General features: G+C 42.6%; 7 protein-coding genes and 3 pseudogenes across 19 annotated transcripts in view; 6 read left to right on the forward strand and 4 right to left on the reverse strand.

The window, feature by feature from the left end:
* Positions 1–76,874, reverse strand: part of DNAH3 (dynein axonemal heavy chain 3) — a 212,312-nt gene extending 135,438 nt beyond the window's left edge. Inside the window, exons 1-18 of the mRNA XM_054714387.1 lie at positions 76,836–76,874; positions 73,691–73,795; positions 72,893–73,115; positions 67,639–67,711; positions 67,088–67,262; positions 63,958–64,147; positions 62,271–62,466; positions 58,850–58,975; positions 57,580–57,775; positions 55,459–55,638; positions 48,768–48,904; positions 47,079–47,184; positions 44,236–44,414; positions 38,678–38,862; positions 37,447–37,570; positions 10,510–10,663; positions 8,921–9,065; positions 4,344–4,555 (exon numbers count right to left, since the gene is read on the reverse strand). Coding sequence (XP_054570362.1) covers positions 4,344–4,555; positions 8,921–9,065; positions 10,510–10,663; positions 37,447–37,570; positions 38,678–38,862; positions 44,236–44,414; positions 47,079–47,184; positions 48,768–48,904; positions 55,459–55,638; positions 57,580–57,775; positions 58,850–58,975; positions 62,271–62,466; positions 63,958–64,147; positions 67,088–67,262; positions 67,639–67,711; positions 72,893–73,115; positions 73,691–73,795; positions 76,836–76,874 — 2,745 coding nt within the window. The remainder of the gene's footprint in view (positions 1–4,343; positions 4,556–8,920; positions 9,066–10,509; positions 10,664–37,446; positions 37,571–38,677; positions 38,863–44,235; positions 44,415–47,078; positions 47,185–48,767; positions 48,905–55,458; positions 55,639–57,579; positions 57,776–58,849; positions 58,976–62,270; positions 62,467–63,957; positions 64,148–67,087; positions 67,263–67,638; positions 67,712–72,892; positions 73,116–73,690; positions 73,796–76,835) is intronic.
* On the forward strand, positions 21,177–22,368 carry LOC103302866 (E3 ubiquitin-protein transferase MAEA-like; annotated as a pseudogene).
* Positions 49,354–49,427, forward strand: LOC129148907 (U5 spliceosomal RNA; annotated as a pseudogene).
* Positions 76,875–83,880: 7,006 nt separating the features above from the next.
* LDAF1 (lipid droplet assembly factor 1) lies at positions 83,881–101,475 on the forward strand. Of its 7 annotated transcripts, none has more exons than XM_054714388.1 (6): positions 83,881–84,077; positions 86,080–86,252; positions 92,712–92,880; positions 94,678–94,816; positions 99,059–99,230; positions 100,640–101,475. In XM_054714388.1, the coding sequence occupies exons 2-6, from the start codon at positions 86,157–86,159 to the stop codon at positions 100,727–100,729; spliced, it is 666 nt and encodes a 221-aa protein (XP_054570363.1). In that variant the 5' UTR covers positions 83,881–84,077; positions 86,080–86,156; the 3' UTR covers positions 100,730–101,475. The 7 variants fall into 7 exon arrangements, 6 of the variants coding, with proteins under 6 accessions (XP_054570363.1, XP_054570365.1, XP_054570366.1 ...); XR_008555737.1 differs by lacking the exon at positions 99,059–99,230 and adding an exon at positions 95,372–95,516 and having other exon boundaries at positions 83,883–84,077; positions 100,640–100,723; XM_054714389.1 differs by lacking the exon at positions 83,881–84,077 and adding an exon at positions 91,877–92,264 and having other exon boundaries at positions 86,196–86,252.
* Positions 101,476–145,376: 43,901 nt separating this feature from the next.
* Positions 145,377–167,301, reverse strand: ZP2 (zona pellucida glycoprotein 2). Its single transcript, XM_054714135.1, has 18 exons — positions 167,075–167,301; positions 156,511–156,605; positions 155,618–155,701; positions 155,154–155,248; positions 153,456–153,611; positions 152,692–152,733; positions 152,383–152,547; positions 151,559–151,655; positions 151,284–151,465; positions 150,443–150,569; positions 148,940–149,121; positions 148,774–148,865; positions 148,567–148,691; positions 148,272–148,461; positions 146,933–147,068; positions 146,768–146,864; positions 146,285–146,365; positions 145,377–145,522 (listed from the first exon to the last, which is right to left on the reverse strand). The coding sequence occupies exons 1-18, from the start codon at positions 167,299–167,301 to the stop codon at positions 145,377–145,379; spliced, it is 2,319 nt and encodes a 772-aa protein (XP_054570110.1).
* A 6,067-nt stretch (positions 167,302–173,368) lies between these two features.
* ANKS4B (ankyrin repeat and sterile alpha motif domain containing 4B) lies at positions 173,369–185,166 on the forward strand. Its single transcript, XM_008159915.3, has 2 exons — positions 173,369–173,532; positions 183,953–185,166. Exons 1-2 carry the CDS (start codon positions 173,369–173,371, stop codon positions 185,010–185,012), a joined length of 1,224 nt encoding a protein of 407 aa, XP_008158137.2. The 3' UTR covers positions 185,013–185,166.
* Positions 185,167–188,738: 3,572 nt separating this feature from the next.
* On the reverse strand, positions 188,739–204,315 carry CRYM (crystallin mu). The gene is made up of 8 exons (XM_054714394.1): positions 204,096–204,315; positions 203,511–203,664; positions 201,828–201,890; positions 196,942–197,043; positions 194,480–194,663; positions 190,819–190,940; positions 190,230–190,314; positions 188,739–189,077 (listed from the first exon to the last, which is right to left on the reverse strand). Exons 1-8 carry the CDS (start codon positions 204,263–204,265, stop codon positions 189,013–189,015), a joined length of 945 nt encoding a protein of 314 aa, XP_054570369.1. The 5' UTR covers positions 204,266–204,315; the 3' UTR covers positions 188,739–189,012.
* A 27,646-nt stretch (positions 204,316–231,961) lies between these two features.
* Positions 231,962–521,307, forward strand: LOC103302875 (phospholipid-transporting ATPase ABCA3-like). Its single transcript, XM_054714402.1, has 31 exons — positions 231,962–232,009; positions 250,267–250,335; positions 250,688–250,946; positions 258,504–258,631; positions 261,199–261,346; positions 276,307–276,566; positions 283,021–283,137; positions 283,426–283,543; positions 336,737–336,910; positions 339,565–339,743; positions 340,498–340,632; positions 354,914–355,043; positions 391,980–392,134; positions 392,372–392,527; positions 392,825–393,035; positions 402,596–402,746; positions 418,801–418,899; positions 419,739–419,907; positions 420,802–421,105; positions 424,745–424,991; positions 425,147–425,351; positions 432,941–433,157; positions 451,595–451,765; positions 470,069–470,247; positions 480,635–480,760; positions 480,960–481,154; positions 504,407–504,594; positions 505,202–505,372; positions 505,754–505,944; positions 520,595–520,668; positions 521,030–521,307. Exons 2-31 carry the CDS (start codon positions 250,276–250,278, stop codon positions 521,168–521,170), a joined length of 5,058 nt encoding a protein of 1,685 aa, XP_054570377.1. The 5' UTR covers positions 231,962–232,009; positions 250,267–250,275; the 3' UTR covers positions 521,171–521,307.
* On the reverse strand, positions 341,622–342,236 carry LOC103302870 (dynein light chain Tctex-type 1-like; annotated as a pseudogene).
* A 1,772-nt stretch (positions 521,308–523,079) lies between the features above and the next one.
* LOC103296290 (phospholipid-transporting ATPase ABCA3-like) lies at positions 523,080–974,828 on the forward strand. Of its 7 annotated transcripts, none has more exons than XM_054714397.1 (31): positions 523,080–523,106; positions 541,575–541,698; positions 542,006–542,258; positions 545,190–545,317; positions 556,807–556,948; positions 598,054–598,313; positions 600,413–600,529; positions 601,282–601,399; positions 637,864–638,037; positions 653,222–653,403; positions 658,538–658,675; positions 686,695–686,812; positions 744,879–745,033; positions 776,121–776,276; positions 776,623–776,833; positions 792,313–792,463; positions 796,252–796,350; positions 808,249–808,420; positions 811,295–811,589; positions 901,934–902,180; positions 902,328–902,532; positions 909,733–909,952; positions 912,605–912,778; positions 950,227–950,414; positions 956,536–956,661; positions 956,879–957,073; positions 970,420–970,607; positions 971,055–971,225; positions 971,807–971,997; positions 974,236–974,309; positions 974,682–974,828. In XM_054714397.1, the coding sequence occupies exons 2-31, from the start codon at positions 541,639–541,641 to the stop codon at positions 974,820–974,822; spliced, it is 5,049 nt and encodes a 1,682-aa protein (XP_054570372.1). In that variant the 5' UTR covers positions 523,080–523,106; positions 541,575–541,638; the 3' UTR covers positions 974,823–974,828. The 7 variants fall into 7 exon arrangements, with proteins under 7 accessions (XP_054570372.1, XP_054570370.1, XP_054570374.1 ...); XM_054714395.1 differs by lacking the exon at positions 523,080–523,106 and adding an exon at positions 523,308–523,348; XM_054714399.1 differs by lacking the exon at positions 523,080–523,106 and adding an exon at positions 523,308–523,348 and having other exon boundaries at positions 542,168–542,258.
* The last annotated feature ends 43,185 nt before the right edge of the window (positions 974,829–1,018,013 follow it).

Genomic DNA, 1,018,013 nt, shown 5'->3' on the forward strand with positions numbered 1-1,018,013 from the left:
TGTCTTCATCCATAGGTGTATGATTTTTGTCCAGTCTCTTCCCGCACCCCACACACTCCTTTCCCCCTGAGAATTATCAGTCCATTCCCTTTCTATGCCCCTGATTCTATTATATTCACCAGTTTATTCTGTTCCTCAGATTTTTAATGCACTTGATTTTTAGGTTCACTTGTTGATAGATATGTATTTGTTCTTCATAATTTTTATCTTTACTTTTTTCTTCTTCCTCTCCTTAAAGAATACCTTTCAGCATTTCATATAGTACTGGTTTGGTGGTGATGAACTCCTTTAGCTTTTTCTTATCTGTGAAGCTCTTTATCTGACCTTCAATTCTGAATGATAGCTTTGCTGGGTAGAGTAATCTTGGTTGTAGGTTCTTGCTATTCATCACTTTGAATATTTCTTGCCACTCCCATCTGGCCTACATAGTTTCTGTTGAGAAATCAGCTGACAATCGTATGGGTGCTCCCTTGTAGGTAACTAACTGTTTTTCTCTTGCTGCTTTTAATATTCTCTCTTTGTCTTTTGCTCTTGGCATTTTAATTATGATGTGTCTTGGTGTGGTCCTCTTTGGATTCCTTTTGTTTGGGGTTCTGTGCACTTCTGGACCTGTAAGTCTATTTCTTTCACCAGGTGGGGGAAGTTTTCTGTCATTATTTCTTCAAATAGGTTTTCAGTATCTTGCTCTCTCTCTTCTTCTGGCACCCCCATAATTCAGATGTTGGTATGCTTGAAGTTGTCCTAGAGGCTTCTTACACTATCTCCAAATTTTTGGATTCTTTTTTCTTTTTGCTTTCCCGGTTGAGTGTTTTTTGTTTCTTTGTATTTCAAATGTTTGACTTGATTCTTGCGTTCCTCTAGTCTGCTGTTGAGTCTCTGTATAATATTTTTTATTTCAGTCAGTGTATGTTTAATTTCTAGTTGGTCCTTTTTCATATACTCGAGGGTCTCACTAAACTTATTGGCCTTTTCTAGGAAATTCTTGAAAAACCTTATAACTGTGGTTTTGAACTCTGTATCCAGTCATTTGTTTTCCTCCATTTCTTTCATTTGTGATGTTTGTTTGTCTCTGCATTTTCATTGCTTCCCTGAGTTGGTAGGGTAGCTTTGTGTGCTAGGTGTCCTATATGGCCCAGTGGTTCGGCCTCCCCAGTTACCTGAGGTGGACACTCTTGGTGCACCCCTTTGTGGACTGTGTGTAAAGCCTTGTTGTAGTTAAGTCTTGATTGTTGTTGGTATTACTGGGAGGAATTGACCTCCAGGCCAATTGGCTGTGAGGATCAGCTGTGTCTATGCCGGGAGAACTTCTGTGCTGGAGACAGCCTTATGAGACAAGACTTGCAAAACTGCAAAAGCCTCTGTGCTCAGCTTGGATGGGGTGGAGTCTCAGGGCTGAGCAGACAGTCTTGGCTTTCCGTCATCCCTGCCCTATGAGGACCTGGGGTCTCAGTGTCCCTCGGTAATCGCTGCAAGCACCTCTGAGCGAAAGCTGCCCTCGAGTTTTGCCTGCTGCCAGACAGTCCAGTTTCTCCCCCAATGAATCTGGATTCCTAGATTCTCGCCCGGAACTGGAGTTCAGCCAGTTGGGAGCTTTCCGTTCCCTCCAGCTAGAGAAAGCCAGCGGCACACTCAGCAGTCAGTCCTCTCTGTGTGCACTTGAGCGCTCACCTCTAGACCTCTGCCTTTCGCGGCTCCCCTGAGTTTCCACCTGACAGTCCAGATTCCCCCCATAAGAGCCTGGGTCCCCAGGGGCTTGCCCAGAACTGGGGTTCAGTGCAGTAGGTACTGGGGTTCAGTGCAGTCGACTCCCTTCCGCTAGGAAAAGCCAGCGGCAACCTCAGCAGTCAGTCCTCTCTGTGCGCACTTGCGCGTGCGCCTCCAGACCCCTGCCCTCCGCGGCTCCCCCGAGTCTCCCTTTGTGCCTTTCTCTCTGACAGTCCAGGCTCCCCCTGTATGAGCCTGGGTCCACAGGGTCTCGACTGGAACTGGGGTTCAGTGCAGTCAGAACTGGGGTTCAGTGCAGTCAGGAGCTTCCTTCTCCCTCCCGCCAGAGAAAGCCAGTCAGGCACTCAGCCGCCCTTCCTCTCTGTGCACGTGTCTCCATACCTCAGCCCTTTTCAGCTCCTCTGATTCTCCATGAGCTTTTCTCTTTCCTTCTAGTTGTAGAATTTCCACTCAGTCAGCTTTCCTGTGGTTCTGGATAATGTCCGTTCTATCTTTTAATTGTAGTTTTGAAATTGTTGTGCGAGGCAGCAGTTTAGGTGCTTACCTATGCTGCCATCTTGGTTTCTCCCCCCATCTTGTTTTAAACTGTCGCAGAAACCACTGTGATGATAGCAGCAAAGTCTGGGCCCCAAACATAGGATCAGCCTTTCCTGCCCAAGTCTTGTGAAATGGTCAGAAACCTCCCATGGCCACCCCAGAACCCAGTCTGAGAGCTACAGGCGGTTTAGCTGCCAGAACCAGACCTGGCGGATGGGTCTTCTGAGTTAGGCACTAGGGTGAAAAGGGTCTCCCCAACCTGGGCTGTCAGGGGCAGCTCAGGGTGTGACCAACAATTCAGGCAGGAAGGGGCTGGGCCTGGCGCAGCCTGAGTCTACCTGGTGGCCTGTGTTCTTTCTGAGCTGGCCCACTGGGTCCTTCCTCTGAAGCCACTCCCCTGGTTGCACACCACTGCCACCCACAGCTCATAGCCCCCACCTCCCACTCCTTCTCATCTGCTACTTCTTGTTCCCTTTTCACCTGTCTAGGCTGAGCTAGAGACCACATTCCAATTCTCCCCTCCTTACTTACTAGCCATGTGACAACTTAATCTCTCTAAGAGCTAGTTGTCTTATCTGGGAAGTGGAGATAATCATAGTCCCTATGTCAGAGGGTTGCTGGGAGGGTGACATGAGAGGGTCCACATGAAGTATGCAACACAGAACCCAGTGCATACCTGGCATTCAATATGGCTTAGCCATTGTTGTGATATTTTAATTCTAAGGAGCATTTTTTCCAATCTGTCCATCTAGGTGGTCTACAAAGGAGGATGAAGATTGTCTGGGAATGGTCTGGATTTCAATGCGTGAGAGCAGCATCCTCATAGGTGGAGCACCAGTGGAGGGATGGATCTCCAAGGGCCCCGAGTGTTATCCAACCACCATTTACTTTGACAAGGGCACTTTCTATGGTGCCATCTCACGAAGAGACCTAGCCCTGCTCACCCTCCCAGCCCTCCAGTGGTCAGTTCTGGTCAGACTAGGTCCACAGGGAGAGGCACCCTCTGAGCACCCAAGGAGGGCAGTTGCCCTCTGTAGACCCCACTGCTAGGCAGCTCAAGTCCATAACCTACTCAGATGGCCTCTCCTCTGCACCTCCTTACATCCCTGCCTTAAGTCATCTTGAGCTCGAAGGCTCCCTGGGAAATGGAAAACAGCTCCCCTACACAGAAAACTCCTGGATCTCTCATGCATTCAGATCTCTGTTTTCCCAGGGAGGCCAAAATGCTCCTAGCAACCGCGCTAGGGCTTCATTCTCTGGAAGTCATGGGGATGACCTCAGAGTGGGACCTTCTGAGGACGATGTCCTCCGTCTTGTGCGTGGTCCTGAGAGAGGGAATTCCAGGCCAACTCAGAGAGCAGTCTGCTTATGGGCGCCCATATCCACCTCCACACAGAGCAACTCTTGGACTGAGTCTGCTCAGGGCCATTGCTAGCCTTGGATATGATCATTATTACAGGAACAGTGCACTTTTCCTTTCTCTGGTTAGTGTTCACACCACACTTATCACCTCACACTTGGTTGCTTATAAAAATCCCAACTATTTTTTTAGGGAGGACGTTTGTTATTCTCATTTATAGGCACAAAGGGCTGAAAGAGGAGTGGAAACTTATTTCTGAGCATAGCCTGTTGGATGCTGGAACTCCAGCATGGCCAGTCCAAGCAGGAGTCAGGCACTGTTTGGAGACCCAGGAAGGGATGTGGATTTCTCTTCTGTGTAGCCTGGGTCGAGAAGAAAAGCAAGGCTCCTGCCACTGCACTTAATGCCCTGTCACCTGTAGAACCTTGAGCAGCTCTTTGCCAAGAAAGGAGATAAGGAGAGGCTGCATGGCCATGGGCTGAAACAGTACTCAATTACAGCCATGGGGTCCCCCAACAAAGGGAGACCTGCTCATGCGAAAGGCAGTGCATCCCTTATCCTGCCCGTTCCCTTATGGCAAAAGGCTCTCACCCCCATTCCTACCCCCTTGGCTTCCAGTAGATTCTCCTTTCAGAAAAAGCTTGACCTGGGAACGGTTCCTGCCTTCTTGGGGCTACCAGGACCAGGGATGGGCTGGGCAGGGGGTGGGCAGTGACTGGACCTGTTGCCAGTGCCGCTCCTTCATCCCGGGGTTGCAGGAAATGTTGAGAATAGGAATGTGCTGCTTGAACTTGTCAATCTTCATTTTCACGTTTTCTGCCAAGCGCCTGGGTGCAGGCATGTCAGCTAAGGTCTTGGTTAATTTATACATTGTCCTCCACATATTCCCTATTTCCTCCGCAATTTCCTCAGCGTTCAGCAAAAAGAGGGGTCCTGGAATAAAAAAGACAAATGGAGGGAAGGTCAGACCCCCAAGCAGATGTCAGCCACATGCACCTTTAATTCCCTGAACTCAGAACTGGGCCTGAGGTGTGGGTACTGGAGCAAGCACAGGCCTGGAGTTGGGTCTGTGTCTGAAACGTCGCCTTTGCCAGTGAACTGAGCAGGTTTCCTGAACTTTCTGAAGCCTCAAGAGCATCACCTGTGACACAGGGTGACCGTGAAAGGGAAGTGAGGTAAGCACAGTGGCTAACCTGCCCCCGCCATGCGGTGCAATGCGGACAGGCAACCAGTGTTAGCACTGGTTATAGATGCTCCACAAATGCTGAGAAACAGTAGCCACTGGAGAATGTGGGTGAATGAGAGCGGGAGTTCTCTGTTCAGTTTTAGTAACTTCTATGTAAGCTTGAAATTCTTTAAAAATAGATTATTTTAAAAGAATGAAACTTCATTTTTTTAAAAAAAAGTACCCCCCAAACATTAATTTCCTTTGCTGCCTTTCCTTTTATGGGGACCCTTTAGCACAGTGGTTCTCAGCCTTCCTAATGCTGCGACCCTTTAATACAGTTCCTCATGTTGTGGTGACCCCCAACCATAAAATCATTTTTGTTGCTACTTCATAACTGTAATTTTGCTACTGTTATGAATCCTAATGTAAATACCTGATATGCAGGATGTCTTAGGAGACCCCTGTGAAAGGGTCGTTCGACCCCCAAAGGGGTCGCCACCCACAGGTTGAGAACCGCTGCTTTAGCAGTTACACAAGCAGTCACAATCTTGCATGCTGTGGCTTCCTTCCCCTTCAATATTTCACATTAGTATGAATACTTGCATCATGATGTTGCAAATTTACTCAAAAACTTTTCTTTGAAGGCTGCTGAGACTAAACACAACTTCGTGGATATAACTCCATTAATTGCTAACATGCTTCATCAACCCAACATTTTTGTTAACTAATCAAAAATTAAAATTAAAAAAAAAAACAAACAGAAAAAATCTACATGACTTCCATGTAATATGTAAAAAGAATAATACACTATGTCTAAGTGGGATTTGTTGTGGGAATGCAAGGCAGGTTTCATATTTGAAAAGCAACCAATGTAATATGCCATATTAACAGTCTAAACAAGGAAAATCACATGATAACATCAATCGAAGCAGAAAAAGCATTTGACAAAATTCAATATCATTCATGATAAAAACCTCTAAATAGACTAGGAATAGAAGGGAACTTCCTCAGGCTGATAAAGGGCAACTGTAAAAAACTACACTAATGTTATACTTTTGTATTCATTAAATATATACAGTTTTTTACATGTCAATCATACTATAATCAAGTGGTTTTAAAAAATAAAACAAAACAACCCATTTTACTTAATGGTAGAAGATGGAATACTTTTTCCCTCAGATCAGGAAGAAGGCAAGGATTTTCACTCTCATAACACAATAACAGAAAGATAGTTGGTAAAATCCCCAAAAACTTGGAAATTAAACAACATAATTATAAGTAACATGGGTCAAAGACAAAATCTTAAGAGAAGTTAAAAAATATTTTTAGCTAAAGAAAAAGAAAATATAACATCAAAAGTTGTGGTATACAGAAGTGAAAATTAAATCCAAAGTAAGCAGAAAAAGAGAAATAATAAAACCAAAAGCTGGTTCTTTAAAAATATTAATAAAATTAATAACCTACAGCCAGGCTAACCAAGAAAAAGAGACAAATTACTGATATCAGAAATGAAAGAGGGGACATCAATACACATCTCAGAAACATTACAAAGATAATTAAGGAATATCGTGAACACTTTCATGACCACAAATTTCATAACCTAGATGAAATGGACTAATTCCTTGAAAGATACACTTTACCCAAACTCACACAAGAAGAAATAAAAAATCTGAATAGGCCTGTGACTGCTTAAGAAATTGAACAATAGTCAATAACTTTCCAAAACAGAAAACACCAGGCCCATATGGGTTCACTGGTGAATTCTACCAACCATTTTAGAAAGAAATGTTGCCAATTTTCTACAATCTCTTCCAGAAGACAGAAACAGAGGAAATACTTCCTAATTCCTTCCATGAAACCAGCATTACCCTAACACCAAAACAAAGACATTAAAATGAAAGGAAATTAAAGACCAATATCTTTCATTAATATAGATGCAAAATCCTCAACAAAATATTAGCAAATTGAATCTAACAATATATGAAATAGAATTTATACCACAATCAGTTGGGATTTATTATTCCAGATATGTAAAGCTGTTTCAACATTTAAAAAATCAATTAATGTAATCCATCACATCAACAGGCTAAAGAAGGAAAATCACATGATTATATCAATAGATTCAGAAAAAGCATTTGACAAAACCCAACACCCATTCATGATAATCATTCTTAGCAAATGAGAAACAGAGGGGGATTTCCTTGACTTGATATAAAGAACATATACAAAAACCTACAGCTAAAATCATACTTAATGGTAAGACACTACACTCTTTCCCACTACAATCAGGAACAATGCAATAATGTCCCCTTTAACCATCCTTTTCAACATCATTTAATGGAAATCCTAGCCAGTGCAAAGACAAGAATAGGAGATATAAGGTATGCAGATTGAGAAGGAAGACCTACAACTGTTTGCCACTGACACGATCTTTTATATAGAAAATCTGAAAGAATTAAAAAAAAAACAACTCTGGGAACTAATTCACAGTTATAGCAGGTTGCAGGATATAAGGTTAATATATATAACTCAATTGCTTCCCTTTTTATTTTTAATTTATTAATTTTAAGGGGGTGAGAGAGAAAGAGGGAGAGAAGGAGGGAGAGACATTGGTTTGTTGCCCCTGTTAGGTACACTAATTCATTGGTTGATTCCTGTATGTGCCCTGACTGTGGATCAAAACCCTCAACCTTGGCATATAAGGATGACCCTCCAGGCAACTTAGCTACTCAGCCAGGGCTGCTTTCCTATATACCATTAGTGAACAAATGGAACTTGAAATTAAAAGCACACATCCATTTACATTAGCACTCCTAAAATTGAAATACTTAGACATAAGTCTAACAAAATATGTACAAAACCTATATAATTAAAACTACAAAACTATGATGACAGAAGTCAAAGAGAATAAATGGAGAGATAGTTCATGTTCATGGATAGAAACATTCAACAATGTTAAAGTGTTAGTTCTTCCCAACTTGAGTATAGATTCAACACAATCCCAATAAAAATCCCAGCAAGTTATGTTTTGTTTGTTTTTTTTTTTGATATTGAAAAATTGGTTCTAAAGTTTATTTGGAGACATGAAAGATCCCAAATAGTCAATATAATATTAAAGTTGGGGGATTGACATTTTCCAGTAACTTTAAGACTTACTATAAAGCTACAATAATCAAGTGTGGTATTGATAAAAGAGAAGACAAATAGGTCAATGGAACAGAATAGAGAGCCCAGAAATAGACCCACATACAGTAAGTTGATATTTCAGAAAGGATAAAGGTAATATAATGGAGAACTAATAATTTTTCAACAAATGATGTTAGAACAACTGGATATTCACAAGCAAAATAATGAAACTAGCTGCAGACCTTATACCCTTCACAAAAATTAACTCAAAATGGACCATTGACTTAAATGTAAAATGTAAAACTATAACAATCCTAGGAGATAACATAGAAGAAAAATCTAGATGACTGTGGCTTTGGTGATAACCTGTTAGGTACAACACTAAAGGCATGATATATGAAAGAAATGACAATCTAGACTTCATTAAAATTAAAAACTTCTGTTCTGTGAAAGACACTGTCAAAAGAACAAAAATATAAGCCAAAGACAAGGATACCTGATGCTTAGTGACAGCAATAATATCCACCAACTTGCCTAAGCTAATAGTATAGAAGTCATCCTGGCCCTTCACTCTTCCTCCCTGCCCCCTTGCCCCATATCAGATCAGTCATCTAGTTCTATTGACTCTACCTTCTCAGGATCTCTCCTAGGATCTAGAGTAAAAGGAGTGGTTTATAGATGCCTATGGCACTTTGGCCTTTTTTTTGCAACAGCACACTAATGGAGCCGCTATTTTATTCTCCCACCACCTGCCTCTCTGAGTCACTACCCAATCCATGTCTCTGGATGGCTGCCTATTTGGATTTACCCTGGCAATAGGTCTGGCTCTTAGATCCTCATCTTCCATCATTATCATATCAGAAAAATTGGACTGTGGCTGCCTCAATCCAGAGTATCAGGATATGTTGCAAAGTTCAGCCAGAATTCGAAGATCAAACTTTTTTTCAGAACTGGCTAGGGTGGACCATCCCCATCCTGCCCCGCACAGGGGGACTGCGGCATACCGTTCATCCACTCCTCTGACTTGATGCTGAACTCATAGGTCGTCGCCCACAGCTGTTCGTAGGGTACTTTGTTGGTCATCACGGTTTGCAGAAGAGGGAAGGTACTCTTATCCTTTCCCAACAGCTCCTCCTCCTTATTGATCAACTGCAGGCAAAGGGGGATACTGTCTATTAGGTTGATGGTTTTCCTGGACCCTAGAAGCCACCCCGGCAAATTCCTCAACATTTTGAACACCAAGTTGAGGAAGATGCTTGTTAGAAAGAGAGGAAAATAAGGCGTGGACTCAATCAAGAAGATCCCTCTCTACCTGTGAGGGCCATGGCAGCTGAGATCTAGTTGGGTCAGTGGTCAGAAAACCGTGGCTCGCAAGCCACATGCGGCTCTTTGGCCCCTTGAGTGTGGCTCTTCCACAAAATATCACGGCCTGGGTGAGTCTATTTTGAAGAAGTGGCATTAGAAGAAGTTTAAAAAATTTGGCTCTCAAAAGAAATTTCAATCATTGTACTGTTGATATTTGGCTCTACTGACTAATGAGTTTGCCGACCACTGAGTTGGGTGAACCTCTAGGACAGTGGTTCTCAACCCATGGGTCGCGACCCCTTTGGGGGCGAATGACCCTTTCACAGGGGTCGCCTAAGACATCCTGCATATCAGATATTTACATTACGATTCATAACAGTAGCAAAATTACAGTTATGAAGTAGCAACAAAAATAATTTTATGGTTGGGGGTCACCACAACATGAGGAACTGTATTAAAGGGCCGTGGCATTAGGAAGGTTGAGAACCACTGCTCTAGGATAATTTGCTACTTGCTTCACCAGCTTTGTTTCCACTGTGACGTATCTATAGCTCCATTTCCACAGTTTCCATGTGTACATTTGCTGTTTACATGATGCTGCCTTCTTGTGTCAACTTGCCTCAAAGGTAAGAACTTTAATAGTTAAAGAACTTACTAGTGAAGCCCAACCAACATGGCTCAGTGGTTGAGCATTGACCTACAAACGAGGAGGTCAGGGTTCGATTCCCAGTCAGGGCACATGCCCGGGTTGTGGGCTTGATCCCCAATAAGGGGTGTGCAGGAGGTAGCCGATCAATGATTCTCTCTCATCATTGATTTTTCTATCTCTCTCTCAATAAATATATATATGTATTTTAAAAAGAACTTACTAGTTGACCTTCAGGAGAAATTACTTAACTTCTCCAAGTCTTAGTTCTCACATTTTAAATTTGGATAAATGGAGGTAATAACAGTACCTACCCCAGAGGTTTGTTATGGGCATTAAGTGATATAGTTCATATGAAGCCCTTTGTACATTGTTGAGCACATAATGAATGCTCAATACATATGAGCAATTATTCTATTATAATTTCTTCTCTGTGTACTCAATGACTACAAAAAAACTAGTATAATGTAGGAGTGTAGAAAAAGGTAGCTGAAAGTACCAATGAAAGAAAAGGTCAATCAATCAATCAATTAATCAATCAGTACTATCGAGCTGACAGGTGATGTTAGGAAAATACAAAACCAAGGACCAGAACTAACAGAATAGTACAGAGTCATAAGTCCCCATCCCAAGGCCTCGAACCTCAAATTCCACCAGCGCCTGATCTAGGTTCTTGGAAAGCTCGTTAAGCTTTTCAACATTGTTCTTCATTTCTTCCGTAGACATCACTTCACGTTTTCTAAACCCTTCTAGTTCCTTGTTGTAGCCCTCAAGTTTCGACTCAAATTCTGAGCACCTGAAAGTAAAGATAGGCCACTCATATTTGGACTTTCCATTTTGTGATTTTCAAAGTCGCAGCATTGTTCACCCAAAATCCAATCTCCTGATACAAGATACATATCCTATACTACTTATAATCCCACTTCCCAGAGACAGCTGATGGAAACTGTGTTTGGTGGTTAAATACTTTTAGAAGTTTTCCTATACAGGTAAATGTGTGTGTGTGTGTGTGTGTGTGTGTGTGTGTGTGTGTATGTATATATGTAACTTACTATATATACGTATATGTATATGTATGTATATATGTATATATGTATATGTATGTATATGTATATATGTATATATGTAACTTACTATATATATATATACATACTATTAATAATTTATATATATATATACACACACACACACACACAGTATGTGAGCATATACACATTATTCATTCATTCATTACATACTTATTGAGTGCTTACTACATTCCAAGAATTGCTCCAGGCATCAGGGCTATATTTGTGAAGTACACTGTTACACTCCCTACCTCCATGGAGTTTGTATTTTAGTTGGAGAAAACCTGGAGAACAACATACATGGATGGATGGATGGATGGATGGATGGATGGATGGATGGATGACTGGTTAATACCATACATAGAAAAAGATGAAGTATTTCTGATAGGGATACATACTCTGAAGAAAGTAAAAGCGGACAGAGTGACTAGGGAATGGGAGTGAAAGGCTACGTTAGCTGGAGTGACCAGGGAAAACCTGTCCAGAGGTTTGTCTCCTTCATCTATATCATTGACAAGCAGATCTTACTTTACTTCTCCCTTTTCCTAATGAGATAGAATAATACAGAGTTCAGTGACAGGTTCCAGAGTGAGACAGGTAGGTTCAAATCCCAATTGTGCCACTTAGTAGCCATGTGATCTTGGCTAGGTGAGTTAACCTCTGCATACCTCAGATATATAAAATGGGAACAGAAAAGTACCATTTTAGTATTTAATAAGATAATATATACAAAGTGTTCATAATTGAGCCTGGTCTATAATCATCACTATACAAGTATTTGCTGTCACTCACTAAATTGTAAACTCTATCAATGCAGATTCATCCCCTTAATTCCTGTTTGTATCTCCAGTATTTAGAAGAGTATCTGGCACTCAGAAAACAATCAATATGAATGGAAAAAATAAGAGATGGACCACTGAGAACAGCTGTAGTGACATCCCATAAATTTGGCTATTATCTTAACACTTAATTCTGTTATGACAGTTTTAATGTTCTTTATTTCTTACAAGTAATTTATGAAAGTTAATTTGAGTTTCATTTCTAATTGAACTGTGTGGTAAACAGCCTCTGATAAGGGCCCCATAGATCCCCACGACCTCTTGGTATTTATCCCTGGGCAATTGTCTCCTCTTGAGTTTGGGCTCAAGTAACTCACATCTAACAAATAATACGGCAAAAGAGATGAGATGTCACTTCCAAGTAGGTGACAAAAAGACTATGATCTCTCTCTCTCTCTCTCTCTCTTCTCTCTCTCTCTCCCCTTTCCCTCCCTCCCCCCACTCCCCCCTGCCCCGAGGGAAGCCAGCTGCCATGTGAGCTGCTCTATGTAGAGGCCATGTAGCAAGGAACAGAGGGCCATTTCTGGCCAACAGCCATGAGGAACTGAATCCACGCACAGGCATGTGAGTGCGCCTGGAAGTGGACCCTCACACAGTCGAGCCCCCAGCTGGGAAGGCAGCTTGGCTGACGACAGACCTGGAGCCAGAGGCACCCAGCTCAGCTACATCTGGGTGTCTGACCCACAGAACCTGTGAGATGATAAAGGTTTGTGTTCTAAACTGACAGTTTGGGGATGATTCTTCATGTGGCAATAGATCACTGACACACATTACCATAACAGGACGTGGCCTATATAATTCCTGTTTCTTTAAAGTTTTTCTCAAGTTCTAAAATATGGTCAATTTTTAAAAAATGTCCTCTGGACAGTTAACAAGGATGTTCTGTTTTCATTGTAAGGTAGAAAGTTTGGTATGTATCCAACAAACCAGAGTTATTGTTTACTTCTATTTATGACCTTATTCAAGTTTCACTCTATTCATTTATTTTTAACTAGGGGCCCAGTGCACGAATTCGTGAACCTTAAAAGGAACTGTGGGCTGTGAGGCTGCGGTGGGCACAGGGGCAGGTCTCCTCCAGCTCCTCCTGCCACAGCCCCCAGTCCCCTGTCTGCCGGCAGCCCTGCCACCGCCACTGCTCCCACACACTGATGGTGCTGGCCCCGCTCGCACCTGCTGATGGTGCGGAGTGATTGTGGCTGGCGTCGGCAGCGGGTGTGAGCGGCGGCTGCTGCCCCGATCGCCCCTCAGGAGCAGGGGTAGGTGGAGAAGCCGTCAGGGGCGATTGGGGCTGGCAGCCACTGCTCGCACCTGCTGACTGCGCCAAGCGATTGGGGCCGGCACCGGGTGCCAGCAGTGGGTGTGAGCAGCAGCTCTGGTGCCAGCAGCAGGTGCGAGTGCTGGGGAGGACTGTGGCGTGCAGGAGCAAAGAATTTTCAGTAACCTCCAGAGGCTCGCTCGAATGACAGCGACTAGCACCCCGCCTTGGTCTGGCGCTCCCGCTCACCTGCTCCATCATCCTGCTGCGGCCGACACCCACCATGTTCCGCGTATGCCCCGGTGATCAGCATACGTCATAGTGACCAGTTGTTTGGTTGTTCAGTTGTTCCACTGTTCAGTCTATTTGCATATTAGGGTTTTATGTATATAGATTATTTATTTAGGATATTTGATATATAAGGGTTGATGATGCTTTAACTTTCTTTTATCCACCTAAGTAACCATCTTGGAACATGAATGTTTTTGCCTTGATATTAACATCACTGGCTCTCCTTGCTTTTTTGTTGTATTTGCATACTATACTGCTGCCCATAGAAAAACACAAGTTTCCTCTGCTATCCATCAGAGCAGAGCAGGAACAAAGATTAGATCAGCAGCAAGATTAAATCAGTTATTAAAAATTTACAGGGAATAAAGAGGACAGAGGAACATCCTACCTAATAAAAGAGAAACATGTAAATTGACCGTACCTTCGCTACGCCCACAGCCAATCAGAGTGAACAAGATGGCGGTTAATTTGCATATGCAGGCGCTGAGCGGCCTGGGTCCCAGAAACATCCTCCAGACCCAGGCCTCTCCTAGCCTGTAGGCCCGAGCTTAGGTCCTGAGTGGCAGGGGTCCCAGAACGCCCCCTGGCCACTTGAAGCCTATGGGTGCAGGCCCCAAGCTGCCTGGTAGGCGGGAACATCCCCGAGTCGCTATAGCGATGTGGGGATGTTCTCGCCCCGCCCCCAGCGGCTTGCAAAGGCTCCCGCTCAAAGCAGCGGTTTGGGGCCACGCCCCCAGCCAGGCGCCCATGACCGGGGCTGGCTGCTGGCCTCTGGGGTGTGCCGAGACCCTGGCAGCCACCACTGTGCATGTCCCGAGCCTGGGGCCCATAGTGGGGCTGGCTGCTGGCCTCCCCCAGCGGCTTGCAAAGGCTCCCGCTCAAAGCAGCGGTTTGGGGCCATGCCCCCAGCCAGGCACCCAGGACCGGGGGCTGGCTGCTGGCCTCTGGGGTGTGCCAAGACCCTGGCGGCCATGCTGCATGCTGCCCAGGGTCCCTGCATGCCCCGAGCCTGGGGCCCATGGTGGGGCTGGCTGCTGGCTTTGGGGCATTTGGAGACGGGGATGTTCCCGCCCCGCCCCAGAGGCTTTCCAAGCTCCAGCACCAAGTGGCGGTTCGTTTCCACGCCCCTAGCCCAGTGCCCTCCACAGGGGGAGGGCTGCTGGCCTCTGGGGTGTGCGGAGACCCCAGCAGCCACCACTGGGTGGCAGGGACACACCCCTAGCCCAGTGTTCACAACCCAGGGGCTGCATGAGTTGCAGAGGATACACCTTTTTAAAAAATATATTTTATTGATTTTTTTTTACAGAGAAGAGGGGAGAGGGATAGGCAGTCGGAAATATCAATGAGAGAGAAACATCGATTAGCTGCCTCCTGCACACTCCCCACTGGAGATGTGCCTCCAACCAAGGTACTTGCCCTTAACAGGAATCAAACCTGGAACCCTTCAGTCTGTAGGCCCACGGTCTATCCACTGATCCAAACCAGTTTGAAAGTAAATACCTTTTCTGACAACTCATTGGCTAAGCTCCCTGTAGGCCGAGGGGCAGTGGAGTGTTCTTGGTAATTTGGATTATAAGAATCCAAGAAGGTGATCTAGGGTTTTTCCACCACACTCCTGGAGAAAAAAATGAAGGTCCCTTGAGGGGTCTCAGATTGGAGAGACTGCAGGCTGGGCTGAGGGACAACACCCCCCCGTCCCCCCCCGCCCCCCCCACCCCATGCACGAATTTCGTGCACTGGGCCTCTAGTGTTAAATAACACCTCAGAGATGCAATGAGCAAAATCTAGATTTGGAGACAAATGACCCAGTTTCTTCAATAGATAAATTGCAAGGAAAAAACAGAGAAGGTGGAAGGGAGACCCACAGAGGAAAAGAAATTTAAGAGACAATTGCAATTATGTAGACATTTTTGGATTCTGATTCAAGTAAGCAAATCATAAAAAGAAAAAAACACATGAATTAGCTCATTTTGACCCCCAGATTTTAAAACTTTAATTACTTTCTATTGGACTTAAAAAGGAATTCAGATTTAAGATGGTGGTGGAGAAGGCAGGGATCTTTCTCTCAATACCTCACAGAACCAAACAGGAAGTTATACCTAAATTGGGGAACAATACTAACTGGAGACTATCTGAAGAGGGACTTAAAAAATGTTTTTATTGATGTTAGAGAGAGAGGAAGGGAGAGAGGGATAAAAACATTGATGGGAAACATTGATTGACTACCTCCTGCACTACTGGGGATTGAGCCCGCAATCCTGACTGAATATGCCATGACTGGGAATTGAAACAGTGTCCTCTTGGTGCATGGGTTGACGTTCAACCACTGAGCCACACTGGCCAGGCTGAAGAGGAGACTTTTCACTGGGGTCTGCAGAAATCACATGGAGACCGGTAGGAAGGGTGTAGTGACCAAAGCACTGACCCTGATCCCAGTGGCGGCAGGCTGAGGCTATGGAGGAATACCTTGGCTGCGGGGGGTCCCTCTGAGAAGTGTGAAGCCTAGTCCCTGACTGGGCCTCCCAGGCCACAGCACCCAGAGCCAGGAACAGGCATCAGGTAGTATCCAGAAAAGCGGTGGGTTACAGTCTGGCAAGGAGAGGCAAGCCTGCTGGAGTTAAAGCTATCTGTTTAAAGGGCCAGTGCACAAAAATTTCATCCATAGACCCTACCCAGGGCTCTGGCAGAGGGAGGGCTGTGAGAACAAGCACGCCTGAGGACAGTCTGGGGTGCTGGCACTGGGGAGAGGTGTGGGGGAACAGCCACCAGGAGTCTTGGTACTAGATCATCCTCTGATACTGCAGCAGCCATTTTTCTTTTTCTTTTCTTTTCTTTTTTTGCTTGTTTAAAAAAATAATTTTTTGATTTTTAAAATTTTTCTTTAAAAAAAAATCTTTACAGTTGTTCCTCTTCTCCTCCTCCCCCAATAGCTCCCCTCCACCCGGTTCCCACCCCACCCCATGCCCTTACTCCCCCGCACTGTCCTCATCCATAGGTGTATGATTTTTGTCCAGTCTCTTCCCGCACCCCCATCCCCCTTCCTCCCGAGAATTGTCAGTCCACTCCCTTTCTATATCCCTGATTCTATTATATTCACCAGTTTATTCTGTTCATCAGACTTTTTATTCACTTGATTTTTAGATTCACTTGTTGATAGATATGTATTTATTGTTCATAATTTTTATCTTTACCTTTTTCTTCTTCTCCCTCTTCTTAAAGAATACCTTTCAGCATTTCATATAATACTGGTTTGGTGGTGAAGAACTCCTTTAGCTTTTGCTTATCTGTGAAGCTCTTTATCTGACCTTCAATTCTGAATGATAGCTTTGCTGGGTAGAGTAATCTTGGTTGTAGGTTCTTGCTATTCATCACTTTGAATATTTCTTGCCATTCCCGTCTGGCCTGCATAGTTTCTGTTGAGAAATCAGCTGACAATCGTATGGGTCCTCCCTTGTAGGTAACTAACTGTTTTTCTCTTGCTGCTTGTAAGATTCTCTCTTTGTCTTTTGCTCTTGGCATTTTAATTTTGATGTGTCTTGGTGTGGTCCTCTTTGGATTCCTTTTGTTTGGGGTTCTGTGCACTTCTGGACTTGTAAGTCTATTTCTTTCACCAGGTGGGGGAAGTTTTCTGTCATTATTTCTTCAAATAGGTTTTCAGTATCTTGCTCTCTCTCTTCTTCTGGCACCCCCATAATTCAGACGTTGGTATGCTTGAAGTTGTCCCAAAGGCTCCTTACACTATCTTCATATTTTTGGATTCTTTTTTCTTTTTTCTTTCCAGTTGGGTGTTTTTTGTTTCTTTGTATTTCAAATCTTTGACTTGATTCTTGTGATCCTCTAGTCTGCTGTTGGATCTCTGTATAATATTTTTTATTTCAGTCAGTGTATGCTTAATTTCTAGTTGGTCCTTTTTCATATCCTTGAGGGTCTCACTAAATTTATCGGCCTTTTCTAGAAAATTCTTGAAAAATCTTATAACCATGGTTTTGAACTCTATATCCCGTCGTTTGCTTTCCTCCATTTCTTTCATTTGTGACCTGTTTCTTTATCTCCACATTTTGGCTGCTTCCCTGTGTTGGTAGGGTAGCTCTGTGTGCTAGGTGTCCTATAGGGCCCAGTGGCTCAGCCTCCCCAGTTACCTGAGGTGGACACTCTTGGTGCAGCCCTTTGTGGGCTGTGTGAACAGTCTTGTAGTTAAGCCTTGATTGTTGTTGGTTTCACTGGGAGGAATTGACCTCCAGGCCAATTGGCTGTGAGGATCAGCTGTGTCTACAATGGGAGAACTTCTGTGCTGGAGACACCCCTATGAGGTAAGACTTGCTTCAGTGGGGCTTTGGTGCCCACTGAGTCTGCCCCCTGAGTGTGTCCCTTATGGATCTGAGGAGTTGTAATCTGGATGGTCCTACTCTGACCCCTGGGTACAGTGGCTCTTGTATCTCCAAGGAGGTGCTAATGTAACCTCTGCTTGAGGCCACCCAGCAGGAGCTATCTGCAGATTCCTCTTCTTTGTTTGGGTTTGGAGGTGCCCAGATGAGGCCCAGCTGTGAAGAAATGCAAGCTGATGTGGGGGCCTTGGGCCTTCTTTTGGATGTTCTGGGTCTCTGACTCAGCTGCAGTTTGATAGGTAAGTTTAGATTTCAAAGGACCAGGCCATTCATATGCAAAAGCCTCTGTGCAGCTTGGATGGGGCAGAGTCTCAGGGTGGAGCAAACAGCAATGGCTTCCTGTCAGCCCTGACCTAAGAGGCCCCCGGGTCTCAGTGTCCCTTGGTAATTGCTGCAAGCACCTCTGAGAGAAAGCCGCCCTCAAGTTCCGCCCACTGCCAGACAGTCCAGTTTCTCCCCATATGAGTCTGGGTCCCCAGAGTCTCAACTGGAACTGGAGTTCAGAGCAGTCAGGAGCTTGTGTCTCCCTGCAGCTTGAAAAAGCCAGCTGCGTACTCAGTTGCCAGCCCTCTCTGTGCACACGTGCCTCTGTGCCTCTGCACTTTACTTCTGCAGCTCCTCTGAGTCTCAGTGTGCTTTTCTCTTTCCTTCTAGTTGTAGAATTTCCACTTAGCCAGCCTTCCTGTGGTTCTGGATGATGTCTGTTTTGTCTTTTAGTTGTAGTTTTGAAGTGGTTGTGCAAAGCGGCAAGTTCAGGTGTTTACCTATGCCGCCATCCTGGTTTCTCTCTATTCTGCAGCAGCCATTGTCTTGGGAGAAACAATCCATTGCACGGGGCTTCAGCCTGGGGAAAAGCAACTACCCCACCCTCCAGCATCCACTCCCCCAGCCCTTTGGAATCCTCCTCACCTCACCCTGAATTTTAAGCCCCACTGAGGAGTCAGTGGCATAAACTGGGGCTTAATAGGCTGGCAGTCTTCAGGCATTGTCAGTGAATTGCTTTGGGGTGAGGCCATTCCTCCCCCACATTCCAGGGAACCTCATGGGAGATCCAATGGAGACACCACCCACCCTCAGCCTCCAGTAGACCCAATCTCTAGGCTTCTGCACTGCTAAGGTCAAGTAAAAAATCCAGGGCAAAGTCAGATGTGTGACTGGGGGTGGGGAGACACACCTACTATTTTGCCTGAGGAGAGTCTGGGGTGCTGGCACTGGGGACAAGTGTGGGGGAGCAGCCACCAGGAGTCCTGGTACTAGATCATCATCTGAACAGCACCTCCTCTTCATGGGAAATCCAGCAACCCCATCCTCTTGATTCCATAATAGGCTCTTTTGGAATAAAGAGCTTCCAGATTAAAAAGTCTCAAGGCATGCATTACGACCAAACCAACATTGCAATAAATATTAAAGGGACTGCTTTAAGAAGAAGAAATTGAGAGAGAAGGAACATAGGTATAAAGTGGCAATATATAAGTACATATAAATAAGAATCTTAAAGGTAAATGAATTAAATGCTCCAATCAAAAGACAGGGTAAGCTGAAAGGATAAAAAGCATGACTCATATATATGCTGTCTATAAGAGACCCACCTCAGAACAAATGATTCACAGAGACTGAAAGTAAAGTGATGGGGGGAAAATTCCTTGCAAATGTAAATGAAAAATAAAAAGCTGGAGTAGCAATACTCATATCTAACAAAATAAACTTAAAAACAAAGGTGATGAAAGAGGCAAGAAGGTCACTGTATAATACTAAAGGGGTCAATGCAATAAGAAAATATAACCTTTGTAAACATATATGCACCCAATATAGGAGCACCGAATTATATATATATAAATTTAACACTTAGTGAACATTAAGGGAGAGATTGACAGCAATACAGGCATAGTAAAGGACTTTAACACTCCCCCCTACCCAATATCATTGGATATATCTTTCAGACAAAAAATCAACAAGGAAACTGAGACCCTAAATGACACACAAGCTCAGAAGAATTTAATTGATATTTACAGAACATTTCATCCCAAAGCAGCAGAATATACATTCCTCTCAAGTGAACATGGAACATTCTCAAAGACAGACCACATGTTAGGACACAAAATTAGTCTCTACAAGTTCAAGAAGACTGAAATTATAACAAGCATCTTCTTGAATCACAAAGACATGAAACTAGAAATCAACTACAATAAAAAAAACCCTCAAAGACATTCAGACACATGGTGGCTAAATAGCATGGTGTTAAACAATGAATGGGTAACCAATGAAATCAAGCAAGAAATAAAAAACTTCCTGGAAACAAATGAAAATGAACACACAACCCAAAATCTATGGGACACAGTAAAAGCAGTCCTGAGAAGGAAGTTCATAGCACTACAGACCTAACTCAAAAAAACAAGAAAAATTATCAGTAAACTATCTAACCCTACAACTTAAAAAAATTAGAAAGAGAACAACAAGAAAAGTCCAGAGGAAGTAGAAAGAAGAAAACAATAAAGATAAGAGTGGAAATAAATGACATAAAGACTAAAATAGCAATACAAACTGAAACCAAGAGCTGGTTCTTTGAAAAGCTAAACAAGATTGATGAAACTTTAGCCAGAGTCATCAAGAAATGAAGAGAGAGGACCCAAAGAAATAAAATCAGAAATGAAAGTGGTGAAGCAACCACTGACATCACAGAAATACAAAGGATTGCAAGAAAATACTATAAACAACTATATGCCAACCAATTGGGCAACCTGGGTGGAATGGACAAATTCCTAGAAACATACAATCTTCCAAAATTCTATGAGAAAAAAATCAGAAAACCTGAATAGGCTGATAACAATGAATGAAATTGAAGCAGTAATTTTTAAAAAATCACAAAAAAACTCACAGCAAACAAAAGTCCTGGAACAGATGGCTTCAGAGGTGAGTTTTAATAAACATTCAAAGAACTAAAACCTATCCTCCTTGAACTATTTTAAAAATTCAAGAGGAGGGAAAACTTTCAAACTCTTTTTGCGAAGCCAGCATTATCCTAATTCTAAAACCAGATAAAGACACTACAAAGAAAGAAAATTACAGATCAATATCCCTGGTGAACATATATGGTAAAATTCTCAACAAAATATTAGCAAATTGGATCCAGCAATACATTAAAAAATCATACACCTTAACAAAGTGGGATTTATTCTGGGGCTGCAAGGCTGGTACAATATTCACAAATCAATAAATGTGATACATCACATAAACAAACTGAAAGATAAAAATCACATGATCATATCAATTGATGTAGAAAAAGCATTTGATAAAATCCAGCACCCTTTTTTTTTTTTTTATAAAACCTCTCAGTAAAATGGGACTAGAGGGTTCATACCTCAATATAATAAAGGTCATATATGACAAACTGACAGCCAACATTATTCTCAATGGGAAAAACTAAGAGTGTTTCCCTTGCCCCTCCACCCACTAATGTTCTGGCCAATGCAAGATGGTGGTGCAGGAGTCGGCCGCCCAGCTCTCCATGACCCTGAAGGTGCAAGAGTACCCGGCCCTCAAGGTTCCTTATGAAACAATGAACAAACGCTTTCAAGCTGCTCAGACAAACATCGACTGTGAGACAAGCCACGTCACCATGGTGGTGGCCGAGCTGGAGAAGACCCTGAGCAGCTGCCCTGCCATGGACTCCATGGTCAGCCTTCTGGATGGCATGGTGGAGAAGCTCAGTGTCCTCAAGAGGAAGGCGGTGGAATCTCATCATCAGGCTGAGGATGAGAGCGCCAAACTATGCAAGCGCAGGATCGAGCACCTCAAGGAGCACAGCAGTGACCAGCTGGCAGCCACCAGCCTGTGTAAGCAGAAGCACATGGACCACATGGTGATGGAGCACCTGCTGTGCTGCGGCTATTACAACACGGTGGTGAAGCTGGCGTGGCAGAGCGGCATCCAGGACCTGGTGAACATCGAGATGTTCCTGACAACCAAAGAGATGGAGGAGTCCCGGGAGAGGTGCGAGATGGCCACCTGCCTGGCCTGGTGCCATGACAACAAGTCCCAGCTGCACAAGATGAAGAGCTGCCAGGAGTTCAGCCTCAGGATTCAGGAGTTCATTGAACTCATCCGAGAATAAGAGACTGGATGCCGTGAGACATTTGTAGAAACACTTCAGTCAGGCCGAGGGGAGCCAGCTGGATGAGGTCTGGCAGGTCATGGGCATGCTGGCCTTCCTGACAGACACGCACATCCCCCCACTACAAGGACCTGCTGGATCCAGCCTGGTGGAGGATGCTGATCCAGCAGTTCTGGTACGACAACTACCGGCTGCACCAGCTGGGGAACACTCCATGTTCACCCTCACCCTGCAGGCCGGCCTCTTGGCCATAAAGACTTCACAGTGCTACAAGGAGGGCGGCAGCTCCAGGAGCCCTGACTGCCCCGTGTGCAGCCGCTCCCTGAACAAGCTGGCGCAGCCCCTGCCCATGGCCCACTATGCCAACTCCCACCTAGTCTGCAAGATCTCGGGCGACATGATGAATGAGAACAACCTGCCCATGATGCTGCCCAGTGGCTACATTTATGGCTACAACTCTCTGCTCTTCATCCGTCAAGACGATAAGGTCGTCTGCCTGAGAACCAAAGAGGTCTTCCACTTTTCCAAGGCCAAGAAGGTGTACATCATGTAGGCGGCACCTGCCTCGCAGTGCCTGTTTCTTGCAACCAAAGATCCGTGAGCAACAGCAGATGCTTAGGAGCAGAGGAAGGAAGAGGAAGGAGAGGGAGCAGTCTGTACTTGAAGCCACACTTGATTGTAGGACTTGGTAATGGGAGTCAACTAGCTGATGCATCTGGGGAAGACTGGAACTTTCCAGCACCTTCCAGAGACTCGAGACCCACTGGACACCAGGGAGACCCAAGGAAGTTTCAGAAACAGTTTCCTCCCTGTTGCTCGTGACCAACCCTGGGAGCAGGTGAGTCCTGCATGGTGGCACCTCGCATGGATGGCTCTCGCCTCCTGCCTGCATGGCTGTGCCCCCTGTGGGGCCCCATGGCCATCTACGAAGCCTATGTGGTAGTGACACTCAGCTCCAAACACTGTTGTCACAGATGAACGTCCAGCTGAGTAACTGCAATGACTGGGATCCAGGGAACCGAATAGCCGATGCTGCTGTCTGTAGGTTTGTGCTTAGTGCTCAGTTGCATGTGGATGTTGCTTAGCTAATAAACTGTACATGTAACCATGTAAAAAAAAGTGTTTCCCTTAAGAACAGGAACAAGACTTTCACCACTCTTATTCAACATAGTACTGGAAGTCCTAGCCACAGGGATCAGATAAGAAGAAGAAATAAAGGAGATCCAAGATGGTGGCCAACAGGACAGCTGGATGCAACATAGTGTGTGAGTGAGAGAGTGAAAGTAGAGTATGTGGACATGCAGGGAGTGTCTGTATTTGTGAGTGAGGGACAGTTATATTCCACAGGACTGTTGGGGACTGGTGGACCAGGCTCCCCTGGCTGGGAAGCCTGTACTACTGCTGAAATCTCTCCTGGAGTGGCCAGCTCTGCCGCAGAGACCATGACATCTTGAAGGGGAGAGTGGCTGTGATCAGAAGCCCAGCCTTACCTTCAACTGGGGAGACATCAGATACCTCCTGGGACCCTACAACCAGAATGCCCAGGGACCAGCTGCCTCAGTGGCAAACCCATGAACACCAAGACTCCAGCCTCCCCGACTGCAGGCACCTAAAAAGTTTGTCCAGGGGGAGACAAAGCAGCGCCAAATATGTGACGGGCCCTGTGCCTTCTCACAGAGCAGATAGAAGGAACAGCTGAATGGAATAACATCCACCTGGAATTGGCAAATTAAACACAGCAGGTGAGGCAATCCATAGACGGAAAGTCAGAGATCAATTGCCTAGTCAGAGCTCTACCTCCTCAGATTCATCTGGGTATTTGTTGTTTGCATTTTTTTGATTAGTTACTGTTTTTTTTTGTGTGTTTTTTTTTTTTTAGTTTTCTCCCAATTTACATATATTTACCCCTCTTCTTTTTTCTTCTCTTTCTTTTCTCTCTTACATTTTTTTCCTTTTCTCAATATCATTTCTACACTCTTTTATCTCTTGCCAATATCAGGGAAGTTTTCTGTCATTATTTCTTCTAATAGGTTTTCTATTCCTTGCTTCTCTTCCTCTCCTTCTTTTATCCCTATTATTCGAAGGTTGTTTCGTTTTGTGTTGTCCTGAAGCTCCCTTAGGCTCTCCTCTTGCTTTTTAAGTCTTCTTTCCAATTGCTGCTGTGTTTGTGTGTTTTTTCCTACCTTGTCTTCTAATTCGCTGATGCGGTCCTCAGCCTCTTCTACTCTACTCTTTAAGCCTTCCATTGTGTTCTTTATTGCAGCTATGTCGTTCTTCATCTCCTCTTGGTTTCTTTTCATGTTGGTGACATTTTCATTCAGCTCCTTATAGCTCTCATTGAGTTGTGTGTATTTGTCATCCATTCGTTTAAACATCCTTATAACAAATACTCTGAATTCTTTCTCTGTTAAGCTGCTAGCCTCAAGTTCATTTAACTCCCTTTCTGGTGATTCTTCCTGTTCCTTCCTTTGAGAATTTCCTTTCTGTCTCCCCATGTTTTCCTGTAATGTTTTAATTGTAGTTCCAATTGCTTTGCTACCCAGGATCTTTTGGTGATGGTGCTACTGGTATAATCTCTCAGTTCTCCTGGGCTTGGTAATCTAGTGTAGCTCCCTACTTAAGCTACTTGGGTTCTCTTGATGTAGGCCTGGAAGCTTGAGAGGCACAACTGTGGTGTCTAAAAGTCAGCAGCTTTGGAGTGGAGTGTCCCAGTTTTTGCTGTCTTGCACCCTTAGTTGAAATCGCGCGTGTCCAGTGGGAACTCACAGTGGCACCCAGGAACCGTCTGTTGGGAGATCTCCCAGTGGCTCCCACTAGCACCCTGTGTGTAGATGGGCTCAGGGTGCCTGCCTGTTGTATATTCCCTTCTGTGGAGGTGTGTTTGCAGGCGCACTGCTCTGACGCACTTTGAGGGACTCTGGCACTGAAGTTAGACAGCTAGGGTATATGTGGGAAGTTATTCAGGAGACAGGAGTTCAGATTTTCTGCTGTTGGGCAGCGCGCCCTTGCCTGTACAGAATCACACCCAGCAGGGGCCCAAAGCAGCTATCCAGAGGACCCTGTGGATATATGGGCTCAGGGTGCCTTCCCCTGCTGTGGGCCTGAGTTTGCCAGCCCTGGAGTGTGCGCGAACTGGTGGCGCGCCCACCGGCGCAAAGCTCTGAAGGCCCCTGGCACTGAAGTTGCACCGCAGGGGTGTCCCTGAGCAGTTATTTAGGAAGAGGCAGTTCAGAGATTCCACTGTAGGGCCGCGCACCCTTGACTGTGCAGAATCACCCCCTCAGGGGCTCTCAGTGGTTCCCCAGCACTGCCTGGGCAGTGGAGTGCCCGGGTGCCTATGGGCTGGGGACTCGGCGAGTCCTGAGCTCCGGCACTGGGGAGGGGGAGGTTGCACTTACCGCTTTCAGTGGCGCACTTTTGCAGATGGAGGTCTCAGGGTTCGCGCTTCTGCTGCTGGGATGGCAGGTCTTCTACCAGAGTGGCTGTAGTGACCAGGTTTGCTTCCGAGACCAGACTAGGTGGTGGTAAGGTTAGGATTCTAGTCTCTAGCAGTTCCGTTCTTAAAATGGCGGGGTCTCTGTGCCACTGGTGTCCTTCCTGGAGTGTTTGCACTACACTCTTTTCTCTCCCCTAATTCTCTTTTCTCTGGTGGTCATCTTTATTTGGGGTTATTACTATTGTGAATACATTTCTGTTTGGTGACCTGTGCGTTGTGTCTTGTCGTGTTGTATTTTATGCCTTTAAGTCAACGCAGGAGAGAGCGAGCTACATAACCAGACACCCTGAGAGGAGCGATCATGGGGAGACAAAGAAACAGCCTGCATACTAAAGAAAAGGAGGAATCACTGGAAAAGGAAGTAAATGAAATGGAGGCAAGCAATATGTCAGAGAAAGAATTCAGAGCAATGGTCATAAGGACACTGAAAAGGATGGAAGACAAATTCAACAATATGTGTAAAACCAAGAGGAAATGAAAAATGACATCACTGCAATAAAGAACACAATAGAAAGCATCAACAGTAGACTAGAAGAAGCAGGGGACTGTATCAGTGAGCTAGAAGACAAGGTAGGAAAAAATACCCAAGCAGAGCAGCAACTAGAAAAAAAAAAAAAAAACTTAGAAAACAAGAGGAGAGCCTAAGAGAACTTTGGGACAACATGAAATGAAACAACATCCACATAATAGGGGTGCGAGAAGGAGAGGAAACTGAGCAAAGAATAGAAAACCTGTTTGAAGAAATAATAACAGAAAACTTCCCTGATATTGGGAAGAAAAAACTCACAGAAGTCCAAGAAGCTCACAGAGTCCCAAATAAGATGAACCCCAAAAGACTGACACCAAGACACATTATAATTAAGCTAGAGGCCCGGTGCACAAATTTGTGCATGGTGGGGGTCCCTCTGGGTGGCCTGAAGGGATTGGGCTGAAATCCACAGTACAATGCCGCCTGCAGCTCCTACCTGCCACTCCTGCTCATCCCGGCCCCACTGTGCCTGCTGCAGGCTCGTGCCCAGTCAGTCCTGATTGGGAGAGGCTCGTGCTGCTGCAGCAGTACTCGCCAACCATGAGCCCTGCATCTGGTGCCCTCCCAAGGGAGGTGACCTGCAGGATCGGGCTGAAACTGGCTCTCTGACATCCCCCAAGGGGTCCCAGATTGTGAGAGGGCACAGGCCAAGCTGAGGGACCCCACCAGTGCATGATCGGGCCAGGAAGGGACCACGGAAGGGCTCCAGGGTGTGTCTGGCCCATCTCACTAAGTCCCTATCGATCGGCCGGATCCCAGCAGAAAGCTAACCTACAGGTTGGAGCATCTACCCCCTGGTGGTCAGTGCACATCATAGCAAGCAGTTGAAAAGCCTTAGCATATCATTAGCATGTTATGCTTTGATTGGTTGTTCAGTTGTTCTGCCATTCGGTATATTTGCATATTACCCTTTCGTTATATAACACCAACAACAAAATAAGAATCTTAAAGGCTACCAGAGAGAAATAGAAAGTTACCTACAAGGGATTTCCCATCAGACTGATTTCTCAACAGAAACACATCAGGCCACAATGGAATGGAGTGAAATATACAAAGTCATGCAAAGCAAGGGTCTGAATCCAAGAATATTGTACCCAGCAAGGCTATCAATCAAAGTTGAGGATGAAATCAGGAGCTTCACAGACAAAAAAGGACTAAGGGAGTTTATTACCACCAAACCAGCAATATAAGAAATGCTAAAGGGTCTGCTGTAAAAAGAAGAAATAGGAAGGGAAGAAGAAACACCAGCATAAAGAATAAAAATGGCGACAAACAAGTACCTATCAACAATAACTTTAAATGTAAATGGATTAAATTCCCAAATCAAAAGACATAGGGTAGCCAAGTGGATAAGAAAACATGACCTATATATCTACTGTCTATAGGAAACCCACCTCAGAATAAAGGACTCACACAGACTGATGGTGAAGGGATGGAAAAGGTTTTTCAGGTGAATGGAAATGAAAAAAAAAAAAAGCTGGGGTAGCAATACTTATATGTGACAAATTAGACCTCAAAGTGGAGGCCATAACAAGAGATAAGGAAGGCCACTTCATAATACTAAAGGGAACAATCCAGCAAGAAGAAATAACTCTGGTAAACATATACACACCCAATATAGGAGCACCCAAATACATTAAAAAAAAACTTCTGGAAGATATCAAAGGAGAGATTGACAGCAATACAATCATAGTAGGGGCTTTAATACCCCACTAACACCACTGGACAAATCCTCTAAACAAAGAATCAGCAAAGAAACATCAATCCTAAAAGACTCACTAGATCAGATGGAATTAATTGACATCTCCAGAACATGTCACCCCAGAGCCACAGAATATACATTCTTCTCAGGTGCACATGGGTCATTTTCAAAGATAGACCACATATTGGGACACAGGCAATGTCTTTTCAAATTCAAGAAGATAGAAATCATATCAAGCATCTTCTCAGATTACAATGGCATAAAATTATAACTCAACTACAATAAAAACAATAAAAAATATCAAACACCTGGAGGCTAAATAGCATGCTATTAAACAATGATTGGATTACCAAAGATATCAAAGAAGAAATAAAAAGCATCATGGCAACAAATGAAAATGAAAACATATCAATCCAAATCTATGGGACACAGTGAAAGCAGTCTTGAGAGGGAAGTTTATAGCTCTACAGAAAAACAAAAACAAAAAATAAAAAATGATAATAAATTATCTAACCCTACAACTCAAAGAGTTAGAAAGAAAGCAACAAGAAAAGCCCAGCATAAGCAGAAGGAAAGAAATAATAAAGATCAGAGTGGAAATAAACAACATAAAGACCAAAAAAAAAAAATCAACAAAACCAAGAGCTGGTTCTTTGAAAGGATAAACAGCTTCTAGCCAGGCTCACCAAGAAGCAAAGAGAGATGACCCAAATAAACAAAATCAGAAATGAAAGAGGTGAAGTAACAACTGATCCCACAGAAATACAATCGGTTATGAAAAAATACTATGAACAACTCTATACAAACAAAATGGACAACCTAGATGAAATGGACATATTCTTAGAAAAATACAAGCTACCCAAACTCAATCAGGAAGAATAAAAAAACCTGAATAGGCCAATAACTACCAAAGAAATTGAAACAGAGGTAAAAAAATCTTTCAGCAAACAAAAGCCCTGTTCTGGATGGCTTTACAAGAGCGTTCAAAAAAGAACCAAAACCTATCCTCCTCAAACTATTCCAAAAAATTCAAGAGGAAGGCACACTTCCAAGCTCTTTCTATGAAGCCAGCATTACCCTAATCCCAAAACCAGATAAAGTCACCACAAAAAAAGAGAACGACAGGCTGATATCCTTGATAACATGAATGCTAAAATCCTCAACAAAATTCTAGCAAGTCAGATTAAGCATTACATTAGAAAGATCATACACCATGACCAAGTGGGATTTATTCCGGGGATGCAAGGATGGTACAATATGTGCAAATCAATAAATGTAATCCATCACATAAACAGATTGAGAGACAAAAATCACATAATCATATAAATTGATGCAGAAAAAGTATTTGACAAAATCCAACACCCTTTCTTGATAAAAACTCTCAGCAAAGTAGGAATAGAGGGACCATACCTCAACATAATAAAAGCCTTATATGACAAACCTACGGCCAACATCATACTCAATGGGCAAAAACTAAACTCATTTCCCCTAAGAACAGGAACAAGACAGGTATGTCCACTGTTACCACTCCTGTTCAGTATAGTACTGGAAGTACTAGCCATAGTGATCAGACAAGAAGAAGTAAAAAAAGGCATCCAAATTGCAAAAGAGGAAGTAAAACTGTCCTTATTTGCAGATGACATGATACTATACATAGAAAATCCCAAAGACTCCATCAAAAAACTACTAGACCTAATAAATGAATTTGGCAATGTAGCAGGATACAAAATTAACACCCAAAAATCTATGGCCTTTTTATATACCAATAATTAACTCACAGAAAGAGAAACAAACAAACAAACAAAAAAAAAAAACCCCAACAATCCCATTTACATTGTAACAAAAAAATTAAGATACCTAGGAATAAACTTAACTAAGGACGTAAAAGACCTGTACTCAGAAAACTATAGGACACTGAAAAAAGAGATAGAGGAAGACATAAACAAATGGAAGAATATACCGTGTTCATGGATTGGTAGAATCAACATCATTAAAATGTCCATACTACCCAAAGCAATCTACAGATTCAATGCAATCCCCATTAAAACACCAACAGCATATTTCAACGATCTAGAACAAATTCTCCAAAAATTCATCTGGAATAAAAAAAGACCCCCAAATAGCCACAGCACTCCTGATAAAGAACAGCAAAGTTGGAGGAATCATATTACCAGATATCAAGCTACATAACAAGCCACGGTTCTCAAAACAGTCTGGTACTGGCACAAGAACAGGCATATAGACCAAAGGAACAGAACCCAGAACCCAGAAATTGACCCAAGCCATTATGCTCAATTAATATTTGACAAAGGAGGCAAGAGCATACGATGGAGTCAAAACAGTCTCTTTAATAAATGGTGCTGGGAAATTTGGACAGATACATGCAAAAAAATGAAACTAGATCACCCACTTACATCATACACAAAAACAAACTCAAAATGGTTAAAGAACTTGAATGTAAGATGGGAAACCATAAAAATCCTACAAGACTCCATAGGCAGCAAAATAGCAGGCATATGTCGTAGCAATATCTTTACAGACACAGCTCCTAGGGCAATGGAGACGAAGGAGAAAATAAACAAATGGGACTACATCAAAATAAAAAGCTTCTGCACAGGAAAAGAAACCATCAACAAGAAAACAAGAAAGCCCACTGCATGGGAGAACGTATTTGTCTATGGCAGTGGTTGGCAAACTGTGGCTCGCGAGCCACATGCGGCTCTTTGGTCCCTTGAGTGTGGCTCTTCCACAAAAAACCACGTGCGGGCACGCATGTACAGTGCGATTGAAACTTCGTGGCCCGTGAGCAGAAGTCGGTTTTCGGCTCTCAAAAGAAATTTCACTTGTTGTACTGTTGATATTTGGCTCTGTTGCCCACTGGCCTATGGTATTTCCGATAAGGGTTGAATCTCCTAAATTTACAGAGAACTCATACAACTTAACAAAAGGAAGATAAACGATCCGATCAAAAAATGGGCAAAGGATCTAAATAGACACTTTTCAAAAGAGGACATACAGAAGGCCCAGAAACATCTGAAAACATGCTCAAAGTTATTAATCATCTGAGAGACACAAATGAAAACAATAATGAGATACCATCTCACACCTGTCAGAATGGCTATCATCAACAAATCAACAAATGACAAGTGCTGGTGAGGATGCGGAGAAAAAGGAACACTCCTGCACTGCTGGTGGGAATGCAGACTAGTGCAGCCACTGTGGAAGACAGTATGGAGTTTCCTCAAAATGTTAAAAATGGAACTCCCATTTGACCCAGTAATCCCACTTCTACGAATATATCCCAAGAAACCAGAAACACCAATCAGAAAGGATATAAGCACCCCTATGTTCATAGTGACACAATTCACCATAGCTAAGATTTGGAAACAGCCTAAATGCCCATCAGCAGATGAGTGGATTAAAAAACTTTGGTACATCTACACAATAGAATACTACGCTGCTATAAAAAAGAATGAACTTTTACCATTTGCAACAGCATGGATGGAACTGGAGAGCATTATGCTAAGTGAAATAAGCCAGTTGGAGAAAGATAAATATCACATGATCTCACTCATATGTGGAATATAATGATCAACATAATTTGATGAACAAGAATAGATCCAGAGACAAACGGCAGGAAAGGGGGGTTAAAGAGCAACTAAAAGACTTGTACACATGCATATTAGCATAACCAATGGACACAGACACTGGGGCAGTGGGGGCTTGCCCAGGGTGAGAATGGCTGGAGGAGGGAGGTCAACTAGGGAAAAATGAGATTTATGTAAAACTTTAGACAATTTAAAAAAATGGTGGTACATATACACAATGGAATACTACGCTGCTATAAAAAAGAAGTGATTCTTCCCATTTGCAACAGCATGGATGGAACTGGAGAGCATTATGCTAAATGAAATAAGCCAGTCAGAGAAAGATAAATATGACATGATCTCACTCATATGTGGGATATAATGAACAACATAAACTGATGAACAAATATAGAGTCAGTGACATAGATGCACTGAACAGAATGTCCAACCTAAGAGGGAAGGCGGGGGGAGGAGGTTAGAGATCAACTAAAGGACTTGTATGCATGCATATGAGTATAACCAATGGACACAGACAGTAGCGGGGGTGAGGGCATGTGCTGTGGGATGGGAGTGGCCAGGGAGAGGTCAATGGGGGAAAAAGGAGACTTATGTAATATTTTAAACAATAAAGAATTTAAATTAAAAAAAGAAGTAAAAGGCATCCAAATTGGAAAGGAGGAGGTAAAACTGTCATTATTTGTAGATGACATGATATTGTACATAGAAAACCCTAAAGACTCCACCAGGGAACTACTAGACTTAATAAATCAATTTTGCAATGTAGCAGGATACAAAATGAACATCCAAAAATCAATGGCTTTTTTATACACCAATAATGAACTCTCAAAAGAGAAACTAAAACAAAACAAAACAAAACAACAATCTAATTTACCATTCCAACAAAAAATTAAGACATCTAGGAATAAACTTAACCATGGAGTAAAAGACCCGTACTTGAAAAACTATAGGGCATTGAAAAAGGATATAGAGGAAGATGCAAAAAATATGGAAACATATACCATGTTCATGGATTAGAAGCAATATATAGATTCAATGCAATTCCTATCAAAATACCAATGGCACACTTCACAGAACTATAACAAATACTCCAAAAATTTATATGGAGCCATAAAAGACTCTGAATAGCTGCAGCAATCTTGACAAAGAAGTACAAAGTTGGAGGGATCAGAATATTGGATATCAAACTATATTACAAAGCCATTATAACCCAAACAGCCTGGTACTGGCACAAGAACAGGCATATAGACCAAATGGATCAGAATAGAGATCCCAGAAATTGGCCCTGATAATTATGGTCAATTAATATTTGACAAAGGAGGCAAGAATATACAATGGAGTAAAGATAGTTTCTTCAACAAATGGTGTTGGGAAAACTAAACAAACACATGCAAAATGATGAAACTAGACCACCAACTAACACCATACACAAGAATAATCTCAAAATGGATAAAAGACTTAAATGTAAAACATGAAACCATAAAAATCTTAAAAGAAAACATATGCAGCAAAATCTTAGATGTCTCACATAGCAGAATTTTCACTGATACATCTCCTAGGGAAAGGAAACTAAGGAGAAAATAAGCAAATGGGACTACCTCAAAATAAAAAGCTTCTTCACAGCTAAAGAAACCACCACCAAATGAAAAGGGAACCCACTGTATGGGAGAACATATTTGCCAATGATACATCTGATAAGGAGTTAGTATCTAAAATATATAAAGTACTCACACAACTCAACAAAAGGAAGACAAACAATCCAATTAAGAAATGGGCAGAAGACCTGAATAGACATTTCTCCAAAGAGGACATACAGATGGCCAAGAGACATATGAAAACATGCTCAAAGTCACTAATCATCCAAGAGATGCAAATTAAAACCACGATGAGATATCACCTCAGCCCTGTCAGAATGGCTATCATTAAAAAAATCAAATGCTGGTGAGGATGTAGAGGAAAGGGAAAACTAGTACACTGCTGGTGGGAATGCAGACTGGTGCACCCACTGTGGAAAATAGTATGGAGTTTTCTCAAAAATTGAAAAATGGAACTGCCTTATGAGCCAGTGATCTCATTTCTGGGAATATATCCTAAGAATCCAAAAACACCAATCAGAAAGAACATATGCACCCCTATGTTCATAGCAGTGTTATTTACAATAGCCAAGACCTGGAAACAGCCCAAGTGCCCATCAGCAGATGAGAAGATAAAAAAGCTGTAGTACATTTACACAATGGAATACTAAAAAAGACAGATCTCGTATACTTTGTGACAACATGGAAGGACCTGGAGGGTATCATGCTAAGTGAAATAAGCCAGTCAGAGAAAGACAGTATCACATGGTCTCACTCATATGTGAAATCTAATGAAAAACGTAAACTGACAAACAAAATAGGTCCAGAGGCATGGATGCCTGGAATAGACTGAAGATCTCAGAGGGGAAGGCGATAGAGGGAATGGGAAGAGATTAACCAAAGAGTTTATATGCATGTGTGCACAGCCCATGGTCACAGACAATGTGTGGGGAAGGCCTGGGATGGGGCGGGGGCTGGGTGGAGGGAGTAAATAGGGGGATATGGGGGGGGGGCGTCTGTAATACTGTCAACAATAAATAAATAAATAAATGGAATTGAAACTCATTACTGTAACCTCAAGAACCTGCTTCTCTAACTCTCCAAACTCATCCTGTAGCCTCTCTCCTCCTTAGGCCCAGGTCTTTGTGAGCCTCCAAATGCAGGTCCATATACTAAGATAAATCTCTGAGAAAAGCAGTTTTGAATTCTTCCCAGAGGGCAATGGTATATAAACCCAGTGATCATCTTAACATATTACTATTACTATTATTACTATTATTCTTTTAAATTTATTATAATTGCTTGTCACATTATACTTTCTAAAATACTTTCAGGTCTATAACACTTTATTAGAGTTTCTATAATTCTTTCAGGTTTATCTATAATAATAAAAGCATAATATGCAGAACGACTGAACAGCAGAATGACCGTCTGGATGACCTTCCGGACGACCATGCTATGACACGCACTGGTGCCAGGCCAGCCAAGATGGGTGTGATGCGATTGGTCGGGGGGCCCACCATTGCCCCACAATCTCCCGCACAGGGAGGCCCAGGCCACTGGCTAGCAGGGCAATCAATTGGGAACTCCGCAATCGCCCCACAGAGGGAGGCCCAGGTCACCAGTGGGGGGGGGTGTGTGTGGTGCAATCGATGGGAGGGGCGGCTCCGTGATCACCCCAAAGAGGGAGGCCCAGGCCACCCTCTGCGGGGTGATCAACCGGGGGGCTCCACAGAACCGGGGAACCCAGGGTGTGTGGCAGTGGACACGGGCAGCGCCAGGCCAATGTGGGTGTGGGTGGGGGGCAGGGCCATGAGGTAGCTAGAGCCACGAGGACCCCGGCAGCCGGGGCTGTGAAGGCCTACCCTTACACAAACTTTGTGCACTGGGCCTCCAGAATCTGTACTAATGAAAGGGTAATATGCTAATTAGAGTGGACATCGTCTGGACGACCATCCAGACGTCCTTCTGGACAAAGCTGTGGCAGCTGCTGCAAGGGCTGGGCTGAGGCTCAGACAAGCTGCAGGCAGCTGCAAAGGGCCCAGGCTCAGGTCGACAGTGGCAGCAGCAGCCGGGTAATGGGGGCGGCGTCTTCCTCTGATCCGCCAGGTCGCCTCCTGCAGTGGGAGGCCAGACTGTGGCTTAGGCGGGGGGAGAGGCAGAGGCAGTTAGGGTTGATCAGGCCAGCAGGGGAGCAAGTTAGGGATGATCAGGCCAGCAGGGGGGCAAGGTAGGGTCAATCAGGCCAGCATGGGGGCAAGGTAGGGGCAATCAGGCTGGCAGGGGGACAAGGTAGGGGCGATCAGGCAGGCAGGCAGAGGGGTTAGGAGCCAGTGGTCCTGGATTGTGAGAGGACTGTGGCCTAAACTGGCAGTTGGACATCCCCCAAGGGGTCCCAGATTGGAGAGGGTACAGGCCGAGCAGAGGGACCCCCCCACCCTATTGTGCACAAATTTTGTGCACCAGGCCTCTAGTATATATATATATAAAATCACTAGTGGGCACTTGGGAAATTAGGTTGAGTAAATGAGCTACTTAGAGGATCACCTGGGGTCTAAGGGAAGACAGTGGAGGGATTTAAAGACAGTGGACAGGTCAGGATTCTGGCAAGAAATATTCACTATGATGTTCAAAGAAACAAAGGTATGAGGGGACTTCTCAGGTGAGATGTGGACAGGTTAAAGGAGCAAATAGGAGTTAGAGAGGTACCAGGAGATCACCCTGAGGGAAGCCACCAATGAGAACAAGCTGCGGGACAATGAGAACCGAAACCGTGGAAGAGAAGAAGATTTGTTATTGGGGGGAGATGCAGCTACTGCCAGAGACCCAGGGCCAAAAGGGAGGGAGAGGAGGAAACCTGCAGCACTCTCCAGCCTGAGCCCTCTGCACTGAGCCTGCCTGCACCCAGCTCACCGGGGAGCCAGCAGCCCCTGCAGACTGGCAGCAGAGACAGTGGAGGGGTGGGGTGGAGAAGTAAGCAGGGGGTGGGGTGGGCACAGCAATGGAGAATAATTAGGCCCGAAGCCAAAGATTAGTGTGGGCTGGGAAAACACAGTCACATTTCTTGGATAGGAAGTAGGATTGTTGTCACAGAGGATGAATGAATGAATGAATGAATATTGCTCAGGTCTCTTCACGGCTGTTCTCAGGATTAAGGCAGAGGTGATGACCGGAGGTCTGAGGGCTCACTAACGAGGGCTGAGCCCAGGCCTGCGGGCCTCTCCTTCCTGACTCTCCTGTCGCAGCTCTTCGCCCTGATGCTGAGAGCGCAGGAGCTGCCCGTGGTGTCCCGCTGAGAGCTGCCCGGGAAGGAGAAGCCCAGCCCTCTCCCCGCCCCTAAGTCACAGCTGCTCCCCCTCCCCCAGAGCCTCCCTCCGTCCTGTCCTCTGGGCTCAGCAGCACCCGCTGCGTCAGTCTCACAGATGTCCTGCAAGGGCGCCCGGTAGGGGAGCGCGACGTGAAGACTTTTTCTCCCGAGAAGTCCTTGTTGAGAGTCACGGACAGATTCGGAATGCCCACCCCGGGCTGGACGCCGGGCACCATCTCCGGCCACCCGCTTCTCGCCAGCACAGAGGCCCTCATGAAACAAGGCGCTCTGCGCCTGCTCTGTTTCCCCATTTTCCAGACGAGGACACCAAGGCTCACCTAACCCACCCCTCGGGGTTCTGCTTCCTGGTTAGGCATCCAGGACCCATTCCCAGGGGAAGATGTGTGTCCGGATGGGGAGTTTCTGGAAATTCTGTACTTTTGCTCAGTTTTGTTGTGAACTTAATATTGTTCCAAAAAGTAAAGTCCGTTAATTAAAAAGTCAGTCCCACCCACTGGGCTAAGCGGTGGGTTCTGGGGACAGTGTCCATTTAGGTTGAGAGAGGATTAAGCTGCTGGAAGAAAAACTCATGTGCACACACATCCTCTGTTGTTGTTGTAGTTGTTGTTGGGGTGGGGTAGCAGATCTAGAATGTATTTTGAAGGAAGTGACGACATGGTTTTACCCGTTAGCCCAAACTCCCATGCTCCCGACATGCCTGCTTTTGTCTTTTCCCGCCTTTCTCCTATTTGCAGGAAGGATGGCCCTGACGCGGGGCAGTGGGCGATTTGCATGCAGAGGGGATAGTAATTGGCATAAACGTTTGTTCATAACCAAGCAGGGGGTGGGGGGGTGTGTGCGTGTGCTGGTGCGTGTGTGAGTGTGTGTACCTCGCGCACGGCCCTTGGCCACATCCGTGACACTGTCGGGCTGTGCCGTGTGCCTGTGCTTCCTGTCCCTGGTGAAAGCCCTCACGTGGCAGGCGCACACGGGCATGGTTAGCATAGAGCACGGTGCGCGGTGAGACTGCACCGTGAGGAAGGAGAGCACGCAGGGCCCCGCCGCCTCAGCCCCGAGCAGGAGAGCTGCGCCCGGCCTCCCCGCCTCCTGCCGCGCCTGTCACCCCGCCCTGACGCCTCCCAGCGGGCCGCTGCTTCTGCTGTTATTGCGAGGCTGTTCTTAAGGCCGCTATTTTTATCCTCTCTCTGCACCGCCAAGTTTTCATTGTTGGAGGCAGGGAGGGAAGGCGTTGGCAGGGGTCACAGTGAAGGAGCTTGGCATCCCTCAGGGGGATGCGAGGAACTTCCTTCTCTACCTGCAGCCCTTGCCCCCTCTCTGCTGGGCGGGCCGGGGGCCCAGCAGAACCGGGGAACTCAGAGTCATGAAGCTGCTGTCATCTGTCCGACACGCTCCCGTACCTCTTAACGAGGTCCAGCTCCGCCTGGTCCCTCTTGCTCAGGAGCAGGCTCCGGCTGTTTTCAAAGACGTCTTCGATCTGGTCCGGCCAGAGGAAGAGGGTGCTGTTCAGCTTGATGTCCTCGTCTGCAAAACACACCCCCTGCTCAGGGCTGCTTGGCACGTCAGCGAGAGGACAGGAGGGTGATGGACGGGGCGGGCAGCGCAGGGGGCCGCGGTGCGGGGGCCAGCCCACATCACTCAGCGCTTATGGCCCAGCCGGCGGAAGGCAGACCGCGTGATCCCCTTGGTTTCACTGATGGGCAGCAGTTGAGGAAGGGGCCGAGGTCACCACGCGAGAACGTGGGGCGCAGACAGGAAGCCCAGGTCTAATGGCCTCGCAAGCCACGCCCTGACGTCTGGCCTGACCGCCTTTCCAGGCGGCGGAGTGGACTCAAAGCCCGGGGTGATGTTCAGGTTCTAATCTTTAACAGTTTCACCTCACTGAGTCCCAGCCTCCCTTTCGGTTAAATGCCGGCAATGATAGCAATGCCAGATGTCCGCCTTCACATGCTCCAGGCAGTTAAAGTGCCTGGCTCTCCCCTGCACCGTGGGCTTAGGAGCAGAGCGTAGTGAGGGGATCCAGGGCCTGCGCACCCCCTGAGGCTCAGCCCAGGGAATGTGTGAGCTGCTAGAGAGCTACCTCTCACCCCCAGGCTCCTCGCTCCCGCCCCAGCCCACCCTGTTCCCAGATGAAGGCCGCTCTGAGGCGTGGCTGATGAAGGGCCAGCCCATCAGCTTCTCCTGCAGAACCTGGTCCTTACAAGCTCCCCCTTGGCCGGGTATGCCGTGAAGGGCCCGGCCACATCTTTCCTTCTCTGACATGCAGGAGCGTGGGGGGTGGGCCCTGGCCTCCTCCAAGGGAGGCTGGTATCAAGGCTCTCGCTGCATAAAATCTACCCATTTACAAAACGACTACGTTGGGAGTGACTTTCCCAGGAATGCCAGGAACAAGATGCCAAGACAGGCGTCTACAAGCAGTCAAATCCCCGGGTCTTTCTCCTGTTTGTCTAACAGTCAGACTCCCCTTGTTTGACTCGAGCTCCTGTGTGGTGAGCGCCTCTGACACATGCGGACACCCGAGGCAGCTCTCCCATCTCGACGTTCAGTGCCGGGATTGCAAACTCGTTCCCCCAACTCCTTCCCTGGAAACGCACACACAGGCTTGCATGTGGCTGCACGGCCTCGGCTTACGGGTCAGGTCTGCGTAGTCCATCAGGAACTCCAGCCGCTCGGCCGCATCCCGCAGCTGCCTCCTGAGTTTGAACACAGTGACGTCGCTGGATTTCTTGAGGAATGCGATGAGGGACACCAGCTCCTCGGTGTTGGCAGGGATCTCGCTGACTTTCTCTGCGATGCTGCTGTACTGGTGGCAGATGCTGCGGAACAGAAGCCAGCCATCAGCACCACCGCCCTCCACCAGCCTTCCTACAAGACTCATGGTGCTAAACAGACGGGATTCCTATCTGGAGACTAGGATGATGATGTCCAGCTGTTCTCTGCCTGCAGCCCTGATGGATGGCGCCCACATGCACACCACACTTCAGGAATACTCCCCGGAGAGGTGGCAGTGCTATCTGGCAGGTACCAAGCCTGTGACGGGGTGCCACGCCCCCACTGCAATCATGTATCATCTCGTTTAAGCCTCACAACAATTCTAAGAGGTAGGAACTGTTCTTACCAACATTTCGGAAGAAAGTGAGGCTGACTAACTTGATCCAAAGCAACATGGTGTGCAGGCGTCAAATCCAGGATCTGAACCTTCAACTGATTCCAGAGCTGCACTCTTCACAAACATACCCTGAGTAGAATTCAGATTCAGACCTGAGCAATAACAAGAATACCGCCAGCACCAGCAACTCCTCAGACTTTATGCTGGAAGAGAGCCCTACAGTACAGGCACTGCTCCCACTGCACACCAGCAAGCTCATCCTCACGCCTGCCGGCGATTCAGAGACACTTACATTCAACTCATGGAATTATTGGATCTAACTGCCCACTTCTCCACTGTGAGAAAGCGTGTTACTGTACGGATAATTTGAATATGCTCTAATTTATACAAAAGCCAACGAATCACAGTCTTCAGCATTTTAAGTATAATTAGGAACAAATGATCTCCAATACCTCCCTGTCTAGAGTGGCCCTCAAGAAATGTTAGTAATAACAGCTGTCATAATGTTTATTACTGATCACTACACGCCAATGGTCATCATGAGACAAAAACCACTCCTCTCAATGTTTTCAGTCTTCAACATTCTTTCTTAATAGAATGGTGCACCTTCGTAATAAAGCGAATGGTACCAAACGGGAGAGAGGGTGCCCACACCCTTGCAGATGATGCTGGAACTTAGGAATGAATTTGATACAGTTCTACAGAGAGAAGTGTCTGCTGCGCGGCCTGCGCCCAGAGCCTTCTCCACTCCTTGGCCCCAGCGGTGGGTTATATTCCCCAGCCTCCTTCTTAGTTTTAATTGGGTATTTTACTAGTCAGCTTTGTTACCATCTATACTAATAAAAGCGTAATATGCTAATTACACCAGACAGCCGAATGACCTTCCGGATGTCCTTCTGGACGAAGCTGGGGCTGTGAGGGCCGAGGCAAGCCGCCACAGCTGCGAGGGCTGAGCCCCTTGCACGGATTTCGTGCATCAGGCCTCTAGTAACAAAATATCACTGGGAGGCTTAAACAACAGGACCTGATTTTCTCACAGGCTGGAGGCTGGAAGTCAGGGTCAGTGTGCCAGCTGGTTTGGTTCCTGGTGAGGACTCTCTTCCGGGCTTGCAGACAGATGCTCTTCGCCGTGTCCTCATGTGGCAGAGAGGAAGAGAGCTATGATGTCTCTGTCTCTTCTTGTAAGGGACACAACCTATGACCTCACTTAACCTCATCGCCCTCATAGGCCTGGTCTCCAAGGCAGTCACATTGGGCATCAGTGCTTTGCTGCAGATGGGCTTGTGTGCCCCCAAAATTCATATGTTGAAACCCAATTCCTAATGTGATATTTGGAGGGGCGCTGGGTGGTGAGTAGGTCGGGAGGGTTATGACCGCACGAGGGCTTAGTGCCTGATAGAGGGGCTCCCTCACCTGTCCTGCTTTGTGAGAGCACAGCGAGAGGGTGTCTGAACCAGGAAGTGGGCTCGCAACAGACACTCTAGCCTCCAGAACTGTGAGAAACCAACTTCTCTTGCTTATAAGCCACCCAGTCCGTGGTCGTCTGTCACAGCAGCTCAAATGGACTAAGACAGACTTCAACATGCAAACTCTGGGAGAGCACAGCTCAGATCACAGCAGGCATGATCATGTGATTGGGGTCCAGTCCTCAGGAGTGGGAAGCAGTGCGACTGTCACTCACAGGTGCAGCACATGACAGTGTCCCTGCACACTCCATGCTCTCTCCTTCTATCCCCTGCCCAGGATCTCAACACTTAAAACGACCTTGAAAACTACATTTTGAAGATGTCAAGTTACCATCTTGCTTGAGTTTTTGAATGGCCATAGTAGGTCTCCTCCATGAATCTAGAGCTACACTGAGCAAGAAATAAACTTCTATTGTGTTTGATCATAACATCTTGGGCCTATGTGTTACAGCATTTGGCCTACCCTACCCTAACTAATACAGATAGATGCTCTCAGCCCGACAGACTGCTCCCTGATAGAATCCATCCTTCTTCCCTTTTGTATGAGAATTCAGAGTGAATGTCATCTGGCTGCTGGCTGTCAGTTCCATGGAGGCTCAGAGGGTAGCAGAGACCCTCCAAAGGCCCTGAATATGACCCAATGATATCAACACAACCCCTCAGCGATATCCAGGACACACTGAGGGCAGGAGACATTGCCTCTACATGTACTGATAATATGATTGAAAATATAAAAGGCTGGCCCCGGCCTGGTAGCTCAGCTGGTTAGGGCATCATCCCCATACACCAAGGTTGTGGATTTGATCCCTGGTCAGGGAACATAAAGAGACAACCAATAAGTGCATGAATAAGTGAAACAATAAATCAGAGCCTCTCTCTTTTCCCACCCCCTTTTCTCCTCTCTCCCCCCTTCCCCCAAAAATAGCCCTAAAAGGCCAGGGGTCCCATAGACAATTCTATTCTCTGCCCCATGTGGGGAACAGCATAAGGGACACCAACAATGTATACCGATCTGTGGCCTCTTTCTATGGTTGTCCTTATTTTATATATATTTTAAATTTTATTGTTTAAAGTATTACAAATAGTAGTACATATATCTCCCCCCCACATTGACCTTCCCCCAGCCTCTCCTACCCGCTGTCGCATGCCATCATCCCACCCCCGCAGGTTTTGTGTCCATTGGTTGTGCTTATATGCATGCACACAAGTCCTTTGGTTGATCTCTTTTCCCCCCTCCCCAACACTCCCCTGCCTTCCCGCTGTAATTTGACAGTCTGTTCGATGCTTTACTGCCTCTGTATCTCTCTTTTTGTTCATCAGGTTATAATGTTCTTTATTATCCATAAATGAGTGAGATCATGTGGTATTTTTCTTTCATTGACTGGCTTATTTCACTTAACATAATGCTCTCCAAGTCCATCCATGCTGCTGCAAATGGTGAGAATTCCTTCTTTTTTACCACAGCGTAGTATTCCATTGTGTAGATGTACCATCGTTTTCTGATCCACTCATCTGCTGATGGGCATTTAGGCTGTTTCCAAATCTTAGCTATTGTGAATTGTGCTGCTATGAACATAGGGTGCATATATCTTTTCTGATTGGTGTTTTTGATTTCTTGGGATATATCCCTAGAAGTGGGATCACTGGGTCAAATGGGAGTTCCATTTTCAGTTTTTTGAGGAAACTCCATACTGTTCTCCACAGTGGCTGCACCAGTCTGCATTCCCACCAGCAGTGCACGAGGGTTCCTTTTTCTCAGCATCCTCGCCAGCACTTGTCGTTTGCTGACCTTATTTTAGACAAGACCTCGCACCCTGAAGAAAACAAGCAGCTGGACCACCGGGATAGCCTCTCTCGTCTCTGCTCAGGGCTCTGCAATTTGGTCAACCCTCCGGGTCACTGTTCTAGCAACTTTAGATGCAAATGGCCGTGCCCGCCTTCCTGCCCAGGGCGCCCTGCCCAGGCACACCCAGACCTGGAAACAGGACGGCCCACAGCACTGACAGGACAGCGATGGGGAAGGACAGGGCCTGGATCCGGAGACTCACACTCACTTTCTTGGGCAAGTTAGGTTTCCTTTCTGAGCCTCATTCCCCTCGCTCAGTGAGGGGGCTTCTGTCTGCCTCCCCCACCTCAGGGCCTTGTGGAAGCTCAAATCAGTCAGAGTCTCCGGGGTTAAGGCAGAAAGTTACCGGAACTCTTGATGCTGAAACTTTCCAAAGAAAGTGTCCCCGCAGCATGAAGGCTCAGACCTTGTGCCATCCGTCCCACCTTCCAGGGACGCATCGCCAGTAACACAAGGTTCACACCCAGCCTCTGGCTGCAGTGCCGGACCCCGGCGTCACCAGCCCTGAGGGGCTGTGCGGTGGGGGAGCATGGACTTCCGGGTCACAGGACGGGAGGCTGAGCGCTGGTGTCCCTTGCTGCCTCTCAGAGGCCCCTCTTCCTCAGCAGGTGAGGGAACGCGCCCGCCTCTCGGGCTCTGTGGAGGCCTCACTGGACCGCAGCGCTCAGATGCTCAGCAGCCCCTGGACGGGCCGCTGGGCTGGGAGAACGGCATCTCCGATATCAATTTGTCAGTGAGCTTCTGACAGGTGGCTTGTAACCCCTAAAGCACTATAAAATGCTAAACTGACATGCGTTTACATTAAGTGGGTAACATGTAGCATGTATACCAGGGACCACGCCTCCTAAACTGCCGGAGCCCGGAGTTCGGCGCTCCCCGAGGAACAGCTGGCATCAGGGATGAGCTGCTCCGTACCATTCGCTCCAGACACGGTGGCAGAGGTGCCGCCCACCTCTCCGCGTCATTCCCTCTCCTGCCAACCACACCGAGTCTTCTTGGGGAGCCCGCTCCCTCTCAGTCCACGGGGCCTAGTAGGGTGACAGCCACCCAGAGACGGGGGCTGGTCTGCTGCCGCCCAGGGGAGCTGCGGGCAGCGTCACGCAGGCCAGGGCGACGGGGAGGCCGTTGGGACAGCAGAAACCTTTCCCTCCGGATGGAACCTGAGAGCGTGAGCCCCGAGCTGCTGGGGTGCACACACCAGAGCCTGTCTGGGGACGGGGCCAACACAGCGGGGAGAGGCGGGCGCTGACCGTCGGGCTGAGGGCTGAAGCCAGCAACCCCTGAACTTTCCAACGCGTGGGCCCAGGTTCCCTTTGTTACACTCACCAGCCTGTCTGGCTTCTCTTCCTTACAGCCGACACCGTGTGACTGCTGCAGAGACACTCACCCCGAAGTGAGGCACGACCTCGGGCTGTCCGAGTGACAGACCCCAGCCCCACCCAGCAGCGGCCTGCACGGAGCGCTCTGGGTGTGTGCTGGGTGGTGGGCAGAGGGCTGTGCCCTCGGACAGCGGCCCACCGAGCAGCACCCCAGCGGCCCGGCAAGCAAGCGAAGGCTGAAGGATCCCCTCCCCTCCCCCGCTGCCCCCCTCCCCCCACTCCAGCTCCAAGCCCCACGTCTTACTGCCGCTCACCTTCCAGCCGAACCTGAATTCCCTGCCACCCTCATTTTGGGTTCAGCCTGGTCATGGTTGGGAGGTGCAAATTCGGTCTACATCCCCCCGTTTGTGCCAACTGTCAGTGCTCTTTCTCCGCACGCCTGGCAGTACCTGGAGTTGGTGTCCCGGTTCACGTCCACTTGGAACTGAATCAGGCGGTCTTTCAGGTTCTGGGTTCGCTCACAGAGGTCATAATTGAGGGTCATGGTGTCAAGGCAGAACATGGCCAACGGCACGGAGATGTGCATGGACGCAATTTCATTTTTCCGCTTTTTTATGCTGTTGATCTTCTGTGAAAGGAGCACGTTAACTAGTTAACTCACCGGTGGCCTCTGGCGTTGCCGCAGCCCCGGCCCTGGCCACCCGCCGGGCCGCGGCACACACACAGCACACACACAGCACACACACCGCACAGACACTGCACACACACAGCACACACACACACAGCACACACACAGCACTCACACAGCACTCACACACACACAGCACACACAGAGCACACACACACACAGCACACACAGCACACACACAGCACACACAGCACACACACAGCACACACACAGCACACACACCGCACAGACACCGCACACACACAGCACACACACACACAGCACACACACACAGCACACACACCGCGCACACATAGCACACACACAGCACACACACACAGCGCACACACAGCACACACAGCACACACACAGCGCACACACACAGCACACACACACACAGCACACACACAGCACACACACAGCACACACACACACAGCACACACACCGCACAGACACCGCACACACACAGCACACACACACAGCACACACACACACAGCACACACACACAGCACACACACAGCACACACACAGCACAGACACAGCACACACACAGCACACACACACACAGCACACACACAGCACACACACAGCACACACACAGCACACACACAGCACACACACCGCACACACACAGCACACACACAGCACACACACACACAGCACACACACAGCACTCACACAGCACACACACAGCACACACACCGCGCACACACCGCACACACACCGCACACACACACAGCACACACACACAGCACACACACACCGCACACACACACCGCACACACACAGCACACACACAGCACACACACCGCACACACACCCACACACACCGCACACACACACCGCACACACTCAGCACACACACAGCACACACACCGCGCACACACCGCACACACACCGCACACACACACAGCACACACACACAGCGCACACACACCGCACACACACACCGCACACACACAGCACACACACCGCACACACACCGCACACACACCGCACACACACAGCACACACAGCACACACACAGCACACACACCGCACAGACACTGCACACACACAGCACACACACAGCACACACACAGCACACACACGGCACACACACAGCACACACACAGCACACACACCGCACAGACACTGCACACACACACCACACACACACACAGCACACACACACAGCACACACACAGCACACACACCGCACAGACACCGCACACACACAGCACACACACAGCACACACACAGCACACACACCGCACAGACACCGCACACACACAGCACACACACACACAGCACACACACAGCACACACACCGCACACACACCGCACACACACAGCACACACACACACTGCACGCACACACACCGCACACACACAGCACACACACAGCACACACACAGCACACACACCGCACACACACATTGCACACACACACACCGCACACACACAGCACACACACACAGCACACACACAGTACTCACACAGCACACACACAGCACACACACAGCACACACACCGCACACACACAGCACACACACACAGCACACACACACAGCACACACACAGCACACACACACAGCACACACAGCACACACACCGCACACACACCGCACACACACCGCACACACACACAGCACACACACACAGCACACACACACCACACACACACAGCACACACAGCACACACACAGCACACACACCGCACACACACCGCACACACACAGCACACACACCGCACACACACCACACACACACAGCACACACACACAGCACACACACCGCACCCAAACACAGCACACAGACACAGCACACACACACACCGCACACACACACAGCACACACACACAGCACACACAGCACACACACACCGCACACACACACCGCACACACACCGCACACACACCGCACACACACCACACACACACAGCACACACACACAGCACACACACAGCACTCAAACAGCGCACACACACAGCACACACACAGCACACACACACAGCACACACACCACACACACACCGCACACACACACGCACACACACACCGCACACACACACCGCACACACACTGCACATACACACAGCACACACATACAGCACACACAGCACACAAGCACAGCACAAACACACAGCACACACACAGCACACACAGCACACATACACAGCACAACACACCGCACACACACCGCACACACACCGCACACACACACAGCACACACACACCGCACACACACTGCACATACACACAGCACACACAGCACACACATACAGCACACAAGCACAGCACAAACACACAGCACACACACAGCACACACAGCACACATACACAGCACAACACACCGCACACACACACAGCACACAAACACAGCACACACACAGCACACACATACAGCGCACACACAGAGCACACACACAGTACACACACCGCACACACACAGCACATACACAACACACACACCGCACACACACACCACACATACACAGCACACACACAGCACACACACCGCACACACACAGCACACACAGCACACACACAGCATTCACACCACACCAGGGGGCCCGGACCACCCGCAGCGTGTGTGCAGCCCACGGCACCAAGACACGGAATGTGCAGCGGCATCTCCTACCGTCACAAAGTCATCAATTTCATGGTTTTCTTTCAGGAATGCAGTGATGCTCTGCTCTGCCGTGTTATCCAATAAGTCGTCATACTTTCTGTAGACATTTAAGTATCTTCACATCGAAGAGCATAAAATCAAACATACGAACATGGGCCGCCAAATTAGCTTAGTCAGAGTGGCAAATGCAGACACACTTAAATCAGCTCACACCAAGACAGAGAAAGAAGGTGACCGAGGGTATATGGAACTGGAAATTCAGAACTTTGACTGAAAATTCCAATTTTGTTACCTCCTGGCGACATGAACTTAGACAAGATATTTCTCTTTTTCAGAGAGCTGTGTCTTTAACTAAAGCGGAAACGGTAACGCCTTAGAGCACACCTGCCACAAGGTCTGTAAAGCAGTTAACACGGAGCCGGACCCACAGTGGACGCGCAATAGCCATGACCCCCTCCCGCCTTCCAGCTCTCAGATGAAAATTTGGAACGAATGAACCTAAAATCAATGTAATAAAATGAAGTTTCCCTCTGTCTGTTAACAGATCACGCAGAAATGCTGGGCAGTTTCTCTCAGGCTGGAGGATGTATTTGGGATGCTCCACCATGAGTTCATGTGAAAGTGAGGATGCTGTGAGGAAGCAGAGCTAACTGGGTGGGCCAGTGCACTCTCCCACGGGCTGGCCGACTTCAGGGACTCGGAGGCCGAGACAGCAGGGAAACCCGGAGCTGCAAGTCCAGAGAGCAAACCGGGAGGGGCCTCCCCGGACAGGGCCAGCCGGGCTTCCCGCCGAGGCTCCGAGCCACATGCACCGGCGGGAGTGCCCATCCGAGTCCACGGTTTCCAGACCAGGTTAGCAGTTCTCATCAGCGGTGGACTTTGCTCCCAGGGGACACTCGGCTATGCCCTGGGACGTCTATTGTGGCCATAATTGTAGAGAACCCCGCCGGCGTGTAACGGATGGGCAGAGGCCAAGGAAGCTACTGCAAACCCCGCCTCGCGCAGGCAGCCCCACAGAGCAGTGTCTGCTCAAGTATCAGCAGAGCGGCCGTCACGAAGCCCAGGGGAGGGAGCACACGTCCTGGCTGGTGTGGGACAGCCCCGTGGTGACTGCTGACAACATCGTCTCCACTCTCAGGGGCTCCGTGTAGATGCCAGCAGTTGCATCCGCCATCACCCCAAACGCATGCCCCTCACGTGAGCAGATGCACGTGCTCACAGCGTCACCACTCGGCACGCAGGGAACGTGTCCTCAGTCCGTCCTCCCACCCCTAAGCCGGCGAGCTCAGGAAACAGGGAGCTGCTCTAAAGTTCACCGGAGAGCAAAAGCTCCCGCACGGATGAGGGCTGCTGGGGTGTCCTCGCTCTCACCGCACACACACCAGCCTGTTCAGTCACACGGAGGCGCTGTCACCTTCCTAAAGTCCAGACGCTTCTAACCTGTGGGCCACACGGTTTCTGATCGGGAGGTGGACTGTACCGGAGTGTGAACCCTGGTTCTCCTGTCTGTTGTCTGGGCCGCGGTGGGAACCTCACAGTGCCCTGGTGTGTGAACCGGGGCGCGTGTGATACCCAGGTAAGTCCTGTTGGCTGTGAGTCTGCATCGTCTCAGCTGAGTGGGAGCAGCGGTCATTCACCTGAAGGCAGGCAAGAACCCCCAACCAACGCCCTGGGCTAAGTTACCGCGCACCAGCTTACTTGTGGGGGCCGACTTGGTTTTTCTGATAGACCTTGAAAGCCTGATCCACGTAATCAGAAACCAGCTTTTCTTCAGGGTTAACGGTTCCAAGAACCAGGTTATATCCTTTCAGCTCTGGGAACAGGACAGATTCCACCTAAAGAACAGAAACCGTAAGACAGGAGGAGGGGGACGGCCCCCAAGGGCAAGGTGTGCAGAGGGTTCATTTCTGGGATACCAGCTACTTCCTGCTCCCGTTGCTCCTGAGCGAGGCTGGCTCACTCCTCCCTCTTGTGGGTTACTCATCGCTCCAGTCCTTGTTCCTCTCAAGTCCCATGTCCTGGGAGAGTCCCTGGGGCCCGGGGGATGTGAGGTGTCCCTGCTGAACTTTCTCGTCACAACTGTCACTAAATGAGCGTGTAACGAGCCGTCCTAGGTTTGTCAGGGGTATCAGTATCATGAGAGCCTGGGTCACATCTGAGTTCTGCACTCCTGTGAAGAGCTTGGCACATTGAGTAAGTGCTCAATAAATACCGGGGACTGAAGGGATATCGTAGGGTGCCCGTCACCCCATTAACTTCTCTCTAAGGAAAAGCTCCTAGGTACTCTGGTATCTCTTCAGACCACATAAGTCTTTTGCCTTTTACTAAAGATTTCTGTGGAGAGGAACAGTTATAGGAAGAAGGAGAAGGAGAAGGAAAAGGAGAAGGAGGAGGAGGAGGAAGAGGAAGAGGAGGAGGAGGAGGAAGAAGAGGAGAAGGAGAAGGAGAGGAGGGAGGAGGAGGAGGAGGAGGAGGAGGAGGAGGAGGAGGAGGAGAAGGAGGAGGAGGAGGAGGTGGAAGAGGAGGAGGAAGAGGAGGAGGAGGAAGAGGAAGAAGAAGAAGAAAGAAGAGGAGGAGGAGGAGGAGGAGGAGGGGCTCCTAGGGACATGGGTTCTAACCCTGACTCTGCCACTAGGTCCTGTGTGGCTGAGGCGAGCCGCTTCTCCCTGCACTTCTGCCTTTTCACCTGAAGAAAAGGAGATACTAGGTTCTTCTCTCAGCTCCGGGGGAAGCTTTGGTTTGATAGTCATTCTGAAAATTCAGATGCTCCCACTTGTGTACGTCTGAGAAATGCTCTGTGTGTGGTTATGGAGGCCGTGAAGACCCGAGCGCTAAGGAAGCTGTCAGAGACCCTTCACAGGGCCCCCCTGGGTACAGCAGTGTGGGCGCGGGCTATCGATTTAGAAAGGGGGAAGCGAGTGCGAGTGATCTGCGCCGGCTCTGTTCACGGCAGAGGCTTCAGGCCGGTGGAAGGGCAGCACCTCGCTGTGGCCGTGGCTGAAAGCAAGGAGCTGGAGGAGTGGCACTGGTCAGTGTGGGGTGAGTGGGTTGGGGCAGACACGAGTGGGCAGGCTCATGGGTGGTCTCTTTGGGAGAAGTCTTCAACGAAAAGACGAAGCAACGCCCTTGTTGCCCTTTAAACGTGGCTGGTTCCCCCAGGCCCCGTAGAACCATCCGTAAAACTGAGCCGAGAACAACAGCACGCTTTCCCGCCTTCTCTCCCTGGCTCTCTGAGCCCCGACTTCCTGGTTCGGACATCACCCTCAGGCGTATGTTGGCACACTTTTCTGGCCCTATGAGTGAGGAAACTCTCCCACAGGAGAGAGGCTGGCCTCAGCAGCCCTGCCATATATATATCTGTCTAGGAGAGTAATGGCTGCTCATGCTGACTTAAATTCTGCTTACTTCTTGGTTTTGAGTTTTAGAAAACCCATATTTTACCTCATCCAGCTTCTTTTATTTATGCCTCTTATTCAACTCTTTTTATTTCAATCTGTATTAAATCAGAATACCTCCATGTCTTCCTCAATTTTATTTTTTAATTTTTTTGACTAAACAATTTTTGGTTTTTCAATTACAGTTGACATATAATATTATATTAGTTTCAGGTGTACAACCCCGGGATTAGACATTATATAACTTGATAAGTGATCACCCCAATAAATCTAGTACCCATCTGACATCCTACATCGTTATTATAATATTATCTGTAATAATAATAATTATTATATTATCTATAATATTATCTATAATAATAATATTAACAATGCTAATTAGACCTAATGTCCTTCCTGACAAAGCCGGGCCGGAGGGAAGCCAGCCCAGGTCCCGGGTGCTGGAGGGAAGCTGGTGCTGGCAGCCAGGGGAAGGAAGGCCTACTCTTACACGAATTTTCGCGCATCAGACCTCTAGTTAACTATATTCCCTATGCTGTACTTCACATCCCATGACTGTTTTGTAACTACCAATTTGTACCTCTTAATCCCCTCACCTTTTCAACCATCCTCCCAACTCCCTTCCCATCTGGCAACCGTTAAAATGTTCTTTGTATCTATGGGTTTGTTTCTATTCTCCTTGTTTGTTTAGTTTGTTTTTTAGATTCCACATCCAAGTGGTATCATATGCCATTTGTCTTCCTCTGACCTATTTCACTTAGCATAATAGCCTCCAGGTCCATTCATGTTGTTGCAGGTGTCAAGATTTCATTCTTTTTTATGGTTGAGTCATATTCCATTGTATATATTCACCACTTCTTTATCCATTCATCTCTTGATGGACTTAGGTTGCTTCCATATCTTGACTATTGTAAATAATGCTGCAGTGAACACACGGATACATATGTCTTTTTGAAATAGAGTTCTGGGTTTCTTTGGATAAGTGCCCAGGAGTGGAATGGCCAGGTCCTTCTTTGTCTCTTATAGACTTTGATTTAAACTCTATTTTGTCTGGTAAACTCTTTTGCTACCCTAGCTTTTTTTGTTGCTTTGTTTCCATTTTCATGAGGTATCTTTTCCATCCCTTTACTTTCAGTCTGTGTGTGCCTTCCACCTGAAGTGGGTCTCTGTGGACCACAAGGTCTTGTTTTGTTATCCCTCTAGCCACCCTATGTCTTCTGATTGGAATGTATAATCCATTTGCATTTAAAGTAATTATTGATAGATATGTATTTATTGCCATTTTATTAATCACATTTTTATCTTTTTTTTCTCTTCTTCTTAAAGAAAACCATTTGACATTTCTTGTTATTCTGGGAAGTTCTTAATCTATTTTGAAATTCTTTCTTTCTTTTTTTTAAAAAAAAGTATTTATTTGTTTTCCCATCGCCATTTATCCCCTCTATGTCTTTTAATTCTAAATGACAACCTTGTTGGATAGAGTAATCTTAGGTGTAGGTCCTTGGTTTCCATCACTTTGAATATTTCTTGCCACTCCCTTTTGGCCTGCAAAGTTTCTGTTGAGAGATCAGCTGACAGTCTTATAAGGGGTCCCTTGTGGATAACTAATTGCTTTTCTATTTTGTTGCTTCTAAGATTCTCTCTTTGTTTTTAAACCCCTGGCATTTTAATTATGATGTGTCTTGGTGTGGGCCTCCTTGTGTTCATCTTATTTGGGACTCTGTGCTTCCTGGACTTGTATGTCTGTTTCCTTTAGCAGGTTTGGGAAGTTTTCTGTCATTATTTTTTCAAATGGGTTTTCAGTATCTTGCTCTCTCTCTTCTCCTTTTGGCACCCCCATGATGCCGATGTTGGTACGCTTGAGGTGGTCCCAGAGGCTCCTTATACTATTTTCATATTTCTGGATTCTTTTCTCTTTTTGCTGTTCTGATTGGTTGTTTTCTGTTTCCTTATCTTCCAAGTCTCTGCTTCATCTACTTCCCTGTTCATTCCTATAATGTATTCTTTATTTCAGTTTGTATATTTTTCATTTCTGACTGGACTGTTTTTGCATTTCCTATTCCTTTGTTGAAGTTCTTACTGAGTTCATCTACTCTTCCCCTAAGTTAATTGAGCATTGTTATAACCAGTGTTTTGAACTCTTCATTAAGTAGATTGCTTGTCTTGATTTTGTCTAGTTCTTTTTCTGGAGTTTTGTTCTGTTCTTTCATTTGGGACACGTTTCTCTGTCTCCTCATTTTAGTTGCCTCCCTTTGTTTGTTTCTGTGTATTGGGTAGAGCTGCTATATCTCCAGGGCTTGGTAGAGTGGCCTTGTGTAGTAGGTGTTTTGTATGATCCCAGGAGAGGCCAAGCTGTGACCTAAGGCCTGCTGCTGTTAGTGCCGGGCCTGGGGCCACTTAGTTACAGATACAGGGCTCTCTCAGGCCAGATGCTGCTTGTTTGAAAGATTTTAGAAAAGTCTAAAGAATGAGTCAAGATAGGCCATTTGTGTGGAAAAGCCACTGGAATTGGCTTGGGATGGGGCCCACAGGTTGGGTGGGACGGGATCTCAGAGACTCGTCAGAGCAGATCTAACAGTGTCAACTAACAGTGTCAGCTGGAGTCTCAGATATGGTGCCTGCCTGCCCACTCTGTGGAGTAGGGTGGGGTCTCAGAAAAGGAACAATGGCCTCTGTCAGCACTTCTGTCTGGGAGAAAGCTTCCCCTCCAGCTTTCACCCCAATGCCACACTATTCAGTGCCTCTCCTTATGTCCCTGTTGCATTTTGAGTTGCTGACCCAGCACTGGAGTTCAGAGGGAGTGAGTCTGAATAAGTCTGTTGGCGGGCCCTTTAGGAGGAACTGTCTGAGACTCTAGCAGCCCTCTGTCTCCCCCAGCTTCAATCCCCACTGGTTTTTATAGCAAGAAGGTATGGGGACTTCTCTTCCTGGCACTGGAACCCTAGGCTGAAGGACCTGGTCTGAGGTTGGGATCCCTTGCTCTTCAAAGGGACCTCTGCAGCCAAGATATCCCTCCTGATTTTTATCCGCCCTACAGGGTGTGGGAACAGCCTGTTCTGAATCTTTGCCTTTCGTACCAGTGTCGATGTGGCTTCCTCTTTATATCCTTAGTTATAGGATTTATGTTTAGCTAGATTTCAGGCAGTTCTGAATGATGGTTGTTCTGTAGTTTAGTTGTAACTCTGATATGGTTGTGGGAGGATTCAAGTACCTCATTTACCTACGCTACCATCTTGATCAGAACCCTCTCAATTTTATTTTTTATGAAGATAAATATTTTCTAAAATATGCTTTTGTTTCCTTTACTAAGTTTATCACAAATATGCTTTCCTTCTGCACCTTGAGAGCTATTATCAAACATCTCATGCTGACTTTTTTCCAACTTCTAAAATTCATGTAAAACTATATGACTAGCCCTAGCCAGTTTGGCTCAGTGGATAGAGCATCAGCCTGAGGATGGAAGGGTCCCAGGTTTGATTCTGGTCAAGGGCACATGCCTGGGTTTCGGGCTTGGTCCCCAGTGGGGGATGTGCAGGAGGCAGACAATCAATGATTCTCTTTCATCGTTGATGTTTCTATCTCTCCTCCCTCTTCCTTCCTCTCTGAAATCAATAAAAATATGTGAAAAAACAACAACAAAAAACTATATGACTGGTAGGGACTGGGTATACTGTCTACCTATTGCTGTTCTTGGATATTTTTTTTACATATTCAACATGAAGAACTATTCTTTTACATTTACCCAGTTCAGAGACAGAATAGTCTGAGTGTGTTGGCAGGAGCCAGATGGAGAACTCTGGGCCTGTGCTGCCTTTTCTCACAGTTGGATAAAGTCATTGGCATTCACTTGGACCTAGCTTTCAAACCTGGTGCAAACTGGGACCTGTGGCTGGGTCTTCTTGGCATTACAATGCACTGAGTCTGCTACTGACTCCCCTGGGCTGTTTGTAGTAGCAGCCACATGAGCCCTGAGTGCTCCCAGCCCAGATGCTTTCAAACACTGCTACTCAACAGCAGTGAGGGAGAGCTCAGGCCGTGTGCATTTTATCTGTCCCCAAGCCCCACACTCATCCTTCCAATTACAGGTCTGCTCTTTCATTTCCTTCCTCAGGATATTGATTATAGGAGCACCGTGCATTTTTCTTCCCCCTTCACACACTCAGTCTTCTTGTTAACCAGGCTTGGTTGGGTTCAAAACCCCAAATTTATATTGAAACCAGCTGGAGCACTGGTTTCACATGCTTCCCTACAAACCCAACTTGAATCTTGAGCTTGTAGAACCAGCCCTCTCAGTAAGGAACTACAGAGAGAGGAGTGCTTAAGAGCATCCAAGTATCATATATATACGTGGTCGGAAGAGGGGGAAGAGGAGCATCCCACAGGTCCCTACCCTACGTGGGCCTACAGCTGACACTGGCCCCCTCGCCACACTAACCACCCAGAAGGAAACAGAAGATGGTGCACAAAGGAGTCCAGCCCTAAGACTCTGTTCACTGGTGTCTGGGATCTGATTAGTGATGCCATCCCAGGAAGAAAGCTGGAAAGGGCTCAGGCCAGGAAGGGAGCGTTCACTCCCTCTCCTAGCCACCTACAATGGCTGAACAAACAAAACAAACAGGGAATCTCAAGAGCTAAATTAGATAACGTTTTGTATGGATTCTTGGCAAGTTCATGGCAACTGCTCCATCATGAATTATCAACCCAAGTTGCATACAGCTTGCGACACATTTGCCCTTTGGAGATGGGCATCTTGGGGGACTCTACTCTCCCACAAAGTAACTCTTAATGCTCTTGTTAGAAGCACAGTTCTGGGATGCATGGACATGTCTTTATGATCTAAATTCTCTTCCTGAGATCAAGAGGGTATACTCAGGATAGAACTCCCAAACTGAAACTTCCCTGACTGAATATCTTGTATAAACAGCTATTTTAAATATACTTTATGCAATAAGCAAAAAAATAAGTACAAACATATGATTAAGTGAATACTCTACCTTGGGGATTCTCTTAGAGCTTTCAATAATTTCCAAGAAAGAGTTGCGTATTAACTCCCAGCAATCATCAAAAGATGGATTAAAGGTAATGTTGGGCTCACTGACTTCAAGTTTGATCATGATTAGCTGAGGAATAAAGAACTCCATCTCTTGGTAGGGCTCTTCAAAGTCATTCCCATCCTTCAGGAGACATAAGACATGGTAACTGTCACAAAATGGGGCCTTCTAGAATTAAGGGAGTGGGCTGTACCATTGCTAGTACCACAAGCATCAGACAAGGGCGTGAAGGGCATCATGCACCGCCCATGCTTAAAATGAGGGTAAGGGTGACTTAGTCCACCCTGAGATCATCCTCTTCCCTTCCCCATAGCTTTTACTCAGCATGTTTACTTTGCTTGAAAATATTCCTGCATTAATATTTCCAAACCCTCCTCATCCTTCAAAATTCATCTCAAAATTTCCTACACTTCTGAACTTCCATATTTCCACTTCCTCAGGGTATTTCATCTTTCTTTCTTATAGAGATTTATAAGTACATGTTATCTTTTTTATTCTACTCTAATCTGAGGGCAGGAACTGTGTCTGAACCATCTACCTCTTCCAAAATATCCAAGACTATGTTTAGTACATAGTAGGTGCTCAATAGTAATTTGCTGACTGAATCCAAACATATAATTATTATCTGCAAATAAATGATGTTGCCAATGAGCCTATAGTCTATTTCAGACACTCAAAATGCTAAGCTTCCCCACAATAAAAATATTGGTGTGGAGATATTCATAATTCTCTACACAGGCTAGTAATACAAGATGCCTTTCATAAAAGACAGGGCCTAATGAAACTGCCATAGGGCAGCTGTGAAGTACTTGTCTGACTAATTGCTTTTAGACATTTTTTAGATCAGTTTAAGGATGATTGATAAACCTTTGTTGACACCTACTATGTATCAAATACCCATAAATTGTCCTCTTCCTTCAGCCCTATGAAGATTTTCTTTTTCCCTCTGTGTGCAACCTTAGAGTGAGATCTGTTTACACAGCTGAGTCTCTTCTGCTTATTAGAGTAGAATCTTACAATGACACCTATAAATTGGTCTCGTTAGAGTGCTAACACTGCAGTCTAAATTCAACAGCACTTGTGTCTATATTGTTTTAGCAGAAGGCAATAGTTCATCTTTATTTAATTCAGACAAATGCTTAGAATGTAACCTTTTATAACCAGGTAATTTATCTTTATATTATTCTTTTTAAGGTACGATGACCACATGATATAAAATCCAAAAGAATCATCCTTGATCCCTAGCTCCTGAAGTTTAGGGGATACTGTGATGCTCTGAAAACCAGAACTTAGTGTTTTGGGTTTTTATTTCAACTTCACCGAAGTCATTTCATGGAGGAAATTATTAATTATGTCAACAAAGCCTTTTGGTTTAGGAAGCCCCTTTCAAAGACCGAAGAACGAAAGTCAGTATCTGCAATGACACATACAACACTCCCTAAACATCAAGCTGAAGGCTGATAACAATCCTTTTCAACGCTGTCCTTTGATAGGATGGAAAAGTGGCCATATCCTTTACTATAAAGGGTATGTATTCCATTTTATTAAATCTTTTTCTTAACAACTTCTACATTTCTGTAGATTTTTACCAATTTAGGAGTAGTTAATTATCTCATGAAAGCTTGCTTTATATTCACATTAGTTTATAAACTAACTAGAGGCCAGATACATGAAATTTGTGCACTCAGGGGGTCCCTCAGTCCAACCTGTGCACTCTCGCAGTTCGGAGCCCCCGGGGGATGTCTGACATCCATAGCGCTGCCGCTTGTCAGCCATGAGCCCAGGTTCTGGCTGAGTGGCGCTCCCCCTGTGGGAGTGCACTGACCACGAGGGGGCAGCTCCTGCATTGAGCGTCTATCCCATGGTGGGCAGTGCACATCATAGCAACCGGTCATTCTGCCATTCAGTCAATTTGCATATTAGCCTTTTATTATATAGGATAAAGACTGGAAGTGTTTGTGAATCAAGATTTTAATTTTTTGTCCTGGCTCATAGCTGATGGAATACTGATTCTATCTTAGTCATTTATACCTGAAAAAGGCTTGTTTATGGCCCCCTACACACCTTGTGTATCATGAAAAAGGAGACGAGATCCTCAAGAGACTTAATGACCAACTCTCTGAGCTGAAGTGACATGAATGATGCAATAGAAGCAAAATATTCTTCGATGTTCCTGGAGGAGTCGTAGTCGCTCCTGGGAGCAAAATGGACCCACTGCTCCTTCTGGGAGACAAAAAGCTGAGCACAGGTGGGGATCCACCTGCAAAGACAGGAGGGTAGCCACGTGAGAACCTCTTCGAATTGGTATTTCACATCTGGCTGACTCTCCTGCCAACACTGCTCTCCTGAGAAGAAAGTAGAAAGATTTGAATTGAGAGACTATTCTCCTATTAACAATACCCAGATGGACAAGGGTACTAGGGCCACGTTCTGCTGAGAGAGTCTACAACTTTTCCATTACAATCAGAGATTGGGCGAAGGGGCCTCAGGAACTGGAATGTTTTGTGCATCTTCTCTCCATGGCATATGCCTGGTCTCCGACTCAGATTTTAGGGGAAAGAGAGAGGGAGAGGAGAAAAGAAACTCCAGAGAAGAAACTACATTGTGGCAGTGGCTGTTCAGAAGTTGAGAGGAGAAATTAGAAAAGAAGAAATGGATGCCTCATTGGTCCTTTCTTCCTCCCCCAAATTCTAATTCCCAATTCCCATTGGGAATCACTGGCCTCTCCATCCATTGCGTCTCTTTCCTGCTTGCCAGAAAACTACTGTTCTCGCATCTGGAAGTACTAGTACTAGTCCTGGTCAGAGGCAATAATTACCACATTTACTAAGCAGCTGCTGAGTGCCAGCTACTGCATATACTTACTAGTACATATTCTCTGACATGTAAAAACCAATGGAAGGTATCATTATAATCATTTCACATAAGGGAATTAATTTATCTGGACATAGTCCTGCATGTATTTACAAAGCGAAAGGAGTTATCTGAGTGACTGAAAACCCTCTAACCTGGGAACCTGGGGGCTGTTTATATGGGGCACTGCACGCAAGTTGTTCAAGTGCAGTCTTGTGACCAGCGAGGCCTGAGGGTTTCAGAGGAGGGGCTGGAAGGGGTACCCTCACACCAATGGTAATGAGAGAGTTTAAAGCGAAGGGAGACTGGGCTGGGGCTGATGCACAGTGGGTGTTAGGAGACACGAAGGCTGGGGACACTGGAATGAAGAGGACAGAGAGATGTCAGCAACGGTGCAGCCCCGGGTTGCGACTGAGTTTTCATGCAGAAAGGTTCCTGTCTGGGATCCTGTGAGGCAGCCCCACTCAGGCCAGGTACTGACTTGTTGAGCAGGACCTGGCGTGCTTCCATGCAGTGCTTCCGGATCACATCCTGATATTCCTGGGGCTGCAGAGGCAATTTCCCTGCCAGTAATTCTGCTGTTCGAACAAACCTGAGGTCTCTGAACCTGCCAAAAAAGGGGAGAATAGCTCAGCTTCATGACAAATTGTGTAGGGCAGGCTCAAGAGGAATATATGCTCTTTCTTCAATAAGAGGAGAGCTAAACAGATAAAAACTAAGTATCTCTGAAAAACTGGGGCGTCTGAGGAGGAAGTGGATAGTCCACTAAAAGTCTTGCAAAGAACAGGTAAATGAGCCACTCGGCAGGAGTTTACTGAGTCTTCTTGTGTGTCATGCTGGGTGTCCCAACTGGGGATGGGGTTTGGGCGCCAACTTTGTATGTGGCTGACTGAGAACTGGGATGTCGAATGGACCAAAGTTCTTTACAAACAGTGAAGACCAAGAGGACAGGGCACACAGAGCGACTTCGCGATCAGGTGGGTTACTGAGCTACTGCTGAAGACACTGTGCAGCCCTCCGGCACGGCTCATGAACCAGGAGGTCACGGTTTGATTCCTGGTCAGGGCACATGCCTGGGGATCCTCCATGAGGGATGTGCAGGAGGCAGCCAATCAATGATTCTCTCTCATCATTGATATTTCTCTCTCTCTCTCCCTCTCCCTTCCTCTCTGAAATCAAGAAAAATATTGTTAAAAAAAGAAAAACAACAACACTGTCCCACCCCCGACAGTTCACCAAGACATCCAGCCTCCCTCGGCACACGGCACTCAAAGTACATGTGCTGAGTGAACACCCTCCTTTGAGATGCTCTTATCTTTTCCTGTTTCTTTCAGATCAATGGCTAAGTTGCTCTTCACCACACACCTCAGGCCTTTATTGCCTCTGAGGGCCACCAGTCCTCTTCCTGGCTCAGAGCTGATGGAATCCCTCCACTCGGTTATAAGTCACTCTGAAATCACCAGCCCCGGTCACTTCCCCAAGGGGATCTCTGCTGCTTCTTAGCTTGTCTCCGTTCTTGCTCTCCTTTTCCTCTCTCACTGTAGGCGGCCTTCCTCCTAAAACCCGGCAGCCTTAGTCCTTCTTGGTGGAGATGGTGAGCCTAGTCTTCACCTTGCCTGGCCAGGCCAGGGCACTGCCAGGGAAGACAGAACCTGAGGACTCAGCACCAAGTACGCTGCCACCCAGCCACAAGTGGCCCTTGTTGCCACCTGATAAAGATATTGCACATCTTCAATTGAATCCCTGAAAATTTCCCAATTGCCAAAAAATCTATTCTTTCTGAGACCACAACCCTCATCATGTCCCCAAACATCTCACCCTTCACAGATAACGAGGTGACCTCTTAGAATTTTTAAAGTTAAATAGTGCAGGCCATGTAAGAAAATTACTCTGTATCATTTCCTTAATAAATCTTCCTCATTGTGAATTTTTTGATTCAGCCAACAGAAGCCTTCTGAATGATTCTGGTTCATTTTTGTACCTCTGTTACCTACAGAATCTTCTTACAGAGCCATGAAAAGCACATGGTATGCATCCTTTTTTCTCAGTACCGGCTATCGGTTCAATAGTTTGCCATCTTCGTTACACAATCAAATTAAATTCACGCGCACATTCCCGTGGCACTGAGCCTCTGGCCATGTTACCAGGCCCGAGAGTGAGTTCCTCGTTAATTTCCAGGTTGATTTATGTTTTGAGGCTGTAAACACGCTTGTAGTTAAAGCTGTGCTGCCCGCTGGCCACGCACCTTGCTCCCCACTGTGCTCTTACCCAGCATGCTCCAGGGCTTGGAGACCCCAGTGCTGTGGGCACAACCACTGTGTGCCCAGCACTGTTCCAAGCACCTCCCCCAACAGCCACATGAGGGGAGCTTTGCTATTATTCCCACTTTGCATATAAGGAAACGGGCCCAGAGAGATGAACTTACTCAAACTAGAGGTTCTGTAGTGACAGAGCAAGAACGTTATTACTCAACATACTGCAACCCAGTTAGAAACTTACTTCCTTTTTTTCCTCAGTGTCTTGATGGACACCTGCAAAGCCTAAGAAAACGGAATTCAGTTCAAAGAAGGGAGTCCTAGGCTGACTTTCCCATCAATTCCTTTTAAAAATATAAGGAAAGCTAAGAATGTGAAAACAACTAAGCTCTCCAAGATAGAACACATTCTAAGCTAGAGATCTCCCAAGACAAAACATTTGAGCTGCCAAGTTCAGCCAATCAAAATGAAATAAACATATTTGCCTCTGACTTTTCTAATAAAGAACCCAGATGGTGGCAGCCTGACTTTCAGCAGCTCTGGTGGCCTCATTCCCCCACCAGGAGTTGCACCCCCTCTTGAGGGGCCCATAGAATGTGAGTCTTTCTTCCCAGTGTGATTGAAGATGCACAGACATAACGCAGGCTGGCCACACAGTGAGGCCTTCAGCCAGAAGGAGGAAGCACGTCCTAACGCGTGCTTCTCTGTGGCTGAACCTGGGAAACATCCCGCTGGTGGAGCAGCCAGACACAAAGGACCGCCTGGTTCCATTTACAGGGAATGTCCCGACGAGGCCAAGCCACAGAGCCGGACGGCAGAGTGTGGCCAGGGGCTGAGGGGAGGCAGGGGCTGGAAAGACTGCTGAGAGGTACATGCTTCTTTGGGGGAGGATAAAAATATTCTTCAGTTGAAGAGTGGTGAGGGTTGTAAAAATTTGCAAATATACTAAAAACTACTGCATTGTACACTTCAAAGGGGTGAGTTTTATGGTGTGTGAATTATATTTCAATTTAGAAAAACTTAAGAGAAAAAAAAAGAGACCCCTGCCTGCTCTGGACTTTCACAATTCCTGTGGCCAATTTAGTCACTGATGACTTCCATCGAGGCTGTGCCAGCCACCTTGTGTGGAACTGAGTTACATAAATGAGTAAGACCCAAGTACCCACCCTCTCGTGGGCTGGAAGTCGAGCTAGTAAACATGCAATTAGAATTCAGCGAGACACAGGTCATAATGGAGGCAATGGCTAGTTAACACTTACTGGGTACTTATGTCAGGCACTGTTCTGAGTACCTTGCAGCATTAACTTAGTTATTCTTCCTACAACCCTATGAGCTCTCATTATCCCACATTCAGGGATGAGGCACAGAGAGGTGGTAACACACCCATACCTATCACCTATGAAGCCCCGGAGTCCAGGCCTGGCCCTGCAGCCTGGCTCCATGCCTGTGTTCTTACCCAGGATGCTCCAGTGCTGAGAGACCTGGGGGCTGTGGGCACAAAGCATGGGTGTCAGTTCCTATGCCTGGTTGGTCTAGGATGTTGTCATCTCACGCCCAGGACAGGGCTGCCTCGCAGGGCCCAGCATAACATGTTCTCCTATGTGTGGAAGCAGCAAAGAGAGGGAGGGAGAGGGAGGCCCTTCTTACTCTTCAAACCACAGCTGCTCCAGGGTGAGCACCATGGGGTTCACCGTGTGCAGGTGCTCCTCGTTCCACTTCTTGGCGCTCTTGTAGGCCCCGTGCCAGGGCACAGGCGCCCGGATGGCTCTCTGCGGGAACAGGCGGGGGGTGCTCTCGATGAAGAGCCTCTTCCTCTCCTCTGGGTCCATGAGGATGTAATCAACTAGAACCAACGGGAAACACTGTTAGTGCGCAGGGCCCCGAGCACTCGTGCTCTCAGCTTCAGCTCTCCAAAGGTAGACACTTGAAAAGGCTCCCTCACTGGCAGGGTCGCCGCAATCCCCTGAGGATGCTCTGCGGTTCTGTGTTTCTGTCTGAAGACACCAGGGAAGGAGGTGGGTAACCTCAGTCTGGAGCTCGAGGAACCTGGGATCGCATCCTGTTAGGATATCTAGCGTCTGCATGACAATGAGTATTTGCCTCATTAATCATTAACTGACTCCTCACACCAAAATCAACACAATGGACGACACCAGATACTTGTAATGGAAATTCAGAGATCAAAATGTCACACGTCAAGGAAAGAAAGATTGGCAAAAGCTTCACAGGCGAAGTAACATCTGAGCTGGGTCCTGAGGGGTGAGTAGGCGTTTCTGAGACAGGACCGGGCGGGAAGAGGACGGGCCGAGGAGCAGCACACAATGAAGTGCAGGCCGTGCTTTTGTATAATACGCTCCAGGAGCTGCTATTCACGCTGTGGCAGGAATAGCAGGTGCAAGTGGTTTGAGTTCAAGGTGATAAAATTGTAGAAGCAGGTTGGGCTGGAATTTGAGGGACTTTACAAGTTTATTCTTCTGAGTTTGGTTCTACCCTGTAGTAAGCAAGGAGCCATTACACTCACGCCCTCGGAGAGCTAATTAGGAAATTACAAATGACTAGACAAGTTGGTGAAGATGGCTGTTGTCCAGATAAAACAGGAAGGTCGGGAACTAACGTGATCACCCTCCAGGCGTGTTTCTCACGTTACTCACGGTCATCGAACAGTTCCCCTACCTACTGTGAGCAGGACCTGGGGCCCAGGCCGCAGGGAGTGAGGATCAACCTGACATCTTCATCACCAAAGAGCTAGTCTCCTAAGGCAGCTCAGACCCAGGGAAAATGCAGACAGTGGGCACTTAGGGGCACAGGTGAGTTCAAAGTGGAGACAAGAAGTGCTGTGAGTGCAGACGATGCATTATAAGAACTGCCTGGGGTGGGGAGAGAGGCTCTGGTTAAAATGCAGCTCCACAGACCCCTCCTCAGGCATTTTTTTTTAAAAAAAAAACAAGCACTTTAAGTGATTATAATCTGCTGGAGAGAGGCAGAGAGTGGAGAGAAGAGGCAGGCACTGAGTGTGATTCAGATGTGGAGTCGCTCCTTGCCACTCACAGTGCTGCCCCTGGGAAGTGGCACCTGCTGCCTCACCTGGAGCTTGTTAGCTATGCAGGGCCTGGGGCCGCCCAGCTCCACTGCGTCAGGACCAGACCCCAGGTGAAGCAGGTGCACATTAACATGTGAGAGGGTGGGGGGAGACATGAGTGGTGGTGGGTGGGGGCATTTAATTAAAAGTTAAAATGCTTTGGCATTTTCAGAGGAACAGGGTAGAGGTCTGAGAGTGAGAGGAAGGAAGGGGCCCTCTGCATGGGAACCCCGCCCCAGGTCCGCCCAGCCTTACCGATGCTTTTCATGAGGCTGTTGTAATAGTAACTTTCCTTCTCCTCCATGAGGGTGTTCACCAGGGGCTCCAGGAAGGGACTTGTCAGCAGTGTGTTAGGAATCAGCTTCGAAATCCGAACCATCACTTCCTCCTCCTCGGGGGCAATCATGTCTTTTCGGATTCCATGGGTCAAATAATAATCATATCTCTTCCATCAACAAACCACAGGAAGAAAATGATCATGATTGGTGAACTGTGCCCACCTCCCCACACCCATCAGCTGACAGGAGGCCAAGTCCACACAGCGCCCCTCCCCACCCTTCACTCGCTACAGCCATGTGGCCTGCGCTGTGACTTCACAAGCATGGCTCTGAGATTGCCAGCGAGTCCTCCCCGTGACTCGAGGATTCGACCAAAGCCAGAGAGAGGTCAGTGAAGTACAAAGATTTGTCAAATGCCATGCAGACAGGAACAGAGGGACAAGGCAGCGTATCTGATGAGCTTTAAGAAGAGAAGTGAGCTCCTTAAAAGGACTCAATTCACTCTCCTCAACATTGGTCCTCTGCAAAGCAGTTGATCCTATGGCTTGTAGCCTTCAGTTGGGGAAAAAAGATCCTCAAAGACCTAGTGAGACTTATGATAACTCTTCTAATCCAACCATGGGCTTTTTAATCCAACCATGGGCTTTTTAATCCAGCCATGGGCTTTTTAATCCAGCCATGGGCTTTTTAATCCAGCCATGGACTTTTTAATCCAGCCATGGGCTTTTTAATCCAACCATGGGCTTTTTAATCCAGCCATGGGCTTTTTAATCCAACCATGGGCTTTTTAATCCAACCATGGGCTTTTTAATCCAGCCATGGGCTTTTTAATCCAACCATGGGCTTTTTAATCCAGCCATGGACTTTTTAATCCAGCCATGGGCTTTTTAATCCAACCATGGGCTTTTTAATCCAACCATGGGCTTTTTAATCCAACCATGGGCTTTTTAATCCAGCCATGGGCTTTTTAATCCAGCCATGGGCTTTTTAATCCAGCCATGGGCTTTTTAATCCAGCCATGGGCTTTTGAGTTTAGAAAAGCTACAGATGCACACATAGAATAAAAATGGCCCATGTCACCTGGTGACACTGAGAGTTTTGTTTCCTTAGGGCCTGCCTCTGAGCTGCTGATGGCTGAGTGGCTCTAGCAATGGATCATTTCAAATAGATGAGAAGCACCAAGTGTAGGCAAGGTTTTAAATCAGCTTTGAGTGTCAGCGCCAACTGCCTGAGGTCAGAAGAGGCTGAGCTCACTTTTTCCAACTGGAGTGAAAGCTGTTTACAGAAACACATCCAAACTCCCTCATTATAAAAACTGCCTGGGGTGGGGAGAGAGGCTCTGGTTAAAATGCAGCTCCACAGACCCCTCCTCAGGCAATTTTTTTTAAAACAAGCACTTCAAGTGATTATAATCTGCTGGCAACTTTGAGAAATGCTGGGTAGCTCTTACCCACAGAGACTTTACTATCAGCCAGACCTGGCCTATTCCTGACTGCATAACCCCAGAAAGCTGTTGAATCAGTCTACACCCCAATTTCCACAGCTGGGCAATAAGAATGATCATAGTACCCTGGTTTTGAGTGGGGTCAAATAAGGGTTAGCATGGAATTTTGCCAACAGCACATAATGACTGAGTTTTTATTGTTAATCATTTTTATGTACTATAAACTCATAAGCTATTAACTCTAAAGTTTTATTGTTCTCCTTTTAAGGTAGAGGTTAGAAACTCAAAAGGCTACCTAGAATCAAGCAGATAACATTAACAAGTGACAATTGGCTGGACATCTATACTAATAATAGAGGAATATGCAAATTGTCTGGGAAGCTGTCACATAATGGCCAATCAGGATGGGGGTGGGGCTGCGGCAGAGAGCTCTCAGCACACCTGTGCTGGGGGTCCGAAGGGTGCAGAGAGGAAGGAAAAGCAGATAGGCAGTTAGGGAAATCAGGCAAGGAGGGGAGAGTAGTTAGGGCAGTGGTTGGCAAACTCATTAGTTAACAGAGCCAAATATCAACAGTACAATGATTGAAATTTCTTTTGAGAGCCAAATTTTTTAAACTTCTTCTAATGCCACTTCTTCAAAATAGACTCACCCAGGCCATGGTATTTTGTGGAAGAGCCACACTCAAGGGACCAAAGAACCACATGTGGCTCATGAGCCACAGTTTGCTGCCCACAGAGTTAGGGGGATCAGGACAGGAGGGGAGCTCAGATAGGCAGTTAGGGTGATCTGGCCAGGAGGAGAAAGCAGTTAGGGCGATCAGGCCAGCAGGGGAGGGTAGTTAGGGGGATAAGGTTGTCAGGGGGGAGCAGTTAGGCAGTTAGGGCAATCAGGCCAGGAGGGGAGAGCAGATAAGCAATTAGGGAGATCAGGCCAGCAAGGGAGAACAGTTAGGGCCACCAGGCCAGCAGGAGAGAAGTTAGGGGCATCAGGCAGGCAGGCAGGTGAGCGGTTAGGAGCCAGTGGTTCCGGATTGTGAGAGGGATCCCAGATTGGAGAGGGTGCAGGCCAGGCTGAGAGACCGACCCTCCCCCATCCTGTGCATGAATTTCGTGCACCAGGCTTCTAGTAAAAAAATAGTAAGGAATGGTGGAAATTGACAAACTGGAGAATGTATCTCTCATCTAAAGGAGGCAGCTCCTACTCAGCTTGGAATATCTTAATTTTTCAAGAGAAATTAAAAATCTAGCTCATATGAGATTTCCCTCATACAGCAATAGACCAAATTCAGCCTATGGTGGGGTTGCCAGATGGGTTGGGATATACTTGTACTAAAAAATTATTCATGTTTATCTGAAATTCAACTTTAGCTGGGTGTCCTGTTTTGTGTTTTGTTTTTGTTTTCCAAAATCTGGCAACCCCAGCCTGTGGGTCACCATTTTGCAACTTATGTTCTCAGAGGACCCAAAGGTATTGGTTCCTAAGGCTTAGTAGATCAAAGAATGCACACACACACACACACACACACACACACACACACACACAGCAGACTGTCCTGGGTTCTGGACTGTGTGTTTTTAAAACATGCCCTGGGTGATGCTGCTGTTCCCCCAGGTCAGAATCACTGAGATGCCAATTGGGAGAAAGGAAGTGACGAGAATGTACCTCCAAGTCTGACTCGGATGGCTTGGCTTCTTTACTTTCTATTTCCATCTCCTTCTGTAACATCGTGTTAATCTGCTCTTCTGGACTCGCTGGTCTGCTTCCTGGGGGGGTCTCAGAGGTCACCACCTCCTTCTTTCTGGGTGATGAGGTCAAGGTCTTGCGGGCGGATTTGATCCTGAAAAGAAGACATGGCTCAGCCCTGGCTCAGCAGAGGCTCTGAGCTGTCAGCCTGCTTTCTCCAGCCACACGAGAGTCCTTCTGCAGGAGAAGCCCTCCTCCGTGTCCTCTGAGAGCTGTGGCGTGAGCAGCAACCTCTAACATGGAGCATTGCATAGGTGTGTTAGCACTGGTTTGCTCAGGTGGTTAGTTTATTTTTATTTAGTGTCTTAAGTTTTTTTTAGATTAAGGAGATAGCGGGGGGGGGGGACCATTGGTTACTGGGTGTCTAGGAATGCTTTGAAGCTGAGAAGAGCATGGCTTTAGTGAGACCACAGCCTTTTCTGGTTCAGCCTGGTGTCCTGAAATCCCTTGTATCCACAGAGACACCTTACCTGGTAGGATCCATTTTGTCTATCGGGGGGGACTTCATTTTCTTCCTCTCAGGCTCTGCTGAGCTTTTTGTTGCTAGAATAGTGGAGAAGGAAGACATCAGTGATGGGCAGTGGCCTTGGGCCATCCTCTGTCCACAGGGATGTGACTCTCAGGACTGTCCAGGAGCAGGCTACGGGGATGAACTTGGTGCAGTGGGATGAAGCAGATGTGGGTTCTGGTCTCACCTGCACCACTAATTACCTGTGTGACCCTGAAGAAGTGACTTCATCACTCCAGGCCTTAGCTTCTTCAATTGTGAAATAGGGATGAGCAGGCGATCCATTCATTCATACATTTGACAGGTATTAATAACTGCCTACTTGATCCACTCTCCAACCCTGTTGCTCTGTTTGCTAAATGTCACATGTATTATTGTTTCATATTTTTAAGTAGACTCAGATGTTTAAACTTAATATATTTATTTTAAAGAGATAATATGTGAGTATCACAAATAAAAAACCAGTATTATTTGCAATAAAGGGTAACTACAAATAATTTTAATAAATGACATAAAATTCTACTATTCAACTTGCTTAAGTTTTAGCCTAAGGAAATTAACAAGTAATAGAGAAGTATTAATGACATACTACTATTAAATTGAAATTCTGAGAGAATTAAAGAGAACTGAAAACTCAAGATTTATTTTGAGTTCATACTTGAGCTCCTAATCAATCTACTCCAAATATAATAGTAATAGGCAAAAAACTCTTTAAATATAAAAAAAAATATTGCTCCAACATACATCTAACAAGAATTACTAAAGCATACCCTTAAATAGATATATGTGTACCTGGTGGGATTAAATAAATTAATATATAAAATCTACTATGGGAAGAGGAACCAAGATGGTAGTATAGGTAAATGTGGTACTCAAATCCTCTCACAACCACATCAAAATTACAACTAAACCACAGAACAACCATCATTCAGAACTGCCTGAAATCTGGCTAAATGGAAGTCCTACAACTAGAGAAGTAAAGAAGAAACCACATTGAGACTAGTAGGAGGGGCAAAGACACGGAATGAACTGGTCCAAAACTCACATGTGACATTTTTTTAATAGGGAGGGATATCTAGGCTGAGGAGGTTTCTGTGAGGAGCAAGAGTCCCAGCCCCACACCAGACCCCTCAGCCCAGGATTCCAGTGTTGGCAAGAGAACAGCGGAGATTGTCACTGAGTGACACAGAGCTGACAGAGACCCAGGCAGTTCCTCTTAAAGGGCCAGTGCACGGACTTACTCGGACTCACTTCCTCTGAGCTCCAGTACTGGGGCAGCAGCTTGAAAGTATTCAAGGACATATGGGGAGGAACTAGATTGTCTGGCATCAGGGCAAGAACTCGGAGGCAGCTTTCTCCCAGACAAAAGTGCTGGCAGAAGTAATTGTTCTTATGCCGGGACCTATCCCACCCAGAGCTGACTCAGTTGCCATATCTGAATCTCCATCAGTCTGGCCCACACTATTTGCTCCACCCTGGAAATTTCCTGAGACTCTTCCCCTTCCAATTTGCATCCCCACTCAAGCTGTTTGTAGTGGCCTTTCCATGTGAATGGCCTGTCTTAGCTCAGGCTTCAGACTTTTCTAAAATTTCTCAAACAAGCATCAGCTGGCATCAGCATGCTCCATACCTATCAATGAGTGGCCCCAGGCCTGGCACTAGCAGCACCCTGTCTTAGTTCACAGTTTGGCCTCTCCTGGGAACCTCCAAGGCCAACACGAGTAGCAGCCATCTGCAGATTGCTCTGTAGCTTGTGCCAGATGGCCCCAGGTAGAAGTAGTCCCAGTAACTTTGGGCAGTGGCAGACTGTAGATCCTGGGAGGTCTCAGAGCCAGTGAACTGGTGGACCACTTCAGACCATGCCAAATTACAATTCTACCACATTCATAAGTGACACACTCAAGAGGCAGACTTGGTGAGCACCAAAACCCCACTGAAGCAACTCCTGCTCCAAAGGGGTGTTTCCTGAACAGAAGTTCTTCCATTGTAGACAATAACTGGTCATCACAGCCAATTGTCCTAGGGGTCAATTCCTCCCATTGATGCCAACAGCAATCAAGGCTCAACTACAACAGGGCAGTTCACATAGCTCACATAGGGGGTGCACCTAGATTGCCCAGCTCAGGGGACTGGGGAGGCTGAGCCACTGGGCCCTACAGGACACCTAGTGCAAAAGGCCACTCTACCAATTCCAGAAGACTTAGCATCTCTACCTAATACATAGAAACAAACACACAGAAACAGCCAAAATGTAGAGACAAGCATATCACAAAAGGAAGAAATCTCCAGAAAAAAAACAAAACAAAAAACTAAGTGAAATGGAAGCAAGCAAACTACTGGATACAGAGTACAAAATAATGGTTACAAGGATGCTCAAGGAACTTAATGAAAGCTTCAAGGAATTTATTGAGAAGGATAAAGGACTTAGTGAGAAATTCAAGGATCTTAGGGAGAACATCAAAGACATGAAAAAGGGCCAGTCAAAAATGAAGGATACACTAGTTGAAATTAAGAATAATTTATAGGGATCCAACAGTAGAGGATGTCAAGAATCAAATCAACAATTTGGAACATGAGGAAGCAAAATCACCCAATCAGAAGAGCAAAATGAAAAAAAAAATCCAAAAATATGAAGATAATGTAAAGAACCTCTGGAACAACCTCAAGTGTACCAACATCTGCATTAGGGGGGTGCCAGAAGGAGAAAAGAGAGAGCAAGATATTAAAAAGCTATTTGAAGAAATAATAACAGAAAACTTCCCCTACCTGGTGAAAGAAATAGACTTACAAGTCCAGGAAGCACAGAGAACCCCAAACAAGAGGAACCCAAAGAGGACCACACCAAGACACATCATAATTAAAATGCCAAGAGCAGAAGACAAAGAGAGAATATTAAAAGCTGCAAGAGAAAAGCAGTTAGTTTCCTACAAGGGAGCACCCATACAACTGTCAGCTGATTTATCAACATGAACTATGCAGGCCAGATGGGAGTGGCAAGAAATATTCAAAGTGATGAATAGCAAGAACCTACAACCAAGATTACCCAGCAAAACTATCATTCAGAATTGAGGATCAGATAAAGAGCTTCACAGAAAAGAAAAAGCTAAAGGAGTTTTAATACCACCAAACCATGAAATGTTGAAGGTTCTACTTTAAGAAGAAAAAGATAAAAAATATAAATACATATATATCAACAATTGAATCTAAAAATCAAAACAAATGAACAAGGAATCTAATGAACAAAATAAACTGATGAATGAAATAGAACCAGAGGCATGGAAACATGGAACAGACTGATGAGTCTTTGAGGGTAGGGGAGGGGTGGGAAGAGATTAACCAAAGATCTTATATGCATACTAGGGGCCCAGTACACAAATTCATGCACCTTGAAAAGAACTATGGGCTGCAAGGCTGTGGTGGGCACAGGGGCGGGTCTCAGCCCATCCGCTGCACCCCTTCCCAGCCCCTCCTGCCGGGGCTCCCAGTCCCCAGTCTGCCAGTAGCCCCGCTCCCACTGCCGCTGCCACTCCCACGTGCTGATGGCGCCAGCCCCACCTGCACCTGCTGACAGCATTGATCAACTAGGGCCTGTGCCAGGAGTGGGTGCGAGTGGGGCCAGTGTAGGCAGCAGGTGCAAGTGCTGGGCAGGACCATGGTGCGCGGGAGCAAAGAATTTTCAGTAACCACCAGAGCCTCATCCTGATGACAGTGACTGGCACCCCGCCTTGGTCTGGTGCCCCCGCTCACCTCCTCCACCATCCCACTGTGGCTGACACCCACCATTTTCCATGCTCTGCTGCCTGCTGCCAATGCCTGCTAAGTTCCGCATGCGCCCCCTGGTGGTCAGCGCACATCATAGCGACTGGTTGTTTGGGTGTTCTACCATTCTGTCTATTTGCATATTAGCCTTTTATTATATAGGATCTGCATTACCCAGAGACACAGACAATAGTGTGGTGGAGGCCTGCAGTAGGGTGGGATCAGGGTGGAGGAGGGCAATGGGGGGCCCTCTGTGATACTCTCAACAATAAAGATTTTTTAAAAATAAAAATGAAAAAAGTACTATGGTCAGCAGCTTCCAAATGGCTCCCAATGACTTCCACCTCCTGGTACCACGCCCTTGTGAACTCCCCGTGAATGTGGGCTTGGCAATTCACTTCTAACACAGAATATAGCAAAGGTGACAAAAACGCTGTGGGTTGTGTCTTGCTGGCCCTCTTCTCTCTCTTGTTTTCTCCTGTTCCTTCTGAGGGAAGCCAGAAGTCATGGCTGCCCTATCGAGAAGGCCGTGGGGCCTTTTGCCAACAGGCGGTCAGGACCTGAGACGTGAGTGAGCTGGGAGAAGGACCTTTAGGTGACTGTGCCCTGGCTGACACCCTGATTGCATGCTTGAGAGAGACTGAGCCAGAACCACCCAGTGACCCACATCCTACCTAATAAAGAGGGAATTGAAAATTGACCGTCACTCTGTCACAAAGGTGGTGGTGCCCAAAGCCACAAGATGGTGGCGCCCAGTCCCCTCAGCCCCACCAGAGTCGTCCTTTTAGCCCTCGCCACAGTGAGGGGCAAGTAGCCCCCTGCAGAGAGCAGACACCAGGGCCCTGCTTGCCCCTGGCCACAGCGGCGAGCGGCAAGCAGGCCCCCGCAGAGAGCAGACACCGCCTGCGGTGGCGATGAACAGGCAGGTCCGCAGAGAGCAGAGAACCACGGGGAGCAGGCCTAAGTTGTCAGTAGGAGGTCCCCTGAGGGCTCCCAGATTGGAGATGGTGCAGGTTGGGCTGAGGGACACCCCCCCCGCCCCCCCCCCTCCCCCCCCTCCCCCCCCCCCGCCGCACATGAATTTCGTGCACTGGGCCTTTAGTAAGCCATAAGATAATAAGCAGTTTTAAACCAGCGGTCATCAAACTGTGGTCCGCAGACCACTGGTAGTCTGTGAGGTCCGAAAGGTTGGCAACCACTGTTTTAAACTGTTAAGTTTGGGGGTAATTTGTTATACAGCAATCAATTAGCACAGTGTATAGAGAATCGTGCTTGGTGCATTGTATGAAAGGTTTTGGTGTATGTAAATGTAAGGTTAGCCTTTACAGTTATTCCCATTTCATAGGTGAGGAGACTGACTCTCTGAAGTTACCCAAAATTAGCTGCTGTAAGAGTGAAGCCAGGCTAGAACCCAGGATTACAAATCTCCCTCCAAGACCCCATTCTTCCACAGATACCTGATGGCAACTCCTGAATGGCCCTCTTCCTAGGGACATTGATGGTGACCGGCTGGTAGACCTTCAGCAGGTCCCGCAGCTTCAGGTCCTGAGCTGTCAGGGAGTAGTTGTTGGCAATGCAATCGCTGGGTCCACGATGGCGGTGCTGCTCTTTGAAGGGTGCAGCCAGGGTCCATGAAGTGCGTTGCATCAAGGGGGGGTAAAAGCTATGTGACATGACCGTCTACGAGGGAAGGCAAGCAGAGTGAGGTGCAATGAGGGCCGTCTCTGCGAACGGCCCCGCCGGGCTTGCTCAGTGGGCTGGGTGTTGTCCCATGCACCGGGAGGTCACGGTTCACTTCCCGGTCAGGGCCCATGCCCCGGTTGGTGGCGGGTTTGATCCCCAGCAGGGTGCCTGGGCTCTGAGGGGTCCTAGCTGCATTCTCCCTGACAATCGCAGAGTCCCACGGGCCTTATGCTGTTTATATCTTCTGCAAACTCGCTGCAAATGCTTTCTGAGTGGATGCCGATTGCCCTGCCTGACCACTGTGAGAGTGATTTCTGAAGTCAGGGATAATCGCTGGCTTTCCATAAACAGTAAATTTGTGAGTCAGCTAACTGATTTCTATTGTCTTTATTCCTCACAGACATGGCTACGAAGTAGAAATCATCGCTCTTACTTTACAGCTGAAGATGAAGCGTTTCAGGGAGTTTCAGTAACGCAGCAGGTAGCCTTCCCCGGTCACTTGAATGACCAAAGCCACCAATCCCACTGCCACCCCTGCCTGCCTGACCCCACGGGCCGCCCGGTGAACAGACCTGATAGACTTCAGACGGCTCCTCATTCGCAGAAGCAGGCAGAGGGGGCAGCTCGGGCCGCATCTGGGAGCGGCTCATGTGATGTATCGAGTCACTTTTGGGGATCTGTTGGAAATGGGAACAAAGTCACTCTTTAGGAATTGGGAAAGATTCCCGAGCCTCTAAGCTGGTGAGGAGTGAAGAGATTCCCAGGAGGATTTCAGGCACAGAGTTCTCATCCCCGTCCACTGTGTAGGTCTCATTGTTAAATCATCCATCTGTCTTTCCATCAGCATCTCCTCCTTAGCTACACTCTTAGGAGCAAATTCAGATTTTTTTTTTCTCCAGGGAAGGGTCCAAATTCTAAGGGCACCCCACACTGTCCTACCTTGTGTTGTGATGAAAGGGGGTGCCTTTTAAAAATACTGTTGCATTTCACATAAGCACAATTGCAAATAGAAATTCACCCGTGCGGTGGCATTGCATGCTGCGTGTGCTCAGCACAGCCATTCCGTGCTTCCTGCAGAAAAATGCCACTTCACCACGTGGGAGCTGACACCTTCCATCCAGTGAGTGTGTGGGGAGGGAGCCCCAGGGACTCCGAGCAGGTGTCCCCGGAGCAGAGCGGAACGTGACGGCAGTGCTGCCTGATGCTGTGTGGTTCTGTCCCACACCAGCCCCCACGGGAAGGACCACGGCCTCATCTGAAGGAGCTGCTGCAATTTGACCCAGCACTGGAGGACACTGCTGGGCTGGGCTTCCTGAGAAGCGCTGCTGTACAGCACATTCAAAACAGCTTCAGGCCCCTGGCCCGTGTGGCTCAGTTGGTTGGGCATTGTTCCATGCACCAAAGCATTGCCAATTTGATTCCTGGTCAGGGCATAAGTCCAGGTTGCTGGCTCCACCCCCAGTAGGGGGCATGCAGGTGATCGATGTCTCTCTCTCACATCAATGTTTTTTTCTCTCTCTCCCTCTCTCTCTCTCTCTCTCCCTCTTTCTCTCTCTCCCTCTCTCTCTCTCACTTCCTCTCTTCCTAAAATCAATAAAAACATATAAAAATAGTTTAAGGGATTTTCAAGGGCAATTTTGATTCTCTGTGATTGTTCACCTTATGCAATGACTTTGGACTGAACTCCTGTTAATATAAGACATTATTAGATTGATTTGATCAATTTGGGTCAGCAAATTATGTCATGCAGGGTAACTGGCAATGGGTAGTGGGGACCAGGAATATGTAATCAGATGTTAGCCACCCCATTCTCCAGCCAACCCCTCACTGATGACTCAATCTTGCAAAAGAATAACAACAACATCTGCCATTCTTTAAAATTATTATGTGCCAAACACTTATGAGAATTTTTAGACTCATGTTCTAGCTAAAGAAACGAAAACCCAGAGAGGATAGGTAACACAGCCTAGCCACACAGAGGCGCTTTTAAAGGCACATCCTCCATATCCCAACACAGTGGAAACAGTATCACTTACACAAAAAATTATTCTGGGAACGTGTTGATCTTAAAAATAAACAAATGAGCAAACCCATAGGAAAGGTGCGTCCTGAGCCCGGGATCTTTACAACCAGAGTCGCTTCACTGACCTCGGGCCTCGTTCGGTAAGAGCGGTGGCACCAGCCGGCAGAACGGAAACACGGGATGCTCCGGCTCTGCCTCGAGCGTGATGCGTTTGAGACCCATGGGCCCTGTTGTTTATCCGCTCAGAGAACGCGCTTTGTTGGTTTAAATCACTGTCTGTCTCTCTGTTCTTGACCTCGATTTGAAGGACCTAAGAACTGAGCGATCATCTCCAACAACCGCCTCTCTCATTACTGAAATCAAGACCAGATCTGCAGCCATGGGTGAGTAAGACGAAAACACTGCAGCATCAGCTTGAAGGAAGCCTGGCCGTCCCCAGCAGGTGCTCTGCTATCCAGGCTGGGTCTGGGCAGCAGTAGTCTAGGAACATGAAGTCATTCACAGCTTCCTTCAGGGCCCAGATGTACAGCAGAGACTGACCTTGGCACGCAAGGTTTTGCGGTCAGTGGAAATCTTTCCCTTGGCCTCGCTTTTAAATCTGCTTCAAATAAAAATCTTTTTTGTTTGTTTGTTTGTTTTTTATTCTCACCCAAGGATATTTTTCCATTGGTTTTCAGAGAGTGGAAGAGAGAGGGAAAGACAGAGAGAAATATCAATCTGAGAGAAACACATCGATTGGGTGCCTCCTGCACGTCCCCTGACCAGGGCCTGGGGAGGGGAGGAGCCTGCAACCGAGGTACGTGCCCTTGACAGGAATCGAACCCAGGACCCTCCGGTCTGCAGGCTGATGCTCTATCCACTGGCTAGGGCAGTGGTCGGCAAACTCATTAGTCAACAGAAACAAATACCAACAGTACAACGATTGAAATTTCTTTTGAGAGCCAAATTTTTTAAACTTAAACTATATAGGTAGGTACATTGTTATTAACTTAATTAGAGTACTCCTAAGCTGGCCTTTGCTAAAAACTCAAGGGGCCAAAGAGCCGCATGTGGCTCATGAGCCGCAGTTTGCCAACCACTGGGCTAGGGCTCAAATAATCTTCATTAAAAGAGCAACTGAATCTTAGCTCTTACAACCAAGAATCTGGCACCTAGATTGGGTAGAACTGTTACTTTCATGTGGCTTATTTCAGACCACATGTGATGTTTGCACATCCTCACACAGGCCATTCCCAAAAGCTCTCCTGAGGACCTGCTACAGCAGAATCACTCGAGTCTTAGCTAAAAAGACAGACTCCAGGGCCACACTCCAAACCTTGTGCATTAGCATCTTTGGGGATGAGGTCAAGTCTCTATGTTTTAAGAGATTCCCAGGATATTCTGATGTGCGGCCAGTGTTGGGAACTGTGGGATGGAATACAGGTTCTAATGGCCTTAGAAGGGAAGGGGAGGGAAGGGAGCACCAGGTGAAACTTTCCCAGTAAAATTTGAGGATTGGATAAAAAAGCCTAATTCAGCAAAAAGCATATTTCAAAGGACACAACATAAACATGTGGTTAGCACACTCGCTCAGTCAGGGAATCACACGGCAATTGGCCTGTGATTAAAACATCCCCTTCCCACCCACTCCCCAGTCTCTACATGTTGAAAATATGGGTTAAGAAAAAGAAAAATCCTTTAGAATTCGTACATACCTCTGGAGATGAGCAATCCATGTCATTCATACTGTACATTGTAGTTGGACCTATTTTTAAAAAAGGAATAAGGAGTTCTGTTCCTTCCTCTCCTACCCGTGGGTCTGAAATCCACACTTCCTTAGAGCATCATAGGATGACACAGACAATGGAACTTTCCAGATGTTCTGAACTCTGTCCACAGGGCTGCCTCTATGAGGTCACAGCCTTCAGCCCCTGAGGAGCTCCCTGGTAGACGAGGAGAGAAAGGGAAGCTAGAGAACCAAGAGGCAGCCTTGGGCTTCTGCTGGGCTTTGGGCTGCGGTTCCAGCTCCCCTTGCCACGGCCCCTCTGCCGTCCCACCGAGCTCTCCTCTTGGGTCTTTCCCAGGAACACACCCAGCTCACTGGGAAAACGGAAGCAGAGTTACTTAGTAAAACAGAAAACGGCGAGGAAGCACCCCCAAAACAATATCCCGGGCAAACGAACTCATCTCTGCCCCCTCCCTGGGCTGTTAACATTGGAGGCGCTATGACCCGGCTTCCGCGTCTGTTGCTAAGGAAGGAGAGGCCACTGCGGTGCCCACATACAAGCCTGGGCTTGACCGCCGTGTCCTGGTGTCCCCTTTGCTGGAGGGGCAGCCAGGCAGCAGGGAACGTGCGACAGGGCAGAGAGGGTGTTTAGCAATGATCCAGGAAGGGAGTGTGAGTGGCACTAAGGACTGTGCCTTTGGACTTAGACTTTGAAGTAAACAACAAAGAATTTTTAGTGTAAGTATGTCCCACTTAACAGCGGAACATACTAATATTAAAAAGTTATGCTGACCCGGAATTAAACCAGGGGTGCTGCCTTTTTATTTGTTGAAACTGGAATATGGAGAGAAGAGGTCCACTAGCGCTAGGTTGTCTGCTTCTCTGTGGTGTGGACAGTGTAGGGTCTCTCTCTGTTGTGGGAATTTTCACACAATCCTATGCAGAGCCAGTTCTGTCCTGTTCTGGCAGGTCAGAGATGGCTGCTTAGCCAGAGTGAAACACTGGAGGGACTGCCCATGGGATTGCTTCACTGACCCATCAAATGGTCATCAACAGCCGTGTCGGGAGAGAGGCTACGACCCCTGCCATCATGTGATAAACATGTGGTGGAGGAGGCAGCTGACACACAAGGAAAAGCGAAACGGGGCTGGCCCTCCAAAGATGACAGAGGTGGGAGGAGGAGGGGGGTTCACAGAGGCACCCCTAGATGGCACCCTTGAATAAAAACCCTGTGAAAGTCCCAGTTCAGCTTTCCAAAACAGCACCCACAGGGAATAATGGTTGTGAAGTATTGTTCTAACCCAAACAACAAAACCTTCTCCTGGTGGGACCCCATCAGACTGCAGCCGAGCCAAGTGCAGGAAGTCACACGGGACTGACCCAAGCATCACAATTTAGGGACGCTGTCCACGTCCTCCAATCCCAGCCACCATCAGCTCCCCTTTCATCGCTGGTGTGGAGTGAGAGCCGGATCCCTTAGCTTCTTTTTATTACTAGTCCAAGCTTATTTTTCTATACACCAGCCTGATTACTTCAAGAAACATGAGTTGGTAGAAGTAACACCATCACATATTTTGGAGCCTGTGATTCAGCAAGGTGCTGAGTTCCTCACAGCCAGCCCCACTGCAACCCTGGCTGCTTTCTGCTGGCCTAAGGAGCTATTTTCCAGACGAGAAGAGAGAAACCAGAGGACTTCCATGCATGGGTAGGGTCCCTAGCAGCTGCTGGCAGGGGCCTCTCTTCGTTCCACACTGCCCCCCCCCCACCCCGGTGGTAAGCACATGTCATAGCAAGTGATCGAACTCCAGGTCAGTCAAACTGCTGAGGAGACACTTTGCATATTAGGCTATTATATATATATATATACTAGAGGCCTGGTGCACAAAATTCGGGGGGTGTCCCTCAGCCCAGCCTGCACCCTCTCCAATCTGGGACCCCTCGATGGATGACTGACTGCCCGTTTAGGCCCGATCCCACGGGCAGTCGGATATCCCTCTCACAATCCAGGACTGCTGGCTCCCAACTGCTCGCCTGCCTGTCTTCCTGATTGCCCCTAACCTCTTCTGCCTGCCAGCCTGATCACCCCCTAACCACTCTGCTGCCAGCCTGATTGATGCCTAACTGCTCCCCTGCCAGCCTGTTTGCCCCTAACTGCCCTCCCCTGCAGGCCTGGTCCCCCCAACTGCTCTCCCCTGCAGGCTTGGGTTCCCCCCAACTGCCCTTCCCTGCAGGTCCGGTCGCCCCCAACTTCCCTCCCCTGCTGGCCTGATCACCCACAACTGCCCTCCCTTGCTGGCCTGATCACCCACAACTGCCCTCCCTTGCAGGCCTGGCCCCTCCCAACTGCCCTCCCCTGCTGGCCATCTTGTGGTGGCCATCTTGTGTCCACATGGGGGCAGCAATCTTTGACCACATAGGGGCAGCCATCTTGTGTGTTGGAGCAATGGTCAATTTGCATATTACTATTTTATTAGATAGAATAGAGGCCTGGCGCACAGATGGGGGCCAGCTGACTTGCCCTGAAGGGTGTCCCGGATCAGGGTGGGAGTTCCCTTGGGGCGTGGGGCAGCCTGGGCCAGGGGCCTGTGGTGGTTTGCAGGCCAGCCATGCCCACCAGCAACCCAAGCAGAGGCCCTGGCATCTGGGATTTATTTATCTTCTATAATTGAAACTTTGTAGCCTTGAGAGGAGGCCTGGGCTGGCCAGGGTGTGCAGAAAGCTTGGCTTCCTCCATTGCTGGGGAAACCCAAGCCTCCTGCTCGCTCCCTGGCAGCAGCCATCTTGGTTGGGTTAATTTGCATACTCGCTCCTGATTGGCTGGTGGGCATGGCTTGTGGTGTAGCAGAGCTATGGTCAATTTGCATATTACTCTTTTATTAGATAGGATAGATATGAACTGCTTGTGGACATGGGCAAGAGGGTGGTGAAGACCTGGGGGGAGGGGTGAATAGGGCTGGGAATAGGGGGGAGGGAATGGGAGACATCAATAATACTAACAAACAAGAACAAAAGAGAGTTCTTTCCCAGGTGCTATAGCCATAGGCCACAGAAGAGATGTAATCAGCACAGGTCCCAGAGGGAAAGTGCCAAGAACTAATGGTGCAGTGGCAGGCCAGCTCTCAGGTCTGTCATTTCACAGAGAATGCTGAGGCTCAGCGAGATCACTGGTCCCGGGTCACACAGTGAGAGGCAGCCCTGGGACAGAGCCCAGGAGTGGTGCCCCCCCAACCCCAGCCCATGGTCTTAACCCGTATTCTCCATGGCAGCGGCTCTCAACCACCCCCAGGGGACATGTGGTAATGCCTGGGGACATTTTTAGTTGACACAACTGGGAGGAAGGGGAGTACCAGTGGCCTCCAGGGGGTCGAGGCCAGGGACCCTGCTAAACTTCCTGCAATGCAGGGCAGGTCCCTCAACACAGAACTTTCCAGCGCAGTCAACCCTGCTGGGAGGCCTGCCAGGCCAGGGAGCACATGTGCTGGCTCTTCCTGGAACCGAGGGACTTGGGCTTAGACCAGTGATGGCGAACCTATGACAGGCGTGTCAGCACTGACACGCGTAGCCATTTCTGATGACACGTGGCCGCTGAGGCGGCCGCATGCCGAGGATGAAACATTTGCTGCTCCTGAGGATGAAACATTTGCGACTAGAGTCTTGGAGTCCAAGACTATTAGACACTATCATCCTCCCCTATTAGACACTCTGTCCCGGAGGTCTGTAGGCCAAAACAACAGAAGTCCAGCACAGAGCGTCTAGTTCTGGGACTTCCAGTTAAGCCGGGATCTTTGCCCTCACTTCCGCCGGCAGAGCAGGGAGCAGCGCATCTCTGGGGGCCCTGCCATTACCAGTAACCAAATAACAGTTAACCACAGCAACCATTATCTACTGTTCTGGGGTGTCATGGATTTCTAATCCATCATTACTGAGGTAAGTGAGTGTGAGGCTGGGAGAGGCGAGGGTTTGTGGCGTGCTATGGGTGCCATTTCCCGCCATTAGAAATAGCGGCAGCCATTTTAATTCACATAAGGAACACCATCTTGCCCATAGTGCAGACTCCATTTCACCACTATTACTGTTGTGCATCCTTATTAACCCCTATTTCTGCTTATTAACCCTGCCCTTTCCTAAAAGACAGTTATATGCACCATTTTGTGGTTAGTTAGGCTAGTTAACCCCTAATTGCCTGCAGGCCTAACAAGCTATCTATAATTCTATCTTCTGTCACTGCCCCCCTGATGGAGAACCCAAAAATTAAAAAACTAAGGTTAAGTAAAGGAAGTGGTAGTAGCAGTGGCCGACCCTTTCAGGAGACATGGACCGAGATGTATGGCTTTATAGAAAAAAATGGCAAATCATTTTGCGTTCTATGTACTGAAACGGTAGTAAGCAGAACGTGGAATATAAATAGACATTTTGAAAATAATCATTCCCAGCTCTTGGAAAAAAGTGAGGATGAAAGGAAGGAATACATTTCCAGGCAGCTACACCTTTATAAGAGCCAATCTAATTCCATCCTCAAATTTATGAAAGGCTCTACAAATTTAACATCTGCAAGTTTGAGCATTGCTCACTCTATAGCTCAGCATGGAAAAGCGATCAGTGAGGGAGAATTTATTAAAGAAACTCTCCTAAGATGTGCACCAGTTCTATTTCATGATATGCAGAATAAAGATGCAATTATTAAGAGAATATCTGAGTTACCACTCAGTAGAAATATCATAAAAGATCAAATAATGAGACTGAACACAAACGTACAACATCAATTAAAGAGAGACATAAGGAAGTGTAAATATTTTTCGATCTCTCTTGATGAAACTACTGATGTCACATCACATGCTCAGTTGGCCATTATTGGTCGATATTCTGATGGTTTCACAATGAGAGAAGAGTTGATAAAGTTAGTATCAGTGTCAACAAGTAAATCAGGAAGCAAAATATGTAAGGTTGTTATACAAACATTTCGTGACCTAAGCATTGATATCTCTAAAGTTGTGTCAGTGACGACAGATGGGGCACCAAATATGGTTGGGAAAAAAGTCGGATTTGTCAAATTGTTTACAGAAGCTATTGGACATCCGATTGTGCCTTTTCATTGTATTACCCATCAGGAGGCTTTATGTGCCAAGGCAGGATTCACCGACTTAAACGACTTAATGTCAGTTGTTACAAAATAGTTAATTTAATAGCTGCTCGCCCCCTTCACAAGCGAGAATTTTCGGCACTTTTACTGGAGGTTGATTCCACCTACAGTGGACTGCTGATGTACAATAATGTAAGATGGCTGAGCCGAGGCAAAGTTCTTGAACGCTTTGTGAAGTGCTTTGAAGAAATTAAGGTATTTCTTGACGATAAGGATCTGGGAAACTTTCCTCAGCTTAATGATGATAAGTGCGTCAACACCCTGATGTTTTTTACAGATCTCTCTGTTCATATTAATGAACTGAACTTAAAGTTACAAGGTTTTGGCAAAAGTATTGACGTTATGTTTGGATACATAAAAGCTTTTGAAAGTAAAGTTAAAATTTTCAAGCGAGATGTAGAAACTAAAACTTATAAGTATTTTCCTCGAGTAACAAAGTATTTTGAGAAGGCCAGTGCAGCTGTACAAAATGAAATGGAACTCTTGCAGATGAAGTACCAGCATGTTTTAGACTCATTACTTGACCAGTTTAGTGATAGATTTAGTCAATTTAGAAGTCTAGAACAGACCATGAAAATAATTAAGTATCCTGATGTAGTAGTCTACAGTAGTTTGGAATTAAATGGTTTCCAATGGATGCAAATTGATGATTTGGAGATGCAACTTGCAGAATTTCAAGACAGTATCTGGGCTCAGGTGTTTGTCGACTTGAGGTGAAAGCTTGAGAATCTGGAGAGGTGCTGCTTGGAGAATCAAGAGGAGTGCCACTACGAACAGGAAATTTGGAGTGCCTGGAACCGACTACCAGACACTTTTAGCACCCTGAAAAATACAGCAATGGCTTTACTCACAATTTTTCCCTCTACATACTTTTGTGAGGCCTTATTCTCAGCGTTAAATAATATCAAAACCAACAAAAGAAACAGATTGACAGATGAAGTTAGTAGCGCTTGCTTGGGCCTGAAGTGTACAAAATACCAACCTTCAATTGAAGATTTAGCCAATGAAATTCAGCAACAAAAAGTCACTAATAGGCAGGTTAGTTAAAGACTTCCCCCTCCCCCTCACTTATCTTAGTTCACGGCACCCCACACAAGCTAAATAGTATCAAGACCAACAAAAGAAACCGACTGACGGATGAACAAAGAAGTCACTAAGCAGATAAGTTAAATATTTAGTTTTTGGTTTATTAAATACAATTATATATATCAATTATACTTTTATGTTATTTAAACTATAAATATAGCAAAATAATGTTTTTTCCTCAAAGTGACACACTACCCGAGTTATGCTCAGTTTTTTGGCGAAGTTTGACACACCAAGCTCAAAAGGCTGCCCATCACTGGCTTAGACTCTCGTCTGTAAAAAACGGAGTTACTAGCTCAGGACGCTTGCATTTGAGAAGTGATGTTTAAAATCTTCCAACCGAAATCCTACTCCAAACACCCTGAGCTCCAGAGATGCTTCCAGAAGAGCTTCCTGTGCGCTTGTTCCCCCGATGGCCTGAGCACTCTTGGGTCTCCACGGAGAATAAGAAGGGCGGCTCTCTGTGAGCCAGTTTCCTCCTCTGTAAACCTCTGGGGGCTGGACCTCTGGTTCCTAAAGGCTGGGAGTAGGTGGGCGGGAAAGCTCTCTGCCCAGGGCACCGCAGGCGCCGGCGAGCCCTGAGCGGGGCGGGGGCGGGGCTTGGGGCGGAGCCTGGGGCGGGGCCCTGTGCGGGCGGGGGCGGGGCGGGGGGGGGCTGAGCGGGAGGGGGCGGGGCCCTGAGTGGGCGGGGCCCTGAGCGGACGGGGGCGGGGCCCCGTGGGGCGGGGGCGGGCGGGAGGGGGTGGCCCTGTGCGGGCGGGGCGGGAGCGGGGGCGGGGCGGGCAGCACGCTCCGCCCCCCCTGCGCGTCCCTTCCTTCTCCGGCTCCGCCCTGGGCTCCAGCTGCCGTGGCGGGTGGACCCGGTGGGAAGTCGCAGGCCTGCGGGGGCACCGGGTGTGCGCTGGCAGAGCCCCCTGCGGGCAGGCGGGTGGAGGAGCCTGGGGCGCGGCTTGAGAAGGCCCTGGGTGCCCGGCCCGCGGCCGCCGGCAGCAGTTTGGGGAGAAGGTGAGTGTACCCCTCCGCGGCCCGGACCCCGGGAGCTCAGCTCCCCCCGCGGCCCCACACCTGCCAGGTTTGAGTGAAAGGGTTGCCAGCCCCGCCCCACCCCGAGACCCGCCCGACTTGGGGAACCTGGTGGAGGAGTCTCACGGGTCCCGCTTCTCTCCCGAGATCCCCCTCCGGTCACTGCAGAGCCCCCCAAAGTCTTGGAGGGCTCCCCGCTCCCCCTGAGCTCTCCTTCCCAGTCCGTCCTCCGGGCCGAGCGCCTCGCCGCCGGCACCACGCCCCTCCCCTGGGATCCGGTCCCCCGGGCGCCACCCCCGGCCTCTCGGAGGCGGAGCGGAGCGAGGAGGGGCCTGAGTGAGCCCGGCGCAGCCCCCACTCCCGGGGCGGTTGGGTGGCAGTTCCCCCGATGGCGGGCGGGTGGCTCTGTGCGCTGGCTCCGCGGGGGAGGCCGGGCGGCCGGCGGCCCTGGCCCGCGGCGTTCCCACCCACGCCCGCCGCCCGTGGAGCTCCCGGACCGGTCCCGTGGCCTGGAGTTCCCAGCCGGAGACCAGTTGGGGGCTGGGCTTGTTCTGTGGCTGCGGAAATGGGATCGGGGAGACCGGCGCTGGGGACTTCCCAACTCCAGACCCGCCGGCCGCGCTCAGAGGCCGCCCCGGCGGAGGGGCCCGCGGCCCGGGATGGCAGAGGCTCTCCCGCCGCGGCGATTACACGCGCTTTAAGTGCCACCTGACCCTGTGGATGTTAACAGCTGCCCGACACGTGTGGGATATTCAACAAAAAATAAATATGTGCGATGGGGCAGTCCCGGGAATGCCAGGCTGTCAGTCGGCGTGTGATCGCGGCCAGGCTCCCCCACAGGAGATCCGAGGATGGTTCTGGGCAGGCGGCTGGGAGTTTGGTGTGAGCAGTAAATGCAGAAATTGGCCACCGTTGTTGTTTGAGGAAGGTTTTCTTGGCGGGGGGGGGAGGGCAATGGGACTTGAAATAGTACATTCAGCTTTCTTGCTTCTTCTATCTTCTTTTCAGTATTTTGTACATAAGCTCTCAGAGATAACACCCATACAATTTTGTTAGATGTCCTTCTAGACCTTTTACTGTGGGATATGTACATAAAATATGTATGTAACCATGAAGTCTTTTATAATTTTTTCTCACTTATAGGCATATTTCATGTCACTAAATAGCTACATTATCATTTTAATGATTGTCCAACACTCCGTTGTATGAATTTGTCATTATTTAACCAGTTTCCTACTAATGGACAGTTAGCTTCTTTCCATTGTTTTGCTATTAATTATCTATACTAATAAAAGGGTAATATGATAATTAGACTGGATAGACCAGGCGTCTTCTGGACGTCCTTCTGGACAAAGCCACGGTGGCGGGGGCAAAGGCATAGTTGTTAGGGGCAATCAGGCCAGCAGGGGAGTGTGGTTAGGGGTGGTCAGGCTGGCAGGCAGAGGCAGTTACGGATGATCAAGTTGGTAGGGGAGAGTGTTAGAGATGATTAGGCCAGCAGGGGAGAGCAAGTTAGGGGCATCAGGCCGGCAGGCAGAGGGGTTAGGGGAGATCAGGCAGGCAGGCAGGCAGGCAGGCAAAGTGGTTAAGGGTTATCAGACAGGCAGGCAGGTGAGCGGTTAGGATCCAGCGGTCCTGGATTGCAAGAGGGATGTCCCAGATTGGAGAGTGTGCAGGCCGGGCTGAGGGACCACCCTCTCCCACCCCCACCCCCACCCCGCACGAATTTCTAGTATATTATAATCAGGGATATACTCACTGCACATCTTTTTGGTACATTGTGATATGCCTGTTTTATTATTTCCTTCAAGTGTCTGAAAAATAAAGTGTTGGATCAAGGTGTGTGCAATTGGAAATTTTGATAGATCTTGCCAAGTTACCCTCCATCTGCTTACCCACCATCAATGTGTGAAGATAGTAGAAGCTATTGTTGGACCAGTTGCTGAGATCATTGATGGTTTAAGAAACTTTTTGTTTCCTCCAGTGACAACAAGAGACAGAGCGACGAGAGATTCAGCTGGTGGAAGAGTTAATCCCTAAAAGACCAAAGTGTGTTGCAGAATGGCCAAAGAGGACACCCCAAGTACCTCAAAGGACTTGCAGGAGTTGCAGAGGAAGCTGTGTTTGCTCATAGAATCTGTCCAGAATAACTCGAAGGTCAGTTTCCAATCAGTATGCGTAATGGAAAATCCCAGGGTAACATTAGCTTAGACCCCGTAGAAAGCTCTCTCTCAAGTAGAAAAACTTTGGAGGTAGGTCAGGAATCTTTGTAGCTTACCACTCTGCCGTGTCTGACTTGTGACCTTCAAGCTCCTTGTCCAAGATGGCTAGCCTCAGCCATCATAGCCACATTCCAGGCAGTAGGAGGGAGGAGAGGGGGAAGAAGGACTTGCAAGCCACCGTGAATTTCAGGAGACTTCTGAGAGTCACAGTACAACACGTCCAGGTTCACCTCACAGACCAGCCGCAGGACCACGCCCCGCACAATGCGGTTCTTCACGGGATGTGGACAGGCTGCTCTCAGTCCAGTCACAGACGCCAGGGTTTTCGTTAGCTTTGTTGTTAATGTGGGCTTATCTATTCCCCTGAAAACGAGGGCCACAGTCGGAGGTCTGAGTTCAGTATTCCATCAGAAACCCAGTGTCCAGTAGAAATGTGATGTGAGCCACCGATGTAATTTAAAGTTTTCTAGTGGCGGCCCTGGCCGGGTAGCTCCGTGGTTGGAGCGTCTTCCCATGCACCAAAAGGCTGTGGGCTTGATTCCCGTCAGGGTACATACCTAGGGTGGGTGCGGGTTTGATCACGGGTCGGGGTGCGTATGGGAGGCAACCAGTCAATGTCTCTCTCTCTCTCTCTCTCAAAAAAAAAAAAAAAAAAATCAATAGAAAAATATATCCATGGGTGAGTATTAAAAAAATGGTAAAGTTTTCTAGTGGGCACATTTAAAAATTAAAAGGAAATAGAAGAAATTCATTTTAGTAATGTATGTTATTAATCTAGCATACCCAAAATATCATTTCAACGTGTAATCATTATAAAAATTATTAATGAAAAAAGTTGTTTAGATGCTTTACTATTTTTTTATACTAAGTCTTGGAAATCCAGTGTGCATTTTACATAACATATCTTACTTTGAACTAGCCACTTTCCAGGGGTTCAGTAGCTATTCAATGGTGATGGGACTTCAGATAGTATATTTCACTTCCCTGCATTTATCTTTATAGCTTTCTTTTATGTGCCTTTCAGCATTTTGTCAGGAAAATAATAGCAGCTCCCAGATACAGCATTATTAACATTTTGTTATATGTCCTTCTAGACTTTTTTCTGGGCAATCCTATATAATAAAGAGGTAATATGCAAATTGACCATCATGCCCTTGCACAAGATGGCCACCCCTATGTAGTCACAAGATAGCCACCCCCATGTGGTCACAAGATGGCCAACACAAGATGTCCAGCAGGGGAGGGCAGTTAGGGGCAACCAGGCCAGCAAGGGAAGGCAGTTGAGGGTGACCAGGCCTGCAGGGGAGAGAAGGCAGTTGGGGGGGGACCAGGTCTGCAGGGGAGGGCAGTTAGGGGCAACAAGGTCAGTGGGGAAGGCAGTTGGGGGTGACCAGACCTGCAGGGGAGAGAGGGCAGTTGAGGGGGGACCAGGCCTGCAGGGGAGGGCAGTTAGGGGCAACCAGGCCAGCAGGGGAAGGCAGTTGGGGGTGACCGGGCCTACAGGGGAGGGCATTTAGGGGCAACCTGGCTGGCAGGTGAGGGCAGTTACGTGCAATTGGGCTGGCAGGGGAGCAGTTAGGTGTCAATCAGGCTGGCAGGGGAGTGGTTAGGGCACTATCAGGCAGGCAGGCAGAAGCAGTTAGGGGTAATCAGGCAGGCAGGCAGGCAGGCAGGCGAGCGGTTAGGAGCCAGCAGTCCCGGATTGTGAGAGGGTTGTCATGTCCGACTGCCGGTTTAGGCCCTGTGGGATCAGGCCTAAACCAGCAGTTGGACATCCCCCAAGGGATTCCAGATTGGAGAGGGTGCAGGCTCGGCTGAGGGACAACCCCCATCGAGTGCACGAATTTCATGCACCAGGCCTTTAGTCTATATATATAAAAGCCTAAGCGACCTTTACAACCGAATGACGGGAACAACCGGAATGACCGGAACAACCGGAATGACCGGTCAACCAGTCACTATGATGTGCACTGACCACCAGGGGACAGATGCTCAACGCAGGAGCTGCCCCCTGGTGGTCAGTGCGCTACCACAGCTAACCTCCCGTGGCCCCTCCCCCACCCACCTGGCTGGACCCCCCAATCGGCCCTGATGGGGGGGCCAGCTGACCAACCTCCTGCGGCCCCTCCACCAGCTAGCTGGTCCCCTGATAGGCCTTGATTGTCAGCCAGGCTGAAGGATCCCACCCGTGCACGTATTCGTGCACTGGGCCTCTAGTATGCCCATAAAAATATGCATGTTGGGTAATGAACTGTTTTGTGACCTCTCTTTGTGCTGGATAGCACAGCCCCACTGCCGTCTGTTGGAGAAGATACCACTTTGTGATCTGGAGTAATACACTCTATAGAGACCCTTTCTCAACTTGTCCAATGCTGCAGGCACTCTGGATTTAGACAGCTTTTCTTTTTCTCTTTTTGTTTTTTTTTTTAAATATATTTTTATTGATTTCAGAGAGGAAGGGAGAGGGAGAGAGAGATTGAAACATCAATGATGAGAATCACCGATCCCCCCCCCCCCCCCCCCCCCACTGGGGATTGAGTCTGCAACCCAGGCATGTGCCCTTGACCGGAATCAAACCCGGGACCTTTCAGTCCGCAGGCCGACACTATCCAGTGAGCCACACCAGCTACAGTTAGACAGCTTTTCTTTCCATTGGACAAGCAGCAGGCTGGAACTCTTGTTACTAAAAGTTAACTCATCTACCTTCTACACTTGATTCTCATTATATGTGTTAGCTGTATCCTATAAAGTTACCTGCAGCATGGAATTAGCAAATTCTGGACCTCTGCTCCTAGGGAAATACAGGATTAGGTTCTGGCAAACTCCTGGTCACAGCACTTCCATCCACGATTAATACATACCTGTTGTATTGCTATTTCTGTTTAAAGACACCTTGCTTAAGCTGTATGGTTGGTTCATTAACAGTGAGCTCACAGCAGACTGCCCCATACCTCTTGCCTGAATGAAGCTTATCTAACACATTTGTTTTCTCTGTAAGTCACAATGCTGCCTTCTTATACTTGGGTGCCATTTTAAATGGTGAAATCACCACAACAACAAAAAACACACTCATGAAAGTGTGGGGAGAAAGATGGCACTAAACGGGTCATGAAAAGGACAGTTATTCAGCAAGCAGAAACCAGAAGGCATGTGCCACCGAGTGTGACCTCGGCTGGGAATGTGTGTGTTAGGCGACAAGGCTTGCTGCTTTGTGCATAGTCACAAAAGCAGGGCAAGTACTGCACCCATTTCAGTGGTGGCAGTTCTGCCAGTCCAGCTGCTGGAGAGACGTATACTAGCCAGCCTTGACTGAGCACTTGCTACAGGCCAAACACTGACCAGGCATATGGTGTGTCTTCTTTCATGTTTCCACCCACCTTTGAGTTAGACATTACAGCATATGAACTCTGGCCTCCTGGCATTTCTTCCCTTCTTCATCTTCCGTCCTCAGCCATGGTCGATGGACTGGATTTGGGCTAGAGCAGCGGTCGCCAACCGGTGGTCCGCGAGGTCCAAAAGGTTGGCGACCGCTGGGCCAGAGGACTAGATTACCCGTGGGGGAAGCCCTGACGTGTGTCAGATAGCCCTGAGGCAGAGTAGTTTCTTTTAACATGTTTATTGAATTAATATTAATTGTAGGCCCCAGATGCAGAAGAGGCTGAGAAAAAGTAGATTCCTTAAGGACTGAAGTACACAGTCCTGCTCTTCTCCTGGATCCCCAGCAAGTCCCCTCGAAGTTTCCGTCATCCGCTTCCATACGCCTCTCCTCTGCCGCCCGCTCAGGGCCGGCAGCCACAGCTAGCAGCGCGGGCTGTGCCATTTCCCACGAGTCTCCCTGATGGCCTCCTGCACACGACTGCCAGGCCCACCCTTCTCAGATTATGGTTTTACTGTCCTGCTCACGATCCTGCTCAAAAGCCAGCGCTTTGCTTCCTATTTTTTTCTTCCTTTTTTTTTTTTACTTTCCAATGGAAGTGAGCCAAGTATATAATTTTAAAGTTTCTAATAGCCACATTAAAAGCATAAAAAGAAACAGGTGAAACTAATTTTAATAATATATTTTATATAGCCTAGTGCAGTGGTCGGCAAACTCATTAGTCAACAGAGCCAAATACCAACAGTACAACGATTGAAATTTCTTTTGAGAGCCAAATTTTTTAAACTTACACTATATAGGTAGGTACATTGTTATTAACTTAATTAGGGTACTCCTAAGCTGGCCTTTGCTAAAAACTCAAGGGGCCAAAGAGCCGCATGTGGCTTGCGAGCCGCAGTTTGCCAACCACTGGCCTAGTGTATCAAAAAACAACATAATTTCAACCAGTAATCAGTATAAATCATTAGTGCGATATTTTACATCTTTTTTTTCCATATACTCAGAGCATTCAATTCAGATGTTAAAATTTTATTGAAAATACTTTATTTCTATTCAGATTTCATAAAATTTTCAGTTGAAAATTTATTTGAGACACAACTGACTTACTTGAAATGCAATTTAAAACTTTCCAATGACTGAATCAAATTTCAGTTTTTAAATTTAAAGTCAATTAAAAACCCAGTTCATCAGTCACACAAGCACATTTCAGGTGCTCGACAGCAACCCTGCTGGCACCTGGAGCTCACCCTCACCCGCCCTCCCATGGTCACTGGACTGTCCGAGGAAGAACCGGGGGAACCGATCAGGCGGTCAGTAGGCCTGGGGGCTTCCTAAGGATATGTGCGACGGGGCCTGGACAGCTCCAGGGGCCAGCCCACTCCGGGACCCTCTCATGGCCTCGTCCCTCGCCCTCAGCTCCCCCACCCCCAGGAGACTCCTGTTGCGTCCTGGAGGGCAGAGCTGGGCAGTCTAAGCCAGAGGCTTCCTGCACCGTTCCGTTCCCTCTGCTGGAGAAGCTGCAGAGCCACCACTTGGCAGCTTTTGTGGGCAGGAGCAGCTGGCCAGGGTGGCCAGTGGCAGTGTGCCCTCTGTGCCCGGCAGGGTGAGAGCTCTCCTGAGGCCTCTTCTGGGGAAGGAGAGGGAGTCCCCGTCAGACTGAGCCGCCTCCTGCCTTGCAGCCTGCTCAGCTCCCACCGTTGAATCACTGTCATCACGTGGACCACGGCCGCTTGTCAGAGCAGCTGAAACACGGACTCGGAGTCTGCATTAAAGTTCGCACTCCCCGTGCAATTTTGGACAAGTTACAGACCCTCCCTGAGCCTCGGAGTCCTCATTTGTCAGATGGGAGATTACATGCTGTCTCAGAGGGCTGTGGTGAGGATTGAAGCGGACATTTCAGGAAGTGCTTAGCACCGTCCACAGGCAGGTAGCCTCTCCGTGAATGCGGACTGTTGTCCAACAGAGGCCCTCGCGCAGCCTGCCGCCGCCTTGCTCCTCCTGCAGTTCCCGGGCCGCTCTCCGCTTCCCCCTGTGATGCCGAGTGAGAATTACTGGGAAAGCAGATCTGTTTGGCTCCGTTGCCTCTTTAGTCAGATCACAAGCCACAGCGGCTTGTAGAGGCACATGAGGCTTGGGCCGTGCTGCCTGTGACCACTGGAGCTTGAATTGTGTCTTCATTTCAGCTGCTGGGTTCGGAATGAGGCAGAGGAAGGACCCGTTTTTACTGGGAAGAGTTCTGGAATGAGGGGACCTTTCAAGGGAGCAGGACCTAGCATGTCAGTTCCAGGAGAGAGCTGGCGTGCGGCCTACGGAGAGAGAGGCCCATCCTGGGCGGGCTGTGAGTGACAGCAGTCCTCCTCTGCTGAGCTGGACCACACGGTCCCTGCTCCTGGCGAGGAAGAACCGCTTGTTGATGCGGCCCACGCTGCAGTAGCCGTCCGGCTGTGGCCAGTGGTGATGTCCAGGTGATGACGTAAAGGCTCTTTTCCTAACGAGGTGGCAGTCGTTGAAAGCAGCTGACCAGGAGAGAAGGGATTTAGCTCTGATTGCCTCCACTGAGCCACGTGGAAGGTGTGTGGCTCTAGATGACGCCTTAGTCCCGCCTTGCTCCAGCGTTAGTGGGTGCACAGAGCAGCCGGGCAGCCGGGCCTCTTGTTAACCAGCAGCATCTGCCGCCGGGGTCTGGGGCAGGGCCAAGATGCTGCGTTTCCAGCGAGCAGGTGGTCTGGGTGAGCTGGGACCTGACCTCTGTGCCTCTGGCCTCAGTGTGCAGCGGGGGCAGATGACAGAAGTACGCCAGTGCACACATGTGCTGGGGTCTGCTCACCGGGCTCGCGGTTGGGTGGGGCCCTCAGACTTGCCGTGTTTCCAGTCGCCTTCGGTTGTGGGTGTGAGGGTCCCCTCTGGGGAGGATTGTTATTGCTTCCTTAGGAGCCTTCCAGCGTGCGGCTGCTGTGCCTCCCGCAGCGCGGGCGTCAGACGTGCATCCGATCCTGGCTCTTCCTTCTCTGCCCGCAGGTGGTTGCCTTCATGAAGTCTCCAGTGGGCCAGTACTTGGACCGCCATCCTTTTGCGGCCCTCACCTTGCTGGTGTTCGTTGTGATGTCGGCCGTCCCTGTTGGCTTCTTCCTGCTCCTCGTGGTGCTTACCTCCCTGGCTGCCTTTGTGGGAGTCATGTTACTGGAAGGTACTTGCTCAGTTATTTGGCCCTGGGGAAATGACTCAGTTGGGAGAACACTGTTTATTGGGCATCTGCAACGCTGGTCAAAGGGCCCTACTCTTGTCAGCATCACGTGGACCACGGCCGCTTGTCAGAGCAGCTGAAACACGGACTCGGAGTCTGCATTAAAGTTCGCACTCCCCGTGCAATTTTGGACAAGTTACAGACCCTCCCTGAGCCTCGGAGTCCTCATTTGTCAGGCAGGGAGATTGCATGCTGTCTCAGAGGGCTGTGGTGAGGATTGAAGCGGACATTTCAGGAAGTGCTTAGCACCGTCCACAGGCAGGTAGCCTCTCCGTGAATGCGGACTGTTGTCCAACAGAGGCCCTCGCGCAGCCTGCCGCCGCCTTGCTCCTCCTGCAGTTCCCGGGCCGCTCTCCGCTTCCCCCTGTGATGCCGAGTGAGAATTACTGGGAAAGCAGATCTGTTTGGCTCCGTTGTGTCTTCAGTCAGATCACAAGCCACAACATACTAGCCAAAGGGCTGGTTGGCAGTAGGCCAGGCAGTCACCTGCAGTCCCTGCTGTGGCTTCTCAGAGCCAAGAGCACCCGGCGTTGTTTCCCTGCCCCGGGGACTGGACGAGGCAGGTTATACTTGAAGAGGGTAGCATGGTGGGCGACGAGCTAATTGCCTTCTGGCAGAGTGGTCATTCAGTAAGTCCTGATGGGCAGGTGGGCGAGTGAATGAATGGTGGAGGGATGAATGAGTACGGGAACAAAGTGAATTTGGAGAGAAAGATGGGGTCCCCTTCAGTGTGGTGGTATCATACAAAGCTTTACGGAAGGCAGGGCTGGGAGATGTGTGATGACTTCGTTTCCTCTGGGTAGGGAAGCGCTTTCTAGGCAGGAGGAACAGCATGTGCAAAGCCTCTAGAGCAGTGGTTCTCGGACTTGAGTGTGCATGAGTCCTGCTTTGTGAAAATGATGACTTCAGGTCTCATCCAGAGATGAAGTCTGGGGTAGGGTCCAGAAATCTGAATTTTTAAAAAAAAATATATTTTTTATTGATTTCAGAGAGGAAGGGAGAGGGAGAGGGAGATCGAGCCTGCAACCTAAGCATGTGCCCTTGACAGGAATCAAACCTGGGACTTTTCAGTCCACAGGCCAGCGCTCTATCCACTGAGCCACACCAGCTAGGGCCAGAAATCTGAATTTTTAGCCAGCCTCCCAGTGCTTCTGATTCTGATACAGTGGTTATTGGCTGCACTTCAGAGACGCCGGCCTAGGATTTTGTAAGTCGTAGGAAAAGGCAGCACGTTGTTTGGATCCTGTTTATAGACCATCACCAAGGCCCGGGGGATGAGGCTGGGGCTGCTCGCTACTCCCGAGGCCAGGGCCAGCGTGTCTGCCAGTACCCTCTGCCATGTTGTTAGTCCTACATTGGAAAGGGGGTTTTGCTATGAGGGGCAAGGAGAAGCTGGGCAGACAGACACTGCCACCGTCCATCACACCTGTGGCAAGTCATGTGTTGTCAGGTCACCCCGGAGGCATTTACCATTTTACCTTTTCACAGACGGTGGAACTAAAGCTCCAGAGGCCCCAGGTCGCGGTGAATGCTTAACTAGCATCAGCCTCGGGCATGCCTGCTCTGAGAGCCCGGCCCTCCCTGGGAGCTGGTACTGCGTTTCCCTCACGGATCCCACTTTATGAAAAACGTATTTTCTCGCTTAAAAAAGTCCGAGTTAACTGTTTTTTAGACACAGCGGTCCAGGGGCTGGCAGCTGGCAGCTGTGTGTGGTGATGCCCTAACCAAGCTCTCCCCCAGGGCTGGTCCTCTCTGTGGGCGGCGTCGCGCTGCTCTGCGTCCTCTGCGTCCTGGGCTTCGTGTCACTGTCCGTGTCAGGGACGATCATCGTGTCCTACGTGGCGATGTCCAGCCTCATCAGCTCCTGGCTCTCTCCCAGGTAAATAGCTACCGTGCAATAGCCTAGCCTTCTCCATGGGGGTTTTCACAGAATACCCACCCCACCGCGTGGGAAGCACACTTCCCTGTGCTCATCGGGCCGCCCGTGGGGATTTACAGCGCAGTTTCAAACAAAACTGTCGCTCTCGTCCACCCACACGACAATTATTTTGTTGTCATGGCAACTCTAGGAGGTATCTACTGATTAGTTCCTTTAAACAGATGTTCATTAATTTACAGAAACTCAAATGAAGGTGCTTTCCTGGGAGGAAGGAGGAATAGCCACGTCTGTCTTGGTCCCTGTTGTTCACCTCGTGTCAGTCTTGAGCTTGAGGCTTGGAGCCGTTCCTCAGGCTGAGCCTCCCCGGGGCCTGTGCGCGGACAGCGCCCCCTCCGACATTCCGCTGCTGGGGGGACCGGCGGGCCGTGACCTCACCCCTGTAATGGGCCGCTATCCTAGGGGTCCCCAGGGGATTTCTCTTTAGGCTTGGATTTTGTCCTTGAGGATTTTTGAATCTGAGTTCCCAGTGGGATTGACCCTTGTGCTTCGTTTCAGCTGCTGAGCTGGTCGTGTAGCTAATACCCCCGAGCACTTGCTCTGGGCCAGGGACCCACAGCCCCCACTAGCCCATTTTGCAACAGGGAGAATGAGGCCAGGTCCCAGCACCAAGTGGCAGGGAAGGGACTCAGATCCAGATCAGGTAACTTAAAGCCTCTTACCCGAGATGTAAAATGACTTTACAGCAGGGGTCGGCAAACGTTCTATAAGGGGCCAGAGAGCGCATTTCAGACGAGGCAGGTCGTGTGGTCTGGGTTGTAACCACTCAGCTCTGTGCTGTGCTGTGAAGGCAACAGACAATAAGCAAACAAAAATGAGTGTCGCCGAGCTCCAAAGCACCTTACTTACAAGAGGAGGCAGTGGGCTAGTATGGCCCGTGCTCTCAGGACCGAGACGCTGAGTTTGGTTTCCACAGAGTAGCCCCCGAGCCTCGTGGGTATCCCTGCAGTTGCAGGAGGCTTCTCGGACCTTGTGCTGATCGCGGTCAGCCTTGAAGGAGAAAGAAGAAATGTTGGTCTGTTTGGCTTAGTGAGGTTGACGCCTCTGCGTCCACGCCTTTCCCGCTGCACATGCTCTGCCACAGGCGCAGCCCCCAGCACCGCCCGCGGCCACCACCGCCAGCAGCCACAGAGAGACCCCTGGCCACCTCCTCCCCCGCCCTGTCGGTCACAGTCACGGGGAGACCGCGACGGAGTCAGGGCTGGCCCTGGAGAGGGGGAGACAGAGTCAGGGCTGGCCCTGGAGAGGGGGACACGGAGTCAGGGCTGGCCCTGGAGAGGGGGACACGGAGTCAGGGCTGGCCCTGGAGAGGGGGAGACGGAGTCAGGGCCGGCTCTGGAGAGGGGGAGACGGAGTCAGGGCCGGCTCTGGAGAGGGGGAGACGGAGTCAGGGCTGGCCCTGGAGAGGGGGAGACGGAGTCAGGGCCGGCCCTGGAGAGGGGGACACGGAGTCAGGGGCCCTGGAGAGGGGGAGACTGAGTCAGGGCCGGCCCTGGAGAGGGGGACACGGAGTCAGGGCTGGCCCTGGAGAGGGGGAGACATAGTCAGGGCTGGCCCTGGAGAGGGGGACACGGAGTCAGGGCCGGCCCTGGAGAGGGGGACACGGAGTCAGGGCCGGCCCTGGAGAGGGGGAGACGGAGTCAGGGCCGGCCCTGGAGAGGGGGACACGGAGTCAGGGCCGGCCCTGGAGAGGGGGAGACGGAGTCAGGGCCGGCCCTGGAGAGGGGGAGACGGAGTCAGGGCCGGCCCTGGAGAGGGGGACACGGAGTCAGGGGCCCTGGAGAGGGGGAGACGGAGTCAGGGCCGGCCCTGGAGAGGGGGACACGGAGTCAGGGCTGGCCCTGGAGAGGGGGAGACATAGTCAGGGCTGGCCCTGGAGAGGGGGACACGGAGTCAGGGCCGGCCCTGGAGAGGGGGACACGGAGTCAGGGCCGGCCCTGGAGAGGGGGACACGGAGTCAGGGCCGGCCCTGGAGAGGGGAACACGGAGTCAGGGCTGGCCCTGGAGAGGGGGAGACATAGTCAGGGCTGGCCCTGGAGAGGGGGAGACGGAGTCAGGGCCGGCCCTGGAGAGGGGGACACGGAGTCAGGGCCGGCCCTGGAGAGGGGGAGACGGAGTCAGGGCCGGCCCTGGAGAGGGGGAGACGGAGTCAGGGCCGGCCCAGGAGAGGGGGACACGGAGTCAGGGGCCCTGGAGAGGGGGAGACGGAGTCAGGGCTGGCCCTGGAGAGGGGGACACGGAGTCAGGGCCGGCCCTGGAGAGGGGGAGACGGAGTCAGGGCTGGCCCTGGAGAGGCGGAGACGGAGTCAGGGCTGCTCCCAGGCGAGGCGCTCGGACCCTCGCACTCTCCGCGCAGCAGTGCTCACACTTTTGTTCCCAGGCCCATCTTACTTTCTTTAAAATGATGAGTCTTTCGGAGAATTTGTGTTTATGTGGTTTCAGTGTATTGATAATTATTCAAATGGAAATTATAGCAGAAATTTGAAAAATATTTATTCATTTAAAAAGAACAAAATTCCTTTGAGGAGAAGTAATTACGTTTCCCATACAAAACGGAAGGAGTGAGTGGCCTTGGCCCCCACTTTGCAGAGATCTTTAGCGTCTCCCTGAGGGGTGGGCAGTCCTCGTCCGTGTGCCTGCGCTCGTCCTGCTGTGTGCTGCCCTGGGCCCGTGCTTGAGGCCCTGCTGTGTGCTGCCCTGGGCCGGTGCTTGGGGCCCTGCTGTGTGCTGCCCTGGGCCGTGCTTGAGGCCCTGCTGTGTGCTGCCCTGGGCCGGTGCTTGAGGCCCTGCTGTGTGCTGCCCTGGGCCGGTGCTTGAGGCCCTGCTGTGTGCTGCCCTGGGCCGGTGCTTGAGGCCCTGCTGTGTGCTGCCCTGGGCCGTGCTTGAGGCCCTGCTGTGTGCTGCCCTGGGCCGGTGCTTGAGGTCCTGCTGTGTGCTGCCCTGGGCCGGTGCTTGAGGCCCTGCTGTGTGCTGCCCTGGGCCGGTGCTTGAGGCCCTGCTGTGTGCTGCCCTGGGCCCGTGCTTGAGGTCCTGCTGTGTGCTGCCCTGGGCCGGTGCTTGAGGCCCTGCTGTGTGCTGCCCTGGGCCGGTGCTTGAGGCCCTGCTGTGTGCTGCCCTGGGCCGGTGCTTGAGTGCTCTTGTCCTGCTGTGTGCTGCCCTGGGCCGGTGCTTGAGGCCCTGCTGTGTGCTGCCCTGGGCCGGTGCTTGAGGCCCTGCTGTGTGCTGCCCTGGGCCGGTGCTTGGGGCCCTGCTGTGTGCTGCCCTGGGCCGGGGCTTGAGGCGAGGAGGCGCCTTCGCAGATGGCCAGGCCTGCTCTGTGCTGGAGCACCGAGCTGGGGAAGTGTAGCTCTTCACGGCCAGTTGAAATGGGAACTTTCGTCAGCAAGTTCTCACTTCAAGTCATCGCTAAGTTCGGAGACTTTAAGCCAAATGGTGCAGGAAGCCAGTTTCACCGCAGGCAGCTCACCAAGCGCACGGGCCTGTGGGGGCTCATCCGTGCCGGGACAGAAAGGCGCGGTCAGGACCTGCAGTGCTTCGTTACACTAAAGCCCACTGGTCTCTCGTACTTTCAGTAGTTTTTTCCAACCATGCACGAGTTGGTCACTTGGTTGGTCATTGGAGAATATGGGTTCATTGAGTCACGTGGCTCTTCCAGTTACACTGGGGGAAATGGAGCATGAGGGTGAAAAGGACGTGTGTTACGCTACTAAGAAAATAGTTGTCCGCGGGAAGCCCTTGCACTAGTGAATGCTTCAAAACTCAAGAGACAGCTGCCTCTCTTGTTAAATGATCCAAAGCGCAGGGGGAGAGGAACTGCCCACTTTATTTCATGATGCAAATGGAATTTTGGCCCTAAAACAAAAGATAACATAATTAAATTTTTAAAAGTGAAAAAGGAAACAAGACTCTCAGCTGGGTTTATGGAACTAGGCAGCCTTTGAGGAGCCCCACTGGCCGCCTGTGCATCAGCCTGAGGAGGACCAGCTCCTCGCAGAGCATCTCGGGGCCTAGGTGCCTGGCCTCCTTACAGCTCCCCTAAGGGGGGCCAGGGTTCCTTCCCAGCCCTCCGTTATCAGGTGGGGTGCTCTGGCTGTCAAGTCATGAAACCCAAAGCAGATAGCAGCTTGGACAGATGGGTTGACTTTATGGCCTAACCAGAAGCTGGAGGCGCCCGGGCTCCCGCAGGCCCTCCGGCGTCATCACAGACCTGCTGTGGGTGCCGCCATCCAGAGCCGGTCAGTGGTCACCTGATAACCACAGGAAGGTGCTGAGGCTCTGGCTGCACCAGCTACGTCCAAAGCAGGTGAAGGGAGCCAAACTGAGTTCCTTCAACGGCGGAGTCTGCCCTTTCTCTCAAGTAAGTGAGGTTTTCCCAGGACCTCTCTCCGTCCTCCCCAACCAGCCTCCTTGGCTGGCGTTTGTCAGATGGGCGCTCCAAGCTGGAAGGGCAGGCGATGGAGTGTTCGTTCTCTCAGCTCCTGAAGTAAAATCCTGCGAGGAGATGCACCTTGGGAATGTGTTTGTCAGCCAGGCTGGTGTGTGATGGGATTGTCAAGTTGGCAAGACTACTTCAAGTTCTGCGATAACCCATAGATCCAGGTTACTACAGGGTCAGCAGCACTGCCCTTGGAAACTTGAGTTTCCAAGGGCAGTGCTGCTGACCCTGTAGTAACTTCAGGGCTCGGGGGTCTCAACTTATCTATGGGATCCAGGATCACAGGGACTAAAACAGACCCACCTGTTTCTTCTCCCCCACCTCCCTGGTGCTGAATCATCAAGAAATAGTCAATTAATTGGAATCTGAAGATAAGGGTCTGAATCCCAGCTCTACCACTTTAGCTGTGTGATCTTGAATAAGCTGTTAAACTTATCTATTCTCAGTTTTATTTTTTAATGTATTGACTTGAGAGAGAAAGAGAGAGAGAGAGAGAGAGAGAGAGAGAGAGAGAGAGAGAGAGAAACATCAATCTATTGTTCCACTTATTTATGCATTCATTGGTTGATTCTTGTATGTGCCCTGATCAGAGATCGAACCTGCACCCTTGGCATATCAGGACAATGCTCTAACGGTTAAAGCATAACCAACTGAGCCACCAGGCCAGGGCTCAGCCTGCTTTATTGGTAAAACTAGAGGCCCGGTGCATGAAAATTTGTGCACTCGAGGGGGCGGGGTAGTCTCCCAGCCCAGCCTGCACACTCTCACAATCCAGGGCCCCTCCGATAGGGTCCAGTCCCATGGCAACATGGCTCTGGTTCCCCGGGCCTGTGGGCCAGGGGGAGGGACCAAGAGGTTAGTCCGATGGCAGCATGGCTCTGTTCCCACAGCTCCCTCCCACCACCACGCTGCGGGTGGCTGGGACCCGGGACTGACTTTCGCCGCACCAGCTGGGACCCTGGCCTGGTGTTCGGTCATCCGCCCGGACGTTCAGGTTGTGCCGGGCCCTGGCTCTGTATCTAGTAGGATAGGTTACTCCTTGCTCTACCTTTCTCCCTGGATTGTTGTGAGGACACGGGCAACAATAGGGAAAGCACGATGTCCAAATAAGGAAAGGGAAAGGGCCATCAGCCCGTCTCCACGTAGCCATCCTAACTTCCTGTGCCCTCGGTTTCCTCACCTGTAAAGCTGCCGTAGCCCAAATCTGGTATGGTGACAGCAAGCAGCTAAAAATAAACTATTAAAGAATGTCACCTATTCAGCTGTGTACTTCTCAGCCCTGCTCTTTACAGAAGCCCTAGCGCTGACCATTTCCTCTCATCACCGAACAGACCACTGACACAGAACCCCAGCGGCGACGCCGGCCGGCCGTGAAGTCTGCAGGCTTGCAGGGGCCCTACCAGGAATGGCTGACGGGCTGACGGAGCCTCTTCCCAGTCATCTTTGGAGGGTTGCTGGAGCATACATGCCACTGGGATTACGACGCAGAGGGTGCTAGGTAGTCAGCACTCCTCGGATGTGTCCTCTGCCTTGTCGCTTGTTTGTAGGGCCCTGCAGTGGCCCTGTGAGAACTGCCCTGCTCAGCTACTCGGCTGCTCACCCCTTATCCCCAGTGAGGCAGACTTGACTTTGGCAGATTGAGCCCCTAGAGCCTGGTGATGGGACCCCAAGGTTGACTTGACCCAAGAGTCTTGTGTCCAAGGGCCCAAATTGGGGCAAATGTGGATTGTTTTTTATCTCTCCCTTTTCTTTTTTTTAGAAATGGGAGAAGCTGTTTATTTCTCCACTCATTTGAAACAAGAGTGGGGGTGAGAAATATCCAAAACAGAGCAAGCTCTTCTGTTTTATTAGCTTTTTATCAGAAAGAACAGCAACATTGGACAATAATGGACTCTCAAAGTTAGAACAACCTTAATTTTATAGTCAAGAGCATTTTTTCAAAAGTCTAAGGGAATAGCATCCACGGCTGACTCCTGTGAAGTGCTTTTACTCTTTGCACTTGATACTTTTGTATTGTTTTAAAGAACTTGTCCTGTTAAGCCATTTTTTTAAAAAGTTCTATGAAAATGCTAAAGGACTACAGAATTTTTAAAAATTCTATGGTATTTCTACTTCAGTGGTTTATTTGCTGTGGCATTTTATTCAATAAATATTTGTTTAGGTTTTCTTTTCTTTTTCTTTTTTTACTTTCTATTCCCTTTCTCTTTAGACATCAGGCCCCCTTGTTCTCTGTCGATTTCATGGCAGATCCTGGTAAGATGGCTTTTTAGTTGCTAGTGGTAGACACTCAATTCAAAGTGGCGTAAAAAATGGGAGGCTGAGGGGGAGGGGTTCATTCCCCTGGGAAGCCCGGGGCTCGGTCTTCAGACGCTGCTGGGCCCAGGCTCCCTCAGCCTCAGCACGGCGTCCCTCGGAGCAGCTGCCTTTCCGCAGGCCCTCCCTCATGGCCGCCCAGCAGCTCTGGCTTTCAGCAGCCTTACGGGTAGCACTGTGCTGGACTAGGAGGCTGCTCTTTTCCAATAGTACACAGGTGTTCGGGTCTGTCTCTGATTAGACAGACTTGGGTCATGTGAGCAACCCTGGACCAATCCCAGTGACAGGGATGGACTGTGCTGATTGGGCAGGGCTGGGTGGGGCATGCTCTTCAGGAACCCGGGGAGGGGGAAGGTCAGCTCCACTGGTCCCACAGAGGGTGGGGGTACTGGGGTGCAGACAGATGGGGGGAGGCTCACAAAGGAATGGCAGAAGAAAAGGAAATGTTTGCTAGACAGGCAAAAACAGATGTGGGCAGTGTGCCACAGTAGGCCATAAAGGCCTTACTTTGGAAACCTGTCAGCATTTCATGATAGCCACATCTGTCACTAAAATGCCTTCCCCTGTACTAGCGAAGAGCTGCCCATTCCTGCCAAACGGGGCATTGACATTGCCAGGGAGTGTTTATGGAATGTGTCTTTCCTTCATGTGAGTGTCTACCCCGTGGGCTCGGGGGTCTCAACTTACCACAAACCATGGACTTAACAGAACACAGTCTCACGTTTTCTGTGTGTAGGAGTTCTGGCATGGCTGTCAGGGTCGAAGGAAGGGTCTGAGGGACCTGACGGTTGGGGAAGGACAGATCAAAAGCCTCAGGGTGGAAAGGTCCAGGGTTGGCAGGAGGGGCTTTGAGTGGAGAAGTAGGATTTGATAGGTAGAGCAGGTTTGACACAGAGAAGAACCATTACAGAGTGTAAAGAAGGCCTGGACGTCGGGGATCTCTGACCACTTCCCATTGGAAACTGTCTAAGACCCGGAGAATGTTAAATTTCCATTCTCAGTCCAGTGTGAATCATGGTCTAATTTATATTGTGGCCGGGCGGTATTACAATAGAAGGTAAGGCTCTTTGGCTGAACCTCTGTGGAAAGGCCGAGTGTGTTAAGATTATGGAGGAGACATCCTAAAGGAGTGGGTTTTTTTGGGGGGTGGAGGGTGGGAGCAGGCGATGGAAAAAGAATTCCCCATGGTGTATATTAGGAAGAGGAGGTAAGCAACAAAGGGAGACCCGGGAAGCTAGACTGAGGGAGGCGTCCCAGCTGTCCAGTCAGGCTCCGGAGGGAGGAAGACAGTCTGATCTGTGTGGTGGCGTCCCCTGAGAGGAAGACTGGGGACCTGGTCCCTGGGCCAAGGCCGGACTGGAGAGGATTTCTGGCCTAGTGCTACGTCTCTTGTCTGAGATGGCAAATCAGAGATCTGGAGGGTTGATCCAGTTGTCACTTACCAGAGATGAAATGAGCTGGTGTTGAGTGGCAGGTCAGCAATGGGAAGGAGAGGTCCCCGATCTGGCGTCCTCCTCGGCTGGTTCGAGAGGACCCATACGGGAGGGAGACCTAATGGAGGCCGGTGATCATGTCGCCCAAGTAGGATTCGGAGGTAAGCCCAGGTCGAGCTGCTGCTACCTACTGCTCCCCGAGAAGCAAACTCAGGGTGACCAATGCCCGGGCGATGGCTCCCTTCCCTGTGGAACCCTCCCAGGTTTCAGTACCAAATGTTAGGGTTGCTGAAGGGGTAACACATGAAGCCAAAAGGGGTAAAGAATAATAAATTTTATTAGGTCGTCTGGATACCAGATGTGCTGAGCCCCAAAATGGTGCCAGCACCCAGGGATGGGGAGTCAGAGGTTTCAAAGGAGTCTCAGCGGGCTTTTTCTGGGTGGAGAATTCCCTGGGTGGGTCTGGATTCTGGGAAGGTCTGGAGGGGAAGGATAATGGTCTAAGCCAGTGGTTCTCAACCTTCCTAATGCCGCGACCCTTTAATGCAGCTCCTCATGTTGTGGTGACCCCCAACCATAAAGTTATTTTCGTGGCTACTTCATAACTGTAATTTTGCTACTGTTATGAATCGTAATGTAAATATCTGTGTTTTCCGATGGTCTTAGGTGACCCCTGTGAAAGGGTCGTTCGACTCCCAAAGGGGTCGCGACCCACAGGTTGAGAACCGCTGGTAAGCGAAAGGGAATGTTGGTTGTGGAGTGGCCTGGAGGTCAGTTCCCAGGGGAGGGGTATTGATTCTGTTTGACTAGACTAACATTGAAAAACCTGGTGCCTTGCTGTATCACGCAACATGGTTCATGGCAGTCTTTCCAGGTAAGGAATGAAGGTTGCTTTCCTGAGAGATAGCTACGAAGGGACCTCAAGACGTCATTGGGGAACTCAGGAACTTGAGGAATTCACCAAGTCTACAGGTATTGCAGGCAAACCCAATGGCAACCAGATGGCTCAGCTTCTTTGCCTGAGGGGCTAATTAAAGCACAATTATGAGATTCCAGCAAAGCAGGTTTTTAAAAAGCCTATATGATCAGTTGCTATCCTTATTGTGTTTGTGCAAACAATCAGGCCAAATTGTAACTAGACTTAATGCAGTGAATAAATTTGGTCTTGTTTAGCTCTTTAATAAAAATAAGGGTGATTTTAGAGGGGAAATGTGTTTCAATAGATTCCATACACACAGTTATGAATGTTAGATTCTAGTTCAGTTCATTGTCTTCAAAATTTTAATGTTTTTATGTCAATGAATCTGGCCTAGTCAGGGATAGTGCCCAAAATTAACAGAAAGGGCCACAAAGAATAGTGAATGTTAATCAAATTCATGGGACTACTCGCTAAAGAATATAAACTGGTATACCTGGCTACTTCCCTTCATAGGACCTTTAATGTTCATATTCCTCATCCTTGTTTTTGGTCCATGAATTCTGCACCATTTTTCATCTTCAGGACCACTTTGAACCTTCACCAACCAGTCTCTCAGGGAAATCATGCTGCTGCAACCCCTCCCTCCAACCAGGAGGAATCTATACAGTGTTCCAGCTGACTACAAGCAAAATCCATCTCCCTGTGATATCAACGTCCCCCCCTCAGCAGGAAGTAACTACAGAAGATGTGACCTTTGTCCCTATTCCAGAAAACAAAAAGGCTGGAATGTTAGGTCTGATTAAATAATTGAATCCATACCCCTCCCCTGGGAACTGACCTTTAGGCCACTTCACAACCAACATTCCCTTTCCCTTAGACCACATTCCACTTTCGAGGAACATTATCCTTCCCCTCCAGACTTGCCCAGAGACTTCTCTGCCCAGAAAAAGCCCACCTAGAGTCCTTTAAAATCTCTTGACTCCCCATCCCTGGGTGCTGCCATTTTGAGGCTCAGCCCATTTGGATTTCCAGATGACCTAATCTATAATAATAAAAGGGTAATATGCTAATTAGATCGGATGTCTTTCGGACATCCTTTCTGATGAAGCTGGGGCCAGAGGGAAGCCAGCCCAGGTCCTGAGTGCCTGCTGGCAGCCAGAGGAGGGAAGCCCAGGTCCTGGGTGCCAGAGGGAAGGCGGTGCCAGCAGCTGGGAGAAGGAAGGCCTACTCTTGCATGAGTTTTCGTGCATCAGGCCTCTAGTAAATTTATAAATCTTTACCCCTTTGGCATCATGGGTTCCTTCTTTAGCGACCCTAACAATGGCTTTGCTGGGCGCTTAGTAAGACTGCAGTCACAGTGTGCCAGGGCTGGGTTTTCATTTGAGGTCGACTGGGGAAGGATCTACATCCAAGCCCACATGGTCACTGGCAGCATCCAGTTCCTGTGGCTGTGGGGTTGAGGCCCACAGTCCCTCTCTTGTGGCAGTGCACACAGGTTGTCTTGCTTCTTCAAAGCCACCAAGGCAGAGAGTCTCTTAGCAAGGCGATGTCGCATTCTTGTGTAATCATGCCACTTTTGCCATGTTCTGTGGGTTAGAAGCAATCACAGGCCCACCCACACCCCGGAAGAGGGTCCCACAGGGCATGCATGCCACAGGTGGTGCCATGGGCTCCACCTTAGCGCCTACTTGCTGCAAGAAGTGAAGAAAATACTGGGTTGTGATAAGTTCACTGAAGAAAGTGAAAGGGTGATAAGTGGCTGGGGAGGCCATGTCTGCCACAGTGACCTGGGAGTTCTTGTTGCTGAACCCCAGAATGTGAAGTTGCCACCTTGCCAAGAGCTGGGGTGGGGACACAGCAACACAAAGGCCAGAGGCTGGGCGGGGCTTCCCACGTTTAAGAAAGTGTGTGTGTGTGTGTGTGTGTGTGTGTGTGTGTGTGTGTGTGTGTGTGAGGGGGCGGGGGCCTGGTGAGCAAACTGCAAATGGGGAGAGAGGAGCCCATTACGCAGGGCCTCCCCGAGAAGAACTTTACAGCCAAGAGCAAAGGGAAGAGGATGAAGAGTCTTACACGTCACGGTGAGAGAGACACAATCACAGTAAGGTTTTTAGAGATCACTCCCTGCCCACAGATTGGGACCGGAGGCTGGTTGGGAGGCCTGTGAGGCCCAGAGCAGGGGTGGCTGTGTCTCAGTAGGCGGAGGGCCCGGAGACCCTCCTTGTCGGAGAGCCCCGGTGCCGGTGCTGGTGCAGTGGATGGGGAAGGAAAGGGGCGCACAAAGATGCTACCTAATTTGTGACAAGAACTGGGGGGTAGGCAGTGACACTGTTTTCGAGATGGTGGCTGTGAAAATTCAAAGTCTGCTCTGCTCATATTAAGCAGGCTTCCTCTCTGACTCCCAGAGGCTGTCGGGAGAGTGGCTTAGAGCAGGTGTGGCTGGGGATGCAAGGTTTGGGAGTATTTTCAGTGCTGAGAATTTTCTTATGGAATGTTCTAAGGGTAGCCAAGAGTTCATTTTATTTTTATTTTAAAAAATTTAAAACTTCTTTATTGAATAGAAAAACCTATCCATAATTAATGTATGCAACTTAATGAGTTTGGAGGTAAGTATATGACATGAAATCATTGCCTCAATCTATGGTGTCAGCGTATCCAGCACCTCCGAGTTGCCTCCCACCCTCTATTCCTTCTTCTTACTGTAATTTGGGATAAGAACACTTAACAGACGAGTCAAACGGTATTCACCGGGGGACGTGAGGCCCCTGGATCAGGCGAGGGAGCGGTTGGAAAGAGGTCGTTGTAAACACCCTGCTTCAGACGCTGCCCAGTACACGGTGCTTTCTCACTGCACTGAAAAGCGGGTGAGGCCCCTCCGTGGACGAGACCCCGGCCAGCTGCCCTGCCGGCCTCTCGGGTTTTACAGGGGAAACAGGTTCAGCGCTTAAATGACGCACCCAATTCAGCCAAGAACCATGGCGTCCCAATCACAGCTTTGCGATTCAGACTTTGTCTGTCCCACGCCCAGGGGCCCAAGGCCTTTGCCAATGAAACGAAGTGAAATATACAGAACTCAGCACAGCACCTGCCACAGACTAGACCCTGGGGACAGCTGTTGGCACCACGGGGCGCCCTCCTCTAAGACTTGGAGGAACAGGAAGGTGCCAAAGGCCTGCTGCTAGCCACGCGTGGAGCGACATTAGGACCTGCTGGTTGTTCAGCTGGCATCACTGGCCTTTTAGATCCAGCTCAGTGTGTGGCTCATGAAAGGCAATCCATCCCCAGAGCATGAAAGCTGACTTTGTACGTCAGGATGTTAAGGCACCTGTGTGCTTGAGCCTTTGCCATGTGTGAGTGCTGTGCAAGCCCCACGCACACCCATGTGTGTGTCCAGCCGGTTTGCACTACCACCCCCTTTAGAGATGAGGGAGCTCAGGGCACAGAGGGATCCAGGCCCAGTTCGCTGGACTGCAAAACGCACCCTGTACCTAGTGCTGCCTGAGGCCTGGTGGTGCCTGCTGCGGTGCGTGGCCCTTGGCGGCTGCGCTAACTCCGCCGCTGTCAGGGCATGGAACGTGCTGGCTCCCCTAGCCTGGTGCCCACGCCCCTGGCTTCTGCTGTCCGCTCCCCTGTAACAGACGCTCGGCCCAGAGGCCGCCACTGGGGGGCGCCCCGTGTGAGTGGTCAGGAGGAGGCGGAAGGTGGCTCAGTACTTTTGCTTACATTCCGCGGCCCTTCCCCGGGCAGGAGAGAAAAGTTGGAGCTAGAGCCAGAGGGGCAGAAAATGAGGATAACCTCCATTCTCTTAGCTACGTCACTTCACCCCAAAACGCGCGTGTGTGCAGGAGCAGGCGTACCCCCGGGGGTTGGAATTGCCCAAGTGCTTTGCTGGCCCCCCCGAGGGGTGGTGGGCCACCCAGTCTGCTGTGCCAGCACCCAGCGTGCGGGAGCAGCCCTCCTCCCTCCCGTTTCCAGACCCCCCCCCCCCCAGGAGCCAGCTGTCTCCCCCCACTGGGCCCTGTGAGGGGCCTGGGAGCAGGTGCACCGATCTAGACGGTGTGAGTGCTACCAGGCACTGCTGGCCCACCTTCTGGTGAGCCGGTGTCTGTCTACTCATACCCCCCCCCCCCCTCCCTGCCCCTCCCTGCCCTTGCCTGGCCATAAAACATGGCTATCTTCCCTTCAGGTAGGCCAGGCATTGTGCAAAGACACCCCTGAACAGCCCAGAACAGTTCTCAGCGGGGCTGATTTTGCACCCCGCTACCTGGGACACTGGCAGCATCTGGCGGTGTTTGATTGTCAAGAGTGTGTGTGTGTGGGGGGGGGGGGGGGGGCGCTGCTGGCATCTGGTGGACAGAGACCAGGGAGGCTGCTCAGCATTCTGCAGGGCACAGGGCGCCCTCAACACAGATATCGGGGCGGGGCCAGGTCTGGCAGGGCAGCCAGTTAGACCAGCGGCCTCTGCACAGGCCTTCACGTTTGTGAAATATTTCAGGGTTCCTAACAGCGCCCAGAGGTCCGGCTGCTCTGTCTTCATGCCCCTCCTCCAACAGGCAGGAGAGGACCCTGGGCTCCCGGGCAGGTCACCCCGCAGGACTCGGAGCTGGGGCGGCCGAGCCGGACAGGCCCTAACCGGCGTCACTGCTCTCCACTGCCTCTGGTTAAAGCCGAGGTGACGAGGGCGAGGCTGGGGGCGCCCGGCTTCCCAGACCTCAGGGCCGGGCACGCTCTCGCAGCCCGTGTCCCCGGGGAACCTTGAAAACCCGCAGGAGGCAATGGAAGGAGTTTCCCAAAGAAAGTGCTTCCCTCCGGAGCCAGGAGGGGGCGCTCGCATCCAGGTGATGCCATGGCCCAGCTCTGGGAAAAGCGTGGGATTTGTGCTTCCTTCTGTGTAAGGTGCAGACCTAGCGGGCCGGGCTCCTGTTAAAGGGCAGATTTGAGTCCGTAGGTCTGCGGAGAATCTCAGTGTCCGTACCGTTTCCCGGCTCCTCGGGAAGCCTCCCACGGCCCACACTTGGGCGGCAGGGCAGGGGCCGCGCTGGCAGTCCTCCCTGTAGACCTGCCGCTTCCCGGCGCTGGGACCTGCAGTGCCAGGCCGGTGCCCCGCACCCTGGGAAGGAGGGAGGGGCGACCCCGTGGGGGTGGGGTGAGTCTCTAACTTCTACTTCGAGTCAAGCTTCTTTGACCTACGTTTTTGGTCAAAACACGTTCCTTACAGAAGTACCAGTGGGAATTCAGAGACGGACAGAGCCAGAATCTGGGCTCTTCGGCCATGAGGGAAGGGAGCCAAAGCAAAATAAATTTGTTAACAAAGCATTCTTATTTCTGGTTTATACAACTTTGGCTATTAATCCAAAGAAAAGCTTACATAGAATTTGGTGTATTCTTATAGATGCAAGTTATAATCATAGACTTTTCCCTAAAAATAAAGGTTCTTTAAGCCTGAATCAGTTTGGATGCTTTTACCTGCAGACAAAAAGGCCTCTCTCTCTTTTTTTCCTTTTTTTTTAATCCTCACCCGAGGGTATTTTTCCATTGATTTCCAGAAAGAGTGGAAGAGAGAGGGAAAGACAGAGAAACATCGATGTGAGAGAAACACATCCATTGGTTGCCTCCTGCATGTGCCTGGACCAGGGCCTGGGCCGGGGAGGAACCTGCAACCCAGGTACGTGTCCTGGCCCAGAATTGAGCCCAGGAGCCTTTGGTCCGCAGGCTGACACAATCCACTGAGCCACACCAGCTGGGGCAGGCCTCTCTTTATAAGAACTCTGAGCAGCTCATTAAACATGAAGTCCAAAGGCAAGTGATCCCAAGGTGATTCAGGAAACACAGTGTTACTGTGGTTAGTTATTAACAACGAAAGGGGGCAAATGAACAAACAGTAAGCCTGATTAAGTAGGGACAGCTTTAGTCACTCCAGGCATCCAAGTGGGCTTTCCGATCTCCCCAGGGAACAACCGGCCCGTCCCCCCAGATTAATGGGGGGAGGCGGGGGGTACACAGCCACGGGGATTCCCCGCGTGGAAGCCAGATGATGAAGCAAAACTGTGAGGCCTGTGCATAGGAGCTGAAACGATGACCGTAAAGGGGAGGAGTCTGGCCTGGGGAATCGGAAGAAGACGGTGGGAGAAGGGCAGGAAGCGCTGGGAGAGCCAGGAAAGGGACTGGTAGGGAGTGACCCAGCACAGCCTAGGGAGAGCCAGGAAAGGGACTGGATAGTCTGAAAGAAACCCTGCTCTCTCCCCAGCCGGAGGACGTATAACCAAAGCCCGGCTAAGGCCCCCGGCGCTCTCCTTCGCAGCCGTAAGGGCCTAACCCAGGGGTCCCCAAACTTTTTAAACAGGGGCCAGTTCACTGTCCCTCAGACCGTTGGAGGGCGGGACTATAGTTTAAAAAAACTATGAACAAATTCCTATGCACACTGCACATATCTTATTTTGAAGTAAAAAAACACAAAACGGCAAAAACACCCGCATGTGGCCCGCGGGCCGTAGTTTGAGGACGCCTGGCCTAACCGCTGCACCGATTGCGTCTGGACAGGAGCGGAGACTGTGCTGGACGGCTGGAGCCTCGACGCCCGGCCGACGCAGGCGTCTCCCGGGCCTGCTCCTCCTGGGCTTGGGGGGGTGGGGTGCCAAGTGTGGCCCGTGGCCTGTGGCCGAAGCTGGGCGTCTTCCTCTGTGAGATGGAGCTGAGCCACCTGTTCCTGGAACAGACGTAGGACGTGATGCAGCTGGGGCAGGCCTTTGTTTTCACTCCAATAACTTGCCACCGCCCCTCAAGTCCCCTGTGTGCGTGCACCCGAAGTGTATGTCATGTGATACCCCGGAAGAATCCTATCTCCCCAGCAACAACAGGACGTCATCAAGGTTGTAGGTGTTCTTATATGCAGAAAACTACAGGACACTGAAAAAAGAGATAGAGGAAGACGTAAACAGATGGAAGAACATACCATGTTCATGGGTTGGTAGAATCAACATCATTAAAATGTCCATACTACCCAAAGCAATCTATAGATTCAATGCACTCCCCATCAAAATACCAACAGCAGATTTCATAGACCTAGAAAGAACTCTCCAAAAATTCATCTGGAATAAAAAAAGACCCCGAATAGCCACAGCAATCCTGAGAAAGAAGAATAAAGTAGGTGGGATCTCAATACCAGATTTCAAGCTCTATTACAAAGCCACTGTTCTCAAAACAGCCTGGTACTGGCACAAGAACAGACATATTGATCAATGGAACAGAATAGAGAACCCAGATATCGACCCAAAACACTATGCTCAATTAATATTTGACAAAGGAGGCATGAACATACAATGGAGTCAAGACAGTCTCTTCAATAAATGGTGTTGGGAAAATTGGTCAGATACATGCAAAAAAAATGAAACTAGATCACCAACTTACACCATACACAAAAATAAACTCAAAATGGATACAGGACTTAAACATAAGACGGGAAACCATAAAAATACTAGAGGAATCCACAGGCAACAAAATCTCAGACATATGCCAAAAGAACTTCTTCACTGACACTGCCCCTAGGGCAATGGAAGCTAAAGAGAAAATTAACAAATGGGACTACATCAAAATAAAAAGCTTTTTTACAGCAAAAGAAACCATCAACAAAACAACAAGAAAGCCCACTGCATGGGAGAACATATTTGCAAAAGCTATCACTGATAAAGGTTTAATCTCCAACATCTACAGGCAGCTTATGCAACTTAATAAAAGGAAGATAAATGATCCAATAAAAAAATGGGCAACAGACCTAAACAGAATATTTTCAAAAGAAGACAGAAGGAAGGCCAAGAGACACATGAAAACATGTTCAAAGTCACTTATTATCCGAGAGATGCAAATCAAAACTACGATGAGGTACCATCTCACACCTGTCAGAATGGCTATCATCAATAAATCAACGAACGACAAGTGTTGGCGAGGATGTGGAGAAGAAGGAACCCTCGTGCACTGCTGGTGGGAATGCAGACTGGTGCAACCACTGTGGAGAACAGTATGGAGTTTCCTCAAAAAACTGAAAATGGAACTCCCATTTGACCCAGTAATCCCACTCCTGGGAATATATCCGAAGAAACTAGAAACACCAATCAGAAAGGATATATGCACCACTATGTTCATAGCAGCACAATTTACAATAGCTAAGAATTGGAAACAGCCTAGGTGCCCATCAGCAGATGACTGGATCGGAAAACTGTGGTACATCTACACAATGGAATACTATGCTGCCATAAAAAAGAAGGAATTCTCATCATTTGCAGCAACCTGGATGGAATTGGAGAACATTATGCTAAGTGAAATAAGCCAGTCAGTGAAAGAAAAATACCACATGATCTCACTCATTTATGGATAGTAAAGAACATTATAAAGTGATGAACAAAAAGATAGATACAGAGACAGTAAAGCATCAAACAGACTTTCAAATTACAGGGGGAAAGTTAGGGAGAAGTGGGGGAGATATGAAATCAAACGAAGGACTTGTATGCATGCATATAAGCACAAACAATGGATGCAAAACTCTGGGGGGTGAGGGCATGTATGGGTGTGGGGTGTGGGGGTAATGGTAAGATATGTACACATATAATACCTCAATAAAAAAAACAACAAAAAAAAGACAGTGTAGAAAGAAAAAAAAAAAAAGGTTGTAGGTGTTCTGTGTTTTTCTCTGCAGTTTTCAGTGTCCTTACACTTGTTTCCTCAGGATAACAAGAGGCTCGAGGAATCACAATGTCACAGCCACATCTGTGCCACTCTCTCCAAATCCCCCATGCCCACCTACCCAGGAGCCCACCTACCCAGGAGCTCTCTGTACCCCCTTGTTTTGAGGTTTTCTTTTTAGTAGAGGACATGCTAATTGATTTTTGAGAGAGAGAGAGAGAGAGAGAGAGAGAGAGAGAGAGAGAGAGAGAGAGAGAGAGACATCAATGTGAGAGAGCAACAGCAATAGGCTGCCTTCCCATACCCACCCGGATCGATCGGGAATCAAACCTGCAACCTAGGTGTCCTGACAGGTGTTAACATAAGAAACATTCAAACCTGTAAAGAATTTTTGTAAGTTTATTTGAGCCAAACTGTCAACAATTGCAGAATCTCAACAAATTAAGATAACGCTCTGGAGAATGGCAGGTTTTCACCTTGTTTTATACACGACAATCAAAAGAGGAGACGAAGGCGGGTTACATGAGCTCCATTGGCTATAGATTAGGGAGGTGGGAGAAAGCAAAGCGGGGAAACCTCTGGGATTGGATAAAAAGTAAAACGATAGGCTGGCTGGTGTTGCTCAGTAGTTGAGCATCGACCTGTGGACCAGGGGGTCACGGTTCGATTCCTAGTCAGGGCATCTGCCTGGGTTGCTGGCTCAATTCCCAGCATGGGGCATGTGGGAGGCAACCAATCAGTTATTTTCTCTCATCATCGATGTTTCTATCTCTCCCTCTCCCTTCCTCTCTGAAATCAATAAAAATATATTTTTTAAAATGTAAAATGATAGACACATGCTCCTTTTACTTAGGTGGGTGCAGGTTAAAGGTCAGCAGTAACAATGAGGAGATTTGTGGTCTCCACAGAGCGGTGCCTGTGCTTTGAGGGGTCTGGAAAAAGGAAAATTACTTTGACATTCCAACGATGTGTTATCATGGATACAAAAAGACTGCATCTATGATAGATCAAGATTGACCTTTGTCAGGGAAGATACAGGCCAAGACATGACTACCCACCATAAACTGCTTTTTAATTTTAAAAGTTTTCATTTCAGACCATCCTTTGTGGTTACTGTAGGTCTCTGTGTCTGTAAGGCTGCCATGCAGGCCTTCCCTGAGCTTGTCAGGTTAGCAGGTGGCCCCTTTTCATCCACACATCCCCCTTTGGGTCATAAATCAATCTAAAGGATGCATTGATGACCAACCGTTTGGGTGGATAATTGAGTCCGGAGATCCACAGTGCTAGGAAGCCTCATTCCTAGGATGTCTCGGTGTCAGCATTTGTCTTGCTGAACAAGGTGGACCACTGAGGATGGGGCAAGACCATAACATTAGGTGGCATTCAAAGTCTAATTATTCTTTTCTTTTCCTTTTTTTAAATTTAATAAATCTTTATTGTTCAGATTATTACAATTGTTTCTCTTTTTACCCCCCATAGCTCCCCTCCACCCGGTTCCCACCCCAACCTCTGCCCTTACCGCCCGCCCCCCACACTGTTCTCATCCATAGGTGTACAATTTTTGTCCAGTCTCTTCCCACAACCCCCACACCCCTTTCCCCCTGAGAATTATCAATCCACTTCCTTTCTGTGCCCCTGATTCTATTATATTCACCAGTTTATTCTGTTCATCAGATTTTTTATTCACTTGATTTTAAGATTCACTTGTTGATAGATATGTATTTGTTGTTCATAATTTTTACCTTTACCTTTTTCTTCTTCTTCTCTTCTTAAAGAATACACTTCAGCATTTCATATAATACTGGTTTGGTGGTGATGAACTCCTTTAGCTTTTTCTTATCTGTAAAGCTCTTTATCTGACCTTCAATTCTGAATGATAGTTTTGCTGGGTAGAGTAATCTTGGTTGTAGGGTCTTGCTATTAATCACTTTGAATATTTCTTGCCACTCCCTTCTGGCATGCATAGTTTCTGTTGAGAAATCCGCTGACAATCGTATGGGTGCTCCCTAGTAGGTAACTAACTGTTTTTCTCTTGCTGCCTTTAATATTCTCTCTTTGTCTTTTGCTCTTGGCATTTTAATTATGAGGTATCTTGGTGTGGTCCTCTTTGGATTCCTTTTGTTTGGGGTTCTCTGCGCTTCCTGGACTTGTAAGTCTATTTCTTTCACCAGGTGGGGGAAGTTTTCGGTCATTATTTCTTCAAATAGGTTTTCAGTATCTTGCTCTCTCTCTTCTTCTGGCAACCCCATAATTCGGATGTTGGTACACTTGAAGTTGTCCCACAGGCTCCTTACACTATCTTCATATTTTTGGATTCTTTTTGCTTTTCCGGTTGAGTGATTTTTGCTTCTTTGTATTTCAAATCTTTGACTTGATTCTTGCAATCCTCTAGTCTGCTGTTGGATCTCTGTATATTATTCTTTATTTCAGCCAGTGTATGCTTAATTTCTAGTTGGTCCTTTTTCATATCCTCGAGGGTCTCGCTAAATTTATTGGCCTTTTCTAGAAAATTCTTGAAAAACCTTATAACCGTGGTTTTGAACTCTATATCCAGTTGAGTTCAATGAACTCTCCATTTCTTTCATTTGTGATCTGTTTCTTTGTCTCCACATTTTGGCTGCTTTCCTGAGTTGATAGAGTGGCTTTGTGTGCTAGGTGTCCTATAGGGCCCAGTGGCTCAGCCTCCCCAGTTACCTGAGGTGGACACTCTTGGTGCACCCCTTTGTGGGCTGTGTGCACAGTCTTGTTGTAGTTAAGCGTTGATTGTTGTTGGTATCACTGGGAGGAATTGACCTCCAGGCCAATTGGCTGTGAGGATCAGCTATGTCTACGCTAGGAGAACTTCTGTGCTGAAGACACCCTTATGAGACAGGACTTGCAAAAGCCTCTGTGCTCAGCTTGGATGGGGCGGAGTCTCAGGGCGGAGCAGACAGCATTGGCTTCCCATCAGCCCTGCCCTAATAAACCTTTGGGTCTCAGTGTCCCATGGTAATCGCTGCACGCACCTCTGAGAGAAAGCCGCCCTCGAGTTCCGCCCGCTGCCAGACAGTCCAGTTTCTCCCTGAATGAGTCTGGGTCCCCAGAGTCTCGCCCAGAACTGGAGTTCAGTGCAGTCGGGAGCTTTTGTTTCCCTCCCACTTGAGAAAGCCAGCTGCGCACTCAGCCACCCGTGTACTCAGTTGCCCACCCTCTCCGCATGCGCGCCCCGGTACCTCTGCCTTCCGCAGTTCCTCTGATTCTCAGTGTGCTTTTCTCTTTCCTTCTAGTTGTAGAATTTCCACTCAGCCGGCCTTCCTGTGGTTCTGGATGGTGTCCGTTTTGTCTTTTAGTTATAGTTTTGAAATTGTTGTGTGAGGCAGCAGTTTAGTTGTTTACCTATGCCGCCATCTTGGTTTCTTCTCCGAATTATTATTCTTAAAAAAAAAAAAAAGCAGGTGAATGGGAGCCATTAAAAAATATTCTGGATCCTTTCTATTTTGAGCTACCGTGATCCCAGTCTCTTTTCTGCTTGTCTTAAGTTTTACTTTTCTGCATCTAGTATAACATTTACATACCAGGAACAAAAGCAACAATACTAACCGAGTAACACCAATTATGAACAAAAAATGTCTAACACTAGACAAGGAAGGGTCTGAGGGGAACAAGCATCCCAGCCAACCAAATCCCTTTACATGTATCATTGTAATTTTTATTAAGCTAATTATATGTTTTCCTCCTTCATCCACTGTCACTTGTACCTTATGTTGTGTTTGGCCAGATGAATGAAGACTCGACCTTTCATTATCCAGAAGCTCTGCCTTTTCTTCTGGGCAGTTAGTTTCCATAGAAATGACTTCATGAGAAGGATTAAGTTCAATTTCCCAATACATTGCATTTTCACTATCAATATTATCATAGGTTTTATGAACCTCAGGCAAAGTTATTCGGCCTATAATTTCAGTATTATGCCATATTCCAGTAGTATTTAATGTTAATTTGGTGCTATTACAACATAAACCACTTAGTATAACAGGAGAATTTTCTAACCCTTCACAACAAAAATGCCCCTTTCCCATATACCATATATTGTACTTTGTTGGGGTGGATACAACAGGCCAGAATTGAGTGAGTTCAGTATTCCATATAGATTGGGGGGCATAACAATTCACCTTTCAGATTTTTGCAAACAGTGAGATGGATTCCCACTGTTTATCACTTTTAAATATGGCCCATCTACTTTCCATTATTGAGGATGATCTCATACCAGCCAGTTGAACTACTGGGAATGTAAGCTTAGGATCTAACTGAGGCACCTGCGCTTTTAAGACACAATCTCATTTCCCATCCAAAATTTTCCAAATTCCAGGGGAACGGTATGAGTCCCAAAAGCATCTGGCCTGGGCTGCTGCACCCAGTGGAGTTGGCCATTGTTTCATAGCCACTTCCGATTCCTCGCATTAGCATAGACAATAGGCCCTGTTGAGTTAGGGCACAGGCACATTCCCATTGCTGGGTTTGTGCATGCGTTTTTATAGTCTGTCCAGTCTGTTCTATCCCTTGAGCTAAGGCTTTATTGCCTTTCCATGCTGCTTCCCACCCTTTTCCTTCTTCCTGAGCCAGCATTCCCTCTATATGACCTATTTGAGATAGAGTCTTTTTCTAATGAATGACACTCTTCATTAGCTGCAAGTTCAGTTTGTCCCAGAATACCAAGGCCAACTCCTACTCTTCCAAGTTTCCCCTTTTGCTTCTTTTAGAGGGCCAATGTTATTGAATCCGCCAGGAATGTTGTTGCCATTGGGTAGCTATGGCTTGGGAGCAGTTAGGGTAGACTGAATGGACCCAAAAATGTTGTTTCCCATGCCATAGTTAAATGGGTAGAGGTGGCCCCCAAATAAGCTGTAGTTTGAGCATTCCATAGGGCTTCCCACAAGTGTCCAGGACACAAGGGTTGTGGGTAGTTACAGACATATCTACCCACCAAGTGATCCCAATAATTTCTGAAATGGGGATCCATTCATTTATTTCTTGTTTCACGGACATCCAGCCACAAGAGCATGGCTGGTGAGTCCGAGGACAAGATATACTATGACAGATAGAACAGGCTGCTGCAAGCCTTTTTCCATAATTTCCAGGTGTTTTTCTTAGCTTTTCATCATCCATCTCTATAGCTATACAATACTCATCCAGATTAGATCCATATACAATCCTACTAGGGGAATTATCAGGGAGGTGTTTTTAGAGGTATTTACCCAAGATGGTTCCTTTATAGTAGATATAGCCAGAAAAAAATGGACCAAAGCTTATATTGATAGTAAGAGAAGACCAATGTGTGGCCAACGAAGCATTGACTTCATTATCACTGATAATCTATGTATATAAGAGGCTAAGTGATCAACTGTCTGTCCATCCAACCCTATGACTGACTGAGCCCTGGTACATATGCCGTGCATTGGCAATTTAAAAATAAACATTGACTCACGCATGTGCGATACATATAAATGTCTCACTGGCACCAATCTAAACCGAGTAGGAATATTCCTACCTGAACCCATTTTCAGGCATGGTCAGTTATATATTGCTTTCTCTCAAGTTCAAAGAGCATGTGACGTTAAAGTTAAAGTTGTAAATACTTCATCACAAGGGAAATTAGTCAAGCACTCTGAAAGTGTTTTTACTCTTAATGAGGTATACAGGGAGATATTAGAATAAGTTTAATCAATTTATCAGTCGTTGTTTTTATCAATGTTGTTTTTAGATCATGTTTTTGTTGTTTTTATATCATGTCTTTGTTGTCCTTATGTCATATTGTTATTGTTTATTTACTAATCAATTTATATATTATTTTCATATACATTTTACTACTTTTCTTTCATCTCTGACACTTCTATTACAGAGAAAGGGTGAATAGCAATATTAAAATATTTCTTCTAATTTCATTTCAATGTGCAGGAATCCGCACACCAGGCCACTAGTCAGAATATCACTGTCTAGTAGGTGGGAAAGATTAGCAGGTATCCAAGTTAAGTTTTTCATATCTAATAAGGGAGTGGGTATGGGGAGGCAGATATTGTTTCTACTAGGAAAACATAAGGAGGATAAAAATCATTTTATGTACATTCAATCAATAACAAGTAGGTGATATAAGAACAAGGTTTGAACAGCATCAGTTTGTGAGTATACAGGCCTTGTTGATGCCTTGGGATGGCTGTCTGCCTCTGTGGTCAGTTCTCCTTCTTGAAAAGTCTTTGATCTCCACTGTAGAAGGAGGTGCGTGTCAGAGACGGGAGTAGATGTCCATTCATGAGCTAACTCCTTTGAGTTTACTGTACGTGGGTTAGTTAGTAATACCTGGTAAAGTCCCCTCCAACGAGGTTGGAGAAGAGTCTTTTATTTGATGTCTTTTCCTATATGCCAAATCTCCTGGTTGTAAGCCGTGATCTTTGAAATCTTCGTCTCCCAGGAGGACACTGTGAAATGAATCAGTTACTAATTTATCAATTTCTTTAAGTTGGTTAATAAACCTCTTGGCAATAATGTAAAATGTCTCCTTTTAGCAAAGTTGGTTCATACACCTCTTCATCCAGATGCATAGTGCGGCCAGTGACTATTTCATAAGGAGAAAGCTTATGTTTACCAAAAGGAGTAGATCTCAGGTTGAGGAGTACTATGGGGAGAGCTTTTGTCCAGGGGAGATTAAAGACTTCTGAAATTTTGATTACACCATTGGTACCTTCCACCAGTCCAGAAGACTGGGGGTGACAGGCACAATGGAAATGCTGTAGTATAGGCCAAATGTTACAGATGGGTTTTATAATTTGCCCAGTGAAATGAGTCCCTCGGTCACTCTGTAACTCAGAGGGAATTCCCCAATTGGGAATTATTTTCTCTAATGATAATTTACCACCCGTTATGGCTGTTGCTCTCTTGTAAGGGAAGGCCTCAACCCAGTGAAAAAACTACAAATCATAACTAATATATATTTGTATCTTTGTATCCCTGAAATGGTGGCATTTGGATAAAATCCAATTGCCATATTTCAAATGGGCCCAAAGGAAGTGGGAAATGTCCTTGGGATCCATGGAGTGGTTTTCCTGGGTTATATTTTGGACAGATAGAACATCTACTGTATACTTTATGAGCTACAGGGGAAGGTTTCCAGTAATGCTGTTTATTCCATGAAATCATTTTTTCCGGACTCCAATGTGTTAGCTCATGTATGTATTGAAGTACAGGGAGTTGGGTTCCTATAGGAAAATAGGTTTCTGATTGGGTCCAAGCCATATCTTTCTGTCTGGGTCAAAGGTTCTCCCTTTTTGTTGCCATATTCTCTTTTTATCTTCCATTGCTGTGTGTTGAAACTACCTATATCTATATCTATATCTATATCTATATCTATATCTATATCTATATCTATATCTATATCTATATCTATATCTATATCTATATCTATATCTAAAGCCAGTGACTGGAACACTATAATAACCAGAACACCCGTCGCTATGACGTCCACTGTGGCCAGCGAACTGGCCTGATGGAGGGGGTGTGGCCAGCTGGCCAACCTCCTGTGGCCCCTTCCCCGGCTGGACCCACCCCGAATTGCTCCCCTTAACCCAATAGGGGGCAGGGCCTGCCAAACAACCTCCTGCAGCCCCACCCCTTGACCGGCCCTGCCCCTGATGGGCCCCCACCACCCCGATTGACCCGCAGCCCCTCCTGCCCTGCCCCTGATCCCTTCCATACCCCAATGGGGGGCAGGACCAGCTGGCCCACTGCCCACAGCACCTCCCCATGGCCGGCCCAACCCTGATCAGCCCCCACCACCCGATCAGCCTGTGGCCCCTCCCCCAGCCAGCTCTGCTCCCTATTGGCCCCCGCAACACCAATTAGGGGGGGAGGCTGACTAGCCAACCTCCCATGGACCCTCCCCTGGCCCCATTTGGGGGCAGGGCTGGCTGGCCCACTGCCCACAGCCCCTCCCCATGTCAGGCGCTGCCCCCAATCAGCCCCCCACCCCAATCAGGATCAGGGCCCCCTGGCCAATTCACCGCAGTCCCTCCCCGCATCTGGCCTGGCCCTGATCAGGCCCCGATCAGGGTGGGCCCACTGGCCAACTTTCACTGTCTCCTCTTTCTGACAGGCCCGGCCCTGATCTGCCAATTGGAGCCAGGCCAGCCGGCCCCGACCTGTGCACGAATTTGTGCACTGGGCCTCTAGTAAAAGATAACCTTTTATTGAGTTAATAGAAAGCAAAGAACATTCTGGGATCTGGATAACTTGACTGTTCAGTGCAGTCTGCTTAGCTGCAGCATCAGTGAAGTGATTTCCTTTTGCTTTCATGTTGGTACCTTTAGAATGCCCTGGAATTTTTATAATTGCCAATTGTTTTGGTTGCTGTATGGTATTAAAAATTCTGCAACCAGTTTTTCATTTTTAAGAAAAAAATATTTTTATTGATTTCAGAGAGGAAGAGAGAGGGAGAGATAGAAACATCAATGATGAGAAAGAATCACTGATCAGCTGCCTCCTGCTCACCTCCTACTGGGGATTGAGTCCACAGCTCTGACCATGGAATCAAACCCAAACTGTGACCTCCTGGTTTGTAGGTTGAAGCTCAACCACTGAGCCACATTGGCCAGGCCAGTTTTCCACTTTTTATGGGCTTCCCAGAGGAAGTTAAGAGGCCTCACTGCTTCCATAACATTCCAAAGTTGCCAGAGGCTAATTCCAGCATGTCATAAATGCAAGAAGTTTCATGAAAAGGTTGATGGAACCTTGGGGCTTATTCAGCAGGGCTGAATACATGGTATTACCTACTGGAATGGCTAAGGGCATTTCCCCAAACCTGTAAAGGATGCACAAATGATTGCTTGCTGCCAGACAGCTGAGGGCATTTTAATCTACATGTTATTGCCTCCTGCTGGCCAAACACCTGAACAGCCGAAGGCAGTTCCCCCAATCTAACAATGGATTCTGTATACTAAACCTTGCCTTTGATATGTGTATATGCTTTGCCTTAGGACAATTTGTGTTAATAAAGAGCAAGGAGTCCTGAGACAGACAGAACTTGGTTCCTACAGCCAAGCTCCTCTGGCTCCCCCCCATGGATTACAAATTTATATTACATTTCTAGTCTCTTTATTAATTTAGAGCAGCCCCTTCTCCAGATTTTTTGAACCCTAACAGCATCAGAGAAAGACCAAGATTGCGATACAAAGTCATGAGCTACACCAAATGCACAGTGACTATCAGTGTAGATATTGGCTACTTGACTTTGGCCAATTGACAAGCCTGAGTCTTGTTCTTTGGAAGAGGGAAAGATAGGATTCCTCCAAGTCTTTCGGGGTTCATCAGTAGCCCATCTTTGGATACAAGATGGCCAAGGCATTTTATGAGGTAAGCAAAACTGAAGCTTGTCCTTCGAGACCATGTGTCCCTTTATGGCTAGCTGCTGCAGTAGGTAAATTGTGTCCTTTTAAGAGTCTAGAAATGTCCTAGAGCATACAAGTAAATCATCCACATTCTGGATTAGAGTGGGATCTCTAGGAAATTCAACACCATTTAGATCAGCTTTTAATATCTGGGAGAAATAGGTGAGACTTTCTGTATATCCCTGGGGCATCACAGTCCAAATAAATTGTCAATTTTCCCAGGTGAAGGCAAAGAGATATTGACTTCTCTACTGGAATGCTGAAAAAGGCACTACATAAATCTATTACTGAACAATATTGGCAGTCCACAGGAATGGTTGATAATAAAATATGTGAATTTGGAACCACAGGATGCCTGGGAATAACTATCCTATTTATAGCTCTGAGGTCCTGTACAAATCTCCATCCTTTCCCATTTGGTTACTTTACTGAAAGGATAGGAGAATTACAGGGGCCTGTATGTGGAATTATAAGTCCCCTTTTTAAATAACCTTGGATAATGGCCTTAAATCCTGCTATCTCTGGATAGCTAGTGCATCAGGTCTTCATTATTATTATTATTATTATCTGAAGGTTTTTTTTGTTTGTTTTAATTTCTTTATTGATTAAGGTGTCACATATTTGTCCTCATCCCCCCATTCCCATCCCCCACCCCACCCCCCTGTTGTCCTTAAACATTGGTTAGGCTTGTATGCATGCACACAAGTCCTTTGGTTGATCTCTCCCCACTACCCCCACCCTCCCCTATCCTCCCTCCAAGGCCCGACAGTCTGATCGATGTCTCCTTGTTTCTGGTTCTGTTCTTGTTCATCCGTCTATGTTGTTCATCATTTCCCCTAGATGAGTGAGATCATGTGTTACTAGAAATATACTTATAAGAACTGAATGTGAGACGAGCAATAATAGTTATGCTGACAGGCAAATGAATCAGTCTGTAGTAAGTTTCTTTCTGGACCAACAGTTCTTTTGAGACCCATTTCAATGTCCACCAGTTCCTTATGTGTACATGTCGGCACTGACTTCTCAGCTCTGGGTGGTGGACCAATGGTGGCAATGCAGGTCCGACTCCCTCTGGTTTGGTCTCGCCCAGACCCAGGGGCGCAGCTTCACCTGGACTCAGGGGCGCGCGGCCTCACCCGGACCCAGGGGCGCGTGGCCTCACCTGGACCCAGGGGCACGGCCTCACCCAGACCCGGGACCCAGCTTCACCCGGACCCAGGGCCTCACCTGGATCCGGGATTCAGCTATACCCGGACCCAGGGGTGCGTGGCCTCTCCTGGACCCAGGGGCGTGGCCTCACCCAGACCCAGGACCCAGCCTCACTGGGATCCAGGGGCGCACCGCCTCACCCGGACCTGGGACCCAGCCTCACCCGGATCCAGGGGCACGCGGCTTCGCCTGGACCCGGGACCCAGCCTCACCAGGATCCAGGGGCGCACGGCCTCACCTGGATCCGGGATTCAGCTATACCCGGACCCAGGGGCGTGTGGCCTCTCCTGGACCCAGGGGCATGGCCTCACCCGGACCCAGGACCCAGCCTCACCCGGATCCAGGGGCGCACAGCCTCACCCGGACCCAGGATCCAGCTTCACCTGGACTCAAGGTGCGTGGCCTCACCCGACCCAGGGGCGTGTGGCCTCTCCCGGACCCAGGGGCGCAGCCTCACCCGGCCCCGGGACCCAGCCTCTCCCGGATCCAGGGGTGCGTGGCCTCACCCGGACCCAGGGGCGCATGGCCTCTCCCGGACCCAGAGTGCAGCCTCACCCGGACCCGGGACCCAGACTCACCCGGATCCAGGGGTGCACGGCCTCACCCGGACCCGGGACCCAGCTACACCCTATTATCTGAAGTTTTACATATGTCTCTTTTTTTCCACGATTGAACCCGCCCCTTTCCTCCCCCCCAGTGCATCAGGTCTTAAAGGATGTTGATGAATATTAGGTAAAGGCAAAGTATTAATAATAGTTATTGTAATAGGAGTGGCTGACTCAATCTTGCCAATATCTGTACCAGAAAGGGCCCAAAGTTGCATTGGAACATTCTGCAACAAATGTTCAACTTCAAGATTATTTTCCTCTGGTGAAAGTTCCTTTAAAGCCTTATTTCCCCAATTGGTTCAGCATCTGATTCATTTAGTTCTAAATACATTTCAACCTTCCAGGAAAAGGATATGTGAACATCATGGGTGTTCCCTATCAGGTGAATTGGGGCCGATTTGACCAGTAAAAATATATGTTATCCCGTAACATCCCCTAGTTGAAAGAGGACGGGTTCTGATTTAAAAACAGCCGTTGGTTGGTTAGATACTCCTACCATTTGTATAGATGCTTTACTCTGAGGGAGAGGGAAACTTAGATGGATAGGGTTAAGAATAGATAGACTGGCCCCAATATCCACAAGGCCTTAGTAACTTCCCCTTTTATGATAATTTTATTTTCTCCTAAAGTATTAGTAAGGAGGAGGGAAAAATACCCTCTCATAGTCCTTGGAGCAGTCCTATGCTTGCTTCTGTCTATTTTCTCTTTGTAAATCCATTTCAGTTTTCTACAATCTTTCTTATGGTAGCCTAGATTTTTACTGTAAAAGCAGACTCCTTTCTCTCCTTTTCTAAGAGACTTGCGAGTAGAACTGGCTTGGTTGCTTAATTGGTAGAGCTGTAAGTTCATAATTTGAGCAACTTTATCTTTTTCTCTCTTTTGGATAGTTTTAGATAGGTGATCAGCCAGAATAACCAGTTCATCAGCATGGGTGGCCTGCCAGCTTAATTTATGTTGTCTGATCAAATTTACAAGCTCTTCATTTAGTCCTTCCAAAAATGCCGAATTTAGTAAGGGATCATTTTGATGATCCTTGAAACTGTCCGGTGACAGACCTGAATATCATTTGAAAGTTTTTTTCAAAATGTTCAAAGAAATCAAGCAGTAGTTCATCGGGCTTTCTTTTACATTGCTGGAACTTGGTCCAGCCCATTCTCCGAGAAAAAATCTCTAATTCCCTGCATCCCCCTCCTCCCCGGCCCCCATTTAAAAAAATCATCTACAGGAGTATGCCAGCGAACTTTATTAGCCATTCTGTTGCCTTGCTCTCAGAAACCAGTAGGTGTATTAATTGGAATAGGTCAGAATAGCCAGTATCATATATCCTAACAGCTAAATCAAATTCCTTTGCAAACCCACAGGGTCCTGGAGAGGGTCAGGGAAATCTTCAGTTAGGTTGCTTAATTCTGTTCTAGTCCAAAGAACATATATAGTTGCTGTTTCCCCTCTACCTGAGACAGGCTTTTTCTGGAAAGGAGCTGCTAGAATTCCTGAATTATCTTTCTCTGTGTTTGTATTCTCATTTTCCCCCAGGTCAGCAGGGAATGGTAGTAGAGGGGATATAGGAGAAGGAAGAAGAGAGGTGGAGGGCAAGTTTGCACAAGGAAGCTCAGAGAGCAAAGGCTATAGTGGAGGAGCTGTAGAAGGGGAGGTGTGGAGTCTTGGGACTTATTGGCTTCAGAAGCCTTCTTCAGTTCAGAGACAGTCTCAAATATTCTTATTAACATCCTGTCGGGAAGATATTTTACCTGATCCTCTCCTAGAAGCTCTAATTTCCAATCAAGATAAGCTTCCCATCATTTCATTTAATTTTAGAGCCGGCCTTCTCTAATTGAGTGTGCAGAAAAATCAATTTGGAGGTGTCAAGTTACCCACTTTGGCCATATTAAGCTTTTATCGTTTTTATTTTTTTAAATCTTTATTGTTAAAAGTATTATATATGTCCCCTTTCCCCTCCATTCACCTCCTGCCCCAGGTCTTCACCACCCTATTGTCTGTGTCTATGTGTTATGCATATTTGCATATGAGTTCATTGATTAATCCCCTCCCCCCTGCCTTCCTTCTGAGGTTTGACAGTCTATTTGATGTTTCTATGTCTCTGGGTCTATTTGTGTTCATCAGTTTATGTTGTTCACTAGATTCCACAAATGAGTGAGATAATGTGATATTTATCTTTCTCTGACTGGCTTATTTCACTTAGCATAATGCTCTCTAGGTCCATCTATGCCATTACAAATGGTAAGAGTTCTTTCTTTTTTATAGAAGGGTAGTATTCCAGTGTATGGATGTACTAGAGTTTTTAAATCCACTCATCACGTAGGCTGTTTCCAAATGTTACCTATTGTCAATTGTGCTGCTATGAACATAGGGATGCATATATGCTTTCTGTTGAGTGTTTCTGACTTCTTGGGATATATTCCTAGAAGTGGGATAACTGGGTCAAATGGCAGTTCCATTTTTAATTTTTTGAGGAAACTCCATACTTTTTTCCACAGAGGCTGCACCAGTCTGCATTCCCATCAGCAGTGCAAGAGGGTTCCCTTTTCTCCGCATCCTGGCCAACACTTGTCACTTGTTGATTTGTTGATGATAGCCATTCTGACAAGAGAGCCCACTGCATGGGAGAACATATTTGCCAATGATACATCCAATAAGGGGTTACCTTCCAAAGCTTATAGAGAACGCATACAACTTAACAAAAGGAAGATAAACAACCCAATCAAAAAATGGACAAAGGACCTAAATAGACACTACTCCAAAGTGGACATCCAGAAGGCCAAGAGATGTATGAAAAAATGCTCAAAGTCACTGATCATCTGAGAGATGCAAATCAAGATGACAATGAGGTACCACCTCACACCTGTCAGAAAAGCTTTTATCATTTTTAGTTAAATTTTTCCATTTTTGTGGATATTGCAATTTGAAATTCCATATAATTATACATGTACCTTGCTGGAGTATTAATTGGGGGCTGGGATTCTTGCAGTTTACCAACCTTAGAGGTGCAATTTCCCATTTTTAAAATTTTAATTTAATTTTTTATATCTGCAGAGTCTGAGCAAGTGTGCTGCTTATGAGTTGACTCCATGAGACTCTCACCCCTCGAGTTGCCATCAATCCTCTTATGTGTCTTGGTTTCTCTACTGGCTGTCTAAAACAAGTATGTCAAACTCATGGCCCGAAGGCCGCATGTGGCTCTAAGAACACCTAAGATTCAGGCTGGAGGGATTATGTGCCCCTTGATCTTCAGCTCTCATTTATACAGTGGAGGCTTTTTTTTTTCTTCTTTTTTCTCAGACTCTCAGAAAGCAATTCCAATTGAAAAGCCAAAACAAGTGACTTATTTTTCTGTCAGTCACGCCTTAGCCTGGGTTCTGGCAGCCCTTACTCTTAGTTCTGCCTCAAGGACTTAAAAAACACAGCTCAAATAAAGTCAGAACTTATACCAAAATAAGTGAAGGTCCTGGTTCCAAGAGACAATTCACCCAAGTTCACCTGATATGGTGGGGAGCTGGCAGGGCTCACTGGGCCCCTTTCTGGATCCTAGCACTGGGTCCCTGCTGGGGCTGATCAGCACAATCTGAGCAACAGATGAATGACTGCTCGGACACACGTTTCTGTGAAAGAGAGGCTAAGGGACTGCCTGGCTTGAGAATCCAAACAGCCCCATTCCCTTGCCTCCTTGGGCTTTTATTGTAGCAACAGCTTGAACTAAAATTAACCTCTAGATACTATTAGCAGGGTGAGCATGCTTGAGAAGATACATGCATCTGCAGTGTCCTTTAAGCAAGGACGTCTAAAGACTAAACATAAAGATTCCAGTAAAACACCCAAGGCTCAGACTTGTTTGGAAAAGTCAAGGCAGGGTCTGCCGCCTTCAGCAAGGTCCCCCTCGAGGCCTCTGACCTTTCAGAGATTCCTTCTTACAGACTTTCCAACCAAGTCCCATGCCTCCCCACACCTCCCCCCTTTTTGTTTTGCTGGCTGCAGAAGACAGAGGGAGGTGGTGAACTTTCTGCTTTGGAATGTCAGGGTCCTTGATGCATGTTCACTGCTCGAGTTCAGATTTTGTAGATTATAAGAAAAACAAAGATAATTACAGTGACAGCAATGGTTAGTCTGATTAGGTACCAATTGATTCTAGGAAACCATGTGGTGGGGTCTACCCATTCCAATGCTCCTTTATCATATTCCAAGTAGTAATCTGTTTTTCATGTTCATTGATAGCAAGTAAGGACTCTAATTTGCCTTTGCAACGTGTTTACTTCTTCAGTAAGGTTATCATGAAAGACTCCCCATAGATACTTTTTAACATCAATCCAATGATGGTGACTACTGTTCCATTTTAAAGGGGTGACACATATGTGCTTATGCTCCCAATCGCAATTAAGCACTTGCCTGTATGCTATAGCATCCTGTCTTTCCCCAGATATTCAGTGGCTGCCTCTATTGCCTGTAGTCTAGCTAATATTTTTTTTTTATCTATGTGCTGTTGTATAGTGAATTCCCTAGTTACATTATAGGCCATATTGGCTACAAATGTGGCTGTCGGCACAGACTCAGAAAGGGCTGCCACAGCGATGCTAGAGGTAGTAAGAATAACAACAGCCTCGATTTTTGGGCCGTAATTGGCTAATTGGTTTCTAAGACCTCAATAGCTGATGAGCCTTGCCATTTCCTGGTGAGATTAACAGGTATCAGGATTTCTGCTTGTCTCCTAAGTATTATAATAGTGCTGATGGTCAATGAGGTAATATTCTGGGTGGTAATACAGGATACAAAATAAGCTCCTTCTCCAGTCTGTACTAGAAAAGATGAATTATGGCTTATTAGTAGATAACAAAGACATAGGGATGAGTGGTGCAAATCAGGCTATTGTCAGTAAGATTATCAGTGAAAGTTATACTATAGTGGCCAGAGGAGTTCCAGTTGTCACCATGCCACAATTTCAAAGGGCTGAAAACATGGCCTAATCTCCATAAAGTTTCCTGAACTGGCAAGCCTAGGTCATGGGGAACTCATCCCTCCCTTAGTCCAAACCTCAGGCATGCCTGCATAACCGGTGTAACTAGTATTAGATGCATGGTGTACCAGAGTGTCAGTGTGGTTGGCTTGCAAATGAGCATGTGGGCTCCAATTTATAACCTGTTGGTCCCTTAGGACCATCAAATGGGCATGATTTCCTCGACAAACTTCCCAATGGAATGCCTCAGCAGAGGGGTCCCACCGCTTATTTTGCTTACACGGAGCGATGGGAGGCACAGTAGCATTAGTCAATTACTGCAGGCCAGACTGCCTGCTGAGAGAAAGGTTAGTTGGGCCTTAATCTGATCATGTTTAGGAATGATATGTAACCAAATCTGATTAGGAGCTCTCATAGAGTACAGAGAGGAATTGGAGGAGGTAACGTGTAAGGGTAGTACATTGGAATGAAAAGAGGTATTGGGAGGGACAGGTGTCCAATGCGTCCCATTTTCAAGACTGCTTATTGGTGGCAAGTCTCCTCCCCGCTAAAAGTGATGTTAGGTTGTTAGACACAGGAAAAGGGGGGTCCCTCCAAGTTAGGGGTCTAAAGAAAGGTGGGCCTATAACATAGGCCTAATATAAGGTGGCAGATGCTGGTGCCCAAAGCCAGGCAAAAATGCGAAGCCATACGGCACAGGAGTTGAGGTGAATCAAGGAAGTCAAAGCAAGAAGAAGGTTGTCTGGGTGCGTGGAGCGTGAGTATCCTCCAGCAGTTGCTCAGCCTCTGCCGTCAGCTTCTTCATCATTCCCCAGGTTATTCCGGGGCCGTCTGTGTCCGGTGGAGGCACGTCGTTCTGGGCTGTGGAGTCCCCAGGCCCAGATTCTTCATTTCCGGGAGAGTATTGGCTCCGCATCATGCGATGATAGGGTTTAGTCTAACGACCTGGAATCCACAGCAGCCCTGTGGGGGTAGAAACACATGCATGTCCTCTCCCCCGTGTTAGTAATTCATAGGGTCCTTTCCAGTTATTAGTGTCCACATCTCGCCACAAGACCTGTGGTTTCTGAGCTGGTGCTTTAGAAGTAAAGTGATGCTCTAGGGGGGATAGAAAGCAGTCGTTCAAATTTTAAAAATTAACAGTAAAGAGTGCTTTGGATAGCATCATAGCTGGATCCTTGAGTCCCATGCCCCCTTTTTGTTTTACTACTGCTCTTCAAGGTTGAATGGGCACGCTCTATAATGGCCCGCCCTGTGGATTGTAAGGGAATCCGTGGAATGCTGGGTGGACCAAGTCCTGCAAAGGGTGGCAAAGGCATGGCTGCTATAAGCAGGCCCATTGTCAGTTTTTATTTTCATTGGGATTCCTAAAAAGGCAAATGTGAGTACCAGATGTTTAATAACATAGCATGTGGCTTCTCCAGGAAGAGCATGGGCACTGATCATACCAGGAAAAGCGTCTATAGTTACATGAACATACCGGAGTTTCCCAAAAGAGGCAATGTGAGTGACATCTGTTTGCCAAAGGTCACTGGCCAGGATTAATTCCCATGAGGGTGGTGAGGTGCCTGTCACTTGACAATCAGGGCATTGTAAAATAATTTGTTTAGCTATCCTCTGGGGTAACTGAAATTCCTTGTGTAATTGTCTCCAATTTTGATGGAATAATTCATGGGGGTGATGGGCTTCCATTAAGGTAGCCGTCATAACTAAGTGGTCTACTTGTTCATTGGCCTGTACTAATGGTCCAGGGAGGGAACTGTGAGACCTGATATGAGCTATAAAGAGAAGATGTGATCGAACATCTAGTAGGGCCCGGAGGTGAAGGAACTGTGCTAAGAGAGATGGCTCTAATGTAGGTTTAATGAGTGAAGTTTCTAAATTTTGTAAAATATAAACAGAGTAGGCAGAATCACTAACAATGTTTGGCGTTGCGAGGGAAATGTTTCTAGCACTAAAACCAGCGCCCCAATTTCAGCTCGCTGAGTTGATGTGAAGCACCCTCATTGAATGGCACCATCAGGTGGCCAGTGAATGGCCGCTTTTTCATTTTTCGGAGCCATCAGTGAACACGGTGAGTGCTCCTGGGATAGGGATATGTACAATCTTAGTGTGATAGATTAACTTAGTGTGTGACAAAGAATGCAATGTCTTAGCAGCAGAGAGAGAATGCTCTACCTGCCCTAAGAAATCAGCTAGGGCGATTTGTAAATCTATGGAAGTGGAAAGTGCTTTTTCAAATTGAGTCTTTGTTAGCGGAAGTCGAATGACTTCAGGATCATGCCCTGTGAGTTTAGCACATCGAAGCTTCCCATCTAGGATTAAAGAGCAAATTAAAGCTAGATAAGGTGATAAAGTTTTGGAGGGAGAATGGGAGTGAAATGACCATTCAATGAACCCCAATTCAGGTATTAGTTGTCTTACAAGCCCTGTAGGTGAGTGTCTGGTGGGAAATAAAAATAATTGAAGAGAATGCTGGGGATAAAGTCTATTTAAATATCGTGTATTGAGAGCATTTTCGACCAAGCAGAGTTCTTTTATCCCTTCAGCAGACAGCTGTCTTGGGGAATTCAAAGCAAGATACCTTTTAATATGTTAAACAGGTTTGTAAATTTGCCATGGGAATGCCTAATGCCGGTCATTTCCAATTTATATCCCCTAGTAATTTTTGAAAATCATTTAGGGTTTTTAGTTCCCTATTATCAATGATAACCTTTTGGGGTCTGATAGTTCTTTCAGTGAAGATACACCCCAGATTTTTCCATGGTTTCTCATCTGTACCTTTACCGGGCTATTGAAAGGCCTCTTAAGGCCATTTCCTTTGTACTGAAGAATACATACGATGTAACAGGCTCCTACCAGGGGCTGCAAGGAGGATGTCCTCCATGTAATGGATAATTTTTCCGGAAGGGGAACTGCTGCCTAGTTGGCATAAGTACCTGATGTACATGGTACTGACACATCGTTGGGCTGGTCAGCATTCCCTGTGGGGGGACTTTCCAGTGAGATCTCCGAGCAGGTGCCTCATTGTTAACTGAGGGGAGAGTGAATGCAAATTTCTCCCAATCCTGAGTAGCCAAAGGAATGGTATAGAAACAATCCTTCCAATCTATTATAATAATAATTAGAGGCCCGGTGCACGGAATTTGTGCACGGGAGGGGGGTGTCCCTCAGCCCAGCCTGCACCCTCTCCAATCTGGGACCCATCGAGAAATGTCCGACTGCCCATTTAGGCCCGATCCCACCAGGCAGTTGGATATCCCTCTCACAATCCAGGACTGCTGGCTCCCAACTGCTCACCTGCCTGCCTTCCTGATTGCCCCTAACCACTTCTGCCTGACAGCCTGATCACCCCCTAACTGCTCCCCTGCCAGCCTGTTTGCCCCTAACTGCCCTCCCCTGCAGGCCTGGTCACCCCTAACTGCCCTTCCCTACAGGCTTGATCACCCCCAACTGACCTCCCTTGCAGGCCTGGTCCCTCCCAACTGCCCTCCCCTGCTGACCTGATCACCCACTATTGCCTTCCCTTGCAGGCCTGGTCACCCCTAACTGCCCTCCCCTGCTGGCCTGATCACCCCCAACTGACCTCCCTTGCAGGCCTGGTCCCTCCCAACTGCCCTCCCCTGCTAGCCATCTTGTGGCAGCCATCTTGTGTCCACATGGGGCAGGATCTTTAACCATATGGGGGCAGCCATCTTGTGTATTGGAGTGATGGTCAATCTGCATATTACTCTTTTATTATATAGGATAGAGGCCTGGTGCATGGGTGGGGGCTGGTTGGTTTGCCCTGAAGGATGTCCTGGATCAGGGGGTTCCCTTGGGGGATGGGGCGGCCTGGGCGAGGGGCCTGTGGTGGTTTGCAGGCCAGCCACGCCCCCTGGCGACCCAAGCAGAGGCCCTGGTATATGGGGTTTATTTATCTTCTACAATTGAAACTTTGTAGCCTGGAGTGGAGCCAAGCATCCTGCTTGCTCCGTGGAGGCAGCCATTTCTGTTGGGACTTATGTATCTTCTATAATTGAAACTTTGTAGCCTTAAGCAGAGGCCTGGGCTGGCCAGGGTGTGTGGAAAGCTTGGCTTCCTCCATCGCTGGGGGCAACCCTAGCCTCCTGCTCTTTCCAGCTCCATGGCTGCTGCCATTTCTGTTTGGATTCATGTATCTTCTATCATTGAATCTTTGTAGCCTTGAGTGGAGGTCTAGGCTGGCACGGGCAGGCAGAAAGCTTGGCTTCCTCCATTGCCGGGGAAACCCAAGCCTCCCTCCTTCTCTCTGTGGCTGTAGCCATCTTAGTTGGGTTTATTTGCATATTTGCTCCTGATTGGCTGGTGGGCATGGCTTGTGGGCATGGCTTGTGGGTGTAGCAGAGTGATGGTTAATTTGCATATTGCTCTTTTATTAGATAGGATAGGCCATTCTTGTGGGAGCATGGCCAGGGAGGAAAGTCCAGGCTGGAGAGCACCCATGGGTTGAATATTAGCATTAATGGCTCTTAAATCATGTAAAAGCCTCCACTTTTTAAATTTTTGGGGGATTGCAAAAATAGGAGAATTCCAGGGGCTATTAGAAGGTTCTGTGTGACCTAATTCTAACTGTTCTTCCACCAGTAGATGGGTCTGTTTTAATTTTTCTCCGTTTAAGGGCCACTGTTCTACTCAAATAGGGGGTTTGACTTAACCAAGTAAACGGCAGGGGAGGTATAATAACAGTGTCTATTTCTAAAAAGGTGTCTGTAATTTTAGCCCCCACTGCAAAAGGAGATCTCGTCCCCACAAATGGACTGGAATTTGTACTGCCAAACCCTCCTTTCCTAAAGCATTTGGGACCCAAAATGGTAGTAACAACAGTTGTGAGATCTTAGCTTGTGCAGGGAAAATATGTAACCCCTTGCATGTCATGAGCATCTGGATTTCTCCCTAGTAATCACTATCAATGACTCAGGTACTACTGTGACCCCTTTTAAGTTAAGGTGAGAGAATCCTCAAATAATTCCTACCATGCTCAGTGGCAGTAGCCCCCAAATTCCCATAGGGACTCTTTTAGGGTCCTCCCCTTCATTGCGAATTAGTTCTGTTGGAGTAAGTTTAACCCTGTGCTCCCAGCTGTAGCTGCTCGGAGGGAGTAGATGGTGGATTTTCTGTCTGCCCTAGGAAGGCCAGTCATGTCCCAGTTTGTTGTGGGGCCTGGGACTGGCCCCGCTGGGAGTTTCCCTGCAGTGGTGATAATGAATTGTCGTATTTGTCAAATTTAGACTTACATTGATTGCCCCAATGTTGCCCCTTATGGCAGCGGGGGACAGGCAGATGGGGGCCGAGATTTCTCAGCCCAGGAGGCTGGTATTTCAATCTTGTAATCCTTTTTAAAATGCCTCTTTTTTCCACCCTCATAGCTTTTGGAATCTGTCTTGCCCGTAGTCCCGGCTTGAAGGGCTATGGCCAGCATCTGACTCCGGTGGGTTTCTGTTCCTACTAGCTGACAAGTTCTGGTCGATTCCCGCACCATGGTGGCCTTTCCCCTGACGGGCTGCAGAGCCTTCTGACAATCAACATTGGCATTCTCATGTGCCAGTTGCAACAAGAGAATATCTGCAGCCTGGCTATGACTGATCTGCTGGTGAATGGATTGAGTAAGGCGATTTACAAAATCAACATAAGATTCCTGGGGTCCCTGGTGTACATTAACAAAAGGGCATTGCTGGACTCCTCCTTCTGGGATGCTCTCCCAAGCCCGTTGTGCACAGAGGGAGGCGTGGGCGAACACTTGAGGGTGCGGGTCTAGTTGCTGTTGTACATTCACATGTGGTCCCCATCCCGGCAGCATCAGGGCTGTAATACGACCAGCACCTGCTAAGTTATTCTGGTTAGCCTGCTGCTCCCAGATTTCATCATATTCTGCTCTCCATAATAGATATTGACTGGCGTCCAGAGTTGTTTTGGCTAAAATCTGCCAGTCCCAAGGAGTCATGTGATAATTTTCAGACAAGGCATTAATGCAGTGGTTCTCAACCTTCCTAATGCTGCGACCCTTTAATACAGTTCTTCGTGTTGTGGTGACCCCCAACCATAAAACTATTTTCGTTGCTACTTCATAACTATAATTTTGCTACTGTTATGAATCATAATGTAAATATCTGTGTTTTCCGATGGTCTTAGGTGACCCCTGTGAAAGGGGTCATGACCCACAGGTTGAGAATCGCTGTCAGGGGTCGCCTAAGACCATCGGAAAACACAGATATTGACATTACGATTCATAACAGTAGCAAAATTACAGTTATGAAGTAGCCACGAAAATAGTTTTATGGTTGGGGGTCACCACAACATGAGGAACTGTATTAAAGGGTCGCAGCATTAGGAAGGTTGAGAACCACTGCATTAACGAGTCCCTTTGTAAATGGACTATTAGCCCCAATTTCTCTAATACTCTTCCTTATTTCCTTTAAAGTATTAAAGGAGAGCGGCTCGTGAATTCTACTACCTTGTTGATCTTGCATAACTGGGCAAGTCAAAAGCTCTCCTAACATAGCTTGCCTGACACAGGACCCCATAACTGAGGATCTAGTTCAGGGGTCCTCACACTTTTTAAACAGGGGCCAGTTCACTGTCCCTCAGACCGTTGGAGGGCCGGACTATAGTTTAAAAAAAACTATGAACAAATCCCTATGCACACTGCACATATCTTATTTTGAAGTGAAAAAACAAAACGGCAAAAACACCCGCATGTGGCCCGTGGGCCGTCGTTGGAGGACGCCTGATTCTAGTTGATGAGCCTTCCCACACCGGAGGCGGAGGATCGGGAAGTATTGCCTCCAGTGGCAGGGCTTTGGGTATTACAGGCTACAGGCTCTGCTTCAGGAGGAGGGGCGGTGGTAAATCCTCCTGTCGCTCTGTAGGCTTCTGATCTTCAATATGAAGTGGGCATAGTGCACCTCGAACAAGATCCCACATAGTTGATGATAAGGGCATTCGCTTTCCCCAGGCCTGATTTCTTTTTAAATTCCTGCCCACTTGCCGAGACCAGTTTGGCTCAGTGGATAGAGCGTCGGTCTGCGGACTGGAAGGTCCCGGGTTCGATTCTGGTCAAAGGGCATGTACATTGGTTGCGGGCACGTCCCCTGGTGGGGGGTGTGCAGGAGGCAGCTGGTCGATGTCTCTCTCTCATCGATGTTTCTAGCTCTCTATCCCTCTCCCTTCCTCTCTGTGAAAAATCAATAAAATATATTAAAAAAAAAATTCCTGCCCACTTGTTCCCGGAGATTAAGGTCTAGTGTTACAACATCAGGGAACCAAGTATTATCCTATATAATAAGGAGGTACTATGCAAATTGACCATCACACCCTTGCACAAGATGGCCACCCTCATGTGGTCAAAAGATGGCCGCCCCCATTTGGTCACAGATGGCCGGCAGGGGAGGGCAGTTAGGGGCTACCAGGTCAGCAGGGAAGGGCAGTTAGGGACAACAAGGTCAGCAGGGGAGCAGTTGGGCGTTGGTCAGGCTGGCAGGGGAGTGGTTAGGGGGTGATCAGGCCCGCAGGCTGAAGCTGTTAGGGGCAATCAGGTAAGCAGGCAGGTGAGCAGTTGTGAGCCAGGCAGTCGGACATCCCCTGAGGGGTCCTAGATTGGAGAGGGTGCAGGCTGGGCTGAGGGACATTTCCCCCCCACCTCCATAATTTACTAGAGTAAATTATAACAGTTTGTAACAGGCTTTTTAATTGTTCTTCTGTAGCAGAGGCACCACCTGCTTTTAATAACTGTTTCAGCACTGTGATATATTGCTGTTGTTCTGAGGACAACTGTTGTCCCATTATGAAACCCTAGCTGAGAAACAATCCCCTCGAATTTGGAAATCCCCAGTGAGCTCCAATGACTTACTGCACAGTTACTTTCGTTTTCGAGGTTTCTATTGCATCTTGTTGCGTTCCTCAGTCCTCACACAGGGCACTACCTGCCGGGGCTGACCAGCAGAACCTGAGTGATGGATGAATGATTGCTCGGACACACATTTCTGTGAAAGAGAGGCTAAGGGACTGCTTGGCTTGAGAATCCAAACAGCCCCATTCGCCTGCCTCCTTGGGCTTTTATTGTAGCAACAGCTTGAACTAAAATTAACCTCTAGATACTATCAGCAGGGTGAGCATCCTTGAGAAGACACATGTATCTGCAGTGTCCTTAAAGCAAGGACGTCTAAAGACTAAACATAAAGATTCCAGTAAAACACCCAAGGCTCAGACTTGTTTGGAAAAGTCAAGGCAGGGGCTGCTGCCTTTGGCAAGGTCCCCTAGAGGCCCCGACCTTTCTGAGTTTGTAAGGCTGCCATGCAGGCCTTCCCTGAGCTTGTCAGGTTAGCATGTGGCCCCTTTTCATTCACAGGGACGACACTCCAGCCATCTGAGCCTCACTGACCAGGGCTCCTTTTGAATTTTTATGGAATCTTCATTACATAGGCATGATTGATCGAAATCATTGGCCATTGGCAATTGATTCAACCTCAAGTTCCTTTCCTCTCAGTGGGGTGGGACCAGAAGTTCCAATCCTCTATTTAGGGTTGGTTCCCCTGGCAACCAGCCCTCATCCTTAATTTACCTAGGGCTTTTCAAAATACATTAACATAAAAAAGATTTGATTGCTCTCAACTCTTAGGAAATTGTAAGTGTTTAGGAGCTGTGCTGGAAACTAGGACTAAGACCAAAGGAAAATCTATAATAATAAAAGGGTAATATGCTAATTAGACTGGATGTCCTTCCGGACGTCATTCCAAACGTCCTTCTCGATGAAGCCAGGGCTGGAGGGAAGCCCAGGTCCCAGATGCCTGCAGGTGGCCAGAGTGAAGCCAGACCAGGGTCCTGAACTGCAAGAGGGTACATGCTGGGCTGAGGGACCCTCCCCCATGCCCCATGCAAGAATTTCATGCACCAGGCCTCTAGTCTTATTATAAATCACATTATCACTGGAAAAAAAGGGGGGGGGGGACCCTTTCTCTGTCTCCCTTTTTAAAAAATTGTTTTAGAGAGAGAGGAAGAGAGAGAAACATCCATCAGTTGCCTCCCATACACACCCTGACTGGTGATGGAATTTGCAACCTGAGTATGTGCCCTGCTTGGCAATCAAACTGGATGACCTTTGGTGCATGGGACAATGCTCAACCAGCTGGGACACATTTGCCAGGGCTCTGTCTCCTTCTTGTAGGGATACCTGTGATTACATTTAAGGCCCACCTGGATAACTTGGATAATTTCCCTATCCAAGAGCCTTAACTTAACCATGTCTGCAAGTGCCTTTGCCATAGACAGTAACATTCCCAAGTTCTAGGGATTAGGATATGGACATGTTGGAGGTCATTAATGAGTCTTCTACAGAGTCTAACATGCTTAGACCCCACTCCTTAAAGATTCTAGTTTAGTAGACAGGATCCAGACATGTATATTTTGCCAAATATGTATCTGATTAAGAACCTCTTATCTAGTCCACAGCTTTATCCAACCTACACTTGTTTATAATATCTCAAAGTTGTTATTTCATGTGCCTAAAACAGTGTTATTATGTGGATGTAAGAAATGTCCAAACTGTAACCAGACAACCACGGGGTCCATGCTGCCTGTCATTACTTGAGCCAATTAAGCATAGACAGGGTTGAATCATATGAGCATTTATTCCAATCCTGCCAGTAGTATGGGAGAGCAGCAGGTCATCCACAAAAATTTGCCCTGCCCCCACCAGAAGCCGGCTGCTTATATGGGTAGAAGGACAAAGATGACGTGTGGATGTAGGAATTACAAGTATGGGAAAGTAGGCACTGGATAATTAAGTCATGCAGGCTGGAGGGTGGTGTCACAGGAGGGTGGGTGCCTTTAGGCACCCCAGGACCAAATTACAGGTATAAGGGACTGGGGGTTGTAAAGAACAGGTGCCTCCTGGACTAGATTGTTTCAGTCACGAGGTGGTAAATCTTTCCACAATGACAGGCAGTTCTGGGAAGGAGGACGGACTGCATTCCAATGTGAGCCCCCATGTCGCAGGGCGTACAACTCCCAGTGAGGTGAGAGTGTGCTTTCTCTAATCAGAACAGAACCATCATGGTGAACAGAGCAGGACTGATATTTCTTATAGTTAGTTTCCAATATTCTATTTCTGTCCCTAACAAAACCTGTAGAGAATTTTTATGAACTTACTAGAGGCCTAGGGCACGAAATTCATGCACAAGGATGGGGGTGTGTGTACCTCAGTCCAGCCTGCACCCTCTCCAATCTGGGACCCCTCAAGGGATGTCCGACTACCAATGGGATTGAGCCTAAACGGGCAGTTGTACATCCCTCTCATAATCCAGGACTGCTGGCTTCCAACCACTTGCCTGCCTGCCAGCCTGATCACCCCCTAACCACACCCCTGCCAGCCTAATCAATGCCTAACTGCTCCCCTGCTGGCCCAATTGTCCCTAACTGCCCTCCCCTGCTGGCCTGGTCACCCCTAACTGCCCTCCCCTGCAGGCCTGGTTGCTCCCAACTGCTCTCCCCTGCAGGCCTGGTCCACCCCAACTGCCCTCCTCTGCTTTCCTGGTCACCCCCAACTGCCCTCCCCTACCAGCCTGGTCACCCCCAACTGCCCTCCCCTGCTGGCCCAGTAACCCCTAACTTCCCTCCCTTGCCAGCCTGGTCACCCCTAACTGCCCTCTCCTGCTGGCCCGATTGCCCCTAACTGACCTCCCCTGACGGCCTGGTCACCCCTAACTGCTCTCCTCTGCTGGCCTGGTCCCCCCTAACTGCCCTCCCCTGCAGGCCTGGTCCTGGTCCCTCCCAACTGCCCTCCCCTGCTGGCCTGATCTCCCACAACTTCCCTCCCCTGCTGGCCACCTTGTGGTGGCCATCTTGTGTCCACATTGGGGTGGCCATCTTTGACCACATGGGGGCAGCCATCTTGTGTGTTTGAGTGATGGTTAATTTGCATATTACCCTTTTATTATATAGGATTGGGGTCAAATTTACGACAATTGTAGGGAAGCAAAATCTCAACAGGTTGAGAAAATGGCAGTTTTACCATTTATTTTATAATTAAAGGGGAAGATATAAATGTTAGGACTATAGGGCAATAAGATCCTTAATGGCCATTTGTAAGCTTCCTGCCACAGGAGAACAAAGACCAGGAAAAACTTTCTGGACACCAGGAGTCAGACCATATAAGGAATGGAAACTGTCCTAAAGATACCAGACCGCACACCTGCAGTCCATCTGCATTCCAAGCCCACCAGCTCCGCCCCCAGACCCACTGAGGACAAGAGCTTTCCGCCAGTGACTGCAAGTAAAGATGGAACTCCAGCTCCTAGGGGCTGCCAGCATCACCTCCATGTGCCCTTGGCTGTGCAGCCCTTCCCTTTGGGTATCCCATTCCCCAACCCCTTTCCTTAAATAAATTCCATTTTCCTTCACCCACAGTCTGAGATGGGTACTTAGCCTACCCAAGTAATACCACATTAACATTTCAATAAGGGGTGTTAGGGTTTGGCTGGTGATGTGGGATGTGAAAGAATTCACAACTAAGGGAAGAGGAAATCTATTTTACTTTCCAAGGGAGGAAAGGGTTGGGGTATTGCTAGTCAATACAGGGTGGGGAAGAAAGGGTGGCTTTCACTTTTAAAGAGCAAGCAGGTGGTGTTGCTAGGTAACAAGGAAACGAGGAAGGGAGGGGGGACTGTGTTGAAGTCTAGCAGATATGGGGGTGAGGGTTGTCTTGAAAAGTTAGTTTGTTTGCTTTTTAGGAGATAGTCCCAGCAGATGTCCTAAGGAGGTGTCTTATCAGTGTTTTTCCCAAGCCTGTAAAGCAAGCTTAGAAAGAAAGTTATGAAGAGTCCATAAGAGGCTTGCCTGAAGGGGAGGGGAAGGAAGGAGATGAGGAGGAGGTGGGGGAGCTGTTAAAACAGCAGGGAGGTGGAGGTGGGAGAGAGTGTGCCTTGAGAGTAGCTTTTTTGTCTTGCAGTTTGAATAGAGGAGCTGTTTGAATCAGGGGAGCCAACAATCTTGGGGTCTAATTATCAGGCGCCTCTCATAAATTGTGGAAAGGCCACAGCAAAGAAGAGGAAAGGCTTGTTTTCTGTCCTTACAAGGGTGTTGATGAAATTCATGGTAATAGATTAGGGAGGTGGGAGAAAGTAAGGAAGGGAGATTGGATAAAAAGTAAAATGAATAGACACATACTTTTACATAGGTGGGCAGAGGATAGTTAATAATTAACATTTACAGAACATAGAGATGGTATGCAGGAAACAAGAAAACAATGAGAGGTTCTGTGGTCTCATGTTCTCATGGGAGATTATATCCTGAGGGATCTGGCAAAGGGGATTATTAAGACAAACTAGAGGCCCGGTGCATGAAATTCGTGCATAGGGGGAGGTCCCTCAGTCCAGCCTGCACCCTCTAAAAATCCAAGACCCCTTGGGGGATATCCGACTGCCAATTTAAGCCCAATCCCTGCGGATCCCTACAGATAGGGCCTAAACCAGCAGTTGGACATCCCTCTCTCAATCCAGGACCGCTGGCCCCTAACTGTTCACCTGCCTGCCTGATCGCCTCTAACCCATCTGCCTGCCTGCCTGATTGCCCTTAACTTCCTCTGCCTGCCTGATTGCCCCTAACCGCTCACTGGGGCACTGCTGGCCGGGGTGTGGGGCTGTGGTCATTCTGGTCTCTGGTTATCCTGGTCGTTCCGCTGTTTCAGTCCCTGGGCTTTTATTGTATAGGATGTTAGACCTTTGTTCTTGAGTTCACAGCTAAAAACGAACTCAGAGTCAATAACTCCATTGCATGAGAAAGTATAGTTAGAGAAAGAAAGTCACAGAAGCTGAAGAAGTGAGCCAGTTGGGCTGCATGGGCTCAGGAAACAAGTTACAGAGGCAAAAGAAGGGTCCTTGGAGCTTAGAAGAAAGAAGGTAAAGGTAAGTGCCTGAGAGAGAAAGGCTAGGCATGAGAGAGAGAGAGAGCGAGCACGAGCTCACTGGGTCCTTCATTTAAGAGTTTTTATCTCTTTTCCAGACGCAGGCGTTTAGGGATGTCTCAGGGGAGGTCTAATAGGATAATCATCAGCCTTCCCGGTGTCCTTTTGGGTCCTGGTTCACACCAGGACAGGGGGTCGATAGTCATTGCCGCTGGTCCTGCGGTCACCATGGCTCTGCTCCCTCTGGTTTTGCTCCTTTTCTGGGCCGGGAGCTGAGACACAGCTGAGGCCTCAACGTCATCTCCAGGTTGACCACAGCTGCCCCTGTGGTCAGCAGCCCTAGGCTTTGTTCCTGAGCTCATGATGCAGGTCAGACCCTCAGTGTCCTGAGGGCTTCGTGCTTCAGGGGGGTTGTGCACGGGCTCGTGGGGAGTCTGTGAGGCTGTTTTCCTGCCCCTGCTCCTCCTAGGGGTGCAAAGGTCCCCCTGGGATAATGTCTTGGCCTATGATAGTGGTTTCTCTAGTTTTGCCCATTGCTAAGCACCCTGGGGACATTCCGTAGCTGGCCTCTCATTCCTGCTGTGCTCACGTCTGTCTGCCTGCCTGCTCTGTCAGGGTCATCCTGACATTCCAAAGGTATGTTATTGTAGATGCAACAAGATAATAGATAGGCTCAGTTAAGATAAAAATTGACCTTTGTCAGGGAAGACACCAGTGTAGGACATGACTACCGCCATGTTCAGTTAAGATGTTTTCATTTCAGACCATCCTATGTGGTTACTTTAGATCTGAGTTTGTATGGCTGCCACGCAGGCCTCCCTGAGTGTGTCAGGTTCAGTGTGTGGTCCTGTTCTGTCCACACTGCTATGGTGGTATTTATATGGCTCCACTGCTGACTGGGAAGCTCTTACACCAATACCCTGACCCTCATTGAACACTCACGTTTTCAAAGGAGGTCTTATCCGATTTACAGGATGCTCCATCTGCCCAAGACCATGCAATGAGAAAGACATAGGTCCAGAACCCCAACTCAGCTTTTGTTCTAGAGTCCTCCCTCTGCATCCCATAAAACTTGCTGAAGCAGCAGAATGGGCAGGGGGAAAGGTGCATTTGAGGGGCTTCCCAAGGCACACAAGTCCATTCCCACCTCTGCAACTGCCATGGCACTGCCCAGTAGAGGATCCCAAATGCCCTTCATCTACATCCTGGCACCTGAATGACAATTGCAGCCCATTGCTACTGATAAGGGAGATAGCTTGACTGAGGGAGCAGCCTTTTAGGATTTGAGCTTCACTAATCATCTCTGCTGATTAGACTGCCTCCCCCATGTACCTTCAGAAATTGAGAACAGTATTTGAATCGACTGCTCATTACTTGTTCCAGGAAACCACGGCAACAAGAGTCCACCCACTGCTGCTCCCAGCCAGCTTGGCTTTCCTCTCACAGTTCTGCCTCAGCATTTGTGGCAAACACAGCAGAACTGAGTCCCGCTGTGGGGCAGCCTCGAGGTCCATGTCACCTTGATCCTGTGATTCCACACAAACAGACCACCTTGTGGGTGACACCCAGGGCAAGGTGCTCACTTGTAAAATGTGCATTTCTAGCAAGTGTATTTCAGGTTGTGGGTAGCGACCCATTAGAGGGTATATTAGTTTTCTATTTCTGCCATAACAAATATCACAGTCAGAGGCTTAAAACAGATTATTTTACAATTCTGGAAGTCAGAATCCCTTTTGGAGGCTCTGGCGGAGAATCCACTTCCTTGCCTTCCCAGCTGTTAGAGGCTAGATGCTGCCCATATTTCTCGGCTTGTGGACCATATGGCTGAGATGCCTCCATTGGGACATCTCTGATTCCGACCTGCTGCCTGTGGCTGGGCCCCCTTGGGTAATCTCCCCATGTCAAGATCTCAAGCCACATCTGCAAAGTCCATTTGGGGTGATGTAAAGGGAAGAATATTCTGCTTATGGGAATTAAGATGTGTGTATGTTGGGGTGGTCATTATTCAGCCATTTAAGAACCAACATTTTTTAAATTCCACTTTAAAAAGTAAAACACATGTAGTGTTTCTGGTTCCCATGTATGTCACTATCATGATGTAGTCACCCAGAAAAGTTTGACTCCAAGGCCTCTTCTTACTATATCATTAGCAGAATGACTTACTGCCTTATGAAGCAATGCCCAAAGAATGACCTTGCGATGACCTGAACCCTACTCTGGAAAGACCAGACTTCTCACATGGTATAAGCATAGCAGTTTTCTTCCCCCATTTATGTGTTTTATGAGTTTTACCACATAAATCTAACCAAGGACTTAGAATGAGAGTGTGCTGGGAGATGAGGCTGAAGGCTCAGTGTAAAGACTTAGAGTGTCACATGATGACCAAGTACAAGATATACAATATTCTTCCTCAGGGGGGTTAGGTTTTAAAAAACCCAAGAATAGGACAACTCAGAGTTGAAAAGAGTCTACAAAACACTTCCATATTTCTAGTCTAACCCCAACCCCCAATGTACAGAGATTTAAAAGCTTTAAAACTTTTTAAGCAAAAGTTCTGATTTAGATCCGGTGTTTCTGGTTGAAGGATACAAGCGAATGTATTTCTATGTTTGAGATCTGGAATGTGGTCTGTTAGAGCTATGCATGGTGTGAAGACCACCATCCAGGGGTCATGGGGATACACAGCTGAAGCCTCAGGAAGCAGCCACATGAGTGGTGATGACCCCGTGTCAGAGTGGTAATGACCCCGTGTCAGAGTGGTGATGACCTGGGGTCAAAGTGGGAAAGTAGCTCTCCTGGCTCAGCAAAGTGGCTGGTGTTCAGCTGGAGAGTCTTAAAGAGACTAGGGCTGTTAATCGCACCTCAGGAAGTTGGAACCTTATAGTATTTCTTACCCTCCTCCAAAGGGCACTTCTGCTCTTTAATTGGATGTGGAGTACAGGGGAGATGGAAATCTAGATGGAAATCTATTTAGCTATTAAATCTCTAAGTTCTTGGAGAAAGTTGTCTGTCTACTTATTTGAAAGAGTAATCTGAGCTAGAAAATATTTCCTAAGTAGAACACCTGGTTTCCTTCCCTTACAGAGAAGGGAAATTATGCCAAGGGTTGGGGGTGGCTTCCTTTGCCCCCACCCCATCTTGTATATTAAAGGAGTAGAAGGCATTGGAGTCACCTAAATGCACCCCCAGAGGGAGCTGTTCCTAGCCCCACTGTTGATTGAATTCTCTGGCACTGCCAGTGTTGGGGATGGGAGTCAGAAAAAAATAAGTTACAAGAAGCAATGGAGTCATCAATTTCCTTATTCGCGTTCACATAGACCAAAACTGCTCCAAGGATTATGGGAAGGTACAGCAACCACTCTAAAGAAGAACAGTCCTTGGACTTCATCTATAATAATAAAAGTCTAATATGCTAATTAGACTGGATGTCCTTCTGGACGACCTTCCAGATGAAGCGGGGGCTGCGAGGGAAGCCCAGGTCCTGGGTGCCAAAGAGAAGCTGGTGCCAGCAGCCGGGGGAAGGAAAACCTACTCTCGCACGAATTTCGTGCATCGGGCCTCTAGTCTAATATAGCGAGAAGACAGAAGCAAGAGGTCACTGCCACCACTTTATTAAAAATCCAATCACTGATTTAACATCCTGGTTCTTTTCTTGCGCAGGTAAAAGACGAGGCCTGGGGCTGCTAGCACACCTGCGGAGACAACTGCAACGGCCATGATTTTGAAAGCAACATATCCAGCAGTTCCGTGCCCTTCAGTGTCTACTGAGTCTGGAAGAGAAGCAGACATGGAGTCTTAAGCTCATGTTTAAATCATAAGCGTAAGTTGAAGCTGAAGCTTTACATATGAGGGCTCCCCAGAGAGGGAGTGAAATTAACCCTCAAAGGATTCCTCTGGGAAGCTTGCAACACGGTACAGCTTTAACCCTTGAGCCAACGCCTCCTTTCCACACTCAGTGTTGTTCCCTAAGGTCAGAGGGCTGAAAAGGACCTACAGTCCCCGCCTGTTGTCTAACACAACATCCTGGACCAACAGCTCTCCCAGAGTATTAGTTAGGGATTGAAGACAGCTTAATTTCAAATTCTAGGCCTAAAATTAAGACATCTGGAGTGAGGATATAAGATATTAATAAGTTGAGTTTGGCAGTATCAAGGCACATGCCTTCTGACCCATTAGTCCTATTTCTAGAAACATCCTGGAGTTCTTGTATAGCAGGCAAAGAATTAAGAGGCTTCTGATGTGGCACGAGTGACAAAGCTGGAGGTAACCTCGATGGAAATCCACTTAGCTATTAACAGTGAGGTAGGTCGCTGCACAGATAAGATACAGTTTACAAAGCAGTTCAGAGCTGTAGGGAGACTATATGACCCCACTGTGTTCAAGGGGATTTGGGGGAGCAGAAGCCATCCCTGGGAAGAGACTGTCTTCTCTCCTCTAGTTCAGAGGTGAGCATGCGTTATGTTTGCTTAATGAAGTGTCACGCACAGCCTCGCACTTGCAGCCAGGAAGGGCCCTAGGCTCCAGGTCCATACCTCTGCCCGAGGAGCCGGCTGACAACAGGAGGATGGGTCCCGGCAGACTTATTGTTTCCTCCTCTTCAGTGGCCCCCAAGGCTGCAGACGGGTAATAGAGTTTGAGCTCGGCGCACGAGTGCTGAGCGGTGTCCATGGACCTCCCAGAGCGGGCCTCCGTGGCGCCCCTGCTCTGCTGGGCAGTGTGCTGGCCTCGGCAGGACAGGGCATGCCCCTTCCTTAAGGACAGGGTGGGCCCCTCAAGAATTTTACGTCTGAATCTAGTGAGCCTCGAGAAGAATAATCTTTTAGAGTCACGTCGGTAAAAGATCAGACTTGTCCACAGGGCTGCTCAAGAGCCTGCCCATGTCAGACGCCAACAGAAAGGCCGACTGGGCCCAGGTTGCCTGGACTCTGAGTAGGTCAAGAAGGAGGCCTCATCCTTACATTTTGAAATAAGGCTTGTTTTGAGTAAATTCACAGTAATGAGGATTGACATTTTACCTCGCCTGCTTCTCGGTGACGCAGGGCAAGCCCCAGGACACAGAGCGGAGTGGGGAGAGCGCTGGTCGCAGAGGGAGGCGCGGCAGTGGAAGTGGACCTGGGGCGGCAGGAGGGCGAGGTGAGGCCATGCACCCACAGCCCCGCCCACGGCTGTTAATGACTCACCAGGCTGGCCAGCACTCCGGCGGCTGACACGAAGGCAAAGGTCTTCACCTCGAACCTCCGGTAGTGGGCAGGGTAAGTCACAGAGGAGCCAACGGGATGGAAGGTGGTTCTGTGCTTGTCCAGGTTGTATTCACAGCTAGGAGGCATGTGCCAGGGACGACGTCAGCCATTCACCCGGGCAACTCAATTTTGCCCAGATTTCGTCACACGTGGCACCGTCAGGACCATTGCTGTACGTTTTACGGCACCTCGTTCTGATTTGGCCTCTCCAACAATACCCATGCAATCATAAGCAGCATGTGCTGGTTTTTTCCTATTACAATTGTATTAATACAATTTAAATACCTGTATGTTTGCCAGCTAAACGCAACAGGAGGTACAAGATTTATGTGTGTGTCTTCAGATGACACTGGCTGGATTCGTCTGACTGTTGTATGTCCCAGGCAGTTAGTATTTGTCAGTGACACAGAAAGTTAGAGAAGTCCTTAGATGCTAGCAGAGTGAAAACTACGAAGAAAAGTAGTGTGTGTGCTGGCGGGAGGTTGAGTTCGGGAACATTGTCCCCTACACCAAAAGGCTGCGGGCTGGATTCCCAGTCAGGGCACATACCCGGGTTGTGGGTTCAATCCCCAGTCGGATTGTGTACCAGAGGCAACCTATGATGTTTCTCTCTCACATCAATGTTTCTCGCTGTCCCCCTTCCTCTCTCTAAAAATCGATAAAAACATATTCTCAGTGAAGTTTGAAAACAACAGCACGTAGTGTGTTAGGTGGTTAGCGCTAAGAAAGAAGAGTCCGAAGGGCCAGGGAGCCGGGGTCATCTGACCTCCTGGAGAAGGGACATGGGACAGGCTTCTGGGTGGGGAGCGCTGTGCACGGCAAGGGGCTCCCCGCGGCCAGCAGGGCGGTACCTAGAGGCGAGGAGCCTGCCCACAGAGGAGAAAACGGAGGGGCAGTCCTGCCCGGGAGACCCACAGGCAGAGCCCGCGCTGGGGCGGCCGTCGCTCCAGAGCGCCCGGTGTGAGGTCCAGAGGCAGATGGGCATCCGCCGCACCCTGCGCTCGGCAGTACTTGGGGCTCCTGGGTGAGCGGAGCCGCTGCCTAGTGACCGACCTCTGGAGTGAGGAAGGCCTCAGTGCGCAGGAACCGGAGGGCGGCCTTCTCCCCGGTGAGCGAGGGCCCAGGGCCCCCCGTCTTCTAGGCTCAGGGGGACGGAGTGTGGTCACCGACCGAGCCCGGGACTGAACACCGAAGCCAGGACCAAGGTCAGGGCTTGGCGACCTGGGCCCCTCCTCGCAGACTGGATGGCTCGCTGGGCGGCTCGTGGGGAGGGACCTACCCGTCCTTGACCACCGTCCAGCGGGGCAGCGCGGCCGGGTCGGCGGCGGGCGTGGCCCAGCAGTCGCCCAGGACCAGCTTGATGTTGGGGTCGGTCCTGTTGACGACGCTCACTTCCAGGTGGATGGGCTGGCGGAGGCGTCGCGGCACCGGGTAGTCCCCGTCCGCGAACGGGCGCAGGTAGGACTGGTCTGGAAGCCGAGCGGCCTCTCAGGCCCAGGCCGGGCTGCGGCGGGGGGAGGGGGGCTGGGGGTGGGGGGTGGGGTGTCCGGGGAGCCCGGAGGCGGCAGGCTCACCTGGGTAGGCCTGCAGGAGGAAGGCCAGCGGGCCCGGCCGCGCCAAGCGCCCCGCAGCGGGCGGGCCCTGGACGCTGGTGTTGGTGAGCGCGGCTCCCGCGCGGTAGTGGCACCTCACGGTCACCCTGGGGTGCGGTGCGGGGGAGAGTCGGTTACCAGGCTGCTGGGAGTTCGGCGGAGCCTGAGCACCAGCGGCAGCTGCCCCACCTGAACTCCCCGGCTCTGGAAACGGCGCGCGGAGGAAGCCCGGCCGGGAGCGCGCGTATCTCGTTCTCGTAGATGACCTTGCCGTCCTCGAACTGAAAGGGAGAGGTCAGGGGTGCTCCCCGTGCCCCCCAGGCCAGCCTCAGCCCGCGGCCGTCCGCTCACTGACCCGATGAGTGGTCCCACATCCGTTCAGGGGGATGTGAAACCGCGCCAGCCCCCGGGGCGCGGCGGTGGGGCGGGGCCGGCAGGAGGAGTCCCCCACTCTGAGGGTGGCCAGGTTGATTGCGGGGCTCATCTGGTGGCTGTGGACTTGGACATCCATGAACCCGTCCTGGGTGCACAGCTCACCTGCCATCAGAGTGGCCATGAGGTGCTGGGGGAGTGGGAGCGGCCGTCTGCCGGCAATGCCTCCTCCCCAGCCTGGACTGTGAGGGAGGACTCCCCTGGGTTTCACCAGGCCGCACCCCCATGTGTCTTAAGTCTTTGGGGAAAATACGTAAGGAGACAGACAGCAGAAATCCAATGAGTGCCATTCGCCAACCACACCCAAGGACAGATGAAGTTAAGAGAAAAAAATCTCATTTTGGTACATGACTATGCTATTGAGAGCCTCCTCTAAATGCCCTGCCTTTAAAACCCCTCAGCAGGGAGGACCAGGGCCTGCCCTCTCCCTCCCAGGAGCACAAGGCCCACGCCTTCCCCCTCCTCCTCCCCTCTCCCTCTTCTTCCCGCACAGGCACCATCTCCTAAACTCTAGGATCCCAGGAGACTTGCAACCAGGGCAACTGCACTTCATCTGGGCAATTTCCCCCCCCCCACCCCTCCCCCCCCACCCCCCCCCTCCCCAAGGCCCCCTTTTCTCTGACTCTCAGTGAGCCAGAGCAGCCCAGCCCAGGCTCCTGTCCCTCTCCTGCTACCTTAGGCCCTCTCTTGCTTTACTGGCCCCAGCTTTAATAAACATCTTCTAAGATTCAAAATAAAAACACCTTGCTAAGTGGCTTGAGTTACAAGGGGAGACCCTAAGGCCCCTGCCACGGTGGAGCTGCTTTGTCTGAACAGAGAGTTTATCCAAAGGAAGAGGGAGCAGGAAACAGGGAAGGAAGCGCCCTGTGGGGCGAGACATCTACAGAAAACCCCGAGGAGGAGGGGCTGACGTGACTTCAGAGTCAAATTATTTGTGACTTAAAGTGCAGTGCCTGGTGTCCTATGTCCCTTCTGTCAGACACACACCCAGGATGGCTGGGGAAGCGCACATTGTCCCTCTCTGGCTTGGCCTGACAAGGTCGGGTGGGGGGGGGGGGGCGGGGAAGGGGGTCACAGCAGCCCAGGGCCCAGGCGATGCTGCAGGGAGGAAAGCCAGCCCGGACTCTGAGGAATCGGCAGGAGTTCAGGGAAGGTCTTTTCAACTTTTCTAATCTCTTTAGTTACAGGCTGGCCACAGGCTCAGGCTCCTGGGCGAAGCGCCCTCCCGGGCCACCCGCGTGCACGTGGGAAATGCTCCCTCTTGCAGCCCCACCCTAGCAGCTGGTCTGGCGCCTCTGGTCTGACAGCCTTTCCCTTCCTGGGCGAGGGAGCAGTGCAGAGTGTAAACCATGCCCGTCCTTCCGCAGGCACAGGAAGGGCTGAGGGAGAGCAGAGAATGCGGAGACCATGGCTCAGAGGTCTTTACCTGTAAGAACTGGTGACTGGCAGAGACACTCAGGGTAAACCACCATGGATACCATCTCCCGGCGGAAGGAAAACGTCAGCCTGAGTGAAGGTAAGTAGAACTGATAGGGCAGGCACTGTTCCGAGAACTGAAACGCAAAAAGAGTGTCAGCATCAGAGACCACCCCGTGGGCCCGGAGCAGTGTGTGTGTGTGTGTGTGAGTGGGGGGGGGGGGGGGGGGGCAGGAATCCCAGACTTAATTTGGTTTCCCTTTAAACCAGAAGGAGAGACCCTGTCACTTCTGTGTCAGGATGCTTCCCTCCACAGGGCGTTTGTTGCTTTAAACTCATGCCCCCAAGTGCCCAGCGCTGCGTGCTCTTTGTACTAGACACTAATGACGAGGTAACAGGTCAAATGCCACAGGAGAACCCAGTGCCCTGCCCGCAGCCCGAGGAGAGGGCTCTGCAGAGCACAGAGCCCGCCCGCGCACCTGTGTCCCTGGCTGTGGATCGGTGGGGACTGGCCTCAGTGTGGGACCCTCTGTTTGGCTCAAGCTGTCATGGGTTTAAGAGAGCCTAAGACACTCGTCATTAGAAACTGGGCAGCAGTTTGTGCTTTCAATGTGCTGAGAAACACTGAGGAAAGCTTCCATTGTGGAGGTTCAAAAGCCTTGATATTTGCAAGTGAACTTCAGTTACTGGGGAATTCACTTATGACAAGTAATCAAATGAGGCCTCCCAGACTTTGGACTGCCACACTGGCCGTTGTAACGCACGGGCAAGTCATCAGCCATGTCAGGGTTACCTGTGAGACCATGTTTCAGGTCAGGTTCCCACACTCAGTGGTTGACAAGGCAACGTACTTTCATGTGGAGAAGAGCTTTGCTGAAGTGCAGCCTCAGGCCACCTGCTGCCTCGGTCCCAATGCCGTGCCGGTGCAGCTGGCTCACGGCAACGTCTCTGTTCCCAACGCTCACGGCTTTTAACTTCCCAGGAAACTCTGGGATGGCGAGAGTCATGTGCGTGGCATTGCAGGTCACAGGACCTGGAGAGCGTGACCGGCAGGTGTCTATGTCAGCTTTGAGGAAGCCCCAGAACAATGTCTTCCAGCCTGGAGTTGGCCAGGCCTGGACCTTACCTGATAAGCAAGTCACTTGTGCTTCTAAAATGGTCTTTTGTCCAAGAACTCTATGGATGAGCTTCAGAGGCACCATGTAGAGATGACTGTTACCTTGCTGGGGGTAGGGGACAACATTATCAGAGACCTTGCTTCAATTCAATTTCTAAACAATGCTAGAAGAGTGGTCGAGGCAAGCATATACTCAAGCACTGGGCACTATTTTGGCCTAAGTAGAATTCAGGCATTTTGTCCAATGATTGTTCTGCCAGGGACTCTAGTTTTAAAATTTCATGCTTTTCATATCTGGCAAGCTAGGGTTGTCTACTGAGGTGCCCTGTAGCTGATCATTTCTGGGTATGAGCAAAAACTGCTCTTATTTTATGACTCTTTTATGGTATCATCATCCAGAGAGAATGCTTGCCAGACTGAGCAATGTGATAGTACAGGACTGTTCCTGCTAAAATGCTGGTGTTTGAGCACTTGGACACATTAGCTCATTTAACACTGAGTCTTTTCTGTCGGCTCGAAGAGCACCGGGCCCTACTACAAGACACAGGATAGAACGATGACACTAACAGAACCTAACTCGTGGGAGACCTCAGTGGCCTCTCGCTCCGTATCACAGAGCAGACTTAGATCTGTGGGGGAGAGGGAGAGCTGGTGGAAGTGAGGCCAGCTCTGTTCACCACCGTGTCTTTCGCAGTGCGTGGCCCACAGTAAGCACTGTGATACCTGTTGGGTGAGTTGTGTTCTCAATTACTTTGAAGACGTGGTGGAGGTCATGCTTGGATTTGAAAATAGTGGTCTGTGCCTGGGTGGGGCACAAAAAGACTCACACCCACCGCGTAGTGAGTCACTCCAGTGGCATTGAATGGCACTTGCATGGTCATCTTGTAGTCGTCAATCAGGATGTTATAGCCCTGCGCTATGGCCTCCAGAAGGGTCAGAGTTTGGGCTTCTGCGCCATGACCAACTTCAATGCTCCATCCCATCTGCTGCTGGAGATCCTAAAGTCAACAGTTTCACTTAGAGGGCTGTACTCCCCTTACCTCCAAGGTTCTTGTCTAACATTTTAATCAGAATTGAAGTTATGTTACCTTTAATATAGAAAAAAAGGCTACTTAGGTCTTATATTAAAATTATTTTCATACCGTATTTTCATCAGCCAGGCCAGGAACACCATGAAAGGTGAACTAGAAGGGAAAACGCGTGACGTGAGGCTGTGACTCGGAGGAGAGCTCCTGAATCATGCTGCCGACAGTAGGCAGAAGGCCCCGACCAGCTCTGGGTGGTCCCCACACCGCGGCCTGGGTGTGGGGTGTGGAGGACAAGCGCAGGACAGGACATAAACCCCGCTGTGCCCTTAGACATCATCTCGCCTCTAGAGCTCCTGGTACCGGACGGCAATCGGAAGATCTACGCTCCCTTCCAGCTGTAAGTTCAGACACTAAGTTCTCCAGTGCACCCTGTACTAAGCCTGTAGGGATCCGGTGTTATGTCCAGCCATGCAGTTCCATTATTGTTATAATAAAGTACTGGTATTTCTTTTATCTTTCTGTTGTCGAAATTAGCTATGTTAGACCATGAAATCCCTGAGTGTGTGATTGGGCTGTTTTGCTCATTTACTGGATCCCATCATCTGGCACAGCGCCTGGCACATGATAGGTATGCAGCTTGTCAAGAAAGTATAAATGTGACTGTAGCTTCCTATTGCCAGGCGTGGCGTGCCAAGCCTGTGTGTACCCTCTCAGTGCATTTTTAGAGACACCCTGTAAGGGAAGTGTTATTTCCTCCCACTTCGGGGCTTGGAAACAAAGAGTTGGTTTGTTTAAAATATCAACTCAAAGCCACAGAGCCAATAAGTAGTGAATACAGGATCGCAATTCTGACCTTGTTCCTCAGCCTCTCTACTCACAGACATGAGATCCTTCGTGCACAGGGTGGATCCTGGGTGCTCCTGGGCTTCCCCTGCCCGCACAGCTGGACAGCTGACCTGATACATGAAAGCCTCGCGTCTTCCAGCAGCAGCGCTGCTGTCCATGAACCTGATGGTCATCTGGTGCTGACCAAGCTGTGTGCAAATGGTCTCGTGAGAACAGGAAGTGCTGGGACCTCCGTGGGAAAGGAGATTCCAGAATGCCGTCTGACCCGCGGAGTGGTCACCAGGAATGCTGGTTCTGGAAGGCCCCTCATCCCACACCAGGAGACTACAGCCAGCCCGTGAGAAAGCCCAGGAGAATGCATACATTGGCAGAGAATAGTTCCTGGGACTTCAGGGATTGGAGTTCAGTTTTCATTTCCTGCTTATACTTATCCTATGTCAGTCTACCGTAAGTCATAGTCCTGGCTGGTTTGGGGCCTCTACCAAGTCATTCAAATACTTACTGAGCATCAGTGTAGCAGCCATGGTGCTGGGAGAGCCATCTTTGAGTATTTCCCCTGCCTTAAGGAACTCAGTTGAAAATAGGAGTCAGACAACCTTTCTCTGTTAAATGTTAGTATATATTTTATACTTTGTAGGCCATATATAACTTCTAATTATGTCTTTTTAAAAACTCTTTAAAAACATAAAAGCCATTCTTGAGGACCATCACACACACACACACACACACACACACACACACACAAATGCCATGGGCTGGACATGGCACCCACAGGTGTGGTTTGCAGACCCCTGGTCTACAGGAATGCAGCTGTAAGCTTTCTAAGGTGGGGAAGTGACCATTTTAATTGCTGGCTCTTCACTGTAGGGTCAGATCAAGTGGCCTGTTAGACATGCAAGTTTCTAGGATGCACCCCAGGTCTACATCAACTAAAGGAGGGAAGCCTGTACTTTCCATTCCCCGCGTGATTCTCTTCACACTCAAGCTTGAGAGCTGCTTAGAGAGGTTGCTTTTACTGTCCCCGTAACCTTCACTGGGCAGCACTGGTGCCTGACAACACAGGAAACCCTATTGCTCAGCTGCGGCTTGCTTTCCAGCACTTGTTTTGATAGCATAGAGGGTCTCTGCCAGCACCACAATGGCCTCCCATTTCCCATGAGGTAACTGATCAAAATAGCTCATGTTTGAGTATGTGCTGTAGCCAGGCACTGCTCCAACTCCTAATCTGCTTTAGATCATTGCCTTTTAGATACTGTGTGGAGAGAGTACCATACCCCCATTTCCCAATGGGCAAGCAGAGGCTTAGAAAGGTTAGCTAACTTGCCCAAGGTCACAGCCAGGCAGTGGCAGAGTCAGGACTCAAGCCCAAGACCTCAACTCCGGGGTTTCTCAGCCTCAGCGTTATTGGCATTCCAGGCCTGAGAATTCTGTGTTATAGGGGTGAGGTCACCTATTCAATAGAGGCTGTTTAGCAGCAACTTGGCTTGTATCTACTAGATGCCAGTGCCAGCTTCCTCCTCTCCAGTTTTAATCACCAAGAATGTCTCTGAACATTGTCAAATGTCCTACATACAGACAAAAGCAAAAAACAAACAAAATAAAAAGAAAAACAAAGTCACTCCTGGTTGAGAAACACTGCTAGTCCACAGCCTATACCCTTAGCGAGTAGGTGAGTATTAGTAACGACTAGGCTACCACTTCCCAAATCACTCCTCAAAGCAATTACTTACCACTCTGCTGGTACAAGTCTCATAGGGGGCCCGTAGGGTGCGCTTTTCTGGGTTGAGGACATAAGTGCAATTCAGCATTTCAAGACCAAAGGGATCTACAGAAGCCAGAGAAATTTAGAGAGGGGTGGCCAAGAAGTACATTCAGTGACAGAAGCAACCAAAGCCAGAGCCAAGACTGCCGATCCATTCCTAAGGCACTTTAGTTACTTCACTGTTTATTGTCCCCACTGAGTGATGTGGCCTAAGCTTTGAGAGATGCTGTGATCCACAGCTAAAGTTTCCCCGGAGGTTCTGAGGTAAGAGAAAGACAAGTCTCCCATGCTTGGCAACATCATGCAAAGCAAGTGCCCCCACGGCATCATGGGAACTGGATGCGTTGCTCCAGAGTTTGTGAAAAATGGGTGGCCTCGAGCCCAGGGTGTTCTGCTAAGGAAGACTAAGCTAAGAATACACACGTTACCAACCCATCACAGACGCGTGCCACTTCTCAGTGCCAAGATCGCTTGAAAACTCCACTGTCATTCTGTCTGCATGGCAAGTGACAGTGCCTGCAGAGCAAAGAGAGAGTTGGGGCTTCTGAACTACAAGCACGTGACTCCCACAGAAGCATGCGGAGGCCTCCCTCGCCCACAAGCATCAAGGAAGGTGCCAGCTGGGGGAGGCAGAGCTTGTCCGCCCGTGGGGGAGCACCCCTCAGCGACGGCCATACCGCAGTCTGCGATACCAGCACTGCAAGTGCCAGGGCTTGCGGAGCTCCCAGGGCCCACCGGGGTTAGGGTCGCACACCTGTGCGGGAACCAAGCTGGGGCCCTGACAGTGACGCTGACAAGGTGGGGAGGAGGGACTGCACGTCTGTGAGGAACTGGGGAACAAAAGTTTTGTCTAAAAGATTCAATTTGAAGTTTTCAAAAAGGCCCTGTGTAAACTCAAGGTCACTGTCTAAGGTTAAATTCTGCCTACAATCTGCTACTCTGCATCCTCTAGCTCAGGTGAAAGTTTCGAAAAACCCCTCGTTTCAGGTGGAACAGCTCTGATTGGGCCGCTGTGTTGCTGTTTTCCTTAAGCATGAGTCGGAGTTTGAGGACCGCTGCTCTCTCAGAAAGGGTCTCCGGTTGCGGTCTGTGTTCTTCGGATGCCGTAAAGCGTGAGGCAACGGGCAGCTGTGCAGTGCAGATGTCTTTGCAAGCCATTTCTATAGGAAGCCATAGGGAGGCCTCGGAAAATTCTAGTGACTGGCTCAGGGGAAGAAAGGGGTGATGGAGGCTGTCCCACCTGTGTTTGTGTTTCCCAGCCATTTGGCCCTTGGGCTGCACCCTGCTCAGAGGTGGGAAGGCGTTGCCCCCCCTTCTCGGCGTACCTGAGAAGGCTCGAGTCCCCAGCTGCGCAACCTCTGTTGAGTGCACCAGAGTCACAAGGGATAACAACAGGGAAAGGGACCTGTAGGTGCCAGAAGGGGGTGGGAGAGAGAGTTAAGGAACGGACTTAACCAGACAAGGCCACGGTGTCCCCTCCCTCCACCCCAGGAATTACTACTCACCTCCAGCCTGGCCTGGGCCAGCCTGAGGGACTCCCACCACCTCCTCTCAGCCAGCACGCCATGGTCCAGGCTCCGCCAAACCCGCCAGGCAGAGGGCGGTGCTTGTGCTTTTAGAGCAGGAAGCTGGCTGGGACCCTGCCTACTCCCCATTGCAAACACCTGGTCTCCTCCAGCCCCCACCTGAGAGGATTGGAGGGAGAGGCTTTCCGAAAGGCCTGGAAGCAGAGGCCAGCCCTTCCCTGCCGTGGCCTTAGGCCAGTCCACCAGCTGTTCACGGACCAGCCAGGAAGCCAGAGTTCCCTGGAATGGGCTCCAGGTGGGTGAATTGGTGTTTTTCTCCATAACACGGGAAAATTAACATGTTTTAAACAAAATATTTACAACTGCAACATTGAGTGAAAGAGGGAGATGGGTTTTATTGAGGAAAGAACATCTCGTGTTCACATTGCCTTTAAGTCACACCCCACCTCCTGGCTGTGTGGGGGCACCTGGCCCCTGCATGAACTAGCTCTACAAGTGGATGGAGCATTGTTCCCCTGTCTATAATTTTAAACTTACTGCAAAAACACGCTGGCAATTACAGGTAGATATAGAGAAAAAGAAAAAGTTACCCATAATCCCACCACTGCTAATATTTAGGTATGTAACTTTATGGATTTTCTCTACAAACACCATACACACTTAAAAAACAACCACAACCTGCGATCAAAGTTTAAACTTTGTGTGGTAACCTGCTTTTACCACCTTACATATCATGGGCATTTCCATACTAAACATGATCTCCACTACCACTTTAAGGCTGCATCATATTCCATGTCTAGATACATCTGTGTTTAACTGTCCCCTAATGATGGACATTAAGATGGCTCCCAATTGTTCATCATTATAAATAACTAGAGACCCAGTGCATGAATTTGTGCACAGGTTGGTTCTGGCCAGCCCACCCCAATCAGGGCCAATTGGGCTGGGCTGGCTGGGGACGTTGGCCGGCTGCCCCCATCCCATGGTCGAACTCCCGGTTGAACTCCCAGTAGAGGGGACAATTTGCATGTTAGCCTTTTATTATATAGGATTGTATGATAGACATTCTTGTACCTCCCCCTGGTTCCTCAGAAAAAACAACCCTAGAAGTATAAATCCTGGGTCAAAGGGAATAGTGGTCTAAATAGGAAGGTCATAATGAGTAGCAATTGGGGGAGTGCAGATGAGGAAACTGAGGCACAGCAGCTTGCTCAGGCTTTGACTATTGACTGTCAGGGCCAGGTTGAGAACTCAGATTTTTCTGAGAACGAATCACCATCTCTTTTCAGCATCTCTCATTGTGTTGAAGACACCTCGATGCTGCAACCTGGGCCCGGTAACAGGTTCTGTGGGAGTGGGGGGTGGCGTTTGCAATTACTGGCTCATGTGTTATCTTTGTGGTATGAATTGAGGAGTAATCTCTACTCAGGTGTCTGAAGCACATTGCAGGCTGGATAGTGTTTCCAACTTCCTGGATTAAAAGATCCCATGGGGCTCCCATTGACATACAGCCACCCGGGTCCCACTCAGAAGCTGTTGGAGCAGGCTCTCCAGGGGCAGGGCTGGGGTAACCTATGCTCAGCAAATCCGCAGGTGAGGCTTATGGTCAGGAAGATGGGGAGATACCTGGAGAGGGGGAGGCAAGAAAATAAGTGGTTGCCAGTGGTTAACCTCTTCATGGGAATTAACTGGTTATGTCGCAGTGGAATTGGGCAGAGGGAGGAAAATCCAGGCTAAGCAGGTTTAGGGATAGAGATAATAAACAGATATGGATTCCAGCAGTGGCACGGTATTAATAGGCACTCCTCCTAAGCACATTTTCCCAAAGATGGTACCTTTTCTGCAAAGGTGAAGGTAATTTGTTACCACCACAGTTAAGGCTCTGATCTGATAAGAACATAGAGGTAGGAAAGTGGAGCAAGGTTCAAGGCCTGTTAAGAAGGTGGTTGGAGAGGTAGCAGGTCAACGCTGGCTCTTCCTCCCGACCCACCCTCAGGCTCGCTGCAAGACTGTGTTCTCTGGGAGTGGGGGTTTGCCTTGGAAAGGGCAAAGGGGCCTTGGGAGGCAAAGGGGGAGCACGAAGGCCCCGACAGGAGGCGTGGAGAGCAGAGGACCACCAGGGGAGCTGCTGAAGGGGGTGAGTGTGTGAGGTTAATTCCCTTTGCCTCGCCTGGCCCGCCCAGGCTGTGACTGGGACAGTCCTGACTGTAAGAAGCAGTCCCGCGGAAGGGCCCAGACCACAGGCGGCTGGCAGCTAGCTTTGGGGATGAGGAAGATGCAGCTGATCCATGATGAGTCGCTGTCTCAGATCACTAGCTGGGAAACTGAAATTCTTACAGAAATGATTATATCCTCACTGCTCTACTAGGTAAACAGTGGGGTCTCTTTCAAATGTGTGCTCTTCACATATTTTCAAAGAGCCCTTTGAAGTTTGCAAATTTATGACTAAAAGTGCCCCCTCTCCTCCCTGGGGCTGCCCTGGCCTCGCCCAGGCCCCAGGAGGCCACTGTCACCCACTCACCACCAGGCATTTCCTGAGGGAGATTTAGGTTGTTACACATGAAACACAGTGGGGTTGTGGCCTCACTGGGGCAGGCCCCCTCCTTATTTCTGAAATTCAGTTCTTATGAACAGCTTATCATTCTTAAACTCTAAGCCTATTGTTTTATTTTTCACAACAATTATAAACATACTAGAGGCCTGGTGTACGAATTCATGCACAGTGGGGTCCCTCAGCCTGGCCTGCAGGATCGGGCCAAAACCAGCTTTCCGACATCCCCCAAGGGTCCTGGATTGAGAGAGGGCACAGGCCAGGCTGAGGGACCCCACTGGTGCACAATTGGGCCTGAGGAGGGACCAAGGAGGGCTCCAGGGTGTGTCTGGTCCGACACATGCCTAGTTGGGTTCTTGGGTTACTTTCCTTCCCATGGCCCCGCCCCTATCTACCTAGGTTCCTCTGTCTCCTCATAGGTATACCATCCCTAGGAATAGGAATAGGGAGTAGGAAGATTCCTGCTCTTTTTACTTTATTTACTTCTGTATTGATTGAGTTGTCTTAGTGATAATGAAAATGATTTTAAAGTGATAACAGCAATAGCAGTCTATCCGATTTGACTATACGTGAGCTATAGAAGTGTTCAAACTTCACGGTATAAAGTATAACATGCAAGTGAATGGCTTTTGGCCATGAGGCTTCCAGAGCCCAGCTCCCTATTGTGAGATGAAGTTAAGCCCCAGAGGTTTAGTAACTGCCCAAAGTCACAGAGCAAGCTGATGGCAGAGCTCCATGAGCAATCAGGCCAGATGCCCATTCCCAAGCCCTTCCAGTTGTTCTTTCTCGTGTGTGAGCACATGTGTGTGCACATGAGGGGGTACTTACACACTCGTGCTGCTCTTGCAGTTCAGTTAGCTTTAAAAGTACAAGATATCAGTTATTAGAATCAGCAGTATATGGTAAATAAATACAGAAACTTCTACCACTGTGATAATAGAGCTTAAAATAGCTTTCAAATGTCAAACATGAATTTAACTTGGAAAAATAAGAGTATGTCAATGAGAATGTTCTTGAATATCATGTTAGTCTTTTAAAAATGTAACTATACTATGTTCATGTCATTTTCCCCTTTGGATCTTCGAACAGATCCAAACTGATAAATCTCCTAATGGTGAAGGATTCAGAAAGAATTAGGATAGAGGAATAAAAGGCTTCATTGATCTGGGGATACAAAGACAGGGCCGCTTAGATAAACAGATGACAGGGCTCAGAAGTTCTCAGTGAAGACTCATTTACATAAAATATCAACACATTACTCCACAGCTAACAGCTAGGGCAATGGTCAAGACAGAAATGGAGAAAAGGTTTCTTGGCAATGCAGCAGATGCCTTGTAGTTGATAAAATATAAAATATGTTAAATGTTAAAGTTCTGAAGGATGTGGGGGATTGATTGTAAAGATCCCAATGCCCCCCCCCCCGCCCCCCGTCCCACTCCTATCCTTTCCACTGTGCTTCGAGTCAGCCTGATCCTGGCCCTCCTTCCTCGGGCCTCCCTGCCTTGCATCTGGACTGCCTTGTGCCTTGCTTTGGCCAATAGACGGTGATGGAGGTGCCGGTGTGCCCATTCCCTAAGGTTGCCTCTTACTCAGGTGACAGCGGAGCTCTGTTCAGTCTCCCTTGAGGCATCTCTGTGACCCACCCCTTCCTCCCTGGGCTGATCCGAATTTCACACGGAGTACTGGGAAGGAGCAGGTGCTCCCAAACCATGTGATTTGATGAGTCTGTGGGAAGGAGGCAAGGACGTTTTTATCAAGGCCCACTGTGTACAGGTCCTGTGCAGACTCTGGATCATACACTTTTGCGGTAGGAATAAGAAAAGAAAATGAAGGGTCCTTCAAATGACCCCCTTCTCTCCCCTTCCCTGCCCTCCCCCCCCCCCGCCCCCGCAGTTGATAGCTACTAAATACAAAGCTGTGTAGGCTGAATGTGTCCCCACCATACCCCCAACTCATGTTGAAGTCTTAATCCTCAGGTCCTCAGAATGTGACCGTGTTTGCAGATCGGGTCTTTGCGTAGGGGAATAAATTGAAATGAGGTCTGTAGGGGGCCCTCATGTAACGTGGCTGGTGTCCTGTAAGAGGAGGGAGTTTGGACACAGACATGCACAGAGGGACGGCCATGTGGAGACATAGGGAGGAGACGGCCTTTCACACCCGCAGGAGAGCGGCCTGGAGAGAGTCTCCCTCTCGGCCTGGGAGGAAGCAGCTCTCCTGCACCGTGACCAGGACTGTAGCCTCCAGAGCTGAGAGAAGCAGATGCCTGTGGTCCCCCCCCCGCCCCCCCGCTGTGGTGCTTTGCTAGGGCGGCCCTAGAAAACGAATATAAGTTCCCAGCTTGAAATACAACTCTGTGAATACAGAACATATTCTCTTTTTACTGTTCATGATAAGGGACAAAACAAACAACAAACAAACAAAAAACAGGTCCCAGTTGTTATTGAGAAGAAAAATACAGAGGAAAGAGAACGTTTAGGAAAATATACCCTTGTGCATCTGTGAATGCCCTAAAGAGGGGAGGCCCTCTCCCTTTCCACACCAGTACAGCCATTCCCACTCCACTTCTGCTTCTACGGCCACCACCCGCTGCTCCTAAGGTACATCTGTTGAGAACTGACTGCACACCATACATCACGTAAGTAGTTTACAAATATTAACTCAGTAATTACTTGTAACAACCATGTGAGTAACAACTGGAAAGTTATTTTGGAAGTATTTTCTTCATTTTACTGACAAGGAAACTGAGGCTCAGAGAGAAGTAATTAGCACAAGTAAATGGTGGAATCCAACTTCTGGTTGAATGTCTGTCAGTCTGTGCCTTAAGAACCTGTGTTCTTTTAATATATATATATATATTCTTGATTTTCTAAAGATAGAAGAAGGGAGAGAGACATAGAAACATTGATGAGAAAGGAACATTAATTGGCTGCCTCCTACATACCTCCCCTCCCCCAGGGGGTTCGAACCCATAACCCGGGCATGTGCCCTGACTGGCAATTGAACTGGTAACTTCATGGGATGACACTCAACCACTGAGCCACACTGACTAGGTGAGAGCCTGTGTTCGTCACCATTGCTGTGCTCTGGCTTTATTTCAACACAATGCTTGGCGTTCACATGTGCTTGTCTTCCTCGTCCTGCTAGCAGCTTGGAGAGAGTTGAATGATTTTGTCGGCATCGGATGATCTGGTAAAGGGTCCTGTAACATGCCACCCTGTGATCAGCACTCCCATGTTGAAAAAAATAGCTAATACAGATTTCCAGGTGATCTTTGCTCCTGCAGTTTTTATAGAACTTAAACTTTGGGAGACAATTCAGGTTATATGATTAGTGTATATATCTATACAAGAGGCCTGGTGCATGGCTTCATGCACAGGTGGGGTCCTTCAGCCTGGCCTGTGCCTTCTTGCAATCCAGGACCCCTCGAGGGATGTCAGAGAGCTGGTTTCGGCCTGATCCCCACAAGCCAGGCCAAGGGACCCCACCAGTGCATGCACTGGGCCTCTAGTACGCATATAAGATCTTTGGTTAATCTCTTCCCGCATTCTCCCTCCCCCTTCCCTCTGAGATTCATCAGTCTGTTCCATGTTTCCATGATTGTGGTTTCCGATCCTGTGTTGAGCATCTTCCCCCTGGTGGTCAATGCATGTCATATCTACCAGCTGGTCAGCTGGTCAGCCAGTCAGCCAGTCAGCTGGTTGCTTAGGCTTTTATATATCTACTAGAGACCTGGTGCATGAAATTCATGCATGGGGGGGTTCATTCATCACTGCCTGCACTCTCTCCAATTGGGAACCATTGCAGAATGTCCGAATGCCCTGTGGGATTGGGCCTAAACCAGCAGTCTGATATCCCTCTTGCAATCTGGGACCGCTGGCTCCTAACCACTCACCTGCCTGCCTGCCTGATTGCCCCTAACTCCTCTGCCTGCCTGCCTGCCTGCCCAACTGCCCTCCCCTGCTGGCCTGATCTTGCCCCCAAATGCCCTCCCTTGCCAGCCTGATCTCACCCCCAACTGCCCTCCCCTGCTGGCCTGATCACCCCTAACTGCCTCTGCCTTGGCCCCCACCACCATGGCTTTGTCCAGAAGGAAGTCAGACTTCTGGAAGTTGGCCAGTCGACCTGGTCTAATTAGCATATTACCCTTTTATTAGTATAGATGGATTATATAGGATAGGATTGCTAAAATGGGGGGGGGGGGAGCCTTTCTCATCAGGAGGAGATGCTCCTGGCAGACACAAATACATAATCCCTATATCTGGACTGATAGCCAGCCATATACACTATACTGCCAAACCGGTCATTAAAAAATTGAACTGATTCCTTACACCTTACACCAAACAGCTGTTGCCCTTAAAACCCCTCCTCAGCCCCCACCTTAGGTTCTGCCTTCACAGTTCACCCAGATTTGGTTCTGATTGGTCGGTTTCTATGCCAGTCAGCGTCTCCGGGCCTATCTCCAGGCCTCTCTTTGGGCCTGATCCACAGCCTCTGTGGCAGCTGCTGGTCAGGCCTTGCCCCTCTCTCTCTCCAGGCCTCTCCAGCAGCTTCAGATCAGGCCCTGCCTCTCTCTCTGGGCCTGATCCACAGCCACCTCAACATCAGTGAGGTCGTTAGGCTTCTGGCCCGCCCCGGACTGGAGGCTAATGACCTTGCTGCACCTGTCTCGCCCCACCCAGCCCCCATTGCCCCGCCCACCTGCCAGCTGCCAGCCTTGCTGTGATAGAAGCCTGTGGGCCGTGGGGGAGGGACCAAGAGGTGCTCCATGCACTTCTTTGTGACAGGTCATCCGTCTGGTTGTTTAGGTCATGACAGCCCCTGACCTTTTATGATGTAGATAATAATAAAAGTGTAATATGCTAATTATACTGGTCATCCTTCCAGACGACTTTCCAGATGAAGCCAGGGCTGCGAGGGAAGCCCGGGTCCTGGGTGCCTGCCAGTGGCCAGAGGGAAGCCGCTGCTGGCAGCCAGGGGAAGGAAGGCCTACTCTTGCATGAATTTCATGCATCAGATCTCTAGTATGTATATTTTTATTGATTTCAGAAGAAAGAAAGAGAAAGAGATAGAAACACCAACGATGAGAGAGAATCAGCAATCAGCTGCCATCTGCATGTCCCACACTAGGGATTAGAGCCCACAACCCCGACATGTGACCTCCTATTTCATAGGTATGTGCTCAACCACTGAGCCATGCAGGCCCAGCTGATTACTGTAAATTGATTGAAGTCTTCAATTCACAGAAGCAATACTTAATTAGGAAGGGAAAAGGCATAAGAAAAAAGGAAATTTGTCCAGTTGACAAAGCAGTTGACTCAAGTGTACACTTTAAATTCATAGCCGCTGCTCAGACCAGCCAGTGTTCACATTGTAAAGAATTTGGTTTTGAAAACCTTTATAAAGCCTTCCACTGTTATGATGAAAGCCATCTGGTACTTAGCATTTATAAAATGTGCAGTTAAGAGATGCCAAGAGATTCCTCATGCAAGCAGATGGCATAATAACAGCTCTGTCTGTTTTTTCTGGAATAAAAAATAGGGCTTTGAATAGCTTGAAACTTACGTGAATAAATTAAGCCAACCAATACTTCAGGGACATTACAATTTCAATAGTCAACTTGCTCACCGAAATATATTTATAAATGTTTCCATTTGGAGAAGAAAAACCAAAAGGGCAGACACTGGTTCCTTTGATTGCTTCTTATTTGTATTTAATACTTCTAAGGAAAACAGGGACAGTAACCTTCTATGTGGGAAAAAAGTGTTATAAGGGTTCAACGGAGAAGTGGGTTGTGAAATCTCTTTTAAATAGGAAATCCCCACATCAAATAGGTCGTAGAGTTTTATTACTCTGCTAAAGAGAAGACAGCATGTCTGAGTGACATTTTCTGAGTAATGCACTTGGAAATGTTTTTACCGCAGCAGACATGTTTCTCATAAACCAACGTTCAACACCTACAGTGTGGTGTTAGTGCTGCCTTGTTCTACCCTCGTCTTGATTCTTGTAGGTTTTCTGTGTAACAACGGGACTTCTATAACTCCCTTTACTTTATGTATTGTTTTTATTTTCATTAAAATTCATAATAAGGTACTCATTAGATAAAGTAATTTTGTTAAAAGCAAATGTTCTGCTTAGACCTTTTCTTTTTTCCTTAGTACATAAAAATGTGTTTCTACCATACAAGTGAATTTCCTCTCTAATTAGACATGAATAGCTTTGGAGAACAAATGCAGTCTGCTTTTGAAGGCCAGATCTCTTGAGGTGCAGGGGACAATCTCGTTAATAAAAAAATGTGTTTCTCGGCTACACAAGCTGTTGAATTTCTTTCCCAATTAGAACTGAATGGTTTTTTCCAGAACAACAAGGCAGAAGCTTGGCTTCCACTTTGCTGGCATTGGTTTTTCTTGGGATGGACGGGGTGTGTCAACCGCCACTAGTCTTTTCCCCTCTTTTCCTCTCTCTGAGCAACAGAACACACAGGACTCTGTTTTATAGGTAGGTTGAAGTCCACCCCAGTGAATTCATCTTCTTGGCCAGGACTGGCTCCACAGTGGATGGGACACCAGGTTAGACCACCCAGCTAACCGGTTATTAAAGCAGGAGAGGCCAAAATTTATAAACACAACAAGAAAGAGTTGAAAATGCCATTGCTTTGAGGGGAGGAAGAGAACCATTGGTGGGAGAGTCTCTTGAAGTGTTGCCCCTGGGGTATTGTTAACCCTGTTTTCCTCTGGGCCATTGGCAAAAAGAAGTGGTATCTGGGCAGAAGGGCCTCTCAAAGTGAAAGAGTTAAATGCTTGAGGTGCCAGGTAACAAGTGGAGTTTCTAATTGTAGGAAAGCAAAGAAGGAAATAAAGCCTACTGCTCTGAACCTGAGTGGCAGCCAGAGAGACAGAGTCACTGGCAGGATGGTTCTGCAAAGTTATGCTAATATTACTGGGTTGTAGGGCAGGAGGTGGAGCGGGGGTGAGAGAGGGTTGTGGGGAGGGGGTGCAGGGTTGGTTCCAACAGGAAGTTTGATGAAGAACTTGACTTGCTAGATAAGCAAACAATTCTGGAGATGGTCATTGACAACTAAGTCTTATCCTCAAGTCTCCCCACTAGTGTGTGTGGGAGGTATTCTCTAACCTTCTGAGAGTGCAGCAGCAGACTGTTGAAACAGATTTAAATATTTATTTCCACAAGACCAATACTGTCAGAACATAACATACAGTCAAAGCCATTGCCCCACAATTATCCAGATTCCGCACAAGAAGTTACTGTCTACAATATATGCTAACACAAGTTAGTTATTTTCATTCATTTCTTCTTTCATTATCTTCCACCAATTTGCTTCCTTTGGACTTTGGGGAATAAAAAAAAATAGAGCAAATATTGAGTTGTTGCTCTCTCTATCTGCAAAATAAGCCATGGTCACACTCTTTTCCCAATTTGTTAAACCATACTTTATAGTTTGTAAAGATTTTTATCTCATTTCATCTTTACTACTGTAAGCTTAGGTGATGGTGATATGACTATGAGCAATATCCCCCAGTGTTATCCACAAGGAAATGGACTCAGATAGCTGGACTAACTTTCCCCAGATCATATGGACTCCAGATCTTCTAGCTCTAAGTTCAACCCTCTTTCTCACCCTCCCTCATCTTGAACGGAGGATTTGCAAGTTTAAGATTTGTTTCTGTTTCCTCTTCTCCTTCCCCTCCCCATCCATCCATTTTTCTTTCAAGGAAGAAGTTTTCCCAAGAAAATGCCAAAAGGATGTCGGGATCTTTACCTTAAAAAAAAAAAAAAAAAAAAGCTTGATGTTCTTACCATTTCACAGGAAAGTTGAAGTCTAAGTTGTAGTACATACTATTGGAATCAAGAAACTTCCTTCTCCTCCTTGTCCTGAATCTCCAATCCTTCTTCCTCGCCTCTATAATTGCTCTGTCCTCCTCTTTGTTTCCATCCTCATCCTTATTCTCCTTCTCATCATTATCATCATCACCATCATCATCGTCATGTGGTACCAGATTCCTTGTTTGATTGGCACTTAGCATTCTACTACAAATAATCTATCTTTGAGAAGCTCTCTCTGGTTATGATAATGCTCAATTTCAGCGTGCTTTAATGAACGCAATTCTACCTAAATTAAAGTGGCTCATGCAAAATTGAATTGAGGAACAACATAGTAATTTTTTTGGCTTAAACTATACCTTTCTCTCAAAGTACCCACAATTATGATTGGATGTTTCACTCTCTCTGGGATAAAAAAAAATTCTTTTGCAGCTAAATAATGTTGTCCTCTAGGCCACTTCTACAGCTTCTATGGGTATTCTCATAGCAACCAGAAAAGGGAACAAACATGGACCCGCAGGGCCAGTTACTATTTTGAGGAAACTGCAGATGAAAGCTTTGTACATGCTCAGAGTCCGCAAATAATTCATTTTGGAATAAAGACTTAGACAAAGAGAGATGAGGACTAAACAGTTACAGATTTTGAAAATAGAACTTTCTCACATCAATTCAGTGGACTATTATCCAAGTGTACTAAAGTTATTGTAATAATATAGAAAAAACTTATGATGGATTCAAGAGAAAAGATTCAATGCAAAATGGTATATATTTGATGATGAGGACTATAGCACAAGAGAATGCATGGGTTATTTGATCAGTTGTGTAGGATGATGGGTTCTAATTTTATTGTAGTGTCTTTAGAGAACATGGTCTGCATGAAGCCTAGTATCTGGTACTTGTTGAGACTTCACTGGTTTTATTAGGTGGGCAATTTTTATAAATATTCTCTATGTGCTTGGAAGGAACATTTTTTTACGGAATGCAGAGTTTTATATTGGCTGTTTGATTGAGCTTGTTGTGTTCAAATCTTTTAAATCTTTACTAATCTTTGGTGTGCATGATACATTACATTAAAATGTGTATTGAAATCTCCCACTATGATTGTAGATTTTTAAGTTCTATTAATTTTTGTTTTCTCTATTTTGGGGTTCTGTTACTAAACACATATATGTTTAGGCCCACCATATTTTCTTGATGAGCTGTTCTTTTCATCATTAGGTATTTTGTATCTTTAGACCTAGTAATTTTTTTGGCTTAACCTATATTTGTCTGATACAGAGATAGCTATACCAATTTTGTTAGTATTTGCTTGACATAACTTTCCTATTTTTTGCTTTCAGTCTTTTTACAATTTTATATTTTAGATGTGTCTACTGTAAATAAGATACAGCTGAGTCTTCTAATTAGTGAATTTGGTCAATTTACATTTCTAAATTACAGATAGATCAGGACCATGTTTTTTGTTTTATATTATTGTGCTCTTTATTTAAATTAATTTTTCTGTTTTTATTCCTTTCGGAAAGGTGTGAGTGTAAGCTATTGATTTGATCTTTCTTCTTTCCTAACATAGGCATTAAAAACTGCAGGATTTCCCCTAAACTCTGTTTTAACTGTATCCTATACATTTTGATATTTTGTGTTTTCATTTTCATTCAGTTCAAAATATTTATGATAAAGGATTTGTACCCAGAATATATAAAGAACTCATAACTCAGTAATGATAAGCCACACAACCCAATAACCCAATGAAAAATGAGCAAAGAATCCTATATAATAAACAGGTAATATGCAAATTGACCATCACTCCAATACACAAAATGGCCACCCCCATGTGGTCAAAGATGGTTCCCCCATGTGGACACAAGATGGCCACCACAAGATGGCTGGCAGGGGAGGGCAGTTGGGGGCTATCAGGCCTGCAGGGGAGGGCAGTTAGGGGTGACTGGGCTGACAGAGGATGGCAGTTGGGGATGACCAGGCCTGCAGGGGAGGACAGTTCAGGGGAGCCAGGCCTACAGGGGAGGGCAGTTGGGGGGACCAGGCCTTCAGGGGAGGACAGTGGGGGGGCACCAGGCCTGCAGGGGAGGGCAGTTAGGGGTGACCTGGCTGGCAGGGGAGGGCAGTTAGGGGTGACTGGCTGGCAGGGGAGGGCAGTTAGGGGCAGCCAGGCCTGCAGGGGAGGGCAGTTGGGAGTGACCAGGCATGCAGGGGAGGGAAGTTTGGGGTGACCTGGCTGGCAGGGGAGGGCATTTAGGGGTAACAGGCCGGCAGAGGAGGGCAGTTAGGGCCAATTGGGCTGGAAATACTGGACAGATACATGCAAAAAAACCCCCAAAAACTAGATCACCTTTTCACACCATATTTAAGAATAAACTAAAAATGAATTAAAAACCTAAATGTAAGACTCAAAATCATAAAAATCCTAAAATAAAACATAGACAGTATCACGGACATTGCTTATAGCAATATTTTTTCTGATATATCTCCTTGGGCAAGGGAAACAAATGATAAAATAAATGAATGGGACTACAGCAAACTGAAATGTTTTTGCACAGCAAAGAAAACCAACAACAAAGTAGAGAGATAGCCTAAATGGGAGAGCATATTCACCAACGATACATCTGATAAATAGTTAATATGCAAAATTTATAAAGAATGCTTACAACTCAATACCAAAAACAAACAAACAAACAAACAAACAAACAAAAAAAAATCCAATTAAGAAATGGACAAGGAATCTGAGCAAATACTTCTCCAAAGAGAACATACAAATGACCACTAGGTGTATGAAAATATGCTCAATGTCAAATTAAAACTGCAATGAGATTAAAATCATAATTAAAATTAAAATCACCTCACACCTGTCAGAATGGCTATCATGAATAAATCCACAAATGACAAGTGTTGGTGAGGATGTGGAGAAAAGGGAACCCTCATGCACTGCTGGTGGGAATGCAGACTGGTGCAGCCACTGTGGAGAACAGTATGGAGTTTCCTAAAAAAATTAAAAATGGAACTGCCTTATGATCCAGCAATTCCATTTCTGGAGATTTGTCCAAAGAAACTCACAACACTTATTGGAAAGAATATATGCACCTTTATGTTCATTGCAGTATTTTTTATAATAGCCAAAGTATGGGAGCAACATAAGTGGCCATCAGTAGATGAGTGGATAAAAAGCTGTGAGATAGATTAGATTACTAGCTGCACCCAGCCACTCGTCGCTGTGACTCAGTCTGATTAAATGGAAAAGAAAGAAAAGAGAAAGCGCACATTTCTAATATGTTTAATTTCACAATGCTTGTGGGTATACAATATTTTTTGTTGTTCCATTGTCTGTGCAGATATAGAGATTGTCTGGTTTGCCGACTCTAGAACACGTAACATATAATTGTCCATGTGAGAAGCAATCCGTGTCTAGATCTAAACCGCACAATTCTAAAGATTGGCCCTGAGCTTTGTTGATGGTCATTGCAAACACCAATCGAATTGGGAATTGCAATCTCTTAAATTGAAATGGCATATCCATTGGAATCATAGGAATGCGAGGAATGAGGACATCTTCACCTGTGAAAGGTCCTGTCAAGATTGTTGCTTCTACAATGTTGCTCACTAATTTTTTTACTGCAAGCCGCATGCCGTTGCAAAGCTTTGGCTGGTTGATATTTCGCAACATGATAATTGGCATGCCGATTTTCAATTGCAGTATGTGCAGTGGCATCCCTGGCAGATCAAGTGAATTCAAAAATTCTGTTGGATAATTAACCGCTTCATCTGCTTCTACAACAGTGTCGACAACAGTGTCGACGGACTTGTATGTGACTGCCTTGCTTTGAATGTTAGACTGAATAATATTGTGAAGTTCGTAGATGTCTTTTAAAGTTCACTCAGCCAATCATGATTCTTATAATTGGTTTGAATATTTGGAAATACTTTTTCAACCAATTCTTTTGATGTCACTAAATTGCAGAAGTTATGAGGCAATGAAATTCGTCCTGAGGTCAGATCAACCAGCACCTTTCCGTTCCCAATTTCCAGCTATTGATGTGAGAATATCTCAGCTGATCAATCGTTCTGCAGCTGGACACGCATATTTGTAGTTAATTTTAACGTCTTTACATGTGGCCACAAAGTAGAGTATTTCAGGAAAGCATTTATTTCGTCTGCTGGTGTTGATCGAGAAATTACAGGTAATGTTTGCCTGAAATCTCCTGCAAGCAATATTAATGCATTCCCAAATGGTCTGATGTTTCCATGCAAATCTTGTAATGATCGAACAAGAGCCTTGAGCGATTTTTTGTGCGCCATTGTGCATTCATCCCAAACAATAAGTTTGCATTTCTGCAATACTTTTGCCATGCCGGATGCTTTGGAAATGTTGCACGTGGGAGTTTCAATGAATTGCATGTTCAATGGCAATTTCAAAGCGGAATGAGCAGTTCTTCCACCTGGTAGCAATGTCGCAGCTATTCCGGACGACACAAGAGCTAAGGCTATGTCATTTTGGGATCAAATTGCTGCCAGAATCAATCTAATTAGGAACGTTTTACCAGTTCCTCCTGGTGCATCTAAGAAGAAGATTTCTCCAACCCCGTTATTGACAGTTTGCATTATTTGATCGTAAATGCCTTTTTGCTCAAGCATTAGCTTAGGAATATTTGATTGCACATACGACAAAAGATCACGCGTATTGTAATTTTGTTCACAACGCAATTCTACATTGAACGAAGCAGCAGCAGATCGATTCGGTGATGGCATTCCCAATTGATTGAGAACTTTGTTTGAGATTTCTAAGCACAAATCTTCAATCATTATCAACATTGAAGTGGAATCGTAAAATTGGAAATTTGGAAATCGTAAATGGATCGTAAATCAGAAACATTGAAATGGAATCATAAAATATTTAGTATAGTGTGTGTTGCTTTTACATCCAACAGATGGCGCTGTTTTTAAAAAAAAGCATGTTTTTACCTGTCACAGGTGTGACATCTATATAATAGTAGGTATAAGGTATATAAAAACACATGCGTATTCGAATGCAATGTTGTGTCAAGATTTCAAAGCAATTGGTGAAGAACTTTCGGAGATTTAAGAGTTTGAACAAACGAACATTTACATTTTTATTTATATCGATTACTTGGCCATAAAAAAGAATGAAATCTTACCATTTACGACAGTACGGATGGATATAGAGGGTATTATGCTCAGTAAAACAAGTTAGTCAGAGGAAGACAAATACCATATGGTTTAAATTATATGTGGAATCTAAAGAACAAAATAAATGAATAAAATTGCAACAGATTCATGGACACAGAGAGTGGACTGGTTGTTGCCAGAAGGGAGGGGCATTGGGAGACTGGGTGAAAGAGGTGAAGGGATTAAGAAGTTCAAATTGGTAGTGACAAAATAGTCATGGAGATATAAGTAAAACATAGGGAATATAATCAATAATATTGTGATAACTATGGCACCAATTGGGGTACTAGAAATATTGATGGGAATACTATGTAAAGTATATGATTGTCTAAATACTAAAAACTGACGCCAATACAAAATAAAGTTGGAAGAAAAAAATAATGTATTTTAAAAATCTAAAAATGTAAGTCAATACATGTTTTAAAAAACACTGTATATTGTATGATTCCATTTATAGGAAATTCCCATGAAAAGCAAGATTATAGAGACACAAGCAGATGGGTGGTCTCCTGAGCTGCGAGTAGGAATGAGGACTGAGTATAAGTGAGCATGAGGGATATTTTGGGGTGATGGACATGTTCTAAAATTGGATTATGGTGATGATTACACAACTCTGTAAATTTACTAACGATCATTGAATTGTCTACTTAAAATCGATGAGTTTCACAGTATGTAAATTGAACCTCAATAAGACAACTTTAAAAATAGACCTCCCCAGGTAACTAAAGTAGTTCTGAATTTTTTGGCAATTATTTTCAACATTCTAAGCCTAGATAACCAATATTCTATTCAAGACTTGTTCACAGAAAGTCAAAAATTAAATGTGTCCCCACAACACTCAAGATGAACACAGCAGTCCTCTGCATTCAATGTCATGGCCGTTCCGGAAAGAAAGGGCCCAAGTTCAGTGCCATCCATGCTTCTGGCTGCCATCCAGGAGGGAGGCTGGAGTGAGCTTTGCCCTGGGTGACGCTCTCCTCGTCACTGATTAACCAGCTCTGGAGGAAGGCTGCTCCACCAGCATCCTGCTCTGCCTGGAGCGGACACCTGGCCAAGCACTGGTGAGCAGGAAACATGTCCTCTCGCTACCACCAAGCGGCTAGTGACAGCTACCTGGAGCTCCTGAAGGAGGCCACCAGGAGAGATCTGAACCTCTCTGACGAGGATGGCATGACACCCACACTCCTGGCCGCCTACCACGGGAACCTGGAAGCCTTGGAGATAATCTGCAGCAGAGGGTGAGCGCAAACTCAACTTCCCCCGGAAACTGTTTGCTTAGGATCTGGCAGACCAGCAGCAAGAGCAGGGAATTCAGTGAAAATACTTTACCCTCTTTCTAGACTAAATAATTGTCTTTTTGGAGAAAGGGGAAACATTTGCTCAGAGAACTGGCAACGTGGGGCTGGCTCGTCCTCTGTGAGTGCATAAGGGGAGAAACCCTGAACTCTATGGCATGTTATCACCCTCATGGGGAGGATATTTTAATTCTGTGCCTTAAAGAATGTTGTCCATAACATAAATGGTTGCCCCTTTAAAAAAGAGATCACTGTTTTACTTGGTTTTAAGATGTCAACCCTGACTGGAACCAATGATGTCATTTTATTTTATTATCTATACCATTAAAATCCCATAGCCTTCTGTTAATTCTTAATCCCAGGGCGGGTCCATGATTCTTAGATGAAGTTGCTGACTTTACAAGCTGTATAAGGGACCTTAAGTCTGTCTTACCTTCATTACCTCTCTGGCAGTCAGACACATACATGCACACGCCCTCCCGCCTTCTACAAATTCTAGCTCAGGAGCCAGCTAGCTTTTTTCTTCTGCATGTTAACAGAGGGGCCAGGCTATGTTGGCAACTATAACCCAAGAGGGGTAAAAAAAGAAAAAAGTGTAAACAAAGGAGCCCAGTGAGTTTATTTCAATTCAACACATGTTTATTTATACACATCAGGTATGTGTCAGCCATTCTGCTAGCTGCTGGGGCTGCAGTCAACAAGAGACACATACTGTCCTCATGGTGATCGGATTTAAGAGAGGAAGACAGAAATTAAGTCATGTATGTGCTACAAAGCGGGTGAGCAAAGGCTTTTCGGAGCATTTCAGTGGGGATTTGAAGGATGAGAAGGAGCTGGCCAAATGAAGGTGGAAGGAAGAGTGTTTCCACGTGAGAGCACCGTGCATTCTCGGAACTGAAGAAGTTGAGTATGGCTGGTCATGGTTTGAGGGAGAGGCGCCAATTGTAAGAGACAAGACCAGATCACAAGAACCTTGCAAACTGTGACGGGGCTCGGGCAGCATTGCCATGGGTCTGCACAGGGCCGCCGCCAGGTAGATTTGTGTTTGCCAGATGTGCTCAAGCAGCTGTGCAGCCATGAGAGAGAGCCTGGCCGCTCTTAATGGTCTAGAGGAGAGATGAGCAAGGGTAGGGCAGTGCTAATGGGAGATATGGATGGGTTTGATGGCAGTTTGGATGCACAACTCAGTATGATTGACTGGATGTTGGGGCAGGTGGATAAAGGAGCAGGAGGATCAAGGCCCCGGCTTCTGGCTTCAACATCTTGGGAGTGTCGGCACCCTTTATTGAAGCAGGGGCACTTTAGGAAAAGTTAGAAGAACCGAAGGCAGTGGACAGAGTTTCTGAGTTGAGAACTGATTGAGGAAGTCAGTGGAATGGCGCTTTCCCGTGCCTTCTGCTGATGACACCCTGCCCCACCCCGGCAATCAGCCTTCCCGGATCATAACACCCTGCCAGCTCTCCCCTCTCCCAAACGTTCTCCTCTACTCAGGGTTCCCCCTCTGCTCCAAACGCACGATGGCAGCTCCTTCTCAACCGTGGAGGCCCTTGCCCCCTCTGAGGTCCAATTTAAATGGCAACGGCAATGCCTAGGTTCTCTCTCTCTCCCTTCCTCCCTCCCTCCCTTGCCCTCTCCCTCTCCATCTCTGTCTCTCTCCTTTGGTATGCCTAAAACATTATCTTACTCTTATTATTCTGCTGGTCTTTATTTATGACAAATGTAACTTAAGCTGAACCTAAAATATAAACCATATATATGCACACAAATTATAAAAGAAAAATGTTGTATAATGTCATGCTATTAACAGTTGTATGTTATATATATATGGTATATATATATATATATATATATATATATATAGTGTGTGTATATATATGTATATATATATATGTATATATATATACATGTATAGATATTATATAAATGTGTGTATATTTATACTCACACACACAAAATGATATCTAAGTAGACATTTTTGGTAGCATCATTTTTTTAACCCTCAGTATATAATGACAATTTTTCTGTGACTATATATTCTTTTATAATTTAACTAGAGGCCTGATGCACAAAGATTCGTGCAAGAATGGGCCTTCCTTTCCCTGGCTGTAGGCACCACCTTTGCTCGGGCCGGAGCTGCCTTTCCACCTTTCCACACTGCCCAGAGGCCCGGAGCCACTGGGGCGGTGCGAAACGCCTGTGTCATCGCCATGGCGATGATGCAAGCATCCTGCCCCACCCCTGGCTGCTCGGCACCTGCATATGCAAATTAACCTGCCATCTTTGTTGGGTTAATTTGCATACTCACTCCTGGTTGGCTTGTGGGCGTCGCGAAGGTATGGTCAATTTGCATCTTACTCTTTTATTAGTGTAGATTTTCAGGAACTTGTTATTCGAGGTAGTAAATATATTTCTTACTAAGTCTCTTCTGAATAAATAACCTGTTTCCCATTATTTAAACACTGCTGTGATGAGTACATTTGTACATAAATCTTTGCTCTCATTTTCTTGAGGATAAATTCTTCAAAGTGAGATTTAAATGCTTTTTTGTATATATTGACAAATCATTCTTTAGAAAGTAAGTACACATTTTTGTCAATATCGTAGGTCCAAAATGATATATCACAGTGGCTTTAATGCTCCTTTCTTTGGTTACAGTGAAGTTGAAAATTCTTTTTTATGTTTAGTGGCCATATTTCTACTTTTTGAACTGTGTGTTTATAACCTTCTCCCACTTTTTAAACAATTTTTTCCATTACTTTTCAGAGAGAGTGAAAGGGAGGGAAGGAGAGAGAAAGAGAGAGAGAGAGAGAGAGAGAGAGAGAGAGAGAGAGAGAGAAGAGAAAGAGAGAGAGAGAGAGAGAGAGAGAGAGAGAGAAAACATTGATGTGAGAGAGACACATCGAGAGAGTGATGAGGGACACATGGATTGGTTGCCTCCTGCATGAGCCCCAACCAGGGTGGGTAGGGAGCCTGAAGCCCAGCTGGGGCCTGTCCCATGTTTTTATTGAGGTCTTTAACATTTCTCATTGATTCATAAAAAATTATTTTTAAAGTTATAATACCAGTCTTTTGTCATTATGCTACAAATATTTTCACAATTCATAATTCACATTTTTACAACAAATATTTTAAATATAAATGAAAATATATTTTAGCAGTTTTTACATTTTATTTATTTTGTGAAGTATTTATTTTTAATACTTAATTCATATATTCCTTATTTTGATTTAAGGCTTGAGGTTTTGATCTCACTATACCTTTCCCAAGTAGTTAATCATTTATCCCAACACAATTTGCTATATAGTTCACCCTTTCCCCATTTATTTGACAAGGTAATTTCTCTCGATGCAATCTCAAAATCCAGTCCATTAAGTTGTATGTATTAAACACTGTGGGCAAACAAATTCTTCTGACCCTACTTCTCCTGGTCCTTCCTTCTCAACTCTTGTCGTCTGATCGGTTCTAGCATATCTCAGATTTTGTTTCCTTTTCCCAGAAGCATTTAAGACTGGTTGTGTTGAGTTGGCCTGGAATAGGCTGAAAAAAATGTTTTTTCAGGGTTTTCCTACGTCACCTCCCATTTTGACCATAGCCAATCTTCAGGAATCTGTGTGAGATCCAATTGCCAATTAGATTTAAGGGGGCTAAAAAGGGAAACCAATTAAAAGTTGAATTTAGAAGTTAATCAGTCACTGAGGTCTATTCCAGTCTGATGATTTCAGTGTTTATCTGTCAGTACCCAATTGAGACCTTAGACCATGTGGTGACTATAAACTCTGCCTTTGTTAAAAAACTGTTTTTCTTTCTTTGTTAAATTTAATGCTGGCAAGTAATAATTACACTTGTCATTCTATACAGGAAAGATGGTCCCAATTACACAAAATGTTATTTTGTTTTTAAAATGTTCATGAACTTTTTTTCGTTTTATTTCATTTTCTAAAATGGAAACGTTTCCTTCCTCTCTGGTTTTCAAAGGAAAACTACTTATTGTAACATTTCCTATTCTATTGGAAAGATACATTTAATAAAATAAAAACCACATCAATCCTCACAGTCATCAACATTTAAGTGTATGTCCTCCCGGACTTTCCCCTGTGAGAACAAGCTCACACTCGTATACTTGCCCCATGAAGAGGGCAATCATATTATACAAACTCTTCTAAAACCTGCTTCTAATTATTTGGCGATACATCATGGACCACTTGCACTTAAAGAGTCGAGATCCTGCCTATTTTTAATGGCTACCTGGTGCTTGTTTTATGATTTTGTCATAATTTGGTTAATCAGTTCCTGATGTTTAGTTTAAATCCAGTCTTTGTTATAGATAATTTAGAACAAACATCCTTGACGTTCATCTTTGCACGAGGATGTGGTATTTCCTTAGGATGGATTCCCAGAGGCAGCTTGTTGATTCAAGAGCATGCCCTGTGCTGGAGGCTGTGCACACGCTGGGCCGGAACGCGGCCTTTCTGTGTCCTCCAGCTTCGTCCGTCCCCACCTCCTGCCCAGCGGGACTGCTATTCTTAATCGCTGCCTATCTGACAGGCACATACAGGGTGGGTATTGTTTTCATTGGAATTTCTTTGATTATTAGTGTGTCTTAATATTCCTTCTTATGTGGAAAAACATCTTTGAAAGAATTATTTTTTTTCTGAGAAAGAAATTCACACAAAGTCAAACCAACTTCCAAAAGGGAAATTGAAATGGAACAGATGTTCATAGTAATTTAATATAAGCAAATTGCCTATTTAGTGACAATAGGAGCAATCCAGCTGTAAAAAGTATCGCCCCAATGTACTGATCGACCAAAATGCAAGGGCAAAATATGGTTATTTAAAAATCTTTTTGGTGAGTTTCTCTTTTAGGAAAAAAGGGGAGGTAGGAAAAAAGTCAACATGACTAAATGTATCCCCAGGAAACCATATAATGTCAGTATTGGACTCACTGAGGTGGGACCAGTTTGTGAATACCTGGATGGACGTGTATTATGATTCCATTGAGAAATATAAAAGACACCCAGGGTTGAACAACAAAGACTGAGTTTTGAAGACCTCAGGAAACCTGTCACTAGAAAATATTTTGCTCTAAGTTGCACATCCATTTGGAAAGTTGTTCATCAGTAGAATTTCTTCAAGTGGACATACCTGAATGCACTGGGACAAGAGTCATTTTACTGACAGCTTCATCTGTAAACTTGGAATTTTGCATTCAAAATATTCTTAACAGAAGACCCATTTAAAAAAAAAAATTATTGATTCCAGAGAGGAAGGGAGAGAGATAGAAAGACAGAAACGTCAATGATGAAAGAGAATCATGGATGGCTGCCTCCTGCATGCCCCCTACCCGGGCATGTGCCCTTGGCCAGAATCAAACCTGGGACCCTTTAGTCTGCAGGCCAACATCTGTCCACTGTGCCAAACCGGCTGGGGCAGAAGACCCATCTTTGCTATCACCTCAGGTTTTCTCCATGTTACTCCTCCTACCTTGAGAAGATCCCTTGAGATAAAGAATTCCACTACTCTAGGGCTTGAAGTGTGTAGATTTAACTCAAGCTTCTTTTTTTGTTTTGTTTTGTTAATCCTCACCAGAGGATATTTTTTCCCATTGGTTTTTAGGGAGAGTGGAAAGGGGGAGGGGAGACAGAGAGAGAACACTGGTGTGACACATCAATTGGTTGTCTCCCACACACGCCCCAGCTGGAATTGAGGCTGTAAACAAGGAAGTACGTGCCCTTGACCAGAATTGAACCCGCGACCCACCAATCCGCAGACAGAAACTCCCACCCCTGAGCCAAACCGGCTAGGGCTAACCCAAGCTTCTTCATACCCTTTAACATCCCACCACAGCTCCTCCTCTCAATAATTTCTTTTATAATTTACCCAATCCCAAGACTAATTTCAGACAAATTCCTCAGTATGCTTTTGTTATATTTATAGTAATGTCTTCAGCGTTTTACCATCTCTCTTTTTGGTCTTTTAAATGTGGTGTTTGGTTAAAGTAAATAACTGTGCTGCCCTTGAGAGGTTTCCTTTGGTCCAAGACAGTGGCCGGCAAACTCATTAGTCAACAGAGCCAAATATCAACAGGACAACGATTGAAATTTCTTTTGAGAGCCAAGTTTTTTAAACTTAAACTTCTTCTAACACCACTTCTTCCAAATAGACTCGCCCAGGCCATGGTATTTTGTGGAAGAGCCACACTCAAGGGGCCAAAGAGCCGCATGTGGCTCGCGAGCCGCAGTTTGCCAACCACGGGTCCAAGACAAGTAACTCAGGCTGTGCCCAGAGCCCCTGCCCCTGGAAAGCAGCCACCCAGCTCAACTGTGTCACCTCATACTTCCGTCCCTCCTCTTTGAACAGCTCCGTGCAGTCTGCTCACGTGTAAGAAAACTCGGGGTTCCCCCCCTGCGGCGGTAATGTCACCCGAGCGCGCCTGCTCCCGCGGCTCTCTGCTCAGGAGGCTGCCAGCCGCCAGCTTACGGGCTGGCTCTAGCCCAGAGATCGTTTTATTTGGACTTCACTGTCTTTCCTTTTTTATTTGAGCCAACATTTAAAAATCAAAAAGTTTCTCATGAAATCCTGGATTTCTGGCTTGAACACTGGAAGTTCTGGCAATGCTGTGCCTGCTGTTTCCAAGTAGCACTCAGCCACAGCGGAGCGCCGGCCTGCGTCTTCCTAGAGGGAGCTTGGGAGGACGAAGCTGGCCCTGTTCTCTCTCTCTCTCTCTCTCTCTCTCTCTCTCTCTCTCTCTCTCTCTCCACTACTCTGCTGTAAAAAAGGAAGAAAATTTTACCTTTTGCAACAGCATACATGAAAAACATTAATGTAGGTGAAATAAGTCAGTCAGAGAAAGACAAATACCATATGATCTCACTTGTATGTGGAATTTAATGAACAAGCTGAACTACCAAGCAAAATAGAGACAGACTCATAGACAGAGAGCAGGCAGACAGCCTGGGGTGGGGGTGTCGGGGGTGAGGGTTAGGGTTAGGGTTAGGGTTAGGAGTGCTGGGGAGTAGAAATATTGAGCAAAAGTGAAAAAAAAAAGAGAGAAGGTGATTGTGGAATGAGAGGAGGGTAGGTGGAAGTGGAAGAGGGCATAGAAGGAATAAATGGTGATAAATTTTTTTTTAATTAAAAAGAATTTAAAAAGCCAATAAAATCCTATCTAATAAAACAGTAATATGCAAATCATCACTCCGCTACACTCACAAGCCACGCCCACCAGCCACACCCACCAGCCAATCAGAAAGCGAATATGCAAATACACCCAACCAAGATGGCTGCAGCCTCGGAGAGAGGCCATGGTTGGAACTGGGCGATTGGAGGCGAAGATCAGAGGGGAAGATCAGAGCCAGCTGGGGTCCCCCACAGGTGATCGGAGCCAGCTGGGGGTCCCTGCCCAGAGCCCAAGCCTCTGCCAGAGGCTTGCAGCCTTGGCTGGGGGTGGAGCCTGGCGATCGGAGCCAGCTGGGGTCCCCTGCAGGCGATCGGAGCCAGCTGGGGGTCCCTGCCCAGGGCCCAAGCCTCAGCCAGAGGCTTGCAGCCTTGGCTGGGGGTGGAGCCTGGCGATCAGAGCCAGCTGGGGTCCCTGCCCAGAGCCCAAGTCTTGGCCAGAGGCTTGCAGCCTTGGCTGTGGGTGGAGCCGGGCGATAGAGCCAGCTGGGGTCCCCTGAAGGCAATCGGAGCCAGCCGGGGGTCCCCTGCCAAGGGCTGAAGGCTTTAGGCCTTAGCAGGGGTGAGCTGGAGATCACAGGAGATAGGTGTGAACTACAGAGGAAATACCTTTTCTGACCGCTCATTGGCTAAGCTCCCTGTATGCCACTGGTAATATTCTTAGTAACTTGGGTATAAGAATCCAAAAAGGTGATCTAGGGCTTTTCCACCACACTTCTGGGGGAAAAAACGAAGGTCCGCTGCTGGAGGGCTAAGAAATGTCATAACCTGCCCTACACGGTTTGGCTCAGTGGATAATGCCTAGGTTTGCCAACCGCAGAGTCCAGGTTAGATTCTGATCAAGGGCATGTACCTAAGTTGCAGGCTCCTCCCTGGCTGGGGCCCAGGTCAGGGCTCATGCAGGAGGCAACCAATCTAAGTGTTCCTCTCACTTTAATGTTTCTCTCTGTCTTTCCCTTTCTCTTCCACATTCTCTAAAAGTCAATGGAAACATATACTCAGGTGAGGATAAAAAAAAAAGAAAGAAAGAAAGAAATGTCATATCCTATGAAAGACACATCTTGAAAATGCCTAAAGAAAGTTGTCATTTTTTCTTGGTGAAGGGACTGGAGTCCGTGTTGATGAAAACACCTTGGTGGCTGCAGTGACTTGCAGTGGCTCCAGCAGCAGGGTGATGGGGCTGGTGCGTTCCCCTGACCAGCCCGGTTGTCTCTCATAAAAGGAGGCCAGACTGCGGCTTAGGCCCGCTCCTTAGGGGTAGCGGGCCTAAGCCATCAGTAGGACATCCCCTGAGGGCTCCCAGTATGTAAGAGGGGGCAGGCTGGGCTAAGGAGACCCCCCCCCCCCAGTGCACGAATTTCGTGCAATGGGCCCCTAGTAAATCAATAAAACCATATCCTTGGGTGAGGATTGAAAAAAAGGAAGAAACAAAGAGGGCCGTAGGCTTTGCCCTCTGAGGTATGTTATCTGCCTAGGGAGGCAGGGCATAAACCTCTGACGAAGCGGTACGTCTGTGCGTGGGCTGCAGGAGGTTGCTGGATGGTGAGGGAAGGCTATGCCGCATCGGGGTCAGGAGCTCTGAGACAAGGGAAATGGTAATGGGTGATGTTTATTGAAGGCTCACTGTGCGCCAAGCGCTTCTCTAACGATTGGACATTAACTTACTCACACAGGATGCTGTGAGCAGGTCATACTGTCCTCAGGTTGCAGATGGGGAAACTGAGTCCTCAAGCAGCAGAGCCATCACTGGGAATGCAGAAAGCTGAGGTGTGAGCATGGCTGTGTGGTGCTGGCGGCTCCTTCGCCCGCTCTTGGTCTTGTTTCACTCCTCTGTAATATCCTCAGCTTCCTGCTCCAAGAGGAAGATCGGGTTGGTTGTTGGGGGGTGGTGGGCGGGGCAGTGAATGTATAAGAGCTTGTAATTGAAAGGCATGAAGAGGCCAGGGTTTCCACAGGGAAGCTAGGAATCTGAATCATCCAATTGGTGGAGTCTGGTTAGGCCACATTAACTGGTACATCTCTTCTCAGCCCGGCAGTGAGCTGGCAATCGGGGAATCCCGATTCTCATTTAGGAAGTCTGGGCTGGGCCCTGAGGCCCTGTATTATCAGAATTCTCCACGTGATGTGGGGAAAGGGCCATGGGCAAGAATAGGGATCACTTTACTTTCCATTTGTGCCTGTTTGTACCTCAAGCCCGGGGGTGGGGTGGGGGAACCGGGTGCAGAACTTCAGTAGGCATGCATCGACGTCACAGATCTTCAATGAGCACCTACCATGGCCGTCTCTGTACCAGGAATGGGTCTCTGGCCTGAATATCATCTACTAGTGCCCCCAATTCCACCGTAAACCACCGCAGAACTCCTCACATGTGTGACACTGTAATCGCATGGAAGCAGCGGAGGGCTCGGTGGACATGTTCCTGTGGATAATGGCTGCTTTGCTTTGCTCTGTGGACTCAGGGTGGGGTGGGAGGGGAGTGCTGGAAACCGCCCTAGTAGCTCATGAAAGATGACTGCTAAACTTCTGGGAAGTTTGAGAGTAAAACACAAATATTATTAATAAAATTATATAAACCCATAATTTAAGGAATTATATTTAGAATACTAAAAATGATTTATTTCCTAATTATTTTACTATTATTTCTTCTCTTAAGATTATACATGCCTATTCTATCTATATGATGGGAATAACATATAATGGTGTGTTATTGCACATCCTCCCAATTCCATGTCCCGGAATGTTGCATAAGTAGCTTGAAACTCACTATGGGGTTGTGTTTGCACCACGTAAATTGGCACACATCATAAATCAGGGCTTTGTTTCCTGGGTGAGCCAGTTGTGAAACATTTGCTGGGGAAATCTTAATTAATCTAAGTTACATGTCGCAGCTCGCTTTCCCTCTGATTAGGCATGTGAACCAATTCTGGCCAATGAGACACGAAAGCTGCTTTTTGAGGGAATGTTTTGGAAATATTTTCTTGCTTAAAATGAATGAGACCCAGGGTAGAAATGGGCTCTTTCTGTTTCTGGCCACGCGATGTCCGGATGTGACATACCTAGACTTTCAGTAGTTATCGTCTAACAATGCCAAGGCAGGATTAACAGGTACTGTTATTAATTTGTTTATTTATTTGGACCTTATATTCAGAGAAAACAATGAGCTGTATTTTTGATATTTTCTCTTCTAGAGGGGACCCTGATAGATGCGACATCTGGGGAAATACTCCTCTACATTACGCAGCCTCCAATGGTCATGCCCACTGCGTCTCGTTCCTGATCAACTTTGGTGCCAACATCTTTGCCTTGGACAACGACTTTCAGTCTCCACTGGATGCCGCTGCCGGCAGAGAGCAGAATGAGTGTGTTGCTCTCCTGGATACGGCAGCCACTGCCCAGAACATCATGAACCCCAAGAAGGTCGCCCGGCTGAAGGAGCAGGCTCAGAAGAATGCCAGGCGGCAGGTCAGAGAGTGCGAGAGGCTGCAGCAGAAGCACCAGAACAAGATGGCCCGCACCTACACAAAGCAGGAAGCGGGCACGCTCTCTAGGTCTTCCCTTCCCGATGCTTCTGCTCCCGGCATGTTTGGGTCACTGTCTAAAGGCATTAAAGGCACCTTCAAGATCCAGTTCAGGAAGAACAAAGGTGCGGCGGAGCAGGGAGGGCAGGGGTGCCCAAACGGGCAGAGGAATGTGATGCAAGTGTTCAGCGAGGAGGAGGAAGACACATTCTCAGGGGAGTCCAGAGAGAAGCTCTCAGCAGAGGACAGCTGTGCCCAACACGAATCCATTCTCAGCCGTCCAGGTCTAGGCAATATTGTTTTTAAAAGGAACAGAATGGTGAGTCCTGAAGACATGTCAGACGACAAGAGAGAGTTGGGGTTTAAAGTGTCCAGTGAACTGTTTCAGCGACAAGGAGCAGCACAGCCTGAGGAAGCAGAGGCTGGCGAAGAGGGAGATGAAAACAGCTGGGAGGATGCCTTGCCTTGGGATGAGGATGTGGTGGAGTGGGAGGAAGACGTGGTGGATGCTACGCCCCTGGAAGTGTTCTTGCAGTCCCACCACCTGGAACAGTTCCTTCCGTTTTTCATGAGAGAGCAGATTGACCTAGAAGCTCTGTTGCTTTGCTCTGACGAGGACCTTCAGAGCATACAAATGCAGCTGGGTCCCAGGAAGAAAGTTCTGAATGCTATAAACAGAAGGAAGCAAGTGCTCCAGCAGCCTGGCCCACTGGTGGACACCAGCCTGTGATGGCGAGCTGGGCCAGCAGGGGGAGCCGCAGCGGGGCAGGGCAGTGCCCACTGGGTGCACCCCAGGCAGGACCTGCTCTCCACTGAACGCCACAGCTGGGATGGTGCTGGGGTTTTGGGGATGCCCACCTAAAAGTTTGAGGGCCAAACTGTACTCTGAGAAAGTCTCTATACCTATACAAATAAACCAGCAGGGAGAAACTCAAGGAGACCTGGGAATAAAAAATGACGTTTCTCTTCAGTTTTATTTTTAATATTTATGAATATGGAAAGGGTTAAATGGATGGCAGAGAAAAAGACTTTACTTTTCCAACTCTAGATTTAAGATTTCAACTCTCATCACACTGCTTTTTACTTTCTGATTCTCGTGGCCTGGGGATTCTAACTCCAGTTCTGTCCTTAGCTCTAGACTTTGTTTACTGGTGGAGATCAAAGTTCCTTCATTGGTGTGAGATCTGACACCCAACTGAAATGTGTCTAAACCTTTAACACAGTGGTTCCCAAAGTGGAGCACATGCCCCACAGGGGGCTCAATTTGATTTGTAAGGGGGGCAATTTGAGAATGAGTTATTAACCATGAATTGTTTGCACTTCTTATGGTTCTAGAGGCCTCATATACAGTATATAAATATATCTTGTGACATATTTATGCATTTTAGTTCTCTATTACTTGTTTTGAAACTGTATTTGCTATTTTTTTCATATCACATCATATTATTTTTTAAAACAATTTCTTAGTGATTTCTTCCTCAGCACTTCAACTGACCTTTTGCTCTTTTATTTTTCTCTTTCATGGGTGCCTTGTTCTTTGGAAGCTTGTTTAGACCAAGTTAATGGCCTTTTAGGCTTCCTCCACGTGAATAGGAGTTCACTTTTTGAATAATAAGAATTCTATGTCACGCGGGGGTGGGGGGGGGGAAGCATCAGGATGTTAGAGATGCTTAGGTGGGGCCTGGCCAAAGAAAGGTTGGGAACCACTGCTCTAACAGAAGTCTACATGCTTGCACGTAAAGAAAGTGGATCTACATACTTCTGCCTGAGTACCCAGACAGGGTGCCAGGTAGGGAGAGTGAAGAGAGAACTAGATAGAATATAGGGTGCCTGCTATGCACTGAACTGTTTCCCCCAAATTCATATACTGATGCCCTACCCGCCAATGTGACTGGATTTGGAGATAGGACCTTCATCAAAGAGGTGTTTAAAGTTAAATGGAGTCATAGGATGGGGCCCTAGTCCCATATGACTGGTGCCCTTAATAGGAGAAGAGAGAGACACCAGGGGTGCACACACACAGGGGAGAGGCCCCGTGAGGGCACAGCAACAGGACGGCCATCTGCGACCCAGCGCGAGGGGCCTCAGGAGGAACCAGGCCTGCCGGCACCTGGGTCCTGGACTCCCAGCCTTCAGAGCTGTAGGAAACTCAAGTTCTGTGTCTAAGCCGCCCCGTCTGTGGTATTTTGTTATGAGAGCCTGAGCAAGAGGGTGGCAAGAGGGGAAAGAAACGTACAGTGGACAAAGGCGGGCTTATTTGATGGATTTTCTAAGAGTGCTTACCCTCTGGAACTTAAAAGGAAAGATATCTAGGTTCTTTGTAAGGAAAATTTGATTGTAAAAGTAAACTTTACATTTTCTTGCTCACTGCGTGCCCCTTTCATTTCCTGTTGCCCATCCCCGTTGGTGCATGTCTGAGTCCACGCAGCTTCTGTAATGTAAGTGGGCAACATTGCTCGGACATTTTTTGAGTGGCAAGCTCAAATTCAAACCAAAGCCTTACTGAATAGTGAAGCTTCTCCGAGTTTTTAGAGCCAGACTTACATCCGGTGACAGTCACCATCCGTTACGTGTATAAGGCAGAAACCGCGGTTTCTTCAGCATGCCTCCTGGCTCGTGCACCAGTTTGGTCTGGGTGTTTCGGGAGGCACCACTGAGGACGAAAGCACAGGGAGGGGTCTGATGGACAGTTGGCTGGATTCAGAGAGGGTCAGTCTTCAAATAGATAACAATGTACGAAGGGAAGTTTACAAATACTGCAAACGAAGGGAAGTTTACAAATACTGCATTTTGTTGGTCTGGAATGAGCTGAAGTTGTATTTGCTTTCCATAATGCGCACAAAAGCAGTGGTCGCCTGGAAGGCTTGTATTGCAGGTGCCGGACCCTGTCTCCGTGTCCCCGGGTCTGCCTGAGACTTGTTGCTGGGCGGTAGCAGAGGCCACCCGGGAGAGCTGCTGCTAACAGACAGGGTGCTTCCCGGTGGTGCGTTGCACACGCTCCTCAGAGGAAAACATAATGAAGCCTGCTGATGTCTAGCAAGCGGGAGGCGGCATGAGCTAGAACCCCCTCGCCCCTCGCAGGATGAAGGCAGAGGGTGGAACGCCCCGGTGCTTGAGAGAACTGGGAAAGGCAGGCGGTGGAAATGCTGCTGGAACTCAGCCTGTACGATTTCGTTCTGCTTCATCGAGGTGACCCTTTCTAGTTGGGATTGTCTGTGCTGCCCTGCTGGAGGATGGGGTAGCAATTGGCTCAGCAAATACGGGGGAGGGGGCGTGTGTTTGCCCAGAACTGAACGCTCTCACCGTGATTACCCCTCGGCCTTCGTGTGGATTCTGGGATGAGATAGGAGGGTATGGCTCTGAAGGACACATGGATTTCAATAAAAATCCCATCCAAGTGCTAGGTTAGAAAGGGGGCAGTGTGCCACCACAGTGAATAACAGCCTCTGTGAGGCCAGGAGGGCCATTGGAAGTGTGTGTTTGAACAGCTGCATTTTACTTTAATTACAGTGGCCCAGCTGGTCGAGTCCATGGGCTTATCGACCATTCCCTGAACTAAAGGCTAAATGCTATGTCTGTGATGATCACAACACGATAGCCCGCTGGGCACTGGCTCAACATGTATGAACAGAAGAGTCAGAAGTAGCGTGGGGCCTACATGTCAGGGAGCAAATGAAGCAAAGTAAAGGGTTCCCTCTTCCCTGTCAGAGAGGCCAGGCCCACCTCACGCCAGGCACACATCTCTCAGCCACGGTGCCAGGCTCCGGACTGGGCACGTGATGGTGATGGGCCGGCGCGCCTCAGTTCTGGGACTCAGCTGCTGAGGAAGAGCCCGTCTCTGCTGGGGCTGCTGGAGGGACCCAATGAGGCAGGTGCTGCCGGCCCCCGCCCGGCCCCCGGGGACCTGCTGATGGCGGAGCCAGCCCTGCTGGCACCTGGAGCCCAGGGGCAGCTGTGGCCGAGCATGGCCTGTGTCCTTACTACGCCATCAACAAACGCCATTCCTTGTCGTGGACGCACTCAGCTTACGGCGGGGAGTTGTGGTCCCCACCACCGGTCACCAACACAGGAGCCACGCTGTTCCCCAGCCTTCAGCTGTAAGAAGCAAAGGCTCCGCGATGTCTGCTTCCACTTACATGAAAGCCCAGAGGGCGAGTCCGTAAGGCGGGAAAGCAGGTTGGTGGTTGCGGGGCGGGGAAGGAGTGATCTGGGTCTCCTTGGGGTGATGAAAATGTCCCGGATTACACGGTGGTGATGGCTGACCACTCTGTGACCAGTTTTTATACTAAAAACCACTGACCTGTACAGTTTAGTTCTGTGGTGTACACATTGTACCTCAATTTAAGAAATAGAAAATATTAATTACCGTCACTGGCACGCCCCCAGTGAGTAAGTGGGAGCACTTGCTCCCCTCTCTTTCCTTGCCATGAGGGACAGAAGATACCGAAGCGAAACCTGCAGAAAAGGAAATCGCTTTATTTCCAGGAGATACAAGAGCGGGTGGGACGCCTGGGAAAGGGGTGCTGCTGCACCCCGCCTCACAGGCCCGGCCCCCCAGCTCCCTCAGCTACAAACGCCAGGAGGACCTCGCCAGGTAAGAAGAGGAGACAGGATGAGCACAGCACGATGGCCCGCGGGGCACTGGCTCCCTCGTTTGATCTGGAAATCACCAGACGTCTGGAGGCAAGGCCCGGAGTTGCCGCGTCGGCTGCGGCGGGCCGCGCTGTGCGCTATTTACCAGAAGACCAGGAATCATACACTAACTTGGCCACAACCGCGTCCTCCACTGCCATTCCTGGAAGGGACGGAAATTGGGGTCACTTTGTCAGAACAGCTTTTCCTGAAGCAGCCCTGTCCGTGGTGCTGAGGGCCGTCAGGGCACAAAGACCGTGTCCAGGAAGCGCGGGCTCAGAGGGTCTGCGGAGGGCTGCCCCCGGCAGGGAATATGACGCTCAGCAAGAAATGCCCACCAAAACCTTGCAGCGCCACCCAGGTTTAGTTCGGGGTCGGGGGCGCTCAGTGCAGGCCCGATGGTAACTGCCAAGGCTGTGGGCTCGGCCGTCCTGAGTGGGCAGCAGCGCCGACACAGGGACACAGGTGAGCGGGCTGTGTGCCAGCCAGACTTCCTCTACGGACACGGAAGTCGAACTTCATATAATGCTCACGTCCCGAAATCTCATTCACACCGCCGCCCAAACATCTGAAAATGTAAAAACCATTCCCAGCTTTCAGGTCGTACAGAGATAGGCGGTTGGCCAGGCTCGGCCCGCAGGCTGCTGTGCGCTGGCTCCTGTTCTAGCCAAACGCCGACTCCTTCAGAACCCCACGCTGGCGAGTTGCTTTGCACACATGTCTTCACCTGGAATGGGTCTATGTTCTTCAAGGGCAGGGATGGTTTTTAGTAACTTTTGTAGCCCAGGACAGAGCCTGACACATCGCAGGTGTTTAATACATTTCCTTCCTTAAGTCTGGGGGTGGAGAGCTGGCCTGCGCGCAGACTGAGCCAGCCCCTGCTGGGCCCGCCTGCAGCCCGGCTGGGCCTCCTGGAGGCTGTGCCCAACCAGCAGGAAAAGCAGTCTCGGGCTGGGTCTCCAGCCATTTCCCTTGAGCTCTCCATCTTTTAACCGTTCTCTCTCTCACCCCCACTTCTGCAGCAGTTTCAATGACGAGACTGCTGATGCGTGCTGTGTGCGAACCACCCACACCGCACTTCACTCACCAAACGCCAGGCGCCAGGTGGTTGGGAGCCCCGCGTGGAGAGGTGAGGCCCAAGGAGCGGAGAGGCACCCACGCCAGGGCTGCCTGACTCAAGTCCGTGGGCCCAAGCACGTCACTGAGACACGTAAATAACTGACCCAAATGGCGGAGTCACAACTAGGCCGCCCCCGGGCCTGGTCACTCCTTCCTCCCCCAACGGTTAGACGTGCACCCGGCGCAACGGCGTTACCCAGAGACTTGAACACCGTGGTCTTCTCACAGAGGGCTGGCTTCGCTCCCGCCACCACCTCTCCCAGCTCAGCGAAGATCTCCGCCTGCGGAGAGAGCACAGGGCCGCCTGTAAACTGGGTGCGGTCAGGAGGACGCTTCCCCCTAGAGCCGGCTCGGCCCCTCTGCCCGTGTGGCGCCGTGAATGCCCGCGGCGGGTGTCCTGCGGGACACTGGACAGGGGAAACCGCATGTTCCTCCGGCAGCGCTCACTCGGCGGCCGCGCTGGCTTACACGCCCTGATCACCAAACAGAGGGCAGGCCAGAGGGCAGCCCACCATCGCCATATTTTGTCGGCAACGTTGGAGGTTTCTAGGCTCCACAGGCCCATTCCCTAGGCCCTGGTCAAGCCAGCAGCCTTTCTCTCCAGGCACGGGGGCAAAACCAGGCCACCAGCAAAACGGCCATGTCATTCTAAGGGGGAGGAGAAATGAGTGTGAGGTGTTTAGGCTGTCACTCCGCAAAGTGGTGGGGGTGAGTGAGGCCTGGAGCAGGCCAGACGGGGGAGGCCGCGAGGCCACCGGGAAGCAGCACCCGGAGCAGAGGCTCACCCCCGACAGCAGCACGTCTCCAGACTCCTTGAGGGCCGCCTCCCGGGAGTCCACGTACAGCACGGCGCGCGCCAGGAGCTGGTCGTCCAGCTCTCTCCAGTCCGGTCTGCTGGCTCCCACGGCTAAGAAACAGCACAAGAGACCCTGAGCCCGGACAGGGGCCGGGGCCTCGGGGAGGCCTCGTCTCCCCAGGCCAGCCCTCCCGTCAGCAAGGCTGAACGAATGCCCGTGAACAAGAACAGAGCCTGCCACGTGTGGCCTTGCCATTTCCTACCCCCTTCACTCCCTAAAGATTGTGAGGCGACCGAGCGTTCGTCTATTGGGCACTACTGCCTGGGAGAGGTGCCACACACATTTAGTTCACTCTGTGTCCGATTCCCACTTAAAGATGCACCAACTGAGGCTCAAAGGAGCTCGGGTGCTTGCCACGGGGATGTGCCTCGTGCGTGTCCACTGCGGCGCTGAGACAGTGCCGCTCCTTTCATGCCTTCCTTTGGGGGGGCAGTGACTTCCTTACCTGACCCTGGCGCTTCCTCAGACCCCCGACTGCCTGTTTGGTCTTCGCCATTCCTGCCCTCACCTCCAGCCACTTCTCTCCGAACTGTGACAGGGCCTGGTGCCAGTGTCTGGGAGGAGCCAATACAGAGCAAGCTGGCTCCACCCTGGAGCAAGCTTCATGCCCTCTGCAGCCAGAGCCACACCGCCGCCTGCCCGGGCGCATCGGCCAGCGCAGAGCTGTAACCGAGGGCAGGCAGGGCCAGGCACACAGCGCCCGTGAGCGAGGTGGTCAGACGGGCTGGGAGCGGGGGGTGGTGGGGACCCCACATGCAGCAGAAGCAGGCCCTCTGCGGGCCCAGTCACCAGCGAGCTCCGGCCGACGGGGCCCGGGAGAATGCAGGCCACCGCTAGCTATTCCACTTCCTTTTCAACAGGAGCGGGACATCTATTTGCAGGTGTTATTTCTTGATTTTTAGAATATTCAATGGCCCAAGCAAAACACATCTGTGGGCGGGCCCAGCACTGGCCCGTGGCCAACCCACTTCGGAGAGGTGAGGCTACACCGGCATAAGGCAGCGTCATGTGCGGCCAGCTCTCCCTGCCGTCCCTCTCCTCTCCTGCTCCCCCTCCCTAACATTCAGAGAGGGGTGTAAAACGCGCATCTTGAAGACAGTCTGAGTGAGGTCTCCAGCACAAAGGCACTAACGAAGCTCGAAGCTCGTAAATAAGCCATCAGAGGGTGGGAACCCCTGGCCTCTCGGCACCTCTTCTCATTGCTCTGCTCCCCGGTTCTTCGGAGCAGGACAAGCTCCCAAAGGGTTGTGTGAGGCCTCTCGGGCAGACGGCGGTGGGGCAGGCAGCAGAGGCAGGGCCGCTCAGGCTGGCTCGGGCCCTGCTTCAGAGGGGCTAGACTGGGGGAGGGCCAGACCCTGGTTGGTGGGGTGAGGGTGAAAAGGAAAATGGGGGGCGGGGGCTTGCAACCTAGTTCAGTATCTGGTTAAAACTGTAGTCTTACTTCCCCACTCTGACTTGGGCGGAGCTGGGGGACCCACAGGGGCCGACACAGGAGGAGATATAGAGGCCAGAGCCTCCCCACGCGTTCAGTTCAGGCTTTGGAGCCGGAATTCCCCTGGACTGGCAGATCTGCGAACTAAAGGTTAACTTTCCTCCCTCAGAGCACTGGCTGATCCTTCTCCGGGCATTCTGCCACCACGCGGGCAGGATGAGGGAAGTGGAGGGGAGGCGGAGGTTGAGCCTGCCTCTCAGCCAAGCTGGAAAGCACGTGCGAGCTGCTGTGGTGCTCCCTGCTGACCGCACCTGCAGCGCACCCTCCTGAGTGGGCCTCTCTGAACTCCTGCAGCACGTCTGCCTGCGGCCAGGAAAGTATCAGACATCCTGACTCAGAATCCAGTGGCCTTTCCTGGGGAGAGATTCCAAGTGTGAGAAGGGTCTGATTGAGGAGGCTCTGCAATGATTGGCTTTGAAGATGGAGCGTCCATGTAGTAGGGAAGGTGAGTTTGCTTCCAGGAGCGGAGAGGGTCCCGAGAAACGGACACCTGCACCCCACAATGGAAGGAACCTGCCTCCGCCTGCGCCTGGCAGAGGCCGCCACGCTGTCCGCGAGACTGCAGCCTGGACAACACCGTGGTTCCGCCCCTGGTCAGAAGAGGACCCAGCGGAGCCCCACTCAGAAACCGTGGGACAAGGATGTGCTGTTTTAAGCTGGAAAAAAACCAAGTCCGTCCTGCTGAAGCTCATGTTCATTTCACCAAGAAGTGGTTTCTTTTGATTTCCCAAATCCTTTCAGGAATGTTCTACTGTCCATAAAGCCAGGCTCGAGCCACTTGCCTAGCACCGCCTGCCTCCCCATGGACCCACATCCTAACACCAGTCCGACAGGCTCAGGCCTCCAATGTGCTTTGTCCCTTCCTCACACGTGCCACGCTTGGTTTCCCTCACAGAACCGGTCTTCAGCTGGAACCGTCTAATTCACTTACCTGTTGACTGCCTTGTTGTCTACCTCCCCTCAAGAGACAGCAGGGACCTTGAGTGTGGTGTACGTGACCGGCAGCCTCCTCAGCAGGGCCTGGCACAGGGCAGGCACCCAATAAGCTCTGGTAGACGAGTGTGTAATGACACTCGGCTCTTGCAGGCTCACCTGCCAGTGTGTACAGAGATCTCACGCCATGTGCGTGTCACTAAAACACGGGCACGGAGAGCACGTTAAATGCCCCAGTCTTTGCCTGCGCATGCACCAGAATCCAGTCTTCTTACTGAAAACTAGTACTGAGTAGCATTTAAGAGCCTCAGTTCGAACCCCAGCTCTGCCGCTAAGGACCTCTGACTTCGAGCAAGTTAGCAACAGGCTTAATTTCTCTGTGCCTTAGTGTACCCATCTGTAAAAAGGGGCTGTAATAATAATAGCTCCTACTTCGTGAGGCTGTTGAAAGGATTAAATGACAGGTAGCACACATAAGGAGTTTAGAACAGCTCCTGCTATTATCCCAGGGCCATTTTATGTTCAGAGGCCCCAGGAACTCCTATGTTTAATATTTATTTTATTTATTTATTTATTTTTTTTAGAGAGGTAGAGTGAGAGGGATAGAGAGATAGAAACATTGATGAGAGAGAAACATCATAGATCAACTGCCTTCTGCATACCCCCTACTTGGGATCAAGCCCACAACCTGGGTATGTGCCCTGACAGGGAATCGAACCAGTGACCTCCTGGTTCATAGGCTGACACTCACACTGAGCCACACCAGCCAGGCAGGAACTCCTATATATAGAGTTGCACCCATCCAATCACATACCAGAAAGTATTCACATTTCACAGTAAATGTCTTTTGTGTTGTAATTAATTCTTCTGTAGTTCTAAATGTTAAAGATAAATGAGTCATTTGGCTTTGTCATTTAAACTTCCTTACATGAAAAAACTGAGCTGTGACTGGCCAATTGCCATAATGTTACGTTATGTAGAAATTCCACTCGTTTCAGGTTTGCAGTTTTTGTTTCATGTTTTGGGGTGAATACTGTTTTAGGGCCACGTCTCCGAGGGCCGTAGGAAGCTTGGCATGTGGCAGAACACAGTTCTGCAGCTGCGGCCCTTGGCCCAGCCTCGGGGCCAGTCCACCACCAACTACCAGGACCCTGCACTGCTTACCATTGATGTGAGCCCCCGGCTTCACCCATTCGCCAAACAAAATGGGCTCTGTTGCCATGGTGACTGTGACGATCACATCGGCACCTGTCACAGCCTCCTGGACGGACGAGCAGACCTGCACCTCTCCCTCCACTGTGTCCGCAAACTTCTCGGCGTTTTCTTTAGTGCGGTTCCATATCCTCACCTTCGTGGGGGCAGCAAGAGGGACATGGGTGCCATGATTGTTTGGCTATTGAGGTTTCAACGAGCCCAGACATCCCAAGGAAAGGGGAACCCCTTGGGGTCAGGCTGTGCTTACGTAAATCACCCCCAGGAAGAAGGGGCATTTCATCAAGGAGGCAACATTAATCTGGGCAGACACCTGGCCAGATATTTGAAAATGACCTTCCTCCAGCCCTTCCTCCTTAAAGAAGGGGAGTTTTTCTTTGTTTCTTTTTATTTATTTACTAGAGGCCCATCCGTGCACCAGTGGGGTCCCTCAGCCTGGCCTCACCCTCTTGCAATCTGGGACCCCTCGGGGGATGTCAGACTGCCTGCGGGGGTCGGGCCGAAACTGGCAGTCCGACATCCCCCAAGGGATGTAGTAGTGCACAAAGCAGCAGGAGGCTGGGGAGGAGCCTGCGCCCAGGCCGGCACCGCGCAGCTCCCGCTCATCCCGGCCCCACTGCACCTGCCACCACTGTGCCTTAGTGTACCCATCTGTAAAAAGGGGTTGTAATAATAATAGCTCCTACTTCGTGAGGCTGTTGAAAGGATTAAATGACAGGTAGCACACATAAGGAGTTTAGAACAGCTCCTGCTATTATCCCAGGGCCTGCCTTGGAGGTGGGAGAGGCTCATGTCAGCTATAAGCCGGTGTCTGGTGTCCGTCAGTCAGCTGAGCAGCACTCCTTCTGTGGGAGCGCACTGACCACCAGGGGGTAGCCCCTGCATTGAGTGTCTGCACCCTGGTGGTCAGTATGCATCACAGTGACCGGTCAACTGGTCATTTGGTCATCTGGTCGTTTAGGCTTTTATATATATAGATCTTTTTGTTGAGAGTATTACAGATGTCCCCCATTTTAGGAGAGACGTTCTTCAATTCTACATAGGACATACAACATCGTTAATGTAATAGCTACTACATAGGACATACAACATCGTTAATGTAATAGCTACTACACAGCCCAATAATTAGCAGAGCAAGTAATGGACCTAGATAGGCTTAGACTCAACCCTGCTCTCTCACTTCCCTGGAGTTACTCAACCTCATTTAGCCTAAGTTTTCATGTCTGTAAAATGGGAACGATAAAGGAGTCGTAGCAGGTATGGGGTTATCTGTGGCACGGCTTTGCGTGGAATAACTTGATCTCTGAAGGGCCTGTAGGGGTTAAAGATCAGAGGGTCTGAGGAGTGAATGGTGCAGCCGATGAAAAGGGCAAGGGTAGTAGCTACAATTAGATCCCTGGCGGTGGGACTGGACAGCTTGCCTAGCAGATAGCCATGTCTGGAGAGGGGGCTGGCAGCCTTCAACTGAAAATGAGACCTAAACAATCTCTCATAGGGAAATATAACGTAGAAATAAACCTATGTCTACATAAGTTTATCAGCCAAGGTTCTGTGCACGCACATGCAAACCCAATACAATACACCCAGTCATAAGAGAATGGCTAACCATACCACCCTTCTTGATAGAAAGTTATGCAAATATTATACAAAAATGAAGGAATCTATGAATGTAGTGGTGTTAGAACATTCGATGAAAAGGCGGGATATGTAACTGTGTATATCTAATATGAGTAAAACTTATAAAATGCTGGTGAGGGAAGACTGGAAACTGTGAACTGTTGCTGTTTTTTAAGATAGACATAAGGGCAGTTTTCTGTTGTTCTCTTCCTGATAGTCCACATTTCCCAATTATCCTAAAAACATCATGCTTTAAATCTGCCCTGGCCCTCTCACACGTGTGCAAATATAAAAGCAGAACCAAATGTTCCCAGGAGGAAGTGTGAGCCACGACTGGGGAAAGGTGGGCCCACATCTGGGCTGTAGAAGGGGGTGCTGTAGGCTCCTGCTCTCTAGGCCTCCCTCCCAGTTCCTGAATCCATAACCCCGAAGACTTAGAGACTCCCAGGTTCTCCTACGAGACATGTGCGCGCACGTGTGCGTGCGTGTGTGTGTGTGTGTGTGTGTGTGTGTGTCGGGTGGGGGCCGGGGGGCATGCAAAAGGACAGATGAGGGGACTAGACAATAGATATAATATAGCCCTTTAAACTAACTGCTAGGCTGGCTGCACCCTCAGACAAACCCTGTGAGCTGAGACACCCAAGAGGTGATCTTTGTCTGTCCCGGGAATTCTGGGAAGGTCATTAAAGGATCGTCGAGATGGGATTCTCCCTCACTGTCCAGCACGGCCCTGCTGCAGTGACGGAGCAGAGCCCGGCCAGGGCAGCTCCCCTGTGCCCAGCCCTCCCAGGACTTACCTCCTTGTAGGAGAACTGCTCAGTGAAGACCTCATAGTGGCTGTAGGCCTGGACCCCAGCCCCCAGGATGCACAGCACTTCACTGCTGGGAGGCTTCAAAAACTATTTGAGAGAAATGAGAAGGAAAGGCTCACGGAGACAATGCAGCGAGTGGGGAACACAGGCAGCTTGAGCCAGCTGGCTCCGCCCACCTTCAGCTCCCTCAAGCACGTGCTGGCAGCACCCCGCCGACCCCCACCCCCGGGAACCACCATTGAACGCTCTGTTTTCATCGGCTTCTTTAGACTAAGCCCTAGAGATCTAACACATGGTACAGTGAATATAGACAACAACATTGTATTATAACCAGCAAACTTGCTAAAAGACTAGAACTTAATCATTGTAACCACTGAAAAGAAAGGATCTATAGATATAAAAGCCAAGTGACCAGAACAACGGAATGACCAGAACGACTGGAACAACTGGTCGCCATGACGAGCACTGTGGCAGCCAACCAGCCTGATTGGGGCCCTAATTGGCCCACCCCAACCGTCCATGGCCCCTCCCCCAGATCAGGGGCAGGGCCAGCCAGCCAACCTCTGACCTCTCCTCCCAGCTGTCCTGGTCCCCGTCGCCCCCACCCCCCACCTCCCACCCGAATTGGGGATGGGGACAGCCAGCCAACCTCCATGTCCCCTCCTCTCCCCCCAGCCTGGCCCCATGGACCCCATTGGGGCGGGCCAGCCAGACCCCACCGTGCACAAATTCATGCACCAGGCCTCTAGTAATGATATAACATGACAGAGGTGCTAACTATCGCTCAATGGCAATCATATTACAACATATAAATGTGCTAAATTAACATGTTGTGCCCCTTACATTTACAGTGTTAGGTGACAATTACATTTTTAAAAATCTCTTGGGAAAGGAAGGAGGTGTCATTTTGTGTTTCTGTTCCTCTCAGGAGAGGAGGAGAGAGGGAAGGCGCCTTTGTTGAGCACCTAATATTTTCCCTGCACGACCTCGTTTAGTCCAGACACTGTCCGTGTGAGCGAGACACTCCTATGCCATCTTCCTCTCACAGGTGAAGAAACTGAGACTCAGAACGGACAGTCACTTGCCCAGGGCCCCACAACTACCACGTGGGCGGTGGAGTGCTAACCCCACAGCTTTCCTTCTCCAAAGCCCACATTCCCGCTAATGCCCTACCCCCTCTTAGGGACGTGAAAAGCCACGCCCAGGCCTCAGAGCTCCCAGGTGCTAAGCGCGGCCTGGAAATGTGCCCTCTAGACCCGGTCTCGGCTGTATTTGCTGAGCCCGTCCCTGTCTATCTTTTCTCAGCCCGTCTTCCTTTAAAGCGGAATGTGGAGCCGGCATGTGGGCCCCGACGGAGGGTGTGTGCGCGCTTGGGCACGGGGTTCTCATCAATTCGTATCGTGTCAGCTCTTCAGTGAGACCTTTCTTACCCACGACAGCACTTGCTTACAAATTGTTTGCTTGCGCTGACCTTCAGGCCCACGAAGACAGGAGCTGCCTGTTGGCACAGAACTGGCCCTAGGGCAGGGTTTCCTGACCTCAGGACCAGTGACATTGGGCTGGGCCACTCTGCTGGCGGGAGGTGGGTGGGCGGGCCGTCCTGTGCATCAGAGGGTATTTGGTAGCATCCTGGCCTCTATCCATTAGATGCTGGTAGCACTTCCATCCATGCGCCCTCACCTCTGACAATCAAAACTGTCTCCAGAGGCTCAGTGCCCGGGGCAGGTGGCACGGCTGTCCTGGGTGAAGAACCACTGGCTTAAAGGAAGGACACCATTTTTTAAAGTAAGACCCTGTTCTTTTTTAACAGGCCCTGTGGGGCCAGAGGCACATGTGTCTGGGAAATGGCAAGGAGGCTGGTGTGGCTGGAGGTCAGATGCTGGTGTGGCTGCTCTGTCTTTTCTCTATTTCACTTCGCAAAATGTCGGCTCCTGGCGTCTGGTCTTTGCTACAATGCTGATTGCTGAGGTTCTGGAGTGTCACCTGAAGTACAGGTCTTCTTAATCATTAGCCACCGGCAAAAGGCGTCTCCGGACCCTTGGCAGATGCTCACTCTCCACAGCTGCAGGAGAGATGCCACCCATGATACAAGCTATCGTCCACAGGAGCTGCTTTGAAAAGGTTCACCCACAGGCCAGCTCTCCCACGCACCTGCCCAATCAGGAGCTGGGTAATGTTCCTCCACGAAATCCACTCTTTTCAGTTCTCAGTTAATAGCAATCTATTTCTGAGAGTGCACCTGGGCTTCAGAATTGCTAGTGTCCTGTAAAAGTGACCCTCGTCCTCTGAGACTAAATGTCTAACTCTGATCATCTGTTGCCTTAAAGGTAATGTCATAATTGGTAACTTTTTCTAAACAGTATAACGTTTATAAGATTTATTAAATCATAGCAGGATTCGCCACACCTCGGTCTTTTCCTGTAAGCATGCAGATAATTAAAAACACGTATGTGCATCTCTGGGTTTCTCACTCACAGAGTTGGCAAGCCTGTTTCGTTTGCGTTGGCTAAGGTCTCTCAGTCTGGCCCTCCTGCCTCGCCAGCCCCTCACGCCATGGGCGTCTGCCCTCCAGCCTCACCAGCCTCCTTGCCGTTTCCCAGACACATGTGCCCCTGTCCCCACAGGGCCTGTGCCCAGGTCCCGTCCTCGTCCTGCCCCTCACGAGGAACTCCGTTTGTCCTTCCAATCTCAGCTCAGACACCCCTCACCCAGGAAAAGCCTCCCCTCGCCCCCCGTTTTACACTCTCACAGCTCTTCGTCCCTTTCGCTCAGCGTAGGTGGCAGGGCTGTGGCTTCCCGTCCATTGGTGTGGTCTTTGCATTGACGTCTCCCTAACTGGACTTGGAGCTCCTTGACGGCAGGCACTGTGTCTGCTTTTCCTCAACCCTCAGGCCCCACGCTGCGCACAGGCGGGGGCCGGTGGGCACTCTAATATGTGTTGAGGAAACACATGCCAGGCACAAACCTTGCCAGGGTCGCCTTGGGAAAGCGTGCCAGAGTCCCCAACTCGGGCGGTGTGCAACGCAAACGCCAAGCAGGGACGGCGTCCACCGGGCCTGAGGACTCCGGTACTTCTCCTCCCGGAGCCCTCAGGGGAGAAGCGGGAGGAAACACGGCCCCCTCACAGAGCATCGGCGAAACACACCCTGTGCTCCTTACAGAGTGATCTACCTGCGAGAGCCGGGAGGCCGCCGGTTCCTGTCAACGGGACGCATCTGGAACCGAGAGGCGGTCCAGAGCCCTTTGGCTCCCAAGCCGGGTTGATCATCAGCATAAACCGGAGACTTTTAAGGAGTGAGGTTCTCGGGTGCCCTCAGCCACTTCGATCAGGTTGGGGGAACACAGGCCCCAGGTAAGGCTGCTGCGCAGCTTGGGTTGGACATCACTGATCTGGGGCAACACCCGGCAGCCTGGCCGACCCACGGCTACGTGTGTGAGCGGGGAGCCCGTCTCCATCCGGACCTCAGCGAGCCAGTGATACTTGCTCTGCCTTCCTCGCTGAGCCCCGAGTGAAGGCGAGACAGCCAGGGTGGCTTTAGAGAGGACCCGCCCCCCTCACCCACGCCGGCAGTGCCGTCTGCCACCCTGTTCCTCAGTCAGCGACGAGCATTGCCAAGGGAGCCCCTGTGTTTTTCGATTTGAATTGGGTGCGGATAGAATTTCTAAAACCCAGTTCGGCAAGGTGTGCACTTAGGCCCCCTCCTGTACAACGGCCAGGGAACCTTGCCCTCTTCCCTCCCGTCACCCCGCGCAACCTGCACGCCTGGTCTGCCGGCCCGGCCGCTGCCAGATCCCATTTCCGTCGCCCTCAGGCCTCTGACCCCGCGCCCCCAGACCTTTCCACTTCATGTGCAGGACTGCCGACAAGCAGTCGCCACAGCCGGCTTCCGGGGTGGCACCTCACCTCTGAAAAGACTGCTTTTGCTGCAGGAAGCCCTGCAGCTGCTGGGAACAGCGCCCACAGGGCCTTTGCCCAGGTTCCTTCCTCTTCCTGCCGCTCACAGGTAACTCCCGTTCTCCTTTAAATCTCAGCTCAGGTACCCCTCCACAGGAAAGGCCTTCCTCAACCCACCCCGTTTTACACTCTCTTACTCTTCATCCTCCCCCCATTCACTCGCTTCCTTCAGTCTTTACCCAGATGTCACCTCCTCAGTGAAGTCTTTTCTGGGTAATTTAAAATGTAACCTCTTCCCTATAATTTTGATTCTGCTTTAGTTTCAAATACTAATGTACTTTTTGTTGGCGGTGGCTGACTTGTCTTTAAAGCAAATCCTGGCATGTTATTAATCAAACTCAGAAGAGGTTTCTTGTTTGCGAATTGTCTCAGCACATCATACTGTGTTTGTGTCTGCTTTGTTCTCTGCCATCCCCGACTGCGCAGGCGCCAGCCTCAGTGAGTCCAGCTGACCCGCAGGAGCCGGTCTGGCTCACTCTCTGCTTCCCGTGCGACGGCTCTGGCCTCTGAGCAACCACAGATTCACCAGAAACGGTGGTGCAGGGGCAAACGCAGTCTTGGGGGTCAAACGGGTCAAGTTTTAAATTCTTTCTCTGCCACCTAGTAGCTCTGTGATCCTGAACAACTCGCACATCCTCTGTGAACCACATTCCCTCTACCTGGCAAATACAGGCAATCACATGTACTTTGCAAGATTGCGGTGAACGTCGGGAATAATGCAGGTCGGCAGCTGGAATCCGGCCAGGCTCCTTAAGTGGCAGCTAATCAAGTTGAGAATTAGTGCGCTCACCTGACACCCCACGTCTGGCGTGCAGAGCCCCAGCTCTGTCTGTAAGACCAAGGTAAGTCCCCACTTCTCCCTGAGACACGCAAGCTCGAAGCACCCGCCCCGCCGCCCGCCCGGCACCGGGCTCACCTTGGTGGCGATGGCGGACACCGCCGCCGTTCTCTTGGCAGTGATGACGTTTCCATCCATGACCTGGGGAGAAAGGACAGGCAGCGAGCAAGGAGCACCCCCCCCCCCCACTACGCCGAGAGGGCACGCTAAACGCGCAGCCCGAGAAGGTGCTGTGGTGCCCACTACGTGAAGGCTCGGTGTCACGCCTGGACCGCTCCGGAGAAATACAACTTTGAACAGACATCTTAGCCTCCCTGTGCCGCCAGGACTAGGCGGCCGTCCTCAGCACGGCTCTCCTCGGTCTGCCACCCTCGCTGTGCTCACCAGGCAGCACCCGTGTTCTTGTTTTACAGACAAGAAAGGAACCGCTACTGAGCCGACCAGGACGGGCCGACGGCCTTGCCCTGAAGCTGGAAAGTCTAGGCTGGTCCCGCGTCCCCCAGAAGCCACGTGGGCAGGCAGCGTGGCTGTCAACCCCATGGGATGCGCTAGATTCTCTTCTCAGAGGAGTGATGGACAGTTAGGTCTCCTGTGCAGGTGGAGATTCAGGGAGAAGCTAAGGACCCAGGGCGGGTTTGGATGGACTGTGGAGAGTGTCTGCTGAGGCCTCAGCTGCCTGGCATCACAGGCGCCTGTGGGCAGGGCACGGGCCTGCGGGGCACAGAGCACGGGCCTGCGGGGCATGGGACACAGAGCACGGGCCTGCGGGGCACAGAGCACGGGCCTGAGGGGCACAGAGCACGGGCCTGCGGGGCACGGGGCACGGGCCTGCGGGGCACGGGGCACGGGCCTGAGGGGCACAGAGCACGGGCCTGAGGGGCACAGAGCATGGGCCTGCGGGGCACAGAGCACGGGCCTGCGGGGCACAGAGCACGGGCCTGCGGGGCACAGAGCACGGGCCTGCGGGGCACAGAGCACGGGCCTGCGGGGCACAGAGCACGGGCCTGCGGGGCAAGGGGCACAGGTGAGGGAGGACCAGCTCCGCAGCAGGCATTGCTGGGTCTCACTAACCAGCTGTGTGGCCTCAGACACAGTGACTCCCCACCTCAGTGGGAACTGGGGGGGGGGGGGGGGGGGGGGCGGTCTCGGGTGTAACAAGAAACTCCCAGGGAGGAATGTGGCAGAATTAGTGCTCAGTAGGTGGCGGTTAGAAAGGCGATGAGGGTACAGGCCCTGGACTTGCACTGAGCGTGTGTGAAGTCCCTTACTGCCACCTCAGCCTGGGTAAGTGGGTCTGTTGTTTTATGACTCAGTTTCCTCATCTGCAAAATGGGGGCACCTCGTAGAAGGATTTTGAGTTACCAGTCAATGCCTGTGGAGTGTGGAGAACAGCGCCTACACTTACGGGCGCTCAGGAGAGTGGCTCCCTCTGCCTGCACTCCCATGGAACCCTAACGCAGCGCCGGGTGCCCCTGCAAAGGCTCCCAGGGGCCACAGGACGCCCCTCCTCTCCCACAACAGAGCGTCACCGACGCCCACTCCCGCGCAGGGGCTGCTCGCTGTGCACCCGGATACCGGGTCGGGGCCGGAGGGGGCGAGCTGCCTCCCCCCCCCCCGCAGCCGGGAGCGGCGCGCGGGCTGGGGGTCTCCAGGCGGTCCTGGCGCAGGCCCCGGCCACAGCCCCCTCCCCGGCCACAGCCGTCACTCAGGGCCCGTGCGGTCGTCCCGAGACCCGGCCCCCGCCCGCCCGCGGGCGCTCACCGCCAGGAGGGCGCCGGTGCTGGGCTCCAGGAGCAGCACGGTGGCCTGGTGGGAGGGCCCGGCGAGGGCAGCGCGGGGGCCCTCGTAGAAGGTGACCAGCTTCGTGGCCAGGGCGTCCTCCGCAGCACTGTAGGCCGGCATGACCCCCAGGAACCTGCGGGGCGGGCCAGGCTTCAGCCCCGCCCACACCCCAACGCCCCCCCCCCCCTCTTCCCCGCCCCCCTCCCCGCCGCCTGGCCCTGGCAGCGCCCACAGCACGTTCTAGAGCCCGGTTCTGCCGCCTCCCGCCGGGAACCTCGGGCACGTCCACCACCCGTCAGGAGTGCTGGCTGGACGGGGCCTCCCTCGAGTGCGACCGGCGCCGCGGGGAGCGCTCTGACCCGCGGGGAGCGCCCGGACCGCCGCCCGGACCCGCGGGGAGCGCCCGGACCGCCGCCCGGACCCGCGGCAGCGGTAGTCAGCAGCCCTTAGACAAGCCCCTCTCCCCCCTCCCCCGTCCTCCGCCCTTCCCCCTCCTCCTCCTCTCTGCTGCTCCCCCCCCCCCCCCCCCCCCCCCCGGCTCTCCAGCGCCGGCCTCGCACTCACCCCCGGTGCCGGGCCACCGGCACCACCGTGCGCACGGGCTGCGCGACGCCCCCCGCGGGGCCGCCGGAGAAGTTGGCCAGGGCCGCCTCCAGGGGCGCGAGGAGGCGACTGCAGCCGCGGAGGTGGCGCTGGACCTCGGCCGCGCTCAGGAACACGGGCGCCGCGCTCATCCCGCCGCCCGCCGGCCGCCCGCTGACCCGCGTCCGCTCCCCGCGGCCTCGGAGCTCCCGCGGCCGTCACCGCCCCGGGGCGGGGCGCGGCCGGTCCCACCCACCCGCCGCCGCCGGGAGCAGGTCCCCTCCCGCGGAGGCGCTTCGGGGCGGCTGCGGGCGCCGCTCCGGGTTCACGCTCAGCCCCTGCAAAGAGCCGCAGTCGCCGTCCTCCTCCCCCCGCCCCAACCCCCGCCCCCGCCCCCGCCCTCGACCCCCGTGGGCTCTCTCTGCCACCGGCCTGGGGAAGGAGAGACAGGGAGATGGGGCAACGATGGCGGGGCTCCCCCTGTTAATCTTTGCAGTCTGCTGGGAGATGTTGTTGCTATTGGGGGGGGGGGGGGGGGGGAGGCCGAGAGAGAGAGAGAGAGAGAGAGAGAGAGAGAGAGAGAGAGAGACCTGTTGCTCCACTTGTGCGCCCGCTGGTTGGCTTGTAGCCCTGAGGGATGGGCTCACCCGGGGTACCAGGAAGACGCTCTAGCCACCCAGCCACCCAGCCACCCAGCCAGGGCTGCTGGGAGGTCTTAGATGGGAGGTGGTAGTTATTAAAAACATTTTTGTTGTAATTCTCTCCCATCTGGAGTCCTTCCCCAGCCTGCCTTCTACTCCCATTCCCATCCACAGTGCTGCAGGCTATCCATCGCTTTAAGGCACAATTTTCCCTTAGGGCAGTGGTCGGCAAACTGCGGCTCTTTGGCCCCTTGAGTTTTTAGCAAAGGCTAGCTTAGGAGTACCCTAATTAAGTTAATAACAAAAAAAAATTGGCTCTCAGAAGAAATTTCAGTGGTTGTCCTGTTGGTATTTGGCTCTGTTGACCAAGGGTAACTAACTCAGCCACCGGCTCCTCTGGAAGAGGGGGAGTCCCAGGGCCTCCGTCACATAAAGAGCCAAAATGCACGCCGTGACTTAGACTTCGGTCTTTTCTTTAAACACCTCACACTTGAGAGGAGGCAATAGAGCAGCAGCGACACAGACAGCTACCCAGGACCCAGGGCGGTGAGTACTGCCCGCGAAGTCAGCGATGGGAAAGTAAATGTTGACAGTCAAAGAGGAGAGAAATTGTTCCGTCCAGGAGTGTTAGATCCGGGTTATGAAGGAGGGGATGAGCCAAGGCTAAATATGAGTTAATGATGAAAGCCACGATGGCAACAGGGACGGGTTATTGGCTCTGCACAGGGACTGCCCGCGCAGTTGCTGCGCTCTCCCCTTGAAGGTCCTGCGCTCTCCCCTTGAAGGTCCTCCAGAACTCTGCTCCAAACCACCCCCTGCGTTGGCAGAGGGGGAAGCAGGAGGCGTTTCCAGGCGGGGGGTGGGGGGGGGGGTGGGAGGCACGTCGTCGTCTAATCCTTGGCAACGTGTCCTGCCAGACAGAGCTGGGCTGGAACTCCAAGCTTCAGCGCCACCCGCGCCTTAGCCTGGCCGCCCCCTGCTGGCCAGACCCCGGAGGAGACTTTTCCCATTAGAGCTTAGCATAGTAATCATAGTTTAAATTTCCAGTCTGGTAACACCAGCGCTGCTGTCATCACTTTGTCTCTACAGAGGTGTGCCATGTGATTTTTCTGCAGAGGCAGGCGTAATGCTCCCAGCTCTGGTCCTTAGAGCACTTTGCATTGTGCACACTTATTGCAATGAGGGAGTTTCCAGGCTGCAGGCGGGAAGGAGGAGCTTAGGTGGAACCAGGAAGACTCTATTTTCTTCCTTTGAAAGTTATTAAATTTTTATCTTTATTGTTGAAAGTATTACAGTATTTTTAATATCCTCATTGATTTAAAAATCCCCTCTACTCCACACCATCCCCAACCAGGCCTTCACCACACAGTCTGTGTCCATGATTTATGCATATATGCATACAATTCTTTGGTTAATCTCCCCCTACCTCCCACCTTCCCTCTGAGATTCTTCAGTCTCTTCCATGTTTCCATGTCTCTGGATCTATTTTGTTCATCAGTTTATTTTATTAATTAGATTCCACGTACGAGTGAGATCCTGTGATACTTGTCTTTCTCTGTCTGGCTTATTTCACTTAGCATGATACTCTCCAGGTCCCTCCATGCTGTCTCAAAGGGTAAGAGATCCTTCTTTTTTACTGCTGCATAGTATTCCATAGTGTAAGTGTACCACAGCTTTTTTTTTTTTTTAATTTCTTTATTGATTAAGGTGTCACATATTTGTCCTCATCCCCCCATTCCCATCCCACCCCTCTCCCCACGCATGCCCCAATCCCCTGTTGAACTTAACCGTTGGATAGGCTTATATGCATGCATACAGGTCCTTTGGTTGAACTCTCCCCCTCCCCCCCACCCTCCCCCTACCTTCCCCTATCCTCCCTCTGAGGCCCGATAGTCCGATCGATGCCTCCTTGCTTCTGGTTCTGTTCTTGTTCCTCAGTCTATGTTGTTCATCATTTCCCCTAGATGAGCGAGATCATATGTCACTAGATATATACTAATAAGAACTGAATGTGAGACGAGCAATAATAGTTATGCTGACAGGCAAATGAATCAATCTGTAGCGAGCTTCCCCCTGGACCAACAGTTCTTTTGAGACCCAATTTCAATGTCCAGTAGTTCCTTATGTGTACATGTCGGCACTGACCCCTCAGTTCTGGATGGTGGACAAATGGTGGTAATGGAGGTCCGACTCCCTCTGGTTTGGTCTCGGCCGAACCCAGGGGCACGGCGTCACCCGGACTAAGGGGCACGTGGCCTCACCCATACCCAAGGGGCACGTGGTCTCACCCGGGCCTGGGACCCAGCCTCACCCGGATGGATCCAGGGGCGCACGGCCTCACCCGGACCCAGGATCTGGCTTCACCCGTACCCAGGGACGCTTGGCCTCTCCCAGACCCAGGGCCACTTGGGCTCACCCGGGCCTAGGTGTACGAGGCCTCACCCGGATCCAGGGACACATGGTCTCACCTGGACCCAGGGACGCTTGGCCTCTCCCAGACCCAGGGCCACTTGGGCTCATCCGGGCCTAGGTGCACGAGGCCTCATCCGGATCCAGGGACACATGGTCGCACCCGGACCCAGGGATGCTTGGCCTCTCCCAGACCCAGGGCCACTTGGGCTCACCCGGGCCTAGGTGCACGAGGCCTCATCCGGATCCAGGGACACATGGTCGCACCCGGACCCAGGGACGCTTGGCCTCTCCCAGACTCAGGGCCACTTGGGCTCACCCGGGCCTAGGTGCACGCGGCCTCACCCGGATCCAGGGACACATGGTCGCACCCGGACCCAGGGACGCTTGGCCTCTCCCAGACTCAGGGCCACTTGGGCTCACCCGGGCCTAGGTGCACGCGGCCTCACCCGGATCCAGGGACACATGGTCTCACCCGGACCCAGGGATGCTTGGCCTCTCCCAGACCCAGGGCCACTTGGGCTCACCCGGGCCTAGGTGCACGAGGCCTCATCCGGATCCAGGGACACATGGTCGCACCCGGACCCAGGGACTCTTGGCCTCTCCCAGACCCAGGGCCACTTGGGCTCACCCGGGCCTAGGTACACGCGGCCTCACCCGGATCCAGGGACACATGGTCTCATCCGGACCCAGGGATGCTTGGCCTCTCCCAGACCCAGGGCCACTTGGGCTCACCCGGGCCTAGGTGCACGAGGCCTCACCCGGATCCAGGGACACATGGTCTCACCCAGACCGAGGGACGCTTGGCCTCTCCCAGACCCAGGGCCACTTGGGCTCACCCGGGCCTAGGTGCATGAGGCCTCATCCGGATCCAGGGACACATGGTCGCACCCGGACCCAGGGACGCTTGGCCTCTCCCAGACCCAGGGCCACTTGGGCTCACCCGGGCCTAGGTGCACGCGGCCTCACCCGGATCCAGGGACACATGGTCTCACCCGGACCCAGGGATGCTTGGCCTCTCCCAGACCCAGGGCCACTTGGGCTCACCCGGGCCTAGGTGCACGCGGCCTCACCCGGATCCAGGGACACATGGTCTCACCCGGACCCAGGGACGCTTGGCCTCTTCCAGACCCAGGGCCACTTGGGCTCACCCGGGCCTAGGTGCATGAGGCCTCACCCGGATCCAGGGACACATGGTCTCACCCGGATCCAGGGACACTTGGCCTCTCAGACCCCGGGGCACGTGACCTCACCCATGCCTAGGTGCACGAGGTCTCACCCGGATCCAGGGACACACGGTCTCACCCAGACCCAGGGACGCCTGGCCTCCCCCAGACCCAGGGGCACGTGGCCTCACCCGGGCCTAGGCGCACGAGGCCTCACCCGGATCCAGGGACACACGGTCTCACCCGGACCCAGGGACGCCTGGCCTCCCCCAGACCCAGGGGCACGTGGCCTCACCCGGGCCTAGGCGCACGAGGCCTCACCCGGATCCAGGGACACACGGTCTCACCCGGACCCAGGGACGCCTGGCCTCCCCCAGACCCAGGGGCATGCGGCCCCACCCGGGCCTAGGTGCACGAGGCCCCACCCGGATCCAGGGACATATGGTCTCGCCCGGACCTAGGGGTGCGTGGCCTCTCTCAGACCCAGGGGCACGTGGCCTCACCTGGACCTAGGTGCACGAAGCCACCCGGACCCAGGGGCGCGTTACCTCTCTCAGACCCCTGGTCGCGTGGTCTCACCCGGATCCAGGGGCTCACGGCCTCACCCGTACTCGGGACCCAGCCTTACCCGGATCCAGGGGCCCACGGCCTCACCCGGTCCCAGGGTTCAGATTCGCCCGGACCCAGGGGCACATGGCCTCACCCGAACCCGGAATCCAGCCTCACCTGGACCCAGGGGCGTGTGGCCTCACCCAAACCCAGGGGCGTGAGGCCTCACCTAGACCCAGAGGCGTGTGACCACATCTGAGCCCAGAGGCTCGCAGGCTCGCCTGGACTCGGGTCTCAGCGGGGTTTCGTCTTCTTGATCCCAATTCCTGTTGGTCAATTCCCTCTCAGCAATTCCTTCGGTCATTTTCTCAGAGCTCCAGGGCGGCTGCCGCAGAACTCGTTGGGCGGCGGGCTCGGCAAGGCTCCGGTGTGCCCGGTGCCCGGCGGTGGGCTGGTCCGGTGTCGCTGCGTCGGCCCTTGGGTCTGCAACGGTGGCCAGTCGCTGAGCGTGCGCACCTGGCCACTTCGGGGCATTGAGATTCTTGAAGGACTCGGAGGTCAGCAAGCACGGAGTCTCCCACCCCATGTCTCCCAGGGGCTCGTCTGTCCGTGCTCGGCAGCGAGTGGAGCCGTCCCCTCAGCCGGAGACCGCCGGGGGAACTGCGCCGAGCACGTTCCAGGCCACCATTGTGTCGCCTGAGCCATAGTTCTTAAAGTGTGGACTTTGGGTCACCAGCATCAGCATCATCCTGCGTACCTCTCTCTTTTATTCTAGTTGTAGAGCATCTGCTCAGCCAGCCCCCCGGTCTTTCTGGCTGGTGTCTGCTCTGCTCTCCCGTCGTAGTCTCAATATTGTTGTGGTAGGCAACGATCCGGCTGCCGCCCTATGTCTCCATCTTGGTCCTCCCTTGTACAGTTAAGTCTTGATTGTTGTTGGTGTCACTGGGAGGAATCGTCCTCCAGGCCAATTGGCCGTGAGGACCCTCCTTGTCCACACAGGAAGAGTTGCTGTGCAGGAGACATGCTCGTGGGCCGGGTCTTGATGCAGCAATGCCTTGGCGCTCACTGAGTCTGCCTCTAGAATGCCTCCCTCATGCAAGTGATTGAAATCTGGTGTCATCTCCCACCAACCACTAGATGCCCTCGTTTCTGGGTCTCCAATGCAGTGTGGGTCAGCCACTACCTGAGGCACTCAGCAGGAAAAAGCTTCTGCTCAGCTTGGCTGGGGCGGAGCTACAGGGTGGAGCCTACAACCTTGGCTTCCTGTCAGCCCCGCCCTATGAGGCTCCTGTGTCTGTGTCCCTCTGTATTCCTTTGCAAACACCTCTGAGAGAAACGCGCCCTGGAATTTCGCCCACTGCCAAACAGTCCAGTCCCTCCCCTAATGAATCTGGACTCCCAGATTCTCGCCTGGAACTGGGTTTCAGTGCAGTTGGAACTGGGTCTCAGCGCAGTCTGGCGTCCCTGTCTCCTTCCCAGCAGGGCCACCCAGTGGCGCAGGCAAAAGTCCGTCCTCTGCGCACCTTCCAGTGCGCGCGTCTGGAGCCGCCGCTTCTCTGTGCCTCCGCCACCACAGCCCAAATTCATTCCCCCAGCGTGCGCCTGGCTTCCCAGGGTTTCGCCCGGAACTGGGGTTCAGTGCAGTCGGAACTGGGGTTCAGCACGGTCCTGAGCTTATGTCTCCTTCCCACTAGGGCAGTTCAGTGGCGCAGGCAACAGTCCGTCCTTTGCGCCCCTTCCCGTGCGCGCCTCTGGAGCTCCGCCCTCCCCCGCTCCTCTGTGCCTGCGCCCCACAGCCCAGATCCATTCCCCCAGCCTGCGCCTGGCTTCCCAGGGCTTCGCCCGGAACTGGCGCTCAGTGCAGTCGGAGCCGGCGCTTAGCGCACTCCGGAGCCTTTATCTCCTTCCTGCCAGTGAACGCCGGCCAGGCCGTCAGCCGCCCCCTCCTCTCCGGCTCCATCCTCCCCGCAGGCGCGCGCGCCTGTGTCTCCGCCAGTCTCTCCATACCTCAGGCTTTTACGGCTCCCCCGACTGTCCCCGTGGCCCTCTCCTTCCCCCCAGCTGTGGGCATTTCAGTCCGCCAGCTCTCCTGTGGTTCTGGACGATGTCCGTTCTGACCTCTAGTTGTGCCTTTGAAATTGTTGTGCCCAGCTGCAGGTTAGGTGTTTCACCTATGCCGCCATCTTGGTTTCTCTAAGCCAATGTCCACAGCTTTTTTTTTATCCACTCATCTACTGATGGGCACTTGGGCTGTTTCCAGATCTTAGCTATTGTAGATTGTGCTGCTATGAACATAGGGGTGCATACATTCTTTTTAGTTGGTATTCCTAGAAGTGGGATCGCTGGGTCAAATGGCAGTTCCATATTTAATTTTTTTAGGAACCTCCACACTGTTTTCCACAATGGCTGCACCAGTCTGCAATCCCACCAGCAGTGTGCTAGGGTTCCCTTTTCTCCACATCCTTGTCAGCACTGGTCATTTGTTGATTTGTTAGTGGTAGCCATTCTGACAGGTGTGAGGTGACACCTCATTGTCGTTTTAATTTGCTTCTCCCTGATAATCACTGACTTTGAGGATTTTTCCATGTCTCTTGGCCATCTGTAGTCCACTTTGAAAAAGTGTCTATTTAAGTTCTTTGCCCATTTTTTGATTGGATTGTTTGTCTTCCTTCTGTTAAGTTGTATGAGCTCCTTATATATTTTGTGAAAGTTTTTTTAACCTTCAATCCACACTTGTGCGACTTGTTTTGTATCAACTGTGAGACCCTTCTGCCAGTGGGCGAGAGATAGTAAGTAAATCCTTCCTACTCAGAAGCCTTATAGTGTGATGGGCTGTGGGATGGTCCCATTCAGGTGCAACCAAGGCTCTGGGATAGATGATACTCTGCAAAGAGGAGGCGCAATCTGTGCTTACTGACCCCATGTCCTGGAAAGACAGTGCTGCACAGACACCAGCGGGGGCAGGTGGCAGGGCAGAGACAGAGCGAGAGCGCAAAGGAGATAGACAGAAAGACAGCACACTGGGTGGGCCAGCACACTGCCATTTGTTTTCATTTTGTCTGTTTCGTGTAATGCAGTCTGGATCTTCTTATATGTGCCATTTAGTGCACAGGAACATACACTGAGTGGCCAGATTATTATGATCTCTGAACACATAATAATCTGGCCACTCAGTGTATATCCTATATAATAAAAGGCTAATATGCAAATTGTCCCCTTGACCAGGAGTTCGACCAGCAGGCAGACCAGCCAACCGCCCATGTCCCCTCCCCCTGGACCCCACCCATGCACTAGTTCATGCACTGGGCCTCTAATAGATATCTACACTAATAAAAGAGAAAGATGCAAATTAACCATCACTCCACTACGCCCACAAGCCAATCAGGAGCGAGTATGCAAATTAACCCAACCAAGATGGCAGCAGCCACAGAGCTGGAGACCCAGGAGGCTTGGGTTGCCCCCGGCGATGGAGGAAGCCAAGCTTCCTGCCCGATTGGCTGGCCCTGGCCTCCGCTCAAGGCTACAAAGTTTCAATTATAGGAGATAAATAAATCCTAGATACTTGCTTCCAGCCGGCCCTGGTCTCTGCTCAAGGAGGCGCTGAAAAAAAAAAAGAAAAAGAAAAAGAAAAAAAGGAGGGGCTGGGACCTTGGGTTGCCAGTGGTGGGGTGGGTGATCAGGCCAAGATGGGATGGCAGGGGCCGTTGGGGGTAAGCAGACCAGCAGGGAGGCCAGTTGGGGGTGAGCAGGTCATCAGTGGGCATCAGTTGTAGGTGATCAGGACAGAGAGGGGGCAGTTTGGAGTGAGCAGGCCAGCAAGGGGGGGCAGTTGGGGGTGATCAGGCTGGCAGGGGGGGCATTTGGGGGCAAGCAGGCTGGCAGGCACAGTGGTTAGGGGCAATCAGGCAGGCAGGCAGGTGAGCAGCTGAAGCCAGCAGTCCCGGATTGTGAGAGGGATGTCTAACTGCCGGTTTAGGCCCGATCCCTGTAAACTGGCAGTAGGACATCCTTTGAGGGGTCCCAGATTAGAGAGAGTGCAGGCTGGGCTGAGGAACACCCCCCCCCCATGCACAAATTTCGTGCCCCAGGCTACTAATGTGTGTGTGTGTGTGTGTGTGTGTGTGTGTGTGTGTATACACACACTGAGTGGCCAGATTATTATGCATTCAGAGATCATAATTATCTGGCCATGCAGTGTACATTTCCATTGAGAGGGGACTTGATGGAGTATCGTATATAATAAAAGACTAATATGCAAATTGTCCCCTCAGGAGTTCAACTGGGAGACCAGAAGTTCGATCACTCGCTATGACGTGTGCTGACCACCAGGGGGAGGCACGGGATATGGCGGGTGATCAGCAGTGGCAGTGGGGTGCTGAGGGAGCAAGGGAAGGAGGAGGCGGGGAGGCAGGGAGTTAGGGAACCTGATTGGTCCTGATCACCAGCCAGGCCCAGGGACCCTACCTGTGCACAAATTTCATGTACTGGACCTCTAGTCCTGAAGTAAAACTGATGAGTTAGAACATACATGTGTTCAACATTAGTGAATAATACCAGCTCTCAAAAGTGGTTGCATCACTTTATATTCCTCTTAACAGGTGACTAGAGTTTCAGTTGTTCCACATTTGTGCCAGTTGTTGACAGTGTCAATCCTTTACATTTCAACCATTTTATTCAATAAGCGAGGAATAGAGGGAACTGCCTCAACCTCACAAAGGTCGCCTATACAAAAACCACTGCTGACATCATAATTGATGTTGAAAAACTGCATGGTTTTGCTCTAAGATCAGAAACAAGACCAGAACGTTTGCTCTCACCACTTCTATTCAACATTGTACTGGAGACTCTAGCCAGAGCATTTAGGCAAGAAAAAGAAATAAATGGTATGCAACTGGAAAGAAGTAATAAAACTATCTTATTTGCAGATGACATAATATTGTAGGTAGAAAATCCTAAGGAATTCAGTACAAAACTATTATAACTAATAAGTTCACCAAGGATGAAGGAGGATGCAAGAGCAATATACCATAAGTAAGTGTATTTCTATACACTTGCTATGAGCAATTCATAAATGAAATTTTTAAAAAACCAATTCCATTTACTATAGCATCAAAAAGACTAAAATACTTAGGAGTAAATTAACAGTTAGTGTAAACTTATTTTCTGAAAACTGCAAAACATTGTTGAAAAAAGTTAAAGATGTGAGAGAGACACATCAATTGGTGGTCTCCTGCACGTGCCCCTACCAGGGCTGGGGAACCTGCAACCGAGGTATGTGCCCTGGACTGGGGCTCAAACCTGTGACCCTTAGTCTGCGGGCTGACGCTCTAACTACTGAGCAAAAGCAGCCAGGGCTTGTCTTTCCTTATGCCTGAGTAATATTCCATTGTGTGTGTATACCACCTCTTTTCCAGTCCTCTACAGAAGGACACCTTGGTTGTCTCCATTTTCTTGGCCATGAATGATGCTGCAATGAACGTAGGGGTGCATATATCTTTGCAAGTACATGTTTTCGGGTATATATCCAGAAGAAGGATTGCTGTACAGTAGCTCAATTCTTAATTTTTTGATGAATCAGCGGAGTGTTTTCTATAGTGGCTATACCAGTCTACATCCCACCAGCTGTAAATGAGGGTTCCCTATTCTCCACAACCTCTCCAACACTTGTTATTACTTGTCTTGTTGATAACAGCTGTTCCAGCAGGTCTCGGTGGTATCTCATTGTATTTTGATTTGCATTTCCCCAATTGCCAGTGAGGTTGAACGTCTTTTGGCTGTTTGTATGTATTCTTGGGAGAGGTGTCTGCTCAGGTCCTCTGCCCACTTTTTGATTGGGGTATTTGTTTATTTGTTTGGTGTTGAGTTATAGGAGTTCTTTATATATTTTGGATATTTAAACCTTTGTCGAGCTATTGTTTGCAAATATCATCTCCCATCTGGTTGACTGCCTCTTTGTTTCGTTGTTGGTTTCTTTTGCTGTGTAGAAGCTTTTCAGTTTATTTATTTATTTCTGCCTTTACTTCTCTTGACTTTGGAGTCAAGTTCATAAAATGTTTTCTACCATAAGTTTGGTATCTATGTTTTCTTCTATGTAATTTATTGTTTCAGATATTATATTTAGGTTTTTTATTCATTTTGAGTTAATTTTTATACACAGGGACAAACTAGTCAGTCCAGTTTCATTCTTTTGCATGTGGCTTTCCAATTTTCCATTTATTGAAGAGACTATCTTTACTCCATTGTGTGTTTTGGCTCCTTTGTTGAAAATAATCTGTCCATATACATGAGTTTTTATAGCTGGGCTCTCAATTATGTTCAATTGGTCTGTGTGTCTGTTTTTCTGCCAATACAACGCTGTTTTGATTATTATAGTTCTGTAGTATAATTTGTAGTCAGGCAGTGTGATACCTCTGGCTTCATTCATTTTACTCAGGATTGCTTTGGTTATTCTTGCTCTTTTGTGATTCTATACAAATCTGATGATATTTTTTGTTCTATTTCTTTAAAGAATGACATTGGGATTTTGATGGGATTGAATTAAATCTGTACATTACTTTGGGTAAATTACCATTTTAACTATTAATTCTTCCGATCTATGAACATGGGATATCTTTCCATTTCACTGTCTTTTTCAATCTCTTTTAATAATGCTTTGTAATTTTCAGTATATAGGTCTTTCACATTCTTTGTTAATTCCAAGGTATTTTATTCTTTTGGTTGCAATTACAAAAGAAATTTTTTTTCACTTCTTTTTCTGAAGTTTCGCTATTAGTATACAGGAAGACAGTGAATTTTTGTACAATGATTTTGTATCCTGCAACTTTACTGTATTTGTTTGTTGTTTGGTGGAGTCTTTAGAATTTTCTAGGTTCAGAATTATATTGTCTGCAAAAAGTGACTTTTACTTCTCCCTTCCCAATTTGAATAGTTTTTATTTCTTTCTCTTGCCTCATTGCTCTGGCTAGGCCTTCCAGCACTATGTTGAATAAGAGAGGTGAGGGTGGGCATCCTTGTCTTGTTCCTGATCTTAGAGGAAAAGTGTTCAGTTTTTCACCGTTGAGTATGATATTAGCTGAGGGTTTATCATATACTAGAGGCCAGGTGCACAACATTCATGCACTGAGGGGGGGGGGTCCTTCAGCCAGCCTGTGGCCTCTCGCAGTCTGGGAGCCTTCAGGGGATGTCCAATTGACGGCTTAGGCGCGCTCTCTGGGGAATGGGCTTAAGCCGTCAGTTGGACATACTTAGCGCTGCTGTGGAGGCCAGAGAGGCTCCCACCACCACTGCTGCACTTGCCAACCATGAGCCCGGGTTCTGGCTGAGCAGCGTTCCCCCTGTGGGAGTGCACTGACTACCAGGGGCAGCTCCTGCATTGAGCGTCTGCTCCCTGGTGGTCAGTGCATGTCATAGTGACTGGTTGTTCCACCGTCAGGCTGAAACCAGCTCTCTGACATCCCCCAAGGGGTCCCAGATTGTGAGAGGGTACGGGCCAGGCTGAGGGACCCCACCGGTGCACGATCGGGGCCGGGGAGGGATGTGGGAGGTTGGCCAGCCAGGGAGGGACTGCGGGAGGGCTCCAGGGTGTGTCTGGCCCATCTTGTTTAATCCTGATCAGCTGGACCCCAGCAGCAAGCTAACCTACCGGCTGAAGCATCTACCCACTGGTGGTCAGTGCACATCATAGCAAGCTGTTCAGCAACCTTAGCATATCATTAGCATAATACGCCTTGATTGGTTGAACAGCCAACTGGACGACTGGACACTCAGCATATTAGGCTTTTATTATATAGAAGCCCAGCGCGCAAAATCGCTCGGCTCTGCCCACCTGCACTGGTCTTTGGTCGTTACGGCATTAGGGCCACTGGGTTTTTATAATATAGACTAGAAGCCTAGTGCATGAAATTTGTGCACTGGGGGGGGAGGGTGTCCCTCAGCCCAGCCTGAACCCACTCCAATCTGGGACCCATTGGGAGCAGTCAGACATCCCTCTCACAATCCAGGACTGTTGGCTCCCAACCGCTTGCCTGCCTGCCAGCCTGATCACCCCCTAATCACTCCCTTGCCAGCCCGATTGCCCCCAACTGCCCTCCCCTGCTGGCCCGGTAACCCCCAACTGCCCTCCCCTGCTGGCCTCCCCTGCTGGCCCGGTAACCCCCAACTGCCCTCCCCTACAGGCCTGATCCCCCCCAACTGTCCTCCCCTGCAGTCCTGGTCTCCCCTAACTGCCCTCCTCTGCTGGCCTGGTTGCCCACAACTATCCTCCCCTGCCGGCCATCTTTAACCACATGGGGGCAGACATCTTGTGTGAGGGCGTGAGGGTCAATTTGCATATTATCCCTTTATTATATAAGATTGTTTTTATTATGTTTTAGGTACTTTCTATTTCTATCTTGTTGAGTGTTTTAATAATAAATGGATGTTGTATCTTATCAACTGCTTTTTCTGCATCTATTGATAAGGTCATGTGATTGCTATCCTTCCTTTTGTTGATGTGGTGCATTACGTTGATTGATTTGCAATGTTGAACCATCCTTGTGTCCCTGGAATGAACCTCACTTGATCGTGATGTATTATTTTTTGGATGCACTGTGGTAGTTGATTTGCTAGTATTTTGTTTAGGATTTTTGCATCTGTATTCACCAGAGATATTGGTCTATAGTTTTATATTTTTTTGTTATCTTTGCCAGGTTTTGTTATCAGGGTTATGTTGGCCTCATAAAATCTATTGGGAAGTATTGCCTCTTCTTCAGTTTTTTGGACGAGTTCAAGAAGGATAGATATGAAATCTTTGAATGTTCGGTAGAATTCACTGCTGAAGCCACCTGCTCCTAGACTTTTGCTTTTGGGGAGGTTTTTGATGTTTGTTTCAATTTCCTCACTGCTGATCAGTCTATTTAGATTTTCCAATTCTTCATGATTTAGTCTAGGAAGGTTATATATTTCTAGGAACTTATCCATTTCTTCTAGGTTATTGAATTTGGTGGCATATAGTCTTTCATTATATTCTAGTATCATCCTTTATGTATCTGTGATGTTTGTGGTGACTTCTTCTCTTTCATTTCTGATTTTGTTTATAGGGGTCTTTTCTCTTTTTTTCTTAGTGAGTCTAAAGAGGGATTTGTCAATTTTATTAATCTTTTCAAACAACCAGCTCTTTGTTGTATCAATTTTTTGTATCATCTTTTTGTTCTCTATTTCATTCAATTATGCTCTAATTTTTATTATTTCCTTTCTTCTGCTGACTTTCAGTTGCTTTTATTCTTCTTTTTCTAGTATTTTCAAATGTGATGTTAGGTTGTTTACTTGTGATTTCTTTTGTTTCTTGAGATAGGCCTGTAATGTTATAAACTTCCCTCATATTACTGCTTTTGCTGCATCCCAGAAGATTTGATATGTCATTTTCGTTCCTTTCTAAATATCTTTTTTAAAAACTAAATCTTTATTGTTGAAAGTAATACACATGTCCCTTTTCATCCCCCATTGACTCATTCTATCCCACCCCTACCCCCCACCCCAGGCCTTCACCACCCTGTTGTCTGTATCAATGGGTTATGCATAAATGCATACAAGTTCTTTGATCTCTTCCCACACACCCACCTTCCCCACCTTTCCTCTGAGGTTCCCCAGTCTGTTCCATGCTTCTATGTCTCTGGATCTATTTTGTTCATCAGTTTCTTTTGTTCATTAGATTCCAAGAGTGAGATCATATGATACTCGTCTTTCTCTGACTGGTGTTAACATAAAAAGATTCAAACCTGTAAAGAATTTTTGTGAGTTTATTTGAGTCAAACTGTCAACAATTGTCAGGAAGCAGAATCTCAACAGATTGGGATAATGCTCCAGAGAATGGCAGTTTTTCATCTATTTTTATACATTGCAACCAAAGGAGGAGCTGTAGGTGGATTACATGAAACCAATTGGTGATAGATTAGGGAGGTGGGAGAAAGGAAAGCAGGGAAACCTCTGGGACTGGATAAAAAGTAAAATGATAGACACATACTTAGGTGTGTGCAGGATAGTTTATAGTCAACAATTAACATGATAACAATAGCAATGAAGGAATTTATGGTCTCCTGTCCTGGCACCCAGGGCATTTGGTTGTGCCCCAGGAGTTCGGGGTTAAGGGGGTTACATTTCACAGGTATGTTATCTTAGATGCAAAAGGACAATAGGCTCAGTTAAGGTAAAAATTGACCTCATCAGGGAAAATACAGGCCTAGGACATGACTATCCACCATAACTGCTTTTAGTTAAAGTTTTAATTTCAGACCATCCTTTGTGGTTACTTTAAGTCTTTAAGTTTGCAAGACTGCCATGCAGGCCTTCCCTGATCTTGTCAGGTTAGCATGTGGCCTTTTTTTTTTTTAATCCACACTGACTTATTTCACTTAGTATAATACTCTCCAGGTCCCTCCAAGCTAATCATTTATTTTTTTACAGATGCAGAGTATTCCATGGTGTAAGTATACCACAGCTTTTTATCTACTCATCTATTGATGGGCACTTGGGCTGTTTCCAGGTCTTAGCTATTATAAAAAGCACTGTTATGAACACAGGGGAACATACATTCTTTCTGATTGGTGCTTCAAGTTTCTTAGGATATATTCCTAGAAGTGCGACCACTGGGTCAAATGGCAGTTCCATATTTAATTTTTTGAGGAAATTCCATACTGTTTTCCATAAAGGCTGCACCAGTCTGCATTCCCACCAGCTGTGTACTAGGATTTTCTTTTCTTCATATCCTTGCCAGAACTTGTCATTTGTTGATTTGTTGATGATAATCATTCTAACAGGTGTGAGGTGATACCTCATTGTTTTAATTTGCATCTCTGTGATGATCAGTGACTTTGAGCATCTATATACATAAAAGGCTAAGCGGCTGTCCCACTGGCCAGTAGCTATGATGCGGACTGACCACCATGGGAGCTGGTGGGAGCTGCCAAGCTGTGGTCACTTGGCAGTGGCGGTTCTTGGGTGACACACCCTGGAACCAGAGAGGAGGGAACCTGATTCCTCACGATTCCTCTCGCACTGCACTCTGGGACCCCTCGGGGGAATGTCAGAAAGCCGGTTTCAGCCTGATCCCCATAGGCCAGACAAAGAGACCCTACCTGCCGGAGGGCCCTGCTCACTCAGCAGATACCCTTTGAGCCACAGTGCCAGCCCAGGTGCGGCCAGATGGGGAGGGACTGCATGAGGTTGGTTCTAGGGCCTGTCCGGACCATCTCACCCAGTCCAGCCCTGCCAGCCACCACCCGGGACCACCTGCATTAGTCCCTGCAATAGAGGGACTAATTAATTTTCTTTCAATGTGCACGAATCTGTGCACCAGGACACTAGTTTTTTCATATGTCTCTTGGCCATTTGTATGTCCACTTTGGAGGAGTGTCTATTTAGGTTCTTTGCCCATTTTTTAACTGGATTGTTTGTCTTCCTTTTGTTAAGTTGTATGAATTCCTTACATATTTTGGATATTAACCCTTTATCAGATGTATTATTGCCAAATATGTTCTCTCATACAGTGGGCTCCATTTTCGTTCCATTGATTGGTTCTTTAGCTGTGCAGAAGCTTTTTATTCTGATGTAGTTCCATTTGTTTATTTTCTCCTTAGTTTCCTTTGCCCTAGGAAATGAATCTGTAAACATATTGCTAGGAGAGATGTCTCAGATTTTGCTGCATATGGTTTCTTTGAGGATATTTATGGTTTCATGAGTTACATTTAAGTCTTTTATCCACTTTGAATTTATTTTTGTGTATGGTGTAAGCTGGGATCTATTTTAATTTCTTTGCATGTATCTGTCCAATTTTCACAACACATTTATTGAAGAGTCTGTCTTTACTCCATTGTATATTCTTGCCTCCTTTGTCAATTATTACTTAAGCATAATGGCTTGGGTTGATTTCTGGGGTCTCTATTATATTCCATTGATCTATATGCCTGTTCTTGTGCCAGTCCGAGGCTGTTTTGATTATGGTGGCTTTGTAGTATAACTTGATATCGGGTATTATGATCCCTCTAACTTTGTTCTTCTTTCTCAAGATTGCTGTGGCTACTTGGGTTTTTTGTTTTGTGGGGTTTTTTTTTTGTTTGTTTTGTTTTGGTTCCATATAAATTTTTGGAGTATTTGTTCTAGATATGTGAAATATGCTGTTGGTATTTTATTAGGGATTGTATTTAATCTGTAGGTTGCATTTGGGTAGTATGAACATTATAATGATGTTGATACTACCAATCCATGAACATGATATATTTTCCCACTGTTTATATCTTCCTCTATCTCTTTTTTCAACATCTTGTAGTTTTTGGAGTACAGGTCTTTTACCTCCTTGGTTAAGTTTATTCCTAAGTATCTTAACTTTTTTGTTGCAATGGTAAATGGGGTTATTTGTTTAGTTTCTCTTTCTGAGAATTCATTATTGGTGTATAAAAGTGCCATTGATATTTGGGTGTTAATTTTGTATCCTGCTACATTGCCAAATTCATTTATTAAATCTTGTAGTTTTCTGGTGGAGTCTTTAAGGTTTTCAATGTATAATATCATGTCATTTGGGAATAATGAGTTTTACTTCCTCCTTTCCAATTTGAATGCTTTTCATTTCTTCTTCTTATCTGATCCCTGTGGGTAGGACTTCCAGTACTAGTTGAATAAGAGTGGAGAAAGTGGACATCCCTGTCCTGTTCCTGTTCTTAGGGGAAACAGTTTTAGTTTTTGCCCATTAACAATGATGTTGGCTGCAGGTTTGTTATATATAGCCTTTATTATGTTGAGATATGATCCCTCAATTCACACTTATCTAAAAAGGGTGTTGGATTTTGTTGAATGCTTTTTCTGTGTCTATTGATATGATCATGTAATTTTTGTATTCAATTTGTTTACATGATGTATCATGTATATTGATTTGTGACTGTTGCACCAGCCTTGCATCCCTGGAATAAATTCCACTTGGACATGGTGTATGATTTTTATAATATATTTCTGGATCTAATTTGCTAATATTTTATTGAGGGTATTAGCATCTATGTTCATTAGGTATATTGGCCTGTAATTCTCTTTCTTTGTGGTGTCTCTATCTGGTTTTGTATTAGGATAATGCTGGCATCATAAAAAGAGTTTGGAAGTGTTCCTTCCTCTTGGATATTTTTGGAAAAATTCAAGGAGAATAGATGTTACTTCTTCTTTGAATATTTGGTAAAACTCTCCTGTGAAGCCATCTGGACCCAGGCTTTTGTTTACTGGGAGTATTTTTATTACTGCTTCTATTTCATCAGTTGTTATTGGCCTATTTAGGTTTTCTGATTCTTCCTGATTCAGTTTTTATATATCTGTTGATCTCACTTTTTATTTCTTCTTTGACCCAGTCACTTTTTAGTAGTGTGTTGTTTAATATCTCTCTCTCTCTCTCCCCATATATATATGTATATATGTATATATATATATATATGTATATGTATGTGTGTATATATATATAATACATGAATCTTCGTGCAATGGGCCACTAGTACATATATATATATATATATGTATATGTATGTGTGTATATATATATATATATATACACACATACATATACATATATATATATATATATATGTACTAGTGGCCCATTGCACGAAGATTCGTGCAATAGACCTTCCTTCACCTGGCTGCCGGCACCAGTTTTCCTCTCAGCGATCGCAATGGGAGCTGCGGCGGCCCGTGGCACGGGGCAGGCGCTGCCGCTGCCCCGCCCCGCACCGCAGGCCGCCCGGGTTGCCCTCAGTGATCGCCCCCGCACCATACTGCCAACCGCCGGGTCCTGCTCAGCGATCCCTATCTGAGCAGCGGCGGCCCTCACGCCAGCCGCCGCCTGGGTCCCTCAGTGATGGGGGGTGGGGCCACCATCTTTGCTGGGTTAATTTGCATAACGCCCTGATTGGCTGTGGGCATAGCGAAGGTACAGTCAATTAGCATATTACTCCTTTATTAGGTAGAAATATATATATATATATATATATATATATATATATATATATATGCTTCTTTATTGCCTTTTTACAGTTGATTTCTAATTTTAAGGCATCATGGTCAGAGAATATGCATGGTATAATTTCAATCTTCTTGCATTTGTTGAGGCTGGTTTTGCGACCCAACATTTGGTATATCCTTGAGAATGTTCCATGAGCACTGGAGAAGAATGTATAATCTGATGTTCTGGGATGAAAGGCTCTGTAAATGTCCATTATGTCCATTTGTTCTAGTGTTTCTGGTCAGGCCAATATTTCTTTATTGATTTTATGTTTTGATGATCTATCTGGAGCTGTCAATGACTATTAAGGTCCCCATCTATGATTGTGTTCTGAGCTGCTTCTCCCTTTAGTTCTGTGAGTAGTTGCTTTATATTTTTGGTGCTCCCTGGTTGAGTTCATACAGATTAAGAAGTGTTGCATTTTCTTGATGTAGTGTCCTCTTTATCATTATAAAGTACCCACCTTTGACTCTTGTTATCTTTTTCTTTAAATATATTTTATTGATTTTTTACAGAGAGGAAGAGAGAGGGATAGAGAGCTAGAAACATCAATGAGAGAGAAACATTGACCAGCTGCCTCCTGCACACCCCCCACTGGGGATGCATCCGCAACCAATGTACATGCCCTTGACCGGAATCAAACCTGGGACCCTTCAGTCCGAAGACCGACGCTCCATCCACTGAGCCAAACCGGTTTCGGCGACTCTTGTTATCTTTAAATCTATTTTGTCAAATTTAATTATGGCCACACCTGTTTTTCTGTGGATTATATGTGCCTGGAGAATAATTTTTTACTCTTTAACTTTGAATCTACCTTTGTCTTTGCAGCTTAAATGTGTTTCTTTCTCTTTACATGCAGATCTCTATCATCTTCCCTATCTTCAATGTCACTAATCCTTTCCTCCATCTGGTTGCCTTTGTTTTCTATGCTCAGTAGTTCACTCCAAATCTCCTTAATTGCATGCTTCGTTTCCAAGATTTATAATTGGTTATTTTTTTAATGTTTCAATCTCTTTGGTAGAATACTTGTTTTGTTCACTAATTTGTTTTCTGAGGGCATTGAGTTGCCTGTCTGTATTTTCTTTCATCTTGTTGCGTATTTTCAGAACTTCAACCTTGAATTTTCTGTCATTTATATCACATATTTCCATGTGTTCCAGCTTGCTTTCTGGGGATTTTTTGTTTTCTTTTTGAGCTTCCTCATTACTGTGGTTATTCATGGTAATTGCTAATCTCCTTTGTCTAGACATCTGTTTTATTATTGACCTTTCTCTAGCATCTTTCTTTGAAGAGGTCTGTCTACTATTTTCAGTAGGTGGTGCTGAATGAGAAGATTTTTACCTCGGAGACTTCCCGGAGCTCCCCTCCTTGGCTTCCATCAGACAGTACAGCCACACTGCTTGGGGGTGAGGTTTGTTTTGCCCTCGCCTTAATGATGACCCTGGGCCTCCTGGGGGTCCCCCCTACCAGCTCCACCTGGGGATCAATCAAAGCGGGAAACAGTGATTCTATAGCAATAGCTCTGTTTGCAGATAATGTGCGTCTCAACCCAACACCAAGGGCAGCTGGAAGGAAGTTTTGGGAGTCCACAGGGTGTAGGGTTCTGTGGCTCTGTTTCTTTGTCTGAAACACCACCTCTTGACAGTGAACAGCCGCAGAAGAACCCCTCTGCTGTGTTCTTGCCAGGCATCTCTGCAGGCTCAGCCACAGCTCTCACTGCTCGCCCTGCTGAGAGCCCACGGAGACCATTTATCCCAGCAGACAGAAGTGCCTGCCACCGTCGGCGTCCTCCCCTCTCCAGGCCAGGCTGGCGGCCAGCTCCTGGCTGCAGGGCTGCATCCCTGGCTATCTGAGCTTTCCTCCCCTCTTGCCTTCCTGCTGACTCCCAGTTGCCCACCTTTAGATGCTTCAGCGCTCTGGTCTCTCAGCGTGCTTTTATATTGAGCAGGGACTCCTTTGTTGAGTTATAGTTGAGTAACTTGTAGAAGTTTCAGAGAGAGAGGCCGAGGGGATCTCTCATGCTGCTTTTCTTCTGACATTTCCAAGATATTTCTGTAGAAATTTTTCATACTGTAAAAAAGTTTTTTTAAACAGAAAGTAAAATAGTATTTGCTTAGGGCCAGGAAAATGGCAGTGGAGTGATAGCTGAAGGGACAGGTTTTTATTTTTCTATTTTTTTGAGTTAATGAAAATGTTCTAAAATGACTCTGACAATGGTTGCATATATCTGTAAATATACTAAGTACCACTAAACTATACCCTTTAAAGAGTGAGTTATATGACATGTGCATTTTAATTAGAGGTGCTGTTTAAAAATTTTCACATTGGTAAAAACTAATATTTGCTTATTCTTAAAGTGTAGGATTTTAGAAAATGGAGAGTAGAAACAAAACCTTAAATCCTCCTTGTCTCCCTCGTTTTCTTCCTCCCCCTTTTCATTTTTTATTAGCTATGAATTATGCTGTGTTGTATCCAGCATTTCTATTAGTTTGAAGCAAAGGGAGTTTATCTTAGCTCAATCCAATATATGTTTGAAACTAGGAAAGAACTCCTGCCTTTGTATCATGTAAATATGAAGGAACTAGTTCATTGGATCTTATTAGAAGACAGCATTAATCACTTAAAATTTTTGGTAAAGGTCATTTTTCTATCCATATAGAAAAACATTTTAATGTTTTGAATTTAGTAAATAAAAATATTGATATAACCTTACAAACTTTAAGCCATTTTGATGAGTGTGCAGTGTAATAATTATAGTTTAATTTGCATTTCTCTAATTATTAATTTCATTGAACACATTTTCATAACTTTGTTGGCCATTTTTTGGTGACAAATTTGTTCAAAGATTTTGTCCATTTTTATAGTTGATTGGCTATTTTTTCTTATTGATTTATAGAAGTTATTTCTGTATTTATTTGTTGGTTATAAATAGGAATTGCATATCAGTTCTCCAAGTCTGTGCCTTGCCTTCTCAGTCTTAGTGGTATTTTCTGAAGAACAGCAGTTCTTAATTTAATAAAGCCAAATATATCAATCTTTTTCTTTATATTTGTCTTTGTGTTCTGTTTAGAAATCTTTCCCTACCCAAGAATTATGAAGATATATTTCTCCATGATCTTTTGTGGGGCTTTTTGTTTTATTTTGTGTTTTATGTGCATATTTATGGTCCACCTGGAATTGATGGTGTAAGGTTTTATTTATTCCCATTTGACTTCTCACTGTTTATGGAAAAGATCACTCTTCCTTCTACTCTGTTATCATTTTTATCATAAATCAGTTGTTCATATATTCATTCATGAGTGTATTTACCAGATATGAGCCCGCCACTATGTTCTATATGGTCTGTTTGTATATCCTTGTGCCACTCTGATGATAGCTTCATTACTATAGCTTTATCGTGATCTGAGGGCCTGGAAGGAGGTCTTCCCACCTTGTTCCTCACCCATTAGAAATTGTAGAATTGGCTTGTGGCCCTGCCTGCAAATTGAACCTGCCGCCTTTTGGTGTACAGGATGGCGCTCCAACCCACTGGGCAACACTAGCCAGGGATCAAAAAACAATTTTAAAAATCACTGTATTTCAAAAGAGAATTGAAAAAAAAACCCACACAGCATTGAAATTTGCTCCCCCTTTCCAGTTTACCTTAATATACAATTACTTATTATAATGATTAAATATTCATAATGTGTACAGCTTCTATAATATACAACAATTTCTGTGTACCCAAAATATCCATCAGGTTATGATATCAATGTTTGAATAGTAATGTTCTAAAATGTATAATGTTATGACAGGATTATGGTATTCATGGTATAGTGGGAATAATCATTAGACATTTTGCATTATATGATGACTTACTTAGAATTTTCTGTCTACAGTTTGAGGCCTTTCTTCAGAAACATACTTTGAGAAGTACATTCAGTATGAAAAGTCTATTCATGTGCCAGCTGCTATTGTATTTGATCATGACTTCAAAAATAGCAATGACGGGTTGCCATTTAAGGTGAGAAAGTTTTATCTGAAGTCCTCATGATTATACTTTTAGGTTTTAGAAGTTTAATGAGGTAAAGGTGACATCCTCATTCTTTAAATGGGAAAAAAATGTAAGTTGCCCAAGATTATAACTGCTTGTATATAGTGAAGCAAGTGTTTAAATCCAGCTTCAACTTTAATTGTTCTTTTTTTGTTTGTTTTGTGAATCCTCACCCGAGGATATTTTCCATTGATTTTTAGGGAGATTGAAAGAGAGAGGGAAAGACAGAGAGAAACATCGATGTGAGAGAAACACATCAATTGGTTGCCTCCTGCACACGCCCTGACCAGGACCTTTACCAGGGAGGAGCCTGTAACCGAGGTACGTGCCCTTGACCGGAATTGAACCCTTGGAGTCCACAGGCTGACGCTCTATCCATTGAGCCAAACTGGCTAGGGCTAATTTTCCTTTTTAAACATCACAGATTTATTCTGCAGCTGAAATCAAGGTGTTAACAGGTCTGAGTCCCTTCTGGAGGCTCCAGGGGAGAATCTGTGTCCTTGCCTTTTCCAGCTTCTCAAGGTCGCCCACACTCCTCGGCTTGTGGCCCCTTCCTCCATCTCTCTCTGGTCCTGACTCTCCTGCCTCCTCCTTCGAAGGACTTGTGGTTACATTGAAGTCACCCAAATAATCCAAGACAATCTTCCCACCTCAAGATCCTTCGCTTAATCTACCTGTAATTTTGCTATCTAAGGTCACATATGCACAGGTTCCAGGGATTAGGGCATGGACACCGTTGGGGGTCATTATTCAGCTAACCACAGACTGATGTTCAGGTTGCTCTTTTGTGCTGGGAATCCAGGACCCCAAGGTCAGGGTGGTGACAAGGAAAGCTGCTGCCTATGAGGATTGGAAGGGGCCGAGGAGCCACAGATGTGGTGCGATGAGGACATGGAAGCCCCAGATCTTGCAATGAGAAACCCTGGCTTGGTGTCTCAACAGCAGTGTGGCCTGGGACAGGTCACCAACCTTCTGAGCTTCCCTCTCTGTAGGTGATGGGTTGGGCACGAGAGGCCCACCCTGCAGGGTTTGGTTTGGGAGGGCCAGTTGGATCACATCATAAATTGCGTGCCCAGTGCCCACACAAAGTAGATGCGCAGCCTGTGCTGGCACCCGACCATAGCGGCCCCCTAAACCGAGCCCCGGGGAGATAATACCACTTGGGTGAAATGACTCACCCCGGGACCAGCTCAAAAGGTGAGAAAGAAAAGGGTATCTCCAGATGCGTAACTCTGGTGACAGCCAAGAGACCGGAGAACTCACTGTGGCACAGAGCAGGTGCACGATGGGTGCGTGAATGAATGCAGCTTCAACTTGTTTTAACAACCATTGCATTACATGGAGGAGGAAAAGCCACACTATCTTAAGGTCTTACATTCAGAAAATGGAGTGATAGAAACTAGTAAAAATACTCACTCTGCCAATCTACCTGGCCTGGCAGATGCTTCCAGTCCTGCAAATGGTGGGTAAGGAAATAAGAATATAGCTAGGGAAAAAAATAGGTAGCAATAAACAACTCCTGGAATTTCACATAGGGCATATTGATAATTGTAGAGGGCCGCCTGGGAAGACACATGGGCATTTTCCTTAATTATCGTCAGCTGAACTCAGGGCGTAGGCTGAGTCACGCCCTGGGAACATGCTTCCCCGATGAGGCTGGACATGTTAGTCAGTTCTGACTTCATAGCAGCCCAGGTATCGGCAGGGGCGGGACTAGATATGTAAATCTAGGCCTTTTAAATAAACGTGCTGCGTGGCTCTGGTCCCTTGCAGCCTGTCCATCAGAGAGGAAAGATGGCGCCCCACCCAGCCCCAGCTTCATGAATCTATTTCTGCCTCTTGGTCTCTTTCTTTCTTTAATTTCTTAATCCCCAGCTCCTCCACTCAGCAACCAGACCAGTACCTTTTCCATGATGACGCGGAAAAGAGAGAAATACCACTACAGATAATGTCATATTTAAACTTTCTAATGAGTTAATTTTAAGTGTAATTGCTATTCTAACTTTGTAAGGTCAAGGTCACAGTAAAGCTGTCACTATATGAAAAGTAAAAACAAACACAGAAACCACCAGGCCGTGTCGGGACCTTTCTTGGCTGAAGCAGCTCCCTTGCCTGGGCTGTGAACTCTTGAAGGAATTTCTCTCTCTCCCCTCCTGTCAGGACAGTCAAGTCTGCAGCGTGTTTTGGCGCTAATTACTATGTGACATGCCTCCTTTGCCTGCATTTTATGACATGCTTTTAATAGATTGTTTCTATGTATCCGAAGAGGTCATTGCTTCAACTTTCATAATTCTCGATTCTCGCTCTGTTGGCATGAAAAGAAGCTTCGGTAACCCATCAGTAATTCTTTTGGATGTCTTTGAAATGTTAAGGTTTGATGTTTTTTAAAAAAGCAGAGACATATACACTAGCAGAAATTCCAACATTAAGGCTTCTATCTTTTGAGTGCATTACTTCATTTCTGTTCTAAACCTGTAGTAATAGCTCCCTTAACGTAATAAAAACGTTCAAACCTGTAGAGATATAGGAGAAGAGACTGCAGGTTACCTTTCAGACACCCCAGATTTTAATTGCTTCAATTTCTGCTCCCTAAACCCCATTGTCAGTCCATGTCCATAACCGAGTGGGGACAGAGAACTGCTTCCATCAGGTTCTCAGTTTACGTCCTTCCCAAGTCCTCACCCCCCGCTGTGCCTTCCCCAGCATGAACTTCCCAGGCTGGAAGCGGAGGAGAGGCTCATTTGGGTTGGGGCCGGAGGGACAGCAGATGGTGATGGCACTTTTCTGTCGTTCAAGGTGTTTGGTATTTTGGAGGAAGCGAAAGAGCAATTCAATTTAGAAGATTATTCTGTCAGTCAGGTAACACTGGAACAAGTCTTCCTGACCTTTGCTAACCTAGAGAACAATGGACTTGATGACCACAAGGAGGTGCCCTGAGATTCAGTTCCAACTCGAGGCCTGTGTCTTCTTAGGCCACCCTCTGCACACCTGGCTACGCAGAGGGGCGTTCCTGTGCGTGTGTATGTGTTGGTGTAAATATGCTTATGTAATAAAGAGTCCCCCAAAGGACCATATGTCCCTTCTTCATAGATTTACCTGGTGCCTGTGAGTCCAGCATGTGCAAATCTAAAGACATGTGGTGAAATTCATGTCCTCTCTCCTAGAAATATGTAAGACCAGCATTCATCAAGGTGGGGACAACCTATTTCTGAGAATTCTGAGTGTTTGAACAGAAACATCCAGAAATGATGGAGCTGTTAGATGGGACAGCTGGAAGACCACGAGATTTATTTTTAAGTTGAGTTATGGGTAAGAGAAGTATGCCTGGAACAAAGCATATTTCCCATGCATACACACACACACACACACACACACACACACACACACACTCACCAATTTTATACCCCCAAAATAATCTAATTAAAATAAGTATCAAAGTTTAAGGGGTAATTGGGTTATTTCCAAAACTCAAACCAAGATTTTATATTTGTAAGATGATATTTGCACCAAGACCACATAGAGTCCAAGAACATAAAGCAAAAACATTCTTTGAAATTAGGATGTTTTCCTTCCTTCTTGCCTACCTCTGATTAAGAAGGGAAGAGGAAAAATGAGGTGGAGAGAGAGGCAGACAGAGCTCTTCTGATTCTTGTTTGGGCAGCTGGAGTCTCCCATGCACACGGAAGTCCAATCATTTCTCCAGATTCTGGTGTGAGCAGACAAGAGGGATGAGCCTTGCTGATTGCACGGTGGAAAGAGTCCATGAAACTGCTCTGTTTTGGGCTGGTTTGTTCAAGCTTCTCATTGTCTCAGTCTCACAGTTTGAGATGATATCCAACAGGTATTCTCTGTTCTATTGTTTTTAGCTTAATATAACCTCCTATGAGTCCCATTCCCTTTCTACCATTGGTCTCCCAAAAGCGAGTTCAGTAATTGCAAAATTTGCTTCCCGGGCTAGCTGCCTTTCAAAGGGGGAGAGAAGCTACTTAGTAGCTCTTGCATCTAGTCTCCCAGTTGGCTTCATCACTGACCCTTTAAGACATTCCTTTACTCTGGTAGTCCCTTCCACTGTCCCTCCCTACCCCCCAGCCCACCTCTTCATCTTCCAGCAAGAAACAAAAGATATTATGCATCAGGTCCTCCACTGAGCACCTGAACCGGGGGTGGCTGTAAGGAGTACAGGTAAAGAGAATGCCCCAAGGCTACGGGAAATCACCCAAGGAAGAAACAAATTCGGAGAGAAGGTGTAGTTTTGTTCCATTTGATGGTGGGGATGCGGAGGGGCCTGATGGTGGGCGGGGCCTGGTTCCCACCTGCCAGCATCGGAAATGCCCTCAGGGTCGCTGGACCCCGGGGCGCTGTGGCCCGGCCTGGCCAACAGGAAGCACCTTTCTGGGTGGTCGGCAGACTGGTGGCAGGAGGGGCACCTGCGTGACCCACTGGGGAGCCCCGCTTCATGGGGGCGGGGACGGGATGGGGTGCGGGAGGTGAGTGAGGCCAGTTGTCCCCAGGCGTGCCGCAAGAGCCAAGGGCAAACGCCTTGAGCAGCAGCGGAGGCCCTGGTGCAGCCGAGTCCCCCAAGGCCCTCTCTGACGAAGCCTGACCTGTGGCTCCAGAGCCCAGCTCCTGGCACCGAGAGGCCCTCACGTGGCACCCGACAGCAGGGTCAGGATTCGGAACCTGTGAGCCCAGCCGTTAGGGGGCCCCGGAGGTGCCGTTGGGGTGGGGTCGGCCCAGAGAAGCATCTGCGGACTTGGGGAGCAGGAGGAAGGTTTGCAGGGGTCAACCGAGGGGCTGGCGGCCCGGGCAGCGTGCGCAGGGGCACGGGTGGGGCTTCCTGGTCGGATGGGGGGTGGGGGTGGGGGTGGGGGAGGGGCACGTGCTGGGAGGGCGTGTCTGGGGCGGGCGGGGCGGGGCGGAGGGTGTGTCCGGGGATGGGGGCGTGGAGGCGGGGCGCGCGGGGCTGGGGGGCGCCCGCAGCGGCTCCCGAGCAGCAGGTGCGGGGCACGCGGTGCGGTTGGGCAGGGCGTTGGGCGGAGGCTCGCGCTCGGCGGCGGCGGCGGAGGTGGTGGTGGTTGCGAGGCCGGCGGGTGAGTGCCCAGACCTCCCGCCCTGAGTCCCCGCACCCCGGTCCTCCGCCTGCCGGGGCTCCTGAGACTCCCTGGAGCCTTCCCTCCCGCGGGCACCCAGATGCCTGCCGCGGGCGCAGAGCGGTCTCCCGGGCGATTATCTTGGCTGGCGAGGGCCTTGGAGGCAAAAGGTTGGGTTGGGGTCTGAGTGGCTGCCCCGTCCGCTGGGGTGGACAGCCGGTGGGCGGGGCGACCGGAAACGGGGAGCTCCCTCTCTCAGGCCTGGCGGCCGAGATGCTGGCGTCCTCGCGGGGAGGAAGGGGCTCTGGGTCTGTCCTCTGAGGGCGCTAATCCCCTTCGTGGGGCTGCACCCTTACGCCCTAATCACCCCCAAGGGCCCCACATCCTGATACCATCACGTTGTTTAGCATTTTTCATGTAAGTTTTTTTGGGGGCGGGTCACAAACATTCAGTTTATGTCAATGGCCGGAGGCAAATTGCTTATTTTCACTAAGCCTCCGTTTCCGTCTGTAAGAAAAAGGACCTGACTCAGGGGATAACCAATATTAAATGGCCAGAAGTTAGCAAACGTTCACCGAGCGGCTGAAAGGGATGTGGGAGTTCCGTTCTCTGTCGGAGCAAAAAATGCGCCAAAGCTAAGCGGGCGAGGCTGTGGGCAAGGCTGTGTGTGGGCGAGGCTGTGGGCACAGGGAAATAGGGGAGGGCAGAGCCGAGCTCAGCCGGAGCCCCGTCTGCGAGCCGAGCAGGGCTGGGGGGTGTGGGGGTGGGGATTGGGGGGGACAGCGGAGGCCTTGGGAGGAGGTTTGCCTCAGGGCACGTTATTCGCCTGTTTTCTCTGTGATCTGCCGGCTGTGCTTGCTACACCCACAGAAGCTGGGTGTAGGAGAGCTGTTTTCCTGGATGGTTGCATTTCAAAGGATTACTCCCAGGTCCGAGTGAAAGACATTTTTGGGTTGTAAAATGGGAAACAGGGTTTAAAAAAAAGTTGTGTGTTGTTTTTTTTAATTGATTTTAGAGAGAGAGGAAGGGAGAGGGAGAGAGGAACCTCAATCATTTGCCTCTGAAATGCACCCGACCAGGGACCAAACCTGAAACCTGGGTAAGTCCCCTGCCCGGGAATCGAACAGGTGGCCTTCGGGTGCAGGGGTGATGGTCACCTGAGCACACTGGCCAGGGCAGGGAAGAGGGCGTTAAAGAGTTACATATTACCAGGGTTTGGGCTGGAGACGTGGGCTCTGAAGGAATTCACACCTGCGAGAAGAGAGAGTTTATTTTACTTTCCTGAAGGGAAAGGGCCGCCTCCCCTTTTACGCCCTAGCTCAGTGATGGCGAACCATGACACGCGTGTCAGCACTGACACGCGTAGCCATTTCTGATGACACGCGGCCGCTGAGGCGGCCACATGCCGAGGATGAAACATTTGCTGCTCCTGAGGATGAAACATTTGCGAAATAATGTGTTTTCCTCAAAGTGACACACTACCCGAGTTATGCTCAGTTTTTTGGCGAAGTTTGACACACCAAGCTCAAAAGGCTGCCCATCACTGGTCTAGCTCTTGCTGGCAACAAGGAAGGGAGTTGGATGTTTGGGCTGAAATGGAGCAGACATCAGGGGGCTGCAGCGTGTTCCTTCTCCAGGAGACAGCCGGGCAGATGTCCTTGTGCTAGAAAGAAGGCGAGCCCCAAACCAGGGGCCCTGGCAGGACACAAAGGCCACTGGGGAGCCCGACAGCAGGCAGCGCCTTTCCTTCTGTGGGAGGGGGAGGGAGGGGATGGGAGCAACAGGGGGGTCCAGCCTGACTCATGTCATCTGTCCCTCACTCTTGATTGGTCAGAGCCTAGGCTCCCAGTCTGCGTGATTGGCTACTTTAAAGGAAAAAGGGAGGGGTTGACCTTTGCTATTTCAAAATGGCGACCCCCAGGGGAGCTGCAAGTCATGGAACCAAAATGGTGGCTGCCTACACCCCCTTCTTTGACAGAAAAGATTACTTGTTTATTCTCACAATAACCCCCTTTTTTTACTTAATTATTTTCTTCAAACCTGATTTGCATTTGTTGCCTTTCATGCTCTGCAGTCTCTAGGACAGTGATGGCGAACCTATGACACACGTGTCAGCACTGACACACGTAGCCATTTCTGATGACATGCGGCTGCATGCCGAGGATGAAACATTTGCGACTAGAGTCTTGGAGTTAGTTTTTTCCTCAAAGTGACACACTACCCGAGTTATGCTCAGTTTTTTGGCGAAGTTTGACACACCAAGCTCAAAAGGTTGCCCATCGCTGGTCTAGGAGAAGGAGACTATTTTGCTGTTTGGTCGGTGTGGTTTCCATTACCCTTTGGATAACACCCCTCATACATGATGGTCACATAGAAACATTCCGGCCTATAAAGGGTTTTTGTATGTATTTGAGCCAAACTGTCCACACAATTGCCAGGAAGCAGGATCTCAAGGGGTTGGGATAGTGCTCTGGAGGATGGCGGCTTTTCACTTTGTTCTGTACAATCCAATCCAAGGAGGAGATGAGGGTGGGTTATACGAAATCCATTGGTGACAGATGAGGGAGGCGGGAGAAAGAAAAGTGGAGAGACCCCTGGGATTGGATAAAAAGTAAAATTATAGGCACATTCTTAGTGGGTGCAGGATAGTCAACAGTCAGTAATTAACACAATAACAATAACAATAACAAGGAATTTGTGGTCTCTGTCCTGGATCCCAGGGCATTTGGTTGTGCCCTGAGGGTTCTGGGGGAAGGGAGGTTACAAGTTACCCTTATCCTTCAAGGGTATCTATACTAATAATAGAGGAATATGCAAATTGTCCAGGATGCCATCACAGTAACAGTAACAACCAAACAGCAGGCTGCCTGGGGCAACAAGGCTGGCAGGGGGTTAGTGAGGGGTGACCAAACAACTGAACAGCAGGCTGCATGGGGTAACCAAGCCAGCAAGGGGGGGGGCAGTTAGGGGCAACCAGGCTGGTGGGAGGGTGGCAGTGAGGGGTGACCAGGCCAGCAGGCAGAGGTGGTTAGGGGTGATCAGGCTGGCAGGGGGGCCAGTTAGGGGCAATCAGGCAGGCAGGCAGGTGAGCAGTTAGGTGCCAGCGGTCCTGGATTGTGAGAGGGATGTCGACTGCCAGTTTAGTAGTAAACTGGTAGTTGGACATCCCCCGAGGGGTCCCAGATTGGAGAAGGTACAGGCTGGCCTGAGGGGACCCCTCACCCCGTGCATGAATTTCATGCACCAGGCCTATAGTGTTATTATAGATACAAAAGGACAGATAGGCTCAGTTAAGGTAAAAAGTGACCTTGTCACGGAAGATTCCCGTCTAAGAGGTGACTACCCACCATCACTGCTTTTAGTTAAAGTTTAATTTCAGGCCATCCTTGTGGTCACTTTAGGTCTGAGTTTGCAAGACCACCACTGAGCTGTCAGGTTCCCATGCGGCCCCTTTTGCCCACTTCAATATAGGAACAAGAAAAAAGTTCTCCATCTTATGCATCAGGTGATTATTTATTCACCCCAATCTGAAGAAACAATTAGAAAATGACACAGATGCATTTTATAGAATTCAAACATTATGCAAATACTAGTACATATTGTAGGATATTGTAAGTCTCCCATATCCCTCCTGAGAGACAAATGCTGTCAAGAAACTGGTGTATATCCTTCCATTTTTCTTCTCCATACATGCTAACATATATATATATATACACACACACACACACACACACACACACACACACACACACACTAGAGGCCCATTGCAGGAAGATTCCTGCAAGAATAGGGCTTCCTGTGGCCTTCTCCGCCACCCCACCTGCTTCCCTCCCTTCTCCACAGCCCCGCCTGCTTCCCCGCTGCCCCGCTTGCTTCTCCACAGCTTCGCTCCCTTCTGCAGTGCTTGGCTTCCTTCTATGCTGTCTTCAGTCTTCGCTCTGTGCCAGGATATGCAAATTAACCACCATATTGGTTGTGTTAATTTGCATACCCGCTCCTGATTGGCTGGTGGGCATGGCTTGTTGGCATAGCAGAGGTATGGTCAATTTGCATGTTTCTCTTTTATAAGATAGGATATATATATATATATATATATATATATATATATATATATATTTACAAAAACATATTTAGATCACATAAACTGTTTTACAATATACCATCCTCCCATGAAAACACAGTATTTGTCCTCCTCTTTGAAAAATGAAGAGGATTTTGTTGGATTCCTACGTTTTCTTTATCCATTCATCTCTGGATGGACACGTGATTTCGGGAAGCATTCTGTCTGTCTCAACTTTCACATTGTGAAGTGTCTCTGGGGAAGACTCTCCCAGCTGAGAACCACCTGGGTAGAAACTTCCCAAGCGCTCCCAGGTGTTTGTGTCAGGGTGTACTCTGATGAGGTATCTCATTTTGTTTTAATTTGCATTTCTCTGATGCCATATAATGTTGAGTTTCTTCAGTGTTTTTTGAAGATTTTACATTTCAGAGCAGTTTAAGTTCACAGAAAAGTTGAGGGGAAGGTATAGAAATTTTTCACATACCTCTTCCTCTTGCATATGCCCAGCCTCCCTCACACCAGGTGCAACTGTTAATACTGATCACTACTGACAACAAATAATCAATTTGAACCATGCTTTGATTGTGAAACGACCAGAATGGGCCAGAAGACATAGCAAAGTAATTTTGCTTCATGATGACACACTGTCACACACTTCAAAACCAGTTAAAGACACGGTAAAAGATCTTGCCTGGGAAGCATTAACCCACCCGCTGTATTCACCAGAGCTTGCTCCTTCAGATTACCACTTGTTCCGATTGATGGCACACGCACTTTCTGAGCAGCACTTCAAAACGTACAAAGAAGTGGAAAATTGGGTCTCTGAATGGTTTGCCTCAAAACAAGAAAAGTTCTACTGGAATGGTATCCACAAATTACCTGAAAGATGGGGTAAATGTGTAGCTAGCGATGGACATTACTTTGAATAAATCATTTTTGATGTTTCTCTTGAAATTATCATGTTTTCTTTGATTACAAAATCCACATTATTAACCAGTATACCTAATAGTTGGATCATATTTTTGTATCCATTCAGCTACTTTATGTCTTTTGATTGGAGCATTTAATCCATTTACATTTAAGGCTATAATTCATAGGTACTTATTTATTGCGATTTTAATTCTGTATGCTTAGATTTCTCTTTATTTCGTTTTCTCGTTACATCAGTCTCTTTAGTATTTCTTATATTGCTGGCTTGGTGGTGATGAACTCATTTAGCCTCCCCCCCGCCCCTTGGAAGCTCTTTATTTCACCATTTATTTTGAATGATAGCCTTGCTGGATATAGTAATACTAATTTCATACCCTTGCTTTCCATTACCTTGAGTACTTCATGCCATTCCCTTCTGGCCTGTAGAGTTTCTGATGAGAAATCAGGTGTCAGCCTTATGGGAGCTCCTTTGTAGGTAGTAGTTTGGTTTTCACTTGCTGCCTTTAAGATGTTTTTTTCTTTACTTTTTGGCATTTTAATTATGATGTGTCTGTGTATGGGTGTGTTTGGGCTCTTCTTGGTTGGGACTCTTTGTGCCTCCTGAACTTGTGTGACTTTTTAAGTTCACCTTCTCCAGGTTTGGGAAGTTTTCTGCCATTATTTCTTTAAACACATTCTCTGTCCCTTTCTCCCTTTCTGTCTCTTCTGGCACACCTACTATGCAAATATTGTTATGTTTCATGTTGTCTCACAGCTCTTTTAAGCTGTCCTCCTGTTTTTTAATTGTTTTTTATTTTCCTTTTAGTTTTCTGATTGAGTGACCTTTTCTACCCTCTGTTCTAAATCACTGATCTGATCCTCAGCTTCCCATTTCTGCTGTCTGTTCCTTCCCATGTGTTGTTTATTTGTGCTACAATGTTCTTTATTTCTGTTTTCATAGTTACTTTGTCTTTTCTCATATGGTTGAGCATCTTTACCATCATTATTCTGAACTTTATATCAGATAAATTTCTTATCTCCATTTCATTTATCTCTTCTTCTGGAGAATCCTCTTGTTCTTTCATTAGTGGTTGTTTCTTTGTCTCCTCATTTTGGCTCCTTGTTTGAGTTTGTGACTATGTGCTATGTCTCTCAGTCTCACTGAAGGACAGTGTCAAAAGCTGGTTCTGACTAATTAGATCAGGCAAAGACTGAAGGCCTTCAGAGCCCTCCTCTGCCTGCAGACTGATTTAGTCTTGAGTAGCTTTCAGGCAATGATCCACAGATATTGTGTGAATTTGCCAACAGGGTAGGGCAATTGCTTCTGCCTGGAAGCTAATTGTCATTCTCAGTTTCTTAGTGGGCTTCAGAAACTCCACACTATGTGGCAAGTTGTTTTCCAATAGGACAGGTTGACTGTCTCTCTCCCAGGTAAGACTCCCTGGATAAGTCATGTCAGGGTGAGAAAAATGACCTCCGCAGCGTGAGGGAATGACTCAGCACAGGAAACTGGAGTGTCTGTCTTCTGAGCTCTAACTCCAGAGCCCCCAACCCTGGCTTCTGCTCACACAGCTCCAGTCTTCTCTGCCGGAGCACAAGGTGAGTGGCTGCACACCGAATTTTGTGTGTAGGTCCTTTAAGTGGGTGCCTGAATTTCCAGGCATCTCTCCCTGGCAGACAGCAACCCTGCTGCTTTTCACAGCCGGATGTTTTCTGGGCACCTTTCTCCACTCTGGTGCTCTCTGCTGGGGGGCTCAGCTTGGAGATTAGACCCCAGAGTTCTCAGTGGCAACCCCCCACAGGTGAGATATCTCTCCAGAACTTCAGCTGCTGTTTGTGGGAACTGGTCAGCCCTTTCACACATCTGCCCTCCCTACCAGTCTCTATGCAGTCTCCACTTTCAGTCCCTGATTATCAGGATTCTCTCCAGCCAGTCTTCAGTTGACTATTCTAGATTTTTTTTTTAATTTTAGTTGCAATTCCAGTTTTGTCCTGGGAGCATGTCTGTGTAACATCTGCTTACTCTGCCGCCATTTTTTAAATATCCAGCTCATTTCTTTTTAGTGCTGAGTAATATTCCACTATATTCTATTTAGTGCTGAGTAATATTCTCACCCTGACCACAGTTATTCATCTGTCACCTGCTGAGGAACATCTTGGTTGCCTATAAGTTTTGGCAACTATGACTGAAGATGTTATAAGCATCCCTTTGCAGGTTTTATGTGGACATAAGTTTTCAACTCCTTTGGGTAAATACCAAGGTGCATGTTTGCCAGACTGTGTGTTAAGAGTTGGTTTGGTTTTGTAGGAAACCACCAACCTTTCTTTTCAAGTGACTATACACGTTACAGTCCCACCAGCAATGAATGAGAGCTTCTGTTGCTCCAAATACTTGCCAGCATTAGTGTCAGGGTTTTAGATCTTGGCCATTCTCATAGTTGTCACATGGTATCTTGTTGTTGTTTTAATTTGTATTTCCTTGATGACATATGATATAGAGCAGCAGTCTCCAACCTTTCAGACCTCATGGGCCACCAGTGGTCCACGGACCACCAGTTGGCGACTGCTGATATAGAGCATTTTTTATATGCTTATTTGTTATCTGTATATCTTCTGCCATTGAGGACTGTAGTCCATTTTTTAAAATATTTGCTGTACTCTTTGACTATATATATTTCCCCCAGATTTAATAGATATAATCAACATATGTAAAAGCCTAAGCGACTGTTATGACTGGAACAACTGGTCACTATGATGTGCACTGACCACCAGGGTACAGACACTCAATGCAGGAGCTGCCCCCTGGTGGTCAGTGTGCTCCCACAGCCAACCTCTCATGGCTGGCCAACCTCCTGGCTGACCAACCTCCCCTCTCCACCCCAACCCTGTAAGGAATTTGTGCACCAGTCCTCTAGTTGACATATAATATTGTATAAGTTTAAGGTATACAATGTAATGATTTGAGGTATGTATATATTAAAAAATTATTTCCAAAATAAATTTAACACATATATTCCTCACAGAGTTACAATTTTTTTTTAAATATATTTCTTTATTGATTTCAGAGAGGAAGGGAGAAGGAGAGAGAGATAGAAACATCAATGATGAGAGAGAATCATTGAACGGCTGCCTCCTGCACGCCCCCCACTGCGGATCGAGCCCACAACACAGGCATGTGCCCTTGGCTGGAATCGAACCCGGGACCCTTCAGTCCGCAGGCTGACGCTCTATCCACTGAGCCAAGCCGGCCAGGGCCAGAGTTACAATTTTTTGTGTGTGATGAGAACTTTGAGATTTACCCCATTAGCAATTTTTAAACATACAATACAGTATAATCTACAATAATAAAAGAGTAAGATGCAAATTGATCATACCTTCATGACACCCACCAGCCAATCAGGAGTGAGTATGCAAATTAACCCAACAAAGATGGCGGGTTAATTTGCACATGCAGGCACTGAGTGGCGGGGGCGGGGTGGGACACTTGCATTGTCGCCATGGCGATGACACAGGAGTTCTGCACTGCCCCGGCCACTCCGGGCCTCTGGACAGCGTGAGAAAGCGGAAAGGCAGCTCCGGGCCAGAGCAGAAAGGCAGCTCTGGCCGGAGCGAAGGCGGTGCCGGCAGCCCGGGAAGGAAGGCCCATTCTTGCACGAATCTTCATGCATCGGGCCTCTATTTAACTATAAGTCACCATTATTTATTAATCTTGTAACAGGAAATTAGCACTTTTTTACCACTTTCACCCATGTTCCCCATCCCTGGCAACCACCAATCTATATTCTGTTTCTATGAATTCAGTCTTTTAGATTCCACATGTAAATGATATCACACAGTATTTGTCTTTCTTTGTCTGACTTATTTCACTTAGCATAATGCCCTCCAGGGTTATACATATTGTTGAAAATGGCAGCATTTCCCTTTTAATGGCTGAGGGATATTCCACATAGGCTTTCCCTGCCTTGGCTAGGGTAAGTAATGCTGCAGTGAACATGGCCGTGAGTGCATATGTCTTTCTGAGATAACCTTTCCTTTCAGTTATGTATGCTGCAAGTGGAATTGCTGCATCATTGGTAGATCTATTTTTAATTTTTTGAGGAATCTCCATACTGTCTTCCATAATGGTCAAATGAATTTGCCAGCCTGCATAGGTTGGGTCATGAAACAGGCTCTATGGCCTTGGGCTCTCTGGCTGTGGACCCAAATCAAGCAGGACTGCCCACTGAGCTTGGGCAGATGGGGCCACCCACTCAGCTCAATCATGCTTTGGGGTTTTCATAATGGTGTCTTGTCTATGGAGTGTTGCTAGTAGATCACCTGAGGATATTTTTTCCATTAATTTTTAGAAAAAGTAGAAGGGAGGAAGGGAGAGAAAAAGAGCAAGAGAGAAGCATCCAAGTGAGGGAGACACATCAACTGATTGCTGACCACACACATCCCAACTAGGACCTGGAATTGAACCTGCAACCTAGGTACATGCTCTTAACCAGGAATCAAATCCTCGACCCTTTGGTGCACAGGCAAATACTCTAACCACTGAGCAATACCATCCAGTGCTGTACCATAGCTTTTCTTTCATTCATCCGTGATGAGCACTTGGGCTACTTCCAAATCTTTGCTATGGCAAGTAATGCTGCATGAACTTAAGAATGCATATATTCTTTCTAATTAGTGTTTTGGGTTTTTTCGGATAAATTCCTAGAAGTAGAATTGCTGGGTCATAAGGCAGTTCCATTTTAAACTTTTTGAGGTTATCCCACATACTGCTTTCCACAGTAGCTGAGAACTATTGGGGAGTTGGTGGGAGGTGTGAGAATAAACAAATCATCTTTTCTGTCAAAGAACAGTTTAGACAGCCACTATTTTGGACTGCATGACTTGGCAGCTGCCATGTTGGCCACATGGCTTGCAGCTCCCCTGGGGACCGCCATCTTGAAACAGCAAAGGCCAGCCCCTCCCTTTGAATAAGCCAATTATGAAAGACTGCGCCTGAGCTCCAAAAAGAGCAAGGGACAGGTCACATGCATCAGGGATTATAAATCCCGAGCAGACCACCTGCTCGGTGTCCACGTGCTTCCAGACCATGTGCGCACCCTTCTATGTAGAAGTAAAGATGTTTGCCATGATGCCTGGCTCCCGAGTATGTTTTGTATTCTGCCAGGATCCTTGACTTGGGGGGCTCGCCTTGTTTCTAACAATTTGGGAGCTCATCTGGGATACCATTTGTCACATCAGGGAATTTAGACCCCTCTCCTGAGAAGGTGCACCCTGCTTCCAAGGTGTGGTGGCCTTGGTGAGAGGGACAGCCATTACCCCTGGGCTGACTACAAGCTCAGGATCCATAGTAAGCCAGCAATGCAGGAAGGGCCAGAGCAAGACTCGCAGCAATCAGGTGACCTCATGCATGAGCCAAGGTGGGAAATGGACTGAGTACTACTTTGGTGATTGGGTGTCCTTGGAGGTTGGGCATATGTGACTGGGATGTATCTTGGACATAAAGTGAATGCGGAGTTCTGATCTGTGGTTCTGTTCTCCTGCAAGGGCAGTGGCCAGAGAGGGATGAAGCAGATCTCAGGGAGCACGAGAAACCTCCAACATGGGCGGGGCGGGGGGGGGGGCGGTGAGTACATAGTCACAGGGACCTGCTGAGGATGGGAAACAGAAATTCTAGGCCTAGGAAATACATTCCCCCAAAATAGTCCATTGGGAGAATGCTGAGGTTCTGGGGAGGCAAGCTCCTGAACCAGGGACAGAGACATTGCTCTTGGTGTAAACTTTTAGTGTTGTGCACACCTGTATTAGAGTGTGTGTTGATGTTTTATGTCTCTTTGTTTTTTGTCTAATTTGTTTAAAGATGGGGCAAGTCCCGCTTTGGGAGAAGCCCAGTTGTGTGTGGTGAGGCTGAAGCCATGACAGAGACTGCAGGAAAGTCCCAGCAGCTGCCAAGAATCCTTAATCTTGGGGATTCATCTTGCTCTTCCTGGCAGGGTGTTGGCCTGCCAGAAACTCTTAGCTAGTGAGATTTCTGTCTTTATATCTGTAAAGTAGGGACTTTCATTTGTGCTTCCCTGATTTATGACTTTCTGTGCTGGGTTAAAATTTTAAAATTCTAAATTAATTTAAAAGTGTATAATTTGTAAAGGTTGCAACCCAGGGAAGTTTTAAACAAAGGCCAGCTAATTCCAAGCTTAACAAACTATTATCTTCCCCACTTGAGGCAAAGCAGGAGGGGAAAGGAAAAAAAGCCTAAGTTTTCCAAGCTGCAGAATGGGAGGCAGTACTTTGGTACTTGCCAAACTCAGCAGGGCAGAGAAATTTGAAAAAACCCACCCAACATCATGTCCATTAAACATCCAGTTGTCAGCTTTGGTATTAACTGGGAGAGGACCAGAATGGGACTGGAACGGGATGGAAGTGGGTGGCCCGCGCTTGCTTGTGATGTCACAAATCCGCGCAGGCCAGCCGAGGCAGAACTAAGGCTGACCTTGGGGGCATGGCAGCAAGAGAATGGGCAGTTCTTGAATGAGGGTGGACCACATTCCAAGGCTGGTCCTGGAGGCATACAACTCCCAGCCAGATTAGCATGTCTTTTCTTTGAACAGAAAGGGCAATCATAGTTAACAGCATAATTCAAATAAAATGGTACTTTCACATTGAATTATCCTTGTTACAAAATTAGTCAAGAAAATGCTTTTGGTAATAATTGGCTTTAAAAATCTCAAAGTTGTTAAGATATAATAAATAGGTGTAACTAAAATGATGAATTTAGGTAAAGCTTTTCAGTAATAATTATAAATATGTTAATAATGAAAGTCCAGTCACTCAACAGGCGACTGACTGTGCTCTTTATTGGAGGAAGGGAACAGTGCTGTTTCTCCCTGTAAAGGCAGAGAAGCCTAAAAGAGAACAAGGGCAATGAGACCCTTGCCCTGCCTTCCCCTCCCTATGTGACCCAGGGACGATCTGAGGGAACAGCCAAGATGGCGATTTACAATCCCAGCCTCCCCCTCGGGAGGAGAGCTATCTTGATAAGGCTCCAAGTGCCATGAGGCCACTGCACCACCAGAAACCAGCTTTTTTAGGCTGCGAAAGAAGTTGGAGCAATAAAAAGAGTTAGAAAACCTCTGCTGGAAGACTCAGCTGACTAGCTAGACTAAAAGAAGGGAGAGTGATTTGAAAGTCAGCTATGGCTATCTGGGAAAGGGAGCACCTGGCTGGCCCTCGAGTGCTTCCAGCAGATGTAAGATTTCCTAAATCAGAGCCTAAATAGGCCTTCAATATTCAGCAAAGCAAAGAAGGGCCTTCCGAATTTTACCCAGACTAAAAGATCAAATGAGAAAGTACTATGGTCCAGACCCTGAGGACCTGTTGGGCCAAGAAATATTAAAAATTACATTTGTCACCACTAGTTGGCCTGACATTTCAAGAAAACTGCAAGGGTAGAAAACTGGAAGAATAGAAGTGCAGAAAAGCTGTTAAAAGAGTCTCAGAAAATCTATGTACATAAAAACAAGGAAGGCAAAAACAGAAAACTAACATAATGTTTACAATTGTAAAACAAACGGCATAGGGAAGGGCTGGCCTGGAGGGCCAGAAACAGAAGCCGAAGCAATAACCTTAGATCAGGGGTCCTTAAACTATGGCCCACGGGCCACATTCGGCCCGCCGAGGACATTTATCCGGCCCGCTGGGTGTTTTTGCCGCCGCTGCCTGTCCTGCTTAGCAGCCGACTCGTCCCGGGCCCACGGTGCACATGTGTGGAATGTGCACCACACTCTCCGACTCCCCTCCTTCCCTCTGAGGGACAGTGAACTGGCCCCCTGTTTAAAAAGTTTGAGGACCCCTGCCTTAGATGTTATCTCTAAGGAAGAATGTAGTAGTTTAAATCCAAGCCTGCTCCTATAATAATATTCTTAATTAACTTAAAGGCTTTGAGCATTGCTGGGTTAAATGGTAAACATCTAAATATTTAAAAAAAAACAAAAACCTGAAACATTAACTGCTAGACAAGTTTTAATTTGCCTGCTCTTAGTTTTTATTACAGAAGGTCTCTTGTACTTTGTTGAAGGCATATTTTCTTGAAAGTAAAAGTTCATTTAAAGTACGTTCATAAATGTTAATCTAAAAAATGCTGACTGTTTTGAAAAATTAAGGTTTCTAAAAGTGAAGAATTATACTTAATGGAAGGACTGAGGCATGGTTATGCATTTTGAAGGACATAGAAAGAAGGTTTGAAGGCTAATTTTGAAGTGTGAGATTTGTAAAGGTTGTGTATGTGATAAGAAGGAAAAGAGAAATGTTAAAAGGAAACTAATTAAATGATACAGGCCAGTAAGCCAGGACAAGCAGAACAGGGAAACAGATATTTCAACAGCAGTTTGTAACCATCTAGAAAACTCTATCTTCCCTAAACCAAGGACTCTTAAGAATAAATGATTTGTATTTTGCCTCCCTAAACAGAGGGTAAATAGCTATGTCAAAATACTCAAGAAGACTGATAGCAGAAATATATAATCTTTTGATAAAATCAAGTTTGACAACCTTCCTAGGGTTTGAATTTTAGGAAAAGTTTTTGTGTTTTTTTTTTACCTAGAGTTGGCTGTAGGTGATTCCAATAGGCCCTGGAATGCCTCAAGATCTTCCTACAAAGGAAACTAGGAACAAATTTATTAAGAACTGTGTACTGGGTATCTCTTCTACTTTAATCTCTCTCAGGTTAGAAGGCCTCCTGACCCAAGGCCTTCTTGAGTTTCTGGTTCATTACCATCGACCGGAAGACTACGTTTGTTCTAATCAAGACTTGGAAGGGAAGCAAGATGGAACCCTCCTGGGAAGGACCTTACCTGTCTTGCTTACCACAGAGACTGCTGTTCGGACTGCAGAGTAAGGTTGGACCCATCACACATGGGTTAAGGGCAGACACACCTCAGTTGGAACAGCCATACCAGGACATATCCCCTTGAAATTGATGCTAAAAACTGTGGGCTCTCATAATAACCATCATGTACTGAGCTTTATTTGCTTTAGGAATCTGGCACATTGCTGGGGCTTACAATGTGGGCTGGAGAAATGTGTACAATCTGGATCATGCTTACCCAGTTAAGTTATCAGTTATAGATAACTTGAATGACTTGGATATTTCAGCCTTTAGTCAAAAGATTGGCGAGGACTAGATTTAGGAGTAGATGTCACAGGACAAGATCCTCTAGACCACTGCCACCACCATGCAAATAGAAGTAGGAAGTAAGGGAATGAATGCCTGGGTGGAATGGATTAAATACTCTGTGTACACCCTAAATAAAAGCCACTGTTACGCTTGTGCAGCTGGAAGGCTAGAGGCCTAAGTGGTCCCATTTCCATTCGGATGGACCTCAGACAGTAACGGGATGGAATATGTGCTTGCCTCATACCAGGATGAAACCACCTGGGAAAATGCTTCCTGTAAGACTCTCGCCCTGTTGTTCCCATTCAACAGAGGTAAAGAGCCAGGACCCCCCCACTCAAAAACAAAAACAAAAAAACAACTATCCGGCCCATCCTCTGATGTACACTATGCCTCCTGCCTCTCAAGGGGGGGAACAGTGCTTGGAGTTTATGAGAAATTTATCTGGATGTGTAAATGGCCGAGTATCCTCAGAAGCCCATCGTGCTGCACTGTCAGTACCCCATACTGATGTCTGGTGGTGTTATGGGGGACCCTGACTTGTGGCCTTGCCCAGCAGTTGGAGTGGACCTTATGCTCTGATACATTTGGCCATCCCTTTGACGTTGGCATATAGTAAACCTTTTTCAATGGACAGACAGACTAGGAAGAGGAGAGAGCATCTGGAGGGCTCCTTGGATCCCCATATACACACAGATCCCATTGGGGTTCCAGGAGGGGTGCCAAGGAGTTTAAGGCTGGAAATCAGATTGCCGCAGGGTTTGAGTCTGTCCTGTGCTGGTGGCCCACTGTGAACAAGAATGTGGTGGATTAATTACATTTTCTAGAACCAGCAAAGGCTCATTAACTATGCTTGAAATGCAGCTAAAGGGATCGTGAACAGCTAGATGCCAGCAGCAGGGTGACCTGGGAGAACGGGTTGGCCTTGGATATGATTCTGGCATAAAAAGGAGGAACATGTGTAATGTTGGGGCCAGTGCTGTACATCCATCCCTGACAACACAGCACAGGAACCATCACTGAGCCTAAGGCATCGGCAGCTTTAGTGATGAGTGAGTTGGAACCTGGGATCGAGGGTCCTTTCTCTGATGCACTAGAGTGATGGTGTCCACTTCACCCCTTTGGTTAGGAGCTACAGTGATGGGATGTCACATCGTCCCATGTCTTATCCAAGGGCTAATTGGAACCACATTGACCAAACAGCAAATTAGTCTTCTCCTAGACACTGCAGAGCAGGAAAGTCAATGAGTATCAGCCGAGTTTGAATGAAGAAAAGAGTTTAAATAAAGAAAAGGGGGAATTGTGAGAAGAAACAAATAATTATGAGAAGAAGCAAATCATCTTTTCTGTCAAAGAACAGTTTAGACAGCCGCCATTTTGGACTGCGTGACTTGGCAGCCGCCATGTTGGCCACATGGCTTGCAGCTCCCCTGGGGACCGCCATCTTGAAACAGCAAAGGCCAGCCCCTCCCTTTGAATTAGCCAATTATGAAAGACTGTGCGCCTGAGCTCCAAAAAGAGCAAGGGACAGGTCACATGCATCAGGGATTATAAATCCCGAGCAGACCACCTACTCAGTGTGTGCACTTCCAGCCCATGTGTGTGCACCCTTCTATGTAGAAGTAAAGATGTTTGCCTTGCTGCCTGGCTCCTAAGTATGTTTTGTGTTCTGCCAGGACCCCTGACTTGGGGGACTCGCATTGTTTCTAACAGGGGTGATGGTGGAAGAATTGAGCAAGAAAAAAATAATTCATAGACATGAACAACAGTGTGGGCATTTCTGGTGGTGGGGGTGGAGAACTGGGGGCATGGGAGGAGGAGGGTATATTGGGAGATAAATGGTGATGGCTGAAGACTTGACTTGGGGTGGTGAACACACAATACAGTGTACAGAAGATGGGTTGTAGTATTGTGCACCTAAAACCTGTATAATTTTATTAACCAGTGTCACCCCAATAAATTCAATATAAAGAAAAAAAATAGTTATTTTAAATTTTGCTTCTGATAATTTTGGCCCAGATTCAGAAAAATTGCTTGTAGGAATATTTGATTCTAGGATGGTATTATTTTTCTCCAGAGTGGAGTTGTTTTTTATGCCAGGCACTTGTAGGCATTTGTGATCTGGGAATCATCTTCATCTGGTATCAGAGATAGAAATTACTTGAAATTGGGCTGCAATCCCTGTGAAGGCCAGTGCCCTTCACATTCATTTTTTCTTTTTTTAGATATATTTTATTAATTTTTTACAGAGAGGAAGGGAGAGGGAGAGAGAGTTAGAAACATTGATGAGAGAGAAACATCAATCAGCTGCCTCCTGCACACCCCTACTGGGGATGTGCCCACAACCAAGGTACATGCCCTTGACCGGAATCGAACCTGGGACCCTTGAGTCTACAGGCCGATGCTCTATCCACTGAGCCAAACTGGTTTGGGCCACATTCATTCTTATTCATAAGACTAGAGGCCCAGTGCACAAAATTCATGCATGGGAGGTGGTGGTGCGTGTGTCCCTCAGCCCAGTCTGCACCCTCTCCAATCTGGGACCCCTCGAAGGATGTCCAACTGCCTGTTTAGGCCCGATCCCGGTGCTATATGGGCATTTGGACATCCCTCTCACAATCCAGAATGCTCGCTCCCAACTCCTTGCCTGCCTGCTTTCCTGATTGCCCCTAACCGCTTCTTCCTGCCTGCCTGATCACCCCCTAACCACTGCCCTGCCAGTCTGATTGATGCCTAACTGCTCCCCTGCCAGGCCAATTGCCCCTAACTGCCCTCCCCTGCCATCCTGGTCACGCCTAACTGCCCTCTCCTGCCAGCCTGGTCATGCCTAACTGCCCTCCCCTGCCGGCCTGGTCGCACCCAACTGCCCTCCCCTGCCGGCCTGGTCACCCCTAACTGCCCTCCCCTGCTGGCCATCTTGTGGCAGCCATCTTGTGTCCACATGGGGGCAGCCATCTTGTGTGTGGGAGTGACAGTCAATTTGCATATTTTCTTTTATTAGATAGGATAGAGGCCTGGTGCATGGGTGGGGGCTGGCTGGTTTGCCCTGAAAGGTGTCCAGGATCAGGGTGGGGGTTCCCTTGGGGCGTGGGGCAGCCTGAGCAAGAGGCTTGTGGTGGTTTGCAGGCTGGCCACGCCCCCCAGCGACCCAAGCGGAGGCCCTGGTGTCTGTGATTTATTTATCTTCTATAATTGAAACTTTGTAGCCTTGAGTGGAGGCCAGGGCAGGGGAAGCTTGGCTTCCTCCATTGCCGGGGGCAACCCAAGCCTGCTTGCTCCAGCTCCATGGCTGCCGCCATCTTGGTTGGGTTAATTTGCATACTCGCTCCTGATTGGTTGGTGGGAGTGGCTTGTGGGTATAGTGGAGGTATGGTCAATTTGCATGTTTCTCTTTTATTAGATAGGATATGCCTTCCCTTCTTGGCCCCAAATTTCAGCTCTCTTCCTGGTAGCCCCCCCAAATTGGAGTTAAGTATTCAAGGTCACACAGAAAGTGGTAGAGCTAGCAAATCAATCTTGGCTGTCTGTCCTTATATCTGGGTTATAATAACCTACCATGCCGCCCACTCACACCATGAGGGAAGGGTTTCTTTGTTTTGTTTCTCATTGTGCACCCACACTTAACATGGCACATGGTAGATATTCAGAAAATATTCATTAAATTTAAGAATGAATCTGCTCCCATTAGTAATGTTGTTAATGTAGGTATTTCCAATTTCACAAATTGTTGAGTGGCATGTTGGCTTACAAGTTTGATGTTATTTTATGTTTGTTCTTTTAATTTGCTTTTTGCCGATGGTGGTGATTTGTTTTGTATTGTTTTGAATTTGTATTTTGATAAGAATTGGAAAAGCTACTGGCCAAATTTACCTGGAAACTTGCATCAGTAACTCACTGACCATTTCTTGTGCTTAAAGTTTAGTATATTATTAGAAGCTCAGTAGATGCTGTCTAAATTAAAAATATAATGAGAAACAACTTCTGAAATATTTCAAATGTTTTTTGTTTCTGTTGTCATCCTTTAAGACTGATGAGAAAATTAAGTATTTAAAATTTAAATAATTGTCTAAAATTTACCTTTTTTAGAGAATCTTATTTTTAAAAAAAAGTTTACTTCCTCCTTAGAGTTGAAGAATGGATTTGTTGGAGTTGAAGAGATTTATGGTTCTTCTGTGGAAGAATTTTATTTTAAAGGTAAGTTGAGCTATATATAGGATTATTGCAACATCTAAGAGATGGTCATGGGAATAATCTGACAGTCCAGTCACTGCATTTCATTCATACCGTGGCAGTTTCTGGAGCGGGGTTATCTCTTGCACATAAGTGGGGTCTTCAGAGAGTGAAAGAACAGCAGAATGACTCATAGGAGGAGAGAAAAGACAGTCCAGGAAACTGCTGCTAGTGTACTAGTATATTGAGCTTTTTTTTTTTTTTTTTTTTTTTTGCCATCTATATCTTCTTTTATGAAGAGGCTGTTAATACCAAATAGTCAGTCATCTGCGAAGTTAATATGCTCTTCGGCTAACAGTCTCCTTTCCTCTCGCAGCGCCGGCAGTGCACGGCTCTGGTTGCGGAGCTCATCCTGACTGTCCTGTTCGTTGGCGTGCTTCTGTTAACACGCAGGTTTGCGGCTATCACGAAGAGTGGGCCCTTCAAATACTCTCGGCAGCCTGTTAATCAGTTGCCTGTATTCCTCAAAGAAGTCCCTTCTAGGGTGTGGGAAATGGCTTTTGTGCCTTCCAAAAGTGTTGTGGTGAAGGATATCGTTGAAACTGTGAAAAGAGATCTACACTACAATTTTAAAGGTTAGAAATTAAGGTTTTCTGGGGGGAAAAAAAGCATTATTAAATTGTTTCAGCGAAGACACACTTGCAACCTTTTCACTGGGCATAATCTTCCAAGTAAAACATTGTAAGATGTCATCATAACCAGGTAATAATCTCCTAAGTATAACAACATGGCTTGGTTAAACTTGAGAGTTAAATTCAGATAAAAATATATTTTCCTAGATCTCAAAGCTAATAGTAGTATTTAAAAACTAGATGATCAATTTATTTTATTCTAGATTATTATCCAATCCTGTGATACTCAATATTCCTTGTTTCTAGTTGTGTTGTTTAAACCCTGGGAAGTATAACTCCAGGGGTACATGATGGCGTGTCAGAGGTATTCGAAGGGACAGCATAAGGAGGAGTCCTCCTCCTGGAAGCATACACAGTTGTCCGTTATTTCAAACATCACTTAGATAAAAATGTTGCCCGCGTCACAGAGGAATGCTGTATAGAAGACTCAGGCTATTTAGAATTATTATAAAAGTTCCCCATTCTTCACTTACCCTCACATTCTTAACTCAATTTCTCTCCTCTTCCTCCCAGAAATAAAAATCATCAGAAGTTTGGTGGGCATCTCTCCAATGCCCCCACTCTTTATACACATATGTTTATTCAGCAGCGTATTTTTTTCAATCTTTTTGTTGTTGTTGTTTCTCAATGGATTTGAGAGTCCTTGAGAGTAGGTGACATCTCAAAACATTTTTTATTATAAAAACACCATTGAAGCTGAAGAATGCAAAATCTCAATAATTTTTAACTATACACCACAAATATTCTAATAAATTTAGTCTCTTACAGGCTACTCTGGGTTACCCAAAATATTCTGAAATTTCCATTCTGATTCCTTCTTTGATACATGGGATTTTTAGAAGTATATTATTTAACTTCCAAACATTTGGGGATTAGTTATTATCTTTCTGTTGTTGCTTTTATTTTAATTTCCTTGAATAAGAGCATACACTTTGTAATGTCAGTTTGAAATTTTGAGAGTTGTTTATGGCTAGTTTATAGAGTATTTTGATGAATGGTCCATGTGCATATGTAAGACTGTGTTCTGTAGCATTTGCTTGTGGTGTCCTATGAACATCACCTAGGTCAAGTTGGTTAATCATCACGCTTTCCAAACCTCCTGTGTTCTCACTATTTTTTACCTACTTATTCCATTAGTTGTTGAGGAGGGTATTACATTTTCAACTAGGTGTCATCAATACTTAAAAGGTTATACATATTAAAATAATATTAAAATTTCCTTTTTGCTTATATATTTTGAAATTATTAGGTCATGGAATCTTTCTGTTGAATTGCTTTAAAAATATTTCTCAATTCTGAAATTTTCCATTTCTCTCTAAAAAAATATTTTATTTTTAAATTTATTAACTATAGTAACTTTAGAATCCCTACCAAAAAGTTCTGATATCTGGATTACTTGTGTACGTTTTTTCTCTTAAGTCATTGAGTCCTGTTTTATAACATTCTAGAGGCCTGGTGCATGAAAATGCATGCACTGGAGTGGGGTCCCTCAGCCCAGCCTGCCCCCTCTCACAGACCAGGAGCCCTCTGGGGCAGGAGGTGACCCAGTGATCAGGGGAAGGCGATGCCCCCATCACACCTCTGCTGCTGCCACTGCCGGCAGCACAAGCCTTGGCTGGTCCTGGTTACCTGAGCCTCAGGTGGCCCTGGGAGGCTGGGCAGCCGCCTTCCGAGGCTTGCCAGCACCTTGGGCCGGCCCTGGGCAGCTGGGGGGCTGAGGGCAGGGCTGGCCGCACCATGCACCTGCAACCCCCCAGCTGGGCTGAAAGGACTGGGGGACTCCAGTGAGCCTGAGGGGACTGGGTGCCACCATCTTGTGGCTATGGGCACTGCCATATTTGTGATGGTGTGACAGTCAATTTGCATATCCCCTCTTTATTAGATAGGATCTTATATGCATTCATTTTACTTTATTTATGAACCTTTTTTATTTTATTGTTGACAGTATTACAGATGTCTCCCATTCCCTCTCCCCCTCTTACCTTCCTATATATCTTATATTTTAATGACAGAAATTGTGGGTGAAAAGTATTAGAGGCTTTTTAGGGTTTAAGTTTTCTTCTAGAGGGCTGTCAACTTGATTCCAGTGAAGACTGGTTTAAGTGCCAGTAAGGAGTGCTCTATTCAGTTTTCTTTTTACTTCTGAGGGACACCTTTTCTCCTAGGGTGTGGTCATTGCTCTTAGGGTGTGGCCTGCCTAGGGGTCAGCTGGAAGTCTGCATGAAGCCTGCCTACCTTAGTGAGGCGTGGACTCCATTCTTTCTCTGAGCACTGCCCAGCTGCTGCAATCACTGCCCAGCATTGTGTCCTGCCACCTGCTGGTTTCTTGCAGTCTTACCCTGTGCATGCCCAGGGTCAGAGCTGGCCACTGATTTCAGGGGAATATACATGCTGAATTTTCACCTCACTTCTCTGCTATTGTCTTCTCTTTGGAATTTTGCCTCTTAAGTCCCATCCATTTTGGCAGCCTGAACTCTCATCTCTTTTTCTTCAACTCAGTAAATCAGCAACATTTGGCAATTGCTTTCAGGGCAATTCACCTTGTGCATTTCAAGCAGTTTTATAGATTTTGTTCAACTTTTATGCAGTGGGAAAGTTTAATCTTGTGTAAGCTACTCTATCATAGCTAGAACTGGAAGTGATTATATGAGAATTTTTAAATTTTTTGCTGGTTATTTCCAAGCATTTTACATTACTAGAGGTCTGGTGCATGGATTTGTGCACTGGTGGATCTCTCAGCCTGGCCTGCGGGGATCTGGCTGAAACCGGCTCTCCAACATCCTCTGAGGGGTCCTGGATTGCGAGAGGGCAGTTCTTGGGGGACGCACCTGGAATCAGGCTGTTGAAGCCTTTGTTATCCTCTTCACGTCAGAAACATGCTTACAGGCTCCTACTGGCCAAATCTGAGATAATTTAAGAAAAAAACATGTTTGCTCCTAAGAAAATGTTTAGTGTACACAAATTATATACTGATATTTAAAGGCCTAAGTGTTATATCTTAGAACTACAATGGTTGTCACATTAAAAGAATTTCAATTATGTTAAATTTGATTTAGGCTAAATTCCTTGATGGATGAGCTCAAATATTGAAACATAATTGTGGCAAATAAGGATCCAAGATGGCGATGGAGTAGGTGGAAGCTATACTCACTTCCTCTCAGGACCAAACTGGAATTACGATTAAATTATAGAGCAATCAGCCTGAATAGCCAACTTGCTGAAGACTAGCTGAAAACAAGTCACTGATACATCTGATGAGGGATTAATATCCAAAATTTATAAAGAACTTATAAAACTGAGCAGCAAGAAAAACTAATTAAGAAATGGGCAAAGGACCTGAATAAACACTTCTCCAAAGAGGACATACAAATGGCCAATAGACATATGAAAAGATACTCAGTATCACTAATCATCAGAGAGATGCAAATTTAAAAACACGATGAGATATCACCTCACCTGTCAGAATGGCTACCATCAACAAATCAACAAACAAGTGCTGGTGAGGAGGTGGAGAAAAGGCAACCTTCATGCACTGCTGGTGGGCATGCAGGCTGATGCAGCCACTGTGGAGAACAGTAAGGAGTTTTCTCAAAAAATTAAATATGGAACTGCCTTATGATCCAGTGAGTCTACTTTTGGGACTATATCCTAAAAAACTTCAAACACCAGTCAGAAAGAATGTATGTACCTCTGTGTTCAAAGCAGCATTATTTACAGTAGCCAAGATCTGAAAACAGCTCAAGTGTCCATCAGAAGATGAGTAGATAAAAAAACTGTGGGACATTTACACAATGGAATACTACTTGGCTGTATAAAAGAAGGAAATCTTACCCTTTGCAATAGCATGGATGCACCTGGAGAGCATTATGCAAGTGAAATAAGCAACAGAGAAAGACAAGTACCACATGATGGCACTCATATGTGGAATCTAATGAACAAACTGAGCTAACAAGCAAAATAGAGACAGGCTCATAGAGAGCAAGCTGATGGCTGTCAGTGTTGGGGGCTGGATGGTGGGGGTGGAGGGACTGGGCAAAAAAGAGAAAGAACTCATGAACAACAGTGTGAATTGCCAGGGGGAGGAGGGGCTAGTGAGATGGAGGAGGGTAAAGGTAGGATAAATGGTGATGGATGGAGACTTGACTTGGGGTGGTGAACACACAATACAGTGCACAGATAATGTGTTGTGGAATTGTACACCTGAAAGCTGTATAATTTTGTTAAGTAGTGTTACCTCAATCCTCATATATAAAAATCCTGGATTGTAACAACTAGTAATGACTGCAGGCTGACCATCTGGAAGTCAGTGCTGGCCCTGCCCCCAAGCAAGCGGTAAGGGGCAATCAGGCAGGCAGGCAGAGGTGTTAGGGGTGATCAGGTAGGCAGACCAGTGGTTAGGGGTGATAAGGTAGGCAGGTTAGTGGTTAGGGGTGATCAGGTAGGCAGGCCAGCGGTTAGAGGAGATCAAATAGGCAGATGGCCCCTCATTGGGCTGGCCCTACCCCCAAGCAAGCAGTTAGGGGCAATCAGGCAGGCAGGCAAGTGGTTAGGGGAGATCAGGTAGGCAGACCAGCGGTTAGGGGTGATCAGGTAGGCAGGCAAGGGAGATCAGGTAGGCAGATGGCTCCACACTGGGCTGGCCCCGCCCCCAAGCAAGCATTAGGGGCAGTCAGGCAGACAAGCAAGTGGTTAGGGGAGATCAGGTAGGCAGATGGCCCCTCGCAGGGCTGGCCCCACCCCCAGCCAAGCAAGCCATTGCACTCCAGCCTGTCACCTGCAGAGGGAGGCCACTGGTGGCAGAGGAGGGGGCGACAGCGCTGCACAGATGGCAAGCAGTGGCAGCAGTGGGGGTGGGGCCAGCTGCCTGCAGCCCGGGGAAGGAAAGCCCTGATAGGCTCTGATCTCAGGCCAGGCCTAGGGACCCTACCCAAGGGGTCCCGGATTGTGAGAGGGTGCAAGCCGGGCTGAGGGCCCCCCTGAGTGCACGAATTTTTGTGCACTGGGCCTCTAGTCTTACCTAATAATAGACAAATATGTAAATTGACCGTACCTTCGCTATGCCCACAGCCAATCAGAGTGAGTGAGTATGCAAATTAACTCACCAAAGATGGCGGTTAATTTGCATATGAAGGCAGGGCGGGCAGCACCATGGCCTGCTTCCAGGGTATGGGTCCATGGGGCAGAGGAGGCCCTGCGGGCAGCGCCAGACACCACCCACAAGGTACCGATCCGTGGCCGGGGAGGCGGTGGGGTGGGCAGTGCCAGACGGCACAGGAGGGGTCCGGGTCCATTACAGGCCCCAGGAGGGGCAGCAGCCTGCCTAGCCACTCCCGGGGGTCCCTGGGAAGATCGCCGCCTGGAGAGGCAAGGCCGGACCTGCCAAGCCGCTCCCCGGCGGTCCCTGGGAAGATCGCTGCCCAGGGGAGGCGAGGCCGGACATTAGCCGCTCCTGGGGGTCCCTGGGCACATTGCAGGCATGGGGTTGCTGAGATTCATAGCTTCATGGAGACCGAGGGCAGGGACCTGCCTCATCTGCAGAGAGACAGAGGTTCTGCAGTGGCCCCAAGACGTGGGTGGGCCCAGCCAGGGATCAAGGGCCATGGAAGGACTCCCGAGCAGAGGGGCAAGGACCCTCACCCCTGAGGCGGGGGTTGAGGGGTGGTGCCACCTCAGTGGAGGGATGCTGCACTGCAGGGTACTGGACTGACTGATGTGATTCAGAGAAGCTCCCAGTGCTAACGGGCCTCACTCAGGTGGCCTTCACACTTCAGAGGCAGTGACTCCTGCTCCTGCCTTGACCCAAAAGCAAGCCCACAGTGCCCTGCCTCATGGCAGAGCATGCCTAGGCAGTGAGTGCGAAGCCTTCCACCTGCTTCGGAGAAGGGGGGGGCAGGAAAGAATGGGGGGAGAGGAAAGAATGTGGAGCATCCGCAATGAAGAGGTGCTTGAGAAAGAGGCTCAGAAGCCTGACTGGAAGGTTTATTCTGTTTGCCGGGTGGCTGCCCCTTAGGAAGGGCAAAGAGCATGGCTCTGAGGGCTTCCTGTGTGCTGAGTCAAGTGCCACAGCCAACTGGAATTGGCCTCAGTTTCCTGGTCTGTAAAATGGATGAAGCGTGTCCCAGTGCCTTCACTGAGCTTTGATGGCCAATTGAGATACTATATAAAGAAAATGAGGGAAGAAGTGAGAAAGAAAAGGAAGGACGAGCAACACAAAAGAAAGACTGAAAGGAACCTGTAAACCCATTGTCACTTAAATAGGGAATATAGTCAATAGTGTTGTAATGATGGTGTGATGCCAGGTGGGTACTAGAAATATCAGGGGAACACTTTGTAAAGTATATGATTATCTAACCACTATTCTGTAACTAATATAAAACCTGAAACCAATACAAAATAATGTTGAATGTAAAGAAATGAAAATTGGAGTGAAATTTTTATAAGTTTCAAAGTTTAAATAAAAGCTGTAAAGGAAGGAAGGGGAGAATAAAAAGTGTTTTTCATTTTGCCATTTCATTAAAAAGACAGTTGTCTTTATATGGTGCTTTTATACTTTTCTAAGTCATAATCTCATTTTAATTTCCGGGCAACTTAAAGACAAGATAAGTATTCCCTCCACTGTTCAAAGAAAGGAAATCGTGGTGTCTGGTCCTAATGATTCAATCGTCAAGCCCTTATTGTAAAGCAGGGTTAGTAAAATTTTCTGTGCAGGGTCATATCTATACTAATAAAAGCCTTGGGGGTGATCAGGCCAGCAGGGGAGGGTATTTGGGGGCAACCAGGCCCACAGAGGAGCAGTTAGGTGTCAATCAGGCCAGCAAGGAAGCAGTTAGGGGACAATCAGGCAGGCAGGTGAGCAGTTAGGAGCCAGGGGTCCCAGATTGTGAGAGGGATGTCCAACTGCAGGTTTAGGCCCGATTCCACAGGGCCTAAACCTGCAGTTGGACATCCCCCGAGGGGCCCCATATTGGAGAAGGTGCAGGCTGGGCTGAGGGACACCCTCCCCAGTGCACGAATTTCATGCACTGGGCCTCTAGTAAATTTAATAAAAAAGAAAATAAATAATTGCCTCAAATATTAAAACTATAAAGTGGTTTTATTCCTCTATTTCTGACTATTTTTTATTTATATGTTAGAAATCACAATAGTATCGGACTTTGAATAGATTGCATAGATAAATTTTGTTTATATTTTCCTTTAAGTTGGAAATTTCAAAACACAATATGAAACACCCTTTTTCTTAGAGTATCTTCAATGTGCAGTTATTATAATGAGGAATTGTATTCTAAGCTTGTGATAAAACTTGGGCAACTCCTAAAAATTTTATGTACTCCAAATATTGGTTCATTATACCAATGTTTTAGCAACAGTGGTTTGAAATTTATAATATTTTGATAGCCTTTCATCCATGTAAAGTGTTGTCCATTTTAAAGATAGGAAGGACTGTCAGACATTGTGTCTTTAAGTGATCAACTCACATATTAGGGTTTTCTCTTTTTACAGTTCAAGGCTTTCCTTCAGAAAGAGATTTTGAAGATTATGTTAAGCAAGAGAATAACTCTGAAAGAGTGATGGTTGCTTTTGTTTTTGACCATGAGTTCAAAAATAGCCATGATCCTCTGCCACTTAAGGTAAGAAAGTTTTATGTAGAAACTCTATGGTTATACTTCTAGTTTCCAGGGACTTAATGAAGTGGAAGTATTTTATAATCCGGGAGACTGTAATTTACCCAAGATCATACTGCTTATACATAGCAGAGCAGGGATGTAAACCCAAATCTAACCACATCAGTGTCTCTGCCTTTATGCACCAGGGCTTTGTGTTCGTGGGGAAAGATTTGAATTCACTGCCTACCCGGCCTACTTATAAGTCAGCCATAGGCAACAGTGACCACTGAGGGGCCCCTCTTGCCACTGTATCTGGCTGGGCAGCAGCCTCCAGCTCTGCACGTGGCAGTGAGCCATGCACGTTTCCTGGGCAGGGGACTGGGTGACCAAGCAGGTGCAGCTTGAGGTCAGGAGCATAGAACACAAGAAGGAAACTTTCCTCTTTCTTTTGAATGAATCTCATCATTTCTAAATCTAAACCTGGAAAATAGTGCTAAGACTTAGCCAGACTAACTTAGAATTAGGACATGTGTAGACACTAAAGAGGAGTCTGGTACCAGTCCTCCAGGAGGAGAGGCAAGGACAATGCTTTGAACTTAGTGTCTCTGGTGTTGAGAGAAATAAAGTGTTCATGGAACCATAGTTGCGCATTTAAGACACAGATGGTTGACAATGGAACGAAAAGTAAGAAAAGCCCCGGGTGTAAGTAGGTTGTGGGAAGCTTTCCATTCTGTCCTCCCACCCCCTCATCTCTTCCCTAGATGCCAACTTTCCTTGTGCCTGAGTGCTGCATAGTTTAATTGTTGAATGAAAGATAGTACTAATTCTGGAGAACTGCATGAACTTCTATGTAGGACTTGATGCAATACTTGAGCAGCAGGGTCAAGACAGAAATCAGTAGGATCAGGAGGGGCAAGCAGAAGACATAAGTCAAGACATAAGTCTTATGTTACTGATACTGGTGTGGGCTTAGCAGCTTGCATAGAGCCTGCTCCAAGTGTCTCGGGGTGGGTTCAAGCTTCCCCTTATGCCTTGGATACCTCCCTGACACTGCTCCTCTCCCTTGGCTGATTACTCTGACTTAGCCTTAAGGTTGCTACTGTGACTCACTGTACACTGTCTCTTCCAACCACACCCACTCCTTTACTCCTTGGTACTTCCACACATTTCCTATACATATCTCAGTCACTGATTTTACTATAGCATAAATATACTATAGCATAAATTTCCTCTACTAGAATTTGAGCTCCTTGAGTAACAGGGGCTCTGTCTTAATCCTCCAATCCTATATAATAAAGAGGTAATATGCAAATTGACCATCACACCCTCACAAAGATGGCTGCCTATGACCAGGTCAGCAGTGGGGTTAGTGAGGGGCGACCAAATGACTACACAAGCAAGCTGTGTGGGGCAACCAGGCCAGCAGGGGGGTTAGTGAGGGACAATCAGGCCGGCGGCGGGGGGGGAGGGTGGCAGTTAGGGGCAACCAGGCTGGTGTGGGGGCAGTAAGAGGTGGCCAGGCTGGCAGGGGGCCAGTTAGGAGTGGTCAGGCTGGCATGCAGAGGCAATGAGGGGTGAATAGGCCAGTATGGTGGGGCAGTTAGTGGCGACCAGGGAGGCGGGCAGGTGAATGATTAGGAGCCAGTGGTCCAGGATTGTCAGAGGCCCCTGGATCGGGCCAAAACTGGCAGTTGGACATCCCCTGAGGGGTCACGGATTGGAGAGGGTGCAGGCTGGGCTGAGAGGACACCCTCCCCGCCTCCGCACAAATTTCATGAACTGGGCCTCTAGTATGTAATAAGTGCCTAAAACTTCTGTTGTGATAACTGAACATATGAATATTTACCTTGACTTAAGTCTTCTGCTTGCCCCTCCTGATCCTACTGATTTCTGTGTCTTGACCCTGCTGCTCAAGTATTGCATCGAGTCCTACATAGAAGTTCATGCAGTTCTCCAGAATTAGTACTATCTTTCATTCAACAATTAAACTATGCAGCACTCTGCATTTACATTTGAATATACTCTTTTATCCTCAGGCAGGATTCTTTTTTTTAAAATATATTTTATTGATTTTTTACAGAGAGGAAGGGAGAGGGATAGAGAGTTGGAAACATCGGTGAGAGAGAAACATTGATCAGCTGCCTCCTGCACACCCACCACTGGGGATGTGCCCGCAACCAAGGTACATGCCCTTGACCAGAATCGAACCTAGGACCTTTCAGTCCACAGGCCAATGCTCTATCCACTGAGCCAAACTGGCCAGGGCTCAGGCAGGATTCTTATGTTAACAATCACTTCTAGGAGGGGAAGGTTTTCCTCATAGGACACTTATTGGGCATAATGGGAAGAGAAATTAACAAAACCTTTTGGTATATTTCCTTTTAGTTCGCAAGCAGCTGTCTGGGGCAAGTCCATCCACAGCCTTGCAACCAGATTGCGCTCACGTCCTGACTTCACACCCACTGCTGCAGCCTCAGCCTGCCTTTCGGCCACAGGCTCCCATTTGCACTTTAACGTTCTTTTGTTTCTCATTCCTGCTTAATTATGCTTTTTGTTCATGGATATTGTTTGTTTCCATTTGCTCCTTGTAGGTAAAATATTATTTGCGTTTTAGTAGTTCTCAGAGGAACATGTATATGGAGATTTTCGGACCTGAAAGCTGGGAAACAGATACTCTTTTTCCAAAGTCTCCTTCCATAGGACCCAGAAATGAACGAGACCCAACTGGAGGGAGTCCTGGTGAGCAGATCTTCAACCACACTTACTTAAATAATCCTAGTTTTACAATAAGAACAATCACTATTTGTACATATATTTCCTTAACTTTTTTTCTTTTCTTTGTTTTTTGTTGTTAATCTTCACTCTAGGATATTTTTCCATTGATTTTTAGAAAGGGAGGGAAGGAAGGAGAAGTGGGAGAAAGAGAGAAAGAGAAACATCCATGTGAGAGACACATCGACTGGTTGCCTCCCGCACATGCCCTGACTGGGGCTAGGGATCAAGTCTGCAACCGGGGTATGTGCCCTTGATTTGAATCTAACCCAGGACCCTTCAGTCCACGGGCTCATGCTCATGCTCAGTCCACTGAGCCAAACTGGCTAGGGCTATTTTTTTCAACTTTAAAAATGTATATATTTTTATTGATTTCAGAGAGGAAGGGAGACTGCCTTGACTCCATTGTATACTTTTGCCTCCTTTGTCAAATATTAATTGAGCATAATCACTTGGTCTATTTCTGGGTTCTCTGTTCTGTTCTATTGGTCTATGTGTCTGTTCTTATGCCAGTTCCAGGCACATTAGAGAACAGTGGCGTTGTGATATAGCTTAATATTGGGTATTGTGATCCCTCCACTTCATTTAATGTTGTCCCAAAGTTCCCTTAGACCAGTGGTCGGCAAACTCATTAGTCAACAGAGCCAAATACCAACAGTACAACGATTGAAATTTCTTTTGAGAGCCAAATTTTTTAAACTTAAACTATATAGGTAGGTACATTGTTATTAACTTAATTAGGGTCCTCCGAAGCTGGCCTTTGCTAAAAACTCAAGGGGCCAAAGAGCCGCATGTGGTTTGCAAGCCGCTGTTTGCCCACCGCTGCCCTAGGAGATGTATCAGTAAACATATTATGGTAATATATATATGCTATTTTGCTGCCTATGGATTCTTCTAAGATTTTTATGGTTTTCCATCATACATTTAAGTATTTTGTCCATTTTGAGTTTATTTTTGTGTATGGTGTAAATTGTGGTCTAGTTTTATTTTTTGCATTTATCTGACTAATTTTCCCTTCACCATTTATTGAAGAGATGGTCTTGACTCCATTGTATGCTCTGGCCTCCTTTGTCAAATATTAATTGAGCATAATGGCTTGGGTCAATTTCTGGGTTCTCTGTTCTGTTCCATTGGTCTATATGTCTGTTCTTGTGCCAGTACCAGGCTGTTTTGAGAACAGTGGCTTTGTAATATAGTTTGATATCTGATAATATGATCCCTCCAACTTTGTTCTTCTTTCTCAGGGTTGCTGTGGATATTTGGGGTGAAGGTCAAGGTTTGGTTTGGTTTTTAATACTCAAACCTTTGTAGAGCAACACTTTTGTAAACTACACTGAGAATGAATTAATAAAGACATTTATTTGTTTTTTTTCTTTTTCTTTTTGATTACATTTGTTAGGTGACATTGGTTAATAAGATTACATAGGTTTCAAGTGTACGATTCTGTTACATCATTTGTATATTGCATTGTGTATCCACCACCCAAAGTCAGATCTTTTTCTCACTATTTACGTGACCCCTTTTACCCTTTACTTCCATCCCCCTTCCCTCTGATAACTACCATACTGTTCCCTGAGTCTATGACTTTCTGTTTGTTTTTCTTATTTATTCATTTGTTGCTGTTAGTTTTATATTCCACATATGAGTGAAATCATATGGTTCTTAACTTTTTCTGACTTACTTTGCTTAGCATGATATTCTCAAGGTTCATCCTTGTTGTCACAAATGGCAGTACTTCATCTTTTATTTCGCCTGAGTAGTATTCCACATACATATATCACATCTTTATCCAGTCATCTAATGAAGCATACTTCGGTTGTTTCCATGTCTTGGCCACCTTGCATACTGCTGCAATGAACATAGAGGTGCATATATCTTTGCAGGTAAATGTTTTCAAAATTTTCAGGTAGATACCCAGAGGAGGGGCTGCTATATCATATGGTCAGTCTATTCTTAATGTTTCGAGGAACTGCCAGACTGCTTTCCACAGTGGCTGAACCAGCAGTGAATGAGGATTGCCTTTCTTCACATCCTCTCCAGCACTTACCTGTCTTGTTGATAACAGCTATTCTAACAGGTGTAAGGTGGTTTTGATTTTCATTTCTCTAATAGCTATTGAAGTTGAGCATCTTTTTGTTCAGTTACTAACAATGTAGATGGACCAGAAAGCAGAGGTTTGTGAGTTTTATAATGTTTATATTGTGGGAACCTGCTGAATTTTATCCCAAGCCAAGTCAAAGCTCTCTGCAGCTGTACTCAACCCTGTCCTACTTGTGAGCCTAACAAAGTAATAGATAGATGACCATTATCAATGGCACAGTAGATGGGAAGTTGGGCAAAGGGATAAAGGATGCCATTTGGAGTCACAGGTGAACTGGATTTAATATAAGCTGAGGCCCAGGTTTGGCTCAACTAAACTCATGGAATTTAAAAGCTCAGCTCGCCCTAGCTGGTTTGGCTCAGTAGATAGAGCATCAGACTGCTGACTGAAAGGTCCCTGGTTCTATTCTAGTCAAGGGCACATGCCTGGGTTTGGGCTTTGATTCCCAGTAGGGGGCGTGCAGAAGGCAGCTGATCAAGTATTCTCTCTCATCATTGGTGTCTCTATCTTTCTCTCCCTCTTCCTTCCTCTCTGAAATCAATAAAAAATATATTAAATAAAAGCTCAACTTTTTTCTCTAATTCTATTACAAAGAAAGGAGCTGGCATCTTCAACAAAACAAAACAAAAATTATACTTTCTTGTCCATTGTTCCTTTAATCATGTCTGGCATAAAATCCAAAATTACAATTTATGCAAAGAAGCAAGAAAACGTTCCCAAAATCAAAAGAAAAAGTGAACATAAATAGGTGCATATCTATCCCCTGCATAGATAAACCATATATTGGAATTAGCAGACAAGGACTTTTAAGACACTTTATGAGTGTGATGAGCTGTTTACAAGAAAGAATGGCCACAGTGGGTGAAGAGATCAGGGATTTCAGGGCAGAAATGCAGACGCTTAAACTAAAACAAGTTGTAGTTGTAATATAAAAATACACTTAATTAGCCCTAGCTGGTTTGGCTCAGTGGACAGAGCGTCGGCCTGCGGGCTGAAGAGTCCTGAGTTTGATCCCAGTCATTGGGTTGTGGGCTCAGTCCCCAGTGGGGAACGTGCAGGAGGCAGCCAATCCATGATTCTCTCTCATCGTTGTTGTTTTTATCTCTCTCTCCCTCTCACTTCCTCTCTGAAATCAATAAAAATATATTTTTTAAAAATACACTTAATTAGATGAGATTAATAACATATAGAACACAACAAATAGTAAAAAATGTGACTACACTCAATATGCATTATCCAGACTAAAGCAGAGGAAGAAAAATATTGACATTATCCAGTCATATAAAGAAATGTAGTACTGATACAAGCCACAGCATGGGTGAACCTTGAAAATAGTATGCTAACTGAAAGAAGCCAGGCACAAAGGTCATGATTCCATATATGAAATACCCATAATAGATAAATCTAGAAACAGAAAGCAGATTGATTGGTGGTTGCCAGGATTGACAGGAGGAGGAGTGGTGAACTGCTCAGTGGGTGTGGTGGTTCTTTGAGGTGGTCTCAATGTTTTAGGTCAAGGTAGAGGTGGGTGTTACTTGACCTTGCGAATATGTGAAATGCCACAGAATTAATACACTTTATTAATTTAAAAGCTTAAAAAATGGACAAGCATTAGTGTCCTGTGAGACAATACTTAATGTTACATATTTGCATCTGACATCCTAGCTAATGAAAGAGTAATATGCAAATTGACTGTCATTAAAACACATAAGATGGCCGCCCCCATGTGGACACAAGACGGCCGCCACAAGATGGCTGGCTGAGGAGGGCAGTTGTGGGCAATCAGGCCAGCAGGGGAGGGCAGTTGGTAGGGGCCAGGCCTGCATGGGAGGGCAGTTGGGGGGACCCAGGCCTGCATGGGAGGGCAGTTGGGGGGACCAAGCCAGAAGGGGAGGACAGTTGGGGGTGACCAGGCCTTCAGGGGAGGGCAGTTGGGGGAACCAGGCCTGCAGAGAGGGCAGTTAGAGGTGACCAGGCTGGAAAAGGAGGGCAGTTAGGGGCAATCGGGCCAGCAGGTGTTGGTCAGGCTGGCAGGGGAGGGCAGTTAGGGGTGACCAGGCTGGCAAAGGAGGGCAGTTAGGGGCAATCGGGCCAGCAGGTGTTGGTCAGGCTGGCAGGGGAGGGCAGTTAGGGGCAATCGGGCCAGCAGGGGAGCAGTTAGGCATTGGTCAGGCTGTCAGGGGAATGGTTAGGGGGTGATCAGGCTGGCAGGCAGAAAAGTTAGGGGCAATCAGGCAGGCAGGCAAGCGAGTGGTTGGGAGCCAGCAGTCCTAGATTGTGAGAGGGATGTCCCAGATTGGAGAGGGTATGGGCTGAGTTGAGGGACACCTCCCCCCATGCATGAATTTCATGCACCAGGCCACTAGTAAAAATAATAATTTAAAAAAATGAGCATATTCAAGAGCTCTGAGGCAACATCAAGTAGTTACAGACTTCCATTTCTGGGAAGATACTATAGGCTTACATGTCCTTATTCCTGTCACTAAATACAATATAAACCTTGTACGTTATATATAAAACGTTCACAGTAGACTCTAAAAGACAGGAGAAGCAGCCAAACCAGCTGTGATGTCTAGACCCAAGGGACATGATGGTGATAAATGCCCTGGTTTTTTTTTTTTTTTTTTGCCTCGTATATCCCAGATTTGAAGCTGAAGAATCTAGCAATCCAGAAGTCTCAACAGGTTCAGACAAAAACCCCAATAAAAGTCTGCATAGAGCCAGGAAAGGGGCAGTCAGCAAGGCAAAACTTAAAACCACTCTTCTTCAGCTAACAAGGCAGGAAACACTGAACTTGTCCCCTGCCAGGGCAGCAAAAGGCAAGTGAGGAGTCTAGACTTCTACTTGTGTGAAGCTATAATGAAGTGCCTCAATATCTTCATATCAGAAATACCACTCAGCCATAAGAAAGATGAAATACTGACATTTGCGACAACATGGATGGATGTTGAGAAATCATGCTATGTGAAATAAGTCAGACTGAACCATATTTCACTTATATGTGGGATATAAAACTGAAACCAATAAATGAATAAATAAGAAAAATGCACAAAAACTGTTAAACACAGACCACAGTATGGTGGCTACCAGTGGGAAAGGGTAGGGGTAGTAAAGGATAAAGGGGGTTCAGTATATGGTGATGGAATAAGATTTGACTTTGGGAAGTGGGCACACAATGCAATATACAAATGATGTATCATAGAAATGCATACTTAAAACCTATATAATCTTATTAACCATAGTCACCCAATAAATTTAATTAAAAAAGTAAAAATTTTATGAAAAATAAATATTATAAAATATGATACCTGACATAAAAAGGTCAGTGTGTGGGCTCAAAATCAGAATGGAGTGACAGATGAAAGAAGCACTTCTTGGAAGACAGAATAATAGGATTTATTGCAATCTGAACCACATAGTTAAAGTACACTGAAAAAAAATGGAACCAAATCTCAGGGACCTGTGGATCTATCATTTGTGTCATCAGAGTTTAAGACAACAAGTAGGATGAACCTTGAGGGCATTATGCTAGGTAAACTAAGTGAGGCAGAGAAAGACAGATACTGCATGATATGACTTATATGTGGAATCTATAAAAGCCAAACTCAGAAACAAAGTGAAATGGTGGTTACCAAGTTGTGGAGAAAATCGGGAGCTATTGGTCAAAGGGTACAAGTTTTCAATATCAGATTAACCAACGGCAGATTTGGAACCCCCAGACAGGGAGCCTCGCTCACTCCCCATGTCTCCCCACTCCGCTTTCCACCTTCTAGGGCAGCGGGAGAGTCAATGTTTTCTCTCATTAACTCGGAAAAGCACGTCCTGTCACCCGCTGCCCGGCAGGAGCGCGCTAGGCCCCTAGCGAGCGAGGCTCAGTCAGGGCGGCCTTCGCTCGTGGGCGCCGGCACCCAAAGTGCACGTTCCTCCTCTGCAGTTACCCCGACATTTCACTGAGAGCACGGAGCTCCTCGCCTCCTCTGGGCTCCCGATCCCGAACACTGACCAAAGGCATCTCAGCGAGGGCCGCCAGCGCCCACCAGGTGTGTCTGTCCGCACCTGCTCCCGCCTCAGCACCTGCATTAGCCGCACGGAGGCGATCTCCTCGCCGCACTGGCCTCCGCGGGAACAGGGCGTCACCACTCCGCCCTCTCTCTGTCATCTCACAGGCACCACCCTCAGCACCCAGAACACCCGGCACTCTCCAAGGGACATTGGTGTGCCGGAGGGGATGTGCGCACGTCCTGTGGGGGATGTAGGCATGCGGGGGCTGATGGAAGTGCAACAGAGGGGCTGGGGGGAACTTGTGTGCAACCATGATCTGGGACTGCTGCAGGCGCACGTGGGTGACAGCGCGCTGGGGGAGGAGAGGATGTGCGCACCGGAGGTCTGTGGCTGCGCAGATCCGCAAACCCCCATGGTGCAGCCAGGAGGACGTGAATCTGGCCCACCACGGTGGCTGTCCCTGCGATCACGCACCTTCTGGGCCAGGAGGCGGGCCTTTCGCAGCCACTCCTCGGCACTGATGGCCTGCAGGCACTACTTCAGCTCGGCCTGCAGGCTCCGCTTGGCACGCTCATGGCTGCCACTGCCGCCATGTGGGGAGTACAGGCCGCCCTCTGCCAGCCCTCCACCCCTGCCCAGAGGCTCTCTGTGCACGCTGCCCACAGGCCCAGAGTGGCTTGGGCGGGATGGAATGCCTGCACACGCTGCCCAGCTGCCCGGAGCATGCTGCCCACTGCCCCCGCCGCTCTGCGCCTGCGCGCACTGCCCACCAGCTCCGGACGCTCTGCCCCTCCGTGTCTGCACGCTGCCCACAGGCCCTCCACGGGCAGGGTGGGGTGGAATGCCTGCATCGTTGCCGTGGCGATAATGCAAGTGTCCTGGCCTGGCCGCTGCCATCTTTGTCGCAGAGTGACCCTCAATTTGCACATTCCCCCTTATTGGCTGTGGGCCACCATCTTTAAAATGAAGTTATGGTCAGTCTGCATATTCCCCCTTTATTAGGTAGGATTATGTAAGTGTCAAATCAATACATGAGCACCTTGCCTGGCCAGTGTGGCTCCCTGGTTGAGTGTTGACCCATGAATCAAGAGGTCACCAGTTTGATTCCTGATCAAGATACATGCCCAGGTTGCAGGCACAATCCCCACTACGCTGTGTGCAGGAGGCAGCTGATGGGTGTTTCTCTCTCATCGATTTTTCTATTTCTCTATCCCTCTCCCTTCCTCTCTCTCTCAAATCAAGAAAAACATATTTTTAAAAAATACATGAAAACTTTAAACTTTGTGTTTATTATATCTCAAAAAACCAACTGATTATAACCCATAGAGCAAAATGAATCTCAATGATTCCATCCTATATAATAAAAGCCTAATATGCAAATTGACCGAATGGCGAAACAACCGGTAGAATGACCGGTTGCTATGACATGCACTGACAACCAGGGGGCAGATGCTCAGTGCAGGAGCTGCCCCCAACCCTTAGGCCCCATGCCAGCCAAGGCGGGTGCCAACAGGGGCCCCCGATCACCCCGCTGGTCGCCTCCAAGGTGGGTGCCAGCAGATGCCCCTGATCGCCCCCCAGTTGCCTCACAGATCGGCCCTGATTGCCGGCCAGGCCTAGGGACCCTACCTGTGCATGAAATTTCATGCACCAGGCCTCTAGTATTTATATAATGGAATGATTAAATAAATAAGTAGGAATGCACAAATATTCCTTACAGAAGAATTCCAAATAATATATGTAGATACTCCCCCCTTCAGGAGTTGTACCTTATTCACCCTTATTTTGAGTGTGGGCCACACTTAATGACTTGTTTCCAAAGAATAGATTGTGGAAATTAGAAAACCATAACTTAGTAATAGAGAAAAATAGCAAACACCGCTTTAACCAAATGAAGTTTAATATCACTAGTGATGTCATCTTGATATCAAATATTTCCTGATATAATTTGATGAAGAAGGCACTTCACTTCCATGGTATTTTACCCTGAAGCTTATAACTCTACTCTATTAATGAAAAAACATCAGACAAACCCAATTTGTGGAGCATTCTCCAAAGTACCTGACAAGTATTCTTTAAAACCATCAAGGCCATGAAATCACAGAAGGAATGATAAACTGTCCCTGCTCAGAAGAGACTATGGGGTCATAACTGAAATCAATATGGTATCCTGGATGGTGTTTGGAACAGAAAAAAATCACAGGGAAAAAATGGTGAAATCCTAATAAATTTGTATAAGTTAGAAATTGTATTGTGCCCATGTTAATTTCTTAGTTTTGACAATGTACCATGGTAATGTCAGATGTAATATTAGGAAAGCTCAGTGCAGGGTATATAGCAATATTCCTCAATCATTTTTTCTTTTTTCTTTTTTTTTTTTTTTACTCTTTTTTTTTTTAATATTTTTATTGAGGTATTATATGTGTACATATCTTACTATTACCCCCCCCCACCCCACACCCACACATGCCCTCCCCCCCCAGAGTTTTGCGTCCATTGTTTATGCTTATATGCATGCATACAAGTCCTTCGTTTGATTTCATAACTCCCCCACCTTTCCCAAACTTTCCCCCTGTACTTTGAAAGTCTGTTTGATGCTTTACTGTCTCTGTAGCTATCTTTTTGTTCACCACTTTATAATGTTCTTTACTATCCCTAAATGAGTGAGATCATGTGGTATTTTTCTTTCATTGACTGGCTTATTTCACTTAGCATAATGTTCTCCAATTCCATCCAGGTTGCTGCAAATGATGAGAATTCCTTCTTTTTTATGGCCTCAATCATTTTTTCATTGTTGCTCCTCTAGGGAAAGTTTTTAGACATTTTTTTCACCTAACCACTCCCCTTATAAATTTTTAATACCACTGATATGGTAGATCTGCTTTATGTACTATGGCCTGCTCGAGGTGATAATAAACCCCTAGAAAGAACGCATGGTGCAGCCTTGGCCTGTGTACTCAGTGGTTAGAGTGTCAGTCTGCAAACTAAGGGTCACTGGCTGGATTCCCATCAAGTGCACGTACTTGGTTGTAAGTTCCACCCGACCAGCTAATCAATGGTTGCCTGGTGGTGTTTCTCACATTACTTTTCTCTCTCTCTCTCTCTCTCTCTCTCCCTCTCCCTCTCTTTCTCTAAAAAAAAAAAAATCAGTGGAAAAAATATTCTTCCATGAGGATTAACAAGCAAACAAACAAACAAAAATTCATGGTGCATATAACTCTCCCTACAACCTTTGCAGCTTTGCTGTACTAGTAAGACTATTTTTTTCCCCCAAAGTAAAAAGTAAACAGGCTGGGGCAAACAGGCTGGCAGGGAAGCAGTTAGGCATCAATCAGGCTGGCAGGGGAAGCGGTTAGGGGCAATCAGGAAGGCAGGCAGGCGAGCAGTTGGTTTCCTGCAAACCAAAGTAACAATAAAAGTGAATTTTCTCAATCTGGTAAAAGCACATGTGAGACCTATGTAGCTTACTAGTAATGGTAAAATACTCAACATTTCCCCTTAATGTCAGAATTGAAGCACAGATGTTTGCTCTCATCAATTCTATTCAGCATATCATTAAAGTCCTAGCCTATACCAGGAAAAGAACATTAAAGTGCATTAAAGTGTATATTTTGGGAAACAAGAGTGAAATTATTTTTCTTTGCAGTTGATAGAATCACATGTGTAGATAATTCTAAAGAAATCCACAAAAAATTGATGGGATAATTTAGTAAAATCTCAAGATACAAAGCCAGTATACAAAAATAAATTATAAATCAACATCAAATTGCAGAAAGCAGCTTTATAATTACTCGCAAAGTAACAAAACATTCCTAAGAGAAAATTTTAAAACACCTAAACAAAAGATGTGATATCTTAGCCCCTTTGATTCAGTGATTCAAAAATGTTGATATGAAAATTCTTCCTAAATTGAATACACTGACAGTCAAAAATCCCAGCAGGACTTTTTTGAAGAAATTTGCAAGGTTATTCTAAAATTTGTATGGAAATGCAAAGGGTCTGGGGTCTGGATTAGTCATATAATATTGAAAAGGAATAACAATGTTAGAGAACATTCAAGCCTTACTCTAACAACAACAAATTGCCATATAGGTATGTGGATGAACAAACAGATCAATAGAAGGAATGAAGTGTTTGGAAATAGATTAATACACAATTATTTGATTTTCCATGAAGTTGCCAATGTAACTCATTGAGAAAAGAAAATCTTATGAATAACCTGTGATGGAATAACTTGATATCTCTGTGGAAGTAATGAATCTTGATTACTAACTCATACCTACATAAAATTCAAGATGATTATAAACATAACTGTAAAACCTAAAATCATAAAGCTTCTACAACAAAATTTATGAGAATGTCTGATTTTGCAGGTAGGCAGTCATTTATCTATATACTAGAGGCCTGACACATGAAATTCGTGCACTGGGGGGTGGGTCCCTCAGCTGGGCCTGCACCCTCTCACAGTCTGGGACCCCTTGTTCCTTACCACCTGCCTGCTCGTTGCTCCTTACTGCTTGGCTCACTGCTCCTTAGCGCTGCTGTGGAGGCGGGAGAGGCTCCCACCACTGCCACTGCACTAGCTAGCCATGCGTCTGGCTGCTGGCTGAGTGGGGCTCCCCCTATGGGAGTGCACTGACGTGTTGAGCATCTGTCCCCTGGTGGTCAGTGCACATCATACCAACCAGTCGTTCTGGTCGTTCAGCCATAAAGGTCACTTAGGCTTTTATTATCTACTAGAGGCCCGGGGCACAAAATTCGTGCACAGGGGGGGTGTACCTCAGCCCAGCCTGCACCCTCTCCAATCTGGGACCCCTTGAGGGATGTCTGACTGCCCATTTAGGCCTGATCCCGCAGTCAGAAATCCCTCTTACAATCCAGGACTGCTAGCTCACAACTGCTCGCCTGCCTGCCTTCCTGATTGCCCCTAACCGCTTCTGCCTGCCAGCCTGATCACCCCCTAACCACTCCCCTGCCAGCCTGATTGATGCCTAACTGCTTCCCTGCCAGCCTGTTTGCCCCTAACTGCCCTCCCCTGCAGACCTGGTCACTCCTAACTGCCCTCTCCTGCAGGCCTGGTCCCCCCCAACTGCTCTCCCCTGCAGGCCTGGGTCCCTCCCAACTGCCCTTCCATGCAGGCCTGGTCGCCCCCAACTTCCTTCCTCTGTCAGCTTGGTCACCCCTAACTGCCCTCCCCTGCTGGCCATCTTGTGGCAGCCACCTTTGACCACATGGGGGCAGCCACCTTGTGTTTTGGAGTGATGGTCAATCTGCATATTACACTTTTATTAGATAGGCTAGAGGCCTGGTGCACGGGTGGGGGCCAGCTGGTTTGCCCTGAAGGATGTCCCAGATCAGGGTGGGGGTTCCCTTGGGGCGTGGGGTGGCCTGGGCAAGGGGCCTGTGGTGGTTTGAAGGCCGGCCATGCCCCCGGCGATCCAAGCAGAGTTCCTGGTATCTGGGGTTTATTTATCGTCTACAATTGAAACCATGTAGCCTGGAGTGGAGCCAAGCCTTCTGCTTGCTCCGTGGCGGCAGCCATTTCTGTTGGGATTTATGTATCTTCTATAATTGAAACTTTGTAGCCTTAAGCGGAGGCCTGGGCCGGCCAGGGTGTGTGGAAAGCTTGGCTTCCTCCATCGCCGGGGGCAACCCTAGCCTCCTGCTCTTTCCAGCTCCGTGGCTGCCGCCATTTCTTTTTGGATTTGTTTACCTTCTATCATTGAAACTTTGTAGCCTTGAGTGGAGGCCTAGGCCGGCAAGGGTAGGCGGAAAGCTTGGCTTCCTCCATTGCCAGGGAAACCCAAGCCTCCCTCCTGCTCTCTTTGGCTGTAGCCATCTTGGTTGGGTTTATTTGCATATTTGCTCCTGATTGGCTGGTGGGCGTGGCTGGTGGGCATGGCTTGTGGGTGTAGCGGAGTGATGGTTAATTTGAATGTTACTCTTTTATTAGATAGAACTAGAGGCCTGGTGCATGAAATTCGTGCACTTGGGTGGGGAGTCGCCTCAGCCCAGCCTTCCCCCTCTCACAGTCTGGGAGCCCTCAGGGGATGTCCTTCTCATGGCTTAGGATGTCCTAAGTTGCAGTCTGGCCTCCCTCTGTGGGAGGCAACCGGGCTAATCAGAGGAAAGCGCCACCCCCATCACCCTGCTGTTGCTGCCACTGCTGGCCACCACAGCTGCTAAGGTGTTTTCAACAACATGGACTCCAGTCCCTTCACCACAAAAAAGTGACAACTTTCTTTAGGCATTTTCAAGATGTCTCTTTAATAGGATATGACATTTCTTTCTTTTTTTCTTTTTTATCACCTGTGGATTTGTGTGTCTGCTGCTCTGGCCCCAGCAGCCCAGCACCACAGCTGCGGTGCTGGGGCTGGGGGCCACCCCCCATGCGTGTTGCTCTCTCTAATTCTGGGGCCAGGCATGGCTGCCCTGTCTGTTGTTCTCTCAGGCTCTGGGCCCATGCCAGGCCCCTCCTCCTGAGCTGGTTGTGACCGTTACGACATCCCGGCCTAATTTGCACATTACCTCTTTCTATATAGACTAGAGGCCCGTTGCACGATATTCATGCAAGAATAGGCCTCCCTTCCCCTGGCTTCCCTCCTAGGCAAACGGGAGCCACCAAGTCCCTGCTCCCAGCTGGAGCACCGCTCCTGTAGCTCTCTCCACCCCCTCATTCCCCCTCATAGGAGGTGTCCTACCCTGCCTGGCCACTCCACACCTGAATATGCAAATTAACCCTCCATTTTTGTTGGGTTAATTTGCATACTCCTGATTGGCTGTGGGTGTAGTGGAGGTACAGTCAATTTACATGTTTGTCTATTATTAGGTAAGATACTAATAATAGAGAAATATGCAAATTGTCCGGGATGCCGTCACAGTAACAGTAACAACCGAACAGCAGGCTGTGTGGGGTGACTAGGCTGGCAGAGGGGTTAGTGAGGGACAACCAAATGACTGAACATCAGGCTGCATGGAGCGACCAGGCCGCAGCGGGGTTAGTGAGGGACGGACAAATGACTGAACAACAGGCTGCATGGGGTGACCAGGCTGGCAGGGGGGCAGTTGGGGGCGACCAGGCCAGCAGGGGGGCAGTTGGAGGTGACCAAGCCAGGAGGGGGGCAGTTGGGGTCGACCAGGCTGGCAGGGTGGTCAGTAAGGGGCGACTAGGCTGGCGGGGGGGCGTTAGGGGCAATCAGGCAGGCAGGTAGGTGAGCAGTTAGGAGCCAGCAGTCCAGATTGTGAGAGGGATGTCCGGGATCAGGCCTAAACTGGCAGTCGGACATCCTCCGAGGGGTCCTGGATTGGAGAGGGTGCAGGCCTAAACTGGCAGTCGGACATCCTCCGAGGGGTCCTGGATTGGAGAGGGTGCAGACTGGGCTGAGGGGACCCCCCTTTCCCCCCGTGCATGAATTTTGTGCACTGGGCCTCTAGTATAGATATAAAAGCCTCAGCAACCAAACGACTGGTCAACCATTTGCTATGATGTGCACTGACCACCAAGGGGCAGACACTCAACACAGGAGCTGCCCCCTGGTGGCCGGTGTGCTCCCACAGCCAACCTCCCATGGCCAGACAACCTCCTGTGGTCCCTTCTCCTAGCTGGCCGGCCCCAATGGGCCCCAATAGAGACTGGGCAAGATGGCCCTGATCGGCCCTGATCACTGGTCAGGCCAAGGGACCCCCACCCATGCTTGAATTGGTGCACTGGGCCTCTAGTTTACTATAGAAGAAAAAATGATAAGTTGAACTTTATTAAAATTAAGTACTTATGATCATGTGAAAGACTATTAAAAAATTAAAAGGCATCATTCACAGTGGAGAAAATATGACACATGATTTATATTTAAAGCCTATAAATGATTTATATAGATTAATAGAAAGACCAGTTTTTAGATGTCATGGCAAAGCCAAATTTCTATAAAAGTTTTTAAGTGTTTGCTTTTAATTTCTATAGTAAATTTGTCTACCAGTTAGAGAGTATTTGCATACTGTGACAGATCTAAGGCTCACTGAATAGCATTGCCTTAGTGGACATCAGTTCATATAACTCACTCAGCTTGAGTTTCATTTACTTTTTCAAATGTCAATGTACAGAATCAAAGTCTTACCCTGTCCAGTAATTAATACAGTGCTCTTCAGTTGATTGAAATTGCAGAAAGCAGCTCTATAATTATTCGCAATATTTAACTTCTGGGAAGCTGGAAATTAGGATCTTTTTAAAAAATATATTTTATTGACTTTTTTTTTTTACAGAGAGGAAGAGAGAGGGAGAGAGAGTTAGAAACATCGATGAGAGAGAAACATTAATCAGCTGCCTCCTGCGCACCCCCTACTGGGGATGTGCCCGCAACCAAGGTACATGCCCTTGACGGAAATCGAACCTGGGACCCTTGAGTCTGCAGGCCAACGCTCTATCCACTGAGCCAAACAGGTTAGGGCGAATTAGGATCTTTAAAAAAAAAAAAGTGTTATGTATGGGGGAACCATGATAGCTGTGTGTAAATTTTTTTAAAACTCTTTTTTATTGTGGTAAAGTGTACATAATAAAATTTACCATTTAAACCACCTTTAAGTATTTAGATCTGTGGCATTAAGTACATTGTGCAGCCATCACCTCCATACATCTCCAGAACTTTTTTCATCTTTCCAAACTGAAATTTAGTGTGTACTAAATAGGGCTTTGTAAATTTAGACTGGCAAGGGCCTCATCACATCATTAACTTTGTTGTTTATCTTTGACATACTTTTATTGCCTTTTTCTTTGTTCAGCTTAACTATTTATTGTTCTCTTGTACTTAGTAACCCTTGTTTTCTTATTTAGGGTACATCTCTGAAGGGTTCCTGCTTATGCAGCATGCCTTGGATAAGGCCATCATGAAATATCATAACCGCAAGGCCGCACAACAGTTGTTCAAAAATGTTCATGTATTTGTTCAGAGATTTCCATACCCAGCATATTATTATGATTTCTTCTATAGCCTATTTACTGTTTTCGCCCCTTTAGTAATCTTATTTATCTTCATTGTGAATTATCTTACCATCATTCAGTCTGTTGTGTGGGAAAAGGAAAACCGATTAAAGGTAACTCCACTTTCTTGTGACATAGAGCTCTGTGGAAAGTGTTGGATCTTTCAGGCAAATGTTTAAAAAAATTTTTATTGAATTTATTGGGGTGACATTGGTTAATAAAATTATACAGGTTTGGGGTGTACAGTTCTATAATACATCATCTTTATGTTGTATTATGTGCTCATCACCCCAAGTCAAGTCTCCTCCCTTCATCATTTATCCCCCCATTTCCCTCTTTTACCTGTCCCACCCCCTTTCCCTTTGATAATCACCACACTGTTGTCTGTGTCTATGAGGTATTTTTTTTCCTAATCCCTTCACCTTTTTCACCTAGTACCCCTCCCCCGCAACAGCTGTCAGTCTGTTCTCAGTATCTGAGTCAGTTTCTATTTTGTTTGTTATGCTAAGTGAAATAAACCAGTCAGAGAAAGACAAGTACTATATGTGGAATCTAATGAAGAAAATAAACTTTTAGGAAAACTTTTCTGGAAGGTTGGAATATTTCTACCCACTTAGCATTGGTGGGTGGTTATGATTCAGTAGCAGACAAGAAGTGAGCACTTACATCTTCAGGCAATTTCTTAAAACTTTGTCTTTATTTGAATTCTTGGTTTGGTGTTTAGTTTTATTTCTAGAAGACAATTTCACAAGAATATTGCAGATAGAATTTAAATGCCAAATGTTTTAAAATATACCTGGAATAAGGTAAAATACAAATAAATAATTTGGTTTGTGAAATTGTGTCTAGGTGAATTTAGATAAAATTCAACTTCAATAACTGTTTACTAATTTCTGACTTTTGCATTTTTTGATAAGTCTGTGAAATTATCAATGTTAAATTAACACTTTTTCTTTTGGGTCCCCAGAACATGATATACAAACATCAACCATATGGCTTAAAATACTGATTCTCTTTTATTTTAAAATTTCTCATTGAACTATAACATGCATACACCCAGAAAGAGTGTCTAAACTACATGTACTACATGTACATGTCAATCTATTCAGGCTGCTGTAACAAAAATATCAAAAACTAGGTAGCTTATGAATAACAGAAATTTATTTCTTACAGTTCTGGAGGCTAAAAAGTCCAAGGTCAAGGTGCCAACATATTGGTGTCTGGTGAGAACCTACTTCATGTTTCATAAGTAGCACCTTCTCATTGTGTACCCACAAAGTGGAAGAAGCAAGAACAACTCCCAGGCTTCCTTTGTAAAACCAACATCATCTCATTACCTCTCAGAGGCCCCATTAGAGTGCCATCACATTGGAGATTTCATTTTCAACATAGGATGTTGAGGGAACACAAACATTCAAGCTATAGTAGAGTAGTTGAATGGATTTATCATAAAGAAACTATGCCCACTTTATCACGACCCTGCTAAGAAATAAAATACTGCCAACAATAGAAGGCTGCTTGTGTATCCTCAAAACATTTATTATTGGTTAATTTTATCTGTGTTTGAACTTGATATAAATGTAATCGTGCACTATTTTGTGTCTGTGATTCATTCTGCTACATATGTAGCTGTAGTTCATTTATATTTGTTGAGTTTTATAAGTTTTAACATTCCATAGTATGATTATCACTATTTTCCTTTATTGTGTGGAGTTTGGGTATTATTAGTAATGCATCTATGAACATTTTACATATGTAGTTCTTTATTTTTTGCGAAATGTTAGGTTATGCATATTTAGCTTTAGTAGATAACATCAAAGTTTACCAATAAAGCTCTACCAATTTGCACTTCCATTAGCAATATTTGAAAGTTTAGATTTTTCTGTATCTTTACCAACATTTGGCATTGTCAGTGTTTTCTAATTTTCAAAAGTATGGTGAATGTGTTGGCCTGAAAACTTGACCGAGTTTTCACTTTTCATTTGTGTTTCACTCAATGGTTAATTTCTAAGTATTTTATTATTTTTTATGCTATTGTAGATGAAATCATTTCCCTAATTTCCATTTCAGATTGCTCACTGGTACTGCACAGTGTTCATCTGATTTTTGCTTATTGACTTTGTATCCTTTTACTTTGATGAATCATTTATTAATTCTAACTTTTTTGTGTGTGGACTCTTTATGGTTTGCTCCACACAAGATCATACCATCTACCAATACTTTTACTAATTCTTTTACAATTTGGATACCTCTTCTTTCCTAATTGCTCTGACTACAACTTATAAAACTAGGTTGAATAGAAGCATTGAAATCTGGCATCCTTGCCTTTTTCCCAATCTTAGGTGAAAGAGTATGTTAGCTATAGTTTTTTACATATGACCTTTGTTATGTTGAGGAGGATTCCATCTATTCCCAGTTTTTTGAGTGTTTTATCAGTTTTTCAATTTCTGCATCAATTGAGATGACAATGTGTTTTTCCCTAATTTACTGAATGTGGTGCATTATGTTAATTAATTTTGTATGTTGAACCCTCTTACATTCCATGAATAAATTCTACTTGGTCATGCTGCACAATCCTTTTAATATGTGGCCAAATTTGGTTTGCTATTATTTTGTTGAGGGATTTTGCATCAATATTCATAAGACATATTGTTCTGTAGTTTCTTTGCCTGTGTATCTGTCTGACTTGGGTATCACAGTAATACTGGTCTCTTGGAATGAATTAGAATGTGTTCCCTCTTCCTCAGATTTTTGGAAGAGTTTGAGAAGAACTCTTGTTTATTATTCTTGAAATATCGGGTAGCATTCACCAGGTAAGCCTTCTGGTCCAGGGATGTTCGTTGTTGGAAGGTTTTGATTAGTGATTTGATCTCCTTACTAATTATTAATCTGTTCAGATTTTCTGTTTCTTCATAATTTAGTCTGGCAGGTTGTGTGTCTCTGGGAATTTATCCATTTCATCTAAGTTACCCAATTACTTGGCATACAGCCATTTATAGTGTGCTCTAAGATCCTTTTTATTTTTGCAATATTAGAAGTAACATCTCCAATTTCATTTTTTTATTTTAATAATTTGAGTTTTTTTCTTCATTTTAGTTATTTGGCTAAAATCTTGTCAATTCTGTTGGTATTTGTGTTTACTGATTTTCTCTATTTTTTATTATCTATTTTACTTATCTACTTTGAGCTTTATTATTTTCTTCCTTCTTCTAGCTTTGGCTTTAGTTTTCTTTTTTATTTCTCTAAGGTGTAAACTGAGGTAACTGATTTGAGACCTTCCTTTGTTAGTGTAAGCATTTATGTCTGCAAATTTCCCTCTGAGCCCTACTTTAACTGCCTCCTGTAAGTTTGTTGTGTTGTGTTTTTGTTTTGATTTGTTTCAAGGTATTTTCTACTTTCCATTCTGATTTTTTTGACTCATTGGTTATTTAAGATTGTATTGCTTCCAAATATTTGAATGTTTTAGTTTTCTTTTTGTTATTAGTTTCTAGTTTTAATACATTGTCTTTAGAAAAGATACTGTTTATGATTTATCTTCTTAAATGTAGTAAAACTTATTTTGTGGCCTAGCATATTGTCTATCCTGGGGGCATGTAGGAAAAATTCTGTGCACACTTGAGAAAAATCTGTAGTCTGCTGTAATTGGGTAGTGTGTTCTGTATCTGTCAGTAGGTTCAATTGATTTATAGTGTTGTTCAAGTCCTATATTTAAAAAATATATATTTTTATTGATTTCAGAGAGGAAGGAAGAGATAGAAACATCAATGATGAGAGAGAATCATTGACTGACTACCTTCTGCATGCCCCCCACTGAAGTCGAGCCCTCAATCGGGCATGTGCCCTGACCAGGAATTGAACCGAGACCTCCTGATTCATAGATTGACGCTCAACCATTGAGCCATGCCAGCTGGGCGAAGTCCTCTATTTTTAAATTAATCTTCTGTCCAGTTGTTCTCTCCATTATTGAAAGTGATATAGTGAAGTGTCCAGCTATTATTGTAGACCTATTTCTCCCTTAATTCTATAATTTTTTTAAAAATGTGTTTTATTGATTATTAGAGAGAGGGGAAGGGAGAGGGATAGAGCGACAGAAACATTGATGAGAGAAACCGCATGCCCCCTATTGGAGATTGAGCCTGCAACCCAGGCATATACTCTGACCAGGAATAGAACCACTTGGTTCATTGATCAACATTCAACCACTGAAGGCTAATCCTGTAATTTTTTTAAAAATGTATTTTATTGATTTTTTACAGAGAGGAAGAGAGAGGGATAGAGAGTTAGAAACATCGATGAGAGAGAATCATCAATCAGCTGCCTCTTGCACACCCCCTACTGGGGATGTGCCCGCAACCAAGGTACATGCCCTGACCGGAATCGAACCTGGGACCTTTCAGTCCGCAGGCCGACGCTCTATCCACTGAGCCAAACCGGTTTTGGCCTAATCCTGCAATTTTTAATTCTTGTATTTTGGAGCTGTGCTGTTGATGCACACATGTTATAATTATTATACCTTCATGATAAACTCTTTTCAACATACAATGCCTTTCTTTATCTCCTGTAACAGTTTTGATTTAAGTATATTTTATTTATTATTAGTATAGCTACCCTAGCTCTCTTGGTTACCACTTGCATGGAATACCTTTTCCATCTTTTCACTTTGACCCATTTGTGTTTTTGGATCTAAAATGAGACTCAACAATACTCTCAGCTACCTTAACCTAAGTAATGTTTATAAAATACTATACTTGATAATGGCACAATACATATTGTTTTAAAGTGCACTGATAAATTAGATACTTAAAGTTATAGAGATTAGTCCCTTATCAAAGTGGAATTGAATTACAGATTCAATAAATGCAGTACATCTAGGAAAAAGCAAATATTTGAAAGTGGACCATATGTTGTCAAAAAACAAGTCTCAAACTTAAAAGCAATGAAATAATACAAGTACATTTTAAAAATAATAATAGATGGAAAATTAAGACTCAGTAACTATGTTATCTAGCAAAACTCCAGTATTTGTGTAATTAAACAACAAACTTATAATTAATCAATAGCTCAAAGACTATGTTACAAAGAATTAGAAAATATTTCAAACTGAATAATAGTGAAAATACAACTCAAAATTGCTAATATGCAGCTAAATCTGAGCTGTAAGGGAAATTTATAGCTTTCAATGACTATTATTAAAAATGAAGACAGGTAATCAATCATCTAAGCATCTTGTTTAAGAACCTATAGAAAGCCTTTTAAAAGAAGAGGAAAGGAAGGAAGGAAGGAAGGAAGGAAGGAAGGAAGGAAGGAAGGAAGGAAGGAAGGAAAGAAGGAAAGGAGGAAGGAAGGAAAGAAGGGAGAGAAAAAGGAATAAAGTTTGGTTTTATTGAGGTATAATTGACATATAATATTATATTAGTTTTAGGAGTAGAAAAATGATTCCGTATTGTATACATTGTGAAATGATCACCACCGTAAGTCTAATTAACATTCATCACCAGACATGGTTACAAAATTTTTTTGTCATGTCATGAGGATATTTAGGATCTACTCTCTAGCAGCTTTTAAATATATAATACAGCCTGATCAGTGTGGCTCAGTAGTTGAGCATCAGCCCATGAACCAAAAGGTCACTGGTTGGATTCCTGGTCAGGGTACATACCATAGTTGTGGACTTAATCCCCAGTAGGGGGCGTGTAGGAGGCAGTTGATCCATGAAGTTTCTTATCCAAGTTTCTATCTCTATTCCTCTCCCTTCCTCTCTTTAAAATATCAATAAAGACATATTAAAAAAATAACAAATACATATACAAAAACAAATACATATAGTACAGTATTAATCATAGCACTATGCTGTACATTACATTCCCATGACTTACTTATCTTATAATTGGAAATTGTGCCTTTTGATCCTCTTCTCTCATTTTGCCCACCCTTCTTCTCCCACTTTTGGCAGCCACCAGTATGTTTTCTATCTATGAGCTTGTTTTTGTTGTTTCTCTCTCACTCTTTTTTTTAGATTCCATATGTAGTTATCTTTCTTTGACTGACTTATTTCACTTAGCACAATGTCTTCAAAGTCCATCAAAATTGAGTTTTACAGATTCCCTATATTGCCCCAACACATGCATATTATCCTCATCCCCCACCAGGGTGGTCTATTTGTTACAACTGATGAACCTGAATTAACACATCAAAATAATATATAGTCTGAGTTTAAATTAGCGTTCACTCGTGGTGGTGTATATTTCTTTAATGCCTCCTGGAAGAGGATGTAATTAATAGGAAGGAAATATTAATCTAAGTGGCTTATAGTTTTATTTAAGTGTTTTTTATGTCTTAACAATATCTGATTCTGAATAAATCATGTCAGAGCTTATAAGCATCATAGCATTGCCATTCTGTAATCAAGTCACTTGACATTCTGAGCTTTGATTTCTATCTCCATGAACTGGGTATGATGTTACATAACCCATTTTGGTTGTAGTGAAAAGTAAATCAGATTATGTTATGAATGCATTTTATACAAGTACAAATTTTATACATTGGTTTGTGTTAACTTTTCCACAGGAGTACCAGCTCATGATAGGACTCAGCAATTGGATGCTCTGGGCTGCCTATTTCTTCACGTTTCTCACTTTGTATATGGTTATCATCTCTTTGACATGCCTACTTTTCTATGTCAAGGCAAGTGTCTGCAGCTCAACTTTAAGAGGGAAACAGAGACCTGGTGTGGGCCTCTCGCATTTGGGTTGCCAGGGAACGAGTGTGTGCCTGCTTCATCCCGGACAGAGTGCCTTTAAACCTACATGTGTGGAGCTTCTGTAGACAGTGACTGTTTATTCCCCATCTCCCTGAGCTCTGCCATCAGTTTCACCAGGACTGTTAAAATACTTACAGATGTTCCATCTCCATTTTTGTTTTGCTGTGACCACTGAGGGTGTGACTAATCTTGCTTCCTGGTTCTTTTGCTAGATGGAACCTGTGCCGATCATCCAGTACAGTGACCCGTCTCTTGTTTTTGTCTTTTTGCTGTGTTTTGCCATCTCCACAATACTCTTCAGCTTTATGGTCAGCACATTTTTCAATAAAGGTGAGTCTAAATCTCCTCCTGGGAAAGCTTCTCGGTGATTAAATGAGGATCATATTTGGAAGCTCCTTCTGAACTTTAGTTGCAATCTCATTGATAGCCTCTGCTTGCTGAAAAAAACAAGTACAGTATATGAACTTGAAATGATTTGAAAAGGAATGAAGACAGCATTAAAGTTAATGTAGTGTAGCATTCATGTGATAAAGGATAAACATCAAAGTAAGACCATATTTGTGTGTCTTCCTTTAGCTGCTAATTCACGCAGGGCATCTGTTTAAACATTTCTCAGGAAGGGTTGAGATTGAGATGGCTTCCTTGTACTCTGCCACAGAGACTCAGGTCTGCCCAGATCTGGTGATGATACTGTAGTGTGTGGAGGAAGAAAACAAAATTGCTTCACTGAAAGGAAGGGTCCTTGCACTTAATAATATTTTCTTATTGAATGCTATGTATTTGAAATACAGTGTCTGCCCCATGGATCTGATATTGAATATTAATCACATGCTCAAAAATGATTTGACAGACATGCAGAGAGCAATGCAAATTAGTGGAGCATAATGTACACACGAAAAAGGATTAAAATACTCCAACTTTAGATTGAAGCTGAGGTAAACCTAAAAATGCTTGCTGTAGAGGTAGTTTTTAAACATTATTGAAGGATTGGGAGACTGGAATGCAAGTCAAGTCAAATGAGCAAGTATTCATTCATTCATTCATTCATTCATCCCTTCCTTCATGCTGGCATGTTATCTAATATACAAAGGCAAATAAAAATTGTTTCCTTTCATTCTAAAACATATTTTTATTGAAATCAAAGAGGAAGGGAGAGGGAGAGAGAAATAGAAATATCAATGATGAGAATCATTGATCAGCTGCCTCCTACATGGTTCCTACTAGGGATCGAGCCCACAACCGAGGCATGTGCCCTGACCAGGAATCCAACTGTGACCTTCTGGTTCATAGGTCAATGCTCAACCAGTGAGCCATGCCGGCCAGGCTGTTTCCTTGCCCTTTTGAGGGCTCACATGTCAATAGTAGACATGACCAAATAGCTCAGTACATTATCATGAGTATTATTAATTGATTGGTCCTCACAAGGCACAGGATTATACATAAAACCTACAAGCAGCCCCCCACCAAAAAAAGGAACACCCAACCCAGTTGGTAAAGAAGTAATATGTCAAAGTGAGGCTGAATCTTTTACCAAAGAGTAAAATAAGTAGAGAACAAATACTAATGTTTTCTATTTGGAACAACCTAGATATTCTGAGCATTTTGTGTGTCTGCTGGCACATGTGAGTAAGCACTTCACTCTGTACACAATGGGGTTGCTGTGTCACAGTGTTTGTGAATGTCCTAACTGACCCGAGGAAGGAGAGGAACGTTCCTATTGCTCCGCATACTTTCCAAAGTTTAGTGCTGTCCAACTTTCATTTGTGCTGCCCTAGAAATACAAATGTAACCTTATGGCAATTTTAAAACTTATTTTAAAAATTTTATTATTACAGTTGATATTCAACATTATTTTATTTTATTTTCAGGAGTCTAGCATAATGGCTAGACAATCATATACTTTACACAGTGATCCCTTGATATTTCTAGTAACCACCTGTCACCATATGTAGGTCTGACCATATTATTGACTATTGACCATATTATTGACTAAATCCCCTCTACACCCCATGACTGTTTTGTAACTACCAATTTGTACTTCTTAACCCCTTCATCCTTGTTACCCAGACCCCCACCTCCTCTCCTCTCTGGCAACCATCAATTTGTTTTCTTTATGAGTCTGTTTCCATTTTAGTTTTTATGTTGTTGTTTTGTTTTGTTTTTAGATTCAAATGTAATTGAAATTATATGGCATTTGTCTTTCTTAATCTGGCATATTTCACTTAGCATAATCTCTCCAGATCAATCATGCTGTTGAAACTGGTAACATTTCATTATTTTTAATGGTTGAGTAATATCCCATTGTGTATATGTGCCAGCACTTTATCCACTCATCTATTGATGAGCACTTGGGGTTGTTTGATATCTTGGCTATTGTACGTAACACTGCAATGAAAATAGAGCTGCATATGTCTTTTCAAATTAGTTTTTTGGGTTTCTTTGGGTATTTACCCAGAAGTATAATTGCTATATAATAAGGCAGTTCCATTTTTAATTTTCTGAGGAAACTCCATACTGTTCTCCACAGAGGCTGCACTGTCTACATTCCCACCAGCAGTGCAACAGGGTTCCCTTTCTCCACCTCCTCACCAGCACTTGTTTGTTGATTTAGTGATGATAGCCATTCTGACAGATGTGAGGGGTCATCTCATTGTGGTTTTAATTTACATCTCTCTGACTATTAGTGGTGTCGAGCATCTTGTCATATGTCTAGTGGCCACCTGCATGTCCTTTTTGGAGAAGTGTCTGTTCAGGTCCTTTGCCATTTTTTAATTGGAATGTGTGTTTTTTGGCGTTGAGTTGTGTAAGTTCTTTTAAAATTTTGGGGATTAACTCCTTATTAAATGTATCATTCATTACTATGTTCTCCTATTCAGTAAGTTGTCTTTTTGTTTTGTTGATGGTTTCCTTTGCTGTGCAAAATCTTTTAAATTTTATTTTATTTTTTCCATCACCATTTATCCCCTCTATGCCCTCTTCCACACCCCCCTCACCCCCACAATTATCACACTGTTCTCCATGTCCTTGTGTTCTCTCTTTTTTTCTCAATCCTTCTCCCTTTCTCCCCTAGTGCCCTGTCCCCAACCAGGGCTGTCTGCCTGCATTCCATCTGTGAGTCTGTCTCTATTTTGCTTGTTTGTTTGATTCCACATGTGAGTGAGATCATATGGTATTGTCTTTCTCTGACTGGCTTATTTCACTCAACATGATGCTCTGCTGGCCCTTGAAGCATTATCCCATACACCAAACAACAACACACACTTTTTAGCTTGATGTAGTCCAATTTGCTTGTTTTTATTTGTTTCCATTGCCCGAAAAAAACATTGCTACAAGAAATGCCTGAGATTTTATTGCTTATGTTTTCTTCAAAAATTGTTATGGTTTTGTTACAGAAAACTGGAGTCAAACCAAGCAATGCTTAGAGAGATGGAGTTACATTTATTCTTATTCTTATTCTTATTCTTATTCTTATTCTTATTCTTATTCTTATTCTTATTCTTATTCTTATTCTTATTCTTATTCTTATTACACACGGGCCCAGAGGAAAATGTCTCTCAAATTCTGGGCCCCCACATGGAGGAACTTTCCCTATTTATATGTTTTTACCTTCTTTGTCTTCCAAATAAGGTGTGTTTCCGGCCCCCTTTGCAAGTTCTTAAAAAGCCCCTATGTGGTGGGGCCTTGAGACCTCAACCAGAGGCCTGGCCTGGTGCCAGCACTGATAATTTCGTCCGGGGAAGGTTTAATGGCCTCTCTGAAGTGGGAGTAGTCTTATTTTCCTTATTATTTAAGCAAGCAAGCATTTACAGAAGCCAAAATAGCAGGGTTAAAATTTTAAACAGCAGTTTTTATAATAAGATGGATGCTTCAGTTTCAAATCTTGCATTAAGTCTTTAATCCATTTTGAGTTTTTTATGTATGGTGCAGAAGGTAGTCTAGTTTTATTTTTTGGTCAATTATCTATACAATTTTCTTAGTGCCATTTATTGAATAGACCGTCTTTACCCCATTGTATATTTTTGCCTCCTTTGTCTAGTATTAATTGACCATAAAGGTGTGGGCTTATTTCTGGTCTCTCTAGTGTGTTCCATTAGTCTATATGTATGTTTTTATGCCAGCACATGCTGCTTTGATTACTATATCCTGGTAGTATAGTTTGATATCAGATCGCATGATCCCTCCAACTTTGTTCTTCTTTTTCAAGATTGCTGTGGCTATTCAGTGTCTTTAACAGTTCCATATAAATTTTTGAAATACTTTTTTCTAGTTCTGAGAAATAAAACATTGGTATTTTGATAGGAATTGTGTTGAATCTGTAGATTGCTTTAGGTAGTATGGACATTTAAACAATGTTAATATTTCCTATCAATAAGCATGTTACACAGCTCCATTTTTTTTTTTTTTGTATCTTCTTCAATTTCTTTTTTCAATGTTTTATAACTTTCTAAATATAGGACTTTTACCTTCTTGGCTATAATTATTCCTAGGTATTTTATTTTTCTGATGCAATTATAAATGGTATTGTTTATTCTTAGGTTCTCTTTCTGGTAGTTCAATATTGGTGTGTAAAAATGCAACCAACCCTAGCCAGTTTGGCTCGGTGGATAGAGTGTCGACCTGCAGACTGAAGGGTCCCAGGTTCAATTCTGGTCAGGGGCACATGCCCAGGTTGTGGGCATGCAGGAGGCAGCCAATCAACGATTCTCTCTCATCATTGATGTTTCTGTCTCTCCCTCTCCCTTCCTCTCTAAAATCAATAATAAATCCTCTCTAATAAAATAGTAATATGCAAATTAACCATCACTCTGCTACATAAGCCACTCCCACTAGCCAAGCCACGCCACCAGCCAATCAGGGCGAGTATGCAAACTAACCCCAACCAAGATGGCTACCAGAAGGGAGGCTTGGGTTTCCCTGGCAACAGAGGAAGCCAAGCTTTCCACACACACTGGCAGGCCCAGGCCTCCACTCAAGGATACAAAGTTTCAATTATAGAAAATACATCAATCCCAAGAGAAATGGCTGCCAGCTACGGAGCGAGCTGGAGGCTTGGCTCCACTCCAGGCTACAAAGTTTCAATTGTAGAAGGTAAATAAATTCCAGATACCAGGGCCTCTGCTTGGGTTGCCAGGGGAGTGGCTGGCCTGCAAACCACCACAGGCCCCTCTCCCAGGCCTCTCCACGCCCCAAGGGAACTCCACCCTGATCCAGGACACCCTTCAGGGCAAACCAGCTGGTTCCCACCCGTGCACCAGGCCTTTATCCTATCTAATAAAAGAGTAATATGCAGATTGACCATCACTCCAACACACAATATGGCTGCCCTCATGTGGTCAAAGATCCTGCCCCCATGTGGACAAAAGATGGCCACCACAAGATGGCCAGCAGGGGAGGGCAGTTGGGAGGGACCAGGCCTGCAAGAGAAGGCAGTTGAGAGGGACCAGGCCTGCAAGGGAGGGCAGTTGGAGGCTATCAGTCCTGCAGAGGAGGGCAGTTAGGGGTGACCAGGCCAGCAGAGGAGGGAAGTTGGGGGCAAACAGGCTGGCAGGGGGGCAGTTAGACATCAATCAGGCTGGCATGGGAGTGGTTAGGGGGTGATCAGGCTGGCAGGCAGAAGCGGTTAGGGGCAATCAGGAAGGCAGGCAGGCGAGCAGTTGGGAGCCAGCAGTCCTGATTTGTGAAAGGGATGTCTGAACGGCCTGTTTAGGCCCGATCCCAGTCTAAACGGGCAGTCAGACATCCCTCGAGGGGTCCCAGATTGGAGAGGGTGCAAGCTGGGCTGAGGGACACCCCTCCCCCCTGTGCAGGAATTTCATGCACCGGGCCTCTAGTAAATAAACAAAAGTGCAACCAGCCCTGGCTGCTGTTGCCCAGGGGCTAGAGCATTGGCCTGTGCACCAAAGGGTTGCACATAGCTGGGTTGTAGGTTTGATCCCTGGTCCTGGTTGGGGTGTGTGTGAGAGACAACCAACAGATTTGTCTCTCTCACATAAATGTTCCTCCCTCCCTCCCTTTCTCCCTCCCTCTTTCCTTTCCACTTTCTAAAAATCAATGGAAAAAATATCCTTGGGTGAGGATTAATAAAAACAACAACTGAGTGTTCTAGTTTTTGTCTTTAAAAATCTAATAACTACAATATGAATGGTTCTCATAATTTCACCCTTCCTTACAGTAATGCACATACTAAGCTGCCAGCCGGCTGGTTTCTGATATGTGGGGTGACTGTTTACTCATATATCCTTGCCTACAGCACGGGGGGCGGGGGGCGGGGAGGATCACAGGGTCCGAACCAAGAGACCTTGTCATGGCTGTGGCAGCAGACGACACCGACCATCTTCCCTGGGAGCCCTGCTGACTGTGGCTTTGGCCTTTTTTGTGAAGCTCTAGTGGCAGGCTCCCTTAATGCACAGTGAGCTGGCTGGCTTGTGGCATGGTAAAGGCTCTGAATGCACTTCCAGGGCCATACATGGGCTGAATCAAGAGCTGAGCCAGGCCAGGGGGGCAGTTCTAGAGAATCGGGCAGCAATAGATTTGTTGTTGCAGCAAAACCGCGATTGTGAGGAATTTAAAGGAATGTGCTGCTTTAATCTTTGTAAAACAATGAGAAGGGTTTTTTGGAATTGACTTATCCAACCTAATTTCCTGGCTACTCAGCCTGTCTGTCTGGGTTGCAGGAATTCTTTTTAGTGTTTCTCCTGTTTATTTTTTGTATCTGATAGCTTGCTGCTGTATTCAATGTCTTCATCTTTGTAGATCCTGAATTCACTGTATTCCATCCTCAAGAACTACTTTCAAGGCAGATGCAAATGCAGTCCAGCAGAATGAGATTTTTTCACCTAAAACTAATCTCATAGACATGAGATGATAGAAACAGCAGTGGGGAAATGACAGGGGCAGACATAGAATGTTGGGGGCCAGCTAGAATTGTAAGAAATATTAATCCTGCTCTTTTAACTGTGATTGTTTTGTTGATTAAACAAAGCACATTTTAACCTGGCTGGGAACTCATCAGGAAATACAGCCCATTCTCCCCACCTGGGAGCTGCCTATTATCATGGAAAACTTAACAACCTTGTTTCAAAGCCCCCAGCCCTTTGCATATAGCCAGCCCTTCTCAGTAGTTCTCTGATGTGAAAAGGGCAGCACAGACATTTAAACTGATCTAACCTCTTTGCATTTTATAAAATTAAATAAAAATAAGAAGGCAATGCTTGTAGAACGCACAGTGCATATTGGCATGTGCCTCATTAAATTTTGCCTGCTTGCTTCTGTTCAATCGCTTCTTTTGAATGTAGTGATTTTCTCTTGCATTTCTGTCTTCAGTTCTGACTTACCGAATTTCCCAGTCTCAGCACGTCAGGCTTGTCTGACATGGCTGCGGAGGGAGCAGAACGAGGTGCACCCGAGGAGTCCCAGCTGCTCAGTGACCACTGCCCCGTGCAAACTTCCTAATGGCAGAGGAGTATTCCATCGTAAACATTCACACATCACCTTTAGCCAGCCATCTGGGGAAGGCCACCTTAAATAAAGCTTCGGTGTGTTTCCTTTCTCCACATCCTCGCCCGCTCATGTTGTTTGTTGATTTATTGATGATAGCCATTCTGGTGAGTTGATATTTCATTATGGTTTTAACTTGCATCTCTTTGATGATTAGTGATGAAGAGCGTTTTTTTTTTGTTGTTGTTGTTGTTGTTTTATGTCTCCTGGCCTTCTGTATGTCATCTTTGGAGAAGTGTCTATTTAGGTCCTTTGCCCATTTTTTAAATTGGATTGTTTGTCTTCCGGCTGTTGAGTTGTATAAGTTCTTTAAGTATTTTGGAGATTAACCCTTATCAGATGTATCATTGGCAAATATGTTCTAAGCTGAAGTGGGTGTGAGGTCGCTGAAGGAGGAATCCGTGAGGGCAGAGTGGTGAGGGATTATGAATTTATTTGATCATCCACATACCAGGTGACTGAGCCTGGATGGCTCTAGCCCCCAGTGACAGGAGTCAGCAGCTTTAAAGGACTTTTGGTGGGCTTTTTCTGGGCGGAGACTTCTTTATGCAGACCCGGAGGGGAGAGAATGGAATGTGGTCACCACAAGTGAAATGTGGTCTCTGCAAAGGTAATGTTATTAGTGAAATGACCTGAAAAGTCAGTTCCTAGGGTAGGGGTATCAATTCAATTGCTCGATCAAACCTAACAGTGGGTTTTCTTTTCATTTTGTTGAGTGTTTCTTTTGCTGTGCAAAAGCTTTTTAGTTGGGAGTAGTCCTATTGTTTATTATTCCCTTTACTTCTCTTGCCCTAGGAGATATATTGGCAAAAATATTGCTTCGAGAGTTGTCTGAGGTTTTGCTACCTATGTTTTCTTCTAGGATTTTTATGGTTTCATGACTTACATTTAAGTCTTTTATAGGTTTTCAATTTATTCTTGTGTATGGTGAAGTTGGTGGTCTAGTTGCATTTTTTTTTTTGGTATGTATCTGTCCAATTTTCCAAACACCATTTAGTATTGAAGAGACTGTCTTTAGACCATTGTATGCTCTTGTCTTCTTTGTCAAATATTAATTGACCATATAGGCATGGGTTAATTTCTGGTCTTTCTGGTCTGTTCCATTGAACGTAATACTAGAAATTCTAGCCACAGTAATCAAACAAGAAGAATAAAAGAAGGCATTAAAATTGGAAAGGAGGAATTGAAACTGTCATTATTCATACGTGACATGATATTGTACATGGAAAACCCTGAGGACTCCACTGAAAAGTTACTAGAACTAATAATTTGAGTTCATCAGAGTAGGAGGATATAAAATTAATATCCTCCAACAGTGAGTTACAGAAATAGACACTAAGAAAATAATCCCATTTACTATTACAACAAAAATAATAAGGTATTTAGGAATAAATTTAACCAAAGTGGTAATAGACCTGTACTCAGAAAACTATAGGACATTGAAGAAAGAAATTGAGGAAGATACAAATAAGTGGAAGACATACTGGGTTCATGGGTTGGAAGAATTAACATCATTAAAATGTCCATTCTACCCAAAGTAATTTATAGACTCAACAGAGTTCATATTAAAATACCAATAGCATTTTTCACAGAACTAGAACAAATATTCCAAAAGTTTTATATGGAACCAAAAAAAGACCCCAAGTAGCCTCAGCAAGAACAAAGTTGAAGGCATCACAATATCTGATATCAAACTATACTACAAGGCCACTGTAATAAAATAGCCCAGGACTGCGATAAGAACAGACATGTCCCACCTAATAATAGACAAATATGCAAATTGACCATACCTCTAATGTGTGTGTGTGTGTGTGTGCGCACGCGCGTGCCTATATATATGTGTGTGTGTGTGTGTGTGTGTGTGTGTGTATATACATATATATGTACATATGTGTATATATATATATATATATATATATATATATATACACACACACACATATATAGTAAGTCACCATTAGTCCTAAGAAGGTTAGCAATAGTGAAAAGAAAAGTGTGAGAACAATGATAGAGCTTAGGCATGTACTGTATATAAGACAGTTAAAACAAGGAATCATTTGGGGGTTTAATGGAATAAATCAATATTATTTCTAATGGGAAGATGATTACATTTTTTAACAAATCGCTTCTTGAACCACCTTTTGGAATGAATTAAGTTCTAGAACTTAATTGTATATATCTTTTTATTTCACCTTTTATTTATTCTTTGACTCAGTCACTTTTTAGTAGAATTTTATTCAATCTCAACATATTTGTGTATTCTTTCCATTTACCTTTTGTATTTGATTTCTAATTTCAAAGCATTGTCGTCAGAATATGCTTGGTATGATTTCACTGTTCTTAAATGGTTGGGGCTTGTTTCGTGTAACAACATATAGTCCATCCTTGAGAATGTTCCATGTGTACTAGAGAAGAATGTATAATTTGATGTTGTGGGATGAAAGGCTCTGTAAATGTCAAGTATGTGTATTTGGTCTAATGTTTTATTTAGGGCCGATATTTCTTTACTGATTTTATGTTTCGATGATCTACCTATAATTGTCAATGGCATACTTAGGTCCCCAACTGTGATTGTGTTTTGGTCTGTTTCTCCCTTTAATTCTGTTAGTAGTTGTTTTATATCTTTCGTGGCTTCATGACAAGGTGCATAGATATTAAGAAGTGTTATGGCTTCTTGATGTAATATTCCTTTTACCAGTATAAGATCTCCACCTTTCCTCTTGTTACCTTTGAATTTATTTGTCAGATATAAGTATGGCTACGCTTTCTTTTATGTGAATGTTATTTGCTTGAATAATCATTTTTTACACTTTCATTTTGAGTCTGTATTTGTCTTTGTAGCTGAAATGTGTCTCCTGAAGGTAGCAAACCATTGGGTTTGGTTTTGTTTTTATGTAAGTGTCTATTCTGTGCCTTTTTATTGGTGAATTCAGTCCATTTTCGTTTAGGTAAATTGTTGATGTATGAGGATTTCCTAAGAAGCCATTCTATCTTTTGTTTTGGTGTACCTCTGTGCCGCCATCGGTTCTTTTTCTTTGTGTTTCTGACTGCTGTTTTGGTTTGCTGGTATTCCATATATATTTTTTAATAATGTGTCTTGGTTTTTAGGGGTGTGTGTGCGGGGGCGGTTATCATTAGGTTTATGTAAAAGAAAGTTTCAGGTATTCAGTAGTCCTTTTACTTTTGAATGCATCTTATCTCCATCCCCCTTTGTAAAAATCAGGCCTTTGCCCCCTCCTCTTTTTTATATTTTTATTGTTACAGATTTTCCCTTTTTATGCTAAGGTTTTTGGTGAAATTACTCAGACAGTGTGGGGCAAAGTAGTGAGTATGTGAAACACAGGGTTTATTTTGTATTATTATTATTATTTATTATTGTGTTGTTTTCCATACAAACACCTATAACCCTACTTTTACCCTATCCTGTGGTTTGGTGATCTTTCGTTCTTTGTTTCAGGTAAAATGACCTCCATGAGTATTTCCTACAATGAACATCTTCTGGTGGTAAATTCCCTCAGCTTCTGTATGTCTGGAAAAGTACTTATTTCTCCTTTATATGTAAAAGCTAATTTTGCTGGATGTATTATTTTTGGCTGGTAATTTCTATCTTTCAGTAGGTGGAATATTTTTTAAAATCTTTATTGTTGAAAGTATTACAGAGGCCCTCCTCTTCCCCCCATTAACCTCTCCCAGCCAGCTCCCATCCCCCTGCCCCAGGCCCTCACCACCCCATTGTCTGTGTCCATGGGTGATGCATATATGCATATAAGTTCATTGTTTGATCTTTTCCCACACAACCTCCTCTGCCTTGCTCTAAGGTTCAAAAGTCTGTTCATGTTTCTATGTCTCTGGATCTATTTTCAGTCATCAGTTTATTTCATTCATTAGATTACACATATGAGTGAGATCATGTGGTACTTATCGTTCTCTGCCTGGCTTATTTCACTCATTAATGCTCTCCAGGTCCATCCATGCTGTTGCAAATGGTAAAAGTTCCTTCTTTTTTACCGCACGGTAGTAGTATTCCATTGTGTAGATGTACCACAGCTTTCTAATCAGCTGAGGGGCACTTAGACTGTTTCCAAATCTTAGCTGTTGTAAATTGTGCTGCTATGAACATAGGGGTGTTCTGATTGGTGTTTCTAGTTTCTTGGGATATATTCCTAGAAGTGGGATAACTGGGTCAAATGGGAGTTCCATTTTTAGTTTTTTGAGGAAACTCCATATTGTTCTCCACAGTGGCTGCACCAGTCTGCATTCCCACCAGGACTGTACTAGGGTTCCCTTTTCTCTACCACATCTCAACACTTGTCATTTGTTGATGGCAGCCATTGTAACAGGTGTGAGGTGATATTTCATTGTCATTTTGATTTGCATCTCTTGGAATACTAGTGATTTTGAGCATTTTTTCATGTCTTTTGGCCAAACTCTATGTCCTCTTTGGAGAAGTGTCTATTTAGGTCCTTTGCTCCCTATTTAATTGGATTGTTTATCTCCCTTTTGTTAAGTTGTATGAGTTCCCTGTAAATTTGGAGATTAAACCCTTACCTGAGATAACATTGGCAGATATGTTCTCCCATGCAGTGGCTCTTTTATTATTTTGTTGATTGTTTCTTTTGCTGTGTAGAAACTTTTTATTTTAATGTAGTCCCATTTGCTTATTTTCTCCTTAGTTTCCACTGTCCTAGGAAATGCATCAGCAAACATATTGGTACGAGAGATGTCTGAGATTTTGGTGCTTATGGTTTCTTCCAGAACTTTTATGGTTTCATGATTTACATTTAAGTCCTTTATCCATTTTGAGCTTATTCTTGTGTATGGTGTAAGTACTATGTTGAACAGGAATGGTGAAAGTGGGCATCCATGTCTTGTCCCTGTTTTTACTGGAAATGCTTTTAGTTTTTGCCCATTGACTATGATGTTGGCTGTAGCTTTTTCATATATGGCCTTTATTATGTTGAGATATGATCCCTCTATTCCCACTTTGCTGAGAGTTTTTATCAAAAAACGGTGTTGGATTTTGCTGAATGCTTTTTCTGTATCAGTTGATATGATCATGTGGTTTTTGTCTTGCAATCTATTTATGTGCTGTATCACATTTATTGATTTGTGAATATTGTACCTGCCTCGATCCCTGGCTAAATCCCACTTGGTTATGTTGTATGATCTTTTTAATGTATTGGTGGATCTGATTTGTTAAAATTTTGCTAAGGATTTTTGCGTCTATGTTCATCAGGGATATTGGCCTGTAGTTTTCTTTCTTTATCGTGTCTTTATCTGGTTTTTGAATTAGGTAATTCTGGCTTCATTGAAAGGGTTTGGAAGTATTCCTTCCTCTTGAATTTTTTCAAATAGTTTGAGAATAGGTGTTAGTTATTCTTTGAATATTTGGTAAAACTCTTCTGTGAATCTGTCTGGACCAGGGCTTTTGTTCCTCGGAGTTTTTTATTTTATTTTTATTACTGCTTCAATTTCACCAGTAGTTATTGGCATATTCAGGTTTTCTGATTCTTTCTGATTGAGTTCTGGAAGATTGTATTTTTTTTAGGAATATGTCCATTTCATCCAGGTTGTCCCATTTGTTAGAATAAAGTCATTAATAGTATTTTTTTTAAAAACTATCCTTTTGTATTTTTGTGGGGTCAGTTGTTACTTCACTGCCTTCATTTCTGATTTTGTTTATTTGGGGCCTCTCTCTTTGTTTACTGGTGAGTCAGGCTTGTTTACAAGGATCATCAACCTTCTTTATCCTTTCAAAGAACCAGAACCAGCTCTTGGTTTTATTGATCTTTTGTATTGTGGGTTGTTTTTTTTCTCTATGTCATTTGTTTCCACTCTATTTATTATTTCCTTCCTTCTACTTATTCTGGGATTTTCTTTCTAATTCTTTAAATTGTAGTGTTAGATAACTTATTACCAATTTTTCTTTTCTTTCTTTCTTTCTTTCTTTTTTTTTTTTTTTTTTTTTGAGGTAGGCCTGTAGTGCTATGAATTTCCCTCTAGGACTGCTTTTACTGTGTCCCATAGATTTTGAATTGTTGTGTGTTCATTTGTTTCCAGGATGTTCTTTATTTCTTTGGTAACTCATTAATTGTTTAACAGCATAATATTTAGCCTCTTCATATTTGATTGTTTTTTGAGATTTTTTTTTAACATAGCTGATTTCTAATTTCATGTCAGTGTTGGTCTGAGAAGATGCTTGATATGACTTCAGTCTTCTTGAATTTGTAAAGACTTAGTTTGTGTCCTAACATGTGGTCTATCTTTGAAAATGTCCGATGTGCACTTGAGAAGAGTGTATATTCTATAGCTTTGGGGTGGAATGTTCTGAAGATGTCAATTAGTTCCATCTGTTCTAGAGTATTATTTAGGGTTCCTGTTTCCTTTTTGATATGTTGTCTAGAAGATTTATCCAGTGATGTCATTTTTGTATTAAAGTCCCTACTGTGATTGTATTGCTGTCAATCTCTCCCTTGATATCCTCTGGAAGTTTTTTTAAAAATATATTTAGATGCTCCTGTATTAAGTGCATATATGTTTACCAGAGTTATATCCTCTTGTATCAATCTCTTTAGTATTATGAAGTGGCCTTTCTTATCTCTTGTTATGACCTTCACTTTGAGGTCTATTTTGTCATATGTAAGTACTAGAGGCTCAGTGCACACCTTCGTGCACTTGGGGGGTCCCCCTCAGTCGAGCCTGTGTCCTCTCACAGTCCAGGACCCCTTGGGGGATGTTTGCCTGCTGGTTTAGGCCCTGGCAGGAGGACATCTGCTGAGGGGTCCTTAGCACTGCCATGGAGGCGAGAGAGGCTCCCACCACCACCGCTGCGCTTGCCAGCCCTGAGCTAGGCTTCTGGCTGAGTGGCGCTCCCCTTGTGGGAGCGTGCTTACCACAAGGGGGCAGCTCCTGTGTTGAGTGTCTGCTCCCTGGTGGTCAGTGTGTGTCATGGTGACCATTCTGCCATTCAGTCAATTTGCATATTAGCCTTTTATTATATAGGGTGTGTGTGTGTGTGTGTGTGTGTGTGTGTGTGTGTGTGTGTGTATCTACATATATATATGTCATTTTTTCTTATCTATTCAGCTACCCTATGTCTTTTGATTGGAACATTTAATCCATTTTCATTTAAGGTTATTATTGATAGGTACTTCGTTGTTGCCATTTTTATTTTTTATTCCTGTGTTCCTGCTTTCCTTTCTATTTATTGTTTTTACAACAGTCCATTTAGCATTTCTTGCATCACTGGCTTGTTTGTAATAAACTCTCTTAGCCTTTTTTTTTTTGTCTGTGAAGCTCCTGATTTCACCTTCAGTTTTGAATGATAGCCTTGCTGGGTAGAGTAATCTTGGATTCAGTCACTTGCTTTTCATCACTTTGTATACTTCATTCCATTCCCTTCTGGCCTGATGTGTTTCTGTTGAGAAATCACTTGATAGTCTAATGCAGTGATGGCGAACCTATGACACGCGTGTCAGCACTGACACACGTAGCCATTTCTGATGACACGCGGCCGCATGCCGAGGATGAAACATTTGCTGCTCCTGAGGATGAAACATTTGTGACTAGAGTCTTGGAGTTAGTTTTTTCCTCAAAGTGACACACTACCTGAGTTATGCTCAGATTTTTTGGCGAAGTTTGACACACCAAGCTCAAAAGGTTGCCCATCACTGGTCTAATGGAATATCCCTTGTAGGTAACTATCTATCTCTCTCTTGCAGCCTTTATGATTTTTTTTCTATTATGTTTGCCAATTTAAGTATTTTGGTGTTCATCTTGATTGGGACACTGTGCTTCTTGGACTTGTGTGACTTTTCTTCCCAAGGTCAAGGATATTTTCTGTCATTATTTCTTCAAACAGGTTTTCTATTCTTTGCACAGCTTCCTCTCCTTCTGGCACCCCTGTTATGTGGATGTTGTCTTGTTTCATGTTTTCCCAAAGCTCCCTTAGACTCATCTGCTTTTTTTTTTTTTTTAAATATATTTTTATTGACTTTTTCACAGAGAGAAAGGGAAAGGGATAGAGAGCTAGAAACATCGATGAGAGAGATACATCGACCAGCTGCCTCCTGCACACCCCCTCACCGGGGATGTGCCCGCAACCAATGTACATGCCCTTGACCGGAATCGAACCTGGGACCTTTCAGTCCACAGACCGACACTCTATCCACTGAGCCAAACCGGTTTCGGCTCATCTGCTTTTTAACTTGTTTTCCCAGTTGCTTCTCTGCCTGGGTGTTATTTCTACCTTGTCTTCTAATTTGCTAATTTGGTCCTCAGGTTCTCCTAATGTACTGTGTAAACCTTCCATTGTGTTCTTTATTGCAGCTACATCATTCTTCATTTCCTCTTCATTCTTACCCATGGTATATTTCTCATTCAGCTCCTTATAATTCTCATTCAGTTGCATGCATTTCTCCTCCAGAGGTTTGAGCATGCCTATAACCATTACTCTGAATTCTTTTTCTGGCCAATTACTTGCATCCATTTCATTTAGTTCCTTTTTTGGTGATTCCTCCTTTACTTTTATTTTGGGGTTGCTTCTTTGTCTCCCCATTTTTCTTTCATTTCTCCTTTGTTTTTGTTTCTATGTATTAGATCAAACTGCTATGCCACCCAGGTTTTTTGGGTTGGTCTTATGTAGAAGATGTTTTGTGGGACCCAGTGGAGCAGTCTCTCTGGTCTCCTGGGATGAATGATCTAGGGAGGCCCCCTCTTTGAGATATTTGTGTTCTCCTGATGTAGTTGGCTCTTGAATGTTATTGTCCCATTTGTGTATGGAGTTTCTTCTCATGGTGTCTGACTATGTAGCTCACTCCCTACCATGTTGTGCCAGCCTTTGTGGCAGTGCTGACTGAACAGCACACAAAACAACAAGACAAGACACAACACAGAAAGAACAGGACATGAATACATACAAGACCCCTGTAGCTGCAACAAAAGTGGCCACCAGGGAAAAGATAATTAGGAAAGAGAAAGGAGGGCAAGAATTATAGAAACAAAAGAAAGAAAAAATATGGGGAGCAAACAAAACAGAACAAACAAATAAACCAAAAATCACAAATAAACAAACAAAAAAACCCAGAGAAAAAGAGGGGACAGAATCTCTATATTCAGAGCTGAAATAAAGAAAATAACATTAAAGAATTAGAGAAATAGGGAAAGGACAATGGTTTAGAATAAATGAGGGAGAAAAGAAATGGGGAGACAGGAAAGAAAAAAAAATCGAAAAGGAGAGGAGAGGAGAGAGCAGATAGTCCTAAATTTAGGAAGTGAAACAAGTTAAGAATTTATGAGAAGAATAAAATAGAAAGAGAAGAGAGAAAAATAAAAAATAAAATAAATTTAGTAGTGAAAAGAAAAATGGAAATTCAGTAGCATGCATTTCTCCTCCAGAGGTTTGAGCAGGAGCAGGGAGAGGAAATTAGATATATGAACAAAACAACAGACTAGAATAATAACAAAATAATAAAGCAAATAGATAAGGAAGATCAATTTTTTAAAAGGGGGAAAGGAAGGAAAGAGAAAAACTAAAAAGGAGAAAGGAGAAGAAAAACGGGAGGAAAAAAGGGAGGAAGAAATGAGTGCAAAAAATGAAGGAAATTTAAAAAATGAAGTGAAATGTAGTTCATTTCAGCCGATTTTTATTGCCCTTTGGGAGCTGGCCTAGGACCCACTCTTCTGTTCTGTCTGCCAGTTCTGGGCTTCTTGTTAGGACTTCACTTAAGTGCTAACCACTGTCAGGCACTGCCTTTTGGCTTTTAGCACCTGCTTGAAGCTCCACGCGATCCACTGCTCCTCTGCGTATGTCTGTCTCCACAGGCCTTGGCTGCCAGCAGGAGCGGCCAGTCTGCCCTCTTTGCCTGTCCACCAGCTGTCAATCAGGATCAGGAGTCTGTTTCTGACAGGGCTTTCGGTGGGCTTGGTGCTGTTTCTCTGTCAGGGAATATGATGAGTGTTTTTTCCTGTCCCAGAGCTACTCCTCTACAAATGACCCAAAATATTACTCTGCCCTTGGCTGAACAGAGATCTTTGTATGGTTACCAATGGGGTCAGCTGTGACTCTGGAGTTTTTATCAGTCTGCTTCCTAGATTAGTGGGTGGATGGCCCCTCCTTCACTCTGGTCAGGGCTCCTTGAGACTGTTCAGACCCATGAGCTTGGCCTCTGCCTTTGTTTCCTCAGTAAAGCTCAAAATTCAGGGTGTGGCAGGCTGTATCACCTAAAGCTTTTGTTATTTTTTCATCACCTGCTCTCTGGGTGTTTGGAGGAGGTAGCTCCTCCCAGAGAAAATGGCCCTTGGGGTTTGGAAGCCTATGAATGACCTAATGCAGGACTCCTGGCTACTGCTCTTTCAGGTCTTCCTGCCCTGCCTTCCACCCCCGCCTGTCCTGTCACATCTCCCTCCCTGCGCCAACGCCTCAGGTGTGTATTTGTACATGAAAACTACTGTGCTCTGGGTTTAGAGATTTAAAAAAACAGCAGCAGTGCCGTTTTCTCCCCCACTGGCTCTGATCTGCCAGATCTAGACTCTGCCGCCAGCAGTCTTGCTACCTTTTGTAGCTGCTTGGATGAAACAGGCGCTGTGGGTCATGCCCTAGCGGATGGCACCGCAGGCAGGTCCAGAGGCGCTGCTGATTGGTCACCGCCACAGCCACGGGCAGGTGAGTCTGCTCTGGGCAGCCCCTCTCTTTGGATCTCGGCCTTCCTACTGGTCTCCAGGTCCCTTCTGTTCCTCCTTGTTATAAGTCACCTCAGCTGGACCGCTATTGGAAATTCCAGCTGAAAGGTCTCCGATTTGGTTGTATTTCCATCCTGGCACTGGGAACAAGTGCACGACGGGTCTGTCTACTCAGCCGCCGTTTTCTCCTCCTGCCCAGTAGTTGGAACATTGGGTTCCACTCTCGTCCCTTGTATGGTTTCTGCTGAGAAATCTGATTATATTCTCATGGGGTTTTCTTTGCAGGTCACTGGCTTCTTTTCCCTGCTGCTTTGAGGATTCTTTCTTTGTCGTTAATTTGTGACAGTTTTAATACAATGTGCCTTGCAGAGGCCTTTTTGGATTGAGGTAATCGGAGAGGCCTTTTTGGATTGAGGTAATTAGGTGTCCTCTTTATTTCTTGGATTTGAACATCTAGCTCTTTTCATAGGTTTGGTAATTTCTCATCAACTGTTAATAGTCTCTCTGTTCTGCCTCTTTTTTTTTTCTCCTGGTTTGTCTCTTATTATTATATTGTGGGGGTTTTTCTGATGGAGTCAGATAGTTTTTGTAATATATACATATATATATATTAATTACAAAATATACATATATATATATATTACAAAAACTATATTTACTAGTATAGTTTTTGTAGAGTTTTTAAAAAATATTTTTTATGCTCATTTCTAGATTACTATGGTTGTTATCACTAATTCTTTCCTCTGTCTGGTCAGCTGTTTTTCTTATGCTCACTACTCATTCTTTATCTTTTTTTTTTTTTAAGTGAATTTTTTTGACATTTTTTTTTATTGAGGTATTATATGTGTACATATCTTACCATTGCCTCCCCACTCCCCACCCATACATGCCCTCACCCCCCAGAGTTTTGCATCCATTGTTTATGCTTATATGCATGCATACAAGTCCTTCGTTTGATTTCTTATCTCCCCCACCTCTCCCTAACTTTCCCCCTGTAATTTGAAAGCCTGTTTGATGCTTTACTGTCTCTGTATCTATCTTTTTGTTCATCAGTTTATAATGTTCTTTACTATCCATAAATGAGTGAGATCATGTGGTATTTTTCTTTCATTGACTGGCTTATTTCACTCAGCATAATGTTCTCCAATTCCATTCAGGTTGCTGCAAATGATGAGAATTCCTTCTTTTTTATGGCAGCATAGTATTCCATTGTGTAGATGTACCACAGTTTTCTGATCCAGTCATCTGCTGACGGGCACCTAGGCTGTTTCCACAACTTAGCTATTGTAAATTGTGCTGCTATGAACATAGGAGTGCATATATCCTTTCTGATTGGTGTTTCTAGTTTCTTTGGATATATTCCTAGGAGTGGGATTACTGGGTCAAATGGGAGTTCCATTTTCAGTTTTTTGAGGAAACTCCATACTGTTCTCCACAGTGGCTGCACCAGTCTGCATTCCCACCAGCAGTGCACGAGGGTTCCTTTTTCTCCGCATCCTCGCCAACACTTGTCCTTTGTTGATTTGTTGATGATAGCCATTCTGACAGGTGTGAGATGGTACCTCATTGTCGTTTTGATTTGCATATCTCGGATAATAAGTGACTTTGAACATGTTTTCATGTGTCTCTTGGCCTTCCTTCTGTCTTCTTTTGAAAATATTCTGTTTAGGTCTGTTGCCCATTTTTTTATTGGATCATTTATCTTCCTTTTATTAAGTTGCATAAGCTGCCTGTAGATGTTGGAGATTAAACCTTTATCAGTGATAGCATTTGCAAATATGTTCTCCCATGCAGTGGGCTTTCTTGTTTTGTTGATGGTTTCTTTTGCTGTAAAAAAGCTTTTTATTTTGATGTAGTCCCATTTGTTAATTTTCTCTTTATCTTCCATTGCCCTAGGGGCAGTGTCAGTGAAGAAGTTCTTTTGGCATATGTCTGAGATTTTGTTGCCTGTGGATTCCTCTAGTATTTTTATGGTTTCCCAAAGCATTCGACAAAATCCAACACCCTTTCTTGATAAAAACTCTCAACAAGGTGGGAATAGAAGGAGCATACCTCAACATAATAAAAGCTATCCTATATAATAATAGACAAATATGCAAATTGACCATACCTCCGACACACCCACAAGCCACGCCCACAAGCCACGTCCACCATCCAATCAGAGAGAGCATGCAAATTAACCCAAACCAAGATGGCTACAGCCACAGAAAGCAAGGTTTCCTAGGTAACAGAGGAAGCCAAGCTTTCTGCCAGCCGTTGCAGGCCTAAGCCTCCACTAAAGCTACAAAGTTTCAATTATAGAAGGTAAACAAATTCAAACAAATGACGGCAGAATGGAGCTTGAGAGAGCAGGCCAGGGTTGCCGCTGGCAACAGGGGAAGCAAAGCTTTCCACACACCCTGGCCAGGCCCACCTGCTTAAGGCAACAAAGTTTCAATTATAACCTCAACACAAATGGCTTCGGGCCTCGGAGGGAGCCCCAGGCTTGGCTCTGCTCCAGGCTACAAAGTTTCAATTGTAGAAGGAAAATAAATTCCAGATACCAGGGCCTCTGCTTGGGTTGCCAGGGGGCGTGGCTGGCCTGCAAACCACCACAGGCCCCTCGCTCAGGCCGCCCCACGCCCCAAGGGTACCCCACCCTGATCAGGGACACCCTTCAGGGCAAACCAGCTGGCCCCCACCCCTGCACCAGGCCTCTATCCTATCTAATAAAAGAGTACTATGCAGATTGATCATCACTGCAACACACAATATAGCTGCCCCCATGTGGTCAAAGACGCTGCCCCCATGTGGACACAAGATGGCCACCACAAGATGGCCAGCAGGAGAGGGCAGTTGGGAGGCACCTGGCCTGCAATGGAGGGCAGTTGAGAGGGACCAAGCCTGCAAGGGAGGGCAGTTGGAGGTGATCAACCCTGCAGGAGAGGGCAGTTAGGGGTGACCAGGCTGGCAGAGGAGGGAAGTTGGGGGCAAACAGGCTGGCAGCAGAGTGGTTAGGGGGTGATCAGGCTGGCAGGCAGAAGCGGTTAGGGGCAATCAGGAAGGCAGGCAGGCAAGCAGTTGGGAGCCAGCAGTCCTGGATTGTGAGAGGGATGTCCGACTGCCCGTTTAGGCCCGATCCCAGGGATCGGGCCTAAACGGGCAGTCGGACATCCCTTGAGGGGTCCCAGATTGGAGAGGGTACAGGCTGGGCTGAGGGACAACCCCCCTCCGTGCACGAATTTCGTGCACCGGGCCTCTAGTATATGATAAACCCATAGCAAACATCATACTCAATGGGCAAAAACTAAAACCATTTCCCCTAAGAACAGGAACAAGATGCCCACTCTCACCACTCCTGTTTGATATAGTACTGGAAGTATTAGCTATTGCAATTAGGCAAGAAGAAGAAATAAGAGGCATCCAAATTGGAAAAGAAGAAGTGAAGCTGTCCTTATTTGCAGATGACATGATATTGTACATAAAAAACCCAAAAGATTCCATAAAAAAAAACTAATAGACTTAATAAATGAATTCGGGATACAAAATTAACACCAAGAAATCTATGGCATTTCTATACACCAATAATGAACTTACAGAAAGAGAGACTAAAAAAGCAGTCCCATTTACCATCGCACCAAAAAAATTAAGATACCTAGGAATAAACTTAACTAAGGAGGTAAAAGACCTATACGCAGAAAACTACAGGACACTGAAAAAAGAGATAGAGGAAGACGTAAACAGATGGAAGAACATACCATGTTCATGGATTGGTAGAATCAACATCATTAAAATGTCCATACTACCCAAAGCAATCTACAGATTCAATGCACTCCCCATCAAAATACCAACAGCATATTTCACAGACCTAGAAAGAACTCTCCAAAAATTCATCTGGAATAAAAAAAGACCCCGAATAGCCACAGCAATCCTGAGAAAGAAGAATAAAGTAGGTGGGAATCTCAATACCAGATTTCAAGCTGTATTACAAAGCCACTGTTCTCAAAACAGTCTGGTACTGGCACAAGAACAGACATATTGATCAATGGAACAGAATAGAGAATCCAGATATCGACCCAAACCACTATGCTCAATTAATATTTTACAAAGGAGGCATGAACATACAATGGAGTCAAGACAGTCTCTTCAATAAATGGTGTTGGGAAAATTGGACAGATACATGCAAAAAAATGAAACTAGATCACCAACTTACACCATACACAAAAATAAACTAAAAATGGATACAGGACTTAAACATAAGACGGGAAATCATTCTTTATCTTTTTAAATTGAGTTCTTCATCTCCAGAATTCCTATTTGGTTCTTTCTTTAAAATTTTTAAAATATATATTTTTATTGATTTCAGTGAGGAAGTGAGAGGGAGAGAGAGATAGCAACTTCAGTGATGAGAAGGAATTATTGATCGGCTGTTTCCTGCATTCCCTCCACTGGAGATCAAGCCCACAACCTGGGCATGTGCCCTGACTGGGAATCTAACTGTGACCTCCTGGTTCATAGGTCGATGCTCAACCACTGAGCCACACCGACGGGGCTATTAGATTCCTTTTTTAAAGTTTTGATCTCTTTGGTAAAGTACTCAATTTGTTTTTGAGTTCATTAAGCTGCCAATCTGTCTTTCATGCATCTCACTGAGTTTTTTCTTGCATCTCATTGAGTTTTTGCAGTCTTGAAGTCTCTATCATTTAAATCACATATTTTCATGTCTTTGAGTTTATTTGCTGGAGATTTTTTATTTTCATTCTGCGCTGCTTGTTGGTTATGCATGGTATTTACGGATTCCTTCTCTAAGTATCTATGTATGAGTGGCACTTCTGTAGTTGGTTCATAAGAAGTCTTTCTATTGTTTTTCAGTAGCTGAATCACAACTTTTTTGTTCACCTGCATTGCTCTGGCTTTTAAGCTCTCTGCAGGGTGGTGGACAATGGCCTGTGATTCTTGGGATGGTGAGTGTCTCATCTATATTCAGGTGGCCTAAATCTCAGGGGACTAAGCCCATGGGGGAATGTGGTGGGTGATGGTGTTCTAAAATTGTGAAATCCCTGTGCTGCCCCCTGCAGCCAGACTCTGCTGGTCATGCAGCTGCAATGTGTATGGGTGGGGTGAGTTGGGGAAGTTGGCCACCTCCTTCATTGCTTTGCTCTCCCAGCAATGGTGACTGACAAACCTCTGCAGTCCCTCCTCTGTCTCTCCCGAACCCTAAATTAGTCACAGAGTGTGCCTGTTGCTCAGTGAGAAAGTGTTTCTGTAGCACCAGATCTTAGGTTTGCAGATAATGTGCTCTACAACCTGATACTCACTGCTACAGCCTCTTCTGCGGCCTGCAGCTGGCTCTGGAAGGCTGACAGGAGGTGGCCAGGCTCCATAGCTTTGTTTGTCTGGAATGCTGATTGCCTGATAACCGTGTTCACACCTCTCATTCCCTGACCAGGTCACTGAGTTCAGTCAGAGCTCATACTGACCCCCCTGCAGGAATGCTCACTGTATCTGCTCTTCCTGGCTGAAAAGAGTGCCAGCAGAAATCTGATGCCTCTTGGCTGAGCCCCTTAGTGAGCCCTGGGGTGTGAACTCCAGGCTGCGTCTCTGGGCCATCTCAACTCCTCTCCCTCCCTACCTCCTTGGTTTGCTCCTCCTTGCCCACCTTCATTTTGCAATTCATGGATCTCTTAGATGTATTTGTGCATTGAGCAGGGATTTCTTTGTTGAATTATAGCTGTTTAAATTGTGGGAACTTCAAGGAGAGACCAAGGTGACCTCTCATGATGCCATTTATTTGACCAGTAACACAGCCTTTTGATAATTATACCTTTGCAGTCATTGTTGAAAATGGGAAGTGTAAGTCCTCCAATTCTATTCTCTGTTGTGGCTGCTCAGGTTCCCAGGCAATTCTACACAAGTTTTAGGGTTGGCTTTTTTATTTCTCCAGAAAAGATCATTGGGATTTCGAGAGAAAATTGCTATGGGAGTATTGCTATCTTAACAATATTAAGTCTTATAATTCATGAACATGAGATGTTGTTTCATTTATTTAGGTATTCTTTAATTTCATTGAAGAATGTTTTGTAGTTTTCAATGTATACTTTTTGCAACTCCTTGGTTTAATAATATTTCTAACTTTGAATTGATCTTGTACCTTGCAACAATGCTAAATTTATTATATATTTTTGTAGATTCTTTAGATTTTTCTACATATAAGATCATGTCATCTGCAAATAGAAATAATAGAAATAAGTTTACTTCTTCTGCTCCAATTTAGATGACCTTTATTTCTTTTTCTTGCCTACTTTCTCTGGCTAGAACTGCCAATGCAATGTTAAATAGAAATGGTGAAAACAAGCATCCTTGTCTTGTTCCTGGTCTTAGGGGGAAAGTTTCACTCTTTCCCCATTAATATTGTTAGGTAAAGTTAGTTAGCAGTGTTGTTCAATTCCTCTGTTTACTTATTGATTTTCTGTCCAGTTGTTTTTTTCCATTATTGAAGACAGGTTATTGAAGTCTCCAACTATTATTATAGAGTTTCCCCCCCCCTTTAATCTGTCAGTTTTTCTCCATATATTTTGGGGTTTTGTTATTATATGAATACTAGAGGCCTGGTGCATGAAAATTCATGCACCGGGTGGGGGAATCCCCATAGCCCAGCCTGCATCCTCTCCAATCCGGGACCCCTTGGAGGTCTAGACCGGAAGTTGGACATCCCTCTCACAATCCTGGACCACTGGCTCCTAATTGCTCACCTGCCTGCCTGCCTGGTCACCCCTAACTACCCCCCCTCTGCCAGCCTGGTTGTCCCAAACTGCCCCCTCCCTGCCAGCCTTGTTGCTCCTAACTGCCCCCCCTGCTGGCCTGGTCGCCTCTTACTGCCCCCCTTGCCAGCCTGGTCACCCCTTACTAACTCCCCTGCCAGCCTGGTTGCCCCACGCAGCCTGTTAGTTCAGTCATTTGGCTGTCCCTTGGGCCAGCCCTAAGCGGGGAGGCAGCTGACATCTGAGGCTTGCCTGTGCTTCGAGCATCAGCTGGGTATCCAACATTCGAGGCTTGCCTGCATCTTGGGCCAGCCCTGGGCAGCTGTGGGGCTGAGGGGACTGGGCACCACCATCTTGTAGCTGTGGGTGCCACCATCTTTTTCAGTTTTGTTTGTTTGTTCATTTTGTTCTTTAGATTTTACTATACTAGTAAGTTAAATCATATGGTACTTGTATTTCTCTGACTGGCTTATTTCACTTAGCATAATACCTTCTGGGACCATCATGCTGTTGCAAAAGCAAGATTTCCTTTGGCTTTATGGCTGAATAGTATTCCATGGTGTAAATGTACCACAGATTTTTTATTCACTCATCCACTGATGGGCACTTGGGCTGCTTCCAAATCTTGGCTATTGTAAATAATGCTGCAATGAACATAGCAGTGCATATATTCTTTCTTTTGAGTTAGTGTTTTGGTTTCCTTGGATATATTCCCAGAAGTGAATTGCTGGGCCATAAGGCTCTTCAATTTTTAGTTTTTTGAGGAACCTCCATACTGTTCTCCACAGTGGCTGCACAAATCTGCATTCCCAACAACAGTGCATGAGGGTTCCCTTTTCTCCACATCCTCACCAACACTTGTTTGTTGTTTTATTAATGATAGTCACTCTGACAAGTATGAGGTGTTATCTCATTGTGGTTTTAATTTGCATTTCTCTGATGATTAGTGATGTTGAGAATCTTGTCATATGTCTATTGGTCATCTGTATGTCCTCTTTGAAGAAGTGTCTATTCAGGTCCTTTGCCCATTTTTAATTGGATTATTTGTAGTTTTTGGTATTTAGTTATATAAGTTTTTGATATATTTTTAGATATTCACTCCTTATTAGGTGTAATATTGCTGAATATGTTCTCCCATTCAGTGGGTTGTTTTCTTTGTTTTGTTGATGGTTTTCTTTGTAGAAAAACTTTTTAGTTTCATTTAGTTCTATTTGTTTATTTTTTTTCTTTTGTTTCCATTTACTGAGGACATATATTAGAAAAAAAATATTATTATGAGAAGTGTCCAAAATTTTACTGCTCATGTTTTCTTCTGCAATTTTTATGGTTTCAATTCTTACATTTAAGTATTTAATCCATGTTTAGTGTATTTTTGTACATATCTGCCCAGTTTCTCAACACTGTTTATTGAATAGACTGTCTGTACCCCATTGTATGTTCTTTCCTTTTTTGTCAGATATTAATTCACCATAATAAAGGCATGGGTTTACTTCTGGATTCTCTAGTCTGTTCCATTGATCTATATGTCTGTTTTTATGTCCATAACATGCTGTTTTTATTACTATGGCATTGTATATAGTCTGATATCAGGTAGAGTGATTCTTCTAAATGTCTTTCTTCTTTCTTTTGCTGCTCTTAAGATTCTCTCTTTGTTTTTAATCTTTGACATTTTAAAAGACTTGTGTGTCTTTTTCCTTCACTAAGTTAGTGAAATTTTCAGTCATTATTTTTTTAAATAAGTTCTCATTCTCTTGCTCTGTCTCTTCTTCTTGTGGTGCCCTTATAATTTTTGTGTTGTTACCTTTATGTTGTTTGAAAGGTTCCTTAGACTATCCTCATTTTCTTAAAATCCTTTTTTTCTTTTTGTGTTTCTCATTGGGTGTTTTTTGCTACCTTTTCTTCCAACTTGCTGATTCGATCCTCTGTTTCATTCAACCTACTATTGATTCCTTCTAGTACACTCTTCATTTCAGATATTCTAGTCTTCATTTCTGGCTGGTTCTTTTCCATGGTTTCTATGTCCTTTCTCGTGCTGTAGAAGATCTCACTAAGTACTTTGAAGTTCACTCTAAGTTTCTTGAGCTTCCTTATAATCATTTTTGAACTCTCTATCTGGTAAATTGCATGCCACCATTTCATTTAGCTTTTTTTCTGGATATTTCTTTTGTTCTTTCCTTTGGCATGCTTCTTTGTCTCCCCATTTTCACTGCCTCTTGTGTTTGTGTCTATGTATTGGGTAAAAATTCTATGTCTCCCAGTCTTGATAGGGTGGCCTTGTGTAGTAGGTGTCCTGAGAGACCCAGTGTGCAATCTTGTTGACCACCTGAACTGGGTGTTCAAAGGAATGTCCTTTGTGTGGGTTATGTGAGCCTTCCTGCTGTAATTGACTCTTGATTGCTATTGGCCCCTTTGTGTGTAGTGTTAACTCTCAGGTTGGTTGCATATAACAGATTGCCCCCCCCCCAACACACACACACACACACACACACACACACACACACACACACACACATTGTGTGAATTTCAGTGCTGCTCTTGACCACATGAAGTGAGAATTTGCCTGCACAGTGTCTGGTGCCTGCTGAGATCTTCCTTTGGATATATTGTTTATGATGCTAGTGGATCCTGCTCTGATGTTGTCTAAAGCAGGCTACTGGGTGTGTGTATTTTGAAGCCTCTGGGTAGGGACTCTGGTGCAGGTCAATTTAGATGCTTTTGAGACTTGCCCTGGGTATACTTTGCGGAGCTACAAAGTGATGCAGTTTGAGGCTGACTCTACTGGGCCTTAGCAAGCATGGGAAGGACCAAGCTGCACATAAGGCTTGCTTCCCTCAGTACTGAGTTTGGCGGCAGATTTGTAGCAATGGGCCCAAGGCACCCTGATATCCATCTCTGCCTTTCTCCACCTGCTTGCTGCCTGTTAATCTCAGTCACTGAAGGAGCCTCTGGCAGTACTTGAGTTGCATGAGGTAGGTTCCCATGGACTCACCAGGTAGGGATGAGTGGTGTTCACCAGACTGACACAAGTTCAAGCTTGGTGGCAGTTCTGGGTCTGAGGCCACTCAGCAAATGTCCCAGGGTATACCGTATACCAAGTCTAGCTGCTCCACACTCGATGCCCGTGGACCTTTGTGGTTAGCTGGGTTCTTCAGGAGTTGTCAGGGTGAGACTAGCAGCGTTTATCAGGTCCAAACAGCCCAAGATTTGGCCTTGTGAAGGGAAGTCTCTGCACCAGTCAGGTGTGTGAAGGAAAATTGTCTCTTGTCCCTAGAGCCATACTATTCAGTCAATCCCAGATTCTTCTGGAAGCCTATGCTTAGCAGGGTGGGGACCCTGGAATTCGTGAGGGTGGGGCTAGTGGATCTCCCCTTAGGGGGAAGTTCTAGTCAGGCTTGGGGAAAAGGACAAGGAGTAGCTCCTGCCCAAAACCAACACACTCAGTCTGTCTTGGATTTGGCTCAGACTTCACAGGCAGCCAGTGCTTAGCAGGTCATGGCCACCAGCATTTGAGAGCTCAGAGTCTGGAGGGTAGGTCTTGTGTATATCCTTAGAAGGGAAGGCTCCAGTCAGTTTAACAAGAAAGTTGGGGTGGTGGAGGGGTATCCATTGTCCTAACACCATACAACTCAGTCACTGAGTCTGCCTGTATCTCTACACTCTGGCCCAGACAGCTGTCTCCTCAGCAGGGTAGTGAACCCACAGGGTAGGGGGACAGAAAGTCCAGAGGGTGGGGTTATTGCATCCCCCAGGCTGACGATGTAAGCAGGGGAGTGCTCCACCCAAGAAAGATGGCTTCTGAGCATGAGAGAGGGACTCAGCACAGGGATCCGGACAGCTGTCCCTTCAGCTCACTTCCCAGAGCCCCAAACTCCAGTCTCTCCTCACATGACTCTAGTCCACTTCATCCTCTCTTCACCAGAGCACAAGTTAAGGGAATGCAAATGAGGTTGTGTGCATTGGCCCTTTATGAGGATGCCAGGGTTTGTCCAGATATTATATGTGTGCCTCTTCCTGATGCTCTGCGGTGGGGAGCCCAGTGTGGGGTTGAGACCCTTTGCTCTTCAGGGGGAATATTTGCAGGTGGAATATCCCCTGGGAATCTCAGCTGTCCTCCCACCCACCATGGGAGCCTGGCCAGTTCTTTTCTCAATTCTACCTTTTCTACCAGTTTCAATGTGACCTCTTTTGTAAATCCTTGCTTATAAGACTTCTCTTCAGCTAGTGTTCAGTTGTTTATTCAGGTTGATTATTTTATATTTTGGTTGTAATTCCAGTTTGGTCCTGGGAGGAGGTGAGTGTATCTTCCACCTACTTTTCCATTATCTTGAATTGCTGGGGATCATTTTTTTTTTAGGTCCCTTGCTTCCTCTCCTCCTCCTTTTCCTTTCTTCTCCTCCTCCTCCTCTCCCTCCTCTTCTCCCTCCTCCCCCTTGTCCCCCAACTTTAACATATCATGTAATACTGGTTCGTTAATGAACTTCTTTCGCTTTTCCTTGTCTGGGAAGTTTTTTATATGTCCTTCAATTCTAAATGAAAGCTTTGCTGGAAAGGGTAATCTTGGTTGCAGGTTCTTGCTTTCTATCACTTTGAATACCATATTTTCCAGCATATAAGATGACTTTTTAACCCAGGAAAATCTTCTCAAAAGTCGGGGGTCATCTTATACGCTGGGTGTCTTTTTTTCCCCTCTCTTTTATTGTTTAAAGTATTACAAATAGTAGTACACATGTCTTCTTTTTTTTCCTCTTGACCTTCCCCCAGCCTCACCTACCCCCCAGCACATGCCTTCATTTTTATTTGGTGTGCGTTGGAAGAGGGGTAGTCTTTTACGGCGAGTATATCCCAAACTCTGTATTTTAACTGGAAAAGTTGGGGGTCATCTTATACGCCCAGTCGTCTTATACTCCGGAAAATACAGTATTTCTTGCTAATCCCTTCTAGCCTGCAAAGTTTCTGTTGAAAAATCAGCTGGATGTCTAATTGGAGTTCCCTTGTAGTTAACTAACTGCTTTTCTCTTGCTGTTTTTAAGATTCTCTCTTTGTATTTAATCTTTTCACAAGTACAACTTTGTAGTTACAAAACAGTCATGGGCATGCAAAGTACAGTTTAGGAAATATAGTCAATACTATCCTAACAACTATATATGGTGTCAGATGGGTATGAGATCACTCAGTAAGTAATACAATGTCTAATTACTGGATTGTACACCTGAACTAATATAATTGTGTGTGTCAACTATAATTTAAAAATAAAAAATAATTTTAAAAACAAATAATTTAATGAATTTTTTAAAACAAACCAAAAATGTCCCTTCTGATAGCCTCAATTTTTAATCGGAAAATTTAACCCATTTACATTTAAAGTAATTGATGATAATGAACAACTTACAAATGTTATTTTTGTATATCATACCTTTTTGTTACTTTTATCCTCCATTTTAATTTTTATTAATCATTTTCTTTTCTATATATTTTCCAGGGGTCCCCCCCCCTCCTTTTAGGGGATAATTTAGAGATTATAATTAACATTTTAAACTATTTAATTTTACTTACTACCAATTTAGCTTGAGTAGTACACAAAAACTTTGTTTCTGACTATCTCCATTCCCTTTTTATGTTGGTATTTTCATAAATTATATCTTTATGTTTGTATACCTATTAACATATGTTTATAATCATTTTTATGCTTTTACCTTTTAAATAGTATAGAAAGAAATAGAGGGGATACAAACAAACAAACATACTATAGTACTGGCTTTTATATTTACCTACACAGTTTTCCCAATGGGAGTTCTTTGTCTTTTTCACATGACTTTGAGTTACTGTCCGGTATTTCATTCAGTTGGTGTATCCACTAGCAGCACACTTTCTCAGCTTTTCTGGCACATAGCTCCAAAAATCATTTCAATTTTCAGAGTGAGGAGAGCAAAAAAGACGTTATTTATTATCTTTTGTTTTTGTATATGACTCAAGCTAAATTGGTAGTAAGTAAAATTAAATAGTTTAAAATGTTAATTATAATATCTAAGTTATCTCCTAAGGGAAAAAAAAAACTGTCCCTCCTGATAGCCTTAAATTTTAATCGGAAAATTTAACCCATTTACATTTAAAGTAATTGGTGGTAAAGAACAACTTACAAATGTTATTTTGGTATTTGTGTTTTTGGTAGAATCATTAAGGTCTTTTAAATATATATTTTTTTATTGATTTCAGAGAGGAAGGGAGAGGGAGAGAGAGATAGAAACATCAATGATGAGAGAGAATCATTGATTGGCCTCCTGCATGCCCCCAGCTGGGGATTGAGCTCCCAACCCGGGCATGTGCCCTTGACTGGAATCGAACCTGGGACCCTTCAGTCCCCAGGCTGATACTTTAGCCACTGAGCCAAACCAGCTAGGGCTCATTAGACTTTTTTATGTACAATATCATGACATTTGGGAATAATGACAGTTTTACTTCTTCCTTTCCAATTTGGAGGCATTTTTATTTTTATCTTCTTGTCTGTTTGCTATGGCTAGGACTTCCAGTACTATGTTGAACAAGAATGGTGAAAGTGGGCATCTGTGTCTTGTTCCTGTTCTTACTGTAAATACTTTTAGGTTTTGCCCATTGAGTATGATGTTGGCTGTATGGCCTCTATTATGTTGAGATATGATCCCTCGATTTCAACTTTGCTGAGAGTTTTTATCAAAAAGGGTGTTGGATTTTGTTGAATGCTTTTTCTGTACCAATTGATATGATCATGTGATTGTTTTTTCTTGCAATCTCTTAATGTGATGTATCACATTTATTGATTTGCAAATATTGTATCAGCCTTGCATCCCCAGAATAAATCCCAACTGGTCATGGTGTATGATCTTTTTAATGTATTGCTGGATTCAATTTGCTAATATTTTGTTAAGGATATTAGCAGATATGTGCATCAGATATGTAATTCTCGTTCTTGACAGCGCCTTACCTGGTTTTGGAATTAGGGTAATGCTGTCCTCATAGAAAAAGCTTGGAAGTGTTCTTTCATCTTGAAATTTTTTTGAATAGTTTGAGGAGTATACATTTTAGTTCTCTTTTGAATGTTGGGTAAAACTCCCCTTAGAAGTCAGTTGAACCAGGGCTTTTGTTTGTTGGAAGTTTTTATTACTATTTCAATTTCATCTGCAGTTATTGGCCTATTTAGGTTTTCTGATTCTTCTTAACTGAGTTTTGGAATATTGGATATTTCTAGGAATATATCCATCTCATCCAGGTCTTCCAGTTTGTTGAAATATGGTCTTTCATAGCATTTTTAAATGATCCTTTGTATTTCTGTGGTGTCAGTTATTATTTCTTCACTTTCATTTCTGATTTTATTAATGTTATCTTTGTTTCTTTCTATAAAATGTTTTCTCTCTTGATTAAGGTATTATATATGTGTCCTTATCCCCCCATTGTCCCTCCCACCCTCCACTCATTCCCTCACACCCCTGGTGTCTGTGTCCATTGGTTAGGCTTATATGCATGCATACAAGGTTGATCTCTCCCCCATACCCCCATCCTTCCCTACCTTCCCTCTGAGGTTTGATGGTCTGATAGATGCTTCTCTGTCTCTGGATCTGTTTTTGTTCATCAATTTATGTTTTTCATTATATTCCACAAATGAGTGAGATCATGTGATATTTATCTTTCTCTGCCTAGCTTATTTAATGTAGCATAATGTTCTCCATCTCCATCCATGTTGTTGCAAATGGTAAGAACTCCTTCTTTTTTACTGCAGCGTAGTATTCCATTGTGTAGATGTACAATAGTTTTCTAATCCACTCATCTGCTGATGGGCACCTAGGCTGTTTCCAAATCTTAGCTATGGAAAATTGTGCTGCTATGAACATAGGGGTGCATATATCCTTTCTGATTGGTGTTTCTAGTTTCTTGGGATATATTCCTAGAAGTGGGATCACTGGGTCAAATGGGAGTTCCACTTTTAATTTTTTTTTCAATTTTTTTAATTAAGGTATTATATGTGTACATATCTTACCATTGCCCCCCCCCCACTCCCATACATGCCCTCACACCCCAGAGTTTTGCGTCCATTGGTTATGTTTATATGCATGCATATAAGTCCTTTGGTTGATCTCTTATCTTCCTCACCTCTCCCTAACCTTCCTGCTGTAATTTGACAGACTGTTTGATGCTTTACTGCCTCTGTATCTATCTTTTTGTTCAAGTTTATAATGTTCTTTATTATCCATAAATGAGTGAGATCATGTGGTATTTTTCTTTCATTGACTGGCTTATTTCACTCAGCATAATGTTCTCCAATTCCATCCAGGTTGCTGCAAATGATAAGAATGCCTTCTTTTTTATGGCAGCATAGTATTCCATTGTATAGATGTACCACAGTTTTCTGATCCAGTCATCTGCTGACGGGCACCTAGGCTGTTTCCAAATCTTAGCTATTGTAAATTGTGCTGTTATGAACATAGGGGTACGTATATCCTTTCTGATTGGTGTTTCTAGTTTCTTAGGCTATATTCCTAGGAGTGGGATGACTGGGTCAAATGGGAGTTCCATTTTCAGTTTTTTGAGGAAACTCCATACTGTTCTCCACAGTGGCTGCACCAGTCTGCATTCCCACCTGCAGTGCACGAGGGTTCCTTTTTCTCTGCATCCTCGCCAACACTTGTTGTTTGTTAATTTGTTGATGATAGCCATTCTGACAGGTGTGAGAGGGTACTGCATTGTTGTTTTGATTTGCATCTCTCGGATAATTAGTGATGTTGAGCATGTTTTCATGTGTCTCTTGGCCTTCCTTCTGTCTCCTTTTGAAAAGATTCTATTTAGGTCCGTTGCCCATTTTTTTATTGGATCATTTATCTTCCTTTTATTAAGTTGTATAAGCTGCCTGTAGATGTTGGAGATTAAACCTTTATCAGTGATACCATTTGTAAATATGTTCTCCCATGCAGTGGGCTTTCTTGTTGTATTGTTGATAGTTTCTTTTGCTGTAAAAAAGCTTTTTATTTTGATGTAGTCCCATTTGTTAATTTTCTCTTTAGCTTCCATTGCCCTAGGGGCAATATCGGTGAAGAAGTTCTTTTGGCATATGTTTGAGATTTTGCTGCCTGTGGATTCCTCTAGTATTTTTATGGTTTCCCGTCTTATGTTTAAGTCCTATATCCATTTTGAGTTTATTTTTTGTGTATGGCGTAAGTTGGTGATCTAGCTTCATTTTTTTGCATGTATCTGTCCAATTTTCCCAACACCGTTTATTGAAGAGACTGTCTTTATTCCATTGTATGTTCTTGCCTCCTTTGTCAAATATTAATTGAGCATAGTGGTTTGGGTCAATATCTGGATTCTCTATTCTGTTCCATTGATCTATATGTCTGTTCTTGTGCCAGTAGCAGGCTGTTTTGAGAATAGTGGCTTTGTAATACAGCTTGAAATCTGGTATTGAGATCCCTCCTACTTGATTCTTCTTTCTCAGGATTTCTGTGGCTATTCAAGGTCTTTTTTTATTCCAGATGAATTTCTGGAGAGTTCTTTCAAGGTCTGTGAAATATGACATTGGTATTTTAATGGGGAGTGCATTGAATCTATAGATTGCTTTGGGTAGTATGTACATTTTAATGGTGTTGATTCTATCAATCCATGAACATGGTATGTTCTTCTATCTGTTTATGTCTTCCTCTATCTCTTTTTTCAGTGTCCTGTAGTTTTCCGTGTATAGGTCTTTTACCTCCTTAGTTAAGTTTATTCCTAGGTATCTTAATTTTTTTGGTGCGATGGTAAATGGGATTGCCTTTTTAGTTTCTCTGTCTGTAAGTTCACTATTGGTGTAAAGAAAGGCCATAGATTTCTTGGCGTTAATTTTGTATCCTGCTACATTGCCGAATTCATTTATTAAGTCTATTAGTTTTTTGACGGAGTCTTTCGGATTTTTTATGTACAAAATCATGTCGTCTGCAAATAAAGATAGCTTTACTTGTTCTTTTCCAATTTGGATGCCTTTTATTTCTTTTTCTTGTCTAATTGCAATGGCTAATACTTCCAGTACTATGTCAAACAGGAGGGGTGAGAGTGGGCATCCCTGTCTTGTTCCTGTTCTTAGGGGAAATGTTTTCAGTTTTTGTCCATTGAGTATGAAGTTTGCTGTGGGTTTATCATATATAGCTTTTATTATGTTGAGGTATGAGCCTTCTATTCCTACCTTGTTGAGAGTTTTTATCAAGAAAGGGTGTTGGATTTTGTCAAATGCTTTTTCTGCATCAATTGATATGACTGTGATTTTTATCTCTCAATTTGTTTGTGTGATGTATCACGTTTATTGATTTGCGGATATTGTAGCATCCTTGCATTCCAGGGATAAATCCTACTTGGTCATGGTGTATGATCTTTCTGATGTATTGCTGTAGCCGATTTGCTAGAATTTTGTTGAGGATTTTGGCATCTATGTTCATGAGGGATATTGGTCTGTAATTCTCTTTCATTGTGTTGTCTTTATCTGGTTTTGGTATTAGGGTGTTGCTGGCTTCATAGAAGGAGCTTGGAAGTGTTCCTTCCTCTTGAATTTTTTGGAATAGCCTGAGGAGGATAGGTTTCAGTTCTTCCTTGAATGTTTGGTAAAACTCTCCTGTGAAGCCGTCAGGCCCCGGGCTTTTGTTTGCCATAAGCTTTTTGATGACTGCTTCAATTTCGTCCATAGTTATTGGCCTATTGAGCTGTTTAGATTCTTCCTGATTGATTTTTGGAAGGTTATATTTTTCTAGGAATATGTCCATTTCCTCCAGGTTGTCCAGTTTGTTGGAATAGAGTTGTTCGTAGTATTTGGTAACAATCCTTTGTATCTCAGCGGGGTCTGTTGTTATTTCACCTCTTTCATTTCTGATTTTGTTTATTTGGGTCCTCTCTCTTTGCTTCTTGGTGAGCCTGGCTAGCGGTCCATCAATCTTGTTTATCCTTTCAAAGAACCAGCTCTTATTGATCTTTTGTATTGTTTCTTTGGTCTCTATGTCATTTATCTCCGCTCTGATATTTGTTATTTCCTTCCTTCTGCTTACACTGGGCTTTTCTTGTTGCTCTCTCTCTAACTCTTTGAGTTGTAGGGTTAGGTAATTTATTACCATTGTTTCTTGTTTTTTGCAATAGGCTTGTAGAGCTATGAACTTCCCTCTCAAGACTGCTTTCGCTGTGTCCCATAGATTTTGGATTGTTGTGTTTTCATTGTCATTTGTTGCCATGATGTTTTTTATTTCTTCCTTGATCTCTCTGGTGACCCAGTCCTTGTTTAATAGCATGCTGTTTAGTCTCCATGTGTTTGATTTCTTTGGATTGTATTTATTGTAGTTGATTTCCAGTTTTATGCCACTGTGATCTGAGAAGATGCTTGATATAATTTCTATCTTCTTGAATTTGAAGAGACTTTGCCTGTGACCCAGAATATGGTCTATCTTTGAAAATGATCCATGTGCACTTGAGAAGAATGTATATTCTGTGGCTTTGGGGTGAAATGTTCTGATGATGTCAATTAATTCCATCTGGTCTAGTGATTCATTTAGGATTGCTGTTTCTTTGCTGATTTTTTGTTTAGAGGATTTGTCCAGTGGTGATAGTGGGGTATTAAAGTCTCCTACTATGATTGTATTGCTATTAATCTCTCCCTTGATATCCTCCAGGATTTTTTTTTATGTATTTGGGTGCTCCTATATTGGGTGCATATATGTTTACCAGAATTATTTCTTCTTGTTGGATTTCTCCCTTTAGTATTATGAAGTGGCCTTCCTTATCTCTTGTTATGGCATTTACTTTGAGGTCTATTTTGTCAGATATAAGTATTGCTACCCCAGCTTTTTTTTTCATTTCCATTTGCCTGAAAGATATTTTTCCATCCCTTCACTTTCAATCTGTGTGAGTCTGTTGTTCTGAGGTGGGTCTCTTGTAGACAGCATATATATGGGTCATGTTTTTTTATCCATTCAGCCACTCGATGTCTTTTGATTGGAGCATTTAGTCCGTTTACATTTAAAGTTATTACTGAAAGATATTTGTTTGTAGTCATATCTATTTTTGTGTCTGTATTCCTTCTTACCTGTTTATTTCTTCTTTTTACAGTATTCCCTTTAGCATTTCTTGCATTGCTAATTTGGTGGTGATAAACTCCCTGAGCCTTTTTTTTGTCTGGGAAGCTCCTGATTTCCCCTTCAATTTTGATTGATAATCTTGCTGGATATAGTATTCTTGGATTCAGTCCTTTGCTTTGCAACACTTTGTATACCTCCTTCCATTCACTTCTAGCTTGTTGTGTTTCTGTTGAGTAATCATTTGACAATCTGATGGGTGTTCCTTTGTAGGTAACTCTCTGTCTCTCTCTTGACGCCTTTAAGATTCTCTCTTTATCATTCATATTTGCCATTGAAATTATGACATGTCTTGGTGTGGGTCTTTTGGGGATGATCCTGCTTGTGACTCTCTGTACTTGCGTAACTTTTATCTTTCCCTTATCCGGGAAGTTTTCTGTCATTATTTCTTCAAATAGATTTTCTAATCCCTGCTGCTCTTCTTGTCCTTCTGGCAGCCCTATTACACGTATGTTACTTCGTTTCATGTTGTCCCGAAGCTCCCTTAGGCTTTCCTCCTGCTTTTTAATTCTTTTCTCCAATTGCTGTTCAGATTGAGCTTGTTTCTGTACCTGATCTTCTAACTTACTAATTCGGTCCTCTGCTTCTTGTAGTCTACTGTTGAAACTTTCCATGGTGTTTTTGATTGTAGCTATATCACTTTTCATTTCTTCCTGATTCTTGCATAAGTTGTTGATTTTCTCATCCATCCGATGTATAAATTCCACAACCATTACTCTAAACTCCTTTTCGGTCATGTTGCAAGCTTCAGTTTCACTGATTTCCTTTCTTGGCGACTCCACATTTTCTTTCCTCTGTGAGTTATTTCGTTTCCCCATTCTGGCTATCACCAGAAAGCTCAAGCTTCCGTTTGCGTGGACCTGGGCCATGTGCTATGGTGACTTCGCTCCACCCGAGTTTCACTGAAGTGCTCTGGCACTAGGACGTGTGGCTGCCTTTGGTTGGTGGGAACCAGACTTGCCCAGGGTCATTGTCCCCAGTGTTCCATGTGGTCTCGTGTGCACACTTAGAATCAGGGGCCCTGTCTGCACCACACTGTTGGTATGTGCCAAAAATGAGATCCTTAGCATGTGCCAGGAGTCAGAGTTTCCCTGTGTTTGCACCAAGAATCTAGTATCAGAGTCTCTGTTGCCTTGTGTGGTTTCTCATTGAGAATCACGTTCCCTGTGTGTGCATGCACCAACAATTGGGGTCACTGGCTCTTAGTGTGAATGCGCTGTGAGTCAGGGATCCCAGGCAGCTGTGTCCGGCGTGCCAAATTCCCTGAAGTGGAGCTGCGTCCTGTGTGTGCTCTCTCTACTGAGCCAAACCGGCTAGGGCTTCGCACACTCTCAAATTCCTGAAGGTGAGCTGGTTTTGTGCACTCTCCCAGATTCCCCAAAGCGGGGCAGAGTCCGTCCTACATGCCAAATTCCCCAAAGAGGAGCCCCTCTGTGTGCGCTCTAAGATTCCCCGAAGGGGAGCAGTGACCCGCAAGCCAAATTCCCCCAAATTCCCCGAAGGGGAGCCCTCTGTGCGCACTGTCAGACTTCCCCGAAGGGGAGCTGCTTATGTCCTGAGCACCAAATTCCCTAAGGGGGAGCGTGTCCCTGAGCAAAGCTCTGCAGCTTGAGCGAGGGGTGGGTCTATCAGTTACTTTGGCCCTATAGCAAGGCTGAGGGCACTCTGCAGCTTGGGCGAAGGGCGGGTCTATCAGTTACTATGGCGCTATCCGCATGCCTGCGGGGAGGGGGATAGGCTCTTTGACTCACAGAAATCTGCAGGGAAGTCTGGATTCTTGTTGTTTGTTGGTCTGAAGCTGTGATAGCAGTTCTCTGTCCCCAGTGGCTGCAGGGTCCTGGTTTGTGTCAGAAGCCAGGATCCGAGTCTCAGGCAGCTCTGTTTCTCAAGATGACGTGGTCTCCGAGTTCCACACCAGCCGCTGAGAAGTGTCTGCTTTGTGCACGGGGCTCCGCCGTCTAGGACTGCCCGGTTAGGCAGCCCCTTGGAAGACCTGCAGAATCTAACTGACCCTAGCTCATACACACACACACACACACACACACACACACACACACACACCACACACGTCTACACTCTCCTCTACGGGTTCCTCACTCACACTCTCTCTCTCCCTACCTTCCTGCCGGTCGCCATCTTTTCCCCGCCCATTTTTAATTTTTTGAGGAAACTGTTCTCCAGTGGCTGCACCAGTCTGCATTCCTACCAGCAGTGCACAAGGGTTCCTTTTTCTCCACATCCTCACCAACACTTGTCATTTGTTGATTTGTTGACGATAGCCATTCTGACATGTGTGAGATGGTACCTCATTGTTGTTTTGATTTGCATTTCTCAGATGATGAGTGACTTTGAGCATTTTTTCATAAGTCTCTTGGCCTTCTGTATGTCCTCCTTTGAAAAGTATCTATTTAGGTCCGATGCCCACTTTTTGATAGGGCTGTTTATCTTCCTTTTGTTAAGTTGTATGAGTTCCCTATAAATGTTGGAGATTAAACCCTTATCAGTGATAACATTGGCAAATATGTTCTCCCATGCAGTGGGCTTTCTTGTTATTTTGTTGATGGTTTCTTTTGCTGTGCAAAAGCTTTTTATTTTGATGTAGTCCCATTTGTTTATTTTTTCTTTAGTTTTCATTGCCCTTGGAGCTGTATCAGTGAAGATATTGCTTCGGCATATGTATGAGATTTTGCTGCCTGTGGATTTCTCTAATATTTTTATGGTTTTCCATCTTATGTTTAAGTCCTTTATCCATTTTGAGTTTATTTTTGTGTATGGTGTAAGTTGGTGGTCTAGTTTCATTTTTTTGCATGTACCTGTCCAATTTTCCCAACACCATTTATTGAAGAGACTGTCTTGGCTCCATTGTATGTTCATGCCTCCTTTGTCGAATATTAATTGAGCATAGTGGTTTGGTTCGATTTCGGGTTTCTCTATTCTATTGCATTGGTCTATATGTCTGTTCTTGTGCCAGTACCAGGCTGTTTTGAGAACTGTGGCTTTGTAATACAGCTTGATGTCTGGTATTAAGATCCCTCCTACATTGTTCTTCTTTCTCAGGATTGTGCAGCTATTTGGGGTCTTTTTTTGTTTTTATTCCAGATGAATTTTTAGAGAGTTGGTTCTAGGTCTGTGAAATAATGCCATTGGTATTTTAATAGGAAGTGCATTGAATCTATAGATTGCTTTGGGTAGTCCTTTACCTCCTTAGTTAAGCTTATTCCTAGGTATCTTACTTTTTTTGGTGCGATGGTAAATGGGATTTTTTTTTAAAAATATATTTTATTGATTTTTTTACAGAGAGGAAGAGAGAGGGATAGAGAGTCAGAAACATTGATGAGAGAGAAACATTTATCAGCTGCCTCCTGCACACTCCCTACTGGGTATGTGCCTGCAACCAAGGTACATGCCCTTGACCGGAATCAAACCTGGGACCCTCTATCCACTGAGCCAAACCAGTTTCGGCGGGATTGTTTTTTAATCTCTCTTTCTGTAAGTTCACTATTGGTGTAAAGAAATGGCATAGATTTCTTGGCATTAATTTTGTATTTGCATCTCTCAGATGATGAGTGACTTTGAGCATTTATTAAGTCTAGTAATTTTTTGATGGAGTCTTTAGGGTTTTTTATGTACAGTATCATATCATCTGCAAATAATGACAGTTTTATATCTTCTTTTTCAATTTGGATGCCTTTTATTTCTTCTTCTTGTCTAACTGCTATGGCTAGGACTTCCAGTACTATGTCCAACAGGATCGGTCAAAGTGGGCATCCTTGTCTTATTCCTGTTCTTAGGGGAAATGGTTTTAGTTTTTGCCCATTGAGTATAATGTAGGCTGTAGGTTTGTTATCTATGGCTTTTATTATGTTGAGGTATGATTCCTCTATTCCTACCTTGCTGAGAGTTTTAATCAAGAAAGGGTGTTGTATTTTGTCAAATGCTTTTTCTGCATCAATTGATATGACTATGTGATTTTTATCTCTCAATTTGTTTATATGATGTACCACGTTTGTTGATTTGTACCATCCTTGCATCCGTGGGATAAATCCTACTTCGTCACAGTGGATGATCTTTGTGATGTAATGCTGGATCCGATTTGCTAGAATTTTGTTGAGGATTTTGGCATCTATGTTCCTGAGGGATATTGGCCTGTAATTTTCTTTCATTTTTTGTCCTTATCTAGTTTTGGGATTAGGGTAATGCTGGCTTCATAGAATGAGCTTGGAAGTGTTCCTTCCTCTTGGATTTGAAGTAGGCTTGTAAAGCTATGAACTTCCCTCTCAGGACTGCTTTCATTGTGACCAATAGATTTTTGGATTGTTGTGTTTTCATTGAAATATATTTCCAGGATTTTTTTTAAATTTCTTCTTTGATCTCTTTGGTACCCCAATCATTGTTTAATACCATGCTATTCAGCTTCCAAGTTTTTGAATTTTTTTTTGTAGTTTATTTCTAATATTATGCTATTGTGGTCTGAGAAGATGCTTGATATGATTTCAATCATCTTGAATTTGGAGAGACTTTGCCTGTACCCAATATGTAGTCTATCATTGAAAATGTCCCATGTGCACTTGAGAAGAATATATATTCTGTGGCTTTGGGCTGAAATGTTCTGAAGATGTCAATTAAGTCCATCTGATCTAGTGAGTCATTTAGGATTCCTGTTTCTTTGCTGATTTTTTTTTTGTCTAGAGGATTTATCCAGTGACGTCAGTGGGGTACTCAAGTCCCCTACTATGATTGTATTGCTATCGATCTCTCCCTTGATATCTTCCAGGAGTTTTTTTTGTGTATTTGGGTGCTCCTCCATTGGGTGCATATATGTTTTCCAGAGTTATATCCTCTTGTTGTATTGACCCCTTTGGTATTATGAAGTGGCTTTCCTTATCTCTTATTATGACCTTCACTTTGAGGTCTATTTTGTCAGATATAAGTATTGCTACCCCAGTTTTGTGTGTGTGTGTGTTTTTTTTTTTCATTTCCATTTGCCTGAAAGATTTTACCATCCCTTCACTTTCAGTCTGTTTGAGTCCCTTGTTCTGAGGTGGGTCTCTTGTAGACAGCATATATTGGGGTTATGCTTTTTATCCATTCAGCCACTCCATGTCTTTTTTTTTTTAATATTTTTATTGAGGTATTATATGTGTACATATCTTACTATTACCCCCCCACCCCACACCCACACATGCCCTCCCCCCCAGAGTTTTGCGTCCATTGTTTATGCTTATATGCATGCATACAAGTCCTTCGTTTGATTTCATAACTCCCCCACCTTTCCCAAACTTTCCCTCTGTACTATGAAAGTCTGTTTGATGCTTTACTGTCTCTGTATCTATCTTTTTGTTCACCACTTTATAATGTTCTTTACTATCCCTAAATGAGTGAGATCATGTGGTATTTTTCCTTCATTGACTGGCTTATTTCACTCAGCATAATGTTCTCCAATTCCATCCAGGTTGCTGCAAATGATGAGAATTCCTTCTTTTTTATGGCAGCATAGTATTCCATTGTGTAGATGTACCACAGTTTTCCGATCCAGTCATCTGCTGATGGGCACCTAGGCTGTTTCCAAATCTTAGCTATTGTAAATTGTGCTGCTATGAACATAGTGGTGCATATATCCTTTCTGATTGGTGTTTCTAGTTTCTTCGGATATATTCCCAGGAGTGGGATTACTGGGTCAAATGGGAGTTCCATTTTCAGTTTTTTGAGGAAACTCCATACTGTTCTCCACAGTGGCTGCACCAGTCTGCATTCCCACCAGCAGTGCACGAGGGTTCCTTTTTCTCCGCATCCTCACCAACACTTGTTGTTTGTTGATTTGTTGATGATAGCCATTCTGACAGGTTTGAGATGGTACCTCATTGTTGTTTTGATTTGCATCTCTCGGATAATAAGTGACTTTGAACATGTTTTCATGTGTCTCTTGGCCTTCCTTCTGTCTTCTTTTGAAAATATTCTGTTTAGGTCTGTTGCCCATTTTTTTATTGGATCATTTATCTTCCTCTTATTAAGTTGCATAAGCTGCCTGTAGATGTTGGAGATTAAACCTTTATCAGTTATAGCATTTGCAAATATGTTTTCCCATGCAGTGGGCTTTCTTGTTGTTTTGTTGATGGTTTCTTTTGCTGTAAAAAAGCTTTTTATTTTGATGTAGTCCCATTTGTTAATTTTCTCTTTAGCTTCCATTGCCCTAGGGGCAGTGTCAGTGAAGAAGTTCTTGTGGCATATGTCTGAGATTTTGTTGCCTGTGGATTCCTCTAGTATTTTTATGGTTTCCCGTCTTATGTTTAAGTCCTGTATCCATTTTGAGTTTATTTTTGTGTATGGTGTAAGTTGGTGATCTAGTTTCATTTTTTTGCATGTATCTGTCCAGTTTTCCCAACACCATTTATTGAAGAGACTGTCTTGACTCCAGTGTATGTTCATGCCTCCTTTGTCAAATATTAATTGAGCATAGTGGTTTGGGTCGATATCTGGGTTCTCTATTCTGTTCCATTGATCAATATGTCTGTTCTTGTGCCAGTACCAGGCTGTTTTGAGAACAGTGGCTTTGTAATACAGCTTGAAATCTGGTATTGAGATCCCACCTACTTTATTCTTCTTTCTGAGGATTGCTGAGGCTAGTCGGGGTCTTTTTTTATTCCAGATGAATTTTTGGAGAGTTCTTTCTAGGTCTGTGAAATATGCTGTTGGTATTTTGATGGGGAGTGCATTGAATCTGTAGATTGCTTTGGGTAGTATGGACATTTTAATGATGTTGATTCTACCAATCCAGGAACATGGTATGTTCTTCCATCTGTTTACGTCTTCCTCTATCTCTTTTTTCAGTGTCCTGTAGTTTTCTGCGTATAGGTCTTTTACCTCCTTAGTTAAGTTTATTCCTAGGTATCTTAATTTTTTTGGTGCGATGGTAAATGGGATTGCTTTTTTAGTCTCTCTTTCTGTAAGTTCATTATTGGTGTATAGAAAAGCCATACATTTCTTGGCGTTAATTTTGTATCCCGCTACATTGCCGAATTCATTTATTAAGTCTATTAGTTTTTTTATGGAATCTTTTGGGTTTTTTATGTACAATATCATGTCATCTGCAAATAAGGACAGCTTCACTTCTTCTTTTCCAATTTGGATGCCTCTTATTTCTTCTTCTTGCCTAATTGCGATAGCTAATACTTCCAGTACTATGTCAAATAGAAGTGGTGAGAGTGGGCATCCCTGTCTTGTTCCTGTTCTTAGGGGAAATGGTTTTAGTTTTTGCCCATTGAGTATGATGTTTGCTGTGGGTTTATCATAAATAGCTTTTATTATGTTGAGGTATGAGCCTTCTATTCCTACCTTGTTGAGAGTTTTTATCAAGAAAGGGTGTTGGATTTTGTCAAATGCTTTTTCTGCATCTATTGATATGACTATGTGATTTTTATCTCTCAATTTGTTTATGTGATGTATCACGTTTATTGATTTGCGGATATTGTACCATCCTTGCATTCCTGGAATAAATCCTACTTGGTCATGGTGTATGATCTTTCTGATGTACTGCTGGAGCCGATTTGCTAGAATTTTGTTGAGGATTTTGGCATCAATGTTCATGAGGGATATTGGCCTGTAATTCTCTTTCATTGAGTTGTCTTTATCTGGTTTTGGTATTAGGGTGATGCTGGCTTCATAGAAGGAGCTTGGAAGTGTTCCTTCCTCTTGAATTTTTTGGAATAGTCTGAGGAGGATAGGTTTTAGTTCTTCCTTGAAAGTTTGATAAAACTCTCCTGTGAAGCCATCTGGCCCCGGGCTTTTGTTTGCCGGAAGCTTTTTGATGACTGCTTCAATTTCTTCCATAGTTACTGGCATGTTGAGCTGTTTAGAATCTTCCTGATTGAGTTTTGGAAGGTTGTATTTTTCTAGGAATATGTCGATTTCCTCTAGGTTGTCCAGTTTGTTGGAATAGAGTTGTTCGTAGTATTTTGTAACAATCCTTTGTATTTCGTCGGGGTCTGTTGTTATTTCACCTCTTTCATTTCTGATTTTGTTTATTTGGGTCCTCTCTCTTTGCTTCTTGGTGAGCCTGGCTAGAGGTCCATCAATCTTGTTTATCCTTTCAAAGAACCAGCTCTTGGTTTTGTTGATCTTTTGTATTGTTTCTTTGGTCTCTATGTCGTTTATCTCCGCTCTGATCTTTATTATTTCTTTCCTTCTGCTTACACTGGGCTTATCTTGTTGCTCTCTCTCTAACTCTTTGAGTTGTTGGGTTAGGTAATTTATTACCATTGTTTCTTGTTTTTTGAAGTAGGCTTGTAGAGCTATGAACTTCCCTCTCAGGACTGCTTTCATTGTGTCCCATAGATTTTGGATTGTTGTGTTTTCATTGTCGTTTGTTGCCATGATGTTTTTTATTTCTTCCTTGATGTCTTTGGTAACCCAGTCATGGTTTAATAACATGCTGTTTAGTCTCCAAGTGTTTGATTTCTTTGGGTTGTTTTTATTGTAGTTGATTTCCAGTTTTATGCCACTGTGATCTGAGAAGATACTTGATATGATTTCTATCTTCTTGAATTTGGAGAGACTTTGCCTATGTCCTAACATATGGTCTATCTTTGAAAATGACCCATGTGCACTTGAGAAGAATGTATATTCTGTGGCTTTGGGGTGAAATGTTCTGAAGATGTCGATTAATTCCATCTGTTCTAGTGAGTCATTTAGGATTGATGTTTCTTTGCTGATTTTTTGTTTAGAGGATTTGTCCAATGGTGATAGTGGGGTATTGAAGTCTCCTACTATGATTGTATTACTGTCAATCTCTCCTTTGATATCTTCCAGGAGTTTTTTAATGTATCTTGGTGCTCCTGTATTGGGTGCATATATGTTTACCAGAGTTATTTCTTCTTGTTGGATTTCTCCCTTTAGTATTATGAAGTGGCCTTCATTATCTCTTGTTATGTCCTTCACTTTGAGATCTAATTTGTCAGATATAAGTATTGCAACCCCAGCTTTTTTTTCATTTCCATTTGCCTAGAAAACCTTTTTCCATCCCTTTACTCTCAGTCTGTATGCATCCTTTTTTTTGAGGTGGGTTTCCTGTAGACAGCAGATATCTGGGTTTTGTTTTCTTATCCAGTCTGTTACCCTGTGTCTTTTGATTGGGGCATTCAATCCATTTACATTTAAAGTTATTATTGATAGGTACTTATTTGACGCCATTTTTATTCTATACCCCTGTGTACCTTCTTTGCTTCCTATTTCTTTCTTTTTTTTACAGCAGACCCTTTAGCATTTCTTTCAGTGCTGGTTTGGTGGTGATAAACTCCCTTAGTCCTTTTTTGTCTGTGAAGCTCCTGATTTCACCTTCAATTTTGATTGATAGCCTTGCTGGGTACAGTATTCTTGGATTTAGACCCTTCCTTTGCATGACTTGGTATATTTCATTCCATTCCCTTCTGGCCTGATGAGTTTCTGTTGAGAAATCAGTTGCTAGTCTGATGGGGGTTCCTTTGTATGTAACTGTCTGTCTCTCTCTGGCCGCTTGTAAGATTCTTACTTTGTCGTTGGTGTTTGCCAACTTAACTATAATGTGCCTTGGCGTCGGTCTTTTGGGGTTCATTTTGCTTGGAACTCTGTGAGCTTCTTGGATTTGTGTGGGTTTTTTCTTCCCTATATCAGGGAAGTTTTCTGTTATTATTTCTTCAAACAGGTTTTCTATTCCTTGCTCAGTTTCCTTTCCTTCTGGCACCCCTATTATCCTGATGTTGTTTTGTTTTGTATTGTCCCGAAGTTCCCTTACGCTCTCCTCAATCTTTCTAATTTTTGTTTCTAGAAGCTGTTGTAATTGGGTATTTTTTTCCATCTTGTCTTCTAGCTCACTTATGCGGTCCTCTGCTTCATCTAGTCTACTCTTGATGCTTTCTATTGAGTTCTTTACAGCAGCGATGTCATTTTTCATTTCTTCTTGGTTCTTCTTCATTTCCTCTTGGTTCTTACTCATATTGTCGAATTTGTCTTCCATCCTTTTCAGCCACCCTATGATCATTTCTCTGAATTCTTTCTCTGATAGGTTGTTTGCCTCTAATTCGTTTACTTCCTTTTCTGGTGATGCCTGCTTCTCTTTCCTATGGGGGCTATTTCTTTGTCTCCCCATTGTCTCTCTTCTCTGGATGTCTGGTTATATAGATTTCTCTCTCTGGCGTTGATTTAAAGGTATAAAATACAACACAACCAGGCACAACAGACAAGGCACTGAACAGAATTGTATTCACGATATTAATAACCTCCAATAAAGGTAACCACCAGAGAAAGACAAATTAGGGAATAGGAGTGGAAGAGGGAGAGTAAAAAGAAAGAACAACAACGAAAAAAAAAACAGACAAAAAAAAAACCAAAAAAAAAAAACGAAGAGTGTGAATCTGAACTTGGGAAAAGAGCAGAAAGAAAGAAAAGAAAAAGAAATAACAGAAAAGAAAAAGAAAAGAAGAAAAAAAAAAGTAAGAGAGACAAGAATGATACTAAGAGAGAAAAGGGGAACAAACTATATATATGGGGAGTAAACTCCACTAGAACAACCACTATTCCCAGAAAATTCCAGCAACATGAGCCTGGAGATTAATACAAACTGCAACAGCAGCTAATATCAAGTGAGGCAAGGGAAAACAAAAGTAAAAAACAAACAAAAACAAAGCAAACAAAAGAACCAACCAAACCAACAAAAAGAATAATCTAAACAATCTCATAAAAAAGCATAAAAATTCAATCTAATCAACATTCAAGCAAACAACAACAAAAGGCCCGAGAGAAAAATAATTTTTTAAAGGTAGCGTAGAGAGAGGTTTGTATGGATTTGGAGCAGGGGGTTGGGAATTAGATATATAAGTAGGGTGAAGTTTTAGCAGGGAGTAAACTGAAAAAGTAGGGAAAATCTAAAGCCAGAAAGGGATAAGATAAACTGGGACCAAAAGGGTAAAGGTTAGGAGAGTGATGGCATAATGTTAGCTTTGAGATAGGGTAAAGCGATTGTAAGGGAAAGATGCAAATCGAATGTAGGACACTAATCCAAAAATAAAAGAAAGAGAAAATCAAATGACATTAAAAAAAAAAAAAGTAAAATAATAGTAATAATAGTGCTGATTGAAAATAAAAATGTAATAATTAAAAAGGTGAAAATCAAGTGAGGAAAAAGAAAAAAATATTAGTTTCTTAAGTAAAAGATGCAAAAAATGAAAATAAAAAAATATGAGAATAAAAAATTTAAAAAATTGAAAAAAGAATTGAAAATTAAAAAATAGGAAGACTAAAATGTGCAGTAGCGGCTGTCATTCACTTCCTCTATTATTCTGTTTGTTACGCCTTTTTCCCAGTCTGGGCGGTATTTCAGTTCAGCTTCATTTCAGGGCTCCTCAGTGTTGGAAGCCAGTCCTGCTTTTTAAGCCAGCCCTATCTTAATTTCTCGTATTTATTTTTGATTACACCAGAGACAATTAGCGTTTCAGCCCCTGGGTGGCAGTGTTTCTGAATTGACTTCCGGGCCTCTCTAGCTCTTTTTTCTTTTTTTTTTTTCCCCTTCTATGGCACTCACTACCGGTTTGTGGAGATGTGCGCCTCAGAGCTGCCTCTCTGATGGTCACATGCAGCTCTGGCCCCAGGTTCCGAAAAAACACCTTCCCCCTGCAGTCTTTCAGGGTTTCCACCTGGGTTTACCTCTGTATTGGGCTTAGCAATCAGAGTCGGAAAGAGCCCAGGTGTGCGGACCGTGGGTCTGTGCCCCAGACTAAGGAGCCTGCACTCCTTTGAAAATTCTTAGTCTGACCCTCCTCGTCAGATTAAAATGAGTTGCTTTCAAGAGGTCACTTCTGTTAGCAGCTCAGAAGACCCCCCTCCTCATTCACGGATCACGGCAGTTCCAACTGCCGCTGATTTTTCTAGGCACAGACCTCCCGGCTCCTGCCGGTCCTGCGGCTGCCGCGCTTCCCTTACCCAGCGCCTCCCTCACCCACCGCGGGGATCAGAAACCGCAGCTTATTTCAGACAAAATCTGACCTTTCCGTGGTGCAGTGAAGAGTTTCTTTGAATCCAAATGTTTGCGCTGATAGGGGACCGGTGGTCTGGTGCTCCCAGCAGTTCAGTGTTTGCAGTTGTCGCAGAAAGTCAGGTTTCCACTAAAATCCTCCTTTCCTTGCAAGATGGCGAGGCGCCGGCGAGCCCGCAGCTCCAGGAGGGGACCCAGCCCCTGTGGGTGCTGCGCGGTCAGAGGAACACTGCCCAGCACTCCCCCGCCTTCTCCTGGAGTTTAGCTGTCCCTTGGCTTGCCCACATACACTCCCTCTGCGAGCCTCTGCTGCTCCGACTCTCCGCCCCAGGAACAGACTCCAAACCCGACTCTATTCCGTCGCCATTTTCCGGGCTGGTCTCCATTATCTCTTGTTATGTCCTTCACTTTGAGATCTAATTTGTCAGATATAAGTATTGCAACCCCAGCTTTTTTTTCATTTCCATTTGCCTGGAAAACCTTTTTTCATCCCTTTACTCTCAGTCTGTATGCATCCTTTTTTTTGAGGTGGGTTTCCTGTAGACAGCAGATATCTGGGTTTTGTTTTCTTATCCAATCTGTTACCCTGTGTCTTTTGATTGGGGCATTCAATCCATTTACATTTAAAGTTATTATTGATAGGTACTTATTTGACGCCATTTTTATTCTATACCCCTGTATACCTTTTTTGCTTCCTATTTCTTTCTTTCTTTTTTTTTTTTACAGCAGACCCTTTAGCATTTCTTTCATTGCTGGTTTGGTGGTGATAAACTCCCTTAGTCCTTTTTTGTCTCTGAAGCTCCTGATTTCACCTTCAATTTTGATTGATAGCCTTGCTGGGTACAGTATTCTTGGATTTAGACCCTTCCTTTGCATGACTTGGTATATTTCATTCCATTCCCTTCTGGCCTGATGAGTTTCTGTTGAGAAATCAGTTGCTAGTCTGATGGGGGTTCCTTTGTATGTAACTGTCTGTCTCTCTCTGGCCGCTTGTAAGATTCTTACTTTGTCGTTGGTGTTTGCCAACTTAACTATAATGTGCCTTGGCGTCGGTCTTTTGGGGTTCATTTTGCTTGGAACTCTGTGAGCTTCTTGGATTTGTGTGGGTTTTTTCTTCCCTATATCAGGGAAGTTTTCTGTTATTATTTCTTCAAACAGGTTTTCTATTCCTTGCTCAGTTTCCTTTCCTTCTGGCACCCCTATTATCCTGATGTTGTTTTGTTTTGTATTGTCCTGAAGTTCCCTTACGCTCTCCTCAATCTTTCTAATTTTTGTTTCTAGAAGCTGTTGTAATTGGGTATTTTTTTCCATCTTGTCTTCTAGCTCACTTATGCGGTCCTCTGCTTCATCTAGTCTACTCTTGATGCTTTCTATTGAGTTCTTTACAGCAGCGATGTCATTTTTCATTTCTTCTTGGTTCTTCTTCATTTCTTCTTGGTTCTTACTCATATTGTCGAATTTGTCTTCCATCCTTTTCAGCCACCCTATGATCATTTCTCTGAATTCTTTCTCTGATAGGTTGTTTGCCTCTAAATCGTTTACTTCCTTTTCTGGTGATGCCTGCTTCTCTTTCCTGTGGGGGCTGTTTCTTTGTCTCCTCATGGTCTCTCTTCTCCGGATGTCTGGTTATATAGATTTCTCTCTCTGGCGTTGATTTAAAGGTATAAAATACAACACAACCAGGGACAACAGACAGGGCACTTTCCGTGGTGCAGTGAAGAGTTTCTTTGAATCCAAATGTTTGCGCTGATAGGGGACCGGTGGTCTGGTGCTCCCAGCAGTTCAGGGCCTGCAGTTGTCGCGGAAAGTCAGGTTTCCACTAAAATCCTCCTTTCCTTGCAAGATCCACTCCATGTCTTTTGGTGAGATGGTAAATGCACCAGAAGACATGGTGCATTTAGTCCATTTATGTTTAAAGTTATTATTGATAGGTACTTGTTTGTAGTCATTTTTATCTTAGTTCCTGTGTTCCTTCTTCCCTTTTTATTTCTTCTTTTTACAGCAGTTCCTTTAGCATTTCTTGCATTGCTGGCTTGGTAGCAATAAACTCCCTTAGCCTTTTTTTTTTTTTTGTCTGTGAAGCTCTTTATTTCCCCTTCAATTTTGAATGATAGCCTTGATGGATAGAGTATTCTTGGATTCAGTCCCTTGCTTTGCAACCCTTTGGGAATTTCGTCCCATTCCTTTCTGGCTTGATGTGTTTCTGTTGAGAAATCATTTGATCATCTATTAGGAGATCCCTTGTACATTATGTTCTGTCTCTGTCTTGCAGCCTTTAAGATTATCTCTTTTTCCTGAATGTTTGCCATTGTAATTACTATGTGTCTTGGTTTGGGTCTTTTTGGGTTCATCTTGTTTGGGACTCTCTGTGGTTGTGTCACTCTTTTCTTCCCCACATCAGGGAAGTTTTCTGAAATTTCTTTAAATAGGTTTTCTAACGCTTATTCCTCTTCCTGTCGTTCTGGCACCTCTATTATTCATATGTTGGTTCATTTCATGTTGTCCCAAAGCTCCCTTAGGCTCTCCTCCTGTCTTTTAATTTTTTTCTCTAATTGCAGTTCAGTTTGGGTGTGTTTTGCTTCCCTGTCTTTTAATTCACTAATTCGGTCCTCTGCTTCTCCTAGTCTACTGTTGAAACTTTCCATGGTATTTTTTAATTGCAGCTATATCATTCTTTATTTCTTCTTGATTCTTATATAAGTTGTTGATTTTTTCATCCATCTGGTTTATGAACTGTTTGACCTTTATTCTGATTATTTTTCTGACATATGTACAGATGGTGCCATAAACATGACTGGACATCTTTCAGGAATTATTGCAAAGGTGAAAAATGTTGGTCCCCCAGACATTTTGTCTACATACTGCATTGTACATTGTGAGCAATTTGCAGCAAAAAAAACTACACGAAGTATTATCAGATGTTATTAAAATTATGAATGCAATTTGACACAAAGTGCTTGATTCTTGAATATTTGAGGCACTTTGCAAAGAAATGGGTTTTCAGTATATTCGCCTTGTTCTTCACAAGGAGGTGAAATGGCTGTCAAGGGGCAAGATACTAACACAACTGTTCGCCCTGCACAAAGAAGTCAAAATATTTTTCTAGCAGCAAAATAATCCGAAATTACAAGTACTCTTCTGTGACGATGAGTAGCCAAGCTTGCATACCCGGAAGGTATTTTTTCACTGTTAAATGAATTAAACATATCCTTACAAGGACAACTTAAGGACGTGTTCACACTACGAGGTAAAATAGATGCTTTTCAAAATAAAATATTACTGTGGCAAACGCAGTTGGCTGAAGATCTGCAAATGTTTTCAAGCTTTGAGGAATATGTGAGAGAGCACTATGTCAACCAGCAGGTGGCAACCGTTGTTCAACTGCACCTACAATCACTCGCAGAGCCTTCTGGTCGTTATTACCCAAAGAAAGAAGATCCCAGACATGGCAAAACATGGATAATAGATCCATTTGTGGCAAACATTGAAGATAGCAATTTCAGCACGAATGAAAAAGAAAGCCTCATTGATCCATCATCCGACGACTGTCTCACAGCTAAATTCCAGTCATCCTTATCAAGACCCCATTTTTGGATCTCCATTAAAAATAAATACCCATTGCTGAGTGAAAAAGCAATGATAGTTTTGATTCAATTTTCAACAACATATTTGTGCGTAAAAACATTTTCATCTGTCACAGCAATTAAAACTCAGAACCGGTTTCAGCTTGAAATAAATATGGCTCTCCGTCTTGCAGTAATGTCATTGGAGCCAAATATACATAAACTTATTTCAAGCAAACAGGAGCAAATATCACACTCTAAAATTTTGTAATACTTAAATAAGCTTCAATTATTTTGTAAAAATTAAACTTACTTTAACAAATTTGTTACAATTATACAACCTTCAAAGATTTTATTATGATTAAGTATTTATAATGCTGTTATATAGGTACATTTCAGATTAATAAAATGGAAGTTCTCTGATCATTATTTTACAATATATTTGTCTTTTTTAAGAAAATCATATTAGTGGTCTGCAAGATTTAAAATTATGAATTTAGTGGTCCGTGAGGTCTGAAAGGTTGGTGACCGCTGATCTAGGTATTTTCTGATTATGCCAATGATAATATTTACAATATTTTATGTTGAGTGATAATAAACATGTAAATTTCCATTAAAAGCTGCAATAGTCATAGTTATTGAATATCTAATGATAAATTTCCATTAAAAGTTGCAATAGTCATAGTTATTGCATATCTAATCAAGAAAAAGTACTGTTTTAACTTTTACCTTTTATTCATTCAAAAAATACTTTTAAGCACTTAATAAGTGTCAAACATTTTACAACGTGCTGAGGAAGTCGTGGTGAGCGAAGCAGACCAATGTCTATTCTCAATGTGCTCCTTTTAGGACATTCATAATAAAACCAAAGCATTTGAATTTCAGCTTTTCAGTTATTTAACTTGACCTTATTATTTCTCTCCTATGGGCAGCACACTTGGCTATATCTCTTGGAGGCTTCATTTACATAATCAGCTACTTTCCAGCTCCCAGGATCTCTTCAAGTTACGCACAGATGACACTCACCCAGAAGCTGGCTTTTTTCCTCAGCTCAAACGTTGCAATGGCACTGGGAACCAAATACCTTGTCAGGGCAGAAATAGACAGTGAGTGTTAACCTTGTAAATTTTGCCATGTTCTCATAGGATATTCACAGTTTTAATATTACTGTCCTAAAAAAAAAATTCACACTACTTTATACCATCACCTAGAGTACATGAATTTGCACATTCCCTCCATAAATTTACTCAGGTCTTTTAAAAATTTTAAATGTCTTTATTGATTTCAGAGAGAGGAAGGGACAGGGAGAGAGGGGTAGAAACATCGATTATGACAGAATATCATTGACCGGTTGCCTCCTACGTTGCCTACTGCAGATGCAGCCCTAACCGGGGCATGTGTCCTGACTGGGAATCAAACTGTGACCTCCTGAAACAGGTCGATGCTCAACCACTGAGCCACACTGGCCAGGCCTCAGATCTTTTAGGGTCTCTCTGTACTCCTTTTGGAGTTGCCACCTTCTCTTTAGGGGAAGGAATGAAGTGACATGGGTCTGCCTTTTAATAGCTTCCTTCTTCCCTTTTCCATCAATGCAAAACTATGCAAAATCCCCTCTAGTCTGTTCTACCCCTCATTCATCTCTACTGTGCAGTGACGGCATTTTTCCAAAATTACATATGTCAGTGAACATTTTATATGAGGACGGGGTGGGGAGAGGAGCCACTGTCTAAACCAAGCATGTCAAAATCAAAGGCTAACATGGGCCAAATAAACTAGGTTTAACTTTACCTGGGCCTCAAAAAAACAAAAGCTTCAATTTTCGTAGAAATGTAGGTTTATTTCAATAGAGACATGCTGAATACAAAGGACTGAAATAAATGAGTAATCATTAACATAAAATAATAGAACATTTTAATAAAATTTAATATTTTTTCTTGAACATTAACTTACCAGCCACTAAATACCTGCACAAATTAATAAGCATAACACAAATAGACCTATTTTTCTTGTTTTCTGAAAGTGAAATATTTCCTTTTGCGCGTACCAAACAAGTCAGTCCAACAATAATGACGTGGCAATCGGCTGCTAAAATATTCCCTGCTAGTATTAGTGGAGAAAAATGGTGCGCCTGCACGTAAGCACGTAAGGGAAATGAATGCAATACGATTATAGTAACCAGTCATTAGCGAACGTTGTAGTTCATTATTAATAACTAGAGGCCCGGTGCACGAAATTCGTGCATGGAGGGGGGTTGTCCCTCAGCCCAGCCTGTACCCTCTCCAATCTGGGACCCCTCGAGGGATGTCCAACTGCCCGTTTAGGCCCGATCCCACTGGGATCGGACATCCCTCTCACAATCCAGGACTGCTGGCTCCCAACTGCTTACCTGCCTACCTTCCTGATTGCCCCCAACTGCTTCTGCCTGCCAGCCTGATCACCCCCTAACCACTCCCCTGCCAGCCTGTTTGCCCCCAACTTCCCTCCTCTGCCGGCTTGGTCACTCCTAACTGCCCTCTCCTGCAGGGTTGATCACCTCCAACTGCCCTTTCTTGCAGGCCTGGTCCTTCTCAACTGCCCTCCCTTGCAGGCCAGGTGCCTCCCAACTGCCCTCTCCTGCTGGCCATCTGTGGTGGCCATCTTGTGTCCACATGGGGGTAGGATCTTTGACCACATGGGAGCAGCTATATTGTGTGTTGCAGTGATGATCAATCTGCATAGTACTCTTTTATTAGATAGGATAGAGGCCTGGTACAGGGGTGGGGGCCAGCTGGTTTTCCCTGAAGGGCATCCCAGATCAGGTGGGGGTTCCCTTGGGGCGTGGGGCAGCCTGAGCGAGGGGCCTGTGATGGTTTGCAGGCCGGCCACGCCCCCTGGTAACCCAAGCTGAGGCCCTGGTATCTGGAATTTATTCTCCTACAATTGAAACTTTGTAGCCTGGAGCAAAGCCAAGCCTGGGGCTCCCTCCGAGGCCGGCAGCCATTTGTGTTGGGGTTATAATTGAAACTTTGTTGCCTTAAGCGGGTGGGCCCGGCCAGGGTGTGTGGAAAGCTTTGCAACCCTGGCCTGCTCTCTCAAGCTCCATTCTGCCACCATTTGTTTGAATTTGTTTACCTTCTATAATTGAAACTTTGTAGCTTGAGTGGAGGCTTAGGCCTGGCAAGGGCAGGCGGAAAGCTTGGCTTCCTCTGTTACCTAGGAAACCTTGCTCTCTGTGGCTGTAGCCATCTTAGTTTGGGTTAATTTGCATACTCGCTCTGATTGGATGGTGGGTGTGGCTTGTGGGTGTGTCAGAGGTATAGTCAATTTGCATATTTGTCTATTATTAGATAGGATTATGTGTAACAGGATATTGTAAAAATCAAGTTATGAAATTTTTGTTAAAACCTTTCTTACACACCGTTATATTGGCTGGGCTGTGAAAATATTCGTTGTGGGCCGCATGCAGCCCGCAGGCTATGAGTTTGACATGCTTGGTCAAAACCTATAGGTCTGCTTATATTTCGTGAAACTTATTTTCCTGACTTTTTAGTATATTTTATTTTTGTTTAATTTATTACTGATTATTTGTCTTTGTCATCGTAGGAGGCATATTACATGATTACTTGCTCAGATGTCCTAAATTCTAACAGTGTAAGAAAGTAGCTGAACATAATAGTAATCTCTAGGGAACATTAACTTTTTTCACTCTTTCATTATGATACACATAAAATAACTTTGTGTCAGTTGCCACCTAAATTTAATGTCTCCTGTTACCTCTTAGAAGTTGGAATTAAATGGAGTAACATCTTCTCACCAAACACGGTGGAGAACTTTGTCTTTGCCTATATACTGGGAATATTTTTACTTGATGCTGTCTTGTATGGCCTTGTGGCTTGGTACATAGAAGCCGTCTTTCCTGGAGAGTATGGTGTGCCCAAGCCATGGAACTTCTTTTTGCTGGTGAGTTGTTCTGCTTCTGTTATTGAGAGAGGCCACAGTCCTTATGGACATGATTTGTAACTTATATAAAAGGCAGCAGTAGTTAATTTTGCCCTGTCTATAATTGAGTCAATAGGTCAGGTGAAAGAATCATTCTAATTACTTCAGGCATATGAATTCACTAACCTTTTCCTAATACACTAGAAAGCCTCTACTGTATATGTAATCTGTAGTTCATGGCCTGCCATCCCAAACTTTACAATTCTTAATAATCCATCACTTTTTCAGGCTAGTGTTTCATGAGGGATTGTACTCCAGCATAATGAAGTTAACATAGGATGGGGTCTTTGGATACTAACACGGAGAAGTTTAGTTATGTTCCATATCGTGGTGCTCACCACATTTGGTTAGCCACATTTCTTCACAGCCAGAGCCATAGAAAAATGGGCAGCATGCACATCTTGTCTCCCTTCTTTTTTTCCTCTTATTATCACTGGCTTATGCATTGCTAAGAGAAGACATGGCGGAGTGATGTACTATGTTCTGCTGTGACCTCATTTTGCAGTAATTTCCTTTGGTTTCTCTCAGACAGTTATGATTAAATAGAGTTGTCTCTTTTTATGCCTTGGGGGTTCAAATTATAGCCAATTAGTTCTAAAACTTCATCTCAAGAAATGTTCTGCCCATCTCAACATAAAGGGTAGCAGGCTAAATGAGTTCCTACTGCGTTTTCTTCAGTGGTGTTTGCAATGATTACATTTTATTCTCTTCTTAGCACTCTTACTGGTTTGGGGAAAAACCAAAGAAAACAAATGAAACAAAGCAATTTTACGAGAAAATTGAAACCAAGTATTTTGAAGTTGAACCTACTGATTTGGTGGCAGGTATCCAGCTTCAACGTTTGTGCAAGGTATTGTTTCACACATCTCTTTTCTTGATGAAACTGATACTTAGTTTATAATTCATTGTAAATGTTTGTTATTGGAAATACCAAGAAAAAGATCACATGATAATAAAAGGTTATGGGCATTCTGTTTACTTCCTTTGAGAAAGATATAAATGAAATTTATACAAAATATAATAAAATTTTCTCCTTCCTCCAGAATGGTATCAGGCTTTCTATAAACTATAATTGTGGTCTTCTATGAATATATTCATTTTAAAATGTAGAGTCTAGAAGAGCGATTTTCAACTGGTGTGCCACAGTGTTTTAAAATGTGATTATTTAGGGTTTTCTGGCATTGCTAATCTTTTACTAGTCACTACAGCTGTATCTAAAATACAGACTTGAGCAAACTTCCAAGAAACACCATCCAAAGGATGTAAAGTTCCAGTATGGTGATAAACTTGACTGTGTATTCTAAAACACTATGGCCCATATCCTGATGGTGATGCAAAATTTGAAGCAAAAGCAAAAGAACTATTGATCAAATGAATATTTGCCATGAAATTTTTACTGTCAGAATCTTCATTTATCATTAATTGTTTTGTTTATTTTTTTTAATTTGGAATAATTTATTCTAACAAAAGTACAAAGTCTGGAAAAAAATAGTGTGTTTGAATGATTTCAGAGTAGAGAAAGGTTCACACTAGCAGGTTGAGTGTTTGGCACCTTTGAACAGAGATATTCAGAGTGTGGACACGTGGCAGTCCATGTTCCGACTGCCCAAGAAGGATCCATGTGACTGGGGTTCCGACTGCCCAAGAAGGATCCATGTGACTGAGGGTGTGCTGATCACAGAACAGTGTGGTCATTTGGGTTTTTCTCTGCATGTTGAGAGAGCCACAGAGAACAGACAGAGTGGGAAAGCTGTTCACTGAATTCATGGCTGGTGGTTAGAAGATCGGAGAGAAAAGTTGAGACAGAGGATAAAGAGCCTGGGAGGATGAAGAGGTCAGTCAGATGGACAGTCCGAAGGCACTGACAATGCAGTACATGGTCTCGTTTTCCCATTGCACAGTGAACTCCCATCAGTAGAGCTGTCCCAGAAACAAGAGCTCACCGTGTGTAGTCCTGCTCCATTCTTCTGCATAATTATACAGGTCACAATGCACACTGAGTGGTCAGATTATTATGATCTCTGAATGCATAATAATCTGGCCACTCAGTGTATATCCTATATAATAAAAGGATAATATGCAAGTTGTCCCCTCGACCAGAAGTTCGACCAGCAGGCAGGCCGGACAACTGTCCATGTCCCCTCCCCCTGGCCAGGCTGGCCGGACCCCACCCATGCACAAATTCATGCACCAGGCCTCTAATATATATTCACTGAGTGGCCCAATTATTATGTGTTCAGAGATCATAATAATCTGGCCACTCAGTGTATTTGAATGGTTTTCCCAGCTTGGTGAGTTGGCTTAAAGTTTGTTCTACTACATTTGTGGTCCACTAATTGACTTTGCTGTGCTGATAGGCGTTGCCACCAATAGCACTTTCTATAGCTCTTTCACAATGTTGCTCACTTTGTCAACAACAAAAGTAGTCTCTTCCGCACTCCGGTAGTCTTCCATCTTCCCCAGCATGTCGCCTCCGCTGCCCTGAGGAGAGCACACTGCGCCAGAGCACTTAGGCCCAGGCCCATCCGGCCCCACCCTTCTCCAGCCCTGCCCTTCTCCAGACCCCCTATCATTAATTGTTTTAAATATGCTGGGTATTCTGGAAAATTTCTATCATTTGGAAAAATGTTGCCTTTGCTACAACATTGAGTAAGTTTTCCATCAGATGGCTTTTCATTGGAGAAATTTAGGGATAGGCAAAATTGAGATGTAACAATTATTCTGCCACAACTGTGTTCAATAATTGCATCCTCATTTACCTCATTTTCGCTATGAAGGCAGTTCTTACCAGTATTGGTAGTACCTGTCAATAACTGTTCTTCAGACATATTCTGTCCATGATGCTGCTTTCTTTCAGCCTCAGAGGTACGTTATGGCAATATTTGGTCTTCAGACATATTCTGTCAACAATTTCAACTTCAGAATGTCAACCCAAACGTGACATCATTATCCGGCTCCCACAGCCACCCTTTGTGGGCTGAGCTGGGCTGTAGGCCGCATTTCATGCCATGGCAGCATCGGCTGCAATTTGATGGGCTGTTGCTCCGGGATGGTGGCGGGGCCTGTGTCCCACTTGGGGGAAGCCAAGTGTTGCTTTGTGGCAGTGGGTCCATGGTGTTTTTTCTCTGTGTGCATCACAGCAGCTCCTGCATTGAGCGCCTGCCCCCTGGTGGTTAGTGCATGTCATAGTAACTGTTTGGAAAGTGGGAAGGACACTTAGCATATTAGGCTTATATATATATATATAGATACCATCACCTGCAATAACGTGGGAATAGAAAGAAAATGTACCTCATGAACTGTTTGAGCTAAAGATATTTTCAGGCATATTAATGAAGGAACTGCCTGCATTTTTGTTGCCTTAAGTAAAATGTAGTTTATGTGAGAGGAAAGAGAAGCAGAAGAAAGGACTGTTTAACATAAAGGAGACAGGTATTGGTTTTGATAATTTTTAGCCTCTATAGATGGCAAATGATGTTGAAATTAAGGAGTGGTTTCCAATCAAAGAGAAAATCCAGGTCATTGTCAGAAAAACATTATATAATGTTGAAGCCAAAATGGTGATTAAAACCCTTTGTTTTTAAAATAGAAGAAGGATCTAAGGCAGTGCCTCAGAGAGCTTTTCAATCAAACAGCATTGTGTGAGCTTCAGCAGAAGCCACAGGTAGAGAAGAATTGTTTCAAATTTATTTGTGGTCCTGGGATGTTGTCACTAGAGTGAGTGCAATGTTTTAAATAAAACTGTACCAGAAGAAATATCAGCAGCTTATACCTAAGACAGAGATAGTAAAAAGTAAAAAGAGGACTTGGATCACCAAAATCTACAAATAGAAAGCAAGCCGAAAATAAAAACCAGCTGTAGCCATCAGCTGCCTTTCATGGAAGCGTGATTCAGAAGGCAGAGCTGAGCACAGCGGGACAAGCCAAGAGCCTTCCAGGAGGATTCTCTTTTTGAGACCTAATCAAGGAACTGTCAACATTCCAATTAGTGGATGTCAATCTTTTCCACTTATTTCGGTGGGAATGTGTGCAGTGGTTAACCTATGTGTATACCACTATTTTATGTTGGATTTGTGGGGAAGGATGGGGGATGATAGATTTCATGTCTCTTTGGTTCACAGGTTTTCAGATATGGAGTAATTGTACTTTAGGAGGTGTTCTCTAGAAACTAGACCACAAAAGTCTTATTCACACCTGGACTTGATTTAGGTGACAAGACCCTGGAATTTGAGCTGATCCTATTAAAGGATTAAAACTTTTGTGGAACTGGGAGCAGATGAAGGCATGTTTGGGAAGAATATGAATCATTGGAGACACCTGGTGGATAATTGTTGGCAGCCTTCATGATGGCTTCCAGAGATTCTCACTTCCTTGCATTCACATCCTTGGACAGTCCCCTCCTTCACTGAATATGGCTGACCTCTGTGACTATATAATATTGTAGAAATGATGTATGGGACATCCAGGATGTGGAAGTCATTGTAGCTTTTTCTTTGGTCTTGAATATCATGCTCTGAAGATAGCCACCATGTCATTCAAGCTGCCATGTGGAGTAGCTCATATGGATGAGAACCAAGGCTTCCCAAAACAACCAATACCAACTTAAGAATGCCTGCTTGGTGGTAAATGCCCCGGTCTCAGTCAGGCCTTCAGATGACTGGAGCCCTGGTTGTCATCGTGATTGCAGCCTCAGAGAGACCCTGCACCAGTCCCACCCATCTAATGTACTACATGCCTATGCTTCGCTGGTAAGCTCAGAAGATATTTATTAAAGCAATAAGGAGGGAACGTGTGGTGAGAGGAACACCAGCATCACATAACTGCTGGAAGTAGAAGCTACTTTAACAGAACTGGACTCACTGAAAGCCGTAGAGCTATGACTCCAAAATAATCAAAGCCAGGTGGTGGCATGGGGAGGAACAATTGTTTTTAATAAGTGGCAAGTATGGAGTGCCAGTCTGGGACATCTGATCCACAAATGATTGTTAAAAAAATCACAGTTTTCTTGAGGCGAGATAGATGGATAGACAACAAGGGTGTTACTCAAGCCATACAACTAGAAAGAAAGAAAAGATAGATCATCAAGAGTTGAGGACAGGTGCCCAGTGCAAATTAGTGGTCTCTTTCACAGTTTCCAGTGTTCAGAGCTAACAACACCTGTTGACTGAAGAAGAGCTGGGTTGCTAAGTGAAACACTGCAACATCATTGCAAATGTACATGATAATGACTACACACATTTTGCAAAGGGACTTTAGCCATTTATTTGAGTAATCATACTCAGAGATCAAAATATCATCATGGTCCTCTTACTAGAGCAGGAGTATATCCAGGCTAGGTAATTAATGGAATTCTGGTCCTTGTCTGGCATATAGTGGGTACACTGGGACTATAGACCCACTTAGTGGGCATTTTCACAGTAGTCGAATGTATAATTAGAAATGACATAGTTGGTAGTTATATTAACCCATGCATCGACCCCATGGCCTCAAGAAGAGCTGTCATACTGGGGATAACCAAATGTAATCCTTTGACAATCAAAATCAATATTACATTCTGGGGGGGGGGGAGGAGAGGCAGAGATTAGAGTGATATGAAGAGCAATACCCCATTATATCTCCCTCCATTTAATTCACCACTTTAGTTTTTGCAAAAATCTATCCAGATGGATCCTAGGGGATGACAAATACCACAAATTCAAGCAAATAGCACCCAGTTACAGCTGTTGTGCCAGATGTGGTACTTTTCATCTATGGTAGGAGATAGTCACAACCTGAGAACATGATATTGGGCCATTGATATGGCAACTTCTTTTTTTCCATCACCATCAGAAATGAGGATCAAAGACTTTTGTATTCATTTGAAATGAGCAACAACAGTACTCAAGGATTTGTCTAGGGCTATAAATTCCTTGGCCCTCTGTTCTAATATAATTTGAGCAGACCTGGACTTGCCATTCATCTTGCAGAGTGTCACTGTGGTCCTCTATATGATAGTTGGACCAGATAAACAAGAAATGACTAGTATGTTGGAAGCCTTGGTAAGATACATATATTCTTAGAAGGGGACAGATAAAGCCTACAAAGATTCAGGGGGCTCATTACATCAGTAATATTTTAGAAGTTTAATTGTCTGGGACCTGCCAGTTATCCTTTCCAGAGTAAAGGAGGACTTAGTGTAGTTTACACCTCTCACCATGAAAAAGGAAGAATAATGTCTAGTAGGCCACTTCAGGTTTTGGAGGCATATTGTGTACATGGGGATACTGCTTTTCCCTATACTAAATGATGTGAAAAGCTGCCACTTCTGAGTGGAGTCCAGAGCAGGAATGGGTGCTATAGCAGGTCCAGGCTGTAGTAAAAGCAGCCCTGCTGCTTGGGCATCACAACCCAGAAGACCCTGGTATTAGAGGTGTCATGCTGGGAGAGGATATGCTGATTTCATGGCAAGCTTCAGTGGGAGACTAAAAATGCTGATCTGCAATTGAAGCTGAGAACTATACCTTTCAAAAACAGTTCCTGGTATGCTGTTGGGCTTGGTGGAGATGAAGCATGGAACACCAAGTAATGCTATGTGTCCAGAAATGGCCATTCTGAGAGGATTTCGAGATCATGGTGGAGTAGGTGGAAGCTATACTTACTTCCCAGGATCAAACTGGAATTACAATTAAATCTATAATAATAAAAGTATAATATGTTAATTAGGTCAGATATCCTTTGGGACAACCTTCCAGATGAAGCTAGGGCTGTGAGGGAAGCCCAGGTCCCGGGTGCCAGAGGGAAGCCAGTTCTGGCAGCTGGAGGAAGGAAGACCTACTTTTGCATGAATTTTGTGCATCAGACTTCTAGTTAAAGAACAATTATCATGAATAACCAACTGAAGACTAGCTGAAGAGAAGACTTTTAACCAAGGATTTACAGTAAAGAAGCCATATCAAGACTGATAGGAAGGGTGGGGATATGAAAAGGCCTGGTCCCACTCCCATGAGTGGCAACTGAGGTTCTGGAGGGTTATATCAGCTGGAGGAAGGTTCTCACTGAGAAGGTGGATCCTAAACTGTAAGCCCAACTCCCCAGAACCAGGAAGAGGTGCCCACATAATATTCAGTTGTGAAAAGCAAAAGTGTTGCTGTCCACGATCAGAAGACAGAGTCCTTTAGAGACACAGGCACGCTCTTAAATGGCCAACACACAAAATTTTGTTCACAGCTATTCATCCTGGGCTCCAGCAGAGAGAGGGTGGACTATAATTGCCTGAGGAGAGTTTGGGGTTTGTGGCTCTGGGCAGGGAGCTGAGGTGACAATCCCCATACAGCAGATGCCAACCTTCTTGGGTGGAGCACTCCCCTCTGTGATGCATCAGCCTTGGGAAAAGCAATTGCCTCACCTTCTGGACACCCTCTCACCCCACCCTGGGGAATTCAGGCCCTACTAAAGAGTGAGCTGCATTGGCCAGGGTGTTAGAGGTCTGGACAGACTCAGGGGGTGTCAGTGCCTGAGTTGTCTGGCTTTGGGGTAGGGTTCATTCCCTCCACTTTCTTGTGAAGTTGACAGGCACTTTCCCCTCATGGAAGATCTGACTGAACCACCTTCCTGGGTTCTGGAAAACCCAATCTCTGGGCTTCAGAGGCCCCACCCACCTGACTTCTAGTGGCTCCACCTGGCTGAGGTCAGGGCAAAATTTGTGCAGATACACTCATGTGATTCTGGGGCAGGAACCATACCCACTACCTTCCCTGAAGCCTGGCCAGGACCTTCCCCTCACAGGAGATCCTTCTGACTCCACCAGAGGCTTTTTCAGTGACTGGGCCTAACAAGTAGTCAGCAGGCAAAGGCAGGTGGAAACGGATTGTGGGAACTCTTGGAACATTTGCTGACCTGCCTCTGTCCCAATGCTGGAAAAAAACCTTGGTGCGCAGCTTGGTCTTTTCTACATACATCCAAGCCCAGCAGAGGCAACCGCAAACTATGAATTGCTTGTAGCTCCAAACAGGTTGCTGAGGGCCAGTCACACACATGCCTGACATTAACCTGCCCTGCAGTCCCTCCTAAGAGGCCCAGAACCAACACACCCAGTGGCCAGCTTCAGACAACATTGGAACAGGATTCAACAACTTCACAACCAGCATATTCAAAGGGAGATCTCAGAAGGCTCTAAACCTGCTGAATTCTGCTTCGTGTGGTCAGCACTTGCACAACAGCTCTCATGCTATAGTCATGGTTGAGCCTCATAGGCAGCCAGCCTGAGCGTCAATCCCATGCACCAAGGGGCCAATAGCAAGCAAGACTCAATTACAAAAGGAGGACCCACATAACATACACAAGGGACATTCCTAGAGCACCCAGCTCAGGAGAACAAGGATAATGTGTGACCAGGTCCCACATGACACCTACTACATAAGGCCACCCCACAAAGACTGGGAGTCATAGCAGATCTACATAATACATAGAAACAAACACAAAGAGGCAGCAAAATTGGGACCCAAAGTGAAAGAACAGGAAAAATCTCCAGAAAAAGAGCTAAATGAAATAGAGGCAAGCAGCTTATCATATATAGAGTCCAAAATAATGGTCACAAGGATGCTCAAGGAACTTAGTGAGAACTACAACAGCATGAACAAGGACATAGAAAACATAAAAAAGGACCAGATAGAAATGAAGAATACAATATATGACACCAAGAATACACTTTAAGGAATAAAGAGTAGGTTCAATGAAGCAGATAATCTACTGAGAGATATGGAAGACAAGATAGGTGATAAAACCTTCTATCAGAGCAGAAAAAAAAACAGAATGGGGATAATTTAAGGGACCTTTGGGATAATATGAAGCTTAATAACGTCTGCATTATAGTGATATCTGGAGAAGACAGAGAGCAAGAGATTCAGAACTTGATTAAAGAAATAATAACCAAAAATTTCCCTAACCTGGTGATAAAAAAAAAAAAAGAGACACATAAGTCTAGGAAGCACAGAGTCCCATACAAGATGAACCCAAAGGGGCTCAAACCAACACACATCATAATATGTCAAAGTTTAAAGACAAAGAGAGATTCTTAAAAGCAGCAAGAGAAAAACAGTTAGTTGCCTACATGGGAGCTCCCATAACACTGTCGGCTGAAATATCAACTGAAACTTTGCAGGCCAGAAGGGATTGGCATAAAATACTCAAAGTGATGAAAAGCAAGGACCTACAATCAAGACTACTTTGCCCACCATGGCAATCATTTAATATTGAAGGAGAAATAAAAAGCTTCTCATGCCTTGGCCAGTGTGCTTAGTGGATAGAGTGTCAGCCCATGCACCAAAGGCTTGCAGGTTTGATTCCCAGTCAGGGGCACATACCTGGGTTGCAGGTTTGATCCCCAGTCCTGGTCGGGGTGCATGCAGGAGGCAACCAACTGATGTGTCTCTCTTACATTGATCTCTTTCTCTCTCTCATCTCTCTCTCTCTCTCTCTCTCTCTCTCTCTCTCTCTCTCTCTCTCTTCTCTCTCTCCCCCTCTCTTCCTCCCTTCCACTCTCTCTAAAAATTAATGATAAAAAAAGTTCTCAGATGAGGATTAACAAAACAAAATAAAAAAGCTTTCCAGACAAGAAAAAGCTAAAAGAGTTTGTTACCACCAAACTTGTATTATGAGAAATTTTCAAGGGCCTGCTTTACTAACTAGCACTATTATTATTATTAGCAGTAGAAGAAGAAAGAAAACAGAGGAATATAATTTCAAAAATAAAATGGCAATAAATATATAGCTATCAAGGTTCACCTCAAATGTAAGTAACTTAAATGCTCAAATAAAAAGACATAGTGTGGCTGAATGGATAAGAAACAGGATCCACATGCATGCTGTCTCCATGACCCACCTCAGAACTAAAGATACATACAGACTAAAATTAAATGGATGGAAGAAGATATTTCATGAAAATGGAAATGAGAAAAAGCTGGGGTAGCAATATACCTGACAAAATAGATTTTAAAAGGCTATGGTAAGAAAAAAAAGAAGGATACTACATAATGATAAAGGGAGCAATCCAACAAGAGAACATAAATTTTGTACACATTTATGTACCAGAATATAAAAAGCAAATTTTGATTAACATAAAGGGAGAGATTGACAGTGATAGTCATACTAGGGTATTTTAAGACCCATTAGCATAAATAGATAGAACTTCCAGAAAGAAAGTCAATAAGAAAACAGTGACCTTAAATGACATATTATTTCAGATTGATTCAGTTGATATCTTCAGAGAATTTCACCCCAAAGCAGCAGAATATACATCCTTTTAAAGTGCACATGGAAGATATTTTTAAGATAAACCAAATGTTAGTACACAAAACAAGTTTCAATAAATTTAGGAAGATTAAAATCACATCAGGCATATTCTCTGACCATATAGTATGAAATGAGAAATCAATCACAAGAAAAAAACTGAAAAATACACAAAGACATGGAGGCTAAATAGCATGTTACTAAACAATGGGTTAGCAGTAAGATCAAGGAAGAAATAAGATACCTTGCAACAAATGAAGATGGGAACACAACAACCCAAAATCTATGGGACACAGCAAAAGCAGTCCTAAGAGGGAAATTCATAGTATTACAAGCCTACCTCAAGAAACAAGAAATATCTCAAATGAGCAATATAACTTTACACTTAAATAAATTGGAAAAAGAACAATAAACAAAGTCCAAAGTGAGTAGAAGGAAGGAAATAGTAAAGATCAGAGCAGGGGTAAACAAAATAGAGTCTAAAAACACAATACAAAAGATCAGTGGAACTTAGAGCTCTTTCTTTAAAAAGATAAACAAGATCAACAAACCATTAATCACACTCCAAGGAAAAAGAGAGGATTCAAATAAATAAAATCAAAAATAAAGAAAGATATAACAATGGACATAAAAGAGATACTAAAGATTGTAAGAAAATATTCTGAACAACTTTATGCTAAAAAATTGGACAATCCAGAATAAATTCTAGAAACATACAATCTTCCAAACCTGAATCAGAAAGAATCAGAGAATCTGAATTAGACAGATTACAACTAGTTAAATTGAAGCAGTAATTTAAAAATACCTTCAGTAAACAAAAGTTCTGGACTGGATGGCTTCACAGTTGAATTTTACCAAACATTCAAAGAGTAACTAATACCTATCCTTCTCAAACTATTTCAAAAAAAAAAAATCAAGAAGATGGAAGACTCCCAAGCTGTTTTTATGAGGGCAGCATTACTCTAATTCCAAAACCAGATAAAGATACTATAAAGAAAGAAAATTATAGGCCAATATCTCTCACAAGCATAGATGCTGAAATACTCAACAAAACATTAGCAAACCAAATCCAGCAATACATTAAAAAGGTCATACATTGTGATCAAGTGGGATTTATTCCAGGGATGCATTGTTGGTACAATATCTTCAAATCAATAACTGTGATATACTGCATAAACAAAATGAAGGATAAAATCACATGATCATATTAATAGATGAAAAAAAGGATTTTATAATATCCAGCACCCATCTACACTAATAAAAGAGAAACATGCAAATTGACTGTCCTTCTGGTATGCCCACCAGCGAGTATGCAAATTAACCCAACAAAGATGGCAGTTACTTTGTGTACACAGGTGCAGAGTGAAGACTGAAGACAGCGTAGAAAGAAGCCAAGCACTGCAGAAGGGAGTGAAGCGGTGGAGAAGGGAGTGAGGCAGTGGAGAAGGGAGGGAGCAAGGCAGTGGAGACGGGAGGGAGCAAGGCAGCGGAGACAAGAGGGAGCGAGGCAGAGGAGATGAGAGGGAGTGAGGCAGAGGAGATGGGAGGGAGCGAGTCAGCAGAGACGGGAGGGAGCGAGGCAGTGGAGACAGGAGGGAGCGAGGCAGAGGAGACAGGAGGGAGCGAGGCAGAGGAGACAGGAGGGAGCGAGGCAGCGGAGACGGGAGGGAGCGAGGCATAGGAGACAGGAGGGAGCGAGGCAGAGGAGACAGGAGGGAGCAAGGCAGTGGAGACGGGAGGGAGCGAGGCAGTGGAGACGGGAGGGAGTGAGGCAGCGGAGACAAGAGGGAGCGAGGCAGAGGAGACGGGAGGGAGCGAGGCAGCGGAGACAAGAGGGAGCGAGGCAGAGGAGACAGGAGGGAGCGAGGCAGTGGAAACGGGAGGGAGCGAGGCAGCGGAGACGGGAGGGAGCGAGGCAGCAGAGACGGGAGGGAGCGAGGCAGTGGAGATGGGAGGGAGCCAGGCAGCTTAGACAAGAGGGAGCGAGGCAGCAGAGAAGGGAAGCCTGCCCTCCAGGCTTTGCTCCCTTCTCTCCTACACTCAGGCCACAGGAAGCCCTATTCTTGCAGGAATATTCCTGCAATGGGCCTCTAGTTTATAATAAAACTTTTTTTGTAAAGTGGGAATAGAGTGAGAATATCTCAACAAGATAAAGGCCATATGTGACAAACCCCACAGTCAACATCATTCTCGATGGGCAAAAACTAAAAACATTTCCTTTGAGTCTGGAACACAACAGGGATGTCTGCTTTCAGCAGTATTATTCAACATGGTACTGGAAGTCCTAGCCACAGCTATCAGACAAGGAGAAAAAAAAGGCATCCATTGGGAAAAGAAGAATTAAAACTGTGATTATTTGCAGATGACATGATATTGTATATAGGGAACCCTAAAGATTCCACCAAAATACTACTAGAACTGATAAATGAATTAAATAAAAGTTGGAGGATCTCTATACTAATAAAAGAGAAATATGTAAATTGACCATCACTTCACGATGCCCACAGCCAATCAGGAGTGAGTATGAAAATTAACCTGACAGAGAAGGCAGCAGTCCCACCTCCCAGCTGCTCTGGGCCTCTGGACAGCGAGCCTCCTCAGGGCCTCCCTGCCACACTCCACACCTGTCAACCTGTGGCCCAGTCCCCAGTCTCAGAGACAACCCTCTGCTGCCTGAGGTTGTAGTTCCCTGTGTCTGGCATCTCCGTCTACCCCCCCTCTATCCCACTGCTCTGGTAAACAAAACCCTAGCATTGGGGCAGCCCCATGGGCGGGGATGCACTCAGGAGCTTGCTCGGTGCACAGTTAGCGCACCCCAGGAGCCCTGGGCCAGCCAAGGGGCAGGCAATGGTGGCAGCCGGTAGCAGCAGGGGACAGGCGGCTCAGCTTTGTTTTGAATAGATGAAAGAGGCCACCTACACAGTAACCCAAATTATCAGATCTTCCTCCTCCCTATCTGCCAAATCAAGAGGAGAGGGGCGATGAGCATGGAGGGAGGGTGGGTGGGCAGGAGGTAGAGGGTGGAGGAGGAAGAGGATGAGGAAGGGGGCCAGTTGCATCCCACTTTCACAATGGGAAAGCGAAACGCACTAGCACACCCAACCTCTCCAGTCCTCCCCACCTGCCTCACTCCCCCCACCCCTTCCCCTCCATGCCTCCGTGGGAGAGCCAGCACTACACAGAGGAACTCTCTGGAGAAGGAGGGCGAGGAGGAAGCAGCGCCAGAGCGCGCAGGGCTTGCCACCGCAGCCGCCACTGCACAGGCTGCCAGGAGCGAGCCCGCGGCTTGCCAGCGGCCAGGGGAAGGAAAGCCTATTCTTGCATGAATCTCTGTGCATCGAGCTTCTGATATAATATAAATATCCAGAAATCAGTTCCATTTTATACACCAATAATAAACTATCAGAAAGGCAAACTAAGAAAACAATCCCATTTGCAATTGCTTAAAAAACAACAACCTAGCAGTAATTTAACAAAGGATGTATAAGACCTATACTTGGAAAATTATAAGACACTTGGTAATACTTGGATTCTATTTTTAAAATATTGGGCAATTAATTAAAACTATAGGAATTTATGAAGTAGAGGGACATGATCTAATTTATGTTTTGAAAAGACCACACTGGCAGCTGCGAGGAGTATGAATGGAAGGAAGTAAACAGATTGGAGGCTTTTATAAAAGCATAGGTAAATGATGGCAGCAGGGAAGGCTTGTGGTAGTGGAGAACAAATTATGCAGATTCAGAATATGTTTTGGAGTTAGAACTGAAGAAAACTTGCTGCTCAGTGGGATGTACGATTGAGGGAAAAGGAGGAAATCACAGTGGCTGTCAGTTGTGGCTTGAGCAAATTGGTGGGTAGTGGAGCAATTTATGGATACTGGAGACACTGGGGGAAGAATTTGAAATTTGTTTGGTAAGTTTGTGAAACTTTGGGGAATTAAGAGCTACAGAGACACTTAAACGTTCATCCAAGTAGAGGTTTCAAATAAGCAGTTACAGGACAATGGTGTTCAAGTCTAGGGACAAGGCAGAATGAGGACACCTAGGTAGAAAACACCCACTGCCATTTGGGATTAAAAAGAAATAGCATTTTCTTTTTGTTACACAGATGGTTTGTCTTTATTCACCATCAGTGGCATGTGTTGGAAGGAATATATACTTTAAGTCTAAATGAAATGTGTTTGAATACCAACTCTCCCATTAAATATTGTTTCTTAAGCTGTCTTCACTTCATTATAATTAAAAATTTAACTAACATTTTCTCACTAGTTTTTATAGTGACTGTTTCTGCTCCAGGTAAGCAAATATTTATATACCATGTCTCCTTGAAGACATCTGTTGCCTTAAATTTAAAGCTAGGTGCCTGATAAACTCACCTCTCTGAGGGTTCAAGTAAAGTTATGATTTTGAATTTACTTACTAGGTACTTTCTTGCTAGAGTGGGAATGATGCTCTTTCCATATTTTTGCATTAAACAGAAATGCTGCAAGTCTACACATAAGACACTTGAATTTTAGATGTCCTATCTATATTTTCAGTTGTCCTATCTGTATTTTCAAATTAGGACAAAGACATTGACTGAAAAAGATTATAGTCTTATCAAGTTCAAGATGATTATTGAACCAAAGCAAGAATGGATGAGATTGCTCAAGGGGTATTTATAGATTTATTGTGAAATTCTAAAACTTTTGTTATGCTATCACATTTTTTCTCTTTTCACAGTTTTTACTTCTTACATTTTGATTTTTCCGCCTCATGAGCTTATGTGGTATTGTTTCTTCTATAGATAATTCACATAAGTGCTTGTTCTTCCAAAGTGATCAGTGTAGATAAAATTAATATTTTTGGGTTTTTCCTTCACAGGAATTCCGAGTGCAGAACACTACCAAGATAGCTGTAAAAGATTTGTCTTTGAATTTATATGAGGGACAGATCACTGTTCTTCTAGGACATAATGGGGCAGGAAAATCTACTACTTTATCTATTCTCTCAGGTATGTATTTAACTCTGGTCAGAGGGTGTCCTCAGGTAGACACTGTAGATTAAGCTTACACATTTTTATGAATCCACTTGATATTAATAGTTTAGTCATTTCAGTGATACATTAAATTGTTTAGTAACACTCTGTCTTTTTAAGTTGTAAATGACTTGTGAGAGATACCAGGTGTCAGATTTTGCAAAGACATCAAAGTAGCCATTATAAACGTGTGAAAAAAACAAATAACTTATATGCATATATGTGTAACACATGGACATAGACAATAGTGCAGTGAAAGCTGGGGTGGGCAGGAGTGGGGTGGAATGGGTCAATGGGGTAAAAAAAGGGGATATATGTAAAACTTTCAACAGTAAGATAATTTTAAAAAAACTAAAGAAAACTGATTAAAGAAATAATGGAAAGTATGAAAATAATCTCATTAAGTAGAAAATATAATAGAAAAATTGAAATTATTTTTATTTTATTGTTAATCCCTACTCGAGGATATTTTTTTCATTGAGAGAGAGAGTGGAAGGGAGGGAGGGGGAGAGAGAGAAAAACATCAATGTGAGAGAGACACATTGATTGGTCGCATACTACATGCACCCTGACCAGGGCCAGGGGACAAACCCACAACCCAAGTACATGCCCTTGACCAGGAGTTGAACCTATGATCCTATGTTTCACAGGCCAGTGCTCTAACCACTAAGGAACATTGGCCAGGGCTAGAAATTATTTTTAAAAACCAAGTGGAGATTTTGGAGTTTAAAAGCACAATAACCAAAGTGAAAAATATATTAAGAAGCTCATCGGCAGATTAGAATTGTCAGAGAGACAATTGTCAGTGAACTTGAAGATAGACTAATAGAGGTTATACAGTCTGAACAATAGGAAAAAAGAATTACTAAAAATTAACATAGGTAAGGGATCCAAGATGGCAGTGGAGCAGGTGGAAATTACACTCACCTCCTCACAGGAATGAATTGGAAATACAGCTAAATTATAGAACAATCAACCTGAATATCTAACTGAAGATCAGCTGAACAGAAGTCTTATAACCAAGGATTTACAGAAGAAGCCACTTTGAAACTGTAAGAAGGGCAGAGATATGAAAAGAGCTGGCCCTGCAGCCACATTTAGCTGTTGAGAATCAGGAGGTATATCTTATCAGCAAAGGTGACCCCTGAAGAGTATGGGGTCTCAACCCCATGTAGAGCTCCTCAGCATAGAGCACCACAACTGGAAAAGGAGACCGCATAAAATCTGGCTGTGAAAATCAGCAAGGATTCTGTCTTTCAGGGAGAGAGAGGGGAGTCTGCTTGAAACCCAGGCAACCTTTTAAAGGCCAGTGAACTAACTATCATTTGTAGCCACTCACCCTGGGCTCAGAATGGGCTGGAGTCATGCAAAGAGAAAATGGGTTGAGGCTCCAGGGAGAGAGCTGAAAAGACAGCCACCAGAGTCGTTGTTCTGAGTCTCTTTTCCACACCACCCACTGACACCATTTTCCCTGGGACAAGCACTCCTCTCCATATGACATTAGCCTGTTAGAATGCAATAGTAACTCCTTTCCTATTCCCTGTTGCCCTGCCAAGCTCATGCCCTGCAGTGGAGACTTTTCTAGTGGCCTCTTGAGGAGGTTTAGACAGACTTACAATGTATTAGAGACTGAGTTGTGTGGCTCTGTGGTGAGGTACCTTTACTCTCCCATGTATACCTGACTAGTGTCTCCCCCTGCCCCCCTGGGGCGGAGATCCTCTATACTCACCCTCCCAACTCCTGGTGGCCATGTCCTGCTGAGCTCATGCCCTTCAGAGAAGTCTGATGGCTGTTGCCAGCCTGGTCCTGTGATGCAGACTTTCATGGAAGACTCTCAAGGAGGTTCAAGCAAAATTGCAGCAGACTGAGTTGTGTGGCTCTAGAGCAGGGGCTATTTATCTTTTGCACACACTACTGGTGCCACTGTTTCTGTATAGAGCCCTCCCTCCACGTGGACAAATCTTGGTCTGTTAGGGCCTGATGAACTCTGCTGGCCTCACCCGGATGAATCTCTGAGACCCTGCCCCACCACAACGTTCTGTGGATACCCAGCAGTTGGTGGGTAGCCTTATTGTAATCTTGGCCTCAGACCAAGCACTGGCTTCAAGTTTACATATGTATCAGTCTGATGACCATTGTTCATCCCTACCTGGTGATTCACTGAGAAACTACCTCATGCAACTCATGTACCACCAGAAGCTCCTTCAGTGATGGAGCCTAACAGGTAACCAGCAGGCTGGTGCCTTGGGCCTTTTGCCAACTTGCCCCCAGGATTGGTGCTGGGGGAAGTGAGCCTTGGTGTGTAGCTTGGCTACTCTCATGCATATAGCCATGCACTGCAGAGGCAGCCAAAAACTATGGATCACTTTATAGTACCCAACTAATAATTGGGGGCCAGTCACAGGCAGTGCCTAATATTGAACTGCATCAGAGTCATGGCCAAGATACCCCAGAACCAATACACCTGATGGTATGCTTCAGACCACATAGAGCACGACCAATGTATCTCCACAACATCACAAAAAGGAGATCTCAGCATGCACCAGATCCTGCTAGGGACAATTCTGCTTCATGCTGTTAGCCCTGGCACAGCAGCTTGTCACCATGGTTGGGGTTGATGCTCATAGTCAACCTGCCTGAGGGTCAGCCCCACCTCACAGAAGGACCAAAAGCAATCAACAGGAGAGCTCACATAACCCACACAAGGGACACTCCTGGAGCACCTAGCTCAGGTGATCAGGAAGACTTTAATACTGAGCTCCACAAGACACCTGCTACATAAGGTTACCATGCCAACTAGGAGACATAGCAGATTTACCTGATATACACAAATGAATACAGAGAGGCAGCAAAAATAGGGAGACAAAGAAACATGACCCAAATGAAAGGACTGGAGAAATCCCCAGAAAAATAACTAAGTGAAATGGAGGTAAACAACAGCTGATACAGAGTTCAAAGCAATGGCTATGAAGATCCTCAAGAAACTTAGAACTTAGAGAGAATTTCACCAGAGAGATAGTAATCATCAAAAAGGACATAGAGAGAAACCAAGATGGTGGCATAGGGTAAACACCTGAACTGCTTCCTCACACAACAATTTCTAAACTACAACTAAAAGACAAAATGGACATCATCCAGAACCACAGGAAGGCTGGCTGAGTGGAAATTCAACAACTAGAAGGAAAAAGAAAAATACACTGAGACTCACAGGAGCTATGGAAGTGCAAAGGTGCGAAGACGCACGCATGGAGAGGGCTGGCAACTGCGCACCCGGCTGGCTTTCTCAAGCTCCCAACTGCTCTGAACTCCAGTTCTGGGTGAGACTCTGGGGACCCAGACTCATATGGGGAGAAACTGGACTGTCTGGCAGCAGGCGAAACTCAAGGGCAGCTTTCTCACAGAGGTGCTTGCAGCTATTACAGCGGAACACTGAGATCCAGGGGCCTCTTAGGGCAGGGTTGACAGGAAGCCATTGCTGTTTGCTCCGCCATGTGACTCCACCCCATCCAAGCTGAAAGCAGAGCTTTTGCACATGAATGGACTGGTCCTTTGAAATCTAAACTTACCTAACAAACTGCAGCTGAGTCAATGAGACCCAGAACATCCAAAAGAAAGCCCAAGGCCCCACAGCAGCTTGCATTGCTTCACAACTGGGCCTCATCTGGGCACTTCCAAAACCCAAACAAAGAAGAGGAATCTGCAAATCTCTCTGTAGCTACTGCTGGGTGGCCTCAGGCAGAGGTTAAATTAGCACATCCTTGGAGATCCAAGAGCCAGTGTACCCAGGGGTCAGAGTAGGACCATCCAGATTACAACTCCTCAGATCCATAAGGGACACACTCAGGGAGTAGACGCAGTGAGCACCAAAGCACCACTGAAGCAAGTCTTGCCTCATAAGGGTATCTCCAGCACAGAAGTGCTCCCATCGTAGACACAGCTGATCCTCATAGCCAATTGGCCTGGAGGTCAATTCCTCCCGGTGATACCAACAACAATCAAGGCTTAACTACAACAAGACTGTGCACACAGTCCACAAAGGGGTGCACCAAGAGTGTCCACCTCAGGTAACTGGGGAGGCTGAGCCACTGGGCCCTATAGGACACCTAGCACACAAAGCCACTCTATCAACTCAGGGAAGCAGCCAAAATGCGGAGACAAAGAAACAGGTCACAAATGACAGAAATGGAGGAAAGCAGACAACTGGATATAGAGTTCAAAACCATAGTTATAAGGTTTTTCAAGAATTTCCTAGAAAAGGCTGATAAATTTAGTGAGTCCCTCAAGGATATGAAAAAGGACCAACTAGATATTAAGCATACACTGACTGAAGTAAAAAATAATATACAGGTCTCCAACAGCAGACTAGAGGATCGCAAGAATCAAGTCAAAGATTTGAAATACAAAGAAGCAAAAAACACCCAACTGGAAAAGAAAAAAGAATCCAAAAATATAAAGATAGTGTAAGGATCCTCTGGGACAACTTCAAGCGTACCAACATCCGCATTATGGGCGTGCCAGAAGAAGAGAGAAAGCAAGATACTGAAAACCTATTTGAAGAAGTAATGACAGAAAACGTCCCCTACCTGGTGAAAGAAATAGACTTACAAGTCCAGGAAGCGCAGAGAACCCCAAATAAAAGGAATCCAAAGAGGACCACACCAAGACACTTAATTATTAAAATGCCAAGAGCAAAAGACAAAGAGAGAATATTAAAAGCAGCAAGAGAAAAACAGTAGTTACCTACAAGGGAGTACCCATATGACTATCAGCTGATTTCTCAACAGAAACTGCAGGCCAGAAGGGAGCGGCAAGAAATATTCAAAGTGATGAATAGCAAGAATCTACAACCAAGATTACTTTACCCAGCAAAGCTATCATTCAGAATTGAAGATCAGATAAAGAGCTTCACAGATAAGAAAAAGCTAAAGGAGTTCATCACTGCCAAACCAGTATTATATGAAATGCTAAAAAGTATTCTTTAAGAAGAGGAAGAAGAAGAAACAGGTAAAGGTAAAAATTATGATCAACAAATATATATCTATCAACAAGTGAATCTAAAAATCAAGTGAATAAAAAAATCTGATGAACAGAATAAACTGGTGAATATAAAAGAATCAGGGGCATAGAAAGGGAGTGGACTGACAATTTTGGGGGGAAAGGGGTGTGAGGGTTGCGGGAAGAGACTGAATAAAAATCGTATACCTATGGATGAGGACAGCGGTGTTGGGGGTAAGGGCAGAGGGTAAGGTGGGAACTGGGTGGAGGGAAGCTATGGGGGGAAAAAGAGGAACAATTGTAATAATCTGAACAATAACGATTTATTTATTTTTTTTTAAAAAGGACATAGAACCCTGGTTAGAGTATTAGCCCATACACCAAAGGGTCATGGGTTCAATTCCCAGACAAGGACATGTACCTGGGTTGTGGGTTCTTTACCTGTTCCCAGTCAGGGTGCATGCAGGAGGCAACCTGTCAATGTGTCTCTTACATTGATCTCTCTCTCTCTCTCTCTCTCCCCCTCCCTTTCACTCTCTCTGAAAATCAATGGGGAAAAAATCCTCAGGTGAGGATTAACAAAACAAAACAAAAACACAAAACAAAACAAAATGGATGTAGAAAGTATAAAAAAGAACTAGTCAGAAATAAAACAATATCTGAAATAAAGAATACACTGGAAGGAATCAACAGATGATTAAGCAGAGGATCAAAACAGCAATTTAGAAGGTAGCAGGAAACTCCCAATCAGAGCAGCAAAAATTCAACAGAATTTTAAAAAAGGAGGATAGTGTAAGGGACCTCTGGGATAATGAGTAACTTCACAGAATCCTATCTAATAAATAAGGAATATGCTAATTGGCTATTACTCCATCACAAAGATGGCTGCACCCACAGCTGAGGCCAAGTTCCCTTAAGGAGCCTTAATGAATAATCAGCAGGTACCTGAGGCTACACCCTCCCCTGCCCCCATGGGGCATGACAGGGGACCTCAGGCCATGCCCCCCACCTGGCAGGTCTTGACAGGGGACCTCAGGCCATGTCCCCAACCTGGCAGGGCTTGACTGGGGACCTCAGGCAGTGCCCCCTGCCCTGGAGTCAGGCTGGGGGACCTCAGGCCTCGCCCCCTGCCCTGGCACCAGGCTGGGGGACCTCAGGCTGCAACCCCCCACCCAGTGGGTCTAGACGGGGGTCCTCAAGGTGTGCTTTCCGTACTGGTGCTGAGCTAGCGGACCTCAGGCTGCTCCCCCCACCCCAGTGCCAGGCTGGGGGACCTTAGGCCATGCCCCCCAACATGTGGGGCTTGACAAGGGACTTCAGGCAATGCCCCCCACCCCGGCACAAGGCCGGGGGACCTCAGGCCGCAATCCCTGCCCCAGCATCAGGACAGGGGACCTGAGGCTGCACCCCCATGCCTGGCGGGGCTTAACAGTGGACCTCAGGCCATGCCCCCCACCCAGCAGGGCTTGATGGGGGACCTCAAGGTGCACCCCCAGTGCTGGGTTGGGGGATCTCAAGGCACGCCCCCTGCCCAGCGGGGCTTGATGGGGGACCTGAGGCTGTGCCCCTCCATTTGCTGGGGCTTGACGGGGGACCTCAGGCCATGCCCCCCATCCTGGCACTGGGCCAGGGGACCTGAGGCTACACCCGCTGCCTGTCGGGGCTTGACAAGGGTGGGACTGGCCGGGTCTGGATCTAGCCAAATGGGGTCGGAGGGACAGCCAGGTCTGGGTATCACGTGATTTTAAGGCACATGTGGGTGGGCAGGGACTTGACTCTGGGTCCCCCTTTTAATGTGCATGAATTTTGTGCACCAAGCCACTAGTGTCCACATAATAGGGGTTCCAGAGGAGAAGACAGCAATGAATTGAGAAACTATTTGAAGAATTAATGACAGCACTTTTCTAACCTGGTAAATAAAAAAGGCATTCAAGTCAAGGAAGTGTAGACAAATAACTCACAAACAATATGAACTGAAAGAGGACCACACCAAGATAGATCATAATAGAAATGGCTATAGTTAAAGACAAAGAACATCTTAAAAACAGAAAGCGAAAGTCAGTTATCTACAAGGGAATTCCAGTAATACCATCAGCTGATTTCTCAACAGAAAAATTTAAGGTCGGGGATTAACACAAAATATTCAAAGTGAAGGAAAGCAAGGATTTAAAACAACTACTCTAGCCAGCAAGGCTATCATTTATAATTAAAGAAAAAATAAAAAGATTTTCAGACAAGAAAACCTAAAGGAGTTCATTACCACCAAGTAAGCACTGTGAGAGACTTCTTTAAGAAGAAAAAAGAAAACAAACAAAAGGAACATAGTTATCTCTACCTAATAAAAGAGTAACATGCTAATTGACCATACTTTCGCAACAGCCACCAACCAATCAGGAGTGAGAATGTATATTAACCTAACAAAGATGGTGGGTTAATTTGCATATGCGGGCACTGAGCAGCCGGGGGCGGGGCGGGATGCTTGCGTCGTCGCCATGGTGACAACGCAGTTATTCCACACCACCCCAGCCTCTCCGGGCCTCTGGGTAGCGTGGGAAGGTGAAAGGTGGTTCCGGGCCAGAGGGGAAAGGAAGCTCTGGATTGGAGCGGAAAGGCAGTTCCTGCCAAAGTGAAGGCAGTGCCAGCAGCCAGGGGAGGGAAGGCCCATTCTTGCATGAATCTTCATGCACCGGGCCCCTAGTAAAGAATAATATGGCAATAACCACTTTAAAGATAAATGCTCCAGTCAAAGCATACATAGCTGAAAGGATAAGAAAACAAGAATCTTATATATGCCTTCTATATGAAGCTATTTCACACAAATGGAAATAGCAAAAAGCTGGGGCAGTAATACTTATATCAGACAAAATAGACTTTAAAACAAAGGATCAATCAAAGAGGATTTAACCCTTGTACATACTTATGTACCAAAATATATAAAGCTATGCTTCATGGACATATGGAAGAGATCAACAGTAGTACAATCATAGTTGGGGATTTCAACACCCATTTAAATCAATGGATAGATATTGCAGACAGAAAATTCACAGGGAAACAGCAGTCTTAAATGACATACTATTACAGTTAGAATTAATTGATATCTTCAGAGAATTTCACCCACAAACTGCAGAATATACATTCTTTTTAAGACACATGAAACTATGTCTAGGATAGACCATATATTAGCACACAAATCAAGTCTCAATAAATTTAAGAAGATTGAAACATTTCAAGCACTTGCCCTATCAACATATCTCTCTCTCTCCCTTACTCTCTGAAATCAATAGGAATATATTAAATAAATAAATAACATGTTACTAAACAATGAATGGGTTAACAGTGATGTCAAGGAAGAAATCAAAAGTTATCTTGAGACAAATGAAAATGAAATCAAAAGAAATCAAAAGATACCTTGAGACAAATGAAAACTAGAAATCACAAGAAAAAAAAAACACTGAAAACCACATGGAAGTTAAATAACATGTTATGCCCTATCTGGTTTGGCTCAGTGGATAAAGCATCAGCCTGTGGACTGAAGGGTCCAGGATTCAATTCCAGTCAAGGGCACATGCCTGGGTTGCAGGCTCAATACCCAGTTGGGGGCATGTAGGAGGCAATCAATCAATGATTTCCTCTCATCATTGATGTTTCTGTCTCTCTCCCTTACTCTCTGAAATCAATAGGAATATATTAAATAAATAAATAACATGTTACTAAACAATAAATGGGTTAACAGTGATATCAAGGAAGAAATCAAAAGATAACTTGAGACAAATGAAAATGAAAACACAACAAGCCCAAATCTATGGGACACCAGGAAAGCAGTCTTAGGAGGGAAACTTATAGCATTATAGACAGAAGAAAAGCTCAAGAAACAAGAAAAACCTCAAACAATCTAACCTTACACCTAAAGTAACTAGAATAATAACAACAAACAACACCTAAAGTGAGTAGAAGAAAATAAATGATAAATATCAGTGCAGAAATAAACAAAATAGAGTCTAAAAAACCAACACAAAGGTAAATGAAACCAAAATATGGTTCCTTGAAAAGATACACAAAATTGACAAACATTTCTTCTTGACAGACTCTTCAAGAAGAAAAAATAGAGAGGATCCAAATAAATAAGATCATAAATGAAAAATGAGAAGTAACTGACCACAGAAATACAAAGGATTATAAGAAAATATTACAAACAACTATATGCCAACAAATCAGAGAATCTGGAAGAAATGGATAAGTTTCTAGGAACATACAATGTCCCACAACTGAATAAAGAAGAAAGAGAAAATCTGGGAGGAGCCAAGATGGCAGCCAGCAGGACGGCAATGAAGGAGAGAGTGTGAATGAGGGAGGGAGTGAAAGGGGAGTGTGTGGAGGTGTGGTGTGTGTGTGTGTGTGTGGTGTGTGTGTGTGTGTGTGTGTGTGTGTGTGTGGTGTGTGTGTGTGTGTGTGTGTGTGTGTGTGTGTGTGTGTGGCAGTTAGATCCTGTGGGAGTCTCAGGGATTGGCATACTAAGCTCTCCTAGATGAGGAGCCCCCAGTACTGCTGCAAACACTCCTGGGCATCTGGCACTGACACAGAAACCATGTCATCTTGAAGGGTAGAGCTGCTGTGACTAGGAGCCCAGCCTCACCACCACCCAGACTGGCCTCAGATGCAACCCAAGACTCTATAACCACTCTGGCTATGATCTGCTACTATAGCTGCAGACCCATAAGGTAAGGAGATATATAACCTCAATCAAACTTCATGCTACTATAGCTGTGAACACCGGTACTCCAGCCTGCTTAGCCACAGGCTCCTGTGAGTCCTAGAGTGCATTCCCCTCCCACCGACCTACCACAGCAGCACAAGCCCCATGCATCCTGGCCCCTGGGCTCTCTCATGACTCTTGGTCTGTGTGAGGCTCCTGCTGACACACTGTGGTCACGCATCCTGGCGCCTGAGCTCTCACATGTTTCTCGGCACATGGGAGTCTCCCAATGACCCACTGTGGCCATGCATCCTGGTGCCTGAGCTCTCCTGAGACTCTTGGAATGCATGATGCTCCTGCCAACCCACCACTGTGGCACAAGCCCCACATAACTCGGCACCTGGACTATTTGGTGATAGTAAAAATGAGTGAGACAAAGAAAAACATCCAAAGGAAAGAAAAGGAATTCTTAGAAAATGAACTAAATGAAATGGAGGCATGCAACATGTCAGAAAAATAATTCAGAGTAATGACCATACCGTTCATAAACCAGATGGATGAGAAAAAGCAACAACTTAGGTAAGAAACAAGAGAAGCCCTCACTTGCCGCCAATGTCCTGCCTCACTACCTGCATGCCCTGCCACTGCCCTGAATAAATGCTTTGATTACACACGTAATCGAAGTCCTTTGCCAGATTAGGTCCATGTCCAAGGTTTTGGCTCCTCATCTCACTTGGGCTTATGCCAAGGAAGGATGTAAAATTTGGTGCAGAGGTTCGAGCCATAATGCTTCAATGCTGTAGCCATTACTATGGGTCCAAAGGGAAGAACAGTGATTTTTGAACAGAGTTGGGAAAGTTCCAAAGTAACAAAAGATGGTGTGACCATTGTAAAATCCATTGATTTAAAAGATAAATATAAAAATATTGGAGTTAACTTGTTAAAGATGTTGCCAATAATACAAATGAAGAAACTGGGGATAGCACCATGACTGCTACTGTGCTAGCATGCTCCATTGCCAAGGAAGGCTTTGAGAAGAACAGTAAAGGTGCTAATCCAGTGGAAATCAGGAGAGGTGTGATGTTAGCTGTTGATGCTGTAATTTCTGAACTTAAGCAGTAGTCTAAACCTGTGAAACCCCTGAAGAAATAGCTCAGGTTGTTACAATTTCTGCAAATGGAGGCAAAGAAATTGGCAACATAATTTCTGATGCAATGAAAAAGTTTGGAAGGAAAGGCATAATTACTGTAAAGGATGGAAAAACACTGAATGATGAATTAGAAATTATTGAAGGCATGAAGTTTGATTGAGGCTATATATCTCCTTACCTTATTAATACAGCAAAAGGTCAGAAATGTGAATTCCAAGATGCATATGTTGAGTGAAAAGAAAATTTCTAGTGTTCAGTCCTTCATACCTGCTCTTGAAATTTCCAGTGCTCACTGTAAGCCCCTGGTCATAATTGCTGAAGATGTTGATGAGAAGCTTTAAGTACATGAGTTTTGACTAGGCTAAAAGTTGGTCTTCAGGTTGCAGCAGTCAAAGCTCCAGGTTCTGGGGACAATAGGAAGAACCAGCTTAAAGACATGGCTATTGCTACTGGTGGTGCCGTGTTTGGAGAAGAAGGATTGACTGTCAATCTAGAAGACATTCAGCCTCATGGCTTAGGAAAAGTTGGAGAGGTCATTGTGACCAAAGATCATGTCATGCACTTGAAAGGAAAAGGAAAGGCTCAAATTGAAAAACATATTCAAAAAATCTTTGAGCAGTTAGATATCACAACTAGTGAATATGAAAAGGAAAAACTAAATGAATGCCTGGCCAAACTCTCAGATGGGGTAGCTGTGTTGAAGGTTGCTGGGACAAATGATGTTGAAGTGAATGAAAAGAAAGACTCATAGATGCCCTCAATGCTACCTGAGCTGCTGTGGAGGAAGGCATTGTTCTGGGAGGGGGCTGTGCCCTGCTTTGGTGCATTCCAGCCTTGGACTCATTAACTCCAACTAATGACTATTTAAAAAAATTGGTATAGAAATTATTAAGAAAGCACTGAAATTCCTGCAATGACCATGGCTAAGAATGCAGGTCATTGAGGGATTGTTGATAATTGAGAAAATTATGCAAAGTTGCTCAGAAATTGGTTATGATGCCATGGTTGGAGATTTTGTGAATATGGTGGAAAAATGAATCATTGCTCCAACTAAAGTTGTAAGAACTGCTTTACTATATGCTGCTGGTGTGGCCTCTCTGGTAACAACAGCATAAGTTGTGGTCACAAGAATTCCTAACGAGGAGAAGGACCCTGGGATGGGTGGGATGGGTGGAATGGGAGGTGGCATGTTCAAGCCCTGGAATAGTTCTTTACCATCATTACTGAGAACTGAGAGTAAGATCAGAGCATCTCCTCACCTATAACTTCAGAGAAGTCAGTTGAAGGAAATGATTGAAGAAAAGGCTTGCTGATGTTCAAGAAAATCACTCTAACCATAAGTTACTTGTTTCAATTGACAACATACAATAGTTTACTTCTGTAATTGTCCATGCCTGCAGATAATTTATTTTGCATTTTTGAATAAAAATACATTTGTACATTCCTGATAATAGCAAGAGCCATGTACCAATGTACTGCTTTCAACTTAAATCACTGAGGCATTTTTACTACTGTTCTGTTAAAATCAAGATTTTAGTGTTTGTCATCACCTGATGAGAAGTGAAGAAGCAGCCTTTTTGTGGAGAGTAAGAATAATTATGTACAAAGTAGAGAAATATCCAATTATGTGACCTTTGTGTAATAAAAATTTGTTTAAAGTTAAAAAAATAATCCAGAGGAAATCAAGAGTGATATAGCTACAATAAAATCATTATGGAGGGTGTCAACAGTAGAATAGAAGAAGCAGAGAACCATATTAGTGGTTTAGAAGACAGGGCAGAGAAACAGGTCCAATTTGAGCAACAATTGGAGAAATAAATTAGAAAGCAAGAGGAAAACATAATGGAGCTTTGGGAAAAAAACGAAATGAAGTAACATACATATAATAAGGGTGCCAGAAGGACAAGAAGAGGAGCAAGGATTAGAGAACTTATTTGAAGAAATACTAACAGAAAACTTCTCTGATTTAGGGAAGAAAAAGTCACACAAGCACAGGAAGTTCCAAACAAGATGAACCCCAAAAGACCTATATAAAGACATGTCATAATTATAATGGCAAATATCAACAACAAAGTAAGAATCTTAAAGGCTGCAAGAGAGAGACAGAGAGTTACCTACAAAGAACATATCATTATATTATCAAATGATTTCTCAACAAAAATACATCAGGCCAGAAGGGAATGGAATGAAGTACACAAAGTGATGCAAAGCAAGGGACTTAATCCAATAATACCCTATCCACAAAGCTATCATTCAAAATGGAAGGGGAAATCAGGAGATTCACAGACAAAGGTCTAACGGAGTTTATTGTTACCAAGCCAAAAATGCAAGAAATGCTAAAGGGACTGTAAAAACAAGAAATAGAAAGGGAAGAAGAAACATAGGCATAAAGAATAGAAAAGGCTACAAACAAGTACCTATCAATAATAACCTTAAATGTGAATGCTCCTATCAAAAGACATAGAGTGGCTGAATAGATAAGAAAACATGACCCATATATATGCTATATACGAGAGACCCACCTCAGAACAAGGGACTGACACAGACTAAAAGTGGAGGGATGGAAAAATACCTTTCAGGAAAATGGAAATGAGAAAGTAAGTTGAGTAGCAATACTTGTATCTGACAAAAGAGACCTCAAAGTGAAGGCCATAACAAGAGATAAGGAAGGCCAATTCATAATACTAAAGGGATCAATACAACAAGAGGATATAACTCTGATAAACATATATGCACCCAATGCAGGAGCACCCAAATAAGTAAAAAAAAAAAAAAATCTGGAAGATATCAAGGGAGAGATCAAGAGCAATACAGTCATAGTAGGGAACTTTAATACCCCATTGACATCACTGGATAAATCCTCTAGACAAAAAAAAAAAAAAAATCAGCAAAGAAACAAGAATCCTAAATGACTCACTAGATCAGATGGATGTAATTGACATCTTCTGAACATTCCACCCCAAAGCTATAGAATATAGAATATACATTCTTCTCAACTGCACATGGGACATTTTCAAAGATAGACCACATATTGAGACACAGGCAAAGTCTCTTCAAATTCAAGATGATTGAAATCATATCAAGCATCTTTTCAGATCACAATGACATAATATTAGAAATAAACTACAATAAAAACAATCACAAATTTCAAACACTTGAAGGCTAAATTGAATGCTATCAAACAACTAGAGGCCTGGTGCACAAATTTTTGCATCGGTGGGGTCCAGCTGGCCTGCGCCAATCAGAGCCAAACAGATCAGGCCGGCTGGAGGGAGGGGCTGTCTTATTGATGCTAAACTTGAGAAATTGGCTGGCTGGCCCCGTGCCCAATAGGTGTGCCCAATAGGGGCAGGGCCAGCTGGGGGTAGGGGCTGTGGGAAGTTGGCTGGTCTGCCCCACACGCGTTTGGTGTAGGGGGTCAATTGGGGTTGGGGATGGCCAGGGGTAGGGGCCATGGGCAGTTGGCCAGCTGGCCCCGGCCTCTGGTCATACTCCTGGTGGAAATCCTGGTCGAACACCCAGTTGAGGGGATAATTTGCCTATTAGCCTTTTATTATATAGGATGATTGGGTTACCAAAGAGATCAAAGAATAAATAAATGCAAACAAATGACAATGAAAATAAAACAATCCGAAATCTATGGGACACAGTGAAAGCAGTCCTGAGAGAGAAGTTCATAGTGTTGCAGGCCTACCTCTAAAATCAAGAAAAATGGGTAATGAATTATCTAACTGTACAACTTAAGGAATTAGAAAGAGAGCAACAAAAATTTCCCAGAGTGATCAGAAGGAAGGAAATAATAAAGATCAGAGCAGAAATAAATGACATAGAGATAAAAAAAACAAACAACAACTAAAGATCAATGAAACCAAGAGCTTGTTCTCTGAAAGGATAAGCAAGATTGATGAACCTCTAGCCAGGCACACCAAGAAGCACAGAGAGAGGACTCAAATAAAAATCAGAATGGAAAGAGGAGAAATAACAGACCCCACAGAAAGACAAACTATTGTTAAAAAATATATACTATGAACAACTCTATTCCAACAAACTGGTCAACTTAGAAAAAAATGTACGTATTCCTAGAAAAATATGGCCTTCCAATACTCAATCAGGAAGAATTAAAAAATCTGAATAGCCTGATAACTATGGAGGAAATTGAAGCAGTAACCAAAAAACTCCCAGCAAACAAAAGCCTTGGACCTGATGGTTTCACAGGCGAGTTTTACCAAACATTGAAAGAAATAAAACCTATCCACCTCAGATTATTCCAAAAAATTCAAGAGGAAGGCACACTTCCAAGCTCCTTCTATGAAGCCAGCATTACCCTAATTCCAAAACCAGATAAAGACAGTACAAAGAAAGGGAATTACAGGCCAATATTCCTGATGAACATAGATGCTAAAATCCTGAACAAACCTTAGCAAATTAGATCCAGCATTACATTAGAAAGGTCATACAACATGATCAAGTGGGATTTATTCCGGGATGCAAGGATGGTACAGTATCCACAAATCAATAAATGTGATACATCAAATAAACAAATTGAGAGATAGAAACCATATAATCATATCAGTTAATGTATAAAAACCATTTGATAAAATCCAACACCTTTTCTTGATAAAAACTCTCAGCAAAGTGGGAATAGAGGAATCATACCTCAATATAATAAAAGCCATAAATGACAAATCTCCAGCCAACATCATATTCAATGGGCAAAAACTAAAACCATTTTCCCTAAGAATAGGAACAAGACAGGGGTGCCTACTCTCACCACTCCTTTTCAACATAATATTTGAAGTGCTAACAATAGCGATCAGACAAGAAGAAGAAATTAAAGGCATCCAAGTTGGAAAAGAAGAAGTAAAATTGTCATAATTCACAGATGATATGATATTGTACATAGAAAACCCTAAAGACTCCATTTAAAAATTATTAGATTTAATAAATCAATTCAGCAATGTAGCAGGATACAAAATTAATAACCAGAAATCTATGGCTTTTTTATACACCAATAATAAGCTCACAGAAAGAGAAACAAACAAAATAATTTCATTTACCATTGCACCACAAAAAAAATAAGATATTTAGGAATAAACTTAACTAAGGAGGTAAAAGACTTGTACTCAGAAAACTATAGGACATTGAAAAAAGAGATAGAGAAAGACATGAACAAATGGAAGAACATACCATGTTCATGTGTTGGTAGAATCAACATCATTAAAATGTCCATACTACCAAAAGCAATTTATACATTCACTGCAATCCCCATTAAAATACCAATGGCATATTTCACAGAGCTGAAACAAACTCTCAAAAATTCAAATGGGATTTAAAAAAAAAAAGAACCTGAATAGCTGCAGCAATCCTGAGAAAGAACAACAAAGTCAGAGAGATCATAATACCAGATATCAAGCTATATTATAAATCCACGGTTCTCAAAATGGCCTGGTACTATCACATGAACAGACACATTGACCAATGGAACAGAACAGAGAATCCAGAAATGTACAAAACTATCAAAAATTCAAATGGGATGAAATAAGCCATTATGCTCAATTAATATTTGACAAAGGAAACAAGAGCATACAATGGAGTCAATATGGTCTCTTCAATAAATGGTGTTGGGAATATTAGACAGAAACATGCAAAAAAATGAAACTAGACCACCAACTTACACCTTACAAAAAAATAAACTCAATATGGATAAAGAACTTAAGATGGGAAACCATAAAAATCTTAGAAGAATCCATAGGCAGCAAAATATCAGACATATGTCATAGCAATATCTTTACTGATACAGCAAACTAAAGAAATAATAAACAAATGGGACTACATCAAAATAAAAAGCTTCTGTACAGCAAAAGAAACCATCAACAAAACAACAAAACCCACTGCATGGGAGAACATATTTGCCAATATTATATCCAATAAGGGCCTAATCTCCAAAATTTATAGGGAACTCATGCATCTTAACAAAAAAGGTAAACAATCCAATCAAAAAAATGGGCAAAGGACTTAAATAGACACTTTTTGAAAATGGACGTACAGAAGGCCAATAGACATAAAAACATGCTCAAAGTCACTTATCATCCAGGAGATGCAAATCAAAATGGCAATGAGATACCATCTCACACCTGTCAGAATGGCTATCATCAACAAATCAACAAATGACAAGTGCTGGCGAAGATGTAGAGAAAAAGGATCCCTCATGCACTGCTGGTGGGAATGCAGACTGGTGCAGCCACTGTGGAGAACAGTATGGAGATTCCTCAAAAAGTTAAAAATGGAGCTGCCATTTGACCCAGTGATCCCACTTCTAGGAATATATCCCAGGAATCCAGAAAAATTAATCAGAAAGGGCATAAGTACCCCTATGTTCATAGCAGCACAACTTACAATAGCTAATGTTTGGAAACAGCCTAAATGCCCATCAGCAGATGAGTGGATTAGAAAATTGGTACATCTACACAATGGAATACTACACTGCTGTAAAATCAAATAACTTTTACCATTCGCAACAACATCATTGGACATGGAGAGCATTATGCTAGGCAAAATAAGCCATTCAGAGAAAGATAAATATCATATGATCTCACTCATTTGTGGAATATAATGAACAACATAAACTGATGAACAAAAATAGATACAGAGACAGAGACGCATCGAACAGACTGTCAAATCTCAGAGGGAAGGTAGGGGAGGGTGGGGGCATGGGGAACATATCAACCAAAGGACTTGTATGCATGCATATAAGCCTAACCAATGGACACAGACAGTAGGGGTGTCAGGCTTATGCTGGGGGTTGGGGAAGTCAATGGGGGAAAAAGGAGACATATGTAATACTATATGTAATACTTTAAACCAGCAGTTCTCAACTTGTGGGTCTCGACCCCTTTGGGGTTCGAATGACCCTTTCACAGGGGTCACCTAAGAATATCAGAAAACAGATATTTACATAACAATTCATAACAGTAGCAAAATTACAGTTATGAAGTAGCAACGAAAATAATTTTTTGGTTGGGGGTCACCACAACATGAGGAACTGTATTAAAGGGTCGCAGCATTAGGAAGGTTGAGAACCACTGCTTTAAACAATAAAGATTTTTTAAAAAGAGAGAAAATCTGAAAAAAATGATTACAACTAGTGAAATTGAAGTGGTAATAAAAAGATAAAACAAGACAAAACTTCCAACAAACAAAAGTACTGGACCAGATGGCTTTACAGGACCAGATGGCTACCACACATTCAAAGTACTAACACCTAATCCTTTCAATCTTTTTCAAAAAATTCAAAAGGAAGGATGACTTCCAAGGTCATTTTATAAAGCCAGCATTATCCTAATTACAAAACCAGATAAAGACACTACAAAAAAAGAAAATTATAGGTAAATATCCCTAAGGAATATACATGCAGAAATCCTCAACCAAGTATTAGCAAACCAAATCCAGCAATTCATTGAAAAGATAATACACCATAATCAAGTGAGATTTATTTCTGGGATGTATAGTTGGTACAATTTGTGCAAAACAATATGATACATCACATAAACAAAATGAAGGCTAATAATCACAGGATCGTATCAGTAGATGCAAAAACAATTTACAAAATTTAGCATCCATTTATGATAAAAACTCTCAGCACATTGTAAATAGAGGGAACATAGCTCAACACAATTAAGTCCCTGTATGGATACCCACCAGGGAACTACTAGAGTTAATAAATGAATTTGGCAATATAACAGGGTATACAATCAACATCCAGAAATTGTATTGTTATATACCAGTAATGAACTATCAGACAGGGAAACTAAGAAAACAATCCCATTGTATGAAAAAGTAAAATACCTAGGAATAAATTTACCCTAGAATGTAAGAGACCTGTATTAGAATATCATAAAACACTGAAGAAAGAAATTAAAGAAGATACAAATAAATGGAAGTATACACTTTGCTCATGATAGGAAGAATTAACATCATTAATATGTCCATACCCAGTTTAACTCAGTTACTATAAAAATACCAATGGCATATTTCACACATCTACAACAAACATTTCAAAAATTTATATGGAATCATAAAAATGCAAATAGCCTCAGCATTATTGAGAAAGAACAAAGTTGGAGATATACCAGATTACAACTCTACACATCCACAGTGACCCACTCAAGCCCCACTGAAGCAAGTCCTGGTCCATAGGGGTGACTCCTGCACAGCAGCTCTTCTATTGTAGACACAGCTGGTCCTCACAGCCAATTGGCCTGGAGGTCAACGCCCAGTGATGCCATCAGCAATCAAGGATCAACTAAAGAAGACTGTGCTTACAGCCCTCAGAGGGATGCACTTAGAGTACACAGCTCAGATGACTAGGGAGGCTGAGCCACTGGCCTACAGGACACCTACTGCACAAGGCCACTCTACTAATTGCAGGATCTTAGTGAGAATTTCAAAGACATGAAAAAAAAACAGTCAGAAATTAAACATACACTAATTGAAATAAAGAAAATTTACAGGGAATCAACAGAAAAGCAGAGGATTCTGAGGATCAAATTAATAATTTGGAATATGAGGAACCCAAAATAAATAAATAACACCCAATCAGAAGAGCAAAATAAAAAATAATCCAAAATATAAAGATAGTGTAAGGAGAAGATGGCGACCGGCAAGAAGGCAGGGAGTAAGGGTGTGTGAGAGAGTGAGGGCGCGATAGGAAAGTGCGTGGACATGTGTGGTGTGTGTATGTGTGTGAGAGAGAGCTAGGGACAGTTAGATCCTGCAGGTCTTTCAGGGGGCTGCCAGACTGGGCAGTCTTAGACTGTGAAACCCTGCTGCCACTGCAAACACCCCAGGGCGGCCAGCACTGGCACAGAAACCACACCATATTGAAAAGCAGAACTGCTTGTGACTAGGATCCTAGCCTCACACCACCTAATCTGGTCTCAGATGCAAACCTGGACCCTACAGCCACTTGGAGCAAAGACCTGCTACCACATCTGCAGACCCATGGACACCAAGACTCCAGACATCCTAGATACAGATTTCTGTGAGTCACAGAGCCAATTCCCCTCCCTGCTAGCCCACTGCAGTGGCATAGGACCTGCTAGACCTGCTCCACGTGAGCAGGCCTCCTGCCAACAAAGGATGGCTGTGTGACTTAACTTTGACTTTGGGTGCGTGCACATGGGAAATCTGTTTCCTGCAGTGCGCAGCCAGGCCTCTTGCCCTGTGTCGGCTGTGCTACCTGACTTTGACCTTGGACATGTGCACATGGGAGTCTGTTTCCCAGGGTGCAGGAGTGGGCCTCCCACTGACACTGAGCGGCTGTGCAACACGGCCCCCCAAAAGATCAGGGACCCTGATTCTCCATGCGAGAGACTGCACTGAGCACCAGTGCCTTGACTCTTAGCATGCACACATGGGGACTCTGTTTCTCATTGCATGAGCACAGAAACACTGATTCTCTGTGTGTGCACAGTGAGTGCCAGTGACTCTGATTCTCAGCACATGTGCACACAGGGACCCTGATTCTCAGTGTGAGGCTGAAACAAGCAACAGAGACTCTGATACTCGATTCTTGGTGTGTGCACATGAGGATTCTGACTCCTGGCACATGCTAGGGGACTCTGATTTTTGGTGCATGCCCATGGGGACTTTTTCTCAGCATGGTGCATGTGGGGTCCCTGATTCCAGGTGCACACATAAGGCCACACTGAGTGCCAGTGACTCTGATTCTCGGCATATGTGGCTCCCACTGACACATGGCAGCCACATGTCTCAGTGTCAGAGCTCTTCAGCGACACTTGGGTGGTGCGATGCTCCCACTGCACATGTTTCAGGCCCCCACAACTCAGCATTTGGACCTGGTGACAACTAAAATGGGGAGACAATGAAACAATCCCCAGGGGAAAGAAAAAGAGAAATCACAAAGAAAGGAAATAAGTGAAAGAGGCATACAATATGATAGAAAAAATAATTCAGAGTAATGGTCATACAGTTCATAAACTGGATGGACAAGAAAATCAACAACCTATGCAAAAATCAGGAAGAAATCAAGTGATATAGCTACAATAAAAAATTATATAGAATGTTTCAACAGTAGACTAGAAGAAGCAGAGGACCAAATTAGTGAGTTAGAAGATAAGGTAGAGAAACAAGCCCAATATGAACAGCAATTGGAGGGGAAAAAAAAGCAGGAGGAGAGCCTAAGGGAGCTTTGGGACAGCATGAAATGAAATGAAATAACATATGTATAATAGGGGTGCCAGAAGGACAAGAAGTGCAGCAAGGATTAGAGAATCTACTTGAAGAAATAATGACAGAAAACTTCCCTGATATAGGAAAGAAAAAATTCACACAAATATAGAAAGTTCCAAGCAAGATGAATTCCAAAAGACCCACACCAAGAAACATCATAATTACAATGGAAAATGTTAAAAACAAAGAGAAAATCTTAAAGGCTGCAAGACGAGACAGAGAGTTACCTACAAAGGATCCCCCATCAGATTATCAAATTATTACTCAACAGAAACACATCAAGCTAGAAGGAAATGGAATGAAATACACAAAGTGATGCAAACCCAAAGAACTGAGTCCAAGAATACACTATCCAGCAAGACTATCAATCAAAATTTAAGGGAAAATCAGGAGCTTCACAGACAAAAAAAAAAAGGCTAAGGGAGATTATCACTACTGAACCAACAATGCAAGAAATGCTATAGGGAATGCTGTAAAAAGAAGAAATAGATAGGGAGGAAGGAACACAGGCATAAAGTACAGAAATGGCTACAAACAAGTACCTGTCAATAATAACATTAAACGTGCATGGATTAAATGCTCCAATCAAAAGACATCTTTGTAGGATAAGAAAACATGACACATATATATATGCTGTCTACAGGAGACCTACCTCAGAACAAGGGACTGATACAGACTGAAAGTGAAGGGATAGAAAAATATCTTATAGGCAAATAGAAATGAAACAAAAGCTGGGGTAGCAATACTTATATCAGACAAAATAGATCTCAAAGTGAAAGCCATAACAGGAGACAAGGAAGGTCACTTCCTAATTCTAAAGAGATCAATACAACAAGAAGAAATAATTCTGGTTCTTTGAAAGGATAAACAAGATTGATGGACCTCTAGCCAGGCTCACCAAGAAGCAAAGAGAGAGGACCCAAATAAACAAAATCAGAAATGAAAGAGGTGAAATAACAACAGACCCCGCTGAGATACAAAGGATTGTTACAAAATACTACAAACAACTCTATTCCAACAAACTGGACAACCTGGAGGAAATGGACATATTCCTAGAAAAATATAACCTTCCAAAAATCAATCAAGAAGAATCTAAAGAGCTCAATAGGCCAATAACTATGGACGAAATTGAAGCAGTTATCAAAAAGCTTCCGGCAAACAAAAGCCCGGGGCCTGATGGCTTCACAGGAGAGTTTTACCAAACATTCAAGGAAGAACTAAAACCTATCCTCCTCAGACTATTCCAAAAAATTCAAGAAGAAGGAACACTTCCAAGCTCCTTCTATGAAGCCAGCATCACCCTAATACCAAAACCAGATAAAGACAACACAATGAAAGAGAATTACAGGCCAATATCCCTCATGAACATAGATGCCAAAATCCTCAACAAAATTCTAGCAAATCGGCTCCAGCAATACATCAGAAAGATCATACATCATGACCAAGTAGGATTTATCCCAGGAATGCAAGGATGGTACAATATCCGCAAATCAATAAACGTGATACATCACATAAACAAATTGAGAGATAAAAATCACATAGTCATATCAATTGATGCAGAAAAAGCATTTAACAAAATCCAACACCCTTTCTTGATAAAAACTCTCAACAAGGTGGGAATAGAAGGCTCATACCTCAACATAATAAAAGCTATATATGATAAACCCACAGCAAACATCATACTCAATGGACAAAAACTAAAAACATTTCCCCTAAAAACAGGAACAAGACAGGGATGCCCACTCTCACCACTCCTGTTTGACATAGTACTGGAAGTATTAGCCATTGCAATTAGACAAGAAGAAGAAATAAAAGGCATCCAAATTGGAAAAGAAGAAGTAAAGCTGTCCTTATTTGCAGATGACATGATATTGTACATAAAAAACCCAAAAGACTCCATCAAAAAAACTAATAGACTTAATAAATGAATTTCGCAATGACATTCCACCCCAAAACTACAGAATATACATTCTTCTCAAGCACACATGGGACATTTTCAAAGATAGACCACATATTGGGACACAGGCAAAGTTTCTGCAAATTCAAGAAGATTGAAATCATATCAAGCATCTTCTCAGATCACAATGGCATAATATTAGAAATAAACTACAATAAAAACAATAAAAAATTCAAACACTTGGAGACTGAAGAGCATACTATTAAACAATGAGTGAGTTACCAAAGAGATCAAAGAAGAAATAAATAAAACATCCTGGAAACAAATGATAATGAAAACACAACAATCCAAAATCTTTGGGACACAGTGAGAACAGTTCTGAGAGGGAAGTTCATAGCATTACAGGCCTACCTCAAAACAAAACAAAACAAAAAAACTGGTAATAAGCCATCTAACTGTGCAACTTGAAGAATTAGAAAGAGAGCAACAAAAAAAGCCCAGAGTGAGCAGAAGGAAGGAAATGACAAAGACCAGAGTGGAAATAAAAAAAAAGAGACAAAAAACATTACAAAAGATCAATGAAACCAAGAGCTGGTTCTTTGAAAGAATAAACAAGATTGATAAACCTCTAGCCAGGCTCACCAAGAAACAAAGAGAAAAAATTCAAATAAACAAAATCAGAAATGAAAGAGGAGAAATAACAACAGACCGCACAGTAATACGAAGAATCCTACCTAATAAAATGGTAATATGTAAATTCCCATCACTCCACTACACCCACAATTAAGCCAGCGGGAGGCGCAGGGGGCGGGACTCGGGGTGGCCGGGGTAGCCTATTAGGCCAGTGGGATGCTGAGCTGCGCGAGCTCAGCGTCTGCGCCATGGCTGTGATGCGGAACAGAAGGGGCCTCTGGGGCAGCGAGCTCACAACCTGCCGCGGACCATCAAAAGCAGGGGAGCTGGGTGCTTGTCTGCTCTGGCACCAGGCCTTTCGGAAGCCTCCACCGAGCCAGAGGCTTCTGAAAGGCCTGGTGCACCAGCGGACAGGCACCCAGCTCTCCCGCAAGTGAAAGCAAAAACATGTAGGGGCCCTACACGTGCATGATTCAATCATGCACTGGGCCGCTAGTCATTTATAAAACACTATGAGCAACTCTCTTCCAACAAACTGGTTAACCTAGAAGAAAAAGACATAATCCTAGAAAAATACGACCTTCCAAAACTCAACCAGGAGGAATAAAAAAATCTAAATAGGCGATATCTATGGAGGAAATTGGTGCAGTAATCAAAAAACTTCCAACAAACAAAAGCCTTGGACCAGACAGATTCACAGGGGAGTTTTATAAAACATTCAAAGAAGATATAAAACCTATTTTCCTCAGATTATTCCAAAAAATTCAAAAGGAAGAAACACTTCCAAGCTCTTTTCACAAAGCCAGTATTACTCTAAACCCAAAACCAGATAAAGACAATACAAAGAGGGAGAATTACAGGTCAATATCTCTCATGAACATACATGCCAAATTTCTCAACAAAATACTAGCAACTTGAATCCAGTATTACATTAGAAAGATCATACACCATGACCAAGTGGGATTTATTCTGGGGATGCAAGAATGGTATCATATCCACAAATCAATAAATGTGATACACCACTTAAACAAACTGAAAGATAGAAACCATATAATCATACCAATTGATGCAAAAAAAGCATTTGACAAAGTCCAACACCATTTCTTGATAAAAACTCTCAGCAAGGCGGGAATAGAGGGATCATACCTTAACATAATAAAAGCCATATATGACAAACCCACAGCCAACATCATACTCAATGGGAAAAAACTAAAACCATTTCACCTAAGAAGAGGAACAAGACAGGGATGCCCACTCTCACCACTCTTGTTTGACATAGAACTAGAAGTACTAGCCATTGCAATCAGACAAGAAGAAGAAATAAAAGGCATCTAAATTGGAAAAGAATAAGTAAAACTGTCCTTATTCTCAGATGACATGATATTGTACATAGAAAAACCCAAAAGACTCTAAAAAAAAAAAACTACTAGACTTAATAAATGAATTTAGCAATGTAGCAGAATACAAAATTAACACCCAGAAGTCTATGGATTTTCTATACACCAATAATTAACTCACAGAAAAGGAACTAAAGAAACAATCCCATTTACCAATGCAACAAAAAATTAAGATAGGTAGGAATAAATTTAACCAAGGAGATAAAGGACCTGTACTCAGAAAATGTCAGGATGCTGATAAAAGAGATAGAGGAAGACATGAACAAATGAAAGACTATACTGTGTTCATGGACTGGTAGACTCAACATCATTAAAATGTCCGTACTACCCAAAGCAATCTAAATTCAATGCAATCCCCATTGAAATATCAATAGCATACTTCAAAGACATAGAACAAACTCTCTAAAAATTCATATGGAATAAAACAAGACCTCAAATATCTGAAGCAATCTTTAGAAAGAAGAACAATGTTGGAGGATTCACAGTACCAGATATCAAGCTATACTACAAAGCCACTGTTTTCAAAACTGCCTGGTCCTGGCAGGAAAACAGACATATAGACCAATGCAACAGAACAGAGGACCCAGAAAACTACACAAGCCATTATGCTCAATTAATATTTGACAAAAGAGGCAAGAGCATACAATGAAGTCAAGACAGTCTCTTCAATAAATGGTGCTGAGAAAATTGGATACTTGCAAAAAATTGAAACTAGACCACCAACTTACACCATACACAAAAATAATCTCAAAATAGATAAAGGACTTAAATGTAAGATGGGAAACCATAAACATCTTAGAAAAACCCATAGGCAGCAAAATAGCAGACATTTGTTGTAGCAATATTTTTACCGATACAACACCCAGGGCAGTGGAAACTAAGGAGAAAATAAACAAATGGGACTACATCAAAATAAAAAGCTTCTGCACAGCAAAAGAAACCATCAATAAAACAACAAGAACGCCACTGCATGGGAGAACATATTTGCCAATGTTATCTCAGATAAGGGTTTAATCTCCAAAATTTATAGGGAGCTCATACAGCTTAACAAAAGGAAGATAAACAATCCAATCAAAAAATAGGCAAAGGACTTAATAGACATTTTTCGACTGAGGACATACAGAAATCCAAGAGACATATGAAAACATACTCAAAGTCACTAATCATCCAGAGATGCAAATCAAAACAACAATGAGGTAACATCTCACACCTGCCAGAATGGCTATAATCAACAAACGACAAGTGCTGGAGAGGATGTGGAGAAAAAGGAACCCTCCTTCACAGCTGGTGGGAATGCAGACTGGTGCAGCCATTGTGGAAAACAGTATGGCATTTCCTCAAGAAATTAATATTGGAACTGCCATTTGACCCAGTAATACCCCTTCTAAGAATATATCCCAAGAAGACAGAAACACCAATCAGAAAGAATATATGCACCCCTATGTTCATAGCTGTATAATAAACAATAGCTAAGATTTGGAAACAGACTAAATGCCCATCAGCAGATGAGTGGATTAGAAAATTGTGGTACATTTACACAGTTGGAATGTTATGCTGCTATAAAAAAGAAGTAATTCTTACTATTTGCAACAGCATAAATGGAACTGGAAAGCATTATGCTAAGCAAAATAAGCCAGTCAGTGAAAGATAAACACAACATGATCTCATTCATTTGTGGAATATAAAGAACGTTATAAACTGATGAACAAAAATAGATACAGAGACGAAGAAGCATCGAACAGACTGTCAAACTACAGTGCAGAGGCAGGGGAGGGTTGAGGGGAAGTAAGAGATCAACCAAAGGACTCATATGCATGTATATAAGCATAACCAATGGACACAAGACACTGGGGGTGGGTAAGGGCATGTGCGGGGGGTATTGGGAGGCTGGGGGAAGGTCAATGTGGGGGAAAAGGAGACATATGTACTACTATTTGTAATACTTTAAACAATAAAATAAAATAAAATATAGTGTAAGGAGCTTCTGTGAAACATCAATGGTACCAACATTCACATTATGGGTGCCAGAAGGAGAAGAGAGAAAGAAAGATATTGAAAACCTATTTGAAGAAATAATGACAGAAACCTTCCCCTACCTGAGGTGTGTGTGTGTGTGGGGGGGGATTTGGGGGGGTAGAGAGCAACCAAAGTCCTTGTATGCATACATACTAGCAGAACCAATGGACACAGACACTGTAGCATTTGGGACTTGCCCAGGGTGGGAATGACTGGGGGCAGGGGTGTCTACTGGGGAAAAAGGAGACATATGTAAAAATTAGACAATAAAATAAATAAATAAAATTAAAGAATAAAGAAAATTTCCCCTACCTGGTGAAAGAAATAGCCTTACAAGTCCAGGAAGCACAGAGAACCCCAAACAAGAGGAACCCAAAAGACCACACCAAGACACATCATAATTAAAAGTCCAAGGGGTAAAGACAGAGAGAGAATCTTAAAAGTCACAAGAGAAAAGCAGTTAGTTACCTACAAGGGAGCACCATACGACTGTCAGGTGATCTCTCAACAGGAACTTTGCAGGCCAGAAGGGAGTGACAAGCAATATTCAAAATGATGAATAGCAAGGACCTACAACCAAGATTACTCTACCCAGCAAAGCTATCATTTAGAATTGAAGGTCAAATAAAGAGCTTCACAGACAAGGAAAAGGTAAAGGAGTTCATTACCACCAAACCAGTATTACATGAAATGCTGAAGAGTATTCTTTAAGCAGAAGATTAAAAATATGAACAATAAGATGGCTATAAATACATATCGATCAACAATTGAATCTAAAAATTCAAAATAAACAGGGAATCTAATGAACAAAAATAAGCTGATGAGTAAAATAGAACCGGGGGTTGGGGGTGGAGATTACCCAAAGACTTGTATGTATATATGCATTACCTATGGACACAGAGAATAGGATAGTGAAGGACTGGGGTGGGGTGGGAACCCTGTGGAGGTGGAAATGGGGAAAGATGGATACATTTGTAATACTCTCAACAATAAAGATTTCTTTTGAAAAGAAAATTAGAACATATAGTTAATGAAATAAAAAATTCTAATCTCTTCACTTCAAAGATAACAATTTATATTTTCTAGAATTTTCCTTTGTGTGAGATATTCCTAATTATTTTTAAAAATGGATCACATAAGAGAATTTATGTAGGTACGAAATTTGTGCATGGTGGAGGGTGTCCTTCAGCCTGGCCTGAACCTTCTCCAATCTGGGACCCCTCAGGGGATGTCCAACTGCCGGGAGATGTCCCTGTGGGATTGAGCCTAAACCAGCAGACAACTTTTCTGTAGGTTCGTATTTTTAATGCAAAATTAAAACTTAAAAACATAGAAACAAAATGCCTCTCTTAAAGGTACCACAAAAGCCTCAAAATTTTTTAAAGCTCAGTAGGGCTTCAATATTAGTTTATTTTTTATTAAATGTATCTGGCTAATATTGTTTAATAACAAATTTCAGCTGTACAACTTTAAAATACATCTGTATACTCTGATGTGTGCTCACCACCTATAGTCCAGTCTCCTGCCATCATCTTGTATTTATTTCCTTTACCCTTTCCATCCTTTCCTCACTCCCCTTGTTACAGAAAACCGAAGAAGAACAAAGCAATACTTAGAGAGATGGAGTTACATTTATTACACGTGGGTCCAGAGGGAAATGTATCTCAAATTCTGGGCAGGAATTCTCCCTATTTATATGTTTTTACCTTCTTTGTCTCCCAAATATGGAGTGTTTCTGGCCCCTTTTGCAAGTTCTTAAAGAGCACGTATGTGCTGGGCCTTGAAACCTCAACCAGAGGCCTAGCCTGGCGCCAGCACTGATAACCTTGTCTGGGGAAAGTTTAATGCCTATCTGAAGTGGGAGTAGTCTTAGCAAGCAAGAATTTATAGAAGCCAATTAGCAGGGTTAAAATTTCAAACAGCAGTTTTCATATAAGATGGATGCTTCATTCCCCACTGGTTTTATGTACATAGTCAAATCATTGACTCTTAGTCATCTTATCTAATAATAGACAAATATGCAAATTGACTATACCTCTGACACACCCACAAGCCACGCCCACCATCCAATCAGAGCGAGTATGCAAATTAACCCAAACCAAGATGGCTACAGCCACAGAGAGCAAGGTTTCCTAGGTAACAGAGGAAACCAAGCTTTCCGCGATCCGTTGCAGGCCTAAGCCTCCACTCAAGCTACAAAGTTTCAATTATAGAAGGTAAACAAATTCAAACAAATGGCAGCAGAATGGAGCTTGAGAGAGCAGGCCAGGGTTGCCGCTGGCAACAGGGGAAGCAAAGCTTTCCACACACCCTGGCCGGGCCCACCCGCTTAAGGCAACAAAGGTTCAATTATAACCCCAACACAAATGGCTGTGGGCCTTGTAGGGAGCCCCTGGCTTGGCTCTGCTCCAGGCTACAAAGTTTCAATTGTAGAAGGAAAATAAATTCCAGATACCAGGGCCTCTGCTTGCATTGCCAGGGGGCGTGGCCCGCCTGCAAACCACCACAGGCCCCTTGCTCAGGCGGCGCCACGCCCCAAGGGAACCCCACCCTGATCAGGGACACCCTTCAAGGCAAATCAGCTGGCCCCCACCCCTGTATCAGGCCTCTATCCTATCTAATAACAGAGTACTATGCAGATTGATCATCACTGCAACACACAATATAGCTGCCCCCATGTGGTCAAAGATCCTGCCCCCATGTGGACACAAGATGGCCACCACAAGATGGCCAGCAGGAGAGGGCAGTTGGGAGGCACCCGGCCTGCAAGGGAGGGCAGTTGAGAAGGACCAGGCCTGCAAGAAAGGAGGTGATCAACCCTGCAGGAGAGGGCAGTTAGGAGTGACCAGGCCGGCAGAGGAGGGAAGTTGGGGGCAAACAGGCTGGCAGCAGAGTGGTTAGGGGGTGATCAGGCTGGCAGGCAGAAGCAGTTAGGGGCAATCAGGAAGGCAGGCAGGCAAGCAGTTGGGAACCAGCAGTCCTGGATTGTGAGAGGGATGTCTGACTGCCCGTTTAGGACATCCCTTGAGGGTTCCCAGACTGGAGAGGGTACAGGCTGGGCTGAGGGACAACCCCCCTCCGTGCACGAATTTCGTGCACCGGGCCTCTAGTTGTAGTATAATTACCCCTGAGGACTAATAATCTTAATTTTCTGCCTAATAACATTAGTGGGCCTGCTTATTAGATAAGGGTCAAAAAGGAGGGCCAGGAGTAATCTTTAGAGAGTCCGAAGAGTCCTGGACTCTCAATTTTTCCTGGGCTGTCTTAAGCCGGGTGTAATGAAGCGACGTTGGGATTCTGTTGACCTTGACTGCCGTGGAGGTGGTCCCTTCCAGGTAGGAGTCAATCCTTGGGTGGCAAATTTCTTTACCCAGAGTCACCAGGGTGGAAGGGATAAACCAGATCAGAAGTTGGTACAGGCAGAGCATCTCAGATGTGCTTCTGAATTGCTTCCTTGGTAGACTGTAAAGCTTGTAAGAACTTGAATAAAGACTGGTTATGGATTTTTGCTTTTCTAGATTGGGTAGGTCAGGATCTGGAAGAGTCACTAGAATCTGTAAAGGCCCCACTGGTTTTAGGGCAGCCTCCCGGACAGCTTCATCTGTGGCCCGGTTCCCTATTGCTTCTGTGGAGAACACTTACCTTGTTGTAAATGCGTACCTGCTATCAGTATAAATTGTTACTGATTTTTCTTCTGTCCAACAGAGAGCCTGAAACTGGGTAACTCAAGTGTTTGACATCCAGTGCTCTAGTGTGTTCTGGAGTAAAACCTCTACCTCATGTGGGGCAGTTAGGATTAGTTACTGCCCTAGGGTTAACTTATTTGCTTTTTTGATAAGCATAGCTGTGGCTGCTACTGCCCAGAGGCAAGTATGCCACCCAAATGCAAAGGGAGGGGTCAAGTCTTTTGGAAAAATAGGCTACCAGCCTTGTCTAGGGCTGAGACTTTGGTGAGTACCTCTTTGGCTATGCCCCTTCTCTTAAATACTTAGTTACATCTGGTAGCTCAAGTTGGCCCATCGTCCTTGCTCTGCTCATGTCTAACTGCCTAATATATTATTTCAAGGATCCTGGCTCTGAATTCTTATAGGGAAAATGGACATTGCATTACTTCTGTAGCTGCTTTGTGCTGAGGAGGGACGAAGTTTTCTCTCAGAGCCAAGAGATCCTTGCTGTGTGTCACAGGGACGATGAGGCCTAGGCACAGAAGGAGGTGGGACCTGGCAGAGATAAACTGTAACAAATGATCCGGTGGAAGGGAAAGAAAACATTTCAGTTTTAATGACCTCTATTGAAATAGAATTTTTCTCCTCAAAATTACCTCTATGTTTATCTAAAGAGCCAGATAAAGACTAATTTACCTATTGTATTTAATTTGGCCTGATTTTTTGTATAAACACAACAAGAATGGTAACTGACTACCTTTGCCGGAATTTCATGATTGAATCTTATTGTGCCCCGTAGGGCTAGGAAACCAAACCATCCAGCTGTTGTCAGGCCTGCCTGTAGTATCTGCTGAGTTAGGTGAATCCCTCACCTGCAGTGACTCTACCTGGGCCCATGCCCTAGGTTTTAAGGCCCATCTCAGTAGCCTCCCTATGTGTCATGGCCTAGAGTGTGTGTGGTTCTGCAGGGATGCAGAGTCATCCTTATTGCTCCCCTTCTACTCTGACCAACCACCAGTGATGGTAGGGTTTGGGCCTGATGCTCCAGTACCAGCCATTTTTAGGGCTCTCAAGGAGGATACCAGGCTTTTCTTTGGCATTCTTATTGGCTTCAAGTCTTTAGAGTTCCGACAGGGCTCTTTAAAACATGACACTCCAGTTAAAGTTTTTGGTCAATAAAACCACTTTTAGAAACAGGTCTTATTGAATTTATGTAGAGAAACGTATTGCCATGATTTATTAAGTATTGCCAAATTTCGGAGGAATTGTATAAGGAGAAAAATATACTGACCTGCTTTAAGATCTTCTGATTTTCCTTGTCAGTCCTTTCTATGGATTCTTCAGAGTAATATACTGTCTTCAAATGACAAGGAGAAATTCAAAATGTGTCTATATTCAAGTAGACAATTATACCTGTCCTTGTAGTAGGGTTCCCCCTACTTGACTTGTCCTTAAAATTTCATATGGTCTCTGGGAGGGGTGACATGCCCTCTGAGAAAGGACTAAGGGAGCTTTATTGCTTTACGTGGTCTCACATGTCACAGGATCTCACAGGGTCTGTAATTCCTGTAACAAAGGGCTGGTACTCACCACTTCCCTCTGTTCCAAACAGGCCTTCCCCAGTTTCCTAAAGTTGAGGTTTTTGCCACACCTGACATGGGCATGGTCACACAGGCCTGCAAGACAGTGTATAGGCTGCCAACTGTCTTTCAATAGAGACTAAAACCAGATGGGTATTTTCCTTGCCAATTTGGGCACCTTCCCTTTTGGCAACTGCGTTCAAATCTGTAAGGTTAATGCAATATTATTAATACAATGAAGTACAATATTGGCACTGTGGCCACCTTAGGGAGCCAAATCTTCTGCTACCGTATATGACACATGGTAGGGCTATACAAATATCTTAGGGAGGTGACTAAGGTCTATTCTTGACCTTCCCACATAAAGCAAAATTGTCCTTGTCTTTCTGGAGTCATGTCCATGAAGGTGCAGATATCATCTAAGTCTATTATACAGTTTTCTGCAGGCTACTGTCAGGGCTGTGCAAGGTGGCCAGTTCTTCTTTCTAGCCACAAACACAGCCTGTCTAATTTCCCTAAATTTTATTTTAGCACGGGAGAAAGTTGTTTTGCTGTAAACAGGCAGCTTAACCCCTACATAACTGGGCTTGGACGTCTGCCTAGAAAGCTGTAATTTATAAGTTTAACATGCGGCCTTAGGTCCTTCCAACCCAACAGGGTCTCTGCCATCCCTCAGTCAGACTCCTCCTCTCTTGGAGAATCTCAAAGTCCTGAAGGCTCCCCGGTCCAGGGAGAGTGCCTTTCCTTTGCCCTTTGACTTTAAGCTGCCAGTCCCAAACAGCCAGAGTTGCAGTTAGAAACAGCTCTGCATATTGCAAAGCGCTTCTGTGGCAGTGGCTTGGGTATTAGGCCCCTTGTCTTCCCGCCAGTCCCCTTTGTGGAAGAGCAGAGACCAGGCCTCTCCCAAGGGAGTGCACTGGAAGGGATGTCAGCCCCTCCTCGTCCAGCAGCAACAGGTACTGAACCCTTTCAGTACATTTGCAAACAGGGAGCTTTCACTAGCTCTGTCTGCTGCTTTCACAGATCCCGGGCCTGCTGCTCTATTCCTGGGGCTGCAGGAAGGCCAGTAGCAGTCACTGGCTTCTGGTTTAACTGCTGCAGCCAACAAGCCAAAGGCCTAAGTAGCAGCGGGGCAGCCCTAGTGTCAGGTAAATGTCTGCTGTCCCCGCTTTTCTTGCTGCTGAGGCTTCTTCCAGGGCCACTGCAGGCAGCTCAGGCATCCAGCCCTCTTCACCCCCTTCTTTCATCTGGCTCTTGGGGGCTGAGTCTGCCTAGCAACCAGTTTTAAATCACCAGGGTAGCTAGAAGTTCTGATAAGACACCTACACCAGCAGAGCGATCTGCAGCCAGTGAAAATAAACAAAAACCTATCTCTCCCAGCTTCATAATTAACTGCTGATACCCTCTCCCCTTTTCTGCATTAACCATTTACTCTGTTCTTAGCAGGGGAAATAAAGCAAGCGGTCTGAGATCCTGTATAACCAGGCTTTTTACATTTAAGGATACTTTTTTCTCATTCAAATCTGTAACTGTTGTTTTCCCTCATAAATTTTTACTCTAAGCCCCTAGACTCCTAGAGGATCTTAAATCCTCCTCCTTTACCACTCTTGATTTCTCTGACAACCCTTTCCCCACCTGTCCCGTCCCATCCTCCAGTCCAATTGCTTGTCTCCCTTTCCGATTGTGAGTCAGAAGAAGACAATTCCTACAGAGGGGAGAAAAAGAAACAGTGGGAGTTTCAGAGAAAACTACAGACTACTGCTGTAGCAGTCCTCCCTTTTGAAGGCTGAGTTTCGACCTGTGGAAAAATGACTATTAGTCAGCCTGAAAAGATAGCGGATGAGGATAAGGGTGTGTAGGGAGATTTCTTGCGAACTGAAAGCCTGGATGGCCTCGTGAAAGAAAAGATCTTTAATCCAGTTACAGATGCTATTAGAATCAGGATGAGAGAGGAAGGGAAAGACCAGGTTATGTCCTCTATGAGGATCCTAATAACTGAAAACAGTAAGTTAAACAAACGTTGGACTATGATGTCACAGCCAGGGACAGGGCCTGTAAATCTCTCCGCCCTGCAGAGCTGTAAGCCCTATCCTTGGAAGTCTCCAATCACCAAAAGAGATAAGAAAGCCATAAATTGCCAAAACCGGTTTGGCTCAGTGGATAAGAGCGTCGGCCTGTGGACTGAGGAGTCCCAGGTTCGATTCCGGTCAAGGGCACGTACCTTGGTTGCGGGCACATCCCCAGTGGGGGGTATGCGGGAGGCAGCTGATCGATGTTTCTCTCTCATTGATATTTCTAACTCTCTATCCCTCTCCCTTCCTCTCTGTAAAAAATCAATAAAATAAAATTTAAAAATAAGAAAGCCATAAATAAAAGTTCTTTGTTCTTTGAAATATTGCAAATTTATACCTTTAAATTAACCCTAGGACTTTAAAATTTCAGTTTAATACAGCAAATTCACAAATCAGAGCAAATTCAAACCCTTACTTATACAAACATACAAACAGAGAGAGAAATTTTTATTAGCTAAATCGGCCCCAAACCAGGCCCATTCTCCAGAGGCCAAAGGCCAAGCTCAGTTATTCCCTGGTTCAGGGAACCAAAAATGTTACAGAAAACCGAAGAAGAACAAAGCAATACTTAGAAAGATGGAGTTACATTTATTAGGCACGGGTCCAGAGGAAAATGTATCTCAAATTCTGGGCAGGAATTCTCCCTATTTATATGATTCTGCCTTCTTTGTCTCCCAAATATGGAGTGTTTCCGGCCCCTTTTGCAAGTTCTTAAAGAGCACGTATGTGCTGGGCCTTGAGACCTCAACCAGAGGCCTAGCCTGGCGCCAGCACTGATATCCTTGTCTGGGGAAAGTTTAATGCCTATTTGAAGTGGGAGTAGTCTTAGCAAGCAAGAATTTACAGAAGTCTATTAGCAGGGTTAAAATTTTCAAACAGCAGTTTTCATATAAGATGGATGCTTCACCCTTCCCCTCTGGTAATCATCATTTTATTGTCTGTATCTATGCATTTGTTTGTTGCTTTTTGTTTTATGTCCTACATATGAGTGAAATCATATAGTTCTTATCCTTTTCTATCTGACTTACTTCACTTAGCTCGATATTCTCTAGGTCTAGCCATGTTGTGGTAAATGGTAATATTTCATGTTTTTATTTTACTTAAGTTTGTTGGAGTGACATTTGTCAACATGAACATATGGGCTTCATGTATGGGTTTAGATGTTACAAGACCTGGATATATTACTGTGTGCCCACCACCCAGAATCTCCTGTCACCTTATATTAGGACCCCCTTTTTCCCTTATCCCCTTCTCTCTGGCAACCAATGTCACCCAAATCAACCACTATTTGTGTTACATGTTTTTATTTTTATACTAGTGGCCTGGTGCATGAAATTTGTGCATGGCTGGGGTGTCCCTCAGCCCGGCCTGCACCTTCTCCAATCTGGGACCCCTCAGGGGATGTCCAACTGCTGGGGAATGTCCCTGTGGGATTGAGCCTAAACCATCAGTCAGACATCCCTCTCGCAATCCGGGACCGCTGGCTCCTAACCACTCACCTGCCTGCCTGCCCGATCATCCCTAATCACTCTGCCTGCTGGCCTGCTCTCCCCCAACTGCCACCCCTGCTGGCCTGATCACCCCCAAATGCCCTCCCCTGCCGGCCTCATGGCCCCCAAATGCCCTCTCCTGCCAGACTTATGGCCCCCAACTGCTCTCCCTGGCCGGCCTCATGGCCACAACTTCCCTCCCGGCCAGCCTCATGGCCCCAACTGCCCTCCCCGGCCAGAGGCCCATCCACCATGGCTGGGCGCGGAACACTTGCTTCATCACTGTGGCAATGACACAAGCATTCCACGCCTGGCCCCAGCCAGAGGCCCATCCACAGCCAGGTGTGGAACGCTTGCTTCGTCACCATGGCAACGATGCAAGTGTTTCCCCCCACACCCTGGCTGCTCTGTGTCTGCTGCCCAGAGGCCCTCTGTGGCTGGGGTGGAATGCTTGCCTCGTCGCCACAGTGATGAAGCAAGCATTCCGCCAGGCCGCTCACACTGCCTGCTCTCAGCGGCTGCCCCACTCCCCGGGGCTGGGGAACTCTGGTGGGTCTGAGAGGACTGGGTGCCACCATCTTTGTGATGGAGTGATGGTCAATTTGCATATTCCCTCTTTATTAGATAGGATATGTATCATGTCTTTAATCATCCGCTGAAGAACTCTTGAGTTGTTTCCATGTGTTGTCTATTGTAAATAATGCTGCAACAAACATATGTATCTCTATTTATGAATAATTGTTTTCAAAATTGTCAGGTAGATAGTTGGTAAAAAGCTTGCTGGGTCATATGGTAGCTCTATTCTTAATTTTTTTAGAAATCACTATACTGGTTTTTCAGAATGACTATACCCACCAGCAGTGTACGAAGGTTCTCTTTTCTTCATATCCTCTCCAACACTTATTATTTGTCTTATTGATAATAGCCATTCGAACAGCTGTGAGGTGCTGAGAAATTACTAATTTTAATGAGTAATCTACAAGTATATTTTGAAGTTCATGTGCTAATGAACAGTTTGTTGTCCTGTTCCCTCATGAAAACTAAGCTTCTGTATGTCTTCTGCTTGATTCTAGGTCTCTATCCTGCCACCAGTGGAGAGGCCTATGTTAATGGATATGCCATCTCAAAACAGATGGTCCAGATCAGGAAAAGCTTGGGCCTGTGTCCCCAGCAGGACTTGTTGTTTAATTACTTGACAGTAGCAGAACACCTTTATTTCTATTGTGTGGTAACCAAAGACATGTTGCTTTATTTCCACTCTATTCCTGTACTTAAGATAGTGTACATACTATCAATATCCTTATTCTTAGAAAGTTAAAAAATTTATTTTTGGTGAATTCTTCTTTAAACATAAAGAGAGGCAAAGGGAAGAAGACACTGTAGATGATGTAAGAAAAGAGCTGGTGAAACATGTTTCTGATGATGAAGTTGGAAGCACCATGTAAAGTCTGCCTTCTTTTCCTAGATAAAAGGAATCCCTCGAAAGATGCACCCTAAGGAAATTGACCGTATGCTGTCGGCTTTTAACCTTCTGGAAAAGCGAAATGCATTTTCAGTGTCACTGAGTGGAGGAATGAAGCGCAGACTCTCCATCATTATAGCACTTATAGGTGACTCCAAGGTAAAAGTAAAGTAAAAGCTAAAAATGGATCCCCACTGAAGCAGGTCTAAAGCTGACACAAACCCATGTGCTTATATGTATCCAACTCTGAAAGGAGCCTCCCAAACCCCTGATGTGCTTACATTACCAACCTTGTTGGAATAAAATAGCCATAGGTTTGGAACCAGTCCAGCATTCCTAATTCAGTTTTAGTCCAAGCTTATCATCTTAGCTTAGTTGGACAAGTGACTGGAAAGACCCCAGTGCACTAATCCGTCGTGTTTAACGTGGTCATGGAGTTGTTGTTCTGGTCTCTAGGTGGTGATACTTGATGAGCCCACAGCTGGCATGGACCCCGCCTCGCGAAGGGCCACCTGGGACCTCCTTCAGCAGTATAAACAGGGCCGGACCGTCTTACTGACCACCCACTACATGGATGAAGCTGACGTCCTGGGCGACCGCATTGCCATCATGGTGAAGGGATCCTTGCGATGCTGTGGCTCTTCATTTTTCCTCAAAGAAATATATGGTCTCTCTCCCTTTAATAATTCTTTTGATATTGATGTCTTAATATTGTTCTAACATAACTTTTATGGATATTGATATCTTAATAATATTATTTAACATAATTTTTGTGTGTTTTTTATATCTACCAATCACTTCAGTGATTCCCTCTATTCTTTTAATTGGGTTCAACTATGAGCCCTTTGAAACAATGGTCATATTTAAATTTTTCAAAACTATTGCATTGTCCAAATTTCATGTTTATTTCTTTCATATGACATCCATTTAAATTGTAATTTGCCCAATTGCAGTTGGGCCTTTAATGAGGTAGCTATATCAATAGATAGATAGATAGATAAAGACAGTAGATGGATGATGAATAGATAGATATATTCATGAATTCTATGAAAAATGTAGGGAATAAGTTATCTATTCCTTGCTTAAATCAGTATAAAATTGCTTCTGTATGTGCAGAATATTTTATTCTAATTTTGAGAAGACTTTTTCTAAACATAAAAATGCCAAATATGTCTTAATAGCTTCCTTACTTCTTTCAGGTAATTATTTAAAATTATCTATATATCAGTTTTCTTTGGCCCCCTAAATAAAATTTCATTACCTTATCTCCAACTTTTCGTATTTCTTTCCATTTTTTTCTGAAGCACTAGCTTAATAAAATATATAATTTATTAATTTACCTTGTTTATTATCTGTTTCTCCTCTATGGAGGAAAAGATTTTAATTGAAGTGTAATTATGTGGAGTACAATGAATAGATATTCCATGCTCAGTATGATAAGTTTTTACAATTGTATATGCCTATTTGACTCCAAGTAAAGCAAGATACAGAGTATTTCTATGACTCCAGAAAGTCCCCTTTAGCCTCTTTTCATCAATTCCCTTTCCCAAAGGCAATTGCTTTCTCATTTTTATTACCATATATTAATTTTGCCTGTTCTTGGACATAACATAAATGAATCATACACAATGATTTATTGTTTCTGGTTTCTTTACCTCAGCACAATAGTTTGAGATTAATCTTTGTTGCTGCATGTATCAGAAGAACACACGTTCTACTCTTCATGGATTTTTAGGTTGTTTTAGGTCATTTCTAATTTCCAAATATCAGGAATGAATATGTTGTAAACTTGCTTGTAAAACTCTCTGTTGGATAAAAATTTATCTTGGGTGAAAATACATAGGAATGTAGTTACTTGGTCAATTATTAAGTGTACTTTCGGCCAAAAGAGTCTCCAAAGTGCTTGTATTATTTTACAACTACCAGCTGTTTGAAAAATAACTTTGCTGTACATCCATACCAGTATTTTGGTATTGTATTTGGATTTTAGCTGATCTAGAGAATGTGAAACAATATCTATTACTTTAATTTTCATTTTCTTAGGAATAATTATATTTAGTACATTTTCATGTACAAATTGGTTCTATGTATAATTTACTCTGTGAAGTATAAATATCGGTTTTGTATCATTTTTGTTGTTAATTTGCAATTCACATATTCTGAAAGTCCCTTGTCAGATATTTGTATTGTGAATATTTCCTCAAATGCATTTCTTGCCTATTTATTTTTTGCTAGTATCTTTTTTATTGAGCATAACCTTTTAATTTTGAAAAGCCCAGTTTATCCTTTATTTTCCTTTTTTTGATCCATGCTTTTAAGAAAACCTTTGCTTATGCAAAGGTTGCAAATATATTCTCTTATATTTCTTCTGGATTTTTTTATGGTTCTAGCTTCTAAAAGTTTATGATCTATTGCAAGTTAATTTTTGTGTGAATGGTGTTAGGTAAGTTGTTGATGTTGATTTTTCCATGTGAATATCCAGAATACATTTAACTCTTTTTTTTTTTTTTTCTGTTGAATTGGCACTTTTGATGAAAATCAGTTGACTCTTTATATGTAGGTCTACTTTTGGGTTTTCTATTGTTTCATTGACCTAGGTCTATCTTTTACAAATACCATAGTCATGAATACTGTGTCTTTGTAGTAAGTCTTGAAAACAGGTAATATAAATCCACTAACTTTTTTTTTTTCAAAATTAGTTCATCTGCTTTAGTCCCTTTTTAGTTCCATATGAATTTTAGGGTCATTTTGTGAAATTCTACAAAAAAGCCTGGAAGGATATTGATTGGGATTGCTATGAATCTTTATATAATTTTGATAAGATTGTTCATTTTAATAATATTAACTCTTCCCCTATATGAACATGGTACAATTTTCTTTATTTATTTAGGGTCCATCCATTTAATCATTTTGGGCTGTATTTTGTTGTGTTTACTGTGAAGGTCTTTCATTAGATTTATTCCAAGCTATTTTTGTTTTTAATTTTATGTAAATGATATTATATATTTAAATTCATTTTACTATTGTGTCCTTTCTAATATTTAGATACTAGAGACCCAGTGCATGAAAATTCATGCACTGGAGGGGGTTTCCCTCAGCCCGGCCTGCCCCCTCTCACAGTCTGGGAGCCCTCAGGGGCAGGAGGGGACCTGGTGATCAGGGGAAGGCGACAACACCATCACACCTCTGCTGCTGCCACTGCCAGCAGCACAAGCTTCAGCTGGCCCTGGTTACCTGAGCCTCGGCCAGCCCTGGGCAGCTGGGTAGCTGCCATCCAAGGCTTGTCCGTGCCTTGGTCCGGCCCTGGGCACCTGGGGGGCTGAGGGGACTGTGGGACTCTGGATGCAGGCACGTGGCAAAGCCAGGCCCGCCCAGGGACAGGCCCAGCCTTGCCATGCACCTACCGCCCTGGCGCCGCCATCTTGTGGCTGTGGGCACTGCCATCTTTGAGGGCATGACAGTAAATTAGCATATTCCTTCCTTATTGGCTATGGGTGCCACCATCTTTGAGGACAGTGCAGTCAATTAACATATTCCCTCCTTATTGGCTGTGGGCACTGCTATCTTTGCAATGGTGTGAGGGTCAATTAGCATATTCCCTCTTTATTATATAGGATATAATGACTTCTATGTTGATCTTGTATACTATGAACTTGTTTATTCACATATTAGGTCTGATACTATTTTTGTGGATTCTGTGCAAAAATCTTGTCACCTGTGTATCAGAAAAGTTTTAGTGGTATAAGAACAGACACATAAATCAATGGAACAGAAGAGAACCCAGAAATAAACCCACATATATATGGTGAATTAATTTATGACAAAAAAATTCTTAAGAATATATAATGAGGAAAGGACAGTCAATTCAATAAATGATGTTAGGAAACTTGGACAGCCATATGCAAAGGAATGAAGTTGGAACACTATCTTACACCATACACAAAAATCAACTCAAGCCTTAACCAGTTCGGCTCAGTGCATAGAGTGGCCTGCGGACTGAAGGGTCCCAGGTTCGATTCCGGGCAAGGGCATATACCTTGGTTGTGGGCATATCCCCAGTAGGGGGTGTGCAGGAGGCAGCTGATCAATGTTTCTCTCTCATCGATGTTTCTAACTCTCTATCCCTCTCTCTTCCTCTCTGTAAAAAATCAATAAAATATATATATATTTTTAAAAATCAACTCAAAATGGATCTATGACTTTTCAAGTTAGTGTTTTTTTGTTTTCCTCAGATAAATGCCCAGAAGTGGAATTGCTGGATCATTTGGTAGCTCTGGTTTTTAAATTTATTTTACTGAATATATTGGGGTGACATTATTTTGGTTTACAACATTTATTGTTTTATTTAAGCATAGTTGTTATATAACCTTATATTGGTTATATTAGTTTTGGTGTAAAGTATAGTGACTGGACATTTTTATACTTGCATTATGATCAGCCAACTAATTCTGGTAATCATCTGTCATCTTGTAAACTTATTGCAATACTAGAGGCCTGGTGCATGAAATTCGTGCACAGGTAGGATCCCTAGGCCTGGCTGGCCATCAGGGCCAATCGGGGCCTTCCGGCTGCCAGCCGGGGCCTTTCTTCATTCCGTGCTGCCCCCTGGTGGTCAGTGCACATCATAGAGAGCGATCAAACTCCCAATCTCCCGGTCAAACTCCCAAGGGGACACTTTGCATAGTAGGCTTTTATATATATAGACTAGAGGCCTTATGCATGAAATTCATGCATGGGTAGGGTCGCTAGGCCTGGCCGACGATGAGGGTCAATCTGTGGGGTTACCGGCAGAGCATCGGGGGCCCCCGCTGGCACCCACCTTTGCTGGCCTGGGGCCTGCAGGCTGGGGGCAGCTCCTGTATTGAGCATTTGCCCCCTGGTGGTTAGTGTACATCATAGCAACTGGTCATTCTGCCAGTTGGTCGATTTGCATATTAGGCTTTTATTATATAGGATTATTGACTATATTCCTATTCTTTCAACCATCCCCTACCTACTCCTTTCTGGTAACCATCCCTTTGGTTTCTATTTCTATGAGTCTGTTTCTGTTTGTTTTGTTTTAGATTCTACATATAAGTGAAATCACATGGTATTTGTCTTTCTCTGACGGACTAATTTTAAATTTTGAGGAACCTCCAAACTGTTTTCTACAGTAGCTACACCATTTTGCATTACCACCAATAGTGTACAAGGGTTCCAGTTTTCTCACATCTTCCCCAACACTTGTTTTTGTTTTTTAGTAGTTGTCTTAATAGGTGTGGGTTGATATCTCATGGTGGTTTTTATTGGTAATGTTGAGTATCTTTTCATATACCTCACGACCATTTCTGTGTGTTTGAGAAATGTTTATTCAAATCTTTAACACATTTTAAAATCAGGATATTAGTCTTTTTGCTACTGAGTTGGGGTTCCTTATATATTTTGGAAATTAATCCTTTACTTGTTATAGTCTTTGCAAATACTCTTTCTTATTCCACAGGTTTGCCTTTCCATTTTATTGATTGTTTCCTTTTTGGTGCAGAGGGTTTTTAGGTTGATGTAACCCCACTTGTCTATTTTTGCTGTTGTTACCAGTGCTTTTGGTGTTATATCCAAGAAAATTATTGCCAAGATCAACATAAAGAAGCTTTTACCCAATGTTTTCTTTTAGGAATTTTATAGGGTCAAGTCATATGCTTAAGTCTTAAATACATTTTGATTGTATTTTTTGCAATGATGTAAAATTTTTGTGTATGATGTAAAATATGGGCCCATATTCAGTCTTTGGTGGGTGAATATCCAGTTTTCTCAATACCATTTGCTGAAGAAGCTATCTTTTCTCTATCGTGTATTCTTGGCACCTTGTTGAACAATTGACTATATATGTGTTGATTTATTTCTGGACTCTCTATTGCAATGGTTCTCAACTTTCCTAATGCTGCGACCCTTTAATACAGTTCCTCATGTTGTGGTGACCCCCAATGATAAAATTATTTTCGTTGCTACTTTATAACTGTAATTTTGCTACTGTTATGAATCATAATGTAAATATCTGTGTTTTCTGATGGTCTGAGGCGACCCCTGTGAAAGGGTTGTTTGACCCCCAAAGGGGTCGTGACCCACAGGTTGAGAACCGCTGCTCTATTGTATTACATTGATCTATTTTTTTCTAATTTTATGGCAGTACCATACTGTTTTAATTACTGTTGCTGTATAATATACTTGAAGTCGGAAAGTGTGATGCTTCCAGTTTTGTTTTTTCTTGAAAAAAAATTTTTTTGTTACTCAGGGTCTTTTGTGTTTTCAATTAATGTTAGGATCTTTTTCTATTTCTATAATAAGTGCCATTGGAATTGCATTGATAGGGATTGCATTAACTCTGCATATCACTTAAGGTTCTACTGACATTTTAGCTATATTAATTCATGAACACAGGATGTTTTCCCATTTGTTTGTGTCTTTATTAATTTTTTATTAATGTTTTTATCAATGCATTTTAGTTTTCAGTGTACAAATATTTCACCTTATTACTTAAGCTTAATTCTTTATTCTTTTTTAATGCTATTGTGAGGTTACTTTCTTAATTTTATTTTTGGATAGTACAGTGTTAATATGTGGAATACAATTTATTTTTGTATGATTTTTTTTGATGATTTTTTATCCTACCTTATATATTAGCTATAACAGTTTTGTGTGTTTTTTTTGTGGAGTCTTTAGGGTTGCCTATATCATATCATCTGTAAACAAAGATCGTTTTTTCTCTTTCTTTCTAATTTGGATACCATTTTTTTCTTTGCTTAATTACTCAAATAAAACTTTCAGGATTTGTTGAATAGAAATGGTAAGAGTGGTTACCCTTGTCTTATTCCTGATCTTAGAAGAAAAGCTTTTAGTTTTTCACCATAGAGTATGATATTAGAAGTCAGTTTGTCTAACATGGCATTTATTATGTTAAGTTGCTTCTATATCAGAATTATTGAGAGTTATTATTATGAAAGGGTATTACATTTTGTCAAGTGCTTTTTCTGCACCTACTGAGATGATCATGTGATTTTTTCTTTTATACTGTACATGTGTTTCTGCTCCTGCCTTCTGCTCCTGCCTTCCACTCCCACTCATCCCGGCCCCACTGTGCCTGCCGCAGACTCGTGCCCAGTCAGTCCTGATCTGGAGAGGCTTGCATCACTGCAGCAGTGCTCGCCAGCCATGAGCCCTGCGTCCGGCACCCGACAGTCAGATGAGCAGTGCTCCTGCTGTGGAAACACACTGACCACCGGGGGAAGCATTGAGCATCTGCCCCTGGAGGTCAGTGTGCATCATAGTGAACAGTCGATTGGTTGTTCAGTTGTTTAGTCGTTTAGGCTTTTATATATATAGATTCTTGAAGGACAGTTTAGCCAGTATAGTATTCTTGGTTGGAAGATTTTTCTTTCAGCACTTTGAATATATCATCTCACCTTTAAGGTTTCTACTGAAGAATCTGTTGATAGTCTAATGCAGTGGTCAGCAAACTGCGGCTCGCGAGCCACATGCGGCTCTTTGGCCCCTTGAGTTTTTAGCAAAGGCCAGCTTAGGAGTACCCTAATTAAGTTAATGACAATGTACCTACCTATATAGTTTAAGTTTAAAAAATTTGGCTCTCAAAAGAAATTTCAATTGTTGTACTGCTGATATTTGGCTCTGTTGACTAATGAGTTTGCCAACCACTGGTCTAATAAATTTTCTTAAATTTAAATATTTTTTTTATTTTTCAATTAAAGTTGATATATAATATTATTTTGGTTTCTATAATGTCTTGTGATTAGACATTATATAACTTAGTGATCATCCTTGTATGTGACAACTTGTTTCTTGCTGCTTTCAAAATTTTCTTTTTGTCTTTGACTTTTGACTATCTCTCTCTATATAAAAGCCTAAGTGACCAAATGACCAGTTGGTTGGTCACTATGATGGGCACTGACCACCAAGGGACAGATGCTCAATGCAGGTCAGTGTGCTCCCACAGCCAACCTCACATGGCTGGCTCACCTCCTATGTCCCCTCCCCCTGGTTGACCCAATTGGCCCTGATTGCTGCCCAGGCCAAGGGACCCCACCCATGCACAAATTCGTGTACCAGGCCTCTAGTTTGATTAAAATGGGACTCATTGTGAATTCCTTAGAATTCATCTTGTATACATCTTCTGGGCTTCCTGAATCTTCATGTCCATTGCCTAGGTTGGGAAGTTTTTAGCCATTATTTCTTTGAATAACCTTCTTGTTATTTCTCTCTCTCTTTTCCTTATGCAACTCCTATAGTGTCTATATTGTTCTATTGATGGTATTCTATTGATCTCCTAGGCTTTATTTACTCTTCTTTATTCTTTTTTATTTCTACTCCTCTGAATGAATAATTTCCAATGTCTTGACTTGGAGGTCACTCATTCATTAGTCTTCTTTTAACCCCTCTGTGAATTTTTCAATTTAGTTAATCATATTCTTTAGCTCTATGACTTCTTTTTTAGTGCTTTAAGTTTTCTCTTTCTTTGTTAAAATTCCCATTTTTCACATGTATTATTATCCTAACTTTGGTGAGCATCTTTATGATGGCTATTTTGTGTTCTCTATTAGGTAAGTCATATTCTCCACTTTATAGAGTTGGATTCTTGTGATATATTTTTCTTTTGTTTGAAAAATACCTCTGTTCCACTTCTATTGATTTTTTCATTATATTTAGGGTTATATTTTCTTCTTTGCATGTTTTGTAACTTTTATGACTATCACTGTGAAAAAAATAACAGTAGAGAATAAAGTACTTAGCCAAAACAAGTTTGGCTCAGTGGATAGAGCGTCAGCCTGCAGACTGAAGGGTCCCGGGTTGGATTCCGTTCAAGGGCATGCACCTTGGTTGTGGGCACGTCCCCAGTAGGGGGTGTGCAAGAGGCAGCTGATCAATGTTTCTCTCTCATCGATGTTTCTAACTCTCTACCCCTCTCTCTTCCTCTCTGTAAAAAATCAATAAAATATATTTTAAAAAAGAGAGAATAAAGTACTTCATACTTATTCTCAGAAAAGGGTATGCTTTGATATGTTGGCCACTATTGTAGTAGACAACTGAATAAATATGACCTGCATTTAAGCAAATATTGGACTGTGTTACAACTTTACAGACAGTCCTTAGGTTACATTGGACGTAACGTACATTGTTTCGTGGTTATGTCGCCATCTTCCATTTATTTATAAAAAAAGTTTCGTTATTTCGATGTATGTACATATGTGCTTTATGTTTTTATTATTTATTTACCACAAGTAAAAGTAAGGAATTGTTATCTTTCTTTTAAATTTCTTTTTACTGTTTCACTTCATTACTGTTGTGTATATGCTCCATGTGAGTGACGTAGGTGCTTATGTAGGTGGATTCCAACTTATGGTGAAAATCGCGTTACATCGCACCGTAGGAACAGATCTCCGACGTAACCCGAGGACCTACTGTATTTAGATACTGATCATAGCTGTCTTCAAACATTTTAAGAATGAGATTAGGATTTTGCTCTTAGCAGAGGTTGGGATCTGTGCATGAATGAGATTATAGAGTTCTCTTTACAGTCTAGTTCCCAGTTGTTTTTTTATCTGACACATCCTCTTTGTTATCCATCCCTGCAGTGTTTTACCTTAAAGGGTTTCTCTCTACCCTACTACGCTCTCCCAAACCTTTGAAGGGCCATTGCAGCGAAAGACTAATGAATCCCCTGGCTATTTCTCCAGCCTTTTTGTCATACCGTGGGCTATCAGAATGCTATGCAATGTTTTCTACAAATTCCTGGAGAACCCTGGAGGGATTTTTGTCACTACCCATCCCCAACTTCTGGAAGGCTTGTGCAGTGGACCTAGTAAAAGTACAGAATACTCTGGAAAGATTTCTCAGGTCTCTGAAGGATAAGAGTTTTAGCTGATTTATTTACTTACTTGCACATAGTAGGCACCCAATAAATATGTGTTTAATGAATATAAATCTTGTTCTCTCAGATTTCAGTGTATGTAATACAAGAGGCCAGATCACAGAAACTTTTCTTTCTATCTCTTATCTATTGGTCTGTAAAAAAAATAATAAAATTACAAAAGAAGCATTTATTAGACTTTTTAGACTTGTAATCAAATTTAATTGTGGCATGCCATACCTTGTTATTGTTCATCCAAGTCATGAAAATCCAGTGGAGTCTCACTAGAATAAGGGAAATAACTAAGTTGTTTTTTTAATGGATTTTCTCAGGTGTGGGATACCACATAGTCATAGTGAAGGAACCTCACTGTAATGTTGAAGAAATCTCCAAATTGATATATTATCATATACCATCAGCCACTTTGGAGAAGAATGTTATGAATGAATTATCTTTTATTCTACCCAAAGACTACACACACAGGTATGGATTAAGATAATGCTAATGTTGATGTTTAGATAACAGGAAATTATTGCTGCTTTTCCTGGTTTCTTCAGGCTTAGCAAGTAGATGTCATTCAACAAGCCAAATCTCTAGTCCTTGCTGCCATTTGCACTGAAGAGAGGGATGTAACCTTATGGTTGTAGTAGGCTGGTTTCAATTGGTGTTAATGGGTGGAATTTGTATGTAGAGTAAAAATTGTGTGGTGAGTAGAGTGAATGGAAATATTAAGATAATAAGAGATAAAGATAAGTACCACATGATCTCAACCATATGTGAGCAAAATAAGTATAATGAACAAAATAAACTCATGAATAAAATAGAACCAGAGATATACAAGCATGGAACAGACTGAAAAATTTCAGAGGAAAGGTGGGAATGTGAGGCTGGAAAGGAGAGATTAATTAGGGAACTTATATGCATAGTCATGGACATAGAAAATGGTGTGGTGAAGGCCTGGGAGAGGTGGGTGAAGGATGGTGGGGAGTCAATGGGAAAAAACACACCAAACAAACAAAGGCAACATCTGTAAGACTTTCAGTAATAAAAATAAATTTTAAAAAATAATAAAGAAAATAAATTTTTAAAAAAAGTGTTACAGTTAGCCCCCTGCCCCCCTCCCATGTAGATCCCCTCCATCTTGCTCCTGCCTGCTCCCCAGGCCTCTGTTGCACTATTGTTGTGTCCATGGGTTATGCACATATACATACACATTCTTTGGTTAATCTTTACTGCCCCCTTCCTTTTGAGATTCGTCAGTCTGTTGCTCATGCTTCCATGTCTCTGGATCTATTTTGTTCATCAGTTTATTTTGTTCATTAGATTCCACATATAAGTGAGATCATGTCTTTCTCTGATTGGCTCTTTTTGCTTAGCATAATGATCTCCAGGTCCCTCCATGCTATTGCAAATGGTAAGAGTTCCTCCTTTTTTATAGCTGCATACTATTCCATTGTATAAATGTACATCTTTATTATCCATTTATCTACATAGCTAAGATCTAGAAATAGCCCAAGTGCCCATCAGATGAGTGGATTTTAACTTTTTATTTAGCAATCTGAAAGTTATTGGAAAGCAGTAGCGTGGAACAATGGGGTCAAGTAGAGGAATAGAACCCGGACCCTTAACATAAGCAGGAATGAAAGAAGAGAGAATTGGAAATAAAATTCTAGATATGTATCCCTAGAGAACAGGAACCAGGTGGGAGCTTTGGCCCCTCAGGATGGTTGTGATTCATGTGAAGCTGCAGGAATTTCTCTGGAGACTAAGGTAAAACACTTCTTAAACTTATCACACTCCCCACCTATCCTCACTCATGTGGACACGTGACATTCTCAAAAATAAAAAAGGAAATTAAACTATTTAGAATCAGACAATGTTTTACCATATACCTTTTATATTTATCATGTCGTCTTCATATTTTATCATATCTTCACATTTGGAAGTAGATGATGTTAATCACATCCCCTACCAATCATTTGGATCTGGAAAAAAAAAAAGAGAGAGAGAGAGAGAGAGAGAGAGAGAGAGAGAGAGAGAGAGAGAGATCTTAGAGGTGAACAACTAATTGTAGATTGCTATACCATATATCCAGATTTGGAATGATAGACTCACTAGAAATAAAATAAAAATCATGGAATTAGGGAAGAATGTCTTCTCTAATATGGAGAGTTTTGTGGTTTTGTTTTTTTTTTTTTTTTTAAAAGGGGGGAGGATTGTAAGAAAAAGAAATACCTATGGATCCAGTTATTTCAGAGATTCTTAATGATTTTCATTCCAGCTATAGTTTGGTTAGCTAATAGTAATTGAGCTCTTACTTTTTACCAGGCATTGATCTAATATACATTTATTTACCTGAATAAATATCAATCTACTTTCATATGGATGAAAGAAAAATGAGCTATAGGAAGGATACTGAAATTGAAAATGAAAGAATCACAAGAAATGCCTACCTTGAAAATGAATGTACTGAAACTTTGGACTCTGCTTTCATAATGTGAATCCAGTCTAAGAGGACACTGTGAATCTATCAGAGGGCTCTGTAAAGAGGGAAAGTGAAATAAAATTCCTGTTTGGCTAATAAAAATCTGACCAATAATTATGGCAGAAAAGAGAAACAATGAAAGAGAAAACTGTCAAGAATTCTTCCCAGAACTATAAGCAACATTTCAAAGAATAAAAAGAGATGAGTACATTGCCACTACACACCCATGAGAATGGTTAAAATTGAAAGGACATGTAAACATGGCAGTTGAGTCTCACTGCTGAGGGAATGGTAAAAGGGCTTTCGAAAATGTTTGACCATTTCTACTAAGCTAAATTTGTGCGCATACTATGACCCAGCAATTATTCCTAGTGTATACCTCAAAGAATGTCGATCAAAGATAGTTCATTCTTTCTTATTGTTGAGTAATAGTCAACCATTTTCAGCTGTTTGGGGTTTGAAACTATTATGAAAAGGTGTTTATAAATATAAACACTGTTTTATAAAAATATATTTATAAACACCTTTTCATAATAGTTTCAAACCCCAAACAGCTGAAAATGGTTGACTATTACTCAACAATAAAAAAGAATAAACTAGTGGTATACACAAGATGAATAAATCTCACAAACATTGTATTGGGCAAAACAGTATAGACCATAGGATTCCATTTACATAAAGTTCAAGAAGAGATAAGACTAAAATTTTTGATTATGGCATTCTAAAATTAAAATGATAAAATGTGCAGAGTGTGTTTCTGTGTGTGTGTGCACATATGCAGGGGAGTGGGTTATTGAGTAGAAAGGGGAATGCTAAAATTGAATTCTGGGATGCTAAAAATGTTCTCTAATATGGATGGTTGTCTAGTTATGAACATATATAAATATTCATTTATATTTAATGTACTTTATATATGTTATACCTTAGTAAAAAGGAAATCTAAAGTTAATATATATAATAGATAGCATCAAATGCTAATAGTAGTATACTCTATGTGGTCACATTTTGTTTCTTTCCTTTTTATATTTTTTTGTATTTCCCTCAAAGTATATTATACATGTATAATTTAAATAATATTTATATATTAAATATACTATATATTTTATATATATTCATATGTATAAGACATTGTATGTAATGTATCATAAAACATAACTAGAAAAGCAGCTTTACTCAAGTTTACCAAATATGTTTTCTTTTTAAAAAACAATTTGAAATCTTTATTATTGAAAATTTTACATATGTACACTCTCCCCCACTCCCCATTGACCTCTTCTAACCTGTCCCCCACCCTCCGCCCAGGCCTTCACCATCCTATTGTCTGTGTCCATGGGTTCTGCATACATGCATACAAGTTCTTTGGTTGGTCTCTTCCCACCCACCCAGGAGGTTCAACAGTGTGTTACATGCTTCCATGTCTCTGAACCTATTTTGCTTATCAGTTTATTTTGTCATTAGATCCCATGTATGAGTGATATCATGTGATAATTTTCTTTCTCTGACTGGCTTATTTCACTTACCATAATACTCTCCAAGTCAATCTATGCTATTGTAAATGGTAAGAGTTATTTTTTTACAGCTGCCTAGTATTCCATTGTGTAGATGTCAGGACCCCTCAGGGGATGTCCAGCTACCGGTTTAGGATCGGGCCAAAACCAGCAGTCGGACATCCCTCTCACAATCCGGGACCACTGGCTTCTAACTGCTTACCTGCCTGCCTGCCTGATCACCCCTAACTGCCCCATCTGCTGGCCTGGTCACCCCACGCAGCCTGTTTGGTTGTCCGTTGTCCATTCGCTTAGGCTTATATATATATAAATTCCTAGCAGTGGGATCACTGGGTCAAATGGGACTTCCATATTTATTTTTTTTGAGGAAACTTCATACTGTTTTTCACAGTTTTGTTCAGGTTGTCCAGTTTGTTGGAATATACTTTAACACCGCACATGTCAACGGGGTGTTAAAGTCCCCTACTATGGTTGTATTCCTGTTGATCTCTCCCTTGAACTCCTCTAGAAAATTTTTTAGACATTTGGAAGCTCTTGTATTGGGTCCATATATGTTTACTAGTGTTATAGATTCTTATTGTATCAATCCTCTTAGTATTATGAAGTGGCCTTAATTATCTCTTGTTATGGCCTTCACTTTGAAGTCTATTTTGTTGGATATGAACATTGCTACCCCAGCTTTTTTTTTTTTTCATTTCCATCCCTTCACTTTCATTCTGTGTGAGTCCTTTGTTCTGAAGTGGGTCTCTTATAGATAGTATATGGGTCATCCATTCACCTACACTATATATTTTGATTGGAGCATTTAAGCCATTTACATTTACGTTTATTATTGGCTAGTGTCCTGGTGCATGGATTTGTGCACATTGAAAGGAAATTAATTAGAAGGAATATTTTAATATTATTTTGCCCTTTCTCTATAATAGAAATGTCACCAAGTTCATGATCGACAATAACAGATCGATCATGAACACGTGTGATTGGCGCTAGTGAGAGCTTTATATGTATCATGCACGTGCTAGTCAACTTAGCCATATCCTATCTAATAATAGGCAAATATGCAAATTGACCATACCTCCGACACACCCACAAGCCATGCCACCATCCAATCAGAGCGAGTCTGCAAATTAACCCAAACCAAGATGGCTACAGCCACAGAGAGCAAGGTTTCCTAGGTAATAGAGGAAGCCAAGGTTTCCGCCTGCCCTTGCCAGGCCTAAGCCTCCACTCAAGCTACAAAGTTTCAATTATAGAAGGTAAACAAATTCAAACAAATGGCGGCAGAATGGAACTTGAGAGAGCAGGCCAGGGTTGCCACTGGCAACAGGGGAAGCAAAGCTTTCCACACACCCTGGCCGGGCCCACCCGCTTAAGGAAACAAAGTTTCAATTATAACCCCAACACAAATGGCTACCAGCCTCGGAGGAGCCCCAGGCTTGGCTCTGCTCCAGGCTACAAAGTTTCAATTGTAGAAGGAAAATAAATTCCAGATACCAGGGCCTCCGCTTGGGTTGCCAGGGGGCATGGCCAGCCTGAAAACCACCACAGGCCCCTTGCTCAGGCTGCCCCACACCCCTAGGGAACCCCCACCTGATCCAGGACACCCTTCAGGGCAAACCAGCCGTCCCCCACCCGTGCACCAGGCCTCTATTCTAACTAATAAAAGAGTACTATGCATATCGATCATCACTGCAACACACAATATAGCTGCCCCCATGTGGTCAAAGATCCTGCCCCCATGTGGACACAAGATGGCCACCACAAGATGGCCAGCAGGAGAGGGCAGTTGGGAGGCACCCGGCCTGCAAGGGAGGGCAGTTGAGAGGGACCAAGCCTGCAAGGGAAGATAGTTGGAGGTGATCAACCCTGCAGGAGAGGGCAGTTAGGGGTGACCAGGCTGGCAGAGGAGGGAAGTTGGGGGCAAACAGGCTGGCAGGAGAGGGCAGTTAGGGGTGATCACGCTGGCAGACAGAAGCGGTTAGGGGCAATCAGGAAGGCAGGCAGGCAAGCAGTTGGGAGCCAGCAGTCCTGGATTGTGAGAGGGATGTCCGACTGCCCGTTTAGGGATCCGACTGCCCACCGGGATCGGGCCTAAACGGGCAGTTGGACATCCCTTGAGGGGTCCCATATTGGAGAGGGTACAGGCTGGGCTGAGGGACAACCCCCCTCCGTGCACGAATTTCGTGCACCAGGCCTCTAGTATGTATATATATAATGTGCTTAATTAGATCTTCTTTCTGATGTAGCTAAACTTTTTCCAGCCCAGTGAAGCACCCCAACTTCTCTTTCAGGTAATTGTTAGCAACACAGCATTAAATAGCAATACGAAGCAGATTATTATTGTAGATCACGCAGGGAGAACAAGGGTAAAATATTTAACTGTCACAGTGTTTGACTATATTCTGCACAGTGAGAAAACCTGAAGTCATTTTCAAGTTCCACCATTTCTTACTTCTTTTCAGTCAGGTCAAGTTTCTAAACCTTCTAAATCTCTGTTTTCTGGCTAATGAAAAGAAAATAGGATTCTACTGAGTCTCCTATTTACCTACTCTAGGACTTCTGTGAGGATCAAATGAGATAAGGCACAGGAAAATGCTTCACAAACATTTTGTTAAACTATAAAATGTTTGCACCTGGCTATAAAGCAAGTTGGGTTCCTGGGCTGAAGAAACTCCAAGGAGGCTAGTCGCTAGGGAGAGGAAGCTGAGCGTTGCTATGTGACATCATTACCCAGTGCCCACAGTGACCGTTTCTGGGCTGGGCTGGGCTGTGGGTTGCATTTTGCACCATTGGGGTCTTGGCAGCATCAGCTGCAATTTGGTGGGGTGTCACACCAGGGTGGTGGTGGGGCCTGTGTCCCACTTGGGGGAAACTGAGTATTGGTTTGTTGGTGTCAGGTCTGTGGTGCCATTTATTTGTAAATGCCAGTGCATATCATAGCAGCTCCAGCATTGAGCATCTGCCCCCTGGTGGTAAGTGTGTGTCATAGCTACCAGTCAGATGTACAGATACTTAGCCTTTTATATATCTAGATAAGTACTTATTTATTGCCATTTTTATTCTTTATGCCTATGTTCTTTGCTTTCTATTTCTTGTTCTTAAAACAGTCCCTTTAGCATTTCTTGTAGTGCTGGTTTGGTGGTAATAAGTTCTTTTGGCCTTTTTTTTGTGTGTATAAAACTCTTTATTCTCCTTAGGTTTTGAATGATAGCCTTGCTGGATAGAGCAGTCTAGGGTTCAGTCCCTTGGTTATCATTACCTTGCATACTTTGCACCATTCTTTTCTGTCCTGAAGTGTTTCTATTAAGAAGTCAGCTGACAATCTAATGGGAGCTCCATTGTAGGCAACTCTGTCTCTCCTTTGCAGTCTTCAAGATTCTTTGTCCTTAACGTTTGCCATTTTAATTAATATGTGCCTAGGTGTGGGTATTTTGGGGTTCCTCTTGATTGGGATTCTCTTTGTTTACTGAACTTGAGTGATTTTTCATGATAAGGTTAGGGAAAATTTCTTCAATTATTTCTTTAAAGAAGTTCTCTATTCCTTTCTCATATTCTGCTCCTTCTGATACCCCTATAATGTGGATGTTGTTATGTTTCATGTTTTCCCAAAGCTCCCATAGAATCTCCTCCTGCTTTTTAATTTTTTTCCATTTGCTGCTCTGAATGGGTGTTTTTGTCTACTTTGTCTTCTAATTCACTGATTTAGTCCTCAGCTTCTTCCAGTCTACTGCTGAATCCTTTCCAGGGTTCTTTTGTTTGTTTGTTTGTTTGTTTGTTTGTTTATCCTTTTTAAAAAATCTTTATTGTTGAGATTATAACAGATGTCCCTCTTCTTCCCCCCCCCCACCATAGCTCCCCTCCACCCAGTTCCCACCCCACCCCAGGCCCTTGCCACCTTATTGTCTGTGTCCATAGGTACTGCATATCTCTTCGCATCACCACACCCCCTTCCCTCTGAGAATTGTCAGTCTGTTCCATTTCTATGCCCCTGATTCTATTACATTCACCAGTTTGTTATATTCATTATATTTTTTATTCATTTGATTTTTAGATTCACTTGTTGATAGATAGGCATTTGTTGTTACTTTGTTGTTCATAATTTTTTATCTTTACCTTTTTCTTCTTCTTCCTCTTCTTAAAGAAAACCCTTCAGCATTTCATATAATACTGGTTTGGTGGTGATGAACTCCTTTAGCTTTTTCTTGTCTGTGAAGCTCTTTATCTGACCTTCAATTCTAAATGATAGCTTTGCTGGGTAGAGTAATCTTGGATGTAGATTCTTGATATTCATCACTTTGAATATTTCTTTCCACTCCCTTCTGGCCTGAATAGTTTCTGTTGAGAAATCAGCTGACAGTCGTATGAGTATTCTCTTGGAGGTAACTAACTGTTTTTCTCTTGCTGCTTTTAAGATTTTCTCTTTGTCTTTTGCTCTTGGCATTTTAATTACGATGTGTCTTGGTGTGGTCCTCTTTGGATTCCTCTTGTTTGGGGTTCTCTGTGCTTCTTGGACTTGTAAGTCTATTTCTTTCACCAGGTAGGGGAAGTTTTCTGTCATTATTTCTTCAAATAGGCTTTCAATATCTTGCTCTCTCTCTTCTTCTGGCACCCCCATAATTCAGATGTTGGTACATTTGAAGTTGTCCCAGAGGCTCCTTACACACTATCTTCATATTTTTGGATTCTTTTTCTTTTTGCTCTTCTGGTTGGGTGTGGGGTTTTTTTTTGTTTTTGTTTTTGTTTTTTGCTTCCTCACATTTCAAATCTTTGACTTGGCTCTTGGGATCCTCTAGTCTACTGTTGAATCTCTGTATATTATTCTTTATTTCAGTCAGTGTATGCTTAATTTCTGACTGTCCCTTTTCCACTTTTTTTGGCATTCTCATTAAGGTCCTTGAAGGTTTCACTAAGTTTCTTGGAGGTTTCTAGAAGATTCTTGAGTAACCTGTGGCTTTGAACTCTATATCCAGTAGTTTACTTTCTTCCATTTCTTTCATTTGTGACATGTTTCTCTGTGTCCGCATTTTTGGCTGCTTCCCTGTGTTTGTTTCTATGTATTAAGTAAGCTGCTAAGTCTCCTTGAGTTGATATATTGGCCTTGTATAGCAGGTGTCCTATAGGGCCCAGTGGCTCAGCCTCCCCAGTCACCTGAGGTAGACACTCTTGGTGCACCCCTTTGTAGGCTGTGTGCACAGTCTTGTAGTTTAGCCTTGATTGCTGTTGGTATCACTGGGAGGAATTGACCCTCAGGCCAATCTGCTATGGAGACCAGCTGCAATTACAGTGGGAGAGCTGCTGTGCTTATGGGGCAGGACTTGCTTCAGTGGTGATTTGGTGCTCACTGAGTCTGCCCCTTGAGTATTTCACTTATGAATGTGAAGAGTTATAATCTGGTATGGTCTCACACTGACCACTGGGTACACTGGCTCTTGGAACTCCAAGGAGATGCAAAGTCAGCCACTGCCTGGGGCCACCCAGCAGGAGCTACAGAGAGATCTGCCGATTCCTCCTCTTTGTATATGGTTGGGAAGTACCCACATGAGGCCCAGCTGTGAAGCAAGGCAGGCTGCTGGTGCCAACCTTGGGCTTTCTTTTGATAGCTTTGGGGCTCCCAGACCTAGCTGCAGCTGTTTGACAGGTTTTGGGCTGAGAAAGGACAGGCCATTCATATGCAAAAGTGAGTGAGCACATTTTGGGTGAGGTTGTAAATTGGGTGGGGCGAGGTCTCAGGGAATCTCCAGGGCAGAGCAAACAGCAATGGCTTCCAGTCAGCCATGCACTGGAGAGGTCCCAGCACAGGAACAATGACTGCTGCGAGCACCTCCATCTGAAAGAAAGCCACCCTCGCATTCCTTCCCCGATGCCAGACAGTCCAGTTTCTCCCCGTATGTGTCTGGGTCCCCCAGAGTCTATCCTGGCACTAGAGCTCAGAGCAAGTGGGAGCCTGTATTTCCCTCCTGATTAAAAAAGCGGCACACCTGCGTGCCAACCTATTCCATACCTCTGCACCTTCACTAGTCTTTTTTATTTATTTATTTATTTATTTATTTATTTATTTATTTATTTTTATTTTATTTTAATGAATCATTATTGTTCAGATTACAACTGTTTCTCCTTTTCCCCCCATATCTCCCCACCACCCAGTTCCCACCACCCCTCTGCCCTTACCTCCCCCCTGCTGTCCTTATCCATAGGTGTATGATTTTTGTCCAGTCTCTTCCCGTACTCCCCACACAGACACCCTTTTCCCCCTGAGAATTATCAATCCACTCCCATTCTATGCCTCTGATTCTATTAAGTTCACCAGTTTATTCTGTTCCTCAGATTTTTAATTCACTTGACTTTTAGATTCACTTGTTGATAGATATGTATTTGTTGTTCATAATTTTTATCTTTCTTCTTCTTTTTCCTCTTTTTAAAGAATACTTTCAGCATTTCATATAATACTGGTTTGGTGGTGGTGAACTCCTTTAGCTTTTTCTTATCTGTGAAGCTCTTTATCTGCCCTTCAATTCTGAATGATAACTTTGCTGGGTAGAGTAGTCTTGGTTGTAGGTTCCTGCTATTCATCACTTTGAATATTTCTTGCCACTCCCTTCTGGCCTGCATGGTTTCTGTTGAGAAATTAGCTGATAATCGTATGGGTGCTCCCTTGTAGGTAACTAACTGTTTTTCTCTTGTTGCTTGTAAGATTCTCTCTTTGTCTTTTGCCCTTGGCATTTTAATTATGATGTGTCTTGGTGTAGTCCTCTTTGGATTTGTTTTGTTTGGGGTTCTGTGCGCTTCCTGGACTTGTAAGTCTATTTCTTTCATCAGGTGGGGGAAGTTTTCATTCATTATTTCTTCAAATAGGTTTTCAGTATCTTGCTCTCTCTCTTCTTCTGGCACCCCCATAATTCTGATGTTGGTTCGCTTGAAGTTGTCCCAGAGGCTTCTTACACTATCTTCAACTTTCTGAATTCTCTTCTCTTCATGCTTCTCTGGAGGAGTGTCCTTGGCCTCTTTGTATTCCAAATCTTTGAGTTGATTCTTGCGATCCTCTAGTCTGCTGTTGGGTCTCTGTATAATATTTTTTATCTCAGTCAGTGTATGTTTAATTTCTAGTTGGTCCTTTTGCATATCCTCGAGGGTCTCATTGAATTTATCGGCCTTTTCCATGAAATTCTTGAAAAACCTTATAACCGTGGTTTTGAACTCTATGTCCAGTCACTTGTTCTCCTCCATTTCTTTGGTTTGTGATCTGTTTCCTTGCCTCCTCATTTTCTCTGCTTCCCTGAGTTGGTAGGGTAGTTTTGTGTACTAGGTGTCCTATTGGTTCAATGGGTCAGCCTCCCAGTTACTTGAGGTGGACACTCTTGGTGTACCCTTGTGTACTGTGTGTCCCCCAGCAGGAGCTACAGCAAGAACTAGTTTTCTCCTCCTTTGCTTGGGCGGTTTTGGAGCAGTCTGACTGGAGCTGCAGTTAATTTGGTTGAGCTGCCGTTAATTTGGTTGAGCTGCCACAGAACAGGCCATTTATATGCAAAAGCCGTTGTGTGGAGCCTGGGTGGGTTTGTAGAATGTGCGGGGTGGGGTCTCAGGGCTTCACTAGGCTAGGGCGTGGCCAACGGCGATGGCTGGCGTCAGCCGTCTCTGCCTTTCCACATTTCCAAGTCCCTGCGCCCCGCGCTCCAGTGCAGTAAAACAATGATTGCTGGGCGCACCTCTGCAAAAAAGTCACTCTCGCTTTCCGACCTGATGGCCGAGAGTCCAGCTTCTCCCCATAGGTGTCTGGGTCCCCCGAGTGTCCCCAGAAACTGGATTGCAGAGTGATCGGGAGCTTGTCTCCCTTTGGGTTGAAGAAAAGCTGCGCACCCAGTCGCCCGCCGCCAGCCCGATTCGCACGCCTCCGTACCTCACTCAGCTTTTCAGCGTTTGTGCTCCTTTCTCTCCTTAGTTGTAAATCTACCACTCAGCCAGCTTTTCCGTGGTTCTGGGTGGTAGACGTTTTGTCTTTTAGTTGTATTTTTGAAATTGTTGTGTGAGGCAGCAGATTAGTTGTTTAACTATGCCGCCATCTTGGTTCCTCCCACATATACCTTCACCAGTCTTAATGCGCTTTCTTCTTTACCTTTCTAGTTGTAGTACTTCCACTCAGCTAGCTTTCCTGCAGTTCTGGATGATAGTTGTTCTGTATTTTAGTTGTAATTTTGATGTGGTTGTGGGAGGCAGCAAGTAAAGGTGTTTACCTATGCCTCCATCTTGGTTAAATAAAATAAAACACATCAGAATGCAAAACAGGAGAAACCACCACCAACAAAAACAAACAACAAAAGAAACCATGCCCCAGACCCCTACAGAACAAACACAACCACCAGAGAAGAGAGAAGTCAGAAAGAGAAATGATAGCTAGAATGATAGAAAAAAAGAAAGAAAAAACACAAGAACAAGATAAAACAAACAAAAAGAGCACACTTAAAAAACTAACAACAAGAAAAGGGGTAGCAGAATATGCAGATGCAGAGCTGAAATAAATAAAATAAGAATAAAGGATTTGAGGAATAGGGGAAGGAAAATTGTTTAAAATAAAGGAGGGAGAAAATAAATGAAAAGACAAGAAAATAATTTGTAAAGGAAAATAGAGGAGAAAGCTGATAGACCTAAATTAAGAAAAGGAAAAAAGATGAGAAGACAGGAGAAGAAAAAAAAAGAAATTAAATAGAGAAAAAAAAAGTCGAGTAGTGAAAAAAATAAAAAAATTGAGTAGCAAAAGGAAAGAGGCAAATTAGATACATGAATGAATCAACAGAGACTAGAATAATAACAAAAAAGCAGATAGATAAAGAAGATAAATTTAAAATAGGAAAAAGGAAAGAAAAGAGAAATAATTAAAAAAGAATACAGAAGAAAAAAAGGGAGGAAAATTTGAGAGGAAAAAACAGGAGGAAAGTTGAAAGAAGAAAAAAAAAAGGAGAGAAAAAAGTAAAAAAAAAAAAAAGTGAAAGTGGCATTTGTTTCAGCAATTTAGTACCCCCTAGGAGCTCACTTAGATTCCACTCTTCTGTCTGCCAACTCTGAGCTTCCTGTTCTGTAGGTAGGTGCTGACACTGTCAGGGACTGCCCGCCTTTGGCTTTCAGCACCTGCTTTTATTTTATTTAACCAGTGATCCACCTATTCACTCTTTGTGTCTCCAGGGCCTTGGTTGCCAGCAGGAGGCCCAATCTACCCCTGGAAGCAGGTTTGTTAGCAGCCTGGGGGAGGGCTGGTCAGCACACTTCCCCTGGTTCCCCAGGCTCTGCCTCTGCCAGCCTTTGCCAGCTAGCCACCTGTCAGTCTTAATCACTCAAAAGTCTGTTTCTGAAGGGGCTTTAGGTGCGGGAGGTGCTGTTTAGTTTTCAGGGAATGTGTGGCTGTGTTTCCCTGTCTCAGAGCTACTCCCCCACAAGTTGCCCAAATTATTACTCTTTCCTTGGCTGGACAGAGAGCCTGTGCGGAGACCAATGAGGCTGGCTAGAAACCTGGAGTTTTTATCAGTTCTCCTGGTGGGGGAATTATCAGTCTGGTTCCCAGATAGTGGAGTGGGCGGCCCCTCCCCCAGCCCAGTCACTGATGCTCCTGGAGACTGTTCAAACCCATAGGCGTGGCCTCTGCTTTTGTTCCTCTGAAAAGGTCAACATGCAGGGTGTGGCAAGAGGGCTCCTGAGGGTGGGATGGGCTGTATCACCTGGGGCAGTTTTTTTATTTTTATTTTCCTGCCCTGTGGCTGCTGGGGGCCTGTGACCAAATGCTCCCAGCTGCTGTCTTTCCACATCTCCCCACAGTGCTTCCTTCCCCAGCTTCTCCTCAGGCACCTGGAGTCCATGTCTCTTTCCCTGCTCCAAAGCCTCAGGTGAGTAATTGCAAATGAAAACTCCTGTGCTCTGGGTTAAAAAGAAAAACAACAACAAAAAATGAAACTGGCTTTCTCTCTGACCAGCTCTGGTCTGCCAGCTCCAGACTCCCCGGCAGCCAGCAGCCCTGCCTCCTTTCACGGCTGGATGTCATGTGGGCTGAGGGTCTTGGCTCAAGTGCTCCAGGCTGTGCAGCCAGCCTAGGCTCTGGACCTCTTATCTTCTAAGGCAGTGGTTCTCAACCTTCCCAATGCCGCGACCCTTTAATACAGTTCCTCATGTTGTGGTGACCCCCAACCATAAAACGATTTTTGTTGCTACTTCATAACTGTAATTTTGCTACTGTTATGAATAGTAATGTAAATATCTGTGTTTTCCGATGGTCTTAGATGAACCCTGACAGCGGTTCTCAACCTGTGGGTCACAACCCCTTTCACAGGGGTCGCCTAAGACCATCAGAAAACACAGATATTTACATTACGATTCATTACAGTAGCAAAATTACAGTTATGAAGTAGCAACGAAAATAGTTTTATGGTTGGGGGTCACCACCACATGAGGAACTGTATTAAAGGGTCGCAGCATTAGGAAGGTTGAGAACCGCTGTTCTAAAAGAAGTGGCTCTCCCATAGCCCAGCGCTCCCTCTTCCCTCTGCCTGCTGCCTGCTGCACCTGGGAGCTGGGTCAGCTCCTCTCGAGACCTTGCCCTTCCTACCCGTCTCCAGGTGTATTCCATCTTTCCTTGATGTAAGTCTCCTCAGCGGGGCCTCGGAAATTCCAGGTGAAAGTTCTCCAGTTCAGTTGCATTTCCAATCTGGCCCTGGGATGAGGTGCATGGCAGGTTTGCCTATTTGGCTGCCATTTTTTCTCCTCAAATATTTTTTCTTGTTATATATTTCCCAAAATATAACATGTGTTATATATAATATTTTTGTTAAATACTATCTCTATTATATATTTATGTATTATCTATACTAATAAAAGTGAAATATGCAAATCGACCAAATGATGGGATAGCAGAACGACCGGACAACCTTCCGGACTACCACGTTATGACACCCACTGGCTCCAGGCCAGCCAAGATGGGTGCAATGCGATTGGTCAAGGGTCTGGCCATTGCCCCATGATTGCTCTACAGAGGGAGGCCCAGGCCACCGACTGGCAGGGCAATCGATCAATTGGGGGGCTCCATGATTGCCCCAAAGAGGGATGACCAGGCCACCAACCGGCGGGCTGTGGTGGGTGGGCGGGGCCTACCTCTGCCAGGGTGATCCATCACGAAACCCCAGTCAGGTGGGCAGGGCCTATCTCTTTGGGGCGATAGATCATGGGACTCCCGGACTGTGAGAGGGCACAGGCAGGCTGAGGGACACCCCCATCCCAGTGCATGTATTTCATGCACCGGGCCTCTAGCATATAAGAAAATTTGTATAATTAGAAAAATAGATATATGTTCTTCATAATATGATTGGTTCATATTATAATTTGTTTTGTTATTAATTTATCTATTATAATTATTTTGTTTTATTACTAATTATTTTATCACTAATGAGTTTGCTAATCTACATATGATGACAAGATTGAAAAGCTTATTTATTTCTGGAGCATATGAATTAGAAAGCAAAACTCTCCCACAACCACTCTCCCACTCTCCAATCAATCACTGGGAAAGTTCATGTTTTCCATGATCATGACATGCATCCATTGACATGAGTACTAATTATAATAATTAGTTTTACAAAAATGAGATCTTATTATAATGTTCTGAATCTTGTTTTGTTCCCTTATCAGCATTTTTCTATCCACTTTTTATGATAAGATTTTAGGATTTCTTTATTTGTAAGATGACTAAAAAAATTCCATTTTAAATTAAAAATGGAATTCCCATTTGACCCAGCAATCTCACTTCTAGGAATATACCCCAAGAAATCAGAAACACCAATCAGAAAGGATATATGCACCCTATGTTCATAGCAGCACAATTTACAATAGTTAAGATTTGGAAACAACCTAAGTGCCCATCAGCAGATGAGTGGATTAGAAAACTTTGGCACATCTACACAATGGGATACTACGCTGCTGTAAAAAAGAAGGAACTCTTACCATTTCCAATAGCATGGATGGACCTGGAGAGCATTATGTTAAGCAAAATATGCCAGTTGGAGAAAGATAAATATCATATGATCTCACTTATTTGTGTAATATAATGAACAACATAAACTGATGAACAAATATAGATATAGAACAAAACAAAACACACACACACACAAAAAAAAACAGACCATCAAATCGTAGAGGGAAGGCGGGGGTGGGGATAAAAGATCAACCAAAGTACTTGTATCCATGCATATGAGCATGACCCATGGACACAGACAGCAGGGGGGTGAGGGCATGTGCTGTGGGTTGGGAGTGGGTGTGGAGAAGTCAATGGAGGAAAAAGGAGACCTATGTAACACTTTCAACAATAAGGAATTAAAAAATAAATAAAAATTCCATTTTAGTTAGATCTTATTGTATCATACATTCATATTATAATGTATCTACTTATTTACTAAACTGTTGATGGATCTTTATCTTCACTTTGTCTAGAATAAAAATACATAACTAAGAAAAATCTTCTGATTTGGTACTAGCATTTTCTCCTCATTCTTACTTAATCATATTCTTACTCTAGGTTTGAAGCTCTGTTTACTGATCTGGAAAGGAGACAGACAGAGCTGGGCATTGCTAGCTTTGGTGCCTCTATCACTACCATTGAAGAAGTCTTCTTTAGGTGAGCAGCAGTGCATAGCGAACACCAAAACATTGAGTGGGGAAAGGACCACCTCTTAGTCCCCTTTATAAACTCACCACACATTCAGATGCACATATTAAAAATTTAAGAAGTGTAGGGGGAGGGGCCTCATGTAATTTCTTTTACAATAAGAACATTGAAAAAAATATCATCACCATCATTTTACAAAGGAACTAGAGGCCTGGTGCATGAATTTGTGCATGGATGGGGTCCCTCGGCTGGGCCAGCAATTGGGCCAATGATGGCGTCGATGATTGGGCTGATCAGGGTCATGGGAGGTTGGCAGGGAGGAGGGGTTGTGGGAGGTTGGTCAGCCAGCCCAATCTGAGCCATCTGGGTGGCCAGCTAGGGGAAGGGCCGAGGGAGGTTGGCTGGCCAGGGGAAGGGGCCGCAGGATGTTGGCCTGCCGAGCGAGGTTGGTTGTGGGAACGCACTGACCACCAGGGGGCAGCTCCTGCATTGAGCGTGTGCCTCCAGGAAATCAGTGCGCATCATAGCGACCAGTCGTTCGGTCATTTGGTTGCTTAGGCTTTTATATGTATATATAGATAGATATTCTAACTTTCTCAAAGTAGGAGTTAGACCTTAATCTTTAACTTGAATGAGTTCCACTTAGTGAAACATTGCCCATGGTCTGGCAGCTGTCCTGTAAGTGGTGCAGGGGAACCACTTGCTCTCCCATATTGCTTTCATACAGTGCTCCCACCAGTCAGCAAGCAAACCAGGGAGTCTTCTAAGCTGGGTGTTGTGACTCATTCTCCAAACAAGATGTATCGGGATAAAGTAGAAACGTAATACTTTGTTCTTTTTAAATATAGGGTCAATAATATGGAAGAGTCACAAACAGACATTGTATCTACCCAACCTCAGCCTCTCTCTCAGATGAGTGAAGTGTCAGTCAAGGACCAGAATAGGAATATGTCAAGAAATGAGGGAGCAGATTCGTCCACTGTGAATGAAAGACCTGCTGTTATGTTTAATACTGGGGTAAGGACCTTTACAGAAAACGGATATATATTTGGTTGGGGCACAAGAGGTACATTTTGAAATACTTGGACAAAAGGAGTGTGGAATTCTCAGGCATTGCAGCCCAACCAGATATGGAGCACCCTGTTCCATGACCTAATTACTTTCTTAATGCAGAGAAATGTGTTCTAGATAAAGATTTTAATAGTTATTTCTCAGTTGTTTTTGTTTTCTGTTTTAGAATTCTTTTGTTTTTTCAAGTCGATAATTCAGAAATTTGTTAGTTCATTGAAGCTAGAATGAGCTGGAGTGAGCATGATTCTTAATAGTCATGCATGCACAATATTTTAAATTTTTGCAATGGTAATTGATATTACATAAGGGATTGCTATTTAATCACTATGATTCTCAGTGTGGTAAGTCTGAGTTGCCAAACACTTCTTTTATTCTCCTAATTATCCATTCCTCCTAAAAACACTTTGGTTTTCTTGACTATAAGAAGACTGAGGAAAATCATTTTATTGAGACTTTTAAGTATGCTATATCAAAAGCCAGAACATAAATATCTTATTTAATCCTTATAGCAGAAGTCAGAAAACTTTATGTAAGGAGATGATAAATATATAAGGCTTTGTGGGCCATATGGTCTCTGTTGCAACTACTCAGCCCTGTCATTGTAGCAAAAAGCAACCATAAACAATACAGAAATGAATGGGTATAATTGTGTTGACCCATGTCTTATACAGACAAAAGGCTGTACATACTCTTGTGCATTATCATACTATGTTTGAATTCTATTCCAAGTGTTTGGAAATTTTATGTATGTCTACCATAAAATTCCAGTGTTCATCTTTAATTTCAATGTGGTTGACCTGTTTAGGTCTATAATGTTTTGTTTCTCTCTTCTTTCTTCAGTGTTCCCTCTACCACCAGCAGTTCCGTGCCATGTTCATAAAGAGGGCAATATTCAATTGGCGCAACTGGAAACTCATTTTGCTGCAGATACTGGCACTTCTAGGATCACTTACCCTTCTCTCAGAGAGTGTTAGGTTTACACGTAGTAATGATGATGAGAAGTCCAGACTAATGAGTTTGAGTCAATATGGTCAAACCATTGTGCCTTTATCAATTTCTGGGAATTCTAATTTGACTCTGATTTTCTTAAAACATCTTAAAAGTATGCTAGAGCCCGACAACCACACACTTAAGGAAGTACAAGGTAAGGCTCATCAAGAAAAAGCTTATTCTTAGATGAAGATCTGGTTGTGCAAAGAAGGGTCTTAACTGTATATGTGGCTTCCTCTTCATTCTTTTCCTGTTAGTCACCAATTTTATAGAGGCAGCTCAGAGTCAAGAACTTCTCTCTTTAAGGCTACTGACCTCACAATGTTAATTATTAGTGGAGGCATTTTATTTTAGCTGTGGGTTGCTTTCATGACACTGTTCCTTCAAGTAAAAAAAAGTGCAAAAGTGCCATGAAATTAAGCATGAATATTGCTTTGTTATTCAAGATTTGGTGAAAATGTAATGTATCACATGACTCTAGTACAGAATAGAATGATGGTCCCAAGCTATTCTTCCATCTCCTGCATCTTTTCCACCATTCATGTCATTATTTTTATTTTAGCCATTCTGGAAGGTATGTAGTGATATTTCATTGTTGTTTTAATTTGCTTTTCCCTAATGTGAGCATCTTTTTCGTGTGTTTATTTTTCATCTGAAATAAGTGTTCATGTTTTTTGCTCCTTTTTAAAAATATATTTTTTATTGATTTTAGAGAGAGAGAGAGGTAGGAAGAGGGAGAGAGAGAGGAAAACAGATGTGAGAGAGAAACAATGATTGGCTGCCTACTGTACATACCCCAACCAGGAACTGAACTCGCAACCTCGTCATGTGCCCTCACCAGGAATGAAACTGATGGCCTTTCAGTGCATGAGAAAACACTCAACCAACTGAGCCACACGGCCAGGGCTCTTTTGCTTCTTTTTAAAATGATGGTGTTTTCTTTTACTGTTGAGTTATGAGAGATATTTATATGTTTTCTCTTATACTGTATTTTCATCATCATAATCTGTTTTCTAGAAAAAAGTTTTATTTTGATGAAGTCCAATTTGTTAAATTTTTCTTTTATGGATTGTGTATTTTGTACAAAGTCTGAATTTCTGTATAACCCTAAATGATGAAGACTTTTCTCATAAAAACGTTCATAGTTTTCTAAAATGTTTATAATTTTATATTTTATATTTAAGTTTATCATCCATTTCACATTAATTTTAGTATAATGTATAAGATGTGCATCAAGGTTAAATTTTATGCTACAGACATCCAATTGCTCCTGCAACATTTGTTGAGTGATGATATCCATTTAATATTTTTGTACCTTTATCCAAAATGAGTGGGGCATGTGTGGGCCTATTTTTGGGTTCTCTATTCTACTCATTAATCTTTGTATCTGTTAATTCAACAATAGTGTGCTTAAAATATTGTAGATTATTCCTCCTACTTTATTCTTGTTTTTCAAAATTGTTTTGTTCCTTTGATTTTTCCATATAGATTTTGTCCATACCTATAAAATAATTTGTGGGAATTTTTATAAGAATTGAATTATATCAATTTGGAAGAATGAGCATGGGTTTTCCAATCCATGCACATAAAATGTGTCTCCATTGAATTAGAACTTTTAAATTTCTTTCATCAGTGTGGTGTACTTTTCATCAATAAATCCTGTGCATATTTTCTTAAATTTATAGCTAACTATTTCCTTTTTTGAACAGTTAAATGGCATTGTATTTTTAATTTTGGTGTCTATACATTTATTCCAGTGTATAGAAAGCAATTGGTTTTTATGTTTCTCTTGTACCCCACCACCTTGGTGAACTCACTTATTAAAGCTAGAATTATTTTGTTGATTCCTTGAGATTTTTCTAGATATGCAGTTATGTCATCTGCAATTAATAATATTATTTATTTATTTATGGTCTATATGCCTGTTTTTTTTCTGTTCATGCTTCATTGCACTAGATAGAATCTCAAGCACAATGTTGAATCGGCATGATGAGAGTGGACATTCTTTCCTTGTTCCCAGTCTCAGGGGGAAAGTATACAGTTTTTCACCATTAAGTATAATGTTAGCAGTAGAGATTATGTAGATGTTCTGTATTCTTCAGCCTATTAATACGGTGAATGACATTGATTGATTTTAAATACAGTACTGCATCTCTAAAGTAGACCCCACTTGGTCATGGTGTTTTATTCTTTTTTTATATTGCTGAATAATTTTTGCTAATCTTTTTTAAGGAGATTTACACCTATATCCATGAAAGCTACTGGTCTGTATTTTAGGTTTTGTAATTCTTTTGTATGGTTTTTCTATCAGGGTATTACTAGCTTCATAAAATAAATTGAGAAATGTTCCCTCCTTCTCTGTTTCCTGAAACATATTGTCTATAATTAGTGTTTATTTTTCCATAAATATTTTTTAGAATTCTCTAGACAAAACATCTGGACCTGACAGTGCTTCAGAGCCTGTTCACCATCCACCTCCACGAGGGTGTATTAATGCCCTTTAAGTCACAGTGAAATCTTGCCATCACATTGAAAAACATATATCCAGACCTGGATATTCATTTGGGGGAAATTTTTTAATTTATAAATTAAGTTTCCTTAATAATTATTCATTAATCTCTATTATATTGGGTGAGGTAAGCAATAGTTTATGTTCTGAGGAAGTAGTCCATTTCATCTAAATGTGCATACAGTTGTTCATAGTATTACTTTATTATTATTTTGATATGTGAATATCTATAGTGATTTCCCATGTCATTGAGAATATTGTTAATTAATGTTTTCACTCTTATTTTCTATTCTGTTTCTTCTTCGTTTTGTATTGTGCCATTCACTTATTTTTTTTTAATCAACCTATCTTCTAGTTTCCTATCTACTCTTCATTTGTATCCAACCTGCTATGAGTTATATATTGAATCCTTAATTGTAATTAATATGTGTTTTTCAATTCTAACATCAACATTTATTCATTCTACAGACTCTAGTTCTCTGGTGAATTCTCTATCTCTAATGCCTAGTTTACCCGTGGATCTGCTTCTCTTATTTGTGCTCTTTCTTGGTTCTGTTTTTTGGTATACCTAGAAATTTCCTTATTGAATACCAGATATTGTGTGTGAAGGCTATAAATAATCTGCATGAGGCTGTATTCTCCTGAGGAAGTTTACTTTCTGATGGCCAGTAAGATTAAGGACAGATGTAAATCCAATCATGGATTTAAGCGATTTGATACTGGATTGAAATTGTTATAAGGACTGGTCTATTTCTTACTCAGTCTTACTCCTAAGCTATAGCTCTTCATGAACTATATTGAGGACTAGAGGATTTACCACAAGGCACCACCACCATTAACAGATCTAAAATGCCTTAAAAGAAAAAGGCACACAGAATGAATGCATTTTCATTCTTTCCAAGGTCTTGGACCCCAAATGTTTATTGCTTTCCTAGATATATGATACCTTAAAATAGGTGATTTCTCATTTCTTTTATCCATTTTCTCACAGGAAGTTTTTGTCTGCTGCAAGATAAACAATAAAATCTATAAGTGAAAGTACTCATAGATAAATTTAAGACAGATAAGTAATTATAAAGACTTTATACCAGGCCACCTGTGTTTTCTCAGTGAAGTAGGAATTTAAATTATGAGCAATTAAGTGCTTAAAGAGAATGGCAAATATTTGAAATAATCATTATCAGAAAACTGAAAGGGATAATAACCAAGTAAAATTAGTTGCTCTTCTTCCCGAACATATATTGTGTTTTGGACAAACTGACCAGCATTGCATCCTTATCCTAGGTGACCTACTAAAATATTTGATGGAAAATGAAGATTGTATTCACTTATGCATTGTTGCATTTTCCATTGAGGTGAAGAAAGATAAGATAACATTTACTGGTCTGTTCAACAATCAAGCATACCATTCACCATCCCTGTCCCTGGCAATGATAGACAATATTCTTTTCATGTCAACTTCCGGCCCCGATGCTTCCATAACAGTCATCAATAAACCTCAGCCAACCTCTGCTTATAAATACAGCACAAAGTATGTTTTTCTATTCATTAGAATAAAATGTTATACTTAAATGCTTTTATACAATGTTGATGATATCTCTATGATTAAAAATAGCAATTGATAGAAATTTATATTTTCTGCTGTTGATTTTTTTTATATATCTACTTTTGTTTCTTTTTTTCTAGGTTTTCAGAAGGAGAGAAGGTGGCCATAAATATACATTTTGGGATGGCACTTTTGGTCAGTGGCTTTTGTCTCCTGACAGTGACTGAGAGAATCACTAAGGCAAAGCACATCCAGTTTATGAGTGGGGTCTATGCCCTTGCATACTGGCTTTCTGCTCTGCTGTGGGATCTCATAATCTTCTTCGTTGCCTGCTGCCTACTGCTGGTGAGTGTTAAATAAAGATTTTTTGAGAGCTTGTTTATTTTCTGTACCCTGTGGAAATTTGCTACTCTCCAATTATATCATAAACCTAACTCTGCTGATAAATTAACTTTGCTCATTATCTTAGAAAACACATTGAAATGTGTATAAATTTTAATCAAGAGGCATGTGAAAGAAAATATTTGGAATTAATAATGATTTTTTATCCTCACCCAAGGAAATGCTTATTGGTTTTAGAGAGAGAGGAAGGAAGAGATAGAGAGCTAGGGAGACTGAGAGAACAGAGAGAGAGAGAGAGAGAGAAGTGAAACAGAAACATCAAGGAATTACCTGCCGTATGCACCCCAACCATATTAAACCCCCAGCCTAGGTATGTGCCCTGACCAGAAATCAAATCCACAATCTTTTGGTGTATGGGATGACACTTAATCTGACTGAGCCACCAAGCCAGGGCCATAATAATTTTATGAGCTAAATTATATCCTTAAAAATTCATATGTTTAAGTTCTAAACACCAGTTCTTTAAAAATGTAACTATATTTAAAGATAGGGCTTTCAAATAGCTATTTGCATTTAAAATTCAAGTTAAAATGAAGCAGTTAGAGTGGGTCCCAATTCAATCTGATTGGTGTCCTTTTTATTGAGAGAAAATTTAAGCATACAAAAAGACAAGGTAGTATAAACCATCCACGCACTGCAGCAACTAGAAAGAAAACTTAAAAAGCAGGAGAGACTAAGGGAGCTTTGGGACAATACAAAACAAACAACAACCACAAAATCCACATAATAGGGGTCCCAGAAGGGGAGGGAGTGGAGCAAGGAATAGGAAACCTGTTTGAAGAAATAATGACAGAAAATTCCCCTGATGTTGGGAAGAAAAAAAAACCACACACAAGTCTAAGAAGCACACAGAGTCCCAAACAAGATGAACCCAAAAAGACTAACACCAAGACACATCATAATTAAATTGGCAAATATCAACGACAAAGTAAGAATCTTAAAGGCTGCCAGAGAGAGACAGAAAATTACCTACAATGGATCTTTGATTAGACTATCAACTGATTTCTCAACAGACACACATCATGCCAGAAGGGAATGGAATGAAATATACAAAGTGATGCAAGGCAAGGGACTGAATCCAAGAATACTATACCCAGCAAGGCTATCATTCAAAATTGAAGGTGGAATCAGGAGCTTCACAGACAAAAAAGGGCTACGTGAGTTTATTACCACCAAGCCAGCAATGCAAGAAATACTAAAGGGACTGCTTTAAAAAGAAGAAATAGAATTGGAAGAAGGAAAAGAGGCATAAAGAATAAAAATGGTGACAAACAAGTACCTATCAATAATAACCTTAAACATAAATGGATTAAATGCTCCAATCAAAAGACCTAGGGAAGATGAATGGTTAGAAAACATGACCCATGTATTTACTGTCTACAATAGACCCACCTCAGAACAAAGGACTCACACAGACTGATAGTGAAGGGATGGAAAAAATTTTTTTCAGGCAAATGGAAATGAGAAAAAAGCTGGGGTAGCAATACTTACATCTGACAAAATAGACCTCAAAATAAAGGCCATAACAAGAGATAAGAAGGGCCACTTCATAATACTAAAGGGAGCAATTCAATAAGGACATAACTCTGGTAAACATATATGTACCCAACACAGGAGCACCCAAATACATAAAAATACTTCTGGAAGATATCAAGGGAGAGATCAACATTAGTACAATCATATTAGGGTACTTTAATACCCTATTGACACCACTGGATAAATCCTCTAAACAAAAAATCAGCAAAGAAATATCAATCCTAAATGACTCACTAGATCAGATGGAACTAATTGACATCTTCAGAATATTTCACCCCAAAGCTACAGAATATACATTCTTCTCAAGTGCACATGGGACATTTTCAAAGATAGACCACATATTAGGACACAGGCAAAGTCTCTTCAAATTCAAGAACATTGAAATCATATCAAGCATCTTCTCAGACTACAATGACATAATATTAGAAATAAACTACAATAAAAACAAACAAAAAATTCAAACACTTGGAGGCTAAATATCATGTTATTAAACAATGATTGGGTTACCAAAGAGATCAAAGAAGAAATAAAAAATCATTCTGCAAACAAATGACAATGAAAACACAACAATCCAAAATCTATGAGACACAGTGAAAGCAGTCCTGAGGGAAGTTCATAGCATTACAGGCCTACCTCAAAAAACAAACGAACAAAAAACAAGGAAAACTGGTAATAAATTATCTACCTCTACAACTTAAAGAATTAGAAAGAGAGCAACAAGAAAATCCCAGAGTGAGCAGAAGGATGGAAATTAATAAAGATCTGAGGGAAATAAATGACATAGATACGAAAAAAAAAAAAAAACTATACAAAAGATCAATGAAACCAAGTGCTGGTTCTTTGAAAGGATCAAGGTGAATGGATTAAAACCTGTGGTACATCTACACAATGGAATACTATGCTGCTGTAAAAAAAAGAAGGAGCTCTTACATTCACAACAGCACTGATAGACCTGGAGAGCATTATGCTAAGTGAAATAAGCCAATTGGAAAAAGATAAATATCACATGATCTCACTCATTTGTGGAATATAATGAACAAGGTAAACTGATGAACAAAAATAGAACCAGTCATAGAAGCATGGAACAGACCATCCAACCTAAGAGGGAAGGCAGGGGTGGGAGGTAAGCGATCAACCAAAGGACTTGTATGCGTGCATATAGGCATAACCAATGGACACAGACAGTAGGGGGTGAGGGCATGTGCTAGGGAGTGGTAGTGGCTGGGGAGAGGTCAATGAGGGGAAAAGGAGACTTATGTAATACTTTAAACAATAAAGAATTTAAATAATGGGAGAAAAAAGAAGTCTCATCTCGGGTTGTCTGGCAATGTGACTCCCCCGGCCTCATGGTGCACGTTGTTGTGGTTTGCTTGTGGTTCCAACTCTTGTAGAAAGGGGCACCTGAGGTCTCACTGGCCTGCACTCTCTGTAAGATCCCAGAGTCCATGGCCTGGGAGGAAGGGGTCTCTCGGCCTGAGGTAGTGTGACTCTGGCTGGTGTGTTGTGACTCTTGCTGGGGTAGTGTCACTCTGCAAATCATTGTGAGAGTCCAGGAGCCTGTGATGGTGGGAGGCATGTGTCCTGTAGTCTGTGGATCCGACAGCGGGGACTCTGGCCAGGGTGATCTCACTCTGTGAATCACAGGGGGGAGGGGGACAGAAAGGGAGAGGAGGCAGGAGCCAGCGGCTGGAAATGCAGGAATCTTGGAGTCTGTGGCTGAAATAGCACAACCTTGACCAGAGAGGCAGCACGGGAGGGGGAAGTCATGAGGTCTGCTTCTGGAGCCTTGTGTCCTCAGCTGAAAAGGCACATACTCAGCAACTCACGAGGGGCCCAAAGTCCAGAGGCCGGGGAAGTGGTATTGGCAGGTTCTACAGCTGAAGCCGTGCACCCTTTCCTGCAGAGGTGCACACTCAGCAACTCATCGATGGGCACAGGATCCAGTGGCCCAGGAAGCAGTATTCTTGGTTTCTGTTGCTGTAGCAGCATGCCTGCAGTGTTCAGAAGCCAGCCTTGGAGGGGGAAGTCGCGGGCCCCACTGGGCTGGAGCGGTACAACTGTGGTGTCCAGGAGCCAGCAGCCAGGAGGTGGATGTCCTGGGGTCTGCAGGTCTGCACCGAGGCAGCATGAATTTGGCTGGGGTGGCTGCAGTGTCCAAGGCAGTCTGGGTGGTGGTGAGGCTGGGTTCCTAGTGGAGGCCACTCTCCCCTTCAAAATGGCATGGGCTCCATGCCCGAGCCCCACAGCCTGGGGAGTGCCCACAACAATGGCAGGGGCTCCCCGTCCACGAGAGCCTGGTCTGCCAGCCCCTGAAACTTGAGAGATCTAACTGTCCCCCCCCACACACACACACTACACACCACACACACACACACACCACACGTCCACACATGCCTTTTTAACTCCCTCACTCACAACCTCTCCCTCACTGCTGTCCTACCAGTTGCCATCTTCTCATCTCCTACAAAGCATTATTAAAAGAGATTGCAAAAAAGCCTGATAAGTATGGCTCAATGATTGAGAATTGACCCATGAACCAGTAGGTGATGGGTTAATTCCTGGTCAAGGCACTTGCCCAGGTTGTGGGCTCGATCCCCAGTAGGGGTCATGCAGGAGGCAGCCAATCAGTGATTCTCTGTCATCACTCATGTTTCTATCTCTCTCTCCCACTCCCTTCCTCTCTAAAATAAATAAAAATCTATTAAAAATTTTTAAGAGGTTGAAAGAGATAGAATGAAATGGATTGGAAAAATCAACATAGTTAAATCTACCTATAGATTTAATGCAATCCCCATGAAAATCCCAATTTCATTTTTAAAAGAAATAGAACAAAAACATCATGAGATTTGTATGGAATCACAAAACACCCCAAGTAGCCAAAGCAATCCTGAGAAAAAAGAATGAAGCTAGAGGTATCACGCTGCCTGACTTCAAATTATACTAAAGGACAATGATAATCAAACAGCATGGTATTGGCAGAAAAATAGATACACAAACAATGTAACAGATTTGGGAGTGCAGAAATAAAACTACATGTATATCAGCAAATAATATTTTACAAGGAGCCAAAACACACAATGGAGTAAGGAAAGCCTCTTCAATAAATGCTGCTGGGAGAATTGGAAAGATACATGCAAAAGAATGAAAGTAGAATATGGTTTGTCTCCATGTACAAAACTTTATTCAAATGACCCAGCCTGTGTGGCTCAGTGGATTGAACATCATCCCACGCACCAAAAGGTCACCTGGCCAGGGCACATGCCCAGGTTGCGGGCTCGAGCCCCAGTAGGGGGTGTGCACGAGGTGGCCAATTGATTATTCTTTCTCATCATGGATGTTTCTATCTCTCTTTCCCTCTGGCTTTACGTCTATCTAAAAATCAATAAAATCACATTTTTTAAAAAGTTAGAAAATTTACTCAAATGAACAAAAGACCTAAATATAAGATCTGAAACAATAAATTACATGGAAGGAAAGATAGGTACTAAATGTATGAGCCTTGGTCTCAGAGAACATTTCATGAATTTGAGCCCAAAGGCAAGGGAAGGAAAGGCAAAAATAACGAATGGGACTATGTCCAACTGAGAAGTTTCTGCACAGCAAAGAAACTGCCAACAAAACAAAAGACAACTAGCGAGATAGAGGAAGATATTTGGAAACAACAGCTCTGACAAGGGGTTAATATCCAAAACATATAAAGAGCTCATACAACTCAACACCAAACAAATAACCCAATTAAAAAATGTGCAGAGAACCTGAACAGACGCATCTCCCAAGAAGACATACAAATGGCCAACAGATATATGCAAAGATGTTCAACTTCACTCACTATTAGATAAATGCAAATCAAAACTACAATGAAACACCACCCATACCTGTTAGAGTGGCTATTATAAGCAAGACAAGTAATAACAAGTGTTGAAGAGGTTTTGGAGAAAAAGGAACCTTCATTTACTGCCAGTAGAAATGTAAACTGGTACAGCCACTATGGAAACCAGTATGGAGGCTCCTCAAAAATTAAGAATGTGGTTACCATATAACCCAGCAATCCCACATCTTCTTTATCCAATCATCTATGGAAGAACACTTCAGTTGTTTCCATGTCTTGGCCACGATGAATAAGGCTGCAGTGAATATAGGAGTACATATATCTTTTTGAATGAATGATTTCAAATTTTTCTGGTGAATATATATGGAATACTACTCAGTGATAAGAAAAGATGAAATACTGCCATTTGCAACAAAATGGATGGATCTTTAAAATATGCTAAGCAAAATAAGTCAGAGAAAGCTAAGAACCATATGATCTCACTCAGATGTGGAGTTTAAAACTGAAACTCATAGGCACAGACAATAGAATGGTGGTTACCAGAGGGAAGGGGCTTTAGGAATAGAGGGCAACGGGTGTCAGATATATGGTAATGGAAGATGATTTGACTTTGCATCATGGGCACACCATGCAATATACAGATCATGTATCATAAAAATGTGATACATGATACCTATATAATATTAACCCATGTCACCCCAATGAATTTAATTAAAAAAAAAAGATGGACATGGATAATAAGAAAAGCCTATTGTTGCTACATGTAATTACTCTATACAATGAATTATGGGGTGGGGAGTGAAAGACAAATTAAAAAGCAAAAAGTGTAATAGCAAAAACATAAGAGAAAACATGGGAGTTGGAATTTAGAGTGCCAGCAAGGCAAAATTTAAAGAAACTATGCAGGCTAGACGGGAGTGGCAAGAAATATTCAAAGTGATGAATAGCAAGAACCTACAACCAAGATTACTCTACCCAGCAAAGCTATCATTCAGAATTGAAGGTCAGATAAAGAGCTTTACAGACAAGAAAAAGCTAAAGGAGCTCATCACCACCAAACCAGGATTACATGAAATGCTGAAGGGTATTCTTTAAGAAGAGGAAGAAGAAAAAAAAGGTAAAGGTAAAAATTATGAACAACAAAAAGACATCAAATAGATACCTACCAACAAGTGAATCTAAAAATCAAGTAAATAAAAAAATCTGAAGAACAGAATGGACTGGTGAATATAATAGAATCAGGGACATAGAAAGGGAGGCGACAGACAATTCTCAGGGGGCAGGGTGTCTGAGGGGTGCAGGAAGAGATTGCACAAAAATCTTACACCTATGGATGAAGACAGTGGCGGGGGTAAGGGTATGGGGTGGTGTGGGGAATCAGGTGGAGGGGAGCTATGGGGGGTGGGGGAAGAGGAACACCTGTAATAATCTGAACAATAAAGATTTATTAAAATAAATAAATAAATAAATAAAATAAAAATAAAAAAGGTGCAGCTGGAGAATATGGAACCTGCTGTTTTTTTTTTTTAAAAAAAAAAGAGCACAGAATCTGGAGACAATAACCTCGGCTACTTTGGAGTCCGCTACCTCAGGCAAACCACTTAAATGGTTTGTGAAACGAGAATAATGACACAACCTTGCTTACCTCACTGGTTGCTGAGAATGACGCTGTAAAGGGAAAAGTACCAACAAAAAAAAGAAATCCCAGAGTTGCAGAAGTGGATGTGATGGAGTGTGGGAGTAGATTAGAACCAGGAGACCCAGTTTAAAGGTGGATAGCAGTGATAGGTTAAGGCATGTAGTGAAGAGGAAAAATATTTAAAGAAATAGTTTCTCTTTAGATAAAGAATCTACTTTCTGGGAAAGTTGAGAATTGGGATTATTTGGGGAAAAAGATACTGATTCTGTTTATGAATTTAAAAAACTTTCCCAAGTAAAAATTAATAATAATAAAGGGAATTACAGTGGATCTGTCTCTGGACTATCCTTGGAGAAGAAGAAGCGAGTAGGGCTTTTTTTTTTTTTTTTTAAGGCAAAATGATCTAATTAATGAGTATTCTGTGTTAAATAAGGACAGGTCTTGCTATTTCCTTTTCTAAGTGTTCTAGCTTCAATTATTTTTGCACTTAGGTCTCACTTGCCTTTATCACTGTATACTGTGTTCCAGGGCGTGTTCAAGTTCTGCCAATTGGACGTGTATCTCACAGACTACCACTTCCTGGACACAATGCTGATCTTCATGCTGTTTGGCTGGAGTGCCATCCCCCTCATATATCTGCTGAGCTTCCTGTTTTCTAAAAGTACTTCTGCCTACATCAAACTTGTGGTGTTCGGCTACCTTTCAGGCATTTTCAGTCTCCTCATAGATGCCACATTTCAGTTTGGTAAGTGTAAATAAAAGGACATTAAGAGACAATTATGTCCCAGGCTTGGCAACATCCTGAACTTGATGTAAGTCAATAAAAATTACTTTGAGCCTGGCCAGTGTGACTCAGGGGTTGAGCTGAGGTCATGGTTCAATTCGCAGTCAGGACACATGCTCAGGTTGTAGTCTCAAATCCCAATAGGCCCATGCAGGAGGCAGCCGATCAACAATTCTCTCTCATCATTGATGTTTTCATTTTTCTCTCCCTCTCCCATCCTCTCTGAAATCAATAAAAACTTACTCTGAGAACCTGTGAACCCACTCCAGGTTTGCTGGAATGGGGGTCTTCCTATTGAAGTGATGAGACTGAACCTGATATATGGTTCTTTGATAATATTCCTCCTCCTTCCCCTCACATCCAGTAACACTATCATATGACTTAAGAAACCTGTTTTGCACAAGAGTTTGGACATTTTAGGAGCATTTGTTTCTGAAACTCATTTGTCAGAAACAGAAAAAGAGAATAAATGAAAACAAAGAGCAGCTTTCTTCTTAAAAGGATAGGCCTCAGTAAGTTAGAATAAATCATATCAAAAATACATTTGACAGTAGACCCTCATTATTTTTAAAAGTGTTATCCCTTGATGTTGGGGCACTTTATAGTGTGGTGATGAGAGGGAGGAGTGGAGAGGAATCCTGAATTCTTGAGAGAGGCCAACAGTTTCATCGAGGAGAGGTTGTATGGTGCAGCTGTTCTTCCCTAACTTAAAGATCCTGAGCAGCCAAATATGATTTTCCAGAAAGAAGAAAAACTGTATGCACCCGACATCCTTACAACTGAGCCAGTTCTCCTTCCTTACTGCAAGTAAACCTGGCTTCTGCAGTATTCTTACATTTGTATCTCCCCCACCCTTCCTTCTCTGACGAGAGTTTGAACTGGCTTGAGCACTTGATCACTTCATTTCTCCCTGTTATTACAGAGCCCCATAAGCACAGGCTTCCCGCCTCATTCCCTGTCACAAAAGAGTATTTCACGTGAGTAAGACTTAAGCCTCTGGATAGCAGACAAAAAATGTTAAGAGATATGCCTTAGCACTAATTCTCAAAGCAATCCCAAAATTATGGAAAGCAATATCTGTATATGTTGCACACCTCTTTAAAGAGAAATATTATGCTAAGTGGGGAAGACTCCCCTTAAAGCATTTGAGTTTGTGCGTTTATATATATAAAACACATAGACACAGACAACATGTGGTGTTAGCCAGAGGAAAAGGGTGGGGGGACAAAGGGGGAAGAAATGGGAACAGAGACTATTCTTTGAGCAAAAGGTGCATGAGGTGGTGTGCAGATGATATTTTGTTGAGCTTTACATTTGAAACCTGTTTGGTTGCTTAACTAATGTCACCCCAATAAACATCCTATCTAATAATAGACATATATGCAAATTGACCATAGCTCCGACACACCCACAAGCCACACCCACCATCCAATCAGAGCGAGTATGCAAATTAACCCAAACCAAGATGGCTACAGCCACAGAGAGCAAGGTTTCCTAGGTAACAGAGGAAGCCAAGCTTTCCATAGCCATTGTAGGCCTAAGCCTCCACTCAAGCTACAAAGTTTCAATTATAGAAGATAAACAAATTCAAACAAATGGCAGCAGAATGGAGCTTGAGAGAGCAGGCCAGGGTTGCCGCTGGCAACAGGGGAAGCAAAGCTTTCCACACACCCTGGCCGGGCCCACCCGCTTAAGGCAACAAAGGTTCAATTATAACCCCAACACAAATGGCTGCCGGCCTCCTCGGAGGGAGCCTCAGGCGTGGCTCCGCTCCAGGCTACAAAGTTTCAATTGTAGAAGGAAAATAAATTCCAGATACCAGGGCCTCCACTTGGGTTACCAGGGGGCGTGGCCAGCCTGCAAAACACCACAGGCCCCTCGCTCAGGCCACCTCACACCCCAAGGGAACCCCCACCTGATCCGGGATGCCCTTCAGGGCAAACCAGCTGGCCCCCACCCCTGTACCAGGCCTCTATCCTATCTAATAAAAGAGTAATATGCAGATTGATCATCACTGCAACACACAATATAGCTGCCCCCATGTGGTCAAAGATCCTGCCCCCATGTGGACACAGGATGGCCACCACAGATGGCCAGCAGGGGAGGGCAGTTGGGAGGCACCCAGCCTGCAAGGGAGAGCAGTTGAGAGGGACTAGGCCTGCAAGGGAGGGCAGTTGGAGGTGATCAACCCTGCAGGAGAGGGAAGTTAGGAGTGACCAGGCTGGCAGAGGAGGGAAGTTGAGGGCAAACAGGCTGGCAGCGGAGTGGTTAGGGGGTGATCAGGCTGGCAGGCAGAAGCGGTTAGGGGCAATCAGGAAGGCAGGCAGGCGAGCAGTTTGGAGCCAGCAGTCCTGGATTGTGAGAGAGATCCCAGATTAGAGAGGGTACAGGCTGGGCTGAGGGACAACCCCCCTCTGTGCACGAATTTCATGCACCGGGCCTCTAGCCTTATTTAATAAAAGGCTAATATGCAAATCGACCAAATAGCAGAATGACTGGTCGCTATGACATGCACTGACCACCAGGGAGCAGACGCTCAATGCAGGAGCTGCCACCTGGTGATCAGTGCACTTCCACAGGGGAAGCGCCACTCAGCCAGAAGCTGGGCTCATGGCTGGTGAGTACAGCAGTGGTGGCAGGAACCTCTCCCGCCTCCACAGCAGCACTAAGGATGTCCAACTGGGGCATCCCCCAAGGGCTCCTGGACTGCGAGAGGGTGCAGGCCAAGCTTAGGGCCCCCCTCCCCACTTGCTGAGTGTACAAATTTCATGCACCGGGCCTCTAGTAATTAATAAGAAGAATTAGAAGAAATTGCTGTTTCAGAAAGTTTAAAAAACATTTTGGGGGAAGAATATGTTTCAAAGAGACATGAAGGGTGAGAACAAAAAAGGAGCCAATAGATTTGGCAATTAGAATGTCAAAGGAGACTTCCTCTTTTCAGCAGCAGAACAAACCTATAAATGATACTCTGTCAAAATAATGAATTAAGAAGAAAGTATGGAATTGGCAGAGGCCAATGATAAAGTGGAAGCATGTGTCCTTGAAGGTAAGCAAGTATTAAAGGTATCTCTGACATGAGCTTATTAACAGAATCTGGTTACCTTAACTTTACATTTACATAGGTAGTGAGTAACACTGAGGTCAGAATAGAAAGCATAAGGCACATACAACAAAGGTTTTAGTAGCTTCCTATCTAAAATTGGAAGTTAGAGGGCTTCATTATAAGGGTTAACAAAACTTAGCTAATGCCACAATAGGACACAGAAAGGAAATTTATAAAATTTGAATTTGGCACTGGAATAAAGAATAGTAATTTCCCTTTTAATTTGTAACCATAGACAAGTCCCCATACTGATTTGTTTCTTGAAATCATAGTACCTATGTAAGCCAAAAACATAACCTGATCATTTATTTAAAATAACCTCAGTTGATTGTGTTCCCAGGCGAGTGGCAAATGTATACACAATTTCCAGACTTCAAAGTATTCCCACAGGTAAATTATCTAGAGAAATTGAGATCAGCTTAAAATTACAAAGAAAAAAAAAAATAAGCAAGGACCTAAGAGCAAATGCTACCAGAAAACACAAACTGTAGAATAAGAATCAGGCCAGCAACATTTAAGATTTGAGGATTTTTAGAATAGAATATAAAATATGTATTTTAAAAATATTTAACTAGTAGCAGAGTGTCAGGACTATGAGCATATAGAACATATATACTTATATTGCACATTTGCATGTACTATAGATACATATGTATGGGCATTATATATGTATATGGAGAGAGAGAGAATAAGTAGATTTGAAAAAGATCCAAATAGAATCTTAAAAAATGAAAAGAATTAATAATTTAAATAAGTACTTAATAGATAGAAACATCAGAATATTAGACATAGTTGAAACCGTTGAAGAGAGAATTGGTGGTTAAGGATGAATATAAAAGAGTCATAGTCAGTCTTGCAGCTGATCAACCTGAGTAAATCCCTACTATTGAAATACCAACAGCAACCAAGACTCAACTACAACAGGAGGGTGTATAGCCCACTGGGCCCTACAGGACACCTACTACATTAGGCCATGTTACCAAGCCTGGGAGATGTAGCATCTTTATCTAATACATAGAAAGAAACACAGGGGGGGGGGGAGCTGTCAAAATGAGGAGACAAAGAAACATGTCCCAAATGAAACTAGAGAACAAAACTCCAGAAAAAGAACTAAACAAAATGGAGACCAGCAATCTACTAGATGCAGAGTTCAAAACACTGGTCATAAGGATGCTCAAGAAACTTTGTGAGGACATGAACAACATAAAAAAGAACCAGTTAGAAATGAAGGCCAGACTAACTGAAATAAAAAATAATTTACAGGGATTCAACAGTAGAGGAGATGAAGCTAAGAATCAAGTCAGTGATGTGGAATATAAGGAAGCAAAAAACACCCATTCAGAATAGCAAAAAAAAAAAAAAAAAAAAAAAGAGCATAGTGTATGGAGTCTATGGGACAACTTTAATCATACCAACATATGTATCATGGGGGTGCCAAAAGGAGAAGAGAGAAAGCAAGAAATAGAAAACTTATTTGAAAAAAATGACAGAAGATTTCGGTAACTTGGTGAAGGAAGCAGACATAAGAATCCAGGAAGCACAGAGAGTCCCAAACAAAGAGAACCCAAAGAGGCACACATCGAGATATATCATAATTAAAATGCCAAAAGTTAAATAAAAATGAAAAAAGAGAATCTTACAAGCAGCAAGAGAAAAACAGTTAGTTACCTACAAGGGAGCACCCATATGACTATCAGCTGATTTCTCAACAGAAACTTTGCAGGCCAGAAGGGATTGGCAAGAAATATTCAAGGTGATGAATAGCAAGGACCTACAATGAAGATAACTCTACCCAGCAAAGCTATCATTTAGAATTGAAGGTCAGATAAAGAGCTTTACAGACAAGAAGAAGCTAAAGGAGTTCATCACCACCAAACCAGTATTACATGAAATGCAAAGGGTCTTATTTAAGAAGAAGAAATGAAGATCAGAAATATGAACAATAAAATGGCAATAAATACATAACTATTAACAATGGAATCTACAAACAAAATGAACAAGCAGAACAGAAACAGACTCATAGATACAGATAATTTTTTGTTGGTTGCCAGATGGGAGGGGGCAAAAATGGCAAAGAGATTAAGAAGTACAAATTGGTTGTTAAAGAATAGTCATGGGGATATAAAGTACAGCATAAGGAATATAGTCAATAATATTCTAATAACTAGGCATGGTGATCGATAGGTACAGGATTTATTGGTATAATCATGCATTAAGTTATGTAATGTCTGGTCACTGGGGTACATAACATTTTTTAAAAATATAATTAAAAATAAATAACACTTAAAAGAAATATGAGATAACAAGATGGAAAATATTAAAGAAATGTGAAAAACCATGGAGGATAGAGTGAGGAGATCTCATATATTGGTATACAAAGAATTAGTGGAAGAGGAAGTAGTGTTAGAAAGATAGTGGCTGAGAATTTTCAGAATTATTAAAAGTCAGGCATCCTAAGTTTTAGAAAGCCCACTAAATCATTTTTAAAAATTACTAGCCTATACATATCATCATAAAACTTCAGAACACCAATGCTAAAAAGATATTTGAAGCAGCCAGAGAGAGAAGTTACGTAGGCATGTTTAAATAAATGTCAAAGACTGCTATTTTGGATCAATTTTAGCATTATTCTCTTTATAGGAGACACTGTTAATAAACAAATATACAGAAAATAAAAGAATATAAAAAGATGTATTAAACAAGTGCCCACAAAATAATACTGGTATCAGAAAAAAATACTCTTTGAGATAAAAAGTATTACTAGAAATAAAGAGGCTCACTACATGATAGCAGATTCATTTGCATATTAAGTTGTAACAATTACAAAATTTTATTTACCTAGTAATGTTATCTGGAAGTATATTTAATCAAAATTTCGAGTTACTTGAAATATGCAAACTATATATCATAGAGGAGATGCTAGCATACCTCTCTTGTAACTAAAGCATTAAGCAGGAAAAGAAATTCAATAAATAATATCTATTGAATAGTCCAGTTAATAAACTTGAGCCAAGGAGTATATAGAGAACATAGATTTCTAAACACATGTTTTTAAACACACATAGAGTCTTCACAAAACTGACTAGATGATACACAATGAAGACTAATGAATGACACATTCAATATCATTTTGCAATTAAATTAGAAATTAATAACAAAAATACACAACTGGGAATTTTAATACAAGTTTTTATATAATTAATAGGCCAAAGAGGGAATCATAACGTAAACTTGAGAATATTTAGAACTGAAGAATAACATAAATACTGTGCGGCTAGATATTTTATAGCTTTAACTATTACCATGAAAAAGGTTAAAACTAAACAAACTGTCCAACTTAATAAGTTAGAAAAAAGTATAGTAAACACAGTTGAAATAATGAACAAATAAGAACAAAAATTAATAAAAAAGAAAACAAATATATAATAGAGAATACCAACAGCCCCATGAATCAGCAGTTGGAAGAATTAATAAAATTTAAATAAATATTAGGTATATATATATGGAGAGAGAGAATATGTGTATATATATATATGTGTGTGTGTGTATATATATATATATATATATATACTAGATTGAATCATGCATGTGTAGGGTCCCCTACACGCTTTCACTTTTCGCGGTGGAGCTGGGTGCCTGTCCGCTGGTGCACCAGGCCTTTCAGAAGCCTCCGGCTCAGCAGAGGCTTCTGAAAGGCCTGGTGCCAGAGCAGACAGGCACCCAGCTCCCCCACTTTTGATGGTCCGCAGCCTCTGAGGGGGACTATCCTACTGTTGAGAGGTGCAGGGGGCGGGAGTCCCGCCCCCTGCACCTCTCAACGGCTGCTGAGCGGGGCTGCCGCGAACACCTGGCTACCCTGTTGTTGAGAGGCACAGCTGGGTGTCCGTGGCAGGCCCCCTCAGCGGCCGTGGATCTGGCCGTTGAGAGGCGCAGGGGGCGGGAGTCCTGCCCCCTGCGCCTCTCAACAGAAGGGTAGCCCCCCTCAGTGGCAGCGGATCCGTGCCTCTCAATGGCTGGATAGGCCACCCCGAGTCCCACCCCCCAACCTCCCGCCACCCAATCGTGGGCGTAGCAGAGTGATGGTGATTTACATGTTACTCTATTATTAGAGAGGATATGTATATCCTCTCTAATAAAATGGTAACATGCAAATTAACCATAACTCCGTTACATAAGCCACGCCAAGCCACGCCCACCAGCCAATCAGGGCGACTATGCAAATTAACCCCCATCCAAGATGGCTACAGCCACAGAGAGCAAGGTTTCCCAGGTAACAGAGGAAGCCAAGCTTTCTATAGCCATTGCAGGCCTATGCCTCCACTCAAGCTACAAAGTTTCAATAATAGAAGGTAAACAAATTCAAACAAATGGCGACAGAATGGAGCTTGAGAGAGCAGGCCAGAGTTGCCGCCGGCAACAGGGGAAGCTGAAAGATGAAACAGAGGGCCGGAGACCATGGGATACCAGGACACAGGCTTTATTGGCGATCACCCTGCCAGCTGCCTTCTAGAGGGGGAAAGGGAGGAGAGAGAGAGAGAGAGAGAGAGAGAGAGAGAGAGAGAGAGAGAGATGAGAGAGAGAGAGAGAGCTTGCTGGGGTGAGAGTGCCTTTTAAGGGGAGGAAAAGGGGATGGGGCTTAGGGCACTCAGCACACACTGATTGGTGGTTTCATGTAAGGTACATGGTTAGGGGCCTAGGGATTTAGGAATTGGGAACCTATATGGCAGGTGCTGATTGGTGGTTCAATGTACAGTCCATATAAGGTGTTCAGAAATGTCCGGCTGCAGGTAGAGTTTACGTCATGCTCCGTCCATCAGTTGGGGGAAGGGAGGATCTATCATTCCAGGCTTTTGCTAATATTAAAAAAATTGAGAGTCCGGGCAGGGTCAGGGGATGAAGGTCTGTCTTCCATAGCTACTTCCTGCTGAGAGGGGCATTGTTAGGGGCGTCTACCCGGGGTCTCAAGGATTCTGGTGTCAGGTTCTGAATTCAGTGCCAGATGGATCTCTCCCACCTTCTGGTTGGCGAATGCCTGCATTCTGTTCTGCAAAAGACTAGAAAACAGCGATGAGAAAGGGGGCTAAAGAGCAAAATTAAAGGAATAGACACCAGTTGGCCTAATGATGGGAGGCTGGACAAGGAGTGCAGCAGCATAATTTCCCCAAGAGACTGGTTGGTGAAGTCTTGAGAGCGAAGTCTTGTTGAGTCACTTGGGAGGTAAAAGCTGGTCCTGAGGCTGCCACAGTGTCACTTGTCTGGTTTTGCCGCTTTTCTGGGCCTGGAGCTGAAATACAACTGAGACCTAGATGTTATTTCTAGGGGGGAAAAGAGTAGGGGTCTCAGTTGCCTCACTAGTGATATGAAAGGGGAGAATAGGTTACCCTGGGGGTGAGGTTCTTGCTTTCCCAGTTTTGCCCCTTGCTGGGCATTCACATGTTTCTTGTAGGTCCTGAGACAGGGTTTCAAAGTAGGTAGAGTAGTGGTTAAGCTCCCTGTGGCAGTTCCAACTCCTTCTGTGATGCTGAGGGTTAGGAGGAGAGGGATGATCTGTACTGCCCTTTTGTGTCAGATATGATGGGTTACGGGACAGGTAAAGACTGATTATTGGGGCTGCATCTACATTGGGTGAGAGATAGATGAGAGTACAGGTTCCTGTCCAGCTGATGGGGAGACAGATGTATGTGTTTTCTCCACAGAGGAAGAAAAATCCCTGATCATGGAGACAAGCTGATAGGTTTAGGGAGAAAAGGTGGGCGAAAGGGATGAGATTCCTTTTTCTAGTTCCGCACTCCAAGCTGAGAGAGTAGTCACCATGGCGCTGCCAATAAGGGGTGACAGATGAGTGATTGAGATTGTGTTACAGTGAAAGTGGGAGGGAAAGGGAAGGAAAGGAGTAGTGAGAGCCAGGGACCTGGATGGTTGGATAAGACGTTAGACACTGAATATTCTGGTTTAGCTTAAGAAGAATCCAGCAACCTTGTCCTGCCAGGCTTGGAGACTGAAGCCTCACTTTCTTGCTGAGAGTTCCTTCTTCCTTTCTTTTTTCTTTATTTCTAAAAGGCAGGGGCGGGGGAGGGAGCTGGCTCCACAGCCAGTTCCCAGGCTAGCCAGGCCTCTAGCCGCTTGAGTCCCAAATGGCCACATTCTTCCTACAGATAATGATCATAGAGGAGATAAGGAGATAAGGCATTTACTGTCCAAGGAATGGCTTGGCCTTTTGGGGTAAGAGAGTGAAACTGAGATAGATGACTGTGGTTTGGGACAACTGGGTTTTATGAGGGGATGCATGGTAGCCCTGGCCGGGCACCAAAATAGAATGGGAAAAGAGTGAATGGGGGAATTTAGTAAGATGCAGTGTAGAGGTGAGGTGGCTAATGGCTGTGAGACTAATCTGTCAACCCCCATAATAGAGACTGAGGAGGGGACAAGGGTCCCAGCGAATTCGGAGAGGGCAGAATAAGTGGCCCCAGTGTCAATTAAGAAGGAGATCAGTTTACCTGCCACCACAGTCGTTACCCGAGGCTCTGTCCTGGTGATTTAAGTCTGTGGGGCCCTGTCAGGGCCTGGGCAGCTTCTTCGGTGGCCAGTCCCAGGAGGTCTGGGAGCTCCAAACCAGATCCATAGGGCGGCCATGCTGGACTGGCTGAGGCCAGACTGGAGGGGCCAGACTACAGTCTGATTTCCAGTGGCCTTCCTTCCGCACCTTGGGCAGGGCCCAGGCGGGGGTCTCGGGTTTGAGCAGGACTTGGCTCAGTATCCTTCCTTGCTGCATTTGAGGCATGGGCCCGGAGGAGGCTTAGCCCCTGACTTACCCGCGGTTGGAGGACCGGCACTCCGTTTGGGATTCGTGAGAGTGGTGGCTAGGAGCTGGAAGGCCCCCTACTGGGCCTCAGCCTTGGCTGATCTCGTCTTTGATTTTGGATTTGGGTCTCCTTGTCTCTATTATTAAAGACCTTAAAGGTTAGGTTAACAAGGTCTTTTTGAGGGGTTTGTGGACCTGCAGTTGCGGCGTCTGTCGGGGAGTACAGGTGGTCAGGTCAGTGGAAAAAGAAACCTGAGATGCCTCTCAATCTGTGAGGCTGGACATAGAGACTGGGACATGGACTCAGACTATGCCCTCAGTTCCTGCTGCCTCTCTCAGGGGTAGAGTGGACCCAGGAATAGAAGAGGCTGTTGAGGAAGGCAGTCTTTGGGCCTGAGAATGAGTGTTAGATGGAAAGGCTGTTTTGGAGCTCAGGTTCTCAGGATTTGGGCTCCGGGACTGGGGAGAAGGCGGCTGCTGGTTAAGAGGGTCTGAAGAGAAAGAATCTAGACATTTTTCAATTTGAGAAAGGTCAGAGAGTGAGAAGGGAAATGGCCAGCCACTTGTAAATTTGTTTGCTGGAGGCCACGGGAGTGGAGATTAGGCGGAGAGCACAGGGAAAGGAGTGGGGGGTTAGAATTCTCAGAAGTAGAAATGCCCCACCCTACCTCCCAAAATGAGGGCGGGACCAGGAGGGACGTTTCAGGGAGACTGAAGCTCAGGAAGCAAACACCCTGAGGGAGAGGAAGGGCCTGTAGCTGCTGCCTCCGGTCAGTGGGCTGGACCAGTGTGTGTAAAGGAAAAAAAAAGTTAAATGTGCTCCGGAGTCCTCCAAGGACTCCTGCACTCCGGCGTTGACCTGGGAAAAAGAGTGCCTAGTCAGAGAGGGGCAGGTTTAGGGTTGTAAGGAGGTGGCGAGATTGAGACACGTGGAGAGAAACGATCCGCTGGGTTGAAAGAGTCAGAAGACAGAGAAAGGGGTTTGAGAGGGCAAAGAGGACTTTGCGAGGAGGATCTGATGGGTGGAACACGAGGAATAAAACAAGGGGGGAGAGCGGGAGGGTGGGTGGGGAGGGGAAAGCCTGTTCGTAGGAATCTCGAATGCTTCCCAATCCGGTGGCAAAAATTATCTAGATCTCGGAGGAAATTGGAATTTTCAGGCCACAGAGAGACATTGTCGAGTTTATATTGTGGCCAGGTAGAGCTTCTTTGAGGTTACGAGAGGGTTTGGATTGAGGGGTTCCCATGACCGGATGGAAAGGGCCACCGAGAAGTTGGGGAAGGAATAAGAAGCGTCCTTCTTTTCCCTCTGCCAACCTGTAGAAAAAAGGACAGGAGAAGGTTGCAAGGTCGTCACCCCGAACCTTTCCCGTGGAGTAGAACAGAGTTTTCCCGGCCAGGTACCTGGGCTTTCGTAGAAAGTAGAACGTAGAACGTGTAGTGTAGCCGCGTACGTACGGGAAAACTCTGAGGCCTTTCCAGGTCAAGGGAACCGGGAGTGGGGGGTGTTGGGAAAATCCCCGAAGCCTACCGGTTAGAAGGAAGCGATGAGATTCCCACGTGTCCTGGTACGGCAGGGTTTGAGGAGTGTTCTGAGCAGGCCAATGGACTCAGAACCATGCCGCCAAGCAGAGCCAGAGCAGGAGTCAGAAGCTCGGGGCTAGGTTCGAGGATAGTCCATGCTCACCCAGGTTCAGCACCATGATGAAAGATGAAACAGAGGGCCGGAGACCATGGGATACCAGGACACAGGCTTTATTGGAGATCACCCTGTCGGCTGCCTTCCAGAGGGGGAAAGGGAAGAGAGAGAGAGAGAGAGAGAGAGAGAGAGAGAGAGAGAGAGAGAGTAAGAGAGAGAGAGAGTAAGAGAGTGAGAGAGAGAGAGAGAGAGAGCTTGCCGGGGTGAGAGTGCCTTTTAAGGGGAGGAAAAGGGGATGGGGCTTAGGGCACTCAGCACACACTGATTGGTGGTTTCATGTAAGGTACATGGTTAGGGGCCTAGGGATTTAGGAATTGGGAACCTATATGGCAGGTGCTGATTGGTGGTTCAATGTACAGTCCATATAAGGTGTTCAGAAATGTCCGGCTGCAGGTAGAGTTTACGTCATGCTCCGTCCATCAGTTGGGGGAAGGGAGGATCTATCAGAAGCAAAGCTTTCCACACACCCTGGCCGGGCTTACCCACTTAAGGCTACAAAGTTTCAATTGTAGAAGGTGAATTAACTGCCACAGAAATGGCTGCCGCCCCGTAGGGAGCAGCAGGCTTGGCTCCGCTCCAGGCTACAAAGTTTCAATTGTAGAAGGAAAATAAATTCCAGATACCAGGGCCTCCGCTTGTGTTGCCAGGGGGCATGGCCAGCCTGCAAACCACCAAAGGCCCCTCGCTCAGGCCGCCCCACGCCCCAAGGGAACCCCACCCTGATCCGGGACACCCTTCAGGGCAAACCAGCTGGCCCCCACCCCTGTACCAGGCCTCTATCCTATCTAATAAAAGAGTAATATACAGATTGATCATCACTTCAACACACAATATAGCTGCCCCCATGTGGTCAAAGATCCTGCCCCCATGTGGACACAAGATGGCCACTACAAGATGGCCAGCAGGAGAGGGCAGTTGGGAGGCACCCGGCCTGCAAGGGAGGGCAGTTGGAGGTGATCAACCCTGCAGGAGAGGGCAGTTAGGGGTGACCAGGCTGGCAGAGGAGGGAAGTTGGGGGCAAACAGGCTGGCAGGGGAGCAGTTAGGCATCAACCAGGCTGGCAGTGGAGTGGTTAGGGGGTGATTAGGCTGGCAGGCAGAAGCGGTTAGGGGCAATCAGGAAGGCAGGCAGGCAAGCAGTTGGGAGCCAGCAGTCCTGGATTGTGAGAGGGATGTCCGACTGCCAGTTTAGGCCTGATCCCACCAGGATCCAGCCTAAACGGGCAGATCCCACCAGGATTGGGCCTAAACAGGCAGTCGGACATCGCTCCAGGAGTCCCAGATTGGAGAGGGTACAGGCTGGGCTGAGGGACAACCCTCCGCCATGCACAAATTTCGTGCACCGGGCTTCTAGTATATATATATATATATTTGTTACACATTGACAAATAAGAGGATATAATAAACAATGTAAAGACAAGTCTAAGAACTTTGAACAAATTGTTATATTTCTAGGGGAAAAAAAGAAATTCACTAAATCTGATTTAAGAAGTATTAGAAAATTCAAATTGTACTACAAGAATCCAAGTAGTTAATAGTTTAAATTATTTTCAAAAAGAAAACATAAGGCCTACATGACTACCGGTGAGTTCTGAATTGTCTTCCAGGTGATACAGGAAAGAGAGAAAGATAACACTTCCAGCCCCTTCTATAAGACTAGCAAAAGCCTCATGCCAAAAACGAACAAAATAATCATGAACTAATTTCATTCATAAACATAGATTCAAAAATTTTAAATAAAATATTAGCAAACAATCTAAGAAGGTTGTTTTTACATTAGAAAAATCTATAAATAAAATTCCCATTTTAATGGGTTAATAGGAAAAACATAATTATCTCAATAGATGCAGAAAAATAAATGATACTTGATAAAATTTCTTTTTTTTTCACTTTTAAATTTTTTTAAATTAAGGTATTATATGTGTACATATCTTACCATTGTCCCCCCCACCCCACTCCCATACATGCCCTCACCCCCCAGAGTTTTGCGTCCATTGGTTATGCTTATATGCATGCATACAAGTCCTTCGGTTGATCTCTTATCTCCCCCACCTCTCCCTAACCTTCCCCCTGTAATTTGACAGTCTGTTCGATGCTTTACTGTCTCTGTATCTATCTTTTTGTTCCTCAGTTTATAATGTTCTTTATTAACGATAAATGAGTGAGATCATGTGGTATTTTTCTTTCATTGACTGGCTTATTTCACTTAGCATAATGTTCTCCAATTCCATCCAGGTTGCTGCAAATGATGGTATATATATACATTAAGATAACTTTATCTAATACTTTACATTTACATAGGAATCTACATTTAGAATTGTACAAGAAATTCCTTCTTTTTTATGGCAGCATAGTATTCCATTGTGTAGATGTACCACAGTTTTCTGATCCAGTCATCTGCTGACGGGCACCTAGGCTGTTTCCAAATCTTAGCTATTGTAAATTGTGCTGTTATGAACATAGGGGTGCATATATCCTTTCTGATTGGTGTTTCTAGTTTCTTAGGATATATTCCCAGGAGTGGGATTACTGGGTCAAATGGGAGTTCCATTTTCAGTTTTTTGAGGAAACTCCATACTGTTCTCCACAGTGGCTGCACCAGTCTGCATTCCCACCAGCAGTGCACGAGGGTTCCTTTTTCTCTGCATCCTCACAAACACTTGACGTTTGTTCATTTGTTGATGATAGCCATTCTGACAGGTGTGAGATGGTACCGCATTGTCGTTTTGATTTGCATCTCTCAGGTAATTAGTGACTTTGAGCATGTTTTCACGTGTCTCTTGGCCTTCCTTCTGTCTCCTTTTGAAAAGATTCTATTTAGGTCCGTTGCCCATTTTTTTATTGGATCATTTATCTTCCTTTTATTAAGTTGCATAAGCTGCCTGTAGATGTTGGAGATTAAACCTTTATCAGTGATAGCATTTGCAAATATGTTCTCCCATAGAGTGGGCTTTCTTGTTGTTTTCTTGATGGGTTTCTTTGCTGTAAAAAAGCTTTTTATTTTGATGTAGTCCCATTTGTTTATTTTCTCTTTAGCTTCCATTGCCCTAGGGGCAGTGTCAGTGAAGAAGTTCTTTTGGCATATGTCTGAGATTTTGTTGCCTATGGATTCCTCTAGTATTTTTATGGTTTCCCATCTTATGTTTAAGTCCTGTATCCATTTTGAGTTTATTTTTGTGTATGGTGTAAGTTGATGATCTAGTTTCATTTTTTTGCATGTATCTGTCCAATTTTCCCCACACCATTTATTGAAGAGACTGTCTTGACTCCATTGTATGTTCATGCCTCCTTTGTCAAATATTAATTGAGCATAGTGGTTTGGGTCAATATCTGGATTCTCTATTCTGTTCCATTGATCTATAAGTCTGTTCTTGTGCCAGTACCATGCTGTTTTGAGAACAGTGGCTTTGTAATACAGCTTGAAATCTGGTATTGAGATCCCTCCTACTTTATTCTTCTTTCTCAGGATTGCTGTGGCTATTCGGGGTCTTTTTTTATTCCAGATGAATTTTTGGAGAGTTCTTTCTAGGTCTGTGAAATATGCTGTTGGTATTTTAATGGGGAGTGCATTGAATCTGTAGATTGCTTTGGGTAGTATGGACATTTTAATGATGTTGATTCTACCAATCCATGAACATGGTATGTTCTTCCATCTGTTTACGTCTTCCTCTATCTCTTTTTTCAGTGTCCTATAGTTTTCCGTGTATAGGTATTTTACCTCCCTAGTTAAGTTTATTCTTAGGTATCTTAATTTTTTTTGGTGCGATGGTAAATGGGATTGCTTTTTTAGTCTCTCTTTCTGTAAGTTCACTATTGGTGTACAGAAATGCCATAGATTTCTTGGCATTAATTGTGTATCCTGCTACATTGCCGAATTCATTTATTAACTCTATTAGTTTTTTGATGGAGTCTTTTGGGTTTTTTTTTATGTGCAATATCATGTCATCTGCAAATAAGGACAGCTTTACTTCTTCTTTTCCAATTTGGATGCCTCTTATTTCTTCTTCTTGTCTAATTGCAATAGCTAATACTTTTAGTACAATGTCAAACAAGAGTGGTGAGAGTGGGCATCCCTGTCTTGTACCTGTTTTTAGGGGAAATGTTTTTAGTTTTTGTCCATTGAGTATGATGTTTGCTGTGGGTTTATCATATATAGCTTTTATTATGTTGAGGTATGATCCTTCTATTCCCACCTTGTTGAGAGTTTTTATCAAGAAAGGGTGTTGGATTTTGTCAAATGCTTTTTCTGCATCAATTGATATGACTATGTGATTTTTATCTCTCAATTTGTTATTGTGATGTATCACGTTTATTGATTTGAGGATATTATACCATCCTTGCATTCCTGGGATAAATCCTACTTGGTCATGGTGTATGATCTTTCTGATGTATTGCTGTAGCCGATTTGCTAGAATTTTGTTGAGGATTTTGGCATCTATGTTCATGAGAGATATTGGTCTGTAATTCTCTTTCATTGTGTTGTCTTTATCTGGTTTTGGTATTATGGTGATGCTGGCTTCATAGAAGGAGCATGGGAGTGTTCCTTCCTCTTGAATTTTTTGGAATAGTCTGAGGAGTATAGGTGTTAGTTCTTCCTTGAATGTTTGGTAAAACTCTTCTGTGAAGCCGTCTGGCCCCGGGCTTTTGTTTGCTGGAAGCTTTTTGATGACTGCTTCAATTTCTTCCATAGTTACTGGCCTGTTGAGCTGTTTAGATTCTTCCTGATTGCGTTTTGGAAGGTTATATTTTTCTAGGAATATGTCCATTTCCTCCAGGTTGTCCAGTTTGTTGGAATAGAGTTCTTCGTAGTATTTTGTAACGATCCTTTGTATTTCGGTGGGGTCTGTTGTTATTCACCTCTTTCATTTCTGATTTTGTTTATTTGGGTCCTCTCTCTTTGCTTCTTGATGAGCCTGGCTAGATGTTCATCAATCTTGTTTATCCTTTCAAAGAACCAGCTCTTGGTTTTGTTGATCTTTTGTATTGTTTCTTTGGTCTCTATGTTGTTTATCTTTGCTCTGATCTTTATTATTTCCTTCCTTCTGCTTACACTGGGCTTTTCTTGTTGCTCTCTTTCTAACTCTTTGAGTTGTAGGGTTAGGTAATATATTACCATTGTTTCTTGTTTTTTTGCAGGAGGCTTGTAGCGCTATGAACTTCCCTGTCAGGACTGATTTCGCTGTGTCCCATAGATTTTGGATTGGTGTGTTTTCATTGTCATTTGTTGCCATGATGTTTTTTATTTCTTCCTTAATGATAAAATTTTTTAGTAAATGGAATTAGGGGATAAAAGTGCCTACCTGTATAAAGGGCAAAACTCTATAACATAATATTTGATGACTCACTAAAAGTATTTCCTTTACAAATGAAGAGCTGGATAATGTGACTGCTATTGCCACTCATGTTAAACATTATACATTAGGCTGTGTAATGCAGAAGAAAAGTAAATAAAACAAATGCAGAGTGGACAGAAACTACCGTAATTCTAAAATGCTACAAACTGAGGAACTGCTACTGGAGTATAGAAAACAAATGCTGGGGCTGGTGAAGTGAGCACATAAAATATGCCTTTGCTGGGAGTCTCTAGAGAAGTGGCATTCCATCCATGTAAGTCACATCTAGATGGCCACACCCGGTATAAAGTAGTTTACAATGTAGTTGATTTATAGTCTGTTCTGAACAGTCAATGCCCGTGCTGAACTGAATGATAATTATTTTTAGTAACACATTTTTGTCAGTTTTTACCTTTTCCCATCCCTAAAGAGTCTTTCATCATTTTGCCAGGTAAGATATTTTGTTTCTCTTCCTCACCTAAGATCTTTCTCTATTCTTTGGAAGAGAATATACTCTTGGTTGCTACAGGGTGAGTCACAAGATATCAGACTATATCTGAACTGTGAAATATGGTAGCCACTAGCCACATAGGGCTTTTTAAACTTAAACTTATTGAAATTAAATACAATTTAAAATTCAGTTCCATAGCCACACTAGCCACTTTCTAGCCCTCAGTAGCCATACTTATATCTGAGTGCAGCCATAGAGCTTTCCATGATTAGATATATTAGATAGTGCTAGTCTATTAAATTAGTGCCATTTTTTGCATTTGTTCGGGTGAACAATAAGCAGAATTCTCCAATCTGGAACAGTTTGTTTGCCTCTATATCACGTTAATATCTTCTCCACAGGACAAACTCACCATGGCTTTGGCACTGCTTGGTCACCTCTTCTTGCTCAAAGTGTCTTATGTGAACTTTGTGTTTAGGCTAGCCTGTATCTTCTTCCCCAAGAATGGAATTATCAAAATTCTACAACGGCAATTCATAAATTAAGCATGTTCATATCTCTAGGAATTTAGTCTAATTATTATTCATATCCAATACATTCTTTAGAGAGATATCAGTTACACATCAACTGTGGTTTCTTTGAAGATTTTCCTACTCTCAAATACATCATAATTTTCCTGTGTGTTCTCTACTGGTGAATTCTAGGCTGTATCTCATACTTTTACCTCCCTTATTGGTTTGATTCGGTTAGAAATGTGGAAAATAGACTGTAGCCATTTTCTGTTCATAACGGTGCCAGGAAGACTTATGCTGACTCCACTTCACCAAAGAGCTCTTGAGTTATCAACACAAACTGTCCACAGGAACAAACCTATTGGGAAATAGTGTTCTTCAAGCATAATCATTTGACTTTTGATTCCCTGAGTTTGGTTTGATTATAAATTGGGTTTTTATTCCCCCCCTGGGGATAGTTCATTTCTTATAATGAAACCCAATCTTATCATCTTTTTAGAAATTGAACATATGGTATCAAATTCCACCAAAACCTTCATACTGAGATCGTTACTGCTTCTTCCCAATTACAACCTGGCCAAGTGCATCATTAACTATTTTGCTTTCTACGACATGAAAAAATGGTGCTCCATGAAACATGCTCCTGCCTTCTTAAACTGTGACGAAGAAAGTAAGTATCTCGGGGTCCCTATGTATCTAGGAAGTTAGTTTCAGGGTCAGCCCATGAGACATGTGGGGTCTGCCCATATTTCAAAGGAGTCAGGCTACCTGTATGTAGGTCATTGTACGAGGCTGGAGAAAAGAACATTTAAATATAATGAGCCTCAAAAGAAAATCCAAGGTAAGTTTGAAGTTGTCATCAGAACTAAGAGCTGCTGACAATCAACCACCTAATAACTTTACATACATTATCCTAAATCTTTACAAGCTCAAGCCACCTTTATAAAAGTCACTTGAGGAAAGTGCCTGTGCCCAATCTCACACAGCTTTCCTGGGCTAGGACTGGGATTCAAAGCCATGTTCTTTCCTTGTGCGATGTACTTCCTCTATGACAGGAGTGGGGAACATCCGGCCCACGGGCTGTATAAGGCCTGCAAAATCATTTTGTCTGGCCCTGCCAAGGCATTAGGGGTGAGTTATTTTAATGTTTGACCAAATACAACAGGCTAATTTTTAAGCTGATAATTTTGTGTGGCCCACAAATGTTGTTATAAATATCCAAATGGCCCTTGGCAGAAAAACATTTCCCTACACCTGACCTATGGGAAAAACCTCCAGGGGAAGGCTTTGTATTATAACTGTATTATATTTACTTGTATTCCCCCCAACACCACCACCACTCAGAATCACACATTAATTGGCACACAACTTATTTCAAGGAATGAATTATTTGGGTATCCTATCTAATAAAAGAGTAATATGCAAATTGACCATCACTCCAACACACAAGATGGCTGCTCCCATGTGGTCAAAGATGGTTACCCCCATGTGGACACAAGATGGCCACCACAAGATGGTCAGCAGGGGAGGACAGTTGGGAGGGACCAGGCCTCCAAGAGAAGGCAGTTGTGGGCAATTAGGCCAGCAGGGGAGGGCAGTTGGGGTGACCAAGCCGGCAGAGGAGGGAAGTTGGGGGTGACTGGTCCTGCAGGGAAGGGCAGTTGGGGGGGACCCAGGCCTGCAAGAGAGAGCAGTTGGGGGGAACCAGGCTGGCAGGGGAGCAGTTAGGCATAAATCAGGCTGGCAGGAGTGTGGTTAGGGGGTGATCAGGCTGGCAGGCAGAAGCAGTCAGGCAGGCGAGCAGTTGGAAGCCAGCAGTTCTGGATTGTGAGAAGGATGTCCAACTGCCCGTTTAGGCCCGATCCTACTGGGATGAGGCCTAAACGGGCAGTTGGACATCCCTTGAGGGGTCCCAGATTAGAGAGGGTGCAGGCTGGGCTGAGGGACCCACACCCATGCACAAAGTTTGTGCACTGGGCCTCTAGTCCTATTAATAATTTGGGAGCCCTAGCCAGTTTGGCTCAGTGGATAGAGCATCACCCTGCATACTGAAGATGACCCACGGTTTGATTCCAGTCAAGAGCATGTACCTCAGTTGCAGGCTCCTCCCTGGCATGAGGCAACCAATGGATGTGTGTTTCTCTCACATCAATATTTCTCTCTGTCTTTCCCTCTCTCTTTTCCACTCTTAAAAAAATCAATGGAAAAGTATCCTCAGGTAAGGATTACACATAAATAATAATAATAATAATAATAATAATAATAATAATAATAATAATTTGGGGAGAGGCATTATAGAATATTTCTAGGATCATTTAATTTACCTATATTTTAAAATTTATTGGAGTAAATTTGTTCATAATATATTATGGTATTTTAACAATTATAAGTTTGAATAGTGATATTGCCATTTACATTTGTGATATTCCTAATCTTTCCACTTGTATTTTTTCTTGATAAATCTTACCAGAAGTAAGATTTTACCCATTATATTAGTCTTTTAAAGAAGCAAGCTTTTACATTTATTGATTCTTTCTATTGTATCTTTGTTTTCTAAATTTTTAATTGATGTTATTATTTTCTTTCACATTCTCCATTTTGGGGGATTAATTTTCTAACATCATAAGTGGGTTCTTAAATAATTTATTGTCAGTCTGTCTTCTTTTCATTACTAGGATATCTCTCACTGGTGCTTGGGAGGTTTGTATTTTTCTTAATTAGATTCTATGAACTTCTTGCCTCTGAGATTTGATGTCTCAATACTTTTGGAAAATTCTTATCTTGGGAAGGCAACACTTTTGAGAAGAACAAATTGAAAGGCTGAACAATCCCTTAGAGGCCTGATATATAAAAAGGAGACAACAGCATAAGTTAAAAGTACTGCAGAAACAAAGGGTTAAATGGGAATAAGAAAACTTCATCCACACCACCACTAGCAGAAAAACATTTAAAAGAAATTATATTTTGACTTACCAACAGAAATAGCTTTCATATAGTAAGCAAACAAGTAATCATCCCAAAGCCATCATCACCACTTCATAACATTGCTGTTTTGATTGTGCAACAGAAAGAGACAACCAATAGCCATGCAAAATTGATATGACTATAAAAATATAAACAAAAATATAATAAATTAATCTGTTAAAAACGATCGAGTCAAATTAATTAAAAATATACATTTGGTGGGGGTAGGTATGGGGAGGAAATATGGGTAAAGGTTAAGATACTAGGTGGAGGAAATGGTCTTTATTATACAACCAGAAGCCCGGTGCATGAAATTTGTGCATGGAGAGGGGTTGTCCCTCAGCCCAACCTGTACCCTCTCCAATCTGGGACCCCTGGAGGGATGTCCGACTGCCTGTTTAGGGGATCGGGCCTAAACGGGCAGTCGGACATCCCTCTCACCATCCAGGACTGCTAGCTCCCAACTTCTCACCTGCCTGCCTTCCTGATTGCCCCTAACCGCTTCTGCCTGCCAGCCTGATCACCCTCTAACCCCTCCAACTGCCCTCCCTTGCAGGCCGGGTGCCTCCCAATTGCCCTCCCCTGCAGGCCATCTTGTGGTGGCCATCTTGTGTCCACATGGGGGCAGGATCTTTGACCACATGGGGGCAGACATATTGTGTGTTGGAGTGATGGTCAATCTGCATATTACTCTTTTATTAGATAGGATAGAGGCCTGGTGCAGGAGTGGGGGCCAGCTGGTTTGCCCTGAAGGGTGTCCTGGATCAGGGTGGGGGTTCCCTTGGGGCGTAGTGCAGTCTGAGTGAGGGGCCTGTGGTGCTTTGCAGGCCAGCCACGACCCCTGGCAACCCAAGCGGAGGCCCTGGTATCTGGAATTTATTTTCCTTCTACAATTGAAACTTTGTAGCCTGGTGCCAAGCCAAGCCTGCTGCTCCCTCCGCGGCTGGCAGTCATTTCTGTGGCAGTTAATTCACCTTCTATAATTGAAACTTTGTAGCCTTAAGCAGAGGCTGGGCCTGGACAGGGTGTGCAGAAAGCTTTGCTTCCCCTGTTGCTACTGGCAACCCTGGCTTGCTCTCTCAAGCTCCGTTCTGCCACCATTTCTGTTTGAATTTGTTTACCTTCTATAATTGAAACTTTGTAGCTTGAGTGGAGGCTTAGGCCTGCAACAAGCTCTCAGAAAGCTTGGCTTGCTCTGTTACCTGGGAAACCTTGCTCTCTGTGGCTGCAGCCATCTTGGTTGAGTTAATTTGCATACTTGCTCTGATTGGCTGGTGGGCGTGGCTGGTGGGTGTGTCGATGGTATGGTCAATTTGCATATTACCTTTTTATTAGGTAGGATTCGATTTCACTTCATATTAGAGATTTTTTTAAATGACAGCATGGAGCGGGTATCCAAGATAGCAGCAGAAGTTACAAAGTTCAAAGTGAATTACAAAGGAGTCAGCAGGGAGAAGCCAGGACCCAGTGCCCCTAGGCCACAGACAAACTGCTGGGACAAGATGCCCTCAGACACATGGTCCTGATGTTGCAACCTGTTGTGCCTGAACCATGGCTCTGGGATGACCGGTCCCACTGCCTAGGCAAGTGCATGCCCAGAGGCATAGACCTGATGTCCTGACCTGGCAAACAAACCCAGTGCCACTGGATGACTGGTCCCACTGCCTTGACATGGTGCACCTGGCCCTGCCACTGTGACTCAGTGACCCCAGATGCATGGTCCTGCCACCAGAACCCATTGTGCCTGAACCGGTGCCCCCAGATGACCAACCAAGCTGCCTTGAGACCAACCCTGCAGTTATGACCCAATGTTCCCTGCATCCATGACCTGATGCCCCTGGACATACGGACTTGCCACCATGACCCAGCACACCTAACCTGGCACTACCAGAAGATAGGACCCACCACTGTGAACCAATGTGACCCATCATCCCCAGATGCACAAACCTGCCCCTGCAATTGGCCCACTTCACCTGGTGCCCCAGACAACTGGACAGCTAAAATGGGGAGACAAAGACATAATTCCCAAATGAAAGAAAAGGAGGAATCATGAGAAAAGAAATTAAATGAAATTGAGGCAAGCAATTTGTCAGATAAAGAATTAAAAGTAATGGTTATAAGGGTGCTCAAACAACTTAATGAGAAATACAAGCAACTTAATGAGAACTATAAGGAACCTAATGAGAACTACACCAGCATGAAAAGAGAGGTAGAAAATGAATAAGAATCAAGCAGAAGATTATAACATGGCAGTTGGCAGGACTGGAGTGAGGGAGAGAGAGTGAGTGAGTGAGTGAGTGAATGTTTGGACGTGTGTGTGTGTGCATGTGCGTGTGTGTTGCGTGTGTGTGTGTGTGTGTGTGTGAGAGAGAGAGAGAGAGAGAGAGAGAGAGAGAGAGAGAGAGTCAGTCCTATGGTGCAGGAGTCTTGGGGGTGGACGGTTTGGGCTCTCCTGGCCAAAGAGCCACTGCTATTGCCACAGGCACTCTCTGGGTGTGGCTCTGGCTCGGAAACCATGCCATCTTGAAGGATTTATAAGGTCCTCCTTGGGAGAAGGCTGCAGGAAGCTGCAGAGTCTAGGCTAGCTGTAGTCAAGGCCTGAACCCACGAGCACCCCACCTCAGAACCCACACACACATGTGTCCCAAGGACAGAATCCAGACTCAGTGCATGCCATCCAAAGACAATACCAGACAGTGCACCTAAGTGAACACCACCTGGGCTCTGTGTGTGCCCGCCACAAGCACCACTGGGGCCGTGCACCTAAGTTAGCATCAGCCCGGACACCACTCCAGTCCATGCAGCTAAGTGAACATCAGCTGAAACCTGTGTGCACCTGCCACAAACACCTCCAGGACCAACTCCATGGGGGAAGGGAGTACTGCTCAGAACAGGGACAATCAAGACATGAGACTCAGGCAGACCCAGCCTCAGGACTGAGGATTCCCTGCTTGCTGGACTACTAGGGTCTTGAACCTCTCAGACCTCAATCAGGTTGCCCAGGGCCAGAAAGGAACAGTGAATCACATTCACCTGCACTAGAGAAGCTCTCAGGAGGCTCAGGATAGACACACCAAGGGACCAGACTCAACAACATCATAGCAAAATGTAGTGAGAAAAACAAATTGTGTACCCAAAGGATTATGAGTGTGTGTGTGTGTGTGTGGATTTTTTTGTTGTTGTTGCTTGTTTGTTTTTTTCTTCTTTTTCCCTCTCTTCTCTTTTTTCTTGCATCTCTCTAATTTCTCTCTTCCATTTGATTCTATTCTACTTTTTTCTATTATTATTAATTTTTCTTATTTTGTTTTTCTCCTTTTTCCATTTTACTTTTCTATCTATATCTTAACATATCAATTATTATTATGTTTTGAATTCATTATTATTAATTCACTAGAGGCCCAATGCACGAAGATTCATGCAAGAATGGGCCTTCCTTCCCCTGGCTGCCAGCACCACCTTACCTCAAGCCAGAGCCACTTTTTTGCTCTGGCTCAGAGCCTCCAGCCTGGAGCCACCTTTCCACCTTCCCACGCTGCCCAGAGGCCCGGAGCAGCTAGGGTAGGGTGGAATGCCCTGCCCCTGGCCACTTGGCACCTGTGTATGCAAATTAACCTGCCATCTTTGTTGGGTTAATTTGCATTCTCACTACTGATTGGCTGTGGGCATCACAAAGGTATGGTCAATTTGCATCTTACTCTTTTATTAGTGTAGATTTATTTTTGCTTTCTTTTTATTTCTTCCTCCTATATTAACTTTTTAAAAAATATTCCTCCTTGCTTCCATATAGCCATTTTTGGTCTCCTTCTTTCTCCCATTTTCTTTTCAACCCCTCTGAGTCTTTGGTTGAATGTTTTATGGTATTCTTTTTATATTTTCTTTACTTTCCTTTTTCTTGTTTTTCCTTCTTAGTTTTCCTGTTGTTGCATTGAGTATCTTGATTTTCATGGTGTGATTAGTTTGGTCCTATTGGTTCTTATTCTGTTCTGTCAGCACCTGTATAATAGTTGGCACGATGACATTGGGGTTGAATCTCACTGGCAGCAAGTCAGAGGAGAGATTTCTCCTACAAATGGGACATCAACAATCAAGCCCCAATTACAACAGGAGAGCCCAAATAATACACACACGAGGCATTCCTAAATATCAAGTTCAGGTGAACAAAGAGACTGCACCACTGGACCCCTCAAGAAATTTTCTATATAAGGCCATTCCCAAAACACTGGAAGGCATAACAGTTTTATCTAATACATAGAAGCAAATACAAAGAGGCAGCTAAAATGGGAAGATGAAAAAACAACCCCCAAATGAAGGCATCTCCAGACAAAGAACTAAATAAAAGGAGGCAAGCAACCTATCACACATAGAGTTCAAAGTAAAGGTTACAAATGTGATTAAGGAGCTTAGTGAAAATTACAAGGAACTCAGTGGGAACTATAGCAGCATGAAAAGTGAAATAGAAACCATGAAAAAGAACCAGATAGAAATGAAGAATGATATATCTGACATCAAGAACACACTGAAAGGCATTAAAAGTAGATTGGATGAAGCAGAGGATCAAATCAGTGATTTGGAAGACAAGGTAGAAATTAATACCCAATTAGAGCAGCAAATAGAAAAAAGAATAAAATAGCAGGAAGGTAGCTTAAGGGAGCTCTGGGACAGCATGAAACATAACAACCACATTAAAAGAATGCCAGAAGGGGAAGAAGGTGAACAAGGAACAGATAACTTATTTAAAGAAATAATGACAGAAAACTTCCCCAACCTGGTGAAGGAAAATATCACACAAGTTCAGGGGGCAGAAGGGGTCCCAATAAAGATAAACCCAAAGAGACCCTCACCTAGACACATTATAATTAAAATGGCAAATGTTAAATAAACAATTTTAGGGGCAGCAGGAGAGAGACCAAAAATTATCTACAAAGGAGTTCCAATTAGAATGTCAGCTGACTTCTCAATAGAAACACTTCAGGCCAGAATGGAGTGGAATGAAGTATTCAAAGTAATGAAAAACAAGGGCCTAAATCCAAGACTACTGTGTCTAGCAAGACTATCATTTAAAATTGAAGGTGAAATAAAAAACTTTCCAGACAAAAAAAATGTGAAAGATGTGTATTACCACCAAACCAGCAATGCAGGAAATGTTAAAGGTACTGCTTTAAGAAGAAAAAGAAAAGGAGAGAGGATCATAGGCATAAAGAAAATAAAAACAGCAATAATAAATACCTATCAATAATAAACCTAAATGTAAATGGATTAAATGTTCCAGTCAGAAGACATAGAGTGACTGAATGGATAAGAAAGCATGACCCATATATATGCTATCTACAACAGACCCACCTCAGAATAAAAAATGCACACAGACTGAGAGTAAAGGGAAGGAAAAAATAATATTCCATGCAAATGGAATGGACAAAAAAAGCTGGAGTAGCAATACTCATATCTGACAAAATAGACTTCAAAACCAAGGCCATGACAAAAGATAAAAAAGACACATCCTATATAATAAAAGACTAATATGCAAATCGACCAATGGCAGTACGACCAGTTGCTATGACACACACTGACCACCAAGGGGCAGATGCTTAACACAGGAGCTTCCCCCTGGTGGTCAGTGTGCTCTCACAGGGGGAGTGCTGCTCAGTCAGGAGCCAGGCTCACAGCTGGCAAGTGCAGTGATGGTGGCTAGAGCCTCTTCCGCCTTCATGGCAGCACTAAGGATGTACAACTGATGGCATAGGCCCACTCCCAGAGAGGAGCGGGCCTACGCCATCAGTTGTACATCCCCCAAGGGCTCCCGTATTGCAAGAGGGCGTAGGCCAGGCTGAGGGACCCCTTCCCCCCCGCCCCCGAGTACACAAATTTTGTGCTCTGGGCCTCTAGTAATACATAATATTAAAGGGAATGATTCAACAAGAAAACATAACCCTTGTAAATATATATGCACCCAATATAGGAGCACCCAAGTACATTAAAAAACTCTTGATGGGCTTTAAGGGAGAGATTGACAGCAATACAGTCATAGTAGCAGATTTTAACACCCCACTGACATCACTGGATAGATCTTCCAGACAAACAAAATCAATAAGGAAATAGATGCCTTAAAAGACACAGTAGATCAGATAGATGTAACTGATATTTACAGAACATTTCACCCCAAAGCAACAGAATATACATTCTGCTCAAGTGCACATGGAACATTCTCAAAGATAGGCCATGTCTTAGGGCACAAAACAAGTCTATACAAATTCAAGAAGATTGATACAATACCAAGCATCTTCTTGGATCACAATGGCATGAATTTAGAAATCAACTATAATTTAAAAAAACATACTCAAATATATGGAGGCTGAATACCATGGTATTAAATAATGAATGGGTTACAAATGAGATCAAGCAAGAAAATAAAAATTTCCTAGGAACAATGACAATGAACACCCAACCACTCAAAACCTATGGGACATAGCAAAAGCAATCCTGAGAGGGAAGTTCATAGCACTACAAGCATACGTCAAGAACCAAGAAGAAGCTTGAGTAAATTATCTAACCTACAACTAAATGAATTAGAAAGAGAAGAGCAAAAAATAAAAAAAAAAACCAGAGTAAGTAGAAGAAATGAAATAATAAAGATCAGAGCAGAAAGAAATACATAGATTCTAAAGAAAAGATTATAAAAGATCAATAAATCCAAGAGGATGTTCTTTGAAAAGATAAACAAGATTGATGAATCCCTAGCTAGACTCATCAAGAAACAAAGAGAGAGGGCACAAATAAATAAAATCAGAAATGAAAGAGTCAATATAACAACAGACACCACAGAAATGCAGAAGATGGTAAGCAAATACTAAGAACAACTATATGCCAAGAAACTAGACAACCTGGGCAAAATGGAAAAATTCCTAGAAACATACAATTTTCACAAACTGAATCAGTAAGAATCAGAAAACTTGAGTAAGTCAATAACAACTTGATGAAATTGAAGTAGTAATTTAAAAATCACCAGCAAACAAAAGTCTTGGACCAAATGGATTTACAGGAGAATTTTCCCAAACATTCAAAGAACTACTAAAACCTATCCTCCAAAAACTATTTCAAAAAAATTCAATAGGAAGGAAGACCTCCAACTCTTTCTACAAAGCCAGCATTACCCTAATTCCAAAACCATGTAAAGACACTACAGAGAAAGAAAATTACAGGCCAATATCCCTGATGAATATAGATGCTAAGGTCCTCAACAAAATGTTAGTCAAATCAGATCCAGCAATATATTAAAAAGATCGTACACCAAGATCAAGTGGGATTTATTCTGGGGATATAAGGCTGGTATAATATTCTCAAATCAATAAATGTGATACATCACATAAACAAACTAAAAGATAAAAATCATAGGATTCTATAAATAGATTCAGAAAAAGCATTGGACAAAATTGAGCACCCTTTTTTGTTAAAAAAATAAATCTCAGTAATGTGGGAATAGAGGGATTATACCTCAACATTATAAAGGCCATATATGACAAACCAACAGCCAACAGAATACTCAATGGTCAACAACTAAAAGCATTTCAGTTAAGAATGGGAACATGACATGGATGCCAATTTTCACCACTCTTATTTAACATGGTACTTGAATTCCTAGCCACAGCAATAAGACAAGAAGAAATTAAAGGCATCCAAATTGTAAAGGGGGAAGTAAAACTGTCATTATTTGTAGATGATAAGATATTGTACAAGGAAAATCCTAAAATTCCATTAGGGAACTACTAGACTTAATAAATGAATTTTGCAAGGTAGCAGGATACAAAATCAACAACCAGAAATCAATGCCATTCTTATACACCAATCATGAACTCTCATTAAGAGAAACTGAAAAAAAATCCCATTTACCATTGCAACAACAACAAAAAATACCTAAGAATGAACTTAACCAAGGCAATAAAAGACCTGTACCTGGAAAACAATAGGACATTGGATAAAGAAATAGAGGAAGAACAAATGGAAACGTATACCATGTTCATGGATTGGAAGAATTAACATCATTAAAATATCTATACTACCCATAGCAGTCTATAGATTCAATGCAATTCCTATTAAAATACCAACAGCATATTTCACAGAACTAGAACAAATACTCAAAAAATTTATATGGAACCATACAAGAACCTGAATACCTGTAGCAATTTTGAGAAAGAACAACATCATCAAAGGGATCACAATATTGGATATCAAACCCTACTACAAAGCCATTATAACCAAAACAGCCTGCCACTGGCACAAACACAGGCAATGGATCAGAACACAAACCCCAGAAACTGACCCAAGTGATTATGGTCAATTAATATTTGACAAAGGAGGCAAAAACAATGGAGGGAAGATCATCTTTTCAACAAATGGTGTTAGGAAAACTGGACAAATACATGAAAAAAGATGAAACTAGACCACCAACTTACACCATACATAAGAATAAACTCAAAATGGACAAATGAATTAAAACCATAAAAATCTTAGAAAAAAAATGTAGGCAGTGAAATTTCAGACTTCTCATGTAGCAGAATTTTTGCTGACACTCCTCCTAGGGCAAAGGAAACTAAAGAGAAAATAAACAAGTGGGACTATATCAAAATGAAAATCTTCTGCACAGCAAAAGAAACGCCATGAAAATGAAAAGGGAATCCACTGTATTGGAGAGCCAATGATACATTTGATAAAGAGTTAATATCCAAAACATATAAATTACTCATTCAACTCTACAAAAGGAAGACAAACAATCTAATTTAGAAATGGGCAGAAGACCTGAACAGACGTTTCTCCAAAGAGAACATACAAATGGCTAAGAGACACATGAAAAGATGCTCAAAGTCACTAATCACCAGAGAAATTAAAATTAAAATGACTATGAGATATTACCTCACACCTGTCAGAATGGTTATCATTAAAAAAAAAAATCAACAAACAACAAGTGCTGGTGAGGATGGGTAGAAAAGGGATCACTAATTCACTGCAGGTGGGAATGCAGATTGTTGCAGCCACTATGGAAAACAATATGGAGTTTCCTCAAAAAATTAAAAATGGAACTTCTGTTTGACCCAGTGATTCCACTTCTGGGAATATACCCTAAAATACTGAACACCAATCCAAAAGGATATATGCATCCCTATGTTCATAGCAACGTTATTTATAATAGCTAAGATTTGGAAACAGCCAAGTGCCCATCAGTATATGGATGGATATAAAAGCTGTGGGACATTTACATAATGGCATACTAAACAATTGTAAGAAAGAGGGATATATTACCCTTTGGGACAGCATGGATGGACCTAGAGAACATTATGCTAATTGAAATAAGCCAATCTGAGAAAGACATGTATCACATGATCTCACTTATTTGTGGAATCTGATGAACAAAATGAATTGACCAACAAAATAAGACCTGAATAATGGAAGTATGGAACAGACTGGCATACCTCAATGTTGGGATGGGGGGACTAGAAGAGATAAACCAAAGTAGTTATATACTTACTAGTAGCCCAGCGCACAAATCCGTGTGCAAGTAGCCCTCTGCAATGGGCCTCTAGTATAAATATAATCAGAAACAAAAGAGGGGAAGTAACAACTGACCCTACAGATATACAAAGACTTTTAAAAAAATACTATGAGCAACTATATGCCAACAAACTGGACAATCTGAATGAAACTAACAAATTCCTAGAAAAATACAATCTGCTAAAACTAAATCAGAAATAATCAGAAAACCTGATAGGCCAATAACTACTGATGAAATTGAAGCAGTAATAAAAAAATAATTCTCAGCAAACTAAAACCCTGGCCCAGACGCTTCACAGGGTATTTTTTCCCAAATATTAAAAGGTCTAACACCTATATGCCTGAAACTATTCCAAAAATTCCAAGCTCTTTTTACAAGGCCATCATTACCCTAATTCCAAAACCAGATAAACACAAAAAATAATTACAGGCCAATATCCCTGATGAACATAGATGCTAAAATCCTCAACAGAATATTAGCAAATCAGATTCAGCAATATATTCAAAAGATCATACACCATGATCAAATTGGATTTATTCCAGTGATGCAAGGATAGTACAATATCTGCAAATCAGTAAATGTGATACATCACATAAACAAGTTGAAAGACAAAAATCACATGATCATATCAATGGACACAGAAAATAAATTGGACATATTCTACCACCCACTCTCAATAAAGTGGAATAGAGAAAACATACCTCAATATAATAAAGGCCATATATGACAAACTCATAGCTAGCATCATACTCAATGGGACCAAAGTAAAAGTGTTTTCCTCAAGATCAGGAACAAGACAGGGTCATCCACTTTCACCACTCTTATTCATCATAGTAATGGAAGTCCTAGCCACAGCAATCAGATAAAATAGGAAAGGAAAATGTAAAACTATGATTATTTGCATATGGCATTACACAGTATTGTATGTAGAGAACCTTAAAGATTCCACCAAAAAAAAAACCTATTAAAACTGATAAATTAATTTAGTATATAGCAGGATACAAAATAAATATTCAGAGATTGGTTGCATTTTTACACACCAAAATGAACTGTCAGGAATGAAAACTAAAATATATTCTCATTTACAATTACATCAAAAATACAAAATATGTAGAAATAAACGAAACCAAGGAAATAAAAAAAAAACACCAACAACAACATCTGTACTCAGGAAATTATAAGACACTGAAGAAAGAAATGGAAGATTCAAACAAATGGCAGCATGTACCATGCTCTTGGATGGAAAGAATTAACATAACTACTACCCAAATAAATCTATAGATTCAATGCTATTCCTATCAAAATACCAATGGTGTATTTCAAAGAACTAGAAAAAAATAATTAAAATTTTGTATGGAACCACAAAAGTCCCTGAATAGCCTCAGCAATCTTGAAAAAGAAGAACAGAGTTGGAGTTATTATGCCACCTGATATAAAACTATACTATAAGGATAAAGTAATCAAAACACCATGTTCCTGGCATGTAAATAGACACATAAATTAATGAAACAAAATAGAGAGCCCCAAAACAAGTCCATGGTCAATTAATTCACAAAGGAAGCAAGAACATACAATGATGTAAAGACTGTTTATTCAATAAATGGTGTTGGGAAAATTGAACAGATATGTACAAAAAAATGAAACAGGATCACCTTCTTATACCACACACAACAATAAATGCAAAAATGAATGAAAGACTTAAAATGTAAGACTCAAAACCATAAAAGTCCCAGGAGAAAACACAAGTAGTAATATCTCAGGCATTTTTCTTAGCAGTATTTTTTCTGATATATCTCCTCATGCAAGAGGTAAATAAAGAAAAAAGAAACAAGTGGGACTACATGAAGCTAAAAGAACTTTACACAAACAAAGAAAATTATCAACAAAATGAAGTCAGCTGACTGAAGGGGAGACGATATTTGCCAAGGTTAAAAAAACTCCTAATACTCAACACCAAAAACAAAACAAACCAACAACAATTGCCTGCAAGGATGTGGAGGAAAAGGAACCTCATGCACTGTTAGTGTGAATGCAGACTGGTCTGGCCATTATGGAAAAATAGTATGGAGGATCCTTAATAAATTAAAAGTGGACCTGCTTTATGACCAAGCAATTCCACTCCTGGATACATATACAAAGAAACCCAAAGCATTAATTCAAAAGAATATATGCACCCCTGTGTACATTGCAGCATTATTTACAAGAGCTAAGATATGGAAGCAACTCAAGTACCCATCAATAGACAAGTGGATAAAAATATGGTGGTACATATATACAATGAAATATCACTCAGCCATAATGAGGAATGAAATCTTACCACTGTGCCATGGATAGACATGAGGGTATTATGCTAAGTGAAAAAGTCAGACAGAAAAAGACAAATACCGTATGATTTTACTTATGTGGCTCTAAAGAACAAAACAAACAAACCAACAAAAATTTAAACAGATTCATAGACACAGATAATAGAATTATGGTTGCCAGCAGGGAGGAAATTGGGGACCTGGGTGGAAATGGTGAAGGGATTAAGAAGTGAAAATTGGTTGTTACAGAATAGTTAAGAGGATGTAAAATACAGCATAAGAAATATAGTTAATAATATGCAATAACTATTCATGGTGTCAGGTGGATACTAGCCACCATACTATAAACCTGAAACTAATCTACACTAATAAAAGAGTAAGATACAAATTGACCATACCTTCGAGATGCCGACCAGCCAATCAGGAGTGAGTATGCAAATTAACTCAACAAATATGGCAGGTTAATTTGCATATGCAGGTGCCAAGTGGCTGGAGGCAGGGTAGGATGCTTGCATCATTGCCATGGTTTCCCCGGCCACTCCTGGCCTCTGGGCAGCATGGGAAGGCTCAAAGGTGGCTCCGGGCCAGAGCAAAAAGGCGGCTCCAGCAAGAGCGAAGGTAGTTCCAGCAGCCAGGTGAAGGAAGGCCCATTCTTGCATGAATATTCGTGCATCAGGCCTCTAGTACAAAATAATATTGAATATCAAGTGTAATTGACAAATAAATATTAAAGATTAAAAATAGAGAGATCAGAAAAAAATAACATGGAGTAACAATAGGTTCCAGAAGACCACATAAAATATTACACTATTTCTATGAAGTTCAAATTTTAAAATTAAAGTATTATTTACTGAATATATATAAACTAGTGGCCTGGTGCACAAAATTTTTGCACATTAAAAGGTGATTAATTAGAGGAAATATTTTAATATTGCTCTTTGATCTTTCTCTATAATAGAAGTGTCAGAGATTAAAGAAAATTAGTCAGATGTATATGAAAATCTTTCTCCTGTCAGAGTCTGGGGTGCACCACAGGACCCAGAGTCAAGTTCCCACCCACCCACATGTGCCTCAAAATAGCGTAAGACCCAGACCCTGCTTCCCCCCCCCCATTGGGCTAGATCCAGACCTGGCTGGTCCCACCAGGCAGGGGGCACAGCCTCAGGTCCCCTGGCCCAGCACTGGGGTGGGGGCCACAGCCTGCGGTTTCCCAGCCCAGGCCGGGGTGGGGAAAGGCTTGAGGTCCCCCATCAAGCCCTGCCGGGTGGGGGATGCAGCCTGAGATCCCCCATCAAGCCCCACCAGGCAGGGGGCATGGCCTGAGGTCCCCTGGCCTGGCGCCAGAGCAGGAGGAGCAGCTTGAGGTCTCCTGGCCCAGCACCGGGGCGGGGAGTGCACCTTGAGGTCCCCCTTCAAGTCCTGCTGGACAGGGGGCGTGGTCTGAGGTCCTCTATCAAGCCCTGCCAGGTGGGGGGCATGGCCTGAGGTCTCCTGTCAAGCCCTCTGGGGGTAAAGGGGTGGCCCAGCCACAGGTCCCTTCGGATTGCTTGTTAAGGCTTGTTATGGGAACTCGGCCTCCACTGTGGGTGCAGCCATCTTGTGTTATGGAAACCCTGCCTCTGCTGTGGGCGCTGCCATCTTTGTGGCAGAGTGATGGTAAATTTGCATATTCCCTCTTTATTAGATAGGATATATAATTGTCTACTCTTATTTATGATAGGAATTCAGAAAACAGTTACTCATAGTGGTTACTTCTAGAGGATGGAGAAGTGAAGGAGCACATAAAGTATGGAAAGGGAGTGAAAGGAGTAGCTTGACAGCAGAGAGAGCTGACAAACTACCTCAGTCAGGTGATCAAGTTCAACATCAACAGCGATAAATCATATTGAGAGTATGAATTTTTTTTGATGATATAAAATGGCACTTCTGTGATCTTCCTCCCCAAATCCCATGAACCCATTAGACTTGTCTAATTGTGGGGGGAAAAAAAAAGATCCCAATTGGAGGGCATCCTACAAAATGCCTGACCAGTACCACTCAAAACTGTTAGTGTCATCAAAAATAAGGAAAATCGGAGAAACTGTCACAGCCAAGAACTACCTAAGGAATCAAGACTACTAAATGTAGTATTCTGGATTGGATTATGGAACAACAACAAAAGAACATTGCATTATTTATTTAATTTTGAGAGAGAGAGAGAGAGAGAGAGAGAGAGAGAGAGAGAGAGAGAGAGAGAGTTGCTGCTCCACTTATTTTTGCTTCCTTGAGTGTGCCCTGACTGGTGATGGAACCCACAGCCTTGGCTTATCAGGACAACACTCTAACTAACTGAGCTCCTGTCCAGGGCAAAAACGTTACATTATCTTAAAAACTGGAAAATCCAAATAAATTAGGAACTTTAGGTAACAATGATGCATTAATATTCATTAATTGTAACATGTACCACACCAATGTATGCTGTTAATAATAAGAGAAACTGGATGTAGGATATATGGATTTATTTCTCTGTATTATTTTCAATTTTTTTTTGTAAATTTAAAGTCATTCTAATTTTTTTTAAATAAAGGGCATTTGCAATTCTATTATAAAAATCATTCTGTTCTTTTTACTCAACTTTCTTCTCAAGAAAGTTCAGGCCCTGGATGGTGTGGCTCAGTTGGCTGGGCGCCATCTGTGCCCAGAAAGGTTGCCAGTTCAATTCCTGGGCCATATAGTCTCAATCCTACCTAACAAGAGTAATATGCAAATTGACTGCACCTTCGCTATGCCCAAGCCACGCCCACCAGTCAAGCCATGCCCACCAGCCAATCATGGCAAGTATGCAAGTTACCCCAACCAAGATGGCAGTTAATTTGCATATCAAGACAGTGTAGAAAGAAGCCAAGAGCTGCAGAAGGGAGCAAAGCTGCAGAGAAGCAAGCAAGCCGGGGGGGGGGGGGGGGAGAAGGAAGGAAAGCAGGGGGGGGGGCGGAGGAGAAGGGAGGTAAGCAGACGGGGCGGGGGGGAGAAGGGAGGAGCCCAGGCAGGGCAGGGGAGAAGGGAGGAAAGCAGGCGGGGCGGGATAGAGTGCAGCGGGAAGCCCTATTGCAGGAATCTTCCTACAACGGGAACGCTAGTCTCTAATAGGGGCCTGTGTGCAGGAGGCTGATGACTGATGTTCTGCTTTCATATGGATGTTTCTCCTTCTCTCTCCCTCTTCCTTCCTCTAGCTCTAAAAATCAATAAGCTATTCTTAAACAAAAAAAGAAAAAGTTCACAAGTGTCAGATAATGGTTATTTTTTACCATTTTAAAGCATAGTAAAAATAAATGAATAAAATAATAAAATATAGTGTGTTATCTTTTTCACTAGTATTTACGTTTTAATACTTTCCTCTAATTATCAATGTAAGATTTTACACTTCTGGAAGGATTTAAGGAATATTTTTATGGCATGCAATATTTATGTAACATATCAATTAACATGTCAATAGTCATAGGCTTATTTGATTATCGTATATTATACTCTTGAAAATAAGCTTTCAAATTTATTATTCAAACTAGCTTTCCTGTTGCAGGAAAAATCCTGCAATAGGATTTCCTGCTGCACTCTACCTCGCCTCTGTTCCTCCCTTGTTTGCCCGCCCCGCCTTCTCCAGCCCGCCCGCGTTTCCCTTCGCCCCTGGCCCCGCCTCCGCCCCGCTCTTGTCCCCCGCCCCGCCTTCTCCTCCAGCCCACCCGTGTTTCCCTTCGCCCCCGGCCCCGCCTCCGCCCCGCCCTTCTCCTCCCCCCCAGCTTGCTTGCTTCTTCGAAGCTTTACTCCCTTCTGCAGCTCTTGACTTCTTTGGACGCTGTCTTGATATGCAAATTAGCTGCCATCTTTGTTGGGGCAATTTGCATACTCGTCCTGATTGGCTGGTGGGCGTGGCTTGGCTGGTGGGCGTGGCTTAGGTGTAGCGAAGGTGCGGTCAATTTGCATATTTGTCTATTATTAGATTAGATGGTATTTGTGTAGCAGAATAATCACTTCTCACACTATAAATGCTCTTCAACTTAGCCTAACATTTCATTTTATCCGTTATTTCTTCCTATTTGTTGTTTTCTTAGACTGTATTTGTTGTGTCAATGTCCTGCAGTAAGCTCTCTCTCTCCTTCCCCACCACTCTCTCTCCCTTTACCATTCTCAGATGCTTCAAAGACTGTTTATTCTTTGGAAGAAAAACGGATTGGACTATATATGGTTATGATGAGTACCATAGGCTTTGTTTACCTTCTCTTGGTTATCTTTTGGGACACAGCTTTGTGGAAACTAGGAGCATTTCTCAATCGATACATTTACTTTGGTATCTATAAGACATACCAGAAGGTGAGTAATTAAACCTTAATAACTCTAAAAAAATGGAACATTAGACCTGAATGGCATGTTACTACATATAACTACCTCAGTTACTAGAGAAAACACTATGTCCCCAGAAATATATTTTTTAAATAAAAATTATTAAGGTATAATTTACCTACAGTAAACTGTATTCATTTTGCTGATCACTTCAAAGAACTAAATTTTGTCTATTAATTTGCTCTATTATTGACTATTTTCTCTTTTATTGATTTTTTTTTTTGTTCTTCTTTATCATTTCCTTCCATCTACTTTTGGCTTACTCCCCATTGTTCTAGTTTCTTTAAGTGAAACCTGAAGCCATAGCATTTATCTCTTTCTTCTTTTCTAATATAAATATTGAATGCTAAACATTTCCCTACAAGCAGTGCTCTAGCTGTACCCAGAAAAAATTTGATTTCTTGTTCTTATTATCATTTAAATGTTCAAAGTATTTTCTAATTTCCTGTATGATTTCTTTTTTTACATATGGACTATTTAAAAGTTTGTATATTAATTTCCAAATATTTGGGAGTTTTCTAGATATATTGTTGTTATTGATTCCTAATTTAGTTCCTCTATGGTCTAGTACATAATTTTTTATTTTATTTTATACTAGAGGCCCAGTGCATGAATTCGTGCACTGGTGGGGTCCCTAGGCCTGACCGGTGATCAGGGCCGATTAGGGCCTTACAGCTGCTGGCCCGGACTTTCTTTATTCCAAGCTGCCCCCTGGTGGTCAGCACATGTCATAGTGAGTGGTCAAACTCCCAGTTAGTCGAACACCCAAAGGGGAAATTTGCATATTAGCCTTTTATTATATAGGATTTTAAATTCTTCATTATTGAAAGTATTATATATGTCCGTTGTCCTCCATTGATCTCTCCCAGTCTGCTCCAGCCTCCCAGCATAGGTATTCATCACCCTATTTTCTGTGTCCATGGGCCATGCATATATGCATACAAGTTCATTGATTTATCTCTTCCCAACTGTCCCCTGCCCTCCCATTCCCCACCCCACATCCTCTGCCTTCTTTCTGAGGTGTGACAGTCTGTTCAATGCTTCTGTGTCTCTGGATCTATTTTTTGTTCATCAGTTTATGTTGTTCATTATATTCTACATATGAGTTAGGTCATGTGATACTTATCTTTCTCCGACTGGCTTATTTCATTTAGCATAATGGTCTATAGGTTCATCCATGCTGTTGTGAATGGTAAGAGTTCTTTCTTCTTTACAGCTGCATAGTATTCCATTGTGTAGATGTACCATGTTTTTTAATCCACTCATCTGCTGATGGGCACTTGGGCTGTTTCCAAATCTTAGCTATTGTAAATCGTGCTGCTGTGAACATAGGGGTGCTTATATCCTTTTTTATTGGTGTTTCTGATTTCTTGGGATATATTCCTAGAAGTGGGATCACTGGGTCAAATGGGAGTTCCATTTTTAATTTTAAGGAAACTCCATACTGTTTTTCACAGTGGCTGCACCAGTCTGCATTCCCATCAGCAGTGTAGGAGGGTTCCTTTTTATCCACATCCTTGCCAACACTTGTTGTTTGTTGATGGTAGTCATTATGACAGGTGTGAGGTGATGCATCATTGTTGTTTTGATTTTAATCTTTTGGATGATCAGTGACTTTGAGCATTTTGTCATATGCCTCTTGGTCTTCTATATGTCCACTTTGGAGAAGTGTCTATTTAGATACTTTGCCCATTTTTTAATTGGAATATTTATCTTCCTTTTGTTAAATTGTATGAGTTCCCTACAAATTTTGGTGATTAACACCTTTGTCAATGTATCATTGGCAAATTAGTTCTCCCATGCAGTGGGCTCTCTTGTTATTTTTATGATTTTTTTTTTCTGTGCAAAAGCTTTTTATTTTGATGTAGTCCCATTTGTTTATTTTCTCCTAGGAAATGTATTGGTAAAAATATTGCTATGAGAGATGTCTGAGATTTTGCTGCCTACGGATTCTTCTAAGATTTTTATGGCTTCCCATCTTACATTTAAGTCCTTTAACCATTTTGAGTTTATTTTTGTGTATGACATCAGTTGGTGATCAAGCTTCATTTTTTTGCATGTACCTTACCAAATTTCTCAACACCATTTATTGAAGAGACTGTCTTGACTCCATTGTATGCTCATGCCTCCTTTGTCAAATATTAATTGAGCATAATGGCTTGGGTTGATCTCTGGGTTCTCTGTTCTGTTCCATTGGTCTAAATGTCTGTTCTTGTGCCAATACCAGGCAGTTTTGAGAACAGTGGCTTTGTAACATAGCTGATATTTGATATTGTGATCCCTCCAAGTTGTTGTTCTTTCTCAGGATTGCTGCAGCTATTTGGGGTCTTTTTTTATTCCATATGATTTTTTGGAGAGTTTGTTCTATATCTTTGAAATATGCTGTTGCTATTTTAATGGGGATTGCATTGAATCTATAGATAGCTCTGGGTAATGTGGACTTTTTAATGATGTTGATTCTACCAATCCATTAACACGATATATTCTTCCATTTATTTATGTCTTTTTCTATCTTGTTTTTCAACGTCCTGTAGTCCAGGAGGTCTTTTACCTCCTTAGTTAGGTTTATTTCTAGGAACCCTAATTTTTTCTTTGCAGTGGTAAATGGGATTGTTTTTGTTTTGTTTTGTTTTTAGTTTCTCCTTGTATGAGTTCATTATTGATGTATAAAAATGCCATATATTTCTGGGTGTTAATTTTGTATCCTTCTACATTGCTGAATTCATTTATTATATCTAGTAGTTTTTTTATGGAGTCTTTAGGGTTTTCTATGTACAATATCATGTTACCTTCAAATAATGCCAGTTTTACTTCCTCTTTTTTGATTTGGATGCCTTTTATTTCTTTTTCTTGTCTGATCACTTTGGCTAGCATTTCCAGTACAATGTGAAACAGGAGTGGATAAAGTGGGCATCCCTGTCTTGTTTCTGTTCTTAGGAGGGATGGTCTTAGATTTTGTCCATTGAGTTGTACTCAATTATTTTAAATACAATCATATTTGTTCTTTGGCTCAACATATGATCCATCTTTGAAATGTGCCATGTGTACTTGAAATAAATGTGCATTTAGATTTGTTAGTTGTAATGGTAATTAATGGTATTGCTTACATTACTTAGTCATTAACTGATATTTTTGTCTGGTTGATTTTTGATTGCTAACAATAGGGTTTACAATTATTAATTTCTCCCTTTAATTCTGTGAATTGTTCCTCTATATATTTTAATCTCTATAATTATTTCAATAAACATTTATTTTTGTATATCTTCCTGGTGAATTGACTAATGAAATGTAAACCTATATCTCTGGTAATTTTCTTGGTCTTGAAGTCTATTTCCTCTGATATTCAAATGGCGCCTCCAGTCTTCCTGTACTTACTTTTGTACAGTATATCATTTTACAACCCATTTATTTTCAAACTTTTGCCTTTATATTTTAAGTGGCTCACTGTAAACAGCACGTAGTTAGTTCCTAACTTTTTATTTATTTTGATAGTTTCTGGCATTTAAATTTGAGCATTTAGTTCTTCATTGATATGGTTGTATTTCCATCTAAGATATTGATTATTTGTCTTCTCTTTGTCCCTTCTTTTTCTATGCTTTCCCATTCCTGGCTTTCTTTGGGTTAGTTTAATAAACTTGGAATTCTATTTTAATTTCTCAATTGACTTTTTAGCTATACTTCTTTGCATTAGCTTTAGTGATAAGTGTAGCGTTTATAAAATATGTACATAATTTTCCATAGTCTTTTTAGAGTTAATATTTTAAACTGTAGAAGAATGAAACCATAAATGTCCATTTCTACCCTTCCTTGGTTATAATGCTATAGTTTTCATATGTCTCATATGTCTATGTCATTGTGTTATTTATTAACTATCCTATATAATAAAAGGCTAATATGCAAATAGAATAGACCAAATGGAGGAACAATTGGTCACTATTACGCACACTGAACACCAGGGGGCAGACACTCAATGCAGGAGCTGCCCCCTGGTGGTCAGTGTGCTCCCACAGGGAGAGCGCTGCTCAGCCAGAAGCCAGGCTCATGGCTGGCAAGTGCAGCGGTGGTGGCAGGAGCCTCTCCTGCCTCTGTGGCAACGCTAAGGATGTTCGACTGCTGGCTTAGGCCCATTCTCCACGGGGAGCAGGCTTAAACTGTCAGTTGGACATCCCCTGAGGGCTCCTGGACTGCAAGAGGGTGCAGGCTGGGCTGAGGGGATCCCCCCACCCCCTCCGAGCGCATGAATGTCATGCAACAGGCCTCTAGTGATAAATAATACTATAAGTGTGGCTCTGCTTTCCTCTACAGTAACCATGTTCATATTCTTTTTGGTGATGGAAAGCTGTGATCACATATTTCAAAGTAATTAATAGGAAAATGCTTTTATATTTATCTAGATACATGGCACCTTTGGTGCTGTTCATTTTTCCTTTATATGTGAGTTTGCCTTTGCCATCATTTCCCTCTAGACTGAAGACTTTCTTAAACATTTCTTAAGTGAAGAACTGGAGAAGAACTATCTTAGTTTGAAAATTATTTGCCTTTATTCTTGAAGTACATAATTTAAAAGTCTGGATTCGTAGTTTTTTTTTCTGCCTTTCTTCTTTTCTCAACACTAACAATGGCATTGTACTTCCTTCTGGTTTTTTAAAATGCAGATGGGAAGAAATTATTACTAAGATCATTTTTTTCTATGTAATGCATTGTGTTCTTTGGCTTTTTTCAAGAGAATCTATCTTTAGTTTCCACACCAGCTTGATGACTATGTACCAAGGCATGATGCCAGCGTGGCTGAAGCCATGTTTTCCAGAACCCCATTCCCTGCATTATTCCAGTCTAGAGTTGATGATGAAAGAATTCACATGAGATTGTAAAGACAGGACTGAAGCAGCACAGTGCTCTCTTAAAATCGTGGTTAGCGGCAGTGAAGACAGACGCAAAGGTGCTGTTGAAGTCCAGCCTATGTGTGCTTTCCCAGCCTCCCTTCACTTCTGACAGCTTGCCCCACCTGACAGCAGCCAAGGCTCTAATGCAGAGTCACCCAGAGCCTCTCTATCCACTTTCCTCCAAAGTCCCACCCACCAGTTGGAAGTGGCTGGTTTTCAAATTCCCTGGCAGGTTCTGAGCTCTCTACCTGCACTATTGCTACAACATACCTGTTAGTGACTTTCCTCTGCTTCACCAGTGTTCCTGCTTACTTTGCTCTAGGTCTATTTTTTTCCTTCTTGAGTCAATTTTAGTAATTTGTGTCTTTGAAAAACTTTACAATTTCATCTATCTAATTTATTTGTCTGCAATTGCTTATTCCTTTATAAGCCCTGTATATATAGTTATATATACACAAATACACATACACACACACATCAGTAATAACATCCTTTTTCTTATTTCTAATTTTAGTAGCTTTCGTATACTCTCTTTTTGTCTTAATAATTGTAAATAAAGGCTTTTGGATTTTGTTCATCTTTGCAAAGAACAAACTTTGGTTTTATTGATTTTCTTTATATTTCTAGGAGAGGCCCCGGCCCTCGCAGCCCCTGCTTTGTCCAGAGGAAGTCCTATCTAATTAGCATATTATGCTTTTATTATTACAGATTTTGTATTTCATTAATTTCTGTTCTAATGTTTATTTTTTTCTTTTGCTTGCTTTAGTATGCTTTGCTTTTTTTCAGTGTCTTAAAGTGGCAGGTTATGTAGCTGATTTGAGATCTTTCTTCTTTAAATACAAATGTTTAGAGCTATAAATTTTCCTATAAGCGCTAATTTAGCTGCATTTTAAAAAGTTTGTTATCATGTGTCTTAATTTTCATTCATCTCAAAGAATATATGGGATGCATATATTCTTTTAATTTTCTTATTAAATTTGTTAGGGTGATATTGATTAATACAATTATACAGGTTTGGGGTGTGCAATTGTACGATACATCGTCTGTACTAGTGTAGTCATTGTGTGTTCATCACCCCAGGCCAAGTCTCCTTCCAGCACCGTTTATCCCCTTTGCCCTCTTCTACCTCCCCCCAAGCCCTTTCCCTCTGGGAATCACCATACTTTGTGTCTATAATTTCTTTTCTTTGCTTAATCTCTTCATCACTTTTTTATCTACTTGTCTATTGATGGGCACTTGCATTGCTTTTATATCTTTGCTATAAGTAATGCTGAAATCAACATGGGGTGCATATATTCTTTCAAATTAGTGTCTTGGGATCCTTCAGATATATATCAAGGAGTGGAATTGTTGGGTCATAGGCAGTTCCATTTTTAAGAACTTCCACACTTTTTTCCCATGGTGTTGCACCTATTTGAATTCCCAGCAACACTGCACTACGGTTCTCTTTTTTCTACATCATCATTAACACTTACTTGTTTGTGGTGATAACAATTCTGACAGATGTGAGGTGATATTTCATTGTGGTTTAATTTACATTTCTCTGATGGTTAGTGATGTTGAGCAAATTTTGACATGTCTATTGACCATCTCTACGTTCTTCTTGGAGAATTATCTATTCAGGTTTTCTGCCTACAATTTAACTGGGTTGTTTGTTAAGTGTGTGCGTGTGTGTGTGTGCGTGTGTGTGTGTTGAGTTGTATAAGTCATTAAAATTTTGGATTAATCCCTTATCGAATCTATCATTGGCCAATATGCTCTCTCATACAATCTTTATCTTTTTGTTTTGCTGATGGTTTCCCTTCCTGTGCAAAAAAAATTTAGTTTAATGTAGTCCCATTTATTTATTTTTTGTTACCCTTGCCCAAAGAGATATATCAGAAAAAATATGGCTAAGAGAAATGTCCGAGATTTTACTGCCTATGTTTTCTTGTAGCAGTTTTATGGTTTTAGGTCTTACATTTAAGTTATTAATCCATTTTGAGTTTATTATTGTATATGGTATGAGAAGATGGTCTAGATTCATCTTTTTTGCATATATTTGTCCAATTTTTCAAGACCATTTATTAGATAGACTTTCTTTACCAAATTGAATGTTCTTGATTTCTTTGTCAAATATTAATTGACCATATAGTTTCTATCTAGTTCCATTAATCTATGTGTCTATTTTATGCCAGTACCATGCTGTTCTTCTTAAAATAGCCTTGTAGTATAGGTTGATATCAGGTAGTGTGATACCACTTTGTTCTTTTTCAAGATTGCTGCTGTCAGTATTTGAAAAATTTTGTGTTTGCATACAAATCTTTGAATTATTTGTTCTAATTCTATGAAAATTATCATTGGTATTTTGATAGGAATTGCATTTTTTATCCAATCATCCATCAATAGACACTTAGATTGTTTCCATGTCTTGGCTATTGTTAACAATACTGCAGTGGACATAGGGGTACATATGTCTTTACAAATAAGTGTTTTCATATTTTGGGGATAAATACCCAGAAGAGAAATTTCTGGATAATATGGTAGTTCTATTAAGTTTTTGAGAAACCTCAATACTATTTTTCATAGTGGCTGCATTAATTTATATTCCCAACAGTGTACAAGTTTTTTCTTTTTTCCATATCCTCAACGACACTTATTTGTTGTCTTTTTTACAATAGCCATTCTGAAAGTATGAGGCAATATCTCATTGTGATTTTGACTTGCATTTCACTGAGGATTAGTGATGTTGAGCATCTTTTATTTTTTAAAATCTTTATTGTTGAAAGTATTACATATGTCCTCATTTCCCCCTTTGGCTCCCTGTAGCCCGCCCCAGTCCCTGGCCCCAAGCCTCCACCACCCTCTTATCTGTGTCCATGGGTTCTGCATATATGCATACAAGTTCTTTGGTTGATCTCTTCCCACCCACCCACCCACTCCTGCTTGTTGGCCATCTGTATCTTTGTTGGGAAAATGTCTGTTCCGATTTGCCTATTTTTTAAACCAGATTGTTGGATTTTGCTATTGAGTTTTAGGAGATATATTTTGAGTATTAACTCTCTTTGTCAACTATACGATTCCAAATATTTTCTTTCATATCAGTTTGTCTTTTCAATCCGTTGATGGTTTTATTTTCTTGCAGAAAATTTTTAGCTTGTTGTAGTGATGTGATAGGCAGGGCAGAGAAGAAGAGATGGACCAAGTACGGCTGGTCACAAATACAGAAAGCCCTGGGTGCCCAGCAATAGGCAAAATTGGGAAAACAAGGACTTGCCCCCCCAGAACGACCTTTCTTCCTTTAGCAGATTGCCGGTCGTGTGGTTTACATCCCCTGACCTTTCCTCCCCTGGCACACTGCTGGTTGTGTGGTTTACATCCCCTGACCTTTCCTCCCCTGGCACACTGCTGGTTGTGTGGTTTTAGACCCCCTTAGAGGGAGAATAGTTTCATGTGCCTCCCATACGAGTCCTTGCACAACCACTCCCTTAACACGTTAAGCGACCCGTCAGTCACCGGTGACTGACACTATACTTTCCGTCTGGAAGACAAAACAGGCTGACGCTTAACGTGTTAAGCATGAATCCCTAGGAACACCATTTAGGCCTTAGTTGTGTTTCAGCTCCAGGCCCTGGAAAGCAGCAAAACCAGACATGCCATGGCTGACATGAGGACCAGCTGCATTGATAATGACCCCTGCCCTGGCATTCACCAATAAGTGGAGGTCATGAACTTGAAAGGACACACCTGGAAAGCTGATGAATATTCTGTGGAGGTCCTTACCCCTAAAACTCTCAACCTTAAAAGTTCTAAAGACTGAGGACCCAGTTCCCTCTCTCTCCCAGGAGCATGCTTTGCCTTTCCCCTCACCTTCTTCTTCCTCATAAGTGTGTAACCTTTACCCTTTTCTCTCTCAGGCTCCAAGAGCCCTTCTTTTGCTTCTGTTTCCTGAGCCCATTTCTCCTACAGCTCACTTCTACTACCTCTGTGACTTTCTCAATAAACTTTCTCTTCCAGTTTGAGTCTTGGCTCTGAATTATTTCTTTGCCAGAAATCAAGTACAAGGTTGCTGAAACAAGGTCCAATCACTGGCAACATTCTGGTATTGTTTCGCCGCCAACAGTACACCTATCTGTTAGGGTCGCCAAAGGAGGAATGCATGAGGCCAAACGTAGTAAGGGATTATAAATTTACTAGAGGCCCGGTGCACAAAATTTGTGCACGGGGTGGCATGGGGAATCCCCCTCAGCCCAGCCTGCACCTTCTCCAATCCAGGACCTCTTGGGGGAGGTCTGACTACCAGTTTAGGCCCCATTCACAGGGCAGCAGCAGTTAGACATCCCTCTCGCAATCCGGGACTGCTGGCTCCCAACTGCTTGCCTGCCTGCTGGCCTAATTGCTATCTAACTGCTCCCCTGATGGCCCCCAACTGCCCTGAACTGCTGGCCTGATGGCCCCCAACTGCCCTCCCCTGCCCACCTGATTGCCCCTAACCACCTCTGCCTCAGCCCCCACCACTGTGGCTTTGTCTGGAAGGAAGTTGGATGTCCAGAAGATGTCTGGTCATCTAGTCTAATTAGCATATTACCCTTTTATTAGTATGGATTAGATCATTTGAAAAACCAGATGGACTGAGCCCCCAAATGGTGCCAGTACCCAGTGACAGGGAGTAGAGATTTTAGAGGACTCTGGGCGTGCTTTTTCTGGGTGGAGAATTCTCTGGGAGGGTCCAGATCCCTAGGAAGATCCAGAGGGGGAAGGATAATGGTCTTAGCAAGTGGAATGTGGTCTAAGCCAAAGGGAATGTGGTCTAAGCCAAAGGGAATGTCGGTTGTGAAGTGGCCTGAAGGTCAGTTCCCAGGGGGAGGAGGATCGATTCAATTATTTAATCAGACCTAACAGTTATTTGACAATATATATCTTGAAAATATAGAGCATACGGATCCAGTGAAAAGTCTAGAAATATAAAGCATAGGGAGCTTAAGAAAAGTCTAGTTAAGTCTTGCTGATTTTTTTTTAGCTCCCACTGTTTCTTTTTGGCAAAATTTATTTATTATTAAATATTTATTACTGTATTTTTTTAGAGTTTTTTTATCCTCTTGAGATGACTTACTTCTTAAGGATCTGAGTGATAAAAACAAAACAAATAACAATAAAACCATACCCATTTACCTGAATATTTTAAATTCTGTCTTTTAAAGATTTAAATTACACAAATTATTATGTTAATTCACACTCTTTCTAGTATATGAAATAACTTTTTCTTCTCCTCTGGACCACCCCCTCATTCTAGTGATGAACTATTTATTATTTAAAACTTATTCAAGGTGTACATGAGATGCTGAGCTGATATCCAGAAATTTCTTGAATTGACTCAAACCTTCAGTTTTGACATCTTTGAGATTATCTTCCAGTTTAGGTTTTATGAAGCCATTCAGTCCAGACCAGAGGTCTAAAGGGTATCCAGTTCTGTAATTTTTGTCTTGAAAATATAGGGGAAAGTGTCCAAGGAGTTATCTGGAGAATGTAAAGATGAAGATGTAGAAAATGAAAGGAAGAGGATCCTGGGGCAGCCACAAGAGCTGCTGGATTCTTCGGTGCTTATTAAGGAGCTCATAAAGGTAACATCATTCACTGTCCAGTATAAGCTGGCTCATTGCTACCCCAGAGCATGCCACTGGTGTCTAGGGTTCACTGTACTTCTTTGGGATCTGTGTATATTTTCTAGTGTAATGGAAGAATTTTTATTGTCTGAAGATAGTGGTCCATGGGGTTATTGTACTTGACCTACAAATATTCTTTACTACATTCCTTTTTTAGGTATATTTTAAGTGTCCAGTCATTCTGGCTGTGAAAAATATCTCCATTACAATCCAAAAGGGGGAGTGCTTTGGATTGCTTGGACTCAATGGAGCTGGAAAAACTACTACCTTCCAAATTTTGACTGGAGAAGAGAATGCTACCTCTGGGCATGTGTTCATTGATGGCTTTAGCATCACTAACAATATCCAAAAGGTAAGACACTATTACTGTCTGAGATGTGAGGTGCACGATGAGTGGGGTACTGGTAACAGGCAGATGGCAGGAGGGAATAGATGGGAATTATGGTAGGAATTGATATGATACTGTTGACACAGTAGATTCTGGAGAGATAGTGAAGCATCAAAAGCAAAATCTAAAACAAGAGTATGTTTGAAACTGTTAGCGTAAAAGGTAAGTTCTGTCAATATCTAACATATGCCAGACAGGGTGCTGTAAGGAAGGAAAGACTGGCCGGAAGGAGAAGGTGACCTGAAATTGAGTTGCAAACTGAAGCTTTGATTCCTCTTGGGATGGTACAAGATGGTCTGACTGAGCAATCCCAAACTGAAACAAGATAGCTGGCCTCTGTATCCCTGAAAAGCCAGCCATTAGCTGCACATGCTACGTAAGAAAGAGGACATAACCTTGAAAAGAAACTAAGTGGGGAAAATATTCAAGAAGGAGAAAATGGTCAAATATGTCAAGTTCAAGGAAGTCTCAGTCAAGGTAAAGCCCAAATAGGGTCCACTGGCTTTAGTTACTAGAACTGCACTGAGGAACCTGGCAGGAATGCTGCACTGGGGCTGCACTAAGGCGGTGATGGGAGCCTGGATGGTGCATTCTTTCCTCCCCAGTTCATTGAACACTGCCATCATAACATCAGAAGACAGTGTTAGGAGAGCCTGCGTACTGTAGGCCAAGCATGTCAAAGTCAAAGGCTAACATGAGCCAAATAAACAAAGTTTATGTTTATGTGGGCTACAAAAAAACAAAAGCTTCAATTTTCATAGAAACGTAGGTTTATTTCGATAGAGACATGTTGAATACAAAGGGCTGAAATAAATGAGTAATTGTTAACAAAATAATAGAACATTTTAATAAAAATTAATATTTTTCTTGAACATTAACTTACCAGACACTGAATAACTGGCACAAATTAATAAGCATAATGCAAATAAACCTATTTTTCTTATTCTTCAAAAGCAAAATATTTCCTGTTGTGTACACCAAACAAGTCAGTTCAAGACTAATGACATGGTAATCGGCTGCTAAAATATTCACTGCTAGTATCAGTGGAGAGAAATGGTGCGCCTGCGCGTAAGGCCCCTAAGGGAAATGAGTGCAACATGATTGTAGTAATCAGTCATTAGTAAACATTGTAGTTCGTTATCAATAATTATGTATAACAGGATATTGTAAAACTTAAGTTACAAAATTTTTATTGAAACATTTCTTACATACCGTTATATTGGCTGGGCTGCAAAAATATTTGTTGTGGGCCACATGCAGCCTGCAGGATAGGATAAACAATAGTCTGGTAACAAAAGTGAAGCTAAGAATTTGGATTATAGTTTGAAGAAAGTTATCTGTGAGACAAAGGGAAGACTTAGAATTTATTCAGAGTTGTGAGAATGAGACAGGGGTTAGTTTATACAGTGAGCCATTTGATCCCTAGACTGGAGGAAGTTGAGGAGCTAGAGGAAGGGTGATGGATGATGAAAAACGGTGAGTGGGTCCTGTCAGATGGTTCTTGGGATAGAAAGGTGAGTGGGGCTCATCCTTAAGTATCCCCATCCACACCACTTATCAAGTCCCCGGGGGACATAGGTTTGTGAGGAATGACAGAAAATCAAATGAAGATGGTGCCAAACAGAAAAGCTAACTTGGGAACTAAAGAGATAGTCCATATAAAGGGTCAAATTTAAAAAGAAATGATGCAGACAAGTAGGAGCCTTTTGCAATGGCGCATATAGTGAGTCTAAGAGAGCTTTTCAACCTTCAAAGAATCTCTCCAAGTTGGCACATATGAAACATGACAGATGATCTTTTCATTTCCTTGGGCTTTAATAATGTTTCTAACATTGTCCATTTTATTGTGGTAAAAATATGTAACGGGAAATATACTAATTTTAAACATTGTAAACAATGGGCAATTCATTGGCATTCAGGACATGCACATTATTGTGCAAACTTCACCACTATCCATCTCCAGACCTTCTGCATTTTTTCAAAATGAATGTCTACCAGTTGCACAGTAACTCCTCATCCCCCTCAATCCCCTGGAATCTGAAAGATCAGACAGAGGCCGAAAACCAGGAGTACAGGCTTTATTAGAGGAGAAGGACCTGCCGGGCTGTCTCACAGGGGAGAACAGCAACACGTGCAGAGGTGAACACGCCTTTTGAGGGGAGGAATGGGAACGGATGGGGCTTAGTGTACTCGGCATGCGCTGATTGGTGGCTTAATGTATGGTCATATAGGGACAAGGGCTTAGGGTATTTGGCAGGTGCTGATTGGTGGTTCAATGTATAGTCCATATAAGGTGCCTGGTTAGGTACTCAGGTATGTCCAGGCCATAGGTTACATCATATTCTGCCCACCAGTTGGGGGAAGGGAGGATCTATCAGTATCCACTATTCTACTTTCTGGTTTTATAAATTTGACTATTCTAGGTACCTCATATCAGTAGAGTAATATAATATTTGTTCTTTTATGTCTGACATTTTATCTAGCATAATCCCTTCAAGGTTCACATATGTATCCGAATTTTATACTATTTCAAGGCTGAATAATATTCCATTATAAAAGGACCACACCTTGTCCATTAATCTACTGATAAACATTGGGGCTGTTTCCACCCCTTGGCTATTATGAATAATGCTATTCTGAACATGAGTGTACAAATATCTTTCAATTATTTGGGATATATTACTAAAAGTAGATTTTAAGACTATAAGGTAATTAGTTTAATTTTTGGAGGAAATGCCATCCAGTATTTTAAAGTGGCTGCACCATTTTATATTCCCACCAGCAATTCACTAGAGTTCCAATTTCTCCCTATCATCACAGACACTTGTCTGTTTTTTGGTTTGCTTGTTTTTTATCGATAATACCCATCCTAATGGGAGTGAAGTAGTACGTCATTGTGGTTTGACTTGCATTTCTCTAATGATTTTGATGTTGAGCATCTTTACATGTGCTTATGGGCCATTTGTATATCTTCTTTGAAGAACTTCCTATTCAATTCCTTAGTACATTTTAAATTTGGGTTGTTTGATTTTTATTGTTGGAAAAGTTCTTTGTCTAATATGGATAATTATCCCTTACCATAGATATGATTTGCAAATATTTTATTTCATTCTGTTGGTTGCCTTCCCAATATCCTTTGATGCACAAACTTTTTAAATTTTGATGAAATACAACTTATATACTTTTTTTATTGCCTGTGCTTTTGCTTTCATATCAACAAATCATTACTAAATCCAATGTCATGAGCTTCTCTTATGTTTTTTTTTTTCCCTAAGAGTTTTATAGTTTTAGAACTTACTTTTAGGTTTTTAATCCATTTTAAGTTAATTATTATATAGTAGAAGGTAAGAGTCAAAATTCAGTCTTTGCACTTGGCTGGTGTGGCTCAGTTGATTGGGCATTGTCCAGTGCACCGAAAGGTTGCCAGCTTGATTCCTCATCAGAGCATATGCCCTAGTTGTGGGCTCAATCCCTGGTAGGAGGCATGCACAAGGTAGTTGATTGATGTTTCACTCTCACATCAATGTTTTTCTCTGCCTCACTCTCCCTTCCTCTCTCTCTCAAATATATCATTTAAAAAATTTTTTTAAATCAGTCTTTGCATGTGATTATATAGGTGTTCCAGCACCATTTGTTGAAAAGGCTGTTCTTTACCTCATGAGTGTCCTTGGCACCCTTGTTGAAAATCATTTGACTATTTTTGCAAAGGCTTGTTTCTCAGCTATCTTGTTTCATTGTTCTACATATCTGGCTTTATGCCAGTACTACGGTAGCTTTAAAGCAAGTTTTGAAATCAAGAAGTGAGTTCCCTAAATCTCTTCTTTTTTGAGATTGTTTTCACTAATGGGCAATTCATTGGCATTCAGGATATGCACATTATTGAACTAGAGGAAGGGTGATGGGTGATGAGAAAAGGTGAGTGGGTCTTGTCGGGTGGTTCTTGGGATAGAAAGGTGAGTGGGGCTCGTCCTAAGTATCCCCACATGAAATTTAAGGATGGGCTTTTCTATTTCTGCAAAAAAAAAATCATTAGGATTTTGCTAGAGATTGCATTGAATCTGTAGATAATTTTTGGTAACTTTGACATCTTAATTTGAGTCTCTTAATCCATGAGCATTGGATGTCTTTGCATTTATTTATGCCTTATTTAAATGTTTTGTAGTTTTTAGTGTGCATATGTTTTGTTATTTTCTTTTAATTCTCACCCAAGGATATTTTTTCCATTGATTTTTATAGAGAGTGGAAGGGAGGGGGAGAGACAGAGGAGAAACATTGATGTGAGAGATACACACCAATTGGTTGCCTCTTGCATGCAACCCCACTGGGGCCGGGGATCGAGCCTGCACCCAATGCATGCTTTTGACTGGAATTGCATCCAGGACCCATCAATTTGAGGGCTGATGCTCTGTACACTGAGCCAAACCAGCCAAGGTTAGTGTACATGTATTTTGATTCCTTGGTTATTCAGAATATTTCCATTATGAAGTATTTTATTATTTTTGATGCTATTGTAGATTTAATTATTGTTGTTATTTAATTTCCTCTTTGGATTATTCATTGTTAGTGTATAGAAATGTGACTGATTTTTCCATATTGATTTTGTATTTAATAACTTTGGTAAATTTTGTCTATTGTAACTGATTTTGTGTGTCTGTTGACTCTGGGGTTTCCTACATATGGGGTCATATAATCTGTGAACAATGATAATTTTACTTGCTTTTAATTTGAATGTTTTTAATTTATTTTTCTTGAAAATGTCTCTGTATAGAATTTCAGTCCTGTGTTCAATAGAAGTGGTGAAAGCATGCATCCTGGTTTTGCTCCTGATCTTTGAATGAAAGTTTTCAGTCTCCCACCACTGAGTGTGGTGATAGCTGTGTATTTTTCTATATTTACTTTTTTATGGTGAGGAAGTTTCCTTCTAGTGCTAGTTGGTTGTGTGTTTTTTATCATGGACACATATTAAACTTTGTCAAATGCTTTCTCTTCATTGATTAAGTTGGTTATTCATTCTGTTAATGTGGAGTCTTAAATTGACTGATTTTCATATGTTAAACCATCCTTATATTCCAGAAATAAATCCCACTTAGTCATTGTTTATAATCCTTTTTAACAGGCTACTGATTATGTTTTGTAGTATTATTTCAGGGGGGTATTGCATCATTATTCACAAATTATGTAGGTCTGTTGTTTTCTTTTTATGGCTTTGGTTCTTAGGGCATTGCTGGCATCGAAAAAAATGAATCAGAAGGTGTCCTTTCTTCTTAAAATTTTGGAACAATTTAAGAAATATTGGTGTTAATTTGTAACCGGACAAACAATAGGTCCATGCTGTCTGTCACACTTGAGCCAATTAAGCAGAGACAGGGTTGAATTATTATGAGCATTTATTCCAATACTGCCAGTAGTACGGGTGAGCAGCAGGTCATCCACAGAAATCTACTCAGCCCCCACCATAAGCAGACTGTTTATATTGGTAGAAGTACAAAGGAAAGTAGGCAAAAGGGCAAATGGGCAGTTTACAGATATGCAAAAGAGCTGGGGTCTTCAAAGGGCTGGAGATTCTGCAACAAAGTTGTTAATCTTCCCATGTAATCTGTAGCTCCAAATGGGGAGGGTGGGCTGCATTTCCAGGTGAGCTCCCAGTTCCCAGTGTGTAACTGCCAGCCAGGTTAGAGTGTGCCTTCCTTAATCAGAACAAAACCATCACGGTTAACAGAGCAGAGTTAACATTTCTTACAGTTCTAGCTGGTCCCCAACATCCTATTTCTGCCCCTATCAAATTCTTCTTGAAGTGTTTGGTAGAATTCACCAGTGAAATCATCTTGTTCAGGACTTTTCTTTGTTGGGAGGTTTATGATTAGTGATTGGATCCCTGTTCTAGTTATCAGTCTATTCAGATGTTTTATTTTTTTAATTCAGTCTCAGTATTTGTGTCTCTAGGAGTTTTCCCATTTCATCTAGGTCAATGGTCAGCAAACTGCGGCTCATGAGCCACATGTGGCTCTTTGGCCCCTTGAGTTTTTAACAAAGGCCAGCTTAAGAGTACCCTAATTAAGTTAATAACGATGTACCTACCTATATAGTTTAAGTTTAAAAAATTTGGTTCTCAAAAGAAATTTCAGTCATTGTACTGTTGATATTTGGCTCTGTTGACTAATGAGTTTGCCGACCACTGAACTAACTTGCTGCTGTGCAGTCATTCATGGTAGTGCCTTATAATCTTTACACAGGGGTGGTGTCAGAGCCAGCAGCAAGAGCTCTGCTGGGCTGACTGGCTCTGAGTGGCTGAGTCCATGTGTTCTTCTAAATATTCCTATCGGACTGCGCCAAAGCTGGTCCTTCTCAAGCCCTGCCCACTGTACAAACTGTTGGGAACTTAGTCCAAGTTCCTCCTTTATCCTCTGCTCACTAGTCACGGGTGTCGGGTCTGAGCCCCTCTGCCTGGGGCTGGACCTCCTAGGACGACGGGTCAGACGGAGAAGCCAGGAGAGGCTGTGGGTGTATAAGGATGAGTCTTTATTGCAGAAGCCAGGGGCCACATAGCCATCAGACAGAACAGTCCTCACAGCACAGTCCATACAGGCAGGCAGCGGACACCAGCTGGTGAACATTCCCACACAGCAGCATCCATCCCTGTACCCACAATTATTACCTGAGCAGCCACACACTGCCTCCTAGACTCGCTGCCTCGTCTAACGTCATAATGTTATCTGAGCTCTCCAGCTCAGCAACTTCTGTCTCTCCTGCCCAGCTGCTCTCTCTAGCAGACTTCCTCACACACTCCATCCCAGCTGCTCTCTCTCCATCCAGCAGACTTCTTCTCACTCCTGCCTCAGCCAACTAGACTGGTCGGTAACCTACTTTTATACCATTTAGACAAAGAAGGCTTCCTGCCAACAGTGACATCAATCATATTGGCTCCTGAAGGGCACGGTGTACTGTGTGGCCTTGCAGCCACTCATGGTGTCTTGGCCTGATTAGGACTCCCAGGCTCAGGGTCCTGAACACTCCATTTAGGCTCATGCCCAGAGCGGCCTTTGGCCATTCTGGTGAATTGATAACAAGGCCTCTGTGCTCCCACCAGCCTTGACTATCCTGGGACCTGGCAGGGTTCCCACAGGTGGGCAAAAGTATGTTTATAGTTGTTTGTATGGAAAAATAATGTAATAATTAATAAATTACACAAGAATAAACTCTGTGTTTCACATATTCACAACTGTAAACTTACTTTTGCCCACCCCATACCTGTATAGAATCAGTAGTAATGTTCACACTTTACTTCTGATTTTAGTGATTTGTGTCTTTACTTGTTTTCCTAGTCAATGTAGTAAAGGTTTGTTAACTTTGTGATCTTTTCCAAGTACTGACTTTTAGTTTCATTGATTTTCTCCAGTGTTATTTTAATCTCTATTTTACTTATTTACTTTAAGCTAATCTTTATTATGTCTTTTGTCAACTGATGGTCATTGGCAGGAATTCAAGGCCATCAGGAATTCCCAGTTTGGGGTGTGATGAAGAAGGAAACTGTTCAGTGCAAAGCAGCTCAATTGGGATACAGCAGGGTGTGAAAACAGCACGACTGTAGGCAGCCCTGGCCAGGCCGAAGGCCAGACAACTCTGTTCTGCTCCACACTGGTCTACTCGGCACTGTGCTAGTTTGCTCCCCGGTGCTTTGGTCTGCTCTGCTCTGTGCCAGTCTGTCCTGGCCTGCACTGGTCTGCTTCACTCTGCTCCAGCGAGACAACCTCAGTGTTTTAGCTCAGCCAGGGGGATGAGTCTTCAGTCTTGAAAGGAAAGTACTCACTTAGAGCCAGAGGGGAGCTGGCTTCCATGGACAGAAGTCCTCACCCCTGGCCCCTGGTTGGACTGAGAACTCTAAATCCTTGCAATTGATTGATCCAAAAGGCACTGTCCTGACTGGCCTGTTAACGTAAAAACACACACACACAAAAAAAAACCCATTGAAACCTGTAAAGAATTTTTGTGAGTTTATTTGAGCCAAACTGTCGACATATGCCGGGAAACAGAACCTCAATGAATTGAGATAATGCTCTGGAGAATGGCGGGTTACATTTGTATTTATACATTGCAATTAAAGGAGGGACATAGGTGGGTTAGGGGAAGGGAGGATTTATCAGATTATTCTTTTTTGTACTTGTTAAAGATGTAAAGTTTGGTTATTGATTTGAGATTTTCCTTTAAAAATAGTTTTCTATTTATTTATTTATTTATTTATTTATTTATTTATTTATTTATTTATTTTTAGAGAGAGGGGAAGGGCGGGAAACATCTATGTGAGAACAAAACATCTATCAGTTGCCCCCCTGCCTCCCTCCACACACACACCCTCACCATGAGGGATTGAACCACAGCCCAGACATGTGCCCTGACTGAGAATTTCCTTTCTGTGCACAGATGACACTGAACCACCTAAGCCACACTGGCCAGGGCGAAATATTTCTTTTTCAATGTTAGCATTTTATAGCTATAAAATGTTCCCCTTAGTACTGCTTTCAATGCATCCCATAACTTTTGATGTGTTTTATGTATTTTCTACTTTCCTTTGTGATTTCTTCTTTAACCAATTTGTTGCTGAAAAAAAGGTTAAATTTCCACATATTTGTAAGTTTTTCTCATGTTATGATTTTCAACTTAATCCCAATGTGATCATGAAGATGTTTTGTACATATTTTTAAATTATTAGACTTGATTTGTGGCGTACTATGTGGTCTCTCCCAGGAATACCTCATATGCACTTGTAAACTATGTGTATCCTGTTGTTGAGTATTCTGTATATGTCATTAGGTCCAATTGGGTTACAGTGTTTTTCAAATTCTCTATTCAAGACTCTAACTCTATTATTCAGCTGTCTATTTCTCCCTTCAAATCTGTTACTGTTTACTTCATATACTTTGAAGCTCTGATGTTTGATGTACATGTGTATAACAGTTATATCTTCATGGTGAATTTATAATGTTGTATTTATTCGGTTCTGGAATTTTATTTATATTTTTCAATTACAGTCAATATTATTTTGTATTAATTTTGGGTGAACACATAATGGTTAGACAATCATATACTTTACAAAGTGGTTCCCCCAATATTTCAAATACCTACCTGGCACATACATAGTTATTACAATATTATTTACTTCTTTATGCTATAATTTACATTCCTATGACTATTCTATAACTACCAATTTGTATTTCTTAATCCCTTCAACTTTTTCACCCATATTCCCAATGCCCCTTCATTCTGGCGACCATTAGTCTGTTGTTCTCTACATCAATGAGTCTGTTTCTATTTTGTTGTTTATTTTGTTCTTTGGACTGCACATATAAGTGAAATCATATGGTGTTTGTTCTTGTAACAGTTATTGACTTAAATTCTATTTTGTCTAATGATAGTATAGCCATCCAGATCTTTTGGGCACTATTTGCATAGATTTTTTTTTTTGTCCTTTTACTTTCAACTTATTTATGTCCTTAAATTTCAGTGAATTTCACTGGACATCATATAGTTGGATCATTTTGTTGTTGTCTTTTTACATTCATTTTGCCAATATGTGCTTGTTGAATGAGGTATTAAATTCATTTGCATTTAAAATGAATACTGCCTTGCCAGTATGGCTCAGTGGTTGGGCATCAACCTATGAGCCAGGAGATTGCAGTTCTGGTATTGATCTCCAGTGGAGGGCATGCAGGGAGCAGTTAATCAATGATTCTCTTTCAACATTGATGTTTCTATTTCTCTATTCTTCTCCCCTTCTCTCTCTGAAATCAATTTAAAAAACATATTAAAGTAAATACTAATAGGGAGAGACTTATTTGGGCCATTTTGTTGTTTTATATATGTCTTGTTTCCTTCTTTCCATTGTATAGAGTATTTTTTGTATATACATGTTTTGATACTTTTCTTGTTTCCTTTCATGTGTATTCAAAGATATTTCTTTGTGATTACCTTGAGGAATTCATATAACATTCTAATGTTATCACAATGTATTTTGAATTGATACCAACTAAATTTCAATCACATATGAAACTCTGCTCTTATATAGCTTTGTTTCTGCCTCAACACTTTGTCATTGTTGTCACAAATTAAAACTTTATACATTGTGTACCCACTACAAATTATAATTACCTTTATTCATTTTCCTTTTTAAATCTTGCATAAAATACAGTTGAGTATAAATCAGAATTACACAATAGTATTGGTTTTTATATCTGCCAATGCACTTAGCTTTCCCAGAGAGCTTTATCTCTGCATATGGCTTTGATTTACTGTCTAGTGTCCTTTAATTTCAATTTAAAAGACTCTTTTTAGCATTAATTGTAGGGTAGATCTAGTAGTAATGAATTTCCTCAGCTTTTATCAGGGAATACTTTGTTGTTCTATTTTTGAAGGACAATTTTGTTGGTATAGAATTATGTGTTGTTTTCTTACAGAACTTTGTATCACTTCACTACTCTGCAGCCTCCAAAGTTTCAGCAGATGATCATATTAAGGATCCTTTTTTTTGTGATTGCTTTCCATTGCTGTTTTCAGGGTCCTCTCTTTTATTTAGTTTTGAACTGTGAGATTATTATTATTTGTCTCATTGTAGATCTCATAGGCTTTTCTTAGAATGCATAAGTTTCTTAAATTTGTAAATTTATGTGTTTCATTAAATTTGGGAAGTCTCTTTCAATAACCTTTCCTCCTCTTTTTTTCTCTCATCTTCTTCTGAGACACCAAAATATATATATTGCTCTCATTGATGATGTACCATAAGTTCTTTAGGCTCTCTACTTTTCTTCATTCTTTTTTCTTCTTACAAGTCATACTGAATAATTTTAAATTTTCTATATTAATGTTCACCGATTCTTTATTATATCTGCTCACTTGTGCTGTTAAACTCCTCTAGTGAATTTTAAATTTACTTATTATATTTTTCAGGTCTCAATTTTCTCTTTGTTTTCATTTTATAATTTCTATTTGGTGATATTTTCATTTGTTTATATATAATTTTCCATATTTTCTTTAGTACTTTTGGTTTTCTTTAGTTCTTTGAGCATATTTTAGAGAGTTATTTTAAAATCTTTATCTGATAAGTCTGATGCCTGTGCTTCTTAAAGAATGGTTTCAGCCAATTTATTTTCTTCAATTGTTTGAGCTTATTTTCATGTTTATTTATATGTCTTGAAAATTGGCTTTTGAAAATTAAAAATGGAACTGCCATTTGACTCAGTGATTCCACTTCTGGGAATATATCCAAAGAAAACTGAAATACTAATCCAAAAAAATATATGTATTCCTCTGTTCATTGCAGCATTATTTACAACTAGAGGCCCAATGCACGAAATTCATGTAAGTGTAGACCTTCTTTCACCCAGCTGCTGGCACTGGCTTCCCTCTGGCACCCGGGACCCGAGCTTCCCTCCAGCTGCCGGCAGGCATGCGGGACTCGGGCTTCCATCACAGCCCTTTAGTCAATACTTCCAAGTGGTTTTATACAGTGATTTGTACTATTTTCTCTCCCACCACCAAGTATGACAATTTCCATCATCCAGAAGGTCCTCCAGAAGGATGTTCAGTCTAATTAGCATATTACACTTTTATTATTATAGATAGCCAAGTTTTGGACGTGCTCATAAGTAGCTGAGTAGGTTTAGAAAGCTGTGGTACATTTACACAATGGAATATTACTTGGCCATAAAAAAGAAGGAAATCTTATTTTTTGCTACAGCATGATAGACCCAGAGGGTACTATAGTAAGTGAAATAAGCCAGTCAGAGAAGAACAAGTACTATTTGTTTTCATTTATCTGTGGAATCTAATGAACCAAACAAACAAACAAACAAACAAACAAAAATGGACTCATTGATATAGAGAACAGACTGACAGCTGTCAGAGGGAAATGGAGTGTGGGGGGGCAGTCCCTAAGTGAAAGAGACAAAGGGATTAAGAAAAAAAAAACACACCTTATAGACACAGGCAACAGTATGGTGATTACTGGGAAAGGGGGTGGAGCAGGTTGAAGAAGTTAAATGGGGTGAGGGGTAAACGGTGATGGAAGAGGACTTGACTTTGGGTGGTAAACACACAGTACAATACACAGATGATATGTTATACAATTGTGCACTTGAAACCTATATAATTGCATTAATCAATGTCACCCCAATAAATTCAATACAAATTTTAAAAATTGGCTTTTGAGAATAAGTCACCTCTCCCATCTTTTCAGACTGGCTCTGTGCCAAGGCACTTTTTCACTATTTAGCTAAATATGTTTTAAACCTAGGGATTGACTGTAGGTAAAAATTTATGTGATTCTCATGTTCTTTCTGTGCATGCAGCTTGCCTGTGCCTGTTTGTGTGGGTTTTCATATTCTTTTATAACAATGGCTTTTTAAAAAATGTCTTAATTTATTAAAGAGTGTCACTCCTGCTTGTCTTCAGGAACTTAGATGTTCTAGTGTCTGTCTTCACCTGTAACCTCTTGGCCCCGGAGTCTGCGGCCTGCAGTCCCCCTGCAGCTCCCAGGTGAAGTACTCTCTGGTTTGGGGCCTGGGTAAAACGAGCACCAGTCCTTCAAGCACTCCCCAGCCAGGTTAGGCCACGAAAACAAGGCTGGCTCTTCTTCTGGTTTGAAGGAGGCAATAGGAACATGGGCTGCTGCTCCTCCAGACCAACACTGTTGTGAAACAGGCAGGATGTGGCAAGGGTGAGTAAACATGCCACAAAATTTCCCAACATTTTGGAAGTAGCTTTTTCTTGATTGGATGTCCACTTGGTTGCTGTAAACTTGAACCGTATTCTAGCGTTCCTGTAAAGTTATTTCAGTCACTTTCTAGTGTTTTAGAAGTTTCCTAGAAAAAAGGACTTGGAGCTTCCGTGCCTTCTACTTCACTGGTGTCACTCTGTAATATGCATTGTTTTGTAAATCTACTCCTGAAATCTTTCACAAGTTAGCAGATTTATTTCCTTGTGCTTTATATACCTTACTGATTTTATTTATGCTCTTAAGGCTGTATTTTTTTATCATATTATAAATTGCTAGTACTTAGGAATATTATTGAATTTTGCATGCTGATCATATTATCCAGAAACCTAGATCAACTAATTTTCTAATTAGTTTTTACAGTTTTTATACAGATTATTGTGGCTTTCCTAGATAGATAGACTTATAATCTAGAAATAATGACAATTTTTCTTTCTTTTAAATTATAAAACCCCATTTCTTATGCTATTGCATAAAGTGGGACCACTGGTACAATACTTAATACTGGTGGCAATAATAGATATCATGTGTGTGTTTTTTTGCTTCTGAATGGAATACTTTTAAGTTTCTACCACTGTATATTATATTTGGTAGCTATCCTTCATTAGTTTAAGAAAATTCATTTCTATGCCTAGTTTACTACAAGTTTTTAGCATTTTACTGTTGGTTTTTATTGTATGCACTAGAGGCCCGGTGCATGAAATTCGTGCATGGGAGGGGGCAGGGAGGTGTCCCTCAGCCCAGCCTGCACCCTCTCCAATCTGGGACCCCTCAAGGGATATTTGACTGCCTGTTTAGGCTGGTGGGATCAGGCCTAAACAGGCAGTCGGACATCCCTCTCACAATCCAGGACTGCTGGCTCCCAACTGCTTGCCTGCCTGCCTTCCTGATTGCCCCTAACTGCTTCTGCCTGCCAGCCTGATCGCCCCCTAACCAATCCATGCCAGCCTGATTGATGTCTAACTGCTCCCCTGCCAGCCTGTTTGCCCCCAACTTCCCTCCTCTGCCAGCCTGGTCACCCCTAACTACCCTCTTCTGCAGGGTTGATTGCCCCCAACTGCCCTCCCGTGCAGGCCTGGTCCCTCTCAACTGCCCTCCCCTGCTGGCCATCTTGTGGTGGCCATCCACATGGGGGCAAGATCTTTGACCACATGGGGGCAGCCATTTTGTGTGTTGGAGTGATGGTCAATCTGCATATTACTCTTTTATTAGATAGGATAGAGGCCTGGTGCAGGAGTGGAGGCCAGCTGGTTTGCCCTGAAGGGTGTCCCGGATCAGGGTGGGGGTTCCCTTGGGGCATAGGGTGACCTGGGCGAGGGGCCTGTGGTGGTTTTCAGGCCAGCAAATGCCCCCCAGTGACCCAAGTGGAGGCCATGGTATCAGGAATTTATTTAACTTCTACAATTGAAGCTTTGTAGCCTAGAGCAGAGCCAAGACTTCTGCTTGCTCCATGGTGGAAGCCATTTCTGTTGGAATTTATGTATCCTCTATAATTGAAACTTTGTACCCTGGAGCGGAGCCAAGCCTTCTACTCACTCCGTGGCAGCAGTCATTTCTGTTGGGGTTTATGTATCTTCTACAATTGAAACTTTGTAGCCTGGAGCAGAGCCAAGTTGGAATTTATGTATCTTCTACAATTGAAACTTTGTAGCTTGGAATGAAGGCCTGAGCCAGCCAGGGCTGCAGAAGCTTGGCTTCCTCCATCTCCCGGGGCAACCCTAGCTTCCTGCTCTTCCAGCTCCATGGCTGCCACCATTTCTGTTGAAATTTATTTACCTTCTATAATTGAAATTTTGTACCCTTGAGTGGAGGCCTGGGCCCGCCAGGGTGTGTGGAAAGCTTGGCTTCCTCCATTGCCAGGGAAACCCAAGCCTCCCTCCTGCTCTCTGTGGCTACAGCCATCTTGGTTGGGGTTAATTTGCATACTTGCTCTGATTGGCTGGTGGGTGTGGCTGGTGGGTGTGGTGGAGTGATGGTTAATTTGCATATTACTCTTTTATTAGATATGATTGTTGGTATCATATGAAAATATTATTGTTTTCTCTTTTAATTAATTACTATCTATTGTTAATGTAAATATTCATTTTTAATCAATCAACTCCAATGTCACCTACCATGCTGACTTTTTAATTACACATTAGTCTCACTTATTTTTGAATATTGTAGGAATACAATTGTACAAATCAATAATATTTAGTTTTATAAATATAAAACAATATATTTATTTACTGTAAGTTTGAGGAACATTGATATTATTTCTGAATTATAGTTATTATTAATTTGCCATGATGGTTGCTTAGCATGTATTTTGGTACAAGTATGTACACATTTATGCTAGATATATACTTTAATATATAATTGCTGTATCTTAAAGTATGTGAATATTCAACTTTAGTCAATACTTCCAAGTGGTTTTACACAGTGATTTGTACTATTTTCTCTCCCACCACCAAGTATGACAATTTCCATCATTCTACTTCCTTGGCAATATTTGGTGTTGACAGTCTTTTAGACTTTTAATTTTGAACATTATGTTGGGATTTCATAATTTTCATTTTTTCTTTGATAATGTATGAAGTTGAATAGATCATCAAATATTTAGTGAAAATTTAGATATTTAAATCATTTGCCCATTTTTCTATTGAATCACCTGTCTTCCAGTAATTATTTGAAGAAATGCTTTGTATATTTTTCTTTTGATGGAAAGATTTAAAAAAAAATTTCAATGCAGTCTCTTTTTTTCCCTTTGCTCATAGTTTTATGGGTTCTGTTTAAGAATTCCTCACTGGTCCAATATTTAAATTAAATATTAAACATCCTTTTTCTGCATAATTTCATTGCATTGCATTACATTTCACTTTCAATATTTTTAAATTTTTTTATTGATTAAGGTATTACATATGTCTACTTTCCCCGCACTGTCACCCTCTGCATATGCCCTCACCCTCCTTGTGTCTGTGTCCATTGATTATGCTTATATGTATGCATACAAGCCCTTTGGCTGATTTCAACCCTCTCCCCCCACCCTTTCCTGCCTTCCCTCTGGGATTTGATGGTCTGTTTCTTTTGCTGTGCAGAAAATTTTTATTTTTATGTAGTCCCATTTGTTTATTTTCTCCTTATTTTTCATTGCCTTAGGATATGTATCTGTAAAGATATTGTTATGACATATGTCTGATATTTTGCTGCCTATGGATTTCTCTGAGATTTTTATGGTTTCCCCTCTTACCTTTAAGTCCTTTATTCATTTTGAGTTTATTTTTGTGTATGGTGTAAGTTGGTATTCTAGTTTCTTTTTTTTTTTTTGCATGTATTTGTCCAATTTTCCCAACACCATTTATTGAAGAGACTATCTTGACTCCATTGTATGCTCTTGCTTCTTTGTCAAATATTAATTGAGCATAATGGCTTGGGTCGATTTCTTGGTTCTCTGTTCTGTTCCATTGGTCAATATGTCTGTTCTTGTACCAGCATGAAATAGTTTTGAGGTCAGTGGCTTTGTAATATAGCTTGATATCTGGTATTCAGACCCCTCCAACTTTGTTCTTCTTTCTCATAATTGCTGTGGCTATTCAGGGTCTTTTTTTTGTTCCATAAGAATTTTTGGAGTGTTTGCTGTAGGTCTGTGAAATATGCTGTGGTATCTTAATGGGGATTGCATTGAATTTATAGATTGCTCTGGGTAGTATGGGCATTTTAATGATGTTGATTCTACTAATCCATGAACACAGTATAGTCTTCCATTTGTTTATGTCTTCCTCTATCTCCTTTTTCAACATCCCGTAGTTTTCCGAGTAGAGATCTTTTACCTTCTTAGTTAAGTTTATTCCTAGGTATCTTAATTTTTTTTGTTGCAATTGTAAATGGGATTGTTTTTTTAATGTCTCTTTCTGTAAGTTCATTATTGGTGTATAAAAATGCCATAGATTTCCTGCTGTTAATTTTGTGTCCTGCTACATTGCTGAATTCATTTATTACATCTAATAATATTTTTTTTGGAAACTTTAGGGTTTTTTATGTTCAGTATAATGTCAACTGTGAATCACGAGTTTTACTTCTTCTTTTCCAATATGGATACCTTTTATTTTTTCTTCTTGTCTGATCCCTATGGCAAACACTTCCAGTACTGTGTGGAACAGGAGTGGTGCGAGTTAGCATCCCTGTCTTGTTCCTGATTTTAGATGAAATGCTTTTAGTTTTTGCCTATTGAGTGTGATGTTGGCTGTAGGTTTGTCAGATATGGCTTTTATTATGTTGAGGTATGATCCCTCTATTCCCACTTTGCTTTTTATCAAGAAAGGTGTTGGATTTTGTCAAATGCTTTTTCTGCATCAATTGATATGATCATGTGATTTTTGTCTCTCAATTTGCTTATGTGATGTATCAGGTTTATTGATTTGTGGATCTTGTACCATCCTTGCATACCTGGAATAAATTCCACTTGGCCATGCTGTATGATCTTTCTAATGTAATGCTGGATCTGATTTGCTAGAATTTTTTGAGGACTTTAGCATCTATGATCATGAGGGATATGGGCCTAGCATTCTCTTTCTTTATATTGTCTCTATCTTGTTTCGGAATTAAGGTAATGCTGCTTCATAGAAAGAGCTTAGAAGTGTTCCTTCCTCTTGAATTTTTTGGAATAGTCTGAGGAGGATAGGTTTTAGTTCTCCTTTGAATGTTTGGTAAAACTGCCCTGTGAAGCCGTCTGGCCCTGGGCTTGTGTTTGCTGGAAGCTTTTTGATTGTTGCTTCAATTTCCTTCTTAGTTATCTTCCTATTGAGATTTTTTGATTTTTTTTTCTGATTGAGTTTTGGAAGGTTGTATTTTTCTAGAATATGTCCATTTCCTACAGGTTATTTAGTTTGTTGGAATAAAGTTGTTCATAATATATATATATATATATATATATATATATATATATATATATATATATATATATAGACAATCCCTTGTATATCTGTGGGATCTGCTATTATTTTGCCTCTTTCATTTCTGATTTTGTTTATTTGGATACTCTCTCTTTGGTTCTTGGTGAGCCTGGCTAGAGGTTCATCAATCTTATTTATACTTTCAAAGAACCAGCTCTCTTGGTTTCATCAGTTTTTGTAGTTTTTGTGGGTTTTGTTTGTTTGTTTGTTTGTTTTGTTTGTTTGTTTTGCTCTATGTCATTTATTTCTGCTCTGATCTTTATTATCTCCTTTCTGCTCACTCTGGGCTTTTCTTGTTACTCTCTTTCTAATTCTTTAACTTTTAGAGTTAGATCATTTATTACTGGTTTTTCTTGTTTTTTGAGATAGGCCTGTAATGCTATGAACTTCCCTCTCATGACTGCTTTCATTGTGTCCCACAGATTTTGGATTGTTGTGTTTTCATTGTCATTAATTTCCAGGATGTTTTAAATTTCTTCTTTGATCTCTTTGGTAACCCAGTCATTGTTTAATAGCATACTATTCAGCATCCAAGTATTTGGATTTATTTTATTGTTTTTATTGTAGATTATTTCTAATATTGTGTCATTGTGATCTGAGAAGATGCTTGATATGATTTCAATCTTCTTGAATTTGGAGAGACTTTGCCTGTGACCCAATAGGTGTTCTATCTTTGAAAATGTTTCATGTGCACTTGAGAAGAATGTATATTCCGTAGCTTTGGGTGAAGCTATTCTGAAGATGTTCTGAAGATGTCAATTAAGTCCATTTGATCTTGTGACTCATTTAGGATTGATGTTTCTTTGCTGATTTTTTGTCTGGAGGATTTATCCAGTGATATTAATGAAGTATTAAAGTCCCTACTATGATTGTATTGCTGTCAATCTATCCTTGACATCTTCCAGAGATTTATTATGTATTTGGGTGTTCCTATATTGGGTGCATATATGTTTACCAGAGTTATATCTCTTGTTGTATTGATCGCTTTAGTATTATGAAGTGGCCCTCCTTATCTCCTGTTATGGCATTCACTTAGAGGTCTATTTTTTCAGATATAAGTATTGCTACCCCAGCCTTTTTTTTTTTTTTTTTTCCATTTGCCTGGAAGATATTTTTCCATCCATTCACTTTCAGTCTGTGTGAATCTCTTATTCTGAGGTGGGTCTCTTGTAGACAGCGTATATATGGGTAATGTTTTCTTATCCATTCAGCCACTTGATGTCTTTTGATTGGAGCATTTATTCCATTTATGTTTAAAGTTATTATTGATAGGTACTCGTTTGTAGCCATTTTTATGTTAGTGCCTGTGTTCCTTCTCTTTAAATTTCTTCTTTTTACAATGATTCCTTTAGCATTTCTTGCATTGCTGGCTTGGTAGTGATAAACTTTCTTAGCCTTTTTTGTCTGTGAAGCTCCTGATTTTCCCTTCAATTTTGAATGATAGCCTTGCTGGATGGATTATTCCTGGATTCAGTCCCTTGCTTTGCATCATTTTGTATACTTCTTTCCATTCCTTTCTGGCCTAATGTGATTCTGTTGAGAAATTATTTGATAATCTAATGGGAGATCCCTTGTGAGTAACATTCTGTATCTCTTGCAGCCTTTAAGATTCTCTCTTTGTCATTAATGTTTGCCATTGTAATTATGGTGTGTCTTGGTGTGGGTCTTTTTGGGTTCATCTAGCTTGGACTCTATGCTGGTGTGACTTTTTACTTCCCCAGATCAGGGAAGTTTTCTGACATTATTTCTTCAAATAGGTTTTCTAACCCTTACTCCTTTTGTCATTCTGGCACCCTTATTATACATATGTTGCTTGTATCATGTTGTCCCAAAGTTCCCTTAGGCTCTCCTCATGTCTTTTAATTTTTTTCTCCAATTGCCATTCATATTGGGTGGGTTTTGCTGCCCTGTCTTCTAATTCACTAATTAAGTTCTCTGCTTCTTCTAATCTAGTGTTGAAATCTCCCATAGTGTTTTTTAAATTTCTGCTTGATTCTTACATAGCATATTTTCTGGCATATAAGATGACTTTTTAAGCCAGGAAAATCTTCTATACGCCCAGTTGTCTTATACGGCAGAAAATACTGTTAAGTTGTTGATTTTCTCATCCATCTGGTTTATGAGCTATATGACCCTTATTCTGAATTCTTTTTCTGACATATTGCATGCCTCTGTTTTATTTAGTTCCTTTTCTAGCAATTCCTCCTTTTCTTTGCTGGTTATTTTTTGTGTCCCCATTTTTGCTCTCACCAAAGGATCTAGGTATTAGGTTGCACAGTCACGACTCCTGGGTCAATTTTTTGGGCTTGGTGGCAGGTCGCATGGTCGTGGATCCTGGGGTCGATGCATTGGGCTTGGCGGTTCTTTGCATGATCACCAGGCCTGGGGTTAAAACTGATGGCTTGGCTTGAGCAGTCATAGTGGTGCCTCCTCACATGGCTGCTCCTCGGGCATTTGCAGTCAGCTGCTCACATGGCTGCTTTAGCGGTCACGGTGGCAGATGCTTCTTGGGCATTTGTGGGCAGCGGCTGCTCCTCAAGCTATGGTGATGGTGGCTGCTTATGCAGTTGTGGTGGTGGCTGCTGGCGTGGTTGCAGTGCCCGGGGCTAAAGCTTTGGGCCAGTGGGAGGGGAGCATGCTCCAGAACTCACAGGAGCCTGCCTCTGGGGAGGAAGGAGTCCTGGCTGTGGCCCACAGCCAAGGCCTACATTTCACCTTTAAATCTATAACTCATCTGCATACTGTCCATAAGGGTAAATATTCATTTTTTTTCTAACATATAACCAGTTGACCCAGCACATTTTGGTGAGAGATTATCATTGCTCCAACTCCTCTACAATGTCAACTTTGTCAACTATCAAGTGTTACCTAAATATGAGTCAGTTTTTGGACTATGTTATTTTTCATAGGTTTGTTTGTTTTAGCCTTTAGCCCAGTGATGGCGAACCTATGACACGTGTGTCAGCACTGACACGCATAGCCATTTCTGATGACATGTGGCCGCATGCCGAGGATGAAATATTTGCTGCTCCTGAGGATGAAACATTTGCGAAAGAGTCTTGGAGTTAGTTTTTTCCTCAAAGTGACACACTACCCGAGTTATGCTCAGTTTTTTTGGTGAAGTTTGACACACCAAGCTCAAAAGGTTGTACATCACTGCTTTAGCCAGTACTACACTTTCTTAATTATAGTAGCCTTATAAAAAGTCATAATATTTAATAGTGAAAAGTTTGTTCTTCAATGTTACTTTGGTTATTCTTGAACTTTTAAAATTATAGATATGTTGAGGAAATATTCTATCTTTGCATATATTTACTGAGATTTTGAGTGGGCAGTCCAGAAGATTGACATATTTATAGTACATATGTCATTTCCATAAATTTGTTTCTCAATAAGTGCCTCAGAATAATAGTTTAATAGTTGTGAATGGATGTTACATTGATAAGAGAATTCAGCTTATTGTGTACAATTTATTTCAATATATTTTGTTTTTAATATTAACTTAAATGATTTTATTTTTATGCCTTATTGATGGTCTATAGAAGTACAATAGACTTTTAAATACTGAACTTGTTCAACAAAATTGCTAAATTCTCTTAATTCTAATATTTATTTATAAATTATATTAGAATCTTTACTTATACAATCATGACCACCTGCAAATAGCAAAGGTTTGTTTTCCTTCCCAATCCTATGCTTGTTTCCCTAGTTTACAGCAAGGGCTAGAGCCTCTACTCTGCATTGAATAGCAATGGCAATTGCAGACAGTTTCTCCATCACAATCTCAGGGGAAAGCATTTTATTATTTGTTTTCACTTTCTTTCTGCAAATGCCATTAATTCATCCTCACTGCTAAAAGATATTTTCACTGTGTATAGAATTTGAGGTTTGCAATTACTATTATTTTTTAAATATATTTTTATTGATTTCAGAGGGGACAGGAGAGGGTGAGAGAGATAGAAACACCAATATGAGAGAGAATCATCCATTGGCTGCCTCCTGCATGCCCACTACTGGGGATCAAGCCTGCAACCTGGGCATGTGCCCTTGACCAGAATCGAACCCTGGATCTTTCAGTCTGCAGGCTGATGCTCTATCCACAGCCAAACCAGCTAGGGCTGCAATTATTTTAAATGAGCAAATGATTATGTTGTTTCACTATCACCTAGCTTCCACCACTACTTTTAAGAAATCAGCTGTCAGTATGGCACACTTTATGTTATCTTTTTCCTCTATGGACTGCTTTATAATTTTTCTCTTTGTTTTACATAAGCTTCAATATCAAGTACTTAGATGTGGATCTTTAAATTTTTATTCTCTTGGAAGTTATTGGCATTCTTAAATTTATTAATTAGTTAAGTTAGTTCTACATAATGTTTATTAGTTTTCACATATTTCTCTTGTTCCCATCTTTCTATCCAGCTGCAATTCTGATTATCCAGATGCAATATTTCTAGTTTATCATCCTAATTTTTCAATGTTACTTTATTTGTTCCATACCTTTTTATTTTTGTGCTGCATTCTAGGAACTTTCTTATGACCTATCTTCAGCAGATTAATTTATTTCATTATAACTAAATTCAACCCATTCACAGAAATTGTAATATGACTTTTTTTTTCTGGATGTTTAGATACATGGTTCATTTCTAAAAGGTCTACATGACTTTATACTTTCTTCTTTTATCAAATAGTTTTAAACTTTTAAAATTTATTTAAATACAGTAAGTACTATAATTGTTTTCATCTGATCTACTAATCCCAATACCTATAGTTATTACAAATGTTTCTGATATTGGCATTCATGTTATTTTTTTCCTGACTTATCTTTGCATATAGCTAATTTATGTTCAAAAATTACATGAGAGAATAATTTCATACCTAGAATAAAGAGTTTAGTTAATTTCTGCCAAGAGTCTAGGATTATTGTAAATGAATTAATAAAATCCCACAGGAAAGCTATGAATTTTAGTTATTTAAAATAACTTTATTTTAAAAATTTAAATAATTAATTTTAATACACTAATATTCATATATTTTCTCTGGATATCTAGTCTATGTACATCTGAAGACAAATCTACAAAAGGCTTGGTTAATTGATAAAGCAACTCATTGAAATATCCTGCATATGGGAGTGGGAAAGGCTTGCTTCCAGTTCAACCTTTCTATGAAATGAGGTCTACAATGACTGTGCAGGGCAAGAACATCCCTTGTGGCCATGCGCCTTGGAATTCTTCATTAATGAGGGGAGAATCTTATATTCTAATGCTCCAAATTTAGTGGTGCTATAGGATTTTATTTCTAACTTCTTCATCCTCCAGATTATTAAAACTGAATTGGGGAATCTGTTATTTTAATTTGTGACAATAGATCCACTTGTCATAACTTTGTAGACTTTAGAAAAGAAAATTCTTGGTACTACTCTTAGAAGCATAGCCTGGAGAACTAAAGGTGTTCTATCTCATTAAAAAATTCTCAGTGGGACTGATGACTTGGGTCTTTATCAAGGCAATTCTTATAATCAGGTGAAGTCAAGAGTTGGCTATTGTCCTCAGTCTGATGCCTTGCTGGAATATATGACTGGTCAGGAAATAATGATCATGTATGCCAGATTATGGGGAATCTCGGAGTCCCAGATTCAGCTGTATGTGAGCAAATGGTTGACTTCACTGCAACTGGAGTCCCACGCTGACAGGATTATCAGAACCTATAGGTGAGTCAATATACTGATCTTTTCATTGTGGCTGCTAATGTTGTGATGCTTCTCTGTGCTTTTGGTGTTTAAAATAAATGCCTACAGCATCACCTAATTCCCTCTATCACACAGTTATTTAATTGTGAAACTGTCTAGTGAGTTGTTAGGTTAAAATGCAGTAATAAGACAGATCAATGTGGTTCCATGTCTTTCCTATACAGAGATGAAACTCAAAATCTTAGTTATGATTGAACCATAGCCTCTGAATACCAAAGGGGAGCATCTTATTCTTCCTAGTTTTGTGTTCCTACAAATTATGGTGGGATTTATGTATCTGAAAAATCAGAACACCCTAAGAACTAGTAAATAAATGTCAGTGATAATACTGCTAAAATCAGTTACATAAGAGTCACTCCTTTCCATTTCAAATGAAAAAAATAATTGATATATACATCTGTACTTGAGCCTGAAGTACTTCATTGAAGTCACATTTAACCAGCACTGTGGATATTCATGTTTTATGCTTGCTGAGACTCTCAACATTTGAAATATTACTATCCTATAAGCAACTGATTTATATATCCTTCCCTTTCCCTGCATTCTCTCTCCTTCTATGACCATGAAGTGGAGGAAACAAACGTAGGCTGAGTACTGCTATTGCCCTGATGGGAAAACCCACAGTCATTTTGCTGGACGAGCCATCAACTGGAATGGACCCAGTAGCCCGACGTCTGCTCTGGGATGCTTTGATACAAGCACGTGAAAGTGGAAAAACCATTATTATAACTTCCCACAGGTGTGACTCATTGGGAGGCTTGGAAGACGATTGGCAAGCATTGTAGTGGTTGTACAAGAGAATTGGGGGGAGGGGGCCCTTAGGAATATTGAACAGCAAACTTGCTTGAGAATGTGAGTTCCTCATTAATCCTAATCAGTGGAAGAGTCAAGAATCCATTAAGTTATGTAACCAAGAGTGGGGAGTGGACAAGGAGTTCAGATGTTCTATGGGAGGGTTTTATACTCATTATTTGAAAAATTTCCACTTCTCAAGTATGAGCTTTATGATGGGCAAATTCCACTTTCCTTTGGAAATAGAATCATAAAATCCTGAATTATAGAAGGCCCTCCAACAGAGAATGTTTCAATTTTACATTATTCTGGTACCTTATTTTGCTAGAATGGAGGAATGTGATGCCTTCTGTACCAGGCTGGCCATCATGGTGAAGGGAAAGTTTGTGTGTCTGGGCAGCCCTCAGCATCTCAAGAACAAGTTTGGCAATGTTTACATCCTAAAGGTCAAGGTCAAGACTGATACACAAAAGGATAAATTAAATGATTTTAAAAATTTCATCACAATGACATTCCCAGGTAAATTAGATTGGGCTATTTTGTTCAAGATGTATTAAATCATATTTGTTGTTCTCACTATGCATATGTTTTATGTTTTCAATAACTGTTTCCTATGGATTACCAATATAATTCCTTTTTGGATTGTTGTTTCTATAACTTCTTGTGACTGGTTATACTAAGAAATTTTGCACACACAAAAAAAGGGTTCATACTAAATTCCTATATCACTTTAATAAGATTTGGATTTCTTCTGTCCATGTAAATTATATCTCTAAGTCATAATTATCATCATAATTCTCAAATATATATATATATATATATATCTCCTATATAATAAAGCGGTAATATGCAAATTGACCATCACACCGTCACAAGATAGCTGTGCCTACAGTGGAGGCAGGGTTCCCGTAACACAAGATGGCTGCACCTAAAGCAGAGGCGGGGTTCCTGTAACGAGCTGTAATGAGCAATCGGCAGGGACCCGAGGCTGCGTGGCACCTGGCCAGGGTGGGGGACCTGAGGCTGTGCCCCCTGCCTGGTGGGGTTTGATGGGGAAACTCAGACCACACCCCCCACCCTGGCACCAGGCTGGGGGACCTCAGGCCGTGTCCCCCACCTGGCAGGGCTTGACAGGGGACCTCAAGCCACATCCCCTACCCTGGCGCTGGGCCATGGGACCTGAGGCTGCGTGCCCCCACCCCTGCATAGCAGGGCTTGATGGGGGTGGGGCTGGCCAGGTCTGTATCTTTCCTAATGGGGGTGGGGCCAGCGGGGTCTAGGTCTCACGCGATTTCAAGGTGCACGTGGGTGAGCAGGGACTTGACTCTGGGTCCTGCAGCGTGCCCCAGACTCTGAAAGGAGGGAGACTTTCACATACATTTTACTAATTTTCTTTCATCTCTGACATTTCTATTATAGAGAAAGGGCAAATAGCAATATTAAAATACTTCCTCTAATTAATTCCCTTTTAATGTGCACACATTTTGTGCACCAGGCCACTAGTGTGTGTGTGTGTGTGTGTGTGTGTGTGTGTATGCCTAAGTGACCGTTACAGCAGAATGACCAGACTGACCAGTCGCTATGATGCACACTGACCACCAGTGGGCAGATGCTCAACGCAGGAGCTTCCCCCTGGTGGTCAGTGTGCTCCCAAAGGGGGAGAGCCATTCAGCCAGAAGCCAGGCTCACAGCTGGCAATGCAGCTACCATGGCAGGAGCCTCTCCCGACTCGCAGCAGCACTAGCGAGCGGCAGCAACAGGCACAGCAGGCCGGGCTGAGTGTGAGTGGCATGGCATCCAGCTCTGATTCAGGCTCCTCTTTGGCTGACTGCCACTTGGAGCACTGCTACATCCTTCAAGGGGTCCTGGACTGTGAGAGGGATGTCTGACTGCTGGCTTAGGCCCAATCCCAGTGCCATTCTCTGTAGAAGACAGTCAGTCAGAACAAACCAGTGTCTCAGGGAAGTGCAGGGAACTCAGGGTGAGCCTGCCTCTGCATTTGACTCACCCACTTGATGGTGTTCACAGGACAGACCATGGTGGCCCAGCCCATGCATGTGCAGCAACTGCTGAAGCTCAAGCAGCAGGCCATGCAGCTGCAGCAGGCCATCAAAGCACAAGCCGGCAGGCAGACATCCACTGAGTGGTCCTGGACTGTGAGAGGGTGCAGGCTAGGCTGAGGGATCCCTGCTCCAGTGCATGAATTTCATGCACCAGGCCTCTAAATTTTATATAACATCCATGCAAAGTTTGAAGGCTTTTTCCCTCTAGCCCAAACATGTAACTGTGATCTTTGGTCTCAGCCAGACATGATATTACAGTACAAAGAAGAACCAATAAGCTTTTCTCTCCTTTCAAGAACAGATCTGTTGGCAGGGGGCAGGAGTGGTTAGAAGGGGTCCATGGGAGAAAGAGGGCCATGTGTAATTTTTTCTTTTTTTTTTTTGAATTGTTCATAACTTTGACATTTTTTTTATTCTTTTTTTTAATATTTTTATTGAGGTATTATCTGTGTACATATCTTACTATTACCCCCCCACCCCACACCCACACATGCCCTCCCCCCCCAGAGTTTTGCGTCCATTGTTTGTGCTTATATGCATGCATACAAGTCCTTTGTTTGATTTCATAACTCCCCCACCTTTCCCAAACTTTCCCCCTGTACTTTGAAAGTCTGTTTGATGCTTTACTGTCTCTGTATCTATCTTTTTGTTCACCACTTTATAATGTTCTTTACTATCCCTAAATGAGTGAGATCATGTGGTATTTTTCTTTCATTGACTGGCTTATTTCACTTAGCATAATGTTCTCCAATTCCATCCAGGTTGCTGCAAATGATGAGAATTCCTTCTTTTTTATGGCAGCATAGTATTCCATTGTGTAGATGTACCACAGTTTTCCGATCCAGTCATCTGCTGATGGGCACCTAGGCTGTTTCCAAATCTTAGCTATTGTAAATTGTGCTGCTATGAACATAGTGGTGCATATATCCTTTCTGATTGGTGTTTCTAGTTTCTTCGGATATATTCCCAGGAGTGGGATTACTGGGTCAAATGGGAGTTCCATTTTCAGTTTTTTGAGGAAACTCCATACTGTTCTCCACAGTGGCTGCACCAGTCTGCATTCCCACCAGCAGTGCACGAGGGTTCCTTTTTCTCCGCATCCTCGCCAACACTTGTTGTTTGTTGATTTGTTGATGATAGCCATTCTGACAGGTGTGAGATGGTACCTCATTGTTGTTTTGATTTGCATCTCTCGGATAATAAGTGACTTTGAACATGTTTTCATGTGTCTCTTGGCTTTCCTTCTGTCTTCTTTTGAAAATATTCTGTTTAGGTCTGTTGCCCATTTTTTTATTGGATCATTTATCTTCCTCTTATTGAGTTGCATAAGCTGCCTGTAGATGTTGGAGATTAAACCTTTATCAGTGATAGCATTTGCAAATATGTTTTCCCATGCAGTGGGCTTTCTTGTTGTTTTGTTGATGGTTTCTTTTGCTGTAAAAAAGCTTTTTATTTTGATGTAGTCCCATTTGTTAATTTTCTCTTTAGCTTCCATTGCCCTAGGGGCAGTGTCAGTGAAGAAGTTCTTGTGGCATATGTCTGAGATTTTGTTGCCTGTGGATTCCTCTAGTATTTTTATGGTTTCCCGTCTTATGTTTAAGTCCTGTATCCATTTTGAGTTTATTTTTGTGTATGGTGTAAGTTGGTGATCTAGTTTCATTTTTTTGCATGTATCTGTCCAGTTTTCCCAACACCATTTATTGAAGAGACTGTCTTGACTCCATTGTATGTTCATGCCTCCTTTGTCAAATATTAATTGAGCATAGTGGTTTGGGTCGATATCTGGGTTCTCTATTCTGTTCCATTGATCAATATGTCTGTTCTTGTGCCAGTACCAGGCTGTTTTGAGAACAGTGGCTTTGTAATACAGCTTGAAATCTGGTATTGAGATCCCACCTACTTTATTCTTCTTTCTGAGGATTGCTGAGGCTAGTCGGGGTCTTTTTTTATTCCAGATGAATTTTTGGAGAGTTCTTTCTAGGTCTGTGAAATATGCTGTTGGTATTTTGATGGGGAGTGCATTGAATCTGTAGATTGCTTTGGGTAGTATGGACATTTTAATGATGTTGATTCTACCAATCCAGGAACATGGTATGTTCTTCCATCTGTTTACGTCTTCCTCTATCTCTTTTTTCAGTGTCCTGTAGTTTTCTGCGTATAGGTCTTTTACCTCCTTAGTTAAGTTTATTCCTAGGTATCTTAATTTTTTTGGTGCAATGGTAAATGGGATTGCTTTTTTAGTCTCTCTTTCTGTAAGTTCATTATTGGTGTATAGAAAAGCCATAGATTTCTTGGCGTTAATTTTGTATCCCGCTACATTGCCGAATTCATTTATTAAGTCTATTAGTTTTTTGATGGAATCTTTTGAGTTTTTTATGTACAATATCATGTCATCTGCAAATAAGGACAGCTTCACTTCTTCTTTTCCAATTTGGATGCCTCTTATTTCTTCTTCTTGCCTAATTGCGATAGCTAATACTTCCAGTACTATGTCAAACAGGAGTGGTGAGAGTGGGCATCCCTGTCTTGTTCCTGTTCTTAGGGGAAATGGTTTTAGTTTTTGCCCATTGAGTATGATGTTTGCTGTGGGTTTATCATAAATAGCTTTTATTATGTTGAGGTATGAGCCTTCTATTCCCACCTTGTTGAGAGTTTTTATCAAGAAAGGGTGTTGGATTTTGTCAAATGCTTTTTCTGCATCTATTGATATGACTATGTGATTTTTATCTCTCAGTTTGTTTATGTGATGTATCACGTTTATTGATTTGCGGATATTGTACCATCCTTGCATTCCTGGAATAAATCCTACTTGGTCATGGTGTATGATCTTTCTGATGTACTGCTGGAGCCGATTTGCTAGAATTTTGTTGAGGATTTTGGCATCAATGTTCATGAGGGATATTGGCCTGTAATTCTCTTTCATTGAGTTGTCTTTATCTGGTTTTGGTATTAGGGTGATGCTGGCTTCATAGAAGGAGCCTGGAAGTGTTCCTTCCTCTTGAATTTTTTGGAATAGTCTGAGGAGGATAGGTTTTAGTTCTTCCTTGAAAGTTTGATAAAACTCTCCTGTGAAGCCATCTGGCCCCGGGCTTTTGTTTGCCGGAAGCTTTTTGATGACTGCTTCAATTTCTTCCATAGTTACTGGCATGTTGAGCTGTTTAGAATCTTCCTGATTGAGTTTTGGAAGGTTATATTTTTCTAGGAATATGTCGATTTCCCCTAGGTTGTCCAGTTTGTTGGAATAGAGTTGTTCGTAGTATTTTGTAACAATCCTTTGTATTTCGGTTGGGTCTGTTGTTATTTCACCTCTTTCATTTCTGATTTTGTTTATTTGGGTCCTCTCTCTTTGCTTCTTGGTGAGCCTGGCTAGAGGTCCATCAATCTTGTTTATCCTTTCAAAGAACCAGCTCTTGGTTTTGTTGATCTTTTGTATTGTTTCTTTGGTCTCTATGTCGTTTATCTCCGCTCTGATCTTTATTATTTCTTTCCTTCTGCTTACACTGGGCTTATCTTGTTGCTCTCTCTCTAACTCTTTGAGTTGTTGGGTTAGGTAATTTATTACCATTGTTTCTTGTTTTTTGAAGTAGGCTTGTAGAGCTATGAACTTCCCTCTCAGGACTGCTTTCATTGTGTCCCATAGATTTTGGATTGTTGTGTTTTCATTGTCGTTTGTTGCCATGATGTTTTTTATTTCTTCCTTGATGTCTTTGGTAACCCAGTCATGGTTTAATAACATGCTGTTTAGTCTCCAAGTGTTTGATTTCTTTGGGTTGTTTTTATTGTAGTTGATTTCCAGTTTTATGCCACTGTGATCTGAGAAGATACTTGATATGATTTCTATCTTCTTGAATTTGGAGAGACTTTGCCTATGTCCTAACATATGGTCTATCTTTGAAAATGACCCATGTGCACTTGAGAAGAATGTATATTCTGTGGCTTTGGGGTGAAATGTTCTGAAGATGTCGATTAATTCCATCTGTTCTAGTGAGTCATTTAGGATTGATGTTTCTTTGCTGATTTTTTGTTTAGAGGATTTGTCCAATGGTGATAGTGGGGTATTGAAGTCTCCTACTATGATTGTATTACTGTCAATCTCTCCTTTGATATCTTCCAGGAGTTTTTTAATGTATCTTGGTGCTCCTGTATTGGGTGCATATATGTTTACCAGAGTTATTTCTTCTTGTTGGATTTCTCCCTTTAGTATTATGAAGTGGCCTGCATTATCTCTTGTTATGTCCTTCACTTTGAGATCTAATTTGTCAGATATAAGTATTGCAACCCCAGCTTTTTTTTCATTTCCATTTGCCTGGAAAACCTTTTTCCATCCCTTTACTCTCAGTCTGTATGCATCCTTTTTTTTGAGGTGGGTTTCCTGTAGATAGCAGATATCTGGGTTTTGTTTTCTTATCCAGTCTGTTACCCTGTGTCTTTTGATTGGGGCATTCAATCCATTTACATTTAAAGTTATTATTGATAGGTACTTATTTGACGCCATTTCTATTCTATACCCCTGTGTACCTTCTTTGCTTCCTATTTCTTTCTTTCTTTTTTTTTTTTTTACAGCAGACCCTTTAGCATTTCTTTCATTGCTGGTTTGGTGGTGATAAACTCCCTTAGTCCTTTTTTGTCTCTGAACCTCCTGATTTCACCTTCAATTTTGATTGATAGCCTTGCTGGGTACAGTATTCTTGGATTTAGACCCTTCCTTTGCATGACTTGGTATATTTCATTCCATTCCCTTCTGGCCTGATGAGTTTCTGTTGAGAAATCAGTTGCTAGTCTGATGGGGGTTCCTTTGTATGTAACTGTCTGTCTCTCTCTGGCCGCTTGTAAGATTCTTACTTTGTCGTTGGTGTTTGCCAACTTAACTATAATGTGCCTTGGCGTCGGTCTTTTGGGGTTCATTTTGCCTTGAACTCTGTGAGCTTCTTGGATTTGTGTGGGTTTTTTCTTCCCTATATCAGGGAAGTTTTCTGTTATTATTTCTTCAAACAGGTTTTCTATTCCTTGCTCAGTTTCCTTTCCTTCTGGCACCCCTATTATCCTGATGTTGTTTTGTTTTGTATTGTCCCGAAGTTCCCTTACGCTCTCCTCAATCTTTCTAATTTTTGTTTCTAGAAGCTGTTGTAATTGGGTATTTTTTTCCATCTTGTCTTCTAGCTCACTTATGCGGTCCTCTGCTTCATCTAGTCTACTCTTGATGCTTTCTATTGAGTTCTTTACAGCAGCGATGTCATTTTTCATTTCTTCTTGGTTCTTCTTCATTTCTTCTTGGTTCTTACTCATATTGTCGAATTTGTCTTCCATCCTTTTCAGCCACTTTATGACCATTTCTCTGAATTCTTTCTCTGATAGGTTGTTTGCCTCTAAATCGTTTACTTCCTTTTCTGGTGATGCCTGCTTCTCTTTCCTGTGGGGGCTGTTTCTTTGTCTCCTCATGGTCTCTCTTCTCCGGATGTCTGGTTATATAGATTTCTCTCTCTGGCGTTGATTTAAAGGTATAAAATACAACACAACCAGGCACAACAGACAAGGCACTGAACAGAATTGTATTCACGATATTAATAACCTCCAATAAAGGTAACCACCAGAGAAAGACAAATTAGGGAATAGGAGTGGAAGAGGGAGAGTAAAAAGAAAGAACAACAATGAAGAAAAAAACAACAACAAAGAGTGTGAATCTGAACTTGGGAAAAGAGCAGAAAGAAAGAAAAGAAATAACAGAAAAGAAAAAGAAAAGAAAAAAAAAGTAAGAGAGAAAAGAATGATACTAAGAGAGAAAAGGGGAACAAACTATATATATGGGGAGTAAACTCCACTAGAACAACCACTATTCCCAGCAAATTCCAGCAACACGAGCCTGGAGATTAATACAAACTGCAACAGCAGCTAATATCAAGTGAGGTAAGGGAAAACAAAAGTAAAAAACAAACAAAAACAAAGCAAACAAAAGAACCAACCAAACCAACAAAAAGAATAATCAAAACAATCTCATAAAAAAGCATAAAAATTCAATCTAATCAACATTCAAGCAAACAACAACAAAAGGCCCGAGAGAAAAATAATTTTTTAAAGGTGGCGTAGAGAGAGGTTTGTATGGATTTGGAGCAGGGGGTTGGGAATTAGATATATAAGTAGGGTGAAGTTTTAGCAGGGAGTAAACTGAAAAAGTAGGGAAAATCTAAAGCCAGAAAGGGTTAAGATAAACTGGGGACCAAAAGGGGAAAGGTTAGGAGGAGAGTGATGGCATAATGTTAGCTTTGAGATAGGGTAAAGCGATTGTAAGGGAAAGATGCAAATCGAATGTAGGACATTAATCCAAAAATAAAAGAAAGAGAAAATCAAATGACATTAAAAAAAAAAAAGTAAAATAATAGTAATAATAGTGCTGATTGAAAATAAAAATGTAATAATTAAAAAGGTGAAAATCAAGTGAGGAAAAAGAAAAAATATTAGTTTCTTAAGTAAAAGATGCAAAAAATGAAAATAAAAAAATATGAGAATAAAAAATTTAAAAAATTGAAAAAAGAATTGAAAATTAAAAAATAGGAAGACTAAAATGTGCAGTAGCGGCTGTCATTCACTTCCTCTATTATTCTGTTTGGTATGCCTTTTTCCCAGTCTGGGCGGTATTTCAGTTCAGCTTCATTCCAGGGCTCCTCAGTGTTGGAAGCCAGTCCTGCTTTTTAAGCCAGCCCTGTCTTAATTTCTCATATTTATTTTTGATTACACCAGAGACAATTAGCGTTTCAGCCCCTGGGTGGCAGTGTTTCTGAATTGACTTCCGGGCCTCTCTAGCTCTTTTTTTTTTTTTTTTCCCCTTCTATGGCACTCACTACTGGTTTGTGGAGGTGTGCGCCTCAGAGCTGCCTCTCTGATGGTCACACGCAGCTCTGGCCCCAGGTTCCGAAAAAACACCTTCCCCCTGCAGTCTTTCAGGGTTTCCACCTGGGTTTTTCTATGTGTTGGGCTTAGCAATCAGAGTCGGAAAGAGCCCAGGTGTGCGGACCGTGGGTCTGTGCCCCAGACTAAGGAGCCTGCCCTCCTTTGAAATTTCTTAGTCTGACCCTCCTCGTCAGATTAAAATGAGTTGCTTTCAAGAGGTCACTTCTGTTAGCAGCTCAGAAGACCCCCCTCCTCATTCACGGATCACGGCAGTTCCAACTGCCGCTGATTTTTCTAGGCACAGACCTCCCGGCTCCTGCCGGTCCTGCGGCTGCCGCACTTCCCTCACCCAGCGCTTCCCTCACCCACCGCGGGGATTAGAAACCGCAGCTTATTTCAGACAAAATCTGACCTTTCCGTGGTGCAGTGAAGAGTTTCTTTGAATCCAAATGTTTGCGCTGATAGGGGACCGGTGGTCTGGTGCTCCCAGCAGTTCAGTGTTTGCAGTTGTCGCGGAAAGTCAGGTTTCCACTAAAATCCTCCTTTCCTTGCAAGATGGCGAGGCGCCAGGCGAGCCCGCAGCTCCAGGAGGGCTGTAATTTTTTCAACAATAAATATTTTTTAAAAAGAACAGATTTGCTTCTGTATGCCAAAATCAATAAGCCTCTCTCTGCCTACATGTACAATACCAAAGATAAAAACTCTTTCTCTCCTTTATTGCTCTTTCCTAAACATAAAACAGGGACATGGCAAGGCTCTTAATAATTCTGTTTTTATCTTAGTTTCTAATTTTATAGGTTGAGCAAAATACCACAGAAGTTCCCGTTGTGTGTCAGCCTGAGGAGTTAGAAGTTTATCTCTAGGCAAGGGGAAATAGTACGATTAATTACACAGTAAAAATGGGAATCAGAAAATTGATAAGAAATGGATGGTAGAGCAGATGTGAAGAACAGATATATGGGAAAACAATTCCTCACTGCTGGTCTTAGGAAATATGAAGTGCCTATGACACATGCACGTTGATATGTCCATTGACTTATGTATTCATTCAGCAAATACTTTTAAATTACCACAATGAGAAGCTGTGACCAGAAAACCTTTTACTGTCAACTGTCCTAGCAACTTGCTCTTCCTGAAGGAGAAACACTAAACTCTGACCCAAGAACTATCCTCAACAATGTGGACACAAAAATGTGTTCTTTAATGGGAATGTGGGTTTGAGGCCCAGTTTCAACACTAAGGTGGTTGTTGCCAAGTCCTTCCTCACAATATCCTTCAACAAATAGTCATTAAAATATGACAGAATCAAAAAGAAATTAATATGGAACCTATACCTAAATATTGATCTTTAAAGAAAATAAATAAATATTATAAACAATAGTCATCTAGAATATATATTTTTAAAGGGACCAAAGTAATGAGAATATTTAGTAATAATTCTACATAATCTCAAGGAAAATTAAGTAACCATGTATTTTTTTTAATGCACAAATAAGATGTTTTGTTTCTGCCATATGGAAGATTATGTATTCTGAAAAGCCATCCTGGTAAAATAAAACAAGAAATTGGTAGAAATTATACACCTATATCTTTAATTGAGAATTGGCTCAGAAACAAAAGTCAGAAAACGCTCTAACAATCAACAGGGAAAACAGGAAAAGAAGAAGGAAAGTAAAAGAAACTGAGCTGTGAGAAAATGCAAATCCTGGAAGCAAATACCATTGTCAGCACTGGGATCAGCGATGAAGCTCTGGGCCTCCAGGTCAGGGAGCTCATGCTGAGATGGCCATGTGAAGGGGCGTCTAATGAGTGGTCAGTAGCACCCTCTAATTCCAAGCAGGAGCACACAGCAATCTTCTGTCGAGAAGAGCATCCCTAATTTAGGTTTGGACTGAGGCAGATAACAGAAAGTATCAGAGAAAGGTGTACACTGAGAAGTCATGTGACTTAATACATCCCAGAACACTCTGAAGAGGGAACCCTACAGTACATTTAGGGAACCCTAAAGCTAAGAAAGTTTTTCTGGGGTCCAAGATGGAAGATTCTGACCAGATCTACAGCTATATATGGAACAATTTCTGCTGAAAAAGACTAAAAACTAGCTGAAAAGCTTTTTCCACACAAGGAATAAAAGGGCCACATTGAGACGTTTGGGAGAGGCAGAGACACAGGCTCACCGAAACCACCCCGGTGCAGAGATTCCACAACAGGGAGGGATCTCCATGCCTCAGAGCTTCTCCCTGAGGAGCGAGAGGCTGAGCCCACACTAAGTACTCCAAACCTTGGGACCTGCACTGAAGAGACGAGGCCCTCCAGAACACTTTACATTGGAAACCAATAAGGCTATGTCTAGGGGCGGGGGGGTTGTGGGGCTGTGGGATCTAAGATACTTCTTTTGGGGTGATAACATGTTCCAGGCCGCAGCAGTTTGAGAGGTATGTGGATTATGTGTGAAGATTTATTTGCTAATCTTTTTTTGTGTGTGTGTGGCCTTGGAATTAAAGTGTTCAGGTCTCAGATCTGCTACCTTCTTTGGTGTCTTTAAACTAGTCACTTACACTCTCTCTCCCTTGCCAGCCTTTGTTTCTTTATCTGTAAAAATGTAGATAATTATTTTAAGCATAAGATTATTGTGAGGATTAAGTGAAATGATGTGAGTAAAAGTATTGGGCAATACATGTACTTATGCAAGTATAAGGTATTATATCATCAAATATTTTATTAATAATGATATAATTCTAGGCACTATGATAGACTGTGGCCTTCCTGTGGCCACTCCCTTTATTCTAGAACATGTTCTAGGCAAAAATCTACCTTACTAAGGTATCCTGCAATGGGTGGAAATGGATGCTTATTGGATTTTTCCAAGTATAAGTACCAAAACCATGACCACAATAGAATGAAATCAGCCTAGTCCAGGTAAGTGTCTATAACAATTCCCGAAGGATTTCTTTAGTTCTGAACTTTACGAAGTGAACAAGAGATAGTTTAGAAGGAAGTATCCGAGTCTACACAGAATCCATTAAAAGAGGCTGGTAGCCGAAACCGGTTTGGCTCAATGGATAGAGCGTCGGTCTGCGGACTGAAGGGTCCCGGGTTCGATTCCGGTCAGGGGCATGTGCATTGGCTGCGGGCACGTCCCTGGTGGGGGGTGTGCGGGAGGCAGCTGGTTGATGATTCTCTCCCATCGATGTTTCTGGCTCTCTATCCCTCTCCCTTCCTCTCTGTAAGAAATCAATAAAATATATTTAAAAAAAAAAAAAAAAAAAAAAGAGGCTGGTAAACAGTGTCTGCAGACAAGGATCAGGAAATTGCTGGCAAAACTAAATCAACTCATCGCAAATTGTCCAGTGGATATTTGATTCCTACGAATATTTCCTACGAAAAAGACTCCTTTGGTTATCCCAGAGCTCAAACCTGAGATCAGGCTTCACATCAGGAGGCTATAGAGGTGCTTAGGGAATGAGGGAGGGAGACGCCATCCTTGGGCCTCACCACAGCTCACTAGTTTCTTCCAGAAAGGAACTTACACACTCAGCTGAAGCTGATTTTTTGCAGCTGTCACCCAGGAGTCACTTGCAGATTTCCTGGTCCTGAGGTCAGCAGTGTTTACAATTGCAGACCCACCGGACTGTATTTGCAATTTTAAAAGCTACTGCCTGAGGATCTGGCTTCCACCCAACTAGGTGCTGGCTGGGATCACTGAGACCTATCAAAAATAAATCAGGCCCGGCTGGTGATGCTCTGTGGTTGAGCATCAACCTATGAACCAGGAGGTCACAATTCAATTCCTGGTCAGGGCACATGCCCAGGTTGTGGGCTCTATCCCCAGTAGGGGGCGTGCAGGAGGCAGCCAATCAATGATTCTCTGTCATCTCTGATGTTTCTACCTCCCTCTCCCTTCCTCTCTGAAATCAATAAAAAAAGTATTAAAAATAATAAATCAGGCTACTAAAATAATCACAAAGGTTGAAGAGACAATCAAGAGCTAGGGCAAGGTTGAATGATAAGGTTTATCTCCTACAAAAGGCCATTCCTTCAAGAATGAAAGATGTCACTGTTTTACGAATACATAGAAATAAGCACAGACAAGCAAAATAAGGAAACAAAGGAATACATTCCAAACAAAAGCAGACAAGGAAACATCAGAAAAAGACCATAGTCTTTTGGAGATTAATATTCTTGTAGTCTCAGTGGCTAAATGGAAAATAAATTGTGGAATATTTAGAAGCCAGATTATAGTTTAGAAAGGAAAATAAATGAATTATAGCAAGATGCAACCACATGAATGAATCTTACACACACTGACTGAAAGAAGGAGAAAGAAGAGAACATATCCTACATGATTCCATTCATATAAGGTTCAAAAGTAGGAATCCTTGGCCTGGATTTAGGGGCACATCCTATATAATAAAGAGGTAATATGCAAATTGACCATCACTCCAACACACAAGATGGCCACCCCCATGTGGACACAAGATGGCCACCACATGATGGCTGGCAGGGGAGGGCAGTTGTGGGCAATCAGGCCAATAGGGGAGGGCAGTTGGGAGGGATCAGGACTGCAAGGTAGGACAGTTGGGGGCAATCAGGTCTGCAGGGGAGGATAGTTGGGGGGGGGACACAGGCCTACAGGGGAGGGCAGTTGGGGGGCACCAGGTCTTCAGGGGAGGGCAGTTGGGGGCAACCAGGCCTATAGGAGAGGGCAGTTAGGAGTGACCAGGCTGGCAGGGTAGGGCAGTTAGGGGTGATCGGGCCGGCAGAGGAGGGAAGTTAGGAGCAACCAGGCCTGCAGGGGAGGGCAGTTGGGAGCGACCAGGTCTGCAGGGGAGGGCAGTTGAGGGGGGACCAGGCCTACACGGGAGGGAAGTTGGGAGGGACAAGACCTGCAGGGGAGGGCAGTTAGAGGTGACCGGACTGGCAGGGGAGGGCAGTTAGGGGCAACTAGGCCTGCAGGGGAGGGCAGTTGGGGGTGACCAGGCCAGCAGGGGAGGGCAGTTACGAGTGACCAGGCTGGCAGGGGAGGGCAGTTAGGGGCAATCGGGCCAGCAGGGGAGCAGTGAGGCGTCAATCAGGCTGGCAGGAGAGTGGTTAGGGGGTGATCAGGCTGGCAGGCAGAAGCAGTTAGGGACAATCAAGCAGGCAGGCAGGTAGGTGAGTGGTTGGGAGCCAGCAGTCCTGGATTGTGAGAAGGATGTCCCAGATTGGAGAGGGTGCAGGCTGGGCTGAGGGATACACACACATACACACACACACACCCCGTGCACGAATTTCGTGCACTGGGCCTCTAGTGCATAGATAAAAAGACATTAAAAAAGAAGATTAAAAAAGAAGAGTCCGTAATGATAATGATGGCATTGGTTATTTTTATGGGGCCAGAGGCTGGGAAGTGGCACATGGAACTATCTGAGTTACTATTACTTGACCTAAATGAGGTGGTTTCATCAGTGTTTGCTTTGAATAACTCATTAAGCTATCTGAAGTATTTCAACAGGCAAAAACAGAGCTTTATGTGATCATGGCCACAATACATGTGTTAACATTCTTACTAAGAAAAGCCATATATCATTGTAAACATGTATTTTTTTTACTTTAACACATTTTAATTCCAGTTAATCCAATTTGCAATAATCTGAAAATATGCATTAAGTGTAAATACCTCAGTTCTAATTAGAAATGGTTTCTTACCTGTAAAAGAAACAATACAGCCTCACATGGGTGGTGTACATGAATGACTGCCCTCTTACATGGTGTGTAATCATAGCAAGGAGGCCTTGTCCTGCTCTCCTCCCCAGCAAGCACACTGTACAACATTCCTCCTCCTCCTCACACAAGCACACTGCACGTCCTCCTGGCGCATATGCTCAGCACCATCTTTAGAAATAAAGTCTACTAGTAGTAACATTAGAATTTTTGAAGGCTTGTTTCATTCACTGGGCATGTGAGCTGATACTTTTTGTGTGTGTGACTGTAAGCCACCCTTAATTATTATAAACTTCACATAATAAGGCTATTTCTTCAGGAACAAATCTGCTGAAAGGAATTAACCATGTCATATAAATCAAAGAGAGTGGGCTATTTGATCATATCGCCTTTGGTCATAATGGCGTCTATTCATAGTTAATTATATATAACTAAATAAATGTAGCAATATCTTGGCAATTTTAAATTACATCTGTAAGATTACTCACCTATGTGTAATATATTTACTTTTTTTTTAGGTAGTGAATTAAAGCAGGAGAACCAAGGGATCCTTAACTACTACATTCCCAGCAAGGACAATAGCTGGTCAAAGGTGACTGTAGAAATCATGCCATTCTAACATCACATGTTAAGAGAGCACTAATGATGGGGAAAATATTTGCTATTCAGGCATGTGTAATGGCTGTAGGGGCTGCAGGTTGCCTTTCAGACACCCTAGATTTTAATTGCTTCAATTTCTGCTCCCTAAACCCCATTGTCAGTCCATGTCCATCAACCGAGTGGGGACAGAGAACTGCTTCCATCAGGTTCTCAGTTGACATCCTTCCCAAGTCCTCATCTCCCCGCTGTGCCTTCCCCAACATTAACTTCCCAGGTTGGAAGCGGAGGAGAGGCTCATTTGGGTTGGGGCCGGAGGGACAGCAGATGGTGATGGCACTTTTCTGTCGTTCAAGGTGTTTGGTATTTTGGAGGAAGCGAAAGAGCAATTCAATTTAGAAGATTATTCTGTCAGTCAGATAACACTGGAACAAGTCTTCCTGACCTTTGCTAACCTAGAGAACAATGGACTTGATGACCACAAGGAGGTGCCCTGAGATTCAGTTCCAACTCGAGGCCTGTGTCTTCTTAGGCCACTCTCTGCACACCTGGCTACGCAGAGGGGCGTTCCTGTGCGTGTGTATGTGTTGGTGTAAATATGCTTATGTAATAAAGAGTCCCCCAAAGGACCATATGTCCCTTCTTCATAGATTTACCTGGTGCCTGTGAGTCCAGCATGTGCAAATCTAAAGACATGTGGTGAAATTCATGTTCTCTCCTAGAAATATGTAAGACCAGCATTCATCAAGGTGGGGACAACCTATTTCTGAGAATTCTGAGTGTTTGAACAGAAACATCCAGAAATGATGGAGCTGTTAGATGGGACAGCTGGAAGACCACGAGATTTATTTTTAAGTTGAGTTATGGGTAAGAGAAGCATTATGCCTGGAACAACACACACACACACACACACACACACACACTCACCAATCTTATACCAAAAATAATTTTATACCAAAAATAAGATATTTGTACCAAGATTATTTAGAGTCCAAGAACATAAAGCAAAAACATTCTTTGAAAAGAATGTTTTCCTTCCTCCTCTTGCCTACCTCTGATTAAGAAGGGAAGAGGAGAAACGGGATTGTTAGGTAGGATAGATAGACACTAAGGCAGGAGAGGGGCTTATTATTACCCGAAAGTAGTCCTGAGACCTGCCAAGACAAGATTATCGACACTCAATGACAAAGGGGAGCTTGAAACTCTGCAAGCTAACCCCAATACCAGGCGAGGGGTACCTTGAAACTTGCAACAAAAAGACAGATAACCCTTACAACCCCAATGGGTGGGGTGCTCAGACTAGATGAGTTGCCTGTTTGTGCTTCATGCTAAGTATCCTATATAATAAGACCCTAATATGCAAATGACTGAAGGGTGGAATGACCAGTCGCTATGATGCACACTGGCCACAAGGGGGGCAGACACTCAACACAGTCATTTTGGGCTGGTTTGTTCAAGCTTCTCATTGTCTCAGTCTCACAGTTTGAGATGATATCCAACAGGTATTCTCTGTTCTATTGTTTTTAGCTTAATATAACCTCCTATGAGTCCCATTCCCTTTCTACCATTGGTCTCCCAAAAGCGAGTTCAGTAATTGCAAAATTTGCTTCCCGGGCTAGCTGCCTTTCAAAGGGGGAGAGAAGCTACTTAGTAGCTCTTGCATCTAGTCTCCCAGTTGGCTTCATCACTGACCCTTTAAGACATTCCTTTACTCTGGTAGTCCCTTCCACTGTCCCTCCCTACCCCCCAGCCCACCTCTTCATCTTCCAGCAAGAAACAAAAGATATTATGCATCAGGTCCTCCACTGAGCACCTGAACCGGGGGTGGCTGTAAGGAGTACAGGTAAAGAGAATGCCCCAAGGCTACGGGAAATCACCCAAGGAAGAAACAAATTCGGAGAGAAGGTGTAGTTTTGTTCCATTTGATGGTGGGGATGCGGAGGGGCCTGATGGTGGGCGGGGCCTGGTTCCCACCTGCCAGCATCGGAAATGCCCTCAGGGTCGCTGGACCCTGGGGCGCTGTGGCCCGGCCTGGCCAACAGGAAGCACCTTTCTGGGTGGTCGGCAGACTGGTGGCAGGAGGGGCACCTGCGTGACCCACTGGGGAGCCCCGCTTCATGGGGGCGGGGACGGCGATGGGGTGCGGGAGGTGAGTGAGGCCAGTTGTCCCCAGGCGTGCCGCAAGAGCCAAGGGCAAACGCCTTGAGCAGCAGCGGAGGCCCTGGTGCAGCCGAGTCCCCCAAGGCCCTCTCTGACGAAGCCTGACCTGTGGCTCCAGAGCCCAGCTCCTGGCACCGAGAGGCCCTCACGTGGCACCGGACAGCAGGGTCAGGATTCGGAACCTGTGAGCCCAGCCGTTAGGGGGCCCCGGAGGTGCCGTTGGGGTGGGGTCGGCCCAGAGAAGCATCTGCGGACTTGGGGAGCAGGAGGAAGGTTTGCAGGGGTCAACCGAGGGGCTGGCGGCCCGGGCAGCGTGCGCAGGGGCACGGGTGGGGCTTCCTGGTCGGATGGGGGGTGGGGGTGGGGGTGGGGGAGGGGCACGTGCTGGGAGGGCGTGTCCCGCGGGGCGTGTCCAGGGAGGGGCAGCTCGGAGGGAGAGGAGCGGTGCGGTTGGGCGGGGCGTTGGTGGTGGAGCTCGAGCCCTGCAGGGCGGAGGCGGTTGAGAAGTCGGAGTGGTGAGTGTCCCTTCCTCCAGCCCCCGGTCCTCCAGCCCCCACTCCTCCAGCCCCCGGTCCTCCCTCCAGCCCCCGGTCCTCCAGCCCGCGGTCCTCCCTCCAGCCCCCGGTCCTCCAGCCCCCGGTCCTCCCTCCAGCCCCCGGTCCTCCAGCCCGCGGTCCTCCCTCCAGCCCCCAGTCCTCTAGCCCCCGGTCCTCCAGCTCCCGGTCCTCCAGCTTCCGGTCCTCCAGCTCCCGGTCCTCCCTCCAGCCCCTGGTCCTCCAGCCCCCGGTCCTCCAGCTCCCGGTCCTCCAGCTCCCGGTCCTCCAGTCCCCGGTCCTCCCTCCGGCCCCCGGTCCTCCCTCCGGCCCCCGGTCCTCCGGCCCCCGGTCCTCCTTCCAGCCCCCGGTCCTCCAGCTCCCGGTCCTCCAGCCCCCGGTCCTCCAGCTCCTGGTCCTCCCTCCGGCCCCCGGTCCTCCAGCCCCCGGTCCTCCGGCCCCCGGTCCTCCAGCCCCCGGTCCTCCAGCTCCCGGTCCTCCCTCCAGCCACCAGTCCTCCAGCCCCCGGTCCTCCAGCTCCCGGTCCTCCAGCTCCCGGTCCTCCAGCTCCCGGTCCTCCCTCCAGCCCCCGGTCCTCCAGCCCCCGGTCCTCCTTCCAGCCCCCGGTCCTCCAGCTCCCGGTCCTCCAGCTCCCAGTCCTCCCTCCGGCCCCCGGTCCTCCCTCCGGCCCCCGGTCCTCCGGCCCCCGGTCCTCCTTCCAGCCCCCGGTCCTCCAGCTCCCGGTCCTCCAGCCCCCGGTCCTCCAGCCCCCGGTCCTCCCTCCAGCTCCCACTCCTCCAGCCCCCGGTCCTCCAGCTCCCGGTCCTCCAGCTCCCAGTCCTCCAGCTCCTGGTCCTCCCTCCGGCCCCCGGTCCTCCAGCCCCCGGTCCTCCCTCCGGCCCCCGGTCCTCCCTCCGGCCCCCGGTCCTCCTTCCAGCCCCCGGTCCTCCAGCTCCCGGTCCTCCAGCCCCCGGTCCTCCAGCTCCTGGTCCTCCCTCCGGCCCCCGGTCCTCCAGCCCCCGGTCCTCCCTCCGGCCCCCGGTCCTCCCTCCGGCCCCCGGTCCTCCCTCCGGCCCCCGGTCCTCCGGCCCCCGGTCCTCCGGCCCCCGGTCCTCCGGCCCCCGGTCCTCCGGCCCCCGGTCCTCCTTCCGGCCCCCGGTCCTCCAGCCCCCGGTCCTCCAGCTCCTGGTCCTCCCTCCGGCCCCCGGTCCTCCAGCTCCTGGTCCTCCCTCCGGCCCCCGGTCCTCCAGCCCCCGGTCCTCCAGCCCCCGGTCCTCCAGCTCCTGGTCCTCCCTCCGGCCCCCGGTCCTCCAGCCCCCGGTCCTCCAGCTCCCGGTCCTCCAGCCCCCGGTCCTCCAGCCCCCGGTCCTCCCTCCAGCCCCCGGTCCTCCAGCTCCTGGTCCTCCCTCCGGCCCCCGGTCCTCCAGCCCCCGGTCCTCCAGCTCCCGGTCCTCCAGCCCCCGGTCCTCCAGCGCAGAGCCCTGCCCAGAGCCCTGCCCCAGCGGCTGCTGCTCAGACTCCCCCTGAGCGCCCTCAGAGCAAAGAACCCTGAAGTGGTACCCATTGCCCCTCACCTTCGGAAAGGGACAGCCCTCTTTCCCTCCGCCGTCACCCGGGTGGAGGTTACGTCCTGAGGCGGGTGCGGGCCGCCCGTGGCCGTGGGGAGGAGGTTCTCGGGCAGGGCCAGGCGGCCCCGGGCTCCGGAGCCGGAGGCCAGCAGCAGTGAGGTTCCTTCTCTCCTCCGGGCGCCCCGACCTGTGCTTCCTGAGAAGGCAGACTAAAGAAGTGACCTCTGTCTTCCTCCTCTGTGATATTACCATCTTCTCTGAAGCAAGTAAAGATTGCAAGGGGTATGGGACACAGGATAAAAGGAAATCGTTTAATTCATTGTTAAAACTATGTATTTTTTTAGTCTCTGAATTCATCAGAAGATCTATTTGTCAGGTATTTGCAGTCTAGCTTGGAACTTGGCTTCAGTGGTGTTTGCTATTTTAAAATTTGACCTGAGCCTTTGAATGAGGAATAAGCTCCCTTATTGTTTATTTTGCAGACGTTTAGTAAATGCTCAATACCAACTACCGTGAGGTCAATTTTTGTACAGAATTTAATTATTATGTTGAAGGGAACCGAATAAAATATAACTGGTGAATGAAATGAGATTGTGTAAGCCCTCTACCACCCCTGCCAATGAAAACTCTTCATTTTAGAAGCGGCTGGCAATGGCCTGAAGTAGCTGTTGGTTGGTGTGTTGGTTTGTGTCCTTGGCCTTATAAGAGAACTTTAGGAGTGTTTTCTCCTCCTCAGTTTTTTGAAAGAGTTTACTCACAGTAAAACTATCTGGTACTGTTTATGGTTGTTGTTTTGTTTTTAATTTATTTTTTATTTTATTTTTTTCCATCACCATTTATCCCCTCTATGCCCTCTTCCACCTCCACCTCACCCCCACCCCCCACAAATCACCACACTTTTGTCCATGTCCTTGAGTTCTCTCTCTCTTTGTTGTTGTTGTTGTTGTTCAATCCCTCTCCCCAAACACATACACACACTGGAGCTGTCTGCCTGCTCTCTATGAGTCTGCCTCTCTCTGGGTTTATTTTTTTGTTAGGAGGTTTTTGATTACTCATCCAATCTCCTTATTCATTATTGGTTTGTACAATGTCCAATTTTTTAAAATAACTTCATCTTGATAGGTTGTATATTTCTAGAAATGCATCAGTTTCTTCTAGATTATCAAATTTGTTGGTGTATAATAGTTTATAAGTTATCTGTCATGACCCATGGTATTAGTGTGGTATCATTTTTAATTAATCTTAAAAAAACAATTCTTAGTTTTATTGATAATTTCTATTGTTTTTCTGGTCCCTGTTTCATTTATTTCTGCTTTTAACCCTTGTTATTTCCTCCCCTCTATTAATTTTGGGCTTAGTTTGTTCTTTTTCTAGTTTCTTCAGGTGTAAAAGGTAGGTTATCTATTTCAGATCTCTCTTTTTTCTCAATGTAGATGTTCATCATTGCAAAATGCTCTCTTAGAATCACTTTTGCTGCATCCCGTTAGTTTGGTATGTTGTGTTTCCTGTTTCCTTAGTTTCAAGATATTTTTTAATTTTCTATTTCATTTATTCTCTTTTTATTTTTTATTAAATTTATTGGGATGACTTTGGTTAATAAAATTATATCCTGGGTCCCATGCCCCTTTCAATCTTTATTTGCTTCAGAGAAGATTACAATATAGGTTTTAAGTGTATAATTATATGATACATCATCTATAATTGTATTGTATGTTTACCACATGAGTCAGCTCTTCCACTGTCACCATACATTTGATGCCTGTTACACTTTACTACTTCCCTCCACCTCCCTTCCCTTTGGTAACTACCATATTGTCATCTGTGCCTATGAGTTTTTTGTTTGCTTCTTTTTCTTACTTGTTCATTTGTTGTGCTCAGTGTTATATCCCACATATATGAATGAAATCATATGGCTCTTGATTTCTGTCTGACTTATTTAACTTAGCATAAAATCCTCAAGATCCATCCATGTTGTCACAAATGGCAGTATTTCATCTTTTCTTATGGCTGAATAGTATTCATGGTATGTGTATATGTATACATCTTCTTTATCTAACCATGTATGAGGGGCACTTTCATTTTTTCCACGTCTTAATCACTACGAATAATGCTGCAAATGCTTAGGAGTGCATATATTTGTGCAAAGTATTGTTTTAAAATTTTGGGAGTAGTCAGAAGATGGGTTCTGAGTCATAATGGTAACTCTATTCTTTAATGTTTTTGAGAAACCTCCATACTGTTTTCCATAGTGGTTGTAGTAGTCTATATTACCACCAGCAGTGAATGAGAGTTCCCTTTCCTCCACAACCTTGTTACTTGTCTTGTTGATAATAGACATGTTATCAGGTGTGAAGTGGTATCTCATTGTAGTTTTGATTTGTATTTCCCTAATAGCTAGGAATCTTGAGCATCCTTTCACACATATGTTAGCCATTTGTATGTCTTCTTGGGAGAAGTGGATGTTGCGTTCCTCTGCCCATTTTTCAATTGGATTGTTTAGTGTTAAGTTGCATGAGTTCTTTATATACTAGTACAGGATGTCCAAAAAAATGTATATACATTTAACAGCTGATAGCTCAATTGATATTTCTTTCTTTTCACATTTAACAGATTGGAAATAATAATTATTCAAAGTGTGTATACATTTTTTTGGGAGACACCTTGCATTTTGGATATTAACCCTTTGTCAGAATTTTTGTTGCAATTATCTTTCCTTAACCAGGTCCAGCACGGCCAGGGGTGGTGAAAGATTAAAGAAAGCAGACAAGAGAACACAGTTGGGGCTAAGTAGGATCACTGTGCCTGGATGAGGACACAGGGACCCAGCCTGTAAGTGGAAGCTTTATTTTATAGTCAGATCACACAAAGCAAAACAAGGGGAGAGGTCAACATGTTTACAATGTTCTTGTGATTTTTATTTTAATTTTTTAAAATATATTTTATTGATTTCAGAGAGGAAGGGAGAGGGAGAGAGAGATGGAAACATCAATGATAAGAATCATTGATCGGCTGCCTCTTGCACGCCCCCTACTGGGGATCAAGCCTGCAACCCAGGCATGTGCCCTTGGCCGGAATTGAACACGGGACCTTTCAGTCCGCAGGCTGACGCTCTATCCATTGAGCCAACCAGCTAGGGCTCTTGTGATTTTTAAATCTATTTCGTTACTCAATCCTTGTTTTGGCAGCACTTGCTGCACCTCCCACAGCCCATTAGCTACCTAGGAACAAGGGAGGACAATAAGGTCCCTCCAAACTGGGACTTGTTTATGGCCTTGCCATAGGTCAGTCCGAGGTTTGACCCTATAGCCGCTCCCTACACTTCTCCAATTAGGTTGGTTGCTTTTTGTTTTGTTTAGTTGGTAGTTCCTTTTGCTCTGCAGAAGCTTTTTAGTTTCAGATAGTCCCATTCATTTACTTTTCCTTATACTTCCCTTGCCTTTGGGGTTAAATTCATAAAATCCTCTCTAACACCAAGATGCATAAGTTTAGTACCTAACTTTTTTCCTATGTAATTTTTTTTTCAGATTTATTTTTAGGTCTTTGATCCATTTGAGTTAATTTTTGTACATGGGGACAAACTGTAGTCTAGTTTCATTCTTTTCAATGTGGCTTTCCAATTTTCCCAGGACCATTTATTGAAGACGGTTACTTGTCTTCCATGTATATTTTTGACGTCTTTGTAGAAATTATTTGCTTATATACATGTGGGTTTATTTTGGGCTCTCAAATTCTGTTTCATCGGTTTGTGTGTCTGTTTTTCTGCCAATAACACATTGTTTGATTATTGTTGCTTTGAAGTATAATTTGAAGTCAGAAAGTGTGATACCTCTGGCTTCATTCTTGTTTTCTCAGGATTGCTTGGCTGTTCTCAGGCTTTTGTTGTTACATACAAAACTGTGTTGTTGTTTTTTAATTTATAAAATGTCATTGGAATTTTGATGGTGATTGTATTAAATTTTGTATTGCTTTAAGTAATATGGGAATTTTAACTATGCTGATCTTCCAATCCATGAACTTGGAATATCTTTACATTTCTCCGTGTCTTCTTCAATCTCTTTAAAAAATATATTGTACTTTTCAATGTATAGGTCCTTCACCTCCTTTGTTAAGTTTATTCCTAGGTATTTTATTATTTTTGTTGCAATTGCAAAAGGAATTGTATTTTCCATTTCTTTTTCTGAAATTTTATTATATAGAAATGCAGTAGCTTTTTGCACATTGATTTTGTATCCTGCAACTTTACTGTATTTGTTTATTATTTCTAATTGGTGGAGTCTTTAGGGTTTTCTTTATACAGAATTATGTCATCTGCAAAAAGTGACATTTTTATTTTTTCATTCCTAATTTGGCTACTTTTTATTTCTTTCTCTTGCATGATTGCTCTGGCTAAGACTTACACAACTATCCTATATAATAAAGAGGTAATATGCAAATTGACCCTCATGCCCTTGCACAAGATGGCCGCCCCATGTGGTCAAAGATGGTCACCACAAGATGGCAAGCAGGGGAGGGTAGTTGTGGGCAATCAGGCCAACAGTGGAGGGCAGTTGGGAGCAATTGGGCTGGCAGGGGACTAGTTAGGCGTTGATCAGGCTGGCAAAAAGTGGTTAGGGGGTGATCAGGCTGGCAGGCTGGTGAGCGGTTGGGAGCTAGCAATGGCGGATTGTGAGAGGGATGTCCGACTGCTGGTTTAGGGATCAGCCTAAACTGGCAGTCAGACATCCCCCAAGGGGTCCCAGGTTGGAGAGGGTGCAGGCTGGGCTGAGGGACACCCTCCCCAGTGCACACATTTTGGGCTTCTAGTGTTGATTAAGAGTGGTGAAAGTGGGCATCCTTGTCTTGTTCCTGATCTTAGAAGCAAAACTGTTTTTCACCATTGAGTATATTAGCTGAGGATTTGTCACATATGGCCTTAATTATGTTGAGGTGCTTTCCTTCTATTCCTATTTTATTGAGTGTTTTAACCATAAATGCATGTTGTATTTTGTCAAATGCTTTTTCTACATCTATTCTATATAATCATATGATTTTTATCTTTTATTTTGTTAATGCAGGGTATGACATTGATCTATTTGCATATGTTGAACCATTTTTGTGCCCCTGCAATGAATCCCACTTGATCATAATGTATTATGTTTTTGATGTATTGCTGTATTTGATATGCTAGTATTTTGTTTAGGATATTTGTATTTGTATTCATAATTGATATTGGTCTGTAGTTTTCTTTTTTAATGTTATCCATGTCACATTTGGGTATCATGATTATGTTGGCCTCATAAAATGTGTTAGGAATTATTGCCTCTTCTTTAATTTTTTGGAAGAGTTTGAGAAGGATGGGTATCAAATCTTCTTTGAATGTTTGGTACAATTCACTAGTGAAGCCATCTGGTTCTGGACTTGCACTTGGAGGTTTTTGACGGTTGTTTAAATTCCCTCATTCTTAATTGATTGGTCTATTTAGATTTTCCATTTCTTTATGATTCAGTTAAGATGGTTGTACTAGTATGTTTCTGGGAACTTACATTTTCTTCCAGGTTGTTGAATTTGGCTGCATATAGTCTTTCATAGTAGTTGTTGTATGATGCTCTGTTTTTCTGTGGTGTCTGTGGGTAACCTCTTTCATTTTTGGTTATGTTTATTGGAGTCTTTTATCTTTTTTTCCTTAGTCAGTCTAGCCAGAGGTTTGTCGATTTTATTAATCTTTTCAAAGTATTACCAGTCAGGGACTGGGCCTTGAGTGGGTATGCCTCAGGCTGGCCTTTAGTGTGTAGGTTCTTGATTTTGCGTAGGAAAGATTTCACAACATGATTCTGGGTGATTTTGAGAGTGTGTTTATTAAAGCTGGGGGGAGGGAAACAAAGGAAGGACTGAGGGTAGAAGAAGCAACAGGAGAGAGCCTCGATTGTGCTTTGCTTTGGCTCGCCAGAAATGTTACAGGAGAGACGTGAGCTGGGCTGTTGCTAGCTGACTGGATAGTGAAGGTCACAGTGACAGAAGTGAGCCAAGGTGGAAAACTCACTGGAAAGTCAGAGAAAAAGGGGGCTTGGAGACGGGGTCAGGGAGTGAGCCCAGAATGAGCTGCTGCTCCCTGCTGCTGCCCTGCTTGCACGTCTCATGGGGACCCTTAGAGTTTAGGAGGAAGCAAAAAGTTCATGCCTGAGTAGGTGTATGGTTGCTCTCTATACTGAGCCCAACCCCCATCATTGCCTTCAGGGTTTTTATCTCTTATGTGGTTGAGAATTTTAGGGGAGGGTTTCCACAGAATATTCATTAGCTTTTCAGGTGCATTTTTAATATACTGATGCATCAAAATGAGCATACCCCTATAAGTTTGGGGTTACTCTTTCATCAGCTTTACTGTTTTACTTTCATCTTGGGCCTGTCTGGCTCTAATCAGGTTTTATTATTTGTTCCCCTAATTTCATTAGTCCTTGGGTTTAACTGGCACAAATTGCACTAATTGGGTCTCTATTCTCTATTTCCCAGACTAAGGTGATTTAAGCCAGTGGTTGCCAACCAGTGGTCTGCAGACCACTGGCAATCCATGAGGTCCGAAAGGTTGGTGACCGCTGATGTACGCTGTGTGTTCTCTGGTTAGGAAGGAGAGGTATAAATTATTTGCTCTCAGGTGTTGTTGGCTACGGAAGATAAGGTCTTGTGATTCACTAGCTGGCTGTAAGTTGTTCAAATTGTTTGTATTTGTTTAACTTTCTTGCTTCAGTTTCTCTATTTTACTTGTCCAGGAATTTTCATAGCTTTTTACTGTCCTGCCACAAAGGTACCAGCTCTCTGTTGCACAATTTTTAGTATAGTCTTTTTGTTCTATATTTTATTTAATCCTGCTTTTATTATTTCTTTTTTTCTGCTAACTTTGGACTGCTTTTGTTTTTCTTTTTCTAGTTTAAGATTTAATGTTAGGTTGTTTACTTGGGAATTTTCTTGTTTCTTGAGATAGTGCTGTAATGATATAAATGTCCCTCACATTGCTGCTTTTGCTACATCCCAGATATGTTATATTGTCATTCTCATTTGTCTCTACATTAACTTTTTTGTTGTTGAAGCAATTACATTGTACTATTGATGAAAAGCAATGTTTGCTATGAAAAGTTCAACCTAGCAGCCTTCTAGATTTAATAGCCATAGAATTGTCTGTGAGAAGAAAGATTAAGGCAAGCATGTATGGACTAATATATGAGAAGAATCTCATCAGAAACAATTATATACAAACTAATAAACTCTCAATATTATTTAAACTTATGTGCAAAAATTGATTATTCAAGTTAATTTTTATAAATATATTTTAGCCACTTTGTTCCTTTGAATATCAAGATGATTGTGATGCCACTAGAAGCCCAATACATGAAAATTCGTGAACTTGCGGAGGGAGGTCCCTCAGCCCAGCCTGCACCCTCTCACAATCCAGGACCCCTTGGGTAGGGTCCCTAGGCCTGGCCTAAAATCAGGGCCTATTGAGGCTTTCCTTCCCCTGGCTGCAGGCAGCTGGCCCCACCCCCGCCGCTGCCACTGCTTGCTATCTGTGCAGCGCTACCCCCTATAGCCTCCCTCTGCAGGCAACAAGCATGGGGTGCGATGGCTTGGCTGGCCTGGGCCTCCCTCTGCAGGGCGATTGCTGGCCAGCTACACACCTGCCACAGTCACCGCTGGTGGCCTGGGCCTCCTTCTTTCTTTTCTGGGGGGCGGGGCCAGCCGTGTGAGGGTTTGTCTGCCTACCTGATTGCCCCTAACCACTTGCCTACCTACCTGATCACCCCTAACCACTGGTCTGCCTGCCTGATTGCCCCTAACCACTTGCTTGGGGGCAGAGCCAGCCCGGCAAGGGGCCATCTGCCTACCTGATCACCCCTAACCACTGGCCTGCCTACCTGATCACCCCTAACTGCTGGTCTGCCTACCTGATCACCCCTAACCACTCTGCCTGCCTGCCTGCCTGCCTGATCGCCCCTAACCACTTGTTTGGGGGTGGGGCCAGCCTGGTGAGGGGCCATGGTGGTTCTGGTCTCTGGTTGTTCCAGTCGTTATGCTTATGGTGGCTGACCTTTTATTATATAGAATACCTGCTTTTCTGTTGATGCCATTTGTTTGGAGAATCATTTTCCAACATTTCACTTTTAGTCTGTATTTTTCTTTGCAGCTGAGATGTGTCTCCTAAAGGCAGCATATGGTTGGTTTTTTAAATTTTATTATTATTAAATCTGCTACTCTGAGCCTCTTTACTGGTAAGTTCAGTCCATTTACAGTGATTATTGATGTATGGTTATTTAGTGCGATTGTTTTCTGTTTTCTTGTAGCTCTGCCCTCTATAGTAATGAGGATTGGCAGATGTCTGTGGCCTCCTCTCTGTATCTTTACCCAACGTCAGGTGGGATTAGTCGCAAAGTGCACCTCTTGCTAAAAAAACAGTTTCTGTAGTTTCAGTTCTTAGGTTTGCAAATAATGTGCTCTGCATCCCGACACTCACTGCTGCACCCTCTGTGGGGCCACTGGCAGGACTGAGAGGCTGAGGTGCGGTGGCCGGCTCTGAGCTTTTCTTTCCCTTTAGAATGGCCATTGCCAGACAATCATTGCTGCATCTCTGCTTTGTCCCTCTCCGGTTACTGGGTTCAGTGCAATGCACACTGACTACTCCCACAGGAACCTTCGCTGTTCGCTTCTCCCAGCTGAGAGGAATGTCAGCAACAACCTGATTACTACTCTCTATGGGTGGAGGCATGCAGGGAGCTTTGCCTTGTGAGTTTCTGGCTGAATCCCTGGCACCATCTTAGGTCTTTTCTCTTCTAACCTCCCAGGTCAGGTCCCAATTTGTTGCCATATAGTTGTTCAGATCTTTGGGTTTTTTTGTGTGTGGTTTTTTTTTGTTTTGTTGTTGTTGTTGTTTTTTTACAATCCTTTGTATTTTTGTGATGTCGGTTGCTACTTAAAATCTTTTGTTTCTGATTTGGATCCTCTCTGTTTCTTGATGAGTCTGGCTAGAGGTTCATCAATCTTGTTTATCATTGCAAAGAACCAGCTCTTGGTTTCATTGACCCTTTCTATTGTTTGTTTAGTCTCTATGTCATTTATTTCCTCTGTAATTTTTATTATTACCTTCCTTCTACTTACTCTGGGCTTTTCTGGTTGTTCTTTTAATCCTTTTAGTTGTACAGTTAGATTGTTTATTTGAGCTTTTTCTTTTTTCCTGAGGTAGGCTTGTAGTGCTATGAACTTCCTTCTTAGGACTGCTGTAGATTTTGGGTTGTTGTATGTTCATTTTCATTTGTTTCCAGGAAGTTTTTCAATGCTTTCTTGATTTCATTGTTTAATAACATGCTACTTAGCCTCCATGTGTTTGAATGTTTTTGAGTGTTTTATTGTAGTTGATTTCTAGTTTCATGCCATAGTTATCTGAGAAGATGATATTATTTCAATCTTCTTGAATTTGTTAAAGCTTATTTTGTGTCCTAATATATGGTCTATCTTTGAGAATGATCTGTGTGCACTTGAGAAGAATGTATATTTTGCTACTTTTGGATTAAATATTCTGTAAATATCAATTAAATTAATCTAATCTTGTGTATCATTTAAGGCCACTGTTTTCTTGTTAATTTTTTTGTTTAGATGATTTATCCAGTGATGTCAGTGGGGTGTTAAAGTCCTCTACTATGACTGTATTGCTGTCTATCTCTCCTTTAAGGTCCATCAAGAGTATTTTTATATATTTCAGTGCTCCTATATTGTGTGCATATATGTTAACAGGGATTATATTTTCTTGTTGGATTGATTCCTTTAGTTTTATGTAGTGATCTTCTTTGTCTCTGTATGACCCTCCTTTGTTCCTCTCTCTTTCATTATCTTCTTAAAGCAGTCTATTTAGCATTTCTTGCAATGTTGGTTTGATGATAATGTACTCCTTTAGCCCTCTTTTTGGTCTGGAAAGCTCTTTATTTTTCCTTCAAGTTTGAATAATAAGCCTTGCTGGATAGACTAGTCTTGGATTCAGTCCCTTGATTTTCATTACTTTGTATACTTCAAGCCATCCCCTTCTGCCCTGTTTTTCTATTGAGAAATCAGCTGACAGACTAATGGGGACTCCCTTGTAGGTAACTTCCTGCCTCTCTCTTGCAGCCTTTAAGATTCTTTGTCTTTAATATTTGCCATTTTACCTTTTGGTATGGGTCTTTTGGGTTCATCTTGATTGGGAAACTTTTTTTCTTCACCAGGTTAGGGAAGTTTTTGGTTCTTATTTCTTCAAAGAGGTTCTCCATTCCTTGCTCAGATTCTTCTCCCTTGGTTACCCCTATGATGTGGATATTGTTATGTTTCATGTTGTCCCAAAGCTCCTTTAAATTATCCTCCTGCTTTTCAAATTGCTGTTCTGATTGGGTGTTTTTTCCATCTTGCCTTATAATTTGCTGATTCAGTACCCAACTTCTTCTAATATACTGTTGATTCCTTTCAGGATATTCTTTCTTTCAGCTATCATTCTTCATTTCTCATTTGTTCTTATTCATGGTTTCTACATTTTTGTTCATGCTTATATAGATCTCATTTAGTACCTTGTAGTTCTCAGTAATTTACTTGTAGTTTTCACTAAGTTTTTTGAGCATCTTTATAACCATTACTTTGAACTCTATAACTCATAAATTGCTTGCCTCCATTTCATTAAGATCCTTTCCCAGTGATTTCTCCTTTTCTTTCATTTGGGGGTTGGTTCTTTGTCTCCCCATTTTAGCTGCATCTTTGTGTTTGTTTCTATGTATTAGATAGAACTACTATGCCTCTGAGTCTTCGTGGCAAGGCCTTATGTAGACAGTATCTTGTAGGGCCTAGTGGTGGAACCTCATTGATCTCCTGAGTTGGATGATCTAAGAATGTCCCTTTTGTGGGTTATTTGGGCTCTTCTATTGTACTTGGGTCTTGATTGCTGATGCTTCATTTGATGGTGGGGTCTCCCCTCAGGTTTGCTGACTGTAAGTCTCAACCCTGACCACATCTTGCCAACTGTTATACAAGTGTTTGGATCTGCTGTTTGTGGAGCTCCCTGGATTTTCCTCTGATGTTGTTGACTCTGGCCTCTTGTGTTGCTCCCATGCCTCCCAGGAGGTTCTCTGATGCAGGCCAATGTGAGTCACTGTCTGAGCAGTCCAGGAATCCAGGTTAAAGTGGCTAATTCGGGCATCCAGGGACACTGAGTCAGCAGTGTCAGATCATGGCACTGGTGCGGTCTTCTGGGGGCACTCAGTCATGGCTGCAGGCTGATCATCCAGACTGCTGGGTCAAACACTGGGTCACAGCAGCAGGGAGATGCATATGGGGGCTTTGGTTCATGGCAGTGGGGCCAAGCACTCAGGGTTGTGATGTGGGTCTACATATCTAGGTGTGTCAGGCCACAGCTTGGGGCTGGGAGCCAGGCATGCAGAGTCATGACTGTAGGGCCTGTCTTTTTGGGGTGCCTGGTTGGTTCAGGGTGTGGCCCCTGGCCAGGGCACCAGGGTGCAATGGCCAGGACAGTTGTGTGTCAGTCTTCCAGCCTCAGGGTGCTGGGTCTTGGCAGCTCCCGACAGCCTCCTCCCAAGGAGGATCCTGTGGGTATTCCAAAATGGCATGCTCTCTAACCCCAAGCCGCTGTGGCCAGCAGCTGCCCCTTCAGGAGCACCCAAACAGCCAGATCCTAGTCTCTGCACCTACAGACAGATGCCCCCCACTCTCACATGCACACATGCTCTCTCTCGCACTCGCTCACCCACTCACACTCGCACCCTCACCCCGGTCCTGCTCTCCACCATGTTGGAATTCCTTAAGAGAGTATCACAGTTTTTATGGGCACTTGGGCTACTTCCAAATCTAGTCTATTATAAAGAAATAATGCTGCAATGTAGATTGGAATGCAAATATTCTTTTGAATTTTTGTTTCATGTTTCTTTGGATATTTTCCCAGAAGTGAAATCACTGGGTCATAAGGCAGATCCATTTTTAATTTATTTGCGGAAACTCCATACTGCTTTCCACAGTGGCTGTACTAATCTGCATTCCCACCAGTAGTGTATGAGGGTTCCCTTTTCTCCACATCCTTGCCAGCACTTGTTCTTTGTTGTTTTATTGATGATAGCCATTCTGATAAGCATGAGGTGATATCTCATTGTGATTTTAATTTGCATCTCTCTAATCAGTGATATTGAGCATCTTTTCACATGTCATTGGGCATCTGTATGTGCTCTTTGAAGAAGTGTTTATTTAGGTCCTTTGCCCATTTTTTAATTAGATTGATCTTTTTGGTGTTGAATTTTGTAAAGTCTTTATAAATTTTGGATATTAACCTTTTGCACTTGGATGTCAAGTGTGACTCGACACGGTTAGCATCGAGATTAAAATTACTCTTTGAATGTATTAATAATTTGAAATATAGCCGAAACCGGTTTGGCTCAGTGGATAGAGTGTCGGTCTGCGGACTGGAAGGTCCCGGGTTCAATTCCGGTCAAGGGCATGTACATTGGTTGTTGGCACATCCCCCGGTGGGAAGTGTGCAGAGGCAGCTGGTCGATGTCTCTCTCTCATCGATGTTTCTAGCTCTCTATCCCTCTCCCTTCCTCTCTGTGAAAAATCAATAAAATATATTAAAAAAAATAATAATAATTTGAAATATAAAAAAATCCAAATAAGTTTGTATGAAAAGAAACTTCAGTTTTTTATTCTACTGCTGCACTTTGTAAAATCTGGGGTATTTAAAAAATTAAATCCCGAGTAGAATAAAGGAATCGAGAAAAAAGCAAGCGGGTGCAAAGGGTTAACCCCTTATTCGATATATCATTGGCAAATATGGTCTTTCATTCAGTGGGTTGTCATTTCATTTTGTTGATGTGCAAAAATGTTTTAGTTAGATGTAGTCCCATCCTATCTAATAAAAAGGGAATATGCTTAGTGACCCTCATGTCGTTGCAAAGATGATGGTGCCCACAGCCAATAAGGAGGAAATATGCTAATTGACTGCCATGCCCTCAAAGATGGCAGCATCCATGGTCAATAAGGAGGGAATATGCTAATTGACTGCCACACCCTCAAAGATGGCAGTGCCCACAGCCAATAAGGAAGGAATATGCTAATTTACTGCCCCGCCCTCAAAGATGGTGGTGCCCACAGCCATAAGATGGCCGGCAGGGGAGGGCAGTTGTGGGCAACAAGGCCAGTAGGGGAGGGCAATTAGAGGCGACCAGGTCAGCAGGGGAGGGCAGTTGGGGGAGACCAGGCCTGCAGGGGAGGTCAGTTAGGGGTGACCGGGCTTGCAGCGAAGGGCAGTTGGGAGCAATTGGGCTGTCAGGGGAGGGCAGTTGGGGATGATTGGGGTGGCAGGGGAGCAGTTAGGCATCAATCAGGCTGGCAGGAGAGCAGTTAGGCATCGATCAGGCAGGCAGGGGAATGGTTAGGGGGTGATCAGGCTGGCAGGCAAAAGTGGTTGAGAGCCAGCAGTCCTGGATTGTGAGAGGGATATCCGACTGCTGGTTTAGGCCTGATCCCTAACATGGGTCCCAGATTGGAAAGGGTGCACGCTGGACCGAGGCACACACCACTCCTCCAGGGCATGAATTTCATGCACTGGGCCTCTAGTTTGTTTATATTTATTTATTTTTGCTTCTCTTGACTGAGGAGATATATCAAAAAATATTGCTATGAGAAATGTCCAAAATTTTACTGCATATGTTTTCTTCTATGCTTTTTATGTTATTAAGTCTTACATATAAGTCTTTAATCTATTTTGAGTTTATTTTTGTACATGGTGTAAGTACATGGTCTAGTTTCATTTATTTTGTACATAGCTCTCCAATTTTCCCAACATCATTAAATGAATAGACTGTTCTTTACCACATTGTGTATTCTTACCTGCTTTGTCAAATATTAATTGACCATGGCTTTATTGAGGTTGGGTTTATTTTTCTGCTTTCTATTCTGTTCCATTGATCAGCATGTTTGTTTTAATTAGAATAATATGCTGTTGTCATTACTATAGCCTTATAGTATAGTTTGATATCAGGTAGCATGATTCCTCCAACTTTGTTCTTTTTTAAGATTGCTATGCCTATTCAGGCTCCTCTGTGGTTCCATATAAATTTTTGGAATATTTGTTCTATTTCTGTGTGATATCCCATTGGTATCATGATAGAAATTGTATTGAATCTATATATTGCTTTGGGTATTATGGAAATTTTGTTATGTTATATTAGTATGTTCCTATGCATGAACATGGCATATGCTTCCACTTATTTGTGTCTTCATTAATTTATTTTTCAGTGTCATATAATTTTCTGAGTACAGGTCTTTTACATCCTTGTTTAAATTTATTTCTAGGTATCTTTTTTGATGCAATTATAATTGGGATGATTTTCTTAGTTTCCCTTTCTGATAGTTTATTATTGGTGTATAAAAATCAACTGATTTCTGGCTATTTATTTTGTATCCTGCTACTTTACAGAATTCATTTATTTGCCTATTGCTTTTATGGAAAGACTATGAGCAGTTTTCACAAATATTTCATGTGTGTTTGATCAATACAAATTTTTGTGTAGAAAAATATATCTATATATATCTAAAAGTCAAGCGACAGGAATGACTGGAACGACTAGAATGACCTGTTGCTATGACGTGCACTGCGGCAGCCAACTGGCCCGATTGGGGCCCTGGTCTCCCCTCCAACCTCCCACATCCCTTCCCCTCCCGCCCGCCAACTTGGCCCTGATCAGTCCTCATTGGGGCGGGCTGGCAGGACCCCACCCATGCACGAATTCATGCACCAGGCCTCTAGTGTGTGTGTGTGTGTGTGTGTGTGTGTGTGTGTGTGTGTGTGTGTTATAAAAGGCCAGTGGCTATAACGCCGTAACACCATAATGACTAAATCCAGGAGATGCATTGATGTGTCTCGTGGCACTGCGGGTCTGGGTCCACACAGTTTCGTGCACTGAGCTTCTAGTGTGTGTGTGTGTGTGTGTATGTATGTACATGTATGTGTATATATGTATATATGTGTATACATGTGTGTATATATGTATGTGTGTATGTATGTATGTATATAAAGTGAACTTGTTCATTATGTTGTGTTTGGATCTTCTCTATTTTTCGTGATATTTTTTGTTCCGTAGGTCTATATCTTTGTTTTTCTGCCAGTACCATCCTATTTTAATTACTGTAGCTTTTTAATATACTTTGAAATCAGGAAGTGTGATGCCTTCAGCTCTCCTCCCCCTAAGATTGCTTTTTCTATTAAGCCTCTGTGTGTACTTTAGGGTTGTTTTCTATTTTGGCTTTAAAATCATTGGAATTTTGATAGGGATTGTATTTCATTTGTAGATCCCTTTAGGTAATATGGACAGTTTAACAATTTCAAATTTTCCAATACATTAACACAGGATATCTTTCCACTAACTGGTGTCAGCTCGAATTTCTTTCATCAGTTTTATAGTTTTCAGTGTACAAAATTTTTCTTCTTTGGTTAAGTTTTTTTTCTAAATATTTTATTGTTTTTGATGCTAGTGTAAATGGGATTGTTTTCTTAATTCCCTTTTCAGTTATGTTTTTCTTAATTCCCTAGAAACTCAACTTATTTTTCTATGTTGATTTTGTGTCCTATAACTTTGCTGAATTCATTTAATTAGTTCTTTTAGTTTAATTAGTTCTAATACTGTGTTTTTTTGTGGAGCTTTTAGTGTTTTCTGTATATATGATTATGCCATCTGGGAATAGAGACAATTTTACTTATTTATTTGGATGTATTTGATAATCTTGCATAATTGTTCTTATCAGGACTGCTAGTATTATGTTCAATAGAAGTGACAAGAGTGGGCATCCTTGCCTTGCTTTAGATCTACCAGGAAAAAACTTTCAGTTTTTCACTTTTGAGTATGATGTCAGCTGTGAGCTTTTCATATATGACCTTTATTTTGCTGAGAAATTTTCTTTGTATATATAATTTGTTGAATGTTTTTATTCTGAAAGAGTGAATTTTGTCAAATGCTTTTCTTTTGCATTTATTGAGATGATTAGATGATTTTAAACCTTCCTTCTGTTATATGTTATATTACATTTAATGATTTTCATATGCTGAACCATCCTTGCAACACAGATAAATTTCATTTGATCATGATGTGTGATTTTAATGTACTGTTGACTTCAATTTGAATACATTGAGGATTTTTCATCTGTGTTTATCAGAGATATTGGCCCATTGTTTCTTTTTCTTGTAGGGTCCTTATCTGGATTTAGTTTCAAGATCATAGTGGCCTCCTAAAATGAATTTGGAAGTGTTCTTTACTCTATAATTGTTTTGGAAAACTTTGAAGAGGATTGGTATTAACTCTTATTTAGATGTTTGTTAGAATTCACCTATGGATCTATCTGGTCCTAGAAACTAGGAGAGGGAACATCAGGTTCTGGAGAAATAGAACCACTTCTTATTGTTATTTCTTTATTTTCTTGTGTGTTAAACATATTGGAACTTCATTAGATATTAAGTAAATTAATAGGTAGAAAAATATAAACAATATAATTTTCTTTATCTCAAATGCATAATTATTCTTGTATTAATCTTTAAGTCTGAATAAGGAGAAAATTGGGAGAAAGGACTAATGCTGCTATTTGCTTGATCTTCACATTATTAGGTAACTTAACATTAAAAAACCTTTTCTCCATACTTGGAGTTGAATATACACTCTTTGTAGAAGAATGGATTTCTTGACATTCAACCAATTTGTCGTGCTTCTCTGGAAAAATTTTACCATAAAGGTAGGTAAAAGCATTCATGGAAAATATCTATAAATTCCCGCCTGTTGCAATTCAGGATATGTGTGTTTGTGTGTTTTAAAAAATCAATTTAATAGCTGTAGGTAGCTCTTCCAAACCTACAAAACTATATTAATCAATAGTATAGTCTGAGCTATAAGAAGGTTGGTAGTGGAGAGGGATGGGGTGGTACAAGAAAGACCACAAAACACTAGTATTTTCTAGTGTTCAATTAGCAGAATATAATAGAACTATTCATTGGCGTTGAATGTGTATTCTTCATTAACACTATCTTTTGTTCCTCTTCTAGAGAAGGCATTACATTAATTTATTATTTGAAGTCCTAACAGCAGCAGTGTTTCCAATATTGCTTTTGTTATTCCGTTCATTTAATAATGTAAATATTGAAGGACCTCGATATTATAATCCTATTCCCATCAGTGGCCTGCCTTCTTTCCTCAAAAATCCTCAGGAGTGGGAATTGATTTACGTGCCTTCCAATATTAATGTGGTCAAAGAGATCATTGAGAACGTGAAGAGGAATTTAAACATCAGTATACGAGGTTAGAAATTCAGATTATCCTTAATTTTTTATAGAACTAAAACAATGTAAAAAATAATAAAGTTGGAGGAATTACACCTTAAAATTACAATTTTAAGACTTATAATTGTAGTTATAAAGACACTGTGCTTTTGGTAGCGGGATAGACACAGATAACAAAGAGCCCAGTGACAGACCTACACAAATGGCCCAGAATGTTTTTTGTAATGGTGCAAAAGAATTCAGTGGGAGGATAACTTTTCAACAAATGTGCTGAACAATTGGACACCAATAAACAAAACAATAAAAATTGCATCAAAATTAATCAGTTCTAAAAGTAAAATGAGACAAAATTTGGAGAGAAAATCTTTGTAACTTAGAGTTAGTTGAAAAATTATCAAATATGACACCAAATGTATCATCCATGAAAGAAAAAAATGAATTAGTTACACTTCTGATATATATGGTTGCTCTTGGAGTTAAAATATGCATACTTAATTTTTGCACTCTGCCTAGTTTACCACTTGTCATAATGTCAAATGATTACCAATATATATAGATCCCTTTATATATTTCTCTTTATGATGTAGTTTCCAAATCTACATAAGTTGAAAACATTACCAGGAAATGTTATAATTCGCACACACATAAGAAAACTATTTCTCACATGTTTACCATAGCTGTGGCTCTTCCTTCATCCTCGAAGTTGCAAGTTTCCTTTTGATATCATTTTCCTTCTTTCTTAAGAAATTTCTTAAATAATTTCTTAGAGCAGGTCTATTAGTAACAAATTCTCTTTGTTTTCCTTCATCTGAGAATGCATTTATTTCAACTTCATGGTCTTGAGGTTATTTTCATTTTTTATAAAATTCTGGATTGACAGTTGTCCCTTTCAACATTTAAAAAAAACATTTGCCACTTTCTTCTGACCTCCTTGGTCTCAGGGAGAAAAAAAACCTGTGATACTTTGAATCCTTATTTTCCTATAGATAGTGTGTCATTTCTCTCTAGGTACTTTTAAGACATTTTCTTTATTTGTCAAAAGTTAGATTATGATATGTCTGAGCACGGATTTCTTTTGGTTTATTCTGTTCAGAGTTCACTGAGCCTTTTGAATCTGTAAGTTTGTTTCTTGCACCAAATCTGGAGAATTTTAGGCATTATTTCTAAAAATTGTTTTTCAATATGGCCTTCTTTCTCTTCTCCTCGGACTATGAAGACATAAATGCCAGACATTTTGTATTTCCCAAAAGAGGCTCTATTCAACTTCTTTTCAAATTTTTTTCTCTCTTGTTTCAATTAGGTAATTTCTGCTGAGCTATCTTCACTGATTCCTTCCTCTGGTATTTCAATACAGCTATTGATCCATAAATAGTGTTGTTTTTTTAAAGCATGGTTTTAAGTGATCTCCATCTTCTGATTTACTTTTAAAAAAGCAAGCAAGCAAACAAACAAACAAAAAACCCGATAGCTTTTTTGAGATATAATGCACATACCATACATTCACTCATTTAAAGTGTGCAATTCAGTGGCTTTTAGCATATTTCCAGAGTTGTGCAACCATTACTACAATCAGTTTTAGCGCATTATTCATCAAAAATAAGTCCCATAACCTTTAGTCATGACACCACAATTTCCTGTCTTCACCAAGATTAGGAAAACATCTACTTTCTTTCCAAATACATTTGTCTATTATAAACATTATATATAAAATGTTTATATTCACCCTTTCCATATTGATTTTATATAAATGCAATATGTAATTTTTTTGTGATTGGCTTCTTTGACTTAGTACAATGTTTTCAGAGTTTATCCTTGTTGTAGCACATATCATTACTTCATTCCTTTTTGTTGTTAAATATCCCATTGTATGAATATACTGTGTTCAGTTGGTATATCCTTCATCAGTTGATGGGCATTTGTGTTGTTTACACCTTTGAGCTATTATAAATTGTACTTCTGTGACTATGCATCTTTTAGTTTAATGTAGACATATGTTTTCATTTCTTTTGGGTATACACCTAAGAGTAGAATGACTACCTCATGTGGTAACTCTGTGTTTAACTTTTTGAGGGACTGACAGGTTTAATTGAAAGTTGTACCATTTTATATTCTGGTCAGCAGTGTATGGAGGAACCAATATTTCAACATCCTCAGCAGCACTTGTTGTCATCTATCTTTTTATTGTAGCCATCTCAATGGACGTGAAGTGGTATCTCTTTGTGTTCGTGATTTGCATTTTCCTGTTGAATAGTGACTTACCTTTATACAGGGGTGGGCAAAACTAGGTTTACAGTTGTGAGTACATGAAACACAAAGTTTACTCTTGTATTATTATTTATTAACTAGAAGCCCAACGCACAAAGATTCATGCTAGGATGGGCTTTCCTTTCCCTGGCTGCTGGCATGGACTTTCCACTCCGGCCCAGCCCCTTTCCACTCAGGCCCCAGAACCGCCTCTTTCCGCTCCGGCCCCGCCTTCCCATGCTGCCCAGAGGCCCTGAGAGATCAGGGGTAGGGCAGAACGCCTGTGTCCTGTCCCTGTCACTTGGCATCTGTGTATGCAGAATTAATCGCCATCTTTGTTGGGTTAATTTGCATATCACTCCAGCTTGGCTGGTGCTGTAGCGGAGGTACAGTCAATTTACATGTTTGTCTATTATTAGGTAAGATTATTGTATTATTTTCTATATGAACAACTCTAAACCTACTTTTGCCTACTGTATATGCTTTATAATTATTATTATTTAAAATTGTAGTAGAACTTTATAAAATACCTAAAATTGTTTTGAACCCCAAATTCCATTAAGTAGTTATGATAGCAATATTTGAGAAACAGTGTTTTTAAACTTACAATATTTCAACAAAATTTTGTCCATGTAAAGTAGTATCTCCCCCCACATGAGGAATTATCAGACATTTTTATTTAAGTGAACACTTTTCCTCTCTACAGTTCATGGCTTTTATTCAGAAAGTGAGTTTGAGACGTACGTGAAGTATGACTATACATCTCATAAAGTGCTGGCTGCCGTTGTTTTTGACAATGATTTCAAAAACATCAATGACTCTCTGCCACTTCAGGTGAGAAGTTTTATATAAAGTTTTCTAATAATTGCCCTTCTAGTTTCTAGAGTTTTAATGAACTTGACAAAATTAATTCTATTTTATAAATGAAGAAATGAATTTTTTTAAAGGAAACTACTAGTATACAGTAGAACAAGAATATAAATCCAGATCTTGGGCCTTAGATTCATGGGAAGCTTTGACTGCTCAAGCAATGCTTCTAGTTCTATGAAGCATGGTGGTGCAATAAATAAAGCAGATGCATCTTCACTAATAGACAACCAGTCATGGGGAAAATGCTATTTCTTTTAATGAAACAGAATTTGAGTCCTTTCATAAATCTCTAGGGAAAGCTCGAAGGCTTTGCCACACTGATTTAGAATTAGGACATCTATAGGCATTGAGAATCTGATTATAGCATAGCCAATGGGAAGGAGAAAGACTGCCCTGAAATTGTTAACTCCTAAGAAGATCCTATCGAGATTATATTGGTGGTGTTGATGGAAATAAATGGTCAACCTGCAATATATAAACATGGAATCAAATTCTGTGTTTAAAATACAGATGCTTGTCAGTAGAAGGCAAGATTAATAAAACCACTACTAGAATAGTACATGTTATTTCTGTGGGTCCCATCCTTTCATGACTAGTCTTCTGTGCCAACTTCTTTCCATTTTCGGAATCAAAATTATCTATGCTTGTATTGATTTAGGCTCAACAATGTACATTGGCTTAAAGTGTATTCAGTGCCATTTCAAGTTTTATTTTTATCACTGATTGACTGTGCTATGTCCCCAAATATTTGAACTAGATTCCTGACACCAAAAATTCCTCAAATTATTTGCTCAGGTGCCTGGCCTTCTTCCCCAGTTTTATTTAGATATAATTGACATATAATACTGTATACGTTTAAGATGTACAATGTAATACAAGTATATATTGCAAAATGTTTACCACAATAAGGTTAGTTACATATTCATCCCCTCACAGAATTACCATTTTTTTGTTTGGTGAGAATATATATATATATTCACATGCTGTGAAAAATTGGAAGGCCACATGCAAAAGAATGAAATTAGACTTCTTTTTGTTCCCACATATAAAAGTTGACTCAAAGTAGATCTAAGACTTAAATATAAGGCCTGAACAATAAATCATGTAGAAGAAAAACATAAGCACTAAACTTATGGACCTTGGTTTTAGAAAATATTTAAAGACTGAACCCAAAGGCAGGGGAAGTAAAGGCAAAAATAAATGAATGGGACTATTGAACTAAAAAACTTCTGTACAGTAAAAGAAACTGCCAACAAACAGAAAGGTAACCAAGCAAATGGAGAAGATATTTGAAAACAGCTCCAACATGGGTTAATGGCGGGACTGTACAGCAGACCATGAGCAACGGATGAATGATTACTCTCACATGCATTTCTGTGAAAGAGAGGGCTAAGGGACTGCCTGGCTAAAGGAATCAGACAGCCCTATTCGCCTGCCTCCTTAGGCTTTTATTGTAGCAACAGTTTGAAATAAAATCTAGATACTATCAGAAGGGTAAGTCTTCTTGTAGTGTCTTTAAAACAAGGACGTTTTGAAATCTAAACATGAAGATTCCAGTAAAACACCCAGGGTCTCAGACTTGTTCAAAAAAGTCAAGGCAGGGTCTTCCACCTTTGGCAAGAATCTCCTAGAGGCCTCCAACCTTTCAGAGAATCCTGCTTACAGACTTACCAACCAAGTTCCATGTTTCCCCACAGGTTAATATTCAAAATATGTAAAACTCATACAACTCAACATCACAAAAACAAATAATTCAACTAAAAATGGGCTGAGGACCTAAACAGACACTTCTCCCAAGAAAACATACAAATGGCCAAGATATATATGAAAAGATGCTCAAGTTCATTAGCAATTAGGAAATTCCAATCAAAAAATAAAACAAAATGAATTTAAAATAAAAACAATAATGAGATACCACCTCACACCTGTTTGGATGGCTATAATCAACAACACTAGTACCGTATTTTCCGGCGTATAAGACGACTGGGCATATAAGATTTTCCTGGGTTAAAAAGTCATCTTATATGCCAGAAAATATGGTATATTGGACTATATTGATGGGATTAGATATAATGGATTAGATATATTGGACTACCGTATTTTCTGGAGTATAAGACGACTTTTTAACCCAGGAAAATCTTATACACCCGGTCGTCTTTATATGCCGGAAAATACAGTAATAACAAGTGTTGGAGAGGTTGTGGAGAAAATGGAACCCTCATTCACTACTCACTGCTGGTGGTTCAGCCACTAATGAAAACAGTATGGAGGTTCCTCAAAATATTAAGAATAGAGTTACCATATGACCCAGCAACCCCTCTTCTGGGTATATACCCCCAAATTTTGAAAACATTTATTTACAATTATACATGCACCCCTATGTTCATTGAAGCATCATTAGCAGTGGCCAAGACATGGAGAAAACCAAAGTATTTTTTGATAGATGGTTTGATGAAGAAGAATGGTATATATATATACAATGGAATACTACCCAGCCATATGTAAAGATGAAACATTGCCATGAACAACATCGGTGGAGATTGAGAATTTCATTCTAAGTGAACTAAGTCAGAAAAAATCAAGAACCATATAATTTCACTCATAAGTGGAATATAAAACGGAAAGCAACAAATGAACAAACAAGAAAAACAAACAAAAACTCACAGACTCAGACAACAGCATGGTTACTAGATAGAAGTGGGGAGGATGGTAGGAAAGGATAAAGGAGTCTAATATATGGTGATGGAAGACTTGACTGGCTGGTGGGCACACAATGCAATATACATCATCTGATGTATGATAGAAATGTACAATTTTTAAATTCACCAATGTCACCCCAATTCATGTAACTTTAAAAAAGAAAATTAAACAAATAAAACTAAAAAGATACCATCCACGGAGTAAAAAGCAACACACAGAATGAAAGAAAATATTTTCTACTTATATATCTGATGAGAGATTAATATTTAGAATATATAGAGAACTCCTAAAAGTCCCAACAAGAAAAATTTTTAAAAAAGAAAATGAATTCAAAGATAGGCAATGGACATCAACACATTTCTTTAAAGGGGTTAAATAAGTGGTGAATAAGCACATAAATGTTCAGTACTACTAATCATGAGGGAAATATGCATCAAAACTACACTGAGATGCCACCTCGCATCAGTTAGGGGTTAAATAAGTGGTGAATAAGCACATAAATGTTCAGTACTACTAATCATGAGGGAAATATGCATCAAAACTACACTGAGATGCCACCTCGCAACACCTACTATCAAAGCATGGAAAATAGGTGTTGGTGAGCATGTGGAGAATTAGAGCCTTATTGACCTTGCACTGTTGGTGGTAAAATGGTATGGCAGCTGTGGAATCACATGGAGATTCTCAAAAATTAAAAATAGATTACTGCATGACCACACAATTCCACTTCTGGGTATATAATTAAAAGAATTGAAAGTAGGTCTCAAAGAGACATCTTTTACATCAATGTTTATAGAAGCATTATTCATAATAGCTTCAATGTGGAAGCCACCCAAGTGTCCATGATGGGTGAATAGATAAGTAAAATGTGGTTTATACACACAGTGGAATGATATTCAGGCTTAAATGAAGGAGATTCTGATACACAATGCAACATGTATGAATCTTGAGGACATTATTCTAAGTGAAATAAATCACAAAAAGACAAATATTGCATGATTCTACTTATGTGAAATATTTAGTCAAAATCTTAGAGACAGGAAATATAATGGTGATTCCCAGGAGCTATGGCTGGGGGAAGAATAAGTAGTTATTATTTGTCTAGAGGCCTGGTGCCCAAAATTCATGCACTGGGGTGGGGGATGGGGGTCCCTCAGCCTGGCCTGTGCCCTCATGCAGTCCAGGACCCCTCAGGGGATATCGGCCTAAGCTGGCAGTCAGAAATCCCTCTCGCAATCTGGGATCCCTCGCTCCTTACTGCTCACTCCTTACCTCTCAGGAGCTTGCTGCTCCTGAGTCCTGCCACAGAGGCGGAAAAGGCTCCTGCCACCACCACTGCTCTCGCCTCCATGAGCCCGAATTCTGGCTGAGTGGCGCTCCCCCTGTGGGAGTACACTGACTACCAGGGGGCAGCTCTTCCATTAGCAAAATTCGTGCACAGGTAGGGTCCCTATGCCTGGCCGGCGATCAGTGCCGATCTGTGAGGTGACCAGCGGGGTGATTAGGGAGCCCCCACTGGCACCTGCCTTGGCCAGCCTGGAGCCTGCGGAATGGGGACAGGTCTTGTGTTGAGCCAGTCTGCCCCCTGGTAGTCAGTGCACCGGTTGTTCTGCCATTCAGTTGATTTGCATATTAGGCTTTTATTATATAGGATAAGTATAGAGTTTCAATTTACAAGATGAAAAGAGGTATAGAGATAAATGGTGAAGATAGTTACACAAAAATGTGAGTGTATTTAAAACCACTGAAGTGTACACTTAAAAATGGTTAAGATGGTAAATTTTGTTATGTGTATTTTATCATAAATTAAACAAATAAGTAAATAAGCATACACAACTATTTAGCTAAATTTCCAGAGAATTATGTGGATTGAAAAAATAATTTCAAAATATTAACACTGTGATTCCACTTATATAACATTTTTTACAATACAAATTTTTAGAAATGAAGAACATATTCTTGGCTGTAAGGGAATAGCTAGCAGGATACAAAATTAACACCCAGAAATCTATGGCTTTTTTTATACACCAATAATGAACTCACAGAAGGAGAAATGAAAAAATCCCGTTTACCATTGCAACAACAACAAAAAAATAAGATACCTAGGAATAAATTTAACCAAGGAGGTAAAGGACCTATATTCAGAAAATTACAGGATGCTGAAAAAAGAGATAAAGACATAAACAAATGGAAGAATATACAATGTTCATGGATCGGTAGCATCATTATCATTAAAATGTCCATACTACCCAAAGCAATGTATGGATTCAATGCAATCCCCATTAAAATACCAACTGCATACTTCAAAAACCTAGAATAAACTCTCCAAAAATTCATCTGGAGTAATAAAAGACCCTGAATAGCTGCAGCAATCTTGAGAAAGAAGAACAAAATTGGAGGGATCACAATACCAGATATCAAGCTATATACTACAAAGCCACTGTTCTCAAAATGCCTGGTAATGGCACAGGAACAGACATACAGACCAACGGAACAGAACAGAGAACCCAAAAATTGGCCCAAGCTATTATACTTAATTAATATTTAACAAAGGAGGCAAGAGCATACAATGGAGTCAAGACAAGTCTTCAATAAATGGTGTTGGGAAAATTGGACAGATATATGCAAAAAAATGAAACTAGAACATCAACTTATACCATACACAAAAATAAACTCAAAATATATAAAGGACTTAAACATAAGATGAAAAACAATAAGAATCTTAGAAGAAGCCATAGGCAGCAAAATATCAGACATATGTCATCTTTACCGATATAGCTCCTAGGGCAATGGAATCTTAAGGAGAAAATAAACAAACGGGACTTCATCAAAATAAAAAGCTTCTGCACAGCAAAAGAAACCATCAACAAAACAACAAGAAAGCCCACTGCATGGGAGAACATATTTGCCAATGTTATCTCCAATAAGGGTTTAATCTCTAAAATTTATAGGGAACTCACACAACTTAACAAAAGTAAGATAAATAATCCAAAAAAAAAATGGGCAAAGAACCTAAATAGACACTTTGAAAGAGCGCCTACAGAAGGCCAGGAGACATATGAAAACATGTTCAGGCACTAATCATCTGAGAGAAGCAAATCAAATAAACAGTGAGGTACCATCTCACACCTGTCAGAATGGCTATCATCAACAGATCAACAAATGACCAGTGCTGGCGAGGATGTGGAGAAAAGGGAACCCTTGTGCACTGCTGGTGGGAATGCAGACTGGTGCAACCACTATGGAAAACAGTATGGAGTATTTTCAAAAAATTAAAAATGGAACTCCCATTTGACCCAGTAATTCCAATTCTAGGAATATATCCCAAGAAAACATAAGCACCAATCAGAAAGGATATATGCACCTCTATGTTCATAGCAGCACAACTTACAACAGCTAAGATTTGGAAACAGCCTAAGTGCCCATCAGCAGATGAATGGATTAAAAAACAGTGGTACATCTGCACAATGGAATACTATTCTGCTGTAAAAAAGGAATTCTTACCATTCACAACAGCATGGATAAACATGGAGAGCATTATGCTAAGTGTAATAAGCCACTCAGAGAAATATAAATATAAATACCACATGATCTCACTCATTTGTGGAATATAATGAACAATGTAAACTGATGAACAAAAATAGAACCAGAGTTGAACAGACTCTCCAACCTATGAGGGAAGGCAGGGGTGAGCGGGTAAGAGATCAGCCAAATGATTTGTATGCATGCATATGCGCATAACCAATGAACACAGACGGGGGGTAAGGGGGACATTTGTTGGGGTGTGGGGGCAGCAGGGGTGGGTCAATGGGGAAAAAAAGCATACTTATGTAATACCACTTCTCTGGATAAGGACACATATGTAATACCTTAATCAATAAAGAAAAAAAAATTTTTTAAGGAATTTAAAAGATAAACCTCTAAAATAAAAAGGGGGGTGGCGTTCAGGGAATAACTATCAGAAAAAAAGGAGTGTTGGAATGTTTTGTATCTTGAACTTTCACATCTGATAAAGTTGTGTAGAATATAATACATATGACATGTGAGTACAAGTAAAACTAGGGAACTCTGAATAAGATTAGTGATTTGTATCAGTGTCAATACCTTGGGTATGGTATTATATTATAGTTTTATGAAATTTTGTCATTATTTCTTCAAATAGGGTTTCAATATCTTGCTCTCTCTCTTCTCCTTCTGGCACCCCCCATAATGTTAATATTGGTATGCTTGATACCAATTGGTATGCTTGAAATTGTCCCAGAGGCTCCTTACATTACCTTCATATTTTTTTTATTCTTTTTTCATTCTGCTCTTCTGATTGGGTTTTTTTTTCTTCCTCATATTTCAAATTGTTGACTGAATCCTCCACTCTACTATTAAATCCCTGTAAATTTTTTTTATTTCAGTTAGTGTATGTTTAATTTCTGTCTGGTCCTTCTTCTTGTCTTTGAAATTCTCCCTAAGATCCCTGAAGCTCTCATTAATCCCCTTGAAGCTCTCGTTAAAATTCTTGAGCATCCTTATAACCTTTGTTTTGAACTGTGTACCTAGTAGTTTGCTTGCTTCCATTTCATTTAGTTCTTTTGCTGGAGATTTCGCCTGTTCTTTCATTTGTGACAGTTCCTTTGTCTCTGTATTTTGGTTGCTTCCCTGTGTTTGTTTCTATGTATTAGGTAGAGGTGTTATGACTCCTGGAATTGGTAGAGTGGCCTAGTGTAGTAGTTGTCCTGTAGGGCCAGTGTCTCAGCCTTCTTAGTCACCATAGTGGGCACTCTAAGTGCAAACCTTTGTGGGTTATTGTGCACAGTCTTGTTGTAGTTGAGTCTTGATTGTTGTTGGTGTCATTGGAAACAGTTGACCTCTGGGTCAATTGGCTATGAGGAGCAGCTTCATCTATAGTGAAGAGCTGCTAAGAAGACTCCCCTATGGAGCAGGACTTGCTTCAGTGGGGCTTTGGTGCTCACTGAGTCTGCCTCTTGAATGTGTCCCTTGTGGATGTGTAGAGTTGTAATCTGGTTTGGTCTGAAGCTGTCCACCAGGTGCACTGGCTCTGGGGCCTCCCTGGAGGTACAAAGTCAGCCACTGCCTAGAGCCATCTGGCAAGAGCTACAGAGTCCTTTGCAGATGGCTGCTACTTGTATTGGGCTTGGAAGTGTCCAGGCAAGGCCAAGCTGTGAAGTAAGGTAGGCTGCTGCTAGTGCCAGGTCTGGGCCCTCTTATTGATAGGTATGGGGCACACTGATGCCAACTATTACTTGTTTGAGAGATTTTAGAAAAATCTGAAGACTGATCCAGGACAGGCCATTCATATGGAAAAGTCTCTGCAAACAACTTGGGTGGGTATGCAAATTGGATGGGGCAGGGTCTTCGGGAATCACCAGGGTGGGGCGGACAGTGGGGGTCAGGCTGATGGAAATTCAGATATGGCTGCCAGACAGCTCTGAAACAGGCAGGTCCCAGCATAAGAACAATGACCCCTGCAAGTACCCCGGTTTGGGAGAAAGCCATCTCCAAGTTTTTGCCCTGATGCCAGACAATCCAGTTCCTCCCCGAGTGTCCCAGGTTCTTTTTAAGCCACCGCCCCAGGGCTGGAGCTCAGAGGGAGCAAGTATGACTAAGACCATGTGCTAGCCCTTTAGGAGGAACTGCTGGGTCTCCAGCAGCCTCAATGTTACTCAGCCACAATCCCCGGTGGTTTTTAAAGCCTAAAGTTACAAGGACCTCTCTTCCCATCTCTGTAACCTGGGGTGGGGGTCTGAGGTGGGGCTGGAACCCCTGCTTCTCATAGGTGGCCTCTGCAGTGGAGATATCCCTCCTGATTAAAACCACGATGCAGGTGGGTGTTGGACCAGCTCCTTCTGCACCTCTGTCCCTCCTACCAGCCTCAACGTTCTTTCTTCTCTGCTTCTCTATTTGTAGGACTTCCATTCAGCCAGATTTCAGGTGGTTCTGAGTGATGGTTGTTCTGTATTTTAGTTGTAATTTTGATGTGGTTGTGGGAGGCGGCAAGTATCGCCATCTTGGTTCTCCCAAGATATTTTTAAAAGTCATACAACTCAATAATAAAGAGACAAGCAACCCAGTTTCAAAGATAAAGAAAAAATTTAAATAGTTTGTCAAAGCAGATATATGAATGGCCAATAAAGACATGAAAAGTATGCAATGCCATTATACATCAGGAAAATACAAACTTAAGCCACAATGAGACACCTCTACCCTCCACCAGGAAGGCAAAGATTAGTCTGTCGATACGGTTAGGATGTGAAGCCATTATTGGTGAGACTATAAAATGGTATGATGAGATTAGAAATATGTCTGCCATTTGTTTGCTCAAATAAGTCTAACACACATCTGTCCTATATGATTCATCAGTTGTACTGCTATGAATTTACCCTAAAGAAGGAAAACATATTTTTACAAAAGAGATGTGTAAGAATGTTCATAACAGCATTATCTATATTAGCCAAATAATTATTGAGAACAGTCAGGCAATTTTCAACCAGAAAATTAATGACCTCTATTTTAGTTACACTGTGGAATATTGCTCAGTGACAAAAATGCATTAACTACTGAAAAAAAGCAGTTACATTAATGAATCTTACTCTTTCTGATAAAAGAAGCCTTATGGAAAAGAATATAATACTTGTGAGTTTTATTTATATGAAATTCTATTACAGGCAATATTAACCTATGGTGAGATCAGAAAAAAAAATATCTCTGAGGGAGTGTGGTCAGGATCGACTAGAAAGAGACATGAGAGAACTTTCTGGGGTTGAGGTTCTTGTTTTTTTTGTATGTGGTTTGTTTACAGAAACTATGAATTTGCCAAAATGTATGTAGAGTTAAGCAGATATACAGTTAAGATTTGCCCATTTTATTGTATCTAATTTTACCTCAAATAAGAACTATAAACAAGTATTGAATTCTAGTAAATGCTGAAGTATTTTGGTGGAAGTGTACTGATATTTCCAATTTCTTCTGCAATGCATCCAAAGATTGGATATATTGATAAAATATAAATTACATAGGTATTATATATAAATGTATGGAGATGTATACATTTAATATGTTATATAGTATAAATTACATATGTATGCTTCATTTTTTTATGTATACTTGTCAATAAGTCTCTTTTTGAGCCATAAATCCATTCTTTTACTCTGTAGCTACACTTTGATGCTGTAGCTACACTTCTGTTTTTTCAGCCAGCTCTATAGAAGACTCTACTATTAAAGCACAGGATTAGGGGAAGAAATTTGGTCTTTCCTGTTGGCTTTCTGTCTGCTTGTAGTTCCTATGAGTGACATCCCAGCAACACTTCTTTTTTGGCAGTAGCACTTTCTTCCCATAGCAGCAGCCAAATACAGTTTTCAGATTGCCCAACAGCTTTCAGAATCAGCCTCATCACAGCCTCTCAAAGCTAGCCAGCATGAGATGGCTGGAGCTCCTTCTCAGAAATCTAGGTCCAACCCCAGAGGACCTCTCACGCTGGCTTGTGCATTCTCCTCAGAAGTTTGGTTTTCAGCCTCACAGGACTCTCCTCCAAGTTTATAATTTTTAGTAATCGTAAACTCTTGCTTTTGTTCCCTTAGTCCTAGGGCTGGTGGCTGCTTTCTGCTGTTGCTACCTGATACCTTAGAATTTTCCTACCCTTTCTATCTAGTATTATTTCTATTTTCTGACTATACCTTGAACAAATACATAGCTCTTTATTGTGTTTATATACCATAGTTTATGCAGTCTCCTATTTATGAGCAATTGATTTCAATACATTTCCACCACAGATAACATTAACAACTGTGCCGTGCCAGCACAGCCAAGGGTTCGGTGAGCCTGAGCAGGGGTGACAAAGGATGGAGAAATGATAGACAGAGAAACAGCTGGGCCTAGGTGGATCTTCTGTGCCTTGCTGAGGCCACAGAACAGATCCAGACTGCAAGGCTGAGGCTTTATTTATAATCAGGGACAAACAAGGTAATCTACAATGTTGTTGTAAGTTTCACTTGTTTTGGCAGCACTTGCTGCCCCTCCCACTGCCCACTAGCTACCCAGGAAAGATCTAGGGAGCAGTCACAAGATCAAGCTTAATTATGCTTAGAGGACTGTGCCCTCCAAGCTGGGACTTGTTTGCGACTTTGCCAGCAGGTCAGTCCGAGGCTTAACCCTATAACCGCTCCCTACAACAACAAACTTGTACATACCTTTTCTTCTTATTGTTGAAGATATATATTTCAAGTCTGTTCCTGGAAGTAGGATTGCTGAATCAAACAGTAAATGCATATGTAATTTTGTTATAGAATACAAGATTCTCCATTACAGTTGTGCCATTTTGCATCCTACAAGCAATGAATTAAAGTGCCTTTTTGCCTATAGCCTTGCTAACAGAATGTGTGGTTAAGCTTTTTGATTTTTCCAGTGTGATAAGTAAGAAAAATATCTCTGTGGTTTTGATTTGCATTTATTTCACGTGTGACATTGAGAAACGTTTCATGTATTTATGGACCATATGTATATCTTGCTTTTGTGAACTGTCTGCATGTTGAGAGGACTTCAGATGTAGATGTGACTGGAGCATATATATTATGTTGGGAGTCACTGCCATTTCCAGGCATTCAGCACATGTTGACATCAGATGAGTCTCCTCTTTAAAATCACATGGTTTTCCTTATGTTCTTAACTGTCCTTTATTTCTAATATTTGCTTTTCAGTTTGTTCAGTTTTAAGCATAGTTTGTTTCCTATTGCTACTTCTAGGTAAAATATCATCTGCGTTTTGTTAGGAGACAAAGGACTGTCCTATCGCCAAAAGAGTCAGGCTGGAAAACATCCTTACTCTTTCCTATTCACCCCACTTTAGGACCCAGGAACCCAGCAGACAATGATGGAGGGCGTCCTGGTGAGTAGCTATTTAAGCAAACTTATTTTATTATCCCAGTTGATACTAGCATATACATATATATATACATACACACACATACACATATACATACATAAACATATATATATATATACATATATATATATATATATATATATATATATATATATATATATGGTTTTATTTGTGTATATACAACTATCCTACCTAATAAAAGGGTAATATGCAAATAACCATCACTCCGCTATGCCCACGATTGGGCCGGCAGGAGGCTGGGGGGCGGGACTCGGGGTGGCCTATTCAGCCGTTGAGAAGATCAAGATTGTGGCGCCCAGTCCTCTTAGCCCCAGCAGAGTCTGCCCAGTAGCAGCAGTCCAGGGTGTCCACCTGGGAGGCACCAGCTCCCAGCGTGAGCCGCGGGATCGCTGGCAAGTGGCGGCGGTTTGGGGGCGGAGGTCTCAGCCGCCCCCAAGCCGCAGAATCCCCTGGCAAGCCAGGCTGAGACCCCCGCCCCCAAACCACAGGATCCCCGGGCAAACCAGGGCGGCTTGGGGGTGGGGGTCTCAGCCGCCCCCAAGCCGCATGATCCCCTGACAAGCTGGGCTGAGACCCCCGCCCCTAAGCCACAGGATGCCCTGGCAAAGTGTGGCGGCTGGGGGACGGGGGTCTCAGCCGCCCCCAATCCGCAGGATTGCTGGCAAGCAGGCGCGGCTGGGGGGCAGGGGTCTCAGCCGCCCTCAAGCCGCAGGATCCCCTGGCAAACCAGGGCAGCTTGGAGGCGGGAGTCTCAGCTGCCCCCAAGCTTCAGGATTCCCTGGCAAGCCTGGCTGAGACCCCTGCTCCAAAGCCTTATTATCCCCTGGCAAGCTGGGGCGGCTTGGGGGCAGGGGTCTCAGCCTCCCGCAAGCCACAGGATCCCCTGGCTGTGAGGACAGCTTGGGCTGGGGTCTCAGGCCTGCAGGGCCCGGCACCCAAGCCACAGGATCCCCTGGCTGGGCTGGCTGCAGGGCCGGACACCCCCACTGCATGATCACCCAGCCAGTAGCAGCAGCCTGGGCTGGGGCCTCAGGCCGGGAGGGCGGTGCACCCCCACCATGTTATCTTCAGGCCAGCGAAGGCAGTCTGGGCTGGAGCCGCGCACCCCCACCGGGCTATCCATAGCCAGGCTAAGGCGGCAGCCTGGGCTGGGGTCTCAGCCTGGCCAGGGCTCGATCCCCTTCCAGTGGTGGCAGCCTGGGGTCTCAACCATTGAGTCACACCAGCCAGGCAGATATGGAGGAATCTTAAGTGGTTTTTTTAAATATATAATATATATTTTATTGATTTTTTACAGAGAGGAAGGGGAAGGGATAGAGAGCTAGAAACATCTATGAGAGAGAAACATCTATCAGCTGCCTCCTGCACACTCCCCACTGCGTATGTGCCCCCAACCAAGGTACATGCCCTTGACCAGAATCGAACCTGGGACCCTTGATTCTGCAGGCCAATGCTCCATCCACTGAGCCAAACCAGTTAGGACTGTCCAATATGCTAAAGAAAAAAACCCTATCTAATAAAGAGGGAATATGCAAGGGAGGGCATTTGGGAGTGACCAGGGGAGGGCAGTTAGGCATTGATCGGGCTGGCAGGGGAGTGGTTAGGGGATGATCAGCTGGCAGGCAGAGCGGTTAGGGGCAATCAGGAAGGCAGGCAAGCAAGTAGTTGGGAGACAGCAGTCCTAGATTGTGAAAAGGATGTAAACAGGCAGTCGGACATCCCCCAAGGGGTCCCAGATTGGAGAGGGTGCAGGTTGGGCTGAGAGACACCCCCCGCCCCCCCATGCACGAATTTCATGCACCGGGCCTCTAGTCCTATATAATAAAAGCCTATTAGGCTAAGTGTCTGCTTATCCAGTCATCCATTTAACCAGTCAAAGCGTAATATGCTAATAATATGCTAAGGCTGCTCAACTGCTTGCTATGACATGCACTGACCACGAGGGGGCAGATGCTCTGACCAGTAGGCTTGCTTGCTGCTGGGATCCGGCCAATTGGGACTGATCGAGATGGGCCAGACTTGCCCTGAAGCCCTCCCATGATCCCTCCCCAGCTGGCAAACCTCCCACATCCTTCTCCAGCCCTGATCATGCACTGGTGGGTTCCTCAGCCTGGCCTGTGCCCTCTCACAATCTGGGGTGAGGGACGCCCCCCGAGTGCACGTATTTCGTGCACTGGGCCTCTAGTACATAATAAGTTTGTTTATTCTTGTGGTAATTTTAAAAATTAGATTTATATTCTATGAAAACCACTTTTCAATCCCATATATTTGACAAACTTAAAAAATATACATAATATATCTATATCATTCTTTATTCTCTTTTGATTCTTATAGCAATATATCTATCTTTATATAGTTGTGGTTTAGTATTATGCTTTACAAATACACATATTTTCATTTGTTGGCATTGCTTCCCTATTTATGTTTATATATAATTTTATTGATTTGATATACAAGTTTTTACATTGTGATGGTAATTTTTAAGTCAAATATTTCACTTGGTATATTATCATATGTGAAAAACCCTTAATGAGGAATTTGCATTTACTGAATATCTTGAGATTTTATCTTTGGCAAATATTAAATAGGAGGAAAAACTACACACATTCTAGCATTAGCAACAAAAATTGGAAACAGCATAACCAGTAAGAGAATAGATGAACCTGTTAGGCAGTCATTAAAAATAATCTTTTATGATGTAATCTGTTGAGAAAAAGTATTTAAATTGAATCTACAGGTACCTGCATAACTAGCTAAATGGAGATGGATCGGGTTGTTCCAGGCAATGGAAGTAATCTCATGAACACATGTAGGACAGGAGGCCATATTCAGGGAGCTACATGGCCTTCTGTTTACTTTTTAATAGCTAGCATGGAGAGTGCACATGGGAGACTATTAGAGATGAAGCCAAAAGAAAAATAGGTCATTAAAGATCTAGTTTGTAAAGTGAAAAAGTATGAAATTTCTCCTGGAAGTTATGAGAGAGAATCAGAACAATATTTAGCATGAATAGGAGAAATGATATAATGTGGTAGTGGATGCATCTCTCCAAGTTTTTATTTGTATCTAAACACAAAAGTTTTGTTTTATACTGTTGCTGAACAAAGAATATTGTGACCTATGTTTTGCAATCCTATACAATAAAAGCCTAGGTGGCATCACACCCTCGTGTGACACCCTCCCTTGATGTCATCACAAGATGGTAACCACAAGATGGCCAGCAGGGAAGGGCCATTGTGGGCGATCAGGCAAGCAGGGGAGGGCAGTTGGGGGTGACCAGGCTGGCAGGGGAGGGCCGTTGGGGATGAGATCAGGCTGGCAGGGGAGGACAGTTGGGTGCGACCAGGCCTGCAAGGGAGGGCAGTTAGGGTCAACCAGGCCTTCAGGGGAGGGCAGATGGGGGCGACCAGGCCTACAGGCAAGGACAGTTGGGGGCGATTGGGCCCGTAGGAGAGCAGTTAGGCATCAATCAGGCCAGCAGGGAAGTGGTTAGAGGGCAATCAGGCAGGCAGGCAGGCAAGCGGTTAGGAGCCAGCAGTCCCGGATTGTGAGATGGATGTCCAACTGGTAGTTGGTCCCAGATTGGAGAGGGTGCAGGCTGGGATGAGGGACACCCCCCACCATGTATGAATTTCATGCACCAGGCATCTAGTTTATATAATAATTTGTATAATTAATCAAGTTATTTCAGCTCAGCCGGAGTAGCTCAGTTGGTTGAGCATTGTTCCATGCACCACAAGATTGCTAGTTTGATCCGGTCAGGGCTTATACCTGGGTTGCGGATCTGATCGATGGTGAGGGAGCATATGGAAGGCAGCTGATTGATGTTTCTCTCTCACATCAGTGTTTCTATCTCTTCCCTTTCCTTTCTCAAAGCATGTCTTCAAGTGGGGATTTAAAAAATAATATTTAAGAGAATTACTTGTTTTTCCTTGAACATTGGGATTTTATTTGGTCATCACTTACCAATTTTGGATAGCATATTACTTGAGAACAGTCAGTATTCTCTTAAGTTTCCTTAATACCACACTATTTCTGGGGGAATGTAATATATAGAGAAAAAAGGATGGAAGACTTAACATTCAAATTAAGGAGAAATGACAAAAGACAAAGGGTACAAGCACTAAGAAGGATTGGAAGGAAAACAAGTAGGAAATTTAGATGTATATTACATGAAATGAGGGAGAAATGGAAAACTATGCCTAATATTTTAGTTCAAATTCACAAAAGACCTTTTTGATGTTTTTTCCTTTTTTATTAAATCCATTGGGGTGACATTGGTTAATAAGATTATATAGGTTTAAAGTGACATTTCTGTGATGCCTGATCTGTATATTACATGGTGTGTTTACCTCCTAATATCAAATCATCTTTCATCACCATATATTAGGCCCCTTTAACTTTTACTACCCCCTAAACCTCTTACCTTTGCTAACCACAATACTGTTGTCTGTGTCTATGTTGTTTGTTTATTTTTTGCTTTCAGTTTTATACCCCACATATGAGTGAAATCATCATATGGTTTTTAGCTTTTCCTAATGGACTTATTTTGCTTAGCATGATATTTTCAAAGTCCATCTGTGTTGTCACAAATGGCAGTATTTCATTTCTTACTATGTCTGAGTAGGATTCCATTATATATATGGATCACATCTTTATCCAATCATATATCAAAGGACAGTTCAGTTGTTCCATGTCTTGACCACTGTGAACAATACTACAATGAACATTGGGGTGCACATGTCATTGTGAATCTGTATTTTCAAATTTTACCCAAAATGGCATTTTCTAGGTCATATGGTAAATCTATTCTTAATTTTTGAGGAACCACCTTACTGTTTTCTATAGTGGCTATACCAGTCTACATTCCCACCAGAAGTGAAGGAAAGTTCCTTTTTCTTCACATCCTCTCCAACACTTGTTATTACTTGTCTTATCCTATATCCTATATAATAAAAGGCTAATATGCAAATTGTCCACTCGGGAGTTTGACTGGGAGTTCGATCACTCGCTATGACATGTGCTGACAACCAGGGGGATGCACGGAACCAAGGAAGGCCTCAGCCAGCAGCTGGCAGCCTACCCGTACACAAATTTCATACACTGGGCCTCTAGTCTATATATATATATAACAGGCTAATATGCTAAGTGTCTGACCATTCGACCAGTCGCTATGACACACACTGACCACCATGGGGCAGATGCTCAACGCAGGAGCTGCCGAGCTGCAGTGACTTAGCAGTGGTGATTCTTAAGTGATGCACCCCAAAACCAGAGAGGAGGGAACCCAATTCCTCACAGGAGCCACGGATTCCACCTTCGGCCATGGGTTATGTTGTTGCTGGGGCACTTTAGGCCCTGAATCCGGTTTACTGCACACTTGCGTTTGCATTTCACACCCTGTATGACAGCAACTTTGCAGAGTCCCCTCTCACACTCTGGGGCCCCTTGGGGGATGTCATAGAGCCAGTTTCAACTTGATCCCTGCAGGCCAGGCCAAGGGACCCACACCTGCCAGAGGGACCCCACTAACTCCACAGATGTCCTTCAAGCCACGGCACCGCAGGTGTTGCCAGCTGGGGAGGGACCACGGGAGGTTGGCTCCAGTGCATGTCCAGCCCCATCTTGCCCATCTTGCCCCACCGGCCACCTTCTAATTAATTTCCTTTCAATGTGCATGAATCCATGCACTGGGTCACTAGTTTATAATAGCCATTCTAAAAGTGTGAGATAAAAATCTCATTGTAGTTTTTTGTTAATCCTCACTCAAGGATATTTTCTCCATTGAATTTTAGAGAGAGTGGAAGGGAGGGGAAGAGATAGAGAAACATCGCTGTGAGAGACATATATTGATAGGTTGCCTCCTGCACAGCTTGGGACTGAGCCTGCATCTGAGGTAGGTGCCCTTGACCAGGATTAAAGCCAGGACCCTTCAGTCCACAGAGTGACGCTCTCTCTACTGAGCCAAACCAGCTAGGGCTCATTGTAGTTTTTATTTGCATCTCCCTAATAGCTATTGAAGTTGAGTATCTTTACATATACCTGTTGGGCATTTGTATGTCGCCCTGAGAGAAGTGTCTGTTCAGGTCCTCTGCCCATTTTTTAATTGGATTATTTGAGTTGTATGAGGTCTTTATACATTTTGGATATTAAACCCTTGTCAGAACTGTTGTTGGTAAATATTTTCTCCTATTTTGTTGGTTGTCTTTTTGTTTTGTTCGCGGTTTCTTGTGCTGTGCAGAAACTTTTTAGTTTGATGGAGTCCCATTTGTTTACTTTTTTCCTTTGTTTCCCTTGCCCTTTGAGATATATAATAAAAAAATACTGTCTTTGCTCCATTGAATGCTCTTGCCTCCTTTGACAAATATTAATTGACCATAAAGATGTGGATTGATTTCTGGGCTCTCTGTTCTGTTCCATTGATCTATATGCCTGTTCTCATTTCAGTAACAGGTTGTTTTGATTATGATGGTTTTGTAGTATAGTTTGATATCTGCTACTGTGATCCCTCCAACTTTGTTCTTCTTTCTCAAGATTGCTGAGGCTATTCGGGGTCTTTTTAAGTTCCATACAAATTCTGGATTTGTGAAGTATGCCGTTGATATTTAAATAGGAATTGCATTGAATCTATAGATTGCTTTGGGTAGAATGAATGTTTTAATTATGTTAATTATTCTAATCTGTGAACATGGTATATATTGACACTTGTTTGTTGGTTAAGTTTATGCCTAGGTACCTTATTTATTTTGTTGCAGTCATAAATGGGATTGTTTTCTTGGTTTTTCTTTCTGAGAGTTTGTTATTGATGTATAAAATACCACTGGATATTAATTTTGTATCCTGCTACTTTGCCAACTTCATTCACTCGATCTAACAGTATGTTGGTGGAGTCTTTCGGGTTTACTACGTATGATATCATGTCATCTACAAATAATAGCAGTTTTACTTCCTCCTTTACAATTTTTTTTATTTTTACTTCTTGTTGTCTGATCACTGTGGCTAGGACTTCCTGTACTATGTTGAATAAGAGTGGTGAAAGCAGACATCCCTGTCCTGTTCCTGACAAAGGAAATGCTTTTAGTTTTTGCCTATTGAGTATGATGGTGGCTGTAGGTTTGTCAAATATGACCTTTATTATGTTGTGGTATGATTCCTCTATTCCCACTTGGCTGAGAGTTTTTATCAAAAATGGGTGCTGGATCTTGTTGAATTCCTTTTCTGCATCTATTGATATAATCATGTGGTTTTTTTTTGTTTATGTGATGTATCACATTGATTGATTTACAAATATTGCATCATCCTTGTATCCTTGGAATAAATCCCTTGTGGTCATTGTGTATGATTTTTGTAATGTATTGCTGGTTCCAATTTGTTAATATTTTGTTGAGGATTTTAGCATCTTTTTGTCAGGGGTAATGGCCTATAATTTTCTTTTTGTATCGAGTTTTTGTCCAGCTTTTCCATGAAGATAATGCTGACCTCATTAAGGAAAGCTTGGAAGGCATCCTTCATCTTAAACTTTGGCATGGTTTGAAGAGAATAGGTGTTAGCTGTTGGAATGTTTGGTAAAATTCACCTGTGAATCCATCTGATTCAGGGTTTTTATTTCCTGAGAGTTTTTTTTTTATTACTCTTTCAATTTCATTAGTTGTTATCCATCTATTTGGTTTTCTCATTCTTTCTGATTGAGTTTTGGTTATGCTATTTAAATATTTTAATGATTTGTAATTATTCAATATTTTCACATATAGTTTATATATATTATTGTTTCCAAATATTAGAAGTACCTTTTCTAATTTATGATTTTATCCATTCTGTTCTTTATTGAACAAAAATCTTTACTTGGACACAATTCGTCATTTTTTTGCCATGTGGTCTCTTCTTTTAGGTTTTCATTTAAGAAGTCCAACACTACTCCTAAATTCATAAATATGATCCTACTATTTCTCTTTTATGGTCTTTCCTTTTATAATTTTGTTGCTAATCTATGACAAGTTCACATTGGTATTTAGTTTTGCTTAGAATTCAATATTATTTTACTTCCCATAGAAAAAATAATCTGTCCTAAAATTCTCTTTCTCCATATTAGTCTGTCTATTCTTACACAGATGTCATATTATTATTAACAATTATTTTTTATTAGAAATAGCCTCCAAGAAAATCCAGATTATGAAATTTAGCCAACAAGGACTTTTAAGATGGCTATTTTAACTATTCTCATTGAAAGAAGAGAAAATAAGTGCTCAATGAAATAAATGATTTTTAAAAAAATCTCAGCCAATAAATAGAAATGATAATAAAGAAGTAAGACACTAAATCTAGAATTAGAAAATATAGTACAGGTTTAATAGCCAAATTGAGATGACAGGAGAAAGAGGCAATGACATGTAACAGTAAAATGTACTCAATTAAAAAAATAAATAAAAAGGGAGTTACAGTGAAATGTGAATAAATAAAAAATTCTAACATATGTGTTACTAGAGTCCTCAGGGAAAAGGAGGAAAGAAGGCAGAATAAATTAGGTATAGGAAAATGGCTGGAAGAGTCCTAAATTTAATTAAAGACAATAACCATAAAGTGACTGGAGCAGATATCTTATCAAATAAAGATGGAATATGCAAATTGACTGTCATATCATAATGATCAAGATGGCTGCACTCACAGCAGAAGCAGGGATTCTGTAACACAAGATGGCTGTGCTCACAGCAGAGGCCAAGTTCCCATAACTAGCCTTAATGAGCAATCAGCAGGGACCTGAGGTTGCGTGGCACTGGGCCGGGGCAGGGGACCTCAGGCCGTGTCCCCCACCCAGTGGAGCTTGTGGGGGGACCTGAGGCCACACTCCCTGCCTGGCAGGGCTTGACAGGGGACCTCAAGGTGTGCCCCCAGCCCCGGCCCAGGCTGGGGGAATGTCAGGCCATGCACCTCACCCTGGTGCTGGGCCAGGGGACCTGAGCCGTGCCCCCCACCCAGTGGGGATTAATGGGGTGGAGCCAGCTGGGTCTGAATCTAATCCAATGGGGGTGGGGCCACTGGGTCTGAGTCTCGCCCAATGCGGGTGGGGCCGACTGGGTCTGAGGCTCGTGCGATTTCTAGGCAACACATGGGTGAGCGGGGCCTTGACTCTGGTTCCCGTGGCGCGCCCCAGACTCTGACAGGAGGAAGATTTTCATATACATTTTACTAATTTTCTTTAATCTCTGACACTTATATTATAGAGAAAGGGCAAATATTTTCTCTAATTAATTCCCTTTTAATATGCACAAACTTCATGCATCAGGTCACTGGTATACCTATAAGATAAAATAGGTATTAAGAAACAGGCCCACCCTGACTGGTTTGGCTCAGTGGATAGAATGTTGGCTTGTGGACTGAAAGGTCCCTGGTTCAATTCCAGTCAAGGGCACATGACCAATAGGGGGCGTGCAGGAGGCAGCCAATTGATGATTCTCTCTCATCATTGATGTTTCTCTCTCTCCCTTTCTCTTCCTCTCTGAAATCAATAAAAATATATTTAAAAACAAAGAAACAGGCCCTTTCAGTTTTATATCTCACATATTAATGAAATCACATGGTCCTTTTTCAGTTTGACTTATTTCACTTTGCATGATATTCTCAAGGTCCATCTATGTTATCATTAATGGCAGAATTTCATCTTTTCTTATGGCTGAAAGTAACAAATAAAAAAAAAGAAAAACTAATAGATACAGACAAACTATTGTGCTTACCAGAGGGATGGTGGGTGGGGGCAGTGAAAACAATTAATTAGGAAAACAGCTGGTACTGAATATTTAAGCTCCCAGAGGAACAATTAATGAATCATTTTTTAATCTTTATTATTATTGCTTACACTATCAAAACTGGACAGCTTCACCCCTAATCTGTTCAAGGAATAGGAACACAGTCATTTCTCAATTATCTCTATATATAATAGAGGAATATGCGAATTAGCCAGGACGCCATAACGTCACTACCGAACAGCAGGGATCTGAGGCTGCCTAGCGCCTGGTGAGGTGAGGGACCTTAGGCCACATTCCCCGCCCCAGTGCTGGGCCAGAGGACCTCTGGCCGAACCCCCTGCCCTGGCGCCGGGACGGGAGACCACAGGCCATGACTCCCTCCCAGCGAGGCTTGATGGGGGTGGGGCCCGCCGGGCCTGGGTCTCCTGCATTTTAGAAGTGCATGCAGGTGGTGGGTAGGGACTTGATTCTAGGTCCCAAGGCATGCCCCAGACTCTGACAGGAGGGAGATTTTCATATACATTTTACTGATTTTCCTTCATCTCTGACACTTCTATTATAGAGAAAGGGTAACTAACAATATTAAAATATTTCCTCCAATTAATTTCCTTTTAATGTGCACACATTTTGTGCACTGGGCCACTAGTCATTTTATAAAATGCATATCTCTTCCCAACAAGGAAGTGGCCTTTTGACATTATAATAAAAAAAGTTGTTGTAAACAATTCAGACATTTTCATATTTTTGCATGTGGCTTTCCAATTTTCCTATTACCCTTTATTGAGGAGGGTTCTCTTTTCATCATTGTATGTTTTTGTTTTTTTAATCTAAAATTATTTGCCATATACATGGTTTTATTTCCTGGCTCTCTGTTCTGTGCCATTGGTCTGTGTGTCTGTTTTGTCTGTTTTGCCAATGCCATGCTGTTTTGATGATTGTTGTAATTTTGCCAATGCCATGCTGTTTTGATGATTGTTGCTTTGTAGTCTAGTTGAAGTCAGGGAGTGTGATGCCTCCAGCTTCATTTGTTGTTGTTGTTTCCCCCCTCAGGATTGCTTCGGCTATTTCAAGTTTTTTGTAGTTCCATACAAATTTGTTGATTTTCCAGATCTTGGCTTTTGTAAACAGAGCTGCTATAAACATAGGGATGCATGTATCCTTTCTGATTGCTATTTCAGAATCTTAAGGATATATACGCAGAAGGGATCACTGGGTCAAAGGGCAGTTCCTTATTTAATATTTTGAGGAAACTGCATATTGTTTTCCACAGTGGCTGCACCAGTCTGCATTCCCACCAACAATGCACTAGAGTTTCTCCACATCCTCTCCAGCACTTGTTGTTTGTTGATTTGTTGATATTAGTTGGTCTGGCAGGTGTGAGGTGATACCTCATTTTAGTTTTAATTTGCATCTCCTTAATGATTAGTGACCTTAAGCAATTTTTCACATATCTGTTGGCTATCTGTATTTCCTCTTTGGAGAAGTGTCTATCCAGATCTTTTGCCCATTTTTTAATTGTATTGTTTTTCTTTTGTTAAGTTTTATGAGTTCCTTATACATTTTGGAAAGTATCCCCTTATCAGATGAATCATTGGCAAATACCTTCTCCCATGCATTGGGCTTCCTTTACATTTTGTTGATACTTTATTTTCTGTGCAGAAGCTTTTTTATTTTTACAGAGTCCCATTTGTTTATTTTTTCCTTTGTCCTAGAAGATTAATCAGCAAACATATTGCTACGGGAGATATCTGAAATTTTTTTGCCTATGGTTACTTCTAGGATTTCTATGGTTTTGTGACTTACATTTAAGCCTTTTATCCATTTTGAGTTTATTCTTCCCTCCCTCCCTCCCTCCCTCCCTCCCTCCCTCCCTCCCTCCCTTCCTTCCCTTCCTTCCTTCCTTCCTTCCTTTCTTCCTTCCTTCCTTCCTTCCTTCCTTCCTTCCTTCCTTCCTTTCTTTCATGTACCTGTCCAATTTTCCCAACAACATTTATTGAAGAGGACTACATTTATTCCATTGTATGCTCTTGCCTCCTTTGTCAAATATTAATGGGTTTGGGTAGACTTCTGGGTTCTCTCTTCTGTACCATTGATTTTATATAGCTGTTCTTGTGCCAGTACCAGACTGTTTTAATTACAGTGGCTTTGTAGTATAATGTTATATCTGGTATTGTGATCTCTCCTATTTTGTTCTTCTTTTTCAAGAGTGCTGTGGCTATTCAGAGTCTCTTTTGGTTCTATATAAGTTTTTTGAGTATTCATTCTAGATCTGTGAAATGTGCTGTTGGTGTTTTATTAGGGGTTGCATTAAATATATAGATTGCTTTAGGTAGTATGGGCATTTTAATGATGTTAATTCTTCCAATCCATACTTCTTTGTATCTTCCTCTATTTCTTTTTTCCTTGTCCTGTAGTTTTCTGAGTTCAGGCCTTTTACATCCTTGGTTATGTTTATTCCTCAGTATTGTAGTTTTTGTTGCAATTGTAAATGGAATTGTTTTTTAGTTCCTCTTTCTGAGTATTTATTTATTAATTATTTTTTAAATTGTTTAAAATATTACATATATTAGTACATATATCTCCTTTATTTTCCCCATTGACCTGCCCCCAGCCTCCCCTAACCCCTGTCGCATGCCCTCATCCCACCCTCCCCCCCCAGTGTCTTGTGTCCTTTGGTGTGCTTATATGCATGCATACAAGTCCTTTGGTTGATCTATTTCCCTCCCTACCCAACACTTCCCAGCCTTCCTGCTGTAATTTGACAATCTATTTGGTGCTTTACTGCTTTGTATCTACCTTTTTATTCATCAGATTATAATGTTCTTTATTTACCATAAATGAATGAGATCATGTGGTATTTTTCTTTCATTGCCTGGCTTATTTCACTTAACATAATGCTCTCCAGGTCCATCCATGCTGTTGCAAATAATAAGAATTCCTTCTTTTTTATAGCAGCGTAGTATTCCATTGTGTAGATGTACCATAGTTTTCTAATCCAGTCATCTGCTGATTGGCATGTAGGCTGTTTCCAAATCTTACCTATGGTGAATTGTGCTGCTATGAACCTAGGGGTGCATATATCCTTTCTCATTGGTTTTCCTAGTTTCTTAGGATATATTCCTAGAGTGAGATTAATGGGTCAAATGGGAGCTCCATTTTTAATTTTTTGAGGAAACTCCATACTGTTCTCCACAGTGGCTGCACCAGTCTGCATTCCCACCAGCAGTGCACGAGGGTTCCTTTTTCTCCGCATCCTCGCCAGTATTTGTCATTTGTTGACTTGTTGATGGTTGCCATTCTGACAGGTGTGAGATAGTACCACATTGTCATTTTGATTTGCATCTCTCAGATAATTACTGACTTTGAGCATGTTTTCACATGTCTCTTGGCTTTCCTTCTGTCTTCGTTCAAAAAGGTTCTATTTAGGTCCGTTGCTCATTTTTTTATTGGATCATTTATCTTCCTTTTATTAAGTTGTATGAATTCCCTGTAGATGTTGAAGATTAGACCTTTATCAGTGATAACACTTGCAAATATGTTCTCGCGTACTTTCGGCTTTCTTATTGTTTTGTTGATGGTTTCTTTTGCTGTGCAAAAGATTTTTATTTTGATGTAGTCCCATTTGTTTATTTTCTCTTTAGCTTCCATTGCCCTAGGATTGGTATTGGTGAAGAAATTGCTTCTGCATATGTCTGAGATTTCTCTGCGTGTGGATTCCTCTAGTATTTTTATGGTTTCTCATCTTATATTGAGGTCCTTTATTCATTTTGAGTTAATTTTTGTGTATGGTGGAAGTTGGTGGTCTAGTTTCATTTTTTTTTTTTTGCAGGTATCTGTCAAATTTTCCCAACACCATTTATTGAAGAGACTGTCTTGACTCCATTGTATGTTCATGCCTCCTTTGTCAAATATTAATTGAGCATAGTGGTTTGGGTCAATATCTGGGTTCTCTATTTTATTGCATTGGTCTATATGCCGTTTCTTGTGCCAGGACCAGGCTGTTTTGAGAACAGTGGCTTTGTAATACAGCTTGAAATCTGGTATTGAGATCCCACTTGCTTTGTTCTTCTTTCTCAGGATTGCTGTGGCTATTCGGGTCTTTATTTATTCCAGATGAATTTTTGGAGAGTTCCTTCTAGGTCTGTGAAATATGCCATTGGTATTTTAATGGGGAGTGCATTGAATCTATAGATTGCTTTGGGTAGTATGGACATTTTAATGATGTTGATTCTACCAATCCATAAACATGGTATGTTCTTCCATCTGTTTAGGTCTTCCTCTCTCTCTTTTTTTCAGTGTCCTGTAGTTTTCTGCATATAGGTCTTTTACCTCCTTACTTAAGTTTATTCCTAGGTATCTTAATTTTTTGGTGCCATGGTAAATGGGATTGCTTTTTTAGTCTCTCCTTTTGTAAGTTCATTATTGGTGTATAGAAAGGCCATAGGTTTCTTAACATTAATTTTGTATTCTGCTACATTGCTGAACTCATTTATTAGGTCTATTAATTTTTTTGATCAAGTTTTGGGGTTTTTTATGTACAATATCATGTCATCTGCAAGTAAGAACAGCTTTACTTCTTCATTTCCAATTTGGATGCCTTTTATTTCTTCTTCTTGTCTAATTGCAATGGCTAATACTTCCAGTACTATGTCGAACAGGAGTGGTGAGAGTGGGCATCCCTGTCTTGTTCCTGTTCTTAGGGGAAATGGTTTTAGTTTTGCCCATTGAGAATGATGTTAGCTGTGGGTTTATCATATATGGCTTTTATTATGTTGAGGTATGATCCTTCTATTCCCACCTTGCTGAGAGTTTTTATCACAAAAGAGTGTTGGATTTTGTCAAATGCCTTTTCTGCATCAATTGATATGATTATGTGATTTTTATCTCTCAATTTGTTTATGTGAAGTATCACGTTTATTGATTTGCAGATATTGTACCATCCTTGCATTCCTGGGATAAATCCCACTTGGTCATGGTTTATGATCTTTCTGATATACTGCTGGAGCCGATTTGCTAGAATTTTGTTGAGGATTTTGGCATCTATGTTCATGAGGGATATTAGCCTGTAATTCTCTTTCATTGTGTTGTCTTTATCTGGTTTTGGTATTAGGGTGATGCTGGATTCATAGAAGGAGCTTGGAAGTGATTGTTCCTCTTGAATTTTTTGGAATAATCTGGGGAGAATAGGTTTTAGTTCTTCCTTGAATGTTTTGTAAAACTCCCCTGTGAAGCCATCTGGCCCCGGGCTTTTGTTTGCTGGAAGCTTTTTGATGACTGCTTCAATTTCTTCCATAGTTACTGGCCTATTGAGCTCTTTAGATTCTTCTTGATTGAGTTTGGAAGGTTATATTTTCTAGGAATATGTCCATTTCCTCCAGGTTGTCCAGTTTGTCGGAATAGAGTTGTTTGTAGTATTTTTTCACAATCCTTTGTATTTATGTGGGGTCTGTTGTTATTTCTCCTCTTTCATTTCTGATTTTGTTTATTTGGGTCCTCTCTGTTTGCTTCTTGGTTAGCCTGGCTAGAGGTTCATCAATCTTGATTATCCTTTCAAAGAACCAGCTCCTGATTTTGTTGATCTTTTGTATTGTTTCTTTGGTCTCTATGTCATTTATCTCCACTCTGATCTTTGTTATTTCCTTCCTTCTGGTTACACTGGGCTTTTCTTGTTGCTCTCTTTCTAACTCTTTGAGTTGTAGGGTTAGGTAATTTATTACCATTTTTTCTTGTTTTATGCAGTAGACTTGTAGAGCTATGAACTTCCCTCTCAAGACTGCACTCGCTGTGTCCCATAGATTTTGGATTGTTGTGTTTTCATTGTCATTTGTTGACATGATGTCTTTTATTTCTTCCTTGATCTCTCTGGTAACCTAGTCATTGTTTAATAGGATGCTGTTTAGTCTCCATGTGTTTGCTTTTTTGGAATGTTTTTATTGTAGTTGATTTCCAGTTTTATGTCACTGTGATCTGAGAAGTAGCTTAATATAATTTCTATCTTCTTGAATTTGAAGAGACTTTGTGTATGACCCAACATATGGTCTGTCTTTGAAAATGACCCATGTTCACTTGAGAAGAATGTATATTCTGTAGCTTTGGGGTGAAATGTTCTAAAGATGTCAATTAATTCCATCTGGTCTAGTGAGTCATATAGGATTGATGTTTCTTTGCTGATTTTTTGTTTAGAGGATTTGTCCAGTGGTGTTAGTGGGGTATTAAAGTTTTCTGCTATGATTGTATTGCTGTCAATCTCTCCTTTGATATCCTCCAGGAGTTTATTTATGTATCTGGGTGCTCCTTTATTGGGTCTGTATATGTTTACCAGAGTTATTTCTTCTTATTGGATTGCTCCCTTTAGTATTGTGAAGTGGCCTTATCTCTTGTTATGTCCTTCACCTTGATCTAATTTGTCGGATATAAGTATTGCTACCCTAGCTTTTTTTTCATTTCCATTCACCTGAAAAACCTTTTTTTTTATCCCTTCACCCTCAGTCTGTGTGTGTCTTTTTTTCTGAGATGGGTTTCTTGTAGACAGCAGATATATGAGTTGTGTTTTATTATACAATCTGTTACCCTATACCTTTGGATTGGTGCATTTTATCCATTTACATTTATAGTTATTATAATTATTATTTAAAAAAATATATTTTATTGATTTTTCACAGAGAGGAAGAGAGAGGGATAGAGAGTTAAAAACATCGATGAGAGAGAAACATTGATCAGCTGCCTCCTGCACACCCCCCACTGGGGATGTGCCCGCAACCAAGGTACATGCCCTTTACCGGAATCGAACCTGGAACCCTTCAGTCCTCAGGCCTACGCTCTATCCACTGAGCCAAACTGGTTTTGGCACATTTAAAGTTATTATTGATAGTGCTTATTTGTCGCCATTTTTATTCTTTACCCCTGTGTTCCTTCTTCGCTTCCTATTTATTTATTTATTTTTATAGCAGACCCTTTAGCATGTCTTGCATTGCTGGTTTGGTTGTAATAAATTCCCTTAGTCCTTTTTTGTCTGTGAAGCTCCTGATTTCCCCCTCAATTTTGATTGATAGCTTTGCTGCGTACAGCATTCTTGGATTCAGACCCTTCCTTTGCATGACTTTGTGTATTTCATTCCATTCCCTTCTGGCCTGATGTGTTTTTGTTGAGAAATCAGTCGCTAGTCTGGCAGGGGATCCTTTGTATGTAACTTTCTGTCTCTCTCTGGCCGCTTTTAAGATTCTTACTTTGTTGTTGGTGTTTGCCAATTTAATTACAATATTCCTTGGCATTGGTCTTTTGGGATTCATTTTGCTTGGGACTCTGTGAGCTTCTTGGATTTGTGTGGGTTTTTTCCTTCTCTGTATCAGGGAAGTATCCTGTCATTATTTCTTCAAACAGGTTTTCTATTCCTTGCTCAGTTTCCTCTCCTTCTCGAATCTCTATTATGCGGATGTTGTTTTGTTTCGTGTAGTCCCAAAGTTCCCTTAGGCTCTCCTCCTGCTTTTCAATTTTTTTTCTAGAAGATACTCTACTAGGGTATTTTTTCCTACTTTGTCTTCTAGCTCACTGATGTGTCCTCTGCATCTTCTAGACTACTCCTGATGCTTTCTATTGAGTTCTTTACAGCAGCGATGTCATTTTTCATTTCTTCTTGGTTCTTCTTCATTTCCTTTTGGTTCTTACACATATTGTCAAATTTGTCTTCCATTCTTTTCAGCAACCTTTTGACAATTTCTCTGAATTCTTTCTCTGGGAGGTTGCTTGCCTCCATTTTGTTTACTTCTTTTTCTGGTGATGCCTGCTTTTCTTTCATATGTGGGCTGTTTCTTTGTCTCTCCATGGTCTCTTTTCTCTGGGTGTCTGGTTATATAGTTCTCTCTCTCCTGCATTGATTTGAAGGCACAAAATACAACACAAGCAGATACAAAGCACAAGGCACTGAACAGAAATGTATTCATGGTATTAATAACCCCTAATAAAGGTGACCACAAAAAAAGACAAACTAGAGAATAGGAGAGAAAGAAGAAGAGAGAAAAAAAAGAAAGAAAGGAGTGCAAAAAAGAAATTGAGAAAAGGAAAAAAAGTAAGAGAGATAAGAAAGAGAATATGAAATAAGAGGGAAATAAGCTGTATTTATGGGGAGAAAACTCCAATAGAACAGCCACTAATCCTAACAAATGCTAGCAACACGTATCTGGAGATGAATACAAACTACAAACAACAACTAATATCAATCGAGGCAAGGGAAAACAAAAGCAAAAAACAAACAAAACAAACAAACAAAAAGAATAAGCAAAACAATCTTACAAACAAGCATAAAAAATCGATATAATCAACAATCAAGAAAACAACAACAAAAGGACAGAGAGAAAAACAATTTTTGGCATAGTGAAGACAGAAAAGAGAGGTGTGTATGGACTTGAAGCAGGGGATTGGAAATTAGATATATAAGTAGGGTGAAATTTTAACAGGGGGTAAAAAGAAAGAATAGGGAAAATATAATGCAGGAAAAGGGTAAGAGAAACAGGACAACAAAGGGGGAAAAGTTAGGAAGAAAGTGATAGCATAAAGGTAAAGTTGAGATAGAGTAAAATGATGCTAAAGGGGAGATGAAAATAGAATGTAGAGCACTAATCCCAAAGTAGAATAGAGAATAAAATGATATTTTAAAAAAAGGTAAAATAGTTTTAGTAATAATACTGATTGAAAATAAAAATGTAATAATTAAAAAGGTAAAATCAAGTGAGGAAAATAGAAAAAGATATTTTCTTATGTAAAAGATGAAAACAATTAAAAAAATAAAAATAAATTGTTCAGTAGTGAAGGTCATTCACTTCCTCTCCTGTTCTGTTTGGCTCGCCTGTTTCCTAATCAGGACAGTATTGCAGTTCCCTGTGTTCCACTGCTCCTCAGTGTTGTAAGCCAGTCCTGATTTTTAAGCAGGCAGTATGTCTTAATTTCTTGTATTCTTTTATTTGTGTTTACACAAGAGTCAATTTGTGATTCAACCCTTGGGTGGCAGTGTTTCTGGATTGACCTCCGGGTCTATAGGTCCTCTCTAGCTAGTGTTTAGATTTTGTTTCCCTGTGGCACTTAATACCGGTTTGTGGGAGTGGGTTGCCCCAGAGCTGGTTCTCTGATGGTTATTCCCCACTCTGATCCCCAGGTTCCAGAAAAACAACTTTCCCCTGCAGTCTCTTAGGGTGTTCCCAATTGGGTGATCCTAATTGGGCTTAGTATTGGGCTTAGTAATCAGAAGCAAGGACTTAAAGGAAAAAGAAAAAAACAAAAACAAACAAATAAAAACTGTGCGAACTCCAGGGCTGCGTGCAAGTCTGTGCAGTCTTTTTTGCCTCTTTAGATCAAAGCAGCCGGCACACTTTTAAAATGTTTAGGCTGTCCTTTTGTGTCAGATCAAAATGGGTTGCTTTTTAGAGTTCCTTTCTGTTAGCAGCTCTGAGGACCCCCTTCCACATTCATGAATCACGCCAGCGCCAACAGCCGCGCGGATTTTTCTAGGTGCAGACTTCCCCTGGTCCTCCAGTTTCCGCAGTGCGCGCATTTCTCTCTCCCGCCGGGACCAGAGACCTCACCTTATCCCAGGCGAAATCTGACCTTTCCGTGGTGGAGTGTAGAGCTCCTCTGAATCCACGTGTTTGTGCCATTTGGGAACCGGTGCTCTGGGGTTTGCCACTGTTCGGTGGTTGCCGCAGTTGTAGATTTTCAGGCTTCCAATAACATCCACTCTTCCCTTCAAGACGGCACAGTCTCCACGTCTGAGCCGGTCATTCCGGGAGGGAACCCAGAAGCAGTGGGGGCTTCCTGGTCAGGGGAGCCCCATCTAGCAGTCCCCCACAGTCTCCTGGAGTATAGCTGTCCCTCAACTCACCAACAAACACTCCCTGTGCGACCCTCAGCTGTTCTTTCTTTCTGCTCCAGGACAAGGCTCGGGACACGTCTGTCTATTCTGCTACCATTTTCACCTCTCCTGAGTATTGATTATTGGTATATAAAAATAGCATTGATTTCTGGGTGTTAAATGTGTACCCTGCTACATTGCCAAATTAAATTTAGTAATTTTTTGTGGAGTCTTTAGGATTTCCTATGTACAATATTATGTCATCTGCAAATCCAATCCTCACATTACTTCTTTACAATCTTTTATATTTTTGTGGAGTAAGTTGTTAGTACTCTTCTTTCATTTTATTTAATCTGCTTTTAATTCTGATTTTATTTAATCCTCTAATCTGCTGTTTATTCCTTTCAGTGTATTCTTTATTTCTGCCATGTCATTCTTTATTTCTGACTGGTTGTTTTTCATAGCTTCTAAGGCTTTGTCCATGCTGTTCAGCATCCTTATAATCATTACTTTGAGCTCTGTGTATGATAAAATGCTTATCTTCATTCCTTTCTTTTAGAAAGAAATGAAAACATTTTATTTTATTTTTAAAATTTATCTTTATTGTTGAAGTGTTACAGATATCCCACTTCCCCCTCCATTAACTCCCTCCTCTCCACCTCTTTCCCCTCCCCAGGCCTTCACCCTTCTCTTGTCTATGCCCATGGGTTATTCATATGTAAGTTCTTTGATTTATCTCCCCCCTAAACCCATACCACTAGGGATCCTCAGTCTGTTACATGCTTCCATCTCTCTGGATCTACTTTGGTTGTCAATTCATTTTGTTCATTAGAGTCCACATATAAGTGAGATCATGTGATACTTGTCTTTCTCTAACTGACTTATTTCACTCAGCATGATACTTTCCAGGTCTCTCTTTACTGTCACAAAGAGTGAAATCAACTTTTATTATAGCCACATAGTATTCCATTGTGTAAATGTACCACAGCTTGCTTTATCCACTGATCTACCTATGGGCACGTGGGCTCTTTCTAGATCTTCGCTATTGTAAATAACACCACAATGAACATAGGGGTGCTTATATTCTTTCTGATTGGTGTGTAAGGTTCCTTAGAATATATTCCTAGCAATGGGGTCATTGGGTCAAATGACAGTTCTATTTTTAATTTTTTGAGGAAACTCCATGCTATTTTGTACCAGTCATCATTCCCACCAGCAGTGTACTAGGGTTCCTTTTTCTCCAGATCCTGCAAACACTTGTTGTTGGTTGACTTATTGATGGTAGCTACACTTGTAAGATCTGGTTTAGGAATTAGGATAATACTGGCCCTACCCTCATAAAAAGAGCTTGGAAATATACCTGCCTTTTGAATTTTTGGAATAGTTTAAGGAGGATTGATATTATATCTTTGAATGTTTGGTAAAATTCATCTGTGAATCCATGTGGTCTACAATTTTTGTTTGCTGGGAGTTTTTTGGTTTTTTTTTAATGCTTCAATTTCATTAGTTGTTATTGGTCTATTCAGGTTTTCTGATTCTTCCTGATTCAGTTTTGGAAGATTATATGTTTCTAGGAATTTGTCCATTTTGCCCAGGTTGTCCAATTTGTTGCAATATAGTTGTTCACATTATTTCCTTACAATCTTTTGTACTTTTATGGAGTAAGTTGTTAGTACTCTTCTTTCATTTCTGATTTTATTTTCATCCTTTCTCTTTGTTTTTTGATAAATCTGGATAGGGGTTCATAAATCTTGTTTATCTTTTCTACAAACCAGCTCTTGGTTTCATTTATCTTTTATATTGTTTTTTAGTCTCTATGTCATTTATTTCTGCTCTGATCTTTATTATTTCCTTTCTTCTATTACTCTGGGCTCTATTTGTTTTTCTTTATCAAGTTCTTTTATGTGGAGGGTTACAATGTTTATTTGAGATGATGATGATGATGATGATGATTATTATTATATTATTTTGCTTCTTGAAGTAGGCTTATAGTGCTATGAACTTCCCTCTCTGGACTGCTGTTGCTGTGTTCCATAGATTTGAGGTTGTTAAGTTCATTTTCATTTGTTTCCAGGAAGTTTTTTCTTTCTTTCTTGATCTCGTTGTTCATCTATATATATATATAAAAGCCTAAGCGACTAAATGACCCATTGCTATGACACACACTGATCACCAGGGGGTAGATGCTCAAAACAGGAGCTGCCCCCTGGTGGTCAGTGTGCTCCTACAGCAGGAGCGCCTCTCAGCTGACTGCCCTGTCCCCATGGCCCACCAGACTGGCAGCAGCTGCTCACTCCCTCAGTAGTCCTGCAGGTCCAATTTCTGGAGAATGGGCCAGGCACTGATAGACCAGCACCACCGGTACAATCCCAACAATGCCGCCAGTCTCCTGGAAGTTGGCCTCAGGCACTGCAGCTGCTTCCCCTCCCTAGACACTTCCCAAGGAAGAAATGATATAAAAGTGGCTGCCAGGTGGCTCCCGACAACCAGTGTGAATGTCAGCAGGACGGATCCAGATCCTGGGCTGACAAAATTGTCCTGTGTCCCAGCCCCCTATCTCCCAACTCCCCCAGCCCCTCACTTTCCAACCCCACACTCCCTAGTCCCCACCCCCAACCCCCTTTGGTATAGGTGCCAGACGCAGGGCTCACAGCTGGCGAGCACTGCTGAGGTGGCTCAAGCCTCTCCCAATCTCTCCCAGTCAGGACTGATGGCACTAGCCCGAGACAGGCGCAGTGGGGCCAGGATGAGGAGGAGCAGCAGGTGGCGTTGAACTGCGGGTTTTGGCTCAATTCCGCAGGCCAACCCCAAGGGACCCCACCCATACACGAATTTGTTCATTGGGCCTCTAGTTGTTTAATAACATGCTATATATCCTACATGTGCTTGAGTGTTTTTATTTTCATTTATTTTGAGTTTCATGCTATTGTGATCTGAGAAGATGCTTGATATAATTTTGATCTTTTTAAATTTGTTAAGACTTATTTTGTGTCCTAATATGTGGTCTATCTTTGATAATGTTTTATATGCACTTGAGAAGAATATACGGTATATTCTGCTGCTTTGGGATGAAATGCTCTATATCAATTAAATCTATCTGATCCAGTGTGTCATTTATGGTCAGTGTTTTCTTATTGATTTTCTTTCGTTTGGAAGATATATTCAGTGATGAGAGTGGTGTGCTAAAGACCCCAATTATGCTTGGCCAACATAGCTTAGTGTTTGAGCATCGACCTATGAACCAGAAGATCATGGCTGGATTCCAGTGAGGGCATATGCCAGGGTTGCAGGTTTGATCCTCAGTGTGGGGCATGCAGGAGGCAGCTGATCAATGAGTCTCTCTCATCATTGATGTTTCTATCTCTCTCTCCTTCTCCATTCCTTTCTGAAATCAATTAAAAAATATATTTTTAAAAAGTCCCAATGGCTGTATTACTATCCATATTTCCCCTAAAGTCCACCAAGAGTTGGGGTCTTTTTGTATATATTAAGGTGTTCGTATGTTGACTTCATATATCCTCTTGTTGGATTAATACCTTTAGTATTATGGAGTGACTATGTTCTCTTGTTATAGCCTTTGTTTTGAAGTCTATTTTGTCAGATATAAGTATTGCTACCCCAACTTTTTGTTGTTGTTGTTCATTTGCATGGAATATTTTTCATCCTTTCTCTTTCATCCTGTGTGAATCTTTGGTTCTGAAGTGGGTCTCTTGGAGACAGTATATATATGGGTCATGTTTTCTTATCCATTCAACTACTCTATCTCTTTTGATTGGAGCATTTAATCCATTTATATTTAAGGTTATTTTTTATAGGTACTTATTTATTGCCATTTTTTTCTTCATACCTATGTTTCTCTATATATTTTTTTCTTGTTTCTAGAGCAGACCCTTTAAAAGTTCATAGAGTGCTGGTTAAATGGTAATGAACTCTTTTAGCCTTTTTTTTGGTCTGGGAAGCTCTTTATGTTTTAAATGACAACCTTTCTGGATAGAGTTGTCTTGAATTCATGTCCTTGTTTTTCATTACTTTGAATACTTCATGCCAATCCATTCTAACCTGAAGTGTTTCTGTTGAGAAATCAGCTTATAGCCTTATGGGAACTACCATGTAGGTAACTGGTTGTTTTTTTTTTCCCCTCCCTGACTTTAAGATTCTCTCTTTGTCTTTAATTTTTGCCATTTTAATTGTGATATGCCCTAGTGTAGGTCTCTTTGGGTTCATCTTGGTTGAGACTCTCTGTTCTTTCTGAATTTGTGTAACCTTTTCCTTCACAAGGTTAGGGAAATTTACGTGATGTCATTCTTCATTTCTGACTTGTTCTTTTTAATAGTTTTCATGTCCTTTTTATGCTGTTGTAGTTTCCACTACGTTTCTTGAGCATCCTTATTACCATTACTTTTAATTCTATATCTGATCATTTGCTTGCCTCTATTTAATTTAGCTTTCTCTGGAGATTCTTCCTATTCTTTCATTTTGGGTCTGTTTCTTTGTTTCCTCATTTTGGCTGTCACTTTGTGTTTGTTTCTATGTATTAGATATAATTTCTATGACTCCCAGTATTTTGGGTGGTCATATGTAGTAGCTGTCCTGTGGGACCCAGTGATGTAGTCTCCTTATTACCCTGAGCTGGGTGCTCTAAGACTGTCCCTTGTGTGGTTTATGTGGGCCCTCCTTTTGTAATTGAGTTTTGGTTGCTCTTAGCCCTTTTATTTGTGGGATTGACCCTCAGGTTGGCTGACTGTGAGACTCAACCCTGAGCACAGTGTGCAAGCTGCTGTGCAGGTGCACTCTTGAGATGTCTTATTGGGCTTAGTGCCAGTCTTTGGATCACCTGAGATCTATGCTCCAGGAATGTTTCTTGTGAGTTATGTGCACCCATGTTGTAGTTGAGGCTTGATTGCTGTTTGCATTTTCATGGGTGCAGTTAACACTTCAGGCTGGGTGACTATTGGTATAAACCTATCTCACCTTGTACAAGATGCTGTGCTAGGTCTGCCCCCTGAGGCTTGGTTGTTTCAAGCAGGGTCTGGTGCCTGCTGGGATCCCCTTTGGGATGTGCCACTTGTGTGGCTAGTTAGGCGATGCTCTGGTGTAGTCTGAAGCTCACCACTGATTATATTGTTTCTGGGTCCACTGGTGTGAATTGCAGGAGCAAGTTGCTGTCAGATATTGTATGTAGCCAGCCTTAGACTACCTGTCTGTAGCTACCACACTGTTCACTATTTATATCTGCAGCTACTACACCTATATGTGCATGGGAGGGGCCAATCTATGTGAAAGGGTCTTCTTCCAGCTTAGAGCTGGGGGCAGATCTGTGATAGGACTCAGGCTCCCTGAGGCCCACCTTCACCATTAGCTATTCCACCTCCCCCTAAGGTTACCTGATCTTATTCCAGGGCCTTCCAAAGAGACACTGAAGTATGAGCCCAGGCTAGCTGAGAAAGGTCCCCTACTTAGGGAAATTAGTCCCTGATTCAAAGCTGGACCCTTCAGTCTCTGTCAGTCTCCAACTCTAGTTCCCCCTACCAGGGCTTGTTGCAGGCTCAGGTTGGGACACCCAGCCATCTCCTGCCAGGACTGACCAGCAGACCTTGAGCGATGGATGAATGATTACTCTGACACATGTTTCAGTGAAAGAGAGGGGTAAGAGACTGTTTGGCTATAGGAACCAAAAACAACCCCATTTACCTGCCTCCTTAGGCTTTTATTGTAACAACAGCTTGAACTAAACTTAACTATTAGGTACTATCAGCAGGGTAAGCATCCTTGAGAAGACACGTGTGTCTGTAGTGTCCTTTAAGCAAGGATATTTTGAAGTCTAAATATAAAGATTCTAGTTTTGAAAAATCAAGGCAGGATCTGCTGCCTTCGGCAAGGTCCCCCTAGTGGTCTCCGACCTTTCAGAGATTCCTCCTTACAGACTTTCCAACCAAGTCCTATGCTTCCCCACATCTCCCCCCTTTTGTTTTGCTGGCTGCAGAAGATAGAGGGGGATGGCAAACTTTATGCTTTAGAATGGCAGGGTCCAAGAAGCATGTTTACTGCTTGAGTTCCAATTTTGTAGACTATAAGAAAAACAAAGAGAATTGCAATGACAGCAATGCTTAGTCTAATTAAGAAGACAGAGTGCTTACAAGAATTAAATCTTGCCTTCTAGCAAGGGGCAGGGAACAGGATTATAAAAGGGAAGGGGCTAGGGTGAGAAATGTAGCTATGTGAAGGCCTAGGGTCTGTAGACATCAGCTATTGTCAGGCGATGAGATGATGTTGACGAGATGATGTTGATTCCTAGTGGGTCAGTCTGACCATGCTTATTGGTTCTGCTTGCTAGATTCACAGCTGAATCACCTCCCTAATTACTTTGCAAAGGCCTTGAAAAGAAAACTTTAAGAAAAACTTAACCCCCTATTCACATACAAGTATATGTATTCTAAGATTTAAAATAATATGATTACTTTTCAGATTAATTTAGGTGTTCCATCTGTCAGATTTATTATTCAGTATACTTATAATTCCTTTTAGGATTTCTCTTTATAAACCTTCTATGACTTTTATAAACATTTTTATAACTTTCACAATTATTCTTAAGTATTCCTACTCTAATTTTTTTCTTCCTGTTATATGCCTTTCTTTATATCTCTTCTCACAATTTTTACTTCCTCCACTGTAGTTCTTCTTTACTTGTATAGACTCTGTGTAACTTATACATACCTTTTACAATTTATACATGCCTTCTGCAACTTACTTATACCTTTTCTAATTTATAATAACCTTTCTGTTTGTCTATTTCACTTTCTTTTTCATGTACCTCTATACCTTCTATTACATGAAAACTATGAATTCCTTCTAATTAGTTATGATTAAAGGTTAGTTCTACACAGGTTCCTCTATTCCTAGCTCCAGAGCAGTTGGAGTGGTGAAAAGTATGTCTCAGAGTCTATCTCTCCTCTGGTTGGCCTATTGTCCTTGCTCTGTTCATGTCTGTCTGCCTACTATATCCCCCTCAAGGATCTTGGCTCTGAATTCTCTCAGAGAAAATGGACACCAGATTTCTTCTGTAACTGCTTCATGCTGAGGCGGATCGACAGTTTCTCTCAGAGCCAAGAGATCCTTGCTCTCTGTCAGAGGGATAATGAGGCCTGGGCACAGAAGGGGGTGGCAATGGTGCCTAGAGGTGGTATCCCCTAGGTGTAAGTAAGGCTTGTAGTCTGGTGGAGACAAATTGTGTTATAAAATTTAGTATTATTGGGCAATAGTCAGAACAGTTTTTAATAATTACCTGTTGAAACAATTTTTATCCCTAAAATCACCCTTGTTTTTATTAAAGACTAATTTATTTTCTGTATTAAGTCTAGTTATAATTTGGCCTGATTGCATGAACATAACAAAAATAATAGTTGATTACTTGGCTTTAAAAAAAAATACTTTGCTGGAATCGCATGAGAAAGTGTACTCCCAGGACATAGATACCAAGCCACACAGTTGCCATCAGGCTTTGCCTGCAATACCTACAGAATTGGGATGCATTCACAAGTTGACGTCCCTACAGATGTCTTGAGGTTTCTTTCATGCCATCTCTCAGGAAAGTAACCTTTGTTTTTTATCTGGAAAGACTGCCATGAACCACGTGACCAAGCAAGGTAGCAGGCTATTTATCCAAGGGGCTTATTGGCTTCAAGGTCAGTCTTCATTCCTTGGAGCTTTCTGGTGACATCCAGAGTCCTGGCATGTCTCTCTTTCAGTAACGACATTCCAGTAAAGTTTTGGTTAATAAAACTATAATTGGAAACTGATTTATGTCCAGTTATGAAGAAATCAGATGCTTACTGGATTCATGCAAACAAATGTATTACCATGAGAACAATAATTACCAAAACTATAATTAATTTTAGTTCATTTAGTCCTATAATACAATTATTTTTCTCCTGATTTTTCTTGCCAGTATTTCTATAAATCCAGATACTCTATAGAGTTCTAATAATTTTTATCCAATTTGAGGGGATGATGTGAAAGTTTATTCTCAGAGATATGTAAAATAATCTATGGATCTATGGATCCCTCAGAAGATGTAACTTTTTTTTAATGCATTACAATAAAACAGTGACTATCTCCAAATGACAGGAAATTTAAAATGACATGCTTATTGATTTGATTATAATACAAATGACATGGAATTTTATCCTTTCTGTAAAACATAATATTCCACAATATTATAACTTACAACAATTACTTATAAATGAAAGCATATTATAGTCTATTTAATATGCATATGTAAATAGAATATAATTATTATTTATTTATTTGACAGAGCTTCTTATATGCCTTAAGTATAAAATTTCCTTCATAAGGAGAGAAAGAAAATCCTTGAAGCATTTCAGGGCCCAGTGGAATGACCTAAGCCAATTTTAGGTCAAGGAAAAGTTTCTTAAAATTCAAACCCTAGGAAGGCAGTCAAATACATTAAACTAAAAGATTATATATTGTTATTTTTAAACAGTATTAAGTAATCTATTCATGTAAAGTAATCAACTTCCTGATGAAAACGACAATTATTTTAATAATATATATAAAACCTTTGCTTCCTAAGCAAATACAGGAAAAAACCTTTTTTTCCTTATTTTCAGAAATAAGCTTATTTTTCCAATGGAAAATATACTCACATTCTTCAGAAGCATAACAGAGATAGTGAATTCCTTAGCTGAGAAACAATTCCCTCCAACTTGGAAATCCTAAGTGGGTTCCAATGACTTACTGCACAATTACTTTGATTTTCTTACTCTTCATTTTCAAGGGTTTTGTCACATTTCATTGCATACCTGGGTCCTCACATGGGGAACCACTTGCCAGGACTGACCACCAGACCCTGAGTGACAGGTGAATGGATTAGTCAGACACACCTTTCTGTGAAAGAGAAGGCTAAGGGACTGCTTGGTTATAGCAACCAAGCAACCCCATTCACCTACCTCCTTAGACTTTTATTGTAGCAACAGCTTGAATTAAAATTAACTATTAGATACTATCTGCAGGGTAAGCATCCTTGAGAAGACACATGCTTCTGTAGTGTCCTTTAAGCAAGGACTTTTGAAGTCTAAACATAAAGATTCCAGTAAAACACCTGGGGGCTCAGACTTATTTGAAAAAGTCAAGGGAGGGTCTGCCACCTTCAGCAAGGTCCCCCTAGTAGCCCCTGACCTTTTGGAGAATCCTCCTTACAGACTTTACAACCAAGTCTGTGCTTCCCCACAACCTCTGTGGGAGTGAGGTCAGCCCCCCTGGGCTCAGGAGGATAAATTAGAAGAGTCTCCCATTAGGATGATACCAGCCCAGATCACAGGAGGGGACTAGTTACTTTCACCCAGTCCCAGATAATAGTCTCTGAGGGTTTCATACTTTGAATGTCTCCACTTGAGCCTCTCTCTCTCTCTCTTCCCCCACAGAACTATGCCCAGCAGTGTAGCAGGGACTCAACTCACAGGGGAGCTTGGATTTGCCTCCCTACAATGTAGCTGCAGAACCTTCTACTCACCCCTATGATTCCCAGACAGATAAAGTCCGAAAAACCCAGGTCTGTGTGGATCTATGGCACTCGCACACCATTAAACCCAGCAGGACAAGCCAAGAATCCCAGCCCTATGCTCTTCTTCTGTGCCACTGAGCCCAGCAGGATGGGGCAGACCAAGCAGTTTAGCAGAGGTGGGAGGAGTGAGGACCATGCACTAGAGGTGGGCGAGTCTGATCTGCTTTCCCAAATCACACAGTTTAGTCACTGACGGGCTCTCTGCCCAAAGCCTTCCCAGAGAATAGAGGGCCCCCCTAGGGGGAGGGAGTCCCCCTGGCTTCTGAGCTGCAGCACCTGCATAAGGGTATGCTCCCTTTAAAAAAATCTCTGTGTAAAATGTTTCCCCCAAATTTAGTTTTCTCATGGTATCTACTGGCAATTGGTTACAGGACTTCCTGTGTATACCAAAATCCAAAGATGCTATAAAAAAATTAATAGATCAATGAATACAGTTGGCCCTATGCTTTTGTGGATTGAAAACAGCCTAGTTATTTATTGGAAAACAAATTCACTGTAAGTGGACCTAAGCATTTCAAAACGTGTTGTTCAAGGATTAACTATAATTAGAAAAATTGCAAATATAAGGACATATCTATAACATATATATAATAATAACATATCTATAATAATAAAAGCATAATATGATAATTGACAAGACATCCAACAACTTATCTATAATAATAAACAACATATATATAATAATAAAAGCATAATATGCTAATTAGACCAGACAGCTGAATGACCTTCTGGACGCCCTTCCAGATGAAGCCCAGGCTACAAGGGAAACCTGGTTCCCGGGTGCCAGAGGGAAGCCAGTGCCAGCAGGAAGGCCTATGTTTGCATGAATTTTGTGCTTAAGGCCTCTAGTATGTAAATAATACATGAGTCAAAGAAGAAGTTGCAAAGACATTAGAAGATATTTTAAATTGAATAATGAACAAAATAGGACATGTTCAGATTTGGTAGTAAAATTTTGGGGATACAATGCTTAAAACTTTATCACTTTAAGTATCTATACTAATAAAAGAGAAGCATGCAAATTGACTATACCTCCACTATGCCCACAAGCCATGCCCACCAGCCAATCAGGAGTGAGTATGCAAATTAACCCAACCAAGATGGATGTGGCCACGGAGCAAGCAGGAGGCTTGGGTTTACCCAGCAATGGAGGAAGCCAAGCTTCCCGCCCGCTCTGGCTGGCCCTGGCCTGTGCTCAAGGCTACAAAGTTTCAATTGTAGAAGATAAATAAATCCCAGATACCAGAACCTCCGCTTGGGTTGCTGGGGGCCATGGCCAGCCTGCAAACCACCACAGGTGCCTCGTCCAGGTCGGCCCACACCCGAAGGGAACCCCCAACCTGATAGGGGACACCCTTCAGAGCAAACTAGCTGTCCCCCACCTGTGCACCAGGTCTCTATCCTATCTAATCTAATAAAAGAGTAATATGCAAATTGACCGCCCAACACACAAGATGGCTGCCCCTATGTAGTCAAAGATGGCTGCCCCCATGTGGACACAAGATGGTCACCACAAGATGGGGGCAATCAAGCCTTCAGGGGAGAGCAGTTAGGGGTGACCAGGCTGGCAGAGGAGGGAAGTTGGTGACTGGGCCTGCAAGAAAGGGCAGTTGGGAGGGACCCAGGCCTGTGGGGAAGGGCAGTTAGGGGCAATCAGGTTGGCAGGGGAGCAGTTAGACATCAATCAGGTTAGCAGGGGAGTGGTTATGGGGTGATCAGACGGGCAGTCAGACATCCCTCGAAGGGTCCCAGATTGGAGAGGGTGCAGGCTGGCCTAGGGACACCCACCACCCCCGTGCACGAATTTTGTGCACGGGGCCTCTAGTTCATATTATAAACACAGAAAAGTCTAAAATTAGTTACCTGAATTCCGAACTTAAAAATCAGTAGAAGAAAATAAAATTAAAGCCTAAACTGCCTTTTAGTTATATGGCTGACTTGGTTTCAGTGAGACCATGTTCCTTGTGGACATCCTGCATTATTCACTAGAATATTGCTATCATTCTGAGTTTAGTTCTTTTTTTTTATTGTTTAAAGTATTACACATAGTAGTACATATATCTCTTTTTTCCCCCATTCACCTTCCCCCAGCCATGCCTACCCCTTATCGCATGCCCTCAACCAACCCCCACAGTGTCTTGTGTCCATTGGTTGTGCTTATATGTATGCATACAAGTCCTACGGTTGATCTCTTCCCCCCTGCCCAACACTGCCCAGCCTGCCTGCTGTAATTTGGCAGTCTGTTTGATGCTTTACTGCCTCTGTATCTATCTTTTTGTTCATCAGGTTGTAATGTTCTCTATTTTCCATAAATGAGTGAGATCATGTGATATTTCTCTCTCGTTGGCTGGCTTATTTCACTTATCATAATGTTCTCCAGTTCCATCCATGCTGTTGCAAATGGTAAGAATTCCTTCTTTATAAGAGGAGCACAGTATTCCATTGTGTAGATGTACCATAGTTTTCTATTCCACTCATCTGCTGATGGGCATTTAGGCTGCTTGCAAATCTTAGCTATGCTGAATTGTGCTGCTATGAACATAGTGGTGCATATATCCTTTCTGATTGGTGTTTCTAGTTTCTTCGGATATATTCCCAGGAGTGGGATTACTGGGTCAAATGGGAGTTCCATTTTCAGTTTGTTGAGGAAACTCTATACTGTTCTCCACAGTAGCTACACCAGTCTTAATTCTCACCAGCAGTGCACAAAGGTTCCTTTTTATCCACATCCCTGCCAGCACTTGTCATTTGTTGATTTGTTGATAAAAGCCATTCTGACAGGTGTGAGATGGTACCGCATTGTCGTTTAGATTTGCATCTCTCGGATAATTAGTGATGTTGAGCATGTTTTCATATGTCTCTTGGCCTTCCTTCTGGCTTCTTTTGAAAAGTATCTAATTAGGTCTGTTGCCCATTTTTAGATTGGGTCATTTATCTTCCTTTTATTAAGTTGTATAAGCTGCCTGTAGATGTTGGAGATTAAACCTTTATCAGTGATGCCATTTGCAAATATGTTCTCCCATGCAGTAGGCCTTCTTGTTGTTTTGTTGATGGTTTCTTTTGCTGTGAAAAAGCTTTTTATTTTGATGTAGTCCCATTTGTTAATTTTCTCTTTAGCTTCCATTGCCCTAGGGCCAGTGTCAGTGAAGAATTTCTTTTGGCATAAGTCTGAGATTTTGCTGCCTGTGGATTGCTCTAGTATTTTTATGGTTTCCCGTCTTATGTTTAAGTCCTGTATCCATTTTGAGTTTATTTTTGTGTATGGCGTAAGTTGGTGATCAAGCTTCATTTTTTTGCATGTATCTGTCCAATTTTCCCAACACCATTTATTGAAGAGACTGTCTTGACTCCATTGTATGTTCATGCCTCCTTTGTCAAATATTAATTGAGCATAGTGGTTTGGGTCAATATCTGGATTCTCTATTCTGTTCCATTGATCTATATCTCTGTTCTTGTGCCAGTACCAGGCTGTTTTGAGAACAGTGGCTTTGTAATACAGCTTGAAATCTGGTATTGAGATCCCGCCTACTTTATTCTTCTTTCTCAGGATTGCTGTGGCTATTCGGGGTCTTTTTTTATTCCAGATGAATTTTTGGAGAGTTCTTTCAAGGTCTGTGAAATATGCCATTGGTATTTTAATGGGGAGTGCATTGAATCTATAGATTGCTTTGGGTAGTATGGACATTTTAATGATGTTGATTCTACCAATCCATGAACATGGTATGTTTTTCCATCTGTTTACGTCTTCCTCTATTTCTTTTTTCAGTGTCCTGTAGTTTTCTGCGTATAGGTCTTTTACCTCCTTAGTTAAGTTTATTCCTAGGTATCTTAATTTTTTTGGTGCGATGGTAAATGGGATTGCCTTTTTAGTCTCTCTGTCTGTAAGTTCACTATTGGTGTATAGAAAGGCCATAGATTTCTTGGCGTTAATTTTGTATCCTGCTACATTGCCGAATTCATTTATTAAGTCTATTAGTTTTTTGATGGAGTCTTTCGGATTTTTTATGTACAATATCATGTCGTCTGCAAATAAAGACAGCTTTACTTGTTCTTTTTCAATTTGGATGCCTTTTATTTCTTCTTCTTGTCTAATTGCAATGGCTAATACTTCCAGTACTATGTCAAACAGGAGTGGTGAGAGTGGGCATCCCTGTCTTGTTCCTGTTCTTAGGGGAAATGTTTTTAGTTTTTGTCCATTGAGTATGATGTTTGCTGTGGGTTTATCATATATAGCTTTTATTATATTGAGGTATGAGCCTTCTATTCCCACCTTGTTGAGAGTTTTTATCAAGAAAGGGTGTTGGATTTTGTCAAATGTTTTTTCGGCATCAATTGATATGACTATGTGATTTTTATCTCGCAATTTGTTTATGTGATGTATCACATTTATTGATTTGCTGATATTGTACCATCCTTGCATTCCTGGGATAAATCCTACTTGGTCATGGTGTATGATCTTTCTGATGTATTGCTGGAGCCGATTTGCTAGAATTTTGTTGAGGATTTTGGCATCTATGTTCATGAGGGATATTGGTCTGTAATTCTCTTTCATTGTGTTGTCTTTATCTGGTTTTTGGTATTAGGGTGATGCTGGCTTCATAGAAGGAGCTTGGAAGTGTTCCTTCTTATTGAATTTTTTGGAGTAGTCTGAGGAGGATGGGTTTTAGTTCTTCCTTGAATGTTTGGTAAAACTCTCCTGTGAAGCCATCAGGCCCTGGGCTTTTGTTTGCCGGAAGCTTTTTGATGACTGCTTCAATTTCGTCCATAGTTATTGGCCTATTGAGCTCTTTAGATTCTTCTTGATTGATTTTTGGAATGTTATATTTTTCTAGGAATATGTCCATTTCCTCCAGGTTGTCCAGTTTGTTGGAATAGAGTTGTTCGTAGTATTTTGTAACAATCCTTTGTATCTCAGCGCAGTCTGTTGTTATTTCACCTCTTTCATTTCTGATTTTGTTTATTTGGGTCCTCTCTCTTTGCTTCTTGGTGAGCCTGGCTAGAGGTCCATCAATCTTGTTTATCCTTTCAAAGAACCAGCTCTTGGTTTTGTTGATCTTTTGTATTGTTTCTTTGGTCTCTATGTCATTTATGTCCGCTCTGATCTTTGTTATTTCCTTCCTTCTGGTTACAGTGGGTTTTTCTTGCTGCTCTTTTTCTAGCTCTTTGAGTTGTAGGGTTAAGTAATTTATTACCATTGCTTCTTGTTTTTTGCAATAGGCTTGTAGAGCTATGAACTTCCCTCTCAAGACTGCTTTCGCTGTGTCCCATAGATTTTGGATTGTTGTGTTTTCATTGTCATTTGTTGCCATGATGTTTTTTATTTCTTCCTTGATCTCTCTGGTGACCCAGTCCTTGTTTAATAACATGCTGTTTAGTCTCCATGTGTTTGATTTCTTTGGATTGTATTTATTGTAGTTGATTTCCAGTTTTATGCCACTGTGATCTGAGAAGATGCTTGATATAATTTCTATCTTCTTGAATTTGAAGAGACTTTTCCTGTGACCCAGCATATGGTCTATCTTTGAAAATGACCCATGTGCACTTGAGAAGAATGTATATTCTGTGGCTTTGGGGTGAAATGTTCTGAAGATGTCAATTAATTCCATCTGGTCTAGTGATTCATTTAGGATTGCTGTTTCTTTGCTGATTTTTTGTTTAGAGGATTTGTCCAGTGGTGATAGTGGGGTATTAAAATCTCCTACTATGATTGTATTGCTATTAATCTCTCCCTTGAAATCCTCCAGGAGTTTTTTTATGTATTTGGGTGCTCCTATATTGGGAGCGTATATGTTTACCAGAATTATTTCTTCTTGTTGGATTTCTCCCTTTAGTATTATGAAGTGGCCTTCTTTATCTCTTGTTATGGCATTTACTTTGAGGTCTATTTTGTCAGATATAAGTATTGCTACCCCAGCTTTTTTTTCATTTCCATTTGCCTGAAAGATATTTTTCCATCCCTTCACTTTCAATCTGTGTGAGTCTCTTGTTCTGAGGTGGGTCTCTTGTAGACAGCATATATATGGGTCGTGTTTTTTTATCCATTCAGCTACTCGATATCTTTTGATTGGAGCATTTAGTCCGTTTACATTTAAAGTTATTACTGATATGTATTTGTTTGTAGTCATATCTATTTTTGTGTCTGTATTCCTTCTTACCTGTTTATTACGTCTTTTTACAGTATTCCCTTTAGCAATTCTTGCATTGCTGGTTTGGTGGTGATAAACTCCTTGAGCCTTTTTTTGTCGGCAAAGCTCCTGATTTCCCCTTCAATTTTGATTGATAGTCTTGCTGGATATAGTATTCTTGGATTCAGTCCTTTGCTTTGCAACACTTTGTATACCTCCTTCCATTCACTTCTAGCTTGTTGTGTTTCTGTTGAGTAATCATTTGACAATCTGATGGGTGTTCCTTTGTAGGTAACTCTCTGTCTCTCTCTTGCCGCCTTTAAGATTCTCTCTTTATCATTCATATTTGCCATTGAAATTATGACATGTCTTGGTGTGGGTCTTTTGGGGTTGATCCTGCTTGGGACTCTCTGTACTTGCGTAACTTTTATCTTTCCCATATCCGGGAAGTTTTCTGTCATTATTTCTTCAAATAGATTTTCTAATCCCTGCTGCTCTTCTTGTCCTTCTGGCAGCCCTATTACACATATGTTACTTCGTTTCATGTTGTCCCAAAGCTCCCTTAGGCTTTCCTCCTGCTTTTTAATTCTTTTCTCCAATTGCTGTTCAGATTGAGCTTGTTTCTGTACCTGATCTTCTAACTCACTAATTCGGTCCTCTGCTTCTTGTAGTCTACTGTTGAAACTTTCCATGGTGTTTTTGATTGTAGCTATATCAGTTTTCATTTCTTCCTGATTCTTGCATAGGTTGTTGATTTTCTCATCCATCCGATGTATAAATTCAACGACCATTACTCTAAACCCCTTTTCGGTCATGTTGCAAGCTTCAGTTTCAACAATTTCCTTTCTTGGCGACTCCACATTTTCTTTCCTCTGTGAGTTATTTCGTTTCCCCATTCTGGCTATCACCAGAAAGCTCAAGCTTCCGTTTGCGTGGACCTGGGCCGTGTGCTGTGGGGACTTCGCTCCACCCGAGTTTCACTGAAGTGCTCTGACGCTAGGACGTGTGGCTGCCTTTGGTTGGTGGGAACCAGACTTGCCCAGGGTCAGTGTCCCCAGTGTTCCGTGTGGTCTCGTGTGCACACTTAGAATCAGGGGCCCTGTCTACACCACACTGTTGGTATGTGCCGAAAATGAGATCCTTAGCATGTGCCAGGAGTCAGAGTTTCCCTGTTTCTGCACCAAGACTCGAGTGTCAGAGTCTCTGTTGCCTTGTGCAGTTTCTCATTGAGAATCATGGTCCCTGTGTGTGCATGCACCAACAATTGGGATCGCTGGCTCTTAGTGTGAATGTGCTGTGAGTCAGGGATCCCAGGCAGCTGTGTCCGGCGTGCCAAATTCCCTGAAATGGAGCTGCGTCCTGTGTGTGCTCTCTCTACTGAGCCAAACCGGGTAGGCGCACACTCTTAATTTCCTGAAGGTGAGCTGGCTCTGTGCACTCTCCCGGAGTCCCGGAAGGGGGGGGCGGAGTCTGTCCTGCGCGCCAAATTCCCTAAAGGGGAAGCCCCTCTGTGCAAGCACCAAGATTCCCCGAAGGGGGAGCTGCGACCCGTAAGCCAAATTCCCCCAAATTCTCCGAAGGGGAGCCCTCTGTGCACACTGACAGATTTCCCCAACAGGGAGCTGCTTCTGTCCCCCCGCGCGCCAAATTCCCTGAGGGGGAGCGAGTCCCTGCGCAAAGTTCTGTGGCTTGGGCGAGGGGCAGGTCTTTCAGTTAAAATGGCGCTGTCTGCGCGCCTGCGGGGAGGGGTTAGGCTCTTTGACTCACCGAATTCTGCCAGGAAGTCTGGATTCTTGTTGTCTATTGGTCTGAAGCTGTGATAGCAGTTCTCTGTCCCCAGTGGCTGCAGGGTCCTGGTTTGTTTCAGAAGCCAGGATCGAGTCTCAGGCAGCTCTGTTTCTCAAGATGGCGTGGTCTCTGCGTCCGCACCAGGCGCGGAGATCCGAATTCATTTATTAAGTCTATTAGTTTTTTGATGGAGTCTTTCGGGTTTTTTGTGTACAATATCCTGTCATCTGAAAATAAGGACAGCTTTACTTCCTCTTTTCCAATTTGGATGCCTTTTATTTCCTTTTCTTGTCTAATTGCAATGGCTAATACTTCCAGTACTATGTCAAACAGGAGTGGTGAGAGTGGGAATCCCTATCTTGTTTCTGTTATTCAGAGAAATCGTTTTAGTTTTTGCCCATTGAGTATAATGTTTGTTATTAGTTTATCATATACTAGAGGCCCAGTGCACGAAATTTGTGCATGGTGGTGGGGTGTCACTCAGCCCAGCCTTGCACCCTCTCCAATCTGGGACCCCTAGAGGGATGTCTGACTGCCCGTTTAGGCCTAAACGGGCAGTCAGACATCCCTCTCACAATCCAGGACTGCTGGCTCCCAGCTGCTTGCCTGCCTGCCTGCCTGATTTCCCCCTAACCACTCCCCTGCCAGCCTGATTGTTGCCTAATTGCTCCCCTGCCAGCATGTTTGCCCCTAACTACCCTCCCCTGCAGGTCTGGTCACCCCTAACAGCCCTCCCCTGCAGGCCTGGTCACCCCTAACTGCCCTCCCCTGGAGGCCTAGTCCTCCCCAACTTCCCACCCATGCTGGCCTGATCACCGCTAATGCTCCCCCCTGCAGGCTTGATCACCCCCAACTGCCCTCCCTTGCAGGGCTGGTGCCTCCCAAGTGCTCTCCTCTGCTGGCCATCTTGTGGCAGCCATCTTGTGTCCACATGGGGGCAGCCATCTTTGACCACATGGGAGCAGCCACCTTGTGTGTTGGAGTGACGGTCAATTTGCATATTACTCTTTTATTAGATAGGATAGCTTTTAATATGTTGAGGTATGATCCTTCTATTCCCACATTGCTGAGAGTTTTTTCAAGAAAGGGTGTTGCATTTTGTCCAATGCTTTTTCTGCATCAATTGATATGACTATGTGATTTTTATCTCTCAATTTGTTTGATGTATCACATTTATTGATTTGCGGATATTGTACCATCCTTGCTTTCCTGGGATAAATCCTTCTTGGTCCTGGTTTATGATCTTTCTGATGTACTGCTGGAGCCGATTTGCTAGAATTTTGTTGAGGATTTTGACATGTATGTTCATTAGGGATATTGGCCTGTAATTCTCTTTAATTGTGTTGTCTTTATCTCATTTTTGGTATTAGGGTGCTGCTGGCTTCATAAAATGAGCTTGGAAGTGTTCCTTCCTCTTGAATTTTTTGGAATAGTCTGAGGAGGATAGGTTTTAATTCTTCCTTGAATGTTTGGTAAAACTCTCCTGTGATGCCATCTGGTCCCGGGCTTTTGTTTGCCGGAAGCTTTTTGATGACTGCTTCAATTTTTTCCATAATTACTGGCCTATTGAGATGTTTAGATTCTTCCTGATTGAGTTTTATTAGGTTATATTTTTCAAGGAATATGTCCAATACCTCAATGTTGTCCAGTTTGTTGGAATAGAGTTGTTCGTAGTATTTTTTAATAATCCTTTGTATTTCGGCAGGGTCTGTTGTTATTTCTCCTCTTTCATTTCTGATTTTGTTTATTTGTTTCCTCTCTCTTTGCTTCTTGGTGAGCCTGGCTAGATGTTCATCAATCTTGTTTATCCTTTCAAAGAATCAACTCCTGATTTTGTTGATCTTTTGTGTTTGTTTGTTTGTTTGTTTGGTCTCTATGTTGTTTCTCTCCACTCTGATTTTTATGATTTCCTTCCTTCTGCTTACACTGGGCTTTTCTTATTGCTCTCTTTCTAACTCTTTGAGTTGTAGGGTTAGGTAATTTATTACCATTTTTTCTTGTTTTGTGCAGTAAGCTTGTAGAGCTATGAACTTCCCTCTCAAGACTGCACTCGTTGTGTCCCATAGATTTTGGATTGTTGTGTTTTCATTGTCATTTGTTGCCATGATGTCTTTTATTTCTTTCTTGATCTCTCTGGTAACCTAGTCATTGTTTAATAGCATGCTGTTTAGTCTCCATGTGTTTGCTTTTTTGGGTTATTTTTATTGTAGTTGATTTCCAGTCTTATGCCACTGTGATCTGAGAAGATGCTTGGTATGATTTCTATCTTCTTGAATTAGAAGAGACTTTACCTATGTTCCAACATATGGTCTATCTTTGAAAATGACCCATGTGCACTTTAGAAGAATGTTTATCTGTGGCTTTGAGGTGAAATGTTCTGAAGATGTCAATTAATACCATCTGGTGTAGTGAGTCATTTAGGATTGCTGTTTCTTTGCTGATTTTTTGTTTAGAGGATTTGTCCAGTGGTGATAGTGGTGTATTAAAGTCTCCTACCATGAGTGTATTGCTGTCAATCTCTCCCTTAATTTCCTCCCAGAGATTTTTATGCATTTGGGTGCTCCTGTATTGGGTGCGTATATGTTTACTGGAGTTATTTCTTCTAGTTGGATTGCTCCCTTTAGTATTATGAAGTGACCTTTCTTATCTCTTATTATGTCCTTCACTTTGAGGTCTAATTTGTCAGATATAAGTATTGCTACCCCAGTTTTGTTTTTTTGTTTTCATTTGGGTATTTTTTTTTTTCATTTGGGTATTTATTTCATTTTGGGTATTTTTTTCCTACCTAGTCTTCTGGCTCACTGATGTGGTCCTCTGCTTCTTCTAGTCTACTGTTGATGTGTTCTATTGATTTCTTTATGGCAACATTGTCATTTTTCATTTCTTTTTTATTCTTCTTCATTTCCACTTGGGTTTTACACATATTGTTGAATTTGTCTTCCATTCTTTTCATCCACCTTAAGACCATTTCTCTGAATTCTTTCTCTGACAGGTTGCTTGCTTCCAATTTGTTTACTTCCTTTTCTGGTGATGGCTCCTTTTCTTTCATATGTGGGCTGTTTCTTTGTCTCCCCATGATCTCTTTTCTCCAGGTGTCTGTTTATGTAGTTCTCCCTCTCCTTATCTTAGGTGAAATTTGACCTTTCTGTGAGAAATTGCAGAGTTCCTCCCAGTCCACATATTCGCATTGCTTGGGGTCTGGTGTTCCTGGGTTTGCAGCTGCTCACTGAGTGTTGTTGTATATTCCTGGGATTTTTAGGCTTCCGATAACATCCACTCTCCCCTTCAAGATGGCATGGTCTCTGTGTCAGAGCCAGTTGCTCTGGGAGGGATTTCAGCAGCAGTGGAGGCTTTCCTGTCAGGTGAACCCCATCTGGAAATCCCCTAAGTCCCTTGGAGTATAGCTGTCCCTCAACTCACACATAAACACTCCCTGTGCCACACACTCTCCTTTTGTTCTCTCACTCATGCACTATCTTGCTGTCTGCCTTCCTGTCGGCAGCCATCTTCAACTCCTGAGCTTTAGTTCTTTTATTCCATTTCCAAGTCTTCATTCACCAATGTTTTATTAAATCTGTATTTTTAGTAAAACTAAATTGCATTTAGCAAATCTACTCCTGCTTTCCTTTAATATACTTAGTTTTCAGAAGCTATAAATGAGATTCAGCTGAAAAAGTCAAACTTAAGAGACCAACCAAATAATTTGTATGCATATAAGCATAACCAATAGACAGACAATAGGGGCCTGGGGGCCTGGGCTGGGAGAGGACAGTGGGGAATAAAAGGGGCATATGTAATACTTTCAACAATAAGAATTTTTTTTAATAAAAAGAAGTATCTCTTTAGTGCCAAAACTAAAGATACGTTCTCAGAGTAATTATGTTCAATTGGCCTTGGTTCAATATTAAATTTATGTTCTGTAGATGACAAACTATGACTTACTTGAATTGCCTTGTTCTATGTGTCTGAGTTGTCCCTAAGTCTGTTTTATTTGATACTGCTTTGTCATGCAGGGTACATCAGAGAAGGGTTCCTGGCTGTGCAGCATGCCTTAGATAAGGCCATCATGCTGTACCATGGGGACCGTGCTGCCCAGAAGCTGTTTGATGGCATTAGTGTTCTTGTACAGAGGTTTCCACATCCAGCTTATTCTGAAGACGGGTTACTTAAGATCATTAGTACATTCCTCCCTTTGATGTTCTTACTCATGTTCTCTCCAACTGTACTTTCCATCATGCGAACCCTTGTGTCAGAAAAAGAAAAAAGATTGAAGGTAATCCCAATTATTTTCTGATAAAGTTTCTGTAAACATATTTTTATGCCTATGGAGCTCTTATAAATGGAGACTTAGACTATTTCTACATACTCAGCATTGGTAGGTAGATGTTATATCCAGTGGCAGCAAATTGCATTCCCAGTAGCAGCAAATATAGAACAGAAAGTGATGTAACTTTCCAATTTTCCAAGCTGGCAGTATTGCAGAGGCAAACCATCTCTGGGAAGCAACAAAAAGGAAAATCCTGAAGGCCAAGAGGTCACTGGAGGAATTTATAGTCTCTAGTACCTAGGAACATCAAACACACTTCATCACCTAACTAAATTAACATAAATTCCCACTCTTTTGGTCTATTTAACTTGGTAGCTACATCCCTAGCTAATATGTATGGCTTTCAACAAAAAATTACAAAGCACATCAAAAATTAAGAAATGACAGTCCAAAGAGTCAAATTAGTTATCAGAACTAGACTCAGATAAGACAGAGATGTTGGAAATATCAGACAGGAAATTTAAAATTATTATGGTTAGTAATTTAAAGGCTCTAAAGGAAAAGGTACATGTGTCCAGATCCTCAAGACCATTCCCATTTTCTGAAATGCAGTAGGACTCAGCACATAGTTGTACTCACATCGGGAAGTTATTATAGTGGTGTAGTAAATACCCATAGCTGGGTCATAAGAGGATATGACACAGGAAAAGCCTAGAAAAACTGACCTTGCAAACACGACTTCCTAATAGTCTCAAGCCTCCTTTGTTAGCTCTTTTCTGCACAGTGTAAAACATGCAAGATCAGACAGTTAATGCTATCAGAGAGAAAAAAAACTATAAGAAGGAGTTAAAGGAAAATGATAGAAGTCAAAATATGCTAACAAAAGTGAAAAATGGTTTTGACAGACTCATCAATACATTTGACCTTGATGAGGAAAGAATCAGAAAATTGAATAAAACAGTTGAAATTATACAAACTTAAAGAGAAAACAAAATTTAAAAATTCAGAAAAGAGCGTACAAAAAGTGTAGGACAATATTAATGGTATAACATGTACATAACTGGAATCCCTCTTAGAAGATATGAGAGAATAGAGCCAACAGGAGAGTATTATGCTAAGTGAGAAAAAATAAGCTAGTGAGAAAAAGACAAATATCACATGATCTCTCTTATATGTGGAATCTAATGAACAAAATAAACTGACAAACAAAATAGATCCAGAGACATGGAAGCATGCAACAGATGATTCTCAGAGTGGATGTGGGGAGTGGAGATTAACCAAAGAATGTATATGCATATATGCATAACCCTAGGACACAGGCAGTAGTGAGGTAAAGGCCTGGAGGGGGTTGGGAGTGAGGAGGAGGGTATCAATGGGGAGGAAAAGGTAACATCTGTAATACTTCCAACAATAAAGTTACATTTTAAAAAGAAATAATGGCAGAGAGTTTTTTCCAAAATCAGTGGTAGGTATCAAACCACAGATTGAAGAAGCTCAGAGAATGCAAAGCAAGATAAATACAACACATCACACACACACGTACACACACACACACGCACACACATGTGTGCACACACGCACACACACAAATGCGCACTCACACGCACACACATACACCTAGACATAATTATATTTAAACTGCTGAAAACCAAAGACAAAATGTTGAGAGCAGCCAGAGGTGGAGAAAAGCCACATGGTCTACAAGAAACAAGCATAAGAAGTATAACTGACTTCTAACTTACACCTGGATTTTTAAAATAAAAGCATAGACACATTTCTCTAATATTCCAGGAAGTATACTATAATATAAAAGAGATCTTAATATTTCAAAGTTTAATTTGAAATGCTTTCCCATTTTGGTCTAATACTAAGTAAGTACAGTATTGAAATCAGGAGAAATATATTATAATGCTAATACTGTCCTTATTAACTCCATAATTTTGACCAACATTCTTGACTTTTTGAACATTGCTTCTCTTCAGTCACAAAATAGAGATATTACCTATTTATATAGGTTTTTATGGGAATTTAATTTTAAAATGTATGTGAAAGCACTATGAATTACTGTTATGTGTTATATTTGATTTGTGTTGACTTTCCTACAGGAGTACCAACTCATAATTGGACTTAAAAACTGGATGATCTGGGCTTCCTATTTCCTCATAGCCTTCTTGTTTTATATCATTATTATCTCTTTGATATGTGTGTTATTATTTGTCAAGGCAAGTGTCTAACTTTGTGCTATCCAATAGAGATTTAATGAATCATTATGTAATATTAAATCTTTAGTAGCCACTACACATTTTAAAGAATAGAAAAAAACAGGTGAAATTATTTTATACAATAATCAATATATACAAAATATATCAACACGCAATCTACTTGAAAATTAAGATATTTTATTTTACATTCTTTTTTGTACTGTCTTCAAACTGTAGTCTGTGTTTTATATTTAAAGCACATCTCAATCCGTATGCAATATCATCATTAGAAATACCTAATACGTACTTGACACTGTATTTGTTTTTTAATTTAAATTAAAGTAACTAAAATTAAATGATAGTCACACTAGCTACCTTTTGAGTGCTCAGTAGCTAATGTGGTTCATGTCTGCTATATTGGACATCTTCTTCCAAGATTGTAGCCTGCTGCAGCTATCCTTTGAGAGGGATGAAGTCATTCCTCTCTAGTGTGGACTGATTGGTCTCAGGTTGCCAGGAAGATGAAATATGGCTTATATTGTCTCCACTATGGAGATTCATAGGCTGCTGAACATCCAAGGGGGGAAAAACAACACCAGAAACCCTTCTGTAAGAAATAAGTTGTTTAGTTAACTTTCCCACAAATTAAGCTTCAGTCACTGCGCAATGTGGTCTATTTATTTAGGGCCTTCATTTCCCCCCTCTTCCATTGTGTTTATGTGACACTACTTACGGTGTGGTGTGCCTTACATTGTCATATTGTTTTATCGTAGATTATCAATGAGCCAATTTTCCGCTACAGTGACCATAGCTTCATCTTTGTCTTTTTAATGTGTTATGCCATTGCTTCAATATTATTTGGCTTTATGGTTAGCACATTCTTCAATAAAGGTGAGTCTAAGATCTTCCCATATATAATGCAGTTTCTGTTCTAATTGACCAAAATGGGATCTTATTTGGATGCTCCTTCTAGACATCTCATATGTAGTCTTTTGGTGTGTGTGTGTGTGTGTGTGTGTGTGTGTGTGTGTGTGTGATTTTCAGAGAGGAAGGAAGAGGGAGAGAGAGATAGAAACATTAATGATGAGAGAGAATCATTGATTGCCTGCCTTCTGCATGCCCCTACTGGGGATCAAGCCCACAACCCAGGCATGTGCCCTGACCGGGAATTAAAACATGACCTACTGGTTCATAGGTTGACACTAAACCACTGAGCCACACCTGCTGAGCTCATATGTATAGTCTTGACTTACATTCTATCATAGAAGATGAATTGTATATGAAATGTTTAACAGGAGGTAAAGAGAACATTGAAAATTAATATGCCCAATGTATATATTAAAAATTATATGAAATAAAATTGTGACCAGTTAGAACTTAGGATAAATAAACAATCCTTCTTGCAGAGGTTGATTTCTTTTTTAAACAATGTTTTTATTTTCCCACCTTTTTATTGAATTTATTGGGGTGACACTGACAAAATTAAAATTATACAGGTTTTAGGTACACAATTCCAAAACACATCATCTGAATACTGTATTGTGTGTTCACCACTGTAGGTAGACTCTGTCTATAACCATTGATCCCCTCTATGAATGCAATTTAAATTGGAGATTTATTTCACATTAACAGACTTTAATCCATTACTTTTAAAAAATTATTTAGTGTTTAAAGTATTACATATGTCTCCTTTTTTTCACATTGACCTCTCCCTGGACGCTCCCGTCCTTCCAGCACATGCCCTCACCCCTTTAGTGTCTGTGTCCATTGGTTGTGCTTATATGCATGCATACAAGTCCTTTGGTGGATCTCTTACCTCCACCCCACCCTCCCCTGCCTTCACTCTGTTCCATGCTTCTCTAGTCTGGATCTATTTTTGTTCATCAGTTTATGTTGTTCATTATATTCCACAAATGAGTGAGATCATGTGATATTTATCTTTCTCCGACTGGCTTATTTTGCTTAGCATAATGCTCTCCAGGTCCATCCATGCTGTTGCAAATGGTAAGAGTTATTTCTTTTTTTTACAGCAGCGTAGTATTCCATTGTGTAGATGTACCACTGATTTTTAATCCACTCATCTGTTGACGGGCTATTAGGCTGTTTCCAAATCTTAGTTATTGTAAATTGTGCTGCTATGAATATAGGGGTGCATATATCCTTATTGTTGTTTCTGATTTCTTGGGATATATTCCTAGAAGGGGGATCACTGGGTCAAATGGGAGTTCCATTTTTAGTTTTTTGAGGAAACGCCATACTATTTTCCACAGTGGCTGCACCAGTCTGCATTCCCACCAGCAGTTAATGATCTATTTCTCCACATCTTCTCCAGCATTTGTCGTTTGTTGATTTGTTGATGATAGCCATTCTGACAGGTATGAGGATGGTACCTCATTGTCATTTTGATTTGCATCTCTCAGATGATGAGTGACTTTGAGCATGTTTTCATAAGACTCTTGGCCTTCTGTATGTCCTCTTTCGAAAGTTGTCCATTTAGGTCCTTTGCCCATTTTTTTTATTGGATTATTTATCTTTCTTTTGTTAAGTTGTAAGAGTTCCCTATAAATTTTGGAGATTAGGCCCTTATGGGAGATAACATTGGCAAATACTGTTATGTTCTTCCATGCTTTCTTGTTGTTTTGTTGACGGTTTCTTTTGCTGTGCAGAAGCTTTTTATTTTTATGTAGTCCCATTTGTTAATTTTGTCCATAGTTTCCATTGTCCTAGGAGCTGTATCGGTAAAGATATTGCTACGACAAATGTATGGTATTTTGCTGCCTATGGCATCTTCTAAGATTTTTACCATATAGTTTCCCATCTTACATTTAAGTTCTTTATCTATTTTGAGTTTATTTTTGTGTGTGGTGTAAGTTGGTGGTCTAGTTTCATTTTTTTACATGTATCTGTTCAATTTTTCCAACACCATTTATTGAAGAGACTGTCTTATTCCATTGAATGCTCTTTCCATCTTTGTCAAATATTCATTAACCATAAAGGTGTGGGCTTATTTCTGGGCTCTCCATTCTGTTCCATTGGACTATATGCCTGTTCTTATGCCAGCAACAGGCTGTTTGGATTATAATGGCCTTGTAGTATGATTTGATATCCAGGATTGTGGTACCTCCCATCTTATTCTTCTTTCTCAAGATTGCTGTGGCTATTCAGGGTCTTTCTTGGTTCTATATAAATTTTGGGAATATTTTTTCTAGGTCTGTGAAATATGCCATTGATATTTTAATATGGATTGTGTTGAATCTATAGATCACTTTGGGTGGTATTGATGTTTTAATGATGTTCAGTCTTCCAACCATGAACATGACATATGCTTCCATTTTTGTCTTCCTTAATTTTTTTCTTCCATGTTATATAGTTGTTCAAGTACAGATCTTTTACCTCCTTGGTTAAATTTATTCCTATTTACTTATTTTCTTGCATAATAAAGTTTCTCCTTCTGAGAGTTCAATAAAGAACATTATAACTTGATGAACCAAAAGATAGATACAGAGGCAGTAAAGCATCAAACAGACTGTCGAATTACAGCGGGAAGATTAGGGAGAGGTGGGGGAGATAAGAGATCTACCGAAGGACTTGTATGCATGCATATAAGCATAACCAATGGACGCAAAACACTGGGGGGTGAGGGCATGTATGGGAGGGGGGGGTGGGGGAGACAATGGGAAGATATGTACACATGTAGTACCTTAATCAATAAAAAAATTTGAAAAAAATGCCATCAATTTCTGGATATTGATTTTGTATTCTGCAACTTCTGTAAACTTATTTATTAAATATAGTAGTTTTTGGTGGAGTCTTTAGGGTTTTCTATGTACAATATCATGTCATCTTAAGGGAAATGCTTTTAGTTTTTGCCCACTGGGTATAATGTTAGCTATGGGTATGTCATATACAGCCTTTATTATGTTAAGGTATGATCCCTCTATTCCCACTTTGCTGAGAGTTTTTATTATAAAACTAGAGGCCCAATGCACAAAATTGGTGTAAGAGTAGGCCTTCCTTCCCCCGGCTGCCAGCTCTGGCTTCCCTCTGGCACCCGGGACCTGGGCTTCCCTCCAGCCGCTGGCAGGCACCCAGGACCTGGGCTTCCCTCATAGCCCAAGTTTCATCTGGAAGGTCATCAGGTATAACTAGCATATTATGCTTTTATTATTATAGATTATTATAGATGGTGCTGGATTTTATTGAAGGTTTTTTCTGCATTTATTGATATGACCATGTTGTTTTTATCTTAACTTTTGTGATGTATCACATTTATTAATTTGCAAATATTGTACCAACCTTGTATCCACAGAATAAATCTCACTTGGTCATGGATATATGGTCTTTTTATTGTATTTCTGGATCTGATTTGCTATTATGTTGTTAAGGGATATTGGTCTATTATAATTTTCTTTCTTTGATGTGTCTTATCTGGTTTTGGTATTAGGATAAAGTTGGCTTTGTAAGAAGAGCTTCAGAATTTTTCCTCCTCTTGAATTTTTTAGAATACTTTGAATAAGATAGTGGTAATTCTTGAATGTTTGGTAAAATTTTCCTACAAAGCCATAAAGTCCAAGACTTTTGTTGCTGAGAGTTTTTAATTATTGCTTCTATTTCATCAGTTGTTATTGGTCTGTTCAGGTATGCCACTTCTTCCTGATTGTATGTTTCTATGAATTTGTCCATTTCAAATCACTATTTTGTTTCCATATAGTTGTTCATAATATTTTTCTAAAATTCTTTGTATTTCTGTGATGTCAGTTGTTACTTTGCTACTTTCATTTCTGATTCTATTTATTTGGGTCCTCTCTTTGTTTCTTGATGGGTCTGGTTAAAGGTTCACCAATCTTGTTTATTCTTTCAAAGAACCAGCTCTTGGTTTCATTGACCTTCTATATTTTTGTTTGTTCTATGTAATTTATGTCTGCTCTGATCTTTATTATTTCCTTCCTTCTGCTTACCGTGGGCTCTTCCTGCTGTTCTTTTCCAAATTCTTTTAGGTATAGGCTCCGGTAGGGGGTAGTATTCAAGCTTCCCCACAATGCAGTCACAAATCCAGGGCTGAAATTCCTATCTTTGCTTGGGCTCCAAACACCAAATATCCCAGACCTCTGCATAACCAGCAGAGCAGGGCAGTCTAGGAGGCTCCACAAGTGGGGGGATAGGTTCCGACTGTTTGCTCAAGGTGGAAGAGACCTTTCCCCTTTCCCACAGCCAAACAGTTTAGTCACCGAATAAGGCTCTGTACAATGCCTTTCAAGAAAGTAAAGGGTCCTTCCAAGTCACTGCTGAGTAAAGCCCACACACTCTTTTGATGGAATCAAACACAAGCAACGCAGACTCTCCAGCACTTAGAGCCCAGAATGAACTTCTCAGGCTGGGCGCAAACAATAGGGTCACTCCATCACGGGGAAGGTGTGGTCACAGTCTCCCAGGCGAACAGATCCCCCCTGGTTCCCTCTGCCTGATGCAACACAGGCTCTTCTTTTCTTTTCTGCTGCTCTGGGTTTTGGATCCCTGCTTGGGGTTGAGACTCCGAACTCACAGGGGGAGGGTGCTTTGCAGCCAGTATCCCTTAGACTTGCTCAGGAGGGGGCGCTCCCTTTCTGTGACCTCTCTCCTCTTACCAGTCTCTGTTGTTTCTTCAGTGCTCCTTAGATACAATTTTTCCAATCAGCCACACTTCATTTGGTTTTTCAAGTTGATTGCACAGTATTTTATCTGTAAATCCATTCCCTGGCTAGGAGCAAGGGCAGGCAGCCTTCAGCTACTCTGCAGTCATCTTGCCTCTGGTAGCTACAACTTTCAATACTATGTTGAATAAATGAGGTAGTAACTGGATCCTTGTATTATTCTTATCTAAGAGGAAAATCTTTTCGTTTTTTATCATTAAACATGTTGTTAGCTGTGGGGTTTTCATATATGGCAATATATTAAAATAGTTTCCTTTTATTCCTCATTTAAATGATTTTATCATTAAATTATGTTGAATTTTGTCACTTTTTCTGCATAAATGTTGATAATCACTTGGAATTTGTTCACTTTGTTAAAGTTATGTAATACATATTACATTAATCACTTATTAGTATGTGTTGAACCATCCTTGCATTCCAGGAACAAATTCCAATTTGTTCTGGTGTATAAGCCTTTTAACATGCTGATAAATTCCATTTGCAAGTATTTTGTTAAATTTCACATCTATATTCATAAGGGGTAGTAATGGTTTATAGTTTTCCTTCTTGTCATATTATTATCTGCTAGAGGCCTGGTGCACAAAATTCGTGCACTGGGGGGGTGGAGGGGGGTTGTCCCTTAGCCCAGCCAGCACCCTCTCCAATATGGAACCCCTCAAGGGATGTCCAACTGCTGGTTTAGGGATCGGGCCTAAACCAGCAGTCAGACATCCCTCTCACAATCCGGGACTGCTGGCTCCCAACCACTCGCTTGCCTGCCTGCCTGCCTGATTGCCCATAACCACTTCTGCCTACCAGCCTGAGTACCCCCTAACCACTCTGCTGCCAGCCTGATCGATGCTTAACTGCTCTCCTGCCAGCCCAGTTGCCCCCAACTGCCCTCCCCTGCCAGCCTGGTCAACCCTAACTGCCCTCCCCTACTGGCCTGATTGCCCACAACTGCTCCCCCCCTGCCAGCCATCTTGTGGTAGCCATCTTGTGATGACATGGGGCGGCCATCTTGTGACCACATGGTGGCTACCATCTTGTGCAAAGGCATGATGGTCAATTTGCATATTACCTCCTTATTTTATAGTATTTATTATATAGTATTTTGTTATCAGAGTAATACCAAATTCATAGAATAAATTAAGAAGTATTCTCTCCTCTTTAATTTATTTGAAGAGTTTGAAAAGCATTGGTACTAATTCTTCCTTAAATGTTTGACAGAATTCACTAATAAAGCCATCAGACCAAAGGTTTTAATTTGTTATGAGGTTTTGATTGCTGGTTAAATATTGTTACCTGTTATAGGTCTATTCAGGTTTTCTATTTCTTGATTAAGTCTTGACTGGTTTTATGTTTCTAGTTATTTTTTTATTTATCTAGTTTTATTCAATTTGTTGGCATAAAATTACATATAATACTGTTATAATTATTTTTATTTCCATAGAATAATTATGTCTTTGTTTTCATTTATGATTTTAAGTAGTTAAGTTTTTTCTTTTTTTATTTAGCTATAGGTTTTAAAAATCATTTTGAAGCATCAACTTTTGCTTTTGTGTTTCTTCTCTACTTTTTTTTTTCTACTCTATTTCATTTATCTCTGCTGTAATCTTTATTATTTTTTTTCCATTCAGGTAGCTTTTCGGTATTTTTTTTCATGTTTTTTATTTCTAGTTCTTTAAGTTGTGAATATAAGCAATTACAGCTATAAATTTCCCACTTAGTTTTCATTTTCATTTATCTCTATGTAACATATAATTTCTCTTGTGATTTCTTCTTAATCCATTGGTCATTCAAGAATGTGTTAATTTTTACTGACATGAATTTTCCAATTTTCTTCCTATTATTCTATTCTAATTATATATTATTGTGGTCAGAGAAAATAATTTTTTAACATGTAATTTTAAGTCTTATAATTAGATTTATGGCTTTGGGAAGACTGTTGTTGGGGAGAGTGTTCTGTATGTCTGTTATACCTAGTTGATTTAAGTCCTCTGTTTTCTTATTGATCTTCTGCTTAGTTATTCTACCCATTATTTAAAGTGGGGTCTTGAAGTCTGAAACTGTTACTGTAAAATTGTCTATGTCTCCCTTGAATTCAGTACATTTTTGGTTCGTATATTTTGAGAATGTATTACTAGGTGTGTAAATGTTTACAATTATTATATCTTCCTTCTGCATCAAACCTTTTGTTAGAAGAAAATGTATTTGTCTCATCACTTTAATTAAAAAATATATCTTTTCTGATAATAGTATAGCCATATTGACTATCTGTTCTGTTCCATTGATCTATATGCCTATTCTTATGCCAGTACTAAGCTGTTTTTTAATATATATTTTTATTGATTTCAGAGAGGAAAGAAGAGGGGGAGAGAATAGAAACATCAATGATGAGAGAGAATCATTGATCAGCTGCTTCTTGCATGCCCCCACTGGGGATTGAGCCTGCAATCCGGGCATTTGCCTGACCTGGAATCGAACTGTGATGTCCTGGTTTATAGGTTGACTCTCAACCACAGAGCCACACCATCTGGGCAGAACCAGACTGTTTTAATTATAGTGACTTTGTAGTATAATTTGATATCTGGTATTGTGATTCTTCCAACTTATGTGCTGGGAGTTTTTTTATTACTATTTCCATTTCATTAGCTATCATTGGTGTATTCAGGTTCTGTAATACTTCCTGATTCAGTTTTAGAAGATTATGTTTCTGGGAATTTGTCCATTTTGCCAAAGTTGTCCAATTTGTTGACATATATACTTGTTCATAGCATTTGCTTACAATCCTTTGTATTTCTGTGATGTCCATTGTTATTTTGCCACTTTCATTTCTGCTTTTATTTATATGGGACTTATCTCTTTGATTCTTGGTGAACATGTCTAAAGGTTTTTACATCTTGTTTATCTTTTCAAAGAACCAACTCTTGGTTTCATTGATCTTTTGTATTATTTTTTTAGACTCTATGTAATTGATTTCCACTCTGATCATTATTATTTCCTTCCTTCTGCTTACTCTGTGCTTTTCTTGTTTTTCTCAATCTAAGGTTAGATTGTTTATTTGAGATTTTCATTGCTTCAGAGATAGACATGTAATGCTATAAACGTCCCTCTCTGTACTGCTATCTCGGTGTACCATAGATTTGGGGTTGTTGTATGTTCATTTTCATTTATTTCCAAGTAATTTTAATTTCATTCTTATTCTCACTGGGAACCCATTAATTGTTTAATAAACAGCTATTAAGCCGCTAGGCATTTGAGTGACTTTACTTTTTTTTTTTTTAGTTTTTAATGTTTTTTTTATTGTTGAAGGTACTACATGTGTACATATCTTCCCATTGCCCCCCCCAAACCCCACTCCCATATATGCCCTCACCCCCCAGTGTCTTGGGTCCATTGGTTATGCTTATATACATGCATACAAGTCCTTTGGTTGATCTCTTATCACCCCCACCCCAACCTTCACGCTGTAGTTTGACAGTCTGTTTGATGCTTTACTGCCTCTGTATCTACATTTTGTGCATCAGGTTATAATGTTCTTTATTATCCATAAATGAGTGAGATCATGTGGTATTTTTCTTTCATTGACTGGCTTATTTCACTTAGCATAATGCTTTCCAGTTCCATCCATGCTGCTGCAAATGCTAAGAATTCCTTCTTTTTTATGGCAGCATAGTATTCCATTGTGTAGATATACCATAGTTTTCTGATCGAGTCATCTGCTGACGGGCACTTAGGCTGTTTCCAAATGTTAGCTATTATAAATTATGCTGCTATGAACATAGGGGTGCATATATCCTTTCTGTTTGGTGTTTCTAGTTTATTGGGATATATTCCTAGAAGTGGGATCACTGGGTCAAATGAGAGTTCCATTTTTAGTTTTGTGAGGAAACTCCATACAGTTCTCCACAGTGGCTGCACCAGTCTGCATTCCTACCAGCAGTGCACGAGGGTTCCTTTTCCTCCGCATCCTTCCCAGCACTTGTTTGTTGATTTGTTGCTAATAGCCATTCTAACAGGTGTGAGATGGTACTGCATTGTTGTTTTGATTTGTATCTCTCAGATAATTAGTGACTTTAAGCTTATTTTCATGTGTCTCTTGGCCTTCCTTCTGTCTTCTTTGGAAAAGATTCTATTTAGGTCCGTTGCCCATTTTTTTATTGGCTTGTTTATCTTCCTTTTATTAAGTAGTATGAATTCCTTATAAATGTTGGAGATTAAACCTTTATCACTAATAACATTTGCAAGTATGTTCTCCCATAAGTGGGCTTTCTTGTTGTTTTGTTGATGGTTTCTTTTGCTGTGCAAAAGCTTTTTATTTTGATGTAGTCCCATTTGTTTATTTTCTCTTTAGTTTCCATTGCCCTAGGAGTGGTATCAGGGAAGAAATTGCTTTGGCATATACCTGAGATTTGTCTGCCTATGGATTCCTCTAGTATTTTTATGTTTCCCATCTTATGTTTAAGTCCTTTATCCATTTTGAGTTTATTTTTGTGTATGGTGTAAGTTGGTGGTCTAGTTTCACTTTTTTGCATGTATCTGTCAAATTTTCCCAACACCATTTATTGAAGAGATTATCTTGGCTCCATTGTATGTTCATGCCTCCTTTGTCAAATATTAATTGAGCATAGTGGTTTGGGTCAATATCTGGATTCTCTATTCTGTTCCATTGATCTATATGTCTGTTCTTGTGCCAGTACCATGCTGTTTTGAGAACCGTGGCTTTGTAATACAGCTTGAAATCTGGTATTGAGATCCCTCCTACTTTATTCTTCTTTCTCAGGATTGCTGTGGCTATTCGGGGTCTTTTTTTTATTCCAGATGAATTTTTGGAGAGTTCTTTCTAGGTCTGTGAAATATGCCATTGGTTTTTAATGGGGAGTGCATTGAATCTATAGATTGCTTTGGGTAGTATGGACATTTTAATGATGTTGATTCTATCAATCTATGAACATGGTATGCTGTTCCATCGATTTATATCTTCCATTATCTCTTTTTTCAGGGTCCTGTAGTTTTCTGAGTAGAGGTCTTTTACCTCCTTAGTTAAGTTTATTCTTGGGTATCTCAATTTTTTTGGTGCGATGGTAAATGGGATTGTTTTTAGTCTCTCTTTCTGTAAGTTAACTGTTGGTGTATAGAAATGCCATAGATTTCTTGGCATTAATTTGTATCCTGCTACATTGCCGAATTCATTTATTAAGTCTAATAATTTTTTGATGGAGTCTTTAGGGTTTTCTATGTATAGTATCATGTCATCTGCGAATAATGACAATTTTACTTCTTTTCCAATTTGGATGCCCTTTATTTCTTCTTGTTGTCTGATTGCTGTGGCTAGCACTTTCAGTACTATGTTGAACAGGAGTGGTGAAAGCGGACATCACTATCTTGTTCCTGTTCTTAGGGGAAATGGTTTTAGTTTTTTCCCATTGAGTATGATGTTGGCTGTGGGTTTGTCATATATGGTTTTTATTATGTTGAGGTATGATCCTCCTATTCCCACCTTGCTGAGAGTTTTTATCAAGAAAGGGTGTTGGATTTTGTCAAATGTTTTTTCTGCATCAATTGATATGACTATGTGATTTTTATTTCTCAATTTATGTGATGTATCACATTTATTGATTTTTCAGATATTATACCATCCTTGCATCCCTGGAGGCCTTAGCCATATCATTAGTGTATTACACTTTGATTGGTTGAACAGATGACTGGACAAACAGACACTTAGCAATTTATGCTTTTATTATATAGAATTACTGATTATATTCCCTATGCTGTACTTTACATCCTCAAGACTATTCTGTAACACCAATTTTTACTTCTTTCTTATATGTAAAATTTTCATTGTTGATAATATTAAAAGTGCCTCCAATATTCCCTGCTTTATTACCCACCTCCCAGCCTCTATAGTGCCCCCAGGTCTTCATCACCCTATTGCCTGTGTATATGGGCTATGCCTATCTATAATTATAAAAGCATCATATGCTAATTAGACCAGACATCCTTCCAGACAACATTCTGGAAGAAGCTGGGGCTGCGAGAAATGCCTGGGTCCCGGGTATCTGCCGGTGGCTGGAGTGGAGCCCAGGTCCTGGGTGCCAGAGAGAAGCCGATGCTGGCAGTCAGAGGAAGAAAGGCCTACTCCTGCATGAATTTTGTGCATCAGACCGCTAGTCTTATATAATAAAAGCTTAATATGCAAATAGACCGAATGGCAGAACGACCAGTTGCTATGATGCACACTGACCACCACGCGGCAGACACTCAACACAGGAGTTACCCCCAGCCCACAGACCCCATGCCAGCCAAGGTGGATGCCAGTGGGTGCCCCACGATTGCACTGCCCATTGCCCTGCAGAGGGAGGTGACTGGTGGCAGTGGTGGGGGTTGGGGCTGGCCAGTGAGTAGGTGGCGGTGGGGTGTGGGGTCAGCCAGCAAGCTGGCTGTGCCAGGCCAGCCAAGGTGGGTGCCAGCAGGGGTCCTCCGATTGCCCTGCCAGTCGCCCTACAGATCGGCCCTGATCACTGGCCAGGCCTAGGGACCCTACCCGTGCACTAATTTCATGCACTGAGCCTCTAATAGGTATAGGTATATATGTTCTTTGGTTTTTCTCTTCTTGTCACCCCACCCCACATCAAGGTATGTCAATCTGTTCCATGCCTCTCTGCATGTTTATTGGTCAATTCATTTTTTTCATTAGATTCCACAAATAAGTGAAATAATGTGATATTTGTCTTTCTCAGATTGACTTATTTTACTGAGCATAATATTCTCCAGGTCTATCCATGCTCTCCCACAGGGTAAGATGTCCCTCCTTTTATCACCTGCATAGTATTCGATTGTGTAAGTGTCCCACGGCTTTTTTATCCACTCATCTACTGATGGGCATTTGGGCTGTTTCCAAATCTTAGCCATTGTAAATGATGCTGCTATGAACATAGGAGTGTATATATTCTTTCTGATTGGTGTTTCGGGAGTTTTAGAATATATTCCTAGAAGTGGAATTACTGGGTCAAACAGAAGCTCCATTTTTAATTTTTTGAGGAAACTCCATACTGTTTACCATAATGACTACACCAGTATGCATTTCTACCAGCAGTGCACCAGGGTTCCCTTTTCTCCACATCCTTGCCAGTATTTGTTGTTTGTTGATTTTTTTTTTATGATAGCCTTTCTGACTGGTGTCAGGTGATATCTTATTATTATTTTAATTTGCATCACTTGGATGATTAGTGACTTTGAGCATATTTTCATTTGTCTTTTGGCCATTTGTATGACCTCTTTGGATAAATGTCTATTCAGGTCATCTGCCCATTTTTAATTGGATAGTTTGTCTTCATTTTATTGAGTTGTATGAGTGGTTTATATATTTGGATATTAACTCCTTATCAGATATATACCTGGTAACTATGTTTGCCCATACAGTGGGTTCCCTTTTCATTTTGATGGTGGTTTCTTTTGCTGTGCAGAAGCTTTTTATTTTGATATAGTCCCATTTGTTTATTTTCTCCTTTATTTCCTTTCCCTAGGAGATGTATCAGTAAAAATTCGGCTACATGAGATGTCTGAGATTTTATTGCCTCTGTTTTCTTCTAAGATTTTTATGGTTTCATATCTTATATTTAAGTGTTTTATGCATTTTGAGTGTACTCTTGTGCATGGTGTAAGTTGGTGGTCTAGTTTCATCTTTTTGCATGTGTCTGCCAGATTTCCCAGCACCATTTGTTGAAGAGGCTGTCTTTACTCCATTGCATGTCTTGCCTCCTTTGTCAAATATTAATTGACCATATGGTGTGGGTCAATTTCTAGGGTTTCTCTTCTGAACTATTGGTCTACTGGTATATGCCAGTTCTTGTGCCAGTACCAGGCTGTTTTGGTTATAATGATTTGTAATATTGTGATCCCTCCAAATTTGTTCTTCTTTCTCAAGATTCCTGCAGCTTTTGGGGTCTTTACTGGTTCCATATAGATTTTTGGAGTATTTGTTATAGTTATGTGAAGCATGCCATTGGTATTTTAATAGTTATTGCATTGAATTTATATATTGTTTTGAGAAGTATAGACGTCTTAATGAAGTTAATTCTTCCAATTCATGAACATAGTATATCTTTCCTCTTTCTTTTTCTTTTTTTTGCATATTCCTCTGTTTCTTTTTTCAATGTCCTACAGTTTTCCAAGTATAGGTCTTTTACCTCCTTGGTTAAATTTATTCCTAGGTATCTTATTTTTTGTTGCAATGGTAAATGGTATTTTTTTTTGTTTCTCTTAATGAGAGTTCACTATCTATAATTATAAAAGTGTAATATGCTAATTAGACCAGACGTCCTTCCGGATGAAGCCAGGGCTGTGAGGAACCCCAGGTCACAGGTGCCTGCCAGTGGCCAAAGCAAAGCCCCAGTCCTGGGTGCCTTTCTTCACTGTAAATAAAGAAAGAACTGGACAAAGTCTATGAAACATCTGTTTGCAAACTTTAGACAACTGACAATGCAAAATTTTGATCACCGAGAGAAGGGAAACAAAGGGAGAGAGCTCTAATATGTATGTCCCTGATTTTCTGCCTGGAGAAACTTTCTGCATCATACATAGTATGTGTAAGGGGATTGTAAACAGAGCATAGTGGTCTCACTGAGTTGGGGAAACAGATTGGGGATCAGGGAGGCTGCAGTGACTGGACTTTGCAGAATTAAAGTGCAGAGGTATGAAGGTGCACATGTAGAAAGGGCTGGCAACTGAGGACGCGGTTGTCTTTTTCAGTCGGGAGGGAGACACAAGCTCCTGGATGCTCTGAACTCCAGTTTCAGGCGAGACTCTGGGGAACCAGACTTATACGGGGGGGAAACTGGACTGTCTTGCATTGGGCCGGAACACGAGGGCGGCTTTTTCTCAGAGGTGCTTGCAGCAATTACCATGGGACACTGAGACCCAGGGGCCTCTTAGGGCCGGGCTGAAGGTCAGCCATTGCTGTTTGCTCCACCCTGTTGATTCCCTTAGACCTGTATATTATTATTTCAGTCAGTGTATGCTTAATTTCTAGTTGGTCCTTTTTCATATCCTCGAGGGACTCACTAAATTCCCTGAGACCCTGCCCCACACAATTTACAACCCAACCCCAGCTGTGCACACAGGCTTTTGCATATGAATGGCCTGGCCCTTTGCAATCTAAAATTACCTGACAAACTACAGCTGGGTCAGAGAGCCCCAGAACTTCCAAAAGAAAGCCCAAGGCTCCACAAAAGCTTGCATTGCTTCACAGCTGGGCCTCATCTGGGCATCTCCAAACCCAAAACAAAGAAGATAAATCTGAAAATCTCTCTGTATCTCCTGCTGGGTGGCCTCAGGCAGAGGCTAAATTTGCACCTCCTTGGAGATCCAAGAGACATTGTACCCAGTGGTCAGAGTGGGACCATCCAGATTACAACTCCTCAGATCCATAAGGGACACACTCAGGGGGCAGACTCAGTGAGCACCAAAGCCCCACTGAAGCAAGTCATGCCCCATAAGGGTGTCTCCAGCACAGAAGTTCTCCCATCATAGACACAACTGATCCCCATTGGCCTGGAGGTCAATTCCTCCCAGTGATACAAACAACAATCAAGCCTTAACACTACCAGACCTGAGGCCCTGAACCTAACTGTCCCCTATACCTGGGCTCCTGAGCATTAAAGAGAAAAAATCAACATGATATAGAAAAATGTTAGTTACATGCAAACAAGTGGTTAGAATAAGATGGAACTTGGAGACATTGTAGAAAATAGGTCTACCTTTCATCTAGCGCCAATATTCCACCTTTGTGTGCCAATCCACCCAGCAGGATGAGCCTTGTTTCACACAGAGGTACTTCTTGCAAAGTGAGCACCAGATGTTGCTCTTCACCTTCTTGCATGGATTGTCTTTGTAAGACACGCCAGGATTTTGCTTGTTGTACCTGGAGTGCTTTTCCATGCACACAACACAGATATGATTAGACCATATCCCAGGGGGAATCCCTGGAAAATGATTTCCTGGGGTCATCCGTTGAGGGCAGAGTTCCTTTTGTGGGTGGTGGTGGGCTAATGTCCTGTATCCATCAATAAGTTGCAGGCACAGTTTCTGAATATATCTGGTTAAATAAACTGGCTTTTTTGAAGCAGCTTGTTGCTTTGAAGCATACAAGATATAAGAATTATAACTGGCCCACATAAAAAATTTTATGAAAAGCCACCAGGGCCAGTGGTAATGATGACGAGACGGGTGAAGGCGGGTCATCTGGACATTTTTGTCACAGCCACCCATCTATTTATTATAGTCCTTCACCAGCTGTGACATCTGTATTTCTTGCACACTGCCATCTTTATTTCTTCTGTTTATTACTACTCAGAGTCTGAATCAACCAAAGTATCGATCACCTGTTGGACTGTGATCAGCCTAGACCTACTTCGCTTTCCTGTTGAAGTGCTTGATTCATCAGCCACTCGTTTCATTGTGAATTTTTAGAATTTTTTCACGTCAAACCACACAAAGTCAATTCAAACACATGGGGGCAGATATTTGCAATGGCTAACCATGATGTTTGACCATGATTGATTGGTTATTTTTAGTTTGTGACGCATTTTTTTCACGTACTAGGCAAAGTACCGAAAATAGGCACAGCAGTACAGCGGCAGATTCGGAAATTACCGAAAAATCGGTACAGCGGTCTGGTAGGGTTAACTACAACAAGACTGTGCACACAGCCCACAAAGGGGTGCACCAAGAGTGTCTACCTCAGGCAATTTGGAAGGTTGAGCCACTGGACCCTATAGGACACCTAGCACACAAAGCCACTCTATCAACACAGGGGAAGCAGCCAAAATTGGGAGACAAAGAAACAGGTCACAAATGACAGAAATGGAGGAAAGCAAACTACTGGATATAGAGTTCAAAACACTGGTTATAAGGTTTTTCAAGAATCTTTTATTTATTTTTATTTTTTATTTTTTTTTCAATTTTTTAATTAAGGTATTATATGTGTACATATCTTACCATTGCCACCCCCCACCCCACTCCCATATATGCCCTCACCCCCCAGAGTTTTGCATCCGTTGGTTATGCTTATATGCATGCATACAAGTCCTTTGATCTCTTATCTCCCCCACCTCTCCCTAACTTTCCCCCTGTAATTTGACAGTCTGTTTGATGCTTTACTGTCTCTGTATCTGTCTTTTTGTTCAAGTTTATAATGTTCTTTATTATCCATTAATGAGTGAGATCATGTGGTATTTTTCTTTCATTGACTGGCTTATTTCACTTAACATAATGTTCTCCAATTCCATCCAGGTTGCTGCAAATGATGAGAATTCCTTCTTTTTTATGGCAGCATAGTATTGCATTGTGTAGATGTACCACACTTTTCTGATCCAGTCATCTGATGACGGGCACCTAGGCTGTTTCCAAATCTTAGCTATGGTGAATTGTGCTGCTATGAACATAGGGGTGCATATATCCTTTCTGATTGGTGTTTCTAGTTTCTTCGGATATATTCCCAGGAGTGGGATTACTGGGTCAAATGGGAGTTCCATTTTCAGTTTTTTGAGGAAACTCCATACTGTTCTCCACAGTGGCTGCACCAGTCTGCATTCCCAACAGCAGTGCACGAGGGTTCCTTTTTCTCCGCATCCTCGCCAACACTTGTTTGTTGATTTGTTGATGATAGCCATTCTGACAGGTGTGAGATGGTACCGCATTGTTGTTTTGATTTGCATCTCTCGGATAATTAGTGACGTTGAGCATGTTTTCATGTGTCTCTTGGCCTTCCTTCTGTCTTCTTTTGAAAAGATTCTATTTAGGTCTGTTGCCCATTTTTTATTGGATCCTTTATCTTCCTTTTATTAAATTGTATAAGCTGCCTGTAGATGTTGGAGATTAAACCTTTATCAGTGATGCCATTTGCAAATATGTTCTCCCATGCAGTAGGCCCTCTTGTTGTTTTGTTGATGGTTTCTTTTGCTGTGAAAAAGCTTTATATTTTGATGTAGTCCCATTTGTTAATTTTCTCTTTAGCTTCCATTGCCCTAGGGGCAGTGTCAGTGAAGAATTTCTTTTGGCATATGTCTGAGATTTTGCTGCCTGTGGATTGCTCTAGTATTTTTATGGTTTCCCGTCTTATGTTTAAGTCCTGTATCCATTTTGAGTTTATTTTTGTGTATGGCGTAAGTTGGTGATCAAGCTTCATTTTTTTGCATGTATCTGTCCAATTTTCCCAACACCATTTATTGAAGAGACTGTCTTGACTCCATTGTATGTTCATGCCTCCTTTGTCAAATATTAATTGAGCATAGTGGTTTGGGTCGATATCTGGATTCTCTATTCTGTTCCATTGATCTATATGTCTGTTCTTGTGCCAGTACCAGGCTGTTTTGAGAACCGTGGCTTTGTAATACAGCTTGAAATCTGGTATTGAGATCCCTCCTACTTTATTCTTCTTTCTCAGGATTGCTGTGGCTATTCGGGGTCTTTTTTTTATTCCAGATGAATTTTTGGAGAGTTCTTTCAAGGTCTGTGAAATATGCCATTGGTATATTAATGGGGAGTGCATTGAATCTATAGATTGCTTTGGGTAGTATGGACATTTTAATGATGTTGGTTCTACCAATCCATGAACATGGTATGTTCTTCCATCTGTTTACGTCTTCCTCTATCTCTTTTTTCAGTGTCCTGTAGTTTTCCATGTGTAGGTCTTTTACCTCCTTAGTTAAGTTTATTCCTAGGTATCTTAATTTTTTTGGTGCGATGGTAAATGGGATTGCCTTTTTAGTCTCTCTGTCTGTAAGTTCACTATTGGTGTATAGAAAGGCCATAGATTTCTTGGCGTTAATTTTGTATCCTGCTACATTGCCGAATTCATTTATTAAGTCTACTAGTTTTTTGACGGAGTCTTTCGGATTTTTTATGTACAATATCATGTCGTCTGCAAATAAAGACAGCTTTACTTGTTCTTTTTCAATTTGGATGCCTTTTATTTCTTCTTCTTGTCTAATTGCAATGGCTAATACTTCCAGTACTATGTCAAACAGGAGTGGTGAGAGTGGGCATCCCTGCCTTGTTCCTGTTCTTAGGGGAAATGGTTTTAGTTTTTGTCCATTGAGTATGATGTTTGCTGTGGGTTTATCATATATAGATTTTATTATGTTGAGTTATGAGCCTTCTATTCCCACCTTGTTGAGAGTTTTTATCAGGAAAGGGTGTTGGATTTTGTCAAATGCTTTTTCTGCATCAATTGATATGACTATGTGATTTTTATCTCTCAACTTGTTTATGTGATGTATCACATTTATTGATTTGCAGATATTGTACCATCCTTGCATTCCTGGGATAAATCCTACTTGGTCATGGTGTATGATCTTTCTGATGTATTGCTGGAGCCGATTGGCTAGAATTTTGTTGAGGATTTTGGCATCTATGTTCATGAGGGATATTGGTCTGTAATTCTCTTTCATTGTGTTGTCTTTATCTGGTTTTGGTATTAGGGTGATGCTGGCTTCATAGAAGGAGCCTGGAAGTGTTCCTTCCTCTTGAATTTTTTGGAATAGTCTGAGGAGGATAGGTTTTAGTTCTTCCTTGAATGTTTGGTAAAACTCTCCTGTGAAGCCATCAGGCCCCGGGCTTTTGTTTGCCGGAAGTTTTTTGATGACTGCTTCAATTTTGTCCATAGTTATTGGCCTATTGAGCTCTTTAGATTCTTCTTGATTGATTTTTGGAAGGTTATATTTTTCTAGGAATATGTCCATTTCCTCCAGGTTGTCCAGTTTGTTGGAATAGAGTTGTTCGTAGTATTTTGTAACAATCCTTTGTATCTCAGTGCGGTCTGTTGTTATTTCACCTCTTTTATTTCTGATTTTGTTTATTTGGGTCCTCTCTCTTTGCTTCTTGGTGAGCCTGGCTAGAGGTCCATCAATCTTGTTTATCCTTTCAAAGAACCAGCTCTTGGTTTTGTTGATCTTTTGTATTGTTTCTTTGGTCTCTATGTCATTTATCTCCGCTCTGATCTTTGTTATTTCCTTCCTTCTGGTTACACTGGGCTTTCCTTGCTGCTCTTTTTCTAGCTCTTTGAGTTGCAGGGTTAAGTTATTTATTACCATTGTTTCTTGTTTTTTTCAATAGGCTTGTAGAGCTATGAACTTCCCTCTCAAGACTGTTTTCGCTGTGTCCCATAGATTTTGGATTGTTGTGTTTTCATTGTCATTTGTTGCCATGATGTTTTTTATTTCTTCCTTGATCTCTCTGGTGACCCAGTCCTTGTTTAATAACATGCTGTTTAGTCTCCATGTGTTTGATTTCTTTGGATTGTATTTATTGTAGTTGATTTCCAGTTTTATGCCATTGTGATCTGAGAAGATGCTTGATATAATTTCTATCTTCTTGAATTTGAAGAGACTTTTCCTGTGACCCAGCATATGGTCTATCTTTGAAAATGACCCATGTGCACTTGAGAAGAATGTATATTCTGTGGCTTTGGGTGAAATGTTCTGAAGATGTCAATTAATACCATCTGGTGTAGTGAGTCATTTAGGATTGCTGTTTCTTTGCTGATTTTTTGTTTGGAGGATTTGTCCAGTGGTGATAGTGGGGTATTAAAGTCTCCTACTATGATTGTATTGCTATTAATCTCTCCCTTGAAATCCTCCAGGAGTTTTTTTATGTATTTGGGTGCTCCTATATTGGGAGCGTATATGTTTACCAGAATTATTTCTTCTTGTTGGATTTCTCCCTTTAGTATTATGAAGTGGCCTTCTTTATCTCTTGTTATGGCATTTACTTTGAGGTCTATTTTGTCAGATATAAGTATTGCTACCCCAGCTTTTTTTTCATTTCCATTTGCCTGAAAGATATTTTTTCCATCCCTTCACTTTCAATCTGTGTGAGTCTCTTGTTCTGAGGTGGGTCTCTTGTAGACAGCATATATATGGGTCGTGGTTTTTTATCCATTCAGCTACTCGGTATCTTTTGATTGGAGCATTTAGTCCGTTTACATTTAAAGTTATTACTGAAAGGTATTTGTTTGTAGTCATATCTATTTTTGTGTCTGTATTCCTTCTTACCTGTTTATTTCTTCTTTTTACAGTATTCCCTTTAGCAATTCTTGCATTGCTGGTTTGGTGGTGATAAACTCCTTGAGCCTTTTTTTGTCGGCAAAGCTCCTGATTTCCCCTTCAATTTTGATTGATAGTCTTGCTGGATATAGTATTCTTGGATTCAGTCCTTTGCTTTGCAACACTTTGTATACCTCCTTCCATTCACTTCTAGCTTGTTGTGTTTCTGTTGAGTAATCATTTGACAATCTGATGGGTGTTCCTTTGTAGGTAACTCTCTGTCTCTCTCTTGCCGCCTTTAAGATTCTCTATCATTTATATTTGCCATTGAAATTATGACATGTCTTGGTGTGGGTCTTTTGGGGTTGATCCTGCTTGTGACTCTCTATACTTGCGTAACTTTTATCTTTCCCATATCCGGGAAGTTTTCTGTCATTATTTCTTCAAATAGATTTTCTAATCCCTGCTGCTCTTCTTGTCCTTCTGGCAGCCTTATTACACATATGTTACTTCGTTTCATGTTGTCCCGAAGCTCCCTTAGGCTTTCCTCCTGCTTTTTAATTATTTTCTCCAATTGCTGTTCAGATTGAGCTTGTTTCTGTACCTGATCTTCTAACTCACTAATTCGGTCCTCTGCTTCTTGTAGTCTACTGTTGAAACTTTCCATGGTATTTTTGATTGTAGCTATATCAGTTTTCATTTCTTCCTGATTCTTGCATAAGTTGTTGATTTTCTCATCCATCCCATGTATAAATTCCATGACCATTACTCTAAACTCCTTTTCGGTCATGTTGCAAGCTTCAGTTTCGCTGATTTCCTTTCTTGGCGACTCCACATTTTCTTTCCTCTGTGAGTTATTTCGTTTCCCCATTCTGGCTATCACCAGAAAGCTCAAGCTTCCGTTTGCGTGGACCTGGGCCGTGTGCTGTGGGGACTTCGCTCCACCCGAGTTTCACTGAAGTGCTCTGACGCTAGGACGTGTGGCTGCCTTTGGTTGGTGGGAACCAGACTTGCCCAGGGTCAGTGTCCCCAGTGTTCCGTGTGGTCTCGTGTGCACACTTAGAATCAGGGGCCCTGTCTGCACCACACTGTTGGTATGTGCCGAAAATGAGATCCTTAGTATGTGCCAGGAGTCAGAGTTTCCCTGTTTCTGCACCAAGACTCGAGTGTCAGAGTCTCTGTTGCCTTGTGCGGTTTCTCATTGAGAATCATGGTCCCTGTGTGTGCATGCACCAACAATTGGGATCGCTGGCTCTTAGTGTGAATGCGCTGTGAGTCTGGAATCCCAGGCAGCTGTGTCCGGCGTGCCAAATTCCCTGAAGTGGAGCTGCGTCCTGTGTGTGCTCTCTCTACTGAGCCAAACCGGCTAGGGCACTTACTCTTAATTTCCTGAAGGTGAGCTGGCTCTGTGCACTCTACTGGAGTCCCAGAAGGGGGGCGGAGTCCATCCTGCACGCCAAATTCCCCAAAGGGGAAGCCCCTCTGTGCAAGCACTAAGGTTCCCTGAAAGGGGAGCTGTGACCCGCAAGCCAAATTCCCCCAAATTCTCTGAAGCGGAGCCCTCTGTGCGCACTGACAGATTTCCCCAACAGGGAGCTGCTTCTGTCCCGAGCGCGCCAAATTCCCTGAGGGGGAGCGAGTCCCTGCACAAAGCTCTGCAGCTTGGGCGAGGGGCGGGACTATCAGTTACTATGGCGCTGTCTGCATTCCTGCGGGAAGGGGGATAGGCTCTTTGACTCAAGGAATTCTGCCGGGAAGTCTGGATTCTTGTTGTTTGTTGGTCTGAAGCTGTGATAGCAGTTCTCTGTCCCCAGTGGCTGCAGGGTCCTGGTTTGTGTCAGAAGCCAGGATCGAGTCTCAGGCAGCTCTGTTTCTCAAGATGGCGTGGTCTCCATGTCCGCACCAGCCGCGGAGATGTGTCCGCTTTGTGCGCGGGGCTCCACCGTCTAGGACTGCCAGGTTAGGCATCCCCTTGGAAGACCTGCAGAATCTAACTGACCCTAGCTCATACACACACACACACCACACACGTCTACACTCTCCTCTATGGGTTCCTCACTCACACTCTCTCCCTACCTTCCTGCCGGTCGCCATCTTCTTTCAAAATATTTTCAAGAATCTTTTAGAAACCGCTGATAAATTTAGTGAGTCCCTCGAGGATATGGAAAAGGACCTACTAGAAATTAAGCATACACTGACTGAAATAATAATATACAGGTCTCCAACAGCAGACTAGAGGATCGCAAGTATCAAGTCAAAGATTTGAAATATGAAGAAGCAAAAAACACCCAACAGGGAAAGAAAATAAAAAAAGAATCCAAAAATATGAAGATAGTGTAAGAAGCCTCTGGGACAACTTCAAGTGTACCAACATCCGAATTATGGGGGTGCCAGAAGAAGAGAGAGAGCAAAATATTGAAAACCTATTTGAAGAAATAATGACAGAAAAACTTTCCCCACCTGGTGAAAGAAATAGACTTACAAGTCCAGGAAGTGCAGAGAACCCCAAACCAAAGGAATCCAAAGAGGACCAAACCAAGACACATCATAATTAAAATGCCAAGAGCAAAAGACAAAGAGAGAATATTAAAAGCAGCAAGAGAAAAACAGTTAATTACCTACAAGGGAGCACCCATAGGATTGTCAGCTGATTTCTCAACAGAAACTATGTAGGCCAGAAGGGAGTGGCAAGAAATATTCAAAGTGATATGTAAGGACCTACAACCAAGATTACTCTACCCAGCAAAGCTATCATTCAGAATTGAAGGTCAGATAAAGAGCTTCACAGACAAGAAAAAGCTAAAGGAGTTCATCACCGCCAAACCAGAATTATATGAAATGCTGAAAGGTATTCTTTAAGAAGAAGAGGAGGAAGAAGAAAAGGGTAAAGATAAAAATTATGAACAACAAATACATATCTGTGAACAAGTGAATCTAAAAATCAAGTGAATAAAAAATCCGATGAACAGAATAAACTGGTGAATATAATAGAATCAGGGGCATAGAAAGGGAATGGACTAACAGTTCTTGGGCGGAAGGGGGTGTAGGGGGAGCGGGCCTAAGCCACCAGTCAGACATCCCCAAGGGCTCCCAGACTATGAGAGGGTGCGGGCTGGGCTAAGGGAACCCCTCCCCTACGTGCACAAATTTCATGCACCAGGCCTCTAGTTGGTGTATAAAAATGCCATTGATTTCTAGATGTTGATTTTGTACCCTGCTACATTGCTGAACTCATTTATTAAGTCTAATAGTTTCCTGGTGAAGTCTTTAGGGTTTTAGGGTTTTCTATGTACAATATCATGGCATCTGTAAATTATGAGAGTTTTCCTTTCTCTTTTACAATTTGGATGACTTTTATCTATTCTTGTCTGATTGCTGTGGCTAGAACTAATGCTTTTTTGGGGCACCTATTGATATGATCATGTGATTTTTATCTTACAATTTGTTTATGTGATGTATCACATTTATTGATTTGTGAATATTGTACCAGCCTTGCATCCCCAGAATAAACCCTACTTGATCATGTTGTATGATCTTTTTAATATATTGATTGATATGATTTGCTAATATTTTGTTGAGGACTTTAGCATCTGTGTTCATCAGAAATATTGACCTGTAATTTTATTTCTTTGTAGTGTCTAGCTGGTTTTGTAATTAGGATAATACTGGCTTCATAATAAGAGCTTGCAAGTGTTCCTCTTAAAAATTTCTTTGAATAGTTTGAGGAGGATAGGTGTTTAGTTCTTCTTTGAATGTTTTGTAAAATTTCCCTGTAAACCCATCTGGCTCTGGACTTTTGATTCCTGGGAGTTTTTAAATTACTGCTTCAATTTCCTCAGTTGTTATTGGCCTACTCAGGTTTTCTGATTCTTCTTGATTGGGTTTTAGAAGGTTGTATGTCTCTAGAAATTTGTCCAGTTTGATGGAATATAGTTTCCGCAGTATTTGTTTGCAATCCTTGGTATTTTTAGCTGCCCATTGTTAAATTGCTACTTTCATTTCTGATTTTATTTATTTGTGTTCCTGTCTCTTTGTTTCTTAATGAACCTGGCTAGGGATTTATCAATCTTGTATTTATTCAAGGAACCAGCTCTTAGATACATTGATCTTTAGTACTATTTTTTCATTCTGTATGTCTATTATTTCCACTTTGTGCTTTATTATTTCCTTCCTTCTACTTCCTCTGGGCTTTTCTTGATGTTCTCTTTCTCATTCATTTAGTTGTAGTGTTAAATAATTTATTTGTGCTTTTCTTTGTTTCTTGAGGTAGGCCTGTAATGCTATGAACTTTCCTCTGAGGACTGCTTTCACAGTGTCCCATAGGTTTTGCGAGGTCGTATGTTCATTTTCAATTGTTTCCAGGAAGTTTTTTATTTATTACATGATCTCATTGTTAACCCATTTATCCTAATATATAAAAACCCTGGGTCTATCATGACTGGAGGCTTGACCAACCGGAAGTCAGTCCTGCAGGCTGTGTGACCCAGCACTGACTGCTGAGGGGGCTGCGAATCGGGTCCTGAGAGACCCTGAAGAGAGAAGCAAGGTCTGATCCATAGCCTCTGTGGCAGCTGTTGATCAGCACTTGCCTCTCTCTTTCTCTCCAGCAGCCACACCTCCATTTCTCTCCAGGCCTCCAGGGGCTGCTGATTAGCCCCGTGTTTCTGATCAGGCCCTGTTGATAGGCCCAGAGATGCTGACTGGCATAGAAACCGACCAATCAGGACCAAATCTGGGTAAAGTGTGAGGATCCAATGGTTGCCTAGGAGGCAGAGCTTTTGACGCTGACTGGCATAGAAACCGACCAATAAGAACCAAATTGGCCAGCAGAGGAGGGCAGTTGGGGTGGGGGGGCGAGACCACGCTTGCAGGGCAAAGCAGTTGAGGGTGAGATCAGGCAGGCAGGGGAGAGAAATTAGGGGTGATCAGGCAGGCAAAAGCAGTTAGGGACAATCAGGCTGGCAGGGAAGGGCGGTTGGGGGTGAGATCAGGCCTGCAGGGGAGGCCAGTTGGGGGCAATCAGACTGGAAGGGGAGAGCAATTGGGGGTGAGATAAGGTCAGCAGGGGAAGTCCATTGGAGGCAATATCAGGCCTGCAGGGGAGGGCAGTTGGGGGCCATCAGGCCGGCAGGGGAGGACAGTTGGGGCCCATCAGACTGGCAGGGGAGGGCAGTTGGGGTGACAAAGCCAGCAGTGGAGGGCAGTTGGGAGCCAGCAGGCCAGCAGGGGAGGCAAGTTGGGGGTTATTAGGCTGGCAGGAGAGCAGTTAGGTATTAATCAGGCTGGCAGGGGAGTGGTTAGGGGGTGATCAGGCTGGCAGGCAAGCAAGCAGTTAGGAGCCAGCAGTCCTGGAATGTGAGAGGGATGTCCGACTGCCAGTTTAGGCCTGATCCCTAAACCGGCAGTCATACATCTCCCGAGGGATCTCAGACTGGAGAGGGTGCATGCTGGGCAAGGGACACCCCCCTCCCCCAGTGGATGAATTTCATTCACCGGACCTCTAGTCATTTAATAATATGCTAGTTAGCTTCCATGTATTTGAGTGTTTTTAAGGTTTTTTTTTATTGTAGTTGATTTCTAACTTCATGACATTGTGATCCGAGAAGATGCTTGGTATTATATCAATCTTCTTGAATTTGTATAGATTTATTTTATGCCTTAACATGTGATCTGTCTTTGAGAATATTGTATTTGCACTTGAGAAGAATGCATATTCTGTTGCTTTGGGGTGTTTATGTTCTGTAAATATCAGTTAGATTTATCTGATCTAGTGTATCAATTAAGATCACTGTTTCCTTGTTGATTTTTTGTATGGAAGCTCTATCCAATGGTGTCAGTGGGGTGTGGAAGTCCAGTGCTATGACTGTATTGTTGTTAATCTCTACCTTAAAGTCTATCAAGTGATTGTTATGAACTTGGGTGCTCCTATATCAGGTGCATATATGTTTACAAGGGTTATATTGTCTTGTTGAATCATTACCTTTAGTGTTATGAATTGGCCTTCTTTGTCTCTGGTTATGGTCTTTGTTTTGAAGTCAATTTTGTCTGATATAAGTATTGCTACCCCAGATTTTTTTCCTTTCATTTGCATGGAATATATTTTTCTATCCTTCACTCTCAGTCTGTGTGTATCTTTTGTTCTTAGGTAGGTCTCTTGTAGATCATATACAGGGGTCATGTTTTCTTATCCAGTCACCCTATGTCTTTTGACTGGAACATATAATAAGATTATTAATGATAGGTACCTATTTATTGCCATTGTTATTTTCTTCACGCCTATGACCATTCTCTCTTCTTTTCTTCTTCTTAATGCAGTCCCTTTAACATGTCTTGCAATGCTGGTTTGGTAGTAATGTACTTCTTTAAGTGTTTTTTGTCTGGAAAGTTTTTATTTCACCCTTGATTTTAAATGACAGCATCACTGGATAAAGTAGTCTTGGATTTAGACCCTTGATTTTCATTATTTTGATTACTTTATGCCACTCCCTTCTGGCCCAAAGTGTTTCTATTGAAAAGTCAGCTACATTCTAATGTAGATAACTCCTGTAGAAAAGGAACTCCTCTGTAGATAATTTGTAGATAATTTTCTGTCTCTTTTTTGCTGACTTTAAGATTCTTTTTTTTGTCTTTAACATTTGCCATTTTGATTATGATGTGTCTAGGTGTGGGTTTCTTTGGGTTCATCTTGACTGGGACTCTATGTGCCTCCTGAACTTGTGTGACATTTTCCTTCACCAGGTTGGGGAAATTTTCTCGTATTATTCCTATAATGTAGATGTTGTTATGTTTCTTGTTGTCCCAAGGCTCCCTTATACTATCTTCCTGATTTTTTTTTTTTTTAAATTTCTTTATTGATTAAGGTGTCACATATTTGTCCTCATCCCCCCATTCCCATCCCCCCCCCTCCCCACGCATGCCCCAACTCCCTGTTGAACTTAACCGTTGGATAGGATCATATGCATGCATACAAGTCCTTTGGTTGAACTCTCCCCCTCCCCCCACCCTCCCCTATCCTCCCTCTGAGGCCCGATAGTCCGATCGATGCCTCCTTGCTTCTGGTTCTGTTCTTGTTCCTCAGTCTATGTTGTTCATCATTTCCCCTAGATGAGCGAGATCATATGTCACTAGATATATACTTATGAGAACTGAATGTGAGACAAGCAATAATAGTTATGCTGACAGGCAGATGGATCAGTCTGTAGTGAGTTTCTTTCTGGACCAACAGTTCTTTTGAGACCCAATTTCAATGTCCACCAGTTCCTTATGTGTACATGTCAGCACTGACCCCTCAGCTCTGGATGGTGGACAAATGGTGGTAACGGAGGTCCGACTCCCGCTGGTTTGGTCTCGGCCGGACCCAGGGGCACGGCTTCACCCGGACTAAGGGGCACGTGGCCTCACCCGGATCTAGGGACACATGGTCTCACCCGGACCCAGGGACGCTTGGCATCTCCCAGACCCAGGGGCATGTGGCCTCACCCGGGCCTAGGTGCATGAGGCCTCACCCAGATCCAGGGACACATGGTCTCACCCGGACCCAGGGACGCTTGGCCTCTCCCAAACCCAGGGGCATGTGGCCTCACCCGGGCCTAGGTGCACGAGGCCTCACCTGGATCCAGGGACACATGGTCTCACCCGGACCCAGGGACGCTTGGCCTCTCCCAGCCCCAGGGGCACGTGGCCTCACCCGGGCCTAGGTGCACGAGGCCTCACCCGGATCCAGGGACACATGGTCTCACCCGGACCCAGGGGCGCGTGGCCTCTCCCAGACCCAGGGGCACGTGGCCTCACCCGGGCCTGGGTGCATGAGGCCTCACCCAGATCCAGGGACACATGGTCTCACCCGGACCCAGGGACGCTTGTCCTCTCCCAAACCCAGGGGCATGTGGCCTCACCCGGGCCTAGGTGCACGAGGCCTCACCCGGATCCAGGGACACATGGTCTCACCCGGACCCAGGGACGCTTGGCCTCTCCCAGCCCCAGGGGCACGTGGCCTCACCCGGGCCTAGGTGCACGAGGCCTCACCCGGATCCAGGGACACATGGTCTCACCCGGACCCAGGGGCGCGTGGCCTCTCCCAGACCCAGGGGCACGTGGCCTCACCCGGGCCTGGGTGTACGAGGCCTCACCCGGATCCAGGGACACATGGTCTCGCCCAGACCCAGGGACGCTTGGCCTCTCCCAGACCCAGGGGCACATGGCCTCACCCGGGCCTAGGTGCACGAGGCCTCACCCAGATCCAGGGACGCATGGTCTCACCCGGACCCAGGGACGCCTGGCCTCTCCCAGACCCAGGGGCACGTGGCCTCACCCTGGCCTAGGCGCACGAGGCCTCACCCGGATCCAGGGACACACGGTCTCACCCGGACCCAGGGACGCCTGGCCTCCCCCAGACCCAGGGGCACGTGGCCTCACCCGGGCCTAGGCGCACGAGGCCTCACCCGGATCCAGGGACACACGGTCTCACCCGGACCCGGGGACGCCTGGCCTCCCCCAGACCCAGGGGCACGTGGCCTCACCCGGGCCTAGGCGCACGAGGCCTCACCCCGATCCAGGGACACACGGTCTCACCCGGACCCAGGGACGCCTGGCCTCCCCCAGACCCAGGGGCACGCGGCCCCACCCGGGCCTAGTGCACGAGGCCCCACCCGGATCCAGGGACACATGGTCTCGCCCGGACCTAGGGGTGCGTGGCCTCTCTCAGACCCAGGAGCACGTGGCCTCACCTGGACCTAGGTGCACGAAGCCACCCGGACCCAGGGGCGCGTTACCTCTCTCAGACCCCTGGTCGCGTGGTCTCACCCGGATCCAGGGGCGCACGGCCTCACCCGGACTCGGGACCCAGCCTTACCCGGATCCAGGGGCCCACGGCCTCACCCGGACCCAGGGTTCAGCTTCACCCGGACCCAGGGGGACGTTACCTCTCTCAGACCCCTGGTCGTGTGGTCTCACCCGGATCCAGGGGCGCACGGCCTCACCCGGACTCGGGACCCAGCCTTACCCGGATCCAGGGGCCCACGGCCTCACCCGGACCCAGGGTTCAGATTCGCCCGGACCCAGGGGCACATGGCCTCACCCGAACCCGGAATCCAGCTTCACCTGGACCCAGGGGCGCGTGGCCTCACCCAAACCCAGGGACGTGAGGCCTCACCTAGACCCAGAGGCGTGTGACCACATCTGAGCCCAGAGGCTCGCAGGCTCGCCTGGACTCGGGTCTCAGCGGGGTTTCGTCTTCTTGATCCCAATTCCTGTTGGTCAATTCCCTCTCAGCAATTCCTTCGGTCATTTTCTCAGAGTTCCAGGGCGGCTGCCGCAGAACTCGTTGGGCGGCGGGCTCGGCAAGGCTCCGGTGTGCCCGGTGCACGGCGGTGGGCTGGTCCGGTGTCGCTGCGTCGGCCCTTGGGTCTGCAACGGTGGCCGGTCGCTGAGCGTGCGCACCTGGCCGCTTCGGGGCATTGAGATTCTTGAAGGACTCGGAGGTCAGCAAGCACGGAGTCTCCCACCCCATGTCTCCCAGGGGCTCGTCTGTCCGTGCTCGGCAGTGAGTGGAGCCGTCCCCTCAGCCGGAGACCGCCGGGGGAACTGCGCCGAGCACGTTCCAGGCCGCCATTGTGTCGCCTGAGCCATAGTTCTTAAAGTGTGGACTTTGGGTCACCGGCATCAGCATCATCCTGCGTACCCCTCTCTTTTATTCTAGTTGTAGAGCATCTGCTCAGCCAGCCCCCCGGTCTTTCTGGCTGGTGTCTGCTCTGCTCTCCCGTCGTAGTCTCAATATTGTTGTGGTAGGCAACGATCAGGCTGCCGCCCTATGTCTCCATCTTGGTCCTCCTTTGTACAGTTAAGTCTTGATTGTTGTTGGTGTCACTGGGAGGAATTGTCCTCCAGGCCAATTGGCCGTGAGGACCCTCTTTGTCTATATAGGAAGAGTTGCTGTGCAGGAGACATGTTTGTGGGCCGGGTCTTGATGCAGCAATGCCTTGGCGCTCACTGAGTCTGCCTCTAGAATGCCTCCCTTATGCAAGTGATTGAAATCTGGTGTCATCTCACACCAACCACTAGATGCCCTCGTTTCTGGGTCTCCAATGTAGTGTGGGTCAGCCACTACCTGAGGCACTCAGCAGGAAAAAGCTTCTGCTCAGCTTGGCTGGGGCGGAGCTACAGGGTGGAGCCTACAACCTTGGCTTCCTGTCAGCCCCGCCCTATGAGGCTCCTGCGTCTGTGTCCCTCTGTATTCCTTGCAAACACCTCTGAGAGAAACGCGCCCTGGAGTTTCGCCCACTGCCAAACAGTCCAGTCCCTCCCCTAATGAATCTGGACTCCCAGATTCTCGCCTGGAACTGGGTTTCAGTGTAGTTGGAACTGGGTCTCAGCGCAGTCTGGCGTCCCTGTCTCCTTCCCAGCAGGGCCACCCAGTGGCGCAGGCAAAAGTCCGTCCTCTGCGCACCTTCCAGTGCGCGCGTCTGGAGCCGCCGCTTCTCTGTGCCTCCGCCACCACAGCCCAAATTCATTCCCCCAGCGTGCGCCTGGCTTCCCAGGGTTTCGCCCGGAACTGGGGTTCAGTGCAGTCGGAACTGGGGTTCAGCACGGTCCTGAGCTTATGTCTCCTTCCCGCTAGGGCAGTTCAGTGGCGCAGGCAACAGTCCGTCCTTTGCGCCCCTTCCCGTGCGCGCCTCTGGAGCTCTGCCTTCCCCCGCTCCTCTGTGCCTGCGCCCCACAGCCCAGATTCATTCCCCCAGCCTGCGCCTGGCTTCCCAGGGTTTCGCCCGGAACTGGCGCTCAGTGCAGTCGGAGCCGGTGCTTAGCGCACTCCGGAGCCTTTATCTCCTTCCTGCCAGTGAACGCAGGCCAGGCCGTCAGCCGCCCCTTCCTCTCCGGCTCCATCCTCCCCGCAGGCGCGCGTGCTCGTGTCTCCGCCAGTTTCTCCATACCTCAGGCTTTTACGGCTCCCCCGATTGTCCCCGTGGCCTTCTCCTTCCCCCCAGCTGTGGGCATTTCAGTCCGCCAGCTCTCCTGTGGTTCTGGACGATGTCCGTTCTGACCTCTAGTTGTGCCTTTGAAATTGTTGTGCCCGGCTGCAGGTTAGGTGTTTAACCTATGCCGCCATCTTGGTTTCTCTCTTCCTGATTTTTAATTCTTGTTTCTATTTGCTGCTCTAATTGAGTTTTATTTCTACCTTGTCTTCTAAATCACTGATTCTATCCTCTGCTTCATCCAGTCTACTTTTAATATCATCCAGTGTGTTCTTGATGTCAGATATATCATTCTTCATTTCTGTATGGTTTTTGTTCATGGCCTCTATTTCCATTTTCATGATGTTATAATTTGCACTAATTTCCTTAAGAATCTTTATGACCATTTCTTTGAACTCTGTGTCTGATAGCTTGTTTGCTTCCATTTTGTATAGTTCTTTTTCTGGAGATTCCTTCATTTGGGAGTTGTTTCTTTGTCTCCCCACTTGAGCTGTCTCTCTGTATTTGCTTCTATGTATTAGATAGAATTGTTGTGCTTCCTAGTTTTTGTGGGATGGCCTTACATAGAAAATATCTTAAGGTGTCTAATTTGTTCACCTGAACTGGATGCTCTAGGAATGCCTCTTGTGTGCATTATGTGGGATCTCTTGTTGTAATAGGACTTGATTTTTGATATCCCATTTGTGGGAGGATCTCCTCTCTGACTTGCTGCCAGTGAGGTTCAACCCCAATGTCACCATGCCAGCTGTTATACAGGTGCTGACAGAACAGAATAAGATACAGTACCAAACCAAAAACACCACAAAAATCAAACTACTCAATGCAACAACAGGAATGCTTAAGAAGTAAAAAGAAGAGAAAGCAAAGCAAAGAAAAAATAAAAAGAAGATTAAGACACATGGCCAAAGACTTAGAGGGAATATAAAGAAAAAGGGAGAAAGAAGAAGATGAAAAACAATAACAAAAAATACACAACTAAATGGTAGCAAGGAGGAATCTAGAAGAACTATTATAATTTGGAAAAAAGAAAAACAACAGAAAACAAGTGAATTAATAATGAATTTAAAATGTAGTGATAATGTATATAAGATGTAGATAGAAAAAGTAAAATGGAAAAAATGAGAAAAACAAAATAAGGAATAATAATATACAAAAGTAGAATAGAATTAACGGGAAGAGAAAAATTAGGGATATGCCAAAAAAGAGAGAGAGAGAGAGAGAGAGAGAGAGAGAGAGAAAGAGAGAGAAAGAGAGAGAAAAAAAAAGGGAAAAACAAAAAAACCCACTCACACACACCAGATTAGAAAATCATAACTGCACACACAGACTGAAAAACCTTTGGGTCTGCTATTTGTAGAGTTCACTAGATTTTGCTCTGATATTGTTGAGTCTGGTCCCTTGGTGTGTCTATTCTCAACCCCCTGGAAACTTGTCTGGTGCAGGTCAGTGTGAGTCACTGTCTTTTTCTGGCCCTGGGCAACTTGATTGAGGTCTGAGGGGTTGAAGCCCCTAGTAGTGCAGTGGGCGGGGATTCCTTAGCCCAGAGGCCAGGGCTGCCTTGAGTCTCACAACCTGTTCTGAGCTGCACTCCCTTCCCCCATAGAGCTGGGCTCTGCTGGGTAGCCTGGTCTTGGCTGGGATGGTTTGATCAGACTCGTGGAGGGGGGTGGTGCCAGTAGCTTGGGGGTGGTGGGCCCTTCCTCCCCTTCTCAGCTCTGTCTGCTTTGCTGGCACCTCCGCTCTGCCACCTGCAGGGGCACAGATTTCCTGCCCTGGCTGTTCTCTTGCCTTGGGTCACTGCAGGTAGGGTCAGAAGCATCTGTTTTGCTGGGAAAGAGGGGACCTCCCCTGTGTTCCAGGTGGGCAGGGTGATCCTCCTTCCTTGACCCACTGACCAGCCCCCTTTCTGCTCACCCAAACGAGTTCCTCCAAGAAATAAGGGGCCCCCAGATTCAATGTCAAGTGTATCCTTCAGGAGCCTCCAGTGCAGGCTGGGCCTGAGCTCCACTGCCCGGCCCTTCCCACTGGTCAGAGGGGCTTCCCAGGCTGAGGAGGGTGGGGTGCTAGCTTCCATGCTGCACCCACTCCGATCTCCACAGCCAGCCCTCGGGCCTCCTCTCAGTCCCAAGCCTCGCGTCTCACACAGATCCGCAGCCTCTTCAGTCTCCTCAGGTCCTAGCAGGTCCAGGGCAGGGGAGGCCACACCCACCTCCCAGCCTTCAGCTTAGTTCCGGCCACAGAGCCTGGTGGTGGAGCTGAGCAGCTGGGCTCTAGGGCAGTGGTGGCAGCTCAGTAGCAATGACGGTGGGTGAATACAAGGCAGGGCCATGAGTTCTGCTGAGTCTGTGGCAGTCATGTGGTGATGGGTCCATGTGAGGCCCGCGGGTTTAGGCTGGATACTTGCCAGGCGCAGAGGTCCCGCTGTTGTCTGTTATGAGAGTACGGGTCTGAGTTGTGACCTCTGTGGGCTCATGGGTCCCAGGCAGTGTGCACATGGGTTTGGACCCAGGCCATGGTGAGTCCAGATGGTGGCAAGGCTTGGCACCTAGCCACTGACACTCCTCAGGGCATCCTCCCAAGGAGGAACTCCTAAACCTTTCAAGGTGGCACTCTCTCCAAGCTGGAGCTGTGCCCAGGGAGTCACTTGTGGTGGTAGAAGAGGCTCCTTGTGCCCATAGTACGAGGTCCCACTGCTGTTTCCTTAGTTGCATGGGGCCAGGCCTTCTCTGTGTTGAGTGACAATTTTTACTTCGTAATCCCTCACCTTTTTCATGCATCTGCCCCTACTTGCCTCCCATCTGAATGTTAATACAGATAACATCAAAATGTTATCTGTATCTATGAGTCTTTTTTAGTTCTGCTTGTTCATTTATTTTGTTTTTTAGATTTCGTTGTTGAAAGATATATATTTATTGCTGTCTTACTGTTCATATTTTTATATTTTCTTTTTCTTCTTTTTAAAGAAATCTCTAACATTTATTTTAATACTTGTCTGGTGATGATGAGCTCCATTAGCTTTTTCTTGTCTGGAATGCTCTCTATCTGTCTAAGTGATAGCTTTGCTGGGTAGAGTAATCTTGGGTATAGGTCATTGCTTTTCATTTCTTTGAATATTTCTTGCCACTCCCTTCTGGCCTTCAAAGTTTCTTTTGAGAAATCAGCTGACAGTCAGATGGGCACTCCCTTGCAGGTAACTAATTGCTTTTCTCTTATCACTTTTAAGATTCTCTCTTTGTCTTTAACCTTTGGCATTCTAATTAGGATGTGTCTTGGTGTGGGCTTCTTTGGGTTCATCTTATTTGAAACTTTCTGTGCTTCATGGACTTGTATGTCTGTTCCTTTACCAGGTAAGGAAGATTTCTGTCATTATAATTTTTTACATAGTTTTTCAATTTCTTGCTCTCTATTTTTTCTAGCAGCATCGTGATATGAATATTGGTATGATTGAAGTTATATCAGAGGATCCTAAAACTATTTTCATTTTTTTTCATTCTTTGTTGTTGTTGTTATTGTTCTAATTGGGTATTTTTGCTTCCTTGCATTCCAAATTTCTGATTTGATTCTCAGTTTCATCTATTCTACTGCTGATTCCATGTATATTATTCTTCATTTAAGATAATGTATCCATCATTTCTCATTGGTATCTACTTATGATATCCATGTTACTTTTCATGCTGTTGGAGTTATTACTAAGTTCTAAGCATCCTTATAATGAGTGTTTTGAACTCTGTATCTACTAGATTTCTTGTCTCCATTTTGATTACTTCTTTTTCTGGAGTTTCATTCAGTTCTTTCATTTGAGACATGTTTCCTTATTTTCTAATTTTGGCACTCTCTGTGTTTATTTCTATGTATTAGGTATAGCTGCTATGTGTCATGGGCTTGGTTAAGTGGCCTTTATGTAATAGGAGTCCTGTAATATCAAGTGGCACAGCCTTCTTGTTCACCTGAGCTGGGCATTCAGGTAACCCCACTTGTGTGGCTGTGTACTCCTTCCTGTTGAACCTTGATTGCTCTTGGCAAGTCAATGGGAGGATTTACCTCCAGGCAGATTGGCTTTAAGGAGTGGCTATGACCATTTGGAGGATCAATTATATAGGGGCCCACCCCTCAGAGCAGGATTTACTTCAGCAGGGCTGTGGTGCCCACCAAGTCACCCTCCTGAGTGTTCCACTTAAGAAGGTTGTTGGGTGGTGCTTAGACATGGTCTGAAGCTGTCCACCAGGTAAGCTGGCTCTAGGCTTCCTAGGAGGTGCAGGCCAAGGTCAACTGCTGCCTGTGTTCTATCCTGGGCCACCCAGCATGAACTACAAAGTGACCTTCAGGTGTCTACTACTTGTGCTGGACATAAAGGTTGTGAATCAAGTCCTGCTGCTGCTAGTCCAGTCCTGGGGTCACTTAGCAAGAGGTACAAGATCAGATGCTCCTTTTTTGGGAGATTTTCAGAAAGTCTGAAGCAGGAGCCAAGCTAGGATGTTTGTATGGAAAATTCACTGGAAACAGCGTGGGTGGGCCCACAGTTGGGTGGGGTGGGGTCTCTGGAAATGGTGATCAGTGATAGTGAGATTGATAGAGATTCAGATATGGCACCCACCTGCTAGCTCGGGGGGAGCGGGGAGGGCAGGCTCAGAAAAGGAACACTGGCCTCTGCCAGCACTTCTGTCTGGGAGAAAGCTGCCCCTCTAGCTCTGGCCCTGATACCAGGTGATTCAGTTCCTCTCCATAAGTCCCTGGTGCCTTTCAATCTGATGCCCCTTCTGTGGAGCTCAGAGGGGCTGAGTCGAAGTTCCTGTGCTAGCCCTTTAAGAAGAATGCCTGGGACTCCAGCAGCCCTCCTCCTCACTCAGCCACAATCCTTGAGGCCTGGTATGAAGCTGGAATCTCTCTCTCCTGGGGGGAGAGGGAGGAGACTTTTGCAGCTGAGATATTCCTCTTGATTTTTATCTGCCACAGGTGGGTATGAGACCAGCATGATCCTACCAGTCTCGCTGTGGCTGCTGCTTTATATCCTTAACTAGTGGCCCAGTGCATGGATTCCTGCACATTGAAAGGAAATTAATTAGAAGATGGCTGGCGGGGCAGGACTGGGTGACACAAGCTGGACATGCCCTGGAGCCAACCTCCCATAGTCCCTCCCCAGCCGGCCACACCTGGGGCAGTGCTGCGGCTCAAAGGGCATCTGTGGAGTGAGCGGGGTCCCTCCAGCAGGTGGAGTCCCTTGGCCTGGCCTGTGGGGATCAGGTGGAAACTAGATATCCAACATCCCCTGTTGGGTCCCAGAGTGCAAGAGGGCACTTGCAAATTTGCTGTAGTACAGGGTGTGGAACACAAATGCAAGTGTGCAGTAAACCAGATTCGTGCCGACAGTGCCCCAGCAACAACATAACCCACGGCCGAAGGTGGAATCATGTGGCCCCACGAGGAATCGGGCTCCCTCCTCTCTGGTTTCAGGGTGCATCACCCAAGAACCGCCGCTGCCAACTAACTGCAGCTCAGCAGCTCCTCAATGAGCATCTGCCCCCTGGTGGTCAGTGCGTGTCATAGCGACTGGTCAGGCAGTCAGACACTTAGCATATTAGCCTTTTATATATACAGATAAAAAATTACTTATAATTCATTATTTTGCATATTGCTTAAAACTGACCTAATAATTTTCTTTTTATTTGCAGTCCATTTGGCTGCTTCTGCTGGAAGCCTCCTATATTTTGCCAGTTTCTTTCCATTTAAATCTATTATTAATAACTATGGACAGATAACATTCACCAACAAGATGGCTGCCTGTCTCAGCTCAAATGTTGCACTGGCTCTGGGGATTAATCTTCTGCTCAAGTTAGAAATAAAGGGTAAGTGTTTGCCTTGAAAATTTTGCCTTTACTATTTGATTCTCAGAAAGGTAGAATAAGGCAGGGTGTGTGATACAGTGGGTAAGATGGTAAGAAATGTAACAAATATTATTTATTCCCAGATTTTTGATTTTTTATAAAGACAATTATGTTAACTGTAAAAGAAGTCAGAAGTGTAAAAAATTAAAAGTTCCATCGCTTCACAATAAACCCCCAGTTATACTTTCAAATAAAATAATTTTAAACTTTCTAATCTACAACTTGCTATATCTTCCTAATGCTATATATTTTCCTCTTCCCATATAGACACACTCCTTTTTTATTACAAAGCTGTATAATATTTCATTGTGAAGAAATACTATAATTAACTAGTTTTCTCAATGCACATTTAAGTGGTTTCCAATTTTTTGCTATTACTCTCAATAGTACATATATATTGCTTATAGAAAATGCATACTAATATAAAAAATTACTAGATATAAAATGGTATCTTATAAGGTATTCATAACTTAATTTTTTTCTAATTATAATTATTACTTATTAATAAGGCTAATAATAACAAAGATAACCATATCTATTAGTAAATTCTTTAGATTTGAAGTACAGAATTTGGTTACCACATTCATATTGGATTTATCTACATTACTCTCCTCAGATAAGGCTGACCCAGACAAAAATCCACTTAGCCATTGCCAGTGTTATGATTAGCTATAGTGAACCTGCTCCTAAAATCACATGCTTAGGAATCCACTCTCACTGATGGAGCCCTTCCTAGATTTGTCTTGGTTGTACTCCATTAAACTAGAATGGAGACTCATCTAATCTAATAATAGACAAATATGCAAATTGACCGCACCTTCGCTACACCTAAACCACGCCCACCAGCCAAGCCACGCCCACCAACCAATCAGGACAAGTACGCAAATTACCCCAACAAAGATGGCGGCTAATTTGCATATCAAGACACCATCGAAAGAAGCCAAGAGCTGCAGAAGGGAGTAAAGCTTCGAAGAAGCAAGCAAGCCGGGGGGCGGGAGGGGAGGGGAGGAGAAGGGAGGAGCGAAGTCAGGGCTGGGGGCGAAGGGAAACGCAGGTGGGCTGGCGGAGAAGGCGGGGCGGGTGACAAGGCCGGAGCGGAGGCGGGGCTGGGGGCGAAGGGAAACGCAGGCGGGCTGGCGGAGAAGGCGGGGCGGGGCGGGCGACAAGGGAGGAACGGAGGCGGGGTAGAGTGCAGCAGGAAATCCTATATTGCAGGATTTTTCCTGCAATGGGAACGCTAGTTGTTTCATAATAGGATTCAAATTTCTGTTTTCATTGACCTATTTTTATCTATAAAAAGCAACCATCAGTTAACAACTCCACTGATCTCATCAGAAATGTCTAAGTATACAGAAACTCTCCAACTCATGGTGATAGACAATAGCTTCCCTGATTCTATCTTTCATGTGAAAGCCTGATTTTGTCATTGACAACATATACAGGTGTAGGCAAAAGTGTGTTTACAATTGTTAATATGGAAAAATACAAGCAAATAATTTAAGAATAAAGTTTTGTGTACTCACCACTGTAAAGCTACTTTTGCCCACCCCTGTATACTGTCAGTCAGACTTTAAGCACTTGATTATTTATTAGCTAATCAAAAAGGTTTCTGGAATATTATTAGTACTTCTTTTAATTCTTCATTGTTGAAAGTATTACATACATCTCCTTTTCCCCCCATTAACCTCTCTCTGCCCACTTCCACACCCCAGCACAATCCCTTATCCCTCCACTGTCTGTGACCATTGGTTGTGCTTATATGCATGCACACAAGTCCTTTGGTTGATCTCTTACCCTCACCCCCTCCTACAAATTGCTGCCTTCCCTCTGAGGTTTAATGGTCTGTTCGATGCTTCTATGTCTCTTGATCTATTTTTGTTCATCAGTTTATATTGTACTTTATATTCCACAAATGAGTGAAATTATGTGACATTTATGTTTCCATGACTGGCTTATTTCACTTATCATAATGCTCTCCAGGTCCATCAGTAATGTTGTGAATGGTAAAAGTTCTTTCTTTTTTACAGCAGCATAGTATTCCATTGTATAGATATACCACACTCATCTGCTGATGGGCACTTAGGCTGTTTCCAAATCTTAGCTATTGTAAGCTGTGCTTCTATGAACATAGGGGTGCATATTTCCTTTCTGATTGGTGTTTCTAACTTATTGGGGTATATTCCTAGAAGTGGGATTACTGGGTCAAATGGGAGTTTCATTTTTAATTTTTAGAGGAAAGTCCATACCGTTTTCTAAAGTGGCTGCACCAGTCTGCATTCCCACCAGCAGTGCATTTCTCCACATCCTCTCCAGCACTTGTCGTTTGGTGATTTGTTGATGATGGCCATTCTGACAGGTGTGAGGTGATACCTAATCATCATTTTGATTTTCATCTCTCAGATGATTAGTGACTTTGAGCATGTTTTCATATGTCTCTTGGCCTTCTGTATGTCCAATTTCAAAGTGTCTATTTAGGTGTATTGCCCATTTTTTATTGGATTGTTTAACTTCCTTTTTGTCAAGTTGTATGGGTTCTCTATAAATTTTGGAGATTAAACCCTATCCTGTATAATAAAACCCTAATATGCAAATTGACTGAACAGCGGAAAAACCTGCGAAACGACCAGTCACAATGATGCCCACTTACCAACATGGAGCAAACGCTCAACGAAGGAGCTGCCCCCTGGTGGTCAGTGCACTCCCACAGGGGGACCGCCGCTCAGCCAGAAACCAATCTCATGGCTGGCAAGCACAGCGGTGGTAGCGGGAGCCTTCCCCGCCTCCACTGCAGATGGGTTAAGGAGCAAGGAATCCCAGACTGTAAGAGTCCCAGACTGTGAGAGGGATGTCTGACTGCCAGCTTAGGCCTGATCCCCCCGAGGATTGGGCCTGAGCTGGCAGGAAAATATCCCTCGAGGTGTCCCAGACTGCAAAAGGGTGCAGGCTGGGCTGAGGGAACCCCCTCTCAAGTGCATGAATTTCGTGCACAGGGCCTCTAAGTTAGATATAAAATTGGCAAATATGTTCTCCCACGCACTGGGCTTTGTTGTTGTTTTGTTGATGGTTTCTTTTGCTATGAAAAGCCTTTTATTTTGATGTAATCCCATTTATTTATTTTCCCTTAGTTTCCATTGTCCTAGGAGCTGTATTTGTAAATATATTGCTAACACATATGTCTCATATTTTGCTGCCTATGGCTTCTTCTAAGATTTTTATGGTTTTTCCCATCTTACATTTAAGTCCTTTATCCATTTTGAGTTTATTTTTGTGTATGGTTTAAGTTGGTGGTCTAGTTTCATTTTTTTGCATGTATCTGTCCAGTTTTCCAAACACCATTTATTGAAGAGACTGTCTTGTCTCCTTTGTCAAATATTAATTGAGCATAATGGCTTGGGTTGATTTCTGAGTTCTCTGATCTGTTCTATTGGTCTAAATATTTGTTCTTGTGCCAGCACCAGGCAGTTTTGAGAACAGTGGCTTTGTAATATAGCTTCATATCTGGTATTGAGATCCCTCCAACTTTGTTATTCTTTATCAGGATTGCTGCAGCTAATTTAGGTCTTTTTGTATTCCAGATGAAATTTTGGAGAGTTTGTTCTAGGTCTTTGAAATATTCCATTGATATCCTAATGGGGATTGCACTGAATCTATACATTGTTCTGGATAGTATGGACATTTTAATGATGTTGATTCTACCAATCCATGAACATGGTATATTCTTCCATTTGTTTATGTCTTCCTCTATCTCTTTTTTAGACATTCTATAGTTTTCTGAGTACAGGTCTTTTACCTTCTTAGTTACATTTATTCCTAGGTATCTTAATTTTTTGGTACAATGGTAAATGGGATTGTTTTTTAGTTTCTCTTTCTGTGAGTTCATTATTGGTGTACAAAAAAAGCCATAGATTTCTGGGTGTTAATTTTGTATCCTGCTACACTGTTGAATTCATTTATTAAGTCTAGTAGTTTCTTGATGGAGTCTTTAGGGCTTTCTATGTACAGTTTTACTTCTTCTTTTCCAAATTGAATGCCTTTTATTTCTTCTTCTTGTCATATCACTGTGGTATTTCCAGTACTTTGTGGAACAGGAGTGGTGAAAGTGAGCATCCCTGTCTTGTTTCTCTCTTAGGGTAAATTGTTTTATTTTTTGCCCATTGAGTGTGATGTTGGCTGTAAGTTTGTCGTCTAAGGCTTGTATTATGTTGAGGTATGATCTCTGTATTCCTTCTGTGCTGAAAGTTTTTATCAAGCAAGGGTGTTGAATTTTGTAAAATGCTTTTACTGCATCAATTGATATGATTTTGTAATTTTTGTCTCAATTTGTTTATGTGATATATCACGTTATTGGTTTGTGGATGTTGTACCATCCTTGAATCCCCAGAATAAATCCCACTTGGTCATGGTGTATAATCTTTCTAATATAATAATGGATTTGATTTGCTAGGATTTTGTTGAGGATTTTAGCATTTATGTTCATCAGGGATATGGCTTGTAATTCGCTTTCTTTGTAGTGCCTTTATCTGGTTTTGGGATTAGGGCACTTTTGTGTTCACAGAAAGAGCTTGGAAGTATGCCATCCTCTTGAATTTTTTGGAATAGTCTGAGAAGGGTAGGTTTTAGTTCTTCTTTGAATGTTTGGTAAAACTCCCCTGTGAAGCCATCTGGACCAGGGATTTTATTTGATGGAAGGTTGTTATTACTGCTTCCATTTCTTCCATTGTTATCAGCCTAATCTGATTTTTTATTCTTCCTGATTGAGTTTGGAAGATTATATTTTTCTAGGAATATGTCCATTTCATCTAGGTTGGCCAGTTTGTTGGAATAGAGTTGTTCACAGTATTTTTTTTTTTAACAATCCTTTGTATTTCTGTGGGGTATGATGTTACTTCATTTCTTTCTTTTCTGATTTTGTTTATTTGGGTCCTCTCTCTTTGCTTCTTGGTGAGCCTGCCTAGAGGTTCATCAATCTTGTTTATTCATTCAAAGAACCAGGTCTTGATTTTATTGATCTTTTGTTGTTGTTTTTGGTCTCTATGTTATTTATTCCCGCTCTGATATTTTTATTTCCTTCAGTCTGCCTACTCTGGGCTTTTCTTGGTGCTCTCTTTCGAATTTTTCAAGTTACAGAGTTAGATTATTTATTACCCGTTTCTCTTGGTTTTTGAGGTATGCCTGTAATACTATGTACTTCCCTCTCAGGACTGCTTTCACTCTGTCCCATAGATTTTGGGTTGTTGTAATTTCATTGTTATTTGTTTGCAGGATGTTTTTTTTTTATTTCTTCTTTGATCTCTTTGCTAATGCAATCATTGTTTAATAACATGCCGTTTAGCCTCCATGTGTTTGATTTTTTTTCTTGTTTTTGTTGTAGTTTATTTCTAATTGTATGCCATTGTGATCTGAGAAAATGCTTGATATTATGTTAATCTTCTTGAATTTGTAAAGACTTAGCTTGTGTCCTAATATGTGGTCTATCTTTGAAAATGTCCCTTGTGCACTTGAGAAGAATGTATATTCCATATTTTTGGGGTGAAATATTTTGAAGATGTCAATTAACCCTTTGCACTCGCTTGCTTTTTTCTTGATTCCTTTATCCTAATGCTAACCGTGTTGAGTCACACTCGACATCTGAGTGCAAAAGGTTTTAAGTCCATCTGATCTAGTGAATCATTGTTTACAATTGCTGTTTCCTTGTTGATTTTTTGAAGATTTATCCAGTGATGTCAATGGGGTATTAAAGTCCCCTACTATGATTGTAATATTTTCAATCTCTCCCTTGATATCTTCCACAAGTTTTTTATGTATTTGAATGCTCCTGAATTGGGTGCATATATGTTTACCATAGTTATGTCCTCTTGATGGACCAAGCACTTTAGTATTATGATGTAGCTTTCCTTATCTTTTGTTATTGGGCTTCACTTTGAGGTCTATTTTGTCAGATGTAAGTATTTCTACCCCAGCTTTTTTTCATCCCTTCACTTTTAGTCTGTGTGAGTCTCTTGTTTTGGGGTGGGTCTATTGTAGGCAGCATATACATGGGTCATTCAGCCACTCAGTATCTTTCAGCCACTCAGTATCTTTTGATTGGACCACTTAATCCATTTACATTTAAGGTTATTATTGATAAGTGCTTGTTTGTAGCTATTTTTATTCTTTATGTTTGTGTTCCTTCTTCCCTTTCTATTTTTTCTTTTGACAACAGTCCCTTTAGTATTTCTTGAATTGCTGGCTTGATGGCAATAAACTTCCTGAGCCTTTCTTTGTCTGCGAAGCTCCTGATTTCCTCTTCAATGTTAAATGATAGCCTTGCTGGACAGAGTGTTCTTGGATTCAGTCCCTTGCTTTGCATCACTTTATATACTTCATCCCATTCCCTTCTGCCCTGATGTATTTCTGTTGAGAAATCATTTGATAATCTAACGGGTTATTCTTTGTAGGTAACTCTCTGTCACCCTCTTGCAGCCTTTAATATTCTCTCTTTATCATTAAGTAGATGCCCAATGCATGAAATTCATGCATGGCGGGAGGGGGGGGCTCCACCCAGCCTACACCCTTTCCAATCCGGGACCACTTGGGGGATGTCCCCAGGATGTCCTGAGGATAGGGCCTAAACCAGCAGTCGGACATCCCTCTCACAATCTGGGATCACTGGCTCCTAACTGCTCATCTGCCTGCTTGCCTGATGGCCCCTAACTGCCCCCCTGCTGGCCTGGTCACCTCCAACTGCCCCCCTGCCAGCCTAGTCACCCACAACTGCTCCCCCTCCACCAGTCTGGTCACCCCTAGCTGCCCCCCCCCCCCCCAGCCAGTCTGGTCACTCCTACTGGCCCCCCTGCTGGCCTGGTCACCCCCAACTCCCTGCCCCTGCCAATCTTGTCACCCCTCACTGCCCCCCTCTGCCATCCTGGTCATCCCTCACTAACCCCCCTGCTGGCCTAGTCACCCCATGCAGCCTGTTCGGTTATCTGTTCGGTTGTGATGGTCACTTAGGCTTTTATATATATACATGTTTGCCATTTTAATTACGACATGTCTTGGTGTAGGTCTTTTGAGTTCATCTTGTTTGGGACTCTCTGTCCTTATGTGACTTTCTTCCCCAAATCAGGAAGATTTTCTGTCATTATTTCTTCAAATAAGTTTTCTAATCCTTGCTCCTACTCTTGTCCTTCTGGCACCCCTATTTTACAGATGTTGCTTTGTTTCATGTTGTCCCAAAGCTCCCTTAAGCTCCTCTCCTGCTTTCTAATTTTTTTCTCCAATTGCTGTTCAGATTGGTTGTGTTTTTCTGCCTTGTCTTCTAACTCACTGATTCAGTCCTCCACTTCTAATCTACTGCTGAAATCTTCCATTGTGTTTTTTATTGTAGCCGTATCATTCATTCTTCATTACCTCTTGGTTCTTACATATGTTGTTGATATTCTCACCCAGCCAGTTTAGGAACTGTATGACCCTTACTCTGAATTCTTTTTCTGACATATTGCTTTCCTGAATTTCATTTAGTTTCTTTTCTGATGATTCCTCCTTTTCTTTCCTTTATGGCTTATTTCTTTGTCTCTCCATTTTTGCTGTCTCTTTGTATTTGTTTCTATGTCATGTGAGTTGCTGTCACTTTCTGGCCCTGGGCAACCTGCTTGAGGCCTGAGAAGTTGAAGCCCTTAGAGATCCAATGGTCTGGGACTCTTTAGTCCAGCGGCTAGGTCTGCCTTTAGTTTCATACCTTTGTCTCCTCTCTGAGTTGTGTTCCTTTCCCCTGTGGATATGGTTTCCCGGTTGCCCAATGCAGGGGCTTGGGGTCAGCAGGAGCACATACACACTTCTTCTAGTATATGACTCCAGTGAGGTCTCTGAAGCACTAAGTCTAGGTGTGTGACAACAAGGCAAGCTGGGTCTGGGTGTGCAGAGTCCCTGAAACTCCGGGTCCAACAGGGTTCTAAAGTGCCCAGTCCCCGAAGTGGGAGCTCTAGGTGCAGAGACCAGTGCAGAGTCCAGTTGTAGGGTTGCTGGTGCTGGCGAGCAGTTGCTCCCTAAAGCTCTGGATCAGGCATGCAGGATGAGGACCAGCATGAGGTCCTGCAGCTCTGGGTCCAGTTATGCAGTATCCACACACATGGGGTGCTGGCACAGTGACCAATCACTGGTGCATGGGGGTCCTTGAAGCTCTGGGTCTGGGCATGCAGCCATTGGGAGTGTATGAAGTTTTGAGTGCTGGGACAGGCCTGCAGCTACAAGACATGCTGGGTCTTGGCATGATGGGTCCCTGAAGCTCTGGTTCCATGCATGGGGAATGGGCACACAGTGTCCAGGTGAGCCAGGTCCAAGTATATAGGGTGCTGGCACATGGGTTACTGGCACAGCAGCTGGGTGCTGGGATGCTTGGGACCCTGAAGAGCCACATTCAGGCACACCACCATCGGGAACTCACAGAGTCCTGAAGAGCCAGGTCAGGCATGCAGGGGAGAGGCACAATATCAGAAATCTCCCTGTCCTGCTGTCCCTCCTGGGAGCTGCCAGCAAGGTAGGTTGCCACTCACTGAATGGGTGGCAGACAAGCAGCTCACTGCATGGTGCAGGGTGGTGTTGGAGTGCAGTCTGGATGTTGATGTCATGGTGCTATTGGCCTCTGTTCCTCCCCCTTCAAGATGACATAGACTCTGCGTCCAAGCCAGCAGCAGGCCTGTTTCAGTAGCAGGGGCTCCATGTCCAGGAGAGCGCTTTCCACCAGTCCCCAGACTCTGTGAGATATAACCGTTCCTCACTCACCCACACACACACACCACCCATCCACACCTGCCCCTCTTGCTCTTTACTCTCTCACACGCTCTCTCTCACTGCCATCCTGCTGGCCGCCATGTTGAGATATTCCATAACTTAATTTTAATTGCTTTTACAATAATCTTCAAAAAGAAATCAATTTCTCTGATGGTGCATGAGTTTTCCTCCATTCTTCTCCATCCTTTCCAGTAATACATTACACTACTCTCATTTAAAAAACAAATATAGCTTCTTTATTTCCTATAACTAATTTTCCTCCAAACTCTGCACTACTGGGCTGAAAAGATGTCAATCTAACCCAGTGACTTACTCATGTTCTGGATGAGCAGTTTCTGGCGAGCAGTTGCTCCCTAAAGCTCTGGAATGTGCCTTTCCTCCTTGTCTTTATTTCTAGAATAGACCTCATTTCAAATTAAATAATTTATTTAATTCCAGGCATCTTTTATTCTTTTATTCTTCAAGATTATATGCATGTGGGTGGGAATTTATGATTCTCTTATGATAGATGAATATGGGGACATCCAATCTATGTGGTGTCTTCTGGAATTTTTGCCTCTATGGTAGAATACCAAGACTGAGCGTAAGTGTGATTATTTATGGCCCATGTAGCACAATGCACTGGTAGCTCATCTGTTAGAAATGTGATTCTGGCTACTTTTCTCATCTGGGTCTCTACCAATGTCTGTCTCTCTCTGAGAATCTTTAGCTTTCACAAACACTTAGAAAGTTCTGCAAGCTCTGACTTTTAAGACACAAGGAGCCAGTAGCACTGCTTCAGGCCCATGTATCTAGCTGCCTAATTTTGCCAGTACCAATGTCACAATCACATACTGTTGGATATTTCTACATGATACCCTGAATGATTCTGCACGGTCTCCCTGAAATGGAAAAACCTAGGATCCATGTACCTGTTTTCCATCCTTTTCATTCTATTTTCATTGTGGGTTTGGGAATGTGCCTTTCCTCCTTGTCTTTATTTCTAGAATAGACCTCATTTCAAAAATGACATTTGCATTGTTAGCTTCCCTAATTTAATGTAATCATTTTGTCATTCTTTTCCAAGAAATCCTTTCATACCCAGAGTCATAAAGATAATAATCGTATAATTTCTTCTAAATTTGTATATGTCCATTTTTACATTTGGATTTTCAATAAGCATAGAGTTGATACATCTGTTTATTATGAGGTAAGAATTTGATTATTTTCAATAGGAAAATGGAGCTGTTACAATCATTTATTGGATAGTTTGTTCTCTGTTGGCTTATAATTCCACCTTTGTTTTATACCAAGTTTCCGTATGTGCATGGATCTGTTTCTGGTGGTCTTTTTTCACTTATTTTTTTATTTTATTTTATTATTTTTTAAAATAAATCTTTATTGTTCAGATTATTACAATTGTTTCTCCTTTTTTTCCCCATATCTCCCCATCACCCGGTTCCCTCCCCTCCCCCCCCCCGTTGTCCTTATCCATAGGTGTATGATTTTTGTCCAGTCTCTTCCCATACCCCCCATATAGACACCCCTTCCCCCCTGAGAATTATCAATCCACTCCCATTCTATGCCTCTGATTCTATTATGTTCACCAGTTTATTCTGTTCCTTGGATTTTTAATTCACTTGATTTTTAGAATCACTTGTTGATAGATATGTATTTGTTGTTCATAATTTTTATCTTTACTTTGTTCTTCTTTTTCCTCTTTATAAAGAATACCTTTCAGCATTTCATATAATACTGATTTGGTGATGATGAACTCCTTTAGCTTTTTCTTATCTGTGAAGCTCTTTATCTGCCCTTCAATTCTGAATGATAGCTTTGCTGGGTAGAGTAGTCTTGGTTGTAGGTTCTTGCTATTCATCACTTTGAATATTTCTTGCAATTCCCGTCTGGCCTGCATAGTTTCTGTTGAGAAATCAGCTGACAGTCGTATGTGTGCTCCCTTGTAGGTAAATAACTGTTTTTCTCTTGCTGCTTTTAATATTCTCTTTGTCTTTTGCCCTTGGCATTTTAATTATGATGTGTCTTGGTGTGGTCCTCTTTGGATTCCTCTTGTTTGGGGTTCTGTGCACTTCCTGAACTTGTAAGTCTATTTCTTTCATCAGGTGGGGGAAGTTTTCTGTCATTATTTCTTCAAATAGGTTTTCAGTATCTTGCTCTCTCTCTTCTGGCACCCCAAAAATTCGGATATTGGTACGCTTAAAGCCATCCCGGAGGCTCCTTATGCTATCCTCACACTTTTGGATTCTTCTTTCTTTCCGCCTCTCTGGTTGGGTGTTTTTTTCTTCCTCATATTCCAGATCTTTGGTTTGACTCTTCGGGTGCGGTGGTCTACTCTGTATATTCTTTATTTCAGACAGTGTATGCATAATTTCTGACTGGTCCTTTTCCATTTTTTTTTTTTTATTCTCATTTAGGTCCTTGAAGGTCTCTTCAAGTTTCTCAGCGGTTTTTAGAAGATTCTTGAGTAACCTTATAACTATGGTTCTGAACACTGTGTCATCCATTAGTTTGCTTTCATCTATCTCTCCTACTTGTGACATACTTCGATGTCTCCACATTTTGGCTGCCTCCCTGTGTTGATGGAGTGGCTTTGTGTGGTCGGTGACCTATAGGGGCCGGTAGCTCAGCTTCCTCAATCACCCTAGGTGGTCGCTCTTGGTACTCCCCTTTGTGGACTGAGTGGAAAGTCTTGGTGTAGTTAAAAGCCCTGATTGCTGTTGGTACACTGGGAGGAATTGACCTCCAGGCCAACTGGTTGTGAGGGCCTGCTGTGTCTATAACGGAAGAATAGCTGTGCTTGAGACACAGTAGGGCTTTGGTGCTCACTGAGTCTGCCTCTTGAATGTGTCCCTTATGAGAGTGGTTGAAATCTGGTGTCGTCCACACTGACAGAAAAGTCACTCTCACTCTCCGAGCGATGGCCGAGAGTCCTGTAGGCGTCTGGGTCCCCCACGTGTCCCCAGAAACTGGAGTTCAGAGTGGTTGGGATTGTTGGTATCACTGGTGGGAATTGATCTCCAAGCCAGTTGGCTGTGAGGATCAGCAGTGTCTCCATTGGGAGAGCTTCTGTGCTCAGCTTGGATGGGGCGGAGTCTCAGGATGGCACAGACAAGCTTTGGTTTCCCGTCTGCTTTGCCCTAAGAGGGCTGGTTTCTCTGTGCTCTAATCAATGGCTGCGCGCCTCTGAGAGAAGGCAGCTTTCGAGCCTCGCCCGCTGCCAAACAGACCAGTTTCTCCCCGACCGCAGCTGGATTTCAGTGCAGTCGGGAGGTTTTGTTTTTCTCCCAAACGAGAAAGCTAGCCACACAGCGTCTGCTGCCCTCCCTCTCCACGCGCTGCGAGCAAGCCTGCCGTGTATTCAGCTGCCCGCCCTTTCCGCACTCACGGATCTCCGCACCTCCACAGCTCCTGAGGCTCAGCGTCCCCCTCTCTTTTTTTTGTTTAGTTGTAGGTTTTCCATTCTGCCAGCTTTCCGGTGGTTCTGGACGGTGTGCGCTCTGTTTTCCAGTTGTAGTTTCAAAATTGTTGTGGTAGGCAACAATTAGGTGTTTACCTTATGCCTCCATCTTGGTTTCTCCCTATTTTTTTCTTTTAATACCACAGTGTTTTTACTCATTATTGCTTTACAACAAGTTTTAATATGTCAGTCTTATACCTATACCTGCTCTTTAGTTACTCTTGTCACTTTGCTCTCTTCTTGAATTGTAAATTATTTTGTCAAATCCAATGAAAATTTTTGTTGGGATTTAATGAGAATTTTGTTGTGCATACTGATGGATAAGGAGGATTGAACAAAAATCTTCTTCCAATGAGTAGTCAGTTGAAAGAATATATGTATGATTTCTTTATAGATACTTATATTAGTCTTACTTTATACATGAAGCATTAAAAATTCACTAGAATTTATATGGATATGGGGTTTTCATTAACTTAGTCTGCAACAGGATGTACACTTTTAGTTTTCAAATTGAGTTATTTTTACCTGGTTATTTTATTTTACTATGTAGTTACTAGAGGCCTGGTGCATAAAACGCATGCACTGTGATCTCTCACAGTCTGGGACCTCTCACTCCTTACCGCCCGCCTGCAGCGGAGGTGGGAGAGGCTCCTGCCACTGCTATTGTGCTTGCCAGGTGTGAGCCCAGCTTCTGGCTGAGCATTGCTTCCTCTGTGGGAACGCACTGACCACCAGGGTCAGTTCCTGCATTGAGTGTCTACCCCCTGGTGGTCAGTGCACATTCATAGCGACCAGTCGTTCTGCTGGTTGGTCAATTTGCATATTAGGGTTTTATTAATACAGGACTAGTGGCCTGGTGCATGAAATTTGTGCACATCAAAAGGGAATTAATTAGAGGAAATATTTTAATATTGCTATTTGCCCTTTCTCTATAATAGAAGTGTCAGAGATGAAAGAAAATTAGTAAAATGTATATGAAAATCTCCCTCCTTTCAGAGTCAGGGGCACACCACAGGACCTAGAGTCAAGTCTCTGCTCACCACCCACACGTGCTTCAAAAATGCTGGAGACCCAGACCCAGCTTGCCCCAGCCCTGTCAAGCCCCTCTGGGCAGGGGCAGAGCCACAAGTCACCCAGCCCGGCGCCAGGCAGGGGTTGCAGCCTCAGGTCCCCCGGCCTGGCACAGGGGTAGAGGGCACAGCATGCCAGGCAAGCCATGCCAGGCAAGCAGCGCAGCCTGAGGACCCCAGGCCCAGCACCAGGGCGGGGAGTGCAGCCTGAGGTCTCCCGGCCTGGCACTGGGGTAGAGGGCACAGCATGAGGTTTCCCGGCCTGTTGCTGGGGCAGGGGGCATGGCCTGAGGTCTCATGTCAAGCCCTGCCAAGTGGGGGGGTGCCACCTGAGGTCCCCCACCCGGTGCTGGGGCAGGGGACACAGCCTGAGGTCAAGCCCCTTGGGGCGGGAGACGTGGCCAGAGGTCCCTCGCCCTGGCCAGGTGCCATGCAGCCTCAGGTTCCTGCTGTTAGGTCTTGACATTACAGTATCCCAGCTAATTTGCATATTCCTCTATTATATAGATAGATTGTTTCTTTTCTATATTATTTATTTTCTCTTATATTGTGCTTGAGTGTAAAATTTCTCAAGTTATGGTAAACTTTCTGAAAATTTACATTATACCTTCATTTTTTCTTGTGGTTTCTAATTTACTGTTCCTTGCCTTAAAATGGCTTTCATTTTGACCATCATAGCTTTCTGAAAGACAGTGTTCATGAATATTCTGCTGATGGTCCTGGTCTATAGGAAAGGGAGGGCTCTTGTTGAAGGAAGGACAAATTACATGGGTTATTGTCATCTTCATATCTTGCCTCTTTGAATTAGGAGTTTACTGCAAGCCCTCATGCTTTTTCAGTTGTACTACATTTTATCTGGAAATAGAGGAATACTATATAATAAAGAGGTAATATGCAAATTGACCCTCATGCCCTCACACAAGATGGCTGCCCCAGTGTGGTCAAAGATGGCCGGCAGAGGAGAGTAGTTTTGAGCAATCAGGCCAGCAGGAGAAGGCAGTTAGGGGTGACCAGGCCTGCAAGGGAGGGCAGTTAGGGACAACCAGGCCTATAGGGGAGGGCAGTTGGGGGGACCAGGCCTGCAAGGGAGGGCAGTTGGGGGGGGACCAGGACTGCAGGGGAGGGCAATTAGGGGCTATCGGGCCAGCAGGGGAGGGCAGTTGGTGGTGACCAAGCTGGCAGGGGAGTGATTAGGGGGTGATCAGGCAGGCAGGCAGGTGAGCAGTTGGGAGCCAGCAGTCCCAGACTGGGATTGGGATTGGGCCTAAACTGGCAGTCAGACATCCCCCAAGGGGTCCTAGATTGGAGTAGGTGCAGGCTTGGCTGAGGGACCCCCTCCCCCCAGTCCATGAATTTCATGCACTGGGCCTCTAGTTAGAAGAATAAAGGATTATTTGTCTTCTTTCAGTGACTTCCTTTTTCCCTTTTTATCAGTACTATATATAAGAAAAACTACTCTTTCTCTTCTGATTGGTAGTCAGCATCCATCTCTAGTGCTGCTGATTATTTTTCCAAGTTTTTTTATCCTTATGGTTATTTCAGTGGGAGTTTAGCATGAGGGGTAAAGTAGAAGAATAGGATCTTGTAGTTCTGCTTTTTTTTTCTTGACATTTTTGTTCTTTATTTTTATTTCAGTGATTGGCATTGTTGCAATAATTTCTATTTTTTGTAGGTTTTGAAGGGAGGGAGGATGAAACCAATGTTATTATATATTCCATTATTTTCTTAGATGAGCTACATACTAAAGGGTATCAACATATAGATAAAATTTAGGGTTCAACTATATTTTTTCTTTGCTGTTTTAATCACAGAGCTTTCATCTATGGTAAATATCTCATTTTTATTTCAGAAATTGGTCTTAAGTGGGATAACCTTTGGACACCAGCCACCCTTGAGGATAATCTCACATATGGCTATATGATGGGAATGCTTTTACTTGATGCTTTCTTGTACGGCCTTGTGACGTGGTATATAGAAGCTGTCTTTCCAGGAAAGTATGGTGTGTCCCAACCATGGAATTTTTTTCTTATGGTGAGTTCTAATGCTGCTGTTATTGTGAAAGGTCATAGTTCTTATTTCACAAAATCAAATCAAAAGGTCAGGTGCAGAATCATTTTCACCTGTACACCAGCTATACTGAAATGCTAGCCATTTCATAATCTACCTTAAAGCCTTACACATATACAAATGCACCTATCTAAGGATAAGACACTGACATCCCATACATTAAAAATGATGAGTACTAGCCTAGCTAGTTTGGCTCAGTGGATGGAGTGTAGGCCTGAGAACTGAAGGGTCCTGGGTTTGATTGCGGTCAAGGGCATGTACCTTGGTTGCAGGCACATTCCAGGTGGGAGATGTGTAGGAGACAGCTGATTTGTGTTTCTCTCTCATCGATGTTTCTAGCTCTCTATCCCTCTCCCTTCTTCTCTGTAAAAAAAAATCAATAAAATATATTTTTAAAAAATTATGAGTACTATAACCCTTCTTTAGTCAGGCAGTACATAGTGAATTTGATTGGAGAGTAAAGAAACATAAAATCTCTGCAAAATTCTTCCCCAACTAAATTAATATGTGATAGTTCCTTAGATCCTAGTGAGAAGAGCATTAAGTATTTCTCATTCCTGTGTTCTCACCACCTGCTTCTTTTCAATTGCTAGACCAATGTACTTAGAATAGTGTAACATCTGCATTTTCAACCTCCATGCCCCCTGACCATTACTGGATAATGGTACAAAGAAGTGCTCTGATCAAGTCTAATAAAATGCATTGGCTATGACCTCATTTTTTAGTAATTCCATTATGTCCTTACTTCTTGAACACTAGCATCTTAAACGTTTTTGCTTCAAAACCCTGGAGTTTCAAATCATACACAATTTACTGCAAAATATAATCACTGAAAGTAAGCTATAACCTTATCCATCTCACAAAATAAACCAAGCCAAAGTGTTTTTAAGTTCTTATAATGACTCATTTCCATTTTTCACATTTTAATTGTAATTCAGATAGAATTCATGTAACTTAGGGGAAACATTCATATAATTTAAAATTCACAATTTTAAAGTGAACAATTCAGTGTCATTTAATATGATTATAATGTATGTGCACATATCTAGTTTCAAGGTATTTTCATCACTCAAAAATATAACCTTATATAAATTAAGAAATCACACCTTAATTTCCCCTATCCTAAACTCCTAGCAACCACTAATCAGTCAGCTTTCTTTATTTCTTTATTTTAACTGGTCAGGATATCCTATATAATAAAAATCTAATATGCAAATTGAATGAACGGCTGAACAACAGGTCACTATGATGCGCACTGACAACCAGGGGCAGGTGCTCAATGCAGGAGCTGCCTCAGCCCACAGGCCCCAGGCCAGCCAAGGTGGTTGCCAGTGGGGGGTTTCTCACCCCCCCGATCGCCCTGCCAGTCACCCTGCAGAGGGAGGCTACTGGGAGTGGCAGTGGGGAGGCGGGGCCAGTGAGCAGGCAGTGCCAGGCCGACCAAGAAAGGTGCCAGTGGGCCCCCCCCCCCCATTGCCTTGCCAGTCACCCCAAAGATTGGCCCTGATCACTGACCAGGCTTAGCAACCCTACCTGTGCACAAATTTTGTGCACCAGGCCTCTAGTTTCATATAAACAAAATCATACCATATGTGACCATTTATGTCTGCTTTCTTTAACTGAGCCTAATTTTTTATAGGTTTATCCATGTTACAGTATGTATCAGTACATTATTATTTTAGATTGCTGAATAACACTTCATTGTATGTATATAAAACAACTCCTATATCTATTCTTCTGTAGTTGAACATATAGGACATCTTTTGGCTAATTTTGAATAGCTATGTTATAAATATTTCAATACTAGTATTAGCTTGAATACTTATTTCAGTTCTTTGGGGAATATACTTAAAAGTAGAATTGTTCATTCATATGCTAATTCTGTGTTTCATAATTTCAAGAACCACGAAACTGTTTTTCACAGTGTCTGCACCATTTTACATTCCTATAAGCAATATACAGGGTTCCAATTTCTACACATCCTAACAAACATTTATTATTCTCCTTTTTTTCTTTTATTGTAACCATTCTTATGGTTATAAAGTTGTATCTTGAGGTTTGATTTACATTTCCCTGATGACTAATGATACTGAAACCTTTACATATACTTTTATATATTCTTTAGATAAATGTCTATTTAGTCATGTGTGCAAATAAATTGGGTTGTCTTTTTATATATTCTAAACTCTAGATCCTTATCAGAAATATGGTTTATTAATATTTTCTTCCATTTTATGGACTGTGTTTTTTTTTCATTCTTTTGATGTGTCCTTTCATATACAAAATGTTTTAATTTTTCTTAACTCCAATTAGTTTTCCTATTGTTGCTTGTGAAATTGGTATCTTATTTAAAGAGTCATTGTCAAATCCAAAGTTTAACCATGTTTTCTTTTAACAGTTTGGTGGTTCAATATTTTACATTTAATTCCTGGATCATATAATTTTGAGTTAATTTTTATATAGTGTGAGGTAGGGATCCAATTTCATTCTTTTGCATGTGAATATTTGATTGTTCTAGCACCACTCTTTGAAAAAAATATCTTTCCCCATTGGACCCTTTATAAAAATCAGTTGGTCATAGATGTATGGGTTTATTTCTCAACCCACAATTTTATTCCATTGGCATATATATACATTTATATACATATATATATATGTGTGTGTGTGTGTGTGTGTGTGTGTGTGCGTGTGTGTGTGTGTGCGTGTGTGTGTGTGTGTGTGTATACATCCTATCTTAAAAAAAAAGAGTAATATGCAAATTGACCATCACTCCAACACACAAGATGGCTGCCGCCATGTGGACACAAGATGGCTGCGACAAGATGGCCAGCAGGAGAGAGCAGTTGGGAGGGACCAGGTCTGCAAGGGAGGGCAATTGGGGGCAATCAAGCCTGCAGGGGAGGGCAGTTAGGGGTGACCAGGCCAGTAGAGGAGGGCAGTTAGGGGCAATCAGGCTGGCAGGCAAAAGTGGTTAGGGGCAATCAGAAAGGCAAGCAGGCAAGCAGTTAGGAGCCAGCAGTCCTGGATTGTGCGAGGGGTGTCCTACCTGGATCGGGCCTAAATGGGCAGTTGGACATCCTTTGAGGGGTCCCAGATTGGAGAGGGTGCAGGCTGGGCTGAGGGACAACCTCCCCTTGTGCACGAATTTCGTGCACTGGGCCTTTAATACACACACACACACACACACACACACACACACACACACATACATACACACACACACACATATACATACACACACACACATTTATATATGTATATATACTTAAGCCAGCACTATATTGTTTTAGTACTATAGTTTTATAGTAAGTTTTGAAATATGAAAGTATGAGTCCTCCAGCCTTTCTCTCTCTTTTTTTTTTTTTTAAGATTGTTTTGACTATTAGAGGGCCCTTATAGTTCCATATGAATTTGAGGATCTGCTTTTTATTTTTGCAAAAGTGGCCATTGGAATTTTCATAAATATTATAATGCATCTGTTGATTACTTTAAATATTATTGCCATATGAAAAATATTATATTTCAATTCATTAACTTTCTTTTTAAAAAAGATATATTGTTACTGATTTCAGAGAAGAAGGGAAGGGAAAGGGATATAGAAACATCAGTGATGAGAGAGAATCATTGATAGATTGCCTCCTGCAGGTCCCCTACTGGGGATGGAGCCTACAACCTGGGCATGTGTACTGACTGGGAATTGAACCTGGGACCCTTCAGTCCACAGGCTACTGCTCTGTTCACTGAGCCAAACCAACTAGAGCCAAACCAACTAGGACATGAACTTTCTTTTTTTCTTTAATATATTTTGTTGATATTTTTACAGAGAGGAAAGGAGAGGGATAGAGAGTTAGAAACATTGATGAGAGAGAAACATCGATCAGCTGCCTCCTGCACACCCCCTAACTGGGGATGTGCCCATAACCAAGGTACATGCCTTTGACTGGAATTGAGCCTGGGACCCTTCAGTCCACAGGCCGACACTCTATCCACTGAGCCAAACCAGTTAGGGCCATGAACTTCCTATTTATACGGGTTTTTTTTTTTTTTTTAATTCTTTAAGCAAGGTTTTGTAGTGAGTCTTTTATTTCTTTGGTTAACTTTATTCCTGACTATATTACTCTGTCAGATGCAATGAAATTGTTTATGTTCTTTTTTTTGGTTGTTCATTAATGGTGTATAAAAACACAATTGATTTTTACATGTTAATCTTGTATCCTGTTTCTGAATTTGTTTGTTAGCTCTAGCAGTATGTGTAACAGTGATTCTTTGGGCTTTTTCTATGTGTGGAAATAAATGTATCATGTCATCCTCAAATATTGATAGTTTTACTTCTTCCTTTCCAATTTGGATGCCCTTTATTTCTTTTTCTTGCCTCATTGCTCCAGCTAAAACTGTAGCAGTGAATACCAGAGATGAAAGGAGATATTCTCATCTTGTTCCTGATTTTAAAGGAAAACTTTTCCGTCTTTCACCATTGGGTATGATCCTAGCTTTGGGTTTTTCACATATGCCCTTTGTCATCTTGAGAAAGTCCTCTTCTATTTCTAGTTTTCTGAGTGTCTCTAATCATGAAACCCTTTGTCAAACCCATTGATGTTTGCATCTCCCATACTTATATGGTTTATTCCATTAGTTCAATTAATGCAATATATTACATTAATTGGTTTTCATATGTTGAAGCTGCATTTCTGGAATAATTCCCACTTTATCATGATGTATAATCCTTTTTCTATGCTATTATAGTTTGCTAAAATTTGGTTGAAGATTTTTTCATCTGTATTAATAAGGGATATTGGTCTCTAGTTTCTTTCTTCATGATACCATTGCCTGGTTTTGGTGTCAGAGTAATGCTGAGCTCACAGAATGAGTTAGAAAATGTTTTATCCTCACACTTTTTGGAAGACTTGGAGAAGAATTGTTGTTAATCTTGTTTAAATGTTTGGTAGAGTTCACCAGTGAAGTCATCTGGTGCTCACCTTTTCTTTGTAGGGAGGTTTTGATCACTGATTCATGTACTTTACATGTATAGGTCTGTTCAAATGGAGTGCTTCATTTCTTAATGCATATTTTGGTAATTACATTTTGGCTTTCTTTGTAGCGCTCATACTGGTATGGCAATCCAAGAATTATAAGGAAAGAGGAAGAAATGAAAGGCTGTGGAAGAACTCAAAGCAAATATTTTGAGGCTGAACCAACTGGATTGGTGGCAGGTATCCAGATCAAACATTTGCACAAGGTATTATTTCAAGGGAAAACCCTTTATTATCCCTGCCCAGTTGAAGGGGACCATGGGCAGGCCAGATGGCAGCATCTGTAAATGAGCTAACTAGTAGACTCTATGTGTGGGCCAGGTACGTGCATCCATAGGCAGGTAGTCCTGGTGCCAGACTCTGCATATGTTTGGGCAAGGTGCTAGGGTCCATGGGCAGCCCTGATGCCAGGGTCCATAGGAGAGACTGCTTACTCTGCTTCTCCTTTAGTTCATGTTTGCCTGTTATATTTTTCCCATTCTTTTGCTACTTACCTATTTGTGTCTATCATTGAAGGACACTTTTGTATACATATATAAACATTTGGTTAGTGCATGCTCTTTATTCAGTGTGATTCTTGCTGCTTTTTAATTGAGGTGTTCAGGCCATTTACATTTTTAATTTTTCAGTTACAGGTTACATTCCATACTATTTTGTATTTCAGGCCATTAACAGTTAATGTGATTGTTTATATTTTTGGTATGGTTTCCATTTAGCATTTATTTGATTTCTAATCCTACCATATACTCTGTTTTTTCCCTCTTTCTTGCCTTCTCTTGAATTATTGATTATATTCTTGAGATTCCATTATATCTCCCTTTCTATATAACTTTGTTTGGGTATTTAACTGGCTTATCTTTGATACATTACACAACTCTAACTTATCACGGTCTTCCTTCAAATGGAACCATTTCACATATAGTGTAAGAACCTTACACCAGTTATACTTTTATTTTTATACTCATACCCTTCATGCCGTTATTGTCATACATTTTACTTAAACATATATTATAAAACCTGCAATATTTTATTACCATTGTTCTTGATTTTCCAGTTATATTTTAAGGAAGTTGAAGACAATGGGCATATAATTACCAGTGTGCTTAATAATTAGAGTGTTCTCCATTTATTTGTTTATATCTAGATTTCCATCTGATATAATTTTCCTTCTGCCTCACAGAATATCTTTGACTTTTTTCTTGGTTTGTTTCTTGTTTTTGTTTTTTAATCTTTTTTTCTTTATTGATTAAGGTATTACATATGTGTCCTCATCCCTCCATTAATCCCCCAATGCCTCCCTCACTCATGCCCTGACCCCCCTGGTGTCCGTGTCCATTGGTTAGGCTTATATGCATGCATACAAGTCCTTTGGTTGATTTCTCCCCCTTACCCCTCCTCTTCCCTCCCCTACCTTCCCTCTAAGGTTTGACAGTCTTATCGATGTTTCTCTGTCTCTGGATCTATTTTTGTTCATCAGTTTATGTTGTTCATTATATTCCACAAATGAGTGAGATCATATGATATTTATCTTTCTCCGACTGACTTATTTTGCTTAGCATAATGCTCTCCATGTCCAACATGCTGTTGCAAATGGTAAGAGTTCTTTCCTTTTTACAGCAGCGTAGTATTCCATTGTGTAGATTTACCACTGATTTTTAATCCTCTCATCTGCTGATGGACACTTAGGCTGTTTCCAAATATTAGCTACAGTGAATTGTGCTGCTATGAACATAGGGGTGCATATATCCTTTCTGATTGGTGTTTCTAGTTTCTTGGGGTATATTCCTAGAAGTAGAATCGCAGGGTCAAATGGAAGTTCCATTTTTAGTTTTTTTGAGGAAACCATACTGTTCTACACAGTGGCTGCACCAGTCTGCATTCCCAACAGCAGTGCACGAGGGTTCCTTTTTCTCCGCATCCTCGCCAACACTTGTCCTTTGTTGATTTGTTGATGATAGCCATTCTGACAGGTATGACATGGTACCACATTGTCATTTTGATTTGCATCTCACAGATAGTGACTTTGAGCATGTTTTCATATGTCTCCTTGCCTTCCTTCTGTCTTCTTTTGAAAAGTATCTATTTAGGTCCATTGCCCATTGTTTATTTGGGTTCTTTATCTTCCTTTTGTTAAGTTGTACGAGTTCCCTGTAAATGTTGCAGATTAAACCCTTATCAGTGATAACATTGACAAATATGTTCTCCCATACAGTGGGCTTTCTTGTTGTTTTGTTGATGGTTTCCTTTACTGTGCAAAAGCTTTTTATTTTGATGTAGTCCCATTTGTTAATTTTCTCTTTAGCTTCCATTGCCCTAGGGGCAGTATCAGTGAAGAAGTTCCTTTGGCATATGTCTGAGATTTTTCTGCCTGTGGATTCCTCTAGTATTTTTATGGTTTCCTGTCTTATGTTTTAGTCCTTTGTCCATTTTGAGTTTATTTTTGTGTATGGAGTAAGTTGATGGTCTAGTTTCATTTTTTTGCATGTATCTGTCCAATTTTCCCAACACCATTTATTGAAGAGACTGTCTTAAATCCATTGTATGTTCATGCCTCCTTTGTCAAATATTATTTGGGCATAGTGGTTTGGGTTGATATCTGGGTTCTCTATTCTATTCCATTGGTCTATATGTCTGTTCTTGTGCCAGTACCAGGCTGTTTTAAGAACAGTGGCTTCATAATACAGCTTGAAATCTGGTATTGAGATCCCACCTACTTTGTTCTTCTTTCTCAGGATTGCTGTGGCTATTCGGGGTCTTTTTTTATTCCAGATGAATTTTTGGAGAGTTCTTTCTAGGTCTGTGAAATATGCCGTTGTTATTTTAATGGGGAGTGCATTGAACCTGTAGATTGCTTTGGGTAGTATGGATATATTGATGATGTTGATTCTACCAATCCATGAACACGGTATGTTCTTCCATCTTTTTTATGTCTTCCTCTATCTGTTTTTTTCACTGTCCCGTAGTTTTTTGCATATAGGTCTTTTACTTCCTTAGTTTAGTTTATTCCTAGGTATCTTAATTTTTTTGGTGCGATGGTAAATGAGATTGCTTTTTTAGTCTCACCTTCTGTAAGTTCACTATTGGTGTAAAGAAATGCCATAGATTTCTTGGCATTAGTTTTGTATCCTGCTACATTGCCAAATTCATGTATTAAATATATCTAATAATTTTTGATGGAACCTTTAGGGTTTTCTATGTACAGTATCATGTCACCTGTGAATAAGGACAGTTTTACTTCTTCTTTTGCAATCTAGATGCCTTTTATTTCTTCTTCTTGTCTGATCCCAATGGCTTGTACTTCCAGTATTATGTCAAACAGGAGTGGTGAGAGTGGGCATCCCTGGCTTGTTCCTTGTTCCAGAGAATATGGTTTTAGTTTTTGCCCATTGAGTATGATGTTGGCTGTGGGTTTATCATATATGGCTTTTATTATGGTGAGGTATGATCCTTCTATTTCCACCTTGCTGAGAGTTTTTATCAAAAAAGGGTGTTGGATTTTGTCAAACGCTTTTTCTGCATCAATTTGTATGACTATGTGGTTTTTATCTTTCAATTTGTTTAAGTGATGTATCACATCTATTGATTTGTGAATTTTGTACCATCCTTGTATCCCCAGGATAAATCCTACTTGTTCATGGTATATGATCTTTCTGATGTACTGCTGGATCCAATTTGCTAGGATTTTGTTGAGGATTTTGGCATCTATGTTCATGAGGGATATTGGCCTGTAATTCTCTTTCATTGTGTTGTCTTTTTCTGGTTTTGGTATTAGGGTGATGCTGGTTTCATAGAATGAGCTTGGAAATGTTCCTTTCTCTTGAATTTTTGGCATACTCTCAGGTGGGTAGGTTTTAGTTGTTCCTCGAGTATTTGGTATAACTGCCCTGTGAAGCCACCTGGCCCCGGACTTTTGTTTGCTTGGAGCTTTTCGATGACTGCTTCAATTTCTTCCATAGTTATCGGCCTATTGAGATTTTTAGAATCTTCCTGATTGAGTTTTGGAAGGTTGTATTTTTCTAGGAATATGTCCATTTCCTCCAGGTTGTCTAGTTTGTTGGACTAGAGTTGTTCATAGTATATTTTAATAATCCTTTGTATTTCTGTGGATTCTGTTGTTATTTTGCCTCTTTCATTTCTGATTTTGTTTATTTGGGTCCTCTCTCTTTGCTTCTTGGTGTGCCTGGCTAGAGATTCATCAATCTTGTTTATCCTTTTAAAGAACCAGCTCTTGGTTTTGTTGATCTTTTGTATTGATTTTTTGTTTGTTTGGTTGGTTGGTTTTTTGTCTGTGTCATTTATTTCTGCTCTGATCTTTATTATCTTCTTCCTTCTGCTCACTCTGGGCTTTTCTTGTTGCTCTCTTTCTAATTCTTTGAGTTGTAGAGTTAGATTATTTACTACCACTCTTTCTTGTTTTTTAACGTAGGCCTGTAGAGCTATAAACTTCCCTCTCAGGACTGCTTTCATTGTGTCCCATAGATTTTGGATTGTTGTGTTTTTATTGTCATTAGTTTCTAGGGTTTTTTTAATTTCTTATTTAATCTAATTGGTAACCCAATCATTTTTTAATAGTATGCTATTCAGCTTCCAAGTGTTTGAGGTTTTTTTATTGTTTTTATTGTAGTTTATTTCTAATTTTATGCCATTTTGTTCTGAGAAGATGCTTGGTATGATTTCTATCTTCTTGAATTTGGGGATACTTTGCTTGTGACCTAATATGTGGCCTATTTTTTTAAATGTCCCATGTGCACTTGAAAAGAACATATATTCAGTGGCTTTGGGGTGAAATGTTCTGATGACGTCAGTTAAGTCCATCTGATCTAGTGAGTCATTTAGGATTACTGTTTCTTTGCTTATTTTTTGTCTAGAGGATTTATCCAGTGATGTCAGTGGGGTATTAAAGTCCCCTACTATGATTGTATTGTTGTCGATCTCTCCCTTGATATCTTCCAGGAGGGTTTTTTTTTTTATGTATTTGAGTGCTCCTGCATTGTGTACCTATATGATTATCAGGTTTATATACTGTTGTTGTATCAATCCCTTTAGTATTATGGAGTGGCCTTGCTTATCTCTTGTTATGGCCTTCACTTTGAGGTCTATTTTATCAGATATATGTATTGCTATTCCAGCTTTTTTTTTTCCATTTGCCTGAAAAATATTTTTCAATCCCTTCACTTTCAGTCTGTGTGAGTCCCTTGTTCTGAGGTGGGTCTCTTATAGACTGCATATATATGGGTCATGTTTTTTTATCCATTCAGCCACTCTGTGTCTTTTGATTGGAGCATTTAGTCCGTTTATGTTTAAAGTTATTAGTGAAAGGTACTTGTTTGTAGTCATTTCTATTTTTGTGCCTGTGCTCCTTCTTACCTCTTTCTTTCTTTTTTTTTTTTTTTTTTTTTTTTTTTTTTTTTTACAGCATTCCCTTTAGTATTGCTTGTTTGGTAGTGACAAACTCCCTTAGCCTTTTTTTGTCTGCGAAGCTCCTGATTTTCCCTTCAATTTTGATTGATAGTCTTGCTGGATAGAGTATTATTGGATTCAGTCCTTTGCTTTGCAACACTTTGTATACCTCCTTCCATTCCCTTCTAGCTTGATGTGTTTCTGTTGAGACATCGTTTGATAATCTGATGGGGGTTCCTTTGTGGGTAACTCTCTGTCTCTCTCTTGCAGCCTTTAAGATTCTCTCTTTGTTGTTAACATTTGCCATTGAAATTATGATGTGTCTTGGTGTGGGTCTTTTGGGATTCGTCTCGTTTGGGACTCTCTGTACTTGTGTAACTTTTTTCTTCCACATATCCAGGAAGTTTTCTGTCATTATTTCTTCAAATAGATTTTCTAATCCTTGCTACTCTTCTTGTCCTTCTGGCAGTCCTATTATACGTATGTTATTTTGCTTCATGTTGTCCCAAAGCTCCCTTAGGCTCTCCTCCTGCTTTTTATTTTTTTTCTCCTGTTGCTGTTCATATTGAGCTTGTTTCTCTACCTTATCTTCTAACCCACTAATTTGGTCCTCTGCTTCTTCTAGTCTACTGTTGAAATGTTCCATGGTATTTTTTATTGTAGCTATATCACTTTTCAATTCTTCTGATTCTTGCATAGGTTGTAGATTTTCTCATCCATCTGGTGTATGAATTGCTTGACCATTACTCTCAATTATTTTTTGGTCATGTTGCATGCTTCAATTTCACTAATTTCCTTTCTTGGCAACTCCTCATTTTCTTTCCTCGGGGAATTGTGTCACCTCCCCATTCTGACTATCACCAGAAGGTTCAAATGTCGAGTTTCATGGGCCTGGGCCATGTGCAGTGGGAGCTTCACACCACCCGAGTGTCACTGAAGTTCTCCAACACGAAGACATGTGGCTGCCATGAGTTGGTGGGAACCAGGCTCGCCCAGGGTCAGTGTTACCAGTGCTCAGTGTAGTCTCGTGTGTGCACCTAGAATCAGGGGCCCCGCCTGCACCACGCTGAAGCAGAGACCCTGCTGACATGTACCTAAAATCAGAGTCCCCTAGCGCATACCAGGAGTCAGATTTCCCCTGTATCAGATTCTCTGTTGCTTCGTGGGGCCTCTTGATGAGAGTCAGGGTCCCTGTGTGTGCATGCACCAAGAATTGGAATCCCTGGCTCTTAGTGTGAATGCACTGGGAGTCAGGGATCCCAGGGCCAGGCAGGGTGGGGGTGCAGCCTCAGGTCCCCTAGCCTGGTGCTGGGGCAGGGGGTGTGGCCTGAGGTCCCCCGGCCTGTTGCCAGTTTGGGGGGCATGGCCTGAAGTCTCCTATCAAGCCCCACCTGGAGGAGGGTGCAGCCTGCAGTCCCCTAGCATGGTGCTGGGGCTGGGGGAGCAACCTGAGGTCCCCTAGCCCAGCATCAGGATGGGAGGCACATCCTTGAGGTCCCCCGTCAAGCCCTGCCGGGTCGGGGGGCATGGCCTCAGGTTCCCTGGCTTGGCACCAGGGAAGGGGGCGCAGCCTGAGTTCACAATCAAGCCCCACTGGGTGGGGGCATGGCCTGAATTCCCCTGGCCTGGTGCCAAGGCAGGAGGCATGGCCTGAGGTCCCCCAGCCTGATGCCATTGCGGGGGAGAGGGGAGCATGGCCTGAGGTCCCCTATCAAGCCCCAAGGGGGCGGAGGAGGGCGTATCCTCAGGTCCCTGCTGATTGCTCATTAAGACTCTGTAGGGGAACTTGGCCTCAGCTGTAGGTGCAGCCATCTTTGTGATGGAGTGATGGTCAATTTGCATATTCCCTCTTTATTATATAGGATAGCATCCACACATAAAAGTCTCCAAAATGGAACATATTGCTTTAAAAAGGGGGATATATTGCTTTAAAAAGGGAATCCACCAAATAAAAGCATAATGGAAAGGAACCAATGGTGGCACAGAGTTACCAGAAAATAAAAGATAAAATGGCTATAGGAAATCCTCCTACATCAATAATTACCCTAAATGTAAATGGTCTGAGTTCACCAATAAAGAGGCACAGAGTAGCAGAGTAGATAAAAAGACAAAACCCAACCATATGCTGCCTACCAGAGACACATCTAAACATCAAAGACTAAGGTAGATTCAAAGTAAAAGGGTGAAAAATGAATCTACAAACAACAAAAAACCCACAAAAAAGCAGGTGTAGCCATACTTACATTTGACAAAACAGATTTCAAGAAAATAAGACACAAAGATGGCCACTTTATTATGATAAAGGGAACACTGCATCAAGAAAACTTAACACTTCTTAATATATATGCACCCAATCAGGGAGCACTGAAATATATTAAACAGCTACTTACAGAACTAAAGGGAGAAACAGGTCAAAACAAATTATAGTTGGAGACCTTAATTCTCCATTAACAGCTCTAGACAGATCAATCAAATAAATAAATATTGGCCTTAAATGAAACACTAGGTCAAATGGATATAATTGACACTTACAGAACATTTCATCCCAGAATATTAGACTACACATTCTTCTCCAGCATATATAGAACATTCTCAAGGATAGACCATATATTGGATTACAGAACAAGCATCAACAAATTTTAAAAGATCGAAATTATATCAATTATATTTTCTGACCTTGAAATTAAAAATCACCTGCAAAAAGGAAGTAAAGAAACCTGCAAATAACGTGAAGATTAAACAACATATTAATAAAAAATGACTGTGTCAAAGAAGAAATAAAAGATGAGATCAAAAGATATATGGAGACAAATGAGAATGATAACACCATATGAAAATCTCTGGGATGCAGCCAAAGCAATAATAAGAGGGAAGTTTATATCATTACAGGCCTATCTCAATAAACAAGAGAAATTCCAAGTAAATAACCTAATGTCACATCTTAAAATACTAGCAAAAGAAGAACTAAAGCAACCCAAAGTTAGCAGAAGAAAGGAAATAATAAAAATTAGAACAGAATTAAATGAAATAGAAAACAAAAATATGTACAAAAAATCAATAAAACAGCTGGTTCTTTGAAAAGATTAATAAAATTGACAAACCCCTGGCTAGACTCCCTAGGGAAAAAAGGGAAAAGACCCATATAAACAAAATCAGAAATGAGAGAGAAGACATCACAGACATCACAGATATACAAAGGATCATACTAGAATATTACAAAAGACTTCATGCCACCAAATTTAATAACCTAGAGAAATGGATAAGTTCCTAGAAACATATAACCTTCCTAGATTAAATCATGAAGAACTGGAAAATCTAAATAGACTGACCAGCAGTGAGGAAATTGAAACAACCATCAAAAACTTCCCCCCAAAACAAAAGTCCAGGACCAGATGGCTTCACCAGTGAATTCTACCGAACATTCAAGGAAGAAATAATATGTATCGTTTTCAAACTCCTCCAAAAAATTGAAGAAGAGCCAATACTTCCTAATATATTCTAAGAGTACAATATAACCTGGCAAAGATAACACACAAAAAATGAAACTACAGACCATTATCCCTGATGAATACATACACAAAAATCCTACACAAAATACGAGCAAATCAAATACAACAGTACATCCAAAAAGCAATACATCACAATCAAGTGAGGTTCATTCTAAGGGCACATGGATGGTTCAACATTCCCAAATCAATCAACATAAGACACCACATTAACCAAAGAAAGGATAAAAATCACATGATCTTGTCAATAGATGCAGAAAAAGCCTTTGATACGATACAATATCTATTTATGATTAAAACACTCAATAAGATAGGAATAGAAGGAATGTAACTCAACATAATAAAGGCCATCCTATATAATAAAAGAGTATTATGCAAATTGACCATCACTCCAACACACAAGATGGCTGCCTCCATGTGGTCAAAGATGGCTGCCCCCATGTGGACACAAGATGGCCAGCAGGGGAGGGCAGTTGGGAGGGACCAGGCCTGCAAAGGAGGGCAGTTGGAGGCAACCAAGCCTGCAGGGGAGGGCATTTGGGGGGACCCAGGCCTGCAGGGAAGAGCAGTTGTGGGGGACCAGGCCTGCAGGGGAGAGCAGTTGGGGGGAACAGTCTTGCAGGGGAGGGCAGTTGGGGATGACCAGGCCTACAGTGGAGGGCAGTTAGGGGTGACCAGGCCTGCAGGGGAGGGCAGTTAGGGGCAATCAGGCTGGCAGGGGAGCAGTTAGGCATCAATCAGGCTGACAGGGGAGTGGTAGGGGGTGATCAGGCTGGCAGGCAGAAACAGTTAGGGGCATTCAAGAAGGCAGGCAGGTGAGCAATTGGGAGCCAGCAGTCCTGGATTGTGAGAGGGTTGTCTTGGGCCTAAATGGGCAGTCAGACATCCCTCAAGATGTCCCAGATTGGAGAGGGTGCAGGCTGGGCTGAGGGACACACACGCCCATGCACGAATTTCATGCACCAGGCCTCTAGTATATGATAAACCCTCAGCCAATATCATACTCAATGGTGAAAAAACTGAAATTTTTTTCCTTTAAGACCAGGAACAAGACAAGGATGCCCACTCTCACCTCTCTTATTCAACATTTAGAGGCCCAGTGCATGAATTCGTGCATGGGGGGAGGGGAACCACAGGAGGTTGGCCGGTGTGGGGTGGGAGGGACCATGGGAAGTTGGCCACTGGCTCTGAGGACAGAGCTGGCCCTCAGCCCCACTGGAAAAGGGACTGCATCTGCCACCACCCACCCACGGTTCCCTGTCCCAGCCCAGGCCCCAGAGGCCCCAGGGGGGTCGGGAGAGGAGGCAACAGTCACCAGGCTGGGCGCAGAAGGAACTGATGCCAGACACTGATGCCATCTTTGGCACCCCACCACCACACAGTTCCCCACCTCCCCCCTCCTCCTCCTCTTGCCGCTGTGCCACCATCACAGCAGGTGGGTGGCCCCTGGGGAAGGAAGAGGAGGAGGCGGTTCCCTGCCACTGCGCAGTTCTCAGTCTACCCTCCTTCTCCTTCCTTTGCTGCAGTGCTGCCACCACAGCAGGCAGGTGCCCCCCTGGGAAGAGAGTGGACAGGAGTGAGACAACCCTTGTATCAAGGGCTGACTTTCAGTAGATCACAGCAAGGGAGCTGCTCTGCTACATACAAAACCTTGATCCAGAAGCAGGTCGTCTATGAATGGTTTAGCACTAGGGAATGAATGGTTTAGCACCAGGGGACGATATGGGCCTACCATCCAGGGGGAGGGACTGAGGGCAGTTGACGGGCCACAGGAGGTTGCCTGTGGGAACTCACTGACCACCAGGGGGAAGCTCCTGCATTGAGCATCTGCCCCGTGGTGGTCAGTGCACATCATAGCGACTAGTCGACCAGTCATTCCAGTTGTTCCAATCATTTGGTCATAACAGTTGCTTAGGCTTTTATATATATATAGATAGTGCTGGAAATCTTAGCCAGAGCAATAAGGCAAGGGAAAGAAATAAAAGGAATCTAAATAGGGAAGGAAGAAGTCAAACTGTCATGTTTTGCAGATGACATGATGCTATATATAGAAAACCTTACAGACTCTACCAAAAAAAAACTAGAAATAGTAAACAAATACAGTTAAGTTACAGGATACAAAATCAATGTACAAAAATCCATTGCCTTCCTGTATACCCACAAAAAAACTTCAGAAAAATAAATGGGAAAACAATCCCTTTTGCAATAGCAACCAAAAGAATAAAATACCTAGGAATAAATTTAATAAAGAATGTGAAAGACCTATATACTGAAAATTACAAAACATTATTAAAAGAAATTGAAGACACAATGAAATGGAAAAAAATATCCCATATTCATGGATTGGAAGAATCGACATAGTTAAAATGGCCATATTACCCAAAGCAGTACAGATTTTATGCAATCCCCATCAAAATCTCAATATCATTTTTTAAAGAAATAGAATGAGAAATCATCAGATTTGTATGGAACCACAAAAGAACCTGAATAGCCAAAGCAATGCAGAGAATAAAAGAACGAAGCTGGAGGTATCAGCTATCTGACTTCAAATTATACTACAGAGCTACATAATCAAAACAGCCTGATATTCGCAGAGAAACAGACACACAGATCAATGGAATGGAATATAGAGCTCAGCTATAACACCACATGTATATGGGCAGATAATTTTCAACAAAGGGGTCAGAATCACACATTGGAATAAAGATAGTCTCTTTAATAAATGAGACTGGGGAAACTGGAAAGCCACATGCAAATGAATGAAACTGGATTGCAGTTTGTCCCTGTGTACAAAAATTAATTTAAAATGAATCAAAGACCTAAAAATAAGACCAAAACTGTAAGTTACATAGAAGAAAATCTAAGTACCAAACATATGGACCTGGGTGGTAGAGAACATTGGACCTGACCCCAAAGGCCAGGGTGGTAAAGGTAAAAGTAAACGAATGGGACTGTATCAAACTGAAGAGCTTCTGCACAGCAAAGAAACGAACAACAAAACACAGAGGCAGCCAACCAGATGGAAGATGATATTGACCAATGGTAGCTCTGACAAAGGTTTAATTTCCAAAATGTATAAAAAACTCAATACCAAACAAATAAGCAATCCAGTCAAAAAGTGGGCAGAGGACCTGAAAATATACCTCTCCCAAGAGGATATACAAATAACCAATGTATACTAATAAAAGGGTAATATGCTAATTAGACCAGACATCTTCCAGTTGTCCTTCCTGACAAAGCCAGGCCCGGGTGAAGCCAAGCATGGCCCCGGGTGCCTGTGGCCAGCCCAGACCAAGCCGCTGGGGTTCCCAGGTGCCTGCAGCTGGCCTGTGAAGAGCTGCCTGAGGTCCCAGGTGCCTGCAGCCAAACAGGGAGGGAAGCCCAGGTCCTGGGTCCAGGGGCCAAGGCAGAGGTGGTTAGGGGCAATCAGGCAATCAGGCAGGCAGGGGAGCTGTTAGGGGCGATCAGGCCAGCAGGGGAGCAGTTAGGGGTGATCAGGCTGGCAGGTAGAGGAGTTCAGGGCAATCAGGCAGGCCGGGAGAGTGGTTAGGGGTGATCAGGCAGGCAGGCAGGTGAGTGGTTAGGAGCCAGTGGTCCTGGATTGTGAGAGGGATGTCCAACTGTCCAGCAGTCAGACATCCCCTGAGGGGTTCCAATCGGAGAGGATGCAGGCTGAGGGGCTCTCCCTCCGTGCACGAATCTTGTGCACTGGGCCTCTAGTAGATATATGACAAGATGTTCAACCTCACTGGCAATTAGGGGAATGCTAACAGGTGTGAGGTGGTATCTCTCTGTAGTTTTGGTTTCCTAATAGCTAGTGAAGTTGAACATCTTTTCATATATCTATTGGCCATTTGTATGTCTTCTTAGGAGAAGTGTCTGTTCAGGTTTTTTGTTTGTTTGTGGGTTGTTGTTGGTTTTGGTATTGACTTGTACGAGTTTTTTATATATTTTGGCTATACCCCCTTGTTGAAGCTGTTGTTTGCTAATATCTTCTATTCAGTTGGCTGCCTTTTTACTTTGTTGGTGGTTTCCTTGGCCGTGCAGAAGCTTTTTAGTTTGATATAGTCTCATTCATTTTTGCTTTTACTTCCCTTGCCTTAGGGGCCAAATTCATAAAATCCTCTCTAAGAACAAGGTCCATAAGTTTAGTATCAATGTTTTCGTCTATGTAATTTATTGTTTCAGATCTTTTATTTAGGTCTTTCATCAACTTTGCATTCATTTTTGTGTATGGGGACATGCAGTAGTTTAGAATGGACCTTGCCTCAGTGCCACACAACTCAGCCACTGACACCGCCTGTGTCTGCCCAGACCCCTAGACTTCAGGACCAAGCAGCTGATTCCTCCACATGTCACAGGGTAGGTCTACTACATTCCCCCAGGCTGATGCCATATGGATGGGAGTTCTCCACCCCCCCCCCAAAAAAAAGGTATCTGTGGTGTGGGAGAGGGTTTCAGCACAGGCTCTCCCCAAAGCCACAATCCCTAGTCTCTCCTCACATTACTCTAGTCTGCTCTGCAACCCTCTGCCAGAGCCCATGGTGAGTAGCTGCCAATGAGGTTTTGTGCACTGACCCTTTCAGAGGGTGCCTGGTTTTCTAGCAGACTCCTGCCTCCCCCGGCAGACAGAATCCCCACTAATTTTCACAGCCAGATGTTATATGGGCACTTATTCCCAGCTCTGGTGCTTTGGGTTGGGGAGCCTTGCATGGGGTTGAGACTCCGCACTCCTCAGGGCGGACCTTTGCAGTTGAGATATCCCTCTGGGTTTTCAGCTACCACCTGTGGGTACAGAGCTTTCTGCATCTCCACAGTCTTGATGTGGCTTCTCCTGTAAGTCCTTGGTATCAGACTTCTGTCCAGCTAGTCTTCAGTTAGTTATTCAGGTTGATTGTTCTATATTTCAATTGTAATTTAAGTTTGGTCCTGGAAGGAGATAACTTCTACCTACTTCACCACCATCTTGGATCCTTTTTTAAAGTTTTAATGTCTTTTTTTTTTTAAGTACTCATTTTGATCATTGATTTTATTTCTGAGTTCATTAAACTGCCTATCTTTGCTTCCTTATATCTTGTTGGACTGCAATCTTGAATTCTCTATTATCTAAATGACATATTTCCATATCTTTATGTTTATTTTTTTGGAGATTTTTCATTTTATTTTTGAGCTGCCTTGTTACCTTGGCTGTTTGTGGTATTTAATGGAATTATGAGTGGAATTTCTCTAGTAGATTAAAAAGAAGGATGTTTTCTAGTAGGTGGCACTGAAGCACAAGTGTTTTAGTTCTCTTACCCTACCCTGGCTTTTCACATCTCTGCGGGGTGGCGGAGGATGTCCTGTGTCTCCTACAAAGGTGAGCATCTCCTGTGTCATAAGGTTGTCTTGTCTCCAAGAACCAACCTCTGGTGGGCAATAGGGTTCCAGATCCGTGAAATTCCAGAAATGTCCTCTGCAGCCAGCTGCTCCTGGCAGTGCAGCTTCCTGAGGTGGGGGTGGCATGAGCTTGGAAGCTGGATGGTGCCTTTGTGGCTTTTTTTATCCCAATAGCGGTGACTGGAAGACCTCCAGGGCCTCCCCTCTGTATCTCCACTTGTCTCTGGGATTAGCCACAGAGCACACCTGTCACTCAGGGAAAGATATTTCTGTTGTTCCAATTCTCAGATTTGCAGATAAGGTGCCCTGCAACCCCAGTCTTTGCTCCAGTTTCTTCTGCGGCCTGATGCTAGCTCTGTGAGGGCGACGCGAAGCAGCCTGGCTCTGTGACTTTTTCTATCTGGCCACACCTCAGTGTTTTTGTCATGCTCAGGCCACTGGGTTCAGCCACAGTGCATATGGACCACTCCCCAAGGAATGCTCATAGTTTTTCTCTGCTTCTCCTGGTTGAAGGGAGTGTTAACGGAACCTGATTCCTCCCCTGTGCAGAGACAGACAGTGAGCTCTGGTCTGTCAGTGGCACAGTCTTAGCTCCTCTCTTTTTCTTCCTCTTTGCTTTGCTCAATTAACTTCAGATGTTTCGATGCACAGATCTCTCAGACAAGTTTGTGTAGTAAGCAGGGAACCCTTTGTTGAGTTACAGCTGTTCTGCTTGTTTTAACTTCAAGGGGAGAGAACAAGAGGACCTCTCATACCACCATTTTTATGATGTACTGTATTGTTCTTGCTTTTTGTGTTTTTTTTTTAATTAAATCTTTATAGTTAAAAGTACTACATACAGTAAGATATCTTCCCTCCCCACACAGACACATTGATTCCTTCTAACCTGCCCCCATCCCCTGCCCCAGGCCTTCACCATGTTGTGGAGCGAATGCGAGTAAACGACCACTGGAGTCCAGACCAAATTAAAATGTAGGGAGCCTTTTAATAACTGGCCGGCTGCCTGCTCTCTCTCCACGCAGCCCAGAGAGCAGCCCCGACCCTTTGTGTCCGACCATATATAAACCCATTCACTACCTCCTGTTTTTGCAGAGCAAACAATTTAAAACAAAGTAGTTTTTCTTAGGTAAAATCAACATGTCATTTACAGGGTCCTGGAGCCTGGTGGAGTAAGTAACTGCATCCCGTTATCAGGAAAGTTGACAGTGATCTATCTTGTAAGGCTATTTTGTTAGTTGCCGCTGGGATTTATGGCAAAGTCGACTAGGAGTAAGCATGCTCAAAAATTCCCACTCTCTAACATTCCCCACTGGTTTTATGTACATGAATGAGTCAAATCATTGACTTTTGGGTCATTGTTGGCGAGGGAGTTATATTGACCTATGAGGACTATAAGCTTGATAGAATTAATTCTCTGCTGAATAAAGTCAGTGGGCCTGTTTATAAGATAAGGGCCCAGAATGAGGACCAGGACTAAGCTTTATAGGGTTGGAAAAGTCCTGGACTCTCTATTTTGCCTGGGCTGTCTTAAGCCAGGTGTGATGAATCCACATCGAGATCTTATTGACCTTGATTGCTGTGGGGGTGGTCCTTTCCAGGTAGGAGTCAGTCAAAGTCACCAGGGTGGAAGGATGGACCGGAACAGACATGCTTCTGGACTGCTTTATGGGTAGACTGTAAAGCCTGTAAGAACTTGAGTAAAGAAAAAACCAAGATGGTGGCATAGGTTAAACACCTAACCTACAGCCTGGCACAACAATTTCAAAAATACAACTAAAAGTCAAAACGGACATCATCCAGAACCACAGGAAAGCTGGTGGACTGAAATGCCCACAACTAGAAGGAAAGAGAAAACCACAAGGAAAATCAGAGGAGCCATAAAAGCCTGAGGTATGGAGACACGGGCGGAGACACGAGCACGTGCGCATGCAGGGAGGACGGAGACGGAGAGGAAGTGGTGGCTGACGGCCTGGCCAGCGTTCTCTAGCAGGAAGGAGATAAAAGCTCCAGACTGCGCTGAACCCCAGCTCCAACTGCACTGAACCCCAGTTCCTGATGAAACCCTGGGAAGCCAGGCTCATGCTGGGGGAATCTGGGCTGTGGGGCGGAAACACAGAGGAGCGGCGAAAGGCAGAGCTCTGGAGGCGAGCACGTGAATGCGCGCAGAGGACGGACTGTTGCCTGTGCCGCTGAATTGCCCTAGCGGGAAGCAGACAAAAGCTCCGGACTGTGCTGAACCCCAGTTCCAACTGCACTGAACCCCAGTTCCGGGCAAGACCCTCGGAAGCCAGGCTCATACTGGGGGAATCTGGGCTGTAAGGCGGAAATGCAGACAAGCGGCGAAAGGCAGAGCACCGGAGGCGTGCACGGGAATGTGCGCAGAGGATGGTCTGTTGACTGTGCCACTGAATTGCCCTGGTGGGAAGGAGACAAAAGCGCCAGACTGCGCTGAGCCCCAGTTCCAACTACACTGAAACCCAGTTCCGGGTGAGAATCTGGGAATCCAGATTCATTGGGGGAGAGACTAGACTGTTTGGCAGCGGGCGAAACTCCAGGGCGCTTTTCTCTCACAGGTGTTTGCAGGGAGTACAGAGGGACACTGAAACACAGGAACCTCATAGGGTGGGGCTGATGGGAAGCCAAGGCTGTAGGCTCCACCCTGAAACTCCAACCCATCCAAGCTGAGCACAGAGGCTTTTACAATTTTGCAAGTCTAGTTGAATAAGGCTGTCTCCCAGCATAGACACAGCTGATCCTCACAGCCAATTGGACTGGAGGTCAAATCCTCCCAGTGTACCAACAGCAATCAAGGCTTAACAACACCAAGACTTTGCACTCAGCCCACAAAGGGGGGTATCAAGAGCGACCACCTAGGGAGATTGGGGAGGCTGAGCTATAGGGAGGCAGCCAAAAAGTGAAGACACCGAAGCAGGTCACGAATAGAAGGGATGAAAGAAAGTAAACTAATGGACAACACAGTGTTCAGAACCACATTTATAAGGTTGCTCGGGAATCTTCTGGAGGACCAAGATGGCGGCGTGGGGCAGGCGCCTGACTGTTGCCTACCACAACAATTTTGAGACTGCAGCTGGAGGGCAGAGCGGACACCATCCAGAACAATGGCCAGAGGAATTGCTGAGAGGGAGTTGACCAAAGGAAGTTGGGATCGGGAAGACGAGGCCCTGCTGGGTCCTGGATCCCGGTGCGCTCGCCCGGCAATTGGTCGCCGCTGCAGACCCGAGTGCCGCTGCAGCGACCTCGGACCAGCCCGCCACCACGCACTGGGCGCACCACAGCTTCGCCGAGCCCGCCGCACGGCAAGTTCCGTGGCAGCCTCCCCGGAGCTTTGAGAGGATGGCCAAGGAAATTTCTGGGAGGGAATTGACCGGCAGGAATTGGGATCAAGAGGATGAAGCCACGCTGGGTCCCGGGTCTGGGTGAGGCCGCGCCCCAGGGTCCGGGAGAGGCCACGCGCCCCTGGGTCCGAGTGAGGCCACGCGCCCCTGGGTCTGGGTGTAGCTGGATCCCAGGTCCGGGCAAGGCCACGTGCCCTGGGTCCGGGTGAAGCTGGATCCCAGGTCCGGGTGAGGCTGTGCACCCCTGGATCCGGGTGAGGCTGGGTCCCGGGTCCGGGTGAGGCCACGCCCCTGGGTCCGGGTGTAGCTGGATCCCGGGTCCGGGTGACACCGAGTGCCCTTGGATCTGGGTGAGGCTGGGTCGCAGGTCCAGGTGAGGCTACGCCCCTGGGTCCGGGTGAGGCCACACGCCCCTGGGTCCGGGTGTAGCTGGATCCCGGGTCTGGGCGAGGCCACGCGCCCCTGGGTCCAGGTGAAGCTGGATCCTGGGTCCGGGTGAGGCCGTGCGTCCCTGGATCCGGGTGAGGCTGGGTCCCGGGTCTGGGTGAGGCCGCGCCCCTGGGTCCAGGAGAGGCCACATGCCCCTGGGTCCGGGTGAGGCCACGCGCCCCTGGGTTTGGGTGTAGCCTGAATCCCGGGTCCGGGTGAGGCCGTGCGCCCCTGGGTCCGGGCGAGGCCGCGCGCCCCTGGTTCCGGGTGAAGCTGGATCCCGGGTCCGGGTGAGGCCATGCGCCCCTGGATCCAGGTGAGGCTGGGTCCCGGGTCTGGGTGAAGCTGGATCCTGGGTCCGGGTGAGGCTGTGCGCCCCTGGATCTGGGTGAGGCTGGATCCCGGGACCGGGTGAGGCCACGCACACCTGGGTCTGGGTGAGGCCACACGCCCCGGGGCCTGGGTGATGCTGGGTCCCAGGTCCGGGTGAGGCCGCGCGCCCCTGCGTCCGGGTGAGACCAAACCAGAGTGAGTCGGACCTGCATCCCACCATTTGTCCACCACCCAGAGCTGAAAAGTCAGTGCCGACATGTACACATAAGGAACTGGTGGACATTGAAATTGGGTCTCAAAAGAACTGTTGGTCCAGAAAGAAACTCACTACAGACTGATTCATTTGCCTGTCACCGTAACTATTATTGCTCGTCTCACATTCGGTTCTTATAAGTATATTTCTAGTAACACATGATCTCACTCATCTAGGGGAAATGATGAACAACATAGACTGATGAACAAGAACAGACCCAGAAACAAGGAGGCATCGATCGGACTATCGGGCCTCAGAGGGAGAATAGGGGAGGGTGGGGGGAGGGGGGAGAGATCAACCAAAGGACTTGTGTGCATGCATAGGGGCCTAACCAATGGTTAAGGACAACAGGGGGGTGGGGGCATCTGTGGGGAGGGGTGGGGCATGGGAATGGGGGGATGAGGACAAATATGTGACACCTTAATAAAGAAATTTTAAAAAAAGAACTTGAGTAAAGATTGGTTATGGATTTCAGCTTTTCTAGATTGGGTTTCCATGTAAGCTGGTGAGGTGGGTAGGTCAGGGTTTAGAATCTGTAGAGGCCCCACTGGTTTTTAGGGCAGCCTCCCTGGCTGCTTCATTTGCAGCCTCATTACCTCTTGCTTCTGGGGAGTCCCCTTGTCTCATATAGGTAGAGATGGAAAGACTTAATTACATCTGGTAGTGCTAGTTGACCCATCGTCCTTGCTCTGCTCATATCTGTCTAACTGCCTAATATACTACCTCAAGGATCCTGGCTCTGAATTCTTTTAGGGAAAATGGACGTCATTGGGCTCTTCTAGCTACTTCCTGCTGAGGCAGGTCAGAAGTTTCTCTCAGAGCCAAGAGATCCTTGCTGTGTGTCACAGGGACGATGAGGCCTGGGCACAGAAGGAGGTGGGCTTGTGACCTGATAGAGACAAACTGTAACAAATGGTCTGGTGGAAGGGAAAGAAAATATTTCAGTTTTAATAACCTGTATTGAAATATAATTTTTCTCCTCAAAATTACCTCTATGTTTATCAAAAGAGCCAGATCAAGACCAATTTATCTATTGTATTTAATTTGCCCTGATTGTTTGCATAAACACAACAAGAATGGTAACTAACTACCTTTGTCAGAATTTCGTGATTGAATCATAGTGTGCCCTATAGGGCCAGGAAACCAAGTCACCCAGCTGCCGTCCAGCCTGCCTGTAGTACCTGCTGAGTTAGGTGAATCCTCACCTGCAGCAACTCCACCTGGGCCCACGCCCTAGGCTTCAAGGCCCACCTCAGCCCTCCTACTCATCGCAGCTCAGAGTGTGTGGGGGTCCCGCAGGGACGCAGAGGCGCCCTTATTGCTCCCCTTCTACTCTGACCAGCCACTAGTGATGGTAGGGTTTGGGCCTGATGCTCCAGCACCAGCTATTTTCAGGACTACCAAGCAGGATACCAGGCTTTTCCTTGGCACTCTTATTGGCTTCAAGTCTTCAGAGTTCAGGCAGGGCTCCTTAAAACATGATACTCCAGTCAAAGTTTCTGGTCAATAAAACTACTATTAGAAACCGGTCTTATTGAATTTATGCAAAGAAATGTATTGCCATGATTTATTAAGTATTGCCAAATTTCGGAGGAATTGTATAAGGAGAAAAATATACTGACCTGCTTTAAGATCTTCTGATTTTCCTGGTCAGTCCTTTCTATGGATTCTTCAGAGTAATATACTGTCTGCATATGACAAGGAGAAATTCAAAATGTGTCTATATTCAAGTAGACAATTATAGCTGTCCTTGTAGTAGGGTTTCCCATACTTGACTTGTCCTTAAAATTTCATATGGTCTCTGGGAGGGGTGACATGCCCTCTGAGAAAGGACTAAGGGAGCTTTATTGCTTTACAGGGTCTCACATGTCACAGGACCTCACGGGGTCTGTAATTCCTGTAACAAAGGGCAGGTACTCACCACTTCCCTCTGTTCCAAACAGGCCTCCCCCAGTTTCCTGACATGGGCATGGTCACACAGGCCTGCAAGACAGTAACATTGGCACTGTGGCCACCTTAGGGAGCCAAATCTTCTGCTACCATATATGACACATGGTAGGGCTATACAAATATCTTAGGGAGGTGACTAAAGTCTATTCTTGACCTTCCCACACAAAGCAAAATTGTCCTTGTCTTTCTGGAGTCATGTCCATGAAGTCGCAAGTATCATCTAAATCTGTTATACAGTTTTCTGCAGGCCACTGTCAGGGCTGTGCAAGGTGGCCAGTTCTTCTTTCTAGCCACAAACACAGCCTGTCTAATTTCCCTAAATTTTATTCTGGCACGGGAGAAAGTTGTTTTGCTGTAAATAGGCAGCTTAACCCCTACATAACTGGGCTTGGACATCTGCCTAGAAAGCTGTAATTTATAAGTTTAACATGCGGCCTTAGGTCCTTCCAACCCAACAGGGTCTCTGCCATCCCTCAGACTCCTCCTCCCTTGGAGAATCTCAAAGTCCTGAAGGCTCCCCGGTCCAGGGAGAGTGCCTTTCCTTTGCTCTTTGACTTTTAAGCTACCAGTCCAAAACAGCCAGAGTTGCAGTTAGAAACAGCTTTGCATATTGCAAAGCGCTTCTGTGGCAGTGGCTTGGGTATTAAACCCCTTGTCTTCCTGCCAGTCCCCTTTGTGGCAGAGCAGCGACCAGGCCTCTCCCAAGGGAGTGCACTGGAAGGGATCTCAGCCCCTCCTCTTCCAGCAGCAACAGGTACTGAACCCTCTCAGTAATTTGCAAACAGGGAGCTTTCACTAGCTCTATCTGCTGCTTTCACAGATCCCGGGCCTGCTGCTCTATTCCTGGGGCTGCAGGAAGGCCAGTAGCAGTCACTGGCTGCTGGTTTAACTGCTGCAGCCAGCAAGCCAAAGGCCTAAGTCTTGTATTGCTTGTTGTAAAACGCTCATTACTCACTGGGCAGCAGCAGGGCAGCTCTAGTGTCAGGTAAATGTCTGCTGTCCGCCGCTTTTCTTGCTGCTGAGGCTTCTTCCAGGGCCACTGCAGGCAGCTCAGGCATCCAGCCTCCCTTACCCCCTTCTTTCACCTGGCTCTTGGGGGCTGAGTCTGCCTAGCAACCAGTTTTAAATCTTAACCCCTACACCAGCAGAGCGGTCTTCAGCCAGTAAAAATAAACAAAAACCTATCTCTCCCAGCTTCATAATTAACTGCTGATACACCGCCCCCCCCCCCCCTTTTCTGCATTAACCATTTACTCTGTTCTTAGCAGGGGAAATAAAGCAAGCGGTCTGAGATCCTGTATAACCAGGCTTTTTACATTTAAGGATACTTTTCTCTCATTCAAATCTGTAACCGTTGTTTTCCCTCATAGATTTTTACTCTAAGCCCCTAGACTCCTAGAGGATCTTAAATCCTCCTCCTTTACCACTCTTGATTTCTCTGACAACCCTTTCCCCACCTGCCCCGTCCCATCCCCCAGTCCAATTGCTTGTCTCCCTTTCCGATTGTGAGTCAGAAGAAGACAATTCCTACAGAATGGAGAAAAAGAAACAGTGGGAGTTTCAGAGAAAACTACAGACTACTGCTGTAGCAGTCATCTCTTTTGAAGGCTGAGTTTTGACCTGTGGAAAAATGACTATTAGTCAGCCTGAAAAGATAGCGGATGAGGATAAGGGTGTGTAGGGAGATTTCTTGCGAACTGAAAGCCTGGATGGCCTCCTGAAAGAAAAGATCTTTAATCCAGTTACAGATGCTATTAGAATCAGGATGAGAGAGGAAGGGAAAGACCAGGTTATGTCCTCTATGAGGATCCTAATAACTGAAAACAGTAAGTTAAACAAACGTTGGACTATGATGTCACAGCCAGGGACAGGGCCTGTAAATCTCTCCGCCCTGGGAGCTGTAATCCCTATCCTTGGAAGTCTCTGATCACCAAAAGAGATAAGAAAGCCATAAATAAAAGTTCTTTGTTCTTTGAAATATCACAAATTTATACCTTTAAATTAACCCTATGACTTTAAAATTTCAGTTTAATACAGCAAATTCACAAATCAGAGCAAATTGAAACCCTTACTTATACAAACATACAAACAGAGAGAGAAATTTTTATTAGCTAAATGGGCTGATTTCCTCCCACTGTGATAGAGAGCAAACATCTCTGAGAAAAATAACTCGGCAGCGCTGCTTAAGACGTTTGCAGATCATCACAGCATGTCCGCCCTATTTTTAAACAAATTAAACAATAGAAAGAGATAATACTCTCATGTGTATAGCCTGACAGCACAAAGTAGCTTTCACTTCACACAGACTCACAATTACATTTATACACCAAACAGTCTGAGTTTTTGACTTCTGGGGAGGTGATCAAGCTCCCCCTTCCACTCACTGGGATATGGGAAAGTTGGCCATTCCCACTCACAAAATTTCTGTAAATCAAAAACATTAATGGAGGCTCCGTAGTCATCTGCTCGCCGCTTGAATTCCTGAAAATTTTTCAAAAAACATTGCAGGGGAGTACAGACAGACATAAAGCAAACTGACTCATTCTAATGATAGAGACAATTAAACCACAATAACACAGACTAACAAAGACAATGACAACCAAACAGGATCGTCAGGCACCGTCATGCACCGGGATCTGGTCTCAGAAGTAGTGCTACGTCCAGCCTTCCAGAGACCCCAGATGGGCGCCCAGAGAACAGAACCAGAAATAAGTTTCTTTTTTTTTTTTAATATATTTTTTATTTATTTTTTTATAGAGAGGAAGAGAGAGGGACAGAGAGTTAGAAACATCGACGAGAGAGAAACATCGATCAGCTGCCTCCTGCACACCCCCCCACTGGGGATGTGCCCACAACCAAGGTACATGCCCTTGACCGGAATCGAACCTGGGACCCTTGAGTCCACAGGCCGACGCTCTATCCACTGAGCCAAACCAGTTTCGGCAGAAATAAGTTTCTTACCAGTAAGAACCAGATCCAGGTGGTTCCAATCAGAGTCAATCAGGAAATTTAGCAGGCAGGGTTTCCAACCTCTACCAGTCCTGGGGCTGAGGAATGTCTCTCAGAGATCTTTCCCTAGATTGGAGAGTCCGGGGACCCCAGTGGGCTCCGGTCACAGGACCAGGCAAAGGCTGGTTATCTCGCGGGGGCCTCCAAATGTTGTGGAGAGAGCACAAGTGAATGACCACTGGAGTCCAGACCAAATTAAAATGTAGGGAGCCTTTTAATAACTGGCTGGCTGCCTGCTCTCTCTCCATGCAGTCCAGAGAGCAGCCCCGACCCTTTGTGTCCTACCATATTTAAACTCATTCACTACCTCCTGTTTTTGCAGAGCAAACAATTTAAAACAAAGTAGTTTTTCTTAGGTAAAATCAACATGTCATTTACAGGGTCCTGGCGCCTGGTGGAGTAAGTAACTGCATCCCGTTATCAGGAAAGTTGACAGTGATCTATCTTGTAAGGCTATTTTGTTAGTTGCCACTGGGATTTATGGCCAAGTCGACTAGGAGGAAGCATGCTCAAAAATTCCCACTCTCTAACAACCACCCTATTGTCTGTGTCCATGGGTTATGCATATATGCATACAAGTTTTTTGGTTGATCTCTACCCAGCGACCCACAGACCCCTGCCTTCCCATTCCACAGTCTGTTCCATGCTTCCATGTCTCTGGATATATTTTGTTTTATTAAATTCCACATATGAGTGAGATCATGTGATACCTGTCTTTCTTTGGCTTTATTGATTTTTAAAGAGAGTGGGAGAGAGAGGGAAATACAGAGAGAAACATCAATGTGAAAGAACCACATCGATTGGTTGCCTCCTGCACGTGTCCTGACCAGGCCCCAAGGTTAGGAGGAGCCTGCAACTGAGGTACATGCTCTTGACAGGAATCGAATGTGGGACCCTTCGGTCCACAAGCCGATGCTCTATCAAAACCAGACAGGGCAAGGCCCTTTTTTTTCCTGATGCATAGTAGTCCATGGTGTAAATGTACCACATCTTTTTATCCACTCATCTACTGATGGGCACTTGGTCTGTTTCCAGGTCTTAGCTATTGTAAATTGTGCTGCTATGAACATAGGGTTTACATACATTTTTTCTGATTGGTGTTTCAGATTTCTTGGGATATATTCCTAGGAGTGGGATTACTGGGTCAAATGGGAGTTCCATTTTTAGTTTTTTGAGGAAACTCCATACTGTTCTCCACAGTGGCTGCACCAGTCTGCATCCCACCAGCAGTGCACGAGGTTCCCTTTTCTCCACATCCTCGCCAACACTTGTCATTTTTGATTTGTTGATGGTGGCCATTCTGACAGGTGTGAGATGGTACCTCCTTGTCATTTTAATTTGCATCTCTCTGATGATTAGTGACTTTGAGCATTTTTGCATATGTCTCTTGGCCATCTGTATGTCCTTTTTGGAGAAGTGTTTATTTAGGTCATTTGCCTATTTTTTAATTGGATTGTTTGTCTTCCTTTTGTTAAGTTGTATGAGTTCCTTATATATTTTGGATATTAACCCTTTATCAGATGTATTATTGCCAAATATGTTCTCCCATACAGTGAGCTTTGTTTTCATTTTGTTAATGGTTTCTTTTGCTGTGCAGAACTTTTTTATTTTTATGTAGTCCCAATTATTTTCTCATTCTTCTACTTGTTTATATTTTCCTATATCTCATTTTTCAATGTTATGTAGTTTCCTGAGTATAAGCATTTTAACCTCCTTGGTTAAGTTTATTTCTGAGTGTCTTATATTTTTGGTGCAATGGTAAGTGGGAATTGTTTATTTAGTTTCTCTTTCTAAGAATTCATTATCTATAATAATAAAAGCGTAATGTCATAATTAGACCAGACAGCCAAACAACCTTCCAGACGGCCTTCCAGATGAAGCTGCAGCAGCGGGGGCCAAAGCAGAGGCAGTTAGGGGTGATCAGGCAGGCAGAGTGGTTGGGGTAATCAGGCAGAGTGGTTAGGGGCAATCAGGCAGGCAGGCAGGTGAGCAATTAGGAGCAAGTGGTTCTGGATTGTGAGAGGGATGTCCAGCTGCTGGTTTAGGCCCAATCCCTGCAGTCGGACATCCCCTGAGGGGTCCCGGATTGCTAGAGGGTGCAAGTCGGGCTGAGGGAGCTGCCCCCTCCTTGGGAAACCCCCCCCCCGGGGCACGAATTTTGTGCACCAGGCTTCTAGTTGGTATATAAAAATGCAATTAATTTCTGGGTGCTCATTTTGTATCCTGCTACATTGCTGTATTCCTTTATTAAATCTAGTAGTTTTTTGGTGGAGTCTTTAGAGTTTTCTATGTACAGTATCATATCATCTATGAATAATGAGAGTTTGACTTCTTCCTTTCCAGTTTGGATGCCTTTTATTTCTTCTTCTTATCTGATACTTTCAGTATTATGTTGACTAAGAGTGATGAAAACGAACATCCCCATCTTGTTCCTGATCTCAGGGAAAATGGTTTTAGTTTTGGCTCACTGAGTATGATGTTGGCTGTAGGTTTGTCATATATGGCCTTATTACTCTATTGTGTTTTAAATACTGACAATATCTTAACTTTTTCAACAGATGACATGCATTTATAATAATCATTTGAATTTGTCTGCTCACTTTAACTTTTGTGTCAGTTCTAGTTTTATTTCAATTGATTGATTTATTGATTGGTTTTGCCATTATGGGTCATCTTTTTCTGCTTCTTTACATTTTGGAGTCTTGGGCATTTCTGTATTCTTTGAAATATACCTTAAGTTTGGTTTTGGAAGAATTAAATTACTTCAAAATGTTTTGAATATTTTATGTCTGTTTTGCTTAGTCCAAAGTTATTTGCTTCCCACTATTAAGGCAAGATCCTTCTGTGTAATCTACTCACTTCCCTGTAGATCTTAAAATGTTCTAATCTGGCGGTGGGAACAAGCAACCTCCCTGGTCCTAGATGAGTGTCAAGGACTGTTCCCTCTGAACCCTACACGGTTTTCTTCTTTCTCAGGCAGTTTCCTCACATGCGTATGTTGATCATTTCTTACGAGAATATTCTTGGGGCCCCACTTTTGATCTCCAACTTTGTCTTGGCATGCATATGTCTTTTCTTCAATATTCTTTTCTCACCAGACTCTCGGGTTTCTATCTCCAACTCAGGTAAACTGATGGACTCTGCCTGAATTATTCAGTTCTGTGTTGGCTTTGAAACTACGCTGGAGCATTTTCTGTTCAATTCTCAGGAATCAGTACCTTTGTTTCCTGATATCTATTATAAATAAATATTTGTTCCACACACAATACCATCACACCATGCATTTTTCAAGCCCTTTGTTTTATTCATTATGTTTATCATAATTCATAATTATTTTATGTACCTTTGCTTTTTTCTGTCTTCCTTTACCAAAGCTTTATTAAAGGTGGAACTAAGTATCACTTATTTTTAAATGTAATTCTAACACATAGAACAATGCCTGGTATAGACATTCAGTAGTTTTTTAATTAATCAGAATTGATGATTTATTGCCTACAGTGGTTAATAGCAATGAAGTATGGGGTTATATTCAGGTTTCTGGTTTGAACATCTTAGTGAATTTGGGGGTCATTCACTGACCCAAAGAGTACAGTTGAGGACATGATAATGAGCAGAGTTTTAGACATACTGAATTTGAAATATTTATAAATAGTTAAACTTATGTTTCTGGTAGACATTTGGAGATATAGAGCTATAGCTTTGGAAAGATTCTGAATGAAAGAGATTACAGTATTATTAACACATATAAGGTAAATGAATTCATAAGAGAAAATTAGTTTCCCTAGGACAGTCATTTTAAACTAGGGATAATTATGTCCATCCATAAAATGTCTATAATAATACCTGGAGATAGTTTGGTTACCATAACCAAGGAAAAGACAGATGAGGAGAGAAGTGCTACTGTCATTTTCAGTGTAGAGACCAGAGAAGCTCCTAAACATCGTATAGGTTAGAGGTGAGCACTCCAAAACAAATAATTCTTTAATACAAAGTGTCCAGAGTGCTACTGTCAAGAAGCCCAGAGTTTGTAGACACACTCTCCTAGTGGTGTCAATTTGCCAACACTAGCACCTCTTTCTAAGGTGTCTCCTACATTGCAAAAGAGAACCCATGAACTGCATTCCCCAAAATTGCCTTCTCTGTTTTTTTATTAGTTAGGATTTGCCAATTAGAGGCACCAACAGACAGAATTTAGATTAACCTAAGTGAGCTCTTAGGAACCACAGGATTTCTAAATTCAGACTAAAATATTAGGAGTCCAAGAGAGATGTTAGTTGAGTTTTCAAACCTGTTCTATGAAGGACTGGATAAATATTTTATAGTCTTGCTACAGTTGAATAAGCCCATAAATACTATATTACACTCTTCATAGATAGAATATAAAGAGGTCTTCATTTTTATTAGCAAATATAGATGGATATACATATCCCTGTGCCTTTATACTTACTTTGACTAATATACAAACTCAGTGCACCTGAAAATATTGTTTCTTGTTCAAAATATCATTATATCTGATTATATAATGTTGATTGTTCTAAGAATAGAGGATATGAGCATTTGCCTTTCACAAGTGATAGTGACAGGTATCAAGTTATTTTTCTTTTATTTCATAGGAATTTGGTGCCAAAGTAGCAGTAAACAACATGTCTTTGAACTTATATAAGGGGCAGATCACTATTCTTCTTGGAGAAAATAAGGCAGGAAAAACTACCACCTTGTCTATTCTCACAGGTATGTATTCAATTCTGTCCAGAGCAGAAGACAAGGCTTCTTATAAGACTGTAGATCAATCAATAACTTGTGATGTTGAGTATGTCATTTCAGCCTTAGTGTTAGTACAGTTTCAATTATTTACAGTCAAGATGCTTCATTTGATGTAAAACATTTCATTCATTTATTCAATGGTAAAATTTTATATGTAATTATTTTTTAGGAATTTACAATACAGGATGATTACAAAGCTGTTACACTCAATTTTATACTCTGATGGAAATACAGACAAAAAAACTTGAAACTAACACCATAAGTAAGATGATAGATATTATATGTAGGATACCATTCACATATAATGGTGATGAGGAATAGGGAAGTGACATCAGTCTGAGACAAATACAACCTATAAAGGGCTATGAAGGAAAAGAAAGAAGAATATTATAGGTATAAGCAAAGACCAGGAGGCTCAAAAGCAGAGGTAATTTATACAGCTATATAAGATAAGAAAGAAATTTAATGACAAAAGGTGAAGTTGGATGAATAATCAAAAGTTCCAAACATGTATGGAAGATGGTGGTCGACGGGACAGTAGGCTGCAAGATAGTGTTTGAGTGAGAGAGCGAAAGGAGAGTGTGTGGACGTGCAGGGAGTGTCTGTATTTGTGATTGAGGGACAGCTACATTCCACATGACTGTTGGGGACTGGCAGATCAGGCTCCCCTGGCCTGGCAGCCTCCACTACTGCTGCTGAAATCTCTCCCCCAGAGCAGCTGGCTCTGCCGCAAAGACTGCATCATCTTGAAGGGGAAAATGGCTGTGATCGGAAGCCCAGCCTTACCTCAATCAGGGAGACCTCAGATACCTCCCGGGACCCTACAACCACAATGCCCAGGGACCAGCTGCCTCAGCTGTGAACCCACACACACTGAGACTCTAGCCTCCCCAACTGCGGGCACCTAAAAAGTTTGTCCACAGGGAGACAAAGCGGTGACAAATACACAGACAGGCCCTGCGCCTTCTCACAGAGCAGATAGAAGGAACATCTGAATTGAATAATATCCACCTGGAATTGGTGAATTAAACACAGCTGGTGAGGCAATCTGTAGACAGAAATGTCAGAGATCAATCTCCTAGAGAGAGGTGAGATCTGGGATCCAAGCTGGAGGGAGAAATGTGCAGTGGGATCTAGAGTCCCAGAGGGAGACTGTGCTCCACTAAACCCATGGTCCTTGGGGTCAGTGTAGCCCTCAAAAGTGGAAGGGGGTCCACAGGACTGCTGGCAGAGGCAGACTCTAGATATAAGCCCACATCCGTGAGAATCTGTGCCCAGAAAGGAAGCCTGAGGTTCTATACCGGCTGCACAGTGCCAAGGGAAAAAGACGCGAGTTGACGCGGTTCCCTTTTGCTTGCTAAGTCCAGTACATAGGATCTTCCAATTAAAAACACTCACTGAGACTGCAGGGGAAAGTTGTTTTTGTGGAAATGGAGGGTCAGAATAAGGAGAAATGAGCAGGAAACCAGCTCTGGGGCAGTTTGTCCCTACAACCCAGTATTAAGTGTGGCAGGGAAAGAAGAGTCTAAACACTGTGTAGAGGGACCATTTAGTCCCGGATATTAATACAGAAACACTGCCACCCAGGGGTTGTCTCAGAAATTGAGTCTTGTAAATACAACTGAAGGCAGAGAGAAACAAAGTGAGAAGAGATCCCACCTGCTTGAAAACAAGGTTGTGGCTTATGATACAGAGGAGCGGTAGATTGCAGGGAATTTCAACACTGTGCTGATTACCTGATAGGAAACAAACGTGCCAAACAGAACAATAGAGGAAGTGAACAACCTTCACTACTTCACTTTTTTATTTTAGATCTTTTACTTAAGAAACTAATTTTTTTTCTCACTTGATTTTACTTTATTACTACATATTTATTTTTAACTAGCTGTACCTGGCCATGCGTTGCTGTGGCTCAGTCTGGTTAAATGGAAAAGAAAGAAAAGAGAAGGCACACGTTTCTAATATGTTTAATTTCACAATGCTTGTGGGTATACAAAATTTTTTTGTTCCATTGTCTGTGCAGATACAGAGATTGTCTGGTTTGCTGACTCTAGAACAGGCAACATATAATTGTCCACATGGAAAGCAATCCGTGTCTAGATCTAAAACACACAATTCTAAAGATTGGCCCTGAGCTTTGTTGATGGTGATTGCAAATGCTAATCGAATGAGGAATTGCAATCTCTTAAACTGAAATGGCATATCCGTTGGAATCATAGGAATGCAAGGAATGAGGACATCTTCACCTTTGAAAGGTTCTGTCAAGATTGTTGCTTCTACGACATTGCTCATTAATTTTTTTACTGCAAGCCGTGTGCCATTGCAAAGTGTTGGCTGGTTGATATTTCACAACATGATAATTGGCACGCCAATTTTCAATTGCAGTATGTGTGGTGGCATCCCTGGCAGATCGAGTGAATTCAAAAATTCTGTTGGATAATTAACTGCTTCATCTGCTTCCACAACAGTGTCGACAGACTTGTATGTGACTGCCTCGCTTTGAATGTTAGACTGAATAATATTGTTAAGCTCGTAAACGTCTTTGTTCTTGGCCGCAAGAATAGCTCGTTCACTCAGGCAATCATGATTCTTATAATTGGTTTGAATATTGGGAAATACTTTTTCAACCAATTCTTCTTTTGACATCACTAAATTGCAGAAGTTATGAGGCAATGAAATTCGAACTGAGGTCAGATCAACCAGCACCTTTCCGTTCCCAATTTCCAGCAATTGATGTGAGAATATCTCAGCTGATTGATCATTTTGCAGCTGGACAAGCATATTTGTACTTAATTTTAACGTCTTTACGTGTCGCCACAAAGTAGAGTATTTCAGGCAAGCATTTATTTCGTCCTCTGGTGTCGATCGAGGAATTACAGGTAATGTTTGCCTGAAATCTCCTGCAAGCAATATTAATGCATTCCCAAATGGTCTGATGTTTCTACACAAATCTTGCAATGATCTATCAAGAACCTTGAGCGATTTTTTGTGCACCATTGTGCATTCGTTCCAAACAATAAATTTGCATTTCTGTAATACTTTTGCCATGCCAGATGCTTTGGAAATGTTGCACATGGGAGTTTCAATGAATTGCATGTTCAATGGCAATTTCAAAGCGGAATGAGCAGTGCTTCCACCTGGTAGCAATGTCGCAACTATTCCGGACGACACAAGAGCTAAGGCTATGTCATTTGGAGATTGAATTGCTGCCAGAGTCAATCTAATTAGGAAGGTTTTACCAGTTCCTCCTGGTGCATCTAAGAAGATTTCTCTAAGCACGTTATTGACAGTTTGCATTATTTGATCGTAAATGCCTTTTTGCTCAAGCATTAGTTTAGGAATATTTGATTGCACATTCGACAAAAGATCACCCATGTTGTAATTTTGTTCATGACGCAATTCTACATCGAATGAAGCAGCAGCAAATCGATTCGGTGATGGCATTCCCAATTGATTGAGAACTTTATTCGCGATTTCTAAGCACAAATCTTCAATCATTATCAACATTGAAATGGAATCATAAATTTGGAAATTTGGAAATCGTAAATGGATCGTAAATCGGAAACATTGAAATGGAATCGTAAAATATTTAGTATAGCGTGTGTTGCTTTTACGTCCAACAGATGGCGCTGATTTTCAAAAAAAGCATGTTTTTACCTGTCACAGATGTGACATCTATATAATAGTAGGTATAAGGTATATAAAAACACGTGTATTCGAATGCAACGTTGTATCAAAATTTCAAAGCAATCGGTGAAGAACTTTCAGAGATTTAAGATTTTGAACAAATGAACATTTACATTTTTATTTATATAGATTATAATTACTACTATTATTTTACCTTATTTAAAGTTTTATTTTAATTTAGTTTATTTTCTTTTTAGATTAGTGTTCTACATTCTATTTTTATTTTTATTTTACCATTATTTACTCTATCTTAATTTTTCCTTTATGCCAACACTCTCTTCTTCACTTTTCCCCTTTTTTGTCCTGTTTCTCTTACCCTGTTCCTGCTTTTGTTTTCCTTTATCCTTTCTTTTTACCCACTGTTAAAAATTGATCTTACTCATATATCTAATTTGCTTTCCTCTGTTCCAAGTCCATGCAGACTTCTCTCTTCCTTTTTTTCACTATCCAAAATTTTTTTCTTCCTTTCTTTTTTCTTTCTTTCTGTCTTGTTGTTTCATTGATTGCTTGTTAGTGTGGGTTTTTTCCTATTTTTGCTTCTGTTTTTCCTCTCCTCAGTTGTCCTCTTCTTCTACTAATAGCTTAATTCATTCCAATCACCAGCTCAGGCCTATCTACTCTCTATTCTCATTTTCCAATAATAGACAAATACATAGATAATTAAAGAAAGGGGAAAATGTGTATATATACATATATATATATATATATGTGTGTGTGTGTGTATGTGTGTGTGTTTGTGTAAGTATTCTTTTATATAGTATATATACATATATACATATATATGTGTATATATATATATATATATATATATATATATATATATTTTGTTTTTCATTTTTCTTCTTATACACTCATTCTCTTTCTGCTTCCTCAATACTGAATAGTGGCTATTTTTCCATTCATTCAATTCCTTGATCCTATCTTCTGGAAATAAGCTCTAACTCCTCAGATTCATCTGGGTGTTTCTTGTTTGGGTGTTTGTTGTTTCCATTCTTTGGATTAGTTGTTTGCATTCATCTCTGGGTATTTGTTCTTTGCATTTATTTGATTAGTTGTTGTTTTTTGGAGTTTTATCCCCATATATATTTTTTCCCCTTCTTTTTTCTTATCTTGTTTTTCGCTCTCACATTTTTCTTTTTCCTAATATCATTCTTGCACCCTTTTCTCTCCCCTAATTCTCTTCTCTGGTGGTCACCTTTATTTGGGGTTATGGGTATCGTAAATACATTTGTATTTGGTGCCCTGTGCATTTTGTCTTGTCGTATTGTATTTTGTGCCTTTAAGTCAATGGAGGACAGAGAGAGCTACATAACCAGATACCCTGAGAGGAGCGATCATAAGGAGAAAAAGAAACAGCCCACACATGAAAGGAATCACCAGAAAAGGAAGTAAATGAAATAGAGGCAAGCAATTTGTCAGAGAAAGAATTCAGAGCAATGATTATAAGGACACTAAAAAAGATGGAAGACAAATTCAACAATATGTGTAAGGACCAAGAGGAAATGAAGAAGAACCAGGCAGAAATTAAGAATGACATCACTGCAATAAAGAACACAATAGAAAGCATCAACATTAGACTAGTGGAAGTGAAAGACCACATCAGTGAGCTACAGGACAAGGTAGGAAAATACACCCAGGCAGAGCAGCAACTAGAAAAAAAACAACCTTAAAAAAAAGGAGGAGAACCTAAGGGAACTTTGGGACAATATGAAACAAAACAACATTTGCATAATAAGGGTATCAGAAGGAGAGGAAACTGAGCAAGAAATAGAAAACCTGTTTGAAGAAATAAGGACAGAAAACTTCCCAGATATTGGCAAAAAAAAAAACAACAACAAAAAAAACAACTCATATAAGTCTAAGAAGCTCACAGAGTCCCAAACAAGATGAACCCCAAAAAGACCTACACCAAGACACATTATAATTAAACTGGCAAACACCAATGACAAAGTAAGCATCATAAAGGCTGCCAGAGAGAGACAGAAAGTTATCTACAAGGGATCTCCCATCAGACTATCAAAAGATTTCTCAAAAGAAACACATCTGGCCAGAAGGGAATGGAATGAAATATACAAAGTCATGGAAAGCAAGGGTCTGAATCCAAGAATACTGTACCCAGCAATGCTGTCAATCAAAGGTGAGGATGAAATCAGGAGCTTCACAGACAAAAAAGGACTAAGGGAGTTTGTTACCACCAAACCAGCAATACAAGAAATGCTGAAAGGTCTGCTGTAAAAAGAAATAGGAAGGGAAGAAGGAACACAAGCATGAAGAATAAAAATGGTGACAAACAAGTACCTATCAATAATAACTTTAAATGTAAATGGATTAAATGCCCCAATCAAAAGACATAGGGTAGCTTAGTGGATAGTAAAACATGACCCATATATCTACTGTCTATAGGAGACCCACCTCAGAACAAAGGACTCACACAGACTGATGGTGAAGGGATGGAAAGGTTTTTCAGGCGAAATGAAATGAAAAAATAGTTGGGGTAGCAATACTTATATCTGACATATTGAACTTCAAAGTGAAGGCCATAACAAGAGATAAGGAAGGCCACTTCATAATACAAATGAGAGCAATCCAACAAAAAGATATAACTCTGGTAAACATATATTCATCCAATACAGGAGCATCAAAATACATTTAAAAAAAAACTTCTGGGGGATATCAAGGGACAGACTGACAGCAATACAGTCATACTAGGGGACTTTAATACCCCACTAACACCATTGGACAAAACCTCTAAACAAAAAATCAGCAAAAAAACATTAGTCCTATATGACTCACTAGATCAGATTGAATTAATTGATATCTTCGGAACATTTCACCCAAAGCCACAGAATATACATTCTTTTCAAGTGCACATGGGTCATTTTCAAAGATACACCACATATTGGGACACAGGCTAAGTCTCTTCAAATTCAAGAAGATAGAAATCATATCAAGCATCATCTCTGATTTCAATGGCATAAAATTAGAAATCTACAATAAAAAACAATAAAAAAATCAAACACCTAGAGGCTAAATAGCATGATACTAAACAATGACTGGGTTACCAAAGAGATCAAAGAAGAAATAAAAAGCATCATGGCAGCCTAACTGGTTTGGCCTGCAGACTGAAGGTTCCCAGGTTTGATTCCGGTCAAAGGTATGTAGCTTGGTTGCATGCATATCCCCAGTAGGGGGTGTGCAGGAGGTGGCTGATCAAAGTTTCTCTCTCATCCATGTTTCTAACTCTCTATACCTCTCCCTTCCTCTCTGTAAGAAATCAATAAAATATATATTTTTAAAAAGCATGATAGCAACAAATGACAATGGAAACACAACAATCCAAAATTTATGGGACACTAAGAAAGCAGTCTTGAGAGGTAAGTTTATAGGTCCATAGGCATACCTAAAAAACAACAACAACAAGAACAAAAAAAAAAAAAAAACAAGAAAAAAATGTTAATAAATTATCTAACTCTACAACTCAAAGAGTTAGAAAGAGAGCAATAAGAAAAGCTCAGAGTGAGCAGAAAGAAGGAAATAATAAAGATCAGAGTGGAGATAAACAACATAGAGACAAAAAAAATACAAAAGATCAACAAAACCAAAAGCTGGTTCTTTGAAAGGATAAACAAAACTGATGAACCTCTATCAAGGCTCACCAACAAGCAAAGAGAGAGGACCCAAATAAAATCAGAAATGAAAGAGGTGAAATAACAACCGATCCCACAGAAATACAAACAATTATGAAAAAATACTATGAACAACTCTATTCCAACAAAATGGACAACCTAGACGAAATGGACATATTCTTAGAAAAATACAACCTTCCAAAACTCAGTCAGGAAGAATTGAAGAAATTGAAGCAGTGATGAAAAACTCTTCCAGCAAACACAAGCCCAGTCCCAATGCCTTTACAGGAGAGTTCTACCAAGCATTCAAAGAAAAACTAAAACCTATCTCCCTCAGACTATACCCAAACATTCAAGAGGAAGGTACACTTCCAAGCTCTTTCTATGAAGCCAGCATTACCCTAATCTCAAAACCAGATAAAGACACCACAAAAAAGAGAACCACTTGCCAATATCCTTGATGAACATAGATGCTAAAATCCTCAACAAAATTCTAGCAAATCAGATTCATCAATACATTGGAAAGATCATACACCATGACCAAGTGGGATTTATTCCAGGATGCAAGGATGGTACAATATTGGCTGTGGGTGTCACCATCTTTGTGATGGCGTGAGTGTCAATTAGCATATTCCCTCTTTATTAGGAAGGATAATGAACTCACAGAAAGAGAAACTAAAAAAAAAACCATATTTACCATTGCACCAAAAAAATTAAGATACCTAGGAATAAACTTAACCAAGGATGTAAAAGACCTGTACTTGGAAAACTACCAGGACAATGAAAAAAAGAGATAGAGGAAGACATAAACAAATGAAAGAATATACCATGACATGGATTGGTAGAATCAATATCATTAAAATGTCCATACTACCCAAAGCAATCTACAGATTCAATACACTCCCCATTAAAATACCAACGGCATATTTCACAGACCTAGAAATAACTCTCCAAAAATTCATCTGGAATAAAAAAGACCCGAATAGCTGCAGCAATCCTGAGAAAGAACAAAGTTGGAGGGATCACAGTACCAGATATCATGCTATATTACAAATCCATGTTTCTCAAAACTGCCTGGTACTGGTGCAAGAACAGACATATAGACCAATGGAACTGAACAGACAACCCAGAAATTGACCCAAGCCATTATGCTCAATTAATATTTGACAAAGGAGGCAAGAGCATACAGTGGAGTCAAGACAGTCTCTTCAATAAATGGTGCTTGGAAATTTGGTCAGATGCATGTAAAAAAAAATGAAACTAGATCACCAACTTACACCATACACAAAAACAAACTCAAAATGGCTAAAGGACTTAAATGTAAGATGGGAAACCATAAAAAATCCTACAAGACTCTATAGGCCGCAAAATAGCAGACATATGTCATAGCAATATCTTTAAAGATACTCCTAGGGCAATGGAAACTAAGGAGAAAATAAATAGATGGGATTATCCTACCTAATAAAAGGGTAATATGCAAATAACCATCACTCTGCTACGCCCATGATTGGGCCAGCGGAAGGCTGGGGGGTAGGACTCAGGGTGGCCTTTCACCGGCCAGATTGGCCACCGCTGAGGGGGGAACGAATGGGGCCGAGGGGGGACCAATGGAGCTGGCGGGAGGTGTGGTGGGAGCGGCGGCGGCTTCCAGTCCAGCCCCTCAGTGTTCCTGGGTTGGAGCGGTGGTGGCGCCTGGGTCCCTCCTATCACTGAGGGACCTGGGCAGTGGCAGTGCTCCAATCGCGATGGCGGTGTGGGGCCCAGCAGCTCCCGCCCCATGCTGCCACCGCCACGCTGGGGTCCAAGCCCCCATCCTGAAAGAAGGCGGAAGGAAAACTGGTGCCAGTAGCCAGTGAAGGAAGGTTTATTGCACGATTCTTCGTGCAAAGGGCCTCTAGTATCAAAATAAAAAGCTTCTGCACAGCAAAAGAAACCATAAACAAAACAACAAGAAAGCCTACTGCATGGGAGAACATATTTCCCAGTGCTATCTCAGATAAGGTTTTAATACTCAAAATTTACAGAGAACTCCTATAACTTAACTAAAGGAAGATAAACAATCCAATAAATTTTAAAAAATGGGCAAAGGTCCTAAATAGACACTTTTCGAAGTGGACATACAGAAGGCCAAGAGACATATGAAAACATGCTCAAAGTCACTAATCATCTGAGAAATGCAACTCAAAACAACAATGAGGTACCATCTCACACCTGTCAGAGTGGCAATCATCAACAAATGACAAATGCTTGTGGTGCTGTGAAGAAAAAGGAGCCCTCATGCACTGCTGGTGGGAATGCAGACTGGTGCAGCCACTGTGGAAGACAGTATGGAGTTTCCTCAAAAAATTAAAAGTGGAACTCCCATTTGACCCAGTAATCCCACTTATAGGAATATATCCCAAGAAATCAGAAACACCGATTGGAAAGGATATATGCACATCCATGTTCATAGCAGAACAATTTACAATAGATAAGATTTGGAAACATCCTGAGTGCCCATCAATAGATGAGTGGATTAAAAAACTCTGGGACATCTACACAATGACATACTATCCTACCTAATAAAAGGGTAATATGCAAATTGACCACACCTTCGTTACCCAAACCACGCCCGTCAGCCAAGCTACGCCCACCAGCCAATCAGAGCGAGTATGCAAATAAACCCGACCAAGATGGCGGTTAATTTGCATACATAGGCGCCCTGAGCGGATCCCCTGCAATGGATCACAGGGAGCTGGGGTCCACTCCGGAACCAGGCCAAAAACCTCCGCCAGAGGCTTTTGGCCTGGTGCACGAGCGGACCTCCTGCGATTGATGGCAGGGAGCTGGGTGTCCGCTGCGGCCCCAGGCCGAAAGCCTCCGCACCCTTCCCCCACAAACTTCAAAAAGTTGGGTCGGCTTCCTTTCCAGGGAACGAGGACTGATTTTGGGGTCCCAGATACACTGGACCTGGTCACTGTGGAGCGATCTACCTGCTCAAATGACAGTGGCAGGATGAGACAGAGGATGTATTTGAGTTTTGTTCTGTTTTTCCAAAATTGCCTGTTACAAACACTTCTGCAGTAGTCCTCAATTGTACTCGAAGTACTGTATTTCCTCCATTTGTACGCATATTCCTTTCTTCAAATTTTAACATTTTTGAAACCAGGATACATCTTAACAGAGAGGTTAAAAGGACTTGCTAGCTGCTAGGCATCTGTGTGGGTATCTATTTATATACAGAGCCAGGGTCCTACCGAAGGCTTGACCAAGTGGGTGGTGACTGGCAAGCGGGCTGAACTCTGCGAGGTTCCTGGTGGCCAAGTGTGCAGAGCGGGAGTGTGGGCGTGTGGGTGTGTGCATGAGCATGGACCCGAGCGACACACACTCACACACCCGCACCCACACAGGGTCCTCTGCGTGCCACCCACGCCTCCCTGGACCTCACCCTCCAGCCCGGATCCTCCTGATCCCGCCTCCCCTTGAAGCGGGTGGGAGTCAGACTGGGAAAACTTTCTCAGACTTGCTTGGTGCTGGGACTGGATGCATCCGAGCTCATGGAAGGCTCCACAGAGGTTTCTGGTGGCCAAGGGTGCAGAGCGGGAGTGAGGGCGTGTGGGTTGTGTGCATAAGCGTGGACCCGAGCAACACACACTAACAGGCCCGCACCCACACAAGGCCCTCGACTGCATCACCTGCGCTTCCCTGGACTTCACCCTCCAGCCCGGATCCTCCAGGTCCTGCACCCTGGGGTCACTCAAGTACAGCAAGAGTTTGCGATTTGCCCAAGGTGCGTTGAACAGTTTTCTCTTAACCCATTTGTGGGAGTGTAATCTGATTTAAAACCAATGGACTAAACAAACAGAAGCACTTTCTAGAAAGTCAATTTAGAAATATGGATCAAAACTCAAGTGAATTACTTTGGGCCAGGAGTTCCATGTCTGTGAATGTGTCCTAAGTAAACAGTCAAATAAGCAATTATGTTTACTGTAGTTGTTGATGCCAGGGGAAACCAGAAGCAACCTGCCCCACAATAAAGGTTAGTGAAGTAAACCACAGTAATGTCAAATAGTCAGGGATAACACTGTAGCCATAAAAAATTATGTCTGTATATCCAATTCGTTGACATGAAAAGAAGGCCATAGCCAAATATTAAGTGGAGGGCAGGGGAAGCTCAGAAGAGGGCATGTATATATGTATATTTTATATGTCAGGGAAATAATCGTTTTAAAAACAGTGATTCTTCCTGAGCTCTGCAATTGTGAGTGTTAGCAAATTGTGTTTCAGGTGTGACAGGTGTCCTCTGGTGTCCCATACACACAGACATTCTTGCCTGTGGGACAGCCTGAACCTTTGCCGCACCTGCCCCCTCTGCTGTGGCAACAGCCCAATCAGACATTCCCTTTTATAGGGCTGGTTTCCTTTTCTCCTTTGCCCAAACCATGCCTTTCTAACAAAAGAATATTAACCAAGCAATCCTAACAGCAAGTTTTGTTGCCAACTGCAACTTATGCCCTTTTATGCAAATGTTGTTGCTTTCAAGCCTACCAGGTTGTATTTCAAAACTTTTATTTTTCTGCAACTTGACCATTTTTTATTCACTTAAAATATTCTGGAGTATTTTAAATACATATAGAAAAGTAGAGAATAATATGACAAATACTTATCTCTACTAATAAAAGGGTAATATGCTAATTAGACCAGACATCTTCTGGACATTGGAAAAAGCCACAGTGACGGGGGCCAAGGCAGAGGTGGTTAGGGGCGACTATGCCAGCTAGGGAGGTCAGTTAGGGGTGACCAGACTGGCAGGGGAGGGCAGTTAGGGGCGACCAGGCAAGCAGATAGGTGAGCAGTTAGGAGCCAGTGGTCCCAGATTATGAGAGGGATGTCCAACTGCCGGTTTATGGGATCAGGCCTAAACTGGCAGTCGGACATCCCCTGAGGGGTCCCGGAATGAAGAGGGTGCAGGCTGGGCTGAGGGACCCCCACCCCCCCGTGCACAAATTTCGTGCACTGGGCCTCTAGTGCCACTATAAAAAAGAATTGAACTTTTACCATTTGCAACAGCATGGATGGAACTGGAGAGCATCATGCTAAGTGAAATAAGCGAGTCAGAGAAAGATTAATATCATATGATCAAACTTGTATGTGGAATATAATGACCAACATAATTTGATGAACAATAATAGATCCAGGGACAAATGGGGGAGGCAGGGGTAAGAAAGCAACCAAAGGACTTTTAGACATGCATATTAGCATAGCCAATGAACACAAACACTGGGACAGTGGGGGTTTGCCTGGGGTGTAAATGGCTGCGGGGAGGGGAGGGTCAATTGGGGGAAAAGGAGACATGTAAAACTCTATATAATGAAAAAAGGTCAAATCACAGAAGGCTTTAGGGAAGCTATGCTATGAAATTTAGAATTTATGCTGAGAGCAATGAGAAGCTGTAAAGAATATTTTATGAAGGTTTATACTTTAGAAACATTGCATTCACCAGAAAGGAAGAATGGATAAGGAATACTAGGGATCATTAGGGTAGTGAATCTCATGTTGTGTGTTAAATTAGTGTAATTCCTAGGGACTAGAGCTGGGCCAAACCTAGTAGTTGAAGTAAAATAGTTTCTTTTTTATACAAAAGTAATGGCAAAATTAAGTCAAGAGGGGGAAGACAATACCCATATTATCTATTTTATGTATTTGACTCCCTCTAAATCTTAGTTAAAACCCTTCTTTAAAAAATGACTTCTTACTTAACATCACAATGTTATGATTTAATTATCAGTACTTTCATGACAACATGAAAAAAATATATAGTTGATAAGCTTTATAAAAGTTGTCTTGGAACACATTCCATGCTTTATATCAGAACACATATTACATACTTCCTTATCTGCATGTGCTCATGCCCTTTCTCTCATTGGGAATGCCTAGATCAACTCCGCACCTATTGAAATCCCATTCATACACCAAGATACAGCTCAAAAGCAACCATCTGAGCAAAACAGCAGAGGAGATAGCTCCAAGTTCCAGGCCCTTCACAGACAAAACTAATAAATAAGCACAAAAATATTAAAAATGGTTGCTACACAGACACGCTCCCAGGATCAAACTGGAATTACAGTAGGTCCTCAGGTTACGTCGGAGATCTGTTCTTACAGCACGATGTAACGCAATTTTCGCCATAAGTCGGAACCCACCTACATAAGCACCTACATCACTCACATGGAGCACATACACAACAGTAATGAAGTGAAACAGTAAAAAAAAATTAAAAGAAATTTAACAATTTCTGACCTTGTGGTAAATAAATAATAAAAAACATAAAGCACATATGTACATATGTCGAAATGATGGAAATTTTTTTATATATAAATAAATGGGAGAAGGCAATGTAACCAAAAAATGATGAATGTCGAATCCAACGTAACCCGAAGACTGCCTGTATAACTAATATTAAAAAACAAACAAAACACCATCCTAAATAATCAACTGAAGACTGGTTAGAGAGAACCCTGATAACCAAGGTGGGAATGTGGAGACCACATAGAGACTGGTAGGAAGGGCAGAGGTGAGAAAGGGATGGCCGAGCTCCCACAGACAGCAGATAAAGTTCAAAGAAATATCTCAGCTGTGGGGGGTTGCCACTGAGAACTCTGGAGTCTAATCCCCAGGCTGGGCCCCTAGTGGAGAAAGGTGCCCACACAACATCTGGCTGTGAAAAGCAGCAGGTTCCTGTCTGCCAGGGAGAAAGGGCTGGAAATACAGGAACCCTCTTAAAGGGCCAACACACATTTCATGTGCAACTAACCTTGGGCTCTGGCAGAGGGAGGGCAGAGTGGACTGGAGCTGTGTGAGGAAAAGCCAGGGTTGGGGACTTGGAAGGAAACACCCTGGTTTCCTGTGCTGAGTCATTCCCTCACACGGACGAGGTCATCTTTCTCAGACAGATATTTGCTATCCAGGCAGTTTTTGTCTGGGGAAGACAGGTGACCCGCCCTATTGGAAAACACCTTGCCCCATGGTGTGGAGTTTCTGAGGCCCATTAAGAAACTGAGAATAACAGGCAGAACCAATTTCCCCACCTTGTTGGTAAACCTCTCACCACACCTGTGGCCTGTGGACAATTGCCTGAGGGGTACTCAAGACTGAATCTAATCCATCTGCAGGCAGAGACATCTCTGGAGGCTTTGAGTCTTTGTCTGATCTAATTAGTCAGAGACAGCATTTGCCATTATCCTGCACTAGAGATTGGGAGGCATAGCAAATATACCTAATACATAGTCACAAACCCAAACAGGCAGCCAAAATGGGGAGACAAAAAACAACCCCCAAATGAAAGAATAAGATAACTCTCCAGAAGAAGAGATAAATGAAATGGAGACAAGATATTTATCTGATATAGAGTTCAGAATAATGATGGTAAAGATGCTCAATAGCTTGAGAAAAGATATAGTAACTGTGAAAAAAGAACAGCCAGAAATAAATAATAACAACACACTAATAACACAATCAAAGGATCTGTTCACAAACACATGGAGGCTAAATAGCATGTTATTAAACAGAAGATTAGGGAAATTTGGGGATTGGATCAGTGAATTAGAAAATAGGGTAGAAAAATATTACTCAGAGAACCAAGAAGAAAAAAATAATTAAGAAACAGGAAGACAGCTTAAGGGAGCTGTGGGACAACATGAAACGTAACAATATTAGAATAGTAGGTGTTCCTGAAGGGAATGATAGTGACAAAATATAGAGAATATGTTTGAAGAAATAATGGCAGAAAACTTCCCTGACCCAGGAAAGGAAAAAGTCACCATGTTCAGAAGGCACAGAGAACCCCAAGCAAGAAGTACCAAAACAGACCCACATCCAGACACATCATAATTAAAATGCCAAAAATTAGACAAAGAGAGAAGCTTAAAGGCAACAAAAGAATAGCAAACTGTTACCTCCAAAGGAGCACCCTTAAGGCTGTCAGCTGACGTCTCGTTAGGAACTCTATAGGCCAGAAGGGAATGGCATGAAGTACTCAAGTAATGAAAATCAAAGATCTGAAAGCAAAATTACTATATTCAGAAATGCTATCATTCAAAATAGATGGTGAAATAAAGAGCTTCCCAGACAACAAAAAGAAGCTAAATGACTTTATCATCACCAAACTAGCATTGCAATAAATGCTAAAGGAACTGCTGTAGTGAGAAGAAATAGAGAAAGAGCAAAACCTAGGCATACAGATTTAAGATGGCAATAAATAAGTGCCTATCAATAATAACCTTAAATGTAAATGGATTAAATGCTCCAATAAAAAGACATAGGGTAGCTGAATGGATACAAAAAATGACCCAACTATATGCTGTCTACAAGAGACCCACCTCAGAACAAGACTCACACAGGATGAGAGTGAAATGATGGGGAAGATAATTTTCCATGCAAATGGAAATGGAAAAAAAAAACCTGGGTAGGAATACTCATATCAGACAAAGTAGACTTCGAAATAAAGGCCATCATAAGAGCCAACAAAGGTCACTACATAATACTAAAGGGATGGATCCAACAAGAGGATAGAACCCTGGTAAACATATATGCACCAAATATAGGAGCACCTAAATATATATTAAAAACAAAACTTATAGAGGACTTTAAGGGAGATATTGAAAATAATACAGCCATAGTAGGGGACTTTAACAGCCCACTGATTTCACTGGATAGATTTTTCAGACAAAAAAAATAACAAGGAAACAGTGACTCTAGGACACAATGGATCAGATGGATTTAATTGACATTTATAGAACATTTCACCCCAAAGTTGCAGAATATATGTAATTCTCAAGTGCACATGGGTCATTCACAAAGATAGACTACATGTTAGGACACAAGTTCAGAAGATTGAAATCATATCAAGTATCTTTTCAGATCACATTGGAATGAAATTAGAAATCAACTATAGTAAAAACATCCTAGAACATTCAAACACATGGAGACTAAATAGCATGTTATTAAGCAATGAATGGGTTACCAATGAGATCAAGAAAGAAATAAAAAAACATCCTGGAAACAAATGAAAATGAACACAAAAAAAACCAAAATCTATGGGACACAGAAAAGCAGTCCTGAAAGGAATGTTCATAGCACTACAGTTTTACCTCAAAAAACAAGAAAAATTAATACTAAACTATTTAACCCTACAACTTAAATAATAAGAAACAACATCAAGTAAAGCCTAAAGTAGAAGGAAGGAAATAATAAAGACTAGAACAGAAATAAATGACATAGAGACTTAAAAAACAATACCAAAACAATCAATGAAACCAAGATCTGGTTCTTTGAAAAAATGAACAAGATTGATGAACCAGACTTATCAAGAAACAGAGAGAACCAAAAAAGAAATCAGAAATGAAGGAGACGATATATCAGAGTATGCCTCAGAAATACAAAGGATTGTAAGTAATTACTATGAACAACTTTATGCCAATAAGATTGACAATGTGGATGAGATGGACAAATTCCTAGAAAAATACAATCTCCACAAACTTAATCGGGAAGAATCAGAAAACCTGAATAGGCCAATAACAACTGATGCAATAGAAGCAGTAATTAAAACAAACAAAAAACCTCCCAGCAAACATAAGCCTGGGTCTGGATGGCATCACAATCAGTTGAATCCCGGCAGATTTCCGTGAGTCAAAGAGCCTATCCTCCTCCACGCAGGTGCGCGGATAGCGCCATAGTAACTGATAGACCCACCCCTCGCCCAAGCTGCAGAGCGCCCTCAGCCTCGCGATAGCGCCAAAGTAACTGATAGACCCGCCCCTCGCCCAAGATGCAGAGCTTTGCGCAGGGACGTGCTCCCCCTTAGGGAATTTGGCGTGTGCGGGACAGAAGCAGCTCCCCTTCGGGGAAATCTGTCAGTGCGAACAGAGGGCTCCCCTTCGGGGAATTTGGGGGAATTTGGCTTGCAGGTCACAGCTCTGTTTCGGGAAATCTTAGAGCATGCACAGAGGGGCTTCCCTTTGGGGAATTTGCCACACATGATGGACTCTGCCCCCCTTCAGGGAATCTGGGAGAGTGCACAGAGGCAGCTCACCATCAGGAATTTGAGAGTGTGCGCCCTAGCCGGTTTGGCTCAGTAGAGAGAGCACACACAGGACGCAGCTCCACTTCAGGGAATTTGGCACACCAGACACAGCTGCCTGAGATCCCTGACTCACAGCGCATTCACACTAAGAGCCAGCGACCCCAATTGTTGGTGCAGGCACACACAGGGACCCTGATTATCAACGAGAAACCGCACAAGGCAACAGAGACTCTGACACTCGATTCTCAGTGCAGACACAGGGAAACTCTGACTCCTGGCACATGCTAAGGATCTCAATTTCGGCACATACCAACAGTGTGATGAAGACAGGGCTCTAGATACTAAGTGTGCACACGAGACCACATGGAACACTGGGGACACTGACCCTGGGCAAGTCTGGTTCCCACCAACCAAAGGCAGCCACACGTCCTAGTGTCAGAGCACTTCAGTGAAACTCGGGTGGAGCGAAGTCCCCACAGCACACGGCCCAGGTCCACGCAAACGGAAGCTTTAGCTTTCTGGTGATAGCCAGAATAGGGAAATGAAATAACTCACAGAGGAAAGAAAATGTGGAGTCACCAAGAAAGGAAATTGGTGAAACTGAAGCTTGCAACATGACCGAAAAGGAGTTCAGAGTAATGGTCGTGGAATTTATACATCGGATGGATGAGAAAATCAACAACTTATGCAAGAATCAGGAAGAAATGAAAAGTGATATAGCTACAATCAAAAACACCATGGAAAGTTTCAACAGTAGACTACAAGAAGCAGAGGACCGAATTAGTGAGTTAGAAGATCAGGTAGAGAAACAAGCTCAATCTGAACAGTAATTGGAGAAAAAAATTAAAAAGCAGGATGAAAGCCTAAGGGAGCATCGGGACAACATGAAACGAAGTAAGATGCGTATAATAGGGCTGCCAGAAGGATAAGAAGAGCAGCAGGGATTAGAAAATCTATTTGAAGAAATAATGACAGAAAACTTCCCGGGTATAGGAAAGATAAAAATTACACAAGTACAGAGAGTCCCAAGCAGGATCAACCCCAAAAGACCCACACCAAGATATGTCATAATTTCAATGGCAAATATAATGCTAAAGAGAGAATCTTAAAGGCGGCAAGAGAGAGAGAGTTACCTACAAAGGAACACCCATCAGATTGTCAAATGATTACTCAACAGAAACACAACAAGCTAGATGTGAATGGAAGGAGGTATACAAAGTGTTTCAAAGCAAAGGACTGAATCCAAGAATACTATATCCAGCAAGAATATAAATCAAAATTGAAAGGGAAATCAGGAGCTTCGCAGACAAAAAAAAAGGCTCAAGGAGTTTATAACCACCAAACCAACAATGCAAGAATTGCTAAAGGGAATACTGTACAAAGAAGAAATAAACAGGTAAGAAGGAATACAGACACAAAAAATAGATATGACTACAAACAAATACCTTTCAGTAATAACTTTAAATGTAAATGGACTAAATGCCCCAATCAAAACACATCGAGTGGCTGAATGGATAAAAAAACATGACCCATACATATGCTGTCTACAAGAGACCCACCTCAGAACAAGAGACTCACACAAATTGAAAGTGAAGGGATGGAAAAATATCTTTCAGGCAAATGGAAATGAAAAAAAAGCTGGGGTAGCAATACTTATATCTGACAAAATAGACCTCAAAGTAAATGCCATAACAAGAGATAAGAAGGCCACTTCATAATATTAAAGGGAGAAATCCAACAAGAAGAAATAATTCTGGTAAACATATACGCTCCCAATATAGGAGCACCCAAATGCATAAAAAAACTCCTGGAGGATATCAAGGGAGAGATTAATAGCAATACAATCATAGTAGGAGACTGTAATACACCATTATCACCATTGGACAAATCCTCTAAACAAAAAATCAGCAAAGAAACAGCAATCCTAAATGACTCCCTAGACCACATGGAATTAATTGATATCTTCAGAACATTTCACCCCAAAGCCACAGAATATACATTCTTCTCAAGTGCACATGGGTCATTTTCAAAGATAGACCATATGCTGGGTCACAGGCAAAGTCTCTTCAAATTCAAGAAGATAGAAATTATATCAAGCGTCTTCTCAGATCACAGTGGCATAAAACTGGAAATCAACTACAATAAAAACAATCCAAAAAAATCAAAAACATGGAGACTAAACAGCATGCTATTAAACAAGGACTGGGTCACCAGAGAGATCAAGGAAGAAATAAAAAACATCATGGCAACAAATGACAAAGAAAACACAACAATCCAAAATCTATGGGACACAGCGAAAACAGTCTTGAGAGGGAAGTTCATAGCTCTACAAGCCTATTGCAAAAAAAAAAAAAGAAACAATGGTAATAAATTACCAAACCCTACAACTCAAAGACCTAGAAAAAGAGCAGCAAGAAAAGCCCAGTGTAACCAGAAGGAAGGAAATAACAAAGATCAGAGCGGAGATTAATGACATAGAGACCAAAGAAACAATACAAAAGATCAACAAAACCAAGAGCTGGTTCTTTGAAAGGATAAACAAGATTGATGGACCACTAGCCAGGCTCACCAAGAAGCAAAGAGAGAGGACCCAAATAAATAAAATCAGAAATGAAAGAGGTGAAATAACAACAGACCCCACCGAAATACAAAAGATTGTTACAAAATACTACGAACAACTCTATTCCAACAAACTGGACAACCTCGAGGAAATCGACATATTCCTAGAAAAATATAACCTTCCAAAACTCAATCAAGAAGAATCTAAACAGCTCAATAGGCCAATAACTATGGATGAAATTGAAGCAGTCATCAAAAAGCTTCCGGCGAACAAAAGCCCGGGGCCTGACGGCTTCACAGGAGAGTTTTACCAAACATTCAAGGAAGAACTAAAACCTATCCTCCTCAGACTATTCCAAAAAATTCAAGAAGAAGGAACACTTCCAAGCTTCTTCTATGAAGCCAGCATCACCCTAATACCAAAACCAGATAAAGACAACACAATGAAAGAGAATTACAGACCAATATCCCTCATGAACATAGATGCCAAAATCCTCAACAAAATCCTAGCAAATCAGCTCCAGCAGTACATCAGAAAGATCATACACCATGACCAAGTAGGATTTATCCCAGGAATGCAAGGATGGTACAATATCCGCAAATCAATAAACGTGATACATCACATAAACAAATTGAGAGATAAAAATCACATAGTCACATCAATTGATGCAGAAAAAGCACTTGACAAAATCCAACACCATTTCTTGATAAAAACTCTCAACAAGGTGGGAATAGAAGGCTCATACCTCAACATAATAAAAGCTACATATGATAAACCCACAGCAAACATCATACTCAATGGACAAAAACTAAAAACATTTCTCCTAAAAACAGGAACAAGACAGGGATGCCCACTCTCACCACTCCTGTTTGACATAGTACTGGAAGTATTAGCCATTGCAATTAGACAAGAAGAAGAAATAAAAGGCATCCAAATTGGAAAAGAACAAGTAAAGCTGTCTTTATTTGCAGATGACATGATATTGTACAAAAAAAATCCGAAAGACTCCGTCAAAAAACTAATAGACTAAATAAATGAATTTGGTAATGTAGCAGGATACAAAATTAACGCCAAGAAATCTATGGCCTTTCTATACACCAATAGTGAACTTACAGACAGAGAGACTAAAAAGGCAATCCCATTTACCATCGCACCAAAAAAATTAAGATACCTAGGAATAAACTTAACTAAGGAGGTAAAAGACCTATACACGGAAAACTACAGGACACTGAAAAAAGAGATAGAGGAAGACGTAAACAGATAGAAGAACATACCATGTTCATGGATTGGTAGAATCAACATCATTAAAATGTCCATACTACCCAAAGTAATCTATAGATTCAATGCACTCCCCATTAAAATACCAACGGCATATTTCACAGACCTAGAAAGAAGTCTCCAAAAATTCATCTGGAATAAAAAAAGACCCTGAATAGCCACAGCAATCCTGAGAAAGAAGAATAAAGTAGGAGGGATCTCAATACCAGATTTCAAGCTGTATTACAAAGCCACTCTTCTCAAAACAGCCTGGTACTGGCACACGAACAAACATATCCTACCTTATAATAGAGAAACATGCAAATTGACCGCACCTCTGCTATGTCCATAATTGGGCCTGCGAGAGGCTGGGGGCGGGACTCCGGGCGGCCTATCCGGCAGTTGAGAAGACCAAGATGGCGGCGCCCAATCCTCTTAGTTCCAGGGGTGCCCGGGCGATCGCCTGCCTGGGGGGCGTGGCCGGGCCGAGCCAACCGCTCCCCGGGGGTCCCCAGGCGATCACCAGCCTGGGGGGCGTGGCCGGGCCCAGCCAGCCGCTCCCTGGGGGGTCCCCGGGTGATCGCCACTCGGGGGGGCGTGGCCGGGTCGAGCCAGCCCCTCCCCGGGGGTCCCAGGGGCGATCGCCACCCTGTGGGGGCGTGACCGGGCCGAGCCAGCTGCTCCCCGGGGGTCCCGGGGTGATCGCCACCCGGGGGGGCGTGGCTGGCCCGAGCCAGGCGCTCCCGGGGGTCCCGGGGGCGATCGCCACCCTGGGGGGGCGTGTCCGGGCCGAGCCAGGCGCTCCCGGGGGTCCCTGGGGAGATCGATACACTGGGGGGCGTGGCAGGACTTTCCCAGCCCCTCCCAGGGTCCCTGTGAACATTTCAGGCATGTGGTTGCTGAGACCCAGACTAGGCCTCTTGCCACAGATTCATAGCTTTGCAGAGACCTAGGGCAGGGATCTGCCTCATCTGCAGAGAGACAGAGGTTCTGCAATGCCCCCAAGACGTGGGTGGGCCCAGCCAGGGATCAAGGGGCATGGAAGGACTCCTGGCAGAGGGGCAAGGACCCTCACCCCTGAGGCGGGGATTGAGGGGTCAAGCCACCTCCGTGAAGGGGTGCTGCACTGCAGGGTACTGGACTGACTGACATGATTCAGAGAAGCCAGTGCTAATGGGCCTCGCTCAGGCGGCCTTCACACTTCAGAGGCAGTGACTCCTGCTCCTGCCTTGACCCAAAAGCAAGCTCGCTACACCCTGCCCCATAGCAGAACATGCCTAGGCAGTGAGTGGGAAGCCTTCCACTTGCTTCAGAGAAGGGGGGGCAGGAAAGAATGTGGAGCATCCGCAATGAAGAGGTGCTTGAGAAAGAGGCTGGGAAGCCTGACTGGAAGGTTTGTTCTGTTTGCTGGGCCGCTGCCCCTTAGGAAGCGCAAAGAGCATGGCTCTGAGGGCTTCCTGTGTGCTGAGTCAAGTTCCACAGCCAACTGGAATTGGCCTCAGTTTCCTGGTCTGTAAAATGGATGAAGCGTGTCCCAGTGCCTTCACTGAGCTTTGATGGCCAATTGAGATACTATATAAAGAAAATGAGGGAAGAAGTGAGAAAGAAAAGGAAGGACAAGAAGCACAAAAGAAAGACTGAAAGGAACCTGTAAACCCATTGTCACTTAAATAGGGAATATAGTCAGTAGTGTTGTAATCATGGTATGATGCCAGGTGGGTACTAGAAATATCGGGGAACACTTTGTAAAGTATATGATTGTCTAACCACTATTCTGTAACTAATATAAAACCTGAAACCAATACAAAATAATGTTGAATGTAAAGAAATGAAAATTGGAGTGAAATTTTTATAAATTTCAAAGTTTAAATAAAAGCTGTAAAGGAAGGAAGGGGAGAATAAAAAGTGTTTTTCATTTTGCCACTTCATTAAAAAGACAGTTGTCTATATGGTGCTTTTATACTTTTCTAAGTCATTATCTCATTTTAATTTCAGGGCAACTTAAAGACAAGATAAGTATTCCCTCCACTATTCAAAGAAAGGAAATCTTGGTGTCTGGTCCTAATGATTCAATCGTCAAGCCCTTATTGTAAAGCAGGGTTAGTAAAATTTTCTGTGCAGGGTCATATCTATACTAATAAAAGCCTTGGGGGTGATCAGGCCAGCAGGGGAGGGTATTTGGGGGCAATCAGGCCCGCAGAGGAGCAGTTAGGGGGCAATCAGGCAGGTAGGTGAGCAGTTAGGCGCCAGCGGTTCTGGATTGTGAGAGGGATGTCCAACTGCAGGATTAGGCCTGATTCCGAGGGGTCCCATATTAGAGAGGGTGCAAGCTGAGCTGAGGGACACCCTTTCCAGTTCACGAATTTCATGCACCGGGCCTCTAGTAGATCAATAGAACAGAATAGAGAATCCAGATAATGACCCAAACCACTATGCTCAATTAATATTTGACAAAGGAGGCATGAACATACAATGGAATAAAGACAGTCTCTTCAATAAATGGTGTTGGGAAAATTGGACAGATAAATGCAAAAAAATGAAGCTACATCACCAACTTATGCCATACACAAAAATAAACTCAAAATGGATACAGGACTTAAACATAAGACGGGAAACCATAAAAATACTAGAGGAATCCACAGGCAGCAAAATCTCAGACATATGCCAAAAGAACTTCTTCACCGATACTGCCCCTAGGGCAATGGAAGCTAAAGAGAAAATAAACAAATGGGACTACATCAAAATAAAAAGCTTTTTACAGCAAAAGAAACTATCAACAAAACAACAAGAAAGCCCACTGCATGGGAGAACATATTTGCAAATGGCATCACTGATAAAGGTTTAATCTCCAACATCTACAGGCAGCTTATACAACTTAACAAAAGGAAGATAAATGATCCAATAAAAAAATGGGCAACGGACCTAAATAGAAACTTTTCAAAAGAAGACAGAAGGAAGGCCAAGAGACACATGAAAACATGCTCAACGTCACTAATTATCCGAGAGATGCAAATCAAAACAACAATGAGGTACCATCTCACACCTGTCAGAATGGCTATCATCAACAAATCAACAAACGACAAGTGTTGGCGAGGATGCGGAGAAAAAGCAACCCTCGTGCACTGCTGGTGGGAATGCAGACTGGTGCGGCCACTGTGGAGAACAGTATGGAGTTTCCTCAAAAAACTGAAAATGGAACTCTCATTTGACCCAGTAATCCCACTCCTAGGAATATATCCTAAGAAACTGGGAACACCAATAAGAAAGGATATATGCACTCCTATGTTCAAAGCAGCACAATTTACAATAGCTAAGATCTGGAAACAGCCTAGGTGCCCATCAGCAGATGACTGGATCAGAAAAGGATGGTACATCTACGCAATGGAATATTATGCTGCCATAAAAAAGAAGGAATTCTTACCATTTGCAGCAACCTGGATGGAATTGGAGAACATTGTGCTAAGTGAAATAAGCCAGTCAGTGAAAGAAAAATACCACATGATCTCACTCATTTATGGATAATAAAGAACATTATAAACTTGAACAAAAAGATAGATACAGAGGCAGTAAAGCATCAAACAGTCTGTCAAATTACAGCAGGAAGGTTAGGGAGAGGTGGGAAAGATAAAAGATCAATCAAAGGACTTGTATGCATGCATATAAGCATAACCAATGGACGCAAAACTCTGGGATGTGAGGGCATATATGGGAGTGGGGTGGGGGGACAATGGTAAGATATGTACACATATAATACCTTAATAAAAAAATTGAAAAAAAAATAAATGGTGTTGGGAAAACTGGACAGATATCTGCAAAACAAATGAAACTAGACCACCAACCTACACCATACACAACATAATCTCAAAATGGATAAAAGACTTAAATGTTTAAGACAGGAAACTATAAAAATCCTAGAAGAAACTATATGCAGCAATATCTCAGACATCTCTTGTAGTGATATGTTTACAGATACCTTTGCTAGGACAAGAGAAACTAAGGAGAAACAAACAAATGGGACTAGATAAAAATAAAACTTAAGCACAGAAAAAAAAATTAACAAAACAAAAAGGAAACCCACTGCATGGGAGAACATATTTGGCAATGATACATCTGATAAAAGGCTAATATCCAAAATATATAAAGTACTCATACAGTTTATCAAAAGGAAGACCGATAATCTAATTATAAAATGGGCAGAGGACCTAGACACTTCTCCAAATTGGACATAGAGATGGCCAAGAGACATATGAAAAAATTATCTGTTGTTGATCATTAGAGAGATGCAAATTAAAATGTCACCTCACACCTGTCAGAATGGCTATCATCAACAAATCAACAAACTACAAGTGTTGGCAAGGATGTGGAGAAAAGGGAACCCTAGTGCACTGCTAGTGGGAATGCAGACTGGTGCAGTCTCTGTAGAAAATAGTATGGAGTTTCCTCAAAAATTTAAATATGGAATTACCATTTGTCCCAGTGATCCCACTTCTAGGAATATAAAACCTGAAACACCAATCAGAAAGAATGTATGCACCCCTATGTTCATAGCAGCACAATTTACAATAACTAAGATCTGGAAACAGCCCAAGTGCCCATCAGTAGATGAGTGCTGTGATACATTCACAGCATGGAACACTATGCAGAAGTAAAATAGGAGGATATCTTACCCTTTAAGACAGCATGGAGGGGTCTGGAGAGCATTATGCTAAGTGAAATAAGTCAGTCAGAGAAAGACAAGGATCACATGATCTCATTCATATATGGAATCTAATGAACAAAATAAACTGATGAACAAAATAGATCCAGAGATACTGAAGGATGGACAGACTGTGGAATCTCAGAGGGAAGGTGTGTGTGGGGGAAGTGATCAACCAAAAACTTGTATGCATGTATGCATAACCCATGGACACAGACAATAGGGTTTTGAAGGGCTGGGGTATGGGGAGTGGGGTGGGCTAGAAGGAGTCAAAGGGGAATATCCTATCTAATAATAGACAAATATGCAAATTGACCATACCTCCGACACACCCATAAGCCACGCCCACAAGCCACGCCCACCATCCCATCAGAGCGAGCATGCAAATTAACCCAAACCAAGATGGCTACAGCCACAGAGAGCAAGGTTTCCTAGGTAACAGAGGAAGCCAAGCTTTCCGCCTGCCCTTTCCAGGCCTAAGCCTCCACTCAAGCTACAAAGTTTCAATTATAGAAGGTAAACAAATTCAAACAAATAGCGGCAGAATGGAGCTTGAGAGAGCAGGCCAGGGTTGCCGCCGGCAACAGGGGAAGCAAAGCTTTCCACACACCCTGGCCGGGCTCACCTGCTTAAGGCAACAAAGTTTCAATTATAACCCCAACACAAATGGCTTTGGGCCTCGGAGGGAACCCCAGGCTTGGCTCTGCTCCAGGCTACAAAGTTTCAATTGTAGAAGGAAAATAAATTCCAGATACCAGGGCCTCTGCTTGGATTGCCAGGGGGCGTGGCTGGCCTGCAAACCACCACAGGCCCCTCGCTCAGGCAGCCCCACACCCCAAGGGAACCCCCACCTGATCCGGGACGCCCTTCAGGGCAAACCAGCTGGCCCCACCCCTGTACCAGGCCTCTATCCTATCTAATAAAAGAGTAATATGCAGATTGATCATCACTGCAACACACAATATAGCTGCCCCCATGTGGTCAAAGATCCTGCCCCCATGTGGACACAAGATGGCCACCACAGATGGCCAGCAGGAGAGGGCAGTTGGGAGGCACCCAGCCTGCAAGGGAGGGCAGTTAAGAAGGATCAGGCCTGCAAGGGAGAGCAGTTGAGAGGGACCAGGCTTGCAAGGGAGGGCAGTTGGAGGTGATCAACCCTGAAGGAGAGGGCAGTTAGGAGTGACCAGGCCGGCAGAGGAGGGAAGTTGGGGGCAAACAGTCTGGCAGCGGAGTGGTTAGGGGGTGATCAGGCTGGCACGCAGAAGCGGTTAGGGGCAATCAGGAAGGCAGGCAGGCAAGCAGTTGGGAGCCAGCAGTCCTGGATTGTGAGAGGGATGTCCGACTGCCCGTTTAGGCCCGATCCCAGTGGGATCGGGCCTAACCGGGCAGTCGGACATCCCTCAAGGGGTCCCATATTGGAGAGGGTACAGGCTGGGCTGAGGACAACCCCCCTCTGTGCACGAATTTTGTGCACCTGGGCCTCTAGTATATATATAAATACTTTCAACAATAAAAATTCTTTTAAAAATATCACATGGTGGACTTGGAAGCCAAGGCCTTCATTCCACACAGGGACACAAAGTTAACAACATACAGAGAAAAGTGCCTTTTTAAAGAACTTCGTTTTAACAGTTTAGAGCTACAGTATGCGTGTTTATGCAGAGCCAGTACCAAAAAGGGGCAGGAAGTTTGTGAAATTTTCTCACCTTAATCCTTCCCCCCACATGACATGGCACGAGCAGCAGGAAACTTCCCAATTCCAAGTTCCTCCCTTGGAACAGAAGGAAAGATGGGAACTTGCATCCAACGTTCTGGATTTTCTAAGTGCTGCCCAAGGTATTGGTTTCTGCCATGTCCAGTGGAATGCTGAGGTGGGTAGCTGCATGGAAGGAGGCCAGGTTTAATGCACAGGAAAATGAGGCAACCTCTTCAGCACTCAGATTGCTTTAGAGCAGCAGGAAGTCTGGAAGTTCCACAAGCAGAGCCAAAGGATATCAGAGTACAGGCAGAGAAATGGAATAAAAACTGAACCCAAACCTCCAAGCTGTTCAGGGAAATTAGGAATTAAAAGCAACATTATATACTGGAATTAAAACACATGCATACACAATACCAGAGAAGATACATCCCAGGACAGGTTTGTAAAGTCATAAAACTTCCAGCTGGGCAGATTAGTGAAGGACTTCACCTGCATAAAACTAGCCCATGAAGACTGGGAGGGCGCCTGTTTTTAAACGTTCAGATCTCAGCAGAACATCACAAGGTACACAGAGAAACAGGGACTCTGCCACAATCAGAGGCACAAAACAAAGCTCCAGAATCGGACCTTACAGATACACAGAGTTATCTTATAAAAAGCTCATCTTAAAGATGTTCAACAACATGAAAGAGATCATAGATTTCCAACAAAATGAAATGAGAAAAATTATGCATGCATACAATTAAAATACTAACAGAGATAGAAATTATTTTTTAAAACCTAAACAAATTATGGATATAATAAATATAACCAAAGTAGCTGCCCAATGCATGAATTCATGCACAGGTGGGGTCCCTCGCGGTGGTCTACAGAGATCATGCCCCAGCTCGTGCCCCAGCCTCACAGTTTCAGCTCACGCCCCGAGCCTTGCAGACCTGCAGCTCCACCTGACACCCCACCTTGGCCTGGCACCGCCCCCTCACCTGCTCCACCATCCCACCTGCGGGGCGATGGATGGGGGTCAGGCCCCCCACCAGGCTCCCTCAGTGCCTGGAGCTGAGCGGAGGCCCCGCCCCCTGCTGCCTCAGCTGGTTGCTGTCTGCTGAGCAATGGGCGGGGCTATCAGGCCCATGCTCACACTCACCTTGGTCTTGCACCACTCGCTCACCTGCTCCACCATCCCACCATGGTCCGAGCTCACCTGGGGCCATTGACGCCGACAGCGCCCCCACTGCCACCCACTGCCAGCACCACATCACCAATGCCTGCCATGTTCCACGCCGCCCCCTGGTGGTCAGCACATGTCATAGCAAACGGTCAAACTCCCTCCAGGTCGACCGACCACCCGATGGACAATTTGCATATTGGGCTTTTATTATATAGGATTTGAAAATCAGGCAGAAAAACAAACTTGAAAACAGGTAATTTGAAATTGTCAAGTCAGAGGCAAAAAAAAGATTGAAGAACACTGAAGAGAACCTAAGTAATTTATGGGATTGATATCAAGTGTTATCCAAGTACCAGAAAATGAAAGGGAGAAAGGGAAAAATGTTTACTTGAGGAAATAATGACTGAAAACTTTCCAAATTACAGAAAGATACAGAAATACACATTAAACAAGGTCAGGAAATTACATCTAAGATAAACTGTGAGTGAAACCCACAATGATTCCTTTATTGAAAATTAATTACCCATACAAGGCTAGTTTTATTTCTGGCCTTTCAATTCTGTTCCAGTTCTGTCTATTTTTCTACCAGTACCATCCTCTTTTAATTATTGTTGCTTTATAGTATAATTTGAAGTGAGGGAGTGTGATGCCTCTGGCCTCATTCTTTTCTTTCTTTGTTTCCTTTTCTGGCTTCATTCTTTTTTTCTCAGGATTGCTTTGGCTATTTGGGGTCTTTAGTGGTTCCATACAAAGCTGATGATTGTTTTCCATTTATTTAAAAAAAAAAAACAATGTTAGGACTTTTATGGGGATTGTGCTAAATTTGTATATTGCTTGGGGTAATAGGGACATTTTAACTATATTGATTTTTCCAACCCATGAACATGAAATATTTTTCCATTTCTTTGTGTCTTTTTCAATCTGCTTTTATAATGCTTTGTACTTTTCAGTATATATGTTCTTCACAACCTCTGTTAAATTTATACCTAGGTATTTTATTCTTTTTGTTATCTTGGCAAAAGAAATTTATTTTTCCATTTCTTTTCTGAAATTTAATTGTTAGTATATAGTAATGCAGTGGATTTCTGTACTTTGATTGTATATCCTGCAACATTACTGTATATATTATTTTGTTACTTAGAGTTGTTTGGTTGAATCTTTGAGGTTTTCTATATAAAGAATCATGTCATCTGCAAAAAGTTTCTCAATTCGGATGCCTTTTACTCTCAATTTGGATGCATTTTATTTCTTTCTCTTGCTTGTTGCCCTGGGAAGGACTTCCAGCACTATGTTAAATAAGAGAGGTGAGAGTGGACATCCTTGTCTTATTCCTGATCTTAGAGGAAAAGCTTTCAATTTTTCAACATTGAGAATGATATTATCTGAGGGCTTATCATAAATAGCCTTTATTATGTTGAGGTATTTGCCTTCTATACATATTTTATTTAGTGTTTTAATCATAAATGGATGTTGTATCATGTCAGATGCTTTTTTTATCTATTGATATGATCATATGATTTTTATACTTTATTTTTTTGATTGATTTGCATATGTTGAACCATTTTTGTGCCCCTGAAATGAATCCCACTTTTTCATAATAAATTATTTTTAATGTATTGTTGTGTTCTATTTGCTAGCATTTTGCTCAGGATTTTTGCATCTGTGTTCATCAGAGATATTGTCTGTACTTTTCTTTTTTACTGTTACCTTTGACAGGTTTTGACTGTACACATAAAAAATTACCTCAAAATGAATCTAAATCTAAATATACTAGTAAGACTTGAAACAGTAAATGACATAGAAAGAAACTTATGTGCTAAACTGATGAACCTTGATCTTAGAGAGGATTTTTATGAATTAAATTCTAAAGGCAAGGGAAGTAAAGGCAAAAATAAGTGAGTAAGACCTCTATATCAAATTAAAAAGTTTCTTCACAGCACAAGAAATCACCAACAAAATTAAAAGGCAACCATCAAAATGGAAAAAGATATTTGCAAACAACAGTTCTGGGTTAACCTCTAAAATATATAAAGAATTTATCTGACTCAACCAAAAAAAATCAACATAACAATTTTTAAAATGAGCAAAGGACCTGAACAGACACTTCTCCCAAGAAGACATGCAAATGGCCAATAGGTATATGAAAAGATGCTCAAGTTCGCTAGCTGTTAGGGAAATGCAAATCAAAACTACAATGAGATACCACCTCACAAATAATGACAAGTGTTTTTACGATGAGACACATAATCAAACTAAAAATTCAAAGAGAAAAAATCTTGAAAGAAACAAGAAAAAGGTGATTCTTTTTCTCTTTTTATGTTTTGGGTACCTTTATTGTCCTTTTTTAATTATTCAATTTTTATTTTTATTTTTATTATTTAAAGTATTACATATGTCTCCTTTTTCCCCCATCGACCCTCCCGGCCACTCCCATCCCCCAGGACATGCCCCCACAGGCCCAGTGTTCGTGTTCATTGTCCACATGCATACAAGTCCTTTGGTTGATCTCTTACATCCCCACCCTCTCCTGCCTTCCCTCTGAAGTTTGATGGTATGTTTGATGCTTCTCTGTCTCTGGATGTATTTTTATTCATCAGATTATGTTGTTCATTATGTTGTTCCACAAATGAGTGAGATCATGTGATGGTTATATTTCTCCAACTGGTTTATTTTATTTAGCATAATGCTCTCCAGGTCCATCCACTGCTGTTGTGAATGCTAAGAGTTCCTTCTTTTTTACAGCAGCATAGTATTCCATCTTTTAATCCACTCATCTGCTGATGGGCACTTAGGCTGTTTCCAAATCTTAGCTATTGCAAAGTGTGCTGCTATGAACATAGGGGTGCTTATATCTTTTCTAATTGGTGTTTCTGATTTCTTGGTATATATTACTAGAAGTGGGATTACTGGGTCAAATGGGAGTTCCATTTTTTAATTTTTTGAGGAAACTCCATACTGTTCTCCACAGAGGCTGCACCAGTCTGCATTCCCACCAACAATCACGAGGGTTCCTTTTTCTTCACATCCTCACCAGCACTTGCAATTTGTTGATGATGGCCATTCTGACAGTATGAGATGGCACTTCATTGTCGTTTTGATTTTCATCTCTCAGATGATTAGTGACTTTGAGCATGTTTTCATATGTCTATTGGCCTTCTGTATGTCCTCTTTTGAAAAGTGTCTATTTAGGCCCATTGCCCATTTTTTAATTGGATTATTTATCTTCCTTTTGTTAATTTGTATGAGTTCCCTATAAATTTTGGAGATTAAACCCTTATCTGAGATAACATTGGCAAATATGTTCTCCCATGCAGTGGGCTTTCTTGTTTGTTGATGGTTTCTTTTGCTGTGAAAAAGCTTTTTATTTTGATGTAGTCCCATTTGTTTATTTTCTCCTTAGTTTTCATTGCCCTAGGAGCTGTATCAATAAAGATATTGCTATGACATGTCTGATATTTTGCTGCCTATGGAGTCTTGTAGGATTTTTATAGTTTCCTGTCTTATATTTAAGTCCTTTATCCATTTTGAGTTTATTTTTGTGTATGGTGTAAGTTGGTGGTCTAGTTTCATTTTTTTGCATGTACCTGTCCAATTTTTTCAACACCATTTATTGAAGAGACTGTCTTAACTCCATTGTATGCTCTTGCCTCCTTTGTCAAATATTAGTAATTGAGCATAATGGCCTGAGTTTATTTCTGGGTCCTCTGGGGAAAAAAAAGTGATTCTTAAATTTCAATTGAGCCTCTAATCAGATATTCAGTGGAATTCTTAGCAGAAATTTTAAAGACCAGAGGGTAGTAGTTCAAAGTGTTCACATTAAACACACACACACACACACACACACACACACACACACACACACACAAATACAACTGCAACCAAGAAAATGATACCTGTGAAAACTGTACATAAAAAGTAAAGGAAAAAATAAGATTTTCTCAGTTGAAGAAAAGCAGAAGAAATTTATTACTACTGAACTGCATAGGAAATGCTAAAGGGACTCCTTCAAGTTGAAATGGACAGTAAATAGAAACACAAAGCCATGTAAAAATAGAAAATTTTCTGATAAAGGAAAATATGTAAACAAATGTAGAAAATTATTGTACTTTTGCTGTTAAATCTACTTTTAACTATCATATAGACCTTTAAACACAAACGTATAAAAGATAACTATTAATCTGTGTTAATGGGTATACAGAATATAAAGATGTAATTTGTGACATAAGTAATATAAAGTGGGCTACAAAGGAGTAGCGTTTTTTGTTTTGATTGAAATTAATTTTTATAGCTCTCAAATTGATTGTTATAATTTTAACATGTTATATGTAATCCCCATGGTAGCCAAAAAAATCATATCTGTCAAATATACACAACAGGAAATAGGAAGGGAATCAAACCTTGTCACTATAAAAAAAAGCAATGACATGCAAAGGAAGGCATAAAAGTGGTAGTGACAACAAAAGCTACAAGACAGAAATTAATAAAATGGCAATAATAAGTTCTCCCCTATCAATAATTAAGTAAATGGATTAAATTACCCAATCAAAAACATAGATTGGCTAAATAGAATGTTTAAAGGATTTAAGTATATGTTGTCTATTAGAGACATACTTTACTTATTTTTTTGTTAATCCTCACCCAAGGATATTTTTTCCACTTATTTTTAGAGAGAGTGAAAGGTAAAGGAGAAACAGAAACATTGATATGAGAGAGACACATCAATTGGTTGCCTCCCCCATGTACTCTGATCGGCCTGCAACCAAGGTATGTGCTCTTGACCGGAATAGAAACCACAACCCTTCAGTCTGCAGGCCATGCTCTAAGCACTGAGCTAAACATGCTAGGGCTATTGGAGACTCACTTTAGATCTAAAGACACACATAAGCTGAAAGTGAAATGGTAAAAAATATGAAATTTGTAATTGAAGAGAAGTGATGATATTGCTATCACATAAAGTAGACTTTAAATTAAACCCTGTTCCAAAGAGGGGTAGGGACATAATGTTGGATAAAGGATAAACAGGAAAACATAATTATAAATGTGTATGCATCAAAAATGAAGTGAATTTTGAAAAAATTAAAGAAATAGAAAGCAACACAGTAATAGTGGGATACTTTAATATTCCACTGTCAATGATGGATAAAACAACAAGAACTCTAAAGAAACTAGAGGCCCAGTGCATGAAATTCGTGCACTGGGGGGGGGGGTGTCCCTCAGCCCAGCCTGCACCCTTTCCAATCTGGGACCCCTCGAGGGATGTCTGAATGCTGACATCCCTCTGGGATCGGGCCTAAACCGGCAGTCAGACATCCCTCTCACAATCGGGACTGCTGGCTTGCAACCGCTTACCTGCCTGCCAGTGTGATCATCCCCTAACCACTCCCCTGCCAGCATGATTATCACCTAACTGCTCCCCTGCCAGCCCGATTGCCCCCAACTGCCCTCCCCTGTTGGCCTGGTATCCCCCAACAGCCTTCCCTTGCAGGTCCAATCACTCTCAACTGCCCTCCCTGCAGGCCTGGTCACCCCCAACTGCTCTCCCCTGCTGGCCCAGTCACCCCTAACTGCCCTCCCCTGCTGGCATGATTGCCCACAACTACCCTCCCCTGCCGGTCATCTTGTGGCAGCCATCTTTGACCACATGGGGGTGGCTATCTTGTGCAAGGGTGTGATGGTAAATCTGCATATTACCTTTTTATTATATAGGATAGAGGATTTCAGCAGTTCTATAGACAGTTGGAACTAAGAGACAAATACAACACACTCAAACCAACCACAGCAGAAAGTGCATTTTTCTGAAGTGCACATGGAACATGCTCCAGGAGAGGACACTTGTTTGCCCACAAAACAAATCTTAACAAATTTTAAGAGAAAAAAACTATACAAAGTAACTTTTCTAATCAAAATTGAATGAAACTAGAGATCAATGGCAGAAATAAAAATCCACAAATATGAGTAAATTAACCTATTAAACAAATGATAGATCAAAGATATCACAAGAAAATTTTAAAATGTTTTAAGAAAATTTAAAATAAAAATACAAGCCGAAATCGGTTTGGCTCAGTGGATAGAGCGTCAGCCTGCGGCCTGAAAGGTCCCAGGTTCGATTCCGGTCAAGGGCATGTACGTTGTTTGCTGGCACATCCCCAGTGCGGGGTGTGCAGGAGGCAGCTGATCGATGTTTCTAACTCTCTATCCCTCTCTCTTCCTCTCTGTGAAGAATCAATAAAAAAATATTTAAAATAAAAATACAATATACAAAAACTTAAGGGATGCATCAAAGCAATGCAAAGATAGTTTATAGTTGTAAATGTTTACATTAAAAGAGAAAAAATATATATCAACACCCTAATTTTATGCCCCAAGAAACTAGAGAAAAAGAACAGCAAATGAAATTTAAAGATAGTAGATGGAATGAGATAATAAAGATTACAGTAGAGATTCAATAGAGAAAAAAATGAAAATATAAAACTGACAGTTTTTGTTTTTTAAAAGATAAACAACATTGGAAAAAGCACATTTATATCAAAATGACAGCTTATAGCCCTGGCCAGGTTGCTCAGTTCATTGGAGCATCATGCTGTACACCAAAAGACTGCAGGGTGGGGTTTTTTATTATTTGTTTGCTTGTTAATATATTTTTTATTGATTTTTTATAGAGAGGAAGGAAGAGGGATAGAGAGTTAGAAACATCAATGAAAGAGAAACATCGATTAGCTGCCTCCTGCACATCCCCTACTGGGGATGTGCTCGCAACCAAGGTACATGCCCTTGACTGGACTCGAACCCGGAACCCTTCAGTCCGCAGACTAATGTTCTATCCACTGAGCCAAACTGGTTAGGGCAAGGCTGCAGATTTGATCCCTGGTCAGGCACTTATGGGAGGAAACTCATAGATGTTTCTCTCTCATAACAATGTTTCTCTGTTACTCTCTCAATATATCCTTCAGTGAGGATGTTTTTTAAAAAGAGAGCTTGTACATTAAAACCTATGTGACATTTAATGCAATACCTATAAAAATTCCAAAGTAATTTTTCACAGAAATAGAATAAACAATTCTGAAATTCTTATGGGACCACAAAAGCCCCTAAACACCAAAGTAATCTTAAGAAAGAAGAATAAAGCTGAAGGCATAAAGCTTCCTGATTTTAAACTACCGTACAAAGTAGTACTTGTCAAACAGTATGTTATTGGTATAAAAACACACAGATCAGTGAAACAGAATACAACCCAGAAATAAATCCACGGATCCATGGTCAATAAATTTATGGGGAAGTGACAGTATGTTTTAAAATGCTGTTGAAAAAAAAACTGTCACTTGGAAAGGAAGGAAACTGGCCCACTATTTTGTACACTAAAATTAACACATAATATATTCAAGACATGAACATGTCCCATATGCAGCCAAGCCCTATGAAGACAGACACAAAGTGTGGATCACTTGAAGCTTCAAACAGGTTACTGAGAGCCAAACGTGGACAGCTTCTAACAGTGGCTGGCAACAGAGTACCTCCCAGGAGGCCAAGAAACAGCAAATAAAAATACAATCCTCAGTCAATGTAGGAGCAGGATCTAAAGCGAACTCCCAGGAGGCACTAAACTCTGCTGAGATGAATGCTACTTCACTTTAAAAACAAAACAAAACAAAAACTTTTTTCGCATTTATTTTTTTTACCCTTTATTATTTTTATCTCTTTTTTCTATCTCTTATTTTCCTCTTTCCTTTCCTTACTGTATTTTTTCTTTCTCCTTTCTGTTTTCCTTTTCTTTTTGTCTTCTCTTTTTCTATTTTATTATGTTTTCCTTCCTCTTTTATACTATTTTTCTATTTCTATTCTTTATTCTTATTTTTCCTCTTTCTTCTTTCATATTCCTTTTCCCCCTCTTCTTCTTTTCTATTTTTTTTATTATTCTTGTTATCTTTTCTCTTTCCTAATTCTCCTTTTTTCGTGGTTGTTTTTGTTGTTTTGTATGTTTTTGTTTTGTTTCTTGTTTTGTTGTGTGTGTTTTTTGTTGTTGTTTTTTGTCATCACCTTCACAGCAGTTCACATAGCATGGTCGTGGTTAGCTGATCTCAGTTATCCAGCCTGAGAGGATATTCCACTCATGAAAAGGACAGCATTAAGACCCAATTACAACAGAAGAACCCAATAACCCACACAATGAATATTCTTAGAGCATCCAGCTCAGGAGGTCAAAGAGACTGTACCAGTGGGTAACACAGAACACTTTATATATAAGGCCACCACATGAAGACTGGGAGGCACAGCACTTCTATCTAACACATAGAAACAAACACAAAGGAACAGAAAAAATGGAGATACAAAGAACCCCCACATGAAAGAAAAGGAGGAAATGCCAGAAAAAGAGCTTAAACATAATGGAGGCAAAAAATTTATGAGCTATAGAGTTCAAAGTAATGGTTATAATGATGCCCAAGGAACTTAGTGAGAATGACAAGGAACTTAGAACTACAGCAGCATGAAAAAGGAAATAGGAACAATGAACAAGAACCAGTCAGAAATGAAGAATACCATATCTGACATCAAGAATACACTGGGAGGAATAAAAAGTACATTGAATGAGGCAGATAATTAAATCAGTGATTTTAATTGAAGACAAGGTAGGGAAAAAAAGCACAAAATTTGAGCAGCAAAAAGGAAAAATAATTAAAAATAATTAAAAATCAAGAGGATAGTTTAAGGGATCTTTGGGACAACATGAAATATAGCAACATCTGCATCATAGAGATATCAGAAGGAAAAGAAAGTGAACAAGGATTAGAGAACCTGTTTAAGGGAATAATGATAAATGAACTTTTCTAACCTGGTGAAGGAAAAAGTCACACAAGTTCAGGAAGCACAGAGAGTTCCAACCAACGGGACTCACTCTAAGATACAACAATTAAAATGACAAATGTTGAAGAATCTTAAGGCAGAAAGAGAGCGAGAGAAAGTTACCTACATAGGAGTTTCCATTAGAATGTCAGCTGACTTCTCAAGAGGAACACTTCAGGCCACAATGAATTGGCTTGAAGTATTTAAAGTAGTGAAAAGCAAGGACATAAATCCAAGCGTACTCTGTTCAGCCCAGCTATCATTTAAAATTAATGTAAAATAAGGACTATAGACTGCACTTCCCAGGCAGACTGTTCCCATGGATCCCTCTGCCTAGTGCTGCACTGGCTCTCCCCACCTCTACTGCTCAGGGTTTGAGATCCCTGCATTTAGATGCCAGTCCATACTCCCAAAGGGGTGGGGGGGAGCTTTGCAGAAAAATAAAAAGGCTAAAGGATTAGAACATTACCACCAATTAGAACATTACCACCGATTAGAACATTACCACCGATTAGAACATTACCACCAATTAGAACATTGCTAGAAAAAATTGAAAACGGAACTATTTTCACTTTTGTGTAATTATCTGAAGGAAATGAAACACTTGAAGCAAAAATACTTAATAATTATAATATCAAAGCAATAAAGTAGTGAATATCAAGAAAATATTGAAGAAAAAGAAAACAAGGAAGAAAAATATTATAAGCCAGCCAAGTGAAGTTTATCTGGGAAGCTTATGATGTCTGAAGCTCACTGTTTTGTTTGCTGATTTCAGACCTCCGGGCAGTACTTTTGTGTCAGCCAATGTCAGGTGCTGTCCAAGTTTGACTCTCGGTGTTCTTTTGTAGTTGGCTGGTCTGAGGCTCTCAGCAGACCACCTCAACCGGTCAGCTGTTCCGCCTCCCCACTACAGTTGCCTGGTCTTTCTCCAGTGTCTTCCAAAGAGAGCATTTCAGGTGGAGGCAAGTTAGAGTAATTAGGGCTAGTGGGCCCCTTACTTAGAGATTTCACTGTCAGGCACTCACTGAGGGGAAATGAATCTTTGCTTCAAAGCCAACTCCTCAGTCTACATATCCTCCAACTCTATTCTCCCTAAAATGGGCTGATGCAGGTTCAGATTGGATACAGCCTGCTGCCTTCTCTGTATGGGCAGTTTCAGCTGGCTAGACTCATTAGGATTGATCAAAAGAGCCTCTGGTGAACACGTTGCCTGCTCAGCCCCCAGGAGGGGGGTAGGCATTTCCTCCTGTTCCCAAATAGTAGTCCCCGAGAGTCTAACTCTTGGAATGTCCTTCTCTGAGCTCTTCTCCCAAAGAACTGATTCAGTGCCTTCATATTGGAAGATCCTCCTAGCCTGCAGGAGAGGTAAACATGCTCCCCCCCTCCTTTCCCAGTTCTGGCTGGCTGAACTCACACCCAGCCTGGGTGCTTGGGCCAGACTCTCCATAATACAGACACAAAGCCCATCTCTTGCTGGTCTGTCTGCCCAATATAAGCCTTCACCGTGGACGCTGTGGGGTGCTGTCCAAAAATCAACAACATATAAAGAAACAAACGAGCAGAAAGAGTGCTTTGTGGGGACCCTGCCTCCTTGCACCTCTAGTTCAGGTAGTAGGGATTACAAAGTCAGCCCCATGAGGGCTCCCACACAGCTGATCTTAGTAAAGCTCCACTTGTGATCTAAACTCTCTTCAGTGCAGATAAAAATCCCCACTCTGCCCTGCTGGCAGCTCCAGGCTCTTTCTCTGCAGTCCCTCACAGTTTAGATGTTTCCTGGAGCTCTGCACAATGCCTTTCAGGAAAGCAAGAGGGTCCCTTTAGGTCACTGCTGGGTGCAGCCCACAGGCCCCTTTCTATTCTGGAGCCACACACCATGGCACAGCCTTTCCAGCAGTCAGAACTTAGGGTGGATATCTCCTGCCGGGGCTGCTGACATTAGGTGCATTCTTTCACTGGGGAAGTGCTATAAACCCCACCACCCAGGCACACTGTTCCCATGGATCCCTCTGCCTGGTGCTGCACTGGCTCTCCTTCCCATCCCTACCGCTCAGGGTTTGAGATCCCTGCATTTAGATGCCAGCCCATACTCCCAAAGCGGGGGAGCTTTGCAGCCACTATCCCTCAGGGCTCTCAGCTGAGCAGCAGCTCCAGGGGCCTCCCCCTCTGTGTGATTGCCCCTCACCTACAAGTCTCTACACTGTTTCTTCAGTGCTCCTTAGACAAAATATGTCCAGTTAACTATACTTCTCTTGTTTTTCCAAGCTAACTGCACAGTATTTTAGCTGTTAATTCAGTCCATAGCTGGGAGCAACGGCACTCAGCTGCTTGTGCAGCCATCTTTGCTTCCCCTTCTGTCTGTTCTTAATTCAGTGTTGGGAAAATGTTTCTAGGAATATATTCATCTTCCCAGATTTTCCAATTGATAGCATATAGTTGTTCATAATATTTTCTTATAATTTTTTGTATTTTGTGGTGTCACTTGTCTTTCACTTATGGTTTTATGTATTCACTAGAGGCCCAGTGCACAAAATTCATGCACTGAGGGAGGGAGTATCCCTCAGCCCAGCCTGCACCCTCTCCAATCTGGGACCCCTCGGGGTATGTCTGACTGCTGGTTTAGACCCGACAACAGTCAGACAGCCCTCTCACAATCCAGAACTGCTGGCTCCCAACCGCTCACCTACCTGCCTGCCTGATTGCCCCTAAATGCTTCTGTCTGCCAGCCTAATCACCCCCTAAACACTCCCCTGCCAGCCTGATCAATGCCTAACTGCTTCCCTGCTGGCCTTATTGGCCCTAATTGCCATCCCCTGCCGGCCTGGTCACCCCTAACTGCCCTCCCCTGTAGGCCTGGTCCCCCCCAACTGCTCTCCCCTGCAGGCCTGGGTCCCCCACAACTGCCCTTCCATGCAGGCCCGGTCAACCCCAACTTCCCTCCCCTGCTGGCCCGATTGCCCCTAACTGCCCTTCCCTGCTGGCCTGGTCGCCACCAAATGCCCTTCCCTGCCATCCTGGTCACCCCCCAACTGCCCTCCCCTGCAAGCCTGGTCACACCTAACTGCCCTCTCTGCTGGCCTGATTGCCCACAACTACCCTCCCCTGCCAGCCATCTTGTGGTGGCCATCTTTGACTTCATGGGGGCAGCCATCTTTGATCACATGGGGCAGCCCTCTTGTGCAAGGGTGTGAGGGTCAATTTGCATATTACCTCTTTTTTATATAAGATGCTCTCTCTCTTTTTCTTGATGAATCTGGTTAAAAGTTTACCAGTTCTGTTTATTTCTTCAAACAACCAGCTCTTGGTTTTATCAATCTTTCATATTATTTTTTCAATTCCATTTAGTTGATTTCTTCTCAGATTTTTTTCTGTTTCCTTTCTTCTACTCAATTTGGATTATCCCTTTATCATCTTTATGTTGTTTTTCTTTGTTTCAGATTATAGCCTTTGTTTTAAAGTCTATATTGTCTAATGTAAGCTACCCCAGCTTTTTTGTTTGTTTCTATTTCCATGAAATATCATTTTCCATCTCTCTGCTTTCATTCTGTATTTATCTTTTTATCTGAAATGGGTCTCTTGCATACAACATTATGTATGGGTCTTGTTATTTTTTCCATATAGTTATCCTATGTCTTTTTATTGTAGCTTTTAATCAATTTATATTTATTTTTTCCATCACCATTGATCTTCTCCATGCCCTCTTTCACCTCCACCCACCACCTTACATTTATTGTTGATAAGTATGTCATTATTTTTATTTTATTTATATTTGTATTGTTTTTTCTTCTTTTTCATAAAGCTATCCCACTAATATTAATTGTAATACTGGTTTAGTGGTGACAAATTTCTTTAGCTTTTTCTTGTCTGGAAACCTCTTTATCTCACCTTCGAATTTAAATTATAGCCTTACTGGTTAAAGGAGTCTTGGTTATAGGTCCTTGCTTTTTGTCACTGAATATTTTGTGCCAATCCCTTTTGGCCTAGAAAAGTTTTTATTGATAAATCAGCTGATAATCCTATGGAACCTTCCTTATCCTATCTAATAAAAGAGTCATATGCAAATTGATCATCGCTCCAACACACAAGTTGGCTGCCCCATGTGGTCAAAGATGGATGCCCCCATGTGGACACAAGATGGCCACCACAAGATGGCCTGCAGGGGAGGGCAGTTGGGAGGGACCAGACCTGCAAGGGAGGGCAGTTGGGGGCGATCAAGCCTGCAGGGAAGGGCAGTTAGGGGTGACCAGGCCTGCAGGGGAGGGCAGTTAGGGGCAATCGGGCTGGCAGGGGAGCAGTTAGGCATCAATCAGGCTGATAGGGGAGTGGTTAGGGGGTGATCAGGCTGGCAGGCAGAAGTGGTTAGGGACAATCAGGAAGGCAGGCAGGCGAGCAGTTGGGAGCCAGCAGTCCTGGATTGTGAGAGGGATGTCCGACTGCCCATTTAGGGCCCGATCCTACCTGGGGGGGTGTAGGCTGGGCTGAGGGACACCTCCCTCATGCACAAATTTTGTGCACCAGGCCTCTAGTAGGTAAATAACTTTTTCCCCCCTTCTTTTATATTTCTGTCTTTGTTTTTAACTTTTGCCTTTTTAATTATGATGTGTCTTATTGTGAGCCTCTTTGAATTCATCTTGTTTGTGACACTCTCTGCTTCCCAGATTGTATGTCTATTTCCTCACAGTTATGGATATTTTTAGTCATATTCCTTCAAATAGATTCTAAATTCTTTGCTTGCTCTTTTTTCCTTCTGGTACCCTATGATTCAAATGTTAGATTGAATGTTGTCCCAGAGGTCCCTTAAACTATCCTCATTTTTTTAATTCTTTTTTATTCTGTTTAGATTGGGTGTTTTTGCTACCTTGTCTTCTAAATCAATTATTTGAGTTTCTTCATCTGATTTGCTGTTGATCTGTTCTAGTGTATTCTTCATTTCACTTAAAGTATTTTTCTATCTGATTATTTTTTATGACTTCTATGTCATTTTGTAGGTTACTATGTCTTTGTTGAAGTTCTTACTGAGTTCCTTGAGCATCCTTATAACCAATGTTTTGAAATCTGTATCTGATAAATACCTTACCTCCATTTCATTTAGCTCTTTTTCTAGAGAATTATTTTCTTCCATTATGGCCATGTTTTTTAAAGCTTTCCCTATTTTGTCAGCCTCTTTGTGTTTCCTTTTCTGCATTAGGTTTATCTGCTACTTTTCTCAGTCTTGGCAGGGTTTCCTTATATAGTAGGTGTCCTGTAAAGCCAAATTGGGCATTCTTTCTAATTACCTGATACAGGTGCTTTAGGTGTGTCCCTTGTTTTGTTCTTGGGTACCCTTCTGTTATAGTTGAGTCTTGACTGCTGTTGGCACCTACATGGGTGGGATTGACCATCAGACTTACTGGCTTTGAGCACTGGCCATGACCACAGCATATGAGTTGCTGTGTGTAAGGTGACCCCATTGAGCAGTATTTTCCCCAATGGTATCTGTTGCCTCCTGAGATTAGTCTTTGGGTGTGCCTCTTTTAGAGCTAAGGAGGTGGTGCTCTATAGTGGTCTGAAGCTGGCCACCATGTGTATATTGTTCTGGGGCCTCTTGGTGGAGGGAGGCTCTGGTTCAGGTCAATGCCACCTTTTACCTGTGACTACCTGTTAGGAGATAAAACAGGTACCCTGCTCCAACCCTACAGTTGTTAGCTGCTTGTGCTAGGCCTAGATGGATGTAGGAGAGGACATGCTGCAAACCAAGGCTAGCTGTCACCAACACTAGGCTTGGGGCACATCAGCAAAAGTCAGACGGCATCCCAAAGCCTGCCACCACCTACTGGTTGGCTGTAAGGCTCATCCACTTAAAGTGTCTCATGCCATACATATGTTGAGTGAGGTAGGACTTTAAGGATTTGCCAGAGTGGAGTGACTGGTGCTCACCAGGTTGATACATATTCAAATTGTCACCAGTGCTGAGCCAAAGGTCACTTAGCAAAAGTTTCAGGGTACATTGAGGCCACTTGATTGGGAGCCTGGGGAACTTTGCAGTAGAGCAGGGTATCAGGAAGTCTTCAGGGTGGACCTTGTAGAGTTCACCAAGCTAAGGCAGAGTTATGTTTAACTGTGTTGGGTGAGGGCTAAACTAAGGGAAAAAGGCATCCATCCACCACACAGAAATAGGGCTGTGCGCAGGAATAATGGCAGGCATCTCTCCAACCCATTTTCTAAAATCATACAATGTAGCCATACATATGTTGAGTGAGGTAGGACTTTAAGGATTTGCTAGAGTGGAGTGACTGGTGCTCACCAGGTTGATACATATTCAAATTGTCACCAGTGCTGAGCCAAAGGTCACTTAGCAAAAGTTTCAGGGTACATTGCACTCCACAAGCTTGACTGGAATTCCTTGAAAGTTTTCAAAGAAAGACTGCAATGAGGGCTCAGGTTGGTTGGCACTCAAAGAGCCTTGGGCCATGGGAAAATTGGGTGGGGTTGTATCTCGGGGAGCCATCAAGGTGAAGATAGCAGAGTTCACCAGGCTAATGGAGATTCACATTTGGTTATGTTGGGGTGAGTGCTCCACACAAGAAAGAAGGCGCCCATGGGCAGTATGGAAGGAGGGCTCACCACAGGGAAAATTGTGGCCATCACTGCAGCCCTTGCCTCAAAGCCACACAACTCAGTTTCTTCCTGTATGTCTCTGGCATCCATTAAAGCCCATAGTGAGTGCCTGTGAGTTCAAGTTTGTGTACATGCTCTTAAAGAGGACGCCTTGATTTACAGCAGCTTTCTGTCTTTCCAAGATGAATGGAATCCCAGGTAGTTTTCACAGCCAGATGTTATATGGGCTCCTCTTCCCAGCACTGGTGTTCCAGGCTTGGAGATTGGCTTAGAGCTGAGACCCATGCTTCACAGTGGGAACCTATGTTGCTAGGATTTCCCTCCAGATTCTCCACCACTACACATGGGTGTGGAACAAGCCCATTTTGTGTGTCAGCCCTTTCTACAGTCTATGTGGCTTCTTCTTTAAACTTTAGTTATAAGACTTACGTTAAGATAGTCTTCAGATGATGATACAGGTTTATTGTTCTATAACAGTGATTTTCAATTGGTGTGTAGCAACAGATACACTGGTGTGCCACAAAAAAAAAATTTAGAACTTGCAACACCTCACTATTTAGTCAGGGGAACGGACCTCTTTTTCCTAAGATTATCAAATTTTAAAAAATGATAACAGCTAATGCAACAATAAGCTCTCCAGTATGAATGAATCCAAATTATAGTTTTTGTCATATTGGCAAAAAAATGTAATTATTTAGGTATGCTGCAGAATTTTAGTAATTAGTTTATGTAGATATGAGATGAAAAATCTTGAAAAATCACTGTTCCAAATTTTTTTTTCATTTTTAAAACCAATGAGTGATTTTTTTTATTTTTTCCCATTTTTCCATTATTTTGTTAAGGTATTATATCTGTACATATCTTACCATTGCCCCACCACATACTCCCATACATTCCCTCACCGCCCAGTGTTTTGCATCCATTGGTTATGCTTATATGCATGCATACAAGTCCTTCGGTTGATCTCTTATCTCCCCCACCTCTCCCTAACCTTCCCGCTGTAATTTGACAGTCTGTTTGATGCTTAACTGCCTCTGTATCTATCTTTTTGTTCATCAGTTTATAATGTTCTTTACTATCCAGAAATGAGGGAGATCATGTGGAATTTATCTTTCATTGCTTATTTCACTTAGCATAATGTTCTCCAATTTGATCCAGGTTGCTGCAAATGGTAAGAATTCCTTCTTTTTTATGGCAGCATAGTATTCCATTGTGTAGATGTACCATAGTTTTCTGATCCAGTCATAGGCTGATGGGCAACTAGGCTGTTTCCAAATCTTAGCTATTGTAAATTATGCTGCTGTGAACATAGGGGTGCATATATCCTTTCTGATTGGTATTTCCAGTTTCTTAGGATATATTCCTAGGAGTGAGATTACTGGGTCAAATGGGAGTACCATTTTCAGTTTTTTGAGGAAACTCCATACTATTCTCCACAGTGGCTGCAACAGTCTGCATTCGCACCAGCAGTGCACGAGGGTTCCCTTTTCTCCGCATCCTAGCCAACACTTGTCGTTTGTTGATTTGTTGATAGCCATTCTAAAAGGTGTGAGATGGTAGTGCACTGTCATTGTGACTTGCATATCTCGGATAATTAGTGACTTTGAGCATATTTTCATATGTCTCTTGGCCTTCCTTTTGTCTTCTTTCAAAAAATTCTATTTAGGTCCATTGCCCATTTTCTTATTGGATCATTTATCTTCATTTTATTAAGATGTATAAGTTGCCTGTAGATATTGGAGATTAAACCTTTATCAGTGATAACATTTGCAAATGTGCTCTTTCCATACAGTGGGCTTTCTTGTTGTTTTGTTGATGGTTTCTTTTGCTGTGAAAAAGCTTTTTATTTTGATGTAGTCCCATTTGTTTATTTTCTCTTTACCTTCCATTGCCCTAGGAGAAGTATCAGTGAAGAAGTTCTTTTGCCATATGTCTGAGATTTTGCTTCCTGTGGATTCCTCTAGTATTTTTATGGTTTCCTGTCTTATGTTTAAGTTCTATATCCATTTTGAGTTTATTTTTGTGTATGGTGTAAGTTGGTGATCTAGTTTCATTTTTTTGCATGTATCTGTCCAATTTTCCCAACACCATTTATTGAAGAGACTGTCATGACTCCATTGTATGTTCATGCCTCCTTTGTCAAATATTAATTGAGCATAGTGGTTTGGGTCAATTTCTGGGTTCTCTATTCTATTCCATTGGTCTATATGTCTGTTCTTGTGCCAGGACCAGGCTGTTTTGAGAAGAGTGGCTTTGTAATACAGCTTGAAATCTGGTATTGAGATCCCTCCTACTTTATTCTTCTTTCTCAGGATTGCTGTGGCTATTCGGGGTCTTATTTTATTCTGGATGAATTTTTGGAGAGTTATTTCTAGGTCTGTGAAATATGCCCTTGGTATTTTAATGGGGAGTGCATTGAATCTATAGATTGCTTTGGGTAGTATGGACATTTTAATGATGTTGATTCTACCAATCCATGAACATGTTATGTTCTTCCATCTGTTTACGTCTTTCTTTATCTCTTTTTTCAGTGTCCTGTAGTTTTCTGCGTATAGGTAGGTCTTTTACCTCCTTAGTTAAGTTTATTCCTAGGTATCTTAATTTATTTGGTGTGATGGTAAATGGGATTGCTTTTTGTGTCTCTTTCTGTAAGTTCACTATTGGTGTATAGAAATGCCATAGATTTCTTGGCATTGATTTTGTATCCTGCTACTTTGCTGAATTCATTTATTAAGTCTGTTAGTTTTTTGATGAAGTCTTTCAGGTTTTTTATGTACAATATCATGTCATCTGCAAATAAGGACAGCTTCACTTCTTCATTTCCAATTTGGATGCCTTTTATTTCTTCTTCTTGTCTAATTGCAATGGCTAATACTTCCAGTACTATGTGGAACAGGAGTGGTGAGAGTGGGCATCCTTGTCTTGTTCCTGTTCTTAGGGGAAATGGTTTTAGATTTGCCCATTGATTATGATGTTAGCTTTGGATTTATCACATATAGTTTTTATTATGTTGAGGTATGATCCTTCTGTTCCTAACTTGTAGAGAGTTTTTATCAAGAAAGGGTGTTGGATTTTGTCAAATGCTTTTTCTGCATCAATTGATATGACTATGTGATTTTTATCTCTCAATTTGTTTGATGTATCACATTTATTGATTTGCAGATATTGTACCATCCTTGCATTCCTGGGATAAATCCTACTTGGTCATGGTGTATGATCTTCCTGATGTATTGCTGGATTTCATTTGCTAGAATTTTGTTGAGGATTTTGGCATCTATGGTCATGAGAGATATTGGCCTGTAATTCTCTTTCATTGTGTTGTCTTTATCTGGTTTTGGTATTAGGGTGATGCTGGCTGCAGAGAATGAGCTTGGAAGTGTTCCTTCCTCTTGAAATTTTTGGAATAATCTGAGGAGGATAGGTTTTAATTCTTCCTTGAATATTTGGTAAAACTCCCCTGTGTAGCCATCTGGCCCGGGTCTTTTGTTCGCTGGAAGCTTTTTGATGACTGCTTCAATTTCTTCCATAGTTACTGGCCTATTGAGCTGTTTAGATTCTTCCTGATTGATTTTTGGAAAGTTATATTTTTCTAGGAATATGTTCATTTCCTCCAGGTTGTCCAGTTTGTCTGAATAGAGTTGTTTGTAGTATTTTTTAACAATCCTTTGTATTTCAGCAGGGTCTATTGTTATTGCACCTCTTTCATTTCTGATTTTGTTTATTTGGGTCCTCTCTGTTTGCTTCTTGGTAAGCCTGGCAAGGGGTTCTTCAATCTTGTTTATCCTTACAAAGAACCAGCTCTTGGTTTTGTTGATCTTTTGTATTGTTTCTTTGGTCTCTATGTCGTTTATCTCCACTCTGATCTTTATTATATCCTTCCTTCTGCTTACACTGGGCCTTTCTTGTTGCTCTCTTTCTAATTTTTGAGTTGTAGGGTTAGGTAATTTATTACAATTGTTTCTTGTTTTTTGCAGTAGGCTTGTAGAGCTATGAACTACCCTCTCAAGACTGCTTTCACTGTGTCCCATAGATTTTGGATTGTTGTGTTTTCATTGTCATTTGATGCCATGATGTTTTTTATTGCTTCCTTGATTTCTGTTAACCCAGTCATTGTTTAATAGCATGCTATTTAGTCTTCATGTGTTTGACTTTTTTGGATTATTTTTAATGTAGTTTATTTCCAGTTTTATGCAACTGTGATCTGAGAAGGTGCTTGATATGATTTCTATCTTCTTGATTTTGAAGAGACTTTGCCTATGTCCCAGCATATCGACTATCTTTGAAAATGACCCATGTGCACTTGAGAAGAATGTATATTCTGTGGCTTTGGGGTGAAATGTTCTGAAGATGTCAATTAATTCCATCTGTTCTAGTGAGTCATTTAGGATTGATGTTTCTTTGCTGATTTTTCTTTAGACAATTTGTCCAATGATGATAGTGTGGTATTAAAGTCTCTTACTATGATTCTATTGCTGTGAGTCTCTCCCTTGATATCCTCCAGGAGTTTTTTTATGTATTTGGGTGCTCCTGTATTGGGTGTGTATATGTTTACCAGACTTATTTCTTCTTGTTGGATTTCTCCCTTTAGTATTATGAAGTGGCCTTCCTTATCTGTTGTTATGTACTCCACTTTCAGATTTAATTTGTCAGATATAAGTGTTGCTCCTACAGCTTTAATTTTCATTTCCATTCACCGGGAAAACCTTTTTCCATCCCTTCACCCTCAGTCTTTTTTTCTGAGGTGGGTTTCTTGTAGACAGCAGATATATGGGTCTTGTGTTTTTTTCCAATCCATTACCGTATGTCTTTTGAATGTGGCATTTAATCCATCTACATTTAAAGTTATTATTGATAGGTACTTACTTGTCACCATTTTTATTCTTTGCCCCTGTGTTCCTTCTTCAATTTCTTTCTTTTTTTTTTTTTTTAACAGACCCTTTAGCATTTCTTGCATTGCTGGTTTGGTGGTAATAAATTCCTTTAGTCCTTTTTTTTCTATGTAGCTCCTGATTTCAACTTCTATTTTGATTGATAGCCTTGCTGGGTACAGTATTCTTGGATTCAGACCCTTGCTTTGCATGACTTTGTATATTTCATTCCATTCCCTTCTGGCCTGCTGAGTTTCTGTTGAGAAATCAGTTGTTAGTCTGATGGGTGTTCCTTTGTATGCAACTTTCTGTCTCTCTCTGGCTGCTTTTAAGTTTATTACTTTGTCCTTGGTGTTTGCCTAATTATAATGTGCCTTGGCGTAGGTCTTTTGGAGTTCATTTTGCTTGGGACTCTGTGGGCTTCTTGGATTTCTGTGGGTTTTTTCTTCCCTATATTAGGGAAGTTTTCTGTCATTATTTCTTCAAACAGGTTTTCTATTCATTGCTCAGTTTTCTCTCCTTCTAGAACCCCTTTTATGCAGATATTCCTTTGTTTTGTGTTGTCCCAAAGTTCCCTTAGGCTCTCCTCCTGCTTTTTAATTTTTTTTCTAGTAGCTGCTCTACATGGGTATTTTTTCCCACCTTCTCTTCTAGCTCACTGATGTGGTCTTCTGCTTCTTCTAGTCTACTCTGATGCTTTCTATTGAGTTCTTTACAGCCGCGATGTCATTTTTCATTTCTTCTTGGTTCTTCGTTAATTCCTCTTGGTTCTTACTCATATTGTTGAATTTGTCTTCCATTCGTTTCAGCCACCTTATGACCATTTCTCTGAATTCTTTCTCTGATAGGTTGCTGGCCTCTAAATCATTTACTTCCTTTTCTGGTGATGCCTGCTTTTCTTTCATATGCGGGCTGTTTCTTTCTCTCCCCATGGTCTCTCTTCTCTGGATGTCTGGTTATGTAGTTCTCTCTCTCCTGCATTGATTTAAAGGCACAAAATACAACACAACAAGGTACAACACACTAGGCACTGAACAGAAATGTATTCACAATATTAATAACTCCAAATAAAGGTGACTACCAGAGAAAGGCAAATTAAGGGATAGGAAAGAAAGAAGAAGAGGAAAAAAGAAAAAAAAAAGGAGTGCCTAAATGAAATTGGGAACAGGAGGAAAAAAAATAAGAGAGAACAGAAAGAGACTAAGAAAGAAAAGGGGAACAAACTATATATATGGGGAGAAAACTCCAAGAGAACAGCCACTAATCCCAGCAAATGCCAGCAACAAGTACCTGGAGATTAATACAAACTATAAACAACAAGTAATATCAAGCAAGGTGAGGGAAAACTGAAGCAAACAAAAGAAACCAAACAAACAAACAAATAAAAAAGAATAGGCAAAACAATCTCACAAAAAGCATAATGAATTGATGTAATCAACATTCAAGAAAGGTAAACAACTAAATTGCTGTCTTGCACAACAATTTCAATAATACATCTAAAATACAAAATGTCTATCACCCAGAACTACAAGAAAGCTGGCTGAGTGGAAGTTTTACAACTAGAAGGAAAGAGAAATGAGCACAAATGCTGAAAAGCTGAGGTACAGAGGCACACGAATCGGGCTGGTGGCAGGCGACTGGGTGCGTGACTTTTTTTCAACCCGAAGGGAGATAAGCTCCCAATCACTCTCAAATCCAGTTTCTGGGGACATGCGGGGAACCCAGATGCCTATGGGCAGAAGCTGGACTGTCGGCTATCGGGTCGGAAAATGAGGGTGACTCTTTTGCAAAGGTGCGCCCAGCAATCATTGTTTACTGCACTGGAGCACAGGATGCGGGGACTTGAAAATGCGGAAAGGCAGAGAAGGCTGGCTGGCAGCCATCGCTGTTTGCCACTCCCTAGCCTAGTGACGCCCTGAGACCCCGTCCCGCACATTCTACAAACCTGCCCAGGCTCCACATAGCAGCTTTTGCATATAAATGGCCTGCCCTGTGGCAGCTTAATCAAATAAACTGAAGACCCAGTCAGACTGATCCAAAACCACCAAATCGCAAGCAAAGAGGAGAAAACTGTAGTTCTTGCTGTAGCTCCTGCTGTGTGGCCTCAGATAGTAGCTGACCTGCACCCCATTGGTGATCCAGAACTAGTGTATCTAATGGTCTGTGTGAGACGACACCAGATTTCAACTACTCTTATAAGGGACACATTCAAGAGGCAGACTCAGTGAGCACCAAAGCCCTACTGGAACAAGTCCTGCCCCATAAACGTGTCTCCAGCACAAAAATTCTTCCATTATAGACACAGCAGTTCCTCACAGCCAATTGGCCTGGAGGTCAATTCCTGCTAGTGACACCAACAACAATCAAGACTTAACTACAACAAGGCTATACACACAGTCCACAAAGGGGTGCACCAAGAGTGTCCACCTCAGGTAACTGGGAGGCTGACCCATTGAACCATATAGGACACCTAGCACACAAAGCTACCCTACCAACTCAGGGAAGCAGCGAAAATGAGAAGACAAGGAAGCAGATCACAAACGAAAGAAATGGAGGAGAACAAATGACTGGACATAGAGTTCAAAGCCACGGTTATAAGGTTTTTCAAGAATTTCCTAGAAAAGGCCGATAAATTTAGCCAAACCCTCGAATATATGAAAAAGGACCAACTAGAAATTAAACATACACTGACTGAAATAAAAAATATTATACAGAGACCCAACAGCAGACTAGAGGAATGCAAGAAACAAGTCAAAGATTTGGAATACAAAGAGGCAAAGGACACTCCTCTGGAGAAGCAAGAAGAGAAGAGAATCCAGAAAGTTGACGATAGTGTAAGAAGCCTCTGGGACAACTTCAAGCATACCAACATCAGAATTATGGGGGTGCCAGAAGAAGAGAGAGAGCAAAACACTGAAAACCTATTTGAAGAAATAATGAATGAAAATTTCCCCCACCTGGTGAAAGAAATGGACTTACAAGTCCAGGAAGCACACAGAACCCCAAACAAAAGGAATCCAAAGAGGACCACACCAAGATACATCACAATTAAAATGACAAGGGCAAAAGACAAAGATAATCTTACAAGCAGCAAGAGAAAAACAGTTACCTACAAGGGAGCACCCATACGATTATCAGTTGATTTCTCAACAGAAACTATGCAGGCCAGATGGGAGTGGCAAGAAATATTCAAAGTGATGAATAGCAAGAACCTACAACCAAGATTACTCTACCCAGCAAAGTTATTCAGAATTGAAGGGCAGATAAAGAGCTTCACAGATAAGAAAAAGCTAAAGGAGTTCATCACCACCAAACCAGTATTATATGAAATGCTGAAAGGTATTCTTTAAAAAGAGGAAAAAGAAGAAAAAAGTAAAGTTAAAAATTATGAACAACAAATACATATCTATCAAGTAAATCTAAAAGTCAAGTGAATTAAAAATCTGAGGAACAGAATAAACTGATGAATATAATAGAATCAGAGGCATAGAATTGGAGTGGATTGATAATTATCAGGGGGAAAGGGGTTTCTGTGTGGGGGGTACGGGAAGAGACTGGACAAAAATCATACACCTATGGATGTGGACAGCGGGGGGAGGTAAGGGCAGAGGGTGGGGTGGGAATTGGGTGGAGGGGATATATGGGGAAAAAAGAGAAACAATTGTAATAATCTGAACAATAAAGATTTATTAACTTAAAAAATAATAAATAATAAAAAGCAAAAAAAATTCAAGAAAACAGCAATAGAAGGATAGAGAGAACAACATTTTTTTTTGGATAGTTAAGATAGAGAAGAGAGAGGTGTGTATGGACTTGGAGCAGGGGATTGGAAATTAGATATATAAGTAGAGTGAAATTTTAACAGGGGTAAACATAAAGAATAGGGAAAATCTAAAGCAGGAAAAGGGTAAGAGAAACAGGACACCAAAAAGGGAAAAGTTAGGAAGAGAGTGATGGCATAAAGGTAGAGTTGAGATAGAGTAAAATGATGCTAAAGGAAAGATGAAAATAGAATGTAGAACACTAATCCCAAAATAAAATAAAGAGAAAATAAAATGACACTTTTTAAAAATAAAAAGTAATATAGTAGTAGTAATAATACTGATTGAAAATAAAAATGTAATAATTAAAAAGGTAACATCAAGTGAGGAAAAAAGAAAAAAATTAGTTTCTTAAGTAAAAGATGAAAAAAATAAAAATAAATAAATAAATAAATAATAAAATAAAATGTGCAGTAATGAAAGTCATTCACTTATTCTATTTTTCTGTTTGGCACGCCTGTTTCCCAGTCAGGACAATATTGCAGATCCCTGTATTCCACTGCTCCTCAGTGTTGTAAGCCAGTCCTGATTTTTAAGCAGTCGGTGTTTAATTTATCGTATTCCTTTATTTTTGATTACACAAGAGTCAATTTTCAATTCAGCCCCTGGGTGGCAGTGTTTCTGGATTGACTTCCAGGTTTATATGGCCTCTCTAGCCTGTGCTTAGATCCTGCTTTCCCTGTAGCACTCAATACAGGTTTGTGGAAGTGGGCTGCCCCAGAGCTGGCTCTCCAAAGGTCACTCCCCGCTCCGATCCCAGGTTCTAGAAAAACAACTTTCCCCTGCAGTCTCCCAGGGGTCCCCAACTGAGTGATCCTATGTATTGGGCTTAGCAATCAGAAGCAAGGATTTGAAGAGGAATAAGCCCAAGTGTGCGAACAATGGGGCTGCAGGCAAGTCTGTGCAGTCCCCCTTACCCCCTTGGGTCTAAGCAGCCGGCAAACTTTTAAAAATTTTAGGCTTTCCTTTTGTGTCAGAATAAAATGGGTTGCTTTTTAGAGAACCCTTCTGTTAGCAGCTCTGAGGACCCCCTTCCACATTCACGGATCACACCAGTCCCAACAGCCACGGATTTTTCTAGGCACAGATTTCCCCCAGTCCTCCAGCTCCCACAGTATATGTGTTTCTCTCTCCCGCCTGGACCAGAATCCTCACCTTATCCCAGGCGAAATCCGACCTTTCCGTGGTGGAGTGTAGAGCTCCTCTGAATCCGCCAATTGGGGACTGGTGTTCTGGGGCTCGCAGGTGTTAGGTGGTTGCCATAGTTGTAGATTTTCAAGCTTCCGATAACATCCACTTACCCCGTCAATATGGCGTGGTCTCCGCGTCTGAGCCCATAGCTCTGGGAGGGGACCCAGCAGCAGTGGGGGCTGTCCATCCAGTCAGAATCACATCCAACAGTCCCCCACCATCTCCTAGAGTATAGCTGTCCAACAAATACTCCCCATGCAACCTCCTCAGCTGTTCTTTCTTTCTGCTCCGGGACAAGGCTCAGGACCCATCTGTCTATTCCCCTACCATTTTTCCTAGCACCCCCACTGTTCTATAATTTACTTATAATTTTGGTTTGATCATAATATAAGGTGAGAACACTGTCCACTGACTCCACCATCTTACATCTTGAGCTAGATTTATTTCTTTTGTTGCTGCATTATTTACAACTATTGGCCCAGTGCACAAAATTTGTGCACATTAAAAGGGGATTAATTAGAGGAAATATTTTAATATTGCTATTTGCCCTTTCTCTATAATAGAAGTGTCAGAAAGGAAAGAAAATTAGTAAAATGTATATGAAAACCTTCCTCCTGTCAGAGTCTGGGGCATGCCATGAGACCCAGAGTCAAGTCTCTGCCTACCCACACAGCCCCTCAAAATTGTGGGAGACCCAGCCTCAACCAGCCCCACCCCCATCGGGTGAAATCCAGTCCCAGCCAGCCCAATCCTTGTCAAGCCCCGCTGGGCAGGGGGCACAGCCTCAGGTCCCACAGTGCACCCTCAGTTCCCCTGGCTTGGCACCAGGGTGGGGGGCATGGCCTGAGACCCCTCAACCAGGTACCAGGGCAGGCAGCATGGCCTGAGGTCCCCTGGCCCAGCACTGGGGGTCGGGGGTTAGGAGCACAGCCTCAGGTCCCTAGTCAAGCCCCACTGGGCGGCGGGGGGAGGGCAGGCTCAGGTCCCTGCTGATTGCTTGTTAAGGCTCATTAGGAGAACTCGGCCTCTGCTGTGGTTGCAGCCATCTTGTGTTACAGAAACCCCACCTCCACTGTGGACACCACCATTTTGTGATGGTGTGATAGTCAATTTGCATATCCCCTCTTTATGAGATAGGACTAAAGGCCCGGTACATGAAATTTGTGCATGGAGGGGTGTGTTCCTCAGTCCAGCATACACCCTCTCTAATCTGCTCACCTACTTGCCTGTCTGATTTCCCCTAACCACTTCTGCCTGCCAGCCTGATCACCCCCTAACCACTCCCTCTCTTGCCAGCCTGATCAACACCTAACTGCCCTCCCTGGCCAGCCTGGTCACCCTTACCTGCCCTTCCCTGCTGGCCTGGTCACCCCCAACTGCCCTCCCCTGCAGGGCTGATTTTTCCCAACTTCCCTCCCTTGCAGGCCTGGTCCCTCCCAACTGCATTCCCCTGCTGGCCTGATCGCCCACAACTGCCCTCCCCTGCCAGCCATCTTGTGGTGGCCATCTTGTGTCCACATGGGGGAAGCCATCTTTGACCACGTGGGGGTGGCCATCTTGTGTGTTAGAGTGATGGTCAATTTGCATATTACCTTTTTATTATATAGGACTAGAGGCCCGGTGCACGAAATTCATGCACGGGGGTCCCTCAGCCCAACCTGCACCCTCTACAATCCAGGAGCTCTCAGGGGATGTCCTACTGATGGCTTAGGCCCACTCCCCTTGGTTCTCTGCTCTCTGCAGGCCTGGAGGTTTTGCTGCAGCCATGGAAATGAAGCCCCCATGCCCTGCTCTCTGCTCTCTACCTGCCTCCACCATGTGTCATGCGAAGGAAGCCCCAATGCCCTGCAGTGTGCTCTGTCTGCCAGGCCTGGGGGCTTCACCGACACGGACACACTAAGGAAGTCCCCATGCCTTGTTGTCCTGGCTCTGTCTGTGGGGCCTGGGGTGTTCCCTCCACCACCTTGCTAAGGATGCCCCCAAGCCCTGCTGTCTGGGCTCTGTTTGCTGGACCTGGGGCTTCCCTGCTGCCGCTAAAGCCTCCATGCCCTGCTGTCTGGGCTCTGTTTGCCACGCCTGGGGTTTCCTTAGCACAGAGGAGGCGAGAACACCCCCAGGCCCAGCAGACAGAGCCCGGACAGCAGGGGATGGGGGCATCCTTAGCACAGTGGCAGCAGGGAAGCCCCAGGCCCAGCAAACAGAGCCCAGACAGCAGGGCTTGGGGGCTTCATTCCCAGGGTGATGGCAGGGAGAAGCCCCAGGCCCAGCAAACAGAGCCCAGACAGCAGGGCATGGAGGCTTCCTTTGGCGGCAGCAGGGAAGCCCTGCTGTCTGAGCTCTGTTTGCCGGGCCTGGGGCTTCCCCCGCCATTACCCTGGGAATGAAGCCCCCACGCCCTGCTGTCTGAGCTCTGTTTGCCAGGCCTGGGGGTGAATCAAAAACCCCTCCAGAGGTGGATCCAGCCTCGCTGCTCCTGCAGACAGGCTGGATACTCCAGCAGCGGAGCTCAGGGGACTGGGTGCTGCCATCTTGTGGCTATGGGGGCCGCCATTTTGTCACAGAGGGACAGTTAATTTGCATATTACTCTATTATTAGATAGGATAACCATGACATGGGAGCAATCTAAGTGTCCTGTGCTGAAAGAATGGATAAAGAAAACATGGAGTTGATCTTCCTACCAACCTGGATTGTACACTTTTGGATTATCCTGTGTATCTCAAATTTGTCTTCTTTTATTCCTTTTACATAACAGTTTAACCTTTACCCTAACTTGGTGGTTCTCTGATCATCAGCATCACATTGGAATGTATTAGAAAACAAGTTCTCAATTTTGGATAAATGGATAAAGTAGACATATGATTTATATATATATATATATATATATATATATATATATATATATATATATACACACACACACACACTTATACTCACACACACACATTTAATATATATAATATTAAAAACAAGGAAAGATTGCCATTTGTGACAACATGGATGTATTTTGAGGGCATTATGTTAACCAAAATAAGTCTGACAGAAAAAGACAAATATCATATCATCTCACATATATATAATCTTTTTAAAAAAAATTGAACTCATAGATGAAGAGAGCAGATTGGTGGTTGCCAGAGGCAGGTGAAGGGGATCAAAGGTACAAACTTATAGTTATAATATGTTATGGGACTATAGTTAATAATACTGTATTGTATATTTGGAAGTTGCTAAAAAAGGAAATCTTGAAATTTTGCATCACAAGAAAAAAATCTCTTAACTATGTATGGTAATGGATGTATACTATACTAATTAAAGTGATCATTTAACGATACACACATATATCTAATCATGTTGTATACTGAAACTAATATAATATTATATGTTTACTATATCTTAATTTCAAAAAGAGTATATTTTAAAGTAGAATAAATTATTTATAGGGTGTAAATGATTTATATGTTACATATTATCAAATAGTTTCCCACAAAATCTGTACTGGTTGTTATTAATATTTAAATTTCTTAAGGACAAAAATTTTATATTATAGATATTTGTTTTTCATAGCATTTACACAGTATCTAAATGGTCAAAAATATAGTAACTGGCTGGTTTTAATGAAAATATATTGGAATATAACAATATTTAATGTTATTATTACAGATATAATCCATATCAATTGCAACAAATTAGTATATATTAGCAACAAATTAGTATATGTTAGCAGAAAGAAAAGGAAAGGAAAGGAAATTAAGTAGTATATAATATTAGTATATATTAGCAGGAAGGAAAATTAAAAGATAGCTAATTCCACCACCCAGATGTAATTGATATTTTATTAAACTGTTCTTCTGCAGGAGATAGTGCTCATTCTTTTGAGTAATCCATAAGTGGGCTGAATTTGAGATACTAATTTTCATAGTCTTATCATGTTTGCTCACCTAAGCTCAGCTTCTATCATGTTTACTTGCAGGTTGTTTACCTCCAACCAGAGGAGAGGTCTACGTTAATGGATATACCATCTCAAAGAACCTAACCGATATTCGAAAAAAATTGGGCCTTTGCCCACAGTGTGACTTACTGTTTAATGACTTGACACTATCAGAACACCTTTATTTCTACTTTATGGTAAGTCAGAATTTTTAAATTATACAGTAAATTTAACTTTTTTATATGCAGATCCATGAATTTTAATACATTTAACCAACACAGAAGGGTCTCTTCACTCTAAAACACTCTCTCATGCTATTTCTTTGTAGTTATCCCTCTACCCCTGGTAACCAGTGGTATCTTTCATTACTGTTGTTTTGTTGAGAAATCATATAAATGGAATCATGTAGTAGATAACCTTTAGAGATTAGCTACTTGTACTGAACAGAATGCCTTTAAGATCCATCTGTGCTATATGTTTCTTTTCATTCCTGAGTAGTAGTACATGTTTGGATGTTACACAATATACCAATTGAAGGACATTCGCATTGTTATCAGGCTTTGGTGAGTAAAACTGAATTTTATGTATACCTTTTAAACATAAGTTTCATGTCTCTCAGAATATGATTACTGTATTATAAATATTTGTTTAACTTTATCAGAAACTGCCAAACAGCTTTCCAGAGTGATTGTATCATTTAGTACTCTCACCAGCAATGTATGAGAATTACAGTTGCTCTCTATCTTTGCCAAAATTTGGTATTGTTAAGACTTTTAAATTTTTTAACTTTTCTAATCTATGTGTACTCATATCTAATCATTGTTTAATCTGCATTTTGTTAATGGATAATTATGTCATTATCCATCTTTCATGTGCTTATTTGCCATTTTTATATCCTCTTTGATGAAATATTTATTGAGGACCTGTGTCCATTTTTTTTTTAGTTTGGATTATTTATTTCTTATTGACTTTTTGAGAGTCTTTATTTATGTCATTTGTTTGATAATGTGTTTTGGAATTTTTTTTTTGAACTGTAGCTTGTATTTCATTTTTTATTTTGAAATCCAATTTATCACATTTTCTTAATGAAGCCTGACTTTGCTGTCTTCCTAGAACTCTACCTAATCCCAAAACATGAAGATTTTATTTTATATTTTCTTCCAAATATTTTTAGTTTTACATGTTACACTGAGATCTATAATCCAATTTTTAGTTAATCTATGACAAAAATGTAAAGTTAATGTCTAGGTTCATTTCCTTGCATATAAATGATGAATTGCTCTAACACCTTTTTTTTTGGAAAACACTTTCTTTCATCTTTCAATTACTTTTTGCACATTTTATCAATCATTAATGATCATATTTCTGTGCTCTTATTTCTGAACTTTTTGCTATATCATTGATCTTTGGAAATCTATAAATACCACAACCTATAAATTGTCCTGATTAGTGTAGCTTCACAGTAAGCCTTAATATGCTATTTTTCCAAATATATCCTTTTTTAAAAGTATTTTAGGTATTATAACTGCTTGGCTCTGCCTTATAATTTTTTTTATCTATCTACAAAGTTCTACTGAGATTTTTATTGGTATTACATAAAATCAACATGTCACTTTGGAGGTAATTAACATTGTATCATTGTATCTTTCTTCATTAATTTAGGTTCTTTGAAAATTTTCAATTTATTGGGGTGGCATTGCTTAATAAGATTATATAAGTTTCTAGAATACAATTGTATGATATATGATCTGTTTACTGAATTATGTGCTTATCATCCAAGGTCAAATCTCCTTCAGTTACCATATATTTGCCCCTTTTATCCTTTATTATCTCCAACCCCATTCCCTCTAGTAACCACCATACTGTGGATTGTGTCTATGAGTTTTTGTGTGTTTTTTATTTGTTCATTTGTTGCTTTTAGTTTTTTTAATTGATTTTATTGGAGTGACATTGGTTTGCAAAATGATATAGGTTTCAAGTGTACTATTCAATAACACATCATCTGCAAGGATTCATAAACATCATTCTCCAAAGGGAAGAGCCATTAGCTTTGCATCAACCACAAAGGAAAGATTTATAGATCCAGTAAATAAGACTTTTTTGCTTTCATAAAAGACTGAAATCCAGAGGTGTCTATGGTGTCCCATGTAGGAGGGTTACTCAGATAACACTTCATTAAAGGATATAATTGGAATCTTCCAGCCCAAGGGCATATTTTATGATAATAAAAGGCTAATATGCAAATCAACTGAACAGCAGAATGACCAGTTGCTGTGATGCACACTGACCACCAGGGGGAAGACGCTCAACACAGGAGCTGCCCCCTGGTGGTCAGGGTGCTTCCACAGGGGGAGCACCACTCAACCAGAAGCCGGGCTCATGACTGGCGAGCGCAGCAGCGGTGGCAGGAGCCTCTCCTGCCTCTGTGGCAGCGCTAAGGATGTTCGACTGATGTTTAGGCCCACTTCCTGCGGGGAGCGGGCCTAAGCCATCAGTCAGATAGCCCCGAGGGTTCCCAGACTGTAAGGAGGCACAGACCAGGCTAAGGGACCCTCCGCCCCCACCCCAAGTGCATGAATATTGTGCACCAGGCCTCTAGTTTTATGATAAAAGAGCTAAAGAAGACAGTTTCATGAAAAACTCTCTGCCTCTGGCCAGTGTGGCTCAGTTGGTTGAGCATCATCTCATGCACCAAGAGGTCTCTCATTCAGTTCTCCATCAGGGCACATGCCTGTATTGTGGGCTTGATCCCCAGTAGGGGCCATGCAGGATTCAGCCAGTCAATGTTTCTTTCTCATTAATGTTTCTCTCTCTCCCTCCCTTTCTCTCTCTCTCTCTCTCTCAGTTAGTAAGAACATATTTTTCAAAAAACTTGCTCTCTGAATTGCCTGAAAATATTCAATACCAACTGGGTAAGTCATCACAGCCTTCACCTGCACCAACAGAGCAACAGAAGACAGCTCAGTGAAGGATCCATTAGGGTTTGCTTCCAACAGGGTTTGTTCACTTTTCCCTTGACCAAATTCCTCTCATACTTAATCCCAGACAGATGGCTGCAGAATAGCTGAGAGATCCATCTGCTTGCCTCCAACACCAGACTAGATATACAGCTAAAGTGCAAAGCATTTGGCTTGAAAAACCAGTTGAAGTGCAGCTGATCTGAAATACAGTAAGCAGGGAGTGAAGAGAAAGGACAGGAGGAGATGCAGAGAGGGTGAGAAAACTTGCGTACCTGCGTGGCTGGGAAGCTGAAGACAGGGTGCAGCCGCAGAGCCTCTGCTCCCAGGGAGCATGGGGTCTCAGCCCCATGCAGGGACCCCCAATTCAGAGCAACAAAAAAAGGAAAGGGAGCCCGTATAGCATCAGGCAGTGTGAATCAGTCACACCTGAGAGACTCAGCCAAGACAGCACGCCAGCTTGGGAAGTTCACTCAGATCTGTGTCTGCAGGAGGAGCCACACCACAAAGCTCAGGGCCAACAGAGGAGAGTGGCCAGCACGTCCAGCAGTGAATCTGAGGGGCCGTTTATTCTCTGAAAGAACCTTTGGTGAACGGGATGGAGCGGGACAGTGTGTCCAAGGAAAAAGGATTTGTCTTGCCAGCCTCGAGCACCTGGGCAGCCCCGCCTCCCCCACCTGCAAAATGGCTGGTCTGCCCCAACCTGCTGTGACCTGAGGGAAAGGGAGATGATGCTGAGTGGGAAATCTGTGCCTACAGTGGGGTCAGATGCTGCAGAGGGCCCAGACATTTACCCCGTCGGAGCCTGGGCGGGGACACTGCACAGCAAGGGCTGGCTGCCCTCGAAGATGGGTGTGCCAAGCGGGCCTGATTTTTTTTAAATCCCCTCCTACTTGGTCTGATGGCGAGGGGATGCCAGGGAGCCAGGCTGAGCTGAGGCATGTGAGTGTCTCCGGATGGGCTTTTGTCCGGGGACTATAGGGGTGTGCTGGGCCCTTCGGCTGCATATGGGAAACCAGATCCCAGCTCCCAGCGTGTTCAGCCATCCAAGCCCTGGGAAGCAGAGGAAGTGTCACCCGTCTCCTGCAAGCTACAGGCGCCACTCCCAACATGAGTCTGTTACACCACCCAAGTCAGGTCTGAGACACCCCGGAGCCAGTTCCATGGGGGAAAGAGAGCAGCTCACAACAGGGACATTCACATTGAGAAACCCCAGTAAGGCCGGGCCTCTGGGATGACTGGGTCTCCGCCCTGCTTCAGTCAGGCTGCCCGGGAGGCAGGGACAGCACTGACATGGGCTTTCCGCAAAGAGCCCAGGGGCCTCAGACCCGCACGCCAAGTGACCAGATTCAGACATTGTCGGTGCACAATGCAGCGAGTGTCACAAATAGCATATCCAAAAGGGAATCGCAGCAGGCATAAAAACCTGCAGAGATGAATTTCACTTATGTTTATTTATGTATTTTCTCTTCATTTTTTCTTTTGTATTTCACCTTTTTAGTATTTTTGTTCTTTTTTTCTTTTATATCTTCTAGTTCTCTCCTTTCATTCCATTTTTTCTCTTCTTTTTAATTTCTAGTTTTAATTTGATATTAGGTTCTTTTCTTTTCCCAATTTTCTTTTCATAATCTATATTTTATTTAGTTCATTCTTTTTACTTTTACATTTTTCTTTTACTTTTTATTTTTATTCCTTTTATTTTTCTCTTCCTTATTTTCTTTCATGTTCTATTTTTTGTCTCTCTTTTTTTTTTTTCTTCTATAATTCTTTTGGTCTCCTGTCATTTGGCATGTTAGGTTTTTTGTTTTTTTTTTGCTATTGTTAGTTTTCTGTTGTAGTTATTGTTTGTTTTGTGTTGAATTTGATTCAGTCTTGTTATGTCTTGTTGTTTTTTCTCTCAGCACCTGTGTAACAGTTAGCATGACTTGGTCAGGTTTGAGCCTCACAGTCTGCAAGCCTAAGGGCTGAGCACACTGATGAATGGGACAACAGCAATGAAGACATGAATACAAGAGGAGGGCCAACATAACCCACACAAAAGACATTCCTAGAGCACCTAGCTCAGAAGATTAAGGAGACTACACCACTACATTCCAGAGGGCTGAGAGTCATAGCAGTCCTATCAAATACACAAACACAAACACAAAGAAACAGCAAAAATTGGGAAACAAAGAAACATGCCCCATATAAAAGAGTAGGAGGAATCTCCCTTCACACACACACACACACACACACACACACAGCTAAATGAAAGGTAGGCAAGCCATTTATTAGAAACAGAGTACAAAGTAAAGCTATTAAGAATTCTCAACAGCATGGGAAAGAACCCATAGATACCATAAAAAACAACCAATTGAAAATGAAGAATAACATAGCTGAAATAAAGAATATACTGGAAAGAAAAAATAATAAGAGGAATCAGTGAATTAGAAGACAAGGTAGAAAAAAAATCACTCAATTAGAGTGGCAAAAAATATATATATAATTTAAAAGCATGAGAATAGTTTAAGGAAACTTTGGAAAAACCTGAAAGGTAACAATATCCATATCTTAGGGATACCAGAGAGAGAAGAAAATGAGCAAGGGATAGAGAACCTATTTGAAGAAATAAGAACAGAAAACTTCTCTATTCTGGTGAAGAAGAAGTCCACACAAATTCAGAAAGCAAAGAGAGTCCCAGTCAAGATAAACCCAAATATAACCACAAAAAGACACATCATTATTAAAATAGCAAAGGTTAAATACAAAGAATCTTAAGAGCAGAAAGAGAGAGGCAGAAAATTACCTAAAATGGAGTTCCCATTAGAGTGTCAACTGACTTCTCAATAAGAAACTCTTCAGGCCAGAAGGGAATAGCATGAAGTATTGAAAGTAATGAAAAGCACAGGTCTTAATCCTAGACTACTGTATCCAGCAATACTGTCATTTAAAATTAAAAGTGAAATAAAGAGTTTCACAGAAAAGAAAAAAATACTAAAAGAATTTATTACCACCAAACCAGAACTGCAAGAAATGCTAAAGGGACTAACTGCAAGAAGAAGAAATAGAAAGGAGCATAGGCATAAGAATAAAAATGGCAATAAATAAATATCTATTAATAATAACCTTAATTGTAAATGGATTAAATACTCTAATCAAAAGACATAGGGTAGCTGAATGGATAAGAAAACATGCCTACAAGAGACTCACCTCAGAAAAAAGACTTATACCAGCTAAAAATGAAGGGATAACAGAAAATATTCCATACAAAGGGAAACAAAAAAAGATGGAGTGGCAATACTTTAATCTGAGAAAATAGACTTTAAAACAAAGGTCAAAACAAGAGAAAAAGAAGGTCACAGCAAATACTAAAATGGTCAATTCAACTAAAGGATATAACCCTGGTAAACACACATGTGCCCAATATAAAAGCTCCTAAATATATTTTTTAAATGTGTAGGGGGCTTTCAGAAAAAGATCAACAGCAATATAGTCATAGTAGGGGACTTTAACACCCCAATGACATCACTGATTTAATCACATGAATAAAATGAAGGATAAAAATCAAATGATCAGTAGATACTGAAAAAGCATTCAACAAAATAAAGCACCCACTTATAAAAACTCTCAGCAAAGTGGAAAGAGACCAGTAATGAAATTTCAGAAAGAAAAAAAAAATTTTAATCCTATTTACTATTGCAACAACAAAAAACAAGTTTCCTAGGAATAATCTTAACCAAGGAGGTAAAATACCTGTACTCAGAAAAATATAGGACATTTAAAAAAGACATAGAAGAAGATACTAACAATTGAAAGTAATTAAAAGCATGTTCATAATAATACCGTGTTCATGTATTGGAAGGATTAACATCATTAAAATGTCCATAATAGCCCCAGTGGCCTAATGGCTAAGGCACTGGCCTCCTAAAATGTCCATACTACCCAAAGCAATCTACAGATTCAATGCAATCCCTATTTAAATATCAGTGGCATATTTCACATATCTAGAAGAAATATTCCAAAAATTTATATTGAAGTAAGAAAGGCCCCACATAGCCTCAGCTATCTTGAGAAAGAAGAACAAAGTTGGAGGTTCACAGTACCAGATATCAAACTATACTACAAAGCTGCTGTAATTAAAACAGTCAGGTACTTGCACAAGAATAGGCATATTGACCAATGGAAAAGAACTAAGACCCCAGAAATCAACCCATGTCATCACGGTCACTTAATAATTAATAAAAAAAAAAAAAAAAGCAAAAGCACATAATGGGGTAACAACCATTTCTTTAGCAAATGGTGTTGGGAAAATTGGACAGGCACATGCAAATGAAATTAGACCACCAACTTACACCATAAATAAGAATAAACTCAAAATGGATAAATTTCAAGTCACAAAAGCAAAAAATATAAGTCATGAAACCAAAAAAACCTATAACAGTGGTCGGCAAACTCATTAGTCAACAGAGCCAAATATCAACAGTACAAGGATTGAAATTTCTTTTGAGAGCCAAATTTTTTAAACTTAAACTATATAGGTAGGTACATTGTTATTAACTTAATTAGGGTACTCCTAAGCTGGCCTTTGCTAAAAACTCAAGGGGCCAAAGAGCCGCATGTGGCTCGCGAGCCACAGTTTGCTGACCACTGACCTAGAAGAAAGCATATGTAGTAATATCTGTGACATTTCACATAGCAATATTTTTGCCCATTAATCTGCTACAGCTAGAGAGACAAATAAAATAATAAACAAATGAAATACATCAAACTGAAAATATGCTGCATAGCAAAACTTACCATAAACAAAATGAAAAGGTAGCCCATATTTATCCCTGACACATCTGATAAGGGATACATAAATAACTTAAACAACTTAACACCAGGAAAGCAATCTAATTTTTACAATGAGCAAAGGACCTGAATAGACACTTCTCCAAAAAGACATACAGTTGGCCAATAGACACATGAAAAAATTACTCAAAGTCAATAATCATCAGAGAGATTCAAATTAAGACTATAATGAGGTGTCACCTCACACCTGTCAGAATGGTTACTATCAATAAATCAACAAACAAGTACTGTCCAGGATGTGGAGAAAAGGGAACCCTAGTGTAATGTTGAGAATGCAGACTGGTGAAATCACTATGGAAAACAGTATGGAGTTTCCTAAAAAAAATTAAAAATGGATCTGCCTTTTGACCTAGCAATCTACTTCTGGGAATATATCCTAAGAGACCCAAAACACCAAACAGAAAGAATATATGCACAACTGTGTTCATAGTAGTGTTATTTACAATAACTAAGATTTGCAAACAGCCCAAGTGCCCATCAGCAGATGAGTGGATTAAAAAATGGAGTACATCAGTAGTACATTCTGTTGATACATTTATACAGTGGAATACTATGGGCAGTAAAAAAAAAAAAAGGCTCTCTTACCCTTTGAGACAGCATGGAGGGACCTGGTTATTATTATGCTAATCCAAATAAGCCAGTCAGAGAAGCAAATATCACATGATCTCACTTGTATATGCAACCTAATGAACAAAATAACAAAACAAAATAGGTTCAGATGCATGGATGCATGGAACAGACACAGATCTCAAAGTGGAGGGGGCATGGGGAGATGGGAAGATGTTAACCAACAAACTTATATGCAAATATGCATAGCCCATGGATAAAAACAATAATGTAGGTTGGGGTGGAGGTGGTGGCTGGGTGTAGGTGAGGAAAGGGGTGGATATAGAGAACATCTGTGATACTGTCAAAAATAAAAACATCATCTGCACACTGCATCATATACCTGTCCCCTCATGCACAGTCTCATTATAACTTGTTTTAGGGTCTTATAGACTAGAGAGCAAGACTAGGCCTCAGATCTCCTGTGTACCAACTAGTGTACTGTAGGCAACTCACTCTTCAGCACAGCTCTCATCACTGTCTGTGGGAGTTTAGTCCTCCCATTGGATCAGTGTGCCATGTATCTACATCAAGACAGTTCTCTACTACAAAATCTTTATTTCATTTTGACTTAAAGTTAAGCATAATGTCAGGGATTGCTCCCCCATAAAATAGAATAAATGTATGTTTCAATTGCAGAGTTATTTTCAGTGTGAGTGGCAAGTTCTTCAAAGAATGATTGTAATTATCGGAGCCCCAGAACACTGGTCCCCAATTGGCGCAAACACACGGGTTCAGAGGAGCTTTACACTCCACCATGGAAAGGAGAGAGAGAGCTGCATAATGAGACATCCAGAGAAGAGAAACCATGGGGAGAGAAAGAAACAGCCCGCATATGAAAGAACAGCAGGCATCACCAAAAAAGGAAGTAAATGAAATAGAGGCAAACAACCTGTCAGAGAAAAAATTCAGAGAAATGGTCATAAGGTGGATGAAAAGAATGGAAGACAAATTCGACAATATGAGTAAGAACCAAGAGGAAATGAAGAAGAACCAAGAAGAAATGAAAAATGACATCGCTACTGTAAAGAACTGAATAGAAAGCATCAAGAGTAGACTAGAAGAAGCAGAGGACGACATCAGTGAGCTAGAAGACAAGATGGGAAAAAATACCCAAGTAGAGCAGCTACTAGAAAAAGAAAATTAAAAAGCAGGGGGAGAGCCTAAGGGAAGTTTGGGACAACACAAAACAAAACGACATCTGCATAATAGGAGTGCAAGAAGGAAAGGAAACTGAGCAAGGAGTGGAAAACCTGTTGGAAGATATAATGACAGAAAACTTACCTGATATAGGGAAGAAAAAACCCACACAAATCCAAAAAGCACACAGAGTCCCAAGCAAAATGGCCAATGCCAAAGGCACATTATAATTAAATTGGAAAACACCAAGGACAAGGTAAAAATCTTAAAAGTGGCCAGAGAGAGACATAAAGTTACATACAAAGGAACACCCATCAGACTAGCAACTGATTTCTCAACAGAAACTCAGCAGGCCAGAAGGGAATGGAATGAAATATACAAAGTCATGCAAAGGAAGGGTCTGAATCCAAGAATACTGTACCAGCAAGGCTATCAATCAAAATTGAAGGTGAAATCAGGAGCTTCACAGACAAAATAGGACTAAGGGAATTTATTACCACCAAACCAGCAATGCAAGAAATGCTAAAGGGTCTGCTGAAAAAAAAAAAAAGGAACACAGGGGTAAAGAATAAAAATGAAGAAAAATAAGTACCTATCAATAATAACTTTAAATGTAAATGGATTAAATGCCACAATCAAAAGACATAGGGTAACGGACTGGATAAGAAAACAAGACCCATATATCTGCTGTGTACAAGAAACCCACCTCAAAAAAAAAAGATGCACACAGACTGAGGGTGAAGGGATGGAAAAAGGTTGTTCAGGAGAATGGAAATGAAAAAAAAAAAGCTGGGGTAGCAATACTTATATCTGACAAATTAGATCTCAAAGTGAAGGACATAACAAGAGATAAGGAAGACCACTTCATAATACTAAAGGGAGAAATCCAACAAGAAGAAATAACTCTGGTAAACATATACACACCCAATACAGGAGCACCAAAATACATAAAAAAAAAACTCCTGGAGGATATCAAGGGAGAGACTCACAGCAATACAATCATAGTAGGAGACTTTAATACCCCACTATCACCATTGGACAAATTGTCAAAACAAAAAATCAGCAAAGGAACATCATTCCTAAATGACTCAATAGACCAGATGGAATTAATTGACATGTTCAGAACATTTCACCCCAAAGCCACAGAATATATATTCTTCTCAAGTGCACATGGGTCATTTTCAAAGATAGACCATATGTTGGGACATAGGCAAAGTCTTTTCATATTCAAGAAGTTAGAAATCATATCAAGCATCTTCTCAGATCACAGTGACATAAAACTGGACATCAACTAGAATAAAAACAATCCAAAAAATCAAACACATGGAGACTAAACGGCATGCTATTAAACAATGACTGCGTTACCAGAGAGATCAAGGAAGAAATAAAAAACATCATGGCAACAAATGACAATGAAAACACAACAATCCAAAATCTATGGGACACAGTGAAAGCAGTCTTGAGAGGGTAGTTCATAGCTCTACAAGCCTACTGCAAAAAACAAGAAACAATGGTAATAAGTTACCTTAACCTACAACTCAAAGAGTTAGAAAGAGAGCAACAATAAAAGCCCAGTGAAAACAGAAGGAAATAATAAAGATCAGAGTGGCGATAAACGACATAGAGACCAAAGAAACAATACAAAAGATTAACAAAACCAAGAGCTGGTTCTTTGAAAGGATAAACAAGATTGATGAACCTCTAGCCAGGCTCACCAAGAAGCAAAGAGAGAGGACCCAAATAAACAAAATCAGAAATGAAAGAGGTGAAATAACAACAGACCCCACCGAAATACAAAGGATTTAAAAAAAAAATACTACAAACAACTCTATTCCAACAACCTGAACAACCTGGAGGAAATGGACATATTCCAAGAAAAATATAACCTTCTAAAACTCAATCAAGAAGAATCTAAACAGATCAATAGGCCAATAACTATGAAACAAATTGAAGCAGTCATCAAAAAGCTTCCGGCGAACAAAAGCCCCGGGCCAGAAGGCTTCACAGGGGAGTTTTACCAAACATTCAAGGAAGAACTAAAACCTATCCTCCTCAGACTATTCCAAAAAATTCAAGAGGAAGGAACACTTCCAGGCTCCTTCTATGAAGCCAGCATCACCCTAATACCAAAACCAGATGAAGACAACTCAATGAAAGAGAATTACAGGCCAATATCCCTCATAAACATAGATGCCAAAATCCTCAACAAAATTCTAGCAAATCAGATCCAGCAGTACATCAGGAAGATCATACACCATGACCATGTAGGATTTGTCCCAGGAATGCAAGGATGGTACAATATCCCCAAGTCAATAAATGTGATACATGACATAAACAAATTGAGAGATAAAAATCACATAGTCATATCAATTGATTCAGAAAAAGCATTTGACAAAATCCAACACCCTTTCCTGATAAAAACTCGCAACGACGTGGGAATAGAAGGATCAGACCTCAACATAATAAAAGCTATATATGATAAATCCAAAGCTAACATCATACTCAATGGACAAAAACTAAATCCATTTTCCCTAAGAACAGGAACAAGACAGGGATGCCCACTCTCACCACTCCTGTTAGACATAGTACTGGAAGTTTTAGCCTTTGCATTTAGACAAGAAGAAGAAATAAAAGGCATCCAAATTGGAAAAGTGGAAGTAAAGCTGTCCTTATTTGCAGATGACATGATATTGTACATAAAAAACCCGAAAGACTCCATCAAAAAACTAATAGACTTAATAAATGAATTTGGCAATGTATCAGGATACAAAATTAATGCAAAGAAATCTATGGCATTTCTATACTCCAATAGTGAACTTACAAAAAGAGAGACAAAAAAAGCAATCCCATTTACCATCGCACCAAAAAAAAAAAAAAAAGATATTTAGAAATTAACTAAGGAGATAAAAGACCTACCTATATGCAGAAAACTACAAGACACTGAAAAAAGAGATAAAGAAAGACGTAAACAGATGGAAGAGCATACCATGTTCATGGATTGATAGAATCAACATAATAAAAATGTCCATACTACCCAAAGCAATCTATAGATTCAATGCACTCCCCATTAAAATGCCAAGGGCATATTTCACAGACCTATAAATAACTCTCCAAAAATTCATCTGGAATAAAATAAGACCCCGAATAGCCACAGCAATCCTGAGAAAGAAGAATAAAGGAGGGATCTCAATACCAGATTTCAAGCTTTATTACAAAGCCACTGTTCTCAAAACAGCCTGTACTGGCATAAGAACAGACGTATAGATCAATGGAATAGAATAGAGAATTCAGAAATTGACCCAAACCACTATGCTCAATTAATTTTGACATAAGAGGCATGAACATACAATGGAGTCAAGACAGTCTCTTCAATAAATGGTGTTGGGAAAATTGGACAGATACATGCAATAAATGAAACTAGATCACCAACTTATACCATACACAAAAATAAACTCAAAATGGATACAGGACTTAAACATAAGACAGGAAGCCATAAAAATACTAGAGGAATCCACAGGCAGCAAAATCTCAGACATATGATGAAAGAACGTATTCACTGCTCCCAGGGCAATGGAAGCTAAAGTGAAAATAAACAAATGGGACTACATCAAAATAAAAAGCTTTTACACAGCAAAAGAATCCTCCAACAAAACAACAAGAACATATTTGCAAATGTTATCACTGATAAAGTTTTAATCTCCAACATCTACCGGCAACTTATACAACTTAATAAAAGGAAGATAAATAATTCAATAAAAAATGGGCAATGGACCTAAATAGAATCTTTTCAAAAAAAGACAGAAGGAAGACCAAGAGACACATGGAAACATGCTCAAAGTCACTAATTATCCGAGAGATGCAAATCAAAACGATAATGCGGTACCATCTCACACCTGTCAGAATGTCTGTCATCAACAAATCAACAAACGACAAGTGTTGAGGATTCGGATAAAAAGAAACCCTCGTGCACTGCTGGTGGGAATGCAGACTGGTGCAGCCACTGTGGAGAACAGTATGGAGTTTTCTCAAAAAACTGAAAATGGAACTCCCTTTAACCCAGTAATCCCAATCCTAGGAATATATCCTAAGAAACTAGAAACACGAATCAGAAAGGATATATGCACCCCTATGTTCATAGCAGCACAATTTACAATAGCTAAGATTTGGAAACAGCCTAAGTGCCCGTCAGCAGATGACTGGATCAGAAAACTATGGTACATCTACACAATGGAATACCATGCTGCCATAAAAAAGAAGGAATTGTACCATTTGCAGCAAACTGGATGAAACTGGAGAACATTATGCTAAGTGAAATAATCCAGTCAGTGAAAGAAAAATACCACATGATCTCACTCATTTGTGGATAATAAAGAACATTATAAACTGATGAACAAAAAGATAGATACAGAGGCAGTAAAGCATCAAACAGACTGTCAAATTTACAGCGGGAAGATTAAGGAGAAGTGGGGGAAATAAGAGATCAACCGAAGGACTTGTATGCATGCATATAAGCATAACCAATGGTTGCAAAACACTGGGGGGTGAGGGCATGTATGGGAGTGGGGTGGTGGGGCAATGGTAAGATATGTACACATATAATACCTTAATAAAAAATGGAGAAGAAAAAACGAAAAAAAGAAAAAAAAAAGAATGGTGGTAATTCTGGACTCCTGTTTGGAAATACTATATATGGAGCAAAGCTATAGGAGCATCTGATTTCAAAGATCACTATCACATTTTAGTTAAGACAAATCCCCTGCTACAGGAATTATATTTGCTTCCTTGCAACAACATGATGAGGGACCTAGGCTACCAGATCAGAGATGATTGTTTTCTTAGATTGTTGGCAACAAATGGGTGGAGAGAAGTAGAGTCGACCTCAAACTGATAAACCTCATCCTTGCAGACATGTCTGCCCAGTATAGAATTTTAGTTTTAGAGATTTCACTCCTCAACTTGTTAAATTTAGCCACTATAGAGCACACAGCAAAGTTGATGGTTGCAGGAGTGGGGAAGGGATCAATGTGGAGGTGTGCTTTCCTCCGCATTTTTGTGTGGTTTTATTAAATTTATTGGGGTGACATTGGTTAATAGGGTTATATAGGCTTCAAGTATATGTACTATGATACATGATCTGTATATTGTATTGTGAGCCCATCACCCAAATTCTGATCATCTTTTATCACCATTATATTTGGACCTTTTTACCCTCTAGTAGCCTCCCGTCCCCTTCTTTCTGGTAACCACAATATCACTGTCTTTCTGTGACTCTGAGTTTCTGTTTTATATCACATATGAGGGAACTCATATGGTTCTTAGCTTTTTCTGACTGATTTATTTCACTTACATAATATTCTCAAGGTCAATCATGTTGTTGCAAATGGCGGTATTTAATCTTCTCTTGTGGCTGAGTAGTATTCCATCATATATTTGTGCCACATTTTCTTTATCCAGTCCTCTGGAAAAACACTTTAGTTGTTTCCATATCTGTGCCACCATGAATAATACTGCAATAAACATATTGTTGCATAAATGCTTTTGAGTTTTTAGGGTAGATACCCAAGAGAGGGGTTGCTGGGTCATAAGGTAACTGTATTTGTAGATTTTGGGGAAACCACCATACTGTTTTCAATAATGGTTGTGCCACTTTACATTCCCACCACCAGTGAATGAGGGTTTCTTTTTCTCCACAACCTCTCCAATACTTGCTATTACCTGTCTTGTTGATAATAGACATTCTAACCGATGTGCAGTGGTATCTCATTGTACTTTTGATTTGCATTTCCCTATAGAGCTATTGATGTTGAACATCTTTTCATAAATCTGATGCTTGTTTGTATGTCTCCTTGGGAGTGGTGTCTGTTCAGCTCCTCTGCCCGTTTTTGTTGTTTCTAGTCCTCACCTGAGGATATTTTTTCCATTGATATTTACAGAGAGTGGAAGGAAGAGAGAAGAGAGAAACATCTATGTGAGAGAGACATATCAGTTGGTTGCCTCCAGACCAGGGCTGAGGATAGAACCTACATGTCCAGACCAGGGCTGAGGATAGAACCTACATGTCCAGACCAGGGCTGAGGATAGAACCTACATGTCCAGACCAGGGCTGAGGATAGAACCTACAACAATAATATATGCTTTGACTGGGAACAGAATCCATGACCCTTCATTGTGCAGGCCAACGCACTAACCACTGAGTTCACTGGCCAGGTCCCTATGACCTTTTTTTAGATTCTTTAAATATAGTATTACATATGTCTCCCTTTTCCCCCATTACATTCTCCCAAACCACCCCCACAACCCAGCACATGCACTCACCCCCCTGGTGTCTGTGTCCATTGGTTATACTTATATGCATGGATACAAGTCCTTTGGTTGATCTCTTTCCCCACCCTACCACCCTCCCCAACCTTCCCTCTGAAGTTTGGTGGTCTGTTCCATGCTTCTCTGTCTCTGGATCTATTTTTGTTCATCAGTTTATGTTGTTCATTATATTCCACAAATGAGTGAGATCATGTGATATTTATCTTTCTCCAACTGCCTTATTTCACTTAGCATAATGCTCTCCAAGTCCATCCATGCTGTTGCAATGGTAAGAGTTCTTTCTTTTTTACAACAGCATAGTATTCCATTGTGTAGATAGAATCTACTCATCTGCTGATGGGCACTTAGGCTGTTTCCAAATCCTAGCTATTGTAAATTGTGCTGCTATGAACACAGGGATGCATATATCCTTTCTGATTGGTGTTTCTGATTTCTTGGTATATATTCCTAGAAGTGGGATAACTGGGTCAAATGGGAATTCCATTTTTAATCTTTTGAGGAAACTCCATACTGTTCTCCACAGTGGCTATACCAGTCTGTATTCCCATCAGCAGTGCACGAGGGTTCCTTTTTCTCCGCATCCTCACCAGCACTTGTCATTTGTTGATTTGTTGATAATAGCCATTCTGACAGGTGTGAGAAGATACTTCATTGTCGTTTTGATTTGCACCTCTCAGATGATGAGTGAGCATTTTTTCATATGTCTCTTGGCCATCTGTATGTCTTTTTTCGAAAAGTGTTGATTTAAGTCCTTTGCCTATTTTTTATTGAATTTTTTATCTTCTTTTTGTTAAGTTGTACGAGTTCCCTATAAATTTTGGAGATTAGGCCCTTCTCAGAGATAACATCGGCAAATAGTATCTTTTCCCATGCAGTGGGCTTTCTTGTTGTTTTGTTGTTTCTTTTGCTGTGCAAAAGCTTTTTATTTTGATACTAGAGGCCCCCTCAGCCCAGCCTGCACCCTCTCCAATTTGGGACCCCTCAGGGAATTTCTGACTACCAGTTTAGGCCAGATCCTGGGGATCAGGCCTAAACCAGCAGTCAGACATCCTTCTCACAATCCAGGACCACTGGCTCCTAACTGCTCACCTGCCTGCCTGCCTGATTGTCCCTAACTGCTCCCCCTGCTGGCTTGGTCACCCCCAATTGCCCCTCTTGCTGGCCTAGCCACCCCTAACTGCTCCCCTGCCAGCCTGTTCACCCCTTACTGCCCCATCTGCCAGCCTGGTTGCCTCCAACTGCTTCTCCCCACCGGCCTGGTCATCCCTCATGGCCCCCCTCTGCCAGCCTGGTCGCCCCTCACTGCCCCACCCCTGCCAGCCTGGTTGCCCCCAACTGCTCTCCCTGTGGGCCTGGTCGCCCCATGAAGCCTGCTGTTTGGTCGTTTGGCCGCCCCTCACTAACCTCCTTGCCGGCCTAGTCACCCCACGAAGCCTGTTCAGTCATCCGTTCAGATGCGATGGTTGTTTAGACTTTTATATATATATAGATAGTCCTATTTGTTTATTTTCTCCTTAGTTTTCATTGCCCTAGGAGCTGTATGGTAAAGATATTGTTACAACATACTGCATGTCTCATATTTTGCTGCTTATGGATTTTTCCAAGATTTTGATGGTTTCCCATCTTATGTTTAAGTCCTTTATCCATTTTTAGTTTATTTTTGTGTATGGTGTAAGTTGGTGGTCTACTTTCATTTTTTTGCATGTATCTGTCCAATTTTCCCAACACCATTTATTGAAAAGACTGTCTTCACTCCATTATATGCTCTTACCTCCCTTGTCAAATATTAATTGAGCATAATGGCTTGGGTAGATTTCTGGGTTCTCTGTTCTGTTCCACTGGTCTATATGTCTGTTATTGTGCCAGTATCAGGCAGTTTTAAGAACAGTGGCTTTGTAATATAGCTTTATATCTGGTATTGTGATCCCTCCAACTTTGTTCTTCTTTCTCAGGATTGCTGCAGCTATCCGGGGTCTTTTTCTTTTTTATTTCATACTAGAGGCCCGATGCACAAAATTTGTGCAAAACTAGGCCTTCACAGCCCCAGCTGCCTTGGCCCTTGCAGCCCAGGCTTCATCCAGAAGGTCATCCAGAAGGTTGTCCAGAAGAGCATCCAGACAGTCGTTCCACTGTTTGGCTGCTTGGTTGATTTGCATATTATGCTTTTATTATTATAGATGAATTTTTGGAGAGTTTGTTCCAGGTCTTTGAAGTATGCTGTTGGTATTTTAATGTGGATTGCATTAAATCTATAGATTGCTTTGGTTAGTTTGGACATTTTAATGATGTTGATTCTATCAATCCATGACCACAGTATATTCATCCATTTGTTTATGTCTTCCTAAATCACTTCCTATATCAATGTCCTATAGTTTTCTGAGTACAGGTCTTTTACCTCCTTATTTAAGTTTATTCCTAAGTATCTTAATTTTTTTGGTGCATTGGTAAGTGGAATTTTTTGTTTGTTGGTTTCTCTTCCTGAGAGTTCATTATTGGTGTATAAAATAGTCATAGATTTCTAGGTGTTAATTTTGTATCCTGCTACATTGCCAAATTCTTTTATTAAATCTAGTAGTTTTTTGATGGAGTCTTTAGGGTTTTCTATATACAATAACATGTCATCCACAAATAATGATAGTTTTACTTCTTCTTTTCCAGTTTGATTGCCTTTTTTTTCTTGTCTAATCACTATGGCTAGCACATCCGGTACTATGTCAAACAGGAGTGGCGTGAGTGGGCATCCTTATCTTGTTTCTTTTATTAGGGGAAATGGTTTTAGTTTTTGCCCATTGAGTATGATGTTGCCTGCAGGCTTTCATATATGGCCTTTATTAATGTTAGATATAATATCTTTATTTCTACTTTGCTGAGCGTTTTCATCATAAATGGGTGCTCAATTTTTGTTGAATGATTTTTCTGCATCTATGGTTATGATCATGTTATTTTTATCCTTCATTTTGTTTATGTGATGTATCACCATTTATTGATTTGTGAATATTGTATCAGCCCTGCAACCCTGGCAAAATTCCACTTAGTCATTGTGTATGCTTCTTTAAATTTATTTATGGATCTCATTTACTAATACATTGTTGAAGATTTTAATATTTATGTTAACCATGGATGTTGGCCTCTAATTTTTTGTCATTTTGCAATTAGGATAATGCTGACCTTATAAAAAGAGCTTGAAAGTCTTTCTTCCTCTTTAATTTTTTGGAATTGTTTGAGGAAGATAGATGTTAGTTCTTCTTTGACTGGTAATGTTAACCTGTCAACCCATCCATTCCAGGACTTTATTTGCTCTGATTTTATTGATTACTTCTTCAATTTCATTAGTTCTTATTGGTATTTTCAGCTTTTCTGATCCTTCCTGATTGAGTTTTGGAAGATTGTATTTTCCTAGGAATATGTCCCTTTGGTTAAGATTATCCAGTTTGTTGGAATAGAGTTGTTCATAGTATTTTTTTTTTAATGATTCTTTGTATCTCTGTGGGGTCAGTTGTTACTTCACCTCTTTCATTTCTGATTTTATTTATTTGGGTCCTCTCTCTTTGTTTCCTGGTGAGTCTGGTAAGAGGTTCATCAATCTTGTTTATTCTTTCAAAGAACCAGCTCTTTATTTTATTGATCTTTTGTTTTGTATTGTATTGTATTTTTGGTCTATATGTCATTTATTTCTGCTCTGATCTTTATTATTTCCTTCCTTCTGCTTACTCTGGGCTTTTCTTGTTGTTCTCTATCTAATTCCTTAAGTTGAAGGGTTAGAAAACTTATTACCAGTTTTTCTTATTTTTTTGAGGTAGGCTTATAGTTCTATCATCTTCCCTCTCAGGTTTGCTTTCATGTGTCCTATAGATTTTGGATTGTTGTGTTTTCATTGTCATTTGTTTCCAGGATGTTTTTTTTTATTTCTTCTTTTATATCTTTGGGAACACATTCATTGTTTAATAGCATGCTATTTGGCTACCATGTGTTTGATTGTTTTTTAGTGTTTTTATTGTAGTTGATTTCTAATTTTATGCCATTGTAATCTGAAAAGATGCTTGATATCATTTCAGATTTCTTGAATTTGTAGAGACTTAGCCTGTGACCCAATATGTGTTCTATCTTTGAAAATGTCTCATGTGCACTTGAGAAAACTTTATATTTCGTAGCTTTGGGGTGAAATGTTTTGAAGATGTCAATTAGTTCTATATGATCTAGTGAGTCATTTAGGATTGCCATTTCCTTGTTGATTTTTTGTCTAGAAGATTTATCCAGTGATGTCAATGGGGTATTAAAGTCCCTAACTATAATTGTATTGCCGTTGGTCTCTCTCCCCTGATATCTTCCAGAAGTTTTGTTGTTGTTGTTGTTTGTTCCTTTGTTTTTGTATTTGGGTGCTCCTGTATTGACTACATACTAGTATACTGTATGTTTATCAGAGTTATAGCCTCTTGATGTATCAAACCCTTTAGTATTATGAAGTAGCTTCATTATCTCTCTCTATGGGATTCACTTTGAGGCTATATTGTCAGATATAAGTTTTCCTACCCCAGGTTTTTTTTCCCATTTGCCTGAAGAATTTTTTTTATCCCTTCACTTTCAGTCTGTATGAGTTCTTTCTTCTGAAGTGGGTCTCTTGTAGACGGTATACATAAGGTTCCTTTTTTCTTATCCATTCGGCTATCCTATATCTTTTGATTGGAGCATTTAATTCTTTTGCATTTAAGATTATTGATAGGTTCTCATTTGTTGTCATTTTATTCTTTCTTTTCCTTTATTTATTTTCATTTTTTTATTGTATGTGTACATATCTTACCATTGCCCCACCACACCATTCCCATACATGCCCTCACGCCCCAGTGTTTTGCGTCCATTGGTTATGCTTATATGCATGCATACAAGTCCTTCGGTTGATCTCTTTTTTTTTTCAATTTTTTTATTAAGGTATTATATGTGTACAAATCTTACCGTTGTCCCCCCACACCATTCCCACACAGGCCCTCACCCCCCAGAGTTTTGCGTCCATTGGTTATGTTTATATGCATGCATACAAGTTCTTTAGTTGATCTCTTATCTTCCCCACCTGTCCCTAACCTTCCTGCTGTAATTTGACAGACTGTTTGATGCTTTACTGCCTCTGTATCTATATTTTTGTTCAAGTTTATAATGTTCTTTATTATCCATAAATGAGTGAGATCATGTGGTATTTTTCTTTCATTGACTGGCTTATTTCAATCAGCATAATGTTCTCCAATTCCATCCAGGTTGCTGCAAATGATGAGAATTCCTTCTTTTTTATGGCAGCAAACGACAAGTGTTTGCTGTTTCCATTGCTGTTTCCATTGTGTAGATGTACCATAGTTTTCTGATGCAGTCATTGGCTGACGGATACCTAAGCTGTTTCCAAATCTTAGCTATTGTAAATTGTGCTGCTATGAACATAGGAGTGCATATATCCTTTCTGATTCATGTTTCTAGTTTCTTAGGATATATTCCCAGAAGTGGGATTACTGGGTCAAATGGGAGTTCCATTTTCAGTTTTTGGACAAAACTCCCATACTGTTCACAGTGGCTGCACCAGTCTGCATTCCCACTAACAGAGCACGAGTGTTCCTTTTTCTCTGAATCCTCCTCAACACTTGTCGTTTGTTGATTTGTTGATGATAGCCATTCTGACAGGTGTGAGATTGTAACGCATTCTCGTTTTGATTGGCATCTCTTAGATAATTAGTGACTTTGAGCATGTTTTCATGTTTCTCCTGGCCTTCCTTTTGTCTTCTTTCAAAAAGATTCTATTTAGGTCCATTGTCCATTTTTTTATTGGATCATTTATCTTCCTTTTATTAAGTTGTAGAAGTTGCCTGTAGATGTTGGAGATTAAACCTTTATCAGTGATAACATTTTGCAAGTATGTTCTTTCATACCGTGGGCTTTCTTGTTGTTTTGTTGATAGTTCCTTTTGTTGTGAAAAAGCTTTTTATTTTGATGTAGTCCCATTTGTTTATTTTCTCTTTAGCTTCCATTGCCTGGGAGCAATATCAGCGAAAAAGTTCTTTCGGCATATGCCTGAGATTTTGCTGCCTGTGGATTCTTCTAGTATTTTTATGATTACCTGTCTTATATTTAAGTGCTGTATTCATTTTGAGTTTATTTTTGTGTATGGTGTAAGTTGGTGAAGTAGTTTCATTTTTTTGCATGTATCTGTCCAATTTTCCCAACACCATTTATTGAAGAGACTGTATTGACTCCATTGTATGTTTATGCCTTCTTTGTCAAATATTAATTGAGCATAGTGGTTTGGGTTGATATCTGGATTCTTTATTCTATTTCATTGGTCTATATGTCTGTTCTTGTGCCAGTACCAGGCTGTTTTGAGAACAGTGGCTTTGTAATACAGCTTGAAATCTGGTATTGAGATCCCTCCTACTTTATTCTTCTTTCTCAGGATTGCTGTGGCTATTCGGGGTCTTATTTTGTTCCAGATGAATTTTTGGAGAGTTATTTCTAGGTCTGTGAAATATGCCCTTGGTATTTTGATGGGGAGTGCATTAAATCTATAGATTGCTTTGGGTAGTATAGACATTTTAATTTTGTTGATTCTACCAATCCATGAACATGGTATGTTTTTCCATATGTTTACAGCTTTCTTTATCTCTTTTTTTCAGTGTTCTGTAGTTTTCTGCGTATAGGTAGGTCTTTTACCTCCTTAGTTAAGTTAATTCCTAGGTATCTTAATTTATTTGGTGCGATGATAAATGGGATTGCTTTTTTGTCTCTCTTTCTGTAAGTTCACTATTGGTGTATAGAAAGGCCATAGATTTCTTGGCGTTAATTTTGTATCCTGATACATTGCCAAATTCATTTATTAAGCCTATTAGTTTTTTGATGGAGTATTTCGGTTTTTTTATGTACAATATCATGTCATCTGCAAATAAGGACAGCTTTACTTCTTCATTTCCAATTTGGATGCCTTTTATTTCTTCTTGTCTAATTGCAATGGCTAATACTTCCAGTACTATGTCAAACAGGAGTGGTGATTGTGGGCATCCCTGTCTTGTTCCTGTTCTTAGGGGAAATGGATTTAGTTTTTGCCCATTGAGTATGAAGTTAGGTCTGGGTTTATCATATATAGTTTTTATTATGTTTAGGTATGATCTTTCTATTCCCACGTTGTTGTGAGTTTTTATCAAGAAAGGGTGTTGGATTTTGTCAAATGCTTTTTCTGCATCAATTGATATGACTATGTGATTTTTATCTCTCAATTTGTTTATGTGATGTATCACGATTATTGATTTGCAGATATTGTACCATCCTTGCATTCCTTGCATAAATCCTACATGGTCATGGTGTATGATCTTCCTGATGTACTGCTGGATCTGATTTGCTAGAATTTTGTTGAGCATTTTGGCATCTATGTTCATGAGGGATATTGGCCTGTAATTCTCTTTCATTGAGTTGTCTTTATCTGGTTTTGGTATTAGGGTGATGCTGGCTTCATAGAAGGAGCTTGGAAGTGTTCCTTCCTCTTGAATATTTTGGAATAGTCTGAGGAGGATAGGTTTTAGTTCTTCCTTGAATGTTTGGTAAAACTCTCCTGTGAAGCCGTCTGGCCCCGGGCTTTTGTTCGCCAGAAGCTTTTTGATGACTGCTTCAATTCGTTTCCAAGTTATTGGCCTATTGAGCTGTTTAGATTCTTCCTGTTTGAGTTTTAGAAGGTTATAGTTTTCTTGGAATATGTCCATTTCCTCCAGGTTGTTCAGGTTGTTGGAATAGAGTTGTTCGTAGTATTTTTTTTTTAATCCTTTGTATTTCGGTGGGGTCTGTTGTTATTTCACCTCTTTCATTTCTGATTTTGTTTATTTGGGTCCTCTCCCTTTGCTTCTTGGTGAGCCTGGCTAGAGGTTCATCAATCTTGTTTATCCTTTCAAAGAACCAGCTCTTGGTTTTGTTGATCTTTTGTATTGTTTCTTTGGTCTCTATTTCCTTTATCTCCATTCTGATCTTTATGATTTTCTTTCTTCTGCATCCACTGGGCTTTTATTGTTGCTCTCTTTCTAACCCTTTAGTTGTAGGTTTAGGTAATTTATTACCATTGTTTCTTGTTTTTTACAGTAGACTTGTAGAACTATGAATTTCCCTCTCAAGACTACTTTTGCTGTGTTCCATAGATTTTGGATTGTTGTGTTTTCATTGTCATTTGTTGCCATGATGTTTTTTATTTCTTCCTTGATCTCTCTGGTAACCCAGTCATTGTTTAATAGCATGCTGTTTAGTCTCCATGTGTTTGCTATTTTTTAATTGTTTTTATTGTAGCTGATGTCCAGTTTTATGTCACTGTGATCTGAGAAGATGCTTGATATGATTTCTAACTTCTTGAATTTTAAAAGACTTTGCCTATGTCCCAACATATGGTCTATCTTTGAAAATGACCCATGTGCACTTGAGAAGAATGTATATTCTGTGGCTTTGTTGTGAAATGTTCTGAACATGTCAATTAATTCCATCTGGTCTACTGAATCATTTAGGATTGATGTTTCTTTGGTGATTTTTTTGTTTAGACTATTTGTCTAATGGTGGTAGTGGGGTATTGAAGTCTTCTACTATGATTGTATTGCTGTCGAGCTCTCCCTTGATGTCCTCCAGGAGTTTTTTATGTATTTTGGTGCTCCTATATTTGGTGCGTATATGTTTACCAGAGTTATTTCTTCTTGTTAGATTGCTCCCTTTAGTATTATGAAGTGACCTTCCTTATCTCTTGTTATGTCCTTCACTTTGAGATCTAATTTGTCAGAGATAAGTATTGCTATGACAGCTATTTTTTCATTTCCATTCACCTGAAAATCTTTTTCCATCCCTTCACCCTCAGTCTGTGTGCATCTTTTTTTCTGAGGTGGAATTTTTGTGGAGAGCAGATATATGGGCCTTGTTTTCTTATCCATTCCGTTACCCTGTCTTTTGATTGGGGCATTTAATCCATTTACATTTAAAGTTATTATTGATAGGTACTTGTTTGTCGCCATTTTTATTCTTTACCCCTGTTTTCCTTCTTCCCTTCCTATTTCTTCTTTTTACAGCAGACCCTTTAGCATTTCTTGCATTGTTGGTTTGGTGGTAATAAATTCCCTTAGTCCTATTTTGTCTGTGAAGCTCCTGATTTCACCTTCAATTTTGATTGATAGCCTTGCTGGGTACTGTATTCTTGGATTCAGACCCTTCCTTTGCATGACTTTGTATATTTCATTCCATTCCCTCTGGCCTGCTGAGTTTCTGTTGAGAAATCAGTTGTTAGTCTGATGGGTGTTCCTTTGTATGCAACTTTCTGTCTCTCTCTGGTCGCTTTTAAGATTCTTACTTTTTTGTTGGTGTTTGCCAATTTAATTATAATGTGCCTTGGCGTCTGTCTTTTGGGGTTCAATTTGCTTGGAACTCTGTGGGCTTCTTGGATTTGTGTGGATTTTTTCTTCCCTATATCAGGAAAGTTTTCTGTCAATATTTCTTCAAACAGGTTTTCTATTCCTTGCTCTGTTTCCTCTCCCTCTGGAACCCCTATTATGTGGATGTAGTTTTGTTTTGTGTTGTCCCAAACTTCCCTTAGGCTCTCCTCCTGCTTTTTAATTTTTTTTTCTAGTAGCTGCTCTACTTGGATATTTTTTCCCACCTATCTTCTAGCTAACTGATGTGGTCCTCTGCATCTTCTAGTCTACTCTTGATTCTTTCTATTGAGTTCTTTACAGCAGTGATATCATTTTTCATTTCTTCTTCATTCTTTATTTCCTCTTGGTTCTTACTCATATTATCAAATTTTCTTCCATTCTTTTCAGCCATCTTATGACCATTTCTCTGAATTCTTTCTCGGACAGGTTGCTTGCCTCTATTTCGTTTACTTCCTTTTCTGGTGGTGTCTGCTTTTCCTTCATATGCAAGCTGTTTCTTTGTCTCCCCATGGTCTCTCTTCTCCGGATATGGTTATGTAGTCCTCTCTCCTTATCCCAGGTGAAATCTGACCTTTCTGTGGTGAAGTGTAGAGCTCCTCTGAATCCGCATATTTGCACCAATTGGGGACCGGTGTTCTGGGGCTCTCAGCTCTTAGGTGGTTGTGGCAGTTGTAGATTTTGAGGCTTCCTATAACATCCACTTTCCCCTTCAAGATGGCATGGTCTCTGCATTTGAGCTCGTAGTTCTGGGAGGGGACCCAGCAGCAGTTGGGGCTGTCCAGTCAGGGGAACCCTGTCCAGCAGTCTTCCATCTTCTTCTGGAGTATAGCTGTCCCTTAACTCGCCAACAAATACTCCCCTTGCGACCCTCAGCTGTTCTTTCTTTCTGCTCCACGACAAGGCTCAGGACCCACCTTTCTATTCTGCTGCCCCAGACCATATCCTTGGTCACCTCAGCACTGTCATTTTATTCTTTATGCTTACATTCCTACCTCCCTTTCTATTTCTTCTTTTTTACACCAGTCCCTTTAGCATTTCTTGCATTGCTGCCTTGGTGATAACAAACTCCCTTACCTTTTTTTTTTTTTTTTTTTTTTGTCTGCAAAGCTCCTGATTTCACTTTCAATTTTTAATGATAGCCTTGCTAGATAGAGTGTTCTTGTATTCAGTCCATTGATTTTTATCACTTTGTATATTTCATGCCATTCCCTTCTGGCCTGATGTGTTTCTGTTGAGAAATCAGTTTATAGTCTAATGGCAGGTCCCTTGGACTTTCTGTCTCTGTTTTGCAGACTTCAGTGTTCTTCCTTTGTGTTTTATGTTTGCCAATTTAATTTTGATGTGTCTTGTTATAGGTCTTTTTGGATTCATCTTGACAGGCACTCCATGTGCTTCATGGACTTGTGTGACTTTTTTCTTCCCCAAGTCAGGGATGTTTCCTGTCAATATTTCTTCAAATAGCTTTTCCACTCCTTGCTCAGCTCCTCTCCTGCTGGCACCCCTATCATATGGATATTATTGTGTGTTGGTCCTTTAGGAGGGTGCTTCATTCCCAGCTGTCTCTGCCTGACAGACAGCAACCCTCTGCTTTTCACAGCCAAACGTTATGGGGGCACCTTTCTCTGTTCTGGTGCTCTCTGCCAGGGGGCCCAACTTGGGGATTAGATCCCAGAGTTCTCAGTGGAAAAGCCCTCACAGCTGAGATATCCTTCTGGAATTTCAGCTGCTCTCTGTGGGAGCCCATCTAGCCCTTTCGCACCTCCACCTTTCCTACCAATTTCTATGTTGTCTCCACTTTCCATCTTTGGTTATCAGGGTTCTCTCCAGCAAGTCTTCTGTTGATTCAGGGTGGGGGTTTTGTTTTTGCTTTTTTACTTAGTTGTAATTCCAGTTTGCTCTTGGGCGCATGTCTGTGAGCGGCCACTTACTCTTCTGCCATTTTTCTCTTTATGCCTATGTTCCTCTCTATGTATTTTTTTCTTCTTATATTAATTTCTTGGAATGCTGGTTTGGTAATCTCATTTAGCCTCTTCTTGTCCAGGGAGATTTTTATTTTATCTTTAGTTTTGAATGATATCTTTTCTAGTGAGTAGTCTTGGTTTGTTGTTGTTTTTTAAATATATTTTATTAAATTTTTACAGAGAGGAAGGGAGAGGGATCGAGAGTTAGAAACATCTATGAGAGAGAGACATCGATCAGCTGCCTCCTGCACACTCCCCACTGGGGATGTGCCCACAACCAAGGTACATGCCCTTGACCAGAATCAAACCTGGGACCCTTCAATCCACAGGCTGACGCTCTATCCACTGAACCAAACTGGTTAGGGTAGTAGTCTTGGTTTTTAAACCCTTGCTTTTCATTACTTGAAGTGTTTCTTTGATAAATCAGTTGACTGTCTTATGGAGGCCCTTTTAAATAGCTGACTATCTTTCTTTTGTTGCTTTTAAGATTCTCTTTTTCTACATAACTGTTGACATTTTTATTATGATGTGTCTTGGTGTGGACCTTTTTGGATTTATCTTGTTTTGGGCTCCGTGGAATTCCTTAACTAGTATGTGTTTTTCATTCACCAAGTTAGTCATTATTTGTTCAAATAGTTTCTTGATTCCTTCCTCTCTCTCTTCTCCTTCTGGTACCCCTATGATGTGGATTTTGTTTCTCTCCATGTTGTTCCAAAGGTCCCTTGATTGGATTTTTGTTACACCTTGCATTCCAGATTGCTGATGTGATCCTGTGCTTCATCCAATGTACTGTTTATTTCTTTCAGTGTATTCTTCATTTAAGATATTGTATTCTTTGTTTCTGACTGCTTTTATGGTTCTATGTGGCGTGTGTGTGTGTGTGTGTGTGTGTGTGTGTGTGTGTGTTTTCATGCTGTTGAGCATTCTTATAACTATTAGTTTGAACTCTATAGCTGATAAATTGCTTGTCTTCATTTCATTTAGCTATTTTTCTGGCCATTTGTCCTATTATTTTATTTGAGATATTTTTCTTTGTTTCCTATTTTTGCTGCCTCTTTGTGTTTGTTGCTATGTATTGGATGATATGCTAGGACTCCCAGATTTTTGTAGGGTGGCTTTATGTAATAGATGTCATGGGGCATTGTGGGAGCACAGGTCCTTCTCTGCTAGGAACTGGAACTATGTGGACACCAGGCAGTGGATGAAGACAATATGAATATTCATGGGATTATAGGAGAGTATTTATTGTAGACTATGTGGCCATTATTACCAAAGAGCTATCAGATAAAACAGTTTTTCAAAGTAGCCCCACAAAGCAGCCACTGCTAATATAGTAGCCATTGCAAACACAGTAGCCTAACTAAGCAGCCCTTGCTAATATAGAAGCAAACACATGAGCCATACCAAGCAGCCACATATAGCTGGTTAACAACATATTTTTATACCAACTCAGACAAAAGAGGCTTCTTGCCAAATAGTGACATCAACATTTGGGTTATAGAAAGATATGCCTGCATAGTGCATACCATATAATCACTGTGTCCTTCCTCAGATTAGCCTTGAACATCCAGCATACTCTGGACAGGGCCCCCACACTGCAATTGGCCTTGAACATCTGGTGTATTCTAATTAGGGTTTCCACATCCCATTTTTAATTTTTTGAGGAAACTCCATACTGTTCTCCACAGGGGCTGCACCAGTCTGCATTCCCACCATCAGTGCACAAGGGTTCCTTTTTCTCCACATCCTCACCATCACTTGTCGTTTATTGATTTGTTAATGATAGCCACTCTAACAGGTGTGAGATGGTACCTCATTGTCATTTTGATTTGCATCTCTCAGATGATTAGTGGCTTTGAGCATGTTTTCATATGCCTCTTGGCCTTCCTTCTGTCTTCTTTCGAAAAAGTATCTATTTAGGTCCATTGCCCACTTTTTGATTGGGTTGTTTATCTTCCTTTTGTTAAGTTGTATGAGTTCCCTGTAAATGTTGAAGATTAAGCCCTTATCGGTGATAGCATTGAGAAATATGTTCTCCCATGCAGTGGGCTTTCTTGTTGTTTTGTTGATGGTTTATTTTGCTGTGCAAAAGCTTTTTATTTTGATGTAGTCCCATTTGTTTATTTTCTCTTTAGTTTCCATTGCCCTAGCAGCAGTATCAGAAGAAATTGCTTTGGCATATGTCTGAGATTTCGCTACCTGTGGATTCCTCTAGTATTTTTATGGTTTCCAGTCTTATGTTCAAGTCCTTTATCCATTTTGAGTTTATTTGAGATGAGATTTTTGTCGCTTTTTGTGTGCCAATTGACTTTTGTTTTTATCCTGAATGTTTTCAATAATATCTTGTGACACTCTACATCTTTTTTATATCTGTGAGCTGTGGTTCCCATATTAGTTCAAAGTCTTAATAGTGCTATTTTAGTCTCAGCCTGTGTTACCCATTGGTCACTACACATCGCAATAGAGATTTACTCATTAGCATAATTTTTAAAATTTGGTATTCTAATTAGGATTAGTCCTTATGTGCAAATGACAGGGTAAACACATGAGCTCACAAACAACTTTACACATTGCTTTCCTACTCCTCTCTCCTTTTACTTCCCCAGAATGTTCCAGTTCCCAAAAATTTCTTTTTCAGTCCCCCAGCCAGAAATCACTGACTTTCATGATCATGCCACATCCAAGTGGCAGGAAGACAGAGAGAGTTGTAAAAAGCAGGTAGATTTGGCCCTGTCCTCTTGGATCCAGGGCTTGACTAAACTGAGAAGGTTCACCTCCCTCACCACTTGAGCTCATGGAGGGTTCCCATTATGTTCTACTCTTGCCACCATCCCACCCACAAGACTTCCCATGGTCTGGGCCACAAAAGAGCAAAGGGGAAATGGGATTGGGCCTTTTACACTCTCTCAGAACTTTAGGGGTTTTCCCTTTTCCACTCCTTAAGCCAGAACTAGCAGGTTTCTTCTTAATCTCATTCTATTTACACTTTACTGCATTTTCAGGCTTTGAATTGCTTTGAGTTCAGGCTAGCGAATACACAAGGGGAAAATGGTAAACTCAACACCAGTTCAGTTGTATTTCAAGTTCTGGTTCTAGTATTCTTCCAGATCCAATTGCTAATGTTTACTTTTTATAGTTATCAGGTTTAATAATTGAGTTCAGTGAAAGAGAAAGGGGTATGTGAAAGCTAGAGATATTTTATCCCTTTGTTCATAAGTTTTAGGTGTCTATAAAATCTGAATATTCACTTGGTTAGGAGCGCTCCTTTAGAAAAAAAAAAAGGGAGGCAATGGGAAAAAGACACTACGTAGCTGATGTAAGATTAGAGCTGGTGTGAAATGTTTTAAGGATGTAGTTTCAAAAAAATCTTCATTTATATACAGAGGATAGAGTAGGCTTACAGTTGTAATACAAATAAAATACAATAATCCTATCTAATAAAAAGGTAACATGCAAATTAACCATCACTCCATCAGAAAGATGGTGGTGCCCATAGCCACAAGATGGCAGCGCCCAGTCCCCTCAGTCCTGCCAGAGTGCCCCAGTCCTGCGGGGGCGGCCACTGAGAGCTGGCAGCATGAGTGGCCTGGCGGAATGCTTGCTTCATCGCTGCAGTGACAAGGCAAGCATCCTGCCCTGGCCACGGAGGGCCTCTAGGGACAGGGGGCCGGCCCGCAGCACCTGTGGCCAGCACAGGCCGGAGACGGCAGCCCGCCTCCCACAGAATCAGCGCGGTCCCTCCTGCCTCCCGGGGGATCAGTGCGGTCCCTCCGGGCGCTCGCGGAAGCCACATGGCTGGCTCCTGGGAAGCAGCGCAGACCCTGGTGGCACACTGCATTCCCGCTGGCTCCAGCACAAGCGGTGGGCAGCCTGCTGCACGTGATAGTGCGTGATGGGCTACTAGTTAACAAATAATAGTACTAGAATAACTGTGTGTTTCACATACTCACAACTGTAAACTTATTTTTGCTAACCCTTGTAGATATGTTAATCTAAGAACCTTCTGAGGATAAAGTTGGGATGCATCATGTAAATTCTGGCTTCTCTTTCTAGTTAAAAAGAAAATGTCAAAAGATGTACCCTATGGAGGCTGACCATATGCTGTCTACTTTTAACTTGCTAGAAAAGCGTGATACAATTTCCAAGTCACTGAGTACAGGAATGAAGCGCAAACTCTCTGTCATGATAGCACTTATAGGAGACTCTGAGGTATTAGAGAAGCAATGGAGAAAAAGGGAGGGAAGGTGGGCAGGGCATGCACACATACATGTACTGAAAATGGGTTCCTGACATCTGGTCTAGTAAACTCAGCTGACAGAAATCTGAGAGTTGAGATGAACTTTAAGGGGATGTTGCCAATGATAATTGAAGAGAATTTGCATTATGGGGTCAGCTGATATAATATGGTTTGGAATTATTTTTTCTAGATTTTATCATTATTATTAGTCTAGATTTTGTATCTTAGTTTAAATGTGTTCCCCTCAAGTAGTAAATTATCCCACAAGTACTTTGGCATCAATTATCAATGGTCATTGATTGTTGTTCTGGTCTCTAGGTGGCGATATTTGATGAGCCCACAGCTGGCATGGACCCCATCTCAAAAAGAGTCACCTGGGACCTCCTTCGGCAGTATAAACAGGACCGTACCATCTTAGTGACCACCCACCACATGGAAGAAGCTGACATCCTGGGCGACCGCATTGCCATCATGGTGAAGGGAACTCTGCAGTGCTGTGGCTCTTCAGTCTTCCTGAAACAAATATATGGTCTCTCTGCCTTTGATCATTCTTAAGATATTAGTGTCTTAATCTTCTAACATGATTTTAACTATATTTTGTCTATTACCCAAACTTCTTCAGTGGCTTCTTCTGCTCTATTAATTAGGTCTCAGTTATTCTAATTAGTTTGCAAGGCCCTTTGAAATCTGGAGAGTCCATGTGGAGGTTGGGGCAAAAGTAGGTTTACAGCTGTGAGTATGTGAAACACAGAGTTTATTCTTGTATTATTATTTATTAATTTTGTATTATTTTCTTACAAACAACTATAAATCTACTTTTAGGCTACCTAGTATGTACTTATTAATTGTTCTCCACCACATACATTCAGACTGAGGAACTAATTTTATTAACCTACAAAAGACCGTGCTTATTTTTCCCATTTTGAACCTACTGACAGTTTTCTTTGTTCCTAGAATACAGTTGTGCCTCCAAACCAATTTGTTTTATTGAGTTGATTGATGAGGAGAGGAAGTAGAAAAATAGTGACCTTTGACCCTAGTTTCTTATTTGCCAAGTCAGTCTCTAATCCACAAATATAGCAAATGACAGTAGAAATGTAGTGCAGAATGAAAAACAACAACATACAAGTGAAATAAAACAACCCTTGACTTTGATAAGTATATAGTTTTTGTAGAAGGTAATACTGGTACACCAAGCAGTGAATTATTGAGGGCTAAAATTATTAGTAATTATAATCCAAAATTAGAGAGTATAAATGTAAATAAAGATAATTGAGAATGAATTGCTTCATCATTAATTTACTTAGTATTTGAGTTTACTCAACTCACATAAATTATTTCCTCTATATGAGGTACTTTTTTTTCCCCTGTTTTTTTTTTTATTTTTTTATTGAGGTATTATATGTGTACATATCTTACGATTACCCCCCCACCCCACACCCATACATGCCCTCACCCCCCAGAGTTTTGCGTCCATTGTTTATGCTTATATGCATGCATACAAGTCCTTCGTTTGATTTCATAACTCCTCCACCTCTCCCTAACTTTCCCCCTGTAATTTGAAAGTCTGTTTGATGCTTTACTGTCTCTGTATCTATCTTTTTGTTCATCACTTTATAATGTTCTTTACTATCCATAAATGAGTGAGATCATATGGTATTTTTCTTTCATTGACTGGCATATTTCACTTAGCATAATGTTCTCCAATTCCATCCAGGTTGCTGCAAATGATGAGAATTCCTTCTTTTTTATGGCAGCATAGTATTCCATTGTGTAGATGTACCACAGTTTTCTGATCCACTCATCTGCTGACGGGCACCTAGGCTGTTTCCAAATCTTAGCTATTGTAAATTGTGCTGCTATGAACATAGTGGTGCATATATCCTTTCTGATTGGTGTTTCTAGTTTCTTCGGATATATTCCCAGGAGTGGGATTACTGGGTCAAATGGGAGTTCCATTTTCAGTTTTTTGAGGAAACTCCATACTGTTCTCCACAGTGGCTGCACCAGTCTGCATTCCCACCAGCAGTGCACAAGGGTTCCTTTTTCTCCACATCCTCGCCAACACTTGTCGTTTGTTGATTTGTTGATGATAGCCATTCTGACAGGTGTGAGATGGTACCTCATTGTTGTTTTGATTTGCATCTCTCGGATAATAAGTGACTTTGAACATGTTTTCATGTGTCTCTTGGCCTTCCTTCTGTCTTCTTTTGAAAATATTCTGTTTAGGTCTGTTGCCCATTTTTTTATTGGATCATTTATCTTCCTTTTATTAAGTTGCATAAGCTGCCTGTAGATGTTGGAGATTAAACCTTTATCAGTGATAGCATTTGCAAATATGTTCTCCCATGCAGTGGGCTTTCTTGTTGTTTTGTTGATTGTTTCTTTTGCTGTAAAAAAGCTTTTTATTTTGATGTAGTCCCATTTGTTTATTTTCTCTTTAGCTTCCATTGCCCTAGGGGCAGTGTCAGTGAAGAAGTTCTTTTGGCATATGTCTGAGATTTTGTTGCCTGTGGATTCCTCTAGTATTTTTATGGTTTCCCGTCTTATGTTTAAGTCCTGTATCCATTTTGAGTTTATTTTTGTGTATGGTGTAAGTTGGTGATCTAGTTTCATTTTTTTGCATGTATCTGTCCAATTTTCCCAACACCATTTATTGAAGAGACTGTCTTGACTCCATTGTATGTTCATGCCTCCTTTGTCAAATATTAATTGAGCATAGTGGTTTGGGTCGATATCTGGGTTCTCTATTCTCTTCCATTGATCAATATGTCTGTTCTTGTGCCAGTACCAGGCTGTTTTGAGAACAGTGGCTTTGTAATACAGCTTGAAATCTGGTATTGAGATTCCACCTACTTTATTCTTCTTTCTCAGGGCTATTCGGGGTCTTTTATTATTCTAGATGAATTTTTGGAGAGTTCTTTCTAGGTCTGTGAAATATGCTGTTGGTATTTTGATGGGGAGTGCATTGAATCTGTAGATTGCTTTGGGTAGTATGGACATTTTAATGATGTTGATTCTACCAATCCATGAACATGGTATGTTCTTCCATCTGTTTACCTCTTCCTCTATCTCTTTTTTCAGTGTCCTGTAGTTTTCTGCGTATAGATCTTTTACCTCCTTAGTTAAGTTTATTCCTAGGTATCTTAATTTTTTTGGTGCAATGGTAAATGGGATTGCTTTTTTTAGTCTCTCTTTCTGTAAGTTCATTATTGGTGTATAGAAAAGCCATAGATTTCTTGGCATTAATTTTGTATCCCGCTACATTGCCGAATTCATTTATTAAGTCTATTGGTTTTTTTATGGAATCTTTTGGGTTATTTATGTTCAATATCATGTCATCTGCAAATAAGGACAGCTTCACTTCTTCTTTTCCAATTTGGATGCCTCTTATTTCTTCTTCTTGCTTAATTGCAATGGCTAATACTTCCAGTACTATGTCAAACAGGAGTGGTGAGAGTGGGCATCCCTGTCTTGTTCCTGTTCTTAGGGGAAATGGTTTTATTTTTTGCCCATTGAGTATGATGTTTGCTGTGGGTTTATCATATATAGCTTTTATTATGTTGAGGTATGATCCTTCTATTCCCACCTTGTTGAGAGTTTTTATCAAGAAAGGGTGTTGGATTTTGTCAAATGCTTTTTCTGCATCTATTGATATGACTATGTGATTTTTATCTCTCAGTTTGTTTATGTGATGTATCATGTTTAGTGATTTGCGGATATTGTACCATCCTTGCATTCCTGGGATAAATCCTACTTGGTCATGGTGTATGATCTTTCTGATGTACTGCTGGAGCCGATTTGCTAGAATTTTGTTGAGGATTTTGGCATCTATGTTCATGAAGGATATTGGCCTGTAATTCTCTTTCATTGAGTTGTCTTCATCTGGTTTTGGTATTAGGGTGATGCTGGCTTCATAGAAGGAGCCTGGAAGTGTTCCTTCCTCTTGAATTTTTTGGAATAGTCTGAGGAGGATAGGTTTTGGTTCTTCCTTGAAAGTTTGGTAAAACTCTCTTGTGAAGCCGTCTGGCCCTGGGCTTTTGTTTGCCGGAAGCTTTTTGATGACTACTTCAATTTCTTCCATAGTTACTGGCATGTTGAACTGTTTAGATTCTTCCTGATTGAGTTTTGGAAGCTTGTATTTTTCTAGGAATATGTCGATTTCCTCGAGGTTGTCCAGTTTGTTGGAATAGAGTTGTTCGTAGTATTTTGTAACAATCCTTTGTATTTCGGTGGGGTCTGTTGTTATTTCACCTCTTTCATTTCTGATTTTGTTTATTTGGGTCCTCTCTCTTTGCTTCTTGGTGAGCCTGGCTAGAGGTTCATCAATCTTGTTTATCCTTTCAAAGAACCAGCTATTGGTTTTGTTGATCTTTTGTATTGTTTCTTTGGTCTCTATGTCGTTTATCTCCGCTCTGATCTTTATTATTTCTTTCCTTCTGCTTACACTGGGCTTATCTTGGTGCTCTCTCTCTAACTCTTTGAGTTGTTGGGTTAGGTAATTTATTACCATTGTTTCTTGTTTTTTGCAGTAGGCTTGTAGAGCTATGAACTACCCTCTCAAGACTGCTTTCACTGTGTCCCATAGATTTTGGATTGTTGTGTTTTCATTGTCATTTGTTGCCATGATGTTTTTTATTTCTTCCTTGATGTCTTTGGTAACCCAAATTAATGGTTTAATAGCATGCTGTTTAGTCTCCAAGTGTTTGATTTCTTTGGGTTGTTTTTATATTAGTTGATTTCCAGTTTTATGCCACTGTGATCTGATAAGATACTTGATATGATTTCTATCTTCTTGAATTTGGTGAGACTTTGCCTATGTCCTAACATATGGTCTATCTTTGAAAATGACCCATGTGCACTTGAGAAGAATGTATATTCTGTGGCTTTGGGGTGAAATGTTCTGAAGATGTCGATTAATTCCATCTGTTCTAGTGAGTCATTTAGGATTGATGTTTCTTTGCTGATTTTTTGTTTAGAGGATTTGTCCAGTTGTGATAGTGGGGTATTGAAGTCTCCTACTATGATTGTATTGCTGTCAATCTGTCCTTTCATATCTTCCAGGAGTTTTTTAATGTATCTTGGTGCTCCTGTATTGGGTGCATATATGTTTACCAGAGTTATTTCTTCTTGTTGGATTTCTCCCTTTAGTATTATGAAGTGGCCTGCATTATCTCTAGTTATGTCCTTCACTTTGAGATCTAATTTGTCAGATATAAGTATTGCTACCCCAGCTTTTTTTTCATTTCCATTCGCCTGGAAAACCTTTTTCCAGCCCTTTACTCTCAGTCTGTATGTGTCTTTTTTTTTGAGGTGGGTTTCCTCTAGACAGCAGATATATGGGTTTTGTTTTCTTATCCAATCTGTTACCCTGTGTCTTTTGATTGGGGCATTCAATCCATTTACATTTAAAGTTATTATTGATAGGTACTTATTTGACGCCATTTTTATTCTATACCCCTGTGTTCCTTCTTTGCTTCCTATTTCTTTCTTTCTTTTTTTTTTTTACAGCAGACCCTTTAGCATTTCTTTCATTGCTGGTTTGGTGGTGATAAACTCCCTTAGTCCTTTTTTGTCTGTGAAGCTCCTGATTTCACCTTTAATTTTGATTGATTATATGAGGTACTTTATACATTATATTTAATATTCAAAACAATAGCTCCATATTATGGAACACAAATGTAGGGCCAAGATATATCAAAAGTGTATCTTAGTCATATTTATACACCCATTTAATTCTTTAAAGTTCCTGATCATCTTACAGGTTTGAGTTTTTACAATTAACTCAAAAGGCTTAAATTAGATTTATTCCATCTGAATTGAATGCACCTGGATGATGAGTCACATAAACATCTAAGCTTTTTATTAAATTTATTGGCATAACACACTATATAATAAAGAGGTAATATGCAAATTGACCATCACTCCAGCACACAAGATGGCCACCCCCATATGGACACAAGATGGCCGGCAGGGGAGGGCAGTTGTGGGCAATCAGGCCAGCAGGGAAGGGCAGTTGGAGGTGACCAGGCCAGTGGGGGAGGGCAGTTGGGGGGACCAGGCCTGTAGGGGAGGACAGTTGGGGTGGACCAGCTATGCAGGAGAAGGCAGTTGGGGGTGATGAAGCCTGCAGTGGAGGCCAGTTGAGGGGGACCCAGGCCTGCAAGGAAGGGCAATTTGGGGGAACCAGGCCTGCAGGGGAGAGCAGTTGGGGGGACCAGGCCTGCAGGGGAGGGAAGTTGGGGGGGGGGGAACCAGACCTGCAGGGGAGGCCAGTTGGGGGGGGCCAGACCTGCAGGGGAGGGAAATTGGGGGGAACCAGGCCAGCAGGGGAGGGCAGTTAGGGGTGACCAGGATGGCAGAGGAAGGCAGTTGGTGGCATCTAGGCCTGCAGGGGAGGGCAGTTGAGGGTAACCAGGCCTGAAGGGGAGGGCAGTTGCAGGGAACCAGGCCTGCAGGGGAGGGCAGGTGAGGGTAACCAGGCCTGAAGGGGAGGGCAGTTGCAGGGAACCAGGCCTGCAGGGGAGGGAAGTTGGGGGGGACCAGGCCTGCAGGGGAGGACAGTTGGGATGGACCAGTCATGCAGGGGAGGGAAGTTGGGGTGGGGGGACCAGACCTGCAGGGGAGGGAAATTGGGGGGAACCAGGCCAGCAGGAGAGGCCAGTTAGGGGTGACCAGGATGGCAGAGGAAGGCAGTTGGTGGCATCCAGGCCTAAAGGGGAGGGCAGTTGCAGGGAACCAAGCCTGCAGGGGAGGGCACTTGGGGGGAACCAGGCCTGCAGGGGAGGGAAGTTAGGGGCAATCAGGCCGGAAGGGGAGCAGTTAGGCATCAGTCAGGCTGGCAGGGGAGTGGTTAAGGGGTGATCAGGCTGGCAGGCAGAAGCAGTTAGGGGCAATCAGGCAGGCAGGCAGACAAGCGGTTGGGAGCCAGTAGTTCTGTATTGTGAGAGGGATGTTCCAGATTGGAGAGGGTGCAGGCTAGGCTGAGGGACACCACCCCCACCCCCATGCACAAATTTCATGCACCAGGCCTCCAGTTGGTTAATAAAATTATATGTGTATCAAGTAAATAATTATATGGTACATTATTATATACTAGAAGCCCATTGCAGGAAGTTTCATGCAATAGACTTTCCTTCACCTGGCTGCCAGCACCAGTTTTCCGCCAGTACCAGTTTTCCTCTGGCCACCCGTGGATGGCAGCGCCTCCAGCCAGCGCGATTGGCCACCTGGCACCATTTCCTCTGGCCACCAGCCGATTGGAGCGCCTCCCTAAGGCTGGGGGCGGGACTCGGGGTGGCCGATGGTGCTGGCTGGAGGTGCTCCAATCGGCAGGTGGCCAGAAGAAAACTGGTGCTGGGGGAAAACTGATGCCGGCAGCCACGCAATCGGCCACCCCAAGTTCCAGCACTGGTGCCTTCTGCCGGCCCCATGGGTCCTCCTGCAGCACCCGCCATTTAGGCCAGTGAGAAGGGGGGGGCGGGGACTCCTGAGGGGGACTCTCCGCCCCCCGCTTCTCCCGCCAGCCAATCGGCCACCCTGAGTCCCACTCCCCGCGCCTCCAACCGGCCCAATCGTGGGCGTAGCAGAGTGATACAATTTGCATATTACCTTTTTATTATGTAGGATGGCTTTGTGTGTTTGCCACCAAAACTCAAATCTCTTTTCATCACCATATATTTGAGATCCTCCCCAACCAGTACTCTTTAATACCTCCTCATCTCCTTCCCTCTGGTAATCACCATGCTGTTGTCTGTGTCTATTAGTTTTTTGTTTGTTTATCTTATTTGTTCATTTGTTACTTTCAGTTGCATATTTTACATATGAGGGAAATCTTATAGTTGTTGACTTTTTCTATATGACTTATTTCTCTTTAGTATGATATTTTCAAGATCCATCAATGCTGTGAAAAATGTCAGTATTTCATCTTATGGCTGAGTAGTATTTCATTGTATCAAATCATCTATCAGCGGACACTTTGGTTGTCTCTATAGGTTAGCCACTGTGAATAATGTTGCAGTTAATAAAAAATCATATATATCTTTGCAAATAAATGTTTTCAAATTTTCAGGTAGGTATCCTGAAGACAGATTGCTGAGTCATATGGTAAATCTATTCTTAGTTTTTTTTAGAAACCTCCATACTGATTTCCATAGTTGCTGTACTAGTTTACATTTCCACCAGCAATGACTGAGGGTTTCTTTTCTCCACAACTTCTCCAACACTTGTTATTTATTAATAGAGGCCCAATGCACGAAATTCATGCAAGAGTAGGCCTTCCTTCCCCCAGCTGCCAGCACCAGCTTCCCTTTGGCACCCAGGACCCAGGCTTCCCTCTGGCTGCCGACTGGCACCCAGGACCCAGGCTTCCCTCTGGCCGCCGACTGGCACCTGGGACCTGGGCTTCATCAGGAAGGTTGTCCAGAAGGACTTTCAGTCTAATTAGCATATTACACTTTTATTATTATAGATATTACTAGTTGATAATAGCCATTCTGACAGCTGTTTGGTGGTATCTCATTGTAGTTTTGATTTGTTTCCCTAATAACTAGTGAAGTTGAGCATCTTTTCATATGCCTGTTGACCATTTGTATGTCTTCTTGGGAGAACTGTCTGACAATTTTTTAGTTAGATTGTTTGTTATTTTGGTTTTGAGTTATATGAGTTCTTTATATGTTTTGATTATTAACTCCTTGTCAGAGCTCTTGTGTGCAAATAGCTTCTTCCATTTTGATGGTTGCCTTTGATTTGTTGGTAGTTTCTTTTGCTGTGCAGAAGCCTTTTAGTCTGATATAGTCTCATTCATTTATTTTTACCTTTATTTCCATTGCCTTTGGAGTCAAATTCATAAAATCCTTCCTAAGATCAAGATCCATAAGTTTAGTACATATGTTTTCTTCTATGTAATTTATTATTTCAGGTTTTATATTTGGGTTTTCTATCCATTTTGAGTTAATTTTTATATGTGGAGACAAACAGAAGTCTAATTTTAGTCTTTTCATATGGCTTTCCAGCTTTTCTAGAACCATTTATTAAAGAGGCTTTCTATCCTCCATTGTATGTGTTTTGCTCCTTTATTAAGAATCACTTGCCCATATACTTCTCTTTTTTCTAATTCTCCTGAGGGTATTTTTTCCATTAATTTTTAGAAAAAGTGGAAGGGAAGGAAGGGAGAGTGAGAGAAAGAGAAACATCTATGTGAGAGACACATCAAATTGGTTGCCTCCTACACATGCTCCAACCCTGGGCTGGGATTGGGCCTGCAACCCATGTACATCCACTTGACCAGTATTGAACCTGGATCCTTCTTCCATGGAATGATGCTCTAACCACTGAGATAAAACATCCAGGGTTGTCCATATATTCCTGGGTTTACTTCTGGTCTCTCCATTTTATTTCACTGGTCTTTGAGTCTGTTTTCTGCCAATACCATGCTGTTTTGATCATTACTTTGTAGTTTAATTTGAAGTCAGGGAGTATGATACCTCTAGCTTCATTCTTTTTTCACAGGATTGCTTTGGCTATTTGGGGTCTTTTGTGGTTCCATACAAATATGATGATTTTTTTGTTCTATTTCTTTTTAAAATGCCATTGGGATTTTCTAAAATTGATTTGAGAGAGAGAATTATTATTCCACTTATTTATGCATTAATTGGTTGATTCTTATATCAAACCTTGGCATATGGGGACAATTCTCTAACCAATTGAGCTACCCATCCAGGGCCCCATTGGGATTTTGATGGAGATGGCATTAAATCTGTATATTGCATTAAATAATTTGTACATTTTAACTATGTTGATTTTTTTCAATCCATGAAAATGGGACTATCCCTCCATTTCTTTATGTCTTTTTCTTTCGCTTTTAATAAGGCTTTGTGGTTTTCAGTGTATAGGTTCTTCACATCCATTATTACATTTATTTTTAGGTATTTCATTCTTTTTATTGCAATTGCAAAGTGAATTTAATTTTTCTGAAACTTCATTGTTAGTATATAGGAATATAATAAATATTTTTGATATTTTATTACATTTAATAGGGTTACATTTGTTAATAAAACGACATAGGTTTTAAGTGTATAGTTATGTACATTATCTGTATACTGCATGTGTGCCCACCATCCAAAATCAAATCTCCTTCTATCACCATACACTCAAATTGATTTTTTGTGCATTTATATTATATGCACAACTTTACTGTTTCTGCTTATTGTTTCTACTAGTATCTTAGGTGGAGTCTTTAAGGATTCCTATAAAAAGAATTGTGTAATCTGCAAAATGTGACTATTTCATTTCTTCATTCCTACTTTGGATGCCTTTTATTTCTATTTCTTGCCTGATGGCTCTGGCTAGGACTTCCCGCACTCTGTTAAATAAGAGTAGTGGGTGTGGACATCCTTGTCTTGTCCTGATCTTAAAGGAAAGGAAATGCTTTCAGTTTTCCACTATTGAGTATACCAGCTGAGGGTTTGTCATAATATGGCCTTTATTATGTTGAGGTATTTTTCTTCTAAAACTATTGTGTTGTTTTAATCATAAATGTTGTATCATGTCTAATGCTTTTTCTGCATCTATTAATATAATCATATAATTTTTAACCTTCATTTTTTAATGCAGTGTGTCACATTGATTGACTTGCATATGTTGAATTATCCTGTGCCACTTGAATGATCCCCACTTGATTGTGATGTATTCTTTTTATGTATTATCAGTTTGCTAGTATTTTGTTTGCATCTGTATTTATCAGAGATATTGGTCTGTAGTTTTTTGGGGGCGTTATTTTTTAATATATTTTATTGATTTTTTTACAGAGAGAAAGGGAGAGGGATAGAGTGTTAGAAACATCAATGAGAGAGAAACATTGATCAGCTGCTGGGGATGTGCCTGCAACCAAGGTACATGCTCTTGACCAGAATCGAACCTGTGACCCTTCAGTCATTAGGCCGACGCTCTATCCACTGAGCCAAACCAGTCAGGGCTTTTTTGTGTTATCTTTGCCAGGTTTTGCATTAGGGTTATGTTGGCCTCATTAAATGTGTTAGGAAATATTACCTCTTCTTTAATTTTTTAGAAGAGTTTGATAATATGTATTAAATCTTTTTTGAATGTTTGGCAGAATTCACTAGTGAAGTCATCTGGTCCTAGACTTTTACCTTTTGGGAAATTTTAATGGTTGTTATAATTTCTCCATAGTCTATTTAAATTTATAATTCTTTATTTTCCTTTTTATTAAATTTATTGGAGTAAAACTGTTTAATGAAACTATACAGCTTTCAGGCGCACAGTTCCGTAACACATCATGTGCACACTGTGTTGTATGTTCAAGACCCCAAGTCAAGTCCCCTTCCATTGTTATTTTCCCCCTATATCTTCCTTAGCCTTCTTCCACCACCTTCCCCAAGCAATCACCACACTTATTGTTCATGTCCATGAGATTTTTCTCTTTTATTTATTGTTTTTGGCCCAATCTCTCAACCCCAACCAGCCCTCCAAACCTCCACCCCTAACATATTTTAGCCTGCTCTGTATAAGTCTGTATCTATTTTGCTTGTTAGTTCATTTTGTTCATTAGATTCCACATATTAATGAAATCTTATGGTACTTGCCTTTCTCTGAGTAGCTTATATTGCTTAGCATAATGCTCTCCAGGTCTATCCGTGCCATTGCAAAATTTCCTTTTTATGGCTGAGTAGTATTCCATTGTGTAAATGTACCACAACTTTTTTATCCACTCATCTACTGATGGACATTTGGGAAGTTTCCAAATCTAGGCTATTGTAATAACATTGCAATCAACACAGGGTACATACAGTCTTTCAACGTGGAATTTCTAGGTTGTAAGGCAGTTTCATTTGTAATTTTTTTGAGATAAACTCCAGACTGCTTTCCACGGTGTCTGCACAAATCTGCATTCCCACCAATAATGCAAGAGAGTTCCCTTTTCTCTACATCCTTGACACACTTCTTTGTTGATTTATTGATGATAGCCATTCTAATAGGTGTGAGGCAATATTTTATTATGGTTTTACTTTGGCATTTTTTTTTTTATGATTAGTGACACTGAGCATATTTTCCTATGTCTATTAGCCATTCGTATGTCCTCCTTGCAGAAGGGTCTGTTTCGTTCTTTAGCTCATTTTTTATTGGATTGTTCGGATGTTTTTTTATGTTGAGTTTCATGTTACTTATAAATTTTGAACATTAATACCTTATCATTGGCAAATATGTGCTCCCATTCAGTGGGTTGTCTTTTCACTTTGTTGATAGTTTCCTTTGATGTACAAATCTTTTCAGTTTGATGTAGTCCCCGTTGTTTATTTTTCTTTCCTTTTGTTTCCCTTGCCCTAGAAAATATGTGAGAAAAAATTTTGCTACAAGAAAAATCCAAGATTTCACTGTCTATGTTTTCTTCTAGGATTTTTGTTTTTTCAAGTCAAACTTTTAAGTTTTTCATCCATTTTGAGTTTATTCTTGTGTAGGATCTAGTTTAAATGTTTTGCACATATATATCCATTTAATTTTCTTAAAATCTTCAATACACTTTCTTTACCCCATTGTATGGTTTTTACTTTCTTTGTCAAATATTAATTGAATATAAAACTGTAGGTTTATTTCTGTGTTCTCTATTCTGTTCAGTTTATCTATATATCAGTTTTATGCCAGTATCATGTTATTTTTATTACTATGGACTGGTAGTATAGTTTCATATCAGGTAGTGTGATTCCTCCATATTTGTTCTTCTTTCTCAAGATTTCTTTGGCTATTTGGCATCTCTTATGGTTCCATATAAATTTTTGGAATATTTGTTCTAGTTCTGTGAAATAAGCCATTGGTATCTTGGTAAGAATTACATTGAATCTGTAGATTGCTTTAGGTAGTATGGACATTTTAATGATATCAATTCTTCCGATCCATGAACATGGTATAAACTTCCGCTTTGTTGTTCCACTCATCCATGCACTGATTGGTTGATTCTTTTTTTAAATTTAATAAATCTTTATTGTTCAGATTATTACAATAGTTTCTCCTTTTTCCTCCAAGAGCTCCCTCCCCTCCACCTGGTTCCCACCCCACCCTCTGCCCTTACCCCCATTCCCACTGTCCTCATCCATAGGTGTACGATTTTTGTCCAGTCTCTTCCTGCACCCCTCAACACCTTCCCCCCTGAGAATTATCAGTCCACTCCCTTCCTATGCCCCTGATTCTATTATATTCACCAGTTTATTCTGTTCCTCAGATTTTTAATTTACTTGATTTTTAGGTTCACTTGTTGATAGATATGTATTTGTTGTTCATAGTTTTTATCTTTACATTTTCTTTTTCCTCTTCTTGAAGAATTCCTTTAAGCATTTCATATAATACTGGTTTGGTGTTCATGAACTCCTTTAGCTTTTTCTTATCTGTGAAGATCTTTATCTGACCTTCAATTCTGAATGATAACTTTGCTGGGTAGACTAATCTTGGTTGTAGGTACTTGCTATTCATCACTTTAAATATTTCTTGCCACTCCCATCTGGCCTGCATAGTTTCTGTTGAGAAATCAGCTGACAATCATATGGGTGCTTCCTTGTAGGTAATTAACTGTTTTTCTCTTGCTGCTTTTAATATTCTCTCTTTGTCTTTTGCTCTCAGAATATTAATTATGATGTGTCTTGGTGTGGTCCTCTTTGGATTCCTTTTGTTTGGGGTTCTGTGCACTTTCTGGGAATGTAAGTCTATTTCTTTCACCAGGTGAGGGAAGTGTTCAGTCATTATTTCTTCAAATAGCTTTTCAGTATCTTGCTCTCTCTCTTCTTCTGGCACCCCCATAATTCTGATGTTGGTAAGCTTGAAGTTGTCCCAGAGGCTTCTTACACTATCTTCAACTTTTTGGATTCTTTTTTCTTTTTGCTTTTCCGGTTGAGTGTTTTTTGCTTCTTTGTATTTCAAATCTTTGACTTGATTCTTGCATTCCTCTAGTCTGCTGTTGGGTCTGAGTATAATATTTTTTATTTCAGTCAGCATATGCTTAATTTCTAGTTGGTCCTTTTTCATATCTACGAGGGTTTAGCTAAATTTATCGGCCTTTTCTAGGAATTTCTTGAAAAACCTTATAACCGTGGTTTTGAATTCTATATCCAGTTGGTTTTTTTCCCCCTCCATTTCTTTCATTTGTGATCTGTTACTTTGTCTCCACATTTTTGCTGCTTCCCTGAGTTGGTAGGGTAGCTTTGTGTACTAGGTTTCCTACATGGCCCTGTGGGTTGGCCTCCCAGTCACCTGAGGTGGACACTATTAGTGCACTCCTTTATGGTCTGTGTGTACAGCCTTGTTGTAGTTAAGTCTTGATTGTTGTTGGTATCACTGGGAGGAATTGACCGCCAGGCCAATTGGCTATGTGTATCAACTGTGTCTATGCTGGGAGACCTGTGCTGGAGACCACCTTATAGGACCAGACTTGCAAAATTGCAAAAGCCTCTGTGCTCAGCTTGGATGGGGCGGAGTCTCAGGGCTGAGCAGACAGTCTTGGCTTCCTGTCAGCTCTGACCTTATGCGCGCACCTCCAGACCTCTGCCTTCTGCGTCTCCCCTGAGTTTCCACCTAACAGTCCAGATTCCCCAAGGCTCACCCGGAACTGAGATTCAGTGCAGTCATAACTGGGGTTCAGTGCAGTCAGGAGCTTCCGACTCCCTTCCGCTAGAGAGTGCTAGCAGCAACCTCAGCAGTCAGTCTTCTCTGCGGCGTGCGCCTCCAGACCTGTGCCCACTGCAGTTTCCCTGAGTCTCCAAGTTTCCGTGTGCCTTTCTCTCTACCTGACAATCTAGACTCCCCCCGTATGAGCCTGGGTCCATGGGGTTTCACCCGGAACTGGGGTTCAGTGCAGTCGGAACTAGGGTTCAGTGCAGTCAGGGTCTTCCTTCCCTCTCCCGCCAGAGAACACCAGCCAGGCACTCAGCCGCCCTTCCTCTCTACGCCTGTGTCTCCATACCTCAGTCGTTTGCAACTCCTCTGATTTTCCATGAGCTTTTTTCTTTTCTTCTAGTTGTAGAATTTCCACTCCGCCAGCTTTCCTATGGTTCTGGATGATGTCTGTTCTGTCTTGTAGTTGTAGTTTTGAAATTGTTGTGTGAGGCAGCAGTTTAGGTGTTTACCTATGCTGCCATCTTGGTTTTTCCTCTGATTGGTTGATTCTTGCATGTGGCCTGACTAGGGATGGAACCTGCAACCTTGGTGTATTGGTGTATGGAGACAATGCTCTAACCAATGGAGCTACCTGGCTAGGGCCTTTTTAAAAATCAAAATAAGAAGTATAAATGTAAATGCAATGACCATTTGAAATGAATATACTTAAAAGCTATGAATTTTTTTCCTTTAATTCCAGAAAATAATTTCTCTGTATATATGATGCACTACTTAAGCACAAAAGTTTTCTGGTTTCTTTAAGGTTTCTAATAAAAAATGTTTTCTAAAATTTAAGAACCTTCTTTCAACATTTCATACCTTCCTTCTCTGCTTTATCTTTTCTAACACAATATACTATATTTTAACTTATTTATCTTTATTATTTGTTCCCTTTGGCTAAAAAGTAGCCTTGTGAGGACAGGAATTTTTATCTACTTTTTAAACTACTGTATCCCCAGGGCCTAGATAATGCCTGATACACAATGGACAACCCATGATAATAAATGAGTATTTATTAAGATTACAGTCTCAGTAGTTCTAAGTAGATGAAAACAGGGGCCTTTCTTCACACAACTACTGTATCTCTTTATATACACTATTATTATTATTATTTAAAATTTTGTTTAAATTATAGAGGAAAATTCTAGCTATTCAATGTCTTGGTTTTTGGAGCAACATTTGGAAATTTTAAGTGTGAGCCTTACTAGAGTCAAAACAAAATCTTTTGTGACATACCATGTCTCCTCCCTGTGGACCTAGGTAACCTGAACCATGGAAAGCCAAATTTGGTCTTACAAGATGAAAAAATACAAAACTTCTTCATTTGGTTTTCTAAATGATTTCTCTCAGGTGCTACATACCGCATAATCATGGAGATTGAACCACAGTGTGATGTCGAAAAGCTCTCTGCAGTGATTCAGTCTTATATTCCACATGCCACCTTGGAAAAGTACACTGAAGCTGAATTATCATTTATCCTACCCAAAGAGTATATAGAAAGGTATAAATTTAGGGAGTTCTAGATGGGTGGTTTGGGAGACCAAAAATTATTTTTAATTTTCCAGGTTTAGCAAGTTTAGTAAGTAGTATTCTGTTAATGAACCAGTTAAGCTGTCATTTGCCAACTAGAGTTGGGAAGTTCGCAGCTGAAGATTTCTCTCATTAAATAGGGGATTGCTTATTCAATTCATGTTCTTTCAAAGCTTATTTGATGTTTTTCTTTTTTATTTTATTTATTTTATTTTTAATTACATTTAGTTAGGTGACCTTGTTTAATATGATCATATAGGTGTAGGTTTCTATGTTACAAGATCTATATATTGCATTATATGCCCACTACCCAAAGTTCTGGCTTTTCTTTTTGAGAGAGGTTTGCCATTTATTTTCTATCTCTTCCTGGTGTTCACAATGGTAATTCATGATAAGATGTTCATAATAAACAAATTTTATGTATGGTGAGATCCAGGGGAGACATTAAGATGAAATAAGAAAGTAGCTTCAATTGCAACTCTTGGAGTAAGATTAACAAGGACAATTGTTGGATAATTATAAATCTGGAGGTGCTGAATAATACTTTAAAAAAAGTTAGAGAAGCTGCTTAAATGTATCACATCTGTCAAATCCTATATCATATGTATTCACATGACATTGTCAGAAAGAATAATAAGTACATCATTAATATTAAGTATAAAATAGGAAATGTAAGGATTTAGAAACAGGTAATATTTTTATCCTGTACTCCCACTAAATACTTTGGATATGGAAGGAAGAAAAAGAAAGAATTTCTGAGACATGAATAACTAGCCACACAGTTGATTATCAACACTTTAGATGTGGAGATTCTGGGCCATGGACAGTGGACCTAGTAAGCATAAAATGTAAATCATGAAGTTAGGGGAAAATATATGAACTCAGAATGAAATTTATTTTAAACCAAGTGTTGAAAGAGAAAAAACAATTTAAGGCTCACACATTAAATAAAATGTCCATAGCCTGCCTGTTCTCGGTATTGTTCACTATAATAAGAGAAGAATAAAATGACAAAGAGTTCTTGGTTATTTTCAAGACTTTGATATCTTAATTAATTGTTTATTTGCTTTGGGCTGGGTACAACTCTAAATGTTTTCCAACTGCGTATTTACATAAAAACAAGGGAGAGACTTAGAATCAATACTGATAACCTCAATGCCTATATTCTAATCTATAAAATACGACTAACAAAATGAACTTGAAATTTGTATGTTGGTTCTTTGTGAAGACCAGTGACGTTAGTGAAACTTCAGTCATACCGATCAGAAAGAATAACAGAAAAAACACAAATTACCAAAACTAACTCAAGAAGAAATTAATTTGAAAACCTATTAAAGACATTTAATTTGTACTATAAAACATCCCCACAGAGAAAACTCCAGGATCAGATGACTTCACAGATGAATTCTACCAAACATTTAAAGAAGAAAAAATAGCAATTCTATATAAACTTTTCTAGAAATTGAGAGAAAAGGGAACATTTCCCAATTTGTTTTATAAGGCCAAAATTACCCTGGTACTAAAACCAGTCAATGATTGCATTACAAGATTATTATTAGCAGTAGTATTCAATAACCCTCACCAGAATATATGGGCCCTTAAACACAGGTGAATAGGGATTCTATTGAGAAGATTCAAAAGGAAGCTAACAATGACCTTAAAATATGTGAAGGGCTGTCATTGGAGGAGGGATTAGATCGAACTGAGGGTAAAGCAGAAGTAGTAGCCAAAGCTAGGGGAAGTTAGATGAAAATGTATTCAGCCTTAAATAGGGGTGAAATTTAGAAGTTGAAGAGTTTTGAGTCTACCATCTCTGAGGGTAATCACACATAGACTTGATAGTTCCTTCCCGGGAATGGGAGGTATGTTGAAGTGGATGGGTCTCTGGAGACCTTTTCAACCTAAAACAGTGTTCACTTTTCCTGGTAAAACTATTCTTGGACTTCTTCATGTAACTGCACTACAATTAGCAAAACCTTCATACAATTTACCTATTTGATTAAATCTCTCCAGTGCCCAGCTACTGCTTCACTAACTCTATTTTCTGTCATTTATGATTCATACCTCCTGTACTTTGCGAACTTTTTCATTTGATGTAGGAATCACATGTAAATAAATTAAATTTTATTAACACTTCTAAAAATAAATTTATAATTTTAGAAGAATAAAAGAATATCAAAGACAAAGTTGCAGTATAGAGACATTTGCTAAGGTAAAAATCTCTCTTTTTTTTCATTTGTTTCACAATAAGCATTACAGTGAAGAATAATCTAAACATTTTTCCATGGCTAACTAGAAATTATTACAGAACAAAACAATACTGAAAATTCATTTTTAAAAAACAGCCTAAAACTTGAAAATGGGCAAAGGACTTGAATAGACAGTCCTCCAAAGAAGATGTACAGATTGCCAATAAGCACACGAGATGTTCAACAGCACTACTCATTAGGGAAAATCAAATTAAAAAACAAACACAAAAATAGCAAAGGTTGGTAAGGATGTGGAGAAATTGGAACCCCATGCATTGCTGCTGGGATGTAAAACAGTGTATCTGTTGTGGAAAATGGTATGGAGGTTCCTCAAAAAGTTAAACATAGAATTACTAAATGACCCAGCAATCCCTCTTCTAGGTATATACCCAAAGTAATTGAAAACAGAAATTCTAACAGATATTTGTACACCAATGCTCATTCACAAAATCCAAAAGGTGGAAACAACCCAAATGTCCACTGAATTAATGGGTAAGCAACATGTATATCCATACAATGAGTATTTTTCATTCTTAAATATTCTGACACATGCTACAACACTTATGAACCTGGAAAGAATTATGCTAAATGAAATAAGCCAGACACAAAAGGACAAATATTGTATGATCCCAACTTATATGTGGCACACAGAACAGGCAAACCCACAGAGACAGAAAGTGGAAGTGAAGCTAAGGGAAGGAAGGAATAGGGAATTAATTATTGTGTAATGTGTGTAGAGTTTTAGTTTGGGATTGTGAAAAAGTTCTGGAAGTTGGAGGTGATGATTGTACAACATTGTGAATGTGCTTAATGCTGCTTCAATTGTACACTTAAAATAATGAAATGGTAAATTTTATGTTTTATATCTATTACCTCAGTAAAATAATTTAAGAAAACAATAGGAACGAATACAATTGGGAATGGAATTGAGTATTAAATAGAGAAAATGTAAGTGCTCATGTTTCTTATTAAATTGATTGGGATGATGTTGATTAATAAAATCATATAGCTGTCAAGTGTTTAATTCTATGATGCACCATCTGTATCTCTCATGGTGTGCCTATCACCCAAAGCCCATCTTCTTTCATCACCATATATTCGACCCACTTCACTGCCCTCCTAGTCCCCTTCCCTCTGGTAACCACCATACTGGTGTCTGTGTCTATGAGTTTCTGTTTATTTGTTCATCTTGTTTGCTCATTTGTTGCTTTCAATTTTATATTTTACGTATGAGTGAAATCATGTTCTTATCTTTTTCTGATTTATTTCCCTTAGCATGATATTTTCAAGGTCTCTCTCTCTCTCTCTCTCTCTCTCTCTCTCTCTCTCAAATCAATAAATTTAAAAAATGTGTAAAAGATCCAGCCATATTGTCATAGATGCCAGTATTTTATCTTTTCTTATGGCTGAGTAGTATTCCATTATATGTATATGTATTTTTAAAATATTTTATTTACTAGAAAATAAAATGTATCTAGACTAGTGCTTTTTCCTTTCTCTTTGCCTCCAGATTTGAAGCTCTGTTTGATGATCTGAAAGAGAAGAAGAGTGAGCTGGGCATTGCCAGCTTTGATGCTTCAATTACTACCATGGAAGAAGTCTTTCATAAGTGAGTAATAATGACCTTAAAAAATTTCCACCACTAACATTATACACCATTCTGAAGGCAAACTTCACCCTGTTTGCATTGGAATACATTAATTACAGTTATGTATTTTTAAAAATATGTTAATATTTATGCTAATGTATTTCTGTATTTTCAGCTAAGAATGTGTAAAGATTTTGAACTTGAGCCTTGATTCATATGTCTTATTATGTTAGTCAAGAAAAAAACCATTAAAATTGGTGTTATCATAGGAAAAGTTAGAGTTCTAACTTGGATTCTGAACTAGAAATGACTTTAAAATTTTGACCTAACCATGTTTCCATAATTTATTTAATTTGTACATTATTTTATTTTATTGACAGTGTTACAGATATCCCCTAATTTCTCCCCCCTTACCACCCTCTTCCCATCAACTAGCCAACTCCAGCCTTCACCATCCCACTGTCTGTGTCCATGGGTTATGCATATATGCATACAAGTTCTTTGGTTGATCTCTTTCCACCCATCCACGCCCACCTTCCCTCTGAGATTAGACAGTCTGTTTGTGTTTCCATGACTCTGGATCTATTTTGTACATCAGTTTCTTATGATCATTAGATTCCACTTATAAGTGAGATCATGTAGTATTTATTTGTCTTTCTCTAACTGGCTTATTTCACTCAGTATAATACTCTCCAGGTCCCTCCATGCTGTCTCAAAAGGTAAGAAATACTTATTTTTTATAGCTGCGCAGTATTCCATGGTGTAAATGTACCACCACTCATCTAGTGATGGGTCCCTGGGCTGTTTCCAGATCTTAGCTATTGTAAACAATACTGCTATGAACATAGGGGTGCATATATTCTTTCTGATTGGTGTTTTGGGATTCTTAGGATATATTCCTAGAAGTGGTATTACTGGGTCAAACAATAGTTCCATTTTTTAATAATATATATGGTTTTTAGTTGTTTACAGTATTATAGTTATCTCCTATTCACCTCCTTTACCCACCTCTACCCAGCCCCTACCCAACTCCCAGGTCTTCACCACCCTATTCCCTGTGTCCATGGGCTATGAATATCAGTACATAAGTTTTTTTGTTTAATTTCTCCTCATCTCCTCACCCCCACATTGAGGTATGTCTGTCTGTTCCATGCCTTATATGCTTCAAGTCTTATTATGTTGATCAATTTTTAAAAAATTAAAAATGGAACTTCTGTTTGACCTAGCAAGTCCACTTCTGGAAATACATCCTAAAAACCCCAAAACTCCAATCAGGAAGAATATAAACATAGCAGCTTCATTTACAGTAGCTAAGGCTGGGAAGCAGCCCAAGTGCCCATTAGTGGATGAATGGGGAGTTCATTTTTTATTTCTGAGGAAACTCCATACTGTTCTCCACAGCGGCTGCCCCAGTCTGCATTCCCACCAGCAGTGCACGAGGGTTCCCTCTTCTCCACATCCTCTCCAGCACTTGTCACTTGTTGATTTGTTGATGGTAGCCATTCTGGCAGGTGTGAAGTGAGGGAAGGGTGTTTCACTTAGCGTAATACTCTCCAAGGCGCTCCATGCTGTTGCAAAGGGTAAGAGAACCTTCTTTTTTACTGCTGCATAGTATTCCATGGTGTAAATGTACCACAGCTTTTTATCCACTCATCTACTGATGAGAAGTTGGGCTGTTTACAAATCTTAGCTATGGTGAATTGTGCTGCTATGAACATAGGGGTGCATACATTCCTTCTCATTGGTGTTTCAAGTTTCTTAGGATATATTCCTGGAAGTGGGATTGCTGGGTCAAATGGGAGTTCTGCATTTAATTTTTTGAGGAAACTCCATACTGTTCTCCACACTGGCTGCACCAGTCTGCATTCCCACCAGCCATGCACAAGGGTTCCCTTTTCTCTGCATCCTCTCCAGGACTTGCTCTTTGTTGCTTTATTGAAGGTAGCCATTCTGGCAGGTGTAAGATGACACACTGTTGTAGTTTTCAATGTGCATCTCTCTGATGATTAGTGACAATGAGCATCTCTTTTTTCATATGTCTGTTGGCCATCTGTATGTTCTCTTTGGAGAAGTATCTATTCTGGTCCTTTCCCCATTTTTTTAATTTTTTTAATTTTTATTTATTATTGTCTTAAGATTTACACATGTCTCCTTTTTCCCCAATTGACCCCACACAACCATTCCAGGGCAAGCTCCCACTGCCCCAGTGTCTGTGTCAATTGATTATGCTAATATGCATGCGTACAAGGACTTTGGTTGCTCTCTAACCACCTCTCCACCTCCCCTGCCATTTGTCTCTGGATCTATTTTTGTTCATCACATTATGTTGATCATTATATCCCACATATGAGTGAGATCATGTGATATTTATCTTTCTCCAACTGGCTTATTTCACTTAGCATAATGCTCTCCAGTTCCATCCATGCTGTTGCAAATGGTAGGAGCTCCTTCCTTTTTACAGCAGCATAGTATTCCATTGTGTAGATGTACCACAGTTTTTGAATCCACTCATCTGCTGATGGGCACTTAGGCTGTTTCCAAATCTTAGCTATTGTAAATTGTGCTTCTATGAACAAAGGGGTACATATATCCTTTCTGATTGGTGTTTCTGGTTTCTTGGGATATATTCCTAGAAGTGGGATTACTGGCTCAAAGGGCAGTTCCATTTTTATTTTTTTGAGGAAACTCCATACTGTTCTCCACAGTGGCTGCACCAGTCTGCATTCCCACCAGCAGTGCAGGAGGGTTCCTTTTTCTCCACATCCTCACCAGCACTGTCGTTTGTTGATTTGTTGGTGATAGCCATTCTGAGAGGTACCTCATTGTTGTTTTGATTTGCATCTCTCGGATGATCAGTGACTTTGAGCATGTTTTCATATGTATCTTGGCCTTCTGTATGTCATCTTTCGAGAAGTGTCCATTTAGGTCTTTTGCTCATTTTTTTTATTGGATTGTTTATCTTCCTTTTGTTAAGTTGTATGAGATCTCTAAAAATTTTGAAGAATAAACCCTTATCTGAAATAGCATTGGCAAATATGTTCTCCCATGCAGTGAGCTCTCTTGTTGTTTTGTTGATGGTTTCTTTTGCTGTGCAGAAGCTTTTTATTTTGATGTAGTCACATTTGTTTATTTTCTCCTTAGTCTCCATTGCTCCAGGAGCTGTGTTGGTAAAGATATTGCTATGACATATGTCTACTGTTTTGCTACCTATGGAGTCTTGTAGGATTTTTATGGTTTCTCATCTTACATTTAAGTCCTTTATCCATTTTGAGTTTATTTTTATTTATGGTGTAAATTGGTGATTTAGTTTCAAATTTTTGCATGTATCTGACCAAATTTCCCAGCACCGTTTATTGAAGAGACTGTCTTGACTCAATTGTATGCTCTTGCCTCCTTTGTCAAATATTAATTGAGCATAATGGCTTGGGTCGATTTCTGGGTTCTCTGTTCTGTTCCATTGGTCTATATATCTGTTCATGTGCCAGTACCAGGCAGTTTTGAGAACCGTGGCTTGGTAATATAGCTTGATATCTGGTATTGTGATCCCTCCAACTTTGTTCTTTTTTCTCAGGATTGCTACAGCTATTTGAGGTATTTTTTCATTCCATATAAATTTTTGGAGAGTTTGTTGCAGTTCTTTGAAATATGCTGTTTGAATTTTAAGGGGGATTGCATTGAATCTCTAAATTGTTTTGGGTATTGGAGATTTTAATGATGTTGATTCTACAAATCCATGAACTTGGTATATTCTTTCATTTTTTTATATCTTCCTCTATCTCCTTTATTTAATCTCCTGTAGTTTTCTGAGTACAGGTCTTTTACCTCCTTAGTTAAGTTTTTTCCTAGGTATCTTAATTTTGTTAGTACAATGATAAATAGGATTTTTTGTTTGTTTGCTTATTTGTTTCCCTTTCTGTGAATTCATTATTGGTGTATAAAAAGGCCATAGATTTGGAGTGCTAATTTTTATCCTGCTATATTGCCGAATTCATTATTACAGTGGTTCTCAACCTTCCTAATGCCTCGACCCTTTAATACAGTTCCTCGTGTTGTGGTGACCCCCAACCATAAAATTATTTTTGTTGCTACTTCATAACTGTAATTTTGCTACTGTTATGAATTGTATTGTAAATTTCTGTGTTTTCCGATGGTCTTAGGTAACCCCTACAGTAGTTCTCAACCTGTGGATCGCGACCCCTTTCATAGGGGTCGCCTAAGACCATCGGAAAACACAGATATTTACATTACGATTCATAACAGTAGCAAAATTACAGTTATGAAGTAGCAACAAAAATAGTTTTATGGTTGGGCGTCACCACAACATGAGGAACTGTATTAAAGAATCACGGCATTAGGAAGGTTGAGAACCACTGATTTATTAGTTCTAGTAGTTTTTTGATGGAGTCTTTGGGTTTTTCTATGTACAGTATCATGTCATCTGTGAATAAGGACAGTTTTACTCATTTTTTCTGTTATGAATGCCTTTTATTACTTCTTGTCTGATCACTCTGGCTAGCACTTCCAGTACTATGTCGAACAGAAGTAGTGAAAGTGGGCAGCCCTATCTTGTTCCCGTTCTTAGGGAGAATGAGTTTAGTTTTTGCCCATTGAGTATGATGTTGGCTGTGGATTTTTCATATAAGGCTTTTATTAAGTTGAGGTATGATTCCTCTATTCCCATTTTGCTGAGAGTTTTTATCAAGAAAGGGGGAAGTGGGAGAGATCAACCAAAGAACTTGTATGCATGCATATAAGCATAAGCGATGGACGCAGACAACAGAGGGTGAGGGTGAGGGCAGGACTGGAGGGATGAGGAGACAATGAGGGGATAAAGACACATTTGTAATTCCTTAATAAAAATGTTTTAAAAAGAAAAGCTGTTTGATTTTGTCAAATGCTTTTCTGCATCGATTGATATGATTATGTAATTTTTGTCTCTCAATTTGTTTATATGATGGTATCATATTTGTTGATTTTCGGATATTGTACCATCCTTGCATCCCCACTTCATCATGGTGTATGACCTTTCTAATGTAATGCTGGATTCTATTTGCTAGAATTAGGTTGAGGATTTTAGCATCTATGTTCATCAAGGATATTGGCCTGTAGTTCTCTTTTATTGTGGTGTCTTTATCAGATTTTAGAATTAGGGTAATGCTGGCTTCATAGAAGGAACTTGGAAGTGTGCCTTCCTTTTAAATTTTTTGTAATAGATTGAGGAGTATAGGTTTTAGTTCTTTGAATGCTTGGTAGAACTTCCCTGTAAAGGCATCCGGACCAGGGCTTTTGTTTGCTGGAAGATTTTTTATCACTGCTTCAATTTTTTCGGTGGTTATCGGCCTATTCAGGTTTTGGGTTTTTTTTATTACATATGTATCCTTATTCCCCCATTATCCTCAACCTCCTCCCTATTCATGCTCTTAACCTCCTGTTGTCTGTGTCCATTGATTAGGCTTATATGCATGCACATAATCCCTTTGATTGATCTCTACCCCTTACCCCCACCGTCCCCTACCTTCCCTGAGGTTTGACGTTCTGATCAATGTTTCTCAGGTTTTTTTATTCTTCCTGATTTAGTATTGGGAGCTTGTGTTTTTTTATGAATATGTCCATTTCTTCTAGGTTGTCCATTTTGTTGTAATAGATTTGCTGGTTTGGTGGTGATGAACTCTTTAGCTTTTTCTTATCTGTGAAGCTCTTTATCTGCCCTTCAATTCTGATGATAACTTTGCTGGGTAGAGTAGTCTTGGTGTAGGTTCCTGCTATTCATCACTTTGAATATTTCTTGCCACTCCCTTCTGGCCTGCATGGTTTCTGTTGAGAAATTAGCTGATAATCGTATGGGAGCTCCCTTGTAGGTAACTAACTGTTTTTCTCTTGCTGCTTGTAAGATTCTCTCTTTGTCTTTTGCCCTTGGCATTTTAATTATGTCTTGGTGTGGTCCTCTTTGGATCCCTTTTGTTTGGGGTTCTGTGCGCTTCCTGGACTCGTAAGTCTATTTCTTTCATCAGGTGGGGGAAGTTTTCGTTCATTATTTCTTCAAATAGGTTTTCAGCATCTTGCTCTCTCTCTTCTTCTGGTACCCCCATAATTCTGATGTTGGTTCGCTTGAAGTTGTCCCAGAGGCTTCTTACACTATCTTCAACTTTCTGAATTCTCTTCTCTTCATGCTTCTCTGGAGGAGTGTCCTTGGCCTCTTTGTATTCCAAATCTTTGAGTTGATTCTTGCAATCCTCTAGTCTGCTTTTGGGTCTCTGTATAATATTTTTTATCTCAGTCAGTGTATGTTTAATTTCTAGTTGGTCCTTTTTCATATCCTCAAGGGTCTCATTGAATTTATCGGCCTTTTCCATGAAATTCTGAAAAACCTTATAACCGTGGTTTTGAACTCTATGTCCAGTCGCTTATTCTCCTCCATTTCTTTGGTTTGTGATCTGTTTCCTTGCCTTCTCATATTCTCTGCTTCCCTGAGTTGGTAGGGTAGTTTTGTCTACTAGGTGTCCTATTGGTTCAACGGGTCAGCCTCCCAGTTACTTGAGGTGGACACTCTTGGTGTACCCTTGTGTACTGTGTGTCCCCCAGCAGGAGCTACAGCAAGAACTAGTTTTTTTCATAGTATTTTTTTCATAATCATCTGTGTTTCTGACAGATCGGTTGTTACTTCATCTCTTTCATTCCTGATTTTGTTTATTTGGGTCCTCTCTCTGTGCTTTTTGCTAAGCCTGGCTAGAGGTTCATCAATCTTGTTTATCCTTTCAAAGAACCAGCTCTTGATTTTGTTGATATTTTGTATTTTTTGTTTGTTTGTTTGTTTTTTGTTTTTGTTTTTTTTTGGTCCCTATGTCATTTATTTCTGCTCTGATATTTATTATTTCCTTCCTTCTGCTTATGCTGGGCTTTTTCTATTGCTCTCTTTCTAACTGTTTGAGTTGTAGGGTTAGATAATTTATTACCATTTTTTCTTGTTTTTTGTGGTAGACCTGTAAACTTCCCTCTCAAGACTGTTTAAATGTGTCCCTTAGATTTTGGATTGTTGTGTTTTCATTGTCATTTGTTGCCATGATGCTTTTTATTTCTTCTTTGATCTCTTTGGTAACCCAATCATTGTTTAATAGCATGCTATTTAGCCTCCAGGTGTTTGTTTGTTTTTCCATTGTTTTTATTGTGATTGATTTCTAGTTTTATGCCATTGTGATCTGAGAAGATGCTTGATATGATTTCTCTATCTTCTTGAATTTGAAGAGACTTTGCCTGTGCCCCAATATGTGGTCTATCTTTGGAAATGCCCCATGTGCACTTGAAAATAATGTATATTCCATGGCTTTTGGGTGAAATGTTCTAAAGATGTCAATTAATTCCATCTGATCTAGTGAGTCTTTTAGAATTGATGTTTCTTTGCTGATTTTTTGTTTAGAAGATTTACCCAGTGGTGTTAGTGGGGTATTAAAGTCCCCTACTATGACTGTATTGCTGTCAATCTCTCCCTTAATATCCTCCAGATGTTTTTTTATGTACGGTATTTGGGTGCTCCTGCATTGGGTGCATGTATGTTTACCAGAGTTATATCTTCTTGTTGGATTGCTCCCTTTAGTATCATGAAGTGGCCTTCCTTATCTCTTGTTATGGCCTTCACTTTGAGATCCAATATGTCAGATATAAGTACTGCTACCCCAGCTATTTTTTCATTTCCATTAGCCTGAAAAACCTTTCCATCCCTTCACCATCAGTCTGTGTGAGTCCTTTGTTCTGAGGTGGGTCTCCTGTAGAGAGCAGATATATCAGTCATGTTTTCTTATCCATACAGCTACCCTAGGTCTTTTGATCTGGGCATTTAATCCACTTACATTTAAAGTTATTATTGATAAATACTTGTTTGTCACCATTTTTATTCTTTATGCCTGTATTCCTTCTTCCATTCCTATTTATTCTTTTTACAGCAGACCCTTTAGCATTTATTTCATTGCTGCTTTGGTGGCAATTAACTCCCTTAGTCCTTTTTTGTCTGTGAAGATCCCGATTTCACCCTCAACTTTGATTGATAGCCCTGCTGGGTACAGTATTCTTGGATTCAGACCATTGCTTTGCATGACTTTGTATATTTCATTCCATTTCCTTCTGTCCAGATGTGTTTCTGTTGAGAAATATTTTGATATTCTGATGGGAGATCCCTTGTAGAAAACTTTCTGTCTCTCTCTGGCAGCCTTTAAGATGCTTACTTTGTCATTGGTGTTTGCCAGTTTAATTATAATGTGTCTTGGTGTAGGTCTTTTTGGGTTCATCTTGTTTGGGACTCTGTGAGCTTCTTGGACTTGTATGAGTTTTTTTTCTTGCCAATATCTGGGAAGTTTTCTGTCCTTATTTCTTCAAACAGGTTTTCTATTTCTTGCTCAGTTTCCTCTCCTTCTGATACCCTTATTATGCAAATGTTATTTTGTTTCATATTGTCCCAAAGTTCCCTTAGGCTCTCCTCCTGTTTTTTAAGGGTTTTTTTCTAGTTGCCGCTCTGCCTGGGTATATTTTCCTACCTTGTCTTGTAGTTCACTGATTCGGTCCTCCACTTCTACTCTACTGTTGATGCTTTCTATTGTGTTCTTTATTGCAGTGATGTCATTCTTCATTTCTTCTTGGTTCTTCTTAATTTCCTCTTGGTTCTTACACATATTGTTGAATTTGTCTTCCATCCTTTTCAGCGTCCTTATAATAATTGCTCTGAATTCTTTCTCTGACAAATTGCTTGCCTCCATTTCATTTACTTCCTTTTCTAGTGATTCCTCCTTTTCTTTCATATGGGGGCTGTTTCTTTGTCTCCCCATGTTCGCTCCTCTCAGGGTGTCTGGTTATTGAAATGTTGATCAGAAGGTACAAACTTTCAGATATAAGATGAGTAAGTTCTAGAGAATACAGGTCTCCCACAGTGCTGTATGGTAACTATATTTAATAATAATTGTAAATTTGAAATTTTCTAAGACAGTATTTGTTTCACCCAAAAGTCAAAAGTAACTCTGTAAGGTGATGAATGTGTTAATTAGCTTGACTGTGGTAAAGATTTCACAAACTCTGTATTTTAACTGGAAAAGTTTGGGGTCGTCTTATATGCCAGAAAATATGGTATGTATTTATGGTATAGAACATGATGTTTTGGTATGTGTATACAGAGTTTGGGATATACTCGCTGTATAAGACTACCCCTCTTCCAACGCACACCAAATAAAAATTAAAAAAAACATCAGATTTAATTTCAATACGGTCATTTTAATTCAAATGCTTATGACATGCAGGTACTTAGCAGGAAAACTGTCACTTATAAACATAAGGCTGTTTGTCATCAAACAACGTACATAATAAAAAGGTAATATGCAAATTGCATCACTCCACTACGCCCACGATTGGGCCAGCTGGAGGCGCGGGGGCCGGGACTCAGGGTGGCTGATTGGCTGACGGGAGGAGCGGGGGGCGAGGACTCCTGAGTCCCCGCCCCCCGCTCCTCTCACCGGCCTAAATGGCGGTTGCTGCAGGAGGACCCATGGGGCCGGCAGAAGGCGCCAGTGCTGGAACTTGGGGTGGCCGATTGCGTGGCTGCCGGCATCAGTTTTCCGCCAGCACCAGTTTTCCTCTGGCCACCTACCGATCGGAGCGCCTCCAGCCAGCACCATCGGCCACCCTGAGTCCCGCCCCCAGCCTTAGGGAGGCACTCCAATCGGCGGGTGGCCAGAGGAAATGGCACCAGGTGGCCAATCGCGCTGGCTGGAGGCACTGCCATCCGCAGGTGGCCAGAGGAAAACTGGCACTGGCGGAAAACTGGTGCTGGCAGCCAGGTGAAGGAAAGTCTATTGCACGAAACTTCGTGCAACGGGCTTCTAGTGTAAACATAAAACAGTGCAAGTGGATTAAACTTTTCCTAATTCACTCTAAAGCTGAAAGAAAGGAAAAGACAATAAACCCATAGGAGCTACCATGCTGTTTGTTTTCTAAGCTGTCAACCAAACTGGAACTGATGATGATAGGAGGAAGATAACAAACAATAGAGAGAGAGCAAGTGCCAGGCAAGTCCCTGGCGAGTTAGCAACGCTGCTTCACTGCAGTCCTCAGGAGCGAGATCTGAGATGCAGAGAAGGAGGTACAGTAATAGGATACAAGGGTGGGCCAGATGGGTGAAAGAGCATGTTTTTCTGGGCACAGCTCTATCTCTTTTTTCCATACCCTGGGTGTCCAGGACGCCTGCAGCTTGCTCCGCCCTTCACTTACAACTTCCCGGTGAGATGCCTCCTCACCTTGTCATTGGGACAGCGTTAAGTCACTTCTTTCCACAAATCCTGGTGAGTGGATTTTCTTCTACCATACTTGTACAGTGCCGCCCTTGCTGCTTTCATACAGTCGCCGCATACAGTGGGGGGAGCTCAAAAGCAGCCACAGCCGCATCCCCGCCATATGCGGCGAGCACCCGGCCGCACTCCATTTATTTCAGTGGAGCCGGACAGAGACCATATGCGGCACAAAAATGAGCCGACCAGAGACACTTGCGGTCTCCGTCCAGCTCCATTGAAATGAATGGAGTGCGGCCGTTTTTGAGCTCCCCCCACCGTGTGCGGCGACCACAGATTCTCCAGTCTGGCTCAGAAGTTTCAGCACCCACCCTATAAGACGACACCCGGCGTATAAGATGACCCCCAACTTTTGAGAAGATTTTCCTGGGTTAAAAAGTTGTCTTATACGCCAGAAAATACGGTATATAATTTGTATATGTCAGTCATACTTCAATAAAGCTAAAAAAATTAAAAAGATAAATAGAAGGAAACAAGATCTTAGATATAAACCAAAATATATTGGTAATTATGTAAAGGGATAAAATAAAATTTGGATGCCACCTTTAAGAGAATGTGTGTATGTTTGTGTATGTTTTTGCCTGTTTATACATTTATTTGGAAAATACCTCATCAGAATTCTCTCTAGGTATTAAGAATTTTTTTCTTCCACTTATTTATATTACCTGATGGTTTCCTAATGGAAATTAATTGCCATTGATTATAATATGAATAATTAAAAACTTCAGATGACAAAAATATTAAATGATTATTTTAGAAAGCATAATAGTCCTCAAGACTTTTAGTATCGAACAAAAGACAACCCTGCACGGATGTTTTAAAGCAGGGTTTTAATATGCATATTTGATCTTTAAAGGCTACAGAAGTCATAAATCTACTCATTACTGAGAAGGTCACAATTCAGAATGATTAATGTTGTGTTCCATACAAATGTTAATGGGAGGATTTAAATTACCTTGATAGTTCTATGGCTTAGAAAAAATACATCTTTTAAATCATGTATTTCTTACCAAGTGTTTTATCAATTTAGTGTAATTTTTCCTGTCTTTAGTATACTGTGATATATATTTTCTATTATTCTACTTAGTGCTTTCCTTCTCAGATTATAATTACTTGTGTATATCTCTTTATTCTTCTCAAATATCTATACCCAAAGACCCAGCTTTAATCATAAGAAGTAGTAGGAAATGTAAGAACTTAAAAAAAAATACCTACTAGCCTATGTCCCCATAATTTCATAAAAACATAACATTGTAACCCTCAAAAGAGAGTTACTATCTTTCATGAAAGGTAAGTTCTTTAACTTGTATAAATTCATCTTAATGCAACATAGATTATATTCAAATATTTTTGTTATGATAACACAGTTCCTCAGAATTATTGGAACTCTGCCATGAATTGCTGTTATCCCTCTGGCCAGTTTACTGGGAGCCCCTGTTACCATGCTGCCTCAAAACAATATTCCGACAGTCAGTGAGAATGAGGAAGGAGGGTCCACATTTGGAACTTTCTTTGACATTCCCCATAATAATATAGTTCAAGCCTCTTGTCAAAATAAAATGTTTTGTGTTTTTTCTCTGTACTTGTGTGTATGTAGGGTCAATAAACTGGCAAATTCCCAAGTGGATATTCTACCCACCATATCCTCTTCCTTGGAAGGCCAAAGAAAAAGGCGAGACATGAAGCAGAATAGGATTATGCCCAGAAACTACAACACACCAGTTTCCTCCAGACTGGATGAAATTGCTAGCATTGAATTTAACACTGGGGTGAGCACATTTACTAAGAATTTAAACAATAAGTTTGGTTTGGGTTTGAGATGTACAATTTTAAATATGAACTTAAAAGATGTTTGAAGGTTAGCCATAGAAGACCCAGACAGATATGATATCCTGATGCAGGAGAAATGTGTTCTAAAGAAAAGACAGCTGCTACTCTCACTATCGGTATTTTTCAGAATCACTTTGAAAAGTACTCATTCATTTTCTCATAAATTGTCCTTGTTCAGATCTAACACAAAACTCAAGATTTATGACAGTTGTGATCAGATGATACTGGTTGATCAGATTAGGGGTATTTTTTTCACTGTGAATCATAGTTTGTGTATTAAAACCTAGAAAAGGGAGAACCAAGATAGCAGTATAGGTAAACACTGATACTTGCTGCCTCCCACAACCATATCAAAATTACAACTAAAATACATAACAGAACTGTGGGAAAACTGGCAGAGTGGAAGAACTACAACTAGAAAAATAAAGAAGAAAGAGCATTGAGACTGGTAGAAGGTGCGGAGGCCTGGATGTGTGGAGGTGCAGAACGGGCTGGCACCCGGGTGTGCCACTTTTTAATCAGGAGGGGGATACAAGCTCCTGCATGCTCTGAGCTCCAGTGCTGGGCGAGAATTTGGGGGACCCAGGCACATACAGGGCGAAACTGGACTGTCTGGCATCGGGGCAGCTTTTTTCCAGACGGAAGTGCATGCAGCAGCAGTCGGACCTCTCTGGTGCAGGACTGACTGGCAGCCATTGCTGTTTGCTCCACCCTGGAGACTCCCTGACACTCCACCCAATTTACAACCCTACCCAAGCTGTGTGCAGTGGCTTTTGAATATGAATGTCCTGTCCTTTCTCAGCCTAAAACCAGTCAAATTGCAGCTGGCAAAATGTCAGGGAGCCCAAATCTATCTAAAGAAGGCAAAGGCCAGCACTGCAGCAGCCTGCCTTGCTTCACATCTGGGCCTCGTCTGGGTACTTCCAAACCCGATACAAAGAAGAGGAATCTACAAATCTCTCTGTAGCTCCTGCTGGGTATCCCCAGGCAATGGCTGACTTTGCACCTTCTTGGAGATCCAAGAGCCAGTGTACCCAGTGGTCAGTGTGAGACCATACAAGATTACAACTTTTCACACCCGTAAGTGACACACTCAAGGGGCAGACTCAGTGAGCACCAAAGCCCCACTGAAGCAAGCCCTGCCCTATAAGGGTGTCTCCTGCACAGCAGCTCTTCTACTGGAGACACAGGTGGACCTCACAGCCAATTTGCCTGGAGGTAAACACAGGAAGCAGCCAAAATGCAGAGATAAAGAAATGTGTCACAAATGAAAGAAAGCAAACTACTGGATATAGAGTTCAAAACCACAGTTATAAGGTTACTCAAGAATCTTCTAGAAACCTCTGAGAAACTTAGTGAGACCTTCAAGGATATTAGTGAGAATGCCAAAAAAAAAAAAATAGAAAAGAACCAGTCAGAAATTAAACATACACTGACTGAAATAAAGAATAATACACAGGGATTCAACAGTAGAGTAGAGGATGACAAGAATCAAGTCAAAGATTTGAAATACAAGGAAGCAGAAAACACCAGGCTGGAAGAGCAAAAAGAAGAAAGAATCCAAAAACATGAAGATAGTGTAAGGAGCCTCTGGGACAACTTAAAGCGTACCAACATCTGAATTATGGGGGTGCCAGAAGAAGAGAAAGAGTAAGATATTAAAATCCTATTTGAAGAAATAATGACAGAAAACTTCACCTACCTGGTGAAAGAAATAGACTTACACCCCCAGGAAGTGCAGAGAATCCCAAACAAAAGGAACCCAAAGAGGACCACACCAAGACACATCATAATTAAAATGCCAAGGGCAAAAGACAAAGAGATAATCTTAAAAGCATTAAGAGAAAAAGAGTTAATTACCTACAATGTTGTACCCATACGACTGTCAGCTGATTTCTCAACAGAAACTATGAAGGCCAGAAGGGAGTGGCAAGATATATTCAAAGTGATGAACAGCAAGAACCTACAACCAAGATTGCTCTACCCAGCAAAGCTATCATTTAGAATTGAAGATCAGATAAAGAGCTTCACAGACGAGAAAAAGCTAAAGGAGTTCATCACCACCAAACCAGTATTATATGAAATGCTGAAGGTTATTCTTTAAGAAAAAGAAGAAGAGAAAGGTAAAGATAAAAAAAATTATTAATAAAGTTACAACAAATACATATCTATCAACAAGTGAATCTAAAAATCAAATGAATAAAAAAATCTGATGAACAGAATAAATTGGTGAATATAATAGAATCAGGGGCATAGAAAGGGAGTGGACTGACAATTCTCAGGGGGAAGGGGATGTGGGAGTGCAGGAAGAGATTGGATAAAGATCTTATATCATGTATGCAGTACCTATGGACGTGGACAGATTTTTAATCTAACAAGAATATAAATGCATTTCTCTAATAAAGATTTTTTTTAAAACATAGCAAAGTATAATACTTTCATATAAGTTTTATAGGGATATTTCCTTTTAAAATGGAGATATAGAAGGGTGATTTTTTTAATATTAAGTAAAAGAAATAAATATGATTTTGTTTTTCTAATCAGAAGCACTATATGTATATTAATGAATAAAATCATTAGAAAAATTTTCATATAGTTAGATCAGAAACCAGATTCTAATTATTTCCCTTATTACCATAAAACTTTTCATACCAGCTTGTTGTTTTCTTGGATCCAATTCAAGGATATATTTGTATTATATGTATATATCTTCTGCTGTAAAAAATTGAATCATTTATATTAATGGGTTTCAATATGAATATCGTACTTGAGTCACCAACAATTGTACTGCTATGTTTTTCTTCTCTTTTCAGTTTCCACTTTACTGCCAGCAATTTTATTGCATGTTTATAAAGAGAGCACTATTCAGTTTGCGTAACTGGAAGCTGATGTTGCTACAGATATCAGTAATTGTCGTTGTCACTGCATATCTATTAACAACTCAAAACTTACTTTCTGAGGTACCCATCAGAGAAATTGATTTGAGTCAGTATGGTCGAACAGTTGTGCCTTACTCAGTTTCAGGGGAATCTGATTTGGCTATGAATTTCATAAAGAACCTTAAGATTTTTCTAATGTTGAAGAACCAAGAATTTCATGAAGCACAAGGTAAGACCCATCTATAATAATAAAAGTGTAATATGCTAATTAGACTAGATGTCCTTCCGGATGACCTTCCAGACAAAGCCAGGGCTGCAAGGAAATCCCAGGTCCCAAGTGCCTGCTGGCAGCCCGAGGGAAGCCCAGGTCCCAGGTGCCAGATGGAAGCCAGTGCCGGCAGCCAGGGAAAGGAAGGCCTATTCTTGCATGAATTTCATTCATCGGGCCTCTAGTAGGAAATAAAGAGACTGCTGCTATATGAAGACACATTTGTATCACTTGCAAAAAAGAGATTTAACTATGGTATTTAGCTACCCATTTCTTTCTTTTCCTACAAATGACCTTAGAGGCAGCTAAGTAAGAGGCAAAAAATGTACACTAAAGGCAACTGACCACAAAAGTAGTAAATAATTAATGGAGGTGTTTTGGCACTGGGTGGTCTTTCAGCTAATTGTATCACCATTCAGAGGACGGGTAAAATAGCCAAAATACTATGTTGTGAAATTTAGCATAGATTTTTATTCTAACAAGAATATAAATATGTTTCTCTAAGCTCTCATAGGGTGAAATGTTGGTTTTAAGAAGGAAGATTGCGCTTTAATCTAGTATATTGACCATTCTAAAAACAAGTGGCTGCCTTACCTGGTTTGGCTCAATGGATAGAGCATTGGCCTATGGGCTGAAGGATCCTGGGTTCAATTCTGGCCAAGGGCACATGCCCAGGTTTCGGGCTCTGTCCCCGGAGGGAGGGGGGATGCAGGAGGCAGCTGATCAAGAGTATCTCGAGTGTCTCTCATATTGATGTTTCTCTCTCTCTCCCTCTTCTTTCCTCTCTGAATCAATGAAAATATTTTTAAATATATTTTATTGATTTTTTACAGAGAGGAAGGGGAGAGGGATAGAGAGTTAGAAACATCAATGGGAGAGAAACATCGATCAGCTGCCTCCTGCACACCCCCTACTGGGGATGTGCCCGCAACCAAGGTATATGCCCTGGACCAGAATCAAACCCTGGACCAGAATCAAACCCGGGACCTTTCAGTCCGCAGGCCGACGCTCTATCCACTGAGCCAAACTGGTTTCGGCAATGAAAATATTTTTAAAAATATATAAAAACAAGTGGCTGAAGACTTAATAGACTGACTCCTCAAATTAAGTTTTTGAAGATAGTATAAGTAACTATACTTAATTTGTTCAATGTTTATTTTCATAAAAACCTTATTGAACACATTTTATGCATTTTTATTTTTTGATGCTAGAAACACTTCTTTTATGTAGCTTATTTGTTATCTATTGTGTAGCAAATTGCCCCAAAACTTAGTGGATGGAAAATTTAATTTTTGACATGGTAAAATGAACCTCTCTCCAAGAAAAGCAACAAAGTACTTAGAAAACAACATTTCCCCCATTTTTAATCATTTTTCAATTATAGTTATCATATAATATTATATTAGTTTCAGTTGTACACCCCAATGATTAGCCATTACATAACTTACTAAGTTATCATCCCAATAAATCTTGCACCCCCTGACACCATGAATAGTTATTAGAATATTATTGACTATATTTCCGATGCTATGCTTTACATCCCATGACTATTCTGTAACAACTAACTTGAATTTCTTAATCCCTTCAACTTGTTCGCCCAACCCTTCAATCACCCTCTCATCTGGCAGGCATCACACTGTTCTCTGCATGAATCTGTGTCTGTTCTGCTTGTTCATTTGTTTTGTTTTTTTAGATTGTTGATAGAAATGTATTTATTGACTTTTAAAAAAATATTTTTTATTGATTTCAGAAAGGAAGGAAGAGGGAGAGAGAAATAGAAACATCAATGATGAGAGAGAATCATTGATTGGCTGTCTCCTGCATGCCCCCTACTGGGGATCGGGCCCACTACCTGGGCATGTGTCCTTGACCAGAATTGAACCTGGCACCTTTCAGTTTGCAGGCTGACACTCTATCCACTGAGCCAAACCAGCTAGGGTTTTATTGACCTTTTATTATTCATATTTTTATCTTTTCTTTTTATTCTTCTTAACGAAGACCCTTTAACATTTTATATAATACTGTTTTGGTGGTGATAAACTCCTTTAGCCTTTTCTTGTCTGGGAAGTCTTTATATGTCCTTCTATTCTAAATTATAGGTTTGCTGGGTAGAGTAATCATGATTGTAGGTCCTTTTTTTAAATTCTTTGTTTCAAGTATTACTTATGACTCCTTTTTCCCCCATTGACCTCTCCCCAGCTACCTCCCACACACACACATGCCCCCTTCCCCGTAGAGTCTGTGTCCATTGTTTATGCTTATACTAGAGGCCTGGTGCACAAATTCATGCATCAGTGGGTTCCTTTGGCCTGGCCTGTGGGATCAGGACAAAACTGGCTCTCCAACATCCCCTGAGGGGTCCCAGATTGGGAGAGGGTGGAGGCCAGGCTGAGGAACCCATCAGTGCACAATTGGGGCCAGGGAGGGACACAGGAGGTTGGCCAGCCAGGGAGGGACAGTGGGAGGGCTCCAGGGTGTGTCTGGCCCATCTCTTTCAATCCCAATCGGCCAGACCCCAGCAGCAAGCTAACCTACCAGTCGGAGCATCTGCCCCCTGGAGGTCAGTGCATGTCACAGAAAGCAGTTCATTAGTTGCCCTTAGCATATCATTAGTATATTACGCTTTGATTGGTTAAACGGCTGACCAGATGACTGGACACTTAGCATATTATGATTTTATTATATAGGATGCATGCATTCAAGTCCTTTGGTTGATCTCTTCCCCCCTCCCCTGTTTTCCCTCTGAAGTTTGATGGTCTGTTCAATACTTCTCTATCTCTGGATCTATTTATGTTAATCAGTTATTATATTCCACAAAGGAGTGAGATCATGTGATAATTATCTTTCTCTGACTGGCTTATTTTGCTTAGCATAATGCTCTCCATGTTAATCCATGCTGTTGTGAATGGTAAGAGTTCTTTCCTTGCTTTAAATCACTCTGAATATTTCTTGCCACTTCCTTCTGGCCTGCAAAGTTTCTGTTGGGAAATCCAGTCTTGTAGGAAATCCACTGTAGGTAACTAACTGCTTTTCTTTTGGTGCTTATGAGACTCTCTCTTTGTCTTTAACCTTTTGAGTTTTAATTATCATGTGTCTTGGTTTGGACCTCTTTGGGTTCATCTTGTTTGGAACTCTGCACTTCTTGAACTTGTATGTTTATTTCCTTCACCAAGTTGGCAAAGTTTTCTGTCATTTTTTTTCAAATAGGTTTTCAATTCCTTGCTCTTTCTCTCTTCTCCTTCCAGAATCCCCGTGATGCAAATATTGGTATGCTTGAAGTTGTTCCAGAGGTTCCTTACACTATCCTGATTATTTTTTATTCCTATTTCTTTTTGCTGTCTGATTAATGTGTTTTGCTTCCTTAACTTCCAAATAGCTGATTTGATTCTCAGTTTCATCTAGTCTACTGCTGATAGTCTGCAAATTATACTTAATTTCAGTTACTATATCCTTCATTTCTGCCTGGTTCTTTTTATGCAGTTGAGGTTCTCACTAATTCATTGAGCCTCTTATAGCCAGTGTTTTGAACTCTGCATCTAGTAGATCACTTGTCTCCATTCTTTTCAGTTCTCTTAATAAAATTTTGTTCTGTTCTTTCATTTGGGACATACTTCTTTGTCTCCTCATTTTGGCAGCCTCCTGTGTGTGTGTATGTATTAGGTAGGACTGCTACATCTCCCAGGCTAATGTAGAAGGTATTCTGTAGGATCTAGTGGTATACTCTCTTGATCATCCAAGCTGGGCCCCACATTTGGGTGTGTCAACCCTCCTATTGTAGTTGAGTCTTCATTGATGTTGGCCCATCAATGGGAGGTATTTACCCACAGGCCAATCAGCTAAAAGGACTGGATATAAACACTGACCATCAACCGTTTTATTATTGAAAGTGTTACAGATCTCTTCTGTTATTCCCCCATTGACTTCATTCAACCCACTCTATTGTGTGTCCAGAAGCTATGAATATATGCATATAAGTTATTTGGTTAATCTCTTCCTGACCCCCTGAAATTAGTCAGTCTGTTGCATGATTCAATCTCTCTGGATCTGTTTTATTCATCAGTTTATTTTCTTCATTACATTCCACATATAAGTGAGATCATGTGATACTTGTTTCTCTGACAAGCATATTTCACTTAACATAATACTCTCCAGTTCCCTCCATGCTGCCCCAAACTTTAAGAGATCATTCTTTTTTAGAGCTGTATAGTATTCCATTGTGTAAATGTACCAGAGATTTTTAATCCACTCATCTGCTGATGGGCACTTGGGCTGTTTTCAGATCTTAACTATTGTAAATAATGCTACTATGAACACAGGAGTGCATATTTTTTTTTCTGACTGGTGTTTCAGGCTTCTTAGGATATGTTCCTAGGAGTGGGATTACTAGATCAAATGGCAATTCCATTTTTAATTTTTTCAGGAAACCCCATGCTGTTTTCCAAAGTAGTTGTATCACTCTGCATTCCCACCAGCAGTGTACTAGTGTTCCCTTTTCTCCACATCCTTGCCAGTACTTGTCACTTCTTGATTTCTTGGTGACAGCCATTCTGACAGGTGTGAGATGATACCTCATTGTCATTTTAATCTGAATCTCTCTTATGATTAGTGATGTTGAACATTGTTTCATATGTCTCTTGGCCTTTTGTATATCCTCTTTGGAGAAGTGTCTATTTAGGTCCTCTGCCCATTTTTTAATTGGGTTGTTTGTCTTTCTTTTGTTGAGTTGTGTGAGTACTTTATATATTTTTGAGATTAACCACTTTATCAGATGTGTAGTTGGCATAAATGTAATCCCATACAGAGGGTTTCCTTTTCAATTAGTTGCTGGTTTTCTTTTGCTTTGAAGAAGCATTTTAGTTTGATGCAGTCCATTTGTTTACTTTTCTTTTGTTTCTCTTTCCCTATGAGATGTATCTGTGAAAATTCTGCTATGTGAGATGTCTAATATTTTACTGCCTACTTTTCTTCTAGGATTTTTATGATTTCATGACTTACATTTGAGTCATTTATTCATTTTTAGTTTATTCTTATGTATGGTGTAAGTTAGTAGTCCAGTTTAATTCTTTTGCATGTACATATCCAATTATCCCAGCACCATTTATTAAAGAGACTATCTTTACTCCATTGTATGCCTTGCCTCCATTGTTAAATACTAATTGAACATAATAACTTGGTTCAATTTCTGGGTTTTCTGATCTGATCCATTGGTCTATATGCCTGTTCTTTTGCCAGTACCAAGCTATTTGGAGTACAGTGGCTTTATAGTATAACTTTATATCTGGTATTGTGATCCTTCCAAATTTGTTCATCTTTCTCAAGATTGCTGTGGCTATTTTGAGGTGGAATGTCTATATGAATTTTTGGAATATTTGTTCTAAATATATGCCATTAGGATTGCATTGAATCTATAGATTTCTTTAGATAGTTAATCTTACCAATCCATGAACACAGTATAGTCTTCCACTTGTTTATATCTCCTTCTATCTCTTTTATCAAAGTCCTGTAGTTTTCTGAGTACAGGTCTTTTACCCCCTCGGTTAAATTTACTCATAAGTATCGTAATTTTTTTTTTTGCGATGGTAAATGAGATGGTTTTTTGTTTCTCTGAGAGATCAGTATTTGGTGTATTCTAATGCCATCAGTTTCCAGGTGCTAATTTTGTGTCCTGATGCATTGCCAAATTCATTTATTAAATCTAATAGTTTTTTGGTGGAGTCCTTAGAGATTTCTATGTACAGTATCATGTCATCTGCACATAGTGAGAGTTTTATTTCCTCCTTTCCTATTCAGATGTCGTTACTTCTTCTTTTCCAATTTGGATGTCTTTTATTTCTTCTTGTCTGATCGCTATGGCTAAGACTTCTATTACTACATTGAATAAAAGTGGTAAAAGCAGACAACCCTGTCTTGTTCCTGTTCTTAAGGGGGGAGATGTTTTTTTGTTTTGCCCATTGAATATGATGTTGACTGTAATTATGTAAAAGTATGATCTCTCTATTTCCACTTTGCTGAGAGGTTTTCTCAAAAACGGCTGTTGGGTTTTGTTGAATACTTTTTTCTTTGTCTATTAATATGACCATGTGATTTTTGTCTTCATTTTGTTAATATGATCTATCACATTTATTAATTTGCAAATATTGTAGCAGCATTATATTCCAGGAATAAATCCCACTTGGTCATGGTATATGATCTTTTTAATATATTGCAGGATCTGATTTGCTAATATTTTTTGAGGATTTTAGCATCTATGTTCATCAGGAATATTGGCCTTTAATTCTCTTTCTTTGTAGTGTCTTTATCTGGTTTTTGAATTAGGATGATGCTGGCCTAGTAAAAAGAGCTTGGAATGTTTCTTCCTCTTAGATGTTTTGGAATAGTTTGAGGAGGATAGATAGGTGTTAGTTCTTCCATTAATGTTTGATAAAACTACCCTTTGAAGCCATCTGGACCAGGGCTTTTGTTTGCTGAGATTTGGCTGTGTTGTTTTTTACTGCTCCAATTTCATTAGTTGTTATCGGCCTATTCAAGTTTTCTGATTCTTCCTGATTCAATTTTGAAAGGATGGTTTGTTTGTGTTTCTTTTTTGAAATTTATTCATTTTGTCCAGGTTGTTTGGCTTGTTGGCATATAGTTGTTCATAATATTTTCTTACAATTCTTTGTATTTCTGTGACATCAGTTGTTACTTCACCACTTTCAAATCTGATCTTATTTATTTTGGGTCTTCTCTCTTTGTTTCTTGATGAGTCTGGATAAAGGTTCATCAATCTTATTTATCTTTTCAAAGAACCAGCTCTTGGGTTCATTGATATTTTGTTTTTGTTTTTCAGTCTCTCTATTATTTATTTCCACTCTGGTCTTTATTATTTTCTGCCTTCTACTTACTCTGGGCTTTTCTTGTTCTTTTTCTGATTCTATTAGTTGTAGTGTTAGATAGCTTATTAAACTTTTTCTCATTTCTCGAGAAAGGCTGTAATGCTATGAACTTCCCTCTCAGAACTGCTTTTGCTGTGTCCAATAGATTTGGGGTTGCTATGTGTTCATTTTCCTTTGTGTCCAGGAAGATTTTTACTTCTTCGATTTCAATGATAACCCATTCATTGTTTAATAACATAGTATTTAGCCTCCATGTATTTGAATGTTTTTGAGTGTTTTATTGTGGTTGATTTCTAGTTTCATGCCTCTGTGATCCAAGAAGATGTTTGATATGCTTTCAATCCTCTTAATTTTGCAGAAACTTACTTGTGTCCTGACATGTGGTCTATCTTTGAGGATGTCCTGTGTGCACTTGGGAAAAAAATGTATTCTGGAGCTTTGAGGTGGAATCTACACTAATAAAAGAAAGATGCAAATTGACCATACCTCTGCAATGCCCACCAGCCAATCAGGAGTGAGTATGCAAATTGACCCAACAAAGATGTCGGGTTAATTTGCATACACAGGCGCCAAGCAGCCTGGGTCCCGGGGATGGGCGCCAAGCCTGCAGCCTCCTGGGACCATCGCCAGCACCACCAAGCCAAACCTGCAACCACCCGGGACCATTGCCAGCCCTGGGAGGCGAGCACAGGCTGCGGCCCAGCACAGGCCCAGAGTAAATGTTGACAGCCAGTTCTTTCAGTATAATTGGGGCATTAGAGGCCCACAGAATGATCATTTCCTTTTCTATGAAACACATAACCCTGACACACTATTTACAATTAAATAAGTTCCATATATTTTGACATTTTACAGCCCTGGAAAGTTACATATAATGATCAGCAAAGAGAGAAGGTGAAAAGAATTTTTAGGCTTTTAAAGATGTAACTAATTTCTGTCTAGAAGACACACCAATTCAAAAAGTGATGGTTTTATTGTCCTATAGGACATTAGCCAGATTGTATCTAATTTTGCAGTTTTACCTCAGGCTTTCATCTTTGGCCATCTAATTTGGAACAGCATTATCATCCTGCCGGTCCCTTCAATGAGGTCAACAGAACTTTTGCATCTGCTATTATGTATTTTAATTAGAATTATGTATTTAACACATGCAAAATTTTGTTTTGACACAATAAAACAAAATATCATTTGATTCTTCCCTGGAACACAGAAAAGCACAAACTTGAATCATTGGTGTGGCTTAAGCTAATTTTCCAAATATTGTTAATAAAATTCATGTAGGGATCTTCACAGAGCCAATAATTCTCTCTTTCAGGCCTACATATTCAGCATCTCCAAGAGGGAGAGGGAGAGAAGGAGGGAGGGAGAGGGAGAGGGAGAGGGAGAGGGAGAGGGAGAGGGAGAGGGAGAGGGAGAGGGAGAGGGAGAGGGAGAGGGAGAGGGAGAGGGCCTGCCCTCGCCAGCAGTCCTGCCTCTGCGTGTGAGCTGCAGAGGAAACACCTTTTCTGACCACTCATTGACTAAGCTCCCTATACACCACTCATAGTGTTCTTGGTAACTTCCCTACTAAGAATCCAAGAAGGTGATCTAAGGGTTTTTCCACCATACTCCTGGAGGAAAAAAACGAAGGTCCACTGCTGGAGGGGCTAAGAAATGTCATATCCTGCCCTAGCCAGTTTTGCTCAGTGGATAGAGCCTTGGCCTGACGACCGCAGGATCCAGGTTAGTTTCTGGTCAAGGACATGTTCCTGGGTTGTAGGCTTCTCCCTAGCCGGGGCCCAGATCATGGCTCATTCAGGAGGCAACAAATCAGTGTCCCTCTAACATTGATGTTTCTCTCTGTCTTTCCCTCTCTCTTCCATGCTCTCTAAAAATCAATGGAAAAATATCCTCAGGTGAGGATAAAAAAAAAAAAAAAGAAATGAAGAAATGTCATAGCCTATGAAAGAGACATCTTGAAATGTCTAAAGAAAGTTGTCATTTTTTCGTGGTGAAGGGACTGGAGTCCGTGTTGATGAAAACATCTTGGCGGCTGTGGTGGCCAGCAGTGGTAGCAGCAGCGGGGTGATGGGGGCGGTGCCTTCCCCTGATCAGCCAGATAACCTCCTGCAGAGGGAGGCCTACTGAAGACTTAGGCCTGCAGGGAGTGGGCCTAAGCCATCAGTGGGACATCCCCTGAGGGCTCCCGAACTGTGAGAGGGGGCAGGGTGGGCTGAGGAATGCGCCCCCCCCCCAGTGCACAAATTTCATGCACCGGGCCTCTAGTATCTAGTTTGTCTCGGAATGAAAGCATAATAGGAAGTCATTCTTTTGTTGAAAGATTAGCATACTTTCATACTGGTTTGTAACTATTTTTTATAATCTTTATAATTTTTTTAATTTGCATCTCTCAAAGGATTAGTGATGTTGAGCATTTTTTCATATGTCTCTTGGCCATTTGAATGTACTGTTTGGAGAATTTATATTTAGTTACTCTGCTTATTTTGTAAAAATATGTTTTTATCTATTTCAGAGAGAGTAATGGAGAGGGACAGAGGGATAGAAACATCAATGATGAGAGAGAAAGTCCCCAACTGGGAATTGAGCCCATAACTCAGGCTTGTGTCCTCACCAGGAATCAGACTTTGACCTACAAGTTCATGAATTGTTGGTCAACCACTGAGTCACACCAACCAGGCTCTCTGTCCATTTTTTAATTGGATTGTTTGTCTTCCTTTTGTTGAGTTGTATGATTACTTTTATATTTTGGAGATTAACCCCTTATCTGATGTATCATTGGCATAAAATGTTCTCCCAAAGCAATGAGTTCCCTTTTCAATTTGATGATGGTTTCTTTTGCTTTGCAGAAGCTTTGTGGTTTAATGTAGTCCAATTTTTCTTTTTTCCTTTGTTGCTCTTGCCCTAGGAGATGTAGTAGTGAAAATTCTGCTACATGAGATGACTGATATTTTGCTGCCTACATTTCTGCTAGGATTTTTATGATTTCACAACCTACATTGAAGTCTTTTATCCATTTTGAGTTTATTCTTGTGTACGGTGTAAGCTGGTAGTCTATTGTAATTTTTTTTTTGCATGTATCTGTCCATTATCCCAACACCAGTTAACAAAGAGACTGGCTTTACTTCATTGTATGCTCTTGTCTCCTTTATTAAATATTAATTGAGCATAATAGCTTGGGTTAATTTCTGGGTTCTCTGTTCAGTTCCATTGATCTGTATGCCTTTTCTTGTGCCAGTACCAGGCTGTTTTGAGTACAATGGCTTTGTCGTATAGCTTGATATCTGGTATTCTGATGCCTCCAACTTTGTTCTTCTTTTCAAGATTGCTGAGGCTATTTGAGGTCATTTTTGGTTACATATAAATTTTTGGAGTGTTTGTTCTAGATCTATGAAGTATGCTGTTGGTCTTTTAATAGTGATGGCATTGAGTCTACAGATTGGTTTGGGTAGTATACACATTTTAATGTTAATTATACCAATCCATGAACATGGTATATTTTTCCACTTGTTTATACCTTCTTTTATCTCTTTTTTTTTTCAACATTCTGTAGTTTTCTGAATACAGGCCCTTTACCTCCTTGGTTAAATATATTCTTATGTATGTTAATGTTTTGTTTAAATGTTAAGTAGGATTCTTCTTTTTTAGTTGCTCTTTCTGAGAGTTCATTATTTGTGTATAAAATTGCCATCTATTTTTCAGTGTTAACTTTGTATCCTGCAACATTGCCAAAATCAGTTATTAAATCTAGTAGTATTTGGTTAGGGTACTCTATGAACAATATCATGTAAACTGTGAATAATGACAGTTATACTTCTTCCTTTCCAATTTGGATGCCTTTTATTTCTAATTCTTGTCTGATCACTGTGGCTAGGACTTCCAGTACTATGTTGAATAAGAATGGTGAAAGTGGGCATGCCTGTCTTAGTCCTGATTTTTGTTTGTTTGTGGGGTTTTTTATTTATTTCAGAGAGGAATAGAAAAGGAGAGAGAGACAGAACACCAATGATGAGAGATAATCATTGATCGGCTCCCTTCTGCACACTCCACATTGGGGATCAAGAATGCAACCTACGCATGTGCCCTGACCAGGAATCGAACTGTGACTTCCTACTTCATAATAGGTTGACGCTCAACTAGTGAACCATGCCAGCCGGTCTTCTTCCTGTTCTTAGGAGGAATGCTTTTAGTTTGGGGCCATTGATTATAATATTGACTGTAGGTTTGTCATATATAGTGTTCATTATATTTAATTATGATCTTTCTATTCCCACTTTGCTGAGAGTTTTTATCAAAAATATGTGCTGGACATTGTCAAATACTTTTCTGCATCTATTGATATGATCATGTGATTTTTGTCGTTCAATTTCTTTATGTGATGTATCACATTTATTGATTTGCAAATATTGTACCAGCCTTGCATCCCTGGAATAAATCCCACCTTTGTAATATGATGCTGGATCTGATTTGCTAAGATTTTGTTGAGGATTTTAGCATCTGTGTTCATCAGGGATATTGGTCTATAATTTGTTTCTTTGTAGTGTCTTTATATGGTTTTGGTTCCTAGCTGGTTTGGCTCAGTGGATAAAATGTTGAACTGTGGACTGAAAGGTCAGAGGTTTGATTCTGGTCAAGGGCATGTACCAGAGTTTAAGCTTGATCCTAGGCCTTGGTTGAGGTAACATGCAGGAGGCAACCAATCAAAGTGTCTCTCTCACATTGATGTTTCTCTCCCTCTGTCTGTCCCCCTCCATTCCACTCTCTCTAAAAATCAATGGAGGAGTTCAAAGATGGCTGCCAACAGGAAGGCAGACTGCAAGGTAGCGTGTGAGTGAGAAAGCAAAGGGAGAGTGTGTGGTTGCATGGGGAGTGTTTGTTGGTGAGTTGAGGGACAGCTATAATCCAGGAGACTGTGGGGGACTGTCAGACGGGACTCCCCTGACTGGGCAGCCCCCATTGCTGCTGGGTTCCCTCCCAGAGAAACCAGATTGGACGCAAAGACAATGCCATCTTGAAGGGGAAAGTGGATATTATCAGACGCCTGAGAAGCCTGTGTAATCTACAACTACGGCACCCACCGAACAGCTGTGAACCCTAGAACACCGGTACCCAAGTGCCACAAGCATGCGGATTCAGAGGAGCTCTACACCCCCTCACAAAAAGGAGAGAGAGAACTACATAAACAGATCTGCAGAAGAGAAACCATGGGGAGACAAAGAAACAGCCCGCATATGAAAAAAAAAGCAGGCATCAAAGAAAAGGAAATAAACAAAATAGAGGCAAGAAAACTGTCAGAGAAAGAATTCAGAGAAATAATGATAAGGGGGATGAAAAGAATGGAAGACAAATTCGACAATATATGTAAGAACCAAGAGGAAATGAAGAAGAACCAAGAAGAAATGAAAAATGACACCGCTGCTGTAAATAACTCAATAGAAAGCATCAAGAGTAGACTAGAAGAAGCAGAGGACTACCTCAGTGAGCTAGAAGACAAGATAGGGGGGAAAAAAAACACAAGTAGAGCAGCTTCTAGAGAAAAAAATTAAAAATCAGGAAGAGAGCCAAAGGGAACTTTGGGACAACACGAAACAAAACAACATCCACATAATAGGGGTGCAAGAAGGAAAGGAAACTGAGCAAGGAATAGAAAACCAGTTTGAAGAAATAATGACAGAAAACTTCCCTGATATAGGGAAGAAAAAACCCACACAAATCCAAGAAGCTCACAGAGTTCCAAGCAAAATGAATCCTAAAAGACCGACGCCAAGGCACGTTATAATTAAATTGAAAAACACCAACAAAGTAAAAATCTTAAAAGTGGCCAGAGAGAGACAGAAAGATGCCTACAAAGGATCCCCCATCACACTAGTGACTGATTCCTCAACAGAAACTCATCAGGCCAGAAGGGAATGGAATGAAATATACAAAGTCATGCAAAGGAAGGGTCTGAATGCAAGAATATGTACCCAGCAAGGCTATCAATCAAAATTGAAGGTGAAATCAGGAGCTTCACAGACAAAATAGGACGAAGGGAATTTATTACCACCAAACCAACAATGCAAGAAATGCTAAAGGGTCTGCTGTAAAAAGAAGAAATAGGAAGGGAAGAAGGAACACAGGAGTAAAGAATAAAAATGGCGACAAACAAGTACCTATCAATAATAACTTTAAATGTAAGTGGATTAAATGCCCCAATCAAAAGACATAGGGAAACGGGTTGGGAAAAAATAAAACAAGACCCATGTATCTGCTGTCTACAAGAAACCCACCTCAGAAAAAAAGACGCACACAGACTGAGGGTGAAGGGATGGAAAAACGTTGTTCAGGAGAATGGAAATGTAAAAAAAAAGTGGGGGTAGCAATACTAATGTCGGACAAATTACAACTCAAAGTGAAGGATATAAAAAGAGATAAGGAAGGCCACTTCATAATACTAAAGGGAAAATCCAGCAAGAAGAAACAAGACTAGTAAACATATACACACCCAATACAGGAGCACCCAAATACATTAAAAAAAACTCCTGGAGGATATCAAGGGAGAGATTGACAGCAATACAATCATACTAGGAGACATTAATACCCCACTATCACCATTGGACAAATTGTCTAAACAAAAAATCAGCAAAGAAACATCAATCCTAAAAGACTCACTAGACCAGATGGAATTAATTGACATTTTCAGAACATTTCACCCAAAGCCACAGAATATACATTCTTCTCAAGTGCACATGGGTCATTTTCAAAGATTCACCATATATTGAGTCACAGGCAAAGTCTTTTCAAATTCAAGAAGATAGAAATCATATCAAGCATCTTCTCAGATCACAGTGGCATAAAACTGGAAATCAACTAATATAAAAACAATCCCAAAAAATCAAACATATGGAGACTAAATAGCATGCTATTAAACAATGACTGGGTTACCAGAGAGATCAAAGAAGAAATAAAAAACATCATGGCAACAAATGACAATGAAAACACAACAATCCAAAATCTATGGGACACAGTGAAAGCAGTCTTGAGATTGAAGTTCATAGCTCTACAAGCCTAATGCAAAAAAACAAGAAACAATGATAATAAATTACCTAACCCTATAACTCAAAGAGTTAGAAAGAGAGTAACAAGAAAAGCCCAGTGTAAGCAGAAGAAAGGAAATAATAAAGATCAGAGTGGAGATAAACTACATAGATATCAAAAAAAAAAACAATATAAAATATCAACAAAACCAAAAGCTGGTTCTTTGAAAGGATAAGCAAGATTGATGAACCTCTAACCAGGCTCACCAAGAAGCAAAGGGAGAGGACCCAAATAAACAAAATCAGAAATGAAAGAGGTGAAATAACAACAGACCCCACCGAAATACAAAGGATTGTTAAAAAATACTATGAACAACTCTATTCCAACAAACTGGACAACCTGGAGGAAATAGACACATTCCTAGAAAAATACAACCTTCCAAAACTAACTCAGGAAGAATCTAAAAATCTCAATAGGCCAATAACTATGGACGAAATTGAAGCAGTCATCAAAAAGCTTCCAGCAAACAAAAGCCTGAGGCCAGAGGACTTCACATGGGAGTTTTACTAAACATTCAAGGAAGAACTAAAACCTATCCTCCTCAGACTATTCCAAAAAATTCAAGAGGAAGGAACACTTCCAAGCTCATTCTATGAAGTCAGCATCACCCTAATACCAAAACCAGGTAAAGACCACACAATGAAAGAAAATTACAGGCCAATATCCCTCATGAACATAGATGCCAAAATCCTCAACAAAATTCTACCAATTCAGATCCAGCAGTACATCAGAAAGATCATACACTTTAGGGTTAGGGTTAGGGTTAGGGGTTAGGGTTAGGGTTAGGGTTAGGGTTAGGGTTAGGGATAGGATTTATTCCAGGGATGCAAGGATGGTACAATATCCACAAATCAAAAAACGTGATACATCACATAAACAAATTGAGAGATAAAAATCACATGGTCCTATCAATTGATGCAGAAAAAACATTTGACAAAATCCAACACCTTTTCTTTTTAAAAAAATTTTTTTTATTTTATTTTTATTTATTTACATTTTGTTTGTTTAAATTTCTTTATTGATTAAGGTATCACATATTTGTCCTCATCCCCCCATTCCCATCCCAAACCCCTCCCCACACATGCCCCCACCCCCCTGTTGACCTTAACCACTGTTTAGGCTCATATGCATGCACACAAGTCCTTTGGTTGATCTCTCCCCTTTACCACCACTCTCCCTCTGAGGCCTGACAGTCTGATCAATGCTTCCCTGTCTCTGGGTCTGTTCCTGTTCATCCATCTATGTTCTTCATCATTTCCCCAAGATGAGTGAGATCATGTGCTACTAGAAATACACTTATAAGAACCAAAAATGAGACAATCAATAATGGTTATGCTGAAAGGCAAATGAATCAGTCTCTAGTGAGTTTCTTTCTGGGCCAACAGTTCTTTTGAGACCCAATTTAAATGTCAAACAGTTCCTATGTGTACATGTCAGCAATGATATTTCAGTTCTGGATGGTGGACAAATGGTGATAATGCAGGTCTCTGGTTTGGTCCTGGGCAACCTGCAGTGACGCACAGCTGCTAACTGATAGTATGGCAAGGCGACATAAGCGTCTTCCATCTCTGGACTGCTTCTCTTCTGTCTTTATGGCTGGAGTAGTCCTATTGATTCCTCTCTGTTGCCAGAATCCACATGGTCTCAGAGTTGTTTTATGAAAATATACAAACATATTTTCAACCAAAAGTTAATAAAGGGATATTTTCTATAAAATTGACTTGGATGCTTTTTCATTTTTTGCCCAAATGATTTTCCTCTGGCTTGTTTTGACACCATGTGTGTTTTTCATGGGTGTCTTGCTTTTAGCCTTACAATTAATTTTCTAAAGTACAAATTTTCTAGATGTAATTCACTTACAGGATATTTTTCCTTACATGATATTCTTCTACTATTCCCCCCATTTTTGATGTAAATATTAGGAGGCTTTTGAAAATTTTATAATGTAGACTTGATAGCTTTTAAATTTTAATTTTTTACACTATAATATTACTGCTTTAGGTTCATTACATGTTACGCAATTTTATCATGAGATGAACTACCAATAAAAATTTAGTTAACACTTTAGGAACTGCTTTTTGTCCAGTACAATTAATTTTTCTAGAATATTCGCTTGTTTCAATTAGCCAATTTACATTAGCCTGAAAACTTGACTACTATTTTACTGTCAAATTTATTACTCTAACATCAATCTTATTTTACCCTGTAAATATTAGTGGAAAGGATCATTTGCCTTCTTGAGTATGCCCTGAGCATTCCTGGTGGTAGGCTGGATTGAGATATCAAAAACCCACATCCCCACACCATGGGTATACGACAACTCAAACAATTCTTGTTGGAGTGAGAGGGCAGCTGCTGTCGGCCAAGTCTCTGTCTGTTACCCGGGTCCCGATTTGAGCTGGGCATGGGAAGTTAAGCAGCCATGGGGGCAGGAGACTTCCTTCAGAAGGGGTTAGGGTTCAAGCCCCTGCAAAGTTGGGGGGTGAGGTTCTGTGCCCCACCTCTGTTGACCCCCAAATTCTCTCCTGATGTGCCTGTCGTAGGTTGTTCCTTCCCTGAGGAATCTTACCCGTATCTGGCTAACCAGCCATCCTCCAGGGCCAACCAGGGTGATGTGAGGTTCAGTTCTGTCTCCTTGGTAGCCTATGCCCCCGTAGCCTCCATGCCCAGCACCTGCCTTGGGATCCCCTCGTCTGCTGGCGGGGCCCCAGCACTGATCACACATCTTGGGGAACCCGGGTTTCTTCTCCAGGGAGAGTCCAGATCACCCCACTGGGCGAGAGACAGATCCATGGTACCAGTCATCACAAGACTTCAACCTCAACATGAACAGAAAGCTCAGGCAACAGCTGAGAGCAATTGGATTGTGAGAAGAGGGTCCCTCTTGGCCAAAAGGGCAAGAGGGACCAATATAGAATGCTCAGGTGCCTTCCCAGGAGGCCCTCTACATAATGAAAGGGATTAAATCCTTACATGTCCTTTTTAAATTGCTGCCAGACATTCAAAGAATTAGTTTGTAAGTTTGCTTGGGATAATTGTATATTATGCTGTTGTAATTCTAAAATATCAAGAGATGTATTACCTTTGTCTCCAAGCACCAAAAAGATTATTTTTTTATTGATCCCCAAGGGTGGGAGGTACTATTATAAGGAATGAGGGTAATCAAAATCTGGGAAAAATTTTTAATGACATTAGAGAATAATATCATGTAAGGATATTCTTTGTTCTAGGCCATGGCAATTCCCTTTCAACTGGCTTTCCATTCCTTTTTGTATAGACAAGGTCTTAGTTACATTTTCTGTACCTCTCCCGGGGGCAAGTAGTGATAGTAGTGACACCCTTTCTTTGGTGTCCACAAGAGCCAGTAACCTCTTTTTAATTTTACACACAAAGGGGCAGTGTTTTGATTTTGTGTCATACAAAAGGGAAGCTGGGTAGAGACCCCTGTGTAATTATACTTTCTTGCCTACCCATGGTCCTCCTGAATGACCAAGGTGTTTGGTATTATTGGTGACTACATTAGTCAGGGGATCAGCCCACATAAGGGGTCTTACCCATGAAGGGTCAGGAGCATAAGTCCAAAATACTTCCCCATTTTCCCCAGGTAATATTACCGTACATCTGATGATTGCTAACATGGTTAGAAAGGCGTTCTCAGGCATTCTTGGGTTTCTGGTTGCCTCACAATTTCTTCCCTCTGGTTTGACATTCTGATTAATGTTTCTCTGTCTCTGGATCTTTTTTTTTTTCTATCAGCTTATGTTGTTCACTATATTCCACAAATGAGTGAGATCATGTGATATTTATCTTTCTCTGCCTGGCTTATTTCACTAAGCATAATGTTCTCCATCTCCATCCATGTTGTTGCAAATGGTAGGAACTCCTTCTTTTTTACCACAGTGTAGTATTCCATTGTGTACATGTACCACAGTTTTTTAATCCACTCATCTGCTAATGGGCACTAAGGCTGTTTCCAAGTCTTAGCTATAGTGAATTGTGCTGCTATGAACATAGGAGTGCACATATCCTTTCTGATTGATGTTTCTAGTTTCTTGGGGTATATTCCTAGAAGGGGGGTGATAGGGTCAAATGGGAGTTCCATTTTTATTTTTATAAGTAAACTCCATACTGTTCTCCACAGTGGCTGCACCAGTCTGCATTCCCACCAGCAGTGCACGAGGGTTCCATTTTCTCCGCATCTTCACCAGCACTTGTCATTTGTTGACTTGTTCATAATAGCCATTCTGACAGGTGTGAGATGGTACCGCATTGTTATTTTGATTTGCATCTCTCTGATTATTAGTGACTTTGAGCAAGTTTTCATGTGCCTCCTGGCCTTCCTTCTGTCTTCTTTTGAAAAGTGTCTATTTAGATCAGTTGCCCATTTTTTTTATTGGGTTTTTTATCTTCTTTTTGTTAAGCTGCATGAGTTCCCTGTAAATGTTGGAGATTAAACCCTTATCGTTGACATCATTGGCAAATATGTTCTCCTGTGTAGTGGGCTTTCTTGTTGTTTTATTGATGGTTTCCTTTGCTGAAAAAAAGCTTTTTATTTTGATGTAGTCCCATTTGTTTATTTTCTCTTTAGCTTCCATTGCCCTAGGAGCAGTATCAGCGAAGAAGTTCTTTTGGCATATGTCAGAGATTTTTCTGCCTGTAGATTCCTCTAGTATTTTTATGGTTTCCTGTCTTATGTTTAAGTCCTTGATCCATTTTGAGTTTATTTTTGTGTATGGTGTAAGTTCGTGGTCTAGTTTCATTTTTTTGCATGTATCTGTCCAATTTTCCCAATACCATTTGTTGAAGAGACTGTCTTGACTCCATTGTATGTTCATGCCTCCTTTGTCAAATATTAATTGAGCGTAGTGATTTGGATCAATTTCTGGTTTCTCTATTCTATTCCATTGATCTATATGTCTGTTCTTGTGCCAATACCAGGCAGTTTTGAGAACAGTGGCTTTGTAATACAGCTTGAAATCTGGTATTGAGATCCCACCTACTTTGTTCTTCTTTCTCAGGATTGCTGTGGCTATTCGGGGTCTTTTTTTTATTCCAGATGAATTTTTGGAAAGTTCGTTCTAAATCTGTAAAGTATGCCATTGGTATATTAATGGGAAGTGTATTGAAATTATAGATTGCTTTGGGTAGTATGGACATTTTGATGATGTTGATTCTACCAATCCATGAACATGGTATGTTCTTCCATCTGTTTATGTCTTCCTCTATCCCTTTTTTCAGTGTTGTGTAGTTTTCTGCGTATAGGTCTTTTACCTCCTTAGTTAAGTTTATTCCTAGATATCTTAGTTTTTTTGGTGTGATGGTAAATGGGATTGCTTTTTTAGTCTCTCTTTCTGTAAGTTCACTATTGGTGTATAGAAATGCCATAGATTTCTTAGCATTTATTTTGTATCCTACTACTCTGCCGAATTCATTTATTAAGTCTAGTAATTTTTTTATGGAGTCTTTCGGGTTTTCTATGTACAGTATCATGTCATCTGCAAATATGGACAGTTTTACTTCTTCTTTTCCAATTTGGATGCCTTTTATTTCTTCTTCTTGTCTGATTGCAATGGCTAGTATTTCCAACACTATATTGAACAGGAGTGGTGAGAGTGGGCATCCCTGGCTTGTTCCTGTTCTTAGGGGAAATGGTTTTAGTTTTTGCCCATTGAGTATGATGTTGGCTGTGGGTTTGTCATATATGGCTTTTATTATGTTGAGGTATGATCCTTCTATTCCCACCTTGCTGAGAGTTTTTATCAAAAATGGGTGTTGGATTTTGTCAAATGCTTTTTCTGCATTAATTGATATGACTATGTGGTTTTTATCTCTCAATTTGTTTATGTAATATATCACATTTATTGATTTGTGAATATTTTACCATCCTTGCATCCCAGGGATAAATCCTACTTGGTCGTGATGTATGATCTTTCTGATGTATTGCTGGAGCCGATTTGCTAGAATTTTGTTGAGGATTTTGGCATCTATGTTCATGAGGGATATTGGCCCATAATTCTCTTTCATTGTGTTATCTTTATCTGGTTTTGGTATTAGGGTGATGCTGGCTTCATAGAAGGAGCTTGGAAGTATTCCTTCCTCTTGAATTTTTTGGAATAGTCTGAGGAGGATAGGTTTTAGCTCTTCCTTGAATGTTTTATAAAACTCCCCTGTGAAGCCATCTGGCACCGGGCTTTTGTTTGCTGGAAGCTCTTTGATAACTGCTTCAATTTCTTCCATAGTTATCAGCCTATTGAGATTTTTAGTCTCTTCCTGAGTAAGTTTTGGAAGGTTGTGTTTTTGTAGGAATGTGTTCATTTCCTCCAGGTTGTCTAGTTTGTTGCAGTAAAGTTGTTCATAGTATTTTTTGACAATTCTTTGTATTTCTGTGGGGTCTGTTGTTATTTCACCTCTTTCATTTCTGATTTTGTTTATTTGGGTACTCTCTTTGCTTCTTGGTGAGCCTGGCTAAAGGTTCATCAATCTTGTTTATCCTTTCAAAGAACCAGCTCTTGGTTTTGTTGATATTGTGTATTGTTTTTTTGGTCTCTATGTCATTCATTTCTGCTCTGATCTTTATTATTTCCTTTCTTCTGCTCACTGTGGGCTTTTCTTGTTGCTCCCTTTCTATTTTTTTGAGTTGTTGAGTTAGATGATCTATTACCATTTTTTCTTGTTTTTTGAGGTAGGCCTGTAGAGCTATACATTTCCCTCTCAGGACTGCTTTCATTGTGTCCCATAGGATTTGCAATGTTGTGTTTTTATTGTCATTAGTCTCCAGGATGTTTTTAATTTCTTCTTTACTCTCATTGATAACCCAATCATTGTTTAATAGCATGCTATTCAGTTTCCAAGTGTTTGAATTTTTTGGAATGTTTTTATTGTAGTTTATTTCTAATATTATGCCATTGTGGTCTGAGAAAATGCTTGATATGATTTCAATCTTTTTTAATTTGGGGAGACTTTGCTTGCTACCCAATATATGGTCTATTTTTGAGAATGTCCCATGTGCACTTGAGAAGAATGTATATTCCATGGCTTTGGGGTGAAATACTCTGAAGATGTCAATTAGGTCCATCTGATCTAGTGTGTCATTTAGAATTGCTGTCTTTGCTGATTTTTTGTCCAGAGGATTTATCCATTGATGTCAGTGGTGTATTAAAGTTTCCTACTATGATTGTATTGATGTCGATCTCTCCCTTGATATCTTCCAGCAGATTTTTTATGTATTTGGGCGCTCCTGCGTTGGGTGCATATACGTTTACCAGAATTATATCTTCTTGCTGGATTGCTCCCTTTAGTTTATGTAGTGGCCTTCCTTATCTCTTATTAAAGTCTTTACTTTGAGGTCTATTTTATCTGATATAAGTATCGCAACCCCAGCTTTTTTCTCATTTTCATTTGCCTGAAAAATGTTTTTCCATCCCTTCACTCTCAGTCTGTGTGAGTCTTTTGCTCTAAGGTGGGTCTCTTGTAGACAGCAAATATATGGGTCATGTTTTCTTATCCATTCAGCTACCCTATGTCTTTTGATTGGTGCAATCAATCCATTTACATTTAATGTTATTATTGATAAGTACCTGTTTTTTGACATATTTTTCCTTAGTGTTTGTGTTTCTTCTTGCCTTTCTCTTTCTTCTTTTTACAGCAGCCCCTTTAGCATTTCTTGCATTGCTGGTTTGGTAGTGATGAACTCTCTTAGCCCTTTTTTGTCTGTGAAGCTTCTGATTCCACCTTCAATTTTGAATGATAGCCTTGCTGGGTATAGTATTCTTGGATTCAGACCCTTGTTTTGCATCACTTTGTATATTTCATTCCATTCCCTTCTGGCCTGGTGTGTTTCTGTTGAGAAATCAGTTGATATTCTGATAGGAGATCCCTTGTTGGTAACTTTCTGTTTCTCTCTCGCAGCCTTTAAGATTCTTGCTTTGTCGTGGTGTTCCTCAATTTAATTATGATGTGTCTTGGTGTCGGTCTTTTGGGGTTCAACTTGTTTGGGACTCTGTGTACTTCTTGGACTTGGATAATGTTTTTCTTGCCAATATCAGGAAAGTTTTCTGTCATCATTTCTTCTAACAGGTTTTCTATTCCTTGCTTCTCTTCCTCTTCTTCTTTTATCCCTATTATTCGAAGGTTGTTTTGTTTTGTGTTGTCACGAAGCTCCCTTAGGCTCTCCTCTTGCTTTTTAAGTATTCTTTCCAGTTGCTGCTGTGTTTGTGTGTTTTTTCCTACCTTGTCTTCTAATTCGCTGATGCGGTCCTCAGCCTCTTCTAGTCTACTGTTTAAGCCTTCCATTGTGTTCTTTATTGCAGCTATGTCATTCTTCATCTCCTCTTGGTTTCTTTTCATGTTGGTGACATTTTCATTCAGCTCCTTATAGCTCTCATTGAGTTGTATTTGTCATCCATCTGTTTAAACATCCTTATAATGAATACTCTGAATTTTTTCTCTGTTAAGCTGCTAGCCTCAAGTTCATTTAACTCCCTTTCTGGTGATTCCTCTTTTTCCTCCCTTTGGGAATTTCCTTTTTTTCTCCCCATGTTTTCCTGTAATGTTTTAATTGTAGATCTGCTTGCTTTGCTATCCAGGTTCTTTTGGAGATGGTGCTACTGGTATAATCTCTCAGTTCTCCTGGGCTTGGTAATCTAGTGTAGCTCCCTACTTGAGCTACTTGGGTTCTCTTGATGTAGGCCTGGAAGCTTGAGAGGAACAACTGTGGTGTCTAAAAGTCAGCAGCTATGGAGTGAAGTGACCCAGTTTTTGCTGTCTTGCACCGTTAGCTGAAATCGCGCGTGTCCAGTGGGAACTCACAGTGGCACCCAGGAACCGTCTGTTGGGAGAGCTCCCAGTGGCTCCCACTAGCACCCTGTGTGTAGATGGGCTCAGGGTGCCTGCCTGTTGTAAATTCGCTTCTGTGGAGGTGTGTTTGCAGGCACACAGCTCTGAGGCACTTTGAGGGACTCTGGCACTGAAGTTAAACAGCTAGGGTATATGTGGGAAGTTATTCAGGAGAAAGGAGTTCAGAGTTTCTGCTGTGGGGCAGCGCGTCCTTGGCTGTACAGAATCACACCCAGCAGGGGCTCAAAGCAGCTCCGCAGAGGACCCTGTGGATATATGGGCTCAGGGAGCCTTTCCTTGCTGTGGCTATGAGTTTGCCCGCTCTAGAGTGTGTGCGAACTGGTGACGCACCCGCCGGTGCACAGCTCTGACGCAATTTGAGAGACTCTGGCACTGAAGTTAAACAGCTAGGGTGTATGTGGGAAGTTATTCAGGAGAAAGGAGTTCAGAGTTTCTGCTGTGGGCAGCACGTCTTTGGCTGTACAGAATCACACCCAGCAGGGGCTCAAAGCAGCTCCCCAGAGGACCCTGTGGATATATGGGCTCAGGGTGCCTTCCCTTGCTGTGGCCATGAGTTTGCCTGCCCTTGAGTGTGCGCAAACTGGTGGCGAGCCCGCCGGCGCAAAGCTCTGACGCACCCTGGCACTAAAGTTGCACCTCAGGGGTGTCCGTGGGCAGTTATTTAGGAAGAGGCAGTTCAGAGATTCTACTGCAGTGCCGCGCACCCTTGACTGTGCAGAATCACCCCCTCAGGGGCTCTCAGTGGTTCCCAAGCACTGCCTGGGTAGTGGAGTGCCTGGGTGCCTATGGGCTGGGGACACGGCGAATCCTGAATTCCGGCGCTGGGGAGGGGCAGGTTGTACTTACTGCTTTCAGCGGCGCACTTTTGGAGGTGGAGGTCTCAGGGTTCGCGCATCTGCAGCTGGTATGGCAGGTCTTCTACCAGAGTGGCTGTAGTGACCAGGTTTGCTTCCGAGACAAGACTGGGTGGTGGTAAGGTTAGGATTTTAGTCTCTAGCAGTTCCGTTCTTAAAGATGGCGGGGACTCTGTGCCACTGGTGTCCTCCCTGGAGTGTTTGCAGCGGCCGCAGGGTTTTGCCAACCAAGACTGCCTGGATTGGATGCCCCCTGGAAGAACTGCAGGGTCTAACTGTCCCTATTTCACACACACACACACACACACACACACACACACACACGTCCACACACACCTCTATCACTGCTTCACTCAATCACACACTCATCCTCCCTACCTTCCTGCTGGTCACCATCTTCACCTCCCCTCATCCCAGTCATTGTTTAATAGCATGCTGTTTAAACTCCATGTGTTTGATTTTTGGGGGGATTATTTTTATTGTAGTTGATTTCCAGTTTTATGCCATTGTGATCTGAGAAGATGCTTAATATGATTTCTATCATCTTGAATTTGAAAAGACTTTGCTTGTGACCCAATATATGGTCTATCTTTGAAAATGACCCCTGTGCACTTGAAAAGAATGTATATTCTGTGGATTTGGGTGAAATGTTCTGAAAATGTCAATTAATTCCATCTGGTCTAGTGAGTCATTTAGGATTGATGTTTCTTTGCTGATTTTTTGTTTAAATGATTTGTCCATTGGTGGTAGTGGGGTATTAAATACCCCTACTATGATTGTATTGCTGTCAATCTCTCCCTTGATATCATCCAGGAGTTTTTTGTGTTTTTTTTTTTTATGTATTTGGGTGTTCCTATATTGGGTGAGTATATGTTTACCAGAATTATTTCTTCTTTATGGATTGCTCCCTTTAGTATTATGAAGTGGCCTTCCTTATCTCTTGTTATGTCCTTCACTTTGAGATCTAATTTGTCAGATATAAGTATTGCTACCCCAGCTTTTTTTTCATTTCCATTCGCTTGAAAAACCTTTTTCATTCCCTTCACCCTCAGTCTGTGTGAGTCTTTTTTTCTGAGGTGGGATTCTTGTAAACAGCAGATATATGGGGTCATGTTCTTATCCACTCAGTTAACCTATTTAATCCATTTACATTTAAAGTTATTATTGATAGGTACTTCTTTGTCGCCATTTTTATTCTTTACCCCTGTGTTCCTTCTTCACTTCCTATTTCTTCTTTTTACAGCAGACCCTTTAGCATTTCTTGCATTGCTGCTTTGGTGGTAATAAACTCCCTTAGTCTTTTTTTGTCTGTGAATCTCCTGATTTCACCTTCAATTTTGAATGATAGCCTTGTGGGTATAGTATTTTTGGGTTCAGTCCCTTGCTTTGCATCACATTGTATATTTCATTCCATTCCCTTCTGGCTTAGTGTGTTTCTGTTGAGAAATCAGTTGATAGTCTAATAGGAGATACCTTGTAGGTCACTTTCTGTCTCTTTCTGGCAGCCTTTAAGTTTCTTACTTTGTCATTGGTGTTCACCAATTTAATTATGATGTGTCTTGGTGTTGGTGTTTTGGGGTTCAACTTGTTTGGGAATCTATGTACTTCTTAGACTTGCATAGTTTTTTTTCTTGTCAATATCTGGGAAGTTTTCTGTCTTTATTTGCTCAAACAGGTTTTCTATTTCTTGCTTCTCTTCCTCTCCTTCTGGTACCTCTATTATGTGAATGTTGTTTTGTGTGGTATTGTCCCAACGCTTCCATATGCTCTCCTCTAGCTTTTTACGTCTTCTTTCCAGTTGCTGCTGTGTTTGTGTGTTTTTTTTCTACTTTGTCTTCTAATTCGCTGATGCGGTCCTCAGCCTCTTCTAGTCTACTGTTTAAGCCTTCCATTGTGTTCTTTATTGCATCTATGTCTTTCTTCATCTCCTCTTGGTTCCTTTTCATGTTAGTGACATTCTCATTTATCTCCTTATATTTCTTATTGAGTTGTGTGTATTTGTCATTGTATTGTGTGTATTTGTCATCCAGTCGTTTATAATCATTACTCTGAATTTTTTCTCTGATATGCTGCTAGCCTCAATTTCATTTAACTTCCTTTCTAGTGATTCTTCTTTTTCTTTCCTTTGGGGATTGCTTTTTTGTCTTCCCATGTTTTGCTGTAACATTTTAATTGTAGGTTTGATTGGTTTGATACTCAGATTCTTTTGGGGATGGTGCTACTGGTGTGATCTCTTGTGTCTCCTGGGCTTGGTAATCTAGTATAGCTCCCTACTTGAGCTATTTGGGTTCTCTTGATATAGGCCTGTGAGCTGGAAAGGTACAACTGCTATGTCTGGAAGTCAGCAACCATGGAGGGGGGTGTCCAAATTTTTGCTGTATTGCACCCTTGATTGAAATCGCGTGTGCCCAGTGGGGACTCACAGTGGTACCCAGAAACCGTCTGTTGGGGTGATGGGTCTCAGGAGACCTTCGTTCTGGAAAGGCATGACTTTGGTGTCCATAGTTCTATAGTTGTGGGTGAGCAGACTCAGCTTTTGCTGCTGCACCTGTGGTGGATATGTGCACACACCCAGTGGAAGATCACAGGGGCATCCATGGTGCATTTGCCAGCAAGGGGCACTGAAGTACTCTAAAGAGCCCTGGCTCTGAAGCCGCGTAAATGAGGTGTCTGTGGGCAGGTATCCAGGATGAGTGAATTCAGAATTTCTACTCCCAGGGGTAGTATGTCCCTGTTTGTCCAAGATCACACCCAGCAAGGACTCACAGCAGCTCCCACAAGCACACTGTGGATATATGGACTCAGGATGCCTGCCCTTTGGAAATGTGCACATCTGTGGCAGGTTAGTTTGCTGGCACAGAGCTCTGATGCACTTTGAGGGGCCCTGGCCCTGAAGAACACTACTGGAGTGTATGTGTGCAAGTATCCAGGATGAGTGAATTCAGAATTTCTCCTGCTGGGGGCAGTGCATCCCTGTTTGTCCAAGATCACAATCAGCAAGGACTCACAGCAGCTCCACAAGTGCCCTGTGGATAGATGGGCTCAGGGTGCCTGCCCATTGGAAATGCACATGCGGACTGGCAATGTGTATGCCAGCGCAGAGCTCTGTTGCACTGAGGGGCCCTGGCACTGAAGCTAAGCATCTGCAGTGTATGTGGGCAGTTATTCAGAAGGAGGGAATTCAGAATTTCTACTATGGGGCAGTGTGTCCTTGTCTGTACAGAATCACACCTAGCAGGGACTCAAAGCATCTCCCCAGAGGACCCTGTGGATATATGGGCTCAGGGTGCCTGCCCTTTGGAAATGCGCACTTCTGTGGTGGTAAGTTTGCTGGCACAGAGCTCTGACGCACTTCCAGGGGCCCTCGCACTGAAGTTACACAGCTGGGGTGTTTGCGGGAAGTTATTCAGGCAGAGGAAATTCAGAATTTCTACTGTGGGGCAGCATGCCCTTGTCTTTACAGAATCACAACCAGCAGGGGCTCCCAGTGGCTCCCAGGCACTGCCTATGGAGTCATGTGCCCTTGTGGGATCCCCTTTCACGTCCCGCGTGGTTCAGGGTTCTGGTTCAGGGTTCGGGTTCTGGAGAAGGCCACACACAAATGAAAGAGACTAGAAAATGTATTAATTTGGCGATATTGAGGGCCAGGCGGGAGCCCACCTCTAGTGGGAGGACTACACACTGCTCTGGCCCTGCTATCCCTTTTTGAGGCTATGGGAATCACCCTTAGCCCTTAGGCAGGAAATAACAGAAATTTACATAAGACAAACAGAGGTGGAGGCTGCTTCAGCTAACAATGTCTCAACTAAACGTGAGTGGTTAGAGCAATTAAGGTTGTTGACCAGCCTTCACGGCTTCCTGTCCACATCTCTCTATTAGTGAAACAGTTATTGGTTTCCAGCATGCCTTGGATGCCTGCACGGCTGGAAACACGCGAATGTGGTGTCCGGAGTTCTGCCGCTGGGGAGGGGGAAGATGCACTTACTGCTGCCGGAGCAGTGGACCTTTGGAGGTGGAGGTCCCAGGGTCTATGGGTCTGCAGCTGGGGTAGCAGGATTTGGGCTGGAGTGGCTACTGGGTCGTGGGCAGTGTCAAAGTCCTGTCTGGGTGGTGGTGCTGATGAGTTCTTAGAAAAAGCCTCTGTCCCCTTTAAGATGGCGTGGGCTCTGTGCCCGAGTCCTGCAGTCCAGGGAGTGCCCACAGAGGTAGTAGACTCTCCTTGTCCAAGAGAGCCTGGTCTGCCAGCCCCTGCTGCTCCTGCGAGATTTAACTGTCCCTCACTCACTCACTCACACACACACACCACACACATCCACACACTCTCCTTTCATCCCCTCACTCACTCACTTCTTCTCCCTCACCTCTGTCCTGCCAGCCACTTCTTTTTTCTGATCTGTTCCAGAAGTTTATATATATATATAGGATGCATATCTGTTTACCATAATTATATCCTCTTGTTGGATAGATCCATTTAGTATTATGTAGTGACCACATTTTTTGTCTCTTGTTATAGCCTTCATTTTGAAGTGTATTTTGTCTGATATGAGTATTGCTACCCCAGCTTTTTTCATTTCCATTTGCCTGAAAAGTTTTTTCCCATCCCTTCACTCTCATCCTGTGTGAGTCTTCTGTTTTGAGGTGAATCTCTTTTAGATAGCATATATTTGGGTCATATTTTGTATCCAATCAGCTACTCTATGTCTTTTGATGAAAGCATTTAATCCATTTACATTTAAAGTTATTGTTTTTAGGTACTTATTGCCATCCTATCTAATAAAAAAGTAATATGCAAATTAACCATCACTCCACTACACCCACCAGCCACGCCCACCAGAGCAAGTATGCAAATTAACCCCACCCAAGATGGCTGCAGCCACAGAGAGCAGGAGGAAGGCTTGGGTTTCCCTGGCAAAGGAGGAAGCCAAGATTTCCACACACCCTGGTGGGCCCAGATCTCCACTCGAGGGTACAAAGTTTCAATTATAGAAGGTAAATAAATTCCAACAGAAATGGCGGCAGCCATGGAGCTGGAAGAGCAGGAGGCTAGGGTGGCCCCCAGCATTGGAGGAAGCCAAGCTTCTGCAGCCCTGGCCGGCCTAGGTCTCCACTCTAGGCTACAAAGTTTCAATTATAGAAGATACATAAACCCCAACAGAAATGGCTGCTGCCATGGAGCAAGCAGGAGGCTTGGCTCCGCTCCAGGCTACAAAGTTTTAATTGTAGAAGATAAATAAATTCCAGATACCAGGGCCTCCGCTTGGGTCGCCGGGGGGCATGGCCGGTCTGCAAACTACCACAGGCCCCTCGCCCAGGCCACCCCACACCCCAAGGCAACCCCCACCCTGATCTAGGACACCCTTCAGGGCAAACCAGCTGGCCCCCACCCATGCACCAGGCCTCTATCCTATTTAATAAAAGAGTAATATGCAGATTGACCATCACTCCAACACACAAAATGGCTGCCCCCATGTGGTCAAAGATCCTACCCCAATGTGGACACAAGATGGCCACCACAAGATGGCCAGCAGGGAAGGGCAATTGAGAGGGACCAGGCCTGCAAGGGAGGGCAGTTGTGGGCATTCAGGCAAGCAGTGGAGGGCAGTTGGGAGGCATCAGGCCTGCAAGGGAGGGTAGTTGAGAGGGACCAGGCCTGCAAAGGAGGGCAGTTGGGGGTGATAAACCCTGCAGGGGAGGGCAGTTAGGGGTGACCAGGCCAGCCGAGGAGGGAAGTTGGGGGCAAACAGGCTGGCAGGGGAGCAGTTAGACATCAATCAGGCTGGCAGCGGAGTGGTTAGGGGGTGATCAGACTGGCAGGCAGAAGCAGTTAGGGGCAATCAGGAAGGCAGGCAGGCAGGCAGGCGAGCAGTTGGGAACCAGCAGTCCTGGATTGTGAGCTGGACATCCCTCGAGGGGTCCCAGATTGGAGAGGGTGCAGACTGGGCTGAGAGACACCCCCCCCCATGCACGAATTTTGTGCACTGGGCCTCTAGTTTTAATTATATATGCCTATGTTTACCTCTATTTCTTCTTCTCATTACAGCAATCCCTTTAGCGCTTCTTGCAGTGCTGGTTTGGTAGTGATAAACTCCTTAGCTTTTTTTGTCTGGGAAGCTTTTTATTTCACCATCTATTTTGAATGTTATTCTTGCTGGATATAGGAATTTTGGTTTCAGATCCTTGCTTTTCGTTACCTTGAATACTTTATGCCATTCTCTTCTGGCTTGTGGAGTTTCTGATGAGAAATCATATGTCAGCCTTATGGGAGCTCCTTTGTAGGTAACAAATTGCTTTTCTCTTGCTGCCTTTAAGATTCTTCGTTTGTCTTTAATTTTTGGCATTAAAAATTATGATGTGTCTAGGCATGTGCCTATTTGGGTTCTTCTTGCTTCAGATTCTTTGAGCCTCCTGAACTTGTGTGACTTTTTCCTTCACCAGGTTAGGAAACTTTTCTGCCATTATTTCTTCAAACAGGTTCTCTATCCCTTGCTTACTTTCTTCACCTGCTGGTATTCCTATGTTGTCCCACAGCTCCCGTAAACTGTCCTTTTTTTTAATTGTTTTTTTCTGTTTGAGTTATTGTTTTATCCTAGCTTCTCATTCACTGATCTGATCCTTGGCTTCCCTTAATCTTCTGTGTATTTCTCCAAATGTATTCTTTATTAGTGCTATGTCATTCTTCATTTCTGATTGGTCTTTTTTCATAGTTATATCTTTTCCCATACTGTTCAGCAACCTTGTAATCCTTATTTTGAACTCTATCTCTGATAAATTTCTTATCTCCATTTCATTTAGCTCTTCTTCTGGAGAATTCTCTTGTTCTTTCCCTTCGGGGCTTGGTTTTTTGTCTCCCCATTTTGACTGCCTGTTTAGGTTTGTGGCTGGGAGTCTCTAGTGCAGGACAATGTCACATGCTCTTTGTGACTGGCCCTGAGTACCCTGTTTGGAACTATCAGCAATCCACAGCTTGTGGCTCCCTCTGCTTGGTCTGGGTATCTTTGAAAAGGACCATGGTATGCACTAAAGTCTGCTTTTCATTGCCCTGGGCCCAGAAGAAGATTAGGTAAAGACTCAAAACCTCCAGAGATACATGTCTGCCTGCAGTCTGATTGTTATATAGTCTTGATTAACCTCAGGCTATCAGCCACAGAAAGGAATAAACTACACAGGGAGGAATGAGACGTTTTCTAATAGGGTGGGGCAATTGCTTCCCCTCAGGCTAAAGCTGCCTATATGGTAAAGGTTTGAGGGGAAAGATGCTCTCTGCAGATGAGGGAATGACTCAGCACAGGAAACCAGGGTGGCTGCCTTCCAAGCTCTAACCCCAGAGCCCATACCTCTATTCTCCTCACACAACTCTAGTTCACTCTGCCTTCCTTCTGCCAGAGCCCAATGTAAGTGGCTGCACATGAAATTTTGTGCATTGGCTCTTTAACCTTTTGCACTCGGATGTCGAGTGTGACTCGACATGGTTAGCATTAGAATAAAGGAATCGAGAAAAAAGCAAGCGAGTGCAAAGGGTTAAGAGGGTACCTGCATTTCCAGCCATCTATCCATGGCAGACAGCAACCCTGATGCTTTTCACAGCCAGATATTATGTGGGCATATTTCTCAGTTTTGGTTCTCTGGACTGTGGGTCCCAGATTGAGGCTTATATCCAAGAGTTCTCATTGGGAACCCCCCACATCGGAGATACCCCTCCAGGACTTCAGCTGCTGTCTATGGGAGCCTGGCCAGCCCTTTTGTGCCTCCACACTTCCTACCAGTCTCTATGTGGTCTCCACTTTTCATCCTTGGTTATCAGGGTTCTCTCCTGCTAGTCTTCATTTAATTATTTATGGGTTTTCTATATTTTAGTTGTAATTCCAATTTGGTCCTGGAAGAGTGTCAGTGAGCTTCCACTTGTTCTGCTATCATTTTGGAATTCCCCTACTTTGCCTTCTAATTCACTGGTTCAGTCTTCAGTTTCTTCTAGTCTTCTGTTCATTACTTCCAGGATATTCTTTATTTCAGCTATGCCATTCTTCATTTATTTTTATTCATGTTTTCAACTTGTTTTTTTCAGAACCTGTTGGTGTAATTCTCATTCAGTTTCTTATAATACTCACTAGAGGCCCGGTACACGAAAATGTTTGCACTTGGGGGGATGGAGGTCCCTCAGCCCAGCCTGCACCCTCTCACAGTCCAGGAGCCCTCGGGGGATGTCCACTTGCCAGCTTAGGCCTGCTTCCTGGGGGATTGGGCCTAAGCTGGTAGTCAGACATCCCTCTGGAAGCCTAGGAGCCCTTAGGGGGTGTCCAACTCCTGACACTGCTAAGCTTGCAGCCGTCAGCCCGGTTTGTGGCTGAATGGATTTCCACCTGTGGGAGCACACTGACCACCAGGGAGCAGCTTCTTTGTTAAGCATCTGTCCCCTAGTGGTCAGTGCCTGTCATAGTGACCAGTCATTCTGCCATTAGACAATTTGCATATTACCCTTTTATTATATAGTATTAAGTTGCTTATAGTTCTCACTAAGTTGCTTAACACCGTTATAACCATTATTTTGAATTCTTAATTTGACAAATTGCTTGCTTCCATTTCATTTATTTCCTTTTCTGATGATATCTCCCTTTCATTTGGGGGTTGTATCTTTGTTTCCCCATTTTAGTCATCTGATAGTCCTTGGCACCAGATTAGGTGTCCCAGGTCATGGTGGAAGGTCTTTGCATCCAAGGTCAGGCACACTGGGTCTGAGGCAGGTCCTGTGTCTGGGGGTATTAGGTCATACCTATGGGACCCTTCAAAAGGTGGTGGGGTTGGTTGTCCAGGGGCACTGGGTCAGGCTCAATAAGTCACGATGCCAGGTCCATGTGAATGGCAGCGTTAGGTCACTGTGGAAGGCCTGGTGCCCCACATCCAGGCAATGGAGCAGTTATCCAGGATTCCTGGGTTGTGTGTGCCTAGACCAGTGATGGGCAACCTTTTGAGCTTGGTGTGTCAAACTTTGCCAAAAAAACTGAGCGTAACTCGGGTAGTGTGTCACTTTGAGGAAAAAACATTATTTCACAAATGTTTCATCCTCAGGAGCAGCAAATATTTCATCCTCGGCATGCGGCTGCCTCAGCGGCCGCATGTCATCAGAAATGGCTACGCATGTCAGTGCTGACACACGTGTCATAGGTTCGCCATCACTGGCCTAGACTGTGGAGCATGTTTGTGTATCTGGGTGGGTCATGTGTCAAGGTGGCGGGGCAGGCCAGGCACAGTGTTCCTCAAGGCATCCGGCTGTGTTGGGCACACTGATCCTCAACATGCATGGCAGCCAGGTGCCCCTCTCATTAAGGGGGCAGGGTGGGCTGGCCCATCCTCTCATGAAGAGGGTGGGGAAGTTGCATTGCTCCTCAAATCTTTGGGGTGGGTGGGGTGGATCACTACTATATCTAATGAAGAAAGACTTCACTACCACCAACCTGAATCTTCTCTCTAGAAAAGATGACAGTGAAAAGCAAAGTAGGAGCCTGAGATGAATGATCCCTGTTTGTGAAGCACTCCACACACTCTTTGTTGGATGATCTGGTTGAGAAAATTTGACGGTTCACCAGCCTTTGAACACTGTAGAGATTAAGCAGTCCACAGAATGGAACTTACTTTAGCAGGGCTCTTTTGCCTCTGAGAGTGTTGCTTGTGTAAGTAGTTGGGTGGTTGTGCTTTGATGTGTTCTGAAACTCTCCACTGGGGGAACTGGCTCTGGGGCCTCCCATTGTGTGCTACAATACAATCTGCAGATGGCTGCTATTTGTTATGGACTTGGAGATGCCCAGAAGAGGCTAAGCTGTGAACCAAGGCAGGCTGACACTAGTGCTGGTCCTGGGGCCACTTAGTGAGAAGCACTTGACCTGCTGAGGCCAGGTGCTGCTTGTTTGAGATACTTTTTTATGGAAATGTAGGGCATGGGCTAAGACAGGCCACTTTTATGGAAAAGCCACTGAAAACAGCTCTTGTGGGCCTGAAAGTTGGGTGGGGCAGGGCCTTGGGGAATTACTATGGTGGAACAACAGTCTGAGCCAGGTTGCCGTAGTCTCAGATATGACATCCCCCTGTTGGATTGGTGGGGGAAAGGCTAACCAAAGGAACACTGGCCTCTGCCAGCACTTCTGAATGAGAGAAAGCTGCCCCCCACAGCTCTTGCCCTGCTGCCAGACAATTAATTTCTCCCCATAGGAGACTAGTGCCTTTCAAGCTGCTGTCTTAGCACCAGCAATCAAAAGTCCAAGTAAGTCTGAGCATGGGCTCTTTATGAGAATCTGTGTGAAACTCCAGCAGCCTCAGCCTTCCTCAGCCTCAATCTCTGCTGCTTTTTATAGCCAGAAGTTAAGGGGACTTCTCTTCATAGCACTGGAACTCTGGAGTGCTGGGCCTGGTATGAGGTTGAGACCCCTTGCTCTTCAAAGGGGACCTCCATAGCTGAGATATCCCTCCCAAGTTTTACACACCACACATGGGTATGGGACCAGCCCATTCTGCATCTCTACTCCTCCTACCAGTCTCTATGTGGCTTCTTCTTTAATTCCCTAGTTGTGGGATTTCCATTCAGCCATATTTCAGGTGATTCTGAATGATGATTGTTGTGTGGTTTAGTTGTTATTTTGATGTGGCTGTGGGAAGAGGCAAGTACCATATTTATCTATTCAGCCATCTTGCCTCTCAGTGGGAAAACAATTTTTGAATATCACAAAATTTACTAGAACACTGAAATTAACAAAAAGCACAGAAAAAAAAACTAAAAAGTGACTAGTCAACAAAAACTACTGAACATCTATAAAAATGTCTAGCCCTAGCCAGTTTGGTTCAGTGGATAGAGCATCAGCCTGCAAACCAAAGGATCCCAGGTTCGCTTTTGATCAAGGGCACATACCTTGGTTGCAGGTTCCTCCCTGGCCTGGGCTCTGGTCAGGGCTTGTGCAGGAGGCAACCAATTGGTGTGTTTCTCTCACATTGATGTTTCTGTCTTCCCCTCTCTCTCCCACTCTCCCTAAAAAAAAATAATGAAGCCTGGCAGGTGTGGCTCAGTGGTTGGGCATTGACGTATGAACCAGGAGGTCACGGTTTGATTCCTGGTTGGGGCACATGCGTGGGTTGCAGACTCAATCCCTGGTGAGGGGCATGCAGGAGACAGCCAATCAATTCATTTATGGTTATATATCTCTCTTCCTTCCTCTCCAATTTACAGGAAAAAAAATGTTCCTAAAAAAGTTATGTCTGTGGCATTTTAATTTAGGACTATTCTTAAATTATTCCCCCTTCCCAGATCAGTGGTATGGTAGCCATGAAAATCAGTCGCCACTCAGTTAATGAAAAGAAATTATATTTTTAGAACTCCATTAAATGCCCATCCCTAGAGCACTGTCAATACATTAACTGAAATAGCAGCTCCATAAAAATCTTTATCCTGGGGCATTGTTGCTATTGCATTTGAACCAGGGCTTAGGCCAGTGATGGCGAACCTATGACACGCATGTCAGCACTGACACACGCGTAGCCATTTCTGATGACACGCGGCTGCTGAGTCAGCCGCATGCCGAGGATGAAACATTTGCTGCTCCTGAGGATGAAACATTTGCAAAATAATGTTTTTTTCCTCAAAGTGACACACTACCCGAGTTACGCTCAGTTTTTTGGCGAAGTTTGACATGCCAAGCTCAAAAGGTTGCCCATCACTGGCTTAGGCCTTTGGGGGGAAAGCCATTCCCAGGACATTACTCAAAACAATGGTAATCTTCTGATAACATGCCACAGTTGGCTAACACTGTGATTTCAGTTGGATCAAACAAAAGCTTGGCCAAAACATAATTTTGAAGGCCTGACTGAAGAGCTAGCTAACCACAATGAACTATGAAAAGTTCTGGCATTCCCAGGAATCCAGAAAGCTCATAATGGTAGTGTGCTTGGATAGAAATTACCTAGGAAGGAGAAAGCTCCAGTAATTCATCTCTAGTTGAGGCCTGTAAAAGTAAGATACTGACTTGGGAGACTGCCTAAAACTGTAAGTTCTGCCTTTACATATGAGGGGAAGACTTATGGGCTGTAAGCATCTAAAGATATATTTTATCTGGTTACTAAATTATACTTACCCAGAGCTGACCCCTAGAAGCCAATATCAAAAATAAAAACAATAATTATTTTTAAAGTCTTATCTGAGGAATAAGTGGCTGCAAATTGTATAGAATAAAGAATCTACAAAATTAGTACACGTGTCACTAACCAAATGAGCAGCAAACATTAGTGAAACAATAATAGAAAAAGTTAGGGAAGGGAGTTCAAGTACCAGAGTTATTACATTTATCCTAATGTCCAGTTTTTAGCAACAACAGAAAGAGCAGGGAAAGAGTTATGGCCTTGGTTGTATCTCTACAAAACTCATATGTTGAATTTCTGGCCCCTCAATACTTTAGAATATGGCTGTATCTGGATATAGGATCATTAAATAAGTAATTAAGTTAAAAATTGACTGACCAAATAACACTGATGTTTTTATAAGAGGAGGAAATTAGAACATGCATGTGCTTACATAGAGGGAAGACTGTGGAGCCACAGGAAGAAAGCCATTTATCAGCGAAGGAGAGAGGCCTCAGAAGAAGCCAACCCTGCTGACACCTTGGTTTCAGATTTCTAGTTTCTAGAACTATGAGGAAACAAATTTCTGGCAGTTTGGGTATCCAGTTGTGGTACTTGGTTATGGCAGCCCTAGCAAACTAATAGATTTTGGTACCAGGGAGTGGGTGCTGCTGTAAATAATAACTAAAAATGTGGAATGACTTTGGAACTGGGTAATAGGTAGAGGATGTGCATATTGCAAAAAGCCTTGATTGCCTTGAAAACACTGTTAATAGAAATATAGATGTTAAAGGTGTTCTTGTGAGAGCTCAAAAAGAAGACAGCTATAGAGAATTTCTACTGTCAGAAATATACATATATCATCATGAGCACTAAAAGTACTTTTGATAAAGTCTCAGATGGAAATAAGGAACATGGTATAAGAAACTGAGGAAAAACTGACCCTTATATGAAGTGATTAGAAAATGTTAAAGAATTTGGACAAATTGTGTTCTAGTGTTTTGAAAAGTAGAAATTGTAAACTTGGATGTTTAGCTGAGGATATTTCTAAGCAAAGTGTTAAAGGCATGGCCTGGAGTTTCCTTGATACTTATCCTATATAATAATAGACAAATATGCAAATTGACCATACCTCCGACACACCCAGAAGCCACGCCCACAAGCCACGCCCACCATCCCATCAGAGCGAGTATGCAAATTAACCCAAACCAAGATGGCTACAGCCACAGAGAGCAAGGTTCCCTAGGTAACAGAGGAAGCCAAGCTTTCTGCCAGCCGTTGCAGGCCTAAGCCTCCACTCAAGCTACAAAGTTTCAATTATAGAAGGTAAACAAATTCAAACAAATGGCAGCAGACTGGAGCTTGGGAGAGCAGGCCAGGGTTGCCGCTGGAAACAGGGGAAGCAAAGCTTTCTGCACACCCTGGCCGGGCCCACCTGCTTAAGGCAACAAAGTTTCAATTATAACCCCAACACAAATGGATTCGGGCCTCGGAGGGAGCCCCAGGCTTGGCTCTGCTCCAGGCTACAAAGTTTCAGTTGTAGAAGGAAAATAAATTCCAGATACCAGGGTCTCCGCTTGCATCCTAGGGGGCGTGGCCCACCTGAAAACCACCACAGGCCCCTCGCTCAGGCCGCCCCATGCCCCAAGGGAACCCCACCTTGATCAGGGACACCCTTCAGGGCAAACCAGCTGGCCCCCACCCCTGTACCAGGCCTCTATCCTATCTTATAAAAGAGAACTATGCAGATAGATCATCACTGCAACACACAATATAGCTGCCCCCATCTGGTCAAAGATCCTGCCCCCATGTGGACACAAGATGGCCACCACAAGATGGCCAGCAGGAGAGGGCAGTTGGGAGGCACCCGGCCTGCAAGGGAGGGCAGTTGGGAGACACACTGCCTGCAAGGGAGGGCAGTTGAGAGGGACCAGGCTTGCAAGGGAGGGCAGTTGAGAGGGATCAGGCCTGCAAGGAAGGGCAGTTGGAGGTGATCAACACTGCAGGAGAGGGCAGTTAGGGGTGACCAGGCCAGCAGAGGAGGGAAGTTGGGGGCAAACAGGCTGGCATGGGAGTGATTAGGGGGTGATCAGGCTGGCAGGCAGAAGCAGTTAGGGGCAATCAGGAAGGCAGGCAAGCAGTTGGGAGCCAGCAGTCCTGGATTATGAGAGGGATGTCCGACTGCCCGTTTAGGCCCGATCCCAGGGATTGGGCCTAAACGGGCAGTCGGACATCCTTTAAGGGGTCCGAGATTGGAGAGGGTACAGGCTGGGCTGAGGGACAACCCCCCTCTGTGCACGAATTTCGTGCACCGGGCCTCTAGTAATAAAATAAGAGAGGAGAGAGATACATTGAAAAAACAATTGTTAAGCAAAAAGGAATGGGAACTTCATGGTCTGGAAAATACTCAACCTATCTATGTTGCAAAAAAATGAGAAAGTGTGTTCTGGACAGAACATCCATCAAGAGTTAGTTGGACAACCACTTGCCAAAAACTTATGGGTATGTGACCTAAGGAGAACCCACTTGTCTGACAGGATGAAATAAAGGAAGGCTGACTTCTAAGATACCACAGGGCAGGGCAATTAACAACCTGCCCAGTGCAAAGGGGAAAACTGAGCAGGTGCAAGATTTATAGTATCTTTGATATCAAATAAATTAGGTACTCAAGAGAAGTACACTGAGTGGCCAGATTATTATGCGTTCAGAGATCATAATAATGTAGCAATGCTATATTCCTATCTTAAATTTCAACATTTCCAGTTTTTTATGCAAAAATATCTACTAACCTGCAAGAAAAGAATGACCCTGATGGCAGTTCAGAATTCAGCAGGGCTGTTACTGTTAGGAGACCCCTGAGAGTGCAGTCCTGGAAATGGGTTTATCTCCTTCACTGGTTCAGATGGGTCAGGGCTTCAACCTGACCCTAAAACAATATGACTGGTGTTCTTATAAGAAAAAATTAGGAATGGAGATCCAAGATGGCAGGAGAGTAGGTAAAAGTTAAACTCATCTCCTCCCAGAAAAAGATTGGAATAAAATATAGAACAATCAACCTGAACAATCAACTGAAGACTAGCTGAAGTATGATAACCAAGGAATTATAAAATAAGTCACACTGATAAGATAGAAAGTGCAGAGAAGTGAAAAGGCAACCTACAGAATGCAAAAAATATTTGCAAACCATCTATCTGATAAGAGGTTAATATCCAAAATATATAAGAAATTCATGCAACTCAATAGCAAAAACCAAACCAATAACAACAAAAAATGGCCTGATTAAAAATGAACAAAAGGCCTCACTAGATATTTTTCTAAAGAGGACATACAAATGACTAACAGGCACATTAAAAGATTATTAAAACAACTAATCATCAGGAAAATACATATCAAAACACCAAGTAGATATCACCTCTCACCTGTTAGGATAGCTATTATCAAAAAGAAAAGATGACAAGTGTTGGTGAGGATGTGCAGAAAAGGTAACTCTTGTACACTGTTGGTGAGAATATAATTTGGTGCAGCCACTATGGAAAACAGTATGGAGGTTCCTCAAAACACTAAAAATAGAACAACCATATAACTTAGTAATCTCTTCTGGTTATATACTCAAAGGAAACAACATCAGTATGTCTAAATGATACCTGCACTCTTGTATTATTATTTAGAATAATGAAGATATGGAAACAATCTAAGGGCCTGTAAACAAATAAGGGGATAGAAAATGTGATATATAATAGAATGTTATTCAGCCTAAAAAAGGAAGAAATCCTGGGGGAGATCCAAGATGGCAATGGAGTAGGTGGAAATTCCACTCACCTCCTCTGAGGAAAAAATTGTGACCCACAGGTTGAGAACCGCTAGCAGGGTCGCCTAAGACCATCGGAAAACACAGATATTTACATTACGATTCATTAACAGTAGCAAAATTACAGTTATGAAGTAGCAACGAAAATAATTTTATGGTTGGGGGTCACCACAACATGAGGAACTGTATTAAAGGGTCATGGCATTAGAAAGGTTGAGAACCACTGCACTAGCCCCACCCTCCCAACTCCCTGTGGCTATATCCAGCCAAGCTTGTGCCCTGTGGAGGAATCAACTAGTTGCATCCATCCTGGACCCATGGTGCAGTCATTCTTGGAAGGCTCTCAAAGAAGTCCAGGCTGACTCAGGTGGTGACAGAGACGCAAAAGGTAAGAATGAATTGTGTGGCTATAAGGCAAGCGCCATTTTTCCAAACACACCCCATATGGTGCCACCATTTCTGTGAAGAACCCTCCCACCACACAGTCAAATCTTAATCTGTTTTAGACTGATTAACTCTGTTGGAATTCACTGATGACTGCCTGAAACCCCACTCAGTCAAAAAATCTGCAAGCCCCAGGCAGGTGGTAGCTGGCCTTGCTCTATCCTGAAACTATCATTTAGTGGCCTCAGACCCAGTACTGGAACCAACTTTAAACTGTATTAACCTGGTAAATACTATTCATCCATACCTGGTGACTCACTGAGCCTAACAGGCAGCCAGAAGGCAGATGTGGATCCCAGGGTTCTTTCCACCTTTTGTTGGCATGCCCCAGGATTAATATTGGAGGAACCCGGCCTCACTATGCAACTTGACCTCCCCACATGAGACCAGGCTCAGCAAAGGCAGCCACAAACTGTGGATTATACTGTAACTCCTAACAGGTAGCCCAGGGCTGGCCACACAGTGTTTCTTTCACATTAACCTGCACAAGAGTCCCTCCAAAGAGACTACGGAACCAACACATCCAGTGGCAAGATTTAGACCACATCAGAGCACAATCCAATTAGATCCTCAAGTGACATACCCAAAAATGACCTCAGCTGGCACCAGACCATGATGGGATGAAATACGTATTATGGTATCAGCCCTCAAACAGCAGCCTGCACACTGTGGTAGGGGCCAATTCTCACATACAGCCAGGCTGAAGAAGAATTAACATCATTAAAATGTCCATACTACCCAAAGCAATCTTTAGATTCAATGCAATTTCTATTAAAATACCAGTGGCATATTCAACTGGTTTGGCTTGGTGGATAGATGTAGCGCAAATATTCCAAAAACTTATATAAAAACAAAAGGACCTTGTATAGTCTCAGCAATCGTGAGAAAGAAGGACAAAGTTGAAGGTATCACAATACCTAATATCAATTTATAATGTAAAGCCATTGTAATCAAAACAGCCTGGTATAGGCATAAAAATGGGCACATAGAGAAAAAATATGGCGACCGGCAGGAAGGTAGGGAGAGAGAGAGTGTGAGTGAGGAACCCATAGAGGAGAGTGTAGACGTGTGTGTATGAGCTAGGGTCGGTTAGATTCTGCACGTCTTCCAAGGGTCTGCCTAACCGGGCAGTCCTAGACGGCGGAGCCCCACGCACAAAGCAGACACTTCTCAGCGGCTGGTGCGGACGCGGGGACCACACCATCTTGAGAAACAGAGCTGCCTGAGACTCGGATCCTGGCTTCTGACACAAACCAGGACCCTGCAGCCACTGGGGACAGAAAACTGCTATCATAGCTTCAGACCAACAAACAACAAGAATCCAGACTTCCCGGCAGATTTCCGTGAGTCAAAGAGCCTATCCCCCTTCCCGCAGGCGCGCAGACAGCCCCATAGTAACTGATAGACCCGCCCCTCGCCCAAGCTGCAGAGTGCCCTCAGCCTCTTGATAGCGCCAAAGTAACTGATAGACCCACTCCTCGCCCAAGCTGCAGAGCTTTGCGCAGGGACTCGCTCCCCCTTAGGGAATTTGGTGCGCGCGGGACAGAAGCAGCGCCCTGTTGGGGAAATCTGTCAGTGCGAACAGAGGGCTCCCCTTCGGAGAATTTGGGGGAATTTGGCTTGCGGGTCACTGCTCCCCCTTCAGGGAATCTTAGTGCTTGCACAGAGAAGCTTCCCCTTGGGGAATTTGGCATGCAGAACGGACTCTGCCCCCCTTCCGGGACTCTGGGAGCCAGCTCACCTTCAGGAAATTAAGATGGTGCGCCCTAGCCGGTTTGGCTCAGTAGAGAGAGCACACACAGGACGCAGCTCCACTTCAGGGAATTTGACACGCCGGACACAGCTGCCTGGGATCCCTGACTCACAGCGCATTCACACTAAGAGCCAGCGACCCCAATTGTTGGTGCATGCACACACAGGGACCCTGATTCTCAACGAGAAACCGCACAAGGCAACAGAGACTCTGACACTCGATTCTCAGTGCAGACACAGGGAAACTCTGACTCCTGGCACATGCTAAGGATCTCATTTTTGGCACATACCAACAGTGTGGTGCAGACAGGGCCCCTGATTCTAAGTGTGCACACGAGACCACACGGAACACTGGGGACACTGACCCTGGGCAAGTCTGGTTCCCACCAACCAAAGGCAGCCACACGTCCCAGTGTCAGAGCACTTCAGTGAAACTTGGGTGGAGTGAAGTCCCCACAGCACACGGCCCAGGTCCATGCAAACAGAAGCTTGAGCTTTCTGGAGATAGCCAGAATGGGGAAATGAAATAACTCACAGAGGAAAGAAAATGTGGAGTCGCCAAGAAAGGAAATCAGTGAAACTGAAGCTTGCAACATGACCGAAAAGGAGTTTAGAGTAATGGTCGTGGAATTTATACATCGGATGGATGAGAAAATCAACAACCTATGCAAGAATCAGGAAGAAATGAAAAGTGATATAGCTACAATCAAAAACACCATGGAAAGTTTCAACAGTAGACTACAAGAAGCAGAGGACCTAATTAGTGAGTTAGAAGATCAGGTACAGAAACAAGCTCAATCTGAACAGCAATTGGAGAAAAAAGTTAAAAAGCAGGAGGAAAGCCTAAGGGAGCTTTCGGACAACATGAAACAAAGTAACAAGCGTATAATAAGGCTGCCAGAAGGACAAGAAGAACAGCAGGGATTAGAAAATCTGATTGAAGAAATAATGACAGAAAACTTCCCGGATATGGGAAAGATAAAAGTTACGCAAGTACAGAGAGTCCCAAACAGGATCAACCCCAAAAGACCCACACCAAGACATGTCATAATTTCAATGGCAAATATAAATGATAAAGAGAGAATCTTAAAGGCGGCAAGAGAGAGACAGAGAGTTACCTACAAAGGAACACGCATCAGATTGTCAAATGATTACTCAACAGAAACACAACAAGCTAGAAGTGAATGGAAGTAGGTATACAAAGTGTTGCAAAGCAAAGGACTGAATCCAAGAATACTATATCCAGCAAGACTATCAATCAAAGTTGAAGGGGAAATCAGGAGCTTCGCAGGCAAAAAAAAAAAAAGGCTCATGGAGTTTATCACCACCAAACCAACAATGCAAGAATTGCTAAAGGGAATACTGTAAAAAGAAGAAATAAACAGGTAAGAAGGAATACAGACACAAAAAATAGATATGACTACAAACAAATACCTTTCAGTAATAACTTTAAATGCAAACGGACTAAATGCCCCAATCAAAAGATATCGAGTAGCTGAATGGATAAAAAAGCACGACCCATATATATGTTGTCTACAAGAGACCCACCTCAGAACAAGAGACTCACACAGATTGAAAGTGAAGGGATGGAAAAATATCTTTCAGGCAAATGGAAATGAAAAAAAAGCTGGGGTAGCAATACTTATATCTGACAAAATAGACCTCAAAGTAAATGCCATAACAAGAGATAAAGAAGGCCACTTCATAATACTAAAGGGAGAAATCCAACAAGAAGAAATAATTCTGGTAAACATATACTCACCCAATATAGGAGCACCCAAATACATAAAAAAACTCCTGGAGGATATCAAGGGAGAGATTAATAGCAATACAATCATAGTAGGAGACTTTAATACCCCACTATCACCACTGGACAAATCCTCTAAACAAAAAATCAGCAAAGAAACAGCAATCCTAAATGAATCACTAGACCAGATGGAATTAATTGACATCTTCAGAACATTTCACCCCAAAGCCACAGAATATACATTCTTCTCAAGTGCACATGGGTCATTTTCAAAGATAGACCATATGCTGGGTCACAGGCAAAGTCTCTTCAAATTCAAGAAGATAGAAATTATATCAAGTGTCTTCTCAGATCACAGTGGCATAAAACTGGAAATCAACTACAATAAATACAATCCAAAGAAATCAAACACATGGAGACTAAACAGCATGCTATTAAACAAGGACTGGGTCCTTTTAATTCAAGGAAGAAATAAAAAACATCATGGCAACAAATGACAATGAAAACACAACAATCCAAAATCTATGGGACACAGCGAAAGCAGTCTTGAGAGGGAAGTTCATAGCTCTACAAGCCTATTGCAAAAAACAAGAAACAATGTAATAAATTACTTAACCCTACAACTCAAAGAGCTAGAAAAAGAGCAGCAAGAAAAGCCCAGTGTAACCAGAAGGAAGGAAATAACAAAGATCAGAGCGGAGATAAATGACATAGAGACCAAAGAAACAATACAAAAGATCAACAAAACCAATAGCTGGTTCTTTGAAAGGATAAACAAGATTGATGGACCTCTAGCCAGGCTCACCAAGAAGCAAAGAGAGAGGACCCAAATAAACAAAATCAGAAATGAAAGAGGTGAAATAACAACAGACCCCGCTGAGATACAAAGGATTGTTACAAAATACTACAAACAACTCTATTCCAACAAACTGGACAACCTGGAGGAAATGGACATATTCCTAGAAAAATATAACCTTCCAAAAATCAATCAAGAAGAATCTAAAGAGCTCAATAGGCCAATAACTATGGACGAAATTGAAGCAGTCATCAAAAAGCTTCCGGCAAACAAAAGCCCGGGGCCTGATGGCTTCACAGGAGAGTTTTACCAAACATTCAAGGAAGAACTAAAACCTATCCTCCTCAGACTATTCCAAAAAATTCAAGAAGAAGGAACACTTCCAAGCTCCTTCTATGAAGCCAGCATCACCCTAATACCAAAACCAGATAAAGACAACACAATGAAAGAGAATTACAGACCAATATCCCTCATGAACATAGATGCCAAAATCCTCAACAAAATTCTAGCAAATCGGCTCCAGCGGTACATCAGAAAGATCATACAACATGACCAAGTAGGATTTATCCCAGAAATGCAAGGATGGTACAATATCCGCAAATCAATAAACGTGATACATCACATAAACAAATTGAGAGATAAAATCACATAGTCATATCAATTGATGCAGAAAAAGCATTTGACAAAATCCAACACCCTTTCATGATAAAAACTCTCAACAAGGTGGGAATAGAAGGCTTATACATCAACATAATAAAAGCTATATATGATAAACCCAGAGCAAACATCATACTCAATGGACAAAAACTAAAAACATTTCCCCTAAGAACAGGAACAAGCCAGGGATGCCCACTCTCACCACTCCTGTTTGACATAGTACTGGAAGTATTAGCCATTGCAATTAGACAAGAAGAAGAAATAAAAGGCATCCAAATTGAAAAAGAACAAGTAAAGCTGTCTTTATTTGCAGACGACATGATATTGTACATAAAAAATCCGAAAGACTCTGACAAAAAACTAATAGACTTAATAAATGAATTCGGCAATGTAGCAGGATACAAAATTAATGCCAAGAAATCTATGGCCTTTCTATACACCAATAGTGAACTTACAGACGGAGAGACTAAAAAGGCAATCCCATTTACCATCGCACCAAATAAATTAAGATACCTAGGAATAAACTTAACTAAGGAGGTAAAAGACCTATACACAGAAAACTACAGGACACTGAAAAAAGAGATAGAGGAAGACGTAAACAGATGGAAGAACATACCATGTTCATGGATTGGTAGAATCAACATCATTAAAATGTCCATACTACCCAAAGCAATCTACAGATTCAATGCACTCCCCATCAAAATACCAATGGCATGTTTCACAGACCTTGAAAGAACTCTCCAAAAATTCATCTGGAATAAAAAAAGACCCCGAATAGCCACAGCAATCCTGAGAAAGAAGAATAAAGTAGGAGGGATCTCAATACCAGATTTCAAGCTGTATTACAAAGCCACTGTTCTCAAAACAGCCTGATACTGGCACAAGAACAGACATATAGATCAATGGAACAGAATAGAGAATCCAGATATTGACCCAAACCACTATGCTCAATTAATATTTGACAAAGGAGGCATGAACATACAATGGAGTCAAGGCAGTCTCTTCAATAAATGGTGTGGGAAAATTAAACAGATACATGCAAAAAAAATGAAGCTTGAACACCAACTTACGCCATACACAAAAATAAACTCAAAATGGATACAGGACTTAAACATAAGACGGGAAACTGTAAAAATACTAGAGTAATCCACAGGCAGCAAAATCTCAGACATATGCCAAAAGAAATTCTTCACTGACACTGTCCCTAGGGCAATGGAAGCTAAAGAGAAAATTAACAAATGGGACTACATCAAAATAAAAAGCTTTTTCACAGCAAAAGAAACCATCAACAAAACAACAAGAAGGCCTACTGCATGGGAGAACATATTTGCAAATGGCATCACTGATAAAGGTTTAATCTCCAACATCTACAGGCAACTTATACAACTTAATAAAAGGAAGATAAATGATCCAATAAAAAAATGGGCAACAGACCTAAATAGAATCTTTTTGAAAGAAGACAGAAGGAAGGCCAAGAGACACATGAAAACATGCTCAACGTCACTAATTATCCGAGAGATGCAAATCAAAACAACAATGTGGTACCATCTCACACCTGTCAGAATGGCTATCATCAACAAATCAACAAACGACAAGTGCTGGCGAGGATGCGGAGAAAAAGGAACCCTCGTGCACTGCTGTTGGGAATGCAGACTGGTGCAGCCACTGTGGAGAACAGTATGGCGTTTCCTCAAAAAACTGAAAATGGAACTCCCATTTGACCCAGTAATCCCACTCCTGGGAATATATCCCAAGAAACTAGAAACACCAATCAGAAAGGATATATGCACCCCTATGGTCATAGCAGCACAATTCACCATAGCTAAGATTTGGAAACAGCCTAGGTGCCCGTCAGCAGATGAGTGGATCAGAAAACTGTGGTACATCTACACAATGGAATACTCTGCTGCCATAAAAAAGAAGGAATTCTCATCATTTGCAGCAACCTGGATGGAATTGGAGAACATTATGTTAAGTGAAATAAGCCAGTCAATGAAAGAAAAATACCACATGATCTCACTCATTTATGGATAATAAGGAACATTATAAACTTGAACAAAAAGATAGATACAGAGACAGTAAAGCATCAACAGACTGTCAAATTACAGGGGGAAAGTTAGGGAGAGGTGGGGGAGATAAGAGATTAATCAAAGGACTTGTATGCATGCATATAAGCATAACCAACGGATGCAAAACTCTGGGGGGTGAGGGCATATATGGGAGTGGGGTAGGGGGTGGCAATGGTAAGATATGTATACATATAATACCTTAATAAAAAATATTGAAGTAAAAAAAAATGGGCACATAGATCAATGGGACAGAACAAAGAGCCAGAAGTAAACCCATGTGTTTATGGTCACATGGTATTTGACAAAGAAGGCAAGAGCATACAATGGTGTAGATTCCATCTCTTCAATAAATGGCGTTGGGAAAATTGGGCAGGTACATGCAAAAAAAATGCAACTGGACAGCCAATTTGCAGCCCACAAAAGAATAAATTCAAAGTGGAAAAAAGATAAATGGAAGGCACAAAATCGTAAAAATTCTAGAAAAAAACTTGGGCAATGAAATCTCAAGCAATATTTGTGTTGATATATCTCCTAGGGCAAGGGAAACAAGGAAAAATAAATAAATGGGATTATATCAAGCTAACAAGCTCCTGCACAGCAAAAGAAACCACCATCAAAATGAAAATGGAAGATCTGAACATGGCAGCTGGCAGGACTGGAGTGAGGGAGAGAATGTGACACCTGTATAACAGCTGACACAATGATATTGGGGTTGAACCTCACTACGGAAGTCTAAGGGGCATTCTCTCCCACAAATGGGACATCAATAATCAAGTCCCAATTACAACAGCAGAGCCCAAATAATGCACACAAGGGGAATTGCTAGAGCATTCGTCTCAGGTGAACAAAGAGTCTATACCACTGCATGCCTCAAGACACTTTCTACATAATGCCATCCCACAAAGACTGGGAGGCATAGCAGTCCTATCTAATATATAGAAGCAAATACAGAGAGACAGCTAAAATGGGAAGACAAAGAAATAACACCCAAATGAATGAAAAGAAGAAATCTAAAAAAAAAAAAATAACTAAATTAAATGGATGCAAGCAAACTATCAGACATAGAGTTCAAAGCAATAAGCATGCCTAAGAAAATCAGTGCAAATTACAACAGCATAAAAAAGGAAATAGATGCCATGAACAAGAACCAGACAAAAATGAAGAATTATACAGTATATCTGACATCAAGAACACACTGGTTGGCATTAGAAGTAGACTGGATGGAAAAGAAAATTGAATGAGAGATTTGGAAGACAAGGTAGAAATAAATGCCTAATTAGAGCAGCAAATAGAAAAAAGAATAGTCCTAACTGGTTTGGCTTGATGGATAGAGCATTGGCCTGTGGACTGAAGGGTCCCAGTTTCGATTCTGGTCAAGGGTATGTACCTTGGTTGCGGGCACATCCCAGTAGCAGGTGTGCAGGAGGCATCTGATCAATGTTTCTCTCTAATTGATGTTTCTAACTCTCTATTCCTCCTCCTTCCTCTCTGTAAAAAAAAAAAATCAATAAAATATATTTTTTAAAAGCAGGAAGATAGCTTATGGGAGCTCTGGGACAACATGAAACATAAAAACATCCACATTATAGGAATGGGAGAAGGGGAAGAAGGTGAGCAAGGAACAGAGAACCTGTTTAAATAATATTGACAGAAAACTTCCCCAACCTGATGAAAGAAAATGTCACACAAGTTCAGGAGGCACAGAGAATCACAATCAAGATGAACCCAAAGAGACCCAAACCTAGATATATCATAATCAAAATAGCAAATGTTAAAGACACAGAAAGAATATTAAAGGCAGCAAGAGAGAGAAAATTACCTACAAAGAAGCTCCCATTAGAATGTTAGCTGATTTCTCAATAGAAACACTTCAGGCCAGGAGGGAGTGGCATTAAGTAATCAAAGTAATGAAAATCAAGGGCCTAAATTCAAGACCACTATTTCCAGCAAGGCTATCATTAAAAGTAGATGGTGAAATAAAAAGCTTTCCAAACAAAACAAAAAAGTAAAAGGAGTATTTTACGACCAAACTAGCCAATACAAGAAAGGTTAAAGAGACTGCTTTAAGAAGGTGAAGAAAAGGAGAGAGAATCTTTGGCATAAAGAAAATAACAATGGCAATAAAAATAAACCTATCAATGATAACCTTAAATGTAAGGGGATTAAATGCTCTAGTCAAAAGCCATAGGGTGACTAACTGAATAAGAAAACATGACGTCTATATATGCTCTCTACAAGAGACCCACCTCAGAACAAAAGGTACACACAGATTGAGAGTGAGGAGATGGAAAATGTATTCCATACAAATGGAAAGGAAAAAAAAGCTGGGGTAGCAATACTCATATCAGACAAAATAGACTTCGAAACAAAGGCCACAACAAGAGACAAAGAAGGCCACTACATATTACTAAAGGGAATGATTCAACAAGAAAATATAACACTTGTAAACATATATTCACCCAATATAGGAGCATCCAAATTTATTTTTTTTAAATCCTTGATGAACTTTAAGGGAGATATTAACAGCAATACAGTTATAGTAGGGAACTTCAACACCCCCACTGACACCACTGGATAGATTTTCCAGACCAAAAAAAAAAAAAAAAAAGGCCTTTTTGTGACACAGTAGGTCAGATTAATCTAACTAATATTTACAGAACATTTCACCCCAAAGCAACAGAATATACATTCTTCTCAAGTGCACATGGAACATTCTCAAAGATAGACCACACATTAGGGAACAAAACAAGTCTATACAAATTCAAGAAGATTGACATAATACCAAACATCATTTGGGATCACAATGATGTGAAGTTAGAAATAAACTACAATAAAAAAAAAAAACCTCAAAATACTCAAATTAATGGAGGCTAAATAGAATGGTTTTAAAACAATGAATGGGTTACCAATGAGATCAAGCAAGAAATTAAAAACTTCTTGGAAACAAATGAAAATGAATACACAACCAGGCAAAACCTATGGGACACTGTGAAAGCAGACCTAAGAGGAAAGTTCGTAGCATTACAGGCCTACCTCAAGAAACAAGGAAAAGCACAAATAAACTATTGAACTCTACAACTAAGTGAATTAGAAAGAGGACAGCAATAAAAGCCCAGAGGAAGTAGAAGGAAGAAAATAATAAAGATCAGAGTAGAAATAAATGACATAGAAAAACAGTACAAAAGATCAATGAATCCAAGAGCTGGTACTTTGAAAAGATAAATAAGATTGTTGAACCCCTAGTTAGGTTCATCAAGCAACAAAGAGAGAGGACCCAAATAAATAAAATCAGAAATAAAAGTGATGATATAACAACAGACACCACATAAATACAAAGGATTGTAAGCAAATACTATGAACTTTATGCCAACAAATTGGACAAACTGAGCAAAATCAACAAATTCCTAGAAATATACAACCTCCCAAAACTCAATCAAGAAGAATCTGAAAATCTGAGTAGGCTGATAACAACTGAAGAAACTGAAACAGTGGTTTTAAAACTCCCAGCAAAAAAAAAAAAAAAAGTCCTGAACCAGATAGATTTATAGGAGATAATTACCAAACATTCAAAGATAAAATAACACCTATCCTCCTCAAACTATTCCAAAAAATTCAAGAGTCAGGAATATTTCAAAGCTCTTTTTACAAGGCCAACATTATCCTAATTCCAAAACTAGATAAAGATACTACAAAGAAAGAAAATTACAGGCCAATAACCCCGACAAACATAGATGCTAAAATCCTCAACAAAATATTAGCAAATCGGATCAAGCAATATACTAAAAAGATCATACACCATGATCAAGTGGGATTTGTTCCAGGGAGGAAGGCTGGTACAATATCCGCAAATCAATAAATGTGATATATCGCATAAAATTGAAAGATAAAAATCACATGATCATATCAATAGGTTCCAAAAAAAGCATTCAACAATATTCATCATCCTTTCTTGATTAAAAACTCTCAGAAAAGTGGAAATAGATGAATCATTCCTTAACACAATAAAAGCCTTATATGTCAAACCTACAGCCAACATCATACTCAATGGGCAAAAACTAAAACCATTTCCCCTAAGAACAGGAACAAGACAGGAATGCCCACTTTCACCACTTTTGTTTGACATAGTGCTGGAAGTCCTAGCCACAGCAATCAGATAAGAAGAAAAGAGAAAAGGCATCCAAATTGAAAAGGAGTAAGTAAAACTGTCATTATTTGCAGATGACATGATGTACATAGAAAACTCTAAGGACTTCACCAGGAAACTATGAGACTTAATAAATGAATTTGGCAATGTAGCAGGATACAAAATTAACATCCAGAAATTGATGGCATTTTTATACACCAATAATGAGCTCTAAGAAAGAGAAACTTCAAAAAAAATCCCATTTACCATTGCAACCAAAAAAGGTTAGCTAGGTATAAACTTAACCAAGGAGGCAAAAGACCTTCAACTGGAAAAAAAAAAATAGGTTATTGAAGCAGAAGAAGATTCAAACAAATGGAAATGAATATACATTTCTCCAAAGTGGACATACAAATGGTCAAGAGACATATGAAAAAATGCTCGAAGTCACTAATCATCAGAGAAATTAAAACCACAATGAGATATCACCTCACACCTGTGAGAATGGCTATCATAAAAAATAAAATAAAAAAAGTCCTGGCAAGGATGTGGAGAAAAGGGAACACTAGTTCATTTTGGTGGGAATGTAGATTGGTACAGCCACTGTGAAAAACAATATGGAGTTTCCTTTTTAAAAAATAAAATAAAAATGGAACTTCTGTTGACCCAGCAATCCACTTCTGGGAATATGTACTAAAAATCCCAAAGTACCAATCAGAAAGCATATATGCACCATAGTAGTGTTATTTACAACTAGAGGCCTGGTGCACAAAATTTGTGCACTGAGTGGGGGGCGGGTCTCAGCCCAGCCTGCACCCTCTTGCAGCCTGAGAGCTCTCGAGGGATGTCTGCCTAATGGCGTAGGCCCACTCGCGGGCCTAAGCTGTCAGTCAGACATCCTTAGCACTGCCGCAGAGGCGGGAGAGGTTCCCACCACCACTGCTGTGCTCACCAGCCATGAGCCTGGCTTCTGACTGAGCAGCACTCCCCTGTGGGAGCACACTGACCACTAGAGGGCAGCTCCTGTGTTGAGCATCTGCCCCCTGGTGGTCAGTGCACATCATAGCAACTGGTCAACCAGTTAACTGTCTGCCCCTGGTGGTCGTGTGAGTGGTTGAGAGGCCTTAACATATCATTAGCATACTAGAGGCCCAGTGCACAAAAATTCATGCATGGGTAGGGTCCCTAGTGGCGGCCAGCTGCTGACCGGAGCCTTCCTTTATTCCATGCCACCCCCTGGTGTTCAGTGCATGTCATAGCAAGCCATTGAACTTCTGGTCAGTTGAACTCCTGAGGGGACACTTTGCATATTTAGCTTTTATATATATATATATATATATATATATATATATATATATATATATATACACATATATATATATTACACTTTGATTGATAAAACGGATGAACAAATGACTGGACACTTGGCATATTAGGCTTTTATTATATAGGAAACATCCCAAGCACTCATCAGTGCATGAAGAGATAAAAAAGCTGTGGGACATTCACATAATGGAATACTATGCAGCTGTAATAAAGGGGGGAATATCTTACCCTTTGGGGCAGTATGGATGGACACAGAGAATATTATGCTAAGTGAAATATCTGAGAAAAACAAATATCACATGATTTCACTTATTTGTGGAATCTAATGAACAAAATGAATTGACCAATAAAATAAGACCTGAAGCAAGGAAGCATTGAACAGACTAACATCCCTTGATGTTGGGGTAGGGGGATGAGAAGAGATAAACCAAAGAATTTATATACGTACTAGAGTCCCGGTGCACAAATTCGTGCATGGGTAGGGTCCCTCTGGGTGGCCTGCAGGGATCAGGCCAAAACCCGCAGTTCAATGCCACCTGCAGCTCCTACCTGCTGCTCCCACTCATCCCGGACCCACTGCACCTGCCGCAGACTTGCACCCAATCAGTCCTGATTGGGGGAGGCTCACGCTGCCACAGCAGTGCTCACCAGCCATGAGCCCTGCATGTGGCACCTTCCCAAGGGGCGTGGCCCGCGGGATCGAGCTCAAACCTGCTCTCTGACATCCCCAGAGGGGGTCCCAGATTGTGAGAGGGCACAGGCCAGGCTGAGGGGCCCTACCAGTGCACAATCAGGCCAGTGAGGGACCGCAGGAGGGCTCCAGAGTGTGTCCAGCCCAACTCACTCAGTCCCAATTGGCTGATTGGAGCCAGGGAGGGACTACAAGAGGACTACAGGGTATATCCAGCCCGTCTCGCCCAGTGCCAATCAGCTGGACACCAGCAGCAAGCTAACCTACCGATCGACTGTCTGCCCCCTGGTGCTCAGTGCACGTCATAGTGAGCGGTTGAGCAGCCTTAGTGTATCATTAGCATATTACACTTTAATTGGTGGTTTGGTTGTTCTGCCGTTCGGTCTATTTGCATATTACCCTTTTATTAGATAGGATAGGCATAGCCCATGGACACAAGCAATAGGGGGGTGAACACGTAGAGGGATGGGTATGGACTGGGAGGAGAGAAAGTGGGTAGGGGTGGGGACAGGAGAGACCTGTAATACTATCAACAGTAATGACAGTTTTACTTCCTCCTTTCCAATTTGGATACCTTTTCTTTTTTCTTCTTACCAGATTGCTGTGGCTAATATTTCCAGTTCTATGTTGAATAAGAATGCTGAAAGTACACAGTTTTGTCTTATTCCTTTTCTTAAGTGAAAAGTTTTTCGTTTTTGCCATTTAAGCATAATATTGGCTGTAGGTTTGTCATATATGGCTTTTGTTATGTTGAGGTATATGTTCCCTCTATTCCTACTTTCCTGAGAGTTTTTATCAAAAATGGGTGCTGGATATTGTCTAATGTTTTTTATGTCTATTGATATGATCATGTTATCCTTAATTTTGTTTATATGATACATCACATTTATTGATTTGAAAATATTATATCAGCCTTGCATTCCCAGAATAAATCACCCTTGGTCATGGTATACCATCTTTTTAGTATATTGTGGGATATGATTTGCTAATATTGTTGAGGATTTTAGCATCTATGTTCATCAGAATTGTTAGCCTACAATGTTTTCTTTGAAGTGTTTTGGGGTTAGGATTATGCTGGCCTCATAAAAATAGCTTGGGAGTTTTCCATCCCTTTGAATTTTCTGGAACAGTTTGAGGAGAATAGAAGTTAATTCTTCTTGCAATGTTTAGTAAAATTCAATTATAAATCCATCTGGTCCAAGATTTTTGTGTGCTGGCAGTTTTTTATTACTTTTTCAATTTTATTAGTTGTTATTAGCCTATTCCAATTTTATGATTCTTTCTAATTGAGTTTTGGAAGATTGTATGTTTCCAGAAATTCCCCCATTTCACCCATGTTGTCCAGTTTTTTGGCATATATTGTAGTTGTTCATAGTATTTTCTTACAACCCTTTATATTTCTGGGTGTCAGTTGTTATAAGGCCTCTTTCATTTCATTTATTTTTATGTTGTTCATATGGCTTTATTTATATTGTTTTCATTTCATTTTATTTTATTTTTAGTATTTTTATTTTTCTATTAGAGTTGAGGTACAGTATAGTTTCAGGTGTACAACCCAGTGATTAGACACAGATATAACTTACAAAGTGATTATCCTGATAAATCTAGTACCATCTAACATCATACAAAGAAATTATAATATTATCTTATATAATAAAAGGCTAATATGAAAATTGGCCCTCACACCCTCACACAAGATGGCCGCCCCCAGGTGGTCAAAGATGGCTGCCACAAGATGGCTGGCAGGGGAGGGCAGTTAGGGGTGACCAAGCCAGCAGGGGAGGGCAGTTGGGGGTGACTGGGCCTTCAGGGGAGGGAGGGAAGTTGGGGGGGACAAGGCCTGCAGGGGAGGGCAGTTGGGGGTGACCAGACCAGCAGGGGAAGGCAGTTGGGGGCGATTGGGCCTGCAGGGGAGGGAGGGCAGTCGGGGGGGGACAAGGCCTGCAGGGGAGGGCAGTTGGGGGTGATCGGGCTGGCAGGGGAGGGTAGTTGGGGCAACCAGGCCAGCAGGAGAGGGCAGTTGGGGGTAATTGGGCCAGCAGGGGAGCAGTTAGGCATCGATCAGTCTTGCAGGGGAGAGGTTAGGGGGTGATCAGGCTTGCAGGCAGAAGAAGTTAGGGGCAATCAGGCAGTCAGGCAGGCGAGTGGTTGGGAGCCAGCAGTCCCAGATTGTGAGAGGGATGTCCCAGATTGGAGAGGGTGCAGGCTGGGCTGAGGGACACCCCGCCCCAGTGCACAAATTTCATGCACCGGGCCTCTAGTCTATATATATAAAAAGCCAGTGACTTTAAGACCATCACTACTGGAGTGACCAGAGACCAGAACACTGCCCAGGTCGGCCTCACCCCCCAGTGGGGACCCCACACCTGGATCCAGGGCCCCATAAGGGCAGGCCATCCAGTCCCCACCTGTGCACCAGGCCTCTATTCCTAAATAATAAAAGGGTAATGTGAAAATTGACCCTAAAGGCAGAAGGACCAGAAGACTGCTGGAACAATCACTATTGAGGTGCACTGTCCACCTCTCAGTCCCTTTCCCCAGCTGGCAGGCTCTGATCGCCTGATGGCAAAGGGGAAAAGGGGTAGGTGGCGGGGGATGGGTGGCACCAGGCCAAGGCCCCTGCCCCGAAGGCCACCCCACACATAGAGGGCAACCCACAGTGAGGGCAGAGCCTGCAAGCAGGCGGGAACAACCAACCTCTCAGTCTCTTCCTCCAGCCATCAGGCACCGATCACCTGATGGCAAAAGGGGAACCGGGTGTGGGTGGTGATGGAGGGCGGAGGGTGGGGCCGGCTGTGGGCAGCTGGGGAAGATGACCCTAATCACAGGCCAGGCCTAGGCACTGTACCCATGCACGAGTTTTGTGTGCTGGGCCTCTAGTTTACTATATTTCCTATGCTGAACTTTACATCTGCATGACTATTCCGTACCTGATTATTTGTACTTCTTATTTTTAGTTCTTTATTGTTGAAGGTATTATATATGTCCACTTTCCCCCTCATTGTCCTCTCCTAGCCCACCCCTGCCCTCCAGCTCAGGCATTATCTGTGTCCCACCTATTGTCTGTGTCCATTGGTTATGCTTATATGCATACAAGTACTTTAGTTGATCTCACTCGTCCCTCTCCTCCCCAGCAGTTGTTACTTGACCTCTTTAATTTCTGATTTTGTTTATTTGGGTCTTCTTTCTTTTCTTCTTGGTTAGCCTTCTAGAGGTTCATCAATCTTGTTTATTCTTTCAAAGAACCAGCTCTTGGTTCTATTGATCCTTTGTATTGGTTTGTTGTTGTTGTTGTTTGTCTCAATGTTATTTATTTCTTCTCTGATCTTTATAATTTCCTTCCATCCTAATTACTCTGGATTTTTCTTATTGCTCTCTTTTAAATTATTTAAGTTTTAGAGTTAGATAACTTACCAGTTTTTCTTGTTTTTTTGAGGTAAACCTCTAGTGCTATGAACTTCTGTCTCAGGATTGCTTTTACTGTGTTCCATTGATTTTGGATTGTTCTATTTTCATTGTCATTTGTTTCCAGGATATTTATTATTTTAACTTTGATATCTTTTTTTTCTTTAATAAATCTTTATTGTTCAGATTATTACAATTGTTCCTCTTTTTTCCCCCCAAGCTCCCCTCCACCTAGTTCCCATCCCAACCTCTGCCCTTACCACCCCCCAAATGTCCTCATCCATAGGTGTACAATTTTTGTCCATTCTCTTCCCGCACCCCCCCCACATCCCTTTCCCTCCAAGAATAGTCAGTCCACTTCCTTTCTATGCCCCTGATTCTATTATATTCATCAGTCCATTCTGTTCATCAGATTTTTTATTCACTTGACTTTTAGATTCACTTGTTGATATGTATTTGTTGTTCATAATTTTTATCTTTAACTTTTTCTTCTTCTTCCTCTTCTTAAAGAATACCTTTCAGCATTTCATATAATACTGGTTTGGCAGTGATGAACTCCTTTAGCTTTTTCTTATCTGTGAAGCTCTTTATCTGACCTTCAATTCTGAATGATAGCTTTGCTGGGTAGAATAATCTTGGTTGTAGGTCCTTGCTATTCATCACTTTGAATATTTCTTGCCACTCCAGTCTGGCCTGCATAGTTTCTGTTGAGAAATCAGCTGACAATCCTATGGGTGCTCCCTTGTAGGTAACTAACTGTTTTTCTCTTGCTGCTTTTAATATTCTCTCTCTGTCTTTTGCTCTTGGCATTTTAATTATGATGTGTCTTGGTGTGGTCCTCTTTGGATTCCGTTTGTTTGGGGTTCTGTGCGCTTCCTGGACTTGTAAGTCTATTTCTTTCACAAGGTGGGGGAAGTTTTCTGTCATTATTTCTTCAAATAGGTTTTCAGTATCTTGCTCTCTCTCTTCTTCTGGCACCCCCATAATTCGGATGTTGGTATGCTTGAAGTTGTCCCAGAGGCTCCTTACACTATCTTCATATTTTTGGATTCTTTTTGCTTTTTTATTTTCTGGTTGGGTGTTTTTTGCTTCTTTGTATTTCAAAACTTTGACTTGATTCTTGCAATCCTCTCGTCTGCTGTTGGATCTCTATATAATATTTTTTATTTCAGTGAGTGTATGTTTAATTTCTAGTTGGCCCTTTTTCAGATCGTCGAGGGTCTTACTAAATTTATTGGCATTTTCTAGAAAATTCTTGAAACACCTTATAACCATGGTTTTGAACTCTATATCTAGTCATTTGCTTTCCTCCATTTCTGTCATTTGTGACCTGTTTCTTTGTCTTCACATTTTCACTGCTTCCCTGTGTTGATAAGAGTGGCTTTGTGTGCTAAGTGTCTTATAGGACCCAGTGGCTCAGCCTCCCCAGTTACCTGGGGTAGACACTCTTGGTGCACCCTTTTGTGGGCTGTGTGCACAGTCTTGTTGTAGTTAAACCTTGATTGTTGTTGGTATCACTGGGAGCAATTGACCTCCAGGCCAATTGGCTGTGAGGATCAGCTGTGTCTATGATGGGAGAACTTCTATGCTGGAGACAGCCTTATGGGGCAAGACTTGCTTCAGTGGGGTTTTGGTGCTCACTGAGTCTGCCCCCTGAGTGTGTCCCTTATGGATCTGAGGAGTTGTAATCTGGATGGTCCTACTCTGACCCCTGGGTACACTGGTTCTTGGATCTCCAATGAAGTGTTCAATTTAACCTCTGCCTGAGGCCACCCAGCAGGAGCTATGGAGAGATCTGCAGATTCCTCTTCTTTGTGTGGGTTTTGGAGGTGCCCAGATGAGGCCCAGCTGTGAAGCAATGCAAGCTCCTATAGGGCCTTGGGCGTTCTTTTGGATGTTCTGGGTCTCACTGACTCAGCTGTAGTTTGTTAGGTAAGTTTAGATTTCAAAGGACCAGGCTATTCATATGCAAAAGCCTCTGTGCACAGCTTGGATGGGGCGGGGTCTCAGGGTGGAGCAAACAGCAATGGCTTCCCGTCAACCCTGCCCTAAGAAGCCCCCAGGTCTCAGTGTCCCTTGGTAATTGCTGCAAGCACCTCTGAGAGAAAGCCGCCCTCGAGTTCCGCCCCATGCCAGACAGTCCAGTTTCTCCCCATATGAGTCTGGGTCCCCAGAGTCTCGCCCAGAACTGGAGTTCAGAGCAGTCAGGAGCTTGTGTCTCTCTGGATTGAAAAAGCCAGCCGCGTCCTCAGGTGCCAGCCCTCTCCGCATGGGCACCTCCGTACCTCTGCACTTTACTTCCACACCTCCTCTGAGTCTCAGTGTGCTTTTCTCTTCCCTTCTAGTTGTAGAATTTCCACTTAGCCAGCCTTCCTGTAGTTCTGGATGATGTTCATTTTGTCTTTTGGTTGTAGTTTTGAAGTTTTTGTGCATGGCAGCAAGCTCAGGTGTTTATCTATGCCGCCATCTTGGTTTCCTTCTTTGATCTCTTTTGTAACCCAATCATTGTTTAATAGCATGCTACTATGTTCCATGCATTTTATTGGTTTTGAGTTTTTTATTGTATTTGAGTTCTATTTTAATGCCATTGTGATCTGAGAAGATGCTTGATATGATTTCAGTCTTCTTGAATTTGAAGAGACTTAGCTATTGTCCTCATATGTGGTCTATCTTTGAAAATACCCCATGTGCACTTGAGAAGAATGTCTATTCTGTGGCTTTGAGGTAAAATGTTCTGAAGATGTCAATTAGTTCCATATGACCTAGTGAGTGGTTTAGGATTACTTTTTCTTTGTTGATTTTTTTTTATTGTTTAAAGTATTACAAATAGTAGTACATATGCCTCCTTTTTTTCCCCATTAACTATCCCCCAAGCTCCCTTACCCCTCCCCCCCTGCACATGCCCTCACTGCCCCCACCCCCCAGTGTCTTTCATCCATTGATTATGCTTATATGCATGCATACAAGTCCTTCAGTTGATCTCCCCTACCCCTACCCCCGCCCCCGCCAAACCCTCCCCAGCCCTCCCACTTTGTTGATTTTTTTGTCTAGAAGATTTATCCAGTGACGTCAATGGGGTATTAAAGTCCCCTATTATGTATTGCTGTTAATCTCTCCCTTGGTATCTTCCAGAAGTTTCTTTTTTTATGTAATAGCGTGCTCCTGTATTGGGTGCATACATGTTTACCAGAGTTATATCTTCTTGTTGTATCAATCTTTTAGTATTATGAAGTAGCCTTCATTATCTCTGGGTTGTTTGTGTTTTTTTTTTTAATTTATTTATTTTTCACATATGTGTCCTTATTTTCCCCCATTACTCCCCACCACCCACTAATGCCCTCCCCTGTTGTCTGTGTCCACTGATTAGGCTCATATGCATACACACAAGTCCCTTGGTTCATCTCTCCCCCTTACACCCACCGACCCCCACCTTCCCTGAGGATTGACATTCTGATCGATGTTTCTCAGTCTCTGGATCTGTTCCTGTTCATCAGTTTATGCCATTCATTATATTCCACAAATAAGTGAGATCATGTGATGTTTACCTTTCTCTGCCTGGCATATTTCATTTAGCATAATGCTCTCCATCTCCATCCATGTTGGTGCAAATGGTAGGAACTCCTTGTTTTTTACCACAGTGTAGTATTATTCCATTGTGTAGATGTACCACAGTTTTTTAATCCACTCATCTGCTGATGGGCACTTACGCTGTTTCCAAATCTAAGCTATGGTGAATTGTGCTACTATGAACTAGGGGTGCATATATCCTTTCTGCTTCATGTTTCTAGTTTCTGGGGATATATTCCTAGAAGTGGGATCACTGGGATAAATGGGAGTTCCATTTTCAGTTTTTTGAGGAAACATCATACTGTTCTCCATAGTGGCTGCACCATTCCTCATTCCCACCAGCAGTGCAAAAGAGTTCCTTTTTCTCCGCATCCTTGCCATCACTTATCATTTGTTTATTTGTTAAAGATAGCCATTCTGACAGGTGTGAGATGGTACCGCATTGTTGTTTTGATTTGCATCTCTCTGATGATTAGTGACTTTGAGCATGTTTTCATATGTCTCTTGGCCTTCCTTCTGTCTTCTTTCGAAAAGTGTCTATTTAGATCAGTTACCCATTTTTGATTGGGTTGTTTATCTTCTTTTTGTTAAGTTGTATGAGTTCTCTGTAAATGTTGGAGATTAAACCCTTATCATTGATATCATTGGCAAATATGTTCTCCCATGCAGTGGGCTTTCTTGTTGATTTATTGATGGTTTCCTTTGCTGTGCAAAAGCTTTATATTTTGATGTAGTCCCATTTGTTTATTTTCCCATCAGTTTCCATTGCCCTAGGAGCAGTAACAGTTAAGAAGTTCCTTCAGCAAATGTCTGCTATTTTGCTGCCTGTGGATTCCTCTAGTATTTTTATCATTTCCTGTCTTATTTTTAAGTCCTTTATCCATTTTGAGTTTATTTTTGTGTATGGTGTAAGTTGGTGACCTAGTTTCATTTTTTTGTTGTTGTTGCATATATCTGTTCAATTTTCCCAACTCCATTTGTTGAAGAGACTGTCTTGACTCCATTGTATGTTTATGCCTCCTTTGTCAAATATTAATTGGACATAGTGGTTTTGGTCAATTTCTGGGTTCTCTATTCTATTCCATTGATCTATATGTCTGTTCTTGTGCCCGTACCAGGTTGTTTTAAGAACAGTGGCTTTGTAATACAGCTTGATATCTGGTATTGAGATCCCTCCTACTTTATTCTTCTTTCTCAGAATTGCTGCAGCAATTAGGGCTCTTTTTTTATTCCAGATGAATTTTTGGAAAGTTCATTCTATGTCTGTGAAATATGCCATTGTTATTTTAATGGAAAGTGCATTGAATTTATAGATTGCTTTAGGTAGTATGGAACTTTGATGATGTTGATTATACCAATCCATGAACATGGTATGTTCTTCCATCTGTTTATTTCTTCCTCTATCTCTTTTTTCAGTGTTGTGTAGTTTTCCATGTATAGGTCTTTTACCTCCTTAGTTAAGTTTATTCCTAGGTATCTTAATTTTTTTGGTGTGACGGTAAATGGGATTGCTTTTTTAGTCTCTCTTTCTGTAAGTTCACTGTTGGTGTATAGAAATGCCATAGATTTCTTGGCGTTAATTTTGTATCCTGCTACATTGCCAAATTCATTTATTAAGTCTAATAATGTTTTGATGGAGTCTTTAGGGTTTTGTATATATAGTATCATGTCATATGCAAATAAGGACAGTTTTACTTCTTCTTTTCCAATTTGGATGCCTTTTATTTCTTCGTCTTGTCTGATCGCTATGGCTAGTACTTCCAGGACTATGTTGAACAGGAGTGGTGAGAATGGACATCCCTGTCTTGTTCCTGTGCTTAGGGGAAATGTTTTTAGTTTTTGCCCATTGAGTATGATGTTGGCTGTGGGTTTATCATATATGGCTTTCATTATGTTGAGGTATGATCCTTCTATTCCCACCTTGCTGAGAGTTTTTATCAAGAAAGAGTGTTGGATTTTGTCAAATGTTTTTCTCCATCAATTGATATGACTATGTGATTTTTATCTCTCAATTTGTTTGTGTGATGTAATACATTTATTGATTTGCGAATATTGTACCATCCTTGCATCCCTGGAATAAATCCTACTTGGTCATGGTGTATGATCTTCCTCATGTACTGCGGGATTTGATTTGCTAGAATTTTGTTGAGGATTTTGGCATCTATGTTCATGAGGGATATTGGCCTGTAATTCTCTTTCATTGTGTTATCTTTATCTGTTTTTGGTATTAGGGTGATGCTGGCTTCATAGACGGCACTTGGAAGTGTTCCTTCCTTTTGAATTTTCTGGAATAGTCTGAGGAGGATAGGTTTTAGTTCTTCCTTAAATGTTTGGTAAAATTCCCCGGTGAAACCATCTGGCCCTGGGCTTTTGTTTGTTTGTTTGAAGCTTTTTGATGACTGCTTCAATTTCTTCCATAGTTATCAGCCTCTTGAGATTTTTAGAATCTTCCTGAGTTAGTTTTGGAAGGTTGTATTTTTTTAGGAATGTGTCCATTTCCTCCAGGTTGTCCAGTTTGTTGGAATAGAATTGTTCATAGTCTTTTTTAACAATCCTTTGTATTTCTGTGGGGTCTGTTGCTTTTTCACCTCTTTCATTTCTGATTTTGTTTAGTTGGGTCCTCTCTCTTTGCTTCTTGGTGACCCTGGCTAGAGGTTTGTCAATCTTGTTTATCCTTTCGAAGAACTAGCTCTTGGTTTTTTTATCTTTTGTACTTTTTTTTTTTTTGGTCTCTATATCATTAATTTCTGCTCTGATCTTTATTATTTCCTTCCTTCCATTCACTGTGGTCTTTTCTTGTTGTTCTCTTTCTAATTCTTTGAGTTGTTGAGTTAGATGATTTATTATCCTTTTTTCTTTCTTTCTTTTTTTTTTTCTTCTTTTTTGAGGTAGGCGTGTAAAACTATAAACTTCCCTCTCAGGACTGCTTTCATTGTGTCTCATAGCATTTGCATTGTTGTGTTTTTATGGTCATTAGTCTCCAGGACGTTTTTAATTTCTTCTTTGATCTCAGTGACAACCCAGTCATTGTTTAATAGCATGCTATTCAGCTTCCAAGTGTTTGAATTTTTTAAAAATATTTTTATTGTATTTTATTTCTAATATTATGCCATTGTGATCAGAGAAGATGCTTGATATTATTTCAATCTTCTTGAATTTGGGGAGACTTTGCTTGTGACCCAATATGTGGTCAATTTTTGAAAATGTTCCATGTGCACTTGAGAAGAACGTATATTTCGTGGGTGAAATGCTCTGAAGTTGTCAATTAGGTCCATCTGATCTGGTGAGTCATTTAAGATTGCTGTTTCTTTGCTGATTTTTTGTCTAGAGGATTTATCCAGTGATGTCAGTGGTGTATTAAATTCCCCTACTATGATTGTATTGTTGTCTATCTCTCCCTTGATATCTTCCAGGAGTATTTTTTATGTATTTGCGTGCTCCTGCATTGGGTGAATGTATGTTTACCAGAGTTATATGTTCTTGTTGAATTTCTCCCTTTAGTATTATGTAGTGGCCTTCCTTATCTCTTGTTATCGCTTTTATTTTGAGGTCTATTTTATCAGAAATAAGTATCACAACCCCAGCTTTTTTCTCATTTCCATTTGCCTGAAAAATGTTTTTCCATCCCTTCACTCTCAGTTTTTTTAATTCTTTGCTCTGAGGTGGGTCTCTTGTAGACAGCAAATATATGGTTCATGTTTTCTTATCCATTCAGCCACCCTATGTATTTTGATTGGTGCAATCAATCCATTTACATTTAATGTTATTATTGACAAGTACATGTTTGTTGTCATATTTTTCCTTAGTGTTTGTGATTCTTCTTGCCTTTCTGTTTCTTCTTTTTACAGCAGCCCCTTTAGCATTTCTTGCATTGCTGGTTTGGTAGTGATAAACTCTCTTAGCCCTTTTTTGTCTGTGAAGCTTCTGATTCCACCTTCAATTTTGAATGATAGCCTTGCTGGGTATAGTATTCTTGGGTTCAGTCCCTTGCTTTGCATCATGTTGTATATTTCATTCCATTCCCTTCTGGCCTAGTGTGTTTCTGTTGAGAAATCAGTTGATAGTCTAATAGGAGATCTCTTGTAGATCACTTTATGTCTCTCTCTGGCAGCCTTTAAGATTCTTACTTTGTCATTGGTGTTTGCCAGTTTATTTATAATGTGTCTTGGTGTTGGTCTTTTGAGGTTCAACTTGTTTGGGACTCTATGAACTTCTTGGACTTGCATCGTGTTTTTCTTGCCAATATCAGGAAAGTTTTCTGTCATTATTTCTTCAAAAAGGTTTTCTATTCCTTGCTTCTCTTCCTCTCCTTCTGGAATCCCTATTATGTGAATGTTGTTTCATTTTGTGTTGTCCCAAAGCTCCCTTAGGCTCTCCTCTTGCTTTTTAAGTCTTATTTCCTGTTGCTGCTGTGTTTGTGTGTTTTTTCCTACCTTATCTTCTAATTCACTGATGTGGTCCTCAGCCTCTTCTAGTCTACTGTTTAAGCCTTCCATTGTGTTCTTTATTGCATCTATGTCATTCTTCATCTCCTCTTGGTTTCTTTTCATGTTCGACACATTCTCATTCAGCTCCTTATAGGTCTCATTGAGTTGTGTGTATTTGTCATCCAGCCATTTAACATCATTATAACCATTACTCTGAATTCTTTCTCTGATAAGCTGCTAGCCTCAATTTCATTTAACTCCCTTTCTGGTAATTCCTCTTTTTCTTTCCTTTGGGGATTGCTTTTTTGTCTTCCCATGTTTTCCTGTAATGTTTTAATTGTAGATCCAATTGCTTTGCTACCCAGGTTCTTTTGGGGATGGTGCTACTGGTATAATCTCTCAGTTCTCCTGGGCTTGTTAATCTAGTGTAGCTCCCTACTTGAGCTATTTGGGTTCTCTTGATGTAGGCCTGCAAGCTTAAGAGGCACAACTGCAGTGTTTAGAAGTCAGCAGCTGTGGAGGGGAGTGTCCCAATTTTTGCTGTCTTGCACCCTTAATTGAAATAAAGCATGCACAGTAGGGACTCACAGTGGCACCAAGGAACCATCTGTCAGGGTGATGTGGCTCAGGGTGTCTGCACTCTGGAAAGGCGTGACTGTGGTGCCCAGAGTTCTGTAGTTGTGAGGTGGGAAGACTCAGCTTTTGCTGCTGTACCTGTGGTGGATAAGCGCTTACTCTCAGTGGCGGCTCACAGGAGCACCTGCAGTAAGTTTGCCAGCGAGGCACACTGAAGCTCTCTGAAGGGCCCTGGCAGTGTAGCTGCATAATTGAGGTGCCTGTGGGCAGGTATCCAGGATGAGTAAATTCAAAATTTCTACTGCTTGGGGGGAGTGCTCCCCTGTTTGTTCAAGATTGCTCCTGGGGAGAGCTCACAGTGGCTCCCAGGAGTGCCCTGTCGGTAGATGGGCTCAGGGTGCCTGCCTGTTGGAACTTTGCATCTGTGGAGATGCATTTGCCAGCGCAGAGCTCTGATGCACTCTGAGGGGTCCTGGCACTGAAGTTGCACAGCTGGGGTGAATATGGGCAGTTATTCAGGAAGAGGGAATTCAGAATTTCTATTGCAGGGCAGCACACCCCTGTCTGTGCAGAATCACACCCAGCAGAGTCTCACAGCTGCTCCCAGAGCACGCTGTGGATAGATGGGCTCAGGAATCCTTTTCCGTTATGGAGGTGCGTTTGCCAGCGCAGAGCTCTGAATGGGTCCTGGCACTGAGGATAAGCCACTGGGATGTTTGCAGGCAGTTCAGGAAGAGGGAGTTCAGAATTTCTACTGCAGGGCCGTGCGCCTTTTTCTGTACAAAATCACACCCTCGGGGGCTCTCAGTGGCTCCCAGGCACTGCCTATGGAGTGGTATGCCCTGGATGTCTGGGCACACCGGAAACGCAGGAATGTTTTGGCCAGCGTTCTGCCGCTGGGGAGGGGGAGGTTGCACTTACTGCTGCCAAGTGGTGCACCTTTGGAGGTGGAGGCCCCCTGGTCTGCAGGTCTGCAACTGGGGCAGCAAGATTTTGGAGTGGCTTCTGGGTCACAGGGCAGTTCCAAGGCCTGTCTGGGTGGTGGTGGTGCTGATGAGTTCCTAAAAAAGGTCGTTTTCTCCTTCAAGATGGCGTGGGCTCTGTGTATGAGTCCCGAAGTCCAGGGAGTGCCCGCAGAGGTGGTAGTCTCTCCTTGTCCAAGAGAGCCTGGTCTGCCAGCCCCTGCTGCTCCTGTGAGATTTAGCTGTCCCTCACTCACACACACACACACACACACACATCCACACACTCTCCTTTCATAGCCTCACTCACTCACTTCCTCTCCCTCACTTCTGTCCTGCCAGCTGCCATTAAATTCAAATAATTTTTTCCATTATCTCTTGTTATGGGCTTCACTTTGAGGTCTATTTTGTCAGATGTAAGTATTGCTACCCCAGCATTTTTTTTTTTATTACTTCCATTTGCCTGGAAAATTTTTTCCCATCCATTCACTTTCTCTCTGTGTCAGTCCTTTGTTCTTATGTGCGTCTCTTGTAGACTTCATATATATGGGTCATATTTTCTTAACCATTAAGCCACCCCCTGTCTTTTGATTGAAGTGTTTAATGCATTTACATTTAAGGTTATTTTTGATAGGTAATTTTCTGTTGCCATTTTTATCCTTTATATCTCTGTTTCTCCTTCTCTTTCTATTCATCGTTTTACACTAGTCCCTTTAGTATTTCCTGCATTGCTGTTTTGGTGGTAATAAACTCCCTTAGCCTGTTTTTCTCTGTGAAGCTCCTGATTTCACCTTCAATTTTGAATGATAGCTTTGCTGGGTAGAGTGTTTTTGGATTCAGTCCCTTGCTTTTCATTACTTTGTATATTACATTCCATTCTCTTCTGGCCTGATGTGTTTCTGTTGAGAACTCATCTGATAGTCTAATGGGAGATTCTTTATAGGTAACATTCTGTCTCTCTCTTGTAGCTCTTAATTTTCTTTCTTTGTTGTTGACATTTGCTGTTGTAATTACAATGTGCCTTTGTGTGGATCTTTTTGGGTTCATCTTGTTTAAGACTCTCTGTACTTGCCAAAACCGGTTTGGCTCAGTGGATAGAGTGTTGGCCTGCGGACTGAAAGGTCCCAGGTTCGATTCCGGTCAAGGGCATGTACCTTGGTTGCAGGCACATCTCCAGTAGGGGGTGTGCAAGAGGCAGCTGATCGATGTTTCTCTCTCATCAATGTTTCTAGCTCTCTATCCCTCTCTCTTCCTCTCTGTAAAAAATCAATAAAATATATTTTTAAAAAATAATAAAGTCTTATTATTTAAAAAAAAAAAGACTCTCTGTACTTGTGTGACTCCCCTATCCTCCCACCCCCATGCCAGGGAAATTTTTTGTCATTATATCTGCAAATAGTTTTTCTATTTCTTGCTCAGCTTCTGCTCCTTTTGGAACCCCCATTATGCTGATAATGCTTCATTTCATGTTGTTCCAAAGATCCCTTAAACTCTCCTCCTTTTTAATTTTTTTCTAATTGATATTCAGATTGGGTGTTTTTTCTACCCTGTCTTCTAACTTACTGATTCAGTCCTCAGCTTTTTCTATTCTACTATTCCACTCTGTTCTTTATTGCAGCTGTCATTTTTCATTTCCTCTTGATTCTTACCATGTTGGTGAATTTCTCATCCAAATGTTTGAGCATCCTTACAACCAGTACTTTGAATTCTTTCTTTGACAAATTGCTTGCCTCCATTTCATTTAGTCCCCTCTCTGGCAGTTCCTCCTTTTCTTTCCTTTGGGTATTGTTTCTTTATCTCCCCATTTTTGCTGTCCCTTTGAATTTATTTCTATGTAATGCGACTTGCTGTCACTTTCTGGCCCTGGGCAAATGCTTGAGATCCAAAAAGTTGAAGCCCTAAGTGGTCCAATGGTCCAGGACTCCTTAGGCCAGAGGCTGGGTCTTCCTTGAGTCTTAATCCTTTATTGTGTATTCTCTGAGTCATATTCCTTTCCTCCACAGATCTGGTCCCTCAGTTTTCCTCTGAAGGTGAGCAAATGCACAGTTCTTCTGGTGTGCGACTCACTGTGGGGTCCCAGAGCCCTCTGGCATGCAATTCACTGCACAGCCCTGGCATCAGTGACAGGGTGGTGCCTTAGAACCCTCTGGTTTGCCCAGTCTGCCAAGTCTTGGGCGAGGCGCCATATCAGGTGTCCTTGGCTAGCACCCTGGGAACAGTCCTTGGAGCTGGCCTAGGTACATCCCTGGCTTACATCATAGGCACAGCCCTTGGGGCAGGGCAGGGTGCTGTGCCAGGTGTCCCTGGCTAGCATCATCCATGCATTCTTTGGGGCTGGGCAGAGTCCAGGCTGGGGTTCTGTGGCTCACACCATTGGTGAGGTCCTTGGGGCAGGGCGGGATGCTGGTCAGGTGTCTCCCGCTCACAGTTGGAATGGTCCCAAGGGCTGGGAGGGGAGGGGATTAGGGTCCCTCTGCCTTGCACTCACCAAGCAGGGTCTGGGAATGCAGGATCTGGGAGATCAGTGTCCAGGAGCCCGGATGGGGAGGAGAGATGTGGGAGGTCTCTCTGGCCTTCAGTCACTGTGGATATCTGGGAGTCAGCAGCAAGGTAGGGTGCCACTCACTGCAGGGGTGTGGCAGTGGTCCCTCCTGAGTTATGCATGGCGTGTGGCTCACTGTTTGGGTTCAGAGTGGTGTTCAAGGCCAGTCTGGGTGTTGATGTGGCTGCACTCCTGGCCTCTGTTGCTCACTCTATAAGATGGCGTGGGCTCCGCACCTGAAATGTGCCTGGCCTGGAAGTGCCACTGCAATACCAGGCACTCTCTATCCAGGAGAACATGATCCACCAGTCCCTGAGACTCCTGTGAGATCTGACTGTCCCTCACTCACCTATACACACACCACCCATGTCTACACACTCCCCTCTCACTTCTTTACTCACTCACACTCTTCCCCTCACTGCTGTCCTGCTGGCCGCCATGTTGGGATCCCTGACTCTTTCATTTCTGATTTTGTTTATTTGGGTCCTCTTTCTTTGGTTTCTTGGTGAGTCTGATTAAAGGTTCATCAATCTTATCTTTTCAAAGAACCAATCAGCTCTTGGTTTACTTTATGTTTTGTTTTTTGTTTTTTTATTCTCTATGTCATTTATTGCTGCTCTGATCTTTACAATTTCCTTCCTTCTACATCCTCCAGGCTTTCCTTGCTGTTCTCTTTCTAATTTTTTAGCTGGAGTATTAGATAGTTTATTAGAGCTTTATAATGTTTCTTGAAGTAGGCCTGTAGTACTATGAACTTTCTTCTCAGGACTGCTTTAGCTGTGTCCCATAGATTCTGGGTTGTTGAATGTTCATCTTTATTTGTTTACAGGAAGTTTTTTATTTCTTCCTTGATTTCTTTGGTAACCCACTCATTGTTTACTAACATGCTATTTAACTTCTAGATGTTTTTTTTTTTTTTTGGGGGGGGGGGTGTTTTCATTATAGTTGATTTCTAATTTCATGTCATTGTGATCTGAGAAGATGCTTGACATGATTTCAATCTTCCAAAACATGTAAAGACTTATTTTGTGTCCTAACATCTGTTCTATCTTTGAAATTGTTACATGTTCACTTGAGAAAAATGTATATTCTGCAACTTTGGTATAAAATGTTCTGAAAATATCAGTTAAATTCATTAGATCTAGTGTGTCATTGAAGGTCTCTGGTTCCTTGTTGATTTTTTTTGTCTAGAAGATGTAACCAGTGATGACAGTGGGGTGCTAAATTCCCTTACTATGACTGTGTTACTATTGATTGCACCCCTTAAACTCCACCAAGAATGGTTTTATATATTTAAGTGATTTTTAATTGGATATATATGTTTATAAGGGTTATAACCTCTTGTTGGATCATTCCCTTTAATATTATGTAGTGACCTTCTTTGTCTATTTTATGGTCTTTGTTTTGAAGTCTATTTTGTCAGAAGTTACTGATACCCCAGTTTTTTGTTTTGATTCTATTTGCATGAATTTTTTTTCCCTTCACTTTCAGTTTGTGTGAATCTTTTGTTCTGCAGTGGTTCTCTGATAAATAGCATATATATGGGTCATGTTTATGTTTCCATTCAGCTACCCTTTGTCTTTTGACTATAGTCTTGAATCCATTTACATTTAAGATTATTATTGATATGTACTTATATAATAACATTTTTTCTTTATGTCTATGTTCCTTTCTCTATTTCTTCTTCTTCTTAAACCAGTCCTTTCAGCATTTCTTGGAATGCTGGTTTGGTGGTACTGAATTCCTTTGGCCTTTTTTGTCTGGGAAGCTCTTTAGTTCATCTTCCATTTTAAATGATAGCCTTGCTGGATAGAGAAGTATTATTTGCAGGTTCTTGCTTTTCTTTACTTTAAATCCTTCATGCCAATCACTTCTAGACTGAAAATTTTCTTTTGAGAAATCAGCCAACAGCCTTATAGTGGCTCCCTTGTAGGTAACTAACTCTCTTTTTTTTTCTCTTGCTGCATTTAAGATTCTCTCTTTGCCATTAGCTTTGACCATTTTAATTATAATGTGTCTTGGTGTTGGTCTCTTTGGGTTCCTCTTGGTTGGAACACTGTGCTTCCTGAATTTGTGTAACATTTTCTTTCAACAGGTTAGGGAAGCCTTCTATGATTATTTTTTCAAATAGGTTCTCTGTCCCTTACTCACCTTCTTCTCCTTCTGTTACCCTAATGATGTAGAAGTTGTTACATTTCATGTTGTCACAGAGTTCCCTTAAACTATTATCCTTTTTTATTCTTTTTGTCTTTTTATTGCTCTGTCTGAGTGGTTTTTTCCTACCTTGTCTTCCAAATTGTTGATTTGAGCCTCCGCTTCCTCCAATCTACTTTAATTCCTTCCAATGTATTCTCTCTTTTTTTATAGTTTTTCACTTTATTTTGCTCAGACATAATTACTAATAAAATGCATTGAATATGTTTTTTAATCTTTATTGTTGAGTGTATTACAGATGACCCCTTTCCCCCCCCCCCAAGCCTCCACCCCGGGTTTCTATCCCACCCCAAGGCTTCACCACTCTCCTGTCTGTGTCCATAGGTAAGATCTTTGGTTAATCTCTCCCCACCCCCTCCTCCCTTCCCTCTGAGATTCGTCAGCCTCATGCCATTGATTCTATTTTTTTTAAATATATTTTATTGATTTTTTTTTACAGAGAGGAAGGGAGAGGGATAGAGTTAGAAACATCAATGAGAGAGAAACATTGATCAGCTGCCTCCTGCACAACCCCTACTGGGGATGTGCTTGCAACCAAGGTACATGCCCCTGATCAGAATCGAACCTAGGACCCTTCAGTCCACAGGCTGATGCTCCATCCACTGAGCCAAACCAGTCAGGGCTCCACTGATTCTATTTTATTCATCAGTTTATTTTGTTCATTAGATTTCTGGTTCATTTATTTAATCTTTAGATTCAATAATAGATATATATTTGTTGCTATTTTATTTCTCCTTCTCCTCCTTCTCCTTCTCCTTCTCCTTCTCCTTCTCCTTCTCCTTCTCCTTCTTCTCCTTCTTCTTCTTCATAATCATCATATTCTTCCTCTAATTAAAGAATGCCCTTCAACATTTCCTGTCATACTGGTTTGGTGGTGATAACCTTCGTTAGCTTTTTCTTGTTTGTGAAGTTCTTTATCTGACCCACAATTCTAAATGATACCTTTGCTGGGTAATCTTGATTGTAGGTCATTACTATTCATCACTTTGAATATTTCTTGCCACATTTTCTGGCCTGCAAAGTTTCTGTTGAGAAATCAGCTGACACCAGATGGACACTCCCTTGTAGGTAACTAACTGCTTTTCTCTTCCTGCTTTTAACATTCTCTGTTTGTCTTTAACCTTTGGCATTTTTCCTTTTTTAATTTCTTTATTGATTAAGGTATTACATATGTATCCTTACCCCCCCCCATTGCCCCCCACTACCCCACTCATGTCCTCACCCCCCTAGTGTCTATGTCCATCGGTTATGCTTATATACATGCATACAAGTCCTTTGATTGATCTCTACTCCTTACCCCACCCTCCACTACCTTCCCTCTGAGGTTTAATGGTCTGATAGATGCTTGTCTGTCTCTGGATCTGTTTTTGTTCATCAGTTTATGTTGTTAATTATATTCCATAAATGAGTGAAATCATGTGATATTTATCTTTCTCTGACTGGCTTATTTCACTTAGCATAATGGTCTCCATTTCCATTCATTCTGTTGCAAATGGTAAGACTTCCTTCTTTTTTACTGCAGCATAGTATTCCACTGTGTACCAGCATTTTTTAATCCACTCAACTGCTGATGGGCACTTGGGATGTTTCCAAATCATAGCTATGGAGAATTGTGCCGCTATGAACATAGTGGTGCATATATCCTTTCTGATTGGTGTTTCTAGTTTCTTGGTATGTATTCCTAGAAGTGGGATCACTGGGTCAAATGGGAGTTCCATTTTTAGTTTTTTGAGGAAACATACTGTTCTCCACAGTGGCTGCACCAGTCCTCATTCCCACCAGCAGTGCATGAGGGTTCCTTTATCTCTGCATCCTCACCAGCACTTGTTGTTTGTTGATTTGTTGATGATAGCCATTCTCACAGGTGTGAGATGGTACCTCATTGTCTTTTTGATTTGCATCTCTCGGATAATTAGTGACTTTGAGCATGTTTTTATGTGTCTCTTGGCCTTCCTTCTGTCTTCTTTCAAAAAGTTTCTATTTAGGTCTGTTACCCATTGTTTGATTGGGTTGTTTATCTTCCTTTGGTTAAGTTGTATGAGTTTCCTGTAAATGTTGGAGATTAAATCTTTATCAGTGATAACATTTGCAAATATGTTCTCCCATGCAGTGGGTTTTCTTGTTGTTTTGTTGATGGTTTCTTTTGCTGTGAAACGCTTTTTATTTTGATGTAGTCCCATTTGTTTATTTGCTCTTTAGTTTCCATTGCCCTAAGATCGGTATCGATGAAGAAATTGCTTTGGCATATGTCTGAGATTATGCTGCCTGTGGATTCCTCTAGTATTTTTATGGTTTCCTGTCTTATGTTTAAGTCCTTTATCCATTTTGAGTTTATTTTTGTGTATGGTATAAGTTGGTGGTCTAGTTTCATTTTTTTGCATGTATCTGTCCAATTTTCCCAACACCATTTATTGAAGAGACTGTCTTGACTCCATTGTATGTTCATGCCTCCTTTGTTGAATATTAATTGAGCATAGTGGTTTGGGTCAATTTCTGGATTCTCCATTCTATTCCATTGAACCCATTTAACTATATGTCTGTTCTTGTGCCAGTACCAGGCTGTTTTGAGAACAGTGGCTTTGTAATACAGCTTGATATCTGGTATTGAGATCCCACCTACTTTGTTCTTCTTTCTCAGGATTGCTGCAGCTATTTGGGCTCTTTTTTTATTCCAGATGAATTTTTGGAAACTTTTTTCTAGGTCTGTGAAATATGCCGTTGGTATTTTAATGGGGAGTGCATTGAATCTACAGATTGCTTTGGGTAGTATGGATATGTTAATGATGTTGATTCTACCAATCTATGAACACAGTGTGTTCTTTCATCTGTTTTTGTCTTCCTCTATCTCTTTTTTCAGTGTCTTGTAGTTTTCCACGTATAGGTCTTTTACCTCCTTAGTTAAGTTTATTTCTAGGTATCTTAATTGTTTTGGTGTGATGGTAAATGGGATTGTTTTTTTAGTCTCTCTTTCTGTAAGTTGACTATTGGTGTAAAGAAATGCCATAGACTTCTTGGCATTAATTTTGTATCCTGCTACATTGCCAAATTCATTTAGTAAGTCTAATAATTTTTTATGCAGTCTTTAGGCTTTTCTATGTACAGTATCATGTTATCTGCGAAATAATGACTAGTACTTCCAGTATTATGTCGAACAGGAGTGGTGAGAATGTGCATCCCTGTCTTGTTCCTATTCATAGGGGAAATGGTTTTAGTTTTTCTCCATTGAGTATGATGTTGAATGTGAGTTTGTCATATATGGCTTTTATTATGTTGAGGTATGATCCTTCTATTCCCACCTTGCTGAGAGTTTTTATCAAGAAAGGGTGTTGGATTTTGTCAAATGCTTTTTCTGAATCAATTGATATGACTATGTGATTTTTATCTCTCAATTTGTTTATGTGATGTATCACATTTATTGATTTTCAGATATTATACTATCATTGCATGCCCGAGATAAATCCTACTTGGTCCTGGTGTATGATCTTTCTGATGTACTGCTGGATCTGATTTGCTAGAATTTTGTTGAGGATTTTGGCATCTATGTTCATGAGGGATATTGGCCTGTAATTCTCTTTCATTGTGTTGTCTTTATCTGTTTTGGGTATTAGGGTGATGCTGGTTTCATAGAATGAGAATGGAAGTGTCTCTTCCTTTAAAAATTTTTTTGGAATAGTATGAAGAGGATAGGTTTTAGTTCTTCCTTGAGTGTTTGGTAAAACTCCCCTGTGAAGAGGGCTTTTGTTTGCTGGAAACTCTTTGATGACTACTTCAATTTCTTCCATAGTTATCAGCCTATTGAGATTATTAGATTCTTCCTGACTGAGTTTTGGAAGGTTGTATTTTTCTAGGAATATGTCCATTTCCTCCATGCTGTCTAGTTTGTTGGAATAGAGTTCATAGTATTTTTTAACAATCCTTTGTATTTCGGTGGGGTCTGTTGTTATCTCTCCTCTTTCATTTCTAATTTTGTTTGTTTGGGTCCTCTCTCTTTGCTTCTTGGTGATCCTGGCTAGAGGTTCATCAAACTTGTTTATCCTTTCAAAGAACCAGCTCTAGGTTTTGTTAAACTTTGGTATTGTTTTTTTGGTTTCATGTCATTTATTTCTGCTCTGATCTTTATTATCTCCTTCCTTTTGCTCCTCTGGGCTTTTATTATGGCTCTCTTTCTAATTCTTTAAGTTGTAGAGTTAGATGATTCACTACCATTTCTTCTTGTTTTGTTTTGTTTTCTTTGAAGTAGGCCTGTAGAGCTATAAACTTCCCTCTCAGGACTGCTTCCATTGTGTCCCATAGATTTTGGATTGTTGTGTTTTTATTGTCATTTGTTTCCTGGATATTTTAAATTTCTTCTTTGATCTCTTTGGTAACCCAATCATTGCTTAATAGCATGCTATTCAGCTTCCAAGTGTTTGAATTTTGGGGATTGTTTTTATTGTATTTTATTTCTAATATTATGCCATTGTGATCAGAGAAGATGCTTGATATGATTTCAATCTTCTTGAATTTGGGGAGACTTTGCTTGTGACCAAATATGTGATCTATTTTTGAAATTGTCCCATGTGCACTTGAGAAGAACGTATATTCCATGGCTTTGGGGTGAAATATTTTGAAGATGTAAGTTAGGTCCATCTGATCTGGTGAGTCATTTAAGACTGCTGTTTCTTTGCTGATTTTTTTGTCTAGAGAATTTATCCAGTGATGTCAGTGGTGTATTAGAGTCCTTTACTATAATATCTCCCTTGATATCTTCCAGGAGTTTTTTTATGTATTTGGGTGCTCCTGAATTGGGTACATATATGTTTATAAGTGTTATATCGTTTTATTGTATTGATCCCTTTAGTATTATGAAGTAGCCTTCCTTATCCCTTGCTATGGCCTTCACTTTGAGGTATATTTTCTAAGATATAAGTATTGCTACCCCAGCTTTTTTTTTTTTTTCCATTTGCCTGAGAGATATTTTTCCATCCCTTCACTTTCTTTTTTTTTCTTATAAAATGAGTATTATTCAATATAAATAAGTTGGTAAAAAATTAATCCCTTTCTCTACATATGGTAATATGCTATGAATTATAGCCAGAATAATTCAGAATTTTAATGTCAGAGCACAAAGTTATTTTTAAAAGTATCTTGATTTTTTTCTCCACTTTTTTATTAAGGAATTATATGTGTACATATCTTACCATTGCCTCCCCACCCCACTCCCATACATGCCCTCACCCCCCAATGTATTGCGTCCATTGGTTATGCTTATATGCATGCATACAAATCCTTCGGTTGATATCTTATCTCCCCCACCTCTCCCTAAACTTCCCGTTGTAATTTGACAGTCTGTTTGATGCTTTACTGCCTCTCTATCTATCTTTTTGTTCATCACTTTATAATGTTTTTTATTATCCACAAATGAGTGAGATCATGAGGTATTTTTCTTTCATTGACTGGCTTATTTCACTTAGCATAATGATCTCTAATTTCATCCAGATTGCTGCAAATGGTAAGAATTCCTTCTTTTTTATGGCAGCATAGTATTCCATTGTGTAGATGTACCCTAGTTTCCTGATCCAGTCATCTGCTGATGGGCACCTAGGCTGTTTCCACAACTTAGCTATTATAAATTGTGCTGCTATGAACATAGGGGTGCATATATCCTTTCTGATTGGTGTTTCTAGTTTCTTCGGATATATTCCCAGGAGTGGGATTACTGGGTCGAATGGGAGTTCCATTTTCAGTTTTTTGAGGAAACTCCATACTGTTCTCCACAGTGGCTGCACCAGTCTTCATTCCCAACAGCAGTGCACGAGGGTTCCTTTTTCTCCGCATCCTCACCAACACTTGATCTTTGTTGATTTGTTGATGATAGCCATTCTGACAGGTGTGAGATGGTACCGCATTGTCATTTTGATTTGCATCTCTTGGATAATAAGTGACTTTGAGCATGTTTTCATATGTCTCTTGGCCTTCCTTCTGTTTTCTTTTGAAAAGATTCTATTTAGGTCCATTACCCACTTTGTTATTGGATCATTTATATTCCTCTTATTAAGTTACATAAGTTTCCTGTAGATGTTGGAGATAAAACTTTTATAAGTGATAACATTTGCAAATATGTTCTTCCATGCATGGGCTTTCTTGTTGTTTTGTTGATGGTTTCTTTTGCTGTGCAAAAGCTTTTTATTTTGATGTAGTCCCAATTGTTTATTTTCTCTTTAGTTTCCATTGTGCTAGGAGCAGAATCAGTGAAGAAGTTGCTTCAATATATGTCTGAGATTTTGCTCCCAGTGGATTCCTCTAGTATTTTTATGGTTTCCCATCTTATGTTTAAGTCCTGTATCTATTTTGACTTTATTTTTGTGTATGGTGTAAGTTGGTGATCTAGTTTCATTTTTTTGCATGTATCTGTCCAATTTTCCCAACACCATTTATTGAAGAGACTGTCTTGACTCCATTGTATGTTCATGCCTCTTTTGTCAAAATTAATTGAGCATAGTGGTTTGGGTCAATTTCTGAATTCTCTATTCTATTCCATTGATCTACACATCTGTTCTTATGCCAGTACCAGGCTGTTTTGAGAACAATGGCTTTGTAATACAGCTTGAAATCTGGTATTGAGATCCCTCCTACTTTATTCTTCTTTCTCAGGATTGCTGTGGCTATTTGGGGTCTTTTTTTATTCCAGATGAATTTTTGGAGAGTTCTTTATAGGTCTGTGAAATATGCTGTTGGTATTTTAATGAGGAGTGCATTGAATCTATAGATTGCTTTGGGTAGTATGGACATTTAAATTATGTTGGTTCTACTAATCCATAAACATGGTATGTTCTTCCATCTGTTTACGTCTTCCTCTATCTCTTTTTCAGTCTCCTGTAGTTTTCCACATATAGGTCTTTAATCTCCTTAGTAAAGTTTATTCCTAGGTATCTTAATTTTTTTAGTGCGATTGAAAATGGGATTGCTTTTTTTGTCTCTCTTTCTGTAAGTTTACTATTAGTGTATAGAAATGCCATAGATTTCTTGGCGTTAATTTTTTGTGCTGCTATATTGCCAAATTCATTTATTAAGTCAATTAGTTTTTTGATGGAGTCTTTCGGGTTTTTTATGTGCAATATAATGTCATCTGCAAATAAGGACAGTTTTACTTTTTCTTTTCCAATTTCGATGCATTTTATTTCTTCTTTAAGCCTAATATCAATGGCTTAAGTTTTTGCCCATTGAGAATGATGTTAGCTGTGGGTTTATCATATATAGCTTTTATTATGTTGAGGTATGATCCTTCTGTTCCCAACTTGTTGAGAGTTTTTATCAAGAAAGGGTGTTGGATTTTGTCAAATGCTTTTTCTGCATCAATTGATATGACTATGTGATTTTTTTCTCTCAATTTGTTTATGTGATGTATCACGTTAATTGATTTGAGGATATTGTACCATCCTTGCATTCCTGGAATAAGTCCTACTTGGTCATGGTGTGTGATTTTTCTGATGTACTGCTGGATCTGATTTGCTAGAATTTTGTTGAGGATTTTGACATCTATGTTCATGAAGGATATTGGTCTATAAATCTCTTTCATTGTTTTGTCTTTATCCGGTTTTGGTATTAGGGTGATGCTGGCTTCATAGAAGGAGCTTTCAAGTGTTCCTTCCTCTTGAATTTTTTGTAATAGTCTGAGGAGGATAGGTTTTAGTTCCTTCTTGAATGTTTGGTAAAACTCCCCTGTTTAGCCGCCTGACCCCAGGCTTTTGTTTGCCGGATGCTTTTTCATGTCTGCTTCAATTTCTTCCATAGTCATTGGCCTATTGAACTGTTTAAATTCTTCCTGATTAATTTTTGGAAGGTTATATTTTTCTAGGAATATGTCCATTTTCTCCAGGTTGTCCAGTTTGTTGGAATAGAGTTGTTCATAGTATTTTTTAACAATCCTTTGTATTTCGGTGGGGTCTGTTGTTATTTCTCCTCTTTCATTTCTGATTTTGTTTGTTTGGCTTCTCTCTCTTTGCTTCTTGGTGAACCTGGCTAGAGGTTCATCAATCTTGTTTATCCTTTCAAAGAACCAGCTCTTGGTTTTGTTGATCTTTTGTATTGTTTCTTTGGTCTCTATGTCGTTTATCTCTGCTCTGATCTTTATTATTTCCTTCCTTCGGGTTACACTGGGCTTTTCTTGTTGCTCTCTTTCTAACTCTTTGAGTTTTAGAGTTAGTAAATTTATTGCCATTGTTTCTTGTTTTTTGCAGTAGGCTTTTAGAGCTATGAACTTCCCTCTCAAGACTGCTTTTGCTGTGTCGCATAGATTTTGGATTGTTGTGTTTTCCTTGTTGTTTGTTGCCATGATGTTTTTTATTTCTTCCTTGATCTCCAAGGTAACCCAGTCATTGCTTAATAGCATGCTGTTTAAACTCCATGTGTTTAATTTCTTTGGATTGTTTTTATTGTAGTTGATTTCCAGTTTTATGCCACTGTGATCTGAGAAGATGCTTGATATGATTTCTATCTTCTTGAATTTGAAGAGACTTTGCCTATGTCCCAACATATGGTCTATCTTTGAAAATGACCCATGTGCACTTGAGAAGAATGTATATTTTGTGACTTTGGGGTGAAATTTTCTGAAGATGTCAATTAATTCCATATGGTCTATTGAGTTATTTAGGATTGCTGTTTCTTTGTTGATTTTTTGTTTAGAGGATTTGTCTAATGTTGATAGTGGGGTATTAAAGTCTCTTACTATGACTGTATTGCTGTCAATCTCTCCCTTGATTTCCTCCTGGAGTTTTTTTTTTTATGGATTTGGGTGCTCCTGTATTGGGTGCACATATGTTTACCAGAGTTATTTCTTCTTGTTGGATAACTACCTTTAGTATTATGAAGTGACCTTCCTTATCTCTTATTATGTCCTTCACTTTGAGATCTAATTTGTCAGATATAAGTATTGCTACACCAGCTTTTTTTTTCACTTCCATTCGCCTGGAAAACCTTTTTCATTCCCTTCACCCTCAGTCTGTGTGCGTCTTTTTTTCGGAGGTGGGTTTCTTGTAGACAGCAGATAAATGGGTCTTGTTTTCTTATCCAATCTGTTTCCCTATGTCTTTTGATTGGGGCATTTAATCCATTTACATTTAAAGTTATTATTGATAGGTACTTATTTGTCACCATTTTTATTCTTTACCCCTGTGTTCCTTCTTCGCTTCCTTTTTTTGTTTTTTTGTTTTACAGCAGACCCTTTAGCATTTCTTGAATTGCTGGTTTGGTGGTGAAAAATCCCCTTAGTCCTTTTTTGTCTGTGAAGCTCTTGATTTCACCTTCAATTTTGATTGATAGCCTTGCTGGTTACAGTATTCTTGGATTCAGACCCTTCCTTTGCATGACTTTGTATATTTCATTCCATTCCCTTCTGGCCTGCTGAGTTTCTGTTGAGAAATAAGTTGTTAGTCTGATGGGTGTTCCTTTGTAAGCAACTTTCTGTCTCTCTCTGGCTGCTTTTAAGATTCTTACCTTGTCCTTGGTGTTTGCCTAATTATAATGTGCCTTGGCATCAGTCTTTTGGGGTTCATTTTGCTTGAGACTCTGTGAGCTTCTTGGATTTGTGTGGGTTTTTTCTTCCCTATATCAGGGAAGTTTTCTGTCATTGTTTCGTCAAACAGGTTTTCTATTCCTTGCTCAGTTTCCTCTCCTTCTGAGACCCCTATTTTGCGGATGTTGTTTTGTTTCGTGTTGTCCCAAAGTTCCCTTAGGCTCTCCTCCTGCTTTTTAATTTTTTTTTTTCTAGAAGCTGCTCTACTTGGGTATTTTTTCCCATCTTGTCCTCTAGGTCACTGATGCGGTCCTCTACTTCTTCTAGTCTGCTCTTGATGCTTTCTATTGAGTTCTTTACAGCAGCAATGTCCTTTTTCATTTCTTCTTGGTTCTTCTTCATTTCCTCTTGGTTCTTACTTATATTGTCGAATTTGTCTTCCATTCTTTTCAGGCACCTTATGACTATTTATCTGAATTCTTTCTCTGATAGGTTGTTTGCCTCTATTTCATTCACTTCCTTTTCTGGTGATGCCTGCTTTTCTTTCATATGTGGGCTGTTTCTTTGTCTCCCCATGGTCCCTCTTCTCTGGATGTCTGGTTATGTAGTTCTCTCTCTCTTGCATTGATTTAAATGCACTAAATACAGCACAGCCAGGTACAATACACAAGGCACTGAACAGAAATGTACTCATAGTATGAATAACCCCAATAAAGGTGACTACCAGAGAAAGGCAAATTAGAGGATAGTAGAGAAAGAAGAAGAGGAAAAAGAAAGAAAAAAAGGAGTGTCAAAATGAAATTGGGAAAAGAAAGAAAAAAGTAAGAGATACAAGAAAGATACTAAGAAATAAAGGGGAACAAACTATATATATGGGGAGAAAACTCCAATAGAACAGCCACTAATCCCAGAAAATGCCAGCAACAAGTACCTGGAGATTAATAAAACTAGAACACCAACTAATATCAAGCGAGGCAAGGGAAAACAGAAGGAAAAAAAAAGCAAACAAAAAAAACAAACAAAAAAAGAATAAGCAAAACAATCTCACAAAAAATCATAAAAAATCTATATAATCAACATTCAAGCAAACAACAACAAAAGGACAGAGAGAAAAATAATTTTTTGATAGTTACGACAGAGAAGAGAGAGGTGGTTTGGAGCAGGGGATTGGAAATTAGATATATAAGTATGGTGAAATTTTAACAGGGGGGTAAACAGAAAGAATAGGGATAATCTAAAGCAGAAAATGGGTAAGAGAAACAGGACACCAAAGGGGGAGAGGTTAGAAAGAGAGTGATGGCCTAAAGGTAGAGTTGAGATAGAGTAAAACGATGTTAAAGGAAAGATGAAAATAGAATATAGAAGTAAAATAAAAAGAAAATAAAATGTCACTTTAAAAAAAAGGTAAAATAGTAGTAGTAATAATACTGATTGAAAATAAAAAAGTAATAATTAAAAAGGTAAAATCAAGTGAGGAAAAAAGAAAAAATTAGTTTCTTAAGCAAAAGATGAAAAAATGAAAATAAAAAATAAAAAGTGCAGTAGTGAAGGTCATTCACCTCCTCTATTGTTCTGTTTGTCATGCCTGTTTCCCAGTCTGGACAGTATTGCAGTTCCCTGCATTCCACTGCTCCTTAGTGTTGTAAACCAGTCCTGATTTTTAAGCAGGCAGTGTCATATTTTCTTGTATTCCTTTATTTTTGATTACACAAGAGTCAATTTGCAATTCAGCCCCTGGGTGGCAGTGTTTCTGGATTGACTTCCAGGTTTATATGGCCTCTCTATCCTGTGCTTAGATCCTGCTTTCCCTGTGGCACTCAATACCCGTTTGTGGGAATGGGCTGCCCCAGAGCTGGCTCTCCAATGGTCACTCTCTGCTCCAATCCCCGGGTTCCAGAAAAACAACTTTCCCCTGCAGTCTCCCAGGATGTCCCCAATTGGGTGGTCCTATGTATTGGGCTTAGTAATCAGAAGCAAGGATTTGAAGAGGAAAAAGCCCAAGTGTGCAAACAACGGGGCTGCAAGCAAGTCTAAGCAGTCTCCTTTCCCCCTTGGGTCTAAGCAGTCGTCACACTTTTGAAATTTTTAGGCTGTCCTTTTGCATCAGATCAAAATGGGTTGATTTTTAGAGATCCCTTCTGTTAGCAGCTCTGAAGACCCCCTTCCACATTCACGGATCACACCAGCCCCAACAGCCACGGATTTTTCTAGGCACAGATTTCCCTGGTCCTCCAGTTCCCGCAGTGCACGTGTTTCTCTCTCCCACCTGGACCAGAGACCTCACCTTATCCCAGGCGAAATCTGACCTTTTTGTGATGGAGGGTAGAGCTCCTCTGAATCCGTGTGTTTGTGCCAATTGGGGACTGGTGTTATGGGGCTTGCAGCTGTTTGGTGGTTGCTGCAGTTGTAGATTTTCAGGCTTCCAATAAGATCCACTTTCCCTTTCAAAATGGCACAGTCTCCACATCTGAGCCTGTAGCTCTTGGAAGGGGACCCAGCAGCAGTGGGGGCTGCCCAGTCAGGGGAACCCCGTCCAGCAGTCCCCCACCTTCTCCTGAATTTTAGCTGTCTCTTAACTCACCAACAAATACTCCCCATGCGACCCTCAGCTATTCTTTCTTTCTGCTCCAGACAAGGCTCAGAACACATCTGTCTATTCTGCTGCCATTTTCTCAATCAAAAAACTCCACCCCTTCACTTTCAGTCTGTGTGAGTCCCTTGTTCTGAGGTGGGTCTCTTGTAGACAGCATATATATGGGTCGTGTTTTTTTATCCATTCAGCCACTCGATGTTTTTTGATTGGAGCATTTAGTCCGTTTACATTTAAAGTTATTGATAGGTACTTGTTTGTAGCCATTTTTATTTTTTGTGCCCGTATTCCTTCTTACCTTTATATTTCTTCTTTTTATACCAGTCCCTTTAGCATTTCTTGCATTGTTGGCTTGGTAGTGATAAACTCCCTTAGCCTTTTTTTTTTCTGAGAAGCTCCTTATTTCCCTTCAATTTTGAATTATAGCCTTGCTGGATAGAGTATTCTTGGATTCAGTTCCTTGCCATGCATCACTTTGTAAATTTCCTTCCATTCTTTTCTTGCCTGATGTGTTTCTGTTGAGAAATCATTTGATAATCTAATGGGAGATCCCTTGTACGTAACTTCCTGTCTCTCTCTTGCAGCCTTTAAGATTCTCTCTTTGTCTTGAACATTTACTATCATAAATCATAATTATGATGTGTCTTGGTGTGGGTCTTTTCAGGTTCATCTAGTTTCTTGGGATATATTCCTAGAAGTGGGATCACTGGGTCAAATGTGAGTTCCACTTTTAGTCTTTTGAGGAAACTCCATACTGTTTTTCCACAGTGGCTGCACCAGTCTGCATTCCCAACAGCAGTGCACGAGGGTTCCTTTTTCTCCCCATCCTCACCAGCACTTGTCATTTGTTGATTTGTTGATGATAGCCATTCTGACAGGTGTGAAATGGTACCTCATTGTCATTTTGATTTGCATCTCTTGGATGATTAGTGACTTTGAGCATGTTTTCATATGTGTCTTGACCTTCTGTATGTCCTCTTTGGAAAAGAGTGTATTTAAGTTCTTTCTCCTCAGACTGGGTCGGGCTGTTCAGGTGGCTGCTGCTCATCGAATGGGGATGGACTGCTCATGCAGCTGCTGCTCCTCAGATGGGGGTGGACTGCTTGCATGGCTGCTGCTCCTCAGACAAGAGTTAGCTGCACGTGCAGCTGCTGCTCCTCAGACCGGTGCGGGCTGAGCAGGGCTGTCACTCCTCGGACGTGGGCAGTTTGCTCATATGGCTGCTGCTCCTCAGACCAGGTCAGGCTGTTCGGGTGGCTGCTGCTCCTCGAATGGGGGCAGGCTGCTCACACAGCTGCTGCTCCTCAGATGGGGACAGGCTCCTCATGCGGCTGCCGCTCCTCAGTCATGGGTGGGCTGCTTGTGTGGCTGCTGATCCTCGGACAGGGGCAGGCTACACATGTGTTTGCTGCTCCTCAGACAGGGGAGGGTGCCTCTCACACAGCTGCTGCTCCTTGGACAGGAGTGGGCTGCTCACGTGTCTGCCACTCGCGTGGTCGCAGTGCCCTGGGCTTTCTCCAGAGGTCCTCTGTCCTTCCCGGCTGCAAATTGTCTCACCAGCTGAGTCTACTTCACCAGTTCAGGATGGGTGTTACTCGTTTCAGCTGCTCATTCTATCTGCTCTGGAATAAGGCTCTGGACACGTCCGTCTATTCCTCCACCATTTTTTTTTTCATTAAATTATCTAACCTTTGGCATTTTAATTAGGATGTGTCTTTATGTGTGCCCTTTTGGGTTTCTCTTCTTTGGGACTCTCTGTGCTTCCTGAACTTGTAAATCGATTTCTTTAACCAGAGAGGGGATGTTTTCTGTCATTATTTCTTCAAATAGGTTTTCAATATTTTGCTCTCTCTCATCTCCTTCTGGCACCCCCATGATACAAATGTTGGTACGCTTGAAGTTGTCCCATAGGCTGCTTACACTATTTTCATATTTTTGGATTTTTTCTTTTTGCTCTTCTAATTGGGTGTTTTTTGCTTCCTCATATTCCAAATCATTGATTTTATTCTCTGAATCCTCTACTCTACTATTGAATACCTATAAATTATTCTTTATTTCATTTAGTGTATGCTTAATTTCTGACTGGTCCTTTTTCATGTCTTTGACATTCTCACTAAGATCCTTGAAATTCTCATGAAGATCCTTGAGTAATCTTATAACAATGGTTTTGAATTCTGTATCCAGTAGTTTGCTTGCTTCCACTTCTTTCATTTGTGACATGCTTTTTTGTTATTGTGTGTGTGTTTTTGTCTCCACATTTTGGCTGCTTCCCTGTGTTTGTTTCTATGTATTGGGTAGAGCTGCTATGTCTCTTGAAGTTGGTAGAGCGGCATTGTGTAATAGGTCTTCTATAGGGCCAAGTGGCTCAGCTTCCCCAGTCATCTGAGCTGGGCACCCTAGGTGTCCCCCTGTGTGTGCTGTGTGCACAGTCTCATAATTGAGACTTGATTACTATTGGTGTAACTGAGAGGAATTGACTTCCAGGCAAATTGGCTGTGAGGACAGTGGGAGAGCTGCTATGCAAGAAACACTCTTATGGAGTAGGACTTGCTTCATTGGGGCTTTTGGTTGCTCACTGAGTCTACCTCTTGAGTGTGTCACTTGTGGATGTGTAGAGTTATAATCTGGTATGATCCGAAGCTTTCCACCAGGTGCACTGGCTATAGGGCCAAGTGGTACCAAGGAGGTACAAAGTCAGCCAATGCCCGGGGCCACCTATCAGGAGCTACAGCGGGATCTGCAGACAACTGCTACTTGCTATTTGTACTGGGCTTAGAGGTGCCCAGGTGAGATCCAGGTGTGAAGCAAGACAGGCTAATTGGGTCTTGGGCCTTTTATTGATAGGTTTTGGGCATACTGTCACCACTGTATGGTAAATTGAGAGATTTTAGCAAAGTCTGAAGCCTAAGTTAAGACAGGCCATTAATATGGAAAAGCAGCCACCAAAAGCTTGGGTGGGGCTGCAAATTGGATGGGGCAGGGTCTCAGGGAATCCCCAGGGCTGAGCAAACAGTGTTCTTCAGGCTGATGGAGACTCATATATTGCTGCCAGTCAGCCCTGGGACGAGGGAGATCCCAGCACAGGAACAATGACCCCTGTGAACACCCCCATCTTGGAGAAAGCCACCCCTGAGTTTCTGCCCCAATTCCAGACAATCCAGTTCCTCCCCGTATGTGTCTGGATCCCCTGGTGCTGGAGCTCGGAGAAAGCGGGACTGTGTAAGTTTGTGCACTAGCCATTTAAGAAGAACACCTGGGATTCCAGCAGTCTTCCTGTCCCTCAGCCACAATCTGGTCTGGTTTTTACAGCCCGTAGTTACAGGGACTGCTTTTCCCAGCTCTGGGATCCTGGGCTGGCAGTCTGGTGTGGGGCTGGGACCTCTTGCTTCTCATGGGTGGCCTCCTCAGTGACAATCTGCCTCCCAAATTAAAAAATGGCACACAATGGTGTCAGACCAGCCCATTCAGTGCCTCCACCCCTCCTACCAGTCTCAATATGCTTTCTTCTTTACTTCTCTAGTTGTAAGATTTCCATTCAGCTGGCTTTCAGGCAGTTCTGAATGATGGTTGTTCTGTATTTTACTTGTAATTTCAATGTGGTTGTGGGAGATGGTCAGTACAGACATTTAACTAAACCACGATCTTGGTTCTCCCCTCCAGTGTATTCTGTTTAAATATATTTTTATTGATTTTGGAGAAGGGAGAGGGAAAGAGAGGTAGAAACATCAATGGTCAGAGAGAATCATTGATTGGCTGCCTACTGCATGTCCCACACTGGGGATCGAGCCCGCAACCAGGCATGTGTCCTGACCAGGAATTAAACCATGACCTCCTGGTACATAGGTCAGTGCTCAACCACCAAGCCATACAGGCTGAGCCCCTCCAGTGTATCTTGATGTCAGATATGGTGTTCTTCATATGGTGACTCCAGATGTCCCAGTTTTGATTTGCACTTCCTTCCCCCTGTGGGACTGCATTTGGCCAGCAGCACCAGCAGATTTAGGGAGTCAAATACAGACAGGCCTTTGTTGGGGGGAGGAGGGTGCAGGTCCTCCTTGGCCATCCCTAGAGAGGGGAGCTAGCCTCTCACCATCTAGCTTTATGGTGCTCCAGCAGAGATCCTGAAGAGCGGCTTGTAAGTGTGTGCTCCCCTCCAGGTCTGCTGCTACCCACCATCTGTTCCCAAGCCACTCGGTTCAATGCTTGTCTGAGACTACCCATAGTTTCTTCAGAAAAAGAATGCACCTCAGATCCCCTTTGGGTACAGCCAACAGTTCTCTATGTGGGACTTGAGCTTGGCAGGGTGGTGTAACCAGTATTTGGATGACAGGGTTAGTGCACTTTCTCCAACTGGTGCTGCAAGAAATGGTGCTGAAACCTGGGAGATGGCACCCAAGGGCAGTGTGGGATTTGGCTCAGGACTGGGACCTCCAAAGCCACCTTCTCCAGAACTATGCTACTCAGATCTTCTCTTTATGGCTTTCATATGCCCTAAGTCTCTTTCCCTCTACTAGAGCTCTGTGTGAGTGTCCAAGAGTGAGTCCTTGTGCATTAGCCCTGAAGGAGCTCACCAGGGATTCAAGCAGACTGCCTCCTCTTTTCAGTGGACCAAATCCCCATTTATTTTTGCTGTCAAATGTTATGCAGGCTCTTCTTCCTGGCCCTTGTCTTCTGGGTTGGAGGTCTCAGCTGGGATTGAGACCCACTATCCTCCAAGGGGAGCTTTGGCATCCACAGTATTTCTCTGACTTCACAGCCATAGCCCCTGAGTGCAGGGATCAACCCTTTCTGTGTCTCTACCCTTATTACTAGTCTCTAAGTAACTTCTTTATTTAAACCTTGGATATAATATTCCTGTTCAAGTGTCCCTCTGTTGTTCATTCAGGTTAATTGCTGTACATTTTATAGCTTTAACTCAAGTTTGGTGCAGGGAGAAAGTGTGTGTTGCTTTCACCTATTCTGCCACCATTTCCCCCCTGTATAACCATTGTTTTAAACTTTTCATCTGGTAATTTGATTACTTTCATTTTATGTAATTATTTTTAAGGGTATTTCTCTTGATCTTTCATTTGGAATATATTTCTTTGTCTCCCCATTTTGTTTCTGTGAATTAGGTAGATCTTCTATGACTCTCAAAATTGTTAGGATGGCTTTATGCAGAAGGTATCTCTTTGGGTTCAGTGGCACAATCTTTGACATCACCTGAGCTCTGTGTTCCAGGAATGTTTTTTGTGTGTTATGTGTACTCTTCTCTTATAGTTGAACTTTTAATGCCTTTGGCCCTTTCGTGGGTGAGGTTAACCCCTCAGGCTAGCTGACTATAAGGATAAACCTCATTCCCTGTGCATGAATTGCTGTGCAGGGACTGCCCTTCAAGGCTATATTGCTCCCAGCAGGGTCTGACACCTGCCTCAATCTTCCTTTGGTTTTGCAACTTGTATGGTAAATTGGGTTGAACTTGATGTGGTCTGAAGCCCACCATTAGTTTTGTTGGTTTTGGGTCCATTTGGATGGGGTTCAGGTACAGGTTGATGTCAGATGTTGTAGGTACCTGGCCTTGGGCTATCTATCTGGAGATATCACCCTGTTCACTGTGGCTCTATCTACTGGGCCTCTGTGTACAAGGGTTGACTTCCTTCAGCTTAGAGTTGGGGGCAGATCTATAAAAAATCTGATACTCTCTGAGGTTCACCTGTCAGCTACTCCCCCTCACCCGGAGGTTGCCTGGTCTTTCTCCAGAGCCTTTTTAATTAAGACTGTAGGCTGACCCCAGAGTAGCTGTGAGCCACAGACTCTTCACAGGTTGTGAGCTCAGTAGGACAGAGCAACTGTGTACAGGAGATGGGGCTAGTGGGTCCTTATTTGGATGCTATATGGTCAGGCACTCAATGAAGGGAATGTGGGCCTTATTCCACACACAAACCACTCAGTTTCTGCCAGAGTCTCCAACTTTAGCTTTCCCAGAAGGGACTTCTTGCAAATTCAGGTTGGATGCAACCTGCTGTCCCTTCTACAGGAGCAAACTCAGCTGGTGGGTGGAGGCACCTTGCTCAGGAGTACAAATAAAAAGAGTCTCATGTTGGGGGTGATGCCAATCCATCCTAAAGGAGGGGGCCTAGCACCTTCCTCCTGGTTCCAGACAGTAGCTTCTGAGGGACACACACTATGAATGTCCTAGCTCCCAGAAGCTCTCCCTTCTCCCTCACTCCCTGGAAATGAGCTCAGCAGGGCAAGGAATCAGGGAGTTGGAAAGGCATATTCCTGTTGGGGGTGGTGCCTGTGAGCCTGTTGGAGGGGAGACAGGCTCTTTTTCTCCTTCCCAGGATAGTGCAGGCTGAGATGGCAGGGTGTATAGGAGTGGCTCCTCCATCATGTTGTCACACAACCCAGCACCCACCCATTTGATTCCTGGACAAAAGCCCTTCCAGGAGACATTCTGCATGGCCCTCTGATCCTCTGTGCAACTGAACTCAGCAGGACGGAGTCCACTATGTGATTCAACCTGTTGCAGGGTGGGCAGTGCCAGCTGTGTGCTAGAGGTGGGGGAGACACAGTTCAGTCACTTTCTGAGTCTCCATTAAGAGCCTCCCCAGAAAAAGAGCACCCCAAAGTTCACTGCTGGATGCATTCTGTAGACCCCTCCACAGGACCTGGGCATGACAGAGTATCCTCACCAGCTGTTAGAGGACCAGACAATGCACTCCCCAGGCTGGTGCTATAATAGGAGTGCTTATCCCTGGAAGATGGCGTCTGGGTCTTCAGCAGACTTCTTCTCTCCCAGGCAAATTGAATACTCACTGATTTTTCACTACTAGATGCTATGTGGGTCCTCTTCCCATCTCTGTTGCTCTGAGTTGAGCATCCTGGCATGAGGTTGAGATCCCATGCTCCTTGGGAGCAAGGGAGTTTTGCAGCATAGATATCTTTCTGGCTTCTCAGCCACTGCATATAGGTGAGAGGGCCAGCCCTTCCTATGTCTCTACCCCTCTTACCAGTCTCTATGTGGATTCTTCTGTAAATCCTTGGTTATACTATTTCAGTTCAGCTTATATTCAGTTGATTATTCAAGTTTGATTGCTCTATAATTTATAAATCTGGGGCTGGGGTCATGTGAGTATAACTGCCACCTACTTTGCAGCCATCTTGGAATCCTACTGTTTTTTCAAGTTGTAGAGTATAATGTGAGATTGTAGAGAGTAATGATGGGGTAGAATTATTGAGGATAAAGACAAAAATTTTAAATAACCATTATGAGAAGTAGGAAAGAGAACAGGAAAGAAAATGTTTGGTCTTTCTTCTCCAATATAAGAAGTAGGTGATTTATTACATGTTGACTCACTGACCAATTTCTTTCTTTTTTCTAGGTAATGTAAGAGATTACATATTGGAAATTAAAGAATTTAATTACTTCTCCATTATTGCCTTTTCCATTGAGGTTGAGAAAAACAAAACAATATTTACTATTTTGTTCAATAATGAGGCATATCATTCAGCTACAACATCTCTGGCAGTGTTAGACAACATCCTCTTTATGTCACTTTCTGGCCCCAGTGCTTCCATTAAAGTCTCCAACAAGCCTCAGCCTCTCCCTCTTTATATTTCTCATACAGTGTATGTATAATTTTCCTTTTACTGGAATTGAGTCTTCATATAGCCCCTTGTAATTTGGACATATATATTAGAAAATAGCTACTGAAATAGTAGCTATTTCTACTTTTACTTCATCACTTATTTGAATTTTTATTTCATTCTTTATAGGCCTATAAGCCGAAAACAGACAGTATCATATTTGGCTTTTGGCATGGCTATTATAGTCGCTAGCTTTGGCCTCCAGACAGTGAATGAGAGAATCACTAAGGCAAAGCACATCCAGTTTGTGAGTGGGGTCTATGTCCTTACATACTGGCTTTCTGCTCTACTGTGGGATCTCATCTACTTCTTCATTTCCTGCTGCCTACTGCTGGTGAGTGTTAGCTGAAGTTACATGAAGGCTAATTTTTCTATGTCACCCACCAGAAATTCCTATTCAAATAATTGTATCCTAAAATAAAACTTGTAAAGAAGTTTACAAGTTTATTATGTCAGAGAATATATTGTGGAAATGCTCTCCCTCATATTCTTTCAGTTGGAGAAAATATTTTTCTTTGAAAAGTCTCTCAAATTGGTTTCTCATGAATTCTCAGCATGAGATCCTGGCCAAAACCTCTAAGATGGACTATTATTTGTCACTTGTCCCTCACTACCCATATTACTTCCCACTAATTCCCAATGCTGTGTCCTTTGGTAAAATTGGACTACAGAAAACAAGGTAGAATCAAGACCTAAGTAAAGCTTCCTGTTACCTTTCACCCCCACCCCCAACCTCCACCCACACACACACAGTTTCATACTTCAAACTCAAGATGGCTAGGTTTGCAAAGCAAAATTACTTTTGACGTAGACAACTGATTCTAGACATTGAAAAAGTGGCTTAAAGAATGTACATATAAGGATAGTACAGCATCTTTTAATGTAAAGACTTTGCTCATTAATGAACTTGGCAACTTCTTTTGTATGCATATTGAAGGTGAGGAAGATGTGAAGCTATGCAGTTACAAGGGGTAAACACAGGAGAAAAAGAGGTAAAGCTCCTTTCTTTGCAAGAGTTACTGGGGAATTAAGTTGAATAGGATAACATCTCAGCCCTCAAATAGTTCATTGTTAATGGTCATAGTAGTGAAATAGATCATTATAAAATAACACGCTAATTGCCACTATAATGGATAAACTACCAATTCTCAATTCAAACTACACCATGGAATGGTAAAATTAGTTGTTGGAGGGAAAAAAAGAAACTTTCAGTCAATCTGGCTCCAACAACTTGTGAATATTGCACAGGGGCCCTAATATTGGTTCTGCAGGAGAACCGAGATCTCAACAGCTAGAACAGCTTCTCAGCACGGGCCAGGGGCTGGGCTTATTGGGGCAGGGATGGTGAGGTAGTATGGTGAGCAAGTAGTATGTACAGAGGAGTCCCAGGATGCAGAGAGCAGTGTGGGGCTTCCATCATCTCACAACAGTGCAAGACTCCAGCTGGTGTTCTCCTGCCAGCCTCTTATGCTCACAGCTCACCAACCAACCAGCATAACAAGAGAAAACCACCATACTCTGTGAGGGATGCTCCTCTAATTCTTCACCACAGGCCCTTGTGGAGCTACTCCAGACATTTTCTCTGGCTTTACTATCTCCCTTGTGTAGCGCAGTATGCATTGAATCAATCAGAAAACCCCTGAATAATTTCATCTCCATGTCGAGAATCCTTTCTTTCTCTGACTCTTGAAACTTGGCCGACACACCCAGCTATCCTTTCCTAGTTAATAGGTCTATATAGAAGACTATCCATTATTAATACTTAGTCAGGAGAAACCAAGATGGCGGCATAGGTTAAGCACCTAACCTGCAGCCTGGCACAACAATTTCAAGAATACAACTAAAGGTCAAAACGGACATCATCCAGAACCACAGGAAAGCTGGCTGACTGAAATGCCCACAACGAGAATGAAGGAGAAAACCACAAGGAAAGTCAGAGGAGCCATAAAAGCCTGAGGTATGGAGATACGGGCGGAGTCACGAACACGCGCACATACGGGGAGGACAGAGCTGGCCGGCGTTCTCTAGCGGGAAAGAGATAAAAGCTCCAGATTGCGCTGAACCCCAGCTCCAACTGCACTGAACCCCAGTTCTGGGCGAGACCCTGGGAAGCCAGACTCATGCTGGGGGAATCTGGGCTGTGGGCGGAAGCACAGAGGAGCGGCAAAAGGCAGAGCTCCGGAGGTGCGCACGTGAATGCGCACAGAGGACGGACTGTTGCCTGTGCCACTGAATTGCCCTGGCGGGGAGGAGACAGGGGCTCCGGACTGTGCTGAACCCCAGTTCCGGCTGCGCTGGGCCCCGGTTCCGGGTGAGACCCTGGGAAGCCAGGCTCATGCTGGGGGAACCTGGGCTGTGAGGTGGAGATGCAGGAGAGAGGCGAAGGGCAGAGCACCGGAGGCGCACATGGGAATGCGCGCAGAGGATGGTCTGTTGACTGTGCCGCTGGATTGCCCTGGTGGGAAGGAAACAAAAGCTCCAGACTGCGCTGAGCCCCAGTTCCGACTACACTGAAACCCAGTTCCGGGCAAGAATCTGGGAATCCAGATTCATTGGGGGAGAGACTAGACTGTTTGGCAGTGGACAAAACTCCAGGGCGCCTTTCTCTCAGAGGTGTTTGCAGGGAGTACAGAGGGACACTGAGACCCAGGAACCTCATAGGGCGGAGCTGATGGGAAGCCAAGGCTGTAGGCTCCACCCTGAAACTCCACCCCATCCAAGCTGAGCACAGAGGCTTTTACAATTTTGCAAGTCTAGTTGAATAAGGCTGTCTCCCGGAGTAGACACAGCTGATCCTCACAGCCAATTGGACTGGAGGTCAAATCCTCCCAGTGTACCAACAGCAATCAAGGCTTAACAACACCAAGACTTTGCAGTCAGCCCACAAAGGGGGGTACCAAGAGCGACCACCTAGGGAGATTGGAGAAGCTGAGCTACCGGCCCCTATAGGTCACTGACCACACAAAGCCACTCCATCAACATAGGGAGGCAGCCAAAAGGTGGAGACACCGAAACAGGTCACGAATAGAAGGGATGAAGGAAAGTAAACTAATGGACGACACAATGTCCAGAACCACATTTATAAGGTTACTTAAGAATCTTCTGGAGGACTGAGATGGCGGCATAGGGCAGACGCCTGATTGTTGCCTACCACAACCATTTTGAGACTGCAACTGGAGGGCAGAGCAGACACCATCTGGAACAATGGCCGGAGGAGTTGCTGGGAGGGGGTTGATCGATGGGTGTTGGGATCAGGAAGACGGGGCCCTGCTGGGTCCCGGATCCGGGTGCGCTCACCTGGCGACTGGTCGCCGCTGCAGGCCCAAGCGCTGTCGCAGCGACCTGGGACCGGCCCACCGCCATGCACTGGGCGCACCGGAGCTTCGCCGAGCCCGCCGCCTGGCAAGTTCCGCGGCAGCCGCCCCAGAGCTTTGAGAGGATGGCCGAAGGAATTGCTGAGAGGGAATTGACCAACAGGAATTGGGATCGAGAAGACGAGGCCCCGCTGGGTCCCGGGTCCAGGTGAGGCCGCATGCCCCTGGGTCCGGGTGAGGCTGGGTCCCGGGTCCGGGCGAGGCTGCGTGCCCCTGGGTCTGGGTGAGGCCATGTGCCCCTGAGTCCAGGTGTAGCTGGATTCTGGGTCCTGGTGAGGCCGTGCGCCCCTGGATCTGGGTGAGGTGTGGTCCCGGGTCTGGGTGAGGCTGCATGCCCCTGGGTCCGGGTGAGGCCATGTGCCTCTGGGTCCAGTTGTAGCTGGATCCTGGGTCCTGGTGAGGCCGTGCGCCCCTGGATCTGGGTGAGGCTGGGTCCCGGGTCCGGGTGAGGCCGCGCCCCTGGGTCCGGGAGAGGACATACGCCCCTGGGTCCGGGTGAGGCCACGTGCCCCTGGGTCCGGGTGTAGCTGAAACCCAGGTCCGGGTGAGGCCGTGCGCCCCTGGATCCGGGTGAGGCTGGGTCCCGGGTCCAGGTGAGGCCACGTGCCCCTGGGTCTGGGTGAAGCTGGATCCCGGGTCCGGGTGAGGCCACGTGCCCCTGGATCCGGGTGAGGCTGGGTCCCGGGTCCAGGTGAGGCCACGCGCCCCCGGGTCCGGGCGAGACCTAACCAGAGGGAGTCGGACCTGCATTACCACCATTTGTCCACCACCCAGAGCTGAAAAGTCAGTGATGACATGTACACATAAGGAACTGGTGGACATTGAAATTGGATCTCAAAAGAACTGTTGGTCCAGAAAGAAACTCACTACAGACTGATTCATTTGCCTGTCAGCATAACTATTATTGCTCGTCTCACATTCGGTTCTTATAAGTATATTTCTAGTAATACATGATCTCACTCATCTAGGGGAGGTGATGAACAACATAGACTGATGAACAAGAACAGACCCAGAAACAAGGAGGCATCGATCAGACTGTCGGGCCTCAGAGGAAGGGGAGGGGAGGGTGGAGCTAGGGGGGAGAGATCAACCAAAGGACTTGTGTGCATGCATACAAGCCTAACCAATGGTTAAGGACAACAGGGGGGTGGGGTGGAGGGTGGGAATGGGGGGATGAGGACAAATATGTGACACCTTAATCAATAAAGAAATAAAATAAAATAAAAAATAAAGTAAAAAAAATACTTAGTCAAATATTGCCAATTATTGCTCATGAGAAAAGTTACTTGTCATATGTTTTTTATGTGTTACATCATTCAATAGCACAATGATGTTAATTCATTATATTTATAGACAAGGAAACTGAGGCTCACATAATAAGTTACCTATCTAATTTCACTCAGATGGTACAGTTTCAAAACCCTGGTTGGGGTTATTCCAAAGCTCATTGTCTTTTATACATTCAAAGTCATCCTGGATAATATACTAGTAATGTATATTAAAGTCATGTCTACATCTTACTCCAGCTCCTCTATTTTGTTTGTTCTCTCTCTCCCTCTATGTCCTTCTTCCTCTCTGTTCTCCCCTCTCTTTTTCTCTTCACACCTCTCTCTCTCTCTCTCTCTCTCTCTCTCTCTCTCTCTCTCTCTCTCTCCTCTCTCTCTCCTCCACCAAAACTTCCCTAATGACTCTCAGACTGTGTGCTCTGTATGGCTTCTTAGCTTTGCTTGCTTATCTGACTTGGATGTCCCCTGGTTTTCAGTGGGATACTCTCCCACCCTGCTCTGCTTCTGTGAAACGCCACCAACTGGACTCATTCTTGGACCCAACAAGAGGAGGCAAGATTCTGTCATTTTGCCTAGCCACCAAGATTCCTGTCTCACCCCTTCTCTGCTGGTCAGATTCACAAAGCAGAGGACTTTACTGCTCATATGTCAGAGGCAAGGATTAAGCTATGTTGCTGGCTCCAAACCCTGATGCATTAACTTCCCCAACACTGTTTTCCCTGCCACCCCAGGAGATTGTTGTGAGGTCTAGTGAAGTCCTCTGCCTTTTCCCATGACTGAACCCATGCATAAAGGCTCAGGAAAGAAGAACAAGTAACTTTTCTCATGTGTTATGTGACCCGGGACACTGTGCGGTGAGGCTTCCCTCTCATGCAGTCTGTGTGCCTGTCTTGATGACCTCTAGCTATCCTATAGTCCCACCTTCCTGCACACATAAAATTATTTATTCAGCAAACATTGAACTCCTGCTTGTAAGCTAGTCTGTGTTGTAGTCATGGTTACAGCATGGGGAAGGTAGACAAGGGCTCATCTCATACTGGCCTCATCAAGGAGTTAGATAGCTAACTCACTATCACTTTGGAGATATGTCTCTCATAAGCCTTCAGATGCACTATTTTCATCATTGAACAGTTCTAGAAATTTGTCCAGGAGCTACCCCTTTCTCTTAACCAGGCCATTATGCATTGGACACAGCTTACTTTGCTAGTGTTATTTTTTGCTGTTTCATCCTCATTCATTAATTTATTTTTAGGTAAAGAGCCAAGTTAGTATTCACTTTTTTCCCTAAGTAGGTAACCCATTGCTCTACCATCTTTTTTTGACAGCCAACTCCCACTGATTTGAAATGTCTATCAACTAATAATACTCATTTAAGTATATTTTGTATTCTTTATTCCATTAATGTATCTGTAGTTTTCCATTACCAATATGTTTTAATTATGGCAGTATTATAATACATTTAATTATGTTTTCTGTATTGACCTTCCTTACCTTTCCCATTAATCTTCTGTGGAATTTCCTGACTATCTTGACATGTTTTGTGTTTTTACATGTAATGTTTAAAATTAGCTTATCTAATTTTAAAAATGCCTGTTTCTATTTCTATTTAGAGTAATTTGGGGAGAATTTACACTTTTATCATCTTGAGTCATACCTTACCTAAAAAGTGGATACATTTTTCCATGTATCCAATATATCCAAGTAGCTCTTTAAATTTTCTTTGAAATAGATTCTGAGACATCTCTAAGCATTATCAGGCTTGGAACAAAGCTACTATGTTACTTGTTACTTTTCTGACTGTATTTATTCTTTTTATTTCACCCTCTTAATTGGAATGGGGGAAACAACTATAGTTGTAGCTGTTCAAGTTCTTTCACCTAAGCTGGCTGATTCTCTACATATACTTTCTTTAAGCACTATTGCTTAAATATAAACTACCTCTAAGAGCATCATAAGGTTCTAACAGGGGCTATTCTAATTTTAATCCTTCTTTTCCTCTCTTAGTAGCCTTGATAAATAATTCTGTGATTGCTCCAAGGAGGCAGCCTGGCTATCTTTAGAGAAACTGTAATTACCAACTATAATCATACATATTTCTGGAAAATTCTTTAAAAGCTCTGGCAATTCCCCTCCTCCTAATCTAATGTAATCTAAAGTTATGCTTCCTTGTCTGATTTGCAAAAGGTTTAAGAAATAAATGAATAAGGTGGCGCCTGGGTTGCTTAAGTCGATATGAGGGGTTTGGGGGTACAGAATAGACCCAGGAGGCAGTCTAAGTGTGTGGCATAATGCAAGAGAGGTTACGTCATAGGACAGCAGCCCCATCTTTTTTTCTGGGAAAATTCAGAGTTGGGCTTAATGCAGACATAATTACTTTGACTTTAATCATGGGGTCAGGGTAGGAAATAAAAAGTAATATTTTCCAAATCGGGGGAAAAAACAGAAAATAGATGTATAGTCCTTCTGTTTATGAGAGTCCTCTATTGAGGAAGAGGTAATTTAGTTCAGATTCATAAGCTAAGGCTTTTATTATTATTATTATTATTTCAGAGAGGAAGGGAGAGATAGAAACATCAATGATGAGAGAGAATCATTGATTGGCTGCCTCCTGCATGCCCCACACTGGAGACCGAGCCTGCAACCCGGGCATATGCCCTGACCAAGAATCAAACCGTGACCTCCTGGTTCATGGGTTGATGCTCAACCACTGAGCCACACTGGCTGGGAAAGCTGAGGCTTTTCTACTGGTAAGCTGATCTGAGTAGTGAGTAGCTGTGTGTGCTAACGATGCAGTGCTTGCTGTCTCCTCAGTGTCTGGCTTGGCTCCTTGTTGCACTGTGTCCTTCACCTGCCCTTACTCTGCATTTGTCCCAGGGAGTGTTCAAATACTGCGAACTGGCTGCATTTGTGGAAAACTACAACTTTCTGGACACATTGATGATCTTCATGCTATACGGTTGGTCTGCTGTTCCTCTCATGTACCTGGGAAGCTTCCTGTTTACTAGTAGTACTGCTGCCTACATCAAGCTCACCCTCTTTAACTACTTTTCAACTGTGTTCAGCCTCATCGTTCAGACCATATTGGAATTCTATGGTAAGGACTTTCCACAATTTCCCTTTTGTCCAGGAAATACATTAAGTAAATGAGGATGAAGGAGCTAGAGAATAAAATAATAATTGTTAAGCACTTACTTTCCAGGAATTTGAAAAACTATGCTTTTTGGAAAACAGCAAATATTTATTGAATATGTGAAAAATAGAAGTTGAAGGAGAGAGGGAGAGAAAGGAAATGGGAAAGAGAAAGGAAGAAAGAGAGAGAAGTACTAGGCCATCTGAAGGAGCTGGGCTTGGTATCACTCTGGTTTCATTAAAGAAAAAGAAGAGTAAAAAACTACACTATAAGTGTGCAACCCACTTATCTCCTTTGAAATGCTCCCCCTCTCCCAGACTTAGTTCTTCAGTTCTAAAATCTTAACAGCACTCATTTTGAAGCAAGGTAGGGAGATGGTAGGGTGGGAGGTCCTATAGGTGTGACTTCTGCCTAATTTAATGCAGCACATCATCTTGACCCTTCAAATGAGATTTTTTTTCTGAAGAAAACAAGGAAATATGCAACAAATGTAGTTATCATTAAGCCATTTTCCCTTCTTTTGAGACCTGATTTTAGCAAGATTCTAGGAGTAGGTTCTCCCTGTCTTCCTTCTCTGATTATAAAATTTGAAGAGAGTGTGACTGCTGGTGATTATCACAAATAGGATTTGTTTGGTTTTAGAACATTCCTTGGTTAAACTTCTGTATAAACATGAACTTTGAACTGTGTTGATCATTTCAGCTCTGCCTGAAGTGGTAGAACTTTACCACAAGAGCTTCCAGACTCATTCCCTAACTTTAGGTGTTGGCCTTACACAAAAGGAAACAGAGGGTGTGGACCAAGCACATGCTTTTGCACTCTTCTCCACGAAGCGGCATTATGCCTGGTGAGGAAGACTTGAGCCCCTGCATAATAAGCCAAGCAGGAGTTATGCATTTGTGCTCATTCCCTTAATCAGTGGTGGTACTGTCAATCACTTTTTTACTATCTATAGAGTCTACCCATGCTCTGTCCTATTACAGTTATATGCCATATATGATGTTTCAGTAAATGACAGACCACATATACAACAGTGGTCTCATAGATTATAACGGAGCTGAATTTCCTGTAAGGAATGGAAGGATAGGAAGAATTATTTTCTCTGATTGCAGCAATGTCTATGGGGCTTGGCAATAGGTTCCCTCTCACTCACAGCACCTCAATTTTGAGTACACAACTTACATTCCAGTCAGTCAACCACTGACCTCTTTCAGCACACAGGAGCCTGTCCCCCCAACACTAATTTTCAGAAGATGCTACAACCCTCCTAGCTCTGGCTTGATGGTCTTCAGAGCACATTATTATAAACTAGAGGCCTGGTGCACAAATTCGTGCACCAGTGGGGCCCCTCGGCCTGGCCTGCGGGATTGGGCAGAAACCAGCTCTCTGACATTCCCTGAGGGGTCCCGGATTTCAAGAGGGCACTGGCCAGGCCAAGGGACCCCACTGGTTCATGATTAGGACCAGGGAGGGCTCCAGGGGGTGTCTGGCCCATCTCGCTCAGTTCGGATCAGCTGGACCCCAGCAGCAAACTAACATACTGATCAGAGTATCTGCCCCCTGGTAGTCAATGCACATCATAGTGACTGGTCGACCAGTCAACTGTGTCTTCCCCCTGGTGGTCAGTGCATGTCATAGCAAGCTGTTGAGCAACTTTAGCTTATCATTAGCATATTACACTTTGATTGGTTGAACTGATGACTGGACACTTAGCATATTATATAGGCTTTTATTATATAGGATTCTTCGTTGAGGACATAAGAGCTTGTATAAGGACACAGATGCACAGGAACTACCTCAACTAGTACTAAGTGCCACTGACACTTCAGTAAAAGGTTTCTGTGGCAGTCTGGAGCCAGCCCATCCCTGTACTTTGAAATATTTTCAGGTTGTACTGATGTAAAGCAGTTGAATTTATTATTTCTTTAATAAATTCAATGCCAGAGAGAGCCTTTTGTGCTAGATAGGGTCAATGGAACAAAAAAAAACAAAATTCCAATATCAAAATATTGAGTCCTGAGTTCTATACCTCTCCATTTTAAACACCATCTTTTTTATGGATACCACAGTTTCTTAATCTGACCACTGATCCAACATGCAAGAGCCAAAACTATAGTGCCATGACAATCCCCAAAATCCTTTCTCCCTCCACCTTGATTTTATATTCTTACTGATCTTCAGGGGCCCCTTCACTCCCTCCTGACTATTACTATTATGGTGATCTATTCCCCACCCTGCCAGTTTCTCCTCACTATTTCCAGCCAGTTCATCCCACACTCTATTTCTGCATGCTCCCTTCATGATAAGTGCCCTTCTCTTTAACTCTATAATTGATAAATCCATGTTACAAGCTATCAAGGTGAACAAGCTTAGTGACTTAAACAATGAGTGTTTTCTCAGGGATCGTCTGCTAGATTGGTAATTATCTGAGAATTGTTTGGTTATCTTGAGGAAGTTTATTATGGGAGGTTCATTACTTTTTTATAATTAAAGTTAATCTACCCTCTTTTTATTTAAATTAATTGTTGTAACAGTGGTTAATAAGGCTATATAGGTTTCAAGTGTACTTTTCTATGATACGTGATCTGTATATTGCATTGTGTGCCCACCACCCAGAAATTATAGGCGATGACATTTCTTACTTCCACAAAGTCTTCATAAGTAATGTGTTTCTGATGCTTCCCAGTTATAACTTTGCAATAAGTGTCAGCAGATTCCTTGAAGACTATGAAGTAAAAAGACTGTGTAGCCAAGACTTTCAAAACATCTATGTGAACTGCAATGAAAGATGTGAGTATTGGGGCTCCCCATGTTATTAACCACAACCTATTCCTGTCCAGACTTAGACATTTAAGCTTAGATAAGAAAACCAGAAAAACTGGTTTGTCCTCCAATGGACAGGCTTGCCATTTTGAGTTCTTTTCTGTACCAAAGTTACTTTCACAGACTGGGCCGGGGAGAGGGAGGGATGAAGCCTCAAAATATAATCCAAGATAAATTTCATGAAGTCACAACCAGATTTTGAATGAATTACTACTACTCACTCACCTACTATGTGAAAATAGCTTAACAAACATTATTTTGAATATTCCCAGCACTCTTCGAGTTAGCTAATATTATCACAATTTTATTCCCAATGAGGAAACTGAGCTCCTTACTTAAACTGGATATGAAATAAGTTCCCTGGGACACTAAGCTTTAAGTGTCACACAGATAAAAGAAAGGCAAATTCCCACAAAGATCAAAATGAGGAAAAAACAAAGGCATTCTATTAAATTTTCATATTTTAAGCTGATTTCATATTTCAGACTGATTCTAAAAATTTATAAGCTTATTTACTGTGTGTGTGTAATTTGTTATAGAACCAAGTAATTTATATGCAGCCACAGAAAGAGAAATGTAATTTTATTTTACTAAATCAGTGCGGGATAAAATATAATTATTAGGGTCAAATAAATTATACTTCCTTAAAATTTCTGAATAATAAAAATTATGTCATATTTTAGTTTGTATCATATCTATATTATAAAATCCTCTCTCTACTTTTTAAAAATAGCTCTATTGAGTTATTAATATACTCTAGTCACCAGTTTTAATTAACCTGTTGGATAGAAGCAGGAGGAAGGCTTGTTGGACAGTGTGTATAAAATCTGTCATAGTGGTCAGCAATGTCCTAAGCCTTCACACTATTATTGAATTAAAATTTTAATTAATTTATTTCATTTATTATTTTAATAAATTTATGAAATTGTGCAATCAGTACCATGGGCCAACATTAGAATATTTCTTATTTTAAAAAGATCCCAAATGCTTATTTACAATTAATCATTATTACCATATCCATTCCACAGGTCCATTAATATGCCTACTGCCTCTATAGAGTTGATATTTCTATATATTTTCTATAAGTAGAATGATTTTGTATCTTCATTCTTTTATTTACACAATGTTTGAGATTTATCCAGGTTATAGTAGATCTCAATATTTCGTTCTTTTTTGGTATTGAATAGTATTACATTGTATGGCTATACCACATTTATTTATCTATTCATTAGTCGATGAACATTTGCTTGGACAAAATTTGTTACAGATACCTTTTTTAATTTTTAATTTTGAGAGTATGATTATTAAAGCTGGGGACAATGCAACAAAGGAAGGGCTGCAGGTGGAAGAAGTAACAGGAGCCCTAACTGATTTGGCTCAGTGGATAGAGCCTCAGCCTGCAGACTCAAGGGTCATAGGTTTGATTCCAGTCAAGGGCATGTACCTTGATTGTGGGCACATCCCCAATAGGGGGTGTGCAGGAGACAACTGATTGATGTTTCTCTCTCATTGATGTTTCTAACTCTCTCTCCCTCTCCCTTCCTCTCTGTAAAAAATCAATAAAATATATATTTTTTTAAAAGTAACAGGAGAGCCTGAGAAGGGCTGCTTGGCTCTCTGTACGAGTTCTAGGAATGAAGTGAGCCCAGGGGGACTGCTGTTAGCTCAGTGAACGTCAGAGAAAAAGGGGGCTTAGGGGACAGGTTCATGGGTAAGCTGCTCCTATATTGGATGCATATGTTTACCAGGGATATATCCACTTGTTGGATTGATTCCTTTAGTATTCTATAGTAACCTTTATTGTCTCTTGTAAAAAACTTCATTTTGAAGTCTATTTTGTCAGATATGAGCATTGCTACCCCAACTTTATATTGTTTACATTTGCATAGAAATTTTTTTTCCATCCCTTCTCTTTCGGTCTGTGTGAATCTTTTGTTCTGAGGTGGGTCTCTTGTAGGCAGTATATAGTTGGGTCATGTTTTTGTATCCATTAAGCTACCTTAGATCTTTTTATTAGAGCATTTAATACATTTACATTTAAGGTTATTATTGAGAGGCACTTATTTATTGCCATTTTAATTCCTTATGCCTACGTTTCTCTTATTTCTTCTTCTCATTACAACAATCCCTTTAGCATTTCTTGCAGTACTTGTTTAGTAGTGATAAACTCCTTTAGCCTTTCTTTGTCTGGGAAGTGCTTTATTTTGCCATCTATTTTGAATGATAGCCTTGCTGGATATAGTAATCTTGGTTTCAGATCCTTGCTTTTCATTACCTTGAATACTTCATGCCTTCTCTTCTGGCCTGTAGAGTTTCTGATGAAAAATCATCTGTCAACCTTATGGGAGCACCTTTGTAGGGAACAAATTGCTTTTCTCTTGCTGCCTTTAAGATTCTCTTGTTTTCTTTAATTTTTATCATTTTAACCCTTTGTACACCATAAACATCTATAGATGCAATCAGTGGACCTCCCCCACATGCCATGTGCATCTGTAGCTACAAACTTCACATATCAACTCTGGCCACCCAGTTTTAAAATCATACTTGTTAGTGACATCTCTGGGTTTGTAAAAAAAATTAGGGGAACTTAAGTTCATAAATATTCCAGCACATAGGGGAGAAATAGGGATGGTTTCCGTTTTGGACATGTGGCAGTTAAATGGTTAATTATGATGTGTCTGGGCATGGTACTGTTGGGGTTCTTCTTGCATGGGACTTTCTGTGCCTCGTGAGCTTGTGTGACTTTCCTTCACCAGGTTAGAGAAGTTTTCTGCCATTATTTCTTCAAACAGATTTTCTATTCCTTGCTCACTTTCTTCACCTTCTGGCACAACTATAATGTGAATATTGTTACAGTTCATGTTGTCCCACAGCTCCCTTAAGCTGTCATCCTATTTTAAAAATATGTTTGTATTTATTTCAGAGAGGAAAGGAGAGAGAGAAAGAGATAGAAACATCAATGATGAGGAAGAATCAACTGTCTCTTGCATCCCCCGCCCCCAACACTAGGGATTGAGCCCACAACCTGGGCATGTGCCCTGCCTGGGAATTGAACCATGACTTCCTGGTTCATCAACCACTGAGCAATGCCAGCCAGGCTATTTTTTAATTTTTTTCTTTTTAATTCTCTGTTTGAGTGATTTTTTTCACCCTGTGTTTTAATTCACTGTCCTGACACTCAGCTTCCCCAATGCTGTGTATTCCTTCTAATGTGTTCTTTATAGTATTACTAGTATGTCATTCTTTATTTCTTTGTGGTCTATTCCCATAGTTACTATATCTCCTCTCATGCTGTTTAGCATCCTTGCCATCATTATTCTGATCACTATATCTGATAAACTTATTATCTCCATTTCATTTAGTTATTCTTCTAGCGAATTCTCTTGTTCTTTCATTTGGGGCTTCTTGTTGTTTTTGCCTTCCTATTTTGGTTGCCTGTTTGGGTTTGTGTCTATATATTTGGTGGATCTGCTATGACTCCCAATTTCTAGTGCAGGACAATTTCAGACTCTGTTTGTGACTGGCCCTGAGTACCCTCTTTGGAGCTATCAGCAATCCACAGCTAGTGGCTCCCTCTGCTGGGGCTGGGTGCCTTTGGAAAGAACCAGGATATGGACCAAGGTCAGCCTTTCCTATCCCTGATTCCCGACTTAAATCAGGCAAAGACTCAAAAGTCTCCGATCTTCCTCTGCCTGCATCCAATTGTTATTCATTCTTTATTAGGCTTAGGCTATTACCCACCAGTTGGGGAAAGATATTTTCCAACAGGTTGGAGAACCTGCTTCCCCCAAATTCAAAAGCTGCCTGGATGGTAAAGGTCTGCCAGAGAATGATGTCCTCTGCAGTATGAGGGGATGATTCAGCACTGAAAACCCAGGTGTCTGCCTTTGAAGTCTAACCCCAGAACCCCCAAATCTGGATTCTGCTCACACAGCTCCAGTTCACTCTGCCCTCTCTCTGCCAGAGTCCAATGTGAGTGGCTACACACAAAATGTTATTCATTGGCCTTTTAAAAGGGTGCCTGCATTTCCAGCCATCTCTCCCAGATGTTGTGTGGGCCTTCTCAGTTATGGTTCTCTGGACTGGGAGGCCCAGCTTTGGGTTTAGATCCTAGAGTTCTCAATGAGAAACCCTCTCCCCTAGATGAGATATCTCTCTGGAACTTCAGTTGCTCTCTATGGGAGCATGGCCAGCCATTTCATGCCTCCTCCCTTCCTACCAGTCCCTATGCAACTCTACTTTATATCCTTGATTATTAGGTTCTCTCCAGCCAGTCTTCAGTCGATTATTCAGGATGGTTTTTCTGTATTTTAGTTGTAATTCCTGGGAGTGTGTCAGTGTAGCTCCCACTTACTCTGCTGCTATTTTAAGGGTATCTTTTGAAGAATGAAAGTTTAGAATGTTGAAGGGGTTCAAGATGGTTGCAGAGTAGGTGGAAGTTATACTTGCTTCCTCCCAGGACCATATCAGAAGAGTGGCTAAAGTATGGTAAAATCAACTGAATAACTATCAGAAGACTAATTGAACAGAAGTGTTATAACTAAGGATGAGAGTAACATCCAACAAAACCTGTAGAAAGGGAAGAGCCACAAAAGGGCTGGCCCTACACCCAGATGTGCTAGGAGAGAATCCAGAAGGATATCTCAGGTGATGAGATTCCCCCTGGAGAAGAGAGTGGCCTCAGCCCCAAGCTGGGCATCCTAGCCTGGAGAACTAGAAAATAGCAGGAATTTAACCTTCCCTGGTGAGAAGGGAAATGGCTTTCTTAAAGGGCCAGTGCACAGAATCTTAGTCACATCACTCACTCTCAGCTCTAGCAGGGGCATAGTGGCTCTCAGTAGACCAGAGTCATAAAAAGAGAAATTAAATGGAATTGCTAAGGAAAGAGAACTGGAGTGAGAGTAGCAGGTGCCCTGTGCTGGGTTCCTTGCCCATCTAACTCACAGATGTAATCTTCAATTAAAAAAAAAACATTTCAGGCCAGAAAGGATGCTATGAAATATTAAAAGTGATGAAAAACAAAGGCATACACCCAAGAATACTCTACCCAACAAAGCTACCATTTAAAATTGAAGGAGAAATAAAGAGCTTGCCAGAAAAGAAAATGCTAAAGGAGTTTATTACCACCAAACCATTATTGCCAAAAAGGTAAAAGAAACTTCACTAAGAAAAAAGAAAACAAAAGAAGAGAAACATAATTATAAAAAAAATAAATTGGCAATAAATACATACAAATTAATATGAAATAAGGTAGCTTTGGCCAGTGGGCCTCAATTGGTTGAAGCATCATTCCATGAATTGAAGGGTTGGGGGTTCAATTCTCATTCAGAGCATATACCCAGGTTATAGGTTCAATGCTCAGTTACGATGTGTATTGGAGGCAACCAAATGATGTTTCTCTCACACATCAATGGTTCTCTTTCTCTCTCTTACTCTCCCTTTCTCTCTCTCTTTCTAAAATCAATTTTTAAAAAACTTATTCTTAATGAGTGAGGATTTTTTTTAAAAAAAGATACAGGGTAGCTGAATGGATAAGAAAACATGACCCATATACACTGAGTGGCCAGATTATTATGCGTCCAGAGATCATAATAATCTGGCCACTCGTGTGTGTGTGTGTGTGTGTGTGTGTGTGTGTGTGTGTGTGTGTGTTAGAGGCCTGGTGCTGAATTCGTGCATGGATGGGGTCTAGCAAGCCTGGCCAGGGGGAGGGGACATGGGCAGTTGGCCGACCTGCCTGCTGGTCGAACTCCTGATCAAGGGGACAATTTGCATATTAGCCTTTTATTATATAGGATATACACCGAGTGGCCAGATTATTGTGTTCAGAGATCATAATAATCTGGCCACTCAGTGTGTATTTTATCCTACAAGTGACCCGCCCAGGAACAAAAGATTCACACAACCTGAAAGTAGATGGATGGAAAAAAATATTCCATGAAAATGAAAATGAAAAATAAAAAAATGCTGGGGAAGCATTACGCATATCTGACAATATAGGCCTCAAAGCAAAGGCCATAATAAGAGACAAAAACAGGCACACACAGGGAGAATGCCATGGAAAGATGAAGGCAGAGATTGGGGTGATGCAGCAGAAGCCATAGGACTGGAAGTCCTAGCCAAAGATTGTTAGCAACCATTGGAAGCAGGGGGAGAAGCCTGGAACAGATTCTTACTCAACAGCCTCCAGAAGGAACAAACCTACCTTGAAGGACTTCTAGGCTCCAGAATTATGAGATAGTTTCTGTTGTTAAGCTTCCCAGTTTGTGACATTTTGTTTGTGGCTGCCCTAGTAGACTAATAAAGCATACCAGGAGGGGAGGGGGTTTGGAAGAGACAAAAACCGGCCATCACATAATACTAAAGGGAATTTTACCAAACATTCAAAAAAGAGCTAACACCTATTTTCCTCAAACTATTCAAAAAAATCCAAGAGGAGAATACACTTCCAGGCCTTTTTGATGAAGCTATCATTATCCTAATCCCAAAACCAGATAAAACCATTACAAAGAAAGAAAATTACAGGCCCATATCCTTTATGGGAACATACTAGAACATGCTAAAATCCTCAGCAAAATATTAGCAAATTAGAACCAGCAATACATTAAAAATATCATGCACTATGACCAACTGGAATTTATTATGGGAATGCAATAAATTGGTATGATATTCACAAATCATTAAATGTGCTACATCACATAAACAAAATAAAGAATAAAAATTACATAATCATATCAATAGATACAGAAAAGCATTCCACAAAATCCAGCACCCATTTATGATAAAAATCCTTAGCAAAGTGGGAATAAAGGGATCATAACAACATAACAAATGTCATATATTAAAAAACCTATAGCCAACATCATACTCAATGGGCAGTTTGCAACATAGTACTGGAAGTCCTAGCCACAGCAGTCAGATAAGAGGAAGAAAAAGAAGGCATCAAAATTGAAAGGAGTAAGTAAAACTGTTATTATTCACAGACTAGAGGCCCAGTGCACAGAATTCGTGCATGAGGGGGCGGGCTGTTCCTCAGCCCAGCCTGCACCCTCTCCAATCTGGGACCCTTCGAGGGATGTCCAACTGTCCATTTAGACCCAATCCTACCGGGATCAGGTCTAAACGGGCAGTCAACCATCCCTCTCACAATCCAGGACTGCTGGCTCCCAACTGCTCACCTGCCTGCCTTCCTGATTGCCCCTAACCACTTCTGCCTGCCAGCCTGATCACCCCCTAACCACTCCCCTGCCAGCCTAGTTGATGCCTAACTGCTCCCCTGCCAGCTTGATTGCCCCTAACTGCCCTCCCCTGCAGGCCTGGTCCCTCCCAACTGCCCTCCTCTGCTGGCCTGATCAGCCACAACTGCCCTCCCTTGCAGGCCTAGTCCCTCCCAGTTGCCCTCCCCTGCTGGCCATCTTGTGGTGGCCATCTTGTGTCCACATGGGGGCAGCCATCTTTGACCACAAGGGGGCAGCCATCTTTGTGTGTTGGAGTGATGGTCAATTTACATATTACTCTTTTATTAGATAGGATGGCATACTATTGTTCATAGAAAACCCTTAGGATTTCACCAAAAACCTATCATATCTAATTCAGCAAAGCAGCAGAATATAAATTTATTTCACAGAAATCAGTGGCATTTTTATACATCAATAATGATCTCTCAAAAAGAGAAAAAAATCCAATTTACTATTGCAACAACAACAACAAAAAACAATGTACCTAGGAATAACAACTCAGGAAACTATAGAACATTGAAGAAGGAAATAGAGGAAGATACAAACAAGTAGAAGCATATACCGTGTTCATGGTTTGAAGGAATTAACATCAGTAAAATGTTCATACCACCCAAAGCAATCTATAGATTCAATGCAATTCTTATTAAACTACAAATGCCATATTTCACAGATCTAGAACAAATATTCCAAAAATTTATATGGAACCAAAAAAAAAAAATCCCAAATTGTCTTAGCAATCTTGAGAAAAACAAAGTTGGAGGGATCAGATATCAAACAATATTATAAAGCTACTGTAATGCCAATAGCCTGGTAATAGCACAAGAACAGGTTTGTAGGTCAATGAAACAAAACAGAGAGCCCAGAAATCAACCCACACCTTTATAGTCAATCAATACTTAACAAAGGAGGTAAGAGTATCAATGGAGTAAAACCAGTCTCTTCAATGAATGGTGTTGGGAAAATTGTACAGGCACATGAAAAACAAAATAAAAGAAAAAGAAACTAGACCACCCACTTACACCACACACAAGAATAAACTCAAAATGGATAAAATATTTAAATGTAAATCATGAAACCATAAAAATCCTAGAAGAATACATAGATAGGAGGAGGAAGATGGTGGCCATATATGCAGACCTTTCTTATACCTCCTTCAAGAGACAGACTGGAAATATAACTAAATTGGAAAAAATTCACTTGGAATTCCCAGCTGAGTTCCACTTGAGAGAAGACATATAAAGAAGGGAGAGAAAACACCTGGAGACTGGTAGGGTGAGATCAGGAAAGGGTCTGGCCCCAGCTTCAACAGGTGGCAAGCCAAGAATGAAGAGGGCTCTCTCAGCTATGATAGGGTCCTTTCTCTGGAAACATTGAGGCCTGGAACCCAGGCTGGGATCCGCAGCCCAGAGCACCAGAGCCAAGATCAGCAGCCCACCTCAATCCAGCCTCAATCCAGGAGGCAGGGCTGCTGGCCACGAGGGAGTCTAGAGCAGGTCAGAGATAAAGCCTCAGGTGTTTTTTCCTCTTTTTATTTTTTTAAACCCAGATCACAAGATTTTCATTTTCAGCTACTTACCTGAGGCTTCAGGGGAGGGAGGGCAGTGTGGACTGAGGGTGCCTGAGGAGATGCTGGGGTAAGAAGCATTGGGGGGAGATGTGGAAAAGAGGTGTCCAGGAGACCTGCATTAGTCATATCCCCCAAACCAAAATGGCCATTTTACCTCAGAGGCGCTGGCCCTTTCCACAAGCCACAGCTCAGGAAAAGGAAAAAACTCATCCTAGGTGATACAGCCGGCCCCACCCTCAGGAGCCTGACTGCCACACCCTGCATCTTGACCTTGCAGAGGAGGCACAGCAGCCACGCCTGGGGGTTAGATCAGTTCCGGGAGTGGAGCTGTCTAGCTCACTACCCCAGGAACCTGATAAAAACTCCATGTTTCCAGCTGATCCCATTGGGCTGTATATGAGGATCTCTGTCCTGTGAGGGCAGGGAAATACTCTGGGCCACTCTAAGAGGGGTGGCTCTGGGAAGGGGAGACACACCCACTTTCGCTGAAATCTGAATGGCACCTCCCCCTCATGGAAGACCCAGAGGTCTAGACTCCCTATTCTTCCTAAAGCCCTCTCAAAAGCAGACTTTTGAGTGACTAAGATAGACAGCTGGCTGGCAGGTGAACACAAGCAGAGGCAGAGCCTGGGAAACCTGGAAAAGTTAGCTGACCCAGCCCTGGGGCTCCTGCTGCTAACAAACTGGCCTTAGAGTGCAACTGGGCCCCTCCCACATGCAGCCTTGTCCTGTGGAGACAGACACAAACTGTGGATCGCTTGAAGCTTCAAACAGGTTGCTGAGAACCAAAGAAGGACAGTTTCTGACAGTGGTTAGCACATAAGTACCTCCTGGGGAGTCCAGAATTCGCAAACAAAAGGGTCAGCCTCAATCATCAGAAGAGCAGGATGCAAAGAGAACTCCCAGGAGGCACTAAACTCCCAACCACATTGTGTGAGCTGTTTTGCAGGTGCTGCTGGACAAAACAAAACACAAGAAAACAAGAAACAAAACAAAAACATACACCAGAGCTTACAACCACAAAAGCATCCACAAAGGAAGAGAGAATTAGAAAGAAGAAAAGAGAACAACATCACTTTACTTTCTTTTTATCGTCTTCATTTTTCTTCTTTATTGATTTGTTCTTCTTCTAGTCTCTCTTTTTTCTTACATAGATCTATTTTCCCTCCTTTTCTTTCCAATTTTTCTTCTTTTTCCAGCTTTCTCTTTGTTATTCCTTTTCTTATTTTTTGTCTATCTTCTATTTCCTCTATTTTCCTTTGCACAATTATTTTCTCCTCTTTTCTTTTATAACATTTCCTTTCCCTTTTCCTTATTCTTATTTTCTTGTATCTCTATACTTTCATATCACCTTTTCTTCCCTTTTTTTTTTCCTTGTATTTTTTTTCTTTTCTTCTATTATGCTTCTCTTTTGTTCTTAGTAATTCACTCTTCCTTTGTGGTTGCTTTTGTGGTTGCTTTTGTAGTTGTAGGAGTCTGGTATATGTTTTCATTTTGTTTCTTGTTTTGTTTTTATGTGTTTTGTTTTGTCCTAGCAGCACCTACACAAAAGCTCGCGCAATGTAATTGGGATGAGCCTCACGGTCAGCCAGCCTGAGAGGAGATGTCTCACACAAGCAGGACAATAACATTCAAGACCCAATTAGAACAGGAGAGTCCAAATAATTCACACAAGGGACATTCCTAGAACAACCAACTCAGGAGATCTAAAAGACTATACCATTGAGGCCCACAAAACACTTACTAATTAAGGCCAATCCATGAAGACTGTGAGGCATAGCAATTTGATCTAATACACAGATACAAATACAAAAGGGGCAGCAAAACTGGGGAGACAACGATTAACAACCCCCAAATTTAAAAAAAAAAGTAGGAAAACCCAGAAAGAGCACTAAACAAAATGGAAGCAAGCAATTTATCAGATATACGTAGAGTTCAAAGCAATGGTTATAAGGATATTTAAGAAACTTAGAGGGAACTACAACAGCATGAAACAAAAAAGAAACCATAAGTAAGAATCTGTTGGAGATGAAGAATAACATATCTGACATTAAGAATATACTGGAAGGAATCAAAAGTATACTAACTGAGGCACAAGATCGATTAAGTGACTTGGAAGAAAAGATAGAAGAAAACATCCTATTAGAGCAGCAAAAAGTAAAAAGCAGGAGAATAGTTTAAGGGAATTTGAGGACAACATGAAATGTAACAACAATGGTTTCTGTTGAGAAATTAGCTGATAATCGTATGGGAGCTCCCTTGTAGGTAACTAACTGTTTTTCTCTTGCTGCTCGTAAGATTCTCTCTTTGTCTTTTGCTCTTGGCATTTTAATTATGATGTGTCTTGGTGTGGTCCTCTTTGGAATCCTTTTGTTTGGGGTTCTGTGCGCTTCCTGGACTCGTAAGTCTATTTCTTTCATCAGGTGGGGGAAGGTTTCGTTCATTATTTCTTCAAATAGGTTTTCAGCATCTTGCTCTCTCTCTTCTTCTGGTACCCCCATAATTCTGATGTTGATTCGCTTGAAGTTGTCCCAGAGACTTCTTACACTATCTTCAACTTCCTGAATTCTCTTCTCTTCATGCTTCTCTGGAGGAGTGTCCTTGGCCTCTTTGTATTCCAAATCTTTGAGTTGATTCTTGCAATCCTCTAGTCTGCTTTTGGGTCTCTGTATAATATTTTTTATCTCAGTCAGTGTATGTTTAATTTCTAGTTGGTCCTTTTTCATATCCTCAAGGGTCTCATTGAATTTATCGGCCTTTTCCATGAAATTCTTGAAAAACCTTATATCCGTGGTTTTGAACTCTATGTCCAGTCGCTTATTCTCCTCCATTTCTTTGGTTTGTGATCTGTTTCCTTGCCTTCTCATATTCTCTGCTTCCCTGAGTTGGTAGGGTAGTTTTGTGTACTAGGTGTCCTATTGGTTCAACGGGTCAGCCTCCCAGTTACTTGAGGTGGACACTCTTGGTGTACCCTTGTGTACTATGTGTTCCCCAGCAGGAGCTACAACAAGGGCTAGTTTTCTCCTCCTTTGCTTGGGCGGTTTTGGAGCAGTCTGGAGCTGTAGTTGGTTAAGCTGCCACAGAACAGGCCATTTATATGCAATAGCCGCTGTGTGGAGCCTGGGCGGGTTTGTAGAATGTGCGGGGCGGGGCCTCAGGGTGGGGCCTCAGGGCGGGGCGGGGTCTCAGGGCGTCACTAGGCTGGGGCATGGCCAACGGCAATGGCTGCCGTCAGCCATCTCTGCCTTTCCACGTTTCCAAGTCCCTGCGCCCCGCGCTCCAGCGCAGTAAACAATGATTGCTGGGCGCACCTCTGCAAAAAAGTCACTCTCACTTTCCGACCCGATGGCCGAGAGTCCAGCTTCTCCCCGTAGGCGTCTGGGTCCCCCGAGTGTCCCCAGAAACTGGATTTCAGAGTGATCAGGAGCTTGTCTCCCTGCAGGTTGAAGAAAAGCCGCGCACCCAGCCGCCCGCCGCCGGCCCGATTCGCGTGCCTCCGTACCTCAGCTTTTCAGCGATTGTGCTCCTTTCTCTTCTCAGCTGTAAATCTTCCACTGAGCCAGCTTTCCCGTGGTTCTGGGTGGTAGACGTTTTTGTCTTTTAGTTGTGTTTTTGAAATTGTTGTGTGAGGCAGCAGATTAGTTGTTTAACTATGCCGCCATCTTGGTTCCTCCTCCCGACATCCAGATTGATGAATCTTTAAGCAGAGTCATCAAGAAAAAGAGAGGACCCAAATAAATAAAAACAGAAATGAAAGTGGAGAAGAATTGACACCACAGAAATGCAAAGGATTTGTAAGAAAATAACTATGAACAACTATATGCCAACAAGCTGGACAACCTGAATGAAATGGACAAATTCCTAGAAAAATACAACCTTCTGAAACTGAATCAGGAAGAATCACAAAACCTGAATAGGCCAATAACAACTGATGAAATTGAAGCAGTAGTCAAACTCCCAGCAAACAAAAGCCCTGACGGTAGCCATTGCCGTTGGCCACGCCCCAGCCTAGTGACGCCCTGAGACCCCGCCCCGCCCTGAGGCCCCATGATGGTAGTTTCTTTGGCTGTGAAGAAGCTTCTTATTTTTATGGAGTCACATTTGTTTATATTTCCATTTGTTTCTCTTGCCCTATGAGATGTATCGGCAAAAATTCCACTACATGAAATGTCTGAGATTTTACTGACTATGTTTTCTTCTAGGATTTTTATGGTTTTATGAATTACATGTAAGTCTTTTTTCCATTTTGAGTTTATTCTTTTGTATGGTGTAAGGTAGTGGTCTAGTCTCATCTTTTTATATGTGTCTGTCCAGTTTTCCCAACACCACTTATGGAAGAGATTGTCCTGACTTTGTTGTATGTTCTTGCTTCTTTTGTCAAATATTAATTGATTTGGGTCAACTTCTGGGTCCTCTGTTTTGATTCATGGGTCTATATACCTATTCTTATGCCAGTACCAGGCTGTTTTGGTTATAATGGCTTTATAGTATAGTTTGATAAATGGTATTGTGATCTCTCCAACTTTATTCTTCTTTCTCAAGATTTGCTGCAGCTATTCAGGGTCATTTGTGGTTCCATATACATTTTTGGAATATTTGTTCTAATTCTGTGAAGTATGCCATTGGTATTTTAATAGGAATTACATTGAATCTATAGATTGCTTTAGGTAGTATAGACATTTTAATTGCGTCAATTGTTCCAATCCATGAACATGATATATTTTTCCATTTGTCTGTATCTTCCTCTATTTATTTTTTAATGTCCTATAGTTTTCCAAATACAGGTCTTTTACCTTCTTGGTTAAGAAGGTAAATACCTCAGTATTCTTTTTCTTTTTTTGTAATGGTAAATTGAATTTTTTTTAGTTTCTCTTTCAGAGAATTTATTATCCTATATAATAAAGAGGTAATATGCAAATTGACCATCACCCCAACACACAAGATGGCTGCCCCCATGTGGACACAAGATGGCCTCCACAAGATGGCCGGCAAGGGAGGGCAGTTGGAGGTGATCAGGCCTGAAAGGGAGGGCAGTTGGGGGCAATCAGGCCTCAGCGGAAGGCAGTTGGCAGGGACCCAGGCCTGCAGAGGAGGGCAGCTGGGGGGGGACCAGCCCTGTAGGGGATGGCAGTTGGGGGGAACCAGTCCTGCAGGGGACCACAGTTAGGGGTGACTGGGCCAGCAGGGGAGGGAAGTTGGGGGCAACCAGGCCAGCAGGGGAGGGCAGTTAGGGGTGACCAGGCCAGCAGAAGGGGGCAGTTAGGGACAATCAGGCCAGCAGGGGAGCAGTTAGGTGTAGATCAGGCTGGCAGGGGAGTGTTTAGGGGGTGATCAGGCTGACAGGCAGAAGGGGTTAGGGGCAATCAGGCAGGCAGGCAGGCAAGTGAGCAGTTGGAAGCCAGCAGTCCTTGATTGTGATGGGGGTGTCCATTTGTCTGTATATTCCTCTATTCATTTTTTAATGTCCTATAGTTTTCCAAGTACAAGTCTTTTACCTTCTTGGTTAAGTTTATACCTCGGTATTCTCTTTCTTTTTTTGCAATGGTAAGTTGAATTTGTTTAGTTTCTCTTTTAGAGAGTTTATTATCCTATATAATAAAGAGGTAATATGCAAATTGACCATCACTCCAACATACAAGATGGCCTCCCCCATGTGGTTAACGATGGCCACCCCCATGTGGACACAAGATGGCCACTACAAGAAGGCCAGCAGGGGAGGGCAGTTGTGGGCAATCAGGCAAGCAGGGGAGGGCAGTTGGGATGGACCAGGCCTGAAAGGGAGGGAAGTTGGGGGCAATCAAGCCTGCAGGGGAGGGCAGTTAGGGGTGACCGGGCGGCAGAAGAGGGCAGTTGGGGGTGACCAAGCCTGCAGGGGAATCAGGCCTATTTGGGTATAAAAATGCCATCAGATTATGGATGCTGATTTTGTATCCTACTACTTTGCTGAATTCTTTTATTAAGTCTAGTAGTTTCCTGGTGGAGTCTTTAGGATTTCCTGTGTACAATATCATGTCATCTGCAAATAATGACTTTTACTTTCTCCTTTCCAATTTGGATTCCTTTTATCTCTTCTTGTCTGATCACTGTGGCTAGGAATTCCAGTACTATGTTGAATAAGAATGGTGAAAGTACACATCCTTGTCTTGTTGTTAAGGAAAACACTGTTAGTTTTTGCCCATTGAGTGTTATGTTAGCTGTAGGTTTGTCATATATCGCCTTTATTATATTGAGGTATGAACCCACTATTCCCACTTTGCTGAGAGTTTTTATCAAAAAAAAAAATGTTGTTGGATTTTGTCAAATGCTTTTTGTGCATCAATTGATAAGATCATGTGATTTTTATCTTTCAATTTGTTTTTGTGATATATCACATTTTTTTATTTGCAGATATTGTGCCAGTCTTGCATCCCTGGAGTAAATCCCACTTGGTCATGGTGGATTCGATTTGCTAATATTTTGTTAAGGATTTTAGCATATGTGTTTATCCAGAATATTGGCCTATAATTTTCTTTCTTTGTAATGTCTCTACGTAGTTTTGGAATTTGATAATGCTAACTTTGTAAAAAGAGCTTGGAAGTTTCCCTTCCTCTTGAATTTTTTGGAATAGTTTGAGGAGGATGTTTGGTAGTTTGAATGTTTGGTAAAATTTTTCTGTAAATCCATCTGGTCCAGGATTTTGTTTGCTGGGAGTTTTTAAACTACTGCTTCCATTTCATCTGTTGTTATTGGTCAATGCAGGTTTTATGATTCTTCCTGATTAAAGTTTTGGAAAATTGTATGTTTGTAGGAATTCACCCATTTCATCCAGTTTGTCCAGTTTGTAGGCATATTAGTTGTTCATAGTGCTTGCTTACAGTCCTATGTATCTCTGTAGTGTCCATGGTTATATCACCTCTTTCATTGCTGATTTTGTTTATTTGGGTCCTCTCTCTTTGTTTTCTGATTAATCTGGCTATGGATGTATCAATCTTGTTTATCTTTTCAAAGAACCAGATTTTGGAATCATTCATCTTTTGTGCTGTTATACTGTCTTTAGGAAGCCATGGAAATCAAGATTGGGAGATCACAGAGATAAAAAGTCTTGTGATCTCAGTGCCATCTACTGGAAAATATTAGAAAAAACTCTTCATTAATATAGACAAATATAAATACCTAGGCAAAGAACAGCAAATACCATGAATAATGATGTTAATAAGGATGATCAGAGAGAAACTGAAAAATCCCCAGAAAGCAAGCTAGAACACATGGAAATCTATATACATAAAAGCCTAAGCAACTGTTATGGCGGAATGACCTGAATGACCAGTCGACCAGTCACTATGATGCATGCTGACCACCAGGGGCAGACGCTCAACACAAGAGCTGCCCCCTGGTGGTCAGTGTGCTCCCACAGGGGGAGCGCTGCTCAGCCAGAAGCCGAGCTCACTGCTGACGAGCACAGCTATGATGGCGGGAGCCTCTCCCAACACTGTGGCAGCACTACTCAGCAGTGGCGCAGGCACATCAGACTGGGGTGAGTGGGAGCAGCACAGCACCTGGCCCTGGTTTTGGCTCCTCCCTGGCTGCCTGCTGCTTGGCACACTGCTACATCCCTCAGGGGTCCCATATTGTGAGAGGGCGCAGGCCAGACTGAGGGACACTTCAGGGAATTTGACACGCCGGACACAGCTGCCTGGGATCCCTGACTCACAGCGCATTCACACTAAGAGCCAGCAACCCCAATTGTTGGTGCATGCACACACAGGGACCCTGAGTCTCAACGAGAAACCGCACAAGGCAAAAGAGACTCTGACACTCTAGTCTTGGTGCAGACACAGGGAAACTCTGACTCCCGGCACATGCTAAGGATCTCATTCTCGGCACATACCAACAGTGTGGTGCAGACAGGGCCCCTGATTCCAAGTGTGCACACGAGACCACACGAAACACTGGGGACATGACCCTGGGCAAGTCTGGTTCCCACCAACCAAAGGCAGCCACACGTCCTAGTGTCAGAACACTAAAGTGAAACCCGGGTGGAGCGAAGTCCCCACAGCACACGGCCCAGGTCCATGCAAACAGAAGCTTGAGCTTTCTGGTGATAGCCAGAATGGGGAAACGAAATAACTCACAGAGGAAAGAAAATGTGGAGTCGCCAAGAAAGGAAATCAGCGAAACTGAAGCTTGCAACATGACCGAAAAGGAGTTTAGAGTAATGGTCGTGGAATTTATACATCGGATGGATGAGAAAATCAACAACTTATGCAAGAATCAGGAAGAAATGAAAAGTGATATAGCTACAATCAAAAACACCATGGAAAGTTTCAACAGTAGACGACAAGAAGCACAGGACCGAATTAGTGAGTTAGAAGATCAGGTACAGAAACAAGCTCAATCTGAACAGCAATTGGAGAAAAGAATTAAAAAGCAGGAGGAAAGCCTAAGGGAGCTTTGGGACAACATGAAACGAAGTAACATGCGTATAATAGGGCTGCCAGAAGGACAAGAAGAGCAGCAGGGATTAGAAAATTTATTTGAAGAAATAATGACAGAAAACTTCCCGGATATGGGAAAGATAAAAGTTACGCAAGTACAGAGAGTCCCAAGCAGGATCAACCCCAAAAGACCCACACCAAGACATGTCATAATTTCAATGGCAAATATAAATGATAAAGAGAGAATCTTAAAGGCGGCAAGAGAGAGACAGAGAGTTACCTACAAAGGAACACCCATCAGATTGTCAAATGATTACTCAACAGAAACACAACAAGCTACAAGTGAATGGAAGGAGGTATACAAAGTGTTGCAAAGCAAAGGACTGAATCCAAGAATACTATATCCAGCAAGACTATCAATCAAAATTGAAGGGGAAATCAGGAGCTTTGCAAATAAAAAAAGGCTCAAGGAGTTTATCACCACCAAACCAGCAATGCAAGAATTGCTAAAGGGAATACTGTAAAAAGAAGAAATAAACAGGTAAGAAGGAATATACACACAAAAATAGATATGACCACAAAAAAATACCTTTCAGTAATATCTTTAAATGTAAATGGACTAAATGCTCCAATCAAAAGATATCGAGTAGCTGAATGGATAAAAAAACACGACCCATATATATGCTGTCTACAAGAGACGCACCTCAGAACAAGAGACTCACACAGATTGAAAGTGAAGGGATGGAAAAATATCTTTCAGGCAAATGGAAAAGAAAAAAAAGCTGGGGTAGCAATACTTATATCTGACAAAATAGACCTCAAAGTAAATGCCATAACAAGAGATAAAGAAGGCCACTTCATAATACTAAAGGGAGAAATCCAACAAGAAGAAATAATTCTGGTAAACATATACGCTCCCAATATAGGAGCACCCAAATACATAAAAAAAACTCCTGGAAGATATCAAGGGAGAGATTAATAGCAATACAATCATAGTAGGAGACGTTAATACCCCACTATTACCACTGGACAAATCCTCTAAATAAAAAATCAGCAAAGAAACAGCAATCCTAAATGAATCACTAGACCAGATGGAATTAATTGACATCTTCAGAACATTTCACCCCAAAGCCACAGAATATACATTCTTCTCAAGTGCACATGGGTCATTTTCAAAGATAGACCATATGCTGGGTCACAGGCAAAGTCTCTTCAAATTCAAGAAGATAGAAATTATATCAAGCGTCTTCTCAGATCACAGTGGCATAAAACTGGAAATCAACTACAATAAATACAATCCAAAGAAATCAAACACATGGATACTAAACAGCATGCTATTAAAACATAACTGGGTCACCAGAGAGATCAAGGAAGAAATAAAAAACATCATGGCAACAAATGACAATGAAAACACAACAATCCAAAATCTATGGGACACAGCGAAAGCAGTCTTGAGAGGGAAGTTCATAGCTCTACAAGCCTACTGCAAAAAACAAGAAACAATGGTAATAAATTACTTAACCCTACAACTCAAAGAGCTAGAAAGAGAGCAGCAAGAAAAGCCCAGTGTAACCAGAAGGAAGGAAATAACAAAGATCAGAGCGGAGATAAATGACATAGAGACCAAAGAAACAATACAAAAGATCAACAAAACCAATAGCTGTTCTTTGAAAGGATAAACAAGATTGATGGACCTCTAGCCAGGCTCACCAAGAAGCAAAGAGAGAGGACCCAAATAAATAAAATCAGAAATGAAAGAGGTGAAATAACAACAGACCCCGCTGAGATACAAAGGATTGTTACCAAATACTACGAACAACTCTATTCCAACAAACTGGACAACCTGGAGGAAATGGACATATTCCTAGAAAAATATAACCTTCCAAAAATCAATCAAGAAGAATCTAAAGAGCTCAATAGGCCAATAACTATGGACGAAATTGAAGCAGTCATCAAAAAGCTTCCGGCAAACAAAAGCTCGGGGCCTGATGGCTTCACAGGAGAGTTTTACCAAACATTCAAGGAAGAACTAAAACCTATCCTCCTCAGACTATTCCAAAAAATTCAAGAAGAAGGAACACTTCCAAGCTCCTTCTATGAAGCCAGCATCACCCTAATACCAAAACCAGATAAAGACAACACAATGAAAGACAATTACAGACCAATATCCATCATGAACATAGATGCCAAAATCCTCAACAAAATTCTAGCAAATCGGCTCCAGCAGTACATCAGAAAGATCATACACCATGACCAAGTAGGATTTATCCCAGGAATGCAAGGATGGTACAATATCCGCAAATCAATAAACAAGATACATCACATAAACAAATTGAGAGATAAAAATCACATAGTCATATCAATTAATGCAGAAAAAGCATTTGACAAAATCCAACACCCTTTCTTGATAAAAACTCTCAACAAGGTGGGAATAGAAGGATCATACCTCAACATACCTCAACATAATAAAAGCTATATGTGATAAACCCACAGCAAACATCATACTCAATGGACAAAAACTAAAAACATTTCCCCTAAGAACAGGAACAAGACAGGGATGCCCACTCTCACCACTAATGTTTGACATAGTACTGGAAGTATTAGCCATTGCAATTAGACAAGAAGAAGAAATAAAAGGCATCCAAATTGGAAAAGAACAAGTAAAGCTGTCTTTATTTGCAGATGACATGATATTGTACATAAAAAATCCGAAAGACTCCGTCAAAAAACTAATAGACTTAATAAATGAATTTGGCAATGTAGCAGGATACAAAATTAATGCCAAGAAATCTATGGCCTTTCTATACACCAATAGTGAACTTACAGACAGAGAGACTAAAAAGGCAATCCCATTTACCATCGCACCAAAAAAATTAAGATACCTAGGAATAAACTTAACTAAGGAGGTAAAAGACCTATACACGGAAAACTACAGGACACTGAAAAAAGAGATAGAGGAAGACGTAAACAGATGGAAGAACATACCATGTTCATGGATTGGTAGAATCAATATCATTAAAATGTCCATACTACCCAAAGCAATCTATAGAGTCAATGCACTCCCCATTAAAATACCAATGGCATGTTTCACAGACCTTGAAAGAACTCTCCAAAAATTCATCTGGAATAAAAAAAGACCCCGAATAGCCACAGCAATCCTGAGAAAGAAGAATAAAGTAGGAGGGATCTCAATACCAAATTTCAAGCTGTATTACAAAGCCACTGTTCTCAAAACAGCCTGGTACTGGCACAAGAACAGACATATAGATCAGTGGAACAGAATAGAGAATCCAGGTCTTGACCCAAACCACTATGCTCAATTAATATTTGACAAAGGAGGCATGAACATACAATGGAGTCAAGACAGTCTCTTCAATAAATGGTGTTGGGAAAATTGGACAGATACATGCAAAAAAAATGAAGCTTGATCACCAACTTACGCCATACACAAAAATAAACTCAAAATGGATACAGGACTTAAACATAAGACTGGAAACCATAAAAATACTAGAGCAATCCACAGGCAGCAAAATCTCAGACATATGCCAAAAGAAATTCTTCACTGACACTGCCCTTAGGGCAATGGAAGCTAAAGAGAAAATTAACAAATGGGACTACATCAAAATAAAAAGCTTTTTCACAGCAAAAGAAACCATCAACAAAACAACAAGAAGGCCTACTGCATGGGAGAACATATTTGCAAATGGCATCACTGATAAAGGTTTGATCTCCAACATCTACAGGCAGCTTATACAACTTAATAAAAGGAAGATAAATGATCCAATAAAAAAATGGGCAACAGACCTAAATAGAAGCTTTTCAAAAGAAGACAGAAGGAAGGCCAAGAGACACATGAAAACATGCTCAACGTCACTAATTATCCGAGAGATGCAAATCAAAACAACAATGCGGTACCATCTCACACCTGTCAGAATGGCTATCATCAACAAAGCAACAAACGACAAGTGTTGGTGAGGATGCGGAGAAAAAGGAACCCTCGTGCACTGCTGGTGGGAATGCAGACTGGTGCAACCACTGTGGAGAACAGTATGGAGTTTCCTCAAAAAACTGAAAATGGAACTCCCATTTGACCCAGTAAACCCATTCCTGGGAATATATCCGAAGAAACTAGAAACACCAATCAGAAAGGATATATGCACCCCTATGTTCATAGCAGCACAATTCACCATAGCTAAGAGTTTGAAACAGCCTAGGTGCCCGTCAGCAGATGACTGGATCAGAAAACTGTGGTACATCTACACAATGGAATACTATGCTGCCATAAAAAAGAAGGAATTCTCATCATTTGCAGCAACCTGGATGGAATTGGAGAACATTATGTTAAGTGAAATAAGCCAGTCAATGAAAGAAAAATACCACATGATCTCACTCATTTATGGATAATAAAGAACATTATAAACTTGAACAGAAAGACAGATACAGAGACAGTAAAGCATCAAACAGACTGTCAAATTACAGGGGGAAAGTTAGGGAGAGGTGGGGGAGATAAGAGATCAATCAAAGGACTTGTGTGCATGCATATAAGCATAACCAACGGATGCAAAACTCTGGGGGGTGAGGGCATATATGGGAGTGGGGTGGGGGGTGGCAATGGTAAGATATGTACACATATAATACCTTAATAAAAAAAAAGAGTTTAGGTATTCAAAGCCCGGTATTTGTAAAAGCCTAAGCAGACCTGGCTTTTGGAACAAGGCTTATGAACAGGCAAGAAGGGCCACTTTAATAATGGCTGTCAACAAGGGTCAGATATCATTATGCCATTAATAATTTTAAAAACTATTTCTTTAAGAATAAAATAGTAAAGAATATATATATATATTATAAATATATATATACATATATATATATATAAAAGGGGCAGGTGTAATGGTGTGAATTGGCAAAGAAAGATGAATATCAGATGCATTCAAAAGAAAAATATTACTGTATATATCAAACTTTATTTTTTATAAACCTAATGGTAGCCACACACAAAAATCCCCAAACTGGAACACAAAGCATTTTAAAAAAGAAAACAGAGTAACAGAACTATGGAATACCACCAAATATAAATAACAGACAGAAACACAAAGGAAAAGAACCCATGGAAGCACAGAACTACCTGAAAACAGAAGATAAAATGGCTATAGAAAATCCTCATACATCAATAATTACCGTATGCCGAGACCGGTTTGGCTCAGTGGATAGAGCATCGGCCTTTGGACTGAAGGGTCCCGGGTTCGATTCCGGTCAAGGGCATGTACAGTGGTTGCGGGCACATCCCCAGTAGGGGGTGCGCAAGAGGCAGCTGATCGATGTTTCTCTATCATCGATGTTTCTAACTCTCTAAACTCTCTATCCCTCTCTCTTCCTCTCTGTAATAAAATCAATTAAAAAAAATAAAAAATAAAAATAATAATAATAATTACCCTAAATGTCAATGGACTGAATTCACCAATAAAGAGGTGCAGAGTAGAAGAGTGGATTAAAAGACAATACCCAACCATATGCTGCCTTCAGGATACACATATAAGCTGGAAAAATGAAGGTAGATTCAAAGTTAAAGAGCGAAAAATGATTCTCCAAGCAAATAAAAGCCATACTTATATCTGACAAAGTAGATTTCAAGATAACAAGAGATAAAGATGGACACTTTATAATAATAAAGGGGACACTACATCAAGAAAACATAACACTTCTTAATATATATACACCCAACCAGGGAGCACTGAAATATATAAAACATCTGTTCACAGAACTAAAGGGAGAAACAGATAAAGACACAACCATGGTGGGAGACCTTAATACTCCATTGACAGTTCTAGACAGATCAACCATACAGAAAATCAATAAATAAATATCAGTCTTAAATGAAACATTAGACTAAATGGACAAAATTGACATTTATAGAACCTTTAATCCGAGAACATCAGATTATACATTCTTCTCCAGTGCACATACAACATTTTCAAAGATAGACCATATATTGGCTCCCAGAACTAACATCAAAAAATTCAAGAAGATCTGAATTATACCAAGCATATTCTCTGACCACAGATTCCTTGAAATTAGAAATCAACTTCAAAAAGGAAGTAAAGAAACCCACAAATACATGGAGATAAAAAACATACTACTAAAAAATGGCTGGTTCAAAGAATAAATAAAAGATGAGATAAGAAAGTTATAGAGAGACAAATGAGGATGACAACACAATTTATCAAAACTTCTGGGACACAGGAATAAGGGGGAAGTTTATATTATTATATACCTATCTCAAGAAACAAGATAAATCCCAAGTAAATAACATAACATTATATCTAAATGATCTAGAAAAGGAAGAACAAAGCAACCCAAAGTCAGCAGGAAAAAAAAAGGAAATAATAAGAATTGGAGCAGAATTTAATGAAATAGAAAAAAAACTGTACAAATTATTAATAAAATGAGCTGGTTATTTGAAAAGATTAATAAAATTCGTAAACCCTGGCTAGATTCACTAAGGAATAAAAGAGAAAAGACCTATGTAAACAAAATCAGAAATGAGAGGGGAGAAGTTACCACAAACATCACAGGAATACTAAGAATCATATATATATTAGAGAAATATCATATATATATGATAGAGAAATATGCTAATTAACCGGGACACTGTAATGGGTCGACCAGACAGGATGGGGAGGGCCTGTTCAGCAGCAGCCGCGGCTGCTTCAAGGGCTGGAGAGGGAAGCAGGGCCAGACCAGTGACTCGAGGGTGGGCAGCACCACATGATTTCAAATTGCATGCTGGGCTCCTAGGACTAGAATAATATTAAAGACTATATGCCACCAAATTCAAATAAAATAAAATAAATGGACAAGTTTCTAGAAATATATAACCTTCCTAGAAGAATTCAAAAATCTAAATAGACCTGTCAGCAGTGAGGACATTGAAACAACCATTAAAAACCTCTCCAAAATAAAAGTCCAGGACCAGATGGCTTCATCAGTGAAGTCTACCAAATGTTCAAAGAAGATTTAAAACTTATCCTTCTCAAACTCCTCCCAAAAATTGAAGAACAGGCAATACTTCCTAACACATTTTTTGAGGCCAATATAACCATTAGACCAAAACTTGGCAAACATAACATACAAAAAAAAAACAAAAAAACTACAGACCAGTATCTCTGATGAACACAAATGCAAAATCCTAAACAAAATACTAACAAATTAAATACAACAATACATAAAAAAATAATACATCAGAATCAAGTGGGGTTCATTCCAAGTGCACAACATGCACAAATCAATCAATATAATACACCACATTAACAAAAGAAATGATGAAACTCCTATGTTGTTATCAACAGATACAGGAAAAGCATTTGATAATATACAACATCCATTTATTATTAAAATGCTCAATAAAATAGAAATAGAAGGAAAGTACTTCAACATAATTAAGGCCATATATGATAAACACTCAGCTACTATCATATTCAATGGTGAAAAACTGAAAGCTTTTCCTCTAAGATCAGAAACAAGACAAGGATGTCCACTCTCACCACTCTTATTTAACACTAGAGGCCTGGTGCATGAAATTCATGCACAAGGAGCGAGGTGTCTGTCCGTCAGCCCAGCCTGCACCCTCTCCAATCTGAGACCCCTCAAGGGATGTCCAACTGCCCTCTCACAATTCAGGACTGCTGGCTCCCAACCGCTCACTTGCCTGCCTGCCTGATTGCCTCTAACTGCTTCTGCCTGCCAGCCTGATCACTCCCTATCCACTCCCCTGCCAGCCTGATCGATGCCTAACTGCTCCCCTGCCAGCCCGATTGCCCCTAACTGCCCTCCCTGTCGGCCTGGTCACCCCTAACTGCCCTCCCCTGAAGGCCTGGTCCCCCCAACTGCCCTCCCCTGCATACCTGGTTGTCTCCAACTGCCCTCCCCTGCATGCCTGGTCCCCGCCAACTGGCCTTCCCTGCAGGCCTGGTCCCCCCAACTGCCCTCCCTTGCAGACCTGGTCTCTCCCAACTGCCCTCCCCTGCTGGCCTGGTCACCCTTAACTGCTCTCTCCTGCTGGCCTGATCGCCCACAACTGCCCTCCCCTGCAGGCCATCTTGTGGTGGCCATCTTGTATCACATGGGGGCAGCCATCTTTGACCACATGGGGGTGGCCATCTTGTGTGTTGGAGTGATGGTCAATTTGCATATTACTCTTTTATTAGATAGGATAGTGCCAGAAGTCCTAGCTGGGGCAATAAGGCAAGAAATAGAAATAAAAGGCATCAAAATTAGGAAGGAAGAAGTAAAGCTGTAACTCTTTGCAGGTGACATGATGCTGTATATAGAAAATGTTAAAGAGTCCACCAAAAAAACTATTAGAAACAATAAACAAACACAGTAAAGTTTCAGGATACAAATCAAAGTGCAAAAATACCTTGCCTTTCTTAATACTAACAACAAAACTTCAGAAAAAGAAATGGAAAAAACACACACAACAGTTTCTTTTGCAATTGCACCAAAAATAAAATACCTAGGATTAAATTTAACAAAGAATGTGAAAGACCTATATACTGAAAATTACAAAGCATTATTTAAAAAGATTGAAAAAGACACAACATAATGGAAAAATATTCATGTTCATGGATTGGAAGAATCAGCATAGTTAAAATGGCCATATTACCCAAAGCAATATACGTATTTAATGCAATCCCATCAAAATCTCAACGTCATTTTTTTAAGAAATAGAAATCATCATATTTGAATGAAACCAAAAAGACCCTGAATAGCTAAAGCAATCCTGAGGAAAAAAGAATGAAGCCAGAGGTCTCACGCTAACTGACTTCAAATTATACTACGATAATCAAAACAGCATGCTATTGGCAGAGACACAGATACACAGATCAATGGAACATAATAGAGAGTCCATCTATAAAACCACATTTTTATGGACATGAATTGGCAAATAAAGATGAATTAAAAACATTTAATTTTCAACAAAGGAGCCAGAAACACACAATGGAGTAAAGATAGTCTCTTCAATAAATGGTGCTGGGAAACTGGAAAGCCACATACAAATAAATGAATCTTTGTCCCCATATACATTAATTCAAAATGGATCAAATACCTAAATATAATACCTGAAACAGTAAGTTACATAGAAGAAAATATGAATACCAGACTTATGGACCTAGGTCATAGAGAACATTTTATGAACTTGATCCCAAGGGCAAGAAAAGTAAAGGCAAAAGAAAATGAATGGGATGCTATCAAACTTAAAAGCTTTTGCACAGCAAAAGAAACTGACAGCAAAACAAAGAGGCAGCCAACCAGAAGGAAATGATATTTGTATAAAGAGTATCTCTGACAAAAGGTTTAATTTTCAAAATAAAGAACTCATAAAACTCAACACTAAACAACCCAATCAAAAAGTAGGGAGAGGATCTGAAACTATACCTCTCCTTAGAAAACATATAAACAGCCAAAATATGTTTAACCTCACTGGTAATTAGGGAAATGCAAAATATCTTTAACCTCACTGGTAATTAGGGAAATGCAAATCAAAACTACAATGAGATACCACCTCACACCTGTTAGAGTGGTCATTATCAACAAGACAAGCACTAACAAGTGTTGGAGAGGTTGTGGGAAGAGGGAACCCTCACTCACGGCTGGTTGGAATGTAGACTGGTACAACCACTGTGGAAAGCAGTTTGGTGATTCCTCGAAAAATTAAGACTAGAGCTACCATAGAACCCAGCAATCCCTCTCCTGCATATATACCCAAAGGAAAAAAAAAAACTTGAAATCATGTATTCACAAAGATATATGCACCCCTATGTTCATTGCAGCATTATTCACGATGGCCGGGATATGGAAACAACCAAAGTGTCCCGCGATAGGTGACTGGATAAAGAAGATGTGGTCCATACATAAAGGAATACTACTCAGCCACAGAAAGGATAAAATAGTGCTATTTGCAACCACTTGGATGGACCTTGAGAATATTAAGTAAAATAAGTCAGAAAAAGTTAAGAACCATATGATTTTACTCATATATGAAATATAAAACTGAAATTCATGAACACAAGCAGCAGTATGGGGGTTGTCATAGGGAGGATGGGAAAGGGGGTCCTAATATATGGTGACAGGAGAAGATTTGACTTTGGGTGGTGGGCACACAATGCAATATACAAGTCTTGTAACATAGAAACCAACACCCAAAACCTAAATGTTCGTGTTGACCAATGTCACCACAATAAATTTAATTTAAAAAATCCTCAACAAAATATTACCAAGTCAGATCCCGCAATACATTAAAAAGATCATACAACATGATGAAGTGAATTTATTCCAGGGATGCCAGGCTGGTATAATAATTGCAAATCAATTAACGTGATACCTCACATAACCAAATTGAAAAACAAAAATCACCTGATTGTATAGACAAATAAAAAATCATTCAACAAAATCCAACACCAATTTTTTTCAACACCCAATTTTTTAAATAAAAATTCTCAGCAAAGTGGGAATAGAGAGGTCATATCTCAACATAATAAAGACCATATATGACAGATGTACAGCCAACATCTTACTCAATGGGCAAAAACTAAAACCATGTCCCCTAAGAACAGAAACAAGATAGGGATGTCTGCTTTCGCCACTCTTACTCAACATAGTATTTGAAGACTTGATCACAGTGATCAGACAAGAAGAAAAAATAAAAAGTGTCTAAATTGGAGAGGAAGTAAAACTGTCATTATTTGCATATGACATGATATTGTACATAGAAAAACCCTAAAGATTCCACTGAAAAACTATTAGATTTAATAAATGTATTTGGAAGTTAGCAGGATACAAAATTAACACCCAGAAATTGTCAGCATTTGAATACACCAATAATGATTTTTCAGAAAGAGAAATTAAAAACACAAACATATTTACCATTGCAACAAAAAATTAAGATACTTAGGAATAAACTTAACCAAGGAGGTAAAAGGCCCGTACTCAGAAACTATAGAACATTGAAAAAAGAGATAGAGAAAGATATAAACATGTGAAAGAATATACCGTGTTCATAAATTGGTAGAATTAACATCATTAAAATGTCCATACTACCCAAACCAATGTATAGGTTCAATGCAATCCCTATTAAAATACCAACAGCATATTTCAGAGATGTAGAAAAAAATAATTTAAAAAATCATATGGAACCAAAAAAGACCCCAAATAGTCAGAGCAATCTTACAAAAGAGAAACAAAGTTGGAGGATTCACAGTACCAGACATCATATTATACTACACAGCCACTGTAATAAAAACAGTCTGGTATTGAGGGAAAAACATGGCAGCGGAATAGACAGACGGGTGACGAGTCTTGTCTGGGAGGAGAAAGAAATAACAGCTGAGGATCGCACGGGGAATATTTGATGGCGAGTTAAGGGACAGCTGTGCTCCAGGAGAAAGTGGGGTACTGCTGGATGGGGTTCCCTGACCAGGCAGCCCCCACTGATGCTGTGTCCTCTACCGGAGCTGCAGGCTCGGATGCAGAGAATGCGCCATCTTGAAGGGGAAAGTGGATCTTGTTGGATTCGTGAAAAGCTACAACTGTGGCAACCACTGAACAGCTGCGAGCCCCAGAATACCGTGCCCAATTGGCGCAAACACGCAGATTCAGAGGAGCTCTGCACCCCACCACAGAAAAGTCATATTTCACCTGGGATAAAGAGAGAGAGAACTACATAACCAGACATCCGGAGAAGAGAGACCATGGGGAGACAAAGAAACAGCCCGCATATGAAAGAAAAGCAGGCATCACCAGAAAAGGAAGTAAATGAAATAGAGGCAAACAACCTGTCAGAAAAAGAATTCAGAGAAATGGTCATAAGGTGGCTGAAAAGAATGGAAGACAAATTTGACAATATGAGTAAGAACTAAGAGGAAATGAAGAAGTACCAAGAAGAAATGAAAAATGACATCGCTGCTGTAAAGAACTCAATAGAAAGCATCAAGAGTAGACTAGAAGAAGCAGAGGACCACATCAGTGAGCTAGAAGACAAGATGGGAAAAAATACCCAAGTAGAGCAGCTTCTAGAAAAAAAAATTAAAAAGCAGGAGGAGAGCCAAAGGGAACTTTGGGAAAACACAGAACAAAACAACTTCAGCATAATAGGGCTACCAGAAGGAGAGGAAACTGAACAAGGAATAGAAAACCTGTTTGAAGAAGTAATGACAGGAAACTTCCCTGATATAGGAAAGAAAAAAACCCACACAAATCCAAGAAGCTCACAGAATCCCAAGCAAAATGAACCCCAAAAGACCAACACCAAGGAATATTATAATTAAACTGGCAAGCACCAATGACAAAGTAAGAATCTTAAAAGTGGCCAGAGAGAGACAGAAAGTTACATACAAAGGAACACCCATCAGACTAGCAACTGATTTCTCAACAGAAAATCATCAGGCCAGAAGGGAATGGAATGAAATATACAAAGTCATGTAAAGGAAGGGTCTGAATCCAAGAATACTGTAACCACTAAGGCTATCAATCAAAATTGAAGGTGAAATTAGGAGTTTCACAGACAAAAAAAACTAAGGGAATTTATCACCACCAAACGAGCAATGCAAGAAATGCTAAAGGGTCTGCTTTAAAAATTATATAGGAAGCAAAGAAGGATCACAGGAGTAAAGAATAAAAATGGTGACAATTAAGTACCTATCAATAATAACTTTAAATGTAAATGGATTAAATGCCCCAATCAAAAGACACAGCGTAACAGATTGGATAAGAAAACAAGACCCATATATCTGCTCTCTACAAGAAACCCACCTCAGAAAAAAAGATGCACACAGACTGAGGGTGAAGGGATGGAAATAGGTTTTTCAGGCAAATGGAAATGGAAAAAAAAGCTGGGGTAGCAATATTTATATCTGACAAATTAGATCTCCAAGTGAAGGACATAACAAGAGATAAGGAAGGCCACTTCATAATACTAAAGGGAGTTATCCAACAAGAAGAAATAACTCTGGTAAACATATACGCACCCAATACAGGAGCAACCAAATCCATAAAAAAAACTCCAGGAGGAAATCAAGGGAGAGATTGACAGCAATACACTCATGGTAGGAGACTTTAATACACCACTATCACCACTGGACAAATCCTCTAAACAAAAAATCAGCAAAGAAACAGCAATCCTAAATGACTCATTAGACCAGATGAAATTAATTGACATCTTCAGAACATTTCACCCCAAAGCCACAGAATATACATTCTTCTCAAGTGAACATGGGTCATTTTCAAACATAGACCATATGCTTGGACATAGGCAAAGTCTCTTCAAATTTAAGAAGACAGAAATCATACCAAGCATCTTCTCAGATCACAGTGGCATAAAACTGGAAATCAACTACAATAAAAACAATCCAAAGAAATTAAACACATGGAGTTTAAACAGCATGCTATTAAACAATGACCGGGTTACCAGAGAGATCAAAGAAGAAATAAAAAACATCATGGCAACAAATGACAATGAAATCACAACAATCCAAAATCTATGGGACACAGCAAAAGCAGTCTTGAGAGGGAAGTTCATAGCTCTACAAGACTACTGCAAAAAAACAAGAAACAATAGTAATAAATTACCTAAACCCTACAACTCAAAGAGTTAGAGAGCAACAAGAAAAGCCCAGTGTAAGCCAAAGGAAGGAAATAATAAAGATCAGAGCAGAGATAAACGACATAGACCAAAGTAACAATACAAAAGATCAACAAAACCAAGAGCTGGTTCTTTGAAAGGATAAACAAGATTGATGAACCTCTAGCCAGGCTCACCAAGAAGCAAAGAGAGAGGACCCAAATAAACAAAATCAGAAATGAAAGAGGTGAAATAACAACAGACCCCACCGAAATACAAAGGATTGTTAAAAAATACTATGAACAACTCTATTCCAACAAACTGGACAACCTGGAGGAAATGGACATATTCCTAGAAAAATATAACCTTCCAAAACTCAATCAGGAAGAATCTAAACAGCTCAATAGGACAATAACTATGGAGGAAATTGAAGCCGACATCAAAAAGCATCCGGCAAACAAAAGCCTGGGGCCAGGCGGCTAAACAGGGGACCATGAGCAAGTAGGATTTATCCCAGGAATGCAAGGGTGGTACAATATCCGCAAATCAATAAACGTGATACATCACATAAACAAATTGAGAGAAAAAAATCACATAGTCATATCAATTGATACAGAAAATGTATTTGACAAAATCCAACACCCTTTCTTGATAAAAACTCTCAACAAGTTAGGAACAGAAGGATCATACCTCAACATAATAAAAGCTATATATGATAAACCCACAGCTAACATCATTCTCCATGGGCAAAAACTAAAACCATTTCCTCTAAGAAAAGGAACAAGACAGGAATGCCCTCTCTCACCACTCCTGTTCGACATACTACTGGAAGTATTAGCCATTATGATCAGACGAGAAGAAGAAATACAAGGCATCCAAATTGGAAAAGAAGAAGTAAAGCTGTCCTTATTTGCAAATGACATGATATTGCACATAAAGAAACCTGAAAGACTCCATCAAAAAACTAACCAACTTAACAAATGAAATAGACAATGAAGCAGGATACAAAATTAACGCCAATAAATCTATGGCATTTCTATACACCAATAATGAACTTTCAAAAAGAGAGACTAAAACAGCAATCCCATTTACCATCACACCAAAATATTAAGATACCTAGGAATAAACTTAACTAATGAGGTAAAAGACCTATACGTGGAAAACTACAGGACACTGAAAAAAAGAGGTAGAGGAAGAGATAAACAGATGGAAGAACATACCATGTTCATGGATTGGTAGAATCAACATCATTAAAATGTCCATACTACCCAAAGCAATCTACACATTCAATGCACTCCCCATTAAAATACCAATGGCATATTTCACAGACATAGAACGAACTCTCCAAAAATTCATCTGGAATAAAAAAAAGACCCCGGATAGCCGCAGCAATCCTGAGAAAGAAGAATAAAGTAGGAGGGATCTCAATACCAGACCTCAAACTGTATTACAAAGCCACTGTTCTCAAAACAGCCTGGTACTGGCACAAGAACAGACATATAGATCAATGGAATAGAATAGATAATCCAGATATCAACCCAAACCACTATGCTCAATTAATATTTGACAAAGGAGGCATGAACATACAATGGAGTCAAGACAGTCTCTTCAACAAATGGTATTGGGAAAATTAGACAGACACATGCAAAAAAATGAAACTAGACCACCAACTTATACCATACGCAAAAATAAACTGAAAATGGACACAGGACTTAAACATAAGACAGGAAACCATAAAAATACTAGAGGAATCCACATGCAGCAAAATCTCAGACATATGCCAAAAGAACTTCTTCACTGATACTGCTCCTAGGGCAATGGAAGCTAAAGAGAAAATAAACAAATGGGACTACATCAAAATAAAAAGCTTTTGCACAGCAAAAGAAACCAAAAAACAAGAAAGCTCACTGTATGGGAGAACATATTTGCAAATGTTATCACTGATAAAGTTTTAATCTCCAACATCTACAGGCAAATTACACAACTTAATAAAAGGGAGATAAATGATCCAATAAAAAAATGGGCAATGGACCTAAATAGAATCTTTTCAAAAGAAGACAGAAGAAAGGCCAAGAGACACATAAAAACATGCTCAACGTCACTAATTATCTGAGAGATGCAAATCAAAACGACAATGCGTTACCATCTCACACCTTTCAGAATGGCTACCATCAACAAATCAACAAAGGACAAGTGTTGGTCAGGATGTGGCGAAAAATGAACTCTCGTGCACTGCTGGTGTGAATGCAGACTGGTGCAGCCACTGTGGAGAACAGTATGGAGTTTTCTCAAAAAACTGAAAATGGCCGAAACCGGTTTTGCTCAGTGGATAGAGCGTCGGCTTGCGGACTGGAAGGTCCCAGTTCCATTCCGGTCAAGGGCATGTGCCTTGGTTGCGGGCACATCCCCGGTGGGGGGTGTGCAGGAGGCAGCTGGTTGATGTTTCTCTCTCATCGATGTTTCTGGCTCTCTATCCCTCTCCCTTCTTCAATGTAAAAAAATCAATAAAATATTTTTTTTAAAAAACTGAAAATGGAACTCCCATTTGACCCAGTAATCCCACTCCTAGGAATATATCCTAAGAAACTAAAAACACAAATCAGAAAGGATATATGCACCCCTATGTTCATAGCAGCACAATTCACAATAGCTAAGATTTGGAAACAGCCTAGGTGCCCATCAGCAGATGACTGGATCAGAAAACTGTGGTACATCTACACGATGGAATACTATGCTGCCATAAAAAGGAAGGAATTCTTACCATTTGCAGCAACCTGGATGGAACTGGAGAACATAATGCTAAGTGAAATAAGCCAGTCAATGAAAGGAAAATACCACATGATCTCACTCATTTATGGATAATAAAGAACATTATAAAGTGGTGAACAAAAAGATAGATACAGAGACAGTAAAGGATCAAACAGACTTTCAAAGTACAGGGGGAAGGTTAGGGAGAGGTGGGGGAGATAAGAGATCGACCAAAGGACTTGTATGCACGCATATAAGCATAACCAATGGACACAAAACACTGGGGGGTGAGGGCATACATGGGAGTGGGGTGTGGGGGGGGGGGGCAAAGGTAAGATATGTACACATACAATACCTTAATAAAAAAATGAGCCGAAACCGGTTTGGCTCAGTGGATAGAGCGTCGGCCTTCGGACTGAAAGGTCCCAGGTTCGATTCCGGTCAAGGGCATGTACATTGGTTGCGGGCACATCCCCGGTAGGGGGTGTGCAGGAGGCAGCTGGTCGATGTTTCTCTCTCATCGATGTTTCTAGCTCTCTATCCCTCTCCCTTCCTCTCTGTAAAAAAATCAATAAAATATAATTTAAAAAAAAAAATGAAAAAAAATAGTCTCGTATTAGCACAAGAACAGGCATACAGATCAATGGAAGAGAACAGAGACCTCAGAAATTGACTCGAGCCATTGTGTTCAATTAATATTTGACAAAGGAGGCAAGAGCATACAATGGAGTAAAGATAGTCTCTTCAATAAATGGTGTTGGAAAAATTGGACAGATACATGCAAAAAAAATGAAACTAGATCACCAACTTACACCATACACAAGAATAAACTCAAAATAGATAAAAGACATAAATGTAAGTGCTGAGATCATAAAAATCCTAGAAGAAAGCGTAGGGAACAAAATATCAGGCATCTCATATAGCAGAGTTTTCACTGATACATCTCCTAGGGCAAGAGAAACAAAGGAAAAAATAAACAAATGGGATTACATCAAAACAAAAAGCTTCTGCTCAGCAAAAGAAATCAGCATCAAAATAAAAAGGAAACCCTAGCTGCTTAGGCTCAGTGGATAGAGTGTTGTCCTTCGGACTGAAGGGTCCCAGGTTTTGGGTTTTATTCCAGTCAAGGGCACATGCCTGGGGTGTGGGCTCAATCCCCAGTAGGGGGCGTGCAGAAGGCAGCTGATCAATGATTCTCTCTCATCACTGTTGTTTCTATCTCTCTCTCCCTCTCCCTTCCTCTCTGAAATCAATAAAAAACATATTTTTTAAAAAATGAAAAGGGAACCCACTGTATGGGAGAACATATTTGCCAATTATACATATGATAAGGGGTTAATTTCCAAAATGTATAAAGTACTTATACAACTCAACAAAATAAAGACAAACAATCCAATTAAAAAATGGGCAAATGGCCTAAATAAACACTTCTCCAAAGAGGGCATACAGATGGCCAATAGGCATATGAAAGGATGTGCAACATCACTAATTACCAGAGAGATGCATATTAAAGCAACAATGAGGTACCACCTCATACTTGTCAGAGTGGTTACCCTCAATAAATCAACAAACAAGTGGTGGCGAGGATGTGGAGAAAAGGGAACCCTAGTTCACTGCTGGTGGGAATGCAGACTGGTACAACCACTATAGAAAACAGTGTGGAGTTTTCTCAAAAACTTAAAAGTGGAACTGCCATTTGACCCCGCGAACCTACTTCGAGGAATATATCCAAAGAAGTCTGAAACAGCCATCAGAAAGAATATGTGCACTCTTATGTTCATAGCAATTTTATTTATAATAGCCAAGATCTGGAAATAGCCCAAGTGCCCATCAGCAGATGAGTGAATAAAAGAGTATCATGCTAAGTGAAATAAGCCAGTCAGAGAAAGACAAATATCACATGATCTCACTTACGTGTGGAATCTAATGAACAAAATAAACTGAAGAACAAAATAGATCCAGAAACATGGATGCCTGGAACAGAATGGCAGAAGGGAGGTTGGGGAGAACAGGGGAAAGGAAGGTGAAGGGATTAGATAAAGAAAATGAATGCACAGCCATGGACACAGACAATAGAGTGGTGAGGGACAAGGTAACGGGGGGAATGGAGGCATGGTGAAGGTAGGCAAAGGGGGGAAATGAGGGACATCTGCAATAGTATTAACAAGATAAAATTTAAATTAAAAAATTTTTAAAGAGGCAAGAGAAAAGGAAACTACAGAAGGAAGAAAAGAAGAACCCTCGAAAAAAATTCTAGAAGAAGGCATTGTTAACACAGTATATGACTTCTCCACGTGTTATTGCCCTTGAAGACCTTCAAGTGGAACAAGATGTAAATATGAAAGTGATATTGATTATCCTAACCCTCTGTAGGCGTAGGCTATTGTGTGTGTTTGTGTTTTGGTTTATTATTGTAATCTTCCCCTGAGGACATGTTCATTGATTTTTAGAAAGGGAAGAGAGAGGGAGAGCGAGAGAGAAACATTGATCATATGTCTTTGTTTTTAACAAAAACATTTTAAAAGTAAAAATTTTAAAATTAAATAGAAAAATCCTTATAGAATAAGGATATAAACAGAGAAAATATTTTTATACAGCTATATAATGTGTTTAAGCTAAGTGATATTACAAGAGTCAGTATTTTACAATTTTTAAATGTTTAAATAAAAAGTTATAGTAAGTTAAGTTTACTTTATGATTAAAGAAAGAAAATACTTTTTATAAATTTAGCATAGCCTAAGTGTACATCATTTATAAAGTCTAAAGGAGTGTACAGTGAGATGCTGGGCCTTTACACTTACACATCACTGACTCACCCAAAACAACTTCTAGTCCTTCAAGCTCCATTTAATATAGGGCTGCGTGTAGGTGACCGTTATGTTATAACTGCCTGCAGCGTTCATGCAGCATGCTGCACAGGTTTGTATCCTAGGAGCAATGGACTCTAGCTTATAGTAGGCTATCCCATCTAGGTTTGTGCACTCTGTGATGTTCACACAATGACAAAATTGCTTAATGACACATTACTCAGAATATATACATCCCTGTCAATAAGTGATGCATGACTATATAATGAATATAGACAATAATAATTTACTGTAATGGTGAATTGTGATAAATATTGCTACATCATCCATCATTACAATACATAAATGAATCAAAGTAACATGCTTATAACTTACACAATGTTACATGTCAAATGTATTCCCTAAAAAAACATATCACCTCACACACACTTGAACAGCTGTAATAAAAAAAATCGAAAGTATTAAAAGTTCTGTGAGGATATGAAGAAATTGTTACTCTCGTTTATTTCTGGTAGGAATATAAAATGTTGCACCTGCTGTGGAAAAGTTTTGTGGTTCCTCAAAAAGCTAAGCATACAATTTACCATATGACCCAGCAACTCTATTCCTGAGTATAAAACCCCAAACTCTAAAACAAGTATTTAAATAAGAGTTTTAAGGATATTCTGCGTGGCCTATAATAATGGTTAGGTATGTCATAAATACCTTTATTTTGCTTGCTTTATTTAGTTACTAAGCATTCTTCTCACAAAGGCTCGGCCTTTGACATTTATTATGTAGTAAGGTGATCTCCTGTCAAGACTGGTAAAAAGTAGAGAGAAATTATTGGTAGGCAAACTTTCATAATAACTATAAATATCAGGGAAGATCAAATAAGACAAATAGAGTATTAAGACAATTACTACCGATGTTCCATACTTCTCTAAATCTAACTTAAAATGCACTTTGAATCTGTATTAACAGTTGGTGTCATCTTAGACTTTGCATCACTTTTTAAAGTAAAGCTGTCTCTTTTATTATCCTCAGTTACTAAGAACAATATCTATAGTTTTGGAAATCAAGGGATTGCAAAGTTTTTGATTTCATTGGCTGTCCTGGGCTTATTTTATCTCCTCTTGCTTTTTTGTCTGGAGACTACATCCTGGAGATTGAAAAACTTTCTCTTTCAAAAAATTGTGTCTAAAGTGTACAACATATTCATGAAAGGCAAGAAGGTGAGTAACATAGATTTTTGATACAACTCAAAGAAGGCTCAATGTTAGGCCAGAAAGTATTAATTTGCATATTTCTATCTCTATTATTTGATGAAAGTATCATTTAATTATACCAAGATCTAACTGGTACTAATTGGAATTACAACTCTTTCATCTTAGTTTGTATCTTAGGCTCTAAGCTTTGAATCTTCTACCAACCAGGAAATAATTTATTTGTAATGTATTGACTATGATAGAAAGCACATGGACATGTACTACCTTTAGATGTATTTGGTTGCAGTTATGAACTGACTTTAAAACCATGTAGGGTTATAGGACATCATAGCCCCTACTTGTCAAATTATTAATTATTGCTGTAAATAACACTCACAATTTCACATAATCCCAGAGTTTTGTCTAGAATTTATAAATATATATACAATGGACCATTTATATATATACATATACAACAGACCATTATATATAACATATATATATATATATATATATATATATATGTATATATATATACATATATATATATATTTGTTATATATAATGGTCTGTTGTTCTGTAATTTAATCCCTACTGGTTTATATGAGAATTTCTGTTGAGACAGAAAACCACTACATCTGTCTCTTTGTAACTTCTCTTCATTCATCTCAATTCTCTGTCAGAGTGGCTCTAGATTTTGGGCATAACACTCTCTGAATCAGCATATCTCTAATATTTCAGAGGGAGGATATCTTGAGACCATAATGGCCTTTGCTACCAACTGGAGTTGTGACTAGTATGATTAGCATTCCACCTGCATTTCAGTTGCCTGTTATGTGTTGCTAACTAATGACTAGAACTGTATAACAAGTCAAAAGTGCTATTCTACCTACTTTTACACCAAAGCTCATCAGATCTTACTACTGTAAACAAGATACCTGGTCTGAGATATGCCAACAAGAATAAATTTAAGGTTTTGAGCAACATGAAAAAAAAAAGGATTTATTTCCTGGTGCCTAGAATTAAACATGTAAATGTTACCTTGAGACTTTTTCCTGCCCTGACTTTCCTAAGCTTGAACAGTAGCCCCTGAACCATGTCACACTTTAGAAGTAAATGTGATAAAAAGAAATATAATGAGTATGGAGGGAGATTTCATGGTAAAATTAGAATAATATTTGGCTTCTAAATTCTCCCCCTTTTTGTCACTACTCCTGTACACAAAACAAAACATGGCCAAGCAAAGGAGTAATACTTACATTAGTCCAAGGCCTCAATCTTCACACAGGTATCTAATAAACTACTCTGGTTAGCCGTGGTGTCCTTATATCAAAGTAAACTGAATTTCCTAAGCCAAAGGTTCAGTCTCATTTTTTTAACATTCCAAAGTAAGAAAAAGTCACCCCTGTCAATGAGAAGTACAAAATAGGTCATGAACTATAAAAGTGAAAATCTGACATCTTCACTGACAGATGCTTCTTTCCTCCCTGAGAGCACCTCACCTCACTGCCCTTCAGACTCCACTGTCTCTGTGACGTGGAGCCCAGATTTCATGAGGAGCTGGCTGTTCATCTTGTTGATCATTTTGTGTTTAAACTACTTGGAATTCATTTAAATTACTGGATGTATAGATTAGTATTTTTCATGAAATTTAATCAATTTTTGGCCACTATTGCCTCATGTATTTCCATTACATAAGTAAGGTCATAATAGATTTGTTTCATACAGTTATCAAGAAGGTTAATTACCTGTGAAGGGCACATGTCCGCACATAATAAATAATAAATGTTGGGTTTTAGGAGGAGCATTATTGTTGCTTATTAACATCTTTCGTCTCCTCTTCTTCCACTGTCACAAAACCTCCCAATGTTCCCTATTTCAATAACTAACACCATCAATTATATATTTGCTGAAGAGAGAAATCTGAGACTTATCCTTAACTTCTTTTTTAAGTTTCATCCCTAATTTAATCTATTAAAACCCATGTGCACGCCTTTCACTTCGTTTCAAAAGGACTTTTGGTACTTTATGCCAGGATCACACATTTTCTCTGCTGGCTGCTGTCTCTGTCCCAGAAAACCGAAGGGCAGAGCGCACTGTCCAGACCCCCCTTCAGTGGGGTTGGTGCCCCGCTTCTCAGTTCTGTCCTCAGACACCTTCTCTGTCATTGTCTTCGTGGATGCTTTCGCTGCAGAGAGCCTCCCCTCCCGAGGCGATACTCTTCCCAGATGACCTGCATCTGTCACTCGCAGATGCAGAAGTAAAATGTTTGCTCATCTCAATGCCACTCAAACAACTTCAGGGCTTCCGCTGAGTCAACTGAGGATGTCATTTGACCTTCATCATAGCTCGATTTCTATCCTTTGCCTACTCGTGGTTTTTTTCTCCCTTCCACAGGTATTGGTACTAAAGGAAGTCCACCTGCAACAGTTAGTACCAGGAGAGGTTTGAGAAAATACACAATCAGATAGGATTTTAGTGAGATCCACATCACTGGTGGTAAAGGAAAAACAATAACCGCTGGCACAAAATAATGGTGAAATTGTAAAAATGTTTATCTGTTCTGATTGGGACGATATAACAGAGGAACAGAAAGCATCACTGATGCGATAAATCAAGTGTTCTTTAAAAATGAGGGAAATAGCAACTGAAAGAACAATGGGAGTGTGAGTTATTGGTAAGCTCCTTACTTCATAGAATGAAAAGCTGAGAATTATTAGTAGGAAATTGAAAGCCAAGTGTGAGAGTGCAAGAACCTCTTTGGTCCCACTTCCTTCAGTGAAAGGGCAGAGGAAACTGAGTACTAAGATCAAGGTTTAACCTTCAGATTAGATGAGCTCCAGGAAGCTCTCTCTCAACCACGGCAGATCTGCTCTGCCAAGATCACACCTCTAGTTAGAAGAGTGGTGCCCTCCTCCATTAGAAGATGGAGACATTTGAGCTAATGACCCTGCCATCTTAAATCCTCAGACTTCCCTGAGCACTCTGAGTTTACAGACGTGGCATCCTCTTCTTAATTAAGAACTCCCTCTACTTCCTCAGATAAAGATAATATAGGGGCCTCTGCTTCAAAACAACATATGCTCATTCAGTTGTGGTGGTAACCAGCCAACTACTCCTTTAGTGATCAATAGAACACAGAGACAGAAAATTAATAAAAGAACTGCACAACACCATCTACTAACTGGATCTAACTGGCACTTAGAGAGCATGCACCCAATAAGGGCAGGACACATGGAACATTCACCAAGACACACCATTCACAATTTTAAGAGATTTAAAATAATGAAGAGTATGTTTTCTGATCATCATGAAATTTAATAACAGAAATATAACAGGAAAATCTCTATAAACACTGGGAAATTAAGCAACACACTTCTCTCAAACCCATCAGTCAAGGTGGAAGTTGCAGAAGAAATTAGAAAATATTTTAAACTGAATGAAAGGAAAATACAACATATCAAAACCTGTGGGGTGCACCTACAGCAGTGTTTCAATGGGCATGTGTAGTATTAAATACTTACATTAGAAATGGAAAAAAGTCCCAGTTCAATAATTGAAGTCTGTATCTCAATAAATTAGGGGAAAAAAAGAGCAAAATAAACTCAGAGCAAAAATTATTTAGCTTAACAAAAATAAGAAAAGAAATAAATGAAACTGCAAACAGAAACACAATGAAGAAAAATCAGTGAATGGAACCAAAAGCTAATTATTTGAAAAATGATTAAAAGTGATAAGCCTCCAGCCAGAGTGACCATAAATTAAAAATAGGTAACACATACTAACCAATGTAAAGGCAATATGAAAGTGCATAGTTTAAAGCTCCAAAAAAGAAAACACCACACCAGGACAATTTCACTAATAAATTCTACCAAAAAATTAAAGAAGTAGCATCAATTCTTATAAAGCACACCATAGGCAATAATTATATATGGTGCCAGGTGGGTACTGGAAATATCAAGGTAATGCTTTGTAAAGTATATGATTGGTTAACCACTCTCCTGTACCCCTAATACTAATAGAAAATAATATTGAATGTAAACTGTAATTGAAAAATAAAATTTAAAAAAAACAAATAGCATCAATTCTACACAATTTCTTCCAGAATATAGAAGTAGGAGAATTTCCAATTCTATTTATGAAACTATTATTACACTTGATACCAAAATCAGAAAAAGTAAAAGAAACCAATATCACGTGTGAACACAGAAACACAAATTCTCAACAAAATATTCACAGCTAGAATCCAGGAATATGTAGAAAGAATAATACACCATGAACAAGTAGGGTTTATTTCATAAATGTAACAAAGCTAGTTTAATATTTGAAAACCAATGTTACCCATGAATTAATTAATGTCAAGAAAAACCACATGTTTATATCACATTTCACACTCATATACATAAAAAGTGTCAGAAACTAAGGAAAGAAAAGAGCTATCGCGGCCTGATCGGTGGCATCTGCTTATATACATAAAGCCTACAGCAAACACAATGGCCAAAGACGTCGTGTGCCCGCTAAGACTGTAAACAGCGCAAGGATGTTCACTTACCAGTCCTACACAACCAATTTTAAAACTGGAAAAGGCAGTCTTCTCATTCTTTTCATTATCATGTTTACTGAGCTGATTATCTTATCCAGCTCCACTCCTTAACCAATGAGTGGAGCTGAATAATATAATGAGTACTTGATGTAAAAACAGGCAATTCAAATCAACAAACTTTTGCTCAAGTAGTATGAATTACTAACCACAGTGTCACCAGACTACCGGCCTGTAGCATGTGTGTTCTTGACTTCGTGTAGGGAAGATTTCACACCGTGAGTCCAGCTGGGTCTGAGAGTGTGTTTATTAAAGCTAGGGACAGCTCTGTTTCAGCTCTCCAGAAATGTTATAGGAAAGAGGTGAGCAGGGGCGGTCAGCTCACCTGAATGACGCCACAGTGATGGGAGTGAGTCTGCTCAGGGCTGCTTTGGATCACTGGGATGTCGGAGAAAAGAGGGCCCTTGGAGATAGGACCAGGGAGTGAGCCTGGGTCGAGTTGCCACTGCCCAGAGCTCCTCTGGTTGTGAGTCTCGTGGGGGCCCTTAGAAATAACAAGTTCATGCCTGGGAAAGGGCATGATCATGTTCTAGACTAGAGTGAGTCTTTGTGCTGAGGGCTTATCCTGGGGGCTTTTTATCCTTTTTTCTTCAGGTAAAAATCTTAAGGGAGGGTTTCAGCGGAATATTCATCAGCTTTCCAGGTGCATTTTTAATACGCTGATGCATCAAAATGAGTGTAGATGGGAGTTTTGGATTATTTTTTGGTCTATTTTACTGTTATCTTAGGTCTGTGTGGCTTTAATGGGGTTTTTGTTATTTGTTACCCATCTTCATCTGTCCCTAAATTTAGCTGGCACACATGGCGTTAGTAGTGGCTTTCCCCTCTATTGTCCCAGGCCAGGTGATTTAAGCTATGTATTCTCTGGTTATGAACCATTTGCTCTCCAGTGTCCTTGGTGAGGGAAGATAAGATCTTGCAATTCACAGACTGGCTATAAGTTTCCCAAACTGTTTAACCTTATTTAATTTTCTTGTCTCACTTTCCCCATTCCACTTGCCCAGGAATTTTCTTAACTTCTTATTATCCTGCTACTACAAGACTCGCTGAATTATTTCATCCCTGCATCTTTTACTAAGTTCCCATTACTGATGGTGGCCTTTCTTCTTATCCCCACACTGTGTTCACTCTCTCAATAGTTCTTCGTATTCAACTCAGCCTTCCCTCAAAAAGAAAGAGGCCATTTTCTCTTCTCTTGGTTCCAATGGTCTCATGAACATATTTTAGTTGTAACAAATGGTACTAGGCAATAACAGTATTGATGTGGCTTTTGTTTGCCATGATGTGTCCATTTTACTGGCAAGAACATGCTGCTTCCTCTCAGTGGTAGAAAAAATTTGTTCATTCTATAGTTTCCAAAAGTAAGCAAAACAAGAATAAATTTGTTCATAAGAATTTAGGAAATTGGTAGGAAGGCTATTGAAAATTAGTCCAATATTTTCTGGCATCTTTGAAATTGCTCCTTCAGGTCAACTTTCAAAATGCCACTCAGTTTATACAAGGTCTCTAAAATGTATTCACACTGTGGTCCTTGTTTTGAAAATATAGGCTATAGTGTCCACGCATGTAGTCAACGAACATGTGGATGAAAATGTAGAAAATGAGAGGAAGAAAGTCTTGGCACAGCCTCCTAAACTGAAGAAGCGCCCACTGCTTCTCAAAGAACTTGTGAAGGTAACGTCATTCAGTGACAATATTCCCCTGAGCTTTGTCGCTGCCAAGAATGTATTGCACTTATTCATTGGGCTGCTGTGGGGTCTGTGCATATCCTGGTCAAACAGATGGCTGGAAGGGAAAGTGCTCCTGAGAAACCGTCCACCAGTAGTGGTTATAATTATGGGTGACCCACCATCAGTGCTTCAGTACATTGTGATTTTTTTAATGTTTTCAGACTTATTATAAGTGTCCAGTTGTAAAGGCTGTAAGAAATGTCTCCCTTGTCGTAAAAAATTCTGAATGCCTTGGATTACTTGGATTAAATGGAGCCGGAAAAACCAGTATATTGAAAATGTTAACTGGAGATGAGACCATAAGCTCTGGAGCTGTATTCATTGATGGCATTAGCATCATTGAAAATATCAGAAAGGTAAGTGTATTCCTAATCACTGGATTTTGCCCCAAGGGAGGAGGTAACCAGGCAGGTGGGTGGGAGACATGGAAGGGAAGCTGGAAAAATTCAGATATATAAGATGAAAGATATATAAATACTAGATAGATAATACTTACATAGATGACAGATAGGATAGAGATAGATGGAGATAGAGATGATAGAAATAGAGATACAGCTCCTAGGGAAATGGAAACAAAAGAGAAAATAAACAAATGGGACTACATCAAAATAAAAAGCTTCTGCACAGCAAAAGAAACCATCAACAAAACAACAAGAAAGCCCACTGCATGGGAGAAAATATTTCTCAGTGTTATCACCGATAAACATTTACAGGGAATTCATACTGCTTAACAAAAGGAAGATAAACAACCCAATCAAAAAATGGGCTACGGACCTAAATAGATACTTTTCAAAAGAGGACAGAAGGAAGGCCAAGAGACATATGAAAACCTGCTCAAAGTCACTAATCATCTGAGAGATGCAAACCAAAACGACAATGCAGTACCATCTCACACCTGTCAGAATGACTATCATCAACAAATCATCAAACGACAAGTGCTGGAGAGGATGTGGAGAAAAAGGAACCCTCATGCACTGCTGGTGGGAATGCAGACTGGTGAGGCCACTGTGGAAAACGGTATGGAGTTTCCTCAGAAAACTAAAAATGGAACTCCCATTTGACCCAGTGATCCCACTTCTAGGAATATATCCCAAGAAACTAGAAACACCAATCAGAAAGGATATATGCACCCCTATGTTCATAGCGGCACAATTTACAATAGCTAAGAGTTAGAAACAGCCTAAGTGCCCATCAGCAGATGAGTAGATTCCATGTACACAATGGAATACTACGCTGCAGTAAAAAATAAGGCATTCTTACCATTTGCAACAGCATGGATGGACCTGGAGAGCATTATGCTAAGCGGAGCAAGCCAGTCAGAGAAAGATAACTATCACATGATCTCACTCATTTGTGGAGTATAATAAACAACATAAACTGATTAACAAAAACAGATCCAGAGACAGAGAAGCATCTACCAGACCGTCAAATCTCAGAGGGAAGGTAGGGGAGGGCGGGGGTCAGGGGGAAAGATCAACCAAAAGACTTGTAGACATGCATATAAGCCTAACCAATGGACACAAATACAGGGGGGAGAGGGGAGGGGATGTGTCGGGGGGGGGAGGCAATGGGGGGATAAGGACACATATGTAATATCTTAATCAATAAAGGAAAAAAAGACATAATTAAAAATGTTAGGTGTCCAAAAATATGGACTCAAAATATATAAAATGGAGGGAGGATTCAAGAAAAAACAGACAAATTCATGATTGTAGTAGTAACTTATAAGCATGCTTCTCTCAATTTTATGAATCTTTTCAAAAAAACTGACCTTGATTGCATTAATATTTTTGTATAGATTTTGTTATCTATTTCATTTAATTCTCCTCTAATTTTTATATTTCTTTTCTTCTGCTGACTTTGGGCTGCTTTTGTTCTTCTTTATCTAGTTCAAGATGTAATGGTAGGTTGTTTACTTGAGATTTTTCCTTGTTTCTTAAGTAGCCCTGTAATGATATAAACTTCCCTCATATTACTGGGAGTGCTGCATCCCAAAAGTTTTGATATATTATATTATCATTCTCATTTGTTTCACTGCAATATACAGATGATGTGTCATAAAATTGTACATTTTAAACCTATATAATTTTTAACCAATGTCACCCCAATAAATTAAATTTTTAAAATTGAAATAAAAGTTAAAAATAAAAAATTATTCTCTCTCACTGTGATAGAAAATGGACTTTAAAAATCATTACTGTTGAATTGTATGAGTTCTTTATATTTTTTGGATATTACACCTTTGTGGGAGCTGTTTTTGCAAATATCTTCTCCCATTCTGTTGGTTACCTTTGTGTTTTGTTGACAGTTTCTTGTGATGTGCAGAAGCTTTTTAGTTTGATATAGTCCCATTCATTTATTTTTGCCTTTACTTCCTTGACTTTGGGAATGTTCTCTAACACCAAGGCCCAAAAATTTAGTACCTACGTTTTCTTCCATGTAATTTATTGTTTGAGTCCTTACATCTAGGTGTTTGATATATTTTGAATTAACTTTTGTACATGGATAAACTGTAGTCTCGTTTTATTCTTTTGCATGTGGCTTTCCAATTTTTGCAGCACCATTTATTGAAGAGGCTTTCTTTTTTCAAATATTTTGGCTCCTTTTTCAAAAATTTGTCCATTGTGGCATTATTCACAGTGGCCAAGACATGGAGACAAAGTGTTTTCAATGAATGATTAAGAAAAGAACATGTGGTATATTTTTACAATGGAATACTATTCACCCATAAGAAAAGGTGAAATATTGCCATTTGCAACAATATGAATGGACCTTGAAAATATTATGCTAAGTGAAATTAGTCAGAAGAAGCTAAGAACTACATGATCTCACTCATATATGGGATATAAAACTGGAACTCATAGACACAGACAACAGTATGTGGTTATCAGAGGGGGCCAAATACATGGTGATGGAAGATGATTTGGCACACAATGCAATGTACAGATGATGTATCATATAAATGGACACTTGAAACCTATATAATCTTATAAACCAATGTCACCCCAATAAATTTAATTTTAAAATTAAAATTAAGAAGTATTGCCCTGGCCGGTTTGGCTCAGTGGATAGAGCGTCGGCCTGCGGACTGAAAGGTCCCAGGTTCGATTCTGGTCAAGGGCATGTACCTTGGTTGCGGGCACATCCCCAGTGGGAGTTGTGCAGGAGGCAGCTGATTGATGTTTCTCTCTCATCAATGTTTCTAACTCTCTATCCTTCTCCCGTCCTCTCTGTAAAAAATCAATAAAATATATTTTTTTAAAAAAGAAGTATTAGTGCTGCATATTTGAATAAAACAATTAACAGACTGAATTAAAGAAATATATAAAGATGTATCAAGTAATTAAAGACTGATAACTGCTTTTTTCATATACACGAGGAATATTTATTTAGAAATGATCATTTGTTGGAATAAATTAAGACTCAAAAAATTTCATAGATATAAAAAGATATAAAAATGGATATTTATAAAATATACCATTAAAACAATGTACACCTCTGTAAATACTAAAAGAAAAGAAAAATAGAATAAACACCGTACCAATACTAAATATGAATAGGTTTAAGTTACCTGTTATTTTTTAAATAGAGTTTATTTTTTTAACAGGAGAAAATCAAACTTTAATATGTGCACATGTGCAATTTACATAGGCATGAAAATTCCAAAGGCAGTGAGGCAACACTGAGTCTATAAGACACTTTTGGACAAAGGAGAAGTGTAATGGACAGAGCATTAGATTTCATAAGTGAGAATGTGCAATTTACAGGTAGCTGAGGAAGAGCGGAACAAACATGGTGGGAAAATTCTTTACTAGGTGACTCAGAAAAAATAGGAAATGGGGGTGTTGGGCTAACAAGCATCTGCTTGAAGCCCTCTTGTTTACCGTGTTTAATTCAAATTAAAGCGGCATTCCAAGATCTCTTTCCTGAAGCAGGTTTTTCTGTCTGAATCTCTCAGGCAGGAAAGGAGGGAGGGTCAAAGCTTCCTTTTGAGTCTTAATAAACACCTTACAATCAATATCCTAATAGGGCCACTTCAGGGTGGCAGAATTTTGTGGGGTTTCTTGGTTTTTTACTTATTGGGTAACATCTATACTAATAAAAGGGTAATATGCTAATTACACCAGACATCTTCCAGATGTTCTTCCGGACAAAGCCATGATGGCAGGGGCCAAGGCAGAGGTGGTTAGGGGTGATCAGGCCTGCGGGGGGGGCAGTTAGGGGACAATCAGGCCAGTAGGGGTGAGCAGTTAGGGGGCGATCAAGCCAGCAGGGGGGGTAGTTAGGGAGCAATCAGGCCAGCGGGGGGGGGGGCAGTTAGAGGGCAATCAGGCTTGGGGGGGGGCAATTAGGGGGCAATCAGGCGGGTGAGGGAGGCACTTAGGGGGTGATCAGACCAGCAGAGGGGAGCACATAGCGGGTGATCAGGCTGGTAGGGGAGGGCATTTAGGGGCAATAAGGCCGGCAGGGGAGGGCACTTAGGGGCGATCAGGCCAACAGGAAGAGGCGGTTAGGAGCAATCAGGCCAGCAGGCAGAGGTGGTTAGGGGTGGTCAGGCAGGCAGGCAGGCAGGCAGGCGAGCAGTTAGGAGCCAGCGGTCCCGGATTGTGAGAGGGCTGTCTGACTGCCAGTCAGGCCTAAACTGACAGTCAGACATCCCCCAAGGGATCCTGGATTGGAGAGGGTGCAGGCCAGGCTAAGGGACCCACCCCACCCCACCCCACACCCCCATGCACAAATTTCATGCACCAGGCCTCTAGTTGGGTAATAAGATTAGGTAGTTTTAAACTGTACAACTCTATGGTACATCATCATATATTGCATAGTGTGTCAGTCTAGTGGTCAAGAGAATGGTCTCTGGGGCAAAGGTGGTAGAATTTTTGTCCCTTCAGTCCCACTTTTAAAACTTTAAACAATTGAGTTTCACATTCTAGAAGAATGCTCCACATTTTATTGATCCAATCGTTTAGTCCTGAAAATAACTCAGTTCAGTTAAATTGTTGAGTCTCATTTCAGGCAATGACAATGCAGGTGGACTCCCAAAGTGAGGCCTATATTGTACAAGCAAGCAATCGGTGTTCAATAAGGGTATGTCCATAAAAATAAAGATGGATGATCAGAGCAAATTATAAACCAGTTTCTGACTCTGTAAGGCTGACAGCTGAGAATTTTCTAGAGGTGAGGTTGAAAGCTTCTTTTGCTGCAATGAAGGCCGGCAGTGATAATCAGATTGTTCTGTTTTGCAATTTGACTGTTTTGATGATGTCATCAAGTGCTCAGGAAAATTCTGCATGGCTTCCACAGCATCCATCACTGAGATTTTATGAACATGAGCTGTTGGTGGTGATTTCTCAAGTTTATGTTGTGTCCGTTAGCTGCAATTTGTATGCAAGGCTCAAAACGATAAAAATTTTAGTCCTCAATAACTCCAAGTCAAAGGATGAAATTTATAAAATTAGAAAAAGTCAAAATCTCATCCAGTTTATAGGTAAAACTTTAAAAACTAACTGAACTATAGTCTAATATCTAAAACTGTGTATTATAGATTCTCTGAAAACAAAATTTCTCTCCTTAAAATCACCCTCATTTTTTTCAGATAGTCAAATTAAGACTATTTACCACATAAATCTAGTTTCAATGAATTTTGATAGATTATCTGTATAGATACAACAAGAGTGGTAATTGATTATACAGGCAATTTAAATCTGCTGTGCTAAAATTTGGTAAGGAGTTTCCAGATAGAACTTTAATTAGCCTCTCAGGGCTAAGAAGCCAAGACACATATTTTCAAGACTTTGCCTATACATTTGGGTGAATTCCTCATGTTTAAGGTCCCTCAAAATGTCTTAAGGTTCTTTCTTTGCCATATCCCAAGAAGGCAACCTTAGTTCCTTACCTGGAAATACTCTTGTGAATCATATAAACAAGATACCAAGCTGTATTCCCAAAAGGCTTTATTCAGCTACTGAAGTCAATCTTAATTCCTAAAACCTTTCTGGTAACATCTAAGTCTATGCAAATCTCTTTCAAACATGATATCCCAGTCAAAGCTTTGGTAATAAAAACCAGTTTCCAATTGTGTCCTCTTATAAAGAGTACAGATTATTATTGAATTTGTAAAAACAACCATATTGCCAAGAAAATAATAATACTTATTCATTAAGAGTTTCCAAACTCTGGAGGGATCAAATAGAGAGAAAAATATAAATGCTTCAATATTGCATACAAAGGTATACTAGTAATTTATCAAATTGCTCTGAGAAAAATAAGTTTTCTTATATTAAAAATTTAAAAACGATTTTAAAATTTTTCAAACAAAACGTTATAAAAATTATAATAATGATCAGTTTATTCTGTTTAATTAATTATGGTTTGTCCTGATAATTTGCCAGTATTTCCATAAATCCAGTTATTTCTTAGATTCCTATAAATTTTTATCCAGTATGATTTTTTTAAATAAATCTTTATTGCTCAGATTATTACAGTTGTTCCTCTATCCCCCCCACAAGTCCCCTCCACCCGGTTCCCACCCCACCCTCTGCCCTTACTCCCCCCCAACCCACTGTACTCATCCATAGATGTACGAGTTTTGTCCAGTCTCTTCCCCACACTCCTTTCCCACCCGAGAATTGTCAGTCCACTCCCTTTCTATGCCCCTGATTCTATTATATTCACCAGTTTATTCTGTTCATCAGATTTTTTTATTCACTTGATTTTTAGATTCACTTGTTGAATCTAATATTCTCTCTTTGTATTTGCTCTTGGCATTTTTTAATTATGATGTGTCTTGGTGTGGTCCTCTTTGGATTCCTTTTGTTTGGGGTTCTCTGCACTTCTTGGACTTGTAAGTCTATTTCTTTCACCAGGTAGGGGAAGTTTTCTGTCATTATTTCTTCAAATAGGTTTTCAATATCTTGCTCTCTCTCTTCTTCTGGAATCCCCATAATTCGGATGTTGGTACACTTGAAGTTGTCCCAGAGGCTCCTTATACTATCTTCATATTTTTGGATTCCTTTTGCTTTTTGCTTTTTCGGTTGGGTGTTTTTTGCTTCTTCGTATTTCAAATCTTTGACTTGATTCTTGTGATGCTCTAGTCTGCTGTTGGACCTCTGTATATTATTCTTTATTTCAGTCAGTGTATGCTTAATTTCTAGTTGGTCCTTTTTCATATCCTCAAGGGTCTCACTAAATTTATCAGCAGTTTCTAGAAGATACTTGAAAAACCTTATAACTGTGGTTTTGAACTCTATATCCAGTAGTTTACTTTCCTCCATTTCTGTCATTTGTGACCTGCTTCTTTGTCTCCGCATTTTGGCTGCTTCCCTGTGTGAATGGAGTGGCTTTGTGTGTTAGGTGTCCTCTAGGGCTCAGTGGCTCAGCCTCCCCAATTACCTGAGGTGGATACTCTTGGTGCACCCCTTTGTGGGCTGTGTGCACAGTCTTGTTGTAGTTAAGCCTTGATTGTTGTTGGTATCACTGGAAGGAATTGACCTCCAGGCCAACTGGCTGTGAGGATCAGCTGTGTCTATGATGGGAGAACTTCTGTGCTGGAGAAACTCTCATGGGGCAAGTTTTGCTTCAGTGCGGCTTTGGTGTTCACTGAGTCTACCCCCACCACAGTGGCACCTGCACCACAGAGGGATGCCTCGGGGTCAAAGCCCTCCCTGGACGCCTGACCAGTGGATGGAGCCTGGAGCAGCCTGCCACCTTCCCTCCAGTGAGGTGAGGTGGACTTCCGGCTTGCCACCAAAGCCAATTAGCTAGGATATGTCCTGGCTAATTGTTGTCCGAACACCATCATTTGAGGCCAACCTTCTATCAGTTCAACTTTTGACAAGGGAACAAATTTCAAACTGATGTCAGTCACGTAGCTAACTATAGAGCTTGCAACTTATTAGCGACAGCTGCCCAATGCCATGTGAAGTAACAAACTAATTTTTAGGAAGTTTATTTTTCCCCTTCTTCAGTTTTAATGTTACATAATGTATTTAAACACTTACTTAAATAAAACTTGTTTTCAGAAACAAAACAAAAAAAATATTCATCTTTAGATAACTCTTACTTTCAATCAAGAACTTATCAAAATAATGAAAGCATTTTATGTCCAAGACTATGAAATACAATAAACTACTAAAAGAATAATGTTTATACACTTGTTTCAATAAATGAATATATAAAATAAACAATTTAAACACATGACTCAGAAAAACTCAAAATAAATGGAAGAAAGCATATAAAAGTGTGAGTAGACCATGATTGCATAGATTAACAAGTAAAATTATAAAGTCAGCTAACCAACAACTATGTCAAAACAACTACAGCTTTGTAAAATTAAAGAAATTGATAAACTATTTTTTTAAAAAAAGAGAATAAAAATACATTGAAAGAATTGAGAGAAACCAAGATGGCGGCATAGGTTAAACACCTAACCTACAGCCGGGCACAACAATTTCAAAAATACAACTAAAAGTCAAAACGGACATCATCCAGAACCACAGGAAAGCTGGCGGACTGAAATGCCCACAACTAGAAGGAAAGAGAAAACCACAAGGATAATCAGAGGAGCCGTAAAAGCCTGAGGTATGGAGACAAGGGCGGAGACACGAGCACGCGCGCGTGCAGGGAGGACGGAGCCGGAGAGGAAGGGGCAGCTGACGGCCTGGCCGGCGTTCACTAGCAGGAAGGAGATAAAAGCTCCAGATTGTGCTGAACACCAGCTCCGACTGCACTGAACCCCAGTTCCGGGCGAAACCCTGGGAAGCCAGGCGCACGCTGGGGGAATGAATCTGGGCTGTGGGGCGCAGGCACAGAGGAGCGGCGGAAGGCAGAGCTCCAGAGGCGCACACGGGAAGGTGCGCAGAGGACGGACTGTTGCCTGCGCCACTGAATTGCCCTGCTGGGAAGGAGACAAAGGCGCCAGACTGCGCTGAGACCCAGTTCCAACTACACTGAAACCCAGTTCCAGGCGAGAATCTGGGAATCCAGAATCTGGGAATTCATTAGGGGAGAGACTAGACTGTTTGGCAGCGGGCGAAACTCCAGGGCGCGTTTCTCTCAGAGGTGTTTGCAAGGAGTACAGAGGGACACAGACACAGGAACCTCATAGGGCGGGGCTGACAGGAAGCCAAGGTTGTAGGCTCCACCCTGTAACCCCGCCCCATCCAAGCTGAGCACAGAGGCTTTTCCCTGCTGAGTGCCTCAGGCAGTAGCTGACCTACACTCCATCAGAGACCCAGAAACGAGGGCATCTAGTGGTTGGTGTGAGATGACACCAGATGTCAACCCCCCGCATAAGGGATACATTCAAGAGGCAGACTCAGTGAGCGCCAAAGCATTGCTGCATCAAGACCCGGCCCATAAACATGTCTCCTGCACAGCAACTCTTCCTATATAGACAAAGAGGATCCTCACGGCCAATTGGCCTGGAGGACAATTCCTCCCAGTGACACCAACAACAAACAAGACTTAACTGTACAAAGGAGGACCAAGATGGAGACATAGGGCAGAAGCCTGATCGTTGCCTACCACAACAATTTTGAGACTACGACGGGAGAGCAGAGCAGACACCATCCAGAACCACCGGAGGGCTGGCTGAGCAGATGCTCTACAACTAGCATAAAAGAGAGGGGTACGCAGGATGATGCTGATGCAGGTGACCCAAAGTCCACACTTTACGAACTATGGCTCAGGCGACACAATGGCGGCCTGGAACGTGCTCGGCACAGTTCCCTCGGCGGTCTCCGGCTGAGGGGACGGCTCCACTCGCTGCCGAGCACGGACAGACGAGCCCCTGGGAGACATGGGGTGGGAGACTCCGCACTTGCTGACCTCCGAGTCCTTCAAGAATCTCAACGCCCCGGAAGCGGCCAGGTGCGTACGCTCGGCGACCGGCCACCGCTGCAGACCCAAGGGCCGACGCAGCGACACCGGACCAGCCCGCCGCCGTGCACCGGGCACACCGGAGCTTCGCCGAGCCCGCCGCCCAACGAGTTCTGCGGCAGCCGCCCTGGAGCTATGAGAAAATGGCCGAAGGAATTGCTGAGAGGGAATTGACCAACAGGAATTGGGATCAAGAAGATGAAACCCTGCTGAGACCCGGGTCCAGGCGAGGCTGCGAGCCTCTGGGCTCGGGTGTGGTCACACGCCCTTGGGTCTAGGTGAGGCCTCACGCCCCTGGGTCTGGGTGAGGCCACGCGCCCCTGGGTCCAAGTGAAGCCAGATTCCGGGTTCGGGTGAGGCCATGCGCCTCAGGGTCCGGGTGAAGCTGAATCCTGGGTCCGGGTGAGGCCGTGTGCCCCTGGATCCGGGTAAGGCTGGGTCCCGGCTCCGGGTGAGGCCGTGCACCCCTGGATCCGGGTGAGGCCACGCGACCAGGGGTCTGGGAGAGGTCACGCGCCCCTGGGTCCGGGTGAGGCCACGTGCCCCTGGGTATAGGTGAAGCTAGATCCCGGGTCCGGGTGAGGCCATGTGTCCCTGGATCTGGGTGAGGCTGGGTCCTGGGTCCGGGTGAGGCCTCGCGCACCTAGGTCCGGGTGAGGCCACGTGCCCTTGGGTCTGGGAGAGGCCACGCGCCCCCGGGTCCAGGTGAGGCCACGCGCCCCTGGGTCTGAGAGAGGCCACGCGCCCCTGGGTCTGGGTGAGGCCATGCGCCCCTGGGTCCGGGTGAGGCCACACGCCACTGGACCTGGATGAGGCTGGGTCCCTCGGCCCGGGCGAGGCCATGTGCACCTGGGTACGGGTGAGGCCTTGCGCCCCTGGGTACGGGTGAAGCCGGATCCTGGGTCCAGGTGAGGCCGTGTGCCCCTGGATCCATCCGGGTGAGGCTGGGTCCCAGGCCCGGGTGAGGCCATGCGCCCCTTGGGTCTGGGTGAGGCCGCGTGCCCCTGAGTTCGGGTGAAGCTGTGCCCCTGGGTCCGGCCGAGACCAAACCAGAGGGAGTCGGACCTCCGTTACCACCATTTGTCCACCATCCAGAGCTGAGGGGTCAGTGCTGACATGTACACATAAGGAACTGGTGGTCATTGAAATTGGGTCTCAAAAGAACTGTTGGTCCAGAAAGAAACTCACTACAGACTGATTCATTTGCCTGTCAGCATAACTATTATTGCTCGTCTCACATTCAGTTCTTATAAGTATATATCTAGTGACATATGATCTCGCTCATCTAGGGGAAATGATGAACAACATAGACTGAGGAACAAGAACAGAACCAGAAACAAGGAGGCATCGATCGGACTATCAGGCCTCAGAAGGAGGATAGGGGAGGGTGGGGGGAGGGGGGAGAGATCAACCAAAGGACTTGTGTGCATGCATATGAGCCTATCCAATGGTTAAGTTCAACAGGGGGTTGGGGCATCCATGGGGAGGGGTGTGGGATGGGAATGGGGGGATGAAGACAAATATGTGACACCTTAATCAATAAAGAAATTTAAAAAAAAAAGAATTGATGAGAAATGCAAAATACTTGACTCAGTTTCATGCAAATAAAATTAAAATATTTAATAGAACTCATAATTTTCTAGCTATATGTCTTGGCTATTGTAAATAATGTTGCTATGGACATGAGTTGCATATATAATTTTGAGTTCATGTTTTTGTTTCCTTTGGATAAATACCCTGAAGCAAAATTTCCAGATCATATGGTAGTTCTATTTTTTTCTATTTATTTTTGCAGATCTCCCATACTGTTTTTCATAGTGGCTGCACCAATTTACAATCCAACCAACAGCACACAAGGGTCTCTTTTCTCCACATCTTCACCAGTATTATTTTAACTTTTTTTTATGATAGCCACTAGAGGCCCGGTGCATGAAATTCGTGCACAGCAGGGGTGTCCCTCAGCCCAGCCTGAACCCTCTCCAATCTGGGACCCCTCCTGGAATGTCCTACTGCCCATTTAGGCCCAATCCCGATAGTGTCGGGCCTAAACAGGCAGTCAGACATCCCTCTCACAATCCAGGACTGCTGGCTCCCAACTGCTCACCTGCCTGCCTTCCTGATTGCCCCTAACCACTCCCCTGCCAGTCTGATCGATGCCTAACTGATTGCCTGCCGGCCCAATTACCGCTAACTGCCCTCCCCTGCCGGCCCAATCACCCCCAACTTCCCTCCTCTGCAGGCCTGGTCACCCTTAACTTCCCTCCCCTTCTGGCTTGGTCACCCTTAACTGCCCTCCCCTGCAGGCTTGATCACCCCTAACTGCCCTCCCCTGCAGGCCTGGTCACCCTCAACTGCTCTCCCCTGCAGTCCTGTGTCCCCCCGCAACTGCCCTTCCTTGCAGGCCCGGTCACCCCCCAACTCCCCTTCTCTGCTGGCCTGGTCACCCTTAACTGCCCTTCCCTGCAGGCTTGATCGCCCCCAACTGCCCTCCCTTGCAGGCCTGGTCCCTCCCAACTGCCCTCCCCTTCTGGCCATCTTGTCTTGGCCATCTTGTGTCCACAGGGGGGCAGGATCTTTGACCACATGGGGACAGCCATCTTGTTTTTGGAGTGATGGTCAATTTGCATATTACTCTTTTATTAGATAGGATAGAGGCCTGGTGCATGTATGGGGGCTGGCTGGTTTGCCCTGAAGGGTGTCCTAGATCAGGGTGGGGGTTCCCTTGTGGTGTGGGACAGCCTGGGTGAGGGGCCTGTGGTGGTTTGCAGGCCGGCCATGCCCCCCGGTGACCCAAGTTGGAGGGCCTGGTATCTGGGATTTAGTTATCTTCTATAATTGAAACTTTGTAGCCTTGAGTGGAGGCCTGGGCCGGCCAGGGTGTGTGGAAAGCTTGGCTTTGCCCGGGACACCCAAGCCTCCTACTCGCTTTGTGGCTATAGCCATCTTGGTTGGGTTAATTTGCATACTCGCTCCTGATTCGCTGGTGGGCATGGCTTGTGAGTGTAGCAGAGTGATGGTTAATTTGCATGTTACTCTTTCATTAGATAGGATTCTAACAGGTGTGAAGAGATGTCTTGTGGTTTTTATTTGCATTTCCCTGATTAGTGATGTTGAGTACCTTTTCGTGTAGCTGTTGGCCACCTAATACATTGTTTTTTTGGAAAATGTCTATTCAGATCCTCTGCCCAATTTTCATTCAGATTGTTTGGGGAGAGGTTGTTATTGAGTTGTATGAGTTCTTTATAGATTTTAAATATTAACTTTTTATCAGATATATGACTTGGAAATATTTTCTCCCACTTAATAGGTTGCCTTCCTTTCTTTCTTTCTTTTCTTTCTTTCTTTCATTTTATTGATGACTTCCTTTTCCTTTGCTGTGCAGAAGTTGATGTAGTTCAACTTGTTTATTTTTGTATTCTTTATATATACAGATATACATAATATATCATTCTTATCTATGGGAAGATTAGCCTGATAGAAGTTACCTGGCCAATGTTGGAAGTGAAGTTCTATACATTATCTTAATTGACTTAATAGAATGGCTTTGCCTAATGATATCTGAATAGGCAACTTCTTAACAAAAATCTCTGTTGGGTACATATTAGTACACAATGGATATATGTTGAAAATTTCAGTTAGGAATGTTAGTATGACATTTTACACAGTGAGTTGCTGCTGTAAATATTCTTTAGACTAGAGCTTTGTGGGTATCAAAGCTTCTTAACAGCATAGGCTTAGGGTGTTTTAGCTCATCTATGTGAACTGTATGCTCAGTGGAACAGTTGACTTGGATGTTTTGCTTATTATTACTATCTTGATTCAGGTTAGGTCAAGAATTGGCTATTGTCCTCAATCTAACCCTGTGCTTAACCACATGACGGGCCGGGAATTGCTGATCATGTATGCCAGGCTGCAGGGGGTGCCTGAGCCAAATATCTGCAAGTATGTAGAAATCTTTTTGTACTCAATGAACCTAAAAACCCATGCTGACAACTTTGTCTACACATACAGGTGAGATATTATGTTGTTGCAATTATTCTGCCTGCCTGTGTTTCTACTGTTTAGAAAGAATGCCTGATTCTTTCTGATCCCTCTGTCACACAGAGGCAATGACTATGAATAGTCTCATGTCTTGTCAGGGTTCTAATGTCAGGAATAAGGCAGATAAAGTTAACCTTCTGTAGAGATGAGCTGTAGCCTTTCATCCCTATCTCCCTACGGTTCTTTATCTCCAAAACAAAAATATTAGAGCAATAATGATGCTGAAATAAGTTATCAAAAAATGTAATTTCAATGAAAATGAGTTAATATATACACCTGGATTTGGGCCTGCTGCTTTGGGTTCATATCAAATCAGCATTCTGAATATGTGTGCTAATTCTGTCCTAGGAATTGATGACTTGTGTACTCTTATTTTTTTCTTTCTCTTCCACTTTTCTCTCTCTCTTGATGATAAAGTGAAGAAGACAAACGTAAATTGAATACTATTATTGCCCTAATGGGAAAGTCCTCAGTTGTCTTCCTGGATGAACCGTCTTCTGGCATGGACCCCATTGCCAGGCGCCTGCTCTGGGACACAATAACATGGATGTGTAAAGCTGGCAAGGCTATCATCATAACTTCCCACAGGTATGACCTACTGGGACGTTTGGTTGAGAGTTAGAAGAATATAGGAGGGAATTAGTTGGAGCTGGGAATATAAGTCAATGAACTTATCTAAGTATATGAGCTACATACATAAGAGGAGCTGTGGGTAGAGGCTAATTTGGGCTAAAGTCAAGAATCCTAAATTGGGAGGGGGGAGAGATCAACCAAAGGACTTGTGTGCATGCATATGAGCATATCCAATGGTTAAGTTCAACAGGGGGTTGGGGCATTCGTGGGGAGGGGTGTGGGATGGGAATGGGGGGATAAGGACAAATATGTGACACCTTAATCAATAAAGAAATTTAAAAAAAAAAGAATCCTAAATTGAGTTCTGAAATCCAGAATCAACAGAAAATAGGAAGTAAGGTCTTTCTATCATGGATTTATAAATCTACTGCTTTCAATTTTTAAAATCTTCTCTTCCCAAATATGGTCTTAGTGGTAATGTTCTGCAATACCGAGCTTTCCTACTGCAAATATTACCTTATGGTCTTAGCTCTGTTTTGAAATACTGAACTCATCCTCTAAAAGTCTCTTCAGCTAAATCTTCTTTGTCCCCCTAGCATGGAAGAATGTGAGGCCCTTTGTACCAGGCTGGCCATCATGGTAAAGGGGAGGTTCAAGTGCCTTGACAGTCCTCAGCAACTCAAGAACAAGTTTAGTGATATATACACTCTGACCGTAAAGATTAAGATTGATAAGAATGAAAATAAACAAAAGGAGTTCAAAGAATTTATTGCAACAACATTCCCAGGTAATATAGGCAGGGCTGAGTTGTTATAGCTGTGTTAAGTCATATCCTATGTAAAAAAAAAAGCCTAATAAGCTAAGTGTCTGGTCGTCCGGTCAGCCATTCAACCAATCAAAGTGTAATATGCTAATGATACACTAAGGCCACTCAACCGCTCACTATGACATGCACTGACCACCAGGGGGCAGACACTCCAACCGGTAGGTTAGCTTGCTGCTGGGGTCCAGCCTATCTGGGCTGTGTAAGATGGGCTGGACACGCCCTGGTGCCCTACAGCAGTCCCTCCTCAGATGGCCAACCCCTTGCGTCCCTCCCTGGCCCCAACTGTGCACCAGTGGGGTCCCTCAGCCTGGCCTGCACCTTCTCACAATCTGGGCTGAGGGACCCCACCCCCCCACCGAGTACACAAATTTTGTGCACTGGGCCTCTAGTATATAATAAAAATAAATGAAGTACAGCTTTACATAACATGAATGAGAGAAAACATAAAAATAATGCATACTATGTTTTTGCATTTATATGAAGTACATAAATGCAAAACCAAACTATAGGCTTCAGGGTTTCATATTTAGGTAATCTATATATATAAAAAGGCTAATATGCTAAGTGTCCCTCCTACCATCTGACTGGTCGCTATGACGCACACTTCCCGCCAGGGGGCAGGGGCTCAACGCATGAGCTGCCATGACACGCACTGGCTGGCAAACCAAAACGTGGCTTCTCCCAAATGGGACACAGGCCCCACCCCCACCCCAGAGCGACACCTCACCAAATCACAGCCAACGCTGCCAAGACCCCATGGTGCAAAATGCAGCCCACCACCCAGCCCAGCCCAGAAACATTACAATTCATAACAGTAGCAAAATTACAGTTATGAAGTAGCAATGAAAATAATTTTATGGTTGGGGGTCACCACAACATGAGGAACTGTATTAAAGGGTCACAGCATTAGGAAGGTTGAGAACCACTGCCTTAACTGAACCCTCAAAATCCCACAAGGTCCAGTGCCTATGAGCAAACAAATTATCAAAATTTTACCTGTACTATCCTCTACGTCTCCTTTTCCACTTAACCTGTATCTATCTTATTTCCTATTTTCTATATTCTATTTCCTACCGCTTATTTCCTACCACTTATTTTCTCTTATTGCTTATTTATTTTTCTACTATTTCTCCTTAAGAAATTTAAAAATGCTTCACTAAGCATTGTTTTAAGGATCCCTTTCTGGAACCCTGAATTTCCCATGTTTTACACCAAGCTACTACCAAACCTCAGCTTCTTACCTTACTTTTGCTTTATTTTTCTACTTTTGCTTTCTGTGCACACCTCACTAGAGCCTCCTTTCACCTCCCAATTGTAGTTCCCCATACTCAGGCCCCATGTTGGGCACCGCATGTGCTGCGCCAGCACAGCCAAGGCTGAACCTGAGGGGCGGGCGGTGAAGGATTTAGAAAAGACGGAAAAGAGAATGAAAGCTGGGTCTCAGCGGGGCTCTGCTTCTCTGATGGAGAGACAGCGACAGTGCCTGCAAGCCAACTCTTTATTCTATAGCCAGATTCCACGAGGTAAAGTAAGGGCGTGGTCAAGATGTTAACAATGTTCTAATCTACTTAATTACATGCACCTGCACTCTATCAAGCCCACATCACTCAACCATCTGGGACCACAGGTTCGGGCCATAAGGTCAAGCTTACAGCCATAGCCTTTGCCTATAATTGTGCTGGGAGGCCTTTGCCCTCTAAGCTGGGACTTGCACATGGCTGTGCCATGAGAGGACCATGCCCTCTGATTAGTCCGAGGCTTGAACCTGTCCAAACACTGTAGCCGCTCTCCACATAAAGATTCTAACACACACACACACACACACACACACACACACACACACACAATGTCTAAAAACAGTTCCACACAAAATTAGGATTCATATACATCAGGTTTGGCAAAGTGAGCATGTGAGCTCAGTTTTTCAGTGCCTAAAAGTTATTACCCCAACTCTGCAATTTTTACTAACTACAGGCACTAAAGCCATATTTCATCACATGGATGTAAAGCTATTGAAACACTTAATATATACTTAACAAATGCTAAAAAGAAAGGGCTTTGGAATTGTTATCTTTTGTATTAATTGCATGTGATATCTTTTCCACTGGTGTGGACAATTGGAATGAGAATTATTGGGAAATGTTGTAAAACATCAAATATGGAGCTCTCCCTGTTACTTACCTTTCAAATCTTTCTTAGGTAACATTGTAAACCAGGAATATCGAGGAATTATTTACTACCACATTCCCAAAAAGGAAATCTGCTGGGGAAAGGTGATTATCAAAATCATACCAATATGACATTGCGTGTTAATAGAGGACTGGCAGGGGATGGGAGGGTTCAGGCCTGCGGAATGGGGACTGGCATTGCCAGAGAAGGAGAATCTAACTTACTTTTCAGTGTCCTCTGTGGTAGGAATGAGACTTCTGACCTAAATTCTATTATTCCATACCTACCAGAATAAGATGTAACTGCCTCCTCTTCTCTCTGTTTTCCAACCATCTTTTCCTTCTACTTTCTAACTTCCCCCTTCTATATTTTTTTGCCTATAAGTATAAACCTAGCAGGAGTTGGGGGTGATTGGGTGAGGAAAAGGTTCATCTGGGGATATTGCAATGATAACACCACTATTTTTTCTGTTAAAGGTGTTTAGTATTTTGGAAAAAGCTAAAGTGCTATTCAATTTAGAAGACTATTTTATCAGTCAGATAACACTGGAACAAGTCTTCCTGGCCATTGCTAATGTTGATAAAATGGAAGGTGATCAAGAAGTAAAGCTGCTATAAAATTCAGTTCCAACAAGTGACCTTTATTTATTTCTTAAACTGCTGCCTGCAACTAAGTCTATAGAGGTACCTTTCTCATCTCTTCTTTTTCTTTCTCATCCTCCTCCTCTCCCTCCTCCTCTTCTCCCTCTGCTCACATTCTCTCATGCCCCCTCTCTCTCTGTGTGTATGTGTGTAGAGAAATTGAACACCCCAGAAAGGAAGTTTGCAATCTTTGGAGATGAAGATAAGTGACCCCTTGTCAAGATTGAACTGTGAAGGGCCTGAGATCTTACTCTACTTGCAAGTTATCCAATTAGCTTACCAAAGGTTCAGGAACACTGGCAGAGGACATTGGAATTCTGTGTCAAACACACGGGACTTTATTACTCACAGTAATAGCCGTAGTAAGAGATCATATTTGTGCCAGTTCCCCAATCTCTAATTTTCACGAGACAACCCAAAAAAAGCTATGTAATGCCTATAAATTCAGTGGGTTGTGTTATAAGAGAGGAACCATGAGCTTATAAACCTGAATCTTTTATAATGGGCCGTAAGTAAACCTATGCGAGCTTTGCTCTAGAAAGAAACATTCTGACTATACTGAACATTAAGTAAATCTTCCCTTCGACCTCTTGTCAAAGGCCATTTGCTCTACAACAATCCTCCTAAAAATAGCCTGAAACAGTCTTCTGCTTGCAAGGAATGCAGAGATGCGAGAGACCTGTGAAGAACTGTCTCCCAAAAATACCCACTCCTGTTTTCCAGACCATGAAGTCCTCCCCCTCCCCTCAGCTACTTTTAGGGTTATTTCCATTTAATTCATTTTAGGTAGGAGAGACACCAAGTCCTCCTTAGCAAAGACTAATGATTTAAACTAAAGGAAAAAAACACATAAAAACTAACTTAATTTCCGAGGTAATAAACCTAAGAGCATAAATTTACCAAGAAGGTGTGGGTGGTCCTAACTGGTGTAGAGGGATGAATAGGACTTGGTTAGGAGGAAGCTTGAAGCAATACTCAGGACTCACATTAGGCATTTTCTTTTGCCCCATTATGCCCTGCTTGGGGCTCTTGCCCCTCCAGGTGATTTTCCTGTTTATGGCAGGGTCTCTCTTTTCCACGTCCAGCATGGAAAGAGAGATGATCCCGTTCTTCCAGTAGAGGTGGCTGGGGATTGAGAAATATGGAAGAAAGAGACAAGACACAGAGATAGAAGGAAAAAGCTGGGACCGGGTGGGACCACCGTCCTCTTCTGAGGGAGAGACTGACCCAGAGCCGAAGCAGCATGTTTATTTTATACCCCCAAATACCAGGAAGTTTCACCAAAAGTCAAGACAAAGGAGATTATTTGCATTCTTGAGTAGGCCTGAGTCAGTCCTATTCATTCCTGGTGCTTGACTGGATTTACATATCAAAACTCACTTCCTGACACCTGGGCAAAGATAAGAGTCAGTGCTGAGAACACATCTGCCTTTTTGGTAAGATGTGTAACCAAGATGTGGCTTTGCCTGTTGCCTTGGGTTCAGCTGACAGTCATTAAGGAAGAATGCCCATGTGCCTTCCCATGCGCTCTCTACACCTGTTATTCTCATTATAGATTTTATGATTAACGGCCTTCAGTTTCCAGTAAGCTGCCTCACCAGGTTTCCAGTGGACCGCCTGCACCCGGGCCCCACCTGCACCTGGGCCCCACCTGCACCTGGTCTAACCTGTTACTCTGACTGACCCTTACAAGGACATAAATATCCCACTCTCCCTACTCTGCCCTCTGGTGCCATTTTGATCTCAAGCCCTCTGCTAGCAGATGTAGCAATAAATGTATAATTCTTTACTCCTTTTGGCCTGTTAACGAAAAAAACCATTGAAACCTGTAAAGAATTTAGTGAGTTTATTTGAGCCAAAATGTCGACATATGCCGGGAAGCAGAACCTCAATGAATTGAGATCATGCTCCGAAGAAAATGGTGGGTTCCATCTGTATTTATACATTGCCATCAGAGGAGGGACATAGGTGGGCTACATGAAATTCATTGGTGACGAATTAAGGAGGTGGGATAAAGTCAAACGGTGGGAAACCCCTGGGATTGGATAAAAAGTAAAATGATGGACACATACTTAGGTGGGTACAGGAACAATTAACATGATAATGAAGGAATTTGAAGTATCTGTCCTGGCGCCCACCACATTTGGTTGTGCCCCAGGGGCTCCAGCAAAAGAAGGAAGTTACAAGTTACACAGACATCTCACAGATATGTTATCTTAGAGGCAAAAAAGGCAAATGGGCTCAGGAAAGAAGATCTAAGTTGACCTTTGTCAGGGAAGATATGGGCCTAGGACATGACTGCCCACTATAACCTGTTTGTCGTTAAATATTTAATTTTCAAACCATCCTTTGTGGTTATTTCAGGTCTCTGAGTTTGCAAGACTGCCACATAGGCCTCCCCTGAGCTTGTCAGGTTAGCATGTGGCTCCTTCCGTTCACAGGCCTCATGTGTTGCTCCTTCAGCAGCCCTAACATTTGGTGCCAAAACCCAGGAGGGTTCCACAGGGAAAGGGAGCCATCACCCTGGCTGCAGGCACCCCAAGTTTGCTACTCTGAGAGCAGTAAGCAGCTGCAACTCAACCTGGGTTTATCGCCGAATCCTCCTCAGGTGACTCGATTACTGGCCTTGATTTGGCCTCCCTCCCGTACGGGCCCTCCCAAACCAGCTAAAGAGGATGCTGGATTGGGGACCTCTCCTTCCCATTGCTGACCCAGAGGCCTCTGATCTGTCCTACCTTGACCCTTCAGATTATTCTATTCTTCATATCCCTATGAGTCCCCAGAACTCACCTTCTTATGTCCCTCCAACTGCCCCTCTGTCTTCAGACTCCACCTCTTCGTCCACCCCCTCCTTATTGAGCCCCCCTCTTACTCATTCCCAGGCAACCCAACCTCCAGCCCTCGTCCTTCCCTTCCAAGGGGTGGCCACGGTTGAGGGTATTGTCCAGGTACACATCCCATTTTCCCTGTCCAACCTCACACTTATTGAGGCATCCTTTACCAAGGAATTTGAGTACCTGACCCAAGTCCTATGACCTACCTGGCATGACATCTGTCATCCAGTCCTCCTCTCTCACCACCGAGGAGAAGGAGCACGTCTGGCCAAGCCCTGCCCAAGGTGTGGAAGGGAAGGCCACTGGAAACCAGACTGCATTCTGGCCAGTCCGTGTTGGCCCTCCACAGAGAGGACACGGCAGTTAACTCGGTTGGCACTTGACACAGTTCCTCGGACTGACCCAAGGTGGGACTATCAGGTCAATTCTCCAGGGTGCCTGCTCCATAGCCATATGATCATCTGCTTCATTGCTGGACTCAAAAAAGCTGCCCATAGGCAGACAACTATGATCAATTTAACCAGATCATTCAAGGCCCTGAGGAAAACCCAGCTCTCTTCCTCTCCTTCCTCACAAAGGCCTTTCAGAAATATACCCAATATAGCCCTTAAACCCATCTCCCCAGAGGGAACCCTTCTTCTGAACACTCATTTTATATCCTAATCAACTCCTAACATACACCATAAACTTCGAAATATAGACACAGGTCCACAAACCCCTCAAAAAGACCTCCTTAACCTGTCCTTTAAGGTCGTTAATAATAGAGATGCAAAGAGACAAATTCAAAAACAAAGTTGACATTAAGCCAAGGCTGAGGCCCAGTAGGAGGCCTTCCAGCTCCTAGCCACCACTTTCATGAACCCCAAATGAAGTGCCGGTCCTCCAACCAAGGGTAAGTCAGGGGCTAAGCCTCCTCCGGGCCCATGCTTCACATGCAGCAAAGAAGTACACTGAGCCAAGTCCTGCCCAAACCTCTGGATCCGGTTCAGGGCTTCCAGACCACCTGGGACTGTCCACCAAAGACAGAAGCTGCCCAGACCTGACAAGGCCCTACAGACTTACATCACCAAGATAGAGCCGTGGGTAACAATTGTGGCAGGTAAGCCGATCTTTTTAATTGACTTTGGGGCCACTTATTCTGCCTTCCCCAAATTGGCTGGAACCCTTGTCCCCTCCTCAGCCTCTATTATGGGGGATGACAGTTAGTCTCACAGCCATTAACCACCTCACCTCTATACTGCATCTAACTAGACACCCCCTTTATCCACTCTTTTCTTGTTCTACCACACATCCCCTCATAAAGCCCAGTTGTCCTGAACCACAGTCACCTACCTCAGTTTCACTCTCACCCTACAAAGATGAGCCATTAACTTGGACTGTAAATGCTTTATCTCCTCCATCACTGTCCCCTCCTCTAACTTTTGTTACAGAAAATCTATAAAGTATATTTGGAACTGTTAATGTAATGTCTTGTGCTTTGTTGAAGGTGTACGTTTTGAAAGTGAGAGTGTTCATAAATGTCAATCTAAGAAGTGCTAATTGTTTACTTTTTGGTTAAATGCTGGTTACTTACTTTTTTGATTATCACTGGAAAATTAAGGTTTCTAAGAGTTAACAATTCTAATTAAATTGGAAATAAATTGTATAGTTTTACTAATAGAAGGCCTGAGGCATGGACATGCATTTTGAAGGAAAAAGAAAGTGACTTAAAATTGTAAGAAGGTTCATGAAGTTGTAAGAAGGCTTGTGAAAATTGTAAAAAGGTTTGTGAAAGTTATAGGTTTGTAGGGAAAAGTGTTAAAAAGAAGTTATATACACTGAGTGGCCAGATTATTATGATTTCTGAACACATAATAACCTGGCCACTCAGTGTATATCCTATATAATAAAAGGCTAATATGCAAATTGTCCCCTCGACCAGGAGTTTGAGCAGCAGACAGGCCGGTCAACCGCCCATGGCCCCTCCCTCTGGCCAGGCTGGTCAGACCCCACCCATGCACGAAAGTGTGTACACACACACACACACACACACACACACACACATACTGAGTGGCCAGCAATAATAATCTGGCCACTCAGTGTGTGTGTGTGTGTGTGTGTGTGTGTGTGTATTTTTTTTAGAGGCCCAGTGCATGAATTCGTGCATGGGTGGGGTCCAGCCAGCCTGGCCAGGGGGAGGGGACATGGGCGGTTGGCCAGCCTGACTGCTGGTCAAATTCCTGGTCGAAGGGACAATTTGCATATTAGCCTTTTATTATATAAGATATACACTGAGTGGCCAGATTATTATGTGTTCAGAGATCATAATAATCTGGCCACTCAGTGTAAATGACACAGGCCAGTAAGCCAGGACAAGCAGGATAGGGAAACTGAGATAGTTAAACCGCAGTTTGCAGCTATCTAGTAAATCCTATCTTCCCTATACCAAGGACAATTGAGAGTAAATAATTTGTACTATTTCTCCCCAGCCAGAGGGTAAATAGCATACATCAATGTACTGAGGGATATAGATAGCAGAAATCCATTTAGTGCTATTTGCTGACCACACCCAAGGACAAATGAAGCTAAGAGAATAAACCTCATTTTGGTATATTAGACTACAATCCTCCAAACTGTCTCTTTCCTTCCACCAACCTATTTGTCATGATTTTTGTTGGTCTAAATTGTTTCAGTAATACTAAAATTTATAAAACAGTCTGTCTCCACCAAACTATAAGCCCTATTTGTACTCGGGAAATAACACCCCTGGACACCATCACAACCTCCTTCTGTGCCCAGGCCTCATCATCCTTTTGACAGAGCAAGGATATTGGCTCTGAAGGGAAATGTCATCCCTTTCATCAGAGAGAATTCAGAGCCAAAATCATTGAGGTGGAGGGGATGTAGACCCTGAGACCCCCAGAGCAAGGACAATGGGCCAGGTACAGGTATAGGAACTCACAGGGTCCGAACACTGGGGATGCCCAGCAAGGGACAAAACTGGAAAAACACGTACCTTGCCTCCCAGGGTAACCTAGCCTCCCCTTTCATATCACTAGTCAGGCAACTTAGACCCTTGATCTTTTCCTCCCTAAAGATCACATCTGGGCCTCAGTTGTATTTCAGCTCCAGGCCCAGGAAAGCAGCAAAACCAGACAAGTGATGCTGTGGTGGCCTCAGGACCAGCTTTTACCTCCCAAGTCACTCAACAGGACCACTTCTGAGACTTCACCAACCAGTCTCTTGGGGAAATCATGCTGCTACACCCCCTCACTCCAAACTATGAGGAATCTGTACAGAGTGCCAGCCAACTACAATCAAAGTCCATCCCCTTATGATCTCAACATCCCATATAAGCAGGAAATAATTAAAGAAGATGTTGATAATCAAAAAGGTGAGCCGACGGTTTTTCCCGAGATCGTGCCTTGTAATGCCGTAGAATGAGCTCCAAGAACCGGAAGATTTAAACAAAAGTATGGACATTTTATTGCAAGCAGATTCAGACTCCCCTGATGATGAGGGAGGCCCAATAATTGGCTGCCCCCTCTACAGCCTTGTAGTCCAGGGGTAAATATTTGTTACAAGCTTACTTCTATATCTATCCCTGGCATCACCTGATTGATTCCTTCTATTGTTCTTGCCCAGTTTCTATGTGTTCTCTCTCTGTCCCTGTGCTGGGCTCTCCCTGTTTCTGTGTGTTCTCTCCATGTTCCTGTGCTGAACTCTCCCTGTTTCTGTGTGTTCTCTCTCTGTTCCTGTGCTGGGCTCTCCCTGTTTCTGTGTGTTCTCTCCATGTCCCTGTGCTGGGCTCTCCCTGTTTCTGTGTGTTCTCTCTCTGTCCCTGTGCTAGGCTCTCCCTGTTTCTATGTGTTCTCTCTCTGTCCCTGTGCTGAACTCTCCCTGTTTCTGTGTGTTCTCTCTCTGTCCCTGTGCTAGGCTCTCCCTGTTTCTATGTGTTCTCTCTCTGTCCCTGTGCTGAACTCTCCCTGTTTCTGTGTGTTCTCTCTCTGTCCCTGTGCTGAACTCTCCCTGTTTCTGTGTGTTCTCTCTCTGTCCCTGTGCTGGGCTCTCCCTGTTTCTGTGTGTTCTCTCCATGTCCCTGTGCTGGGCTCTCCCTGTTTCTGTGTGTTCTCTCTCTGTCCCTGTGCTGGGCTCTCCCTGTTTCTGTGTGTTCTCTCTCTGTCCCTGTGCTGAACTCTCCCTATTTCTGTGTGTTCTCTCTCTGTCCCTGTGCTGAACTCTCCCTGTTTCTGTGTGTTCTCTGCATGTCCCTGTGCTGAACTCTCCCTGTTTCTGTGTGTTCTCTCCATGTCCCTGTGCTGAACTCTCCCTGTTTCTGTGTGTTCTCTCTCTGTCCCTGTGCTGGCCTTTCTCTGTTTCTGTGTGTTCTATGTCCCTGTGCTGAACTTTCTCTGTTTCTGTGTGTTCTCTCTCTGTCCCTGTGCTGAACTCTCCCTGTTTCTGTGTGTTCTCTCCATGTCCCTGTGCTGAACTCTCCCTGTTTCTGTGTGTTCTCTCCATGTTCCTGTGCTGGGCACTCCCTGTTTCTGTGTGTTCTCTCCATGTCCCTGTGCTGGGCTCTCTCTGTTTCTGTGTGTTCTCTCTCTGCTCCTGTGCTGAACTCTCCCTGTTTCTGTGTGTTCTCTCTCTGCTCCTGTGCTGTGCTCTCCCTGTTTCTGTGTGTTCTCTCCATGTTCCTGTGCTGGGCTCTCCCTGTTTCTGTGTGTTCTCTCCATGTCCCTGTGCTGGGCTCTCTCTGTTTCTGTGTGTTCTCTCTCTGTTCCTGTGCTGAACTCTCCCTGTTTCTGTGTGTTCTCTCTCTGCTCCTGTGCTGGGCTCTCCCTGTTTCTGTGTGTTCTCTCCATGTTCCTGTGCTGAACTCTCCCTGTTTCTGTGTGTTCTCTCTCTGTCCCTGTGCTGAACTCTCCCTGTTTCTGTGTGTTCTCTCCATGTCCCTGTGCTGGGCTCTCCCTGTTTCTGTGTGTTCTCTCCATGTCCCTGTGCTGGGCTCTCCCTGTTTCTGTGTGTTCTCTCCATGTCCCTGTGCTGGGCTCTCCCTGTTTCTGTGTGTTCTCTCCATGTTCCTGTGCTGTGCTCTCCCTGTTTCTGTGTGTTCTCTCCATGTTCCTGTGCTGAACTTTCCCTGTTTCTGTGTGTTCTCTCTCTGTCCCTGTGCTGAACTCTCCCTGTTTCTGTGTGTTCTCTCCATGTCCCTGTGCTGAACTCTTCCTGTTTCTGTGTGTTCTCTCCATGTTCCTGTGCTGGGCTCTCCCTGTTTCTGTGTGTTCTCTCCATGTCCCTGTGCTGGGCTCTCTCTGTTTCTGTGTGTTCTCTCTCTGTTCCTGTGCTGAACTCTCCCTGTTTCTGTGTGTTCTCTCTCTGCTCCTGTGCTGGGCTCTCCCTGTTTCTGTGTGTTCTCTCCATGTTCCTGTGCTGAACTCTCCCTGTTTCTGTGTGTTCTCTCCATGTCCCTGTGCTGAACTCTTCCTGTTTCTGTGTGTTCTCTCCATGTCCCTGTGCTGAACTCTCCCTGTTTCTGTGTGTTCTCTCTCTGCTCCTGTGCTGGGCTCTCCCTGTTTCTGTGTGTTCTCTCTCTGCTCCTGTGCTGGGCACTCCCTGTTTCTGTGTGTTCTCTCCATGTTCCTGTGCTGAACTTTCCCTGTTTCTATGTGTTCTCTCTCTGCTCCTGTGCTGAACTCTTCCTGTTTCTGTGTGTTCTCTCTCTGCTCCTGTGCTGAACTCTCCCTGTTTCTGTGTGTTGTCTCTCTGTCCCTGTGCTAGGCTCTCCCTGTTTCTGTGTGTTCTCTCTCTGCTCCTGTGCTGGGCTCTCCCTGTTTATGTGTGTTCTCTCTGCTCCTGTGCTGGGATCTCCCTGTTTCTGTGTGTTCTCTCCATGTCCCTGTGCTGAACTCTCCCTGTTTCTGTGTGTTCTCTCTGCTCCTGTGCTGAACTCTCCCTGTTTCTGTGTGTTCTCTCCATGTCCCTGTGCTGGGCTCTCCCTGTTTCTGTGTGTTCTCTCCATGTCCCTGTGCTGGGCTCTCCCTGTTTCTGTGTGTTCTCTCTCTGTCCCTGTGCTGGGCTCACCCTGTTTCTGTGTGTTCTCTCTCTGTCCCTGTGCTGGGCTCTCCCTGTTTCTGTGTGTTCTCTCTCTGCTCCTGTGCTGAACTCTCCCTGTTTCTGTGTGTTCTCTCCATGTTCCTGTGCTGAACTTTCTCTGTTTGTATGTGTTCGTACACCTTGTTGGTACATGTCCTCCCTCGGTTTCCCATGCCTTCCACTTTGAGTCCAGAAACATTTTATGATTTCTGCTTGTTGGTTCCTGTGATTAGGCTGCTTAAACTGCCGTGTCTGCCTCTGCCTGTGTTCCACCTGCCTTTGTTTCCCCGTGGACCCTGCCCTATCTGCCTGTGTTTCAAGTTAACCCTCTCAATCAGGTGCATTCAGGATAGTATGGTTTAAGAGGCTGAAGGTGGCCTCCAGAAGTCCCAAGCCCCCATGCCTGGCCTCCAGGCCCCTCATTCCTTGTCTTCTAGGCTGAGCTGGTGCTCCCCCACCCTCTGCCCCCATTCCTGGACCCCGTCTCTTTCTGAGCTCTTTATCTGCCACTAGCCCACCTTCTGGGCTTCCAAAAGGTACAGAAGGGCATGTCCTTTGTAGGTGGGATTCCCTGGGTAGGGCGAAGTGGTTGCTCTCCCTAACTTGGCAGGATGGAGCCCCCAGGGATAGTAGGGGTCAGTGGCAGCACTGGCTGTCGGTCTGAGACATGAGTTCCCTAAGCAGGTTGGGGGGTTCCTCCCTCCGGAGCATTGGGGATTCACTCTGTGCCTCTGTTTTGGGGTGCTTGGGGCTTTCACCCAGGCCTGTGGAGTCAGAGACACCCTCCTCCAATTGAGAGATGCCCTCTGTAAGGTGATAGCCACTTTTTCCTGGATGGGGACGCCCCTCAGATGGTGTCCCACTGGAGCACAATTCCCAGAGTAGCCCAGGGTTCCCTGCAAACCTCCAAGGGAAGAGGAGAGAGGCAGTGCCACTCCCCAGGGTGGGGGTGGGGGGTTTGGGGGCTGTGGGTGTTTCCCAGGAAGGGGGTGGGCTTGGTGCCCTACAGCACTCTGCAGTTTCCAAGGGTTGGCCCCAGGAAATCTGGGGTGAGGAAAAATCTGTGGGAATAAAAGACACGGCAACCTGGATCCGACCTCTAGGCTTGTGGGCTTGTGTGCCTGTGGAGGGCAAGCAAGGGTCTGGGGGGCTAAAAAGCCCACAGCACCTGGTATTCCCAGGTCATCAAACACTTCACTACAGATTTTAGACAATGCATTGCTCATGGAAATACTAATAGACTGTTCTATACAAGTATGCCAGTAACATTTACAAATCCATTGATTATCTATATATATAAAAAGCCAGTGTCCATGATGACTGTGACAACCAAACGACCGATCACCATGAGGTGCATTGACCACCTCTCCGTCCCTCCTCCCCTGAGCAGCAGCAGCAGCAGCGGCGGCAGCGGCAGTGGCGCCCATGTGAGCGACCCCAAATGGGCAGCATGTTCCATCAGCAGCCGGCCTGGTGCACGTGCATGGAGGTGAAGTCGCCAGCGCCTTCTTTCCCGCAGGCCTGAAGCCCTGAGCTGCCGGGGGATGAGCTTCTAAGAGTTAAAAGTTCAAATTATTTTATGCTAATAACTCTAAAAGACATTAATCAAAATTAAACCAGCTTTAAAATAAAAAATTTTGTCCAGACCACAGAATTCTGCTTAGTTTATATATAAGTATTTAATCTTTTTTAAAATAGGGCCATCTAATTCCATGTAATTTCCTAATGGCCTGGCAGCCTGATGGCAGAGGTGGCGTTCAGCCTGGGGACTGGTGAATGGGCAGAAGATGGCCCTGATCACAGGAGACTAGGCCCTAGGGACCCTACCCACGTGATTTCATGCACTGGGCCTCTAGTATCTTATAATATGGTAATGCATTAAAGAAATACACAGGTGAGCCTGGATTCAGAATGGTGTTACCTTCTGTGAGATACTATAATACAATGCCATTTCCTTGGGGAGCATGCTAGGAACACTCATTACATAATTAGTAAATGTATCATTTAATCTGTAGCAGAAGGAGTTTGCTGAAATCCAATGAGGTAGGAATCCTATCTAATAAAAGAGTAATATGCAAATTAACCATCACTCTGCGACAAAATGGTGGTGCCCATAGCCACAAGATGGCGGCGCCCAGTTCTCTCAGCCCTGCCAGAGTCCCCCAGTCCCAGGGAGGGCTGCCGCTGAGATCCAGGAAGCCCCTGGTGTCTGGCTGGGAGGTGCCCCCATGCCATAATCCCCTCCCAAGGCAGCCCCAGGTCTCCAGCAGGGAGGTGCCCGGGCCCCCACGGAGCGATTCAAGTACTGATGATTCTACCAACGAAAAAGTTAAGATAAAGAGAGGACAGAAAAGGAATACAAGGAGAAAAGAAAGAAAGGACAAAAGATGAAACATCAAGAAAAAGAAAGAGTAGGAAAAAAGGAAGAAACAACCACATGATATCACCTTTCCAAGTCTCATGAAATTCCTGTTTAAGGAGTTTATTTTATGACACTTTTAGTTTGGGTTTATATTTTTACTGGTTTGTCAAGACCACAGCAGGTACACTGTCCAATATGTTTTTTTTAAATACATTTTATTGATTTTTTTTACAGAGAGGAAGGGAAAGGGATAGACAGCTAGAAACATCTATGAGAGAGAAACATCGATCAGCTGCCTCCTGCAGTATGTGCCCCAACCAAGGTACATGCCATTGACTGGAATCAAACCTGGGACCCTTGAGTCTGCAGGCCAACACTCCATCCACTGAGCCAAACCAGTTAGGGCTGTCCAATATGTTAAAGAAAAAACCCTATCTGGGGAAAGTTAGAAAAAATGGCGACTGAATAGAGTCGTGTTTGAAGGCTGGTCCTGGGGTGGAGAGAAGGAGCAGCAGAGGCTCGCAGGGGGAGTGTATGTTGGCAAGCCAAGGGACAGCTAAACTCCAGGAGAAGGCGGGGGAGTGCTGGGCAGTGTTCCACTGACCGGGCAGCACCCACAGGGGCTGGGTCCCCTCCCAGAGCTGCGGGCTCACTGGGCGCCTCGCCATCTTGCAAGAAAAGGAGGATTTTATTGGAAACCTGACTTTCCGCGACAACTGCAAACACTGAACAGCTGCGAGCACCAGAACACCGGTCCCCTATCGGCGCAAACATTCGGATTCAAAGGAACTCTTCACTGCACCATGGAAAGGTCAGATTTCGCCTGAAATAAGGTGTGGTTTCTAATCCCCGCGGTGGGTGAGGGAAGCACTGGGTGAGGGAAGCGCGAGCCGCAGGACCGGCAGGAACCGGGAGGTCTGTGCCTAGAAAAATCGGCGGCAGTTGGAACTGCCGTGATCCCTGAATGTGGAAGGGGGTCCTCTGAGCTGCTAACAGAAGTGACCTCTTAAAAGCAACTCATTTTAATCTGACGAGGAGGGTCAGACTAAGAATTTTCAAAGGAGTGCAGGATCCTTAGTCTGGCGCACAGACCCACTGTCCGCACACTTGGGCTCTTTCCGACCCTGATTACTAAGCCCAATACATAGGAAAACCCAGGTGGAAAAACCCTGAAAGACTGCAGGGGGAAGTTGTTTTTTTTGGAACCTGGGGAGCAGAGCTGGGTGTGACCATCGGAGAGGCAGCTCTGAGGCGCATACCTCCACAAACCGGTAGTGAGTGCCATAGAGGGGAAAAAAAAAAAAAAGCTAGAGAGGCCCGGAAGTCAATTCAGAAACACTGCCACCCAGGGGCTGAAACGCTAATTGTCTCTGGTGTAATCAAAAATAAATACGAGAAATTAAGACATGGCTGGCTTAAAAAGCAGGACTGGCTTACAACACTGAGGAGCCGTGGAACGAAGCTGAACTGAAATACCGCCCAGACTGGGAAACAGGCGTACCAAACAGAATAATAGAGGAAGTGAATGACAGCCGCTACTGCACATTTTAGTCTTCCTATTTTTTAATTTTCAATTCTTTTCTCAATTTTTTAAATTTTTTTATTCTCATTTTTTTTATTTTCATTTTTTGCATCTTTTACTTAAGAAACTAAATTTTTTTCTTTTTCCTCACTCGATTTTCACCTTTTTAATTATTACATTTTTATTTTCAATCAGCACTATTATTACTATTATTTTACTTTTTTTTTTTAATGTCATTAGATTTTCTCTTTCTTTTATTTTGGGATTAGTGTCCTACATTCTATTTGCATCTTCCCTTACAATCGCTTTTACCCTATCTCAAAGCTAACATTATGCCATCACTCTCCTCCTAACCTTTCCCCTTTTGGTCTCCAGTTTATCTTAACCCTTTCTGGCTTTAGATTCTCCCTACTTTTTCAGTTTACCCTCTGCTAAAAGTTCACCCTACTTATATATCTAATTCCCAACCCCCTGCTCCAAATCCATACAAACCTCTCTCCACACTACCTTAAAAAAATTATTTTTCTCTCTGGCCTTTTGTTGTTGTTTGCTTGAATGTTGATTAGATTGAATTTTTATGCTTTTTTATGAGATTGTTTTGATTATTCTTTTTGTTTGGTTGGTTGGTTCTTTTGTTTGCTTTGTTTTTGTTTGTATTTTACTTTTGTTTTCCCTTGCCTCACTTGATATTAGCTGGTGTTCCAGTTTGTATTAATCTCCAGGCTCGTGTTGCTGGAATTTGCTGGGAATAGTGGTTGTTCTAGTGGAGTTTACTCCCCATATATATAGTTTGTTCCCCTTTTCTCTCTTAGTATCTTTCTTCTCTCTCTTACTTTTTTTTTCTTTTCTTTTCTTTTTTTTTTTCTTTCTGCTCTTTTCCCAAGTTCAGATTCACACTCTTTTTTTGTTTGTTTGTTCTTTCCTTTTACTCTCCCTCTTCCACTCCTATTCCCTAATTTGTCTTTCTCTGGTGGTTACCTTTATTGGAGGTTATTAATATTGTGAATACAATTCTGTTCAGTGCCTTGTCTGTTGTGCCTGGTTGTGGTGTATTTTGTACCTTTAAATCAACGCCGGAGAGAGAGATCTATATAACCAGACATTCGGAGAAGACAGACCATGAGGAGACAAATAAATAGCCCGCACAGGGAAGTGGATCTTGTTGGATTCATGAAAAGCTACAACTGTGGCAACCACTGAACAGCTGCGAGCCCCAGAATACCGGGCCCAATTGGCGCAAACACGCAGATTCAGAGGAGCTCTGCACTCCACCACAGAAAGGTCATATTTCACCTGGGATAAGGAGAGAGAGAACTACATAACCAGACATCCGGAGAAGAGAGACCATGGGGAGACAAAGAAACAGCCCACATATGAAAGAAAAGCAGGCATCACCAGAAAAGGAAGTAAATGAAATAGAGGCAAACAACCTGTCAGAAAAAGAATTCAGAGAAATGGTCATAAGGTGGCTCAAAAGAATGGAAGACAAATTTGACAATATGAGTAAGAACTAAGAGGAAATGAAGAAGAACCAAGAAGAAATGAAAAATGACATCGCTGCTGTAAAGAACTCAATAGAAAGCATCAAGAGTAGACTAGAAGAACCAGAGGACTGCATCAGTGAGCTAGAAGACAAGATGGGAAAAAATACCCAAGTAAAGCAGCTTCTAGAAAAAAAAATTAAAAAGATTGAGGAGAGCGTAAGGGAACTTCGGGACAACACAAAACAAAACAACATCAGGATAATAGGGGTACCAGAAGGAAAGGAAACTGAGCAAGGAATAGAAAACCTGTTTGAAGAAATAATAACAGAAAACTCCCTTGATATAGGGAAGAAAAAACCCACACAAATCCAAGAAGCTCACAGAGTTCCAAGCAAAATGAACCCCAAAAGACCAACGCCAAGGCACATTATAGTTAAGTTGGCAAACACCAATGACAAAGTAAGAATCTTACAAGCGGCCAGAGAGAGACAGAAAGTTACATACAAAGGAACCCCCATCAGACTAGCAACTGATTTCTCAACAGAAAACTCATCAGGCCAGAAGGGAATGGAATGAAATATACCAAGTCATGCAAAGGAAGGGTCTAAATCCAAGAATACTGTACCCAGCAAGGCTATCAATCAAAATTGAAGGTGAAATCAGGAGCTTCACAGACAAAAAAGGACTAATGGAGTTTATCACCACCAAACCAGCAATGAAAGAAATGCTAAAGGGTCTGCTGTAAAAAAAAAAAAAGAAAGAAAGAAAGAAAGAAATAGGAAGCAAAGAAGGATCACAGGGGTAAAGAATAAAAATGGTGACAATTAAGTACCTATCAATAATAACTTTAAATGTAAATGGATTAAATGTCCCAATCAAAAGACACAGCGTAACAGATTGGATAAGAAAACAAGACCCATATACCTGCTCTCTACAAGAAACCCACCTCAGAAAAAAAGACGCATACAGACTGAGAGTAAAGGGATGGAAATAGGTTTTTCAGGCAAATGGAAATGGAAAAAAAAGCTGGGGTAGCAATATTTATATCTGACAAATTAGATCTCAAAGTGAAGGACATAACAAGAGATAATGAAGGCCACTTCATAATACTAAAGGGAGAAATCCAACAAGAAGAAATAACTCTGGTAAACATATATGCACCCAATACAGGAGCACCCAAATACATTAAAAAAACTCCTGGAAGATATCAAAGGAGAGATTGACAGTAATACAATCATAGTAGGAGACTTCAATACCCCACTATCACCAATGGACAAATCCTCTAAACAAAAAATCAGCAAAGAAACATCAATCCTAAATGACTCACTAGAACAGATGGAATTCATCGACATCTTCAGAACATTTCACCCCAAAGCCACAGAATATACATTCTTCTCAAGTGCACATGGGTCATTTTCAAAGATAGACCATATGTTAGGACATAGGCAAAGTCTCTCCAAATTCAAGAAGATAGAAATCATATCAAGTATCTTCTCAGATCACAGTGGCATAAAACTGGAAATCAACTACAATAAATACAACCCAAAGAAATCAAACACTTGGAGACTAAACAGCATGTTATTAAACCATGACTGGGTTACCAAAGACATCAAGGAAGAAATAAAAAACATCATGGCAACAAACGACAATGAAAACACAACAATCCAAAATCTATGGGACACAATGAAAGCAGTCTGAGAGGGAAGTTCATAGCTCTACAAGCCTACTTCAAAAAACAAGAAACAATGGTAATAAATTACCTAACCCTACAACTCAAAGAGTTAGAGAGAGAGCAACAAGAAAAGCCCAGTGTAAGCAGAAGAAAGGAAATAATAAAGATCAGAGCGGAGATAAACGACATAGAGACCAAAGAAACAATACAAAAGATCAACAAAACCAAGAGCTGGTTCTTTGAAAGGATAAACAAGATTGATGGACCTCTAGCCAAGCTCACCAAGAAGCAAAGAGAGAGGACCCAAATAAACAAAATCAGAAATGAAAGAGGTGAAATAACAACAGACCCCGACGAAATACAAAGGATTGTTACAAAATACTACGAACAACTCTATTCCAACAAACTGGACAACCTAGAGGAAATCGACATATTCCTAGAAAAATACAACCTTCCAAAACTCAATCAGGAAGATTCTAAACAGCTCAACAGGCCAGTAACTATGGAAGAAATTGAAGCCGTCATCAAAAAGCTTCCGGCAAACAAAAGCCCGGGGCCAGATGGCTTCACAGGAGAGTTTTATCAAACTTTCAAGGAAGAACTAAAACCTATCCTCCTCAGACTATTCCAAAAAATTCAAGAGGAAGGAACACTTCCAGGCTCCTTCTATGAAGCCAGCATCACCCTAATACCAAAACCAGATAAAGACAACTCAATGAAAGAGAATTACAGGCCAATATCCCTCATGAACATTGATGCCAAAATCCTCAACAAAATTCTAGCAAATCGGCTCCAGCAGTACATCAGAAAGATCATACACCATGACCAAGTAGGATTTATTCCAGGAATGCAAGGATGGTACAATATCCGCAAATCAATAAACGTGATACATCACATAAACAAATTGAGAGATAAAAATCACATAGTCATATCAATAGATGCAGAAAAAGCATTTGACAAAATCCAACACCCTTTCTTGATAAAAACTCTCAACAAGGTGGGAATAGAAGGCTCATACCTCAACATAATAAAAGCTATTTATGATAAACCCACAGCAAACATCATACTCAATAGGCAAAAACTAAAACCATTTCCCCTAAGAACAGGAACAAGACAGGGATGCCCACTCTCACCACTCCTGTTTGACATAGTACTGGAAGTATTAGCTATCGCAATTAGGCAAGAAGAAGAAATAAGAGGCATCCAAATTGGAAAAGAAGAAGTGAAGCTGTCCTTATTTGCAGATGACATGATATTATACATAAAAAACCCAAAAGATTCCATAAAAAAACTAATAGACTTAATAAATGAATTCGGCAATGTAGCGGGATACAAAATTAACGCCAAGAAATCTATGGCTTTTCTATACACCAATAATGAACTTACAGAAAGAGAGACTAAAAAAGCAATCCCATTTACCATCGCACCAAAAAAATTAAGATACCTAGGAATAAACTTAACTAAGGAGGTAAAAGACCTATACGCAGAAAACTACAGGACACTGAAAAAAGAGATAGAGGAAGAAGTAAACAGATGGAAGAACATACCATGTTCCTGGATTGGTAGAATCAACATCATTAAAATGTCCATACTACCCAAAGCAATCTACAGATTCAATGCACTCCCCATCAAAATACCAACAGCATATTTCACAGACCTAGAAAGAACTCTCCAAAAATTCATCTGGAATAAAAAAAGACCCCGACTAGCCTCAGCAATCCTCAGAAAGAAGAATAAAGTAGGTGGGATCTCAATACCAGATTTCAAGCTGTATTACAAAGCCACTGTTCTCAAAACAGCCTGGTACTGGCACAAGAACAGACATATTGATCAATGGAACAGAATAGAGAACCCAGATATCGACCCAAACCACTATGCTCAATTAATATTTGACAAAGGAGGCATGAACATACAATGGAGTCAAGACAGTCTCTTCAATAAATGGTGTTGGGAAAACTGGACAGATACATGCAAAAAAATGAAACTAGATCACCAACTTACACCATACACAAAAATAAACTCAAAATGGATACAGGACTTAAACATAAGACGGGAAACCATAAAAATACTAGAGGAATCCACAGGCAACAAAATCTCAGACATATGCCACAAGAACTTCTTCACTGACACTGCCCCTAGGGCAATGGAAGCTAAAGAGAAAATTAACAAATGGGACTACATCAAAATAAAAAGCTTTTTTACAGCAAAAGAAACCATCAACAAAACAACAAGAAAGCCCACTGCATGGGAAAACATATTTGCAAATGCTATCACTGATAAAGGTTTAATCTCCAACATCTACAGGCAGCTTATGCAACTCAATAAGAGGAAGATAAATGATCCAATAAAAAAATGGGCAACAGACCTAAACAGAATATTTTCAAAAGAAGACAGAAGGAAGGCCAAGAGACACATGAAAACATGTTCAAAGTCACTTATTATCCGAGAGATGCAAATCAAAACAACAATGAGGTACCATCTCACACCTGTCAGAATGGCTATCATCAACAAATCAACAAACAACAAGTGTTGGCGAGGATGCGGAGAAAAAGGAACCCTCGTGCACTGCTGGTGGGAATGCAGACTGGTGCAGCCACTGTGGAGAACAGTATGGAGTTTCCTCAAAAAACTGAAAATGGAACTCCCATTTGACCCAGTAATCCCACTCCTGGGAATATATCCGAAGAAACTAGAAACACCAATCAGAAAGGATATATGCACCACTATGTTCATAGCAGCACAATTTACAATAGCTAAGATTTGGAAACAGCCTAGGTGCCCATCAGCAGATGACTGGATCGGAAAACTGTGGTACATCTACACAATGGAATACTATGCTGCCATAAAAAAGAAGGAATTCTCATCATTTGCAGCAACCTGGATGGAAATGGAGAACATTATGCTAAGTGAAATAAGCCAGTCAATGAAAGAAAAATACCACATGATCTCACTCATTTAGGGATAGTAAAGAACATTATAAAGTGGTGAACAAGAAGATAGATACAGAGACAGTAAAGCATCAAACAGACTTTCAAAGTACAGGGGGAAAGTTTGGGAAAGGTGGGGGAGGTATGAAATCAAACGAAGGACTTGTATGCATGCATATAAGCATAAACAATGGACGCAAAACTCTGGGGGGGGGGAGGGCATGTGTGGGTGTGGGGTGGGGGGGGTAATAGTAAGATATGTACACATATAATACCTCAATAAAAATATTAAAAAAAAAAAAAAAAAAAAAAAAAAACCCAAAAGATTCCATAAAAAAACTAATAGACTTAATAAATGAATTCGGCAATGTAGCGGGATACAAAATTAACGCCAAGAAATCTATGGCTTTTCTATACACCAATAATGAACTTACAGAAAGAGAGACTAAAAAAGCAATCCCATTTACCATCGCACCCAAAAAATTAAGATACCTAGGAATAAACTTAACTAAGGAGGTAAAAGACCTATACGCAGAAAACTACAGGACACTGAAAAAAGAGATAGAGGAAGAAGTAAACAGATGGAAGAACATACCATGTTCCTGGATTGGTAGAATCAACATCATTAAAATGTCCATACTACCCAAAGCAATCTACAGATTCAATGCACTCCCCATCAAAATACCAACAGCATATTTCACAGACCTAGAAAGAACTCTCCAAAAATTCATCTGGAATAAAAAAAGACCCCGACTAGCCTCAGCAATCCTCAGAAAGAAGAATAAAGTAGGTGGGATCTCAATACCAGATTTCAAGCTGTATTACAAAGCCACTGTTCTCAAAACAGCCTGGTACTGGCACAAGAACAGACATATTGATCAATGGAACAGAATAGAGAACCCAGATATCGACCCAAACCACTATGCTCAATTAATATTTGACAAAGGAGGCATGAACATACAATGGAGTCAAGACAGTCTCTTCAATAAATGGTGTTGGGAAAACTGGACAGATACATGCAAAAAAATGAAACTAGATCACCAACTTACACCATACACAAAAATAAACTCAAAATGGATACAGGACTTAAACATAAGACGGGAAACCATAAAAATACTAGAGGAATCCACAGGCAACAAAATCTCAGACATATGCCACAAGAACTTCTTCACTGACACTGCCCCTAGGGCAATGGAAGCTAAAGAGAAAATTAACAAATGGGACTACATCAAAATAAAAAGCTTTTTTACAGCAAAAGAAACCATCAACAAAACAACAAGAAAGCCCACTGCATGGGAAAACATATTTGCAAATGCTATCACTGATAAAGGTTTAATCTCCAACATCTACAGGCAGCTTATGCAACTCAATAAGAGGAAGATAAATGATCCAATAAAAAAATGGGCAACAGACCTAAACAGAATATTTTCAAAAGAAGACAGAAGGAAGGCCAAGAGACACATGAAAACATGTTCAAAGTCACTTATTATCCGAGAGATGCAAATCAAAACAACAATGAGGTACCATCTCACACCTGTCAGAATGGCTATCATCAACAAATCAACAAACAACAAGTGTTGGCGAGGATGCGGAGAAAAAGGAACCCTCGTGCACTGCTGGTGGGAATGCAGACTGGTGCAGCCACTGTGGAGAACAGTATGGAGTTTCCTCAAAAAACTGAAAATGGAACTCCCATTTGACCCAGTAATCCCACTCCTGGGAATATATCCGAAGAAACTAGAAACACCAATCAGAAAGGATATATGCACCACTATGTTCATAGCAGCACAATTTACAATAGCTAAGATTTGGAAACAGCCTAGGTGCCCATCAGCAGATGACTGGATCGGAAAACTGTGGTACATCTACACAATGGAATACTATGCTGCCATAAAAAAGAAGGAATTCTCATCATTTGCAGCAACCTGGATGGAAATGGAGAACATTATGCTAAGTGAAATAAGCCAGTCAATGAAAGAAAAATACCACATGATCTCACTCATTTAGGGATAGTAAAGAACATTATAAAGTGGTGAACAAAAAGATAGATACAGAGACAGTAAAGCATCAAACAGACTTTCAAAGTACAGGGGGAAAGTTTGGGAAAGGTGGGGGAGTTATGAAATCAAACGAAGGACTTGTATGCATGCATATAAGCATAAACAATGGACGCAAAACTCTGGGGGGGGAGGGCATGTGTGGGTGTGGGGTGGGGGGGGGGGGTAATAGTAAGATATGTACACATATAATACCTCAATAAAAATATTAAAAAAAAAAAAAAAAGAAAAAGAAAGAGTAGGAAAAAAGGAAGAAACAACCCCATAATATCACCTTTCCAAGTCTCATGAAATTCCTGTTTAAGGAGTTTATTTTATGACACTTTTAGTTTGGGTTTATATTTTTACTGGTTTGTCAAGACCACAGCAGGTACACTGTCCAATATGTTTTTTTTAAATACATTTTATTGATTTTTTTTTACAGAGAGGAAGGGAAAGGGATAGACAGCTAGAAACATCTATGAGAGAGAAACATCGATCAGCTGCCTCCTGCAGTATGTGCCCCAACCAAGGTACATGCCATTGACTGGAATCAAACCTGGGACCCTTGAGTCTGCAGGCCGACACTCCATCCACTGAGCCAAACCAGTTAGGGCTGTCCAATATGTTAAAGAAAAAACCCTATCTGGGGAAAGTTAGAAAAAATGGCGACTGAATAGAGTCGGGTTTGGAGTCTGTTCCTGGAGCGGAGAGTCGGAGCAGCAGAGGCTCGCAGAGGGAGTGTATGTTGGCAAGCCAAGGGACAGCTAAACTCCAGGAGAAGGCGGGGGAGTGCTGGGCAGTGTTCCACTGACCGGGCAGCACCCACAGGGGCTGGGTCCCCTCCCAGAGCTGCGGGCTCACTGGGCGCCTCGCCATCTTGCAAGAAAAGGAGGATTTTATTGGAAACCTGACTTTCCGCGACAACTGCAAACACTGAACAGCTGCGAGCACCAGAACACCGGTCCCCTATCGGCGCAAACATTCGGATTCAAAGGAACTCTTCACTGCACCATGGAAAGGTCAGATTTTGCCTGAAATAAGGTGTGGTTTCTAATCCCCACGGTGGGTGAGGGAAGCGCTGGGTGAGGGAAGCGCGAGCCGCAGGACCGGCAGGAACCGGGAGGTCTGTGCCTAGAAAAATCGGCGGCAGTTGGAACTGCCGTGATCCCTGAATGTGGAAGGGGGTCCTCTGAGCTGCTAACAGAAGTGACCTCTTAAAAGCAACTCATTTTAATCTGACGAGGAGGGTCAGACTAAGAATTTTCAAAGGAGTGCAGGATCCTTAGTCTGGCGCACAGACCCACTGTCCACACACTTGGGCTCTTTCCGACCCTGATTACTAAGCCCAATACATAGGAAAACCCAGGTGGAAAAACCCTGAAAGACTGCAGGGGGAAGCTGTTTTTTTGGAACCTGGGGAGCAGAGCTGGGTGTGACCATCGGAGAGGCAGCTCTGAGGCGCATACCTCCACAAACCGGAAGTGAGTGCCATAGAGGGGAAAAAAAAAAAAAAAAGCTAGAGAGGCCCGGAAGTCAATTCAGAAACACTGCCACCCAGGGGCTGAAACGCTAATTGTCTCTGGTGTAATCAAAAATAAATACGAGAAATTAAGACATGGCTGGCTTAAAAAGCAGGACTGGCTTACAACACTGAGGAGCCGTGGAACGAAGCTGAACTGAAATACTGCCCAGACTGGGAAACAGGCGAACCAAACAGAATAATAGAGGAAGTGAATGACAGCCGCTACTGCACATTTTAGTCTTCCTATTTTTTAATTTTAAATTCTTTTCTCAATTTTTTTTAATTTTTTATTCTCATTTTTTTATTTTCATTTTTTGCATCTTTTACTTTAGAAACTAAATTTTTTTCTTTTTCCTCACTCGATTTTCACCTTTTTAATTATTACATTTTTATTTTCAATCAGCATTATTATTACTATTATTTTACTTTTTTTTAAATGTCATTTGACTTTCTCTTTCTTTTATTTTGGGATTAGTGTCCTACATTCTATTTGCATCCTTCCCTTACAATCGTTTTACCATATCTCAAAGCTAACATTATGCCATCACTCTCCTCCTAACCTTTCCCCTTTTGGTCTCCTGTTTATCCTAACCCTTTCTGGCTTTAGATTCTCCCTACTTTCTCAGTTTACCCTCTGCTAAAAGTTCACCCTACTTATATATCTAATTCCCAACCCCCTGCTCCAAATCCATACAAACCTCTCTCTACGCTACCTTAAAAAAATTATTTTTCTCTCTGGCCTTTTGTTGTTGTTTGCTTGAATGTTGATTAGATTGAATTTTTATGCTTTTTTATGAGATTGTTTTGATTATTCTTTTTGTTTGTTTGGTTGGTTCTTTTGTTTGCTTTGTTTTTGTTTGTATTTTACTTTTGTTTTCCCTTGCCTCACTTGATATTAGCTGGTGTTGCAGTTTGTATTAATCTCCAGGCTCGTGTTGCTGGAATTTGTTGGGAATAGTGGTTGTTCTAGTGGAGTTTACTCCCCATATATATAGTTTGTTCCCCTTTTCTCTCTTAGTATCTTTCTTCTCTCTCTTACTTTTTTTCTTTTCTTTTCTTTTTTTTTTCTTTCTGCTCTTTTCCCAAGTTCAGATTCACACTCTTTTTTTTGTTTGTTTGTTCTTTCCTTTTACTCTCCCTCTTCCACTCCTATTCCCTAATTTGTCTTTCTCTGGTGGTTACCTTTATTGGAGGTTATTAATATTGTGAATAAAATTCTGTTCAGTGCCTTGTCTGTTGTGCCTGGTTGTGGTGTATTTTGTACCTTTAAATCAACGCCGGAGAGAGAGATCTATATAACCAGACATTCGGAGAAGACAGACCATGAGGAGACAAATAAATAGCCCGCACAGGGAAGTGGATCTTGTTGGATTCATGAAAAGCTACAACTGTGGCAACCACTGAACAGCTGCGAGCCCCAGAATACCGGGCCCAATTGGCGCAAACACGCAGATTCAGAGGAGCTCTGCACTCCACCACAGAAAGGTCATATTTCACCTGGGATAAGGAGAGAGAGAACTACATAACCAGACATCCGGAGAAGAGAGACCATGGGGAGACAAAGAAACAGCCCGCATATGAAAGAAAAGCAGGCATCACCAGAAAAGGAAGTAAATGAAATAGAGGCAAACAACCTGTCAGAAAAAGAATTCAGAGAAATGGTCATAAGGTGGCTCAAAAGAATGGAAGACAAATTTGACAATATGAGTAAGAACTAAGAGGAAATGAAGAAGAACCAAGAAGAAATGAAAAATGACATCGCTGCTGTAAAGAACTCAATAGAAAGCATCAAGAGTAGACTAGAAGAACCAGAGGACTGCATCAGTGAGCTAGAAGACAAGATGGGAAAAAATACCCAAGTAAAGCAGCTTCTAGAAAAAAAAATTAAAAAGCAGGAGGAGAGCCAAAGGGAACTTTGGGAAAACACAAAACAAAACAACTTCAGCATAACAGGGCTACCAGAAGGAAAGGAAACTGAGCAAGGAATAGAAAACCTGTTTGAAGAAATAATGACAGGAAACTTCCCTGATATAGGGAAGAAAAAACCCACACACATCCAAGAAGCTCACAGAATCCCAAGCAAAATGAACCCCAAAAGACCAACACCAAGGAATATTATAATTAAACTGGCAAGCACCAATGACAAAGTAAGAATCTTAAAAGCAGCCAGAGAGAGACAGAAAGTTACATACAAAGGAACACCCATCAGACTAGCAACTGATTTCTCAACAGAAAAATCATCAGGCCAGAAGGGAATGGAATGAAATATACAAAGTCATGTAAAGGAAGGGTCTAAATCCAAGAATACTGCACCCAGCAAGGCTATCAATCAAAATTGAAGGTGAAATCAGGAGCTTCACAGACAAAAAAGGACTAAGGGAGTTTATCACCACCAAACCAGCAATAAAAGAAATGCTAAAGGGTCTGCTGTAAAAAAAAAAAGAAAGAAAGAAAGAAAGAAATAGGAAGCAAAGAAGGATCACAGGAGTAAAGAATAAAAATGGTGACAATTAAGTACTATCAATAATAACTTTAAATGTAAATGGATTAAATGTCCCAATCAAAAGACACAGCGTAACAGATTGGATAAGAAAACAAGACCCATATACCTGCTCTCTACAAGAAACCCACCTCAGAAAAAAAGACGCACACAGACTGAGAGTAAAGGGATGGAAATAGGTTTTTCAGGCGAATGGAAATGGAAAAAAAAGCTGGGGTAGCAATATTTTTATCTGAAAAATTAGATCTCCAAGTGAAGGACATAACAAGAGATAAGGAAAGCCACTTCATAATACTAAAGGGAGTTATCCAACAAGAAGAAATAACTCTGGTAAACATATACGCACCCAATACAGGAGCACCCAAATCCATAAAAAAAACTCCAGGAGGAAATCAAGGGAGAGATTGACAGCAATACACTCATGGTAGGAGACTTTAATACACCACTATCACCACTGGACAAATCCTCTAAACAAAAAATCAGCAAAGAAACAGCAATCCTAACTGACTCATTAGACCAGATGAAATTAATTGACATCTTCAGAACATTTCACCCCAAAGCCACAGAATATACATTCTTCTCAAGTGAACATGGGTCATTTTCAAACATAGACCATATGCTTGGACATAGGCAAAGTCTCTTCAAATTTAAGAAGACAGAAATCATACCAAGCGTCTTCTCAGATCACAGTGGCATAAAACTGGAAATCAACTACAATAAATACAATCCAAAGAAATCAAACACATGGAGACTAAACAGCATGCTATTAAACAAGGACTGGGTCACCAGAGACATCAAGGAAGAAATAAAAAACATCATTGCAACAAATGACAATGAAAACACAACAATCCAAAATCTATGGGACACAGCAAAAGCAGTCTTGAGAGGGAATTTCATAGCTCTACAAGCCTATTGCAAAAAACAAGAAACAATGGTTATAAATTACTTAACCCTACAACTCAAAGAGCTAGAAAAAGAGAAGCAAGAAAAGCCCAGTGTAACCAGAAGAAAGGAAATAACAAAGATCAGAGCGGAGATAAACATCATAGAGACCAAAGAAACAATACAAAAGATCAACAAAACCAAGAGCTGGTTATTTGAAAGGATAAACAAGATTGATGAACCTCTAGCCAGGCTCACCAAGAAGCAAAGAGAGAGGACCCAAATAAACAAAATCAGAAATGAAAGAGGTGAAATAACCACAGACCCCGCCGAAATACAAAAGATTGTTACAAAATACTACGAACAACTCTATTCCAACAAACTGGACAACCTGGAGGAAATGGACATATTCCTAGAAAAATATAACCTTCCAAAAATCAATCAGGAAGAATCTAAACAGCTCAATAGGACAATAACTATGGAAGAAATTGAAGCCGACATCAAAAAGCATCCGGCAAACAAAAGCCTGGGGCCAGGCGGCTAAACAGGGGAGTTTTACCAAACATTCAAGGAAGAACTAAACCCTATCCTCCTCAGACTATTCCAAAAAATTCAAGAGGAAGGAACACTTCAAAGCTCCTTCTATGAAGCCAGCATCACCCTAATACCAAAACCAGATAAAGACAACACAATGAAAGAGAATTACAGGCCAATATCCCTCATGAACATAGAGGCCAAAATCCTCAACAAAATTCTAGCAAACCGGATCCAGCAGTACATCAGAAAGATCATACACCATGACCAAGTAGGATTTATCCCAGGAATGCAAGGGTGGTACAATATCCGCAAATCAATAAACGTGATACATCACATAAACAAATTGAGAGATAAAAATCACATAGTCATATCAATAGATGCAGAAAAAGCATTTGACAAAATCCAACACCCTTTCTTGATAAAAACTCTCAACAAGTTGGGAATAGAAGGCTCATACCTCAACATAATAAAAGCTATATATGATAAACCCACAGCAAACATCATACTCAATGGGCAAAAAATAAATCCATTTCCCCTAAGAATAGGAACAAGACAGGGATGCCCACTCTCACCACTCCTGTTTGACATAGTACTGTAAGTATTAGCTATCGCAATTAGGCAAGAAGAAGAAATAAGAGGCATCCAAATTGGAAAAGAAGAAGTGAAGCTGTCCTTATTTGCAGATGACATGATATTGTACATAAAAAACCCAAAAGATTCCATAAAAAAACTAAGAGACTTAATAAATGAATTTGGCAATGTAGCGGGATACAAAATTAACACCAATTAATCTATGGCATTTCTATACACCAATAATGAACTTACAGAAAGAGAGACTAAAAAAGCAATCCCATTTACCATCGCACCCAAAAAATTAAGATACCTAGGGATAATCTTAACTAAGGAGGTAAAAGACCTATAGGCAGAAAACTACAGGACACTGAAAAAAGAGATAGAGGAAGACGTAAACAGATGGTAGAACATACCATGTTCATGGATTGGTAGAATCAACATCATTAAAATGTCCATACTACCCAAAGCAATCTACAGATTCAATGCACTCCCCATCAAAATACCAACAGCATATTTCACAGACCTAGAAAGAACTCTCCAAAAATTCATCTGGAATAAAAAAAGACCCCGAATAGCCACAGCAATCCTGAGAAAGAAGAATAAAGTAGGTGGAATCTCAATACCAGATTTCAAGCTGTATTACAAAGCCACTGTTCTCAAAACAGCCTGGTACTGGCACAAGAACAGACATATTGATCAATGGAACAGAATAGAGAATCCAGATATCGACCCAAACCACTATGCTCAATTAATATTTGACAAAGGAAGCATGAACATACAATGGAGTCAAGAGAGTCTCTTCAATAACTGGTGTTGGGAAAATTGGACAGATACCTGCAAAAAAATGAAACTAGATCACCAACTTACACCATTCACAAAAATAAACTCAAAATGGATAAAAGACTTAAACATAAGACGGGAAACCATAAAAATACTAGAGCAATCCACAGGCAGCAAAATCTCAGACATAAACCAAAAGAAATTCTTCACTGACACTGCCCCTAGGGCAATGGAAGCTAAAGAGAAAATTAACAAATGGGACTACATCAAAATAAAAAGTTTTTTCACAGCAAAAGAAACCATCAACAAAACAACAAGAAGGCCTACTGCATGGGAGAACATATTTGCAAATGGCATCACTGATAAAGGTTTAATCTCCAACATCTACAGGCAGCTTATACAACTTAATAAAAGGAAGATAAATGATCCAATAAAAAAATGGGCAACAGACCTAAATAGAAGCTTTTCAAAAGAAGACAGAAGGAAGGCCAAGAGACACATGAAAACATGCTCAACATCACTAATTATCCAAGAGATGCAAATCAAAACAACAATGCGGTACCATCTCACACCTGTCAGAATGGCTATCATCAACAAATCAACAAACGACAAGTGTTGGTGAGGATGCGGAGAAAAAGGAACCCTCGTGCACTGCTGGTGGGAATGCAGACTGGTGCAGCCACTGTGGAGAACAGTATGGAGTTTCCTCAAAAAACTGAAAATGGAACTCCCATTTGACCCAGTAATCCCACTCCTGGGAATATATCCGAAGAAACTAGAAACACCAATCAGAAAGGATATATGCACCCCTATGTTCATAGCAGCACAATTCACCATAGCTAAGATTTGGAAACAGCCTAGGTGCCCGTCAGCAGATTGACTGGATCAGAAAACTGTGGTACATCTACACAATGGAATACTATGCTGCCATAAAAAAGAAGGAATTCTCATCATTTGCAGCAACCTGGATGGAATTGGAGAACATTATGTTAAGTGAAATAAGCCAGTCAATGAAAGAAAAATACCACATGATCTCACTCATTTATGGGTAATAAAGAACATTATAAACTTGAACAAAAAGAGAGATACAGAGACAGTAAAGCATCAAACAGACTGTCAAATTACAGGGGGAAAGTTAGGGAGAGGCGGGGGAGATAAGAGATCAATCAAAGGACTTGTATGCATGCATATAAGCATAACCAACGGATGCAAAACTCTGGGGGTGAGGGCATATATGGGAGTGGGGTGGGGGGTGGCAATGGTAAGATATGTACACATATAATACCTTAATAAAAAAAAAGTCAAAAAAAATAAAAAGATAAAAAAAAAAAAGAAAACTGTGGTACATCTACCCAATGGAATACTATGCTGCCATAAAAAAGAAGGAATTCTCATCATTTGCAGCAACCTGGATGGAATTGGAGAACATTATGCTAAGTGAAATAAGCCAGTCAATGAAAGAAAAATACCACATGATCTCACTCATTTATGGATAGTAAAGAACATCATAAACTGATGAACAAAAAGATAGATACAGAGACAGTAAAGCATCAAACAGACTTTCAAATTACAGGGGGAAAGTTAGGGAGAGGTGGGGGAGATAAGAAATCAAACGAAGGACTTGTATGCATGCATATAAGCATAAACAATGGACGCAAAACTCTGGGTAGTGAGGGCATGTATGGGTGTGGGGTGGGGGGGGTTAATGGTAAGATATGTACACATATAATACCTCAATAAAAAAAATGTCAAAAAAAAAGAAAAAACCCTATCTAATAAAGAGGGAATATGCAGAGGGGGGCATTTGGGGGTGACCAGTTGTCAGGGGAGAGCAGTTGGGGATGATCTGGCTGGCAGGGGAGCAGTTAGGCATCGATCAGGCTGGCAGGGGAGTGGTTAGGAGGTGATCAGGCTGACAGGCAGAAGCTTTTAGGGGCAATCAGGCAGGCAGTCGAGCAGTTGGGAGCCAGCAGTCCCGGATTGTGAAAGGGATGTCCGACTGCCTGTTTAGGCCCGATCCTTGTGGGTCCCCGATTTGGAGAGGGTGCAGGTTGGGCTATTGGACACCCTCCCCCAGTGCACGAATTTCGTGCAGCGGGCCTCTAGTTCATTATAAGAATTTTCAAACACTTTACTAGAGGTTTCACTAAAAGTAGACTGATTTAGACAGTGTGTTCCAGTAGAGTTTACAAATGCATTGATTACATGTTATGTCATAGACAAATGCCTGCATTCCTGTTGGGAATATGTCTCACTCTCTGAAGTACACTATTGAACCTAGTGTGTGGAATGCTGGGAGGTTCTGATATTACATTAAGTGGCCATTTATTGCAGGAGCTGTAATATAGGTAGTTGGAGTTTCCTTAAGTAATTATAGCCTGTGCTAAAAAGAGTTTTCAAACATCCCGCTTGATATGAATTAATTCTACTAAGTATTTTCTTTCTACATTTTTTCTCTGTTTTCTAAGCTCTTTTTTTTTTCTTTTTGTTCTCTCTGTTTTTTTCTGTTCTCCCTTAGTTCTTTGTGTTTGCTCTCTCTTTTGACTGTTTTCTCTGTGGTCTTGATTCTTTTTTTTTTCTCTCTTCTTTCTTGCTGTTCTCTGTTTCTCTTTGTTCTCTTCATTTGCTCTTTTATCTTTTTGTTCTTTCTGTATTCATTATTCTCCTTTTGTTCTCTCAGTTTTCTCAGTTCTTTATCTTCTTACTTTGTTATCCCTGTTTCTCTGTTCTGTTTATCTTTTTGCTCTCTCTGTTTTGCTGTATCTCTGTTCGCTTTTTATTATTGGATTTCGTTTTGTCTTGTCTTTTAGTTTTTCTGTTATCTGTTTAATTTGTACTTTTGTTATCTGCTATTGTTGTTGTTCTCTTAAATTTCCCTATTCACTCTGTGCTCTGTGTTGCTGCTGTTGTTGTTGTGTTTTCATTGTTCCCTTGTGGTTATTTTTTCTCTGTGTTGCTTGGTTTCTTTTTTTTGTTCTCTCCCCTTTCTCTGTTTTCTATTTTTTCTCTTTGCTCTCTCCATTTACTCCCTTTTCTTTGTTTTTTTTCTCTGTTCTCTCCCTTTTATTTGCTCTGTTTTTTTCTGTGTTCCTCCATTTTCTCTTTTCTCCCGAATATTTTTTGTACTTCACATTTTTATTTGTTTTCTCTTCAGACTCTTTTTCTCTCCATTTTCAGTGTTAATCTTCTTTCATTTTCCCTATTTCTTTTTCCTCTGTTCAATAATTTACTCTTTGTTATCTCTATGTTCCCTGCTCTTTATGTCTTTATTCTCTTTTTTGTTCTTGGTTCCCTTAGTTTTCATTTTGGGTTTTCTGGTTTCTATTTTTTCTCTTCTTTCAATTGTTTTCTCCATTTTTTTACTGTCATTTTTCTTTTTTTCTTGCCATAGTTTCAGCTTTCTTTGTTTCTCCATTTTCTCTTTGTTTTTTCTCTTCTATTTTCCCATGTTTCTTGTATTTTGTCTCTTTTTCTACTCTTTGTTCTATTTTGACATATCTATTTTCTTCTTTTGGTCTTTTCATTTTTCTCATCTCTCTGTTCTTTCATTGTTCTCTCCTATTTCTTTGTTTTCACTTTTTCTCTCTGTTTTCTCTATCTTTACTTTGTTTTCGAGAGTGGAAGGGAGGAATAGAGACAGAGAGAAACATTTATGTGAGAGAGACACATCAATTGGTTGCCTCACACACACACCCTAGCCAGGGTGGGAGATTGAGCCTGCAAACGAGTATGTGCCCTTGACTGGAATCAAACCTGGACCATTCAGTCGGTGGGCCTACACTCTCTCCACTGAGCCAAACCAGCCAGAGCTATCTTTAATTTTTATTCTTTCCATTCTCTGTTATATATCATTTCTATTTGTTTTATATTCTCTCACATCTCTCTCTCTCTCTCTCTCTCTCTTTGTCCTTAGGCCATAGAATAATATATCCATTTCCTGTTTGGAATATTTTACACATTGAAGAAATATGAAGGAGAACCATGGGTATTCATTGCTGGTATCTCCTGTGTAATTAATATTTATTGGGGAGGCATGTCAGAACATTTATTACATACTAGGAGTTTCAATTACTAATTATAGCAAGTATTAAAAAATTTGCCAAAATCTGATTGGATGTATTAATACTAAGAATGTTCATACACTTCACTACATGTTTGACAAAGTGCACACAGCCCATTGAAACACAAATTTTGAAATGCAAGGTGAACCTAGCTTGTTCAATGCTAATATCTTCTGAGAAATATAACACCTTTTGGTTGAGGAGCGTATTGGAAAATTGATTAAGTATGTAGAAGTAAGTAGTAATTATAAGCAGTACTAAACACAGCATGCCAAAATTCTGCTTGGCAGGGATTAATTCTTAGTGTTTAAACATTTCACCAAAGCTTTTGCACAATGAGCAGCTCACTGAAAACAAGTGGGCAGTTCTAAAGAGATTTTCTAGTAACCTTTGGTAATGTTTTGTTTATATGTTATATCAAAGACTAATACATGCATTAACTTTGAGGAATGTTTTACTCCTTAAAGGAATGCACAGGTTACTCTAGTGCAGTGGTTCTCAACCTGTGTGTCGTGTCCCCTTTGGGGGTCGAATGACCCTTTCACAGGGGTCACCTAAGACCATCGGAAAACACAGATATTTACATTATGATTCATAGCAGTAGCAAAGTTACAGTTATGAAGTAGCAACGAATATAGTTTTATGGTTGGGGGTCACCATAACATGAGGAACTGTATTAAAGGGTCGCGGCATTAGGAAGGTTGAGAACCACTGCTCTAGTGTGTGGAATGCTGGTAAGTTCTGTGAAATACTCTGACACCATTTCGTGTAGGAGCATGTTGGAACATTTATTACATAGTTACCAGGAGTTTCATTTAGTTATTATATTGATCAAATGCATTTGCTAGCAGTGTTTAAAAATGTAGTGATTATAAATGGAGAATATATTTCAGAGTTTGAATTAATACACTGATTAAACTATTTTGGACAATGTTGACGTCTTCTATGAAATGTAAATGCTATTTATTGGAGTAGCATACAGGAACATTCACTACAGGGTTAGTAAGGAGGAGTTTCATTATTGAACATTAGTCTTCTATAAAATAATTGGCCAAAATACCACTTGGCAAGAATTAATTTTAATAGCACTCAAACAATACACTATGGGTTTTACACAATACACAGCTCATTGAAACACTAAAATTAGAGAGGTCTTAACAGACTTGCTAGTAGCATTTGAAGACATTGAATATGACATTTTGAAATGTATTTATTGTCAGTTATATCAGAATAAAATTTGGCTATATGGAATTCACTCTTTGAAGGAATACATAGGAGAATCTAGTGTGTGGAATACTATTTTCTGTAAAGTAATCAAATGCCATTTACTGTGAGAACATGCTGTAACATCCATTAAAAAGTTAGGAGTTTCACTTAATGAAGTATAGTCTGTGCTTTTAAAAAAAAAATGTGTGCCCAATACTGCTTGTTAGAAATTAACTGCAAGAGTGTTCAAACACTGCAAACATGTTTCACACAATGTGAAGCTCATCACAACACTAAAACTAGAGAGTGTGTTCCAGTAGCATGTACAAATGTACTGACTACAGGTTATGTCATAGGACAATGGTCAGCAAACTCATTAGTCAACAGAGCCAAATATCAACAGTACAGCGATTGAAATTTCTTTTGAGAGCCAAATTTTTTAAACTTAAACTGTATAGATAGGTACATTATTATTAACTTAATTAGGGTACTCCTAAGCTGGCCTTTGCTAAAAACTCAAGGAGCCAAAGAGCCGCATGTGGCTAGCGAGCCTCAGTTTGCCAAAACCACTGTCATAGGCAATCATTACCTACTGGGAATATGTTTTAACCCGAGAAGAATTCCATAGGTGAAACTACTATGTGGGCAGCTGGTTCCTTCCGTTAAATATAATTCCAATTACTGTGAGAACATTTGGGATCATTCATTATGCAGTTAGTTAAGGAACTTCATTCAGTAATTATATTCATGGGGCGGGGCCAGGGGGCGGGGCAGGGGGACAGACTGTGCTCCGAAACCTTTTTCCTACGAATTTTTCTCAGAGGGTTCAAAAGCATCACTACTGGTTCACGCCATGCACAGCTTATTGAAAAACTGAAACCAAACCTCTCTCAACAGACTTTGCTAGCTGCATTTACAAATGTCATTTACTAAGGAAGCACCTTAGAACACTCTTTACACTTAGTAGGAGTTTCCTTTAGTGGAGTCTTTGCTAAAACTGTTGCCTAATCCCACATGGTATAAATTCTAAGAGTGATCAACACTTCTCCATTGCAGGTCTTCCACAATGTTCAGCCCAGTGAAACACTAAAACGGGACTGTCCAGGGACCTTTGCTACTAACGTTAGCAAATGTATTGATTATGCATTATGTAACAGATGAGTACATACATTACCTTGTAGAAATATGTCTCACACTTTGGAGAAATGCAAAGGTGAGCCTTGTGTGTGGCACGCTCTATCTGCTCTGGGGCATTATATTTCACCAATGATTTTGACAAACACTTTCAGCACAGGCTTTAATTACCAAATGAAGTTCCTATTAACTGTGGTGAACGTGCCAACATGATCCCCATGTAAGTGGCATGGTATGGAAATATTTTACAGAAAGTAGCAGCATTCCACACACTAGGTTGGCCTGTGTATTCTTTCAAAGAGTGAAACAAATTTTAATCTTGAATGCATCTATCAGTCCATGACATCATGTATAATCAATAAATTTGTAAATGTTACAGTCTAAAATAATCACATTTTTGCTTCCCAATAGGCTGTGAATTTTGCAAAACCTGCCCCAAAGTGTTTTACCGCTCTTCGAATTCATATGTCCCAAGAGGGATTTTGGTAAACTATACTTAGCACAGAATATATAATTACTCCAAGAAATTTCTCCTAATGTGTAATGAATGCTCCAGAATACTTCCCCAGAAAGTGGAATTATATACTTCACAGGTGTTACCAGCATTGCCCACGTGAGGTTCACCTAAGTAATTCCTCAAAGACTGAGACTGCAGGTATTAATCTGTGGCATAATGTATAATCCATACATGTGCAAATGCTCAGAGCAAACTTAGTTGAGCACAGTGTCATTTTATTTGTTTCCATGCGCTGAGCAGGGTAAAACCTGTAACGAAGTGTTTGAAAACTCCTAGGAGAACACAAGGTGGAAGCGTAGATAAACACCTAAACTGCGGCCGTGCACAACAATTTCAAAACTACAACTAAAAGACAGAGCGTCTATCACCCAGAGCCATGGGAGGGCTGGCTGAGTGGAAGTTCTACAACTAGACAGAAAGAGAAAGGAGCATTCAGTGCACAAACGCTGAGAAGCTGAGGTACGGGGCCACGTGCAACACGGGCTGGCGGTGGATCCCTGCTGGCGGCGGGTGTTGCTTTCTTCAACCCAAAGGGGAGACGCGGGGGACCCAGGCTCCTACGGGGAGAAGCTGGACTGTCTGCCATCAGGTTGGAAAGTGAGGGTGGCTTGCTTGCAGAGCTGCGCAGAGGAATAATTGTTTGCTGCGCTGGGGCACGAGATGCGGGGACGCCATTGCTGTTTGCCATGCCCTAGCCTAGTGATGCCCTGAGACCCCGCCCCACACAACCTACAAACTCACCCAAGCTCCAAGCAGCGGCTTTTGCATATGAATGGCCTTCACTATCGCTGCCTAACCTAGCAAACTTTCCAACCGGTTCAGACAGCTCCATAATCTACAAATCCCAAGCAGGGAGGAGAGGACTGTAGTTCTCGCTGTAGCTCCTGCAGGGTGGCCTCAAACAATAGCTGACCTGCACCCCATTGGAGATTCAGAGCCAGTGTACCAAGTGGTCAGTATGAGACACCAGATTTCAACTCCTCACATCCATAAGTGACACATTCAAGAGGCAGATTCAGTGAGCACCAAAGCCCCACTGAAATAAGTCCTGCACCATAAGCGTGTCTCCAGCACAGCAGTTCTTCCATTATAAACACAGCGGGTCCCCATAGCCAATTGGACTGGAGGACAATCTCTCCCAGTGTACCAACAGCAATCAAGGCTTAACTACACCAAGACTTTGCACTCAGCCCACAAAGGGGTGTACCAAGACTGTCCACCTCAGGTGATTGGGGAGGCTGAGCTACTGGCCCCTATAGGTCACCTACCACAAAAAGCCGCTCCATCAACATAGGGAAGCAGCCAAACTGCGGAGACACAGAAACCTGTCAAGAATGAAAGAAATGGAGGAAAGCAAACTACAGGATGACATAGAGTTCAAAACCACATTTAAAAGGTTACTCAAGAATCTTACAAAAACTGCTGAGAAACTTGATGAGACCTTCAAGGACCTTAATGAGAATGCAAAAAAAAAAGGAAAAGGACCAGTCAGAAATTAAGCATACACTGTCTGAAATAAAGAATATACAGAAATTCAACTCTGGATCAAAGGACCCCAAGAATCAAACCAAAGATCTGAAATATGAGGAAACCAGAAAAACAAAAAGAAAAAAGGATCCAAAAAATATGAAGATAATGTAAGGAGCCTCTGGGACAACTTTAAGCGTACCAACATCCGAATTTTTGGGGTGCCAGAAGGAGAGAGAGAGCAAAATATTGAAAACCTATTAGAAGAAATAATGACAGAAAACTTTCCCCACCTGGTGAAAGAAATAGACTTACAAGTTCAGGAAGCACACAGAACCCCAAACAAGAGGAATCCAAAGAGGACCACATCAAGCCAATCATAGTTAAAATGCCAAGGGCACAAGACAGAGAGAGAATCTTGAAAGCAGCAAGAGAAAAACAGTTACCTACCTACAAGGGAGCACCCATACAACTGTAAGCTGATTTCTCAACAGAAACTATGCAGGCCAGAAGGGAGTGGCAAGAAATATTCAAAGTGATGAGCAGCAAGAACCTACAACCAAGATTACTCTACCCAGCAAAGCTATCATTCAGAATTGAAGGTGAGATAAAGAGCTTCACAGACACGAAAAAGCTAAAGGAGTTCATCACCACCAAACCAGGATTACATGAAATGCTGAAGAATATTCTTTAAGAAGAGGAAGATGAAGAAAATGGTAAAGATAAAAATTATGAACAACAAAAAGACATCGAATACATACCTACCAACAAGTGAATCTAAAAATCAAGTGAATAAAAAGTCTGAAGAACAGAATGGACTGGGGAATATAATGGAATCAGGGACAGAGAAAGGGAGGGGATGGACAATTCTCAGGGGGAAGAGGGTCTGAGGGGTGTGGGAAGAGATTGGACGAAAGTCCTACATCTATGGATGAAGACAGTGGCGGGGGTAAGGGCATGGGGTGAGGTGGGGAAACGGGGGGTGGGGAGCTATGGGGAAAAAAAAGAGAAACACCTGTAATAATCTGAACAATAAAGATTTATTTTTTTAAAAACTCCTAGAATTAATTCTTGTACCAAGTGTGATTTTGGCAACCTGTTTTTGTTTTGTGGTGTTTGTTTTCTTGCAGAGACTATAATTAACAAGTGAAATTGCAACTAACTATAAAATGAATGCTCCAAGCTCCTCTGTGAAGGACATTATATTACAATATTTCACAGAAAACACACACACACACACACACACACACACACACACACACACAGCTTACATGAATAGGTTAACCTGTTCATGTCTTCAAACAGTTAAACATATTCCCAATAAGTCATGCAAGTATTAATCTATGGCATAATGTATAATCAGTACATGTGCAAATCCTCATAGCAAACTTTGTCAAGCACAATGGTGTTTGATTGTTTCAATGAGTTATACATTGGGTAAAATCTGTCATGAAGTGTTTGAAAACTCCTAGAAATAATTCGCACTATGTGTGATTTAGGCAATCTGTGTTCTTTTTTTAGCACAGACTACAATTAACAAATGAAACTGCAACTAACTATAAAATGAATGCTCCAACCTCCCCCTGTGAAGGGCATTATAACTAGAAGCCTGGTGCACGAAATTCATACATGGGTAAGGTCCCTAGGCCTGGCCAGAGATCAGGGCTGATCTGTGGGGTGACCGTCACGGTGATTGGGGCTCCCACATGCACCCACCTTGGCTGGCCTGGCGCTGCCCGCTCACTGGCCCTGCCCCCCACCACTGCCTCTGGTTGAAGCCTGTGGGCTGGGGGAAGCTCCTGCATTGAGTATCTGCCCCTGGTGGTCAGTGAGCATCATAGTGACCCGTCATTCCGTCAGATGTTCTGCCAGTTGTTCCACCATTCAATTAATTTGCATATTAGGGTTTTATATAGGTAGATATTTCAGAGAAAGAAAACACAGCATTACACACAATAGGTTGACCTATTCATTTATTCATACAGTGAAACATTTTCCCAATAGATGATACATGTATCAGCCTATGAAATAGAATATAAGAAATATATTGTGCCCCGCAAGCATGGCTCAGTGGTTGAGCATCAACCTATGAACCAGGAGGTGATGGTTCGATTCCCGGTCAGCATACATGCCCAAATTGTGGGCTCGATCCCCGGGGGTAGGAGGGTGCAGGAGGTAGCCAAGCAATGATTCTCTCTCATCATTTAAGTTTCTATTTCTCCCTCTCCCTTCCTCTCTGAAATCAATAAAAATACTTTTAAAGAAATACATTTGTAAACATTGCTAGCAAAATCTGTTTAGAAAAGTCTAGAGTGAGTGTTTCAATAAGATGGACTCTATGTACAACATGCAGAGAAGTCTGTGAACTCTCTTCTAATTAGTGCCAAGAGGGTTTTGGCACAGTTTGTTTGTCTATTTCTTTTTCCTTCCTTCCTTCCTTCCTTCCTTCCTTCCTTCCTTCCTTCCTTCTTTTTCTCCTCCCCCGAGGACATTTTTCCATTGATTTTAAGAGAGAGAGGAAGAGCGAGGGAAAGACAGAGAGAAACATCAATGTAAGAGAAACACATTGATAGCATCGATAGGTTGTCTCCTGCACACGCCCTGACTAGGGCCTAGGCCAGGGAGAAGCCTGCAACCGAGCGAGGTGTGTGCCCTTGACCGGAATCAAACCTGGGATCCTTTGATCTGCAGGCTGACACTCTATCCACTAAGCCAAACCGGCTAAGGCTCTTTGTCTTTTATTGCAGATTATAATTTCAAAATGAAACTCCTGGAGATTAAAAATGGCAGCAGATTGAGTGGAAGCTTGCAGACATGCTTCCAGGACCAAACTGGAATTACAACTAAAATACAAAGCCATCACCCTGACTAATCAACTGAAGACTTGCTGAAGAGAACACTGACAACCAAGGATGGAAAGTGGAGACCGCATAGAACCTGGTAGGAAGGGTCGAGGCACAAAAGGGCTGGACAGGCTCCCACAGATAACTGAAGTCCCTAAGAAATATCTGAGCTGTTGGGGGGTTGCCACTGAGAACTCTAGAGTCTAATCCCCAAGCTGGGCCCCCCAGAACAGAGCATCAAAACTGGAAAAGGTGCCCACATTACATCTGGCTGTGTAAAGTAGCAGGGTTTCTGTCTGCCAGGGAGTGGCAGCTGGGGATGAGGCACCCTCTTAAAGGGCCAACACACAAAATTTTGAGTGCATCCACTCATCTTGGGCTCCAACTGAGGGAGGGTAGAGTGGACTGGAGCTGTGTGAACAGAAGTCAGGTTTGGGGGATCTGGGGTTAGAGTTCAGAAGGCAGACACCCCAGTTTCCTTTGCTGAGCCATTCCCTCACGCTGCCAGTCATCTTTCTCTGGCAAAACTTTGCTAACCAGGTAGTTTTGCCTGGGGGAAGACAGTTGACTGACCCTATTGGAAAATCCCTTGCACTACCCTGTGGAATTTCTGATGCCCACTAAGAAATTGAGAATAACAACTAGCCTCCAGGCAGAAGCAATTGCCCCACCCTGTTGGTATACCTCTCACCCAACCAGTGGACTATTGCTTGAGGCTACTCAAAATTGAATTCAATCAGTCTGAAAGCAGAAGCGGGTCTCTGGAAGCCTTGAGTCTTCCCTGATATAATTAATATATTTTTATTGATTTCAGAGAGGAAGTGAGAGGGGGAGAGAGAAACATCAATGATGAGAGGGAATAATTGATCGGCTGCCTCCTACCACACTGGGGATTGAGCCTGCAAACGAGCAGGTGCCCTGGCTGGGAATGGAACCATGACCTCCTGGTTAACATGTCAATGCTCAAACACTGAGCCATGCAGGATGGGCTGGGGTATGATCTTTTTAATATATTGCTCATTCAGCAAAGTTTTAATCTCTTCCACTATAATGTGTTTAGCCTAGAGGTCGTAACAGAGCCAAAATCAGAGTACAGGTAGGTTTTAGAGTGAAGTGGTTGGTAATACTTTTTTTAACTGATTTTTTTAGATAGAGAGGAAGGGAAAGAGAGAAACATTAATGTGAGACTGAAACTCAATCAGGTGACTCCTGCACACGTCCCACAGGGGCTCGAACCTGCAACTCGGGCATATGCCTGACTGGGAATTGAACCAATGACATTGCAGTGCATGGGATGACACCTAACCATCTGAGTCAACCTGCCAGGACTAGTTCATAATACTTTTAAGTCAACTTATTACCCATAAAAAAGAATTTCTGGCTTCTCTTAAAATATAGTAACTGGCAATACTAGATCTGAATTCCTGAATGGCAACAATTGTCTAGATCTAAATAGTAGCTGCCTTCCTTGAACTAGTCATCTCTTTTTTATTTTACTCTATTACCCGTTTTGTACCTGGTCATCCCATCATTTACTTGCTTGGATATGGCAGGCTTTTGAGTTTTGCTGTCCCCTAGACCAGCTCATACTTCACCAGAAAGTATGGCAGTTTCAGAAAGGTAGGACATTTACCCTTTGAATAGCTATACAAAGCTTTTTTAATATTCATTTTAAATCTGTCTTCCCTGACTTGAAGCCGTACATATGCCATCATAATAATTTAACTCATGACAATTCTTCATTATAGCTTCAACTGTTTGAAAGTGTCTCTCACATCCCCAAAATTTTATTTTCCATCAAACATACTGTTTATACTACTCATGTGGAGGCACTTTGGCATATACCATCTTCATTTACTATCTTACTACTTAATGGTGTGTGTGTGTCTCAGACAGACAAACGTGCTCTTCCCAATAAGATTATAAAGTATTTCACACAGCATGTGTTCCAAAACACACTCATTACTTAAATCTTAGAGTTGAACTTTGTTCCAATTGTACACTTACCACAGCAACCCCCACTAACAGACAGCAGCTGCACATGATCCATGTGGCAAAAGAAAGCTGTGTGGAGAAAATCTTGCTAAAATGAAGGGGAGAATGTTTACCCTTTGCCAGTGAAAAGTATGTCCTTGCCATCTAGTAAACACAGCAGAGCACCCAGCCTGGACCTACCCCTCCGTGAGCAGAGTGACTGACCCACCCACTTCCTCAGCAGCAGAGCACTCAGACTGTCCCAGCCCCTCGGTAACCAGAGCAACTGGCCTGCCTTGCAACAATGGAAAGTGGGCACCCAGCTCACTTTGGAGCAGCACCTGGCCTGTCCAGGCCCTCCACAAGCAGAGTGCCTCGCTACCCCACCACCTAATCACAGGGCCCACGTGAGCACAGGGACCTGCTGCTCCAACCCAACACACCCAACGCAGTGGTCCTGGATAACTGGCCCCACAATCTTGACATGGTGTGCCTAGCCCCACCACCAACGCCTCCAGTCGCACGGAACTGCCACTGCGACGCCCTGTTCCTGACCCAATGCCCCTGCTCAAATGTCCTACCACCTGACACTGCCATGTAGACATGACCTGATGCCCCCAGGATGCACACACCTGCCACAGCAACCCGGCACATCTATCCCAGTGCCACAGAAGATCAGACACACCTCTGTGACCCTGTAAGACCATTCACCTCTGGACCCAGGGGCTCATCCCCACAAACCCACATACCTCGACTGGCACCCCAGACTACCAGATGCTAAAATGGGAAGACAAAGAAACAACCCCTAAATGAAAGGAAAGGAGGAATCACCAGAAAAGGAACTAAATAAAATGGAGGCAAGCAATTTGTCAGATAAAGAATTCAAAGTAATGGTTATAAGGGTGCTCAAGCAAGTTAGTGAGAACTAAAAGCAACTTAATGAGAATTATAATGAGCTGAATGAGAACTACATCAACATGAAAAAAAGGTTGAAACAATAAGAATCAAGTGGAAATGAAGAATAACATCTGAAATAAAGAACACCCTGGAAGGATTCAACAGTAGCCTAGAAGAAACTGAGGACTGAATCAGCAAATTAGAAGACAAGTTAGGACAGTGATGGCGAACCTATGACACGCGTGTCAGCACTGACACACGTAGCCATTTCTGATGACACGTGGCCGCTGAGGCGGCTGCATGCCAAGGATGAAACATTTGCTGCTCCTGAGGATAAAACATTTGCGACTAGAGTCTTGGAGTTAGAGTGTAACTTGAGACTAACTCCAAGACTCTAACGACTCTAACTCCAAGACTCTAGTCGCAAATGTTTCATCCTCCCCTATTAGACACTCTGTCCCGGAGGTCTGTAGGCCAAAACAACAGAAGTCCGACACAGTGCGTCTAGTTCTGGGACTTCCAGTTAAGCCAGGATCTTGTCCTCACTCCTGCCGGCAGAGCAGGGAGCAGCGGAACGCAGCGGGGGACGCATCTCTTGAGTCCCTGCCATTACCAGTAACCAAATAACAGTTAACCACAGCAACCATTATCTACTGTTCTGGGGTGTCATGGATTTCTAATCCATCATTACTGAGATAAGTGAGGGGGAGGCTGGGAGAGGCGAGGGTTTGTGGCGTGCTATGGGTGCTGTTTCCCGCCATTAGAAATAGTGGCAGCCATTTTAATTCACATAAGGAACACCATCTTGCTCCATAGTGCAGACTCCATTTCACCACTATTACTGTTGTGCATCCTTATTAACCCCTATTTCTGCTTATTAACCCTGCCCTTTCCTAAAAGAGAGTTATATGCACCATTTTGTGGTTAGTTAGGCTAGTTAACCCCTAATTGCCTGCAGGCCTAACAAGCTATCTATAATTCTATCTTCTGTCACTGCCCCCCTGATGGAGAACCCCAAAAATAAAAAACTAAGGTTAAGTAAAGGAAGTGGTAGTAGCAGTGGCCGACCCTTACAAGAGACATGGACCGAGATGTATGGCTTTATAGAAAAAAATGGCAGATCATTTTGCGTTCTATGTACTGAAACGGTAGTAAGCAGAAAGTGGAATATAAATAGACATTTTGAAAATAATCATTCCCAGCTCTTGGAAAAAAGTGAGGATGAAAGGAAGGAATACATTTCCAGGCAGCTACCCCTTTATAAGAGCATATCATATTCCATCCTTAAATTTATGAAAGGCTCTACAAATTTAACATCTGCAAGTTTGAGCATTGCTCACTCTATAGCTCAGCATGGAA

Source organism: Eptesicus fuscus, chromosome 4 (genome assembly GCF_027574615.1).
Source record: "Eptesicus fuscus isolate TK198812 chromosome 4, DD_ASM_mEF_20220401, whole genome shotgun sequence".
Taxonomy (NCBI): Eukaryota; Metazoa; Chordata; class Mammalia; order Chiroptera; family Vespertilionidae; genus Eptesicus; species Eptesicus fuscus.

Excerpts from the sequence above, each read along its gene's own strand:
- ZP2 (XM_054714135.1), bottom strand. The coding sequence starts at position 167,301 with ATGCTAAGTGCCAATCAAACAAGGAATCTGGTACCACATGACGATGAT. Across the intron at positions 156,606-167,074 it reads TTCAACTTTCCTGTGAAATG|TTCTGGCACCTACAGGTCCC; the intron begins GTAAGAACATCA and ends TCTCCCACCCCC. Across the intron at positions 152,734-153,455 it reads GCACGAAGGATCTCATGTCT|TTCACCTTTCATGGTGTTCC; the intron begins GTGAGTAGAGAG and ends TTTCCCTTCTAG.
- LDAF1 (XM_054714388.1), top strand. The coding sequence starts at position 86,157 with ATGGCCAAAGAGGACACCCCAAGTACCTCAAAGGACTTGCAGGAGTTG. Across the intron at positions 86,253-92,711 it reads CTGTCCAGAATAACTCGAAG|GTGGTTGCCTTCATGAAGTC; the intron begins GTCAGTTTCCAA and ends CTCTGCCCGCAG. Across the intron at positions 92,881-94,677 it reads GGGAGTCATGTTACTGGAAG|GGCTGGTCCTCTCTGTGGGC; the intron begins GTACTTGCTCAG and ends GCTCTCCCCCAG.
- LOC103302875 (XM_054714402.1), top strand. The coding sequence starts at position 250,276 with ATGGATTTGTTGGAGTTGAAGAGATTTATGGTTCTTCTGTGGAAGAAT. Across the intron at positions 261,347-276,306 it reads CCCAACTGGAGGGAGTCCTG|GGTACATCTCTGAAGGGTTC; the intron begins GTGAGCAGATCT and ends TTTCTTATTTAG. Across the intron at positions 283,544-336,736 it reads CAGCACATTTTTCAATAAAG|CACACTTGGCTATATCTCTT; the intron begins GTGAGTCTAAAT and ends TCCTATGGGCAG.
- ANKS4B (XM_008159915.3), top strand. The coding sequence starts at position 173,369 with ATGTCCTCTCGCTACCACCAAGCGGCTAGTGACAGCTACCTGGAGCTC. Across the intron at positions 173,533-183,952 it reads GAGATAATCTGCAGCAGAGG|AGGGGACCCTGATAGATGCG; the intron begins GTGAGCGCAAAC and ends TTTCTCTTCTAG.
- LOC103296290 (XM_054714397.1), top strand. The coding sequence starts at position 541,639 with ATGGATTTCTTGACATTCAACCAATTTGTCGTGCTTCTCTGGAAAAAT. Across the intron at positions 542,259-545,189 it reads TTTAAACATCAGTATACGAG|TTCATGGCTTTTATTCAGAA; the intron begins GTTAGAAATTCA and ends TCCTCTCTACAG. Across the intron at positions 776,834-792,312 it reads CTTCCTGAAACAAATATATG|GTGCTACATACCGCATAATC; the intron begins GTCTCTCTGCCT and ends GATTTCTCTCAG.
- CRYM (XM_054714394.1), bottom strand. The coding sequence starts at position 204,265 with ATGAGCGCGGCGCCCGTGTTCCTGAGCGCGGCCGAGGTCCAGCGCCAC. Across the intron at positions 194,664-196,941 it reads AGCAGTTCTCCTACAAGGAG|GTGAGGATATGGAACCGCAC; the intron begins GTAAGTCCTGGG and ends GCCCCCACGAAG. Across the intron at positions 189,078-190,229 it reads CACGGTGTTCAAGTCTCTGG|GAATGGCAGTGGAGGACGCG; the intron begins GTAACGCCGTTG and ends CGTCCCTTCCAG.